General features: G+C 46.8%; 7 protein-coding genes, 1 long non-coding RNA gene, 2 other non-coding genes and 1 pseudogene across 29 annotated transcripts; 5 read left to right on the forward strand and 6 right to left on the reverse strand.

Annotated features, from left to right (window-relative positions):
* The first annotated feature begins 47,658 nt into the window (after positions 1 to 47,658).
* On the forward strand, positions 47,659 to 570,216 carry DOCK1 (dedicator of cytokinesis 1). Of its 4 annotated transcripts, none has more exons than XM_012531578.3 (52): positions 47,659 to 47,817; positions 96,996 to 97,079; positions 104,473 to 104,513; positions 108,514 to 108,569; positions 112,070 to 112,166; positions 115,013 to 115,161; positions 119,610 to 119,745; positions 120,932 to 121,089; positions 122,470 to 122,551; positions 122,975 to 123,110; positions 126,841 to 126,913; positions 130,151 to 130,293; positions 136,902 to 137,027; positions 141,711 to 141,835; positions 143,322 to 143,420; positions 144,365 to 144,437; positions 149,831 to 149,934; positions 150,494 to 150,677; positions 155,147 to 155,244; positions 160,710 to 160,799; positions 161,131 to 161,231; positions 165,530 to 165,664; positions 172,151 to 172,259; positions 222,343 to 222,413; positions 225,038 to 225,144; positions 244,144 to 244,271; positions 246,287 to 246,382; positions 366,482 to 366,583; positions 373,775 to 373,869; positions 453,950 to 454,028; positions 461,293 to 461,393; positions 471,765 to 471,823; positions 483,158 to 483,306; positions 493,055 to 493,140; positions 493,327 to 493,483; positions 499,663 to 499,703; positions 501,154 to 501,244; positions 504,706 to 504,825; positions 520,013 to 520,102; positions 520,973 to 521,077; positions 530,649 to 530,790; positions 530,925 to 531,003; positions 532,750 to 532,834; positions 535,884 to 535,970; positions 538,842 to 539,018; positions 540,019 to 540,102; positions 545,558 to 545,695; positions 553,591 to 553,736; positions 557,425 to 557,623; positions 561,455 to 561,608; positions 564,973 to 565,124; positions 569,035 to 570,216. In XM_012531578.3, exons 1-52 carry the CDS (start codon positions 47,772 to 47,774, stop codon positions 569,128 to 569,130), a joined length of 5,661 nt encoding a protein of 1,886 aa, XP_012387032.1. In that variant the 5' UTR covers positions 47,659 to 47,771; the 3' UTR covers positions 569,131 to 570,216. The 4 variants fall into 4 exon arrangements, with proteins under 4 accessions (XP_012387032.1, XP_033276629.1, XP_033276630.1 ...); XM_033420738.2 differs by having other exon boundaries at positions 130,214 to 130,293; XM_033420739.2 differs by lacking the exons at positions 453,950 to 454,028; positions 461,293 to 461,393; positions 471,765 to 471,823; ... (18 more) ...; positions 564,973 to 565,124; positions 569,035 to 570,216 and adding an exon at positions 387,109 to 387,181.
* On the reverse strand, positions 95,051 to 95,123 carry TRNAV-CAC (transfer RNA valine (anticodon CAC)). Its single transcript has one exon. It is a non-coding gene; the product is annotated as a tRNA-Val (tRNA).
* Positions 253,091 to 316,175, reverse strand: INSYN2A (inhibitory synaptic factor 2A). 2 transcript variants are annotated; one of them, XM_004265715.3, is made up of 4 exons: positions 313,488 to 316,175; positions 291,325 to 292,504; positions 271,103 to 271,174; positions 253,091 to 255,854 (listed from the first exon to the last, which is right to left on the reverse strand). In XM_004265715.3, exons 2-4 carry the CDS (start codon positions 292,497 to 292,499, stop codon positions 255,674 to 255,676), a joined length of 1,428 nt encoding a protein of 475 aa, XP_004265763.1. In that variant the 5' UTR covers positions 292,500 to 292,504; positions 313,488 to 316,175; the 3' UTR covers positions 253,091 to 255,673. The 2 variants fall into 2 exon arrangements, with proteins under 2 accessions (XP_004265763.1, XP_033276631.1); XM_033420740.2 differs by lacking the exons at positions 253,091 to 255,854; positions 271,103 to 271,174 and having other exon boundaries at positions 290,492 to 292,504.
* On the reverse strand, positions 348,998 to 350,398 carry LOC101282793 (acidic leucine-rich nuclear phosphoprotein 32 family member B-like; annotated as a pseudogene).
* A 70,060-nt stretch (positions 570,217 to 640,276) lies between the features above and the next one.
* NPS (neuropeptide S) lies at positions 640,277 to 643,793 on the forward strand. Its single transcript, XM_049696895.1, is given in 4 exon segments — positions 640,277 to 640,352; positions 640,502 to 640,614; positions 643,612 to 643,638; positions 643,641 to 643,793. Coding segments are annotated over 4 exon segments (369 nt in total).
* Positions 643,794 to 750,125: 106,332 nt separating this feature from the next.
* FOXI2 (forkhead box I2) lies at positions 750,126 to 751,772 on the forward strand. The gene is made up of 2 exons (XM_004265713.2): positions 750,126 to 750,624; positions 751,330 to 751,772. The coding sequence occupies exons 1-2, from the start codon at positions 750,126 to 750,128 to the stop codon at positions 751,770 to 751,772; spliced, it is 942 nt and encodes a 313-aa protein (XP_004265761.2).
* A 79,154-nt stretch (positions 751,773 to 830,926) lies between these two features.
* CLRN3 (clarin 3) lies at positions 830,927 to 844,021 on the reverse strand. The gene is made up of 3 exons (XM_004265712.3): positions 843,793 to 844,021; positions 837,217 to 837,396; positions 830,927 to 831,471 (listed from the first exon to the last, which is right to left on the reverse strand). The coding sequence occupies exons 1-3, from the start codon at positions 844,019 to 844,021 to the stop codon at positions 831,191 to 831,193; spliced, it is 690 nt and encodes a 229-aa protein (XP_004265760.1). The 3' UTR covers positions 830,927 to 831,190.
* A 12,123-nt stretch (positions 844,022 to 856,144) lies between these two features.
* On the forward strand, positions 856,145 to 1,023,232 carry PTPRE (protein tyrosine phosphatase receptor type E). 10 transcript variants are annotated; one of them, XM_049696756.1, is made up of 21 exons: positions 856,148 to 856,258; positions 923,616 to 923,638; positions 977,722 to 977,840; positions 985,078 to 985,183; positions 985,488 to 985,561; positions 987,188 to 987,324; positions 992,622 to 992,712; positions 997,160 to 997,236; positions 997,963 to 997,999; positions 999,812 to 999,909; positions 1,004,194 to 1,004,352; positions 1,005,549 to 1,005,712; positions 1,009,254 to 1,009,389; positions 1,009,666 to 1,009,815; positions 1,010,143 to 1,010,236; positions 1,011,240 to 1,011,316; positions 1,012,505 to 1,012,639; positions 1,015,714 to 1,015,839; positions 1,016,716 to 1,016,882; positions 1,018,272 to 1,018,407; positions 1,020,252 to 1,023,232. In XM_049696756.1, the coding sequence occupies exons 3-21, from the start codon at positions 977,729 to 977,731 to the stop codon at positions 1,020,324 to 1,020,326; spliced, it is 2,151 nt and encodes a 716-aa protein (XP_049552713.1). In that variant the 5' UTR covers positions 856,148 to 856,258; positions 923,616 to 923,638; positions 977,722 to 977,728; the 3' UTR covers positions 1,020,327 to 1,023,232. The 10 variants fall into 10 exon arrangements, with proteins under 10 accessions (XP_049552710.1, XP_049552712.1, XP_049552713.1 ...); XM_033420735.2 differs by having other exon boundaries at positions 856,149 to 856,258; positions 1,004,194 to 1,004,313; positions 1,005,552 to 1,005,712; XM_004265710.4 differs by having other exon boundaries at positions 856,151 to 856,258; positions 1,004,194 to 1,004,313.
* Positions 979,463 to 985,499, reverse strand: LOC117199891 (uncharacterized). 2 transcript variants are annotated; one of them, XR_004481244.2, is made up of 3 exons: positions 985,389 to 985,499; positions 982,474 to 985,218; positions 979,463 to 979,879 (listed from the first exon to the last, which is right to left on the reverse strand). It is a non-coding gene; the product is annotated as an uncharacterized LOC117199891 (long non-coding RNA). The 2 variants fall into 2 exon arrangements; XR_007471210.1 differs by having other exon boundaries at positions 982,203 to 985,218.
* Positions 1,023,233 to 1,026,793: 3,561 nt separating the features above from the next.
* LOC117199946 (U6 spliceosomal RNA) lies at positions 1,026,794 to 1,026,900 on the forward strand. The gene has a single exon (XR_004481321.1). It is a non-coding gene; the product is annotated as a U6 spliceosomal RNA (small nuclear RNA).
* An 870-nt stretch (positions 1,026,901 to 1,027,770) lies between these two features.
* On the reverse strand, positions 1,027,771 to 1,057,567 carry MKI67 (marker of proliferation Ki-67). Of its 6 annotated transcripts, none has more exons than XM_049696743.1 (16): positions 1,057,339 to 1,057,567; positions 1,056,759 to 1,056,948; positions 1,053,715 to 1,053,793; positions 1,053,508 to 1,053,623; positions 1,050,361 to 1,050,427; positions 1,047,138 to 1,047,183; positions 1,045,621 to 1,046,691; positions 1,044,150 to 1,044,325; positions 1,040,876 to 1,041,197; positions 1,040,666 to 1,040,787; positions 1,040,387 to 1,040,558; positions 1,038,390 to 1,038,545; positions 1,032,964 to 1,037,445; positions 1,031,795 to 1,032,609; positions 1,030,464 to 1,030,907; positions 1,027,771 to 1,029,196 (listed from the first exon to the last, which is right to left on the reverse strand). In XM_049696743.1, the coding sequence occupies exons 2-16, from the start codon at positions 1,056,848 to 1,056,850 to the stop codon at positions 1,029,131 to 1,029,133; spliced, it is 8,226 nt and encodes a 2,741-aa protein (XP_049552700.1). In that variant the 5' UTR covers positions 1,056,851 to 1,056,948; positions 1,057,339 to 1,057,567; the 3' UTR covers positions 1,027,771 to 1,029,130. The 6 variants fall into 6 exon arrangements, with proteins under 6 accessions (XP_049552700.1, XP_049552701.1, XP_049552702.1 ...); XM_049696744.1 differs by having other exon boundaries at positions 1,031,795 to 1,034,172; positions 1,036,315 to 1,037,445; positions 1,057,339 to 1,057,566; XM_049696745.1 differs by having other exon boundaries at positions 1,031,795 to 1,034,547; positions 1,036,690 to 1,037,445; positions 1,057,339 to 1,057,565.
* Positions 1,057,568 to 1,069,539: the final 11,972 nt, after the last annotated feature.

The raw sequence follows: 1,069,539 nt of genomic DNA on the forward strand, positions 1-1,069,539 counted from the left end.
CTGCATGTCCAGGAGGTTTTCCCACACCCGGAGGGCTTTGGGGTGTGTGCTGCAGAAGGGTGCGGGCCCCAAGCCCCGTGGCAGCTGCCCCTTTCTAGTGATCGAGGACTGAGTTAGTGTCCAGATACCCAGGGCCAGTGGAAGAATGAGACCAGAGCCCCTCCCTCTGCTTTTCCTGTTAATGATTCAGGCCCGTGGACTGCACTGCCTCCCCGTTACATTTCCAAGGCGTTTTACAATCAATAACTAACTTATTTATGATCCTCTAAGAAATAGGTGTCATTTTCCATCTCATTAAAATGCGGCTTGAACTCCACCCATGACTGACATGGGGATTCAGCTCTGGTTGGGGCTCCTGGGATGAGAAGGTCAGGGCGGGAGGCTAAGGAGGGTTTACAGATTCTCCTGGTGCAGAGGGCAGAGGAAGGCAGACGGGCGGGGACTCCTAAATGCTGCCCCCGAGCAAAGCTACTGTGGTTGGAAGGGAGGGACCATTCTGAGTTCCCCCAAGGAAATTTCTCAGTGTACATGGTGTGAAACCACTCTAGGGATTCTAGTAACCGGCGTGTGTAGGAAGGATTTTCCAAGGGTCCTTGGAAGTCCTGTGATAGCCAGGAAGCCCCGATGGTTGTGGTTGTTACTGCTAACATGCCCCCCACGTGCAAACACCTTCTGGATGGCATGCCCAAGGAAGCCGACCTGTATTCATATATTTCCTACAATGTTTCATTTCTAAAGAAAAATCTTGAAGGTTTTATTTAACAATGTCTAAAACATTGCTGTCACGGGGACCAAAGTCGCTTTTTAAATCACTTATTGAAGCGTTAGTCATTTGAGTTCACAAAGGTAGGGTCATTTAGCGGTGAAAGCACTGGAATCCATCTCCGCCAGAGCTTCCAGTGCGCGTTTCCCTCGACTTGTTAGCATTTCTGAAATCCAGCAATTAAACCTGCTTAGAAAGGTAGCCAGGCAAATGGTGTTCTCAGCCTCGGTCCCCATTTAGGGTCTCCTTAATTCCCACCAATCCTGCACACGAGACTCCAACGGTGCCTACTCTCAGGCCCCAGATGGCGTCAGGTGCCATGCCCTCTGAAGGTCTTGGTCTCTCTCTTCCCCAACTCTCTGGCTCTCCCCAGGCTTCCAGGCAAACCCACCACATCATCACCCCTCTCCTGGCGCTATGGGGGTGGGGGAAAGGGGACATCCCCACGCCACTTTCAGGGAAGAGGAGAGGAAGGGAAGGACAACGGAAATAGACTGTGAGATCATCAGGTCGGGGCATGAAAGGTAGGAGGGAGAGCATGTGAGATCGTTCCAGAAACGTAGAAGGGGGTCACTTTGGAACACCCTTGAATGCAATGCCAGTGCCGTTGTCATTCATTCTGCAGGTAAAAGGGAGCCATTGATGGTTTCCAAGCACAGGAGTGAGGTGATCAGAGATGTGGTCTTGGAAGGTCCTGCAAGAAAATTATAGCTGGATAAAAGCAACCCACCCTGCAGCTGGAAGTCAGACCGCCCCGTTTGAGACCGCTCCTCGTTCCTTCCATTCTCTTTCTATTCATGAAGACTTCTTTCTCCCCTTTGATGTGGCTTCTCTGTCCTCACATGTCTCACTTTCTCGCTGGCCTGGCAGCATCTTGCAGGCAGGTTTGTGTCTGATGTACCTCCCTGACCAGCGTGTATGGCAGGAATCCGGGCCACCCAGGCTGCCTGCCTTGCTGCCTGATTTCAAATCTGCCTTATTTCGAAAGAGATTTAGGGCGAATTGTGGGTGATTAAGAAATCAGATGGATGTGTGGATGAATGAAGGAACAGATGAGTGCTTGAGGGAATGCCAGCTTTCATAGTCCCAGAGGCCCCGCCTCTCCTGCAGCCCACTCTGCCCAGAGTTGGCAGTGCCTCTGGAAACCTCTGGGCATGAAAGCCTGAATGAGGGGGAGACTCCCAGACTCCTGTTCACTTGTCACCCGGCAACAAGCGGCCCTGCCTCACGTATCCAGGCTCCGGGTACCGCCACTGATCCCTGGACGCCCTCTTCATCCTTCTCACCACATTCCTAAAGGATAGAGACTTTCCTCATTGCTAGCTTTGCGAAGATCATTAGAACAGAAGGGTTATGCCCTGGTCATGCCAAACCACACATCCTCGGCTTCTCCTTTAGAAAAATAGAAACCCTCCTTGTTTAAGGTGATTAAACTGTGGTCTGCCGAGATGCACGGTTCTTTTCCAGCTATATGTCCATATCACGACCTACCCCAGATCCAGTACCTGGGGAGTTTTGTTCTACCTACTGTACCTTTTCCAATTGTACTGGACCCCTGGGCAAGAGAGCATTTTTAAAGATTCCACCTCTGTACTAATATTACTGAAGAAACTGGGCTGAGCAGAAATATGATGTGTTTTAGAAAGATAAGTAAATACTGGGCCTCCAGGCTACGTATATATTTGACAATAGCCTGTACCCCAGGGTCTTTATTTATGATATTGAAGAGACACTGTTTGGAAAGCTGTAATAGCTTTAACTACAGCATAAAGGAAGGTAATATGTAGCATGATTAGCTTGCCATTGTGTTATTTGTGCTGTATAGGTACAAAAGTTCAGAATCAGATATTTTATGGGAAATCACTACAATTCTGAAAATGTGACTGAACTTTTCCTAAATATATCAAAAAAGGAACAGCTTGTGAGCATATATAATTGAAAACAAAGTTTATGAGGCGGTAGATGTCTACAAACATCAACAGAAATTTAACAGAACTGCGTAAAATTTTGTGTTTGGTCTGTTACACTCAGAAGCTCCCCTGCGTGTATCCACTGTTCCTGTAGTGGGAGGTGCTCAGCCCATTCGCAGATGGGTATAGTGATTTGATGAGAAGGTCTATGGGGTTTGAGACTGATGGGATGGCCATGTACAGCCATGCAGGTTGCGCACTGAACAACTGCAGGGCACCCCTTTGCCATAGAGAATGATGTGAAAGGCCCCTGCTGGAGTTCACAGTACAAGACCCGTACAGCAGTAAGGAGTTCTTCTTGAGCCATCACCTTGATGGGGAAGCAGAATCCACCTGTAATCCCCCAAATAATACAGCTGAGAAGGAAAACCTAAAGCCTTGTGCACTGTTGATGGGAAGGCAGATTGGTGCAGCCACTATGTAAAACAGTATGGAGGTTCCTCAAAAAATTAAAAGTAGAACTACCACATGATCTAGCAATATCTCTTCTGGCTCCATATCCGAAGGAATAAAAAATTACTATCTTGAAGAAATGTCTGCCATGGCAGCATTAGTTTCAATAACCAAGACATAGAAACAGCCTACGTGTCCATCAACGGGTGAATGGGTAAAGAAAATGTGGTATATATACACGATGACATATTATTCCACCCTAAAAAAGAATAAAATCTTGCCATGTGTGAAAAAATAGATGGGCCTTGAAGGCATTAGGTTAAGTGAAATAAGTCAGACAAAGATAAATACCATGTGGCCTCATTTATATGTGGAATCTTTAAAAAACAAGGGCTTCCCTGGTGGCGCCGTGGTTGGGAGTCCGCCTGCCGATGCAGGGGACGCGGGTTCGTGCCGCGGTCCGGGAAGATCCCACATGCCGCGGAGCGGCTGGGCCCGTGAGCCATGGTCGCTGAGCCTGCGCGTCCGGAGCCCGTGCTCCGCAACGGGAGAGGCCACAACAGTGAGAGGCCCGCGTACCGCAAAAAAAAAAAAGTATAGTTACAGAGAAAAGATTCGTGGTTGCCAGAAGTAGAGGGTGGGGGGAGGGGTGAAATGGGTAAAGGGAATCAAAAGGTACAAACTTTCAGGTATTAAAAAAAAAAAGCTTTCCTAGCAATCATAACTACCTTCAATTCATTCATTCACTCATTCATTCATTCAGCTCTTGAAGTTGTGAATTCCCCCTTAGAACAATCACAGGGGCTGCCAGTGGATTCCTACATCAGGGAGAGAACTCAACTGCTGGGTGTACTCTCACCTGGGATCCAGGATCTCACCAGCAAGCCGGATGCATTTCCTCCCATATTCCTGCTCCTGGGGGCATCTTTCTTTGACCCCAGTGTATGTGGATTGGAACCCGTGCTGCCTTCTGACTAACAACTGGGATGGTTGCTTTTGTCATTTTTGGATCTGCATCTGAGAAAAGGCTCAGCTACATCCTCCTGTCTTACATGATGGGTTCCTAATGCTACCTGGCAGAACGTTAAATGGTTTCTCAAAAGCTGCTCATGCTAATGATCTACAACTACTCCATGAAACGTGCTCTCATTTTAGGTCCAGCAAAAACAATTCCATGCCAACAAATGATTTAGAGCTGACAAAAAATATCTCACAAATAAAATAGACACAAAAAAGCAGTGAGTTGACATCTGTTATGACTTTTGAAAATGTCCAGATTGGTATGGATAGATTGCGGGGCTACCTACCTTTGTCGTAGTTAAAGCATCCTCAAGGGATCGCCACTCTGGAGCTGGAATTTTCTTTGCTGATTCTTCCCTGCCTAACTAGTATTTAACACCATCACACACATCAACACACATTGAATAATTACAAGAACTTAAGTCTCTTCTAGAGAAAAGAAAATCAGATAATTTAGGAGGTAGAAAACAAGACCTAAGAGAGAAAAATAAATTGTTGGAATTAGGACTGTTTAACCCAGAGGAAAAAATGACCGTCTGATGGGTCACTAATTCCGGCAAGTTGATTGAATACTGACCATCTGGTTTCCCCTTCCTGAGCACAGAAAGGGAAATGATTTTCAATTGCATCGGGAAGGATTTAGGTTGGAAAATAAGGAGGAGTTTCCAGATGCTTAAGTTTATTAAATACTGACTTCTGAGAGGCCACAGCATCACTTTTTGGAAATGATTCAGGGTACGACAAGTTGTGTCCATCCAGGCTGTTTTAGGAGCAGTCTGAGTGGAGGATATAGGGTGAGTGAAATGATCTCTTTGAAAAGCCTTGCTGCCCTATTTGTTGTTCTAAAAACACCTCTTAGAGAAGCATACATAATTTCTAGGCTTTCAAAATACTCTTACTGTCTCGCTTACATAGACCCTTCCTAGAGGCAGAAAAGGTGAGTTACCTAGTTCTGGCCTCGCCTCTCCTGTCGGTGAGTCATGAGATCTGCAACGTGTTGGGATATCCAGCCCTAGTTTCCTCGTCTGGAGCTGCTGTCGCGGAGGTAAACATGTTGATGAACGGCTTGCTATGTGCACCTGCTGTTGTTTTTATCCTGCTGGCTTCCCGTCCCCTGGATCTGGATCTGGAATCTACTTCCCTAATAGCAGGGGAGGGAACTCAACCGAGGTGGCAATCCCCTGTCCTCTGTCCACTGTGATTGGTCCAGGGGTGGGTGTGTGTAACCCAAGGTGGGCCAATCAGTGTTTTACCTGTAGGTTTTACCTTCAGGGTTTTCCCTTCAGTGTTTCACCTGAAGGTACTGGGGAAAGGTCTTGGTTTCCTTGCTGGAGGCAAGCTGGCCCAATGGGAGTCCATGACGGCCTGAAGCCATGTCTCCACTGCCTGGAGAAAGCTGTTTGTATAAAAATCCCCCAAACTGTGAGAGGCTGAAAGGACAGTGAGAAAACACTTCAGGCCCTCAAGTCAGCCCAGAAGATGGCCCTCACCCCGCTATTTCCCCTGGGGTTTTGTGAGTCGATAGAATACTTTTTTCCCCCCATAAGCTAATTTGAGTTCAGTTTCTGTCATTTGCAACCCAAACGTTCTGGTGAATATGGAATAAACAGGAGGTCCCGAGGACGTGGGAGCTAGCAAGAGCATAGGGCACAGAAGAGAGGGCACAAGCTGCTCTAACTTCGGAATATCTTTCAGCAAGATCTAGTCACACCTCAGGGGAGAGAAGAGAGAAAGGGGAAGAGGGAGGGGGCAGAAGATTGGAGCCAGGAACCCGGCAGAAGGCAGGGCACAGCCTGGCTGTATCTGCGGAGGCTCTGACGTGCCCTTAAGAACAGCAGTACATAACGTGGGGTTTTCGAACGCTAGCTGCACAAAGGGACTACTCCTATGGCCGTCGATTTCAGGAAAAGTTCTTCCACGTGGAAGCAGCCTATATTCATGGCAGTTGGAAGGGAGGTGTAGGGTCAGAGCTGGGCTCAACATAATGTAGACATAAGGAATGATCACAAGAGGCAGAGCACAGAAGGAGAGTCTTTCAAGCAGGAAATCAAGAATCCTGGTCTGATCCTCTCCTGGGAAGCTAAGCCATGGGCTGTTTGCAGTCACTGACAGATAGCCTTTTCGATTTCCAGAGGCCCAGAATGGGTAGTTGAGTCACTGTTATCCTAGATGGCATGGGATCTGGAGATCCCAGAAGACACCTGGTCACAAAGGAACAGGCCTTGTTATCAGAGGAGACATTAAAATGGGGACCAGGTAACCTCTTTAAGTGTTATGGTTTATTCTGCTCTAAGGAAGTGTGTGTGTACGCAAGTCACTAAAATGTTCTCCTTTGATGGAATCACGTTGCACAGGTGGTCCAGGACCCACACATGAGCTTCCATTCACGACAGTTAAGCCAGGCCCTTTCCCATTTGGCATGGGGCATCTTGTAAACAAAGGACACTCAGCAACAGAGGAAGGTTTCCCCACGTCTTCAGGGGAGCCGAGCAGGACCCAGAATCAAACAGAAATTGTGGACAGGACAGCATCAGTAAGCCAACACAATTATTGCACCTAAATTGCAGAATGGAAAAAAGCAGCTTTCAGAATGAAATTGATCTGGGCAAAAATTGCCGAGAGCACTGTTTTGAGGAACAAGCTACCTTTTATTTTTTACCATCTAAGCTTATTCTGAAGTGACTTTACCATTAGATTTTAACAAGAAGATTTAATGGGCGAGAAGCTAAACTTCCATTAAGTCGTTTCAAACACCCCCGATTCATATTTACTAATAGTGATGATTTCCAAACGCTCATTCCTGCAACCCAGAATGGGCAGCCCAGCAGGCTGTTGCCGTGCATGGAGTAATCTGCATGTATAATTGCCTGTCAGCATGGCATATTAAAGGGAAACATCAAGGTTACAAGGTAATGCTTTGGTCTGCTGTCTAACTTGAAGACACAAAGTGGAAAAATAGACTTGAGGAAAAAGCTTTTAGACTTTTCGAGTTTACATGAAATTTGGGAATCTTAACCCTTAGGGTGGGGCTTGGAGGGATCAACAGATGCCCCGAAAATGTACACCAGACTTTTCTGCATGTCTGTATCATGTGCCTTTTTTCTAGGAAGAGGATCCATAGAGAGGATATGACCCCCCCAACTTTTAAGAATCACTGAATACATGTACTTTTACCAGTGCGGCCCAATAGAACTTTCTGGAATGATGGAACTATTTTATATCTGCATTATCCAAAATGTTAGCCATTAGCCACTCATGGCTCCTGAGTGCGTGAAATGTGGCTAGTGCAACTGACAAACTGAATTTTTAACTTTATTTAATTTTAATTAATTTAAATTAAAATTTGGAAAAGCAGAATTGTAGGGATTAAAAAACAGATCAGTGGTTACCAGGGGCTAGGGGTTGGGAGAAGGTTGACCACAAAAGAGCAGCCTGATGGAATAATTTGGAGTGATGGAACTCTTCTGCATTTTGATTGGGGTGGCAGTACTTGACTCTATGCATTTGTCAAAGCTCAAGGAACCCTACATCAAAACTAATGATTTATTGGGAATCCCCTGGCGGTTAGGACTTCGTGCTTCCACTGCAAGGGGCACGGGTTTGATCCCTGTTCGGGGAACTAAGATCCCACAAGCCGTGTGGTACAGCATATGCATATATAGTGAGTTATTACATGCAGATTGAAAATAAAATTTTAAAAGATGTAATTGCTTACATGTGGCTCGTGGCTACCATATCGGTTGTGCAGCTCTAGACCATCACTTTAAAAGACCTACATGTGTAGGCATCACCGATGATGTAACTGGACTTTCCTGACTGACAGAACAGCCACGGTGACCTGAACATACGGCCTTAGCCTTGGTAAGTTCCACTGACAGTAGACATTTTACTCAGAAGCAATCTCAAACTCACGTGCTCATGGAAACCCTTTTAAACACAACTCCAATTTTTTCCCTTTTGACCGTTTATCAGTTTCCTAAGGCTGCCCTAACAAAGTACAGCAAACTGGTAGCTGAGAACAGCAGAAATTGATTCTCTCCAGCAGACCAGAAGTCTGAAATCCAGGTGTTGGCAAGACCGGTGTCTTCCTGACTGCTCAGAGGGAGAATCCAGTCCATGTCTCCCTTCTAGCTTCTGGGGGCTTCTGGACATCCTCGCACGCCTTGGCTTGTGGAAGCATCACTCCCATCTCCATCTCCACCTTCCACCTTCGCAGAGCATTCTCCCATCTGTGTCTCTCTGAGTCTCTGTGCACAAATTTCCCTCTTCTCATATGGACACTAGAAATTGGATTTGGCCCACCCTAACTCAGTATGACCTCATCTTAATGTAATCACATCTGCACAGATCCTATTTCCCAAAAAAGGTCATATTCACGGGTACCAGGACTTGAATGTATCTTTTCAGGGGACACAATTCAACCCATAAAAGCCTAAAGTCATTGTTGGGACAGAATCCTCTTCCCAGTATAGAGCATTCCAGACCAAGTATAGCTTCACCTTGGACTTATCTTTAATTTCATTTGTGTGTATGCATCTGTGTGTGTGTGTTTTCCATTTCAGCATTTTTACCATGACATGAGTGTCCTGTCTGTGGCAAAGGGAGTGGTGCCTGGCCAGTACCCTCCTTTACTGGGCCCTTGCCATTCAGGAAAAACTTCCCTTCATTAATGGAAGGGCAGGCCCTGAGGCAGAGGTGTGGCCTCCCCCAGATCAGTGGCCCTTGAGCTGGTTGGCAGAACTCTGGGCACAGGGGCAGGGAGGCCATAGGACAAGAGGAGCTGGATTTGACGCTAAAGCCTCTTATTACAGGTGACACAGAAGGACTTACTTTACTTTTTTTTTTTTTTTATGGCGGCATAACGTGGCGTGCGGGATCTTAATCCCCTGACCAGGGATCGAATCCAGGACCTCAGCAGTGAAAGCGCGAAGTCTTAACCACTGGACCACCAGGGAAATCCCAGTTACTTTACTTTTTGAGCCTTAATTTCCTCACTAGTCACGTATGACTGTCGTGCTTACTTCTTGGGTTGCTTTTGATCATGAAATAATAGATCTATTGAGTACTTAGCTAATCGATGTGTAGTTTTCCAAGTCCTTCCCTTTTGGACTATTTTCCTTTCATTTCTCCACACACATAGAGCCTTATACTATAAAAATAATTTCTATTTAATATAAAAATGCAGAAAAATATAAAAGGTAAATGAAAATATTTGTAATTCCCTCACCCAGGGATAATCGTTATTTAAATTTTTAGGTATTTCCTGACCATCTTTTTTCATGCATACATTTAATACACTGTCTCTGTAAAATTGGTTTCATTCTGTGCATGTTTGTTTGGAACTGCTCTCACTTAACAAGATAGTACATTTTCATATTTAATTAAATGGTCCTCTAAAACACGGTTTATAATGGCTGCAGAGTGATCCATCATGGATATAACGTATTTCTTCAACTAATAACCTTCTGTCAGCCCTTTTGGCTGTTCCCAATTTTTTACTTTTTTAAACAAGATTGCTAGAAACGTTCTTATGTATAAAACACTGTGCATCTCTCCAATTATTCCCTTTAAAAAAGTTATCAGGGGAGAATTTCCTGGCAGTCCAGTGGTTAGGACTCAGTGCTTTCACTGCCATGGGCCCAGGTTCAATCCCTGGTCAGGGAACTAAGATCCCACACGCTACACGGCACGGCAAATCCACTCTCTAAAGGACCATTTCATAGCTTCTCCTTCCTGCTTCCATCTTTCCCTCCGCCTCTTCATCTCAGCTGATAATCTTCCCTCTTGATTTCACTGAGAAGACAGAAGCCATCAAAGAGAACTTTCTTATCTTCCCTTGACCAAGTCCAGCCACCTACCTTCTTCTGGACCATCACACTATCTGGCCTCCCTCCTGTACAGATGAAGTTCAGCCCCTCCACCCACTTGGGTCCTGGGTCCTGGGTCGCAGCCTCTGTTGCTGACTCAAGGATGACGCTCCTAGAACCCTCCCCTTCCTCTCCTGCATCTTCAGAGAGCGTTAGCGCACCTGCATCATCCCCAACACTTTGCAAACACACATGGATTTACCTCCTGTATTCGTCTTCTATGACTACTATCACAAATGACCGCAAACTTAGTGGCTCCAAGCAACATAAATGGATAATCTTACAGTTCCGGAGGTCAGAAGTCCACAACGGGTTTTGCTGGGCTAAACTCAAGGCGTCAGCAGGGCTGCGTTCCTTCTGGAGGCTCTAGGGGAGAATCCACTTCCTTCCCTTTTCCAGCCTCTCTCTTACAAAGACCGTGTGATTACACTGCCATCTAGATAATCCAGGGTACTATGCCCATCTCAAAACCCTTAATCACATCTTCAACGGCACCTTTTGTCGAGTAAGGTAACATGCTCACAGGCTCCGGGGGTTCTACCATGGACATCTTCAGGAGATGGTTATCCTGCCAACCACAGCTTCCGTCTTTTCACTTAGAAACCACTCCAGCAGGACCTTTGTCCCACCAGCATCCTGCTTCTGCCAAGTCCCCCATGATCTCCCCGGCGCCGCATCTGTGGTCAGGTCTCAGCGCTGCAGTGCTCTGATGTCTTCGCTACATTTGACAAGAGATCACTATTCCCTTCATCCTTTTAGGATGCCAGAATTTCTTGGTTTTCCCCTTATTTCATTGGCTCCTCCCCCTCCATCTCTTATTAAATCCTGCCCCTCCCCTTGACCACCGTGTAACCCTAGGACTCACTTCTTTATCTGCACTGACTCCCTGGGTGACCTCCTTTGGTCCTACGGCATAAAACATTACGTGTACTGATGAAACCCAAATCTACGTTCCCAGTGCCAACCTCTCCTCTGAGCTTCCAGACCCAGAGCAGTCCTCTTGGATTCTCACAGGCCTCTCCCACTTGGCGTGTGCAAGGCTGAACTCAAGGTCCCTCCACCTCCACCTGTATTCCCATCTCAGCAAATGACACAGGGCACCAAGATACTCAGACAAAAAGCATGAATTCACCTTGGTTCCGCTCTTTCCCTCAAAACGAGCATCTGATGCATCAGCAAGTCTTGAAGGTGCCACCTTTACCACACATCCCTGGACGATCCTCCATCCCTGCAATACCCCGTGCACTGTCCCCTCTCTGCTGGGTCACTGCAGGGACCTCCAAGTTACCTGAATTACCAGTCTCCCTGCTTCTAGTCCTGACTTATAGTCTGTTTTCAATGCAGAAGTTGGCACAATCCTTAAAATGTACATCAAATCCTGTCATTCTTGGGCTCAGATCCTCCAATCAGACTATATACAAGATCAGGATGGTAACCATGGCGCAAGGATCTCAGACACATAACAAGAGGATTAAGGACTTTGCTGATGACCAATGAACAGGTAGAAGAATCAGGGCATCATAAGTCCTGTTGACTGTTGGCGGTATTGCAGGAAGTTAGCTAGAAAATGGGCAGCAAAAGGGTGCGATCAAGATTTAGAAGAGCTGTGCATCAGAATTAAGAATTTCTGATAAGCAGTGTACCCATTGGTAAAATTAACAGAAACGTGACAGCCTGGAAGGTGTTTGCAAATCTACAACTGACCAGGGATTTACAAACAAAATTAAAAAAAAAGATTTCAAAGAGCTCCAACAATTGGGCCAGGCAGAAGCTCTGAAGCCTGGCTGTGCGTTAGAGGCAGCTCAAAAGAATTTTGACAATATTGCTGTCTGGGCCTTCCCCAGGTGACATCAATCAGAACCTCTGGGCATGAGGTCCCAGCACCAGTACATTTTAAAAGCTCTCCACACAATTCTGCTTTGAGGACTGAGAGCCACTGTGGAGGGTATGAACATGGGAGCACGGAGATAAGGTGAGAAGAAGGAAAAGGAGGCTGAACATGAGAAGATGAAGCAGCTGAGAGGCCAGGGTGTCTGACGGTCATTTATGCGGAAGCTGAAGCCTCCGTGAGCTGCAGAGCAGAGAAATCCAGCTCTGATTGGAGACGCTTTCCTGGACTGATCTTCTGGGCATCTTGTTGAGATAAGACGGGCAATTTGTGGTGGGAGCTGGGAATGAGGTCCTCCCAGGGCACACGGGCCTCTAAGGAGCTCCCTCAAGTTCTTCCGAGGGCAGTGCTGAGGCCCAGGAGTGGGGTTATGCAAGTAGGAACACTCTAAGCTCAGGGGACCTCTTTTGTGTCCGTGGCAGACAGAACAATGCCCACCTGGAATGGGCTGAATGGCATCCCCCCAAATCCATGTCCACCCTAACAGTCAGAATAAGATTTTATTTGGAAGTAGGGTCTTTGCAGATGGAATTACGTTAACATGAGATCATACTGGATTAGGATGGTCCCTAAATCCAATGACTGGTGTCCTTATAAGAAGAAAGGACACGTAGAGATACACAGGAAAGAAAGGGGTCGTGTAAAGACACTGGCAGAGATGGAGCTGACACAGCTACAAGGGAAAGAATGCCAAGAATTGTCAGAGCCACCAAAAGCTGGAAGAGGCAAAGAAGGATTCTTCCCTAGAAACTTCAGAGGGAGCAGAGCCATCAGGACAACTTCTAGTCTCCAGAACTGAGAGAGAATAAAATTCTGTTGTTGTAAGCCACCCGGTTTACGGCACTTTGCCATAGCAGCCCTAGGAAATTAACATACCCAGAGATGTTCACATCCTACTTCCCAGATCCTATACGTGCATATGTTATATGGCAAGGGGGAATTACGGTTGCTAATCAGCTGCCTTTAAAATAGGGAGCTTCTGCTGGAGTATCCAGGCGGGCCCATTGTAGTCACAAGTGTCCTTAGAAGTGAAGAGGAAGGTGGAAGATTCAGTGTCCGAGGGATATGATATTGGGATGTGATGTTGGAAAGACTCAGGACTCAGCGGGTCATTGCCAACTTCCAAGATGGAGGAAGAGGCTACAAGCCAAGAAATGGGCAACCTCCAGAAGCTGAAAAAGGCAAGAACACCAATTCTCTCCCTAGGGCTTCAGGAAAGGAGCACAGCCTTGCCGACTGACACTTTGGTTTTAACCCAGGGAGACTCACTTAGGACCTCGGACCCCAGAACGGGAAGGTAGTAACTTTGCATTGTTTCAACCCACTGACTTTGCGGTAATTTGTTACAGCAGCAACAGAAAACTAATATAATAGCAAAAAATAATTTTTACCTTTTTCTATACATTCTCCCCCAGTCAGTTTTAACTTTGCTACTTTTTATATAAGAAATTAACATTTTTTACCGAGCAAATTCTCTTGTATAATTTCCTTTATGTTTTTATCTTTTCGTACGATACTTAGAGCTCCTCTCCGTAGAGGTGGGATACGTACTCCTTTTATCCTCTTACAGCTTTTCATGATTTGAATTTTTATATTTAATTTTATAATCCAGTAGCTTTTAACCAATTTTTTCTGGTTGCAGATACTTTGAGAATCTGATGAAAGCTATAGATGCCAAAGAACACAAACATATACACGTAAAAATTTGCGATGATCAAGAATGTTCTCAATCTTGCTGCAGTTTCTTTTGGTTTACAGCATGAAGCAGAGGGCTTATTTTAAAAAGGCTTTCTTGTCCCACTAACATGTCGCATAAACAAAAGTTTCAAATATCAAACAAAAGGCTTTTATTCCCTTAGGCCAAAGTTTTCACCTCTAGAAAAAGAAGGTAAAAAAATTTCTTTTAAAAGTAAACCTAGGGGGCTTCCCTGGTGGCGCAGTGGTTAAGAATCCGCCTGCCAATGCAGGGGACACGGGTTCGAGCCCTGGTCCGGGAGGATCCCACATGCCGCGGAGCAACTAAGCCCGTGCACCACAACTACTGAGCCTGCACTCTAGAGCCCGTGAGCCACAGTCACTGAGCCCACGTGCCACAACTACTGAACCCGCATACTCTGGAGCCTATGCGACACAACTACAGAGAAGCCCATGTGCCGCAACGAAGATCCCTCATGCCACAACTAAGACCTGATGCAGCCAAATGAATAAATAAATAAACATATAAATATTTTTTAAAAAATGAACCTAGGTATATACCCAAAACAGCTGAAAGCAGGGACTCAGATATACGTACAGCAATGCTCATAGCAGCATCATTCATGAGCGCCAAAATGTGGGAATATCTGAAGTGTCCACTGATGGATGAATGGACAAACACAATGTGGTCCATCCATACAGTATCGTTCAGCCTTGAAAAGGAGTGAAGTTCTGACACATGTTGCAACATAGATGAACCTTAAAAACATTACCTTAAAATAAGCCAGACACAGAAGAACAAATATGGTATGATCCCCCTTATATGAGGTGCCTAATATATAGGCAAATTTATAGAGACAGAAAATAGAATAGAGGTTCTCAGGGCCTGGGGGAAAGATGGAATGGAGAGTTCGTGTTTAATGGATACAGTTTTAATTTGGGGATGATGAAAAAATTCTGGATGTGTATAGCGGTCATGGTTGCACAACAACGTAAAAGTGCTTAAAGCAGCACTGGGTGGGACACTTGAAATAGTTAAAAGAAAAAAAACAGTTAAAGGAGGATTATATGTTGTGGATAATTTACCACCATCAAAAAAAGAAAGAATTATTACTCCTCCCCAGGGAGTGTCCCGGGGAACCCCAGGTGCAGAGTCTAGGAAAGGCCTAGAATAACAGTCAACATTAAAATGGAATGTAAAAAAAAGAGAGAGAGAACAAAATCAATGGGACTAAAAATAACTTTTTGGAAACAAAAACGAAAAATGATCGGACTGAAGCTGTCGATGTTACGGGCTACTCATTTGTTGATTTCTTCATTCATTTAATGACTGTTTACTAAGGACCTACCACGTGTCAGGATAGTGTGAGATACGATGGGCAGAACACATGCACAAGACCTGCTTCCTCTCATCCCTGGGCTTCGAGTCCAGACGTGGGGTTATGCCACCGGGGGCCCCGTCAGAACTGAGCCACTGTTTCTCCCAACTGCTGGGAGCGCTGGTAGAGGATGCGCTCAGCTGAGTCTCCCTCTGAGCCTCACAAAGCCGTCGCCAAGCCTGAGGTCATGCATCCCACCTGGGGGCAGCCCACAATGACCTGTCCATGATGGGGTATAAAGGCCTGGCCAAGGAGGTCATCCCCAAGAAGGCACTCCAGCTCCAGGGCCCCCAGGGGATGAGCCGAGGCCTGAGTTAAACTGCACCACACACACCTTCTCCCTTGACCCGATCTTGCTTTCCCGCCCCACATCCCCTGCTCCCCCATGGGGCTGATCTGAAGGATTCTTCCCAGTACCTTCCTGCACACAAATCTCCTTCACAGAATCTGATTCTTGGGTAACTCGACCTAAGACAAAGGGGCAGCAACACAAATCCATAAACAATGATAAGACAACTCTGAGCGATCCCCACCAGGAGGAGGGAGAAACTGTCTTCCTGGGTGGCCTTGTTTTCTGGAGGCCAGGCTGATTTTATCTGAAACATGAAGAACAGAAAAGACTTCTCCTGGCCACAGGCGGGAGGGCATTGTACCAGAAGGGGCAGGCCTGACACAGACGAGAAGGGGTGGGGGGGCAGGGCCTGGGGTGTCCCAAAGGCAGTGGGGAGGCCGCTACAGACATTATCCTGCGAGTAAGTGAAGTAGGATGTTAGGACCTGAGGAAAACCAGGAACTTTGGAGAAGAGAGCTGGGAAAGATTATGTGTATTCAGCGTGGAGGTCTGAGAGGTGGAGAAAATTACCTGATGATAAATTGTTAAACTGTTAAAGACACAGCAACATCTTACCCTAAATGCTTTCTTTTATAAGTTCCATATGGGTACGTGCAGTGACCTGCAGGAAGAAATGGGAAGGCATTATATCTAACATCCCTTTTCACAGATGATGATTCAGACGAAGACATGCAGTGAGGTTAAGCAATTTGTCTAAGGTCAACCATTTGCAGATTTATATTCCTGCGGGGCAAGAGGGGCACATAGCAGCATATTTAACAGTGACATTGATAGAATTCATAAGTACATAAGAGGATTTTTTACGAATTTTTATAAGTTATCCAAGTCCTTCATGTAACAAGCCAAAGTCTGAGGTTCAGAAGGGTTAAGTAGCTCACCCAAGATCACAGAGCTTTAGAATTAGACGGGGATCCAATTCTCAGGACCAAGCAGCTATGGAAAGTTCTGTCAGCCACATAGTGGGATTTGGAATTGAATCCTCCTTTGGGTTTAGACCAGTTTTATAAGCAGCCCAGTAGACCATGCCCTGGCTCGGTCCCCCATGACTGGTGAGTGGGAAATGTAGAAATTGTTTTCTTTAGTGTGCTCCACTGAGATCCAGAAAATGCTTAATGTGGTCCGCTCTTGAGTGACAGGTTGCATCAAATTACAACCTTCGCATCATGATGTCTTGTGACTTGGAGCCCTCTCTATAGCACATGAGCCCACCACGATCCCAGATCGCTCAGCTGTCCAGGCTCATCTCCCCCTGTTCTGTACCACCTGTGTGGGCCCCAGCAACACGGAAGCCCGAGCCATCCCCAGGCCACCATGCTGTCATGATCCAGTGCCTTTGCACTGTGTGTTTCTTGGCCCCTGCTTTCCTCTGCTCTGCCCGGGAAATCCTATGTGTTCAAGACTCAACTTAAAAAAAAAAAAAATTCTACACCTATATTTATAGCAGCAGTATTCACAATAGCCAAGAGGTGGAGACAACCCAAATGCCCATCAAAGGATGAATGGATAAACAGCATTTGGTATATACACACAATGGAATATTAGTCAGCCTTGAAAAGGAAGGAAAGTCTGATGCATGCTATAACGCGGACGAACCTTGAAGACATTATGCAAAGTGAAATAAGCCAGACCCGAAAACAAATACTGTATGATTCCACTTATATGAGGTTCCTAGAGCAGCCAGCTTCACAGAGACAGAAGGGAGAATGGTGGCTGCCCGGCGGGGGTGGGGGGAGGGTGCGGGGAGGGGGGAGGAGAGAAGCTGCGGGGAGTTATTGTGTAATGGGTACAAAGTTTCAGTTCGGGAAGATGAAAAACTTCTGGAAACTGATTGCACAACAGGGTGCATACACTTAACACTGCTGAATCGTCCACTTAGAAATGGTTAAAATGGTAAATTTTGTCAAGTGCATTTTACCACAATGTGGAAAAAAACGTTTTTAAAAAGTCCATCCTCTGCAAAGGCTTTCTTGCGTCCCCACGTGGGGTGATCGACTCCACACCCCCAGGTCTGCTTCAGGTCTTCTGGACACATTGGTATTGACACACTGACCACGGCCACCATGGAACTACTAACCGAGGTGCTTCCTTCAACGAATGAGGGGCCTCTCGAGTGGAGAACGGCATGATTCCTGTTGGTCTCCGTAGCCACAGCCCCTACGCCGTTGCTGGTACATGCTGGACAATAATTGCTGCTCAGTTAGGACCCTAGGTAGGATGTTATCATGAGGCGTCAAGCCTTCCCTAGCTCCTTGGTAGAATCATAGGTCCATGATGCCGCTACAACTGACAAGCCATTTGTAAAGAACAGGCTTGACAGATTGAACACTTTCCCCTTGAAAAATGGAGATGAATAAGAAGATATTGAGCATCCTGAAGGCATGGGAAGATTTACAGAGACATTAACGAGAGCCCAGCCCCGCCCAGCTCAGCTCTGCCTTGTCAGCGGTCTGCAATCTACAAGCCTATAAATATCACAGTAACATAGGACCAGGAGTGTCAGGGATGTCAGCCAAGGTGGTAAAAGTGTCTGTTGAAGAAGCTTGAGGGTGCCTCACAGTGAAGGATGGACTGGAGACGGGAGATGCAAGTGTTAATTACAAGGCTGGGGTTTGGGATCCAGGGGCAAAGGCAGCCTTGGAGAGTGGAAGGAAGGACAGGGCCGAAGAGCTCCCGAGGCCAGGAGCCATTCCTGGGCCTCTCTTCCTCCTGAGCTGTTTCCTGCTCTCAGTGCTTGTGCATTGGGCCCAGTGATGAGTCGTTAATTGGGTCCTAACACAAGTCCCCGCGTGCTTTCATAGACCCCCTCCCTATCCTCCTACGGTCAACCTCCGACCTGGGCTTCAGAGGTGAAGAAGAAACAGCTACATGGGGCAAGTGCCCCAAAGAGGGTGAGTAGTCAACCCAGAGGTGTGAGAGGAGAGGCGTCATCAGGGGGAGCTGGGTGAAGAGGTTGCAGGTGATGTAAATGATTATCTCAGAGCCAAGGTCACCTGGGGGGCTAGCACGACGCATACGAGACCTTCAGGGCAAGCAATCCGAAAGCAAACAGCAATGCATGGACCCAGCTAAATGGCTCGGCTAATAACAGCAACGATAACTTACACTGACTGGACACTTGTTCAAGGCCACGCACTGTGCCCAGCATTTTTAAGTGGGCTATCTCATTTCATCCTTCAAGATCTCTACAGGGGATATGCCATTATCCCCACGTTTCTATCAAGAAAATTGAGGCCCTGAGAAGTCAAGTGACCTGCTCAAGGATCTGCGTGATGTCAGAACAAATGTGGAGAGGCAGGAAGGGAGCCATCATAAATCAAGATAAAGAGCTGTAACCTCGGGGCCGCCGAGGAAACACACGCTGGAGATGTGACATCAGCTGCAGTCATTACCAACAGGGAGGGTCAGGAGCTGGGAATAAAATACCACCTAGGTATTCAGCATTCACGTTAATCAGAGGGTAGGTTGGTACCTCAATAAAAGGGGCAGTAGAGGAAGTGGCGGTGAGATGTACGGCCCGCTCCTACCTGGGGATGGCGAGCTATGGGCAGGGAGTCCATGCGGGCTGCACACTGGAAGCCGAGGGACACAGAGTAGCTGCTGCTCTCAAGGGAAGGCAGGCTGCCACCCCAGTGTCTCCTCCCACATACTCCAGCAAGACCTCGGCCACAGGCAGGGTGTGTCCGGGTCTGGCAGTTCACAGACACCCACGTCCTCAGGGGAAAGGAGAGGGCAGTCCCTTGGCAAACATCTTCTGGGGACTCTGCACTACATTTCAAGAACCTTCAACCTGCCCCTTCTCCAGAATCTGTAATGAAGTCTGCCTGAAATTACAGGCTTAAGTTTTAAGGATCACTCAGTAGAACATGCAATGACAATGATGAAGTGCATTCCCCAGCAGATACTGGGGGAAATACACTAACTCAGATTATCTTAGCCCTGGAGCTGTGCTGCATGACAGAAACTCACACTGCATCTCACACTCAGCACACATTTAGGGGGGTCCTCCGTGTGCCATGGGCTGTGCTGGGTCCTGGGCCTATAAGGTCAAAGAAGACCTGGGGGGCTTCCCTGGTGGCGCAGTGGTTGAGAGTCCGCCTGCCGATGCAGGGGACACGGGTTCGTGCCCCGGTCCGGGAAGATCCCACATGTCGCGGAGCGGCTGGGCCCGTGAGCCATGGCCGCTGAGCCTGCGCGTCCGGAGCCTGTGCTCTGCAATGGGAGGCCACAGAAGTGAGAGGCCCGCGTACTGCAAAAAAAAAAAAAGAAGACCTGGGTTCAGCCCTCAAGATGCTCACATATGGGGGTAATGGGTCAGGAATGACGTGGACTCTGCAGGAACACACTGGCGGGTCACTGTCTGGGTTTGGGGACACCCAGACCTTGAGGTGAGAATTGGAACGCCGGGAGCTACTCAGCAGGTGCCAGCGATGCTAGTAGGGGGCGGAGAATAAGACCAGGGAGGAAAGCAGCCAATAAAGGATGCGTTATCGAGCCAGCATCCCCGTGGGGTGAAGGAGCTTCATCCTGCTGGGGAAGCTGGGAGCCAGTGTAGGACACCTGCCTCTGAGCTACCCCACCGGAGGACGAGGAAGCTGGGGCATTTATGCACCAACTCCCACCAGTCATGGGCTAAGCCTACTCCAGAAGCCTCTAGTTCTGACCTGCCACACAGGTGACAGCCGGCTCCAGGGGCAAGCAGAATCCCTCGGGGGGCGGGTGGGAGGCTATGCTGGTGCTGGGACTCTGGCCCATCTGCACTGGAATGGTAAAGGCGAGGGGACGTGGCCGAGACACTCCTAGTGTCCCCCCGAGGGCCACACACCTCCAAGTGGTTATTTTTAAGGGGTTTGTCTTGCCTCGCACATTGGAATACTAACCCGTCCAAGGACAAAGGCCCCTCCTACACCTCCCGGCATCCGGTCACATGTATCGCCACATATTTGACCAATACCCTGTGCCCAGTGTCAGACCGGGAGGGTTCCATGCACCATGCTCCCCAAGGACTCTGTGCTATGAAATCATCAAGCGTGTTTCATAGAGAAGGAAACAGACTCAGAGGGTCAGGGCTGGGGCGTGTGGGCCGTGGGTGTTGCTCACAGCACGCCCATGCGGGAGCTACTCTGTGCAGACTTCTACATGAATGGAGCCTCCTAGCATTGTTCAGTGCGAAGCCTGGGCAACCGTGTCCGGGGGCCCCAGGTGAGAAAGGGTGGTACCTTGCCAAACATCCCTCTGCTAGGAAGTGGCAGTGTGGGCACCTGTCAGCTCCAAAGCCCCGACTCCTAGACCCTGCTTCTTTCCCTCCGCAGCCCTGGAAGAAAGCACTTCGTAAACAAAACCCATCTTAACTCTTTCAGTCCCTCGGGCTGCTGCTGAGTCATGCACCTTCAAGGCTTAAAGGATTTGCGCAAGTATTCCGCCCAGGCCAGGGGGTGGCATGAGTCATGATAGGCAACAGGCAAGAATCAGAAACAAGAATCAGAGAGGCGGAAGTGAGCAGAAAAAGCAGAGGTCTTTGGAAGACGACAATGAAGCAGGTTTAAGAGGAAAATGGGCAGCAGGAGAAATGAGGGAGACTTAGACTAAGGAACCGCACAGCATTTCCAAAGAACTCAGAACTTTTTAAAATAAATTTATTTATTTATTTTTGGCTGCATTGGGTCCTCGTTGCTGCGCGCGGGCTTTCTCTAGTTGCAGCGAGCGGGGGCTACTCTTCGTTGCGGCGCACAGGCTTCTCATTGCGGTGGCTTCTCTTGTTGCAGAGCACGGGCTCTAGGTACGCGTGTCAAGGTCATGCATGCGCTCCACCTGGCCAGTCAAGTGATCCCTCCTCTGTCCTCATCCCAGCGTCTCAGTGACCTTCGCAGGGGGCCTCTCCTGCCTGCTGGACCCCACGCTTTCTGGGCTTCCCTCCTGGTCTCTGATGCTCCTTTCCAGCCCCTCCTCTGCTTCTGACCCTCACTGAGGGCATATCCAGGGTCTGCTCTGGGTCCCTCCTCTTTCTCTCTGCACATTCTTCCCGGGTATCTCATCCTGTCTCCAGGCTCTAAGCGCCTTGTATTTGACCCCTGAATCCATATCTCCTGCTCTCATCTCCTCCTGGAATTCCAGATTTCTAGATCCAACTGCTTATTGACATGGCTCCTCACATGTCTAAGAATGATCTCAGACTCAAGAGGCCGAACAGAATTCTTTATTTCCCTCCCTTGCCCGCAGCCTGCATCCTTCCTGCATCCCCTCCATCTCTGTAATCACCACCCCATCACTCACCCAGATTTCAAGCCAAAAATCTTGGTCTTTCTGGCACCCCCTCTTTTCCTCACTCCCCACTTGCAGCCCGTTACTGGATCCTGTCATAGCCCCCACGTGAGGGTGGACCTCTACACCTTGATCTCCAGAGATCTTCAGCACCTCGTAATGGGTATCCTGCCTCGACTCTTAGAGGCAGAACTTTAAAAACATTAGATGTGTTCCTTCTCTCAGCCTAAAATCCAAAGGTTACCACCACATCTAGAATAAAACCCAGCCCTTCTCATGGCCTGCCAGGCCGCTAGGTTGTCTGCTTCTTAACCCTGACCTGTGCCTCTCTCACATGGTTCATGCTTTGCCAGCCATGCGGCTGTGTCTGTTCCTTAAACACGCCAAGTTCATCCTTCACGTCGGGCCTTGGCCACCCCTAGTTCCTCTCCTCAAAATGTATACCCCTCATCTGAGCATCACAGAGTCCCATCTTAAACGTCCTCTCCCCGTCTCCGCCCTCTGTGACCCCCTCCCCCTTTCATTCTCTGCAGAGCCCGCCTCCTTCGTTCTCCTGTTTAGAGATTTGTTGGTTTACTGTCTCTTCCCAGACTCGCTCACCATGGTCACACCAGCGCTTGGAGGAGTGACTGAACATTGTTGCCACCAAGAAGCACTTGAATGAACTCAGAATGGACACATGTTTAAACTGACCCAAACCAAGAGCAATCAAGCTGTGAAGTCTCTTTCAAAAACGGGCATCTCCAAGAGTCTTCTGAGAACTAAGCCGCCTACGAGAACAGTGAGATGACCGTTCTTCTGTCCCCAAAGACCAAGGATAAAAGAAAGCGCATGCCCAGAAGTCCCGTCAAGGACATTGCCTTCTGCGGGCTTCCCTGGTGGCGCAGTGGTTGAGGGTCCGCCTGCCGATGCAGGGGACGTGGGTTCGTGCCCTGGTCCGGGAAGATCCCACATGCCGCGGAGCGGCTGGGCCCGTGAGCCATGGCCGCTGCGCCTGCGCGTCCGGAGCCTGTGCTCCACAACCGGAGAGGCCACGGAAGTGAGAGGCCCGCGTATGGCAAAAAAAAAACCAACCAAACAAACAAAAAACAAAAAGGACATTGCCTTCTGACTCCTCTTCTAAGTCAATCTCATCATTGCAATTAGCTCCTTTCACATTACAGAGTCAACCTGAGCCCGATGGTAAATCAATGACATCTCGACGGAGAATAAGTGGGCCCATCTTACACTCCTCAGGCTCAAACTTCAAAGAAATGTATGTGTGTTTCCTCTCTAACCCTTAACCCTTGTGCTGGCCACTCAATGACGTACAATGAGTGACAACTTTACACTTGTGCCATTGATCAACTGCCTAGGTTTTCTTTCATTGAGATTTGGATTTTGCTCTATCATTTTTCTATAATTCTATGTCAGGATGATATTTCAGTAAGAAAACCCATCTGAAATCAGAAGTGTAGGTCTTAAATTTAGACATTACAAAAAAAGGCACCGAACAAGCAAGGTTTTGTGAACCTCTATCATAGAATAATCTAGAGGTCAGATTGGCCCACAGCTGTGCAAAGTCAAAACTTAGTGTTGTTATTGTTCAAAGAGGGAAACTCTTTGGATGTGTAAAGAGCACAGTAGAATAAGCAAGATGGGCTGGGCTTGTTAAATGAAAACTAAGCAGGACTTCTCCCTAGAGATAGGATTTGCTCTTTGATAACAGTTGGAACTCTCAGACCCCATTTGACCTAGAGCCAGAGACTTGCTCCTTAAAATTCATATTTTAAAACCTTAATTCAGTTTATAATATGTGTTGTCTTAAAGCCTGATGAAGATAGCGTTATCCGTGTTGTACTAAATACTAATAATCAACTTCCCAATATCATTGTATTCCTGATGTGGATTCTGTGACTTAAGGATGTGGGTTTAATGGAACCGCCATCCCATTACTGCCATGTGACATCTTATCTGAGGACATGCCACTCCTGAATGATTGAGGATGAGGTCATTCATTGTACCAACAACCAGAGTCCTATTGAGATCTTAGCTCTTTGTGGTCTCTTATCTTATCTCCCATCTTTTATATCAACTCCTATCCTAACTCTCTACCCGGGGCCAGGCCCACATCACTTCTCCCTGGCAACACTGTTTCACTGCCCAGACGCTTCACCCTCCAGACAGACATCTGGAGCCCAGCCTTCGGCATGCAGCCCCTGCGTTTGGTCTACAGGACAAATGCAATCACCAGGTTGAGACTCACTCGACATGGAGGGATGCCTACAGGAGAAGTCTTTGAACCCGAGCAGCCATGACCTTCCCCCTTCCCACCCTGACCTTCATTCTTGCCTCCTTGACCTTCCCCCTTCCCACCTTTCCAGTTGCCCTTCATTGTTCCTCACCCTTCTGTCTGGACTCTACTAGACCACAGGTGACTTCGCGTCTTCTCAGCTTTACTCACACCCCTGTTGTCTCTTCTTGAAGGGTTTTTCTCCCCTGCCCACCTCCCTGCCCAGCTCACATCTATTCATCTCCTGACGCATAGCATCACCTCAGCTGGCGAGTCTTCTGGGTCCTCAGACCTGGCTCCAGGCCACTCTCCTGAGTGCCCATCATCCCCAGTGCACACAACGCGTTCCCAATAAACTCTTCTGGTCCACTTACCCCACTGGACAGTGGTCTCCTTGAGGGCAGGGTCAGGGTGCTTTCTGGCACAGAGCAGACACTCCACAAAGGTTAACCAAATGAAGGTTGAATGGATGGGCCTGTTACTACAGTGATGCTAAAAGCTTTTGTAAAAAAAATGCTAGCTCCTGTCGTCTGGACCAACAGGAGCCAGACAAGCAGCCAGTGTCCACACTGGGGCAGAGCCTTCGAGGGAAGGTAAGTTCACTTGTCGGGCCACCATGGAGGTGGCACAGGAATTGAAGGGAGAAGCTGTCTCTGTGGTGCCAAACATGGGAGCTCTAAGTAGCATTTCAGGGAAGAAGACAACGGTCCTGACCTATGTACGTTGGCTCGAAGGGGCCGTGAACAGAAACAAAAGAAGAAAGAGATTGGGAAAGGAATCTGAAAGCAAAGATGTAAAGAAAGGTGGTATTTAAAAATAATAACTGAATGAAAGGAGAGGCCGTGAGGTATATGAACAACCCACTCATTCAACACAGGACTGATGGGAGGACGCCCACGGACAACCACCTGAGAGCTGGGAGTTGGGGCTTCCCTCTGGAGGGGCCACGGCAGGAATCTCCACCCATCGAGTTTGCTTCAGTGCCTGTCTTGGCATCAACAAACAACTGACATCTCAGAGTTCCTGCTACAATAGGAAAAGCAGGCAATGACTGTCCCCTAGGAGGCCACTCAGTGTGCCCGCTGGGCCTCACAGGGGGCGCCAGCTAGATGTGTCCTAGTTGATGTTCCCGTATGCCAGGTGCAGGACATCAACATTGCAGCAGCCGAAACTAAATCTGGGGTTGACCAGACATAGGAACAAATTCAGGTTAACAAAATTTCCAAGAGGTGAATGTATATAATAATACAGGCCACATGTTCACTGATATCCAAACATAAAATGCTGAGTTGCCTGCAAGACTCATGTCTGTGGATCTGTCATGCTCTCTTGGAGGGAGACCTCAAGGGAAGTCACACCGTCAATTGAAGGGCAGTGGAAGCACAGAGTCCAGCAAAGGCTGCTGCTTGGAGGACCTGAAGGCTAAGGCCAAGGGACTCTGCCGGCCAATGTCCCATCTTTAATGTAAGGTGGGCTCTAAGCTACCATCAGAAACTTGGATTTGAACTGACAAATTCTTCCTTTCTGTCTGCACCTTTTCTAGCCCTTCTCCCTTCCTCAGACTGGATATAGGGGACTAGGTTGAAGACTTTTTGGAAATAATACCCAAATTAGTGTCACAGTTTGGTTGCTCCCAAAAGGAAATACTGTGACAAAGATTTGCATGAAGATAGCTTTTTGGAAGGTGATCCCAGGAAACACGAGGAAAGAAGCGAGGAAAGTGAACAAGGAAGGGAGAAAAGTCGATGAGGTTCACGGATGGTCAGGATGCTCCTTGGTTGCCCCTGGGGGGGTCACCTGAGATACCAGGTGGAAAATGCCCAGTAGAGCATTTACCCACTGATCCCTCTCCTACTGGTTGAAGTTTATCCCTGGAGGCAATCACTCTCCACTCACTTCCAAGCTGCACCTGTGTGCGTCTAGGCATGCTTCAAGTGCCAAAGAAAGTCCTTCAAGCAGACGGGAAGAGAGAGAAACCAGAGTTCAAGGTGGGGCGTTGTCAGGGTGCTGGGAGTGGTCTGCAGGTGCAGAAAAATTCACATGGGCCCACAGGTGATGCTACAGCTAGTTATCCTCAGGTCCCATGGGTCATACATTTACAGTCAGCTAAACTGCTCCATAAATGGATAATTGGCTGATACTCAAGCCTTTTTCCTTCCCCTTGAAGTGTAATCTTCCAGAAAGCTCTGTTCGAGCCACCACCCTGGTTTCATGGTCCCACCCCACTCAGTCAAGGCATTCAACCCCAAGAATAAAGGTGATATTCCATGAAAAGATGATTCTTCTCTCCATAATGTTTTTATTCACTATAGACTATAAATGATTCATAACTTGATTTTCCCCACTTGTCACAAAACACGAATTTTCATTTCATGTTCAAGATTAAATTTTAGACTTAAATTAGCCCCTTAAAAAGTAGAGTGATCTTTCAAATAAACTTGCAGTGCATTTCTATTTTAATACAGAGATTAACAGACCTACTCAAGATTTAAGATGTTATCTTTTTATTCAATTAATATCTTAGAATTAAGTGTTTATTATTGGTATTCATGAAAACTTTAAAAATTATTAATCGGGCCAAAATGACAATCAAGTCAAAATTTTCCAAATTAAGATGTGAGACTAAAACAAACACATATCACTCCTTTCAGCTATGATACAATTAGGAAGTCAGTCAACCTACTATTTATTTAATGTATCCATTCAACCACATTATAAACCATTAATTTTTAGGAATAGTTCAGTTGCCAAGCTCAAGCTCCTGGAGTATAGTCTTTGTTCTTCCTCCCACTACAATAGCAAATGACAGTGACAAAATTTCACGCATCTGCTACCTCTAGCTGGAGTGCAATTATAGAAAGAGGGGACCATAATTAAAAGCCATCCGGAAGCAAAGATATAGGTGGATTCTGAGAACAACAGTTGAAACCAAGAGGGGTTTTGCCCCTTCCAACAGCAAGTGACTAACCACAGGCCCGTGGGAAGAAGGACAAAGGGACTGGGGCAGCTCAGGGCCTGCCAGGGATTTCTTCTAGAACAGGGCACACACAGAGGAGAAACTTCAGGGGATGGAATAATTTTGATCAGGACGGACGGGGACAATAGAGATGAAGGTAAGATCCAGGTCACAGTGGTTAAGGGGAATGGATCCCAGAAACCTTGCTCGGAAAGCAAGTTGCCATATCTTTTAACAAGACACAAAAGCAACAGAGGAGGAGTTAGAAGAACTCTGGGGAGTTAGACAAACCTTCTTGAACACTGCCTTAATTGGAAAGTTAAGGAGAACTAATTCCACTTAAAAATGAGCAATGGACAAGGAATGAAGTTAAATTCCATACAAAGTGACTGTAAGAAAAAGAACAGAAGAGGCAGAATAAACATCCCAATAGATGATCAAAGCATGCCAGAGAGATGAGACAACAGACAGATCAAAAGTAACCTATTATTTCAAGATAAGCTAAAATATATGAGTAAACAACATTTAGGAAAATTCAGGAATGAGATAACAGAACTTACAAAAGAAGTCAAAAAAAAGTTTATATAGAAATTGAAGACTTGGGACTTCCCTGGTGGTCCAGTGATTAAGACTCCATGCTTCCGATTCAAGGGTGGGGGTTCAATCCCTGGTCGGGGAACTAAGATCCCACATGCCACGTGGCACAGCCAAAAAAACAAAAAAAATTGAAGACTAATTTAGAAGGAACACAGTGATGAATAGACAGAAATAATGCCTGAAGAGTAATAGCAGAATTTTTAAAAAGCATTTTAAATCAAAAAGAAATTTAGGGCTTCCCTGGTGGCGCAGTGGTTGACAGTCCGCCTGCCGATGCAGGGGACACGGGTTCGTGCCCCGGTCTGGGAAGATCCCACATGCCGTGGGGCGGCTGGGCCTGTGAGCCATGGCCGCTGAGCCTGCGCGTCCGGAGCCTGTGCTCCGCAATGGGAGAGGCCACAACAGTGAGAGGCCCGCGTACTGCAACAACAACAACAAAAAAAAGAAATTTAAAAAAAGATTTGAGAAAAAGTAGCCAATGTTGAAGTAGGCAAAGAAGATTAAACATGCAGATAATAGGAGTCCCTTAAGAATGTGATCAAGGCAAGGGAAGAAAACAAATATTAAAAACATAATTCAAGAAAGATTCCCTGAAATAAAAAAAGGATATGAAACTACATATTGGAAGAGCATAGTACACACCTGAGACTACTGACCCAGAAAACCAACACGGAGACATGGTCTAGTAAAATTACTAAGTTTAAAAAATAAAAAAAGCCCAAAAAACTTTGGGCATCTAGAAAAAAAGAACATGGGAATTGTAAGGGAAAGATAATTAGACCATCTTTAGACTTTTTAACTGCAATACTTCCTGCCAGAAGAAAGTGGAGCGCCTATTTAAGAAACTCAAGGAAAGGGATGGTGAGCCAAGGATTTTCTTTTTTTTTGGTACTCGGGCCTCTCACTGCTGTGGCCTCTCGTGCCGCAGAGCACAGGCTCCGGACGCGCAGGCTCAGCGGCCACGGCTCACGGGCCCAGCCGCTCCGTTAAGCCAAGGATTTTATATCCAGCAAAACTGACTTTTCAACATAAACACAAATTACTATGAACTTTCAAGAAAGCAAGGAATACTGGTCCAATCAGCTATTCCTGAGGAATTTAATAGAGAATGACTTTCAGATCCCCAAATGATCAGACACTCATGGGCATAAGGACAGATGGTGAACACTAAATATACCATTATTTGTAGAACTAAAAGAAAGTGAGGGTTGAAATGTAGAGGTCATAGTAAGTCAGGAGGATGTGCTCTGACAATGTAGGTAGAGACAACTGGGTTTTTTTTAATGGGGGATTAGAGATTGTGGAGAACATATGCTCAAAAAATATTTAAATATATTCGTGGTAGGATTAGCACTATTATTCTGTGGCTGCTGTGTGCTTGACAGGGGATAAAAGAAATGCAAAATTTGGGGCCGTATTAATTCTATCATCCCCTGTGTCCTTAAAAACTAGGAGTTATGGGCTTCCCTGGTGGCGCAGTGCTTAAGAATCTGCCTGCCAATGCAGGGGACACAGGTTTGAGCCCTGGTCCAGGAAGATCTCGCACGCCACAGAGCATCTAAGCCCACGTGCCACAACTACTGAGCCTGCGCTCTAGAGCCTGCAAGCCACAACTACTGAAGCCCACACGCCTGGAGCCCGTGCTCCGCAACAAGAGAAGCCACCGCAGTGAGAACTCATGCACCACAACGAAGAGTAACCCCCGCTCGCTGCAACTAGAGAAAGCCCGTGTGCAGCAATGGAACCAATGCAGCCAAAAATAAATAAATAAATAAATTTATTAAATAAAAACAAACAAACAAAAAACTAGGAGCTACAGATATAGTAGGAGAAAACTGTAGAGTTTATGTCACAGCTCTAGAATCTTAAGGTTGAACTGGAAGATCAATATGAACTCAGGAAAAATTTTTTCATATACATATGATTTTTATATATATATTTTTTCATATGTGTATATAACGTTGCTGAAAAGGCTGAGAAACAATAATTAATCCAGTAACAATGAGCATTCCTAGAGCATTCTTTCTCACTGAAAGAAACCAGAACTTTTTGGAGAAATGACTGATGATATAGTCCTGGGGCAGAAAACATATAAATGGCCTGAAATATCTTTTAATACCATATAGCACAAAAGCTATCAACAACTCCTAGGGTCATGTCAAAAGGACCCAGGAGCCAATGTGAAATGCCACCTTCAGACCAAAGGTGGGACCATACCTTCAATAACGCTAATAACTGCAATAGATTGAAACCCACCCAATATGTTTAAATCCATAACTTCATAAAGTTAAGGCCAAAAAAAAGGGGACTGCATTTGGAAGGTTACAGAAAAAGAGTTCATCATCCTGAAAACTGGTAACTAAAGAAGAATTAAACATTATCTGACAAGCCCCCTGTGGAACCAAGTAGTAGATAAGGAGGAGTGTCTCTTTAAAAATGTATTTCAATTAGTAAATGAAAAGAGAAATGGTGGAATTAGAATACCACCACTTAGCAATCTCTAGTAACTTAACAGATAAAGGCATTGAGCACCAAAGCCCGCTAACATTACAAAGGGAGAGACAACTAGTTATTAAGTGCATCCTATAGTCTGGCCAAAGGGACCTGACCTGAATCTGATCCAGTTTCTGGATCCAGCTGTAAATTTTCAGGAAATACAGGGACAGAGGAACATGTTAAACTGTACCATAGGGACTTCCCTGGTGGCACAGCGGTGAAGACTCCAATCTCCCAATGCAGGGGTCCAGGGTTCGATCCCTGGTCAGGGAACTAGATCCCACATGCATGCCGCAACTAAGACCCGGCAAAACCAAATAAATAAATAAATATTTTTTAAAAAAACAAACACCTGTACCATAAATGTGCAATCCGCAAAGCCCAGACTGTGAGAAATTTTACAGATCAATGGTCCTCCAACAGATACTGTATGGAAATAAAAGGGAGTAAAGAGAAACCTAGAGGTTAAAGAGACTTGAAAGATAAACCAAAAATTTTTTTAATGTAAGACTATAGTTTTCATATAATAAGAAATATATATTCAGGCTCTACCCACACCCTTACTCCACCAATTCCTGGCACAGAGCTTCTCAGAGCCTAGAAATCTCTTAAGTGCTCTGTCTTTGGCATGCTAAAGAAATGATTCTTTTTTAAAAATTTTTATTGAAATATAGTTGATTTACAATGTTGTGTTATTTTCAGATGTACAGCAAAGTGATTCAGTTATACATACGTATATATATATATATTCTTTTTTAGATTCTTTTCCATTGTAGGTTATTACAACATATTGAGTATAGTTCCCTGTGCTATACAGTAGGTCCTTGTTGGTTATCTATTTTATATATAGCAGTGTGTTTATTTTAATCCCAAACTCCTAATTTATGCCTCTCCTGCCTCTCCCCTTTGGTAACCATAAGTTTGTTTTCTATGTCTGTGAGTCTATTTTGTAAATAAGTTCGTTTGTATCATATTTGTTTTAGATTCCACATACAACTGATATCATATGATCTCTGTCTGACTTACTTTCCTTAGTATGATAATCTCTAGGACCATCCATGTTGCTGCCAATGGCATTATTTCATTCTTTTTTATGGCTGAGTAATACTCCATTGTGTATATATACCACATCTTCTTTATCCAGTCATTCGTCAGTGGACACTTAGGTTGCTTCCATGTCTTGGCTACTGTAAATAGTGCTGCTATGAACATTGGTGTGCATGTATCTTTTCAAATCATGATTTTCTCTGGATATATGCCCAGGAGTGGGATTGCTGGATCATATAGTAACTCTACTTTTTGTTTTTTAAGGAACCTCCATACTGTTCTCCACAGTGCTAATGAGATGACTCTTAGCTGAGGGGTCTCTAGGTAGGGTGTAGGTTGTCAGGATCTGGGCTGGTCCCTCCGGCATGGAGGGCTGGGCAATTTGGGCTGGTTCCAGGCCAGAGGAACCTGCCCTGCGATTAGAGGGTTGCACCTTTCAGCACCACCCCAAAACCTTGGTGATTACCAGTGGCCAAAGATTTAATTGATTGTGCCTACATAATGGACCGTCCATAAAAACCCCAAATGAAGGGGTTTGGAGAGAGTCCCGGTTGGTGAACACATCCACGTGCCGGGAGGGTAGTGCACCCCAAACTCCATGGAGACAGAAGTTCCTGTGCTTGGGATGCCTCTGGACCTCAGCTTCTGTATCATCTGGCTGTTCATTTGTAACCTTTATAATAAACAGGTAATAGAAAGTAAAGTGTGTCCCTGAGTTCTGTGAGTCAATATAGCAAATTATTAAACGTGAGAAGGGGGTTGTAAGAACCCCTGAATTGTAGCCAAGTCGTACAGAAGTGTGGGTAACCTGGGCACCCACTACTGGCAATTGGCATCTGAAGTTAGGAGGCTGAGGTTGGGGGACTGAGCCCCTAACCTGTGAGGTCTGGCGTTAACTACTGTGGTTAGTGTCAGAATTGAATTAAACTTTAGGACGCCCAGGTGGTGTGGGAGAATTGGAGAATTGCTTGTTGTGGAAAATCCATACAGTTGCTTCCAGAAGTGTTATGAGTGGCCAAAAACAATCAGTTTCAAAAAGCACAAGAAATTAAAAGTCAGGATAACGTTGCATCTGGGGCAAAAGAAGGGGTTGTGATTGGGACAGGCATCGGAAGGAACTATCAGGGTGGCTGGCAAAGTTCTATTTCTCAACCTGACAGTGTTTGCCTTGAAAGAATTCACTGGGAATTCCCTAGCGGTCCAGTGGTTAGGGTTCCACACTTCTACTGCAGGGTGCACGGGTTCAATCCCTGGTCGGGGAACTAAGGTCCCACATGCCACAGGGCACAGCCACCCCCCCCCCCAAAGGGGCAAAAGAATGAATTTGCTAAGCCATATATTTGATTTGGGAAGTTTTCTGAATTTCTGATTTATTTTGTAATAAAAAGTTTTTTTTAAGTGGAAACAAAGGTCTGTCCCATGAAGACAATTTTCCTTTTGAAAGCTAGAACCTCATTTGTCTCCTGTTCTTTTCTATACATTATCAAATAACTACGTCTATAAGCAAAGATGCGTTTAAAAGCTCTCTAGGAATCAGAATGCATAAAAAAGTTGTCATCTTGCTTTGTTTCACGAGGCTCCGTATGGCTTTTCTGCTCTGCAGAAAAATGGAGAAATTCACCCACACAACTCCTGCTTCCAGGACAGGATTAAGTCATGTTTCTTCAACAGAACAAAAATGTACTTCTCTATTATCTGCTTGAGACGAACAGAGAGACAATCTGAGATTTAGTGATTTCTTTAGAAAAGTAGAGCCCAGTGCGGTCACTTAAGGTCACCCACGCTTGTTTGGATGTGAGCTAGCCAAGGGCTCCCCGCCTCAGACTAATGAATGGGTCCAAGTGTAATAGATGGGAGCAGACCACACGGCAGACTTGCTCTGGCTCTGCTGCACCTTCATCCCATGCGCCATAACTGCATCCTTGCATTGGCACCTCGCTTCTGAGCTCTTAAAACCAGTGATTTAGCAAACCCAGCCACCGGGGCCCTACAGAGAGGTTGGGGATATTCTAGGATCCTGCATGCCTCGTGGTACGGCCAAAACAACAGTGGAACTATACCATTATGATACCATTATGATGAACCTCAAAAAAAGGCTGGGCTTCCAGGTCCTAGGAGCTCCCTGACAGTGGGAGGAACCCAGGCTTCCTGCAGTCTCAGAGCTCCCGGCCTGCAGCACAAGCCTGGCATAGCAGAGGTCTTGTGAATGATAACACATAATAATAACACACATAATAATAAGTACATATACTATATTATGTATGTATTAGAAGTGTTCACTAATATACCCATATAAATAAATATAATATAAATACCTAATGCCGAGTAATTCCAAGGCATGGCTTTTCCTCCGCCATTTACCCCTGCACCTCCTCCCCTCTCCCCGCCATCTCAGACTCCGAGGTCTCCTTTCTGATCCCAGCATCCAGCAGGTGCATTCCTGCCTCAGGACCATTGCACTTGCTGTTCCCTCAATTCTGAACACTCTGCCCCCAGATTTTTGCAAACCTCCTCCTTCTCTTCATTCAGGTCAGCTCAGCTCCCATTATCTACCTGATTTACTTGTTTGCCTGTTTATTTCCTGACCCTTGCTGGACTATAAGCCCCATCAGAGAAGGAATCCTTGTCATTTCCGTATCCTGAACCTCTAGGACACCCCCAGACTCCATGCGTGTCTGGAGGACTGGAAGTCGAGGGCTGGCCCCTGGCCTTCACTGTCACCAAGAGCATCCCTGCCCACCAGGTGTTGAGTTCAACACAACTCACCTGGGCCTGGGCTGTGTGCTGAAGCAGGCAGCCTAGGTGCTGGGAGTCCCTAGGTCCCCTTCTCAATCTGGGGGACCCCCCCTTCTCTCCATGACTCTACAAACGTCCTCCTTTCTCCCTCCTATCCAGGACACCAGCCTCTTTCTTTTTTAAAAAAATAAATTTATTTATTTTTGGCTGCGTTGGGTCTTCGCTGCTGCGCGCGGGCTTTTCTCTAGTTGCGGCGAGCGGGGGCTACTCTTCGTTGTGGTGCGCGGGCTGCTCATTGCGGTGGCTCCTCTTGTTGCGGAGCTTGGGCTCTAGGGACACGGGCTTCAGTAGTTTTGGCGCACGGGCTCAGTAGTTGTGGCTCACGGGCTTGAGGGCAGGCTCAGTAGTTGTGGTGCGCGGGCTTAGTTGCTCCGCGGCATGTGCCATCTTCCCGGACCAGGGCTTGAACCCGTGTCCCTTGCATTGGCAGGCGGATGCTTAACCACTGCGCCACCAGGGAAGTCCCAGCCTCTTTCTTTAACAAACCTTTTTAGGGCAGTTTCTCTAGAATTAGGCCCAAGATGGGAAGTCTTGATCCGTGATGCTCTGCTAAGGCAGTGCTCTCAGGAAAAGGAAAGAGAGGGAGCAGAACAGGGAGGCAGTCAGCCGCCGAAGACTAGCTTCAGCCTGGCCCTGAGGCAGGAGGTGAGGGGCAGGGCAGGAGGGCAGGGCAGGAGCTGTCCCACTTGGAGGTATGAAGTCCTGTTTTGTGCCTCTGGCCAATCAGTCACTGGCCTCAGGCAGGGTGACTGTGGGGTTCCTGAGCTCTCATCCAGCCCAGTGGGGCGATGCTCCCAAGGGGACAGGCCACCCTCACCAGGACTCTGCAGGTCAAGTTACCTGGGCGGCACTCATGACTTCAGGCAGCCTCAGCTTCCTGCCTGCGAGAGCCCTGCCTGCAGGAGGGAGAGACCACAGCCTGCAGGGCCTCTGCCCCAAAAGGAGAGGAAGAGGAACCCAAACCCACATCTCAAACGTCCTGCCATCCAAGCAAGCGCTCAGTAATGTTAGCTCTCAGCTACAGGTGTGCCGGGGGCAGCGGGGAATAAAGGAGGCCTGGCCACCCTCCTGCCCTCCCAAGGAGCCCTGCAGCCCCCGAGGTGGCCAGCCACGCAGACTCCGAAGGCTTGTCCACTGGCGGCGGGGAAAGCGGGATGGCGGGGATCCCCTTTCCCTGCAGCTCCCCTGACCTGAGTCCTCTCCGTCGCTCATTTCCTTTACAAGCAGCGGGAGAGCCTCAAGCTATAGATTTTATAGCCGTAGGAAATCCCATTCAAGTGATGCTGTTCTTGCAGAATTCCTCTACTACTATTTTTACTGGCAGAAAGAAAAGAAGAAAATCAAGGATGCCTAGAATACAGCATGAGGACCTGTTTCTTTCTTTCTTTCTTTTTGTAAACTTTATTTATCTGTTTATACAGCAGGTTCTTATTAGTTATCCATTTTATACATATTAGTGTATACATGTCAATCCCAATCTCCCAATTCATCACACCACCCCCGCCCCCCGCCACTTTCCCCCCTTGGTGTCCATACATTTGGAGAACTTGTTTCTTAAAACTGTTTTAGTTCACTGATTTTAAAAAAAAACTGTGGGAGTTCCCCGGCGGTCCAATGGTTAGGACTCAGCGCTTTCACTGCTGTGGCCTGGGTTCAATCCCTAGTTGGGGAACTAAGGTCCTGCAAGCCACGCAGTGTGGCCAAAAAAAAAAAAAAAAAAATTGAACTTCAGAGAACAAAGATCTCCTTGAAATCTGCATTCATCTAAAATAGTGATTCAATGCATATTGCAATTATGACACACTCAAAATGTTTGCAGTTTTATTTGTTTTCTAACGTGATAAAAACCATGCAGGTCAACCCTGGAAGTCATTCATGTGCCTACCTGGGGTTGGATGGGGGTGGGGTCTTTTGTGTCTCAGAGTTAAAGTGGAGCGTGGTAGATGCAGAAAGAATTCTTCCCAAGTGCCTCCCGAGCATGCCTTTACCTGGTCTCTCACCAGCAGTTGGGTCAGAGCGGAAGAGAGGGGCCAGGAGGCCCAGACACCCTATTTCTTCAGGGTTTTACCTTCCTTTATCCAGAGTTCTGAAATCGTACTGAAGGGCTCAACCCAGACAACCCAGCAGCTGGCAGCCCCACAGCCTCTGCTTCTCCAGCTACAGGGTCCTGTCCCCTCCAACCCAGCAGAATGGGTTTCTAACTCATGTCTTATCACCTATGCTGCTCCCTGCAGAAAACTTTCCATGCTGGTAAGACAGAATCCCCATGTCTGATTGTTTATGTCCCCCCAGAATTCATATGTTAAATCCTAACCCCGAATGTGATGGGATTAGGGGGTGCAACCTTGAAGAGGTGATTAGGTCATGAGGGTGGAGGCCTCATAAATGGGATTAGTGCCCTTATAAAAGGGACCCTGCAGAGCTCCTGAGTCCCTTCTGCCCTGTGAGGACACAGCAAGATGGTGCTGTGAACCACGAAGTGGGGCCTCACCCGACAGGTCTGCTGGGGCCTGGATCTTGGGCTTCCAGCCTCCAGAACTGCGAGAAACAGATGTCTGTTGCTTGTGAGCCCCCTAGTCTATCATATTCTGTTATAGCCACCTGGAGAGACCGAGACAGTTTCCCCTCTAGGGATGCACACACACACACACCCGGCCCCAAGCGGCTCTGCGCTGTGCCCTTGCTGGTGGAGCCCTTCTTCCTCACCCACTCTTGCCCTCATTTACTCCCCTCCACCTCCCCGCAGCCCCATGACTGCTGCAGGGCCCCTTCTGCAGAACCACCCTCTCCTGGAAACCCTGCCCAGCCCCCCCCCCCCCCCCCCCGCCCCTCAGCCCCACCTCCCCTCGGGGGTGAGGGGCCCTGCAGAGAGCAGAGTGCCCCCGGGGGTGGGACAGGAGAGGGTCTGAAGTAGGCAGGTGAATGAACACTTCCTTCTTCAGGCAGTCAGGCCTTTATTTTTAGTTCCTTTCTATTTAGGGCAAGTAATACTGGTTCTCCTTTTTAAAATCAACTTACTTTTTATGATTTTTAAGAAAAATATTAAGCAAATCGTAGCACAAGTGGTGCTGGGCAAGCAAAAGTCCTCAGGGTGGAAAGAGAGGGATGGGTTTTTAGAGCCCGTGGCCCTCGCTGTTTCTGTCCTCACCTGCACTTACAACCTTCTCAGCTGTTCCTTAGCTTGTGGCCCTCCAGACTGGGAGCTCCTGGGGGGTAGTCATCACTGTGTCTCCAGGACCCCCATGGTGCCCTCGTCCAGTGGTGTGCTGTGCACACTTCCTGCCCTGAGCTGAGCCCCACATGCTTGAGTTCCTCCGCTGGGCCTGGGTGTGTGTCTGGCTCAGGCCAGAAGCCACTTCCTCATTGTCTGTGGTCCTGGTCCTTGGGTGACAGCCAAGCAGGCACAGGGTGTGTGTGCCTGCTTGCATCTGGCTGGGGCCCTGCCTCGGGGCCCAGGAGTGGAGAGGGCTTGTTGGTGAACGTGTTGGCGAGGCCAGGCTTGTCCTCTTCTGGGGAAAAGGCCTGGGAGTGGGCCTTCCACGATGCTGAGCAGGTTCTTTTGTGCAGGTTCAAGAAAAGGTTAATTGGGGTGAGCTCTGTCCCCACTGTCACTCATCTGCACCCTTGCACAGGTGGATCAGCTGGCCCGCAGGCCAAGGATGTGAGCTTGTATCACTGATAGCCCATGCCGTGTGGGGTCCCTGCAGCACCCAGAAGGGAGCCCGAGTCACCCCAGGTACTCACTCATTCACTCAACAAACATCTGCTGAGCTCCTACTCTACTGACAGCAGTAGCTGACATGTATTACACACTCGTTGTGCTCCAGGCAGCGCATGAAATGCTCCCACGTGGTTGTCTGCAAATGATAGGCTGTAATTAAATGAGATAATACATGAGCTCAATAAAGCCTGCCTCTTTGTATTATTACTGCTTTCATCTCGCTATTATTAGCCCCAAGCGCCAGGCTCCGCAGATAAGATGCATAAAGCCTCCCTCCCAGCCTGTGGAGCGGTCACAGATAATTACAGGACCGGAGAAGTCAGTCCAGTTAGATGCCCTCTGAGGGGGAAGGGCTTCTGTGAGTGCTACAGAGGGAGGGACTAACTGTCTGCAGGGTGAAAACACCTCACCTGGCTGACCCAGGCTGGGATAGCATTAGCCTTGGCCAGAGGGAGAGAGGAGGGGCAGGTACTGTACCGGTCTAGGAAGGCTTTGGCTTAGGTGCCCTCTAGGGCCTGAGCAAGTGGTGTATGTCCGGGGCCTGGCAGGAAGTTGTACGGATGGAGGCTGGTGGGGAGGGGCGCAGGCCCCTGGGGCACCTGGCTAGTAGGGCTTAAGCACCACAGTTTAAGTTGGCGGGCTGGGTGTGTGCCTGTGGAGCTCGAGGTGAACTGGCTGGGAGGAGTAGTCTTGGTGTGGAGGCCGCTCCCGGCAGGGCTGCCCTGGGCTCAGGCCACACCTCGGGAGGAGCCACCTGGCTGCCCTGCTGGGCCTGGATCTCCATCCAGTAATGGTATTGGGACACTAGTGGTTAAGGTGGCCGTTGTGTGGTCTGGATGATGAGAATTATTCAGCTTTGACACGTGCCTTTGGACTGCCGAGTCCCAGAGACAGGGAGATCCAAGGAGCATTGGTCGCTGAAGACGAGAAGTCTGGAGGCCTGGGCTTCAGCCCCAGCAACCCTGTCAGCCTCCTCACGTGCAAAGTGGGCATAAGAATAGCCCCCACCACATCCACCCCATAGATTTGCCGTCAAGACCAAATTCATGTAGGTGGTTCAGAGTCTGGGGTCGGACGTTACAGCAATTGGGTTCAATCTGGATTCTACTGCTTTTCAGCTGTGAACTCTGAGCAAGTTACAGAGAACCTTCAGGAGCCTCAGTTTCGTCATCTGTAAGATGGGGCTAACCATAGCTCCTAACTCCCAGGTTATTGTGAGGATGACATGCTCCTAGTGCATTAGTGGGTGTGTTCTCAGTAAATTAGCTGGTATTGTGCACCTGTTTAATTGGTGAATGTCAAAACTCTCAACAAAGGACTTCCCAAATTCATCCCCCCTTTCCCCTTAACTCACTTTCTAGAACCATTTCTCTTTTCTCAGTCCATCTTCCCTTCTGCCACCAGGGTGAGCTTCCTAAAGCACAGATTGGCCTTGTGCTGTCACTCTGGCTTGGTGGTCACAGCCCTTCTCCTCTGGCCGCAAACCCACCACACCCACCACTACTCTTCATCCCACGCCCGTGCTCCATCTCAGGCACTGAGCGCTTTCCGGACCTCGGCCATTCCTCACGCTGCTCCTTCTTCCTGGAATGATACCTCGTGTCTCACCTTCTCCCCATTATGGCCACCACATTGTCTGCTTTCCCTGATTCCTCCAGGTGGTAAGAACTTCTCTTTCCTCCAAACACCCCTAAGCCCCCAGAGGCAGGGGTGTGGGTTTGCATGTGTATCTGGGCCCCGTGACTGACAGAGCCGGGGCCTGCCCACCGTTGGCCTTTTGTAAGTTCGCGCTCACCTGGACTCCTCTGTGGTGGCTGAGAAGGAGCCTCTGGCCAAGGGTCAGGCTGCGAGACTCAGGAGAGGTAATGCTGCCTCTGCTGTCTGAACCATCAGAAGGCAACGGCCAGGCCCTGGAGCCATGCCAGCCTCCCGCGCTGCGGCCCACATCCTGTCCCTGGCTTTCGTGGCCTGGGTGAGGATGTATGACAGCGGGAAACCTGGGTAGCTCCTGTGCAGGAGACTGCAAGAAGCCAGGGAGGAGAAATGTATTTCTTATAGATCTGGAGGTTGCAATCTGAGATCAAGGTGTCAGCAGGTTGGTTTCTCCTTGAAGCCTCTCTCCGTGGTCACTTTCAGGTAGTGTCCTCACATGGCCTTTCTTCTCTGTGGGTGCACTCCTGCTGTCTCTTTGTGTGTCCACATTTCTTCCTTTTATATGGACACCAGTCAGATTGGATCAGGACCCACCCTAATGGCCTCGTTTTAACTTAATCATCTCTTTAAAGGCCCTATTTCCAAATACAGTCACATTCTGAGGTACTGGGATTAGGACTTCAACATACGACAAAATTCAGTGCATAACAGTGGGTCCCCAAAGGACAGCCAGAATGGCATTGTCCAAAGATGGAGGAGTAGGGGGGACAGATACTCACCATAATTCCTCACTCCCTCTTCACTCAGTCCCCATGCTGAAAGCAGTGAGCACTTTGAGAACCAGAGACAGGAAGTGTCTCATCTAGATAAGTTTAAAAGGAAGAGGCTGGGAGAATCCCAGAATTTCCCAGATAGAATAAGATACCCCACGGACTTCCCTGGCGGTCCAGTGGTTAAGACTCTGTGCTTCCACTGCAGGGGGCATGGGTTCGATCCCTGGTCGGGGAACTAAGATCCTGCGTGCCATGTGGTGCAGCCCAAAAAAAAAAGAATAAGGTACCTTGTTCTTACCCTTAGAAGCATCTACCACCAATCCCACCATGACAATAACAGCTCCCATTTAGGAGCACTGGCTCTGACTCTGTGGTTGCCTCCTCTTTCACACCATTTTTATGTTTTCCTCTACACTTTGTGGGACTTGGAGTATGTTGGTAACTCTGTTTTAAGGTCTTTGTCTGCTAATTACATCATCCCTGTCACTTCTGTGTTTGTTTCTCCTGACGTGTTTTTTTCCCTGGTTACGGGTCATGTCTTCCTGCATCTTTGCACGTCTGGTCATTTTTGGTTGGACGCCAGACATTGTGCGCTTGGTATTGTTGGGCGCTGGATTTTACTGTATTCTTTTAAACAGCACTGGATTTTGCTCTGGCGTGCTGTTATGTTCCTTGGGCTCAGTTTCATTCTTTTGATCTTGCTTCTAGGTTTTATTATTTACTAGAGCAGCCTTTAGTTTAGGGCTAATGTCATCCCACTACGAAGGTGGGATCCTTTGGAGGACTCGACTCCACTCTATATCATGAGGTCTTTCCACCCTGGCTGGAGGGAATACTAACTCCTGTGTGAGCTCTGGAAATTATTCAGGGCCTGCTACTTCCTGGTGTTCTTTCCACAGCCAGCTTCCTAGCATTTCAATCCACCCATGCAGAGTACTCAGAGATTCAATGCAGCGCTTCTGCAGATCTCTGGAATTCTCTCTCGGTGTGGACAGTTCCCTCCTCTTGGGTCCTCTGACCTGTGACTCCTAGCAGCCTAGGGTCTCCTGAACTCAGGTCTGTCTTCTGTGAGTGAGACCCCTGGCTTGCTTTAGCTCCCCTTCCTGTGCTGTGGCCCAGAAACTGGCTCCAGGAAGCCACCTGGGAAGCCATAGAACTCACCTCATTCATTTCCCTTCTTCAGGGATCACAGCCCTGTGTCACCTAGAGTCTGATACCTGAAAACCAGTGTTTCATCTGGAGGCCCTACGAGTGAAAGCTCTGCTACCATCATCTCATTAAGTCTTCAAGACACTCTAGAAGTCAGATTATTTTAAAAACAAGGCGGGGCTTCCCTGGTGGCACAGTGGTTAAGAATCTGCCTGCCAATGCAGGGAGGCAGCCTCTTCCTTTTAAACTTATCTAGATGAGACCCTTCCTGTCTCTGGTTCTGAAAGTGCTCACTGCTTTCGGTATGGGGCCTGAGTGAAGAGGGAGTCAGGAATTATGGTGAGTATCTGTCCCCCCTACTCCTCCATCTTTGGACAGTGCCATTCTGGCTGTCCTTTGGGGACCCACTGTTATGCACTGAATTTTGTCATATGTTGAAGTCCTAATGCAGGCGACACGGGTTCAAGCCCTGGTCCGGGAAGATCCCACATGCTGCGGAACAACTAAACCCTAGCCACAACTACTGTGCCGGTGCTCTAGTTCCTGTGAGCCACAGCTACTGAGCCTACACGCCACAACTACTGAAGCCTGCACGCCTAGAGCCCGTGCTCTGCAACAAGAGAAGTCACCGCAATGAGAAGCCTGTGCACCGCAACAGAGTAGCCCCTGCTCGCCACAACCAGGGAAAGCCTGCACACAGCAACGAAGACCCAATGCAGCCAAAAATAAATACATAAAATAAATAAATTTATTTTTAAAAACGAAATAAATAATAAAAACGAGGAAACTTAGAGCACCCAGGTAATACTCCCTGAGTCAGACGGCTGCCAAGGTGTTGGTCACGTGTCCGCCTGACTCTGAGAATGCTGCCATGCACTGTCTGGACCCTGAGGGCATCCAGCTTCCAGGGGCAAGGCCTTGACCGTCTCAGGCCTTGCCACCTGGATCCAGGCTCCTTCTACTTCAGGACACTCCCCCTCCTGCAGGTGTCCTGGCCCCCAGCCCCAGAGCTCATTTCTGTGTGTACTCAGTGTGGGAAGGACTGTTTGGTCTGCATTTATATTCACAGTCACATCTGCCCACAAGGCACATTGGGTCAGCAGGCAGCATCCTCTACTGAACAACCTATTTGCTCTATGGAGCTGGTTGAAGTTTAACACCAAGGGTCTGCCTTCATGATCTTCACGGAGAAGGCAGAGCGGTGCACCTGGGAAATGAAGTAGAGCCCGAGTGACTGGAGTGAGGCCAGCCCAGGCTACTGTTTCACAAGCGGCTTTTCAAGTCTCAAGCACTTCCCTTCCCTCACTTTATTTATTAAAAAATTTCAGGGACTTCCCTGGTGGTCCAGTGGTTAAGACTCCACACTTCCACTGCAGGGTGCATGGGTTCGATCCCTGGTTGGGGAACTAAGATCCCACATGCTGTGTGGCATGGCCCCCCCTCAAAAAAAATTCAAACATATAAAAAAAGTAGAGGGATGAAACACTCATAAACCTTTCACCTAGACTGAAGAATTTTGTTTCACCTTTCTTTGTTTTTGCTGCAGTATTTTAAAGTAAATGACAAACTTCTAAACACTGCAGCATGTATCTCTAAAATATAAGGACTTTTTTGATATAACCACGATAATTCTATTATTACACTTAGCAAAATAAATAATTTTAAAATATTATCTACTCTTGGTTCATAGTTAAAATCCTCTCTTGTCCTTAACAACTTTTAGAGTTGGTTTGTTAAAGCAGTACCCAGTCAAGGACTGAATTTCTTATATTTCTTTCTTTTTTAAAATTTATTTATTGTTTGTTTATTTATTTTTGGCTGCATTGGGTCTTCGTTGCTGTGTACGGGCTTTCTCTAGTTGTGGCGAGCAGGGGCTACACTTCGTTGCAGTGTGAGGGCTTCTCACTGCAGTAGCTTCTCTCATTGTGGAGCACGGGCTCCACCAGGGAAGTCCTCTTATATTTATTGTCTTTTAAAATCTAGGACAGTTCTTTCCCATCCACCCATTTTTTCCCAATAATACTGACTTGTTGATGACACCAGACCAGTGTCCTACAGAAGAGACTACCTTCTATCTTCATCTGACTGTACAGATATTCCTCAACTTACAGTGGGGTTAGGTCCCAATAAATCCATTGTAAGTTGAAAATATCGTAAGTTGAAGATGTATTTAACACACCTAACTTAACAAAACTCATCGCTTAGCCGAGCCTACCTTAAACGTGCCTAGAATACTTAAGTTATCCTACAGTGGGGCAAAATCATCTAACACAAAGCCTGTTTTATAAGAAAGTATTATATTTCACGTCATTGATTGGATACTGTACTGAAAGTGAAAAGCAGAATGCTTGGTTGTCTGGATACAGAATGATTGTACGTGTCTTGGTCATTTCTCCTCCTGATTGCAGGGCTGACTGGGAGCTGTAGCTCCCAGCTGCTGTCCTGTATCAAGAGATAGAATTGGACTGTGTGTCAGTAGCCCAGGAAAATATCAAAATTCAGAATTCGAGGTAAGTTTTATACTGAACGCACATCACTTTTGTACCATCCTAAAGTTGAAAAATCTTAAGTCAAACCATCCTAAGTTGAGGACTGTCGGGGGTTCTTGTGATGTCATTTAACCTTTAGCTCAATCTCCTCTATTTTCTGTAAACTGGAATTTAGGTCTAAAGTCTCGAATATACTTTTTTTTTTGATTATACTTTTTAGTTCTGCGTGACATTATGTACTGTGACCATATGCCTGGTCATGTACTATGATGCTAACATCTGCTACTGGATCAAAGGGGCAGCAACTAGATGCCTCACTGCAGACCCCGTACTTCCCCTTTCAGGTGGCAAACAGTCAGTGGTTAAGCCGCTTGATGAAGCGTGTAAAATCCCTGCACCCCGTCCTACTCTCATCTGCTCACCACCCTTCCTCGCCAGATAAACGTGTCCCCCTCCCCCATTCACTGTGCCTCTGGTACCTCCACCAGGCAAGATTTTGCTGAATTATCTCTTGAGTTTGCATTGTGAATATGGAAAATTTTTTCAAATTAATTTAAATATTCTTTCTTTTTTTTTTTTTTTTTGCGGTACGCGGGCCTCTCACTGCTGTGGCCTCTCCTGTTGCAGAGCACAGGCTCTGGATGTGCAGGCTCAGCGGCCATGGCTCACGGGCCCAGCCGCTCCGCGGCATGTGGGATCCTCCCAGACTGGGGCACGAACCCGCGTCCCCTGCCTCGGCAGGCGGACTCTCAACCACTGCGCCACCAGGGAAGCCCTAAATTTTCTTTTTTAAAAAATATTTATTATTTATTTGGCTGCACCAGGTGCGCGGTCTTCTCACTGCGGTGGCTTCTCTTGCTGTGGAGCACGGGCTCTAGGCGGGCGGGCTTCAGTAGTTGAGGCTCGCGAGCTCTGGAGCGCAGGCTCAGTAGTTGTGGTGCACAGGCTTAGTTGCTCCGCGGCATGTGGGATCTTCCCGGACCAGGGATTGAACCCATGTCCCCTGTATTGGCAGGCAGATTCCCAACCATTGCACCACCAGGGAAGTCTCTGCACGGGATCTTTAGTTGAAGCATATGAACTCTTAGTTGAGGCATGTGGGATCTAGTTCCCTGACCAGGGATGGAACCTGGGCCCCCTGCATTGGGAGAGCAGAGTCTTAGCCACTGGACCACCTGGGAAGTCCCAATTTTAATTTTCAAAAATTAAAACTGTAATATCAGTTATGCTTTTTCATGGCTCCATCGCAAGATTCTGCCTTATCTTGGCAGGGGGTCACTAGTCTGAACTCCCACTGATGCCTAGGACTGGGGTACTCAGAGCCACAGTGCTCTTGGGCGGGTCACACCTGCAAGCACGGCAGAGATCCAAGTCCTGCGTGATGCCTGGGAGGTATGGCTGAGCTCCGTGGCCCAGCCACGTCAACTCAGGAGTTAAAAACGCCAACTCACCATAACCACCCATGGCTCGTGGAATTGGAGATGGTGCCAGGCTGGAGCTCAAGCAACCACAGGGCAAGGAGCCAGGGCCCAGACTCGATTTAGAGCTGCAAGATGAGACCACTGTCAGAGTCAGCCGGGGGACGCCGACAAACCTCTCAGTGCTTCAGGGACAGTGGCCAAACATCGCAATAACGGGGCCAAAACTTCATTGTCTCCGACACATGGTCTGTGGTCCATCTGGAGTTTTAAAATTCTGATTCAGAGATTTATTTTTATGAGTGTCTTACAAAAGTATACAAATCCCACTCCACATTTATTTATCTATTCAGTGGGTCCCCTTTATCAGGGTGAAAGTGGAAACTGCTCTAGGAAATGCTAACCATGATGTTATTAAGCAAAAAACCTGGGGGCAGCATCAGATGAGGAAACCAAGCACAGCTAGAGAAGGTCTTACCTGTTCAGCAATATCTTCACCTTTGATCCTCAGAAGAGCTGCCTGAGGTTGGTATCGTTACCCCTAGTTTATAGGTAGGGCTCTCAGAACTCTAAGGCTTACAAGCAGAAAAGGCTAGAGATGGAAGAACGGTCACACAGCTGGCCATGGCAAGGCCAGGACTCTGAGATGTGCGCGGCTCTCAAGCCCCTGGTCTTTCGCTACAATACACCATCTTCCCCAACATGTAGCCACACAAGCAAAAGTAAAATTGGGCACAAGAGAGATCAGTATCACTCAAATGTTTTCCAGGTTTTCCTTGCAGAATTCCAAGTTCCTAACAAGACCTAGAAGGCCCTTCTACTGCAGGCCCATTTCTTGGCCCTTTTCCCCTGGCTCCCTGTGCTTCAGCCACAGTGTCCTAGAAGTTCCTTGAAGGATTTGTGCTCCTTCCCACCCCAGGGCCTTTGCACATGCTGTTCCCTCTGCTAGTCTCTGCTTTTCCTTAAAGTCTTGGCTTTCTCTGTTTTCTCAGGGAAGCCCGTCCTGATTTGGAGTCAGTCAGGCCGACATGTCATTTGTCTCAGAGTGCCCTACTTCTCCTGTATGACACTTTCACTGTGCTTCTCCTTCAAGGCTCCGAGTCACCAGGCCACATGTTCAGGGCCTGAGCTCCTGAGGTTTCTAATTTCTACAGGAGGTTTTAAGTGTGTACATGAGGTTGTGTGTGATTGGAGCTCAGTCTCTTTCCTTCTGTGGGACTTAAGTTCCTTATCAGTAAAACAGGGCCTGCAACTTTCTATAAATCAGTGGTTGATGTCCGTGAACTCTCAAGTCATATATTATCCTCTGTACGTAGAAGGTTGCCTCTCAGCCACCCAAACTGACAAGCTCTTAGGGCATTCTCAAGTGTTTATTTAATTTATATTCTGGGTGGAATGTTGAGATTTCCCTGTCTCAAAGTGGTCCCAAGGACAGGCGATGGGCATTCTCTACAGCAGAATGGTGGCCTTCCTGGCCTTTCCTAGGCCCTACCAGCCCCTTCCCCAGCTCTGCCATCCAGCGCTGTCCCTACCCCATGGGGCTTTCCAATCTTTTCTACCTTCCTTCGTCCAATCCTTGAAGGCTTTCAGGCCTACTGCCTTGTCACTGGCTCTTGGGGTCATGAGGAGGCGACCAGCCAGTTAATATTCCACGACACCAAATTTACTCAATTTTATGGTCTGTCTTCATTCTGAAGCTGTCTCATTCCTCCTTTTCTTGGTTTTGACCTATTCTTCTCTGAAATTATGGTAAAAATAACTGTGTGTGTGTGTGTTGTTATAAGTTTTTCCTTGGAGAAATCTGAAACCCCATCTTCTACTGCTGTGGAAAACACAACAGTCTGAGAACACAGGGTGAAGAGCACGTTCCTAAGAGGCCAGTGTGTCTGCTCCAGGCCAGGCCTGGGGGCTCCTCTCCAGGCCAGCATCTCTTCCCCTCTTTCCCCACTTCACAGACCTTGAGTCCTACTCCGCTAGCAGAAGTTTCTGGGGGCCCGAGGAGGCTGAGGTCTCTCGGCCCCAGCGGGGCCTTGCCTGCCTTTCCTTCTTGGCCTCTCCGGGTAAATGCACTCATTCCACACTCCAGCAAGAGGTCACCTCCCCGGTGAGCGCTCCCTGCCCAGGACTGCACCATCTCCTCCCACCAGCCTTGGGTGTCCCTGCTCAAGCACTAGGAGCCGACCCACCTCTTGTTATTCTGCTCATCACCTCCCCACCCCTGGCTTGGCTAGTGTGGTGCTCCTAGCGCACCCGGGCACTGGGTAGGTGCTCAGTTAATGGTTGTCAAATGAATGAATGAACCACGTGCTCTGGGAAGGCTCCTCCCAGGGAACCTGCGGGTTTGCTCAGCTCCAGGCCTCTCCCCCCAAGGCGGAAACTGAGTTGGGGACATCACATCACCGCGCACCAGTCTAACCAGGGGCTGTTGCAAGCCACAAGCCTCACAAATTGCCAAGAATCCCCCTGCCCACCTGCCGGCCAGGGCGCACCCCTCTGAGAGGGGTGTATGATATCCAGCCCCCGGGAGGGCTCCGTGGACAAGGGGGAGACGACGCCCCTGCGGGGCTGCTCCTCGGGGGGTGGGGTCGTGGGCCACGGCCCCCCGCCCGCCGCCGTCCCGCCTCCCGCCGGCGCTCCCGGCCTTTCCCATCCGGCCCGCGACGCTCCGCCCGCCCCGCCCCACATGACACCGCCTCCGCCGCAAACTTTTTCCACCCCATCCTGTCGCGGCTCGAAAGGAATGGAAAATGGCGGCCTAGGCGCGGAGTTTCCTGGCGGAGCGGCGGCGGCGGCCTGGGCGCCGGGACGCGGGCGGCGGCATGACGCGCTGGGTGCCCACCAAGCGGGAGGAGAAATACGGCGTGGGTGAGCACCTCCCGCGCGCCGCGCTCCGGGCCGGCGGGGCGGGGCGGGGGCGCCCGGGAGCCTGTTGCCGGCGGCCCGGGCGGCGCGGGCGGGACGCGGAGGGGCCGCGGAGGCCGGGAACCCGCGTCCCCGCCCTGCCCGCCTGAGGGTCCGTCTGCGGGCACTGCCCATTCGGACCCCGGGCGCACGCTGTTCCCGCGCCCGCTTCGGAGCCCGCGCGAGCCGGGCCGGGGACACGCGGGGGTGGGGGGAGGCTTGTGTCACTTCCCGAGGGTGTCCCCTCCGACATCCAGCTCTCGGGCGGGCACCCCGGCGGCGGAGCCTTCCAGCCCCCGGGGCTGCCCCAGACGCCTCGACCGCAGCTGGGCCGGGCCGGGCCGAAAGGCCCCGGCGGCATTGTTCGGCCGCGCCTTTCTGCTTTTCGGATGAAGTTGTGCTCAGTGTCTGCGGCTCCGGGCGGACAGTTTCAAGTTGCAGCGACCAGAGCGAAGAACTGTGCTCTCCCCCGGTGGGAGGTGGCGTGTGCGACCGGGGCTGGGCGATCGCGCCGCCTGCCGCTCGGTGGTCCTGCCCTGGACGGCGCGGGACCCTCGGAGACCAGCGGCCGAGCGCTCCGGGGTCCCCGGGGCCGGGAGCGGGTTGCGAAGGGCGGGACCTGTTTTGGCTCCGCTGTTCTTTGTCGCTTCCTGGGGGGAGTAGGGAGGGTCGGCTGCAAGTTTACGTTTCGGACCAAGTACACATTCCAGAGTCGGAGGCTCTCCTTAATGGCAAAGCAAGCAGCCCCCAGACCCCGTGCGCCCTGCCGCCCTCCTGGCGGGGGTTGGTAGCCTGGCCTGCGGAGGCCTGTGGGTGCTTGCCTTCTCTTAACTTGCGCACCGGAGGCTCTGTCTGGGCCCGCGGCTGGTCTCCCCCTCCGCACGACTTCCCAGTTGGCTTCAGTCCCTCTTTCCTCCTGCTCCGCGATCCAGAGGCGTCCTTGACCACCTCTTAAGCCGGGCTCCACTCTGCCTGACTTGGAAGGCCTTTTGTAGCCTTGGCCTCCCCTCCGAAGCCAGGTGGTGCCCTCCTGGGGTTCCAGACCCTGCGGCCCGTCCCGCCCTCCCCTCCCGACCCTGAGCCTTTGCGGGGAGCAGCCCACTCCCACTGCTGGTGTGGTTCGGCCCTCCCACTTTGGGGAAGCCTGGGCGGTTCTGGTCCCAGGGCTCTCTCTTTTCTTTCTGTGATGCTTCTGCTAGATGCCAGGGACGTAGAGTGGAGCTGGTCTGGACATTGGGACGGTTCTAGGTCCCCTCTGGGCCCGCAGGGGCTTGTTGCACAGGTGGCGCTACTTCAAAACCACCGTGGCTGAATTCCCTTCCCTCCCCTGTTTTAGAGATGAGGCCTCCGGGGCTCAGGCACATCTACAAAGGCCAGCAGCAGAGCTGGGCTTCCGAGTGCAGCTGAGTTTGTAAGCAGCGTTCTGTGCCCATTCAGGTGGTTTCAGCCCCGATAGAAAGGTCCTCATCGATCCACATTGGATGAGGGAGGTTTGGGTGTGGAGATTCCTGCTGGATCAACTTCGGGTGTGGGGTAGCATTGTGGGGGGGGTCTGGGCTGCAGTGAGCCTGTTGGGGTGCTGTGTGTGAGGGGAGGGCTGAGGGCAGGCCCTCAGGGAACGCAGTGCTTAGAGATGGAAGAGAAGCAGGAGCCCTGGGGAGAGGAGGGGGCCAGGCGGGGGCAGCAGAGCCCAGCGCTCCTGCTCGGGACTTGCCCTCTCAGTCCTGTGTGGTGGGGACTGCTGTCCCTCCCACTTCTCAGAGGCAAAGGACAGACTAGCGCCGCTAGTAAGTGCTCCATCCTGAAACTGAACCCTGGTGGTGGCTCTAGAGTTCATGGTCACCCCACTGTGCTCACCAGGAGATGGGTGAGGGACCTCTCTTTAAGGTCGCTTTGATACCCTTGGCTCCCAGGGTGACCTGGATGGTGTCAGTGAGAACCCTGGAGGTGTCCATACGTGTGGAGTGACTTGTGTCTCATGAGCAAAGGGAACATTCACAAGTAGAGACCCACAAGCAGGGTCTCCCCACTGGGGAGGCAGCTGTGAGCACGAACGTGGTTGTGTCCTTCCCACTGTAAGTCACATGCCTTCCAGAAGCTTTGCTAGCACTCACGGCAGTGCCTTCTAACATCACACCTTTGGCTAATACTTTGGTTTTAGGAAAACTCCAAGTTGAAAAGTTTCCAGAGAAGAAGGTATCCTGGAGGTTTTGGAACCAGTTCTGGGAAGGATGTGAGTGGAGGTCAGGCAGGGGAGATGGGAGGGGGTCGTCCTGCCTAGTTTCACCAGGTGGAGAGGACCAGACAGCACAACTCTTTGAGCGGCAGGAGGAACTTTAAATAACTGGACCCCCTGTCGGGGAGGGCGCGCAGGCGTAGAGCTCCTAGAGTTCCTGATTTGGGGCAGGGGAAGCCGAGGACGCTTGAGTCAGGCTGCCCTCGTGTCTGGGAGTTTGCCTGGGGAGGATCCCGCTGGTTCTCAGGGAGTGGGCTGGCTAGGAAGATGGAAGTGTTGGATGTAGGGATTCATTTCCACGAGTTTAATTCCTCTTTCTGCCGAAGGGAAAATTACTGGAAATCCCCTTTACCAACCACAGCGTTTTTTGGGGGGAGCCTCACAACAGGACTGTGTTTCCGTAGATGGGCCCTGGTGGGTCTGTGGGCGGCCAGGCTTCCACCCGGCCAGTGACTTGGCCCCTGAATGAATCACGAGGGGACAGAAAATGGTAAAACTCCATCTCATTTGGAAACATGAATCACGGCTCATTGTTCGCAAGTACTTAGAATCTGTTAGAAGCATTGTTTGTAAATGAGACACTTCAGTTATTTATTTACTTTGTGGAATCAGGAAAGGAGTAAACAGCTGATCTGTTGCTTGCTCAGCAAAGGCAGGAAACGCTGGTGGCCCACCCCCTCCGCATTCATGGGGACCAGCCTGTTAATTTCTCCCCTTGGGCTTGAGTTTGGTGGGTCAGTTTTTACAGACCTGGCTTATTAACACGGACATGAACTTTGACCTAGCTGTCACACTGAGGGGTTGGACCAGGTGAACTTTCCCATCATCCCCCAACTAGGCAGAGTCAAAACGTCCCAACACCAGTAAAATTGTGTTCATGGGGCTCCTGTTCTTCAGATGAGGTGAAAAGATGCAGCTGTCACATCTGAGGCTGGCGTGCTCACGTCTCAGTGACGGCATGGAAGGCAGAATAACGGCCCCCCGAGTGTCCAGGATGCGTGAATGTGGTGTGTGACACGGCAAAAGGGACTTGACAGATGAGATCATGGCTGTGAACCCTGAGGTGCAGAGATGGTCCCGGGTTAGCCACGTGGGCCCCCAAAGCAGAGGACTTTCTCTGTCTGCTCGCACAAGAGAGATTCGGCAGAAGTGGAGTCAGAGCGATTCCGAGCCTGGGAGGGTTCCATGCCCGGATGCTGGCCCGAAGATGTCGAGGTCCACTTGCTACCAGGCAGAGGCCTCAGGGAGCTGAGGTTGGCCCCAACTGACAGCCAGCAGGGAAATGGGGACCTCAATCCTGCAATTATAGCTGGATTCTGCCAGCACCCCTGAATAAGCCTGGAAACATTCATCCTAGAGCCTCCCGTGGAGCGCAGCCGGCCAGCACCTTGACTTTGAGACCCAGAGCCACTGGGTGTCTGACCTGGAGCACAGTGAGATAATGAATGCAGGTGGTTTTCCACTGCCAAGGGTGTGATGATTTGTTATGGCAGCAATAGAACAGGAATGGAGGTGGTGTGGAGAGCAGCCTGGGCAAGAGTACGGTTCTCTTTCCACCCTTTAGCTTTGCTAGAGGCAGATTGAAGGAACACCAGTGACTTCAGCGTGCCCTTCACTCTCCACTCCAGGCAAACCTCAAAAAGGGGATGTGGGCACTGGCACCGAGACATCTTTAACTTCTGGCTCTTAATTGTTATGTGGCCCTTGAGCAAGTTATTCCTGCTTTCTTAGCCTCAGTTTCCTCATCTGGAAAGTGGACCCAAGCCTGCCTACTGCAAAGACCGGTGGGGATTCGCTGAGATAATGTCCTCAGAGCACAAAGCCCTGAGATCAGCGTTTGCGATAAGCCAGGTACGCCATGGAGCGGTGCTTTTAGTAATTTTTTATTTAATAAAGCGCAGGTTAGAAATGCAGTGACAAGTGATTTCCTGTTTGGATATGACAGTCGTGGTGGCTGGAGGGATGCTTCTCTTCCAAACTTGTTGTCTTAATGGTGTGTTTTGCCCCCATATTAGGGGGATGTGACATTTTGCTTGGTGTTAGGGATTGTGGCGTGTGTATTCAGATTAGCCCTGCGCGATGATAATTGGTAGGAATGGTGTAATATCCAGTAAATTTGGGAGTGTGAGAGTTGCTGAGAAATGCTCTTTGTTGCTTAGAGTAGCAAGCAAGCTGCTACTTTGGGGGAAGAAAAATTTGATTTGCTTGTAAGTAAATAGAAATGCAGACATTTTCATTCACTGGAGTTGCAGAAAAATGAAATTAAGGCATATTATATTTCTACAAACCTGATTTTACTTTGGAAACACTATAAAAATTTTAAATTTATTGTAGTGCCAGTGTTGGCCCAGAATATCAGACGTCTTATCAGGATTGTCTTAGCGGGTGTGAATAGTTCTTTCTCTTGTTCTCTTGTGACCTCTGAGGATGCAGGTGGTGCAGACACGGAGAAAGAAACAGGCAGTTGTGAGTCCTGTGCTGGGTACAGCTGAGGAGCCACAGTGCCCGAGGGCACCTGCCATCTCTCTGTCTCTCCTCTTTTTCTCTTTCTTCCCTTCTTCCTTCTTCCCTTTCCCCCTTGTTCTTTCCTTCGTTCCCTCCTTACTCTCCCTTTTCTTCTTCATTAACTTTGGGTTTTCAGATAATTACAGACCCAACAGTTGTAAGAAATAGTACAGAGAGACCCTGTGTACCCACTACAATTTTTCCCCAAGGTTATATCTTGCAAAACTGCAACACACGGTATCAGAACCCGGATATTGACATTGAAGAAGATACAGAGCATTTCCATCATCCCAAGGACCCCTCCTGCCCTTTTGTTGCCAAACCCACCTCCCTCTGCCCTTCCGCATCCTCCCTGGCAACCGTTAACCTGTTCTCCGTTTCTGTAATTTTGTAATTTCAAGAACGTTCCATGAATGGGATCTTGCAGTATGTAACCTTTTTGGATTGCCTTTTCTTGCTGGACATCATTCTCAGGAGAGTCATCAGGTTGCTGTGTGTATCCATGGTTTGAAGGATGTCTGGGTTTTGGCTGTTACTAGTAAAGCTGCTGTGAACATTGACGCACAGGTTTTTGTGTGAATGGAAGTCTTCATCTTCCGGGATAACTGCCTAGGAATGCGGTTGTTGAATGGAAAGGTAGTTTGGCTTTTTAAGAAACTCCCAAACTTTTCCCGAGCGGCTGTGCCATTTTATGTTCCCACCAGCCGTGTGTGTGTGTGTGTGTGTGTGTGTGTGTGTGTGTGTGTGTGTGTGTGTGTGTGTGTGTGTGTGTGTGTGAGATCCAGTTTCTCCGCATCCTAGTCGACGTTTGCTCTTGTCCCCTGCATCGGCAGGCGAACTCCCAGCCACTGCGCCACCAGGGAAGCCCTCATCAAAAACTTTATTCCGCCTTTATCCTGGCCTGTTTGCTGTTTACAGTTGCTGCTGCCTTTCCTCAAGAGTGTGATACACAATTTATATGCCATCTTGCTGATTTTGTTTAACTTACGTGGCTACTAGGTATACTTTTAGGTATAAATGTAACTGTTGTGATTTCCGTCCTGAATTAGGGTTGCCTACCTGCTGTAAACAGACAGCCCCACCGTTCCGCTGGCTTCATTCAATGAACGTTCCTTTTTCCTTCACGTCACAGACCACGTGGCTGGTGGGGAGCGGGCCGGGAGCTCTGTTCCATCAGGTCATTCAGGGACCAGGGTGTCTTCTATCCTGTGGCTCTGCCCCCTGCCAGGATCTTGGGCTCCTTGCCTTTTAATTTGGGCGTGGGGGAAGAAAGAGATGAAGGCTAGTTCACAGGAGATTTCTTCCCTGCCAGGGCTGGAGGTGGTACCATCCTTCTGGTCACATTCTTTTGTTTAGAGCTCCGTCCCTGGCCAGATGTGGGACCCAGAAATGTAGTCGTGCTGTGTGCCCTGCAGGAGGCTGATGTGGGGCTCCTCCGAGTGTTTTCCATTGATCAGCAAGAGCTGTGATGGACCGGTTAGCAACATGGGCATTGAGCAAGGGTTGTAAGATCTCATACCTTTTAGTCCCTGAGAATCCTTTGGCGGAACAGATGGCCAGACCCCTACAGAGATGTGAAGAGACGTGAATGGGGACAGATGCCGCCTTTTTCTTTGAGGTATATTCCACTACTTATGTCCCGTAGATTTCAGGATGTTCTTTGCTGTGTACTTAATCCGGACGGCTGTTGGGGTCAGGGGAGTGGACCGTTGAGCATAAGGAGAGCTCTCTAAATTGGTCATCTTCATATTTGTCGGCAGTTCCTATTCTCACCACCCTAAAATGTATGCAGCACCCCAGACCCCATTCCTGGGTCTGTTGAATTCTTTTGACCTCAGAAGATGGTTACTAAAGCCTGTTAGTGAGAACTGTGTCTGCTTCTAAGCGTTAGCCTTTGTTTCTTTGTTAGAATGGAGTCTTCATTTTCTTTTTTTTTTTTAATAATTGAAGTACAGTTGATTTACAATGTTGTGTTAGTTTCAGGTGTACAGCAAAGTGATTCAGTTAATATATATATATAATATATTTGTAGAAATAAAGATATATTCATTTTCAGATTCTTTTCCATTATAGTTTATCACAAGGTGTTGAATATAGTTCCCTGTGCTATACAGTAGGTACTTGCTACTTATCTGTTACATATATAATAGTTTGAATCCGCTAATCCCAAGCTCCTAGTTTATCCACCCCCTGCCCCCTTTTCCCCTTTGGCAAACATAAGTTTGTTTTCTATGTCTGTGAGTCTGTTTCTGTTTCGCAGATAAGTTCATTTGTATCATTTTTTGGATTCCATATATAAGTGATAACATATGTGTCTTTCTCTGTCTGACTTACTTCACTTAGTATGATAATCTCTGGGTCCATCCACGTTGCTGCAAATGGCATTATTTCATTCTTTTTTATGGCTGAGGAGTATTCCATTGCATATATGTACCACCCCTTCTTTATCCATTCATCTGTCGACGGACCTTTAGGTTGCTTCCATGTCTTGGCTATCGTGGCTAGCGCTGCAATGAACGAACCTTCATTTTCTGAAATAGCGCTTGTCTTTATGACCAAGCAGGCACTGAAAAAGGCTGTAAGGGTAAATCAGTCAGAACTGCAGTAACTTCAAGTGATGTGCGGGGATTTGATGGCGTGGGATTTTAAAGAGCGCTGGACCAGGAGTCAGAAGGCCTGGAGTCCAGGCCTGGGTGCAGCACTTAGTGCCACCTTACTGACCTCCCCAACCTCAGGCCCTGCACGGGGCCCTGGGAGAGTCCCAGAGCCTGTGCTCACCTCTCAGCTGCCCGCGAGGAGCTACAGGGATCACGTGTGCGGGAGAGCTTGCAGCCAGAAAAAGTACCGCTCGGATTCGCTTACTGTGTGGGTGTTAACTTCCTATAGAGAAAATACGCAATTTCTGATGATGGTTTTCTTGACTTTTAATTGGAAGAGGGCAGTATGGCCTCGTGAGCTTTCCTTTTCCTAAAGTTTGCTAATTTGTATTTTATTTGTTACAGACAAGTTGTCTGGTGATGGACTGGCATCGTGGGCAGATGAGCATTCTGAGTGAGCTGCTCACCTGGGCAGTTGAACCTGCGTGTAGGTAGAGAGGAGGAGTGATGGAGTGATGGCGTAATTGTGTCCCAGCTTCAGGGATGAGCACAGTGGTCCTCAACCGCAGGGAATTAGCCATAGAAGAAAATGGTGCCTTCAGACAACCCCTTCCTCCCTCCCTCCCTTGCCCCCCCCACCTTCCTGTTTACTTGACAGCTTTGTTCCTAGACCTCGAGGATCCAGAGACACCCCATGTCTCATCTCCGCTGGATTTTTGCCATTCAGTGAATTACTCAGAACTCTGCGGCGTTCGGAACTTTGGGGTTTGCAGGCATGTGGATCTGTTCGGTTCCTTTTTCACGTTCCGTTTGTCTTCTGAGAGTGTGTCCTCCATCCCAGCGCTCGAGGTCTCTGATCAGACTCCCGAGATGGTGGTGGCTGCCGCCTCCTCGGCAAAGGGCATCCTTGAAAACGCCCCTCCCGGCCTCCTTGGCCTCCTTTCCTACTGCACCCCTGTCCCACCGGCTGACTGGCTGGTCCCAGGTCACGGGCTGCAATTTCCTGCCTCAACTCTATAGGATCTGTGCCACATCCGGCTCGTTCCCCCCTCCCGGCATTGCTGGGCTGCCGAGCCCTTCCGGAATCGACCGTCCCCTGTGTTGCCAACCTCGGGCTGCGGGACAGGGTTGTGTGAGGGCTGAGGCCCCAGGGAGAATGGTCCTCAGTCCCCAGGGCCTGGGAGTCTTGAGGGACAAGGGAGGGGAGTGGTGGAGAGAGCGTGGGGAGGGGGCAAGCGGGCCCCGGGGTCAGGGAGTCAGGATTGAGGAGACCAGAGGCCAGCCTCCCCCAGATCTCACAGCACTCTGGTTTCCCTTCTTAATTTCATCAGCCAGAGTCCCGTACAGATTTGGCTGATAGAGCGGTGGTGCCCAGCAAGGGGTCCGGAGCAGCTGGCCTGAATATGGGGGAGGGAACCTGTCTAAGGCTCAGTGCCTCGTCCCTCCAATATTCAGCGACATCCCTGCAAAGAAGGTACTTGGAGTGGAGGCTGCCCGGTCTAGGACCATAGTGCTGGGTCGGGATGCCCCTGGGGCTCTGAAGCCCGTCCGCCCCAGTTTACTCACTTGTCGACCATGGATGACAGTAGTTTCTGCCTCACAGAGTTGCTCAAGGGTTAAATGGGCGAATTCATGTAAAGCAGGTTTTCTCGACCTGTGTACTAGTGGCGTTCTGGGTTGGATGTATTTTGGTCTTGGGGGGCAGCCCTGGGTACTGCGGGGTACTTGGCAGCGTCCCTGACCTCCATCCACTAGATCCCACTAGCAATCCCCTCCCTTCAGCGGTGCCAACCCAAAATAGGTCCAGACATTGCCACCTGTCCCCCTGGGGGCCAGGTGGCTCCCACTGGTGTCAATGAAGTGCTGGGAGTCACCCCCAACTCCTAGTCAGCACTCTGTAGTTGTTTACTGTAGTATTGTGACTGTGTTGTTAGAAGCAAAGTCTTTGCCGCATATTTGGGAGGAAAAGTTAGAAACCTGCAGGACTTGTTTCCCGAAGGGTGTGCTTTGGGCCAGAGGGCTTGGAGGAGGAAGCCTAAGGGGGTTGGTGGAGGGGTTAGCGGGGCACCTGGGCTGTCTAAGGATGTTCAGGAGACAGCTATGTTTCTTCTTTCCGAGAGACAAACAGCAGTTTTGAGGTCATGTCCTGGGAAAAATGCACAGATTACCAGGGGAATTATGGTCCATCCCCAACATTCTGTCTAAGAAGTATCATTCAGGCTGCCCACAGACCTTCATAAATACGGGAGGTCAGGCATTCGCTCTTGGAGTTTTATTTGCTGGAATAAAGGCACTTATCAAGACTCCATTTCCCGCCCCCCCCCAAATAATAACTTATTTTCTTGAACATAATTGGCTTAACCAGGGGCAAATAACGATTTAGCAGGAGGGAAATGGGATTATGTTTCTTCCAAATTGATGTGCTTCTATTAACTTCACAAGATTAATTTTCAAGTCCTTCTAACAACATCATGTGTGTTCTACTGCCCATTTTTCAAAGGCAAGAATGCGTTTTGGTCCTCCAGGCGCTGTGACCAGGCTGCCAAGTTTCTTCAGATGGTTCCTGGGGGGTATTGCTTTGAGGATCAGCCTGGAGAGGCCAGGGCGAGGGAGAGGTGGGGACGGGAACCCCTACTGGGGACTCCCACGTATAACAGGGAAGAGAGCTTCCTTTGGTTGACCTCACTGACGTCTGGTGGTGTTTCCATACTGAAGTTCTGGCACATCCTCCCCTGTGTGTTCTGGCGGTGCCACAGTGCCTTTGTGCATGCTCTTCTGGCTGCCTGGAAATGCCCTTTGTTTATCTTCCATCTGTCAAGCTTTTCCAGGCTCAGCTCAACTTGTAAACCTTTCTTTTTTTTCTTTTTTTAATTTATTTTATTGAAGTGAAGTTGTTTTGTTTTGGTTTGGCCACACCACGAGGCGTGTGGGCTTTTAGTTCCCTGACCAGGGATCGAACCGTGCCCCCTGCAGTGGACCGCCAGGCAAGTCCCACAGTGTAGTTGATTTACAGTGTTGTGTTAATTTCTGCTGTACATCAAAATGATTCAGTTATACCTATATACATTCTTCTTCATATTCTTTTCCATTATAGTTTATTCTAGGATATTGAATATAGTTCAATATACCGTATACTGCTCTACAGTAGGACCTTGTTGTTTATCCATTCTATATATGATAATCCCAAACAGCCAGTCCATCCCTTCCCCACCTCCCCTCCCCCTTGGCAACCACAAGCCTGTTCTCTATGCCTGTGAGTCTGTTTCTGTTTTGTCAATAAGTTCATTTGCGTCATATTTTGGAGTCCACATGTAGGTGATATCATATGATACTGTCTTTCTCTATCTGACTGACTTCCCTTAATATGATAATCTCCATCTGTGTTGCTGCAAATGGCACTATTTCATTCCTTTTTACGGCTGAGTAGTATTCCATCGTATATACAGACCACATCTTCTTTATTCATTCGTCTGTCAGTGGACACTTAGGTTGTTTCCACGTCTTGGCTATTGTAAATCATGCTGCTGTGAACATTGGGGTGCATGTATCTTTTTGAGTTAGAATTTTCTTCGGATACGTGCCCGGAAGTGGGATTGCTGGATCACATGGCAACTCTCTTTTCAGTTTTTTGAGGAACCTCCATACTCTTTTCCATTTACATCCCCACCAACAGTGTAGGAAGTCAACTGGCCAGTCTTCCTTGATTCACCCGGGCTGCACGAGGGGCCCTTCTGCAGGCTGCTCTCTGCAGTTCCATAACATGCTTCTGTCTGTGGGTGCCGTTGGTGGACTCCTCCTTCATGTCCCCTGCTGGACAGAGGGCCCCTGGGGACAAGGGCTGAGTTGTGTTCCTTCCTCTGTTCCCTGCACCTGTGTGGTCCCTAGCACATCTTGTTGAGTGAAGGTGAAGGGACAGCTAGAGTTCATCTCGGCAAAGTATCAGGAGCTAATTTGAAAGCTGTGAGTGTGTGTATCTAGGTTATTACAAAATATTGAGTGTAGTTCCCTGTGCCATGCAGTAGGTCCTTGTTGGTTCTCTATTTTATTTTTATTTAATTAGTTAATTCTTTGATTAATTTATTTTGGCCGCCCTGCTCGGCATGCGGGATCTTAGTTCCCCAACCCAGGATCGAACCTGCGTCCCCTGCAGTGGGAGCGTGGAGTCTTAACCACTGGACCGCCAGGGAAGTCCTGATTATATCTATGTTATATATAGTAATTGCTAGACTCTTAAAGCCAAAAGGGCAACATTGTCTTGGTTTTCTAATTGAAGGACCAGGGCTGTGAGGGTAGAGCTCGGCTGGGACCCTCTGTGGCAGGCCCCCTTAGAGCTTTAATGAACACAAGAGGCCTCGGAAGTGCTGGGAGTAGGGGAGGGGCAGGGAACCTTGAGGGAAAGGTTAAAACCAGTGATGCAACAGAAATCCAATTCTGTAGGATTCCTGCCTCTTCAACCGTGTGTTGCCTCCAGTTGAACAGAAAATAAAACCTCCATTTTACAGTTTTCACCTGACCAGTAGTTACCAGTGGGGACCACGTGTGGTCAAGGGCTCGAAAACATTTGTACAATTTCCCTCTTCGACCGCTGTGATTTATAGGCAGGCACTTAAAGGTGGGATTAACGTGGAATGAGCCTTCAGAGTGAAGAATCTAAGTGCCTGGGAATAAAGTAGTGGATAAAAGTGTTTCTTAAGGACAGAGTTTTAATAATCATGGCATATATAGTATAGCAGTAGTTACTTACATTTTTGAAGTCGATATTTTTATTCACCTAACAAAGTCTGCCGCTTACCTGCAAATACGTGCAGCGGCTTTGCAAACGTGCTTTAAATGTGTCAGCCTACAACAAGTTTTGGACCAGCTTATAAAATTTTCATTGGGCTTCCCGCCTTTGTCACTGACTTAATAATGATTCCTCTCGTGGCTGGCATTGCATCACAGCTGGAAGAAATGGAATGGTGCTGTTGAATCTTGTTTTCATTTTTTTATGAACACTTCTTGTTTCATACAGCCCACCTTGCTGGGCAGTGGGCCATCTGCCCTCAGCTTATGCTCTAAAATACTTTTAATTATGTGCGCGCGCACACAACCACACACACACACACACACACACAAAGCTGGCTGAAATCCTGGCATTACCTGGTCCAGCTTCTCCACTTTACTTTTCTTCTTACCTTTTCTTACCACTCAGGGGATTCATGGGTACATTTCTAAACATAAACACGTGGTAGAGTATATGTGTCATAGCTGCACCCATATGGACAACCGAAAACCTCGAAGGGCAGGAGAGACCAAACGAAGTGATGTTATTAGAAAACCTTTCATGGGACCCTTCTAGAGTAGGGATGCTTCCAATTTCTTCCTTTTCTGAGATGACAAGTGGAGGGAATACCCAAAAGTTCAAGTAGAGATGACTGTTTTTTTAATTGAAGTATAGTTGGTTTACAATGTTGTGTTAGTTTCAGGTGTACAGCACAGTGATTTAGTTTATATATATATAATTTATAAAGTATATATACATAATATATATAAATACATATATAGAATATATATGGGACTTCCCTGGTGGCGCAGTGGTTAAGAATCCTCCTGCCAATGCAGGGGACACGGGTTCAAGCCCTGGTCCGGGAAGATCCCACATGCCGTGGAACAACTAAGCCTGTGCGCCACAACTACTGAGCCTGCGCTCTAGAGCCCGCGAGTCACAACTACTGAGCCTGCATTCCTGGAGCCCGTGCTCCGCAACAAGGGAAGCCACCGTGATGAGAAGCCTGTGCGCCGCAACGAAGAGTAGCCCCTGCTTGCTGCAACTAGAGAAAACCCACATGCAGCAATGAAGACCCAAGGCAACGAAAAATAAATAAGTAAATAAAATTGATTCTTTTTTTTTTTTGAATCACTTGACTTTTCTTTTTTTTTATAATTTATTTTATTTTTGGCTGTGTTGTGTCTTCGTTGCTGCACACGGGCAGAGATTGAGAATGAGATTCTTCCATCCCCGAAATCGAGCCCATGGGGGAGGCACTTGGCATGTATTCAGACCCCCGGATTCCTGTTTGAGTTTGGGCTGGTTACTTAACCTCTCTGAGCCTCAGTTTGCACATCTGTAAAGTGGGGATAATAATAGTACCCCACTTCCGATGGTTGTGGAGAGGAGTGACAGGCTAAGTGTCAAATGCTTAGCACCCGCTAATCACTTAGTACTTGGGAACACCATCCTCAGCACCACATAAGCCTGAAAATGGACCCCTGGTGACAAAGCCACCTCTGTTTAGTGTACTTTAGTCTTCTGTTTAAAAAAAAAAAAAAAAAAGATTAAAGATTACAGAGCTATTAAGTAGAAGCATCGGATTTCCACGTATATTACTTGATGTTTGTTCTCGGTTCTAAACTATTTGCAAGCTTCAGTCTGAATTTAGATATCCAGGAAAAGTAGACAAAAGAAAAAAAATTAAACTTTGAAAAACAACATTTTCACAAAAGTATTTGCATATATTTACATATTAACTTGAGGAAAACACAGTTCCTGATACTTGCAGTATCGTGCTTGGATCCTTTAATCCACATTCTAGGATGGAAGGTGGAGGATGTTGTGGGTTAAATTGTGTCCCCCCCCTCAACCCCTATTGCCTCAGACCGTGATTTTATTTGGAAATAGGGTAGTTGGAGATACAATTATCTTATTAGGTAAGATGCGGTCATCCTGGATTAGAGTTGGCCTTTTATTCAAGATGACTGGTCCTTAGAAGAAGAGGGAGACCCGGGAGAGACGACGTGAGGACAGAGGCAGAAATTGGAGTTGAGCTGCCAGTAGCCAAGGGGCACCACGGAACGCCTGGGGCTACCGGGAGCTAGAGGCTGCAAGGGAGCACCCTCCCATCAAGGCTTCGGAGGGGAGCACAGCCCCCCCATTCCTTGATTTTGGACTCTTGCACTCCAAAACAGTGAAAGAATAAGTTTCTATTGTCATAAGCCACGAGGTTTGCAGTACTTTGTTATGGTGGCCCTAATACAGAGGAGTAGGGCAGAGATGCATTTGAGAAACAGGTGAAAGGGAGTTTCTGGTCTCCATTCAGTGAGGAAGCTGATGGTCAGAGACCTTGTGTCCCGGTATATTTTGCATCATCTTTTTAGAAGATTGTCTGGAGACTAAGGTGGTGACTGATGTGCAAACGTGTGATACTGTTTGTAGGTTTTTGCTCTCTCTTGCATTTGCTTTTTTCTTTCAATTTGGATGTGATGTGGAGTTTCTTGGGCAGAACTTGAGGCGAATAGAAAATGCTTTATAAACTGCCGTCCGTCCCAAGGGTGGAGGCACTGAAATGTGCATGGAAGGTTCTTCTGGTTGGCAGCTGGCTCTTTAGTTGGCATCTGAGAGGTGATCTCTTTCTTTCCCTCCAGAGAGACCATCTGAATTCCTTCATTTATTGCTTCATCATTATAAGTAGACGTTGAGTCAGAGCTTCCATGGAAGACACCCTTCTAGGTGCGGGGACTCATTGAAGTACAAGGCAAACGTAGTGTGTGCCCTCGGGTTGCCCACCATCTAGTGGGAAAGGCGGACACGGGACCGGGTGATTATGATGCTCTAAGGGTGAGGGCACCTACTGTGCAGGTGGGGGACCCCTACCCAGGGGCCGGACAGCCTGGGAACGCTGGCAGGAGCAAGTATCATTTCTAGAGACCCAGGGCCTCCAGCAGGTACCCAGGGGAAGAGACGGGACACGTGGTCTCAGCAGAGGGAACTACATGTCCGAGCTTTGGAGTTGGGCTGAGTGGCTTGTTGGAGAGGCTGAAAGAATAAAACATGAACAGAGTGAGGACATTCCCTGGATTCAGAATTTAAAATGGTGAGGTGATGGTCTCCAAGCCCCAGGTGGAAGGAAGGAGGCTAAGGAAGGGAGGGGGGGGAGCATTGGACCCCTTTCCCTGGCTTTCAGCCGTGATCCATTGCCAGAGCTGTGTCCTGGGTGGATGGCCGGGCTCTGCCCCTGGGGGCCTCCGCAGAACCTGCTGCCTGACTTGTAAATTAGTCTGGCATTATTAAGTCTCCAACCCCCAATTTACTAGAAACTCAGGAGAAACGGGCTTCCTTTCTTCCGTTTATAAGCATTATTTTGCACAGTTGCCGCAGAGCCACGATTGCCCTGAGCCAGAGGGTTTGATCTATTGAGTCTAGACTGGTGTTATGGTTAAGTATTTAATCAGGTCACCTTCGGAAGCTTGGCTGTAAGCATTTAATCTCTGGAAGCATTTTCATATGTCTCGTTTGAGGGTGGCGTCTCTGTCCGGAAGGACCACAGGCAAGGCGGAAGGAACTAGGTTTGCAGCCATGTATAGGTCTGTCAGGCACAGATGAAAATCCATGCAAGTTTATTTGCGTCAGAATTGATTCTGCAGCTCGTTGTCAGGTCCTATTATGGGCTGGATGGTTGTTGGGCTGAATCCCAGAGGGGTAAGGGACCGTTTGCAGTTGGACCGAGCTGGGGGTGAATTCTGGCTATCCGCCTTGCTGATTGGGTAATTTTTAGAATTTACCTTACCTTCCGTGCCGTGGAGGGTGAATTTGCTTCCCTATAAACTGGGGGTAATAGCAGTTGCTACCCTAGTGTTGGCATGGATTAAAAGTCGACACCCAGGTCATGCTGTTATTTATTGGAGTTGCTCTCAAGAGTCTAGGGTGACAGTTACAGCGATGGGGATGCAAAGTGTTTGCCCTTGGCCTTGAAGGGGTCTGGTGCTTGGTTGTGGGCGGTACCCTGTCTGCGAAGCTTCACTGAGGACTCCTGGTGGGCCTCGAGGTTGCTGAGGTTGGGAAGGGAAGCACAGAGGGAGCACCTGCTGGTGGGGAGCCTGTGGGAGGTTCTGCCTGGGCTGCAGCATGGGGTGCGGGGGAGAGAGGACAGGGGCCGGGCCGAGGGCTTGCAAGCCAGGTTAGGGGGTGGGAACTTGGTCCTGAAAGCCGCGGGGGCGGGCGGAGGGGGGAGGCAGGCAGGGCAGCACGTATGGCACAGTTGTCAGTTTATGAATCAGTGGCAGGATTTACAAGAAGAGTGATGTGCTGGGGGTGAGATACACATAATGAACCATTAGGCATGATACGGTGAACAGTTCAGTGGCATTACTACACTGACAGCCTTGTGCAACGTCCTGCATCTAGGTTCAAAACATTTACATCTTTCCAGAGTAGAAGCCCTCACCCATTAAGCTGTTTCTCCCCCTTCCCTCGTCCTCTGAGGCCCTGGCAGCCACTCAATCTGTGCTCTGTCTCTGTGGATTTACCTGTTCCGGATGATACAATATGTGACCTCGTTTGTCTGGCTTTTTGGGCTTGACATAATGCTTTCGAGGGTCATCCACATTGTAGCGTGTGTCAATGCTTCATTGCGTTCTGTGGCTGAAGAGTATCTCATTATACGTATCTATTACCATGATTTGTTTCTCCACTCATCTGTTGAGGGATATCTGGGTCATTTCCACCTTTTGGGTATTGTGAATAACGATGCCATGAACACTCAGGGATGAGTATTTGTTGGAACGCCTGTTTTCAGTTCTTTTCGGTACCGACCTAGGAGTGGAATTGCCGGACCATATGGTAATTCTGTGTTTAAATTAGTTGCAAGATTCTTGGACATAATGGCAAACGCTGGCTGAGCCGTAAAGATGCCGGCAGCACGGAGTCCTGGACAGGGTCAGGGGTCAGCTTTGGAGTGAGGGGTTCTCTTGGGCTTGTTAACCACACACACAGCCTGCTGAGTGAGGTCCCTGTGTTTTGCTGGAGCCGTAATGTGTAGGGTCGCCCGGGACCCCCTGCTCTGTCTAGTACTTCAGGAGGCAGCAGCTCTGACATCCAGGGCAAGGTGGGGTTGGAGGTGGCTCCCAACATTTCATGGGGGAAGATTACTTGGAAGAAGGGCGAGGGCAGTACGGGATCTCAGCCTGCAGACCCACGCTTAGACTGGTTGGGTGTGCTACTGACGTGTGTGCACTTCTGATAAGAAGCAGGTGTCTCTCAGGTACAGCAGGGCCGGGTGTTAGGAGGAGGACTGGCAGAGGGACAGGGGATAGTGCCCGTGCAGGGAAGCTGGACTTGGGTCCTCGCCCATCTTTACCGCGTTCCAGCTGAGTAACCATGGGTGAGTTACACGCCTCCGTTTCTTCATCTCTCCACACGGTGTGGTTAGGAAGCTGCACCCTAGGGCCATGGTGAGGATGTTGTGAGCTAAGGGGTGTGAAGTACATGGACAGTGCCTGCCAGGCGGTGAGCATGATCGATGGATGACAGCTATCGTATTGGTTCCCTAGGGCTGCCATCATAAGGTGCTGTAACAAGCTGGGTAGCTTAAAATAACTGAATGTATTTTCTCACAGTTCTGGAGGCCAGAAGTCTCAAATCAAGGGGTTGGCAGGGTGGGTTCCTTCTGGAGGCGCAGAGGGGGAATCGGCCTTTTGCTTCTCTGCTAGCGTCTGGCAGTCCTTGGTGTCCTTGGCCTGTGGCCGCATCACTCCGGTCTCTGCCTCTGTCTTCACATGGTGCTCTGTCTGTGTTTCCCTGAGTCTCTGTGTCCACAATTCCCTTTTCTTCTAAGCACAGTAGAAAACTCTAATTCAGTATGACCTCATCTCAATTTAATTACATCTGCAAAGATCCTATTTCCAAAGAAGGTCATTTTCCCAGGGACTGGGTTTCGGTATTTGAATATAACTTTTGGGGGGACAAAATTTAACCTACCACAGCTACTAATTATGAATGTTTCAAAATAAACCGATCAAACAGATCTAATAACCTTGATTAGATCTGTTTCCAGGTTAGTAGAAACCCCATTTCCAGAAGGTTATTAGGGAGGTAACAAAAGACCACAAACCTGGGTGAGTGCTGACGCCCTGGGAGGACACGCCCATGCCGCGCTCTCCTAATGCTGTCTCGGGACAGGCCTGGGCGATAGAGCGTGGACAGAGTTCCTCCATGTGGATACCTGCTGGAAGCTTCCATCTGCTAAAGCTGAGCTTCTCTAACTCTTGACTTGCTGGGCTGACAGTTACAGCTCCTAGAAGTTTGGGGAACCCGTGGAGGGGAACACTGTTTGGATCTCACTTAGGTGAGACTGGGGAGCTTCAAACAGCCTGGGGAGGTGGGCAGATCATTGCCCTCTATCTCAGAGATCAGACCCCCTTGAAAAGCCAGCCAGGGCTTCTAGGAAAGGGATTTCTACAGCTTCCAAGGGGAGCCAGGCATGAACTGATAAAGTCTCTGATATGTCCAGTCCCTTTCTGAGGATTGGAGCTCCTCAGGAATACGGTCTGGACAGTCTATTCCCAGATGACCGTGGACGGGAAGGACAGCAGTGTTTTTTCATGGGAAGCCTCTCATGGGCTCCGACTTGGAGAGACATGGATGGAGCTGGAAGGACAAGCCCCTGACCTGGGGGGTGAGGGGGTCTTCCATCTCCGGAGGACCTCACGTGTTGGATGGGGCGGTCAGCTTTCCGTGTTTTCTCTGGTTCTTTATGGAAGCCAGCCTGGAGGGGGCGGGGCTACAGCGCAGAGCGCCTGCATCCAGGCTGGCGTAGGACACAGCTCGCATCTGCAAGAGCTGCAGTGTTTTCATCTATGAGCAGTTGGTGCACCTGGACCCTGCCTTTTTCCTGGTGTGGGATTCAGGGAAAGAAGGATGGAAAGCGCTTTAAGTGGTGCCTGGTGTGGGCTCCAGGCGCCTTTCTGGAAGGCATTAGAAAGGCAACAAGAGATAGTCAGATGTTAAAAAGGCATTAAGTCTTTTCTTTTCTTCTTTTAAAACGGTATTTATTTTTTAAACTAATTTATTTATTTTATTTATTTTTGGCTGTGTTGGGTCTTCGTTGCTGCGCGCAGGCTTCCTCTAGTTGCGGCGAGCGGGGGCTACTCTTCATTGCGGTGCATGGGCTTCTCATTGTGGTGGCTTCTGTTGTTGTGGAGCGTGGGCTCTAGGTGCACGGGCTTCAGTAGTTGTGGCTCACGGGCTCAGTAGCTGTGGCTCACGGGCTCTAGAGCACAAGCTCAGTGGTTGTGGCACACGGGCTTAGTTGCTCCGCGGCATGTGGGATCTTTCCGGACCAGGACTCGAACCCGTGTCCCCTGCATTGGCAGGCGGATTCTTAACCGCTGCGCCACCAGTGAAGTCCCAGCATTAAATCTTTTGTTAACAGGCTGGAGTGGAAGTGTGGGCATATCCTTAGGGCTGGAATGATCATTTTAGAGTAGTGATGGGTAGAAGGTAATCCTCTGGAGCTCCTGCCCGTTGGATTCTAGAAGGTTGCACAGTCAGAGCTGAACGGCAGAATCCATATTCAGAGAGGTCTTGATTGTTTCGGATCACAGGCCCAAGGACATCAAGGGAGCCTCTGCCAGGCTAACTGTGGAGTCTTAGGCTCAGGGACACAAATTGGCGGACGAGCTGCAAGAGGGCAGAGTGAGGCCTTCAAAAGCGGCCTCCCGCGGAGACCCAGAGACTTGTTCAAGCATCTCAGCCAGCAGCGTGTCAGGACTGCTAGAAAAGCAAAACGCACAGTGTTCCAGGCTGTCCTGGACAAGCGCAGCTGGAGGTTTGTAGGAGGGAAGATGTGGGGATGTGTGGTGGATGCAAGCCCGTCCTGGAGCGGAGTGGGTGGGACCTGGTCTGGTGGCACCGGGGAAATGCAAGGCCTGGTGATGCAGGTTGAAGGGCCCAGAGCGGGGATAAGGGGCAGAATGTCCCCTGGAGGACCACGAACCACCCATGGGCGTGTGCACACCTTGGTGACTCAGGAAGGCCCAGCGGGATTGAACTAGAAGAGCCCTGAGTCCCTTCCTTCTGAGATTCGCTTCAGTTACTGCTGGTCCTGGGGGAGCGTTTTTAACAACAGGTGACCCAGAGCGAGGTCACACAGAGGTCGACTCACAATGTCATTGCTGATTCATGGAGGGCGCCCGCTTTCTCCCCTGGTGTATCTAACATCTGTCCTTCGGACCATTTGCCATGGGTTGATTGGGTAGGTATCGAGGGAGCCTGCAGGCATGGGGTGGCTGGTGGAGGACAGCAAGGACATTGGCTTTGCACAGCTGGAGGAGTGGCCCGCTCAGGTGCCAGGGGCACTGATGGATGGGCCGACCTCCACGGGGCTACCCGTGTGCGAGGCACTGGTCTGCCGGTGTCCACTTCCCACAGTTGGGACAGATTCTGGGTCGGGGAGGGGGCAGGTGTTGCGATCTGTGGCTCTTGCAGGTATGTTGAGATGGAAATGTGACTTTATTTGGAGGGAAACATGTAGGTGATAAAAGTGGTCCAGGTGGGTGCTGTGATGTGATAGAGGCCGGCACCTGCAGCATCTCATGGCTGATGTGATAATGCCGGGTGAAGCGGTTCCCGTAAGGAGTGCCAAGCCTCCGGGGCGATGGTGTCCTCCTTTAAACATTTATCTTTTGCCTTGTCGGACGGGCAGGGAAGGTGGGGGGCCCAGGCCACCACCCGCTTGGTATCTCGGGGCCCTGTGGAGCAGTGTTGCTTCCTGCCTCTTTTCAGTTAAATATTTCAGTGATTGAAGGATATGTGATGATTCTGTGAAGATCTTTGAACTTCTGGGACTGCATTAGCTTCCCTGGCATTAGCTGAGGGCTGCACATCCTGGCGCTGGCCTAGGGCTGGGGATCAAAGGGATGGAAGAGGCAGCCCTCACTCCTGGGATGCCTTGCATCTGGGGAGACCAGGGCAGGCTTGCAGGGAAATGTGGTGATTTTAATCCAGCTATAAGTGATGACGTGCTCATCATCGTGTTTCCCTTGGAGGTCGTCAATATTCTGTCAAAGGGGGCAGACGTTTTCTGTGAAGCAACTTGAACTCCCACCCAGGATGTGGGTTCTCTGGCAGTCTTCAGATGCGTGAATCTGAAGTCATTTTATTTACTCTTAACACTGTGGCATTAATTACATATAAGCCCAGATTGTATATACAGCACGATCCATGATCTTTTAGTCAAAATAAAATGTAGTGTTTTTTTATTGGCCGCACCGCATGGTTTGTGGATCTCAGTTCTCTGACCAGGGATTGAACCTGGGCCATAGTAGTGAAAGCCCGGAATCCTAACCACTTGGCCACCAGGGAACTCCCAAAATTTAGTTTCTCATTGCCCCCAAACTCAAAACCAAACAGTGTGGTACTTGCCTTACCGTTTGCCCTTCCATCGTCCAAGTTGGAAGTCAGAGGGATGCCTTTGTGTGACAATGCAGATCTTGGCCGTGACCTTGAGTGTGACACGCACACTGTTATGGTGGCTGTGTGGCAGACCCTCACCTTCTGTGAGATGCTGTGCATCAGTGATCTGGTTTTTCCTAATCATAGCTCTCGGTGTTTAGGATCCAAGCCTGGGAAATTCTGCAAATACTGGAACGTGAGTTTTAACTTTATCTGAAAAAAATCACAGTCACCTGACGTGGAGATCGTAGCAAGACTGGGCAGGTGCTTTAAATCCACATCGAAGCTCTTTAGGGTTTTATTCCTGCTTAACAGATGGGTGTCGACTTTACCTGTTTTCCCACCTGCTATGAGCTGACTTTGGATGTGGCTCGGTGTCACGGCTAGCCAGAGCCTATTGGGCATTTGTGGGGTCTTCGTTTTTATTTTTGGCCTGTCTGCTTGGTGGAGCCCTCACAGCCGTGGCACGAGGATTGGGCTCAGGAAACGTATATGGAACTTTTCTTCTGAAATGTGGACTCTTACATCGTGGTTATGTGAAAACCCTTCATTGGGACGTTACCGATTTTCATCGAGAATTTTCTGTTGAGAACGTCATGGTGTTTGAAGAGTAGTCGTGATATTAACACATTTCATTGGTTTCTGATGGTTGAGTGTGTGCTTTTTTTTTCTGGCTGTGCCTTGCGGCGTGCGGGATCTTAGTTCCCCAACCAGGGATTGAACCTGTGCCGCCTGCAGTGGAAGCGGGGAGTCTTTTTTTTTTTTTTAATTAAAAAAAATTTTTATTGAAGTATAGTTCATTTACAATATTGTGTTAGTTTCAGGTATATAGCGAAGTGTTTCATTTTTGTATGTGTATGTTGTTTCAGATTATTTTCCATTATAGTTTATTACAATATATTGAATATAGTTCACTGTGCTATACAGTAAATACTTGTTGCTTATCTATTTTATATATAGTAGTTTGTATCTGTTAATCCCATACTCCTAATTTTTCCCTCCCTCCCTCACCCCTTTGGTAACCATAAGTTTGTTTTCTATGTGATATTAATAGACTGTGAGTCTATTAATGTTTTTTTTTTTATTGGAGTATAATTGCTTTACAATGGTGTGTTAGTTTCTGCTTTATAACAAAGTGAATCAGTTACACATATACATATGTTCCCATATCTCTTCCCTCTTGTGTCTCCCTCCCTCCCACCCTCCCTATCCCACCCCTCTAGGTGGTCACAGAGCACCTAGCTCATCTCCCTGTGCTATGTGGCTGGGAAGCGGGGAGTCTTAACCACTGGACCACTAGGGAAGTCCTGAGCTTGTGGTTTTTATCTAGAAAATCCTCGTATGTCGTGGGTTTGTGCAGCCCGTTAGGGCTCTACCACAGACTTCACTGGTGGCCCCCAGAGGGATCCTGGCTGCCTCGCAGATGAGAGGCTCTGCCCAGGACATGCGGACTGGAGGCCGGTTCTTTAAAGGGCCAGCAGGGCTCGTCCGGGCCTGGCCTGCCTCTCCTGCTGCGCGGGCTCATCTCACCACTGCTCTCGAGGGACAGCCAGGCTGAGCCATGTGCTTACGGCTGTTGGTCCGTGAAGGTGTCCTTTCTCTTACCTGAGTGCACGTTCCTTGCCCTGCGCTCCTACTCCCCCTGCCCTCTCCTGTCTGCTGTTTGCCTTGCTTCTCTCTGATCTCCTTCCAGGTTTGGAAGCCCCCTTGGACACTTGCCTTCCGCCTGGTTAAGGTGCCCCTACTACATGCTGCCCACAATGTCCGGCGTAGTAGAGGCCAAGGTCACGGGCTGTGTTGTGACCGCCTGGTTACTGGCCATCTTGGTCCTCGGACTGGAAGCTCCGTGAGGGCAGGGGTGGCGTCTGCCTGGCCTGTCTTCTCCGTACCCCTGGTGTCTGATGCTGACCTTGGCCCAGCTGGTGTTTCATCAATCTTCAAATAAATGAGGCTGAAATCTTAAAGTTCCGGAAATCTTTTGATGATCTGTGGGAGTGGCATTGCAGAACATTTGAAATTGGGGCCGTCCTAGGAAAGAGTTGGTAAACTTTTTCTGCTGAAGGCCAGAAAGTAAATATTTTAGGCTTTATGCACTGTAACGCCTCTGTTGGCGTCTACTCGTTTTTTGCTGTTGTAGCCCCAAAGCAGCCACAGATGAGGCGTCAAGGCACAAGTGTGCTGTGTTCCAATACAGCTTTATTTATGGACACTGGAACTTGAATTCTGGATAATTTTCGCATGTCATGACATATTCTTCTTTTAAAAAATTTTTAACTGAAATATAGTTGATTTACAATGTCATGTTCTGGTGTACAGCAAAGTGATTCAGTTATATGTGTATATATTCTTTTCACATTCTTTTCCATTATGGTTTGTTACAAGATATTGAATATAGTTCCCTGTGCTATATAGTAGGTCCTTGTTGTTTACCTGTTTTATACATAGCAGTGTGTATCTGTTCATCGCAAACTCCTAATTTATCCCTTCCCCCACCACCTTTCCCCTTTGGTAACCACTAGTCTGTTCTCTGTGTCTGTGAGTCTGTTTCTGTTTTGTCAATAAGTTCATTTGTATCATTTTGAAAGATTCCACATATAAGTGATATCATATGATACTTGTCTTTCTCTGTCTGACTTCACTTAGTATGATAGTCTCTAGGTCCATCCATGTTGCTGCAAATGGCATTATTTCATTCTTTTTTATGGCTAAGTAGTATTCCATTGTACATATGTACCACATCTTCTTTGTCCATTCATCTGTCATGGACATTTAGGTTGTTTCCATGCCTTGGCTATTGTGAATAGTGCTGCTGTGAACATAGGGGTGCAGGTATCGTTTTGAATTAGAGTTTTGTCTGGGTATACGCCCAGGAGTGGGATTGCTGGATCATATGGTAACTCTATTTTTAGTTTTTCGAGGAACCTCCGTACTGTTTTCCATAGTGGCTGCACCCATTTACATTCCCATCAACAGTGTAAGAGGGGGTTCCCTTTTCTCCACACCTTCTCCAGCATTTTTTTTAATTAATTAATTTATTTTTGGCTGTGTTGGGTCTAAGTTGCTGGGCGTGGGCTTTCTCTAGTGTGGTGAGCAGGGGCTATTGTTCGTTGTGGTGCGCGAGCTTCTCATCGCGGTGGCTTCTCTTGTTGCGGAGCACGGGCTCTAGGTGCGTGGTCTTCAGTCGTTGCGGCGTGTTGGGCTCTGTAGTTGTGGCTCACAGGCTCCAGAGCGCAGGCTCAGTAGTTGTGGCGCACGGGCTTTGTTGCTCCGCGGCATGTGGGATCTTCCCGGGCCAGGGCTGGAACCCGTGTCCCCTGCATTGGCAGGCGGATTCTCAACCACTGCGCCACCAGGGAAGCCCTTGACATATTCTTATTTTGATCTTTTTCCCCAACTATTTAAAAATGTAAAAACCATTCTTGAGCCCACGGCCATACAAAAAGTGGTGGCCGACCAGATTTGGGTGGTGGCTACAGTTTGCAGACTTCTGGTCTAAGTAGTTACTGTTGATTAGGATCGTGTTCAAAATCGTGACCGAAAAGGGCAGAATTCCCACTTAAAAAGAATAAAAAACATTAGTGTAAAATCAAAGACAAATGATCGAACCTGTCAGGAGAAGTAGATTCCCAAAATTTCCCCTGGTGTACTACCTGTTTACCTTTTTTTTTTACATGTTATGTGTATTTTACCCCAGTCAATGGATTTTTGATCTCTTTTGAGTTGGTTTTTGTGTGCGGTGTTAGGTCCAGGTCCAGCTGCATTCCTTGGTGTGTGGATGTCAGTGTCCCCAGCAGTATTGTTGAAGACTGTCCTTTCTCTGTTGGCTGGTTTTGGCTCCCTTGCTAAAAATCACTTGTTCATGTACGTGAGGGTTTATTGCTGGGCTTTCTGTTCTATCCCGTTGGCCTATATGTGGCTCTTTATGCTGGTACCACAGTGTTTTGGTGACTGTAGCTCTGTAGTAAGTTTTGAAATCAGAAAGTGTGAGTCTTGCAGCCTTTGTTCGTTTTCAAGCTTGTTTGGGGATTCCTTGCAGGTACCTGTTTACTTTCGGTGTATTTCTTGGCTGATGGTTTAAAGGATGTCAGAGTTTTTATTTATTTTAATTTAAATGTATTTGTCTTTTAATTTTCCCCCGACTGGCAATGGCTTGATTCGGTAGTCATGTACCCGTAACCTGCCAGGTGAGTGTCCTCTGATAGATGAGTTCAGAGATCTGGATTTGGTGTGGCTGCGTCCATGCTTCCAGGATGCTTTGGTTTGGTATTTGATAATCCTACAGGTCATAATATGAGGTCCCTTCTGTACTTGGGTCCCTCTCTTGGTGGCTGTAAGTGTAGCACACGCTCCTGAGTGAAGAAGGCTGCCTTATTTGGGCCCTTTGTCCTCTGGGGGTCACGCCCAGAGGCTGGCCCTCACAGCAGCCTGGGTGAGCTGGAGGCTGGCCCTCGCCTTTGGTCAGGGCTAGTATGGCAGTAGGTCTAGGAGAAGACAGATGGGAGGAGAGGCAAGAAGGAGAAGAAAGTGGGCACAGTTTTTGCCTCCTCCCAAATGCCTTTCTAACCTTTGAAAGTCCTACATGTGTGACATTGTTGCCTCTGATCTGGACATTTCCTTGTTGTTTCCGTAACTGACAAGAAATTGACCCAGTGAGTTAGCATGGTCCCTAGGAATGGTGGCAGACCATGGGGCATCTGAGGACTCAGGGACTTGCTTTGCTTCATAATGTAGATTAATTTGTTGGGAGCTGATTGAGAATGATGTGCAATAAACTGGCCCTAGGAAGGGGGAGATCCGTGCCACCATTCGGCTTATTCTTGCAAAGCCGGGGGATTTTCCAAGTTAGGTAACACAGGGAATCTGGGGCATTTTACACTCAATGTAATTTTTCAAAGTGCCTGTACGAGCTTCACTGCAAGTAACTCAGTGTTCGGACTTTTGTAGTTGGCCAGGGTTTATGTAATTAGTTTATCAAGTAAAATTTGAATCGTATTGACAAGATCTGGAGTTGTGATAACAAACAGTAATTGCTGACTCTTTATCAGGGAAATCAAAAGTGTCTGTTGAATTATAGTGACTATTATGTTGCTCTGTGAACTCACCAAGGTAATTCTTTTGGGGGTGATTAAATGTAATCATGAAACCATATATATGAGAAAGCAAACGGATAAACAACCAAAGTGATTATCAGCTGTACATTTACATTTTTCCATCACAATATTTCAAGGACCTGCTGGTCCAGAGTCATCTCTTAGGTCTTTGTCTGGAAGGATATTCTTTATCATGTTGTTTGATGGTGTATCTGCCCTGAGATCTGACCAGAGGGTGTTTCAGCAGCTTAACCTCCTAGAGCTTCACGTTTTTATTGGTACCAGAGAGGACGAGAAAGTTTGATGGTGTGTGTTCTGTGGTTATGAAAGGATGCTGCCTGCACTGTATAAAGAAGCCCTGAACAGAATACGGAAGAGATTACCTTTTGTGGATGGATTGCACATACCTAAATCCTGATGACATATTTCACTTTATGGTGCTAGTTTGAACTCTAGTCATCCTTTAAAACACAAACAGAAAACAAAATCAGTCAAATCAACAGCAACAAAGAACTCTGGCAAAATCAGAGTCAAACAGAATGTGTGGATTTTGCCTGTCTGAGTATAACTGCCTTTCCTGGAAATCTCTCTCCTTTCTCAGTGCCTTTGCAGGTGGGGTGCTAAGAGTTCAAACTCTCGCGTGAAGATGCTTCTGGTGCTTCTCTGCATGTCTTGTAAGCTGCTTTGTTTGAGTGTTTAGACGTGAGTGCTAAGCTCACGCATCGTCCGGGACCTCTGAGTCCCAGCAATGGGCACAAGGATTGGTGGGTCCAGTCTCTCTCCTTAGTTTGTTTCCAGTGGCGTGGAGCTCACTTTTCATTTCCGGTTGAAGTGGTACGCAGGTTGCTTGCTGTTACAGTGGAAATAAATCTTGGAAGACCTACAAGCATTGGAATCTGAGAGTAATGGATGAATCCGCACCTTATTTCTGATTTGCGGGAAGTTGCCTTAATGGAATGAGCTGGCCTCCAGGGATCAGCCATCTCTGGGAACCTGGGACCTACGATGAAGCAGAGACATAACATCCTGCTTATTCTTCCTGTAAATACACTCAGCATTACAAAAATTCATTAAAAGATAACCACGATCTGTCCTTTGGGGAAGCTTGTAATAGAAAGCAAGGGATAGCTGATGATTCCTCTGGCTGGGTGTATATGTATGTATGTATGTATGTATGTATTTATTTACGGCTGTGTTGGGTCTTTGTTATTGCACGCGGGCTTTCTCTGGTTGCGGCGAGCGGGGGCTACTCTTCGTTGCGGTGCGCAGGCTGCTCATTGTGGTGGCTTCTCTTGTTGTGGAGCATGGGCTCTGGGTGCGCGGGCTCAGTAGTTGTTGTGGCTTGCGGGCTCTAGAGTGCAGGCTCAGTAGTTGTGGCGCATGGGCTTAGTTGCTTCACAGCATGTGGGATCTTCCTGGACCAGGGACTGAACCCGTGTCCCGTGCATTGGCAGGTGGATTCGTAACCACCGCGCCACCAGGGAAGTTCTGGGTGTTTATTTACAAGATGTTTCTTTCCAGAAAATACTTAAATAGATTATGTGTTTTACAACCTCAGTATGGATTTTTTCAGTTTTCATGAGCACTTGTGATTTTAATTACTATCCTAAAAAATACTCACTTCCTTTCCTTTTTCAACTAGAAATCATCATTAAAAATAGACAAGCAAAGGGTTTAAGACCTTCTTTGAACCTGACCTTCTTACTTTCTTTAAAGGGCTAGTTTTTCTGTGGTTGGAAGCACAGACTCTGGAGCCAGACTTCCCGGGGTCAAACCCCAGCTCTGCCACTGGAGCTGGGTGACCTTAGGCCAGTCAACCTCTGCATGCCTCAGGTTTTTTCTCTGCAGATGAGTTAGCTAAATTTATATATTCAGTAAATAATTACCAAGTGCTTACAAAATGTTAGTCACTGGGCTGGGCCCTGGGATACAATGTGGACCGAGATAGACACGGGGGGGTGGCAAGTAAGTCGGCATCCACGAGACAGAGTGGTGAACGGTGGGAGGGAGAAGGGACTATCAAGGAAGGCTTCCTGAAAGAGGTGACATCTTCGTGGGTGATTTGAAGAATAGGTATGAATTAATGAGATGAAGAAGGGCAGGCAGGAGTAGCATAAATATATCTGAAGGCACTCTCGTGCATGGGATGTTGTGCATGGGAGTTGTGCATGGGACGTTGACGTTCAGTCTGAAACCTTTCGAGGGTGGGTGGAGGATGGACTGATGTCCAGGTGGAGGTTGGATAACTGAGCTGGGTCTTCGCAAGCCTCACTGAGGAATCTGACTTTATCCCCAGATCAGTGAGTAGTTACTAAGGGGTTTAAACCCAGAGGGTAATGTCATCAGATTTTGTTCTAGAAAGATCCTGTAAGCAGTGGTTTGAAGAGCAGGAAAAAGGGAGGAGAGGAGGTGGGGAATGAGGAGGCTGAGGCAGCCAACCGGGTGACAGATGATGGTGGCCTGGGCAAGGGCGATGATGCAGCAGAAGTTGGGAGAAGTGGATGCACTGGAGGAATGTGAGGAGGTTAAGTAATGCGAGGTTGTGCCTGATTGGTTGGGGGCGGGGTCAGGATGGGTGGCTCTGCTGGTGACTGGGTGGGTGGTCCTGGGGAAGGACAGACTCGGTGACGGACATTCAGGAAGGAGGTCTCTGCTGGCTCCTACGGTGAGCATCAGCTCAGTTTGGAAGGGCTGAGCGCCAAGTATCTCTGGGACACCCAAACTCTGCTGGAGTCAGCGGGCACCGTTGATGGAGTTGGGAGTCATCACATGGACAGTGAGATGGTGACGGAAGCTGGAGGCGACTTAGGCACAGGAAGAGGAGAAGCAGTGGCTCAGGTCACAGGACCCCAGGAGCATCAGGTGTAAGGACTGAAGAGGGGGGGACCTGGAGAGTAGAGGCCCAGGAGGAAGTGGGCGGGAAGACAGAGGTGGAGAGTGTCAGTGGCTGGGATGTCTGTGACCCTGACGGGCAAGGTCCAGGGGCACAGTGGCTGGAGCCTGAGTGGACGCGAGAGCCAAGGACGGGGCTGGAGAGAGGTATGCGTGTCTGGAGAGCTTTGGGGCTGGAGGCTGTTGGAAAGCAGAGGACTGAGCCAGCTCTGCCAGCGCTCCTGTGTGCTAGCTATCAACAGCTGCATAACAAACTATACCAAAACTTGGTGGCTTTAGATACTGTTTGTTATCTCAGTTTCTGTGGGTCAGGAATGTGGCTTTGCAGGGTCCTCCAGCTCAGGCTGTCTCGTGAGGCTGCAGGTCAGGTCCAGGGCCTCTCAGGGTTTAGGTGGGGTGGGACCTGCTTCCGGGCGCCCACAGTTGTTGTGGGCGGGATCTCTCAGCGGCTTTTAGCTGGAGGCCCTTGTCACGTGGGCTTCTCCTTAGGGCAGCTCAGACATGGCAGTTGGTTTTATCAGAATGAGTGAGCAGTGAGAGAAGCAGACAGACAGACAGACAGACACACACCCAGCTAGAGAGACGGAAGCCCGAGTCCTTTTGTAACCTAAGCACAGAAGTGACGTCCATCGCCTGCTGTGTTTTATTGGCTGGAAGTCAGTCGCTAGGTCCAGCTGACACTGACAGGGAGGGGACCATGCGGGTGGGGCCAGCAGGAGGCGGGATCGTGGTGGCCATCTCGGAAGTCTGTTCGTCCCAGTCTCTGAGGTTTGTGTCCTCCCCTTTGTGGGTCCTGGCGACCTGCCCCCCTCAGGCTGTCGTGGTGCCCAGCACATGCCCTGCACACGCCGTGATGGCTGTGTAGGAAGCGTTAGCTCCCTGTCGGGGTCCTTGTAGGGAGGACCTGAAGGTCGAAGGGAGGTGCCCCCTTGGAAACAGAAAAGACAACATCGTAGAAAAAAATTGTTTTATAAGATATCATATGTCGAGTGCGGTTATATTTGGGGCCAGGGGAGGGGTACTCCTCGTCTTCGTGAGGCACAGGGGAAGGCTGTCCTTGCTGTTGGGTGTGTTTTATCGGAGCAGGTCAGCTGTCCTGTCCTGTGGGAAGGAACCTGCAGGGTGCGCTGGGAGGGGGCGGTGCCTCCTGGGTCCTTGTCGCCTGAGGATGGGGGGGTGAGATGTTCCCTGGGCCTGGAGTCCTTGAGCATATTCTCCAAACCCTGGTGTGGGTGCTTTGGGGCAACTCTACTCAACTCTATCATTATACTGCCAGTAAATAAAACTTGAGTTGCAAAAACAGGCACCAGGCCAGACTGGCCTGTGGGTTAGGGTTGCTGACTCCTGATCTATGGAATGAGGAAATAAAATGCCTCAAGTGCTTTTCACTGTTGGTTATCAATACTCATTTCAAATTTTATGTTGTGTTTTATTATCCTTGTTAAAATTTGCACTCGGGGTTGGTGGAGATCACATGGACACTTTTGAGAGGCTCTGGGGAGTGGTGGTTAGGACTTTGCTTTCCTGACACTGCCGTTTCTAAGCTGTGGGACTGCAGACAAGTTACTTAACCTCTCTGGGTTTGTTTTAAAAATTGAGCTCAGTTCGGGCTTCCCTGGTGGCGCAGTGGTTGGGAATCTGCCTGCTAATGCAGGGAACACGGGTTCGGGCCCCGGTCTGGGAGGATCCCGCGTGCCGTGGAGCGACTGGGCCCGTGAGTCACAACTACTGAGCCTGCGTGTCTGGAGCCTGTGCCCCGCAGCGGGAGAGGCCACGATAGTGGGAGGCCCGTGCACCGCGATGAAGAGTGACCCCCGCTTGCCATAACTAGAGAAAGCCCTCGCACAGAAATGAAGACCCAACACAGCAAAATAAATAAATTAATTAATAAACTCCTACCCCCAACATCAAAAAAAAAAAAAAATTGAGCTCAGTTCTCTCTCTCTCTCCTCCCCCTCCCTCCTTCTCCTCTCCTCTCCTCTCTCCTTCTCTCTCACTTCCTCTTGGCCCATGCTTGGACTTTCTCTTGCCTTGGGAATCTGTAGAAGTTAGAATTTCCTTGGTGACTCTTGGTCAGGAGTACTCCCATGTCTAAGCTGCTACCTTAGAAGCAGAGCCTGAGGACAGGATTCTGGTCAAGTGGTTGAGTGAGGGTGCTCTCAGGAGAGGCCTGAAGGTCAACCGGAAAGCAGACAGGACAGGTGAAGAAACTCCCAGTGCGAAGAATCCCGGGACCTGATCCTCCTGAGGCCCCCGGCCTGGCCTTCTGTGTTCTAGCGTCAGCCTGTCACTGGTTGCGGTCAGCCTGGGTGGAACGTCCCAGGTGTTTTCCGGCAGGGTGCCCCGCAGAGGAGCAGGCAGCCTTTGGGAGGGGCGCCCTGCATCCTGAGCACTGATAGCCCCCACCTGAGTGGCCAGGGATGTGGTACCTGAGGTACCTGGGTCTCTGTAACCTCCCCTCCCCTCCCCTCCCCGACCCTGTGCCTCTGCCCGGTGTGCATCCCGCCAGGCTCCAGGGTGGGGACCACCTGGACACGGGATGGCCCTGTACGCTTGCGCATCGTGCAGGGGAACCCACTGTGCTTCACGAGAAGGTGAGGCAGGAGCCCAGGTCCCTACACACGTTATGTATTTGCTAAGGTTATTTTTATTTACAGATTTTAAAAAGCATACATGTTTTGCATGGGTTAGATGTAGAAGAGTGACAAATGCACACAAGGTGACAGTGGATGTTAGGCAAGACGTTCATTTACACGCCCATCCCACGCAGCGGCCTAAAGGTGGCGCCATTGGGACTTCCCCGGCGGTCCAGTGGTAAAGAATCCTCCCTGCAATGCAGGGGACGCCGGTTTGATCCCTGGCTGGGGAACTAAGATCCCACATGCCACGGGGCAACTAAGCCTGCGCGGCCACAACTACTGAGCCCTAGCGCCTCAACTAGAGAGCCTGCGTGCCACAACTACAGAGCCCACGCACTCTGGAGCTCCCACACCACAACTAGAGAGAAGCCCACGCGCCACGACCAAAGATCCCGCCTGCCGCGACAAAGACCCGATGCAGCCAAAAAAAAAAAAAGATAAATAAATAAGAGCACTTCAAATAAAAACGGGGTGCCGCCTATCGAAAAGTATAACTATCCAAAGAAAGATTGCAAGCGTTGACTCTAAGATTCTTATAATACTGGAAGGGAGGAAGAAGTGAAAGCATCCAGCATAACTCAGGATTTGAGTGGAAAATAGTTTGCCACAGACATGCTCCTTTCCTTGGCATAATTAAACTCTTAAAAAAAGAGGAGACTTGTACGTCTATTTATCTAGGGTAGCACTGCTGCTTATTAAAGATGAAACGGTCTCCAACCTTCCCTAGCGTAAAAACTAAAAAAAAATATATAAATTTTATCTTTAGTATAGATTTATTATATCTAGTATTAAAAACTAAAAAGTGTGTATAAACTATATATACATGTTAAACCTTTCCTACCTGCCGCAGGATCAAGGATGATGCCCTGGAGACTGGGAGAGGGCCCTCCAGTACCAGAGATGGAGCAAGAAGGTTCCAGTGCCCGGGTCTGAGGGCCAGCACACTGGACCAGAGGCCCCGTTTCCCCGGAGTCTTAGCCTCTTACGCAACCCGTGATCCCTGCCTCCAGCTATTCAGCTACGATTAACCCCAAACTTGCTGGCCCTGCAAGTGTATCAGCTCTTCTGGTCCTTTGATATTCCATCCTCTCCCTCACAAGGGACCCTTGCCCCTGTCCGCCGTCCTGAGGTGGAGGCTGTGTGCCTGTGTGGCTTGTGTCTCCGCACCTGGTCGTCAGAGCGGCTGAGGCATTGCTGGTGCCGGCGGGAAGCACACCCAGTGGGTGTGCTCGCCAGAACCCCTGACCCTCACCCAGGCCTCCCTCCCACATATGCCCTTCGGCCCTGACCCTTGTGCAGTCAACAACCTAGCAACTGCACAAGGCGGTCCTGAATAGGTAGGTGGGTGAGGAATGTTCCTATGATGGATGGGATCCATCCTTGTAAACCCCTCCTCTCCCCAGACCATCGGTGTTCCCCTGTTTTACTTCAGAGGAGCAGGGCAGAACTGGGACACGGATGAATCTCTTTGTGTGATGAGAGCGTGGGGTATTGAATGTCTTTTTTGTGCAATGACCATAAATTCATGTTAGGAAAATGTAGCAGTTTGACGGATGCGGGAAGGATCTGGAGGGAAAAATATTACTAGAGAATATTTCACCTAATAAGGACTTGGTGACAAGGTTTGCTTGTGACAGTCTTTGTGTGATATTAGATGATACTTTGTGTGACTTTTGTTTTGACATCTCTCCGCCTGGTTTTATGAGAGCTATTCAGGCAGCACCAGAGGGAGAGCAGCCAGGGAGGAAGAGCCGTGTCCGGTTGCCCGTGTGGGTGGTGCTCCTTTAGAATGTCACCCGGATGTTTCGTAGCAACACACACGCCAGCGTCTGACTCCTGGCTCCAAAACGCGATGTTCCCCTCCTTCTAGCTCTGTGACTTTGAGCAGGCAGCTGAACACCTCTGTGCCTCTGCTTCTTTACCTGTGAAATGGGAATGGTAGTAGTAATACGTCCCTTGTCAAGTCTTGAGGTAACTGTAGCTCTCATTACAGTTTTTGCTGGTTGTGTGGTTTGGAGACCTGGCTTCCCATCACAGGTCTATGGCAGGGTGTGTATCAGTCACGGCTCTGTTTCTGGCTGCAGGGAGATTGTTTGAGATGCGGAGCTCTTCAGGGTGGATGAATCTTGTCTTGCTCGCCTTGTGGGTCTCCACCTGCCCCGTGGTGCTCACCTGGTACCTTGGGCGGTAAACATTCCTCGTTTGCTGGACGGGCTGGTAGTCTTTGGGGTTCCAGTGAGTGCTTGCTTGCAGGGGGAGCCTAGCCAGGTGTGACATGGGGAGGAAGTTTCTCCTCTAGGGTTCTGTTCGTGGGATTAATGACATTGTTATTTCATGATGTCTCAAAAGCACTCTGGAGTAAGGGATGTGGGGCCTTTGATGCCGTCCCCGGTTGTCCCTGTCCCTTTGAAGCACAGTGCGGCCAGCTATAGAGCAGGCGCTCCCCAGCCCTTGTTTGTGAGGCGGCAGCACAGTTGCTCTTTGTTTGAACAGCCAGGGAGGGCGTTCTCCCAGCCAGAGGTCACATGATGCCCGTGGTGGTCAGTTACGCAGCACACCCTCCTTCCCAGTTCTTTGCTCAGAGCTTTATACGAAGAAATGGGGACGCAGTTAGTACCGACATCTTAGTGTGGGGTGAAGTGAGGAAGTACATGGAGTCTTTTTAAAATTAATTAATTAATTAATTTAGTTTTGGCTGTGTTGGGTCTTCGTTGCGGTGCGCGGGCTTCTCATTGCGGTGGCTTCTCTTATTGCAGAGCACGGGCTCTAGGCGCGCGGGCTTCAGTAGTTGCGGCTCTCGGGCTCTAGAGCACAGGCTCAGTAGTTGTGGCGCACGGGCTTAGTTGCTCCACGGCATGTGGGATCTTCCCGGACCAGGGTTCGAACCGTGTCCCCTGCATCAGCAGGCGGATTCTTAACCACTGCACCACGAGGGCGGTCCAGTATGTGGAGTCTTAAATGGAGTGTCTGGTGTTAGTAAGTGCAGAGTGAAACTTAGCTATGGTGGTCACCATGATGGTGGTGGAGGTGGTGCTGGTGATATTGTTGGTGGTGCTGGTGTGTTGGTGTCGGTATTGTTAGTGGTGATGATCGTGGGGCTGGTGAGCCCCCACCTTTCTCACTGGAAGCCTTTGCAGCAAAGCCCTCATGGGAGCAGTGTGCTAGGATATACCTCATTTGCAGTTGGGATTTTTCCTGGGAAACTGCTTTGGTGGAGGAAATATTTTGGGGTTGGTGGGTGTTGTCGTTTCTCAGGGGTCAGGTGTGGTATTATCTAGAGCCTGCTGTGGTGAGTGACAGGGAACAACAGGGAATTGCAGGGAAATGAGTGTTTTCTGATGTCAGATGTGATGGAGCTGTAAAAGTTAAAAATGAAACAAGTAGAAATGGTGGGGAGATGTTCAGTTTTTTGTTCAGTGCATTATAAGAAAATACTGAGTGGATCCTGTCTGCTGGGCGTGGTGGCGGCCACACTGTTGCATGCGTATCCTGGGGTGGATTCTCTCCTGTCTTCCCTTTATCTTCTGCTTTTGTCCAGCAACTCTATAAGCAAGCAAATAGGTTTTTATAGCCTCTTGCTAAGTATTGCTCATCCCTTGCTAAGTATTTCTACCATGGTGCAAAAGCAATTTTGTTATGTGAGGCAGTATTTTTGTAGTCAATTGAAATGACTATTAAAATATAACATTGCAGTCAGGGTCGCAGGAGCTCTGCTGGAGAGGCACTGCCTTTGCAAAATGGGGCAGCTTCGTCCTGGAAAAAGAACCCTCCTTGGGAGCCAGAGCCAGACCCATAGGCCCGAAACCTGTGCAGTGACACAAGACCTTGCACTTACTTCTTTTTCTTTCTTTTTTAAAAAAATTATGGTAAAAAGGTGCATACCGTAAAACTGATGAATTTAGCCATTTTTAGGTGTCTAGTTTAGTGGCATTAAGTACCTCCACACTGCTGTGCAACCGTCATCCCCATCTACCTCCAGAACTTTTCCATCTTCCCAAATTGAAACTCTGTACCCGTTAAGCACCGTACCCTGCTCCCCAGCCCCTGGAAACCACCTACTGTCTCTGAGTTTGACTACTCCGGGAACACGCCATATAAGTGGGATCATACAATGTTTGTCCTTTTGTGACTGGTTTATTTCACTTAGCATAATGTCCTCAAGGGTCATCCATGTTGTCTCACGTGTCAGAATTCCCTTCCTTTTGAGGCTGAATCATATGCCATTGTACGGATGGACCGCGTTTTGCTTATCTGCTCGGCCACTGATGGGCACTGGGGCTTCTTGCATCTCTTGGCTATCGTGAATACTGCTGCTGTGAACATGGCTATACAAATGCCTGTTCAAGTCCCTGCTTTCAGTTCTTCTGGATATATTCCCAGAAGTGGAATTGCTGGGTCAGGTGTTAATCACATGTTTAATTTTTCAAGGGACCACAAAACTTTTCCACGGCAGCTGCACCATTTTATATTCCCACCAGCAGTGCACAGGGGGCCCAGTCTCTCCTTACCAACACTTGCCTTTTTTTTTTTTTTAAAAGATAATAGCCATCCTAATTGTCTTAAAATTTTTAATCATTTTTGAATAAGGGACTTCACGCTTTTCTTTGCATTGGGCTCGGAAAAGTATGTAGTCAGTTCTGCTGGGAAGGCACCCTGCCTCGGCCTTGCTGGGGGTTCTGTGGACTTACAGCCACGTTCAAGAGCATGAAGGTCTGGCCAGGTGTGGGCTTAGCAACCTGATGGGGAGGACAGAGGCTCGTGCCATCTGGGCCTAGAGCAGCTCCTGGCTGGCGGGTCTGGGGCAGAGGAGAGCTCTGAGCAGTGAGTGGGTGGGCAGGGGGGACCCTCCCCTTGGGCCCTGGTTTGTTTAACTCCTCGTCTTCGATCTGCAGTCCTGTCTGCGGGTCCACGTCACATAAGGTCTGTGAGCACGTGCTGGGGTCTGCTTTGTGAAAGGCAGCCCACCTGTAAACACCCCCTCAGTGAACATGCTGCCTTCTCCCCATCTGTGCACTGTCCATGGAGGGCAAATTGGTCAAGAGATTAAGGGAAGGTTGGTCCTGTGTCCTTAGGGAACTTGAACCTCACACTTGATGGCTTCGGCTGGAGCAGGGCCTTTGCATCAGATTCATCTACACACCTGAGAAGACAGACACGAGAGACAGGTGGCCCAGGTCTGGCCAAGTCAGGACCCTCAGCTCCCTCCTTCAAGGCAGTGCTGGGACGGACACTCTCCACTCAGGCCTCTTCTTCTCGACGAGGTTCGCACAAGGGTGACCAGTGAGGGGCTGGGTCGCTGGGCAGCATCTTTTCCACACTCAGAGCCAAGAGAGACCTGCTCAGTCTTGCTGCCCCTCACAGCCCGTCCAGGGCGTGTGGTTTGCTAATGGGCCTGAGTGTGCAGGTGCCCTGGGCAGGATCATTGGCGCCATTTGCCCAAGTGAAACTATGCTTATTCTGAGCGTGTGGTCAGACCTCCAGGACACGCCTCCCGGGTGAGGCTGTTAGAACGGAGGTGTTAGAAGCTGTCTCTGCCGGCTAAGACCCCAGTCTGGTCCTTAGTTTCTAATGTGAGATAAATGCAAACGAAGCTGCAGTGTTTTCCAGCGGATTTGGGATTCAATTAGTAGTTTTGCCGCCTTGAAAACCTGTGCTGATTTGTTAAATGATTCACTCGATCAACATTGGTGTCACTCTGGGCGCCAGGCAGTGTGAAGCGAGGATGCAGTGATGGAACTGATGGAGGGCGGGTGTGGCAGGAGTTGGAGAGCAGAGAGGTGAAGGGGTAAACCGTCCTGTGGTGTTTTAGAAGAACTCCTCGTGGAATGGGAAGCCAGAGGAGGGGCCCTTCTTCAGGCTCCCCGTGACAAGCATTTATTGGATACGTGCTTCCTGCAGTGAGTAGCAAATGGGCGCTTCGTCAGGGTGGGCAGAGGGCACTGTTGAGCTCCTGTGAGGGTGCTTCTCACCCAGTAACTCCCTCATTGGGTGAGAAGTGATGGGGAAGCTTTCCTTACGTGTGATGGATGAAGTGGAGGGCCAAGCCAGGTGAAGAGGGGGAAGAAAGGGCATTTCAGACAGAAGTAGGCTTTGGGACAGAGTCCTGGGGTGGGGTGAGGGCTGTGGTGACCCTGTGGTACGGTGGCCTGGGAACCCCTCTGCTTACATTTGCACAATGACAAAGGCTTCCCCCAGGTTGACTGCTAGCTTTATTTGTGATATTATTATTTTGGGCCATGAAGAAAAACATGGAATGTTTTTCTGGAATGTTCCTTTTGTCTTTCCCCTTTATTCATCACTGCTAATATTAGATTTGAAAAAACGAGAGGAGAAGGCATGGCCTCATTCTGCAAAACCAATCAAAGCTTAGGCCCAGTAAGAGGAATTGGGGCTTGTGTCAAAGAGACCTTATCGTTGAGAATCACAGGTGAACAGGACTAAGCTCGATTCTCCTCTCCTTGTTTATGGTGTGTCCCCGGTGGAGGGGGCCTGGCTCATTTCTGTCTCCCCAGGCCCCCAGGCCTGTGTGTGTTTTCACTGTGCCCTTTAGGTAGAACCAGTTTGACCAGTGGGAGGAAGTTGCAAGTCCTGGCCAGGTCTGTAGCAGAGAAATAAGACGTGCGTCGGAGGGCTCCAAGCTCCTGTCTTCCCCATCGGGAACCTCGCTAGACCAGCCCCTGGTTGTCCAGTGCCCTGGGCTCACATCCCACGTGGCTGGTGGGTCTGCAGTGCCGTCTGCAGGGAGCCTCATGGTGTTTGCCCAGCCCTGTGGGGTGAGGTCACTGTAAGGTCTCCACGGCTGGGGTGGGAGTGGGTGGTGGAGGGGGCATGGGGTGGGTAAGAGCCGGGTTGTTTCACTGGCATATATTTTCCCAAATTGCAGTAACCTTTCTGCCTGAAGAAGGATGATTAAAGAGTTTAGATCTGTCCCCCATCTCTCCTCTGCATCTCTTTGCCGCTGAGCAAAATGAAATGCAAAAAGAGATAATATTCAGGTCAGCTAAATCTTTTCTGATTTGTGGGTGGATTTGCAAAGACCATCAATAATGAAGTCAGTGGTCTTCTCCCCTGGCACTGACGTTATGAAAGACAAAAGTGTGGAAAGGTGGACTCATTTTTCGTGTCACGGAAAAGCAATAAAGCCCAGACTCATCCACGACCAGTATATTTCCTAAGAAACCTGCGTATTTGGGGCACTGCGACCCTTTGGACCAGACAGAAATGAGATAGTTTCTGCCTCGTTGTGGATAAGGCTTCAATGATACTTTATTCTAAAGCAAGGTATTAAAATATCTTTGAATTGTGTCTGTCAGTTCAGTGAGAATTTGACAGAAGACTCTTTTATGTATTTCTTTTCACTATCTTATCTTTGCCATCCCTCACACCTGTTTCCATACAAAAGGCAAAAAGAAATAATGAATAACCAAAGACGGTTCCTGTATCTTGCTATGCCCCTGCACCATTTCTTTAATTATTTGCGTGAGTTCAGTGATTCTAATATCCAACACTGCATGAAATCTTGCCGCAGGGAATTTTATTGGCAGAGAAAACAATCTCTCCATTCCTAAGAAAGAAAGCGATGAACCCCAGAGAAGTAACTTTGTGACTTTGAAAGTGGTGCCCTTTTCAGAATGTGGGTATTCTGTCAGACCCACACTCATGCATGCAGCTGGAGGGATTTTCTGACCTTGAGCCCATCACCTCTAGTTTTCCTATATTTCTCCTTCTAGTTTGAACCTGATGTTTTGAACCAGGTAAGGGAAGCTGCTACACCCACTGGGGAGTTTGTATGTTGCACAGCTCACAGAAATGGGGGATGCTGGGTCCACTGGGAATTTTCCTCATTTACTTTAGCAATCTTTCTTTTTATTCATTGCATCTTTTTTTATTATTGTGGTAAAATAGACATAGCATAAATTTACCATTTTGGGGTGTACGGTTCTGTGGCATTAAGCACATTCACATTGTCGTGCAGCCATCACCCCCTTCCATCTTCAGAACTTTGTCATCTTCCGCAACTGAAACTCTCCACCCATTACACACTAACCCCCATTGCCCTCCTCCTCAGCCCTTGGCAACCACCATCCTACCTTCTGTCTCTATGAATGTTAAGAATTCTAGGCACATCATGTAAGAAGAATTATAGAATATCTGGTCTTTTGTGTGTGACTTACTTCACTTAGCATAGTGTCTTCAGGGTATCCTGTGTCAGCATTTCCCTCCTTTTTAAGACTGAATAATATTCCATTGTATGTATAGACCACATTTGATCTGTTGGTGGACTCTTGGGTTGTTTCCACATTTTGGCCATTGTGAATAATGCTGCGGTGAACATGGCCGTACAAATATCTGTTCAGGTCCCTGCTTTCACTTCTTTTGGCTATATACCCGGAAGTGTAATTGCTGGATCATATGGTAATTCTAAGTTTAACGTTTTGAGGAAACATTAAACTGTTTTCCACAGCGGCTGTACCATTTTACATTCCCACCAGCAATATTATAAAGTTACCAATTTTTCCACATCTTGGCGAATACTTTTTCTTTTCTATTAAAAAAAAAATGCCATCCTAGTGAATGTGCAGTGATATCTCGTAGTTTTTTAAAATTGATTTATTTACTTTATTTATTTTTGGCTGCGTTGGGTCTTCGTTGCTATCTCGTAGTTTTTGATTTGACTAGTGATGTTGAGCATTTTTTCATGTGCTTATTGGCCATTTGTGTATCTTCTTTGGAGAAACGTCTATTCAAGACCTTTGTCCATTTTTGAATTACGTTGTTTTTTATTATCGAATTGTAGGAATTCCTTATATATTTTGGTTATCAATTCTTTATCAGATACAGGATTTGTAAATATTTTCTCCCATTCTGTGGGTTGCTTTTTCATTCTTTTGATAGTTTCCTTTGGATGCACAAAAGGTTTTAATTTTGATGAAGTCCACATCTATTTTTTGTCATTGTTGTTGCTGCCAGTGCTTTTGGTGTCATAGCCAAGAAATTTCTGCCTAATCCAGTGCCATGAAGTTTTTCTCATGTGTTTTCTTCTAAGAGCTTTGCAGTTTTATTAGCTTTTATGTTTACGTCTTCTATCCATTTTGAGTTACTTTTTGTGAATGATTCTTCATTCTTTTGCATACAGATACCAGTTTTTTCCAACACCCCATTTGTTGAAAAGATTGTCTTTTCTCCAGGTCTTGGCACCCATGTCAGAATAATTTAACCATATATGTGAGAGTTTATTTCTGGGCTCTTTATTCTATCCCATTAGTCTGTATGTCTGTATATGCCACACAGTTTTGATTACCAGAGCTTTGTAGTATGTGTTGAAATCAGGAAGTGTGAGGCCTCCAACTTTGTTCATTTTCAATATTGTTTTGACTATTTGGGCTCCTGTGGGATGGATTTTTCTATTTCTGCAAAAATGTCATTGGGATTTTTTTTTTTTTTTAAATGGGCGAGTGCTCACTCTAGAGAAGGGTTTCTTTTATTTATTTATTTTTTGGCCACGCCATGTGGCATGTGGGATCTTAGCTCCCTGACCAGGGATCGAACCCATGCTCCCTTTAGTGGAAGCTTGGAGTCTTAACCACTGGACCACCAGGGAAGTCCCTGTCATTGGGATTTTAATAGGAATTGCATTGAATCTGTAGATCTCTTTGGGTAGCATCGACATCTTAACAATATTAAGTCTTCCAGTCCATGAACATGAGATGACTTTCCATGTATTTGTATCTTTTAATTTCTTTCTGCATTGGTCTGTTGTTTTCAGTATGCAAGTCTTTGACCTCCTTAGTTAAGTTTGTTCCTAAGTATTTTACTTTTTATTTGTTTTATCTTTAAAAAATATTAGAGACAACACTTGTAGCAGCATCCTTAGGACCAGGCTCTAAGGATCTTCCTTCCCTTCCCTTCCCTATCCTGTTCCTTTTCCTTGCTTCCATCCACGTTAGAGTTCCTGCTGTGTGCCAGGTACTGTTAGGTGCTGGGCAAAAGTAAGGCTGATGGTGAAAGCAGTGCTGAGGGTCACCATGGCTCAGGCCTCTCGGAGGCTCTAACCCTGCCTGAGTCGCCTGCCCCCAAATCAGAGAAGTGGAAGGACTGGGCTGTGGGTCATAGAAGCTGGTAATTGAGTGGGTGCCAGTCTCTTTTTTACAATAAAATTTAGGAAGCCCAGCCCCTAGCTCTGATGTAGGGTGGGAGCTACCCCCTGCCCAGAGTCAAGTTCAAAGGTTGTGCATAAGTGTTTTCTGATTCTTTCTACACTGTTTTTCCTGAATGGGTCCAATATGTGAAAAGGTTGTTCCTTAGAGACCCAGGCTGCGGGGTGACTTTACTCCCTGGGGCTGCATTGTGCTCAGCTCTTCTCTGCAGCACCAGCCCACTGCTGGACCAGAGCAGACGCCAGATAGAGGCTTGGGAAACGCTGTATGTCTGTGCTTGGCGTGGACTAGATAAACATGTGTTGGGCTTGTGAAACTCAAGGAGAGCAAGACAGACAGCCCCTCAGAAGCAGGCCCTGTGGGGGGCACAGCCAGGGTCCATGCTCCTTCCCCTTAAGGACAGGGTCTGCATTTTCCCCAGCCCTGCGAAGATGCCTGCTGTTGAACATTTTTTCCCCACTGATGGCAAGACAAAGGGAATGAGATCACAGAGCCATTAATTTTCACAAATTGACTTTCTAAAAGAATTAATTAACTTTTAAATTGCTACTTGAAATCCTGAAGTCATGTTTCAGGGGGACAGTGTGTGGAATAGGGAGAGAAGCTGGGAGCTGAGCAGATTTTGAGAAGTGATGTGTGGTCAAGCCCATGCCTTTGGTGCGTTAAGGAGGCTTTGAACCCGCGCGCTGATGGTGGATTATCTCATTAGATGGAAGAAACCCAAAGCAGAGCTGGGAAAGCTAATATTGTGTCTCTCTTTCTTATTGATTGAATAAGTCTCGGGCTCCTGGATCTGTCTGTAGAGGTCAAGATCATTTTGAAAAGGAACACATGATACAGTGTTTGCTTTCACTCTGTTGCAAACCTCACAAGAAGGAATACTTTGTGGTCTGGTTAAATGCAGTGAATTCTTGTTGAGTGCCTGCAAGGCATGGTGTTAGCCACTGTGGGAAATCCAGTGATTAACAAATGTTTACTTTGCCCAAGGAGTTGGGTCTGGAGGAAGAGACAGATATAGATAAGTAACCCTCCAAGGCCCTGCGGTGTCACAGAGCTCATAGGAAAGTTGGGAAGCAAGCAATTAATTCAGGTGTGCGTGTACCATTTTTTGGTCCTGGGGAAGACGTCAGAGTTCAGTAAGGATCTGGAAAAGGATGTGAAGTTAAAGGCAGCCCTTGTAGACAAGTGGGGTCTTCAGAGGGAGTGGGGGGAGGGGCATTCCTAGTGGCAGGAGCAGCTTGTGATAGGCCTGGGGTGGGGGGAAGGGGAGCTGAAGGAGGGGGAGTGGGAGGCGGAGATGAGATCGGAAAGGTGGACCCAAGTCAGATCCCACAGGGCTTTTAACGCTGGGCTGGACAGTTAGCCATTATTCAGGAAGCCAAGAGAAACCACGTAGTGTTTTGGAGTAAGATTTAAGGAAGGTAACTTTGGTGATGGAGAGAAGATTTTATATAGGAAACCAGCTGAAGTATTATTTTTCATCTCAATGAGAGATGGTGAAGGCTTGGGTCAGGAAGAGTGGTGTGGTGTTGACAGTCTGGAAGGGACACCCCAGGGTCCCAGGGCTGCTGTCATTTGCTGTGCCTCCTTGAGCAAGTCATGACTCCTCTGGAGGCCTCTGTGTTTCCATCTTTTAAATGGGCTGAGGGACTGTAGTATCCCCCCCACCCCCCAATGTCAGAGTAGTCAAGTAGGTTTTTTTGTTTTTCCCTGAATAGGAGTTACATTTCATTGAATTCTTTTTCTGCACCGATTGGGATGATCATACGCTTTTTTTTATCATTTACTCCGTTAAACTGGTGCATTACATTAATCTGTTTTCTGGATGTTAAACCAACCTTGCATTTCTGGAATTACCTCAATTTGGGTTCTTCTGTGTAAGGAATGAGAGATCCATTACCATGATGTTGTGGACCCTGGTGGGCTTCAGGAGTGCACAGGCATGTTTGCCTGTCAGGGACCCAGGCTGGATGTTGTGATTTGTGGGAGCCATCAGGAGGGCAGCATGAGGCCCAGAGAGGGCAAGGTTTGAGGAAGAGACCCTGCAGGGCTTTGGCATTCTGGCCTCTCATCCAGGCTGGCCTCTGGCCCTGCATAGCCCCTCCACTGGCTGCTCATGTATGGGCCGACTCTGAGCTGCTGTAAACCCTGATGAGGGCGTGGGAAAAATTTTACCTTCACCTCCTAGGACTGTCGTGAGTGTTGAATTAGCTGAACATGTGAAGCTTTTAGCCCCCTGGCTAGCCCAGGGAATATACTCAGTAAATGTCAGCCACTGTCACTACCAGCGTCATCACCCTCGTCATCATCACCATCACCCTCACCCTCACCACCACCACCATCATCATCTTCGTCTGTAGTATCGTCACCATCAGTGTTATTAATGATCTTGGTGTAAATGGAAGCCCTCCTGCATGACGTACGAGCCACCCTTCTTTCCTTACGTTCCTGGGCAGCTGTTTTTAGGGTGATCAGGAGGCTGAGCAGAGGAGATAACTTTGGCTTTTCAACATCTCTGATGCATCTAAGCTGTGTGAAGCACAGACCAGAGTGTTTATTTTTTATTTTGGGAAAAAACGATCCATGTGCTTCCTTACTCTGTGCTGCTGCCGGCTCTGCCAGAAGAAAGCTACCCCCCGCCCCCCCCCACCCCCCCAACACGCCGTCCTGGGAAAGAAGCTCCCATTTCACTTTTCACGTGAATAACACGTCAAGCTTGTATGCTGGACGCTGCGGTCCAGGATTGAGAAATTCATGTTGAAGGTGCCTTTATACCCAGTGACGCCGTTTCAAGCCAGGCTATTAAGAAAGGTAAATGGCTTTGAGGGGCAGGAATCCATGAAGGGTTCACCCACCAGCCAGAGGGAGGTGAAGGCTGCTGTCTCCAAAGATGTGAATGAAGGCGCGATGACCATGTTCTCTTGCAGAGGTGTTCCCACATCTTAACAGACCAGAGAGATAAAGAAGACAAACTGCAGAAAGGCCGCCATCTCTGTGCTTCTGTCAAGTAAAGACGTTTTTAAAACCAGATGCCATCTGTCATCATCATCCTTCGTAAAGGAGAAGATGCCTCTGGTCTTTCCCGTCTCCGCTTTCACCCCCCCACCCCCAAAAAGGGGCAGCTTCGAAAGGTCACATAATCAGAATAAGGCATAGCCTTTTACATTGAATACTTTTGGGCTTATTTAAGAAAAATTCACTGCATTGTTCTCATTTTTCTATCACCCAAGCATCGGGGAACCTCAGCCTCAGACTTGTTCAGATGCTTGCAACCCTGCTCAGCAGTGAATAAATCAACCACAAAATACCACTTGTAAATTGTTTTCCGCATTCCTCCCTGCACGTTTCCTAGTGCTGCCATAACAAACTACAAACTTAGGGGTTTACGACAACACAAATTTATAATCTTACAGTCCTGGACGTCAGAAGTCCTAAAGTCAGCGTTTCGGCAGGGCTCTGTTCCTTCTGGAGGCTCTTGGGGAGAGTCCTTTCCTTGCCTTTTCCAGTTTCTAGAGGCTGCCAATTCTCCTTGGCTTGTGGCCCCTTCCTTGCTTCCATGGTCACATCTCTGGCTGACTCTGACACTCCTGTTGTCTCTTGTGGGACCTTGTGATTACGTTGGACCCACCTGGATAACCCGGGATTAGCACCCCCATGTCAGGATCTTTAACCTAGTCACATCTGCACTGGCCCCCTTTGCTGTGTAAGGGAGCATCCTCACAGGTTCTGGGATTTGGATGTGAACGTCTCTGTGGGCCATTTTTCTATCTACCACACTTCCTCCTCCCTCCCACTTCCTTGTCCAATAATTTGTATAGTTGAGTCTTCTAATTTGCATTTCAATGTGGGATCCTTAAGGCTGGGGGCTGGGCAGCCATTGTTGTGGTCCAGGCTCTGCTGTGTCATTTGGGGCCACCTGCATAAACCCTCGGAGGCTCCCTTTCCCTTCATCCGTGAAATCATGGGTCTTTAAAGCCTCATTTCATAGTTAAATTTGAAATGTCTCTATTCTTGTATGAGATTTTTCACAACTGCTTTTCTCTGCCTGCTTCAGAGGTGGAGGGGCCACTACTTAAAGGTTTTTGCGTGTATGCCTTACAAATTCGCATGGACCTGAATGTATTTACAGTGGACTTGTCCATTTTATTTTATTTGTATTGTTTTTGATGTGTTTATTTTTTCCACATCTGTAATAGAACAGGCACGCTGGCAAGGATGCTGTTAAGAACGATGATAAATGCATTTATGGTTCCTGAAGGCTTTGAAAGTGGTTGTGCTGGGCTGGGAGAGGCTGGCATATGTTTTGAGCTTTCTTTATCTAATGCTGTTATTTCTTGTTAAAGATTCACCATAAAATGCTAAATAAACTTAATAACTACTAATAACCATTTATGTCAGTTGAGGACATTTAAATTTTATGAGTATGGGTGAAAATATAGGAAAATAACTGTGAAAATAGAATTTTCTATGTATATATGGTTATTGATGTTTTATTTTATTTTTTTAACATCTTTATTGGAGTATAATTGCTTTACAATGGTGTGTTCGTTTCTGCTGTATAACAAAGTGCATCAATTATACATAAACATATATCCCCATATCTCCTCCCTCTCGTGTCTCCCTCCCACCCTCCGTATCCCACCCCTCTAGGTGGACACAAGGCACCTTTGTGAACATGTGATAGTCTGCTAAGTCTTTGTGGCAGTAAAAACAAAATACCCTCAAACACAATAAGAACTTTTACAATTTAATGAGTGTTCACTGCAGGCAACACATTGCGTCAAGTTAACAGATCCATTTCTTTTTCTTTTAATTTGTCTGCGCCGGGTCTTGGTTGCAACATGCGAGATCTTAGTTGCGGCACGTGGGATCTAGTTCCCTGACCAGGGATCGAACCCGGGCCCCCTGCATTGTGAGTGCAGAGTCTTAACCACTGGACCACCAGGGAAGTCCCAGCATTATTTTCTTTAAGACACAGAGTACACACACCATCCTATGAGGTAGATATCAGTCTCCTTATTATACAGATGGGGCAGCTGAATATGCGGAGGACAGGGTGTTTGCTGGAGGTCACCCAGGTCTCCCTGGGGAGAGGTGGTACCCTGCCCACTCTGTCTGCTTCCAGAGACCACAAATGTAGCTTGGTTATGGAGCTGGCGACAGGAAGCGTGCTGTGTTGCTGGGTATTTTTGTAGAAGGGGTTTGAACATGCTTGGACTTGGCTCTCTGGAAGAGGTGACACGGGTGGGAAGACCCCTTTGGCAGGGGAGGAATAAGGAGTGACACACAGGTGTGACTTCTTTCTTTCAAGGAGAAGCAGTGACAGGGGCCAGGAGTGTGTGGTTGGAAGGAGGGCCAGGCAGTCAGTCAGGTGATGGAGGCCCCCCACGCTTGTTGGAGAAGTTTGCACATGATGTGACCAGGGAGAACTCCAGAAATGGACACAGTAATGGTGCCTGTAAAAGACAGCCTAGTCCAACAAGGTGTTCAGGATGATTGGGTGAGAGTTTGATCCTGATTGATGAAAGGTTTACGATGAATTTTGCCTCAAGTCTGACATCTTTTTAGGGAGAATCCAGTAGGAAGGAAAAACATCACTGTATTTATTTATTTTTATTGAGAGTAAGCTAATTGAATATTTGGGAGTCATAAGCAGTGTGATTGTTGCCTTTATCTCCATGCTTGAGCAAAAGTATGACCTGAATTTAATGGAATGACTTTTACGTTCTTAGCTAGGAGGAACAGAACTGCTTTTTTAAAAAAAATTATTTATTAATTTATTATTTATTTAGTTTTGGCTGCGCCGGGTCTTAGTTGCAGCATGCGGAATCTTTGTTGCGGCATGCAGACTTCCTAGTTGTGGCATGCAAACTCTTAGTTGCGGCATGTAAGATCTAGTTCCCCGACCAGGGATCGGACCCCGGCCCCCTGCAGTGGGAGCGTGGAGTCTTGCCCACTGGACCACCAGGGAAGTCCCAGGGATTTCAGACATTTGTTGCATATTGTCAGTTGGAAGGATTGCTTCCTAATATTAGACATATTTTTTTGCCTTGCTTAATAGCAGCATTGGCTATGTAGTAATTTAAAGAATCAGTTTGATTTTCAAAAAATATTCAGTCCATGTGTCATTGATTTACAGATAGGAAAAAGTCATCTAATGAAAAAAGTCTGTTAATGGAAATATAAGATAGTATATGAAGTGATAATTGAAATGTTGTTGACAAGAGCTTTAGTTTTCTTTCTATTATAAACATTAGTCCACCATAAAAAGAAATGAGGTTCTGATACATGGTACGATGTGCGTACACCTTGAAAACATTATGCTAAGTGGAAGAAGCAGACACAAAAGGATAATACTGTATGATTAACGGGGTGGCTGGAGTAGTCAAATTCATAGAGACAGAAAGTGAGTTACAGGTTATCAGGGGCTGGCGGAGGGAGTGATAGGGAGTGATGGCTTAATGGTTATGGGGTTTCTGTTTGGAGTGATGAAAAAGTTCTGGAACTTGATGGTGGTGATGGGAGAGCAACACTGTGAATGTAACTAACATCACTGAATTGTACACTTAAAAATAGTTAAAAAGACAGATTTCACATCATACGTATTTTACCACAATAAACCACTTGTGGTTTTCTGGCGTTATGAGTAGTTATGAGTTTCTTCTTCTTAAACTGAGGACCCTTGAAAAAAAAGCCTCCTTTTGTGGGTATCAGAGAGGATGATCCAGGCAGACTGAATATTTCAATCTTAAAAATGGCAGAAACAATCCAGCATAGTTACCTTTACTAATATCTTCTTACCTCTTTTTCCTCTGAACAGCTTTTTATAACTATGATGCCAGGGGAGCGGATGAACTTTCTTTACAAATAGGAGACACCGTGCACATCCTGGAAACGTATGAAGGTGCGTATTTATTTTGGTGTCTTTCTGTTTGTAGTTTTGTGCAGTTAGTACATTTTTCAGTGCGTAATGGGCAAAGCGTTACCCTGTTAGGAAAGCGTGTATGGTTGGTTTTCTTGCATGATAGATGCTGTGTCGGGAAAGGGCAGTGGTGAGGTTATCTGTTATTTAAATCTGTTTTTTTTTTTTTTAACTTAAGGTGAACTTAAAACTAAATTCCTAAACTTTTAACCTCTCAAGTTTTCTGTTGAAATAGTTGTTTTATTGTTAAGAAAAAAACCCCCATTGTTTCCTTTTTTGCAAATGTATGTCCATCTTGACTGTTAATAACTGACCACTTGAAAAAAAATTTTTAAATACATTTAAGATATTTTCGTGTTAGGCTCATTGTTTTGAGGTGTTTTATATGAACGGTGAGACTTTTTATGCTCTCACGTAGATTTGTTAACAACTTCCTGAGAGGAACCAAAATTGTCATTTCTTATTTCCTTTTTAAAAAATCTATGACCCCATTTTCTGAATGGTGAACAGAGATTGTCACAGCTTTGTGGGATGTGGTCCAGTAAAGCAATTGTTGTAATCATCCAATAAATATACTGTCGGTGACAGTGGTTTCCTGATGTCCTTGGGTTTTCAGACAATTGGTTTTCATATTTAGGGTTTTGCAAATCATTAAAACTGGACACCTTTCGTTTTATGCTGCACAGAAAAGGAGCAATGACGGGCTTGAGTTTTAGACTCCTCACGTGTGTGAGAGGAGTGTTGGTGGCTTTGTTTCTTGTTCAAAGGGGGTGACTTCCATATAACATAGGAAAAAAGAGAACTGATTAAAATTGATAATTCCAACAGCAAAATTGCTTTCAGATTGGGGTTAGCCAGACCCTTCCAAGTAGGAGGTTGGGTGACGGGGAGAGGAAATTGCACACATCCCGTAGTAATCACAAATTGAGCTTCAGACTCGGTCTTTGGAATCCTCTCTGCACGCGAGTGACGCAGCGTTCAGCTTCTGTGCACCAGGCAAGCTGCAGCTTGCTCCCGTGTTCCTGGAGAAGCGCAAACCCATTAAAATACCCATGTCCACGTCCATGTCCCTCACTTCCGCATCTGACTCATGCTGGCTTGGAATTCCATTCCATTTGCACCTTCTACCCTAAGAAATGTCCTACGGGGGGGGGGGGGAAATCGGCTTTTGTGTCATATGCCTGGAAGCAGATGTAATACTGCAAAAACGGTCTTTATGTGAATGAGTAGCTGCAATGGGCACCTTCTGCCTGGTTTCAGTTTTTACAGCTGACAGTTGGATTGCCTTATCTGTTCCCAGTATATATATGGCCAGTGGCTGAGAGGAAATAGAGAAATTAACTAGAGGTTAAGGATCAAAGCTCTCATCTCAGACACTTTTCAGATCTGAAGGAAGAGTGCTCTTACATCTTTTTTTATTTCTGCCCCCGGTCAGTTGCATTTGAAATCCTGGTTAATAAACACTGGGCAATGATGTCATTCCTGAATAGATAACAATTTCCTGTGCAGCGGGCTGCGACTTCTTGTTTTTTGCTTTGTAAGAAGAATGCACTCTTTAAACAGGGGAATCCTTAGGTGAGTCGATGATCCCTGTACATTTAACTAAAAAAAATAATTGGTGGCAGGCATTTGACTGTTTGGCCAGCATCCTGATAAAGGATTCTTCAGTGAGCACTTAGTTTCCGGGCTCATCAATCTTCTAAGTCCTGATAAAAATATTCCAGTCTTTGTAAAGACCCTGTAACATAAAATGACTTCCCCTTCTTTAACTGCTGTCTTTTTTGGTTTTAGTCAGAATCCGATCAGAGAAATGCATTTGGGGAAGTAGTTTTGATTTTGGGAAACTTGGTGACTCTATTATCATCAAATAACAATGGAATAATTGTTTTTCTGCTCTTTCCTCTTGTTCTGTTTAAATTTTATGGATTATATTAGCGTTTGGCATTCTCTTCTTCTTTTCTCCTCACCCCTTCCACTTTTGCCCTAAGAAAATTTATTTATGGTTGTCAAATTTAACTTTCCCTTTCTATGTGATCCTGTTCAGGGTAGGGTACTACTGGGATTGCTCCAGAGAATATAATTTCTAGATGATTATTCCTTATATTAAGGTTCAAAGAACACACTTACCTGCAAGTTATGGTTCATTTTTCTGTCTCAGGCTCATGGAGGCGTGGAGCACAGAACAAGGAAAAGCACTTTTCCGGTCCCCAGGGAGGTGGACTGAGCTTTGAGGGCTCGTTCGGGGTATGCCTCTGCCTTTAAGCAGTGTCCAGGGTCAACCAGACAGGAGAGGTGAGCCCAGGTCACCGGTGTTGATTAAGTGACTCTTCAGCCGAGGAGATGCCAGTCCTGTCACCTGCTCATTTCCAGAAGGATCTCCACGGGCTGGACGCTGTGCCTGTGTGAGAGCACAGCATTGCACCCAGATGAGGAAGGCATTCTTTTGATGAAACCACAACACGGGAACTTAATTTATTCAAAATTTTCAAAGTGATAATGATCTATTTTCTTCCAAACCGCACCGTAATCCCTTTTCCTGCCACCAGCATCTGTCAGCTGAAGGTCTTGAGAGGACTGCCTCTGGGTTTCCTGGGGCGACGGTAACCAAGTACCACACAGGGGGGAGTTTAAACAACAGAAACGTGTTCCCTCACAGTTCTGGAGGCTATAAGTGCAGGATCAAGGTGTCGGCAGGGTTGGTCGCTTCTCAGGGCTGAGGGGGCAGAAGCTGCTCCACGGGTCTCCCCAGGCTTGTGGTTTGCTGGCATCGCTGGCATTCCTTGCCTTGCAGATGCAACGCCCTGGATTCTGCCTGTGTGATCACATGGCGTCCTCCCTGCGCTTGACTTTGACTGTCTATTCCTCCTTTTTATAAGGACACTGTATTGGATTAGGTCCACTGTAATGACCTCATCTTAACTTGATTATCTGCCAAGACCCTATTTCTAGATGAGGGTACACCCACAGGTGGAGGGAGTTAGGACTTCAACGTCCGTTTGGGGTGGGCAGAACACAGTTCAACCCACAACACACTGGAAAAAGTAGTCATGTTGATAAGGCTGTCGTTTCACAGAAGACCACCAGGCCCTCCCGTGCAGCCTCCACCCAGCAGCCATCCTTTGCACCTTGTCCCAGGTGACTGGCCACCTGGCCCCAGCCTAGTGGAAGAGCACCGCAGCTGTGCTTCTCATCCTGTGTTGCTTCCGGAACCTCCATCCTCTGGGCTGGGTCTGCGCCCTGCCCCCGGCCCAGGTGCCTGCAAAATATTGTACCCAGGACAGCTCCAGAATGCCCAGTGTGCACGCAGATGCTGTCCATTAGGGCATGGTTTGGTCAGATCCGGCCTTTGGCTGTCTTGTAGTTCAGTACTCAGAGCAGGACACAGTACACCTGACACAGGTGACTGTGCTGTCCATCCAGGCAGGTACTTGTGAGGTGGGCAGGACCCAGGACCTTAGTGATCTAGTTTCCTCCTGTCCTACCTGAGCCCCAGCCTTTTATTTTTTAATATTTATAATTTATTTACTTATTTGGTTGCGCTGGCTCCTTAGTTGCGGCATGCGTGTGGGATCTAGTTCCCTGACCAGGGATCAAACCTGGTCCCCCTGCATTGGGAGCGCGGAGTCTTATCCGCTGCGCCACCGGGGAAGTCCCCCCAGCCTTCTTCTCACACGTGTCCTAGCTTTGCTGCCGGTGGCTTCTCAGATGCTTGGTGAGCGCCCCTCTGCACCTGTGCTCTGCCGGGCCTCCCTCCTCCTTCCTCCATCTGACTAGCCATCCTTGAAGACTCCGCCTAAGCACACCTCCCTGGGCAGAAGCTCCTTTCCGACTCCCTCGCGCCTGCTTTGTTCTGCCTGGTCCTGTCCTCAGTTGGTTGCAGTCCTGGACTTGAGTGTGTGTGCTCCTGTCCTGTTGGGAACGTTCCAGTGTACCCACTGACTTGGCTGCCGTTTTCCTGGGCTGGACGGGGCCCTCCCTGTGTTTCAGGACGACGTCTGACCTGTACTTGCCGTTGGGGGGTGGGTGTCTCTTGTTTGGAGCAGGTTGGTTGAGCCCTGCGTGGGAGGAGTGAATCAGCCTGTTAATTCAATGAGCCATGCACCTTCCTGCTCCTATAGCTGCATTCCCACTGGCCTGCCCCTCCAAAGCAGCAGCCACTCATCATCCTTCTATGTCCCCCCACTTCCCTGCATGAAACCTCTGCAGGGATGTCCTCTCTCTTTCATGCTCAAATCTCTGCCCTTGTTGGTGGTTTGAGCCCTGCTTGTCGTAGGGGAATCTTCTGGTGTGTGAGCCCTTGGAGGGCAGAAATTGGGTCTAATTATTGATGTTTCTACATTCGCTCTGTCTAGTGTGGCCTCGGGCACATAGTCTGGGTTCTCAGTTGGTGGAAGGAATAACAGACGCAGAGATTCTTGAGAAGGGAAAGCCTAGGTGTTCCTTTTGCTTAGGAAGAGGCCATTAAAAAAGAAACCACCATCTGTTATCATAAAGTAAAATCAAAGGACCCCTTATCTTTTTATCCCAGTAGCTCAACTCTTTCTTCTCTCCCTTCTTCTGGAAAAACCCTTCTGCTGTGTTTGAAGTGAATTTTTCTCTTGGCCTGTACTGCTTGGTACGCATATATATATATATATATATATATAAATATTTCTAATAGATATTTATTGGAGTGTAATTGCTTCACAATACCGTGTTAGTTTCTGTTGCACAACAAAGTGAATCAGCTATATGCACACACATGTCCCCATATCCCCTCCCTCTTGAGCCTCCCTCCCATCCTCCCTATCCCACCTCTCTAGGTCATGTATATAAATGTGGTTGTAGCTCTCATTCTGTTTCCTTTTTTTAAAAAAATTATTTATTTATTTTTGGCTGCGTTGGGTCTTCGTTGCTGCGTGCGGGCTTTCTCTACTTGTGGCGAGTGGGGGCTACTCTTTGTTGCGGTGCGCAGGCTTCTCATTGCGGTGGCTTCTCTTGTTGTGGAGCACAGGCTCTAGGTGCACGGGCTTCGGTAGTTGTGGCACGTGGGCTCAGTAGTAGTGGCTCGTGGGCTCTAGAGCGCAGGCTCAGTAGTTGCGGCACATGGGCTCAGTATTTGTGGCTTGTGGGCTCTAGAGTAGTTGTGGCGCACGGGCTTAGCTGCTCCGCAGTATGTGAGATCCCCCTGGACCAGGGCTCGAACCCATGTCCCCTGCATTGGCAGGCGGATTCGTAACTGCTGCGCCACCAGGGAAGACCCTCATTCTGTTTCTTCCCTTTTTACTCAGCACTGTGCTCCAAGATGCAGTCCTGTCGTGTGTATATATTTAGTCCGTGGCCCTCACTGCTCTGTGTGCACCTGCACGTGTTGCTAGCCACCCTCCAGTTCTGGGCACTCTTTCTGCCCCCCTAGGTCACGCTGCCATGGGCCTCCTGTGTCTGCCCCGCTGCATGTGGATGGGTACGTGGGATGTCTTTGGGGTGCACGGCTGCTCACGGGGTGTGGGGTTATATACTCTGGATAAGTAGGGTCACGCTCACACTGGCTGCGTGGTCTCCACTCCCATCCTCAGTGCCAGGGGCTGCCGGAATCCTGCAGTGTTGAGATTTCTCTCCCTATAATAACCGTGCAGTAACATTATGTTTTAAATTTTCATTTATCTGATTATTAGTGTGAGCATCTCTTCATTCATGTGTAAGTCTTTTAGGTTCCTTCTTCTATACATTGTTTAAACATTGCTTATTTTTGACTTGGTTTCTGTCTTCTTCTTGTCACTTGGAAGTATTTCCTTAGATGTTCTAGGACATTCATCCCATGTCAGTTTCAGAAAAGAAAGGGCCAAGTAATACTGAAAATACGGGAGGGATAAAATAACAGGATAGCGGACAGTCCGTTACACTGAATACAGCCTTTTGAACTTTTTCCGTTTCACTGCCTGTGAACACTGTCCCGGGTGGATGCTGATTCTGGCCTTGGCAGGTAGAAACCCGCGAAGGAGACAGTGCAGGGCTCTCAGGAGGTCGTCCTCCAAACGTGCAGGAAAATCCAGGCATTTTGTGTCTGCGGTGCCCCCGAATCAACCTGTGCGGTTCCCTTGTCCGGAAGTGAAATGGGTTCGTTGTTTGTATCCAGGTCTTAGCAAACCCTTTGCGAGGCTCCCAGCGATTTCCAGCTTCTGTTCTGAATGCTCAGAAAGCATCTCTTCATAGTGCCCGGAGGAGCTTAACCCGTCACTTTCTGGTTCCTCTCCACCTCTGGTTGTTGAGTTACTGCTCTGTTAGAGGTGTGCGGTCACTGGTGCAGCATAGGCCCGTTTTCAGTTTCTGGGCACCTTCATTCACGTATCCCAGGTTTCCGAGGTTTGACCCTTTCACTGTATAAAAGCCCAATACTTGGATGTTCCCTGGGAGTTGACTCGACTGGCGCTTTCCAGGTATCTCCGTCCTTATGCTCCTGGGGGGCTGAGTTGGAATTTGTCCGAGCTTTGATTTCCTTTTCTGGAGTGAGGTGGCCTAAAGCAGCTTCCGAGTGTTTGGGATAAGGAGACATCCACCGACGTCCTGCCGCGGTGTGGTTGTTGGGAGGTGGGTGACCTGCCGTGGACCCCTGGGCGCTGGCAGGGGCGATTTCTGCCCTCAGTTGAAGCGGAGGGGACAAGGGAGTGGTCCGGTCCAGTCCGGCACTGAATGTCTCTTCCATTTGGCATTTAATTCCTGCCAGCAGTGCTAGCACGTCTGTCTTCTGCTCTGTTTGCTTGTCCTCCCCACGTGAGGGAATGGGAACTTGAATCTAGGCCAGACCCCAAGGGGGTAGGCGGACCTGTATTCCTGGGCCCGGTGCTTCCTGTTGGGGGTCCAGTTTTGCCACAGAAGCACTTTGTGCGATCGTGGCTGCTCCAGGGCGAAGCCCCCCTCCATCCCTTAGAGGGAGGAAGTCGGCTCTCAATAGGATTTCTGTTTTGCGGCAGCTCTTGATGATCTGAGGGTGCTGGTATGTGCACTTGGCAGTGACCCCGCTCCATCCGGCGGAGGAACAGATACGAAAATGCACACTCCAGGAGCCTGCCTAGGGCCGGGTTGTCAAAAGGACCACTCCTCCTCCTGGAACTGTGCTTCTTCAGTTCTCATTGGCGCCTTCAAGGCCGCGTGCGGCAGGTGCAGGTGAAGGAGCTGGAGGTCTGTGTGAAGAGGCCCCTGGCCAGGCTTCAAGCGTGGTTTTGAGATGCTGTTTAGGAGACCCCATAGCATCTCTCCAAAGCCTTAGGATTACTGAGTTCTGTTACGGGCTGACTTCCCTGGTTCTGCAAACAATGAGTTCTTGACAGCGGGAAGGTGCTGTTAGGACGCTGTGATGTCTCCTTGTACTAACTGTTTCGCTTTTGTGTTTGTTTAGGGTGGTACAGAGGTTACACCTTAAGGAAAAAGTCTAAGAAGGTAAGTCTTTGTTATTAAACCCAGTGCATGTCCCTTCATAAATCACAATAGGCGAGGAAATAAATTCTGTCTCATGGTGCCTAAGAGTTGTCCTTCTCTGAATTAAAAAAATACATGGGTTGAAATATAGGCTACCCTGAATTGTTTCCTTTAAAGAATTTTTTTAATTAAAAAAATTTTATTTTGTTAATTGAAGTATAATTGATAATCAGTGTTGTGTTAGGTGTACAGCAAAGTGGTTCAGTTATACATACACATATATCCATTTTTTTTCAGATTCTTCTCCCATACAGGTTGTTACAAAATATTGAGTAGAGTTCCCTGTGCTGTACAGTAGGTCCTTGTTAGTTATCTATTCTATATATAGTAGTGTGTATATGTTAACCCCAAACTTCTAATTTATCCTTTCCCTTCCCGAATTGTTGTCTTCTGAACAACATATGTACGTAGAAATTGCAATTTCATTTCTGTGAGTGAATGGCTGGGCTGTGGCGTGATATTGACCTGTTGTCATGAGAGGTGGACTCTTCTTTTCCTGGCAGAATTCTGCATCCTGTTTAAGCACAGGATGTGTAAGAGAATGATCTGGGTACAATGACTTGAGAAGAAAGTACTGCTCACGATTTTCAGTCTTGCATTATCCTTGATGATAAATTAGCAGATTTGCAGCGCTCACGCTTCTTTTTCCCCTCTTGCTTATAACTATTTTTATGCTGCTTACGCCACTGGCAAAAGAAAGAGGTTCTGCCTTCCAGGGCAGTGTGCATGCGTGGTTGTTTGAATTTCTGAAGCTAAGATGTGCAGTTACATTGCGGTGGACAGTCCCGTACACAGTTCTGTTGTGGCTTTTCCATTCTCAGCTTCACAAAATCTAATGATGGCTCTTCCACTTCATTCTATGATTCTGAAGTACCATCCATTCTAAGCTGTGGTTTGGCTGTCCATGTTACCTTATAAAATCTCATTATACTTGACAGATGGTTCATTTTATCTGTTTCTTAGCTTGGCCTCTCATTATCTAGTTACTGGGCTGGGCTCCTCTTGTGGTCCGGAGCCTGTAGCTAAGGCTGCTGGGGTCCAGCTGTGCAAGCACAGGGCCTTCTTCATCTGCTTTCCCCAGACGCCCTGCTCTCGGGCTGTGCCAGACAGGTGGGAGCTGTCCACCCTCTGGTCTCAGTCACCTCGGAGGCCTCCAAGGCTGAGAAAGGCTTCACGGCAGCCTTTCTCTGGCATAGTCTGTCCTAATGTGAGAGATGCTGTGAGGGATACGTGGTGAGTCAGATCTGCAAATGGGAGCCAGGACCTCCCACCTCTGCCCTGCCGAGCTCAGACTGGGCTCTGAGTCTCTACACATCCAATGACCTGGAGCCTTGAGCTTTGAACAAGGTAGATTCCAACCAGGCGGCTGGTGGAATAGATTTCTCCAGGGAAAGTTCTATTTTCACATTGATTATCTCTTCCATAATTTGGGATTAGCAGATGCAAGCTATTACATATAAGATGGATAAACTACAAGGTCCTACTGTATAACACAGGGAACTGTATTCAATATCCTGTGATAAACCATCATGGAAAAGAATATGAAAAAGAATGTGTGTGTGTGTGTGTGTGTGTGTGTGTGTGTGTGTGTGTATTTAACTGAGTCACTTTGCTATACAGCAGAAATTAACACAGCATTGTAAATCAGCTATACTTCAATTAAAAAAAAAAAAGAATGTATTCCTGCAGATGAAAACCTGAGGTTCATGTGAGAAAGCTACAGTTGAGGACTTTATTAATAAAGAGATTAGGGTTATGAACCATCCCCTCTCCCCAGTGACAAAGCTGCAACTTCATGTGCATCCCGGGGAAGCTGTTCACTTTTCTTTGATATTTGGCATTTGGTGTCTGGTACCACCTTCCCAGTCGGGGATCTCTCCCAACTCTCCATGCCTCCATGAGCCCTAATCCTTCCTACCCTGCACCACAGGGCCCTGACTTTACAGCTCATAGAGCTGGGTAGGGGCATATTTATTTTTCCACCTAAAATCTTCATTAGCAGATGAGGAAATTGAAGCCTTAAAAAGGTCGTGACTTTGCATCAGCACCCCTGCCCCAGGCAGTAGCAGAGAAGGGACTTGGCTCCTAGTAACCTGACTCTGTCTTCCGGAAGCATCCTTTTATTGGTATTCACAAATGAGCAATAGATCTGGGCTGGTCCCGACCGCCCCAGCTGGAGAAGTTGCTCATTTCAGGCTTCCCTGGTGGCACAGTGATGAAGAATTCCACCTGCCAATGCAGGGAATACGGGTTCAATCCCTGGTCTGGGAAGATCCCACATGCCGCGGAGCAACTAAGCCCATGCGCCACAACTACTAAGCCTGTGCTCTAGAGTCTGTGAGTCACAACTACTGAGCCCGCGTGCCACAGCTACTGAAGCCCACGTGCCTAGAGCCTGTGCTCGCAACAAGAGAAGCCACTGCAATGAGAAGCCCGTGCACCGCTACAAAGAGTAGCCCCCGCTCGCCGCAACTAGAGAAAGCCCGCGCGCAGCAACGAAGCCCCAATGCAGCCAAAAATAAAATGAATTAAAAAAAAAAAGTCGCTTATTTCAAGCCTCCAGATGTGTCCAGCCTCATTTCTTTCACTGTCCCTTCTGTGGCTCCATGATTCTCGAGAGCAGGTTTACCGAGACTGAGGGACATCTCTGGACGTGGGCAGGGGGCGAGACTGGCTTATTTGTATGTGTGTCCGTCCCGTCGTCCCTCCCCGTCCCGTGCTCACCTGTTGACATCAAATGTGCACCTGGAGACCGTCCTGGGATCTGGAGGTGTCCTAGCATCGGGCCCCTGCAGTCCTCTGTGGTGCTCAGCCTCTGTCTTTCTGCCTGACTCCTTCCCTCTCTGTGATAATTCTTCTTTACATGAAGTGTGGCCACTTCCCTGGCAGGCGGGAGGAACCTGAACCAGTGGTGCCCATGCCCCCTTCCCAAGCAGGATTAGTAGGGTGATACTAATCCTGTAGGGTGGTTTCTGGATTTCCTGTGGAAATCCAGTAGGGTGGTTTCTGGATTTCCTGTGGAAATCCTTTGGGGCCAGATGCCAGGGAAACCTAGTCGGAAGCTCCTGTTCCCACAGCAGGTGCGCGAAGCCACCAGGGCCACTGATTGGCTTTTTGCTGCGTGCATGACATCTCAGGTGGGAAGCCGCAACCTGTTTGCGTTGCATCGTTGCAAGATCCCGGGGCCTGGTGCCCCATTGCTTGCCCTCCAGGAAGGGAGGTAGTGTCCTTGCTCAGGAAGCAGGACCAGGACTCTTGGTAAAGCTCCTGGCGCTTCACGCACGGCGCCTGACACTGACCGTCCTCTTGAGGAGCTGTCTCCCTCGGAACTGTCTGTGGGGCCCCTGTGTGCCGTACGCTTGGGGGTGCCAAGCCCTGTCTCCGTGTAACCTGGTGTGCTCCCCCTAGGAGTCTGGCAGTTTGGGCGAAATGCACCCAGTTTCTCTATTTTATCTGACGGCCCCTCTGGAGATGGTTGAGAAAGTCTCCTCGGGTCAGGTAAGCAGTCAGTGCCTATGTGATGATCAACGGTATAAACTAACTTTTGATGGCAATTTTAGTATTTCGAAAGGAAGAGCTGTCAGAAGCCATTGTCAGAACTTGTTCTTAGGCATCCTCTGGCTGTGGGTCTTCCTGTGTTGAGGTCAGCAGTAAAAACGAGGTGTGGCCCGTGGAGAAGACACAGCAAAGTCCCTGTGGGATTTTTTCTTTGCAAACAGATTGCGTCTGTTTTCTTCTAAGACATCCGCAGCCTCTTTGAAACACAAGCGGAAGGAGTTGCCGTCTTTTACACTTCTTTGTTTTCTGTGCTATGTTGTGTATGAGACTTACTTAGCATTAGGCTTGCAGATTTAATAGTGATCCAGCCACATCCCCACCTCCGTTTTGGGGGGGCAGTCGTTCGATTTGCAATCAGTGCTCATATTAATAATAAAACCTACTGTCTTCTTTCCTCCCAAAGGGTATATTTCCTGCTTCATATATTCATCTTAAAGAAGCCATAGTTGAAGGAAAAGGGTGAGTCTTGTCTTGATATTTAAATGAAGTCATGCAGTGATTGTAGTTGGCCTGAGGCTCTTTGCAGGGCGATGTTGGGGGTTGGACAATGGGTGACATTGACCCTGATGTGACAGGAGTTTGGGGAGAGAAGGGAAACTGCTGATCTAGGGCTGTCCACAGCATGGCTTTGAGCCTTCACACAGTCTTAAGTTAAGTCAGCGTCGGAACTGCAGCCAACCTCCTTGAACCTGATGCGGGTTTGGAAAGCTTCGTAGTTCTTCCTCTGTGAGCCACCTATTAGGCAAAGCCTGCACGGCGTCCCCAGCTCTGAATCCATTTTTCCGGAAGACTTTGCAGGCTGTGACACAAATGGGGTTGAGGGTGAAGCAACAGTTGTTAAATTGGGGTGTGTGTGCATTTACACGTTGCTTAATGCTGACATATGTTTCCTAGAGGTCATAAGACTGATGTATAAGATCTTTAAAGGGACATTTGTAGAACAGGAACCCATTAGGCAGGAATGGCAAATGAATAGCCAGGTGCGAACTTGGAGGAGGGAGCATTAAAATGTTTTCCTTTTTTGTCTCTGCTACGTCTTCACACTCAGTTAAATATGTAAATGATAAAATTACTAACCATATGATTACTGCATAATGACATCTCTGCGGCTGATTGCAAAATTGCCTTTCCAAGCAGTGTACTTTTAACATACGGAAAGGACTAGGTCGGGCTCTGTGGTTCCGATTAAAACGAAGACAATAATTTAGAGGCATGAATGTGATGACCTGTAATAGGGTCCTTTTTTCTACAGATAAAATGTTTTGTATGTACAGTTTCAAAGGGAAGTAAAAAGAGGAAAGTTTTGAAACTTTCATCCTTCTGTGGAAATAGTTGCATAAAGTGTGCTTTTCATGTATTTTACATCAGTCTGTAGCAGGATCAGTCCGGACATCAGACTGTAGAGGAATTATTTTTTTAAAAAGCACTTTGATGTATACAAATGAGTATATGTAAAATGTAATTACGAAGCATAATAGTGAAGGGCACAAGGGACTGTGTGGATTCTTCGTAAGTAGAGTCACCCCCTGACAGCCAGATGGACAGGCAGACAGACACTTCTGTCACTGGGTTAGTGTCACATGCCCCAGCGTGAGCAAACGAACGGGGCACCGGTGAAACCAGCAGTCTAGAAAGTTCTCTGCCGATGCTCCAGGGCTCCTGTGATTGCTCTTACCGATACCTGCCCTAACCCTCCCTCGGCTGTTCCCACGCAAACCTGGCTGCTTCCCGCCTCCCTCCTGGCAGAGAACCTCCTGCCTTCAGACTTGACCGGTGGTCTCACTCCGTACTTTTCCTCCGGATACCGTGGGCATCACCTTCCCTTTCTTCTCCTGGTCCTTCCTCCTTTCCAGTGCCGGCCACTCTTCATCCTGCCCCTGCCTGTCTCCTTGCTGTCCAAGTTCATTATCCCATCTCTCCTGCAGGCTCTCTCTCCTCTCTGTACACCGGCCTTCCTTCACGCTCAGACACCCCAGATCGTGGCTGTGTTGCGGCTGCCACCGATCCTGTACCTTTAGCCTCGTGACCAAGGCAATTCCCGTTTGTCCCCTCCCCTGACACCGACATGGTTACCACACCTCCTAATCGCCAGTGTCTTCTTAGCCCTCCTCTCTGGAGCTTGTCTGTCGCATCTGACACTGGCGGGCGTCCGCTGCACTCAGCTCCTGTGGCTTCTGGTGCTTCCCTGCCCTGCATCACCCCTGCCTTCTCAGGGCGCCCTCCTTACCTTCTCCTGGTTCTCTGTTGCCCCTCCCCCCTTGAAGTGGCTTCTGTTCTTGCATCTCAGCTGTCCCCTCTCTGTGGGAAACGCTTGGATGGGGACCTCCGGCCCTGACTTGTCCCATGACATCTGCTTCAGTCATGCAGAGCCAGGGAGCTCACATGAGTCACCACCTGTGCCAGGCACTGTCGGGTGTGTTTACTGCTGGCCCCCAGCAGGTAGCAGGGTGGTTACAGAGGTAACAGCACAGCCGCGTCAGATACCTTAGAGCCAGCTGGCACTCAGTCCAGGGGACAGATCAGGCCAATGCAGGAAAGAAGGTGAGAAGGATCCAGAGCTGAGACCGGGGTCCACGGTGTGCAGTGAGTCCCTCCCCCCATGGGGAAAGCGGGGTGTCATTGAGTTCCAGGTGTCTCCTAGCCAGTGGGAAGAGCCCAGTGGACCCAGCATGAAACTCAGGCTCTGTGACATGAGTGCAGCCCAGTTACTGACGAGCGTCCTCGCACTGTGCGTAGAGGAGCTCTCCCTGGAGGCTTTGCAGGGATGACATCACAGAGTCATATGATGTCAACCACATTTTCATCAACATCCCTACTGGGAAACTCGGTGACAGAGTTGGTAGGGCTGCTGTAACCATCACGTCCTGTAATGGACACTGATGATGTCCCAGCAAAGGGTAATTCCTAACAGCACTTTCGTGTGGGGTGGTCCCGCGGGCAGCCCTCCCTGGACATCTGGTCCCTGCTATCCCGCTGGTGCATGTGGCCAGACCTCTCTGGAGCGACTGGCCCTCTCTCAGGGACTCCAGTGTTTCTTCCTTGGGGAGCACCCCGCCATCAGTGAGTCATTGCAGCCCTGAACCCCGATTGTGAGCTGCAGCCAGGGTCCTGCCCACAGGTCTGGGCTCCAGGCAGTTGAGGATATGTAGGTGGGACCTATTTCAATGCCCCCTGGACGCTTCTTGTTGATGGGAGTCTTGTCTGTTCAGGACCTGTAGGCCCAGGTGGTCTGACTTCACAAGCCGCCAAATTCAGTCTCTGACCCAGTCCCAGATACCAACATTATGAGTCCTACTCAGCGCAATGCCCGACGCAGAGCACGTGACCAGAAAACAGTGGTTGATTTAATAAAAACCAGTGCACAGATATTGGTAGATCATGAGTCAAGAATAAGTCAAGGGTTAACCTTCTGGGGTGGAGAGAAAAGGGAAAGAGGATAAGCAGAATTCGGGGATCAGGGCACCTGTGGACACTTGAAAGCTGTAACCTCGCTCATATTTCGCAAGGATAACTGCTTCATGTATATTATCATAGAATGAGTTTTAGGCCTGATGGAAACGTAAAAAATCATCTTATCCCAAACCTGCATTTTAATGCCACACAGACTGGTGGTAATTTATGGCATCTATAAAACAGATGGGTATGCATATTATGAATATACTTTCCGCTTCTCAGACCTTGATGTTCTGACAGGATATTACTTGCCTCCTTCATCTTACCTTGACATATGAGGTAGATGGCTTACACGGAGGATGATGTACGAACGTTCTCAGACTCTGTACAGAAATTACTTGTCATTCGTAGAGATGTATGTATTCCTTTGTGGGCACAGTCTTATTTGTATACTGTCTCTCCATTTGCTTAAATATTGCACACTGTGGCCTAGATTTGGAATTTACAAGGTACCCCTGGTTTAACGAAGCCATGACCATCTCTCTCCTTTCCTGCATCCTTCCCAGGCAACATGAAACGGTCATCCCAGGCGACCTCCCGCTCATACAGGAAGTCACCACAACACTGAGAGAGTGGTCCACCATCTGGAGGCAGCTCTATGTGGTGAGAAAATGGGATTTTGAATCGGAGCTTAGCAATAGAGAATGGTCTTTGTGGACCCCGCTGAACCAACAGGGTAGTTTGCCTTTTTCCGGGAACCTCAAAAGCAGAACTTGTGGGAGCAGGTCATACTTAGCAGCCTGGCCCAGTACTCTGGTCACCCTCAGGGACCATGTGCCCTTCCACCTGCTTTGTGTTGGGGTGTAGCTGTGCTGACTGCAGTGAAGTGGCTGTCAAGGAAGGGGCCATGGGTTTCACCTTTCCTTGAGTTGGAAAGGGAAATGGGCTGCTTTCCGGCTTTGGAAGACAGGCTGAGGCAACCTGCGCTGGGGTTCCCTCACAGTTTGTATGTGAGTATGAAAGCGAAAACCTGCTTTGAAACTGTCGTAGGTGCTTCGTTATGGATGCAGTAGAGAGGGATGACTGTCTTTGCCATTGTTTGCACGTAGGTAATGCTTCTTTTCATTAGAGAAAAATGACATAGTCTTCTAGACCTAAGCGTGTCTGTTGCAGAGGGACGGAAATAGTTTACTTTCTGGCTTCGTGTGTGGTGTCCAGTTCTCCTCATCTCGGAAGAAGCCTTATTAATGCAGCGAGTTTGGAGCCCTGACATCTTCCATTTCGTATTCCCTGGGGCATTTCTTTGCACATAAATTCACATTTATGGAAGCATACCTTTTGTTAAGCCTGTATTTCTCTTCAGAGTCTTGACTTCTCATCTGCTAATGTTGTCGGCCCAAAGCTAGGACTCTGGAGGGAAGGCCGTGCTTCGATTTCTCGGGAACATAGAAAACTTCCCAGCGTCCCACAGCTGCTCTCCAGGCAGCCTTGTTGCTTTTGATTATACAGTGGTTTCCTATAAATGCACAGTAATAAGCAGTTGCAGTAATTGTTCATCAAATGTTCTCCAAAACCTAAAAGCGTAAAGTTAGCCGTGAATGTTTTGTGTAAATCTGAGCAATTTCGGAGTCGGTGTTTCATGTTAGCAATTTTTAAACAAAAATGCAGCAGCAAAACAAACAGGAGTCGATGCTGACAAATATGTTAGTGGACACGCTTTTAGCCATACAGTCCCGGAACAGGCATTCCTAACTGTCACCTTGGTTTCCTTTTGAAAAATTTACATTTGCTTCTTAGGGATTTACATTGCTAGATTAGTGCAAAGCTAAACAACAGTGCTTAATTTTTATATATATATATATATATATATATATATATATATATACACACACACACACATATTGCTCATAAATATTTTTTTCCCCCTCTGCTCTGTGGCTGTAGACAAGTTAGGAAAATATTGAGGATTTTAGGTATTTGGTAATGCTTTATAAAACTGGACAATGAGAATTAATAAGATGGAAACAAACTTAATTTTAGAATAAACCAGTGATTTTGATTATTTAGTTTTCATTTAAGGAATTCAGATTATGGGAATTCCTTGGTGGTCCAGTGGTTGGTTAGGACTCAGTGCTTTCACTGCCGTGGGCCCAGGTCCGATCCCTGGTTGGGGAACTAAGATTCTGCAAGCCTTGTGGCGTGGTCAAAAAAAAAAAAAAAAAAAAAAAAAAAGAAAGAAATTAAGATTAGGATCATACTAAGGAAAAAAGCTCATGGGATGGAAGATAATCTGTTAGGGCATGCTAGGATGGGTAAGTGGTGAGGATCTTGGAAATTCCTAGAAAGGATGTCAAATATAGAAATAGTGGGGGTGAGAGATTCAGCTGTGTAGAGGAGAAGTTATTCTAAAATGTAGCAATGACCACATTTTAATTTTTTATAGGCACCATGCCATGTAGAATTTTATCAAGTTAGGTTTCACCTAGATTTTTTTTCATGGAAAGAACCACAGGGTTCTTTTTCCTTTGGGTGATTCCTCATTTGCTTGATGAATTGTACTCTTTGCGGTGCGCGGGCTTCTCGTTGCGGTGGCTTCTCTTGTTGCAGAGCACGGGCTCCAGGCGCGCGGGCTTCGGTAGTTGTGGCTCGCCGGCTCTCGGGCGCAGGCTCAGTAGTTGTGGCTCATTGGCTCCAGAGCGCAGGCTCAGTAATTGTGGCGCACGGGCTTAGTTGCCCTGCGGCATGTGGGATCTTCCTGGAACGGGGCTCGAACCCGTGTCGCCTGCCTTGGCAGGTGGATTCTTAACCACTGCGCCACCAGCGAAGTCCCTCTTGATGAATTGTACTCTTGCTGTTGCAAAACTGTTGCTTTTCTTTGTGCCATCAACCCCCTTGGAATATGTAGAAAGTGATAAGCGGTACGAGTTTTGTACCTTGTTTGTGCTTCCCTTTTGGCGTAAACGCACCGAGAGCTTTTGTAGACTCAGATTTTGCCTTTCGCAGAAGCCTCTCTGCACATGGCCAAATGCACCACAGTCACCAGAAGAGCCCAGAGGCACATTCTCTTGTAGCTCAGCCGACAGGCCTCGGGGTTGAGTTTCTCTGTGTGCTGAGAATTATTGGGGGAGAAGGTATTCTGAAGTCTCAGTAGGCAAGATCTGTAGGCTGGGCACTTCCTCAGGGAGCTACAAGGGTTGCCCATGCATAGGCCAGATTCTAGAAGCTCCCGTGCTGGCTTTGAGGCTCCAAGTCCAGATCCTGCCCTGGTCTACTCTGGTTGGCTGGAATATGCAAGATCGCGCATTGTCTTTTATTCTTTTCATCTTTTCGTGTGTGATGGGAACCAAATTCTATCTAATGTGTTCAGTTCCGTGCTAAAAACATCTTTAATTTGACATTAATTGAACACCATCATATAAAGCACAGACATGTCTATGTGAGAAAAAAAGAAATCCACAGTGCTCTTTTAAATCAAGAACTTAACAACTGGCTTTTCCCCCCTCGTCTAGCAAGATAACAGGGAGATGTTTCGAAACGTTCGGCACATGATCTACGACCTTATTGAGTGGCGATCGCAGATTCTTTCTGGAACTCTGCCACAGGATGAGCTCAAAGAACTGAAGAAGAAAGTCACTGCCAAGATTGATTATGGAAACAGGTTTGTTTATTTGAAAGATGATTTCATGCTTACATTATCCAATATAATAGCATCCCCGTAAACCTTGAGGAGAATAGAATCCTATCTTACGATAAAACAAAATTTCTAACGTCAAAATAATGGCACGGGTTTCATTTTTAAAAGGATGAGCTGTTTTCTCTTGGATCCTGAAGATCAGGGGTTTTCTGAGTCACTGTTGAAAAGTATTCTTTTCAAGAAGATGGGCCTGGGATGACCTGTCATTGTCACTCTTTCAGAGGGGACCGCGCATTGATTCCCCTGACGGGGAACTTTTCCTTCCTGCTGACAGTATTTGACCTTGATTCCAGACATGGGGGTACTTTGTGTAGTAACAAAAGCACCAGGTTTCTTTCTGTGCAGTCCTGCGTTCTGAAAGTTGGAGGGGACATCGAAGGGCACCTTAAAACTTGGCACCAGTGTAGGGACGCCAGATTTGGCGAACAAAAATACAGCCAGCTGGTCTCTTCTCCATCATCCTATGTGTGGTTGAATTTGCTCCTTGCCATGTCTTCTCACAAGACTTTCAGGATCAAGCGATTCCTGGCCAAGGAACAAAAGGAGAATTGTCCTATTCCCCAACGGATTTGAATGAAAACTGGTAATAAAATCAGGTACAATTCCAAGAGAAGACATTGGAGAAGAACCAAGCTGGGTCTGTAAGGAGCCTCACGTGAGGTGGCACACATATTTATGCTGTGTCAAGGTCACTTGCATGTTACCGTATCTCTCTGAGGCCATCACTAGTATCTGAACAGCCGGATGTGTTTTATTTTTGTGTCAGTATTTCTGCACTAGTGCAGAAACTATTATTATTGGCTTAATAATAAATATGTGAGACCTTTTGTTGGAAAAAGTATACAGCCAGCTAAATTTGCATTTTCGATATGAACAACACGTAATTGTTTTACAGGAGTATGTCTCATGCAAAAGTTCCCATTTACAGCGGGGTGCCGCCCAGCTCTGCTTGAATGCCTTTGACAATGGTGCACTCACTCTCCCACAGAGATGCGTGTCCTGGTGTGGGCATGCATTTCTGATGCACAGTCATCCCAGCTCTCCCAGGTTCTGTAACCAGAATGAGGCCATGCCTTTTCTACCGGGTAACTATTTGACTGTTCATATAATGTCAGAGCTGCAAGAAGCCTTAAAAAGTATCTGGTCACAGGACCCCCAAATGCTGGTCTGTATCAGAATCAGTTGGCAAGCTTTCAAAATATAGCATCCTGGGAACCACTCCTTAAGATCCTGATTGCTGGCGTCTGCAATGCTGGCTAGAAATCCCAGTCTTTCAGAATAGACTTGGACTGTGACAGACAGCAGATTGGGAAACTACTGGTTTAGTCCAGCCTCCTCATTTTACACATTAGGATGTAAAGCTCAGAAAATAGCTCCATTCAGCTGAAGGGAGCCCTGGAAAAACTAAAGAAGTGTTTTGTAAGATCAGAATTATAACGGTTTTGTTTTCTGGTAATTCAGACTTTCAAGTGTGAAATGGTTTTAAAAGCTGCATTATTAGTAAGATGTAATGTTTGGATTAGAAAAGCCTACAGGAGAAGGCTTTTTAATGTTTTTTTCCCCCAGGAAGCCAGAGATTTCTGGGTATAGGATATGAGATATTGTTGCAGTGAAACCCTCTTCAAGACCACCTGCCTAAAAACCCAAACTTTTGGAGCTTTGCTTCTATTTTCTCTTGGAGTATCATATTTTGAACTTATGTCCAGAAACCACCTGCTTAATTTGGCTGTGGGAAGCCAAAGTACATTATGTCGTGGAACAATCTAGTTAAGAAAGGGAAGTATTTCCAAACGTAATTTACTACTTTGATAGGAAATGCAGTCCTTAACAAGATAGGTTTTTGCCCAAGGAACTCAGATCTACTCCATAACTTCTCTAAAGCCCAATACTCTGTGCATATCTTTCCAGTTCCTTCTTCAGAAAACAAAATAGTGAAAAATAAAATCACTGTGTTCACAGTCGGATTTTAAAATGGTTTCTGGGAGACATTTGAGAATGTGATTAAGGTCATGGACCATCTCTCTAGGAAAATGCACATACATAACACATACACACAGAATTTTGCACGTAATTTCAGGGCGTTCCCCCCGCCCCCCCCCTGCCAGAGGTGCTTTGGGCTTCCACGGATTTAGTTTCTAATGGTGTTAGAGTCCCTTGCTCTGCTGCAGTGTACCTTCACAGTGGAGGCTCAGTCTGGATTCAGAACCACCCGAGCACCAGCTGCTGAGAACAGCACATGGAATGGTTGGTGTGGAGATCCCTGAGAGACCACTTCCTGTGGCAGTTTCCACATGGCATTCCGGAAAGAGCATGGGCTCTGCCGTGAGAGGGTTCTGGCTCAGAATCCAGGCCCTGGGGTCTTTTAGATGTTTCTCTGAGCTTAGGTTTCCTCCTTTGTGAAATGGGTCTGACCAGCTGTACTGGCGGGCCTGAGGTACGTGGCAGGATGTACACAGCAGGCTGGAGCATGGCCAGAGCCTCTGCTTCTCAGGGAGCCTGATTCTGTGTGGCCTGCAGGACCTTCTGGTGAGTCTTCCTAAAGCCAGATGCTTTGTAGTTCTGCCCACGCCAGCACTGGCCCTGCCCACACCAGAACAGGAACCCCCACCCACCCTAAACAGCATTGACTCTGCCCATGCCAGCACTGGCCCTGCCCACATAAGAACAGATCCCACTTCATTAGCATTGGCTCCACCCACACCAGCACTGGCTCCTCCCAGGGGACGAGCAGTAATATTTAAGAGGGAGGGGCTTTCCCGAATTGGTGAATCTTGTTACAAAGACAGCTAATAAGAGCATATTCCTCACAATCATTACAACCACTAAGGTTCTTTTCATGCAAAGGGAAAAGCCTCTGTTCGTTTAAAAGCCCGTTTACCCTGGGCTGCCGACAGGCCCAGTTGGTCTTGTTTCACCATCCGTGAATTTGCTCAGTAGACATATTAACAGGACAAAATGAGGTTTTTGTGATTTCCTTGCACAAATAGTGCAGTGGCCCAGCACAACTGACAAAACTGAACCTGCTTGACACGTTATTAGACTCATTCACCTATAGCTTTAAGGTGTGTGACCTTAGGAGGAGTCAGAGATTAGTTCATCTAAATGGAGGTTTTACTGCCAAGTCAACTTTCCTCTTCAACTTGTAACTGTTAAAGCTATTCTCTAACTGAAATTTATCTTCATTTCAAAAGATGTTTTCCTTTGTTGTATGGTTAAAAAAAATAAAAACGCCCCGCTTCTATAGACTTGTTAATAGCAGGAAGAAAAATCCGAAAGGCAAAGTGTAAGGCATCTGTGGTTAAGATCCTCACGTCTTATTAAAAGAAAACCAGAACACACCACCGTAGCACAGCTCTTGGTTTCTTTCTTTATATAATTGCCTTTGTTTGTTCTTTAAATAAAAATTGTGGTAAAAATCACCTATTTCGTTGGATTTGGGGAAATGGAGAGAATGTTGCCAAAAAACATTTCCAGATACAGACGGACAGGTTTATTAGTCAGATGCTGCCTGTGTTTTAAGGTGGCTACTACATTTAGCCATCTGGCCAGAAAGAGGCTTAACATCTCTGTGGATGACTTCCGTACGTTCCGTGTTGAAACAGTAGAACGTCTTTATCGAAAATCTTCTGTTGGGCTAATTAAGGGATTAGAACTGACTCTAGGTAGAAGGAAAGTAGTGCAGTAGAAGCTGCCAGAGACCGTGGTGAGGAAATGGAGTGGTGGGTGTGCCTCTGCTCCAGCTTTTCCTTCCTCCCACCTCTCCCCAGCCACCAGCTGTATATATTTGGGCATATTGGTGGGCCTGTGACTGTACATACGTACACATACACACAGAGATTTATATACACACATGTGCCACAGCATATACATGGCATGTGTGTACTTTAAACTGTCCATACAGGGCTTCCCTGGTGGCGCAGTGGTTGAGAGTCCGCCTGCCGATGCAGGGGACGCGGGTTCGTGCCCCGGTCCGGGAAGATCCCACATGCCGCGGAGCGGCTGGGCCCGTGAGCCACGGCCGCTGAGCCTGCGTGTCTGGAGCCTGTCCTCTGCAATGGGAGAGGCCACAACAGTGAGAGGCCCGTGTACCGCAAAAACAAAAACAAAAACAAAACAAAATTGTCCATACAGTTCACATGGTAATTAGCAACGTACATTTCATTTGGACTTTGTAGATCTGTAAGACAAAGCCACTACGGCAATGGAAGTAAAAACTGAATAAGTTTTTTTTTTTTTAATTCCAAAGGTATACATTTTAAGTTAAAGGCGGTGACCTTGCAGAATTGTGTTTCCTAATACTGTGTGGGTGACCCCGACTTTCGGTGATGTTTTCTGCTCAGGTGCTGGGACTGAAGTTTGTTAGAGAATTCAGAGCCCTTGGGTTGTGAAGTTCTGAATTCTTGTTGTTCTAGGATCCTTGATTTGGACTTGGTGGTGAGAGATGAAGATGGGAACATTCTGGATCCAGAACTAACTAGCACGATTAGTCTTTTCAGAGCTCACGAAGTAGCTTCTAAACAAGTGGAGGAAAGATTACAAGAAGAAAAGGTAAGTTCACCTCTCTGTAATATGCCATTTACACATGGAACACATTTTCTCAGCAGCAGTTTACTACATTAGTAAAACATCACCACTGATGCCCATTACGTGCACTGAAAACGACCTGAAAAGGCACAGCTGCACAGTATATTTCATACGACGAGGGGTGGAATGGAGCCCAGCATCAAAACATGCTGCTGATGACCTGAAAGCATTTCAACTCTTGCGAGGGGTGTGCTTCAGCTCAGGGGGCAGGGTTTTAATGACATTGGCTTTGTGGTCTTAGCTCGTGGGAAACAATACTCGATTCTGTGTTTCCTCTGATAGGAGGAGGAGAGTGACATATCTAAGCTCAACGATCTTATTTGCAAAGCAGAAATAGAGACACAGACGTAGAGAACAAATGTATGGATACCGAGGAGGAACGGGGGGTGGGAAGAACTGGGAGATTGGGATTGACACATATATACTATTGATGCTACGTATAAAACAGACAACTAATGAGAGCGTACTGTATAGCACAGGGAACTCTACTCAATGCATTGTGGTGACCTAAATGGGAAGGAAGTCCAAAAAAGTGGGGATATATGTACAGTAGAAACGAACACAACATTGTGAAGCAACTATGCTCCAATAAGAATTAATTAAACAAAATAAGCTCAATGAGGGCGGGGACACGTATCTTATTGATCTTTTCCATCTTCCATGGCCTTTAATGGTATCTTGTATGTAGTTGACACCGAGAACTCGATTGCCTGATTGAGCCATCCATTCATTCAGCAGCTGTTGAGCACCTACTCTGTGCCAGGTACTGAGGCCATAATGATGAATAACAGAGATGTCCTCGGAGGGTTTGATCTAATGGGAGAACCAAAAAGTAGACAAGCAACTCCACATGTAGTCTCCGTTCTGATTCATTGACTGGGCCCCTAAGTGTTTTGTATCTGCAAATACTCCGTATAAGCTGTTATGCGACTGGGACCATTGCACAGGGCACTGTTATTTTCAGTTGGGTGCGTGCCTGTGATGAGAGTGTCAGGTGAAGACAAGGAAGACGCTGCATGAACGGCTTTGCTGTGTTACTGCAGCTAGTTTCACATGGTTTTCTGTTCTGTAGGGAATGAACAAAGCAAGGGGTAGCCAAGAGTGTTGCTCTTGTCGACTTTCTGTTGTATTGTTTTATTTCCACTGACAGTCTCAGAAGCAGAACATAGACATTAACAGACAAGCCAAGTTTGCTGCCACCCCTTCTCTGGCCTTGTTTGTTAACCTCAAAAACGTGGTGTGTAAAATCGGAGAAGATGCGGAAGTGCTCATGTCTCTGTATGACCCCGTGGAGTCCAAGTTCATCAGGTCAGTGACATTCCCTGGCTGCTGTCTTTCCTCTTTGGTTACTGTTGGGAAGATGGCCTCAGGACCCCCCATAAAGTCTTGCTCTTGCAGGGAGCCCTAGGGGTGATCAGCTGGCCAGACTTCCCCCAGGTAGCTTTCCTGCACGTACGTGGATATTTGACGGTAAAGCTGAGTCTTGTAATGTTATAAGGACCTCGCAACTGCAGCTTGAAGTCATGCTTCCTATGTTGTCTTTAGAGGATGTTTTGTTTGTTGCCCCCGCCCCCCCCCAAGCCCCACCCGATGTATTGCTCTTGTCTTAATCTTGCTTTTTCGAGCTTTGGTTCTCTGTGAATGTCATTTCTGGACCTTTGACCTACTGTTATTTCTCTGAGATGGTTGGTGGAATACAGTGTCTAGAACGGTGCCTGCTATGTAAAGGCTCTCAAAGAATGTTCAATAAAATATTGTAAATCCCATCTCTGCCATGTCTGTCCTTTCTCATGTGCTCTCTTTCTCAGTTCTTGTTTTTGTTCCTCAGTATAACTTTCTCTTTGTCCAGAGGGAAAAAGTATGGTTTAAACTGTGTGTGTCTGTGTGTGTGTGTGTGTGTGTGTGTGTGTGTGTGTGTGTTTTAAAAGTCTAGAATCTTCACTCGTATTTTTGAAAATTTAAAAACTTAGTATATGACAGAAGACAGAACAAATTTCATTGCCACTTCTGATAAGGACTTTATTTCTTCTTGTTGTAGGATTCAGTATGTATTTTTAGGTCATGTTTGGTTTGTGTCAGGCTCTGAAATAATCAGGCAGTTTTACTTTATACTATAAATGAATGAATGGTGAATGTGAGACTATAATTGTTCCAAATGAACAGATACGCTTTTCATAATAAACTTTTAACATATACACACAACTGTGTAAAATAAACAACAGCGACCTACTGTATAGCACAGGGAACTATATTCAGTGTCTTGTAATAACCTATAATGGAAGAGAATCTGAAGAAGAATACATATGTATATAACTGAATCACTGTACTGTGCACCTGAAACTAACACAACATTGTAAATTAACTATACTTCAATTTAAAAAAGTGGTTAAAAAAGTAATAAAAGCTTTGAAATGCCATTTGCATATAGTTCCTTTGGAATTATAACCCTGAGCATCCAAAATTAAAACCTCAAGGATTTTGTATAGGCCGTCCTTGCATACTACCCTGTATGGAAATTGCTTATATGTTAATGGCAGACAGCTGTATCTGATGTGGTTGATATTTCTGAACCCATTTAGTTGTCTGCGTAGTGGACCTGCGTGGTATTAATTAAAAGTCAGTGTGGATGTACATTTGGTACCCTGTTCTATTTGGGAAATTAATTTGCTTTTATTTCTTTTTTTCAAGTGAAAACTACCTGGTTCGCTGGTCAAGTTCAGGATTGCCTAAAGATATAGACAGATTACATAACTTGCGAGCTGTTTTCACTGTAAGTGCATCCACAGATGTTCATTTGAATTGCTCACCATTCTAATGACTATTTTTAATGACCGCTGTCTGACTTCTCACCACACTGGAGCATGGGACCTTGGGATGCCTTTAATACTTGTTAATTTACTATAATAACATAACCGCCCAGGGATCTCCTGGGTCTCTAGCTACCCTTAGAATCCCCATGACAAAGTTGTGTACTTCATTACGTTGAGTATGTCTCTTAAACTTGGATCTTAAGTTCATTTAATGCTAATTGACTTTTGTGATTCAGCTCCTTTTTGTCTTGTGAATGACTTATTAAAATGCTAAAAACTGGTTGGAGAAAAGAGTCGCAATCCATCTTTCTACTGTCTGTTTCAATTGAACCTGCATTGAATAATGGTTCTCCAAAATAACTTACGGAAATTAATATTTCTAGGATCTCGGAAGCAAAGACCTGAAAAGGGAGAAAATCAGTTTTGTGTGTCAGATTGTTCGAGTGGGTCGCATGGAACTGAGAGACAATAACACAAGGAAGCTGACCTCCGGCTTGCGGCGGCCTTTCGGGGTGGCCGGTAATCCACTTCTTTCCTTTTTCTTAAGAGTTTCAAGATCATCACCTTTGCCGTGAATACGAGCTGCCGTTGAATATTGGACAGCGGGCTGCTTGCTTTATAAGCTTTTCTGTTGGAGAGAAAAAAAAAATGTATTCGTTCTTCTCTGCATGCGTTCAGGTCCACATTCAGCTCAGGGTCTTTGCTCCACAAGCTTCAGGTGCAAATTGTATATTTGGTTTGAAAGTGGATCCTGTCTCCTGGAGGAGACCCTGACCCACATGCTCATCCTGGAGGGAAACCAGTCACTGGAGGGTTGCAGGCTTTCTGGACTTGGCGATTGATAGATTTAGGAATGAATTTACACAGAATGGTCCAAGGGATGAAAAGGTAGAAGGAGCAGAAAGCCCGGAGAGGACAGAGTTCTCTTCAAATAGGGGCCTTTTATCCTGCGGACGTGTGCTCTGTTTTTGTTCTGTTTTTGGTGACAGCACAAGTAAAGGGAGTGATGAGTTATCTCTGTGGAGGGGAGAGGAAAGTGTCCCCAGGACGTCCTGATTAGTTGACCTCTTGCAGTGTCACTCTCAGTTTTCACCGTTTGGGAAGTGATTTTCTCCACGATTTGGCGGCTGCAGTGGAGTTTCATTGCGCAGCCCTCTATTTCTTCCTGTCCTTTCTGTGGTTCTTGGGATTTATATCAATAGGTATGTGAGAAAATTCTTCCTTTCTGATACATCACTGGATTTCTTGTATGAGCAGAGATGGAAGGACTCTTTACCTAGGCTACCGGGAAACTCAGGGCTTAGTTTCGTTTCGTTTTGTTTTGGCCCATTTTAAACAGATTTTATTTTTAGAGCAGTTTTAGGTTCAGAGCAAAAGGGAGCAGTGGGGTGAGGTAGGGAGGGGGCAAGCGATCTCTTACCGTCCACGTTCATCCCAGAGGGCTGGCTTTCCTGAGCTGTTGAGCTGGTGTGTTTCTGTAGATGCTACGTAAGGACCTGAGCCTTCTGCTTATGTGTTTCCCAACTTCCTACTCCTGTCTGCTCTGAGACGGAGGGAGGACATTTCATCGTGCGATGTGGCCATGTACACTTTGGGCACAAAAGGTAAATCTTTTAAGGCAACGATTCTCAGCCCTAAGTGTATTTCTCATTTGCATTTATACAATCACATACACAGCCTGGGGAGCTATTAAAACATATTCTTGCCCAGGTGTGCGGTGCACATCCTTGAACTTGGATCTTTGTGTCTCTTCTGACTGTTGGGAGAGGACGAACCCCTAGAAGTGGATGCTGTGTATCTTGGCCACCTGGATGTGTGGTGCCCAGTGGCTGTGAGCAGGCTGTGGGGAGTTGTCACTCGAGCCTGCTTCTCATCCCTGCCTTCTTGGCTTTCTACCTGTGCTGTCCCTCCTCCATCACCAGCATCCTGACGCCGCCTTCCGTCTACCCCCTGCATCGTGTGATGTCATGTTTCTGGGCCATTTAGATCCTCCTCTGTCACACACCTTTGGTGACTACATACAGCTGGACTCTTGGCTTTCTTTTTTTTTTTTAATAGATCTTTATTGGAGTGTAATTGCTTCACAACACTGTGTTAGTTTCTGTTGTACAACAAAGTGAATCAGCTATACATATTCATATATCCCCATATCCCCTCTCTCTTGCATCTCCCTCCCACCCTCCCTATCCCACCCCTCTAGGTGGTCACAGAGCACCGAGCTGATCTCCCTGTGCTATGCGGCTGCTTCCCACTAGCTATCTGTTTTACATTTGGTAGTGTATATATGTCCATGCCACTCTCTCACTTTGCTCCAGCTCCCCCCCACCGTCCTCAAGTCCATTTTCTACGTCTGTGTCTTTATTCCTGACCTGCCCCTAGGTTCTTTGGAACCTTTTTTTTTTTTTTTAGATTCCATATATATGTGTTAGCATACGGTATTTGTTTTTGTCTTTCTGACTGACTTCACTCTGTATGACAGACTCTAGGTCCATCCAGCTCATTGCAAATAACTCCCTTTTATGGCTGAGTAATATTCCATTGTGTATATGCGCCACATCTTCTTTATCCATTCCTCTGTCGATGGACACTGTGGTTGCTTCCATGTCCTGGCTATTGTAAACGGTGCTGCAGTGAACATTGGGGTACATGTCTCTTTTTTGAATTATGGTTTTCTCAGGGTATCTGCCCAGTAGTGGACTCTTGGCTTTCTTAAGATGGACCCTCATACCTGAACATAGAAACGCTTGGGCTCTTACTTTGGGGGTGACGCCCCCAAGTCCTTCATTCTTCCCTGGGCAACGGGGACCTTTGATGCCCAAAGTCCCAATCACAGCGAGAACTTTCTTCACCAGGGCCTGTGTGCTGAAGACCAGTGAGGGAAAGACATGGTGATGGGCGATTTCAACGCCTTTCCCTCTGAGACTGGGCTGGGGGCCCAAAGGGGCTGTCACTCCCAGGAAGTAGCAGAGCTAAGGCTGCTTTCAACTTACTGGTGCTCAGACCTAGGTTGTGTTTCTTGCTCACATGCTGCCTTCCTGCCAGTAGTTGCTGGGCTCCTGGATGTGTCCAGGGCTAGAGACGGGGCTTTGACAAGGGAGCTGGATTATCAGAGAGACTCATAGTCAGCTGGTGGGATGAGTCCCAGAGGAGAGAGGTCTGTGGACACAGGAGAGCTGCTCACTGTGGCCTGGGCTGCAGGAGGTAGTCTCCTGGGTTCAGACTCACTTGTTCTGACCCATATAGAGCCAGTTGTCTGAGCTGCTGCTGCAAATACCGAAGGCTGATTGGACTTGGGCTGAAAAATGAGCTCTATTTGTTGGTTCAGAACTGGTGGTAAAGATGTAGTCTTGGCCATATGAGCATCTTAACAACAGGAGGGATGCTTCTGTTCTGGTCCTGCAAATCCCTTCCCCCTTTTTAGGGTGGAGGGAGGTGGTAGAAATGGTCCCCGTTTTTAATATATGATTGTATGTTGTTGAAGAGGGCACCGTGCAGAAGGAATTAAGTGAGGCGTGTTGCTCACTTACCTGCAGTCAGTTGTAGCCGAGCAGAGACAGAGCACGTGTCCGGTGCCCCTAGGGCTCTTCTCGGGGTTTCTCGCTGTGGTGGTCTGAGCTGGGCATCGGTGATGTTCCAGCTGCCAGATTTGGGGCAAATTCATTCAGGTCTTTGAGCCTAGTTTCCTCAGCCATACAGTAGGTGAGTGAGGGGATTAGCTGTCCAGTGTGTCTTGCAATGGTGTCCACGGATGCCAGCACGGGGTGGGTAAACCGTAGCCACTTGATGTACTGTTTCCTTGTTGGGGCCGTGCAGTGGCTGATGTGAGGCTCCAGAACGGTGCTGTCCAGTGTGGTCGCCCTGCCACGTGCGGCTATTTTGGCATAAGAATGAAATCAGAGTAAAAATTCAGTTCCTCCATTCCACCGGCCACATTTCAGACGCTCCTTGATTTCATCAACACACAAGGTTCTATTGGAAAATGCAACTCAGTCGGTGCCAGTTGGGTAATAGACAAAGGAATTTATTAAGTGGAACTCTGCTGTTTAAGCCCCAACCCCATTTGGGCTGGTGTTTTCTGATAACTTGATTGGTCTTTCAAACGTGGAAATACTTTAAACTTGAATATAAGAAAATTCCACCAGTTTATGCTTGTTGTTGGTCAGAGGACATTCCGATGTTCTTTTGTTTGTTTGTCTTCCATGATGATAGCATTTAAGCAAAACCGCCTCTGTTCTTTTCTTGTCCCCAGTGATGGATGTAACAGATATAATAAATGGAAAAGTAGATGATGAAGACAAACAGCATTTCATTCCCTTTCAGCCGTAAGTATGGGGCAAAGTACTTAACCAGATAGAATATGGAAAATGTATGTTTGTAATAATTATCTTTATAATTCAGTTTATAAATTCAGCACAAACAGGAATTGATTATTGAATAATAATGAAACATCTGTTTAGTCGCTGCTCTAGTGAAGGGCATTTTTGTAGTCGCAAGAAACCTGGGTTACAGTTTATGGTCTTGCGAGTAGAAGATTTTACGTGTGATCCCTGACGTGCCTTATCCTGTGGGACGCTCAGAATTACAATTCCAATCTGAGCATGCATGTTTCTTCACATAATTGATTTATTCTAGTAGCTATTCACAGTTTCAAAGTACAGTAGTTTCAAATTCCTCATGGGAAGTTGCTGTCTTCAAAATAAAAAAACCGCACACAAGAAGAACGAATTCTTTTGTAACTTGTGATTTTTCTGTCTCTGGGGCTGCCTCGAGTGGACGTTGTCTGTGCTTTGCCATTTTTAGGGTTTGTCTAGTTCTGGCCTGAAGTCTATAGAGAGGTGTGCTGGGAAAGCACTTGGAGGAGATTCATTAAATTGATTCTCCGATTTGAAGGTAGTTCCCGTGGAAAAGGTTGAAAGAATTGGTGTTATTTCCCTGGAGATTAAAGCCAGAGGGCGCCTGGATAATGGTCTGTAGTCCCTTCAAGGGCACTTCTCCACCTTAGACAGAGAGAAAGGAGGAGGAATTAGAGGGGTTTAGGTTAACTACAAGAGGGGGCTTCCTCCTGGCGGTGTGAAATCTTAGAAGACAGAGTAAAGGATAAATTGAGTTAGAATGACCTGTCATAGTGCCCTGCATTCTGTCTTTTCTCCTCATTTCTCTTTCTACTTAAGTGATTCCAGGCTTGAAAGAAATTTTATTTTAGCCAGTTCTGGTTGTTTTCAGATGTTGGTTGAGGGGGCTTGGAGGTTGGCGGGTGGTGCGGGGAGTCCTGTCCTGGGGGGATGGGGGAGCAGGAGGTGGTCTCCCTTTGCACCCCTGTCTTTGCACGACGGACCGCGCCTTCAGCCCCGGGCTTGAGAACCACTTGTTCAAGGTGGAACAGAGTGTTTTCCTTTACAGGCAGGTGATCTGGTCAGACAGCATCTTGAAGCATGGCTCAGTAGGCATTTAGAATAACAGAAAACATTGCATTAATGTGCTTGAAATTGAGGTTCGCTTTTACGTATCTCACCACACAACTGGAGGCGAAGGTTTTTTGTGGCTTCATTGCTTTAGATTTATTCTTCTGTCCAACACTGTAACCACTAGCCACATGTGGCCATTTCAGTTCATGAAAATTAACTAAAATTAAATATTTAGTGCGTCCATCACACTAGTTCCATTTAAAGTCTTCAGTACCACAGGTGGCCAGTGGCTACCAGATTGGTCAGTGCAGGTAGAGACCATTCCCGTCATCATAGAACGTTCTGTTGGAACGTGATACTTTGGAATCATACCTGGTGAAGAGAGTTACAAAGGGAACTCCATTCTGCAGAATCTGGAAGTTTCTTTAGTAAACAAGGAGAACATAATCTTGGAACATGGGCAGATATTGAGGTAATAACTAAAACACACCATTATAAAACGATACTATTAAGTTGCCCATGAGAAAAACAATGCAGCCCAGTGATGTTTTGAATGCCGTTTTATTCATTAGACCTCAGAGTTTCTTGATGCCCAAATGCACCAGTGCATTGAAATTACCTGTTGCCTACTAGTGTCTTCTGGGAAAAGTCAAGGGAAGAAGAAAACTTGGGTTACGGTTTGAAAAGTGAGGGGGGTTAGTTTTAGACTCACTAATCTCAATTTCACCGGGACTTGTTATGACCTATTTGAGGTGGCATCTTGCTGCCACCTTTTTCTCTCTTGTAGTGAAATGTCCACTTTAATTACATGTTCACTTCTTACTGTAATTTGTGACTTCCTGCTCCATTAAAGGAAGACTGATATACAGATTCATATGGTCAGTGTTAGAAACAAAAGAGAAGCATGATTTTAATAGCAAAATAAGCAATGGAAGTAGTTCTTTGGGAAATGCCATGCTAATGAAACCCATTTTTTGCTCCATTAAAACTGATTTGTTATACCACAGGATACATTTTAGGGAAGGAAGCATAGAGTACATTTCTCTCTCTCTGTTTTTTTTTTTTTTTGCGGTACGCGGGCCTCTCCCCGCTGTGGCCTCTCCCGTTGCGGAGCACAGGCTCCGGACGCGCAGGCTCAGCGGCCATGGCTCACGGGCCCAGCCGCTCCGCGGCATGTGGGATCTTCCCGGACCGGGGCACGAACCCGCGTGCCCTGCATCGGCAGGCGGACTCTCAACCACTGCGCCACCAGGGAAGCCCCCTCTCTGTCTTTCTTAACTTGGTGAAGTAAATGAAAACAGGACTCAGCTTTCTTGAGTAACGTGGGCTCAAGTGATGAATAGCGCTTGTCCTAGTTTCCAGGAATAATTGTAGACATTATGTACCTGATGTACATTTTCTCACTTGTTGCATATTGTGCTTTGCTGTGCTACACAGTATTTCCCTTTGCCCATGTCGCCCGTTTGTTTCTGTTTTCTCAGTCCTAGTGCAGCTTCTATTAAAAGCTCCTGATCCATGAGTCCCCAAAACATTGATGATTTACATTCATAATTGTGTCACAGTTTTACTCTTCAGGCGTGGTAGTTGTGTTCTCTGAGGATTATGCCACTCTTTTCACATTTAATTATTTTAGGCTACGTTGAGTACACAGTCTGATGGAGCAGAGTGGTTGCTACCCAAGCTTCCCAAGCAGTTAGGTCCGAGGGATCTTTTGTTTTTTTTGGTCTTGGTTTTGCTTTTCCCTTCAAAGCACCCACCCCTTGACCTATGCTATATGGTCAAGAATTAATGAAAAAGAAGAAATGGTCCTAAACATTCCTTGGGATTAAATGCTGTTCGGCCATGTTATTTTCAGATAAGTTCCCTTTTAGTAAGTTGTCTGATAGACATGGAGTGGTGCCCTGGTTCACCTTTATTTCCCGGGGGTGGGGCCGACCTCGTTCGCTTTACTCCTCTTGTGCGGTTCAGCATTTTCCTGATCAGTGCTCTTCCCTGTCTCTCTTGTCACCTATCCTGTCCTTTGTCGTGCATTGACTTGTGATGACTCTCTCTCGCACTCGGTGATGATGATCTCTTGTGTTCCCTTGTTACCGTGACCTCTGGGTCCCTGTGCCCCTTTGTCTCCTGTGGTCTTGGTCGTCCCGTGCCCTCCAGGCTCGCGTTGGACGACGCCATTCGACACAAGCCGCTGAACATGTCATCCCGTTTTTCACCCAGGGTGGCGGGGGAGAATGACTTCCTTCAGACTGTTATAAACAAAGTCATTGCTGCCAAAGAAGTCAACCACAAGGGCCAGGGTATGTATTCTATGGTTTTGTTTCTATAAGAGTCCATTTGCATGAACTTGGGAACGTGCTGTGGTTTGAATTTTAGTTTGATGATGATGATGACGATGATGACGATGAGATTGATGATGATGATGAAAATGACAACAGTGATTGATGCTGATAATGACATGATGATGATAATGGTGATGATAATGATGGTGATATTGATACGATGATAATGACAATGATGGTGATGATGTTGATGACGATGATGATGATGATGATGATAACAGTGATACTGATGGTGGTGGTGCTGCTGACGCTGATGATGATGGTGGCAGGGTTGGGTAATGATGTACTCGCTGTCCCTGATGTACGGCCTGTGAGGGTTTTCTTGCCGATCATCTTTTTTTTTTTTTTTAACATCTTTATTGGAGTATAATTGCTTTACAATGGTGTGTTAGTTTCTGCTTTATAACAAAGTGAATCAGTTATACATATACATATGTTCCCATATCTGTTCCCTCTTGCGTCTCCCTTTCTCCCACCCTCCCTATCCCACCCCTCCAGGCGGTCACAAAGCACCGAGCCGATATCCCTGTGCCATGCGGCTGCTTCCCACTAGCTACCTACCTTACGTTTGTTAGTGTATATATATCCATGCCTCTCTCTCGCCGTGTCACAGCTCAGCCTTCCCCCTCCCCATATCCTCAAGTCTGTTCTCCAGTAGGTCTGCGTCTTTATTCCTATCTTACCCCTAGGTTCTTCATGACATTTTTTTTCTTAAATTCCATATATATGTGTTAGCATACGGTATTTGTCTTTTTCTTTCTGACTTACTTCACTCTGTATGACAGACTCTAGGTCTATCCACCTCATTACAAATAGCTCAATTTCGTTTCTTTTTATGGCTGAGTAATATTCCATTGTGTATATGTGCCACATCTTCTTTATCCGTTCATCCGATGATGGGCACTTGGGTTGTTTCCATCTCCGGGCTATCTTGCCGATCATCTTTGTAAACATTGCTGAGAGCCAAGCTCCTGGATGAGAGGAGAAAACTGACTAGGATACGATGAAATGTTTGGAAAGAGCCCAGGGTTGATAGGACTGGAAGCAGCTCCTCTGTTTGCTTTCCTCAGACTTCTGCAGCCACCTCCTCTGTTCAGAACACTTGAATGACTTCACAAGAGAAGAAAATAACTGTCCACTGCCTGTGATTTCACCTTGCTGTTTAGAGACACAGAGACATTCAACATCACCCACCTCCCCACGTGCTCTTCTCGCTGGTTTTTTCTCTCTCACTCGTGTTGTGAACTAATCACTGCCACCTTGTTTTCCGGGGCTCTCGCACCCCGTACCCCTGAGATAGTGGCTCCATTTCGCAGACTGGCTCCCCTTCAGTTTTGTAATCGAGGGGATTTCTCCTCCCCTGCTCCCCAGCCTGCAGTCATCATTTTTAATCCCACGCTGACAAGTTTCCCAGCGGCTGACCCTCTGTTGGCAGAGGCGATGAATCAGTCACCACGGGCTGGTGACAGCTGGCACTCGGCTGGCCAGGAGGGCTGCCGGAAAACAAGTGTTTACTGAGGCCCCGCTTCCAGCTGGAAGGGAAGTTGGGGGAGTCACCTTCTGAGTTGCTCCGACCTGAGGCTGCTTTTAGCACCCGTGGGAATATCCATTCCTCAGTCCTTGATTAGATGCAGACTTAACCATAAACTCAGTAGAGCTGAGGTGAACAGACCTGCTTCATTGTCTAGTTACCTTATGTCACCAGACTTTTAAGAAACAATTATCTTGATTCATTTCCCATTGTTCTAAGGGAGAGCGTGAATCAAACCTAAAGAATGTCCTGGAGGAATTAACAGCCCCTATCCCTCTGCAGGGACTTTTTTGCCTTTCTTTTGATATGAACCACCCCCCTTCCCTGGAAAACAACAAAACAAAAACCCCAACCCAAAATGTGAATGAATCGTGGCCTCTCTAGACAGAATTTTCAGCTGACCCAGGACCCGTCTTCCCATAAATTACCAGCCCTCCCAATTTGCACTTTAACTGAAAACCGCAGGGAGATCCAATTAAAGCTGTTTGATGAGAGCGCTCTGAGGCAGTGGCCCCAGGCCCCAGGCCTCCGGCTCCTCTTGCAAAGTCATCAGAGTTTTGATACACTTTTATTACAGAGTCACGCAGGAAAAGTGGAGACTGGTGGCCGGCCAGCAGGAACTTGCTCACAGAGAGGACCCGTGGCCCGCCTCTGTCAGTCTCACTGGTATTGTGGCCAAAATCTGTGTCGCAGAGATGGACTGTTGCCAGGGGACCCCGATTCCTTGAACTCTGGGGGGAGGAGGGGTGCTTTCAGGTCACAGTGAGAGCTAAGTGACAAGAACATTGATTGTTTTCAGAGGGACCGTTGGTGCCTTCCTGAACCAAAATGCCCTTGGGCCACATCACTGGCTCAGGTTGACCTTGAACCGGAAGTGATGGAGTGACCTTTCGCCGGGGCTCACTCTCAGGCCTATTTCAGTGCATTACAGGGAGAGCTGAGAGGCCCGGGGCCCAGTGAATGCAGCATGGAGCGAGCTGCTAGGTTTGCGGAGTTTTGCCCAGTGGAGCCCCATGTTTCCATCCATGGTGACCCATCAGTTCACACAGTCAAGTGCACAGAGCTGTGGAAGGGACTTGGAGGGACATGGCCTGTCCCTTCTGAACTGGTCTCCAGGCTTTGGCCTAGTTTAGGTTAACATCTACATGTTTACTTGTTGCAATGGACATCTTTTATATTTAGCCCAAATTATTCTGAACCCAGAGGCGCTGGGCATTTTATGTGGACGGTGAGTCCTCCTCCACCCCCAGACGTCTGCTCCTGTTGTTTGAAATATAGCATATGCTAATACTCCCTTTTGTGTTTAGTTACTCTGGTTTAGCAAAAGTCAACTTGAATACACTTTTCCCTTGAAAATTGGCCTCATTTCCTCCTCTGAGGAAAGTGTTGGAAACCCAACGTAACTGGGCAAATTTAATCTCTGTGTTTAAATTGTGTTATAACAAGTTGTGTCACCAAGTTACTGGTTCATCAGCTAGTTGAGCAAGCTGGTACTTGTGAGAAAGCAAAGGTGTTGGAAAGACATCTTTACTTTTACGCTCTTAAATAATTATCTCAGCACGTCCTGCAAGTCCTTGAAAAGTGTCTTCGAGTTAGATTTATTCTGGAGATATTCCTTCCTTTGGGAGGTTTCGGGACTCAGACTCCTAAGATTTAGCTGCGTCCTGGTGTCCCCAGCAGGGAACAGGTTCATGTCAAGTGTCACGTGCAGTGATAATTCCCCTTGCACTTCTGTGAGCGTCCCTTTTCCCTGGTCTGCTCCACTGGAGGACAGAGCCAGGGGTTAGGTGCCCGGCACTCCAAGGGTCCGTCTGTTCACTCATCCTACAGGCCTGGAGCTGTGCCAGCTTGTGGTGCTTCTTTTTAATGTAAATTTATTTATTTATCTATTTATGGCTGTGTTGGGTCTCTGTTGCTGCGCGCAGGCTTTCTCTAGTTGTGGCGAGCGGGGGCTGTTCTTCGTTGTGGGCTCCTCATTGCTGTGGCTTCTCCTGTTGCGGAGCATGGGCTCTAGGTGCACGGGCTTCAGTAGTTGTGACTCTCAGGCTTTGCAGTGCAGGCTCGGTAGTTGTGGTGCACGGGCTTAGTTGCTCCGCGGCATGTGGGATCTTCCCGGATCAGGGATCGAACCCATGTCCCCTGCATTGGCAGGAGGGTTCTTAACCACTGCACCACCAGGGAAGTCCCGCTTATGGTGCTTTTGTGTGAGTTAGAAAGAGATGGTCTGTCCTCTGGGTGAGTGGGGAGACGTATCGCTGCCAGGATACACAGCTTGGTGAGCAGAGTGCAGGCTGGATTTAGCTCCCACTTGCCTTTCTTTGCTAGTTGCCTTGTGCAGTGCACATCCTGAGCAACGATACACGTGTCCCCGCTGGGGTGCTACCCCCTGACGACTCTTTAGAGACCTGTTTTTATTGGTTATGCTTCTCTCCTACTTCTTCAACTTTTCCTCTCATGGTCAGGAATTTTATATCTTAAAAAGAAAGAAAGGGGAAAAATATAGAAGGAAAGAAAAGAAAAGGAAACAAAAAATTCTCCCTCTGTCTCTGTACTGACTAGCTCTTGACTCCACTGTTGATTTCTCAGTGGAATCTTTCGCCTGCTGTCCGCCCTTCATCTCCTGTAACTTCTCTGTCCTTCTCCCAGCAGCGTTTGCCCCTCTCCTCCCCCAGGAGGGCTCCTGCTGAGGCCCACCCTGTTTGCCCCGTGCTGCAGACACTTCCCTTTCCTCAGGCTGCATTTTGTGCCGTCGGCCACATTGATGCCACCCGCACCTGGTTTTCTTTTTTCTCTGCCCTCTGCCTACCCCTGTCTCTCGCCTACTTCTCTTTCCCCGTGTGGACTCTCAATGTCAGCAGCTCTCCTGGGCACAGGACGGGCGTCTTCTTGCTCTCCTCCCTCTGTGCTCTGACCCTTCAGGACGTCTCCACTGGGATGCAGGGTGTGCCAGCACCTGCTATTGGTCATGCCCGGGACTGTCGCCATCTCTGAGAGCCACTCCCCCTCCATCCCTCCTTCCTCCACTTCTGATATGACCCCGATGCTGCTCACAGCACCCCTGCCCCCGGTGCTGAGGTCCTGCCAGTGTCCGCCTGGGCTCCTGCAGTGGTCTCTTCACTGGGGTCCTCGCCTCGCTCTAAATTCCCAGCTACCCAGTCCCATGCGGCCACCTGAGCCCTGTCAGGTCAGACTCTGGTCGGACTCCTCCCCCGGGCCCTTTGGTGGGGACCGTAGCTCCTGCCACGGCCGACAGGCCCTGGGGTCAGGTCTGTGCTGCTTTCCCAGCCGCATCCCACGCCTCTTCCGTCTGCATCTTGGGGCTGCAGCCTGGAACCCCCTTATTTAGCATCTCATCACCCCTCAGATCTCAGCACAATGTTCCTTCCTCAGGGGAGCCTCTGTGACGCCCAGGAGCGCAGTCTCCACGTGTGCTTTAGAAAGCTCTTTGTAGGCACGTGTTTCACAGAGACACCCTTGGTGTTTGGCTCATGGAATAGAATTGAGCCCCTGGCAGTTGTGTAGTGAGTCTTTGCCCTGTGTCTGCAGCGCCCTGTGTGTGTCTGGCACACAGTGGGTGCACGTTAGGTACTTTTGAATAAATCAGAGGGACAGTCTAGTTGGCAACAGGAGAGGGCTTTCACCAGCTGGTAAAGAAGAAAATGTCATCAGTGACCGTGGACTTTCTCAACGACAAGTTGTGTAAATCTTTGCAGAGGACAGGCCAGCTGCTGGGAGACGAGGGGGCTGGAGGGGGGAGGGGGAGTGAGTGAGGCGTGAGGTTTAATTCAGCAGAGCCGCTCGCAGCAGAAGCAGCCTCAGGTGTGTTCTTTGTGTGTCCACATCAGCTGTCCTCCAGGTCCAGTTAGAATGAAAGGTGTTTGTGAACGAGGTCTGTAGTTTTCCCATTTTCTTCTACTGAGTGCAGGGTGCTGAGCTAAACAGTGGGGAGTGGTCCCCGGAAGCGTGCATCTAGAGGAGGGACAGCTGGACAGACAGACACATACACACGTGGGCACACACACAATAGTCATGTAAGTGAGGACAGGTACTGTTATGTTCTGATGGGCAGGTGGGGTTCCGCAGAGCTGAGTGAGAGGAGAGCAAGTAGGCCAGGCCCCCAAAATCTCAAGGATGGAGACCCCGACCTGCGGGCTGATAGTGACGCCCCTCCCTCCCTAGGAGAGCACGTCCTTGCAAACACTGACGGAGCCAAGCAACTGCTTTGTGTCCTGCCTTTGACTTTGTTAAGTGTTGGCTTTCTACCCTCTTACTGTTTGGTTGCTGCTCCTGGAGCATTTTATACAAAATGCGTCAGCTTTTGTGGAGCGGGGGACAGAGGGCAGGGCACACACGCCTCCCAGGTACACCGTGCTCTCTCTCGGGCATCCTTGCATCTCTTTTAGAGGGTTTGAAAGCCTTCATTTTCCCCCTTGGAGAAAGGAGCTGAGTGGTGGCCAGAGCATTAGTTGCTACTTTGCTGTGACATTGTGAAACAGAGGGACGGGGCTGCCCTCACTGCCGCTGTCCCAGTCGTGTGGCTGGCCCGCTGGTGGTCCCCAGCCCTGTGTTCTACGGCTCCCCTTCCTGGGAGCACGGGTAGCGCTGAGCAACTGGATACTTTCGTGGGTTTGTGAAGCTGCGAATTTACCTCCTGAATCCTCTCCCGCTGTCATTCTTCTTGGGAGAATGGAAAATGATAGCCTTCTCAATCCCCTTCCCGAAGAATGCTACCTTCTGATTTGTCTTCAATGTATATCAACTCAAAAGAGTCATCAGTCCCAGGCAGAGGTAGCACGTAACTGCTGTTATGTCCTTAGGCTCCTCCAGCTAATCAGATGCAGGCATCTGTGCCAGGCACCTTTTCCCTGGTCCCGCTCCTGTCTTTCTCATCCACCCACACTTCCTCTTAAGGCATTGCGTTGTGAATTAAAAGCTGCTCATTCATTGATATTGATTTCATGAAAACTTCTAAAAATGTACAAGATATAAAGATGTACATGATAAAATGCGACTCATGCATCCATTGCTTTTCTAGGTTTGTGGGTAACATTGAAATTACTTCCTGGAGATATCCATCAGATAAGAAAAGAATTTCCTCATTTGGTGGACAGGACCACAGCAGTGGCTCGGAAAACGGGGTTTCCGGAGATAATCATGCCTGGTAAGAATGGATGAATCCTTTAGCCCCTCTGAGCGTGGGGTGCATGCGGCCGGCATTGGGAGGGTTTATGTAGCTGGCTGCAAAGAGCAACATTTAGGTAGGAGCTCAGGGAAGCAGAGGGTCGAGGGTGTAAAGCCCCGCGTGGCGCTGGGTCATTCCTGCAGGCAGGAGCTGCGGCCAGCGTGACAGCCGAGCACCCGGGGTCAGGCCGAGGGGAGGAGGTTTCTCTTGGTTATAATAACCCTGGAGGGCTGGTGTGGAGCGACTCCTGGTGATACAGTAACAGGGATAAGCAAATGAAACAGCATTGGCCAGAGACCCAGCCCTGAGACCTTGAGAGGGTTTCTGTCCCCAGCTGGGCAAAACGCCATCATGATCATAATCAAACGCACTGCTGTTCCGTGCTCTGCTGTTGCCCTTAATCAGGACGCCTGCAATTTGTCTTCTGCCCACAGTGTCTGGAAGGAAGAATGGACGTTTGACATCTCACTCACCCTGGCTGAGGGACTGAATGCGTTTGGTCGGGTGATACTTAATAATGTGATAGAGGGTGATCAGACAGGGGACCGTTTGGAGAGCTGTGCAGAATTCACTTTTAGGCTCTGAGGAACGGATTGATTATGATGGTTGGGTAGGACTAAGGCGACTCCTTTACGATAATAACGTACGTTCACGATGATGGTCCTGGGCCCGTCTTATGATCCTATAAGAGCATTTGAATTATCCAGAATGTGTTCAAAATGAAGGGAGCACAATTTGGGTAAATATACCCTCTTATGTTCCAAGCTTTGAAAATAACCCTCTTTGGTAGGTTATGGGTTAAATGTCTCTTCACCACAGTGGTCCACAGCCTTGAACCCCATCCGTTGGCCCAGAAGCGAGAGTGCAGGCATCCCACCCTCTGGTATGAATATCATTTCTGCCCCTCCCTGGCCCTGGGCAAGTTAGCCGATCTCTCTTAGCTGTGGTTTCCTCCTCTGAAGAACAAGAATAATAGTAATTCCTGCCTATAGATCTGGTTGGAGTTAGGATGTTTTAGGGTGTAAGTAACAGAAAACACAAGGCCAGCTCAAATGGCCACACCCTGAGGATACTTGTCGGTCCTGTGAATGAGGAAAAGGGACAGAGCCTGCTGCCAGGTCAGCCTGGACCACTGGCTCCGGTTCTCTGCAGCCCCCTCTGCTGAGCTGTCTCCTTTGCATGTTGACTTTATCCTCTGGGGACAGGTCCTGCTGGCGCCCTTCTTCTTCCCAAATCCCAGTGTCCTGAAGAAGACGACATGCTTTCCACCCAGCGTTTCCAAACAAGCAGGCCGAGCGTCATCTGGCCTGGACTGCTCAGGTCCCCTGGGGACCCTGGACAGCAATGGTGGTTACATATGCACATCGGCCACAGGGACCTCTGGAAGGGGTCAGCTCCTCCCAGCTGCGAGGGCTGTATGAGGGAGACAGGGACACACTACACATGTCTGGATAGACATCTGATCAAAAGAAGGAAGGGGGAGCAGAAAGTGACAGCCCAACACAAAGGCTGCCGCAGGGCGGATGCACAGGTTCCACGCATGAAGCCTGTGAATGTTTACACCCGGTACCCGCTCAGTGTGTTTTAGGTATCACACTAGGATCGCCCCAACCCAACCATGGGTTTTACGCTTATTAAACTGATAATGAGAGCCCATGTTAAGGTTAACCTCTGATATTTACATATGCCTTCAGTTTCCAAATGACATTCATATTAATCATCTGATTTGATTCTCAACGAGATCTTGGGAAGCATGAATCTTTATCCTTGATAACCGTGGGATACTTTTTGGTTTGCAAACACTGCTCCCATTAATAATCTAGCTTGATTCCATATAAGGATCTTGGAAGCCTACAAATTGGTGTTGAACTAATTCCCATCAAGATTAAGCCACAGCCTGAAGACACACGGGTAACGAGCAGTGGAAACGGGGCCAAAGCACCCCGTGGTCGGTGCTTCCCTGCAGCCTCCTGGTACCGGGCTTCGCTGTAGGTTCACAGGGAGAGCTGGGCACTCAGTGTGCCTCAGCGTTATTGCTTCGTTGACTTTAGGGCATTTTAGGGACATGTTCTTTCTGCTCCCTCTGCCTTTCAGGGCTGTTGTGGGTCATTGTCTGCTCTGTCTGTTAAAACGATAGGAAAGACATCTAACATCAGCTAGATTGAGTGTTTGCCAGTCTCACCTGTAGAGGAGGTAAGCATGACACTCAGCAAGTTAAGAAACGATGGAACACCTATTGCTTGTATGAGTCAAGGCTGTTCTATATGCAGCTAATTAACTTGGACTTCCGAGTGGACATACTGTTTGCATTTGGATTCGAGGTGCAAATTTGTAGATGAGGATAGCGTCATTGACATCATGCATTTATCTTGGGTGACCTGAGGAGGCCCTCGTGTGCAAAGGGAAACCTGGGAAACTTCTGGTTCACACTGCCTGTGCCTCCCTTACAATTGATAGACTTAAAAAGTAAGTCTAAACCTCTAAGGTAATCTCGTGATCGATGCATGGGAAGACTGTGCAGCTGGCTTGTTCCATCTCCTAAGTCTGGGGTTGGGCTTCCCGTAGCGAGCGAGCACGGCTTGAGTGAGTCCCCCACATCCTCGGTGGCTGAGTGACCGCTGAGAGGCTGTGAGCACCGCACCTTACCCTTTGGGGGGGCTCTCTCAGACCCCCGCCTTCAGCCTCGCAGAACCTGTGCCTTCTTGTATATGCGTGTTTATGGAGACGTGCATCTCCTTTGCGCGGTGGGAGAGCCGGCCGTGTCACTGTTGCTGGTTCTCCTACCTTCTCATGACCCGCTGGGAATCCCTAGGTCCTTCTGAAGGATCCTGGTGGGGAAGCAGAGTCGTCGCCGGAGCTGGGAAGGCGGCTGGAGGCTTAGATGGGCCACGTGTATCTGCTTCCAGCCTCCTTCCTCCCCAGAATGAGAACCTTGTAGCCCGGGAGGCATTTGCTGAGACCCCTTTGTGAGTGAGTGCCCATCGGGGGTATTGACCTCCTGTAAATTGGGTCTTACTTTTGGGCTGGAGTCAGGATCCCTAGGCCCATGGGAGGAGGGGACCCTGAGGCTCAGCTACCTCCCTGCCCAGCGCATGCTGCCTCTCTGGCTGATGAGGCCCGTGTGAAGCTGCTGTGGCCCTTTTTGATTATGGCGTTAGTGCTTTGATAGAATTTTCAGGCAGAGCCCTTGTACAGACTACCCTGCCTTATCCATCAGGCCGTTTAGTGGTGAGTGGCCTGGGAGGTTAAGTGACCGGTCTGAGGTCACACAGCTAATTAGCGGCAGGTCCTGGACCGGCAGCCTTGCCTCCTGCCCCCAGCCCTGTACGCCATCCTTCTTAACTTCTCCGTGGTCGCTATCGGCGATCACAGCCCTACTTCTTTTGCAGCAGCTACTATGGCAGTGGTAGCAACCCGCTGGGATTATTACAATAATGACTTTTAAATGAAAGCTTAATCTAATAGTTGGATACATTAAAAGCCAGAATAGAGCAGTCTAGAAAGCAAAAGAAAAACAAGAAAGCAAGGGGATTTTTTCTCTTCGGGGATCCTTGTTCTTCGCCCAGAGCAGGTCATTTGCTGCTCCTGGCCGCACTGTTGAGGCAGCCAGACAGACGGCAGAGCAGCCGTCAGAGCGTAGCGATGCTTCCTCTAAATCATGTTGCTGATGAAGCTTGCAAAGTTCTCCCAGTCGGACCATTACCAGGGGCTTTGTGTATTCTCAGGAGGGGGAAGCGTCTCGAGCTCATTTGTTGCGTGTGTGTGGGGGGTTGTATTTTTTGGGGGCACAGTTTAAGGCCCATCTCACTTAAAAAATGTATGAGGCTTTGCTCCCTGTATCCCCGTTCAGGATCTTGACAACTGCCTGCCAGGAGGAGAGAGGATTCTTTGCAGAAAGTTTCTCTCTTGACCCATCCCTAGTCCCTGATCCTAAGTGTCAACTCAGGACATTGGCTTGTGGTTCAGATACTGTTTTTGTTCAGCTCCTCCGTGGAACGAAAAGGAGGCCAGTATTGCTGGTTATCCTTGGTGTGCCAGTGGGTGTTGGGATATTCCTTGGCTACTGAACCTCAGATGACTGCAGCCATGCCCTAACAAGGGGTGGCGATGTGGGTTGCAGTGGGCCACAGATGCTGGGGGTTGGGGGGGTGGCTAGCAAACCCACCGACAGCATTCGAGCTGCCCTGGGCACGGGCTGCCCATGGAGTGTAAGAGCTCCTCTGCCCACGTGAAGCACCAAGCAGATAATTAGGGGCCCTGACGTTTTCCTCTTTCTTGCAAGTCTTATAGTGATGAAAATTGCCTTTGTCATGCTGTTAAATGCGGACGCTATTTTGTAGAAAATATTTCATAATCATCTAATACAGTATTTATGATACTCTGCTAGGAATGGCAAAAATCAGTTACACTGAGAATAATGGATTTTTTTTTTTTTTTTTTCTATTTTTGCGGTACGTGGGCCTCTCACTGTCGTGGCCTCTCCCGTTGCGGAGCGCAGGCTCGGCGGCCATGGCTCACGGGCCCAGCCGCTCCGCGGCACGTGGGATCTTCCCGGACTGGGGCACAAACCCATGCTCCCTGCATCGGCAGGCAGACTCTCAACCACTGTGCCACCAGGGAAGCCCTATGGATTGGTTTTAAAGGTGTAATTTTTCCCCCCAGGTGATGTCCGAAACGATATCTACGTAACATTAGTTCAAGGAGATTTTGATAAAGGAAGCAAAACGACGGCAAAGAATGTTGAGGTTACAGTGTCTGTTTACGATGAAGATGGAAAACGACTGGAGGTATTGATTGTTGCAGAGTTGAACCTGTAGTGTTTAAGTTTTACTTCCCAAGTGTGCGCCTTGGCTCTGCTGCAGGCTGCCAAAAGCCATAATCTCATTTCTGGGGAAGAGCGTTTGCTTTTTCTTCCTTTTCTTCCCTTGCCTAAGAGGGCTGGTTTCTACCGGGTCCCAGCAGCCGGCCTGTCTCAGGACGACCCTGGGGTCCTGACTACCTTCTTTTTATTTATTTGTTTATTTTTGTCTGCGTTGGGTGTTCGTTGCTGCGCGCGGGCTTTCTCTAGTTGCGGCGAGCGGGGGCTACTCTTCGCCGTGGTGCGCGGGCTTCTTATTGCGGTGGCTTCTCTTGTTGCGGAGCACGGGCTCTAGGCGCATGGGCTTCAGTAGCTGTGGCTCTTGGGCTCTAGAGCGCAGGCTCAGTAGTTGTGGCGCACGGGCTTAGTTGCTCCGCGGCATGTGGGATCTTCCTGGACCAGGGCTTGAACCTGTGTCCCCTGCATTGGCAGGCGGATTCTTAACCACTGCGCCACCAGGGAAGTCCAACTGACCACCTTCTTTTCCAAACTCTATCCTGGGGTCCCACTTGCCGGTGTAAACCCGCGGCTCAGAGGGCGAATGATCACGTTAGAAGTTCAGATACTGTTATTAGCATCTTCTGAGACAGATGGAAACTGAGCCCCAGAGAAATCAGTCACCTTGCTCAAGGTCAGAGAGCTCATGAGAGGTGGAACTGGGTTGTGAATCTGGGCCTCTGAGCCTTGTGCTTTGCTCGGTGGTGGTTACCAAGACCTCCTCCTGCGTGGTCACAGCAGCCTACGGGTGCCCTGGGAAGTGCTCAGAGGCTGCGGCCTTCTCTGAGGACTGGAGGCTGAGCCCAAGCTGGGGCCCTCTGCCAGCTGCTTCTCTGGCCCGTGGCTGCAGCCTGGGCTCCCCTGGGCCCACGTGGCCGAGAGCAGTGCCCTGTGGGTGCTCCTGAGGCCAGGCTGCGCCAGGAGGTGGGTGGCATCCTTTCTCTCTGGGTGGCCTGTGTCCAGTGTCCCTGCCCTTTTCCCCTGGGCTTTACCGGTCTCGCTCTCCGTAGAGGCGAGTGGTCAGTGTCTGTGGCTAAAGAAGGGACAGAGTGCTGCCACCTCCTTTTCGGTCTGTAGCCCTTTACTCCAGCCGCCGAGTCAGGCAACTTGCTGCGGGTCCAGGGTGAAAGTTATTAGGGGTAAGGGTACGAAGGGTGGAGGACAGTAGCGTCCCCATATACCGCATAGCCATGAAGATCTTAGATGTCTGTGAGCAAGGTTTTCTGCTGGCTGCTGGCTCCAGCCAGATCTGTTCTTCCATTGCTGGGAGGTGTTCCATGGGCCATGGGGTTTTTGGTGTTCCCCGAGGGCCCTCGCTCCTTCTGGATCATCAAACCGGGCGGAGGGTTGGGGGACATGGATGCAGCCTCAGACTCTGTGAGGGCTGATGCGATCTCTTTATGCCTCTTCTTTTAAAGCATGTGATTTTCCCGGGCGCTGGTGATGAAGCTATTTCAGAATACAAGTCCGTGATTTATTACCAAGTGAAACAGCCGCGCTGGTTTGAGACGGTTAAGGTATCACTTGCATGGTCCTTTGCCCATGGGGTTGATTATGAAATGCTCATTTGTACCCTGAGGAAGTTCCCGCCTCCTGCCCAGCCCAGGGCTGCCCACCGTGGACACCCTCCGCCAGTCCCCAAGGCACGTTCAACAGAGTCCTTTAGGGTTGCTAAGGAACCATGCTGGTGTTTCTTGGAATTTACATTTACTCTCATCTCCTTTTGGACCTAAAACCAGGACTTTCCTGGAGACAAATACCGAGTCCTTTAAAGATAGCAATTGTCTTTCTCTTTCGGGTCTGTTTTATGTGTGGCATGCTGTCTTTACACCAAATGGAAGAAAATAGAGATGATGATACACGGAGGGCATCGCTGGAGAGATGCGTCCTGTTCCCTTGGCCTCGGTGCTCTGCGGCTCCTAACGCAGCCCGCGGATACCCGCACGCAGCCCCCACACCACGCACGGGCTTGGGTACTGGGACACCAGGCCAGCGGTTGGCTTTGGAATACAGATGTTAGCTACGAGATTAGGGACAATCTTGCCTTAAAGGCAGCAGGTATTAAGTCTTCTTCCTTTTACTGTAAGTCACAAAGGGACCGCCTTCTCGCTGCAGCCGAGGGCGGGTCCCTACAACCGTAGAGGGAATACAGACACCTCCGAATCGGGGCCAAAATCGAAAATGGTAACTTTTAAACATAGACTCTTCACACTGAGGGTCACATTTAAAAACAAATTCAGCTGCCTTGTCCAGTGTGCCTGGCATCCCGGACAGTGTTATCTGGTGTAAATTTTCAAAGGGCGTTTGCTTCTGGGACAATCATACAGGGGATGAGGTGTATGGTGTCTTCTCCCTGCAGTGCAGAAGAGCGTAGAGTGGTCCAGGATGTCTCCAGGGGAGCAACGCTGATGGAGCGAGAAGATGTTCCTAAAGGTGCTCAGCTTCTCTCTCTGTTCCGCAGGTGGCCATCCCCATTGAGGACGTGAACCGCAGTCACCTCCGGTTTACCTTCCGACATAGATCGTCCCAGGACTGTGAGTAACCACACGCTTCGTTATCCCGTGTTTATCATGCACTTACTCTGGATGGTTCTAGAACGTGGCTACTGTAACACAGTGAGGTCTTGACACTTCAGCTCCCTGCCCACGCGAACCTGCTCCCGTGAAGTGCTGTCCACTCTGATTGAGTTGATCCCAGGAGATCTTCCGTTTCTTCTCAAATTTGTCTGATGAGGTGCTGCTCCTTCCTGCTCACCCCTTGGGTTTCCTCTTTCCCCTTTGGCTTGTAATACTGCCCCGTCCATCAGAAAAGTCACTGAGATATAATACCTAGATTTCAAAAATTACTCTTAATGCTCTTGCATCGGCGTTGAAAACCTCTGGCTTTGCTGGCAGCTGCTGGTGCCTGGAGCTCTGGCTTTGCCTTTTCTCGTCCACGTTGGTGTAGCCTTGGCCGTGAGGCCGAGACTTTGGGAGGAAAGAAGTTTGAATCAGTCACCTTCCAGGAGGATTTATTATCGATGATTGAAGTTTGTCTCATTACCTGTGTTGAATTCGTTGTCTGCTAAGGACATCACCCTGTGCTAGACACTAAGTAAGATATCACAAGAGGAAGGTACGCCCCCTGCCCTTCATGGTCTCTGTCCATCTGGCAGTGGGCTAAGGTTTGAGAAAATAAGTGACGCTTGGTCATGTGTGCAGCGGCATCGAGGGAACGGTGGTCTGGGTGGGCGCATTTGTCACCCACCAGCCTGTGGGGGCCAGAGCCCTGCGGTTGGGGGACCTCAGCCCTGGCTCTGTGTATCTTCACAGATGTTTCAGCCTGAGGAGGGGAATGCATGGGGGCTGCCGATCCCTCAGCAGGATGCTGGCCGTAGGATAGGGCTCCACGGGACCACCGCTGCTGTGATGGTGTGTCCACCCTCCTTACTGTTTCTGGGGGCCTGCCTGACCTGTGCCCTCCCCAGAGCGTGGAGCCCGCAGAGGCAGGGGTGCAGGAGAGCAGCCGGGAGGGTGAACACGTGAGCAGAGGCGTGAAGTTGGGGGTACGTAGAGCCCTGTGTGGGACCAGTGAGAAGCTCTGTGAGGTTGAAGAGGCGCGAGGACTACAGGGCTGGTGTGTGGAAAGTGTGACTGTCAGCCCGAAGATGTGCTTGCGTGGGGTGAGACCAGTAGGTGGCTGAACCAAGGGGTCTAGAACAGCACGGGGTCCCTCGTGGTGAGTGGGCGTGTGGAGGATGCCGGGGGTGGGTGGGAGCGCTATAGAGCATCATTCCACCCCTCCTCTTGTCCCAGTGCTTAAGGGGCCAGCTGAGAAGGGGTCGGGGCCCAAGCAGTGTGGGAGGCGCAGGGTGTGAAGTCTGGGCAGCTTGGAAAGCCGGGCCCGCCCCATTTCGGGCCAAATCCAGGCCACCAGGCAGCGGGCTGGGGTCTGCTAACTGTGGGCACTCCTGGACGGCTGAAACGTGGATGGATAAGATGTTCGGACGGATGCGGACACCTCTTTGTACGTGTTCATCGTGCTTTTACTCTCTCCTGGCGCAAGTATTTTTACCACGTTATTTAGATGAGTCCTCACCACGATGCCATGTGGTAGATCATTGGCGCTTCCTACATTACAGATGAGGAAACTGAGCCTCAGAGACCCCACCTCAGTGGCCCAGAGTCACCTGATGGTCAGTGGAAGACCTCTGGTTCCCACCCCAGTCCTTGTGTCTCCCCTGCCTTTGGGGAGCACCGAGGCCACTGCCATCATTTGGTCTGTGTTGAGCACCTGCTGTATACACAGCTCACACAGAGAGTTCTCCTCTTGCCAGACTTAGGTTGGGTTGAGGCGTGAGATCGGCTCGCGAGAGCCACGTGCGGAGCAGCGGCCTGGGAGCGTCGCATGCATTAGGCAGAGGTGCAGGGTGAGCAGGGTCAGGTGGTGATTGGGGGAATTGGGGCAGGTATGTCTTCAGCCAAGTCCCAGAAGGTGTGGTGGGCCCAGCGCCCTGCACAGCGGAAGCTGCCGGGGGTGGGAATGGGCTGCAGGGGAGGAGAGGGTGGGGAGCCCTGTTGCAGGGCAAGGACAGAGTTCTAGAATGCACAGGGGACTTGTCTCAGAAGCACGCTCCCTCTTTAGAACAAGCTCATTCTCTCTAATTAATAGATTACACCAGGGCAGAGGGATCTCTTTGGTAGCATTTTAATTTTCAAAATCCTTGTTTTTCTTGTCAGTTTTAAGTACTCATTATAGACAAGATGCTATCACCCGGCCTCCCACGACACATTTGCATAATTAATGAAGTCTCCCCGGCCACAGCTGGTGGGGTTTGGGGAACGTGTCGAGCATTGCAAGTGGGATGCTGACGACGTCCCGAGCTGTCCGCTGCCGGCGGGGTGGGGGCCAGTGGGGCCCGTGCCGCGGCCTCGTCTGCAGATGCTCTGGGTCAGAAATGGGAGGAAGACCACGCTGCATGCCCTCCCCGCCGCCCCAGGCAAAATGCGCGCTCTTTACCCCAAGTGGAAGAAAGTGAGGGGATTTCTCCTACCGGGAGCTGTCCTTGGGGCTGGGACGTTTGGCGCTGGTGTGACCGTCTAACACTCTGCTGCCGCTTGTTAGCCGTTCCGAACGCATCAGCTGGTGTTCTGTGTGGATGCGGGCAGATGAGTGGCTTCTGGGGCCGGCCTGCCAGGAGCCGAGTTTCCCTTGTTTGCAGGGGGCTGGTTGGGTCCGCCAGCGCTGCCCGCCCTCTGGGGCATGTGGCCTTCTTCTGTGGCCTCTGACGTTTTGTAAATTTCTTGTCTGCCTCATAATGGCTGCTAATGAGGATGTCACAAATGCAGTCCATCCCCTGTGTGAAGATGCAGAATATTAATAAAAGGTGCACTTTTCAATTGTGTGCTACTGAAGAGTAGGGTCAGGGGAAGCCTTCTGCTGGCAGATATGCTCACGTGTCCTGAACTGCAGCTGCTTTCAGAGAGATGTGTTTTTAATTTTTTTCATGTCAGCCCAAACTTAAAAGGATCTCTTCCTTCTCACCTGAACACTGAGTTTTACGTTTTTAAGAACCCTTTCACAAAGTTCTTTCAATTTCTAGAAGTACATATTTTTTGCTTTTATCCCTCCCTTTAGCTTTGGTTGGTCAGTCGTTCATCCAGCTAATTAGCTAGCATTTATTGAGCACCTAATGTGTGCCAGACCCGATGGACACCAGGAACGCAAAGACTAATGAGACGTGGTATCTCAGGCAGTGATGTCCTATAGCAAATATTTTGAGCCCCTGACTCAAGGTGGGCAGATGTATGCTCTTCAACCTCTGTCCTTTCATCTCCAAAAAGAGAATCTGGGATCTATAATTTTTTTTTTTTTTTTTTTTTTGCGTCCCAGCAGCCGTGGCTCACGGGCCCAGCTGCTCCACGGCATGTGGGAATCTTCCCAGACCGGGGCACGAACCCGTGTCCCCTGCATTGGCAGGCGGACTCTCAACCACTGCGCCACCAGGGGAGCCCATGGGATCTATAATTTTAAAGGTCTTTTCTAGCCCTGAAACTCAGTGTTTCCGTGCTGTGTTCAGCTTACATCTTGAAAAATTCATCACAAATCCATTTCTTCAGTCCAGACTCCTCATCTATCTCTACCTGATCTGGCACCTGCCCACCTTGGAGCTCTCACTGCCTACCACTCACCAGCCACACGGGCTTCTAGTCCCCAAGCAAGGCAGGCTGGTCCCACTTTAGGGCTTCCGTATTTGGCCATCTCTTTTCCTGGAGGGTTTACATCTTGGCTCATACGTCATCAGGAAGGTCTTCTCAGAGAGACCTTTTCCAACCATCCAGCTGGGTGGTCCCTGTTCCCATCAGCGCGCTTTAACAAGCCACCAATTTTTGTTTTATTTGTTATCTGAAAGGACTTTAAAAAAATAAAAAATTATTTATTTATTTTGGCTGCACCAGGTCTTAGTTGTGGCTCACCAGCTCCTTAGATGTGGCATGCAAACTCTTAGTTGCGGCATGCATGCGGGATCTAGTTCTCCGACCAGGGATTGAACCTGGGCCCCCCATTAGGAGCACGGAGTCTTACCCACTGGACCGCCACGGAAGTCCCTGAAAGGACTTGTTTGTTGGCGTCTCCCCATCTAGAACAAATATTTGAGTACCTAACTTATATAGCAGAGGCACTATTTCATGCACTGGGGAAATAGCAGTGAAAAAATACACAATGTCTTTTGCATGGGAAAGCCCAGTGGATGAAACTAACAATAAACGTCGTCTCCCCCCTCCCCTGGCCCTTTCTCATGCACAGACACCCTACAGGCTTGGTAATCTCTTGGTAATCTGGTAGTAATCTCTTGGTAACTTGTTGTCTTAATCTGCTTGGGCAGCCATAACAAAATACCATAGACTGCGTGCCTTAAGCAACAGAGATTTACTTTCTCACAGTTCTGGAGGCTGCAAGTCCGAGATCAGGGTACCAGCATGGTCAGGTTCTGGTGAGGACCCTCTCCCAGGTTGCAGACGGCCGCCTTCTCTCTGTGAGCTCACACGGAGAGGGACCACTCGGTGTCTGTTCCCCTTCTTATAAGGGCACCCGTTCTATAGCGTCAGAGCCTCACCCTTATGACCTTTTAACCTTAAGAACCTCCTTCTAGGCCTTTTCTCCAATACAGCCACATGGTGGGGGGGTTAGGCTTCAGCGTAAGAATTTTGTTGAACAAAACAAAACATAACAGTTCAGCCCATAGCGACTATGAAGAACTGACCAGGGTAGGTGTTTGCTCTTCTAGGCAGGCTGGTCACTTCAGAGCAGGTGATATTTTGGCAGAAACTTGAATGAAGTGAGAGAAGGAGTCTCACATGCTAATTCTGGGGGAAGGACTTTCTTGCCAAAGACATTTCACAGTAGGGTGTTTAGTCCACTTGGGACTTATATTTGTGGAGGGTGTGAGGTGAGCGTCCATCTGTTTTGTTTGTCCCTGCTGACACTCTGGAGGGTCTGCCCCTTCCAGTGGTCACTTGCAGTGGCCTGTGTTTTCATGCCCTGTTTGTTCCCACTGGTCTGTGAATCCCTGTGTTAAAAACCCACCATCTTCATTGTTACCACTTTCCAGTTCCTGTTGGGTTTTAGTATTGCAGGCTTTCCTCCACGTTCCTTTTCAAAACCATCCTCCTACTCTTGGTCCTTTACTGTAGAATCAGTTTTCAAGTTTCACAAGGAAGCTCTCCCATGAGATTTTGATTGTAATTGCTTTGAATTTACAGATTAGTTTGAGCACAGCTGATCCTTTTATGATAAGCGAACGTTGTCTATATCTCCGTTTATGTTTACTTTAACATCTGTCAGAACAGTTTTGTAATTTTTTTCAGAAAGGCAGCCCTTGTAGCATTTTATGATATTCTTTTTTGTCGTGATGGCAGTAGAAAATGATTATTAATTTCCGTTGCAGCTAAGGATAAATCTGAGAAGATATTCGCACTCGCTTTTGTAAAGCTGATGCGTTATGATGGGACCACCCTAAGAGACGGGGAACATGATCTTATTGTCTATAAGGTACGCTCTTCTGTTGGTGCAGTGTTGCTAATATTGACTGTTTCAAGTCTTTCTGGGCTTCCTGGCCTGAGCTGACATTTCCCATCTTTGTGAGAACACTGCTATCTAGCAACATTTAATTATGTAAATGAACATTTCAGATGACCAGCTGTCCCTGAGGAGAGAAGCTGATACACAATAACACATTAAGTGCTGTTTAAAAAAATCCTCTGTGTGAATGAATTCATCTACAGGAATAAGGGAAATCATTAAAATAAGCAGTTTAGCACAGGGAACTCTGCTCAATATTATGTAACAGCCTAGTTGGGAAAAGAATTTGAAAAAGAATAGACACATGTATATGTATAACTGAATCACTCTGCTGTACACCTGAAACTAACACAACACTGTTAATCAACGATACTCCAATATAAAATAAAAAGTTAAAAAAAATAAGTGGTTTAGCAAATGATAAAGAGCAAATATCATGATGGTTAAAAGGATTAAGGATCCTAAGGGGTAGAAAATATTGCACGGGATTGTCAGTTGTATTTGACCTGTTGCATCATTAAACCCACAGGCCGAAGCGAAGAAGCTGGAAGACGCCGGCACGTACTTGAGCCTGCCGTCCACCAAAGCCGAGTTGGAAGAGAAGGGCCACTCGGCGACGGGGAAGAGCATGCAGAGTCTTGGGAGCTGCACCATCAGCAAAGATTCCTTCCAGATCTCAACTCTCGTGTGCTCCACCAAACTGACCCAGAATGGTGAGTTTGGGGCCAGAAACGGGTTCGCCCCTGGAGTTTTTCTCCTCCAACCCCATCTTTCTCGTGCTCCCTGCTGAATGGAGGAGGCTTCCCTAGGTCCCTGAAGCCTGCCGGCGAGTCATTCACACCTTCCCTCCGTAATGGCCCGTGTGGATGCTGTTGGACAAGGAGAGAGGGAGAGGGTGACATTGTTCTGCTTTGAAACTCACGTTCTGATTTTATGCTAAGGATGAACCTCAAAGAGAGAGAAAGCAATGGATTTACTTTAAAAAAAAAAAAGAAGCTTTCTGGCCAAGGGAAGGGAGAAATCCACACAATTTGGAGTCGGACCAAAGCCCTGAACTTGAGCCTTGGCCCTGTGCTAATAACCCTGGGAATGACCTCGAACTAGAGTCTCTGAGCTCATTTTCCTCATCTATACCCTGGCTATAATGCCTGCCTCAGAGGGCTGTCTGAGGGCTACGGGAGCTCTAGGGGGTGAGGCCCCTACCCTCCTTGGGTCTTCCCCTCTCTCAGCTACTCATTGAGATAATTACCAGTTACCTTTAGTTTTACAAGTTGGTGTTGACGACATTTCTAGTCCCCCTGACAGCGAGATAAGGCACCCCTTGCTGATGCACTCACACCAAAGTGCGACCTTAACGCAGCATCAGATGGTGCCCAGTGTCCCCACGCTGCGGGCCCGGGTGCTCGACATTGTTCCCACGGGCTTGCAGCCTCCGCGAGGCATGGCCGTGCGGCCAGGGCACTCCTGATTCAGACCACGCTGTCTGGTCGAGGCAGAGGGTCCTCTGCACAGATCTTACCTCGAAAAATCGAGTTCACCAAATGTGATGGTCTCACAGCCGTGCGGAGGAGCTTCACGTTCTCTTGAGAGTCAGCTTGAAAATCCAGTATGTTTTCCTCTCAGCCACTGATACGGATTTTGATTATTAATGTCGGTTGCTGTCGTGAATCGTGTTCCCGGGGGTTGTCCGTAAAGCTTGGCAGTAGTCTCGGATGGGCTCAAGGGACAGTCATCGTGTGGACTTTAACAGGCTGATCACAGGACAGAAGGAACCTGTCATCTGGAAGGCCCTGCGTGGTAGTGGAGAGTGCGGGTCCTGATCAGACTTTCACTGCCTGCTCTAGTAACCTCCATGAGCAGACGGAAACCCTTCCCTGGGTCACTGTGTTCCGTGAACGCATGGGGAGGGGTAGGGAGTTTGCAAGTTTAGTGCCCAGGGAACATGCTGTCAGCAAGGCGGGTGCTGGCTTGAGACTGGGTTATAGGAATGATGACCCCGTAGGTCAGATGTTACCCTCTGGATATGGCCCTGATAGTCAACTAGCCTGACAGCTGGCTACTCCTTCTAGGGCTTCATTTAACTCAGGGCAGCCTGTCCAATGGGGCACTTAAGCTTCTGCTTTGTCTTGCCATCTTCGCTGTGTGGGAAGCCACCTTCTTAGAAATGGGTCATGTTCCAAAAGCACGTTCGGAAGTTATTATTTGGAACTTGAATATATTTTCCCCATTAAAACAGTGTGTTGAATAGCGGTTAGGTTGTGAGGCCCACACACAGAATCCTTCTTAACCCACATATCCCTGGGGAAGACAGCTGTGAACTAGGACATTCTCAAGGTATTAAGTCACAGTAATTTCCCGGGGAGATGTGTCCCACCTCCTGTCACCCTTAAGCTCTTTGAATCTCACCAGACACAGGGTAATCCCCTCTTTGGGACTGAGGGGCACAGCACGCTGGTCTCTCCAGTGGCTGTTGCCAGGCAACTAGGAAATTCCGATGTGATGCAGCTCACTAAGCGTGAGGGGGACACATCTTTTGTTGTTCATTTCACACCAGCCAACAATGCCTCTTTTCTGGATGGTGGCGTGTCAGGTGTGTGCAAGATGGGGCTGCCCCAATTGGCCTCTGGCATTGAGTCCCAGATTCTCATTTGAGGGAGTCATTTTTCTGAAACCATGACTTGTTACTGCGAAGTTCCATTTCTTAGGGAAAAGTGCGGCTGAATTATTCATCGAGGTTTGTATTAAACATCTCTGTTCTCAGCGTTATGCTGGATGCTTTGGGGGATAGAAAAAGAAGTAGGGGACGTGGTTCCTCTCCTCCATCAGCTTACTATGTAATTAGAGAGAGAGAAGCCATGAGGCAGAGAATTATTACGAGCCAAACTGTGGTGGTTCCCTGGGAATGAGAGGGGACAGAGAGGGTGTGGGGCTGAGCAAGCTACCCCTCCTCAAAGGTGTTTGTCCACTGCTAATTTGCCCAGCTGTATCTTTTCTCAAAAGTACAACACAGAGGTGAACCTCAGCCTCCCTCTAATCCAAAGTGCCACTAACTTTGCATGAATGGGATCCAGAGTATTAACTCACCTCCATTAAAAAAAATGCTGGTGGACTTCCCTCGTGGTGCAGTGGTTAAGAATCCATCTGCCAATGCAGGGGACACGGGTTCAGTCCCTGGTCCGGGAAGATTCCACATGCAGCGGAGCAACTAAGCCCGTGTGCCACAACTACTGAGCCTGTGCTCTAGAGCCCGAGACCCACAACTGCTGAGCCCACATGCCACAACTACTGAAGCTGCGTGCCTAGAGCCCGTGCTCCACAACAAGAGCAGCCACCGCAATGAGAAGCCTGCGCACCGCAACGATGAGTAGCCCCTGCTTGCTGCAACTAGAGAAAGCCCTTGTGCAGCAATGAAGACCCAATGCAGCCAAAAATAAACAAACAAACAAACAAAAAACCAAAGATAAGCGGTCCCTTCTAGCATTCGCAAAAGCTGTTTAAAAATAAAACAAAACAAAAAAAAACCACAAAAAAAACCGCTGGTAACTCTTATGAGGTGGAGATCTCCATTAACCCTGGGACTGAGAGCGTGTCTGGGCAGGATGTAGCCCTTCTCATGACTTCACTTTCAATTAGAAATTAAAACACGTTAACCTTCATGATGAATGGCTAAAATGTTCACCTCTTTGATGGGTGGCTGCTGTTGGTCTTCCGGCCTGGCATCACACTAAGTGCTTTCTCCACGTCTTGCCATTTAAGTCTTGCACCAACCCTGTGACCCAGGTAACACTGTGCCCATTGTTCAGATAGAAAAACTGAGGTGAAGGTACTTGTCCAAGGTCGCATCTTGGTGGCGTGGCCCGGCTGGTGTTTGAGTCTACTCTCTTTGCGTTCTAAAGACACTAGGATGCTGTCCCCTTCACATTTTCCTGTTTGTAACTCTTCCCTTCATCAGCTGTACTTGGGGGTAAGGTGATATAAATGAGAATGTGTGTTTGGCACTCATCCCCTGTATGCCTTTTGATCCTTGAATTATAACTGGTGTCTTGTGTTCACTGAAATTCTACCTATTGCCAAAATTATATATTTTTTTTCAGTATTAACTAGGGTTTTTTTTTATGGAGACAGTTTCTGTAGCAGAAGTTCATTCCCGATGAGCATAAACAGTAAATTAGATGTGCTTTGCTAACTGTGTTTTTTCACGTAATGGGATATTAATATGACTTCAGATGAAGACGTCCTTTCCCAGAGATGTTTTGGATTCTGTTTTCATGCCTTAAACAAAATCATTTCTCAACATTGTCTTCCACATTTAGTCTGCAAAAACCAATACATTCAACTTGCGATTTTTCTATTAGAAAAGAAACATACAGAAACTTTTGGAAGGGCCAGGACTTGGTAAAGGTGGCAAGCTCAATGCAGCAGTGGTCTCCAGGGCCAGGGTTCCTGTCTCCTTTGGGGACTGTCCCCTTGCATTCTCAGTACTTGAATTTATGTTGGTTATTTATTTTATCTTAAAAACCTAAGAATCTTATTCCTGAACAGGAGAAAACCCCTTGGCAGGAGCTGCCAGGACAGCACTGAATGGCCAGCAGCCTTGCAGGCCTGCTGCTCTTCTCATCTGCCTACTTGTGGGTTGGAAAGGCTGGTCCCTCTTCCATGCTCTGATCTGCCTTCTTGTGGGTTTGAGAGGCCGGTCCCTCTTCCGTAGGCTCCCCAGATGCCTTTTTTTTTTTTTTTCTGGCGGTACGCGGTTCCTCTCACTGTTGCGGCCTCTCCCATTGCGGAGCACAGGCTCCGGACGCACAGGCTCAGCGGCCATGGCTCACGGGCCCAGCCGCTCCGCGGCATGTGGGATCCTCCCGGACCGGGGCACGAACCCGTGTCCCCTGCATCGGCAGGTGGACTCTCAACCACTGCGCCACCAGGGAAGCCCTCCCCAGATGCCTTTTGAGAGCTTCCATGTGGAAATCATTTCATGGTAAATGTAGTTGGAAATAATGAATCCAGTCACACTGGGTGTCAAGGATGTTGCTAGAAAGTAATGAAATATTTACGTGGCGCACATTTCCAAATAGGCTTGGTTCATCTGTTCAAAAAATTATTTAGAGGACCTCACACGATGGGTGAACGAGGGAGACAGAGTCCTTGCTGTGAGGAACTGATGTTCGTTTACTGTTTCCAGTGGACCTGCTGGGGCTGCTGAAGTGGCGATCCAACACCAACCTGCTGCAGCAGAACCTGAGGCAGCTGATGAAGGTGGATGGTGGCGAAGTGGTGAAGGTAACGTGGCTCCCATGCTGGTTCTGGTTGTTTTGTTGTCCTTACGGATGTGAGGAGGTGTAGGCTCCGCCTCCCAAGATGGTACAGGCACGCCTCCGAGACACTGCGGGTTTGGTTCCAGACCACCACAGGAAAGCAAGTCACACGAATTATTTGGTTCCCCAGTGAGTATCAAAGTTACATTTACACTCTACTGTAGTCTGCTGAGTGTGCAGTAGCATCGCGTGAAAAAAAATAAGTACAATATAAAATAGATAGCCAACAAGGACCTACTGCATAGCACAGCGGACCATACTCAATATCTTGCCATAACCTATAATGGAGAAGGATCTGGCTTTCTGAGCTAGACCCCCGACAGGGGTCCCTACCGCATTGTTCTGGGTTCCCATCGTAACTTAAAGGGAAACTTTCACAACGTCCAGAGCCCTTCATGTCCTGCAAATGTCGGAGGAGGATGTCCTCAAATTCCTTTCAAGAGTTTTAGCTGTAAACAAAAATGACTAAATAAAATATTATTCACAATTAAAAAGAAAAGAAAAGAATATGAAAAAGAATAGATATATATATATACGTACAACTGAAACACTTTGCCATACACCTGAAACTAACACAACATTGTAAATCAGCTATACTTCAATTAAAAATAAACAAACAAACAGACAAACAAACAACAAGGGAATTCCCTGGCGGCCCGGTGATTAGGACTTTGCGCTTCCATTGCAGGGGGCACGGGTTCTGGTTGGGGAACCAAGGTCCCACATGCCTCACAGTGAGTGGAAAAAAACAAAAAAAGAAAAAAGTTTAAACGAAAGAAACAAAAAACCCTCAAAATTAAAAACATGTCCATTAAAAAACCAATTAAAAAATTATTGCTAAAAAATGCCAAACCATCACCTGAGCCTTCAGTGAGTGATAATCAAAGTCACATCAAAGATCACTGACCGCAGATCACCAGCACAAACGTAATGATAGTGAAGTGGGAAATATTGCAAGAATTAGCCAAATGTGACACAAAGGCACAAAGTAAGCAAATGCTGTTGGAAAAACGGCTCCAAGAGACGCGCTGGACCCAGGGTTGCCACAGATCTTTGATGGGTAAAAACCACAGTGTCTGCCAAGTGCAGTAAAACGAGGTCCGCCTGGTCCTAAGCCTTTTAACAGCTAGTGTCTTCGGGATGTTGACATACGCCTCTAAGGCAGCAGAATCCTTCTTGGACTCTGGTCCGGGGAGCGCGGCCTGGCTTCACTGTGGTGGAAACAGGCTTTGGAATCAACCAAATCTAGGGTTCTGCTTCCTCTTCCAGCGGATCCTCACTGTGGGGCTGACACAGGTTAAGTAACATCTTTAAGCCTTGCTTTCCCCTGCTGTAGAATGGACACAAGCAGAGTGCCTTGTTCACAGGGTCCCTGTGGAGGTTAAATGAGGTACTGGCCCCTGGGAGGCGGTCGGGTAGTATCAGAATTTATCACTGTCGCTGTCATGATCCCCGTGATCGTTAACCTGGCTCTCGACTCACCTAGGAGCCCTGTCAGTGATGTGGAGAGCTTCGTGGTGTGTCAGAAAGATCGCAGCACTCAGCCTTGTCTTGGCCGTTTTCCTCCCATGGGGTCTTGGATTAATTGCTTAGCCTCACACAGAGCAGGCCCTGGAGCAGTGCCCTTGAACCTTCATCTGCGATAGGACAGTCAGACTAGAGTGATCGGAGGTCCCTCTGAGCGCTCAGATTTGGTCATCGTTGGTGGTTCCAATATTTTCTTCAGTAAAAGGCTCTCCGTGCCACTCGTGTGCCCAGTGACTTCTCCTTGTATGTAAGGAAATGCATTTCTGTGGCCACTGGGCTCCACCTTGGCTGGCTTGCAACAAGCCGGGCCACCACTCGTGGCTGCCCGAGAGCGCAAGGTCCCCACGGCCAGGTCCGTGTCGCCGCCTCAGTTCTTTATCCTCCGTGAGAGGTGCTTGCGGAGGGAGACGACCTTATCTCTGTGAAAATTAATTACTTAAAATGGCCTTAATTAAGCGGCAGTGTGGTTAACTTCAGTAGAAATTAATTTGCTGGCATCGCTCTCCTAAATTCATTGTATAACCGTTCAAACATATCCTCACTGATCTTCAAATTTTAATCACCTTTTCCTGGCCCTTGTCTTCTTCTGCTGGCTTGGACAATGTTAACTGCATTTTAAACTTCCCTGGGTTCTATGAATTCCCTAATTCAGATGAAAACTGGGTGAATTAAGTTAACATCACTTTAAAAGACCCACAGTTAATGAAATTGTGTCCTCTTTCATTTTTCGGTCCCTGTATCACATCAGGAATTGTATTTATGTTGAGCTACTGACACACTGACCAGGAAAGTTCTAGAACCGTCTGGTTTTATTGCCCCCCCTCAGTTCCTCTTATCTAATCTGTTATCACACCTTGTTGTTCGTCCCTGGAGATGGTTTTCTCACCTCTCTCCCTCTCCTTCCTGTGTTCACTGTGGTACTCCCCAGGGTTGGATGACCTGTCCGGCCCTTACTTGTTCTGCCTGTTTATTCCTTCCCATTGACAGTGTATCCTAATACCCTGTAGGCCTGGAGCAGGGAATAGACTCGTCTAAGGCCACCAGGCTGTTAACAGAGCCAGGAGCAGAGGGAATCCCAGCCTGCGTGGGGCTGCGTTTGTTCTGTTGAAGGACACTGATAGATTGTGGGTTTTATTCCATTTATTCGAGACCTCCCTTCTGTGTCTTTATAACTTTTAGTGGAGAGATGACATTGCTTGATAGACTGAGCAAAGTATTTGCTTGTTTAGTAAAAGTGACATTGCTTGAGAAAAGTATTTGCTCATTTAGTAAAAAGTATAGTTTCCCATTTTAGTGGGAAATGAAAATGGTGATTGTGCTCTTCCAGCGGATGGTCTTGGAGAGAGGGTGGGTGTCAGAAGAAGTCTTTCATGGCCTTGTGTGAGGGATCGCCTTCAGGACATTCGTGTCCCTGCCCTGCTGCGGCTCTACGGCCAGATACACAAGGTCCCCGCTGTCTGCTGTCCTGTTTCTGTGTCATTTGTCTGGGTGGGGCTGGTAGACCTCTTTCCCTGAACTGTGACAAGCCAGGGCTTGGCACTGGACGCTGGTGTGTCTGTTGGCAGTAACATTGGGCTGTTAGCAGATGGCAGCGTCAAGTTTTTTTTTTTTTGCGGTACGCGGGCCTCTCACTGCTGTGGCCTCTCCCGTTGCGGAGCACAGGCTCCGGATGCGCAGGCTCAGCGGCCATGGCTCACGGGCCCAGCTGCTCCGCGGCATGTGGGATCCTCCCAGACCAGGGCATGAACCCGTGTCCCCTGCATCGGCAGGCGGACTCTCAACCACTGTGCCACCAGGGAAGCCCCAGCGTCAAGTTTTGACCTTTGCAAAGCTTTTACAATCTGAAATGATGGGAAATGATACAAAAGTAACGAGAGGTGGTACAGGCTTAAACAATTACGGAGTGGACGGAGCCCTTGATGTCCAGGCCAGAATGCCTCCTGGTCCGGCTGGTTTCATTCCCGTGTCATTTATATGTGACGATTCTTGGCACAGACTAGGTGGTACGTGGCACAGTGGAATAGAATGAGGATTTTATGCCTGACGCGTCTCAGATCACTTCCTAGGTCTGGGCACACGTCCTCCCTCAGGAAGAAGAGCTGTGGGGTGCTGGATTTGCAAGGTTCCACGGCTCACGGGGGGTGGGGAGCGAGCAGTGGTTGGGGAGCAGGTCTCTGTGTTTAGTTTCTGTGTCTGCGGGTCGAACTGTTTGAGGTCCTCTGCTGGAGACATGAAGGCCCCTGAGGTTCTGTGCATGGGCTGAGCCGCCCAGGAAGATCTGGTCTAGGGATCTCACTCAGTTACACCTTTGTCCCGGCTGTGGGCCCGTCTCACTTACTCCTTTCGTTTTTAATAACCACATGATTGAGATGTAATTCACATACCTGAAAGCACCTTTCCGTTTGTACAGTTCAGTGGTTTTCAGTGTATTCACAGAATTGTGCAGCTGTCCACACTATCTCACTTCAGAACAGTTCCACCACTGGAAAAAGAAACCCCATACCCGTTGGCCATCACTTCCACTCTCCCTGCAACCGGCTTTCTCTATGGATTTGACTATCCGGATATTTTATGTAAATTGAATCAGACAATATATGACCTTTTTTGATTGGCTTTCTTTTGCTTAGTGTAATGCTTTCAAGGCCTGTGGTGGCATGTATCAGAACTTCATTCCTTTCTATGGCTGAATAATAAATACTGCACTGTATGCATATGCCACAGTTTTTTTTATCCATTCATCAGCTGATGGACACATTTTGGCAATGATGAATAAAGCTGCTATGCGTATTTTCATACAGGTTTTTGTGTGGATGTATGTTTTCCATTCTTTGGGTTACATACCCAGGAATGAAATGTTTGCGTTACGTGGTAAATGTACGTTTAACCCATTAAGGGATTGTCAGTCTGTTTTCCAAAGCCATGGCGTCATTTTACATTTCTACCAGCACCGTATAAGGGCTCTAATTTCTCTCCGTCCTTCCCCACACTTAACTATTGTACATCGTTTTGATGACAGTCACCTCAGTCTGGGTGAAGTGATATCTCACTGTGATTTCGATGTACTAATCCCAGTGACTAATGATGATATAGCCATACTTCATTCCCTTTTACGGTCAGTAGTCCATTGTGTGTCATTCTGCCTAGTCTTGAACTACCCCATCAACAGGGAACTCATTACTTCCAATGTAGTCTTTTTTAGTTCATCTTATAATACTTCTTTCAGGGGAGAATGGGGTCAGGGTTCAAAGCCAGGTTCTAGTGTGACATAACTTTGAAGTCTCCTAATTTTTTCTAAATTAAATTCATAGTGTTTTGTCATTCTATGCTGTAATATTTCTTTGGTGAATTATAGTAGGCATAAAAGGAATTTCTCAATTACTGTTGAATAAATTAAGCTCATGGCTCTCTGCTCTGTACCCCAGTTTCAGAATCACACACCTCTTCTGTCCTTGGCCATCTGTGTCTGTAGAAGATCCTTTATTATACTAGAAATTTGTCCCTGTATGGCTTCTGCCCAGTTGCTAGCTCAGGTCCCACACTCAAGCGTGTACGGAATGAGTCAGATTCGGACTTCCCAGGGTTGCTGTTGAGCTTTTTGTCCTGATGAAGGTCAGGAGAAGCGTTGGAGAGGTCTCATGGGTGGGTAGGCGGTGGGCTATAGGGCATCTCCCCGCTGCCCATCCTCTGCTTGGCTCAGGGTGGCCTGTCTTTGTTCTGAATTCACTCATCTCAGATTTTTGTCTTGTGAATCTAATGACTGATAAAAATCCTCAAAGTCTGTAGCTTGGTAGGTGCCATTTGAGAAAGGTGGGTGTTTGCAGTATTGCCAAGGATGATAGTTCTTCTAAGCTGGGGAGAGTGGGGTGAATTTACCTCGTCTGCTGACCTTTTGTGTCTCTCTAGTTCCTCCAGGACACCTTGGATGCCCTCTTCAACATCATGATGGAGAATTCGGAGAGCGAGACCTTTGATACATTAGTGTTTGATGCTCTGGTAAGAGGCCTCGACTTTGCATCTGCTCAGCTATTACGGGACGCTTTCAGGTTGCAGCCTTTGAAGCTGGGGCGGGATCCATCACAGTAACCCTGAAAGCGCTTTCAGTTGTAAACCCAATCAAAGCAGATGAATTGAGAGGGAGAAAGTTTCTCCCACTGTAACACTGTAGTTGGGCAAATGTAAATTGTAGGGGAAGAAGTAAAGTAGCTGACCAGCCTGTGTCCGAAAGTGTTAGAGCTCGTTGACTCACACAGAAGTGCAAGTGATTCAGCTGAAGATTCTAAAATGGTTTGCATTTCTTTTGCTAATGAAAGTATTAATTTAACAGGTATTTATCATTGGACTAATTGCTGATAGAAAATTTCAGCATTTTAATCCTGTTTTGGAAACCTACATTAAGAAGCACTTCAGTGCAACATTAGCCTACACGTAAGTTCTGTTTTGTTGTTTTAAAACCAGTACTTCTTTTTGTATATTTTTGTAAGAGTCTTTTCCATATACTTTTGCCTGTGATTCTATGTTTCCCTTCCCCAACTGTGAATTTACTGGGATCATTTTTATTATTGTTTCTCTCTTAACAGACCTAAAAATCTTGTTGAAAGAGATAGGTGATATAAGATTCCGGAATAAGTTCTTGTTCTTCTCCACACCTTTTGTCTGTCTTTGAAATGTTCAGTTTGTGGTTGATGAAACGGATACATGAATGCAGAGTGCCCGCCGCACTGCAGCTTCCTGATGACTGTTTGATGAATGAATAAATGGTTGTGGTCCTCTATTGAGGTTATTGGTTATTTAGTATGAATAAAATTCAGTTTTGTACTTTTCAGTCTATCTTTTTGCTCTTTATTTATTTATTACCATTTTTAAGGTTGCAGGTGATTTGTTTATTTTTGTTCTGCTGGACAAAGCTGGATAAAATTGTTTTTTTTCGGGAATTTCCTGGAAGTCCAGTGGTTAGGACTCGGTGTTTTCACTGCCATGGCCCGAATTCGATCCCTGGTTGGGGAACTAAGATCCCGCAAGCCACACAGCATGGCCAAAAACAAAAAAAGGATCTAAAAAAAATTATTTTTTCTTTTAAATTGGCTGGTTAGTGATGTTCAGAGAGCCAGAATGTTCATGTTGTGCAGATAAAACATCTGCGGGTTTGACAATTGTTTCTAGACTTCATCTGGATATTGGCTTTTAATACTCTTGCATCTCTTTCTTTTTTAATTTTTTCTTTAAATTTAATTTTTTTATTAAAGTCTAGTTGATTTACAACGTTGTGTTAGTTTCAGGTGTACAGCCAAGTGATTCACTTATACATACATAAATATGTGTGTTTGTAATATATATATGCACATATATATTGTTTCCAGATTCTTTTTGCCTTTTAAAGAGTGCCTTTCCTTTTGTTCCAGAAGCTTCGGCTCTAACTAACTAGGATTCTTACTGCTCACCCAGCTGCTCTCCGCCTGCCCTACATCCCCACATGGGCCCCTTTGGGGTCTACTAGACACCAAGGGGAAGGTGTGAAGCCTGGTGCTGGTGCCACAGCCCTGGGACCCGGCCACCTGGGCTTATGTTACCACTCTGCCACTTTCAAGCTTAAGTTGCTTAAACTCTGTGAGCTTCAGCCTTCTCATCTGTGCAACAGCACGGTTGTAGGTTTTCTTGAGAATTTTAATGAGTTATTACACGTCAAGTATTTGGAATAATCCCTGCCACTCAGAAAGCACCAAGCAGTAGTTAGGTTTTGTTATGATTAGAATTATTAGGGTGAGTTCCTCATTCTCTCACCATGGGATTTATTGGCATTTATTCAGACTTTTTATTGTGTGAGTTGCAGTGAAAAAGAAAGGTTTAATTTCTTTAAGAACATTCAACTTAGAATCATTCGAATCATTCGAAATGATTCTCTTTCAGGGCCAGGAAGTTGAGTCAAAGCTCCCATCTGTGTCTTGACCATACTTAGGTCAGAACCTGTTGTCCTTGGCTGTGGGACTCAAGGTCAGCAGCTCTGTCCCTGATTCTTAGGTTCTTCCGTGTCGGCTTGAGTGCGTGTTTATTGCAGGCAGTGGGTGGAGCCCCCAGTGGGCGGGGAGCAGCGTGTCCTCACCACACAGGGCAAAAGCTGTGACCAGCTTTGTGCTTGCTGACTAAGAAGCGTTTGTTTAAAACATTCTCTTCTCTCAGTGGAGAAGCCCAGTTTGCCACACTTTGGACAGTTCCCTGCAGACCGTGGGAGGGCTGATCATGTGACACCATCTCTCTATAGCAACCAGAGGGAGCCCGGGGTTTATGGGCGTGGCCTCCGTGCTGCTCTGGGTGCCATGTGACCTCCATATGTGTCACTTTCACCATTCTCCTTCTTTATTGAAAGGGGGCCAAACAGCTTTGCTCAGATCAGATTTTGCACTTTCATTTCAGAAAATCGGAACAGTGGTAAGGTCACCGTGCTGCATTCCAGGTCGCCTAGCTGGCGTCCCCCTGCCTGTGACTTTGGGGAGAACGGTGCCCTTATTCTCAAAGGTGGAAAACGAACATTGGGGAGCTTTGGGCAAGTTACTCAGTGGGAGACACAAAAAGTACCATTTTATTGTTAAGTTATGATGGGACGGAGTTGAGAATTGGTATCCTCTCATTCAGTCTGTCCTCTGCCAAAAAGGAAATTTTAATTTCGGAAAATAAATATTCTTGTCGTGTTTTGGTAAACTAGCAACCCCAAGTGGTTCTTCAGCCATTGGAATCTGAGTATTTTTGCCTTGAAATACCAGAGGAGATAATTGTGGTTCACGCAGTTCTAACCCAATCATGGAAGGTTGTGTCTGCACTAACGAAGTACTTTCAGCCTTCTCCGGCCCAGGGGACATTCGGGTTCTAAGTGTCATCACAGCCAGTCTCTCCTCCGCCTCTTCTAGGAGCCTTGGTTAGGCTAGAGTCTGGTCCAGGTAGTTTCTTTATGTCTTTCCTTTGATAAATCCGTAGGCTTTCTTTGCAAAGAACTCCAAGAGAAGAAATTAAAGATGACTAGAGGCGATGGGCATTACTTCTTAGCCCTCCGACTCTCGCAAAGCAGGAGCTCCCCTGCCTGGGCAGTTAACGGATCAGAGCGACCGGCTCTGGTCCAAGCGAGGAGGGAGGGAGGTGCCAGCTTTGGGGACGGTTCTTCCAGAAGACCAGCAGGACAGGCTCCTTCTGTCCACAGAGCTGCCTTGCCCAGAGCTGGGTCAGACCTTCCTCCCACTGAATCGACGTGCCGTGTGGCCCGCGCCTCTGAGCTGGTGCCGAGGAGGTTGGTCTTTCTGCCGTTACAGGTGGCGTGGCTCGCGTGGACTCGGGTCTTTTGACTTCCAGATTTATTTTCTGGTTCTGGGTCATTCTCTTTGCAAATCATTCCTTCTTTGTATTCTTTTCTTTGATTAATCTATTGGAAGGATTTCCAAAATGTATTTCTATGGAATGTATATTTCTTGGGCTATTAATAAGGTCTAGGAGTAAAAGGTGTGTGTGGTCCACTCAGTTTGGGACAATAAGTTAAACCGAGTGAAACAGGTTTTATGCCAGGACTTGAGATGTTCTGCTGTGCCTCAGGAACCATCAGGAAACATGTATGGGACAATACCTTTCTGACGTCAGGGCCAGGGGAGCCTGTGGGAGGGGGATCTCTCTGGCTTCCCTTCCTTAGGACATACTGGCAGGAAGGCTTCTATGGTAGTCTCTCATTTCTTGAGTTCTGCAGCCTGATCAGTGTTAGAAATGACTTTGTATCCACTCAGTCACCCAAAAGCCTTTTTATTGTGATTTATCAGTAGAATTGTGACTCTTAGAACCGTTCCGAGGTCATCCAGAATCCAAGTTACAGTTGCTCTTATGAGTGTCTTGTAATAATCTCGAATAACAAGCTAGTGCATGCTGGCTCCCAGCTTAATGGGAAATGCTGTGAGTGCCCTGACAGGTTATTTTTATGACTCTGATGAATATTTAAAAGCTACAGGGAAGTTCTGTTGATTACATAAAAACTTGGGGAGTGGAGAAGTTTGGTTTAGGGAGTAGTCTTGTTGGTTGTTGTCATACAGGTTTTACATATGCTGCTAGTTTTTGGAGAGTTACGGTGTAGCCCAGTACACTAAAAGCTGACAGTATACTGCAGTTAATTTAATTCTTCTTTTATGATTTAGAAAGCATAGCTTGAGGGTCATCCTTGTGAACAGTGATTATTAGTTTATGGGCCAGTAGTGGTAGAAAATGTAGGACGTTTGGACAGAATCAAAAACTGATTATTACCATTACTGCCTCTATCATTTGAAAATACCATATGCTCAGTAGAAAAAAATGAGCATTATGAAAATAGATATGTCTGTAGAAATCCCTTTGATTTTTGTTATTTAGCATTGGGAAAGCTAGTTTACCTACCTAATCCTGGGCTTCTCCATCTGTAAATTAGGGATAAAACTCATCACTTGCCTTATAGTGTTGCTCTGAAGAATAAATTGTAGAATACATTTAAATGCTTACAAAAACATCTAAAACTTAGAAAGTTCTTGTTAAATGCTCAGATCTCGCTCCTCTGAGAGTTATTATATGGGTTGCTTTTAATCTGCTTGAGATAGTTTCACAAATATGCATATACTGATAAGTGTGTACCCAAATAAAAAGAACCCACTTGTGTATTTTTGTCCCAGTTAAGAACTGAGATATTGTAATCTTCTGGACTTGTTAACTTGTGTTTCCATTATGAACAGGAAGCTGACGAAAGTTTTAAGGAACTATGTGGACAATGCCGAGAGGCCAGGAATCAGTGACCAGCTGTATAAAGCCATGAAAGCTTTAGAGTACATCTTCAAGTTCATCGTGCGCTCCCGGATCCTGTTCAATCAGTGCGTATCACCGTGCTGGCTCTCCGGTGGACTTACAGGAAATCCTTTCCTTCCTTCCTTTTCCTTCTCCATCCCCCTTCCTCTTGCTTCTTCCCCTTCCTCTCGTCTTTCTCCTTCCTTTCCCTGCTGTCGAGCATGACACAGCAGTAACAGATAACAGTCCCGGGCTGGGTTTGCCCACACTCACTGTATCTGCTCCCACATGTAGTGAAAGGCAAGCATGAATTTGAGTCTTGAGCCCTGAGTCTGAAATGTGTGCCTATGAGTCAAATGTCGTCTCCTGAAAGCACTGATAATTCTTCAGAGGTAGTGCAGACTGAACACCAAGGGTTCTGAAGTTCTTTTCAGTATATCTTATAGAGAAAAAAACCCTTGAAAACCAAAATTAAAACAAACAAGCAACAACAGCAAAAAGCCAAAACCAAGTTAAACTACCTCACTTGGGAAGACTGGGGGCTTCCTCCCTCTTTCCTTCAACTAGAATCATGTTTTGTTCCTAGAGAGAGATTCCCACATACAAGATTGCCGTGCAAATGGACGCTCAGTGTTTTCACCTAGTGATGTGTTTCATACACTATGTAAGTGAATTTATGAGTTGTGTTTGAACTTTAAAGTGGATTGGGATATTCCCAATCCACTTTAAAATAATGACTTCATTATTTTATAGAGAACATTAGTATTTTTTCCTATATATCTTTAGATGAAAGAGATGTGCTAAAATAAATGAGCTTTCAGTTGGTCCACAGTATTTAACCGTATGAATGAAGAGGTATGAAATGCGTAGATGGGGTGTTGGGGTGTTGAAGTTGACTCACTCTGCTCCTGCTTTGGGAGCTGTAGCTGCTCTGGGTGACCTACAGTGGATGGTGTTGGTTGCTGTTGGTTATTGGAGGTTGGTGTTCTTGTGGTGAGTTCTAAACACAGAGACGGAGTTTAAGAATCAGTGTCCCTCTGAGTTAGAGAATACATGTGACTTCTAAAAGCACAGCCGTCTTGAAACGTATCAGTGAATCCTTCGGGATGGAGCGAGTGTGGACCCAGATTGGTCCCTCCTGATTGACTCTTTATCTTTGTTGGCCTGAAGTCAGCTTCTCCAGAAGGGCTGGGGAGAAAGGGAAGGTATTCAAAATCCAGCCTGTGCACACCATGGTACATGTAAGCCAAAGGAGCAAGTTACTGACTGTGTGTACAACTGGAAGAGTCGCAGATGGGAGGGACTTCCCTGGCGGTCCAGTGGTTAAGACTTTGCCTTCCAGTGCAGGGGGTGCGGGTTCGATCCCTGGTTGCGGAGCTAAGATCCCACATGCCTCAAGGCCAAAAAACCAAAAAACATAAAAGAGAAGCAATATTGTAACAAATTCAATAAAGCCTTTAAAAATGGTCCACATCAAAAAAAATCTTTAAAAAAAGAAAAAAGAGTCACAGACGGGGTAGTACCCACCATTGATCAGTGGTCACGGCCCCTGTGTTACTGGTCAAGGATTGTTTGTGCTTTGTTCACTCTGACATTCCGTGATCTAAGACCCACGGTTTGAGGCCATCGTGCTCTTATCCGTGACTGAGATATCAAAGGCACACTCTTCTATTTTTCTTATTGTGGATAAGGGTGACTCTTGATGTGGGTCGAAGCTTTTTCTTCTCTTCAAGGTCAAAGCTGTTGATGATTTTCTCACTGTCACGGTATGAAAGATGACCAAGTAAACGAGGTTTTGTTTTCCTGTGTTTTATCTTATTATTATTATTTTTTTTTTTGCGGTACGCGGGCCTCTCACTGTTGTGGCCTCTCCTGTTGCGAAGCACAGGCTCCGGACGCGCAGGCTCAGCGGCCATGGCTCACGGGCCAGCCGCTCTGCGGCATGTGGGATCTTCCCAGACCGGGGCACGAACCCGCGTCCCCTGCATCGGCAGGCGGACTCTCAACCACTGCGCCACCAGGGAAGCCCCAGATACAGTACTTCTTAAATTTAAATTTTTAGTCTGAGATTGCTGAGAAGAATCTATGATAGGAAAAAAAATCATAACCTTAAAGTCATGGACAACAGAGCTAAAGTCTCTTAGTCGCGTTTTGTCCTCAAACTGCCCAGGGCCTATTTTAGTAGTTCTTCATCTGTCTTATCAAAGGCATTGAGATGAAACACGGTTCCTATCTTGTATAGTCTGCTTAAGGAAAAAGCCGTCCTGTGTCCTTCACAGATGTCTGGGATGTTTTGATTCGTAAGCAGCTCTGATGCATGGTTTTTTTGAGGTGGGGAAGAAATCACACTCGGGTTCTCATTTTCTTACCTGCAACACATCTATTACCTTGGGAGAAAAACAGTTGTGCTCAGAGCTGGAATTGACAACTGTGTTTTTCTTTTTGCAGTTGGAATAAACTTTTGAGGTTTTTTATTTTTCTTCTTCTTTCAAACTGGTGTACTGTGTTTTCACATAACGTAGTAGCTTTGTAAAATGCCATGATAATTGACAGTAATCCTTCCAAAGAAGGAAGGGGTGAAACTTTGGAGAAGAAGGTATTGAAACTTATGGTTGTTACTCCACTGTCTTTCTCACTATGCAAATCCATGCTTTTTGTTTTGTTTAGAAAGCTCATTTTGTTTTGAAATGAGAACAGTAGTTTTAAAACGCTGGTCCAAAGATACTTGGTTCCTGGGGAACCCACCGAAAGATTCCTGACAGCCAGGGGCACTTCTCCACTGGTTTTGTTTGTCTGTGTTTTCTGAGTGGGTGGATCACATTAACTGGAAAGTCAGAAAACAGTCGCATCCTGCACCAGACCTTCTAACTCCAGTCGCTAAAGCTAGTTATTGCCCAGTTCTTCTTCTGTCTTTCTGGTGCTTTGTTGAGTGTTTGCCTGTCACCTGGTGTTAGCTTCTTGAATAATTAGTCATTGATCGTAAGTTGTAAAGTTGAGTATTTAGTTCATTTATAAATAATTCAATTAAGTAATATATTAGGTTTATATCTGCTGTCTTTCTATCAATTTTCTCTTTTACCCATCTGTATTATGTTTCCTTTTCCTGCTTTTTTTTGCCTTCTTTTGTATCAATCAAAATTTTCTTTTTTTTATCCCATTTTCTCTCTTTTTTGTGTTATTATTGTCATGCATTTCAAGTCAACATATATTTTAAGGCATTACTATTATTATTTTGTATAGTTGGTATTCATTCAGCATGTTTTATATTTATTATTGTTTTTCCATCTCTCTTTTTTTTTTTTTTTTTGCGGTACATGGGCCTCTCACTGCTGTGGCCTCTCCCGTTGCGGAGCACAGGCTCCGGACGTGCAGGCTCAGCGGCCATGGCTCACGGGCCCAGCCGCTCCGCGGCATGTGGGATCTTCCCAGACCGGGGCACGAACCCGTGTCCCCTGCATTGGCAGGCGGACTCTCAACCACTGTGCCACCAGGGAAGCCCTCCATCTTTCTTTTAATTTTATGTTTCTCTGTAGGATAATCTTCCTTCGGTGCAAAGAACTTCGTGTAGAATTTCTTTGGGTATAAGTCTGCTGCAGGTTTTGTTTGTATGAGAATCGTTGACTTCATCTTTGTTTTTGAAGGGTGTTTTCTTTTAATATAGAATTCCAGATTGGCAGTTATTTTCTTCTTACAGATGTTATTCTTTTCTCTTTTGGTTTCCATCATTTCTGGTGAGAAGTCAGCTTTCAGACTTACTGTTACATCTTTGAAGGTAAAGGTGTCTTTAAAATTTTTTCTCTACCTATGTTTACAATTTTTCTCTTTCTCTGTGGTTATTAGCAGTTTTACTATGGATTACATAGGAATGGTTAGCCTTTTATTTATCCTACATTGGATTTTGAGAGCTTCTTGAATTTTTCAAAATTAATTAATTAATTATTTTGGGCTGCGTTGGGTCTTTGTTGTTGCGCACGGGCTTTCTCTAGTTGTGGCGAGCGGGGGCTGTTCTTCGTTGTGGTGCATGGGCTTCTCATTGTGGTGGCTTCTCTTGTTGCGGAGCATGGGCTCTAGGTGTGCGGGCTTCAGTAGTTGTGGCATGTGGGCTCAGTAGTTGTGGCTCTCGGGCTCTAGAGCGCAGGCTCAGTAGTTGTGGCGCATAGGCTTAGTTGCTCCGCTGGCTGTGGGATCTTCCCAGACCAGGGACTGAACCCGTGTCCCCTGCATTGGCAGGCAGATTCTTAACCACTGCGCCACCAGGGAAGCCTGCTTCTTGAATTTTGGATTAATTCTTTATTAGTTTTAGCAAATTCATGGCCATTATCTATTCTAATGTTGCATTTGTCACATTGTAGCTCTCATTTTCTTCTGTAACTTCAATTACATGTATGTTAGATCTCTTCATTGTGTCCTACATATCTCTAGCACACTTTTCTATATTTTCTGTCTCTTCTGTGATTGTCTTCCATTTCACTGATTCTGTCTTTAACTCTGTCTAATCTCAAGTTAACCCATATAGTGAATTCTTAATTTTATTTTATCATTTAAAAAAAACTTTTTTTTTTGGCTTCGTTGGGTCTTCGTTGCTGCGTGTGGGCTTTTCTCTAATTGCAGCGAGTGGGAGCTACTCTTCGTTGCAGTGTGCAGGGTTCTCGTTGTGGTGGCTTCTCTTGTTGCAGAGCATGGGCTCTAGGTGTGTGGGCTTTATTAGTTGTGGCACATGGGCTTAGTTGCTCCGTGGCATGTGGGATCTTCCTGGGCCAGGGATCAAACCCGTGTCCCCTGCATTGGCAGGTGGATTCTTAACCACTGTGCCACCAGGGCAGTCCCTGAATTCTTAATTTTAGATATTATATTTTTGTTTTAGAATTTTCCTCTTTTTTTATACATTCATTTCTCTACTAGAATTTTTTATCTTACCTTCTGTTTTCTTCATCTCTCTATTTTCATATTTCCACTTTTCTATTTTTTCCGTCTTTTTGTTTTAGAATATAATACATTTATTTTGACAGTCTTGATACAGAATGTAACTGCTTGCTAGCTACAGTATCTTGATCACTTGTGAGTCTGTTTCTGTCGTCTCTGTTTTGATTGGGCCGCATGTGGTCTGGTATTCTTCTGTGTTTAATAACTTTGTTTGAATACAGGACTGTGAATATATAAAACTGTCAAAGCTCCAGATGAAGTGATCTTCTTCAAGAGAGGATTCATCCTTTTCTTTTCTAGGCAGAGAGAGTGAGACTGAACCTTTACACGACAGAGGCTGTATGGAGCCTTATATGGTTTTCCTCTGGTTGCCCAGGGTTTTCAACTGAGAGTCTGCTGTGTTACCTGGAGCCCCTCTCCCTGGCATTTTTCAGACTCTATTCTTTATCTCTGGAGACAGACAAACACTCCACTCTGCTTTATAGATGTTTTCATTTTGGTTTTCAGTCCCCTGCGCCGTGGAGCCTTAGGAACTGGCAGATATACTGGGAGCGGGCTGGGGGGGAATGGGGGAGAATGAATGAGTACATGCTAGAAGCCTCCGCAAGTATCTGCACCAGTCTGCCACCCTTGCGCCTTTTCACCTGCAAGCAGGAGTTCATGACTTCATAATTGTCATTGTTTGGCACACTGTTTATACAAACCCCTATTTGAAAACCCTTTACAAAACAGATACACTAGGTTGCAATGTCCCATTTTAGACAGAATTTGTTGCTTTACAGTGGAACTCATTTAAGATTACTTCTAGGGTGATTAATTATCACTTAGTTTACAAAATTTTCCATTGTACACAAGTTTTCAGGTATGGTATACTTTTAATTAGGCAGAAAACTAGTCTGTATTAATAAAACATCTGCGCTGCAGCATTTTAAAATGCAAATGTATTGCTTGTTAGTAACACAGCAGCTTGAAGTAACTGCTAATAAATAATTCATAGATGAAACTTATTTACAATTAGCAGCACGTATTTGCATACATGTAACCAGTATACCACTTCCTTATTATCCATTTACTGAATATAATCCACTCTTTGAATGTTTTCCCGGAACCACCAATTCTGTGATGGAAGAATTTGTATAGTGTCATTACTCTGAAATCAAGTAATTTTGAGTTTATGAGTATAGTATCATTTTCAAAAGGTTCTAAGATCATGTTAAACTTAGTTATCTTTGTGATTGTCAATTATGTGACATGGGTTTAAGAAACACTGGCAGGATATACACTGAAATATTAATGATGTGATCTCTGCGGGGTAGAATTCAAGCTGGATTTCTCCATCCTTCCTTCCTCTCTCCCTTCCTTACCCTCTCCTTCCTTCCCTCCCTTTTTATATGTTTCTGCGTTTTTCAGATTTGTAGAATGTGTTATGTTACAAGCCAAAAGGCAATAAATACAATGATGAAAATCAGCTTCCTCAGCGTGAAGGCCTGTCTCCCTAGCTGAGGGTCCAGGTTATAATCCAGGTCAGCTCCCATGTTCCCTGGATATCGAGGATGTTCCCTCACAGCAGCTTTAATGTCTGTAGATGCAGGGGCACAAAGTGGCGATGTGCCGTGTGCAGGCCCACAGATCTGTGTGTTCCTTTGCAGGTTGTACGAAAACAAAGGAGAGGCCGACTTCGTGGAGTCCTTGGTGCAGCTGTTCCGATCCATCAGCGACATGATGAGCGGCGTGTCAGACCAGACCGTCCGGGTGAAGGTAGGTCCTCGGGGCAGTGTCGACCACACTCAGGGCCCCGCTCTTAGAGGCAGGACTCCCTGCAGGCCGGGAAAAGCAGGGTCTGCGTGTCCTTCGAAGCCTGGACGTGAGCGGAAGGTTCAGGAGCGGCTTTGCAGTGACCGTGGTCGTGGTCCCTGTAATGGGATTCGTTTTGCTTCCTCTGGAGGGGCTCTTCAATGCTGTCCTTGGTCTTTGCTTCTCTGCAAGGAGAGGTGCTCAGTTTCCATTATGGAAGGATGGGGAAGTGGATGAGGAGGATGTTTTCACGTCACTTGTCAGGGCATCTCAGTATCTGAGCAGGTGTGGGAGGCTGAGGCTGTAGGTGCCCCAGGCATCCATCAGACCTCAGGCTGAGCTGTGCTGATAGTGATATACCTTGGTCCCTCCAGCGAGTCTGGAAGAGTGAGCGAGGGATCCAACCTTCCCGTGGTCCTGCTGTTCTCACCACCTTATTATCTGTTCTCGCCCTGTGGTCCTTTGGGAGAACAGATGCCTGCGTCTCAGGTGGGGTCTGTGTAGTCTTCAGGACACGCTGGCGTGGAGGTGCCAGGAGGTGGGGCGTGGGGGGCGGGCCCCGGGAGTGGCCCAGGACCCGCACCCTTGCCAGCATCCCTGTCTGGCAGTTTCAGTGTGGCCGACTTACTGCAGAAGAAGCCGTGCGAGTAGTGTGTGCTGCCCGTGCTAATTCCTTCAAAGGACAAGAATCTTCCAAATGATTAACTTGCAGCTTTCACCCTGCTGCTCCTTGTAGCAGCCTCTGTACTTTCCTCTTTGAATGTTCTTTCACTGTAGCATTTCCCAGGAAACATCTTTATGGCTATTAAAAATATTGTGGGAAAGTGATTTCCCAGCTTTTAAGTCTGGGACAGAGATGTACGTGTGCTCAGATGTGTGTGACGGTTGCTGTGACCAGGGGAGCAGCGTCACTAAACGTGAACAGTCACGATGGCTCTTTCATCTCGGAGGTGAAGCTGCTGTCTGGCAGAGCCGTGCCGTCCTCAGTATCACTTCTCAGTCTTCATGTGGAGCTGGTGATCCACAGAGAAAGCTGTGTGGCGTGTATTTTCAAGTTTGGGCTTAATTATTTTGGCAACTTATTGCCTAAAGCTGCCTTATTGTTTTGAGGTTAAAATTAACAATGTGTTTGGTACATTTACTACGAAATCCTCTGGCATTTCTGGAAAACAGACACAGGGAGTCTAAGAATAGATACAAATGACAGGAAGTTTTGAGCCCAGAAGTCCTTTTTGGTTTCTAAATATACTGTTAGATTATTAAATTTGATTGGGCTTGACTTGTGTCTGCCCACCTCCCTGGATGTCAAGGCATTTAGTAACTGCAGACTTGAAAGCCCTTCCTTCGGTGGGCGTTTTATTATGAGACACGGGTGAGTTCAGTGGCGTTTGTGCAGTGGTGCAGACCTACATCTGCAGCACAGATGACTGAGTTTTACTTGAAATGTCGCCTCCTTGCTGCTGATTCTGTATTTTGTTCTTGCACAATAGGTGCTGCCTCGACTTCTGAAATTTAAGAATTCCCATCACGGGATCCTGTTTTTGTGTTGTTTTAACTCTTTACGTTTTGCTCTGTGGAAATGGAAATACAATTGTGAGTCATCTTACGTAGAGGAAATATGAAAAAGACTGGCATTTCTTAGGGGTTAACGTTGTTTCCCAAGGGTGGCCCTTGTTGGCTGTTTTGATCTTGGAGATGACGTCATTCGTGAGCAGGGGGTCAGCGCGCTCCATGCGTTCTTGGTGATGTTCAGCGTGACCTGCTAGACTTGTGGGGTGGGAGTGGCCGTTCTGAGCACCCCGCCGTCACCCTTCTCAGACTTGCAAGAACCACTTACACCCACCTTGTGGATCCAGGTCAGCATTTTATGCCTCAATGAAGGGAGAGGCAAGAGGAGTTTCTGATAATCATTAACTGCAGGATAAACACGGCATCCAATTAGAATTCTCAGCAGCGCTGCCTTCCGCTGGACGTGGAGTTTGCAGCAGCGTCATCTAACTTAAGCAGGAGCGTACTTGGGTACGTCTTTGTCACATGGGAGAGGGAACCACGGTGAATGTGTGGGCGATGCTCTGCCAGGTGGCCTCAGGTCTCCTCCACTTCTAGATCCTGCCCTGGGGCCCCCATGCGGTTCTAGAGACACACTCACCACTGTGCTGCTTCAAGATCCCTCAGTTAATGACCCCCAACCTCAGAGCTGCTGACAGGTCCTTAAAAAAATTCTTTATGTGGTAAAGAACATGAAAAATTACCACTTTAACCACTTTTAAGAGTATAGTTCTGTGACATGAAAGGCATTCACGTGGGTGTGAAACCATCACCACCATCCGTCTCCGGAACCCTTTTCATCGCCCCAGACGGAAACTCGGTACCTGTTACACCGTAGCTGCCCCGTCCTCCCCTCCTCCCAGCCCCTGAGAGCCACCGTGCTGCTGTCTGTCTCTATGAACTTGAGTATTCCAAGTTCCTTGCGTAAGTGGAATCATACCGTACATGTCCTTTTGTGACTGCCTTCTTTTTTTTTTTTTTGCGGTACGCGGGCCTCTCACTGTTGTGGCCTCTCCCGTTGTGGAGCACAGGCTCCGGACGCGCAGGCTCAGTGGCCATGGCTCACGGGCCCAGCCGCTGCACGGCACATGGGATCCTCCTGGACCGGGGCACGAACCCGTGTCTCCGGCATCGGCAGGCGGACTCTCAGCCACTGCGCCACCAGGGAAGCCCGTGTCTGGCTTCTTTTACTTAGCATAATGTCCTCACGGTTCATCCATGTTGTGGCAGGTGTCAGCATTTCCTTCCTTGCTGAGACAGAATTGTATCCCATTGCATGTATCTAACAAATTTTGTTATTCGTGCACCGTTTGATGGACGCTTGGGTTCTTTACACCTTTTGGCCTTTGTGAATGATGCTGCTGTGAAAGTAAGTACAGGTAACGAGCTGTTCAAGCCCTGCTTTCACTTCTTTTGGGTCTATACCAGATGTGGAGTTGCTGGGCTGTATGTGTAATTTTTTGAGGAATTACCATGTCATTTTCCACAGCACCCATACCATTTTATTTTTTATAAAAATTAAAGAAAAAAGATTTCTTGTTCCATTTATCTTAACAGTATTTCTGGCAGCTGCTCAAGCTTGACTCATTACCCACCCCCTTCCGCCTTTAGCAAATGATGCTGGTTTGTCTGCTGTACTGAAAAGATCCTCTAATACCTGTCCAACATCACCTTTCCTTTCTCACTTCCTTCCGAAGCAGACGAGTCCATTCTACTACCTGAAACTAACCCTCCACCTGTGTTGAGTTCTCCCCTACCTGCCCCTTCCTTTGGGGTCCTGATGGATCCCTCACCCTTTCCTCTCAGTCTGGAATCTTCTGTCTGCACAGTAGATTGCCCCTTTCACATGCCTACAGCCACCCCCAGACATCCTAAGCATTCAGCAGGTGCTTCGGGGAACCTTCTTGGCCATCACATTTCTCCGTCTCCTGCCCCACCATGAGCAGGTCCTTGCACCTGTGGCCAGCGCCGTCTGGTCCTGTTCTCTGCTCTACCCTGTGTGGTCACCGTCTGCCTCTCCCCCACGCATGACCCAGCGGCACTTCGCCTGCAGCATCTCCAAGCCAGACGCGATCATCCTCTTCCATTGCCTTCTCTTCCTTTGCTCCCCTTGGCCATGCCTATCACGAGCCACTGTGTGTCTGGTGCGCAGTTACTCTTGATGAGATTATGGCAGAACCTCTCTTTACTCGCTACACCCTCGGTGCCATACCTGCCCTTCTTGTTCCCTAAAACTCACATCTGGCAGTAGACTTGTTTTTCTCAGGAAGCTGTGACGTTCTCCAGCTTGCCTTGGAGAAATGGGTCAGATTCCAGGTTCTGCCGTTCAGAATCTTCACAGTCAATCCAGCCAACTCTCCTACAGCCTTTGATTCTTGGAGACACGAGTAGAGCCCCTCTGGACGCTCGGAAGCCACCCGGAGGGTTAATGCCAAAGGCTGATGGGAAGAAGCATGAGCTCCAGGGGCTGCCATTCATCGCTCACTTGCCGTTCTGAGTGCTTTATATTTTTCATCTTCTGTGACCCTCACAGTACTCCCGTTCCATAGCTATGATCGTTGATTGTAGGTGAAGACATCTAGAGCTGTTAATGAACTTGCCCAAGGCCATGGGACCAGGCAGAGGGATAATTTAAGCCCACGTTGCCCAGATCCAGAGCCACATCCTTCCATTCAGTTCCCCCCAGAGAGGGTCATTGGGCACCAGCGATCCGATGGCTCAGAAACAGGGCCTGAAGTGGTTGTCCACATCGACGGACAGCAGCTCTGGATCAGATGCTTTGGGGCTGTAAAGACATCAGCTTCGTTCCCTGGGGAGCTTTTCATCGGAGTGGATATGTCCTGTGTTTTTTGGCATAAAGCAATTAAAAAACTTGGACGCTATGCCAGCAGAAATTGGCTGTGTCTAGAGGAGGTAAAGGCGGTTCCGTGGGGCTGGTCCTGAGGCTTCTTGGAGGATGGGTCTCGGTGATGGGCCCCCTGCATTGGCCACAGAGGCTTCTGTTTCTTCACCACTCGTGGATTGCAGTGCTAGATTTGGGGCACGTGGGGTTTTGCCATCAGAATTAACACAGGCATTGACATTTTCACTCTGTCACAAATCTTACAACTCTGTGGGATGATCCTGGAAAAGACTACCCTGTGAACTAGGCATAACCTCCCTAGAAATTTCTAGAACTTTCTGTTGAGGGAAACATTGACCCTGATCCACAATAAAAAATGCATTGTTGGGCGTGTGTGTGTGTGTGTGTGTGTGTGTGTGTGTGTGTGTGTGTGAAGCTGAAAAGTCTTTCATGAAAAAGTTCTAACCCTTTATTCCATGGGACGTACTCTGGCATTTTCTATTCTATTCTGGTATCCTTTAGTCTATTCTGAACTAATGTATTTCACTAAAAAAAAAATTGCTGGTTGACAGGCACTAAATTTATTTCCTGAACAGCGAACGGATCTCAACCCACATTTGAAAAACACTGCTCTTTACCGTTCTTTCTATTTCTTCCACCCTCTTGTTCGGTTTAGTATGAAATATTATTAGTGTTCTGTGTGTCTTCCATTGTAAAGACACAGGTCCCTGGTGCTCAGTGAATTCCTCCACCAGAATGTGGATTGCACTGGGGTGAAGATTAATTGAATTCGAGGCTCCTGAGCTGCGATGGGCACGCAGATGCGTGAGGCTTTGCCTTCCTTCCAGGGGGCTGCCCCTTGGGTGCCAGCTTCCCTGTGCTTGCCTTTCTGACCCCTGGTGGTGCCACGTCTGTCTGGCCTTCCCCGGGGAGAACTGTGTTGGAAATAAGCTATATGGTAATCACAGTAAATGCAGTTGTTGGGAGAGTTTTGCCCTCCAAGAAGCATGGTTTTCATTTCCTTAAATGTAAAATAACTAGCTAGTGGGAAGCAGCTGCATAGCACAGGGAGATCAGCTCGGTGCTTTGTGACCACCTAGAGGGGTGGGATAGGGAGGGTGGGAGGGAGGGAGACGCAAGAGGGAGGGGATATGGGGACATATGTATATGTATAGCTGATTCACTTTGTTATAAAGCAGAAACTAACACACCATGGTAAAGCAATGATACTCCAATAAAGATGTTAAAAAACAACAACAACAAAAAATAATACCTGGACTTGAACTATACTTACTTCTCTTCTATTTTATCTAAAATTCTTCCTTATCAGAAGCTTTGGCTGCTTTTTGTCCATTTCTCAGCTAGCTTCCAGGGTCCTCACTGCTTCTCACAAATTTGTAAGTTTCGAATATTTTTGTCCTCTGGAAAAACTCTGAATGTTTTAGGGATGATGACAAAACAAGGATCGGAAATACTATGATTTCCTTGCAGATGAGAAAATCAGGTTTCACAGGTGACTGCTGACCTGCCCGGGGCCTTGGCTCTAGCAATAGCAGCTCCCACTTGACCCCTTCATCCTGGGCCCCAGTGTTCTCCACTTCATGTGCTGCGTTCGAGATTCCCATAAGGATGTGAAGTCTTATCAGCTCCCTTAAACAAAGCAGGGATTTATTGTGTCCTGGCCCTCAGTTTAAATGTAATATGTGATCTTTTTAGAAAAGTGGAAGATACCAAAAAGTCACTTCAGAAAAATAAGTCTCACTTGTCATCTCCCCCGCCATAAATTACAGTGTTAGCATTTTTGTCTTTATAATCGTAGGCTTTTCCTCCTGAGGCTATGATGATGCATGAGATTATATATATGATGTATACGTACAGATATTTGCATGCGTATGTATGTGTGTTTATACATACCTGCTTATACAACTTTCCTTTTTCCCACATACATTTCCCTACATCCTTCAGTACTCTTGAAGAACACCTTTTTTAAGGTTATATCGCTTCATGGTTGTGTCGTAGCTTATTTAACCAGTTTTCTATGTTTGGGCACCAAGATTGTTTGTAGTTTTCCTTTCCATAAACAGTGCTTCAGTAACCTCCCTGGCCAACCCTTTCTCTGTGGCAAAGACCTGGTTCTGTCCGGTTAGCTGGGTGCATACAGATTTCCAAATGCTCCGAAGGTCTGTGGAAGTTGTGAGCAGAGCTATCAGGACTTGCTCCCTGCCTGCGGAATCTGTGCACCTCCCATTTGGGCTGTTGTGTCCCACGTGATGGCCTGGTTTTCACTAGAGCCCTGGTCCTGTCTGTGATTCCACTTCATCCTATTCTTTGTGGGACTGAGCGACTTGACCACAGCGCTAGACGCCTAGGGAGCTGTTAGATCCTCAGAAGTCACCTGCTTACGTAACCCTGGCGTCTCTTGGTACAGGATCAGTGGGTGAATCAAGTAAGGAGACAAGAGCTCTGCTGAGTCCAGTTCCTTCAGCTCAGATGATTCTGGGCCCTGAGGAAGCAGGCCAGCGAGACGTGGGAACCATCATAGACTTGTATGTATTTTAAAGACATGGGTAGCATCAGAGCCAGGAAGGTACACTCAGAGCAAACAATAAAATATTTTCCTCCCTTTTTTTTGAGGCTGGGGGCTGGTGGTTGTTGATTGTGTTGATTGATCCAGGATGCCGCAGATGCGAGTCAGGGCTTTGCTTGCAAAGTCTGTCATCATTCGTCCGAGATGGCTCGGATGGTGACTTTCCAGGTCACTTGTGCATTTGGGGGGAAGACTTTCTGAACCAGGATACTCAGCAGCTGAAGGCTGACAGCTCAGGAGAAGACAGCCATGAAGGGAACGGCCACACTGGATTGAGAATCAGCAACGGGCCAGGCCTTCTGGAGAGTTCTCCTACTAACAGGGAGGAGAGGGTGGTCCCAGACTCCAGGGGCCGAGGGGACCGAGCCGTGCTTGGAAGTGACCCCAGTCTCCTCGGACTGCTGCAACTAAATACCACAAACACGGCAGCTTGAAACAGAAATTTCTTCCTTCTGGGTGCTCGTCTTAGTTTGGGCTGCTGTCACAGAGTATCGTAGACTGGGTGGCTTATGAACAACAGAAATGTATTCCTCACGTTTCTGGGGCCTGGAAGTCCAAGATGAGGGCGCCGTCAGGGCAGTGTTCGCGTGAGAGCCTTCCTCTGCATTGCCCACAGCTGACTTCTTTCATCCTTACGTGGTGGATAACAGAGACATGAAGCAAGCTCTCTTGTGACCCTTATAAGGGCACTAATCACATTATGAGGACCCTACCCTTCTGACCTCACCTAATGCGACTCACCTGGGGGTCTTGTGAAAATGCAGATTCCCCCTCGGTAATTCCAGGGAGGGGCCGAGGGTTTTCATTTCCGGTCATCACCCAGTGAGCGCAGCTGATGTTGGTCCCTGGTCACACTTTGAGGTGGGTGTGGTTGGATCTCACCTGTGCAGTGAGTGTCCTGCCTGCCCTGGAGGCTAGGGGACGTAGGAGTCCAGGCAGGTGCAGTTGTTCCCCTCGGGGCTGGCTTCACCTGCGCCCCCAGCGCTCCGCTGCCCGATGTTCTGGACTATTCTGATTTCACAAGTTTTCCTTATGCGTAGATGATAAGACACTTGCAAGTGAAGTCATGACTCTCATCAAAAAAGAAGCAGCAGGACTTCCCTGGTGGCGCAGTGGTTGAGAGTCCGCCTGCCGATGCAGGGGACACGGGTTCGTGCCCCGGTCCGGGAAGATCCCACAAGCCGCGGAGCGGCTGGGCCCGTGAGCCATGGCCGCTGAGCCTGCGCGTCCAGAGCCTGCGCTCCGCAACGGGAGAGGCCACAACAGTGAGAGGCCCGCGTACCACCAAAAAAAAAAAAAAATTTGAAGAAAACATTCTAGGTCGTTTGCTTGGTAAACCTGTGGCTCAAAATGCTTCCAATTTGAACTCACCCAACACTGGGGCTTCCAGCTTCCCCCAGTGTATAATGTGGAGAGCATTCGCCCAGTGTTGGATTTCTGGAATCTCTCTTCTGGCCAGAGTTCCTTGCAGGGGAGTTGCACGGTCTTCTCAGCTGTAGCCCCAGGACACTTGAGATACCACCCGTGTGGGCAGACTTTGTCTGGAGCTGTCTGGATGGAGACACTTGTTTCCTGACCACCTCCCTGCCCCCATTTGTAGTGGACAGGACTTTGCAACAGCAGCAGAGATGCAGCCTTAGCGGAAAGCAAAATCATTTCTGTTCTCCACTCTCCTTCGGCAAGCCAACCGTTTGTGTTGGTTTTCTACCCAAGTTATGGTGCACGTGCGTGAGAATTTTTATAGTTACAACCTAGATAAGGTTCGCTTTGCTCCCTTTTTATCATTATATCATGAGCACCTTTCCACATTAGTGAGTAGTTGTAGTTGTAACGGCTCTGTGCCAGTTCAGAGCACGTGCCTGCATTGATGTGCGTTCGTTTGCTTAATCAAATGATTTTTCATCATTAATTTTTCCATTGTTGAGTACTAGGATTTTTGCTTTTAGCATTTTAAGCCTGCAGTGAATGATTTCATTGAGAAGTAGTTGGTGGCATTGATCTTTCCTTTAGTTTTGTGGTGGGTTTCCTCCATGTTCTTTTTTTTTTTTTTTGCAGTACGTGGGCCTCTCACTGTTGCGGCCTCTCCCGTTGTGGAGCGCAGGCTCAGTGGCCATGGCTCATGGGCCCATTTGCTCAGCGGCATGTGGGATCTTCCCAGACCGGGGCAGGAACCCGCGTCCCCTGCATCAGCAGGCAGACTCTCAACCACTGCGCCACCAGGGAGGCCCTCCTCCGTGTTCTTTACCCTCATGTGCCTGTTTGTGTTGGGGGACAAGGCTTGAATTTGGGACCGCAGGATGTCAGGCCTTTCCTAGCCACCTTGCCTGTCCTGCCCCCGGCAGTGATGCTCTCTAGTGGAAAAGCACTCCTCTCAGGCACCTGGAGCATTGCCTTTTCCTGGCCCCTGACCTTGGCCTTCAGGGGTCTCTCCCCCAGCTCCCCTTCCTTATCCAAGCCTTCTGCCCACCTCTTCCACCAGGCAAGGTGCCCCCCAGCCCTTTTCTCCTTCCTCCATCACAGTCAGGATTTATTCAGTGCTCTGTGAAACTGAGCAGGTCTCATGGATGGCTTTATGCCTAGCCCCTCATTGTTCATTTATTGGCTCATTTGTTTTAAAAATTCATTTACTAATATGTTCATTCTGTGAGCCAGGCACTGTGCCAGGTGCTGGTGACACACATATAATACAGATGTGGGCTCTGTTCTCATGGTGATTACATTTAAGTCAGCGAGACAGGTATTAATCAAATCACCATACCCACACATGTATAGTTGTACGATTTCAAGCAAACCATAGACATAAATCTCTAATTTTAGATTGTAAAAGGTCCTTTTGAGGACAGTAAGGGATAGGATGACCAGGGATATCAGGGGATGGGAAAGAGTTGGGGGGTTCAAGGAAGGTTTCAAGGAGGAGTTGGGTGAAGAAAGCATGAGGTGGGGCAAGTTCCAGGTAGAGGCCAGTAGACAGGAGGGTATTTGCTGCTTTCAAGGACTGGCCACAAGATCAGTGGTTGTGGCTGGATGGGGTGGGCAGTGAGCCAGCGAGGGCTGGGGGGAGAGGATGGAGAGGTGGAGGGGCGCTTGGGGCAGAGCCCTGTGGTCCTGCTCAGGATCCGTGGGCGCCCCTGGAACGGGCATGGTCACGTCAGACGTGGCTTCTCAGAGGGTCATCTGGCTGCTGTCTGCACAATGGGCTGGAGCAGTTAAGAGAGGATGCGGTGGGGTGAGAGGCTGTCATGAAGTCCAGGTAAGAGACCATGGGGCTGGGGCTAGAGCAGCCTTCTTTCCTTTAGCACTACTGACATTTGGGGCCCATCCTTCTTGGTTGTGGGGCTGTCTTGTGCACTACAGATGTTTAGCAGAATCCCTGGCCTCTACACGCTAGATGCATTCCCTAGCGTGACAACCAATAATGTGTCCAGATGTTGCTCAGTGTCTCCTGGAATTGAGGTGGGGGCAGAATTGCCCCTGGTTGAGACATTGGGCTCCAGTATTGGTGATGAGTTTTGAGAAGGAGGAAGAGACTTGCTGGTATAATTTACGGACTGCGGTGGTGGCTCCCATGTGGGAGATGAGGAAGAGGCAGGGTGGTTTCATCACCTCCCAAATCGTTGCTTAAGCCACTGCATGATGGAGAGACATCTTAAGAAGCGGGTGAAGGGACTTCCCTGCTGGCGCAGTGATTAAGAATCCACCTGCCAATGCAGAGGACATGGGTTCAGTCCCTGGTCCGGGAAGATCCCACATGCGGCAGAGCAACTAAGCCCATGTGCCACAACTACTAAGCCTGCGCTCTAGAGCCCGCAAGCTACAACTACTGAGCCCGTGTACCACAACTACTGAGCCCGCACGCCTAGAGGCCATGCTCAGCAACAGGAGAAGCCACCACAATGAGAAGCCTGCGTACCGCAACAAAGAGTAGCCCCCGCTCGCCGTAACTAGAGAAAGCCTGCACGCAGCAACAAATACCCAACGCAGCCAAAAATAAATAAATTAATTAAATTATTAAAAAAAATAAAGAAGCGGCTGATGATTCTAGAATATTTGGACATTGAGGGTGGGCTTCTCCTGAGACCCTGCTTAAAAGTTATCTCTTTCTGAGAACTGCTGTGCTAGTAACTCTGCTTCACTCCATCACGGGAAACATGTTCCTGTGCAGCCGTAGTGTGCTGAAAACGTCCTTATTTACATGCATTTTTGGTATCTACCTGACATTTCTAACTACATGACCACCGTTTAGGACTGGGCTCTCATTTTCCGGTTCCCTTTAGACAGCGTCCAGTTTCCACCCCTTGTCTGGTGTCTACTCAGTGGTGCTGCTGGCTGGGTGGCTGGAGGGGTCTACACAGATACAGTGCTTGTTGCTATTGGATGCTTGGTTACGTTACATAATACAGTGGAGGAAAGTACCCAACCCAGACTCCTATGTGCTTTGGAGAGAGCTTATCCGCTGCTTTTGTCCAGGTGGATTAGGGAGCCTGAGATCACCCTAAGGCCTTCTGTTTGTGCAGCTCTCTCACTCAGCAGAACCTTTCAGTGCACCTTCCTGTGATCCTCCCAGCGCTGCCACGGCACCCCATTCAAAGTAATAATGAGAAAGCATGCAGAAGGGAGGCGCAGGAAACACGATCATGTAAAGTCGGTGAGTTTAATAGCAGAGTCATCGATGGAGACATTCAGAACCCACATCCACTGGCTCTTCTCTGCAATCTTCAAATTGCAGCTGCCCCTTGGAGCGCCTTCCAAGATTTTGTTCAAGGAAAGATGAGGGGGTTTAGAACAGAGTCTAAAGCAGGGTCTCCCAGGTGAACTGAAGGCACAGGGTCTGCAAAGGTCATGTGCACTTTGCTTGTGGAGTGCTCCTTATAAGCGCATGTGCCTGTAGGTTCTTTTTGTATTGTGAGTTTCTGTGGATTGAGGCTTCTTTTGATTGCAAATGACGTAAACCTCAAACAAGAGCTAAATAAATGGCAAGATATTCCAGTGTATGGGTAAGAATACTCACTCCTGTTAAGATGTCAGATCTTTCCAACTTGATCTATAGGTGCAATGCCATCCCAAGTCAAAGTCCTAGCAAGTTACTGTGTCACTGTTGACAAAAGTGACATGAAGAGGGCAGAAGACCCAGAATATTCCACCCCATACTGAAGGAGAACAGCATCAGAGGACCGACATTCCTCGACTTCTGGGCTCTCTGCAAAGCTCCAGTAATCTAAATGCATAAACCCAACGCACATTCACTTCCGAAAGAAGGAAAGTAACTGATTCTTGTCACTGGGGAGGCCAAGGCGTTAGTCATGACTGTGCCCAGGGGTTGAAAGAGATCCTTGCTCTCGGCTCAGTACTTTCTTCTCTCTGCTTGAGGGACGAATGGCCACCACTAGTTAGAGGCTTGTAGTTTTCTTACTATTTGTAATCCTAGAGGACCCAGAATGACTGTCTAGCTTTTCAAGGCCAAACCCACCCACAGAAAGAGCCCTCATTAACCTTCCTCCTGTAAAGGAAGGGACCATCCCTGAAAGGAAAAGACAAAGAAGTTGAAAAGAGCAATGGGGGCTTCCTGCTGCAGAGAGTAGAGAGAGAGGGGTAAAGGCGGCCAGTAGGGGGGCTGACATGACATTTGTGAGTGTAGCTGAAGCCAACGCAAATTAGTGACCTTGTGAAATGGCTTCTGTAGCTATTTTCCGGACTGTCTGCTGGGCTGGTGGAAAGGGTAGTCAAAGCCTTCATTTAGGCTTGGTGTCCTGGCTGGCATACCGAGTAGCCCAAGCTGAGGCCCGAGAGGAGACTATACCCTTAAATATGCCCAGGAAGAATTTTATTGAGAAACGAGTTGGCTAGTGCTAGAGCATTAGCAAGTGTGGAAAAAAAAAATTTCATACTTGAGCTTAAAAAATCATCAGCTCCATTATACTTATATCAAATAATTACAAAATTTCATGAAAGCTATTTTTCAGAACTTCATGATGGAATAGATTATTTTTGTGTATGTATGGACGCAATCTTGGACTTTATGTTGAATTTTAAAAGTGCTCACGTAGTTGACACGGGAAATCAGGGAACTGGGGAGTGAAAAAGTCATACCTGAGTTTTTCCAGGACTTTATGAGGGGACAGAATGGTTCTGTGAGGGAGGGTCAGCCCTTGCTTTCCCCATGATATCCCGAATCAGACATTAAGCTTATACCTTACACTGTAAACCTGAGAATCCTGGGCCAGGCAGAAGAGTTTTGATGAGAATCCGAGCAGCAGCATTCTCCATGAGCTGTGAATGTGACACTTTTATAATTCAAGTAGAATTATTTTCCCCTTGGGAAATCCTATGCATTCAATACGGTACGTTGAATTAGGGGAAAGGCAAAGGAAAGAAAAGGCTATAAAAGGCGTATCTTGTTAAAATAAAGCAGGTTTTATTCTCACCTGTGTAATCTTTAGATACAGTGATTGATTCTTAGAGTTACTCATATTGTTTTTGAAATGTAAATTGTCTCCTCTCTAGTTTAATGATTAGGGAAGAACAACAGCCCTCACTGTCTGGTTAAATAAACATAACTAAAGTGTAATTAATTTTTGAAAACGAGATTTTCATAGAAAATCTCAGGAAATACACGCTGTGACATTACACATTTTATATGGTCACCACTCAAGATTAAGTACAAAGGTGATATGACTGAGAAATTAGGTGACCGCCAAGTCTGTCCTTTGTTTTTCTTTTAAATGATTCATTTTAAGATGGAAAAAAAGTACTATTCCTGCTGCCATTTGTCAGGCTGATCATCTTGTTAGTTCCTGGTAGGTCATGACTCTGCTGATGGGTTCCCATCAATGCATCCTTAAGGGGAGCAGCTTCGTGGATCCATTACCCTTGGCAATCGCCTTGCTGATTTGCATGGTCTACCAGTTGGCCCCTTCTCCTGCCTTATTTTTCCTGGACCTGAAGATAAACCACTGGTTGCAGTATGTCGGAGGGCTCCAGGTTATATGATTTATTGACTGCAATTTGCCCTCTGGGTGTGTTTCGGATGTGAGTGTCAGGCACTTACCCCTTCTAGTTTCCCAGCTTCCTACAATTTCCTCTGCAGCCAGAGGTACCCCTGGGGCAGCGGGCAGCTCTGTGTGGCAGCGAGCTGGGGTGGGAGCTGAGTGTTCTTTGTGCTTCATTATTAAAACTTTGCCTAGCGCAGAATCTTGAGCTAACAGAAGCTATAGGACTATTTTTAAATGAAATTTTCATTTCTTTGTTTTGATTGCTTCTCAAAGACAGGTAACAAAAAAGAGTAAAGTACCATAAAATAGCACCTAAATCTACCACTGAGAGGTTACTCACTGTCAGCCCTTTGGTCACGATTGTGTCTGAATTCTTTCTGTTTCTGTATGGATTATACATGTGATTTCCAGTAAGCCGGTAATAAATACTTGGCCAGCACTGTCCCCTGCTTTGTTTTCCCGCAAAGCATGTATGAACTTCTTTCTACAGAATAGATACCTTCCTGTTGACACAGAGAGACTTGCTGCTTGGACCAAATCAGGATCCAATGAAATGCTGATAAATTCAGAACTGCTTGACAGTACATGACACAAAAAAGCTCAGTCAAAATGATCAGCAGTCAGAGGGCTTCCCTGGTGGCGCAGCGGTTGAGGGTCCGCCTGCCGATGCAGGGGACACGGGTTCGTGCCCCGGTCCGGGAAGATCCCACATGCCGCGGAGCGGCTGGGCCCGTGAGCCATGGCCGCTGAGCCTGCGCGCCCGGAAGGGCTTCCCCTGGTGGCGCAGTGGTTGGGAGTCTGCCTGCCGATGCAGGGGACACGAGTTCATGCCCCGGTCCGGGAAGATCCCACATGCCGCGTAGCGGCTGGGCCCGTGAACCATGGCCGCTGAGCCTGCGCGTCCGGAGCCTGTGCTCCGCAACGGGAGAGGCCGCAACAGCAAGAGGCCGGCGTACCGCAAAAAAAAAAAAAAAAAGAAAAAGAAAACGATTAGCAGTCATAATTAAGGAAAAGCAAAGAACCAGAAAGCAGGGGTCTCAGTGGGAACCTTGGAGTTCAAGGCCTCAGGCAGCGTCAGTGCTGATGGTCTGGGGAGGGTCTGCAGGTGTGCTTCTGTGGCCCTGGGGCAGCTCTGGTTCTCCGTAATGCACCTGAGGCCTCTGACGTCCTTTTCGTTCCTCCTGGTTCTCTTCTTGCTGCGAGGGACGGGCCTGCCTCTTGTGCCTGTTCCACCTGCGCTGGCCTATCCCGGTGGGCCTCGGCCCTGCCCACAGCCACGCAGCGCCGCCCACTGCCCCTGGGCAGCCTTCCTCCAGCGCCCGCCCCTTCCTTCGTTCTTCCCGGGGGCCATGTCCATGTTGGGATCGCGCCTGCTTGTTTCTCTGTGGGCACGGGGCTTCTTCAGTGACTCCGACATCTTCCTCCCCACCTTGCCTGGAGTTTCGCCGCGTTTTGCAGGCTTCCACGGATGGAGGAGGGTAGGTGCCAGTAGCCTGTGTGTCCACAGTGAGGAGGGACCTGGTGCCTCTGTGGGAGTGGCCAGGTGGATTATTCTTGGGGGGAAAAATGTCGCGGTAACTTAAACATCTGTGTGGTGTTTGCCTGACGTTTATTAAATTCTTACCGAGGAAACAACCTTAAGCGCGTCTCCAGGTCTGCGTTAGATGTTGGGATCTTCATGATGTTACTGTCAGATGCAGTAGTTTAAGATATATGCACCTTTAACACGTATGCAGAGGTGGTGTGGATGCGATCACTTGGCTTTCTAGCTTGTTAAATGCTCATTTGGTGCCAGCTGTGGACTCGTCCTGGCCCAAGGACATGAGGAATACACAGAGGAAGGCGCAGCCTTCTGTCTGCAGGAGAGGAAAGCAGGTATTTAGTCCGCAAAATAGGTAACAGATGAGGTGGTGCATTATTGCATCATTGGGCATCCAGATGGGAGACTGCAGGCCAAACAAGGACCCAGAGAAAATGGAGGTGGCCTGAGATCACCAGATAAGGCATGGTGGGAGCAGATAGGGCTGGCTCTGAGCTTAAGGGTTGGTGGGAGTAGAGATAAGCAAACATTCCAGGGAAGGGGCAGAAGGTTGGGGATGGGACGGAGAAGGAAAAGAAGGAGAGAGTGGAGATGGCGGGAATGGGTTGGTTTTGTGAGAAGACTGCATCTCAGGGGCTGGAGTGGCCAGATGCATCAGGAACAGGGAGGCAGGCAGCCTTGGTCCGACCCCAGGGCCTCAGAGCTGAGAAGAGGAATGCGGTCCTGTTCTGTTCATCAGGTAGTAGTAATCTCTGAGATTCTGAACTGACCCCCTGAAAATTGGCATATAGGTTTGGTTTTTGATCTAAAATTACATTTTTAGAAAAGGACAGGATCTCCCAAGGGAGTAAAAAATGGACTTTCCCCCCAGGGGTCTCTCAGTACGAAAATTACATTAGAGAATTCTTTGTTAGTTCTTTTATTTGTGTCACGGGATACCTTTTTGCATTTGTATTTTTAAGTAAAACATGTTTTTAGTGGAAAAAAAGTTTTCCTGGAATCTTGCAAGTCCCCTCTCCGAGCTTTGTGGCTGCCATTGGGAGCTCTCCCAGGGATGGTGACCTTCCATCCAGGGAAGCCGCTGGGGGTATGGGGGAGTGGCCCCTGTCTGTCCTCCTCGAGCTTCGCTCAGCTGGAGAGGTGATGTCTTGCGTATGTGGAATATATTTACAGAAAATCATGACCATTTTGCAAGTGTGTCAGTCATATTTGCTAGAGGATGGGACGTGTCCTGAGTCGTCATCTGACGTGACGGTGGCCCCGGGCCCCGCCTTCTGTGCTTCATGGCTCTCCTTCACGTCTGGAACCCTTGAAGCTTTTCAGGCTGCCCTGTGGGCTTTTCGGTCACCTCGTGTGCCAGCAGCTTCCACGCCAGCAAGCCTTTTCCTCTGTGGGGCTGAAAGAACACTGCGTTAGGGGCTGGGAGGCACTGTCTCACCCAGAAAGCGGGCAGAAGCTGTGTTATTGGGGCAGGAAGATTTAGATTATTTCTCATGTATTACAACTGCATCCACTTTCTGTGTGTGAGCGTGTACATAAAATAGCTCCTTTACCCTTTTATTTTCAACCTTTCTTTGTTCTTATATTGAAGGACAGCGACTGGTATTGTTTTTCCTCAGTCTGAAACCTTTGTCTTTTATTTGGGATATTTAATCTACTGATTCTTTTTTTTTTTGGTTTTGTTTACAATACCTATATCAAAAAACTGAATTTTAAATTGAGGTATAATTCATATACATTGAAATACACAAATGTGATATGTCCAGCTTATACTCTGTTTTGAGAAATGATTGCATCATGTAACTCACACCTCCATCAAAATAAAGAACATTCCCATCACCAGTTTTGTACATTGGGTGTATTGACTGGTGATATTGGGTGCATTTCTTCTATTTTCCTCTCTGGAATCTGAGCCTCTCAATCCCAGTTGCCTCAGCAGCTCTGGTTCCTTCAAAACGAAACTTTTTACTCCACTGAGTTTTCTTGTTCCCATCAGTAAAATAAAGGAAATGGTTTAGACTGTGTTCTGAGGTTGCCCCTGCATTTACACACTGTGATCCTCTCTCTAGAAACGGTCACCTCTTTAAAATAAACTCCTCTTTAAAATAAACAATGAACATCAAAGAAAACTTTGCACAGGCTGAAAAGGTCAAAATGCCATCATTGGCTTGCATTGGGAAATCATTTCTTTTACGTGTGTACAGAGATGGAATGTTTAAAAGAAGCCGGTTGAGTGTGTAATGCAGTAGTCGGTCCTTTAGAAGTGCTTCATCTTTATATTTTAAACAAATCGTAACTCCCCGAATTGCTATGCCAGTTGTGTGATATTTAAAATCTTTTACCAGCTCATTTTTTTTTTTCTTTTTGACCCTATGTGAAATTCAGTGGAGCACAGTCTCATTCACACCCCGCTTATGCATAATTTGGGATAATTAATGTAGTGGCTGGGCTGCCATTCACGTTTCCAGCTAGGAAAATGCAGCTTTGCCAGATGAATCCGTACTGTGAGCAGGATGAAGTCATTGATGGCGTGCTTACACCTCCTCAGAGAGTAGAATCTTTTTAGGTACCGCATATGCATCAGTACTCCTCAGCCCTTCTTTCCACCAGATTTCTACCAAGGAGCTGAGAAGTGATGAATTCCAGGTCCCCCTCCAGCTCTGAAATTCTGAGTTCTTGCCGATATCATGCTGACCTGGGTTGTTAATTTCCTTTGAAAACTTGAAAGTAATAGCATTTCATTTTTTTGAAAAGTTATCCTTCTTACCTCAGACTTTTTACTAATCTCTGTGCCCCCTGCTTCCCACCCTTACCCCCACTGCCCTCCAGTCCAGGGTTTGATTGATATTTGCTTCTGTATTGTAAGGGCTAGTTAATGTCTAACCGTCCTGAGGTTTCCTTCCCTGCAGTTCCATTCCACTGGATGTGGAAAATCGCATCATCTGGCGTGCCGGGGGTTGGGTGGTCACGGGCCTCCGGGTCTTCTGGGCCTGCTGGCCCATGCGTCTCACAGGGTTGAACATGCGTATCTTTGCTGGAAGGAGGCCTGAGTAGATTCTGTGTCACGGTTCACACTGAGTCTGTGTCTACCAACCTGTCTTCAATGCTAGGCTATTACAAATTGGTTTTATTTATTCTGTGTTTGAATTTGGACTTTCCTACCCAATAATTTAATATTTTAAAAAATGACAACTTTGGTCTCTTATTTGTCATGAGTGAGGATAGAGTTAGCCAGCCTGCAATTTGCCGCTCTCCTCTCTCGCCCTCCCAGCGTCTGCTCATTAGCTCATAATTGTTTTCATAACCTTCTCGGAGTCTGGTATGATCTCACTCTCAACCCTTTGTGACCCCCCCGCCCCCAAGGTAGTTAAGTGGGATTTTGCTCTCTCTATGAATTATACATGTCATCTCTATTTGAAATGTTCCTGAACCCATGATGCTATAGTTTGGCAAAATAAATACTACTTGCAGAGAATTTAAAACCCATCCATTTATATTTCCGTTTATTAGGAGATATAATGATCTTATGAGTCATGTAACTGTCAACTGATGTTCACCTTCTTGGAAGAAGTGGCTGCTGGCATTCTGCAGTCTGTATATGTGACAGTTCCTGCTCACTGATGTGCACTTGTGCAGACCCTAAGCGTGGGCATTGTTCATTTTGAGACTTCCTGCCTTGATGGGCAGTTAATGACCTTTCACACTGCTTCTGTGGCCCCAGGTCTGAGAAGGGATGTGTCCCCTGGACGCTCTCCCTACAACAGACCAAACCCAAGGGTCAGCATGGTTCTTGTCTTTCCTGTCTTCACTCTTCTTTCGTCTGCTTCCGTCTCTTTTCCGGTGCTCTCTGTGCTGTTCCATGGTCGCTACCTCTCCAGGGAGAGCACCTCCAATAGCCATGTGGCCTGAGTCTAAGGCTGGAAGGAAATCCCTGTGTCCTGGCTCAGAATTTCAGGCCATCTCTGTGGTTCTCCTGCCCTGGACAAGCAGAATCGTGGACCCTTGCGAGTTCTTTTTATTTTATTTTATTTAAAAAAACAGTTATAAGTTTATTTATTTAATTATGGCTGCACTGGGTCTTCGTTGCTGCGTGCGGGCTTTCTTTAGTTGCAGCGACTGGGAGCTACTCTTCGATGCGGTGCGCGGGCTTCTCATTGTGGTGTCTTCTCTTTGTTGCGGGACACAGGCTCTAGGTGCATGGGCTTCAGTAGTTGTGGCATGCGGGCTCAGTAGTTGTGGCTCGCGGCCTCTAGAGCGCAGGCTTAGAAGTTGTGGCGCACAGGCTTAGTTGCTCCATGGCATGTGGGATCTTCCTGGACCAGGGCTCTAACCCATGTCCCCTGCATTGGCAGGCGGATTCTTAACCACTGCACCACCAGGGAAGTCCTGAGAGTTCTTTTTAAAATCGCTTTTATTGAGGTATAATTTACATCTTACAAATGCAATCCTTTTGAGTGTATGGCTTGAAGAGTTCTGAAAATGTACCCACCATCTCATCCTGTTACAATCCAGAGATAGAATATTTCATCACCTCTGTGAGCTTCTTTTGCCAGCCCCTCGACGCTTATACGTATGCTGGTTCTTCACAGGAGAGCAGTTGCACCCAAAGACTGAGAAGAAGAGCCCTGATCTCTTTTCCTTTGGCTTCTACTGTGATTTTTCTCCAAGCTACAGTTTTTTAAAATATTTTAATTCCTCTTTTCCCTTTGTCACTGTGAGAGGCTGCTGACACCTCAGGCCAGTGAAGGATAATTGTAGTAATGAGGAGAAGTTTCCCCACCAGGTATCATTTCCTCACCTTGGGCACAAGAGTCTTCTTTCTCCCAGTCATTTTTTGCTTCTTCAGTACGTGGAAATGTTAAGTCATGCCCAGTCCCTGTAGGCCCAGGGAGTTGGTGTCTGCCCAGGTCTGGCATGCAGTGGATGGGGCAGATAGAGGCTTAAGTGGGAGAACAAAAGGTGACAGCGGCTGTGTGGAAGGAGCCGGAACATGCCCTGGGCATCTGTCCCCCCCAGCCCCTGCAGTCCGCTCCTGACGGGCTCCAAGCCCTTGTCAGCCTTACTCCTTGCTGCTCCCTCTTCGTCTAGTGACCCCAAACAGGACTGCTCACTTCCTGGCCATGCTGGTGCTTTTGCCTGTCTCTGAGTCTTTGCATGCGGAGATCTCTCTCCCTGGAATGCAGGCTCCCCTCATCTCTCCCCCGGGACCTGCCAGTCAGCTTCTGAAACCCAGTGCTGAAGCTGCTGGTATCAGTTTGTCCTGGCCTCCTGTGCTTCGAGCAGGTGCCTCCCAGCGTCCTCTGCAGGACTCCACATTTTTATTAAATGACGGCAAGCAGGTGTGTTGGCGATTGTCGCTTGCATATTCTGCTTCTCCCACAGATCAAGACTCTCTTCCGTTGAGCACCTGGCCTGGCACCTTACAAACGCATGAACTGCAGATTAGAAAATTACTCTGAAAACACACCTGCTGTTGGCATCCAAGGAGCTGTAAAACACCTGGTGCCGTTGCTTTCCAGGACACCTCCAGGCGGGCTGAGCATCCCTGGTTCTGCGGCGGTACCTCCTTGTCGCGTGGCTGGGGAGTGTGCCCTGTTCCTGCATCTCCCCTCTTGCTGTCTCCTTTGGTGTCGATTCCTGACCTGACTGCTTTGATATGAGAAACCCTTTGGCTATTACCGAAGGAGCTGATCATACGATTAACACGCTAACTGAACTTCATAGTGAGGCAGTCTGCTTCCTGTTGATAGGTAATAAAACAGAGTAGAGTAATTTGAATTCTTTATAATGGATATGGTTATAAATGATTTCCCTATTTACTCATGTAGAAGGCTAAATGGAAGATGATTAGTGAGTCCTCTTTTCTGTTTTTCCTAAGGTGATTTCTTAATCTTCCAAACAAATTCCTCTGATACACAGAAGAAAAAGAATAAGCCCATTAATAGTTGCTTAAAATCTTTAAGAAGCTGTTTAAAGCTTGAGAACTGAGTTATTTGTCTGTCCCTTTATTATGTTGTGACACAGGAGAGAAAATAAATTATAGATGTCCGTTCCGCTGTGCTTTGTTAAGCTGGGGACAAAGTTCCTAGATGTTTTACTGATCACAATATCAGGTTTCTGACGCTTGTCATAAGCAGAATCATGAGTTTTTAGACATAAAATATATTTTCCCTCTTTTGCTGTATTGCCACCAAAATATTAGTATTCTTAATGAATCTGAATTTTCCAAATCCCTTTATAGTCCATCCTCCGTAGCTGCAGGAGATTGGTTCCAGGATCCCCCCTTGGATATCAAAATCCATGGATACTCAAGTTCCTTATGTAAAATGGGGTAGTATTTACATAAAACCTAGGCGCATCCTCCTGTATACTTTAAATCATCTCTAGATTACTTATAATGCCTAATACGATGTAAATGCTACGTAAATAGTAATAAGTACAAAGTAAATGCCATGTACATAGTTGTAAATACAATGTAAACGCTGTGTAAATATTTGCCAAAGTGCCGCAAATTCAAGTTTTGCTTTTTGGAACTGTTGGGATTTTTTTTTGGGGGGGGTGCGTATTTTCACTCTGAGGTTGGTTGAGTCTGCGGATGAGGAACCTGCGGGTATAGAGGGCTGACTGTACTTAATACTGTCCTGTTGTTTGATGACTAAATAATGCTGTTGTTTTAACCTCCTTCAATCCTCTTTATCCTAAATTCTTCACCGAGTCATCTCGCCTATTGTGGGTGTTTCATCACTTATAACTAATTAATTCTTCATTGGTGAGTGATTGTTATACATTGCAGTTAGGAAGATAATGTCTAAAGCCATTTTGAGCTAACTTTGTATGTTCTCTGCTACAGCACTTGGGTTTGGGAGGCATCTGGTGACCTCCTTATAATCACTGATCTCCTCGTTTATTTTATTTATTTATTTATTTTGTGGTATGCGGGCCTCTCACCGCTGTGGCCTCTCCCATTGCAGAGCACAGGCTCCGGACATGCAGGCCCAGCGGCCATGGCTCACAGGCCCAGCCGCTCCACGGCATGTGGGATCTTCTTGGACCGGGGCACGAACCTGTGTCCCCTGCATCGGCAGGCGGACTCTCAACCACTGCGCCACCAGAGAAGCCCTCGTTTAGTTTTGTTAAGCAGACTTCTGGTTCAAAGCCCCTCTCTCACCAGCATGTCGAAACGTTAAATCTAATCACAGTGTCAAAGACCCTCTCCCCAGAGGGGCCAGCGAGCATAACGGGGTCAGGGCTTTCCTCACAGTGTGCAGCAGCTTCTCTTTGGGAACCTAAATGGAAACATACAGATGCTGCTGCTGAACCTGTGGTTGCAGTGTTCTGTTCAGCACAGCAGGACAGTCTTCCTGGGATGGGGATGCAGAGAGACCACTTGTTGTTTCCTGTGTCATACGTCTGTGAGAACAAAACACAAATTACTATCTCAACAGAATATTAGTTTGCCCTGTCTTTCAGTGAGTTTCCATGAGGATTTCCTTGTTCAAGGGATAGAACTCAAACAACAGTAGATTCTCTGCAAAGTACATCCGCCCCCAGGCTGCTCCCTGGTGACCCCTGCCGTACCCACCAGGGGGACGCAGAATTTTGCAAAAGTGAGGAAGAGTGTAGGGGGTGGCTTCTGCAAAAGATGGTTGACCGGAGGAGGCCTTTGACCTCATGAAGACATGGTGAGGTGGGAGGCCGGGACAGCTACCAGGGCACTGAGACTGTCTTACCCCAAGTGGGAGGGAAACTAGGAGTTCTCTGCCTTTTGATTCCTGGCTTGTTCATCATCCTCTGATCCCATCTCTGCCTTTTAGCCCATGGTCTACCCCAACCCTGCTTCTTGACCCATCCCATCAACCTCTGGCCTCTGTGGCGCAGAGCAGCCTTGGGCCTGGAACTTGGGGAAGACTTGGTAGAAGAGAGGGAGGTTAAGAATCCTTCTTACCCTTGACCTTCTTTATGGCGTGGGCTTCCTGGGTGGTTTTGCACAGTTAGTGGGATTTTGATGGGCCACTAACGAGAAATGGCCACCGACGAAAAAGCCGTATTCGCCACCTGTTCTCGAGCCCCTGTATATTTGCCAGGCAGTATTCTAGGCATGGAGATCTGTCCGTGGTCTGGGACTTGCGGAGGGGGCTGTATACAAAGTCGGCATTACATTCTAATCAGGGGAAAGAGGTGGCAGAGAACGGAGTCGTCTGTCACTTAGTGATAAATAACGATAAAAATCAACTGCTGGTTATGATCACTGTCATTTTATTTAAGACAGGCCCTCCTAGCCTTCCTAAAGAAGCAGGGCCCCAATCTCAGAATAGGAAACAGGTCTAAATTTTAAAAAATTTCGGCCGTAATAAAACTATTTCTTTGTGTCCGTTTTCCTTATTTTATCACAGTCCAGTGGGGGGACGGTGGTGGGTCACCCTAGGTTGCCCACAGGTACTTAAGACTTCTGACTGCAGAACTCTTTGAACCAAAGGCCTTCCTTCTGTTCCCCAGATCTCACCTCTGGATCCCGTGCCCCTCCTTTTGCATTTTTTAAAGCATTTTGGTGATGTTATTCATACGTGTGTTCATGTAACAAACGTTTGCCAGCACTAACTCAAGGTCAGATACTACGGAGGGTGCTGGAGATGCAGAAAGATAAGAGAGTCTCAGCTCTTGGGGAGGTCCTGAGTGAGTGATGGGGTGCGAGAGGACCCCAGTGAGAGGGACCAGGGCCCCCTCAGTCCTGGGACGTGTGGGAGTTGTAGGAAATTGCTGTGAAGTCCTACAAATCAGATCTGGAGAAGTGCCCACATGCAGGAGGAGGAGCCCGGCTTGCCCTTCTCAGTGTCATGGCCTGGGTCTGTGCACCCCACAATTGCCTCCTAGCTCTCGAAGCTAAGTAACATTCTCTCTGGTCTTAGAACATCTTTCTCATTATTTTGTTAAAAAAATACTAAAACACATTAGCCTGAAATCTTGATGCTAGTTTGCCATGATTTTACAGGTTACCTGGTAGAATGGATAAAAGGGGAGCAAAGAAAGTTAACACATTTTGCGATTTCCTGCTAGCATGAACTCAAGTGTTGTCATTATAATAAGCCTTTTAAAGGTCATTTATAAAATAGAATAATTGGTCACATTGTGGAGATCATGAAAGATCATGAATATGTACTTAGATATCAAAGGTGCAAGTAGAAAGTTAATATAGAATAGTTTTGTGAAATCTGAGAGTGGACAAAAATATTTCTAAATTAATATCCATATACTAAGATGTTACATAGTTAAATTAATGAAGTGTAAATATTACAACTAGACACTTGGCTTTTCCCTATATCCATAAAAGTATATATATATTTGAAGTGGCCCAAATCTCTCATTGGAAAAATGAGGGATTGTCTTACATCCAGGGTCAGCTGATTGATAGGAAGTTCCATACAGCTGGGTAGGTGGGAGTGGATATAGCAAGAGACGTTCACGGTGGGCTCCAGAAGGCTCCAGAATGTGAAGGAACATGGTCCGGTTTGGATGGAAGGAAGTCCACTCTGCAGCTTGTCCGTAGAGCACTAGCCATTAAACAGAGCCTTTGTTCATGTAATGTGTGTGTTAGATTCACACGATGCTTGCCAAAGTGGTAAGAGTTTTCAGAGGATGGGCTTGTCATTTTCCAAGCTGCACACAGAACACCTTGAGTGGATCCTGAGAAGCTCTGCGATGTTTAGAGCATCCAATAAGATGGATCACTGCTTTGTAACATTCATCCTGGCGTTGACCAAGTCCCAGAAGTTCATGCTGGGATTCAGTTCGTGATGCTCATGGGGGTGGGTGAAGGGAGAGGGCCGCTCTGTGGACCCATCTTGGGGAGAATACTGAGTGGGGTTGGTCCCAGGAGCTGTTAAGGATGGATCACGGTTCGGGGGTGGGGTCCCTGAGAAATCATGAGTGCTCACTCTTCCAGAAGCCCACCGGGGTGGGCTGGGGAGGCTTATTGAATGTGAGGGCAGTGAAGGAACATTAGTTTGCAGACTTCATTCACAAGAAACATTGCCCCTCCCCTCCTCTTTCTCAAGGGTTCTGTGGGATTTGGGATTGCAGCCAAGCCTTTGTGAGATTAGTCCGATGAAATGTAAGTGGCACTGGGGAGCTAAAGATTTGCATCGTTTAGGGCCATCTATGTTAAGTAGACCCAGAATAATTTTGGTAGTCATTGGTCATGAAAAGAGATACATGACTTTTGTTTATAAATACAAATCTTAGACATAACGGGGCATCTCATCCTGAACCTTCTTCTTCACAGCTTTATTTTGATATACTCTGTTGTTTGTCAAATTCTAGACCTTCCAAGATCGAGAGCTGAATTATTGCATTTTCTCTGATAATCATGTCATTTCATTTTCCAATAAATGTAATTCTTTTCCTGCAGTTGCTTTTGTATTTAATTTCAGAGTTTTCTCTAGTTCACTGTAAATCATCATTTACAAATGCCAAGTGAACGCCAGCAGGTTTTCTGTTTTGATGGTGGCAATTATGAGTGTAATTGTAAAATTCATTCCAAATTTTATTTAACTTGATAACCAGTTGGCTGCCATCAAGTGCCTCAGATTTTTTTTTTTAAAATTACATGTTCAGACACACTGTGGAGTCTTCAAATAACAAACCTTTTATAAATTGGAAGTTGGGGCTTTTGTCCTTTTCACTTACTATTGCACTGTTTACTGTCATTTTCTCTGACATTTTTTCTATCCTTCAGTCAGTTTTGGAAGCTGGCGCTGTCTTCTTCTGGAGCAAAATACCATTTTTTTCCAGATTGCAAACAGGAACGTTCCTCCCCTGTCTGTGTTAAAAATACCCTTCAGAAATCATTAAAAGCTATTAACTTGACTAGTGTTTATTTTTGCAGAAGAAGCCTCAACATTGTTTTTTGATTTTGCCCTGGTTTTATGTCTTTCTGTGAACTCTTGTTTTGGTTCAAATTAATCTATCATTCCTGTTACTGCATCTGGAAGTAACAATGATCATGGTGCTTGCAATTTATTTGAACTGTATCGAGGAAAGAAAACACGAGAGGTCCATCTTATTTCTTTTAGCATTACCTGGAAAAATGGATGTGAAGCCAGGTTCTGGGGAAGTCACTTTAAATGAATTTATGTTGCCTTTTCCATTGCTCTCATGCTTAATTGCATCCACTTCGGAGGCCTTCAGGCCTGAAAGGGACTGAGGATCGCGTGTCTGCTGAACGGTCAAAGACGGCACCTTCCTCAGGGGTCAAAGCTACTAAAAAAGGAAAACCCTGTACTTGGAAGGTTTCTTTCTAGAGGTTCAACAGCTTTGCTGAGCATCCTCTTTGGAATTTTAACACATCTTTGCTCATCAGTGCATTGGTTTAACGAGTGAACGAGTAAATGGCTAAATCACGTGGAGCGGTGTTTCTTGCCTTTGTAAATCGACTGAGCATTTGTGGTTTTTTCCCTTTTATTAATTTAGTGTGTGATTACTGAGCACCATTCTCTCCTGTTCCACAGTTCTTTCTTGAGTGTCTTGTCAGGGCGGGGCAGAGGTTGGGAGATCTAGCAGAACTAGGCAAGGCCCTTCCCCTCCAGGTGTGCTTGGTTCAGCGGGTCTAGGCGAGCTCACGCAGGGCTCTGATGGAGATGTGCGTGGGAGGTGTGTCAGTCTGGCATCCACTAGAAAACAGAATTAGTAGGGTACATGTTTACTAATTGCAAGGAATTGGCTTACGTGATCGTGGGGTTGCCTAGGCAAGGCTGAATGAAGTCTATAGGGCGGGCTGGAGACTCTGGGAAACCCCAGTTCTGTTCTTAACATCTTTCAGTTGATTGGATCAGGCTCATCCAGCTTGTCCAGGATGGGCTCCTTTACCTAAAGTCACCTGATTGGAGTTACTAATCACATCCGCAAATTTCCTTCACAGGACATCTGGGCTAATGTTGGATTGAACAGATGGCTGCTATAGCCTGGCCAGGTGGATACAAAATGGTGGCATTCACAGCAGGCTATGGTCAAGTTCGCCCTGGTCTTAGTCTCGGGTTGTGTCTGTATGTGTATCTGAGGAAGGGATGAATGGATGGCCAGTGCTGGGGCATCTCGGCTACCTGGTCAAGGGCTCAGTGAATGGGTCAGAGGGCAGAGGGTGGCAGAGGCAAAGGGGAGGATGCAGGACCACCTGGCTTTCTCAGGAATCTGGAAAGAAGTAAAGGTGACTGGGGCTTAGCTTTGGGGGATGGAAAAGTCAGTGGGGAGTGGCCAGGCTATGGCTGTCTTGTGTGTTAGGGAAAGAAGCTGGGACCTGGGCCTCTTGGGGCTCCAGATCCCTGCAGGTGCTCAGCAAGGAAGATGCTGAGCCAGCCCGGCACACTGGATGTCTCTGCGGCGGTTGAAGCCGGATCCACAGGGAGCACTGCAGGCTCTGCGGGGCTCTGGAGGGAGGGGAGCATCAGCTCCCTGCTCTCCCACGAAAAGCACCCACCTCGGCATCCTTGAGGAGTGGTGCGGGGCCATGGTGACCTGTCCCAGTGGAGGAAGCACTGAGCAAAGCGGGTGGAGATGGCGGAGCGGGGAGGACCTTCCAGCTGGAAAGGGGGTGGAGATGGCGGAGCCGGGAGGGGGAAGGACCTTCCAGCTGGAAAGCGGGTGGAGATGGCGGAGGGGGAGGGACCTTCCAGCTGGAAGTTGTGCCCACGTGTTGGGAGGCGGCCTGGGCACAAGAGGACGTGGGCTCTGTGCACAGCCAGTCCCAGCTCGTGGGGACTCATGAGCCATCATGGAGGGCAGACCCAGTGGGCTGAGCGGCGCTTGGGAGAGGCCCTGTGTGTGCAGACGCCGTCTTTTCTGGTCACCCTGTGGTTCTGCACAGAGCACCCCTGTGTGCCTGCGGTGTGTGCTGTTACAGGACCAGAGCCATTTCTTTAACTCCTCGCATCCAGCTCACCTGAGCTGCTGCTCACGTGTGGGGCTGGCGTTGCTCCCGTGAGCCTTAGCTTGCCGGCAGCACGTTCTGGGCTTCGTTCTCTCTCTTCTCCAGCAGCCACTGGGAGCTAGACAAAACACCCCACATGATCATCTGTTACAGTTCTTTCCAAAAATGTGCCTTGAGCTTTCCTGTGTGCCAGGTGCTAGTTTCTGGCCTCAGGACACTGACGGTCTGGCATTTCTTAACCCGTGGGCTCTAATCCCTGGCGCTAGTGCCCCAGGGACCTGCAGAGGAGCAGCTGTCTGCGGCCAGGGCAGCAGGAGTCGTCGGCCTGTGGTCCCGACGGGAGCTCGTGCCTGCATGGCTGGAGGTGGGGGCGTTTGCAGAAGGGTACTTTTGAGAGAACATGTTTGTTGGCAGACTTTGAACTTTCCCCGCTTGGGGCTGCCTTTCCTTCAAAAGAGCCTTTGTCAGTGCTCTGTGTCGAAGAACGTAAAATAATGAGAATGCCATTAGGTAGAAGAAAAAAGTCTTTTTTATTAATAAACAAATACGTTTGCACAAAGGAGGGAGAAGAGGGGAACAATATGTTATGGGCTGCATTGTGTCCCCAGCACATTTAAGCTGTATTCTGAGTACTTCCGAGTGTGACTGTACTTTGGAGACAAAGCTTTTAGGAGGTAATTAAGGAACAGCAAGGCCCCTCAAGGTGGGCCCTGTTCCAGTCCTTAGGAGAAGAGGAAGTTACGACATGGACACATAGGAAAGAGGAGAGACACAGGGAGGACCCGGGCTGGACCCAGGGAGAAGGAGGTCCTCTGCAAGCCCACCAGGAGCCCAGCCTGGTGACACCTCGATCTGGGGCTTCTAGGAGTCACCTCATCCGTGGGTGTTAGGACACCCCTTGCTGACTCACACAGCCCGTAACAGCGAATCCCAGTGAGTTGCCTAAACTTAGGTTTGACTTCCTAGCGCCCCATCGTCATCACCCTGCCGCCCAGGGCAGGGGGTCTTGCCAGGGCAGCTAGAGGGTGATCCAGGCCCATGCGCTCGGCCTCCCCGGTGACTCAGCCCTGCTGGGGTTTCCTTTGTCCTCCCCGGTCCCCCTATTTTGGTCTCTCTGTGACCTTCTCCTCCCCTGTCCCCTCTGTGTCCATGGAGCCCTGACCTGGGGCCCCTTGCCTTCTTAGCGTCTGCATTCCGAGCAGGCCCACCTGCTCCATTCAGAGAGAAGGACAGATGGACAGATGGTGACCGCAGCCTTCCCTTGCCTTGCTGGCGGGTCACAGCCCGCCCTCCTCATTTTCTGCCTTCACACCCTCTGTGCACCCACTTTATTTCCTTCCACTCCTTTGTTCTCATCTCAGTCCCCCTGTGACATCGTGCTTCCCCCTCTGGGGGACCTCAGGATAACTGAGGATTCAGGTCCCCGCATCTAAGAAACCCCAGCCAGGGGAGCAGGCTTCCCGAGTCCTGGCACCAGGCCAGGGCTACCGAGGGGTTGGGGGGCACGCGGGGCGGCAGAGGGCCTGACACTCGGGTCTCCAGGAGAGACGTTGCCCCAAGCTGGTGTCTGGTACGGCGATAATTAGTCTTCCCAACCAGCTTTTCCTATGGAGAAGCAGAGACTGACCTGCGGAAATATTTTTAATTACCTAACCCCAAGCTTTTCATTATTTTGGCAACATTTATAAAAATGCCCCGTTCCACGTCTCTGAGTGCCTTTTTACGAAGTTATCAATTTGGATATTCATGGTTTGAATCCTTTGACCTACATGGTAAATGTTTGCTGAGACACAGCTATAGAAAAGTGGGAAAGGGGGGGCCTCAGGGGTGGTATTTGGGGGCAGTGATCGGTGTTGGGGGCATTCGGGTGGCTCTCCTTTCTGGTTTCCTTACATTTTGCTTAATTAAAGCGTTGATTGTGGCTTGCTTCAGGGGAGACTTAGCTTTCCCAGTGAACCAGGCAGTGACATTGGAATCGTTATTATGATGACTAATTTCACGTCTCATTTTAGAGGAAGTTTGAGGCACCCTGCTGTTTCCAAGGTGCTGGTCTGTCTCTGCTGGAAACCATCGTGAGGGTCAGTCCTGTGTGTCACAGCTCGAGTGACTCTGAATGACTAAATGAAGAGCAGTCTTGTGGGTGTCATTTATAGTCGGGGGGACAGCACATTCCTTTTTTTTAAATTACGTTTTTGGTGGTGAAATGTACGTACGTAAAATTTACCATGTTAGCCATTTTAAAGCAACCACTTAGTGCAATCCCAGTGTTGTGAAACCATCACCACTACCTAGTTCGAGAACATTTTCACCACCCCGGAAGGAAACCCTGTTCCCATGGTGACTCCCTGTTACTCCCTCCCTCAGCCCCTGGCAACCACTACTCTGTTTTCTGTCTCCATGAATGTGCCTATGTTGGATATATCTTGTAAATAACAATGAAATACGTGGCCTCCGTGTCTGGCTTCTTTTACTTAGCATATCTTCAAGGTTCATCCGTGTTGTAGCCTGTGTCAGTACTTCTTTCCGTTTCATGGCAGAATCAAATTCCATTGTATGGATAGATCACATTTTGTGTATCCATTCATCAGCTGATGGACATTTGAGTTGTTTTCACTTTTTTGACTATTGTGAATCATGACACTGTGAACATTCTTATACAAGGTTTTCTTTCAAGACCTGTTTTTGTTCTTTGGGAATAGACCTAAGAGTGGAACTTCTGGTCATATGGTGATTCTCTTTAATGTATTGTATCGTATGAACTCCTGGATTACACATGAAAGTCGATATGGAAAAGTCCCCCCTTCTTTATTTTATTAAACCTTTCTCTGTAGGGCAAATGCAGGGCTGTATTTTATGTTTTCAGATATCTAGGATCTTCACTGAGATTCAAGACCCAAAGAATTCAAGTTCACGCAGTGTTTTTCCCTGAGCAGGAGACGGGGCATCCAGAAAGAAGAGAGGGAGGAGACGTAAGGTCAGAGTCATGGGACAGCAAATCAATCTCGAGAATTTAGAAATCACAACAGATGTATTTTTCCAGGAGTACATCCTGTCAAAACCCACCATTCCTAATCAGAGACAGCAACATCAGTATTATTTACGACCTCCTAAATCTTAGAACCTATGACATGGAAGAGCCTCAGGGCCAAGAAGACTCGAATCCTGTCCTCAAGGAAATGATTGAGCACTGACCGTGCATCAGACGTCTTCCCTGCAGGTTCCCGTTTAATTCTCACAAGATTCGTCCTCTGGGAGAAATCGATACCAACCTACCCCAGGGTTCAGGGACCAACTTTGGGAGAAAAGGAGCAGACTGAGGAATGCTGCTGTGGGTGTCTCCTGGATCTGCATTGCCCTATTTAGATTTAAATCCTTTCAAATTAAATAAAGCTGGGATTTCTCCTCCTCAGTCACCCTAGGCATATCTCAAGTGCTCCATAGACACATGTACCTAGTGGCTATTACATTGGACAGAGCAACTGTAGGATATCTTCCATCACTGCAGCAAGTTCTCCTGGACAGGGCTGGTGAGACAACACTGGAGTGACCACAGCAGTAATGTTGATGTGCTGGAGAGGAGGGTGTGGGAGGAGGTGTCAGGATTTGAACCTGGAAAGGTGGAACTCTAATCCCGGCTCCGTCATCCCTGACCAAGGCATATCCCCACCCCCAGGGAACTTGGACCTGCTGCTCTTAGTGTCACTGAAAGCGGGTGGTCTCAGACCCTTGCCTGTGCACGGGTGTTTATTACTTCTCCCTAGTGAGATCAGCACAAGCATCGACAGTAAATGCTTAGGAACTTACACAGTAATTTGACACAGCTGTGTCACCCAAGTGGCATTTCCAGTTACTAGAAAATCATTTTAATTTTATTTTACAAAGCTGTTGGTTGGAAACGGACTGAAAATAAAAGTAAACTTTCGTCTTTCACTACAGGTAGTGGGAGAAGCCTTTCCTTCTGGTCTTGGGTTTCCCAGGGCTGCTTTGAGAAATGAACGCGATCTGGATGGCTTAAAGCAACAGAAGTTTGTTCTCTCGTGGTTCTGGAGGTGTCTGCAGGGTCATGTTACCTCTGAAGACTCTAGGGGAGCATCTTTCTCTCTTTGTCTCCTCCAGCTTGTGGCGGCTGCTGGCAATCCTTGGCTTTCCTTGGCTTGCGTGTTCATTTTCCACCCAGCCTCTGCCTTTTCCCTTGCCTGTGCCCCTGTGCACAGCCCCCTCTCTTGGAAGCAACCTAAACGCCCATCGATAGATGAGTGGATAAAGAAGATATTGTGTGTGTACACACACACACACACACACACGCACAGGAACGTTAGCCGTAAAAACATGAAATCTTGCCATTTGTGACAATATGGATAGCCTAGCGGGTGTTAAGTGAAATGAGTCAGACAGAGAAAGACAAATACAGTGTGATTTCACTTACATGTGGAATCTAAAAAACAAGACAAATCAACAGATGTAACAACACAGAAACAAGCTCATAGATACAGAGAACACACTGGTGATCACCAGAGTGGAGGGACCTGTAGGGAGATGGGAATAGGTGAAGGTGATGAAGAGGTACAAACTTCCAGTTATAAATTAAGTCAGTCACAGGGATGAAATGTACAGCCTAGAGAATATAATCAATATTGCAATAACTTGGTATAGTGACAGACGGTACCCAGACTTACCATTTCATAATATATAAAATTATCGAATCACCATATTATACACCTGAAACTAATGATATTGTTAGTCAACTATACTTCAATGAAAATAAATAAATATAAGTAAATCACAATAAATGAGTAAATAAACAAAGCAGAGACACAGGCATTGGATTTCAGGCCCACCCTTTCTAGTGTGCCCACATCTTAATATGATTTCATCTGCGAAGTACCTATTTCCAAATAAGTTTACTTTCATGGGTCCCAGGGGTTAGAAGTGGAACATATTTTGCGGGGGGCGGGGCACAGTTCCACCCACAATGGGCTGTTTTTTGCATTGGATGCAGGGCAGCCAGTGTGCACAGGGCTTGGGGTTGGGGTAGGAGTGGGAGGCAGAGCCTGGGTTCGAGTGTTGGGCCCTGTTTGTTTTCACTGTTTACTCTCTTGAGGGGCCTTTTATTCACCCTGTTTGGCTACATCTGCCTGTTGAGTGTCTCCACACCCTAGAGCGTCATCTCTAATGGTTTTCCTGAGGGGGGGTCGGGTGGCCTGGGGCGAGCGGGCAGCGGGAGGTGCTGGGAGGGTGGAGGAGACCAGCCTCCCTCCTGCATCTTCCGTCCTCCCTTGTCTGCTGGAGCCCCTTCGTCCACCCGTTCCTGTTCCTCAAAGGCTGCGTTCTGTGAGATTATTCAGCCCATGAGTAAAACACAAGCGTGATGTGTTGTTTCCTTCAGTCGCTGTTTTCAAAACTGCTTCACTGAAATGCAGCCCCTTAACATGCTTTGAATGGACCATTTTCTTATCTGTCGACTTCGGAGTTTCAAGTGTGTTTTAGAAAATCACCATCATTTGGAAGCATGCTTTGCCTCCTGGAAGCTGTCTAGACAGGTAACTAATTTTCGCCAATTTGGAGGCAGTGGACGCCTGTTCTAAAGGATCGTCCCCTTCTCACGGGGCCTCCTTGCTGCACGGCTGTGCCAATAAAAAGTAAAAAAAAAAGTTCATAGTTTATTTCAAATTTGTTCCTGCCGACATTACGGTAATACTACTATTTTGCATGACTTAATTCTTGGCAAATGGATTTTAGAAGGCTAGGGAGATCACAGTGGCTCCAGAGAAGAAGGTTTTGTTCTTTTTTTTTTTTTTTTTTTTTTTTTGGTACGTGGGCCTCTCACTGTTGTGGCCTCTCCCGTTGCGGAGCGCAGGCTCAGTGGCCACGGCTCACGGGCCCAGCCGCTCCACGGCATGTGGGATCTTCCCGGACTGGGGCACGAACCCGCGTCCCCTGCATCGGCAGGCGGACTCTCAACCACTGCGCCACCAGGGAGGCCCGAAGGTTTTGTTCTTGAATGTGCTAATTCGTCCCCTTCTCTGTCTCTGGCCTTGTGCGTTTTGCACCATGGTCCTGCTACCTAGAGCCCTGTGCTACCTGCAGGGCCCCTGTGCTCTGCTGAGCGTCTCAGCCTGGCCTCATTTCCTGAGTCATGGCGGTTCCCCTGGCCCCTTGTCCTATAGTTCATTCTGTCCTTGAGTGAACTCCCTTCTGGTGTCCCATGTGCCCAGCCTCGGGGAACCAGGATGAAACAGGTGCAGGAGCTAGTTCCAAGAATGAGTCTTAACCACTGAGAGGAGCTAAACGAGGGAGAGCAGAGCCACACCTGAGCCTGTGCGTCCCCGCCGTTTCCATACATGGGCACATCCTTGTATAGCACAGCTACTCGTGGCCAGAGGGGACTAGCCCATCGATCCAGAGGCCTGGGTCTGGCCAGGCTGACCCAAGGGCTGAGGGCTTCTGCCCGCTGGGGACCCATTCGTGACACAGAAGGGGAAGCTCTGGTCTAACCTGGTGGTTCTTAGCCAGGGGCTGTTTGGGAATGTCGGGGACATCATTTGATTGTGACAGTGACTCTGTGTGTGTGTGTTATGTGCAGGGGGTTATGTGCATTTAATGGGCAGGAGTCAGAGAGGTCGTAAAAGCTGTCCTGCCCAATGAAAATGACATCTCTCCCATGAGAAACAGGGAGACCTTTCCCCCATTGTTGATATTCTCCAAGGGAGGCATACCAAATGTTTATCTACTTTTTTTCTTAGCATCTTTATTGGAGTATAATTGCTTTACAATGTTGTGTTAGTTGCTGCTTTATACCAAAGTGAATCAGTTATACATATGCATATATCCCCATATCTCCTCCCTCTTGCGTCTCCCTCCCACCCTCTCTATCCCGCCCCTCTAGGTGGTCACAGAGCACCTAGTTGATCTCCCTGTGCTATGTGGCTACTTCCCACCAGCTATCTGTTTTACATTTGGTAGTGTGTATATGTCCATGCCACTCTCTCACTTTGTCCCAGCTTACCCTTCCCCCTCCACATGTCCTCAGGTCCATTCTCTACGTCTGCATCTTTATTCCTGTCCTGCCCCTACGTTTATCAGAATGATTTTCTTCTAGATTCCATATATATGTGTTAGCATATGGTATTTGTTTTTCTCTTTCTGACTTACTTCACTCTGTATGACAGACTCTAGGTCCATCCACCTCATTACAAATAACTCAATTTCATTTCTTTTTATGGCTGAGTAATATTCCATTGTGTACATGTGCCACATCTTCTTTATCCATTCATTTGTCTGTGGACACTTAGGTTGCTTCCGTGTCCTGGCTATTGTAAATAGAGCTGCAGTGAACATTGTGGTACATGACTCCTTTTGAATTATGGTTTTCTCAGGGTATATGCCCAGTAGTGGGATTACTGGGTCATATGGCAGTTCTGTTTTTAGTTTTTTTTTCCTTTTCTGTAAGTTTATTTATTTTATATATTTATTATTGGCTGCATTGGGTCTTTGCTGTGCGTCGGCTTTCTCTAGTTGCGGCGAGTGGGGGCTACTCTTTCTTTGCAGTGTGCGGGCTTCTCATTGCCGTGGCTTCTCTTGCTGCAGAGCACGGGCTTTAGGCACGTGGGCTCAGTAGTTATGGCTCACGGGCTCTAGAGTGCAGGCTCAGTAGTTGTGGCACACGGGCTTAGTTGCTCCGTGGCATGTGGGATCTTCCCGAACGAGGGCTTGAACCCGTGTCCCCTGCATTGGCAGGCGGATTCCCAACCCCTGCACCCCCCTATTTTTAGTGTTTTAAGGAACCTCCATCCTGTCTCCATAGTGGCTGTATCAATTTACATTCCCACCAACAGTGCAAGAGGTTTCCCTTTTCTCCACACCCTCTCCAGCATTTGTTGTTTGTAGATTTTCTGATGATGCCCATTCTAACTGGTGTGAGGTGCTACCTCATTGTAGTTTTGATTTGCATTTCTCTAATGATTAATGATGTTGAGCATTCCTTCATGTGTTTGTTGGCAATCTGTATATCTTCTTTGGAGAAATGTCTATCTAGGTCTTCTACCCATTTTTGGATTGGGTTGTTTGTTTTTTTGATATTGAGCTGCATGAGTTGCTTGTATGTTTTGGAGATTAATCCTTTGTCAGTTGCTTCATTTGCAAATATTTTCTCCAATTCTGAGGGTTGTCTTTTCATCTTGTTTACGGTTTCCTTTGCTGTGCAAAAGCTTTTAAGTTTCATTAGGTCCCATTTGTTTATTTTTGTTTTTATTTCCATTACTCTAGGAGGTGGGTCAAAAAAAGATCTTGCTGTGATTTATGTCATAGAGTGTTCTGCCTATGTTTTCCTCTAAGAGTTTGATAGTGTCTGGCCTTACATTTAAGTCTTTAATCCATTTTGAGTTTATTTTTGTGTATGGTGTTAGGGTGTGTTCTAATTTCATCCTTTTACATGTAGTTGTCCAGTTTTCCCAGCACCACTTATTGAAGAGGCTGTCTTTTCTCCATTGTATATTCTCGCCTCCTTTATCAAAGATAAGGTGACTATATGTGCATGGGTTTATCTCTGGGCTGTCTATCCTGTTCCACTGATCTATATTTCTGTTTTTGTGCCAGCACCATACTGTCTTGATTACTGTAGCTTTGTAGTATAGTCTGCAGTCAGGGAGCCTGATTCCTCCAGCTCCGTTTTTCTTTCTCAAGATTGCTTTGGCTATTCGGGGTCTTTCGTGTTGCCATACAAATTGTGAAAGTTTTTGTTCTAATTCTGTGAAAAATGCCAGTGGTAGTTTCATAGGGATCGCATTGAATCTGTAGATTGCTTTGGGTAGTAGAGTCATTTTTACAATGTGGATTCTTCCAATCCAAGGACATGGTATATGCCTCCATCTATTTGTATCATCTTAATTTCTTTCATCAGTGTCTTATAATTTTCTGCATACAGGTCTCTGGTATACTTAGGTAGGTTTATTCTTAGATATTTTATTCTTTTTGTTGCAATGGTAAAAGTGAATGTTTTCTTAATTTCACTTTCAGATTTTTCCTCGTGTATAGGAATGCAAGAGATTTCTGTGCATTAATTCTGTATCCTGCTGCTTTACCAAATTCCTTGATTAGCTCTAGTAGTTTTCTGGTAGCATCTTTAGGATTCTCTATGTATAGTATCATGGCATCTGCAAACAGTGACAGCTTTACTTCTTCTTTTCCAATTTGTATTCCTTTTATTTCTTTTTCTTCTCTGATTGCTGTGGCTAAAACTTCCAAAACTATGTTGAATAATAGTGGTGAGAGTGGGCAACCTTGTCTTGTTCCTGGTGTTAGTGGACATGGTTTCAGGTTTTCACCATTGAAGATGATGTTGGCTGTGGGTTTGTCATATAACACCTTTATCATGTTCAGGAAAGTTCCCTCTATGCCTACTTTCTGGAGGGTTTTTATCGTAAATGGGTGTTGAATTTTGTCGAAAGCTTTCTCTGCATCGATTGAGATGATCATATGGTTTTTCTCCTTCAATTTGTTAACGTGGTGTATCACGTTGGTTGATTTGCATATATTGAAGAATCCTTGCATTCCTGGGATAGACCCCATTTGATCATAGTGTATGATGCTTTTAATGTGCTGTTGGATTCTGTTTGCTAGCATTTTGTGGAGAAGTTTTGCATCTATGTTCATCAGTGATATTGGCCTGTAGTTTTCTATTTTTGTGACATCTTTTTCTGGTTTTGGTATCAGAGTGAGGGTGGCCTCGTAGAACGAGTTTGGGAGTGTTCCTCCCTCTGCTATATTTTGGAAGAGTTTGAGAAGGATAGGTGTTAGCTCTTCACTAAATGTTTGATAGAATTCACCTGTGAAGCCATCTGGTCCTGGGCTTTTGTTTGTTGGAAGATTTTTTTTTTGCTGTACACGGGCCTCTCACTGTTGTGGCCTCTCCTGTTGCGGAGCACAGGCTCCGGACACGCAGGCTCAGCGGCCATGGCTCATGAGCCTAGCTGCTCCATGGCATGTGGGATCTTCCTGGAGCCTAGCCGCTCTGTGGAATGTGGGATCTTCCTGGACCGGGGCACGAACCCGTGTCCCGTGCATCAGCAGGTGGACTCTCAACCACTGCGCCACCAGGGAAGCCCTTGTTGGAAGATTTTTAATCACAGTTTCAATTTCAGTGCTTGCGATTGGTCTGTTCATATTTTCTATTTCTTGCTGTTTCAGTCTCAGAAGGTTGTGCATTTCTAAGAATTTGTCCATTTCTTCCAGGTTGTTCATTTTCTTGGCATATAGTTGCTTGTAGTAATCTCTCATGATCCTTTGTATTTCTGCAGTGTCAGTTGTTACTTCTTTTTTATTTCTAATTCTATTGATTTGAGTCTTCCCTTTTTTCTTGATACGTGTGGCTAATGGTTTATCAATTTTGTTTATCTTCTCAAAGAACCAGCTTTTAGTTTTATTGATCTTTGCTATCGTTTCCTTCATTTCGTTTTCATTTATTTCTGATCTGATCTTTATGATTTCTTTCCTTCTGCTAACTTTGGGGCTTTTTTGTTCTTCTTTCTCTAACTGCTTTAGGTGTAAGGTTAGGTTGTTTATTTGAGACGTTTCTTGTTTCTTAAGGTAGGCTTGTATAGCTATAAACTTCCCTCTTAGAACTGCTTTTGCTGCATCCCATAGGTTTTGGGTTTTCATTGTCATTTGTTTCTAGGTATTTTTTGATTTCCTCTGATTTCTTCAGTCATCTCTTGGTTATTAAGTAGTGTGTTGTTTAGCCTCCATGTGTTTGGATTTCTTACAGATTTTTTCCTGTAATGGATATCTAGTCTCATAGCATTGTGGTCGGAAAAGATACTTGATAGAATTTCAATTTTCTTAAATTTACCAAGGCTTGATTTGTGACCCAAGATATGATCTATCCTGGAGAATGTTACATAAGCACTTGAGAAGAATGTGTATTCTGTTGTTTTGGATGGAATGTCCTATAAATATCAATTCAGTCCATCTTGTTTAATGTGTCATTTAAAGCTTGTGTTTCCTTATTTATTTTCATTTTGAATGATCTGTCCATTGGTGAAAGTGGGATGTTAAAGTCCCCTACTATGATTGTGTTACTGTCAGTTTCCCCTTTTATGGCTGTTAGCATTTGCCTTAAGTATTGAGGTGCTGCTATGTTGGGGGCATAATTATTTACAATTGTTATATCTTCTTGGATTGATCCCTTGATCATTAGGTAGTTTCCTTCTTTGTCTCTTGTAAGAGTTTTTATTTTAAAGTCTGTTTTGTCTGATATGAGAATTGCTACTTCAGCTTTCTTTTGATTTCCATTTGCATGCAATATCTTTTTCCATCCCCTCACTTTCAGTCTGTATGTGTCCCTAGGTGTGAAGTGGGTCTCTTGTAGACAGCATATATAAGGGTCTTGGTTTTTTATCCATTCAGCCAGTCTGTGTCTTTTGGTTGGAGCATTTAATTCATTTACATTGAAGGGAATTATTGATATGTATGTTCCAATTACCATTTTCTTAATTGTTTTGGGTTTATTATTGTAGGTCTTTTCCTTCTCTTGTGTTTCCTGCCTAGAGAAGTTCCTTTAGCATTTGCTGTAAAGCTGGTTTGGTGGTGCTGAATTGTCTTAGCTTTTGCTTGTCTGTACAGGTTTTAATTTCTCCATCAAATCTGAATGAGATCCTTGCTGGGTAGTTTAATCTTGGTTGTAGGTTTTTCTCCTTCATCACTTTAAATATGTCCTGCCGCTCCCTTCTGGCTGCAGAGTTTCTGCTGAAAGATCAGCTGTTAACCTTCTGGGGATTCCCTTATGTGTTATTTGTTGTTTTTGTCTTGCTGATTTTAATATTTGTTCTTTGTATTTAATTTTTGATAGTTTGATTAATATGTGTCTTGGCATGTTTCTCCTTGGCTTTATCCTGTATAGGACTCTCTGTTCTTCCTGGACTTGATTAACTATTTCCTTTCCCATATTAGGGAAGTTTTCAACTATAATCTCTTCAAATATTTTCTCAGTCCCTTTCTTTTTCTCTTCTTCTCCTGGGACCCCTATAGTTCGAATGTTGGTGCGTTTAATGTTGTCCCAGAGGTCTCTGAGAGTGTCCTCAATTCTTTTCATTCTTTTTTCTTATTCTGCTCTGTGGTAGTTATTTCCACTATTTTATCTTACAGGTCACTTATTCGTTCTTCTGCCTCAGTTATTCTGCTACTGATCCCTTCTAGAGAATTTTAAATTTCATTTATTATGTTGTTCATCACTGTTTGTTTGCTCTTTAGTTCTTCTAGGTCCTTGTTAAACGTTTCTTGTATTTTCTCCATTCTATTTCCATGATTTTGGATCATGTTTACTGTCATTATTCTGAATTCTTTTTCAGGTAGACTGACTATTTCCTCTTCATTTGTTAGGTCTCATGGGTTTTTGGCTTGCTCCTTCATCTGCTGTGTGTTTCTCTGTCTTCTCATTTTGCTTAACTTACTGTGTTTGGGGTCTCCTTTTTGGAGGCTGGATGTTTGTAGTTTCCGTTGTTTTTGGTGTCTGTCTCCAGTGGCTAAGGTTGGTTCAGTGTGTTGTGTAGGCTTCCTGGTGGAGGGGACTGGTGCCTATGTTCTGGTGGATGAGGCTGGATCTTGTCTTTCTGGTGGGCAGGTCCACGTCTGGTGGTGTGTTTTGGGGTGTCTGTGGCCTTATTATGACTTTGGGGTGTCTGTGCTAATGGATGGGGTTGTATTCCTCTGTTGCTAGTTGTTTGGCATGGGGTGTCCTGCACTGTAGCTTGCTGGTCATTGAGCTGGGTTTTTGCGTTGAGATGGAGACCTCTGGGAGATTTTCGCCATTTGATATTACGTGGAGCTGGGAGGTCTCTCGTGGACCAGTGTCCTGAACTTGCCTCTCCCACCTCAGTGGCACAGCCCTGGCACCTGGCTGCAGCATCTAGAGCCTGTCCTCCACACGGCTTAGAATAAAAGGGAGAGAAAAAAGAAAGAAAGAAAGAAGATAAAATAGAATAAAATAAAGTAGAATAAAATAGAATAACGTTATTAAAATAAAAAGTAATTATTAAGAAAAAATAATTTTTTTAAGTAAAAAAAAGGAGAGACAGAACCCTAGGACAACTGGTAAAAGCAAAGCTGTACAGACAAAATCACACACAGAAGCATACACATACACACTCACAAAAAGAGAAAAAGGGAAAATATATATATATATATATATCCTTGCCCCGAAAGTCCACCTCCTCAATTTGGGATGACTCGTTGTCTATTCATGTATTCCACAGATGCAGGTACATCAAGTTGATTGCGGAGCTTTAAACCGCTGCTTGTGAGGCTGCTGGGAGAGAATTCCCTTTCTCTTCTTTGTTCTCACAGCTCCCAGGGGTTCAGCTTTGGGTTTGGACCCGCCTCTGCGTGTAGGTCGCCGGAGGGCGTCTGTTCTTCGCTCAGACAGGACGGGGTTAAAGGAGCCGCTGTTTCGGGGGCTCTGGCTCACTCAGGCCGGGGGGAGGGAGGGGCCCGGAGTGCGGGGCGGGCCTGCGGCGTCAGAGGCGGCGTGACGTTGCACCAGCCTGAGGCGCGCCGTGCGTTCTTCCGGGGGAGTTGACCCTAGATCCCGGGACCCTGGCAGTGGCGGGCTGCACAGGCTCCCCGGAAGGCGGGTGTGGACAGTGACCTGTGCTCGCACACAGGCTTCTTGGTGGCGGTAGCAGCAGCCTTAGCGTCTCATGCCCGTCTCTGGGGTCCGCACTGTTAGCCGCGGCTCGCGCCCGTCTCTGGAGATCCTTTAAGCGGCGCTCTGAATCCCCTCTCCTCACGCACCAGGAAACAAAGAGGAAAGAAAACTTTTCTCCGCACTCCCTCCCGGCCAGCCGTGGCGCACTAACCCCCTGCAGGCTGTGTTCACGCCGCCAAGCCCAGTCCTCTCCCTGCGCTCAGACCGGAGCCCGAGCCTCAGCTCGCAGCCCCGCCCGCCCCGGCGGGGGAGCAGACAAGCCTCTCGGGCTGGTGAGTGCCGGTCGGCACCGATCCTCTGTGCGGGAATCTCTCTGCTTTGCCCTCCGCACCCCTGTGGCTGTGCTCTCCTCCGCGGCGCCGAAGCTCCCCGCTCCGCCACCCGCAGTCTCCGCCCGCGAAGGGGCTTCTGGTGTGTAGAAACCTTTCCTCCTTTACGGCTCCCTCCCACTGGTGCAGGGCCCGTCCCTATCCTTTTTTCTGTGTTTTTTCTTTTTTTTTTTCCCTACCCAGGTACGTGGGGACTTTCTTGCCTTTTGGGAGGTCTGAGGTCTTCTGCCAGCGTTCAGTATGTGTTCTGTAGGAGTTGTTCCACGTGTAGATGTATTTGTGATGTGTCTGTGGGGAGGAAGGTGATCTCCGCGTCCTACTCTTCCGCTGTCTTGAAGCTCCTGTCGACCACGTCTTTATTCATTCATCTGTTGATGGACATTTGCGTTGCTTCCACCTCGTGGCAGTTGTTTATAATGCTGCAGTGAATAGGAGTGTGTAAATGTATCTTCTGTATCCTGCTTCCATTTCTTTTGAGTAAAAACCCGGAAGTGGGATTGCTGGGTCATATGGTAGTTTTATTTTTAATTTTTTGAGGAGCCTCCACAGTGTTTTCCTCAGTGGCTGTACCATTAACATTCCCATCAACAGTGCGCAGAGGTTTCAGTGTCTTTGCCCACACCCGCTATTTTCTGTTTTTCTGCGTGTTTTTTAAAAAATAAATTTATTTATTTATTAATTTTCTGGCTGCGTTGGGTCTTCGCTCCTGTGTGCGGGCTTTCTCTAGTTGCGGCGAGCGGGGGCTACTCTTCGTTGCGGTGTGTGGGCTTCTCACTGCGGTGGCTTCTCTTGTTGCGGAGCTTGGGCTCTAGGTGCGCGGGCTTCAGTAGTTGTGGCTCGTGGGCTGTAGCGCGCAGGCTCGGTAGTTGTGGCGCACGGGCTTAGTCGCTCTGCGGCATGTGAGATCTTCCTGGACCAGGGCTCGAACCCGTGTCCACTGCATTGGCAGGCGGATTCTTAACCACTGCGCCAACAGGGAAGCCCAGTCCTTATTGTTTGCCTTTTTTATATATAGTAGTGTGTACCTGATAAGCGCACACTCGTAACTTATCCCCCCCCACCTCATCCCCTTTGGCAACTATAAGTTTGTCTATTTCTGTTTTGTGAATAAGTTCTTTTGTATCATTTTTTTAAGATTCCGCATGTAAGTGGTATCATATGATATTTGCCTTTGTCTGTCTGACTTACTTCACTTAGTATGATAATCTCTAGGCCCATCCATGTGGCTGCAAATGGCATTATTTCATTCTGTCTTATGGCTGAGTAAATATCCCATTGTATATATATATATGTATCACGCATCTTCTTTACGCATTCATCTGACGATGGACATTTAGGTTGCTTCCATGTCTTGGCTATTGTAAGTAGTGCTGCTATGAACGTTGGGTGCATGTATCTTTTCAAGTTATATTTTCATCTGGATATGTGCCCAGGAGCGGGGTTGCAGGATCATATGGTAGCTCTATGGATACCATGAGTTCCTGATTGCCTGGATGTTAAGTGATGAACCCAGTATTAAGAGGACCACCCAGCAACTTGCCTGTCTTTTTTTTTATTTTTTATTTTTGCGGTACGCGGGCCTCCCACTGTTGTGGCCTCTCCCGCCGCGGAGCACAGGCTCTGGACGCGCAGGCCCAGCAGCCATGGCTCACGGGCCCAGCCGCTCCGCGGCATGTGGGATCTTCCCGGATCGGGGCATGAACCCGTGTCCCCTGCATCGGCAGGCGGACTCTCAACCACTGTGCCACCAGGGAAGCCCGCTTGTCTTTTAATATTAGTAGAAATAGCTTTACCACTGGCCCCTGATTTTGTTTCTTGTATCTTTCTGTGGATTGCTGCCTCTCAATCAGTGCTCATTGGCAGGGAGCCCTATTGTTTTTGGTGGTAGTTTCAGTTGTACCTGAATCCTTCACGTGCCTGAGTGTGTGGGGGACTGAAGTGCGTGTTCTCAGCATGTCAGTGGGTCATTGCACACGTATTTGAGGCCCAAAGGCCTTTAGGGTTGGGCCCGTCCGTCCTCATGTGGGAAAAGCTTTTCCACGTTCAAGGAGAAGTGGCAGCCTGGACTTAAGCAGCCGTTTTGTTAATTCAGGTAAATTTAAAGTCAACTCTGAAAGAATAACTTTCTTAAAAAGCAAACACTGATTTGATAAGTTCAGTTATGACTTAAGACACAGGAGACGGATAAACAAAGCTCAGACATTGAATTCATTTACGTTCCTCTGTTGTGCTGGTCTCTGTTCCTGGCTAGACCCTGTCCGGTGGGTGTGTTCACACAGGTTATGTGGCCCCGGCTCACAGCCCCGGGAGGGGTGCCGAGGAGCGCCCACTCCAAGCTGAGCCCTGTCTCTGGGGCACATCCCACAGGCCTCACCTCCTGCCCACCTCACTCGCCCAGTGAACCGATGCGTGCCCCCTCCCTGCCGGGAGCCTAGCCAAGGCCTGGGAGGCACCCTGGTGGCTGCTGACATGCCATGCGGGCATCCTGGCCTCTCCCCTACCATTCGAAAGAGGCTGGCATGTTCTGAGCAAGATTTTGTGTAAATAAATAACTGGTTTACAAAAAGTAATAGAAAACAACAACAGAAAAAGAGACGTCTCCAGTGCCCTCCATTCCTGTTACCCGACTGTCTCTGAGACTTGGCAAATGATTCTACTCACTACTTACCACTTTAATCAGGACTTGATAAATGGAAGTTTTCACTGAATGGAGAGTTTTGCATGTTGAAGAAGGTGTGTGTGTTCACATCTGTACACATCCACACTCTCCTGCCGCCACAACGAGTGGTGAGCACCGTCCGTGAGCAGCAGTGATGGGTTGGGGGTGTCTCGTCGCCTCCACGGCACCCTTCCGTTCTCCCGACTGCCGCTGGAGGCCGCCCCATTCACCGCTACTAACCTCCATCTTTTCCCACTGAGAGGCACCCAGAGGAAAGGCTCCCTTCCTGAGTTCACATGGTAGGTGGTGGAGGTGGCAGCCTGGCCCGGAGCCCGGGTCCTTGTCCGGGGGGGGCACCCGCTCCTGGGCGTCATGCCGTCTACCCTCCCTCGTCTGCGTTCGGGCCTTCTGTTTCTGGAGGCGTCTTCTGCAGATGAGGTTCGACCCATCGCTGTCCCTCACCGAGCCGGAGCCCGCCTTGTCTGGCCCGTGCTGCACACCCTGAGAAGCTCTCGAAGCAGTAGCCCCTGCCCTTGAAAGAGACCTGAATTCAGGGAAGCAGCCTGACTCCACGGAGGAAACGGGCGCCTTTTCCTGCAAGCACGAGCGGAAACCAGAACACTCAAGTCTCTCGTCCAGTAGCCAGTGTTAGAAATGGGCAAAGCGGGCTGCGCCCTTAACGAGAGTGGGGGATGGCACGCGCTTTCTCAGGAGGCTTGGGCTGCACTGGGGGGACCTCAGGGTTCCCTCGGCCTCTTCTGGCTGCTCATCTTCCTGGAGGGGATACAGCTGGGTCTCTCAGCTGACGAGGCCGATTTCAGTGGGTGCAAAGCAAAGAGGTGCAGAGTCCCTGGAGGTTAAAGAGGTGCTTTTGGGCAAAGCTCTGTGGGTCAGGGAGTCATGGAGGCTCTGCTGTGTCTAGGGTCCTTGGCCGGGCCACAGCCGTGAGACCCTGGTCGGGGGGCTACAGACACACGGCCCAGTGCGGTAATAGTCCTCGATGGCTGACCCGGAATCCGTGTGTCTTGAGGAAAACAATGGCTAAGGGCTGATACCTCTGCGTGTGTAGGACCAGGGGCAGGAGTGGGGGGAACAGTGACCCAGGAGGAGGGAACAGCATGGGCACAGCCTCGGAGCTGGCAGAGATGTCCGTAGCATGGGGGAGACTGAAAGAGGTTCCACATTGTTGGAAAGGGTCCTGCAGGTGGAGGTGGAGGCCCCTGACTGGGACATGGGGGAGGTGGGGCCCGGGCCTCTGAGGATGCTGGGTGGTCAGGCCTGTATCCCAGGAGCAGGGCGTTGCCACCCAAGTATCTCAGTTAGATTTGCATCTTAGGAAAGCTCCTCTGGCTGCGCGTGGGACGTGACCTTGAGGAGGTCAGAGCAGAGGCGGGAGGCCCCTTAGGAGGCCGTGCCTTCCTGCCGGAGGGAGACACAAGAGGCGTGGGCCAGGTGGTGGACACTATAGAAATGGAGAAGGCGTAGAGGCAGGGCGTGTGGAATAGTGAGGATCCACCAGGCTCTGTGATTGGTCAGAAGTGGGCTGTGCCGAAGACGCAGCATCCTGAGCGTGTGACCTGGGGGCTCCTGGGTGCAGCGCCCTGAGCCTGGAGCACCGGGACGAAGGGTAGGGCCCCCTCTAAGGCAGGGGGAGTTTGCAGCATCTGTGGGGCAGCCACGAGTCCAGTGGCCGTCGGGTGTGTGAGTGTGAAGCTCAAGAGAGAGGTGACCTGAGAGACAGGCATTAGGCGTCTGAAGCTGGCCGAAGGGGGCTTCCTGAGGGGTATGGAGAGGGGGGAGAAAAGTCTGGAATGGGACTGCAAGGACACCCACCTTTAAGGGAGGGGCAGGGGACAGAGGAAGGTGGTCGCCCTGGCAGTGGGGGCTGTGGATGCTCCGGAAAATGAGGGGTCACAGCAGTGTCATGGGAAGGTCACCTAAGCGAAGGCCTGGAGTCGCTGTGGCCTCGGCAGGAATGGAGACTTGATGGCGGCTGGAGAGGTCTGGGGAGTGCGCTGGTTGCTGGACACCGGGGTGAGTGCACAGCTTGGGAGCTGTCTGTGCTGGGCTGGGCGGTGGGGAGCCTGGGGCTCTGGGTGCCTTCAAGGGGAGAGGCTGGCGTGGGCTGGAGTGTGGAGGAAAATGCAGGAGGTGCTCGATCAGACGGTGGGGCAGGGGCCGTGCCCAGCAGGCAGGATCCCCCCACCCCCACCCCGTGGAGGGAGGTGCTCCCTCCGTCTGCCTGGAGGGACAGGCAGAGGCCGGGCGTCCGGCTTGTTTTGGCTTGAGTGGTGGGCAGAACTGCCCAGCCTGTTCTGATGGTTTGGGTTTTCCCTGAAGCAGGAGGTGAGCTGAGCGAAAAGGGGGTGGGATCCTGGGCTGGAGGAGAGCGAAGAGAGGCTGAGACGGTCACTGGGGGAGGGCAGAAGGTGGAAAGGAGCCCACGACCGCCGGAGTACGGAGAGAACAGAGCTGGAAATGGGGTGCGGGGGCACGCCCTCGCCTTCGCTTCATTCCGTCTGTCTGTCCTTGTTACGTTACCCAGGACTGACGTGGGCTCGCGGTTGCTCTGTTCTCTGTGACCCTCAGGAACTGTAAAACGCGACGTCCCTAGGCTCTGGCTCAGTTCGGCAGAGTTCCCCGTTAAGCAGCATTTGGGGGTCTCCGCGGGTACAGCCCTCCCTCTGTGGGTGTCGCCTGACCTCGGGTCGGGTAGCCTTCAGGAGCCTGGTTAAGGCAGCGCCCGGCGGCCCCCGGGCAGCGAGCAGAGGGTGGGCCACGAAGGCCTGTCTTGTTTGCCGCTGTTTGTCCTTGTAAGATGGTATTTATCACGCTGCTCCAGGCAGATGGTGCTTCGTGGGGTACAGGCTAAAACGCATTGTGCTGATGCATCCTCGCCCGCGGGACCCTCACAAACTAGACAAGACACTTTCTGGCCCGAGCAGTCAGCTGTGCAAGCGCTTATTATTAAACGTCACAGTAATTTTTTTTTTATTTTTTCAAAGCAACTCTAAGGTATTTGAAGCAGAACTTTGGAAGCCAGAATGAAATTATTTCTATTTAAGGTTCTTTTCAAAAGTTGCATCTCGGGCTTCCCTGGTGGCGCAGTGGTTGAGAGTCCGCCTGCCGATGCAGGGGACGCGGGTTCGTGCCCCAGTCCGGGAAGATCCTACATGCCGCAGAGCGGCTGGGCCCGTGAGCCATGGCCGCTGAGCCTGTGCGTCCGGAGCCTGTGCTCTGCAGCGGGAGAGGCCACAGCAGTGAGAGGCTCTCGTACCGCAAAAAAAAAAAAAGTTGCATCTCAAAGCAGAGAGTTGGAATTCCTTGATCTGGCTGGCATTGAAGGACAGGGTTAACACCTGGGGAAAAACACCACTAATTCTGTAGTGCAGATGTAGAGGTAAACTTGGCTTACCTGTCCTTGATCATCTTGACTGTGGCGCGTTAAGGCATGAGGGGCTTGGAGGTGGACTGGCTCCAAATCCTGGCAAAAAGCTTCACTTCGCTTGTGCCTTGACTTGCTTTGTGATTATTTTCTCCCCGCGTGTGGCTTGTCTTTGTTGTCTCAGCAGAAGTTCTTTTGAAGAGCAGGAATTCTTCATTTTGATGATGTACAATGGATCCAATTTTTTTCTTTTACAGATTTTGCTTTTGGTATCATATGAAAGAAATCTTTGCTTAGCCCGAAGTCACAAGTATCTTCTTCTAGATGTTTTATAGTTTTAAGAATATAAGATCTATGATCCATTTAAAGTGAATTTTTATATAGGATGTGAGGTATGGAAGGAATTTTATTTGGTGCTGGCCGAGGGGGCACCTTTGTCCCTTGTTGCAAATTGGTTGACCATATATATTCAGGGTAATCCGTTTAAGGTGGGTTTCTGCCTACTTGCTTTTGGAAAACAATGCTAACAGCTGTTTAGGTAATAGGTGTGGCATTTTCCAGTGTTCAAAGTGTTATCCAGTTCTCTTTTCAATTAGATTTTGAGCTTTATTGCAGCCCCTGGAGGTATTTGACAGGAGTATTATTTCCTCCATTTCATTCAGGAAGGGGGAGTCCCCCCTGGTAGAAGTAGTCACTTAGAGTCAGAGGCAGAGGGGGGCGTCCCAGCCAGGGTCAGAACATTTAAAATCCAGGACCTTTTCCCAATCGCATATAGATGAGGGTGGGCTGAGGCCCTGGCTTCCCACCAAACTGAATTTTAATTCTAGCTCAGCTCAGTACTACCTGTGTGATCAAGGGGCAAAGTAATTAACATCCCCATTGTCAGTTTCCTTGCCTTCCTGCACAGCTAACTCCCTGTAGGAGGTCTGTTGGAATTAAAGATAAAATATACACTGGTGTAGCACAGCGGCAGAGCATGTATTAGGATCTATCATTATTACCATCACTCTTATTTTCTGCAAGTGTGGGTTTTCTAGAAGATACAGAATGTGAATATAGGAGATAAAGTTACTAAAGAAGAAAGTGATTCCAAGTTCAGGGACCTAGATAGACAGGCAGTCACTTCTGGAATGGAGCAAAGGCAGTCATTCTCATTGTTGAGTGTGGCAGAGCTACAGTGAATTTGTGGGTGGGGGATTCTTCTGGGGGCACAGGTCTTCATTTGCTAGGATTTCCTTTGGGTAAAGGGGAAAATCACATAAAAGCTTAGTACAGTATAGGCGTTCGTGAGCAAGCATTGAATGTTGGCTTCCGCTCATATCACTTCTATTATGTGTCAGGATATCCATGTCAACACATCTCCACTGTTTGTGGATCAGAGGCTGTGTTTTTTCCCCTCAATTTTTGTTGTGTTTAACCATCAGCTTCTCATCAGGAAAGTGATCTTTGTTTTTTTGGTATGTGTGTGGTTTTTCAAAGTAATTACAACTTCGTGTGAAGATTTGCCAACTGCCTTAGGCTCAACGTTCTTCTTTGTTCTTGGTTTGCAGGGTGCAGCGCTGAAGTACTTGCCAACCATTGTCAACGATGTGAAATTGGTATTTGATCCCAAAGAGCTCAGGTAAGGAAGCACCCAAGGCGAAGGCTTCCCGTGTGCCACGCTTGGCCTCCTTTTGAGGGCGGTAGTTCACGGGATGCTTGGGTTGTCTCATGTCCACATAGTTCAGTGCCCTGACTCTTTCTGGAACATGTTCTAGTGATGGTGTCTGTGACATTTTGCTCATTATGTCTTTATGTGGAAAAGGTGTCTTCTATCAACAGTCACAATATTTTCTTTAGAAGATTATTTATAGCCTCATGCATACATAATACAAATTGGGCATTTTGCATCCTTTAGACTTTAAAATTCCATAAGTGGTTCTTGGGTTTGGGTTTGGGTTTCAGCACCTAAACGTTTTGACTCGGGAGCTTTAATATTGGTGTCTCACCTCCTCTACCTCATTACCATACAGCTTCTTTCTGGGGGCTCCTGCCCAAGGGCTGTGAGCCTCAGACAGGAGCCGCAAGTTGTCAGCTCAGGTTATAGTAAAATGAAAACCAAACCAAAACAAACTCTGGGCAAGCTGGACACTGGCTTTCAGGTGGAGGAGTCAGGCTGGGGACCGAATCCTTCCTTTCACCTTCCGATTTTGCCACCGTCCCCATCCAAGCTCGGTCTCAGTTGTTTACTGTGCAGATGTCACTGCATTTGGGAAAGAGGTGTCACGAGCAAGTGGGTGCACAGCCTCTGTGACCCCAGACATCCGCAGCACAACCCTCGTCTGCTCCTTGTTTGGGTTTTGATTTAACGTTTGACACAATAAACTTACCTGCAGGTGGTGGCATCTCTTGACCAGCCAGAAAAGTCCACCTAAATATTAGTAAAGGGTCACCTGTCCATCGGGTGGTTAAGCGGAATGAAAAACGGTCACCCTTCTGTACTTTATGTCCACCATAGGTCACTCATGCCCTGGAAGTGAAGGGTGAGGGGCTTTTGGGAAGCTGCTCTCCCCACGAATCATCACGTGTCTGATGTGCCTGAGGATTTAGTGTCCTGCGTGGACACATTTATTTTTGCTCCCAGGCACTGGCAATACTGGTTATAGTTTAGCAGGTTCTAAATGAGAAAAGGAGGCACAGATGGGCCCACAGGCAACAGGTCTGCCCTCCCGGGTCTCCGTGTGCTCTGTGCCTGCAGCCCGGCTCTCAGGCAGTGGTCCAGACAATGGCGATATCCGCAGCCCCTGGGAATTTGCTGCATCTTGGGTTCCTTCCCAGATCTTCTGAATTAGGAATTGGGGGCGGGGCCCAGCTCTTTGGTTTTAATGATGCCTCCAGACACTTTCAATGAATGCTGCTGTTTGAGAACCTCAGGTCTGGAGAAACAGAGGACGAGGGGGGAGCTGCAGTTGGGTGGGCCATGGCCATACTCTGGGCCTGTCCTCCTGGGGCATGGGGACCAGGCCTTTGCTCACTAGAGGGGTGACGTCCATGTTCACAACGGGCGCTTGTGCCTTGTGCTTGGAGATCTGGGGAAGACTCCCTTCCCCAGGACCGGTCCCATCTGCTCTTGGGCCCTTGACTCTGCGGGCGTGGGTTCCTCTTCAACACCTTACCTACTGATTTTTTTAAAAAATGACATTGAAAATCATGGATGTATTTTTCCCTGTTTAGAAAATTGAGTCATGTTTTGATGAAACAGAAGAGATCACAGAGGAGAATAACTCAAAGTTAATTCCACGAGGATCTGGATCTTCCTAGTTATCTTTCGTGTGCCAGCGTGTGTGCACACACACTAACACACACGTCCATACACCCCTAAAAGAATTCAGCATTACAGTTTTTATTTTACAGTCGACCCCTGTGCTGAAGACATCTTGTTTTCCCACATCAGGAAGGAGACTTCTACCCCATCACCATAATCTACTGTTAGAACAGTTCTGTCACCCCAGTAGGATTCCTCGTGCCCAGTCAGAGTCATTGCCCACTCCCACCCCAGCTCTAGGCAACTACTGACCTACTTACTGTGTGCATAGATTTACCTTTTCTGGGCATCTCCTATAAATGGAATCGTATAATATACGTGACCTTTTGTGACTAGCTTCTTTTCACTTAGCGTAACGTTTTCAAGGTCTGTTAGTGTCAGGATTTCATTCCCTTTTATGGGTGGATTGTGTGGATCTGCTGCATTATGTTTATCCATTCAGCAGTTGATGGACGTCTGGGTTTCTCCACTTTTCAAGTGTTATGAATAACGTTGCTATGATTCATATACAGGGTCTTGTGTGGATAAATATTTTCATTTCTTTTGGGTATATACCTAGAAGTTGAAATGCTGGGTCGTATGGTAACTATGTTTAACATTTTCAGGAACTGCCAAGCATTATTCCAAAGTGGCTGCCCCGTCTTGCATTCCCACCAGCATGGTATGAGGGTACCAGTTTCTTCACATCCTAGTCAACACTTGTTACTGGCTCTCTTTCGGATTATAGCCATTCTGGTGGGTGTGAAGTGAAAAATAACATTCTAAAGCATCATTCTTTTGGAAGAGATTTTGGCCCATATTGTATAATGGGCCTATTCCAACATTCTGGTAGCATCTAATGACCGTTCACTGAACTTGCGTCTTGGTACTGTCTTGTATCCCACTGGGTCATTTTACAGTATTTCCAGCGTCTCTTTTCACTTGTGTTTTTCCTTTTATAGCAAAATGTTTACTGATTTCATCCTAAATGTTCCCGTGGGTTTGCTGACCATTCAGAAGCTATATTGCTTGATTGAAATAATTCACAGCGACCTCTTCACACAGCATGGTGAGTGAAACCCTGAGAATCCTTAAATTGTCACATTTGTCATTGTCTGTAGACCTCGCCCCGTCTGAATTCTCTCTTCTTTGTCGAAAGGAGTGGGGAGTGGCTTCCCTGGTGGCGCAGTGGTTGAGAGTCCACCTGCCGATGCAGGGGACACGGGTTTGTGCCCCGGTCCGGGAGGATCCCACATGCCGCAGAGCGGCTGGGCTCATGAGCCGTGGCCGCTGAGCCTGTGCGTCCGGAGCCTGTGCTCCGTGATGGGAGAGGCTGCGGCAGTGGGAGACCCGCGTACCAAAAAAAAAAAAAAAAAAGAAAGGAGTGGGGAGGTTGCAGCCAATTAAAACAGCTCCATTACAGGACAGGAAGATTTAGCCCTTACCAGAGAATGGTAATTGGCATATACTGTAGGTAATAGATCATTGAAGAATGAAGGCACAGACCTTGTAGTTCGGAATTTAGGTGTACACCAGAGCCCTAGGACAATCAGCATACATTGTAGCCTGTAAGATGTGCGATTATCTACCCTGGGGAGGCAATCACTGTCCTCCATTGAGATGATTGCAACAAAAAATTTCAAATTTTCTTTAAATGTAGAAGTCATGGTTATGTCTTAGCCTGAACTTTGCATTCTGTGACAGGGTTTCTTCAAACCCTGCTCAAAGGAAAAAGAATTTCAATGATTCCTCAACTCATTTATCCCGAGGAACACCTCACATTTCCACACGTTATCTCCCTACCCTTTTAATTAATCACTTTCTTTCTGTTTGGACAGATTGGATTAATATTTTACACTTGTCAAGAAGTTTTATTGAAAGCTTAAGACCTTTGCATAATTCCACAACCTTCCTCACTTACTGGAGACAAATGTGAAGACTGTTGAGTGACATTCTGATGGAGAGGCATACATTTATTCTATTCCATTTGTGTCTAGACGTTTGGCTGTTCTGTTCATTTTCTTTTGTCCTCACGTGTGGTGTTGTTTCAGGGCTGGAGCAGCTCAGTCCTGAGATGTCCCTGTTGAGAACTCAGTGTGTGTCTGGATTAGTCCTTTGTACCATCTAGACTACTGGACCCTATGTTTTTAATCTTATTTCTTGATTTAACTTTATACAATTCACTGGAGTCTGCACTTATAGCTAAGGCTTATGTCAAGAGGAAATGTTAAGACTTCATTTGGGTGGGAGTGTTCTTCTGGAGAAAACACATCAAACCAAGGAGGGAGTAGCTTTTTGCAGCCCTTCCAAACAGACATCTCTTTCTCACTTGCATAAAAGAAAGTCAACTGTGTCGCCGTTATTTGGGACTCAAAGCCCATGAATCTTCTTAAGCCAGTAATCCCAGCCATCAGTATTTCAGGCTCTTCTTGGAAGGCTGGATATTGAATGGCTTATTCTTTAGGTGTCTGCTAAAGCTTGGGACTTTGAGACTCCAGGGAGGCATGAGGCGATAGGTGGAGATGTGGCTTCATTGTTTCTTTCCATATTGACTAAACTTTATACCACAGTAGGTGAAATCCCCTGGAAGTTTTATATCTGGGTCTTATTAGGTAGCTTACTAATATCTCTCCTTCCAACCATCCAACCCCAAGACACGCAAAAACACACACCACCACGACCACCACCATCACCATCACCATCACCATCACCATCGCTGCCACCACCAGTGCCTTCACTGAGCTAACAGTTATCAAAAAAATAACAGTTATCACGGATTAACTGTGCTTGGCTTTTATTGACTGTTGATACAGGGATGACCTTCTTGAGGACATATTACATACATTTCAAAATTTCTGTTGCAAAACTTTGTTCCACGTCCTTTGAATAAGGACCTAAGGCATAAATGGTTCAACTAAAAATCTTTAAAATAGATCTTCTTAAGGAGTATATTTCAAGGAAATGTTTTCTTCTATGGACACTTTATTTCTTTAGCTAGTAGATAGCTTGAAGGCAAACTTAGTATTTATTTTTGCAAATTATATCAGCCGTTGTATTTGGCAGTTGTGATTCTCTTTACTGTGCTCCATTTCTATTTTCACTCCTGTTCTGTAAGTCTTTTATCATAGACTGCCTTAAGTCTTGTTTTGGAAATAATGCAGCATGCAAATAAATATTTAGCTTTGTTTGACGGGGTCTTGTCAGGATGTGTAACATTTTGGAATTATTAACTTAGTATCTTTCTAGATACTGCAAAGGTAGGAATTTAATCTTAATAGTCAGTTGCACCCAACGTAGTAAAGGAGATTGTAGGAAATATATGAATCCACAATTATCACGGGCAACGTGAGCCAAAATTAGCCTGAAGCTTCATGTCTTACAAGCAGTTCTAGAATTGTCCAATCAGTCGACATTGTCTAAGCCATAATCTTCAGTGCAAATGTACTTCCAGACGCTCACTGGCTGCCTGGAAGCATTTCAGAATGCGTTGTCCAATGTGAAAATGGCCCCGCTTACAGGCTTGAGTTTTAAGAATGTTTCTGGGTGAAGACAGCAAGGACAGCCCAGATTTTTCTCATCTTTAGACTCCCTGCTTCTTCAAAGTTACCCAGAGCCGTCTTACCTCCTTGTCAGGAAAGGTTTATCACTGGAAATCATCCAGTTGGTCTGTTCTTACGAAGATGTCATTACTTGTGCAAAATATTCTGTGCCACATTTGGTATCAGTATTTAAAGCCAAACCATTTTCTGGTGAGATATGATGGCTGTGATTTTCTTGCCTCATTCCATTTCTTGTTAATTTGTAAAAAAATGCAGTTGTCCGTGTCCTCTTTCCTGATCCACGTGGAATCAGTCAAACTAACTCCCTTCGTGTCTAGATTTCTGGAATGTGCTACAACTAGGTTTAGCTGCACAAGCTACTGGGTGTGCTAGACCGTCGTCAGTGTTCTCTGGGGGATGTGGCCAGAGCGCATCCCTGTCTGGCTCCTCCGGTTCCTCTGTTGGGCTCCGGGGCACGTCTTTGCTCATCAGCATGTGTGTTGCTTCACTCCTAGAAGAGACTCACTTTGTTGCTTTGCTCTGAAATGTTTCTTTCTATCTCCCTCCAATATCAAAGTTATTGCGTCGTTTTGAGAGTCTTACTTTGATGGAAGTGGGAAGCTGATCTGGGTGCAGTGAGGCTGGCAGTGAGTTCTGAAGCTGCCATTGCTCCTCTGCAGGAAAGCCTTCCCGTGACAGGTTTGGGTCCCAGCAGGCCAAGGCTTCCAGGGCCCTGGTTGGCTCAGCCTGGCTCCTCTTCTGTCCTCTTTAAGGACCAGAAGACTGAGGGTGCATCCCGCTGGGTTTGTTAGGCTACAACAGGAGATGCGTCTTTTGGCAAATCGGGTTGTGTGTGGCCCCAGCTAGTGTGGACACCACAGCTGCTGTCACTGCCGTCTGTTCCCAGCCGTGCCAGCTGTAAGGCTCCTTCTGAATCAGGACCTTGCAACTCCCACTGCCTCTGCAGCCTCCACCCTGGTCCGAAGGAAATGAGAGTTCTTGACAGAGCTGTCCTCCCGCTGCTCATTTCCAGTTGCCATCCTAAGAAGTCGTGCCTCCTTGGCAGAACCTGGAACACAGTTGTAGCTGCAAGGGTGGCTGTGGATTTGAGTTCTGGCTTCTGTGCTGGGGAAAGAGCTCAAAATGTAGAACCCCCCCCCCCCCCCCGAATTTGAGAAGCCTGTTCAGAAGATGTGTGTTTACCTGGCCCTCCTGCACGTCTGCCACAGTAGATTACTGACCATGCCAGTGGTCCAGCCCCTCGGCAGGTGTCCAGCGACTCAGAGTGCATGGTTGGTTGCCAGTCACATTAGCTTTTTCTCTGAGGACATGTCTCTCTCCCTTTGCTTTGCTTAAAAAATAAAATGAATGACTGGTTTGCATCATTTCTCCTGTAAATGATTTTACTGCCTCATTAATAAAGAACTACGCATGTCGGAAGCCCTTGCTGGGATGAGGGCAGGCAGCTCACGAGAGGATTGCGAGTGTGTGTGGGCTCTGTGATCACATTGCCTGGGTTCAGATCCTGCCTCTGTTACCTGCTAACTCAGTGACCTCGGGTAAGTTACCCTCCAGGCTTCAATTTCTCCAGCTGCCCTTTTCTTCTTGCCTCCGTTACGTATCTTGAAGATTAATACATATGTGGTACTGAGATTTACCCTGAGTGTTTCGTGAACATTCAAGAAATGTTAGCCATGTCTTTTCATTTTTGTTGAGGATTCATTAGAAGAATGGCCGGTGAGACCCTGCCCTCGTGGCGGGGTGCGGGGCTATCATATCAAATATGGGGCAAAAGAAAATAGACCTGGACCAAATACTGGAAGGGATTACATAGCGAGCTTCCTCCGAGAGGTGCTCTGATCGCCCTGCATAAATAAAATGTCCCCAGACACACTGCCCCTGGGCTCCTTCTGCCACTCCCCACAGCGTGCAATCATGGCCTGGTTTTACTTCTTGGCTGGCTTGTTTTCTCTGGTCCTTCCTTAAAATGAGAGGCCTTGGAGCATGGCCTTCTTGCTCATCTTGCTGTTCCTCCATCGCTGGTGCCTAGAACAGTGCCTGGCTCACAGTGCATATTTATCTCATGTTCAAATGCAGCACTTCTTTCCCCAGGGAGCGGTGCAGAGAAGGAAGCGTGACATGCATATGTAGTTCCCTCGATCTGAGGGAGGAGAGGTCTTGTGTTCACACGGGGAAGCTGGCTGTCTCTCCCCGTCTGGGCTCTGAATGGATGGATCACGGAGCAGGAAGGAGGTGTCTTTGAGGAGGAGTAACAGAAAGAGATAAGTGAGAGAGTTAAGATACGGAGGGTCATCTGTGAGCAGTTTTATAAAATTAAGATCGTCGTCTTCTCTTTTTTTTTTTTTTTATATGATTGTATCTACCCAGGAAACCATCTCTGGCCTCCCAGGCAACTGCTTTGGGGTCTCTGGTGTCCCATCCACTGTGCTGAGGTCTGGATGCAGATGATAATTATGATAGTTAAATAGCGTTGAGCTCTTACTGTGTGCCAGGGGCCATGGTAAGCCCTCATCTATCTATCTATCTATGTTAAATTTTTATTGGGGTATAGTTGCTTTACTATGTTGTGGGGCTTTTTTTTTTTTTTTTAAGATTGTCTTCTTTTTGCCTCTGATTTTATTATTCCTCTGTTTTGTGGAAAGATGAAGTGGCAGAGGGGACAGCTCAACTCTACCTCTGGACTCAAGATAGCTCTTTGTTAAAATTACAGAAAATTTTAAACATATAGGAAAATGAGGAGAAGAGTGTAATGAACACCTCGCTGGGCTTCAGAACCTATCAAGTCATGGTCTTGTTTTTATCTCGATGCTCCTCCCCCGGATATTTTTCTTTACATTTATTTTATTGAAGTATAGTTGCTTTACACGGTTGTGTTAGTTTCTGCTGTACAGCAAAGTGATTCACTTATACACACACACACACATATACATTCTTTTTTTTTTTTAAAGAAGATGTTGGGGGTAGGAGTTTATTAATTAATTAATTTATTTTTGCTGTGTTGGGTCTTCATTTCTGTGCGAGGGCTTTCTCTAGTTGTGGCAAGTGGGGCCCAGTCTTCATCGTGGTGTCCGGGCCTCTCACTCTCGCGGCCTCTCTTGTTGCAGAGCACAGGCTCCAGACGCGCAGGCTCAGTAGTTGTGGCGCACGGGCCCAGTTGCTCCGCGGCATGTGGGGTCTTCCCAGACCAGGGCTCGAACCCGTGTCCCCTGCATCGGCAGGCGGATTCTCAACTACTGCGCCACCAGGGAAGCCCCTACATTCTTTTTCATATTCTTTTCTATTATGGTTTATCACAGGATTTTGAGTATAGTTCCCTGGTCCTACACGGTGGGACTCGTCGTTTATCCATGCTTTATATCATAGCTTGCATCCACTAATCCCAAACTCCCAGTCCATCCCTCCCCCTACCCCAGATATTTGGAGGCAAATCCCAGCCTTCACAGCATTTCATGAGGTTGTCTTTTCAAATGTAAGTTTGTAGTCAGAGTAACTGGCATTGTTTCAGGAAATGGAGGATGTGCAGAGGGTGGATCCCCACGTTGGAGCCCGGAACCCACCTTGGCTGTCCTGGCTCCTCCTCTCCAGCTGAGGTGAAGGACTTGGGCTCATTATCATGCTGTGTGCGGACAGCCAATGAATGGGCGGTAATGGCTCCAAGCACTGTTTGGAGATGTGACTTGACTACTTGAAAGCTGGTTAAATAGATTATGTGCTTCACAAAAAAGATGACTCTTGCATGTAATCTGCAGCATGGAGTGAGCAGATTTTCAAAGCAAGTTATGAAGAGACAGAAAGGTCAGAGCTTCATAATTTGTACATTTGTAGCTTTGTTCCCATGTGATTATATTGTTGCCCACGTATCTAACAAAAGCTGTGAAAATTAAAGCTTAAATCCTATTATAGAAATGAAAATTTTCAAATAATTAAATTAAAATAGACACTAGGACACCAAGGTTTGGGATTTATGCCCACACAGATATTTTACATTAATGTTATAGGAATTGGAATAAAAGAAATCAACCTTAGATACCATTAACTTTTAAATTAGTCAGGAGCATTGGACATCCTTGCAAGAAGCCTTTCAGCTGAGATGGGAGTTGTGCTCTTACCCACATGGGCTGCTTTCTGCTGCAGTCCTTAACCTGAGACCTTGGGAAAGCTCATTCCAGTTAACGCTGAATTCCCTTGCCTTTCAAGATCTAGCCTTTCCGTATTCTCATATTCAAAGTGACCAAAGCAATTGACAGATTTCCTTTAGAGCTTACTGTCTACTTACCTTGTGTCATAAGTTTGTTTTTGCAGAATAGTGTAAGATGTGGAGAATAAAGATTTGAAGATTTAGTGGTAAGACAATCCCTTTGTAGTCTTGATAGTAGTTTAGTTTAATACTCTTGGTGGATTACTTTGGTTTAAGCTTACTGTTCATTGGGGCCACCTTGTTTTTTATTTTTTCTCTGATGTTTGGAATCTAGCAGTGAGTAGGAATGGAAAATGTGCCATTCCTTCATTCTCGGGCCATTCCTGTAGCTCTTTCCTTCCATATAACAAGTAGGCTCCTTTTACACAGTGTTCATCAACCTCATAAAACTTCATTTGTGTTCCATCTTTTTCTTTTTTCCTTTAACATCTTTATTGGAATATAACTGCTCTACAATGTTGTGTTAGTTTCTGCTGTATAACAAAGTGAATCAGCTATTTGCATATGTATATCCCCATATCCCCTCCCTCTTATGGTTCCCTCCCAGCCTCCTTATCCCATCCCTCTAGGTGGTCCCAAAGCATGGAGCTGATCTCCCTGTGCTATGCAGCTGCTTCCCATTAGCTATCTGTTTTACATTTGGTAGTGTATATATGTCAGTGCCATTCTCTCACTTTGTCCCAACTTACCCTTCCCCCTCCCCGTGTCCTCAAGTTCATTCTCTACGTCTGTGTCTTTATTCCTGTCCTGCCCCTAGGTTCATGAGAACCATTTGTGTTCCATTTTTTTTTTTTTTTTTTTGCAGTACGCAGGCCTCTCACTGTTGTGGCCTCTTCCGTTGCGGAGCACAGGCTCTGGACGTGCAGGCCAAGCGGCCATGGCTCACGGGCCCAGCCGCTCCGCAGCATGTGGGATCTTCCCGGACCGGGGCACGAACCCGCGTCCCCTGCATCGGCAGGCGGACTCTCAACCACTGCACCACCAGGGAAGCCCTGTGTTCCATTTTTGAACAATACAGAGCTCCTTAAAAATGTAGGCCTGGAGAGCTCAAATAATTTTCCTCATTCTTATTTTCAAGGTGAATGATTCTTCAGTTGTCAAGCAGAGTAAAATTCTCCTTTTTAATGGTGGAAACATTAGTTACAGCAGCTCTTTAAAATCTGAGGGCAAAGGCCCAGATGCCTATTGGGGCTAGCTAGTAGGAATTAGCAAAGTCAGATTTCTAGACCGTTTTCACTGTGATTTGATCCAAGATTTTATATCTCTAAAAAAATTACCCTGTCAATCAATTTGTTGTGCTTTAAATCGTAGAAAGAAAAGCTGTGTGTTTAATATAGGCCTATAGTAAAATATACCTTCTTAATGCTTTGGATCGATGAATAAATCAAAATAAAATCTCCTGAGCTTCTCCACTGTGGAGAATGGAGAGGTATTTCTCTTACTAAAAGGGTTCTTAAACCCAGACGTACTCTGTAGTAGTTTTTGTTAACTTGATGGATGCTTTTCACAGAAAGAAAAATTGGGGTTGGGACCCTCATATGCCGTAATTACTTAATGTACCACTCATATAGCATTCTGGAATACTTTAATTAGAGAGTTGTGCTGAAGACTTCTAATGAACGTTACCAGCTGTGAACCCCAAAGTTGCTTAATTCTTTAAGTACTGATGGAATATGAATACAATTTTCTCCTCTTTTTTTTCATGCCCTGAGAAAATTTTAATCTTTATCTGTAAAGTACTGTACCTTTTTTCATCCCTCATTCTGTATATCACTCTGTAGCTTTCATTATATGTGTTTTTGAAAAGATCATTTGTTAAAACAGTGCAGCCTTTTTAGAAATGGCTTAATGAATCTAGGAGGGTGAACTCAATTTCAGTTTCTTAATTATATCCATTCCAATTCCATTGTAATTTGTTGAGTACCTACCATGTGCTCAGGACTGTGGGTTAGCAAGTTTGATTCCTTTGAGAATGGCTTCAGAGCCATCAGTTTAAAAATGCATAATTGGAAAAGAGTAATTTTCTTAATTTACAGATAACGACCCAGGAGTTAAGTAGCAGGTCTTAGTCTGCAAGTAAAATCCCAGGCAGGGAGCTGTCCACCACCGTGGTGCTGATTAGGGAGTTGTCTTGTTACAAATCCACCCCCTACTCTTTTCATAAGCTGTTTCACATCCAGCATAAGAGTTATGCATTCTGAAAACTGCATTCACTTCAAGTGCCATATGGAACACGATAAAGTACAAGTATGTGAATAAATAAACACATAAATAGATTAAACATAAATAAACCATGTAGTGTTGTGTTCATGTGCTTATGGAGTTTTCATAGCCTTTTCTCTTCTCTTTCTGTGTGATCATATTGGCAGTGCTAAGTTCCTCAGGGTGTAGTTGCTCTAACCTTTATCATAGTGTGTTGGCTCTCTGTTCTGCACCCACCTCTGAGTGGACTCCTGTCCCTGTCGCTTGATACTGGGGACATGAGAGCAGTCTTAGAAGAGGCTGCCTTGGTTGTCCCATACCCAGTCACGCTCACATTGGCACTGGGACGGCAGGTCTCTGAGTCTCCCCAGTTCATGGTTCCTTCCCGGCCCCAAGCTTAGCTCTGTATGTGCACCGTGTTGCGTACAGAAACTTGCCTGGGACAGTTGGAGGAGCCCCAGGTCAGCCTGCAGTCTCCTATGTTCTCCTTCTAGACCCTACTTTTTTCTGTTGCGTAAACTCCTCCCTGAGGGCACAGTCCTTCCCTCAAGATGGAGCGGACAGACCATATGATTTTGACGTTGTTTTTTTAACTGTAGAGCTCAGTATGGGGGCAAGCAGTAGAGGAGTGTGTGCTGGGCCACACTGGCCAAAACCTGTGTTCTTGGTTAGCTTCACGCTCTTGGGTAAAAGCATGCACACGACTCCCCAGCTCTGTTTTCCTCTCTTTGTTTTCTCATCCTCCACGTGGTAAGATTCTGCCCAAGGATAGGCAGACCCGTCGAATTCCTCCTCTCAAATGTACCAAGCCACCTCCTTAAATGCATTTCCATCCAGAGGATAGATTCCTGGTCTGACCAGTACTTTCCACACTATCTTCCCTGGCATTTTGTTTGAGTCTTTCTAATATTTTCATCTGCTTTTAAATGGGACTCATTTTAGACTTTTCTCCATTGATTCTTCTCCCATTTCTTTTTTCTGACAAAGTATTTATTATGATGATACTAGTGGCTGGTTCACCTCTGTGATTATACTTCTCCAAACTACAGGATACAAACTATCTGCTGCCCCACTCCGTTCTTTCAACAGATGACACACTTTTTACGAGGCCCGGTGGGTTCATCCAGAAGATGTGTCTTTGACCAGCTTCTTTTTCCTATTGTTCCACAATCTGTATCTTGCCATGTTCACTTCCAATTTCCAGGATACTTTTAATTGCTCTGTCACTCAATTAAAATTTTGTGACATTGGGTACCTCAGAGCTGACAGGCAGATTATCTTATTTCTGATCATTTCAGCACTGAGCCAAGTGGTGCTGAGAATCTTCTTACCAGAATACTTACAGAGGTACTACCTGGAGGTAGGAATCGAAACACAGTGCCGGGCAGTTGTATTTACTCCATTTTACAGACAAAGAAACTGAAGTTCAGAAAGGAGAACTGACATACTTAGGGTTACTTGATGTGAATTGATCCTCCTGGTTCTGCTCATGATCACAGCTTACTTAAAGTGAATGAAAGTAATTCTTGGAAAAGTTTAATCTGCATTAGACCTGTAAAGATACCTGAGTCATACATGTTGACACACACGTGCACATGCGTGGGTCAGAGGAGCTCTGGCTTCAGGATCAGGCATCTGACTCTGGCTCAGCTGCTTCCTGGTCCCTATTCTGGCTCCTGGCTCCCACATCTGTAAAAGTTGGACACGAGTAGATTGCTCCCGTGATCCCTTCCATTGCTGGCTCTGTTTTCTTTATTTCTGGTGTTTAAAGATTTGCATGGAAGGAGAGAATTATTTGAACAAATCGAATCATGTGGGTGCCGAGTTCTTAGATCGTTGAAAAGTAAGACGACTGTATAAGACGAATAGCAAACCTCCCCCATTTGCGGGGCTCGTACTGTTTAACTCGCATTGAAAGCGTTCATCTGGGTCTCAGTTCTGTGTAACAGGCTCAAGGTTATTAAATGCACTTTATGGATCATTTGTTTAATGTAACCAAACTAAAAACTAAGAAGCACATTATTTAGTGTTCATAAAATGAAAGTTTTAAATGGACAGATTCATTCTTGTATTTGCATCTTGCTTTGATGTAGAGCTGTAATGGAGTTATAGACGGATATTCTGCTTGGACATTTATAAGCTGATAATGCCTGTTGAATACCTTTTATAAAGATTAATATTTTTTACTCTGTGCCCATTACCAGAGCATTAATCATAATGGCTTCAGCCTGCACAGCTGAGGATGAACAGATGTGCAATCATTGCTGTCTGTAATCATAGTGGATCACACTGGGAAAGGGGGTGCGGAAGGCTGGCTGGTGTGTTGCAGGACCTCTGATCCCCACGGCTGATTTGCGTGGAGTCTGAGCCCATGGGCTGCCTGCTCCGGGCTGTCAGCATTCCCTTCTGTGCACGGCAGCGAAAACCAGGACAACCCAACCGTGCTGGCTGGTTTTCGCTTGCTTGTGGGGTCAGGCCTGTGCCTTGACTCAGACTACCAGGCACTGATGAGGCCTGCAGTCCTGTACATGTGAAGAGGATCTGACAGGAGGAAGCTGTGGCCTTGATTCTCCTTCCAGAGATGAACACTGGTTTATTAAAATGAGAAATCGCACAAGAGGTCTGTAACATCTGCTTCCTAGCATACTCCGAGACTGCGCTGTCCAACCGAGTTAGAATGCCAGCTACGTACGTAATTGATAATTTTATACAGTCCACAGTAAGAAAAAAAAGTACAAAGCAGTTGGTGACATTAATTTTAATAATATATTTTATCTGAAATATCATGTCAACATGACTTTGATCTAAATAGGACAACTGGCATGTTTTACATTCTTGATTCATACGAAGTCTCTGAAATCCCATGTGTTTTTCACATTTATCCCCATCTCAATTTGGATGCTATATTTTCATCACAGATGCTTGATCTTAACATTTAATATAATTTACCAGTGAAAAGTAGACCTACGTACCCAAGTTGTTCCCGTTGTTCCAAACAGTGGTTAACAATAACTGAATCAGATGTCTTTTTTTTCCATTTAAGTTAAAATAGTGCATAAAATTAACTGAAATGGAAAATTCTACTCCTCAGCTGCTAGCTACATTTCAGGGGTTCACTGGCTACCCTACTGGATAGCAAACTCTAAGGCATTAGTTTTCTGTGTGTACTTTGTTGAAAAGGCTGACTGCATAATAGTATTATTTCTGTGACTGTTACTGACAGCTGCTAGTTACTGAGTGCTTACTACTTGCCAGACACACACATTATATCATCTAATTCTCACAGTAAACCCGAGGGGTTAACAATATCAGGCCTATTTTGCAAAGAAGGACAATTAAGGATTTTAGAGAATTTAAGTCACTCGCCTGAGATTCAAGGCAAAGAGTGAGCAAGGTGGATTTTATGATTTCCTGTGTGCACGGGTAAACTGAACTTTAGTGAGGCCAAAAGGCTGTTCCAAAATCAAAAAGACTGTTAGTCCCAAACTCCCACTTTGTCCCTTCCCTCTCCCTCTCCTTTGGCAACCATAAGTTTGTTTTCTATGTCTGTGAGTCTTAGGATTAACAGAAGTACACTACTATGTATAAAATAGGTAAACGACAAGGACCTTGTGATAAGCAATATCTTGTAATAACCTATAATGGAAAGCAATCCGAAAAAGGTTAGATATGTGTATAACTGAATCACTGTGCTGTATACCGGAAACTAACACATCATTGTAAATCAGCTCTACTCCAATTAAAAAGCCAACAAACAAAATCGAATAGACCCAGGTTCCTGGACTTGCAGTCAGGTATTTGTTGCAGCTGTTTTCCATGTGTTTATCTATGGGTAGTTTATTTGAAATGTGTTTTCTTTTTAAAATATAAGGGTTTGTTTGTTTGATTGTTTTTCTTTCTTTTTTTTTTCTTTTCTCTTTTTTTTCCTTGAGTGGGGGGATTGTCAGTTTCCTGGGCCATCTGTTTTGAACAAAATGGGACAATTGGCACAAATCATGCTAGAGAAATGACATTCTGTTCATGGAGAAGGGTATTCAGGACGCTGAGTTGGGACACTCAGAATATGACAGGAGATTCCTCTTCCTTGGATGCTTTAAAACAGCTCATTGCAGGCGTGAGTGTGTGTGTGTAAGTGTGAGTGTGTGGTGTGAGTGTGTGTGGTGTGTGGTATGTGTGTGTGTGTGGTGTGAGTGGTGTTTGTGTGAATGTGTATGGTGTGTGTGGTGTGTGTGTGAGTGTGGTGTGTGAGAGAGTGTGTGTGTGAGTGTGTGTGGTGTGAGAGTGTGTGTGTGTGTGTGTGTGTGTGTGTGTGAGTGTGGGGGGGGTAGTAGCTTCCTCTGTGCTCTTAATTTTTTGTCTTGACTTACAATAAAATTTTGGGATCTTTAGTGTTATTCCAAACTTGTGTCCCACTACTTCTTGAAAAACAAACTGGAAGGAGCTGAAATGCAGAGTGGGGACGTCCTTTGTAGAGTGAGGTTTGTTTTGCTTTGGTTGGGGGCTGCTGGGTGGCTGGGATGGCACCAGGAGGTGGACCTGCTTCTCACTGCAGACTCTCCTGTGATAACCCGCACCTGTAATCACAGTGACCCCAGACCACCGCTCATGTGCGGGTGCGAGCACACACACGCTCACACACACGTGTGCCCGTGCGCCTGAACGCTGCTGTCCGGATCGGCTTGGACACCATCCAGTGAAACTGAGCCACCAGAAAGGCAGGAGCGATCTTGCTATGGTTGCTTTGTCCCTCTGGTGTCTTCCTGGGATGCGACGGGGCAGCCCTCGGCTGCAGGTCCTTCCTCGACTGATAGGAGCAAAGTGCTAGGTTTACGCATGAAAAAGGACAAAAAGTCCTATGGACAAAAGTCCTGTGCAGCAGCTGTCCTGCTGGGAAGAGCACGCTTCTCCGCACGAGCACATGCATGCATGCATGCACACACACACGGTTGCACATGTGCTTGAAGTCACTGCACACACATGTGCACGCATGGACACACACACTTCCACTGTCAGGTCTTAGTGTATGTGTGAGGGCTACTCCCATGGATGAGAACAAGACCTCTGCTCTCACGGAGACTGTGTCCCAGGAAGGAGAAACAGGTCACAGAGCTAGTCGTAATTTCCAGCAGTCCCAGAGCTGGCACCTGAGGCCTGCCTGTCCCCAGGTCCGTTGGGGGGCTGAGCTGGGGCCTGCTGATCACGGCTCACCAAGAAGGTGGGTGTGTCAGCTTGGGCTGCTTCCAGCTTTGGTCCCTGCGGCCGCTGCAGGACTCTGGAGCGTTGCCATTCTTCCTGTGGGGACCTGGGACGTATTTCTGAAGGCGCTGCTGCCCTGTGACCCTCTGTCTTTGGAGGCCTGCGTGAGATGCCTGGGGTGGTCCTTGTGCCTGTAAGAAAAGCCCAGGCAAGAGGCTGCTCCTGCCTGGTGATCTGGTCCCGTGATGGGCGTGTGGTCAGGGGATGGGGCCCTGTCCTGGGGCCGGCGGTGTGGTCCTCCACACAGGAACGTTGGACCCTCACAAAGTCCTGCTCGTGTTGTCTTGTTTCATCCTCTTGATGAAGTAGGCTTATCCCCATGAACCGCCTTTATCGTGACCAGCCAGAGATGGGGTGGGTTATGGCATTAGAGCTGCAGTTGTTCTATGGATGTTGACAACATCCCACGTGTAAATACTGTGGGTTCATCTGAAGGATTATAACAAATGGGTTTTTTATGTTCTCAGGCTAGGAGAATGAAATGTCTCTAAACGTGACAAAATGGTAGTGAAGTGTCCAAAAGTTTGGTGTCCGAAGCCTCAGAAGAGGCTGGATAACAAATGCACAGAGCGATCACAGACCCCTGGGCTGGGTGGAGGGTGGGCGCTCCCACCAGGTAGCCAAGGATGGCTGATAGCATCTCTCCCCGGGGAAGATGGACAGGGCGGCCATCACTTCCCTCACCCTGGAGTAATTCTGACAGATGACACCAACACACTCAGTTACTTCTGAGAACGGTGAAGTCCACACCTGCCTGTCCAGCGTGACAGATAAATGAGGCCATATGGAATGGACTTTGGCCAGGGCATATGGGTTGCCAGGGCCTAAAGAGCCATTTCTGCAAGCTGAGTCCAGAGCTGTGTTCCCTGATCCTCTAGGGCTGTTTGTGGACACACGCTTGCTCCCGCACTGGCCTAGCAAGCCCACTTGGCCTTCTGCCGCTGTTGGGTCCCTCCCAGGCTTGCTTCAGACATGGCTTTGCTAAGCCTCCGTTGTCATGTTGTCCTTGGTCATGTGGTCAGGGTCTGTTTTTACCTGCTCAGCTCTTCGTGGCTCTTACTTCTCCCACTGACATGTCTTAGAAACTAGACTTATCCCCAGAAGAGTGGTGGCAGTGATAGGCGTGACCACGCGGACAGGGGTGGCCGAGGACTCACCCCCCGTTGAGGTCACACTGGGTGATGTGTTTCAGGTGGGAGGGAAAGAGGACTCATCCTGGAGATGTCCTGCCTGGGACCTTGAGGCTGAACACAGGCGGGGCTGCAAGCAGCCAGCTTTGCCAGGGGACCTCTCCTGCCCCTTGGGTGCTGGGAGCTGGGAGTGTAGCCCCTACTGTGGATGTCGTGCTGTGGTTGGAAGGTCAACAGAGCTACTGGGGCGGATGTAACTTGCGAACGTCAGGATTGTGTAGGAAAGACATTGGATTTGGGATGCTTGTGGAGTTCGTGTATGCAGTGGGTCAGCATTTTGGGCAACTGCATTTTCAGGCTGGGTTCACTGCTCGTGGTCATTTTCCTGTGGCACGTCCCTTGGACTGGCTTTGTCCCTGGGCGGCTCTCTGATGCCTGGGCTCCCCCATCCCCTCCACGCTGGCAGCCCGTCTCGGCTTGGGAGCACTTCCATCACAAGTTCAAGGGGCTGTGGCATTCAGAGAGATGCTCTCCGTGGGGTCCTGTGTTCACCCTTGGCGTCACAGGAAGGGTTGGGTGGGAAGATAAGGGAATCGTGTGACGGCCCGTGACATCCAGGAGCACCAACGTGGAGAGACTGCCTGGTCCCCATGGGACAGCGCCGCCTCCTTGTGCTGTGCTCTCACTCCCTCACCTTCGGCGACCCCTGACGACATAGTCATCCAAGCCCGGCTGGCCCCTGTCCGGAGATATGCAGCACTTCAGCATGTCTGCGTTACCCCTGCCTATGTATTGGTTACTGTAATGGTGACATCAACAAGTAAATGCATATACTCATATATTCACTGGACAAAACTCAATCTGGAAAAATGGAGTTGCTATCAGTTCCTTTTCTAGAGATTAAATCAAAATGGAGCTTGAAAAAGCCTTAGCGTGAGCTTCCTACATGGGGTCCCCTGGAGGGCAGAGGAGCGGAAGGGCGTGTGCGGTTTCTGCACCTCCCCCTGAGCTGCCTCGCGCCTCCAGCCCCATGCCTTCTTTATCGTGTACTTCTTGGGAAAGTCTTCTAAGCAAGTCTCTGCATACGTTCAGGAACCATTCTGATGTTGCATGCTTATTTTTTCCTTATATTCAGAAAACTCAGGAAACATTAATGCAAAACTTGCTTTTAGGTATCATTAACTTTGGAAGTCCTAAAGTGTAAAATTCTAAAAACAAGCACAGGATATTTAAAGTTCCCGAGCTCTGCTGTCTTTTCTCTCGTGCACTGCATTTTAAAGGGACCTACAGCGGCTGGGCTGGTTTCACCATACAGAACTGGCGTTGTCAGCAGACAGTTCACGTTGGGGGATGGATGGTGCTGGAGTTAAACAGGATTTCCCAACAGGAAGAGACAATTAGTAATTGCATTTCATCTCGAATCTTATTTGTGTCTGGTTCATTATTTTTCTTTGATTTTTCTGAACATTCTTTCTATTGTCCTATCTAAAAAACAAATGAAAACCCAAGTGATCTTTGATCCTTAGACCGCAGTGTGCCTTTATTTCACAGCCGTGCTTTCCGGAGCCGTGTCTGTGCTCCTATTTTCGTCTTCTCATCCCACTCCAGGAAGCTGCCTTGAGAAGGACTCCATCTGCTTTTATTTATTTCTTCTTTAATTTTATTTTTTTTCGATCTTTGGGCTGCACTGCACGGCACGTGGAATAGTTAGTTCCCTGACAGAGATCGAACCTGCGCCCCTGCATTGGCAGCGTGGACTCTTAACCACTGGACCGCCAGGGAATTCTCCTCGGTGTGCTTTTTATTGTCACATCCCAGGGCTGTGCTTTTCTACCCGTTCTTGCCACCATATTTGGCCACGCTGGCCACCTGCCCTCCCTTGGTTTGGGTGATGTCATTCATCTCTGCGTCAGCCCACATCTTTCCTCGCTCCATCTTCTGTTCTAATACCAACATCCTGACTGCTGTTCACAGTTTTCCCTTCTCATTCTACACATTCCTCTTCGATGGTCTTATTCACATACTTGGCATTTATTATGGTCTAGGGCTGTTGCTTCTTCAGTCTGTAAGGCTGGAAATCTCTAAGGTCTAGAACCCTCTCTCCACGTGCCTACTAGATGAGGCCGCTTGGAGGTCCAGCAGCAACTCAGATTCAACGTGTCCAGAACCTGGTCCTTTTCTCTGCCCTTAAGCACCCTTCTGTCCCCAGTTTCCTCTCCTTGGATGGCATCACATGGTGCCTTGGATGAACTTGTCACGCAAACGCTGGGTGCTGTGTTTGACTCTCCTTTAGTCCCCACCCTCCTCTCCACTTCATCACCGGCCATTGTGTTCAGCCTGCCTCCCGTTTGCTTTTGTTCAAGGCCTCTTCTTTCAAACTTGCCACTGAAGCAGGAGGTCAGGCCTTTACTGTGTCTTGCCTGGACCATTGCATTAGCTAACCTGTCCAGTAATGAGCCTCCCATCTCCACTGCCCTACCTGGCGCCGTCACGGCTGCTGTCTCTGGCCTTTTGATCTGATCATGTCCCTTCCCTGTCAGCATCTTCCAGTTCTCCACCTCTTTCTGTCTCATCCATCACGTTCAGGATGAAATCCAGCTGCCCGTCTGGTCTTTTATTCTGCTTCTCCTCTCCCCACCCTCCTGCACTGTGCATGTGGCTCTGTGAATATGTCATCTGCTCCTGTCTGCTTGACTTTGTGACTAGGGTTCCTTTTCCTGGATGGCCCCCCCACTTTGTGGGAAATTCTGATTCCTCTTCCCAGCAGGTGAATGTATTACCTCCTCAACTTTCACCTCCAAGGTCAATACCTGCTCCCCACCGCCCCCTCCCTCATTAGCCCAGGGGTCTGGGAGACCAAAGAGGGGCTGGGGCTCTTCATCAGTATCTGTATCACATCATAAGAGCAAGTACCCTGTCCTGAGCATCTCACCTGTGCCAGGCCCAGGCCTTCTTGCCTCACCTTGCAGGAGTACACTGTACCTCAAACCTGTGAGTAGCTAGTGCCACTGTGCCCATGTTAGCAATGAGGAAACTGAGGCTCAGAGAGGTAACTAGCTCTGCCCGAGATAACCTTGCAAGGAAGCCAGCGAAATTTAAACCCAGACAGCCTCACTCCAGAGCCTGAGCTCTCAGCCCCCTGCAGACTGTCCCTCTGCAGATGTGAGCCCAGCAGAAAGTTGTCCCTGAGTGGGTAAACATTAAGTGGGGAATTTAGTAAGCTATGAACCGGCCAAGCTCAGGAAACTTCGGGAGGTATATGGGAGCAGGAAGGAACCATGTTCTGGTCTTCCTAGGAAATAATAAGAAGAGCTGCAATTCAAATCATTTTTGTTGTAACAAGTATTTCTTCTAAAGTTGCAAATCAGTAAATTTACAGTTCAGCACAGAAAATTAGTTAAAAACTCCAGCATGCTTGTTGGCATTTGTGTCTATGTACATAGTGTTGGATATATGTGAATATGTATTTATATGTTTGTGAACTATCGTTGTATATTTACATGGTGACACACACACATATGCGTGCACACGTGAGTGAATTATTTTATAAGAAAACAAGTGATTTCCTCCCAGTCAAGTAGTCTGACCCCCTCCAGATGTCAGTTTCACATTGCAATGCAAATGTAACATGCAGTGTCACAAGCTAGGAAAACAAGCTTCTAGCAAGTGGAGTTGCATCTTGGTGGGTCTCCTGCTGACTGGCAACCCGGTGTCCCCTGCAGACTGCAGAGAGATCCTGCTTCCCATGATGACGGATCAGCTCAAGTACCATCTGGAGAGACAGGAAGATCTGGAGGCCTGCTGCCAGCTGCTCAGCAACATCCTGGAGGTTCTGTACAGGAAGGACGTGGTGAGTAATGGCGGGGCTACCTCTGTGGACCCTGCAGCAAGTGTGGGCCTGTGATCCCCAGGGGCCCCAGCCTCCCAGGACCAAGTCATATTTGATTCAGTTAAAAAAGTATGGCCGGGGGCTTCCCTGGTGGCGCAGTGGTTGGGAGTCTGCCTGCCGATGCAGGGGACACGGGTTCGTGCCCTGGTATGGGAGGATCCCACGTGCCGTGGAGCGGCTGGGTCCGTGAGCCATGGCCGCTGAGCCTGCGCATCCGGAGCCTGTGCTCCGCAATGGGGGAGGCCACAGCAGTGAGAGGCCCGCATACAGCAAAAAAAAAAAAAAAAAAAAAAAAAAGTATGGCCTGAATTTTAAGGGTTATCCTTTCTTTTTCTCTCTCTAGAGTTGCATCCTCAAATTATTTTTTACTTATGTGTAAAGCATGATGATTATATTACCACGTGTGCTTTTCAGCACTGAAGATACTGTTTTATGTTTGTTTCCTATGACTTCTCAGCTAAGTGACTCCCAAGACTTAGATTTGATATTTAAGGTCAAAGGCTTTGATATTAAAAATTAGAAATAAACAACAGGAGGCTAATTGCCTACTTTCTTTCAATTATTATTTTATATTTAATAAATAGATAATATTATTATTTTATACATGCACATAGTAGTTGTTGGTTGTTTTAAGTGCGTCCGAGAGTTTTGAGAAGAGCAGTTCTCTGCCCCTTTTCCTGGGTTCCTCCCCCCACAGGCAGTTTTTTCCTGTGCTTTCTTGGCTGTTTTTTTTTAAATGGTATTTCCTTTTGCATTTCTCAATTGTATGCTTATTCCACTGACCTTCTGTCTTAATCAAAAGCTGGTGCAAGCACATATGGAAACATCTGACCCTATGCTTCCGCGACCCCATTGTACCCAGCACATTCATTTGGGCACACGTGTGCACACACATGTAAAGACATTGGTTCTCCAGGTGTGTCTGGACAGGTGTACAGGGCCATGTCTGTCTCTGCCTCTAGCAGTGTGTCTGCCTCTAGCAGTGGCCAGATGGGCCAGGATTTTAAGTCGGCAGGACTTGCTCTTAGCTCTTCCCCACGTGACCTCCTGCCACCTCCCCAGTCCACACACACACACACACACACACACACACACACACATGCGTGTGCACGCGCATGCACGCACCTGTCCTGCCCACTTCCTTGCTGCACCTGCTCATTCTCTCAGAGCCTGGGTGTTGCCCTTGAAGAAGGAGATAAGGTAAAGTAATTCATTGGGATGGTGGCTGCATCCGCTCTTCCCGGGCTTTGCCTTTGAAAGGTGTTGGAAGCCTTAACCCAAAGGCCAGCCTCCAGGGGTCCCATGCCAGGCCTTTTCCTTTTCTTATCAGATGAAAGGTTGGGAGTAAAGAGGTTGTGTGGCCAAGCCTCACAGAGGAGGTGGTGCCTGCCTGGCCTGTGCGGAAGCATCTAGAAAGCCCATTTAAACACGTTCAAAGTTCATGAAGAAGAATCTGCAGTCCCATCACACACAAAATAAAGGAGCAAATTCTTACCGATAGAAGGTTCTCTGGCACTCTGAATTTTAAGTAGTGTGCTAAAATGATATTTCAACATTCGATTCCATGTGATTGTTCCCACATTATTGGGATCTGACATGCAGAGCCATCTATGGTTGTTATCTGTCAGCCTTCCATTTACAAGTGGCCAAGTGTCTTTAGAAAACTCACTGGTGAGCTAATCAGGGATCATAAACATTATATTGTTGAAACAGAGTTGCTTTTATTTTTAAGGTTTGCTTCAATTAAATTACTATGCTTATATAACACATTATCATTAAAGGACTATAATTAATAAAATGCCTTGAGTTTTCTTTGTGAAGGCTTTTGCCTCTGACAAGGGCCATTTTTCATCTCGTTAAGGGTTGTAATTGATTTACTCTTTACAGAATAAATGGATTCAGTGACAGCTGCGGGACGGGCATGTTAATGACTGTCTTAGGTGGTGGTATATTTACACTGGTGTGTCCTCCTGCAGGGACCAACTCAGAGGCATGTCCAGATTATCATGGAGAAGCTTCTCCGGACAGTGAACCGAACCGTCATTTCCATGGGACGGGATTCTGAACTCATCGTAAGTGCTCGGTGACACGCTTGTGGGTTTCATTGTGCCTGACAGCATCTTTCCCGGGAAAGTCATTCACTCTCAAGCCCGAAAATCCATGTGGTTCTTTCCCACCTGCCTTTTGAAACTAACCATGTTGTACAACGATACAGCAAGCAGTGGGGATGCATTTATTTACAGTCTAGTAGGTTAAAGGTACTCATTGCCACGATTCCATAAGTCAGTGTCAAAGTTGAAGAGTAACAAACCAACATTTGGTTCTAGTTTTCTCATCGCTTACTTCTAGCAAAGGATGTATATGTTCTTCTAAGTCCTCATTCTTCTGGCAGATTCTTTCTACGTATTTACATTTAAGATGCCATTAATAAAATTTTATGAAGGGCCTTAAAAAGGAATTGAGGCCCTCCGATTTCGCTGTTTTATGTCTACTCTAAAGTATTGTAGATGTCTGTCCTGTTCAGATTGTCGAGACAAGGAATGGTATCTGTTCTCTTTCTCAGAGTTTTAACGATAATTTAGCAAGCTTATTGCTAAAGCAAGACCAGAGCATTTTCATATTATGGTGATTTTTCCAGAGTCTGCCACTCTCCTCCTTACCATCATTATTCTTAAATATGGTTTCGTGGGCAAAAGATGCATTCGTAGGTCCCATTTAATTTCTTTCATTTCTAGTACATGTTACCGTGGAACTGAGTTTGGTGGTTCGCATTTCAAAAAAATAGCTTTCCTAACCACAGAACAGAAAATCCAGTTGGAGTCTTCGCTGGCAGTCAGACTAGGCACATTAGTCTTCCTTGGGTGATTTTAGTTCTGTCTGCGTAGTCTGGGAACGGATCAAGTACAGTGACGCGTCTGTCTCCGTCAGGCAGCAAAGCAAGACTGGAGCACTGCGCTTGTGTCGGTTTCTGTGGCTGCATCACAGTAAAGGCTGCGGTCTGGGGTTTTGGGTGAATCACAGGAGAATAATTGCTGCCTTTGTATGTTTCCATCCAGTAAAATCGTCTAGTTTATGTCTCAGGGTTTTAGCACCTGTTATGTGCAGAGTTTCCCTTTTAAGGTATATCTCTTTTAGGTTTGGATTATAACATGTATAAATTAGGGAATAAAATATTTCCTTGTAAATTGGCGTTGCTTGCAGTGGATTTTCCATTATTCTGTAATCATGCTCTTCATCATAACGATTCTTTTCTGTAATCTGGAAATGCTTTTGTATACATGGGTGGAGACTGAGCCCTGTGGAGGAAGAATTGGGGTGACTCCAGGGGCACCCCCGGCGTCCGGTGTTCCCGTCTTCTTGGGGTTGTGCCCTGGGTGCCCCTGGAACACTCTCGTTGTGGAACTCAAGAGGGCTTTAAGTAGAAAGAATGAATGTGCCTTCAAGTTGAACCAAGTTTGGTGTCATTCTGCTAAGACCCCTGTTGGAACAGGCTGGAGCAGTGGGGCTAAGGTGACGTTCTGGCCGTCACGGAGTCACAGTGAACGTGTTGGGCACTCACGATGGGCAGATGGAGAACATGGCCGACGTGGAGGCCAGTGAACCGATGAGATGTTTCTGTCTCTGGTTAGCGGTGTGTTCACTTGGGTGATAAGCCCACACTGGCCAGCAGTTGAACTGGGGAGAGGAGGGCAGGGAGGAAGCCCATAACGGTTTGGATGGGACCTTAGCCTGGGGCCAGATTGTAAGACGTGCTCGCAGCTCAGTCAGAGGATCTAGAATGGAGCGTGGTGACTTCTCTCAGACCACGTGGTCCTGGATGCCTTTGGGAAATTTCTCACATCTCAGACATAGTGATAATAGCGGCGCAAGTAATAGCTGCTCTCACCGAGCGCTTGTGGACGTGCTGGGCACTGTGTAATGAACGGAGGGTCCTCACTTAACCCTCCGCTTCATCGTGCATAGGCTGCTGCAGAAATGCCTTGCAGAGAGATGGGAAACGGTCCCAGACCCACAGCTAGCGTGGCGGCGCTTGTGGGGATCCCGGGCTGGCGCCAGCGCTGGCTTTCCTTGGTGTCTTCTGTGAGACTGAGACTCATGGTGCTGATCTCAGTGCTGGTCCAGGAGGCCCAGAGGAGGGCTCGGAATTCCTCCTGGTTCGGCATCGTAGTTAGTGCGGCAGCCGCCCAGGGAAATAAGCGCCTTTTGTCCTTTGCCACCTTCATTCGTTTTCGTGGACCAAATGTCAGGATGTCCTGGAGGAAGACGGGCCAGACCACGGATCGGTTGCCCCTTTCCTGAAGGGCTTGGAGGAAGCCATGTGTCCTAAGGAATCCTTAGGGGTGCCTGGGAAGAGCCCTTGCACCTTTACCAAGGCGGCATGAAGTGAGGACCCAGGCTCAGTCTTAACTAGCTGTGGCCCTGCTCCTACCGCATAGGTGATGGGGTCCAGGGCACCGTCAGGGGCCACGGGGCACTAGAGCAAGCTGCCTACATCCAGGCGCATCCCCCCACCGCCCTGTCCTTCTCCAGCAGAAGTCTCCAGAAGCAGGAACAGGATTTCGGTCCTAAGCTAAGTCCTCCCAATGCCAGCATCTCTAATGTGTATACAAGGAGGCCAGAAATGCCTTCCTAAAATGAACTAGGCCGTCAGGGAAGGAATCTCAAAAAAAAAAAAACAAACAAGAAAACAACTGAATATAACTATAATTATTTAATGAATGATGACAGCATTAAGATGTTTCCAGGAAGGACATTCTCCATTTCACATTGGAGATGTTCAGAGACTCTTGCAGTCGTCAAGGAACCACGAGTCCCCTCTGTGGCGTCCACAGAGCAGTGAGACTGAAACGTTGCCCTGCTGAGCTCAGCCTTGCTGTCCACATGGGCTCCCATGCAGATTTATGCATTAGCTTCTTAACGTCACTGTTGCAGCTCCGTGAATTTAGACGAGAGGAAGATCTGGGGAAGAAAATATCCCTGACAAGGTGGCCAAAAAACGTAATCAGTGGCCCCTTTAGAGTGGAAAGAGAGCAGAAAATCGTTATAGGCCTGTTTGGGCTCAGCTGTAACATCCCGTTACACCACAGAGATCCCAGCCCTTATGTGTTTGCTCCTCTTTTTTGCATCAGTGGAATGGAAATGGTATAACTGTGGATCAGCTCACAAATTCTAAAGAATCGCTGAAAATGGACTTTAACAATTTAAGTGATTAAAAAGGATTTGAATAGCTGTGCTTCACTTAATGATTTATTTCATGATATTGTCAACAGTAGTAGAAGCGTGACGTCTCTTTCCATCAAAACAAGTTATTCGTTGGGGATGAGTTGTGGCCTGGCAGTTTCCCCATGTGTTTATATATGGAATTGAGAAGTGGGGAGCTTCACACGCCATTGGCTAAGCTGTGATGTACTGTATAAGCGTCTTCTTTTAACTGTATCTGTGGTACCTTATAAACACCATGCAGTTGGTTATATATCGTTTGTTTTAGTTCATTTTATACCTTTCGACTTTATATTTGAAATGGGCTATTGGAATGCATCTCAGGCAGAGGATAAAAATATGCCATGATCCTAAGTATTATAGTTTTTTTAACAAATAAAACTCCATTTGGCAAGTGTAGGACTGTAGATTGCGTGGTTGCCTACAGCAGGCCCTAACACAGAAGGCTTGCAGTAACCCTGCCACAGAATTAAGATGCCATTTTATCTTTATTCCAGGATCGTCTAATGCTATAGAATAATTGAGTGGGGTGCTGAGCTTTACATTGTCTGATTTCAGATTTTATTTTTCTCTTCTTCTTTGAAAAGATTTCTAGGCCATCAGCGTTGGGCACCTTCTTGGTCATTGTGTATGGTTCTGAGCAGGGGGCCATGGTGGCTTAGGTGCTCTTGTCTGGTCGGCAGGTGACATGGTTTCCCCCTCCCTTGACCCCCCCCCTCAACACACACATGCCTGTGTCTTTGCTGGAGTAAGTGCTGTAACAAAGCTGGGTTGAGAGCAGACAGGATGAGTAGTACGCGTGACCCTTCCTTCTCTTGTGATATTAGCCTCTGCTGCCTCTTTCAAATAATAAGATTTACATTCTGTTAATGCGTCCTTTAAAAATGTAATTGAGTGAGAAGGACTTTTAAAGGTTTTTGTATGGCCTGGATACACACCAGAAGACTGAAAATTACTAACTCACGAAAATGAAAATGTGGCCTTCTTCAAAAGAAAGGTTCCCTTGGAAAATCCACAGAAGTAGGCTTAGGAAAGGGAAACATTCTTCCTGCATTCTCCACTTGTTCTTGTGACCACCAGACCTCCTGATTCCCTAGACTCAGGTGATGGAAGTTCTTTTGTTTCTACTCCGAACACCAGCTGTAGGGGACGTAGATGGGTGCGGTGTGTTTCATCGTGACAGTGGCACTATTGGTGGGGAAGAGATGCTGCTAGTGAAAAGTCCACTGATTTCTTTGAGCCTGCGTGATTTATAATGACTTGACATACTTCTTCATTTAAAAGATACTGTAAAAGACTCCCTTTTACCAAGACTCATCACCAAATATTTACACAAAGATGTTATTTCCCCATGCACGAACATTTGTTTTGCGATATTTATTCCAATGGACTTTATGTATGAATGTGCTTTTAACAAAATGCTATTCTTAATCTTGCCTTGCAAAAGAAAGCAATGCATTATAAAAGTTTCAAGTGGACAGTATCTGGTTTTTCTCTATGAGTGTTGCAAAAAGTGTCTCTAACTTGTATGTTTGTTAATAAACCTACTTAGGAAACATCTGTCTTCCAGAAAATCATCCTATCACAGGTACACGTGTGAGTTGTGATGACTTTATAAATTCATTTCCGTATCGTATTGGTATAGCAGTTTCTCCTGCCTTTCACGTGTGTCTGTGGCCGTAGTATTTTTTCAAGGTTGGTCACTGACTGTGGATTTACTGCAGAGGAAATGAAAACCATATCATTACCAGGGTAAAATACGCTGTGCAGTTCCTGCATGTTCATCCCAAGCCGTATCTTAACTTAATTATTGAGCTCCTTAAAAGGCATTATGCTGCTTGCATATGACCTTCTCATCTGCCAAAGTGTATGCTGCGCATTGTAGCACGATGAGTTATCCCTAGTTCACAAATCAGAACATTGTTTCTGAATCATATAGTTCTTCTCTTCCTGTAAATAAGTTGGTTGCACACTTACCCATGCCACATGTGCCAGTGGCAGAGCTTTTCTAGATAAAAGGAGCTATATCAGTGTCGAGTCAGCTGCTGTTATCTTTAGGTGACGCTGCACCAGTGACTCTTGTCTTCCTTACTAGTCACGTCAAATTTTATTCGCTGATAAAAATGCTCCCAAAGAATCATTCCAGCTGTGGTGGGCTTTGTAAACGTGTTGTGCCCTCACAGACAGGGTGGAATGGAGGCGTTCACGGCCCGTTTCTTGTATTTTGTCCTTGCTCTCTTCGATAAGAAGCACAAAGCAAGCGCTTGAATTTAATGGTGTGTCTTCTGAGTTGGAATTGAGGATTGTGTATCTGCCTCGCCTATGACGGCACCCTAAGGAGAATGGCTTTGCAAGGCGTGCTCGTTGTTGCGGTTTGAGATTGGAGTCGGCCTGGTGTGGGTCCGTGAATGATGATGCCGTTTCTGCCACACCTCAGGTCTCCATGGCAGCGGACACCTTGGCAACCTCATAGGATGTGGGAAACTTCTGCCAACTTCATGTGCCCTTTCCAAGATAGCAAGGTTTCCCCACACATTGATTTTCTCCCCAGTTTTACTCTGCTTTTGGGGAGAGTCTGAGATGGAAGGACCAGATGCAGAGGCCTGGGACCTCTCCTTGGAGGCTAGTCGCACACTTTCAGAATGACTGGTGGGCACCTGTGTGGCAGAATGCCCTTTGTTGGATCTAGTTATCGGTAAGAGAGGACCCCTGAGGCCGCACCAGTATTCGGCTCACAGATAATTGTAGAATGTGACTTGGAGTTTTTTCCCCCAGTGCTCCGGGCATTGGGTCTTCCTCTCTATCCTATACTTGAGCTGCACTCACCCACTTCTTGCCCCAGAGGAACTTGTGAGGCAGTGGGAGCCTTCCATCTCAGCCGAATCCTTGCTCCCGCACCTTGCAAGTGGACTCTGCTATTGCAGAGCTCAGGAAAGGGGGTGGTGACCTCTCCTCTCCTGAGTTTCCAGGGGGCCCTCTCCCTTGGGAGAGGAGGTTGGTTTGCGCTGGTCTCTGTGGGAGACCCAGACTGAGCACCCCAGTGCTCAGTCCCACTGGGGCACTGGTCCCCTACCCCGGGGAAGGAAGAAGAAAGGAAGGAGTTGGCCGACCCCCTGGGGCTGCGGACCTGCCTGATGGATGATCTAGAGAGAATCTGTCTCCAGGGGGGCATGGCAGGGTTTGCCCTGGAAACACTGATGAGTTCAGTTGTCCCCCGGAGGTTCTTTAAAAATTAGACCTGGGCTTCCCTGGTGGCGCAGTGGTTGACAGTCCGCCTGCGGATGCAGGGGATGCGGGTTCGTGCCCCGGTCCGGGAAGATCCCACATGCCGTGGAGCGGCTGGGCCCGTGAGCCGTGGCCGCTGAGCCTGCGCGTCCAGAGCCTGTGCTCCGCAACGGGAGAGGCCACAATAGTGAGAGGCCCGCGTGCCGCAAAAAAAAAAAATAAAAACAAAAATTAGACCTCAGCCAGATCCTGCTGTGTACGGTGCCCTTTGCCCTTAAAAGCCATCCTGTTCTCCTGGCAGCTGAAGCCCGTGCCAGGGTGTGTGGTCTGGTCAACTGAGTTTGAGCTGGATTTCAGCCCTGCCCCCTCCCCAGCCAGACCAGGCCAGTAGGCAGTGCCCACGGCCCTTCTCCTCTCCCAAAGACCCAATGGAGTTCTCTTCAGCCTGAACATCTTTCCTTTATTATTATTCCCTCAGATTACTTATTTTTTACCAAATTATTGAAACCACGATTGATAAGATTAATAGCCACACAAAACATGACCTTTGATTTTTTTTTATTTAAAAATTAATAAAGAACTTAGTGACAAGTATAATAATTTAATCTCTATACGTAATGCCATGTGTACATCTACATATGAGGGAACATGGTACTTTTTACCTTGGTTTTGTATCAAAGATTTTACTTAAATCTTTCTAAGAGAAGAGTCATCATCTGTTAGGACACATTGCAGTTAAACTATGAAATGAGTTTGAAAATATTTTTTTTTCTATTCTGAAGACAGTTTCATTTTTAAATAGGAATTTATCTTCAGTTTCCTTTTTGATCCTGAAAATATTAACTTTTTTTTTTGTCTAGACTGCTTTCAAACAGTGATGTTACTTTGTTTACTAGATGTCCTCTTGTTTAGATGGAATTATGGTACTAAGCAGAGAGCTGCTAACACCCTTATTTCAATTCACTGAGATAGTCGGGATTTTGAAAACACAAGGAGAGATAGCTTGTTGCAAACATTTTTTATAACTCTAGTTAAAAAGAGTAGAAAATACATGAAACACATTTTTTTAAATTTTATCTCTACATGAAACAATTGCACTTCCTTCATGGTACAGGATCAACTTAGCCTTCCTCTTGCGCAAAAATATTTCTCAATTCTGTTAACTGATATTCAAGGATTTGTATCCTCATGTATCATGTCCACAAAAGATGCGTGTTTTTCTTCTAATTAAAGCACACATCTGTGGTATAGCTTGAGTAATCCCCAAAGAATGCTTACATGAGATACTCCTGTCACTTTTTTTTCAAGTCCACTAAGGTCTTTCTAGAATCAAAACACTTAGAACGAAAATAGATTTGCTATTGAGTCAGGAGGAAAATGCGTGGCAAGAAATAGCTCCAATCTGAGAAACGCAGGTAGATCCTTTCACTAAGGCCGACCACCTTATTGGCATCTGGTCAGTGAGGTGTGCGTGTGAGCACGAGATTAGATAAGAAACGGTTGGACAGAGACCAGAAGACTCGGTTTCATTGTACATTCACAAACGACTCAAAATTAAAGTTGAACCAAAAAAAGTCGAAAGAAGATCCCTACTTCCTACTGTGAAAAGCCAAAACTTCATAGACAAGAGTCCTTAATAGACTAGGGGCTTTTGATTTCTATAAAAAGATACTTGCAAAGGTGCAAAGGAATGAGTGAAAAAATAAAGGAACTAAGATTTATATTGCAATGTGTAATCAAAAGAGAACTCGAAGTGTCACGATTTATTTAAAAAAGACCTAAAAACATTTGATTCACAGCTTTCCCCTAGGTATGTCATTTAGTACAACTCACTAATAGGTTAAATGTAGGTGACGTTAGTTGGTTTGTTGGTAGCAGCTAAACTAAGCACGCGGTTTCTCTTTGAGATGGTCAGATCTTCTACAGTTGTTACAAAGCGTAACGAATCGTATAAAATGTCTGGCTGCGCTTTCGTGATGAACAGTGTCTCAGAGATTGATCCACAGAAACACTTTCCGGTGGCAGAGAATGCCTGTGATTTATTGGTGACTGTATTATCTGCTGTGTATCTCTCTACGTGTGTTTTCAAATTCTTGCCAGGATTTATCATTTGGCCTTTGGGTACCAAAAGATTAAAAATGAGATCTGCGAAAGCTTAGTGTCCGATAGCTCTGACCCTGTCAACTTGCAGTGATTAAAGGCATGTCCTGACTTTGGGGGACTCCTGGCTGCCGGGCATTTGCAGGGTGAGCAGTAAGCACGTCACCGGTCTGGAGTTGAAACAAACGCTGAATTTGAGGTGTCAGCGTGACGCTGAGATGTCACTTGGCTTAGCGCTACAGCACATGAGGCAAATATACATACAGTCACATTTTAGAGATTATTCATGGTCTCCGACCACTTGAAAAAAATTGTGCTTTCTCCGGAATTGGATGTGCTGAAAATGGCACCCGCCCCCCGCTTATTTGCAAAATTAAACATAAAAATGAAGTCCTTTGCAAATGTAAGGGCTCCTTTTTCTTCTCAGTATTAAAAAAAAAATAAAGGCTTGAAAATAATTATGAGTTTTAGCTGTGTTACAGAGTGACAGCCTGCCGTTCTGCAGGTTGATAATGTAATCCTTGCTGATCTGGGGTGCGGGCATAGAAAGTTTACTTATCATCTTTGACTATGTTAAGTTTCGTTTCCGGTTTTACATCCCACATCCACGAACTGCAAAGAACAGCTGGCAAGGTGTGACATGTACTACTTCGCTTCTGTGAGTTGATCTGTTACAAAGGCCTTTTTGGTAAGCAGGGTGAGAACGGGTGGTGTACGAGTCAGCCACCATTCACTCCGTCCTATTCGTTTTGGGAAAGGATTTACTTTGAACTCCAGTGGGTTTTAAAGACGGCCTTTAACTCCAAACACCATGAGTTTTAAAGGAACCAGAGTTTCCATCTTCCGTGCTTTTTAGATTCAGTTTTGGGTTTTTGCTTGGGAGTTGAGTAAGTCTCCTGAGAGTAAGGCGAGTGTGCGACCTGAGTTTCCTCGAAAGGATGGAGTTTCCTCAGAACTGGCTGGAGTTTGTCTTCTTGCTGCTTAAAATCTAGCTCCACACTAGAAAGAAAAGAGAGGGAAGAATTTAGTGCTTGGTCTTTCCTATGTAAAGAGCTCCCTTAGAGACAGCAGAATTTGGTGCCATCCCAGCAGGGTCATGATCATTCGGATGGTGTTTATAATGCCGTTTGACGGTTCAATATTAAGCAATTGGCTATGATATATTTTAGTGCTCAGTCACTGTGAACTATCTCAAAAAGTTTCATTTTCTTTGAAAAATAACTTATTTGCATCCATTGCCAACTTTTGAAGTTTTATTAATGTACACAGGTGGTGTGAAAGCATAGACTGTGTTTGTTGAAATGAGAAATGTGACACGTGAGTAACCCTTTTGCTTGTCCATAGACTGCACACATGTGCTTCATGGGACAGAGAGGTAACCGAAGATATGTGTGTTCAGGGGCCGTCTTAGTGCATATACACCAGGTATTTGGAAGCTCTGTGCAGCTTTTCACAAGGTCAGAGAAAACCATTTATCTCACCTGAAACAGTTGTAAAGTGAAGTGACCTTGGCTTCTGGTCTCCTTTGCAAAATCTCATCTGCCTAAAAAACTGGTAAGAGCCCAAATATCCAACATTGGGGAAGAGAGTGTGTTTTATCAAGTCAACACCATTGAATATCACTCAGTTGTTCTCAAAGATAGTTTTCCAGGCAAAAAGATAGATAGTGTTCGGTGAAAATAACAAAACTGTAGTTACATGGCTGAAGCCATAATATGCAAACATGCAGCCATGGGGAAGGACATTTGCCAGTAGTGATGGGGTTTGTGTTAGAACGACAGGGTTAAAGCTGGTTTTCTTGTGTCTTATGAAATTTCTCCTGACAATGCTGCATTTGGCCTAGAGTCCTCCCATCCGTTCATGGCTTTGGAAGGGACCATTGTTGACCCCCTAACTTTGGGTAGGATGCCCCTGCTCCAGTGTCACTCTTCTGTGATCAGCCCAGGGGCACTGGGCCTCGCCTCCCTTTTGGTTCCCTTGCCTGTACCCCTAGGATTTGAACCTGGGCGCTGCCTCACGCCAGGCCTCCGGAGATGTCCCCGCTGTGCTGCTTCCATTCTGCGCTGGGTGCCAGTCGAAATGTCAGTAGATTTCACTAAAGGCTCAGCAGTGATGGTAATACATGAGCTCAACATTTTACGTCCAGTGGAACCGTAAACCGTAAACCGTAAACCATTTACAAACATGATATGGTTTAGAGAACCATTAATCCTAGCTACATTTTGGCATTTTGAAAAGACAAAAACAGCAAAGCTGTATTATCTGGAGTTTTAAAAACAAGTTCAAGACCCATCTAATGGACCGTTTCACGCTTTAAATCCACTGTTCCATTTTTTGTATCATCAAAGACTGTATTAGTGAAAAAATTAAAAATATTGTCAGAGAAGTTTATGGCTAGTTCTCCCCCTGTTCCCAAAACAAAAACTATTTCCCCCCCCTCATTTCAAAGGTCCTCTGAGTTATGCTGCAGTTTATAGGAAATAGAACAAAACCCCGTGAACTCATAACTTGCTAATCTAGAACGGGATAATGTAGTCATGCTTCCTCATGGGGACAGTTGCGAAAAGTGCACATCTCAGGACATGCTGCCTTTGTGAAACACGAGCCTCAGTTATTGTTTCAGTGGGAAGAACAGGGATTTCCCTCCTGGCTTTTTCATCTGATGCTGCGGAGCGGGGAGGGGGTGAGTGGGGGCTCAGATAAATCCCTTAACCTCTTTAAGGTTCGGTTTCCTTCACTTGAAGGGGTATAATAATTACTGTCCTGGTATCTTACTGAAAAATGGTAAGGATCCTTCCCACTCCCCCTGTCCTGAAAGAAAGAGTTTCTTAAACTATAAGATGCAATTCAGATATTATTTTCTCCTTATCATTTGTTGATCACTAATTGTATAATGGGGACAAGAGCTAACAATGATTAAGAAATACCTATTCAAGAATTCTTCAACTTGGACATTTAACAAGGAAAATAAGAACCTTGCCATTGAGTCTGTAAGATAGTATAGCATCCAATATGGTATTTTAGGTACAAAAGAGTAATTTTGTCAAGGTGCTTGGTTAGTATTGAAAGCATGTTCTCCAGATTATAACCATCTCAGTAGGCCCAGATAGGTTTTGTGTTATTAGGTCAGAGGGTGGGTGCTAGCATTTCCTGGGCTAACAGTACAATTCTGGGTACCTGTAATTATTGAATTCCCATTAAGCTCCTACATTGGGAATCCTGTTATTAACCAATTTATCACACCGCAGAACCACCACTGTAATCACAGCATAATCCAATCTGAGTTCTTGTTTAACAAAATGACTCGACTTCCTCTGTCTGTTGATTCCTATCTGCACTCCCCCACGACTGAGAAGCTGCCGCCAGGAGCTGGTTTCTTCGTGGAGGGAGTGTGAGTGGCCGTGAGCACCTGCTGGGAGATGCCTGCAGTGAGGTGACCTTGAGCCCTGCACCTCCCTCCCGGTCTGTAACTCCAAGTTGCAGTGCACCTGCTTGTCAGGTGATGTCCGGGTACCAGGGGATGCTGTGCCCTGCTATCAGGTAGGAATAACGTGGCTCTGTCCAGTGTTTTCCACTGGGGGACTTTTCTCCTTTAGGGCGGAGCACACCAAGTCACTGGGGTCAATGTGAAGCAGACAGCCGGCTGGAGAGGGCAGTGTCCGAAGGTTAATAGTCTGGCCGACTCTAGCTGACACAGAGCAAAGGTCCCTTCAGTCTTAGCAGCCAAATGGCCAGAATAAAGCAGCACCTGCTGCCCTGGTCCGCACAGAGGACTTGGACAGAAGCCAGCGGTGGACAGTCTAGGGCACTTGGACTCTGTGCCCAGAGCCCCTCCCTGTTTAACACAGCGAGCTGTCCAGATAGGGCCTGGGAGCGGGGGATGGGGGGTGGGTGCTGCCTCGTGGAGAAGCGATGGCCCTCGATTTGGGCTTCCACACTGATTGGAGGGACACGGGGGGCGTGTTGGCAGGGTTGGCTGCAGCTGCCCGGCAGACGGTGCACGTGGGCACTGTCACCGTCTTCAGGGCTGTCGCTTTCTCCCCTGTCTGGAGCACGTGTCCTGGCCACTCCTTGCCCCTCTGTCCCCAGGCCCACATGACCTCCTTAGTCTCTAGCACCTTCTGCAAGCTCCCCCCACTCGGCTCCTTTCTCCCTTCTTGGCACTCACCACAGATGATTGCATTTGTCTCTGTGTCATTTTGCCTCCGTCCCCCGAATGCAGCTGCTGTGACGGGGTGACTCTTGTCCCGTCTCTGCTCCCAGCACCTACAGCACGGCCTGAGTCGCGGCAGTTGCCTACGTAATACTTACAGAATTAACGCATGAGCCGTAAAAGACAAGTCCCGTCTTGGCTTTCGTCCCCATTGCCCTGGGCTGCTGTGTCTTGGTCGGTGATGTTGGCTGTGCCCCCTTGCTCTTCACTCCCATCGAGCCCCCTCCTTACTGCCGGTAAACAGGGCTTCTCCCGCAGGCAGCGCTGTGGGACCCACTCTCGGTGGAATCTGTGGCCCGGCTCCCTTCTCTCAGAACTTAATCGAAGAAGATGCTGAAACTTTTGTCGTAAAACACACACCAGGATCTGTTTGCAGCCTGCCTCCCCCGCTTCTACTCCTGGCTTCCCCTTTTCTGGAAGAGTCTGCAAGATGGGCGGGGTCAGCAGGGTGCGGCCAGTTCTGCTCTTCGAACCCGGGAGTCCTGTGATTCCCTTCCCACTTTTCCTGTGGGCTGCAGGCCCTGCTGTGGTTTTCTGCATGATGCTGCTTCTAAGCTCAGTCGAGGGCAGTGCACCTGCCCTCTGCGGTTTGGACCTGCCTTCCCAGAGCAGTTCCAGCTCAGAGACTTAGCCCTCATTGAGCAGGCAGACAGCAGTGTGTGTGTTCCAAGTCTGGCCTCTAGACCTTGTCCTCATCTGTTAGGGCTCGGCTGGGGCTTGGCACAGCTTCCTGCAATGCCCAGGGTCTCAGCGTCCGGCCGCACACGAGGCTGGAGGCTGCTGGTGGTACCGTCCGCCTCCTGCAGGCCAGATCTGGCATTTGTAGCGCACCGTCGAGGGGACACACGCATCATGCGGAACACTTGCACCTCCGAGGAGAAGCAGCCTGGAAAAAGTCCTGACTCTAGAGAGTCCGAGCCTGAGTGTGAAGCGACTGGAGCCAGGCCAGCCTCCGCTAAGCTGGATGTTCCCTCCTTTAGTGCCTGAGGTACAGCGCAGACTGCAGACTGTGTCGGGTGATCCAGAACGGCCCCAGGACTGCTGGGGCTGTTTACAAGATATAAATCCCCGGGAGCTATCATTGTTTATGTTTTATCTCTCTCCTTCCCCTGCCTGCATCCATCCAACAAAATGCTTGCGTTGAGAGCTCCGTGGTAACTGAAGCCGTGCTGCCAGGCGTGCCACCGAAAGCCACTGGCCACATCTGTGTGGCTCGCGGTGATGAAGGATTAAAGCCACGGGCTGCAGACTGCATTTTTTGGTTAGTCTTTTTCTCTTGAAAATAGAAGTTTTATGGGTAGGGACTTGGCTTACAGAATTATTACTCTATATTTCCAAAGAAATAAAAACCTGCGCTGAAGCTCAGGCTGCTCTGTCAGCTGGCACCAGCTTTATTTGCTTCCCGGCGTCTCTGCTGGGCTTTGTAGTAACACTTCTCCCCACGGCTTCATGCAGTTTTGCAGAAGAGCGTGGTCCCAGCATCTCCAGCGGATGCTCTGCTTGTCTGCTGCTCCTATAAATACCCGGGCCCTGCCACAGTTTCCTTAGCAAGCTCCTTGAGTTCATTGAAGGGGAAATGGATTTAGAACATTCCCTTCTCCAGTCCCCTGGGTGTAGCAGTGAAGAGTTAAAAGCAGGTGAGTTCGGCTCCCAGGCATTGTGTGTTTCCTGGACTGGAAGAAAACCCGAAATCTCTGATTTCTCCAACCTTGACAGTGTTGGCGGGGCTCAGTGGACTGCAGAGCGGAGGCCTCCGTTTTTAATTTTCTTTGAATCAGATCGCAGAGTCCCCGGTGCTCGGTGTGGCTGACTGACCCACGCTCTGCCACCGTGGATACATCATCCCACCTTCAGGGACCTGAGCTTCCTGGGCTGTGAAACGACAGTGGAGATGCACACGCCCACCGCCAGGGGGCCCCATGGAGCCACCACGCCCACACGGAAACTCAGGCAAACTGGGGGCAGCCAGCTCGCTGGGGCGTGTGATGGCTCTCACAGTGTCCTCAAAATGCAGTGCTTTATGTCCGGCTGGCTTCACGTCAGCGCCTTGGATCACATAGTGTTGTTCAGAAGAAGCTGAAAGTCAGGCTCCAAGTCACAGGCTGGGTTGTCTCCCTTGCAAGCCTGGTGAACCAGGCACATCTCTTTTTATTTACTCCTCAGCCTCAGTTTACATATGTGGTCCCGGCTGTGCCTTTAGGCAGTGGGAGAACCAGGACCCAAAATAGCCATCATACTTCCCTGGACGCATCTCCGTGTGACTACTGAGGGGCCCCATCCATCTGGCACGTCCAGAATCAGAGCGTTTCCCCAGCCTGATGCTCTGTCTTCCCAAACTCAGCTGCGATGCCGGGCACCTTGGCGTCTAGCTGGACTCGCCCTTCCCACCTGCTTCCATCAGCTGGGTACCGTGCAGCCACCCTCAGCAATCTCCAGCGCCTTCCTCTGCCCCCAAAGAACTTAGGCAGTTTTCACTTTGGCCACTGAAACAGCCGTTCAGTGCTTCTCTCTCCGTCTCTCTCTTGCCCTAACGCGTTTTCCAAGTACCAGAGTCACCTTAGGAAAACCTGAAACTCCTTGACAAACTTCCGCTCATCCTTTAAACCGAGGGCACTTGTTGCCTCCTCCTTCCATGGATTTTCTAGACTAACCACATGTGCCCGCCCCTCCGTCCCGTCCAAACTCCTCTGGTCCACACTGCTCAGGGTCTCTGCACATTTTTATCAGAGCACTTCTGGCTCATGTTGGATCATAGCTACTTTTTCTCAGTTCTGTGAAACGCATCGAGGGATAGACCATGTTGAATTCAACTGCATCTGTGATGCCTTTAATACAGTGACAGACTCAGCACGTGACCTCTCTGTTTACTGAATTGAAATAAACTGATGAACTGAACCCGAATCCCCTCACTTCCAGTCTCAGCAGAATGCTGCCTCTGTTTTCTAGTTATAACTTACTCATCAAAATGAACATATGTACAGAAAATATGTCCATATGTTATATACCTGTTGTGTATATGTATGGAGCTTGTTCCAGTAGTTTCCAGTATTAATAATTTGAACATAGAAATGATTCATCATAACTCTGAATCCTTCTTCCGCCACTTTTTCACACAGTAGGTGACTAATCAAAGTTTACAGAGTCACTGTAAGATTTAAAATACTAGAAATAGATGGGTATTCAATAATACTAATACCTGAACTATAAGATCTGTTCCCTTTTCGTGATGGCCTATGGCAAGGAAATTATGGTTATGGTTATAAAAAGCAAAACATTAGCCAGTTATCCTAGCTATAAAGTATATTCCAAAGTATCCAAAGTTATAGACAGTGACCTTTCTGAATACATCGTGGTACGTAGCCTGACCACGCAGGAGGACAGTCCTTCCTTTTATGCTTGCCTGAAGCTCCATCCTCGGTATCTTTCTTATCTGTGACTCCACTGGAATGCAGAGTGGTCTGGCACCCGCGCTTCATCTGAGTGCCCAAATTTGAGGGCTGGCCAGATGCCCAGGGATCAGGGAACTGCGTTTGAGCCTCCTATAATTTTGCGCCACAGAGAGGTCGAGGCAGAAAGACTCAAGCGCTGTTTATAACCTCCAACCATAATCATTTCTCGAGTAAGAAAGGGACCAGATCACTAACAGTGTCACGTGTGTATTAAGCATATCTGATGTCACACTTCTAGCAAGCCATCAAGATCAGACATTATATTTAGAAGGGATGGATAATTATTAAATGTGGACTGCCAATTCACTGCTGTCCCTGGCCTCAACAAAGAGCACACAATTATTTTTTTTAATCTTTGAGCAGGAAGTGCATTGTAACTGCAGTTAAAAGGAGAAAACACAGGACTCTCCAAAATTGTAGTGGGTCCTTCAGGTGCCAGGGCTGGAAAACCCAGCCAGGTGACCTGAGTCGGGTCGGCTGAGATCTTGGCCATGACCTTGTCTTCTGTTCTCATCTTGAGGACGGACAATCTGTTGCCCAGAGAGGAATGACTTGCGGTCACAGTGCTTGAGCTAAAGTGCAGAGCAGCCCGGCCCCTCTGAGCCACCAGCCCAGAACGCTGAGTTGCTGACGCTCTCAGGAGCTTCCCCTCTTCTGACGTGAGCAGAGAGAGAGAGAATATGGAGCAGTGACAGTTCTCAGTGCGTAGGCCAGAAAACCATTAGCTTCTTGTGCATGTCTTATGGTGTCACTGGTGACCTGTCTAAACCCCCGGGTTCCCTACCACACCTCCAGGGATGTGTTGTCTGTGGGATCAGTGCCTTCAAGGCGGCTGATGGGGCAGAAGAGTCAGCTGAGTGACAGCAGCAAACCCTAGGTGGTTTCTTTTGTCATTGAGTCCCCAAGGAATTTTACATGCTAACTTAGGGCACTCAGGTGAGGACTGGATGCTGTATCTAGCTCGTAGAAAAATCTACATGGTTGTCTAAAAGTGAATTACACTGATTTGCTTGTGACACTGACAATGTCACTCCTTCACACTGTTTTGGACATAGGTGACTACCTCATTAATTTTGACTTTTGAGGGTCTTAAGAGGAGGGCTATCAGTATAATTAACCTTTCTTTGCTGAATAATTTTTAACTAATTGCTTTACAAGGAATATGTTGAAATGAGTAATCAGTTTTCACTTTTACAGCTGTAATCAGTTGCACATAGAATTTTTGATACTAAAGGTTAGTAAAAGGTCACTAAAGATGACTAAAACCTGATCCTTACATGTTGGGGAAAAAGAAAGAATATATTTTTATAATTCTGATGGAATAGACAAAACTTGGGTTATTGGTTTGGGGAATTTTTTTTTTTAAGATGTTGGGGGTAGGAGTTTATTAATTTATTTTTGCTGTGTTGGGTCTTCATTTCCGTGCGAGGGCTTTCTCTAGTTGTGGCAGGCGGGGACCACTCTTCATCACGGTGCGCGGGCCTCTCACTATGGCGGCCTCCCTTGTTGCGGAGCACAGGCTCAGTAGTTGTGGCTCACGGGCCTAGTTGCTCCATGGCATGTGGGATCTTCCCAGACCAGGGCTCGAACCCGTGTCCCCTGCATTAGCAGGCAGATTCTCAACCGCTGTGCCACCAGGGAAGCCCCTCAAGGAGAATTTTGAGGTCTGTTAAGTCATTCTTTTTTGTTTTTTTCTAACGTTTAGTTTACTTTATTAAAACATATTTCCTTACATCAGAATGACATCGCCTAAAGTATTATCCAAGGAAATCCTTTCTGTCCTCTTCCTCCCGCCCCCTCAGTCACTGTAAATACTAGGAACAGAGCACTAAGTATTAGACAAAAGCTAATTTCCTCCACATCAGTTCATGTTGGTAAAGAACTTAATATGCACAAGTGGTGGTGATCGAAAGCAGGCCTGCAAAGGCCACTTCCACTTAGAGATAATCACTAAATGACAAAGGCAGCAAAGATTCCACTCCAAGTGGGCTCTGGACAGGCTAGACCTGGCCCCGGTTCTGCATACAAATGCAATTTACCTCTCTTAACAATAAGACTTCATTAGTTTCGAGGCGTCCAGTTCTGGTGGCTGTCCTGATTGCAGCTCCTTTTTTGCGATACTCTGGAATCAGTGGCATTTCCATGCACATTTTTGTCTGGAATCTTTGCAGCCTTCTGTTTTGTGTTCTTATTGGTGATGCAATGAATTTCTATTGATGATTTGAGAAAACGCAAACGATTACTTCTGTGAATTCCTTGTTCCATCTCATAATATTAGGGTATATTTCTCGTCTTTCCTGAAACCCTCCAATCATTTTGGAAAGGACCTTGCAGAATTTGGGAGCTTCCTTGATAAACAGTTAGAGACTTCGATGCACTGGAAAGTTCCCCAGCTGCTGTAAGGCTACACGCTTAAGTGTCAGCAGCAAGGCATCCCCTTTCATCCTTGGAAGTCCTCGGGCTCTTTCTCCCCCTAATCCTTCCTGTTGTTTCCAACCCTCTAGCCTGAGGGGTGGGAGAGGTGTTCTTCAGAACACATCTAAACCCTCCCCAATATGCTACCCCTCCAAGATGGTCCTCTGTCCTCTGCGTCAGCTGTCCCTGGGTGGAACACCCTGGTCGCCTTCATCTCCCTGTCCTCTGCCTTTCTTCACTGTGTCTGTGGCCCCCACACCTCCGGTGCAGAAGGTTCCCTGTTGTTGTCGCTCTGTTGTTACGAGGTCTTACGGTAGGGGTTCTACGGGGTTGTCTTCAGCCAGATCACCAGTTCCTCCCACCTCCTGGTGTGTGGGGCCGTCATGCCCCTCATCTCCTAGGAGTTCCATGAAAAATGCTGAGGAAATGCACAGAAGCACCAAATGGAAGGGACCCGGGTACTTTATCAGAACAGTTGTTTGAAATTTCACCTATACTTGACCATCCATGGATCATATCAAAAGATGAAAATACAACGTAGACAACAGGGCATCCTGCAAACTCCCTCCCTCTGGGGTGTTGAAAACAAAGTGATAGGCAGACGGGCAGTGTTTCCCTTCCCTTCGGGGGCCAAGTCCACTCACGGATTCACTGCATAATTATTAGTGTCACTTGAGGCTGGCTGTGGGTGGCCGTGATGATACAGAAAGGACGCAGGTGCGGGCAGTGTCCTCCTGAAGGGGACAGGTGTTGTAGGACTTGGAACTAATGGTAGGAATTCTAATACTTTACAGGAAGATTTAAATTCTGGTAAAGATTCTACTTAATTAGTCTGAATCATCATTATCATTATCTTTCAAAGCTCGCTTTCATTCCCCAAAGCCTTTGAACTGAGGTTAGCACAGGCTCTCCTCATAAAAATGCACAAATTTGAATTCAAGCCATTTTGTTGTATTATTTTACGAATTAACCACTTCAGTAAAGCAGGGAAATGGTATGTTGCATTGTTCCTTTTTGAAACAAAATCTGAACAAAGGATGAATCATCAGTTAGCGTGACTCATCAGATTAGTTTGACAAGAGACCTACTGAGATGGGGTGGATACAAAGGATTTCAACTGCTTGTGAGCAAAGATTATATTAGTACTTTATCCGTCGAATATTTTCTGAAATAATTATAGCCTATTTTGACAGGAAATATGGATGATAGCCAGAGAAGTTTTACTACAGAAAACTAAAACTTGTATCCCTTGTTATCTTGTTTCATGCTGAGATGGTCTTAAATTAGAATTTCACAATTGGTCCAGATCAAAATGGAAAGAATGTCATTTTAGGAAACAAAAACTGTAGTCATGTCAACCACCTCCAAAAGTGATGGAAGATACCACTTTTGGTGCTTGGGTTTCAGTGTCTAGGAAGCAGGGCGATCCATTGCCCGAGGATGGTTGTTTCGGCTCTTTGTAAATCGATTTGCCAGTACGGGAATGGATGCTGTTTGGTTGAGAAATGCCCTGTGAATGCCCAAACTTTCATCTCCAAGTAGACTTTCTTCTGAAGTTCTCAGATCCATTCCTCTCATAATTGTAGATCACTGACTCACGGCATTTCAGAGCTAGGAAGGACCTACCTGATCCATTCCTTCAATCATGCAGGACTTGGAGATCTAATGGACACCCCTCCAAAGACAGAGGATGGCAGCTCAGCCCTAACCTCTGGGGCGCCCCCTATCTGAGCATCAGTCCCAGGCAGGCTGATTTTCACAACCTTTCGTTTGTGGTCCTGGAGGTTCAGGATCTTTTGTCCCTTTGATATTTTTTTTCCATGACAGACTTTTTTTTTTTACAGAGAAATATGCCACCCATGGCAAAGACACACATTTATTCAAGGGCTTGCGTTGCTAGAACCACAGGCAGCGTGTCTTGGACATGGCCCCCTTTGCATGTCCCTAGGCCAGTGTTACTGGCAACATGGTGGATTCTTACATGCTCGGAGAGGGTACTTGGGTTTTGGCTGAAAAGCAGTGTGTAAATGCAAGATGGGCGGGATCAAATTCATTGACCTCCAGGGCTCTCTGCCTGCCAGCAAACAGGTATGACAAGTGACAACATGTGGAAACTGGCAGCTCTGATGGCCCCTCGTGTTCGCCCAGGCTCTGGGACAACCACAGGTCTTTGGCATTTTAAAATGTCTTTATTTTGAAACTCCTTCAACCTATTCAGTTCTGAGGTGCTGCGGGCATCCTCTGGGAAAGACCCAGAAGAGTGGCAGAGATGGTGGTACAGGGACTCTTAGAACATTCCTGAAGTCTAGGGTGCAGGCCCTGGTACCTGAGAGCCTGGGTGCAGAGCCAGGCATAGAACCAACTGCAGGGACTCCGAGCTTGAACTCATCCCCTCCTGATGGGATCGTCTCTACAGAGGTGTGTTTGCAGGAATTGATGGAGGATTTGTTGCAACGTCCTCCGTGAAAAGAGATGCACTTGAATCATAAAGCCTTTGCCATTTGGACACTCCCTCTGGGTCACCTCTGAGATGTTCTGGCTGCCCGTTGGCACTGCTCCAGGGTCACCTGGACAGGTGCTTTCTTCTGCCCAAGGCCTGTTGTGTTCTGGATGCTTTTCTATCAGAGAAACCTCTATCCTTCATGAAGCATTTGACATTCGAGGATTGAATCACAGGGCTGGCAGTACACTGAGAAGTCATCTGGGCGAATTCTCCCTTGCTCTACGCTCCCCATTCTTTTTTGGCAGAAGGGAACCCCAAGGGAAATCACCTATCTGGAGGTATGAACAGCTGCCAGCCACCACTCTCTTGTGCCAGTCTTTGGTTTCCTGATGGGATCATGAGAGCCCCCTTCAACGAGGTGCTGGGTTAGTCACCACCACTGTGCACCCCCACGATGGAACTGCCGCCCACGCGGGGCTGGATGCTCCTGGCAAACAGGCTCCTCTGTTGTTGCTCCCTGACCCTCTGTCCTCACTTCTCCAGCTGTGTGCTCACCAAGGGGATGCTGGGTTTGGATCTGTTTATGCCGTTTGTACTCACCATTGAAATGATGTGATTTATTTGAGTGTTACATAAACCAATGAGATACACTGGAGGCAAGAGAGAATTATTTCTGTGGGTTAGATGTTTTGGACAGAGGAGCTTGCTACAAAGTACTGAGTGTGACAAAGGGAGGGGCACATCGGCGCCCAGAAGGACCCTGAAATCAGGTTCTGTCACGAGACGGTGTTCTACCTCAGGAAAATGGGTGTGGTTCGTGGCAGGTACCTTGGAAGTCCAGTGGGGGTGGCCACGGGCACAGAAGACATCTGGGCCTCGCCTCAAAAGATTGGCGTAACTTAAAATCACGTACATTGTAAGACAATTATATGATTCAAATTCAAATAACATGTTTACGTTTAGGATTTCTCTTTTGACTGGTGTTCCAGTTAGTGAACCAGAAGTGAGCTTTCTTTCCTCTCATCTGTAGTGCTCAGAAAACTCTAGCTAATGTCAAGAACCAAACCAGTGTCAAGAGTAACTGTTAAATTTAAAGTTATAATTTTAAATTATATCCTATATAAAGTGATAGGAAAACTGGGAAACAGAGTTTAACGAATATGTTTGTTCACCTTGGTAGTAATATCGAGACCTCTGTTTGAATTCATAGCAGGAAGACTTGCTTTTTGGGGCAGTGGGAGTCTGGCTGAAATGTTACTAGTAAGCCTTCTGAGTAACTTCTCTTTGCAGCAGAAGTTGGAGTGTTGGGAAATTTTTATTGTTGTTATCACTCTCATGGGGGGATTTTAAAACACTTTCCCGAAAGAGCTATCTAAAATTCCACTTCTCTAGTACCGCCTCTCCCGGGATGCTCTGTGCACTTAGAGAGGGGGCTTACTCACTGTAGGGTGGCATGGCTGTAGAGACCCCCACTGTACACAGTTCCTGAAGATGCACAGTCCCTGCAGTCACATCTTTGATGACAAGGTCTCTATGAAGAGACACGCATTTCCCCAGTTTGCAGGAGATGAGCAGAGTGGTCGCAATGACTCAATCCCTCTACCTGGTGAGTGAGTCTTACTAAATTTTGTCAAATTCTTGTGCTGAAACTCCCAGTTCTTACGATAAATGGGCCAGTGGCCTGTGTACTGGGATTCACACAGATCGCTGGGTGAGCCGTGTCTAAACAGTAACCACTCAAGGCTAATTCCTGTCCTTCACAGACTGTTAAATCACTTTAAACATCACTTTTTTTTTTTAATGTAAGTTACTTCTGGATTTAGAGCTAAATTTATGTAAATTACTTCAATTTACATTGGAGAGTGTCCTAATAAATTCTTCTTTCAGTCACCCACAAAATGTTAAGTGGGTTTACATCATCAAGCTCACTCTTCGCAACTTCTCTGGAAATCTGGGTTCACTTCGACTCTGTATAGCATTGGAGACTGGAGGCGTTTTAGCTCCCAGAGGAGCAAAAGCTAAATGGTGAGGATACTTATGCCAGGAGCTCTCAGTTCTTCATTTCTTTTCCTAATTGACTGGTTTAGTGAAAGCATTTTTTTTCTTTGAAAGCATTTTATTTTATGTCACTTACATCCCTTCACTGTTGATTCAAAATTGTTTCGCATAATATGGATGTAGTAAAAAGATTCCCACCGACCAAACTTCTCTAAGTCTGTATTTGGAGTGCTTGACGTTTCTTGCCTGGGCGCTTGATTTTCACCTCCTTGTTAATAGTGGAGAGCAATCGGGCATCTCGGCCTGCTGGGCCAGGGCTGCTGCAGGGGACCCGGGTCCCTCTGGGTAGCCAGGAGGCCTTAGCAGTTTGTGTGCCTTTTAGTAGATTGTGAGCAGGCCATGGTTCCTGCAAGGCAGGCTTTCTCAGTCTTGGCACAATTGACAGTTTGGATGGGCTGACTCTGTGTCATGGAGGGCTGTCCTAGGCATTATAGGATGTTAGCAGCATCCCTGGCCTCTACCTAGTAGATGCAGTAGCACCTCTCCAGTTGTGGCAGCTGAAAGCACCTCCCTCCATTCTTGCCAGATGTGCCCTGGGAGGCGGAATCTCCCTGGGTCGAGAACCTCTGCAGGACGGACTTTTGCTACGGTGGTACCGGAGCTTGTGTCTGCCCTGTGGTTTCTTCTGCTGCAACCACACCAGTCGCCAGGTGACCCAACTCTACTTTTAAAGAACCTGGGGCCCAGTCTGGGATGCTCCGTCTGGATTGGAGATGTGATGGACCCAAGACTGTGTGGACTCAAGCTTTTTGCCATTGTTAAGACATTTATACCCTCTCCCTGTCTCTGCCTTCTTGATAGGAGGGTGGTAACTTTGAAGATCTCTTTAGAAGGTGTTTTTTGGTTGAGATTGGCGTTCCTTTATACAGTTTTAGATATAAAACTGTGCAGCTTTTTCTTGTTGTTGATAATTTGGCAAATCAAGTAAAATTGTTCTTCGGGCTTAATTTAAAAAAATGAACTAAATCATAACATCTCTTACTGCTCTCATCTTTTGCTTACGAAAATTACATTTCCAAAAAGAAAAAATAAAAAAGACAGTAACCTCTCTGAAGGTCATGACCATGTCTTAAAATCCTAAATTATTGCCAAAAGCCTAACATGCTTTTTGCTTGTTGAAAGTTTCTGGTGTATTCTTGTCAATGTGAGTAATCTAAACGCACTTCAAATTGAAAAACAGGAAGACCAGCCATAGGGCTCTAGACAGGGGCTTATGCCCCAAGGGACATAAGTGCCACAACCCTGGTGATTCCCCAGGAAATAAACTGCACACTGGGTTTTTCTGTGGTATTCCTAGCACATGCAGTGTGGTTTGCAGCCTTTGATCTATACCATCTGAAGGTCTTATATTTCACAGCCGTTACGGAACACACAGTACAGTGTTCATGGCTGTCGATTCTGAGGGAGCAAGCCATCAAACTTACACCGATTTTGGAAACACTGCTAAGATCCATTTGCCAGACCCATGGGTTCAAGCTCTCCCTCATCCCGTGATTCTGTACGTGAGGTTGAGTATTGAGAAGCAGCCTAGAATTCTGGTCAGGAAAGGTTCTTTACTTTTCGTCTGATATAATCACCCCAGCATGATCCCAGATGATTCTTGCATTCGTGGGTAAACATCATTTGTCACTCATAATAACAAAGTGGGAAGAGGAGAACGTTGACATACCTATAGATAATACATGCACTGTTCCTGCATGTGTCACAATTAGCTGTGTCTTGCCCAGTCCGATATGAAAGCCTACAAGATAAGAACAGGAGAGCATTACACGTGGTGGCTGCTGGCTGCTGGCTTCTCTAGAGCACACAGCTCCAATCAGATTCTTTCCCAACGCCATTGCTCGTTATGGTAATAGAAATCGATCAGTGTGTTTCCCATTTTGCTCCTGTCTCTGCATTTATTGTATACGACCAATGCAACCTCTATAGCTGATACTTAAATCTAGGATGCGAACATAAACTACTGGATGAAGTAAATAACCTAATTTTGTTATAAGCAAAGGGAATTTGGGATGTTTCAGTGCAGTTTGGTCTTTATGGTGTTTAAAAGAAACTTCGATGGGAAACCAACCCCAGATCTTCTGACTTGTTTCTGCCCCACCACCCTTCGGCCTGCGAGAGGAGGGGTCTGCAGACTGGGGCCCTCAGGCGAATCCCACTCTGAGCCAGCAAGCTAAGAGTGAATTTCACATTCATAAATGGTTGAAAAAGATTGAAAGAATAATAATATTTGGAACACGTGAAAACTAATGAAATTAAATTTTCAGTGTCCATAAATAAAGTTTTAAGTTTTGATAATAAAGAATAGTGAACATTTTTACGTTAGTAGCTACAATACCCTTGGTCTGCAAATCCCAGGATACTCACTCTCTAGCTCTTTAGAGAAAAAAATTTGCTGACCTGTGTGGTAGAGTGTCGTGCTGCATTGTCAATGCCTTCTGACACCGTCCCTCGCTACATTCTCTGGTGAGTTCTGTCAGCCCTATGAGACTAGACGTTTTTAGGAGGAGAGGTAGGGGTGCTGATTCTCTTCCTATTAACAGAAATAACCTTAGAGTATGTTTTGGAGTATATTCTGGAAGGTTGTATAGGCTTAAGGGTTTGATGAAAGGATTTTCTTGAATCTCTCTCAGCCCAGTCACCCCAAGAAGCTAGTTTTGGGGAGCTTTCATAATGTTTTTCCTACCACTTTGGCCGGCCTTCCCTCTCTGATATTTTTAACGTGCAGGCGTATTTTATTCTGAATATTACTTTGTGCTAAGGGACAAACATGCTAACCAGAATCTGTTAAATCAGTGGCAGAAGAAAAGCTTCCATCTGAATTGGCTTATACATACTTCGGGGGCAGCTTTACGTTTGGAGAGCGACTCAACATAATAATAGTGCTCAGAAGGTTTTGTGTCAACATGGACAGTCGATATTTTATCACTTCCCTATGTAAACTTCTCTTGCATGCATCATGGATTTTGAATTGAAATTAACTTTTGTTTTCCTCATTATATTTGGTGTTGCATAAACATTTGACAAAAGGATTTTCCTATCCATGCCACGTTGTTGCAGTGAGCTTTGGTGAACTCGGACCTGACCTTTGAGTTCTGTGCATTTCATTTGTTAATCAAGTGACAATATTCTGTGCTAAAGTGTTGCCAGTCAGTGCCTGTGGCCCATGATATTCGAGCCAGAGTTGGAATCACTGTGGCTGCGTTTGTGTTGACCTCTGTCCCCATTTCGGACGCCTTTGGATGCCCACTTGGGGTCTTTTCCTCTCCCCTGAGCTTTGTCAGGAAGAGCTTGTGCATCACACCTTCCTCTTTTCCTTAGCCCTTTCCTCCTGATGACAAGCCCCAAGGGCACATTCCTCCTGAACCTTCCTCCCTGGCTCCAGATTTGTCGAACCCATACCAAGGGTCCTCTGTGTTAGACATTGACCTCCATTCTCCCATGCCCTATTATATATAAAAGGCCTTTCTCCGTCCCACTGATTTTACTGGAGCTCTGTCCTAAGCTCATGTCTGACCATGGTCATTTTGTAGGGTAAAATAAGCATGGTGCTTGAGCACAAGTCCTGGCAATGACATGTTTGCTGCAGGACGTGTCTGTCCCGCTGTCAGGCTGGGCTGCAGACGAGGGACAGCTCCTCTGTGTGTTGCATTGGTGTGTATTAAGCAGCAGCCAGGGAAGGGGATATGTAATAGTTTTCTGTATGCCCTAGTCACATTCTAAAGTTTAGGCTTTTAAGAGAAAACAGACGAAATCAAGGGCATTTCCTATCCTTTATTTGAGGGGCACGCTTACTGGGCTCTAAGGAAAATCCGACTTCCATGCTTGCAGAACTTTCCTGCTCGAGACCTCAGGAAGAATCTGCATCAGTTCTCATCGACACCAACACCCCTTCCTTGCCCAGGAGCATGGAGTTCCCAAGTGTCTTACTTACATTAGAGCCTCAAGTCTTCGAATTAATTACGCTACCTCATTTTACAGAGGAGAATATAGCAACACTTCAGGTCTGGGATCTCATTATTCTTAGACCCCAGGATTCTGATGCTCCGTGATGCCCTGCTCAAACCTTGGGACCTGTGTTCTGCACTTTGTATAATTGCCACCTTGGGATAGTCAATGAGTCCAGCACTGACAGGACAAAGACTTCAGGCACCTAAAACGCACAAGAGAACTCTCTTCCAGGACCTTGGGGTTCTTCAGTTATAAACTGCTCTTTTTAAAGCCCTTTCTGAACAGACTATTCTTATCACTTGGTAAAAAGCACGCATTTTTCCCCTGTTATAATCAGTAAGCAAATAATGATTAAGTGCCATTAGGTGTCAGACATTATTCTGGCTACTGAGGAGACATTTTGGAATAAGATTGTGTCCTTGTCCTCGAAGCTTACAGCAGAGTGGGAGAGCCAGACAGGCAACACATGAACACATGAACGAATGAATGAATGGCTTTGGATACAGCTCGTTGCTAAGGAAATGTTGTACGGGTGGCTTTGGCTAACCCCCCCGAGGACCCTGCATTTGGAATGAGACCTGGATGATAATGAAAGAGCAGTTAGTCATCTCCAGATCTAGAGATGAGTTTTGCAAACAAAAGGGCCATCACTTGTGAACATCGTAATGGGAATGATGTTGGCATGTTTGCAGGACAGATAAAAGGGCCAGTGTGGCTAGAATAGCTGGGGCACATGAGAGAGGCGGGAGGTGAGAACAGATCCTATAAAATAGGAAGCTCTTTGGACATTGTTGTAAACTTAATGGGAAGCCACTGTAGAGGTTTATTTATACGTGGATGACAGAATGACATGGAACCTACTTCCTCCTAACCTTTACTCTCACTCCTCCCTTTCTATCACATCATTTGCATTCAATTTCTTTTTTCTCCCTTTTATTTGTAGCCCAGCCTAACTCACACAATCCTGAGTATGGTTTGGCTGATGTCTGTTGATTAGAATCAAGTGAGTCATAATATCTGCTTTATAGAGTGACATATCTGTGTGTGGTCCCCGCTTTTTTAGCTAATTTAAATGAAAATTTGGTGGTCCGCCATATTGCCACCATGTGTGAGAAGTGTTTTCAAGATCTCATTGCCACGAACTATTCTTGGGAAGACCCTTCAGGATGTTTCCATGGTTTTGTTAGGGACCTTTCTTTTTGAAAGGATTCAAATCTTTGGAGTCCAGAAAGGTAGTTCATAAAAACAGATGTCAGTGAGAGATTAATTTGTGGATAAAAGTTAAAGTGTTGTCCTTGTGTCATATGGTTAAGTCACAGGCTGCCTCCAGGAGCTATTGTTAATCAAGGTATGTCCACTACAATTTTATTAAGCGTGAGGGTGTTCTTAGTAGAGGTCTTAAACTGTGTAACGCATTGTGCTTATTGCTTTGATAGTCCATCTAATTGTCCTTGGGGCTTACAAGATGTAGGGTTTGGCTTCGCTGATGATTTTATGGTCACATTAATAATTGTGTTGCAGAATCTGAATAAATGTGTTCTCCAAATACAGACAAAACAGGTAAGTCCTTTCTACAGGACACACAAAGTGCCATTATGGAATGTCCCTAATTTCCCTTCACTTGGAAGCAAGTCATAAAACCCATACTTGGAATGATTATCTTTCTGGATTGCCATTGCCAAAAAGAGAAGCAATCCAAAAACTCTGAACTGCTGGAGCAGATGCTTCTCCAGTGACAGTAGAGCTAGAGGTCTTTTGTGATTAGAAATTTGGAGAAGAGAGAGCTTAGATTATTGATGTCAAAGCCACAGAGGGAGAACATCTTGGTCCAAAATTTTCTGTCTTGCACATTAATTGCTACCTTTATAAAACTCTCATCTCTTTTGTTTTGGGGAACCTATACCTTATATAGGTTTATAACCCCACGCCTGTCACAATGCCTGGTACACGCTGGGTGTTTGGTTAATATTAATTTATTAACCAAATAATACAGTCAGTCTCTGTGTTCTCATATTGAAGTCCAGTAACAGACAAATCTAATGAAAAACATTCTGAGTGCAAAAAGCATATGAAAAATATAAATTATGAAAAGTTCTGATTCTCACTTTCTAGTGTGAACCTCCTTGCATCCCAGTGACAGGCATGCTCACTGCAAACATGGATTTTTTAATGCACTGATCTTTGCAGCACTTGCCGTTTATCATCTCACTACAGTGAATTGCCATTTGTCAATGTTCTGGACTCAACAGCGTATATTACTGTGGTGGGGGGAGGTGGGGGAGTGGAAAGCATAACATTCAGCACCAAGGACAGCGCCAAGAGTCCAAGGTGTTTTTCCTGTTCCATTGACCCTCTTGACTCCCATCCCCCCAGATCACGGTTCTAACCCAGGGACCATTTCTGGGATCCTGACCCTCTCCTTCCTTGATGCCCTTTGGACACTCATTGGTCAGGGTGGGCTTTATTGAAAGGTAAAGGAGACTAGACTTCAGTTATGAAATTAATAGTTATGTAAAGAGGATGGACTTTGTGGAAAGCACATGGAGGGGTTGTTGTTCTTGATTTGTTAAAGCAGAAGGTTTTGCTCAAGCTAATTTTACAAGGTAGTTTTGGTGGAGTCCGGTATGAGAGTCATTTCCACCTCCGCTTTGTAGTGAAACAGATTTCTTCAGAAGACCTTGCTGTACTTTAAAGAAAGTAAAATGAGTGTCCTTTGTCGAAGACAGCATGGAACTCTAGTTGGGGCACCCCCATTCAAAGAAAACATCAGATCCTCCTTTCTTAGTGGCCTAGAATTTTCAAGTTTAACTCAGAATGTGGTTCACCAGTTTCTCTAGCTACCTTTGGCTTCTGAGGCCATCTGCTCCAATTCTTTAGTTGTCATTATCAAAAAATCCTGAAGGTAAAAATATACTTTTGTCCACTTGTATAAAATAGACAGCATTGGTGACAATTTTGGGTCTGCAAGTCTTCAGTTAGTCCTGTTGCAGATCAGCAACAAAAGAGGCAATGACAGATGGGATTTAAAAAACAGAAACGAAGGGAAGGCAAAGGGCAGAGCTCGTGTGGCGGTTCTTGTCACAAAGCCTTAGGAATGATCAGCGAAGGAGGATGTCTGCCAGCTTCAGCCTGAGCTGGACCACAGGTGTGTCCCGGGAGGCAGGGATGGAGAGCCGGGGACAGGGGGGACAAGGCGGCATCTGCTTTTTCATGAATGCATCACAGGGAGATCTAAGGTAGCAGGGCCCTGGGTGGTAGGAGAGGGCGCTGCAAAATATCACAGAAAGGTCACCGGAAGCTTTCTTCCTGGCTCCACGTCCAAGTGGCTCAGTGTCTCTGAGACCTTGAAGATGGGGCCTGAGAGTGGAGACTGACAACTCTGTGTCTCCAGTCCAGCCCCAGCAGAGAAAAATTGTTTGGTGGAAAGGTCAGGAAGGGGAAAAAATGTCTCTTACTGTGCCTGCTCTCAAAAGCAAGGTCTGACAAAGTTATAAGCAGCTCAGAGAAGAATGGTTGGCAAGTGGAAATAATTCTATGGTATTGAATTGTAATCACTGGTACTAGATTACTGGATTGGCTTTAATGTGCTGTTTCTCCTGCCACATCTCACAACACTGTTTTCGCCAGAAGATCTTTAATTGCCCGTGGAAAAATCTCTTCTCACATTCCCTGGGGAACTGTGAATGGAGTGTTTGGTTTTAGATTTCAGAAAAGCATTCTCCTCTCAGCTAGCATCACCAGTGTGTAAGCATGCACCTGGAGGGGCCCCTCCTCCACTTCCACTTTGGGACATAGAGCAGGGCGCATGGCACAGGACGCACGGCACAGGACGCACAGCGCAAGTGACCCCATTGCTAATTTGTGGGTCTTGTAAATGACATGGTGATTTTCAGCAAGTTTAGAGCTCTTAGCATGTAAGCAAAAGACGTGTTTGGGTAATGTGCAAATCAGGGCGTGATCCTTTAATTGGGGTCTTCAGAACACTCGTTATATAAGGTGTTGAGTCACTTTGAATTAACTCAAAGGTATGTGTTAGGCCCTCTGCTCAGACGTTGTTTGCTGCAACAAAGAAAATGGCACGGTCTCTGCTCCCAGTGATCATTTTATGCCGTTGTTCAATTTATTCTCCTAATTTTGATCTCTCTTGTTCTTTCAGCCTTCTCACTTCATCTTCTCACTTTTTTTTTTTTCCTGTCCGCGTTCTAGGCCAGGTTTGTGCTCCAGCTGTGCCTTCTTGATAACTGAGCCATCATTTATGGCAGCATCTTAAAGGGCTTTTCTACTTAATAGTCTCAAAATGACATTAATTAGAGGCATAAAGTGATACCACTACTTTTTTTTTTTTTTTTTTTTTTTGCAGTACGCGGGCCTCTCACCGCTGTGGCCTCTCCTGTTGCGGAGCACAGGCTCCGGACGCACAGGCTCAGTGGCCATTGCTCACGGGCCCAGCCGCTCCACGGCATGTGGGATCCTCCCGGACCGGGGCACGAACCCGCGTCCCCTGCATCGGCAGGCGGACTCTTAACCACTGCGCCACCAGGGAAGCCCGATACCACTACTATTGTTAGGGGAAATTAAATTTCAAAACTAGTCAAACTCAGCTGTTTTCAGTGACCGTCTCCTATGTTTTAAGCCCACCTCTGGCAGTAGTTTTGGCTTGTTCCTAAGTCTAATTTCTCACTAGGAATTTGCCAGATTATGCCCTGCAACTGTAGTTTAGTTCCTACTATATCAGCTGTTTAGTGGCTAAAGTGAATGTAGACTTTCCCCATATAACCGTGGAACCTCAACTGTATCTGTTTTATTAACTTGAGCTATTGAATGCCAGGATTTGGGGGACATCCAATTTAAGTTCGTTAAAAAAATATGACGCCAGTTTTCTTAACAAACGCCAAGAACACCCATTGGTCAATAAAAGGCAGTACTGGCTTTCACTGGTGATGGTCTGACCAGGTCCCTTTTTCCCAGTAGCTGAGGGGAGTCGTTTTGTAGCCAGTGGCAGACCTGCTATGTTAGGCTGGGCAATTCTTTGTTCATTAGTGGCCTGGAATCCCCAAGCTGACAAAGCAGTGTGTTTGTTTTAAAAACTGAGGTTGCAGTTTGAAGAACACAGACCAACACTGACCCCAGATCTTTTCACCACCCCTGCTTTCCCCTGCCTTAGGGATGTCCAAGTGGGCTGGCTGTTGTGAAGCCTTTTTAGAATTCTGCACCGTCACTTGCTCTTCAGGTGCCCTTTGGCCAGCTCTCAATGACTTCCTCCACCAGCACTCCCAGCATTTGGTATCGTCATGGCGTGCTTTGCCTTTTTCTTTGTTTGCCCAGCCAACATCTGGCTTGCTGGTCACAGGAGAGGTGGAAAGGCTTTGGATGCATGGAATGATGAATGAAAGAGCAAAAGAAAAATAAAGTTATTTGGGAAGGTAACTTTGTCTCAGTCGATCCATGAGGGTTGGTTTGATCTCTGTTTCAGTGGAATTTGACAGCTCCTGACATTTAAAGAAAGCTTTAAATGACTCACTTCCATGTTTTCTGTTTATTGCCCTGACTATGGTAGAGCAGTGCCTGCACTAGTTTCTTGGTTATAATCGCTGCATTGTTTGTATTTAGAGAATTTTAGCCAGCAAGCATTTATTCTAGGACCCTGGTTTCTCTCTTCTCCTGCTCTTTTGCCTGTAGATGTGAGGTCAGGCAGTAAGGCCATTCTCATTAACTACTGGTTTCCTCTGTTTTTAGTTTCATCTTCTGGACTTCTTTTTGGAGGAAAGAGCTCTCATTGAGATTGAAGGACATCAAAGACTTCTTTCCACACACACTCATGCGATCCTCCTGAATTTGAATGTGTATGTTCCAGATGTCACTTGCATAAAATAAGAGTTGTTCTGGTTGGAACCTTTAAGGGAGATCCATTTTTGGAGTCCTGTGTTAGAAGAAATAATCGCTCTACAAACTTGACTGTTAGATTTCACAGCATTCTCTGTTGAGTCTCAGTACAGCTGAAGAAACTTGAGGGCTAGCCTGGGAACTCCAACACCATCTATGATTTTGGCTTGTTGGAAATCGTGCAGAGGTCCAAACAGGTTACTTAGAAGTGATGTTTTAGAGCACAGCCCAATCATAGCTTGAGCTGGATCTTTCTTCTTCCCATTAGTGCTACCCTTACTTAATTTTTTCCACTAGAGGGTGAAGTTCTCAAAATTGTCCATGTACCATTCTCCCAGAGCCAAGAATTGAGATGTGGACCCTTGAAGAACGAGCTCTCTATGTAACCCCGTGTGAGCTGATTAAACACATCAGGATGGTTTTCAGTAATCCTAGTTATTTCTGTGTAGTGCTCTGATTATAGACTTTCAAGCACTTTGCTATAGATTAGCCAAAGTAACCAACTGGCTTTCACTGTGTTCGCGTGTTCCATCCATGGGATGGTTCTTGTTCGCCAGCTCTGTGCGCGGCCCTTTGCTGGGGAGCAGTTGCTTGGATGAATAAAACACAGACCTTGCCCTCATGACACTTAAAATCTAGAGGACATTTGTTTCCAAGATGAAGGAATTGCTTCTAAGTTAACGGAGTAAGTTGTGTAACTTTAAAAAGTAGCACTCCTTCCGTGGGGCGGTTTCTGTGCTCATTCACACCAGCATCCTTGGTCTGGACCAGCTCCTCTGTTCCCTCATAGGCTGCCCAGCATGGCTTCTCGCAAATTCCCAGCACCCTGTTGTGGCTCTTTTCCAGATCATTCCATAGCTAATGCTGATGATGTCCAGTAGAGGTGTCTTTCTCCTGTGTGGCTGAGAGCACACTGGTGGCCGTGGACACCGCTTCAGCCATCTCCCCGATCCCAGCACGTAGTCTGGTACCTTCTGGAGAGCAGGGCTGGAGCTGTGCTTCGTAAACGCTAGCTTCTGTCGTGACTGATAGAAAGTCAGTACCTGCCTCTCTTCTCTGCTTTAAACTTACCACCGTGGAACATGCCATAAATTTGAGTTATGATTTTGCTTTTTAGTCTGTCTCTTCTGCTAGAATGTCAGCACCCCGAGGGCAGAGATTTTGTCTGTTTATTCCCTGATGGACGTTTAGTGCTCACATTGGGGTCTGAAGTGTAGCGAGTACTCAAGAAATAGTTTTGAATAATGAACGAGTGAGTGAACGAGTGAATGAATGAATGAAGAATCTGCCTGAGTGTTCTGCTGGATTAACTGATACCCACCCACAGGTGGTCAGTTCTGTGATGTTCCCAGCTGGATCAGGTGAAAACATCTGTCTAAAAGTATTACCCTGGTACCATCTTAAATCTCCCCACACAAGTGGGAAGGGTCAGTCATCCTCTGCTTCCCACACCCAGTTATTAAAATAAATGGCTTAGTCTGTGCCTAAACCAGCTCCCTCCTCACCCCAGGAAACGTCATTTCTTTATCCCAGAAGGAATCCTGGTGAACACATTTCAGTGGCAAACACCATATATAATGAACTTGGTGGCTTTCTTTAGACGCTGTTGACAAATTAACTTTTATTAGCCCAGCCCCCCAACAAATGCGGTGACTCTGTTATTCTGGGGAGGCTCTGGTCGTTAGGGAAGCTTTTAATGCTTGTTTTCATTACAAAGAATTAAAGGGAAACTATAACGGTGGTGAGTGGTGCAGCATGGCCGCCAGCATGGGGAGTCGAGGCCATGCAGCGTCTCGTCCCCCGGGGCTGGCAGCAGCTACCTGCCTCTCCTCCAGCAATGGTGTCTCATCGTCTGTGCCTCTCCCTGGGCCCTGCCCCGGCTCTCTCCTTCCTTGCCTTTACACAGAGCCATGCATGATAAAGAAGAGGGACTGTCTTCTTATTATTGCACAGTCATTATTACTCCTATCAGAAATACGTGGAGATTTGAACAGAGACAGACACGGAGATGAACACTATTGTTAGGGCAGGACTTTTTTTTTTTTTTTTGTGGTACGCGGGCCTCTCACTGCTGTGGCCTCTCCCATTGTGGAGCACAGGCTTCGGACACGCAGGCTCAGTGGCCATGGCTCACGGGCCCAGCCACTCCGCAGCATGTGGGATCTTCCCGGACCAGGGCACGAACCCGTGTCCCCTGCATCGGCAGGCGGACTCTCAATTACTGCGCCACCAGGGAAGCCCCAGGGCAGGACTTTTTCTTTAGTGTTTTCTAATCCTATTTCCATAATATAAAACCATCATATGTAAAAATAGGGGCAGATATTGATTATTATTTGGCATGTAGAACTGCCCGGTTATATTACAGATAGGGCAGAGCTTCCAGTTTCCTTCATATATTCCTGAAATCAAGGAGATGCTAAGTTGCAAAGTGATGACGATAATGACAAAAAAGACACAGGCCCCAGAGGGCACCAGGAGTAGCTATTAATAAAGGAAACAACTTTTTAGGGCTGAGCTGAAGCTGAGTTGATTAACTTGTTTCCTGAAGGAGACATAAAGCTAAAGCTGTAGTTTATTGAAAATTAATGAAAATGAATTTTGGTGGCATTGCTACCAAACTAGAAGGAAAATAGGAATGTGAGTATACTGTGTGAAAACGAATCTTCTTCTGGGCTGCCACTTCCTTCAGCTGTAGTATTGCCACTTACCATCTTACAGAGGTTTTAATTTGAAAGCATTAATGCTGTGCGTTGGGCAGTGGTTCCGATGGTAAATAACCAATTATACCTTTGATGTATAATTTCTTTTGATGTATTTTTCATAGAGCACGTTAGTTCACAGTTTTAAATCAGACTTCCTCTCTGTGAAGCTTCTGTGCTCTGTTTCAGAAGCTTGACATTGCACTCGTTTTTTAAACAAATGCTTCAGAGCTCTTGTAGCTGAAGATGAAAATCTTCAAATTTTGGTGTCAGCAAGTATAAAATTCTTGATGTCCAATTATGAGACTTTTATCTGGGGAGCCAGTCCAGTGCTGTAACCAATGAGATACTGACAAAAAAACTGACTCCATTTTGGGTCAAAATAGGCCCAGTTTTACACCTTCTTTACATAGAGGAACTCATTTTTCATAATTGTCCGTTCAGATCTGGCTTTTAAAACACAAGTTTGCTTGTTTTTATGGTGCATTAAAAACTTCGCTTCAGCGTTTGCTCCCATGAATGTGGACATACATTTGATTAAGGTAGAGCCCGGGTGGCGCTTGGTGGTCGCTGGACGAGCCACTTAGGTGACAGGCGGTACGTGAAAGCTTTGAAGTGGTTTCCCCGGGAAGGTTGCTCATGGACGGCTGCTGGTCCCTGGACTTCCATATCAGCGGCTTTGATTTCTCTGAAACTGCCTCACAGAGGGGATTCCTCTTACTGATTAGGAATCCTTAAAAACATAATTTATTACTGGGACCCCTTCCAAGGTGCTTTCTGCTCCCTCCAGCGCTAAAAGGGTGCTTTCTCCAGAACATAAATTCACGGACCTTTACCAGGTCCGGGTGCGGGAGCCTCTTGATCCCATCCAGTAAAAGGAAGAACCCAGAATTGGCAGGAGCAGCAAAAGTGTCTGCTTTGCAAATCTGCGCAGACATCTAGGTCTCCCATTTTCAGAGGAGGGAGAGGATACTGCTGGGGCCTGATGGGTCTAGATGTGAGTTTTGTCTTTACTATTTCTCACCAGTCTTGACCTTGGGGATGTTACTTAATATATCTAAGCTTTAGTTTCCCGGTGGAAGCATATTCCTACCTTACAGTGTTATTTGGGGATTAAATGAGACAATGCAGGATGGCCACCATATTGTAGGTGCTCAGAATGGATGAGCTCTGTTGGTGCTCTGCCCAGAGACACACACTTCACCGGAACTCTGCCCCAGAGCCAATGGGAAATAGAGCTCAAACCAGTTTTTGCGTAGCTTAGCAGAAGTTGCATGGGGTTTCAAAAAGAAAAAAAAGTATTTGAAAAGTAGAGCTTGCATTTCATTTCTCTCTTTTTTTAAACCCGAGTTCTGGGACACAAATCCATAAACTCCATAAACGTTCATGCCAAGCCTTGAAGTGCTCATTTTATCTACGAATGGGGCGTCTGAATTGCCTCGTGGCTCAGTAGTGAGGCTTTTATTCACCTACCAACTTAAAAGGCTGGGGAGGTATTTGAAATCTTCTTTTGGCATTCTGCACAGGAAGATTATTTAAATTACATTTTCAAGTATGTGTGATACCTACATGAAGCCCAAAGCAAGAATTTGGAACCCGTTTTATATTCTCATAAATATATGTGCCTCATTTTTCATATTAAGGACGGAAAGGCTTATTATTGCCTAAAAACTTAAAAATAGTATTTACAACGTTAGATACATTTAAGCTATAGGAAAGACCCAGTGCAGCCCTGTGTATTAAATGAAGAAGATGCTGGAAGAGAATATCATGTATGCTTCTATTTCAAAATCATAAAACACGGTAACTTGTACTTGTACTTTAGAACTTGAATATTTTATCAAATATATAAAAGCCATTAGTTATAAAAGAAAAAGAAAAAAAGGGGGGTTCCCTGAAGACTATTCAAAGGATTGCAAGCTAGAAGGACAGAGGCCAGTTGCAGCACGTGTAGCAGTGGAAGAGATGAGGGGTGGCTGAGGCATCAGGAGGAGAAAGAAAACCTAACAGTGGGACCACTGTGTGCGTTTATTAACCGACATCTGCAGAAAGGGCTGTGTTGCTTTCTCTGTCTCTCTCTCAACTTCTGTATGTATTTACAGCAGTGGCTGAAATTATGAAGTTCTTGGACATCTCTGGAGGATTGGTTCTTAGATCAGAAAGGACCCTTGAGGTCCCTTGTCTCGTGTGGACTGTCCTCCTTTCATGTGGGAGCGTGGGGCTCAGAGGGGTGAAGCTAGGATGAGCTGGGAACAAAACCACGTTTCCTGACTCCACGTCAGCTGCCTTGGCCGTGACACCAAATAACCTTGCCCCGTACGCTTCTCTGAGAACAAGCACAAAGCTGGAGGTCTGCATCCTGTAATCCTCAGCCCCTCCTAATCCTTGGAAATAAACCTGCCTTTTGAGTAAAGCAAGAACGTCTCTCTGAAGGTGTTCACGCCTGCACCCTTGCATCATGCATTTTAGCACCTGGAAGGTTGCTTCTCAGTAACAAAGTAACTTGAAAGGAGTTAACTTTGCACACACACTGTGCAAAGAGAGCCTGGTCCTCGGTATTTTATTTAATCTCCCAGGGAAGCCCAGGAGGGGCAGGTGTTCTTAGGTCTCTTTCACAGAGTCAGAAGCCTCTGGAGAAAGGCACTGGAGAGGTTAATAGCCACCCCCAAGCACATGTAGGACAGACAGGGAGGGACGGGGGCAACGTGGCCAGCTCAGGACCAGTTGGCTGCAGAGCCCCGGTCATTCTCGGAAAACGGAAAAACCATGTGAACAGGAGGGAACCTCAGTCCGCTGGCTGGCACGTTTTAAAAAATGTTTTGGGTTGCAACAAATGGGCAGAGACACCAAAACTGATTTCTCAAGAACTTTAGACAACGAAGTGCTGACATTTCCATCCCTTTCCAATAGGGAGCATGAGAGGACAGGGGTGCGGCTGGCAGGAGGAGAACCTTTTTGTTTCCGAGCTTGACCCTGTGTGCTGCTCTCCCTTCTCGGCTCACACACCCTCTTTCCTGTGATGCGCTGTCGGGCCAGACACCCAGGAAGGCAGTGCTCACATTCCAGAGACATCCGCAAGGACGCTTGTCAAGACCTCCGAAGCTCCCACCTCCCCTCCTTGACATCTGGCCATTCCAGCTAACCCGGTGGAAACCTTTGATCTCAGTTAATTGGGTGGGTTCGGGCAAGAGTTACCCGGTCTCCTTCTAGAGGGTGCACAGCCGACCTGAGATGGGTTTGCCTAACTGTGCCTGGCTCCCCCCTGGGCTCCGGGCTGCACGCCTCCTGCTGGGACCTCTGACTCCGGGCGACTCCCTGGCTGCTGCAGTGATACTCGATTTTGCTGTAGGTTCTTTCTGCTCTGTGACTTAAACAAATTAACTTGTCCCTTTACGCTTCCTCTGTAATTGCGATGCAGTATTTATTCTGTTTGGGCATGGATAATTAGAGAAAATTTGGAGAGATTTCTCATCCCCTGACAGGTCCCCCTGAAGAGTGCCTGCTGCTCAGTGATCTGTCAATATAAGGCAGAAGGTAAAGCAAGTGTGTAATTTCTGTCCATCCAGCGTTAATGTCTAGGTGAAAGCAAGTCACATCATATAAATAGGTGTTGTGATGACCTCTTACTGCTGCTGGTGGGAGAGTGAGACCTTTTCCACATCATGTTATGTATATGCATGTAAATTACAGGTTTGTGTATAATACACACGCACATGCACACTTCCCCAGCAGAATCCTGCAGGTTTGATGGGCTGATGAACAGATAAGCGTAGGCTTGTACAGACACAGTGTCAGCGACCTGTGAACGCTTCAGAGAGGGCCTGAGTTCTTTGCCTTGTACCCTCCCCCCTCCACCTTGCCTGACACAGCGCGCAACACTTAGGAGACTCCTGGCAGAAGCCATTTGAACCTGTGAATGAACGGTACGCTCGTCTGTGGGGCAGTCACATCTGGGATTGCCCTGTGCCCATACTGTGACCTGGTTTCAGGTCGAGGAACTATGGTTACTACGCTTACAAGACCATGTCGCAGGAGCTGGCAAACCGGCCCAAGTCTGGCTAGTGCCTGTTTTTATGAAGTTTCCTAGGACCATGGCAGTACTCACTCGTACGTGTGTCGTGTACGACTGTGTTTACGATGTAGTGGCTGAACCACTTGAACAGAGACTGCACGGCCCTCAAAGCCTAAAAGAGTTACTGTCTGGCCCTTTGCAGAAAAAGTTCGCTGACATCTGCTACATTGGAAGCTGATCCTGAGGTCTTTCAGTAAAAATAGATCCTGCAGGCCTAGGTCCTTATTTCTACCTGTACGTACCACACACACACCCTCACCCATTCTGTGGCTGCCTCTGTTGTTAGTGATTAAAAGGAAAAACAAAGTTGAGCAAACGTGACTACAGGATTCCACACTGGGTTTGTCTTAGCTCGTGGCTGTCCCCAGACCTTGATTCCTATCGCCTTTGCCTGCAGAGCCCCTGAGACTGTGCCCTCAAAGGGCCCCTGACCTCAGGGCGCTTCCCCTGGCTAGTTCTTCCCTTTCCTGTCGCTGTGTGACTTGGACTTGGGAGAACGGGACATCCCCCCGTGGAGAAACCCGTTTCTCAGTGAGGTTGAATAGGACCCCATGGCCGGGAGATTGAATCACTGGATTTATAACGCTCACTGCAAGCTACGAGGCTCCTCGGGCTGGTTGGTTACTTAGGATTTTCGTGTCTTATGTGATGGCCTCACACTTGCTCTGACTCAGTACAAAGCCCCCGGAGCTTCATGATTTCCTGTCTACCTGCTGGTCACATTTAAGGGCCAGGAGTGGCCTGGGTTTAGCTGCTCCTTCCTCCTTCCCACACACCCAAGCCTGCAGGTAGCACTTGGCTGATACTGGGAGAGACCCGACCAGTGAAAGAACCTTTCTCACCCTGGGCAATGGCAGGTCCTGCCCTCTCGCTTAATGGGTGGAGTAAAGCTTCTCATGTCATCTGTAGGTCTTCTCTGAAGAACTGAGGGTCGCTGGGTTGTCATCAGCTAGTGAACCCCTCGAGACACCTCACATGTGGGGCTGCCAGCACCTTAGAAGTAAGCAGCCGTCTCCCTGCCGAGGTGGCCGGTAAGGGTGCAGCCCCTGAGCTGAGTGCTGCAGCCCCACAGCCTTCGGTCGGAGGGTCACCTGCCCAGCAACCCACAGCTGCTCTGGGGAATTACGACTGTTAACAAGAATTGGTTGGGTTTCTAAACTCAGTGCCCCGTTTGCCCGGTCTCAGCCTTCAGCGATTACATTTGTGGCTCGTTTAGATATCCTGTGTCACCCTGAACTTCCTGGGAAGAGACAAGAATAACGCTGAGAGCTTTGAAATAAGCAGGATCATTCTTGGCATTCACGCAAACAGAGGGATCAAAGGCTGCCTGAATTGTTTAAAGTGAGCGGTTTTAGTGAATTGCCCAGATGTTTTACAAGGGACTAAGAATAAGAAGGCATGTTCCTGAACACTTTGTGCACATCCACTCGCTTAAAGAATGCCTCCCGCTGAAATGCTCATATTAGGATAGGTCCTTTTTCAGTGCCCGCTGTGTGTCGGTTATTGCTGAGACCTTTGTGGACAGCATTGTTAAGCTTCTAGCATCCCTGTTTAATAGAAGATGAAACTGAAGCTCGCTGAGATTAAGTAACTTGCCTAAACTGAAAACTTTCTCTGCTGAGGCCTTTCGGGAATCTATATAAGCAAACGAGAGTAAAGAAAGAGTCTCTTCTGAAAAATAATTTGGAAGCTACTGAAAATGGTCCTGGTTGGTGACACAGAAATTTCTACGCACAGAGTAAGAACTATTGCAAGAACTTGCCTGGCAGACTTGGTAATGCATAAACAAACTCAACAATGAAAAGAAGTTCTATTCAAGTTATACATTCAATGTAATTTGCCCATGGCCATGCTAGCCAAGTTCAACGAGCACTGTCTTCCTTTGGTCTGCGCTAGAGCACGCCTGAGGCCTCGCCAGCCCTGGCTCAAGCCTGCAGTGCAGTGGGGATCTGGGGGCAAAATGTGTCACTTGGTTTCAAAGTCGTGAGCTCTTAGATTGATTTCTAAGTCAAGTGCACACGGAATTCCTTCCCTCACTGAGACTCCTGGTCTCAGTTAATTTCTATACAAAGGCCCTTGCAAGCTAATTTGGGGGTGAAGGGTGAGGAGAGAAGTGGATTGTACACAGGTTCTGAGCATTCTTCACAGGTGATGACGTGGAGTGTTTTCCAGTTATTTTAATGTGGTCATGAAATTCCTTGTCATGTTACATAATGACTATAATGATAATCTGCGTAACGTAGAGTGAGCTTTCCTATTTTCTACCGTGAGATGCAACGATAGGATAACATTTCCTGGCTTAGATTGAGCGCATAAAATAAGTCGTGTGAATTCCTCCTTTAAAGTGACTGTCCTGGTGCATGTCCTTCAGGGGATTGGTCCAGTGCTCAGAGCAGCCGAAGGTTACATTTTCGGGATTTAATGAGCTGGCTGATACTGGCCACAATAGCAGTATTTACACCGTGGAAATCGGCAAATGCTACTCCCCCTTCTTTGAGAGCCAGTTGTTAAAAATGTACCAGCAGACTCTCCCCCCTTGCTGGCCCAGACCCCTGAGAAAGGGATGGAGAAGGAGCTTTGCTTCTTATCTGCCCGCCTCCGAGGCCGCTGTCTCCTTGTCCATATTCTGACGTGGAAAACAGTGGTGGGAATCTGAATTCTGGGCAAATCAATGACCCTGGGCAGTTGAGCAAGAGAGGTCACCTTCAAGGTGGCTTTGGGATTTGAAACCACTTGACTCACTGTTAGCCGGAGAGCTCAGGGAGGGAGGTGGAAATGCAGATTATTAGGAACAGATGTGGGGGTTCACCTGGCTATGGTCCTGCTTTTCTACCGTGAACTTGGCCTGTGCAGACAACTGACCTAGAGATTGATTTCTAAGTCAAGTCATCCTTTGCCTTGATCGAAGGTGCCCACTCCTCAAATGGTTAGGAGCCAGGCACTGTCCCTTGTTTTGGGGATACTGGGGCGAAGGCCTTTTTGTGATGATGGCAGTGTCCTCTGTCTTGTGTAGGAGTCAGTCTCCACAGGTGGCTCTTGGGCACCTGTGATGTTTCCGATGTGATTAAAGAACGGAATTATCAATTGTAATTAATTCGAGTTTGAATTTCAATAGCCACATGTGGACAAAGCAGGTCAGGGCGTGCAGGAACGGCACTTGGTGGCAGCCTGTGTACTGAGAGTGTGTGGGGTGCATCCGTCACTCTGGACTCAGACATGGGGCCACTAAGTGTTCCCCAGACCCCAACACCGCTGACCAGCAAGGCAACCCTCACGCCACCAGCAGACACCAACCCATTCAGATGCACCTGGTGCTGGGCTCCGTGCATTCAAAGGTCACTCCCTGTCTTCCTCACCCTCGGTCTGCAGGATGGGGGATGAGCTCCCACTTACAGGTGAAGCAATGAGGCACAGAGAGGTGCAGCCCTCGCCCAAGTCCTCAGAGCCAGAATTCCCACCTAGACATGTCTTAACAAACTCAAAACCACTTTGAAGACTGATGTAGTCCCAGAGAACTCAGAGGATCCCATTTAAAACAACTTTCCGGCCTGTTCTAATAGAAGGAACCTCTGTGTAGAACACAGTTCTCCTTGCATGGGGTGTTTGTTGATGTTCAACCCACGCAGGTGTTTATTTTGGGACACACCCCGGTGAGATGCACGCGACTTAGTATATGCACTTGGTTTTATACCATTTGTTGAATTTTATTTCCCATTTGGTGATGTTGGTATCTTTCTAGTTTGCTGTCTGGTTTAAGTCACTACCAGCTATATCGAAGTCAGTGATTGGTCCCTGTTTGGGCTTTTCATGTTTCCATGGGAGCAGTCTACTGATCACAGATCCCTTACAGACCCACCTTAGTGTGTTGCTTTTGGTTATGTATTTATTCAAGGCCAAATGATTGAAGTGGGATGAAAATGGAGATGTAAACCCAAAATTCTAGAAAGCCTTTGAGAACCAATTGATAATGGTAGGTTACTATTAATCTACTGTTAGATTAGTTTACGATTGGCTAGCAACTTGTTTTGCTTAATACTGTAGGCTGCAAACAATGCTGGGTCGTAGGAGGGGGTGGTTATTGAGAGTTAACTCCTTTTGTAGATGGACCACCTACACGAAGTTGGAGAAGCCAGACACCAAGGGCAACATCTGCACCAGGCACCTTGCCTCTGGGGCCAGGGCTTAAGATCATAGAGGTTGCTTCCTCCCCTTGGTTTGCAACATGCAAACACAATGTAACTCAACCACAACAATCCTGTGCAAGGGTGGTTTGCTGCCCTGACAGTGCATTTCTTGGCTTATCTTCATGCTGGCTGCCAGCTCACTTAACCCAGGGGTAGGAGCCCACGGGGTGAAGCGTGCTAATCATGTGAGGCAACAGGGCACTGCCTCAGATGCCGCCTCCAAAACATGGGCTGGTGGAATCCAGACAGCTTCATGGGGGAATGGGAAAGAGAAGGTCTGGCCGTCTAGACAAAACCAGTGAGCCATGACACTGTTTCAAGAAACACGGAAGCAGAGCAGTGCTGGCTGTTTCGTATCAGCCTAGCACACTGCCTGGCTGTCCTAGCACAATTTCAAGTACAAAAGAAGGGAAACAAAGTTCAGCGATCTGTTATCAATGGCAGACAGTCCTGGCTGTTTTCATTCTCTCTCCTGCCCATCTGTGCACACAGGGCAACTCGTGGAGAAAGGCATCTTGCTGCTAATGGTATACACATAGGATCTGTCTAAGGATGGGCATTGCTTCTGTGCGTTCCAAGTAAGAAAGAAAAATACTGTCTGTTGTATAAAATATAAAACCTCAGACAGTCCTGAATATCAATGTTATTCCAATTATTTAGCATAAGTGAGTCAGCGTTTACTTTTCAAAATGCCATCCGAATTTCTTTTCCATAATATGTTTCCTAAGAGGCAGGTAGCTTCTTATTTAGATTAGATATTCTGGACTGGCATACCTATTATACTTCATCAGTATCATAAACCTTTAGCCCTGGGAGATAAAAACGAAAGCTCCGTCAGTTCATTCAAAAAATAGGCATTAAATTCCAGGCCAGGCACAGGAATGCTAACCAGCAAGTCAGTCCTGCAGGTGAGGATGAATGAGGTCTAGCATCATAAAATAACCTGGGACTGCTTTGACCTTGCTCTGTCCTCAGACTACAGCCTGTTCTCAGAAACGCAGGCTTTAGTCTCATTAAGGATTTGGGCTTTGGGGGCTGCTGCTGGCCCCTGAGGGTGATAAGCCTGCAGAGAGCATCATAAAAAAGGCGTGAACATACATACCCTTCCCGATGGGCCTCTCCTTTCTCCAACTCCTGAATGACCCCCAAGAGCACTTTGATGGTTTCTTGGCTTGAACTGATTAAGTTCTCCATCATCTGAAGCTGTGCTTTCAGATCGACCACTTCCGCACGAGGCACGATTTGTTGGCATTCTTCACCCACGGCGAGCGCTGTCGGACAAGGCTGGTGCTCGTGCGCCGGGGGGGCCTGAGTCTGCAGGGACGCTTCACTACATTCGGGGGACAGGCACTGCGTCGGGGGCGAGCAGGCCAGGGCAGCGCCGGGCGGGGCCTGGAGCCCATTGGCCTGTGAGGCCTTCCTCTGCTCCTGGTCGGCCACGGGGCAGAGGGACCACTCGCTCGAGGGGGCGGAGTTCGACAAGGCCAGCTCGGGGGCCCTAGCGCCGGGGGCAGGTGCGTAAACGGTGGCCACCTCCGTCTTAAACACCGTCCCATGGGCTGATGCGGCGGGTTCCTCGGCGTCTGGGGTCGCCCGGTCGTGCTTTGCTTTCCCGTGCAGCTGGTAATCGGGCTCTTGGGAGGGAGGACGAGTGGAGTTCTGGAGAGGAGCATCTGGGCAGCGGTGCAGGTCGGGGGTTCTGCATGGCTCTGCGCCGTTGACCCCGGCGGGCTGGCCCAGCGCGTTCACGTGCTCATCGGAGTGGAAAACCAATGCCGCCGCCTTCTGAACCCGGTCCGCGCCCCACTGCCGGGACTCCTCCCCGGGCCCTTCCTCAGTCTTCTCTTTCGCATCAATTACAAACCCATTGTTTTGACTTTTAAAGGCATCCGCGGCTGGGATGCCTTTGAGATTCCCCTTCTTGCGGTCCAGGGGGAAAGTTTGGTAACACTTCTTAAGGTCCGGTGAGGTCTGCACACCTGTGCTCTTGGTGACGTTGGGGATGGACCTTCGAGCGGGCACGGTCATGTATTTGCGGTAGGTGGCCCTGTAGGACGCCGGCTTGTCGCCCAGCTGTCCCGAGGAGAGCTGCGTGTCCCTCTGCTCGTTCTGCGCCTCGCAGATATCCTTGAACCGCACCTGCAGGGCTTTATTACGCTTCTTAATCTGCCGGTTGGGATCCAGGGCGTATTTCATCTCCAGGGCCAGGCACGCGGCAGGCTCCACTTCACTCGCCGAGGTCGTGAGTGCGCATTTGCTGGGTTCCTTACTGACCATGGTTCCTGCAGTCGGAGACAGCAACAGACGTGTCAGTGGAACAGAAACACACACGCAAACGCAGGCAGCACAAACTTTTGGCCGGAATGACTGCTGCCTGCTCCCTAATTATTTTTAAACAGGTGAGGTCGGCTTTTATGTTAAGGAAAATCAGACAGGCGGAGAATCGCTGGCAGGCACAGTTTGAAATGCTTCTCAGATATTAGAGCTTGCTTCCTTCTCCATGTGGGATACCCTCGTTTTTCTTTTGATAGTAAGGCATGTTTCCCTATTAGACAAACCTGTTTTACTATATTCATGAAGAAACCCGACGGCGCTGCCTCTTCTGCTTTGCAAATTGCCACTTCACGCGCACATCTCCACTTCACAGGCAGATGGTTTTCCAAATGCAACTTACTTGGTTTGGGTTTTTATTACTTTTTCGAAGATGACGTGATTAATCTATTACTGGAATCCGAGAGAATTGCTATTTTTTCTTAAAGACTTCTCGGGGATTCTAGCTCCTGATCGGGTAAATGTGGAGAGCCCTCCGATGAGGAACTGAGCTAAATCTATTTATGGTAGCCACTCTGGATGCCATGGGATAGGGGGCCGTGCTGCTTTATGGGAAGAGCATAAAGGAAAACAAAATCTCTGCAGTATGGCTTGCTCCTAATGGGTTAACAGGAACCATAGAAAGGACCTGGGTTTCCCTACATCTACAAAGTCTGTGTTAGCAACTCTGTTCTTTGATTCTGTGGAGAGCGGTATTTGAAAATACTGTTTTTTTTTTTTTTTTTTAAAGAAATGATTCATTCTAAAATCAAGTTTTGTGTTTTGATCACAACCTCTGAAAATGAACACAATGGTGGTTGTTTCAGGATTTAAATCCTAAAAGAAAATACAATCACAAGGCTTTATGTTAATCATGCAAATTCATCTTGGGCTGAATTATTAAATGCAACTAAAAAGATGCAGGTGGCCAGTGACTGCTCCGGGGGAATACCAGTGGGTAGAATGCCTTCACTTTATTAGGCAGATTCACAGCTGTGTATTGCACATGGAAGAACTTTCTTGAGGGTTGAAGTGAAAGCGAGAAAATACAGTTAAGTATGCTGTTTGTGAGTTAGCATTCATTTTTTCCCCCCTGTGTTCGAGAAGAAAACAGTCAGATGGGAGGAAGCTAGGCTGTACAGGGCACTGGCGTCCAAGCAAGGTGCCCAGAGAGGCAAGGTCACTGACAGGAGCCGGTGAGAGGGGAACAAGAACAGGGTCAGGCCACCCTGTCCCTCCCAGAGCACTTCCGTGAAATGCTAGAGGCACTGCGATCACGTGGCTGCTGCTCTGGGACCCAGTGGGTGTGTGGGCCCCCAGGAGCTCTGCTGACAGAGGAGGGCCACACCTAGTACCTTCAGTGCCACACGTCCCTTTTCAAGGAGGAAACTGGGGTTCAGAGAGGTCATGATACTTAGTCATCGTCACACAGCAAGTAAGACATACTGGCAGGCTGCTGATCTACCTGACTCCCGAGTCCATGCTGTTTCTTGTCCCTCAGGTGTCCAGTGAACAGAGAGGCAGGACACTTCCCCACGTCCTGAGTCCTTACTGACTTAGGACTGCAGGCTAACGGGGGTGGTGGTTCAGAGAAGGGGAAGAGAGGAGAAGCCGGAGCCCCTGTCTGAGAGTGAGTTAATGGAACTGCCCCCCCTCGGAGTCTGGGGACTCCGTTAAGTTGACATCTCATGCCGGCATGGCACTGGCGCGGTCCAGCACTTCACTAGTGTTACTGAACGAAAGGCTTAGAGAAAATGCAGGTACTTCATCAATTCTGCCTTGAACAGTAAGCTGGGAATCATGTTAGAGGACATCAAAAATAATCCCTGCAGAGTTTGGTTTCCATCACACCGGGGTGTCCCAGCCTTGGCACTCCTGGCATTATAGGCTGGGTGATTCTTTGTTGGGCGGGCTCTCCTACACAGTATAGAATGTTTATTGGCATCTTGGCTTCTCTCCACTAGATACCAGTAGCACCTCCACCCCAAAGTGACAGCAAGAAGTGGTTCCAGACAAATGGCCCTGGTGGGGGGGGGCGGGGGCGTGGCTAACCATTCCCAGTTGAGAACCACTGCATTAGACCTGTAACCTTGGGTGGCTAGAGTGTGTCCTGAAGGTAAGGCTGGGGTGGAAAGCCACGCAAAAGACCAAGAAGGGATGGCAGTGTCCCACCTCCCAGGGGGCAGGGTGTCTGCAAAGTACCAGCTCTGATGCTCCAGTCTGGGAAGGATCCAGCTCTGTGCTGAGCCAGCACCGAGGCAAAGCCTCACTCCATTGCCGCCTGTGTGTCCTCCGACAAAAGAATTAATCCGGAACAATCACAATCCGAGGGTAGTTTGGAGAAGACAGAGAACAAGCCTTCTTTGGTCTTTGGTGCTCTACTGGGTACTGAGGATATCTGGAGACCTTTGTCATCTGAAACTCGAAAAACTAGGCAGTTTTGGAGAGAAGGAAAGGGAGAGGTACAGACTGAACTAGATTATGGGTGGTGGGGACAGAGCATGCCTGCTAAGGGCAGATAATGTATATGGTTAAGAGACACTTTCTTATTCTGTGAGGTTAAAAAGATGCACACAAGGGACCTTGTGTTGGGGAGATTATGGGGGGGGCGGTTGGGATAATAAGGAAATGAAATCTTAACCCTCACTCGATCTCATATTCATTCTTTAATGCCTTTGTTGTCCAGGTTTGTCAGAATGTATTGTGCCATCATTCTACAGAAGACCTTCATACTAGGGAAAATTTGAAAGAGAGAGCATTTTTACAAAAAGCAATTTACAGTAATTTTTCAGCCTTTTCCCTGCCACTACAGAAAAATGAGTGTCTGAATAAGTTTGTCCTACCATGCTATATTCATCCTCACGATTTGCCAAAAACTGAACTGAAGTAATTTTTTTTACATCAGTCTGCTGGTTTGGAAAGATATTCTGAGTCTTGGACCCAATCATCAAACTAATAAAACAAATCAGAAGAATTAGTTGCCAGTGGCAAAATAATAATAATAAACAATTCCTAAGCACCTCTCTGTCTCACAGGGGGTTGCAAAGTATATGAAAATCATTTCCTTATTAGTAGAAATGATGGTGCTAAATAAGATATTTTTATCAGTGTAGCTTGCTGTTGCTGAATTTGTTTTGAGTATAGTAATGCAGTCGTCCTAATTTCACTGATAGTAAAGACACCAAGGAGTTTTGCAGATGACTTATTCTGCCTTCAGATGAGTTTATGAGCTCTACTGATGACTGGATGGTATTCTCTAAAGCTTCACAATGGAGTTTTCCTGGACATTAAGAATCACTTTTATATTAAGTTGGGCACATCTTTCCAGGGTGTTCATTCACTGTTTATTGGGGGGATTGGGCTCGAAGTGATTACCATTAAGAAGATGATTTTGTATGGAAGTTCGGGAGTAGCGGAGGCAAACTATTATACATAGGATGGATAAACAACAAGGTCCTACTGCATAGCACAGGGAACTATATTCAATATCCTGTGACAAACCATAATGGAAAAGAATTATACATATGTATAACTGAGTCACTTTGCTGGACAGAAGAAATTAACACAACATTGTAAATCAACTATGCTTCAATAAAATTTAAAAAACAAATAAAAGATTGTGTCACAAAAGAAAATTGGACATTCTCTAGATGAGAGTCTGAGACAAGTGGAACTGCCTGGCACACTCGTTTTTCATCGTCCCTTCACGCATTCGTTCATGTACACGTTTCAGTGTAACCTCAACATTCAGTCCATATGTTCCCTGTTTCTGTGTCCTAACCGAATGCCAGCACTGTCCTAGGCACTTCACGTGCACCTTCTCCTTGATGCTCATGACAGCCTCACAGGGGCGGTACTACTGTTATCCTCAAGCTGCAGATCGAGAAACTGAGGCACAAGATTTTTTCGAAACCTGCTCAGAATCACACAGCCAGTGCGTCCCTTTAAGCCCCATGCATTAGGCAACTACCCCTGCCTGGGGAAATCTGTAACTGGAAGCGACCCATGATAAACCTCATAAAGAATCAAACAGCTGGAACTCACGTAAGCCATTTCCTCGGCCTGTTGCCGCAGAGTGGGTGCAGGTTATGCAGAGAACCTCCAGGTAGGTCCCAGGAACGTACCTGGTCCTAGAGCACAGACTCAACAAGGGCTGCCTTGAATTTTGGATCGAGCATGACACCAAACTGGCATTTTCAGCGATGGCTTGCCTCGGCTGTGTCACCGCAGAGAACCATGGACTCTTGGAGTTAATCTCTTGGCTCTAAAGCAGCAAGAGTTCAGAAAGTTTATTTTTCATAAGAAAATTGTGTTTTAGAATTCACTGGACTGTGCTGTCTTGAGGTGAAAACGGCAAGTCATGGTTGCGCCTGGCTAGCTCGGGGAGAGCTTGATGTCAAGGAGCTGTTTGGAATATAAATGTCTTAATTACCCTCAAATTAAATTTCATAATCAGATGTGAGTTGTAAATATATAAACCCTGTATTTTTAGATTAGTGATGGAGAGTCATCTCTGCATGCTGCTTTAAATTAATAGCTTATATAAAGATGTTCATTCCAGCTTAAAGGAGTGAAAAAATGGAAGCAACTAAACGCCTAACAATAGGTAAACGGTTAAGTAAATTATGGTGTATATTCACTCAGTGAGGCCATTAAAATGATAATTATAAAGATTATTTAGGACTTCCCTGATGGCGAAGTGGTTAAGAATCCGCCTGCCAATGCAGGGGACAAGGGTTCGAGCCCTGGTCCGGGAAGATCCCACGTGTCGCGGAGCAACTAAGCCCGTGTGCCACAACTACTGAGCCTGTGCTCTAGAGCCCGCGAGCCACAACTACTGAGCCCACGTGCCACACCTACTGAAGCCCGTGCGCCTAGAGCCCGTGCTCCACAACAAGAGAAGCCACTGCAACGAGAAGCCCGCGCACTTCAACGAAAGAGTAGCCCCCGCTCGCCGCAACTAGAGAAAGCCTGCGCACGGCAACGAAGACCCAGCACAGCCAAAAATAAATTAATTAATTAATTTAAAAAGTATTATTTAGTATCAGAAAAAAACGCTTATGAGATAATGTTAAGTGAAAGAAAGCAATCTACCAAATTGTACTGGAAGAACATGAACAAAACTGGTCATCGTTGTGGTGTTGAGATAGTGCTTTTGGGGAGGTGTATTTTCCCTTCTGTTTTCCAGTTTGGGTAGGGGGAGTTGCAGTGTCGTTATGTTGTTTGCCAATGAAAAAGACACAGGGCAAAGTTAGTCCACACCTTAGGGCAGCATGACAGGGTCAGGCCTCTGGAAAGTAGAAACACTTGGATCAAAAGAAGAAAAACCTAGAAATGATTAGATTTGGGTGCAAGCAGTCTCCCAAAGGTCATCTTTTATTGTTTTGAGGAAACCTTGGATAAAGAAAGAAAATGAATTTCAAAATCCTAACAGTGTTCGTGTGTGTGTATGTGTATCTGCAGGGTGTAGACATCTACGTACATGCCTCTGTATATAGGTGTGTGTGGACTGGCTGGGAGATCCGGGGAGCGTTTAGTAGAAGATATATCCATATGTGTGAAAACTCACTGTCGGCTGGAATTTGCCATCTGTTTTAATTAGGAATCAAGCAGTTTTGACCTATAATCTGCAGTTACCATCTGAAGGAAACTGTGGGATTTCAGCACGAGAGAGAATCTCCACTGGGTTAGTTCTGTTCTTAGTGTCTGAAGGGACCTGAGAGGTTTCCAGTCTGGCCCTGAGCTGTGATATAAATGGCATAATGCAGTTGACTGACAGTGGGGACTGGGGAATGGGACGGCCTTGCTAAGACACCTCCCAGGGTCCCATCCGTCAGTGGATACAGCAAAAAAGCAAGGCAAGCAACCCGATGAGTTTGGAAAGGGACTGCGTGACATTATTGGTTGTTCTCGTTGCTTTCCCACTGTTGAGACACCTTGGTGTTGAAGATGCTGGCTGGGATTCAAGATTAATTGGGTCAGCATTTTCTTCTGTATGTGGAGGGAATGCCTGAACATTAGGCTACTCAGAGTGGGGGAGTGGTGAAAAAGAATATCCGCTGCTTCCCGGAGGGAAAGGGAAGTGAGACGGAGCCTCACCTGTTAATGAATTCATCTGCCTTCTGAAATAGTTAACATTAAGACCTGTTTTATAGCCACTGATTGATTCTTCCAAAATGGGAGCCCTCCTCTCCTCAGGGCAAAGCTAACTGCTATAGATTTTGGACTGTGTCTTAGTTAGATTCATTATCCAGTTTAATTTCCTTTAATACACTGACATGATATTTTCCCAGACATTTCTTGCCTTCTTCAGAGGTCATTGATTAAGAGGGCTGAAATGGGGTAAAAGAGTGAATGCCGACACCCCCCTGGGATTGAGCCCTGTGGGGAGGCTTCTCCCATCTCAGCCTCCAATGCGGTGGCCCAAGTCACGCCCCACTCCCTGGATTTGTGGACTGTTGCGGTGAGGCCTCCATCATTAAGAAGTGAGGACCATCCAGTCGGAAGCAGGGCAAAGGGCACTCAGGGAGCTTCACTGCAGGCCTTGGGCAGAAGAAACAGCATGGCAGGTGGGGCCCCGGCTCATGTATATCTTTGATTTCAGAAAACCCATTTTAACCTACTGAAAACCTTTACTCAGTTACTTCAGCCGTGTAACATAAATAGATGCTCACTGGCCTGTTTCTAATGAGTGGGAACAGAGGGAGTGAACCATCCATTTTCTACGTGGATGCTTGGGTTTGGTGTTGAGGTTTTAGACGAACCAGATGATGCCCACTGGACCAGACTTTCCTCTTCATTTGTGTTTCACCGTTTACTTAGTTCTTCAACGTTCAGCTTATACTGACATTAACCTTTGTTCATCCTCTGTCCAAATAGAATCTAAATTACTAGAAATGAATTAGCAGAAGTTTATGATGGTGGCAAAAACCAACTGGAAAAAATACCTCCTCCAAATGAGATGTTACATCACTGTAAGAAATTTTATGTGACGCAGTTAGCTTTGCTAACTAACAGTGTCCAAAAAGAATTCAGTAAACCTGGTTCCAGTAGCTCCACCAGAATCACGTGTAAGATCAGACAGAGGAACTGATTTCCCAGCTCCTCTTCTGTCCCCCATCAGTATGACAATTACAGAAAATGTTAACTCTAAGGGCTTTAGTTTTGAGCATAGCTTATGAGCGCATTTAGATTACTGTAGCAAATAGCTCACCTACTCTATTCCCTGATGGTTCCAAGTAATTAAGCAACAATCAGCTGGTAGTTTGGGGCCCAACCCCAAGAGGCTGGAATTAGTAGGATGCAAATGAGGTGGCTTCCCTTTCTTAGACTGTTTATGGGAATCTCAGTCCTTTGAGAACATGTGCGTACTGGGATGGGCTTTGGGCTTGTTTTGCCTTATTGATGAACTATGGTGAATCCACACTTTTTTTTTTTTTTTTTTTTACTAAATGGCACGTTTTGACTCATGATATATCTGAAGCTAAAATTCGAACAGTAATTTCCCCAAGAAATAACTGTCAAAAGAGTATGTTTTCCCTGCTGCTTCTACCAGCTGAATCTCAGGATACCATATTGGAACACCCCGGCAGGGTTTCTGCTTGGAGGTTACCATTCACTACAATTGAAATCAATTAGAGTTGAAGATGTAATCCATCTCTCTGGCAAGGCCATGGGAGTGTCCATCTATTACCATCAAAACGGATCCCCGGTGTGTTTTTCATTTGTAGTGTCTCCCGTGTTTCCACGGTCTGGCCAAACTGTAGACTTTGCAAGGTCTTGGGTGTACTGCAGCGGTAGCAAGCCAAGAAAGAAAGGGAGAAATGAGCATTTCTTGTCATCGGCTTCTGTGTATAAGTGGATGGCAAAATGCAGAGAGACAACCGCCCAGGTCAGAGTCTTAACAAAAAGCCACAGTCAGAGTCAGGGTGTGTGGTCTTCCCACGTATGGCTCATGCTTTATCAGCTGGGGTCCAGGGTGGAAAGGTTGCTTGGTCTGAACACTTGAGTCTTTCCTTTGATTCTTGGGCTAAAAATGATGCAGGGATTATTTAATCTGAGAGGACCGAAAGGACATGAATTAAGACCCCTTTCCTTTCCTTCCACGCAGCTGAGGAACAGTGAGGGGGAACCTCAGAAGTAGTTCATTACCCTCAAGAGCGACGTCGTCAGTGTAGACCAACTTAGGCTCGGCAGGGAGAGAGTGTACACTTTCACTGAGGACAGGGAACCTGAGGGCACGTTACTAGTAGCAAGTGATAGTTCCCAACGGCAGGTGCACTAAGGGTGAACTTTCAGTGTGCAGGACCCAAAATGTCATGGTTAGGGGTGGGAGATGAAAAAGAGAAAACAAAAAGTGTCTGTGTGTCCCATACTTTAGCATCCAAATAGCTGTCACATTTTACTCCTTAACATAAATTCGACTTCTCATTGATCCTGGTGGGATTTTCTCCTCTGCCAGGCCAGTTGGTTTGTTAATTCTGTCCTTGACTAACAGCTGTTGTGAACTGTCTTCTCCGTGCGTTAACAATGTGTAGCTACTTTTAAAAACTATGAAGCTCCACCGCTCCCCCCCCACGAAAACCTCAGCAGCATCTCTGGCAGCCTGGAGGACTCTGTGCCCTCCTGGGAGGAGGGCTGGCACAAGGCAGTGGCCTGAGACCTTGGTGGTCTGTACTCAACCCAGTAACAAAGCTACTGTGCTCACCTCAGCCGAGCATGGAGCAAAGGTGTTAAATGCAGGACTGAACTTGTCTTACCGGGGGGTCAAGAGATCCCAGCCCATCCATCATAGGCTAGTGTGAGTCTCTGAGTCCTTTTATTCTGAGGGTGCCTTAACAGCTGCTGACAGTGCTTTGCCTGACTGACTCCCTAGTTTAATGCCCCCAACCCAGCAATCACCAGCTCCCACTGATTTTTGTTTTTCCTTCCTCTTGCTTCACCTATTGATTTCTTCCATTTTGTTCCCATCCTTCCCACCTTGACCTTGGTGTTTCTACATCCCCTGCCCTCAGCTCTCTACCCCTCCATCCTGCATGTCCTCTTAGCCCAGGCTTGAAGTGCAAACATCTCTCCTCTCTGTGGGTACCTACCTGAGTCCCAGTTTGGTGCTTCCAAAAAGCAATTTTTTAAGGGTCCTCTATAATCTTTCCCATCCTGCTAATCTCCCTGGACTTCTCATGGTACTCACAAACTCTGTCTGTTCAAGTTAAGTCAGTTCCTGTACTGTCTCTGGAGTACACCCTGGTCACTCCCTACTTTGTGTATTTGCTTCCGGTGGTTCATGTTCTGGGGCTGTGCCCCACCCTCCTTTTTAATGGTCCGGGTCTATCTAGCCTTGCCTTCTCTGGCTACTCCAGTCTTCATGGCTGCTTCCCCTGACTCAGTGAACGGCACCTGCACATGGAGAGTGACGTGTGCTGGGCACGCAGGGCATCGAGGAACAGTCCTCGGCAATGTGCAGCTCAGCATGGGAAAGACATTCCTCTGTGGATGGCACCAGCCCACTGTGCTCAGGACCACCCTGGCGTCAGGAAGAAGAAAGTGCGGAGAGACGGTTCCCTGGGAGTCAAGGCAGGCCTCCCCTGGGAGACATGGGAAAGCTGGCCTAAAGCCTGAGTCACTCTTCTTGATGTGCCAGTTCTCTCTTCTCACACGTATATAAGTGTTTGTAGACTAGGTTCCGCTAAGCAGCTCCTCTCTCTCGAGCTCAATCAGCCTTTGATTCTTGCTAATTAGTTTAAGAATATAATGATACACATCCCAGGATCCTCACAGCAGGGGCCTTACCCATGACATTTTAAGAAGGTGTAGAGTGGGTACTCAGTGTTACTGGCTTTCATGGAGTCTTTCTGCATAATCTGGATCCTCAGATCTGGTGAACAGACCTGGCTGTGTTCTGCAATGTGGGTAGGGATCGGGTGAGTGGAAAGGGAATGGGACAGAGTTTCATTAGTTTGAGTAAAACCATGTCCACAGATTTTTGTCTTCTGAACCTTGGCGTAACTATCTTGAGTTTGGTTGTTACATGGTATTACTTTTAATTTTTTTCTGTGCAGGTGGAGGGAAACGAGATGACACACACACTCACAAAAATGAGTAGATGGTGCAGAAGTGGTGTATGTTTTATATTTAATCATAAAGTTTATTGGGGCCCTTACAACATGTTTGGTGTAGTAAATGTGACCAGCAGGCTTGTTCTTACACTGCCCGGCTTCCTCCTTGGGAGTGGGATGTGGTCATGGCAGAATAAATTAAGAATTTAATTCAAAAATCTCAATAGCTTGGGATAACATAAACATGTTAGAGAGCGTGGAATCGGTGCAATCTCAGCCTTCTAATTGGACTCTAGATTTTGCTATAGAGGAGGAACCCCTGACCTTTCAGGGCGGGGGTGGGGGTGGGGGTGGGAATCAATAGAGGGTTGGGAATCACACCTTTGCATTGAGTTACTTCAGAGCATGTGTGTTTTGGCCCAAAGGTGTTGAATGAAATAAATAGCTTTTCATTTTTCCTTACTTTGAAATGAGAACATAAAGTATAAAATTCCACTCAATAAATAAAATCAGTGGTTAGAAATATAATTCTACGCTACTGTTCGTGATGAACATGGGGAGGAAGGAAAAGGGAAATGGGGAAATAAAATGAGAGGGAGAATGTGAGGGGAACAGTGAATGCTAGAACCGCACAGACAGACACAGGAGAGGAAGGGGAGGTGCTCAGGGAAGCCAGTCCAGGCAGAGGGCATTACATCCTGAGTGCTATTAACTGGGGATGGAGGTACAGATCGTTCTGATGGACCAGAGCCACTACCGTCAGCTTTCCCACTGCTCTGTCTCAGGCAGCTGCAGCAACCCTTCTCCTCCTGTCCGGAACGGAGCTGGACATTTCCTCCCAGGGCAAAACAAAAATCAAGCCAAGGACAGGTAACTGAGGCGGGACCATCATACAGCTTCACATTTTATGAAGCACCCAACACACAGTGAACACAAGTGTTAAACTGAGTGAATAATCACATTTTAAGCTGCCGCTTCTGTGTTCTGCTTCTGTCTTTTAATCTCTCTGGCACCTTGCTGGAACTGATGCTCTCTTCCTTCACAGGGATTGTGGTAAAGGGAGAGAGAACAGAGGGGTGAGACTGTGGAGGTTCAAGAAGTTAGTGTCATTGTGCGTAAGCAGTACTGCTGATCCTGAAATGATTCTCTGCGCCCATCAGAATCCTAAAAATAGTGTTTTAAAGGAAAACATAAGTCTTCCTAAAACCTCAAACGACCCCTTTGTACTTGGCTTTCTTGAAACTTTGGAGGAGAGCACAGCATTGAAGAAGTGGTACCTTTTACAAGTTTTGTTGTTGTTGTTTTTAAAGACAGCCTTTCTGGCCACGTAGGGGAAAAGGATCCGAAGGGAGGCTGTGCTCATCCCAGAGGAAGTAGGAGAACATGCATCTTCCTCAAGGCCTCCATCCTTGGGCCTGACTCTCTAGAATATGTATACTGGTCCCCAGCCCAGTCCAGGTAGTTAGAATTTCTGGGGAAACTGGTGACAGGGTGGCCAAGATCGTTTTGATAATGCATGCAGGATGAAGAACCACTGGTCTCCGTGTTTTGTTTTGTTCCCCTCATTTTCTTGTATTTCCTGCTGTATCCCTGAAGCTTGGAGCTACATGTGACACATAAAAGGTACCCATAAATATTTAACGAATGAAGGGATGAATGAGTGATGTCTCAGGGGAGCAAGCAGAGCCGTCCCCTTCTAGTTTTTCTAGAATGAACCTGGGACTCAGCCAAGGGTTGCCGATCACCAAACAGCCCAGGTCGAGGCCAGCAGAGTGGGCTTTCCGTGGCTCTGTTCATGGAGCAGCAGTGGGCGTGGATGCCCCTTCCACAGAGAGGGACAATTAGTGACCTGTCATTGTCATCGTTTAAAATACAGGCCTTTTGCAATGTGGATTAATTATCAAGTGGCGAATTCCAGGTAAACTGTCACCTGGCAGGTCCATAGCAGGAATATGACACATTCACATCTTTGTTTCTTTGGATGATTCCGGTTGGGGGTGCAGCACATCTAGGATTCTGCCCCTTCTTAGGAGTTCCGTGGGTGGGGACAGCTCTTCTCACCACAGGGATCTGGGGTTGGAGATCAGTTATTAGTGCCAGTGCTTTTCAGTGAATGATTTAGATGTAGGATTTTATAAGTTAGCAAGGGGGTACACAAGGTCATTCCTGGTCATTCCTGGATATGTCGTATCACACGGCGCTTAAGAACTGGGCTTTAGAGACTGACTGCCTGGCTTTGAGTTCTGGCACTTCCACACGTTAGCCCAGAATCCTGAGCATGTTATATGACCTGGGCAAGTCAAGGTAATGCAACGCTGATGTTTCTATCCTGCTTGGCCTGGGTTAGGTACCATTTTGTACTTTATCCATGTTCTTACATTGCGTTCTCCAAATACTCTCTGAAGGAGGAGTTACCATATTTTAAAAGGTGGAGAAACTGAAGCACTGAGAAATGAGTCTGTGTCCACATCACCCAGATAGTAACTGGCAGAACTGGGGATGCAGGTGTGGACAGTGTCCCCTGGACATGGCTCTCAGTGCTCTGATCCTGTGATGAGGGCTCAGGAGGCTGGTGCCTATGAAGCCCTCAGTATGTGGTCCTGGCGATGCTGCTGCTGGTGATGAAGTGCTGTTGACAAGGACAACGCACTTGCGAATACGTTATGGGTGTAGATGACACTGGATATGTTATTTGAGAGAAACAGGTTTGAGAACCACTTGTTAGGTTTCCACTTTGGCTGATTAAAAAGTATACAGTTGGACTTCCCTGGTGGCGCAGTGGTTAAGAATCCGCCTGCCAATGCAGGGGACATGGGTTTGAGCCCTGGTCCGGGAAGATCCCACATGCCGCGGAGCAGCTAAGCCCGTGCGCCACAACTACTGAGCCTGCGCTCCAGAGCCTGCGAGTCACAACTGCTGAGCCCATGTGCCACAACTACTGAAGCCCGCATGCCTAGAGCCCATGCTCCGCAACAAGAGAAGCTACTTCAATGAGAAGCCCGTGCACTACAATGAAGAGTAGCCCCCACTCGCTGCAACTAGAGAAAGCCCGCACGCAGCAATGAAGACCCAATGCAGCCAAAAATAAATAAGTAAAAAAAATAAAAAAAGAAGTATATAGTTGTCCGAGGTTTTTACTTGAAAACAGGCCATGCCAGTGGTCATTTTCACATAATCTTTAGATCTAGAGTTAGAATTGAGGTGATGCTTTGACGTAAATAGAATTTAAATGGTCACTAGGAATGAATTGAGAGCCAGGGGCCCTGGATTCCAGTCCATTCTCTGCCACTCACTCAGCAGTTGATCATGCTCCATCGAGAAGCCATGGCTCCCCTGAGCTTCCCCTCCCAACAAGAGCAGGTGATATTTTCATAGACCCAGTGTTGCCAACCATGTGATAAACTCCATCGTTTAGCCTAACCCTTGGGGATTTTTGCCACACTAGAAAACCTGATAGAAACAATAAATAAAGCAGAGACATACTTAGAGGAGAGTAAATAGTATACATGGAGACAAATAGAAATAGCAAAAACAAAACAAACAAGAATGGAAAATACTTTTATGAAGCCACTGAACTAACAACTACTTTGAAAACAGACAGTAAATACTTGAGAGAATCAGCTATCATGGGGTTTTTCAATGGCCTGAGAAGTCAAATGAAAAATATGGTTTTAAAGTGAGCAACTTATCTTTTTTAACATTTTTAAAATTTCAAACTTTCCACGCTTGCACGTGGTATGAACTTTTCTTGGGAGTGATTCCTCGGCACACTTCTACAAGCTAGGTGAGTCTTAAGTGCATGACTGATGGGAACTAGTTGTCTAGTTGTTTGTGCCATGCAGTTTCAACAAGGAAAAAAGAAACAAACAAACAAAAAAACCCCAAGTCTTTATGAGCCGCTCTGGTATTGATTAGAACAGAAGAACTACGTTGACAGGTCTGGCACCAAAACCAAGGGAGTGGACATGTCATGACATCATATTGAGAGGTGGGGTCAAGGCTAAGAGATCAGATGTCTTCTGGTGGTCTTGGGTTGACCCAGTGAACTCTCCGGTATTTTGGTAAAGTGAAGATTCCTTTCAACCCCAAAATGTCAGCATTTGGGGTAAAAGAGCATTTAATCTCTTGGATTGAGGCGAAATAGAGTCATCATCTGTCCTGTTCTTCTCCCTTGTGTCTTTCACTCTAACACTAGGTCACTAAACTTAAACGTATTCTTTCTTGCTTTATTCTTTAAATTTTATTTATCTATATATTTTTGGCTGTGTTGGGTCTTCGTTGCTGCACGCGGGCTTTCTCTAGTTGTGGCGAGCGGGGGCTACTCTTCATTGCGGTGCATGGGCTTCTCACTGCGGTGCCTTCTCGTTGCGGAGCACGGACTCTAGGCGTGCGGGCTTCAGTCGTTGTGGCACGCAGGCTCGGTAGTTGTGGCTTGCGGCTCTAGAGCGCAGGCTCAGTAGTTGTGGTGCATGGGCTCAGTCATTGTGGCTCACGGGCTCAGTAGTTGTGGCTCGTGGCTCTCGAACGTGGGCTCAGTAGTTGTGGCTCGTGGCTCTAGAGTGCAGGCTCAGTAGCTGTGGCACGTGGGCTCAGGAGTTGTGGCTTGTGGCTCTAGAGTGCAGGCTCAGTAATTGTGGCTCGCGGGCTCAGCAGTTGTGGCTCGTGGCTCTAGAGCGCAGGCTCAGCAGTTGTGGTGCACGGGCTCAGTAGTTGTAGCTCGCGGGCTCCGGAGTGCAGGTTCAGTAGTTGTTGCGCATGGGCTCAGTAGTTGTGGCTTGGAGGCTCAGTAGTTGTGGCACACAGGCTTAGTTGCTCTGCGGCATGTGGGATCCTCCTGGACCAGGGCTCGAACCTGTGTCCCCTGCCTTGGCAGGTGGCTTCTTAACCACTGCGCCACCAGGGAGAGCCGGCATTCTTTCTTTAAAAACTCAGCTTCTACTCATGTGAACTTTTACCAAAGGAAACTCTATAAGGTTGAGTTTGGGGGTGGAAAACCCCAGACCTTTGATCCTCTTTTCTTTCCTGATCACTGTGTGGCCCAGATGTAAGGACTGTCCATCTCCAGAAGCTGTCTTCATTGTTAGCAACTTCTCACAAGACTTCCTTTTAATTCCTACTTCAAAACAACTTGAAATGGAAGCAAAAAAATTTGTCCAATCTGGAGTCTGTGAATTTCTAGCAAGATCACTGACTAGGTTTATTGTTAATAGCCTCATTAAATATTCATGAAGCACCTGTTATTTGATAGGGCTATTCTTAGTCCTTTAAGAATTTCTCTGTGTTGAGGATCCTTTGATCCAGTTTTCTTCTCTCTGAGAGTATATCTCATGGACATTGTAAGAAGTCAGAAATGATGAAGAAGTTATCTTTTAAAATAATATTTCCAGTTGGAAACTCAAGTTCAAATTTCTAATAGTAATCATATCTTTCCCCCCAAATCTGCTGGCTCCCTGGCTTCTCTGTTTGCATTGATTCCCCAACCACCATGTCTGCCTGGGTTAGTAGCATCATTAAATGCCTTCTTCGCGTTGCCATGTCATAAAGATTTGCTGCCGAGGATGTCTCTCTCCCAGCCACCCCCTTATATACCATTCCCACTGCACCAGTCACCTTTGCTACCAGTTAATTCTCACCTGTCACACCCTCTCAGCCGATCTCTAGCTGTCAAGACTTAATCTTCTGGAAGTGTATGTGATTGGTCAAAACATTCAGTGGTTACCCATCGCCAGTGAACACAGGACCTTTCTTTCCTGCCTGTTCCTGTGTTAACTGACTTCAAATTGCTTCTTCACGCTGATCTTCACCCCGAGACCTTTGCCCAGTGTCACTTCTTTTTTTTTTTTTTTTTTTTTTTGCAGTACGCGGGCCTCTCACCGCCGCGGCCTCTCCCACCATGGAGCACAGGCTCCGGACGTGCAGGCCCAGCGGCCACGGCCCATGGGTCCAGCCGCTCCGCGGCATGCGGGATCCCCCCGGACCGGGGCACGAACCCGTGTCCCCTGCATCGGCAGGCGGACCCTCAACCACTGCGCCACCAGGGAAGCCCCCCAGTGTCACTTCTAACCCTTCCCACACAAGTCTCTTGCTCTGAGTACGTGGCAGCTGTGCTTAAGCTGCAGAATTTGTGTGTACGGGGCCAGTCTCAACCCTTGTCTCAGCCAGGACATTACCCTTTCCTGCCTGGGAACCTTCACAGCACACCGCTGGTCCTCTCCTGAGCCTGCCTCCCACCTCCTCTCACCCTCCTGCCCTTGAACTTCTTGAGGACCTCTCACTCATCTTGCAACGCCTCACACATTGCCATGGCCACTGTTGCTACTGTCGGGTACATTTCCACAAACCAGCCTTCCTTTCTGGACCAAGCCATCTGTGTATCAATCTACTTTCCAGTGCTTGCCCATTATCAAGTCCAGGTTTAATAGTTCCATTACATTTCCAAGGATGCTAAAATCACTTACTACAAAAGCAAGCAGCTTCCAGGGAGCAAAATGCAGATCATATGAGGTGTTCTGAGTCTAACTACTAAGTACACACAGAAAAACTAAAGAGATAGGCAATAGACAAACACTGGATACTTCCTGGGGAACAGCCACTATGGAGCGACCCACATCACTGGTGGGATGACCTAGAAACACAAACGAAGATTGGTCAGTTTCATTATCGTTGACAGTGGAGATGCTGAACCTCCAGGGTGATTTCTTAACTGAGCAGCTGAAACGAGGCCCCCAGACCATCAGCCTCCTTTTCCTGCCCTTTTCTCTCTGGAGTCTTGGTGAGGCGAGAGTAACTTTTATTTGCAGGGCTGCGTGTAATATTTCTGGCATCCCAAATCCTCCTTCTCATGTCTTTCATATGCTGTAGTTATTTCATTTTATGCCCGAGGCTAGATTATTAAGGATTGAATTGGAATTTTCTATAGTAACTGCGATATAAACTTCGACTAGCCTTTTGCTATGCTGTTGTGATTTTTCAAAAAGTTTCTTCACCCGTGTCTTGGCCATAATAGAGTAACTCGGGTGAAGGTTCAGTGTGTAAACGTGAGTCGCTTTCCTCCTTTTTTGCTCCAGTTCCTAATAGCAAGATGACATGGTAAAGAGACCTTGTCTGTGGATGTACAATACTTTGAATAATCAGTTCAATACTCTACAGAAGCAATATTCGCAATGATATATTTGAAGACCGTTCTTTCCAGATTCCTTGGAAATATGGTGTGAGCCAAAACGTTTATAATTTAGAAACCTAAGTCTTTTAAGTCTTTCTTGTCCTTAATATCTGCTTTTCTGTAGTCGAGTTAATTTTCTTTCTCTCCCAACTAGAGCTGGGAATATGCACTCAGCAGAAAGACACAGAGCCGTCAGGTTAAAGTGTTTTGTTTTTATTTACATCAGCGATTTGTCACTTGATAATTAATAACTTTGTCTACCTTAGAGCCCCTCAACTCATTCACTGTGGTGTGAACGTTGTCTCAAGTACGTATGACTCATACCCATACCGAATGTCACAGTGGCTTATGGTGATATTGCTGTGCACCTACCCCTATGGTAGAGGGGGTGTCTGAAAGAGTTTATATCAGGAATTGAATTTGGAACCCGGAAATGTCTCCCAGTTATGTTTTTTGTCAATCTGAGAGGTCAGATTCTTGGGTGCTTGGAGACACTTCAGGGTCTCTGGACCTGAAAGAGATACATTATCATACACGGTCCAAAGGTTCAAACTTGTAATTTGTACGGCTTACTGTTTAATACTAAGCAGCCTCTTCCTACGAATCCCAGCAGGGTCCCCACCATGTGGCAGTAAATCTCTGTGTTCTGTCCTTAATATATAAGAAAAATAGACTTTAAATATACACTGATTAAAAGTTATAAGGTTTTTCTACATCTATGTTATAGGTTAGCCCAAATATTAAAGACGTATCCAAATGTTTGTATGCAAATACCCTGGTAATAAGAGTGTTGTCATGTCATATCAGTCATACTAAATTTTGCTTTAAAGTATTGAAGTCACTCCATAATGAAATATTAAAATCAAATATGTGAGGAGACTAAAAAGAAACTGCTTCATAAATTATGTCAGCTCATTTCGTTGGCTGGGGAATGAAGGACTCAGGGGAAGAGGTTGCTAAGGGAGTTGGTGATGAAGGAACTGTTGAAAATAACAATGCCAGTTTTGTCTGGGGCATCATCATGACCCCATAGCCCCTAATTGACCATGGTTGGCCTTAAATAGGCAGGCATAATTGGTGTGGCTCCCCGAGCTTCTGATTGGTTAAAGCAGCAGCCTTGCTGTGCACCTACTCAGGGGTCCGGTGGGCTGGTCCTGGTGACCCGGTCACTGCCCCCCTAAATTGATGCTGGCCCTTAAGACTGCCGCTTTGCAGTGTAGCTGTGATTTCTTTATCATGGAGAAGCGGCCTGTCCCCCACATAAGTAATCTGCTTCTCATACAAGAGTTCAGTTGTTGTAGCTCTAAATGAGACAGCCGTGGGTGAGAGCAGACAAGAGAATACAAATGCGGAGCTAAGTGAACACATCTGTCCAACTGCTCTGCTGGATTCAACTCTTCATTCTGAGAATCATTTTTATTTTCTGACTTCTTATTTCCTTGTGCAGGAATCTTCCCCGTAGACCAGTGCTTTTCACGCCCAAGTCTTTTCATTAATTTACTTATTTACTTAATTTTATTTTTCTCTACAGAGGGAGAACTAAAAGAAATACCTTACATGTGGGGAAAACAAATGTGGCAGAACAGAGAAGCCCCCGAAGTCAAGAGATTAAGAGAGAACCCAACTTTCCCTAGACTTTCAAAAGCTTTCCAGCCTTGGCCCGATTAACCTATGTCATCGCCAGTGGTTGTGTGTCTCAATAGGATAATGGGCCTGAGTTAAGTAAAAGCTAGTGCCTTAATCACAATAATAAACTATAGTAAGTTTAAAGGTAACCTCTGCTTTTCAGGGGTACCCATCTTTAAGTAGAGGCCTCTCCTTTAGCTAAGAAATTAAACTGAATCGTCCTATCTTCAAGGAAATGATGAATTTCGTGAAGAAAAGCTCGAACTCTCTGTAGCTAACGTAATTTATGCAAAATCATGCAATTAGTGATAGCTGCGCTAGACATTTTTTTCCTCCAAATGCTCCTGTAATAAAACCATCCTGAGTAGCAGTGCCATCTAATGTAAGTAGTAAACATAGATAGTGAATTATTAATATCTGGTGAGGCATGCAGATGGCAGGACTTCCATTTTTCCTTTGAGCTGACAGCACATTTGCTAATCATTCTGGCAAAAAAAAATGGCAAAGATGAATATGAACTTTTCTTTGAAAAGTAACATTCAACAGGATATGAATGTAATAAATAGCACACAATGTGAATCGTAAAACCCAGCACTTTCCGCCTCTGCAGAGTGAAATGATGGTTATACTTTCTGCTGGATCCGTAGCATAAGCTTAATGAGGGTAAAGCGTTTTCATACGTGTACCACTCGTCAGGAATGGCCCAGGTCAGGTGATCTGGGTGGTAGTTTTCAATCAAATCCCCAGTCCGGTAACCTTGACATTTCCCCCCCCCCAACCCCCCCCCCGCCCCCGTCACCCGGCAAATGGAAAGGGAACCTCCTGGTTAGTGCTCATCCAAGGGAAAACCTCCAAACGCGCTGGCCTGGACCCTCCTAGTCTGAGATGTAGTCCTGTGAAATGATCGCGTGGGTTCCCAGCCAAGGCAGGGCTGGCCCAAAGTTCCTTCCCTCTCTTGGCCACTTCACCTCGGGATGCTTCCGCAGAATTTACGCGCCGAAGCAGACAAGGTCAAATTCAACGGCTTCACTGCCGCTCATGGTTCAGCGGCCCGACCGGGCGTCCAGCCCTCCGGCACAGACCTGCAGCAGGAGAGGGCTCAGGGCCCCGCTCTGCAGATGAGCCAGACGCACCCGGTCCTCCCCGATTTACACCAGATGCGCCTCTCCTCCCCCACTCCTGGCATCCCCTTATCGCTAGCTCCATCTCCCTGTGGCATATTTTGGGCTAGGAGAATGCTGAGGTCATGGGGACAGGCTCTTTATCCTGACGACGGAGATGCCGGCCGGGAACCCTGAGCATGAACCAGCAAGACGCAGACTCTGCTCTTGACTTCGGGCTCCAGGCGCTGCCCGGCCCCGGGCCGGCCCGCGGGCTCCCTCCTCCCTCCTGCCCTGGTTCGCCAGCAAGCCTGCTTAGCCCGGTCTGCAGCCTTGGTTGGTTTCCCACGCCTGTCCCGGTCTGACTCGGGATGCCGAGCCCCCGGAAGGCCCGCGGGCGCCGACCCCGGCCCGCAGCCCCGGGAAGGTGCCAACCCGAGCGAGCCCTGGCGCCACGGGAGGAGACGGGCATTTCACGTGGGCAGCTGCCTTCGCTCTGCCCACGCCTCTCCATCGCGGCCGGCGCCAGGGCCCCTCCACTCGGACTTTTGCCCCCGAAGTTAATCAGCCGTACTTGCCAGTTCGCTTTAGTTTGGAAAAGACTTAAAAACCTCGAAATCTGCCGGGGCCACGGCCGCCCCCTGATCCCCCCAGTTCTGCCTGGCTCGGGCTGTCGGGCGCTCACGAGGCTGTGGCGTTTGTCTAGAACGGACATCGCAGACACGCAGCCCCGCTCCTCCCCGGCCGTCGCCAAAGTTGCCTGACGCCCCTCGGCGACCCGGCCATGCCAGATGCAGTTGCGTAACCTCCCGCCCCCGCCCGCAGCCCGCCGCCCGCCGCCGGGTTCGCTCCCGGCTGCACCCCGGGAGCCGCCGAGTCCCCGGCGAAGCCCGTTCGGGGGCGAGTGCGAGCTCCCGAGCCGGGGTCGGCGCCCGTCCCGGCGGTGTTCTGCCCGCGGCCAAGTGCAGCGGGCGCCGGGGCGCGGGAAGAGGGCGCGCGGGGCTCCGCTTACCTTCGGCTGCTTACAGATAAGTCGAGGTCGGTGCAGCGCTGGGCTCGGGCATGTCTCACCGCGGACCCGGGCAAGCCTGGAGCGGCACGCAGCACTCAGGGCAGAGCATCCGCGGCGAGGCTCGCCGGGCTCGCGCGGAGGAAGGCTCGGCTCCGGAGATTTGGCCGGCTGCGCGCCCGCCGCCCGCCCCCTCCACGGCCGCCGGCCCGGCCCGCCCGGCCCGGCCGGCCCCCGCGCCGCAGCTCGCGTCCCTCTGGCCCGGCTCAGCGACGCGCGCGGGGAGGCAGCGGCTTGGCCGGCTCCGGGGATGCCCGCGCGCTCGCTGGCTCGCGGCGCGGCGGAGGCAGCCACAGCCACCAGGCTCCGTGCTCCTCCGATGTCCTCATTTACTGCGATTGTCTCCGGCGAGATCTCGGAGCAGAGGCCGGGAGGCGGGGGCGGAGACGGGGAGGCAGCGGGAGGGAAGTCCTTGCCGCCGCCCCCGGGTCCCAGCTACTCCGCCGAGCCGGGCGGCCGGAGGACAGGGCGCCGGAGCCGCGCGCCCGCCGCCTGTGCGCCCGGCTGGCAGTGAGGCGGGCGGAGCCCGGGGCCCCGCGGGGCGGGAGCCGGGGCGGCGCGGGGCCGGACCGGGCCGCGTGCGTGGGGTGGGGGGACCCGAGGGAGCGGAGCGGGCGGGAGTGCAGGAGCCCCCGCCCGCCGACGCCCGAGCCTGGGGAGGAGGTGGAAAGAGCCGCCGGCGGCTGCCGCCTGCGCGCCGGGCTCTACCGCGGCGCGTCCTCGTGGTTTCTGGGCTGCAGGCGGCGCTGCGCGGCCCGGGAACTTGTTGAGCCTACCCTGGAGCTGGAGCCGCCTCCGGAGCAGCTGGAGGGTGGGGCCCCCTAGGTTTTTACCGGGAGGGGTCGGTGGGGACCCCGCGCGATGGCCGCCTGCTGTGCCGGCCGACCCAGCCCAGCGGGGCTTTGAAATCCAGGAGCGCGGGGGGTAGGCGCCTGCCCCCTCACCTGCGGATTGCTGCCCAGTGAAGGCCAGGGTCAGGGGCGCGTTGCCTTGGGCCCAACCCGGGGTCAGCCCCCCTTAAGTGGAGACTGACCGGCAGGGTCGTTGCGACTGGCCTGGGGACCCAAGTGGGGCTGCCTGCGGCGTTCGTTGCCCGCTGACCTTTAGGAACACTCCAGAGCCGGCGCCACCGCTGCTCCTAACCGAGACCCTCCCCCTCCACTGACGCTCACCACCCACCTGCCAGGCCAGAGCGCTTGCTGCGTTAGTTTCAGGCCAGAGTGGAGCTCGCTTGGGGAGGCACAAGGAGCTACACCCGCTGCCCCCCCAAATCCACCTATGAGTGGGTCCTCTGAGCTCAAAGCACCTGGCCCCAAGGGCTTTGCTAATTCCTGGCAGGACCTGGTGCCGTGCCTGCGATGAGACAGCCAGCTAGCTGCGGGTCACCTGGCTCCCTAAATTGTCTCAGGCTTGGGGCTTGAAGTTCATTCTCTTTGAACATGCCTGAAAGTAGCCACGTTCATTAGACTTAATATTTCCCAAGAAAGGTCAGAGAAATGGTAGACCGGAGGGCAGTGCCAGGTTCTGGGGAATGAATTGGGAGGACAGTTGGTGTCGTCCTTTCACTCAAGCACCTCTTCAGACACAGTTGCTGGTGCACACACCCCGCCTGCTCATCCCTGACGCACCAGCCCTGTGCCTGGGACTCAGCCATTGCTGGGTCCTTGGTCACTGAGTTGAACTGAGCCTAGCTCCATGCTTTATATAGTGTCAGTTCTTTATAACTCACTTTATACGAAATTCTTTATTTGTCTGTACATGTATGCTTGGGGTGATGTTTCCAGACATTACACAAGAAAAGCATCCTGAAATCTCCTTTTCTCTCATCCTTTGGGATACAACTCCACAATCCTTGGCGTCCAGATATGCCCAGGAAGGGATTCCAGAACCTGTGGATCCAAACTCTCTCACCGTGCTCTTTATTATCCTTTCTTAACCTAGATTCTTCAAGGCTCATTTTCAGCCTGTTTACTTCTCTGGCTGGTAGTGGCGCTGGTGGGGCTGGCTGGAGAGATTTGCCAGGTGATGTGTGAGCAGCTGGGAAACCTGTAACCCCTGTTCTGCCTGGAAGGGAAACGATATTGGGGATGTGTAGGACTTGGGGACATTCATTGCCAGGTGAGAGGGATCGTTGCCATGGATGCCTGCAACGTAGTCCTCCAGGGATGAGCTGTTGCCACTGGGGGTTCAATAATCTCTCCCAGTGGTCTGGGCAACTTTCTGTAAATCTTGCTTTATTGCTAATGCATAACATCGAAATCTGTCTTCCATCTCTTAAACGTGTCACTGTAAATGAAGCTGCCAGGGCATCCTGAAATTGTGCTGGTGGTAATGGAAAACTAAATTTTTAGGGACCATGAGTGAAAACAGATAAACATAAATGCATAAATGCATGCCGAGAACAGAGCTGAGCCACAGGTGGCAGCGTGAAGCTGGCAAGCTCCAGGGACAGTGGGGTTTGTGATCCACATGATGTATAATTCTGGGAAGAAAATGGAAAGCTGTAATTGGCAGGTTAGAAAACCCACTTAATATGAAGAGGAGGACTTAATTGTCCTTTTTCGTATCATCAAGACTACTTTTAGTTGTTCATGGATCTAGTAGACACGAGTCTATTAAAATTATTGGTATTCCCCCTCTTTTTTTTTTTTTTTTTTTTTGCGGTATGCGGGCCTCTCACCGTTGTGGCCTCTCCCGTTGCGGAGCACAGGCTCCGGACGCGCAGGCTCAGCGGCCATGGCTCACGGGCTTAGCTGCTCCGCGGCACGTGGGATCTTCCCGGACCGGGGCACGAACCCGCGTCCCCTGCATCGGCAGGCGGACTCTCAACCACTGCGCCACCAGGGAAGCCCCTCCCTCCTCTTGTTTGAAGTAAAAAACTATTTGTCTGTCGTATTACTTAATGGCAGGTCTTCAGCTTCACGAAGGTAAATAATGGTGAGACATTGTCGCCCCTTACCTTAGGCTGTGGAGAGGTGTTCCACGTGGGTGAAGTTGATGCGACATCATGCTCTAATCTTTAAAGCAAACGCTGTGATGGGGGCTGGCCGGGGACACAGGGAATTCAGCCATCTTCCTGCTCCCAGATCCCCATGGCATTATTTTTTATGGATGGAAGTGTGCGTATTTTTAAGGTGTAGAATAGATCGTGTTTAGTTCTTTCGGGAGAGGAGTTAAAAGTTGGTATAGAAAGTAGATTCATTTTAGGAATCAATTTGGTAAAAATTGGGTGCTTACCTTTTGCTTCAGATTTTTGCTGGAAAAGATGGACTGGCAAAGGCAAAAAAAAAAAATAGCTACTTTTAAAGTGGAATTTCCCGGAAGCAGAAGCACCTAAGAATAAAAATACAAGAAAGTACAAGAGAGATGTTTAAGAAAATATCCGAGTGTCTTTGTTTGCCTCCTTCTTGGATGTGGGGAGGTGTTGTGCAGAGAATTGCTGGCTTTGCAGTCCTACTTAGTAGGACTTAGCTTAGTAAATTTTGAGGTCCCAATTTCCACGTTAAAGAAGACAAGAATATAGTCAAAGATGTACAAGAACGTTCATTAGTTTTGTACATCTGACTTCCGAACTGGAAGTAATGCAAATTTCTGTCAACAGTAGAGTGGATAAAAATTGGGGGGTTTATTCATACAGTGGAATACTACACAGCAAGGAAGTTATTGCTGATGCATATGATAACATGAGTGACCTTCACAAACCTTGGACGGCAGAAGCCAGACACAACTGTCAATGTCATATGATTCCATTTAAGTAAAGTCCAGGAGGGTAAAAAATTTACCGATGGTGGTAAATGTCAGAAGGATGGTTATCTTTGAGCACACTCGTCATACAGGGCCACACTGCCTTCTGTGTATCTTGAACCAGGTGGTTGCACAGTTGTGTACTTACGGAAAAGTTCATCGAGACATTCTCTTTTTTCAGGATGCCTCCATTCTGTCTGGGCATTATCCCTGCGTCTTGGCAATGTTTGCACACAAGTTCCCCCAATAATCTATCCCTTTAAATGAACCAGCTTATCTGTCCATCAGTGAAATTAGCTTGTATCTTCCGAAGTGTCTTTCTCTCCAAAACCCAAGACCAGAGAAAGAGAGCTGTCGACAGACTCACTGGTGCTGTGGGTGAGGCTCTGATTACCTGCATGTTGGAGCATCCTTCCTTGGGAGGCTGCTCCTAGACATCTGCTCGACTCTCAGGTTACACAACCACAGTAGAGGTCATGTTGGAGATGAGTTTCCTACCGTCCTTTCATGTTCTGCAGCGAGTGAGGTGAGCCTGTGTCTGTGATGGCAGGTTTCACCCTTCAGTTCAGAAGCTGTGGGTACAGATCAGCCATGCTCAGCCCCTGAGGAGGGGAGGGAACTCGGGTTGACCTAAGCCTGTAGGGGCGAGATCAGATGCATCAGGGCATTTTTCTTTTCTCTTTCAAGAACAAGATATAGCACTCAAAGGGGCTCCAGCCAGACCTCATCTTTTGCCTCAGAGACTAGTGAGAAGCCTTCTGAATCACTCCTTTTGTCGTATTCTGCTCAAGCCTTTACTGCCCGCTTTCAGGACTGACTTTCTGTGCATAAGAGTCTCCTTCTGTGTAAAGTCCCTTGCCCGTGGCTCTTCCATTGTCCTGGCAACAAAGCCGTGTTTCCTTCTGGTGGGAATCAGAGCTGTGTTTCTCGAGTACTGGGGATTCTCCCCATCCCTAGTTTCTTTCCCTTCCACGGTGAGCAACCAGGGATGATGTTATTGCCTTGGAACACAATTTGGTTCCGAAAAACTGAACATCACGCAGATGAGTTGAAATTCCTGGTTTTCTGTAACACATCATTGTGAATCTCATTTATCTGTAGGAAATGGAATGGTTTTATTTGTAAAGAGAGCAAAAGTGGTGGTAGGTTTTCTTAAACACACCATGCAGCCGAGGCAATGGTATGTGAGAAACGGTGAAGAGTGGGCATTTGCTTTTGACTCTCCGCTCCCTGCTCAGGACCCCTTGTGTGCAGCGCTCTGCAAACCCAGAGGCTTTCCCCTCCCCCAAGCCCGTTACCGCCCCCTTTCCTTTAGGTGCGTGTGCTGAGAAATAAACACCTGCACCTTATTTACCTGCCCTTCATTCTGTGAGTCTGGGTGATGGGGCCCATGGGGGATTTCTCATCATCCAAGTCTAATCTGCTGCGGAGCAGATCTCTTCCGGGTGAGGTCGAAGGTAAGGGGCTTTGCTTAACCCCTGCTGGTGATGCTGGCTGCCTCTCTGACGTGGCGAAGTCAACCCCTCGTCAAGCAGGCAGTTGACGCCGGCTGAAGAATGATACCTTTGACCAGAATTAGGTCAAGAAGGGATAAAAATTGCTTTCAAATTTCAGTGTCTGCTCTGCTAACCCAGTTTGCTGGTGTCCAGACTACTGGTGACCCTTCCTTGAGCCATCTGCCCTGGGGCACACAGAGCCTGTGGTCAGTGTGGGCGGGGCATCAAGGAGGCCTGCGGTCTCGCCGCAGCACTTGCTGTGGGGTATCCGACAGAGGTATTAATTGGTTTGCCTTCTGTTCCCACCTGGGGATTCACAGACATGGAGGAGGGATGGGGACAAGGGCAAAAGGTGAAAAACAAGGAGCCCTCGTTCTTCCACTCTTTTCCTTCCACAAACCCCATTTGACGATAATGATGGTCCTCCTTGGTCCGGTTTCTGCAGAATGCCACGTACCTGGTGAACTGCGCAGTATCTCCTGTTGTCCTCACAAGACAACCGTGAAATAGATGCTCCTATATACTCTTTTCAAGGGCTTCCCTGGTGGCGTAGTGGTTGGGAGTCCGCCTCCCGATGCAGGGGACACGGGTTCGTGACCAGGTCCGGGAAGATCCCACATGCCGTGGAGCGGCTAGACCCGTGAGCTATGGCCGCTGAGCCTGTGCGTCCGGAGCCTGTGCTCCGCAACGGGAGAGGCCACAACAGTGAGAGGCCCACGTACCGCAAAAACAAAACAAAAACAAAAACTATATACTCTTTGCACAGAGGAAGAACAAAAAAGTTAAGTAATTTCTCCAAGGTCACACAGCTAGGAAGTGATGGTGCCTAGATTCCAATCCAATACTGCCAGCTGCCACAATGCTACACTGCCCCAGTCAGGTTTATGCTTTTTGTATCAATCTGAGCTTCGCTCAGGGACAGATTGAGTGTTGTCCTGTTCGTACCACGCACTGGTCAGACATCATGGTCCTACTTGAGGAGTGGCCTTACCCAGCGAGGTCCATTCCCGGCCACACCAGCTACCCGTGTCCAGAGTGCACTTCACCCCTCCAGGCTCTCGTGGCGCCACCTCGGCTCTGTCAGGGAACAGATTCTGACTAGTGATGTTAGCGCCAATGCCAAGCCCTCATAAAGCAGGTCACATGTCTAGGCTGACTGGGGCGTGGCTTTGGCCAGGTGTTGTTTCTCCTTTATTCCCTAAACGTCATCTGATCACTGTATCAATTACGCTTTTAAACAGCAACATGCCATAATCATCTCGAACTTGGAGAGCACCTTTTGCTTCTCCAGTGTAATTTCAGTGATCTTAGCATACCTGCTAAGGTGAATACCTGCTATTAAAAGGAGCCATCATAATATACACGTTCCGTATATACCACAGACGACCATCTCAGTTTCTTCCGAGACCAGGTATCATGACGCTGTGTTATCACGGTCTTCTAGATGTATTTGCTTAGTAAGGTGGACCCTGGGTGATGAGGTAGCCAGCTGCCGTCCATCGGAAGGCAAGCATCTTGTTCTTAAACGCCAAGTTCCAAGTGGGAAGAGTACAGAATTTTAAAAAGTCTCTAGTTCTGTTTGGTGATCTCTAAGGTTACACACAGATTTGCAGTTCTGTGTTTTTCATAAATATTTCTTTTTTTTCCTCGTATTACCGAATCCTTGGAGAAGTAAACAGGCCATTACTTTAATTCCACTGCGCTGTCACGTTGCAGAGCTCCCTGTTTCCAATTTGCCTCATTTGTGTTTGGGCACATTCTGGAGCAGTGTTACACTCTAGACGTGCACCTGGCCTTAGGAGCTCACTTCTGGGTTCCCATGTGTTAATACTAGTGCACCTTTAACTAAAGTTAACGCAATAAACGGAAACATATTTTAACACATTTCTTATACAAATTTAACTTCTTGTAGGATTCAAAGAAAAGCAAGACGTTTTGTTTTTAAATGTTGCTTAGTGTTCTTTTTTCCTTTTTCCTTTTTAGTTTTTTTTAAAATACAAAACCCAGTGTGGTAGGTTAAAATGCGTATGGTTAGAATGTGGTGCAGATGGCCAAGGTTGACCACAGTCCCTGTACAGTTGATCACGGTTCCCTGGTGGGTTCTCTCCCTGCCCCCAGGCTTCTGAGCTCAGAAGGGAGGGGTCTTTATATCCCAGAACATGCATTTCATTCCAGGGACAGAGGCAAATCATACAAAGCTTTTTCTCATTGGTGTTCATTGGTTGGCTATTTCAGGAGATTAAAGGAAACAACTTGAAAATCAATTTGTTTTTAAAAAAAATAAAATTGAGGTGTGAATTTGGAAATTGAGTCACCAAAAAGATGAAATAGCATTAGTAGAGAAATCTGTTACTCAGTGTCAGGTTTCAAGGAAATCTTAATTCATTTTTTTTTTTTTTTTTTTTTTTTTTTCCAGTACGCGGGCCTCTCACTGCTGTGGCCTCTCCCGTTGCGGAGCACAGGCTCCGGACGCGCAGGCTCAGCGGCCATGGCTCACAGGCCTAGCCGCTCCGTGGCATGTGGGATCTTCCCAGACTGGGGCACGATCCCACGTCCCCTGCATCGGCAGGCGGACTCTCAACCACCGCGCCACCAGGGAAGCCCCTTAATTCATTTTTATTCTGTCCTCACTATGGACCCCCAACGTGTAATGTTTCAGAATTTGTTAAATATTGAAAATGCGCACCGAGCCTTGGCATTGCAGCAATCAGTAAGGGTTCTTGACACTGACAGCTGAGCCCCTACATGGACTCTTTTGGCCTCAGTTCAACGTGTCCTCATTAATCATGATTTGTCCCCTCCTGGCCCATCTCATGCTTCAAATCTCTTTACCCATTTGAATGTGGATCACCTTGCTACATTTGATGAGCATGAGCACATGTAAAATTATCATTTTATGAGGATGTCTTGGGCTATGAGCACTGTGCCCTAAAGTTCTAGTAGAAGATGAAATTTATTGATGATTTATTTATTTCACTGAATCCAAATATGAACGTGAAGAAATTTATTTGAATGGTGCTTTCTTCCCCCTCTCTCCAGCAGAGTAAATCCTGTCACATGAAATTGCTGATGATACTTCTGAGTCCCTTAAAATAAGAGATGTGATTCAGTCACACCATGGAAATAGTAAAGCGCCAGCGTCTTCACCTGCAGTTCATCAGCTGTTGGCTCTTTCCTTTTTGGTCCCTGGGTGTTAATGAACATTTTCACTCTGGAGCTTTCTCTGCTCCCTCCTCCATCCGGAATTAGGAATGAGGGTTCTGAATGTCAAGCTCTGGGTCTCAGCCCCGGGGATTCCGTTTTCGGGCCCTGTGGTTGTGGGTGAATTGCATGAATTCGATCTGACGTTTTAGACAACCTCTCATAAGCAAATGAGCAGATTAAAGCCACGTCGTAGTTTGGTAACCACTCCCCTCCTGGTCGCGTAAGTGAACCGAGGCAGATGCGCGCAGCATGGAGCATGTGGCTTTCCAGAGAAATGTGTTCCTGTTGTACATTGGGCATATGTAGGGTTCTTTGTGGAATTCTTGCTTTTCCTATGGACAAGCGTACTTTGTTAGTCCTTAAAGGACATTTTTAAGACATCGCTGTAGTGAAATCAGCTTAAGGTGTGATGCATGCGTGTGGCGAGTGTTGAGACGTGGCTGAGTTCACCATGGAATTTAAATAAGCTCCAGTGAAGCAGAAATAATGTCTGTATACCATGTAAAATGCAGAGATCTCCCGCAGACTTCTTTCTTCTTTGTTTCTTGACAAGCATGCGTAATCTCTTCATTTGAATACAGAACAGAATCAATATTTTAAACGTTATTCATCCGTGGGTGCAGCCCACTTTAAGCAAACTCCTTATATGAAAGGATGGCCTGGCAACAGGCAAACTGATAACTTGACCAAATGCTCATTTCGACGAAGGCTACCTTCAGATAACCACTGTCTCTCATGCACTTAGAGGGATTCCGGTTGTCAAAAGTTACTTAATACGTGACTTTGCAGGACTACATCTTTTGCATCAAGTATCGTCTACTGTACAATGTTGTTTATACACACATATGAATACACGTATACACTGGAAACTCCTGAAATTGCCTGCGGTGGGTTTCTGTACACATTCCCCGAGTAAGATAGTCTAGACATGGTTTGGGTCATCAGAGCAGACTATCAGGGTTCTCGGTTTGCTAAAGTTCCCCTCTACCCTCTCTATGACCTTTACCGAGTACAAACCAGAGCTAAAAAAATAAAGAGGTAGACTTACCTCCCAAAGGATCAGGCTCTGTGCTAGACGCTTTGCATGTTTTCTCTTAGTTCATCGCCTCCACAGCGTTATGAAGTAGTAACGTGTGAAATGCAAATCGAAGGGCTGGTTGTGTAGCATCTTGGAAGATTTTTTTTTTTGCCTACACCACTTTTCAGAGTTATAGTAAATTGGAATTTACTAAGGTGTTTTTCTAAGTACTTTACAGGCCTTGTCTAGTTGAGTTTATTCCTGTTTTTACGGTAGCCAACACTTCTCGCTAATATAAATAGATGTATTGGCCTATTAAATATTTCATTTAAATATATGCTAACTTCTTCTGGGTAAATGACAAGCCTTGGCATCCCAGGTTCTGTTCTCCATAAAGTGCAGTCAGTTTCGGGTACCATCTTTCCTCCATGAACTGTTATTACATTCTTGACCTTCATGGGGAAATAGAAAAACACCCCCCCCCCCATTCTCTAGTCTTCACTGAGCTGACTCATTTTACGCCCATTGGTTCTTCTGCGCTGGTCATGGTTCTAGACCTTTTATGAATTAGGACCTTAACCTTCCTAAAAGCTCCATCAACTGAGGTCATGGTATCAGCACCATGTCAGGTGAAGAAAAGCAGCACAGAGAGGTCTACACATGTGACTGAGTAGGTCTGGAATCTTACATAGAAACCACTACCAAGAAGTTGTGGGTGATTAGGAGTCTTCTCCAGAAATATCAGAGAAAAATTCAACTTTCAGTGAGGCAAAATATAGATGCTAGTATTAATTTTCAGCTTGTACATGAACGAACCAATAAACTTTTGGGAGACCTGGAAGTGCTGTCCCTTTTCTCCCCAGGAAAACAGAACATCATTCGTTCTCGTACGTGTTGAGAACATGGGTGATTATCATAGGCAATTTGGGAATTTTTGCCTTAATAGGCAACTGACTTTATTACCTAATTGTTAATGGAAAGAAGAATTTGTAGCAGTGGGAGGCAGACTTTTTCTTAGAGTTACATAATAAATATATTTTCGACTTTGGGGGTCATACAATCTGTGTTGTAAAAACCCATCTGTGCTGGTGAAGCAGGAAAGCAGCCACAGACAATAGGTAAACAAATAAACATGGCTGAGTTCAAGTAAAACTTTATTTATAAAACCAGGAAGCGGGCCAGATTTGCTGACCCCTGATACCCCTGAACATAAGTTGTTCTGAAGAATTTTGATGCCATATATAAGCCCACATTTTAAGGATGAATTAATAAAGCATTTGGCTCATCACAAGAAACAGTGTTTTTTCCTTTTGCTTCTCACATACACTGGATTCTAGGTAATACTGCTTCATCTGAGGTTTGTGCAGAATTAGATCAGTGTATTCTATCAAGGATTACTTCTGGTGAGGGATATGGTGATGGAGCAGTTCATCTGTCAGTATTTGAGTAACAGATAATAATTCCATGCATCAAGATTCACATTGTTGGAAAAAACAAAAACCAAAAAGATAAAACTGGGAATGGCAACATCTTTGTCATTGTGTACCAGAGGATTTTGCTTTGCTGGTTATGGGAATACTCTAGTTATTGGAACTAAAAGGCAGTAAAAGGGAAAGTGAGTGTATTTGGGGCCTTTGAACTTTCACACCCTTGGAGAGAACACTAAAGTCAAGACGAGACGATGCTAGACAGCTGTTACTGGATTTTCATCTATGCCTGATTTATTTAGGTGCTTCAAGAAACCAAATGGAATATCTTTGCTGTAGGCTTTTAATACTGGAGCTATTATGGTGACTGATATGAAATATATTTTGTTTTGGTAGTTTCCAAACAGTTGAGATAAATAGTTAAGTTTCTATAACGGGTCTTTGTAACCATATGGAAAATGATTAAGTATTAGCTTCGTATGAATTTCTCACTAAGATAAGAATAAATACTCAAGTATTCTTACTAATGTTATACTTAATCCTTCAGGTTTGAATATTATCAGGGAGCAGAGATTTCACGTCCCTGTATCATTTTTTTAAACATGCCAAAGATGTGACCTAGTGATCATTGAATTCAATAAACTTCATTGTGTATTGTCATCCCACTTTAAGATTTGACGGAACACACCATTGTAAAGCAGTTATACTCCAATAAAGATGTTAAAAAAAATTTCTCAGTATCGTATCATCTGTTAGTACTTTGTGATAATCTCTAAAGACATTAGATAAACTTTTTTTCTTCTTGTGTTTTACCATGGTTTTATGTATTTATTTATTTTTAACATCTTTATTGGAGGATAGTTGCTTTACAATGGTATGTTAGTCTTGCTGTATAACAAAGTAAGTCAGCTATACGTATACATATATCCCCATATTTCCTCTCTCTTGCATCTTAATTTAACTTTTTATAACAACATTTTTTCTGTAGCCTGTCATTAGGACCGTGGTACACCTTTATTAACTAAAATTAGTTTGTTGTGCGTTGTGCTGTAATTTAGCAAGTTGCAGTTAACGTCATGTCTCTTTGGCGATGGCCGTGTGTTTACCTAGCAGTGAGGATCTTAACCTACATACATTGCATTTCTCTCAAGTGTGTTTAACTGAAGGAAGCGTCTTTGAATTTATCTTCTCACTGTATAACTCTTGGAAGTACTGAGATTCCTTGGAAAACCCAGAGGCAGTTCTTCGGTTTTATGCTCTCCTTCAGCTGACAACGAGTGGCAGTTCTGAGAACCAGTTTTCATTCTTTGTGTGTGTGTGTGTGTGTGTGTGTGTGGTATGTGGGCCTCTCACTGTTGTGGCCTCTCCTGTTGCGGAGCACAGGCTCCGGACGCGCAGGCTCAGCGGCCATGGCTCACGGGCCCAGCCGCTCCGCGGCATGTGGGATCCTCCCGGACCGGGGCACGAACCCGTGTCCCCTGCATCGGCAGGCGGACTCTCAACCACTGCGCCACCAGGGAAGCCCTTCAGTTTTCATTCTTATAATAAGGTTTCACTTGATGAATCAGAATGTTTAACACATAGAAGTTAAGAGAAAGTTGACCCTGCCTTTGGAGTTGAAGAAGAAAAGCATAAGCAAGTGTGTGTTGCATGTGTTCTAGGGCTTGATTTGGGTTTTTGTAAAAGAAAGCAAAATCTGAGGTCAACCTGTGTGGGAAAATCGCATTCAAGATTTTCTGAAGGTTGAAGAAAGGAGCAAGGGCAAGTTGGAACTGTAGGGAGAGCAGGGGCTCGGGATGGGGTCAAGCCCGTGGAGTCTTTGGTGACCTGGTGTTTTTCATGACTTGCCTGGGCTTGAGGGGAGGGTAGTTCTCATCCTTTTTGTCAGAACCGAGAATCTGATACGTCATGTCATGCTGGAGGGGGGAGGCTTACAGGGAGTCCTCCGAGCCATTCTTCTTTCTTCCCTTGGTTGGAGCTGCCTTTCATTTTAAAATGGTGGATTTGGAAAAGAGAAAAGTAGTAAAAGTGCAAGAAGATGATTCACACCAGTAAGTGCTCCGTCCAATAAGTTGTAAAAATAAAATACATCCCACAGCTGGGGCAAGTAAGTGTTACACGTAGAATTTATTGAAGGAACTCTGTTCAGAGAGACCTAGGGATCGTGACTCCAATTATACATGGATGTGCCCCCCTCCTGTTAGCAGGGCACCTAAATATGCAGGACCCTGGAGCACATGAATTCAGCTGGGGCCCATTTCCTGAGACTTCTCATTTTAATGTTCGTCCACCCTAGCAGGGCCGCAAGGGTTTCAGTGTCCTCTGTGCTGTTTTCCAAGGACGTGGAGGCTTGGCTTAAGGAAATCCTAAGCTTGGCTTCTGTGCAGCTGGTGTAAGTCATCATTCCCGCTTTATTAGTCACTTCGACACATTACGATGCTCTGCCAGGATTTCTTTTTTTGCAAATCAGGAAAAAAAAAGAGCAGATTTATATCTCAGTCCCTTGGTTCCCTCACAGTGGAATGAACAATTTTTATGGAATCTTAATTATGGTGGTTATCATCCCATTACCTATAGAAACTACCGTAAAGACTCCATTCCGCTCCCTTCGACACGTGCTGTGGGCACCATCAGTGCTCGTAACGTGGCCCCCGTGCTCATCCCGGGAAGAAGGGCCCCTCCTTGTCTCTGCAGAGGACTCCCACAGAAGCCTTGGAGGGCCAAGGAGGTGGTGTGAGGCATTAGAGCTGCCATAAAGGAGCCCGTGTTGGAAAATTTACTCTGAGGGATGCAGGACCCAGTACCGTTGGACGCTCATGCAGTCAGAAGGGGACTTTCTGGGATTCCTGGGAAGGAGCTCTCTCAAGTTGAGCCCAGGAATCCAGAAGTGCAAGTCGAGCGGGAGCTACGTCAGGCTGTTTGTCCCTCCTCCTCTGCTTTCTTGGCCTTTAATCCGCCTGTCCATCCGGCATTGCACCTCTAGATGCGATTGGCATAGGCCATGAATATGTGGGTACCAGGCCTAGCTCTCCACTCTGCCCCTCCCTGCAGGAGCTGGGCTGCTGGTCGACGTTGGGAGCAGGACGACCTCTACTGGTCTCTCTCTTTTTGTTTTCCTTCCCCAAAGATTCCTCAGCACATGCAATTGAACGCGTAATGCAAATTCTCTCCCTCTGCTGCATTGTCTTCGGCATGACTACATTTCTTTAGAAGAGTGAAATAAAAGCTCAGAATATTCTTGGGGCTGGTTTCTAAATGTGACAAAGGCTTAATGACTTAAGGCATTACAACCAGCGGCTCTTGGCATCCTTTTTAGAGCTCCAGCTGGGCTGCCCAGCTCTGCACACCCATCGCAGGAAGGGCCGCTGGGAAGGCCAAGTGCAGGTAGCTGGACAGATGGGGTCTGCCTGTCTTCTTTTTGGGAAGGGCATTTCTCTTAATTTACTCAGTGGGTTAAGCTATCAGACACCTTAAGGGGAGAAAGGCTCCTCCTCAGGTTACCCCCAAAACTCACGTATTAACCTTTGCCAAGCCAGCCTCTGTGTCTCCTGTTTTCTGCCTTTATAAGGGAGTGTGGATTGACCCCATTTGTGAATTTGGGGTCTTGAGATATGATCTGACCAGCCTCAGGTGCCCCTTAGAAGCATAGCTGTCTGTGTGCTTTTCATTATTGGCATGTTTGCCTCTGACATGTAACAGCTTTCAGTACTGATTTTTTTTTTTCTTTCCAGATTTTTTTTTAGAGCAGTTTTAGGTTCACATTAAAATCGAGGGGCAGAGACAGAGATTTCTCCCTCGCCCTCTGCTCTCCCGCACGCACAGCCCCCCTCCGCCGCCCACTATCAACATCTCCCACTGGAGGGGACCATTTGTTACAATCAGTGAACCTACACTGACACATCATGATCACCCAGAGTCCATAGATGCCATTAGTTCAGGCTTGGCGTTGTACGTTCTGTGGGTTTGGACACAGGTGGAATGACACGTATCCATCATTATAGGGTCATGCAGAATAATTTTACTGCCCTAAAAATCCTCTGTGCTTTTTATGATTGTGATATTTACCTCTAACTTTTAACAGCTTTTCTTATTGAGTTTTTATACATTGATTTTTTGGTTTTTTCCCTAGTCTAAATGATAGGTTAGATGACTGGTCAAATAAGAAAAATTCAGGCACCATGATTTTTATAAAAGCATATTCGGAAGTAATACACGCAGTTGGTGAAGAAGGAAGATGGCATCGCCGGTGGTCCACCTGTGCTCTGCAGCCGCCCCTGGGTGGGGCTGAGTCCTCCCCGGGACGTGCCCCCAGGTGCAGGCTGTTCTGTGAACACTCACCCTTCCCTGACTCCGGCCCTTCGCCTTGTCCACATGGAGGTGAATTTTGCAAATCATTTCCTGTCCTTGTCAGCAAGTCTGCCGCATGTTCCAAACCACTGCCGAGCGTGCCGTGATTCCAAAGTTTGAAAACAGCACCGTTTACAAAGACTTAAATCTGCAAACCAAATTCAATTTACTTTTGAGAATACAATGTTTTCCTCCTTGAAGGAGTCATCCATTTGGAGAATAAGCATGTATTGCAAAATTATTCAAAACTGGTTTTATCGTGATGATTTGTAAAAATCAATTTTATTTCTTTGGTATTTAAAAAAAATACCCATCACCAGTGAGTGTATCATTTTGGTTATGTGTGTTTTTTATTTTTTTTTTCAAGGACTCAGAGGATAATATCCTGAAAAGAAGGGTTATTAACCCCGGCTCACCGATTTCTGAGTTGTCTACCTGCTGGCCTCCTATTATGTGTCTGTCTGCTTTAGATAGACTATGAGGTTATTTCAAGAATCCTTTTGGTCTTTGCACTCGTAAGAAATGTTTTTTGAAGCAGATGTACACGTGGCCGCTATGTGACAACACTGGCTGCATTTCAAGAAAAGCGAGACTTCATTTTATAAGTTATTTTGTACATAGGTGTGCTTGAAGGGAATGTGTAAGCGTGTGATACCATCCATACAGAATTGGAAAAGGTAAAAAGGCTTTAATATTATAAGCCAGGCACTTGCTGGCTTTTGAGGACTGGGCTTCATGCTTCCAGAGTCCTTACTTCGTTTTCTTTTTGTGCTTTCAGATCCCCCCACGTGCGTTAAGCCTTTCCCCACGGACTTTCCTGGATGCCCAGTCATTCAGAAGCTGTCGTTCCATTTATGAGTATTTGGAGTATTTGTGTGGACGTTTTTCTCAGGATGACTTTACCAAATCTGTTATGTGCCCTTCTGTGAAGGATGCTCTCTGTGAAGGATGTTGAGAGTCCTTGTTAGTTAGGTGACTTGTTTTGTGAGCCCTTTTTTTCTTTGACCTTTCATACTTCTAATTTTTAAAATTTTTACTTTTTTAAAAATTAGTTACCTGTTTTATACATAGTAGTGTGTATATGTCAGTGCAATCTCCCTATTCATTCCACCCTCCCCCTTCCCCCCTTAGTATCCACTCGTTTGTTCTCTACATCCGTGTCTCTATTTCTGCTTTGCAAATAAGTTCATCTCTACCATTTTTCTAGATTCCACACATAAGCGATATTATATGACTTTGTCTTTCTCTGTCTGACTTAATATAATAATCTCTAGGTCCATCCACATCTCTGCAAATGGCACAGTTTCATTCCTTTTTATGCTGAGTAATATTCCATCGTATGTATGTACCACATCTTCTTTATCCGTTCTTCTGTCGACGGGCATTTAGATTGCTTCCATGTCCTGGCTACTGTAAATAGTGCTGCAGTGAACATTGGGATGCATGTATCTTTTTGAATTATGTTTTTTTCCGGGTATCTGCCCAGGAGTGGGACTGCTGGGTCGTATGATTGTCAGCACTTGTTAATTCCCCACTCCCCACGCTGTCCCCTCAAAAGGATGGGGAATGTGTATCACACTTACTTTGAGGTTGATTGGCTGCATCCCACTTCCATGATGATTTCCTGCTTATTAAGTTTAAATTTGGAGAAGTGTTTTCACGTGGGAAAAATAAAACCCCAAATTCCTTATTTTTTCATTTTTAGCAGTCATATAGTAATGAGCAAAAATACAATGAAGGATGTACAACGGCAAATCTAATCTCATCTCTCCCCAGTCCCCCTTCCCACCCTCTCCTGTCACTCACAACGTTGACATCTTGGCTTGTTTCTTTACACAGCTTTCCTCTTGTTTATAAGTACTTATGCAATTTTAAAATATATGTACATATTTTATTTATACATATAAGCTCAGATTATTATTGGGAGGGGGAGGGGGGGTTTGCGTTTTTACAGAGTAGAATTAATATGTTCCTATTACCCTTCATTGCTTTTTTAAAAAAAATTTTAATTGAGACTTTTTTTTTTAATTAATTAATTAATTAATTAATTTATGGCTGTGTTGGGTCTTTGTTTCTGTGCGAGGGCTTTCTCTAGTTGCGGCAAGTGGGGGCCACTCTTCATCGCGGTGCGCGGGCCTCTCACTATCACGGTCTCTCTTGTTGCGGAGCACAGGCTCCAGACGCGCAGGCTCAGTAATTGTGGCTCACGGGCCCAATTGCTCCGTGGCATGTGGGATCTTCCCAGACCAGGGCTCGAACCCGTGTCCCCTGCATCGGCAGGCAGATTCTCAACTACTGCGCCACCAGGGAAGCCCTGAGACTGTTTTTTAAGAGCAGTTTTAGGTTCACATTAACACTGAGGGGAAGGTGCAGAGATTTCCAATATACCCCCTGGTCACACACATGCACAGCACCTCCACTATCAACACCCCCACAGGAATGGTACCTTTGTTACATTTAATGAACCCATATGGCTCTTCATACTCATCCAATGTACCTCATTCACCTTAGGGTTTACTCTTGGTATTTTCCATTCTATGGGTTTGGACAAATGTATAATGACCCGTATCCACCATTATAGCCTCGTACAGAATCCTTTCACTGCCCTGAAAATCCTGCGGGTCCTTGGGTGTTCATCCCTCCCTGAGACTCCGACCCCTCACAACCACTAATCTTTTTGCTGGCCCCATACCATTTCCAGAAGGTTGGAATTATACATTATGTGGCTTCTTTCACTTAGTGATATGCATTCAAGGCTCCTCAATGTCTTTTCATGGTGTGATAGCTCTTTTTTTTTTAAACTGCTGAATTACATTCCATTGCCAGAATGTTCCACAGTTTTTTAGCCATTCACCTACTGAAGGGTACCTTGGTTGCTTCAAAATTTTGGCAGTTGTGAGTAAAGCTCCTATTAACATCTGTGTGTAGGTTTTCATGTGGACATCTGTTTTCAACTCCTTTGGTAAATACCAAGGAGCAAAATTGCCCCAAGGATCTTAAGGTAAGAGTACGTTGTTTTGTCAGATTGCTTTTTTTTCATTTGACAGGATAACATGGGCATTCCTGCAGTCCATAGATACAGATCTTAAGTGTTTGGCTTTATTTTTACCAGAATATTCTTCAAGCATTCCTCGTCTGCTATAAACTGAAGGCTATAATGTCTTCCCTAATTTTTCAGAACAAATTTATTGGTAGTAATTATCTTTGCTGCAAATACATTTGTGTTGTTCTTCATGGTGGAAGAGTTATTGTAAGACACGACTTGGAAGTTAGGTTTTGGGTTAGTATTGTAGGCAACTAGTCGTATTCTAGATAGAGAAAGAACACGGGAGATAATTTTTCTTTTTAATTAGAGCAATCAGTAATATTTTCTAGTGCTTTGGAAAGATCATATATTTAGAAAGTTCCTATGAAAAATCTGATTTATTCTTCATCGCGTACTCTTGTCTACTTTGGGGCTAGGTTAGAGGTTATTTGATTTAGCGTTGTATTTTGGGGTGTTGTCAAACGTTTCCTTTTGTCATAGTGATGATCTATGTAATGGATTGGTCACATAAGGTTGGATAACACGGAGTTGAACCAAATGAAAATGTTGCCTTATAGAAATTCTCAGAAACCTTAATATGTGAATGTATCCTATGAATTCGTTGAAGGTGAGATAGGGCTTAGCATTGCAATGTTTTCCTAGCTTTCCTTTCTAGGGAGCTCTCTGTTTTTGTGAAGCATGCCGTGGCCAGTATTCCAGGGAACACACCTTGGGAAATGATGCTGCAGTGGCTATTACATGTACGGTCGTGAGCTTTCGCACTGTGGAGGTTTCTGTCTTATTCCAGCCGACAGGTAGTGCTCATCGGCGTCCATTTTTTCTTTTTTCTTTTGAATCAAAATATATCATGCATACAAGCGAGTAAATACAATAAGTATGTACAGCTTAAAATAATAGTAAAATGGGCTACTGTGCCGTTTCCAGCTCAGGATCCTTAGATGCTCCCTTGGCCCTCAAGTGTATCCCTCTACCGTTTTCTGGTATAATCTTTAGTTAGGTTTTTCGGTTATCCCCTTGCTCTTCTGAATAGTTTCATCACATATTTATGTATCCCTTCAAAGTATTTTCTTATGTTTTGCTTGCTTTGGTCCTTGAATCATCCAATACATATTTTTCTGTGACATGCTTTTTACTTTCAGCATTGTGGTTTGGTAATCTGTCCGTGTCAATGGTTGCAGCTGTGGTTCGTTCATTTTCTTTACTGTGTACTATTCCAGTGGTAGGAGTAGTTCACGACTGAGTTATCGCTTCTTCACGCTTGGATATATGGGTGGTATCAGGGCTTGTGCTGAGAACGGTGCCATTAAGATCATTCATCTCACTATCTCCAGGCACACCTGTGTGAAAGCTTCTCTAGGTTATGTACCTGGGGGTAGAGCATCTCTTTTAGGCAAATACACCCTTAGGCAAAGAGAATCCCCCATCCTTCTTAAGCTCTAAAAGTCTGTGCAGTAATCGTGAAACATAGACATAGACACTGTGATTCCTTCTCAGGCTAATCTTTATTCTCTTTTCCTAATCCAGACTAAAATCTATGGGGTCGTATTTTTAAATGTACACGTTCCCCTTCTATGTGATGGGAACATACTGGTGGCCTGAAGCTGGGTATTCTCCCCTTCATCTCTCTTGAGCTTCCAGCTCCCCTGGGAGCCCAGGGCATTGAACCAAGACAATTTAGAACAGAAGCCTCAGCTCAATTCTCTACCCTGTTTATCTTGAGTTCCTGCTAGCAGGTACGGATAATGATGGATTGTGAACAAATAGCTCTGCCTTGTGTTTTTAGACCCTGAAATAGACAAGATGGCTTTGATAATCCTCTTTGATTGATAGGCACTTTTTGTATCCAGATCTCATTCAGAAGCTTAAAATATGCTTCCACAAGGTTGATTTTAAGATAAATTATACAGAACTAAAGAAAATAAAGGCAGAAAAACCCTACCTACACGTGGGATGATTTACGGACATTTTCAAAATAGTCAAAATCCAGGGGTTTTTTGTGGTTTTTTTTTTTTTGTAGCAAACACAAACAAAGAAACAAAAAAACCCAGAAGACAATAGCAAAAACATCTAAATAACACGAGCGTAGAGCAAGATTTCCCCTTTATTACCCTGTACCTTCAGCCTACAGGAACTGCACCTCTTCTGTTCAAATGTGGCTCTGAATATTCATTTGTGTTTCTGCTGCTGAGTTATCTGACTGCACCTTTGCATCTGAAATGTAAACTCGTGGAGATATAGCTCCCCAGTAGTTGTATCTAGGCTGTGACAGGAGGATTGATTCACAGGGTTGGGCATCATAGAATCCCTGATACCTGGGGGTCAGTTGCGGAATTCATGAACGAAATTGTTCTCTAGAAGGTGTGTGGTCTACCAGATCCTTGGGCTGCATTGGGGAAAACAAAGCACAAGGACCCCGCTTTGGAGTCACTTGTGGGCTATTGGAACCTGTTGGTCAAGATATTGTTTGTTGTATTGACTCTTTAAGCACCAAGTTTGGAAGTAGCTTCTGTGAGCTTTTCTACCAAACTCCACACAGAAGTAAATATTTGGTCAAAAATTTTAAAAAGTCCTTGGAACCAATCTGAAAGTGAATGATACAGACACAGTGGCAAGGACAAGCAGAAGAGAGATTGGTGCCTGTCTTTAGAAGCATTGCCAGCTTTTAAGGGAAGACCTCTTGCTACTTAGTGGAAACTTGTCACAGCAGTGGTGTTCTTTCAGAGAGAGCGCGGTACCCAGGAGGTGCCACCTGGGAGTATTTTTTTTTTTGAAAATATTTATTAATTGTTGAAAGTATGGAGGACAAGACAGTGGAAATCCAAACCAAAGCTTAAATTGGCTAGATTCTTAAAATGTATATTTTGATTCCTAGAGTGTTTATTACGAAGTCAAAAGGTTGCCATTCATTTGGATTACATTTTCCTTTAAACAAAACTTTTTGTTTTTTAGGTTCTTTGACCTAAAATATGATACATTGTACTGATGTATTTAGGTGGTACTGGTAATTAGTCAGAGGCTATCCCCAGACGTGTCTATTTTCAAATTATTTCAGTGCATAATGTTGGCACTTCTTCTTTAATCATTTCTTCTTTAAAGAAGAGTACCCGCCTGGGACAAATGACTATTTCCATGGGGATTAAAGTTAATATTAATAAGAGAAAACATTTTACTTTTATGCTTTCTTAAATTTCAACAAGTGTATGATTTTGAAAAGTATCAAATGCCTTCATATATTTGTGACCAAAAAAAGTTATTTCCTTCTGTATTCACTAAAGTATCCCCATTATTTGGAAGTTGGCAGATTGCCTTCAAATAGTTTTTCGTTTTTTTTGTAATCGGAGTATAGTTGATTTACAATGTTGTGTTAATTTCTGCTGTACAGCACAGTGATTCAGTTATACATATATATGTTCTTGATGACCATGCGTTACAGCCTCTGGGCCAGACAACCTCGCTGTTCCATTTGCTGGAAAAAGGAAGAGGCTCAAGCTGACTCTCATACTTGGGCAAAAGGCTGTTGCTAAGTTCATAATTTCTCCAATGCAATAATAATAATGTGCCTCACTCTCAAATGCTCGAGGGTTTTGCTGTCCGGGAAACACATGCACGTCCCCATCCTACGTTTCAGAAGTGATGCCTTTTCTCCTTACTTTTCAGTGTGGATGAAGTTTGCCAATTTGCTAATTTAACAAAAGATTCAGACCTGAGTAGGAAGTAGTTGCACCACACCTGTTACCCCCTGCTCTCCCTTCCGAGTGGATACGTGTCCTCTGCAGTGCAGATGTCCTGCAGGGACGGGCACCGTTTCCATCTGGTTGAGATCCTGCCTTGAGAGCAGGCCAGGACCCTTGCCTTTTAGAAGTTTGCGTGTCTGTTAATCGGTTAGCTCTGCTTTGCTAGGTGGCCCTGCAGGATATGGATGTTTGCAGGATAGCACTTTTTTTTTCCTATTACTGTTCTTAGCATCCGCCCGTGTCCCCTACTGCTGCCTTGCAGGTGACATGACCATCCAATTTGAGCTCCTTGCACGGAGCTCACGTTTAATCTGAGCCATCAGATGTGAGTGGTCTCGGTTTCCTTTTCCTTCACTCATTTCAAAATGCCTGTTTTTGTATGTCCCGCCTATAGTTCTCTCCTGGATTGGAGGCAAATGTGCCGTCTCCTTTTCAGAGCCCGTTCTGCGTGTGCCCGGTTTCTTTCCCTCAGCTTTTTAGCACTTGCTGCATACACTCTTGCATGTCCTCTTGCATCTCCCATCTCTGCATCTCCTCTCTCTTCTTGTTCTGTGCGGAGAACTCTCCTAGCCCCGGAAATGGTGCCGACCATCCCTGTTCATGCCAGGTCATTAGAGTCTGTTCTGTCTTGTTCTTTTCACCATTTGGCAACTCCTAGAGAATATCTAGCTGTTGCCACCACCACTTCTAACTACCCATGCCCCCGCCTTCTCTCCCCTCCCTTCTGGAACTGTTCTGTCCTGGAGTCCCTGACATCCTCTGATAACCACATCCCATGCCGATCAGACAGCCCTCATCCTCCTGAGCCTTTCCTGGGCATTTGAGTACCTCTTTGTTCCTGCTGATGGATAGACCAAAAGGACACATTGCCTAACCATTATTAGTTTCAGAACAACACTTGAGGGTAGAATTAAACACCCTAAATTTATACATGAATAAATTGATACTTAGAAAGATTAAGTACTCTCCCTGGTTTACATTATTTATGAAAAAATTGGAATTCTTTCACAACGTGGTTGTTATTTTTTTAATTTAAATATACTGTGATCCCTCATTTATGACCCTAATTTTAATTTATTTTACCTCCTTCAGCACTTTTAATCATTGTTTTTTTCTTTAATAAATTTATTTAGTTATATTTGGCTGCGTTGGGTCTTCATTGTGGTGTGTGGCCTTCTCATTGTGGTAGCTTTCCTTGTTGCAGAGCACAGGCTCAGTAGTTGTGGCACACGGGCTCAGTAGTTGTGGCTCATGGGCTCTAGATTGCAGGCTCAGTAGTTGTGGCGCACGGGCTTAGTTGCTCTGCGGCATGTGGCATCTTCCTGGATCAGGGCTCGAACCCTCGTCTCCTGCATGGGCACGCGGATTCTTAACCACTGCGTCACCAGGGAAGTCCTAATCATTGTTTTTTTATGACATCTTTTAGCGCAGCTGTCCTCATACTGTTGTCACCCTAATATTTTTCTTTCAACTTTTTTTGTTTCTTCTTATTATCTCCCTGCACAAACCTTGTTTTCATTTTCTTTCTTTCTTTTTTTCTTTTCTTTCTTTCTTTCTTCCTTTCTTTCTTTTTTTCTTTCTTTTTTATTGAGGTATAGTTGATTTACAATGTTGTGTTAATTTCTTCTGTACAGCAAAGTGATTCAGTTATATATATACATACATTCTTTTTTTAAATATTCTTTTCCATTATGGTTTATCATAGGATACTGAATGTAGTTCTCTGTGCTATACAGTAGGACCTTGTTGTTTATCCACTCCATATAATAATAGCTTACATCTGCTAACTCCAACGTCCCACTCCATCCCTACACCAACCCCCTCCCCCTTGGCAACCACAAGTCTGTTCTCTATGTCCACAAGTCTGTTTCTGTTTCGTAGATAGGTTCATTTGCATCATATTTTAGTTACCACATATAAGTGATATCATTACGGTATTTGTCTTTCTCTTTCTGACTTACTTCACTAAGTATGATAACCTCTAGTTGTATCCATGTTGCTGTAAGTGGCATTATTTCATTTTTTTTAATGGCTGAGTAGTATTACATTATATATATATATATATATATATATATATACATATACATATACATATATATTCACAGCACATCTTCTTTATCAGTTCATCTGTTGATGGACAGTTAGATAGTTTCCATGTTTGGGCTATTGTGAATAGTCCCTGCACAAATCTTGACCTCTCTGCAAACTTCTGTGTTCTGCGTCTGCACGTCCCATCATTCGCTAGAGGTTGTTAATCTACGACAGGCACTTCTCCCATGTCATTGCTTTGTCTTCCTAACATCCATTTTTAGGTATAAATTTTATCAACCAAATGAGTGTTCTTTATTTTTCTTTACTATTTTATAACTATGAAATATTTAAGTTATTTTTAGGGATAAGTAATGCTTCATGGACCATCTTTCTGCCAAAACATCTCTCTATTTAGGTTTATTTCCTTGGGATCAACTCCCACAAGCAATGTTGCTGAGTCAAAGTATTTTCAAGGAGGACTTAAACGTGTCAATTTGGGAGATTGGATGAACAAAACAGAAAATCAAATTTAAAGCGCAAGCTTAAAAGCTAAAAATGAAATGCTATCTACTAATCAGAAAAAATTGAAGTGTCTATTTATGTATTACTGTTCATTATGTTTGTAAGCAACATATTGTCTTGATTCTAAGCCAATCATGGATCTCAGTAAATGGTCAGGAGCTTACATTTCTACGAGTATGTTTGAATTTCATCACTTTTCCTCTTGGCAATATTCCATTTTGCCAACTATTGAGATACCCAGTCCCACAGTGAGCAGCCAGACTGGTCCTCATACTAAAGCAAGATTTTACTGGTAATAGAATTCTGGTTCATTAATTTTCTAAATGCTCTTGCCTGCTGCTGGAAAATTTTTGGCCTTCAGAACAACGTGTTCACAACTGTAGCCAGACAGAGGAATTTATAGAAGCCTTCGGTTGTCAGATGGGCAAGCTCTGCTAGGAATAATGGCTGGAGTCAGGCGAAGGTTTGAGCAGAATTTTAAGGGGAGGAATCATTGGTCGGGGAAGTGGCCTCCCAGTTGCTGGTTGCAGCCATCACCTTTCCATCGTTGAGTCTGTATCAGGGGCAGGGGTTGGTGTTCTTGCACAGCTCATCCTATAGCTCTGATCCAGTCAAGGCCAAAGAGCAGTGATCACTGACCATCATTTCTCCTCTTCCCTCCAGCTGTTGTCTGGCCAGAGGGTAGTACAGGGGACAGTTGGAGGAGGTACTCATTCACTTGTCGCCATATTTATCAGGTGATTACCACATTCCCATGTTCTAAGTGCTAGGCGTTCAGTGCTGCACCCATCAGCCTTGTTCCCTGGCCTCAGAGGAGCTTTATTATAACACGGAGGGAGGGGGGAGGGGGAGAGAAAAGGTGAGGGTGGGGAAAGTAAGACGCATTCCAAAGTCAGGCATCTCATGCCATTGTACCAAGAACCCACTCGTGGGACACCTGCTGAGACCCTCTCCTTTCAATATAACTTGCCTTTGTCCCTGATTTCCAGCTTTAAGGAGATGAAAACTGGTCTTTTAATTGGATTCTGCACATTACTTCCTTGGAACTGGATAGTGTAAGCTGTTTAAGCAGTTTCACGCTGGGTGTTATTTCATTAGTGACACTGTGTTTGGATCAGAATTCTCATAAACTGATAGTATGCTAATTTCCCAGAAGCCAAAAGGATGAGAATCCTACTGTGTGTCTGTTGAGCATACTGTGCTTTGCCAGGAGGTTCTGAGCTCCTAGGGATTTCTCATTCTACTATATATATAAAAAAAAAAAAACAACAAAGATGTATCTTGAAAAGATTTCCAGTTAATAAATATTAAGTTCACTTACCAATTTCTCATCTGTTTGGAGATCCTCATGGAAATAATGGCAAAGCCATGCTTCAGACATGTAATGCCCACATACTGGCAATGTGAGTGTGCTCACATATGCTTTTGCATGTTGAAGAACAAAGTTTTCTTGTATGTCGGTGCCATGCATCAGTGGGAAAAATGCCACATGGGAAATATTTTTATGAGATATTAAAAATTTTAGAATATAATTACTTTCATTAATCTAAAAGAACATCAAAATATTTGAATAGGGATTTCCTTTATAGAAATAGCATAATTTGACTTAATGTGCAGTAGTACATGTGAGACGCACAATTGAAAATATTGTTGTGTCAAAGTAGAATCTGCTTTTTTTTTTTGGTTCACTAATAGTAGAGCCAGGTAAATAACTTTGGTTCAAAATGGAATCATCAAGTCATAACATTTTGAACTGGAGGAACCTTTTTATTTTTTACTTTTTGGCTGGGGGTGGGGGAGGAATCTTCTTTAAATGAGAAAAACTGGTAACTTACTTAGCTTGCTGCCAATGACTCGGACAGGTAGCTTCTGACCTCTATCCCGTCTAATCTCCTGCCCACACCTGTGCTTATCAAACTTTTCTCACTCCACCAGCCAAGGATGCTCTTGGCAAGGATCCCCTACTGTTTGCACTGAGACAAAGCAGGGCTTTTGCAAAGTTCACATGTCTCTATACTCTCTGCACCATTGATGCCCGTTGTCTCTGTCACATTGAAATTCACGGTCCTTTCCTTATTTTTTCCCCCTATTTGGTGCTTTTATTTCCCAATCAAAGGATAATCAGTTATTAAGCTCAAACTTCTAGATATTGTTTATTTAATTCTCCAGATTCAGAGTTGGGTCTGTGGATTTGCCCTAAGGTTTTCCTTTTAGATTCAAGAAGATTGGGGGTAAAGAAGGAACTGTCAGTGCACTGTGGTTGGACTGGACTTGCTGAAACATACTCTGCAAGTCCTAACAAGTGTGAACATGTGGATTCATGATCTGTTCGAAGCAGCCCTAAAGAAGTAAAGGTTTTGCTTAAGCTATTTGGGGGTTATGGACTTAGCTTTTGGCTAACTTCCTTATCTCCCATCATTCTACTCACTCACATCTTGGCCATTTTGTCTATAAAGGGGAGGGAGTACTAGGTCTTGTTGGAGCTAATTAATTTTTTTTAATTTAATTGTGATGAAATATACATAACTCAGAATGTACCACCTAACCTTTCTAAGTGTACAGTTCAATGGCATTAAGTACATTCACACTGTTATGCAACCATCATCACCATGCATCTGAAGAACTCTTTTCATCCTTGCAAACTGAAACTCTTATACCCATTAATCACTAACTCTCCCTTCTCCTGTCCTCCAGCCCCTGGTACCCTAGCACCCTTCTACTTTCTGTCTCTGTGGATTTTACTGCTCTAGACAATCAGGGCTGGCTTTGAAAGCGTTCCTTGGTGTGGAATCCCCTGGTCATCTTCTCAGCCCACTTGATTCCAGTGCTGAGTGAGACCCTGTCTTCCTTACCTTCTGTCCCATCTCTGTCTCAGCCCAACCTGCTCTGTGATACTGACCATGTCCCCAGCCTACACCAGTGGCAGGTGTAGACCTACTCTTACCATTTTGACTGTCACTGATGCAGCCCCGTTCATTGTTCACACTGTCCCCTCCTTTACTGTTGGAGCTTCTCAAGCCTTGAGACTGTGTCTTCATATTTCTGTATCAGCCTCTCCCACAGTCTCCGGCCCAGGGTATGGGTTTCAGAATGAATGCTAGGAGCATTAGGGATAAGTTACAGAACCAAAAATGTTCAAAGATGTCATCTGGTTAAAGTTCCTTCCACTCCTGTGTCCTGGATTGATCTTCATTGTATCTTCCTGGGTGAACGAGCAGCTGCCTTTCTCAGTTGATTTAAAGGTACAGTAGTTTAAGGTTCGTCCAGAGGGAGTGATGAGAAGCTATACCCAGCAAGTGGTTTAATGTGCAGCTCTTGGAGTCACAATGTCTTAGAAAGATGGTCTCTTGTGTGGAACTTGCACCTTATGGCTTATCTTTACTTTACTGAGTTTCCTTCAGTTATTTCCTTAATTTGATGTAGGGCTCAGTGCTTTTTCAATTAAAGACTCTTGAACTAAACCTTTGGGAGGACGGTCTACATCTTATGAAGCTCAGCTTTTCTGTTTTTTTTTTTTTCCTTTTTAGATGTTGGGGGTAGGAGTTTATTAATTAATTTATTATTTATTTTTGCTGTGTTGGGTCTTCATTTCTGTGCGAGGGCTTTCTCTAGTTGTGGCAAGTGGGGGCCACTCTAAATCGCGGTGCGCGGGCCTCTCACTATGGTGGCCTCTTGTTGCGGAGCACAGGCTCCAGACGCGCAGGCTCAGTAATTGTGGCTCACAGACCCAGTTGCTCCGCAGCATGTGGGACCTTCCCAGACCAGGGCTCGAACCCGTGTCCCCTGCATTAGCAGGCAAATTCTCAACCACTGCGCCACCAGGGAAGCCCAGCTTTTCTGTTTCGAGGCCTCATTCGGAGGAGAGTGGAAAGCTGAGCCACGTGTAGCCCGGCCTGCTGGACAACGAAGTACTGTTATGGTGAGAGTGTTTGACAGACACTCTTTAATTCAATGACTTTGGATCAGGGAGATGCTGTTCTAATAGCATCAGTCAGTATTTTTGTCTTTGTCGTCTTTACCCATGGGTGTAGGGAGGGAAGTCGCTGTATCTGAGCTTCCAGGAGCAGCACAGAGGGGTACAGATGTCGCACTTCATACACGCTGATGTTTCTAGCATTTATTTTTTTATTTTTTTTATTTTTTAAATTTATTTATTTATTTTTTGTGTGGTATGCGGGCCTCTCACTGTCGTGGCCTCTCCCGTTGCAGAGCGCAGGCTCCGGACGCGCAGGCTCAGCGGCCATGGCTCACGGGCCCAGCCGCTCCACAGCATGTGGGATCCTCCCGGACCGGGGCACGAACCCGCGTCCCCTGCATCGGCAGGCGGACTCCCAAACACTGCGCCACCAGGGAAGCCCTCCAGCATTTATTTTTTATCAAGATTTGTGCTTACAAATGGCTTGTTGAAAGTAATTGTGTAATTAGCTTAATAAATCACCTTTCTGTCATTGGTCTCTCCATATCTCCGTACACACACTCCCGGATCAGCAGTTTGCCTTTTTTCACCATAAGCTTTTATCAGTAGGGACTACAGACCAGCTGAGGTTTGCTTTCTGCTCCTTAGCTTATCAAAATGACTTGGAGACTCGCAAGAAAAATAAGATACTGATGTTTTCTTGGTATATGTTTATAGCTATGCTTTGGGCGCACATGCGCCTTTTTAAAAATTTATGTGTTTACTTTCTGTCCCTGGAAAACCAGGTTTTCTTGATAACCCATTAACTAGTTTTTCAAAGCAATCTTTTTTAAAAAAATTATTTCCAATTTATTTATTTATTTTTGGCTGTGTTGGGTCTTTGTTGCTGTGCACGGGCTTTCTCTAGTTGCAGTGAAAGGGGGCTACTCTTTGTTGCGGTGCACGGGCTTCCCATTGTGGTGGCTTCTTTTGTTGCGGAGCACAGGCTCTAGGCACGTGGGCTTCAGTAGTTGTGGCACGCGGTCTTCAGTAGTTGTGGCTCTCAGGCTCTACAGCGCAGGCTCATGTGCTCTAGTTGCTCCGCGGCATGTGGGATCTTCCCGGACCAGGGCTGAAACCCGTGTCCCCTGCATTGGCAGGTGGATTCTTAACCACTGTGCCACCAGGGAAGTCCCATTAACTATTTAATAAGAAAAAATATCCTGTTTTAATTATATCCAAAGATAACTTTGGACTATTTTTTTTAGGCTGGAGAAGGACTATTAAGAAACACTTTTAAAATGTGTTTACATTTTTCTTTTACCGTGGCTTAAGTTATTTGTAATAAAGAATTTCAAATAATAATAAGCGAGAATTTAAAGCAGGAGTTTTGTGGAAGGGCAAAAAGGAGTGTATATGATAAAAAATTTGCTTAAACTCGAACTAGTAGAAAGTTAAAATACATTTTAATGAACTTGGATACGTTAACTGTGCTGTTGGAATAAGAAAAAGTTATATGTAACCGTTAAATTAGAAGTATCAGAAAAATTACTATATATACTTTTGTAATCTATTTTTGAGTAAGTTCCTTTATGTACATAAAATCAGTGTTTACAAACTGTATCCTGAAGTTCACATTTTCCACCGATTAACTCTATTCTCTCTCTGCCAGTAAATCTGAATTAGAGAGGTTTGGAATTCATATGTTGTTATGTGTCAGAAGTACACAAAGTAATAGATGGGAACAAGAATTGTAATTTGTTTCCAGGCCCCTTGTAACTGAATTTTCTAAGTACTGAACGGACTTTAAAAAATTTTTATAATTGAGTGTTTTATTGGAACGGAACGAGTTTTAGTCAAGCACAGCAGTTGCCCCACTTGCTGCATCAATGCTACAGGCAAGAGAGGGGTGTGTCAGAGACCTCCCTGAAGAGGACAGGTGAGCCATGGTGCGCCCTCCGCTACGTGAATCTTGACATTTTCTCCGATCACCATTCTTTCCTTTTAGATCCCAGAGAAAGGGCACAACATAGGATGCAGCCAAGCCCGTCCTTCTCCTTGTTTATTCTGTTCACCATCTCATGTTGATCCAGACTGCCGGCAACCAAATGCAGGGCTTAATCAGTTTTGTCTAATTAACTACAATTAGATTGAAGGATTTCTCTCCAAGGAGTGAGGGTTGCTTTGGAAGAATGCAGAGAAGTTAGCTAGCTGTTGGATACATAGCTTAGAAAATTACAAGTTGTTACAAAAGTATCTTTTCCACTATTTCACTCTGTAGTTGCCAGGGAAGGATTTGCATTTCTGTACAAGAGTATGCAAAGAGAAAGCCAGATAAAACCTGTCAAACGTAAGAAGTAGTTAATACAAAATGCTCCTTTCTAAGTGAGCACCAAAGTTGTTGATGTTTTGAAATTTTCCTAATAGGCAACTTTCTATCCCCATCATATTGATCGTACTTGTGGACTGGAGTAGGATCTAATTGGCAAAGAGAATAACTATGTATAAGACACAGGAAACTTGCAGGCAAATAAAGTTGAGCATTGAGGTCCCTGCCCTGTCTTTGCTTCTATCTTACTTTCTGCCTCTCTGACCAGTTCCCATAAAGGGGCCTGTTGGGCTCCCAGCTCCCAGGCTCCTGGGACCTTCACCATTGTGATTAGGGAGCATCTCTGCCTGGACTGAATTTCTCCCACTTCTCTCCCCATTTCCACCGGGCTGGGTGCCCCTGTTCCATTCCCCCCCCCCAGCACCCGTGTTACCCCATCTTGACCCTGCCACGCTAATACAACTCTTCTTTAATGGGTCTTTTCTTACCAGACACCGGGGCAGGCACCTGTGGCTTATCTCCATTCATATTCCAAGCCCCAGCACAGGACCTGACCTGTAGCAAGTAGTGATGCATGTGTGTGTTGATGAGTGAGTGGATGATTCCGAGGTCCTAGTGTACAGTCAGCTCCCCCATGTGGCCATTCTTGACCCCTCCCACTCACCAGGTAGCTCTCGATTGCTCTCTGAAGAACACACCTGTAATCAGTTGCCCTGCCTGTCCTCTCCTTTATCTGCTGCAATTGGCTCAGTCTGTCCTTGTTGCTCCAGAGCTGCTGTCCTGGACACCCTCTCTTCGGGGTCAGGGCAGCACGAATATACTTGCTAGGTGAAGACACCTGGCCATCATAAGAGCTTCCCAGGGCAGGGGGAAGGTGATTGAGACTTGTAACTCTCTGCCAGTGTGGGCCTCCCTCAGCTGCAGCACGGTTGGCGACCGTTTGTAACCAACGCATTTTACAAGCGGTGTTCCTAAGGCCTCCGTTCTGTATCCTCAGACATGCCCTGAGCACCCACCCGATGGGCAGAAAGCAGACGAGAAATGGATGTGAGGTGGGCTCTCTCGTCCTCTACCGGCTTCATCCTGAGCCGTCCGCCAGCAGCCCTTTATCTGAAATGCCTGGCTGCAGCGGACGCTCTGGACATTTTCCCCCGATCCTGGTTCCCCCTGGAAATTACCCTGCTCTTCCTGGGCTGGAAATGCTGCCCTCTGGTTGGAAAAGGCTTACTTCATGGCCAGTTATAAAGGGCAGGTCGTGTGTAGAAAGGGGCGGGGCCGTAGTGATGCCCAAGCCTTCCTCCTGGTCTCAGGGTCCCAGGCAGTGAGAATCTCACACTTCCTTCCATGCTGGCAGAATCAGGATGAGCCTCCTTTGATTTGTGACTCTCCCATTGGGGCGCTGATGGTGAGGTTTCATTGCGGCTCAGACACAGTCAGATCTGGAAGCCAAATCTTGGGGTGACTTTCAGGCTGGGCTGAGCATGGGTCCCTAGCAATCCCCCTCAGCTCCCTCCGAGTTACATGCGACAAGGTAGGACTTTTTGAGCCTTGCATAAACGTGCTGTATTGGATGTTCCTGAGCTCTGACTGGTCTCTTCCCCATTACCTTTATAACCCTTAGCTTGAATTTTACTGCCTACCCTATAACTGATACTTGTTAGTAACCGAGTAGATTTTCCATCTGGTAAAATCATGAAAGTATTAGAAATTTGAAGGTGATTTTATTCTTTTTATTTTATTGACTTTATAGAAATTTATTTCATAGCAATTATGCCAAAGTAAGGACTTATCAAATACACAAGAAATGTGAACCATATAAATACCTCATTATCCTAACAAGACTCTAATTATATCAAAATTTTCTCAGAATTTTATTGAAGCCATTAGCATCTCAAAATAGTAAATAAATATGTTCTTTTCTCTGTCAGATTATAACGATCTCCTTGATCATACATATTTCTTTGTATGTTATTGAATTTCTCTGTTCTTTCAAAGCAAACTTTTTTTTAAATGGTGATACACACATGCTGGGTTAATGTCCTTTGGGCTTCAACACACTCTTCTCTGCATTCTGTGTTCTATGACGATAATTTTAATATTTCAAAACGAGCCACATTTGCCCTCGCCTGTTTTTCGTACGAATGGATTTTGCTCACAGGTTGTAGAGGGAAGGGGAGTTGAATCATCTGGCTGCAGGGCTTCTCTCCTTCCTGATGGAGTGTAGATGAGGAGACCCTCCAGAAAGGTGTGCCTGAGTCTCGGGAATGTGCCCGGGTCCCCAGGTGGTTGGAAGACTCTTTCTCTCTCATCTGTGGGGCGGGGAGCAGCCCGGTGCGCTTGGCGGAATGTTCTCTCAAACGCTATACAAAGCCTGTGAGCAAAATGAGGTTTTCTGCTTCCTCATTATTGCTGGATTACGTGGCTGCATTGTGATCGCTTGGTGGCTACCATCGCACTCTTGTTTGGTTTTTGCCTTTGCCCTGTGTTTTGATGGAGGCTTACAATGACGTGATGTGACTCAGGTGAAGCTTTGCGTGGGATGGAAGCCACGGGCTGCACCTGTACACACCTATTACTGCCCAGTAAACAGACTCCCAGACCATGTCTTACAACAGGGCCCTGGGCTTTTACTCCATGTACAAAAGTACACAAATTTTCTAGCATATCAGGTTGTCGTTATCAATGCAACGCCTGTTAAATGACCAGGCAGCTTTGCTTTAAGACTCACCTGGCAATTCTTTTTTTCCAGGACACAGTGTTTAAATTTGCTTTGAATATGATAACCCAGAGAGAGAGCTCTCTTTAGAGAAAAGGTAGATGGCGAATCCCCAAGGTAGTTTCTTACATTCAGATGCGCTCACAGCAAACCCCACCACAGACATTGTGCTAACTAACGTGAATTCAGTACTATTAGATACCAAAAAAATTCTGGTAGTATTGTCAGCGTCTCAGAACATACATTTCAAGTTGATTGTAAAAAATACTTCGGTACATGAATTTCTTTAGAAAAGTGTTACTTAGCAGTAGGTTTAGGGATCTTTAAAAAGACTAGAAAGAAATTGATAACTTCATTAGAAGTACATTGTTTTTAATTGATATTATCAATCTGTCCTTATTTCCAATTATGGCCTTTGCTGGACTGAATAATTTCCCTTTTATTTGTTTATATTAGGCCTTTTTTCACTTTAATTTTTTTTTTTTTTAATGACAACATCATGGGCATTCAGTCTGCTTCGTCAAAGGATTTATTGCTCTTTTCTTGGCATTAGAGCTTGGCTGGCGAGTGAAACGGTGATCCCTGCCCTCTTGGAGTCTATATTCCAGTGGGGAGAGTTGGTCAACAACAATTCTAATAAGTAGGTAGATTACGTGAATGTGTGTGAAGGTAACTCCTGCAGGAGAAGGTGGTGTGAGAGGATGGGGTGTGCTGGGGCCTGAGCGGGGGTCCCACTTTAAATGGGGTGCAGCAGCAGCAGCGCTGGGGAAGCAGGCCTTGGAGCCACGTGCTGGAAGAAGGGGCTGGGAGTAAGGTGGTCTTCTTGGGGAGGAACCTTCATCAGAGGACACAGGCAGGGCAGCCTCTTGTGGGGAGAAGCTGGGCAAGTTCTGAGACCCCATGGAGACTGTGACTGAAGCCATGAGGTTACATTAGGTTCTAGGGCTGCCATAACAAAAGCCACAGAGTGGGTGGCTTAAACAACCAAAATTCATTCCTTATCATTCTAGAGGCCAGAAGTCCACTATCAAGGTGTCCTGCTGAGTTGGTTTCTTCTGAAGTCTCTCTCCTTGGCTAGTAGATGGCCGTCTTCTTATTGCATCTTCACATGGCCCTTCTTCTGTGTGTGTGTGTGTCCTAATCTTCTCTTCGTTAAGGAATACCAGTAATATTGAATGAGGGCCACCTAATGACCTTATTTTACCTTGTCTCTTTAAAGACCCCATCTTCAAATACATTTACATTCTGAGGCTCTGGGGGGTTAGGATTTCAACATATGAATTTGCAGGGGAGGGGGGACAAAGTTCAGCTCATATCAGAGATGGAGTCAGGGGTATTTTGTGGAGAGGGGGGCAGCTCATGGATGGCCTTGTAGGCCCATTCATTGGTCGACATTAGAAATTATTATTTGTGATAATGGTTTTATCCCCAATAATGGTGCTTTCCTTTCCAGAATTCCCATGTAGTTGTGTGAAGTTTCCAATTCTTTCAAACAAATACCTCCTGTTGACCGTGCTTCTCTTTAACTGATCAGTCTAGAATTCTGCTTTTTGCCCCTCATGACACCAAAAGAGCTGATTTAAATTCAAAACTAGTGGGCTTCATTATCCCGTGTACTTCTTGTTGAGACAGGAGCTAGGATCACTACATTTTGCACTTTTAACTGTGTAGCCAGAGAATTAGCTTGTGAAAAACATACTCAATTTTGCAAACAAGGAGTGATTCTGGAAAGTAATTAAAATTCGTCATTATAGTACGACTCTGTGGATTTACCTTCCACTACATGCTGTTAAGATCTTGTCTAATCAAGATTAATAAAAAAAAAAAAAATCTTGGCTGAACATCTGTTGAAGAGTGGCTCCCAATGTAGATCGTCTCAGTGTGACTTGCGACTAGAGGTTTGGGTTCAGGTGAAGGGAAACCAATGTGATTTGTGATGCTTCCTTTCTTTCTTTCTTTTAAATGTTCAGATTTTATTTACAAAGCTTCTTTGTTGTACAGAACGTAAAAATGCTGTTACAATCTCAGTGTAACTGGCAGCCACGGACGGTCGACTCACAAATCACAGCTGTCCACGCTACAGCAAGTCTTACACAAAAACCTAACAACGCTTATAATTTTGTTGAGGTGAAGTCCCCAAGCTTGGTGGTGGATTTCTAAGAGGGACTAAATGGAGGACGGTGGAACGTCACAGAAACTGTTCTTTGGCTCTTTGGGTGGGTTGGTGTCCTGGGGTTTGTGATCACAGCTACCTTTTTTTTTTTTTTTTCTTAAACAGCTACCAAATCCCTGTGAGCAGTCCAGCCAATACTGAACAGTTCTTTTTTGCAGGTTATTGGGGTCTCAATCATCTTTGCCTTCATCGTGTTTCTCTCTTCCTCTTTTCACCTTTCCCGATTTCTTTCTCCTCATCTTCATCTTCATCTTTTTAAAATAAATTTATTTATTTATTTTTGGCTGTGTTGGGTCTTTGTTTCTGTGCAAGGACTTTCTCTAGTTGTGGCGAGCGGGGGCCGCTCTTCATCGCGGTGCACGGGCCTCTCGCTGTCTCGGCCTCTCTTGTTGTGGAGCACAGGCTCCGGACACGCAGCGTCAGCAGCCATGGCTCACGCGCCCAGCCGCTCCCCGGCATGTGGGATCCTCCCGGACTGGACGGAGCACGAACCCGTGTACCCTGCATTGGCAGGCGGACTCCCAACCACTGCGCCACCAGGGAAGCCCCTGTCTTCATCTTCATCAGCTTCTCCATCATATCCGAATTCTTCCTCCCCACTGACTTCGTCTTCATCCTCCCCTTCTACGTCTTCGTCTTCATCTTCATCCTCTTCTTCACCCACACCATCCACCTCGGCATCTGAGTCAGGGGCTTCACTGTCTTCTCGGTCATAGCCAACCAGGTAGGTGAGCTGGGGTGGGAACTTGAAGACACTCTCTCCGAAGTCAGTCAGGTTAGTAACCTCACGGTTAAACAGATCCAGGCTCTTCAGACATTCCAACTTTTTCAAAGGTTCCAGGGTGCTGATATCTTTCAGTTTATTTCCACTTAAGTTTAGATGTATAAGATTTGGAAGTTTTTCTGCTAACCTATCCAGATCTCCCAAGATTCAATTGTCACTGAGCTCAAGCTTTTTCAATTTGGGTAGTTGAGGAGATTTGAAACTGAAATCAAGCCTACATTAATTAAACTGAGGAACTCTAAGTTCACACATTCAGCCGTTAAGCCCTCAATTTTCCCATCATTTGATGTGCAGTTGTCCAGGACAAGTTCTTGAACAGCTGCCGGGGTGCAGCTCCTCAGCTCCAGGTGGATCGTCCTCTTCATGTCCATGTTTCTCTCTCCCACCCCCCCACCCCGGGTCTTCAAACATAACTTTCCGCGGCGGGGTCGGGGGACGGGGGAGAGGCGTCCTAGGCTGCGCAGAGAGGGCTGTCGGAAGGGGTCTGAGCGGTCCCGGGCGGTGGGTGGTGTGCGGCGTGCCGGCAGGCGAGCGGAGCCCCTGGAGCTGGAGCCGGTGCCTCCTTTTTATTTTTATGCGTGAGTCAGGTACCTGAAATGTCTGTGATTGTCATGTTAAAACATTAATCTTCAGAATATGTGAATTTGGTTTAAAGAGATTAATCTTAAGAAAACAGTGTTTTATATTCCCTAATTAAAACTGTGGTGGTCACCATTATGATTGGTAATTACAAGACACAGCTCTAAATTTTGAGAAGAGTAGGGGAATGGCTTCTTCTAGTATTTTCATTAAGTCTGTGTAGGAATAGATAGATGTGAATAATGTGTACATAACTCTGGGTACTCGCTGTATATTTTGATTGATATCCCGTTGAATATTTTTCTCAACATCTTGGAAGGGGTTTTGGTTTTGTCTTGTTTTTGCAAAATGTGATGTGACAGTATCTACAGTGTATACTTGCCAGGTGCATGATGATACCTCAGAGCAAGTACCAGAGGGTCTCCTTAAGACACTAAGGAGCTTTAAACAAGAGCTTCACTTGTCAGGGTTGAGTGAAGCTCTTGTTTAAGTTTAGCTGACAGTAAGCTCCCTGTCAACACACTCTGGCCAATAGAATGTGAGTTTCATGAGGGCTTCTGGAATAGTGCCTAACACAGTGTGCCTCTGTAAATGTTAGACGATGCCCTTCCTAGGAAATGGGATTTATGAAGAAATGTCCCTCTTCTAAGTTTTGTTTTATTATAGCTTGGCCTTACATATTTATTTTGGGGGGTGGTACCTTTCTTGCCCCCTTAGTAAAATTTAACAGCATCCCTATGTGCTCTTTTTTTTTTTTTTTTCTTGTTGCCGTATGCAGGCCTCTCACTGTTGTGGCCTCTTCCGTTGCGGAGCACAGGCTCCGGACGCGCAGGCTCAGCGGCCATGGCTCACGGGCCCAGCCGCTCCACGGCATGTGGGATCTTCCCGGACTGGGGCATGAACCCGTGTCCCCTGCATCGGCAGGCGGACTCTCAACCACTGCGCCACCAGGGAAGCCCCCTGTGTGCTCTTTTGATGCGTAATTCTATTGCTGGATCTTTTTGCCCTTCAATATAAAACTCTTATATTTTAGTAATATCCATAATCCTTTTTGTTTAGCTTCACATATTTTGTCAGAGATGATCTCTAGGTTAGGAATTTTCCTTAACATCTTAAGGTCTATCTTAAGCCAATATCCAGGAGACTAGATATTAAATATTCTCACCACCCATAAAAATGGCAATTATGGGACATGATAGGTGTGTTAGCTAACCATAAGTTGTGATTGTATTGCAATATATAAATGTATGAAATCAACACATTGTATGCCTTAAACTATGTCAATTAAATCTCAATTAAAAAAATAAAAATAACACATTAGACCCTAAAGGCATGCATGCCCATTAAAATCTCTAAAAACAACCCCAAAGATGCTGGCTCTTATTACAACTTGCCATCATCTTGGTGGTGAGGACCTGTGTAGTAGGTCCAGAAACAGAAATACAGTTTATAGCGATTGGAAAGGACAACACAAAATTGTTGACAGATGTTGGCTTGGTCTGTTTTAACATCTCTCCCCCGGCCCCCCTCCACACCCCCCTCGTAACAAAGACTACAGGGAGTGATGACAGATTTCTGCAAGTTGACAGTCAATGGTTTTCCCAAGTATACAAATAAAAATATAGAGAAAAATTTAAAGCTTTTTGGAGAAAAAGCTCTCCTCCCACTAGGAACAATAATACAAGAGCCGTTTAAGATCCATATGATGAAAATCACAAAATATTCCTGAATGGCATCAAAAGAGACTTGAACAAACGGAGAGACACTGGGTGCGTGTAATTGAGAAGGCTGCTATCATAAGCCTTCTCAATGAATTTAAAAATTCAGTGCCACCTCAATTTCAATTCCAGTGGGACTTGTTTCACGCTCAGTAATGTGGTTCTAAAGTTCATGCGAAAGAATAGATTGGCATGGACACTCAGGGAAATGTGAAAACCAAGGGTAGTGATGTAGGACTTGTACTACAGATAACAAACCATTTGAAAGCTAAAGCTACAGTAACTGAGGTATGATCCAATGTTCATTAAAAGTAGTCTCTTTCTATATATGTGAGAGCAAGAATGAATCCACCAGAATATCAATATTAGTTGCATATCATCTTATGGGGATTTTATGATTTTCAAATTTTCTTCTTTATATATATATATTTCTTCTTCTTTTTACTGTGTGATCATATATATATATCTATGATCATACAGTAAAATTCACCCTTTTTAGTTCTGAATTTTGATGGATATATACAGTTGTGTAATCACCACCAAATACAAATTTAGAGGATTGTGATATGCCTAAAAAAGTCCCCCCTCATCATTCCCCTCTGGAGTCAACTGTCTCCCCTTTGTCACTGTAGTTTTGGGTTTCTAGAATGTCACATAAATGAATTGATACACTGTGTCGCCTTTTGTGTTGACGTCTTTCAGTTAGCACAGGTTTTTTTTTCTTTGAAACAAAAGAAACCCTTGGTGTTTGACAACGATGCACATTTATTTATTCAGCAGTAGGTCCATTGTATTGCGCAGTACTGTTCCATCATACGGATTTACCACGGTCTGTTGATCCACTTACTAGGTAATAGACATGTAAGGTGTCTCCATGTTTGGCAATTAAGACTAAGACTGTCTATAAATATTTGTATAGAGGTCTTTGTGTGGATATATGTTTTCATTTGTCTTGGGTAAATACCTAGAAGCAGGAAGGTTGGGTCCTGCCAAACCTTTTCCAAAATGTCTGTATCCTTTTGCCTTCAGACCAGCAACATAGGAGAATGTCTGTTCTGCAACTTCCTGCTTTTTTTTTTTTTTTTTTTTAAACTTTAGCCATTCTAATAGGTGTGTAGTGGTATCTCACTGTGGTTTTAATTTGCATTTTCCTAATTATTAGTGACACTGAACATGGTTTCATGTCTGTCTCGGCCATTTGTACCTCCTTTTAAGTGAAATGTCTCTTTAAATTTTTTTGCCAGTTTTTCGATTTGGTTGGTTGTTAATTGAGTTTTCAGAATTCTTTATATATTCTGGATACAAGCCCTTTGTCTAAGGTGTGTTTTGCAAATATTTTCTCCAGTTCTGCAGTCTACCTTTTCACCTTCTTTTCAATGTCTTTCAAAGAGCAAAGTTTTTGATTTTGAAGAAGTTCTTTTGGTCATTTTTTTCTTTTATGTTTCCTGCTTTTTGTATCCCAGGAAGTATATGCCAAATCCAAGGTCAGAAGGGTTTTCCTTGTGTTTTCTTCTAGAAGTTCTGCTGTTTTGGGGGTTTTGCGTTTATGTCTATGTTACATTTTGTGTTGATTTTTGTATATGAGGCAGGGTGAGGATCAATTCTCTCTCCCCACCCCCTGCCTTTTTGTTTGGGACTTTTCATATGTGTCTAGTTGTACCATTTGAAAATACCACTTGTTGAAAAGATTATACTTTTTCATTGAATTTTCTTGACACCTTTGTTGAAAATCTGTTAACCATATGTGTGCAGTCGGGTTTTTTCGTCTATGGGCCTTTCTCACCAGTACCGCACAGTCTTGATCTCTGTCGCTTTATAGGCAGTCGTAAAGCAGGTGTGTGTGTCCTTTTACATTCTTCAAGATTCCTTTGGCTGTCTCACATTATCTGCTTTTCCACTCAAAGTGTAGAATCAGATTGTTAATTTCTACAGTAACCTCCTGCTGACTGTAGCTCACTTGGCACCCTAACTATATTGATTCTTCCAAAGCATGAACACAATATGCATCTCCAGTTTTTTTAGGTGTTCTTTGACTCTGTTTTGAACGTTTTGTGACTTTAGCGTACAAATTTCGTGACTTGTAAAGTGTTCTTGTGTGTTTTATCTGTCATCATCACCACCAGCACCATTATAGCCATCATTTGCGTATGTACCCAGACACTGGGCCCAGGCCAGTGGGCTTGGCCAGTGTCCCATAATCTGGAGCTGTCTGCTGCTCCCTCTCCCGTCCCCTCCCCCTTCTTCCCTTTCTTCCCCCTCCTCCTCCGTCTTCCTTTTTTTTTTTAAACTTTGGTCCGAGGGCTGTTTCTTGCTCTTCTCATCTTCTAATTGTGTATTGGCCAGGTGGCTTAAACTCTCTCTATACTCTTATCTGTAAAAAGGAGTTAATATCCTCTATACACCCCCTGAAAAACGCTAGGGTAAGGATGTTTTCCTCAAAAAGTTATTCCTCATGATTTAACATTTTTGGCATAAAATACTACCTCAGCGATAATGTGTCCTTCACATTCCATCGAACCGGGGGGCACAGCTGTAATGAGGAAGAGTGTGTGGGGGGGTGAGTTTCAGATTGAGTATCTTCATCCCCAAGGACCTTTGACCTAATAGTTTCAACCCCCATTGAGGATCCTTGCTGGAATCAACCATTGCTTTAGGAGCTGAAACTGGTGATTTCCTAATTTTTTTGTCCCATCTACATTGTTTGGTCTGAAAGAAAAGAGCCTTACCTTTGCCTCTCTGGCCACCTGCCTCACCAATCCCCTTGCTCATGTATCAACATAGACTCAAGGACTTTCCATGTGTTGTAATCCATTGCTCTCCTTGTTCATTGTGACACTCGGGTGTCGCAGGTGTCCCACTGTGGCCAGGATAGCCTCTTCCAGCATCCTCCTCATCCTGCCTTGGTCCCAGGCCCCCTGTGTGTGCTCCTTCTGGGCGGTGCTGTGTCTACTCACCTGACCAAGCCCCGGAACTCCATGCTTTCAACACAGCACCCACTCTTTGTGAGTTGAGCGTTGCACCTGTTAATACTCTGCAACATTTTGAATCTTTTCATCATTTTGGCCTTATCCCCACACTTTCTTATGGATATTCCAAGTGGCTCCATCTCCTCCGAATCTTGGGGACCTTCGATTTCCTCAGGACTGTGGTGAAGGGAGATGAGATGGGCGTGAAGCCCCAGTGGGGTGTGCTTCATACTTGCAGTGTTTTCTTACACACCTGCTCGACAGGTACATTGCTCTGCAAAATTTCTCTTGGGTACCCCCCAGATTGAGTCCCACTTCCCCATAGTAGGAAATTTTGAAAATAAACCTCAAGGCACTTAGAGCCTAAATCACTTTGGGTGCTTACGCAGTCGTAAGCAGACGAGCTATGGGTGATGTGATGTGTGGCGTTTGAGCCTGTATCTGCGCACAGTGGATGTATTTATGTATGTATAAGTCACTATTTCCCAAGAAATAATATCTTATAAACGAGATCATCCCTGTTTCTTTTATATAATAATCTCATATTCCCAAATATATTTTATTCTCCTTAAAGATTCATTAATTTTTTTAACCCTTGGTATGTGACGTAGTTTTCTCCTCACTGACTCATGTAACCAATATAAATAATATTGAGGGACGGCATCCATTTATGATTCATATAGAGGAATTTCATTTCATCCAGTAAAGAGTTTCAACTTTAATCTATAACTGTGATGGTAAGAGTGTCCTTTATGGACAGAAGTCAATTTAAAAAATACGGAGAGCATTGATCCTCCTTCAGAGGCAAAATTTTATTAAGACTCAGTTACTCTTGTTTCTGTTACAGTGTATTTACAGTTACTATATATCATGGGAGAACATTTGAAAAATCTGATTATTTTAAATTATCTGATTTTCTGAGTTTATGAAAATAAATATAAAATTTTCTGCTATACTCTGACTTACGCTAGCAACAAATGAATTCTATCAAGAAGTTGTATACAAAGTATATATTCCTCATTATTACATAAAGTATAAATTGTATACATAAAATTTGACTGTGATTTATTTTCATTCCTTATAACAAATGTGAATATGTGTTTAATTTATTATATTGAATAAGCAGCAAATGTTGTTATGATTAATACAAGATCCAGATAGTCCCTTTTGGTATATTCGTCCTATAAACATCTTCTTACAATTACTGCCACTGTAAAATGGAAAATGATTTTGTTTTTAAAATTAGATTTCTTTCTTTATAGTGTCTGCAATGATATGAAATACTGGCATTCAATTAAAATTTAAGATTCAGGTTTAATTTTGTTGCTAGTAGTTGTAAAAGAGCTAATAGATGACATTAGTTTCTCAACTCTACTATTTTTAATTTTGTATAGCTTCTTTTTACAATCATCCCTCACTCCGTGGTCCTTTATATTGATAAAATAAGGGATCGCAATATTTTGGAAACTAAATAAGTGAAAATTAACTGTACTTTGGATAAAGGATTCATGGGACTGAATTTATCTTTAAATGAGAAAGGGAACAAAAGACAGCCCTCAATTTCGCCATGGATTGTATTTCTGGGAAAGATGTACCAAGTTCAAATTATGTGAGTGAATATTTATTTTTCCAAGAACCTCAGTGTTAACAATAGTACCCGATTCAGCCGTTTTGTTGTATCTTATGCTTAAGCACATATTTACTTAACAAGACGTGAAATACTCTGCAAAGTACAGCAGTGTCTTTTGCCTTCTGATGTTTTTCACGTGGGGCACTGTCTTCTTACCTTCATTTTACACCGTTGTTCTATCTGCATTATCATTTCTTCCTTGTAACCCCCATCCTAAAAGGGTTAAGTAATTTCCTATGATGGGAAAACACATAAGTGAAGAAATCAAAGCAAAGGTGAAGAAAACTGTCTTGTATCTATTTCACAAATCTAAAGAGAAAGAACAATTTCACAAGGATCATAGAATTTGGAAGGAGTTTTCCAAGTAGGTTATTATTGTTTTAAATCAGAATAGTATATTACTTGGTTTACAAGGACAGATCGTTTGACTTGCCCTGAGAATTAGCTGCCCCTTCACCGGCCCCTCCATGAGCAATTCCCGATCCACACCTGCAACTCTTTTTGCTTTTCATTTGTTCTTGAATGTTTGAGATTCATTGTTCTATCCGTAGTGTTCCAAAATCTCACAAGTATGAGTCTGGATCGTGCTTGACACACAGTGGGCCCTTTCATTTTGTGTATGCATGACACTTTAGAAAAATTATCTTACATCTCTTAATTAATTTAAGTTTTATTTAAAATTTTTGACAGCTTCATTGAGATCTAATTTATATGCCATAAAATTCATCTATTTAATGTGAACGATTTAAGGGTTTTAACTATACGCACAGAGTTGTTTAACCATCACCATGATCAATTTTAGAATACTGTCATCATCCTCAAAGGAAATCTGTATGCAATAGCAGTCACTCCCCATTTCCGCCCAAACCTCCAGCCCTTGGCAATCACAAGTCTAACTTTCTGCTTTTGTAGGTTTGCCTATCCTGGACATTTTCTAGAAATAGAATTATGCAAAATATGATCATCTGTGATTGGTTTGTCAATTTCTGCAAAGCAGCCAGCTGGAATTTTGATAGGGATTGGGTTGAATCTGTACCTCAATTTAGAGAGTATAGCCATGTTAACAATATTAAGTCTTCTCATCCATGAACGTGGGATATCTTTCTATTAATTTAGGTCCTCTTTTATTCCTTTAACACTACCTTCTAGTTTTCAGGGACCAAGTTAAGTTTATTCTTAAGTATTTTTTCGATACTTTTGTCAGTGGAATTTTTTTTCTCTCTCTCTGTGTCTTCTTGTTCTACTTTTGGAGGATTTCATTAGTTTTTTATCCCGACGCTTCTATTAAAATGTTTATTTTTGCTAATACAGCTGAAATATTCCAGAATCATTTCTTTGTCTTTGTTCCTTTTTTTCTTTTTATAACATCATGTTCTTGTTTTATGGATATAATCTCCTATCTACCTGAGGAAAATAATGATCGTTCTTTGAATTTTCTTATGTTTTCTAAATTTTCTTTCATTCCTCTGGCTTCTGTTTTTGTTTGTTCAGGTCTCCTTTATTAACGCTTGGTTGACTTTTCTCACAGAGCTTGGAGGCTGCTGGGCTTCACTGCATGGCAAACCACTGTGGGCTGGGCTCTCACGCTGTCAGAATCTCCATGGGAAGTTAGTGGGTATGCTCTTGTGCTGGTCAGTTTCTCCAAAGAGGATTCTTCCAGTCTCCTGTTCCAGTTTGCTGTGGGGCTAAGCCTGGTGGAGGGGCTGAGCCTTGCTGCTTTGCTGGGAGCTGAGCCGAGCAGAGTGGGGAGTTTACAGTGATTGGCTTCTTTTTTCTTTTATTTAATTTATTTCTTTTTGGCTGTGTTGGGTCTTTGTTGCTGCGCATGGGCCTTCTCTAGTTGTGGCGAGCAGGGGCTACTCTTCGTTGCGGTGCATGGGCTTCTCATTGCGGTGGTTTCGCTTGTTGTGGAGCATGGGCTCTAGGCACGTGGGCTCACTAGTTGTGTTTCACAGGCTCTAGAGCACAGTGTCAGTAGTTGTGGCGCGCGGGCTTAGTTGCTCCGTGGCATGTGGGATCCTCCCAGATGAGGGCTCAAACCCATGTCCCCTTCATTGGCCGGTGGATTTCCAACCACTGCGCCACCAGGGAAGCCCCCAGTGATTGGCTTATCATTGGATAGTCTCAGCCAGGTGGCTCCTGCTCCTGTCTCTTTTGCTTTGTCCAGAGGATAAACACGTGGTTCCCTGCCGGGAGTGAGCGGGGTTCCCTTGGTGGATGTGCTGGGGTGGGCATATTGGCCACGTTTTAAAGACATCAGTGCTTTTGGTTTCCACCTGACATGCAGCCTCGCTTTCTGAGTACCTGGCACCTCCAGTTTCCGAGCCTTCCTAGGGTTCTCTGCCAGAATCAACAGGATTCCTGATAGATATGCACTCCCTTCCTGCCTCCAGGGCAGCCGGTAACCATTCCTGCATCGACTTGTCAGCTTCCAGAATTCTCTTGTCTGTAGTTGTGTCTCTTCTTATTCTCTTGGTCTTTGTGGGTTTGTGAGGTTTTTTTGTTTTTAAACATCTTTATTGGAGTATAATTGCTTTACAATGGTGTGTTAGTTTCTGCTGTATAACAAAGTAAATCAGCTATACATATACATATATCGCCATATCCCCTCCCTCTTTCATCTCCCTCCCACCCTCCCTATCCTACCCCTCTAGGTGGTCACAAAGCACCGAGCTGATCTCCCTGGGCTATGCGGCTGCTTCCCACTAGCTATCTGGTTTGTGAGTTGTAAAAACTTTTTTATTGTCAGTTTAATGTGAAGAAGAGACAGATGAGTTTGTGTTTTCATTGTTTTAAATTTGTTATGTGGAAGCCCCCTACGTATATTTTCACAAACATCATCTCTACAGAGACTTTGGAGGACGCTTTGGGGCAGTTAATGACATTTTGGGATATTATTTGTGTTATCTTTTTGGACTCCCTATTTTTCTCTCTTAAATTTCCTTGTAACAAATAGAACCTGTAAATGTTTCACCATTGGCTTTCCCTCTTGAAAACAGGAAGCCTTTGCGTTCTCGAGAGCTTTCTCCTCATCTGTCCAAGAACTTATCCGTACGGGGATTTATTTCACGTCACCCCTGCCTCTGAAACAGAGCACTCAGCTCTCAATTACATTCCCTTCTCCAAATCCTCGTCCTCATAACGTTGCTTTACAGTATTGATTCTTTGGCTGGAATGCTCCCCAATATGAAAGTCATCCAGAATCCATCAAGTCATCCGTCTTCCTGTCTTTACTACAATTCTTGCCCAGTGTCATTTAGCAGTATCATTGGGGATTACTTTTTCTTTAATTTTTAATGGTGATGAAGTAGGTTTGTTTTCATTGATATATTTGAAATGAAACATATAAATGAGAATTCCTCTTCAAAGCACTTGCCTTCGTGAAACACGTTTAAAATTTTTTTTTTTTTTTTTTTTTTCTTTTTTTGCGGTACGCGGGCCTCTCACTGCTGTGGCCTCTCCCTTAGCGGAGCACAGGCTCCGGACGCGCAGGCTCAGCGGCCATGGCTCACGGGCCCAGCCGCTCTGCGGCGTGTGGGATCTTCCCGGACCAGGGCACGAACCCGTGTCCCCTGCATCGGCAGGCGGACTCTCAACCACTGCGCCACCAGGGAAGCCCACGTTTAAAATTTTTAACATCTCATCACTGGCCACCAAGAAGTGTAATCCCCGATTCAAATAATAGATTCTCCTCTGATTCAAGCCTGGTGCCCGTCCTCCAGACTCCATGCTCCTGGGGCTCTCTTCGCATCTCCAGTAGCTTCTGTGGTTTGGAGCTGCCCCCAAATCCCTTGGCGTTCAGAACACTTGGACGAGAGTTAACTTTTCTGCCTGTGCCGAGTGCCCCACGCACAATGTGAGCCCCGCGGTCATATGAAACATTCTGGACTGGCGGATGGAATTACCAAGAGCAATTTCATACGTTATTGTTCAAGCCACATAACTCAGTCCTGATGTTAGTACATAAAGGAAGCACCCCTTCACAGCTCAGGCCTGTGAGTTCGGATCCTTGGGATGTTTCCTTCTAGTTCATGTACTCAGTCTTGGACCTTAGACTAGCCAAAGATGACAAAGATACCATTGAAAAGAACTCATCCTAAGTTCCCATTCTCCAAAATCTGTTCTTTCTTAAAAACCTTCTGTCTCTATATCCTGTAGGGACTTTGTGCATTCACTAGCCTGCCACTCAGTGTCCCCTGCTCCACCAGCAGTGCTCCATTCTACCTGTCCTCTGTCTTACCTGTCCTCCTTCCTACCTGTCCTCCATCCAATCTGTCCTTCATTCTACCTGTCCACCTGCCTAGAGCACTGGGGTGCCAGACAGATTTAAAACTGGGGCATTGAGGGTAGTTCTAGGAGGGAGGGCTCAGAGGCAAGTTCAGTCCAGGGCTTGAGCAGCAGTGACCTAGTCCTCGTGGATGGGGGAGCCCCATGAAAGAGATTTTTGAGGATAAGGGAGTAGGAAATGGGGACTCACGGGCAGAGGGAGAAAGAAGAGATCTTATCTGTCTCTCTCAGGACTACCTTTTAAAATACTAATATAGGGACTTCCCTGGTGGCACAGTGGTTAAGAATCCACCTGCGAATGCAGGGGACACAGGTTTGAACCCTAGTCCGGGAAGATCCCACATGCCGCGGAGCAAATAAGCCCGTGCGCCACAACTACTGAGCCTGCGCTGTAGAGCCCATGAGCCACAACTACTGAGCCCACATGTCACAACTACTGAGCCCACATGTCACAACTACTGAAGTGTGCGCCTAGAGCCCATTCGCTGCAACAAGAGAAGCTCCCCACTCGCCACAACTAGAGGAAGCCCACATGCAGCAACAAAGACCCTACACAGCCAAAAATCAGTCAATCAATAAAAATTTATATAAAAAGTAAAATACTAATATATTTTCCATTATAAAAGTAATCTGGGGGCTGCCCTGGTAGCACAGTGGTTGAGCGTCCACCTGCCGATTCAGGGGACATGGGTTCGTGCCCCTGTCCGGGAAGATCCTACATGCCGCGGAGCGGCTGGGCCCATGAGCCATGGCCGCTGAGCCTGCGTGTCTGGAGCCGTGCTCCACAACAGGAGAGGCCACAACAGTGAGAGGCCCGCGTACCACTAAAAAAAAAAAAAAAAAAAAAGCTGGGCTCCTCCTCCCATCCCACGACTGTCTGGTGTCTTTTCTTCTAATTGTTTCTTCTTTTTTATTTTTTTCCTATGCTATATTTATATTCTTTGTTTTGCTGAAAAGTATATGTACCATAATTATGTCTGATTTTCATCGTTGAGCATTTTCTTATGTTATTAAAATAGTTCATATTTTCATGATTAGTATTTGATGGTGGCATAATATTTCATCAGAAAACTATGGTGTGGTTACGTGATTTAGCAAATAAAAATCTACTTCAGGTAAACAACAGATCATTTTCTTAGTATATGAATGTCTGATGTGAAATTTCCAATACAAAATTTGGGACATACTTATTTATCTGAGATTCAAATTGAACTGGGCATCCTGTATTTTATCTTGCAACCTTACAAAATCTCATATTACTTACACAGTTCCTAGCTGTTGAACATTGGGATGTTTTCAGTGATGCAGTGGACATCTTTGGGCATAAAATTTCTAATTCTGAATTACTTCCTTAGGTGGCTTGTTAGAAGTAGAATTACCCTGAGGAGATGAGTATCTTTTTTCCCAAGACTTTTCAAAGCTATTGCCAAATCACTTTTTAAAAAGGTTACAGCAATTTATGCTCCCACCAGTGGCATCTAAGAGTGCTCATCCCCTGCGCCCGTGCTAACATTATCATCACTTAAATACTCCTCTGCTACTTTGGCAGGCAAATGATGATATACCGTTTTCATCTTTGATTACTAATGAAGTTCACATTTTTTGTTTATGAGGCTTTCTTTCCATGACCTGATTTTTAAGTTTTCTTCCACTGCCTCCTGATTTCTCTGTCCCTATTTTGCATTGCTTTGAAGTCACAAGGAATATGTCTTATTTTTATTTATTTACTCATTTTTACTCAGCCACTGGGGCTGGAACCCCGTCCCCAGGCTCAGGTTCCAGGAAGAATTCTGCACAATCACCACCAGCCTACCTGCCAGCCCACCCACTGTCTGACATGAAAGCTTCCTAGGACTTCTAAATGCATTTCCAATAAATCAATGACAAAGCATAGAATAGTAATTTTATTCTGAGCCTGCAGAATAAGTTTCTTTTGACAGCTCTCCCCCATTTCTGTTTCTGGTGTACGATTGGTTTCAAATACAGCTTCCATAAATACCTGCTTTTAATCTACCTGTAAAAACCCACCACTCTGCTCTAGAGGGTTCCGCGGAGTTCACGTGGGCATTCATGCTCCATAGCGTCCTCTATGCTGCTTCTCTAAAGATACTGGCCCCCATGGATGGGACTCCATTCCAAAGGAAAGGGGGAGCCTTTCTGTGAAATTTGACAGGAATATTACCTCTTTCCTAGTGGGGTCTAAAGCTTCAGCTTAGAAAAGGGCTGAAATAGCAAGATTTGCTTCCTCTCCGAAAGACTGAACAGTACACATTGCTTCTGGAACATTTCCTTAAGTTAAGTAAAGAGCACATTTGCACCTGCTGGCCTTTTTTTTTTTTTTTTTTTTTTTTTGCAGTGCGCGGTTCTCTCACTGTTGTGGCCTCTCCCGTTGCGGAGCACAGGCTCCAGACGCGCAGGCTCAGCGGCCACGGCTCACGGGCCCATCCGCTCCGCGGCATGTGGGATCCTCCCGGACTGGGGCACGAACCCACATCCCCTGCATCGGCAGGCGGACTCTCAACCACTGCGCCACCAGGGAAGCCCCCTTGGCCTTTTGACCTCTAACTCATGGCGATGACCTGCCTCTGTCCCTTTCTCTGGGCTACTCCATTTAGTCCCCATTGCAGTTAAATAGGAGGCCATTTGGTTGCCCTCTCTGTGACGTTCTCATCCAGAGAGAAGGCTTCCCGACCGACCATTTAAGTATTCCCAGGCCTTGCTTTATGGAAGTTGCTACGTTCTCTTCAGTTTTTCATGTCATGCATCGTGTCAGTTCCCCTAGCCTTTGCCTTGCATGAATTTTCAGCATTACATGGCACTCTGCTCCCTAAATTATGTCCACGTCACGTGTTCGAGTATCTGGCCAGACTCCTGATGCTCTAGGTTTTTTTCCATTAATGTTATTCAGTGTGCCTGTCCTTTGCATTTTCAAGACTGCTCTGGGGCTGGGGTCTTCTTTTCTTTCCACTTTCAACTTGATATCTTAAGTACAGTACATAATGTCTATTGCTCTGAATTATACGTAGCTACCTTTGTGATTTCAATGATTCTAATTTGTAAGTCCCTATTCTTTAACTCTTTTGACCTGCAGAGAATTAATCTGAGCCCCTGTTAGGTGAACCTTGAGTGATATAGGCCTTTTCTTGCTCTAGAAAAGCTCCCTGTCTAGTAGGGTGGAGTCCAGGTCACAGCTACCTCGGTCAGGGTAGAAATTGGGACACTGTCTATGGCCGCCTTTCCATTTCCTCATCCTCTTCCCAACTTTCTCTGATGACCACAGAAGTGCGTGAAGTCTCTACTTCATGTTGGCCATTGTCAGTGACCTCGGATTTCTCAGAAAAATAATTAAAGTGCCTATCTGGATAAGAGGAAAATTAGCTCAGCTACTAAGCACCTACCTTGTAGCTGGTGTGCTGGGTTCACAGCTGGTTTTCCATATTCTCATCAAGAGGGGAACACCACTCAGCCTCAGTTTTACTGCCTATAAAATGGGACGAGATGAGAATCTGAGGTGTGATTGAATGAGGCCATGGTTCTAATGGCCTCAGCACAGCGCCTGACATATTGCAATTGGTCAACGTGTAAAATTATGAAGACTGATATCCCAAAGGTGGCATCTCATCAGGAGTAAAGAAGATACAAAGGCGGCTTCTCTTGAGCTCAACGGGATGCCAAATATTTACATATTTCAAAAGTGTATACTCATACGGGCTTCCCTGGTGGCGCAGCGGTTGAGAGTCCGTCTGCTGATGCAGGGGACACAGGTTCGTGCCCCATTCTGGGAAGATCCCACATGCCGCAGAGCAGCTGGGCCTGTGAGCCATGGCCGCTGAGCCTGAGCGTCCGGAGCCTGTGCTCTGCAACAGGAGAGGCCACAACAGTGAGAGGCCCACATACCGTAAAAAACAAGCAAACAAACAAACAAACAAAGTGTATACTCATAAATAGACATTTTACCATTTTACGAATCATTCCTCCAAAGGAAAACAAGCATTATTTAGCTCTTTCCCTGAACACCACCTTGAAATCTAAATTTCAGCAATTATCATCATTAGTAAATAGTTTACATTTCTGGGCAAATGGAAGATACCTTATTATCATTATTTTACTTGTTCAACTTACGTAATGCATCCTCTGAGGACCCATTTGGAAGCATATATGTTTATTATAGATATAAAATGGATCCGAAAAAATTTTGGACTTTAACATTTCACTGTAGAGCATGCATTTGAAATGAATATAAGAGATACTTAGGCATTCAAATACATTGCTTGTAAAACAGTTAGTAAAAGAATGCAATTTGTAAACTCATTTAATAAGGCAAAATTAAGGACATGTCTCAAAGTATATCTCATCCTATAATTTTACCAGACTTGTGCTAGTTTAATGGGAGAAAATATATGTCCTCTGTTTCTTGAAATATCATTACTTTAGGGGAAAATATTTAAAAGCAAAGAAGTCTTTTAGGAAATTGTTAGCCATGAACCCCAGAAGTGATACATTGCAGTTAATGGCAATGGGACTGCTTAACCCCCTGCCCCCCGGCTAGACCAAATCCCCCTTAGTGTGTCTGCACACACACACACACGTGCACAGACCTGCACACGCAAACATGTCCACATGCACAGCCACTTGCATGCTGGTCACTTCTGTTGCTAAGTGCTCTGGCCCCTCAGTTTCTCCATGTCTTGATTTTGTTTGGTGGTTTCTTTTTTCCCCTTCTTTTCCTTTCCTGCCAGCTCTGTCTGGTATGAGAAATTCCCCGTCTCTCCCACTTTACATTCTGATGAGGCTGCATTCCTCCTCACATGCTTCTGGTGGAGGAGAAGTGAGCCATAACTCATTGTGGAGTCGGTGGTTATTGCCTCCAAATTGGCCAAGGGGGATAGAGGCAGATTTTGAGAAATAAAAGTCCTCTCTTTGCCACAGCCCGGGAGCAGGGGCTGCACACACACTTTGCCTGATAACAGGGGCACCACTTTCCAGGGAACACAACGCACAGTGGTGGCGGTTTCGAGCCTGTCTTTCATTGCACATATTTAATGCGAGAATATTTCAAGCTTGTTTTTTCCAGACTGGACAGTCATGTATCAGGAAACATTTAATGTAGTTAGAAGGAAATATAGCAAAAGGAAAGATGGTGAGGCTGGAGTGACCACTCTCCTAGCTGGCCAGCCTGGCACATGGCTTCTCCCTGGTGGGCTTTGATCCCAGATGCCTAGTTTACAGCAGTTTCTCCCATGAGTGTTGTGGGTCTCCTCATCTCATTGTATCTTTTGATTTGTTTACAGGGAAACTTCGTGGCCTGTATGACAGCTATTTTACGACAAATGGAAGATTATCATTATGCCCATTTGATCAAGACTTTTGGGAAAATGAGGACCGATGTGGTGGTGAGTGTAACTTTGACTTTCTATAACTGTGTTTTGAGGCCAGCATTTTAGGCAAAATGCTGATGTCAGTATTTCCATTTTCAGTATGATTTTGGACTTGCCTCCACTTGATTTCAGAAGCCACTAGGGATGGTCTAACTAAAGGCGTGTTTATAAGAAGATAAGGGTCAAGATACAGACTCTCTCCTTCTACTGACCTGGGGAGTGATTCAGGGTGTCAGCCGAGAAAAGCCCCTTTTCTTTTCTCTCCCATGCTTTGTGGTCACGGAGAATTTGGAGATGTTACCCATGGAGAGTCTGTCATTACCTGCTGTTCATTGATTGATTGACTTTCAATAGCAGAAGCCAGGAAGCATTGTCAGCCCTAATTGTGCTCCGTTATTAATTAGCTTTAGTCATGGAGGCTCGTTAGCATTTCTCGAAATAATTCTCTAGTCATCCTCAGTGAGAGTATGATACGACTTAATTAGGAGACGTACAGAGGGGAACTTAGGAGCTCTGTCCGTAACAAGCTGACATCGCAGGGCCATACAGCAGATGTCCTCTGCGAAGCCGCAGCCAATGTGTCTGCAGAGTTTCTGAGTGTATGTCCACCTCGGCTCTCCTGTCTGGGAACACAGACTCCATTTCTGAGGCCCCTAGATTCCTATAGACTGCAGCAAGTTCTACTAGCGTTTCCAGAACAAGGTTGGTTGCACTTTCCATCAATCTTATTAAGGGATAGAGACAATGCATTTAAGGCTTTTTTCCAAAGGATTAATTCTAATTAAAAAAACTACCTTATTAACTGTTGCTGCTGTATGTGTGTGTGCGTGCGTATGTATATTTAAATTATATATATATATATGATATTTAATATAATAATAATAATATATGTATTTAAATTTCTAAAAAATTGATTTATACCTTAAAATCATAGCAATTTTCCTTAAATAAAAGTCAAGGAGCAAGAATGTGTATGTGTTTGCGTGTCTCTGTGTTTAGTCTTCCTTAAAAATATTAACGAGCAGTTGAATGTAGGACTGTACTCAGGCGTGTAACATGTAGCACATGTGATTATATCCTGCGATTCTTCAGCAGTCACGGCACAGTGAAATCAGATTTGCCATGTGAAACATTTCATGCCTCATGTTTGATCAGGGGAAGGATAGTTGTAGCTGAACCTTTATGAACAATTTCCTAGACAACACTTCAGGCTGAATAATAAACTTTTCAGAATGAGAAGCATTACCTGTGCTGAAAACTTAGGACTCCATTTAATTATTTGCCCTTTATCAGAATAGTCACATGATCAAAATCATACTATTCATGCAAACTGTTAAAAATATTTAATCTGGGGCTTCCCTGGTGGCGCAGTGGTTGAGAGTCTGCCTGCCGATGCAGGGGACACGGGTTCGTGCCCTGGTCCGGGAGGATCCCACGTGCCGCGGAGCGGCTGGGCCCGTGAGCCATGGCTGCTGAGCCTGCGCGTCCGTAGCTTGTGCTCTGCAACGGGAGAGGCCACAACAGTGAGAGGCCCGCGTACCGCAAAAAAATACATATATATATATTTAATCTGAATTATTCAGTGTTGCTGTGGATAGGGAAGCTTCAATGTATTGTGAAAAGCGATTATACAAAATAGTGTTTAAAAATGACTAATTTGCCGAATTCCAAGTGTGTACCCTCTCTCCTTCACAGAGTAGATCATCAGATACTTGTTGCATGTTGTGGTCCTGATATCCCAAGGGATTTTGCTTCCTTAGACACAGTAGTTCAGAACAGCAGTTATTTGCAGACAATTGGATTTCCATTATAAAATGGCATTTGTGGTTTGGATATCATGAATTCATACTGCAAGGATCGTAAACCTTTTTTATTGTTGTTAATCTGTCAGAACTTTGTAAAGTGTGTTCCTATCTATTAACTATACGTAGAGGGTATTTGACTATTTTCCTACTTGGACAAATGCTCACAAAAATGAAAGGTCGTTTTGTGTTAAATAATTGGAAGTTAATTAGTAATGCAGTGTACGAAGAGCCTAGACCATTTTCTCAAGACTACTTCCTTGTAAGAAGTGCTTCTTCAGGTTTTCACATTCAGCTCTGGTTTGGTTGGATGAGTCATTCGCATACAAAATCTCAGTTATTATCAACACCAAAGTCACAGGCCTCAGAACTGGTACTTTTACAGTCTCTCAAGTGACCCTTTGGACCCCAAGACAGTGAAAGGATGGAGCACAGCATGGAACTGAAAGGCTAATCCAGGAAAGGAAAAGGGTGGACGCGTTTGGCTCAAAAGTCTCTCATGACAGAGACAGTCCCTTTAGGATGGTGAGCCATGTGGGGTCTTTACGTTCTTCTGCGGTGGAGATGCTGGCCTGAAGAAGGGGCTGCTAGCTGTCTTGTGTCCCAGTTACTTAAGCAGGACCACAGGTGGAGAACTTACTCAGTGTCCATAGTAAGATCAGAGGTGAAGAGGAGTACTCTGGACCTTCCAGGGGAGCCTGTTCTCTTGACACTTGTCCCAAGTTCCCACTAAGTGGCCATAAAGGAATGTTTGTGGAGTGACTGAGTGAATAATGACGTATCCAAGAACAGTGCAGGTGGAAGTAACGCTTATTGGTTACAGGTTGAGTGAATGCAGGATACAGGACGGCGAAGGTTGAAAGAACCAGGCTGTGGGGTCCCTCTCATATCCAAGGAGGACCCAGGGGCAGCCACAGGCTACCGTGCATCCCTGCCTCTTTCTGTGGCCTCTCCCAGTCCTGTGCAATTGTAGGTTATGTAGGGAAGCCCGGTCAGGCAGAGCTCTGAGCTCTTAGCGTCCTCCTCCTGGATTACCCTCCTGCCTCCATTCAGCTTCCATCCCAACACCTTCTGGGAACCCCTACCCGACACCTGCCTTGACCTCACCTGGTGGCTATCGCCCACTGCCCCTTCCCTTGTACCTTGTCCATCCCAGTCAACCAGCAGCCTGTGCTGGGGTGGTCCAGCGTGACTTCTCACAAATGGAAAGTGGTGAGGATGCTCACGGGGATTATGAAAGCAAGAATATTTGCCAGGTGACTGTCCTTGCCTGGGAAACATTCTGCTATTGGGCAGGCCTGGTCTTAAAGAGCCTTGATTTCTGTGTGAAATGGCCACCGAAGGGTGATCCACAAGCTTGTGTAGGGAATGTCATGAGGAGCAGGAGGAGCCTTGCTCTGAGCATCCGTTTCTTTATTTCTTGTGACCATTCCTCGTAGATGAAGCTTTATCGAAGACTGTCTCCACTGGGTGATGAGTTTGAGGGTGCAGAATCCTTTTATAGTGAATTCACTCAATAGCTGTTTATTGGAGACTGACTTTGTGTTAACAGGCGGAGGAGGTGACAGCAGGCAATGCAGACGGGTTTTGCTCTCGTGGCCCCCAGTCTAGTGGAGAATATCACAGGTAATCAGGGAGTCCTTCAGATAACCCAGGCTATCCATGCTCCAAAAGAATGATCCCTGTGAAGCAGCCAGACTGGACTGAGTCGGGTGGTCAGGAAGCCTTCTTTGCAAAGGAGAGGATTGTGGAATATCGAGGAATAGAAGAAAGGGCACTCACTGTAGGTGGTAGAGCAGCAAGAGTCCTGGGGGTGAGGTGCAGCCGGACAGGTGCTGGGGCATCCAACTGCACAGGACCCCATTGGTCATGCTAAGAGGCTTTGTGTTTTTCTGCTTGTTTGGTTTCCGTTTCTGTATCATTTATTTACTGTTTTTCCCTTAATTATTTAAAATTGTTTTTAAGGCATTTATTTTTTGAGTAAACTTTTTATTTTGAGAAAATTGTAGTCACATGCAGCTGGAAAAAACAATGCAGAGCGCCCCTGTATTCTTTATCCAGTTTCTCCCAATAGTGGCATCTTGCAAAACTATAGAACAATGTCGAAATCAGAATGTTGACGGTGATACAGTTCACTGATCTCATGTTGATTCTCTCCATTTTGCTTGTGCTCTTTGCTCTATTTATCTTGAAAAATTTCAAACATACAGAAAAGCTGGAAGAATAGTACAATGGAAACCATTCTTCCTGTCATCTGAATCCATCAGTTGCAAGCACCTTGCCATATTTGCCTTCCCTGTATCTCCATGGACCTCTTTCTATGTAGCCAAATCCCGTAAGTATGTGAGAAACATGTAAGTGGTTCAGCAAATATCTCTCAAGGTTGAAGACAACAGTCAACGGCCTTAATGACCTTCCAGAACATAACAATCACCTCTTCATACCGTCTGTATTCAGATTTCTCCTCAGTTCTCCCCAGTCTTTGTTGTATTTCGTTATAGGCTTTCTCAAATCTGCATCTAGTCTGGATTCACACGTTGTATTTGGTTCTCTCTCATTCATCTCTTCTTTTTTCTAGAATGAGTTCATCACCTTGTTTTTCCTTCCCATTCATGGCATTGCTTTTTAAAATTCTACTTCATTTTTATTTATTGTTTTGAAGGGATAAAGTCATTAGCTTTGCAGACTTTCACCCATCCTGGAATTTTTGATTGCTGCCTCGTGTGCAGATTTGTTTCTGCAAATTCCTATGTCCTGCAAACTGGAAGCTTGATCTAAAATTCAAGTTCCCCCTTTTGGCAAGCGGAATAGAAGTTGGTGTTAAGCATTCCCTGGTGTGTCTGTTGGGAGTCTGGAAATGCTGGGCTGACCACTACTGATGATGCTGGGTTTGATCACTTGGTGAAAAGGGAGTCACTACCAGATCTCTCTGTTGTGAAGATACATGCCCCTTGAAGATTATCATGTAATCTTTGGGTAATACTTTGGCATCTGCAGAAAATTGCAAAGGTCTTCCTCTAGGAATCTTTCATCTGATAAGTTTAGCATGTATTGATGGTCCTTGTCTGAAACAGTTATTTCTCTGACTTAAGAGAATGGTGACTTCCTACTTCTGAGAATCAAGATTCTTTGGCTTTAATCTAGGAACACTGGGAAGCCCCTGAGGACGTGGGTTCAGTGGGAGATTGGGGGAAGTGTTGGTGCCCTGATCAGATTTGTAATTTGAAAAGGTCACTCTGGGTGAAGTGTGGGGACCAAGAGAGACAAGAATGACCATAGGTAGATGGGCTAGGATGCCCCGCTGGTAGTCCAGGTGAAAAAGGATGATCAGTTATCCAAGTGGGTGGGTATAGAGATGGACAGAAGCGGATGGTTTTACAAGAAGATTTTGCCTGTGGAATACACTGATGGCTCTTGTTAGAGCTGTCCACTTATTATATGGAGCATCTTGTGAATAATCTAACTAAAAATGTAGCAGGGATGAATTGATTATAAAAAAATGAACTTTTCACAAAATATCTCATGTGAATCTTCCAACTCCCCTCTTTGACTTGGAGATAGCAGTTGTAATAGTCTATTCAGCCTCATCAGCCGTTCTAGGCAAATGCAACGGTGGGGACCACCACCATGGCTAGTAAATTATGCAGACCGACAGGGAAGCCTTGCAAAACCTCATCTCCGACAATCTGCAGCATTTTGTTTGATCAGCAAAGTACCAACATTTAACAGCTGAGCCATACTAATGAAGTACGGGACTGTGTTTCCTAGAGGGAAAAAAAAAAAAAGGAATTGGGAAAATATGCTTCTCTTCTAGAATAATAAAAACCAGACCCTGTATCTCAATTATTAGGCTTTGAGGAGTGATCAGCAAGAAAGCCAGCAATTTCATGCAAATAGAGATGTGACTAAATTACGGCACTCAGCCGGCAAAGTAGGCAACCTGGTCATTAAAATGTGGAACTCTCGACAAAGTGGGGAAACTTAAGGAGTGAAGTATGAATTTCAGTAATTAAACTGGGGAGAGAAACTGTTCCTTGTGTCAGGGGGCACCTAGAACACCCCTGCTCACAAGCCCTGCTGGTCAGGGCTCCTGTGGGCAGAGTTTGGAGGACATGGAACTGACTTTTCCCTCCTGACTCTGCCCGGGATCCTAACCTCTCCTGCACTGGAGGCCTCTGTTGTATAAAGGGTGATCATGATTGCTCCTTGAGTTTTTATTCATGGGAGGAGGCTCGACAGACCCCTCCCAAGGCAGAGATGACTCGCTGTAACCTGGCATTGCTGTTTCGGTTGCAGAGGAAGCATCTCTGAACATCGGCTTATTGCTGCTGTCAGATGGAACTGGTGTCTCTTTGCAAGAAGTTCTTGGGTAGAACTCTGTGCTGGGAATTGCTTTCTTGGCTCCGTAAATTCTGTTCACCACCTTGGTCTTCACAGCCATTGTACCTAATTATGAATCAGTAGATTAAATAAATGAGAAACATCCACTCTATTTGGCCATCTCTGACTGTAACCTCATTTTCCTACGTGAATTCTCAGTTGCCTGTCCCCTTCCCACCCAGATCTTGAGGGAGCGTGCATCCCGGGCTACCGGGATGTGTGCTTTTCAGGATAACCGCTTGTTTTGTTCAGGTTAGCTCAGAATAAGCACTAAACTGTCAGATTCAAGAAATTTTCCTAATTCTGGCAGGCACAGAGTAGACCCACTAGGAAAGGGGAACCCCTTCCCGATGCCAGGAGCGGTCTGATTGGCCAGGAAGCAAGGTGGGGCAGCAGGGCACCACTCGTGAAATTCAGGGACCATCTAGGAGACAACAGAGGTATAACTGAGGAGCTTGTGGATTTGAGGATGCCACATAAAAGAGTCTGGAATGCGACCACATGCTCAAATGGTTTACTGGGAGCTGAATAGGTGCAGATGGTCAGGAGTTCCTGTTTGAGCCTTTCAGCTGTTAAATTACATAAGAAAAAGAAAAGGATAATAATACCACATATTCAACCCAGTGGGCCGTGTTCATAATGAAAAATCTCTGTAGAGTAAATATAAGACATAGTTATGACCTGCGTGTTACGTTTGTTTAAAAAGGTTTCTTTAAGCAGAAAGAGTGTGACTATGTATTTGTAACCTTTGGGGACTGACTCTTTGTGACTCTTAGATATGCCCAAGGAGTATCTTTTAATATGTCCTTGGAAAAGTTCTCCGGGACAGGAGGTGCTCAGGCAAACAGAAAGGCGGAAGTGTAATACATACCTCCTGTGAAATACATCTTCATTACTTTTTCGTATGTTCTCATTCAGTTAAAAGAAAAAAAAAAAGTCATTTATAATGTAAAATTATTCCAGGGGGCATTGGTTTTCACCTTTTTCTGGGTGGCTTGTTTCAGTGTTCTCTTTTTTATTTCAGGATTTTCTGATGGAAACATTCATCATGTTTAAGAACCTCATTGGGAAGAATGTCTACCCTTTCGACTGGGTGATCATGAACATGATGCAGAATAAGTGAGTACAGGGGAAGGCTCTCCTTGACGAGGTGCCTGATTCATGTCTGGTGGGAATGGAGGTGTTGCTTGGATACCGTGGGGTCTCCCACAATATACAGGGTGCTCCCCCTTCTGTGATGCAAATGGTTCTTTGGAGAAATGGGCCTGGAGATTGGGTGCTTTGCCTATGCCAGCACAGGCTCTGGGGCTGAGAACTTGGGCTCTGCCCCCTGGAGAAAACAAATATGAACATGACCCGCCTTTCCCTTCACCTTTGTCAAGGGCATCAGTTTGCCATCTAATCTCAACCATGTGTGTTTGTTACCCAAAGCGATTCTCAGCTCTGTGGGAGTTTTTTGAAAGTGTTTGCATTTCACGTATTTCAGCTGGAAAGCATCGTGAGCATTTTCATCACACGTATTAAATATTAAGCACGTGCCTTGTTCATCTTCTTGTGAGGGCTGTTGGTTAATTTTCTAGCACTTGGGTTTTATAATTTCTGTAAGCGCCAACAAAGATCATGGGGTTCTCGATCGCATGTGGTTTCTAGAAGGAATTTCTGTTGACTTCTTTTTTCTGCTTCTTTCTTTTTGCAATTTTTATGGAGATAACTGTAGGTTCATAGTCAGTGCTGCGGTAAGAAGTAAGACAGGAGATCTTGTGTACCATTTACCCAGTTTTCCTTGATGATAACCTTAGCCCCAAACTACAACCAGGGAACTGACATTGATACAATTTACCCACCTTCTTCAGATCTTCCCACTTGACTTGTACTCATTAGTGTTTGTGTTTAGTGTCTTGCAGTTTTTTTCACATGCGTGTGTTCTCAAATCCACCCTCACGGTGAAAACGCTGAACATTGCCTTCACCACAGGGGATCCTGTGGTTCCCCATTTGTGACCCTCCCCCTTCCCTAATCCCTGGCAACCACTAATTTGTTCTCCATTTCTAAAATTTTGTCATTTCGAAAATGTTATATAAATGGAATCATACAGGCTGTAACCTTTTGGGATGATTGACTTTTTTTCTTTCACTCTGCCTAATTCCCTGGAGACTCATTGAGGTTCTCGGATCAGTGGTTTGTTCCTTTTCATTGCTGAGTTAGTGTTCCCTAGTATGGACGTGCCACAGGTGGTTTAACCATTTTTACTGTTGAAGGACGTCTAGACTATTTCCAGTTTGGGGCTATTACAAATACATCTGCTGTGAACATTCCTGTACAGGTTTTTGTATGAACTTAAGTCTTCATTTCTCTGGCACAACTGACCTGGGATGCAAATGCTGGATTGCATGGTAATCATATGTTTAGTTTTGTAAGAAACTGCCAGACTCTGCCATTCTCCGTTCCCGTGAGCCATGTAAGAGAGATCCAGCTTCTCTGCATCCTCGTCAGCATTTGCCATTGTCACCGTTTTTCATTTTAGCCCTTCTGATACATGTGTACGACGTCTCATCGTGGTTTTCATTTACGTTTTTCCTGAGCCTCTTTTTAATGATTTGTCCACCCTATGGATAAATTCATAGCAGCAAGGGCCTTTCCCTTTGCCTTTTGTGGGTGATGCTCCTTTCCAGGACAGCAGGGATGAAGTCGGCCCTGTGTACCATAAGCTGTGGGTTCTGAGCAGGCCTCCACTAGGACTGAGCCGAAGTAAGTGTTGTCCATCTTAAGTCATACGTTGCTGTGGCTGAAGCCTCCTTCCTCACATCAGACAACATCTGAGAATTAAGTGGAGAGGCTCGGGAGGGAGCGGCCTCTCACAGCTGGAGATATAAACGTGGCCAGCGCTCACAGCAGGGGTCCTGGCCTTGGCCTCTTGCATTTCCACCTGCTCTCTCTTGGGATCTGAATCCTCACCCAGAAAGTGAGGAACTTAAAGCACGAGGAGTTCCTTCCTTTTTTCTCTGTCGGGATTAACTTTTGTGAGTGATGATTTAGAACGAGTCTAGAGAGCTGCAGTGTTCATGTTTTTAGTGGCGTATCTTCAACAAACAACCAACAAAACCCACTGTCCTGGATCTACAGGAAGACTCGGGCTCTCCGTGCTCTGCTGGATGCCGTAGCTGAAAACGACAGACCCGTCCTTGCCGTCTAGCAATGAAATAACTCGAGGCCTCTGCATTTAACTAGACCCGGCAGATAAACTCGCCACGTCGGTAGTGAAATCACGACTCCGTTACTCGACTGAGTAGAGCTAAAGGCGGCCGCTGAGTCAGGCAGCCGGGCGGCCCCGGGTGTGGTCGGGAGGCGTGCCTGTGGACGCCTGACCCCGCATGTGGACTTGACCTGTGCCGCATCTCCCCTGCAGAGTGGCCGTGTCCTAGCACCCAGGCTGTGCATTCCATACCCTGGGGACGAGGGTGGGAGAGGGCTGCTCCTGCAATGTCAGATGCCATCTGTCCTCAGAAGTTGTGTGACTTGGTGACCCCAGTCCCAGGGGTCCCACCGAGGTTAAACTGTCACCCCACTGAGGAGGATGCAGCCACACTTTACTTTTTTTTGCGGTACGCAGGCCTCTCACTGTTGTGGCCTCTCCCGTTGCGGAGCACAGGCTCCGGACGCGCAGGCTCAGCGGCCATGGCTCACGGGCCCAGCCGCTCCGTGGCATGTGGGATCTTCCCGGACCGGGGCACGAACCCGCGTCCCCTGCATCGGCAGGCGGACTCTCAACCACTGCGCCACCAGGGAAGCCCCTGATGCTATTTTGATGGTGATGGAGAGTCTGTTTTCAGTTATACCCTTACGGTTGCATCATAGCCTCTTCCTGCGACTGCATCCTCTGCATTCTCCTGCCAGCACTGAGGTATCTGATCATCACCCCAGACCTGCACGTGGGCGAAAACCACGTACTCTGTGACTCAAAGCATGGAGCGCAGCCCTCAGAGTTTCCTTCTCCGGAGACCCTGTCCAGCTTCTCCCAGGATGTTCTGTAGTTCCCGGGGTGAGGATGTCGCTTGACCCGTGCTCGCTGGAATTGTGCGTTCCCTGCATTCCTCCTCACGTGCCACTCTGCAGGGTGCAGCCACGTGACAGAGATGCAGGTGTGCCGTGGCATCTCCACCAACCCAAGCCTTTGCATCTCAGCCACAGGGAGGAGAGCTCTTTGTTTGTAGGGAAAGGCAGCTCTGCAAGGCAGAAGCCCTGGTTTGTTGTGTCCTCTTAAAGGCAGATGCCGGAGACTTCTGAGGATAAAGTCTTGTGTCAATGATGATGGAATTAGGGTCTGGAGCCGGAAGTCCATCCTATTATCTTGGGCAGTATGCTCGTAGGCTGCAGCCCTAAAAGACATCTCCATAAAGGAGGAAACACTCAGAATGTAAAATCCCTGTGGTTTCTTTTATGTTGTACATAAAATGTACGGAGCCATCTCATCAAGAATTCTAGTACTCTGAGGCCAAGTCTTCCAGCTGACAGCATTTCTTCCATCAGAACGTCCCAAGGAGGAGCTGTGTCTGTGTATGCCTCTTTGTGTGTGTGTGGTATGTGTGCATGCGCATGTATATGGACGTTTGTGCATGTGTGTGGTTGTGTGTGCACGCACACGTGTGTATGTGTCTGTGTACGTGTGTGTGGGTTTGTTGATACCAAGTAAAGACCTTTTTTTTTTTTTTTTTTTTTTTTTTTTTGCCACACCGCAGCTTGTGGGATTTTAGTTCCCCAACCAGGGATTGAACCCAGGCCCTTGCGGTGAGAGCACTGAGTCCTAACCACTGGACCACCAGGGAGTTCCCTAAAGACACTTATATTTGCAGAGATTTTGACTCTGAGAAGCTGCAGCCAATCCGCCTTCCTCTCACAGCTGACACACTTTGCAGGCACAAGGTCCCCAGCCACAGGGAATAATAGAAGAGCAGGCCATGAAGGAGGCATTTTAGACTCTGATCAAAGTTGGAGCTGTGAGGGACTTCCCTGGTGGTGCAGTGGTTAAGAATCCGCTTGCCAATGCAGGGGACACGGGTTCGATCCCTGGTCCGGGGTAGATCCCACATGCCACAGAGCAACTAAGCCCGTGCGCCACAACTACTGAGCCTGCGCTCTAGAGGCCACGAGCCACAACTACTGAGCCTGCGTTCTAGAGCCCGCAAGCCATGACTACTGAGCCTGCGCTCTAGAGCCCGCGTGCCACAGCTGCTGAGCCCACATGCCTAGAGCCCGTGCTCCGCAACAAGAGAAGCCACCGCAATGAGAAGCCCGTGCACTGCAACGAAGAGTAGCCCCCGCTTGCTGCAACTAGAGAAAACCCGTGCGCAGCAATGAAGACCCGACGCAACCAAAAATAAATAGTCAATAAATAAATAAATAAATAAATAAAAAGTTGGGGCTGTGATCATTGTAATTTTCTTTCTTACATCTTACTGCCTTAAAACGCTACCCCCTCTGTTGAATAAACAATATTGAGTTTTAGAAGCTGAATCGGTTGGGTGGCTGAGGAAGATACTGCCTCCATGCAGCCAGCTAGGTAGCACTTAAAGCTATCTTAAGACATCTGGTTGGTGACCCTTTAGTTTTCTTTAACATCCTTGTTTAAATGCCAGTTTCAGAGTGCAGAGTTTATCTCCTTTTTCATTTAACACATGCATTCTTTGTGATGTGTTGTGTGTTTTCATCTTCAGGCTAAGGGTGAGCTGAAACATATGCTTCCCACGTGCCAAGCACTTCTCGGGGGAGACTACAAGTCATCATGTCCTTAATACCCTCAGCAGCACTTTGAGACAGCTGTTGTTTTTATGCCCACTTTACAGATGGGAAAGTTGAGGCACAAAGGTTTCTTAAGTTGCCAAAAAACACACAGCTGGGAGGTTATAGGGCCAGTCCCGTAGCCTAAAACCACGCTGCTACCTTGAGTATGCCTCCTGTTTCCCGAAGAGAGTATTTTGTTTTGTTTTTAATCCTTATGTCTTTAAAACACAACTTTTCTGCAAGATTTACTACTTACCTGAGTGAATTTTAAGCACAGAAGTCAAGATGTTCCTACTTAGCTTTTTTTTTTTTCCGGTACGCGGGCCTCTCACTGTTGCGGCCTCTCCCGTTGCGGAGCACAGGCTCCGGACGCGCAGGCTCAGCGGCCATGGTTCACGGGCCCAGCCGCTCCGCGGCATGTGGGATCTTCCCAGACGGAGGCACGAACCCGTGTCCCCTGCATCGGCAGGCGGACTCTCAACCACTGCGCCACCAGGGAAGCCCCCTGCTTAGCTTTTTGGAGCCATTCAAAGTATATGCTGTTACAGAGGATCGCATCCATTACTGAGCTTTATGGAGTCCTGCTGTGAACTTTTAGGACAGAATCTCACTAATATCTTAATAAAATAATTTCCCATAGAAATTACATAGATACCATATAACACTGTTTCTTTGTCGTTGTCTGTTTGCCCCTTTTTACTCCTATGACTTAAGAGCTTGATATCTTACGTGCTGCCAGAGTTGTCTGTTCCTCCTCCCGGCATGCATCAGACGATGTTTCCTTGCCTGCTTGGGATAAGCAGTAATTCCCAGAAGTTTCCCTAGTCTGTATCTAAGTTTTAATGGCACAGCTGGACATGCAGTTTTACCACCTACAGCTTAGAAATTGACAAAATCAGCCTCTACGGCCCCGTAAATATTCGTGTGCTTGTTCAGCCTTGCCTCTGCAGATGGACTGTTCTTCAGTTCGTGGGGCTTGGATGCTGTCTTTAGTTACATTTTACATTAGTTTGGGGGCAACAACTTGTAAATCAGGAATCAGATTTATAGGATATAATGAATATCTCAAAGGACAGTAGTCACTTGGTTGCTATATTAAAGATAGTAAGTGATTGGCAATGGCCTGACAGCAGGCAATGGCCTGCTGTAGGATATACTAGTGTCAGACGGCAAGGTGACATTAAAGATAAGCACAGTTCGGGTATAGTAGATGTGTGCTTGTGTGTTAGCATCCAGAAGTGCTATTTAATCTGCCCAGAGGGAAGCAAATGCTATGTTTCCATTTAAGATCTCAGGTGGCGTTGGAAGCATAGACCTTCACTTGTTGGCGGATAAGTGCTGGTCGCCATTCTTGAACTTCTATCAGCTAAAACGTTCAGGTTTACAGTTTGTGGTATGTGTAGCCTAGTCTAATGTTGAAGAGTTATGCTGTGGCTGTCTTAGAGTTCTCTCTGGTTGTTAACACAAACGTGACCACTTAGTTGCATTTCTATGTCTTTCTTCCGGTCGTAGGGCTTGAATTCATCCCAGTAGAGTGTCATAATCCCAGTAGAGTGTCTAGTCATAATCCTGAATTCATCCCAGTAGAGTGTCTAGTCATAATCCTGACTAGAATTTTAAGGCATAGGAGTGACTTGGTAGGAAATGAGTCTGTTGGTTTGACTGAGTTCCTTTTTCACCTTGAAGGAAGCATTTGTTATTAACTACTTTTATTTACTTGCAAAAGACATTTCTACTGTGTGCCATGGGGTAAAAACAGGGGCAGGATTGAGTATAATTTTCAGATTTTTAGAATTAGACTTTCTTATTCATGTGAACTGCAGAACATGGGATAAAACCTTTCTTACATTTGTCCACCCTTCAGACTTGCAGAAGAATTTTAAAAATTCAGTTACCCTGATTGAGCTTCTCCCTAGGTCTTGTTGCTTGTGTCCTCTTCTCTTAGGATGAAAAATAAACCATCATTTTTACTTCCTCAGAGCTCTCATTGTTTACAACGCTGATTATCAGTATTTTCCAGCATCCTCTTTTGGTGTAGATTTTGTGTCTCATTCTCCTTGGTTTTGTCCATGTTAAGCTGGGGCCTAAAGGAGGTTATATTTATTATTTGTTTTTTAATATCCTACACACATTCATAACAGAACTTGGTATATTTTACAGGTAAGGATTCATAGACTGTGAGTATAAAATAGACCATGTAAAGCCATAGAGAAAACTGGAAGTTTTTTAGAAGCCAGAATACTTGAAGCTGCCTGGGAGACGGAGCACGAAGGAAAATATAATGGATTGCAAAATTCTCACTGGGTGATAAAAAAGATTCTTGGAGTTTGTCAGGGGAGATTGGCAACTTATGGTAGAGATCCTTATATATGACATTGAGCAAAAGAATATCACATTGAAGGAATAAGTTGAGAACTCAAAATTGTGCCCACAGAAAACGGAAGACATTATTTTCATTTCAGTTTTGAGATGCTTAAGATGTTACCGGTCAGCATGTTGACCATGAGCAGTTGGTCATCATTGGACCCGTCCTAAAGACTAGCTTCTCGAATGTAGTGGATTTTGCTGAGCTGCCCAATTCAGTCTTGTCTAGTTGTTGACCGTTCAAATATTGGAGACCACCCCATCTAAACTATTGTCTGGTTTGTTTACCTGAAGTCAAGGTTTCATCTTAAATGTGTACTTTGAAACACTGACATTTCTTCCCAGCCTGGAATTGATGAGATCATACTGCTATTGATGTCACATGTCTGGGTGTTAACTCGTTTTTTTATCATGGCCGTTTGAAGGCCAAACAGTCCCAGGTGATGGGAGCACAGTCTGCGTTCTCGATTGTCTTTGCATGGCAGTGTTGGCTGATTTCTACTCCTCTTCTCTCACCTGTGATTCAGGCATTTTTGGGCCAGGGAGTGTTTTCCTCAATCCATCAACACAGTGCATTATGTTTCCACCAACCTAATGCGTACAACACATATTTACACACTTAACAGCCACATATGGCTCCTTCCATTGGGTCAATTTTCCATGCATATTTTTGTAACTTAGCTATTTTTCTCCTGTAAAATATGGCATTTTCCCCACTGGTAAGTATTATTCATCAGATGTATCAGCATCCAGGAAGGCAAGCTCACGGCTGTTTCTGCCAAAATTAATTTGACATATAGTCATGATAGGAAGGGTCCTTAAGACTTAGAAAGGGATTCCATCTTTGAGATGCCCGGTTTCTTAGACGTCGTGAAGCTGCTCAGAAGGCAGATTTGCAGGGTAGGCTGTTTGCAGGTATAGCGCCATTGGGTTTCATTGCTGTGGAAGAATTTTCATCCTTGCCAGCTCTGTGCCTTGGGCTTAGATCAGAGAAAATGTACCATTTGCTTTCGGGAGAGAGGAAGGTAGGGGTCCCCACTTTCTGGGGACCGGCCTTAAGTACTGTGGCACTAGCCACAGCCAGAACAGACACCTAATGGTCGAGTCTGGGAGGACAGCGTGTTTTGTTTCCAACTCAACCTCCTTTCCAGGAAACGCTGCTCCGGTGAAAGGGCGTGGAGTTGAAATCTTTGTGCAAGTTAAAGGCGTGGGTGTCAAGCATTTGGGGCTCAAGAGACTCTTGGATTATTTCTTCTCAACATCTTTTCTCCTTTCTTTGAAGCGTGGGGTTTTAGTTGATGTTGTTTTTAATTTATTTTTGAAAATAACTGGGTTCCTTTTGAGGTTTTGCATATCCAATAACTTGACGGTTTCAAGCACACCTAAGTATCATTTTTTCCTTTGAAACAGTAGCTGACATAAACACTGTCACAACCCCACTAGCTAAGGACCACAAGGAAAAAAAATATATATATATATATGTATGTGTGTATATATATATATATATATACATATATATATATATATATATAGTTTTTGAGTGAAGAAACAGGAATTCAAAGTCAGGATAATGAAAACACTCTGGAATGAAAATTTCCCTGGTGCTCAGCACGCCTGCACTTTCTTTGGCTCATACAGTTCATAACATCACTCTTGGAACCTTCATCCTCTACAGGGAAATTGGGCTAAGAGGAGGTGTTTTGCAGCTCAGACCCCAGTTTGCAGGCACTGAGGCCCAGGCCTGCTTCCGGATTGGGCCCACTGGGGCCGCAGCTCAGCACATTTCTGGCCAGTCTCAGGGAGAAACACGTGAGATCGTCTTCCGAGGCAGAGGTGGCCCTCGTGAAGCACCGAGATTCTAAGCCAGCTCTTGATTTGCATCTGGGAAGGGTGCTCTGGACCCCACGGCAGGGAGAGGAGCCCACGTGCGCAGTGCTTTGCTATTAGTTGGAACTCTGTTGATCCTTTATGGCGTTTTCATAAGTTATTTTACCGTTTTCCGTACAGTTATTCTCTGGCATGGATACTTCTGCTCTTTGCTTAATAATTAAGCTTTTGGCCTAAAACTAACACAGATAATTCCGGATTTTACCTGGCTGTTGATAACCACTAATTCATTGCACATGGCATAGATATTTTATGCAGTTGGGTCTTATTCAAATGGCCTCTTTATTTAATTCCGAGACGAAAAATCAAAGTGCTCTCCAAGGAACGGCAGTGGTGAAGCACTCTTAGCCAGGGCGCTTACTGAGGGGAGCTTGCTTTAGAGGAAAGCTTTGAAAGGGCAAATTCTGTAAGAATCCTCCGAGCCAGTGCACACCTTGCTGTGAGCTCCCGGCTGGTGTTGACGACGCCATCCTGCCGGCACTTAATGCTAGAGGATGTACTTCACTTCAGGAGGAACGAAGCCAAGTGCCCTCTCTACTGCTGCATGAGACTGCTCTCAATGCAAAACAAAATGGACGAAATAGAATTTATTAAGGTCGTATTCCAGATCTTTCCATCCTAAAATTTTACCTCCGGTGCTCCTGGGGCTTAGCAGAAAGCGTGTGTAGTGTGAGACCCTCTGGTGTCATGCTCTTAAGTCTAGAATGGGTGGAGGAGGAAGCCCATGATAACTGAATGCTCGCTGTGTTGCCAGCATTGTCTTAGGTATCTGCTCTGTGGTTCTCAACCTGGGGCGCTTTTCCCCCCCCTAGAGGCCATTCGGCAATGTCCAGACACCATTTGTTATCACAGTGTGAACCACTGGCACCTTGTGGGGACAATCCAGTGATGCTGCTAAACATCCTTCCATGTACACGAGAGTCACCTGCTGCAAAGAATCATCCCCCCCATGTCAATTATAGCCCCATTTTATGGATGAAAAAACTGAGTCTCGGTAACGTTAAGTAATTAATAGAAATATATGTCATCCATTTCAGTGATCCCCTTTTCTTTGTTTCCGCTTTTCTCAGCCACCCTTCTCTCTTGCGTGACCCCAGCAAGGACAGGAGCCTTTACCATAGATAATAGCAGCCGTCCACTGACGATGCCAGGGCTGAGCTTTCCTGTAGAGGGGGAGGATTGGAGGCAGTTTTCCCCAAGATGCCCTGCCAGGGGCTACAGCTTCACAGAAGATCCCTGTGGGCGTGGCTCGGGTTCAGGTGACAGTGAGAGTAAGTCACACTGACGAGAATTTAGATCCCGGGGGTGCCCTTCCAGTGCCTGGCCCATAGGACATGGGTGGAAGATATTAGCAAGTGTGTCTTCTGGGGGAGTTGCGGTTTTTGTTTTGTTTTGTTTTAGACCCTCACACAAGTGAGATCACACAGTGTCTGTCTTTTTCTGTCTGACTTACTTCACTTCGCAGAACGCCTTCAGGGTCCAGCCATGTTTTCACAAATGACAGGATTCCCTCCTTTCTCATGGCTAGCATTCTATTGTATATATACACCACATCTTTCTTATCCATGCATCCTTGTTTCAGGGATGTGTGTTGCTGATATCTTTTCTTACTCACCGAGTCCTTTTTTTTTTTTACTCCCTCTTAAGAGTGGTGTTTGTGGGTTGACATTAAAATTTTTTATTTGAAAAATTTTATTTTAAAAAAATCTTTGAGGACTCTTGCAGAAGGAAGACGAGTGGACTTCCTGCTGGTCAGTTGGTCCTAACAAGCATGGTGACCATCCAGATAGCGAGGCTTAACATATTTTCTATATGGAAGCTCCGTGAAATGCAGTCTTTGACATGAAATCATCTTGAAGATTGAACATGGAATTACACCATTATTTATCAAGCTCTTGTTCTTCTCTAGACACAAGATGGGAAATAAAATTGAGTAATATTTTATCTCCATCTTCAGCTTGACAGTGGAATACTTAAAAAAAATTCACATATGTAGTACATTTGCAGGTGTATAAAGAAATGATAATACTGTTAATATAATTTCTCCATGGACTCAGAATGTTAGGTTCGTGATGGTTTCTATACATCTTTGCTCATATAAGATGCCTTTTTTTATGTGTCATGTGGTACATTTTCATGGGATTCTGTACTTTTGTGCCTGACCCTTGGACGCTGCATTGTGGGAAATCACTCATCACCTCAGTGATGCTCGGAGTTCGGTGTCGCTGTCCAGCGCATAGTAGGTGCTGAACAAACAGTGGCTGAGTAATTGCCTGACTGAAAAGAATGAATGTCGATAGGGAATGTTCTTATTACAAAGTCAGCTGGTAAAACACATGACATACTCTTGTAGTGGTTCTTTTCCAGGAATGAAACACAGTTACCCTTGTTATTTTGGGGTCCACAAAGAAATAATTCCAGATGTAGGTATACAATAAACAAATGATTAGCTAGTGATTAGCTATTAGCTAATGAATTTCCTTAATTGAAGGTGTTCTAAATGTACCACAGAAATGTATGAGGGAGACCCGTGTTTGTACGTACGAGCCAGCCTCTGACTGCAGGTCTGTAAGCTGCTGGCTGCTGGCTGTTTCTTCTTAACCTTTCCAATGAGACTTCAGAGGAGGGTTTTACTTAATACCATACCTGTCAGATTCCCAGAGCTGCAAGTAAATTGAAAATACAAATTATATTGAAAAGTGAAATATTTTGTTATTCTACAGTTTGGTGGATTTAGGAAGAAAATGAACTCTGACAGCTTTTGCTCTTTTCATTTCATTGGCTTCTAATGGTTCCAAACAAAAGCCCCGTAGCCAAAGCCTTTTCCCGCATTGCTGTGTCAGAGATGCCATGAGCCCTTCTCTCTGCTCAAGACCCAGTGTCCGCTGACTCCATGTCTTGGGTGCACAGGATCTTAGGAAGGGATAGAAAGTGCTAAATGTCAATATTTGTGAATATAAATATTAATCACCCCTGGAGCACTCCAGCTGTCTGACCCGTGGGTAGCTTTTTAGCACTTACCACTTTTTTCAGCTTTCAATCCATTTTGCATAGGCAGAGATATCTTTTCCCCATTTTTTTCTGAACTGTTGCCATTGCATCCCTAACATGGGGCTGTTCGGGATGCAGAGGTTTGGGAGAGGAGGTTAGGGGAGCCCCCTCCATCTCTCCTTTCTCTTTCTTGATTCATTTATGTTCAGAGGAAAACCTTAGTGAGGTTTCATGCAAGAGCCAGAAAGTCTGAAGTTATCAGGTTGAATTCCTCACCTGTGATTCGGTGGGATGGGATGTATGTGTTGAAAGGGGACGGGGGTGTTTCATAGGGCTGAGCTCCTTTGACGGAGGCTGAACCATTAATACCTCCCAGGGTGGCTTTGCTTCAGGGACCTTTCCACACCTTCATCCTTCACACCTTTGTCACGATTCCTCCTTTGTCCTAGCTGGGGAGGGCTAGGCAGCGGTGGAGGCATTGACGGGGGCAGCTTTGGCCCTTCCTTGCAAGTCCCCCTTCCCTGCCATGTGGGAGCCGTCTGCCTCTCTGCTTTCCCCAACATCCCTGGGATTAAGGGGTCAGGAATCTGATTTGATTCTTCAAGCTGAATGTTATTGCTCCACTAAAGTAAATGGCTATCTCATTCCCATCTGATCCTGCAGTGTATTGTGTCCAAGGTGTTTTTAATTAGCTATTAACCTGCAGATGATTTGGAAATGGAATATGAAAAGACGCTGCATATTGGATAGATTTCTTTATTTTTGATATTAAACCTACGAATTAAGCTTGATTTAGAGGGAATGAGTGTTTCTCTTTTATGAGATATGCTTGGAGGTAAACATGGTTTGCATGTAATTTTGGGGGGCCTGGCATTTCTGAGCAGTGTTTGTCACATAGTTAGGTGTTCTCTCCTAGAACTTAGCTCCCCAATATCCAGTGCATTATGAAGCGAGTTTCTCATACTGAGAAAAACGGCGAGAAGGCAGACATCCTGCTAATTATTGATCATCTGCCCCAAAGGTAGATTTTCGTGGTTTTTCAGTTTAAAGAAGCCATATACATAACACAACACTTGAAAGAGAACATGTATTGAGCTGGGATTGTTGGGATAAGAAGGGGCTAGAGGGAACCCTGTGGGACCCAGGCATAAATATGTCTCTCCGCCCAGACAAATGAGGGACAGTGTGAGTCCCGTCATCCTTGGGGTCTGATGTGAAAGGAGCTACTGCTTTCTTCAGGGGAAGCCCGTGTTTCTCTGATGTTAATTTCTATGACGTTTCTTATCTTGGTCCTTAGAGGCGAGGCTGCAATTGCTTTTGTTTTGTTTTGTATCATAGAATATGTCCTCAGCGTCAGATTCGAAGAGCTGGCACAGGCCTTCTATGTTACTCGTGATCACCTGGGTGAAAGTCAGGACAGAGAAGTGAATCCCAGTTCTGTAATGTTATTATCAAGTTTGCTAAGGTTGCATCAGGTAAGGAGCTCCCTTTGTAGATGGAGAAGCACACCTGCCTTAGAGTTTGACAGACTTTGGTTCAAACACACCCCTGCTAGTCGGACAGCCTTGGGGCAGTGGTTTGCCTTCCCCAGCCACCTGTGAGTTAACAGCCATCTGGAAGGATTCACGATGGTTATGCCAGTGGCCAGCAAAGGGCCACCCTCCACCAGTGCCAGAGGGAGTGTCCTCACCGTCCTCGTGATGGGTGTTATTGGATGATCATTCCTGAATTAGCGAGATGCAGGGGTGGGGCTTTGGGAGCCTGGAAAGCCGGCAGCTAACACAGCTCTGGCCCCCTTTCTCTCCCTTGTCAATTGAGCTGGCCTGGGGTGAGGCAACACGGGAGCTGTCTGCATCGCTCGCTGCAGTGCCCGTGATACCACTTAGTGGATGGAGATAAATCCACAGTGGGGACCGCAGGAGGCAACGTTTTGTGATTCAGTGTGTTCCTGCCCTGAGAGAGTCCCGACCCCACCCTGTGTGGCTGGGATGACCTTGCGTGTTAAGTGCAGTTCATGTCCACTTCCCCGACCTCAGAGGGGATCAACCTTTCCTTTGGCCTTGACTCTGGTCCTGGCAGTGAGGGCAATGGGGACAGGGTCCATCCCTGCCCTGCGGCCTCCCTTAGATTCCAGGAAGCTGTTCTCTGCATCCCTTGAGGTGTGTGGCCTTCCTGTGGGATGAAGCCCATCTCCTCTGCCACTCCAGATGACGGAAGTTGCAAAGATGCTAAACCCATGCCCCCTGGAAGAGAGTTTGCTCTCTGTGTTGCGGGCCTGGGGGCTGCCCAAGGGCAATCTGTACTGCTTTGAAAAGAAAATCGCCCTCAGGGCTGGCTTCTGTTTACACTTTAGAGATCTGTGGGGTGTTGGAGCCAAAAATCTTTCCTGGAAGAAAGTGACTGGGTCCCCTGGGGCCACAGAAGTGCTCCTTTATTGGAGGAGCTATAATCTTCCACATCAAGGTGCTGAGGTCCACTAACTACCCACCCTTTGACCCTGTGCCCAGGGTCAAGCCCAGTGAGTCCTCCAGAGCTGGGGTGGGGAGGCTCTGGGCTTGAGGAAGAGGAAGAAGGATCTGGTAGCCTCATATCAGCCTCTGGTCAGCTGCATGCGGGACTGACTGTGAAAGACCACCTGGCCGAGACCGCAGGTGACCAAGTTAGAGGCAGATTTTGTAGTGGTCGTCTTGAGATCAGTGAAAATTCTTGAGTTTAGATTCAAGGGAAACTCTTTTTATTTGCTGGGATTTCTGATTTGTTCTCTGAGGGACAATTCAAGATCATGTACTCCCAGGGCTGGGAAATGCCCGAGGCTGGAGTGAGGTTTAGGAAGCAACGGCAGACTCTGCACTCACGGTCACGAGGCATCGCTGTGATGAAGGGGCCACGAGGAAGCACCACACTGTCGATCAGTTCCTCGGTGATTCTGCTGATCCCAAAAGGGAACGTTCATCAGTTTAGTTATTTCCACTCTTGATTGTGCGAAGGTGCTTTGGGGAGTGCATGGGGGCTTGCTGCCGCGCCGTAGGTAGCAGGAGACCATCTTTAGGTCCTATTATTGGGTGATATGCACATGACTGTGTGTCTTCTAGACAAGTGGGTCCTGTTCCGCCTCACTGCTACATTTCACTTCATTCAGGTGTTTCTTTCTTTCAACTAATTCCCTTTGAATTTCTAAGCTCATCTTTTTGGAATACCCACCTCAGCTTCAAAGTTGAGCTATTCGAGGACGGCTCTTCTGCTTCGCAGAGGGTCAGCCCAGCCTCTCTGCAGCCCAGAGCTGCACACAAATTTGGGATTTAAAGAATTGTTATTGGATGGATGTGGAGATGAAGGGATGGGTAGCTAAAGATGCCTCTGGTCTTCTGGAAATCCTCAACAAAGGGATGAAAATAGCACAGGGCTTTCAAGTTTGCTGTTTCCCAGACTTTATAGTTTGGCAATCTGTATTTGCAAAAAGGACACCTTCTATAAGCAACGTGGGCTGTCTTTATTTTTCATTCTATGAACCATGGGCATTCGGTCTCCCTGCCTCTTACCTATGTCGCCTTCTTTCTCGCCATTGTTTGCATGTCTTACCCCGTTTCTGCCCTATTTTCCTTCACATTCCTCAAGTCCTTACACTTGCTGAGATTCCAGCTTTCATCGCCTTCATCCCTTCCCTGGCTTCCCATGTGGTGTCTTCCATGCTCTCCTGCATCTGAGGCACTGATGGACATCCGTTCCGGTAGATGTCGTATCTCCTTTCAGCCACACGGATGCTCCAGGAGGCAAAACCAGGAGGCAGTGGGTGGTCCACAAAGCTGTGGAGGGACCAGCCCGAGGCTCAGGCTCTCAGTTCAGACCTGAGTTCCTTCACGTAGAAGCCACACAGCCTTGGTGACTCCATTAATTCCTGGAGTTACAGCTTCCTCATTCCTGAAGTGGAGACCACAGTGGCTTGCAATGGGCATTCCAGAAGATATTGTAAAGCAAATAACTGGCCTGCAGCGGATGCACGGGGTCTTGTAATATAAGAAAAAACAAAAACACGACAAAGCCGGGAAATAGCGAAAGAATTTGGTGCCTCTAAGAATGAAGACTTTTCTAAAAAGTACAGTGTTCCCACTGAGATAGGGAGAGGGAAAGATGCTGCAAATAGACTTAAGATGGGGTTTCATCTTAATTACATGTGAGCATCTTTAACCCAGTGTGAAGTCTTCAGACACAGATGTGTGATTTTGCATATGATCCTATAAAATGAGAAAATTTCATGTGGCTTAGATCGTGGTGTGTATCTGTATTCTTGCTCCTGTGTCAATGCATGTGTACTGATAGTTTATTGTGGGACGGGCATTGTTCTGGCTCTGGGGACACAGAACAAGTAAAACAGAGTCGATTCAGCCTCCAGGAGCTGCAGGCGTTTCAGTCGTCAGAGTTCAGAGGCATCTGGGGTCCAGTGCATTGGAAACAGATGTCCAAGAAACAAACGGACCAGCACATGAATACACCTAAGTCTCTCCATGAGGAAAGCTTCAGACAATCTCCAATTGAGGGATACTCTACAAAATATCTGACAGGTGCTCCAGTCAAGGTCATCAAGAATCAAGAAAAGTCTGGGAAACTGTCACAGGCCAGAGGGACCCAAAGGACGGGAGGACTGTAAGTGATGTGGTAACCTAGCTGAGATCCTGGGGCAGTAAAAGGATATGGGGAGGAAACTAGTGAAATCTGAATAATGTGTGGTTTAGTGAAGAGCAATGATGCAGCACTGGTTCCATGATGGAGACAAAGGTACCATGGTGATTTAAGATATTATGGTGATGTAAGATGTTAGCATCCAGGGAAACGGAGTGACAATCACGTACCAGAACTCTCTGTGCAACTGTTTTTTGTAAATCTAAACCTATTCCCAGATTTAAATTTACTTAAAATTTTTTAAAAATCAAGGAGGTGGACTTCCCTGGTGGCACAGTGGTTGAGAATCCGCCTGCCAGTGCAGGGGACATGGGTTTGATCCCTGGTCCGGGAAGATCCCGCGTGCCGCGGAGCAACTAAGCCCGTGCGCCACAACTACTGAGCCTACTCTCTAGAGCCCGTGTGCCACAACTACTGAAGCCCGTGTACCTAGAGCCCATGCTCCGCAACAAGAGAAGCCACCGCAGTGAGAAGCCCTCGCACCACAACAAAGAGTAGCCCCCGCTCGCCGCAACTTGAGAAAGTCCGCGCACAGCAACGAAGACCCAACGCAGCCAAAAATAAATAAATAAGTAAATTTATTTATTTAAAAAAAAAATGAAGGAGGCATGTTGGAAAATATAGATGGTGATGAGGATCATTCAGAGAATTTGAATGGGAGGCTGTGACAGGCAAGGCTAGGTGGCTGACTTTAGACCAAGGGTTCAGTGAAGGGCTCTGCAGGGGAGTGGCAGTGAAGTTGGGACCTAAAGCAGATGGAAGAGGGAATTCCCTAGTGGTCCAGTGGTTAGGACTCCAAGCTCTCACTGCCAGGGGCCTGGGCTCAATCCCAGATCAGGGAACTAAGATCCCGCAAGCTGCGCGAAGCAGCCAAAAAAAAAAAATCCTCACTAAAGTATTGGGTTGGCCGAAAAGTTTGTTTAGGATTTTCTGTAAGATGTTATGGAAAAACCCAAATGAACAACTTTTTGGCCAACCCAATAGATGGAAGAGTGTCCTGTTCAGAGAGCAGGTGGACACAGGCTGTCTGGTGGGTATGTATGCAAGATACAAGGAGCAGAAAGAAGGCTGGTCTTGCTGTTCTATCAGAGATTTATTTTGAGGCGGAAAGTTGCTGGAAGCTTTAAATCAGAGAAGTGGTATCACTGACGTTTGTTTTTCTGAGACTGTTTGGGCTGCTTTGCCGAGAGTAGAGAAGAAGAGAGAACTGTGTCATTGGCGGGCCAATGAGGAGCCGCTGGAAGAATCTAGGCGAGAGATGGCTGTGGCCTGGGCTCAGATAGTCTCTGGGGAGAGAAAGAGGAATGGGGGCTTTGGGGCATGTTTTGGAGGCGGGGTCAAATGGACCTGTTGCAAACTGTGTGTAGGGAGGGAAGGAAAATGGAGAATCAAGGAGAAGCCCTAGATTTCTTAGAATAAAGATGTGGTGGATATAGATACAGTGGAATATTACTCAGCCATAAAAAAGACCACAGTCTTGCCATTTGCAACAACATGGATGGACATGGCAGAGAAAGAAAAATACTGTATGTTATCCCTTATAAGTGGAATCTGAAAAGTAAAACGAAAGAATAGACCAAAACAGAAGCAGACGCACAGATACAGAGAACAAACTAGTAGTTACCGATGGGGCAAGGGATGGAGGGGCAAAATAATAGTCTTTACCTCTTAAATCCCTACCCCTAAGGATAAAATAAGATGCAAGGACATATTGTACAGCACAGGGAATACAGCCAATAGTTTATAAATAACTTCAAATGGGTATGAGCCATAAAAATACTGAATCACTATGTTGTACAACTGAAACTAATATAATATTGTAAATCAACTATAATAGAAGAGGTATAACAGTAGTACCAAAAAAAAAACCACACCAAAAAAACACAAAAAAGGGATGGGTGGAAATTTTAATGAGATGGAAAATCAGGCTTTCGGGGAGCTCTGTTCCGGCCTAGTTCAGTGTTTCTCAACCTTTTTTTTTTTTTCATTATCACCCTCGTAAGGAGAAGGATTAAATTAGATTTAAGTTTAATTAAGAAGAGACATTAAGTGCTAAGAAGTAAAATTTTGTAGGTAGGGTGAGCTTGGAGGGCCGCAGGCCAGGGTAATGGCTAAAATGTTCTACCTCCTCCCCAAGAACCAATTTTCACCCCCTTAGGGGAGATATCAACCTGTGGAGAATGAACAACCTGGTTAATAATGAGATGCCTAGGAGACAGCCAGGTAGAGAAGCTCGGCTAGCACTGGAAATTCAGACTGGAGTTCAGACGAAAGGGGAGGTTAGGAGATACAGTTGGATGTCCCTAGCGTTTAGATGATGAAATTGAAGCCACCTGGGGAGTGAGTGTGGCTGGAAAAGTGAAGCGGACCAGGCTGAAGCCTCAAGACACTCTTGCATGGAAGGGATTAACAGCAGAAGAGATGTCATCAAAGGAGAAAAGCCAGGAGAGGGAAGATGAGGTTGAATTCTGATGAGAGGATGTGTAAGATCACAGAGAAGTGAACAGAGGAATCGGCCACACAGGGGTCACTGCTGCTGTTGACCAGAGCGGTATCCTTGTAATTGTCAAGGAGGAAACCAGCCTGCGGGGGTCATGGAGAGAGTGGACACACTGAGTGGGCACCTCTGTCAGGATGTAGTGATGCATTGTTGTGTGGGGGAAACTGTGATGCCAGATGGGTTTGATATGTATTTGTTGTTGACATAGGAATCATCCAGTGGAGAGAGAAACAGATGAGGGGTGGTGGGCTGGGTGGAGGAGCTCAGTTTGAGCTGTGGGGTCCATAGTAGATGGGATGGAAGGGCACGGGCTGGCCTTTGATAGGAACGAACACGATGGATCCGTTGTAACAGGACAGAAGACAGAGTGGGTACAGATGTCATCACAGGTGTAGAGGTGACTGTTGTATGATGAGAAGATTTCAGCGTGTTTCTTTCTCTTTTCTCGCTAAAGTATGAAACAAGATCATTAGCAAGAAGGGGTTTTCGGAAAAGTCAGTGATTACGATCTTGTGTCCCCCCCGCCCCCCAGTCCTTAAGGACGGAAAAGCAGGAGCCCAGGACACTCTGGCACAGTGGTCCAGAGTCCCAGCAATGGTATACTTCAGGCTGGTGGCTTGCCATCCTTTCTCTGTTTTGTTTAGAGGTACAGAATATACAGCTCTGCTCAGCGCTTCTTGATCAGTCCCAGGAAGTCTCAGGCGTAGCAAGAATTTTGTGAACCATATTCTTTTTTTTTTTTTTTTTTGCGGTACGCGGGCCTCTCACTGCTGTGGCCTCTCCCGTTATGGAGCACAGGCTCCGGACGTGCAGGCTCAGCGGCCATGGCTCACGGGCCCAGCCGCTCTGCGGCATGTGGGATCTTCCCGGACCGGGGCACAAACCCGTGTCCCCTGCATTGGCAGGCGGACTCTCAACCACTGCGCCACCAGGGAAGCCCTGACAGCAGTTTTTAAAGCAAGTCATCCGTCTAGTCTTTTCAAAGCTTTGACTTCATTTTCACATGAAAGTCAACTTTCTTTTCATAGTCGTAGTTTATCATTTCATATAATTTTTAAGTAATTTATGCAGTTATGATAACAGGTTTCCTGGATATAAACCAGGTAGGGAACACACACAACTGTATGTACAAACCATACGTGTGTATGTGCTTTGTTCTTAACTATAGAGGTTACATGATCACATCGAAGGAGAGCTATTTAATGTTACCCGTAGTGTCACTGTTCTATAGATTAAAAAAAGAAAAATCTCTGTTAAAGTGAATATTAGGTCCTCCTCGATTGGTGTTGGGCGTAAGGGATTTTGCATGTAGATGTCTCTTAAATGCCAGTGCATTAGAAGAAAAAGACCTAACTAGATAGTGTTGGACCTTCCCAAGAAAAGAGACATCAACATATTTAAATTAGCATTAAGTGCCCTCCTGGCAATTATGCAACCGCTGGCCTTTACTGTTTCTAATTAGCTCTTTGCGGACCTCTCAAAGATGGCGGGTGGGTGGGTAAGCGCTCAGATTCTCAGAAAATGAGACCAAGTATTGAGATCTGAGAGCAAAGTAGTAAATGAAGCAGAACTGGCATTCAACGGACCAGAGGGTTTTGTTCTCACTTTTCTCCTAAATATCTCTCATCCAGTCTGGGGGTAGATTACATGAGGTTTAGGGAGTACCAGGAAAGTAAGTTAAAAAAACTATAAAAGAAGGTTGATTAAACTTAAAAGGTTTATGTTCTTTCCTAACCCTGAGTATTGAACCTGCTCATGTGGTAAAGCACCACCTGATCACGTGGTAACAGATGAGAGCAGGTGGAACCTGATCACGTGCTAACTGATCACAGGATAAAGCATCGCCCAGGCTGTGAGACTGGCAGGGGAGGGGGCGAGGCAGGTGGAGGTGAAGAGAGGAGAGGAGAAAACCTTACTTTGTTTCCCTTTCAAAAGATGTGCTTCTTCTTAACAAAATGTAATCACTGATGTTAGCAAACTAATGAGATGCTCTAGCATTGTTTACCAAATAAAAAGTTTCCTTCTGTGTGACAAACAGGAGATCAGATCAAGTGGTTAGATCTGCTGCTTATATGATGATGGGTGCAAAAATAAGTACCTAATCGGATTCTTAAGGTCTGAACGAACAGACACCAGCGTGAGACCCACCACTTAATGTAGCTCCTGTGCCCCCAGGACATCTGCTCAGTGCCCTGAACATCTGGGTTCCCGAGAAATATTAGATGAATCTGTTGATCCTGCTTTATATTTAATTAATGCTTTTCCAATGTAGTGTCTTCTACAAAGGAGTATAAATCAATACATTTGGCTTTTTCGCAGTAAAATAGCATTCATGATGCTTTGAAACAGCTTCAAAAGCCCCCACTATATTCTTAGGCTTGTAGGTGTATTTTACAGGAATTATCATCAAGGATAATAAAGATCATAATAAAAGCATTTGATATTTATCAAGCCTTTAGTCTGGGCTGCACTTTCCTTGCATCCTTTGACACAATCCTCTCTGTAGCCACAGAAGGCTGATCATATGATCCTTATTTTGCAGGTGAGGGAGCTGAAGTTGATACTGATTTCGGCAGTTCATGCCAGGTCATGTGACTAATAAGTCAGAGAGGACCAAATTCAAACCCCGGTTTGCCTGGCACCATAGTTCACTTTCTAATTTTTTAATCTCCAGTTATATTTTTCACCTCCTTTGTACCTTCTTTACCCTTTAGAATGTGGATGGGGGAGAAGGCATGAGATTATCCAATAATGCAATTGTTTGGATAAACATTTTTTCCCCTACTGTTTTGATATAGAACTTCCAGCCCCTTTGTCAGTTAAATAAATGTTTGGGGTATTAAAAAAAAATGACTCTAGGGCTTCCCTGGTGGCGCAGTGGTTGAGAGTCCGCCTGCCGATGCAGGGGACACGGGTTCGTGCCCCGGTCCGGGAAGATCCCACATGCCGCGGAGCGGCTGGGCCCGTGAGCCATGGCCGCTGAGCCTGCGCGTCCGGAGCCTGTGCTCCGCAACGGGAGAGGCCACAGCAGTGAGAGGCCCGCGTACCGCAAAAAAAAAAAAAATTACTCTTGACACTTGTGAGAGATTGGCAAGGCAGACCTTATTCAGGACGATCCTGATGGCTGTAGGGACCACAGCAGTGGGGTTTTGCAGTGGTGGAGAGAAATGGGGCTCAACTCCCTGAGAACCTAAGAAGCAAAAGGTGGGCACTTTTAGCCGAGGAGCAGGGTGGGATCAGTGGATGTTAAATCATGAAAAGGAAGCATCAGAGGTAAGGGAAGATGCTGGCTAAACCAACCTAACAGGTTTCTTGCTGAAGGCAGACCAGGGTGATCACACACCACCTGGGTGGAGGTGGGGGGAGGAACCAGGTCAGATATCCGGGGTGATCAGCTATGGAGGGTGGCGGATTCTTGCTAAAACTGGTTGACGCAGAGACAACCACGGAAGCCCACGGGTCAGGGCTTAGTTGAGAAGAGAGTTCAGGGGAGCCTGAGTTTGATGAAGGAGAAGATCTTTGTCAGGGGCAGAAATATGGCTGGAATTCAAGTAAAGAAATGTGCTAGTGTTCACTGCAGAGCCGTTTTGCAATGCGCTTTGGAAGAACAGCACAGAAGGAAGATCCAGTCAGCTTGGTGCACTTTCCCCCGGCTGCAGCTGCATTAGGAGACCGCTGCTCACGTTCTTGCACTTGTGAGCACGGCCGCCCGAAAGGGACTATCACACGCAAAGAAAATACTTATTTCATTCCATCATTTCTCATTCATCCCATCAGTGGCATTTCCATAATATCTCCATATCAGTAAAATTGTAGAAGCGTGACCTGAAAGTCGAGTCAAATGTCATACTTTGAGAGCACATTGATTTTTTTAAGAAATATGTTTGTGGTTTAAAAACTTTATATTATATGTTTTACTTTTTAAAAAGGGAGAAACCTTTGTTCTTTGAGTAAAATGCCCTGGCAGTGAACCGTTTTTGTCTTTTTAAGATTTTTTTTTTTTCTTAACTCAGACAGAAATACCACACATTTCCCACAGCATCATCTTCACCCTTTCCCATCACCTTGCATTCAGACAGCTTTCAGGCATTTGGAAAATTGAAGGCCAAAATGCAGGGGATTCGCTCAGCCTTGACAGTTCCTGGGGACAAAGTTGGCATTTTGTTCACTGTTCTCACAGGCACTTAGCCTCTTGCCAGGCACTTCGACATCAGAGAATTCAGGGCGTAGATCAGTGACTACGGGGGCAAATTGACGTAGAGGTAAGTTAGGGGCTTATAGGAGAACTGCAAAATGCCCTGGTCCTTCAGCATCTACTGAGAGCCCTCATGAGGCCGTTGATAATCCGTGTTGGTTTGAAACTGAAGGTGTCTGTCTGTTTTCCCTCCCTTTTCCTTTTTTTCTCCCCAAGCCAGGAAGAATCAGGAATATTTTCAGCTTTTCCATTTATGAAATGTCCAAAGGAAATGAAAATCAGGTCAGCCCCATGGTCCGTATTTTATTCCCTGAGTTGGTGAATCCCTGACACTGTTTAGTTTAGCAAGTTGCTCCGTTGGAATTTACAGTAAAGCCTTATTTAATATATTTCCATTTAGTGAGTGTTTGTTTTAAATAACTTCCCTGGCTTCCTTGTTTGGTTTGTGCTGGAGACTTTGTCTCTGTGTTTCCAATGTGGCGGGAAACGGAGGCCCCCGGGCTTTGCCACACGGATACAGTTTTATTTTTAAATCGAAAAGTCGATTTGTTTAATGTACTTCAAGAAGCAAATTCATAAAGCGGCAGCTTTCCTGAAAGACGTTGCCAAAGTCATAATTGGTAGAAAGTTCGCAAGAAAGAGGGATTAGCTTGTTGAGCTGTGGCACAGCAAACTGTAATTGTCTCAGGTAGTTTTGTGGCTTGTTGAGAGAATGACACAGAACTTAAGAGTTCGTGAGCTCTCTGGCAGTGACATAAAGATCGCCTTTGCCGGGAGAATTTGCAATAGGACAGCTCTCAACCCTACGGGAGCAACATGAAAGGACAGATCATTCCAGAAGGGCTTAGGAGGTGAGTCTTTCACTATATGCCAGGGATCCGTGATGTTCCTGGGAGTGGGTCACAGGTGCTACACAGGCATGTCACATCCCCGGCAGGTGCACAGGTAGGACTGGGTTCCTTCTGTCTCCTGACTCTGTGCTTCACTGGCATTGCTGGGGACGGGACCCAGAGGGCCTGTGAGTGTCAAAGGCCTGCTGAAGACACCTGGGGCCGATCTCGTGCTCATGCAGCCTCATCTTGAGAGTTGGGTGCCTGTTTGAACAGGATGCTTTGAGAACCAAATGGCCCAAGTTGGTTCAGATGAGCAGATGCTGACTTGGCACCACGGGGGCCCTGACCCCACCCCTGATGCTGAGGTTGCCGGGATGTAGACGCTGACCGCCCTACAGGTCAGAGGTGTCACTTCTAGGAAAAGACCGCAGAAAACATTGCAGCTCCCGGCTTGGTTGGTGCCCACCCTTCCTTCCTCTCATCTCCTTCTCTCTGAGAGAAGTCCTGTCTAGGGAGGATGTGCAGACCACCAAGGCTACACTGCTGGGATGAGGAGGGAGGAGGTGGTCTCAGAGCGGAGGCACGCATGTACTGTGGGCACCAGTGCAGGTTTCCTCTCACAGGGGTTCAGGAAAAGTGCCAAGCAGAGGGAGATCTGGGAGCTGGGCTGTAAAGGCAGAATAGAACTCAGTCAGCAGAAGCGGGGGGAAGGTTCTCCTGCTATGCTCCTGTGAAGGAGCATAGTGTGCAAAGCCCCAGTGCTGTGCAGGGCCTGGGGTAGGGAATCTGTTGGTGACCCAGGACGGCTGAGCAGAGGGACCCACACGATTGAGCAGGATAGGGTCCTGGAGAGGTGCTCTCAGGCCAGATAGCAGGAGTCCTGAATGACAAACTCAGGCCCTAAGGTCAGCTGAATGGCAGCCTGAATTTCCTCTGCAACCTTATTCCTCCCTTGGCATGTCACCTAACACACATTCACAGTTTCTGTGGAGTAGGACATAGACATCTCTGAAGGTAGCATGGAAAGGCTATTATTCTGCCTACTGAAGCAGGCAAGACTTGTCTTGTTGGTCCCAGTATGTGAATGTCTAGAGTAGGGCCGGGCACTTACTAGGTGCTCACAAATTATCCTGGAACGCATAGTAGGTATACCACGAATGTTTGCTTTCCTCTTTCTTGTCCCCTTCTTGCCACTGGGAGATATATCTATGTATCTATACATCTGTTTTATTCTAGGAGGTTCTGGTAAAAGGTTCATGGGGGCACTGACCAAAACTTTCCCTTTCATACAAATTACATGCCAGTTACATCCTCTGTGGAGGTGGTCTCCCTTCCTCTGAGTCTCCTGCTCAGGGGAAGGTGAGCTGTCTCCTTCGACTCAGCTGAGTTAGTCTCTAATCAGCTAAATTCTTAACCAACTTTAGGCTTTTCTACACGTATTAAATCTTATTTATTTATTTATGGCTGAGTTGGGTATTTGTTGCTGCACACGGGCTTTCTCTAGTTGCAGTGAGCGGGGGCTACTCTTTGTTGCAGTGCACGGGCTTCTCACTGCAGTGGCTTCTCTTGTTGCAGAGCACGGGCTCTAGTTGCCCGGGCTTCAGGAGTTGTGGCTTGCGGACTCTTGAGCTCAGGCTTAGTAGTTGTGGTGCGCACGGGCTTAGTTGCTCCACGGCATGTGGGATCCTCCCAGACCAGGGCTCGAACCCATGTCCCCTGCACTGGCAGGCAGATTCTTAACCACTGCACCACCAGGGAAGCCCTACACCTACTAAATCTTATCAAATCATGATATTCATCCCACCCCCCAAAAATATCAGGAAAGACTCAATTGCTTTGGTTGTTCCAAGTCTTTTATTCAGCAAAGACAATGTTATCTTGAGAGGTGGTTAGACAACGTGAAGTTTTATGTATATAAATAGGCATAATTCATGTTTTGATGCTGTTAAATGTTCTTTTTTAAAATTTTAGTTTAGTTTAGTTTAGGGGGGAGGAGAGGTTTACAAGTTACTTTGAGGAACCAAAAGGGAAAGCAGTTATCCTTCGTCCAAGGCAGGAAATAGTCAACTATTGCTTTACAGCAGCTTCACGTTTCAAGGGAGTTAGAGCTAGTTCCTCTTTGACTTTTTAATTTAATCAACATTATTGGGGTATAATGTCTACTCAATAAAATTTACCCACTTTAAGTGTGTAGATAGTTTTCAGAACCTACTTGATTCTGATATCATATTGGGAGAAGGAGTGGAAATGTTTGGAGTTTATAATCCTGAGAAGCATCTTTATTAACTGTGATTCTGATTCCTTTGCTTGGCAAAATCACATATGCCTGAAAAGGCAGCTGTCATTTCCTCTTTAGTGATGTCCTGTCCTCTGGAAGGCTCTGAGCTTCTGGGCCTTTGAGTTGAGTACAGATGACTTCCGGGCTTTTTCCTTCTGCTGTATTTTTTCCTCTTTCTGGAAGAGAGGCCAAAGGCACAGGCGAATGTGACTTGCATGGAGCTCCATGGTCCCTGGATGTGGCTGGTCTCCCTCAAACCTGAAACACGTGGGCCGATTTCCCCCTCACGGGGCCGGGCAGATGAGCATGCTCAGTTGGCTTCCAGCCGACTGTTGCTCAGAAACCTTGTGGCTTCAGCCACCAGATGGTGGTCCGCCCGGGAATGAATAGCGTTCAGAATTCCATTGCAAAGATTAATTTTAAAAAGCCAGTGGAAGCCTAAGGAGTCACCTGAGGGAGACGACAGCACACCCTCCCCCTTTTCATTATGCTCCATGTCTCCAGCCGGCATTCCTCCCCTACCCCCTACCCACCCTCCTCTCCACACACCCCCCATTTCTTTCTTTGCTTCTTCAGCAGCAACAAGATTCTCTCGGCTACATATTCTTTTTCCCTCAGCTATTTCCGACATCACCCTGAGTCCTGAGAGCAAGCTCTGTTTTGGTGACAACCAGTTGTCGTTTTTTAGTGGCAGACTGAAAAAAAAAAAAAAAGACAGTATCTTTGGAGTGCGTTGGTGATCTGCCAGAGGGGACCCAGGTAACTCATGGGTTTACCAGATACTTTGCTACCCTTTCTCTTCCCACCAGGTAAGAACAGATAAATGTGGAAAGTCCTCCACCCAGGGGCCAAGTGTCCTGTGAGTTGAAAATGTGCTGGAAGCGCCGTGCTTCTGTGGGTCCTGTCTGGCTGAGACGTGACGCCTTGCTGGGGCTGTGCTGGGCTGTGGTGCCCTTGGCTTAGCTCCGCGAAGGCCTTGAATGCCAGTTGGAAGTTCTGCTCACAGAGCATCGCACTGGGGTTTTGCTCGGCTGCACTAAATAATGAATCATCGGTTTTCTTTGCCCTGTGCTTTCACACTCCTGCTCTTGGATGGAGCGGCTGTGTTCCTTGTCTGCCACGGGTAGTCGCTGTTGGAAGGAACAGGTCAGGGTGGGGACGGGAAGAGTGTGCTTGTAGCCAAACAGGCCAATGAGGTCAGAGCAAAGCGCAGAGCAGGGGCCGAGCCCTGTTCTGTGGTCTTGGCCTGATTTATCACCCTAGAGGTTACAGAAGCCTCCAGAAGGCATGCTGCCTGCTTCCACCCTCACAGGGCACAGGAGAGTTGCATAGTGTTTCCTTTCAATACATTATATTCAGTAAACATAGGAGGAAGGAAACCATCCTATACCTAGTCCGAAAGGAGTAAGAAAGATACATGTGACCCTTTTGTTAAATTGGCTTTAGGCGGATGTTTTTACATGTATGTTTTACTTTCTTAGAATCCTGATATAAATATCATCTGTGTGCTACGTTTTTCACTTACCAGTCTATCATAGACAATTTTCCATGTTGGCACAGAATTGTCATCACCAGTGTTCTTTTTTTTTTTTTTTGCGGTACACGGGCCTCTCACTGTTGTGGCCTCTCCCGTTGCGGAGCACAGGCTCCGGACGCGCAGGCTCAGCGGCCATGGCTCACGGGCCCAGCCGCTCCGCGGCATGTGGGATCTTCCCGGACCGGGGCACGAACCCGCGTCCCTTGCATCGGCAGGCGGACTCTCAACCACTGCGCCACCAGGGAAGTCCATCACCAGTGTTCTTTTTGGCTGCATGAATCTATCCAGTAACTTGCCAGGATGTTCTCTCATTTCTTGTACTTAGATTACTATCAAGTTTTATCTGTTGTAGATAACATTGTGATGAGTGTCTTCATGCATATGGCTTCTGTGTTTTGGATTATTTCCTAGGATACATTCCCAGAAGTGGGATTGCTGGAGTTTGATACATATTGTTGAATTTTTTTCCAAAAGGATTTTTACCAATTTTATTGCACACTTGCCAGAATTCAGTATTATCTTAAAAAAAATTTTTTTTGTTAATTTAGCAGGCAAAAAGTGGCCGTGTTTTGTTTACATTACCATTTTTTCAGTTATTTGCAAGAGAAAATAGTTTGCGTTCATTTTCTTTCTAACTGCATTTTTTGTTTTGTAAACTGTTCAGAACCTTTGCCTATTTATCTATTGTCTTTTAATGTTTTTTTAAGAATTTTATTAGCATTTTTATACAGTGCTCATATTAACCCATTTGATATTTCTACAGCTATTTTTCCTGTGTTGTTTGCTACTTCATTTGGTTATTTATATTTTTTAAAGAATTTGCTTTTGTTATTTTGTATCCAAATTTTTAACTTATCAAATCTCTCCATCTTTTTCTTTATGATTTCTCCATAATGGCATCCTCCATCCACAAATGTGATATTCAATTCTAGGTTTTATTTTTATTTTATTATTTTGTACTTAAGATTTTAGTTTTATCTGATTTTGATTTTTTATGCTAAGCGTTTCTGAATTGATTTTTAAATTTCAATTACTTATTACAACATCATTTATTAAATACTCCTGTATGATTTAAAAGTGATTCTTTCAATTAACTTTTTAGGTAATGTTATTGGTCATTTCTGGGCAATCTGTTGCTTCCATGATATAATCTATTCTTGGGTCACGACCACATTGTTTCAATTACTACTGCTTTATGGTATGTTTTAATATCAAACAGCACCAGTGTTTTTTTATTACTCTTTCTCTGATTCTTCTTTAATATTCGAATTTATTATTCTACCAAATGAACTTTCAAATTATTTTATTAAATCTCCTACCAAATATAAATTTTTTCAAGTTCTGATTGGACTTGCATTAGATCTGAGTGTGAAACAGGCACATTTTATGGCGCTGAATTTTATGCTTAATGTATTTGTTTATTTCATGAAGGAAATCCATGTTTATTATGGAAGGTATTAGAAGATAAAAAATAAAGTGGCTCATCGCCCACAAATGACCTTGCTGACCTGGATTTAATGTAGACCCTTGGGTGTATGCACATATTTCTCCTTTCCTGGCTTTGGCAGTGGTGGGGGTAGCCTCACAGCTCAGCTCCCAGCCCTGCTTCACCTTCAGTGTGGAGGTTGGAGAGCGACTCCATGCTGAGGACCCCAGGTGCCCTCTGGCATGCTTCCCTAGATTCAGCTGCCAGCCTGCTTTTCTGCAATTCTGCTTTTCCTGCCTTCCCTCCAGGGAACTTCCTGTGTAGGCCTCCATCCTGTTTCCTTTCCATGATAATTAAATGATGACCGTCATGTATCTCTTACTTTCCATCTGGGATCTTTTTTTTTTTTTTTTCTGATTGAGGAACACCTGGGTCTGCTGACTTCGAATTCTCTCTTTACTATGTAATGTCTTTTTCATTTCATTTCTGAAGAATATTTCGGGAAAATAATTTTAGGCTGGCAGTGACTTTTCTTCAGTTTGAAAAAGTTATTTTCTTGAAGGTAATGATTCCAGTATCTTTTGGCTTTTATTTATTCTACAGAGTCTTATCATTTGCCTGAAGGTAATGTGTCTTTTTCTCCAGTGGAATTTTAATGCCAATGTATTTTTCTTTTTAACTTTTTATTATGGAAGTTTGTATACATATATGGAAAAATAGAATAGTATAATGTCTCTCTGTTATAACCATCATTCAACTTTAACTGTTATAAACCGTGACTAAGCTTGTTCTAGATATCACCTGAACTTCTTCTCTCTCACCATTATTTTTAAGCAAATTCCAGGCATTATATCAGGTCGTACATAAATACTTTAGTTATAGCTCTTAAAATAAGAATTTTAAAAATACCACCACAACGTATTATTATACCTTAAAAACATCATCTTAATGTATTTTCTATAGTTTGTTCAAGTCAGTAATTAAACAACGTACAAACATTGCATTTGGTTATTATATCTAATGAGTTTCTTTATAATCTTGAGGTTTAACCTCTCACTTTAAAAAAATTATTTATGGAAAATATTGCCATGTTTATCCTGTAGGAATTTCCACATTCTGGATTTCTCAAATTGGATCTCCCAGTCCACTATGTTTACCCTAAACTGATATATCTACAAACTCAGTGAGATTTATTTTCTGTTTGCTTCTTGTTGTTTGGCAAGAACACCTCTCAGGAGGTCTGGTGTCCTTTCTGTTCCCTCATACTGGGAAGCACATCATGTCTGTCCGTCTTACAAAGCTGAGACTAATTAGGATCTTCCAGTATTGTCAGCACTTATCCTTTTTTTTTTTTTTTTAGGATTTATTAAAAATGTAGTATTATTCACCCAATGATTATAGCAACCAATGATGATCATTGACTAGGTCCATTATTTGAGGTGGGGGGCATTTATTGTTTATATTCTGTTATTCTATCTGCATTCATTAGCTGGAATTCTTTCACAAAATAGAAAGTTTTTTCACAAAGTATTTGGTTAGCCCAAAGAGCAGTTTTCAGAGGAACAAAAGGATAAATGCTTTGCCTCTTTTATTTGCTTATCTTCCAAATAGTGAATTGGATCACTAGTATCCTCCAACAATGACCAATGAGTTGTTGTTTTTTTTTTCCTTTAATATTATCATGAATCATCATGTGTCTCAGGCTATTGACATCATTACTGTTTTTGCTGCTCAATTGTGCCATCGTAGGCCGGCCGGACTCTCTTCATGTGGGCGCCTGGGTCATTTGCACACAGCCCAAGTCCTCTTGGAGAATGGCTTGGCTTTCTGATGTGACAGGCTGTCCCAGGCTGATTTGGTACATTTCCTGCCCCAAATCTGGAGTTAGCCGTTGAAGAAGCCTAGTTGCTTTTAGTGAGAATTGGTATTTAGAGACCATAGCTGGGCAATAAGGGTGCTCACTGCACCTGAATTAGTCATTGTTTCTAGGTCTTAGTGGGCAGTGCTGGGAAATACATTTCAATAGAGAAAGCAGTAATAGGAATTCATACTGATAGTCCCAATTCCAGTTTAGAGTTATGGAGTTATGAACTTATCTTCTTTGATTTTTTTTATTTGTAATTTTTTTTTCTTACACTAAAAATCTTGGTTTCTGGGCTTCCCTGGTGGCACAGTGGTTGAGAGTCTGCCTGCCGATGCAGGGGACGCAGGTTCATGTCCCGGTCCTGGAGGATCCCACATGCCGCAGAGCGGCTGGGCCCGTGAGCCATGGCTGCTGAGCCTGCGCGTCCGGAGCCTGTGCTCCGCAACGGGAGAGGCCACGGCAGCGAGAGGCCCGCGTACTGCAAAAAACAAAAACAAAAACAAAAATCTTGGTTTCTAATGACACTAGCATAATTACTTATTGCTTTGTCCAAATATATGTATATAGATGACAAAATATACAATAATTTATAATACATATTATATAATATATAGCATATATTATATATTTCTCACACACATATGTAAAATAGTTTCAGAATAGCAATGCTAATATTATTACTAACAATATGATTACTGAAAATAGTTTATTTTTTGGCAGGATGTATTCTACAAGAAATACAAAGTCAAATTAGTGTGTTTTGCATACATTTGAGGAGATTCCTCCGGTATGGTTAAAGTCATCAATTTGATATTTAGAATAGTTTCTTTTTTTTAAAAAAAAATGTAGTGCTTACTCTTTTATTTTCTTATATTGTTATGTCTTTCGAATACACTAAACAGGTGTCTTCAAAGTGCTTTCATTTTGTCACCTCCCTTTCTCTGTAGGAAACCATTTTTATTACTTTGTTGTTCATCTATACATTATTACTTAACTTTTAATATAAGTAAATAGGTTACCAACCAGGGTTCTTGGCCCCCTTAATCAATAGAAATTGATAAGAGGCCAGATAAGAAATTTAGGCAAGGCTTTATTGGGCCCCCTGCTGCAGCAGGAGGGAGCGAAAACAAGTAACAGGTTCCCTTGCTCACTCCCCCAAGGCAAGGCGAGCTGGTTCCTTCTATGCGGTGAGGGTAGGGACAGGTCCAGGGGTCAGGTGGGAGCTGTGGCTTAGGTGGTCTGCCCACCCCCTTGGTGTGGTGTTAAGTGCAGGGGGCATGTGCAGTTCCCCCTGCTTCAGCCATGGACACATACCTGGAGCCTGAGTACTGATGGGGCGGGTTGAGGTTGGGAAGGTGTGACATGCCCTCGTATCCACATCTTTTGAATTAGTCGAGACTCCTGGTTACAAGGGTCAGGACCCAGGCTAGGAGGGCTTAGGCACGACAGGGACTGTGCCAGCACGTGTCAGGCGCCGCTTTGATGGGCCTCTGGGGATAATCTGCAGGAATGGCTTGCTGAGTACGTCTCCTCGATGCTTTCAGTGTGGGCCAGCTTCATTTCTTCCTGCTACCGTCCCCCCACCCCGTCCCCCCACCCACCCCTCCTTGTGGCAGATGGGGGATAAGGGCTACTCGCCACACGCAGCTCCCATTCTCAGACAGATGGGTGTACCTGCCCCTTCGTGTGAGTTCTAGAAGCCCTCGAGTGGAATTCTAATGCTCCTGTGGCTCAATACCTAGTACACAGCCCTGTGTAGCAAGCAGGCAGCAGAGGTGGGATTGTTGATCAGAGACGCCCCTGTTGGTCAGTTCGCTGGGAGAACCTGACGGGACGGGGCTCGATCCAGCCATCCGGTGGCTCAGTGGCTGACCCACCCCTGCCGGGAAGTTGCCTCCTACCCCGTGGCTTTGCTTCTTTCTCCACCTCGTTAGGCAGAGCTCAGCCTCCTGCCCCACTGTTACGGTGGGTGTGTAGTGTTTATCATAAGCCTCAATAGATAGAACACGGAGGAACAGGCAGCATTTCGAGGCACAGGCCAAGTCAGGTGAAGTGCAGGCCGTAAGTAATCTGTTAAACAAGAGGTCTGGCAGCAGGGCGCCTGTGTGAGGAAAGGGGTTGCACTGGGCTCCCCCGGGCTGTCTCCGTCCTGCATGGTGCAGGATGGTGTAGGATGTAGCCAAGCTCACCAACCCTGGGCTGCGTCAGGCTCTGTGTGTGCCCTGCACTGCTCTGGAGTGAATATCTGTGGCTTGACAAGGACAAAGCAGCAGCAGATCCCTGGAAACTGCGTGTCTAAAGCACCTCTGCGTCTGTTTCATCAACTTGCCTGAGCTGAGTCACAGTTGGCCTCTGACAGCGCTGCTAACAGACCACGCTGATTGTGGACAGTTTTCATTATGTGCATTTCCAGTGGGACTACTCCCAGTCTCTCCAGTTGGTTTTTTTCCCCCTTTTAAATCCTCTGTAAATGTTTGCTAGGGCCTCCATGTCTGTGCAAGGTGCTATCTTTCCAGAGCCTGTGTGCCGGCCCCAGGGAAGGAAGCCGAGGGTTCTCACTGAGCCCCATTACCAGAGGGACTTGGGCTGCTCTCCGCTGGTTGGGACATCGCCTGTGGCCGATGTCCACTGGCCACCTCGCTGCAGAGTTCTCTTCTGCTGTTTCATGGATCACGAGTGTGAAACAGTGCTCTTGGGCCTTTATAAAGGCCACCAACGTTTGTCACAGGGCCTCAGGGTCACATGCCCCAAATAACACTGAACTGAGGCCATGGAACAATGGGTATAATGCTGTGAAGTAAAGGACATCGGTAACTGACAAATCCCAGGTGTGGTGTTACTACCTGTGAGACGCTTATTTTCACATGCGTCATGGCACACGTCTTTGGGTACCCTTTTTCTTTTTAATTGAAGTACGGTTGGGTTACAATGTTGTGTTAGTTTAAGGTGTACAACAAAATGATTCAGTTTTACATATATATATTCTTTTTCAGATTCTTTTCCATTATAGGTTATTAAAAGATACTGAATATAGTTTCCTGTGCTATACAGTTAGTCTTTGTCATTTATTTATTTTATATATAGTAGCGTATCTCTGTTAATCCCAAACTCCTCATTTTCCCCTCCTCCTTCCTCTTTGGTAACCATAAGTTTGTTTTCTATGTCTGCGAGTCTGTTTCTGTTTTTTTTGTTTTGTTTTGTTTTGTTTTTTGCGGTACACGGGCCTCTCACCGCTGTGGCCTCTCCCGCTGCGGAGCACAGGCTCTGGACGCACAGGCTCAGTGGCCATGGCTCACGGGCCCAGCCGCTCCGCGGCATGTGGGATCTTCCCGGACCGGGGCACGAACTCGTGTCCCCTGCATCGGCAGGCTGACTCTCAACCACTGCGCCCCCAGGGAAGCCCTGTTTCTGTTCTGTAAATAAGTTCATTGGATACTTTTGCCTTCCTGTTGACTGCTGAAAGGTGCAGCCTGCCGACTCATCAGGCTGTTGACCACGTTTATTTAAGGAGAAATAAAAACTGTTCTCACGTCTCACCCGCAGCGACGGGCTTTATGCTCTCCTCTTGCCGAGGAAACCTGATGATGATGTGAAGTGACACTCGACCCCCCGAGAGTTGATATTGGCAGACAAATTTCTTGCCCCGTCTCCTGGCCACCCGCTTGCCACTTTGCAGTTGTTAGGGACGTTAGAAACAGGGCCGGGAAGTCCCAACTTGACAGGTTCAATTTGTAACGTGAAAGGCCCTGCGGGAAAGGACTCTAGAAGCCCGGCAGTGCCCTGCCAGCCCTGCCGGCCAGGAGCTCCGCAAGATGAAGAGAGGAAGCGGAGCTGTTGGTGGTGGGAGTGGTGCAGCATCCCACAAGGGCCCCCTCCATATGGCACTGCCGGGCGGGGGGAGCGTATTGGGGTCAGGAAGCTTCAGAGACGTGGGGCTCCTGGTGCTCTGAACTGCCGCCCCGGATCTTCCGAAGAAGCATGGACTTGGAGGCATGGCCTTTATGGGGACATGGGGCACTGCTGGCTGGCATCTAATCTGTTATCTCTGAGGGGACAATAGTCTAGGTGAGAAGAGAAGCAAATGCCAGCCCTGGTGGCCTGCAGGCGGCTGTGACTCTCCCTTCGCTGTGGCTCGGGCTGTGGAGGAACACTGCTGCCTTGTCTGGACCCTGAAGGGCCAGGACCAAGTTTCCTGTGTCACTTGCATCCTCCTTTGGTGCATCCCGCCCAGACTAGGTTCATGGTCCGTTCTCAAGGGACAGAGCAGTGGCTTTGCAGCCGAGGTGGACGTGACATGTGTCCTTGACCGAGGCACACGCCCTCCCTCCCCTCTCCCCTTGTGGGCAGGTCATGCTCTTCAGTCTGCTGGGCAGCTTTCCGGGGGGTGAGTGTGGGACCGTGGGTCTGTGAGGACCGAGGTACGTGCCTGCCCAGTGAGCCAGACGATCAGCCCTTCTGAACCTGGGCAACAGGATCTGTGCCAGGTCACCCGGAGCCTAGCATAGAAGTGGCGCCCGAAAGGTATTTGTGGAATGACTACACGAGATAAAAAGAAAGCAGCAAAAATGGGAGGGTTCTTCTTTTTTTTTTTGGCAGTACGTGGGCCTCTTACTGCTGTGGCCTCTCCCATTGCGGAGCACAGGCTCCGGATGTGCAGGCTCAGCGGCCATGGCTCACGGGTCCAGCCGCTCCGCGGCATGTGGGATCTTCCCGAACCGGGGCACGAACCCGTGTCCCCTGCATCAGCAGGTGGACTCTCAACCACTGTGCCACCAGGGAAGCCTGGGCTCTTAATTTTTTAAAAAGCTGGTGAGAACAGCCAGGAGCCCTCCTCTGCCGGCGTCTTCCCAGCTCCCGGACTCTGCCTCTGGCATGGTTTTAGAGCCTTCCGACCACCTGGTCTGCCCCCTGCATGCACGGGCATGGAGCTTCTTCACGTCTCTGGGGAGCCACGGGGACCATGCTGTGGGTGCACAGCGCAGGGGAGCAGCGTGTGCTCACTCACCTACCCCCAGCCTCCAGGGCAGGTATGGGTGCCTGCCTCCTGCGGTCCGTCTGTCCCCCCAACTCAGCTCGTGTCATTCCTCCTGCCCCCCATCCTCTCGCTCCTTTGGGTGGTCATCACCTGCCTATTTTAAGGCCTCTGTCGCTCAGATAGGCTCGGAATGGAACAATTTTGAAGTTGAACCTTTTCCCAAGAGATGTGTATTTGTACCGAGTATTGCATTGTATGTGAATTTTCCTGTTCTTAAATAAAGATGACAGAACCATGATGGGAGGGATTTGGGGCCAGGGAAAGGAGCCCCTTTAACAAACATGGCCCATAGCTTCTGATGGAGGTCAGGATTCCTGACTCACCCCTAGATGACCCATTTGGATAGCTAGAATATATTATGTTATCTTTGTTTTTAAAAACAATAGGTGTAACTGGAGCCTCAACAACATGTGAAAACCCTAAAATCAGATCTGTGGTGTTTAACTCTTCTCCAGTGGGTACTGATAATTACGCTTTTAAGCAGAGTTAAGTACAGGAGGGGTCAATTCTGGGTGGACAGGCTCTGGCTTTCTTAGAGCATGCTGTGCAGTTTGGGGCAAGTTTCTTAACCTCTCTGGGATTTCCCTTCCTCATCTATGAAATGAGTGGGTGTTATAGTTGATGTATGATTTTTGAAGTCCCTTCTCACTCAAAAAGTCTGCCTCAGTACTTTTAACGATGCGGGACTGCCTCTTTCCACCTGACGGATTACCTGCCAGGTGGCACCAGATTTCATTACGAAGCAGACGGGCCAATTAGTTTTCACATAGGTCCGTATAAAACACCAAAACATCAAGGTACTCACAAGGGAAGGCGGAAGAGGAGGGCGAGGCGGGGCCTGGAGCCAGCCCGTCCCCTGCACGGTGCCCTCGGCCCCTGCCTCTCCCGGAAAGTCCTGTGTTCCTCTTGGGGCCCCAGCGCGCCCACCTGTTCGTCACACCTCAGTGCCCAGCGGGTGAGCCAGGCTAGTTGTGGTTTAATTGGCAAAACAGAGGATTATCCAGCAGTTCAGTTAGCTCTTCTCTCTTTGCCTGCCCGCCAAGCAAGCAGGCCAAAAACCAGCCACCCAGGCCCTGCCGAGGGAAGGTGGAGTCTCTTCCCTTACCCCTGCGTGCGCTTGGTCTCGGCACTGAGCTCACTGCGGCTGGAACGTAGCTGCTGCCCAGCGTATTTTCTGCTCATCTCCCTCAGTGCTGACCTTCTGCAAAAACCCTGGTCCCCGGGAGAGGCCGGCCTGTGCACAGCCAGTTTCAGGACAAGGTGACGAGGGCGAGGAGGGAGAGGCTGGCAGAGGTGGCCTTTGCGTGTTGTGGGCATGAGGAAGGAAGGGGCATTCCCAAAGAGGGAGGAGATTGATGGGTGGACGCGGGTGGCCCCGTGCGCCTGGATCTCAGGCAGCACGTGAAGGAGAGGCGCCATCTGTCAATACATCCTAGAGGGCGTCCTCCCCCACGTGAGATGTGCACCCTGTCCTGTCAGCGGCTGGAGGCGGGGTCGTTCGCCTGTCCACCAGAAGACTGGGTCAGGGGTTCTGGTCCACTTGCTGAGGCCTCAGGTGAGGATGCTGTGGAGACAGGGATGGCAGCAGAGAGAGTGGGGAGCTATTCACAGCTCATAGGACAGCAGCAGCTGGGCGAGTACAAAGGAGGGAGGTGGTTAGGAGCCAGAATCTGTCGTTTTGCCAGTGAGCTGACTGCGGAAGGCAAGGAGGGGCCTAGAAAAGACAAGGCAGGATGCTGTCGTCACAGATGTCGGTTTGGAAGGGAAGAAGGCCGTTGTAAGTTTGATTGGGGACATGCGTAGTTTGAGACGCCTACAGGAAGGATGGGCAGACCAGTAGGAACCTGCAAGTATAGGCCTGGAGCTGAGAAACAAGTAGCCTCTGGAGGAATAGCTTATCCTGGTGGAAGGTAGAGAGGCGATGGGGCACGAGAACCATCAGCCCCGATTCCAGAGTGGGGGGAGGGGTAAGACATGGGGTGGGGAACTCTGTCCTGGGGACCATCCTCATGGAAGCAGGTAGAGAAAAGAGAGAGGGGCGCTGAGCAGTGAAGGAGAGCGAAGAACCAGCTTGTGTAACTAACTGATGCCAAGGAAGGAGGCCTCAGGTGTGACGTGTTCTCATCAAGTTCTCATAATTAAACAACAGAATGATATTCCTCAGAAAGCGAAGCAGCTCTCAATCATGCGCTATCCCTCTTCCAATTTTACAGTAATAAATTTTAGTAACTCTCTGTAGTTAGGTTTTAGCATCTTGGAATATTGAAAACATAAACCAAACACTCCTAGCATTAGCTTGAGAAGCCCTTGCAGTGAAAATCAGTCCATGAGAAGGGAAATGCAGGAAGCATTTTCAGAAGAAAGTGATGACAGCTCTAAGCATCCTTTTGGAGCAAGAGTCCAAGTCCACCACTGTGACCTATCAGGATGCCTTCTCCACTTCCTGGTCTGAGTATTATTCATTTCAAGGTTTTGTTTATTTTATCTTGAGGGGAAACAAACACTACTTAATTAATCTCACCAAACATCATATTGGAAAAGTAATTATTCCCACTCCATATAATAACCTATCTGTAGGGAAAATAATCCATTAAGTGTGAATCAGTGTGCATTTAGAAACTGCTATTAAGATCAAATTGGTTCCTAGTTATGAGTACCATCATTTTGGTATTTGCTTATGCATATACTTTGTGATACCGTGTTCTGTGACCTTAAAACCTAATACCCATACAAATAATACCTGTATGGTAATTAGTGTCAAAAAATCACAGGTCAGGGCTTCCCTGGTGCCGCAGTGGTGGACAAATCCGCCTACCAATGCAGGGGACATGGGTTCGAGCCCTGATCCAGGAAAATCCCACATGCGGCGGAGCCACTAAGCTCGTGCACCACAACTACTGAGCCCACGCGCCTAGAGCCCGTGCTCCGCAACAAGAGAAGCCACCGCCATGAGAAGCCCGCACTCCGCAACGAAGAGTAGCCCCCGCTCACTGAAACTAAAAAGAAAGCCGGCGTGCAGTAATGAAGACGCAACACAGCCAAAAATAAATAAATAAATTTATTTAAAAAAAAAAAACTCACCAGTCAGCCAATCAGATGTTTCACAGATGAATCCCTTTGTTTAGGGTTAGTTTTAGTCTGTGACAAATTAGAGAGTGAATTCCCTCCTTTGGAATGCTAGTGATAACTGTAGCAGAGGGTGAATTTGCTTGTATTTTCAATAAGTCATTCGTTAACTGAAATGAAATCTTTTCATTAAATTATCTCTTATGGTTGAGTTAATCGGGAGTTTTCCTTTCTTTTTTAATTTACTGGCATATCCTTCAGTTCTCCTTGAGTGAACCAAGCAATTGCTTTGACCATTGTCACCAGAAAGCGTTTCCCTTCAGTATCTCCCTCTTCCCCAACTGGGACATAAATTATCTCACAACCAAGATTACCACCTGCTCCTGAGACACGGGAGCTGATGATCTGCTCAGAGCTGGGCCTTGTTAAACCTTCTGAAGATGTATAAAAACTGCTATTGGTTTATTACAAGGGAAACACCTCGCAAACTTCTCTGGGTTCATATCACAAGGTCCAGAGACCGCAGTGAGCAGAACATCACTTTGGAAAATCAGCTGGGCACATTTGTCAGAAATTTCTTGAGATTTTCTTGGCCTGGGGAAGGAACATGAAGGCCCTGCTCATGAGAGACAAGAGGAAATCTACCCAAGGGTGGCAAAGAGCCTAGTGATGTTTTCATTCATAAAGGAACAGATGATGTAGAGGTGGGATGCAGCCAGCATCTGTTGGGGATGAATTACGTCCCTGCAAAGATACATTGAGTTCCTATCCCCTGGTACCTGTGAATAAAACATTATTTGGAAATAGTGTCTGTGCAGATGTAATCAAGTTAAGAAGTCATACTGGAGTAGGGTGGGCCCTAATCCTATGACTGGAGAAAACAGAGGCTCAGACACAGCTTGCAGGGAGAATGCCATGTGACAATGAAGACAGTGATTAGAGTGATGTATATCCGAGGGGTGCCAGGGACACCACAAACTAAGACAAAGGCATGGAATAGGGTCTCCCAGACTGGCTTCATAGGGACCATGGCTCTCTGGCACCTTGACCTTGAACTTCCTGGTCTTCAGGACTGTGAGAGAATAAATTTCTGTTGTTTTACTCCACCACTTTTTGGTCATTTGTTGCCAAAGTCCTAGGACACTAGGACGTCACCTCGGCCAGTCTGGTTGAGTCCTGATGGGACCTCCCAGGCCCATTGTGGCTACTTTGGAAGGTCACCGTGCTGTGGTCAAAGGTAGACAGGACTTGCTCCGTTCAACTAAGTTCTTGTACCGCATACTCACCTCATCCAGTGAAACCAAACCTCGCACCCCCATCCATTGCTCCTCTTTCTGGAGATGTAGTTTTAAGAGAGAAAAGTATCTGTGCAGTGTTACTTCCTCCAGACTCTGTGTCCTTTCTTGCAGCAGCCCTGCCTTTGGGACCCGACTCTGTTTCTCCAAAGCCAGCCCGCCCTCTACCCACCCACCCAACATTAATTCTGTGCTCGGAGGAGGTGATTCAGGCAGAAAGGCCGGGAGGAGCGCAGACAGGAAGGTGACCAGTGGCCTCAGTGGCCTTTCCCCTCAGGGACATCCCACAGGCTGGTGGCAGCCTTGGGCTTGAGCTGGCATCCTCCCCTGATGACAGGTGCTGGTGGGCTGCAGCCTGGGAGCACGTGTCCCCACCTGGGCTCTTGGGAATCGCCAGATAGAGACCACAATGTGAAGGGGGACATTGAACAACGGAAGGCCTCTCTCCTGCGTCTGCTTCCCTCTTCCTTCTTTTCCATCACCCATCCCATCTTCCTTGTGCTTTCCTGATAATTCTGATTCTTTCCTGAGCTACTTAGAAAAAGCCTAACAGGAAAACAGCCACTGAGAGACTCAGCTTGGACAAAGACAGCCGAAGTAGCAAAGGTCAGTATGTACTAGAATGATGGACCCCAGAGACAATAGCAGGGACTTATGCAAATGCATAGACCATGGCCCATCAGGGACTGCCCTCCAGGAAAACTGTTAGGTCACGAAAACGGAAAAGGGCTGCCCCCTCCCCTTTTACAGTGTGTTTTCTTTTTCCTTTGCGGGCCCTGGGATTCCTTGTAGATCTGCCGTTGGATTCTTTCTGGTTGTTCATTTGAGGGGGCCTTTGGTCTGCACCCTGGCCACCCCCGGGATGGCTGTACCAGGCGTTTTCCCTCCTTCCTCTCCAGCTGGCCCTCCTGTGGTCCCTGGGGCACCACCTGACTTTCTTTGTTTTGTGTTTGTAGTGGAACTTGTTCTATCAGAACTTCTTCCTGGCCATTTGGAAGGCGATGACAGACACTTCCGGCCTCCCCTGCAGCCAGGCTGTGTGAAGCCTGGGTGCACCCCTCCGCTGCAGTCTCCAGAAAAGATAGCAGCTTTCCCCAACCTTCCAGCCTCATTCAAACACTGGAGCTGAGATGTTAGAATCACACCTCCCCTGGGAAGAGCAGCTGAGGTTTCTGTCTTAGCAGAGTCAGTGCGCATCTGTGTGATCGTATCTCTATGAGAGAAGCCAAGATCAACAAAGAGGAGTGTTTTAGAAGCTTTTTCCAGTTGAGAGGCTGACGTCCATTTCTGACTGCGCGCTGGGCCATGACTCCCAAAGCACTTGGATGCAGGGGTTGCAGGTTTCGTCTAGATTAGTGGGTTAATGGTTGCGTTTCCTTGAGCCCGTTTTACACACCAACGTGATTCAGCAAAACCTTTGAAAAGTAGATTTTGCATCCTTTTTTAAACATCTAGCATGTGTATTGACCCTAGCAAAATGTCCCAAATATTTGGTTGATGTAACGAATATGAACCTGTCAAACTAACTTTAATGAGTACTGTACTAGTGGCTTCTTTTTGCAGAGGGAGGGGTAAGAGGGATGATAGGTGTTTGCAAAAGAGCTTCGCTTTCATTGTGTGGAATAATAATTTCTCAAGGCTTTGTGGTCACCTGTAAATATGTACAGTCAGATTTCAGTATTCGAAAAAAATGTTGAATGTGTTGTGGGTTTATATCAAGTCAGCTACTTAAGGATCCGTGAGTGCACACAGTGAGCCCGTTGCCCCCAGACCTCTGTGTTTTCATTTGGTGATGGTCTCATGGGCCTTTTTCCTTCCAGTGGCCCCATGGGTTAGTTAGTATGACAGGTCTCAGAATCCAGGGTCCCTTCTGCATAAAGGTGAGAGTCTAGGATGCTGACCTAGGTCCCTTTCTGGCCCAGCTCTTTTCCACAGCCTGTGTTTCCCACCCTCAGTCTGCCCTGGAGGAATTCAAGCCAGACCTTTACCTCTCTGCTTGGCCCACCTGAGCCCACAATGCACCTGAAGCCCCAGATGCCTGCCCTTTCCACACGCACCTGTAAGGCAGGTGGGTGAGGGAGGTGCTGAGGGGACCTGTGTGCGCAGGCATCACTGAACAGACAAGACGGGCCCTGAGCTTGGAGGGAGGGGGCACCAGGAGACAATTCCTGCGGGGCCAGAGCTACTCTCGGTGGGAATTCTGAGGCTGTTTTTAATTCTCTGCTGGCTCTGCCTGTCTCTGAATCAAAGCCATGGCTGTTTTCATAGTTAGAGGCATTTTGAGGATGGCAAAGATATCTCCCCACAGAATCCAGTCTCACCAGCACCGTGTCTAAAGTCTAGGCCATTGCATGGAAATTGTGGTTTAAAAAATGGAGTGCTCAAGGCAACAATCCAGACAGTTTGGGTTTTTAACTTTATTACTTCCGTTGAAGTCTTGTGGTCGATGCTGATAGTTTGTAGGTGTACTGTTTTTTTGTTTGTTTGTTTGTTTTTTTATAGTGTCAAGAGCCACTTTCTTTTTTTTTTTTAGAAGATGTTGGGAGTAGGAGTTTATTAATTTTTTATTTATTTTTGCTGTGTTGGGTCTTCGTTTCTGTGCGAGGGCTTTGTCTAGTTGTGGCAAGCAGGGGCCAGTCTTCATCGCGGTGCGCGGGCCTCTCACTATGGCGGCCTCTCTTGTTTCGGAGCACAGGCTCCAGACGCGCAGGCTCAGTAGTTGTGGCTCACGGGCCTAGTTGCTCCGTGGCATGTGGGATCCTCCCAGACCAGGGCTCGAACCTGTGTCCCCTGCATTAGCAGGCAGATTCTCAACCACTGTGCCACCAGGGAAGCCCCTAGGTGTACTGTTTTATACCCAGGTACAGCTTTTTCTCAGCTCTTACATGAAGGAGGTAGGTGTGTGGGTCTTCAAACAGATGGAAAAGAAACATTTCTAAATGGGTCTTGTCGTGAGAACATCCAACATGGCTGCCAGCTCTGTGTGCAATGAAAACACAAGTGTGAGGTCACTAGAAAAGCTGCATTTTTCTTTAAATGTCTGGCTTCTTAAAATCACTAGTGTGATCTTAACATTGTTTTACCATGAGGTTGCACAATTAAATCTCATGCTTAAGTTTGCAATAAAATACAAAAGCTGTGCACAGTTAAGAAAATCATTATGACGCTTGTTAAAATGGTAAGGAAAACTTTGTTCAGGACTGCTGTGATGGGTGTCAAGACTTGCAGTAGCAGGGAAAGATCGAGTTCAACTCCAAATACAAGAAGAACAAGTGGAGATTTATAGCCAAGGAACAAGATGGGAGGGTCAATGGGTGGAGAATTACTAAGAGGATCGAGGGTTGGGGGATTGTTGCTAAAGCCTGAAGACAGGACTTAGGCAGTTGTCGCTTGATGTCCACAGGAGATTGGCTCCCGGATCCTCTGCGGGTACCAAAATCCGAGAAGGCTCAAGTACCTGATGTAAAGTGGTGTTTTGATCCACAGTTGGTTGAATCCATGCATGAGGATCTCGTAGATATGGAGGGCTGATTGTATAGCCGAAGTGGGGGATGGAGAATTTAATTAGAAATTGAGGAGGAGGGAGTTGTATCTAAACTGACTTAGCAGGATTCTTGCTACAGCCAGGCTATTAAGGCCCAGCAACCATGGGGGCTAAAGTCAAAGCCTGATCAAGAAGAGGGTTCAGAGGAGCCTGACTCAAGTTTCATCAAAGAGAGTCTCTGTCAGCACGTGACTTAGTCTTACTACTCAACAGTTACTGACCTCTTCTGGGTTCGATACTGGGGTTTAAAAATATTTTTTTAGTGGAGGAAGGATGAGAGGGTATTATGTAATCACAGTGCATTGAGATGTGCTAGGATGGGGTCATGTACAAGATACAGTGCAGGCCCATCAACTGGAAGGATTCAGCCGGGCCAGCCTGCAACGGGGGGAGTTCAGCGGAGAAGCTGTTTTGGGGATTGTTCTTAAAAGAGTTTCAACAGTTTGCTAGGATGAGAGCATTTGAGAGTGGAAAGGGCCTGGGGGCGAAGGAACAGCATGTGCAAAGCAGTGTAAAGAACATAAGAGCTTTCTTGCCTCTCAGGATGCAGGGTTCCATGTGGCCCAATGGGCACAGAGGGACAGGAGTTGAAACTTATCAAATGTTCAAAACTATGCTATTCTTTGAGGTATTACCCTAGCAACTTGTTATTCAGCTCGCTGTGATGTGAGATTATCTCAGGGGTCCTTCATGTGCTTCAGAAAATAATTTCCTCTTTTATCATGACCAAAATTCTGGCGTATTTTTGCATTTTCAGGAGTCATACGCACGAGGAAAATGTCAGCCCTTTTCCTGAAGTTTCTTCTATGCACTTGTGACTTTCAGTTAAATTTTAAGGCCTTCCAGAGCAGAAGGAATCTTTTGCAGTGTGGTTAAACCAGAAGTTAGGTGATTAGTTGAAAAAGTGGAAGCTATCCTTTTGATTATTACACCCCTTAATTATTTTCTTTTTACATAAAACACAGAAGTGTGCCTTTTTTCACTTTTTTTTTTCCTGATATTTTTATGTAGAATCAGTGCCTGTTTTTGAATGTGGTTCCACTGATTCACTTTCGTAATACAGAGTCAATCAGTTCTGTCTAAGATTTCTTTAAAGTGGAGTTAGGAGATCTTCACATTTTCTAGTGTTTCCAGTTGTCTCACCCATGCCTACTTTTGCAGAATTTTTTAAACTATTTACCTTTATCATCCTTCTAAAGCATTCAATTTAGTTTTCAAAACATGGTTCTTCCTTTCAGGCACTCACAATTCATTGCTTCATATCTTATTTAATTACCCAACTGACCTTGGGATTATGTGCCCTGAAGAGTGTGGCCAGAAGAGCCCAGAAGTCTAGAAAGTCAGAAGCCTGTGGCTGCAATGGTCATCGTGCCCAGGACACCCGTCAGTATAATTCACTGAGGCTCTGCGGAGCATTGGTGAACTCGGGAATGTGTTTCCCTAGAAATGATTTCAGAGGCTTTTTCAGGTACTTGAGTGCCTAACACATGCCTAGCTCTGTGCTAGGTCTCGAGGGGAATACCCATGATGCACACGACCCGGCCCTGCCCTAAGGGCACGTGGTTTAGGACACAGGATGGCAGTCTGGTAACACAGTGCAAAAAAAGTGACGTGCCCTCGGGGAGATAAGGCCAAAAGTAGCTGGAACATGCTCTCCAACCTCAAAAATTTATCCTCAAGAACAAAGTCTTATGATAGATTGGCAATCTATTCGCAATCAGAAAAGAATCCAGGGGGACTGTATTTTTTGTTACAGAATTGAGATTTCCATTGGTTGTACCATTTCTATACGGAGATAGAAGTTTATTGATTTGTTTCTTCTGGTTGGTTTCAGAGGTAGTTGTTTCCGGGTCAGGTTCTTTTCACCTGCTCATTTCATAGATCAGGCCCCTGACCTTCATTGTACTAGGTTGACCAGATGGCTTGAACCCAGGACTGTGGGATCTATGTATCTAAATAAGGTAATCACAAATTGAATGTTTTATGTGGTTAGCTCCAGTATATTTCAGATATATATTTGATTTTCAGTTGGTATATCAATTTGAAAACCTAAAAAGTGGGTTGTTAGAAACATTGTTATTAGGGACATATTTACTTTTTGATCTAAATGAATTCTTGGCATTTTGTGCTATTGCAGTGCCTATGGCTCACAAATTAAGGAGCAGTGAATGTGTGAGTTCATCTTAAAGCCTGGTCTGTAATTGCATGTAGAAGCAAAAATTTAGGTATCATAGGAGATCTTAGTGGCATTTAGGAGACTGATTACCTGAAAACATAGTTGTGTTGTTGAGAATGAGAATGTTTTTTCTTTCACGTAAAAGTTTGTTCTAAGGTCACCATTAGGCCTACTTTCTCTGACTTGGCATTTTATGGTCTTAGGAATTTATCAGGGAAATACGTTTCGTTTATACTGACTACATTACGGGAAGCTTGGATAACTGTTTGGGGGCCTTTTACATCTCTATGTGTTAGATTTTCAGCTATTTATGAAATTAAACCACAAGCAAAGCCATGGGAGGCATTAAAATTGAAGTTTGAGAATCAACATCTCGATTTCTTAAAAAGAATTTTACCATAATGTCTCTCTGGATAAGAATTGAGAAAAATATTTACATGTATTATGTGCAAAGTATAACCATTAAATTAGCCATAATTGAAAAGATGCAATACACTGACAATAATTTGGGAACCATTTTAGGATTAAAAGTAAGATCCATTTATAAGAAAATGTTTTCATTTTAGTTTTTTAATGTTAGTTTGATAACTTAAATGTAAAGTGGTGGAAAGCGGTGGAGAAAACCCACTGGAACCGTGCAAATCAGACTGAGGGCATCTTTTATTTTTCTGGCATTTCATCACTTTGATTGACAGCTTGTCACTATGAAAGACAAATGAGAATCTGTCCTCCTTCTGCACACACTTGGGCAGCGAGGTCCTTGGCATGGGGTGGCGTGGTAACATAATGCAACATTGTCGTGTTTTGACATTTTACCTTTTCAGGATCTGCACTTTCTCTGTGGGACCATCCACTCTTTCCCACCCATCCCCATCTCCTCTGAGATGATTTAGATCTCAACCTGGTCTCCAAAACTGGACGCCAAATCCTCAAAAGAAATTCTCCTGTTCGATGCCCTGTCTGTCCTAGTGAACAGTGCCCAGTCTGCTGTCTGCATCCTTCTCAGGTCCTGGGAGGGGTGGCGTGCGTAGTGGTGACCCTTCCACTGCTATGGCTTGGACAGAAGTGGCATCCAGACACCTCTGCGGCCCCGGCCTCTCCCCTGGGGAGGCTTGACTCTGAGTCTGGGTGCTGTTTGGGTCCTTTTCACTGCAGAGCTCCTAGCCCACTTCCTGGGTCTCACATGTGAAAGCTTGCCTGCCCCCCCCTCCCCGCCCCCCCCCCGCCCCCCCAGTGTCTGAACACATCTCCAGACAAGGCCGCCATCTCTGGTACACCCTCCTGTCCAGGCCTCTTCTGTCTCTTGCCACCTACAGCTTTCTTGTGGGAGCTCCTTATCTCATGTTTCCCTAGAGTTGTCACGGCCCAGAAGGTGAGACTGTGTGGGGCTGGTGGGCAGGTGGCCATCTGGCTGGCTTGGTAATGGAATGGCCCCCTGGTGGGCTGTTTGCCTTTAAGACTGCCTTTTGAACCAGGAGGAGATCTGTGGCTGGTGTTGTCCTGTCCACTTGGTGGTGGGCGAGGTTACTCTGTTTCTCATAGCACCATAGAACGAGTCTCAGATTGTGTCTCAATCCCATCCTGTTGGTTTCATGGTTTGTGGAAATTTAGAAACCACTTGATTTGCCACAGGACTGTCTCTCGTGGCATGGCTGCATCTGAGCTTACCCTTTCTTTGGCTAATCCTGATGAGTATTTTAGTACCTGCTTTGGACATGGTCTGTGTGCTAGACATCTGGTCAGCTGCCCCTCTGGTACAGGACCTGTGTCCTTGCTCTTCATTCGTGGTGGAGGGGACTAGAGATGCAGGGCCCATTCTCTGATCTCAGTTTGGGATTATCTACATCTTGTAATTAGGAAATTACACAGCTGGGACCACGTTTCTCTGTTTCTCTGACCATTTCCAAGACTTATCAGAGCCAGCCTATGGAGGACCTTTTTTTTTTTTGCGGTATGCAGGCCTCTCACTGTTGTGGCCTCTCCCGTTTCGGAGCACAGACTCCGGACGCGCAGGCTCAGCGGCCATGGCTCAGGGCCCAGCCGCTCCGCGGCATGTGGGATCTTCCCGGACCGGGGCACGAACCCGTGTCCTCTGCATCGGCAGGCGGACTCTCAACCACTGCGCCACCAGGGAAGCCCGGAGGACCTTCTTAATTTTCAGTGTTAATGTTTTTTAATCAATGAGATGACTCACAGCATTAAAAAAAAATCCCTTCACATCTTATATTCTAGGTCAAGGGAATCCTGTGTTCTGCATTTTCCATTAAGGTTCTGGTGAGAATCCAATCTGAGCTAGGACTTGGGATTTCCTATGGCTGGGAGCCTGTCGCATGTTGTACCCCAGGCCCCACCACCCCTGGGGATTTACTCTGGCAAGTGAAGGAAATGGGTCTCAAGGTCTCTTCCGACAGCTTGGTGCCCAGTTACCTGGAAAGACTGGGTAGCAAGTCAGTAGTTGAGCTTCGTGGCTGCTTATTATGGATTTGTTGATAGGAAACAACTTTTCTGACTGTTTACACCATGGAAATTTGATAAGCCATTTGTATTACTTAAACTGCGTATTTTATAAGTATTGTCAAAACAAGGGAGTAATTTGTAACAGAAGCAGAGTATGTAGAAACTGGTCTCGGAAAAGTGTTCTCTAAATTGCTTCACTTGCATCTACGGAGGTTGCCATAAAGAATGATTTCTCATATTGGATTTTCAAAACCACAGGAGTGGTCACAGAGTAGGCAAGGGACAGCCTGATGACTTAAGACTATTTAATGCCTTGGTTGTCATGAAATAGAAGGAAATAAACTCCAGTGGGCTGCTAGAACACATTACTACAATCTCTTAATGCCCCAAACTAGGAGGCTGATTTATCTCCTCTTATGTCTTACTAGATGACAATTAGAAGGAGAGAAGAAAAAAGGGCAACTGAAGCCAATGGCAGAAAATTAATCTGAAATGAGTGTGATGCAGGCAGCCATGTGTTGTTCTTAAGTTCCAGTCGCGTTTGGACCTAACGCTCCTTCAGTGGATTTTATTTTATTTTTTTCATGTACAGATATTTGGATATGATGAGACATAAGAATGGACCAGGGGGCCATCTACCCCAGTCCTTCCCAAATTTTACTGTGCACACAAATCTCCTGGAGATTTTATTAAAATGCAGCTTCGAATCCAGAAGATCTGGCAAGGAGCCTGGAACTCTGCATTTTCTAGCAAGTTCCCAGGTACTTCCGAGGCAGCTCTTCCATGGGGCACACGGCAAGGAGCAAGGTTCTCATCCATCCTTGTCGATTGCAGGCAGAACCGCAAGCTAGCTTCAAGTCACCCTTTATAGAGAGCGCTCTCTGTCCAGAGCTGATGGGGGGGAGTGAGCGCCCAGACAGCCAGATGTTTCCCACCCCACCCAGTTCTGCTACTGCTCCAGGAGGAGGGGTTCTTCCCTGGTTCTCCCCCAAGGCTCATTCCCTTCTCGCTTCAACCCCAGTGAAGAGAAGGCAGGTCCCCCCTCCTTTCATGTGTTGGTTCCAGGATTTGCTTAAACTACTTAAGTTCTTGTTTCCTTTCCAGCTTTTCTCTGGCCTGAGTCAGCCTTGCTGCTTTCCTCAGGATACCGGGGCTTGTTGTAATCATTGTAAGCCTTGGTCCTGACACTGGCCCATGACGTTCTCTCTGATAACCTGGGATGGGCTCCAATTCTGCAGCCTGGGAGGATCCATGAATCTTATTTAATCTTGGACAGTGCTGCTGGCACCCATAGCAGATAAGGCTTTCCCCATCTTACAACATGAAAAGAGACTGGTTAACCTGCGGGCCACTCACAGAGGAGGATAGCCAGTGATGAGCAGCGTAATGGACTTTTTGGTACCACACTCAAATCCATGGGCTGATATTAACAGAACAATGTATGGAGCCCTTCCTGTGTCATAAGCATGCTGACTGTGGGTGTTGTTTTTTTTTAAATTTTTAATTAAAAATTTAATTGTGGCAAAATATCTGTAATATACAATTTACCAACTTAAACTATTTAAAGTACAGAATTCATTAGTATTAAGTCTCTTCACGTGATTGTGCTGGAACTTTTTTCATCTTGCAAAACTGAATCTCTGCACCCATTAAACACTAATTACATTTTCTTCTCCCCCAGCCCCTGGTACACCCCCCACCCTGCTTTCTATTTCTACGAGTTTGACTCTTCTCGATACCTCGTATAAGTAGAATGATGCCGTATTTGTCCTTATTTCACTGAGCGTAATGTCCTCAAGGCTCATCCATGTTGTAGCATGTGCCTGAATTTCCTTCCTTTTTGAGGCTGAATAGTATTCCATTGGATGGGTTAGGCTACATTTTCTTCACCCATTCATCTGTTGGTGGTCACTTGAGTTGCTTCCACTTTTGGTTATTGTGAATAACGCTGCTATGAATATGAGTGTATAAGCATCTGTTTGAGACGCTGCTTTTAATTCTTTTGAGTATATACCCAGGAGTGGGATTGCTGGATCAGATAGTAATTCTATTTTTCGTTTTTTGAGGAACCTCCATTATAGTTTTCTGTAGTAATTACTCCACTTTAAATTCCCACTGTGGTGAACAAAGACTCCAGTTTCTCCAAATCCTTAATAACACTTCTTTTCTCTCTCTTTTTCTTTCTTTCTTTCTTTCTTCCTTCCTTCCTTCCTTCCTTCCTTTCTTCCTTCCTTTCTTTCCTCCTCCCTTCCTTCTTTCTTTCTTCCTTCCTTCCTTTCTTTTTGATAGTACCCATCCTAATGGATATGAGGTGTGTTTTGCTTCATTTTTATTACAATACATTGGCTTCCCCTTACCATCCTTACACAACTCCCCAATCTATCCTCATTCTGTAGATAGAAGTTCTCTGCAAGGAGCTAAGGCACTTGTCAGGATGAAGGCAGTGGAGTGACCGCAGGTCTCTTGCCTTTTCTCCTTTCGCTGTAGCCTGCTGGCCGTCCTGCTCCCCGAAGTCCACTAAGACGTGAACTTAAGGAGACTTCAAAGGGGGCTAGAAAGGCAGTAGTCCACTGACTGCTCAAGTTCGAGTGTTTTGAAGTCAACAAAATAGCCAGTGATATTCCAAAGTCCCCACACATTATCAGAGACCTTGTCAAAGGAAACAGTTCCTCCTCAAATCAATGCGTTCATTTCTCATTTTCTGATATCGTCATGGCTCTGCTGGGAACCTCCCTTTGGAGATGTATTGTCAAGTGCCTTTTCTTGGGATGGATTTGCCCAAGGGCAGAGAGACCCAATCTAGAACTAAAGCCCCCGGCCTGTGATTCCAGGGACTCCTGGCTCACAGGGGCTCCTGTCTGGCTCGGCTCTGAGTTTGGGCATGTTTGCAGTTGAGCTGGGTCTGTGTGTGTGTTACTTTTGTACAGCAGCTCTCTAATGTACACAATTGATTTGTTCTGTTAAGATGTTTTGTGTGGAACAGATTTTATACCTTGTTTTTTAGAGCTTTGCACCCTTCAGAGAAAATGACTTTTCCTGCCCAGGAATATTGAGACTGGAAACATTCCTCTTGACTCAGAGCGTGTCACACGCACCTGCTTTTCCACTTTGGCTCCTGAGCCTGCTCGTGACATGAAATTCCTCCTGGGACCTGGGTTATCATAATGATGTCTATTTTTAGTGCATCTTGAAAACAATGAAGGGCAGGCCATAGAAATGCTCTCCTTGGGAGTGGAAATATTTAGAGCTGGTTGGGATTGTGTGCTTGTGTGTGCTTAAGTATGATTTGGGAGCCATTTTTTCTCAACTGTAAGATGGGAGAAGGGAAAAGGAATAACAAAGGCCAAGGCCACTTGGAAATGAATGATGCTTCTCCTGGGCTGTGTTCTGGATGAACCATGGAAACCTGCACCTGCTGATTTCTGAGCTGAGCGCCTTGCTGGTATTGGGGAAAGTCCAAAACAACTCCAGCAACTTCCATCATAAGTGGGTTTCTTTAAGTTGTAAGTTATCTTGCATGCTTTCTGGCCCCAGAGCTGCTGCTTCTCTGAGTGATTTCAAATGTATGTGTATATGTAGGCAAAGCCACATGTATCTTGTCTGCAACATTAGGTTTCTGTTGAAAACTAGGAATCGTGATGTGACCAAACCAGTCACATCTGAGGGAGTGCATCTGAGGGAAGCTGGTTTCTGAGTCTCCCCAGATTCCTCTAGAAAATGGCTGTAGGGGAAGGAACCTTGTCTGTCTTCCCTGGACGTTCAGGTCTGTGAACCGTGACCTGGCTCACCCCTTCTATGACTGGCACAGGTGCTCAACACAGGCTTTTTATGAGTCCACACACTGTAGGGGTTGCTGTTCAGAGAGTGTGTTGTGTCTTTACTCTGTGCGTTGGAGATTCAGAGATGAAGGAGTTGGGCTCTGCTTTCAAGGAGATGGGCAGATGGACACGTAAAGACAGTAGTGACAGTGATAAGGTGATGACTGTAGCATATAAGCAGCACCACCAGGGCAGAGAGCCCCGGGAGAGGCAAGTCCCCCATTCCAGCCCAGCTGGTGCTGGCCAGAGGTGCTTCCTGGTCTTAGGGTTAGACTAGGCCAGCTCATTCTTCCTTATGCCAAGGGGGTTATCCAGTCAGCACAGTGCAGACCTGCCCCCACCCCCATGACAAAGGTTTGGGATTTGGTGGCATGGAAAGTTGGCAAAGGGAAAAAGTACCATCAAACCCATAGGTACCTCATGGGAACCATGTTCTGTGGACTGTTAAAAAGAGATGATAGGGCTTCCCTGGTGGCACAGTGGTTGAGAGTCCGCCTGCCGATGCAGGGGACATGGGTTCGTGCCCCGGTCTGGGAGGATCCCACATGCCACGGAGCAACTAGGCCCATGAGCCATGGCCACTGAGCCTGTACGTCCAGAGCCTGTGCTCTGCAACGGGAGAGGCCACGACAGTGAGAGGCCCACATACCACAAAAAAAAAAAAAAATGAGATGATAAAGATTCCACAGGAATGAACCTATTCTGAGCTGAATTGTGTCCTCACCAGAATTCATGTGTTGCAGTCCTAACCCAAGGACCTCAGAATGTGACTGTATTTGGAGATAGGGCCTAACTAAAGTTAAAACGAGCTCATTAGGGTGAACCCTAATCCAATGTGACTAGTGTCCTTGTAAGAGGAGGTCAGGACACAGACCCACACAGAGGGAGGACCGTGCGAGGACACAGGGAGGACACGGCCGTCTGCAAGCCAAGGAGAGAGACCTCACCAGAAACCAGCCCTGCCGCCACCTTGATCTCGGACTCCCAGCCTCCAGAGCTGCGAGGAAGTACATTTCTGTTGTGCATACACCGCCCGTCTGTGGTACTTTGTTACGGCAAACCTAGCAAATGAATACGGAACCCTATTTTCCTTACCTGTTACAAGCGCCGCCCCCAGAGGCACATCAGCTGAATTTCAGGGTTTCATGCATCCTTCTCAGCCAACGGGGGAACAGGCATTTGAGTACTTTTATTTAGAATTTCTGGGGAAAAGAGACGGATGGACTATATTTATCCAATAGTAAAACTCCACAGCATTGGTGAAAAGATAGGCGGGAATATTGATTTTTTTTTTCCTTAGAAATCAGAAATCACGTTTAGAAGAAAGTATGAAAAGCCATCTGTATGCTGTTTAGCTTTTATTTGGATTCATTTTAAACAGAGCATTAAAAACAAACGTTTCGCTTTGTTTCTTCTTTCTTTTTTGTATTTGAAAGTACTGTGTTTGGGTTGTTATTTTTGTATTTCTTGGGTTTATTTTTTCAGACCGTGGGTGATTTTCGCAAAGATGTATGACTTTAACCCAATAGGATAGTGTTGACAAGATAACTGAGTGTGGGTTTATGAAACAGCATTATCCTGCAGAAAAACTAAAGCAAAAGGACAGGGAAACCACAGACTAGGGCCCGAGACAGGGATCCCTCACATTCCCCAGGCAACTGGCACCTCTGGGGCCACCCCACTCCCCAACCCCCATCACCCAGAGCATTTTCAGGCATCTGTGCCCATGAACTTGGAAATAGACACTGCCACCAAGAATGAAGACCCACACGCCATCAGGGGATGAAAAATGTCAGCGTGGAACAAAGAAATTCCCCTTAAATAATCAAATGTGTCACCCCAAACCTTGTTCCCTGAGCACCTTATGCTCCAATGAGCTGCTGCGTCCGTGTATGCACTTGTATCATTTTCCTGAATTATTTCCCCAAATTTGACAGACCTTAGTAAAGCTATTTTGAGACTTTGCTGACAGTTTTTCTGGGCCCACACTATGCATTTCAGCCATTTCAGTCTTAACTCTGTGACCTCATTAAGGGTGTATTTTTGTATAAGCCTGTGGGTCCGGGTGCAATGACACACACACTCTGTTCTGATTCCAGGATCCCGAGGTTAAAACAGCCCTGCTCTGTTAGTGCACTCTGTGCATCTTAGTGTGGCTGGACCCAGAGAGGAAGGCTTAGTCCACTACAGCCTTTTACAAAGCAGCACTGAAATGGTGTTTTTTTCTCAAACTTGATATATAATATTGAAATCCTTTGCTTTGTTGAAATGGTACACATTTTTCTTCATTTGTCTGCCCTGTTCGTACAGGTAATTCTCAAATGTCTAACCTGGAGTCCAGGGGTCTTGCTGCTCAAGCAGGCCACTGCGCCTCTGATCCCCTGAGTTAATTTATAATCATAGAAGTGACAGTCGGCTGGTGAGAACACGTACACCATGTCCAATGTCCAGGGTTAGGTGCTCTGGATTCTGGTTCCAGTTTATTCATTGGTGACATTGAGAAGGTAGTTCCCTGAAACCCCAGCCTGGGCTGCAGCGTCCTGGATGGCAGTCCAAGACAGACATGTCCTGGAGCCACCACATAGGGTTTGGTTAGTTGAAACAATAAACACGGCAGGCTTTGAACAACTTACAACGTTCAATCTTTCAAAGTTCTGAACACCACTAACATGGTGCTCCACTAATATGCTGGTGCCTTTCCAGCTCCGTGAGTTACCGGTGGACACCCGAGTTCTTACTTGGACACCCCAGGGTGTTTGAACACACACAGCCGCTGTGCTGTGAGGTGCACTGTAGTCCCCACCAGTGGAACTTGCTGCCGTTCTAGCGCCCATAGGCTCTGCCTTAGTGATACTGATGGGCCAGGAAGACAGTGGCCTTTGGGTCATAATCAGCCCCTATTCTGAAGGCAGGCAGGGTGTCTTGCAGCCTCTCCGGGCCAGAGTCGGCACCCAGCAGTTATCAGCCTTCTCTTGTCCCATCTTAACGTAGAGACATACATGAGACAAAGGGACACAGATTTGCTAAATTCAACCTCATTCAAATTTGAAATGATGAGTGAACTTGGGGATCGTTTTCATGGCAACACTGGTTCATTCTTTCTCTAGTCAAGTGTTCGTTGAGTGCCTACTAAGGCCACATAGAGTGCTAGATGCTGGGGATAAATGTAAGCAAAGACAGGTGTGGCGCCTACTGTCAGGCAGCTGGGGGTCCACAGGAGGAAGCTGGACTTGGCTCAAAGCACCAAACAAGTGAATGTCTAATGACACATGTGACCCAAGCACCCTGGTGAAGAGACACATGGTCCTATAGGAGCGTGTTATGAGGGATGAGCGGGCCTGGGAAGGCTGGGAGCTGAAGAAGTGGAAGGAGTTAGCCGGGTGTGTCCAGGCAGGAAGCAGGAGCCCTCTAGGGAGTGGGGACAGCACTTGCAAAGGTCCTGCACGTGGGAAGCACTGAAAGGTCAGTGAGGCCTGGGCTCATCCTACAAGTTAACACATCCCCATAACGTGTTAGGGCCCCGAGGACACCTTTGGTGAACACTTTCCCTCCCTTACCCGCTTTCAGCGGCAACAAAGCTCACCACACGTCAGCCCCAGTATGGTGGCATCGTCTCGTTTTGTAATGTGTTTGAGTGTTGGTCTAGATTTGTGCCAGGCCCTGCTGTAGACGCCAGGTATCTAACACTGAATAGGCCGGATCAGGCCCCTGCCTTTATGGGGTTTGCCTTCTAACCAGTGTGGCCTCAGACAGTAATCACCAAATATATAACTAGATCAGGTAACGTCAGCAACTATAAGTGCTATGAAAAAAAAAATATGGCAAGGGGCTGGAGAGCCCCTGGACGGCTGTGCTGTCCCTGGCAGGGGTCCGGATGCCTTCCGGGGAGGGTGGGAATGGGCCGTCCCTGGACGAGAGGCTGGAATACCAAGGCTTTTCCTCTCAGGCTTGCTCCTACCTGCCTTTTCCCCACTGCACAGAACCAAAGCCTTCCCAAGGACGATAAAGGGGAAGACAAGAAAACTAAGAAATCAAAAGAGATAAAATCAACAGAGATTGCCAAAAGCATGTGGTGTGAACACTGATCGCATCAGGAAGAAAATTGTTTCCATCCCCAGTTTGCTTTTCCTTTAAATAGGACATTCAGACATAGCCTCACCGTAAAACTGATTTATTGTGCGGAAATAATTTCCGTAGCAGGGGAACTAATTTGATTGTGTAGCATAAAGAAAATGTATGTGGGACAATGGGGAAGAATAGAGCCCAAATGAATCCAATATATTTTAATCTCTGCAATACAGATTATATTTTCAATTAAGAAGCTTAAGTTGCATGTGTTCAGCTGGCGGGGGCTTCCCGGAGCCCTTTATGCGTGGGTTTATGGGTAATAAGTCACTTAGCATTAGCAAGTATGATCATTAGCCTGTGATCACCCAGCTGCCTCCTGTTAATAGCAAAGTCACTGCCTACCGTGGTCATGGCCACGTTCGGGTAGTGAAAAGTGGAGTAACACGGAAAACGGAATTATTTTTTTGGTGAATGCAATTGACTAGGCAGAACAAGGAGATCCTGGATTCCATCTCCTTCAGCCCAAGCCGTGTCTGGTTCCCAAAAATCATAGTCATGTGAGAAGGTGGCCTTTGGATCATCTCTGCCAGGCTTTCCAGAAGCAGGGCACAGCATGGCCACATGTGTCTGAACTGCTTTGTTTTATTAACTGTGGCTAAGGAGCATGGGCTTTGAAGCAGACAGACTTTGGTCTTTGCTCCACGACTTGCTTCCTGCATGAGAACCTTATGGACTCCTAGGTAAAGGGGAAGTAGGATGCTAGCCCTAACACAACAGTTGTAAATCAACTATACTTCAGTTTAAAAACAATTTTTTAATGTGAAACAAAAGGGATGCTAGCCCTTATCCACTCATCTCGCGTCTCACTTAATCTTAAATCAACCCATGAGGTGGAGCCCTAATCCTTCATATTTTACAGGCAGTGGCCTCTGCCCCTTGGGCTTTTTCTCAGGGGTAAAAAGGTAGGACCCAGAGCGCTTCTGCACCTGGTCTGTGCTCAGGATTCTTCTCCCTCTCTTCGTTCCAGTAGCCGTCTACTGGGCGGAAGATTCTGGGGCCTGGCTTTGCAGGCTCTCAAGCTTTGCCTCACCCCCTCCCCTCTTTAGCACAGACATAGCCGACTAGGGTGAGGGCATGAAAGAAATAAAGGGGTCATTAAAAAAAAAAAAAGAAGAAGAAGAAGGAATCTGGCAGGGAGAGCAGAGGCAGATGTGGAGTTCGGGTTTTTTTGTTTGTTTGTTTGTTTGTTTTTTAATCTATTTCGAGCCTTTCCAGAAGGCTGGCTGGGAAGGCTGGGGCTGCTGACACACAGGGGCCAGTGCAGCCAGCAAGCAGCTGTGTAAGTAGAACGGGAAGCCCAGGGCTCCTTCGTGCAGCCGCGTGGCTGGGAGCACGTCGGGTTGGATAGCATTAAATCCAGCACCATGGACCTGATGAAGGTCCAAAATAAGGTCAGAGCCGGGCAACGGGGCTGTAAACCGGAGACAAGCTGAGAAATGGGCCCAAGGCAGACGGGCTGAGCAGCAGGTGTACGGGGAGGGTGATGAGCCCAGAGCCTGGACGTGGGAAGAGGAGGGAAGGGGCTAGAGCAGCAGTGGTGACAGGCGGCAGATCCCAAGCTTAAAATCCGGTGTCACATTGTTCCTTTGGGCACTGGTTTGCTCTAGAAGTATTTATGGAGTAGTCAATGCAGCTGGTGTGGAAGGGAGTCAGCCCAGCCCAGACCATGGGAACCCTTCCCCCTCCCCTCCCTTCCCCTCCGCTCGCCTCCAGGTTCTACTTCCTCTGCCCAGAAAGGTTGGAGTTTCCCTAGGCTCTATTCTTGGCCTTCCTTTTGTCCCACTTATTCTAAAATCTCTTTTCCGTGTTCTCTCATCCGTTCCTAAGGATCTGTTTGTACCTGGGCTCAGATCTAGTTTCAAATGTATACATCCCACCCTTGACCTCCCACCTGATCCCAGACCTCACTGACAGCAGCGGGACCCCAAGCCTGAAGCCAAGATCTCACTCCGCAGGGGAGATTTCTCCGCGCTCTGATCCCATCACAGTGGTTATCACCGTAAATGACACCTTCCATCCTGGTGCGCTGGGCACAGGCCGGCGTCTTTGAAACCTCGTGGTCCTCCCGCACCCCAGCTTCCGCCCCTCACTCACCCCTGATCAGCGCAGTTCCCAGTGCACAGTTGGTGCTCAGTCTCGTTCAAGAACCAGAGGGCAAGAACGAGGGGCAGTGGGAAATGGGCACAAACCTAACTCCTTAAACCAGAGGTCAGCAAACTGCAACCTATGGGCCACATCTGGCTTGCCACCTGTTTTGTTTTATTTGGTTTGGTCATTTTTGTTTGTCTGTTTTTATGGCCTACGAGCTAAAAACAGTGTTTACGTTTTTAAAGGGTCGAAAGCAAAAAGTCAAAAGAATAACATTTCATGACACACAAGAATTATACGAAATTCAAATCCCAGTGTTCGTAAAAGAAGTTTTATTGGCACACCCACTCGTTTGTCTGTTTGTTTGTTTGTTTTTGCGGTACACGGGCCTCTCACTGTCGCAGCCTCTCCCGTTGCGGAGCACAGGCTCCGGACGCGCAGGCTCAGCGGCCATGGCTCATGGGCCCAGCTGCTCTGCGGCATGTGGGATCTTCCCGGACCGGGGCACGAACCCGTGTCCCCTGCATCGGCAGGCGGACTCTCAACCACTGCGCCACCAGGGAAGCCCGCACTCGTTTGGTTTTTGCTACAGCAGCAGAGTTGAGTAGTTACAACAGAGACCAAATGGCCGGCAGAGCCTATCTGGCCTTTTATGGAAGAAGTTTGCTGCTCCCTGGACTAACTATTCAGCATGGTAAATGCCATGTTAATGATGGACGTGTTATTTGCATGCTGTCATCAATAATTAATAATCGATAATCAGTCATTCTTATGTTAACTGGGAACCTATTATGTAAATAATGTCTGGAGGATACAGAAAATGGCTACCTGTGGACTCTGCCTTGCAGGAGGCAGGGTCGTTATCATGAAAGGAACGGGGAAGAATATCAGCCCTTGGGCAGTAGCTCAGGCGGCTGGAGCAGGGAGAGAGGCACCATATCGGTACTTTGGACCAATACAGGTGTTATGGTTGCCAGGTCATTTGATTCTGTCAGTATGGTGGGCAGAGCACGAGTCCCCCTAAGATGCCCATACCCCAACCCCCGATCCTGTGAATACCTTAGGCTACATGACTGGGGCATCTTAAGGTTACAGACGGAAGGTGGAAAGCTGGAAGAGGCAAGAAGATGGAACCTTCCCTAGAGCCTCCAGAAGGAATGCAGCTCTTCTGATACTTCAATTTTAGCCCAGTAAGATCCGTTCTGGACTCTGACCTCCAGAAGTGTGAGATAATACATTTGTGTTGTTTTAAACCGCTAAGTTGTGGTAATTTGTTACAGCAGTCTTAGGAAAAGTAGTGCACTCAGGGACATCGCTCGACTTCCCCTGTCCCCTTGGCCTTGCCTCTTTCCAACCTGGGCCAGGTAGGGGTCCGGGACTCCCGGTGACGTCTGCTTGTGGCCCTGAGAATAAATCAGCCCGAGCACGGCTGTCCCCTCCTCTTGTTTTCACTTGACATTTGTGGATTTCCTTCTAAATGGCAGTTTCATAAAGATGTTCTTTATCTCAACGTAAAAAAGTAATTAGACGCATTACAGTGTAAATTCGTGATGCTGCTTCACGCTTCGGGCAGGTGGGATGGCTCAGTCTGGAGCAGAGAGAAAGGTGTTTATTCTCCTTGCACCCTCGGCTCTTCAAAAGGCTCCGCCCTCCTCTCCAGGGACCTTCCCGAGTTCCCCTCCACCCTGGGTTCCCCTTTTACAGTGTTCTGCCCGCTCCCTGGGGTGGGGACGTGGGGAGCGCAAGGCTGGGCAGAGATGACCCTCGAGGCAGAGCCCCTGGTCTGGCCAGGGATGAGGGCTTCCCGTGTGTCCCATCTGTGCACTGTAGAGAGCACATGAGCGTACAGGTGAGTCCTGGCGCAATAGGTGCTTGTAAGGGTTGCTTGATCAGTGTCACCTCCCTTGTCCTTGCATAGGATGAGCAAGAGGCGACTTTTCTTCGACTGCATTTCAGCATCTCAGCCGGTGTCCAGGGTTTCTCTCACTGATGGGTGGTGTCCAGGTCAACTGTGGAATAATCCGCCGTGCAGCTGAGTCTTGTGCCGTCTCTCCAGGGTGAGGGGTCGCAGCAGAGGTGGAAAGAAGTATTTCAGGGAGGATGCTGGTTCTTGAATCTTGAGGTGGGCGGGGTCCTTCGGCTCTCCCAGCTGAGCTGTGTGTTGTCACGGGATCAGGAAGCAGCAGGTCCACAGAGACATTCTCCAGGCCCTCGAGAAGTGTGCTGTAGATGCTGACTCAGAGGACCCTTTATGGGAAGAGAAATCTGCTTCTGATGCCTTCAACCCCTGGACCCGAGATGACAGCGAGGGGCTGAGCAGAAATAAACCATCTCAAATTCAGTTGACAACCTGGCACCACCACATCTCCTGGGAGACACGAAGCAGACATCACCGTCATCCCCTGTCATCTCAGACTTGCCATTAATTGGGCATTCGTTAAAGTAACGTGTCGATAGTAGAATTTAGAAACGACTGGAAAGTTGATTTCAGAGGGGGGGCACCTGAAGAAGACAGCTCTGATTGGCCCCCACTGAGTTTCCAGGGCAGGATCGGGGACCCCTATGTACACCATCTCCCAGGCAGCATTGTCTCCAAGCCCGTTTTGCAGATGTGACAGCTGAAGTCCAGTCCAGGGCCCATCATGCCTCTGTTTGGGGGAGAGCAGTACTATTGGGAACTGACCGAAGGCATGTTCTAGGTTCTTTTTCATAGATACTGTGAGCTGTTCATTAGTGAAAATGGGTGAAAGGTAGCTGTTCATTAGTGAAAATGGGTGAAAGGTAGCTGTTCACCACTTTGCTACCAAATTATAGTGAAAGTGTCAGGTCGAAGTCTGCCACACAGAGACATCTATTAAGAAATGCTTTCTGGGCTTCCCTGGTGGCACAGTGGTTGGGAGTCCGCCTGCCAATGCAGGGGACGTGGGTTCGTGCCCTGCTCCGGGAAGATCCCACGTGCCGCGTTTGTTCTGAGACTTCAAGATGCCCCATTTCTCTGTCAGTTTAGGTGTTGAGAAAATCTTTGGGAGGCAAGGTTCACACAAGCCTATAGTCACCATCAGGCAACCAGAGCCCTCCAGACCAGTGACTTGACACTAGAGTGTAGGGTCAAGCTCTGGGCCCCCCGTCCGTCAACACCGGGCTCCGTGGAACCAAGCACCCTATTCACACGGGAGCGAACAGAGTCCCTAAAATATTTTAGCTGATCCACTTCCCTTGCATAGCATTGATTTCCACTAGGACAGCCCACTTCTATTAACCATTATATTCATTAAGAAGGCACACGGGGCTTCCCTGGTGGTGCAGTGGTTGAGAGTCCGCCTGCCGATGCAGGGGACACGGGTTCGTGCCCCGGTCCGGGAAGATCCCATATGCCGCGGAGCGGCTGGGTGGAGCAGCTGGGCCTGTGAGCCATGGCTGCTGAGCCTGCACGTCCGGAGCCTGTGCTCCGCAATGGGAGAGGCCACAACAGTGAGAGGGCCGCGTACCGCAAAAAAAAAAAAAAAAAAAAAAAAAAGAAGGCACACATTTCCCAAAAGAAAATAATTTCTAACAATTATTCTTCTCACGCTTCTGCTTTCGATCAAGAAGAAGCTTAGCCAGAGCACTTGCCCAAGCAGTCTTCTGGAATGTGGTTTTCTGATTAAAGGTTGGTGACCAGCTGTCTATAATAGCACTTAGAATTTATCCCTTAAACCAGCACTCTCTGATGAAGTACTTGAGCATAATTTTCAGACCTCCTAACACTCACCTTGAGCTTATTGTGTTCCAGCAACTGTTCCAGGCACTGTACACGTTTTAGCTCATTTAACCTTCACCACCTAGCAGGTCGATTACTCTTGACACCCATTTCATGGAGGAGGAAACCAGCTCAAGTTTGCACAGTGGGTCAGTGGTAGAAGCCAGATTTCATCTCAGGCTGTTTATCGTTGGAGTCCCTACTCTAACCATTGTGCTGACCTGCCTCTTAACACTAACCAAGGCTTGATTCTAGTCTTCCAGTCTCGTGGCGAGGCTTTTGATGAGGGGGAAGCTCCGGGTTGCTTGATGGCTGTGGTTGAGGATGCGGAGATGCTCACTGTTCTATCCAGGAAAGAATAAACAAGATCAAACGGTCTTAATAGTAAAAAGTAAACAGATTTAAACAAGCAAGTAGAGGAGGATTAATTAGTTTACAGAGAGAAAGTAGTGGAAACTGTTTTTAGAGATTGGAATAGGTGATTACATCTTTTCTGCTTGAAAATCATTTGTTTAAATAATAGGTCAGGACTTCCCTAGTGGTGCAGTTGTTAAGAATCCGCCTGCCAATGCAGGAGACGCGGGTTCGAGCCCTGGCCCAGGAAGGTCCCACATGCGCGGAGCAACTAAGCCCGTGCGCCACAGCTACTGAGCCTGTGCTCTAGAGCCTGCGAGCCACAACTACTGAAGCCTGTGCGCCTAGAGCCCGTGCTCCGCAACAGGAGAAGCCACTGCAATGAGAAGCCCACTCACCGCAAGAAAGAGTAGCCCCGGCTCGCCGCAACTAGAGAAAAGCCCGCACGCAGCAACGAAGACCCAACGCAGCCAAAAATACAATAAATAAAATAAATAAATTTATAGAAATAAAAAATAAAATAAAAAATAGGCCATATTTTCAGCTTTGTGTGGGCTCTACCTTCACTGTTGCAACATGTAAATGAATGGGCATGCCTCTGTGCCAGTAAAACTTTATTTACACACACAAGCAGACGAGTGGACTTAGCCCATGGGCTGTAGTTTGCAAACCTCTGAGATATGATACTGTCCAATTTTATATTTCCTTGCTTAGGGTTATAACACGGGCATGGGAAATTCTAGTTCTGTACTTAATGTGCAGGACCATGCTACTCTTGCTAAAAAGAAAGCCTCATTTCTTTAGGATAAATCAGAGGAATTATGTAAATAAGAATGGCTGTTGAGGTGATTTTTATGGACTGTATGGGGAAGAAAATCCTTATTCAGTTCTTGAGCTCTTGTGTTCTGGGTTGCTACACTGAATCCAGCAAGTAAATGAGCTTGGAATCAGACGGCATCCTGGGCTTGGAATAAGGTTATGCCTGTTAATAGAAAGTGTCACTCGGTGGATTGCAAACAAACGGCTTCTGAAAGAGCCACTTCATTCTTGCAAGACCTGGTTCAGGTTGGTATTTCGAGTTTTAGCTTCCACCGACCTCCCCTTCACTAAGCTGAGTCTTTTATCTTGTCTCAGATACTCAGAACAGCATGGCAGCCAACAAAAGAGAGAATTCCATGATGGCAGCCTTCCCCCCGCCCCCCCCCCCCTCTCTCTCTCTCTTGCGGAAGAATGAAAGTGGGACCCAGAAAAAGCAGTTTGGCATAGAGGTTCGTTGTTCCAAGTGGTCAGTGAGGGTCCTTGGAGAATCTCCTCTGCTGGGGCGTGGATGGGAGTATGAATAGGATACATTATCGTTCCTGTGACTGTGCATCGCCTGGAAAAAGGGGTTTTTGCAGATATAATTAGTTGATCTTAAGATAGGGAGATTATCTGGGTGGGCCTCGTGTCGTCCCAGGAGTCCTATAAAAGGAGAGTCTTTTCTCTGGCTCATGGCAGAAGGAAGTGGGAGTTTGAAGCATCAGAAGGACTCAAATGCTGATGTGATGACGGCCGCATGAGAGGGAATATGCAGGTGGCTCGTAAGAGTAGACAGGGGACCCCAGCCGGCAGCAAGGAAATGGGGGCCTCAGACCTGCAACTGCAAAGAACTGGCTTCTGCCTGTGAGCCTGGAAGTCAAGAGCCTCCATGTTAGAACCCACCCTGGCCAGTGCCTGGACCAAGGCCTTCTGAGACCTCGAGCAAGGACCCCACTTAGCCTGCAGGGAGTTCTGACCTGTGAAACTGTGGCATAACGGTTGCTGAAGCCACTACATTTGTGGTAATTCGTTACACACCAGCAGACAACCTACCAAGATGGCGGCACTGCCCAGGGCAGGCGGCCTTCACGTGATGCCTGTCCAGCCGGGAGCTGGGGATGAGCTGCGGCCCTGGGCTGGGACCTGTCTCTGCAGCACCGTTAGTCTCAAAACCCGCGCGTGAACCTCACCAGGCCACCCTTTTCCGTCTTGAGAAGTTACCCCTTCCATGAAAGTCTTTGGCACTGCCTGAGCTGCTCTCCGTGGATGAAGATAGTGGAAGAAAGTTCCATACACTCAACCATTGAGTGATGAGAATTCTAAGCCCCAATAAAATCAAAGACCTGAAGTTACAAGACATTCCTGTTTTCTAAGAGCTTCAACAACACCTGAGCTTTCATGAGCACTGATCTTGTAAAGTCTCCTTTGCTCGCTACAAGCTGAAGAGCTCCTCAGAGGCCTCTGTGGAAACAAATAACAAAGAAGAGGACAGAGGTCTTCATTTTTTGTATCTTTATCACACTCCCGATAGCACCTGCCAATTACTGAGCAGCTAGAATGACCCAAGCCCTTTGCAGACACTGACCCCTCTATCTCCCCCACTCACAGACCTCGATAAGGAAAACTGGAGTTCAGAGGTGTTCATTCACTTGCCCAAGGTTGCACAGCCTGAGTGATGGGACGTGATTTAGGCACAGAGCTCTCGGAGGGGTACCCCCCCCCCCGCCACGGAGAGGCCCACCAGCCTAGTGGGAGGGAAACTAAACGAGTAGTGAGTAGAAGAAGCCGAACACCAGTGAGGAGGGAAAATGTGGAAACACCGCCAGCTGCCAGGTGCCTGCTCCACGCACACGTGCAAGCACCCAGCCCCCTGAATGGGCAGAAAACCTTGTCCCAGTTTTTAGCCTTTGGCAAACGAACCTAAAGCAAATTACATTCGTTTGCTAAATGATGACAGTGCCCATTAGCAAGTCATGAAAATGAACCGGGATAGATTCTGGGCATAGCTAATATATTCTGAGTGTGAAATAGCTGGAAAGAATCATCCCCTTTGTGTAACTATGCTAGTTTCTCTTAAGATTTTTTGCCCTGGGCCCTGCAGTTGGCTCAGAGCCTCTGACCACTTCATGTTTTCTTGGGCTTACTAAGCGGATTCAATTGTACTGTATTTTATAAAAGATACACTGCTGAGTGCTATAGGGAATAAAGTGTCAATGGACTTGCAGTAGATCTGAGACATGCCCTGTTAGGTGACCACTGTCATGTGTGACGTTAAGTGAGAAATGATGTACTAGGATCTTAAAGGCCTCTGGGCGGATGGTGGTTGTCACTATCAGCTTTCTGTTTATTTATATTCACACTTTTTTTTAACGCCCCACCTCCTCCCAAAATAAATCTGAACAACCTGGCTCTTTGGGGAGGAAAATTCAGAAGTTCTTATTCCCAAGTTGGTTCTTCTTCATTTGTTGGTTTATTTTTGTTTGTTTGTTTTTAAATCATGGCACTGCGTCATACTGATGATGGTGGGGTTATGAACAGAAAAATCAGGATTCCCCCTGCTGCAGTTTCTGGAAATACTCTGTTCTCTTCCCTTCTCATGTTTTTCTTTCTTTTTTTTTTAATTGGGGTAAAATTTGCCATTTTAACCGTATGTATGGGTACGGTTCAGTGGCATTCATTCCATCCACCTTGTTGTGCAACCGTCACCACTATTTATTTCCAAAATGTTTCGTCACTAAAAAGCGACTCTTGAGTCCTCATTTCTACCACCACCCCCTACTCCCACATATCTGGAACTCAGAAAATACCTCGGTGACAGATACACACGCTCTTACACCCTGGAAAGCATGTCTTCGAGGGCAGTCGGGAAGTATGGCTAAGGGATGGGTCAGTGGTCACGCCTCCCTCCCGCTTCCTCTGCCCCCTAATCTACCCACCCGTGGCTGTCCTTGGGCAGATCCACCATGGCTGTCCTGACGCCTCTAGTTATAATCACGGAAACAACAGGTGGACCGTGGGAGAGGAAGGAGGAGGCTTGCCAGATGGATGCTGGGGTGCTGGTGGCAGGGGTCTCTGGGGTCAGCCAGGACCCTCGCTTATTCGACGTGGCTGATTCTAGAATGGAGATATGCCTGTCCCTTGTATGGCCCCTCCGTCAATGGAGACATCTCACTTAGCATTTGCTGTTGGGCCTTCCTGATGTGTCTGTCTTGGGGATTTTCCCCCTTTACCCAGGATGTCCCTAAATCAGCCAACACTTATTTTGTGATGTTGTGTGATGTTGAAATAGGTGAGGCAGGCAGAATTGGGGATGGAGAGGAAAGTAGAAGAAGAAGGTATTAGAGAGTAGAGGGAGAGGGTGGCTTTATACATTTAAAACACTTGACCCTGAAATAAAACTGTTAGTTAGTTGCACCTGGAGGTGCAAATGGAGGGAACCTGCCGACTTTGGTTTCCAAATCGTTTTTCTCCCAACTCTTTTTTTTTTTTTTTTTTTTTGCCCACACCTCGCAGCATATGGGATCTTCCCCAACCAGGGGTCGAACCTTCACCCCCTGCAGTGGAAGTGCAGAGTCTTAACCACTGGACTGCCAGGGAGGTTCCTCTCCCAACTCTTGGTAACACCACTCCTAGGCTCATATAAGGAAGCTGTTTTCTCTAAGCTCTGGAGGGGGCTTTTTAACATCTGTTTGATCAACAAGCTTTATTTTCTGATGCCAAGAAACAGATGAGAGCCCTGGCTCCCTCCTGAAATAGGTGAAGAACTCTCCAAAAATCTGTGTAGAGGACAGATCAGAACTGAAGCACAGCTTTGCAGAGGTTGGCAAAACTTGCTGTTAAGGGCCAGGTACCTTTGCAGGCATCACTGTTCAACACTGCCTTTGTCGTGTGAAGACAGCCATAGAAAATCCCTCATTGAAAAGATGTGGTTGTGTTCTAAGAAAACTTTATTTATACCACCTCACACCCATTAGAATGGCTACTATCCAAAAACAAAAACAAAAACATAAAAACCCAAAACAGAAAAACTCAAGTGTTGGCAAAGATGTGGAGGAATTGGAACCTTGAACTGTTGGCCAGAATGTAAAATGGTACGACCGCTGCGGAAAACAGTATGGAGGTTCCTCAGAAAACTAAACATAGAATTACCACCTGACCTAGCAAGTCCACTTCTGGGTATAGACCCAAAAGAATTGAAAGCAGGGACTTGAAGAGATATTTGTTCACCCATGTTTACAGTAGCATTCTTCACTGTAGCCGAAAGGTGGAAGCAACCCAAGTGCCCATCCATGGATGAGTGGATAAATAAAACGTGGTATTATCCATACAATAGAATATTATTCAGCCTTTAAGAGGAAGGACGTTCGGACACATGCTACAACATGGATGAACCTTGAGGACATTATGCTGAGTTAAGTAAGCCAGACACGAAATGACAGACATTGTAGGATTCCACTTCTATGAGGTCCCTAGAGTAATCAAAATCCTAGAGACAGAAAGGAGAAGGGTGGTTGCCAGGGGCCAGGGGCTGGAGAGAGTAGAGAGTTACTGTTTAATCAGGACAGAGTTTCTGTTTTATGAAAAGAGCTCTGGAAATGGATGGGGGTGATGGTTGCACCACAAGGTGAACGTATTTAATGCCACCGAAACGTGCGTACATTTAAAAATGGTTAAGATGGTCAATTTTGTGTTACATGTACTTTACCACAATTTTTAAAAGCCTTTATTAAAAAAGAAATCAAAAATCTTTTTTTACAAAATTAGGCTGTGGGGAACCTTGCCTTGAAGGATGGGAGAAATAGTTGTAGGCAGCATGGGAAGAAGCCAGGGGTGGGTGTGTATTAGTCGTAACAGTAATTGACGCCGTTCATGAGACAACTGCCGCATCACAGACATGGAGACGTCAGAAGAGCCTGGTGAGGTCTGTGCTAATAAGCCATTGTCCATAGAGCGACCCACCCTAACCCTCCAGCCCGTCGGGGCAGAGGTGCTTCCTGAGCATTAGCCCGGGCTGTGGCGCAGGATGTGCCTGGAGGCCGTGATGACCCGTGAACTCTGTGTACGGCAGGCACTTGCTGCCCAGATGAGTTAGAAAAGAGTTTGACAAGAGAATGTGTTTCAAGTCTTTGCTGTAAAGTGCCTTAAATGTTAAGGGTCTTAAACCTGGGAAAAATTAGAAAACATTCTAAAAACAATAGGGGCCACTGTGAAAAGGCTACACACTGTAGGATTCAACAAAATGACATCCTGGGAAAACCAGATCTACGGAGACAGTAAAGATCAGTGGCTCGCAGGGGCCCAGTGGGAGGGGGAGGGTGGACAGGCAGAGCGCAGAGGGTTTTTAGCACAGTGACACTATTCTGTATGATACTGTAATGGTGGAAATGTGTTCTTGTATATTTGTCCAAAGCCGTAGAACGTACAACCCCAGGAGTGAGCCCTAACGGCGCTCTGCACTTTGGGTGACGATGATGAGTCAATGTAAGTCCATCAGTTAGAACGCATGTACCGCCCTGGTGCAGGATGTCCGTCGTGGAGGAGCCAGCGGGGGTGGGGAACGCTCTGTACATTGCATTCGATCTTGCTGTGAACCTAAAGCTGCCCTTAGGAATCCAGTCTGTTTAAAACTAACAACAATAATAATAATGTGGGAGGGGGGCAGGATGGGGGAGAGTGGAAGCAACCAGGAGCAGGAGGTGGTAATTGTTGAAGCTGAGTGAGGAGTACAGGGGTCTCTTTTGCTGTCTACTTTTGCGTATGTTGGAAATTTTCCTCCATACAGTGTAAAAGGAACACGGTTGCAGGGTTATACTTGTATCATGCTGACCTCACTGACTGACGCTCCTAAGGAAGGTGGCATAATTGTGACCAGTTGTCACCTTGATCTAAGCCTACTGTAAGGAACATGGACTTTTGCTCCTCTGAGCTTTCGTTTCCTTATTTGTAAAATATTAGGTAATTCATACCCCACAAGACCTGTGAGCATCACACACAGTGATGTCTGTGAAGTAACAACACTGCCTGGAACATACAGGGTGCTCAGAAGATGCTTTACCAGCAAAGCAGCAGAAAGTTAGGCGGGTGGTCAAGTGGCAGAGAGCGGTGGTCGGTCCCGCCACTCTCAGGATGTCTCGCCGTCAGCCCACAGTGGTTCATGCGCGACACGCACTGTTTTGGCCGGAACCCGAGACAGGAGACAGACTGTGCCTCTAGAGCACCAGTGTGTTGAGCATGAGTCAGAGCTGCAGACCAGGGCCCACAGACGTCTGCTCCAGGAGACCCCCAGCAGGGATGAGGCCTTCTTAGTCTGGAGCAGACTCTCCCTGGGGATTCTCTGTATGCCTGGGCCTCACGGACTGAGCCCACTTCTCCCAGATCTGTGGATCTCCCAGAGCTGGCCAGCAGAAAGGTTCAGAGCAATTTGCATTTTAGTTAGGAGTCTGATGGATGTCGAAGCCTTATTGATTTGAAAAAGAAATGAGGAAATCTCATGCATTCAGGAAACAAGGGCGGCTGACCCTTTTGTCTTTCTGGCCTCTTCCCTACTTTCAAGTCCTCAGGGCCCCCATCGCCTACCATCAGAGGTGCAAATCCTGCACCTTGGTGTCTCCAACCTCTCACGGCCCCAGCCAACTCTTCCAGCCTCATTCCCAGAAAGTTCTCATGACACTGGCCTTGCCACTGTTTCCCAAGTTGCAGAGACTGGGGGCGGGTCCCACCAAAGCCCCCCACCTTTTGTGCATCACTTCACCTCGAGACACACCAGGGTCTTTCCTAGAAGTCACTTCTCTGTGCTCACGTGGTCTTCGTTCCTCACCCAAGATCCCACCAGGGGAAGTAGCTGCTGTTTAGACACTGACTTGATGCCATGCTGCTTGTGGGAGATGCCAGGAGACCGATCAGCTGGAGGAAAGCATCCGTCCCTTGGAATTGAAGTGACAGCCTCTGCACCTCTTTCATCACTTCACCTGAAGTTGCCTCTCCTTCCCAGCATTCCTGAATGATGCGGAAAAATCATTTCCAGGCAAATTTCCAGCCACGATTCCTTGACTTATTGTTCTGCAGGGATAGGATGTGTCGCTTTGCATTTGTTGCCTTTTGTCTAACCACTTTGGGCAAAACATTTTGTTAAAAGATGCAGATTTCTTGTTTCCCCCCAGAGCGACTCTTATGTGAATGCCAGAGGTATTTAAATGCCCTCATATTGAACTGTGCAATCTAATTATACAGCTTAAAGTAAGTTTAGAGAAGGAATAAGAGAAGCCCCACAGCTTCACCATTTGAGAAATGGGGCTTTGCCTTGCACTGGAAGCTCAGGGCGTCTCTCGATAGATGTATTTCTCTCTGTAGTAATAAGGCCTCTCATCTTCCACTTGCATTGGCAGCAAACACTGGGTAACAGAGATACAGAAATGCCTGTGGCCCTGTCATAATAAAGTCATTTTAGGGACTGTAATTGTGCCAGGAGCTTCTAGGAGTTAAATTGGTTTCTGATTATGTTCCACTTTCTAAGTTCCCTTCTTCTCAGTTAACACATAATTATTTAGGACTGTGCTCCTTTGGTTGCTCAGCGCACATAGCTTTCCAATAGGTAGCTTTGGGGGACGGTCCCCTGCTGGAGCTCACGAGGCAGCCTTGGCCCTTTTGTGCAGGGATACAGTGGGGATGTGGGTGAGAGGCAAGGCCGGGGGATGGCTTCTGGAAAACGCCTGTGGTTGGGAGACTTGGAAACCGGCAGCTGCCTCCTCAGAGCCTCGCTCCCCCTCACCCAGCCTTCTCTCGAACACATGCGAAGTCGAGTCACGGGGCTTGTGTCCCCTTTTTACCAGATGCTACTTAGCATTTTGTGAAGTGTCAGCCGAGGCCATAGTGTTCAAATGACTTTGAATTAGGTGGCAGTACATCTTCCTTACCTTTAATCTCAAAGGTAAAGGAAAAAAAAACCCTGAGATTTAAAGTTCAAGATAGTTTGAGGCCCCATAGTTTAGTACCTTTATGTATTGGTTGAAAATAGGAGAATCTCAAAAACTTGGGCACCTTTTGAAGGTCTTCTAGCCAAATGTTTACATGGATGTAAAGAGAGAGATATGGATGGGTAGATAGATAATAGATGGTTAGGTAGATGGATAGATAGATAGACAGATAGGTAGGTAGACAGATGATAGATGGATAGATAGATGGATGGATGGATAGATGGGTAGATGGATGGATAGGTACATGGATGGATGGATAGATAGGTAGGTAGGTAGGTAGATAGATAATAGTTGATAGAAATAATTAGATTAAAACTGTAATTGGATAAGCCTGTGTGTGTAGCCAATTAAACTCGTATTTGACACCGTCAGGAATTACAGCACAGCATTTTGTTTCCAGCGGCAGCTCACTGTAGTTAAATGTCCATGTAGAAGAGAAGGAAGTCAAGGAGAATTTCCTGGGTTTGTTTGTTTTTGTTTGTTTTTAATTGTATGAGCTTTGGGAACGAGTGATCTCTGTGTCACCAGGCCCCCAGATTATTTAAAATGGGTAATGTTGTGACGAGAGGGGTGAAGGTGATGACTGACTCTCTGGACACAGGAAGGAGTCGGTTACCAAGCAGAGTGAGATGGAGTTCTTTCCATGGAGCCATTAACAAGAAAAGGTGCAGCCACTGGTCTTGAATAATTGGAACGTCTGCAGACAGTACATCTAGACCTCAGGGCTTCTGAATCTTCGGGGGATTTGCCTGTGGCTCTCTCTACATTATTTATTTTGTGTGTTCGGTTTTACCTTTAAAATGTTTAGATTATAAATAAATCCTTTCATAGATTAAAAATGATTGAAAAGAGCTCTGTGAAATATTGGCTTGCCCTTTTTCTTAGTCATTTTGACCGTGTGGGACAGCATCCATGAAGGCATTTAGTTCTCACACCATTAGCTTCGATTTTTAGAAATTACTCCATGCTCGTGGCTCAGAACGAGGCATGACTTGCTTGGTGCCCGTCTCTTCCACTCCCTCTCTTTGCTGGCAGAGTCAAAGCAACACCTGTCCCAACCGCTCCCTGCCTTCTACCCACCGTGTTCTCGGTCCCCTCGCTGCAAGCATCTCGTTCTCGTGTTCTTGGGAGCTGGGAACATTATGAACAGTAGGTATGACCTCTATTCACTGGGTCCTGACATTTATGTACAGTAATGTTGGATGGAGAGAATAAAGACCAATGCAGATTGCCAGAGGGTGGATTCCCCCCCCCCCTCTAGAGCAGGCTCTGAGTGTGTGGGTGTGTGGGGGGGGGGCTGTTTGCGTGGTAGGAGTTCCTGGACATACCACTGGCTCTGAGACATCTGTTAGTGCAGTTATAAACTGATGCTCCCTTAGATCAGAACATTTCTAACTATGCATAGTGGTAAGATGTGCTTTGGGGGATCCTGATGTGTAAAAGACGAGGTTCCCTCCATTAAGGAACTAGCTCCAGAAGTGGAGGGGAGCAATACCCAGCCATAAATGCCAAATGCCTAATGAGAATTGTGGTTGTCAAGAACCTCGAAAGAGCTGAACCCCACAGTGGAAAATCTACTTGGAATGCAAGGACTCCAGGGAGAGCTGGGGGCTACCAAATATTCTAGCCTCCCTGAGCCCTCGGATGTGGGTCAGGGCTTGATCTCCTGGGCCAGCTCATCCATCCGTCATCCATCCATCCATCCATCCCTCCATCCATATTCATCCATTCATTCTTTCCTGTGGCTAATACACAGTGAACATATGTGATGTGCCGGATGCCAATTTGGCATTGCAGACACGCGGGTGAATAAACAGGTCCATTTGGGAACAGTCTGGAGGGCTTCTCTGTCCTTGAGTGCAACTCCAGCGGTGCCCAGCGTGGACAGGGTCACCAGGGACGCAGAGCAGAGCCCACTTGCACCCCATCCTCCCTCTCATTGCTTCCCGACAGAAAAGACTTGCTCTTCCCCTCTGCTGAGCTGGGCTGAAACCCTTCATTTCAGACTAGTAAGGCACCCTGCTGTCCAATCGCTTGACTTAGCTCTGATGCTTCCCATAATCTTTGACTGAAAGCAGATGGTTACGCACACGTTTCTAATGCGGTTTTCTTACTTATTTCCCGCAGTTTGATGGTTATTAGAAATAACTCATGAATCACAGCAGCTATTAAATATTCTCACCTAAAAGTTAGCCTCTGGTTATGTTTCTTTTTGCCTAGTTAATTGATTTGTGTTCAGGTGGACTTGGAACGTTGCTAAGATTTTAATCCTATCAAGTGTGAAAGGTAGGATGGAATGTATGTGTGTCCTGGGTGGCTCTGCAGAAGTGAGGTGGCCCTTGATACCTGTAGCCTGAGTGGCGCACCTCTGTTGCAGCATTGATGATGGTTTTTATTTGATCATCTCTTTGGTTTTTCCCCTACAACTTGTATTCTGTGTTATTTGTTTTTTTGTCCTGGCTTTTTAAAAAATTTATAGCGACTCTAAATTATAGACTCTCTCTCAGCATTGCCCCGTCTCAGTTGTCAGTTCATTAAAAAGTTTTTGCTCAGCCTTCATATTATTTCAGAATGGCATCTTTTTTTAAAAGTCATTTGGAGCAATATCTTTATTTAACTAGCTGAAATTGTTCCAGAGCTTAATTAGAAGTAGCATCTTGCAGCTGTTTGGGTGCTGTCTTGAGGCACGATAATTAGCCCGTAATAATAATGCATGTCCAAGTGAACTTGTCGTTATTGTCATAGAGGGCTGAAGAGAGTGGCTTCCTTAAAGCTCATAAGGACTCTGGGCTGCGCCAGTGAACGGCCAGTTCCTGAAGCTGAAGGAAAAGTTAAGGGGAAAAAGAAAATGTCCCCGGCTGGAAGCCTGGTGGTTTTGTGCTGTCTGACAGCCCCTCTCCGCCCCATGACAGGAAGTTGTTTTACTCCACTGACACTTGGGGCATTCCTCCGGTTGCTGGGGTCAGCGCAGTGCACCTCCCCAGGTGCTACGGAACACAATTGCCAAGGGTCACATGGGCCGGGTAGAGCATCTTCTCTTGAGCCATGCATCCCGTACTTCTGAGGACCGAACGTGACGCGGGCAACCTCAGCCCAAGACTGGAGGGCTGATTAGGGTTGCCAGGTGACCTGTATATAGGAGGCGTGTCCTGGGTCTAGTGATTTCGTCCTGGTGCTGGATGAATTTGTCAGGATGCCCTCAATGCCCTGTATTCAGCTTTTTTTTGTCAATAAATTACGAAACTCAGCCAGAAGAGCTATTTTTCCAGTTTAACTAGGCATCTTATAGTGGCAGAATCTGGCCACCCTATGGCTGATGGATATGCTGCTGCCCACTCCGTGCTCCTGGTTAGTGGACAAGCCAGCACGCCCATGCCCCTCCTTTAATAGTCACTTACAGCACCGATTCCTCCTTTCTGGTTATGTCTTAACATCCTCAGGGAAGAATTCAGATAACTCCGGCTATGGTTTTCTTCAGCCACTAAGACAGCAATGACCTCTGGCACAGGTCATTTGTCACACTCGTTTTGGTCCTGGATCCCTGATAGGTCTCTTAATGAAATGATGTCTGCAAATCCTCTTTCTTTGAGCTATGCCAGAGAAAGCTGCATGATAGCGGGTGTTGGACAGGAGGTGATGGTGGGAGGTGGTGATGGAGACCTCCTTAAAGCCCCAGGTGGACCTTCCCCCTCTCCCTCCTCCCAGGCTAACTGGCCTTTAGTGGCTCTGGGACTGTCAGGGCTGGGGAGCTTCTCCAGGCATGCATAGCTAAAGAGATCCTGTCGTCAGAGAGCACCACTTCCTAGTAAGTAACCTAGATTTCTCTTACACTCTGGCTGCTTCCTGCTGTCTAAACAGAGGAAGTGTAATGAAGTTTATTATCTGCGACCTAATGCTCATCCCTCTGGCGTCCTGCCTTTGTGCAAAGGGAGAAGGGTCATTTGAAAAGAAGCATCAGGACTGAGCTCTGTTGTTGTAAACACTCTGCAGAGTAATAAAACAAATCTACTGAACAAACAACCTTGTGAAACACTTAGTACTCTGGAGTCATTTGTGACAGCCCTGAGTTGTATAACATATTCCATCACAGGAAAGGAAAGGTCAGGGTATGGAAGGCTGTGATACTTTGTCCTGTGTTCTTAACATGGTACCTTATCAATGAATCAGTGAATTAAAATTCCTTCTAAAACTCTTGTCAAGTTACTGTCATATCTGCTAAAGCTTTTTCATTTTATTTAAACAAGTAAACAGTGACTAAAATTAGCATTTGGCGTATAGGACAAATGATACTGAAGTAAGCCATACTCCAAGCTTGATGATATTTCACCTATCGATAAAAAAAAAAAATGGCTCCTGCCATATCAGTAAACAAAGGATATTGCAGCCAGCAAGCCATCACATTATAGCCACCCCTGTGGTGAGCCCAGAGTGAACTCAGGACGAGAAAGCACAGGATACTGGCCCCAGAGAGCTGAGGTGCACATCAAAGGAACGATTTCAGTGAGCCCAGACTCTTACATCTTCCCATATATGAAAAACACTAAATTCCTTAACTTGAGATATCTGATTTTCTTTTTCTTTCTTTCTTTCTTTTTTTTTTTTTTAAACTGGAGTATAGTTGCTTTACAGTGTTGTGTTAGTTTCCGTTGTACAAGGAAGTGAATCAGCTGTATGTATACATATATCCCCTCCCTCTTGGACCTCCCTCCCACCGCCTCCTCCATCCCACCCATCTAGGTCATCACAGAGCACCGAGCTGAGCTCCCTGCGCTATACAGCAGGTTCCCACTAGCTATCTATTTTACACATGGTCGTGTATATATGTCAGTCTTAATCTCCCAATTCATCCCACCCTCCCCTTCCCCCCACTCCGTGTCCACATGTCCGTTCTCTAGATCTGCATCTCTATTCCTGCCCTGCAAATAGGTTCATCTGTACCATTTTTCTAGATTCCACATATATGCTTTAGTATATGATATTTTTTTTCTCTTTCTGACTTACTTCACTCTGTATCACAGACTCTAGGTCCATCCACATCTCTGCAAATGACCCAATTTCATTCCTTTTTATGGCTGAGTAATATTCCATTGTGTATATGTACCACATCTTCTTTATCCATTCATCTGCCGATGGACATTTAGGTTGTATCCATGTCCTGACTATTGTAAATAGAGCTGCAGTGAACACTGGGGTACATGTGTCTTTTTGAATTAGGGTTTTCTCAGGGTATATGCCCAGTAGTGGGATTGCTGGGTCATATGGTAGTTCTCTTTTTAGTTTTGTAAGGAAACTTCATACTGTTCTCCATAGTGGCTGTATCAATTTACATTCCCACCAACAGTGCAAGAGGGTTCCCTTTTCTCCACACCCTCTCCAGTATTTATTGTTTGTAGATTTTTTGATGTTGGCCATTCTGACTGGTGTGAAGTGATACCTCATTGTAGTATTGACGTCCATTTCTCTAATAATTAGTGATGTTGAGCATCTTTTCATGTGCCTCTTGGCCATCTGTATGTCTTCTTTGGAGAAATGTCTATTTAGGTCTTCCACCCACTCTTTGATTGGGTTGTTTGTTTTCTTGATATTGAGCTGCTTGTATATTTTGGAGATTAATCCTTTGTCAGTTGCTTCATTTGCAAATATTTTCTCCCATTCTGAGAGCTGTCTTTTAGTCTTGTTTATGGTTTCCTTTTCGGTGCAAAAGCTTTTAAGTTTCATTAGGTCCCATTTGTTTACTTTTTTTGTAACATCTTTATTGGAGTATAATTGCTTTACAGTGGTATGTTAGTTTCTGCTTTAGCAAGGTCCTTTTTGACCCACCTCCCAGAGAAATGGAAATAAAAACAAAAATAAACAAATGGGACCTAATGAAACTTAAAAGCTTTTGCACAGCAAAGGAAAATGTAAACAAGACTAAAAGACAGCCCTCAGAATGGGAGAAAATATTTGCAAATGAAGCAACTGACAAAGGGTCAATCTCTGTTTGTTTATTTTTGTTTTTATTTTCATTACTCTGGGAGGTGGCTCAAAAAAGATCTTGCTGTGATTTATGTCAAAGAATGTTTTTCCTATGTTTTCCTCTAAGAGTTTTATAGTGTCCGGTCTTACATTTAGGTCTTTAATCCATTTTATTTTTGTGTATGGTGTTAGGGAGTGTTGTAATTTCATTCTTTTACATGTAGCTGTCCAGTTTTCCCAGCACCACTTATTGAAGAGGCTGTCTTTCCTCCATTGTATATTCTTGCCTCCTTTGTCAAAGATAAGGTGACCATAGGTGTGTGGGTTTATCTCTGGGCTTTCTATCCTGTACCATTGATCTATATTTCTGATTTTGTGCCAGCACCATACTGCCTTGATTATTCTAGCTTTGTAGTATAGTCTGAAGTTGGAGAACCTGATTCCTCCAGCTCTGTTTTCCTTTCTCAAGATTGCTTTGTCTATTCGGGTCTTTTGTGTTTCCATACAAATTGTGAAATTTTTTGTTCTAATTCTGTGAAAAATGCCATTGGTAGTTTGGCAGGGATTGCATTGAATCTGTAGATTGCTTTGTGTAGTGTAGTCATTTTCACAATATTGATTCTTCCAATCCAAGAACATGGTATATCTCTCCATCTATTTATGTTATCTTTGAGTTCTTTCGTCAGTGTTATATAGTATTCAGAGTACAGGTCTTTTGCCTCCTTAGGTAGGTTTATTCCTAGGTATTCTTTTTGTTGCAATGGTAAATGGGGTTGTGTCCTTAATTTCTCTTTCTGATCTTTCATTGTTAGTGTATAGAAATGAAAGAGATTTCTGTGCATTAGTTTTGTATCCTGCAACTTTACCAAATTCCTTGATTAGCTCTAGTAGTTTTCTGGTGGCATCTTTAGGATTTTCTATGTTATAGAATCACGTCATCTGCAAACAGTGACAGTTTTGCTACTTCTTTTCCGATTTGTATTCCTTTTATTTCTTTTTCTTCTCTGATTGCTGTGGCTAGGACTTCCAAAACTATGTTGAATAATAGTGGCAAGAGTGGACGCCCTTGTCTTGTTCCTGATCTTAGAAGAAATGCTTTCACTTTTTCACCACTGAGAATGATGTTTCCTGTGGGTTTATCATATATGGCCTTTATTATGTTGAGATAGGTTCCCTCTATGCCCACTTTCTGGAGAGTTTTTTTTATTATAAATGGGTGTTGAATTTTGTCAGAAGCTTTTTCTGCATCTATTGAGATGATCATATGGTTTTATTCTTTAATTTGTTAATATGGTATATCACATTGATTGATTTGCATATATTGAAGAATCCTTGCATCCCTGGGATAAATCCCACTTGATCATGGTGTATGATCCTTTTAATGTGTTATTGGATTTTGTTTGCTAGAATTTTGTTGAGGATTTTTACGTCTATATTCATCAGTGATATTGGTCTGTACTTTTCTTTTTTTGTGATATCTTTGTCTACTTTTGCAATTTGCAATTTGCAATTTTGCTCCTCCCTTTGCAATTTTTTGATATCTTTGTCTACTTTTGGTATCAGGGTGATGGTGGCCTCATAGAATGAGTTTGGGAGTGCTCCTCCCTTTGCAATTTTTTGGAAGAGTTTGAGAAGGATGAGTGTTAGCTCTTCTCTAAATGTTTGATAGAATTCACCTGTGAAGCCAACTGATCCTTGACTTTTATTTGTTGGAAGATTTTTAATCAGTTTCAATTTCATTACTTGTGATTGGTCTGTTTATATTTTCTAATTCTTCCTGGTTCCGTTTTGGACAGTTGTACCTTTCCAAGAATTTGTCCATTTCTTAGTAATCTTTTGAAGTTCTGACTACCTGGTCTTTGTTGCAAAAGCTCCTGTGGATCCTGGCCCCACCCTCACCTCTTTGGAGCCGTCCCTCAAAGCGATCTGAGATGCTGTGTCCTAGGCTTAAGTCCTCAGTTTTGTCCGCCGAATAAAACATAATTCGCACCTTTTAGGTTGTGCATTTTTTTCCAGTCGACATGCCAAACCATTCCAAGCCCGACAGTGTGTAATAGTGCTTTCAAATGCTTCACTTTAAAAAGCCAGCTAAGCAAAGACCAATTTGGTAACACTGATACATTGTGACTTGAGAAAAATATTTAATTTGCACCTTTTCTTTTTAAAAAAAATTAAGGTTTTTAGTGATATTTTTCATATGTTACTTTCACGCTCTGTTATTTTGGTCTGTTTCTTTTATTCTGCATGTTTCCTTGATTAATTTGGAGAACATCTGCATATAATTCTCTGGGCTTTTCACTGGCAAAACCTCACAGCTTTTCACAGGACTTAGAGAGTTCCCGTGCCAGACAGTCTTGGATTGTAGCTAGTTGAAATGCCAAACCTCCAAAGGTGCCAGAGCAGAAGTGTGTAATTATGTAATTTTCTCTTAATCTTTCAGAGTCTTTCTGCGAGCGATTAATCAGTATGCAGATATGCTGAACAAAAAATTTCTGGATCAAGCCAACTTTGAGCTGCAGGTAAGAGAAGAGGTAGACATGACCTTGTTGAGAAATCACGTTAAAACAAATTGCTGGTCTGAGCCCATATCTTATATTTCTAATCCTTGAACTTAAGTTTTCCCATTTAAGGTGTGGAAATGGAATTTACAGTGTGTGATACTGGAACCCGAGGGTTGAAAATGATGCCTTTGGGCTATTTGCTCAGTTTAGCGAGGAAGGAGATGGAGCTGTTTCAGAGTGAAAGTCTTGAATCAGAGTGACAAGTAGGGACTCTGAGCAGGAAGGCCACCACATCTCAATTGGTGAGGCTGCCAAGATAGTCTCAGACCATCCTAATGTGATGAGGGTCAGCCCAGGAGGAGAAGTGGGTCTGCATCACTGAGCCCAGCCTGCTTGTAGGTGGAGGTTTTCCCCTGATATATTCTCTTCCGGCTTTGTGCTGCCCCAATTGGCCTTTACCAGGCAAAAGGTCCCAGCCCTGCAACACCCCTGGGCTGTGGTCAGCTGATCCTTCCATGTTGGCCCTACTTCTCCAGTGCTTGTGGAGTGCGTGTGTGCGTGTGTGTGTGTGTGTGTGTGTGTGTGTGTGTGTGTAAAAAGGATTGGTTTTTCCCTGGCATGATTTCTTACTATGCATCTACTATTTGTGACTCTCATTTCTACTGAACTTCGGATATATTTCTGCTAATCATGATTTTGCCATTATGTAGTTTCATTTACTAAAGTTTGCAAATAAAAGCATCCAAATGCAAACAGGTTAGTTTCCTGGGTGGGATTTTTCACTGAGAAGGACCCTGAAGAATTTATGTATACCCAGAGGGTGGTCTGGCTCAAAACTGAGTTACCAGAGAACAAAAATTAGACAACCATCTACCTTCCCTTTTGCATGGTCTTCAGAAAATGTAGAGCTAATGTGCTACTCGGTTTATTAGATTAAGTTCTTAAGTGCCTAGGCCCTATTTCTTGTATCATTTTTTTAAATTAAAAATGTTCTATCGTCATTTAAGTACATAGTAGTACATCAGTTACTGTGTATTTGGAAATGTTACTTACTATTTTTCACAATTTTAAATGTTTTATTATTTTCTCTGCTTAATGTTTGTTTTCGCACGTCCTAATGCACAGATACATGCACGTAAAATATTTATGCAGTGTAAATCCACACGTCGAATAAAATATGAGAGGCCCCTTACCACCCTTTCACCCTTTTCTCCCTCTGCCGGGTAACTTTTTAAATAATTGTTGTGTGTTCTCCTTGAGGCTTCTTTAAGCATTTACAGTTGACCCTTCAGCAATGTGGGAGGGCGGGGTGGAAGGTGATTAATCTGAGTATAATTCGACCAACCACTATGTAGTACTGTAGTAGTTACTACTGGAAAATATCCACCTGTGAGTGGACCCGAGTAGTTCAAACTCGAGTTGTTCAAGAGTCAGCTGTATCTGGACCTAGACCTGCTTTCTTTTGGCTTTGAACGTGAATTGGGTCGTGCCAGCCGTGGTTTTCACTTCTATCATATTCCACAACATAAATGTTACCAACATTGGTGCAGGCATTCCTGCACTGATAGCCTGCAGGCTATTTTCAGTTTCTCCCGTTTCCAAGCAGTGCTGCCATGAACGGTGTGACACCCGCATCTCAGTGCTGCATTGCTATAGAACAGGTTCCTGGAAGCATAACTGCCAGGCTTGACTGGTAAGATATTTTAAGCTTCATGGACACTAATAAATTACCGACCTAAAATGCTCTAGCAATTTGCAATCTCACCAGCCTTCTCTGAGAGCAGTCATCGTCTAGAGTCTTCTCCCATACCAAGTTCTTTAAAATTGTTGACTCTTGTTTTTATTGGTATTTCTCTGATTGCTAGTTGGGTTGAGAGTACTAAGTGGCTGTGAGGATTTCTAGTGTGAACCGTCTGATCATTTCCTCTGCTCGCTGTTCTCTTGGGCTATTTGTCATACTTTTTTGTAAGTTGGAATCCTTGATACAGCCTAGTCATGGGTTTAGGTTTATCGTATAGAAATATTTGATTTTTCTGTAGTAAATGTGTCAGTTCTTTTATGGCTTTGGGGTTTTATGTTTTGCTTGGCAACTCCATCTTTGATTATAAATTTAACTATTCTTTATGTCGATAGTCTCTGATAATACCTTTATAGTTCTGCTTTTTTTTAACTTTCCAATGATTAATCCATCTGTGATTTCTTTTTTTGATGATTTTTGAAAAATTGAAGTATAGTTGATTTACAGCTGTGTTTGCTTTAAGTGTACAGCAAAGTGATTCAGATACACATATATATATATATACATAAAATATATATATCTATATTCTTTTTCAGATTCTTTTCCATTATAGGTTATTACAAGACATTGAATATAGCTCTCTGTGCTATACAGTTGGTCCTTGTTCTTTATATGCATCTGCATTTTCTATACTTAGTGTTAGGGGGCAGAGTTTAACTTCACTTTTTCCCACATTATTTTATTGTCGACAAAAAATTAGTCAGTCTAAGAATTGGAAAATTTAATTCAAGCTGAATTTGAGGATTATAACCCAGGAAGAACATCTCAGAAAGCTCTGAGAACTGTTCTGCCAGTTAGAAATCAAGACACACTTATATAAGTTTTTTTGAGACAGAGGGTGGTACATCAAATGACATATTATTGACAGTTTACATAATCCAGATCTAAGTCATCCACTTGGGTCATGTGACCCCTTACAAGGTCAAGAAGGATGTTGTCTTTTAAGGAGTTGTCTTGTTGATACGAGGAGAATGTTTCTCTTTATGGTTGAGCAGCTATTTTCTGCTGATGGGGGAGGTTTGGTCAATGCCTAATGCAGATATACAATGCACAGTGAGGGGAGAAAGGAGTCCAAAGGGCAGAGAAGAATTTTTATGTTTAAATAACATATGAATTTTATTTCACATTATAAATAGTTTCTTCTTTCCCAGTGATTTGAACTGCCACTGAGGAAACTCATAATTACAAATGCATGTGGGTACAGTTCTGTTTTCTGTGTTATTACCTATGGGTTTTATACCCAGCTAGTATAACCAGGACTTCCCCATTAGTGTGTTATTGCAAAATTATCTTGACTCTTTCTGCGCATTTCCTCTTCTATGTGAAATTCAAAATCACCTTGTTAAACTTCTTAAAAATGCTGTCTACATTTTAACTAGAATTCTGTTGAATTCATAAATAATTGTAGGGGAAATGTAACAGCATTTCGGGGAATACGTGGCAGTATTTATTTTTTCCCATCCCACACAGGAATATTTAGGCCTTTTTCTGTGTCCTTCATTAGGTTTTCTTTTATCCGTGTAGGCCGTGCCTGTCACGTGAGATGGCTGTGTTTCAGGTGTGACTGCAGTGTGTGTGGGCTTACTGGTTATCGCTGAGCTTGCGCATTGTTTCATGCATACGGTCCTCTGGACGCTCCCTTCAGGCCCAACACCTTGGCTGCAATGAGCCCTTTTGGCCTTTGTCCCTTGGCAAGTGTGAAGTGCATTTGATTGTTCCACTTTGGGGGGCTCCCACCCTCCCACCCCCAGGGGGAGGCTTGGGTGCCATGTGGCCGAGGCCGCCTTCAGCGTGTGGTCCAGGCAGCGGCCGCTCCCACAAGGTGCATTTTTATGTTCTAACATTCCCTGCACAGTTCTCTCTCCTGACACTTCCTTCTCCTTTAACTAGTCATCCCTGTGGGCTGCTGCTGCTTCCCTCTGTCCCTCCTCAGTCTGCTTCTCATTTCCAGCAAGTATGGTACGAAGAACTTTTTTTTCTTAACCTTATCCTAGTGAGCTGCCAGCCTGACACCCTATCACCTCCCCAGATCTGTAGTATATATTGCATACAAACAGAGACTGTCCCCTGCCTAACTAGAGTAAGAATACCAAAGGAAACTTACATTCTCATCACCCCTAACCAGTCCTCAGACCACATTCAAGTTCAGTCGTCCCAATCCCATCCTTCAGAGGTCAGCATCACAAATGCCGTTAGTTGTCACATCTGAAATCATGCGTAGCTTACAGGGTTTGTTTTTTTTTAATGTTTGTACTTTTATGTGATTTTTAAAAGACTTTATTAATGACAGTTTCAAGTTCACAGCAAAATTGAGAGAGAGGTGAAGAGATTTCCCGTAGACCCCCGCCTCCTGCACACGAAGCTACCCCACTATCAACATCCCCCACCAGATGGTACATTGTTACAACTGATGGACCTACACTCACGCATCGTAATCACCGAGTCCTTACTTGACATTACAGTACACTGTGGACGTTTTGTCCACTCTGTGGGTTTGGACAAATGGAGAATGACTTGCATCCAGTTCCATTGCCCTAAAAATCCTCGTCCTCCTCCTGTTCATCCCTCCCTCCCCCGATGCGTTCAGTTTCTGTGTGTCTTTCGTCTCCTTCAGGCTACAACAGTTGCTCACTCCTTCCTGGCTGTTCTGTCCTCGGCACTCTTGCAGAGCCCGGGTCTGGGTTTGCAGACGGCCCTGCACTTGGGTTGCCTCAGGTTCCCCAGTGCTTAGACCCAGGCTGCACCCTTGGGAGGAGCATCACAGTTCTGGGTCCTGCTCTAGTGGTGCCCCTCACCCAGACGTGGCCAGGGACCCCGCCAGTGCTGTGAGAGGAGGGCACTGCTGGGAGGTGGGTGGCGATAGCAGGGAGGTGTTCGTTCCAAAAACAAAGGAAGCGACTTGTACTTTATTGATTTGAGTCACCCCTTTTATTAGAAAAAGGCCTAAAAGAGAAAGTGCGTTTGTGGGCAGGAAAGAGTGTGGCCTGTGAGGTCCAGGATGGCCCGCTGGAGACCCTTGTTCTGCTTCACGTGTTTTTTTTTTTTGTGGTTTGGAGCAAGTCTCTGAACCTCATCTGTGAAATGGGAAGACCAGCCCTTACCTGGGAATGAGCTGCTCTGTTCCTGAAGAAATGCCAGTTCCTGAGGAGCACCGGATAAATGAAGCCCACTGCACTCTTAGCTACATCCATGCTGGGAAGTTTCCTCTTATTTCTCTGGTCGCTGAAAATAGAGTCATTACTGTTAACACCTTGTTTTTACGTAACTCTGTGTAACCATCTCATTTGATGCAATGAATATTATCCCTGTTTTGCAAATAAGAAAACCAATACCCACAAATTTCTTCCTAAGATCATTGAAGGCACCTTGGAGCTTGGACATGTGATGGCAACTCTGTCCAGCTCTTTCCCACTGAGAGCAGGTGAAAGTTCCCCTGGAATATCCTGTGGTACAGGAATGGTCCGCTGAGGAGTATCTGTGATGGCCAGTCTCTGAGCCCCTTGCTGCAGTTCCCGGGGGGGAGGGGGAGGGTCTCCCCGCTTATCTCTCACCTGCGCTCCCCCACCCTCGGGTGCCGCCCTCTGAGAGAGGATGCTGATGGAAGCAGTCTGGAGGAAGTGTCCATAGAGTTTTCATTTGCATTTGAGAAATCCCCGTGGGTTCGTCCCTCAAACATTGATTATTCCTGATGAATCACTTACTTTGAGCCAGGCTCTGCCCCAGAACTGGAATCCTGCCCCCACCCTGTGTATCGTGGAGTGCAAAGGGAGGACGATTAGGGCAGGACTGTAGGGACAGACCAAGGTGCTCGAGGGCGCGGAGACGGCAGAACACACCTGGTCCTGGTATGCTAAGACCCAGTGAGGGAGGAGAGGGGGGTGGAGCCGGCATCTGCAAAGGCCCAGGGGTGGGGAGAGCATCAGCTCGAGGATCTGATGGGAAGACAAGGGTGCAGAGTATGGATGGAAAGGCTGCTGCAAGGCAGAAGCAGAGGGAACCAGGCAGCGGGACTCCCCTTCAAACTCTGTTCTGACCGGAGACGTGTGGGAGTTCCTGAAGAGGTTTGAGCTGGGGTGTGGCCCCCTCCGATTAGTGTCAGTTCCCTCTGGCTGCCCTGTGGGACAAGGCGAGGACAGGAAACAGGAAGCAGGAGGTTCTGGTCTGTGAGGGATGATGCTGACCTGGGGTGGGTGATACCCCAGCACTGAGACAAAGTGGGTGGGCCTGGGAGGGATTTATAAGGGGAAGCAGAAGGACTTGCTGATTGAAACGGTGGGATGCTGTGAGGGACAAAGCCCAGCATAAGTCCCAGGTTTCTCCCCTGGGCAGTGAGGGGTGTGCCCGTGTCATGTATTGAGTTCAAGCGAAAAGCCCCCATTCATGATCCAAGCATTCATCCTTCATTTAAATCTTCTTCACCTGGTCTTAAACATTGACGTAATCAGGGGGTCTTAGTTTCATGACTTCAGGAATCTACCCATCATAACACTTCTTGTCGAAGAACACTTTTATGGGCTACTGTGTCCAGATACACAGAGCTTCCAGTGAAGAGGTTTACGAGGACAAAATGATTTTATAGTAAATTGTCATTTAAGCCACGTACAGTCTGTAAGTCCTTGAAATATGAAATGTTGGATCTTTTTACGTTTTCCTCAATTTTCTAGTGTGTATATATTTTTAGTCTCACAAAAATGATAAATTATATAAATCTACACAGTAAGTCCCCTACCTACGAACCTTCACGTTGTGAACTTTCAAAAATGCAAATGTGCATTCTCATGTCCAATCACGTACGTTAGTTCACGCGTCTGGCGTACATTGTCCCTTGCGTGTATCCTCTACAATCGGTTGTGCTTTTGTGTACTTTACAGTACTGTACAGAGTACAGTAGTACCGTATCTTTATTTCAAGCCCGGGACGTCTGGAAGCAAGTGTAAAAGCAGTGGTATGTAGCTGATTGTGTTAGTTGGGTACCTAGGCTGACTTGGTTGGACTTACGACCAAGTTGGACTTACGAACGCGCTCTCGGAACTCCTTCATATGTAGGGAACTTGCTGTGTACTATGAGGTAAGGGGCTCCATAATACGGTATTAATAACAGCTAATATTTATTACGTGCTTACCATGCTCCCGGCACCACTGGATGGGCACTGCATGTCTTTACTCCCTCCGTCCTTTAGCAGTCCTATCAGGTAGGTACTGTTGAAATTCCCACTTTACCTGAGGAAACCGAGGCACAGAGAGGTTAGAGTGCCTGCCTGAGTAAGTGGCTGAGCTGGGATCTGACTGCATGCCCTGTCAGAGGCCATGCTCAGCCCTGAACCACACCGTGGGTGGCTGTTAGCAATGTGTATGTAGAGAGTGCGGCTTCCAAACCTTTCAGAAGTGTGTGCTGGGCAAATGCTATTCTAAACGTCTCGGAGCGTTTCTGAGATCCTGTATTAATCGGTTCGGCACCTTAGCATCTCCCCTTTTTGGTTTCAGCTGTGGAACAACTATTTTCACCTGGCTGTCGCTTTCCTCACTCAAGAGTCCTTGCAGCTGGAGAATTTTTCAAGTGCAAAGAGAGGGAAAATCCTTAACAAGTAAGTCCACGTAGCCCCAAAGGCATGGGCAGGAGCCTGCAGTTCTATTAGCACAGTCTTCTTGCGTCTTCTAAGCCAACTGGGTACCAGTTGAGGTGTAATCATGGTGTAACGAGAGGGTGGTTTCACACCATGAATTGAGTATTGCCTTTTGTAACCCATGAATGCAGATCTAAAACTACAGCTTCATTCTGGTGGGTTGCAGGTCAGTCAGTGTCATTCGGGACTATTAGCACCGAACAGAATGGGAGTTTCGGGAGATAATTGCTTTTGCTGTGCACCGTGCTCATGTCACACCACGTATGGTTTGCTGTGTCGCTTAATTCTCCAACGCTGCTTCAAACAAGGAAGCTTCTGACGGAAGCTTTTGGCGTCTTGGGATTGTGGAACAACTCATCGCAGAGTGATGAGTCATCTGGGGTTCCTTCTTTGCAAGAGATGACCCCGGTCCTCTTCCGGGCGGGAGATCTGAAAGTGCTTAACTAGCCCTTGGATTATCCTGAAAACGTCTGAGAAGCCCCGGGGAAGCCAGGATCCCTGCCTGGCTCCTTCAGCACTGCATCCCGAACAGTCCAGGGTCAGCAAAAGAACCCTTACGTGGGTTTCTTTGCAACCCTTGGGCACTCTGAGGGCCTTGCCACCTCTCTCTCTGCCTCAGTTTCACCAGCGTCTCAGTTCTCTGGGGGCCCCTTCCATCAGTACATCACGTTGCTAAGTCATCTGTCCCTGTTCATCACTTTGTAATCCCTCTGAGCCGTGTTGACGGTTCCAAGGCATTGCCAGCCTGGTACCATCACTGAGGTTAGAGATTCCAGGGCCTCTCAGAAGGGGACAGCTGCTCAGCCCTCCTAGTATCCCAGGAGAGTGTGTCTCCCTTGCAGACCAAATGGAAAGCACACTATCCCTGGGGAGTAAGAAGTAGTTCAGCCGATATTTACAGAGCACGCATGACCTGCCAGTGACTTTCTAAGAACGTTTTATGCATTTTTCACATAGAATCATTCGAACAAAAACCAAAACTATTCCATAGGTTCTCTTATCATCTTTATTTTCCAGACGAGGAAGTGAAGCAGGTTGTGAACCAGGGTCCCGTGTCTCACACTGAGGCATTCTAACTCGGGCAGTTCAGAGCCCGAGACGTTTAGCTGGGCTGCTTTTAGAACCTTAAATCCTTCCCTGAGCCATCTAAAAGTCAGCTTTCATCGGGTCATCTTGGGACTTCCCTGGCTTCCCTTCCCAGTGGTTAAGACTCCCTGCTTCCCGGGTTTGATCCCTGGTCGGGGAACTAAGATCCCTCATGCCACGTGTAGCAGCCGAAAAGAAAACAAAAACAAAGCAAAACATCGGGCCGTCTTTCCTTCAAGCTTCCGCAGTTGAATGACTGGTCTGTTGGCCGTTGATAGAGACAAGTGTTCCTTCTTCAGAAAGGGAAAGGCACCCCGGGCGGCGTGGGCCCAGTGGGTGCCCAGCGGCGCTGGCAGGGAAGATGGGCCCTGCTCCGAGCCAGCAGAGTTTATCCCTCATCTTGGCTCAGGAGACAGACTCTTCTAGGCAGCGCCTTCCGGGGATTGGCTCAACAGGGATGCTACCGCTTTGTGAAATGTACATTCCCTCAGTGCTCCCAGGAAGTTAGGGGTGGCTCCCAGCTTGCTGTCCTTGATGAAAGGCTGTCATGGCGAAAGCTGTTTGTAATGGAAACACTAGTAACCAGCACACACAGGACTCGGCCCTAGCCTCTCCCCACCAGAGCCCTCCAGAGCCCTGGTTATCCTGTCCTGCCCCCCTGTGTGCAGTGCTCACGTGGGGTGAGGCCGGGGTCCAGACCCAGCTCCAGCCGACACTGGTGCCCATTCCTTGCCAAGCTTGTAGCGCATCCTACCCTTAGAGATGCCTGCGGAGAAGAATTGAGTTTAAACCGGAAATCTGCCTGAAAAGAGCTAACATCTCCTTCACGGTTTGGAGAATAAAACCATTTGATTTGAGCATTCTCCGGTCAGGGCGGGGCCCGTCTCTCTCCCTGGGCCCTTTCCCTGTTGGTGTGAGAGCATTAAAATCTAAGCTAGAGCGACACCAATACACGCATTCACCACACAGGGCCTTGTCCACCAGAGAAAACGTTTGCTTCCCACATCGTGCTGTGCCTTCTGAGGCTTCAAAGCCAAGGAAAATTAACCACAGCCAGCTGGTGTCACCCCTCCCAGAGGGCCTCCGAATCGGGCTTTTAGAATTCTGTCTCTCACAGCCGTGGCAAGGAGAGACTCCAGATTTTCCCTTTGAAATTGTCTCATGGATCTCCCGAGGGAAGAAGCCCCAAACATTTCAGAAATTGTCTTTGCAGGAGTGTCTCAGCGCCTGTGCAGTCCGAGGGGCCCTCTCCCAGGGGCGCAGGTTCAGTGTGTGGCCGTGACAGGCCGCGGAGGAGAAGGAATTTCCAGCATCTATGTTAAGCGCTCCTGGCCTATGAGGCCGCGTGGCTAAGATGAAACGTGGGTTCCCCTGTTCGTTGTATTCACCCTGCCTCTTGCTACACCTTAAACACTTTATCATCCATGTGCAGTTTTAATTTCTAAATAGCAAAACCTGCATGAGAAATATTAGGAGATGGTCCTACCGGAATGCTTAAATTTCCTAGTGCCTTAGAAACGTTTTAATTTGTTTCACGTTGTGCCATGTACTCATGGCACTAGAGTCCTAGTGCTTGGCACCCAGAGACACAAAGTTCACAGTCTAGGGGGCAGGTAGCTGTGCAAAATTACATGATTGGAGTAGAACGGAAGTGCTCCCCAGGTGCCTTGGCAGCCCGGAGGTGGGCATGTAGGACTCGGCCTGGGTGGCAAAGGTGGCTGAGATGTTCACCAGACTGACTGACTGACCCCCTTGTCAGCAAACAGCCATTTCCCAAAGGGGTCATCGCGTCCTAAGGGGCAGGGCCCACTCTGTAAGCAGAAGTGCTCTGCGTTGCTGAAGCATAAGTGAGTGGCCGGGCCTGGAGTGATCTGAACTTAGGGTAAAGGTGCGAGGGACCAGGTGACACGGGGACTAACCCCAGGCGTCTGAGCAAATGGCGGGCTGCTGGTTTCCGGCACAGTGGAGCGTAATTCAGGGGGTTATTTTCTTCTAGAGGGAAAGGCCGTGGGGTCTGAAAGTGGAGGGATGCCCCCCTGTTCAGTAGCCTCTGGCTGTCCACATCGGCTCGTCTACTGCTGTAGGGTTTGTGAATCCAACCCAGGGCTTCGGCATGAGCCCCCTCTGCCCCCAGCACGGCCCTTCCTCTCTGCCGCGGCCTGCACCTCCTCCCGCCTGCCTGGTCCACAGCGCTGTGGCTCAGAACAACAGAAAATCCCAGTATCAGAAGATCTGCCTGTTCGTTCCCTCTTGTTAAGCTTCCCGTCCTCCTGGTGACCTAGGTTGGGGAGATAACTAGGATATTTATTCCAAACGCATTCCCCAAAGCACATGGGAGTCACATCAAAGAATGGGCCGTATAGCGTGCAGAACACTGATTAAGTCAAACCCAAACTGAACACAGGATTTGGCAACGATCCACAAAATAAATAACCTGTAGGAAGCGAAGTCCATAGTGAGAACATTTAACGGACTCACCTTCAGACATCCTTGGCGCTAGCGACTCCTAACAGACAGAGAAGGCGACAGAATGCTAACCCTGACCTTCCTGAATGTCCTGTCCTCCATCCCCCACGCCTTGTACGTTACGGGGGCTCCGGAAGCGTGAGTCAAATGTGAAAGAGCTGGCTCTGGATTAGCTGCCAGCTTGACCATTTTAGTTTGTAAGACATCGTGTGTCCTAGCGTTGGGGCAATGGGGCGATGTGACTGCAACTGGCCTTCTGTGTTCAGGACCAGACTGCCTTCTTGTCGGGGAAAGGGGTTCATGACTGGGCCTCCAGCAGCTCTAAGCATAAAATGCCCATTTAAAAATTCCAGCCCGAGAGGGTAAAGCGTGATGGCCAAGCCCAGGTCAGTGGATTTGAACCTAGTAGATTAATGTGGGTTCTTCATGGTACCCTCTCCCCAGTTGGTCCCGGGATGTTTCCCATCCTTTTCTGGTTCGTTTCGTTTTTCCTATAGAAGTCTGTCCTCAGCTCACTGCCTCTTCTAAGAGGACAGGTTTCACTACTGGACCAAAATATCACAATGTTTCCAAACACTGGGTTCTGAAACATCAGTGTGTTAATTCATACTGTACACATTACTTTTTAGGGAAACCAAAAGGAAAGAAGTACACGGTGACAAGCCTTGCTTTGCAGTGTGACCTAATCTGAAGCTGGAGTTGAACGTTCCAAATTATAAAAGGAAATTATTTGTGTTTGTGCTAATTTTTTTCCCAAGAGACTCAAATTATTCCAGATAAATTCACTATGTCCTAAGAAATAGAAGGGGACCCAAGGAGATGGACTCAACAAGCTGTAACCTGTGCTAAGGTCCTTTTCGAACAGTTAATTAAGTGTCCCACATGCATTAGCGATGCTGTATTCTTTTTTTTTTTTTTTTTTTTTTAGTTGAAGTATAGTTGATTTATAACATTGTGTTAGTTTCTGGTGTACAGCAAAGTGATTCAGTTATATATTTTTTTCAGATTATTTTCCATTATAGGTTGTTACAAGATAGTGAATATAGTTCCCTGTGCTATACAGTAAGTCATTATTGCTTACTTCTTTTATATAAAGTAGTGTGTATCTGTTAATCCCATACTCCTAATTTATTCCTCCTCCAATCCCTTTCCCCTTTGGTAGCCATAAGTTTGTTTTCTGAGTCTCTTTCTGTATTATAAATAAATTCATTTGTATTATACTTTAGATTCCACATACAAGTGATACTATATGGTATTTGTCTTTCTCTGTCTAACTTACTTCACTCAGTATGACAATCTCTAGGCCCATCCATGTTGCTGCCAGTGGCATTATTTCATTCCTTTTTATGGCTGAGTAACATTCCATTGTAAATATATACCACATCTTCTTTTAGTGATGCTGAATTTTTTGTGTGCACATATTTATTTTCTTTCTTAAAAAAACTTTTTTAATTTTATTTTTTTATACAGCAGTTTCTCCTGAGTTATCTGTTTTGTACATATTAGTGCATATATGTCAATCCCAATCTCCCAGTTCATCCCACCACCACCACCCCCTCATCCCCCTGCCCAGTGATGCTGAATTTTATTGAACGTGATAAAACTTTATGCAGTGGAGGACACATCAGACCCCTGTGTCTAGTAAGGCTTATTCCCACCCGTCACATTTGGGGTCCTGTCTCCTCCCACCTCCCCAGAACTTACCAGTCTTTCCCATAAAAATAACAGTGTCTCACCCCACCCATCATCTCCCTCCAGCTCCCTCCGTGCCTCTCTCACTGCACACCCACACCCACTCCCGATGCTGGCTGTGGGCCAGCTCTGTCCTGGGCTCCCAGAACCCCTCTGCAGGTTTCCCTCCTAGCGTTTTGGCCTCTCCGCTGCTCCCTTGTCAGGCTCAGACTCCTCCCTCCACCCATTAAGTGCAAGAGCTCCTCAAGTCTTGGTGTGGGGCCTTCTTATTCTGTTCTCTTTCCTTAAGACAGCAGTTTTTAAATTGTGCATCTCAGCCCTTCACTGGGCTGGGATAGCAACTTAATGGGCCATTGTATTAATTTCTTAGAGTCATCTACCATAATGTAACAACACAAACTAAGTGAAACAACAGAAATTTATTGCCTCACAGTTACAGAGGCCAGAGGCTGAAGCCAAGGCATCAGCAGAGTTGGTTCCTTCTGGAAGCTCAGAGGGAAGACCTTGTCTGTGCCTCTCTCCTATCTTCTGGGGGTGGGTGGCGCCCATCCTTGGTGCTCCGTGGCTGTGGCCCCCATCCCTGGTGCTCCGTGGCCGTGGCTGTATAACTCGTCTCTGCCTCCCTCTTCACGTGGCCTTCAGCCTTGTTTGTCTGTGTCTCTAAATGTATCCCTCTCCTTATAATGATGCCAGTTCTTGGATTTAAGGCCCGCCCCATCCAGCATGACCTTATCTTAACAGGATTACATCTTGTAAAGACCCTCTTTAGGGGGTCACATTCACAGGTAGTAGGGGTTAGGGCTTTAACAGATCTTTATGGAGGACACAAGTCAACCCACACGACCCAAGACCAACATACATTTTTCCCCCCTTTTTTTTTTTCAGTGAAATAGAATATAAGGAAGCATCAGAGTTGATGGCAGGTAGTAAAGTTAAGTCTTATTTCGTAAAACTTTTGTATACGTACATTTTTATGCATGCTGCTTAGTAAAGTATATTTCTTATTGCAAAAGAGTTTTTGAAACTTAAAAAAAAATACTTATAAACCTGCCTCTGCAGCCTTGGTTCACAGCACACCCCTCCTCTTGAGGGGAAGGAGTCAGGCAAGCTCCCTGTCCTCCAGTCTCACTGCCTTCTTTGGTCCGTATACTCACCTACCCCCACCACCCCCCCGCCACAGGGCCTTTGCACCTGCTGGTCTCTTCCCCTCTCTGTCTGGATTACACCTTTCCTTCTTCAAATCTTGGGTAAATATTACTCTCTAAGAGAGCTTCTCCCACAGCCAACCTGGACCCACTCCTCCAGTTTTTCCTAAAGAACTGTTACCATGGCCTCCAAAAAAACATAAATAATAACCAAAAAAACTACTATATATACATATATGTGTGAGTCTCGTATGATTGTTTAATGCCCATTTCTGCTGCATGCTAATAGTCCCTCAGGTCTGTGGATTGTGTCTCTTTCCCACATTATATTAGTGGCCCCATATTAGCTCTGTGCCTGGCCTTCAGTAAGCATTTAGTAATTCATTAAACAGTGAATAATGCTTACAGAACAAATTAATCTAAAAGACCATTGCAACCATGAAGGGGATGCTGTGATGAGGCCCACTCTGAACTTTTAAAGGAAGGACCAGCCTGGCTTCGTTGCTTGTTAGGACAGATGAGGGCACCGTGTCCTCGTTCTCCCAAAGGCCTGGGAGATAGATGAGCATCATGCCGTCATTATCCCAGTACTACACATGGGGAGACCAAGGGTCAGAGTGGTCAGGTAATTTTCCCAGTGTGCTTAGATTTGGTCTCAGGTTGGTCTTACCCCCAGGCTTGGGCTATCTCTGGTGGACATGGGATTTCTGCTTTTGGGGGCAAAGATTCAGGAAAGCAGGTGCTAAGGTAAGGTCTCAGAGACCAGAGTCATGCTATTTTGGGTCAGAGTTACAGGCCTGGATGTGGGATCTGCGATCTACCTGGGCTGTATACAGGATGCCTCCCGGGGGCTCCCTCGGGCTGGCCGTCTGGAGTTGTCCACTCACTTTGTGGGTGGGCGCAGGCGACCTGGGGGTGGTGGGAGGCACCAGGTGACTCCGGCTTTGCAGAAACAGGCACGTCATTTCACCCCCAGGAATCTCTGCTTCCTCAGTGGGAAGATAGCTACGGGAATGTCTTCTTCCTCACCTTGTGATCTTACTGTGAGAATCAAATCAAATGAAACACACCACACATGCACTTTGAGGGGTGAGACGCAGTGCTGTGCTGCGACATCGTGGAAGTCTGCCCTCTCTGGTCCTCGAGATGCATGGTGGGGGTGAAGAACGGGAATCCTTTGGGAGTCTGGAGACTTGTGCCATCTCTTCTCCCCTTGCCCTGTGACCATGGCCAAGTCAGTTTGCTTCCCCCGCAGGACTAGTTCAGTTCCCTCAGCTATAAATCGTTAGTCATGGACTTAGTTACGATCTCTAAGGCTGCCACCAGCTCTGGAATTCTCTCTCCAGGTAGGAGCATGATCCCAGATACACTCCATTACTGCTTTTTTCTCCTCCTTGGGGCAAGGATTACAAATGGTTCAGGAATCCCTCTTAAGTTCTGGTGACAGCTGTGACTGCATTTGGGGATTACGCTGAGAAGTGTATAGATTTGTCAAAGCTGCCTTCTTATTAAAATGAGAGAAAAGATCAATCTTACTGCTGGAGAGATTCGGTCCTGCCCTTTACCTTCCAGCTCTGTACTCATCTTGTACCAGCCTCGAGCACCTGTGTCTTACTTGACTATTATAATGGCATTTTTAGCACCTTTCTGCCAGAGGCTGTACTCTCCTGAGCGACGTGCACTCAGATCTTTGCTAATCCCCCCGTTCTGAAATACTGTGAAGACACATCATTCCCCACGTAGAAGACAGTGAAGCGTCACTGAAAAATGTAACCCAGGCATCCTTGAGCCCCTCACGCTCCGCCGGCACCGGGAACAGAGGCGCTGGGCAGAGAGACAGGACGGGGCCGGCTTCCCTCTCCTCACATGCCTCCTGGGGTCCCCGGGTCAAGTCCAGCGCTGGACAGACAGCAGTCACTGTAGGGCCTGAGGCACCCATTGGGTCACTCCTGGTGATCCAAACCCAACCTGTGAGCCCGCTGCTGCCAAGGCTGTCCTGCGCTTTATCTTTCTGAACTTTGGGGTTTGATTTGAATTATTGTAAGACCTGGGAGAGGAAGTTGAGTCAGGGGCCAGCAAGGCGCAGACACTGATGGAGGTCGGCCTGGCTTTAACCATTCGTATTTTTCGAGAGATACTGTTCCGGGCTGAGAAGGAGTTGCTTGGCAGTTAAGAGTCTTCAAGCTTGAGTTAGTGACAGGCCCACCCCTGGGACAGGTTCTCGCCTCCTCTGGGCCTCTGGCGTCCTCACTGTGTTGAGGTCTGAACACCTGGCAGCAGGGGCTGGGGTGTTTACGTTCTCGGGGTCCTCCCTGCGATGCCACACTCCTCACCTCCCCAGACACCTGCTCCCCTGAAAGGCAGCTTATCCCCCTGGACAGCACAGACCCCTCCAGCCTGAGGAGGAAGCATCTGCCCTGGATGGAGCGTGGTTTTCCTGTCCCCGATCCTATTCTCCTGGTAAATGCCCAGAGAACGGTCTTCCCAGTCATCATGCAGCCACCCACATCCTCTCCAGGCCTGGGTGCTGGGACCCCTCTGTCATTCCTACAGGAGCAAAATGGGGATTGGAAAACGGCTCTGCAAGCCTCAAAAGGGTGCACGCCTCGCTGGTGCTCAGCTCTTGTGCCCCTGGGGCACTTCTGGGTGTCAGCTAGGCGCAGAAGGGTGGCCCGGTCCCTGCTCCCTGTGGCTTGGTGCTGGGAGCATTCCTGGGCAGAGATCCCCTCTCTCTCACTCACGGAATTTACCTGCACCAGCGCTCACCTGGTGTCGGGCTGGACTGGAAGGCAGTACATTCACCTCAGAGGACCAGCTTGTCCTCGGAGGAAGGGGTACAACACTGCCCTCTCACTTCAGTTTCTCCACGGGTACAGTGAATGCCCTGGCACCTGTCCGGCTCTGATGCTCCCAAGGTTGAATTCTCCAAAGAGGAGCTGCTGGGTGCGTTCATCTTTCCTGGTTGAGATTCTCACAGGGTCTGCTGTCCTTTCCTGCTGTAAGTGACAGACGGGTGCTTAGGGTACCCGAGGCTTTGATAAAGGGTAGCAGCCAGCTGGGGCTGTTGATTTACCAGCCGGATCTCTACCTGTGGAGGCACAAGTCGGTCATCTGTAATCAGAGCTTTTCTTCCCACATGAGCTGACATAAGGACGCACAGAGCAGGCGCCACGACACAGCTGCTACACTGTAACACTGTAGGATAATTTTGCAAATTATTATTTGTAATAGAATCAGCCTTTTCCTTAGGCAATAAAGGAAAATGTTAAATTGCTCACAAACTAATAAAGGTTTATCTTCTGAAACATCAAATTCTGTTTACTCATGAAACACACACCCCCTCTGCTGACCCACTGGGAAGAAAATTAGCATTTATTTTTGCTGGTACATAAAAACAGGGGAATGTTTGTTGACATCTTTTCGTGTTAAGCCCTTCCTTACATTGAAAATGATAAAGAGCCAGGAGCTGGGAGCTGTATGAAAGAGGCCTTTCCTGCTCTGATTGTTTAAGACTCCGGGGCTTAATTTAACATATGAGAACTGCTTATTGTGTGCCGGGCTGTAGGATGTCATTTGGTGTCTGGTTCCTGGATGCTTATAACATGCGTGGAAAACAAACTCCCCCTCAAGCCAAGGAGCCGGGTTCTCTTTCTCCTGCCATTAGAGACTGAAGAAGGGAAAATACTTTCATTTCTCTCCACCACCTCCCCCATGTTTCCACAGAGGGGAGGATCTTATGTAATCTGTGGTGATGGGAAAATGAGATCCCTAGCTGGATTCCTCCTCCTTCAGTTCCTTTTGGTGGCAAAAGAAGTTGATGCTTTGACACTCTCTTTATTTGTCTCAGGGATGGGAGAGTTTCATTGCACTTAAAAATAATCCAAGTCTGATTTTCAAATGCTCCATAGAGTGACTCAGCGTTTTTCCTGTCCCTGGTTTTCAGGTACGGAGATATGAGGAGACAGATTGGCTTCGAAATCAGGGACATGTGGTACAACCTTGGTGAGTAACTGGGACTTCAGGGCATCACGGTGAACATCATGACTCGGTGGTGGGCGATGCCACTGGCCCTGTTTGTCAGCTTTGGGGCATCTTAAAAATCTGAACAGCTTCTGTCCTTCCGAGAGCAATTGCTACCTTTGCAGTAAGTGCTTTCAGTGAATAAGAGATGGGAGACCAAAGTAAAGGGAAGGAAATCTGATTGGTGGAGAAAACAGAAAAGTCAATAGAGCGCCCTCTTGTGTCAGGTGAGCAGAGCTCTGCCTTGGAACTCTTGCTCCTGGGCAGAACTACCATTCTCTCCATTTCTCATGAATCAAAGCATGTAGCTCATCCTACTGTTATATAGTCCATCACTTACTGTATTCAGTTTCACATAATCTACCTTCCAAAGGGTTTATTCTCCAACTCAAAACTAGACCCTGTATTTAGGTATACTGCCACCAGGTGGTGCTAGGCTGAGTACTTGTGCAATCAAAACAATAAGGGATACGTGTGTTTAAGAGAAGAAATTAACATAGGCATTTATCACTATAAACTTCCCTCTTAGTATGGCTTTTGCTGCATCGCAATGTTTTGGTATGTTGTCTTTTCATTTTTCATTTGTCTCAAGATAATTTTTGATTTCCTCTTTGATTTCCTCTTTGACCCATTGATTGTTCAGGAGTGCAGTTTTAAACTTTCAAGTATTTGTGAATTTTCCAATTTTCCTTCTGTTACTCATTTCTAGCTTTATTCTATCATGGTAGGAAAGGATACTTGGTATGATTTCAATATTCTTAAATTTGTTAACAATTATTTTGTGACCTAATGTGTGACATATCCTGGAGAATGTTCCTTGTGCACTTGAGAGAAATGTGTATTCTGCTGCCGTTAGGGGAAATGTTTTGTATATGTCTGTTAGGTCCATTGATCTATAGTGTTGGCTTACTGGTGAAGGAAGATCGCAAATAAACGACCCAGCTTTACACCTCAAGGAAAAACAACAACCAAAAAAAAAAAACTAGGCCTAAGCCTAAAGTTGGCAAAAGGAAGGAAATAATAAGGATTAGAGAAGAAATAAACAAAATAGAGGATAGAAAACGTCAATAAAATTCAGAGTTGGGTTTTTGAAAAGATAAACAAAATGGACAAACCTTTAGCTCAATTACTAAGAAAAAAGGAGAGGAGACTCAAATATATACTCATATATACTCATATACTCATATATACTCATATACTCATATATGATTTATAAAATCATAAATGAAAGAGGAGACATTACAACTGATGCCGTAGAAATAAAAAGGATCATAAGAGACTACTGTGAAAACTTAACGTGCCAGCAACCTAGAAGAAATGGATACATTCCTAGAAACATACAACCTACTGAGACTGAATTATGAATAAATAGAAAGTCTGAACAGACCAATAATGAGTAAAGAGATTGAATCATCTTACTACAAACGAAAGTCCAGGACAAGATGCCTGCACTGGTGAATACTACCCAACATTTAAAGAAGAATTAATATCAATCCTTTTCACACTTTTCTAAAACACTGAAGAGCAGGCAACACTTCTAAACTCATTTAATGACATGAGCATTACCATGATGCCAAAGTCAAACACACTACCAAAAAAAAAAAAAAGAAAGAAATCTATAGGCCACCATCTCTGATGAACACAGATGCAAAAATCCTCAACCAAATACTAGCAAACTGAATTCAACAGCACATTAAAAGGGTCATACGCCAGGAACAAGTGGGATTTATCTCTGGGATGCAAAGATGATTCAACATATGCAAATTAATAAAAGTTATAGACTACATTAATTGAATGAAGGATAATAAGATTATCTCAATAGATATAGAAAAATCATTGGACAAAATTCAAAACCCTTTCATGATAAAAACTCCACAAACTAGGTATAGAAGGAATGTAACTTAACATAGTTAATGGCATATATTGTCAACTAATATCATACTCAGTGGTAAAAAACTGATAGTTTTTCTCTAAGATTGGAAACAAGACAGGATGCTCACTCTCACCCCTCCTATTCAACATAGTACTGGAAGTCTGGACAGACCAATTAAGTAAGAAAAAGCAATAAAAGGCATCCAGATCAGAAAGGAAGAAGTAAAATTACCTCTCTTTGCAGATGACATGATCTTATATGTAGGGAACCCTAAAGACTCCTCCAAAAAAGTGTTAGAACTAACAAACAAATTCAGAAAAGTTGCAGGATACAAAATCAACATAGAAAAAAAAAGTTGCATTTCTATACACACTGCCTGTAAAATAAATTAAGAAAACAATCCCATTTTCAGTAGCATAAAAATGAATAAAATATTTAGGAATAAACTTAACCAAGGAGGTGAAAGACTTATACACTGAAAATTACAAAACACTGATGACAGAAATTTAAAGAGACACAAATAAATGTAAAGACATCTCATGTTCATGGATTGGAAGACTTGATATTGTTATCGCTTTCAAAATTCCAGTGGAATGTTTTACGGACATTGAAAAATCAATTCTAAAAATCATGTGGAAACACAAAAGACCCTGAATATCCAAAGCAATCCTGAGAAAGAAGAACAAAGATGGAGGCATTATACCTCCTGGTTTCAAAATAAGTTACAAAGCTATAGAAATCAAAACAGTGTGGTACTGGCATAAAGACAGACATAGACCAATGAAACAGAAGAGAGAGCTCAGAAATAAGCCCACACATATGCAGTCAACTGATCTTCGACAGGAAACCAAGAATACACAGTGAAGAAAGGAAAGTGACTTTAACAAGTGGTTTGTGAACAACAAATAGTGTTGTTAATACTGGATATCCACCTGCAAAAGAATGAAATTGGACTCTTAAGCCATACACAAAAAGCAACTCATAACACACTAAAGACTTAAATGTAAGACCTGAAACCATAAAATTCCTAGAAGAAACCATAGGAGAAAAGCTTTTTGACCTTGGCCTGGACAATGATTTCTTGGAAATGGCACCAAAAAGACAAGTAGACTACATCAAACTAAAAAGCTTTTGCACAACAAAGGAGGGAAACAATAAAATGAAAAGTAATGGGAGAATATACTTGCAAACCCCATGTCTGATGAGGGATTAATATCCAGAATATATAAGGAACTCCTACAATTCTATAGCAAAAAAAACAAATAAACTAATTAAAAAGTGGTCAAAGGACTTGAATAGACATTTCTTCAAAGAAGACAGACAAATGGCCAGTAAGTGCATGAAAAGTTGTTTAACATCATTAATCATCAGGGAAATGCAAATCAGAAACCACAGTGAGCTATGGCCTCACACCTGTTAGGATGGCTGTTATGAAGAAAATAAATAAAAGATAATCATGTGTTTGCAAGGATGTAGAGAAATTTGAACTCATGTACACAGCTGGTGGGAATGTAAAATGATGTATATGGAGGTTCCTCAATAAAATAAAAATAGAACTACCCTATGACCCAGCATTCTCACTCCAGGTTATGTATTCTAACGAATTAAAATCAGAATCTGGATATCTGCACTGCCATGTTCGTTGCAGCGTTATTCACAATAACAGAGATATGGAAACAACCTAAATGCCCATCGACAGATGACTGGGTAAAGAAAATGTGGTATATATATGTACAACGAAATATTATTCAGCCTTAAAATAAAAGAAATCCCATCATATGAAAAAAAAATGGAAGACCCTGAAGACCACTGTTGGATGTGAACTAAGCCAGTCGCAGATGGACAGTTACTGCATGAATCCTCACATATGAGATCTCTGAAGGAGTCAAACTCATTAGAGCAGAGAGCAGAATGGTGGTTGCCAGGGGCAGGGGTGTGCCGAGGGAGCAGTGGGGAGGTGTTGGTCAAAGGATGAAACGTTGAAGTTTTGCAAGATGCATACGTTTTAGAGATCTGCTGTACACGCGGTGCCTCAAGTTAATGATCCTGTATTGTGCGTGTAAAGACGTAAGAAGGTAGATCGCATCTTAAGTGTATTCTTACAATAAGCAAGGAAAACGTAAAAATGATAAGAAATTAATTCAGTTTTATTTATAAGTGAATTAATTAAGAAGGTAGATCGCATCTTAAGTGTATTCTTACAATAAGCAAGGAAAACGTAAAAATGATAAGAAATTAATTCAATTTTATTTATAAGTGAATTAATTAATCTAACAAGGAATTTTCTATGAAAATGTTAGCCACTATGACGTGTCATTCTGTTGGTTATGTTCCTTATAAAGGAATAAACAACTGATTGTAATTTGGTGTCTCCTCACCACCTTTATGTGTCCTCTGTGAACCTGGCCTCTCCCAGTTGAGATGAAGCTCTTCCTGGCACCTGTCCTCAGCTGGTTTTGTGCTGAGGTGCCCTGGCATCTCTCTTCAGCACCACTCCTGGTCCTGTGCAAGCTTCTGCCTCTGAACTGCCCAGGCTCTCCTTCCTTCTCTCAGATCGGCACACAGATCCTACCTTGGTTTGTTGTGGGAGGGCTTCCACTCTCCCCATCCCCCAGTGACTTTTCTTCTCTAGAAGGAGGCAGGCCACTGCCCACTTTGCTCTCTAGTCACCCGACTGCATCAGGGTTTTGTTTGTTCCACCAGGGCTGGGACGCCTTAGCTGTATCCCAATCTGTGTGCTTCTGGAATAGCTTTCTTCGTGGCTGGAAAGGTGCCCTGATGTATCTACATTCCTTGGGCAGAACGAAACGAGGTGACAAAACTAAACACGGTTTTCGATGAAGGCCGTGGCATTGGACTCCACCACCTTCCTGATGGCCCTTTGAGCAGACAGGGCCAGGGTTCTGAGGGCCAGCCCTGCTACTTGGCTGAGCGGTCAGTACGTTCACAGCGGCTTCTTTTCAGCTGAAGCCAGGTTTCCTCAGAGGCCTTTGACTCCTAATCCTTCTTGAGTGCCCGGAGGTCAGCAGAAGTGTGTGAAGGAAGGCTCTGTCACATCTCTAGGGAATGTTAGGAGAATTTCCAAATATTCTTTGTCTTTCCATTTATATGAAGGATGGAGTCTTTTTCAAATGGGTCTTCATCCAGAAAAATAAATGTACAACTCTTTGGGGGGGAAATTGATACTCTGTGGATAATACTAAGAACATGGAAATTAAGAAGCTTGGTTTAACATGAGGCGCCTGCTGGGTTCTCCAGGATAAAAATCCAGTGCGAGAGCTCCCAGGTGGAGAGAAGGAGCTGGTGGGGATGACTTCTCTGCCTGTGCTCTCACTGGGAGGAGAATCCACTCCCCACCTGCTGTGTGGGCATCAGTCCTGGAGTCAACTGGGGACCCCTTAAGGAAACTCTCCGCTGGGACTTTGCTGCAGCAGCTGAAACGTCCAGCATCAAAGTACTGGCTCTCGGTGTCAGAGTGCCTGGCTGCATCTCCAACACAGAACCTTCCTGGCACTGTCCCGTCCTTGGTCTTCCTGCCGTCCCTGGGGAGAGAGCAGGCACCCTGGGCTCCGAGGGAAGAGACTGGATATGAGTTCCACTTGAGTGGAACTTCCTGCCTGGCTGTGTGACGCAGTCGGTCTGGGCTTCCCTCACTCAGCTTTCTAGGCTGTAAGATGCAGAGGCTGGACGGAAGTTTTCAAGAGCCTTCTAACTCTGAAGCTCAATAATGCTTTTTATATATACGGTGCTCAGTAATGCTTTCTATATATACGGTGCTCAATAATGCTTTCTGTATATATGGCGCTCAATAATGCTTTTTACATACATGGCGCTCAGTAATGCTTTTTATCTATATGGTGCTCAGTAATGCTTTTTATATATATGGTGCTCAATAATGCTTTCTGTATATATGGTGCTCAATAATGCTTTCTGTATATATGGTGCTCAATAATGCTTTCTGTATATATGGTGCTCAATAATGCTTTCTGTATATATATGGTGATCTCAGTAGTGAAATGCTAAGGCTCCTGGAACCGTTCATGATTCATTTTAATTGATCCTACCCTGACAGCTTCATCTCTCACGTTTCCTGGCAGGTCAGACACTGTGGGACTCCTGCCAGGAAGGTTCTGTCTGTAGCCCCATTCCGAGGGAGGGGCAGGTGAGGGCGGGCAGGAACGTTCAGAGCAATGGCATGGAGGGAGTCATTCTCGGCTGGACAAGTGGGAGCCCAGGGCTCTTCTAGGTGCTGGAGTCCAGTGAGTGATGGGCTGCACCCACTGTGGCCAGGCTTTTCAGCGGGGACCTGATGTACCTCTGCATGAGGGCCCTCTGCGGTCATCTTTCACCCCGGCCCTTCCAGAGAGAGTGACAACACCTTCTGAATTGTTCAGTGTCACCTCTAAAGTACAAACTGTGAGCTAGTCTATTTCTCCTAAAAGGACCCTTTTAGGTGTGTTTTCAAATGCTTCATTCCGAAACGCCTTGGTAACACTTTCTCATCATTTAGGATAAGTAGAGACAGCCACCCTGGTAGATATTCACACTGGTTTTTAACACACTAAAAGGCGTCCTTCTTGTTTGATTAGTAGCTGCTGTCTCAGCTCAGCTCACCCGGGACCCTCCCCTCCTCTCTGACCTTCAACTGAAGGACCACTTCCTGGCTCAGAGGGAACCTCCAAAAGCCAGCTCAAGCCCAGGCTGGCCTGACACATGGGCGCCCCAGACACTCGGGTTTTCTTTTCTTTCTTTTCTTTTTTCTTCTGAGTGTTTTCAAGGTCATCTCTGGAATCCCTGAGATCGAGCACAGTTTGAAACTGATTCCTCCTCATTTGCTCCATGTCTACGATTTCAATGGAAGACAGTGGGATGGGCCCAGGGAAGCATGAGCTTCTCTGTGAAGCCACCTCTGGGCCCTCGTGAAGCCTCCAGTGTTCATTGGTTGGTTCTCTCGACATTATGTCATTACGTTCTAAATAGTCTGAGTCAAGTGACAGAGACTTTTGATTTGCAACATAAAGGATACAGTTAAGAGAGCAAATATCCCGTCTCATCCCTGTCCATTGCTGACTGGAACACAGTGATGAATGCAGCAGGTCTGTGTTTGGCAGCATTCTACCAGGACCTCTGACTCTGGTATGAGAAGCCACCAGGAGGTCAAATGTAAACTGTGACTGTGGTCAGTGAAGGGCAGGGATTTGGTAACAGCAAGAAATAATCATTAACCCACGTGATTGGGTTCCTTGCTTACAAAATAATTAAATTATGTTTGAAAGTTAAAAAAAAATAATAAACATGTCGGCTGCTCCCAAGATCTGGCCCAACTTCCCCTCAAAATGGCTAAGGCTAGCTCCGTGGGGTCACCTCCGGCCACCTGGCCCTTTCTTTGCTGCTCTGAATCTCAGGTGTTGGATCCTGCCCTCCAGCGTCATTGCTGAGGATGCCACTCTAGAAATTAACGAGAGCACATCTCAGTTTCCTAAGATGTATACAACCTATTTTCTACACAGCTTTTAAACAGAAAAAAAAAAAACATTTTTTTCAAATGGGCTCAGGTTTGAGATCATATTGGCAGTCTCCACCAAGAAAATAAAAATAGACGTCAGATATATTTATCCTCTTACAGTTAGTCACCTGTCACTGGATCAGGCCCTGAGCCAAATGTGCCGTGAGACCATCTCCTTCTTGAGTCTTCCCAGTCATACGTGTGGTGTGAGCGGCCCAGAACCCACCTCCTTGCACAGCACTGGAACAAGGATCCGGGGTCTGTGTTGCTCAGTTTAATGCAAGTGCAGACACAGTGCTGCCCCATGGGACAGAGCAGCATGGGGTTTTTTTTTCCTCCCAAACCTGTCATATTTTGAGTGTGAAAGGAGAAATCAAAGGCAGACTCGCTCCCAATAAAGGCGGGGGGCGGGGGGAGTGGACGTGCTTATTTACTCAGCTCTTCAGTTATTTATCAAAGCGCACTCTGTGCGGCAGCCTGCAGAGCACCTGAGCTCTCTTTTGCCTTCCTCACCTCGATTTACATTTTGTTTGTTACATACAGCGCCCCGGAGCCCGCAGTCTCTCCAGTCTGTCCAGAACAAATGTGCTCGCAGGAAGATCTTTATCTTCCACGTTCGGTCTGGGACATTTGTCACGCAGGGATTCCCTTCATGGGTATTTCTGGAGACTTGGAAAAAATTGTGTGCTTTTCATTAAAACCCACATACAGTGGGGCCTAATCCGTCTGACTGGGTGATGGAAATTTTTGCTCTGTCTACTCTTGTGTATATGGAGATTCTCCTGGGATTAGACGATGTTTAAGGTCCCGGATTTCTGAACACTCATGATTGTCAAGAGATCATCCAGGCACCCAGGGGGAGGCTGTTGATGGGGGAGAAGCCAGCTTCCCTGAGACAGCGCGGTCTGGTTCCCAGGGAAGAAGCTCCGTGTTTTGTCACTAGAAGAAAGACTGTCGGTGGGTTTTTAAGGATTGAGGAGTGGTAACCAGGAGTTTGGCCAAGGTGACCAGAGTGATCCATCGATTCCCATTGTGATCCGATAATTAGTTTGTTCTTCCTTTGTCTCAAAAGGAAAAAAAGAAAGTAAATCCTCTTTTTCTTGAAGCCTGCATTTCAGGAGTCACCTTGATTCCCTTTGATTCCAAACCTGAGTTCATCATTAAATTTGAACAACAGATGCTCCAGGGGAAATCCATAATGCAAATGCCAAAAAAAAGAAAGAAAGAAAGAAAAACGATGAATACTGGAGAATTGTATCCAATGCTTACTCATTGGTTCCCCGAGGTGAAACCCTGGGGATATCACTGTGGCTGAAGTTCAGTGCTGGCCCCCAGCCAACGTGTCCTGTGTTAACGGGAGGGGCAATAATCAAAGCTGAGACACCCTCGTTTTTGGAACATATTTTTCCAATCCCTGCATTCGCAACCACTTGTTTCTCTCTTATGCAATCCTCCCAGCCTGGAACAATAAAGGCTGTCAGTGAGAGACAGAGCCCTTCGTGACGCTGCAGTTGTGGTTGATGAAGAACTCTGTCACCAGCATCTGTTTTCTGAAACATTGGCTGTTACAGTTTTTAGGCATAATACAAGAAAAGTGTCACCTGAGAGACTGGATATAATAGCATTTTTAAGAGAATGCTTTGCATCACTTACATGCTTTTCAGAAACATTAAGCATTTGGGGACGCGATGAGAATCGTGTTATATTAGGGCCTTAGTCAAAGTATTATTTAGTAAAGTTTAATAAGATTTTAATTATATTCAGATTCCTTGTTGAAGGTTGCATTTTATGTATGTGTCCACCCAATACAAATTTCTGAATACTTTAATTTAGACCACTTAGGAGGATTATGTGTTTTGTTAAGGGTCTTTATTTATAATAGCCAAATTTGTTTAATGGTTCTCTTTACGGAAATCTGCATTAGCTGAGTTATAAAGAAAATGAAATTATTTAGTGTATCCATTGTATTTCCAGATTGTGTAAAAATGTTAGTAACATTGATTAACTCTGGATAAATTATGAGTGCTAATAACAAAATGTCACAAATAACTCATTCAAGCGTTTAATTCTTGTGCATTCTTCTATTATATGTTGGAAACAAAAAGATATAAATTGTAATGGGGTGAAATGAAAATAAATCAGGATTTCTGAAATTAAGAAGGCAGGAATTATAAGAGACCACTTCCGTGATGGGACCTGCCTCTGAATTTAATCACATCACCTTACATAAGGTCAACGCCCCCTTTTTTCAGAAATGAGTTTTCCAGCAGCTCCTTCCCTCTGGTGGCCTTTTATCCCTTCAAGTTCTCTGGAAGTTCACCCACATCACTCCCAGCCCTCAGGAATTTAGACATAGCAGGGTGTGGAGGCCACTGCTGGGGTGAGGCACAATGGTAGCAAAAAACGAAAAAACGGAGATTTTGAGTTAGCGGTGTCTGAGTCGAAGGCGGAGGCCTCAAGAGGTGTGATACCAAGATTTCCAACAAAATAATTGAAATAGAAAAGAAAAAAATAAAAAGGTTTGGAGCCTGTAAGAATCCTGTCTCTACTTTCTGGGACACCCAGTTTAGAAGTGTGATACCCCAGTAACGCTAGATAAAATGACAGGTCAGTGTCCTCTGCATCTGGGTTTTTACGACAGCACACGGAGAAGGGAGTGGTGTGGACAGTCAGCATCGTTTCTATTACCACGAGATGGAGAGGCCTAGTGTCCTGGAAGGATCTCGTGACCGGCAGGCCAGGCACGGGGGACACACCTGATGCTTCAGAATCACAGACCCGGGTTCCAATCCTGCTCTACCATTTCCACTGAACAGCACGCTGGTTTGGGGAAATTCACAGTTTCCTCATCTGTAAAACAGAGTTCAGAATGGCACTCCCTCTGGGGGAGGATGTTATAATGGGGGCAGGGGTATAGGAGAAATCTCTGTACCTTCTGCTCACTTTTGCTCTAAAAAATAAAGTCTATTAAAAAATAAAGTACGGTCTGGTTTTTAAAAAGAGGAGAGGAATGGTAGCCATCTCACAAAATTATGTTGAGAATTCAGTGAGACTCTTTCTATGAGGCTGGTCATGTAGTCGTACTTAGTAAGTGTTAGCTAATTTTATAATATTCATCATTAATCATAGGGGCAGAAGTATGTGCTTAAAAACAACTTTTTGAAAAGTTTTCTCGAAAGTTGTTTTAAGCATATACTATTGTCCTTGTGAATCATAATGAATATTACAGTCTTATGCTTTAAAAATCATATCTGGACAAGATAGATGGTATATAAGATTAATAAAGTAGCTATTTTAATAAGCATTATCCAATCAAATAGTAAGTCAAAAAAGGCAGAATCCTTTCTGTTTTCACAGCTTCACATCCTGAGGTCTGGTTTTGATTTCTCTGATCAGTCACTCGGAACGTTACAGAGATCCCTCGACATTATTTACAGAGGTTCCAAATAGTAAACTCTTTTTCATATGATGTTGCAGACAGAAAGGGCCCAAGAGACCACCTGCCCTAACCTCTTCACTTTATCAACTCTTGTTCATTGTTCATAAAATGAGATGCCAAGGGTCCCGTCTCCCAGCCCTGCTCTTTCCAAAACTGGGTACCCATTAGCTGCTCAGGCCCCGATGTGTGTGATGTAATTGTCTGTTTGTGAAATGGCATTTGTCGTCGGTAACAGACAAATCATGACTGCAGGCCTTATATTGGGTAGATTTTTTTTTTAACAGCTTCACTTAACACTGTTTGGAATACAGTTCACTTCTTATACTAAAGACTGGGCACACTCAAAATTGTTGCCTGTAGGTGAGAAATGGGTACATATTCCCAAGATCCTAGCATTCAAAATCACAATGATCTGTGTAGTTTTGTTTCTGTCCATTGAAGCTCATTTCAGAATCCTTTATTTAAAACACTTCTGAATAATGCACTTCTTTATTCAAGGTCAACACAAGATAAAGTTCATTCCAGAAATGGTCGGCCCGATATTAGAAATGACACTGATTCCTGAGACAGAGCTTCGCAAAGCCACCATCCCCATCTTCTTTGACATGATGCAGTGTGAATTCCATTCCACCCGAAGCTTCCAGATGGTAAGGACGTGGGTGTGCAGTAAGTGGCTTGGAGAGAAAAGGGGGACAAGCCTGAGTACCTTGAGACTTATAGATGGTTCTCCAGTTACACATGCTGAATATGGAAAACATAATTCCCTACAGCTTAAGAGAGAAAAGTCCTAGACTTTCCTTGTGGAAGAAGCCTGTCATTCTTAGGGAGGATCTCACTCTCATCTTTACAGAACGTTGTTCTCCATTTTTAGCTTTTACTTACTTTTAAGTGGATTTACTGACACATTAATCTGGGTAAAACTCTCTCTTTGGCCCTCCTTTGTATGTGCACTGGAGCTTTTGATCAGATGTTACTGTGTTCTGTCAGACTGGCTGCTTCGTACTGAGTTAATTATTTTTAAGTGTAAAGTCTTTGCCTTTATTTTAAGTGTGTGCCTTGGTCTTTTTACCTGTGCAATGGAACTGATGAAAATTCCATAAAGAAAGTGTATGTAAAGTGCTAGAAACATCCTGTATCAACATGAAGGACAAAATCTGAATAATTGATATGTGAAAAGGAACAAAATCTCCTTCCCTGGAAAAGTATGGTGTTGATGGATTCCTGGGTGGGTACGCACAAGCCCACACACATGCACATACAATGGATTTCTCCTTTGTGTACTGATGCTTTCTTTGTAGGAGGCAAGAGAAAAAGCCAGAGATAGGAGGTCCTCTAAATTGAAAACTACCTCTGTTAAAATATTATAGTGATTCAGGGGAGTTAATGTACTAAGCATTTTACATAAATTTTTGAGGAATTTAGAAAGAAATTCCTATAGTGAATGGAAATCAAAACTGCGTCAATCAAGGTAACATGATTTTAGTGAGATCTAATATTTCAAGAGTAGATTTTCCTTCCTCACTTTTGTACTTTCCAGTTTCAGAAACTTCAAATAGTTTATAGGCTTTAATTGGTCATTCTTTGTCATTATTGCATGAAGCTAGTAGCCACGAAGAGCAATTTTACTATTTCCCAGAACAAGAGACAGATACAAAGCCCAAAGAAGCCCCGTCTGTAAGCATGGCATTCAGACGCTGAAGTCTGGGTAGGTCCTAAAGCCCTGCTCAGTCAGGAACCACCTGGGTCTTGAGCAAATCACTGACCATCTGTGTGTCTCCAACTCAGAGCTGTAAAATCGGTATGAAATAGAATCTATTCGAAAGAGCTGTTGTAAGGTATAGAATCAAACCCATAAAGCCCACCCTTCCTTCCTTCCTTCTTTTCTTTCTTCCTTTTGGGTGAGGAAGATTTCCTTACATTTATTTATTTGTAAAATTAGACTATTTTGAAAGAGCAGCTGGCTTGGTTTGGTCTGTCTGGTTCACCGTCAGCCTTTGTACACGTGAGGTGTCACGTCGTAAACACTGTCCCCTCTTCGTTAACATTGTTCTTCTTGTTTGTCAACATATCAAGGACATTTTCCTCGACCGCAGCGTAGTTACCATGATTTCGAGGATGGTGTAACGTTTCATAGAATGAGTGACCTCGTCCTTTCTGATCCATCCCCTTTAGTGGGGCATTTAGGTTGTATTCACTACTATGAATAAACAATGCAGTGAACAGAATCGTGCATGTAGCTTGAATTTCTTTTGAAAGTTTTCCTGTTGTACAGTCTCAAAAATGCAATTGCTGATTCAAAATATTTTGTGTGACTTTTGACATTACTGCCAATTGATCTTATTGCCACAAGATGTGACCCATCCCTACTGCCACCGGCACGAAATCATGGCCCCGTCTCACTGCCAGCTCACCAGAACTAGGAACTGTAATTTAAAATGCTCTTCCCTAGGCTGCAAATGCATCAGATGTTTTGAATTTTGTATGAATCAAGCCTCAAAGGAGGACCTTATGGAAAGATGCTATTAAAGAATCAGGTAAAGGAGAAAAATGTATTTATATAGATAAATGTTACTAGCCCGGGAATATAAGATCAAAAACCTTTAAAACATTATGTCATTTGTGATTCTTTCAAGGAGTCTTTGGGTCAAAATAAGGGCCGTTGGAATTGAGAGTTTGGTTTCTGAATTGTTCTCATCCTCCCATTCATTGTCTCACTCCTGTTTCACCATAGTTTTAAAATGTCTTATAACCATCTTCTGCGCATGTGCTTCATTTTCTCCAGTTCACAGAGTTCTCAGGTTTATCAGTAAACGGCCCAAAGTAGACAAGAGTCACGGCATTTTTGCCTCCATTCTCAATACTGTGTGCCCAGTAGTGGCTTCAGAATCTGTCCCAACATCACGAGACATCTTTCCAGAAAACCAAATGGTTTAAGTCGTACCATGAAGTAATTACACCCATTTAATTCCACCTCCACAACTTCCTTAGCCTAAAACATGCCTCACCTGGACATGTGTAAATAAAAACACAAACATGAAGACAAAGGTCCACAAAAAAAGAGAACACATTCGGGCTAAGTGTAAACAGCTGCTCGAGTTTTTGGTGAAGAATCCTGGGCCGTTCGTTCCTTGTGTTGTCATCTGCTTGAACCCTCACAGACAGGTGGTAGGACACCTCGAAGGTAAAAAGCAAGGCAGAAAAACGAAAACTTGTGAAAAAAATCTCTCTGCCATATTAATGTGTTCTGGTGAATTGCGAAATGATCACTTTCCTGTTCGTTGGGACATCTCAATTTTTCTACTGACCTATCTCAGCCTCCCGCAGGAGGCCACGTGGATGCCACGTGACGTCATCCTTCCCAGCTCTGCTGCTTCCCCATCATCCCCATTTCTGCCTGGCTCCTTGTCATCTGGTTCACGGGTCCAGTCCCACTGGCCTGGCCTTGGCTTGCTCTCTTGGCCTCCATGGTGGATTGCAATGACTTGTGGGTTCTTCCTCTGTCTCATCCCCAGTGTCCATCTGCTCCCCTCACCCCCTATCCCAGGGCTCTCCTGGACCACAGCATTTGTCTCTCGACTTGCTGTATCTTTTCTGACTCCTTTCTGTTCTCGGTTCAGCTCTCATCCTCCAGCGGCTGCTCTCCTGAAGCACAAGGCACGCCCTCTGTTCCTCGTCGGTGATGTTGGTGAATGTGTGTAGCTGCACGTGCCCAGACCAGCAGGGCACAGCCTTCCCCGCCTCCATCCAGGGAGCTCCTAGGATGGAGCTGACTGGCCGCTGTTTAATCCGCCACCAGTTCAATTATCTAACCTGATTAGTCACGTGAACAAGGCTTAAATTGGCTCTGCCTTCATAGCAGATGTGCAAACCTAATGGAGTTAGGGGAAGATTAAGGTTTTTCATTTTTACAGAACTTTAGTGTTTTGAACATGTGGCGTAGCCTTGCTTTCTTAGAGCTTGCTGTATCTTTCAGAGTGGGGCTGTTCAGATGCTTCTCCCACTGCTTCCCTCCAGTGCATTAGTCCCAGTGGATGCATACTCTTCTCGCTTTCCTTGGCATGCGTCCGATCTTCAGGTCATCCCTGCAGGTGTGTTCACTGTCAGCCACTGCCCCCGTCCCCACCCTACCCTACCCCAATCCCAGAGATCCCAGAGTAGCGTGATTAGCCTGAAACTGAGGACCTTGGGAAATCTTGGGGGGTTATTTGTTTTGTTTTGTTTTGTTTTTTTCCAAAGGAGAGACCTTATGTGTGAAGATTTCAGGATCTGCCCAGCTAGCACGGAGAGGTTTGGGGTCATCCTTGTCTTAGGGCCTCTTACATCATCCAGTGGACACGGAGCCCCAAGATGGGCCTTAAATAACGCTTCCCCCATCTCACTGAGATCCCTGCCCCCAGATGAGTACCATTCTGAGTCTTAGCCTCTCTGGGTTTTCCTTCAGAGGAAAAGCATACCTTTAAATTCTCTCCTAGCACCTTTTTAAAACAATGCATTTGTTATGTCTTTGGAAAATATAGAACTAACAGCTGAGAATTGCAGCAAATGACTATTTCGGCTCTTAGACCATTCATGAAAATGGGATGGAAAAGGCTCCACGGCAAAGTAATATTTTCAGTCATGGAGCTATTTTCTCTCATCTTCGTGAGGGTCAGCAAAATGCTCCACAACTTCCAGAAATTCCTATTTAGTTGTAAAAATATTAGAATGTAAGTAATCTTTGTTCTGCAATGTTCCCGAGTTCCTGTTTGAATAATCTCTTCCCACTACCCAGGCTGGTAACCTTAAGCAAATAATTGAATAACCCAAGTGGATGCTGACAGCTTCCGCCACTTGGTGGCAAAGCCAGTATATTTTCAGCGGTAACATGAATGTGAATAAGTTTGGTGGTGATTTTATCTTGTTTATTCTTTTTTATAAACATCTTTATTGGAGTATAATTGCTTTACAATGATGTGTTAGTTTCTGCTTTATAACAAAGTGAATCAGCTGTACATATACATCTATCCCCATATCTTATCTTGTTTATTCTTCAGTTCATTAGGATTTTGTTGATTGGTTTGTTTTTGCTTTCATTTAAAAAATAATACTTGATTCTGTCATTTTGGATGATTAGAGGGGAAATATGGCCCGAGAATTAGGCTTTTATTTCACTGAACCCCAGACCCAAAAGTGGTCCAAGAGATCATGGAAAATAATACCCTGGACTCAGAGTTCTGATGACATTGAATCCTATTAGAAAAGCTCTCCAGCAAAGAGATGCCTAGACTCCCATAATCTCTAACCAACAGGACTTACTGTGCAGACTTGTTCCTGGAGTCCACTGTCAGTGAATACAGCCCTAAAGTCAATCCTCGGTCTGGGTTGTATAGCAGTGGGGCACAGCTACACCTGTCCAAGGTGTTGCCAGGTGTAGCAGCCAGTTCCCCTGCCAGGCTGCTGCAGGTCTAGGGCTTGGGACCTCTAGGCTCCTGAGTATTTCACAAAAGCTTCAAGGTCACTGAGCTGCCTGCTTGTTAGACGTAGAAGGATGTGGGGATTTTAGAATATGGGATATGGAGTGCCAGAGATTAATTAAGTGTGTAATTAAGTTTACAGAGTGGTTAAGCAAGAGGAATGCAATATACATCAAAATACTAGTGTGGCTGAGCACAAGGATTAAAGGCTGAGTGATAGATTTGGGGGGATCAGTTACATTTCGGGTGTCAGCATGTGAGCCCAGAGCCCCACAGGTGTCAGAGAACCAGGCTGCTCTCTGCCAGGCCAGTGCCCTCTTCTTGGCCATGTGATCCACACAGACACAGTTCATTGCCTTTCTCCCCCGCAGCCCCTCCAGTGATGCTAAAGAGAAGGGCATGGTTCTGCAGTGCTGTTGGATTGGACAATTCCAACGGGGGGTGCAGAACCAAAGAGCATCTAATTTCCCGATCTCTCTAATACTACGGGGTGGTCTAAAACCATGGTCCTACCTCCAGAACCTTGTGAGAAGCTTTTCTTAAAAAACAGAGAGTAGGGCAAAGTGCACCCATACAGGCAGACCCAGGAGATATTGTAGGTTTGGTTCCAGACCGCTGCAATAAAGGGAAATCTCAGTAAAGCGAATCACATGAAGTTTTTGGTTTCCCAGTGCATATAAAAGTTGTTTACGCTATGCTGTAGTCTCTTAAGTGTGCAATAGTATTATGTCTAAAAAAGCAGTACTTTAATTAAAAATACTTCATTGCTAAAAATTAAAAACTACTTTATTGCTGAAAAATGCTAACCAACATCTGAGCCTTCAGCTAGCTGTAAAGGCTGCTGGAGGGTTTGAAATATTGCAAGAATTACCAAAATATGACATAGAGACACAAAGTGAGCAAAGGCTGTTTGAAAAAGGGCACCAGTAGACTTGCTCAATGCACAAACCTTCAATTTCTAAAAGACACAGTAATGCAAAGCGCAATAAAAAGAAGCATTCCTGCACCCAGGATTGTTTGCGAATAATTTAGGTTATTTAGGTTATTATTTAGGGTTATTAATAAAGGGTTTCGAAAGAAACCCTTTCGCTAATGCACTAAGCTGACCGCGGTCCTAGAGCTCAGCTTTCTCCCAGCTCTTGGTAACCTCTAAGCGCTTTACCCACGTGGTGAGTTATTTGTGCAAACCTTTCCATCCTGGGCCTCCCTTGCTCTGACATAACCCTAGATCTCTTCTGTAAATGTGTCCCTGGATGCCTGGAGAATGCAAGCCTGGTTTTTATACACTTATAAATGCATTATAGCAAGAATGGTAAATCTAAGCCCCAACAGAAATGATGCATTCCAAACCAAGGAGAACTGGCTTTTGGATTATCCACTGCTGAGACCCTTCACCCCATGATCTCCTAAATTGGCGCCAATAACCCATGGTTCACAGTGGCACTGAGTGGTGAAAGCAATGGTTCTAAGTTAATTGAATTAACGATGATGTTAGTACATTACCCCTGAGAGCATGGCTCCCTCCACCCCTGACCCAGACATCTTCTACTGTGTTCAACTTAATAGCAACCTTCTGAAAAGCCCTATCTACGTGGCCTCTTGTGTTTCATATTCTCAGAGGGCTGCTGGTATCAGATGCTTAGAGACGCTCTGCTCAATATTTTAAGTTGGACACCCTGTGGATCTTTTCGAAGCAATATTAGTGTTTCAGAAAAGAGAGGAAAAGATAATGATTTTGCTTATCACTTGAGTGAGCCTCTGCTACCTTTTGAGCAACACAGTAAACCCTTGCTAATTTTATCCTAACCATAGAGAATCCTTTTGCAAATTACCAGACAGCACGCATTTACAAGTAAGATAATAAGCATAATTTTTATAAAACCAGCTCTCCTCTCTCAGCAGAGTTACTTTCTCCAATTTATTTGGACAGGATCATTTAATCCTGATTATGATAACAGTTCACAGCACAGGAGCAAACTGATTCTAGTGTATGCTGTAGAAATTAACGAAGGCCCTAGAATTCGAGGCTGGCTGCAGATCTGTGGAATTGAATCCTTGCTGATAAACGGAGTAGAGTTGCCAGGTGTTTGTGCAAATTACAGAGTTTAGACTAGAGGTTAGTAAAATTAGAATCAGCTGTGTTCTTCTGCTTTACTTATCATTCATCCGCTCTTTTTAGAAAACGTTAAATTCATCAGTCAAAATTTGATAAGCAGCATATACTTTAAGGAGCTGGAGCTTCCTTTATTGCCCTTGTTTGTGACAGTGAGGTTTGTGTGGAAGCAGAGAAAACATGCCATTTCCAGAAAGTAGAGCCTCCAAATGCAAATACCGTCTGATTAACTAGAGATGAGCAGTTTGAAACGCCAGTGTGTGCTTGCCAATGTTAGGATAAGGTATGTTTTTTTCTTCATTCTCTAAGCCTTCTTTGTTGTATGCTCCTTAAACGTGTGTGGAATGGAATCATATGTTTTAATTAACTTTAGTCTTATTTTGTCTCTCGATTATTTCTTCTGAAGAATCAGCACTCACCACTTAATATTTGGCATTCCCATCATGGAAGATGGGGCTGCCAACGTTTGGTCTAGTGGCAAGCCATCTCTCTTGTGCTAGTTTCCAAGAAGAACCGCCTTTTGCAGAATTTTTTTCTGTAAGGAACAGAGTAATAGCGGGTTAGTATCCAAAGGTTGTTATTATATAGTAAAAGTCCTTATCATGAGACCTCAGGTGAACGAAAAGAAAGCAACTCATGCTTTCTTCTTCAATAGAACTATGATTTTTTTTCTCTGTTCCTAAAATCCCTGAACATAAGCCCAACAGAATCAAAGAGGGTGTTTATTTGGGGGAGGAGGCAACGGAGCAGAGGATTGCAGGGATTCACTGAAGTCCTAGTTTTTGTGATGTTGCTGAGTCCTTGATGTCAAGCAAGAATCAATACTTCTCTCCAGTCCTGCTTTAAGCCTCTGTTTCATCTGTAGCGTGATGAAGTTGTGGCTTCAGGCAGCGTGCCCCAATCAAGGTCACGCTCTGAGGCCCCTCCTTGGGTCTCACCAGCCCCCTTGCCTTCTGCTTCCCAGGGTCCACAACCAGCTGACACTGCAGCAGCTGTGCCCTGGGTCCCCAGTGCAGTAGACGGTGCCTGGTGGACCTGTTACAAGCACTTCGATGAATGTGTTCGCCACTTGGCTTGTGTGGCCAAGAGAACAGGTTGTGTCTTAGCAACCTACTGGCCCACTCCTTTGGGGCCCTATTCAGTCCTCCCCAGCTTCAGTTGAACACCAACTCTATCCAATATATTTATGTGCACACAGCACATTCATCCCATTAGAGCATCCATCTCAGGTGCTGTCCTAGGGGTTGGGAATACAGCAGTGACCAAGAGAGAAGAAAATTCTTTCTCTCACGCAGCTTAAATCCTTAAGGGATCGAGTAATAGTTGCCTGGGGAAGCAACGTCTGAGCGTGTATTTCACAGGGATCCCACTAGAGGTGACCATACAAAGTGAAATAAGTCAGAAAGAGAAAGACAAACGCCATCTGATATCACTTGTATGTGGATCTAAAATACGACACAGATGAACCTATCCACGAAACAGGAACAGACTCACACACATAGAGAACAGACTTGAGGGGTGGGGGAGGGAAGGATTGGGAGTGTGGGATTCGCAGACGCAAACTATTATATAGAGAATGGATAAACGAAAAGGTCCTACTGTAGAGCACAGGGAACTATATTCAATATCCTGTGATAAACCATCATGGAAAAGAATATGAAAAAGAATATATATATATATATATATGTATGACTGAGTCACTTTGCTGTACAGCAGAAATTAACACAACATTGCAAATCAACTACGCATCGATAAAATCTTTTTAAAAAGGGATCCCAGAGACCCTTGCATACATGCCATGGTCTGCTTGCTTTGTGAACCCTGAATTCAGCTGTTGTTTCCTTCAATTCCTCCTTTGCCCATCTTCTTTCAGTTCAGTGTGGCTCCCTCCATCTCTAGGGAACTAAAGCTCTTTCAGCCCCTTCTTCCTACCAGGCCCACATCCATGAGTAACTGCAGGACCCCCTTGCAACAGGGGCACTCACCTGGCCAGAGTCCCAGTACCGAGGTGGCTCTGAATTCTGCCAGGGATGGGGGACTGGGCAGCGAGGTTGGGGAGGCATGTCCATCATCATTGCGGTAATTATTTCCAGCCTGATCGGCCATGGGGTCCATGACCTCTGTGAAAACACTTTAGAGAGTCTCTCTTCTCCAGAATTTAGAGTTTTCCTGAAAGCATGAGACAGAGAGACCGTCAGTTGTGAGGATCCTTTCCCACCATGATATTCTGGAAATCTCATCAGAAGCTTTGGGGAATTCGAGGAAAGGATGGACCTTTTTGAGGTGCCTGCTGGTCTGTCTGAAAGGCATTGCCCCTCTTGCTTTTTATTCTGTTTCTCACCCAGAGTGAGATGTTTCGCTGGGATCCAACAAGGAGTGGCAGGGAAGTGGCCCTTTCCCTGTTTTCAGATTGCAGAGAACTCTGCGGGCAAGTGACACAGCATCTGTTCTTTTCCAAGAACCAAGGAGCTATTTTAGCCGTTACTTGTTCATAAGGATGCCGTTTGGGGTGTGTTTTCATGTTGCTCCTTGATATTTCTTCCCTACAGTTTCCTTGTCTGTCTTTCTCTGGCTCTTTCTCCTGTGATCAGAATATGCATCGAGGCTTCATTAACCAGGGAAGGAAATGAAAGATTCCCTCTGTGACAGGGGCTCATCAGAAACCGCCAGGAGTTCAGGAAGGACAGCTCTTAAATGAGATCAGGCTTCAAAGGTGTAGGGCAACTCTCCGATGATGGTCTGTCGGCGATTTATGTATTATTGACGCTCAAGTCACGAAATGAAATATCCACCATGCTGATCATTTACGCTTTCTCTGTTTAATTATAGTTTGAAAATGAGATCATCACCAAGCTGGATCATGAAGTGGAAGGAGGTAGAGGCGATGAGCAGTACAAAGTGTTATTTGATAAAATGTAAGTGTTGATTAACAGTGGGATTTATGTCAGAATAGAGACAGAGAGACTGTAATTAAACGACAATGAACTCTGTAGCCCAGAAATCATTAAAAAGTGTTAATAATGGAAAATATTTTAAATGGCACCTAAGTCAAGTTTCTTTTGCTGAGTGTGATTAACAAGGTGTGTGTGATTATTTTTCAGTCTCTTAGAGCACTGCAGGAAGCACAAGTACCTTGCCAAAACGGGAGAAACTTTTGTAAAGCTCGTCGTGCACCTGATGGAAAGACTTCTGGATTACAGGACCATCATGCATGATGAGAACAAAGAAAATCGCATGAGCTGCACTGTCAACGTGCTGGTGAGTGAAAAGTTAAATAGCCGGTCTTCCCAGGAAGCCGGATATTGAACCAGAAGTTCAAAGCCTTGTGAAAGCTGTGGCCTTGGAGCTTTGCAGAGCAGGACACAGCCTGTTTCCTTGGCTGTGGGAGGGAAGGAGGAAGGAAGAACTGTTTGCATATCTGCTTTAAGCACGTCAGCAAAATCATCTTCCTTCTGGGTGTTTTCACACTGTTCTTCCCCTGGTTCAGAATGATGAGCCATCTTATTCTGTAAGCAGGGGAGCACCCTCACTGATTACAGATCCTAAATGTTTCATTACTAGGAGACTGTAAACATGTCCCGTAGTGGGTCAAATGGTGGTCTCTGAAAGGTCACACATCCTCATCCTCAGAACCTGTGGACGTGGCCTTGTTTGGAAAAACAGGCTCCTAGCAGATGTGATTAAGTCAAAGATCTTGAGATGAGACCGTCCTGGATTACCCAGGTGGGCCCTAAATCTGATGACAAGTATTTTTTTCTTTTTTTTTTTTTGCGGTACGCGGGCCTCTCACTGTTGTGGCCTCTCCCGTTGCGGAGCACAGGCTCCGGACGCGCAGGCTCAGCGGCCATGGCTCACGGGCCCAGCCGCCCCGCGGCATGTGGGATCTTCCCGGACCGGGGCACGAACCCGTGTCCCCTGCATCGGCAGGCGGACTCTCAACAACTGCGCCACCAGGGAAGCCCATGACAAGTATTTTTATAAGAGGCAGAAAAGGAGAAGACAGAGACCCAGAGCAGAAGACCACGTGAAGAGAGGGGCAGAGATGGGAGTGACGTGGCCACAAGCCAAGGAGCACCTGGAGCCGCTGGACGCTGGAGGGGCAGGAAGGAAGCTCCCCTAGTCCCTTCAGAGGGCATGTGGCCCTGCTGACCCCTGGGTTTCAGACTCAGGCCTCCAAAACTGAAAAAGAACGCAGAGCTATTGTTTTAAGTCCCCGAGGTTGTGGTAATTTGTTATGGCAGCCATAAGAAACTCATGCGTGGCCACGTGATGGCTTGGGTGAACTTGACCACTGCCATCCACTGGTGTCTTGCACAGCTGCTGTCACTGTGCCATGGTCAGGCTCTGTGGACATCGGTTTTTGACGTAGTTGTGGTACGTCAGGAATGCTTCAGGGCGATGAACTTCTAGGAAGCTTTACGACAAGCTCAGCTGCCGGGCATGGCTGGTTGGCCTCGTGGCTCTCAGGAACCACGTGACCACAACGTCTGGCTCCAGAGCTCTCTGCATCTCTCTGCATCTTCCTCCCCTGCTGCTTCCTAGAAGCCAGATAAGCAGACTCCTGGCCCTGGTAGTGTTTTCCTCAATTTCCCCCGCCTGTCCCAACGCAGGAATGCAAGGAAACACTGTGCCTGGTTTCTTCTCTTTCCTTCTCTGGGGTGTCCTCCCCACCACCTGGTTGTTGGATAGCGGGTGGTTGCCCTGCCCTGACTTCCCCCATTTGTACGGACTTGTAGGCGGTTTGAGCTTATGGGAGTGGACTTTTGTGCCAGGAGGAGCAGGCCACATCATTCATTGTTGAAAATCACCAGAGATGTTTGGATTAAAAAGATAAACAAAAAGGAATATTTTTCACCTTCCATCTACTTCATTGTCAACACCGAATCTGAGCTTTGCCACGACGAGCCGGCCGCTGAAACTTCCAGAGCAGGTTTTATTTGTTTTTTTTTTTTCCTTGAAAATCTAAACACGGGGCACTTCTGGTTTCTGGTCCAGTATGTAAAAGGGGCTTGGAAGTCGTTACTCCTATCCTCACCACAAGAAAAAAGCTGGCAAACTGAAAATCAACAACTCTTCTTCGATCCACAGGGAAAACGCCTGCTCCCAAAACTGTGATACGGAGAATCACAGCCTCGCGGAGCAGAAACTAGCACTGGAGCTGGTACTGGACTCCTTTTACCCAGTACATCATGGCCACTTTCAACATAAAATAACAAGGTGTCTTAAAGGAAAAAAAAGACACAGTTTGAAGAGACAGGACATCACAGCTGGACTTGGACATGGCTTTAGAGGTTTTAGAATGATCATACTGGGCACTTAAAATGACCATGATAAATAAGCTAAGGGCACTAATAGAAACAGTAGACATTATGGAAGAACAGGTAATATAAGCTGAAAGATGGGAATTCTAAGAAAGTATCAAAAAGAAAATGCTAGACACTTGCAGAATGAAGAATGCCTTTGGACTTATCAATAGACTGGACATGGCTGAGGAAAGAATCAGTGAGCTTGAAACATCTAAATATGTTTGCATGTGCATCATAAGGGTCGAGGGCCACTGTAGGAGTTATTGGCGTCCATCCCTGAGATCTGGCCCACTGGCTATGTTTGCCTCTCCATCCACCTGTAGCCTGACTGTGCTAGGGCGGCAGCGAGCTCTGCCCCAGGTAAGGGCCTCGATCCTTTGCTCAGGAACGAGCCTGGCTCTTGCTCTGTTGTCTTCCTGCATTCTTGCCTCTGTCCGTAGGAATTTATTTTGATGATGCCAGTGTGGTTAACACGAAATAGAAATCAGTGTCTTTCTGCAGGAGAGAAACAGAAACCTTTTCAAAAACATTCCCTACCACGGACATAGTTTTCTAGTGCCACCTCTGAGCTTTAAGGGACCCAAAAGGCCCATTTGTGTCCAGAAGGAAGAATTATTATTATGTCGATTAGGTTTCCACCTTTGATGCTTGACTACTGTTTGTTTCAAGCAGGATCTTTCATGCTCACCAGGATGCAAAACCTAGTGGAAAAATGGTGACAGGCTCTGAATGGGGCCTTTTATCAGAATCAGACTCAGAATCAGAATCAGAATCAGGGTCAGAAAAAGAAGGTCCTGTGAGGACACCTGAGATCATAGTTCCTGACGTTATGGTGTGTTCCTCTCTCATCCTGAGATTATCGGACATCATTCACTTCCTTCAGCTTGAAACATCCTGAATCATTCTAGGAAGAGTCAAGTGTTCTATTCTTAACTGTTTCCTGGGGAGGATAAGATGGATCCCAGACTATCACAGTTCTTTCATTTAAAAAATAGAGATCTATGGATTACAGAGAACAAAAACGGATTTTTACAGATAGATGTTCTGTCTCTTAATATTCACTGCCAAGAACATTTCATCATATCAATATATTTCTAACTTCCGGGTCCATTTTTACCTTTTCTCCTGGCACTTTTCTTGTGAAACAAATAGAGTTTCATAGAAGTGAATATGTCTGTCCATCTCTAGATGAGTGTGGATGTAGAAACATACATCTAGAAACATACAAAATGTACTCAACTGATCACTAAGCAGAAATCCCCTTGAAATCCTAAGGTTAAAAAATGAAGAACGTAAGATTTATTCATCAATAAATAAATGTAAGCTCATTGCAAAATTTCCTTTAAGACCAGTGCTATTTTTTTTTTTAAATAGAGTTAGTGGAACGTTCTAAGTTGTGTGGGCTCGTTAATGTCCTACTCTTCCTATCACGTAAAAAACAAATTAAAATTAAAAAATGAGAGACAGGGGCTGTGATTCTGCCCAGCGGCCTAGTCCTTTAGATGTACCTCTGCAAGCAAGTCTGCATGTGTACTGGATCATGGTTCCCGCTAGGCAAAATGCGTATTTGTAATTAAGTGGAATTTCATCGTCACCTCATAATCATGCAATCTTTAATTACTGGTTCATGATTTGTTGTGTGTCACCTGGCTCTTCTATGCAATTATCAACATAGTCATACCCAAGAATGGTAGAATCATTGTTCTACAGACATAAGTTAGGTCCTTCATGGCCCCTTTACAGACTAATTAAGGTGGTTCCAACTAGAATTCTAAAACTCTTAGGATGTGTCTTAGTTATGAAGGAGTACAAAATTGAAATACAGTGAAAATGCTTGCGCTCTGAAAGATCAACGCATAGCACTGGACTGGAATTGGAGACCTAGTCCCAATAGGGTTGCTTGGACAGGTGTCAGCCCTGGTGCGGAGAGGACCACGGGGGGCGGGAGGATGCCCGCAGAGCCCAGAAGTGGGGCACCGAGCAGTGTGAACTTTTACATAAAGAAAGAAAAAGTTTTATAAAGAAATTGGGATTTGAGATGAACGTCCTTCAGTTCTAGGGAGGCTTTGAAGTCCCAGGCAGGGAATAGAACGCAGAGCAGGCAGGGAATAGAAGACACTTCCGTATCTCGGAGAGAGGGAGGAAAGTCGCATGATATCCCTGTTGTGAAATTGTAGAGGAGAATGATCAAAAGCTTAGGAAAGGATTAAAAATAGGAGTGCAGAAGAGGGTGGTGTGAAATCGTAGCGTGTAAATACTGGTGAGTTGGAAGTGAAGGGCTCATCCTCTGCCTTTGATGTAGGTTCCCTTTGTTACATCGCTCCGAGCCGTCAGCTGAAAATATCCTCATTACCCAGACACAGCACACGAACCAGAGGACACGCAAATCTCAGGTGCTGCAGAATGTGAAAATCTCGGCGCGTCTTTCTAAACGCGCCCCCGCTTACTCTCTGCATTTGTTTATGATTTCTTTTCGGAGAGATCAATTGTGGAAGCAGTGTCTTTCTTTGGCTAATGAAATGAAACAGGCTGTTTCATCTTCTTGGGTAATGGCATGCCTTTATGATGGTGCTATTCACTAGTTATCTCAGGCCCCCATTCTAGAGTTCTGACATGGTGCGCAGGTGCTAAATTTCACATTGAAAGCGGCAATGGTGTTTCCATACTTTAGGCCCTGTTAGGTGACTGTTCTGCACCTTTCTGGTGCCTCGTGAACGATAAAAGGTTTTAGAGTGTTTGTAGAGATTTCACATTAAGAAATGTAATTGTAATAGAAATATTTATGCCCATCCTGAAAATAGTTTACAATATGTAGAATTAGCCTATTGTTGATAATCTGCTAACTAACCTTCTTCTATCAGTGCTGTACACGAGGTGTTTTCTAAGCAGCAACCAGTTTTCTTACTGTGTTTTGGAAGGTCTGTCTAGATCAGTGCTTTTCGATAGAAATTTCTTGATAATGGAGATGTTCTGTATCTACACTATTCAAGACAGTAGCACTGGCTCCATACGGATATTGAGCACTCAAAAGTGTGTGGCAAGTGCAACTGAGGAAGTGAATTTTTAACTTCATTCAATTTGAATTAAATTGACTTTCTATTTGAATACATGCGGCTCGTGGCTACTGTGTTGGACATCAGGTCTACAATGCCACGTTGCCTTCTTGTGGCTCTTGGTGAGTGAGGCTAGACCCAGCATGCTTTAAATCATGTTGATGATGCTTATTCCAAAATTATTTTTTCGCTTCTAATGAGCTTACAATGGTTAAGAATGGTGAAGATATCATATCTTTCGGTAATCCTTTGTTTTAACTGAAAACAGGTGACTTTCAAATGACAGAAGTAGATTTAAGCCGTCACAGTGTTTATTTTATTTTTTAATTTTTAAAAATTTGTTGCCAAGCATGTTTTTTGTTTCCTTTTTGTTTTACTGAAATAGAGTTGATTTACAATGTTGTGTTAGTTTCAGGTATACAACAAAGTGATTCAGGTCTATATATATCTGAATATATAGATTCTTTTCCATTATAGCTTATGACAAGATATTGAGTATAGTTCCCTGTGTTATACAGTAGGTTCTTGTTGGTTATCTATTTAGATGTGATATATATATATATATATATATACACAATGGAATATTACTCAGCCATAAAAAAGAATGAAATAATGCCATTTGCAGCAACATGGGTGGACCTAGTTATTATCATACTGAGTAAGTCAGATGGAGAAAGATATATGATAGCGTTTATATGTGAAATCTAAAAAAATGATACAGACGAACTTCTTTACAAAACAGAAATAGACTCACAGATTTAGAAAACAAACTTATGGTTACCAAAGGGGAAGGGGGGCGCAGGGATAAAATAGGAGTTTGGGATTAACATATACACGCTACACTGTTTGAAGTATAGGAAATTTATTCGTTAGAATCACCCCCCGCCAGCCAAAAAAAAAAAATGAAGAACAGTGTAAGGTGTCTTTGCATTTTATGTGAATTTATGGTTCATATCCGAAGATCTGGGTCCGTCTGGCTGTGTTTGACACACGTTGAAGAACTGTGGATTTTTAATGTGTATGTGACACCTTTCATAGAACAGGTTTCTTAAAACAGTGTTGTGGTTTGATTTTTCAGAATTTCTACAAAGAGATTGAAAGAGAAGAAATGTATATAAGGTATGTGAGCGTCTGGCTCGTCTGCACCCTCGACCTGTTTAATGATTGCTGTTTGTCAAGTCCGTGCTAAAGAGTGTTTTATAGCCACAGGGGTTGGTCTTGTAGGAAATCGTGAAGGCTCGAGTTTGAATTTGGTGGAGCTCCCAGAAGCATCGTCAGGCCTGGTGCAGTTTGTCCGTGCCGATGCGGAGATATGGGGTGGGGGGCATCCTTAGCCAGCTCAGGGTTTTTATTCCTTTTGACTGACCCTTATGGCCCTTTAGATAAAAGGCACTGCCACAAAATTTATTGTTGCACTGTAAGCCATGTGATCAAATGAGAAGTCCAGCCTTAACTTTATCAGAAATAAGGCAATAGTATAAATTTTCAGTCTCTTCTTACCTGGGTACCAAATTCTCAAGTTTCCTACTTTCTTCGGGATTTTTCTCCTTCACTTGCCTTTTTCTCTAGGGTGGTGGGCTATGATTGGTACCCTCTTCTTCTTGGTCACTCTTAGGGGCCAGTGTCACATTTTAGCAAGATTACCACTTATGAGACCAGAATAATTATATAATCCACGTGGCATTATAGTTTAATGATGAATCTTAATTACATTAAGCATTACTTTCTTTCTTTTTTTGTTAAGTCTCTAGTGTATTTATTTGTATAAAGAGTAAACAAAAACATGATTTTCTAACTTTTGATTTCTAAGACTTTTTAACTTTGTCCTTTAAAAACAGTACCATGTGACTATAATAAACCTTGAGGAAAACAATCAGTTTCTTTTATCCAAAATGTAGGCTGTGGTGGGAGGGAGAGCGATGCAAGAGGGAAGAGATATGGGGATATATGTATATGTATAGCTGATTCACTTCGTCATAAAGCAGAAACTAACACACCATTGTAAAGCAATTATACTCCAATAAAGATGTTAAAAAAAAAGTGTATACAAAAAGAAATGTAGGTTGCTTTATATTAGAAAAGCAACTTTTATTTCTTTATGGCAGAGGAATTCTTTTGATCACGTTCGCTGTGATCATTGGAGCTCTTTATTCTTGTGGGTTTGTATTATTATGGATTTTGTGTGTGTGTATATTTGGACTCAATAGAAATGTAAGAAATCACAGTCAAACATTGTGTACTCTCATTTCAATTGCAAGAAAGAAAACTCTGGAAAAGATGAGAAAGAATGAGAGACCCTGAAGTATAATTCCACCTCCTTGTGCCACCTTCAGTTTTGTCCTGAAAAGAGAGGACTTAAATTTTAAAAATATATCTACTGTGTATTACTCTGGTTGGTTTTTCTTAGTGCTTCGTGTACCAGAAGCTTCCAAGGCATTATTCATTGTGAAGATTGTAAAAGGAAAGTATAGAGATGACTTACCGCTGAAGGTAGAATTTAGCTCTTGCAATTCTCAACACAAATTATTTGGTGAGGCTTTAAGAATGTACCTGTGTTTTATCGTCTCAGGTATTTGTACAAGCTCTGTGACCTGCACAAGGAATGTGATAACTACACTGAAGCAGCCTATACCTTGCTTCTCCACGCGAAGCTTCTGAAGGTAGTAAAACTTACCATATACTTTCATGATCCTGTCGTTATAAATGATAAGATCATTTAACGTTTGATTTTTCCACGACAAATTTCAGTAAACCTAGAACTTAAGATTTTAGGGATGTTGACTTAATGCAGTGACATAAACAAAGATAGTTAAGAAGTACTTTGAGTATAGATTTGGCTCTCCTGAATGCAAATTGGACAAGATGTCAGAGCAAGTTATCACTGAGCATCTTAAACACCCATGATTGGTCTGTCAGCAGTGAGTTAGAGATTCTGTGATTCCTTATTCCTGCCAACAAGACCCAGTAATGCCGGAGGGCGACCTCAATAAGAAGGAACTTCTGTGGTACAATAGCTAAGAGAGAGGATGAGCCCGCCTCTCATTATTTTATCAAAGAGTGTAGGGACCAGATCATGACTTTTCTCTCCGTGCGTTCTAAGCGGTTGCATTGAGATCTCCTGTTGGTCCATCAGTTCATGTTGGGCTTCCTGCCTGATTCTCCTGGGGGATGTTACCCCTCAGCATAGGTCTGGCATGACAGCTTTCAGCTCTCAGTGTCCTTTTGTTATTCAGATAGCTTTGGGCATTGGGTGTGTGTGTGTGTGTGTGTGTGTGTGTGTGTGTGTGTGTGTGTGTGTGTGTGTGTGTTGCCATAATATATTCATGCTCTCCCCATGTCCATTTTCAGCCCAGTTAGTCATACAGAGTGGACCCACAGTAAATAACTGGGTGGTGGTTTGTATTGATGGATGGCAAGATGGATGTGTGGGTGGATGGGTGGATGTGTGGATGGATGGATGGATGGATTCATGGATGGATGGATGTGTGGATGAATGTGTAGGTGGATGGATGTGTGGGTGGATAGATGGTTGTGTGGATGGATGGACGGGTGTGTGGGTGGATGGATATGTGGGTAGGTAGGTGGATAGATGAGGGAATTTCCCGTGTTAGGCAGTGAATCCCCAGCAAGAATCTTCTAGCCCTTGGCCCAGTCCTGAACTCTCCAGTAGCTTGTGTGATATGCATACTCATAAGCTGCTTTAGGGACACTGGAGTGTGGAGATTGACCTTTGCCTGAAAACAGGAGTCCTTTATAAAGAAAACACAATGAGACTCGTTTCAATCTGAATGCCTCATCCGTAGTCATCCATGGTACCCTTTTGGCTTTGCACCATATAAAGCTCTCCTAAGGACTGTCATTTATGAAGATAGAGTTATCTATTGGGGCATCTCACACCAGCCCTCCCACTTTGAATTCTAATGGCTTTCATTTGTTAGAAACCCAAATTTTAGTAACAAGGTGATTTTGAAACTACGAAGATATATCTTTTACACCAGGGAAATTAAAATGGGCTTGACAAGCTGCTTGGTCACCCTTACTCTCTCTCACAGTACATAAACTTTTCTACGGGCGTGTGAATGTAAAATAGATGTATGGGTATGAAGCATCATTTGTTTAATCATTGCACTTACTGAGCACAGACGGGGTTATCACAAATGGTACAAGGATGTTTCACAACCCAAATCAGTCGGCCCAATTGCATTATCATTTCCACTGGGGTTTTGAATTTTCCAGTTAGATGCCAAATAATTGCTCTCCATATCTTTTACATCATTACACTTTGCAGTTTGTCCTAAATATGTTTTGATATTGCAGAAAATGTGAATTCATGCTGGTTAATCAGCATACTAAAGAACGTTACTTGTATCTTTATGAAAATTCTTCACCATGATTGATATATTCTTGTTCATTGAGTAAAAATCCTCAAATAGGGTCTTCTTTTTTTGGTTAAGGCTATTTTGTCAAAAAAAAAACAAGGGCAATAAAAACATCAGCCTTTCGCCTAGCAACCAAGTCATTTCATCTCATTGTTTAAGTGGAAGGTGTAAAGGAGTTTTGCTTCTCCATTCAGTATTTTTTTAGGTGATTTTAAACTCCAAGGAAGTTATTTGGCATCCAAACTTTCTTATTCTTATTTATCTTATTGTAGTTACGTTTCAGAATCATGTAAAATTTTACTTTTACCCTTCGTAAAAGTAGAAATCTGGCCATGTGGTGAAAATGCCACAATTAATTGAGTTTGTAACTCCCAATTATGGTTGGGCTACGCACTTCTCCTTTGAAGGTGAAAGAATTTGCAGCAGCGTAAAGGTTTCTCACTCTTACTTGACACTCCAGGTGCCGGAGAGCCCATCTGGCCCCATGGCCCTTTCACCCTGTTCTTTGGAGCCCTGGGGTTCAGCACGGAGTGCTCCAAACCCCTCTGGCTTCGGGAAGGTGGGAGGGGGTGTGTGCTGTGAGAGCCCGCCTCTTAGGGAGCCTTGCACTTTTGCAGGCCTGTCCCTCGGGGCCTTTGCCCTCTGCCCCAGTGGTTCCTGTCCATTTGTCTTGCCCCCTAAAATGTGGCACCACAGCTGGTCCCATTGCTCCAGATGTGGCCTGGCCAGCCCTGAGTCCAGTGGGGGACCCCCCCACCCCACCCCGCTGTGGTCCAGGCAGCCTGCAAGTCCGCTGCTTTCTTGGTAGCATCCTCACTGTCCTGTCTTAAAACAGGGTCAAGACCCACCTCCTGAGTCCAACTGACGAGTGAGCCCATCCTGATTCTTTCCTCCGAGGAGCCTCTGCAGAACCCCTCGTCCTGCCTCCCGCCCTTAAATTGCCCATGAAATCTTTTCTGCAGAGTTATTTTATACCACTGTGCTCTAAGTTGTAATAGCACTCTCTCTGGGGCAGGCATCTTCTGACTCATCTTTGACCTGGTGCCTTGCACATAGTAGGTCCCCACCAAATATTGAAGTTTATTAAACCCTATATTTAGTGCCGTTGATTTCTTGAGCATAAGTTTAGGAGTTTAGGTGTCAAATGAGCTTGCCTTCACTTCGATGCATCCTTCCTTCGTCCCGTAAGTCCACTGTCACGTCCACAAACGCTGGCCGAGCCCTGCCTTTGCGACAGGCAACGTGCCTAGAGCTGAAGATCCCAAGACGCCTCCCTGTCTGTAAGCAGCTTTCTTTACGACCTGTAAGTGGAATCCATGTGCCTTCTGCTGTTGATTAAAATGTTGAGCAGCACAGGACTGAGGCCGCCGCCCAGGGATGCCCCATTTGAGGCAGCCACAGATCACCCGGTTCCTCATTCTTCTGGAAGGTTCCGAGGCATCATGGGCAAGCTGACAGTTCTGTGCTGTCCAGAACCTGCCGGATTTCTCTTCTGTGTGAATGTAGACCCAGCTTTGCCTTCTTCTTTCTTTCACTCGTCTTGAGGCCTCTGCACAGAGGTTCTGCCCTCAATTCCAGACCCGGCAGCCTGATGGCAGCAGCTCCAACGACCCCCGGAATCATGGCCCGAGCGCCCACACTGAGTTCAGGGCTTACTGTGTGCATTCTGACCTGACGGTAGGGAAACGGTAGCCCTGGCCGTGTCCTCACCTGGCACCGCTTACGCTTTGCTTTTGCCTCAGTGGTCGGAGGACGTGTGCGCGGCCCACCTCACCCAGCGGGACGGGTACCAGGCGACAACACAGGGACAGCTGAAAGAGCGGCTCTACCAGGAAATCATCCACTACTTCGACAAAGGCAAGGTAAAAAAAAAAAAAATGCAAATTTTCTGGTGTTTTCCTCTTTGTGTGCACCTTCTTGCAGCGTTGTAAACACATTTTTTAACACATGGTGTTTGTGGTACCAGAAATTTGTTACAGATCGTGTATCTGAAGGTTTTATGCAGGGCCCTCCCGCTGGCGCTTCTAAGTAGAAATCCTACCAAGAATAAAAATCAATCGCCCTTTTGTAGATGCTCTGCTGAAAGTTAGAACTGAAAAGCACAAGTATTTTCACAGTCCTTGCCAGAGAGAACCCAGGCTGGGACGCTGATTTGGGGGAATTTCTGGCTACGTTAGAGCTAATGCTTTCCTTTGACAGTTTGTGTTTTTCTGTTGTCACCAAAATATTAATCCCATGGCAAGACCAATATCACTCATTTTGGTGGCATCTCCATTAACTGGCTCAAACAAAATTATTTAATCTGTTGACTTCTACTAAAAGGAAACCTGCCATCATTTTAATCAGCCAGTAATAGGTCTCATCACTGTAGTTCATGTGATTCAGATAAATGGTAACTATTAATAAAAAAGGGGGGGCTTCCCTGGTGGCGCAGTGGTTGAGAGTCCGCTTGCCGATGCAGGGGACACGGGTTCGTGCCCCGGTCCTGGAAGATCCCACATGCCGCAGAGTGGCTGGGCCCGTGAGCCATGGCCGCTGAGCCTGGGCGTCCGGAGCCTGTGCTCCACAACGGGAGAGGCCGCAACAGTGAGAGGCCCGCATACTGCAAAAAAAAAAAGGGGGGGGGGGGGCTTCTTCAGTTAAGAAGTTTTTAAAATCTGCCACCAAAGTGGCTTCTAAGCTCATTCTGTGCCTTCCTCGGGATTCTTAACTCATCTCAGTTACCAGCCTTTTTTTTTTTTTTACTTTTTTACCTTGAGAAAAGTTACCAGAGAATTCCACGACAGTACCTGTATTCGTTTCTTAGGGCTGCGGTAACGTAGGCCTACCCACTGGGCAGGAATCTGTTCTCTCACAGTTCTGGAGGCTATAAAACCAAAGTCAGCGTGTCGGCAGGGCCGTGCTCTCTGAGAGAGAATGATTTAAGGGGAGAATCTGCTTCCTGCCTCTCAGTGTCTGGTGATGCCGGCAGTCCTTGGCTTGTAGATACATCACTCCAGTTTCTGCCTCCGTATTCGTGTGGCTTTTTCCCTGTGTGTCACTGTGTCCAAATCTTCCTCTCCTAAGAGCACCGGTTATTGGATTTAAGGCCCACGCCATCTAGTGTGACCTCATCTTAACTTGATTACGCCCAAAGACCCTGTTTCTAAATAAGGTCACATTCACAGATACCAAGGGTTAGGACTTCAACATATCTTTGGTGGGGGGACCCAGTTCTACTCCCAGCAGCACCCACATCGGGAAAGGATGGTGGCTGACCCTTTTTGTGGTTGTCGACATAAATCAGACCCTTTTGAAGAGATCATGTGTGTTTTATTTATTCCCTGGGGTCCTTGACATGGGACAAAAATCAAAATGTTCAGAATAGCATGAGGATTGGCCAGAGGCCACTTGGAAATGGTCTGTGAATTATACCTGGTCCTATAGCAAAGCAGAATATATTTCTTCATAGAAATGAGATGGTTTCACAATTAAGGCCAACTGCTAAAATTTTATTAGCTTAGCCAGGGGAATTCTGTTTCTCGACAGACTGCTAGAAAAGTGGAGCCGTTCCTTCCCCCAGTGGCTTTCTGGCTTATCATGTTTTTGAGAAGGGTAATCAGGTGTTACGGAAGGGACAGGAGGTGGGACCCCAGAGCGGCCCAGGAAGCCTGAGGGCCACAGGTCCTTGGGGCTGAAAGAGTGTGTGCCTTCGCTGATAGTCATTGTGGGTTCTCACGTCCTCTGACAGCGCTGGCCCCGAGATCTCTCCCACCACATCTCAGCTCTCCTCCCTCCCTCGCTCCTTAAATTCTGGCCACACCACCCCTTCTGGGTCCTCATGCACCCCAGCCCTTCCTGCCTCTTCCTGGCAGGCCTCTGCTGCTCCTAACCTTGGCTCATTTGTCCTCATCCAGCTTAATGTCACCTCTGATCCGATGCCCACAGTGGCCTCTTCTTTTCCCGTATAGCACTTAACCACAATTTGCAGCAGTAGATTTGCACGTGTATTTCTTTAGCGAGTCTCCCATAGGCCATGAGCTCTGTGAAGATAGAGGCCACACACGTGCAATCCCTCACAAGACATGTAACTCTCAGAGCTGGGCACGTAACACAGCGGCGTTTGTTAGATGAACAAAGAAATCAGTGAAAGAATGCAGGAACAAAGGAGTGAATACTCAGCGTTTAAGGGTGATTTCAGACAGGTGAGAGGTGCTCATGGACAGCAGGACAGCTGGCCTTCAATAAATAATAAATTGAGGAACCAAGTGGGTTTGGTTTTGTTTTTAGCCAGAGTAGCCTCATACGGAGGGAAAACAATGACCGTGTTGGGTTTAGCACAGTGGTCCTCAACCAGGACCCTTTCAGGTCATCATGCCTGGGGATGTGGATGTGACTGGCGTCAAGTGGGTCAAGGTCAGGGATGCCACTCAACATCCTACACGGCGGACGGCCCTCACCACACAGAACTATCCAGCCCAGAATGTCAGTAGTGGCCAGGCTGAGAAATCCTGGTTTCGAAAAAAAGCGAATTCAAGTGATAAAGCACTACAGGCAGAAGGAGAAAGGGGCTGAAGGAATGTTCTCACGTGTTTCTGTGTTTTGGAGGAGACAGAAGGATGGCTCTAGTGAAGTGAGCACTTAGCTCACCTGGAGTCAGGAATGTTCAACTTGATTGAACTTGTTAATCAAAACTGAGGAGAATCGTCTCCACGGCAGCCGTTAGAGGCGTACTGGCAAAAGAGACTGAAAAGCCATTTTGAAGGCCCGTAACTTCTCCACGAGGACGTTAAAGAGAAACGGAAGTTCGCGCATCTTTCTGAGGCTAACATGAGGGTGAGGGAGAAAATTTCATCAAACAAAATTTCAAGTACCTGGATGATGAGCCGCGAAGCAAAAAAAAAAAATCGTTTTAACATCAACGAGCATTAAATTTCCTGGGGAAAAATTAACAGAAGGAAGTAAGTATCCATCTTCTGTATTAGCTGGGATGGGCTGGAATCTGCTGGGGTTCCAACCTCTCACCGTCTCAGTGGTGCTACACAACCCAGGTTGATTTCTCACTCCTGCTGCCGGTCCCTCCTCACTGCTGGGGACCCAGGTGAGCGCAGGTCCCAACACAAAGGAATGCAGCCTCAGAGGGACAGCGAGTCACTGCCCGGCCCCTACACACTCGGCCCAGAAAAGACACATGCGTTTGTGCTCGTGTCATTGACTAAAGCAGATCACGCGGCCACAACGAGCTTCAGTGGATGGGGAAGTGCCCGGAAGGGAAGGCAATGTACGTAGCGCCTGCATCTACCAGGTAAACCAGGTAAACTACCAGGACGTTGAATCGGACAAGCGAGGCGGGGTTCTAACCTAGGGCTCTCAAGGCACGTGGAAATTGCCTAAGTATATGTGTCCTAAAAACGTAATATTCCCTCTCACCCCCCAATTACACAGCTTCCCACAGCTGGACATGTGAGAATAGCGCTATCTCCAGAACCTGGTGCCGGGCCAGCTCCTCCATAGTTGAATATCTTCCTCGGGTTAGGGAGGGGTTGGGAACGACGTGACCGGGCTGGGCAGTGCAGGGGCAGCTGCACCTGAGAACTGGTTCCAGCTCCCTGTGGCCAGGATGCCCGAAGTCTCAGCAGGTGGGGAGTCGGGGCGGCAGGAGGTCACAGCAGAAGGAAAGTTTGCTTCTTCATGCCAGATTTAGAATCACATTCATTTAGGAAACAAGACCGAGACCTGGTCTTATTATACCTGCCAGGTGTTGGGTATATGCGGTGATTTGGGAAAGAGCATCCTTCATGCCTTCTCTGGAATAAGACAATGGTTGAGGTCGTTGCTGCAGATTCAGAACTTGACCTTGGGAAGGACTAGATGCACACATTTCTGTGCTCTGTGCCCAGACTGAAGTTTTGTTTTTTGGGTTTTTTTAATTGAAATATAGTTGATTTACAGTGTTGTATTAGTTACAGGTGTACAGCAAAGTGATTCAGTTTTTTATATATGTGTGTGTGTGTGTGTGTGTGTGTGTGTGTGTGTGTGTGTGTATGTATATTCTTTTTCAGATTCTCTTCCATTACAGGTTATTTTATAAGATACTGAGTAGAGTTCCCTGTACTATACAGTGGGTCCTTGTTGGTTATCTATTTTATATATAGTAGTGTGTACACGTTAATCCCAAACTCCTAATTTATTCCCCCCCCTTCCCCTTTGGTAACCATAAATTTGTTTTCTATGTCTGTGAGTCTATTTCTGTTTTGTAAATAAGTTTATTTGTATCATTTTCATAGATTCCACATACAAGTGATATCATATGATATCTGTCTTTCCCTGTCTGGCTGACTTTACTTAGTATGATCATCTCTAGGTCCATCCATGTTGCTGCAAATGGCATTATTTCATTCTTTTTTTTGGCTGCGTGCTATTGCATTGTGTTTATCTACCACATCTCCTTTATCCATACTCATCTGTCGATTCTTGGGGGAAAAAATATCTTGAAATGGGTGATAGTTGGCAAGTGATTCAGCCCATGGGAATTTGAAGGAAGGCTGCTCACTGTGGGGTCCTCTGGGTAGAGGTGCCCAGGGAGCCAGCCCTCCTATGATGGGCGGCTCCGACCTGAGCTGTCTGCTACAAGAGTCACAGGACCCGTGCAGCCATGAGCACCTGAAACATGGCCAGTCCAGACTGAGACGCACCGTCAGTGCACAACAGCACTGGATTTCTAAGGCTCAGCGTGATCAAGAGACTTGTTATGAGCTGAACTGTGTCCACCAGAAATTCATGCGTTGATGCCCTAATCCGAGTACCTCGGAAGGTGACTATCTGGAGGTAGGGCCTGATCCAATATGACTGAACTCCATATAAGAAGAGGAGATTAGGACAAAGACACACACTGAGCAAGGACTAGGTGAGGACACAGGGTGGGGATTTGTCTCACAAGCCAAGGAGAGAGGCCTCAGAGGAAAGCATCCTTCTGACAACTCGGCCTTGGCTTCTCGCCTCCAGAACTGTAAGGAAATAAATTTGTTTAAGACGTCCAATCTTTGGAACTTTGTTATGGCAGCCTGTCAAACATCTCATTAATTTTGTGTTATTGATTCCATTTGAAAGAATACTTCAGGTATAGTAAATATTACTAAAATTAATTCCATTTTTTTAAGAGTTTGCTCATTTTTAAAGCTTTTTCCTTTTTTTTTAAATAAATTTATTTATTTTTGGCTGCATTGGGGCGGGCTTTCTCTAGTTGCTGCGAGCGGGGGCTACTCTTCATTGCGGTGTGCGGGCTTCTCATTGCGGTGGCTTCTCTTGTTGCGGAGCACGGGCTCTAGGTGTGTGGGCTTCAGTAGTTGTGGCATGCGGGCTTATTAGTTGCTCCGCGGTATGTGGGATCCTCCCAGACCAGGGATCGAACCCGAGTCCCCTGCATTGGCAGGCAGATTCTTAACCACCGTGCCACCAGGTCCCTAATTCCACTTTTTAAAATATGGCTACTAGAAAAATTGTACATGTATCTTGGCTGATGGTTCCATTGGACACTGCTGCTCTGAGCCAAAGACTTTGCTTTTGTTGAGAACGGTGTCGGCTAGCACATCCATCCACAGGCTGCTGGTAGATCGAAGCTTTACTGCATGTCCTTTGGAGTCATCACAGGCAGCGGCATTGCTTACGTGCTTGTTGGGATATATTCCTTACACTAAATGAATATTTTGAAAAACTGAAATAAATCTAAGAGAATTAGGAAATGGGAACCAAAGCCAGGAGATAATAGAATGTATGTCAGAATGACAAGGGGAAGCGTGATCACAAGCACCAAAATTGGATTTTTTTTCTTGTGACCCAGTGTCATTTCTGCAATTTGAAATAAGTGTCCAGCGTATGGTTGTTCTTAGCATTAGGGGATTTGGAGGGATGGACATGTGAGGGGCTCTTTTATGAACAGAAGGTCCTCTGAATGAAATACAGACAAGGCATGGTAGGCAGGGAAGGAAAGAGTAGAAACAGAGGCAGTTATGAAGATAAACCATAAGAAATCAGGAAGAAGCAACATAGCTTTGTTGGAGCAAGATGGAGTTTTCTGGTACTTACGTATTTTATTTTCAAAATTTAGAATTATGCCTCTCAGTTGTTTTCTTCTGTGCTTTGACCAAAGTCTATTATAATCTTATTATTAGTTTCCCAAACTCTTAAGGATGAGTCACATTTTCTCACTGTGATTTGTGTGTCCAAGTGCCTTCAGGGATGAGTGTCACCGACCCACTAGCTCTAAGGTCTGCACCTTCTTGGCCAGGTTCTACCTGGGACACTGCTGAACAATGTGGGTCTCTGAGCAGAAGTCAGCTCATCTGGCGTGTTTTCCTCATAAGCTCTCAGCCTCCCTGGACTCCCAGTCCAAGATGCATCGCCCACATCCACCCCTGCCATTCTGTTCCCCGGGCCACCATTCTGGGCTCTAACAAAGTGGCCATGGCATCATAGCTTGTATCGCTCCAAGGATGCCCAAACCTCAAGGTCCCCCAACCTCCTCTACAGGCAGATCCAGGCTTCTACCTGGCAGGTGAGGCCCCTTACAGCAGGGCTCTGCCCATGTATCTACCCTCTCGTCACCCACAGCATCTTGCCTCTTTCTGAACATGCTTTTTGATTCCCAGCCCCGGGACCTTCTGTGGTCTCCCCCGGATGGGAACGGCCCCTTCTCACCTGCTGTCTCTTGTGGTGACTCCTTCCCACCTCCTACGCATGTTTTCTTGCTGTCTCCACCTTGGAGCCTTTCCTGCCCCCCATGCAGAGAGAGTCCTGTCTCTGGGCTCTCCCTTCCCTGGCCAGGAGCTATTTCTATGTATCCTGTATCCCCTCCTTTGAGTATCTCACACTTTAATGGTCCCCTGAGTCCCCTGGGGATCTTGTTAAAATGCAGATTCTGGGAACTTCCTTGGCGGTCCAGTGGTTAAGACTCTGCACTTCCACTAAAGGGGCGCAGGTTTGATCCCTGGTCGGGGAGGTAAGATCCCACACGCTGCATGGTTCGTCCAAAGAAAAAATAATGCAGATTCTGATTCACTAGGTCTTGGGAGGGGCCTGAGGCTCTGCATTTCTAAGCAGCTCCCAGTAATGGCAGTGCAACTGGGCCAGGGTCCACCCCTGGGTCACCAGGTCCTGCTTTGACTGGAGCTCCTTGGGGACAGGGCAGGCTGTGTCTGACACTTCTGTTTGTCCCTCTTCGGGAGCCCTGTGCTGCACCCAGACTGGGTATTCAGTTACTTTTTTTAAGTAGACTGTTTTTTAATAGCAGTTTTTAGGTTCACAGCAAAATTGAACAGCAGATACGGAGAGTTCCCATGTACCCCTGCCCCCTCCCCGACATGTGCAGCCTCCCCCACTGTTAACAGTGTCATTTTTATTGAATTAAGCACATTCTGGCCAGTGCTTGAGCAAACGCTGGAAAAGGCCACCATCACTCAGACATTCCACAGAGTTCCTAACATGGGGTTCTTTTTTTTTTTTTTTTTTTTTTTTGCGGTACGCGGGCCTCTCACTGTTGTGGCCTCTCCCGTTGCGGAGCACAGGCTCCGGACGCGCAGGCTCAGCGGCCATGGCTCACGGGCCCAGCCGCTCCGCGGCATGTGGTATCTTCCCGGACCGGGGCACGAACCCATGTCCCCTGCATCAGCAGGCGAACTGTCAGCCACTGCGCCACCAGGGAAGCCCACATGGGGCTTATTTGTCTCACGTGTGTGGTCTGGCCTCCTGACGCAGACTCTGAGCCCCGGAAACGTCTGAAGGGCATCCCCCTGCCCCCCACTCCTGCCCGGCAGCCCCGGGGGCAGACCCCTGTCCTCATTCCAGAGGTGCCGCTCTTGGGTGCCTTTTCCGCAGGCTTGTTTCCCAAGCCTTTTCCGCAGGCTTGACTTGGCTTACGTGCTGCCTTCATTACAGAAGTTGTGGATGGAACAAAGACAGATTCTCCCAAGACCCGGGCCGGCTTTTCCTGCCTGGACTCCCAACAGAACCCAAGGCAGATTTGTGTCCTGGAAACCGTGAGCGCAGGCCCTTAAAGGAGCGGGTTCCCACCCCATCCCTTGGACGCCAGCACCTGCGGGGACACCCCGGGGCGCCCGCCAGAAACTGGGGTCAGACTGTATTAAAAGTCTGTCTGCCTTTGTACTCTGAAAGCAGCAACGCTGAATAGATTTTCTTCTCCTTCATATTGGACACTTCGGTTTTTGAATTATGTTCTGTTATCTTTCTGTATTGCTTCTTCACAAAAATCATTCTTTTACTTTTGCTTTTCCACCGTTTAAAAGGGTTCTGAATGTCTTTCAGCCCAGCTTTTGGTCTTTTCATCTGTTTCTTTCTCTCCAAAAAACGTCATTTCCATCTGTTTCCCTTTTCATTCTTTTGCACTTCTTCCTTCCTGGGCTAATAATTACTCCTTGCTCCTTTTCCTTTCTCTTTTTACCACCTGTTTTTGCATCTCCGGAAAGCCCACTGTCAGGTTTTATCGTGGCAGCCGAGCGTTCTGTCCTGAAGATGCTCTGAATTGTTTTACTGTGTTTGGTTGAGGCCTAGTAATTTTCAGTACAGCCCTTAGTTCAAGCCCTGCGCTGAAAGTTACCAGGCTTCCCTGTGGAGGGTGTGTCTAAAGTAGAAGCCCTGCTCTCAGGAAAATGCAGTCAGAGGGAGGGAGCCAGTATTAACGAGCATTAACCTCCTCGAAAGCCAGGAAGCAGCCTGGGAGCGTCAGCAGAGGGGGCACATAGCCGACAGCCCATGCGATGTATGAAGCTCCGGGATTCTTTTCAGCTGGAGCTCTGTCTTCTTTTCCCTTAAAATAACCTCGCCTTGACGAAGATTGCACTTTGCCTTGTGCCCAAGTCAAAAGAGGAGGCATCTTGCATCATCTCACGAACTAAAAATAGGGGTTTGGAAGCAAGTTTCCACTTCTGATGAAATGGTTGGATTTCTTTTCTAAGTATTGGGGGTGACATTTTCTCATCCTCTGAGTTTCCTTTTAAAAACACAGCTGTCATTGAGAGGAATTACAGGTGCGAGCATCATATCACCCTCTTCTTGGTCTGCTCTCAGCATTTCCAGAATTTTCAAAAATCCTGACATTTGCCAGAATCTGTTCAATTAGCAAGAATTTGGCTGCAGTGCTCAGAGATCATGTGTTAATTATGATTCGCCCCCAAAAAAGAGCGATTTATGATCAGAGCATGAGAAAATCAAGGTTTAGAGTCGGTAACAGCCCTGCCGCCCCACGCCCCGCCCTGCAGGACCCCTCACACGTGTTTCCACCACCCAGCCTCCTGGGTGCCAGGTGCCACCTGCACCCATGAATTACGGGGTGCAGGGGGGCGGGAGGGCAAAGGCCCACCTCGAGCGTGAGCAGGTAAGTACCAAAACCCTCCTCTGGTCTGTTGCACTGGTAGGCGCTGAGTCAACCTACCTAACAGGTATGGGAATGATTCCCTCTTCTGAGGAGAAAGGGGAGACTTCCTTGTCCCTGAGAAGGTGACATATAAACTGGGTCTTGAAGAATGAGACAAAGCTTGCCAGATGATGGCTGGGAGGGCAGGGATTCCAAAGACTGGGAATCACACTTGTCAAGACCAGGGCTCCCGAAGACATCTCGCTTTTCTGGAGAAGCCGAGAAGCCTGTCTCTCGGTGGGGGGGGGGGGGGGGGGTGGTGAGGAAGGGGTCCTGGGAGACACAGATGCAGAGAACTTGGGAGCCAGTCTGTCCATGGCCTTGTGTGTCTCCTGAAGATTTGACTTACCCCATGAGGCACAAGAGCCACTGAGATTCTATGAACATAGGCAAGGGTGTCTTTATTTTCCTCTTTTCAGGGAGTGATTTTGGCTCCAAGGTGACAGAAGCCCTGGGGGTGGAGGGGGCTGGAGCAGTGGTCCTGGCCTGACCTGTGGTGGCCCAGGGAAAGGTGGTGGCAGTGGGGATGAGGAGAGGCGGGTGACAGCTCCAGAGACTTGAAGTCAGCTGATCACACAGTGTCTCTCACATGGGGTCAATGTCAGATGTGTGAACGCCCAGAGGGGCCGGGCACCAGGCTGGCTCAGACACCGGGAGCAGAACAAGCCTCACATGGCTGCAAAGCTGGCAGGGAAGTGACTTCTGATCGGTCCAGGGAGGTTTTACTTCCTTCCAGGCAGTTCGAGCAGCTCCGGAGTGATTAGGCTCCATTCCCTCACATGTGAATTCTTTTTCAAAGTAATTGATTTTCCAGCTAGTGATAGCCAGGCTGTGTGGTGCAGCTTTGACCCCGTCACACCCTCCTGCCCCGGGGACAGCCCTCCGTGATCATGTCCAAGGCCTCTCCTCCCCCACTCAGCCCAGGCTCCCCCACCCCATCCAGGACATCACTCTGGCCCGTCCGCCCTCTCCCTGACAAGCAGCACTGTTTTCCTCTCCACTGGCTAATACACACTCGCCTACAACCATGCCATGATTTCTCCCATCTTTAAAAAAATTCTCTCTCGTTCTGACTCCCCTCGCCAGCTACTGCCTGTTTCTCTTCTTTCTCCAGTCCTCCTTCAAGAGCTGTGTGTACACTTCCTGTTCCTTCTCTGTTCTCCCTGAACCCACCCCCATCACAGGTGCCCAGTAATTATCTACAGAATGAGGGGATGAGTGACAGGATGTGTCCCTTCTCCTTCCAATCAAACCACCAAGGAAAAGGCAACGGTATCTTTTGCTGTCTGGTTTAGGCTTTCTAAGGGCTTGCAGAACTACAGATGTCCTGGCTTAAAGAAAAAGGAAAAAAATCCTTTTTTTTAGGGGGGAAAAAAAAAAGTTATGCCTTCTCCATTTTTCCCCGGGGCATTAAAACTGAGCAAACCATTTTCCATTTGGACGAATAAAGAATTGCTGTGGGGAAAAAAGGAGCATGATTTCAATGGTCAGTAATTCTTGAGTACCTGACTGCACCACAAGGCAGGATTTGTCTTCGAGTCGGTGTAAGAACCTTTCCAGCAAGGCTTCCTAAGTCCAGCCCAAGTCCCAGATCCCACTGGGTTTCCTGCCCTACCAGAGGGCAGCCAGCCCATCTGACCCCCTTTCTCAGGCTCTGGCTCTGTCATGTGTGCGCTCAGAGAGAGGGTGGCGTCGTTACTGCACGGTTGGGCAGCTTTGATGCAGAGCACAGAGCGAATGCTCCGTTGCAGGAGCTGGAAGAGTGGGGCCTGACTCACTCTCAGAAATGTCTTCAGAAAGTGTCCAGCCTTTGCTCAGATTAGTGGAGATCAGCTGAGAACTGCAGGAGGACCCAGGATGCAGCTTGGCTCAGGGAGAGATGGGGAGCCCTAGAGAGAGTGGAGGTGCCCATAAGGAGTCTCCATTCTGTAAGAAGAGGTTGCAGCAGCGCCGGGACTGGCCGGGTCTCCTCTCGGCTGGACCACACCCCTTGGAGTCGCCATCCAGACTTACGACACACATCTTTCCTGGGGAATCCAGCCCATCATCATCAAGGGACTGGAAAGAGATTCTCACTCACGTCATTCCTGCAGTGAAGCACTCACTGGCCAGGGCATAAGGCTAGTTCTGGGCCACATGGGTCCCCTCCAGTGCTGAGGGCCCTGAAACAGTGCTCTGGAATCTTCCACAGCATTGGCTTTTCATCCATTTCCTGTGCAGGGCACTGGAAATTTAGAGGGTGATTGAATATGACTCTTTTCCCAACAGCTGCCTGGAAAGCCAGATGAATTTTAGAATGACTGCAATAAGAGCATCCCATAAAACATCTTCACTGGTGAGGGACTTAGCTAGTTAGCGGGTTAAACCGCGGTTGCACACCAACATCCCGGTGAGTCATCACTGGCCTGAATTATTTGTAAAGGGTGTTTGTCCAGGCTGCCATCTTGGTTTTCATCCGCTGCCTCCCTAATCCTGTTAGATCAACGTTGTCATTCTACCCAACTGGTCACTCGTCAACCTCACAGTTCTCCGTAGGAAAGCAATCGCTGATACGTGCTCTGCAGCCACTTCAGTCTTGGAACTAACGAAGGAATTTCATCAGAAAAAAAAAAGTTTTCTGTTCATGACACTAGCAGAAATGGGACTCCCTGGAAGCGAAAGGTTCAGAAAGGAAAGGTGATCATCTCAAGAGAATGTAGCTGAGATCATCTGATAAAAAGAGGAGGTGGGAAGAGTGTGCTCTGTGTTGGAAGTAAACGAACAAGGCCAAGGATGCTGTAAGATGGACGAAGGATTTCAAATCAGAAAGTAAAGCGGAGCGTTGCTAGGGTGCTTTTTCATTTGGGGCTGCCTACTGCATGTCTAAGAATGGAGCCAGGGTAGGGCATTCAATCACACAGGCTAAAGCGATTCTTCCACCGAGATCATCTAAATCTTGATCATATTGAATCTGTTTTCTCTCTGGCACGGAAATATTTTCCAAGGTATTCACACGGGAAATATGAGCAACCCACACTCTGTAGAGCCCTAGCCAATTAAAAGTAGATGAAAATCTCCTTAATGCAGAATCCTTTAAAACATTCCGGGGTGAGGGGGGTGGAGAGGGGAATGCATGTTTATAGAAAATCTGATAAAGAACACAACTGTGTAACCTCTGGGTGAGTTGGATAAAATATTTATTCAAGACATATTTCTTTTAAAAACAATTACTTTTGATAGTTTAAAGCATCTCATCTGTCATTTAGGATAAAAATAGATTAAGCAGTGAATTAGAAGCCCTAAGATTCTAGGCAGCGAAGAGAGTGGTGTATTAGCTTGCAGAAAACTAAAGAAAAATCAATGGAGTGAATGAGAACTACAACTAAAGGTCATGATTTCTTTGAAATGGAAATGTACTAAGGGAGGAATTGGTCACTGGAGCTTAAAAGAAACATTCCAAGTGGAGAAGCTCCCTCTTCCTAGAAATACGAGCTTCGGCTCTGGCAAAGGGCATGAGCTAGCTGGAGCAGCAGATGAAGACATTCAAAGGATGCAAAGCTTCAGCAGGATGAAGGAGACAGGTAGGGTTTCTTGGGAAGCGAAGTGTGTGGTTCTAGGAAGAGCATCTCAGCCACTTTCTCTCTTCCCTGGCTGCTGGTCCTAACTCTGAAATCTTTTTCTACTCTGGGCTTATTTTTAATACTTTCAAAGTATTAAAATGCAATTTCAGAATAGCTTTTTCTCATCAAAAATAGCAGATGGTTTATTTAAGTAGCAGCTGTGTAAAGAGCATTTTAAGTCTATTGGGTGATTCAGTAATAAGTAAGGTCCTTGATAGTGTGGTTCTACTAAGAAAAGGCAAAGACTGGCAGGCAGGTGAGGGTTCAGTGCCAAGGGTATGCCAGTTATGGGACCCGGCTGTGTTCTCAGTGAGAGCCTGGAGTTAGGGACTAGCTTATCATCCTTTAAAACCCATTCCAGGAGGAGGGGGTGTGGGGCAGCTGGAAGTGCTGGCACATGGTCATTGTTATGGGCTCAATGTTTGCATCCCTCCAAAATTCATATGTTAAAACCCTAACCACCATGTGATGATATTTGGAAGTGAGGTTTTGGGAAGGTAATTATGTTTATATTGGGTCATGATTAGGGTGGGGGCCCCCCATGATGGGATTAGTGCCCTTATAAGAAGAGGAAGAGAAAGATCTCTCCTAAGGCCATGTGAGCACACAGTAAGAAGGTGCCTGTCTATGAGTCAGGAGGCGAACGCTTACCAAGAACTGAATCTGCCTACACCTTGATCTTGGACTTCCCAGCCTCCAGAACTGTGAGAAGGAAATACCTGTTGTATGGGATTTTGTTATGGCACCTCCAGCTAAGTCATCGAGAGCAAGAACTCCAGAAAAAGACCAAGCTGGGGCGAGTACACCGCACTGTGTGCCCTTGGGCAGGTAACTTACCTGTCTGATCCCCAACTTCCTTATCTGCCAACCAGGTGTAATAAAGATACCCACCTGACAAGGCGAAGGACTTTAACAAGACAATGCAGGTGGCATCTCGCTGGAGGTAGAATAAGCTTGCAGTCACTGCCCTAACAGTGCTACCACTTTGTGGGGATGGTTCCAGTGGAGAAGTGAGCGATTCATGTCTGGGGACCCAGTATGTGGGGTGGTGTGACACTTTCCTGATTCTAAGTGAATAACCTTCATTTCTGTTTGAGAAACATTGTTGAGCAGGTCCTGGGCTCCATACGGTCCAGAGGTTTTGATGATGCTCAGGGCCTGCCCTCAAGGGGCTCATAGTCCCTGAGGAGGAATGACAAAGGAGCATTCCACTTTCAGTACATTACCCAAAGTTTTTTTAGTAGGGGAATCCTGGGTCTTGTAGGAGCCCAGAGGAGGAGGGTGGGTGGCACCCAGGAAAGCTTTCTGGAGGAGATAGTTCCTCCATATTTTCCATGTTCTTTTCAAGTAAACCACTGTATTTTATTTTTCCCAAGGAAAACAAGGGAAATTCAGGCCTACCACATGTATCAGTAAATTAATCCACATGTGTCAAAAGTTTATCAGCATTTTAATAAACGTTACCTGATTGGGAAACCCACTTTTAAACCATTACCATAAAAAATTCTCCCTTTCGAAACGATGGCAGATTTTACATCCTGACGGTATCTGCAAACATAACACGAACTCCTTGCAAGCCTTAATTTAGATTTGAAATAGATCCTTGTCTTTCTGACCACTGACACATAGAGCTTATTAAATGGGATGATTTGGGAAAGTAGCAAAATCAGGCCTGTGGTTTCTACGCAAACGCTCCTCTCAACCTCGCCCTGTGGTTTCCTTTCTGAGCTCCACGGCTGCTCCGACAGATGGACGTCAGCGGCCTGCAGCAGGCGAGGCAGGACTGGCCGGCCGACTGCTCCGACCAGGGGCAGTGGCCAGCATGATTGATGAGCCAGTAGCTGACCAGTTCGGTCAACTGATGCCCGAGCCAAAGGCCATGAGCCTCTAGAAAATATCTGTATTTTTCCAGTGCTTTCAGATTAAGCAAGTGTATTTCCAGCTTGTTTCATCATGAACAGTTGTGTTGCGGCATATTACTCTTTGACCACAGGATTCAGGTTTGAGTTTCTCTTTCCCTTGTTGCTTTCTTTTCCCTCACAGATGTGGGAAGAGGCCATCGCCCTGGGCAAGGAACTGGCTGAACAGTATGAAAACGAGATATTCGATTATGAACAACTTAGCGAATTGCTGGTAGGTCTTTCTTTCTCTTTAAATGAACAGGCAATCTCAGCTTGTTCTTCTGGAATTTTTCTTTTCCTTTGAACGTTGGGATTCTCCTTCATTTTGTCCAGGAGGACACTTGATTTATTTGCTGGTTGATTCTGGCCCACGAGTATTCACTTTTTATTCCCCAGTGAGCTTTTTCTGGCCCACGAGTATCCACTTTTTATTCCCCAGTGAGCTTTTGTAACCAAACTCTAAGACGCCTCTGAACGATTTATATGTGAACAACTGCTGAGTCTAGGTGTACGTTGGTCTTGATGGCCCAAAGGTCTCCAGGAGTCTCCACTCGTTTAAAACTGTGAGCCTGTCCACAAGAGGGGGACGGATGGAGGCTAGCCCAGACCTTTCTCCTGCCACAGAAGCTATCGGTTTCTAACTACTGCTTTCTCTGCTGTATCGTTTTTGTATTCAGCAGATCGACTTAATGATGTTGTGATGTGTATCATGAATGTGGAACAGAATTCTGCCCTTTTAAATTCTCTTGAAATGTATCCCATTATCTGACTGATACCTTTTTAAAAAAATCCTAAAGATCAGACATTTAATCAGAAGAAAAACCATCTTTCTGGTGCCTCTTTGGTTATGAAAACACCTATACATCACAACTGGCTGCTGAATTTGGCTTTTTGGTCAAATTCCCCTGCTGAATGTTGGAGGGTGAGTGAGGAGTACTGTCAAAGCTTCGTGGTGAGATTAAATTCAATGCCTGCGTCAGCACCACTCCCCCACCTTCTCCCCCTCTCACCCACTAGAACTGCCAAAGCTGGAAGAATCCAGATGCATGGATGTTCAACTACTCCATTCAAACCTGAAATGCATTTCCTTTCTTCCTTTCAGAAAAAACAGGCTCAATTTTATGAAAACATCGTCAAGGTGATAAGACCCAAGCCTGACTATTTTGCTGTCGGTTACTACGGACAAGGATTCCCCACGTTCCTTCGGGTAACTTTGGATTCTGTTTTGATTGGGTCAGGATTGCTCCCTGGGCAGCGAGCCTCTTCCCTTTCCGAGGAAGAATTTGGACTTCGCATCCGAAGTCCGACTCTTTGTATTATTTTAACAGCTCTGTGCTTGACTTAGGGTGCCAGAGAGGGGCTGATCATATTTTTTGATTGCATATAAACTTTCCATCTCATTTTTCCCAAATAGAACTCCTGTTCAGACATTTATCTGTATTTTTAAAATTATGGTTGGAGACTTCCCTGGTGGTCCAGTGGTGAGGACTCCGCACTTTCACTGCCAGGGGCCCAGGTCCAATCCCTAGTCAGGGAACTAGGATCCCACACGCCGCGTGGCACGGCCAAAAAAAAAAAATTCTGTAAGATCTATATGCATAACATAAAATGTACCCTCTTTAGGTGTATCGTTCAATGGCATTAAGTTTATTTAGTTCGTTGTGCAACTATTCCCACCATCCATCTCCTGATCTTTTTCATCTTCCCGAACTAGAACTTCTATCCCATTAAACAATAATTCCCCCTTCTCCCCTCCCCCCCAGACCCTGGCAACCACGCTTTTACTTTCTGTCTCAGAATTTGCCTGTTCCAGGGACCTCATTTAAGTGGAATAATATAAAACTTGGCCTTTTGTGCCTGGCTCACTTCCCTGAGCGTCATGTCTGCAAGGCTTATCCACATGGTAGCGTGTATCAGAACTTCATTCCTTTTTATGGAAGAGTCATATTCCATCGTACTGATGTACCACATTTTGTTTATCCATCCATCCTTTGATAGACTTTGGGTTGTTTTGCCTATTATGAATAACACTGCGATGAACATGAGTATTTTTAATTATATGAGAAACTGGATTCCCAGTGCTGGAAACTCAGAATCATACTCCATTTCTGAGACAGGCATGTGCTCTTTGACACATGATGGAAGAAATACTGTGACCACCAGCCACGTCACCCAGTAATCATGAGGCCAGAAACTGTGTAAATAAATGCTGCCCAGCCTGCTAGTAGGATTGTTAAAGTTCCTCAAAAACGCATTCTTGGATGCCATTGACCATGATTTCCTGTCATTTCTTATGACCTTTTTTTTTTAATGTCACCTGGTTTTCTCTTATCCTGGGAGACCATGCGTGATCCTTCTGGTTTTAGAGAAGCAGGAGCTCTCTGCCTAGGGCACACCTGTCTGGGGCAGTTAGATCCAGTTGGGAGATTTCTGTAGCCCCAGAGGTGTGTTCCTTTGGCCCTGGTGTTTCTGATCCCACAGGAGGCCCTGATAGTATAAGACGTCCCTTCCCTCTGGCACCAGCAGGGAGGACTTACTTGGTGAGGACCTGTCATTCTGTATAGGAACTTCAGCAAGTGGCCCTCGCAGGGCTGACCAGCTCCAGAAGGTGTGACCTGTTAGTTGATATGCTCACGCAGGGTCCTGGCTGGGTGCCTGGGGCATCTGGCCTGTCCCTGTCACTGCTGGTCAGTCTCTCCTTAACACCGACACCTTCATCGTGCAGCTGTGGCATCTAAGATAGAGGTTAGGGAGGATTTTGAAATTAACTGTAAGTTAAAAACCAATCCAAAAGGGATAATGAGCCTGGAGTTGAAGTCACCTACTGTTGCTCAAGGCTTTAATTAATGTATGTGAATCTGTACATATGCCTCCGTGTGTGTGTGTGTGTGTGTGTGTGTGTGTGTGTCTCTAAGAAAGACTGAGAGGGAGGGGCAGGCCCTAAATCACAGCTGACCTGTGCTGTGCTGGGAGTAGAGTGTGTGTGGCCCTCCTTGGACGGTGCCGTAATTTAAGGCCTCTACGGCTCTGTCCTGGTGTCCTGAGCTGGCAGCAGGGCGGGGTGAGCATTTTGCAGCCCCCAAGCCAACTGATGCCAGGGTTGTCCTGGGAGGTCACATGAGATCCATGCTCCAGGGACCGTGCTGGGTCACCTGCCCGTCACAAGGACAAAATGCAGAGTACGAATAACGAGTTTAACGGGCTTGATTAATATGGAACTGACTGACCCCCACCCCCGAATAATTCTGTGGGCCTATAGCAATACATTCATTACGCTTCACAGATTACCTGTCGGGGCTCCATCTGACAATGACATTAGCAGTTACAAAAAAGTGGGTGGGATGTTTGTGTACTTCATTCAGTGCCGGGAGCACAGCCTCTGAGAACTGACTCGCTGCCCCCTCTGCTTTGTTTTGCTTTAAGCATTGATCGCATGGGCTTTTTTGCATTTGTATGAATATTTATGATTCTTACAAGGAGTAAATATCTTTGACTATTTGTACGTTTCCCTCCTGTTTTCAGGCTTGAAAGGACCACTTCAAAATGCAAAGTAATTGACATTTCTAGAAAATGTGATTAGTGTGTTCATCTGTAACTCACTAGTGTTTTTCTGTTAAAGCCTTTATATACATTTTTAGTATTATGTCTTCCTTCTAGGGTAAAGCATAATAAATGCATGCTAGTTTCGCGGTAGCCTGTTATACATTAAATCACCCTGAATTTCTGAAATGTTTGGCTTTTTATAGCCCTGCAGGTGCCCGTACTGTGTATTTATATTTATATTTCTAATTAAGACTAATAGTATTTTGGTTTCTGCTTCAGATTATTTTTTTAAAGAAAGAGTACATTTTTCTCCTGTAATGGGTACTTTAAGACATACCTAAGCACAAAGTGAAAAAACATTTTAAATTCTTCCTTCTTTAGTGATTTACAAGGACTCAGAATAACTGTGGACTAGGGAAGGGGATAAATGGAATGCCACAGGGGCTCTGTTTTTGTGAAAATTCATTAATTAGACAGATTTTAATTTGGCTTTGAGCTGAGGCTCTAGGACGCATCTGTTTGTGTATCTTCTCTTCCCCTTTCTCCCCCCCCCACCCTTGCACTCTGGCATCCGTCCAGGGTCAGGGAAGATAACAGGGCTGCCCCTAACTCATGACCAGCTGGCCTGGACCCTCTTGCCCAGGGTCCCTGATGAAACAGCAACCAAGTCCAAGGAGGAGAAGCACGAGCCCCCAGCCTCCTGTTTCTCGGGTTCTGTGGGTTCTGCTCCTCGCAACAAGGAAAACCTTGTGGCAGTTTTCATTGATGTTGAGACAGCCCTAAGATGGGGCAAGAAGATGGGTGGGGGGAGGTGGAGGGCTTCAAGAACCAGCTGCAGCATCACACTACCCATTGACGCCTTTCTGTGATTCAGTTGCCACTCAGAACACACTTGTTGAATCTCTGAAGGTATGGAGACCAGTGCCGTCTTGGAATCAGAACGTTCCTGACACACATTTACAGAGTCACGAGACAGGTCTCAGTGAGACAGCCTGAGTAGAGAGGAATGCTTACCTACATATCATCCTCCCTCGAGGTCGCCCAGCCCAGCCACCCAAAACAACCCCCAGGTGCACTCTCCAGACTTCGTGGAGGTGACAGAAGTGGCATTTGAGAGGGACAGACTCCAGCCTTTAGGAGGAACACTCTACATGCTCTGCCCTGTCATCCGTTGACAGCTCGTTGTGCACACGACAACTGCAAACGTTCCAGGGGGGGAGTCCAGCCACCACCTCCACCCTCTCAGCACCAGGGGAGGCCCAGAGCCTTGGGTGCCTCTGCTTTGGTCTGGACCCTCTCCCCTCTGGTTCTGCTCATCTCTTGGCTGTGACCCGTAGGAGCCAGCTTGGAAAGTCGTGCTCAGGCTCTGAGGCCCCACCTTAATCTCAGGCTCTCTTGAATTCTTTTTTTTTTTTTAATTTTAATTTAATTTAATTTTTTTTTTATACAGCAGGTTCTTATTAGTTATCCATTTTATACATATTAGTGTATATATGTCAATCCCAATCTCCCTGTTCATCCCACCACCACCACCCCCATCACTTTCCCCCCTTGGTGTCCATACGTTTGTTCTCTACATCTGTGTCTCACTTTCTGCCCTGCATACCGGTTCATCTGTACCATTTTTCTAGGTTCCACATACGTGCATTAATATACGATATTTGTTTTTCTCTTTCTGACTTACTTCACTCTGTATGACAGTCTCTAGATCCATCCACGTCTCTAAAAATGACCCAATTTCGTTCCTCTTTATGGCTGAGTAATATTCCATTGTATATATGTACCACATCTTCTTTATCCATTTGTCTGTTGATGGGCATTTAGGTTGCTTCCATGACCTGCCTATTGTAAATAGTGCTACAATGAACATTGGGGTGCATGTGTCTTTTTGAATTATGGTTTTCTCTGGGTATATGCCCAGTAGTGGGATTGCTGGGTTGTATGGTAGTTCTATTTTTAGTTTTTTAAGGAACCTCCATACTGTTCTCCATAGTGGCTGTATCCATTTACATTCCCACCAACAGTGCAAGAGGATTCCCTTTTCTCCACACCCTCTCCAGCATTTGTTGTTTGTAGATTTTCTGATGATGCCCATTCTAACTGGTGTGAGGTGATACCTCATTTTAGTTTTGATTTGCATTTCTCTAATAATTAGTGATGCTGAGCAGCTTTTCATGTGCTTCTTGGCCATCTGTATGTCTTCTTTGGAGAAATGTCTATTTAGTTCTTCTGCCCATTTTTGGATTGGGTTGTTTGTTTTTCTAATACTGAGCTGCATGAGCTGTTTATATATTTTGGAGATTAATCCTTTGTCTGTTGATTCATTTGCAAATATTTCCTCCCATTATGAGGGTTGTCTTTTTGTCTTGTTTATGGTTTCCTTTGCTGTGCAAAAGCATTGAAGTTTCCTTAGGTCTCATTTGTTTATTTTTGTTTTTATATCCATTACTCTAGGAGGTGGATCAAAAAAGGTCTTTTTTTTTTTCTTTTCTTTTTTTTGCAATACACGGGCCTCTCACTGTTGTGGCCTCTCCCATTGTGGAGCACAGGCTCCGGATGCACAGGCTCAGCGGCCATGGCTCACGGGCCCAGCCGCTCTGCGGCATGTGGGGTCTTCCCGGACCGGGGCACGAACCCGTGTCCCCTGCATCGGCAGGCGGACTCTCAACCACTGCACCACCAGGGAAGCCCGATCAAAAAAGGTCTTGCTGTGATTTATGTCAGAGTGTTCTTCCTATGTTTTCCCCTAAGAGTTTTATAGTGTCTGGTCTTACATTTAGGTCTGTAATTCATTTTCAGTTTATTTTTGTGTATGCTCTTAGGGAGTGTTCTAATTTCATTCTTTTACATGTAGCTGTCCAGTTTTCCCAGCACCACTTATTGAAGAGACTGTCTTTTCTCCATTGTATATCCTTCCCTCCTTTGTCATAGATCAGTTGACCATAGGTGCGTGGGTTTATCTCTGGGCTTTCTATCTTGTTCCATTGATCTATATTTCTATTTTTGTGCCAGTACCGTACTGTCTTGATTACTGTAGCTTTGTAGTATAGTCTGAAGTCAGGGAGTCTGATTCCTCCAGTTCCGCTTTTTTCCCTCAAGACTGCCTTGACTATTCTGGGTCTTTTGTGTCTGCATACAAATTTTAAGATTTTTTTGTTCTAGTTCTGTAAAAAATGCCATTGGTCATTTGATAGGGGTTGCATTGTATCTGTAGATTGCTTTGGGTAGTATAGTCATTTTCACAATATTGATACTTCCAATCCAAGAACATGGTATATCTCTCCATCTGTTGGTATCATCTTTAATTTCTTTCATCAGTGTCTTATCATTTTCTGCATACAGGTCTTTAGTCTCCCTAGGTAGGTTTATTCCTAGGTATTTTATTCTTTTTGTTGCACTGGTAAATGGGAGTGTTTCCTTAATTTCTCTTTCAGATTTTTCATCATTAGTGTATAGGAATGCAAGAGATTTCTATGCATTAATTTTGTATCCTGCAACTTTACCAGATTCATTGATTAGCTCTAGTAGTTTTCTGGTGGCATCTTTAGGATTCTCTATGTATAGTATCATGTCGTCTGCAAACAGTGACAGTTTTACTTCTTCTTTTCCTATTTGGATTCCTTTTATTTCTTTTTCTTCTCTGATTGCTGTGGCTAGGACTTCCAAAACTATGTTGAATAATAATGGTGAGGGTGGACATCCTTGTCTTATTCCTGATCTTAGAGGAAATGCTTTCAGTTTTTCACCATTGAGAATGATGTTTGCTGTGGGTTTGTCGTATATGGCCTTTATTATGTTGAGGTAGGTTCTCTCTATGCCCACTTTCTGGAGAGTTTTTATCATAAATGGGTGTTGAATTTTGTTGAAAGCTTTTTCTGCATCTATTGACATGATCATATGGTTTTTATTCTTCAGTTTGTTAACATGGTGTATCACAATGATTGATTTGCGTATATTGAAGAAACGTTGCATCCCTGGGATAAATCCCATTTGATCATGGTGTATGATCCTTTTACTGTATTGTTGGATTCTGTTTGCTAGCGTTTTGTTGAGGATTTTTGCATCTATATTCATCAGTGATATTGGTCTGTAAGTTTCTGTTTTTGTGGTATCTTTGTCTGGTTTTGGTATCAGGGTGATGGTGGCCTCATAGAATGAGTTTGGGAGTTTTCTCTGCAATATTTTGGAAGAGTTTGAGAAGGATGGGTGTTAGTTCTTCTCTAAATGTTTGATAGAATTTACCTGTAAAGCCATCTGGTCCTGGACTTTTGTTTGTTGGAAGGTTTTTAATCACAGTTTCAATTTCATGACTTGTGATTGGTCTGTTCATATTTTCTATTTCTTCCTGGTTCAGTCTTGGAAGGTAATACCTTTCTAAGAATTTGTCCATTTCTTCCAGGTTGTCCATTTTATTGGCATAGAGTTGCTTGTAGTAGTCTCTTAGGATGCTTTGTATTTCTGTGGTGTCTGTTGTAACTTCTCCATTTCCATTTCTAATTTTATTGATTTGAGTCCTCTCCCTCTTTTTCTTGAGTCTGACTAATCGTTTATCAATTTTGTTTATCTTCTCAAAGAACCAGCTTTTAGTTTTATTGATCTTTGCTGCTGTTTTCTTTGTTTCTATTTCATTTATTTCTGTGCTGATCTTGATGATTTCTTTCCTTCTGCCCTGCATACCGGTTCATCTGTACCATTTTTCTAGGTTCCACATACGTGCATTAATATACGATATTTGTTTTGCTAACTTTGGGTTTTGTTTGTCCTTCTTTCTCTAGTTCCTTTAGGTGTAAGGTTAGATTGTTTATTTAAGATTTTTCTTGTTTCTTGAGGTAGGCTTGTATAGCTATAAACTTCCCTATTAGTAATGCTTTTGCTCCATCCCATAGGTTTTGGATCGTCGTGTTTTCATTGTCATTTGTCTCTAGGTATTTTTTGATTTCCTCTTTGATTTTTTCAGTGATCTCTTGATTATTTAGTAACGTATTGTTTAGCCTCCATGTGTTTGTGTTTTTTACGTTTTTTTCCCTGTAATTGATTTCTAATCTCATAGCGTTGTGGTCAGAAAAGATGCTTGATGTGATTTCAATTTTCTTAAATTTACTGAGGCTTGATTTGTGACCCAAGATGTGATCTATCCTGGAGAATGTTCCATGCGCACTTGAGAAGAAAGTGTAGTCTGCTGTTTTTGGATGGAATGTCCTATAAATATCAATTAAATCTATCTGGTCGGTTGTAACATTTAAAGTTTGTGTTTCCTTATTAATTTTCTGTTTGGATGATCTGTCCATTGGTGTAAGTGAGGTGTTACTGTCGATTATTGTGTTACTGTGTTACTGTGGATTTCCTATTATGTTACTGTCAATTTCCTCTTGTTAGAGCTGTTAGCAGTTGCCTTATGCATTGAGGTGCTGCTATGTTGGGTGCATATATATTTATAATTGTTGTATCTTCTTCTTGGATTTATGCCTTGATCATTACATAGTGTCCTTCCTTGTCTCTTGTAACATTCTTTATTTTAAAGTCTATTTTATCTGATATGAGTATTAATACTCCAGCTTTCTTTTGATTTCCATTTGCGTGGAATATCTTTTTCCATCCCCTCACTTTCAGCCTGTATATATCCCTAGGTCTGAAGTGGGTCTCTTGTAGACAGCGTATATATGGGTCTTGTTTTTGTATCCATTCAGCAAGCCTGTGTCTTTTGGTTGGAGCATTTAATCCATTGACGTTTAAGGTAATTATCAATATGTATGTTCCTGTTACCATTTTCTTAATTGTTTTGGGTTTGTTTTTGTAGGTTCTTTTCTTCTCTTGTGTTTCCCACTTAGAGAAGTTCCTTTAGCATTTGTTGTAGAGCTGGTTTAGTGGTGCTGAATTCTCTTAGCTTTTGCTTGTCTGTAAAGCTTTCGATTTCTTCATCGAATCTGAAGGAGATCCTTGCCAGGTAGAGTAATATTGGTTGTGGGTTCTTCCCTTTCATCACTTTAAGTATATCATGCCATTCCCTTCTGACTTGTAGAGTTTCTGCTGAGAAATCAGCTGTTAACCTTTTGGGAGTTCCCTTGTTATTTGTCGTTTTTCCCTTGCTGCTTTCAATAATTTTTCCTTGTCTTTAATTTTTGCCAATTTGATTACTGTGTGTCTCGGCATGTTTCTCCTTGGGTTTATCCTGTCTGGGACTCTCTGCACTTCCTGGACTTGGGTGGCTATTTCCTTTCCCATGTTAGGGAAGTTTTCAACTATTATCTCTTCAGATATTTTCTCGGGTCCTTTCTCTCTCTCTTCTCCTTCTGGGACCCCTATGATGCGAATGTTGTTGTGTTTAATGTTGTCCCAGAGGTCTCTTAGGGTGTCTTTATTTCTTTTCATTCTTTTTTCTTTATTCTGTTCCGCAGCAGTGAATTCCACCATTCTGTCTTCCAGGTCACTTATCCGTTCTTCTGCCTCAGTTATTCTGCTATTGATTCCTTCTCGTGTATTTTTCATTTCAGTTATTGTGTTGTTCATCTCGTTTGTAATTCTTCCAGGTCTTTGTTAAACATCTCTTGCATCTTCTCAATCTTCGCCTCCATTCTTTTTCCAAGGTCCTGGATCATCTTCACTATCAGTATTCTGAATTCTTTTTCTGGAAGGTTGCCTATCTCCACTTCATTTAGTTGTTTTTCTGGGGTTTTATCTTACTCCTTCATCTGGTACATAGCCCTCTGCCTTTTCATCTTGTCTATATTTCTGTGAATGTGGTTTTTGTTCCACAGGCTGCAGGATGGTAGTTCTTCTTGCTTCTGCTGTCTGCCCTCTGGTGGATGAGGCTATCTCTCCCTTGAATTCTTTCTGGTAGGATGGAAACTACTTAATTAGGGGGGAGATGATATGGACACCATTCTCCTCCACTTGCCTTGGTGCCTTTACCCTGTCTGACCATTTCATGCCCACTAGTGTGTGGGCTTCAGTCACTCACTTGGTTTCTCATGGTTTTGTAAATTGATTGCTACTGTTAAGACTGAAATGTACTTTCAGTAACATCATCTTTAGTGCTTCTTAAACAGTATTAACTTACCTGGCTTCTGTTCCTGTGTTCTTGATTAGTAAGATCACCACGATTACAAGCTGTTCTTCAGTTCAGTGACATTTTAAAAAAAAACTGTCAAGCCCATCTTGAAGACCAATGCCTTTATGTGTGAACTTTTCCTGGCCCTTCCCCTGGGGTGTTATTTAATGAATGTCATTGTTTCCAGGGGAAAGTTTTCATTTACCGTGGGAAGGAGTATGAACGCCGGGAAGATTTTGAAGCTCGGCTATTAACTCAGTTTCCAAATGCTGAGAAAATGAAGACAACATCTCCACCAGGCGATGATATTAAAAACTCTGCTGGCCAATGTATCCTTTCAGACAGCCACGTCGGATATAAAATGATGGCGATGTCGTTTGTTTGGATGGTTGGGTGTACGTGGGACCTTGCTCCTGGCTAATGACCACGCTGCCTTATGATCCTTAACCCCCTTGACCTTCAGATATTCAGTGCTTCACAGTAAAGCCCAAACTCGATTTGCCCCCTAAGTTCCACAGGCCCGTGTCAGAGCAGATTGTAAGGTAACATTTTCCTTACCCAACATGAGGGTGGTGAGAGGCATACACAGATCGCTTCTTCATAATTTCACGTCTCAGAGGGTGGATGTCAGCCTTTGATTAACTTTTCAGATGCTCTTTCTGTTTACTTCAAAAAGCAAGGGAAATTAGTCATGTTCAGCATCAAAGAAGGGGGAAGGAAGATGTGAACACGTGTGGCCGGGAGGGTGCAAGGCTGTTCCTTATACCCGAGATTGGGAGACAGGGAAAGTCAGGAGGAGAAAGGGGTACTCTGGGCTCCATTTGAGCCACCAGGTGAGAGACCCTCTGTAGACCTTTTCTCCAGGGCTCAGGCCCTGCCCCACACCCCACAGGTCTGTCTGTGTGCCTGTGGTGTGGCCAGAGCATTCGGATCCCAGAAGCCAGGAATAGGGATTCAGACATGTGCTCGTGATGGAGAACCAGGTGGGGGATGAGAAGAAGCCTTCACCTGTACAACAGGGTGATTACATAATATGGGATTTGGAGGTGGATTTTTTTTTTTTTTTTTTTTGCGGTACGCGGGCCTCTCACTGTTGTGGCCTCTCCCGTTGCGGAGCACAGGCTCCGGACGCGCAGGCTCAGCAGCCATGGCTCACGGGCCCAGCCGCTCCGCGGCACGTGGGATCTTCCCAGACCGGGGCACGAACCCGTGTCCCCTGCATCGGCAGGTGGACTCTCAACCACTGCGCCACCAGGGAAGCCCCTGGAGGTGGATTTTAAAACTCACAGGCCAACTGTCCAAATTTGAGTGAGATTTTCTGCATCTACATTGAATTGCCCCTGACTTAGCAGTGGTGTAGAAACACCTACACTAGATGTCTCTTAGATATGAAGAATTTTCTATTGGATCCATGTACTGGTGAAAAACAATTAACCTCTTTGATGGCCTAATAATGCTCAGGATCTGCTTATTTTATATCCTGAAGTTTGGTGGATTGGGTTCTTCTACAAAATCCACTACCATTTCTTTAACCTTTCATCAGCAAACATGGGAGATAAGCCAGGACTTGGTTTATTGATGGATGCTCGCTTTCATAAGGCTTAGACTTCAAGTTTTGCAACATTTTTTTCTCAGAGAGGCATTAAACACTAGTGAACTGTAGTGTATGCTCAGATATTTCCCTTTGATGTGGGGCGCCCACCTGCGTTTCAGCGCAGGGGGGTGAGTGAGCCTCCCAGCCTGCCTCTGGGATGTGCGTGAAACCCACCCCCTCCCCAGGGGAGGAAGGCACAGTCTCCATCTTATGTATGCCACCCTTGGTGGTTGCCAAATCTGCCTTTTGTAGATCTGAAATTAAAGTATACAAGACCTTTTAAAAAATAAGACATATTTTTAAATTTTTAATAACTTATTAGATTATTTAATTAATCGTTGAACTATGAATTCAAATTTTAAATAATAAATGCATAGATGGAGAATGAAGGCCCTTTCCCCCTCTCCTTTGCTTCACCTTTTCTGTTTTTGCTGGTTTCACTCTTACTCAGCATCTCTTCTCCCTTGAGCATTGTCAGGGACAGAGAAGAGGCAAAAATTCAAGGTAGTTTTTCCACCTGCCAATGTCTCTCTTCTGAGGCTGGCGGGGAAAGAAAGCCCAGCTGTCGCTCCAGGTCAAGGCTGGAGATGTTTTAAGGGATGCACTGACCTATAGGGAGACCGGATCCTGTGTCTAAAAGCAAATCGGCTGCTTTTCTGGTTAAATGTCTAATGATTCCTCTATCTCTGTACAGTTTTTACAGAGTAAACGAGGTCCAGCGATTTGAATATTCTCGTCCGATCCGCAAGGGAGAGAAAAACCCAGACAACGAATTTGCGGTAAAAAAAAAAACCCACCCCCAAACTCATGCCACGACTAACAAAACTGCGCGTGGAAGAGCGTGTTCTCGAAGGCTCCCGCAGTGCAGGATTGAATGCCTTTGTGTGTTATGTGCAGAGATCCTAGCATATTACCCATTCAGATTTAGTGAAATGACGACCATTTCACAGATAGTATCACTAAGGTGCTTGTGATACTGTAAGAAGGTAACTAGTGCTTTGGAGTGTTTCTGTGCTCGGAGCACACTTGCTTCCCTCCTGCGTGTATCTGAGTCTTCCTCTGTGCCCTGGGTCCTGGAGCAGGTGCTGGTGTCTCAGCTATAAATAAGCTCTCGGAGGTGCCAAGTGCTTACACGGCTCTCTGCAGGGGACAAGCAGTCAGGAGGTGAGCTGGGCTCACTACCCAGCGCCCACACCTGAACTTCACTGTGGCACAATACGCCGGAACAGGGTCCCCGCGGGCACAGCTGAATAACAGGCCTCGCTGGATGTTGAGAAGCATCCCGGGCCTCTACCCACTAGGGGCCAGCTAGAGCCTCCCCGGCGGCGACAGCGAATCACGTGTTTCCACACATTGCTAAACATCTGTGCCTTGTTGAAGACACTGCATTAGAGTCATAGAAATGTTAGCACAGATTCTTGCAACCTTTTAAAAGATATACATACAACTGCTTTAATGGATTCCATTTTGCAAAGGCATGAAATAAAGCAGAGCGTTTTTATTTTTTAATTAATTAACTTTTTTGAAGTAGAAAAGAATAGCTTTGTTGCTTTACCAGGCAAAGGGGGCCACAGGGGGCTAATGCCCTCAAAACTGTATGTTGAAAGCATAGTTTTATTTATTTATTTATTTTTAATGTTAACGTTTCTCTCTCCTCCCGCCCTGAAAAACCACCTCTGGAAATCCCTAGATAGGCCCATATTTCAAGGTGGCGTTAGCCCCAAGGACCCCTGGCGGGGACCTTGTCTGCAGGTATCTGGGGGTGCAGGGGGTCAAAGTTGAATTAGCACCATGCTGCTGACCCAAAGGGAAGCTCAGAGCACTTTCAGCAAAGTTGCCTTCCACCCACCCTCCCTTTGAAGCCCTGTTTCCTGTCATCTTTTGATCCCCACGGCGATGCCTGTGAGTCTCCAGTCGCAGCCCCTGAAAGGCCCTTCCCTTCCCTTCCCGAGCCCAGTTTCCTGTGTGTCAACTAGGACCTTGGAGTTGGGAAATTCTAAGGCTGTCCCCAGTTTCATCACTGGCTCTTTCAAAACCAAAACCCTGTTTCTTGGTTAGTGGGGCATCCTGAACCTGTTTGGTGACTCATTTCGCTGTGGCACCGTCTGCAGTGGTGAGAGAGGCAAGGCCCCACCTAGACACCCACACCGGGGCTGGGCTTTCTGAGCTGTCTCTGTTCTGGTCATCACAGCAATAACTCTGTCATTTCTGTAGCACCCTGGCTGCAGGATGTCTGGGCGGTTCTTGAATTTCCCTCAGGCCTCTCACGTCTCGTGGCGATGTACGTTCTTATACGGTGTAGGAAGAGACACAAGGAGGTCGAGCAAATTGCCAACGGTTGTGCAGCCATTCGAGGCAGAGCTAAGAATAACCATGGCTCCTGAACTCCGGAGCTAAGCCTTAGAGGCTGGGCTCTTTCTAAATGGCCCAGAAATCCCCTAATGGCCCCGTTAGGTTCTCACACACAGATGAGGCTTTCAGAAGCCATGGGATTTAGTCCTTCACGTGCTTGACAAAGCCCCAGGCTTTCAGATAAGCGCAGGGGGTTTGGTGGTAATGGGAGGCCAGGCTGGGGCCTGCTGCAGGGAGCCTGGCTCCCAGGGCCTGGGTGCTGGGAAAGCTGCCCTGCCAGGCCAGCCCGGGAGCTCAGAGCAGCTTGGTGCCTCCAAACCTGGCCACGCGTGAAGTTCTGAAACCCAGAGCCGGCAAGGAGGAGGGAGCCAGAGACAGGGTCAACGTGGAACCCGCAGGCCCCGCCCCCCGGAGATGCTGGGGTTGGTAGGGAGCAGCGCAGCCTGCTGTTTCCAGGCCGGTGCCTGAGCCAGTAGCCCCCGGGGGCAGCAGGAGCCTTGACCTGTGTCCCTGGGGCCTCGGCCAGGTCCTTCCCCTCTCCCAGCCTGGAATCTGAGGTTTGGAGAAAATGCTTTCTACATGCCAGCCAGTTTTCTGGAAATGTTGACAGTCCATTACGCCATCTTTTTATATCTGGATCGCTATGGACAGACTCAGACCACTCAGCGATTCTCTGTTACTGGGAGGTGTACCAGGCAAAGGCTGCTACCAGCCGGACACCCCGCAGTAGGAGGTGGGAGGAAGGGGGTACGGTTCACCCCTGCAGCGGAGTTCCGTGCAGCCATTAAAGAGGGGTGGAGTTACGTTTCCTGGCTTTAAACAACTTCCCGCAATATGTACTATACCATTTTCGGGAGAATACATTTTCATTGAAAATACACATATACACACTTGTTAATGCTTAGCAGGAAGCCTTGAACCCCAGATAGTAAAAGGTTAGGCTGTCATCTTTAGGTACGGAGTGATTTTTCTGCCTTCTATTTCCATATCTTCATTTTCTGATGTAAATATATATGTTACGCCAAAAAAAGAAAAAAACTTCATCATTAAAATACTGACTGATTTTATTAGAATGTTGAGAGGTCACTTTTATGGAGCGCAGTCTTCCTCAGTGGAGTTGCATCTTCAAGTTTCTTTTGAACACTAAGTAAGGCTAACGGAAAGCTCGTTGGAGCCTTTCCAAAAACCTGTTTGCTCAGAGGGAACCTCCCTCGTGTGGATGTATGTAATTCTCCCCTTCTACTGTATTTTCTTGGCCAAATGCCAGGGAAATGGGCACCATTGGCCGGGGAACAGGGGGCCACGGTGTCCTGTGTAACAGTCTGGCAGTTCAGCAGAGCGTGGCCTGGGAGGTGTTCCCTGGGCGGCTGGTGACCTTGCCTCCCAGACCCTTGCAAATCCCCGCGAGGGCAGAAGCTGTCATCTACCTGCAACGTCCTTCTCCTAACAAGTGTTCTGTGTGTGTTCCCTTTGCAGAATATGTGGATTGAAAGGACCATATACACAACTGCGTATAAATTGCCTGGCATTTTAAGGTGGTTTGAGGTCAAATCTGTTTTCATGGTAAGCACACCCCACAGGAGGAACTGCCCATCACCCCCTCTTCTACGGTCTGACACGGCCTCTTCCCCGGGCCTGTCATCTGGTCACCGTGGCCGGCAGGCATGCTTCAGACCCCACATCAGGCTTAACCCAGAATCACTCTCCCCGTCCACGAATACTGCGGTGGAAATGCCGTGTAATCACAACCTCCTCTAGCGTAGAAAGAAACCAGAGCTAAGATTTCATTTCTTTTTACAAAATATTTAAATCTAGTCTTCACTGTGCTGTTTTGACAGTTCTTTCTGTTACCGAAATGACAAGTTTGACAAATTCCAATTTACATACGCTTTTGAAGATCTTTCTTCCTGATGGTTTTATTGCCATTTACATGACAAACAACTTGATTAATAGTACTTGCTCCTTTTCAAGTAGAAATAGCTTGAGAATATACCCCTCACCCACCCTTTTTAAAGAAATAATGACCCGCATCTCATTAGCTAGACTTTGCCTCGGTGATGAGCTATCGGACAGTTCCAGTCACAGGAACCAGAGTTGGGCAGAAGGTTCTTACTGAGTGTATAGCAGCAGCAGCGTGACAGTTGCCAGTATAACGAGGTCTGATTGGAATATGTGTGCTTTGTCATGTGTCTCAGTGCCTTTGGTTTTCACCTGGCAGGATCTTAACCAGAGGGGTGGTACCCACTGTTGAGTTTACCATGAGTCCCCTTGGAAACTCCTGCTTCTGCCCTAGGACGTGGCTGGCGCCTGTCTTCCCAGCCTTGTTTCCACTCCTGACCCTCGTCCGCGCCAGTTGAGCTCTGGCTGACCTCTCCCTGACCTCTAAGCTCAGTTGACCTCTCCCTGAGCATGCGTGTGGTCAGCTGCATCCCATCCCCATCTCCAGCGCACCCTCCTCCTACTCTGAAGCCCTAGGGCTCTGGGCCCCCCTCCCCACCCCCGGAGGGCGCCTCTACTTCCTGTGTCCCCAGAGACCCCACTCTGTCCCCCTCTAGCACCCAGGCAGGCCCTGACCTCTGGAAGGCTCAGGAGACGTGGCAGGTGGCAGAAATGCAAGCCTTCACTGGCACCATTCGGAGCTGGTGATGTACATGCGGGAGACCACAGGACAGGAGACCCTTCCCTAAACAGGCACCACTCCTATCCTCCTATGAGCCTCTTCCCATAAGCCGTTTGTAATCGGAGACTCCGTGAACCAGCCCGGATGCGTGAGGACGGTGCTGAACAGCTCGAGGTGGCGAAGGCTGAGCCCTGATTTTCTGTAAGGATGTGGCTCTGCCACGGGCTATGCTTGCCCTTTTTAATGAACGAAGAAAGCTGGGGGCTGAATAATCCCAGGATGGCAGGACTGTAATAATCCTGCTGCCCGCACTCCTGGCCCCGCCATCGCTGGAACAGACCAGCAGCTGACCCTCTTGGTTTGATGAAGCTAGGACACTGCTCTTTCTTGCGGCAAACGGGATCAGCGACAGGGAGTTAGCCATCAGTCAAAATGGAATTCTGCCCTGGAGAGTCCATTTGGCGAAGTTCTGTGTCTGGGGTGGTGCATTCCAGGGTCTGATAAAGCCAGGTGTGGGGTGAAAACAAAGGCCCTAGGGTATGTGTTGTTTGGGGTGCACTTGCAACCAGGGGGCACCCTCAGCGACCAGCACATGGTCGGCCACCTCTTTGCGTGTTACCTCCTCTCCATCAGGTCACCTCTCCGGCAGGTGCTCGCCGGTGACGACTGAGGGTGTCGTTCTAGGGTCTCTCCGTTCTCTCAACATCTCTGCACCTCCAACCCCCGTCTCTCTACCTCTCAGACAATCCCCAGGGGCTGTAGAAGGAGAAAACAGGCTGCTCTGCTTTGCCATTTGCTAAAGACACCCTAGGGTCCCCGGCACAGGTGGGGACCCGTCCCACTTCCCTTGGGGAAGGGAAGGATCAGGTTATCATGTGTTGTGGTCACCCTTGGACGTGGCTCCGGGGCCCAGCCTAGGGTCTGTTAGAGCCAGGCCTGGTGGGAAGGTGGTGTTATTGTTTTAAACGCAGACGCATCCTCCTGGCACCTGCGGGCTGAGCCAGAGAGGATCGCGGGGCGGGGCCTCGCCAGGCCCTGCAGGGGCCCCCAGAGGAAGAAGGGCACTGGGTGTGGGCAGAGCTGCAGGAGCGGTGGCGAGGTGGGCCCATGCTGGCTCGCCCTGCCTCCTGCTCTGAGGGTCCTGCTGACCAGTGGCAGGTTTGCAAGGGAGGCCCGTGAGGTCCAGCTGAAGTGGTGATCACCGGGCAGGGGGGCCTCTTCCTTCCTATAGGAGGGTGTGTGGCCTCCTGCGGAGACCACGGCAGGACCCCTCTGCCCCTCCCCTGCTTCCCTAACCAAGCAAGTCCAGGGACAAAGCGCCCAGACCTCCTGCCTCAGGGACAGGGAGAGATTGCTCAAAATTCCTTAAGACAAGCAACGAACAAGGCCATAGTTCAAAGGCTGCTCTGTGAGACACGTAGACTGTGCTCAAGTGCCACTCAGGGCTGTGTTTTCCTGGGATGACCGTACGTGTGCATACACACGCACGCGCACACACACACGCATACACACGTGCATGTGCACACACATTCTCCAGGACTAGGTGACCTTGCGTTGTGCCTTTGGAGTTTGCATGTGGGGACAGGTCTATGGAAACACATAAAGATCCTAAAATGCCCGGCTTCTCTCGGCTGGGTGATGAGGGACCTTTGCCCCAAGAAGCCACTGGGAAGAACAGTGCATGGAGAGTAGGAAGCCTGCCCCACTCGGAGTGTGTGTCCTCTGGCGAGGAGCCAGAGGCATCAGCAGAGGCCCTGGCAGGACAGGGGCCGCGGCAGCTGGCCCGATGCCATTCCGTCCTCCCCCTTCCACAGGTGGAGATCAGCCCCCTGGAGAACGCCATTGAGACCATGCAGCTGACGAACGACAAGATAAACAGCATGGTGCAGCAGCACCTGGACGACCCCAGCCTCCCCGTCAGCCCCCTCTCCATGCTCCTGAACGGCATCGTGGACCCCGCCGTCATGGGAGGCTTTGCAAATTACGAAAAGGCAAGTGACACGCCAGCTTCCTCTTTCCAGCCCTGTCCTGGGACGGACTGTCTCCAAGCCCGGAAACCACCGTGGTCTCACTGAGCGAGCTCCGCAGTGACCGAGCCCAGGCCGGTCCGCCCAGAGGCAGCCTCTGCGGCCTCCCGATGGTCAAAGCCCCACCCCGGGCCCGACCGGCCTGGGCGTTGTCCCCTCATCTTCACCCCGCAGCGGGCTGTGCTAACAGAGCCCTAGAGAGTGACCCTCGTGACAGTCCAGAGGCCTGGGATCATTAAAGGCCAAAAGACACAGTTTCAGTGAAAGACAAAAGGCTTAGAATATTTAAAATAGATGGGAGTCTGGTGCAGTGGGGACAGCCAGCTGGTCTCCCTGGAAAATATCTCAGTGAGATCAGGCAGAAGCTGAAGATCGTGGGATGTGCTCTAGACAAGGGGTCTGCACGACAGCCGCCGCCGGATTTTGTAAATCAAGTCTGGGACGTGGCCACGGCCATTCTCTTACTTGGTGTCTGTGGCTGTTTTCCTGATACAACAGTGACAGAGTTGAGGCCCTTCACGGAAAAGGTTTGCTGCCCCCTGGTCTAGACAAAATGGAAACTGAAGCAGAAGGGGCTCTGCCTGAAAGTGGGCTGTGAGGCGAAACTGCCCTGGACACTTTGGAGAGGTGATGCTCTGTTCCAGCTCCCTTCAGCTGTAGGCCGGACCCGGGATGGGGGTCAGGGACACGAGAGCAGCTGGGGAGCTGCCTCCCAGCGAAGTGAGTGACCCAGGTCAGCTGTGGCTTTGCTGGGCTCCATGGACGGGGCCGCCACAGTGAGTGAACAAAGTCCATTTGTTGTGCTGACCTTACTGGATGTTTTGCTGGGGTAGGATCCAACCCTGGGGGGAATGAGCTGGGTGATGGCCGGGGTGTGCGTCTGTTTCACACACAGCTCTCTCCCCAGCCCTGGTGTACAAAAACGTGTGTTGGTGTACTAAGTGTCTCTCCCTGTCTCCACCAGGCCTTCTTTACAGAGCGGTACCTGCAGGAGCACCCCGAGGCCCACGAAAAGATCGAGAAGCTCAAGGACCTGATTGCATGGCAGGTAAATGTCCAGCCGCAGCTGCAGGGCCCGAGGTGGGGAAAGTGGAATCTGGGACCAGATCCACCAGGGCCACCTTGGCACACCTGCCAGCCGCCACGGAGGACCCTGGACTTCAGGCAGAGCACCCGTGACCATGTCTGTCCCGGATAAACCCATTCACCACTGCCGTGATTAACTCGACCCCTGGCTGTAGTCATGCCTTTGAACACCTAGAAAGTTCTGTCTTGCAAATGAGCCTGGTCTGTTCCCTCCCCTCGGTCAGTGCAGTGCCTGCTGGGAAATCTTTGCCTGGTATCGACAGAACGGAATGGCACAGGCAAGGTTAGGAAACGGTGATGCCCTAGAGAGCGTGGCTCCAGCCTGTCCTGGGAGGGCGCTCGAGCCGACGCCATCGGTGTGAGAGGTGGGGGGATGGGAAACCGCCGAGCACCCACCCTCCTGTTCCCCGTGCTGGTGGTCAGGGTTGGGGGAAGGGGTCCTCATTTCCGTTTCCCCAGCTGTAATTCTGCACATTTGGCTTTTCTGCTTGTGCTCCTGAGGCCTTCTGAGTCTTTCCTTAGCGGGACATGGTCTGGAGAGGCTGGGCAGCCCTGGAGGGTGTCCTGGGCTCCCCTGGAAGTTCCCTTTTCATGTGTCTGGGCTCCTGGAGCTTTCATGAGCCTGGAGGTGGAGGGGACGTCCAGACCCAGTTCCCGTGGGAGCTCTGCCTGCTTGCTCTGGACTTTGGACATCTTGCTTTAAGCTTCCTTTTCTCACATGGGAGGCGAGGAGGATGCTGCCTATCTACACCCCACATGCCAGGCTGGCGGAAGAGGGCTGAGGAAGGCAGAGGCCAGGGCCTCCCTGTGCCTGGGCGGCATCCCACCCTAGCGCGGGGTCCCAGGCTGTGACCAGTGCTCTGTGGCCGCTTTGCTCCCGGCCTCCCTGGAGCCTCACCAGCCTCCCTTGGAGCCTCACCGTCCTGGCTTCGTCATCAGCTCATGGGCTGTGTGACCTGTTAGGGTGGAGTGGGGCTGAGTTTTGGTTTCAAGCCTAATTACAAGTATTTATTTTATATCTATAAAATATATATGGATATTGCTGTGATAAAATTTATGTAACATAAAATTTACCACCTTAGTCATTTTTACGTGCACAGTCCAGTGGCATCAAGTATGTTCCCATCGTTGTGCAGCCACATCACCACCATCCGTCTCCAGTTTTCATCTTGCAAAACCACTGTGTGCCCAATAAACAGTAACGCTCCATCCTCCCCACCCCTGGAAACCACCATCCTACTTTCTGTCTCTATGAATTTGATTATTCTAGGGACCTCATATAAGTGGAATAATACATTGTCCTTTTGTGACAGGCTTATTCCACGTAGCGTAATGTTTTTAAGGTTCATCTGTGTTGTAACGTGTCAGAATTTCGTTCCTTTTTAAGGCTGAATAGTATTCCATCGTCTGCATAGACCACTTTTTACTTATCTGTTCATTCCCTGATGGACACTTGGGTTGCGTCCACTTTTGCTATTGTAAATGATGTTATAATGGACGTGGGTGTACAAATATCTGTTCTCTTTCCTGCTTTCACTTCTTTTGGGTATATACCCAGAAGTGGATTGTTGGATCATATAAGTCTATTTTTAATTTTTTGAGGAAGCACTGTATTGTTTTCCACAGCAGCTGCACTATTTTCCATTCCCACCAATAGTCATGCACGATGGTTCCAATTTTGCCTCATTCTTGTCAACATTTGTTATTTTTTGGTTTTCTTTTTGTTTGTTTGTTTTATAGCCGCCATCCTAATGGGTGTGACTTTGCCACAAATCCGTAGGCATTTGATATCAATTTGCCTTGGAATTCTTCTGTGATAAGACACCCTGGGAGCTGAATTTAAGGGAACTTTTAGGCCATGATGGTTTCTTTGCACAAGATGTAAGCCTCAGGTAGGCAGTCTCCCTCTGTTACTAAAAAAGAGGGAGAGAATTTAAAGGTCTGAATGATTCCATTTTAGATGTTGTAAAAACCAAAGGGTACAGAATTCAAAACTCCACTGAAGGCTATATAAAACCATTGCTACACAAAAACTAGTTTGGTCTGCAAAAGTTCTATTGATTTTTTTTTTTTTTTTTTTTTACTGTAAGCTGTTACAGAAAATTGGATTTTAAGAGTTTCAAGCCCTACAGAGGAAAATAATTTGTTCCCCAGAGAGAACTTTATGTCAGCACTATGTCATCACCCCTAATAAGTATATTAAAGGATGAATTTTAAAGTAGCTCACAGGAAAGTCGGGAAAAAAAAATCTGGTTTCTAGCCACTTCATTAAGTCAAAGAGTGATGAAAATACATATTCAAAACGTTACCTGTGATCTTGCTTTCATTTGCAAATGTTTTGAAGACTCATCTTTTAATATCAGTAATTGAGTCATACGCTCATTAAAAATAAGAAGTTTGGGGTTATCGGAATGCTTTCTTCTGGTTTTGTGTTAATTTATTTGGTTTGGTTTTTTTCCTGAAAACTCCATCAGGGCAAAGTGAGGTTTTCCTCCTGGGAATCCCAAGGGTTCATTGGCAGGGTTTCCATCACTGATGCCTAAAATCATTTGTGAAGGCTGGTTATTAAGTCCCAGGCAGCTCCTGGCTCTGCCGTTGCCGTTGCTGAAACAGAGGGTGCTGACCCCCTCGCAGGCAGGAGCTGGGGTCGGGTGCAGACTGCCTGGGGCCTCTTCTAGGTTGGCGGCTGACACCAGGTCAGCAGTGAGCGCCAGCCCATTCCTCAAAGGCACAGCTCCATCTTTCCTTACACGCAGCTCTCTTGTTGGGCATCCCTGCTGTGTGTCCAAAGATGAATCCATATAGACTCATATGAAACCACTGTGGTGCATGCATATTTCTCTTTTTTTTTTTAATTTATTTTATTTATTATTTTTAGCTATGTTGGGCCTTTGTTGCTGCACATGGGCGTTCTCTAGTTGCGGCAAGCGGGGGCTACTCTTAGTTGTGGTGCACTGGCTTCTCATCGCGGTGGCGTCTCTTGTTGCAAAGCACGGTCTCTAGGCATACGGGCTTCAGTAATTGCAGAACACGGGCTCCGGTAGTTGTGGCACGGTGGCCCAGTAGTTGCGGCGCACGGGCTCAGTTGCTTCGCGGCATGTAGGATCTTCCCAGACCAGGGCTCGAACCTGTGTCCCCTGCATTGGCAGGCGGATTCTCAACCACTGCGCCACCAGGGAAGCCCCATATTTCTCTTTTGAAATGCACAGAGATGAAAGACCAAACCCATTCATCATCCCCAGCCGATGACAGTCGTACCGATGTCGCCAGTGGTGGCGCTCCTGGAACACTTAGCAGTGCTTCCAAACGTTCTTTGCCGCCGGCAGGCCATGAATCCATGTAGAGACACACAGGAGCAGACTTCAAATACAGCACCGCCATTTAGAAGGGTGTCTTTTGAGAGCAGGCTGCATGCTGTCTTTGAACAACTAGAGGTGACTTTGGGGAAGTCCTCCCCCCTCTCTGGGCTCTGGGAAACTCTTTAGATGTGCAGCCTCCTGGGATCCACTCTAGACCAAATCAAGGCTCTGGGGGTGGGATTCAGGACTCTGCCTGAGAGATTTTGACGCTCAGCTTGGTTGGAATCCAAAGACCGTTCCAGGCCTCAGTCCATGGCTTCTGTTTGTGTACTAAGTACCTCACATGTTGGAGTGTTTGCACAGAGCATCTTTTTATTCCTAGCTTAAGTTCAGCCCCGAGCAGACATAGAACAAGGGCCAGATCCCACCCGTCTTTTAGAAGGTTATATCTGACCAATGTCAGGGACCTGTTGAGGGGATACATTTCCTACCCCATAAATTTCACCTGCCAGCTCACCGTTCATTCAGTCCCAAGACCTGAACCAAAGGGTCTTAACTTTAGTCCAGCAAGTAGCTTCTTTGATGTCAAGAATCTGGCCAATTAAGAGTTTTATCAAACCAACAACAACAAAAAAAAAAGCAGAAATGATTGGACCACACTTTTATACATTTGAGAGAGGGCCGTTTTACAAGATGCTTTCAGGATCTAGAGTGGCTGTGCTTTAACCTTGAGACAGCACCCCGACGTTGTCTTCACGCCCAGAGAGCCACAACACATTTACCATCCCACCAAAAGTTGTCTGCAGCCTGCCTTTGCCGACCCCCAGGAAGCAAAAGGATTTCTGTGAGCATTTTCTTCTGTTGAACCTGAACAAGCTGCAGCTAGCCCCTGAAGGCTGCCATCTGCAAGAGTAATTCGTGTGGGATAGTAAAACATCCCATCTAGCTTGAAACCTTAGCCGCATGCTGTCCTGTCGGTGATAGCTGTTCGGAAAGGGGTGCCTGGCGTGTACCTTGGGTATAAGCCCAACTGTCAGCCAAACACACTTTGCGCCAGGGCAGCTCGAGAGCAGGCTGGGTGGTGTAAACACGGGAGCACTCATTTATTCCGTCCTTTCCTGGAGCACCACAAGAGGCACCAGCTGCGTGCTATAAATGGCAACCAAATACGTTTTATGCCTTGATTCATCTTGATAAGATTGCTTGAATTTGTTCACATGAAATTCAATTGTGCACTTATTATCCTTCTTACTAATAAATCAGCTCATTTAGATTGGTGTTCTGTCATATTAAGAAAATCTGTTTTTAATCAGTATTTTGATTTAATTGTAAAGTATTAAGAGGAAGCCTCTTAGCTTGATTGCATTGAAGAGCATCTACCTCCCAGTCTGAGCCTCAGGGGAAGCAGAAGCCAGGGGGAGAAAGGAGGCTTTCTCACACCCACCCCCAGCGGCTGTGACTCCGGAGGGTCTCTGGGGCTGGGGAATAAAAATGTCTCTACGACGCTTTTAAAGGTCAGCTGTATCTCCGCGCTCCGATGTGAAGTCTTGGCACGGATATTTGTGACAGCAGTGTTGGCAGAGACATGATTCTTTTTAGTTTTAAGGAAGAATAAATTTGGTTTTCCTTTCCAAATAAGAACATCCTTCAGGACGATAGATCCCGTATTATTAGGTTTTTACATTTTGGAATAGGGTTCTCACTTGCCTGTAGAGGCAATATTCTTAGTGAAAAAAATCTTTGTACCGTGACTTGGCCCTTTGCTAACAGATCAAGTCATAGCTAAACAAATCCAAAACGCAGCCCTTCCCAAATTCAAGTGGAAAGCACAGAGAAGTCTATTCTGGGGTTGATGGTCAAATGGGAGTCAGGCAAAGTAACGGAGCAGCCGGTGTGCTGCATCCCGCACTAGACGTGTCCGACTTAAAACACAAATGCTTGTCATGTACACATTTTGGTCTGGGGGAGTAACCTGCCTGATGATGAATTTAATCAGCCGGTTTGACTGGGAAACCAAAGCAGATGCATTTTGCACGTTGCCACTTCCTGCCTGGTGTGCACTTCTCTCCCTGGACCACTAAGCAAGAAATAAGGAACGTCAACCTGTATGTCTTTCAGATTCCATTTTTGGCCGAAGGGATCAGGATTCATGGAGACAAGGTCACAGAAGCACTACGGCCATTTCATGAGAGAATGGAAGCCTGTTTCAAACAGTTAAAGGAAAAAGTGGAGAAGCAGTATGGGGTCCGGACCATGGTAAGTGGCTGGCGTGGCAGAGGGGAGGGAGCATGTCTCTGTGTCACACTGTCCGACTGTGACAGGCTCACAGGGCCTTGTACTTGAGTTGTGTACGTGACACCTGCTTAGGAAGTGAGATAAGGAACCTCCGCCCCTTCATCATTTCATGTGCCAGCACACTAGGAACCACCTCTCGCCAACTGGAAATGTCAGGGTGTAAACGTTCCTGAATTTGCTTGATCACCAGATACCCCGCTTATGGCTGTGAACACAAGCTCCCCATCGTGTGTGGAGCGACAGAAAGATCTCATAGATCCTTGCGACTCAGGCTGGTTCACAGAGACCACACCTCCAGTAACACGACACGACGAAGGGTTAAATAACACACAGGGAAACAGCACTCACGATGTCCCAAAGCCGAGGCAGAGCCTGTGCCCAGGCCAAGGTCAGAGTCACTGAGGGGCACAGTGGACTGCTGAGGTCTGAAGCTGTTACCTGTTGGAGGAAGGGGTCACTGATCTAGGCCAAGGGTAGGTTGCAGGAGGCGGGCGGGACACTGGCTGGAGGGAGGACTCACTTAACAAAGACTGAAGGCAGGGATTTGAATGGCAGAGGCCAGGGGCCGGCGCAGACACAGCCATGCCTTGGGCAGAAGACAGATTGTAAGGAGGAGCTGGGAAGGTGACCAGCCCCCCAGAGCCTGGAATGCCAGGATGTTCCGGGGTGAAGGACAGACCTGAGCTTTTTTTTTTTTTTTAACATCCTTATTGGAGCATAATTACTTTAAGCTGGGACGAAGTGAGAGTGGTATGGACATATATACACTACCAAATGTAAAATAGATAGCTAGTGGGAAGCAGCCGCATAGCACAGGGAGATCAGACCTGGGCTTTTGCTGAGAGTTGGTGGAAGGTCTCTTAGCCAGGGCTGAGATCAGGAGCATGAAAAAAAAGTGGCTAGGCATTTTTATGGATGCAAAATACCTGACAGGCCTTACGGTGGGCTTGAGGCAGTCTTCATGAGCCATGCCTTAGCAGCTCCGGGGGCAGGGCCAGGCACCTCACATCAGAGCACCCCTGTGGCACAGTTCAGAGCATCACTTCCACCCTTACTCAGGGTCTCTGGGAGCCTTGGTGAGTCCTAGCCTTGACGGCTTGTGGACTCAGGAAACATCTGGCCTAGCAGATGGCTCGAGGCCCCCTTTCTCCATTGTCCGGGGGTGAGCATCAGTGTCGCAAAAAGAGGCCGCGAGACCTCTTCTGGTCTGCTGGAATCCCATGCCTGCTGGCGTGGAGGGGGTGTATGCGAGCAGGTCTTCTGTTATCCTGCAAAGGGAAGGCAGCTGCAGGAGTTACTCCACCTCTCCTAACACAAGACGCTCTACCTCCTAAAGAAGCAGGTGTCCAACCAGGTGCGCCATTTTGGTTTCTTTTCTGACCCAGCGCCATCTTTCTGCCATTCTCTAAAGTTCTCTGCTGTTCCCTGTTGAGCTGGCTTCTTTTTGTTCACCCATTTATCTCACTTAGCAAATGCTAATTTAGTGCTTACCACGTGCCAGGGACCTTTCTGAGGTTTTTAACAATTATGAACTTCTTAGGTTCCTGCAACACGAGGAAGGAGACACTGTGCACATCCCCATTTTATACATGGGGCAACAGGAACGTGGGAAGGTTCACTAGCCCGAGCTTACACGAGTAAGTGGCAGAGCTCTTCTTCTCTTGCCTTTGTGGTTGGAGACATGTAGGAGAGCCAGACCACCCCTGAGAGGGGTTATGCTCTATGCTCTCCCACCCTCCCCAGCCCTGCCGGCCATGCCTGGGCCTCAGAGCCTCCAAGCCCAGCACCCTGGTGCTCATCAAATGAGGTGCCTTTGGCCTTGACCACAGCAGAGCATGAGCCTGACCAAGCCAAGAGTAACACAACCGCCGGGCTATGGTCTGAAGACTCCGCAGGCAGGAATCTGGGACCGTCAGCCCAGCAGGAACTGCTACACGTCAGCAGGCTTAGAAATCAGGACCACGCTGGAGGAGCCTTCGTTGCAAGTCAGAATCCTCGAGCTGCGTCTCATTACAATCAGCGTCAAGTGGCCAGAAGAGTTTCAAAGTACATCACGGTGCACCTCTTTCAAAGGCTGATGCCACTTTTAATTCTTTCTGAGAAATAAACACTTGTGAAATCTCCAGGTTTTCTTACTAAGTGAAAAGCTTCCTCTTTGATCAATCATTTCATGTATATTTCAGGAGGACAGAAATCTGTCTGGCTTGCCAGACGTCCTTCATATCCGTTTCTCTGCTGTGATTCATGAGTTCTCTGCCGGCTGTGCTTGCACACGGGGGAGGAGGGAAGAAGGGCAGGGCGGTTGTGTAGGCAGTGGGACGTCCTCGGCCGGTGATGAGCCATTTGCACCGCAGTCTGAAACGGCATCTTCTCCACCGAGGTCCCACCCTGAGGCAGGGGCAGCCAAGGCATCTCCACCACCACCCCCCAGCCAGGGGTTGACCAGGCTTATTGGGAATGAAGTTGGGGACAGAATTAAGGATGCATTTTCCACCCGTGGATGCTTTGTCCCCTGGAGCTGCTTCCCTGAGTCCACCTCCATCCTGGGACCCCAAAGGCAGGCTCTGCGGCCAGCCTCCCTTGAGCGAACAAAAGGTCAGGCAGATACCCTGTCATCCTCTGAAAAATGTGGTGATAAAATGCCGTCTGGAATGAGGCTTTCCCGTCTTACCTACTTGGAGAACTTTCAAGCTCCTCAGAATGCTTTCAAAAGCAATACAGTATCATCCTGTTTTAAAAAAGATGGATTTAAAAGTAAAATCCCCAGGGCTTCCCTGGTGGCGCAGTGGTTGGGAATCCGCCTGCCCACGTGGGGGACACGGGTTTGAGCCCTGGTCCAGGAAGATCCCACATGCCACGGAGCAGCTAAGCCTGTCACCACAGCTACTGAGCCTGCGCTCTAGAGCCCGTGAACCACAACTGCTGAGTCCGCGTGCCACAACTACTGAAGCCTGGACGCCTAGAGCCCGTGCTCCGCGACAAGAGAAGCCACCGCAGTGAGAAGCCCATGCACCGCAACGAAGAGCAGCCCCCGCTCGCCGCAACTAGAGAAAGCCCGCGCACGGCAACGAAGACCCAACGCAGCCAAAAGATAAACAAAATTTTAAAAAATAAAAATAAAAACGCATAGAAAGGACATAAACCATTTTGTCAATTTTTCTGGGTCAGCCTAAGCCATAGAAAGGGAAGACTTGGACACCCTCTGACTCCTAATCCACCGGCGGCTCCATGGGACACCCCCGGCCTGCTCAGCTTTGGCCTTCATTCAGACAGTCCTGGGCTCTAAGGTGCCACCGCTCCCCGGATGAAAGCACAGGAGCCTAGCCTCCTCCGTATACTTAGATAGTGAGGAGTGCAGACCCGGGGTCCCCAGAGAAGAGGCCACGAGCACAGCCACGTTCAGCACTGGTCCCCAGCTCCTGGGGAGAGGGCTGGAGTGAGTCTGTGCTTCAGGCCGTGGTAACAACGGCAAGGGCAACGGAGGCTGCGGTTCAGAGCGTGGCCCGCCCTACGCGCGTCACCTGCGTCATTTCAGCTCATCCTCGCCGGCCTCTCAAGGTGGCATGATTATTCCCTACATGCTCAGGAGGAAGCTGAGGCCCAGAGCAGTTCCGTGTTTTATGCCAGGTCACCTAGTCCATGCCAGAGCCAACATTCCCGCCTAACTCTAACCCCCCACCCCCGCCACTGCCCGCCCCGCTGCAGGGAGAGAGACGTCCCCTCTCTCCAAGTGTCCTAGCACTGGAGCTACCCCATCAGGGCTGGGAGAGACCAGCTGCTTCAGATGAAAAAACAAAAGCCCTGGATCCTCCATTTCTAGAGGCTCTGCTTGGTCAAGAAGGAATTGGGAGGTGAATGGCCCGGGAGGACCCAGGGCCACACCCAGTGGCTGCCCTGCTGATGTGGGACCCAGACTGGCTTCTGTCCCTCGTCTGCCAGAGCCGGCTCCTGCCGTCTCCCTTCCTTTGTACTTCCCAATCTGTGCTTGTGCATCCCGACCGAGACTCAAGGCTGCCTCTCAGGGCAAATCACCAGCCCTCTGTGGTTGGGGGTTGGACGCTCACGGCTGCTTCCTGGGCCTTCCCACGAGCTGGATGAGGTCATCCTGTGGCCACTTGCACCTCTTGGTCCCTGGCCGGCTGCCTCCTGTGCACCCCCTCCCTCAGCGCTGGCTGCCATGAAGATCATTTCATCAGAGAAATGGAAACTGTCATGCTGGGCGCTCTTAGGAATGGGGGCTCATGGCACCCAGATATCAGATGGGTCGTGTTTCTTCTCCACCGTAAGCAGAGCTGCATTTCCTGGAAGGCTGCGTCTCCACGTACCCAGAAGATGATGGACAACGGAGGCAGCATCTGCCGAGCCAGAAGAATCAGCCGAGCACGAGGTTGACGGCTGTCTTCTCTGCCCGTCACCTGGATCCAGAGAGGACGGGGTTGAAGTCAAGCTGAGGAGGTTGCCGGGGAGAAGTGGGAAGGCAGCCCCTCATGGGGCAGGAGGTGGTTTGAGCAGGTGGGTGCTCAGAAAGACAGTCCCCAGCTTCCAGAACGCTGATCCCCACCTCTGAGCCGTCCTCAGAAGCTGCTGCTGTGGAAGAACTGGCAGGGGAGAGCCTGGGTTTTGAAAGGCAGCGGCCGTGAACAGGTCTCACTCAGAGCATCAAGAGGGTCAGAGTCCCACAGAGATGCCAGAGAGAGGAGCGGTAGCCGAGCTGGGCACGGTGGTACCAGGGGTAGCAGATGGGGTGGTCAGGACGCACCTAGAGTAGCAGGCAGGACTCTTCCTTGGGAGGGTCAGGAATGGAAGGACCCAGAACAGGCTCCCAGGGCTCAGCTGCAAGGCTGGGTGAGAGGTTTGGACTGCCGTCTGAACGTGTTGAAGAAAGGGAAACTACTGAATGGGAGAAAGTATCTGCAAATGATAGGACTGCCAAGGGGTTAATATCCAACATATATAAACAGCCTATGTGACTCCACATCATAAAAACAAACCACACGGTTAGAAAAATGGCCAGAAGACCTCAGTAGACATTTTTTCAAAGAGGACATGCAGATGGCCAAGAGGCACATAAAAAGATGCTCAACATCGCTAATCACCAGGGCAATGCAAATCAAAACCACAGTGAGATATCACCTCACACCTGTCAGCACGGCTGTCATCACAACGAACACAAATGACAAATGTTGGTGAGGGTGTGGAGAAAAGGGAAGCCTTGTGCACTGTTCATGGGAATGTAAATCGGTGCAGCCAGTGTGGAAAACAGTATGGAGGTTTCTCAAAAAACTAAAAGTAGAACTACCCTATGACCCAGCAATCCCACTCATGGATATATATCTGGCAAAACCAAAAACAGTAATTCAAAAAGATACATATACCCCAGTGTTCACAGCAGCATTATTTACACTTGCCAAGATGTGGAAGCAATCTAAGAAGATATGATATATATGTATATATGAATACCACTCAGACATAAAAAAAGAATAAAGTGTTACCAATTTGCAGCAAAATGGATGGACTTGGAGGGCATGATGCTCAGTGATATAAGACAGAGAGAGACAAACACTGTATGACGTCACGTATATGTGGAATCTAAAAATACAACGAACTAGTGAATACAACAGAGAAGCAGCAGACTCGCAGATACAGAGAACAAACTAGTGGTTACCAGTGGGGAGAGGGAGAGGGGAGGGACACTATAGGGGTAGGGGATTAAGAAGTACAAACTGTTAGGTATAAAATAAGCTACAGAGATATATTGTACAACACAGGCAATATAGCCAGTATTTTATAATAACTATAAATGGAATATAACCTTTTTTTAACATCTTTATTGGAGTATAATTGCTTTACAATGGGGTATTAGTTTCTGCTTTATAACAAAGTGAATCAGCTATACGTATCCCTATATCCCCATATCTCTTCCCTCTTGCGTCTCCCTCCCTCCCACCCTCCCTATCCCACCCCTCTAGGTGGTCACAAGGCACTGAGCTGATCTCCCTGTGCTATGTGGCTGCTTCTCACTAGCTAGCTATTTTACATTTGGTAGTGTATATATGTCCATGCCACTCTCTCACTTTGTCACAGAAATGGCTGAGAAGAGGATATTGTAGACTGAGTTTCTAGAAACATTTTTACAATTTGGGTTTGTCTGCAAGTCACCACTTCCTTTTAAGTTTTCCTTATAAAAGCCAATTAATGACAATGGCTGTCTCCCTGGAGATGGGCCATGGCACCATCATTGGTGCTAAACCCAAGACCGACCAGACCCTCTGTGCCGGCAGATTTCAGCTGCATATTGAGCCAGTGATCAGTAAACTATGGCCTGACACCTGTTCTTGTAAATAAAGTTTTATTGGAACACAGCTGTGCTCACTTATTTCTGTACTGTTTATGACTCTTTTCGTGCGTGGGACAGAGACCTTATGGCCCACAAGCCTAAAATACTTATTATCTGACCCTTTGCAGAAAACAGTTACCAGCTTCTGCTTTACACTGTTCTTCAGCAATTTTGAACCTTTTACTATTTTTTAAAATTTTATTTTATTGAAGTATAGTTGATTTACAACGTTGTCTTAATTTCTGCTGTACAGCAAGATGATTCAGTCATACATATGTATATATAAATACATTTTTTTTCATATTCTTTTCCATTATAGCTTATCACAGGATATTGAATATAGTTCCCTGTGCTCTACAGTAGGACCGTGTTGTTTATCCATTCCGTATGTAATAGATTGCATCTGCTAATCACAGACTCACAGTCCATCCCTCCTTTTCCCCTTGGCAACCACAAGTCTGTTGAACCTTTTACTATTGAAGAGATAGTGTACAGATCAAATAGTATTTCATGGGCAAAACAAATATTTAAGAAACAGACCATCTTTTCAATGGTGTTGTACAATCTGTAATCACCCGTAGTCCCGGGCAGGTCTTCTATAGGTGATGGGGCTGAATGAAACACCAGCTTTGGTGGAGTGGGGATGGGCTTTAGGGAGGTTGAAGCCACACAGAGAGGGAATGCCCTGCAGAAATTTGGTTTCCACATCCTCAGGTTAAAGAAAGGAGCTTCTGCTGCAGCTCCATCCCAGATGTACCAACATCTGGCTCGGGGTGCAGATACACTAGCATTTTGTAACTAATTAGGTGTTGACATGTGCTGTATTTCAGTGACACTTATTTTGTTAATGTACAATAGTATGACATGACAAAGAGACGATGGAAAACTCTGTCCAGAGACCATTCTTCTCTAGAATGCATTGCTAGTCCACTTTCTGGTGAGGAGGAGTTTTAGCAATGCCAGCCATGGAGCCATCTAATCCAGTCGCTGGCAGGGGAGGAAATCCACCTTTAATTAAGCAGCAGGTGCATCTTATTTTAGTCTAGAGAAGTTCCATCATTATGCATCCATATATTTTAGTGATCTTCTTGGTTTGTCACCACGCAGAGAAACAAAGTTCATCTAAAGATCTTGTAAAATTCTTCCACATTCTAGATATTTTTCTACAAGATAAATTTTCTGATCAGTACATTGTACCGTGACTCTGGAACAAGTTGATGCCTTGTGGTCTTGGTAGAGAAAACTGCTTTTTAACTTTTTAAAAAAACAAAGTTCCTCCTGGTATTTTTCACGATATCAAATCAGATTTCAAAAAGCCTCCAAATAATCATCGTTTCTGTCTTCAACTTTGAACAAGCACATGCATTGTTCATGAAAGCGTGGACAGTTTTGACCTAGATTCCGGGCTGCTAAGACCACCTGGTCCGAGGTGTCTGCCCGTGCCAGGCTGGGCGCCTTTTGCCACAGCATCAAACGAGTCTCTCTCTCTGTCTGTTTCTCTCCCCTCTGCCCAACCCAGCCCTCAAGTCTGGACGACAGAAGAGGCAGCCGTCCCCGGTCCATGGTCCGATCCTTCACAATGCCTTCCTCGTCCCGGCCTCTGTCTGTGGCCTCTGTCTCGTCCCTGTCATCAGACAGCACCCCTTCCAGGCCGGGCTCCGACGGGTGAGTCTGGCTCAGCAGCCGGGGGGGTTTAGGAGGGGATTCAAGGAGCCACCCGGGGCCCTGGGTTTGTTTCCTCACACCTGAGAGGATTTCTAAACATCAAAATCCTCCTTGAGATGGAGACCACCCAAGACTTTTACAATCGTGGTGCCGCTAAGACTTGTGGAGTCTTGTGAATCTTTGAGGGGAGATTTCTCGCTCTGGGTACCACTTTGGATGAGGTTGCCATCAAATTGCAGAACCTCCAGGTGAGTGTTCAGTGCTTTTCGGCAAGTCCCGGAAGCGGTGTGATGCGTTCCTTGCCAGCCGCGTGCTTGTACGTTCCATCTCTTGCTCACTTCCGAGGTGTCACGCTAGGGCAGGACTGTCGCACGCAGGCAGGCTTCCTTGGTTGCTGGCAGGGCCACCTTCTTTCTACAAGATCTCTTTGGAGACCCAGTTTTGCCCTTGAGCACCGGATGGCACAAGGCAACTAAGAAGGGATCAAGATGGGTGAACACTTCATTGAGCTCCCACTATGTCTCCTGCAAAGAGAACCTCGTTACTGACATTTTTGTGTGTTTTGTGACTAGCATATATGAAAAGTTTGTTCTGATGATACAGAAAGAAAAAATGTCACATGCAATTTAAACAGCAGAGAAGAACTGCTAATTGGTTTGCTGCCGAGTTTGCACAGTTGTGTGTTTGTCCAAGCCCATCTGGTTTACAATCCATCATCCCATCCTGTCAAACCCACAGGCTCCTGACCCCTGTGACACGCAGACACAGACTTCCAGAGTGCCCCAAGGGACAGCTCCAACCCAAGTGCCCTTTGTTGCCGACGACCAATGTACCCAGTGAAGGATGGCAAACTGCTCCCACGTTTTTTTCCTAACAGTAATTTTTATCAGTGTCTGTTACTTCTAAGGCCAAGTCCACATGGAAAACCTCAATTTAGCGGTATTTAAATCAAGTGTGCTTGTCGCTGAGAGCAAGATCGCTAAAGAAACTTAATTCAGCTTCTCCGCGGGTAAATCCCCAGGCTAGTTATGAAAAGGTTTTTATATTTCCAGGAACGTAGGGGTGAGGACAGAAAGTGATCTAGAGGTTTTAGATGGAGGAGTACTGTCCTGCACGTGTGAATACATGAGTGGGAATCGTTGTCTCCAGCCCTGGAGCCGTATTTGTTTAACCTTGAACTAGAAGGCATCTTTATTAGAGTCCAGAGTTTTGTTCATTCTCGGGGTTGCCACCCTTCACCACCTAAGGGATGTGGAGAAAATGAGGCTTTGGTCTCAAATGGCATCAGTTACGTGCAGAATAAAGTTCGTCCTGTCGGCAGTTGGTTCTCATAATGTGAAAAATGTAAAGCTCAGCCTTTCTCTTGGTTCCTTGTATGTGCGTCTGGATTTCACAGCACAGGTTCTCCCCGGAGCTGTAAGATGTCCACTAATCCTTTGTTTCCCTACATGAATTATCCCAAGTTCTGCCAAACCTAGAATAAAATCCTGAAGATTTTTAAATTTTTGTTTATAGTAGAAGAGATATAATATTTAACACCTAATGGCTGTTGATTTAGTAGTTATTGTGTATCCAACTGCAAAAGTCCAGATGCCCAGAAATGCCGTAATAATCAAAGTCAACACTGGTGTATTTCATTAATCATTTTCAAGTTTTTATTATGCAAAAATTTCAGACATATACGAAGGAGACAAAATAGCATAATGAGGCCCTGTACCAGCCATGAGCCAGCCTCAACAATGATCAACTCCTAGCCCACACTCTCCCTCTTGCATATTATTCCGAAGCAGATCTCAGGCATCATATCATTTCATCCGTAAACATTTCAGTGTGAATTTCTAAAAGGTAAGAATTTACCAAAAACACAATCATACTACCTTTAGCACGTGTAAAAAGTGAACAGTAATTCCATACTATCGTCAGATATTGGTTTTAATTTCCAATTGGGGCATAAATGGCTTTTTTTTTTTTCTTTTTAGTTCATTTGAAACTGATCCAGATAAGAGCCCCACTTTGCAGCTGGGCTGCTGTATCTCTTTAGTTCTCTTTTGATCAATAGATTTCCCCTTCTACTTTTTTCTTTTCATTTCTTTTCCTTGTAATTTATCTGTTGAAAACTGCAGGTTGCTTCTGGTGTCGTCTGGGTTTTGCTTACTGCATCCCCTACAGTGTTACTGACTGTGTTTCTCTGTCTTTCATATATCCTGCAGATTAGTAGTCACATCTAGAGGCTTGTGCACGTTCAGGCATGAGTTGGGGACAGGATGACTTCAATTGGTTCTTCCATTCAGAAGGACATTCGTGTCTCTCTCCCTTGCAGTGATGTTAGCAGCTATTGATAATCAATGCCTACATTCAATACCTGCTGACCATCCAGTTTTTTCTTTTTTTTTTTTTACAAAACGTAGCAGATGTGATTCTTGCTCTGAGCAGTTGGCGTCTTCTATGGATTTGAAATGTGGTTTTGTGAATGACCCATCTAATAAGTGTTGACTTCCATGTTACCTCTCCCATGTTGGGGAGCCAAGGTGCTGGAATGGTCTTATTCAGAGCAGTGGTTTTGTTCTCAATGTCCCGTTCACAAAAAAGTTTGAAAGAAACCACAGCTAGGATGGCAATGTGACAGGCTTTATAGATTTCCTTCTCTTACAATCAGTGTCCCCTTGAAGAAGACACTTCAGTCTCCAGGTGTCCCAGGAAGTCAGGCTTGGAAGGTCTCAGTGAGAACTGGGGGCTCCCAGGGGCAGGCTCGGGACCTGGCCCCTTATCCTGACAGCCCGCGTTACGGGGGTGGGATTTGCCCTCCCACACGGCTCAGGGGCTGCCTGACATTGGGCAGCTCAAGGGCAGGGAGCTTCCGTGAACCCTCTCAGCTGACCACTTTGCTTCTCTTAACCATATGAGAATGATGGGTAGACCAGTTTAAAAAACACATTTATCAGAAATCACAATATAGGCTATTTCTCCTATATGACTGTATGACTCTAGCTTCTTTTAAGAGATCATATCTCTTCTTAAATACCATTTTCATTCCATTTCATTTTGTGAAGGGGGACATCCAGCCCATGGTGCTTAGAGGTTGTGGAGACTCACCAGAAGGTGGCAGAGCTGAGACCCAGAATCTCTGTCTCAAGCTCAGTTCTCAGCTAAAAATCTGAGGGCATCTCCACATCCTTGCAAGCTGGAATTGGCTTGTTTCTCACTGAGCCATCAAAGGGCTGTCAAATGGAAGCCACCTGTGTACCGATACGGACATTTCTTTGCGTTAGCATCTGCCTGTTTCTCCTCATTGCATTCGTGAATATTTCAGTATGACTCTGTCAAAGGTGAGGGCTTCCCTTTTGAAATAGACCCCAAATACCATCCTCCCGTCGTAAATCAACAATAATCCCTGAATATAGTCATCCCATATCCAGTAAGACTTTACATTTCCCTCATCATCCTGTAAGTGTTCTATTTTTTTTCCAATTTGTTTTTATCGAGATTCAAAACTATAACCATTGCAGTCGGCAATATGTATCTTAAGTCTCCCTTGACCTTCCTTTTAAAATCCTTTCTTTCCTTGTAAAATTGGGCATTTCCCAGGGAGCACCTGATTCATTCTGAGTGACTTTACATGGAGCTGCAGGGCGAAAAGCAGTGGCTGTCCTAGTAAGACGTCATTGATTTAAAGAACCGTTTCCTTTAGGTTTGCTCTGGAACCCCTCCTGCCAAAGAAAATGCACTCCCGGTCCCAGGACAAGCTAGACAAGGACGACCCAGATAAAGAGAAGAAGGACAAGAAGAAGGAAAAAAGGAACAGCAAACATCAAGAGATATTTGATAAAGAATTTAAACCCACCGACATTCCCCTGCAGCAATCTGAGGCTGTGATCCTTTCAGAAACGGTAATTTCACAGGGAGCTTTCCCTCGCTCCGCGGTAGCTGCCGGGACCTGTCTATGCTGCACATTTAGCCGAGGGGGCTGTCAATTGGATTTCACTGCATTGGCTATGAAATAGTCATTTGAAAATCGGGGTTCTCTCTCAGCCCTCCCCTTGTATAACTGATGCTGTAGGGCATCCAGAGGCACAGAGGAGAGCTGCATCTCTCCGGAGGATGCTCGTCTTTGCCCCCGTGCTCCATCCGCCATCCCACAGGGGCCCCATCCATCAGCAGGCCCCACATGGTTCTAGGCTCCGCAGCAAAGTTGGACTTGCTTCCATTAGACATCCGGACATCTCTGGAGATGAACAGATTGCTGTTGTTGTCAGAGAGCAGTACTCCGGGCCAGCTAACGCTGTTCCCTTGCCCCTTCCTGACCAGAAATCACTAAGCCACCGTTTCTGCCCGAATGTTATAACCTGCTCAGCTAGCGTCCCAGAGCCCCTTCCCGCTGGGCTGTGGCAGCTGTACACAGGCCCGTGTCATTCTCCCAGCCTCGTGTGCTCCATGCCTAAATCCCTTGGCTGTCTTTCAGAAGGATTTTCAGGGACTTAACGTGTCACGTGCTGGTGAGTTGACATTAAAGATGGATCCCCGGGAATCTCATTCATTCCAGAGTCTGGGGTTGTGTGATGGCAGTGAAACCCAAGCAGCACGTGCTGTCCTCCCAGGGCTGGGCCTGGGGGGGTGGGAGCTGCCTCTGCTCCCAGCAGCGCATAGCAGCGTTTGGAGTCTGGGGGCAAAAATTAGGCACGGACAGCTTCTGGGGTGAGCTGTATTCAGGACGTGCTATTTGTAGACCGGAGACAAAATAAAGAAGAGGCTCTCCGAGGCCATCAGCGTCAAAGGTCAAGTCAGGCTTAGAGCTGCCTCCCTCTCAAAATGGATGGACGTTTGCCTGTACGGTGGCCAAGAACGTGCCTGCCCTGGGCGGGGAGTCCATGACCTGTCCCGGCCGTTACTGAAGGGTTGCTTATCAAAGGGCTCGGGTGGGACCACCGTTTAATAAGACATACTTCACTGCTTGTTTATATCTTGAATACCAGAGGGTATGTTCCATCCAGACCGCACGCCGTGGAGACCAGCAGCCACGTGCCGCTTGGGTGTTAGAGGTGGAAGGGAGACCCCAGAGCCGCAACGCGGTCTTCATGAAGGCAGACACCCTCGCGAGGCCTTTGCACACAGCTCGGACTGCAGCTGGGCTTCGGTGCTTCACTGCAGAGTGCAGGGGCCCAGGGTGCAGGGCCCGGGGCGGGACTGGCCACAGGCTTAGCACTAAGTGCCCAGATGCAGCCTCGCGCAGTGGGATCCAGAGGTTTCTGACGAACCCGCCCCCGCCCCCTGTGCTCTGTCCGCTCTTCTGGAAAGTTGGGAGACCAGCGACCCCGCTGGGACTGGCTGGCACCCCCCTCTCTCTAGAGTCCAGACACCATCACTGGGTGGGGGAACGAACAGCAACATTTTTTGAATATTTACTAAGTGCAGAGCCTGTGCAAGTCTTCCGTACATTTTCATTTAAGCTCCACTTTAAGATGTTAAAACTGAGGGCCTCAGAGAATTTGGGCCACGTGGCAGAGTTGAACAGAATTAAGTTGCGTGCAGAGAAGGGAAAGGACGTGCCAGGCTCAGCCATCATCACGGTATAAGCCTGTCCCTCCCCACGTGGCCCTGCTTTCCCGCGAGGATGCTAGTGAAGATGGGCTGAGTTCCGGCACAAAGTGCACCCCGCCCCCCGTGGCTGGCCTGGGGTACCCTCAGCCAATGCACAAGAATCCACCAAGGTCAGAGCACAGAACCTTGACCCCGCTGGCAGCCTCTGAGGAGTCTCAGAATAACCACCGCTGTAGCTTCAGGGGCCTCCTGACTTCTTGCTGGAGGCAGATTGGCTATTCTTGTCCAGCCCCGGTAGCAGTCTGTCCTCCGGGTTACAGCTGCTGGCAAGGTCTGTGAGTCCAGTTAGGCACCTGGAGTTTCCTATTCAAGCCTCCGTGTGCCTGTAACCAGCCAGGTGCTGCGGGACAGAGCAGGTGGGCTGGTGGGGTCCGTGAGAGGCAGGGTTACTGAGTGGCGGCAGTAGCCCCATTCCCTGGGGCGGCGCTGGGCTTGCACTGCTCTGTGCGTCCACCTGGCCTCCTCATGCTTCTGCAGAGGTTTTCTCTGTTCCCTCCACGGGGCTGGATTCGGCTTCCTGCCTGAATTTGCATCATCGACAATTTCATGACCTCTAGCTAAGCCTCTCAGAGTCTGCCTGGAGCAGGAGGGGCAGCCTCCACGTGCGGTTTGCATCTCACCAGTAAAATGTCCTCTGCTCCCCGAATTGTCAGAATGTGCACTTATGGGATGGGGTGGGAAGGATGGGAGGGGCACCTACGCAATCCCTGAATCCCCGTCTCCAGTCCCTATACACACGCACCCGAGGAGGAGCCCGAGCTCAGCAGGCTGTCCCAGACCTCCCGCAGCAGTTGAGCTGCAGGGAACTCATCGGTTTCTGCAGATGAGGGATGACACCTGGTCTCCGGTATCTCCTTCGTTGGCGTAGTATAGTTCTGGAGGTCGGCTTGTTGGCCAGTGTCCCCTCAGTCCCCCGTTTACCAAAGGGCTTAAGCCTTCCTCCCCTCCTTCCAGCCTCAGTAGCCCCCGGGGAGGCCCTGCCTTTGCAGACCGCTGAGAGGCACATGCTGCCGCCCACCGGCTCTGCAGCTGACCCTCACCAGCAGGCCCAGGAATGAAGCCCCCGGAACCAGGCCCAAAGCCCTGCCCTCCCGCCCTGCCTGTCCCAGAGCAGAAATCTTGATTCCTCCTTCTCAGCTGGGTTAATAACTTTGCTAATGACTCCTACCTTGGGAGTATTTTGAACCGCTTGTGTTCCCCCAGGCCTAATGATCTGAGAGCCGGTTGTAAGAAATAGATAAATAAAACACCCCGATGTTACAGTTGCAGGAAAAGGCTTAGGTGGGAAAAGTCAAGTGCATCCGAAAGTCAGAGATGGGGAGGATAAATGCAATGAAAAGTGGAAAGAATTCCTACTCAGTAATAGCGTAGCATGAGAGAAGAACCAGGAGATGGATAAAAAAAATCCTTCGGCAAGTTTCTAGATTTTCACGTACCTGCCAAGAAAGACCAAGAAATTAGGTGCCTGAGGCGTTCCGGTCACTGAGCTGGTCGTTGAGTCCACTCGTGACCCTTTGGAGCTCTCCTTGTGTGCTCTCACCCCCACTGAATGGCCCACATTACACTTACGTCCAGGAAACCTGTGATGTGACATCAGCCCCAGAGTGGGTAAGGAGATTATTGTGAAGCCTGTATCAGTTTGCCAGGGCTGCCGTAACAAAGTACCACAGGCTGGGCAGCTGGAACGACAGAGATTGATCGTCTCACGGTCTGGAGGCTGGACGTCCAAGATCAAGGTGTCAGCCAGGCTGGTTCCCTCTGAGGCTGTGGGGCATCTGCTCCCGGCCTCTTCCCCGGCGTCTGGCGGTCGACCAGCAGTCTTTGGCCTCACTTGGCTTGTGCAAGCATCACCCTGACCTCTGCCCTCGTGTTCGCGTGGCGCTGTCCCTGTGTGCACGGGTCAGGGTCCAAATTTCCCCCTTTTGTAAGGACGCCGGTCATACTGGGTTAGGAGCCACTGGAACGACCTCATCTTAACTGGACCATCTGCAGAGACCCTATTTCCAGATAAGGCCATATTCGCAGGTGCTGAGGGATTAGCGCTTCAACATAGGGATTTTTGCAGTGAGACAACTCAGCCCATGACGGCTCCTAACTATGCTCTTTCCGTCCCTCTGATGTAGATAAGTCCCCTGCGGCCCCAGAGACCGAAGAGCCAGGTGATCAACGTCATGGGCAGTGAAAGGCGCTTCTCGGTGTCACCGTCCTCCCCGTCCTCCCAGCACACGCCTCCTCCGGTCACACCGAGGGCCAAGCTCAGCTTCAGCCTGCAGTCCAGTAAGTGGGACACTGTCCACGTTTGAATTCCTGACGCTGCTCTGTGACCTCCCCCTTGATCAAAGTCTCTAAAGTTAGACCCACCCTCTCTGTCCAGCAGATGGTGAGAGTTTTGACAAGCACCTGACTTCCTGGGAATGTCCCCTGGGACCAAAGCAAATCAGGCCAAAGCCCAGTCCTGGGCTCCTGCGCTCCCTGGGAGGAAAGCATGGGGCCCGTTCAGATATGCAGACCTCCTGTGTGCTGGGGGTAACTCGAGACGCATGTGGAATGTCCTCCATTTCGTGTCACCAGATAATGCAGCCCATGGGGGCGGGGTGGGGGAGTTGTGAGCCTTTTTGCGTCCAGGAGGAATGGGAAGGAAAGAAGCCCTGCCAGGCTGTGCTGAGGGGCTAAGGGTAGAACTTACTTTCCAGTTTTGCCCGATTTCTAGGGCCGCTCGATATATCGCCACAGACTTGGTGGCCTAAAGGATCAGAAAGTTACTCTCTCACAGTCTGGAGGCCCGAAGTCTGAAGCCGAGGTATCAACAGCCTTGCTGCCGTGTAGAGTCTCAGAGGGAGAATCTGCCCGTGCCTCTTCCGGCTTCTGGTGGATTCCGGCAGTCCTTGGCGTTCCTTGGCTTGTCAACGCATCACTCCAGTCCCTCCCTTCTCTTCCCAGGCCTTGTTCTCCGTGTTTCTGTGCTCTGTCCTCTTCGTACAGGAGACTGGAGGTTGGGTTTAGGGCCCATCGTAAATCCAGGATGATCTCCTCTTGAGATCCTTAACTAATACATCTGTAAAGACACTATTTCCAAAGAAGGTCATATTCTGAGGTTCCGGGTGGGTGTGAATTGTGGACAGATGCTGTGGAACCCACTGCAAGTGGTACCCGGCTTTTCACCACTCAAATCAGGCCGGCCAGAGAGGCAGCATCCTGGCAGGAAGAAAGTGGCAGGGAGTGAGGGCAGCAGCAGAACGAGGGCAGCCGGAGAAAGAGGATATGGGGGGACTTCCCTGGTGGTCCAGTGGTTAAGATTTCACCTTCCAGTTCAGGGGGTGCGGGTTCCATCCCTGGTTGGGGAGCTAAGATCCCACATGCCTCGTGACCAAAAAAACAAAACACATTTAAAAAAGAAGCAAGGGCTTCCCTGGTGGCGCAGTGGTTGAGAGTCTGCCTGCCGATGCAGGGGACACGGGTTCGTGCCCCGGTCCGGGAAGATCCCACATGCCACGGAGCGGCTGGGCCCGTGAGCCATGGCCGCTGAGCCTGCGCGTCCGGAGCCTGTGCTTCTCAGCGGGAGAGGCCACAGCGGTGAGAGGCACGCGTACCGCAAAAAAGAAAAAAAAGGAGAAGCAATATTGAAACAAATTCAACAAAGACTTTAAAAATGGTCCACATCAAAAAAATCTTTTAAAAAAAAAGCGGGGGGACGGGGAGTACCAGCCTAAGGAGTGGCTTGTGCAGGGCAGCAAACAGTTGTCCTCAACATCTGGTTTCTTCTTGCTGAAAGGGGAGTAGCAGAATCTGGAGGTGGTCCATCTGGTCAGGAGTCAGGGCGGCCACAGTAATGAGCCTGAGAGAGCCACGAGTTTCTGGGCTCTGGAAGGGAGATGGTCTCCTGGTATGTCCTAGTTTCACATCCTTGCACTATAACCAGTGATCTTCTTCAAAAATATTTTAATTTTTTTTATAAATAGCTAAAAACAGGCACCATTGCAGCTGCTGTGGAGACCGCTTTAGGGGTTCCTTGAAATTAAACATAGAATCACCATAACCCCCAGCAAGCCCACTCCTAGATGTTTACCCCAGAGAATTGGACACAAGGACTCAAGCAAATTCTTGCACGTGAATGTTCATAGCTGCGTCATTCACAACAGCCAACGGGGGGAAACAGCCCAAGGGTCCATCAGTTGATGAACAGTTAAACTGAAATGTACATCTGGAGAAATCCCCATGCAGTAGAATATGATTCAGCCGTTACAAAGCAAGTTCTGGTACGTGCTGCAACGTGGATGAACTGGAGAACGCTAAGTGACATAAGCCAGGACAGAAATACGATTCCAGTTACATGAAATAGCTGAAATAATCAAGTTCATGCAGACAGAAAGTCGATTCGAGGTTATCAGGGGTTGGGGGGAGAGCGGAGGGGGAATTACCACTTTCAGGGTAGAGCCTTTGTGTTTGGGGTGATACAATTGATAGTGGTGATGGTTGTGCAACAGTGTGAAGGTGGTCGATGCCACTGATTTGTACACTTAAAAATGGTTAAAATGGTAACTTTTAAATAAATACCGTAAGAAAAACAACCAGTCACGAGGGCAGTCATTCAATCAGAGACCACCTTCTTGCCCCTGGATTCAACTGCGAGACTTCCTCATAAATTGACACAACTCTTCCTAGGAAGCACTTTCCTAGGGAAGGGTTTTTCGTCAGATGCATCATCGGGGAAAACTTTAAAAGAGACCCAACAGCAAAAATGTCAGTTTTTCTCTCTTTAACATAAGTGACACATTATTTCTAAGAGTCTCAACAAAGGCTGAGAAAGTATATTGCCTTAATGATCACTCCTCTGTCTGAAAGCAGCTCCTTTTTGCTTTGCTTTTAAAAACGGTACTTCCCCTCCGCTTACTTAAAGCACCCGCCGCAGAGGCTGCTCCTGCTAATAACTGCGTTTCGTACAATTGGCTTTTCCTGGTGTGAGGGTTTTGAAAGGCAGGTGGCTGCTTGGGAGCTGTGTTATTAGACTTGGCTTTAGTGAAGCTCCCCGGCTCATAACTGCAGGACGCCTGGTGCAGCGTCCCGGCTGGGCTCTGAAAACTGCAGGCGTAGACAGTCCTTGTGACCCCAAGCTGTGTAGATGCCACCAGGGCAGAGGGGCCTAGGAGGGATCAGAATGGTCCCAGGTTGGGAATTCCCTGGCGGTCCAGTGGTTGGGACTCTGTGCTTTCACTGCTGAGGGTCCGGGTTCGGTCCCTGGTCGGGGAACTAGGATACTGCAGGCCTCAAGGTGCAGCATGCAGAAATAAATCAATAAATAGATAGGTAAATAGTAAGTACATAAATAAACAGTAAATAAAATAAATAAGGGTCCCAGGTCGACACGGCTGTTTTTCCAGTGGTCTGATCTGTCCTTTAAGCTCAGGTTTTAGGCATCTCGTGATAGTTGGTATTCTCTTTCTAGAGCATGCCCTTCGGAGGCAATGCCACCCCTGGCCTCCTCTGCCCATCTCTGCTATCTTCTGTGCCCTGTTGACAAGCATTTCTGGGAGGAGAAGGGGTTCCCGCTTCCCTGCCACTCCTGAGAGAGCACAGAGCAGCTGTGTGTGCGTCCACGCCTGCTGGGGATGTGGGTTTGACTCTGATCCACCCTGTTTCCCAGGTTTGGAGCTGAATGGCATGACTGGACTGGACGCGGCTGAGGTTCCGCCCCCTCTGCCTCTTAAAGGCACCAGCGCAGACTATGGGGCCTTGACCGAGAACCTGGACCTGACAGGCCTGCCGAGCCCCCCGCCCCCTCCTCCTCAGCAGAGGGTAAGTCAGGACTCGGGGAGTGGGTGGCTCACATCCTTCTCCGCACCAGGTACAAACCCCTCCTTCCTCGTGTTAGCGTGTTGACTCTGGGCAAGCCGAGATGTGATTCCGAGCAGAGGTCACAGTGGTTGGAACGCCGGCGCGTGTGGTCTGTCATTCTGTGTCCTCGCTGCAGGGACGCACTTTCCCATGGGGTCCTCAGGACAAGGCAAAGGGGGAAGAACTCCAGCCAGTGGATCGAAGGGCCACTCTCGTGACCTTGGAGGTCACTGCACTTCTTAGGAAAGTGTGGTGTTGAGAAGTAGCTTTTGTATGAAGAGGTTTGTCTGACTTTTTAAGAAGCTGGCCAATGCCACACATGGTCGGGGGCCGGTGCTCCTGGACACCAGCCTCGCCCTTGAGAAGCCCAGGTCCCGGCAGTTCCTCCAGGCAGCCGCCCTCGCACCGGCCACTCCCGGGTGGGGACAGGCACTTGCTGCACAGAGAATCTGCAAAGGAGAAGCAAGGTTGGGCAAACTCTGTTCCCCCAGGCCACCCATCCCTAGCCACACCTCTAGCCCTGAAACCTACCCCACCCCGTTTAGATTCGGGGTGCTGGCTGCCACAAGCATGGTCTGCCAACTCGAACCCTCGTCAACACTGGTGCCCAGGCTAGTCCCCCCTCGCAGACCGTCATTAATCGTGTCTGATGTGCTCACTGCTCTGGCCTCTGGGCCTGCCTACTTATGCAAACGTCAGCTAAAAGCCTGACAAAAACACCTAAACCCATGCCTCTGTTACCGGCTCACGGCTCTAGAAACATTCTTTTGAGATCCCCCCGCATTCTCTCCTGCTTCTTAAGGCTGCTGTCACACAGGCCTCTCCTTTGTTCACTGGCCCGGCTGCGTGCAGAGGTCCGCGTGCCCACGTGAAATGACCCAGCAGCGCCGGGTGATCGCATCCAGGTTCATCCTCCCCCAGCCACGCTATTCACAGCCTAATGAAATTAAAGCCATGCAGGCTGAGGAGTAGAATATCCCCGATCACACGTGCAGCTGGTCAGCCTCTATAACGTAATTATACGGCAACAGAACTCCTGTAGAAGAACATGGAAGACATGAGGTAGTCATGTGGCCACGATTCTTTTCATAACAGCAAGCTGTGTTTTTTCCCTTCTAAAACAATATAAATCCTGCATTCTTTCTTCTTTCTTTCTTTCTTTTTTTTTAATGGAGACTTTTTCACTGAGCTTTCTGCAAGTTTATTATCTTCTTGTGAGAGGAGCGGAAGAAAGACAGGATTTATTGACAGTATATTTATTCGATTATTCCTCTTGGGCAAGAAAACCAGACAAGCGGTGGGGCTTCCTCTTTGGTGCTGAAGGGGTGGTTCGTGCTTCCAAGGCTGCAGTGCCTTTCGGGTCAGCCCTCTGTCCCTCGAGATTCCATGATGGGGGACCGGCCGGAGAAGGGACCCGGTGCCCCATGATGGCTTTTTAGGAAGCTGGAACAGTTTGTAGCAACTAAGGAAATGTAAATCTGACCCTTCCCGCGATTTTCACGACAGGTTAGAATAAAAAGAGACGCAGGGAGTTGAGAGAGATCGTTGATTGGTTGGGGTGTTGTTTTCCTAACAGCGTAGTTAACCAATTCCATCTTGATTTTCATATCTTTATTTTATCGGAAGAGCAAGAATGTCCCCCAGGTCTCCCTACACTGAAAATTCTGAACTTGGAAGTGTGAAGCAAGTCCATTTTTGTTACAAATCAATTCAGGGGCAACATTTGATGGTCTCAGTTTCTGGGACACATCCTCTGAGTTACTGCTGCCACTGCTGTTGGAGGAAGGACAGACATGCACAAGCTTCGGCTCCATTTATAAAGGGGTGTGAGTTCCATGAGATTAATTACCCAAGTCGCCTTGCTGCCGGTGTCTTGTTTGACGTACCTGCAGTGTGAGTACCCCTTCAGGAGGCATGCCTGTGGGTTAGGGTGTCATCTCTGGAAGCAGCTGGGTTTCCAGGGGTGCCTCCCTTGCAGGCCCCAAGAGCTGTTGTGGGATAATGATCGGTTCGCCCTCCATGGGGGCTGATACATGTCCTCCTGTCACTCTCATTGACCAGCCTCGGGCTTGTAGTCAACTCTCTTTCTAGTTGTTGCCACTTTAAGCTGTCATTTCTTTCAAAATGCCTGTTACGACCAGTAGTCCGAGCTCTCAAGCCGCTCAGGTGGTGATGAGCCCACCATGCACGTCTCTGGCACAGAGGGCAGTTGCGACTGTGGCCTGGCCCCGCGCCGCGCACACCGGCCCACACTGTTTACTTCCATGTGTCAACAAGCAAACGCCTCATCAGAGCCACAAATCGGTATTTCTTCTGACCGTTCTTACCAACTTAAAAAGATTTACAAGTCTGTTCTTTTACTTGCCTGGTTACAGTGTCTGAATATCATTACATCAGTTCTGTGTTTCCACATTGATCTCTTCTCTCTCTTAAGCCCTAGATCACTTTAGTGTTTGTGTGTCTCAGAATCAGGAGGAAATTTGGGCAATGAGTTAAGACACGGCTTCGTCACTGTTCTGTCCTTGAAACTTCTTTTCTCACGTTGAGCTAAATGTGAACCTCCCCTGAGAGGCTGTTAACAAGCACTCCCAGCCTTAGCTAGAGGCCAGTGCTTTGTGATCTTTTTCTGGTTTGTTCTACCTGTGGCATGTGCCCACTTATCCTGGTCTGTTTATTTGTTCCTCTGCTCATTCATTCACTCATTCGTTCATTTGTTCACTCATTTCTTTATTCCTGTGGTCAACACACGTTGACCTCTGGTGCGTGTCACGTGCCCACCAAGAGCAAGGCCACCAACTGCCCCCATCATTCACACCCTGACAGGTACATTCCGTTTCTCTTATTGCCATTACGGTTATAAATCCATTTTTTTTGCGGTACGCGGGCCTCTCACCGTTGGGGCCTCTCCCGTTGCGGAGCACAGGCTCCGGACGCGCAGGCTCAGCGGCCATGGCTCACGGGCCCAGCCGCTCCGCGGCATGTGGGATCTTCCCGGACCAGGGCACGAACCCGTGTCCCCTGCATCGGCAGGCGGACTCCCAACCACTGCGCCACCAGGGAAGCCCGTAAATCCATTCTTGAGAACCTAAGGCCAACTGTGGCCCATAAGCCACGTCCAGCCCGCCGCCTGTCTTTGTAAATAAACTTTTATTAGAGCACAACTGCACCCGTTTCTTGATAAACTGTGCTCCCCTCATGAAGAATTTAAACACCCCCCTAGACTTGTTCATCCTCCTCTGTTTACAGTTCGGGAAGCGACTGTGGATGAGAAACTACCTTGTCAACGGGTCACCTGGATGGTGGTCGCAGATGCCACCATGGCCCACCTGCTGACCCTCTCTCATGTGGTCTTGCCATTTCTGAGAGCAAAGCAGGCCTCGCAGCCACCCACCCATGGAGAGCATCTCCAAGGACTTTGTCCCTGAACCATTTCGGGGCATCTTCAGGGGTCATGAGGAGGGGCCTCTGGGTGGTCCTCACCCCGGGAGGCTCAGCTGTGACATGGCCACAGGCTGCCTGGCTGGCCCTGGGTCCTGCTTTGCCCACATTCACTTGTCCTTAACCATTTCAGCTGCCCACTTCTGAACCCGGTCCATTTCCAGGGGCCCTTAGGTCAACAGCACGTGGATTTAAAACCACCACCCAAAGAGCAGCGGTTACGCGTCTCAGGGACTGGTCAGACGTGTGACGTACTACGTGTGAAACAGTGGCCAGGGCCACAGCCACGCGGTCCTGAGCGTGGCCGACCTGCCTGCCCCGAGTCACGAGGAGAGGGCAGTTCCCGCCCAGGGCTGCAGTTCGACTTTCCCTCACCGCGCCCCCCCTGCCGGCTCAGACCCCCCTGGAGTCTCCCCCGTTTTCTGTCTTCCAGCATCTCCCCCCTCCGCTGCCCAGCAAGACCCCGCCACCGCCGCCTCCCAAGACGACGCGCAAGCAGACCTCAGTGGACTCCGGGATCGTGCAGTGAATGCGCAGCGCCCGCCAGAGAGCCAGCTGGTATCCTTCCTCTCCCTCCGCATCTTCTCCCACGTCTGGCGTTTACCTCATTGGGCCTGTGATGTCTGATGTTTAGTGCAATTGCTTTTCCTTAACAGGAGTTCGTCTCCAGCCACTGAGTGAGAGGGCTTTAGCACTGGGGAGCGAGGTGGATACGGGCCTGGGACGTGCTTTTATGTTTATCAAAGTCGGAGGCTTCTGAGTGTGTCCGTCTTGAGAGAGCCTAAGTCTTGCCCAGAAGTCCTTTCTTTTTGTGCCAAATGACACATTAGCAGAGAGGCCGGCTGACCTGAGTGGAGCACAGTAAGAGAGCTTAGGCCTTCACTGCAGAACTGTGTAATAACAGCTTAGGAACCCTCATCTCTCGAGGCCAAACCCCGGCTGACTCTTGCAGGATGTTTTCTCAGACCCTCCTGGCTGCACCTGGTGGTGTGACTTTTTGTTGGTTGAGTGTCCCTTCAACTTACATCAGGCAACTAAGGTCAGCCCTTTCAGGGAAGTCCCTGATTTCCTTTGGTATAATTTAAAATAGGATATTTCTCCGCTACTGAACAGTTACTAATTTATGGAGTGGAGACACCATTTAAAATACTGGGATCAAGTGGAAAAATAAATGAGTATAGGCAGATCAGTTTTCTCTTTCGAAAAACAATACGTAGACCACAGGAGATGGTTTTAACTGGGTGAATTCTTCTTGTGCTCATTCTGTACAGAAGTTTGTATATATGAGGGTCTTTAGAACTTGTGTTAATTTTTGTGGTCCTTCTGTTTATTGTAATACGTGTCCGCAAATGGTTCCCAATATGTGTTCTTAACGTTTAACTGAGGGAAGTGTAAAAAAAACCCAGATTAAGTTTTCTTGGTTTTTTTCCCCAAAGCTCAAGTCCTAAAAATCATTGTGGAGGATGATTTAAAAAAAAAAAAAAAACTAACTTAGTATAACGTAATATTTTTATTCTACCATCTATATTTTTTTATTCACTATAATCATGATATTCTTCTAGTAGGCTCGAAAGTTAATCCGTGACAAGGAAAAATAAAATGTCATTTAAAACGACTCGCAGTGTCTGACATACTATGTTTTTATCCCTTGATGTAAAATCTAAAAGCCGCTGTTTTCCATTTTGCTTTCTTAAAGAGCTTTGTGATGCCTGTTTATCTGTATGTACATCCTCCTCAAACGCCGGTCTTAATCATCTGTGTTTAATTGTCTCTGACTTGGAGGCCAGGTAGACAGCACCCACACGCCTCTGCGTGCGTCTCTTCGCGTCCTTACAGACAGAGCAGACCTGAGCCCAGCGAAGGCTGGGGCTCTCTCCCCTCAGCCCAACCCCGGGGCCCTCTGGCTGCACTTTACTTACGTCCCCTTTTAGCCTTTTCAGCTGCTAATTTGAGAGAGGGCTTTGTTCACTGGGGTGTGTCATTGCACTTGAGAGGCACCAGACTTCCCAGCTTTCTCTGAATCTTAGGTGGCAAGAAACAAAGAAGGCGCTGGGGTCCTGCTTTCCATCCAAATGTGTCCCTGGTTAAACACAAGGGTGTGACTCTGCCCCTTCTAACCAGGCCTCGAAGGAGGCTGCTGCGGAATCCCCAGGAGGCTTGGGGGATCCTTCGCTGGCTCCATGGCTGGTCCCCAGTTTATCCGAACTTGTAAATATCCAGTTCCCCCCACCCCGCAGGGAATTTTAGACACACGTGAATATGGAATGTTTTTCTTCTTGAATTTTTACTCTTTGACCAACATGAATATTCATGCTCCATTGAGTACGTCAGAAACCAGATATTATCCACCATCCTAAGATAATTGCAGGGGCACACCCACCTGGGAGGGGCCAGCCTCTGGCCGCGGGTGATATTTGGAGAGTCAGTATTTCACTTCTCGCGGAAGCTCTAGCCGAAATTTATAAAAATAGTTCCTGGCCCTATGGCAACGGTTGTTTTTATTCTAGAACAGCATCTGGGTTCTAGTTCTCGCCCTGCACCGCCACATCCGCCAGGAAGTCTCACGGGATGATCTCTGGACTGCACACTCCGTCCGGGTCCCCCCCGCCCCCTGCTCCCCACACCATGTCCCCATCTCCCCAGCCGCCGGAAATTCCACGCTGGCCTCCAGAGCTGCCAGGTACGTGGCAAACACAACAGTTAGGAAGGGAAAAGTGGACACTTTTTACAGGTGTTACAGAAATCTCCTAATATAAATATGAAAGTATATTTACAAAAAGTGAACTTCTCAAGCTAGGCAGACACAATTTTTTTTTTTTTTTTTTACCTTTTAAATCAACATGGGCTACAAAACTATAGTCAAGGGGAAACTGACCTCTGTGTCATCAAGTGTCTTCTGGAGACATTCCTTCTAGAAGGAGGTTCGAGAGGACAGCTTACCTCTCTAGCTGCACTAATGTATTCCTTTTACTCAGAAACAGTGTTTCTCAACCTTTTTTCATAATTGCGTCCCAGGGGTCTTTTTAGACATTTTTTTTTCTAATCATTCTCTCAAGAAGTTTTAACAGTAGGGATATACCATACATCTATTTACATACTTTATGACTGTCTCTGCTTTTTACATTGACAAAGTAAGATTATTGTTTTGTTCCCCAAGAACCAATTTTCATCACCTTCGGGTGATATTGCCTCGTTGAGAATACTTGCTTTAAAACAGGAATGGTGAGGGTCTTATTGTCTATTTTTGCTTTGATGGCCAGGAAGCTCAAAGCCAAATTTAGCTCTCACGCATTCAGTTAAATTTGGTTTTATTCTTTCGTCTTTCACAATACTTCCTCGTGTATTACAAATCCATCTTTAACTATTCAGTTTAACATGTGCTTTCCCCAAATCTTTATTAAAAGAAGATAGTATATAAACTATGTCTTATAAGTGTAAAAATTTTTTCTTATTGAAAAACAACCCTTGGTGCTTGAAGATTGCTTCCTAGTATTATATTTTAAAAAATTATTTTTTAATCAATGTTAAGATTAGTCTTTCACATAAAGATTTGATCTCTTTCAATTCCTTACAGATTTTGCAGATTTTGTTATCTTCAGCTCTGGATTTTTTTTTTATGGCATTGGACTTTATGTTTTATGTTCACCAAAGTCTTTGTTGGTGTAATGGATTTGGGCTTTTGCTTTTTAGTTCTAATTACTTTTTAGTATTTTACTTACTTGTTAAAGTCTATTTGGGGACTTTTACTTTTTTTTTTTTTTTCCAATCTGCCTTTTCTGAATTATTTAAACTCTACTGTTTAGTTGGTGATGGTGGTAACAGGAAACCTAGTGAGCCAATAACCCTTCACAGGTCCTGTGAAGACCTGCATGCAGTGAGTGGCCCAAGCTTGCGAGGGGAGGCGAAAGAGAACTGTGTGGGACGGGGGGCACAGCAGAGTTCATTTTGATAATACTGAGTTGTTATAATAACAACTCATTTGTTATAACTGAGTTGATAATACTGTGTCAGCCCTGGACAAAAGACCTACAATGGTTAGTTCGTCTTATGGGTCAACTCAGCTAGGCTCTAGCGCCCGGTAAATCAAACGTCAATCTAGGTATTGCTGGTAGGTGTGGTGAACATCGACCATCAGCTGACTTAAAGTAGAGGAGGTGACCCTCTGTAACATGGGTGGGCCTCGTCTAATCAGTCGAAGTCCTTCGGAGCAAGACCTGAGGATTCCCAGAGAAGAAGAAATTCTGCCTCAAGAGGGCAGCATCAACCCCGCCTGCATTTCCATCCTTCCCTACAAATTTTTGGACGTGCCAGACCCCACAAGCACGTGAGCCAATTCCTTAAAATACATCTCTCTCTTTGTGTGTATATATCTCCTATTGGCTCTGTTTCTGTGGAGAACCACGATACAAGAGTGTCACAAGAGGTTCAAAACAAGATAATTCATGCAAAAGACAAGGGGCAGAAAACCTCCTTCAGTGAAGTGGTAGAGGCTTCAGAGGAAAGCTACCGGGTAGAAGTCCAGAATCCGGGGCCCCCAGACAGCCACTCGGCCCCCCATGCACGGGTTTCTTCCTCGGTCACATGCTGACAGTACGAACTGCCCATGCTGGTATTTGTTTTCCTGGAGCTGCAATGCCCAAATGGTTTCCTCCATGGGTCTGGCGCTGGGGCTGGCTGAGCATCCTGTCTCTCTGACTCTCTCTGTCTCCGTCTCTGTGTATCTTTCTTCTCTGTCTTTCTCTATCTCTCTCTGTCTCCTCTCTCTGTCCCTGTTTTTCGTGTCTGTCTTTCTCTTTGTACCTCTCTGTGTATGTCTCTGTCTGCCTCTCTCTGTCTTTGTTTCTCTCTGTGTTTGTCTGTCTGTCTGTCTCTGTCTCTATCTCTGTCTCCCTATCTCTGTCTCCCTCTCTCTCTGTCTTTATCTCCCTGTCTCTGTCTGTCTGTCTGTCTGTCTCCCTCTCTCCCCCTTTGGCTGTCTTCCATCCTCCATTACTGTTTCATGTGTAAGAGGCTACTTTGCCTGGCCAAGAATTTCCCTGTTCAAACTCAGAACAGAATTATTTTCTCTGCTAAGCTATGGTGAGGCTGTGGCTGCGACCCTCCCACGTGACCCAGCAGGGGTGTGGCTGCCCTTCATCTCAGTCCACCCAGTCTCGGCCTGGGCTCCCCTCCGAGTCAAGTTGCATCCTCTCCCTGGGCAGCCGGTCGCACCAGCGCCTCCTGCTCTAATATTGGCTCTGGAAATGGCCTCACACAGCAGCCGTGCTCCCTTGCTCTTTTCTTCTCTTGTCGACCTTTGTAAGATTTGAAGATTCCAAAATTTGTCCTACAATCCTCTAGCAATTGTGGTGCCTTTCCCACCACTGGGAAGTAATCCCATTCCTTCTTCTAGCTTCACAGCATCATTTCCTTGCCTCCCTGGTCTCCTTTAGTTTTGTACACCTATTGCCACCTGTTCAGCTGTTGCTTATAATTCACGTTTATTTTCACTATTGGTGAGTGCTGGATTTCATCTGTTCTTTATTCTTTCTCTTAACTGGTTGTGCCATTTTATAAAATCTTTGGAGTGTGTCTACAGCTACATGCCAGGTACACTGCACAACGGGGAAGGAGAGAGACCCAGTCCTGTCCTCATGGATCTCAGAATCTGGTGAGGGAATGAATGAGCCAACAGCCAAGTAGGATTTGGTTTGCTGAAGGACACGTGGTGAGCGCTGGGCAGGGCAGAGGAGAGCAGAGGGGCCTTTCACACAAACTTTTGGGGACGTCTGGAGAATGAGCAGAATTGGGCAGACTTGGAGGAGGGTCAGGGACGGGAAGAAGCAGTGTGTGCTACCTCCCAGACATGAGGGGGAGCCCCACACTGTGAAAGAACTTCCAGAAAGCCAGCAGAGCGGGTCCAGTGTGAAGGAGCAGGCTGAGGAAGGCCAAGGAACTGGGCAGCATCCAGATGGGGGCTTCCTATGCTCCCAAGCTATTGTGAGCACCCTGGGCTTTGTCCTGTGTACCCCAGGGCCCGTGTTGAGGGTGGGAGGATCCACACAGACTCCATGTCATGTTCTCTGCTAAATGAAGCCACAGAAACCGTATTGGAGCATGGTGGAACATGACGGAGCATGGTGGAACATGATGGACCATGATAGACCAGGATGGAGCATGATGGACCAGGATGGAACATGGTGGACCAGGATGGAGCATGATGGACCAGGATGGAGCATGATGGAGCATGATAGACCAGGATGGAACATGATGGACCAGGATGGAGCATGATGGACCAGGATAGACCAGGATGGAGCATGATGGACCAGGATGGATTATGATAGACCAGGATGGAGCATGATGGAACATGATAGACCAGGATGGAACACGATGGAACATGATGGAGGATGTGGAGCATGGAGTCCGTTTATCCTTGACTTTTTAAAAAGTTTTCTATTGGAGGATAGTTGATTTATAATGTGTGAGTTTCAGGTGTACAGCGAAGTGATTCAGTTATACAGACATATAAATATATATGTTCTTTTTTAACATTCTCTTCCATTATAGGTTATTATAGGATATTGAGCAGAGTTCCCTGTGCTATGTAGTAGGTCCTTGCTGGTTATCTATTTTATATATAGTAGTGTGTATCTGTTAATCCCCACCTCCTAATTTATCCCTCCCCCGTCCTCTTTGGCTTTGATAAGCCTCGTGGTGGAGTCACAAACGAACGAGGCAGCCGCACCATCTTGCTTCCTGGGGGACTCCCCCGTTCCCTCCGTAGCTCACCAGTGGACGCACCATCTTGCTTCCTGGGGGACTCCCCCGTTCCCTCCGTAGCTCACCAGCGGACGCACCATCTTGCTTCCTGGGGGACTCCCCCGTTCCCTCCGTAGCTCACCAGTGGACGCACCATCTTGCTTCCTGGGGGACTCCCGCGTTCCCTCCGTAGCTCACCAGTGGGCTTGCGTCTCATCACAGGTGATTCCAGGGGCATGTGATTGCTGCCATTAGGACTTTCTCAGGGATTTCACGCTTCAAACAATAAAGCTTCTTTTCTTTCCCCTTCCCTTCTTTCCTGAACAGTTCAGTCTTTGGCCATTGTTGGGACAAAGCAGGGTAGGCATCGGCGCTGGGGAAGAGGATGGGGGAACCATGGTTGTCACAGCCAAATGCCACAGAAGGGAGAGATGAGCAGTGTCCCCCCAGGTAGGGAGCAGGTGGGACTCTCCCTCAAAGGACTGGAGGGAAATGGAAGGTATGGCCACGGGGTCTCCTAAACTTTACTCCATCAGACGAATCCTCACCATGGCCACATCTCAGTGAAAGCAAAAAGCCCACCCCCCCCAAAGTAGCAGTGGGCTTTGCGCTTGTGTCCTCACCATCAGAGTCCATGATGGTCTTTTTGGGGGGTGAGCAGGGAGAAATGGGCACCCCCAGGAGGGGCCAACAAGCAAGCCTGAGACCCTCCATTCCCACGAGTGGACCTCCCATTCCCATCTGCCTGGGCAGGAGCAGATGGCTTTTCCTGTGCTGCCCTTGCCTTGCGGGATGACACTCAGCGCCGGGCAGTGCTGGGGGCACCCTCCTCCCCCCATGATCACGACAGATCATATCCAGAGCACACTGTACACAAGCTGTGTGCCTCTGTGGAAACCACACATTTGAAATGACCAGGGACCCAGAAGCCACTCAGAAAGATGCTTGATCACAGCGCGCTGACTCCTCAGCTGCTGATGGAAAAGTGCAGCAATTTGGGAGGTAAAAATAATCACTTTGGGAACGGGAATATTTCTGAATTAGCATACATTATACTATTTTAAAGTCCTTGGTAACAGTTAATTTAGCATCACGAACACTTGCGTTGGAGAGAAGGGCACTTAATATGGAGTGAGGAGCTACCTGGAAAAGGCAGGGTTATTTTTAAGCTACCTATTTTTGATTTCTCTGCAGGGAACACAGACAGCGTCGTGGGCTGTCACTGCCTTGCTGAAGTGTTTTCACATGAAAAGTAAACTTTGGAGGGCAAAGCTATCACAACAGAAAAGCAACATCAGACTCATCTCTCAGTTTTTCAGAAACATTAGTGACATGAGGGTTCTTCGATAGAAAGGAAGACCATATTGTTGATATTTTAGCCTTGGAGTGAAGAGCCGGCTGCTTCCTCTGGTTTGATGGCCTCCAAAGGAGGCTCCGTTGGCAGCTTGAAGGCAAAGTGGGCAGAAGATGGGGCCTGTGGCTGCAGCCTTTCTTCCTTTGATCATCCCTTGGATAATGCCTCCCCAAAGGCAGGAGTGCTGGGAATTAAATGCAAAGATTGAAGAACGGAACTGTACAGTCCCGGGTGCCTTGGTCCCCCTTGCTGAGACAAGCCTAATGAAATAAATCAGGGAGAAGGTTCAGTGATATGGGAATCATTCCAGGCCCAGCTCCCGGCAGTTCGGGGTCAGCAATGTGCCCGCAGAGAGGAAACGGGGCATCCAGAGCCTGCCTTCTCTGCAAGGCAGCCCCGGATTTTCAGAACCCGTGGTGCCAGGGAGGACGAATTCACCACGGTCATCCTTCTGGCTGCATGGGGCGTCCTCGACTGGCACAGACTTACATTTTAGAAATGGAGAAAACAAGTCCCAGAATGTTGTTAGGAGAGACCCTTAGAGCTTATACGGCTCAAAATCCTGAGATTCCGTACTCATCGGAACGTGTAATGTGAAGCCAGTAAGCACAAGGCTCTGGTCTAAGGCGCAGAACGGTCATACGATTCACCATCGTCACACAGCTGGTTTTCTATATGGTGACGTTTTTAGAACTCACTTTGGATTAGAAATGGGCAGTTTCATTGGCGAGTCTTTTATTTTTTTTTAAGGCTCCAAGCCTCCCCCAACTGGTGTTAAGCATAACTCAGTACTAAAACCCAGCAGCAGATCGGGCTGCTTTATTGAGCACTTTATTTTTCTCTCTACAAGTATGACAAAGTAGCCCATGGGGCTGCGGTTAGTTTTCTAACAAGGATGCTATTACGAGCCAGACCTGCAGTTCCCGATGACTCTTCATGCTACAGTACTTTACCAAATTGTGTGTGTGTTAATTACTCAAAGTTATTATCCTGCCAATAATTCGGGTAGCAGTCATTTCACATCACCTGTCACAGATAACCACATTGAAAGAAAGAGAAGACGGCTAAGTGCAGGTGTGGACCATTCTTCATCAGGCTGGACAGTGCTTCCCTTTGCTCGCAGAAGGGGCCCCGTCCAGGGCTGGTCTTCACACTGTGGCCAGGACCTTGGGTGACTCAGTCGTTGAGAAAAGTCAATTCAAAGAAACATCATTTGGATAGAAAAATAGAATTGAAGCCAATGGTCTTGCAGAAATCCACTGAGTTTCATGGAAGGGGAGGAGCGGCAGGCATGTTGTTTTTTGGTTTTTCTTTTTTTAATTAATTAATTTATTTATGGCTGTGTTGGGTCTTAGTTTCTGCGCGAGGGCTTTCTCTAGTTGTGGCGAGCGGGGGCCACTCTTCATCGCGGTGCGCGGGCCTCTCACTGTCGTGGCCTCTCCCGCTGCGGGGCACAGGCTCCGGATGCGCAGGCGCAGCGGCCATGGCTCACGGGCCCAGCCACTCCGCGGCATGTGGGATCTTCCCGGACCGGGGCACGAACCCGTGTCCCCTGCATCGGCAGGCAGACTCTAAACCACTGCGCCACCAGGGAAGCCCAGCAGGCATGTTTTTGAAAAGCCCCACAAAGCAGCTTCAAAATAGCCTCTCCCCATCTCTGTCACCCTTTATCCTCAACACAAATGCACCTGTGCCCCTGCACTCTCTTCTCCCATATTCCCAGTTCCCTCTAGAACCCTCTGGGAGAGCTCACTCCTTCCTATCCCCAAATGTTTGTGTGTCCATGCATTTCTAGGTGTCTTTCTCCCCATTTTTGGAAGTCTTTCCTCCTTCTAGGTCTCAGCTCTTTGTTCCCAGGGTCTGTCAGCCTCCCTGAAGGCCACAGAGGCCATCTGGCTATCGGAGACTCTTCCCGGTGGGGATGGAGGAGCTCAGAAGGCTGTGCTCTCCCCACTAGTTCCCGCTGTGTGATTAAGGCACATGTGAAGGCAGAGAAGGGGTGATGCCTCTGAGGAAGGACTTGGACATCCCTCCTGCTTCCAGGATCATTGCTTCCTTCCTGCCAGCCACCACCCCTTCTCCCCCTGGATATCCCTCCTCTCCGCTCGGGACAGCACCCACGGGACCCACTCCAAATCCTCAGCTCCTGCTGCAGATGGAGAATGGCTGGCTACCCAGTTTCCATTGTGTGCCTTTGTCCCTTGTACCATTTCTTCAAAAACCATTTGCTTTTTCCGCAGGGGAAGGGGCAGATTGGATGCAGGGAGGAGCCTCCCACATGCTCTAGAGCCGGAGCTCATGTCAACTGTAGAAATTCGCCAATCGGTGAACCCTCCTTGACCTCGTTCTGCTCTGTGTAAGACCAGCATTCACAGTCATCTTGCCCCCTTGGTGGCCAACGATTTGCCTTATCCTCATGCCCCAGCCCTTAGGCACACCTGACCTAAGAGTGAGTTCGTGGGGGCATTTAGACTCGGGTTCCCGCTGGTTTAGGGTGGCCTCAGGGGGTTAACTGCCCGGCACCGCTACCTAATGTGTACTCACTGGGGAACCTGCCATTAATTTCACAGACTCATAGAGTGAGCAACCAAAGAAAGAAAAAAAAACCCAGCAAGTCTCAGTCAACGCCCACGAGGTGCCCCGGCTCGCCCCTCTCTGGCAAGGTTAAAACTCACCCTCTCCCGTCACTTGCTCCAGACATCTCTGGCGGGACGGGAAATGCCATCCTGAGTTTGGGGAAATGGCAAGTAGAAAAATCTTCACCAAACTTTAATTCCTGCTGTCAGCTTCCTGGGGACAGTTAGTAGTGGGTCAAGAAATGATCACGTTGATGAATTGTTTATTGGATAGAAGATAAAATAATAATAATAATTTTTGTTATTAGCTTCTTTGTTCTCCAAAGTACTTTCATGTACTTTCATTTTATTAGTTCATCCGATCCTCAAAACTGCCTTGTAAGTAGGTAAGAGGAGTAACAGATTTCTCTTCCCATTTTATGGAGGAGGAATTGACACGTGAGATGGTTGAGTGACATGTGCCCGTGACTCCCCACAGGCCTGTTCCAAGCCCAGCCAGGCATCCGGTGGACCCTAGAGCACAAACGTCCCGTTCAGTCCTCTCAACACCCCATGGGGTAGACGGAGTGTAGCTTATTCATTCATTCAACACACGTCTGGTTTTCTAGTTGCTGGGGATAAAGCAATGAATGAGCAGATAAAAGTTCTTCCTTCCCCTCGGGGGGCTCTGGAACCTGACAGCAGAGCACGATTCTAGCTCTGCTGCGTGCTTGCTCTTGACCTTGAGCAAGTTAATAACCTAAGCCTCGTGTCATGATCATCAATCATGCTTAGTCATGTGAATAATAATATGAATCCACGTACCGGAGACTGGGGTGGATGCCTCAGCTGACTATCGCGCCAGCCAGTCCGCATGGACATCCCCCTGGCAACCTTTATTGATCCAGAGCTGGACATGAAACCTACATTGACCCAATCAGACTGTAGCAAGAGATTTATTTTTCATGCTTGGGGAGGAGGTTCTCTCACTCCTGATGGATGTGAAAGGGAAAGCTTTCGCTGTCCATGATGACGACGCCTTGGCCCCATTGCATAGCTCTCTAGTGATCATGAAGGAAACCAACCTCGGCGTGGCACTGGTGCAGGAGCCGGTGTATCAGCCATATGCGCTGACGATCCTGAAACTAAGTGGCTTAAAGCAACACACGCGTCATTCTCACTCATGCTACGTGACCTGCCCACAGCAGAAGGGGTTCCTGCTTACTGTAGTCCCTCAGTCGTCCAGGCGGACGGAGGCCCCATTTCAGCACTGGCTTGCACATCATCACAGCAGGGGAAAGAACATGCCTCAACACCATCCCCCAGAAGTGGTCCAGGCCGTTCTGTTTACGTTTCATTCACCAAAGCAAGTCAAGAGCGGGTGAGGCGTGGGTAGTATAATCCTGCCATGTCCTGGGAAGGCAGGGGACATAGAAATGTTTGGTGAACAGAGTGGAGAAGCAGAGAGAACTGAGCCCCTGATGGCATTGCTAAGCCGTCACCCCCCCATGCCTGGCCCTGCCTCTGGACCTGCAATTATGTGAAATGATGCTTTTGCTTCTTCTTTGAGTGGCATATTTGTTTCTGCAAGGTTGGTCCAGCAATGTCTCCCCTTTCCTTTCTGATTTTTGTACTTTGAGTCATCTCTCTTTTATTCGTGGTCCATCTCACTAAAGCTTTGTCAGTTTTGCTGATCTCTTTTCAAAGAACCAACTTGTAGTTTTGGTGATTGTCTCTATTGGTTTTCTCTCTATATTTCATTTATTTCTGCTCTCATCTTCATTCCTTCTTTCATTCTGCTTGCTTTGCGTTTAGCCTGCTCCTCTCTCAGGCGTTTGTTACTTCCAGCTGCAAGCATGCTCCCTGGTCACCTACCTCCAGTGCGGCTGAGAGGGTGAAGTGACATGACGTACAGTCAGTGCTGGGCACAGCGAATAGCAGCTGTCCTTGACTCTCACTTTGGAAATCATCACCTAGGGGAGTAGGCACCACGATTAACTCCATTTTACGGTGGAGGCAGCTGTGTCTGAGAGGATTCTTTGCCAACGTCTCAGAGTTCGCTGGGGAAAAGCTGGGATTCCAACCTGGATCGAATTCCTAAGTTAGGCTATCCGGGCAGAGACTCTGTTCCCACGCCTCACTGGCCTTTGTCAGGGGAGGAGTGTCCCTGAGCTGATGACAGCCTCCACTGTGGATGGGCGTGGACAGGAGGCTGATGGAAGGGCAGTGCCCACTGCTGCTGAGCGGCTTACAGTGCCTGCTAACCCATCATTATTTTGCTTCCCTGGGAGCAGTCGCTTGTTCTTCAGGTCACAGTAGCACTAAAGAAACAATTTTCCTCTTAGAACTGCCTTGCCTCCACTGCTCTCATTTCTGCCTGACATAGAGCATTAAGCAATGGGGCGGCGTAGCTGAAAGTGGCTTGTCATCACGCAGCCGTGTGTGTGTGGTGTTCTTTCTTGAGGAAGAAGACACTTGGATACAAGGAAACACTCTTGTCTTTGAGGATGCTGGGGGTGGGCTGCAGGTCTTCTGTTGTCTGGGATGGCCTGAGGCTCTTACAGGACCACCCGTTACCCTGTGCTTGACCCAGGCTGGTAAATAACGGCATTCTCTGGGGGCTGATGGAGCCCAGCCCCCTGTGTCCCAAAAGCACTGAGTCTCCTGTCAGTGAATTTCCCAAAGGGTCTTGATAACTCCACCCCACCGCATTGGTATTGCACATTAATGAAATAGTGGGGAACCACTGGGGGCTTTTCGGACTCTCAGTTGATCATAATTATCCCTTAGGATGTGGCCAAGTCTTTCCCATCAAAGGAAGGTCCCCATTTCCACGCCAACATGCCAGGTAGTGTTTCGCTCAGCGCACACGTTCCCCGTGCTGCCTCAGGAGAGCACACGGAAGAGGGAGGGTGGGGGAGGGATGGATCGGGAGTTTGGGATTAGCAGATGCAAATTATCATATATAGAATGGATAAACAACAAGGTCCTACCGTAGAGCACCGGGAACTCTATTCAATATCCTGTGATAAACCATAATGGAAAAGAATACGAAAAAGAATGTGTACGTATGTGTAACCGAGTCATTTGCTGTACAGCAGAATTTAACACAACATGGTAAATCAACTGTACTTCAAGAAGATGAATTCTTTTAAATAAGAGCACAAGGAATGTGGCATGAGCTAATGTTTCTGAGCTCCAGAGAGACCCACTGCCCCAGCTCCTCCTAGCACACCTCTGCCCTGGGGAGCAGCCCGTGGGGGCTTGTGCCCCCTGCATAGAGTAAGGAGAGTGGTTCTGGAACGTTCGCCATCCCCACTCCTCTCCCTTTGTAGGTGAAGATGATGGGGAGAGGCAGGTTCTTTGAGCAATAGCTGAAGACTCAGTGGACCCCTGCTTAGCTCCTGGGAAACGCTGCAGTGGCTCATCTCCCATGACCTGAAGTGTTTGAGAGCATGTGTGTGTGTGTGTGTGCGCGCACACGCATGCACATGTGTGCACACGATCACACGCAAGATGCTGTAGAAACTGCTGCTAACAGATGGCTGTTGAAACAGAAAGGTCATCTGTTGTATATCTCTGGCTGCACCAGACACTTCCTCTGCCTTGTTAGACAGGGTTGTATCCACTTGACAGGAGAGGAAGCTGACCAGAGACCCAGCACTTCAGGCCGGATCGAACTGGCTTCAAGCTGGACTCCCCACTCCACCCCACCCCCGGCTGTTTGCAGGAGGTGAGGCAGACGTGCTAAACCCACCTGGGGCCCAGTGCGGGTTCCAACCTCCCTCCCCCGCCTCCCAAGGCCTGCCCCCCATCCCACCCACCCCGGCCACAGGGGCACGGGAGGATGCCTTCTCTCAGCAGCAGCTCCCAGTGCAGAAGAGACCCAGCGTCCTCATGGTGTGTGATAGCGCCCAGGAACCGCGCGAAGAGGTGGTCAAGCTCCGCCGTGTGTGTACTGTGCCTTACGGAGGCTCGGCCCTGAGGTGGGCAGGTGAGTTCGGCTCCATCATCCCCTATGTGTGCACGTTTCACGTCCCCCAAATAAACAGTCTCAGGTTCCACACTTTGGGAAAACGTGGGCTACATACGACAGAGGCTCTGGGCCCAATGAATCGGGGAGTAAATGTGGGGGGAGGCCTCAGGGGGGAAACCCCTGCCCAACCAGGAGGGAGCAGAGTACTGGAAGCCAAGGCGGGCCAAGCCAGTGTCGGGGCCGGAGGCTTCAGTGACCAGGACATAACAGCATGCCGACTGACGACCTGAAGGAAAAGGCTGGAGCCCCTCCAGCCCCGTGCTGGACCCGCTTGCGGCAAGACCGTCGGATTTTATAAGGGGCGGAGCCAGCCTGCCTCTGAAACCTGCAAGGTGTTGCACATGACAAACTGCAGTGCACACAGTCCGCCAGCAGAGGGCCCTGGCGGTCACCGCTGGATGGGAAGACGGGATCCCGGCTCAGGGCCTCACCCATCCCTCTATCGTCTGCATGTCTGCACAGCCCTACTTCACACCTTGACTCATACTCTCCCCACTCACCCGGCACACCTTCCTCTCTTGTGTCCATCAGGCCATGCCCATCACTTCCTTCTAAACCCAGTTCAAACTGAGCCTGGCCCTCTGTCCAACCTGCCCCTGGCCACGTGGCTCACCCCATAGAAAGCTGGCTTGATTTTCAGTTACTTTAACTTTCTTAGGCTCCCATTAGCTACTCATTCCTGGCTCTTTCTACATTAAATACACAACTAATAGTTGCTGAATGAGTTAAACCGTCACACTAAGTGATGAGAAACTTACGGAAATGATAAAAGAAGTCGGCAGAAACCAATGGCAGAAGCAATAATAACAACAACAAAAAAACCTCGAAAACACATAATCTTTAATATATGGCTCTCTCCTGAGCATATCAACTTTGGAAACACCCAAGTGCCTATCTGGCTGAACTTCTTTTTATATGAAAATGTTAAGCTCCTCAGTAATGAATTTCAGAATCTAAAATATGTCTGGATGGAGCCCTGCCTGGCCATGAGAGTCAATGTGAGCCTTACCGAGGAGTATTCATTGGACAGAGAGTCTTCTGTTTCAGATTTTTCATGTCCATGGTCTGCTCCATGAGTCCAGGGAAACACTCTGGGCTTCATGGTCTAGAGCCTTTCATCTTATGAATTAACTCAAGGTCCAGCCTCTAGTTCCTTCTCTCTGCTCATCCTAGAACTTGCTTACTGGAGGGGGTCTTATTTCCAAATGACAACTGGATACCCAGAGCAGGCTGAATAGAGCCATGGGTGGAGTGCCTCCCTGGCTGTTATGATGACAGCCGACCTGGTCAACGCCAGCCAGGTCCATTCACATCATCACTGTTGAGCTGTGTGCACTGACTACTGCTTGCCCTTTGAAGGTCCTCTGCAGGGCCCCTGGCAGGCCCACCTTTCTCTGATTACACGGCGAGCTTTTGTGAGGTGTGGTCCCTGCTCCTTGGAGGTGGTTTGGAATCCTGCAGGGAAGGCCGTCCCCAGGTGGGCTCAGCACAGAGGAAGAACTCACTCCATAACCTGGGTACACTGACACTGATCCACCAGCTGGACCACACCACAGGCGGAGGAGCTCCCCAGCATCCCTGGTCTCTGAGCTCAGCCTGGCCCCGTCCCTCACAGCCCCGAGACTTGCCTGATCGTGAAGTGCACTGTCCGCCCATCATGAAAGCAACACTCCTAGCAAGTCTGCAAGCTGTGTCCTCAGATGGTATCAATAGACCTCATCTCCAGGAAAGCTGAACATGATACTAAGGATAGTATTTCTGAGTGAAAAAGGGGTTTGGTTACTCCAGAGTGTGTATCGCCCTGTTATGAGAAGAGAGAGTGCCCGAGGTTGCCTGCTTTTAGCCTGCAGGGCGTGGTCTGCCTATCATCAGGGTCACGGGCTGGTCTGCCTTTCCAGCCCCTCAGCACCTGGACTTCTGCCCTTAATGGTTGCTTGGTCGGGATGATGGATGGGCAGGTGAGTGGATGAATGGCTTGAACAGCATCCTCCAAAGTGGAGTATATGCTGGAGATGAGGAATTCTTCCCCGGGAAATAGAAATAACAAGCAGGGTAGAAGTACAGCCTTCATTTACAGTACCACATGGAAGACCACCTGGCAGAGCTGCCTGCTGCCTGTCTCTGTCCTGGGAATTAATCCAACCTGGACTCACAGCTCTTGCCCTCAGTCTCCACATGCAAACAACCCAGGCAGCTCCTCGCCTCAGGGACTCCATCCCCACGTCCATGGACCACTGGATGCCCCAGCGGTGCTCCCTGCCGGTCTCACCTGCCCCTGACATGCCAGGGAGAAGAGGACATCAAAGCACAGCAAGTTTGGCTGGAGGATAGTGAGTCCTCAGGGAGCAACTGGCTTTAGATAGGAGCAGCTTTCAGCTGCAAACGTGTTTCTGGGAATCTGCATATAAAGCGCATCTGGATGAATCAAAGCAAATCTTGTCATAAGAAATAATAGTAAATGAAGCATTATGAGGGCATCCCTCACACTCACACGTGTACACGACTGCATACATTTTCCTCTTTTCCATACCGTGATTCATTCATTGCAAAATAAACCAAGAGTTAGGATCTAAAAAAGAAGGACGCAGACTAATTTCTATCAAATAAGAAACAAAGATGCACATGTACAGTGTCACTCATTTGTCTAAGTATGTGGGACGGGACCCACAGGGCTGTGAGAAGACTGTAGGAGAGAAGAATTATGACAAAGGGGAGTGGGGATGCTGGGATGGAGATGGACATAGGAAAGAGAGAAAAAGATGGAGAGAGAGAGGAAGAGACAGAGACAGAGAGAGAGGTGGGGTGGCTATGTAAGTGGGGACACCAGTATTCATGGTAGAACGCAGTGGATTTAAATGTGATGGACAGACCTGCTCAATTGCATCAGAACTTGGGTTTTTGATTTTGTGATAGCTTCTTGGTAGATTTTAAAATTACTTTTGGCTTATTTGTTTTCAACTTTTAAAAACATTTTTTATTTATTTTTGGCTGCATTGGGTCTTCGTTGCTGCGCAGGGGCTTTCTCTAGTTGCAGCAAGCGGGGGCTACTCTTCATTGCAGTGCGTGGCTTCTCATTGCGGTGGCTTCTCTTTGTTGCAGAGCACGAGCTCTAGGCACGCGGGCTCAGTAGTTGTGGCTCTCGGGCTCTAGAGCGCAGACTCAGTAGTTGTGGTGCACGGGCTCAGCTGCTCTGCGGCATGTGGGAACTTCCTGGACCAGGGCTCGAACCCATGTCCCCTGCATTGGCAGGCAGATTCTTAACCACTGCACCACCAGGGAAGTCCTCAACTTCTTTTAAAAGTGATGTTGGTTTAGTTATGTTTTCCTAAAAAATCATCCATTTCATTCAAACTTTAAAATGTCTTGTCATAGAGTTACTTATTCTTTATCTTTGAAATGATTGTATTGTGCTTATATATTTTCCTCACTCATAACAGTGTGCTTTTGTTGTCAACCATTTTTCTTGATTAGATTTTCAAGAGGCTTGTCTATTTTATTGTTTTTTTATAGAAACATTGCTTGGACCTGCCAATGTTTTGCATTTTTAAAAATATACTCCAGTTTCATTATTTTATCTTTTTATCTTGATTAATTTCTTCATCATGTTTTTCTCAGGTTTTTTTTCTCTTTCACTTCTTTAGTTGAATGATAAGCATATTTAATTTTTTAAAATTTAATAATAAAGAGCATATGAGAGGATAACTAAGGATTTTACCTTTAAAGTTCCCATTGTCATTATTATATAAACATTCTGTAATTGCAATTCTGATTTCCTCTTGTCTCAAGTATTAACTACAGGACTGAAATGTTTTACTTCCAAAATGGTTGAATTATTTTTAAAAAATCATACATTTATAATTTTATTGCATTGTGATCTGAGAAGGTGACCTAAACATTCTTCTCTTTTTAGAATATTTTAAATTTTTATACATGGCCCATGTATGTATATTTTGGAATAATGCGTACCCTAGATATAGGGTGGATAAAGTTTTATATGTTTATATATTATATTATATATTCAGATATATGTAAGCATGCATAAATATAAAAGATATTAATACAATTAAAAAAATATATGATCACTTTGTCCCTTCTGCCTCAAATATTTCTCCTCCCCACTCTGTCGTACTCTCAGTCTTCCTTCAGAGGTAAAAGCAAACATCATCTCCTCTACAAAGCTTTCCCTGACCCTCAGGCACAAGAGAGAATTTTCCCAAATCCCCTCTGGGTCCTCACAGCACTTAGTTATATTACTATGACTGGAGTGATCCCAGCCAGTTTGAGTCAATGGCTTCCTTCCTTCCTCTCTGAGGACAGGCTAGGGCTCCCTCTTTGCATGCCCAGGGGTTAGCACTATACTTGATACAGAATAGTAAATGTTCTTTAAAATAATGTTATTCAAATATATACATCTGTAAATGTTTACTGAATAATGTATTTCCAAAGCCAATAACTCTAGCGTCGGCTGGGTGCACATTTTCTCTGTGTAGTGTCGTGTTTTATAGAAAAACACACAGATTAGCTAACTCGTCAATCACAGCACAATATTACCTTTGTGTTAAGATTCAGAGCTTGTAGCAGATCTATTGTGATGAACCCTTTTTCAACTTGAGTCTCGTCAAGCTTCATTATTCTCAATCCAGTCTGACAGTTGGAGGTTAAAAATACATCCCCTGCCTTGATCAAATTACCTGGTTCCTACAGGTAGCCAACTAGGTGAATTGCTACTGCCTGTGAAGGTCTAATGTACACGGTAGATTTAAGATTCTTGGAATGTTCAGTTTCTAACTATTTATCCAACGCTTACTTAGTTGCATTAATGGCTGTTCTATGTGGCACATGAAAGATACCATATGGTTTATGAAGATATTTTTAAGAAAGAATGTTTACCACTACCTTGAATGTTATATGAGCACAATTCTTTTCATATTATTTTATTTTATTATCAGGAGCTTAGGTTGTAACTCTTTCCTCTTTTAGAGAATATTTTTTCATTTTTTAATTAATTTAATTTATTTTTGCTGTGTTGGTCTTCATTGCTGCGTGTGGGCTTTCTTTAGTTGCGGCGAGCGGGGGCTACTCTGTTGCGGTGCACAGGCTTCTCATTGCGGTGGCTTCTCTTGTTGCGGAGCACGGGCTCTAGGTGCGCGGGCTTCAATAGTTGTGGCACGCGGGGCTTAGTTGCTCTGCAGCTCTGCTCATGCAGCATATATATATATTATATATATAATATAAATAATATTTAATAATTTATAATATAATATTAATTTAATAATATATATTTAATAATAATTATATATATAATTATATTATAAATTTATTTATTAATATTAATAGTAATAATACTAAAATGTCATTTCTCTCTATAACTGTGTTGACATTTGCAACTACGGTGCAAAAGCAGTGGTGGGTAAAGCAGTCGATGCCTTAGCAGGAATCAAAGCAGGGGCAGCAAACTGCCCCCGTGACCATTTCATGTGCTTACAATTAAAAACAGCTATAGGTTCGCTCCAAAATGCCCTTGATGAAGCAGTAAAAACGATTACTTTTTAAAAATTTTGACCCTGTGTACACATCTCTTTCCTATCCTGGGACTTGTGCATAAAGCATTTCTGCTCTCTACCCTGGGATGTGCATTGTCTCGAGGAAAAACACTGATGCAGTAGTTTCTGTTTTGAGTTGAACAAGCTGCTTCTTCCTGGAAACGCCACTTTGCCTTCAAAGAATGACTGACAGACATGCTGGGGCTCTTCAGACCGGGGTATTTGCTAGACATTTTCTCAAAAAGGAACGAAATCAACCTGTCACTTCAAGGAAAGCAACTGACAGTATTTTTGCCGGTGATAAAATTTGAGATTTCAAGTGAAAATTGGAATTTTGGAAACCTTGTATCAGCCACCATGAGTTTGACAGCTTCCCAGTACTTCTGAACTTTGCTTATGGGATGGGCGGTGATTTTAACAAGTACGATTTTTTTTTTAATATTGTATAATGAAATGTGTCAACATTTGGAAGACCTGCAGACTCAGTGAACCAACATTTTTCCAAATGACCAATGCATGATGGTACAGAATTGTGTGTGAGAAAACAATCCATTCAAAGTACAAGATGGACCAATGGTGTTTAATGGATTGGAGTAGAGAAAGTTCATTGATGGGGTTTTGGGTTCCACGTTGCAACTGAACATTTAGAACCTATAACTTGTAGCATGCAAGAAGAATATTCACAATGATCTGAGCGGCTATTAAAACATTGCTGTCTCTTCCAGCTACATATCTGTGTGAGGTCTGATGATCTTCATACACTTCAATCAAAGCAACATATCACAACACATTGCACGTAGAAGCAGATGTGGCAATCCAGTTGTCTTCTCTTAAGCCAGACATGAAAGAGATATGCAGAAATGCTACTCTTCTCATCATTTTTTTTTGTTTTGAAAACTTTAGCTGCTTTTTATAAAATAATTTATGTTAATGCATAATGACATTATTCCTTTTCTAAAATGTATTAATAAACATTTAGAAGCATTCTTAGTTTTAATTTCTAATACAGTAAATATTGATAGATAAACAATGCTTTGGGGGATCCTCATTAGTTTTTTAGAGTGTAAAGAGTTTCTGAGACCAAAAGGTTTGAGAACTGCTGGCATAGAACATGTGTCTCATCATTCCTCACTCTTATCCAAGGAGGGGAGGTGGTAATCTCATAGGTTATTGATTGTATCACATTAACTGCTAAGCCAGGTCACTATACATCGAGCTAAACACATAAGGAGAGGGTGGCCCTACTGCTCCCACCCACCCTGTGGTGGACACCTCATGCAGGACCTATCTGCCAGCCCTTCCTCCTGTTTTCCTTCCTGGACGGTCCACCTGGATCTAAAATCCCCATCTTCTCAGTTCCTGGATCTCCTAAATTCCAATAGTTTTTTTCTTTTCTCACTTCACACCCTAGACCAGGGTTTTTCATGAGGCTCCACCGTTTGCCTATTATGTTGCAATTCTTCCAAGTTTGTGGCTTATTTTTAAACATTTTTGATGATGCCTTTTGACATACAAATCGTGTAAAATGTTTGCTATAACATCAATTTTTAATCTTTTAATTTATGGCTTTTGCTTTACTGGCATGATAATTAAATTATTTTTTACCATATGGTTATAAAAAATATCCTTCTAAATTTTCTTTTGGCATTTTAATGTCTTCTAATATTTTTAGATTTATCCCGTTAATAAAATTAGAATCCGAAAAAGTTACATTATTGAGGTATAACTTACGTACAATAAAATGAATGTATGCATATTAAGTGCACGTTTGGTGAGTTTTATACTCCCAATGAATACATTTTTGATTAAAAATGTGTATACCACATATGTATACATTATCAGAAGTAACAATCATTATACGAATACACTTCAATGTAGGCATTCAACAGTTGATGGATGTTTGATTTTTTTTTCTATTTGGGAGCTATTATTAATAAAGCTGATATGGGGCTTCCCTGGTGGCGCAGTGGTTGAGAGTCCGCCTGCCAATGCAGGGGACGCGGGTTCGTGCCCCGGTCCGGGAAGTTCCCACATGCCGCGGAGCGGCTGGGCCCGTGAGCCATGGCCGCTGAGCCTGCGCGTCCGGAGCCTTTGCTCCACAATGGGAGAGGCCGCAACAGTGAGAGGCCCGCGTACCGCCAAAAAAAATAATAATAAAAAAAAAATAATAAAGCTGATATGAACATTTAGATACAACTCTTCGTATATATAGTCTTTAAAAGGATATATTCAAATTGGTTATTACTGATGTAAAGGAAAGTGTTTTGAAATATATTTTAATGTTAAATGTAAGAATCTTAGGAAATGCTTTTTAATTTCAATAGTTTTTTCAGTTAATGCTCTTTGATTTTTCGTGTAGACAGTAGGATAATCTTCCAGGAATTCTAACCTTGTCTTTTCCTTTCCAACATTTAAACGTTTTGCCTCTTGCTCTTGCCTTATTACATTAGTTAACGTTTCAGGCCAAAAGTTGAATAACAGCAATTATTCTTGCTCCTGACTATATAAGTCATATATTGTTGTATAATGTTAGGGCACGAATTATATGCCCCCCACCCAATTTATATGTTGATGTCCTAAGCTCCTGAATGTGACCTCATTTGGAGATAGAGTCTTTACACAGGTAGTCAAATTAGAATGAGGTCATTAGGGTGGACAGTAATCCAGTATGACTAGTGTCCTCATAAAAAGGGGAAGACTGGTCACACAGACACGCACACAGGGAGAATGTTCTGTGAACACTGAAGACAGCCATCTCGAAGCCAAGGAGACAGGCCTGGACCAAATCCTTCCCTCTCAGTCCTCAGAACTGTCGACACCTTGATTTCAGACATTCGGCCTCCAGAACCGTGAGAGAACACATTTCTGTTGTTTACGTCGAAGCCACTCAGCTTGGGTACTTAGTTCTGGCAGCCCTGGCAAACTAATGCTATAACAAATCACCCCACACTTAGTGGCTTAGAAGTCACTGTTTCATTTGTCCATCACATGGTAGGTCAGCGTTTGGTCTGGGCGTAGCTGGACTGTCCTTCACTGGTCTCCCCTGGGATCCCTCATACAGCTGCGGTCATCTGCAGCTTGACCAGGGCAGAGTGGCCCAGAGCAGCCTCACTCACAAGTCTAGCAGCTGGTGCTGGACATCAGCTGAGACAGCCCTTCTCGGCTCCATGTGGCCTTGCATCCCCTGTGGGCGAGACTGGGCTTGCTCCCAGGGTGCTCGCAGAGCGGTACTCCCCAGGCGCACGAGCAGGAGCTCAAGGCCTCCGGGGTCCTCGGCCTGGACTCACACGATGTCACTCCCGCTATGTCCCATTGTTAAAAGCGTGTCATGAGACCAGCCCATATTCATGAAGTGGGGACTCTACCACCTTGGAGACTCTGCCACTTACGGGACGAGTGGCAACACAGCACTGCGAAGGAGGGCACACCCACAGGCGGGTGGGTGCGTGGCCATTTTGGGCAGTTAGCCACTCTAACTCTAATGGGGACGTGTGATGACTGATTGTTAAGTATGGTGCCGGCCTGATGTTTCTAATAGATGCTCTGAATTTTTGAAAATGTATTTTTACTCCCCAGAGACTTAGAATTTTTCTCAGAGGCGGATGTGCAGTGTTGGTAAATGTCTTTTTGGCAACCATATAAATGGCCATATGGTTTTCCCATTTAACCTCTTAATATAAGAAATTACAGTGATGGGATTGCTGACGTTCTCCTTCTGTTTGTAGAAAGTTCATCTTATGTCGCCAGCAAGGTATGAGCTCCCTGAGGGTGTGGACCCCTCTGTATGTGTGTACTGGCACACGGCAGACTCACAATTAAGATCTGTTGCAATAGGTTGTATAGATTTTCATCTAAATTCAAGGGCATGTTCTCTCAGGTAAATCAGATGACGCACTGGAGGCGACATGACCTTTCCCAGTTTTCAGCAAAGCGTATTCCCAGCCACCTCATGAGCATCCGTCTCTGCTGCTACAACTCTCCCGTCTTCTCCCCGAGCCCTCCTGGGTTCCCTTCCCCGCCGTGCTAACTTACTGTCCTGCAAACACAGAACTGTGTCTCGTCTTCCTCATTATCCAACAACAGGTGGTGTCTATTTTTAAATGTGCGTGATTTATATCTACAAGGGCTGTTCATTCTCAGCCCGCTTCTTTTCCCACCTGTTAGGAACTCTGCCGAGAGGCATCAGACCCTCTGGGATGGCCTGTGGCCTTTCTAACTGCAAACCCTCCGTGGGAAGCAGGTGGACTTCCCACATTCAAATTCTGGTCCTGACACCTTTTATTCTTTAAACAATAATCTTCTTATGACTCAGTTGCTTCAGCTCTAAAATGGGGGTAAATAAAGGCGTTCTCCTTCTTGAATTGTCATCAGGATAGAACAAGAAAACAGCTAAGTACTTGGCACACGGACAGTGCTTCATAAACGTTGGTTGAGTCAATGTCATTTTTTATAGGTTAGTTTTCTCCTGTGGAAGTAACAAGTTTCCGCAAACTTACTGGCTTAAAGCAACACAAATGTATTAGCTAATAGTCTGGTAGGTTAGACGGATGATACAGGTTTCACTGGAGTAAAGTGAAGGTGTGGGCAGGACTGGTTCCTCCTGGAAACTCTAGAGGACAATCCATTTCTTGGTCTTTTCCAACTTCTACAGGTGCCTGCTTTCCTTGATGTGTGGCCCCTTCCTCTTTCTTCAAAACCAGCCACAGCAGGTCAAGCTCTTGTCACAGAGAACTTCTCTGATCACCTCCTGTGTGTCTGTGAAATAGTAGGAAATACATATATCGGTCTCCGGCCGCTGCTCCTGGCACAGAGCTGCTACAACCTTTGTAATTTCCTACGTAATCAGGGCACTAGGAGCATCTTTTGTTCTAATATTTGGTCTTTGACCCCAGTTCCTAATGCAGAGCTCTTAGGTCCCTTGGAATTTCCTGGGCCATGGGAGTGACTTTGTTCTAATGTGGTGACTCTGGGTGGATAGCTTCAGGATGAGGGCTGGTCACCAGAAAGACCAAGCTCTGGTTAGACGCTTGGAACTTTCATTCCCCCTCCCATCTCCACAAATGGGAGGGGGCTGGAGATTGAGTCAGTGGTCAATCATGGCTATGTGATGAAGCCTTTATGAAAATCCCAAAGTACAGGTTTCCAGGCTGGTGAACGCGTGGAGGTCCTGAGAGAGCCACAGCCTAGAGAGAGCATAGCAGCTGCACACCCCTTCCCTTGCCCTGTGCACCTCTTCCCTCTGGCCGTTGTTGAGTTATCTCCTTTACTAATAAACAGACAATCTGTTAGGTACACTGTTTACTTGAGTTCTGTGAGCTACTCTAGCAAATTAATTGACCACAGGACAGTTTCACTGCCCTAAAAATCCCATGTGGGCTACGCTTTTTAGGATCCTGGAGTCCCTATGAGTTCTGTCTAGTCCTCTAAGGACTGCCCATCTCAGATTCTTTGTTTTCTCAATATCCTAATGGCTCTGTCTTCATTCCAGTCCCTCTTGGGGCACTTGTGTCTCCCGCTATGGTATATACTTGCTCCTAAATTCTTCAGAGACACACTTTCCTTCTCTGGGAGGACCCTGATTCCTTTTGTCCTCTGCCTGCACCTCTGTACCCCCGACCAGTCTCCTCTGGGTATAGCTTGCTCTAGATGGCTCATCCTGACAGCCTGCGAGCTGTCACTGGATTCCTTGCTTGTGCCTTACCAGGGTTTCCGTCCACGGCCGTGGCAAAGCCTCCCTTTGGCTCCTGCATGGGGAAGTAACATCTGCTTTATGTAATGAACCGGCACTTTCTCTACTTTCACATCCCCGGCTGTCCCCCGGGCTCACTTCCTTCTCAGGAGCTGCCACGAGGAAGTCCATCAGTGTCTCCTCTGAAGAATCCCAATCGCTGATTTCGTATGCGCCGTCACTGACAGTGTTTTAAGGCCACTTCAGAGATTCAAGGACATTAGTTCAGCTTCCCAAGCCAACCGTGCGTGCCCTTCCGGGCAGTCGAAGGATGTACACAATCTCCTACTCTCTAGAGCAGAGGGGGGTTAATTGTTTTTTTCCATGATGCGGGGAAGGAAGTGGCTGGGCCTGAATTTATTCTTGAAGTGCACACTCGGGCCGTGTCTGGTTGTGGTTCCCCTTAGCCAGCTGATTCCCAGCTGTTGGAGCTTAAATCCATCCTGCTACAGCTCTGGACCTGTGGGTCCAGACTGGGAACCCTGGAAGTGGTCCTGGCACTTGTAAGGATTTGTGTCTGTAATGGATCAGCTCTTCTGAGCTCCACCATCCCTGGAATGTGTCCTCTCTTCCCTAGTGGTCTTTGCCTCTTGAAAATTCATCTCGTCTGATCAAAGACGATTGTTAGCCCCACCCACCTTGTAGCGCCTGCGGATTGGTGGGTTCAGAGCGTGGCTCGGTTTCCCTGCGCAGACGCAGGGATCACAATTGCGAAACGCGTGCTCCTGACCTCTTTGCAGGCCTTGGCTGGTAGCACCCAGGCTGCTAGGTGGGGAGCGGACTTAGCTGAGTCCTGGGCATCAGCCCCAGCTGAGCCCGAGCATACTGTCAGAGAGGAGACCATCTGTCCGTTCGCTAAACCACGTGGCCGCGAGCAGCATCTTCTTCCTGTGATCCCTCCGTCATGCCCGTGGGGCTGGAGCAGCCTCCGAATGCTGTTTAGCAGCAGGTCCAACAGTCAGGGGACAGGCGTTCCACGATGAAGACCCTGACCTGGCCCGTGTCTGCACCCCAAGCGCAGGTGGACACATTTGCGGCAAGGAAAAGGGGAGCCCAAGAGCGGGAGGTTTGCCATCTCATCACTCCTAGGATGAAATTTTGTGCCAAACCCAGGCCAGAAGTAGCTTGTCAGGGAGATGCAGGAGGCAAGAGGCAGCCTCCACAGGACTCTGCAGGAGGAGGGGTGAGGACACAAGTCTGGGCAGAGGTGGAGTGTTCTGAGATCTCTCTCTCTTTAAACCAGAAAATAGTGACACTTTTCAAAGATGGAGCTGTGACCTGGGTGTGTCTATGCTCTCTCCCCAGTGACATTTTAAGTGAGGGCTGGAACCAGGACTTACACATTTCATGTTCCCTGCAGCGCCTGGCCGAGGGCTGAAGAGGCAAAGAAGAGAGTGATGGGGCCAGGCCAGCAGCTGCCCGCGTGTCTGCCAGCGCTCTAAGGGTCAAAGGCCATCAGGTACATTGGAGGAGGGGTTTGGTGTACAAGAAATTCCACCGTGGTAGTAGGTAGCAGGATAAATTGGAGGCAGTAAGACAGAGGGGCAAATGCCTCAGTGATACAGCGGTGGTACCAGCAGAGGCAACAAGTACCCTGAGAGCCGTGGGGTGGGGTGGGGTGGGGGGGCAGGCCGAGCACTCTAGTCAACTAGCAGATGTCAGGGAGAGGGGTGGGGGTGGCTTCTGGGTTTAATGGGGAAGATGGCAAGGCCATTACCAAAAATAAGCTGCTCAGGATGAGAGGAGGGGTGTGAAGGATTGAAGGCTCTCCATGTAGGAACATCTCCCAGGCCACTTGGGAAAGTGGTCCTGAGCTCAGAACAGATGTCAGGGGCCGATATGCAGGTGCAAGGGGGAGGGGATGGAGTTCACACTGAAACTGTGGGTGGGCGTGGGACCCTCTCAGGGACTGTTGACTAGCAAGCAAAGGCCATGGGTGAGAGCACAGTCATGAAGGACCCTGAGGAGGGGAGCAATGACCAGAGAGTGGGACAGAGCTGGGAAGGAGAGGCCAGACCAGGGAGCCTGCCCTGGAGGGAGGGGCCAACCATACCCTGCGCCTCGGTGGGTCAGGAAACCAGCTCACAAGGGGCTGTGAGAGCACAGTAGCCATGATGGGGTCCAAATCCTGGTGGCCTGAGGACCAAGGGGGAGACAGGGATTCAAAGGTGAGTATTGCATGAGGCCTCCAGTGAGGGCCAATTAAGCACTTGGGAATTATGCAAATCACTGCAGATTCAAGAAAGGAGATAAAAAGGTGCTGGCCCTGCCTCCCAAGAGCTTACAGTTAGGGGTGGGGGACAGACTTAGAAAGGAAGACAGAGGAGCACACAGGGTGCAGAGGGCCCAGAGGGCACGGCAGATGGTACCCTCTGGGGGAATCAAGAGAGGTATCCCAGAGGAAGTGTCTCTTGAGCTGAACTTTTAAAGCTTTCTAGCAAAAACTGGAATTGACAAAGCTACCTATCAGTAACGTAGATATTTGCTGCGTGAGCAGGTATGAATTCCCACTCTCTGAAGACTGAGTTTCTTCATTTAAAATATGCAGGGCCTGGTCTGTGGTCTATGTGGGTGTTTCTGCCTCCAAAAGACGATAGTTTTCAAAACCTTTGAAATGTGGAAAACAGTATGGTGGTTCTTCAAAAAATGAAAGGTAGAATTAACATATATTCAGCAATTCCACTTCTGGTTCTATACCCCAAAGAATTAACAGCAGGGTCTCCAAGAGATATCTGTGCACTCACGCTCGTACCTGCGTTACTCACAGCAGCCAAAAGGTGGCAACAACGCAAGTGTCCATCTGTAGATGAATGGATAAGCAAAATGTGGTTATAGCCATACTTGGGAATATTACTCACCCTTGAAAAGGAAGAACATTCTGACACATGCTACAACACATGAGTGAACCTTGAGGGTATTGTGCTAAGTGAAATAAGGCAGTTACAAAATCACTGTGTGATTCCACTTATGCGAGGCACCCAAAGTAGTCAAATTCACAGAGACAGAAAGCAGGTGGGTGGTTGTCAGGAGCTGGGGAAGCAGGGAATGCGATGCTGATGACTAACGAGCGGAGAGCTCCAGTTCTGCACAATGAAAAGAGCCCTGGAGATGGATGGCGGGGATAGCTGCACAACAATGTGAATATACGTAATGCCACTGAGCTGCAAACTTAAAAATGCTTAAAATGGTAAATTTTATGTTGTGTATATTTAACCACAATTCTGAAAAAGTGCTACGAATGTGGATGTAACTTACGAAAAGTTCTAAACTTTTTCATGTAACTGGAATTTCGATTTTTCACAAAACATAAAGCCACTGAAAAAGACAAAGCACATCAGGCTAGAGGTCAGAGACTTGAGTTTTATTGAGTTTCATTAAAAAAATTTTGAAATAAGCAGTGGGCTGGGTTGAACAGCTCTGTCGGTGGCGGGTGGGCTGCCTGGGGCTCCAAGCTGCGAGCGGGTGGGGGGGGGGGCGGTTTGGGTCTTCTTCATGGGTTTTCCCTTGAGCCAGCAACTCCCTGGGGCATGAGTTTCTCATAGCCAACGGCAGGAGCACAAGGGACCAAAGCCAACTGTGCTAGCAGTTAAGGCCTGGCTCATGTCACATCCACTAACATTCCATTGACCAAAGCAAGCCGTATGGTCAAGACCAAAACAACGCACAGGGGAAGACTGTTCTTCCGACAGTGGGAGGGGGATGCAAAGTAACATGGCGATGGCTGTGTTTGTATATAATCCTGTAACAGGAGTGAAGGAGTGGGGTCAGGAATCCAGTCCACTCCAATCATATCCCCAAACTGAAGTGGTTTTCCTTTTACTCCAGAAGCCCGGTTCTATTTCAGAGTGAAGACGACCATTTCTTAACATTGCACCGTATTTATCTGATTTCTTGCAAAATCTTTTCTGTAATCAGCCTTTCATTTTCACACAACTGTGTTTCCATTGCCGTTTCAGTAAACAAATCGCGGCCTCTCAGAGAAGCCACGGCTTCTGTGTTGGTTCTATTTCAGTAGATGAAAGTGCTTCACAGGATCTGAGCTCTTCTGACTTGTATGTGCTCCACCAGCATCCTTCCTGCCAGTGGAGTGACACTTCAATTTTTGCCAATAGCTTTTTTTTTAATTTCCACACTACACCAATTTCATCACTGTGCAGTGTCCTGACCCCGGTGTCTAGCTCTCACTGACTTCCTAATACCATCTTGGTCATTAGTTGGAAATGGATCCGGACATTAAGCATCCCTGATAATGCCTCTGACATGTAATCATTTACTACATCCATCACTTCCACCTTTATTATTCGGTGTGTCAGGAAAGTTCCCCAATTAACACTAGGAAGGTTGAAATCAGACATATTGTCATCACAGCTGAGTTGTCCCACCAAGGCACTCCTGTTTCAATGTAACAACCCAGGAAAACAGGCAGACGGCAGATGTTTTATTCCATAGTATGGCCCAATTTTTCTGGCTAGCAGAAAATAAAAGAAATGGAAAATCTCAGGAAGAACATAAAATGCTGATACTCCAACTCAATTTATCATCAGTGATAAACGTCAGCAAACATGCAGACGCCATTTTATGTCTCAGTACGTAGAGCCTCACCTGTTAATTCTGGGCGTCCAAGAAACATTTTTGGAAATGTTGTCTTGGCTTATTGTAAAATGAGTGGGCTTCCCGTGAGAAGGCTCTCTTTTTGCCAGGATGCAAACCTTGCTTATGGAGGATGCACACCTCCTGTGTGCCTGCTAGTTTAGCAGCAGGAAGATGTAGTGTGTGTGCCAAGAAAGGGAACAGGCTCTGCAGATGCTGGGCAGTAAACCAAGTTCTGTAGGACCAAGGGGCCAAACCACTTGGAATCGTGGGTTCTGGTGGAGCATCCCTGAGCCTGTCGTGACATTGCAGAGTTCTGGTTAAGGCAGTGCTGAAGCAGGACTTGTGCCGACACAGCGTGTTTGCAAGATGATTGTCTGAATGTTGTGTTGTAAGAAAGACAGTTGGTGGTGAGCAGATCTGCAGCTGTTGATCTCAGTCAACAGAAAAGATGTAAACTTTAAGTTACCACCAGAAGAACCCGGTAAATACTTCTCTGTGAGCCAGTCAAAGCTCCCACTTGCCCAAGGCAGAGATCTGTCTTGGCAGGTTGCCTGGTGGGTAGGACAATGTTCTTAAGTCCTCTCCCAATTCACTCTCCTGGTCCATCCTCCATGCTGTTCTTGAGCAAATGGCTGGCTTTGAAAGAACTCATTTATAGATGAGTAGCAAACAAAAAGGAATCTACATGGGTCTCAGAAGTAAAACTGCAGAATAAAATGATCCTGCAAAATAAAAAGAATATACTAAATCAAACGCAGATCCAAATTACACAACTGAAGAAGAATTATGCCATGAGATAGCAGCTATTTGTGGATAAGCACTTCTCTATGTTAGCAAACAAATAAAAGACAGCATGGTCACCCTGAAATAAGCACACATATCTGAGCTATAAAAGCCCCAAAGCAGATGATAAGACAACAGAAGGTAGTGACAAGAGAACTGAAAGAGTTTAAGAAATAAATGGACGAGAAAAATCAGAAAAACTTCAGAAATAAAGTCCAAACTAGAGTCAGTAAAAAAGGAGACTGGTGCTGCTAAAATTGCAGTCAGAGATATGAAGAAATTTGGGGAAATAAAATGGAAAAAAAGTGGAGTTTAAAAGATTAGAGGGAAAATGTTATGTACGGAAGGCAGCCAAAGGACATATACAGTGTAGAAAACTGGTGTTCTTGGAAAAAAGAAAAGATGAAATGGAACTGAAAGCATATTCAAAAATATAACAGAAGACAACTCCTGTGATAAGGGAATGACTGAATATGAACTTGGAAAGAGCAACAAGAAGAACTGGTACAGAGTAAAAACTGGAGAGATGGTCTGGAATTTAAAGATGAAGAATGAGTTGTATGGGTATCAGACAAAAAGGAATAAAATTCAAATCACTTATTTAGTAAAGTAAGTATATAGAGAATATTTGAGCCCTTCTTTAACATATTACATGACAACAAAATCCAGCAAAATGAAAATAAAATCAGGGTGAAAGGATTGCTGGTGAGCACTGAATTTACTTCAATATGATAATTGTGTACAGATCAGAATAAATATTGCAAACCTTGAAATGTAGAATAATCTAAGGGTAAATATCAGGAGGTAGGGAGTGTCAAGGAAGTGGGAAAAGTGTAAATGCATGGATTCTTCATTTTTTAATAGATGTTTTCAAAGATGATAAGTGAAGTAAAGACAATAACTGAACTAAAGGTTTAAATATGTTAAGGGTAAATATAACTCCGAAAAGAATTTGAAAAGCAATATAACTAATTAAAATTCCCCCAGAGTGGAAATTATACAGAGTATATACTCTGATCAAAATGAAATAAAACTATCCATTAATAGCTAAACATTTCTTATTACCTGGATATTTAAAAACTCTCAAACACAAGTTGAAAAGGAGATAACAACCAAAATTACCTAGAAAACATAAGAACTATATATCAAAACTTATGACTAGCTAAAGAATTAAAATTTTTTTCTAACTTTAAATACCTATGTTATGAAACAAGAAAGACTGAAGATTAATGAATTGTCATTTAAATAAGGAGTATAAAACAAACAATATTTAAGACAAATAAAACCAGAATTAAATAATAAAGATAAAAGTAGAAATTAATGTATAAGACATAGAAACCCAGTAGAACTAATTCATTACTTCAAGAGGTGGTTCTTTGCAGTGGGGGAGATAACCTCTAGCTAACATAATTAAGAGAAAAGGAGAGAAGCATAAATATCAAAAATCACAAAAGAGATTGAAAAATTAGAGCAAATATAAATGTAATTAAAATAATTGTTATAATAAGAATATACTTCATTAATACTATGCATAAATACCCTGGATGGAATGGATGCTTTATAGAAGAACATTAATAATCAGCCTTTGGCCCTATAAGATTGTTGTAGAATACCTAAAATCGTCTCCCAAAGGTATTCCACTCCGATCCCTGGAATCTGTGAATATGGTAAAATGTCACTCCCATGACTGTGTTCTGTGACTCGGCACAGCTAACCTTAAAGTAGGGAAATTATGTAGATGGACTTTTTTCTTGTCACACGAGCCCTTAAAGCAGAGCACTTTCTCGAGCTGATAGTAGAAAAGAAAGACCGAAAGATTCGAAGTGTAAGCAGGACTCATGGTTCCACTGCTGGAGCAGAGATGGAGGGGCCACATGACAAGGGATGCAGGTGACCTCTAGGAACAGAGTGGTCCTGCACTTACAGCCAGCAAGGAAATGTGAGCATCAATCCTACAACCACAAGAGATTGGATTCTTCTGACAACCTGAATGTGCCTGGAAGCAGATTCTCCTCTAGAGCGTCCAGTTAAGAGCCCAGACCAGCTGATGCCTTGATTTCCGCTTTACACAACCCTCAATGGAAGGGATGGCTGAGGCTGCATGGAATTTTGACCTACAGAACTGTGAGCTAATGAATGGATGCTCTTTTCAGAGGATATTTGTTACAGCGGCAATAGAAAGCGAATACAAAATACAGAGCATCGAAGTATACAAACTTCTGTGAAAGAAAACGAATTGTCAGTAAGTTTCAGAGACAAATTTTGACAAAACTTTAAAATACACATAATCTAAATTATTTATTGAAACCAGAATCACATAGAAAATAAAACTTGACAAACAGCATAAAACAACAAAAAAGACTAAGGCCATGAGTACTGATGCAATAATTTGAAATAAAATATTAGCAATAGATTCTAGCAATGTATCACAAAAACCTGAATCTACTACCACCAAATATGTTCCCCCCCACCCACCCTGGGAATGCATGGATGTTTTGACATTAGGCAAACCGTTAATATAATTCAAGATGTTAATTGATCAAAAAGCAATGATCAAATGACCTTCTCCATGGGTGGCAAAATATATATGTTAAAGAGTTAACATCCAATCTTGACACTGTAAAAACTTTCTCTTAATGAACTAGGAAATGATAGAAGTCTTTCTACAATGTGAGACCAAAAGCTAGCGGAGGAAACACTAGAAATATTTCCAATAGATAAAGATGCTCAGTGTAAGTTTATTTTATACATATATATATATATATACAGTATAAATATATATATATATATATATATATGTAATAGACAATATCTGAAAGTATACAAAAGGAATTGTTAACAATGGCTTCTTCTAGGACTGGCAGCCTGGGGTAGGAGGAAGCTGTTATTGAGTATTTTTTGCACAGTCGAATCTTTTGAGCACACCCTTAAAATGTGTAACTTTGGATCCTCTGACTTTGAATGCTTTGCTATCACTGACGTAGCGAACCAGCTAAAGAAGTATGTGAACGTTGGTCACAGAGCAGCCTGTGTTTGCTTAATTTGGCAGTGGGGGTACTGGGAGGAGGTACTTGGTACTCTAAGGTGCTTCCTCTGAGTCTTCCCTTCATGGATTCCAGTTCAGGGTGATTCAAAGAGAGAAGCACAGGCAGGTCTTGGAAGGCTAAACTCACCTCCCTAGCCGCTCCCATCACCTGTGCCCACCACCGTATCAAGGAAGGCTCCACTGGAGGATGGGGTGGGGACGGGATTTTTGGTGCCGTGTGGTTCCTGCACCAGCTCAGCATGTGCAGTCATCCTTCACCTCAGACACAGGAGATCTGAATACACATAACTTGTTATTGTTTCTATTTCTCTAACATGGTCTCCATCAAATCAAGCCCATAGGAAGGGAGAATTACAATTGGGAGGAAAGAGAAGTAGCATTTTTCCCTTGATGCAGGAAGTTTCTAGAGGTTGACATATGTTTCTGTCACAATCTACTTTGAAAATCTGAAAGTTTCTGAAGAAACTTCGGGAAACAACCCTTCTGGTCCACCAGACTCAGCTTAAGAAATTTCTTTTCTGAGAGATCCAGTGTTTTTCTCAAAAGAAAAAACTTTCCCTACACGGTACTCCTGGACTCACCCTTCAATTAGTGGAGTTGGCAAGTGTGATGAGACTTGTCCCCCAGCTGTGATCACCAGGGGATATGGGCCATTCTCCAGCACTTCGTGGCTTTCAAGCTTTTATAAAAAGAAGAATGGATCTCAGAAGCAGGAAGCTAAATGTATTGAACATGTGCCTTGAGCCAGATAATTGTGCTAAGTGCACCTCGTGCATGGTCCTCACAGAAGCTTTATGGGGAAAACATCCTGACGCTTTCTTCAGGTCCATTTTACAATAAGGACATGGTCTTTGAAGTGTTCAGTCACTTTCTCAAGCCTGCAGAGGAAGTGGTCGCACCAGGATTTTAGCCCCTTCGTCTCTGAAGCCCGTGAACGCTCTAAGGTGCGGGCTTGTGTCTTCCACCAGGACACAGGCCCTTTGGGGATGAGCCCATGTTTTAACCTCAGAACAGACTCAGAAACATGCATACTGAGGGAATAATGTCTTCTAAGTCCTACAGTGTTGGCTTTGTATGGTTCTCTCCTGTGACAACTCTTCGATATGTTCCCTTATCCCCCCAATTTACTGTAAACTGACAGTTCGTTCTATGGCTTGTTTAGATTCAGGTTCAACGTTTTTGGAAAGGATGTTTTCTAGCTGATGCTGTGCAGGTCTTAACGCATCACATCAGGAGGACTCTGAGGCTGGCCTGTGTCTCTGTTAGTGATGCTAAGACTGACCCCTTTGTTAAGGGTCGACCATGGGATCTCTCCGTGTGAAGGTAGGTTTTCCCCTCGTGAGAAGTCAGAAATCCGGGAGGGGACACTCCAGCACCAGGCAATATATTTTGTCCTGAATGCTTCAGAATGGTTTTAGCATCATTTGATTCTCCTTGCCTGTATCAGTTGTTACCTGGAGGACTGCAGAATGGAGATTTTTCTCATTTCCTCATTATTTATACATTTGGTAGCAGTAATCTTATGAAAGAAGAGCTTGCCAGTATAAAGTGGAGATGAAACTATAGTTTCTCAGATAATACAGAATTTATGGTTATTTCTCCCCTTCATTTACCAAGTCTCAGAGTAAGAAGTTGGTACAAACTCACCTCCAACACTGGGAAATGATCCCTGCCCCCCCCCCCCCACCCAGCGTATCACTGTGGACTCATGGATTTTTGTTACTCTATGAATTAGTCATGTGTTTTGAAGTTCAGATCGCCACCCATCCCTCATTTAGCCAATGGGGCTCCAAAATGACTCCTGGCGCTTATTTTTTTTTTGCGGTACGCGGGCCTCTCACTGTTGTGGCCTCTCCCGTTGCGGAGCACAGGCTCCGGACGCGCAGGCCCAGTGGCCATGGCTCACGGGCCCAGCCGCTCCGCGGCACGTGGGATCCTCCCGGACCGGGGCACGAAGCCGCGTCCCCCGCATCGGCAGGCGGACTCTCAACCGCTGCGCCACCAGGGAAGCCCCCTGGTGCATTTTGACAAGGTCTGTTTAGCCTTTGAGTATTTTTGTGTCTTCTGGCTCAAAAGTATGTCCCAGGATCACCATCTTTTCTCGTATCTGGAATCATTATTTCCCACCTTAAGAAATCTTATTTCCTTATAGGGAAAAATGGTATGCACAGACCAAGATCTGGTTGCTAGGTAGGTTCATTGCCTCTAGGCCCTCTCAGTAGGCAAAGTTAGGTTTTTTTAAAAAAAAAAATATGACTTGATGTTGCTATTTAAATTCAAATTTAACTTTGAAAAAGTATTTTAGCTTTTACAGTTGTACCTCCTCTTTTCTCTTACACTAAATATCTGGGTTCCTAATAATACAATATATTAATATATTAATTTATTTGCTTTACCCTAAAAGATATATTAAAATGTTTTAAAATGACTATACAGTATATTTTCTATCAATAAAAACACTAAGTGAAGTTTAAATTTATTTGTTGTTCGTTTGATAGTGATAGATCTCTCTGGGTATGGACCTCCGTATTGTGTTCAAACGTCACTTGGAAGAACTCATTTCTGTGTGATTATTTCACCAACTTGGTGTGTCGTTAGTTTTATAGATTCCATTTGATTTTTAGTTTTCAGGGGTTTTTTTGTTTTGTTCTTTTATATTTAATTTTCCTTTTTGAATATCTAAAAAATTTTCAGGATTCAAAAGTCAAAATTATATAAAAAAGGATCTCTGAGAAATCACATTTTCATCAATCTCTGCTCTCACTTTATTCCCCCTCCCCTGCCTCTTCTGGGCAATCATTTCATTCACTTCCAGCTATCCTTGCAGGGTTTCTTTTTATTTTTCAAAAATAGGCAAATAGTACATTTCTTTATATTTCCCCTACCTTCTTACCCCCAAAGCAGCATTCAATATATACTGTTCTGCACTTTGCTTCTTTTCATGTAACAACATGTGCTTGAGATCACCCCAAATCAATACATAGAGATCTTCCTGCCTGTTTCATGGCTGCAGAGTACTCTATTGTATGGACTTTCCATTGTTTATTCAACTAGTCTCTTGTTAATGACATTTGGATTGGTTCCAATGATCTACAATTACTAAAAGAGGGTTCGAGCCCTGGTTCGGGAAGATCCCACGTGCCGCGGAGCAGCTAAGCCCCGTGCGCCGCAACAGGAGAAGCCACCGCAATGAGCAGCCCGTGCACCACAACGAAGACCCACCGCAGCCATAAATTAATTAATTAATTAATTAAAAAATGAAATAAAAGCTTTCTCTCTTAGGGTCAATGCTAAGGAACACACCTTCCTTTGCAATATTTCAGAGGGTGTTTGAGAGGCGGGGCAGGTCATGCCCTCCCAACTTGGGCCTCACTGCAATAATAAAATAATAATGATGAAAGCTACGTTTTGTCACTGAGCGCTTACTCTGAGCCTAGGGCTGTGCTAAGCACCTACTCTATGGAGTTGTCCATATGATTCCCTTTTTGCCAAGGAGGAAACTGAGGCACATGGAGAAGTTAGGGGATAGGCCCAAGGCCATCTAGCTAGTGTGAGAAGGAGACAGAATTTGAACCATATATCTTACCAGTATAAGTTAATTGAATCCCCAAGTCTAAACCCTTACCCTCTGGGCTATTTGCCTCCCACTTTTAAAGGGAAATAATGCATTAGAATGTCCACGTTCCAACAAGAACATTCGCAGAGTCGATCTGTTCTAACACAGCAGCAGCCTTGTTGAAGCAACAAGGCAGAGAGTGATAATAAAATAGATGACAAAGGGGCCCTGCCCCAGGGGAGCCGGAAACATGGCTCAAAGGTGAGCAAAGCCCCTTGAGAGTTGAGACAAGTCTATGGTTCCAAAGTGACCCTGTGGTAGGGATGACAGGGGGCCATGAGACCAAGGGGTCCAGCTGAGTCCGGGGCTTCCCTGAGCAAGTTCCACCTCTGAGAGGTGTGTTCAGACCCAGGAGCAAGGCTGGCTTGAGGGACGGGGTGGGAAAGCACTGTGGAGGGTTTTGATGCTTTTTCTTTTTCATCTGCACTCCTTCACAGGGTATTTGGAGCGATGATGAGCTGGGCTGTGTTGCCACCTGCGGAACCCTGCTCCTCTAGCTGCGTCTCGAACTTGTGACTTAAGGCCACTCTGTGGCCATCTCTCTATTGATAGGTGGGAATGGTAATACTATTGCTTAGGCTTTAATCCATGCAAATCGCCTGATACCTGAATCATAGCAATCACTCAGAAAAGTTTCCTGTTATGTTAAAAAAAAAAAAAAAAGGTGAACTTGAAAATGTTGCGCGGACTGGAGTGATCACTGGGACACAGCTGATCATCCCACCAGTTATTAGACAAAGCATCCCTGCCAGGTGCTGCAGGGTAACGACGGTAGCTAGCTCTCTGTAAGGAATAGACAGTTCACCAGGTATACGTGCCCATCCTTCCCCTCCATTGTCACAGTCACCCAGGGACGCAGGTATAATTTGCATTCCCATTTTCTGAGTGATTTTCCCTGTCACTAGGGCGGGCCAATCCAGAACTCCTATTTCCAAATCAAAGCTGCCTCTAGGATCCATATTCTTATCCCAACATCATTTCCCAAGATCTTTTTAGTGCTAGCGAGGCTCAGAGAAATTTACTTACATTATCATATTTTATTCCATCTTCACAAAAATTTGGAGGTAGGAGCATTTTTTTTACCAGTACTCTGCAAGCTCAACTCAGTTTTGATGAGGAGAAAAACTAAGTCTCAGCAAAGCTAAGTGACTTGCCCAAGTGAAATAGCTAGTAAAAGAGGGGATATACTTTTAATCCCAGGGGCGTCTAATCCCAAATTTAGTAATCTTTCCTTCTTTGTACCATCTATTCATTTGCTTATTTCTTAAATAGCTTAGCGAATTATTATAAGGCAAGTAATCTTGCAACAGTTAATCAAGAAATAGAATTTTGCCAGTCACCTTATAAATTCCTCCATGTGCCCCATTCCAATCACAGACCTCCCTCTTCCCAAAAGTCACTACTACTTGACTTTTACGGTAACCACATCCTTGGGAGTCTGTATGTTTTTGTCCCTGAAGTCATCTTTAGACAGGATAGTTTAATCTTGCCCATATTTTGAAACAATACGTTTTCTTAAGTTTTGTGTCAGCAACATCCTTTTCTTTTCCATACAATCTGTGTAGCCTTTGGACCCATGGTCTCCCACAGATTGGACTTTGCTGAGTGCGTGATCATGGTGTGGTTCAATATGCCCCGGCCCTCGGTATTTCCTGGAATTTGACAGTTGGATCTGGAGTCTGAATGAGACTCAGCTGGACCCCTTTGGCAAGGCCACAGTTGTGTTCTTTCATTGGGTGGAAAGAGGATCCGGTTTACGCTCTTTTAAAGGTTAGAGCCATGGTGCTCGATGCCTTGATCCGTTAATTTACTGGCGGTTGTAGAATAGTGATGTTCTGATTCTATGATTTCATTTGCATGGATTCACTGGAATAATTTTCTAAGGAGATATTTCCTTCACCTGCTATTTGGACATACGGTGGCATAGTTCACATAGGAGAGGCAAGGTAAATGCTTGATTCTTTTCTCTATTTCTCCAGCTTCCAAGATGGTGACTTGATTCCTGTCATTCGTTCCTGGATTTAAATATATTTGTTAGAGTTCAATCCACTGCAATTTTTTTTTCTTATTGAAGCTCACTTTAATTATCCCATATTTGATCAGTGGAAGTAGTTGTAGTAGTTTCCTTGTTATCTGCTTGTTACAAGATGTTCCAAATTTATCTTATACATCTCCTGCTCCAGGCCTGGAATCAATAATTTCTCTAAGCCCTAGTTTCCTTTACTGGGAAATGATATTTCAAGACCACAATTTGGGTTCTTGGAATGAACGTTGCTACTGGGTGTGCATAGCTACAGTGTACAGAATTAGGAGGTATATGTATTTCTCCTCCAAATACAGATATAATAACATGTGAGTTCATATTGATGTTTCCAAATTATATTCAAGGTTACAAGGTTTTAATTTGACCTTGACTATATTACATCTGAGTTTCTTTTCTTTTACACTGAGTCTTGATTCTAAAGAACACAGGGGATGATAAAAGTAGAATATTCCAAAGTGACTCATTAGCTTCATTCCACTTATACACAGTAGAGTTTCCTGAGGACAATTCTTACACTACTACCAACTGTGATTGTTGAAAACATTTGTTGAGTCCTTGGGAAAATCTCGCAGGAACAGTAATCCCTGAGTTATTTTACCTTGGTAACCATTTGTATGAGCTCTTTCTACTTGAAGATCAGCTTTGCCAGATATAAAATCTTGACTAACGTTTTATTTCCTTAAATATCTTAGATATGCTACTTCATTTTCTTCTGGCATGAAAACAACACTGGAAAAATCATCTGATAATAATATAATTTTATTTTCCTTATAACTCACATTTTATGTTTATCTATATATCAAAAGGATTTTTTCCTTACAGTTTTTCTTTTAGTAAGTCTCATAATTTTACTAGAAATTATCTTCTTATTGGTTCTGTGTCAGTGTTCTCAGATAAATAGTGTGCTGTTTCAATATGTAGTTTCATATCTTTTTCTTTATTTCAAGAATGTTTCCTTTCATTAGAGTTTGTATAATCTATTCTGTATCCTTCCTTTCATTTTTTCTTTAGGTACTATTATCTGTATGTTGGATTTTCTTTGCCTATCTTCAAATTTTAAAGATTATCTTGAATCTTTAAATTTTTTCCTTTCTTTTTCACTTTCACTACTATCTGTACTAAGAAATTGTTTGCTTATTTGTGCTTGCGTTCCTTCTAGTTTAACCCTCATTTCCAATTATATTCAAAAATTTTTATTTCCAAGCGTTTCTTGAGTTCTGTTACCCCATTCTGAGTTTTTCTAATTCTGATATATGTTGTTCTTTTGTGTCTCATGTTGTTTTCTTCATGTCTTTCAGCTCATTTTGAAATAGGTTTCTTTCCTTTTTAGTATGAATTTTGGGAATGCTTTCATTGTTTCTAGGGATGTTATTCTGTTCCATAATCTATTTTTTCTTATGTAACTTTGTATGGGATTTGATTGTATTCTAGGTTTTTTTTTTTAAGTGAAATTAGTTTTTCTTAACTTTTAGAAGGAGGCTCCTTTCAAATATAGCTTTCCTAACTTCATAGAGCTCCTTCACCTGCTACCTAAATGTGATGTTCAAAACAGGGCTGCTTGTTTTCTATTTCTTGGCTCTGTTTCCTCTGCCCCTATGCTGTTACATTACTTTTCATTTCTATTATCCCTTTCTTGCTCAATTTTGATAGCACTTCTAACCGTATCTTCTCAATTTGGAACTCTGCTAGATGAGAGTCCTGAGGGTCAGTTTCAAGAGTTCACAGGCTGGACAGCTTCAGACCTTTCAAACCTTCTTAACTTAGGTCCCTGGCCCTCTCTCATTACTGGAACAGGCAAAACCGTCTCCCTGTTTCAGCTGCTGCTCTCAGATTGGCAGGCTATGCTCACCAGTAAATATTTGTTAACTATTTTGAGGTCTTTCTTTTCTAAGGTCTTTCTTCTACTTTCTCCCATACTGACACCAAAAGTCTAGTGGCTTTTGGAGATTTTTCTCTACTTGCTTGTATTGTGGAGTCTGCAGGAATATCTCACTGCCTAGTTTTGTTGTAAATTTTGTCCATGAGTTTTGACCTGCAATGTAGTTGCTCTCTCTGTTCTTATGTAGATATTCTGGAAAATTCCCAAAATATACCCCCTGCCATCTTCCCTGAATTGCATTTTTTCTTTTGTAAGAAGAAATAGTATTGGTCAGGGTTCTTCAGAGAAATGGAGTTTATTATAGGAATCGACTCATGTGTTTATGGAGGCCAATAAGTCCCACTGTCTGCCATCTGCAGGCTGAAGAAGCAGGAAAGCTGGTAGTTTAATTCCATCTGAGTCCAAAGGCCTGAGAACTGGGGGGCGGATGATGTAAGTTGTGCTCTGAGCCCGAAAGCCCAAGAACCAGGGGCACAGAGGACAGGAGAAGATAGATGTCTCGCCCCTCCTTTTTGTCCTATTTTAGTACTCAGCAGATTGGATGATGCCCATCCCATTGAGGAGGCCTGGTTGCTTTCCTCAGTTCATTAATTAAATGCTAATCTTTTCCAGAAACATCTGTAAATAATGTTTCACCCGCTATCTGGGTATCCTTTAGCCCAGTCAAATTGACACATGAAATTAACCATCACAGAAATTATAAATTATTTCAGATGAACCAAAAATATGGAAAATAATACAATGAATATTGCATAATCACCACCCAGCTTAAGAAGTAAAGCATCCTAACTATAGCAGAAACCCACTGAGTACTTCTCTTTAATCACATTTCACTCAACTCCACACCACCCCTCATCACACCCCAGAGGCAACCACTAATGGATAAACAAGTTATAGTATATTCATAGAACAGAATATACAGCAATGCAAATGAATGATTAAAACCACAGGTATAAACCTGGATAGATCTGAAACACTCCAGTGCCCTTTCCACAACAAAATGCACATTTTTACCTTTATTGGGCATGGAGGTAGCTGTTTTCACATCTCTTCCACTGAGAAGTGTTCTCTTTCCAAGTGGGAAGCTGACAAACTGACCACTAATTTTCTTCAGGAAGGTCTCACAGCGCCACCTAATTCACTTAGATGGGAATTTTTGTAGAGGCCAAATTTGGTATTTTCCCATTAGAAATAGACTTTTTTTTTTTTAGACTTTATGGTTTGTAATTTCCACAGGTTAGTATGCTTTGCATAAAGAAGAAAACATAATTACTTTGCACCAAGCTGTGAGGAGGTGTACCAACTCAAGGACATCATTATTGCTGTGTTGTGAACATAGCAGAGTTGATTCTTATTTGTGAGACTGAGTTATCATGCTGCAAGTTTGCAAAGTTATTTAGACAGAAATAAGTATACCCAATGTAGTCAGATTCAGAGTACTACAGATTGCAGTAAATTAGAAATTTGATCCTAAATATATACATTCTGTTATCTTGTTTTTTCTCTCTCTTTCCCTGAGTGATTTATTCCTTTCCTTGCAAACTTTTGATCCACTTATAGCTGCTTGTCTTTGAGGATATTTTCTTTTTGGATCATACTTAATAAGACGTATGTTATGGACATCACAGAAAATTCAGTCCATCCTTGGCCAGCTGTCTTCTATGAGGGTGTATGATCGTGTGGATTCTCCCTCTGCCCTGGACATTTACCCACCACTCAAAGGCAACCTTAACGAATCACATGGACCTTTAAAAAGCAATTATCACATAACCTCTAACTGGAGGGAGATCAAAGTCAGCAGTAAGCCTTTAGTAACTTGCAGGTTGGAGCTGTAGCCATTCATGCTGATTCCATCACTTGGAGCTGTGCTGACTCGTGTACTACTTTTACCTTTCTTAGCATCACTTCCTTTGTCTGTAAAAAATGGAGGTGGGAAAATGAGCCCTACCTAATTCAGAGTGTTACAGACTGTACTTTGTAAAGTAGAGACCATTATTGAGGCAAACGGCAAGCAAGAAGGACTCTTTTTTTTTTTTTTTGACTGAATAACCTGGAAGGTCAGCACAAGGCAACCGAATTGATGTGTATTTGAACAGGCTTGTTTAACTCAATTGTGTCCTCAATCTTGGCTGTTCTAGAATCTTCTTGGGAAGCTCTAAAAAAATAAACAACACCCAGACCCTGCCACAGGGATTCTGACTCAAGTGGTTTGGAAAGAGAGCAAAGCATCCTGTTTTAATTTTTTTTATTTTTTAATTTTTTTTATTTTTGCGGTACGTGGGCCTCTCACTGTTGTGGCCTCTCCCGTTGCAGAGCACAGGCTCCAGACGCGCAGGCTCAGCGGCCACGGCTCATGGGCCCAGCTGCTCCGCGGCATGTGGGGTCTTCCCGGTCCGGGGCACGAACCCGTGTCCCCTGCATTGGCAGGCGGACTCTCAACCACTGCACCACCAGGGAAGCCCAAGCATCCTGTTTTTAAAAAGACTCTTCCGAGTAACTGAGATGTGCACCCAGGACTGAGATGCTTTAGCTGCTCAGCTGCCATCTGAGATGATCTAACTTTCATCTTTCAATGAATGAATCCTTCAAAGTATGCTGACCTTGCAGCTGGCTTTGAATAGTAATAAATTTGTGGTTCCCACGAGGGCCTGCTCAGACTCATCCCAATAGGTATTTAAAAGTGGAGATTTCTGAGCAAAATCCCAGGTCTACTGAATCGGAAGCTGTAGGAGAAAAGACCAGAAATCAGAGTCTCTTTTATAAGCTCCCCAGCCCTAAATGGTTATCTGAATGCCAGCAGGCTTCTTTAGTTCCTCATGGAGGGATCGCCTATCAGGAAAAAAAATGAACACGGGTCTAGATTTCTCCTTTGAAAAACCAAACAAGGCAGAGGAAATGAAGTGTGCCATTTGAGTCCATGAGAAATCATTCTTTTATGTCTCAATTTCTCCCAAGAAACTTCACTTATTCAACATGGCTTTATCAAGCATATGAGACCTATGCTGGGCAGACGCCTTGCAGGTTCTTTCTGGAAACATCAATGAATCAGACATGGCCTTTTCCTCCTAGCATCCTGCTGGGGAAATGGTGATCAAAGAACAGTGAGAGCATTTCTGCAGTCCTTTCCTTCTTGGTATTCCCAGGAGAAAATAAGCGCGTAAAATATTTTAATACATCCTGAAAATGCACACTGTTTGATGCATATATACGTCTCTAATTCTGAGCAGTGTGGAGTCAGTGCTCTAAGCCAGGATGAGCAGGACGTCCACCCTGCTGGATTCCAAAGCACCCGCTTCCGGTCATCCCATCAGGAAAGCAAGAAGTTCATGATTTCTGTGTGGGTGCCACCTACATCTGGCCTCCTGAGAATTACAGATGAATTTTGTCTCATCAACGCTTGTTCTGCAGATGTTCCAGCGGTGTAAAAGGCTGACTTCTCATTCTCCCGAGTTGGCTTTTTAGGTGCCAAGATTGCAAAGGACTGTGGGAGGCAAATCTGCCTTTAGAGAAAATGTTTTAGTAAATGGGAACCTGTGACAAGGTGTTAAGCATCAAAGCTACTCGTTCCTCATAATATACACTGTTTGAAACCTTGTGATATTTGTGAAAGGTTTACACGACCACAGGAAGGTCAGTGCTGTCCTTCATGAAGTACACAAGCCCCTTTTAAGGACAACCTGGACTGGCCAGGTGTGAAAACCAGTCCCGTTCATTACTCTCTCCCCAGTCTAGGATTTTAATGAACCTTAAATATCTAAGACTGAGTTAAAAACCCAAAAGGTGGTCATTCATTCATTCAAGAAATGCGTGTCTTATGTGCCACTCTTTATGGACTATGGCAGAGGACTAACTTCACTCAGTGTTCCTGGTTCTGAGTCTGTATTAAGGCAGAGGCATTTTGCCACGTGTCAGGAGTCTAGAGAGGTTAAAACATGGCCTCATCCTCAAGGGGCCTGTGTTCCAGTGGGGGCCCCAGGCATGAGGCTGAGGGTGCTTGGGCTTTGGAGACAGAAAAGTGTTAAAATTCGAGTGTAACCACTCACTCTGTAGCCTTGAGAAAGTGAATGAACACTTCAAAGACCTGTCACTGCAAATTGGACATAATGAAAGTGTCAGGATGTCTTTCTTGTAAGTTGCCGTGAGGATTCCATGAGACAACGCATGTAACACACAGTTACTTGGCTCAAAGCAAATTTTTATCCTCTTGTAATTAGCTATAAATTATTGAAATTATAAATATATAAATACTAAAAATATGAATTATAAAAGCTTGGCAGTCTATGAATTAAGGACAAATTAAGGCACACTTCAAGGGAACAATCCAACAAACCTAGAATATGGGACATTCTTCAAGGCAACGGGGCTTGTCTTTTCAAAGAGCCAATGCTGTTAAAAATAAGTGGCAGACTATCTGAATTTGGAGACACAACTAAAGTAAATGCAGTGCATGAAATTTGATGGGCTCCTGGTGAGAAACCAGGCTAGCTATAAAAGACGTTTGGGGACCACAGATTAAATATGAACATGAACTAGGCATTAGACAAGATTGGGAAATTATCATTCATACCCTCAGCTGTGATAACAAGCCCTATTTTCAACGTTCGTATTTTTAAGAGACACAAGTTGAAATATTTAGTAGTAAAGTGTCAGGATGCGTGCAACTCACTTTTTAATGGTTCAACACCAACCGACCTGGACAGGTAAATTGATTATTTTTACCATTTTGTCCATTGATTATTGACAAGTGTGGATTTATATGGTGACTAGTACGGATTTATATGGTGACTAGTACAGGCTACTCTTCTTTCAACCTGTCTGTATGTTAATTATGCTCAAACTTTTTATATGCTTGATTATATTCTTAAGAAAACATTGAAATTGTTTTCTGATTAAATACCTCATTGCTCTCTCCTAAGTCTTGAAGGAATATTGGTGCTGTAGGGCATTGTTCAAAGTTTATTCAGAAACTTTAAGAACTGCCTTCCTACACCAAGGGTGACACACCAATGTCAGAAGCAGGGGATGGTTGGCAAGATGCTGAGATCCAGATGGGACTGAAGGAATTAAACCCTCCTCCTCGTGGGCTCTCCACATGGTCCTGGCCAGCTGCCCCCTTCAGAAGCGTGTGAAGACAGACCTCTTTTGTTACTGGCTCCAGGCACAAACTCTGGCCAGATAGAGAATTTTTCTTTGTGGGACCTCGGGTAAGTGACAGCTTCTCTGAGCCTCCGTTTCCTCATCTGCAGAACAGACACGACAATAGGATCTACTTCTTAAACCTAAGGTGATAGCCTGTGAGCTGACGCACATAGAGTGCTTGGCTGGGTAACTGTCCCACAGCCAATTCTCCATCAGTGAGTTACGGTTACTATTGCACCGACGAGACACTGGGTTGACGCCTTCCAAAAGTATTCAGGGGGATCGGAGAGCTGGTGATGACCAAATGACACAAAAGCTGCTGGTCTCAGCTTCTCAAACATCATTCCCGGTGAGCGAACCCCTCTCACGCATTCCTCATGAGCAACCCTCTCTGAACCCGTCTAGACCAGGCTCTCCTGTTTTTAAGGTCTAAGTTTTAGGGGTTCTCTATAGCCCCTTAGTCCCATTAAAGGTAACCCAGTCACTTTCTGCTTTAAATGTGGTCAAAGTGGGGCCTGGGCTTAAGTACTCAGGTTCTCCTCCCTTCATCCCTGCGCTCACTCTCGGGTGGTGGTCCAGATGCCATCAGGCAGGAACAGCTCCTGTGTCCCCTGGAGCTGGGGGTGGCCCTGGCGTCTGGGCTGCCTCGGTCCTTGCTGGCCTCTCCTGGGATGAGGCTCATCCTTCCTGTCCCATCCTTATGTGTGAACAGATGCTCCTGAAGGCTGAGCCCCACTTCTTCCTAAACTGTGGGACCCATTATTTCCTTTCTAGGTCCTTCCACTCCCGTCTGGAGGGAAACAATGTCTCAAGGGCCCTCGTGCTCCACTGTGGGTGCACAGAAGTGTGGGGCGCACAGGATAAGAGCCTGGAGAGGTGTCCACACCTGGCCGCTCTGAGCATCAGAGAGGCCCAAGGGCAGCTCCAGGGACATGGCGACTGATGGTTCACACAAACCCCACCCATCTTCTGGGGTTTGACCTTAGCAGGGGTCAGGGCTGTGAACTTCTTAGGGACCCACTGTTCCTAAATTCATGCCAGTCGCTTCTAGTCTCTCTCCTGTGGCCAGCTGGGCAAAGCTTTATCCCCTTTTAAACAGAAACAAGCGAGTTCTCTTTCTCATCTGTTATATATGGAGTAACTGCTATGCCCTCATCCTTCAGACCTGAGCTTTTGATTTTCCAAACAAAGGTTTTTGGAATTCACATCCGCTTTCCTCTCTCAAGGGCCTGGCTCTTGGAATTGAACACGGTAGCTTTCAAGATCATCATATGCTCTGGTCTCCTCCTATCTTCTTATTGCTACTTTTTGAGGCAGGGGGGCAGGGTGTCATACAGAAAGCCCTTCTCCCTGCTTTAATGGTGGAGAGGAGGGAAGAAGTGAAAGGAATTAAAAGGAAAAACAAATCATTACTCTTATAGGCTGAAAAATGGCCGCCCAAAGATGACCATCTCTGTAACCTGATCTCTGCAACCACTGATGTTACCTAAATGGCAAAAGGGACTTTGCAGATGTGATTAAGGTAAGTATCTTGAGATGGTTGAGTTTCCTGGATTATCCAGGTGGGCCCAATGTAATCACAAGGGTCCTTATAAAAGTAAGACAGGAGAGTCCGAATCAGAAAAGGGAGATGCGACAACAGAACCTGTGTTTGGAGAGATGAGGTTTGAAGATGGAATAAGGGACCACAAGCCAAGAAATTGGGGGCAGCCTCTAGAAGCTGGAAAAAGCAAGGAAACATCCTCTCCAGGACCCTCCAGAAGGAATACAGCCCTGCTGACATCTTTTTTGAATCAAATGTGTTGTAAAACTATTTTTTTATTGAGATAGAATTGACATACAACATTGCGTTAGTTTCAGCTGTACAAGGTATTGATTTGATACTTTGTATATTGCACTACGATTGCCACCCTAGAGTTACCTAACACCTGTATCACATCCCATAATTATCATTTTTCTTTTGTGGCGAAAACAATCAAGACCCAGTCTCTTAGCAACTTCGTATTGTTGTCTGTAATCACCGTGTGTGCATTAGATTTCCAAAACTTATGTATCTATCAGTTGCAAGCTTTTTACCCTTAAATAACATCTCCCCAATACCTGCGTTCCCCCAGACCCTGGTAGCTTCCAGTCTACTCTGTTTTAATGAGTTCAGCTTTTTAGATTTTACATATAAGTGATATACGATATTTGTGTTGTCTGACTTACCTCACCTATTAGCGTAATGCCCTCGGGGCCCATCCATGCTGTGGTGAACGGCAGCATTGCCTTCGTTCTCATCCTGCTGACATCTTGAGTTTAGTCCCGTAAGTCTCATTTTGGACTTCTGATCGCTAAGAAAATTAATTTGAATTGCTTTTAAGACGCTACAGTTGTGGTAATCTGTTACAGCAGCAATAGGAAAGTAGTGAAGCAGGAGATAGATGGGCTCCAGGCTAGGCATTTACAACTGGTCTCCTGTTCACACTTCCTGGGGTGAGAGGAAGATGGGCTCCAGGCTGGACATTCATTACCAGCTTCCTGTTTACATTTCCTGAAGCAAGAGACAAACGGGCTCCAGGACTACATATTTATGACCGGACTCCTGTCTATATTTCAAGATCTGCACCTCGACATAAAAGCCAGCAACAAAAATAGGGTAAATAACCAGACATTGGGCATTTTTATGGCAGGGACAGAGTGGGACTAAACCCTGTTAAAAGATCAAGAGGTCATACATTTCCCATCCTCGGGGCAAGGGAGACATTGCACATGTGCAGAAAGGCTCCTCGGGGGTCATAAAGGAGGGGGCACCACCCCATAATAGGTGATGCTAAGGCCGTCCCGTAGGCCTCTGGGCTGTAATCCATCTTGGAAAAACGTTGCACACGCATGCTGGGGAGGGTCCCAGGGCAGGTCAGGTGGAAAAAGAAACCAGATAATTGGCCAGAGGTAAACAGAGACCCGGAAGAACTGCCCTATATAAGTGACTTACCCGCCTCTTCACCCCTCATTGGGGGGACGCCCACACCCTTGCTCTCTGGGTGTGCATCTCTGCCCTGCTTCTGTCTTAACTAAACAAACTGTTTCTCTGTGTGCTCTCCCACTTGTTGTTGTGCTATGTCTCTAATAATAAACTTGGTACCTGTTTTTACAGTTTTGCCTCCATGAGAAATGCATTTTTCAACGGGGGCAAGAGCCAGGGGGTGTGGTGGCTGGGATTCCTGGTTTCCATCCAGGCTCCCCAGGTTCAGTTCCTGGGCAGGGAATTAAGATCTCGTTTCACGCCACCACTCACTGCTGCCTCTCTGAGATCAATAGTACAGGAATATATCAAGATTTCACCCAGTGGCGCATCACCATTTGTGGGCTCGGGTGAAGAATGCTACCTCTCCTAGTGGATTCTAAACCCCACGAGTATGGAATCCAGGTGTATTTTGCTTGCCGTTGTGGTCTGCCTGCGGTAGGCGATCGGCAGATATTTGTTGAATGAATGAAGTTTTTGAGGACATTTCTTGAAGACGGCTTCTGTTCCTGAGATAACCATGTATGTCAATCTCAGGGACATATTATCGTGCTAGTCTGGTACTTCCTGGTCTCTGGTCTCTGCAGAATGTGAGGCTCTTACTTCCTGCTACGTTATTTGTTTTTTAAGGTCAAAACACACCCATCTCAGCCCTCCCCTGCAGGTCTCATTTCTGTCCCGAGGAACATGCTTTATCCCAGCCAAATGATAGGACTGGGACGCTTGACAAGACATTGACAATGCCCCGTCCAGGCAAGGCTACACCCTCCGCTCATCTTTGAAATGGTGTATGGGGACTCACTTCATACCCCCTCATCCTACCCCCTCTTAAATGGCTTAGAACAGGTAGCCTCATCTCTCACCAGGATGGAATCACACCCCAGACCTCCACAGCCAAACACCAGGAATCTGAGCTTGCCCAGAGTAGTCGTGGTGACTCTTCCACACTCAGGTACTTTGCTTCCAAGAGCTTGAACCTTTCTCTGTCACTTCTGGTTCAGCTCTGAAGAGGCAGACAGACTGGCCTTTGAAATATCAGTGCATATGATCCCACGGAGGCATCTCCTTCTCCTCCCAGCACACACTGTACAGGCCAGGGATGGCACGTGGGTGTCCTTGTACATGACAACTGCAACTGATCAGTGGCTGCCTGGGTGGAGGACCACGTAGGCAAAAATCCTAGCCCGCTGTGTTATGACCAGTGCAAACAACACGTGTTGAACATGCTTTGGGCACTACGAGCAAAATTTAGGAAAGCTGTTAAACTTTCTTCAACCAGCATGACGAGGCTAACTGTAAAGTTCGGGGCCCAGAATTTGGGTAAAGAAAGGGCAGAAGCTTTACCTGAGCAAGACCCTGGTTTGAAGGCAAAGAGGGGTAAAGCGGCGGCCACTTACGACTCTGCTGAGGAGGCGGCGAGCAGGGAGTGTGGATTTCTCTGATGTTAAGTAAGTGACGTAGTTTGAATGACGCTCAACCTTCCAGCCCTCCCAGGGAAGAATAGCAAAGATGCAATGTAAGCATGACATTGATTTGTTTACCAGTGTTCCTTCCAAGGAGACATGTATTTTTAAATAAATGATAGATGCTATGAAAAAAAAAAATACAGCAACTACAACTCAGTTCAGACAAAACGAGTGTCATGATCGATTAGTGCTGCCTGCAGGGACATGAGAGGGAGAAATGACATCAAGAATTTCCCATTCCTGTGCCTTCCTGCTGGCATCTTCATGCAGCTTTGAACCGCCCACTTTCTTTGTGTATACCTCTCTCCAGCTCTATTAGAAATCTTTTGAAAAGGACGGAAAGCAGGACGTAGACTTCTTTGAGTCTCTGGAACCTGGCACAGTGCTTGGCACATAGTAGGGCTTTTATAGATGAGTATTGTTTTATTGCTCTCAGAGTATTACAATAGAAGTACTGGCTTAAGTAGAACCAGAATTTCTTACGCATGTTGTCAACCCCCTTGGAGAGCAGTCTTGTCTGGTTTTTGTCCTCCTTTCACAGCAGGGAGCCCCAGGGCCATCAGTGAACCTGCCTTGGTCACCATCGTTTATGTCCTTTTGCCAGTTTTTCCCAGTTCCATGTGAGCTCTTTTTTTTTTTTTTTTTGCGGTACGCGGGCCTCTCACTGCTGTGGCCTCTCACGTTGCGGAGCACAGGCTCCAGACGCGCAGGCTCAGCGGCCATGGCTCACGGGCCCAGCCGCTCCGCGCGGCATGTGGGATCTTCCCAGACCCGGGCACGAACCCGTGTCCCCTGCATCGGCAGGCGGGCTCCCAACCACTGCGCCACTAGGGAAGCCCCATGTGAACTCTTTTTATTCTTCCCTCCAAAAGTTTGAAGCCTCTCCTACTAGGGTTGAAGACAGGTACAAATAACAGTGATCTAATTCTGGCACTAAAGCAATATTTGCACAGGTTACTTTTCTAGGATAATATCTCTAAGTTGGGTAGAGACATAGATAGTCAGCAATTTGGGGAAACAACCACTGAAAATTTCTGTACACACTAATAGCCCTTTTTTATTACCGATTTTTTTTTGAAATGAGCACGTAGACTAGAATGCTGATAAGGTGGCAATTGTGACTCCAGAGTTTAACCATGTTGTGGTTAAGAACGAATTGACTATCGTACAAATTTCAATGAAGAAATTCTCTTCTTAATGAGCTTCCCATATTTAACCGTTGTTCACAGATGACTCAGCTAAAAGAATCCGAGTTTAATTCTCCCCAAACCTTCCTTTGGCATGACTAGTAACCAAACCAGCTGTCTTATCTTACAAAGTTCTTTCTGGTTTGCTAAGAATATACCAGATGGCTTAAACCCTATTCCCGCCACCTCCCCCCTTTACAAGTTGGAAAGTGAGGGAGTCTCTCCTGTCACCGAGATGTTGTATTATCACTTGAACTGAGTTGTATTCATGCTTAAAGCTTTCAGCATTGCTGTGGGTGTCAGGAAGTGACGGTTAATGCTAAAAAGGGTTAATCGGATTTAGTGGATTGCCATCCAAGTTTTATTAAATGTCAGGGTTCTCTCAATATGCTGCACAGCAGCAAGATGAGGATATCATTGAGAGGAACATATATAGAATGTTTCTGTGCGGATCCCAGGACACAAAGGGAGTCGTTTCCCGGGAAACAGCAATGTGTTCATATTCACCAGTTCAGGGTGCTTTCCCAGCTTCTTTCCTCCCGGACTGAAGGGTTTTGTGGGGAACATGATGCATCCCCTTTGTTGGAGGAAAGCAGGCTGTCCTGGCCGAGCTGGCCTGGGATCCCAGCTGTCCATTGTCAATCTTTCTCACAGATGGGACAGGAGGACGGCGGCTGGTCAGAAGTGAGGGGTGGATTGAATCCAGCCCAGGAAAGTTATTACCCTCTCGCTCGACTGCTGATAAGTGGACTTTGGAAACAGATGGTGCTGTCTGCAACCCAAATTACAGAAGGCAGATTCAAGGGAGAGGTAAACTGTGCCTACCTCTTTGCCAACAGATGGACAGGCTCTCCACTTATTACCCAGCTACGAGATACACTTTCAATTACCCATATTTAAAATTCTAACCGGAAATGGCTATATGGGTATAAAAATAAGGGGAAGCAATATCAAGTGAGCACTGAAGTATTTAGCAGCAGGGAAGAACTTTATAATTAATGCTACTTGTTAACAATTTCAATCACAGATTTTTTAAAAAGAGACAACCAGAGAGAGGAAGTTCATGACAGGAGAGTCAAAAGGCCTCTACTTTAAAGAAGAGCTGCCTGAACACTTCTGGATGGTTCTGAAGCACACTGAACACTGACCGGGGTTTCTTAGAGCCTAGGTATTGCCTCATCAAACCCTCCCCTATGACTGATAAACTAAATCCTCAAAGTGAAGTGAGTGGGCCTTTCAGGTGGGTAGTGGCCACGCTGAGGTTGCCCTGTGGGCCCTTCTCCTAGACTTGGGAACGTCACTGTTTACTCCGTGGCAGAGAAGGCTGTTCTTCATCCACACCCACCTCCTCTCCTGGTCTCCTTTCCAGCCTCCCTTGCCGCCATCTGACTGAGTTCTAGTGAATGCATAATGGCTGCCATCTCAAGACCAAGACTTCAGAGCAGCGACAGGCCCCAGATGACGTTGGAGTCCTGACGTGGAAGGAGCTTTGGTCCTTGATCACCACGTGGAGGAGAGCCACCCACTGACCAGGAACAGCCTGTGGACGATGCCTGAGTAAGATCTGTTGTGTCTGATCCGTGGTACCCACTGGCCTAGAGCGTGGCAGCAGAGGCAACAATGAGAAGGCCACTCTCATCATCCGGATGGAAGATGACAGCCATTAGCAGTGGGATGTGTCCAAGAAGATGAGGCCAAGATGGGTGCAGAGATTCAGCGGAACTTGGCTTCAGACAGAGCTTGGAGTTAATTAAGACTGAAGGAGGGAAGGATGACTGGGTTGGAGATGGGTCACTATTGAAGCCATAACCCTCAGAGCCCTAGCTCAGAAGACCAAGTATCAGCTCAGCCAACAGAAAGTAATTTCAAACCAACCCAAAGTCCTTACTTGCATTTTCACTCATGTGAGTGGCTTACACAGTGCCTGGGGACTTTCCCTCCTCTCCTACCTGCCTGTCTCACGTGCTCCAGGGAACCTGGCATCTCTCTCCTTAGATGCATCTCCACACCCGCTCTGTGGACCCGCCCCACCTCTTTCCAGCTCTGCAACCTGATGCAAAAACCTAAAAGCACGGGTTGGCAATGCAGAACGTTCCCCAGGGAGAGGAAAGAAACAGCCAGAATCCAGGAGTGAGAAACACTGTCCCATCAAATGAGCAAAAGAACGCTAATGCTGAAGTTTCCTCGGGGTGGAATAAAGCACCTCTTCCTTGGGCAGAAGAGAAAGGAGCTCCCGGAGGCAGCTAGGCAGAGAGTTTCTGTATCAGGCGATGGGTCCCACTGACAGGACAAACCGTCCTTAATATCTTCTCCTGGTTCACCTGTGTCAGATGAAATGGCTGTAAGAGAATCCACGTCAGTAGGAGAAAGCCAGATAAAATGTATGGAAGGTATCTTCTTTCTTTTTGTCTTTTTGGAGTATTTTGGAAAGCCGCTTCCTGTCTTAAGCCGTCCTCGTGTTCATGAGAGGAAGTTAGGTGTGGCCATGAGGCAGGAGCCTAGGTGTCCCCAGGTGGCCAGGCTGTCTGGAGAGGGGACCCCCTTGTGGGCAGAGCCACCAGGGTAGCACCACTTAAGGAAGCCAAACACACCTAAGCTATGAAGATGCTCTGAAAATGTGGTCCTGACTCTGAGCGGTGAAGTGTTACTAAAAGAAGAAAATAATACAGCAGTTATCTGAAACCACAAACTAGCACTCCGACGTGAAAATCAGACTTGAGAATATCAGAGACCTACAACAGAGGAAAGACTGAAAACTCTTGGTCGTTGACAAATTGGAACATTTAGTCTTTGCTGGATCAAAAATGGCCAGATACCACATCACCAGAAGAATTCCCTGCCTTCCAGCATTATCAATGTTGTGATAATGAAGCATTATGAAGTGTGTGTGTGATCCAATTTCCACTTTATCGCAGAAATAAGGAGTTAGAGAGGCCCCAGGTCATTATTGGTGATTACCAATGTGCTTGGATAAGTTGCAATTCTGTTGGTTATTTAACTCTGAAAAGTACATGACATTTTTAAAGAGCTATTGGATTACCAACACATGCCACATTTCAGAGATGTAATGAGCTATGATTACCATGGGATGCGAATATGCTTTTTAATATAATCCTGAACCAACGCATACAGGAGAGTACAACTCTCTTTCAAAATCATCACTTTTTGAGTCGACTTACGTTTTCCAGTGTTTCTGTGATTGCTCAAACGATTGTTTGGTCTGCTCTTCAGAGCCACATTATGTGAAACTCCAGAAAATCATTCTCGTGGCTTTCCAGCCATGACTCATTTTTTATCCTAATAGTGCTTGGTTTCATCCCCCACTGAATTCTCAGCCCTGGTTCTGAAAGACTTTTTCCTCTTTTTGAAAGTCAGCTCCATCCAAGGCTAAAATTGTTGGCAGCAGTGAGAAAATGCAAAGGAATAGTCTTCCTTATTCTCTCAAATTTGGAATTAAGTTTCGTTTTTTTCCCACATAATGGTTTTTGGGTTAAAAAAAAAAAGTGTCTGCCGACTTCAATTTATCATGAAGGATTGTTCAGGAATGAATGGATTAATTCAACAATACTTGGCTGGCGTTTGTTGTGTGCCTTTTATCATGGGTCCCAAACGGGCCAGGTATTATTGGGGAAGCTGTGGTTCTGAGACTTGGGGAGAGAGACCCCCTCCCCCCACGTGGACAAGCAAGGTGGGAAATGTGCAGCGGGGCATGGCGGCCAGTGGCGGAGGGGGTGGGCTGGACCAGCCCCAGGGAGAGTCCAGGACGGGCTTGGGGGAGCAGCGGCAGGGAAGAAGGAAGGATGTGAGCTCTGGCAACCCGCCCACAGAGTCCCTCCAGCCCACCTGGCTTCTCCACAAGGCACAGCAGGGACCCACGCTATTTTCAGGGCGTCCCAAAATGTTTCAATTTCTTTTAAAATCAGAAGACTACGAGCCAGCCTGGATTTTATTTGTCTTTCTACTAATGCCATCATAAAATATAAGTTTAATTATTTCTTTCAAAGGAATTTTTATATTTCTTTTTGGAGGAAGAGGCCCATGAAAAGCGTCACGTGGCCCTGCTCCAGGTTGAGCCTCTTAAGTGATGTCTCAGCATAAGTCCTGAATGGGGACATGACAACCAGGCTTTCCCCCTGGGCAGGAACAGCTCCTGGTTAAGGACTGTCAGGGGATGTCAGCTCCCCGCGCTCTGCCCTCTGCTCCCGGAGCCCTGGGTGTTGGCTGTGGAAAAGCCCATCCCAGGGCCGGGGCACAGGATCCACCCACGGGGACAGGAGAGCTGCTGAGCAGGGCACTGAATCTTTGTTTGTGGTTGAAAGAAAGACAAGCCCTGAAAAGTTAGGTGGGGAGCACGGAAGACAGCAAGAAAAAGGGACGATGTGGTCACTAGGGACCTTAACCAGTGACTGCCAGCCCTGAGGCTCAGAAGGGAACACTTGCATTTTTGCCTTAAAAAATGGTGAACTTAGGGGCTTAGGAGAAGAAAGAAACGCATTTGTTCTTCCCAGCCTTCCAACAGGTAGTCCCAAGTCACGAACACATACAAACTGTGGCCTGGCCATAGAGCATCAAGAAAACGATGCCTGCAAGGCAGAGGCCTCAGACTTGGTGCAAAGGGGGCGAGACTGGAACGCTCCCTCCCCAAGAGCATCTGATAGCCTTGGATGAGTGGAAGCCGGGCCAGGGGCTCAGACCCAGACAAGGCTCATCACGCGGGCTGGGAGTGCGCGGCTGTGACACCGCTGCTTTCTCTAAGAGGGACCTTCTTGCAGACGACGATAGGCATCAACTCTGGGCGCCAGCTGACATTTACAGTCTCGGCGGCCCTTTTCTGTTGCCAGTCTCTTCTTAATAAAGCGTGCCACCTTGAGAGGGTGCGGGGCTGAACTCCTTCTGGCCTTTCTCCTTTGCACCCGACATTCTTTCCTTCACTTCATACCTAACTCTGCCCCGCAGAACCACAAGCCTAAGAGATTTCAAGGTGGTCACTAAGCCCGCCTCGCGGTCTGTCCGCAGCTTTCAGGGTCGGACTGCTCACCTCCTTCCAGAGAGCAGAGGCCTGTCGTCAGCACCATACTCTGCCTCTCCTGTTCCCGAGTTCCCGAGCCCCCAGGAGAACCCAGCTATTTCCCCAAGGTGGTTCTTTAGAAAAAGGTAAGTTGTATAGGGAGGTGATGTGGGGAAGCAGAAGATGCTTGGGTTTTGTAGGAGACAGTCTAACATTGAAATTCCACCTCTGCCCACCGTGTGATCCAGGCAGGGCTGGTTTCACATGTGTGGGGCGGTGGTCCATGCAGTCCGTCGGGACCCCGCGCTCCCTAGGGCCTGGGCTGGTGTAACCATCTGCTGTTGCTCTCTAGAAAGTCCCCCTGTTTTTGAACAAAGGACGCCCACCTTTTCATTTTGCACTGGGCTCCACAAATGGTGTAGCAGTTCCTGGATCTTGGGCTAGAACATGGAGACAGCAGGCACCCCGTCGGGCGGCGCCAGGCCCTGTTCCAAGCATCCTGCTTGTATTAAAGCATCTCCCCACAAGCTTACGAGGTAGTTGTTGGGGTTTATATTGGCTGCATTTACAGATGAGGACATTGAGGCACAGAGAGGTTAAGCCACATGTCGAAGGTCACCTAGCTATAGGACATGGGAGGACCGTGGTCCAGAGTGTTCTCACAGCCCTACACTCTGCTGCTTCTCAGGCAGGAGCTCGCTCTCCCTGAGTCCGTCTGTGCCTTTGGCAGCCCAGTGTCCCTGGGCTTCCTGTGGTAGCAGCACTCTGCTTGGCCTCCTGGGAAGGCCCCACCCCTTTTCTAGATGATTCTAGTGCGATGGTTCTTGCTTTCTCTGAACCCACTCCGTGAGGTCTCATGACCCATCCAGGTGAATCTGACTTTCCCTCCTGGGAATTGTTCATCAGGGCAGCATTGATAAGTGTTATCCCACTTTAGCTGGTCTGGTAGTTCCTGCTCCTGAGATACTGGGTCGGCCCAGGCCCTGTCCCAGGCACAGATGTTCAAATCCTCCTTTAATTCTGTGAGCCTCCCACAGTCTCTCCAGGTTCGAATTAGCCAGGGCCCACATCTGTCTCTTACGATCGCAGAACTCTAAGTGTACCGGGCCTCAGGTGCTTCTCTGTACCACGGTGACATTGACTGTCACACTGGGGTGTGGTGACAGAATGATGCTTGCATCCTGCCTGGTACAGACCTGACACGCAGAGGGTATTCAGAAAAAGGGGGCGTTTGCCATTCAAGTTAAAAGTTAAATAATATGATCTAGGGGCTTCCCTGGTGGCGCAGTGGTTGAGAGTCCGCCTGCCGATGCAGGGTACACGGGTTCGTGCCCCGGTCCGGGAGGATCCCACATGCCGCGGAGCGGCTAGAACCGTGAGCCATGGCCGCTGAACCTGCGTGTCCGGAGCCTGTGCTCCGCGGCGGGAGGGGCCACAGCAGTGAGAGGCCTGCGTACCGCAAAAAAAAAAAAAAAAAAAAAGTTAAATAATATGATCTTCACATTCCTGCAGCTTTGCTTTTTCACAGCGTGACTGGAAATCCGTTCTTGCGGTTGCACTGAGAAATTACATGTTTATCATACGCTCAGCTGAGAATCCAAAGGAGCTCTTTATTCAAAGTGAAATGAGGTTTCATCTTTGACAGGTGGGTTTATTTCGTAATGCTGACATCTTTCTCGAGCAGCAACTTCCTTTAGAATCTCTCTGAACAGCCTGTGCAATCATAATCCACGTTGGCAGACAGACACAGCCCCTCAGGTTCTCTAGCTGCTGCCAGGAAGAGGTGGTGCAGCCTGGGTGTCCGACATCACATTCCGAACCTTGTAAGGTTGTCCTATTTTCTGCCTGCATCCCCTCCGCCCTTCTCCGGGAGCACATATATGGATGTAGAGGAAACGAAGGATCTGCTGTGTAGATGCGTGTTGATGCTTTAGGCTGAATGGGGCGAGCCTTAATGGGCATTCATGGAAAATAAGTAAAATAATTCCCAAAGGAGTAGCATTGCAAAATCCTCACAAATCTTTCCAAACCAGATTATTCGTGCTATTCACATCTAGGGTTGAAGTTGTCTGCTCGAAGGTTCTGCCAGCTCTCGCTGACCAGTGAGGGCTGGTCCCACTGCTGGAGCAGGGCAGCCTGGGAATGGAGCGGGACCTATGCAGGAGGGTCTGCGTCTCTGGGCCCCTTCCTGGAGGAGGGGCCTCAATCTCGTAGTTGGATATCCCAAGAGTATAGTCCTCCCTGCTCCGCCCTGCTCATTCTTGGGGATTCACTCAGGAATCTGTATTTAAAAGAAGGAAAAATGATGCAGCTACTAATAGGACTTCAGAGCCAGTAAATCTCCTGGGCAGCACATACAGTCAGAAAAGGTGGGAGCAGTGCCGGGAAGCCAGGAAAGCTTCCTGCAATGTGAGGGGAGTCCTGCGAGGATGGGCGCGGCGCAGAGGGGACGTGGTGGGACCAAGGAGGCTCCTCCGTTGCCTCACGGCTGCAGCGTCCAGAGGGATCTGCAGAGCAGTGGGCCCCTGAGGTGTTCCCTTCTCCAGGCTTGAACCTCACCCCTCTCACTGGCAATGTCTCCACAGTAGTTTTTATTAACAATTTCTTGAGCCAGCAGACTCTGAGGTGGGCCAGCAGAGCTCTCTCCATTGAAGGAAAGGAGTGATTGGCAAGGCTCTTGTGGAGGGCAGTGACCTCCAGTAGGGGAAGTTGCCCCCTCCCACCCACGGCGTGCTCCAGGAGCTGCTGCGACAGCTATTGGGAGATAAAGTGACTTGGCGAAGCAGAGTCCAGCACAAGGCCTGAAGAGTTCTTTCAGAGGAAGGGGGTGGCGTGCATGTTTCTCTCCCAGGGAAGTTTAAGAGTTAATGGAAGCTCAGTGATTGATCTGCAACAAGTCCCCTCTGGGTCCTGCTGGGCAATAAGGAGAAACAGGGCTCCAGAAAGAGATGGATGGGACTGTGGGACAGAACACGGGCAGAAGACTTCCCAGGCCACAGTCAGGAATCCTAAACCAAATCGTCTCTGACCGCTAGGAGTTTTCTTACAATCATTAAATCTCTGAGGCCGACTCGATCAAGCAGAAGTTCCAGGATTCATTGCTGCCAACAACAAAGAGCCCTAATACTTCCTAATATTTTTTCCCCACCTAAACTAGATGTCCCAGCAATGGAAGCCAGTTGTAAAGAACTTGGCCAGTTTAACCCACTTCGGTACATTTTCCTGTGGTCATCGTTTCTTCACGTGCACGTGAAATAGTGCGAGGTCCCCACTCAGAGGGCATTTCTTGGTCTTCCAACCTCGTATGACTGGTATATATTTGGAGGATGTTAAATAAGGGAAAACGAAACTGTAACCGGTCTAACTTATCAGTCATGGTTTTCTTTTGCCCTTCCACTGGGGCATGGGAGCGAGATGACTGTCTTAAGAAGAACCACAGTATAGTTCTGGGAATTCCTTGCAATTCAGAAAATGGAGGTAAAAGGAAGGCTTTCGTGTTCCCTAAGGAAAAAAAAAGGAGGCAAGAGGTAAGGTTAAAAAATGGACAGAAGTCCTCAGCAGACATTTTCCCAAAGAAGACATAGAGATGGCCAACAGTCACGTGAAAAGATGCTCAACATCACTAATCATCAGATAAGTGCAAACCAAAACCACAGTGAGATCTCACCTCACACCTGTCAGAACGGCTGTCATCAAAAAGACCGCAAATAACGAGTGTTGGCGAGCATGTGGAGAAGACGGAACCCTTGTGCACTGTTGGTGGGAATGTAAATTGGTGCAGCTACTATGGAAAATCATATGGAGGGTCCTCAGAAAATTACGAATAGAGCTACCATGCTGCTGACTGTTTTCTGAGCCAGAAAGAAGGCAAAGATAACCCCCTAGGTCTCCATCAGCCATCAGGTGGAGAGGGAGGCATCCAGAAGTTCCTGCCTCTCCTAATGGAAGATGTACAGAACAACTGAGGGTGAAGAGCCATGATTCCAGCGTGGAGAGGTCAGGGCATGGGAAGGACGGGCCCCTTAGCGAGGCTGTGGGGTGAGCAGGCCAGGGCAGACGGGGAGGTCAGGGCAGGCTAGCTGAGAGTCAGACCAGTCTTGGATGTTTAGAGGATACCCCCGCTCCAGGAAGTACTAGTCCATAAACAGGAATCCCTACCAGCTGCCACAAGGTGCTTCCCAGGACGCTCTGGGACAGAAGCAGGAGGGGAAATGCCAGGGATGGAGTCCTTACCCCAACACTCCCGGTGGACATGAAGGCAGCTGTTTCAAGAGAAGGAGACGCTTACTGGCAACCGAGAGACCTTTAAGTGGCAAGTGTAGTGTATTTCCAGACACCCTTCTCGCCCTCCCCTCCCCCAAGAATCCTGGTATAGATTTTGCAGAGAAAGAAATCACCAAAAAGCAAAAATAGAGGCAGTGATTCTTTTCCATTTACCTCTGTGTCTCGGCCACCCTGTTTGTAAAATAAACATTCCTAAATCTACAAAGTTGTTTTAAGGGTCAAATGCTTCAAAGTACATTTGAAAAAAACAAATGTAGTGTCCAAAAGCAAGATTGAACACATGCTGTTGTTAGTGCTTTTCAGGCTGGAGCCCCAAAGGCAACGTGGCCATGTATCGCCTTGCTCATCTTGCAGCCTGAAATGCCACCTTCAGATCATTCCCACCTTCTTTCAGGGAAGAGAGAGGCTGTGTAGAATCTGTCGATCACAGTGACAAGTCCTCAGCCAGCAGAAGGAAAGCTCAGGGAATGAAGACAAGTAGCCCCCCCAATTCCAACCATCCTAATCTTCTTGTCATGCGCACGGGGCTGGGGCACTTCTGTCCTGGATGGAGTGAGCGTGCACTCTGGCTTTGCTGCCCAGCTGGATTAATTTTCCCGATGAAGCAGCTCCTTGCCTGAAACTTTCTGTTCTCTCTTCCTTCCTCCCCCACACCCACACTTCTCAGGTTTTTCATTTTTCCTTCTGGCCAGCATCTGACGTGCATTACAAATCTTTCTCAACTAAACATCAGTCAAGGTCAGGAGAAATGACACACATATTTAAAGCAAATGAGATGCTTCCACTGGGCTCTGAAACCTTTCATTTGTTCAAGAGTGAATTATAGTGTCTGTTGCTAATTGTACAGCTAAAATATTAGTTGGATGCCTTTGAAATGTTCACGGGTAACTGTATGTAAATAACCAGCCTAAATATGTGATGTGGCAGTGCAACAGCTGCGGCACACGGCCATCAACCATCCATGTCAAACTCAAAGGCATATAGTGTACATTTCATACTTGTAATCAACTTAATGTTCCTTTTTGCAGGAAATTATACGTACTTCATATTCATTGATAGCTTCAGAATTCTAAATATTAATACAATAATTTTCAAAACAGTAAAATAATCCACAAAATAACAAGATTGTCAGATAGAGATTTATCTTCACCCTGTTTAGACACCTAAAGTTCAGAAAGCTCTCTCTTTCAGAGATAATCACATGAAATTAGTTGGGAGATCAGGATCGTCTTGTAGGCAGAGACGGAAGCCTCCGGTAGATAAAGTTTCAAGTGCCTTGTATTTATTTGTCTATGAATACAAACCTAACAAAATACTGTAAAGTTTAAATGGGTACATCATTGGAAAATAACTACGGTGCTCGTAAAAACTAGATGGCAGAATCTGTGGATGTGATGTCTAAACCTTAGGGGAAAGGATGAGGAAAGAGGTTAAAAGCAAGATTGTATTCAGCAGGGTCATCCTGAGAGACAAAGTTTACGGGAATTGCCGAGTCCCGGGGGGCTGCCTGCAGGGAAGAGCCTTCACTCAGCAAATCTAGCAGCTGGGTTCTCCCCTCAGCAGCCCTAAGGCTCTGAGGGGTATTTTTCCACTCTGAGCCTTTAAGCTGGGGATCCCAGGCAGAGTTCTGTCAGGGATGTGTTCCTCTGCCCCAGTCCCACGATGGGGGCTGCTGGAGTATCAGTGGCCGGGCAAGGGCTGTTCCTTTTCCTCGCATCTGCTTTCCTCTTGCGGTGCTCAGCTCATCTGGGAAACAGCCTCTGAAGGGTGAAGGAGGGGAGCAGGAAAGAGAGTCAGGGCTGAGCCCCAGGCGCTGATGGACATCTCTCTGCAGACTCTCCCTGGTCATGGCTGTGTGGGGTCACGCCCTGGCTGGAGCCTCAGGAGAGGGACTCAGGATGTCTAAACCAGAGCCCCCATGGTGTCTCTGGGTCTACACCTGTTAATGGGAACCAGAACAGCCCCTGCCTTTCGAGGCCGTGGTGAGGATGAAAGGAGACGGTGCCCATAAAATGCTGAGCTCAATTCCTGGGACACACTGTCCTTGATTCCCCAGCCCGCCTCAGTCTAGTCTCCTAAGGGAGAAGGTGGGGAAGAGAGATACTCAAAAAGAAGACACAGTCATCTGTTAACCTGACTTCTCCTTCTCAGCCTCCAGATTTGCCCTCTGCTTGGTTTCTCCAGTGTCTCCATACCCAAGGGGGCCAAGGCAGCTCCAGTTTCTTCCTCTGACCTCGTCTCCTTTCCCTCCTTCCCTGCTTCCTGCTCACCTCTGCTCTTTCAGAGCATGGTGTACTCCTCTCCTTCAAACCCAGTGTCACACTTAATCAGTCAACCCCTCCTGGCTTCACTTGGCATGATGCCCTGCACTGCAATATCTGGTCAACCATCCCAGGGGCGTCCTCATGGGTCACCTAGATGATGTCTCAAGACCCTCAGACACCCATTGCCAATTCCCAGAGGCAGGAGCCCAGGCACCTGTGGTATCTATGGTGCTCTCCCAGCGCCCCCCTTTGCTGGAGAAAATATGTAACCTGGGTGCTGTGACTGTCCTGCATTGTTGCACACCCATCTCATACCTGTCTCACCCAAGCTGATCGGCAGCCCCATCAGCACTGGACATGCCTCGCCCCTCCCCCATCATGGCTGGAAGGGGCCGTGGGGGTGGGTGGCTAGCGGCACCTCAGGCACGAAAGGCAGGAAGAAGACAACCCCTGGGCACTTCATAGTTTGTATTCCCCTTGCAGCCCACCCTGTGATTGATAGAATAGGATGTGACTGCAGGAGCTCAAAAAATACTTGTTGTATAAACACAATCTTCCTCTAGAGTGAAACTGAACAGTTTATTCTTCTCATACAACAAAACTTTGCTATAATCCATCTGTTACTTAGAAGGCACTCATTCTCTTGATTTCTTACTTCCTATGTTTGTTTGTTCATTCAACAAGTAATGATTGGACTTCCCTGCTGGCACAGTGGTTAAGAATCTGCCTGCCAATGCAGGGGACATGGGTTTGATCCCTGGTCTGAGAAGATCTGTGGAGCAACTAAGCCTGTGCACCACAACTACTGAGCCTGCACTCTAGAGCCCACAAGCCACAACTACTGAGCCCGTGTGCTGCAACTACTGAAGCCAGCATGCCTAGAGCTCATGCTCCACAACAACAGAAGCCACCACAATGAGAAGCCTGCACACTGCAATGAAGAGTAGCCCCCGCTCAACACACCTAGAGAAAGCCTGCATGCAGCAACAAGACCCAATGCAGCCAAACATACATACATACATGCATAAAACAAAAAAGACAAGTAATGATTGAATCCTTACTGTTCTTTGTGTGTTAATTAAGACAGGGTACCAAAAAGAAACAAAAGAAACAAAAGTATCAGATGGTCATGGTGTTGTGGTACAGGGTTCCCTGGTAGGTTAATGTGGGTTCAGGGAAGGCCTTGTTGAGGAAGTGATGTTTAGGCCAAGATCAAATGCAAGAGGAGCCAGGCATACAAAGTCAGAGGGAATTACATCTCAGGTAGAGAACAGCACTCCAGGTTCTGAGAGAGTGAGAAGGCCAGTGTGCTTGGGAGGAGAGGGTAAATGAGGCTGGGAGGTGGGCTGAGTCCCGGTTATATGCATTGTTTCTCCATGGGGGGCATAGTTGGCACTGTGAACAAGTCAACTCCTCAGTGGGTGGGACTGCCTCTGGGCTTTGGGCACTAAATGCAAATAGTACTTGCAAGTAGTTGTGACAGGAAAGAGTGCACACCTCTTCATCTCCAACCCCCTTTAAGAGGTCAGCACCATCTGAGTAGGGCTTTGTAGTCCAGGGATGAGAGTCTGGACCTTATTCTCAGGGCAGTGAGGAGACATTGGAATGACAGTGTTCAATTTACATCGTGAAAGATGGTTACGGATCACTCTGGCTATTGTGTATCAAAGACCAGCTTATAAGCTCTTGCAGACGTTCCAGAAACAATGATGGTGGGAGGATGGAAGAGGTGGATGAATGTAGACTTTATCCTGGGGAAAGAGTTGGTAGGACTTGCTGGTGGAAGGCTAAGGAAGAAAAGAATCAAAGAATCTTTGGCTCGAGCAATGGGGGGATCATGTCATTATTTATAGAGATGGAGACAACTGGAAATGACTTTAGGACAACAAGTTTGTGTCAGATGTTTTGGCTAAATGCATATGGCACTCCAGGGAGTATCAGAGAAGGAGATAAAATTTGGGGAATCAGGGACAGGCCTCAAGACTCTATGAGATTCTATAGGGAGATTGTGCAGAGAGACGAGAAGGAGGTCCAGGATGGAGTCTGAGCACTTGGAAAATTGGGAGGTGAACGAGAGGAGGAGAAGCCAGCAAGAGGTGGCCAAGTAGATGTCAGAGGGAGGAAAATCATGAGGGTGGAGTATCATGGACGGCTGTAGGAGAAGGTGTTTCAAGAAGGAAGGAGGTTGGCAATCTGGGTCCTAAGCAGCTGAAGGATCAAGTGACACAGGAACAGAGAGGTGGCCTCATGTTTGCTAAGATCTTTGGCCACCTTAACAGGAAGGGTCTTGGTGGAATTGGTGGGGAAGCTCACGTAGGCTCTATTTAAAAACATCCAGATGTTTTGTCTGATACAAACTATACCAACATGTTCGGAAGCTGATGGTGGTAAAATATGAAAGAGAGAGAATGCAGGGGAGTGAGAGGAGATAGCTGTGGGCACAAGTCCTTGGGAAATCAGGGCATTTGGCCCCCAATAGGAGCAAGGATTTTTATCCATAGCTGCAAGGCAGGAATCAGGGCATGGGTACAGACATGAGTAGGTTGATGGTTTTTATGGTGAGAAGACGAAAGAGTCCCTAACTCCTTGCTTCTGCTTTCTCAACAAAGAAAGAGGCAAAGCCATCAACTCAGAGTTGTGGGGGGGGGGGATGGTGGCGTGGAGGAGGACCGTGGGCCATACGAACATTAGAGGAGAGAAGGTATGAAATCCCCCTTTTACATACTAAGAGGATGGACCTCTTTACCAGGTACCTCATACTCGTTGGGCAGGGTTGGAGCTCATTGGAGATGTATGGTCATGAATTTTTACACTAGACTAGGAAACACTGTTGTAAGGCTCTTTATGGTCATAACTTGAGTGAGGCTCAGAGGTGGAGTCACATGGGGTCACTCAAGATTGGAGTTTGGCCAGTTGTGAGAGAGGGGGTGCTTTCGGGGAGCATCATTATAGCGATGGACTGCGGGCTCTGAGCTGGGTGGTGGGGGAGGAGGGAACCCTCTGAGTGTGATGGGTGTTGAGGATGAGGCAGGAACAGAGGCGGGACACTTGTGCGTCAGAGGCTCTGGAGAAGGAGTGGGATGGAGGAGCGGGTGGGAGGATAGGACAATGCGGTCAGCTTGGTCACCATTGACCTTTGGAGGAGCTGCCTTTTTGAGTGGCTACGATGCGCTGGTGAAAAAACCACTGAATCACCTCATCTCCCATTAGTAACTGTGTCAATTTCTGTCTCCCAAATGTCTCAGTTTCATCTCCTTTTCTCCGGCTCCAGGACCACCACCCTGGTGCACAGCCCCATCGTCCCATCTGGACACTCACGCCACAGCCCACAGGGGGTCCTCTCTGTCCTGGTCCCCGGCCCTCCTCTTCCGCCTGCTCCTGGCGGCCAGACCGTTCTTCTAAAACACAGATCCGATTAGGTCCCACCCCTGCTTAAAGGCATGTGATGAGGTTTGTGGGCCTAAGAATCAAGTCCAGGATGTGCACACCCTGCACGATGGGGACCCCCTGTGCCCTCCCAAGTGAGTCTTTGCAGTCACCAGACTGAGCCACCTTCGTGTCCTCAGATGACCGGTGGGTTTCTTCCCCGTCCCTGTGGGGCACACGCTGCTCTGCCCTTCCTCATAGTCAAGGCCAAGTTCTTTAGGTGTTGTTCCCACCCCAACCCTGACCTTGGAGTTGTCATTTCCCCCTGTGTTTACCCTTTGTGGGGTTTCTTTATGGCTGCATCCCCAGAAAATCACACAGCTCCTGGCACAGAGTGGGCCTTCATTGATTCTTTGATGAATTCATAAATGAAGTAAGTGTTGGCTCCTACCAAGATCATTCCCGAAAATGCTTTCTGCCCAGTCTCTGGCAGAACAAGGTGCTTTATAGCAGGTTTTTCTCTTCTCATGTTAATTCCTTAGGAAGGCCATTTCAGGCTGCTATTCACCAGGTATATAAGTAGTATACTGTACCTATCACATCGATGATTAATGGAATTTATTAAACAAAATGCCATTCATGATATGATGACACTATGTCCAATATAACATCTGCTTTCTTAAAAAAATTCAGAGTATTGTTAAAATAAAACCAAAGTGTATGAAAAATAGAACAATATGCAGACGTTTGTAACTGAGAACGTATGTCAGTGAAAACAAAATTAAGAGCGTGTTTTATTACTAATTATTTAAATTAACATGTAATACATAAGTAATATGTATTATATCTCAAATACTGCCTTTGATGGTTTATAAAAATATGTATTACTTCATTGAACCTAAGACTTTATCCATTAGAAGATATACCACTACTTTATGCATCATCAAGAAACAAAAACATGCTGCCTATGAACAGTGATGCCATGGTTGTGAACTGTATGTCCGTGCTAACTCTCCACGTCCAACAGGAGAGAGAGAGAGCAGAGAGCTTGTTTACCTACAAACAGTGGCTCTCAGTGGAGGAGATTTCGTGCCCCTACCCGGGGGACATTTGATAGTGTCAAGAGACATTTTCAGTTGTCCTAGCTGGGATGGTGGAGCTACTGAAATCTACTGAGTAGAGGCCAGGGAAGCAGCACCACACAGGGCAGCTCCCAATCACAAAGAGCCATCAGCCTCAAATGTCAACCGTGCCAACACTGAGACGTGATGCTCTAAAACAAGGAGACTTCCTTGCACTTTTTACATCCCACCCTCGCCTTCTGCATTTTCTTTGCCTTTTATTCCATAGAACCTTGATATTCAACACTGAGCCTGTGCTGAATGCCCACGTGAAAACTGTAATAGAGCATTTCAGGAGCAACCAGGAACTGGAGAGATGATTTATTTCAATAAATTAACCTAAGCTCTGCTCAAGCCTCTATTTCCCCTACTCTAGTATAAAACCAGAAAACGCACTTAGCCACAGTTTACCTTTTATTTAAACTTTCAGAGGATATAACAGTGCTATGAATTAAGAAGCAGTAAAATTAAATTGATTTTTCCATATATGCTGAAAGATGCAGGGTTTAATGTGTGTTATCATTAGGGACAATGGAATCAATTGTAGAATTATTTTTAGGACACCAAAATTCTAAATTATTCTGAGCTGATGACCTTTTCCAGCTTGTCCCTGCAAAATCATGTGTTAAAATCATTTTAACACATCTCCAAGTCCTGTTTTTAGCAAGGAGCCAAACACAGTAGCGATAGAGTTGGCGTTTGGGGGAAGTTTCTTGGTGTTGTAACAGGAAGCTCTGGAAATTAGAAAAGAAAAGGCTTTCATTGATCTTTTCGGTACAAAACACATCTGACGTGATGTGCTTGAACTTCTGAGGCGTGATTCAGGACATGTCTGTCAACTTCAGTGTCGACCAATGAGAAGCAGAAGTCCTTCTCCCTCTGGCTTTCACACTGACGTCATGAGGAAACATGTGAAAAGGGCTTGGGTGACTCTAAGACGGTTACACTGTGACGAATAAGAGGGTAAACTTTCGATGAAAAGTCCATTAAATTCCAAGCTGAGCGCTCACCTGCCCTTTAGGTGTTGACGGTGAGTCTCTGCAGGTTCCAATTGCACCATAAACACCTGTCACAGACATCACATGACAGGTACAGTCACCAAAGGCGATGGTCAATCCCAGGACCATGAGCCACTGTCGGGCAGAGTTCTCTGGAGGCTCCTGACTCCATCCCATCCCCCCTCCACAATGTGCCCGGAATCCACCCCACATTTTTAGGCATCCAGTAATCAGCTTTCTATCTTCTCCTCACAATCAAATCCTGACTGAAAGAAAAACCTTGCATCGGACATTTACAGGTTACGGTGAACCCCAAAGACGGGTCTTCCTTTCACCTGTCTTGAGGGGAAAGAGCTGACAGTGTGCTGGGAACTGTGTCAAGGAAGAGATCCCATGGGTCTCAAGTTTGAGCAAAATGCTTGTTCAACCTCTGTTTTCAGGAGAAGCCTCCCTAATGCCATCGTGCCCGATTCCCTCCCTCAGGGGGCCTCCTGCTTTACCCTCTTTTTAGAATAAATCTATGGCTTCTGACAAAGCAGAAGCTGTCTGGCCATGGGAAGTGGGGCGGGGATATGGGATTGAACAGACCCTTAAACTTCCAGCTGATCCTCCGTGTTTTAGTGCCACCTCCACCACATCCGAAAGTAACTGGTTCCACGAATACTTGAGTCCGTTGAGGGGTTTGTTGCGAAACCACCGTTTTGATGGGCACCTTCCTCTGACCTGCTTCATCAACTGCTCCTCACTCTGCAAGATGCTGCTGTTGTCACATCTTCTCTCCCTTCCTTTTGTTCTTACATGTGTATTTTTGCTGGGTTTAAGGAGATACTAAAAGCATATGTGTGTGTTCAGTTCCTTGGTGCCCTTAAGCCTCTTCTCCCAAACTCCATCTGGTGTCTCCTAAAGGACTGTGATCAAAGGTATTGGATCACATGCCCCAGCTCCCAGCTTGGCACTAATTTCTGTGATCTGGATTCTCTTGAAAGTCAGGTCACCTGCTTTTCCTTGTGGAAGGCTAAGTGTGACTATATGATTGACTGATTGACAACTACATGAGAATCATACCGAGGGGCAATTTACGAAAGGAAGGGATGCAGTGCTGACAAATGAGCAGTGGAGGTCCCAGACACAGGACAGCCTTGTCCTCCAAAAGGTGCTGATCTTGAGAAGGCAACGATTTTCCTCCACTACTTTGTATTCCAGAAATATTGGCTCCATCTCAGAAATACTATCTATACAAGCAGAAATCACCTCGCTTGGTGTTTCCCTCCATCGTAAGCCTTGGCAACATCTGTTCATTCACACGTAGTGCTTCTGAATCCATTATTGATGTGGATGCCCATTGGTGTGCAAGGACAGAACAGGCTTCCTGGGGAAATTCCATGTCCTGTAGAGAAAACGAGGCCACTGCAGGTAGGCTCGTCTACAACTCTGGCCCCAGAACTTTGGGGATGCTCATGGAAAGGGGGGTAGAGGTAGCGTCCTTCCGTTATTTGGATGATTAGTGGCAAAGTGGGGGGATGACATTTGTTTCCATGTTTTAACCTCAGAAGTCCTAAACGAAGGAAATCTGTTATAGAAAACTCAGTGTGTGCACGTGTTTTGGGTTGATGCTCTTTGTTCCTGCAAGGACTCCTTGTGCGTTATTCTCTGAAAAGAGACGTCTGATATTCAAGGAAATAATATCATACTTCTTGAGTGTTTAAACTCTGAGCTAAACAAACTTTTGGTTCCTTTTGAGACCTCTGGCCATCTATGTCACAGAGACACAGTTCAGAAGACAGCACTTTTGAAGGACATTTTTAACAGCAAACTTTAAATGAAATCAATGGTTGGCAGGTCAATGACAATGCCTATATGTCACTGTCCTTTTCCAACTTAACAGCAACAAAAGGCCATGGCCAGATCAGTTAGTCACATATGATGGGACATGTTGCTATTTTTACTCCTGAACTTTCCTGGTATAAAAGGATCACCAACGGAGGATCTGACAGTAAGGGTGAGGAATTTGGCAATAAAATCACTGATCTACAGAGATTTCAGGAAGTCCAAAATAATCAGGTAAAAGTTTGTATTTTTCCACAAAGAAAAATGTTGAATTTGTATATGCTTTTTAATTTATATTTGCCTGAGTAAGACTTTTCTGAGTCGTTTTTTTTTTTTTTTTCCTACTCTGCAGCTCATTAAAATCCAGTCTTATTCTATTTCTGTTGATTTCTACAATGCATGTGTTTTGCTGTCATCCGGTTCCATCTTCTAAGGTAAGAGATTTGCCTCTATTTTTGATGCTTGACTAAATGACTAGAATTGCAGAGTATGGAAATTCAAAATAATCTCTAGGAATATCTTAAAGAAAAGGTACTTCCATGTTACTAGAGTTTTCAATGAAAGAAACATAAGTAGAGTCATAAAATTAGGTACAAAGAAAAATTTTTACAATAGATGATACAGACTATACTAAAATTTGCATTGAATTATTTAGAAGTTGGCCCCTGCATTCATTTCACTGTAAAATGGAAATTATTTTGCCCATGACAATTTATTTGTTCCACATGCATCCACTCATAATCAAAGTGAACATTTAACCATTGAAACTGTATTAAAAATACAATGGATTAGTTTTCAAAAACAGCAACTTTCTTAGTTTTACAAAAATGGTAACTTCTTCTGATATAGAATATAGATGATATGCCAGTTCTTAATGAATATCATATAAAATGTTACTTCATATATTTATTCAAGCCTATTGATTGAACTCCTAACTATATTTATTGATCTGTTCCACACATTCAGAAAATGAATGTCTTTCTTCAGAATTTTTAATGCTATTGCTACATGACATTTCAGGGGTTTTATGTCAATACTTGGTCTAAAAATTTTAAATCTCTTTTGTCACTGATAGTGTTTTGTACTTTAACTTTGCTTCACTAAAAGCATACTGTAATTACTGAAATTGATGTAATTATGAAACCACTTTTGGGATAATGAGATGCCACATGAATCCTGAATAATAAATATATGTCCAGACATAATGATCTAGCTATTTATATTATGCGTCTTCTCACTAATCTTTGCATCTGTCATTTTTCTATTTCTTGTTTGCTTAATCTAGCTTCTTTTTTCCTGGTTTACACTCCTATGAGCATTCTACACTAATTTAGTCATTGATTCTATAAGACACCACATTGATCAAGGAGACGACTCTCAATCCATAAATTGGTATATTTTCTCAAGTGTATTGCTAATTACTTTCTATTCTTTCCCTGAAGGTTTGTTCATGACATTTCTGTTGAGCAATAGGCACTTGTGTGTAGGGTTTTTTTTAATTAAGAATGTTCTTTCTGCTGTTGTTCTTATGAGATATCCTTGTCCATAAATGAAATGTTTCTTCCTCCACTGCATTTTCTGTATTTCTACCTTTTCATGTGATAATTTTGTTCTCATTATAACTGAATCACATAATAATGGTGCCAATTCGACTGTTTAGGGTGAGTGTTTATGCAGAGGACATATAAGCTTTTATAATATTTGTTGTGAACTTCATAAAGTTTATCAGCCAGGCAAATCTACCATATTATTCAGTTAACGAGTCTGCCTGATAAGGGTTCCCTTCATGGATCAGCAAAGTTCATCAGTATCTTTTTAGGGATGTTTAGTGATGTTTTGGGGATCTCATAACTAGAAATGAAGCATTTTGTTTTGTTTTGTTTTTGCAATATAAAGGTGCATCATGAGAATTTCTGGAAAGAACTGGAATGCTTCCCTTCCTGAAATGACTCATAGGCCCCTCCTTGCTGGGAAATTAAAATAGATGGCATTGTATCACACTTAGATCTCTTCTGCTAACACAGGGTAAAACACATAGTGTAAGAATTTTTGATTGGTTTTCCCATGACCAATACTTCCGAAATTCTCTGACAATTCCCAGATCCAAAATTCAGAAATGCTCATCTTTTTTTCCAGAGAACAGTGGGAATGGTTTTCCTCGGAGCTCTGACAGCTGGACCCTCCAGGGAGCCACCCACTGATGGGTGAAGAATCCCAGGGAGCATTTTATGCACTGGCCCCATTTCAACTTCCAAAGTAACCCCAAACCAAACTTGTTTTCCTGCATCAGGATAGGAAAATGTGTGCTTTTGACACTGAAGTATGTTTCTTTATTTGTAAAGGGGACATTCAGCCCCCCGTCCTCTTATAGTTCTAATACAGTTGAAAAACATGGGCTTGGAGTCAGATGTCTCAGCTCAAATCCCGCTTCACCTACAAGCCATTTAATTAATTTCCTCATTTAAAGGAAATTATAACCAGGAAATAATAGTACCGATTTCATAAAGCTTTTTGAGGGGATAAAGTGAGATGATACGCATAAAACGTGTAGCACACATGGTCACTGATCATGCCCCTTTGCTCCTGTACTTAGTTTCTTCAACTACAAAGTATGGGGTTAGTATGAACTGCAAGTTCTCAACAGCCAATCTGAGGTCTAAGATTCCAGACGTATTTCTTCCACAACGAAGCTCTCCCTACACTATCCTACATCATCCAGGCCTTTGAGGCCCTGATGAGGAACTGAACCAAAGTCAAAAGACAGAGATGTCAACTCTCAAGTTCAAACACATCTTCGTGGAGAACCCTGGCAAATGGCCCAGGATAGACCCCAGAAGGAAAGTGGTTCCAGCTGAAACTTGGTTATCATGGGTTGTTTTTCTCAGTGAATTTAAAAAACTAGTCCCAAGACTAATTAGAGCCACTTGAAAGATTCTTTATAAAGTAATAGCAACAAGATAACTGTACGGTGTAGGATGCAAACACTGAAGAGCTGCAATCCCATAAGTAGTGTAAAATTAGAAAAGAGGGTACACAGCTCCAAATAATATTTTGTATTTTGATAAAGTATATATTTTAAAAGGTGTTTTAGGGCTTCCCTGGTGGTGCAGTGGTTGAGAGTCCGCCTGCCGATGCAAGGGACACGGGTTTGTGCCCTGGTCCGGGAAGATCCCACATGCCACGGAGCGGCTGGGCCCGTGAGCCATGGCTGCTGGGCCTGCGCGTCCGGAGCCTGTGCTCCGCAACGGGAGAGGCCACAACAGTGAGAGGCCCGCGTACCACAAAAAAAAAAAAAAAAAAAAAAGTGTTTTAGCAAAACCTTTTTTAAATATTGGATTTATTGCCATAAGATTTTGAAAATTGTTACTATTGAGATAAGCTTTGAACGCTAAAGCTGTATTCTCTCCCTCTTGCCCCATCTCAACTGCCAGGTGTCTGGAAAATCTGACTACTTTGTCATATCCTACTGAACAGCTGCCCCATGAGGATGGACAGGAGAGAGGGACTGGATTTTCTAAAGCCAATTTTGGAGAAGACACTTATGAAAATGTCCTTTCGCAATGGAGTTGGCACAGGAATGAGAAACACTTACTTTCAAAGAGCAAAATCATGACTAAGTGTGCAAAGGACTCTGGGAATTAATCTCAGACTTTGTATAGTGTGGCTAATGTGTTAAAAGTCACTTATATCTTTATCATTTAGTATTGCTATGCTCTCAGTTCTCAAATATCTTCCCTCTCCTAGCTGGTACGAAATAAATTAAGTTTAAAAAAATGTAAACCCGTGTCAAACTTCCACTGTGAGAGAATAAAATATTTATGTGATCAGTTAGTAACTTTCCGGAATAGGCATGGACACATTTGTTTGATCTTAAATTGGCCAGAAAGTATGAGAATTTTCACTGTGACGACAGTGGTATGAGTTTTTCCCCTGCCTATCATATCGTAATACTGAATTTTTTTCTTTTAAATATGGTTTTCTGGAATGACTTTAGCAAGGCCAATGCTTTGGGGATGTGTTATTTCAGCTTCTAAGAGAGTCTTGTGAAATTAACCAAAGCTAAGATTCATGACACCAGTGTAATTTCCTCAATCGATTGATACCAGAAACAAACATGACCAGGGCCCTCTGGATGTAACTCTTGCTACCCTTTTCCACCAGACATACTTAGACATGGATTATTGTTTTGTCTCGGGAATTTGTCTTCTTTTTAAATCTTAAAACACAGATATATCGCCAGTAACAATAAAGACAGCAGAGAGATGGCTGGTAGCCCAGGAGTGGTATGGGGGTGGAGGGAGTCCTTTGTGAGTCAGCTCCCCAAAACTGTGCTGATTCAAGCCCCACTCCCTCCCCCTTCAGGAAAGACCTCAAACCCCTTCCACTGAAACTCCTGATATTACATTTTTTTTTTTAGCCGCAGGTCAACCAGGGATTGAACCCGGGTCACAGCAGTGAAAGCCCGGAATCCTTACCACTAGACCACCAGGGAAATCCCCTGACGTTACTTTTTTTTTAAAAGGATAATGCAACATTGATTGATGTGTTATTATTTCAAAAGCATAATCTTCATAATGTGTATGTGCGTGTTTAATTCTGCAACACACTAAGGGCATTCTAGCCAATAAAATTATTATGTTTTCCATTTCACTCTATCGGTGTAGACACAGATGAGGTGGGAAAGTCCTAATGCATTTTAGGACTCGGGACCTTTTATGTCCCTCTGCTTTCTGTCCCTGCAGTCCTGGCCTTTGTTCCTATTAGGGTAGCTTTAGAAATCTAACCAACTGGCCCCTGGCAGCTCCATTCTCCTTACCCTACACCGCAAGCCTGGACTCCCCTCGGAGCACCTGGAAGTGGCGGGAAGGGATCCATCTACGCCCTGCCTGTGGACAGGCTCTGCGGCACCAGGAGGCTTAACGGGTGAGATGTAGATTGCCCCCAAGAAACTGTGGAAAACCTTTCAGATGATTGTCGGGGAAATTGGTATTTTTTTATCTGCCTAGCATTGTTGGTGGGGCAGCTAATTGGATAGCCCACTAGACATTATTTACTCCTGCAAAGCTGAAAACCGGTTGCTGCATTAGTAAGCTCATGGCAAGCATGCTGTCCATCAGGCATCTTGCGTAGGGAAGAGAGAAGGTTTTTATTGCAGAGGAATCTTCTTAATTTTCTATTTGCATTTATATGGATTGGTTGGAATAATAAAACATCAAAAACGTAATTGGAAAAATTCTCTTCCCATTTCTGGATCTGAACTATCATTCTAACCTCAGGGGGGAAAATGGCCTATGAGAAAGTATTTGCACTCTAAAAATTGTAGCAGAGAAAAACTAGCAGGCAGGGAAATTTGCTCTCTGAGGAAAAATTGTACCTCTTGATAAGGTTTTAGGAATAAAGTGTTTAAGATAAAGAGGACTTCCAAGTCGTGTTTAGACAGTGTCATTAGAGAGGTGACCGAAGGATGACCATGGAAACCTTTGGAGAAAGTGAACCCTAAGACAGTGTAGCACCTGAGTGGCCGGTGGGTCATATTCAGTCATTGGCACCAGTTTCTGCAGGGTCCTGAGCAAGGCTGTCTACTCCCATGGGTGCCTGAAGAATGGCCTGGGGTCAGAGGGCATGGTGATGAGAGGGTCACCAGAGGTTAGCGATTCTGGTGACGCCCCTTTGTCACCAGGGGATATTAGTGGAGGCCTGAATTTCACCTTTAGAGCCAGTTGCCTCAGGCTTGGGGTTAGAAGCCCTCAGAATGCAAGCATCCCCAGGGAGGAGTAGCTTTGTGTGTTCATTCTGATCAACTCTACATTCACTCACTTAAGTTTCATTTCTTACCTGGAGAGGTATAATTGGAGAGGAAGGAAAAAAGCCCTGAGGGCCATGAGCGCCTGGGGGAGAGAATGCTGTGTGGAGAAAGAGACCACAAAGCAGGACCTGGGGAGGCAGGATGCCAAAGACCCCCTGGCCACACACACCATGCTTGGGTCCCAGGGCCAGTGTCTACGCAGCTGCATGACCTTGCTCAAGCTTCTAGAATTTTTTGAGCCCAAGTTTCATCACCTATGAAATGGGACTAATACTTACTTACCTTACAGTATTGTCCATTCATTTGCCAATTCATTCACTTGACAAATATTTATTGAACACCTACTGTATTCCAGGAACAGTGTTCTAGGCAGTGGGAATACAGTACAGTAGTTAAGAAAACAGACCAAATTCCTGCTCTCATTGATCTTTCGGTGGAGTGGGAGGGGGGTTGGAGAAAAGAAGATTATACATGTTAGATGGTGATAAGGGGTAAGTGATAAGGAGAACCAGCAATGAAGGGGGAGAGGGAGGGCGGAGGGTCTAGGAGTGGAGGCATAATTTCAGATACCGTCATAAGGGAAGGCGTTGTTGAGAATGATTAGTAAACCCCCCCAAATTCCAGGAATGGAATGAACAGGGAGAGGGTGGGAGGACGTGGTGCTGTAACCGAAAGTGGGCTCCGCTGCTCGCTGCTCAAAAGCCAATTGGTGGAAAGGAAAGTTTGCTTTATTTTGGAGGCTGGCCACCAGGGGGGGCTGGAGGGCAGACTCCTGCCCAAAGGCCATCTCCCCGCCGGCCCCCAACAGTCAGGGGGCAAGAGCTTTTGCAGACAGAGGAAGGGGGCTGCGTGCAGAAACAGCACATTCAGCTCGGACAGTCATCTTGAAATTGGCCTTGTGGTGGCCTGACCAGCATCATCTAGATTGTTCTTCAGTTCCTGGATTGGTTTGTTCCCGTTGCCTTGAGGCCAGTTCTCGGAACTGTGGCAGCTTATGTCATGGCTACACTCTGGTCATCATGGGGTTAACTTCTTCCACCTGGTGAGGGTTTCAGTGTCTACAAGACAGCTCGCAGGATACGGCTCAGAATATGATCTACAGCCCTTGAGGAGGAACCAAAGGTCCTTGACTTTGCTTAATGACTAAAGTATTATTATTTAGTCTTGTTGGACTGCTTTTCTTTGCTTCTGCATTTTCTCACTTCTCTGATTAAACTTATTCTTCAGCTAAAGTTTCTCCACAGACAAAAGGCAGGCTGAGGACATGGGGGCCAGGACCATAGGGTCCTGCTCCGTTTCAGGACCAGACAGGTAGGGGGCTTCTGTATGGTCTTGTCAGAAATTTTGCTTTTCCTCTGAATGACAAGGGATGGCACTGGAGAGTTTTGGGCAGAGAAATGACATTATCAAATATATCTTTCAGCTTTCATTGATTTGTAAGAATGAGGAATAAAGTACATACATAGTAGGTCTCAATAATAGTAGCAGTAATTAATTCTACGGTTGACACCCAGGAACTCGTATTGCTTTTCTTCCTAGCCTGTTTCATAGTTCTGCCCTGGGAAGTAATTAAACTGAGCGGAAACCCTTGATTGGGCAAGTACACGGGAAGGGAGAGCTGTCACTCTCCGAGGTGCTGAGAGAACATGACTGAGAGTCAGATTCCTGTCCCATCAATTAAAAATCACCTTAAAGGTGAAATTCTATTTCACTGGATTCTCTTTCACGTACAAATGTGGAACATTTTGTTCTCAAAGATTTACTGAGATTCCCATAGAAACATCCCAAATTTTGAGAGAGGGATGCATGAGTGTGTAAATCTGTGGGTAGAAAGCTCGAGCAAACAAATACAGGAATTAAGCTTTCAGCTCACACACTTGAAATTTTGAGACGCTCTTCTCATTTTCCTTCTGGTGGTGATTTATTTCTAATGCAGAAACATGAACAAACAAACAAGGATGCCTGCTACAAAATTTCCACTCCAAACACTCAGCCTCATTCATTTTTGAGCCGTCACAGAAGGAGCAACAATTTAGGGAAGGAAAATCTAAAAACAATTGAATTTCATTTCTCTCATATAGTAAGACCCAGAATATAGCAGTTTGACATCAAAGTCCCATGTCTACACTCAATATTCTCATCTCCTTCTGGCCCTCAGACAATAACAGCAGAAAGGAAACACCAGGAGGCTCTGCTCTGCCCCTTCCCTCCATGTGTGTTTCTTTCTGCTAATATTCATGTGGACTCACATGCTAAGTGTAGAGGCAGGTTCCTCTGTTGATGGAAGGCTGTGGCTTTAATTCTCTTCTATGGAGGGATGATTGTCTTCTGGGCGCTGGAGCGCTGCCCCTGAGCCGCCTGGGGTGACTGTCGTCAGCCCTCCTCCACTTCATGAGCGCGGAGCCCCCCTCAACTCCCCCAGGCTGGGATATGCAACTTTCCGAGCAGCTGACAATCCAGCTCAGATTGTTTCTTCCCAGCTAACAAATCCATTCCCCTGCTCGACCTATAAAAAGTGAGATGGCCGGCAAGCCCTCTCTCCTGGAGCACAAACCGTGGCGAGTCCAGCCATGCAGGTGCAAGCACCCCTCTCTGTGGGACCCAGACCAGGCCCTGCAGTCATTGCCCAGCTGCTGGACCTTCTGCCCTGACCTCTGGCCTCCATGGTGTGGTGTTGAGGCTAAACCCGGGCCTTTGGCTGACACCTTCTTGGCTGACCCCTGCCCATCAAGGCTAACGCCCTAGATGCAGAAAACTTGCAAAAAAAAAAAAAAAAGTCAAACCTAAAGAGATCTATCTGCTAAGCTATTTGCTAAGCTATCTATTTGCTAAGCGGGACTCGGTGTGGTCGCAAACTGTCTCCTCTGCAGTGATACCCAAACTCCCACTTACCAGGTTGGGGGCTTTGCTTGAAGTGCTTTCCATACTCCATCCCATTTATACTCTCCACAGCCCCAGCCCTGGGAGAGGGCCCTGGGATGCTCTTTTCTCCATGGACAGATAAGGAAACTGAAGCTCGGAGATCCAGTGGTTTTCTCTTAGAGGATCAAGGTGAAATACCCGGTAAAGGGCAGGTCTGCCTGACTGCAGACAAGGTGCCCTGTGACCTGTGATGTCCAGTTGCCCACAGGTATGGTGTCAGGCAGTGAAGAGAAGAGAAGGAAATAAGAAATCAGAGAAAGTGTACAAGATGGTCAATTTTATGTGTCAACTTGACTGGCCCATGGGGTGACTTGATATTTGGTTAAACATTATTCTAAGTGTGTCCGAGTTTCTGGATGAGATTAGCATTTGAATTTGCAGACTCAGTAAAGCAGGTTGCCCTCCCAGGTGTGGGTGGGACTTAGCCAGTCCCCTGAAGGCCTGAGTAGAATGAAAGGCTGAGTAGGAAAGAACTCGCTGTCTCTGCCTCACCGTTTTTTTTGTTTTTTTTTCCTGGTACGTGGGCCTCTCACTGCTGTGGCCTCTCCCACTGCGGAGCACAGGCTCCAGACGCTCAGGCCCAGCGACCACGGCCCATGGGCCCAGCCACTCTGCGGCACGCAGGATCCTCCCGGACGGGGGCACAAACCCGCGTCCCCTGCATCGGCAGGCGGACTCCCAACCCCTGCGCCACCAGGGAAGCCCTGCCTCACTGTTTTTGAGCTGGGACGTTGGTCTTCTCTGCTCTCGACTCAGACTCAGACTGAAAATATACTATTGGCTTTCTGGGATCTGGACTTCTCAGCCTTCATAATTACATGAGCCAATTGCGTATTATCTCTCCCTCTTTTCCCCCTGCCCCCCTTCTCCCCCTCTCTCTTCATATGTCCTATACATTCTGTTTCTCTGGAGAGCCCTGACTAACACAGTGTATTAGTTTTCTGTTGCTACATTTAAAAATTACCAGAAACTTAGTGGGTTAAACAACACACATGTGTTAGCTTCTGATGGTCAGGAGTCCAGACACAGCTGGGTCCTCTAACTCAGGGACTCACAAGACTGCAGTGCAGGTGTCATCAACGCTGCAGTCACACCTAAGGCTCAACAGGGGAAGGATCCACTTCCAAGCTCATGTAATTGTTGGCAGAATTCAGTCCTTTGTGGCCGAAGGCCTGAGAGTCTCAGCCTCATTCTGGCTGTTGGCCGGAGACCGTCCTGAGTTTCTAGAGTCTGCCCTCAGTCGTTGCCATGTGGGCTCCCACCATGGCTGCCAGCTCCATCAAAGCCAGCAAGACAGAGAATCTTGCAGTAAATGGACATTGCAATTTTCTGTAACATCGTCATGAAAGTGACATCTACCACCTTTGCCATATTCTACGGACTGAAAGCAAGTCAGAGGTCCTGCCCACACTTAAGGGGAGGTTTAACACAAGGGTGTGAACACCAGGAAGTGAGGGTCATGGGCGCCACTTCAGAGTCGACAGAGGAGTTATGGGTGACTGGCCTTGGCTGTGGGAGAGAACCATTTGTCTCTAGACCGGAGCTCTGAGAAGGAGTAGGATACACACCACAGGTGGTCTGGCAGACTGGCGGTCTGTTAGTCAGACTTAGATTGATTTTAAGGCTTAAATGCAGAGTGAAAATTAAGTCCTACTAATGCCAGGCACTGGTTAAAGAGTTTCATATATGAGCTCATTCAATTCCCATAACTTCTTCAAGAAGCCAAATACCTCTAAGGTAGGTGCTCTTACTATCTTAAAGATACGGCATCGGAGGCAGAGAGGTTAAGTGACCTGCCTAGGGTCACACAGCTTGTGAGCAGTAGAGCCAAGATGGGGACCCAGGTGGTCTAACTCCAGAGACGGAGGATTTTCCCCCTACTCAGCGTCTAAAACCCTTAGACGAAGAAAGCTGCCATCTCCTGGGAGTGTTCAGGCATTTTTGAATGGCACAGGCTGGAGAAGAAAAGCTGGCTGCAGCTGGAGTATAGGAAAGACAGGCCAGGGAGTAAGACAAAAAGGCAGAAAGCACACAGTGAAAGGAAATGGTGTATTTGAAATTTCCAAGACATGTTTCCCATGGTGAAATGTGTTCTTGTGGGAGAGAGCAAAGAAGCAATTAGAAAATGACTGGATCCAGTTCAATTAGAAAATTTGGAAATTATGAAGGAGCTGCCTCTGCACTTGATAAATAGCAATGTGCTATGGTGAAGTAACTGTTCTATAAATAACAGAGAGAGAGAGTATTTCCTTCTATAGCAGTAAAATTGCTAAAAGTTATACTGGAGAAGACAGCCTCCAGGAGGTGTGTAACTCTTGTTCTCCTGTCCATAATGGGCCTTCTCATATCCTTGGGCAAGCAGGTTAGTAATTATCAAAGTGAATTATGGTCACTGCCAAAGGATGACATTAGCTAGAATCCTGCTTCCTGCCACCATGGTGGAAACCCTCCAGGTATATCGAAGAACTACGGGTTAAGGTGCTTTTTTTTTTTTTTTTTTGTGGTATGCGGGTCCAGATGCACAGTCTCAGCAACCATGGCTCACGGGCCCAGCCGCTCCACGGCATGTGGGATCTTCCCGGACCGGGGCACGAACCTATGTCCCCTGCATCGGCAGGCGGACTCTCAACCACTGCGCCACCAGGGAAGCCCCTAAGGTGCTTTTATAGCCTTTAAGAAACAAAATCTGCAGCTCAGAATCAGCACACTGTATTCTCTGCCCGGGATCCTCCGGGGTTTGGTGACCCTGGCCGTGCGTGGCCAATCAGTTCCAAGGGGTCTCGTGTTGCTTGAGATTTAGAAGCATAGGTTTGATTTAGACCTGCGGGAGCTTCAACAGCCTTCCACTTGATGAGCTTGGTGGCTGGACATGATCCTGGGCTTCTCGGGAAACTGAAGCCTCAGTTGCCTCATCTGTCAAATGGAACCCAGGGTGACATGACAATAAAGTGGTAGTGAGAAGTAAGTGAAGTAATAACATGTTATGCACCTAACACAATGCTCCATCTCTGAGTGCTCTGTAGATGGTGACCAGCTGCAGAAGAATATACCGAACATCCCAGTTGAACATTGCATAGAAAACGGGGTATATCACTCACAGTTACAAATTAAGTGGGTGAAGATCTGGAGGCAGATACGGTTTGTTGGTGATGGAATTATGGATTGGATGCTATCCTGAGTATGCTGTTAAGCTATTATAGATGCCCGTATGGCTGGTTGGGAGGGAAATGTTCTATGCCCTCTAGAAATAGTGTGGCCAATAACGTAGATTAATGGAAGTACGTTGAGAGATTTAATGTACAGACCAGCAAGGACCAGAACAAACAGGACGATGCAGACCCACACCTCTGCAGCCACCAGGCCAGGAAGCCAATTTCTGCAGCAACTGGCACAGAACGGTCAGGACTTGGTCAATGACTGCCAATTTCTCTATTTTCTTTACCCTACATCCAACTCATAACCAACAGAGAAAGTCAAATATGCTCTCAAACCAATCACATAAGATGTCCCACTTCTGGTCAGCCCGCCTCCACCTTCTCTAGGCCAACAGCCTCCAGTCAGGGCAAACCTGAAACCTCCCTGTTTCTCCACTATAAAGTTTCTGTGCTCCTCTGTCTTTGAGTCTCTGTCAAACGCAAGTGATGGTGGCCGACTCCCTTGCTATGGCAAGCTGTGGACGAATAGCCTGGTTGTTCCAATTGGGGTGGTCTATTTGTTTCTATGAATAGATACAACCAAGGTGACATACATTAAGAAAAACTTCCCAGGAAATCTACAATATTGGTTGAAAGTAAATATCTGTTGGCTTGAACTTTTTTCAGTGTTTCTTTTCTTTAAATAAAGACATTTTATTCACTTAATTTACTGTAAATTTAATAACCAGACATTTAGAAAACCTAGGCAAAAAAAACCCAAAAGGCAAAAAGCCCCCAAAATTGAAAAATGTAACCCTAATCTCACTACCCATCGGTAACCTCTCTCAGTGTCTTCAGCCATCTATGTGATGTGGGAGCAGAGACATGCACACACGCACGCACATTTTTATATAAATGTGGTTACACAATTCAAATTCTGAAATCAGTTTTATGAATTCACAATAGGCATAGATAGCTTTCTATGTCTGTCGATGTTGAAATTTACCATTGTGTTTAAGGTCTGCAGAGGATTCAACTGTGTGCATGTATCACTAGTTAAATCATCCTCTGTTAATGGACATTTCAATCGTTCAATATTGTGTTAATAGGAAAAATGCTACAACTCATACTTCTGTACATTTTGTCAATTGCTTTGTAATAGTAAAATGCTAGAACTGGGAAACCTGGTCAACAGGTTATACACATTTAAAATTTCATCATATGCTGCTAAAGTGTCCTCTGGAACAGTCACGCTGGACATTGCCTATCTTTTTCAAGTTTGCCAATTTGGTTGGTAAAAAGCAGTATCACATATTTAAATTTATACTTTTTCATTTTTTCATTACTGGTAGGGTTAAACATTTATTATCTATCCAGCTGTCTGTTTATCTATCTATCTACATACTACACACACACCAACACACACACACACATTTGGAATTCTTTTATGAATTGCCTTCTCATGTACTTGGCCCATTTTTCAATTAGATATCTTTTCTTATCAATTTTAAAACTTCCTCATGTCATAGGCTATTGAGCATTTTTGTCATATTTTGTAATTAGATTTTTGTTTTATTTGTATTTAACTTGCAAATATCTTTTATTTTTCTCCCTCACATTTTCTGGCTATTGGGTCATGGGAAAGAAAATGCTCCCATTCCAAGAAAATAAAAGGTTTTAAGATTGTATTGAAGTCTTTGATCCAGGACATCGTCTCTTGCTGAGTTAGATTATATCCTCAAGTGTATTTACATAAGCGTGCACCAGCCCTCTTTGCATATTTAGGATGCCCTTCAGTTGACTTCTTCTTTTTTTTTTTTTTTTTGTGAGATAACAGTATCTTTAATATTTAGGTAACAAAACATGTAGGTCAATACTCAGTGCATATACAATAAGACAGAGCAGCAACAAAAAATATTTACAAAGCACATTCTAACTACATGGAGGCTTTCAGACAATTAAGTGTTGGATAGAGAATGTGCTCATTAAAAACCCAGCTGAGGGCTTCCCTGGTGGCGCGGTGGTTGAGAGTCCGCCTGCCGATGCAGGGGACAAGGGTTCGTGCCCCGGTCCGGGAAGATCCCACATGCCGCGAAGCGGCTGGGCCCGTGAGCCGTGGCCGCTGAGCCTGCGCGTCCGGAGCCTGTGCTCCGCAACGGGAGAGGCCACAACAGTGAGAGGCCCGCGTACCGCAAAAAAAAAAAAAAAAAAACAAAAAACCCAGCTGAGCCACACCTCAGGGCCTCAGACCTGACTAGGGACATGGTGGTGGTGAGGGGGAGAGTTCATTGTGCTCATGGCCTTCAACTCAGACACTCAGACCCTGAGAACCTTGAACAATCTCCATGTCCCACATCGCTCAGCTTTCTCTCTCCCAACCTCCGCTTTGTGTGTGTGTGTGTGTGTGTGTGTGTGCGTGCACTTGCTGACTTTTTAAAAATGTTTATTGTTTTTACCGTAGGTCCTTGTTGGTTATCTAGTTTAAACAGAGCAGTGTGTACATGTCAATCCCAAACTTCCAGTCTGTCCCTCCCTCTCACCCTTCCCCACTGGTGGCCATAAGTTCATTCTCTAGGTCTGTGAGTCTGTTTCGTAAATAAGTTCACTTGCATCATTTTGGTTTCTAGATTCCGCATGTGAGTGACAGCAGATGACTCTTGCCTTTCTCAGGTTGGCTTATTTCTCTTAGTGTGATAATCTCCAGGCCCACCCTGATTTTATCTGTTCATCCTTTACCCCATCTTAGACAATGATTTTCTTTTTCTTTTTAACATCTTTATTGGAGTATAATTGCTTTACACTTCTAATGTAAATAACAGCTTATAGCATTTTGAGGTTGGGATTTTTTTCTTTCTGTCAAAATTTTGTAGATATCTGATTGCTTCATTGTCTTTTGGAATCTTGTGCTGCTGAGAAGTTCTAGCTTGTCTTTAATATATATATTTTTTTGCTTGTGAGTAACCTGTTTCTTCTTTTTGCATATTTGTAAGATTATTTTAGGTTTTTTCAAAGTTCAGTTTAAAAGTTTAAACTTCAGAAATCTTATCAGGATAAATCTTATCAGGATATTTATCATTCTCTATTAATTAATTGTCCAGGTCATGGTACTTCCTTGAAAGCTCTCTTCTCTTACATTTTATTATCATGTAATTCTACTCTTTTATTTTCTAATTCATGGAACCCAATATCCATATCCAATATCCAATGTCTATCACATTTTGATCACTACCTTAGTCTGAATTCCCCAGAACACAGAATGTGGGCAACACCTCATGGCCACCCTCTGTTTGGAGTGCAATTCCAGGACAGCAAGGATGAAAGAAGAATGGAAGTGAAACGAAGAGGGAGGAATAGCAAATACAAGGTTGTGCATTACGAGCTGGTCATACCATCATCAAAATCATAGTTGATATTCTGGGACTACATGAACCACTGGTCTTAAGACAGTTCACTGGAGAAGGGAGTGGAGGTGTAAATCGTTTATCTGCCGAGTTTTTGGTCAAATTGGTCCGCTTGCTCCTTTCCATCAAAGTTTTTCCCCTGGGGTACTCCCTTCTCCATACTCCTGGGCTGTGTTGCCCGGGTCCCACCCCACATCCCGGCCCCAGGCAGCTGCCAGGGAAACCAGGTCCCGGTCCCAGCATGTGAAGGTTCACCTAAGCTTGGAAGTGGGGAAAGCAGGAGCCCCCGGCCCTGTGGAGTTGGATGCAGATGCAGACCGCCGGTGACATCAGGGGAAATGGCCGAGCGTGGGTCTGGGACCAGGTGCGTGTGTTGGCTGCACAGCTGAGAGCCAAGCCGGTGGTGCCACTGCAGCCCCTGATCAGGGCAGTCCGCTCCCGGCAAGGGCAGCATCCCTGGCTGGGGCTCCCCAAGCGGCCCCGATGTGTGTAGCCCAGAAACTGGGAGGCTCATCTGTTGGGTCCGGGACAACCATTTTCTCTGTCCTTCTTTTATTTCTTTGTCTTTGCCTCTATGTTACCTGGGACCTTTCATTCCTGTCCTGAATGTTTTTAACTTGGTTTCTGTAGTGTCGATTCTGAGAATTGCAGCTTCTAAAATATTTTTAATTTCTGCAAGGATACTGTCTTTATCTTTAGGCCAACAGATCTATGTTAATCTCCTTCCTTTATCTTCTCTCACTTTTCATCTTTTGTCCTCTTTACTCTCTTAAGAAGGTGAAGAAAAGTCCCTGATTTATTTGATTTCGAAAAACGGCTGCTTTGGGATATTAACTCTCTCTCTCTTTCTTTTTTCTTTTCAAAAATAAAACGTAAATAATATTTTAAATATAGAATATTTAAATAATATTTTAAACAAAATAATCATGCATTTTGAGCGCTTACCACGGCAACTATTTTGTTAAGCACTTAGCATAAGTTACCTCTTAACCCTTACAAACACAGGGTGACATCCGTAGTATTATCTCAATGAGGCATAGAGAGATTAGTTCAATTGTCCAAGGTTGCAGAGCTAAAACATAGAGGAGTCAAGGCTTAAATCAGCTGTACCCGACTCTAAACCCTGTTTTCATTTACTGAGTGCTTTCTATGTGTGAGTGCTTGCTACACCTCCTCAAAGAGACCATGTGTTGCCTTTTTTTTTTTTAACATCTTTATTGGAATATAATTGCTTTACAATGTTGTGTTAGTTTCTTCTGTATAACAAAGTGAATCAGCTATACATATACTTATATCCCCATATCTCCACCCTCTTGTGTCTCCCTCCCACCCTCCCTATCCCACCCCTCTAGGTGGTCACAAAGCACCGAGCTGATCTCCCTGTGCTATGCAGCTGCTTCCCACTAGCTAGCTATTTTACATTTTTTAAAAATAAATTTATTTATTTTTGGCTGGGTTGGGTCTTCGTTGCTGCTTGCGGGCTTTCTCTTGTTGCAGAGCACGGGCTCTAAGTGCGCAGGCTTCAGTAGTTGTGGCTCACGGGCTCAGTAGTTGTGGTTCACAGGCTCTAGAGTGCAGGCTCAGCAGTTGTGGCACACAGGCTTAGTTGCTCCGCGGCATGTGGGATCTTCCCAGACCAGGGCTCCAACCAGTGTCCCCTGCATTGGCAGGCGGATTCTTAACCACTGCTCCACCAGGGAAGTCCCTATTTTACATTTGGTGGTGTATATATGTCAATGCTACTCTCTCACTTCATCCCAGCTTATGCTTCCCCCTCCCAGTGTCCTCAAGTCCATTCTCTCTGCCTTTTTAACCTTGTTTTATTCATCAAATTAGCTGCAGAACCTTTCCTGGGCAATTGCACTACGTATGCTCAGTTTCCTCACCTGTGACACAGTTTAAGTTGTGTTCTCTCCAGCTCTGAGCATCCTGGCTCTATTTTTCTCCATACTCTGCACTGCACTGGTTTTGGAGACTTAACCTGGACTTTCAGTTTGGGTGGCTACTTGTTCAGGATGAGATAGTGAGGCTGCAGTCTTAACTCTGCATCTGCTAAAAAGAAATTTTGAAAACCAGACAAAAATGCCCCACATTTTCCCCACAACTTTTTCTTGATTGGGTAGCAGAGTGCAATGAACCACCAATTACTAGAAGCAGGGAAAAAACCTCTTAGAATTCGAAGGATGGAACAAATCTTTGGTGTAGACAGTTTCTTTGTTCTAGGAAGGGCCACATCAGGGACCCCTCCTGACGACCATGTGTAGGTCAAGTACTTCCTCTGTGTCCTCAGTGTAGCACCAGACCCCGGCTAAATGCCAATTCCAATCCAAACTCTTCAGACCAGGGTGTGGAGTGCTCTCTGGATAACATAAGATGCTGTCCTGTCTCAGGGGCTGGGAGGGGGAGCGGGTGTGCACATTCCTGCAGAGTAAAATAAAAACTTTAAAGTTCTTTTTATTGGCGGTTTCCTCCAGTTTTCCAGAGATGACATTTGAGGATGCTGGGGACGTGGGTGGGGACAGAGCTGGTGAAATGGGCTCTCCACTAGCGACAGAAAGATGCCTGACTTTTAACCACAATGTCCAGTATTTGGACTTCGTTTCCAGAAATCAAGGGGGTGTTATGAAGTGCCTTGGTCACGATGTCCTTACATTTTCTCCGGTTCGCATAGTGGCCCGGAGAACTCTTTGGCTGTCTGTCCCCACCCCCTTCTTCTGGTAATTGCATAGAGAGATTTCACTTTGGACACACACTCCCTCACTACCAATGGTCCCCCTGGAGCTCTGCTCCTGTTCTGATCTGCATACTTAGTCCCCCTTCACAGGACGGGATGTAGGGATTAGCACGTGAAGCCCAGACTTTTGCTAAACTTGCCTGGAAGGAAAATTCCTTTTCTCCCATGGCCTTGGAGCTATGAGGAGAGGTGCTGTTGGCAACCATTTTTCCATGATGGGAGGAGTCTTTAACTGGTGGTGAATGATACAGGGACATGGGGCTCTACCAGGCCCCAAAGAAAAGGGGTCCCGGAGTCTGTGATGCCTAAAGCCATATCCACCTAACCCTTCCCTTGATGTGAGCCAGTAAAAACTCCTTTTACTTCAACAGCTTTGAGCTGAGCTGCCTGCAGCTTGCAAACTTTCTACCGCACCCTGGGCACCTCTGTGGCTTGGACCTGAGCAAGATGTTCTCTATTTCTGCTGAAGTCAGATGTCAGCCCTTCCTCCAAGGTCTCGGGTTCTACTAAACAACTTTGATGTTCTCTAATAACTTGGCCATAGCATTTCACTTGCCCAGGGGACCTGCCTTAGGGTATTGTTTCACTAGAAGTATTACATAAAGGTTTCAACAAGCAAAATTAATATAAAGTTATCCTCTTCTTAAGCGGGAGACTTCCTTCCCTTGGCTTCAAAGTGAACGTTAATGTACTCCCAGGACGAGAGTGGGTCTGAGAAGGTTCTGAATTACCCTCCATCTCAAATGTGCACTCAACGTCTGCCTCGTATAAATTGGGAGCAGAGAGGAATAATAAAGGTGGTGGCATCTTCCGTTATAAACTCCTGCCAGAGAGCATGAAAAGCGGTGACAGAACGGAGAAGCAGAAGGAAGGGGTGGATGAGACTTCTACATTTTTTGGTTTTATTTTGTGGATATAATCACAAAAAATAATGTCTTCCATTTGGATAAAACATTTATCTTTTTATTTCTCGAAGAGAGTTCACATCCTGTATCTAAACTGACATAGGTAGAAAAGATATTATCATTTCCATTTTACAGCTGACGAAACTGAGGTCCATAGGAACAAGATGAGGACATATAACTAATTACAAATCTATGATTTTTGGGTAGCCAACGCTGTGGGTTCTCATGATAAGCGCTGTCTCTGTTTTCAGACTTTCAGATGATATGAACACGTTATAATTCAAGAGGAGCGTGCAGGAACTTGCCACTGAGAACGCGAAATCTCTTATTCAAGAGCCCAGAAGTTTCTCGTTGATATAAGGACTTTGCAAAGGGCCAGCATTATAGCTGTCATTATGCTTTCATTAGTAACTCCTAAAATTAACTAATTTTAAAGACTACATTCAATATTTAGAAGAACTTTTGGAATCATTATCCAATTTCATATCTCTTTAAGGCTATCATTTCAGAGGCAGCAAATTGGATCAGGTAGGAGGGACAGACATTTGCAAGATGACCGTTGAAGTACAACTCTACTTTAATTGTGGGATAGAAACAGCAATGTCATTGCGAATAGAATGTGAGTAGGGAGATCTTCCTGGGCTCCTGGGCTCCTGTCCTCAGATCAATGAGCAAAATGAGGTGGGATTGGGATTGAGGTGCCCTGGATTCATCCAGTCTCTCTCAGGATCATGGGCTCTGTGTCATAGATCCAGGGGCAATCTCATGTCATAACTATTTTGCAGGGTTTTTTTTTTCCAATGTCTATTTCATTGAAGTATAGTTTTTTTTAATAATTGTTATTGGAGTATAGTTGATACATATATGTATATCCACTCTTTTTTTAGACTCTATTCCCATATAGGTCATTACAGAGCATTGAGTAGAGTTCCCTGTGCTACACAGTATGTTCTTCTCAGTTATCTATTTTATATATAGTAGTGTGTATATGTCAATCCCAATCTCCCAATTTATTCCTCTCCCTCTTTCTGCCTTTCTAACCATAAGTTTGTTTTCTACATCTGTGACTCTGTTTCTGTTTTGTAAATAGCTTTATTTGTAATATTTTTTTAGATTCCACATATAAGTGATGTCACATGATATTTGTCTTTGTCTGACTTACTTCACTCAGTATGACTAGTATCTCTAGGTCCATCCCTGTCACTGCAGTTGACATTATTCCATTCTTTTTTATGGCTGAGTAATATTCCATTGTACATATGTATCACATCTTCTTTATCCATTCCTCTGTTGATGGGCATTTAGGTTGCTTCCATGACCTGCCTATTGTAAATAGTGCTGCAATGAACATTGGGGTACATGTATCTTTTCAAATTATGGTTTCCTCCAGATATTTGCCCAGGAGTGAGATTGCTGGATCACATGGTAGCTCTATTTTTAGTTTTTTAAGGAACCTCCATACTGTTCTCCATAGTGGCTGTATCCATTTACATTCCCACCAACAGTGCAGGAGGGTTCCCTCTTCTCCATACCCTCTCCAGCATTTATTGTTTGTAGAATTTTTTTTTTTTTTTTTTGCAGTACACGGGCCTCTCACCTCTGTGGCCTCTTCCATTGTGGAGCACAGGCTCTGGACGCGCAGGCCCAGTGGCCATGGTCACGGGCCCAGCCGCTCTGCGGCATGCGGGACCCTCCCGGACTGGGGCACGAACCCGTGTCCTCTGCATCGGCAGGCGGACCCTCAACCACTGTGCCAGCAGGGAAGCCCTGTAGAATATTTTTGGTGATGGCCATGCTGACCAGTATGAGGTGATACTTCACTGTAGTTTTGATTTGCGTTTCTCTAATAGTTAGTGATGTTGAGCGTCCTTTCATGTGCCTCTTGGCTATTTATTGGAGTCTAGTTGATTTACAAGGTTGTGTTAATTTCTGCCGTACAACACAGTGACTCAGTTATATGTATGTAAGTTCTTTTTTCATATTCTTTTCCATTAGGGTTTATCACAGGATAGTGACTATAGTTCCCTGTGCTCTACAGTAGGACCTTGCTGTTTATCCACTCCATACAAAAAGTTTACATCTGCTGACCCCAACCTCCCACTGAGGCAAGACATAAAAGATCAGTGCGAGCCCTGATACCCGAAGGGCTCAGCAAGTGTCGCCGTTACTTTTGGCATCATCCCAGCACAGCACCACCAACATCATCAACATCATCATCGCGGTCCTGGTCATCAGACTAAGCTGGGTCTCTCTTTTGGGATATCTAGCTATGGCTCTCTGCCCGTGATCTACCGTAACTTAGTGTCTTGACTCGAGCGGTCCATGTTCTTGCTTGTCTGCCCACGATGGAGAAGTGCACTTTGCATACCATACCTCAAGCCTAGCACACAGGAGTCAGCATAAAATATGACAAGAGATGTAATTTTTTTACACTAATGTTTTTGTCTCGTCGTTCAGGCCGAATGACTCAGTTGTTCTACAAGCCCTGGACTTGCAAATTAGTGGGTCATGTGGGTGTTTTCCATTTTATAGCCTTAATCCTAAGTGGCTTGAAATCAGCCTCTGTGGCTGTCTGTGGTGATGACTCTGCTTTTCTTTCACTCTGCTTCTCACAGGGCTCTAATACGGCACAGCCCAAGAGGAAATTCCGGACTCTGCATTTTGCTTGGAGCTGAATCTGAAGTCTTCATTTTGCCCCAGTCCTGCTGATTCATACCTCCTCGTTATGATCAAATATATTAAAAAGAACAAAAACAAAAACCAGCTACGGCTTGGAAAAATCACTTGCTATTAGGAGACCTCCTCCAACTGGGTATTTTCACTAAGAAAATACTGGTGCAAAGTGCTGCTGAAAGCTTTCCAACCTCCAAAATATCTGACTTAGTGAAAGAAAAGAAAGCCTTCCCCTGTTGGTGAAATGATCTGAGACAGATGTTGGAACAAAGTAGGCTGAAGATTAAGAAAAATAGATTTTAAAAATCTATTTTCTTCTTCTCTCCCTCCTCTTCTCCATAGTAAATTGCTAGAAAGCAGAAAAGTAATTATAAAATTTAGACGACATACTTTTAAAAATCATAAGGTTTTAGAATTCTTATAGTAGTGTGGTTGTATGAGATGTCTATTTATTTGGGCTAAATTTTCTTTGCTTAAATTATGGGCACAAGTTTCTTTTTCCACGTTTACTTTTAGGATGGCACTCAAGTTTGCAGAAAATATGTACACATAGAAAACTGAGTGTGTATTACATGATTATTAATCCAAAATCCTGTTAGCTTATAGCAATTATTTGTGAGAATAAAATCCAAAATTCTAACCCTTGTGAAACTGCAAACACAGCCCTCTGAGCGATGTGGTGGTCTTTTGTTTTTGGTCGTAATATAATTGGTTTTGGGATTTGAAGCAGGAGAAGCCACTAATACAAACATTGAAACATAATAATTCTGGTTTCTTGGGATATAAGCATAATCATATGACAAGTGTTTTGTATTATTGGGCACAAGAAAAACATTTGTCTTATTGCATGATAATCAGATCCTTGTCAAAGGAAGACACTTGATAAGCTATTAATATACTAGGATCTGTCGTGACCTTCTTCTACTATCTATCATAGGATTCAAGGAAGAAGGAGAGGGAGAAGGGGAGAGAGAAGATGCTTCCTGTTCCTCAAGCAACTGCCCTTGAGTAGGAGGCTTGTTGATATATTGTATGAGCAGGTAAATCAGTGCAGAAAGAGATGCGATGAGTCACCCTTGGTTGGTTCCATGCTCCATAAAGGAACTTTCTCATAAGCAGAGGAATAAGCTTCCCCTCTGAGGGACCTCTCATGGTGGTTGGTTTCCCCCATCACTGCTGGCTCAGAGAGATAGGTCATGTGTATTTTAATACAACTTTGATCCCAGCAGACTCTCCTTGCCTGTTTTCTCCCCTTCTCCACTTTAATTTGAAACACTGCTCCAGGTGAGCTCTGGGAAGAGAGCAACACCAATGGAAGAGGCACACCAGCCTCTCGAGAGGCTTTGGCTTCATGTGCTGGAGGCAGAAGAACCACAGGAAATCAGAACAGCTGCTCCTGAGGAAAACCAAAGTGTGCTCGCTGGGGTAGGGAGAGCACTGGTTAAGACTCCATTGCTGGCAGGTAACAAGAACTCAACTCAAACAGGTTTTAGGATAAATAAGTGTGTTACAGAGATATGGAGTAAAGACTGGCTGAACCTCTGGATCAGGGCTCAGTCTCTGCCAGGTTCTCTCTGTCTGGATAGCTCTCCTCCATTCTCTCTCTGTGTTGGCTTCACTCTTTTTAAATTCTATACAAGAGCTTCCCACATGTAGTTAGATACGGGGCCACCTTGAGCTCATCTAACGGTTTCAGCCACTGAGAAGGAGGTGCCCTCCTCTGGATCAGTTGGCTGGGGCCAGGAGTGAAGACCCTTCTGTACGAACATGGTGTGTAACACATTGAATCTCATGTATGAACCACACATACGTATGAACAAATCTCATTTATGGGTTACAACCATGAAACCATGATGTGGAGGGTCATTCTCAGAAGGGAGCCACTCAGGACAGACAATTTCACGGACATGCCCTAGAAGGTGGGTTGTCCATTGGTCTTTCATTCCAAAACAGCCCTTCACCGAATCTCCCAGAGAGTCTACAAAACATCAGAATGCCAGGACGAATCAGTTAGGAAAAACAATTAAGCAGCCAGTTGCTTTGATGTGCTATGGACTGGACTTGGTCAGCAGGGTTGGTCATTCTTGATATCTAAGCACCTCCCCTCAGCTTTCTGGAATAGGACAGGTGACCTGAGCAATAAGAGATGATAGTGTCACCTCCACAATCCTCCAGGCCAGCTTCCTTTCATAGCTCTTCCTTGGGCACTTCATTGGAAAAAGGATGTGTGATGGTTAATTTTATGTGTCAACATAACCGGGCTGAGGGTTGCCCAGGTAACTGGTAAAACCATATTTCTGGGCGTGTCTATGAGAGGGGTTCTTGAGAAATTAGCATCTGAGTCAGGAGACTGAGTAGAGCTCTGTCCTCGTTAATGTGGGCGGCCATCATCCAGTCCATTGAGGGCCCAGGGTGAAGGAAGGGCAAATTCTTTCTCTCTTCTTGAGCTGGGACCCCCATCTTTCCGGCCTTCTGACAGCAGAGCTCCTGGCTCTCAGGCTTCCTGACTCAGGCTGCCTCATACCACTGGCTCTTCTGGGTCCCCAGCTTGTAGACAGCACGTTGTAAGTCTTCCCAGCCTGCACAACCATGGGAGCCAAAGCCTCGTGGGAGAGGAAGCCCCCAGGGGTGCTTGCCTCAGAGACTATGACTTGCCCTGGATTCCTGGCCATGTATAGCTGTGGGCACATTTGGCCTGAGTAGCCACTTCCATTGGGTGATTAGAAAATCCTCAGGCGATTTCACAACTAGGTATATCCACAGAGTCCGCATAGGTACACCCTTATTTCCTAGTCAATATGGTTCTCTTATTTCTTGCCAGTTTTCCAGCCTGACACAAAAACACAGCAGTTGCAATTGATTTGCTTCATACACTATACTCTCAATTTTTATTTTATGTCCTTAAGAATAACCATGTCCCAAACATGTTTTTTTTTAAACATATATTTTTTTATTGTGGTATAATTGCTTTCCAAACATGGTTCTTATAAACACTTAAAGATTTTTAAAGTTTTTTAATGGAAGGCAAATCTAAATGTATTATGTAAGATGTTTAAAATTGTCATTATGTATCACAGAAGAATATAAGATGTTACTTTCTTTCATTATACATCACTGGAACTTGGGAAAGATTTGTGAAGTGGCACTTCCGTGTTACATATAAAAGATAACTAATGTTCCAAGAAGAGCAGTGATGTTCCTGTTGCAAACGGATGGAAACTGAGTTCTTCCCCCAACCAAAATGGCTTCTAAAATGATTATTCCGTTTTTTGTGAATTTGTTTGAGACATTAGCGGTATCATCACACTGCAGGAGAGAACCTCTGAAGACAATTCAAAGTAATTATAAACTCTTGAGAAATAGCCAGTCGGGAGAACACAGGTCATGCCAAATTTCAATGATCAGTTTAGAAAATGAACATAGAGTCTGTGCTCCACTAGAACAGGGTGTAAAGTCCTTGTGGACAGAGTATATTTTTCTTATTTACTCTTGCAATCCCTGTACTTAACACGGTGACTGGAAAATAATAAATGCTTACTGACTAAATGAATAAATTATTTACTTACTTATACCTTGCTTTATTTTTAAGAAATAACTAGCTAGGAATAAGTAGAGCAAAAAAGACTTAAGGAAACACAATGGATAATAAACTGCACGTAAGCATAAATTAAGATGATTATTAATGAAAGAGAGGAGTCACTTCCATTCACGTTTCATAGTGGTTTAATAGTATACTCGACTTGTGAATATGGAAGATATTGATTAGCTGTCTTTCATCTTCATGGAAAATGGGACAAGAGAAAATGAGTTAAACATTAATATGTGATATTTGAGGCAGACATAAAATGATTTCTGATGACATTGATTTTTTATTATTTAATTAACTTTTGTATTTTAGTTTATTTTTTAAATTTTAATTTTATTGAAGTACTGGTGGTTTATAATGTTGTGTTAATTTCTGCTGTACAGCAAAATGATGCACATTCTTTTCCACTATGATTTATCACAGGATATTGAATATAGTTCCCTGTGCTACACAGTAGGACCTTGTCGCTTATCCATCCTATATATAATAGTTTGCCTCTGCTAATCCCAAACTCGCAATCCTTCTCTCCCTCACCCTTTCCCTCCCTCTTGGCAACCATAAGTCTGTTCTCTATATCTGTGAGTTTGTTTTTGCTTCATAGATATGTTGATTTGTGCTGATGACATTGATTTTTAATACTTTTTTCAGAAAAACGCTCGTTAGCCTTTCAGTTCAAAATGGAAGAAGGAACACGTGTCTGTTTCTATCCACCAGCAACTACACTAAATTCATAACAAAGGAATTTTAAAAACAGGCATAAACCCACAAGACTAAGGAGAATGAGAGAGGAAGTAACAGCAAGTAAATTTGGGAAGTTAGAAAGAAGATAGAAAAGGATAAATGACCTAGTGGACCCCAGAAAACTTAATCCTAAACTGGCAGCAGGAAAATTTTAGAATTGAGTCTATTTATACTACCTAATCCTTAGAAGGCCCAGTAATTAGTGGCACTGGATGCCTCTGGAAGCAGGTTAAAGTGGGGTGACTAAAACAAGGAGGAATTTTAGAAGTCTGTTTAAGAAGCAATTAGACCTCCAGATTCCATCTCCCATTCTCTGTGACCACGTCTCAACTTGCCCCCTTTTCATGGTCCAAAACTGGAATTTTATTCTTTAGCAAGGATAAGAAAGGGGGTCTCTGGATCAAAGGAACTAGGCATGATTAAATACAGGGGTACTCTACTGAGAACTTAGGGGTCAGGTGGAGGTGGGTGTCCTGGATGCTGGGAACGCACCTCAACCCTCTGCTCTCATCAGCTTCTGCAAGGATGAACTTCATCTTCCAGTTGGGACACTGGGAGACTCTTCTCTTGGTTATTTGGCTAAAAGGAAAGACCTAATGTTGCTAACATTGAAAGTTCCCCGACTAAGCAATCAGCCAGTTCACATAGCAGCAGCACTCACAGATGACAACCTCCATATACATTTAGAGGATTCAGTTGACTCTGCAATGCCCTTGACTTAGCAGAAGCAGACAAACAAGGATTGAGAGAAGTCTGAAGAAAGCCTCTGGCAGGGAAGATAGATACCAACACTTACAGATAGAAAAAAGCAGCTTGGAGAAAATAGAGCTAGGCAAGAAAAGGAAAACATGAAAAAAACCAAAGCAAAGCCAAGGAACAATGACAACAAACCATCAGTAATATCCTCACAGAGATAAGATAATATCATGAAACCACAAAACAAGAACTGGATGTTATAGAAAAAGAACATTCAAGGAACAAAAAGAACATTATTGGGAATAAAAAACACAGTCAATAGAAAATTTTGAATATAAGTCAAGAAAGTGTCCCTGAAAGCAGAACAAAAAGATGAGGAAATGTAACATAGAAGAACATAATTAGAGGACCACTTCAATAGGTTCAGTATTTAAACAATGGTAGTCCCCAAAAGAGAACACACCGAGAAAGATACCGTCAATGAAATAATTCAAGAAAATTTCCCATACCTAAAGGACGTAAGTTTCCAGTTAAGGATACACTAGACATATAGCACAATAGTTGAAACTAGACCTCACTAAGGCACACATCATGAAATTTCAGAATACCTAGGACAAAAAAGGAAGCTCCTACAAGCTTCTAGAAAGAAAGGAAAAAAGGTCACATGCAAAGGATCTAGAACCAGAAAGATTTCTCAATAACACTAATGAACAGCTGAGAGCCAGTGGAATAACATCTTTGTAATTCCAAAGAAAATGGTTTCCAATAGAGAATTGTATACCCAACCAAGTTATTAATAGATTGTGAGAGTGAAATAAAGATATATTCAGAGAAGTACAGTTTAGGAAACGTTCTTCCAATGCACTTATTCTCAGGACAGTATAGAAGAATGTGCTTCACACCAAATAGAGAATAGACCAAGAAATATAGGAACACAGGGATAAAAGAGCAGGTGATCCAGGCGGAGGATAAATGAAGGGAACCCTGGGAGAGACGGTGAAGGGAGATCCAGGGAACAGCAGTGCCCAAGCATAAAGGGCAATTGTTCCAGATTGGAGCTGGTCAGAAGACTCTGGGAGATGCTGCACCAGGAAGTTTCGATTGATAAAAATGCTCATGTGTCTGAATGTCTTGGAAGGACACTATGCCACTAATGATGTTTTTGTGGTTGGATTAATGATAAGTGCATAGAAAATGAGGCAAATTAGAGAGATAAAATATGACCTCAAGGGAAAACGAAAGTTGTTCAGGAAAAGAAAAGTAACCTTAACTTTCTATACGGCTTACTTGTGCCTAGTGTTACAAAGTCACAATACATAAACAATACATACCGATCTCACCAAAATTATGATTTAACTGTATAATGCCTAAAATTGAAAAATTGAGAAGAAATACAAGCCTATCCTTGGAGATATGGAGCTGAACTCCAAAATAATCAGCTGTCGGTGATGGGAGTTGTTGCCTCTGGAAAGGGGAAAAGTTGATACAACTAAAAACTAACAGAGAGAGAGAGATTGACAGAGAGGAGAGAGAGAGAGAAGGAGGTAGGGAGGAAGGGAGGAGGGAGTAGGAAAAGAATGAAAGAGAAGGATGAGGAATGAAAGGAAAGGATGAGGCATGAAGGGAAAGGCCACGTAGATTGTTTGCTTCTCGGCAGACCACCCTTTGGTTGATGGATCCAAGGCTCTGGAACTCAGGCTGCAGAGTTTTCAGAATGCACGATTTGGTCTACCATGTGTGCATTGGCATGTTTTCCCTCCTTTCCTCATGGCAGTAATTGTAAGCTTTAGCTCACTCTTGAACTGACTATAATCATTCATTAAAAAACCAAATGAATATCACAGGAAAATTCTCCCAATTTAGGCTGGGCTAAGACGGACATGTCTGAGGTGAGTCAATTAACACCAGTGTTGCTTTTGCCCAGCTGTTCACACATTTGTGGTACACTTGGGAGATCACGGCTATGTTTGCAGAATTTACAATTCAGATTAAAGGAGTACTTTACAGCTATTTAGAACAGATTTTTGAAGACAGCCTTTTGATCTTCTCAAGCCTTAAACACTTGCAGGTTTGGCTGCCATGTGGGAGAGAGGAACAGAGCAGCTCTGTGGAATAGTAACAGGCAAGCAACCTTTAAACTGATGCTGGTCTCCTCCTGCATGTTATTTGACTTCAGTAGGAGGAGACTTGTAATAAGGTGCACACACCTTTGTACCATCCTCCTTCTACTTTGCATTGCAAGTGACCCTGTCAGAATCACTGACTATCAACCCTCTTTCTTGATTAAAAGGGGTTTAGTCAAGAGACTGAGAGAAGCTGAGTGGGAGGTAACCTAAATGCTTCCCTGGATCTGGGCTCAGATTTCAGCGTGACTATTCATTTGGGCAATGGATGTCATATCTCTAAGCCCCAATTGCCTTATCTACGAGATGAGGATTCCAACATTCTTTCAAAGATTCCTGAGAGGATTATCTGAGAGCATGTAAACAAGCACAGCACAATGTCTGGTATATTTTAGTGGTTCAGTGAATGAAACTATTATTACCCAATGAATTGCCTCATCTATAACCTTGGTAGCCCCTGGCTCCACCCTTTAGAAAAGATGACCGCTTCCAGCCATACCATTTACAATTCAAATTTGGACCCATCACACGTATTCTTATTTGGCCAGCATAGCAGTCCTAAAAAGTAGGATGAGCAGGTAACACAGAGGATCAGAGGAGTTAAATAACCTTCAACTGATCGTCCAGCTGGTAAAGAGTTGAACTCAGGCACTCAAATCATTCTAATGCCTCATGTAGGAATGTTCTCACTTGTGTACTATCTAGAGGGTGGTTTGAATTGTTAGAAAGCCCTTCCAAACACTCAGCTGGAATCAGCCACTTATTTAAGTCAACTCCTTTCTTTGATCGATGACCCTTAGGAACATTAGAAGACAGCTACTCTGCCCCCATGCCTTCTTGGGCTCCCACTCAATGGTTTGAAGCTAAGACCAAATTACGACCACTTCTGCGTCAAATGCTGAGTGTCTTCCAGGCACCGGCACCCGTGAGGACATAAGTGTCCTGGATTATTGGCCAAGGTCTCTTTCAAGGGCATTTGGAAGCTTTCTCCTCTCTGATGGCCATTTTGCGAATCCCACAGGATACTGGATTCTCAGGTCCTCAGGTGGCCTTGCTGGAAGCTCTTCACGACAGCTTTTGTTGCAAGCATTATGCTTAGTAACTTTGCAAGCTTATGTGAGATTGAAGAGTGTGAAGATTGGAGTAACCGCAGAAAAGCGTTCAAGGCCCATCTGCTCTTGGTCATGCCACTCCCGTTCCTGGAGCAGGTTCTATACTTCTGCAAATTTAAATCAACAAAGTGCCCTTCACTCACACACAATAGTTTTCATGGGCTGAAAACTGCAAATCCAAGTCTGTCAGTTTCACCTTCCTGTAATTTGCTGTGCAACCCTGGGCAGGGGACCCCAATCCTTCATCCATATGGAGGGCTTTGCATCTTATAGGGAGCAAGGGAGAACAAGGGAGATTTGCAATGACAATGAATAAAGATAGTCCTAAATGCAATGCCAACTGGATCAACATACCCTGGAAATAAAACTCTGAACACAAAATAACCCAATTCTGATCCCAGGGAGAGTAGGAAGACATAGATTCTAGTTGAGGAGGGATGAGATACAGACAGACAAGTTGCTCTGTGCTGCTCAGTGTTTCCTGCTGGGCCCAGGGGTCAGGCTGTCTGCTGGGTAGAGGCCCTGGCTTTGAGTACCTGCGTGGGTTTAGGATCCAATTCCCAGATGGAGACAGTGCAGATGGTACCAGTAGCACATACAGGTGGGAGGATTCAGTCCCTTGGAGAAGGAGTAAAATCCTATTTCCAGATGGAGAGGTCAAGGCTGTGGATAGTTTTGGTGCCTTTCAGTAGGAGGACAACGTTATTCCCAGACCTGACTGGCAGTCCTTTCTGGCATAATGGAACTTAAACACTGGCAAGGATGCTAGCTTGTTTGTCACCTGATTGTGTTACAGAAATAAGACTTAGGGTGATTTGCTTGTCTGTGACGTATGACTCAGTGGTGCCGTCTGCAGAAGATGTGTGAGAAAAGGATTGGTTGGATAATTTTAGAGAAGAAAGCTGAATACAACTCTATTCTCTTTTTTGACAGAAGATAGGAAGAGGAACATTTAAGCCATCAAAAATTCATCTTAACCTACTATGTGGCACAGGGAACTGTACTCAGTATCTTGTAATAACCTGAATGGAAAAGAATCTGAAAAAGAAAAAGTATATATTTATATACACATATATAAATGAATCTCTTTGCTGTACACTTGAAACTAACACAACATTGTAAATTAACTATACTTCAATTTTTAAAAAAGCATCTTAGTCATACAGCTCTAGTCAACTGCTCAGCCATTCAGTGGCAGTATAACCCTAGCCAATCGGTACTGCTGTCCATCTATATAAACCTTAACAAAGGGGCTAGCAATAGAAAAGACGCCAAATATTTTAATCTTGCCTCATACAATTTATGTTATTGCCTGGTGGTAGAAACTGCTCGAGAACTGTCAGAAACTCTGATTCCCGTTGTTTAGTCGGCGTTTAAGCATTTTAACGAGAAAGACCTCAAATCATTCCTCTTGAACATTTGAAAAATGGATCGGAAGTAAATTGTGCATAATGTCACTTTATCTTTTCTTCGTGAAAACACTGCCACCAGCTGGTTAATAGATGGTGCTGACTACTTTTTTTTTCTTTTTTTGTGAAATAGGCTAGTCATCTCCCCTTCATTTAAAAAGGAGCACAATTCCTAGTTTAAAGTAATTTTCCTCCTTTTCATAAAAATTACCAGCATCTCGTAATGCCAGCTGCTCTTCAGTCCTTTGAAGAGTAAAACGATCTGAAGAAGGCCTGTGTTGGCCACCCCTGGGCCAAAGTGTCAAATGTGTTCAAGGGCAGTGATGGTTCACAGTGGGAATCTTTGAACTTCATGATTTCAGTCTCGTGAATTGCGCGCAGGGCCCATCCTCCAGTTCATGGGACAGTGGCCCTCACTTCCGTATAAGGGAGGAGAGCCCAGGCTAGGGGCCTGACTACCACAGTAAACGTCCTGCAGCAGCATCTAAATACCTTAGAACTTGGAGGGTGGTCCTTCCTTGCCCACTGAAATGGGATCCAGCTTTATCTCTGCATTGGTACATGACACACTCCAAAGAAGTTATTTTGGCTTTCGAACATGTTTAAGTGACCTGAGATTTTTTTATGCATGAAGACACAGAACAACAGAAAAAGAAGAAGAAGAAAAAAAAAAAACCCAAAGAGCTACATCTGACAAGCATGAAACAGAACTCAAGACCTGATGAAATTTTATAAAATTGGAGTCACCATCTCAATACTTACACGCGTTCATCCAGGTCAAACGTGACACCAGGAGCAGAAGCCCATCACTTTGTTCAGAAATGTCCTTTGCCAAGGAGGGCAGGGAGCCTTCGAGGGAGCTCATGTCTCGTGGAGCTCGTGCTGAACACGTTCCATGCACCAGGAACATTCTGGGCTCTTCCTCAGAGACGGCAGGAAATGCTGGGCTCCAGGGAAGGGAGTAAGAAACAGCGCACTGGAGGCCCCACCGAAGCCAAGTTCAAGTGAGCACTGAAGGTGGGTAGGGGTCACTTGTGGGACCAAAGGAAGTGTGACCAGGAGGCAGCAGCCCTTCAGCCACAGCAACCCTAGACTGGGAGAGGGGTGACCGAGGCCTGGCCATTTTGGAGAATCTCAGCCCTGGAACTGGTTCTTGCTTTGTTTTCTTGAGGTTTGGTTTGATTTTATCTACCTCGAGCTGGAGTCACAAAGCCTGGTGTGTTCCTGACCACCGTAATTCAGTAGGATGTTGGTGAATAGGGTCCAGTCATTTCGGGAACTGCTGAATTAACCAAAGCTGAATAACACGTGCTGCCCCCCCCATTTATCTCATTGCAAAGCCCCTTTTTACCGAGCTGGGGCAAGACTTGTGCCCCAGGAATGTCCACGGGGAGGCTGGCTGTGCCGGCTGCGTCCCCTTCACATCCACGCAGTACAGCGTCAGCGCGATGGGGCTAAAAGCAGGGCCACGTGACCGGTGAACGTTTCTAGGAAGCTGCTTCCAGTGAAGCCCCCTAAAAAGCTCTGAGATGCACGACCCCTTCTCACCTCCCAGCCTGTGACGTAGGGGACACCTGCCCCACTTTGGGGTGGGAAACAAGCTCAGAGAAGATGAGTGGTGTGCAGAAGCCCACAGAGCGGGCAAAGCGGAGGGCTGATATTCAGACGTGTGAGTTCCTGCCCCCTCCACGCCACACAGCCGGACAGAAGGACAAGTAGACTGGGCAGTGACCTCAGGCCACCTAAAACCCATTGGTGAACTCGAGCACTTTACTTTCCCTCTCTGAACCTCAGTTTTCTGATGTGTAAAATGAAAGAGTTGGACTCAGATGATTGCTGGCGTACTTCAGCGGTACTCATATCCGAATGTTTCCCACAATCATGATTGTGCGTGTGTGTGTGTGTGTGTGTGTGTGTGTGTGTGCGTGTGTGTTCATCCATGCACATAGGGCTCTCACTACAGTGAGAGTTTAGTATGGGAAAGCATGTAGATGCCCCACCCGTACACCGCAATCATAGCAACTGAATTTTCACACTAAAACTTAATTCCAGTTGTTTCAGTTGAACTCAGATAGAAGCCGGGGAGAGAGAGAGAGAGAGAGAGAGAGAGACAGGGAGCGAGACGGCATTCACTGGGATCCCTTTCCTTCCAACTAATGAGGAAAATATTAAGGATTTCCTGAATAAAAAGATTCATTTCTCCAAAAGGCTTTAATAAGAAACGGAGAGGAATCATTACGAATTTAAAATACGAAGATAAAAACTCTCAAAGATTCCAAAGCACCTACATTAAGCTGTAACATCATTTATTAACTGCATGGATTTATAGAACTCTTTACACTTAATACTTAATTGAGTTCACAGGCATGAAAGTATTTTTGCATTACTGTTACATTATTTAAGTGCAAGTGTCCATTTCAGGATATTATAAATGACTGACAGCACTTGAATTTCATGGTAGAGTTAATGTTAAAATGAGGTGCAAAGCAACTATTTTGAGTTTCCCTCAGGCCTTCATAGTGATCCCCAGAAAAAACATTAAAAATATTTTTGATTCAACAATTTTTCTCTCAAAAAATTGACTCTTGAAATTTTTCTAAAGGATAATTTGCTTGAAAAATCTTTGCTGGGGTATTGCCAAACTTTTCTCTTAACACCCAATCAACCTGACACTGTAATAATATCAAGACCTAAAGGAATTCACTGTATTCGTTTTAGCAAGAGATGGTGGTCGATTATTGAATGGTTCCAGTTCTTCTACACGCATCCCAGGTCCTCACTGCCACGGGCCTCTAGTCCTCACAATGAATTCTCCCGGTTGCAGAAGGATGTGCTTGGCTTTCCTGGTTCTGCTCGGCCTGAGGCTGGGCTGCTGGAGCTTCTCCTCCACTCTAGTGATCAAATCCCCAAAGCCAGCGCATCCCCAACACTTCCCTGAAGGCCAGTTTCCCCACATTATACGCTCTTGACCTCCGCTTCATCACCCGAGGGCCTTGGCTTCCAGGCTCAAAGCTTGAGCACAACTTACTGTGCTTCAGGTCTGCCAGGTTTCTCCCCCCACGCTGCCTGGGGCCCCCGCACAGCCCTCCCCATCCAGGAGATGCGATAACCTCAGCTGCACAAATGGACCTTTTCTGAAAGGTCATGCGTCTTTGCCAAGAAAACTCTGGAAAAATAGAACTGGATTTTTCCTGCTTCATCCGATGGAAGGTTTTATTTCATGCTGTTTTTACATGGTAAGAGTAATACACAATTAGAAAGTGCTGTCATTTTATTAAAGCGTATTTGAAAATGTTTTCTCAGTGAAGGTAGCAATTTAAGTCCAGAAGCTTTGCTACAATGAGGTAGATTATTGTGAAGAAATTAATCCACCATGCATGTGCTGAACATATACAAAGTTTCTAACATCTCATCCCCGTTATCACATTACCTGCAAAGCTTGTTTTAAGAGATTCTTCTGGATACATTTTGTTTCCTTTCCAATACACTGCATTGCTAAATTCAAACACTTTTTCAGAGGTTGCAAAAATAAAATATAAAATAAAATAAAGTAATAGACTCAGTGTAGGAAATTGGAAATAGAGCAAACTACAAACAAAAACTAAACCCCTATCACCAGAGCCAACCTTCCCGGGTTTTTCACTCCATGGTTTTTTTAAGTGTGTTTTGAAAAAATAGCTGCATAAATACAGGTTTTGCGTCCTGATTTCTTTCTCATTTAACATAGCATAAGCATTTCCCACTTCCTTAAATATTTAGCAAGACATGGTTAATGTTTGCATAATATTCCATTGTGTTATTATGCTGTAATTTATTTACCCATTATTTTTTAATGCAATCTCATTTTTTTCAGTGAAAAGGTATCGAGTGCCACTTGGTGTCAGGGGCCATGTGTTGTTGGACATCTCCGACATTTTAATTTTTAGCTTTATGAACCTTGTAGCGTTGAGTATATTTTTTTCATGCATCTTTGTGTACAACTTTAATTCTTTTATTAGGATAAACTTTTTCAAAGGTCCCTGTTGGATTATAAAGGATTAACAGATTTTTTTTTGCCAAGTTTTTATTTGAAAAAATTTCAAACCTACAGAAAAAAATAGAAAGAATAGTATAATGAAGATTTCACTTAGTTTGACCAACTGTAAACATTTTGCTCATTTTTTTCTCCACCGCCTCCCTCCCCCCAGCACACACACAGTCTTTTCCCTGAACAATTTAAGACTTTGGAAAGTAACTTGCAGACATCATAATATTTTCTCACCCCTCAACACTGCAGCCTGCAACTCTAAAGAAAAGACATTCTCCTATACAATCATGCTACCTTTATCATGTCCAAGAAATTCACCATTTGTACAATAATATTAACCAATATACAGTTCACTGATTTTTTTCCCCCCAACAGTCCCAATAATGTCATTATAGCTGTTGGGTTTTTTTAAATGTTGTTTTGTTTACATGCTTCTCTTTTTGGCCCAGGATGCAACTGAAATTACACATTGCACTTGGTTATCATGTCTCTTTCCTCCCCCACCCCCACAGATTTATTGTGGGAGAATTTACCTGGAGTAAAAGTCACTCTGTTTAAGTGTATGACTATAAATTTTGACAACTTATATAGTAAAGAAACTACCTTGGTGGTAGTTTCAAGATACAGGATATTTCCATCATGCCACAAATTCCCTGTAGCCCTTGGATAACCAGTCCCTTGCCTCTTCTCACCCTTGGAAACTACTGATCTAATTTCTAAGATTTTGTCTTTTCCAGAATGTCATATAAATCAAATAATACAGTAGGTAGCCTGTTGAGTTTGGCTTCTTAAAATTAGCATATGCCTCTGGGAGTCATCCACGTCCTTATATATATCAATAGTTTGTTCCTTTTTATCACTGAGTAGCATTCCATCATATGGATGGAACACAATTTGTTCATCCACTTACCAGTTGATGGACATTTAAGTTTTTTCCAGTTTCAGAGAATGAGTAACAAAGCTGCTACAAACGTTTGTGTGCAGGTTTTTGTGCACTTAGTTTCTTTTAGGTAAATATATAGGCTTGGGATTGCTGGGACGAAAACTAAGTATATGTTGAATTTTATAAAAGACTACTAAGCTGCTTTTCAAAGTGTTGTATCACTTTGAATTCCCCTCAGTAGTATATGAGAGTTTCCCTTGCTCTGTATCTCAGCCAGCATTGATATTTTCTGTTTTCTGTTTTTAAAGCTGCTGTGAAATGTATGCCCTGGACCTTACTGCAGTTTTAATTGGCATTTTCCTAATGACTGATGACGTTGGCCATCTTGTCATGTTCTTATTTTCTGTCCATCTATCTTTTTTGGCAAAGTGCCTGAGTATCTGGTCAAAACCTTTGCCCTTGGGGGTTGTTTCTTTTCTCAGTACTTTTGAGTTTTGAGAGTTTTTCACATAGTCTGGGTACAAGTACTTTATCAGATATGTGTTTTGTAAATATGTCTTTCCCGTCCATGGCTTGTCTTCTCATTTTTTGTCTTAATGATATCTTTCAAAGAGCAGTCCAAATATCTTTTTGTTTTCTATAATGAATATTTTTTTCTTGTATCCAAAATCTTTGCCTGACTCAAGGTCATAAAGCTTTCCTCAAATGTTTTCTTTTCGTGGTTTTATAATTTTAGGTTTTACATTTACAACCATTGACCCAGAGTTAATTTTTGAATATAGCATAATGTAAGTCAGTGTTTATTGTTTTGGGTATACATGTCCAGTTATTCCAGCATGGTTTTTGAAAAGTATTATTTCTCCATTATATTACTCTCCTTTATAAATGAAAGGATAAAAAAGGCATGTAACTGCCAATCCTTCAGTACTAGAATGTAATGTTATATAACAAAAAATTTAAAGCCTTTATATAACTTTTATTCCTTCAAAACATTTGTGCTACTATGCTGGTTTATATAGATTAAAAGAAATTTAATACATAAAATGTTAATTTTTCAGAACTATTAGAATTTCAGGAAAATTTTATATCAATAGAGCCTCTTTGCCCTTCACCATACACCCCTGGGCATACCAGTTCATTCCCTTTAAAAGATAATTAGACGGAAAAAATTTTTGACTCCTTTTGGTTTTTTTTCCAATTGGGAATTTCTTGCTGCCACTCAATCACAAGTAAATCCTGTATTCCAGTTCGGTATTTATGCATGCTTTACCATGAAAAATAATAGTTTAAGTATATCATAAAGGAACAAAAGATTTTCTTTCTGCTTTGTTGCTTAACAGAAGAAATGCTGGTGCAGTGATTCTGCCAACTTCCCCAAACCTGGACTGAATTGCAAAAAAAGCTGTCTCTGCATATCAGGTTCTATATCCAGGTCCTTTTTCCTTCTGACTTGTTAGCTCAGTATCTCGAGAATCCAGGCTAGCATAAATGCATGAATATCAATGGCATCAGTGTTTTTAACACTTTTCCACCACTGGAGCCAGAGTAATTCTGATGAGAGATGCCCCCAACGCTGCCCAGGTTATTGTACTGTGCAGAGTCTAGGCTCCCACTGGTGGGGATCTCAGGAAACACATATTCTGATTGGAGGCCAATTGTGCATATGGCAGACTAAAAGGTTCTCTGACCCTCTCTGTGATTATTCATTCCACATTTGCAAGACCATCATGTGGCCAAGGAAAGAGACAAAACAAGGAACAAGGGACACATCCTACTTTCCTGGAGCTCAGAGCCTGGTAGGGAAGGTTGGCAATTTCACCCGCTGCAAGTCACACAATGGGGGGCTTGGGGACTGAGCCCAGGGAGTGCACCCTGGTCAGTCTTTCACGTGGTCATCACAACCATCTCTCAGTAAGGAAAGACGATTGATGATGTACTTTATTTTGCTGCAAATGCAGTAAATCTCATCACATGTAAATGACCCAACAGTCTCCAACGATGAATCATCTTCATGATCAATTGTCTTCATCCAATCCCCAAGCTCAACTTCATTTCAACAGTCTTGTCATCAGCAATAAATGTATTCCATTTTCCCTTGAAATTGTTGATTAAATGTGTTAAACATCTGCTAAAATAAACCATCTCTGTGAGCTACTCTTTAGCATTTGGATGAATAATGAATTCATTCCCCTTGTCCAAGTGATGCCTGTTATTTTTCCTCCTTGAAGGAAAACAATTTGACCATGAATAGGAAAACATTGACCAGTGCCTTTTTCCAACCAAGTCAGCTAATATTCATGGATCAGGACAAAAATTCAAGGCCACCTCCAATTTTATTAAAATGTGACCAAAAATAAACAAAACAGCACTGTCTATTTTATTCAATATATTGTTTTTACCAAGAATAATTCCAGTTGCAAATAACACTGAAAATAATCACCAGCAATAGCTTAGCTTGGAATTTATTTCACCCACAACATAAAAATATAGGAGGTGACCAAATAAGGCCGGTACAGGTGCCTCCAGGATCGAGGCCATCCCACGTTTCCATCTTTGCACTGCACTGCCTTTGTGGCAATCCTCCTGATCAGCATGCTTGCCATCTGCTGTCACAAGACGTCCCTGCAGGCCGGCCTCAACAAGGAAGGTGAAAAGGACGGAAGAGAGGCGAAGAAGCATCCCCCCAGCCACTTCTAGCTGCAAGGGAGTCTGGAAAGGGGCATAGTTTAGCTGGGGACCTGGTGCCTGAAACAAAATCAAGGTCCTGTTAATGAGGAAAAAGGGGGGACTGGATATTGACCAGGCAACTAGGAGAAACTCTGCCATAAAACACAGAAATCAGGGGACAGGCTATTTGAGGGGAGATGTGCTTGATATACTTAGATTGTGCAATGGACCTTAGCAGTTGTATCAACAATGCTCGCATCCTCTGATTCTTTATCATTTTCACGCACACCTGCTTTCACTCCTAATAGGCAGCATCTATGTCTCTTCGTTGGAGGGTTGCCTCAGGCTGCTGAAGCATACTTTACTTATATACAGAAAAAGAAGGGAAGTGCTTGAGAATTTACACCTCCCCCACACCAAGATCAGCCCTTAAACAATAGTATAAGTGCTTCATCTCTCTTTACACTAATAGGAATGATTCTGAGATGTGAACAGTTGACCCTTGAACATCAGGGATTTGAGCTTCACGGGGCCACTTATATGCAGATCTTTTCAATAGTAAGTACTACAGGACTACAGGACCTGTGGGTTGGTGGAATGTGAGGATGCAAAACCGGGGATACAGAGGAACCACTTGCATGGAGGACCGACCATAAGTTATACTCAGATTTTTAACTACGTCGAGGGTGGGCACCCCTAGCCCCTGCATCTTCAAGGGTCAACTGTACTTATCTCCAGTTTCCCCCAGGGATTGAGCCAAGTTGCACTTCTGGGGCCTCATCTGATGCTCACCTCACTTGCCATCCTTGCCTTCCTGGTTCTGCCTCCTCATTCCTATATAAGTTTTCCTGGGATCACTTCTTTTTTTTTTTTTTTTTTTTGCGATACGCGGGCCTCTCACTGTCGCGGCCTCTCCCGTTGCGGAGCACAGACTCCGGACGTGCAGTCTCAGCGGCCATGGCTCACTGACCCAGCCGCTCCACGGCATGTGGGATCTTCCCGGTCCAGGGCACGAACCCATGTCCCTTGCATCAGCAGGCGGACTCTCAACCATTGCACCACCAGGGAAGCCCCCTGGGATCACTTCTTAATAAACTACTTTCACAAACATCTTCACCTACAGAATGCTTCTCGGGAACCCAAACTAAAACGTTTATCAACTGTCATCACTGTAGCCTAATCAGTGCATCTAAATATACATCATTTTCCCCCCTAGTCAATTCTGCAATTACTAAATAAAAAAAAATGCTCACCCATTGTTGAAAATTTCTGTGCCACATCTAACCATCAGGTGTTTTGCAGCATAATTAATGTTTATAGGTATCATCATCATAAGCATTGTGAACACTGATCTATGTAATGGGGTCAACCAACTGCAAGGGAAAGAATTGAGTTAAACTCAGTCTCTTATCCATTTATTTGAGCAAAGTGTGACTTTTAATCAGAATAAAATGCATTCTTATCATGCCATTTGAGAAGGGTATGCTTCTAGCAAGGCTGCCTGTATTTGGTTCCAAACTAGAATCAGTCATACTGACTGGGTAGGGCTACACCAGCTTTTCTCCTGTAAGGTGAATTTCACTGTTCAAGTGATTTCTGAAACCAAGCTTGATGATAGAGACAAGCAACTTCTTAAGTTTTATTGCTTTTACTTCTCATTCATTGTTTCTAGGCAAAAGACTACCCTTTCTAGCTACAAAAATATTCTCAGGGCTTCCCTGGTGGCGCAGTGGTTGAGAGTCCGCCTGCCGATGCAGGGGACACGGGTTCGTGACCCAGTCCGGGAAGATCCCACATGACGCCATGGCCGCTGAGCCTGCGCGTCCGGAGCCTGTGCTCCGCAACGGGAGAGGCCGCGACAGTGAGAGGCCCGCGTACGGCAAAAAAAAAAAAAAATTCTCAGATTTTCTTTAAAGCTTGCAGGTTTGTTTTCAAATATTCCATCATGATCTTGTTTGGTATAATTTATTTTTCAGTTTTGTTAAACAGGAGACAATAAGATTTAAGCATATTTGCTTTGCCACAATTACAAAATTCATCTTTCAAATAACTGTCTAAGAACATCCATGCCTTCTCGATTGGCTGACACTGCTGGCTTCTGGTGTGTTGGCTGTGCTTGAAGCACCTTCTGGTACATCAAGTTCAATGTCTGAAGCTTCAGGGTCAAAGGCAAGTCTGCCTCAATCCTCAGTGACTCCGGAAGGCTCTGAATGTCTTCATTACCCGATATATTTTCATTTGTTTCAAGCTAAGACTTCTAACGTCCCTTTTTAAAAACAATCCGTTTCAAGCTCCCAATCTAAAATATAATTCTTAAATTATAATGCTTTAACAGAGGAAATGAAGAATGGCACTAACTCAGCAAGAGCTAACTTTGTAGTTGTTTTTTGTCATGAAGATTCATTGCAGCTGGAACCAGGAATAGTTGCATTTTGATAAACAAAACGTTTGCGCCAACTCAACAATGGCAGGAAGTTAAACTGGCTTGTGTGGGCCAATTTTATTTTCTGTAATCAAACACTGGCTCAGGAAGTGACACATTCCCTTGAAAAATGGCTTCCAGTTCAAGATTTTGCACCGAGGACACGTTTTTACTTCCTCCAAATAAACTTCCAATGACAGTTTTTAGAAAAACACAGAAGGGAATCAATTTGTAAAAAAAAATCATTACACCTTAAAATGGCAAATGAAGAAAGACAGGAACTCATAAAACCCTCCACTTTTTAGTGTGTCTATGCCATCAGGAAACTCTCTGTGCCTGACCCTTAGCTTAGTCATAGTTTTTGTAAACAAAGTGTTTATGGAGCACAACTTCTTCACCTGATTGGCAGGAACCAAGAGCAGTCTTTGAATTCAACACCAGTTCATCTGGTGACAATCCCATTGCTCCCCAACCTCAGCGCTTGGTTGAAGGTGAGCCCTGAGCCGAACACATTTACCTCCACTCCGGAGCGGAAAGCACTCAGCTCATGGGAGAGGACTACTGGCGGGGGTACGTCCATCAGAAATATTCGGTGGGTCAAAGACTGAAGACCGCCTGGATGACCCAAGCTAGAGGGTTCCTACCTTCGAACACGCACCCAGAGAGCTGGAATCAAGCAGCTACACTATTTCCCATTGGACAGCACCTAGGTCACTGGTGGAAATTACTGGAGTGAGTAGGAGTAGGGGTACAAATGTGCGGGGCTTAGTGAGGACACTCCGCGCATGGAGCTGACCCCGCTTCCCCCATGAGCCACGCGCATATCCCCCAGGGCGCAAGACTAAGACTCTCCACCTTAATGAAACTGGGTCATCAGCAGAGGAGAAGCCTGGTTTTAAACATTTACTGAGCACCTACTCTGTGTCAACCACATGCTAAGCCCCAGCAGACAGGAGAAGGTGGTTCCTTCCAGGGCTCCCTGCAGAGCAGGTGGGGCAGATTTAGCAACTTGGTGTCACCTCTCCCCCTCCCCCCCTCCAGGACTTCAAGCCTCTGATGCACAGTGAGAACTTCTCCAAACACTGTCTATTTCTAACGTGAACCAATCGGGCCATCTGCTGGGTACACTTTTAACTACTGTCAACGCGCCAAGATGCTCTCTGTCCAAATTTACATGCGGCAAAGGACTACTGGGTCACGCCAGCCACTGAAGAGCTCACTTTAGAAAACTGAAGGACTCTTGAAAAAGAAGTCTGTGCTCCCCCATCTGTTTTAGGGGAACCTAAACCATCCCATGACACGAATAATGACAGATCAGGACCTTACAGGTAATCACACCATTAGAATCCACTTTAATTTTTCACATTTGGAATTCCTCATGCTGCAGCCTGCTGTTCTGTTCCATGGTCCTCACCCAGAGCTCACTGGGCAGTCCTGTGTTTCCCAGCCACTGAGCCGCAGCCCCCAGTCCACTTGGTCTCAGAGAGCCTCTGAAATGAGTTTGGGTATCTCAGGACAAATCCAGACTGAAAAAAGAGCTATGCCTTCTTAGCGATGTTTTTTTTATGTGAAGGAGACAATAAAATTCCCATTGCTAAAACTATGACAAATACAAAAACTTGGTTGCCCGTATCCCCCGTGACCCAGTTCCCAAGGAGATTCCCCTGCGTCTTAACCTCCCTCACTGGGGTTGGTTTCAAGATGGTCTGTGGCTTGTCCTTCTTTTTATACTCCAGGGTTCTTAGCATCTTGAGGGCTAATAGCGTTCTAGAGCCCAAGGAATGGGTCCGATGGTGCTAGAAAAGGAAAGGGTTTTCTTGTTCTTTGGGTTGTTTTGTTTGTCAATTTTCTTAATGGAGAAAGTCCAGTGTGTCTGGTGTCTGTGTATTTATGGGATGATCCCAGGAGTGGGCAGAGCCACTGATGAACAGAGAGAGGATGATCTCGCTGGGGCACCCTCTTGAGCGGGGGCGGGAAGGTCCGCTTCAGATGAGGATACAGATGGTTCCTCTGTGGTAACACGAAGGAAGGCCCAGTGAATGTTCCTCCACAGTGCGTTCAGATGTGGAATTTAAACAACAACACAGCAGTTGGTTCTTGTGTGTCTTGGTGAACACCACATTTCTTCCTGATCTCAAACCACCAATGTTTGGTTGTCATTCTAATTTCTACCTTGTGGGTTCTAACGAGGAGCAAAGGGTCTCCCATATTTGATTTGAAAGTGTAGAGGAAGGCAGAGAGGCACTGTAACTTGGATACAACTTTGCTTTTGTTTTTTATTTATGATGAGTAAAAGTTGTCATTAGGGTAAATTTACGAAAGCTACTAGGAACATTTCAGGTGATGGAAAATGGGTGCTTTTTTTTTTTTTTTTTTTTTTTGCGGTACGCGGGCCTCTCACTGTTGTGGCCTCTCCCGTTGCGGAGCACAGGCTCCGGACGCGCAGGCCCAGCAGCCATGGCTCACGGGCCCAGCCGCTCCGTGGCATGTGGGATCTTCCCGGACCGGGGCACGAACCTGTGTCCCCTGCGTTGGCAGGCGGACTCTTAACCACTGCGCCACCAGGGAAGCCCGAAAATGGGTGCTTTTTGATAAGTAATGGGAAGGATGGAGTTGTCATCCCCCGGGTAGGGCAGACTATGGGTAAACACGTTTGGAGGGAGGGGGAAGACCAGGAATCCAGTTGGGGGATTAGAATTGAAATTCTAAGTTTAAATTCTGTTCATTTAAATTTAGAAAATCTAAAACGACCCCCACAGCCCTCCACATTCCAAGAAAGGCCAAACAACTCAAAATAGAAGTAGGAAAAGAATTCTAACAGGCAATTAATTGAAAACGAAATGTAAATGAGCAATACACCCAAAAAAAGTACCCTCATCATCAGGAAAATATTTATAAAACATGAATGGGCGTGCATTTCTTTTCCAAGCAGATTGGCCTAAATGATAATATCAAGTGAAGATGTGGTTAACTGGGCAATTTCATGGACTATTTAAGGAAATTTTAATTGGTAGAGATCCAGGAAATTCTTTGGAAGCTGGTTAATATTTGCAAAATTTCATGGGATGAATTGTCTACACATTGATTTGGGTTGTTAGGTTAGGTTTTACTGAATTCTGGTGAGCTAACTTTTTGAGAAGAAAGACTTTTTTTTCAATTAGTTGCTCTGTTAGATGCAGGCTACTTCTAGAATAGAAAGTTAAATTGAATTTTGAAACTAAATACTAATACTTTCTTCCCTTTGCCAAATTTGATTCCACCGAATAAGCCATTGGGATGTCAGAGAAATTCTATGTCAAGAAAAGTGCTGGGGTTGATATCGTCTATTGCAATCCCGAAGTGAGAGATTCTTGAACTTCACACAGTTGGTCAAAAGGGCTTGGCAAGTGGCTGCAGAAGCAGATGAGGGTTAGAGGTTAAGTCTGGAAGAAATCGCTTCCTGTTGCGGCCTCTGCTGCTAATTTAGGTCAAGAGGATGATGGGTGGTTAATGATTGTTAAATATAGACAGCCCCCTGCCAAATACAACATCAAAAAAGATTCTGAATTACCCAGTTCTACATAAATCACGTTTACTAGGTACATACCTAATTCTTCTAATGGAGATGTGGCTCTGGTAGTCTTAAAAAGCCCAGAGTATGCAGACACAGCTCCCCTCTAGGACTGTAAGGTCTGTGATAACCAGACGATCTATTTCATCTCTGAATCTCTACGCCTACTACGGTCCCTGGCATAGAGAAACCACACAAAGGCCAGGAGAATCATTCAACTAATGTCTGATAAATAAGCGAATAGGGGGATAGATGGATGGACGAGGTATGTGGGTGGATGGACAAAAAACCATACCAACGAAAAACAAAACTGAGTTTTCACTACACAGCAAAGTTGGTTCTAAATAGCCCAAGGAAAAACCTGACTCCAAAGACGTCTTAGAGGATGTGTGCTCAGGAGAAAAGCCTGGATAAATAACCTGTTAAAAGAAGACATTCACAGAGCCATTTGTTTATTGGACAAACTCAAGCTTTTTTTTTCCCCACTGGCATTGGCAGCATTTCTATGAACTGGTTCTTTCCTGACTCTGCAGATCTAATTATGAAGGTATGCTTCCTTATTTTTAAATAACTGGATAAAACAAAAAGATTTTGTTTTGACTTCCCAGATTCCTAACTTATTTTCAGAAAAATGTTAGCAAAGGCTTTTATTTTAATGCTTATGATTTTATAAAGGAAGGCAAGGTGAATGTGTACGTGCTTTTAAGCAAATGACATTTCCCTCTTGGTCTTATTAGCTAGATAATACATCTAGTGTTCTATCTGCATGTGGCAAATTTGGTCTAAGGGCGGTTTGGAGAGATTTTCTGCATCACAAGGCACGTGTCCTTTATTCACAGTCTACAGTGACACCACAGGGAACAAATGAAGGATGTGTGAGAGATTCCTGTATACGTCTCTCTTCTCTGAGATTTATGACTCTTCACCTTCAGTGGAAATTTCTGGAGCAAAATCTCTCCAAATTTTGCAAAATCAAATCTTTGTAATGATGTCGGTGCGAATACAAAGACATGAGTTAACATAAATCAGCAGCTTCAGTTCCTTCCCTCCTCGTACAAAAAGAATGGTTTTTGCAAAGGAAAACTTGACGTGTTAAAGGCAAAATAAGGTATTTTTCTCATAGGCTGTCTCTGGATTTGGAAATTGTTTGCTAAAGAGACATGAAAAGAGCTTGGAAAACCAATAAAGGAGAAAAATGGACCAACACAATGCTTTGCAAAAGGTGAGTGTTTAGTAAACACTTGTTAGATTTGAAAATATTTTGGGGGGGAACCTTTTAAGCAAAGGATTTTTAAAACAAAATTTTAGCATGTTTGTGCTTATATAAAATGAAATTTCCTCTCCCACACTAGGGATAAACGTGGGCCACAGTTTGGAGGCCAACTGGAGAGCAGATGAGGTGATGTTATTAAACAGTGTCAACCTGGGGAGAGCTTGCCCTCCATGGGGCACTGGCAATGCCTGCAGACATTTATGGTTGTGACAACCTGGCTGTCATAAGTGCTCCTGGAATCTTGTGGGTAAAGACCAGAGGTGCCCTGAAACATCCTATAGAGCACAGGACAGCACTACACAATGAAAGATCACCCAGGCCAAATTGTCAGTAGGGTGAGGTTGGGAATGTCTAGTGTCAAGGTTTTAGGTGGGGTTGGAATCCGGGTCTGGGAGGAGAGCTTCTGTGGCAAAAGATGGAGGGAGGGGCTCCCAGTCTTCCCCTCCAGGTGGGAAGGTCAGAACTGGTATCTCCAAGGAGTACGGCTGCCACATGTATTTAGCAATCAGCCCATGTTTCAATGTACTGATACATTTTTGGTCCCCAACCCAGTGGTGACACCATATGCCATTTAAATTTTTATGTTTGTCAAATTATGCTTTTGCTTTTAAAATTAATTGAAAGTATGCATCCTTTTTTTTAATTTTAATTTTTTAATTTATTTTTGGTTTTGTGGTACGCGGGCCTCTCACTGCTGTGGCCTCTCCCGGTGCGGAGCACAGGTTCCAGGCGCGCAGGATCAGCGGCCATGGCTCACGGGCCCAGCCGCTTCACAGCATGTGGGATCTTCCCAGACCCGGGCACGAACCCGCGTCCCCTGCATCGGCAGGTGGACTCTCAACCACTGCGCCACCAGGGAAGCCCTGCATCTTATTTTTAAATGGAAAGAAAGGCAGACATATTTATAAATAACATTCAAGATTATAAAAAAATTAATTTGAATACAATCATTATTAGTACACTGATCAGAAATGAAAGTTCTACACGTGAAATATATTTTTAAAGTAATATACTTACAAGAACCCATTACAGGATTACAGGGGTTTCAAGAGATTATATATTCTTTTTTGTTTTGGAGCAGAGAAAGGTTTATTGCAGGGCTATGCACGGAGACAGGTGGCTCATGCCCCAAACCCCCCAAACTCCTCGAAGGGTTTCAACAAAACACTTCTTTTTTTAACTTTGTATTTTATATTGGAGTATAGTTGATTAACAATGTTATGCTAGTTTCAGGTGTAGAGATTATGTATTCTTGAGAATGAAATCAGTGAGTGAAAACTGGTGAGAATACAACTCCCCAGGGCGGCAGCATGTCAGGTGGAGGGTTTTCTCCAGTCCAGCCCCGTCCAAGCCTCCTCTATTCCACTCTTCTCTTTGCATCACCCTCTACCGTCCCCACCCCAGTCTGCTCATCAAGACACAGATGTGCCGTTTATTGATGAAAGATATCATACACTCTATAACCAAGGACATTTCCAATGTAGATGCTCTTACAAACATAACTCTGGGAAAGATAAAATGTTTATCATTTAAACTAGGTTAAAAAAATGCATACTGCTAGTCAATCTCTTCACTTACTTCAAGGAGAGTGAACTCACTTCACTTTCTGTAGCATTTTATGAGCCCTCCTGTGTACTAAGTGTTGTTTTTATTATGCCAGAGAAATAATGGTATCTGTTGCCTTGGGACTGCTGTTCATGAAAACCACCTACCCCTGCTTTGTGACACTTCCAGTCGTGTGAGGGGAAATAGCCCCAAATTGATAAACTGCTTCAAATGTATGATCTCCTTAGTGGTGACAAATGAGTCCAATATCCATTCATTACTCTTTTGTCGTTTCATAGGCAATAAAGTCCTGTTTATACAGGACTTGCAGAATAACTTCACTTGTGCTTCCGTTTATAACTCATCCTTAACAATTTTTAAAATATCAAAGGTTTTCCTTTCACTGCTGTGTAGAATAGAAGGTGAATTTTCTAAATGTAACTTTATCACACAGCTGGCTATAAATATATATAAACAGTTAAAAGGAGTTATTACTATTGTGTGTGTGTGTGTGTGTGTGTGTGTGTGATGTTTAGCCACAACACTGGAAAGCACTGAGGTCTTTGGTCCAAGGTACCATGGGACTTTCTCCACCAAACTCCATACAAAATCTGCATCTCCTAGAAGGGTACGCAAGCTGACTTACATTCCTGTAGACCACGCTGAACCACAGTATCAGAAAAGAAGCTTTTATTCCAATAATGATTTCAGAATTAGAATGCTATGTAGGGATTTTTTTAAGGAACCTTTTTCCCTCTAGTTGAAGAGCCTATGTTATCAGTAAAGTGAAGACCGATTGAAATTTTGGAGACTGAAGGATAAGTTTGAAATGAATGGAAGAGGATTAGAAACAAAACTTTTCTAAATAAGGCTCTGCCTGTACCCAGACCATCTTTCACTGGACAGAGTAGCTGTTAGGGGCATGTGGGTTCTGGTCCTAGGGCCCCACTGCCAGCTGGCTGACCTGGGGCAAGGCACTTCACCTCTGTAAGCCACACTTTCCTCATTTATCAAAGGGAGCAGCTCACACCTAACTTAGGGGCTGCAGTAATGTTTAAATGAAATTGCTTAGTACAGGGCCAGTCCCAGAGCAAGCATTAAATAAATGGTGGTTAATTCTACTGATAAAAATATTCAAGCAATCAGAGAGTGTGCAAGTTACAGAAAGAAAAGTTATAAAGAGGTTTCCTGGGCCTCACTTGTAAGCCAAGACCAGAAATTGGCTCTGAGGCTGCCAACTCGTTATGTGCTTTCCACAGGTAATCTTGAGATGAATTAAGGTGTGAATTTAAATGATCTAATCCATGTGTTTCCCTAACCCGCTGGTGAGAAAACTCCCTCTTTACAAAGGGATAAAATTCTGTGATTCAGATACTTCTTTTATACAAAGAAAAATGCAAAAGATAAGTGAGAGAGAATCTGGCTACAACACCATGTCCTGTTTCAATGGGAGTCGGGAAATAGGCTCTTGTTAGTTGTTAAGTTGTGTGGTTGAAGATATTCATTGTGTAAACACTGCTTTGAAACCACTCTTAGGGTCAAAGTCAGTTTCAAATAACTCAAAGAAAGGAGATTTTTAAAATACCAACATCGTTCCTTTAAGAAATTTAGCTGGTAAAACTGGAGAGCGGCTTAGCCAAGACAGCATCGTGATGCTGAACAAGGAGAGAGTTCTGGTGTGAATCTCATCCTACTTGGAAGGAATGATCAGAGGTCCTCCAAGGGCCTTCAGCCAGGTTCACCTACTCTGTTCCTTCATTAGCTTCTGTGTTTGAGCTGAAAAGAAGGGAATCTGAGCAATTATGATGCGCAGCAAAGCACTTTTACTGTAAAGGAGAAGCAGCAGCAGTTCCGAGAGCTGTGGCAGGTGGGCGGATGGTGTGAGAGCAGGACTTTTGTTATCCCACGTGAACAAGGAAGAAAACAAAGACATTTCTGTAGGTCAAAATTCAGGAAACCAAAGTCAAATGAAATGATAATAGGAAGATCCGAGAGAATTTAACCGACACGTTATCATCGAGGGGTTCTTCCTGTTGCTCCCTCTGGCATGTCTTTGTTTATGACCAACAAATACATTGGGCCAGTTAAATGTTTAAATGCAGGGGACACATTTGCTTTTATTTGCTTGGTGTGTGTTTTGCATGCCTCTTCCTCTGGTAACTGTGCTGACTGCCCCTCATCCACACAGCTTGCTTTCCTTCTCTCTGTCTGGCCATACTGGTGGACATGGGATCTAGCCTGACCAATGCAGGCTTCCAAGTGCTGGCAAGGAGATTAGTCCAGGGATGAGCACATTGCCAAGTCAGGCCAATTACATAAGGGCACTGGGGGGAGAAATCGGCCAGCTATGTGAATGGGACCATAGCTGCGGAAACTACATCCCCATTACCTGGAGGATCCTGAGAGATGAGGGCAACAAAGGGACAGAGGCCACAAGGAAAGATGGACAGAAATCGAAAATCCTAAAGGCCTTATTTGAACTGACGCAGTGACGTCTGAACCCTTCCCTCCCGCCCTGTCCTTCCCAATTATGTTGGCAAATTTGCCCCATTTATTGCTTAACCTGATCTGAATTGGAACTTTGGATTATCGTGAATTGTAATTTTCGTAGTTATATTTGCCATGGTTCAGCTTATTTCTGCCTCTTTCTGAGTGGGGGTCTATCCATTGGTTCAATACATTTATTAACCTAGACCCCTATTGACTTATGAGAGCAGACTTCAGAATGATGGATGGAGAGAGTACACCTCCAGGACTGACTTCAAACACTGAAACTGATTGTGTTATGGCGTGAAATAGCTCACATGGGTTCCCACTTTTGAAAACACAAACATAAAAAATATTAAGCAGTTTAATATATTGAATTGAATTCCTCTTTGATGATTTAGAACATACATCAAGACCTACTCCACCAATGTTTTTAAAGTATGCCAAGTGTGCATCCCTCCCAGCCAGAGAGGAAAAAGAAGGGAAAGCCAGAGTCACCACTACAGAGCTGGGAAAGCACGATATGAATCAGAAGTAGCAAGGACTACCGGGTGGCTAGAATAGGAATGATTCCAAAAGCAGGAGCCATGGGAATGTCCAAAGGCAGAGGTCCATGCGGGTGCAGGGACTAGTGATGACTGATTGGAGGAGGATGAACCCAGCGGCTGCCTGAAGAGGTGAGCACATGCACGATGGACTGCTGGAGAGAAAGGGGAAGAGCCCTGCAGGAGAAGAGGAGAACAGGCAGCAGGAAGGGCTTGGACGCCAAGTCCTATATACTATACACTATATACTACCTCACTGGATTAACTAATATCCCAGGAATGCCTGATCTCCCTTTTTTGCACATCTTTTTGCTATTTTCTCACTTTCTGCTACTGCAGTGGGCTAAAGCACAACTCCGACTCCAGGGGGCTCAGATGTGAATTCTGAGGAAGCCTCTGATCCAGGGTTACCTGGCTGTCTTTTAATTCCTGCTTTCTGCATTGTCCTTAAATTCAATTACTAGAAAACTTCCAGTTCTGTCCCTCCGCAGTGGAAAAGCAGACTCATCAATGAGCTGCCTGACTTCCCTCATCACTACACCTGCCTGCAAATTTGCTTGGCCTATTTTATGATAACATTTTCCTTTCCTTCCAGAGGCACTCTGTTCTTGCCCTGTTTATATAAACTGAATTCCATTAACTCATTCCTTCCTGTTCTTGAATATCAGTGCTAATGAAAAGGAAGGACTTTATACCACAGGGGATGACCTCAGGATAAAGAGTAGGAATTTCCTTCAGTGGGAAGTTTGTCCACCTTTCCGTTCTTCTTCCCCCCGCCTCCTCTCCATCCATCCATCCATCCGTCCACCCCGCCGCAATCTTCTCTCACCTGTCCTCTCATCTCACAGCTATTTTGAACCACGTGAGAAGCAAACTGGAAACAACACATTAAAAGATCGCTTCATCAACTTCTAGGACCCCACCCTTGGACGGACTAACGTACTCCAGCCCCACTGCAGAGCATGGAGCCTGACACCCAGGGCAGATCCAGGTTTGGTGGGGCATGAAGCTTATACAACTTGGGGGTACTTCTTTAAGCAGAAGAATGCAGAATTATAAAGACATAAATAGGTGTGAAAGTAAATATTTATTTAACATGATAAATGACAACACATTACAAATTTTAGAAGGCCTGAAAAATCCACAAACACTAAAAAATCCAGAAAAAAGTAGTAGATTTTCCTATGTATTTGGCTGCATACTCTGATGATCTCTTCATACAGAAACAATCTGGCCATCATTTTCTAGAAAGCAATGCTATCCAATAGAAGTATCATGCAAACCCTTCAACGTGTCACATGCGTGGTCTTCAATTTAGTAGTGGTCCCATTTAAAAAGGAAGAGGTGAGAGTCATTTTAATTATGTTCCATTATCCCAATATAGCCCAAATATTATGATATCAATATATTATTAATAAAAATATTAATGACATACTTTACATTTTTTTCCTTAGTCTTCAAAATCTGGTGTGTGCTTTACACACACATCACTTTGTCAATCATATTAGCCACACAGGAAGGGTTCTGTAGCTACATGGCTAGTGGCTACCGTATGGGACAGGGCAGCTCTATCAAAGCTAGAAATATAATCCAGTCTTTCTTCTGTCGTGGAGGACCAACATTTATTTTTTTGTTACTGATGGCTTAGAAAGTTTTATTTTAAGCTTCCCAAAGTCATTGTCGGTAATATTATGAGTTACTTAGAATTATTGTCATGTTTAGAAAAACTATCAAGTTTCTCAAATGTGAGCTGTAAAGTTTCAGGGCATTTCAAGTTTTCTTCTGAAGGAATTAATCTTAACTACTCTTCTAAATGAGGACCCTCACTAACCAATTTGCTGTCCGTTCTCACATTGCAGTGGCTTATTGTTTTTTCTTACCTTTTATGTCAGAATTTCATGACAAATCAGCAAGAAGTTGAAAAAGAACCTATATAAATGTGCTTGGGCAGGTTCCTATAGACGGATGGTGTGTAGCGAAGGGGAGGAGAGGGGGATAAGATGGGGAACGCGGGTGAGATTCAAGGAGGGAGGTGAAAAGCTGTCTACTGCTGCCGAGAGGTTGGGAGTGGCCCCCCTGCCTTGGGGTCATGGTTCAAGGGCCTGTACGTGAATCTCTGTTTTGGAGACAGTCCCCCACAGTCTCTAGTATTTCTGCATATCTTCTCAGTAGAGTGACTGATGACTTTTTCCCAGGGCTAGCTTTCCAAGGATGTTTGCACGTGACCTTGGAAGACAGAGAGAGTACCTCCCAGCAAAGGGCCGATTTGTTTCCTGACCAGGATAATAAAGATAGTCTCCCTGTGGAGGTAAAGGTCTGATGTATGTGAGTACTAGCCTCGTTTGTCTCTGAAGTCTTCTTCAGGGCTCTCAAGTCTTCTGCCAGCATCTGTGAAACTGTGGCAGGCTCACTTGTCAGTGTGCAAGGGGGATAGGATCTTGGACTCTCAGCAATTCCTGACACATTGGGAGCATATGGAAGGCCGTAAGTGCAGAGTTAAGACCATTAGAATTCGAGACCTCTGAACCTGAGTGTGGATCCAACTCTGTGTTTTGCGGGCTTGAAACTGGCTGTACCAACGATACACATGAAAGTAACTGAAATCACATCTCCCGCCAAATGTAAAGAAATGCATCCTCAATCGGCTTTCCTGAGCCAACCCCCACGATGCTTGTGGCCATTCCACTCCACCCAAAACGAGGAGATATTGCAGCAGAAATGGGCAGTAGTCTAAGCTGATGGGAGTTGAAATACTTTACTCTGGTAAATTTTATGACCGTGTGAATACGTTCATTCATAGGGCCCTTCAAATAGAAATGCCTGGTCAGGGTAGAACTCACTCCCCTAGAATGATGTAACTCTTTTTCAAAAAAATCATTGAAACCCTGGTGAGGTTGATCTGCTTCACAGAGATAGCCTGGCAATGACTATTGAACATTATTACAAGGGTGTTAAAGTAAACCGCTCCATTGCAGAGCCTTTGGGCACTCACCCATCACAGGACCTAGTTTCCTACGTGGTTCCTTCTCCATGGTGGCTGTAACTAATCGCCACATCTTAGCTGCTTAAACAACACAAATTGCTTATTTTACGGTTCTGTTGGATGGATATTTGACATGGGTCTCACTGGACTAAAATCAAGGGGTTGGCAGGGGTGTGTTCCTTCCAAAGGTTCAATTCCTGGGCTCTTTCTGGCTTCTAGAGGTCACCGTATTCCTTGTCTTGTGACCCGTTCCTCTGTCTTCAAAGCCAGCAGCTTTGTCACTCCCTGCTCCTGCTTCCCTATCACACACCCACCTCCTATCCTCCTTTTATGCCTCATTCTTCCACTTTTAAGGAATTTTCTGATGATGTTGGACCAACCTAGATAATTCAGGGAAGTCTCTCTATTTTGAGGTCAGCTGAATACGAACCTCCATCCCATCTGCAACCTTAATTCCCCCTGGTCACGTAGGTCTGAGATTCTGGAAAGAGAACCTCCAGATGGTCCTTAGAGCATCTGTGCATCCCAGTTCAAGGCTGGCTTGATGCACCAGGGAAAGGAGCAGAGCAGAGACCTTCCAGTGCTGTCTCGACACTCCCAGGAGCAAGACAGTTGACTGAAAATCTGGGCACTCCAGGAAGGCATCCTCTGGGCAAGCTGCCATCTCCTATACAACTCTCTAGGGGTCAGGCTGGGCTATGGGGAAGCTTTTCGTAAGAACGAGCTGGCAGGGAGGGTCAGGGAGTCAGGGGGGAGGATAAAAAGAGAGGAACAGGTGTGATCCAGAAATTGACAAGTGGCCAGAGCCTGAGCGGAAGCCACCACTGGAGGTTCCCAGGGTCAGAAATGGCTGAAGGACTTCTAAGCACAGGGATGCCTAATACCTGATTTTAAGTTGATTGGTTTTGAGTCAGTCACCCATAGAGCTGAGTGAAAGGGTAGGGGCCCCAGCTAAGCAATGCAGTGGAGAAAGAAACACACAGAAGGAAGACGAGAGCAGCGGAGTCAGGACAGAGGATCAATGCAAGTACAATGCAGCTAAAAATAAATAAATAAATTTATTAAAAAAAGAAAAAGAAGAAGAATGTGCCAAGCTGTTTTCCATGGTGACTGTACCATTTCGTATTCTTACCAGCGATGAACGCATGAGCCAGTTTGGGCTGCTTTCACTCAAGGCTTGGGATATATGAGGCAAAAAGAAAACCCAAAGAACGTCCACTCTGTTGTTCCTGGGTCCTGAGGTCCCTAATTAGTTTGCCCTCTTCTTCCCGCATTCTAGGGTTCCTTATATTTGTTTTGTATACACAATGTCGAGGGTATTTAGCTGTACTTAGTTGGAGGAATAGGAGAAAGTATGTCTACTTCATCTTTCCAGAAGTGGAAGGAAGTCTACACTTAATTCTTTTTTTTTTTTTTTTTTTCCGGTACACGGGCCTCTCCCGTTGTGGAGCACAGGCTCCGGACGCGCAGGCTCAGCGGCCATGGCTCACGGGCCCAGCCGCTCCGCGGCATGTGGTATCTTCCCGGACCGGGGCATGAACCCGTGTCCCCTGCATCGGCAGGCAGACTCCCAACCACTGCGCCACCAGGGAAGCCCCTTAATTCTTTTTTAATAGGACTTACTGATATATAGTTTACATACAGAAAAATCCCCACATTTTCAGGGAGCAGCTAGTTAATGTTTTATACTTGTATACACTCATGGTGACCTCCACCCTTTCAAGATACTGAACATTTCCAATTCATAACCTTTCAGGTAACCACTAGTCTGACTTTTACTACCATAGATTAGTTTTGCCTATTTTTGAAATTCATATAAAAAAGTCTTACGAATTATTTTCTTCCTTGTTCTTTTTTATTCTGCAACATAATAATTTTGAGATTCACCCATATTGTTCCGTGTATCAAAAACTCTCACTTTTTACTGCTGAATAGAGGTTCATTATATAGATATACTACAGTTAATTTATCCTTTTTAAAGTTTGTGTTAAAGGGCGATTTGATGCCAACAAGCTGTGGAGTTGGAGATGAAATTTGGGCTGTTAAGGCCACTGAGACATAGGTTATAAAGGTTAAGATTGAAAAGAAAAATCATAGCTGTTTCATATATTTTGTAACAGGTTAATATGAAATGTACAGTTGACTTTCCTCCTCAAATAGAGTAATTTTAGGAAAATCCTATTAGGCGCCCATGGATATCCGTAACTTTTGAAATTCTGATTGGTTGGTAGCTAGGGGTCTGTGTGAAATCATGCTTCAGAATCGACCACACGATCACTACCATTTTGGCAGAAATATGCCTGCTATAAAGTGATAAATAAGGAAAATGTGATGCAATTACTGACCAGAAAAGACTACTCAACTCGTATTTTGCTTAAAAAAATTAAGAAGCCGTTTCATGTTACTTTGCTTGTAAAGTAAAACAAAACACTGTAGAAAATAAAGAAATGTTAACTCAATTACTGAGTTGGATTTTGTTTGCAGAGATTTCCGTATCTGGCAATGTCAAATATTGCTGCTGAAGATGGGGATGGGATAGCATGCCAGAAAGATCACCTTTGAGCCAACAAAGCCATGATTGGTTCAGAAAAGCATTCACTGTGCACTTGCTACGTGCACAAGGCAAATTGCTCAGCGCATACAAAGAAGGCGAGTGCAGAAACCCTGGCCGGCGAGAGCTTGCAAATTCCTTGGGAGAAAAGACAAATGCATGGAAAATAAAGTAACAGTCCACGATTTCTCAATAACCATACTATATGAGTTCATAAATCCTTCACAGAAGATCTCACCCAGCAATCCTGAGGTAATGATACAGGGGAGATATTCCTTTCATTCTGAATTAAGTGGGACTTAAAACTCACACATGGCTTTTGCTCAAGGTCACATCAGGTGTGGGTGTGGCACAGCCGGGAGCTGGGATACCCTCGCTCAAGTCACCCTCGTGCTGGCCTCACCCCTTGGGACGGCTCAGAACGGAGGAGATAGGAAAAGATGTACAGGTTGGAGAGGAAGCTGAATCTTCAAGGGTGGATGCAGAGATCCCCCCGCCCCTGCCACAAGAAAATAGAGTCGTGTGAGCCCAGCCTTTGTTGCTCACCCCACAAGCCAGGTTTAGGGGAGAGTATTCAGGAGATAAAAGTCGAGTTTGGATGTCCTAACCTCCGGGCCAAGGGAAGAAAGAGGAGACACTAAATTGTAAAGGAGAGCCGAGACCAGAATTTGAAGATGACCAAAAGAAGAGAGAGATGACGGTGGCTGGGACCAGGGACCAGGGACCAGAGTAGGAGCCGTGAAGATGGTAACACGTGAGGTTCCGATGACGTGTGTGTACTTTTTTTTCCCACGTACTTCTTTTTGCTTTTGTTTGTTGTTTAGTTAGCGTTCAATCTTTTTACTGAAAGACAGGCGCGATGTAGTGAGTGAAAGGAGGCGAGGGAAAAGGTCTTCAGTGCGGGATTTGTGTTTATCTCGCTAGCTGCTAGGCTATACTCACAGTGGGCTGTAGCTCTGGTGTCAGAGGCTACTTTGGTGTCTGTTTTTGTCGCCCCCTCTTTGTCATTGGGATCCTCTAGACATTTCTTCCTCAGTAAGGTCTGGGATGCCTGGTTCTTTCTATTGTAATCCCCTGTCGTCACACAGGAGCTCTAGAGGCAGTGGTGAGGTGTGGCGATAGGAAGGCTCCATGGTCCTAGGATTGGGGCTCCATCTTTCAGGGACCCTGTGTCTCCAGCGTGTGACCTTCACAAATGCTGCTCAATTTTGTTTGTTTTGTTTTCCGTCTTAGATGGGACAGGAAGGCTATAAGGGGCTGGATCTGGACATTTCCCTCCCCCTAGGTAGGTTACCCTGCGGTAAAACCCAAGGTGGTTAGTGAACAGTTTCACAGAAGGGCAGGCTTCTGTGAAGGAGAACAGAAAACTCTGGGTGTATTTCAAAATGAGTGCTTTAGCCGCATAGCACAGGGAGATCAGCTCGGTGCTCTGTGACCACCTAGAGGGGTGGGATAGGGAGGGTGGGAGGGAGGGAGATGCAAGAGGGAGGAGATATGGGGATGTATGTGTATGTATAGCTGATTCACTTTGTTATACAGCAGCAACTAACACAACACTGGAGAGCAATTATACTCCAATAAAGTCGTTTAAAAAAAAAAAAGAGTGCTTTGCCCTTATCCCTGCCGGAAGCGCCATTCCTCTCTGCACCCTGAGAATCTAGGGGGATTCCTGGAGGCAAACTCTTGCAAATGTGGGAGGCACTGCGACTGGGTCCCCCTGGGGTTCTTCACTTTCTAGAAGGTCCACATGCAGCCTGCAGCAATTTGGCAGCCACAGCTCAGGGTCTCTTACCCCAGCCCTGGCTCCGGTGGCCTCTTCGGCTCCTGGGCGTCTGCTCTAGCAGCTGGGATGTTCTGTATTCACCTGTCTTTCTCTCCAGTTTGGGGGCAGCTGTTCCCCCCGTGAGCTCAGTGCTCTGACAGATCTAAGAAGTGTTTGTTCAGCTTTTTTCTTGTTGTGAGGACCCCAGTGGCAATTTCCAATATCTTTATATATCAGACCAGAGACTACAGTTTTCAATCATGTTATTGGGAAAAAAATTTAACATATACAGTCCTAGAGAAGCCCGCAAACCCATACCCCAGCTTCAGTAATCATCAAATCTTACCCAAGCTTGTTTCATCTATACGCCCTCCCACTGTTTCCAAATCCTAGAATTATATTCCAGAATTATATCATTTCGTGAATGTACATTTCTGTTAGTGTTTCTAAAATATAAGGATGTTAAAAAAATAAAATAAAATATAAGGAACATTGAAAAAATCTCCAATACCATTTTCACAGTTAAAACAACCCCGCTAGTCATTGCCTAATATCATCAAACATTGTCATTCAGATTTTTCTGATCACCTCATATTTTAAAATTTATTTGAATTAGAATCCAAGCTACGTTGAGCATCCTTCTTAAAATGAAATTTTATTTTTCCTTTACCTTTTCTCTTCCCTTCCTTTCCCTCTTTCTCTGACTTTAAACCAATAGTAACAATACTCCATACATGCACACAGTCATGGGACAGAAATGTGTTCATCATTTTACAAAAGGGGAATTAACTTACATGCACTCTTCTGTATCAGTTTTCTCACTTAACACATCTGGTAGATGAGCTACCAGCTGCTAGAGATCCAGCTCGATCTTTTCAAAGAGCTTCATAGTATTCCAAGGCAAATACGTACCAGACGTATTCAGTCACTTACTTATTAAGGATAAGCATTGCAGTAACATCCCTTTACATGATCCTTACCCAGAGGTGACACGGTTTTGAAAGCATAGATTCCCAGGAGTGGGATTCCTGGGTAGAAGTGTAGGTAGTATATTTTTAATGGCTTTATTGAAGTATAATTTATATACCATAAACTGTACCTATTTAAAGTATAAAACTTGATGTGTCTTGCACAACCATGAAGCCATTAACACAATCAAAATAGAACACACCCATCACCCCCCAAGTTTTCTAGTGTCTTGTAATTCTGCCCCTCCACCCCTTCCTTTGTCTCCTACTCCTGTCCTCAGGCCACTTCTGGTCTCCTTCCTGTCATGATAGAATGTTTGCATTTTCTAGAATTTTGTATGAATGACATCAGACTGCATGCACTTTTCTTTTTCGTGTGCCTCGCTCAGCATTATTAAGTTGGGACTCATCTATTTTGCTGTAAGCGTTCCATTCCTTTTGATTGCTGAGTTCCATTGATTTGCTCATCCATTCACCTGCTGAGGAACATTTGGGTTATTTCAAGTTTTGGAGTATTATAAAGAAAGCAGCTATGAAAATTTTGTACGTTTGTTATAGCTATTCTAGAACCTTCGCATTTCCATATGAATTGTAGAATAAACTTGTTAATTTATACCAAAACAAAAATTCCTGCTTGAATTTTGACTGGAATTGTGTTGAATCTATAGATCTATTCGGGGTGAGTTACAACATAACAACACTGAGTCCTCCAGTCCACGAACATGGCCTATCTCTCCACTATTTGGGTCCTTTTAACGTCTCTCACTTTTACAGTTTTCAGTGTACCGGTCTTGAACTCCCTCTGACAGATTTACCCCTAAGTATGTTACATGTTTTTGATGCTATTGTAAATGGTATTATTTTTACCTTCAAGTTTTCATGGCTACTGATTAGAATTACAATTGATTTCTGTATATTAATCTTGTATCCTGAAACTTGATACTCACTTGTTAGTTCCAGTAGATTTTTGTAGATAATATAGCATAGATGCTCATATTGTCCATGAATCAAGGTAGTTTTCACACTTTCATTTTCAATCCGGATAACTTTTATTTATTTTTGCTTTACGGCACATGTTTTATTCAACATTCCAGAGAAATGTTGAATCAAAGTGCTGAGTTCTTTCTTCGTAGGCAGAAAGAATTCAGTCTTTCAATATTAAGTAGTGTTTAGCAGATTGAGGAAGATAAACTTCCTAGATTATAAACTTCCTCCTTTTCCTAGATTACTGAGAATTAAAAAAAAAAAAATAAGGAACAGATGTTACATTTTTGTCATATGCTTTTTCTGCATCTGTTGAGATGATCATATGGTATTATTTTTTCTTTCATAGTCTGATAATGTGTTGAATTACATTGACAGATTTTCCAGTGTTAAATCAACATTGCATTTCTGGGATAAAAACCCCATTTCCTCATAATGCATTATTTCTGGCATATAGGTTTATGAGGGATACTGGTATATAGATTTCTATTCTTGTGATATCTTAGTATAGTTTTGGTATCAGGGTACAGCTAGCTTCATGGAATGAATTGAGGAATATTCTTTCCTATATAATTTTCTGGGAGAGTTTTAGTATAATTAGTATTATTTCTTCCTGAAATCATCAGTGATGTCATTTGGAGTTTTCTCTCTGGAAGGATTTTTAACTACAAATTTGACTTCTTTTTTGAGTGACCTTTGGTAGTTTTTGTGCCTTTCAAGATATTTGTCCATTTTATCCAAGTTATTGAATTTATTGGCATAAAGTTGTTCATACTATTCCCTAAATTTTTTTTTCCTTTTTGGCTTCACCGCGCGGCATGCGGGATCTTAATTTCCTAACCAAGGACTGAACTTCTGCTCCCTGCCGTGGAAACGCGGAGTCCTAACACTGGACCGCCGGGGAATTCCCAATATTCCCTTATTTTTAAATATCTGTAAAATCTGTTGTGTTGTCATCTATTTCAATCCTGATATAGATAATTTGTATCTGCTCTCTTTTTTTCTTTCAGCCTGGCTAGAAGCTTATCAACTTTTTTGATTTTCTCAAATAAACAGTTTTAGGTTTCATTGATTTTCCCTTCTGATTTCCTGTTTTACATTTCATTGTTTTCCACTCTGATTTTTATTATCTACTTCCTTCTGCTTACTTTGGATGTGAGTAGCTCTACTTCTTAAACTTAAATTCTTAAGGGGGAATCTGAGGTCATAAACTGTAATCTTTCTTCTTTTCTTGTGTAGATATTTAGTGCCATAAACTTCCCTCAAGTATTATACTAGTTGCATCACACAATCTCTGGCACATTATGTTTTCAGATATATTAATACATGTTCAAAATACTGTGTTTCTGTTTTGAACTACTGTTTAAAAGTACTTTCTCTTTCCCTTTTGATTTCTTCTTTACTCCACTGATTATTATAAAGTATATTATTTAGTTTCCAAATAATTGGGAATTACCTGCACTCTCTGTTTTAGATTTCTAATTTAATTCCACTGTAGCCAAATAACATACTTTGAACAAATCAAGTCCCTTTAAAAGTATTAAGACATATTTTAAAGCTCAGAATTTGGTTAATCTGAGTAAACATTCTGTGTGTACTTAAAAAAATGTGTATTCTCTTATGTTTGGTGGAGTATCCAAAAATTGTGGATTATGTCAATGTGGTTGATCAGACTATATAAGACTCTACTTAACTCTATGCTGCATATAACATATGCATTTTAAAGATAAAGACAGAAATAGGTTAAAACTAATAAGATGGTAAAAGATATGTTTACACTGATCAAAAGAAAACTGTATCTGTATTGGCGACGTTAGTATCAAAGCAAGTTTCAGATTTCCTCACCAGTTTTTTGTGGACTCATTCTGTCAGTTATTGAAAAGGAGGGCTGAAATCTCTGACAACTGTGAACTTGTCTATTTCTCTTTTCAGTTCTACCAGGTTTTTGCTTCATATATTTTGAAACTGTCTTATTAGGATTGTTATGCATCCTTGATGAATTGACCCTTACAGCATTAGGAAATGACTTTCTTTATCTCTGGTAATATTCTTGGCCGTGGAATCAACTTTGTATGAAAATTTAGAAAATTCTATTATTTTTTTCAGATCTTTTTTTCTGTCTTCCCCTTCTTTCTATTCTTTTGCAGACTCCAATTACACATACAGTAGGTCACTTGAATTTTTCCTACAGCTCACTAATTTTCTATTAATTATTTTAGGTCTTTTTCTCTCTATGTTTTATTTTGGGCAGTTGTGTTTGCTATGTGTTCAACCTCTCTTCTCTTCTACATTGTCTAACCTGCCATGAATACTATCCAGTGTCTCACAGGCCAGGCAGCAGGGCCTGGCTAACAAAGTGGGCAGCTGTCAGAGCTAAGAAATCTCAGGCAAGTCCAAACTGGGCATGGAGATGGACGGAAGGGGGCTGGCCCATGACCAGGCAGGCTGGGGTGAGTCACAAGCAGGGTTCCGAGTAATGCAGCAGCACAGACAGACTCCACGTGGGTGGCAGGTTAGCATCAGAGAGACTGGAGAAGGCGAAAAAAGAGTGGGAACACGGCAAGACTTGGGACTCTCCCAACTTAAGGGGACACCATGTCTTTTTTTTAACGTTGATTTTATATCGGAGTATAGCTGATTTACAGTGTTGGGTTGGTTTCAGGTGTAGAGCACAGTGATGTAGTTATACACACACACAGGGTAGAACAAGCCTTGAGTGGTTTATCCACTCTGTGTCCCTAGACAGACTGGTCCATGAGGCAAGGATGAGTGTTTGCGCTGTTCATGCCAAGTGCTTGGTACAGAGAGCTTGGGTATCTTTTTAAGTCAGGGAAGAAGCAGGTCCATGGACTCTCAAAGACCTGGCAGCTGTGTTTAGGGCAAAAGGCTCTTGACAGAGGCTTTTGTGATTTAGGATTTTATGACCTGGAAGCAAGGAGAAGGAAGGATGGGATGCCGTCCATCAGTTCCTCCCTCTAACAATTTCCCTCCAACTCTAGTTTTCTGGCGATTGTTATGTTTCTACAGAGTGAGGTGGGGCATGAGTACAGGATAGCTGTAATTATGCCCATAATGCATAATCAGTACCAGACTGAGCCAATGGGAACGGATTATGTTTATAATTGCAGTAAACTGTAATTTCAAATAAAATGAAAATTGGGGGTCTCTGACACATCTCAAAATTATCTAATTACCAGAAAACAATTTTGAATGCAAATGCCCTAACCTATTATTAAACATGAGCACATTTTTAAAGTATAACTACGAGCCAATCACAATTGCTCTGACATGATAATACAAGGCCATCCAAAGCATGTGAGCAATGTTGAAGGCTTCTAGTTTTACAAGGCAAAGTGGTTGGAAATAGGAAGGCTGAGAAATGAAGCCAATGGCAAGATGAGGAGACCTCAAAGCTCGAGGTCACCAAAAACAAGGGACATCTGAGAAACTGCCACGGCCAAGAGGAACCTAAGAGGACATGACAACTGAGTGCAAGTAGGGCTCCGGTTGGGATTCTGGAGCCGAAAAAGGACATTAGGTAAAGACAAAGGAGATCTGAATAAAGTACGGGCTTTAGTTAATAACATATCGATATTGGTTTGTGAACTATAACAAATGTACCATAATAATGTAAAGATGTAATAATAGAGGAAGTTGGTGTGAGGTACCAGGTAACTGTCTATCCCATCCCCCCAATGTTTCTATAAATATGAAATTGCTCTAAAAAATAAAATCTACTTAAAAGTAGAGATAATGGAGAAGGACTTGTGGTGGCCTCGAATTCACGTATAGCTGTGCTGAAGTGGTTTTACTTGGCTAGTTATATTATTTCGTTACCTTCATAGCTTAAATTGCATTTTATTGGAGCATTGCAGTCATACAGGTATTAACATATGCTCTGAGTCACTCTTATTTTATTTTGCTTAGTATTTTGGGTATCTGTACACATGTATGTTTACGAACACTTGCAAACATAAAACAAAGACACACTGGGCTTCAATGCAGAATTTTTGAGCTTACCTTTTTGAAAAAATTTATTTTATTTATTACATTTATTTTTTTTGGCTGCGTTGGATCTTTGTTGCTGCACGCGGGCTTTCTCTAGTTGCAGCGAGCGGAGGCTACTCTTGTTGCGGAGCACAGGCTCTAGGCGCGCCAGCTTCAGTAGTTGAGGCTCACAGGCTCAGTAGTTGTAGCTTGTGGGCTCTAGAGCACAGGCTCAGTAGCTATGATGCATGGGCTTAGTTGCTCTGCAGCATGTGGGATCTTCCCAGACCAGGGATCAAACCCGTGTCCCCTGCATTGGCAGGCAGATTCTTAACCACTGTGCCACCAGGAAAGTCCCTTGAGCTTACTTTTGATTAGCTGAGTGAGCGCTCTTAAATGTTCTATTTTTTTTTTTTTTTTTTTTTTTTTTGCGGTACGTGGGCCTCTCACTGTTATGGCCTCTCCCGTTGCAGAGCACAGGCTCTGGACGCGCAGGCTCAGCGGCCATGGCTCACGGGACCAGCCGCTCCACGGCATGTGGGATCTTCCCGGACCGGGGCACGAACCCGCGTCCCCTGCATCGGCAGGCGGACTCTCAACCACTGCGCCACCAGGGAAGCCCTTAAATGTTCTATTTTAAATGCAGAATGCCTCCTGGATCAGAGTAAAGCCATTTTATAGGGACAAGAGGGACGAGGAAAAGACCAGAACGCACCAGGGAAAAGATGATCCTTGAGATTTTTCTGGCCATCTTCAAATCAATCATGTCACGTTTATGACGATTTATTGTCACACCGAAATGTTTGATTTGTTTAGAAACAATAAATAGTAAAAAGGACAGTGGGGCTGCAGATGCAGTTGAAAGAATAGTACCATTTTCTCACCTTATTTGAATATTTTTTTAATTTAAACCAAATGACTACCCCACTGACGACATTGACATTTGATCTGAATGTTCGCAAGCTGCTCACCAGTGCAATTTGGGAGGTCCTTTCCGTACATCAGGTTGGACAGACAGACCATTTTTTCCAGTGCAGGATGTGGTGAGCGTTATAACTCAGCACTTACTGGAGGATGTGGTATCAGCAGAGTCGTTGGGATGCTGCTCTGAGCCTATAACACCCATCATGGATGCTGGGCAGAAATAGGACTTGGAAGATGTCAGCATAATGTTTAATAACAGTAGTTGTAATAATAACAAAAATCAGCTCCATTTCCTGAGCTGCATGCAGTCTGCGTCAGGCCTCACGCTCCATACTTCAGATTTGGAGTCTCTCCCTTAATCTTCCCTCAGCCCTGGGGGCCAGCAGGTCCTGTCCTTGCAACCTTTGCCTAGACTCCAAAGCTGATGCTCAAGGGGCTTTAGTGTCTTGTCTGTGGCCCCGTGGCTCGCAGATGGTGAAGCTGGGACTGTTTATTAGAACAGAATGTTTGCTACCAGAACTAAATTCCAAAACCCAGATATTACTAACTGGTCTACACCCTCTGGTAGAACAGAGCCATTCTTTGTTATTCACAATCTGTATTGTGAGAACTTACAAATTGTCAGAAAAGTTAAAAGAACAGTGCAGTGAACACCCATATATTCTTCCTCTAGACTTGACATTTGTTCATGTGTTTCTTCTTTCTCTGTGTGCGTGTGTATGCGTGTGAACTTTTCTGCTGGACCATTTGAGAATAAATTGCAGACATCACGAGACTCACTCCCAAATTCCTTGGCGTGCACCTCCTAAGAATGAGGACATCAAGTGAAGGATATTCTAGATCAGATTTTTCCAAAAAGAAAATCGAAGCTCAGGTGAGCCCGGGCAATCCCCCGCCTTCGGAAAACTCTTCATCCCCCTGGGCTGGTGCATCAGGTTCTCCCAAAGTCTGGCCCCAGTGATCAAGCCTTCTCGCCACCACTATTGGCTGCATATTCCTGACCACTCATCATTACCTGAAAACACCCACAGCCTGATGCTGTGGCTGGGCCTCTGACCACCCGTTTCATGCGTTGACATCTAATCCGCTCACTCTCTAAGGCCCAGTGGATGCTACCCCTCCGTGGGGCCCCCCCCAGTGTCCTGGTCTGTGGGGCAGCGGGCATCTCTCTACTCGATCACCCTCCAAGTGTTCTGTTTTCCTTTATTTTTTTTAATTAAAATATAGTTGATTTATAATATTATATTAGTTTCAGGTGTACAACACAGTGATTCAATATTTTTATAGATTATACTCTATTTAAAGTTACCATTAATAACGGCTATACTCTCTATGCTGTATAATATATTCATGTTGTGCTCTTCTTTAGAGACAGCTGTTACCCTGTCTGACTCTCTCATTGGGTAGCAAGCTCCCAGAGGGCAGAAGGTGAACAATTCATCCTTGAATTCCCCCTTGAATGGGACACGAAGACTTAGACACAGTAGGTGCTTAATAGACACTCACTGCATTGTGTGAATCAACTTGCTAAGGATAAATGGAACATCGCAATCACTCTAGAGTTCAGACGCTGGAAATCTTCTCTATTTTTATTACAAGAAAAAAAAATTGAATTAATTCATAGCTACAAACACAAAAAGCCCCCACCAGTGCTAGGGTGGTCTCAGTATCTCAGACAGTAGCACTTCAAGACAGAAGTACTTTTTCTTTTAAACACCATCATAACGAAAAGAGCTGGCCATGTTATAAAGTCATCTAGGGGTTTTCGTATCAGCAGGTAGTTTCATTCTGTTTATACTGGGGATTTTAAACCACGCGAGGAAACATGAAATGCTATTAAAAAGAAAATCATGATTGACAAAACTACAGAAAGGGGAAACATTTCTTTCTTCACAAGTGCCTGTAACATCCAAAGCATGTCACAAAAAAAGGTTGTTAACAGCAGATAGTTCAACAGTTACGTTATTATACCCAACTGCCAAAGTGGTAGAAAAAGGCTGTAAATGAAGCAGTTGAAATGAGCAGAGCCTGTTTAGAAGGGAAAAAACATAATGTATTTCTGAATGCAACAGCTGCACGTAACTGTGACAAGATCCTGGCTCAGATCACAGCTCTGGATTTGCCGCACTTTGCAGGGTCTAATCTGCTCTCCTAAGGTCTGGCGAGGCGGTTAGCAAATGCATCAAGGACGTTCTTCCCGCCCTGGTGATGTGGCAGCTGTGTGATGAGCAGCTGCCGCGTGTGGATTTAGGGTCAGCATGCCTGCAAACACAACCTCTCTGGTGGGTAATGCGGGAGAAGTGAATGCCAGCCTGCTGGTGTCCCCTGTCAAAACCCTCCGAGATGACCCCATTCAGTACAGCGGGGCAGCTGTGGGGTTTGTTTTTTAAAAATAAAAACAATCTGTTCCATCCTTGAAGAGCGCTTAGTAAGAAAGGGAGCTGATAACATCTGCAACCTGAAAGAACGATCGCCTTTGAGTGGCCATGTGTCCTTAGTGTTTCATCCTCTGATGGGGTGAAAACCGCCCTGAGGAAGAGGCCTTGGGAGCTCTTGTAAGGGACACTTACTAGACCTAGTAGCCTGTGACGTCACCCTTTCCCCAAAGCAAAGACAAAAACTCATTGAGAGAGATGCAGCCAAGCTGACTGTCCTCTCTCCTCTCTTCCTCTTCTAGGAGGTGCTGGCGGGCACATATGAGAGAAGTCAGAACCTTGTGGTGCACAGTTTTATCTGACCTGCATACCCTCCCTGGGGAGTCGAGCTCCCCATCTCACTGTAATCCCATTTAATCCCTTTGATTTGGAAGAGTCTGAACTCACCTCCTTGATCCCAGGAGTGAGCACATGACCCCAGCTGGCAAACCAAAGCCCTCTGAGCCACAGTGATTGGTTGGGAGATGACCACGTGACTCGACCAGGCCAGTCAGAGCCCTCCGGGAGGGAAAGGCTGAGGCAGGTGGGTAGGCTCGGCCAGAAGCCATCTGCTCCATGTGCAGAGAGACAACTGGAAACGAGCCCAGCAGGACAGGACACAGCAAATAGAAAAAGGTGAAGGCTCCATGACATATATATATATATATAAAATTTATATATATATATATAATTTATATATATATTATATATATATAATTTATATATATATTATATATATATAATTTATATATACTGACATCTGCTTCATGTTTTGATCACTTAAAAATATAGCTGTTGTTTAAAACGGCAGCTTTGAATATACATTTTGTTTAGGGGCAAATATATAGAACATGGCAAAAAAATACTGTGTTGTATACTAAGCTTCTACATCGGGTCATGACCTACAGCATCTTATGTCTGAAGCTAGATCTGCTTTTTTTGCTACAATTTAAAAAATACTGGAAAGCCATATTGAATTTTTTTAAAATGTACAAATTCTTTGGCACTCCTCTCTTCTAACGCTGGAGACTAATTCTTCTTCCTTTGAATGTGGACCAGAAGTAGTGCCTAGCATCTAACATGGCAAACGTGATGCTCTGTCATTTCCACGGGTAAGTCTTTAAGAGAGTACACCCCCTGCCTGGCTCTCTGTTTCTGAGGGACAGAGATTATGCTGTTTAAAGTCCTCAGCAGCCCTGCGGAGGGGCCCGTAGAGAGAGGAACGGAGGCGTCCCACCAACAGCCAACACCAACTTGCTGGCCAGGATAATGTACCATCCTGGAAATAGATGCTGCAGCCCAGGCAAGCCTTGAGATGACTGCAGCCCTGGCTAACATCCAAATGAGCCACACAAGAGACCTCAGGCCAGAGCAACCCACTGACCCGCTCCTGCATTCCATGGAACAATAATGAGCCATTGAGTTTTGAGGTGATTTTTTTTTTTTTTTTCACTGTAGAAGTTAACCTGTGTCGGGCAGGGGAAAATGCAAACTACTTGCAGGAGGAAAAGCAAGGTCTTTCTCACTGGCCTGGGATCAAGCCCTTTTTCTGACACCTACCACCATTTGTTTTTAATGTAGTTAAATGGTTAATTTAATGTGAGGTATGAGTTTTTAAGTTGTGGTAAAATTATACACAACATAAAATTTACCCTTTTAGCCGTTTTTTAAGCGCCTCTGGGTACACTCATGATGTCGTCAACCATTCGAAGCCTCAGGATTGCCCATGGAAAAGTGGGAGATTGCCACCTATTTTGCAAAGCTTTTGGTGGGATTAAATTGGGTGGTGAATAGCAAGTAGGAGGTACAGAGTAGGTGCTCAATAAATGATAGCTCTCATTAGCTGAGTTCACAGAGCACATCAGAGGGGAAATCATATTTCTCTCATCTCAGCCAAATTCAGTGTGGTCCATGTGTTCAGATTCGATATAGCCTAAACAAAAATCCCATGCTCACTGTCTTCAGAGAGACTTCCCCCTTTATCTTAATCACCCAGCCTGCAGAGGGTGAAGGGGCGAGGCAGAATGCCCACACCTGTCACAGGAGGGCTCTTTGCTCTTCCGCTGTCAGTCTCCCACCCTCACCCCCAAGGTGCTGGGGTGTTACTGCTGTTGTTCTGTGCCACGCTGGTGATGGGGAGAGCAATGGCCAGCCCAGGGCTGCGCCACGAGGACGAGAGTGCAATTAATATCTCTTGCCCGACCTGTTCCTCCCCCAGCCCAGCCCACCATCTGCTCCTTCACTGCTTTACTGCTATTTTCTCCCGAAAACAAGTCACCACTCCATCTGAGTCCCCAGGGGTCCTCGTGGGATTTATCTTCCTTCTCCAAATCTGTACAGTTTCCTCTTCCCTTTTTGGCACCTTCAAGTTTGGACTGGGAAGGGAGCCAGCTGCCTATGTTAGCTCTCTATCTCTTTCTGATGGTGAGCAGTCAAAAATAATACTCACTGTGCATCTCTTTAAACTTTTCTTCTCAAGGCGAGTTATCAAATCAACTAAGGCCTCGGCATTGATTACAGTGACCACATTCATTGAGCTTCAATCCATAGAAAATTCCAACATGCTTGTCAAAAGTCAAACCCTGCTTTTATTTACTAAGGAATGTGCCAGAACTATTCACAATGTATTCATTCAATCAACACATGTTTATTGAGCACCTACTAAGTGTCAGACACTGTTCTAGTTACTGGAGATACATTAGTGAACCCAAAAGTTAAAGTCCTCTGTCCTGTGGAACTTAAATATAACCATAAATAGTAAGCAAATCTCAGCGTGTTATGAGACGCTAAGTGCTATTTCTTTAAGTAGAAGAGAGGAAGGAGAATCACGAGTGAGGGAGGGTGTGATTTGCAATTTTAAATGGACAGGGCTGTTCAAAATAAGAAGGTGATACTTGAGCTGAGGCTAGAAGGAGCAGCAAAGAATTGAAGGAAACACTGGATCCTAATCAATGTTAAGGTCAACTAAGAGCTTTTAGAATTATGAAGAAAACAAGAAGATAAGCAAGAAGTAAAGTGACCAGCCTTCAGTGCTCGTGGTGTGATGGGGACCATTTAGGTGCCATATTGCTCTTCTCTTTGTAGGGAGAAAGATCTTCTGATTGAAAAGAGTAGAATGAAAATTTGCCAGAGGGAACTGAAAGTCAAGATGGGAATAGACATTATTTTTATAAAGAGAACACTAGGGCTTCCCTGGTGGCGCAGTGGTTGAGAGTCCGCCTGCCGATGCAGGGAACACGGGTTCGTGCCCCGGTCCGTCCGGAGCCTGTGTTCCGCAATGGGAGAGGCCGCAACAGTGAGAGGCCCGCGTACTGCAAAAAAAAAAAGAGTGAGAACACTAAAGTACTCTAAAAGATGCCAAATCTCCTCCCCAGACCATTTACATACTGGGATGTTGGGTGGAGGGAAGTTACTGAGCAATCATACTTCTTACTTTTGCCTCTGGGGCTCCTCCATCCTTCCCCATGATGTGGATCACTGCTGGGAACCTGCCAGGTGTTCTCACCTGTACACCCTGCAAGTGTGGGCAGTGAACACTCAAGGGGGACAGAATGCTTCTGTGTTTTGACCTCAGGTGGGTGGTCATGAAACACGTCTCATAGGGCTCCTCAGAAAGTCCCAGTAGAATGCTACACTGGTCATCCACAGTGGCCAAATCAATAAAGCATCCGTATGCCCTTCCTCTCCCCTGTCCCTTACTCCTGCTTCATAGGGTCACTTCCCCAAAAAGCTACCTGAAGACACCGAGACTTAGAGAGGTTCACCTGTTGGCCCAGGATCTGCATAGGTAGTAGGTAAGAGGGTGAAGATTCTTGGCTAAGGTCATGGTCCATCCTCTTTCCTGCGAGCCGGTGTTTCTCAAAGGATGACTTGTCTGTGACTTGCAACAAAATCTTCAGGGAGTCTAGTCTAAAATGCAGGTTCCTGGGCTACCTCCCAGGCATACTGAATTTTAATAGGGAATGAGGAATACGAGGAGAAAGAAACTGGCCACAGACTTGTCTAACAGCCTCTCCTCACCCCATAGCCAGGACTTCTGCTTACACACTGAAGTTCATGGACTACAATATGCCATCATGTTGCCTGAGCTCAACCACCTTTAGGTGGGGACTCAGGTCTCTGGGCTTTTCAAGGGATATGCAACCAACCATTGTTTTAAAGGAATCTCCATCCCATATGTACTTTTTCCTAAAAATGACCCTGAGAATGCAGGTTCTCCTTTCTTTCCTTTTCTATCACTATCACCTTCTCCCTTTAACAGAAAAAAAAAGACGTATATCTTACTTTGGCATATTGCTCCGGGGTATGAAGCCCAGCCCTGCCCAAAGCGTAATTGGAAATACCCAGGTCACTCTGAGAATGTGAATTACTCTAATGAATAGGTACCAACTCCTTTTTCAATTTTCAATTCAGGTATTTCCCAAACCTTTGCTTTTAGCAAAACTAAAGGAGGAATTAATAGAGCTGGCAGCTGACAGATAATTCATTTCTTGAAATTTTAGGTCACTAAGAGTTTTGACATATAACTCAGAAGTATTTCAGAGAATTCCTATCATGAAACTCCTTTTATCTATTCGTTGATGTCGACAAGTCCTCTCAGCATTTACATCTATTTTAAAATCGATGCAGACTGCCACATTTCCAACAAGGTCGTATTCAGCCATATTCATTATGCATTTCAAATCGACTATAAAACTCTCCATCCATTTTACCAAAAGATGTATTTCCAATAACATTTGATATGTTTAATAATTACTTATTGAAATTTATACTATATGCTATGCTGATCAATTGCATATTAATAGTACTTTTAATAGTAACCTCAGCCAGAGTAAATTTTTTAACAAGCCTTATGATCACAATAAATGTTTAAAAATTTTAGATTTAAGTATGTATCATTTTTTTTTTTACAAAGAAGCATTAAAGGCTGCTCAACAGAAGACATTCAATCATAAAATATACTAGACGCAGAGAAAATTCTGTTCCAGAAGTGGAATGAAAATGCAAGTTCAAATAGGAAAAAAAAAAAAAAAAAAATATATATAATTTCTAACTCTTAAAGGATAGTTTGTGTATTTCTTAAATGGATGATAGCAGATATTGAGTCACTAGGGTATCAGATTCCTTTAGATCATTAAAAAGAATGACCGACTGTTTTATTTTTAAATGTAAATACATATGATATTCTGGAAATGATGCCTCTTTGCATATTTCACTCATAGGATGAAAGCATTTGGACGTGAAATTTAAACTATCTTAGGGGGTGGGCCGTTTCTCCAAGTTCTTCCTTTGGGGTGACTACACCAAATCAGTTGGTGAGCACTGCCTTAGAGCACTAAGCATTCCCAGCTTGCGGGACTCCAATCGCTGAAATAACAGTGAGTACCTAGGGATGGAGTATGGGAAATACACGTGGGAGGCGTGCAATGTACCCAGGAGACCCGAAGGCAGGTCCTTCTGTCTTGAGAAGGTGGATTTACCCCGGAGTCCAGGTATATAAATTCAGCGGGATGATGAATTCAGGAAAGATGAAAAATGATTTTAGAATAATGAAAGTTTGAAATTCCTAACCTGAGAGCAGTGATATAAATCGAGTTATATCAAATATAAAGTTAGGGGGCTTCCCTGGTGGCACAGTGGTTGAGAGTCCGCCTGCCGATGCAGGGGACGCGGGTTCGTGCCCCGGTCCGGGAAGATCCCACATGCCACGGAGCGGCTGGGCCCGTGAGCCATGGTCGCTGAGCCTGCACGTCCGGAGCCTGTGCTCCGCAACGGGAGAGGCCACAACAGTGAGAGGCCCGCGTACCGGGGAAAAATTAATAATAATAAAAAAATAAAGTTAGAAATATTCCAACAGAATTTATAATAGTATTTAAAGGAAGATGAAGAAAAAGGCATATCTAGACCTTACATCTAAGAAAAGAGAATTAAAATAACAAAGTATCATATTTATCAAAATTAAGCACACACATACAGAGTTTCCTCAAGTTGTAGAAAAGGACATCAAAAAATGTCTAAATTCTCCAACCTATTGAAACACAAGCGTATATTTCTATCCACTTACTTTTTTCCAACCATTTGCAGTTTATCACATACATCAGAATGCCAAGGTCCAACACCCAGGAAATGAATTTTCTTGATTAGAAGAATTTCAGCCAGAATTCCAAACTTTCAGTGATTCAGTTTTAGCCTGAATAACTACTTAGGATGCTGGCAAAGCTATTTTATGACCTATGTATAAACTGAAAGTTCTCCTATTCCAGAAAAGTAAATTTAATTCATATCAAGAAGCATATACATCTTTCGTGTGATGAACATATTGCACAGAAAGAAGACGCACTTCTGCACCTGAATTATCCTCACTTTTAGATCAGGGGAAAAACAGGATTTTCATACTTACAGACTGAGATCAAAATATTGTTTAAAAACACCCTGGAGAGGCCCAATTAAAAATATTAATTATAGCTGCCATTATAACACAGCAAGGAAGAATGTGACCTAACATATTTGGCTCTGAATTTTCAAATACCAAATTGCTATCCCCCCAAAATGCATAAAGTGGATTCTAGTAAATCAAGGGTTATATCGTGTGTCAAATACCAGTCTGAGATATATTCCTATGGGTAAGCTACGAACCTAGAAATTGGATCTTAACTTCCAGTGCACAGCTTCTCGTACTGTGCAAAAGGAATCACACCCTATAACTTCACCTCCCTGAATACTTTCTCTGAAATACTGACTTTACATCCCAAATTATAGTGTAAATCAATATAAAAATGCGATGGGTAATACTGATTCTATCTTATGCTGAGAATCCTCATTAACTTGTGTCTGTGTGTGTGCCTGTGTGTGTCTGTGCTTTCAAACACTGGGTTTCAGACCACAGGACCAGATATTTGAGCATTGACCTTTCTTAAAGAAGTCTGAGTAAGGACTTGAAACTCCTCAAGTTCTTATTACTGACCCTTCCTTTACAGGAATCAAATCTGACTCTTCCATGGGTGAAAATAATATGTGTATTACATATGACAAAAAAATAATATGACCTTCTGTGTGCACTATTTTGATGTGGAAAATATGTTTTACCCCTGTCTTAAGGACGGATTTTCCATAGTGGGAAAAGAAAAAAAATGATTTAGATGGATGTGTCAGAAATTGTGAGCATTGGGTTCATATTGATCTGATCAAGACTTATGAGCAGAGGTGAAATCTGGCCCAGAGAACAGTTTGGAAGGAAATTCACCCAAAGACTTCGGACTCTGAAGGCTTCATCAGAAATTGCAGTCCCTCTACTGACTCAAAAATGGTTCGGCTGCATGGTTTTAGAGGCCCAGGGTATCAAGGACTTTTGCTTCTTTGATGGAGTATCTAAGTCAACAGAAAAAGGGGACACTAACCTGCCGTTCTGAGTTTGCTGAAGATCAAATATCTCATCCATAATTGAGTGATCAATAACAGTTTTCATTCCTCCACTCCCTGTTTCTCTCTCTACATCCATTCTCTAAACCTCTCTATGAAGCAGAAACAATTCAGGAGCTGAGTCAATAAAGATGCCTTGGTTGTGAGTAAAGCTTTAGTGCTGGCTTCCAAAATACAGTCTAACTAGAGAATATTGGATCAATTTGCAAGCAATTAAGCTGAAGGATATAGTTGAGAGAACACTGAATGAGGAGACAGAAGACTTCTGCCCAAATCCCAGTTATCTTAGTCTGGCCAAGTGATTTTAGCAACTTACTGTAGCTGTCGTTTCCCCATGTATCAAATGGGGGATGACAATACCTATTCTACATAATCCACAGGTTCTAGGTGGCTCATTTAGTTCGAGTGCACATAAATGCACTTTAAAGAATTTAAAGCATCACAGAATGTTTTTTCAATTAAACATTCTCTTTCCATCTCCATCCCCCTTTGTTATATATACTCCGAATATTTCAGAAACAGGTGTGATTTAATATAAGGTGAACTGCTCCTGTAGTCAACACTTGATTATTCATGCTTAGAGAATAAATGTTACACATAGATAGGGACTTTTAGTCAATAAGTTTAACCTTTTTCCTCAGGTGACATCAAATTAATTTGGATCATGTCTCTCACAAGGAATTACAGAGGATTTAATCAGGATTCCTCTGTGGTTTTGAAAGAAACACCTCAGAAACCTTTGGGCTGCCAGATGTTTTTCAAAATCACTTTAACCTGAATTCCTCAAATTCAAAGACTCAAACAGGCTTCCCTGGTGGCGCAGTGGTTGAGAGTCCACCTGCCGATGCAGGGGACACGGGTTCGTGCCCCGGTCCAGGAAGATACCACATGCCGCAGAGCGGCTGGGCCCGTGAGCCATGGCCGCTGAGCCTGCACGTCCGGAGCCTGTGCTCCGCAGCGGGAGAGGCCACAACAGTGAGAGGCCCGCATACCGCAAAACAAAAACAAAAACAAAGACTCACACAAAAAATATCACTCCAACTTCTAGTCATATATTTTCCTCTGAGTTCAAATTTTCCTAATTCACACATTTTAGGATAAAGCTAGAAAATAGTCCATTATGTTCTTGGGAAGATATGTCTGTTACCTCTTCTGTATTTCATTGGTACTACTACTCACTATCAATGTTAGTAATTATACTCATAAGGTGCCTGTTTGTATGTGAATGTCTGTGTGTATGTATATAAATGTGTGTGTGTTTAATAGTAATGTTACTTCTGGGAAAAAGTCAAGGAAGATTAATAGGGTATAAAGTTTCTAATAACAACAGGATATTAGAAGAAAATAAGAGAATGATTACTTGAGTATATAAACAATATGGTTCAAACTTATTATTTTGCATTTGTTGAATTCATAATTTATATTTTAATAAACTTTAGCATTTTCTCCAAAGTACATCCCAGTTGTCTTTATTATCTGCATAACAGGAAGACTCATTATATAATACAATTATAATGTATAAACAAACTTCTAATCACTGTTAAGAAATTATTTATTAACAGGTAACACTAAGAAATTTTCAACAAGGCTAACTCCGCTGGATTGTACAGTTTAATCCTATTTAATTATCTTTGGTGCCATTGCTGTTACCCATCTCTAGATAGCATGATGAATATTATATTTAAGAAGCTTGTGTTGAGACATAGTTAAGCTATCAGTACTTCATAGAGGATTCATACATGGTCCAGAATTACAAATGTCATGAAGTACAGAAATTTTAAATAAACTAAATGTGTTATTATGAGTTTTTCAATAGGATACACAATATTGACTGATATTCCAATTGTATTAACAATTGAATTTATATTGTATGTTAATGAAGGTTTACCAAACAAATGTGTCTTACTATCAAGTATTTAATTGTTTTACACAAAATAAATTTTAAAGAAAAGTGTTTCCACTTATTCTGTAAGTATCTTTTTTCCCTTCTATAATGGCGTGCATAAAGAATAAATTAAATTATTTAGGAAAGTCTAAATAGACATTTCTCCAAAGAAGACATACAAATGGCCAACAGACACAAGAAAAGATGCTCAACATCACTAATTCTTAGAGAAATATAAATCAAAACTACAATGAAGGACTTCCCTGGTGGAAGAGTTGTTAAGAATCTGCCTGCCAATGCAGGGGACACGGGTTCGAGCCCTGGTCCTGGAAGAGGCCACGTGCCATGGAGAAACTGGGCCCGTGAGCCACAACTGCTGAGCCTGCACTCTAGAGCCCGCAAACCACAACTAACGAGCACGTGCACCACAAGTACTGAAGCCCACATGCCTAGAGCCCGTGCTCTGAAACTGGAGAAGCCACTGCAAAGAGAAGCCCATGCACCGCAACGAAGATAGCCCCCACTCGCTGCAACTAGAGGAAGCCCGTGCAGCAACAAACACCCAACGTAGCCAAAAATAAATTAATTGATTAGTTTATTTATTTATTAAAAAAAAAACTACAATGAGGTATCACCTCACACTGGTCAGAGTGGCCATCATCAAAAAATCTACAAACAATAAATGCTGGAGAGGGTGTGGAGAAAAGGGAACCCTCCTACACTGTTGGTGGGAATGTAAATTGGTACAGCCACTATGGAGAACAGATGGAGATTCCTTAAAAAACTAAAAATAGAACTACCGTATGACCCAGCAATCCCATTCCTGGGCATATACCCAGAGAAAACAATAATTCAAAAAGATACATGCACCCCAATATTCATTGAGGCATTACTTACAATAGCCAGGACATGGAAGCAACTTAAATGTCCATCAACAGAGGAATGGATAAAGAAGATGTGGTAGATATATATAATGGAATATTACTCAGCCATAAAAAAGAATGAAATTGTGCTATTTGCAAAGACATGGATTGACTTAGAGACTGTCATACAGAGTGAAGTAAGTCAGAAGGAGAAAAACAAACATTATATAATATTGCTTATATGTGGAATCTAGAAAAATGGGATAGATGAACTTATTTGCAAAGCAGAAATAGAGACCCAGATGTAGAGAACAAAAGTATGGATACCAAGAGGGAAAGGGGGTGTGGGATGAATTGGGAGATTGGGATTGATATATATACACTACTATGTATAAAATAGACAACTAATGAGAACCTACTCCATAGCACAGGAAACTCTACTCAGTGCTCTGTGGTGACCTAAATGGGAAGGAAATCCAAAAAAGAGGGGATATATGTATATGTATAGCTGATTCACTTTGCTGTACAGCAGAAACTAACACATCGTAAAGCAACTATACCAATAAAAATTAATTAAAAAAAAACTGCATCAAGGGGATTTCCTGGTAGCCAAAGCAATGGAGACTACACACTTAAATACAAATATCTCCACACATCTACCACAAACTTAACCAATCAACAAGCAGAGCAAATAAAACCATATAAATCCCAAGCTTTCTGCAAAAATAAAAAACAGAGAACACTAGATATTGCTAATTAATGTAAAAAACAAACATCAAGATCCAGCGGAACTTCTTTTCAAACATCTACCACAAACCTTTGCTAGGAGAACTGGTAGAAGTTCTGGAAAAGCTACAAAGGAAAGGATAAAAGGGGCTGAGATAAATTACCTTCAGAAATAGACATTTCATTGTAAGTGTGAAAATACTGAGAAACAGTCCTTGTAGATAAGAGCACTGACTAACAGAAATAAATGTAAGGGTGAGGATGGGACCCATAGAGAGAATTTGAAAAGTTATGTTTCTGAAGGAAAACAATAATAAGGAAGACACTCTGGAGATTGGGTTTGCATTCCTTATGTTAGAAAAAAAGAGTAGAATTCAAGATAAAAAAAATTAAATGTGACAAAGAAGTATACTCACAAGTGTTAAAAACCACAATTAATAATGGAGTTATAAAATGATGAATGCATGAACACCCAAAAAAATGGAGCAATTACTTTTATAAAGCATATACTATATGTAAGGAGATATAGAAGGAAACACACTAATAATAAGAGACTTTAAAATAGTACTCTCAGGGCTTCCCCGGTGGCACAGTGGTTGAGAGTCCACCTGCCGATGCAGGGGACACAGGTTCATACCCTGGTCCGGGAAGATCCCACATGCCACGGACTGGCTAGACCCGTGAGCCATGGCCACTGAGCCTGCGTGTCTGGAGCCTGTGCTCCTCAATGGGAGAGGCCACAGCAGTGAGAGGCCCGCATACCACAAAATAAATAAATAAATAAATAATAAAATAAAATAGTACTCTCAGTAGAAGTCAGATCAAGAAGATAAAATACATAAAACTATAAAATGGTGTACCCTGTGGAAATATATCTAACTTTATACATAAAAATAGGGAATACTCCTTCTCAAGTGCATAGGGATTATTTGTGTTATAGGCTGAATGTCTGTTTCTCTCCCAAATTCCTATGTTGAAGCCCTACCACTAATGTGACTGCCCTTGGACACTTTTATGAATGTAATTAAGGTTATATGAAGTCCTAGGGTTGGGGCCCTAATCTGAAACAATTAGTGTTGTTACAAGAAGAGACACCAAGTATCTACTAAAGGTAAAGACACATAAGCCCTGTGACCTGGCAATTGCTTTGCTAGAAGAATCAGTGCAAACGTCCAACAAAAGGCATGTATAAAAATGTTTATAACCTCGCTAAAAACTGGAACAAACAACTTAAACGTCCATAAAAAGTAAAATAGGTAAATTGTGGTAAATCCTCATAACAGAATACCACACAGTAACGAAAAAGATGATTTACAGATTCAGGCAACAACATGGATAGAATCTCACAGATACAATTTTGAGAGAAAGTAACCAGTCATAAAAGAGTGTATATTCTAAAATTCCTTCTCTATGAAGTTCAAAACCAGCCAAATTCGTCTAGGGAGATAATAGGATAGTAGTTTCCTTTGAGGAGTAGCAACTGGAAGGGGGCTTGAGGGGGTAATTTGGGGTAGTATAAATATTCTATATTTTCTTCTGGATCTTAGTTGCTATACACTTAGGATCTGTGCACATGACTGTGTGTTGTAATGCTCAATTTTTAAAAAGACAAAAGAAGTTTTATGGATTAAAAACGTGAGGGCAAGATAAAGACATTTCAGACAAGAAAAAACTGAGAGATTTTATCACCAGTAGAGCTTCACTACAAATAATGCTGTAGAGATTTCTCCGGGCTGAAGGAAAGTGACGTTGATGGAAACAACGAACTGCAGGAAGGAAGTGAGAGCTTCCAAAAGGGTAAACGTGAGGTAAATGTCCATTAACATCACCTGTTTAAAGGTGCATTCACTGCAATGTCTCATGGCATTTAGAGCCTAGGTAGAAGGAACAGAGATTACAAGGAACACACAGATGTGGGGCAAGAGGAAGTAGAAGTCAAATGCTGCACAGTTATTGATTGTCCAGAAAGTGTTAAAAGTATTGAATTATGGTGGGTTGTAATAAACCAATGATACATATTGTGATCTCTAGTGTAGCCATTATAAAATAACAAAAGTTTATAACTAAAAACCTAATAGAGGACAAAATATTTAAAGTTGATGTGTCAAGAAATGAAGGTCTATGCGTATTATGCAGGTAATGAAGGTAAATCTGGAAAGAACTAGAACAGAAACCATCACAAGAGCTCACTCTGGGATATGAGACTGGGGTGGAGGAGGTGGGGAGAATGCTACTTTTCTTCTTGAAGTTCGTGAATACGCTGCAACTCTGGACTATATAAATGTATATGCGTGTGTGTGTAATGCTTTGATAAAAGTATAAAATTAATTTTGTTCAAAGGACTGGAGTTGGATTGTTGGTTAAAGGACCACCTGAACCAAAATTTGGCTTCCACAGTCAGTGTTGAGGAAGCGTCGTGTTCCAGGACAGTGGCTAGTCTGCCCTCTGCCATCAAAGAGGGAACCAGGTGGTAGCTGGAGTGACATTAAACAGTCATGCTTGGGGGGAAAATTCTCACCTCCAGTGGGTAGAAGTTCCCAGACAAACTGAGAAAGCTGAGTGCTGAGCCAGCATGAGCAGTGGCCCCCAGCAGGGGCGGATCACCCAAGGCAGGATCTTGTCCCCAGAAGACAACCAACAGAAAGAACAGTCAGCCCATAACACACCCTTAATTAAGAAGAAGCAGAGCCTGTCGAAGTCGGAGAGCTGGGCGTTATTTATCCATAAGGGGCAGAGAATAGGATTATGATAGCCTGTCCAGTTCCAAGACTCTTTTGAAGTGAAAAAGAATTATCTTTCCAGTTGGAGACATGATTTTAAACCGGCTAATTGTGGTTTCAGGGACGTTGGGGTCCTTCAGGTCCACTGAGGTTCCTGTTCACTTCACTTTTGAAATGTTAGTTGCAGCTGAAATAACTCTGATGGCTCCAGCAAAATACCTCTACACACGACTTTAGTTTACAGTGTTGTTACTGATTTTCCCAGGTATTTCAACTTGAAGGAGTGGTCAGGACTTCAGGGATTCTGAAATGATTCATGGGATAAAGATGGCAGATGCCTGGCATAAGGGAAACAGGTGGGACTTGCCAGTGCCTAGGCATGTGTCCAACATTGGCTCTGACCCAAAGGGGCATGATGGCCTTGCGTAAAACCATTAACCCCTCGCATATCAATTTCCTTTTTGTAAAGGGGGGCCTTAATACTTGCCCAACCTATATGATGGGTTGATGTGTGGAGAGCCTTAAAATTGGATAGCGATGTGGCTATGCTCTCTAGTATTTAAAAGACTCTAATAATATGAGGTTACTGTTGTTCTTAATCATTCCCATGGTGACACAAACTGTCCAGATCAATATATTACTATATTTCATTACACCTATTCACTGAAATAATCTTAAACTAGAGCAAAAACCAAAGCTGGTTAAAAGATTCCCCAGGTTTGGCCCCTGTGCTATTAGCTTCTTTTAAAAGAATCATCCAGAGACTTGGGAACTCTTATTAGTTGATCTGCTAAATGACAAGCCTGAGGATTATAAGTAGCAGAAGACTTGACGGGGTGTGAATGACGCCTATATATGAATATGGTGCTCCTCTTCCTGCACTCAAGTGGGTCCACTTGTAATCCGTAGCTAAGCAAGGCAGAAATCAAACCCTTCTTATAACTGATAGAGTTTGACTTTTAGGACTGTCCCACTTACCTAAGAGTAGACCCAATCTATCAGAAAATAGGGCTGCTATAGCTCTCTTTTCAAAACTGACATACAGGACACCGAGAGTAACACATTCATTGAAAATCAAAAAGAATCCATTGTTGCCCCAGTAGTTGAGACACACATGTCCTAAAGCGGCCACTCCCTTTGAAACTTTCAATATGGCTTTTACCCAAGATATGGGCTTTTTAGAATCTAGCTGAATGCTGCAAATGCTTTTGTCATTTTATCACCTGGTGATCAGAATACGAATCATATTCTGGCTTGATCTACAAGGAACATTCCTCTGTAAAGAGCTTCATTTGTGCTTCTTTAAACAAAACCCACTCTGAAATCTGTCCTCTCTCCCTCACAGAGGACCCGTAGGGCAGTATTGTGAGTATATATCAGAATGAGGGGGCATTCCATCACGGAGTGAACTGCACCTCCCAGGGTGCAATTATGCCATCCATCACCAAAGCAAGTTGTTGGCCTAATGATATATTAGTGTAATAATCTGCACAGGACACACCGATGATGTATTACTCAAAAGATGGCCCTACTTATGGAAGTGAGGCTCCAGGAAGAGCCTGGGTACCCTGGAAGGCAATTGGAAGGCTTCCACCCAGTCTGCAATCACTCAGCAAGCACCACACAATGGAAGGCACTTTCCAAGGAGCAGAGAGAAATACTGTTTTTAAATTAAGTGTCCTGTCGTCTTTGTAATAAGTCTGCAGCCCGATTTGACCTTGGCGTCTTTGGCTAATTCTAATTTGCAGGCACTATCTTGGTCCACGGTGAGGAATGTGGCATTTTGCTCTGGGCAGTTTCGGAATCAGAAGATAGCCAGGCTCTCTGCCAAGCTCTCTGCTGCATGTCTCTTCCTTATGGCGGCTGTGGTGCAGAATACCTTAGAGATTTTTCAATTAGTTTGGAATAATTGAAATCACCTACAATGATAATCTTATTGAACACATACTTGGCCTTCTCATATGATGTTTCATTGCTTCTTCTGCTCTATAAACATAGATTTATTTTCCTCCTGGTTTCTCTTCCCTCAAAATGTTTCATGTTATTAAAAACAGAAGATTGCTTGTCAAATGTTTTATTTGCCACGTGTCTGGGGCCATCAATCATCTTTCCCCGCCCCGTGTGCGCATGCACACTTCATTAGCTTAACTCCGCTCATCCTGCTCATGGAAAAAATGCTGCTAATTGGATTAACAGATGTATAAAAACTAATTACAACATAGCATTTACATGATAATAACTGCACTTGGTAAAAAAATAATAGAAGCATCACAGTAAGGAAAAATGTCCATCCTACTAACTGTTCGCTATGGGCATAACTGCTCTTGCGGCAGAGGTGAGTTCTTTAGGCTACATTTACAACGGTGGAGGCGCTCATCTCCTTCTGGCATTGAATTAGGCATGTAACTGTCTTAAAGGGAACACAGCACAAAAGGTCAGGCAGCAGAGGAGAGCAGTCTGGCAGTCTGGTGGGTCTCAGAATGCATCCACACATGGGGCTGGTCTCACTGTTTCTCTTCAAGCCTCAGTCTCTGCTTCCCAAGTGCACATGAAACAAGTGCCCTTGACCACACTTGAGTCCAGAGGAACCCTGAGCTGTGCGCTGGGATCTAAGGAAAACAAGCCAGAATGTCTGACCTATGGATGGTGCTTTAGCTTGGTGACCACAAAGAATGGTCTACATGAGTTGACTTAAGTAACCGTGGGTCTATCCTTTCATGCTTCAGGGTGTCTGCGAGGGGCTCCCTAGTTGAACAGAACGGGGTAAGGCAAATGGTGCTCCCGGATCATTGGTAGAAGCTACTCCTTCCCATCCAGCGCCACCAGAGAAGCCCCATTCCTTTACTTTATGTGCCAGATTCCATTAGGCCTTGGAGTTTGCAACCTCTACCCTTATACCTCCAGAATTCCTTGCTACATCTAGTAGCAAGGTCCAGTCTTTATATTCCGTGTTGAACAAAATATATGATCAAAAGGGCAAACTTGCCATGTAACCTTGAAGTTCTTCCCTTGCAGAGACTCAATTTTCTCATCCATGAAATGGGGTAGAAGCTCTAGATACTTTCTGAAGCCCTTTCTGATTCCAGCATCTATGGACTCAATGACTTCACAGTTCCCCTTGTTCTTATACATCAACGCTGTTAAAATTCAAGAGTGTTAACTTTTCATTTCTTCTCCTTTCTCCTGCATTTGTTGAAATCTTTTAATTTCTTGAAAGAGGGCCCAAGTTGTCAGTGACAGAACACTGCTCATGTAGAAAACCAGGAACGCTTCTAGAACCAACTCACTGTCCACTGGACAGGAGGCTGTCGTATGCACAAAAAAGTCTCCAGCCCGCCAAGAAGCTCTCCTGAAGGACCAGTGGGTCTTATAAAGAGGCCAGGCATTTAACGGGCCTGAAAATACAGCTTCCTTCTCTCCACTGGAATTCATTTTCTGTGTTCAGGTTTGGGGAAGCTTGACATGGGAGAAATGGAGTCTGGAAGCCCTTGTGTGTGAGTTCCTGTAACGTCCGTCCTTCACCAAGGCAGTCAGTCCACCCAGAGCTCTGACATGGAACCCATGGCCCTGGCTCTCATTCAAGACACTTGGGGAGGCAGAAAGAAGGTCACGTCACCGTTCTTGCACGGTGCTTTTGGGGAGGCTGCTAGAGAGAAAGACGTTTCCATGGAACTTCACAAATGTGTTCTGCCTCATGTAAAAACATTTTTCTGGCAAGTAATGTCCTCGACTTCTTTTCCTTCCAAAAATGCCCAAGAGTACAATGCATCTCGCAGCTTGCTACCAGCTATGTAGCATCTGGTAACACATGCGCTAAAAGCTGGATTTCCAAAACGCACAGCAGAATAGATCTCCTTCCATTGGAATGGATTTATTTGGTCATTGCCCAGCTCAAGTCTGTTTTAAATAACTCATGGTTCTGACAAGGAATTGAAAATGAAGCCAAAAATGTATCCAATTAAATGTGGCATCAAATGAGAACATGTTTATTTTCAGCAGTAAAAAAAACAGTCTAATGAGAAGAGTGGAAATCTAGCTTTTGAACTTCTATATACCTAGTGTTGTATTTTACAGTGATGATCACTCTAATATACAAGAAAAAACCAAAACAAAAACTGTTTTCTGTATCCAAGAATCACTCTAAATAAAAAGTAGGTGAGGCAATTGTTATCAAGTACAGAAAATTAAAAGTTTCTAAATACTGACTTCAACTCATGGAATATATTAGATCAACTTTTTTCCTGAAGTTATTTTTTCTGGGAAAAGAACATATAAACTACTTTGTGACTCCCTTGCAAATAAAAGTGCTTGCAGTATAAATGTTATCTATTGAAGTTATCGGTACCACGTGAGCTAAAAATGTTTTATTCCTTTTGTGCCTCTTCAGATCTGCTTGCTTGGGCTTCTCTTTGTATATCTGCCTTCAACAAATTGCTGGATCGTCAGGATAACGGATGCACGGTTACTTCTGGAAAAAAATCGCCTCCAAAAATAGTACAAAAATCTAGCCTGACACCTGAGTCGCATCATAAACCAATAGCTATCCCAGCGTCCTTTGGCTTTAAGGGAAAGCCAAACTGAACACAGGCCAGGAGCTGACTGACACTGAATCCAAGAAATTCTCTCCTGTTTTGCCAATTTTATTCCATTGCTACTTGGTAAAGATTAGAATCGTCTCTCAGCAGAAGAGCTCTGAGTTAAAGAGACAATCAGGTGCGCAAGTGGGAAATGATGCCACTTGGATCTTCGTCAGTGAAATGAACATATTGGGTGAGATTGTCTCCAATGTCAACTCAAGCTTGGAGGTTCCTGGACTCTGGTTATTTCCCTCATGTCCTCACAATCTGAAAAGAGTTCATCTACCTTCCCTGATACTGAAATTCGTTTCCTGAGCATTTCACTAATTGCCCCATCCCCACTATTTGTGCTTCTCTGAATTAAGAAATCTTATTAATATACTTGATTTTCACATTTCTTCCCTTTTAAGCCATGACCTATTTTGTCTGAGGTTTCATGGTTTCCCATAGGAGTAGATTATAAAACCATAGAAATCTAGAAGAAGAATTGTATTAAATATTTAACTTAACCACTTTGTGAAGAGTAGTAAATATGAAAACGATTGCTTACCCTGTTGGGCCAAAAGTGAGAGTCTTGTGTGTGAATCTCCTGGGAAAACGTGGCGCTCTCTATGACGGGAAATGTCAGTGTGGTCCAGACTCTTCTTCAGTGACCCACACTGTGAACTGTGATTAAAGAAACGTCAGGCACATGGCCTTGCTGTGCCGTCTTAAGATCATGACCGGATTTTTTTTATGGATTTTCATAGTATCAGGGAATAGAATTCCCCCTCAAGTCCAACAAGTAAGATTGCTTTTGAGAAGGTGAGTCCTGGACTGTGCTTGACCAGCCAGCGCAGCCACTGAGTCTCTGGGTGCCCTGGAGCAAGTTATCTCACGCCACTCGGCTTGTTCCTTCACCCACAAAATGGCCATGACAGTATCCCTTACCTCCTGTTGGGTTCCTGTACAGATTCAGTGAGGAATCACCTGTAAACTGCTTGGCATGGTGCTCTGCACGTACTGAGCAGAATTTCAGGGTTTATCACTAACTAACCTTGCAGGAGCAAGGTCTTAGCAACCCCCTTTAAATCTGATCCTGAAAGAAAGTCTAGGGAGAGCTCCCAGCCTCGTTCACCTAATGTCAACAGCACCTTGAGGATATTTATATATAATGTAAGAGGCCTTTCAACAGGGCTGTTTGTTAGTCACATTTTAAGTTTAATAATAACATTAATAATTATTCATGGTGGATAAAGGTAATCAGGAGACAAACTGATTGCTAGCGCTCTCAGAAAGGACACATCAAGGCCATGACATGAATCGTGTTACCTTGCTTGGAATCAAGCACCAGAAACCACTAAATTGATAAAAGAACGGGGCTGAATGTTTGGAATCCGCAGGGAGAGTGATGCCAAGAGACCCACTTCTGTCTACACTCAAACTACCGTTTTGTGCCACTGAGTCTTGGTCCATTCTTAAAACCTAGATGTCTTGGTTTTCAGTTTTTCTAAGAGGTCTACCTCTGCCTCATTCATTCATTCATCCATTTGTTCTTCATTCATTCATTTGTTCATTAATTCATTTGTTCTTCATTCATGCATTTGTTCATCCCTTCATTTGTTGGTCGCCCTCGGGTACCACCGGACTCGCACGTAGCGGCGGCGCAGCGGGCGGCCCGGCCCTCCTCGTGGCCCGCGCCCCGCCTGGGGGCAGCCCGAGCGCCCGCGGCTTCCTTCTCGCCCTCCGAGGCCGAGGCCGAGTCCTCGCCGTGGACGAGGCGCCCCAGCCGGCGGTGCACCGAGCCGCGTTGAGGGCCCGACCCCAGGTCTTGAGAGAACCGCGGCCGCTGCGAGCCGGCTTCGGGCCCGGAGGCCGAGGCCGAGGCCGGGGCGTGTCCGGGACCCGGGCGGGAGCCGGGACTGCGGGCGCGGGCGCTGCGGGATCCGCCCTGACTGCTCTGCGCGAGTCTCGGGCGGCGGCGGCGGCGAAAGAGGCCCGGGAGGCCTAAATGTCCGCTGTTTTAATAGTCCACTTCTGTGAACGATTGTACATTTACCTACTTTAATTATGGCCATGACGGTGTTCTGGTTGCAGCCAGTGCCAGCTCCCTGCTGACAACGCTCGTATGGCAGCTCCGTTTGCCCCACCTTCTCTCAGGCCATGGGCTGAAGACATTCCTCCCAGAGCTTTGTGCCCGGTGAACGATGGAGGCCTTTTTAGAGAGAAGAGCGCTGTTTTGGTGTTATTCAGGCAATTGCCTTTCCCTATAAATAACATCAATTACATCTCCCAAGTCCATTTCTTAAAGTATATCAAAATAAATTTATATTATAAAAATACGATCTGTGAGATATATTTCAGTTGTAATAAGTGATCCTTATCAAAGTTCAATTGAAAATAATTTAATGTTACAATAATAAATTCATTCACTGAGTAAATGAATATGCAGATGTTCTACAAACCTATAAACCAAACTAAAATGTGCTGAAAATTGGAATCATAGAGTGAAAAACATTTTTTAAAGATTAGAGACTTAAAAACAATACTGAGTTTTGTATGCACTTAGGAGCCTTTATTTCATTTCAACACAAGATGTCTGTTTGCTGACATTTATTCAGATGCAAAAGCATTCCTGCTACAGAGTACAACTGAGAGGGTGGGAAAGACACAGCTCAATTAGTTATAAACAGGAATTTTATTTTTATATGAAATCTACTTCTTGGTGGGATGAGTGAAAACATGAAAGTTAAAGGGAATTAGAGATTAAACAAAATAAAAATTTTAAAAAGTAAATAAAAGCACATATTGAAATCTGAGGAGGAGTCATTTTTCCTGTTGATATTTAATATTTTTCATTTACACTCCGACCCAGCCCCAAGGGAAAATGAGTCAGGGTTTCAATAGTAGCAAATAAAATGTAATAAACCCATAGGAGGATATTAAGAAACCAATGCAGGCGTACAAAGGAGATAGATAACTGAGACGCTATGAAATTAAGGAACTAAAATGCCAAGCAATACGCATAATTTTTTAAAAACTATATGTGCACGCATACATTTATGTATATGAAAATGCGTGTCTATGCATATGTCTGCGTTTATATACACATATGTGTGTTTATAAAGAGATGTGCTTGTGCATATATTTTTAGTTTTACCTACAATTACTTTTAAAAACAGCATTCACACTTTATGTTTTCACTAAAAGGTATATTACCTAGATTCTTAAAATACCACTTACCATAATTTTATCAGCATGCTGATGCTACCAGAATACAACTTAAAGACACAGAAAATACTTAACACTGGTAGATAGTGCTTACGTATAGGTTTTCTTTACCTTTTTAAAAAAGCTTACCTCAAGAATGGAATTCAAATTATTGACTCGTCAACTTTGAGATACTAATATGTGTAGAAAATGCTTTGAGTGCTTTTCTGAAACAATAGGCCACAAATCTTCCATAAATAGTAATTTAGACAAGTGTCTGTACAAGTTCACAAAAGGAAGTCAACGTCCCTGAAAGGTGTCAGGTGGCAGCGACAGCCCGCTCACACACATAAAATATGACGCTGAAGATGCTGAGAATTACCTGTGGAGGAAACAGTAGGCGAAGCTCTTGGATTGTATGCTAAAAAGAATATGTCGCACAAGAGGGCCCCCATCACAAGGGCAGCTACGTGTGCGCACCACTCGGAGGGAAGAAGAAAGAATAGGAAAAGAAAAAGAGAAAATGAGTGTTAGCTGACAGTGAGAGGTGACTTGGGAGCCTCCTGGCTGCCAGAAATGATCCCATCAAGAAATGATCACTTCCATTGGCTGAGTTTGGCAAGTGGGAGCAGAGAGAGCCGTTCACACCACAGGAGCTCGGAATTCTGAACCCTGCAACGTGCGTCAGCTCCCTGTATATTTTTCAGTTCCGGCCTTTAAAGCAAGACTGAATTCCCTCCAAAGTCAGAGTGCTTTGCTGCGCCCCATTGTTTCTTTCTTTCCACATATTATAGGATTATTCATAAAGCATGAAGAGAAACTGGCACCCAACAGAGTGATACGCGTGCCACTGCTATGGGGGCACGTATGTAATAAAGTATTCTCGTTCTCTCCAGGGTTCTCTATGACGAAGCTGAGCAGCAATGAGACGTCAACACTGTAGAACTTGAAGGGGCTTATGGAGTGTCCACTCCTACACCTCTTCTACGTTCAAAGGTCACAGAGAAAGAAATGCCACTACTTGGCCCTGAACTTGGGGCCAGCGCAGAGCATCCTGTTGGACCGCTGTCTCTGAAGCATCCAGCATCCTTTCTGTTCTGCTCCTGTGTGGGTGGCTTAGTCTTCCTGCCTGGTGAGTTCAAACCCGATTGCAGAGAATTCCAGCAGAGATATAAGTTAGCGCTAATGTGAAGTTTTCACAGGACAAGGGCCAGCTGGGTGGAGTGGGGTGGGAGTAGTGAGGGGGAAGATGTGTCAGATGAAGCCCAAAGTCATTTCCCAGAAGCCACATGATGAACATGGCCAGGCCCATTAGCAACCCAGCTGGACCTGCTTTGTGTCTGCTTAGCATCAACATTTCAGAAGCACCTCCTCCCCCATGGCATGCCTTGGCTGTATATTTTAATCCCTGTCTTTGACTAAACGTTGATCATAATGCGTCACTTCATGATGTTTCATGAAATGAGAATTCCGCAGTTACCTCTGAAAAATTTTATGATCATCCTTTGCAGAGGAATTGATCATACGGTGGTTTACTAGCCCAGAAGACGGATGACTTATAGTGGCGCCGTACCCTGAGCACCAAGAGCTCAAAGAGAGCCCGTGATTTAATGAAAGTGCTTCTGGACGACAGCCAGCCATGCAGTGTCCTGCTCCATCTAGAAGATAAAACATAGAGCTCACCTGGCTAAGTGCTTTCTACTTTCACGTTATACACGACTGTAGAATCCTGAGGTTCATTCAGTTCCTAGAAGAAATACACTTTGGATTCTTATGTCCTCCATCTGCATTGAGGTCAAACTATAATATTCAACTACTATAAAGTACATGACCAATTTTGACTTGGGAATAAGAGGACTGGGAGAAGTTCAAGTTTAAAAGGCTCTGTTACAGCGTGTTTAAAAGAACCATCGTATCCCCCTGTAGAACGTGTGAAGGAGGATGCTAATGGTTTCATTTATTTATCAGCCTTCATTTTCCCAGTGCCAGGGGGGCAGTGGGTAGACACCCCACACGCAGACAAGTCGAGGCATTTCTGTGTAGAGCATATCTGTGGCTCCTCAGATTTGACATTTACACATAAGCTTGTCATTCACATGGATTTGTACATTATCGATGGTTTCTGGTTTCCGTTTTGAATAGAACCATGGATTTCTGGATTCAGAGTGTAATGAACGAATTACAAATCATCGCCGCTCTCAAGCAATTGTAGCCCTGATGTGACTTCTAAATGGTGAGTTCTTCACTTCTGATTCCTCTGTTTGCAAATCTGTGCAAATCCAAAGGATTAAAAAGGAGCTGTCAAGATTGATAGGCCTAAAATAGGCTTGTCTGTTCATTCCGAATGTACACACGCATGTAGATGTCTCACCTTCCTATTTCTCTCTGAACCTTCAGTGAAGAGAATAAAGTGTATATTAACAGTTTGGAACATTTTATTTCTTAAAAAAAATATTTTTTTTTCCAGAAGGAATCATTAACGGCACTTAAATCAACCAACAATGAAAAGCCATTCCACCTTAGAAAGTTTACAGGACGCTTTTTTTTTTTTTTTTGCGGTATGCGGGCCTCTCCCCGCTGTGGCCTCTCCTGCCACGGAGCACAGGCTCCGGACGCACAGGCTCATCGGCCATGGCTCACGGGCCCAGCCGCTCCGCGGCATGTGGGATCTTCCCGGTCCGGAGCACGAACCCTTGTCCCCTGCATCGGCAGGCGGACTCCCCAGGCGGACTCCCAACCACTGCGCCACCAGGGAAGCCCTACAGGACCCTTTTTAAAACACAGTTTTAGGGACAAGTAAATTTTTACCAACTCAATTTAAATTCCCCTCCAATGACCTTAGTCTAAGAAAAAATAGCAACAATCTCTTACACGAAAGATATGACTAATCCATGATAAAACATATTTTAACACTTGTCTTTAAACCCGTAAAGCGCATTCTGACATTTCACGTACATTTACTCACCAGGAAAATGACTATAAGATACACTTTTTAAATCTTCTTTTCTGTTTAAAAATTTTCTGTGTTTAAAGGAATTATACAATATTTATGAAGCCTCCTTTGAAATGCAGTGTGCAGAAATAACACTCGGTAAATAAATAAAGAGCTTTTGAAAAAGTCCCTTTGTTTTGCCACGTCTCCTACAAGGCAGGGGGGACAGGAAGGACCAGTCCTCTTCAAAGGCAGGGACACTGCCCAGAGCTTCAGGGCTGCTATACTAAACCTGGCAACATATGTGCTTTTCAGTTATGCCTCAGATAAAATCACAGCTATTTAATCAGTTACTGTACAGGACACGTGATATGGCTGTTGATTGTTTCCAGAAAGCAGCAGTTTTGTAAACGGCTGAATAATGCACATCCACCTTGCTTAAGCAAAGACTAAGCCCGTGACCTTCTCTTTTAGAAAGACCCTGTTATCCACTCAAGCATTGTCAGTGCTTGTTTCAGAGTGGAGAACCCTTTGGGAGGTTCAATCTGCTGTAGCTTCTGGCAAAATTACCCTCACGCACGTGATAGGAAGTTCATGCTGCAAAGGTTCAAAGGTGATTTGGAGCTGTCCTTTGCAATCAGTAATTTGATCACCTCTGCACTTAAAGGAACGTACTTGGAAAAATAAAACCATGATTCCTTCAAGGCAGATTCTAGACCCCAGGTAACTTCTTGAAAGAATTTGTGTATCCATCCTGCTTTGACATGATGGGAGTTTTGATTATTCTCCCCATTGAGTGATTAATTGTTGACAAGAGGAGTCCTGCCGCCTGGGATGTCGGCTCACCAGCCAAGAGTGGTTCTTATTATAAGCAATTAAACTGTGTTCGTGGTCAAGCCTCCCATTCTCAGGTCTTCTGTGTCATCAGTGAAGGTGTCGTGAGGATTAAGTTACCAGCTGAGGCTGGCTCATCCTTGCTGAGGGGGCTCCCCATTAGGGACAAATGCTGTAATGACGCCCCAAAAGTATCCAGCTGGGCTATTAAGTGCTTGGGGGTTGGTGTCAGCTGCTTCCTTGAAACAAGAGGGTGTTGTTTCACCTACACCCCTGCTGTTCCCTGCATAGAATCAGATGAAGAATCCTTCCCTAAAGCACCAGGGGGGGATTCTCTTTCTATTCATTTCCTCCTCTGTGACACTCAATGTCTGGGAATTACACTTCCCCCAATAGAAGGTTACAGACACTCAACTCAATACACTTCTGGTTCCCACACAAAATTATTCTCCTGTTACTTGACATGGTAAAATAATCTTTAAGTCTTAACTCAGGGAGGTCTCAGTCTAATGCCTAGAGACCAGCTATTTTACAGAAATAGGTCAGAAGCTCTGGTTTCAACAATTGCTTTAGAAATTCTGTAACTTCTCAAAGGTTTTGAAGTTTAGATAAACGGAGATAGAGGGGTTGGTGATTAAGGCAGGGGTGGGGATGCAGGAAATGCTGAGAATAGGGTCTCCAAATGCTAAGCCTTAGAAAACTTTAGATTCAACACGTAGGTGGGAGCAAGCTAATACATGTTAAGAACAGAAAAAGGCAGGGATGGGTAAATGACTAAAGACAAAGGGATGGTTTGTTGAAAGTCCATATAATAGAGCAATTAGACCCCCATCCAATGTTTGTGAGTACCCTATACCCATAAAAGAAACAACACTAGTATTTGCATTTAAAGGCTTAATTAAATAAATGTAATTTAAGGTAAAAAAAAAGAAGGAAAAAAAGAAAGAACACTAAACCAGAGGGTCTCAGACTTAAGTCAGAGCACCCGGCACAAAGGGAAATGGGAGGAAAATATCTTACTCACATTGCGGAGATTAAGTAGGAGTCTCCAAAATGAACAGTGAGACATAGGTCTTCTTCCCCTTCCCAGCTCCACAACGTATTTTTTTCTGAGCTGACATTCAGCTGACATTCAACTCAAAAGATGCCCTGATTTCTGTGTGCGTGCACACACACACATACACACACACATACATACACAGCTACCAACCAACTTTTTTATTGCCTCACTCCTAAATATGATTGGTCGACCAAGCATCACTAGACTTTTAATGACAGGCTCCAATATGAAAGATACAGATGGAAATGAATAAAATATTAAAAAGTTTAAATGAACTCAAAGGAAGCAGAGGAAACACAGGATGAAGAAGATAATTTCAAAACAATTATAGTTAATATCTTAAAAGAGGTAAGAGAGAGTTTTGCATCATGAAACAAGAACAAGAAGCTGTGAAAAGGAACAGTCAAAAAATAAGAAAGTACTCTGGTTAAAAAAAAATTATTAAAAGTATCCATGAAAATTTTAAAAAAATAATAAAAGAATTGGAACATAAAGTCAAGGGATTCTCCCAGGAAGTAGAACAATAATAAGAAAAGGGAGAATTAATAGGACAGAAATGAAAAGAAAATAGTTGGTCGATCTAGGGTGTCTAACACCTAACTAGTAGGCATTACAGAAAGAGAGAGGAGAGAAGAATGGGGTAAAATGATCTAAAAACAATGTCAATATGAATATTTTTATAATCAAAGGACATGAGCCTCTGGATAGAAAGTGTGTTCAGAATAATCAGAGAAATAGAAGTCTGTAATCATGAATCTTCAGAATCCCAAGAACAAAGGGAAGACCTTGAACATTTCCAAGGGGAAAAATACACCACAAACCAAGGATCAAGAATTTTAAATAACTGTGTACTTCTCAGAAGTTTTTGAAGCTGGACTATAATGGAAAAACATCTTCAAAACTCTATGTACAAATAATTTCCAACACATAAATCTATACTCAGACAGACTACTAATCAAAATGAAGGTAGAAATTTCAAAGTATGAAATCTGAAGAACAAATACTTCCCAAATACCCTTTCTTGAGAAGCAACAAGAACTGCCCTCCATTAAAAGAACTGAATAATCCAAGAAAGGGAAAAGGTATGAGACCCAGAAAGCAGGGGATTCAAGGAGGAAAGAGGAAAAAGCAATCCCCTGGATAATGGTGGAGAAATGTCTCCATGAAAATAGTAGGCAGCCTGGTTTAGAAAAATTAAAAGAAGGACTCCAGAAAGACTACTTCTCAGACACATACACAAAGCTAGGTAATTTATTATCTCACAAGTTAGGCTATGTGAAGAATTGTACTGATAAGCCTTGGAGAGAGTATTGGAGGTATAGAAAGACTCAGTCAGCTGTTCAAGAGAAACAATGTAACTTTTAAAACTTGAAGCAATTGTTAACCCTTGGAAAAATAAAAATTTACATAAAAGAAAATGTAATCATATTTGGCTTGGTCAGCAGTGAATGATATTTACATAATTATAATAGCTAAAACACTGAAAATGTATTTAAATAAAAATTATGATACTAAACTGGGACAATGAGTTGGAGGATTAGGTATAAGGGAACCCAAATTTCATCTCCCTTAAAGTAAAGCCAATAAATAAAGCTAAAAATTAGTGAATCGGGCAATAACAATATCTGCTTATTATTTGAAATGTGGAGGTAAATCTTTTAAAAATCAAGTAAAAGAGCTTAAAAGTTCTGTGGAGAAGAATGGGGTACATGGGAGGGAAAGAAAATAAGTTTTTGCTATAATTTTCCATTACTTTGATTAAAAAGTTAATTAAAAAAAAGAAAACAGGGCTTCCCTGGTGGCACAGTGGTTGGGAGTCCGCCTGCTGATGCAGGGAACACGGGTTCGTGCCCCGGTCCGGGAGGATCCCACATGCCGCGGAGCGGCTGTGCCCGTGAGCCATGGCCGCTGAGCCTGTGCTCCGCAACGGGAGAGGCCACAACAGTGAGAGGCCCGCGTACCGCAAAAAAAAAAAAGAAAAAAAAGAAAACAGATACAAGCATGTAATTTAAAGTTAGAGAGGAAACTTCAAAATATCTAACACGGAAAGAATTAAAAGTGGTTACCTCCGGGAATAGGGTTGGTGATGGGGAAGGAGACCTTAATATTTCACCTTAAACCTTTAGCATTATGTACATATTACTTTAATAACAAATAAAAACAAAATCACTACAGGATTAAAAATGAACATATTTAAGTTTATTACAGCAATTTACAAAATAGATATCAAAATAACTAGCAACCCACCAAAAGGAAAACGTTCTAGCTAACAAATATTGAGTGTTTACTGAGTGCCAGTTACTGAACTAAATGCTCTAACGTGAGCCACCATGTTTGGTGTTTAAATAAAATGCTATGGGATGATCACTGCTGATTTACCCCAAGTTAACTCATAAGGAAATTAAAGTTTAGGTTAGGTAACTTGTTTAGTTATAAGTCATGGTGGAGGAGAATTCAAAACTAAGTGGTCCCAAGCTCAAAACTTATGCCTTTTTTCACTCTACTGCAACTCCCCTGCAGGTAGACAGCTGTAAAAAAAAAAAGACTCATAGTCTTTCTTTGTCAAAATGGCAGCAGCAACGAACTATGTTCTGAAGACATTTACGACTAGATTGTCAAGTCTTACATTTCACTTTTGCTAAAGTTCTTGTTCACATCAAAAGCATGTATGCTGAAAACAATATTCCCCCAGAACCTGGATTTGGTGTCTATGTTAGAGTGTTTAGCTATGTTAGGCTATAACAAGAAGCTCTCATTTCAGAAATATGAGCTCTCAGGGAAGAAAATGTCAGAGGTTTGAAAATTCAATGACGCGATCCAGCGAAACATAGCCCACTGCCAATCTAACTGCTAGGGCTCAGGACAAGATACTGCATTTATGGACCTTAACCATTACAAATCCTGAAGACAAAACCCTACCTTTACCATCCACCCAAATGGTATTGAGTCAATACGATGAAAAGTTGGACATATCAAAAGTTGTTGAGGACTAGAGCAATTAGAAATTTCAGACAGACGGGGCTGGTGTGTAAATTTGTACAACCACTTTGGAAAGATGTCAACATCTAATGAATCTGAGCGTATTCATACCTCATTGAGTATGTAATTCTACGCTAGAAATTCACACATATATCTTCGCCAAAAGATTCGTATAAGATGTTCATAGGGGCACTATATCTAGTAGCCACAATACTGGAAACAATACAAATAACCACCAGCAGGAGAGATGGGTAAATGAACTTTGATATGGTCACACAATGGAATATATTACAGAACAACAACAAAGAATCAACTGTAAGTACTTGCAACAATATGGCTGAATTTCACCAAAACATGTTGAATGAAGGAACTAGACAAAACAGCACATACTAACATTAGCATTTATATAAAGTTCAAAACCAGGTACAACTCATCCAAGTTAAAAGTCAGCACAGAGGTTACTCCTCAAGAGGGGCATCCACGCCTGGGAGCAGGAGGACCTTCTGGACTTCTCTAAAGTGCTGTAAACCTCCGGGTGCTGGTGGCAGAGATGAATTGACTCTGTGAAAGTTTGCCAAGCTGTGCACCTGATTTGTAGACTTATCTGTAGAAATAGCAATAACATTTACAAAAAAACCATGAACTGAACCAGGGAAGAAGTCTTGATATATTCTTGGGTCTGTTCGCCTCCAGCTCACCTTGAGCACCTTATAAAATTCCTGGCTTAGAGAAGAAAATAGTGCATATATATCTTATCATAGCAAGCTTAGCTATCCTCGCCTGCTCCAAATTTTTGTTCCAGGTTTTTCTCCCTTAGCGCCTTTGCCCTTTCCATCCTCTCTTCCTCGTTCTTGACCTCCTGATCCTGATAAGATCACGCCTCTACAGTGAACCACTATGTGCCCTTGCATTGCCTGGTCCTTTGCTGCCCTGCACTGCAGTTAGACACTTGTCTCAGACCTTCTTCACTGGCTTGCTGGCTTCTAAACAGTGTCACGCCTTCCAGGACTTAACACAGATCTTGGCCTATAGTAGGTGTTGAGTAAATTCTTGTTGATTGAGAATTAACACACATCCTTGTGGTAATTCATGAGAACTAAGATGTGTGGCCAAGGAAAAAAAAAATCACAGAAACTGGCATAACCTTGCAGGTTTCATGCAGGTGCCACCTTGTTAAAGTGATGACCATGAACAAGCCTTGAGGAAAAAGAAATCATCCAGACGGTATTGTGCAATCAGGGTGGAGGAGACGTATGAAGTTTAAAGTGGAGAAGTCACCTCCTCCTCCTGGGAGTGCTTTCCAGTGAGTATACGTGCTGGGTACCACACATCAGCCTCTGACAGGTGAACAAAACCTGAAACAGAAGGTTTACAGTTAAGAAACGTTACTGAACCAGCCCTGGTTTCTGTTTCCTTGCCTGTATAAAGGTGATACTAGCGATCCACTTTTCTTGTCTTGTGGACTACCAGAAAATCTCAAATGAGACAACGTCTCTAAGGGTGTTAGTGTATTCCAAAGCACGTGTACCTGTGAAGAGTTATCATTTTTGCTGGTAGCACTGATTCACAATCAAGCCACCAAAAGTAACACTGCAACAGCAAAATAATTCAGCAACAACCACCAGATTAACTCTCCAAGTATCAGTGTCTAATTGGGAAACAGACACTACTCCAGGTATTACAAACAGAGAGGATTTAACACAGGGGATTAAGTGATAAACTAATTGCATAAAGGCAGCGTCACAATGACGTCAGGAGCTGCAGAAAGCTGTCACATCGCTGCTGCAGCCAGTGCTCACCTGAGCCCACGGCCCACGGTCTCTGCTCCCCTGAACAAGATTCCAGGAGTCGTGTTCTACGGGCCCCCAGCTCCATGGGAAGAAGTCAGCCCACCTCCCACTGCCACAGGTGCTGCTACCAGAGCTTGCAGCTGCCCCCAGTCGCCTGCTGCTCCCCTTGACTCGTGGCCCTGCCTTGGCTGGTAGCACCACCCGAAACAGAGTAGCTCATGCCTTCCCCTGCCTTTTCAACCTCCCATTGGCAGAAGCTAATGGAAACCCTGCTTCTGATGGGAAAGTTGCTTCTGAAGGTTTCTATACTGTTAGAACAAAAGAACATACAGAAAAACCTAGAAAGGCAGAAGTATAAATGAGTGCTACAGACAATATCTGGCACTAAATTCATTATTTGTTATTTTGTAAAAGTAACCAGCCCTGATCACTGTAACCACATTGATATCTAAGAAGAAACTTAGACCCATCAGGCTGAAGTTAGTTTTAAATTTTCTTCTTTTAAAAATAAGTGGGGAGAAGTGTAGACCTTTACAATGTTTCTGGTTTTGTAAAAGTTTCATTGAATATCATTTCTTTTTAAAAGGTGTGCATATTTACTCCTCAACGAAGTGTCTTCTTTTGTAGAGAAAAAAAACCCAATCTTGTACAGCGCATTACGAGTGCTTTTACGACATGTTTGGTTTTTTTTGTCCTTTGCAAAACCCCTCTGAGATATGGCATGTTTTACAGATGGAGAAACTGAGGCTCAAGAAAGTTTAAGGGATGTGCCCAAGGGCACAGGGGTGGTCAGTGGCCCGACTGGGAGCTGGGAGCAGCTCAGCCTCCCTGGCCAGGCTCTCTGTCCCTCAGGAGCATCTCTAAAGTAGGGAAAGTGCCAGTAAACTGGAAAAGCCAGGCTGGGTGGGAAATGAAGCTGGACCACCAGCCCTGTTCCTCATAACCTATGTGGGGTGGTTGGGTGTCCCCTCCCCCCATGATGCCTCAGGACCAACCTTGAACCGATGCCCGCCCCCCAGCCCCACACTGTGCCTGGAGAGACACACAGCTAATTATCATCTTGTAATTAGATTGGTTTCCTTTTCTTAATGCAATTCTCTATAGATGTGCCACTAAACTGGAGAGATGTCTGCAGAGCTGCCATTGTGTGAGTAGTTATCTAAAGGTAACTAGAGACACAGGGGAATTTCTAAAATACCAAGGAAAATGACTTGTTTCCCACCAGCCCCTGGGAGAATCTGATGGAAAGAGAGCAATGCTTGGCCATTGGCCGGGGAGGAAGCAGCGCCTGGCAAGGTAAAGGGCTCTGGATGGAAGTCCTTTGGACACAGAGCATTTTAGTTCAATTCCAGATCATCGTAGACAATGCTTGAGCTGATGTGGACACAGGGGGCCTTCAGATGAGATCCGTGAGGTAGGAGGGTATGAGCTGAGGGTACCAATCCGTTCCAGAGAGCATCTCCACAGCTTACACACAAAATGGACAAAATTGCAGAAATCCAAAGGTTTGAAAAATACTGAACAAGCAAACTCCGGGGGGGGGGGAACCCCTGAAAAATGCTCTAATTTTGGAAAGGACAACAAGAGGAAGGAGAACCAGACTGATCTAGTTGACTTGTGGAAATGGCAAAAGCTAAGAACCAAATTATACGGAATCATTATGTAGAAATAGGAACATCATTTCCTTCAGCCGGGTCTCCCAGAAAACCAATTCAATAAATAAATCATCAAAAAAATAAATGTTCACATATTAGTATTATACCATATAACAAATATTTAATTCAATATTTTAATCTAATTTAATATATTACTAAATAATATAGTATAATATAAATAATGTACATAATATATAATAATTATATTGTACACCATATAACAAAGTATAGGATAAAATATAAAATGTAATTACTATGTTATAAAATCAATATATTTGATTTACTATATATTAGTGACTTGAATGATAATGTTTTAAGCACTAACAAGGTGCTTAGCGTGCATACCTGATTCATCCTCCCTTGACCCAGTGGAGCAGGTATTATTATTACATGCATGTCACATACAAGGATAATGAGACTCAGAGAGATTTAGTGTCTTAGGCAAAGGCACAGAGCAGCGATGCGGATTCAAAGCCAGGACTGCCTAACTCCAGAGCCCATGCTCTTAAATGCTAATTTCACTGCCACTTAGGCAGGCTGTGAGCTCTTGTGTCCTTGTGATTCCTGGCACGAGCATTCTTAGCTCATGCTCTGTGTCAGGCAGGACAGGAGAACAGTGAGAAGCGGTTGGAGCATGGGTCGGACCTGGAAGACCACTCGGACCGTCGTCGTTTCTGGAGGGGCAGCAGTCTTCATAAACGAGAGCTGTGCCTTCTCTTTGTGGCCCCTAAGCAGACCAAGTGCCAACGATGGAGAAATGACACCATTCCTTTCAGTGTTTCACATCATCTCCATCTGCATCCCTGGCGAGAAGCAGCCAGGAGCCCAGCCCCTTCTGTCCTCCTGTGTTTGCTGGCCTGATTCACTCCTGAACCAGAGTGGTCAGGAATCAGGGGACATCGATTAAGCTGAAGAAACAGAATGATAAGAAATTGAAAAGAAAACGATTTTCTGACCTTTAGTCATTACAAGATGTAGTCAGAGTTACATCTGGGCAGGAGCAAGGAGGGAGGAGAAATGCCCCATCCACTAGTCGGGAGCAGCTTAGTCTCCATCCTGATCTATTCTACTTACATGACCACATACATTTCACAGGAGAAATAGGACTTCGATGTTCCTATAATTGGTAAGTAGCAGTCGTAAAGAGCGGGCCTCACTTTGACAAACCAGTAGTTAAGGATTCAAGGATCTACAAGATGGAAGATGAGAGACCTTCTCATCCAACCTGATCTGTGCAGATAAAGCTCAGGTGGGGACTCTCCCCACCAAAGGTCACCCAAGATGGGAAAGGCACAACCCAGATGAGAACGCCGGTCCCCTGGCTCCCAGGCAATCCCGCCACCGCCGCTAAACTGGATGGGCTTAGCTTTACCATCGGTGTGACTTTATTTTCATTCCCAATACATTATTATTATTTTTTAATCAAAGGAATATTCATGGTACTTAACTGCAATAAGTGTTTCTTTTAAGTAAAATGTTAAAAAGTCCTGTCTATTTATTACATTAAAAAATATTCAATAGAATGATCATGAAAATTGGCATTAGAATATTTAATACAGACATAAAAAATATAAAAGAAACCTTTATAATGAAAGAAGCCCACCCTCTCTGTAGGTAGGTTATATCCTTAAATGTCTTTCATTCAAAAATATCTTTACTGATGACTATGGATTCTGAATATTTCTTTTCTCTTGTCGATTTCGTTACCTTTATACCGAGGAAGCAATGGAACTTAAGCTACCTATTTTGTAACATCAGTGTGGGATTTTTCTTTATGAAACGGGGCTACTTGAGGAAATAGACTCTATGACTTTCCACTAGATGGCAGTACAGTCACATAATTACAGAAGGAAGAGGCGGGATGAATAAACAAAGTCGTCACGTGATTCTAAAGAGGATAAAATCATTGTCTCACCCCCAGCTTATTGGAGTTTACTGTTTATTTGCTACAATGACGGCAAGGCAAGCTCATTATTTAAAACAAAAAAAAAATTTTTTTTTCTGAAAAAATAAAGCAGACTAGTGAAGAGAGAAAATGCACTATTCTTTGCAGCCCTAATAACACTCACTGCCATGTATTCTATGCCAGGAAACGTGCAAAGTGCTCTATATGCATGATATCATTCTGCCCCAGTGGGGAGGGGGGGACCTGGGAGACAGTTACTATTACTATATTAGTAATGAGGAAAGTGAGGGTCCAAGTTAACTCATCCAGGATCACATAGTTAGTAATTGGCAGCACCAGGATTCAAACCGGAGTCCATCTGACATTTCCTCACTGTCAAAGCCAACCACTGTTAGCATGGTGCCACTCAGTCCCTGAAAATGTCTGCCTGATACAAGATAATAAATGTTACCACAACACTTAGAACATCCTTAGATGATCCCAAAGGTAGCCATGACTTTTAATACTCAAGTAACCCTATATGAAGTCTATCACATTTATTTACTAAATACATACAGGAAAGAAAATAAATATTGTACAATTAAATGACCAAGTGTGCTTTCCAACTTCTTACTGCTCAGCAAATTCCAGGCTTTACACATACATGGAATAACATGAAACGAGCCCAACCATCTGCCTAAACAGCAACAGACCACACAGAGAAAAGAAAACTTTCAAGGGACTTTATAACATATTGCTTTGACTATACTTCTTTAGTGGGATGTATTTTAAGGATTATAAAAAAGAACTGCAAAGAAGTCTTAATTCTCATTCAATAGTTTTTCTGTTAATAATGATACTGGCATGGTTATTGGAGGTGGGCTGTGAGATAAAGCAAGAAGTAATTATGCTAAAGTGACTAGGAATCAGATTTCCAGTGTAAGAGAAAGAAGACACAGGTATAAAGTTTTTTTAAACAAACCTTGTGTTAAATTTTAATAAGTATGTTAACTCATGATTTTTTTTTTTTGCGGTGCGCGGGCCTCTCACTGTTGTGGTCTCTCCCGTTGCGGAGCACAGGCTCCGGATGCGCAGGCTCAGCAGCCATGGCTCACGGGCCCAGCCGCTCCGCGGCATGTGGGATCTTCCCGGACCGGGGCACGAACTCGTGTCCCCTGCATCGGCAGGCGGACTCCCAACCACTGCACCACCAGGGAAGCCCTTAACTCATGATTTTTAGAAAATGTATTTCCTAGCTCTGTCCATTGAAAGGTCTGAAAGCAATGTTACCCCTTTCGCCAGGAAAATATCCTACTCCTTATATTTTAGTCTCTTAATACTATTCCTTCTAAAAAGGAGCCAGGGCCCATTGGAGAAATAGTTGATTCAAGGTCTGGGTCAGGGAAAGTACAAAATAAGCCCAGGACTGCTGTGTGAAACAGCAAAGAAACGGCCAACGCCTATTGGGACCATGTCAAAAGGATACGGTGGCCAGCTCAAAGGGACCCCCAGTGCCTCAGTTTTGGACAATATATACAGCACAAAAATAAGTATAATTTATTAAACCATTAAATATATAAACATTTATGAGTCCATAGTGATACTCAGAGAAATCCAACAAAACAGAACAAGAACTTACTGTTTCCAATTAAGGTGACTCTTTCACCAACTCCTTACTCTTAAAATTGATCAATAAAGGGAAATAAGTGTGTAATTTTCTGGTCTTTTTAATATAAATTATAGTTCATGGAAACCCAATAAATCCAGTTGATGACGGCTCTGTTTTACAGAAAAATGACAGTTCATGAATGTTAAAGAATGACAGAGTTAGAAAATTTTTATTTTGCAACTCACAGTAATTGATTTAGGGAGCAACCATTAATGGAAAATAAAATCAATAGCAATTCCTACCTGGAGAGGATACCGTTACGTGGGGGGAGTTGGATTTTTTTTTTTTTTTTTTTTCCCGACCGTGCTGGGCAGCTTGCGGGATCTTAGTTCCCTGACCAGGGCTTGAACCCAGGCCACGGCAGTGAAAGCGCTGAGTCCTAACCACTGGACCACCAGAGAACTCTTATTGTATCCAAGCATCATCCCATGGATTAGTTCCTAATTGTCTTTTCAATGTCACTCCTTTAGCCCAGTGATCAAACTCAGAGTCAGTGAGAGAGGCATAACCTGGCATCGTGTGTCTCCTGATATGATGGAGGAAAACCACGTAACCTGAATCTGCACCAATCTTGAGAGCTAAATTCCAGTATAAAGGAAATGCAGGGAATATGGTAATAAACGTCACCAGGAGAAAACCATCAGACACATCTAGATGGTGGGACTGCTCTTTTCAAAGAGTCAATGCCTTTAAATATTCAATTTGAGAGGGAGGTAGGGGCTGTTCTAGAATAAAAGAAACGGAAGGTACCTGAAAAATACAAGATAGCTCTCGTGGACACATTGGATTCTGATTTGAAAAGAAAAAGGCTAAAAAGTTATTTAGGGAAAATTGGAGAAATTTAAGTATGAAGTGTGTATTAGATAATATCGAAGAATCGCTGCTAATTTGTTAGTTGTGGTTATGATATTGTGGTTACACAGGAGAATGTCTTTTTTTAAAGACTGATGCATGTTTAAGGGTAAACATAATTATAAATCAAAAGATTTATAATTTGTATTTAAAGGCTTCAGTAACAAAATACATAGCTACACAGAGGTGAAGCAAATACAGCAACAATTTACAAACTTGAATTCAATGTTTGATCATTTTTAGAATAAAAGTTAAAACATATAATATTTAAAGCAGTTTTAAAATCAATAAGATGGGGTCTGTTTAAACATAGTTCAGCACAGCCAGGATTTTCCCTAGTAAAGGACGCTAGAGCGTATTTGGAGAAAACATATTATAATAAAGCCTTTCCTCAGTTTCACGTCAAGAATGTGGATAACATATTTAGGTATGAAAGTGTATTTAACATGTAGGGAGACAAACTGTGAACTCAGGATCAGGTCTGGATTCTCCAGACCAATGGATGTTTGAATGAGAGAGAAGAAATACCGTTACCTACTATCAGTAAGTACTTAATGTTTATGTGTGTTTGGCAGGCATGATTTCATTTAGTCTTCATAATAACTTATGAGCTGGGCGCTACTAGCTCCACTTTGCAGAAGGAGAAACTGAGACTTGGAAAGGTTAAGCAGCCTACCCATTCAGGTGGTTGGGACCAGAGCCAAGGTGTGAATCCAAGTCTGTCTAGCTAAAGCTCTCACCTTCTACATTGGCCAGCTGAAAAAGAGGTTTGGCAGTCTGCACAGTCTGAAAGTTGTCTCAATATTTTTTCTCAGTGATAAGAGTTTGAAGTAAATTTCAGTTATGAACTACCATGGGGTGGTAAGGAAACAGGATATGCATTCATTGAGAAACTTAATACATCAAAGCACTTCACAGGTGGGGGAAAAAATGGAACTCAGGGGTGGAATCATTGACCTACGTTCCACAGGGTTCAAACCAAAGTCCGGTTGACACCTGGGCCTTAGCTCTTGGTCACAGTGACCCCTGACCTGACCCCTTCTAGAGTAAGCAACCAGAAATCCATAGCTAATTCCAGAACTTGGGACATTATTTGGCAGAGAAGAGCTGCAAAAGTCAAGGCCAGTTTTTGCTGATGTTGTAACTGATCCATTCAAAGACCAAACCCCCTTGAGTTCTCTCCAATTTTGAATGTTTAAAAGAGTTAACTAGACCCCACCAATCAGCCTTGACCAGCAGTGGTTGTGCCTTACTTGGAGTTCCACACAGGGAATGGTGAGAAGTAAGGGCACAGGGGCAGGGCCTTTCTCGGGAGAGGCACAACCCCCATGAGAAGTGGGAACCTTCTTATGACCACAAAGGTGGGGTTTCTGAACTGGGGTGACATGGCCCTGTTTGGTTTGGTGGTTGTGTTTTTAAGTTTTCTACTGCTGTGTGACAAATTACCACAAACTTAGCAGCTTAAAACAAAACCCACTTATTAGCTCACATTCTGTAGGTCAGACATCAAGCAAGGCAGGGCTAGGTTCTCTGCTCAGGCTAAAATCAAGGAGTTGGCTGCTGCATCTGGACCTTGGTCCTCTTCCAAGGTCATTCCTGCTATTGACAGAATTCAGTTCCTTGTGGTTGTAGGACTGAAGTTCCTGCTTCCTCGATGGCTGTGGGGGGTAGGGAGTGCCCTCATCTGCTAGAGGCTGCTCTCAGTGCTCATGTGTGGAAGATAATGAATTCAGTCCATGTTGAGTTGGAGAGGAAGACATCCAAATGGATGATAAAAATGACCAAATCATTAGTTAATGCAGAAGTTTTCAATCAGGAGTGATTTGGCCCTATAGGCAATGGTTGGCAATGTTTTAGACATCTTTGGTGTCACAGCAGAGGGGTATTGCCAGCATCTAGCAGGTAGAGGCCAGAGATATTGCTAAACGCTCTACAGTGCACAGGACAGCACAGAATTATCCAGCCCAATATGCCAATAGTGAAGAGGTTGAGAAACCGGGAGTTTATGGTCAGTAGTTAAAGCCACAGGACTGAGGAGAGGGCCTGGAACAGAGCTCTGAATGGAGGGCAGGCCAAGCCAGAGCCTGAGAAGGAGCCAGAGAAGAGGAGGTAAACCAAAGGACGGAGTTCAAAAGCAGGTAGAAAAAGGGGTGTTGATTCTCAAATGTGTCAGGAGCTGCTGAGAGTCAAGCAAAAGGAGTAACAGTGACCATTGGACTTAGGGTGACAGAGGCCACTAGAGACTATGCCTGAGCAGGTTCACTGGAGCCGTGGGGGTGGACGCCCGTCTGGGCTGCACAGGTGTGTTCTCCAGACAGAAGGACGCACCAACAGCCAACAGAGGCAACCCTTCCAGACACTGGGCTGCTGAAGAGAAGCAAAGAGAGAGACTGACGTGGTGAAGAAAGGACACCTCTCCCACGGTGACCAGAGGAAGGAAGACAGCTGTGGTGTCCTTGGAAGTCTAATGGAGGAAGACTGGGGAGACCTACCCACAAAGTAGGCAGTGGATCAGGTTTGAGAAGGAGAAGCAATGGGTCAGATGTTTGAGGGAGGGGACCAGTTCTGTTTAGGACTCCTGGGCAGGGCCAGGGACCCAGGGGAAGCTGGGGACTCTAAAGGCATAGCCTTTTCCCTTGTTATGTCTTCACCTGAGGTTTTTTCTTTGTTTGTTTGTTTTGGGGGGGGGGTTGGTTTGTTTTTTCCTCTTGGAAATTTCTCGTCAGAGTTCCATCCAAGACCGACTCAAATGTTAAAACATTTTTCCCCCACATGACTGCGTTGCATCACCTGATACTCATTTTATGAGTCCAGTCTGTTGAAAAATAAGGAAATTATTACAGTAGAGATGAAGATGCACACTGGGCTCAGAAAGCAAGGAAGGGTGATTAAAATATGGACATTCCTGCACAGCACAAGTTGTAATGACTTCTATAAGGTGAAACTGAGGGAAATTTCAGGAAGGTTCAACTGATTTTCTTAGAAGTCCTGAAACTCACACGTAGTAAAGAGTTACAATATTAACAGGAAGAAAGGCTGTTAAAATGAAAAGGAATTTGGAAAGGACTATCATCTGTTTTTATTCTTTCACATTATAAGAGATGACCCAGGATGTTCTTTAGAATTCAATATCTTTGATTTTATTATGATGCAGTACAGGTAAGTGCAGATAAAATTGATTCTTCCTCTAGATCATTGTGTCACTCCACCAAGACAAGTTTTCCTACATTTGAAGCCTTGGGCACTCAAACCCCCCACAAGGTGCAGCAGGTTTCTTCCAAGGGCCTCTGCAGGTCACACAGCAGCTGCTGGAACAAAGGGAAGGCGGGGCCGGGTCTTTGTGGATTCAGGCCTGGCTGGCAAGTCCGCCCACCCGGCTGTGTCTCCCATCGCACTCTTTCTCCATCACCCCCATAGTTCGGGTTAAGGCAGAGCTGTGTGGCTTCTGTGATGTCCCATTCTCATGAAGGGTGGTTTCTGGAAAGCTGCCCCCTAACCAGCAGCCATTTCAAAGTGTCAGGTGTGGAAAACTGCTGACTCCAGCAAACTAAGTATGACTACTACGGACAGGGGAGGGGAGGGAAGGGGAGGGGAGGGGGTGTGTGCGGGGCTGATACCCAGTTTGCGGGTAATGAACCCATCCAAGTCATGCCTGCAATCATATTTGCTGATGGAAAGACACTGTCTTTAAGACGCCATCACCAAAAAGCTTGTCATATCTACAGAGATAGCGTGTGTTTAAAATGGTGAGGATGTACTGAAAATCTCTAAACTGTCAGGCCAATGCTTCTGGCTGCGGTTTTTTTTTTTTTTAACATCGTTATTGGAGTCTAATTGCTTTACGATGGTGTGTTAGTTTCTGCTTTATAACAAAGTGAATCAGCTATACATGTACCTACACCCCACGTCTCCTCCCTGTTGCGTCTCCCTCCCACCCTCCCTATCCCACCCCTCTAGGTGGTCACAACGGCTGCTGTTTGTGACGGAAGCAAGAAAAAACCGGGGCGTGCTTCCCATCCCAAGTACTGCTGTCCCCCTTCCCCCCAGAACTATCCCTGCAGTGATGGGGGACGGGGTGGAGGAGTTCTGAAAGGTCCTGGGATCCTCACAGCCCACGAGCTTTTGACATCAATTGGAAATCTGTGGGAAGGGGGAGAGGGGAGGGCCGGTACAGGCCGGCTGAGAAGCTAACTTCCATGAACCAGTTCTGGTGGTTTCTTTCCTGACGTTGTCTGAGAGCCCAGGGTCCCTGGTCTCTACCCTCTCAGAGCGCAAACAAACCCCCAGAACTGCCTGTAGTTCAGAGACCACTTCCCAGGGGGCTGTTACTTCTAAGAGGAGAGGCCCACGTGGCAATAGAGGGACTCTCCCTTCTGCTACTTGTTAAATAGATCCACAAATTGGTTGTTTTACATGAAATTCAAAATCACAACCTGAGAGGCCTAAGACCACACCGACGTTCACGCCTGACTCCAGCTGGGCCCCTTATTTCCAGAGCCCGGGGTTTTCACTCCGTCTAGTCCTTAGCCCCGCCCACGCGCCCCCTCCTGCCCCCTCCCCACCTCCAAGAGTGCGGGGAGGGGGCGGCGTGGGACAAGTGGGTTGGAACGTTTGATTTTTAAAGGAATTGGATGTATTGGCTTTGACCCTGCACAGCCCCGGGATGCTGGGAGACCGATTTCTACCAGAAGGGTGCTAACCCCGCGGGCGCTGAACGTCGGGGCCCGTCTCCTTATCTCTGAACCTTGATCACCGCTTCTCCGCGCGAGGGCGAGGGGCCCCAGCTCGGAGTCTGGGAGGCGCTGCTCTTCCCGGCTCCGTGCATGAGCCTCGGGCGCGGCCCCAGGCCGGGGTAGCCAGGGCCCGCCGGGTGGTGGCGGGCGCACCGCAGGGACGTGAAAACGTCCCTGTTTTCACGGGGCCAGGGAAACCCAGCAGAGGGTTTTGCCACCCACCGCACCTTGTGCCCGAGGCCACTGCGCGCGGACTGGGCAGGCGTGGTCTCGGGCTCCCTGGATGACTGGGGCGTCCCGAGTTTCCAGCGTCTCCGCGCTTACAGGGGTCCGGTCTGCCTTCGAGCTTGTGGCGGGGGCTCCCGACGACTCCAGCGCCACCGTCCGCACCCGGCCAGACCCTGCCTGGGCCCCTCGCCTTCTCCGCCGCTCGCACTGGCCCTTCTGCTGCTCACTCGGTGTCCCAAAAGACACAGCGAGTCCACGGTGGACGAGCGAGGGGGGCTCGCGCTGGACGGGGATCCCACTCCGAAATCTTGGGGGCCTGCGCGAGACGTGGTACCTGCCGCAGGGTGCAGGGCAGCCAGGGCTGCGGGGCCCTGAAGGCCTGACGAGGCTGGGATCGGCGAGATCCCCGGGGACCCAGGGTGACAGTGGCCAAGATTCTGGCTCGAGATGGCGCAGACAGCACAGGGTCTGGGAATTACTGGAGCGGCTCGTCGAGAGCGCCTCGGGACCTGGGCGGGGCGGAAAGCTGACCCCTGGGCGGGGATGGAGACATCACTCCTCTAAAACTGTCGGGGAGGGGGCTCGCCGCCGACAGTCACCTGGGGCTCGGGCCCCGACGGCGTTTAAAGGGCGGGGCCCAGCGGGCCGCACTGGGAGCTGCTGGCGGCCGCGCTGGTTGGGGCGCCCATGAGCTTCGGCTCGGCGCCACCCGCCCAGACCCGGGAGCGCCTGGCCATGGCCGCTTACGGCGACGGCTCGGGGCCCTGCGCGGCCCCGCACGGCCAGGCCCGGGCGGCCGCGCACCCCGCGGGATACGCGCGTGGCGACCTGGGCGTGGCGGGCGGTGGTGGCCCGCGCTTGTGGCTGAACGCGCCCGCGCTCAGCTCCGCGCCCTACGCGCCGGGACCCGCGCCCGCGTCCCCCTACGGGGCCCCTGGCCCGCTCCTCGGGGCCCCGGGCGGCCTGGCGGGCGCCGACCTCGCGTGGCTGAGCCTGTCTGGCCAACAGGAGCTGCTGAGGCTGGTGCGGCCGCCCTACTCGTACTCGGCGCTCATCGCCATGGCCATTCAGAGCGCGCCGCTGCGCAGGCTGACGCTCAGCCAGATCTACCAGTACGTGGCCAGCAACTTCCCCTTCTACAAGCGCAGCAAGGCGGGCTGGCAGAACTCCATCCGCCACAACCTGTCGCTCAACGACTGCTTCAAGAAGGTACCCCGCGACGAGGACGACCCAGGTAACTGAAGCTCACCGCCACGCCCCGTCCAGGACTCCGCGGATTCCCGCAGCTGGCCTCCTGGCACTCTAGGGACGGGGGGCCTTGGACAGCCCGGTCCTCGTTGCACAGCTGAGGGTGCCGAGGCGGGAGGAGGGTGGGGAAGCGACACGTACTTGGCCGCAGACGGCTCAAGGACGCCAGCAGAGCCCGCGGCCCTGACTTGAGGTCTAGGGCAACAGGAGTCTCTAATTCTCGCGCGCTCCCGCTAAGGAAGAAGCTAGTCTGCTGGGGGACCTTTGGAGTGACTTCTCTGGGCCTGTGTCCTTTACTGTAAAATGGGAAAGATGGTGGCCACCCGGAAGATTAAGACAATCAGATGCCGCTTTGGGAAGCCTTGGAGCCTGCAGAGAGGCCTGGCATTGTGGGCTCCACTCCACTGGCAAAGCGAGTGCCAGAGGAGAGCCGGTTCGGCTCTGCACCTCATAGGTCTTCTCTCTGGCCTTGACCTTAGCGAGGTCGCCCTTCCCTGGTCTTTCTGGGATGCCCACATTCTTCCGAGTCTGACTGTGGAGGCCTGATCCGGTACAGAGCACCCCCTCAAGGTTTGGGGTGGGCGTGAGGGCTCACGGAGGGACCGGTGAAGCTGACCTCCATTTCTCACGTTCTCACATCACTTCGGTCAAATCCCGGATTTTCTGATCTGGGCCCTTTCTTCTTCTGCAGGTAAAGGCAATTACTGGACCCTGGACCCAAACTGCGAGAAGATGTTCGACAACGGGAACTTCCGAAGGAAGAGGAAGAGGAAGGGGGAGGCGAGCGCGGCCGCATCCTCGGGTGCCCGGAGCCCGGGAGGAGCCGAGGCGCCGGAGCTGGAGCCCCTGGGCGCCGCCTCCCCGGACCTGCGGCTCTCGTCGTCCCCTCCCGCGCCCGAGGCAGCCGCCTGCTTCTCCAGTTTCGCCTCGGCCATGGGCGCCCTGGCTGGAGGCCTCGGTACCTTTCCCGGGGGCCTGGCGGGCGACTTTTCTTTCGGGAGATCCACGACGGTCGCTGCCCACGGTACCCAGGCCCCCGGCCCCGCGCTCGGCTTCGCCTCCGGCCATCAGACGGCGGCCACCGGCTTCCGCGTCGGTCACTTCGTCTACAGTCGGGAAGGGACTGAAGTTTGAAGGGAGGCCGGGGATTGTCCCGCGTGCGGTGTCCACAGGAGATGAGCTCAGCCCCACGTGTTCGCTCCGCAGGGGTCAGGGCAGCTCAGGGAGCGCAGGGTGCCGGGGCGGGATGCAGGGAACCGAGCCAGTCCGTCGTGCACCCCTCACCCAGGCGACCATCCAGGTGGGGTGAGCGGGAGCTCCCCACTCCCCCTGTGCTTCCACTTGACCTGGACCTCGAACCCACGCTCCCAGGGGGTTCCACCTTAAAGGGGCCACAGGCTGGTGCTCACCCCAGCTTTTGTGAAGGAACCTGGCGCACCCCAAAGAGCCTTCTCATACGTGCTAGTGGGGACGCCCGGGCCCCTGTGGGGAGGATTTTCTCCTCCTTCCCAGCCTGGCTCACCCAGCGCACAGGGCCTTTCCTTGGCGCTCCAGGGAGACCCTCGGGGTTCCGGAGCAGCCCCGGGGGGCCGGCCGGCTTCCACCCACCGTCGGGGGGAGTGTGCAGCCAGCGAGGGGCACCTGGGACGGTCGGGACCGGACGCGAGTACGAGGGACTTCCTGAGGGCTGGATGGGAGGAGGGCTGCGGATGAGCGGCCCTGGGGACACCAGCTCCTTCCCTGCCACTCAGCGCCTGCCTCCCTGAGTCTGTCGTAGGAGCAGGCGCCTCCGGGGGCCACCAGAGCCGTGCCGAGCGCGCTGGAGTCTCAGGGTGGGTTTAGGTTTGCCACCCAGCCACACTCGCACGCCGGAGAAACCATTCCTGTTTTCCTCTCCCTTCGTACCCCTCATCCCCCAAGTTGGTCCCCAGAGTCCCCACTCCTTGCGCGGAGCGGCTGCCTTCTGTGCAAATGTAAACCCTCCTCCCCAATTTGTATAACATTTACCCAGAAGGTTATCTTTGCAGCCAACAGCCACTGGGAGGAAAAATTTTGACTTCGGGACCTCCCCGAGCTTCTGGAGGCCGGGGCCCGGGATCATTAGGTTCCTCCTGGAGCGGCCGTCGCCTCGCACCAACCTTCCCTGCGCTGGGGGCGCGCAGGAGAGGCGTCTTCCCTGGGGAAGAGCAGGGAGAGGACCCTGCGAGCTTGGAGGAGGGCAGGGGATTTGGCGAGCCCAGCAGAGCAGGTGCCTCCAGGGCGCGAGTTTTAGAGGAAGCGGAAGGGCTTCGGGCATGGCTAGAACAAGCCAGGAGTCGCGGTGAATTTGGAGCCTGGGTGGTGAGGCACAAAGTTGCAAACTGCTCAGCTTTGCCTCTCTCTGCTGCCAGGCTGTGGGAAGGCAAGCAGCGTCCTGGCTCTGTTGTGATACTATGTTGCCCAGCCAAACTTACAACCAACCCAAAATCTTTTTGGGGAAAAACACTCCCCAAATGTAATACAATTTAAGAAAACCAGAAAAAGAAAATCATCACCTTACGAAAAGAAAGAAGTTTTTCTCAGGCCCATTTAATAAACAACAAATGCTAAAAAATAAACACCAACATACTGTAACTCGAATCCACTTGCTGTTCTATACATGTGAGGAATCCATCACTATTTCCAACATTTTCAGTTTAGACTCTGCACCTGCAGGAAACTTGGAGTAAAGGAATTTTTAAAAATAAGTTTGACAACATTGGGAAAGTACAATGTACACTTTTACAATTAATAGAGCTTTCAGAAAATTGGCTGATAAATATGTATATAAATATTGTGTATCATAGCTGCATGACTGCCAGAAATTGGTACGAAGCTGCTTTTTTTTTTATCTTCCAACAATGGTTTTTCTGACAAAATAGAGGGGGGGAAGTTTCAAAAACATCTTTCAACCTTTAGTTTGTTTGACTAAAAATCAGTTTTTGATGTTTAAAAATGGTTCATCCATTCATACTTTATGCCATTCATTGGTAATGGTATAACCAAATAGATGGAATCTTCATGAGAAAAGTAGAATTTAAAGTAATTCTGACAGTGCAGGGCATTTGGAAATCAGAAACCATCCCTTCTCCATGACAGTCTATGTGTCTGGATGTATTTTTATAACGGAGGGGCAGGGAAGGGAAGAGACTAAAATGCAGTTTCTGGGCCCTGGGGCAGTCAGCTTCAGAACCACTTTGCATTAGCCCAAAGATATATTTTCCCAGAGGAAAGAAACTACTGAAATCAAAATAAGCAAAAAGAACAAAGAAGCCTGTTATCGGTTTATAATTAAATATCTTCTTTGGGCCAGGACTCAGTGAATTTGACCTTAGTTTCTAGGACAGCCTGCACATGAGCAACTGAAGGACCAGCTTCTTTTGGTCAGATGGAGGAAATGCTGCCACGAGGCCAGAAGAATCCTCTCCCCAGGGCTCAGGGTCTCATCTCCACCTCTCTGTCTTTTTGGTCTTTGAAATAGCAAAATGTTGTGCTTTTGCATATCACGGGTAGGTGCTGTAAGCTAGCTATGGCTTTTCTCTTGAGGAAAATTCCAAGCTGTTTTAAAACTAACTGCAAACCTTTACAAAAGGAGTGCCTTGGTAAGATGTTATAAGCACACGATGGAGTGTCACTGAAATACTCAACTCTTCATTTGAATCAACATTTCAGTGGCACTGAATAGTTTCAAGTATAGAAATGATGTGTTTCCAACTTCAGAAGAGAAAGACAAAATTGTCAGGATACCAGGTTTTTAGGAATTTTTTCCATTGCCAAATAATAGTGGAAATTTTCAGGTGACTGAAAAACCAAAGAGCATAAAAATAAAGTAAATTATGAAATTACCTCCCCTGGAAGCAGTCATGGGGTGAAGAGGTGTCCCAGGCAAAGAAGAACCATTTGTGTTTGAAAACCCAAATATTTGTTAAAAGTATTTTTTAAAGGGTAGTAACTAGAGTTTTAAAAAGTGAGCACTGGATTTCAAGGTAGGAATTCACATATGGATTCAACATTGAGTATGTCCACCTATGATGAACGCAAGTTTTGCATTTTGACAATTCCGCCTTGGGCTATTCATGTTCAACTTTTAATCTTTAATTTCCTGAGTGTATCCATTGTAACCAAGTGGCATTTTTTTATTCAGGGAAATAACCTTACAGTAATTATTGTAACCCTTCAGTGAAACAGGAGACTGAAGTTCATTGTGATTTTGCAGATAGAAAAGCTGAGTCAAAGGGTTAAGTGATCTCCAGAAGCTCATCTAATGAGAACTAAAAGGGCTTCTGATAGACACACAACCTTTCTATGGCTCACACTCAGAAATGCACCTTCACGTGTACATATCTGTTTGCTCGCGTGTGCATGCACACACACACATCATTGAGCCATGTCTTGACCAGGATCCTCAAGAAAAAGCCATAGATAACTGCACAAACCCATGATACTCAAAGGCATAGTATTTTCAAACAATACTGTGAGAATATCACATTTGCTGACTTCCCCGGTGGCTCAGTGGTTAAGAATCTGCCTGCCAATGCAGGGGACACGGGTTCGAGCCCTGGTCTGGGAAGATCCCACATGCCGCAGAGCAGCTAAGCCCGTGCACCACAACTACTGAGCCTGCACTCTAGAGCCTGCGAGCCATAACTACTGAAGCCCACGTGCCTAGAGCCCGTGCTCTGCAACAAGAAAAGCCACCGCAATGAGAAGCCCATGCACCGCAACAAAGAGTAGCCCCTGCTCACCGCAACTAGAGAAAGCCCACACGCAGCAACAAAGACCAAAGCAGCCAAAAAAAAAAAAGAAAGAAAGAAAAAGAGTATCACATTTGCATTCAGAATTTGACTTCAGATGGAGAGGAACATGTGCAACTATCATAGAATATAGTAGGGGTGGAGTCGCACATCCTAATAAAATGTGATGTGTTCAGTAAATCTTTCGAGCGTCAACTCTGTACCTGCCTTTGTATTCAGCCCGGCAGTGAATACCCCGGGCCGTTGCTGCCCTCCCAAAGCCTCCTTCCAGTGGGAGAGGCAGAGATCAAGGAGCAGTTACAGGCTGGACCGTGGCTATTTGGTTCCAAAGCAATGACTTTATGATCAAGTCCGTAAGCCATCTCATTTGTAAACACACAATTGCCTCATGGCTGTGTTTCCTACACTCCGAAAACTCGCAAGTGTCTGTTTGCTTTCTCAGCTCTATAACTTCATTGTGATTTAGGCGAGGAGTTGAACACTGCCCTGGCCTGGAGCAAGTGTGATCTGCTCCCTTCTCCACAGCATCACTTAGGAACTTTAACATAAAGCCTGTCCGCTTATTAGAAGATCTATTAACTGATGGTCACAAGAGATGGCGACTCATGGGACCAGAGCTGGCCTTTCCCCGAGGTTCCTGGGTGTGGATGCCTTTGGCGCGTCCCTGCATCTGTTTGTTGAAGTTTTGGGAACTCTTCCTCTTTTAATCTAATGTAAAATTTGCTAAATAACATTCCTCAAGGCTACTTGCCAGCACCTGCAGTAAACTCCCATCAGGGACTGGACACCAAGAACGTGAAATATTCTTAGTTTCATTCAGTTCGCAGAGGGTAAATGAATAGTATATTAAATTAGATTTTCACCAAAAAAAAATATCAGAGTTATATCCCTTCGTTAACATGGAGCTAACTGAACTGATGAGTCTTTGAGGTGTTCTCTACCCCCAAGAATCACCCATTCATTCATCTGACACTGATTGAACATCAAGGTGACAAGGACTCTGTTAAATGCTTAATGGACATCATCTATTTAAGCCCTCACAACCAGCCAGGGAGGCAGGTATTATTATCCCCATTTTACTGATGCAGAAATTGAGACTCAGATTAAGTGGCTTGTTTCCTAGAGGCCACAGAGCATTCAGAGCTGTGTCACCAAGAACCTACCTACCACCCGCCCCTGACTTCCTTGCCTCCCACTTCATCCTTCAGGTCTGAGGGAGATCTCACTTTTCAGGAATCCTTCTCCGGCATCCAAGTCCAAGTTAGGTGCCCCTCTGCTCTGCTCCTGCAGCTCCTGGATGGGCTGCCTCATCAGCCTCCCCCAGAAGGCCCTGTCACCACCTCCATCCTTTCCTGGGGTCTATGTGGGGAGGAGGTGCCTGCTTTATTTCACAGGAACATCCCCAGTGCCAGGCATATTGTAGACACGATATTGTAGGGGTGGGGGGAGGGTAGCAGGTGAATGAATGAATGAATGAATGAGAGTGTGAGTGGGCAGAGTTGTACCCTAAGCTTTCCATATACTCTCCCTCCCTTCATAGGCCCCCTAGTCTCCTATGACAGGCCTGATTCCTCCGTGTATAGAGCCAGAGCTTCAGCTGGACTCTGCAGATACAAAAATGAATGAGACACAGCCTTGGAGACCACTGTCGGGCAGAGTGCCCTGTGCTGGGGTGCTGTGTGCTGAGGAATGTGGAGCTACGTGTAGGAAAAGCCAGAGACGTGATGGGAGATGAGGCCAATAAGGTCTGGTTAGTTTCTCACTTTGAACGCGAAAGCAATCATAATAATACCAACAACGTCCCAGAGAATCCAGGCTGACACCTCCATGGCCACACCTTGATGAGAGGTTAGCTATGTACACACGTTTATCGGAGGGATGAGTCTTTATTTGCCAGTGGTGCCTGGGCTTTTTCCAGAATACCTTTCCCTGTCACCTCTGCTCTCCCCAGACCTACATCCTTGTCCAGAATGAGGCTCAGCTTCCAAGAAGGCCGGAAGAATGTAAGGACAAGAATTGGGTCATGCTTCGGTGTCCCTCCCACAGGGCCTGGACTAAAAGATGGGGAGAGGCAGAGCGCGTGTACAATTGGTGATTTTGACTGCACCTTCTAGAAGTGTTCAGGTGTCTGCCTGGCTCGGGGCCCCTGATCTGTCTCAGCAATCCATCACCTGTGGCTGCCCCTGACTCCTGCACACACTGGCGGTTTGCCTCTGCCTAAGGGGAATATTAACTTCTGCACCTGAACCAAACGATGCCCTTTGACTGGACCTCGCTTTGCTGGGCTGGGAACACTTTAGTCCTAGAAGCCTAAGGGCAGGTCGGTTTAGGGGAAGATGGACTTTCTTGGGTAAGTAGAATTAATACTTTAATGAAAGGTTTCTGTTTCGGGATTCTTGAAAAGTTGGAGCTTAATTCTTCATGCTCTTTGGGAATCCCGAGTGGAACAGGATGGCTTTGCTGCTTTATTTACTTTGGTTTGTTTGATTTATTATTTTAAAATTTCTGTTAAGAAGAATAAACCACATCATATATTTTAATTGAGGAAAATTAAAAGGAATTTGGCATATTACTTAAACCTTGCATGCTACTTACATGCAATGTAAGAAAGAAATTATAAGGGAAGGAAAGAAGAAAACTTGTAAAGACTCATTTGTAATGCAATTCTTAAGAGATATATTGCCCTTAAACTTGTTTTTCCATTCATTATGGCTTTAATTTTTCTACAACACCCTAGTTAGGATATATAATACATAAAAGATATGTAAGAAACGTAATATATATAAGAATCTACAATAATAATATTTCTTCATTAGCAAGAATTCTTTTCATCCCTGGCAGGAATGTTTCTTCATTTTCTGGGTTTGAATGCATAAGTCTGTTAGTACACATATCATATTAATGCATTCATTGCAGGCACAAAATTAAAATGAGATTTATGAAAGGAAAAAGTCACGTAGTTTCAAGTAACTAGTAAGATGGATGTTTCTGAATTCTTCTGACTTCTCAGGAGGAACCCCTCTCCGGCTCAGATTTCACCTGGGCTCGTTTATACAGCAACCCCATGGCTCCCTTTGGGGCATCCACAGTAAAAAAGACTTTTAGCATAACTGGGTGTAGAATGACAAGAGCCGATGCTGAGACGCATGCCCTGTTCACCATCCACTGGAACAGGCTTTCATAAACCCAGACACGATGCTGCGGGCTTTGTGGAGATGTTCAGTTTAGAGATAATCGAATCAAAGTCTTCAAACATGCTACAGAGTGAGTGACAGTGTCAAGAGAGAGCAAAATTGCAGAGTTGGGGTTTCGATTGTAGGAACACAGATCCCTGCAGTTGAAAGGAATCTCGCTAAGATGCACTGGGCAGGCCTGGGTCATCAAGGATGATGCCCTGGTACTGAGCGCTCACTGTCAGCAGGGGCTTTAAAGACGTGACTGCTACTAAAATCTACTAGGCAAGGAAGGTGGTATTAACTTAGCTTTACAAACGAGAAAATTAGGCTCAAAGAGGTTAAGTGACTCACCCAAGGTGGGTAGGGCAGTGGGGACCAAGGATTAAAGCTAAACTAGTCTGACTCCAAAGTCACTGGTGTTCCTACTTTCCGCACTGCCTTTCCTGTAACTAATGGGGGGGGGGGGCGGGGAGCGGCAGAGAAACACCGCATTCTCTGTCCTCAAATTCTGCTCTAGAGATGTTAATCCATTGTGTCGCATTCCCAGGAAAGCTCAGACACAGGATGGAAACATGAAAACATCACTAACTTTGGACTTTATTATATAAAAAAACGTAATTCAATGGGTATGATTTTAAAAAATAGCACACGACTGTTATTTATTATAAAATAGAATTCAGTACTATAATTTTAAAAATTAAGGGCAATCTTTACATGAACTGAAATACAATCTATAGGCTCCAAACTGAAAAGAGGGCACAAAAAAATTACAGCCAGGAAATTCCAAATGATCATATCTGGCCCACCACCTGTTTCTGCATGACCCACAAACTAAGAGTGCTTTCACATTGTTTAATGGTTTAAAGAGAACATAAGAGAAGACTATTTCGTGACATGTAAAAATTACATGAAATTAAAATTTCAACGCCTGTAAATATAGATGTACTGAACACAGCCTGCACATGCAGTGCTATGCTGTCCACAGCTGCTCTGGCGCTGCATCAGAGACCACAGCTGCACTAGAGAATAATGTGGCTCTTACGGCTACACACACCGCAGGTCCCAGGGACAGATACAGCCCTGCATCTTAAGGACCGTGTATGTGGCTGTTCCAAGCCTTTTTTTATATTACCAATGCATACCCGTTATATCAAAACAAGAAAAGAAAAAAAAAAATGGACTTCAAATGTTGCAATTTTAAGACACAGTAGAAGGTGGATTATTCTGTTACGGAGTTAGATGGCCAGGCACTGTGTTTATCAGGCAATGACACCATACATGTGCTAAAGAATACACTTTAATCACCATTACCAGACTAAGCCTTTCCTTTCCATTCGGTACAGTGATGGTCAGAAAAATTAGAAAATAGCTGTCTATTTTCTAAACAAGCTATCTCACCACAGCAGAATTTCTCCACAAAAATTAGGAAATGAAAATGAAATTGCAACCAGACAAAGTAAGGTTCTGGGTAAGAAAAACTGTTTATTCATGATGTGTTCATTAAATCAGGTTTGAGAGCAGCAGTTGAAGAAATGAGCTCAGAAAATATCCAGAAAAAGTAAACTTGTTTAAGACTATTAGCTTTTGTCCTCAATGTTGTACTATTGTAATTATGTATTATAAGTTGAATGTCATCAGTAAAAATTTTGTGGAAATCTCTTTTTTCTCTCTTGTTATATAAGTATCACAAAATATCCTCAATTTTGACCCTTGGTCCACAAAGCTTAAAATGTTTACTATCTGCCCTTTACAGAAAAAAGTTGTCAACATTTATCAGAGGATAGAAAGGCGAGTGGGAAAAAATAGTTAAGAGTAAATGCAAAATAAGATGGTAGAAATTAGCCCAAATGCATAATTAATCATAATAAATGTAAATGATAAACTGCTCTAATAAAATCAGAGGATTGGATTTATGTATTTTTAATCTAACTATAAGCTGCTGATAAGAAATATACCTGGAATTAAACCTCAAGGAAAATTGAAAGTGAAGACATATAAAAAGAAGTAGGCCATTCTAACAAAAAGAAAGCTGGTATAGCAACACTAATAAAAAATAAAATTTAAGTGAACATACATGGATATGAAAAAAGAAGAAAAATACACAATAATAAAAGAAATTGACCATCAAGAAGATATAAAGAATATATATAACCAATAGTATTTTCTCACAATTCAGTAAAGAAAAGCTGACAGAAAGACACTCATTTAACAAACCCACAGAGTAGGGGATTTGAACCCACTTCTATCTACATCAAGCAGATAAAAAAAAAAATCAGTAATGCTGTGGACTTGAATATCAAAACTGCCCAACTTGATATAACAGAGATAGTTAGAACCATATGCTAAAATGATATTAATACATATTTCTTACAGTTTTTATTTTGTAAAGTAACCACAGACTAGATCACAAAGGTAAATCTCAACAATGATGGAAGGACTTTGTCACATAGACCATGTTTTCTGACTACAGTGCAATAAAAGATCATTAAAAATGTCTGGATACCAAAATAAATTCTTAAAATTCTTAAATTCTTAAACATGTCATGGGGTAAAGAGAGAACTGAAATGAACAATTGTAAAAGTGCTTAAAAGATGGCTGTTAGAGGGAAACATTTAGCATTACATTTATTTAATCTATGTATTTAGGAAAAACAAAGGATATAAAAAATAATTGAGGGGCTTCCCTGGTGGCGCAGTGGTTGAGAGTCTGCCTGCCAATGCAGGGGACACAGGTTCGTGCCCCGGTCCAGGAAGATCCCACATGCTGCAGAGCAGCTAGGCCCATGAGCCATGGCCGCTGAGCCTGCGCATTCAGAGCCTGTGGTCCGCAATGGGAAGAGGCCACAACAGTGAGAGGCCTGCGTACCACACACACACAAAAAAAATTATTGAGTTTTGTGTTCAATACAAATAACTAGAAGAGATAAATGGTTTAAAAAGAAAAAGGAAGGAAATTGTAACTATAAAAATAGATGAGCGAAATGGAAGACAAAACAATATAGACAATCAAAAAAATCAGGCGTTGTTTCTTCAAAAAATGAATAAAGCAGGCAAAATTTAGAAAGACAAATCAAGAAGAAAAGAAAAAGGAATCAGTAAGCCATTATCAGGAAAAATGGGCATCTTCAGCCCCTACCACCCTCTTACCCCTGAAATGCTCCTTTGTGACTGGAGGGAAGGAGGTAAGGAAGATTGCAGTTACCACATGGAGAGGAGGGTGAGATTCCACGTGAGGCTCTACTTTCTCTGGGAAGCAAAAGGTGAAGTTACCTGTTGAGAGGTAAAAGTTAAGTAAGGAGGGAGTGAAGGAGGAGTTAAGGAAAGAGAAAGGGAGTCTTAAGAAGAGAAGGTGCAGAAGAATATAGTGGTGAACAACAAAAGGAGAAGACTAAATGTCCCTAAATGTTTTGGGGACCATCACCAAGGTTCCAGATGAAAGTAAGGACAGGTTCCTTACTCAGGTCTCAATTCTGATATCAAGCAGAGGGTCAGAAGCTTCGAGGCACCACCTAAAAAATAAAAACCTGTGATGAGTATCTTCAAATAATTGTTTCCAACTAAAACCTTGAAGTTGTATTGGTTTAAAAAGTATTTTAAAATTCAAGCCTTTTAGAGCTAGAATGACAATTTGAGATCATTATTCCAGGGATGGTTAATAACATTGCACTTTTCTCTCCATTCCTTACTCTCAGGGCAGACATTAATAATCAATCACTGGATTCTTATCCACTCCATCTTCAGTTACCTTCAGAATCTTTCTCGTTTTTGTCCTTCAGGAGGCCATTGCTTGTCTCTCAGAGTTCATACGTGGAATTAAATATGCTTCCAGCCATAATAAAATAAATGAAGATTGAAAAAGGTCAAATAATTTGTTCAAAGTAGGTCTTCCAGTTAATGGCAGAGTTATGCATAGATTCTGTTTCTCAACTCAGTCAACCATGCTAATGTACTGTGGAAAAGGTAGCAGACATCTTTATATTTCAATAACTGTATGGTGGGTTTTTTTGCTTTGGTGTCTTTTAATATTATCTCTTTTTCTTTGTTTATTTTTTGCAGTTTGAATAAGATATGTCTAGATGGGAGATTTTTGGGTAATTATCCTACTTGGTATCCTCTGAGCTTCCCAAATCTGTGGTTTGGTGTCTGTCATTAATTTTGGAAAATTTTCAGCCATTATTACTTCAAATATTTCTTCTGCCCTTTTCTATCTTTCTTCTCCTCTGGTATTTCAATTACTTGTGTGTTATATATTTTGCAATTATTGGATGTTCTGTATTATTTTGTTGTGTTTTAATTATTTTATCTCTGTGCATTTCAGTTTGGAAATTTTCTACTGATTTATCTTTACGTTCACTGAGTCTTTCCATGGCCAGTCTACTGATGAGCCAATCAAAGACATTCTTCATTTCTGTTGTAGTGTTTTTGATTTCCAGCATTTCCTTTGAATTTTTTCTTCGTTTTCATCACTTTGCTTCCATTACCCATCTTTTTATTATTATTTTTAATTTATTTTATTTTTGGCTGCGTTGGGTCTTTGTTGCTGCATGCAGGCTTTCTCTAGTTGCAGCAAGCGGGGGCTACTCTTCATTGCTGTGCTTGGGCTTCTCATTGCAGTGGCTTCTCTTGTTGCAGAGCACGGGCTCTAGGCACACGGGCTTCAACAGTGTGGCACGTGGGCTCAGTAGTTGTGGCTCGCAGGCTCTAGAGATCCGGCTCAGTAGTTGTGACACACGGGCTTAGTTGCTCTGCAGCATGTGGGATCTTCCCGGACCAAGGCTTGAACCCATGTCCCCTGCATTAGCAGATGGATTCTTAACCACTGTGCCACCAGGGAAGTCCCTACCCATCTGTTTTTGCATGTTGTCTATATTTTTCATTAAAGTCCTTAACATATTATTCATAACTATTTTAAATCACCTATCTGATAATTCCAACATCTGTGTCATATTTGAGACAAGTTCTGTTGCTTGCTTTGTCTCCTCAGACTGTGTTTTTTCTTGCCTTTTAGCATGCCTGGTCATTTTTTGCAGAAAGCTGAACATGATGGATTGGGTAAACTGACCTTTATTGTGAGGCTGTGTGTTCATCTGGCTAGAGGTTGGGCTGCATTTAATATTTGCAGTAGGTGCCAGAAGCTTCACATTTCTCCATTGTCCTTGTTTTTGTCTCTCCTATTGGTTTTGGGCTTCCTGAAGTCCTCTTCCTTAGAAACCTGCAGCTTGTAGTTCTTTCATGTCTAATCCACTGTGTGGGGGAGGGGAAGCATTCTGTTATTTTGTGATTCCATCTCAGTCTCTGAGTGTGTCTGTGTCCTTGGGCTGTGACCTTCACAGGTGTTTCTTAGCGCCCCCTCACTTTTCTTGGACAAGAGTACCAGAGGGTGCTAGAGTCAGAGAAATGTTCTTCCCCAAGGGAGGCAAGGCTTTGGTAAAATTCCTTTTTCCCTGGAAAGTAGGCTTTTGTTATGGAGAACACTCTGGGTGTATTTCCCGATGGTTATATCCTTTCCCTTTTCCTGACTTCCAAGGGGTTTTCTTGGCTCCTTAGCATGATAACTTAGAGGGATCCCTGTAAACAAAACCCAGGAAAGTCTAGGGGAACCCTAAGACTGTGATCCCCCTGAGGGCTTTTCGCTCTCACTCTTGTCTGCATTCAGCCTTGAGCAATTTATCAAATTCCCCCTGTAAGTGTGTCTAACAGTTTATAGCTCCAGTAGCTTCTGTTCCAGGTAAGCAGATCTCGGCTGGGACTCTAGGTTTGCCTTTCTTTCTAGATCTTAGGGTGACAGTTTGTTCTGTGATGGTTTCGAGAAGTCATTGGTCTTCAGTTGGTTCAGCTTTTTCTTGTTGTGAAGATGGGAGTGATGACTTATAAGCTCTTTACCTGTCAGAGCTGAAATTAGAAGCCCTCTTCATACCTTTTTCAAAGATTATTGAATGCCTACTATGTGCCTGGTCATGAGGTGGTGAACACAAGAAACAAAGATCCCTGCTTTGTTGAGCTGACTGATGCCCAGATGGCTGTGGAGTCCTAAATCATTTCCAGGCTCACCTTCTCCCTTCAATCACAGACCCACATCTCCAGCTATTAGGAGGATGTCACATCAGCCTTTCAAATTCCACGTTGCCAATCTGGACCTCGGTGCCTCCCCACCAAGCCAACTGCTAGCCTTGTATTCACCATGGTCCATTGAGACACCAGACCACGCCCACCCCACATCCCTCTATTTCATCAATAAACCTCATTCTTAGATAACTCTTAACTCAGAGGCTTTCTCTCCATCCTTACTGCCACAGCTTTGGCTTAGGTTTCTACCATCTCTGTTTAGGGTGTTCCAATGGTCTCCTGACTTCAATGGTCTCCAATCCTTTGCCTATGGTACCACCATACTTAAAATACCATGAGTGTCAGATAAAGTCCAAATTCCTTATCATTTGGACCTTATCTCAAGGTCCTTTACCATCTGGCCCTACATCATTTCCATTCTCTTCCACCATAACTCCTCTCTCTCATCCCCACCGAGTATGCCAGGGCCAGTCCCTCGCCCCCGCCAAGTGCCCCTTCTCTCTCCCCATCTCCCACCACAACCCGAATACTCTTTAAAGATCTTACCTCAGTTCCCAGACAGAATGAATCAGCTCCCTATCCACGTTTACACCCCCCCCACACACACACATATACACACACACACACTTTCTGTGACATCTGACACTCTGTCTCAGTCCATTTCAGCTGCTAGCACAAAATACCACATACAGGGTAGCTTATAAACAACAGAAATTTCTGTCTCAGAGTTTTGGAACCTTGAAGTCCAAGGACAGGGTGCCAGCAGATTTAGTATCTGGTGAGGACCCATTTCCTGATAACCTTCCATGCAGGAGGGGCGGGCCAGGGGGCTCTGTGGGGTCTCTTATAAGAGAACCGGTCCCATTCACTAAGGGTTTTACCCTCAATGACCTAAGCACCTCCTAAAGGCCCCACCTCCTACTACCCTTGCTTTGGGCAGTAGGATTTCAACATATAAATAATGGGGGAGACACAGACATTCAGACCATAGCACACCCTAAGGCGTGATTATTTGTATCTTTTTTTCCCCACTAAAAAAAAAGGTGACTTTTTTTTTTTGAGAACATGCATCCCTTATTTACCTCTTGCTGTCAGAAGTTGGCAGTATACCGCAAGCAAAAATTATTAGCTCCCGCACTAAGCACCAATATGAAAATTGAAATTTTTAATTGAAAATGGGATTTTCTTGCACAGAAACAATGCTTTGCTATTATAAAATGGAAAGATCTGCGCTTATCACTGACTTTTCTCTTCATCCTGGCCTAGAGGTTAGCTGGCTGATTTCTAGGTTTGCCTTTGCCCACTTGACACTCTTATTATCATGGCCTCAGAGAAATACACTGAGAAAACAGTGGATTGTTGTATTAACCAATAATACAACTTGGGGAAAATAAGCAGGATCCCACGCATCTCTAAACATTCATGTGTCTCATTTTGCATGTTTTTATTTCTTGAGTAAATTATCAGACTTAAATGTAGAAGACTCAACATGAAGGAAAGCTGTGTGCTCACTGAGAAAGGGAAAAGAAAGATAAACAAACTCTCCATTAATGTGTTTTAAAGTCTAGTCAGACTGTTGAGAGGGGGAAAATACCAGGCAGATTAATTACTTTGGGACTGAATTGATGTTATATTGGAGGGGCTTGAATAAAGTTTATCAAAATTACGAACAGATCTATGTATTCATTTTCTCAGCAAACTTTGAGTGCTTGGTATATACTTGGGACTCTACAAAAACAGCCTGCAGGAGCATCAGAAAACGTAGTTAATCAAGGAGGCCAATGAAATTGGGAGAGGGGTTGTTGCCATCTCCGCAGCAGCATGCGGCCCAGCAAAGACTTCATCAGGAGGGAGCCTCATCCTGAACCCTGGAAGGTGGAGTGGAGATTCGCCACGTGAGCAGAGTGGCAGGCACCCCTGGGAACAGAAACTAGGTGAGCAAAGACTTAAGGGTCTTGAAACAGCAGTTCGATATGGGGGGAATGTGAGGGTAAACGTGTGACCCATATTCCTGAGGTTCCATCAGTTGCGTAGGGGACCATGGCTGTGAAATGTGGAATGGCTAGCCACAGTCCTGATATGGAAAAGAACTGGAAATCAAGTTCAGTGGCACTGATGCTGGGAGAAAAATCCAGATTAGCGCCTCAGGAGACCTTCCCAGGGGAAGGGCTTATGGAGCTAGGATTTTGTTCTTTGTGAGACTTGGTTCACGTGTCTTCGGTGACCCATCTCCGTATCTTCTCTGCCTCTGACGAACACCTGGGCTTCCCCCAGTATTGAGCATCTGGTCATTCCAGGCCCAGAACTAGGTGTTTCCACTGAAGAAGCCTGTTCCCAGCAACATGACAGCCTTTCTGGCAAAGAGGGTCTCCAACCACTATCATTTATATATATATATATATATATATTTACTATTTTATGTTTAAATTTATTTTTCCATCTCTTTTTATCATTAATATTTTTATTTTACTCCAGTTTCAACAGGTCTAGGCAAGTTTCACAGGTGTGTTTATTCTGTCCAGAGACTGACACTCAAATTCTGTATGAATGATGAGCCAGCAGTCAGACACTGGATAAATCTTGCTCTGTTTCCTTTTGCAAGGGATACATCTCACCATTCAGGCCATAGCAGGCATTACCATGACGCAGATTTAGCCAAGCTTAAGCACTGAATGTCAGCGGAAGTAATTCAGAGCTGATGGTGCAACATAGCTTCTAAAGGCGATACTTGATAGGCAAATTTTTTTCCTAAATGCCCCCTACTGGCTTCAGATATTTAACTGAAAATAATCATAATATTGAACTTAAAGCTTCTACAAGTTTACAGTGAAAAATCTGATCAGATTACATATATGATCTAGTTTTATTGTTCTCTTGAATCAGAAGGGATAAAATGTAATAAAAATGAAAATATTTTTAAAAACTAAGCTGCCTTCCCATCAAACCGTCATTCCATCTCCTCCTATAGCACTTTCTTCCTAAAACTAATGATTAACCGCATCTTGTTCTTTCTTGCGTTGTGGTCACATTGCCTATCTGTCTCCCTAACCGGACAGTCAAATCCCGGTAGACCGAGTAGGCTGATTACTCTTCAGGTCCCTAAGACCCAGGTTTGGGGCACATTGACGTACTCTCAGTAAACACAGGACAAGGCTTTGGGCACTTTTTTGTCTGTTAGCAGAACCTCGCTTTCCATCACTATGGCAATAGGGGAGCGTGGAAGATTGATTCGTCTCTGGAAGGTCCCACGGGCTGTGGGAAGGGTCCCAGGCTGATCTCAAAGCCCCTCTCTCCACTCTCCAAGCAATTCTCCTATAAGGAGAGGGCTTAGGCTCACCTCCTAGTCATTCTCTCTGGCCTCTAACTGGCCTAAGAGGGGCTGGCAAGCTCCAAGGTCAGTCCACGCTCCATCCTCTCTCGCCTGCATTCCTCCGCCGCCTCCCTCTGCACCACATTTCCTGGGGCTCCCTCCATCCACCCACTTCTGCAGCTCTAGGCTGATGACTCCTGGCCTCCTGGACTCACACTTTTCAGTAGCTTCTTCTTCCTTTTAAACCCATGTGGCTGAACACCCTGCAAGGCTCCTTAGGCCACACTGACACCCTCAGGCTATTGAGTGCAGCCTTTCTCTTTCCTTTTCTCTCCTGCCTCACCAACTTTGCACAAACAGCTTTTTCGGCCCCAGTCCTCCTCCCAGTGTGCCCACTGCAGTCGTCCTCACAACCCCTATCCTCCCTGCACAGGCGGTGTCCCTCCTCCAGGAAGCCTCTCTGGGTTTGGCCTTTGAGTCTTTGTTTTCACAGCCCTCTTACTTCCACTCATAGATGACTCACCATTCTCCATCACTCTTTGAGGGTGGGGCTGTGTTTGCATTTTTCATCACAAGATCACCTTGAAATATCACCAGGACAAATCCAGTCCACTGCCTGTTTTTGTGTGGCCCTGAGCTAGGAATGGCTTTTAAGTTTCTAGAGCGTCAGAAGCAAAGCCAAACAAACAAAGAAGAATATGTGACAGAGACTGTGTGGCTTGCAAAGCCTGGAGCCCTGGTAGGAATGCAGCCTGGCACACAGTAGGTGGTCAGAAAACGTTTGCTTGAGGAATGTGTTTTCATAGTTGAAGGCACGTGGGCTGTGCTGTCTGGGAGGGGTGCTCTTTATAACCCATCAGCAGACGGGCACAGATATAGCTTCACATTCTGGGAGTGACAGTTGGAAACTTCAGAAAACTGTTCTGACACAGTATTTAGGGGATGGAAGCAAGACAGCATTCTGGTACGTTTGCATCAGAAACTTCCAGAGACATTTTAAATACAGGTAGCTGGGGATGGGCGCATTTCTTCCTCGCCAGCAAGTTCCCAGGGTACAGTCCCATTTTCAGAGTAACAAAGGGAGAAGAGATAAAAGCCAAGTGTGTTTACTTCCAATGTAATCCAATAATCACAGGCATCTTTGATGAACTATTGCTATATATCCTGTTATCCTGGAACAAACACTTTAATGATTTCATACTGTTTTTGTAGAACATGTTTTACCAACTTCAGAGTTAACATAAGCCTTTGCTTGAAAGGTTATATTCCTAAGAAATTAAAACAGGCTCTGTAGTAAAATAATTTGACATTTCAGGGAGTCATTCCTTCCGTACATTGAATGTCAAGGAACATAGAAGAGAATCTCTAATTAATGGTAAAAAACAAAGGACAGTCAAGTCTATTCTTACTTAAGTCCATGGTTTCAACCTGATTAGCCAGATAAACAGCTTTCTGCGTTTAGCCCACTGAGTAATAAATATTCTGTGTCCTTGTCTATTTTCTCTTACAGAGAGAGAGAATTTTCAGCACAGCCCACTAAAAACAAAAGAAATTTAGGTCCCTGAGATTGTTTTTCAAGCCTTTTGCCTGTGTTTCATGGTGACATATACTTTTGTTTAAATAAAACGCTGAACAAGAATATAAAAGTATTCTGGGCAGCAGGAAAGCACAAAGACTTGGAAGCAAGAGAAGAAGAGATGTTTCAGGGACATGAAAGATCAGCGTGGCTGGTGCCCAGCACTGGGGTAGCATAAGAAGAGGCTGGTGGGCTAAGCACGGGCTGAGTCCTCTGGGCAGTTAGGACTTGACCTCCAGGGCAAAGGGGCGGGTGCTTATGGTACCAAGAGGGGCTGGCCTAGTGAAGAGGGGGTTATACAGAAGTGGTCGCTTTTGGAAAAAGTTACGGTTGCGTACATAGAATCTGGGTATTGGCTTCTTACACTGGCTCTATGTTTACCATCAGGATTATTTGGAGGGAAACCAGTTAATTCATAAGCTCCCTGGGTCTCCCGTTCCCCTATGGTAAAAGACACAACCTCACAGCAGTTCTTTGAGGATTGAATGATGAGATATACATAAAATACCTGGAATGTGCCTGGTACCTGGTAGGGACACAACACATGTTAATTGTTTATTCTGCAGTTCCAGAACATTTCTAAAATTGTCTTTCTTTGTAATAATAATAGCTAACGTACTATGTGCCAGACTTCATTCTAACTGGTTTTTAACCAATGAATTCATGTAACTCTTACAACCTAAGAAGTAGGACTTATTGCTATCTTTACTTATACGTGAGGAGACTAAAACACAGAGAGGTTTGAATAACTTGCCCAAATGACACAGCAGCTAAGTGCAGAGCTGGGATTTGAACCCAAGCAGTGTGATTGAGTCCTCCCACAACCAAGAGACCAATTTGCCTATTATACATAAATGATCCATCTGAGCCCCACAAACAAGCCTTAAGGTAGGTATGCTATTTTCTTTTTTAAATTTTAATTTAATTTTTATTTTATCTTGCGCTATAATTGATTTACAATGTTGTGGTAGTTTCAGGTGCACAGCAAAGTGGTTCAGTTATACACATACATATACGCATTCTTTTTCAGAGTCTTTTCCCATATAGGTCATTACAGAGTCTTGAGTAGAGTTCCCTGTGCTATACAGTAGTTCCTTGTTGATTATCTATTTTTATATCGTAGTGTGTATCTGTTCATCCCCAACTCCTAATTTAACGCACCCCCTCACCTGTCCCCTTTGGTAACCACAAGTTTGTTTTTGAAGTCTGTGAGTCTGTTTCTGTTTTGTAAATAAGTTCATTTGTATCATTTATTTATTATGTTTTAATTTTTTTTTTTTTTTGCCTATGCTGCTCAGCTTGCAGGATCTTAGTTCCCCAACCAGGGTTTGAACCTGTGCCCTCAGCAGTGAAAGTGTGGAGTCTAACCACTAGACTGCCAGGGAATTCCCAGTATCATTTCTTTAGAACTTTACATCATTTCATCATGAGCTTCCATATGCAGAAGTCGAGGCTGACAGTCTAAGCGGCTGGTCCCTGCCTGAGAAGTTAGCCTCAAAGAAGCCACACAAGGACTCTGGCCTCAGCCACAAGACTTTGATTTCTGGGCCCTTTCCACCACACCCCAAGGGAGGCCCACCTCCCAGAGATGAGAAAAAGCAGATTCCAGTTTAGTTGCTGGAGTACACATCTGTTTGTAAGTCTGCTAAAGTATTGTGTAACTGAAGAATATTCCAAGAACATCTCTCTACCCGCAAGCTTGGTGTCTGTATCACATTAAAACTATTTAAATTAGTGCCTGTGACTGCAAGATCCTCACATGCTCCAACATTTGCATGTCACAGGAACTGAGATTTATACCTATGATTTATACATATATTACTATTTATACATAAATTATACATAAATATAGACTTAAGCGTACTATTTATACATATTATTTTTTTAATTTTTTTATTTTATTTTTATTTATTAGTTTTGGCTGCATTGGGTCTTTGTTGCTGTGCACGGGCTTTCTCTAGTTGCAGCGAGCGGGGGCTACTCTTCGTTGAGGTGCGCGGGCTTCTCATTGTGGTGGCTTCTGTCGCGGAGCACAGGCTCTAGGCACGTGTGCTTCAGTAGTTGTGGCATGTGGGCTCAGTAGTTGTGGCTTGCAGGCTCAGTAGTTGTGGCTTGCGGGCTCAGTAGCTGTGGCTTGCAGGCTCTAGAGCGCAGGCTCAGTAGTTGTGGCTCGCGGGCTTAGTTGCTCCGTGGCATGTGGGATCTTCCCGGACCAGGGCTCGAACCCGTGTCCCCTGCGCTGGCAGGTGGATTGTTAACCACTGAGTCACCAGGGAAGCCTTATACATATTATTTGATAACAATTATGGATCTCCAAATCAACTTGTATTTCAAAAGAAACAGCACAGCAGTAAATCTTGATCTAAGAGCCAGAAAAGATAGAAGATAGATAAAACGTGTCTGTGTATACATGTATATGTGTATTCTAATCCTGAAGGTATGTTTTCTAAAAAGACAAAAATACGAACTGTGTGAGTTCTCTATAAAGTGAGAAACTTAACCAGGATTCCACTAACGCCTTTAATAAATTATAATTGTGAAAAGCCAGACATGGGAACGCTTGGAATCAAGAGAGCCTGTGTAGAGATTCCTCACCCCCCACGGGTGTCTGCCTGTCTCATTGCTACTGTATAACCTGACCCGTCTTCATGCATTAGGGCTGGGCTTAGCATAGAGCCACACATCACCTGCTGGACAGTTACGGGAGCCACTCTGAAAGCTACTAATACCAAAGAGAGACTCAATGACCATGATCATGCTGGGAAACAAAAGTCACAGCCCTGTCTTTTCCAGAAAGGATCCATTCCCAAACCATATGCCCCAGCAGCTTCCTGCTGACTTTAACCAACAAGAAAGCTATAAGGAGCCTGAGCTAGTCCAGGCCTGTGAAATTTCTCACCCATTTGATCGTAAAAAGAGAACGCATTTGGAGAGTTTTGCTTTCCTATCCAATCGTTCTTAACTAACAAATGTCAGCTTAATTCAGCTGCACCAAATCAAGACCTTCTGTAGATTTTGAGGCAAAAATTTCTCATGACTCTTCTACTGTTTCAGTGCTTGTGAAAATGGATCAGAGATTTAAGTATTTTTTAAAAATGAAAACTTTTAAGTGCTAGAAGAAAATATGAGTGAACTTGTCTATATAGGTTGAGTGGGGGAAACTCAAAATCCACAATAGGTGAGGAAAAAGATTGATAAATTTGACTTCACAAGAAAAAGTTTTGCATGGCAAAAAGTAAATTAATATTGCCATGATATAAAAAGTGTTCTTCTTTGTAGTAATAGTCCTTGTCTTTTTTTTTTTCTTTTCTTTTTTTTTGCTGTACGCAGGCCTCTCACTGTTGTGGCCTCTCCCGTTGTGGAGCACAGGCTCTGGACGCACAGGCTCAGTGGCCATGGCTCACGGGCCCAGCTGCTCCGCGGCATATGGGATCCTCCCGGACCGGGGCACGAACCCGTGTCCCCTGCATCAGCAGGCGGACTCTCAACCACTGTGCCACCAGGGAAGTCCTACAATATACCTTTATTGTTGTAAAAGACTTCTCAGTAATGTTTTTCAGTGATAAATTTTTTATTATATTTTCTGGCCATTTGACATGATTTTACTTGTTTAAAACTAATCTGTGTGTTCCTTTTCTGATATAAAATATCATTAAATAGAATTTTGCTACAAGATTTCACAGCAGTATGTAGCAAGATAGAAAATATTTTTATGTCCTCATAAAATATTTATGAGTTGTCCTCAGCAACTCATCCCTTCTGAATTCTCTCACATTCAAGGTGAAATATACATCAGGCTCAGTACCGATCCGGAGCAGAGAGTCATTCAGCATCACTGGACATCACGTGAGTTCATGTGACCCACCATCTCTTCATCCATGAACATTCCTGGTTAAGGCAGGTTATCCTTGACTCCACTCTTTCTATGAGCCAGAAACCAAGATACACACTGTAATGATATGATATTATTAAATCCTTCCAACAAATCATCACCAGTTGTACAGATAAGGATCTGAGAGTAGAGGTTAATTTTCCCAAAGGTACAGGTTCTTCCGAGGTGCTTTTCAGATGTTATATGTCCATTAGGCTAGGCATGTGCTAGTAAGGGTCAGAGCTAGAAGCTGGATATGACTTTTAATTTCAAACTGTCTTATTCCTCCACCTACCAACATCTTAACCACCATCTATCCTCCACCATCTCATACAGCTTCCCAGTGAGCAGCTTTGGGCTGCTGCAGAGTTTTGGTAGGAAACTCCATGTAGGGTTGCCTTCTATTCATTCACCAGTTTCTGGTTTTATCAGCTTTGGCCAGCGCACCAGGAAAGCACCCGGGCATGGAGATTAAACACAGCAACGTGGACCATAAAGAATCACTGAGGGGGCTTCCCTGGTGACACAGTGGTTGGGAGTCCGCCTGCCGATGCAGGGGACGGGGGTTCGTGCCCCGGTCCGGGGGGATCCCACGTGCCGCGGGGCGGCTGGGCCCGTGGGCCATTCCCTCTGGGCCTGCGCGTCCGGAGCCTGTGCTCCGCGACGGGAGGGGCCACAGTGGTGAGAAGCCTGCGTACCACAAAAAAACAAAAAAACAAAAAAAACAAGAATCACTGAGGACTCTTTTCCTAGGAAGACAGCAGTTACTGGCATCCATCTGGAAGCTTGTGGCATACTGAACAGCACCTTCCTATGCAGTGCTACGCTACCCACGTCCAGAGCCCTACCGTTCATTGCTTTCCAGACTACACTGCAGCCAGCTCTTCCAGGGTAAGGTCCTCCTTTGCCTGCTTTCTATTCCCGGAGCCCAGAGGAGGCGCTCAGTGCATGCTGTTTGAGTTTTAAATACAACGTGTCATCAGAATGCATTCTCTGTACACACAAAAAAAGTAGTCACTCAGATTAGCTGAAAGAAAAGCAAGTATGAATTGTTTAAAATTCCGTTTTATAGTCTTTTATGCTCTTTTGTAAAAGCTAAGTCTAATAGCTGATGGCTAAATGGAGAACGTATCTCAGGGCGTTTAAAATTATATACAGAGATGAACTTCAGTAAGCACAACTTTTAAGATAAAAACGGGGCTGTTGACACACAAACTTGAAGAGCCCTCTTCTTCAAATAGTTAAAGTACTCTCATCACCACATCACTCCACCTTCGGGATGAAGTTCTGAATTTAAAGTTCTAGTGACTCTTTAACTAATAACATTCTACTACAGATTTCTTTAATAATTTTCTAACAAGAAGTCCTATGAAATGTAATAAATCTTAGACACGAAGCGCAATGTATTTTTTAAAGTTTTACTATTTTAACTTTGTTTTTATAAGTCAATTTATCCTTTTAAAAATACCCTGCAATATCACCCAATTAGTTTAAAACTGCATATATAATTGAGCCATGACAAAAATCCCCAAGGTTTTATTGTCATATGTGTTTTAATTTAGTGGGTTATATATTTTAGGAATGTTGGTGACAGGCCTTCAATCTCAAGGTTCATCAATTAAGTGCTTCAATTGAAAATGGAGATAATCATATTCATAACTATTAATCTCCCTTTTCTCTTTATCTACAAGATCTCAGTATTATTGGAGGAGGTGGAAACATATCTGGTTTAAAAAAAAGAAACCTGCATTTCTCATCATCTTGTGGAAATATGGTTTCCCTGTGACTAAGTTCTGACCAATGAAGTATGATCAAAAGTTGTTTGTTGAAGGTCTGGGAAAATCTTAAAATTGGGGTAGGGAGGGGCATATTCAGGTTGTGTACAGCCTCTTTGCCTTTTGTTCTTTGTCTTCATCCTTTTTCTCCTGCCTGAAATGCAGTCATGATGGCTGGAGCCCTAGGAGCCATTTTGAGCACATGAGGATGAGGGGGGACCCCTGAGAATGGCAGAGAAGAAAGGTGAAAGATGTCTGGAACCCTGATGATTTTGTGGAACTACCACCATACCAGGCCTGACTGGCCTCTGCAGATGGTTTTTACATCAGAGAAAAACAAAACTTCTATTTAGTCTGCTGGAGTGTGCAAATTCTCAGCTCATCCTCAATATGACTTTCCAAGGAAAATTAGCCAAAGTTCAAAATAAATGTATGAGATATAAAAACGTTCTTGTAGCCTGGGAAGTGGTATGTGAGGGGAGTGGGGGGCATGTGACTAAGGCACACTCTCAATCCATGCCCAAGCTCTGCCTCACTCACTCTGTGAGGATGGACCAAAGAAAAAGTGTCAGTTTTCACCTCCATTGTATCATCAAGAAAATGACGGTGGGTTCGCCAGTTCACTCATCCCTACCTCAAATGTTTGTTGAGTGTTTAGCACATGCAGCTCCGTGCATGCAATCTACAGATTCAGTGACAAGCAGTGACAGGCTATTGCTGTCATGTCACTCAGGCTTGGGACCCAACTTGTGTTGGCAAAGAGAAGGCGTAGAAGACATTATTTTTTGCTCAGCCTGGAGAGATACTGCATGGGTTTGATGAATTGATGACAGAAAGAAGAAAGAAGAGACATACAATGGGGGTGGGTGGGGGAGGAAGACCCTACTCATCTGCCTGGAGACAATGACTTTTGAGTTCTGCAACCCTCTTCCCAACCACACACACACACACACACACACACACCCTTTGGAGGGGCTCAGCTCACTGGTGCTGGATGGGTCTAACCCCACAGAGCCCTTGGCTTGCACTTTGACTAGCAATTTGTATACAACCAGAGCAAACTAGTTGTTGCTCCTCGGCTTTCTAACCCAGTATTTACCTACAAAACAAATATTATTTACTGATACTTTTCAACTGAAATTCGATGCCCGTAGGAATACACGCCAAGGCTGGGGCAGACTTGTCTTTGAAGGGCTCCAGCTTTCATTTTGCAAAGCCGTTTACTGGTTTTTTCCTTGGGCACAGATGTCTTTAGGCACCTGGGGGACAAGGAACATTCTTTCATGGAAACAGTTCTCCAGTCTCTCTGGAAGTCAAATAGATTGGACATTCTTGTTCCTGAGAGCATTTCAATACATTTGCTCTTCCTTAAAATTTCACACCAAGTCAAAAGTGTGAAAAGGTGACAGAACGTGTAAGAACACTCATCATCTCCATCCTTGCTCTAGAAAATGTCAGAACAAGAGGAAGATTAGCTTCGAACAATAACTCTTGTCCAGCTAGAATAAAAATGGCAGAAGCAATGACATTGCATCCACTTCCTCGTAGACCTTAAAGCCATATGCTCATTTTGTGATTTAAAATTCACAAATCTGCGGCTCCCCTGGTGGCGCAGTGGTTGAGAATCCGCCTGCCGATGCAGGGGATACGGGTTCGTGCCCCGGTCCGGGAAGATCCCACATGCCGCGGAGCAGCTGGGCCCGTGAGCCATGGCCGCTGGGCCTGCGCGTCCGGAGCCTGTGCTCCGCAGCGGGAGAGACCACAACAGTGAGAGGCCTGCTTACCGAAAAAAAAAAAAAAAATTCACAAATCCTACCCAGGAATAGGCTTTTGTCCTTTTAGTGATCTTGTGAACCACACATGTGAATAAAGTCTGCTAAGCCACGCTTCTCTTCAACACAAGCCAAGTCCTTCCTTGTACACCTTCCCCTTCAATCATACCTGAAGATGTAACTGCTAACTTCTGGATCTGGGAGAGGAGAAGGAACTAGAGGACCACTTGATCTGAAAGACCTTCTCCCGCTTGGTGCTGAATTTTCTACCCTTTTGTCAGTTACTCCACTTGGTCAAAACCATGCATCTCTCCACTCTCCCATCCCCTCACTCCCAACTCCAACCCGGCCACTATTTAAAATATAATATGGTGACAGCCTTGGTCAAGCATGCCCTGGACAGGGGTCAGGAGACTGGGGTCTAGTTCTGGGTCTGCCGTCCACTAGCTGTATGGCTGGAACCAAAGTTGACTTCTCTGGGTCTTTTTTATAAAACTGAGAGAACTAGGTTATATTATCGGTAAATTCCCTTCGTCTCTGAAGGATTTTACCTGGTTGAAAAATTATCAATGATTAAGAAGCATCTCTGAATTGTGGCACCAGCTGGGTCTGCTTTAAAAGCAGAACTGTGAAGAAATGAAGGAGTAGGGAAGTGGTGGGGTCCCTATAGAGACTGGGGAACCTCACCTTCCTGGAGCAGAGCAGAGCCTTCCCACAGAAATTGTGTCCAAGGATGCTGCACACCTGCCGCTCCTTCCCTTCAGTGGAAGGAGGGTTCAGGGTAAGAGGCTTCCTTGTCTGGAAGCTGGCGGGAGACCACGCCCTCCTCCCATGTGCATCCCTCCAGGCCCAAGGCTGTGTGAGCCTGTCAGGGCATCGCCCGGTGTCCTTCAGTGGTAGCCTGGATGTGATCTTTGGAAAGCTGGAGACTTGGGACAGGCATCCATTTGGCCTAAAGCAACAGTTTGGGGATTTTTGTTATTTTTGTTTTGTTTTCTTTTGTTTTACCCAAAGTTCATTTTGCAGAGAAATTGGCACTTTTTCTCAGAAGAAAAGCAGCCTTGGGAAATTTTTCTTCTTAGGGGTTTTGTCCAAAGGCCAAAATCACACTTGAAGTTGCTGAGAGGGGTTTTTCCACTATAGGAATTGGCAACTTCCCCAGAACATAGAAACATGTATGAGCTCAACAGGAAACTAAACGTGAAAAGCAAAACTCTGCAGTTCCGTCATGCCTTGGCGAGCCAGGTAGATGGTGCAGGAAGGAGAGGGACCTCAAGCAGAAGGCTTTTACCCCAGACATCACTCCACCTGGGTCCACCTGGGAGGAGCCCCACCCAGCCCAGCACACCTCTGCCCTCTGGACACAGAAATACAAGGGGGTGATGGCGATGCCTGTCCTGGCAGCCCCAGGGGCCCACTCTGGTGCCTACTCTGGTTTGGGGAAGGACGAGCAGGCACAGTGGACTCCTTCAGTGACAGGGCAGCATGGTTGGAACTCAAGGCACTGCGGAGGCGCTGCTTGTTTTGTCCTGGAAGACAGCCTTTTCAAGGGAGCTGTTGGGGCCTTAAATATTTCCTTATCACTCAGGACAGGAAGTGCTCCAGGACCAGAGAGGGAATCCATCACCTTAATGAATGTTCTCACTGCTTGCATGGGGCAAATACTTCCCACTCTGAAGTCCTGCCTGCCAGACACGCATTAGCAGCAAAATCAATGCACGTAGTGACTGAGTCATCTCAAAAAAGACTACCTCTGTAATCAGTTATACTCATGGTCCTGCAGCATTCAATTCCTGCCCATGTGCATTTTAAACCAGCACTTCAAAATAGTCAATTTCTGATTCTCGGGTCTACTGCAATGGCTTCTCAGGATGAACTGCTTTCAGAGACATCACCGAGTTGATGCCACGGACAAAGGGGCCCTGCACCGGAGTTTCCACCAAGCCAACCCCCTCCAACCAGGTCTTCTGGAAAACGGGGTACCAGAAGGGTCATGCATTTGGGGTGGGGGGCTTCACCTCTGATATTATACAATTCTCACATGAGCCTCCCTGCGCCCTCTCCAAGACCTTGGCTGACCTCCCCTTTTGCTCTAGGCTGCCCTTTTCTGGAATTTAATTCGTAAGTGAATTTTATGTGATTAATCAAATGGCATACAGTCAAGTTTCAACTTGCAAAGAACAAAAAGAAAACCTTATAACCTCGCATTTTCAGGGAATATCGATTGCTTTACTCTGAGTTTCCACCAAACCACTTGACACTCTGTGAGTGCTGTTTGTAGGTAGAATAGGGTTGTTGTTGTTTTTAAAGGCATTACTAATATTTTTAATAAATTATTTATTTTATTTATTTATTTTTGGCTGTGCTGGGTCTTCCTTGCTGCGTGCAGGCTTTCTCTAGGTGTGGCGAGAGGGGGCTACTCTTCATTGCGATGCGTGGGCTTCTCATTGTGGTGGCTTCCCTTGTTGTGGAGCATGGGCTCTAGGCTCGTGGACCTCAGTAGTTGTGGCACATGGGCTCAGTAGTTGTGGCTCGTGGGCTCTAGAGTGTATGGGCTTAGTTGCTCTGCGACATGTGGGATCTTCCCAGACCAGGGCTCGAACCCATGCCCCCTGCATTGGCAGGTGGATTCTTAACCACCGCACCACCAGGGAAGTCCCTAGAATAGGGTTTTAAAAAAATTATCCTCAAGACATTTTATGCATTATGATGACGTGTTACATTGATGGTAGAAGAAGAACAGATATTGGAGCCAGTCCTTTCTGGGTTCAAATCCATTCCACTTCACAATTTACTGTGTGACCTTGGGTGTGTTGACCTGAAACAAATAGACTGCCAGATTTTTCTCCAGCAGAGATGGCTTAATTTTGGATCAGCAGAGAATTGTAATTCAGGGTCTGCAACTATGGTGAGCCACATGCAAGTCCCTGAACTGCAAGGAAAGGAGATGCTTTTATTAAGGGAAAAGGAAGTTGGAAGGCTGGAGTGAGCAAGGAGCCCATGGCTTTTCATTGGCTGAGTCCTTGCCAGGACTGAAGAGGAGTCTTTCTCCTTCCTCTTGGCTCTGCTATGGTCACAGGACACGAGAACGCCCCCTTCTGGCCTCCTGACTCTGTAATTGAGGGTCCTGTTTATTAATTTTTATAGGTATGTTACTTAACCTCTCTGAGTCTCAGGATTTTCATTTACCTGTTTAAATACCTTGCACAGTGCCTGGTGTATAATACACACTCAAACTCAAAGTTCCTTTCTATTTCCTTATCTATTTCTAGGTAAGGAAACAACAATCGTGAGGTAAGTCATTTGCCAGATATTGTATAATAATAATCATTGTTATTTATTGTTGTTGTTGTTTCCATTATTATATTATTATTTTGTTCATTCTTTTTGTTTGTTTTTTGTTTTTGTTTTTGTTTTTTGCAGTACGCGGGCCTCTCACTGTTGTGGCCTCTCCCGTTGTGGAGCACAGTCTCTGGACGCGCAGGCTCAGTGGCCATGGCTCACAGGCCCAGCCGCTCCGCGGCATGTGGGATCCTCCTGGACCGGGGCACGAACCCGTGTCCCCTGCATCGGCAGGCAGACTCTCAACCACTGCGCCACCAGGGAAGCCCTATTTTGTTCATTCTTGTAGGTAACATTCTTTGAGCACTTTTTTCTCTCCCAGACATTATGGTCAGTTCCTATCTATGCATGATACCAGAAGAAGTATGTAAAGGGCTGAACCACCCAAAATTTCAAAGCCATTTATAAATTAGGTTTCAAAACCATAAACAAAGAACAAATAGGTAAACTGGATGTCGTCAAAACTAAAGACTACTGTGCTTCAAAGGACACCATTAAAGAGTGAAAAGGCAACCCGCAGAATGGGAGAAAAAAATTGCAAACCGTATATCTGATAAGGGACTTGTATCTAGATTATATAAAGAATATTTGTGACTCAAAAATAAAAAGACTACCCCCCCCAAAATAAGCAAAGGGTTCTGAATAGACACTTATTCAAAGAAGATATACCAGTGGCCAATGAACACATGGAAATATGCTCAAAAGCATTAACTATCAGGGAAATGTAAATCAAAAGCACAATGATATATACTATACAGCACCCACTAAGACAGCTAAAATAAAAAAGATGGGTAATAACAAGCATTGCAAGGATGGGCAGAACACAGAACCCTTGTACACTGGTAGCGGGGATGTAAAGTGGAGCATCTAGTTTTGAAAAGGGTCTGAGAGTTCCTAAAATAGTTAAATGTAGAATTACTCTATGACCCAACAATTTTATCCTAGGTACATATTCAAGAGAAATGAAAACATATGTCCACACAACAACTGGTACATGAAAGCTTATTGCAACATTCATTGTAATCGCCAAAAAGGGAAAATAACACAATATCCGTCAACTGATTAATGGATAAGTGATGTGTTATATCCATACAGTGGAGTTATTTGGCCATAAAAAGGAATAAAGTACAGATACATACTACAACAGTGTTGGATCTTGAAAACATTAGGCTAAGTAAAAAAAAGCGAGTCACAAAAGGCCTCATGTTATATGATTTCATTTATATGAAATATCTAGAATAGGTAAACCCAGAGAAAAGGAAAATGGATTAGTGGTTGCATAGGGCTGGAGGTTGGAAAGAAATAGGGAGTGACTGCTGATGTGTACAGGTGGTTCCGTTTGAGGGGAAACGGAAATCATGAAAATCTCCTAAAAATGACTATGGTGATGGTTGCATGACTCTGTGAATGTACTATAAACCACTGAACTGTGTACTTTAAATGGGTGAATTGTATGGTATGTGAATTATATCACGATCAAAATATTATTTTTAAAAAATAAGCAAGCGGTTAGTATATACTGACTTTCTTTGACAAGGTGAGCTCAGAGTTTTAAGGTAGTCTGTGGTCCTTCAGCACCCCTTGCATCCCCTCCCCCAAACACACACAGTGATCAGGGAACTGTCCCGGAGGCCTTGGTGCTGAAGGGCACTGGGTGACTGCCCAATGTGGCAGCCCGATCATTTGAAGCTCGTCCATGCACCAAGAAGTCCAGTCCTCTGCACTGGTGCCATTCTGGCCAGGAATGCCCTTCCAGCTACTTCTCTACTGGTAAATTCCAGTGCTTCTTTCAAGGCATGGTTTTGGGTCCACTTCCTCTGGCGCCCCACCCAACTCTTCTGATATGGTTAGACACTCTGTCTGCTCCTTTGCTCTCAGACTTGTCACACTGCATGACCATTAGATGAATACCCATCCCCGTCCTCCCGCCCCAATTACGCTTTCAGCTCCCTGAAGATAGGAACTGAAACATGTTTATCTGAATGTCTGCGTCACCTGCCAATGCCCAAAAGACAATGAATGAGAAAGCTAAGGGGGTCACCGAGCACTTACTGTGCGTCAGACATCATGACACAGTACTCACATACGGTACAGTATTTATTATCAATACTTTTCCCAAAAGCCTGCAGAAGTTGATATTATAAACCACACTTTTCCAGTAAGGAAACCAAGACTCAGAGAGGTCAAGTTCCTTCTCAAGGTCACAGCATTAACACTTAGCAGAACCTGTATTGAGCGTAATCATGCTAAAGACCATGGCTTCTTATAAAGAACTGAACAATCTCTCAAGACTATATTTTTTAAAATAAATTTATTTTATTTTTGGCTGTGCTGGGTCTTCACTGCGGCACGCCAGCTTTTCTCTAGTTGCGGTGAGCGGGGGCTTCTCTTCCTTGTGGTGTGCGGGCTTCTCATTGCGGTGGCTTCTCTTGTTAAGGAGCACGGGCTCTAGGAGCGTGGGCTTCAGTAGTCGTGGCTCGCGGGCTCTAGAGCACAGGCTCAGTAGTTGTGGCGCACGGGCTTAGTTGCTCCGCGGCATATGGGATCTTCCCGGACCAGGGCTCGAACCTGTGTCCCCTGCATTGGCAGGCGGATTCTTAACCACTGCGCCACCAGGGAAGCCCTCAAGACTATATTTATGCATCTATTTCCCTAAAAACGTTCTCTTTCTCCTTCTAGCTGCTCCTGCTTTTCCTCTGGGCTCTCTGCAGCCTCCAGCAGAGGCTTTGGGACCTTGTGTTGGGTCTTTGCTTTTTCTTAAGGTTGACTTCAACTATGATGCACGACAAATGGCTCCTTGTTTTCTTGGACCCAAATCATGCCTCTTCAGTAGAGAATGTCCTGACCTTTTATCCTCCCTGGCTGCTAAGTTAGACTTCACACAGACTTCTGACTGATCATTGCCTTTTTTTGGTGGGGACGGGGAGCAAAATTTCTGAGGATTTCTGAATCTAAGATGAATACTCTGTATGAGTTCTTTGGTTGACTCTGTAAATGTAATGTCAGGTCAAAATGTCCACTGGGGAATAACCCTCCAGACTCTTTGGGAAATGGTCCAAGCAAAGCCATGGCGGTATTGCAGAGAGGTGCAAGAGCATCTTGTTGCCACGGTAACAGCACTGAGCTTCTGACACAGCCTATAGCCTGGTAAACACCAACATGTTGTCTCATTTCCAGTGGAAAAACAAAACAACATTCCTAAATCCGTGTTTAGAACTTTATTATGACAAAGATGCAGATCAATACGGTTTCATTTCTTCGTCAGAGTGTTTCTCTGGAAACTAAAATTTAGGCTATGAAACAACGGAGATTTCCTTTAATGACATTGGAGTTGGTGTTGGAGTTCCTACAGATTTCCTCTTTCCACCCAATGCCAAGAGCTCCTGGGATGAAAATAAATTGACCACCCAGTCACTTATCTGGGTCATAATATTTGTAATCCAACAGAGAGACTATTTCCTTTTTGACTGTGATTAGCAGATATGAAGCAACTCAAATGATTTACAGTAAATATTATTTTTATGCTGGTGAGAATAACACCACCACACCTGCCTTCACTGACATTCTAAACAGCTGGGACAACTCCCTCCCTGCTGACTGTCAATATGGTGGACAAAACACAGGTGACCTCCCAAGGTCACATCCAGTGGGCGTAGTTAGGACCTCAGCTTCCAAAGGCTGTGCTCAGACCACTGGGTTAGTCAAAAAGTCCAAAAGAGGGTTTTTTCATTCTAGAAACTCCCGTGGCATTCCTTCCTGAAGATTTGGGGGAACAAAGCCAGAAGTGGACTGGGGCAGGAGGAGGGAGGGAAACAGTTAATGAGATAGGATCATAATTGTTGCTGCCCCGTGGCTTTTCTGAGAGAGGAAGGAGTTGGGAATCCACTTACTCTGGACGCCAGCAGATGGGAAAATGTGCAAAACAAACAGCCCAGTAAGAGCTCTGGTCCTGCATGAGGCCTGTAGAGGGTCCATCCAGAGGCTCCTGGGAAGACTTCCTGACGTCTCTCTCTGTGATGACTTCTGTTCATCACTGGCCACGTGCCCCACCCCCTCCTCGGCCAGACTCGCCTTTCCCTCTGCAGACTCCCTAGCAGGGTCTTGGAACCTCACTCCTCTGAGCCTTTTTTGCCCCCAATCTCTACTTGTCTCCCGGCAACCACAGAACGCTGGGACTCCAGGACCATCCTGTCTGGGAGGACAGGTTCACAGTCAGAGCTCCCTTCTAGATGCTGTCCCCTGCACCACCCCACAATGCACTCCATTATTTAAACAGTATCTATTGTTTGGACTTGTTGAAAATGTTGCTCTAGAAAAGCTTATTCTCCTACTGGGTAGAGATACTGTCCTCTCTGTTTATTTTAATCGTAAGCAATAATGCCTTATTCTGCCATCAGTAAATCTTCTAGAGTTGATTGACTGATTGAGCACACTTCTGCCACTACTCCCATTTGGTCCTCTCCATTTTTTTTTTTTTTTTATTTATTTTTGGCTGTGTGCGGGCTTTCTCTAGTTGTGGCGAGCCGGGGCTACTCTTCATTGTGGTGTGTGGGCTTCTCATTGCGGTGGCTTCTCTTGTTGCGGAGCACGGGCTCTAGGTGGGCGGGATTCAGTAGTTGTGGCACACAGGCTCAGCAGTTGCAGCTTGCAGGCTCTAGAGCGCAGGCTCAGTAGTTGTGGCACACAGGTTTAGTTACTCCGTGGCATGTGGGATCTTCCCGGACCAGGAATCGAACCCGTGTCACCTGCATTGGCAGGCGGATTCTTATCCACTGCGCCACCAGGGAAGTTCCTCCATTTGTATTTTTAAAATGCCACCTCCCTCATCCGCAGCACTCTGTTTTTGAGCCAGTGTTTGTGGAATTGTTCACCCTGTGTGTGCTTTTTAATGGAACCTAAGTTTTTAAATAAGATCCTTGTTTTTTAATTACAGCCATGAAACTTAAGCTTTAGGGATAGTGTGAATAAGCACTTTTTTAAAAAAATGAGGTTTGTTCCTTGCAGTGAGGTTTACTCTAAGGGATTCTAAGGGTGCCCTTGGTTTCCTGAAGAAGGGATTAGTGCATGGGGGTGTCTCTGCTGTGGTCTAATTGATTGTCTCCTCACACAAAAGGTGCAATCGTAACGGAAGAAGACAGAGGCAGGGGAGAGAGAAAACACTTTTCCGTACCTCACTGTCTGTGGTCCAGACGGCCATCAGGAAGGAGCACGTGAAGGATTCCACTTGGAGGTCAGTCTGTCACATTTACTGCAGCTTCACCCACCCTCTGCTCCTGCCCCAAGATAAATTCAAACAGCTCTATTGTTTCACAGAGAGAGAGCGAAACTACCCAAGGCTGCCCTTTGCACTCATGCGAAATTACTGCAGTGACCCGCTCCTGTCTCCTGTCTCGGCCGGCGAAGCTACCAGCTCCCAATTACCTCTGTCTGCCAATGACTCATCTGACGGTGATGTGGAGACCCGGGCACTAAGCTGAGCAGACTTTGCAGCCGCACAATTGGATCCGATTCCATGAGGGAGCCCATCTCATTATTATAACGATAATGATCACAGCAATTAAGAGAGCGCAGGCTGCCTGGTTGATGCAGGGAGGAGCTGGTGTGCAAAGACAGTCTTTGGAAAAGGGCTGAAACTCACCAATTCCAGAACAGCTGCACATCTGCTGCTCTGCTGTGGATACATGAAAGACAGTGACCCTAGGAAGGAGTGGGTACATCCAGACATCCTTAGGAGCCCAGTGCAAATTGCAGGTTCATGATTCTGACTGGCATGCAAGTTGAGACAGTCTTCACCTTTGGAGATGGGGGTCTGTGCTGGTAATGACTCCACCAACCAAAGAACAGAGGGCCATGCAGACCCTTTCCCCAGGGCCCCATCGGCTGTGGTCTCGGCACCCACTGCACTATCCCATCCACACGTCAAACTCCAGTCACCCAGAATGACTCTTGGTTCCTGGCCCCCATGCCTGTTCTTGCAGAATTCCGTGTCTTCATGCTGCGTGTTCCTGATGCCCACAAAGCCTTTTCTCTCCTCTATGGATGAGCTCCCACCCATCCCTCAAGACCCAGCTTGAATTTCACCTCTAAAAAGCCTTCCCTGACCCCAACCCAAGCAGGGCTTGTATCTCTCTCCTTTATCACCCTATAAGAATTTGTATCTTATCACGATTGTAACACTTACCAAACAGAACTATTTGTTCACAGGTGTGCTTTCCCCACTGGACTGCAAGAGAGGAAGGACCGTGGCTTGTCTTGTTCTTCTTTGTAGCATCTGTGTGTGTGTTGAATTAATGGATGATTGGACCAGTATGATATGTGAACTTTAATATCCCAGTAAATACTCTCCTCTTATGAGCTTTTTGCCCAAGGAATGGATACATTCTTTTGACTCCTGAGCTGTCTGGAGGGTTGAACAGAAGCATCACTCTTATTTTGCTCAAAGCAATGACAGCCCCTGGGCTCTGTGGGCTAGTAGCCTATAGAACACTGATGACCTGCCACCCTGTAGAACATGCTTCCAGCAGAAGAATCCCAATGACTTTTGCATGTCAAATTCTGCACCTGCTCTTTTCAAAGCAGATGGAAAGAAGGCATTAATATTTGACATGCATTATAAAACTACGGAGAGAAGAGCCAGCCATTTTAGCATCGTAACACATGTTAGCCACTGACATTTGTGCTGGTGTGTAGAGACAGCAGAAGTGTGCAGGGTCTTCTATGTGGAATTCACCTCCCACTTGAAGATCAACGCCAGTTTACATTGCGAGTGCACAAGGGAGAACGCACTATACCTGCTCTGAAAGGTAAAGTGGGTGGCCAAGCAGCCCATGAAATTCAATTCCACAGAGAAGATGACCTGATAGTCCAATGTGGGGTTGCAGCCACTTCTGAGTCCAAGACAATGGACAGTTGCGGGGTGACCCTGCTTGCCTTTTGGTTCCGGACAATGGTTAGAGGTTGCTCCATAAGCAACCTACAAAACCATGAAGGAGAGGGGCAGGTGGACTGAATTCTCAGGGAGAGGAAAGGTAATTAGACACAAGTGTCCATGTGTGAAGCACAGTGTACAGAACCCAGGGCTGAGCAGAGACACAGCTGGTCAGTTAACATCTCAGGGGTTGGTGTCTCCACAAGTGGAATGAACGGGATTGACAGTAAGGTTTGCAAGGTCATGTCCAACCCTAGCCTTTTATTGATTTTTAAACCCCAGGCTTCAACTGGTCCAATCCAAAAATTCGAGTGCCCCAGACTCCACCAAGAGAAGCCTTCACCCGCTGATGGGGCATCTATCATTGAAACTCACAGGTCACCTTCTCAGGGATGCTTCCGTCTCTCCCAACCCCCTTCTCTGCTTAGTTGTCTCCATAGCACTTCCCACCACACTGTGTTTTGCCCACGTATGATGTTTACTTGCTTAACTATAATATAGGACGATGGTGGCAAAGACTGGTTGTCTGCACCTAGCCTAGTTCCAGGCACATAGTAGGTTATTAATAAATATTTGTTGAACGAATGAAGGCTCCTCTGCTTTGAAAAACCTGTATTATCTCAGGAGAAAATGATGAGGAAAAAAATACTTTTTACTTCAATGATACCTGTTACTGGGGAAAAGCTTCAGGAATTGTTAACTTATGGAGTGAATGCTGCTGTATAACAATTATTTCCTAAATAGCCTGGAAAATCTGGAATCGTCCATACAAAGGAGAAAAACAGGTGTAGAGTAAGTTAGTGTGTGATTGCACTATTACAAATAATTGAAAAAGGAGAACTTTTCTGCTTTGGTCAATTTCTGAGAGAGTCAATGGATAAAGCTGATTCAGACCCTTAAGAGCACACTCTCATCTCTGTTTCCTGTGGTTTCCACTCCTCCTGGGGCTAGCTCTATCTGCTTGCACTTTAATTTCAGGCTTGCACAGATGAGAAAAGGATAAGAAAGGAGATAAAAGTCAAGTTCTTGGTTCTCCCGAGATCCATGTAATGTCTCTGGAAGCCCACAGCATAATTCCTTTAACATCTTCTACGTGATAAGCACCCCGCTGTGGAAACCAAAAATCTCTGAAAGATATAGCAGTGACCTCCCGCTAGCGGTGCCACAGAAAAATGTAAGCTTAAACCCCAGGCTTCTCCTGTTTCACCTCCTCTGCCCCAGACCTCGGCTCTCAAATGTCTTAGCAGGGCCCCAGTACCATGGGATCTGAGCCCTAAGGGTGATGGTGAATTAACAGGAGCTGAAAATAACCACGTGTCAACATTCCTGAGACTTCACTCCAGAGAAACTGAAGGGGAGGAGAGGAAATCAACAAATCATCCCTTAACCAAAAAATATCGGAGGTGTTGATAACAATGAAACAGGCAACACTAGAAGAGGTGACAAACTGTCAGGTCAGAATGCAGTCTGACACTTTGGGGCTGCAGTGAGTTTTTAGTGGAACTTCACAAATTTGATCAGACACTCGAGGGCAAACAGCTCTTATCTACAAAGTGACCTGGCATCCCCAGTAGACAAACAACACAGAAGGCTTAGCTTCCTCCACCTGTTCCAAGTGAACCGTGGTCCTGGGCTGTTCCAGAAGCATGTTCTCTCCATGTCACAGGGATTTTAAAGAATAATTCCAAAGGATCTGAGCGTTTTGGATCTGATGCTTGGTTCACCGGATGCTCTCCACACAAGGAGATGTTTTGGAGTCTCTATATTTGGGCAATTTGATGTTCCAGCCTTTTCTTCTACTCAACATTTCAGCCTTTCTCTGGATTTCTTTATTAACTATAGAACCCGTTTATACAGGATCTGTACACATAGGCTCTTTAAAGTAGGGTATATGTTAACTCTAGGATCCTCAGAGATGGAATTAAAGTGTAATTTTTGTCCATTCATGAATTCATTCATTTAGCAAACGTTAATTGTGCCCACCGTGGGCAAGAGCTTTGTGAAGAGCTGCCGTCCCTGCGTCAATCACAATCTCCCTGTGCAATCTCCCTCTGATCTTGATTGGCCAGGACCCTGATTTTCCAGGAAGCCTCCTTGCACAGTCCCTTTAACAGCTTTCCCCATCCGTGCTCCTCTCCCTAAGCCGGATAGCGAACTGAGCCATCAATGTGTGCGAGGCATAAAAAAAGCCAGGTTAGCAATACCCATTCTGTTGTGTGCATAGAGTCTATCTGGATCCAGACACGCATAGCCCCATCAGGACAAACGCAGGTTAGGAGAGAGAGATTTTTGGGGGGTTTTCTTTCTTTCTTTTTTTTTTTTCTGGTTTGCCCACTCTGGACACCAGAATCTAGACTTTTATGGTTATCTGGAGCTCCCTTAGGTAAAAATATAGAACTACTCCAAGGGGTTCTTATTTAAGGATTCCAAGATGAGACAAAAGGACTTAGAGCCGATGACAGGGGTCCAGGCAGTTCTTGATGACAACCATGTGTGTTTCCTCTGCGTATCTTTATGCAAGGTGCTGTGAAGGGTACGTAGTAGGTCCTGAGGTGGGACTTTAGTTTCTTCTCCCCGAGGGACTGGTGATAACCTTTGCCAGGTGTTGTGGGCACAGCTCTGCCTGGGTTTTCTTCTGTGTGCTCCATCTTGCATCTTAGCCTTTGCATCACACCTTGCTAGGACGAGCCTTGAAGCACCACGCTTTATTCACCACTTCCTTGGACAAACTTGGCCTCTCTTCCATGTGCTCTCCAGTGAGGACTCTGTCATGAGCAGGGTTCCATGGGCTGTGGTGATAGGAGAGAGATTGTGAAATCTCCTTAGAAATCTATACGGGGCCCAAGTGAAAAACAGTGCCTCTGTTGTGTAAGTTCATGGCCTTCCTATGTGACAGCATTAAACTCTCCTCCTGTCCCCAAAACTGACAGCCAAAGAACATTGCTGCTTTGTAATCCATGTACTGTCAGTGCGATAGGTTCATAAATCCCGGCAGGACCTACTGTAGCTCATAAGAAATGAGGAAATATAGAGGAAGAAACACCAGGGTATTGCCAGCCCTTACCCCTCTTTGGGGCCCTGGGACCTTCAGTTTGTAGACAAGTGACATCTAATCTATATCAGCAGAGTACTCAAGGACTAAACTCCAGAAAACTTATATACAGCTCATTTTAAATTATTAAAGTTGGTAGGTAGGTGTGTGTGCGTGTGTGTGACTTGCGTGTAAATTGAGTGTAAAGGAATTGAAGGGAGTTGAGTAGTATGGGGAGCTGACCACGTACTAAGATTGTCATAATTTAAACATATTAAACACCAGTTCCCCAGCCGTACTTATCAACCCAAGTGAAGTTGAGTGATTGTGCTGTGAGTTGAGGTATGGTAAGAGGGCAGATTAGAATAATGGTTAAAACTCAGTCCCTCCAATCAGGCTTCCGGGTCTGAATATAGGCTCTACTGCTTAGAAGGTGCACAGTCTCAGGCAGACTACTTAACCTTGATTTTCCCAACTGTAGAACTCAAATGAGCTAAGGTGTGGAAGGCACTTAGCTCAGAGGAGTGGATTTAAGAAGCGCTCAGTAAATCTCAGCTCTTAGCATTTAGTGCTAGAAGCCAAATGGACTGTCACCCAGAAAAATGCCCCACGTGACTTCCCAAGCAAATTGCTCAGACCCTTCTTGAGTCATAATGTCTTTCCTCTTTCCCTCTGCCAGTCCAGTTTCAAAAAGTCTCCTAAAGCCATGCTCTGTTCTCACCACCACCTCCATGAAGCCCTCTCTAACCTCATGAACGATGAATTCACAATCCAGCAAACCGGAAGCACCTGTACAGCTGCTGGTAAGTTCAGACCCTTCTGTAGGTCTCTGCTGAGACCCCACAACAATAGTCCTAAGGAATTCATGGAACCCCTCCAGTCTGTGGACAAGGAAGTTTTTGATAAGGAGGCCCCAGTGATACTTACACCCCTAAAGGAAAGGCTAATGTCCAGGGGTCCCTATCACTAGCTCAACCAACACACCAAAGATGGAATATGCACAAATGGCAGCACGAAAGGCCAATGCTGGGCATCTGGACATGGTCAATATGGGTGTTATTATCTTTATCACGATGTATGAGGTGTAGCTGATTGGTGGTCTTGTATCTCTGACACTATGTCCCATACCTCTCCAATGGCCTCATGTCACTGTGGAATCTCTCCAAATACTGTGGAAATTTACAGCCCAGAACAAGCAGATAAGTTACTCTCTCAAATAAAAAATATCTTGCTTCATCTCAAAGGAAAGTGTGACCTCTGCTGGAAGATTCTTGGGACTGACCATGACTAGGAAGTTGAAGGAAGGAAGGAAGGAAGGAAGGAAGGGAGAGAAGAAATGGACTGAGGGAAGGAGAGAGGGAGGTAAGGAATGAGGGAGAGAGGGAGGGAGGGAAAAAAGAGGGAAAGAAGGATGGAAGGAAAGAAAACGAGAGCGAGAGAGAATGTAACAGAGCAGGACCCTATGGGGCCTTCTCAGGACAGGACCCTCCCTCCCAATGTCCTCCATCTGCCTCTTGTCTGTAGAAGAACTTTAGCCAAAGAATAAATTTGATCAGAGAAGTAATAAAATGCAAAAGCAAAGGAAAGCAGTCAAACCAGACAAAATAATTATAGTTTAGTCATTAAATAAAGTAAAGGACCTTTAGTTCCTCCTCAAGGGCTACAGATCATATTCTGAGCCATGTCCTTGAGCTGTTTTGCAGATACTGATGTTTCTTTCTTGATACCCCCTGGTGTGTGCAGCTCTCAAGTGTGAAACCAGCCTTCAACCTCCCATAGAACACAGAGCTTCTGTAAGCTAATCTTAACCATTCTCTACTGACCATTTTTAAACCTCTTTTCAAATTAGATTTTGGAGAAAATTGTTCTATTACTGCATTTTGGTGATTTGGCACGTAGTTGGGGAAGGTGGCCCTTGTGTTCTGAAAATTGTGCCAACATCTTGAAGTTCCTTGTCTCCAAATCTCCAGGGATGGTGGGGCAGGGAGGAGGTTGGGGTTTCTTTGCTTTAAGAAATATAATCTTTTAAACACCCCTCCCCATGTGTTCCCACCTCATAGAGTGGCCGGTTGATAAAAAGGCCACGTGCGTTATAGAAAACCTAGATTCTTAGACACACATCTCACTTCCTTGATCAGCGAGACGGCAGAATTTCTCAGGTATTCATCAGTCAGGAGCCCATGGAATCTTAGACTTAGTTCTTTTCCACCTTCTGCTGCAGAGATAATGGCAGGAAGTTGCCCACAAGTATCTTTTAAGAACAAAATTCACCCTGTGGATCATCCACAGACCTCAAGCACGTTCTGGGTCTTTGGAGTCTGCACAATTGTCCCCTTTGTTTTCTAAATCACACGTGTTAAGTTTGGGGTTGTTTTATCACCTTATTTTGACAGAGAAAGTGGGCAAAGAAGAAAGAGGAAAATTGTCACTGTGGATCATTAAAATCACAATTTGAATAGCGACTGGCATGTAATTGTGGAAGCTACTTGACCATAAATACATTTACAAGTGAACTCTTAGTTTTGGAAGGTATACACTATTAGCAGATATTTAATTGCTAATGTAAAATGAGGGGAAAAGAGCCATTAACTGGGAGATTAATTGTACCCCAATTTTCAGGCAAGTATTAACTAGAAAGTATGAACCCATATGGCTGAAAAAATAATCTCTCTCCTGGCAAAACTTCTCAAAGGTTAGAGAGAATGATTTGAAAATGAGAAGATATTCACCTTTAAACCCATCTCCTCTCGATTTCAACAAATTTGTCCCCTGCGACTCCTCCTGTCAGATCTGCATTCTTACTCTTCCTGTTCCAGATGTTCCAGTCCTAGAGATGCCTGTCATTGCCTTCTCTGGCCCACAGTCTTCTGGGAGAATCTATCTCCCACTGTCGTGGGTTCTCTGTTTGTATTAAATGATGTATGGCCACAGTTGACTCCATAGAAATGAAGTAATTGGCTGGTCTGAAACTATCTGATTTGTTCGCTCTGAATAACTTGAAGGTACCCGACTGAATTAGTCTGTGAAGAGCTCTTAACCAGAAGGCAATGTACAGCCAGGGCCAGAGTCGTTATTTTTCACCCTTTGACACAAGATGGTGCTGCAGAGGCCCAGACAGAAGCAGAGACAAGAAACCATGTGCCTCCAGAGAGATAAAAAAAGAACGACATTAATGGAATACTCATGTCCCAAGTCTAGCCCCTTGTAAAATCTGACCCTTCTTTCTGCCATGTGATCCTAAAGATGCCATCACCACCTCTTTTTCCATCATAGACACCATCATCTTCACCAGCATTGGCATCCTCATTACCACCATCATCTCCGTCACCACCATCATCCCCATCATTACTTTCATCATCATCACCACCACTATCACCATCACCATCCGTACCATCACCACTATCACCAGTATCATCACCACTATCACCAGTATCATCACCATCATCACCAAAACTGTATCCCAATCACCATGACCACCATCACCATCATCACCATCACCGCCACTGTCACCACAATTGTCATCATCATAACCTCCATCTTCACCATCACAACCACCATCAATATCCCCTCACTGGTAACACCATCAGCCATTCCTGTCACCCTTACCACACTATAGCCACCATCTTCAGTATCACCATCATAAATTACCACCAACACCATGAATACTACCAGCAGCAGCAAATCATCTCCTTTGGATTCACCTTATTTGAGTTTCTCCTCCTTGCAACTAGGTGACCCTCGAGAAAGATGTCATGTATGAGAAGGGCCTTAGATTAGAATTTCTACAAAGTTAAAATGGTGACAAAAATATTGGAGCCAGCCCAAAATACCTGTGAGAAACGGATCGTGCAAAACATTGGGTTTGGTAGGTTTTTGTAAGGGAAGTCAATAACATTTTGTATGATTAAAAATTTTGTGATGGGGAAGATTACCTCAGAGAAGAGCAAACCTGTATGTTGCATTTTCCGTCTTAATACATCCTCAATTGTTGTGGAATAATAGTGGAAACTTGTCTTGAAATCAGGAGAGCAGGGTTCTGCCTCTGTCTTTATGCTTTTCTCTCCTTTATGCTTTTCTCCCCCACCCCTGCCAGTTCCCCTCCTCCCACTGCAATACTGTTAAGTTAGACTGCATACTGTACTACTGGACACAGAGAAGTCCATGGCTGGTAGACATGGCCAGAAGGAGATCCCAGGAGACAAGATGTAAGAAAGGAGCTGGAGGAGAAGGGTCTCGAGTACAATGTGTTCTACATTCAGGACTGTCCTGATTGATGGACAGAAGACCTTGTGTAGGTTCACATCCCTGGCTCTCAGCTCCCCATGCTGCTCAGGTGTGTCTTCCAGGTCTGACGGACTCCTCCCCAGAGGTAAGCAGAGTGAACATAGCATTGAGAAGAGGCCCCTCCCACACCCTAACCTGTAACTCACAGGCCAGGGACTGTCACACTTGGACCACCCCATGCTCTCCTCTTCTTCGTGCAAGTTATGTCCATACGTGCCTGTCTTCTTTGCTTTCACAACAAGGGAGTGAGAGCACCTTAAGAGTGTGGGTCACGTCCTATTTAGAAGGGAATTAGGCTTAGGAGCCTAGGAATCAGGCAGACCAGGATGAATAACTTTGAGCCAGTAGCTGAGTCTCTCTCAGCCTCAGTTTCCTCTTCTGTGAAATGGGGACAATCACAATACCTACTTATTGGGTTTTGTATTAACAAGATAATAGTAATTGCTTTTATTAAATATTTATCATTTGCTGAATCTAGGGTTTGGCACTAAATAGATGCACATCATTTTTATTTTGTTTTTATTAACTATTATATCTTTTGCAAAGTCTAACTCAGTTGTTTAATTAGTGTTAAAGATACTAATAAATGGACATTTAAATTTAGTTAGGGGTAAAACACAAGAGATAGGAAATGAAAGTCTATTCTAAACTGTATCTTGACATTCTGTGTTTGATACGGCCACTTCTCCTGTTTCCCTATAAGCTCCTTGAGCCTGGACACTAGGTCTTTACTCAACTTTGTCTTCGCATCCCTGACATAGGAATACAGTCAATAGTAGATGCTCAGTAAAAGTTTGTGGAACTCAGTTATGTTTATCTGCCGCTGCCTTTTAGTGATGCTTTGGGCTTTTTGATTGATTTTAGAAACAAAAATAAAATGGCCCTTAAATAAGAACCGGTGGAGACGGATGGTTTGCTATAAAAGAGCGAGAAAGCGACACCATGAAGACCCTGGCATCAGAGAGCTGCCACCTCTGCAGGTGGGGAGCCTGTTTCCCTACCCTCGGTGCTGGTTTGATGTAGGGCTCAGGGAATCAGACAAGTAGTTAAATGCCGCTTCCTGGGAGTGCAAAATTGATCACCAAAATAGTTTCAGCTCTTCATGGCATGCATCAAAAATGTTTGTTTACAGGCAGCTGAGGGGCTACTAATTACCTCCTGACACCCCGCCATGACACTCATGCCGCCCGGGCAGCCGTGTAGTGTGTGCCTGTCACCCTATTCGGCCAAGTAGCAATTTCCCTGGTTGGGGCTGCCAACCCGCTCTCCTGTGAGTGATGGAGATCAGGGCGTTTCTCACTCAGGCAGCCCGACCCTCACACAACCTCATCCACTCTTTGCAGAAATCCCTCCAACTAATAATGAGCACTGTTCATGCGGCTGCAGGTTCCATGTAATTGCTGTGGACTCTACACCACAGTGCTCAGCAGCTCATCATGGGAGGGAAAAGAAAGGATTTAGGTGAGTCAGACATTGTCAACTCTTATTTTAATGGACACATTGAGCACTTCTGAGCCACACACTATTTTTCTCAATTTAAGATTATAATTCTCCACTTGGCCAATTTTTAACCTCATTGATTTTAACATCCTGCTCCCAATTTTAAAGTAGTTAATCTAAGAAAGTAATTGAGGTGGGAACGGGCCTTTGGAAATCCCTCGCATTTCTTAACTAAGAAAAGGACGTATGGAGAACTGTGTAGATTGAGTGCCCGCCATGAGCCAGGCGTTGAGGGCATATTAGGTGTCTTATCACAACCTTCTCAACAGCAGAATATGGTAAGTGGGTACCTATGTCCTTTTGAAATATTTCCCACTCTCACTCACATTTCACTGATTATTGTATAAAAAAGTACCCTGGGCCAGTTCTTGGAGAATTTTAGACCTTATTTAGAATTTTAGATGTTCTTGTAGACCTTACTCATATGCTCTCTTCTTCCATCAAAGTTACTTAACAAGCATTTATTGAGCACCTATGTGACAGGCACTGTTTTTAGCCCTAGGACTCCCACAGAGAACCAGTCAGAGCCCTGCCCTCAGGGAGCTCACAGTTTAGGGCAGAGACAGGGAACCAGCAGCCAACAGGCCAACCTATAATGTCAGGAGGGAATCGGTGTCATGAAGAAAATGGAGCATTTTGGAAGGACAGAAGGATGCATGACAATGGGTGTGTTCTTAAACACTCTAACATACCAGAAGCATCAGTCAGCATCCTGGAGAGAGCCACGCAGGGCACTCAAAAAGATTGATCTGAAAACCATCAAAGGAAGGGACCGTTATGGAGGTGTGGGCTACATTAAGGGACCACCAAGGAGGTTGAGGCTGCAGCAACTAGCAACAGGGGGAAGATAGAACCTTCCCGGGCCTGAAGAGCCTGGGAGAGAGTGGAATTAGCCAGGCCCCAGAGAGCCTGGCGGTGGAAGAGGGAGCGCAGAGGCCCCAGCAAGCACAGAGATGAAGGCATGTATGCCACAAGTCTAAATATCTTCAAGTGATATGTCCAGCTACCAAATTGTTAAATAAAACTTGTTTTATCCTCCTACCATGATAAATACATCTGCATAAAGACAAAATAGGAAAATATATGTAAAGCTACAGTAGTATATGTCTAAAGCCAACAAAATACCAAGAGTAACTAAATTTAATTATTATTACCCATTTCTGAGTATTCTGTTGATAGGCTAGCGATATACGGATGAATAGCAAAATGCCTACATAATCCATACATTTTAATATTCTTAATCCACAAGATCTATTTTCCATGGCTTCATTATAGGAAAATCACAAATTATGTTTCATATTCAAGAGTTTTACATTATTTCTATTCTGTTGACAGTAATGCCAAATTAGACAACATTTCTGGAGTTACTGTAGCTCTTAGTTACGTCTTTTCTTAAGTTCAATTGGGAGGCAGTTTGCCCTGCTGAGGCTGTAGCAGCTGGAATTGGCAATAAAACTTTAAGCAATGCTTAAATTCACAAATGAACCATAAAATTTACATATTGTATTCAAAAATTATAATGGGATCTCCTATGATAAATTATCCTTACTGAAAAAAATAACTCACAATATGTTAAGCTTAGATAAATTATTCTCACTTATTAAGCAATTTCATATATCTTAAACCAACATATAGATGTACGCAGTGTTAGCTTTTCCCTTCTCCTTCACATTTTTAAATGCTGGAATTCTATTTAAAAAAACCTGAAGTAGTAGTATGAAGCTTAGCTTGTTCAATTCTCTTTTTATTTGACATTATAGTTTTATTTACAGACTAAATACATAATCATTTCAGGAATATTTTATAGAAATTTCTCCTTCATAATCATGCAAAATTTTTATTTTTTTGTTCTAATTTTCTGATATGCATTTTGGAATGTCACTTTAGTTTATATTTCACCTGCAGTTTCTTTCAATTTATTTTTTTCCTAAAAATTGTTAAAACATTTTTAATCCTTTAAAAGGTGAAAATAGCCAAACTAAGATCTACTTGACCTTTTTTGGTGCAATTTTACTAACATGAGTAACAGCAAGCACCTGGTTATAACAAATAACGGTGAGCTTCGCAAATTCAAAATTAATCTGATTTTTCATGACAGACCAGATTCTTTATTCGGGAATCTTCTGTTCTCATTCCTTACCTGTCCAGAGGGTCTCTTATCTCACCTAAATCAAACCTGAGTGCTTTAACAGCATGTATTCAACATTCCACTGTGTATCTAAAGTGGTCGCAAAGTCACATTTGACATGCGTTTTATCAAAAGTTTCCAGCATGGGCAGATGCAGAAGATACCACTCATGACCTTAGAATGGTGCCGAAGAATGGCACGGCTTTGGCTAAGCTGAGCCCATGTCTCCTGGTGACAAATGTGTCAGTGGCTGCTGTGTGAGACCCACCAGAACCGAACATCAGCACAGGAGGAGAAGTCAGGAAGTGGTCCCCCGGCACCAGCGGTGCAAGAGTCTCCACACTGCTGCCCTTGAGAGGAAGGACTTGATGAGGAATTAATCTGACTTTTCTTGGCCGTGGTACAGCCCAGATCCAGATGTTGGAGGACCGGGCTACCTTTCACCATGAGAACTCAGGGGAGAGTTGTAGAGATGTGTCTCCTGGGGCCTAAAGGACTCAGTCACCGGACAGAGGCTGGTGGTATGCAAGTAGGGCAGGAAAAATCTTTTCCCCTCACCCTCCTAGGCGGGGGCCTCAGAGTCAAGCTGAGCAAAGATGTTAACAAGGAAGGGAGATCACAATGAAGAATATGGCTCTTGGAGATGGCCAGAAGATTGAGGTTTACATATCATCTTAGGTTGAACAAAGAAAAAGGGGTCGGGCTTCTGTCTGCAGAGGGAAGTCCTGGGAAGGGGAAGAAATGAGTGCCATGATGGGCCGCCTTGTGCAGACGTGAATTTCTTGGGGGATGGATTTGTCTCCAGGGGTAGCTCTCCTCCTGGTGGGAGAAGTCTTCATAAGTGAAAATTTCCTTTACAAAAGGGGAAGTTTAACTCTATTTTTAGGCAGCTAGGGAGAGGTAAAGAGCTTTTCCTGCATCTGCCTATCCTCAGTTGCCCTTAGCTCAAAATAATCACTATGCCAAAGAGGCCCATTTTGGGTGGCGTGTTCCAGTACACCTCTCCAGTGAGAGGTGATCATTTGTTCCTTAGTACGTTGATGTGTATGCAAGCTTGTGACATGTGGGGCCTTGTGACATGCCCTTGTGTTTGTACAGGGCCCGTGTCAAAGGAGCAGAGTCCCAGAGGGACCCACCACTTCTAGGGAAGCATCCGGCAGCAAGGGGGTAGAAATACCCGGTCCTCTCTCCCCCACAGAGGGGAGGTTGGCCTCCTGAGCACAGAGCAGGACAGAGAGAGTGGAAATAGATTGGATGGCGGTGGGGGGCGGGGGTGAAAAACAGGGAACACTGACCCCATAGTGCTCGTCGCTGGTTGTTAGGGTCTTCTGACCTTCACATAATTACATTTTGTCTTTCTCAATTTAGGACAGTGTAAGAATGAATTTTTACATTCTTGTGGAATGAAGGAAAGTAAAGCAATTTCCTCAGACAGAGGATCCAACACCTGAGAGCAGTCCCAGCTCTGAAGTGAGGGCTCTGCGTTTTAGAACATCTGGGGCGGAGCAGGGTACCACCCAGAGGGTTGCCAGGGTAACAGCCCACAAGAGAATAAGGAGAATTATTGCCGATAGAAGTTCATTGCCTTTGCAGCACCCTGGCGCAGCCCCTAAGAGTTTTCACAGACTTCCTGTGGTGAACCGCTCAGAGTTCTACAAAAAAATCCCCCAAATTAGTCCTAGTACCTAACAGCACAAATGCAGAGGTGTGAGACAGTTTGGTTTTTCTCAGAATATGCCTTGATGGAAAGGAAATTGAAGTCTTTTACTGTTGCATAATTTTGTAAATTATATGTACTTGCCAGTTTAGCCTGAATTAGTCTTTTCCTCACCCTGATCTCCATTTCATTTAAAAATAGTAATACTTGATGTGCCACTCTGGGTTTTTCAGACTGCTTGAGGCAAACAGGCTCCACTCTGTTGCTTAAACGTCTGGCTTGTAGAGTCCACAAATGGTTGTATAATCAGAGAGCATTATTTGTGGGCTTAAGCGGAAAAGAAATACCCGCCGGTCTCATCGCTTCACATGGCTTTCACGGGCCTTTACGTTAATCCGGGGGTGCGCGCCAGGCTGCATGTTCATTCAGGGTTTTCAGTGCCTTACGGAGTCAGCTGGGGAGAAATAGTCACCGGAGCGCTCGGGTCCCGAAACGAGACCCCAGAGAGGCTCAGGCCCCGCGGGGGCTGCAGTGGGGCTCCATGCTGCGAGGCCCCAGCGTTTGGCCCCCCCCTGCTTTCTTCAGGTCTTGATTTTGCGTTCCCAGCAGAGCTGAGCACCCACCGGGACAAAGCAGGGATTCCCCGCCCATCTGGGACCTGTCCTGCCAATCAGCCTGGCAGACACCCGCACCCGTCAGCAAGCTGCTGTGGGTGACAAGGACTCTGCCGCCAGAGGGAATTCTATTCTCTGTAACCTCCAAGGGCTCTTAAGCTGTCCGCTTCCTCTCCGTGCAGCTCAGTTTCTATGGGTATAAAATGAAGGGGCAGGGCCACCAGGACCTGCGTGGTCCAACGTGGTGGCCCCCAGCCACACGTGGCTATTTAAAGACGTTAAAATTAAATCAGAGCAAAAACTCATCTCTTCAGTTGCCCTGGCCACATTTCAAGTGCCCAACAGCCACGTGTGGTTGGTGGCTACGTGTTGGACGGTGCAGACAATAGAACATTTCCATCATCGGCAAGAACTCTGTGAGACAGCCCTGACCTAGAGGTCCCTGAGCGCACCCCCCAGGGCTGGTCCCCCACCCACAGGCTGGGTGAGTTCCGCCCGCCTCCTGCTTCCTCCTCATGGGGTGTTGCGGTATGCAGGGAACTCCTTAGCGCCCGTGGTTCAAAGTATGAGTATCAGTGACCATTAGCTTTGTTATTGTTTGGAGTTCTCAGTGATGCTGCCCGTGAACAAAAACCCTCAGGAGACCTAGAAGAGGACGTTCCACTGGACCAGAGAATGCCAGCCTGAGAGGGGAGACAGACGCCCAGAAAAGCTACTGCCTGTGACCAGGAGAGCTAAGGGTTGGGGGGACCAGGGGAGACCACCACTCACCAGCCTCGTGGGGGAAGAAGGGGGTCTGAGCAGGTGCGGGGGGTAGGGAGGACAGAAGCAGGGGAGCAGTGATGCTCTTCAGACCTGGGGTCTTGTCCTCAGATGATGTTTGAGTGTGAAGTTACAATGGTTGTTGACCAGTGAAAATTCTCTCTTTCATGGGACCATCCCAGCATCCATCAAGACAGCAGACCGCCTGGGTACCACAGAGAGGCCCAAGTTCTGTGGTCCAGAGGAGGCCCTTGGGTTCCCAGAGCGAGCCCTAGCCTGGTGTCCATATGTGCTCGAAAAGCAGATCCGCCTCGAGAGCCAGACACCCTCACGTCCACTGGAGACAGAATCGCAGAGGCCTGGAGAGCTGAGCCTGGATCCGTCTCTGCCTTCCTCTACTGCAGGCTCTCCAGAACATGACCCTCAGGCCCAGCCTCTGCTGTAATTTCTCGCTTTCTCTCCCTTTCTCTCAAGCCCTAGCTGGCCTCAAAATGTCCCTTCCCACACTCATCACGGCCTCTTCAGAGTCTGGAAGGGAGGGGAGCCCTGGAGTCCAGGTGGCCCATCCTTCCCCATCAGTACTGCTGCCTGCTGCCCCGTTGGCACCAAGAGGAGTGCCCTGGCGGGGAGGTCAGTTTACATGCCAGGTTCCCAGGGCACAGGTACAGGAGACCATCCCCAGGCCAGGGCTTCCAGAGAAGCACCGCCTCTCAGTCCCCAAGCAGAGGCAGTGCTGGCCACCTGGGAGCTGTAGATTTAGGAACCTTGATTCAAACTTTGCCTTCCCTCCGGCTAAAGCCTGAAACCCCATCTGTCTGAGCTTTATTTGGACAGCTTTAGAATGTGCTATCCTTGTGGTAGTTTTAAACTGTGTCCGCAGGTTTGCCAACACTATTCTCAACAGGTGGAGTCAAATCCCTTTCCCCTGGGGCACGGGCTAGACTTTGCCATTCGATTCTAATGAATAGAATGTGGTGGATATGACTATGTTATAAAAGACATCAAGGACTTTTTAAAAAATTTTGTCTTATATTGGTGTATAGTTGATTAATAATGTTGTGTTCATTTCAGGCGTACAGCAGCGCGTCTACTAAATTGAAACAATACAGAGAAGATTAACATGGCCCTGGCCCAAGGACTTTCTTTGTTTTCTGTTTTGGTTCTTTGCCCTGGGGAAGGGCAGCTGCCATGTTGTGAGGATGCTCAAGCAGTCTTTTGGGGAGCTCCACGTGGTCAGGAGCTGAGGCCTCTTGCCAATGGCCACGTGAGGGCCTCATCTTAGATGTGACTCTGCCAGCTCCAGTCCAGCCTGCAGATAGGTGACTATGGCCCCCTGCCAGTCCCTGAAATCCCTGTGAATCCTTGTAAACCCCCTAAATTCTTGACTGCAACCTCAAAAGAGACCCCAAGATAGAACCATCCAGCAAGCCATGGTCAGATTCCTGACCCACAGAAACAATGTGAGATAATAAATGCTTTTAGAGGCTTTAAGATGCTAAGTTGGAGGTCAGAGCACTAACCGAGTGCTAAATTTAAAAAGAGAGTTGGGTCAAAATCAGACAAGAACATTCCTCTGAATATTTCTTAAGGCGGTGCCTCACTGGGAGCTAACACGACATCCCTCTTCAGTAACTTGGCACTACCAGGGTCCCGCTTGAGACTGGGGCATCTGAGCGCTGGTTGAAGTAGCCACCTTGTGTTTCAAGGTGTCGCCGCATCGGATAACTTTGCATCCGCATCTTTAGGGGCTAGGATCCTACTCCCCTGCTTCCAGGGGAGGCCTGCAGGCTCCCGGTTGGATCACTGCCCCCACTCACTCTGGAGCACGCACTTGGGAAGAACCATGGCGAGAGGCATTAATCACAGGCTCTTCCTCTCTTAGAATGTTTTCTGACTGAACTCATGTCAGTTGTATAAATTAAGGACTTGCTAGAGTTTGCTCAAATTTCATCTTAAAATGTATTTTTTTTAATTAGATCTTTATTGGAGTATAACTGCTTCACAATACTGCGCTAGCCTCTGTCGCACAAAAAAGTGAATCAGCCATACATATACACATATCCCCATATCCCCTCCCTCTTGAGCCTCCCCCCCACCCTCCCTATCCCACCCCTCTATGTCGTCACAAAGCACCGAGTTCGATCTCCCTGTGCTATGAGGCTGCTTCCCACTAGCTAAGTATTTTACATTTGGTAGTGTGTATATGTCCATGCCACTCTCACTTCACCCCAGCTTCCCCTTCCCGCTGTATCCTCAAGACCATTCTCTATGTCTATATTCCTGTTCTGTTCATCAATGTATTTTAAATTTCACTGAATACTGAGCTCAGCAATTCGCGTGCCTCACTTCCTGTTGACAGGTAGTTTTTCTTTGAAAAGAGACTTGTAGAGTATTTTCAGTTTCCTTTTGGCGGTTCCTAATGTAGTTTTGGTGGGGGGAGAAAACACTTCATTTTGTCTAACCTACTGTTGTCCTAAAGAACATGATTTGGAAAATAATGGTGTTGGATCCATAAACCTGGCAGCTTCCTTGAAGGTTGTGCTTTTCTATCAACTTGTATAGGCTTTAATGTAATGGATGGTACACTCAGAAAGCAAAGGGAGGGCTTCCCTGGTGGCGCAGTGGTTGAGAATCTGCCTGCTAATGCAGGGGACACAGGTTCGAGCCCTGGTCTGGGAGGATCCCACATGCCACGGAGCAACTAGGCCCGTGAGCCACAACTACTGAGCCTGCGCGTCTGGAGCCTGTGCTCCGCAACAAGAGAGGCCGCGATAGTGAGAGGCCCGCACACCGCAATGAAGACTGGCCCCCGCTTGCCACAACTAGAGAAAGCCCTCGCACAGAAACGAAGACCCAACACAGCCAAAATAAATAAATTAATAAAACTCCTACCCCCAACATCTTCTTAAAAAAAAAAAAAAGCGCAAAGGGAAATTAAATTATGGACCCATAATCTGAAGATGGCCTGGGTAAGCTTTTCTTGTCTGAAAGTGGAAGCTGAGATGTAAGATGAGCCAGTCCAGGTCACTTGGTTGTGGTTAATGGGGGGCTGAGATGGACACCCACCTACTGGGTGCTCCTGGGGTGAGACTGGGGGGCTTCCCTAGGCGTCAGCTGACCCATCGTGCCTGATGGGGGTGCCAGATAAATGCAGGATGCCAGGTTAAATGTGAATTTTTGATAAACAACAAACAATTTTAGTGTAAATATGTCACATTTTTTATTTACCTAAAATTCAAATTTAATTTGGTTTCCTATATTTTTGTTTGCTCAATGGGGCAACTCTACTGCCCGGGCCCTGGGTTAGCCAAGGCCTCCAGGGGCAAAAGTCTCCCCAGTCGAGCTTCTTGGGTTGTCAGGTTTGCACTGTCCTCTGTCCCCTGAATGAGGCACAGATGAGATCCAGACATTGGTCCACAGGAAGCAGAGACAAGGACGATATCCTCATGCAAGTGTTGAAGGAGAGTCATGCCCTCCGTCCTCACGCCCAATCCCTTTCGTCCTCAGCCTAGTAATTCTTTCTTTTTGAAAAAAAAGTTTTATTGAAATACAGTTGATTTACAGTGTTGTGTTAGTTTCAGGTAGACAGCAAAGTGATTCAGTTATACATTGATATACATCTATTCTTTTTTTGATTCTCTTCCATTATAGGTTATTATAAAACATTGAGTATAGTTCCCTATGCTATACAGTAGGTCCTTGTTTATCTATTTTACATATAGTGGTGTGTATATTTTAATCCTAAACTCCTAATTTATCCCTCCCTCCTTCCCGCTTTGGTAACCATAAGTTTGTTTTCTACGTCTGTGAATCTATTTCTGTTTTGTAAATAAGTTCATGTTTTTTTAGATTCCACATCTAAGTGATATCCTATGATATTTGTCTTTAAACAAAAGTGGTTGCTTAATTCTTTCTCTAAACAACACAGATCCCTCAGCAACACCCAAGGTTCTCTGCAGGAGGCCCCCGCAGGGGTTGCAGAGCAGGCATGTCTCTGCCTACCGGGCTCAGAGCTCTGCGGAGCTCGTCCTGACAGGGATGGGGGGCTGACCTCTCAGAAATCGTGGCCCTGAGTCACCTTCCAGGGACTGGGTGGGGGACCTCCTTAGAGAGAGGAGGCAGGTGCCAGCTGCCTGCCCACCTCCAGGAGGGGCCCTTCGTCTGGCCACCCTGGCAACCCTGGCAACCCTGATGGCCCACTTGACCTTGAGCCCCTGGAGAGAAGGAGCCGTCCCTTTTGTGTCTTTGAGTTCTAGCTCCCGGCACAATGCTTGGCAGGGCAGGGGGTCTGTGATTCGTGGCTAGGTGGTGGATGGATCAATGAGAAAGTCTCTGGCGATAGATCTGGGTCTCTTACCCTCCCCCCACCCTCATCTGCACACCGTGAAGTCCCATCTTCAAGGCCAGAACTGGTGGTTCTTTCCCGTCTGAATCTCTGGGGTCTAGTCCTCAAAGGGAGGACGCATCCCACAGGGAGGACTGAAGCAGCTGCTCTGTGTGGCCTTTCTTTGCCGCAGAAGGCACCCTGTTCTGGCTTTGTGGAGGCCAAGAGAGACTCAGAACAGGCCGCCCAGTGTGGGAAGCCTGTCCACGCTAGCTGTGTGATCCTGAGTGGATCCCGGACTCGGTTTCCCTCATCTTCTGGGGCGGTCTGTTTGGCGCTGACCTTTTACCACTTTATAGGCAACAGCATCACCGACAGCAGCCGGAGCACACAGGGCTCTCGGGGCCAGGTGGCTGCAAATAGGGCCGGGCTGCCACAACCCTGGGGATTGTGGGAGAGTCCACTGGCCTGCAAAGAATGCGAAGGGAGGAGCCGTGTCCCGAGGCAAGCTCTCCCTCACTGATCAGGAAAGTGGTGTCAGGGGCTATGGAAGCAGGCCGGGTGGGCTAGGCCCAGGGCTGAGGGCAGAGATGCGGGTCCTGGGAACCCAGCCAGGGGCTCCCGGAGCTCATGCATCTTCTGAAATCAACACTCCCTGTCACCATGTCCCAAAGAATCCCGAAGACCAGGTGGGGTGGAGGAGGGGGTGATGAGTGGGAGCAAAAGGCAGAGCCCCGAAGGCGAAGTCAGGGCAGCTTCTCCAAGAGGCATTTGATTAATTTTCCTAAAGACGCCAGCTGGCCACCTGCCCCTAAGGTAAACAGGACAAAAGACACCACCGTCCCTTGAGACGTGTCAGATGGCTTGGAGTCAGCCCCATGGACGGCTGTCTGGGATACGTGGGGTGGTTTAACTTCCCATCACCAGTAACACACACACACACACACACACACACACACACACACACACACACACAGGTCTCTACGCCAGTGGACCTCACTCTGGTGGTCTCGCCTCCAGGGACATGCAGCCATGTGTAGTCATGTCCTTGGTTGTCACAGCTTTTAGGATAAGGACGTAGTGCTACTGGCACTGAGTAGCGGTCAGGGATGCAGCTAAATATTCTAGAATGCACCGGACAGTCCCCGGACAGAGAATCATCAGGCCCAAAACGTCAGTCGTGCTGGGGTTGAGAATCCCTACTCTAAAATTATGAAGCTCCATATAAACTTTTGCTAAAAAAGACTTTGGGGTTTCCAAGCGTCTTCCCTGAAAAGACCATGCCAAGTCTCTACAAACCAAACATCTGCTATTAGCATCAGTTTATGTAGACACCCGCTGAAAGATGTCTGCTTTTGATGAAGCTAGCCCTTTCTCAACCACTTTGTAAGTGAAGATTCTGTAGGGACACAGACACACACACACACACACACACACGCACACGCACGCACACACACACACAGGTTAAGATGCACAGCTCATTGTTTTTCTCCCAGTGGAAACCGTAAGTCCAGACCCTTTGGCAATGCCGAGAGCAATAGCAGAGGCACATTTAAAGCCCTTAAAAACTGCCCGTAATTAAGGAAGTTAGAAAAATGCTCCGGAGGCATTCGTGTGAGGATGTAATTCCTTTCACCCTCATGTGCAGAATGGAAATACGAATGTGGAGCCCATTTTCTGTTTGGCATTCAAAATCTTTTCTTTGGGTTGAAACGCTCAAACTTTAAAAGACGGATGAAAATGTAAAGACAATTGAAATGTCATTTGACAGATGGCAACATTTGTCTTTTCACTAATTTAGGCTAATTTTTCACTGCAATTACACTCCACTGTCATGGGGATTCTTGCTGCGCTCACCTCGCCTTTAGTACAAAGGAAGGACTCCAAGCAATTTTTGGGCAAAGGAAAACATTCCACCTTCCTGGTTTGGGGCTTTGCTCCCTCATTTTTGTCTGAAAGTTTGAAGAAAAGCAAGATGAAGGGAGTGTACAATTTTCTCACCACAGTGACAGTCATACTTTAAAATCATAAAAACCCATCATTTAATTTGGAAAAGTTTAAAGGAGAAATTCTTCATTTCTGCAGGCTGGTGGTGTGAATTACAGGACAGAGCACACTTGAACTGACTCATGCTGGTTACAACTGGATTTCTGCTTAAAGGGATATAACAAGAAGGAGACTCCAGGGCTTACCTGGCGGCGCAGTGGTTGAGAGTCCGCCTGCTGATGCAGGGGACACGGGTTCGTGCCCCGGTCTGGGAAGATCCCACATGCCGCGGAGCGGCTGGGCCCGTGAGCCATGGCCTCTGAGCCTGCGTGTCTGGAGCCTGTGCTCCGCAACGGGAGAGGCCACAACAGTGAGAGACCCGTGTACCGCAAAAAAGGGGACTCCAAACAGTCTCATTTTTTTCTTTTCTTTCTTTCTTTCTTTTTTTTTTTTTGTGCTAACAAGCTTTTCAATTTCTCAAAATAGCAGTCAAGAAGTTCTGATGAATTTGTCCTATTAAAATTATACAACAGGTAGGTCCCTGGACACCTGACTGAAGTAGTTTTTTAAGGGAAGAAACCTGCTCCTTCACTAGATACTTTTCTTGGGGAACAGGCGCTCGAAGCGGGCGCCTGAGGAAATGCTTCTCGTACGTTTTGTGACGGCAAGAGGTGAAGTAGCCATAAGACTGGGGCAAGTGGGATATTTGGGATCCAGAGGGAGGACGAACAGCTTCAACTCAAAGGGAAAACTCCAGTCCCCAGAGGTGCGGCTCCGTGGAAGGGAGCCGCCTAGATCTCAGTTTAGGAAAATAAAGGACACAAGGAAGCCACTGGTTTGCCACAAGTGGACATTCAATAGGAAAAAAAAAGTCAGCCCAGTTACACAGCATCTGCAGGAGAGGATCACCTCCTGTGGCTCCCTCTGGACCACTCCCAGTGCCTGCTCCCAGGTTGCCTTCCTCTGTGGGAGGATGCTGGCTTCTGCTTCAGTTTCAAAGCATCACTTATCCCACAGGTCCTTAGCTCCCAGGTATTTGTATTAATTTCATAACGCTGAAAACCCTACCTTGTTCTCAAAAAGAAGGGGGTCACTGTGCTTTACTAAGTAGTTTTTTATTAATCACAATGTCTCAGCAAGATTTGTACTTTGGAGAGCATGCAATTTTCACTGTGTGCTTCCTATAACTGCCTCCTAGGATATATAAGCTATGATATTCTTTTTTTTTTTTTTTTTTTTTTGGCGGTACGCGGGCCTCTCACTGCTGTGGCCTCTCCCACTGCGGAGCAACAGGCTCCGGACGCGCAGGCTCAGCGGCCATGGCTTACGGGCCCAGCCACTCCGCGGCATGTGGGATCTTCCCGGACCGGGGCACGAACACGTGTCCCCTGCATCGGCAGGCGGACTCTCAACCACTGCGCCACCAGGGAAGCCCTAAGCTATAGATATTCTTAAATATAAATTAAAACGTTTTTAAATTTCTCTAGCCTCTCAATTTGTAATAGGAATGGCCATTCATTTCCTAAAGATTAAAACAAGAAGCAGCAAGGACTTATTGGGGCAAGAGGGAGAGTTTTCATCTCACTCCGTCAACAATCCCAACTTTTAGATAAAGGCATTTCTTCTCAGCAAGCTGAGAAATCCCGTGAGGAATCACCATCAGAAGTTTCCTTCTGTTTGTTTTGGGGGCTTCTAAAATCTCTTATACGAGGGCAGGGTAAGCTGGTGGCCCTGCTAGCTGAGTCTTCCTCCTGCGTTTGTGAAAGATGAAGGAAGATGGGCGGAGCGGGTTTGGCTGGTCCCCGTCAGGGTGATTTAAGGGACCTTCATGTGGCTTTCACCAGGCAGCCAGGTGAACCCAAAAGCCCAGGTCGATAAAGACATTGGCGCTGTCCCCAAGCTCTGCATCGGGAGCCATTTTTCTCTTAACCGCAGGGAACTGACACTTTGTATCTGTGGAGAAACAGGCGGAAGGCATAGAATCAACCTGCTCAAGGTTCCAGGGCTGACAGGCAGCAGACCCAAGTCCAGACTCAAAGCCCAGTCACAGGTCTGGACTTCCCAGCGTGGCCTCCTTCTCTGCGCTTGGTTGTCACTGGGTGTCATTGTTCTGCAGGCAAGTCACTTGCTGCTGGGTAACCTGATGCGGGGAAGCCAGCTTTGGAAGCAGGAGGATGGTGACCGCGGGACCCCTTGAGGACCTCGTACACACGCAGTGGTGTCCGCAGGGACAGGCCCTAGTCCAGGGTGACACACCTGGCAGCGGGAACTTGATTTCAGGTGTTCACTTGCTTTAATCCTGGTCTACTAAGACTTAGATGATGAGTGATCGTTCTCTGCCTGCAACAGAAGTTTTCTCTTTCTGCTTTATGAACATGTGCTTTGGAAGAAGGAGAAAACAGAGACCAGGAGCCCAAGATTAAAATTAATGTGATATTTGGAAATAGGTGCAGCCTTTATGATTAAGGTTTTCTAGGAGACACTGAAGTGACTTGCAAAACAAAGTGTGTGGTGTGTGTGTGTGTGTATGTGTGTGTGTGTGTGTGTGAGAGAGAGAGAGAGAGAGGGAGAGAGAGACAGCATGCCTGTATGTGTGCATGCGTGTGAGTGTGTGTTTGGGTGTCTAATTTTGAAAGCTTTGACCCTTTAGAATGCTTTTCCAGGAAGGATTTATCCCACAGCTGTTTCCTCCGTAAACCTGGAAAGCAGGTGAGTGTGTGGATGTTTAAGGAGACTTGTGAGATGCCAACAGGGCCCTGGGACAGAGTGCTGTCTTCGGTCTTTGTGTCCTTCCTAGAACCGTGTAGCTAGGAGAGAGCACCCAACAGAGGGTGAGTAAACCAATGGGTGAAGGAAAGATTTGTGCAATGAGCGATGGATGTGAACCTTCCCTCTGATGGACGTCACAGCCTCTGTCCAGACCAGACAACACAAGAAGAAGAGAGAGGGTCCACCTGTAACTGAGCGGTACCCTCTGGGGCCTTCCCAGGACAGACCCCCTCCATGTCATCTGCCTGCCTCTCATCTGTAGAAAAACTTTAGCCAAAGAATAAATGTAATCAGAGAAATGAGAAAATGCAGAAGCCCAGCAGAGACCTTCCTGCCAGTTCTGCATAAGGTGCTTTCTCTTCCCTGAAGACGAAAGAGAGGAACGGGGGTCCCAGGGCGATACCACGTGGTGGAGGTGAGCGGTCAACCTGGGGAGACTGCCCAGAGCCTGTAGACCCTGCAAGGGCAGAAGGAGTGCCCCCCCATCCCCGAGAACACCCTGCAAGGCATTTTGTCAACTTCCGGGGCGACCAGCTTCCCCTTCACCCCATCACCCGCCGGCGGTAGCATCGCCAAGTTCACCAGTTGGCCGAACAGCGACTCTTTCTCCTGCACAAACAGAGTCTGGGGACTCAACGTTGTCTTTATTGTTCGACGGGCCGTGTGCTTGGTTAGTCCGTTCACAGGGGCTCGAAACCTGGGCTGGGGCTGCCTGGACTGACAGGGGAAGGGGAGTCGGTTCCAGGCACCCAAGTCTCCCTCAGGAAGGGACAAAGCCCCAGGCTTCTCAACTCTCTGGGGGCCTTTTCATCCCTGTCATCTCCTGCTTCAATGAGGGGGCAGCAGAGGAAGAGATTAGCGGCTTCCTGTTTACAGGTAAGCAGGGAGAGATCTCTATCGCGGCTGCCACTCACTGAAACTGATCTGGGGGATCTTCAGGTCTGTCTTTCCAGGACAGCCCGCTGGGCGTGAGAGCAGGCTCCCAGCACTGCGAGGGTCCTTGGGGGCCGCAGGGGGCCTTGCCCTCGCCGACCGACTCAGGGCTGCAGTGTCTGTCGGGGGCACTGCTTCCTGGGGCCCTTGGGGGAGAGGGTGTGTTTTGGGGGAGGGGGCCTCACGATCGTGGGCTCAGCTCTCAGCCCGGCTTCTTCTCGGGCTCTGGACATCCTGGCCAAGGAATGTCTTCCCGTGTCTTCCTCCACCACCCGTCCCCAGACTGAGGACTCCAGGAGCTTCAACTAGACCATTCTCGGGCATCCCGGTGGCATGACCAGCTTCCTCCTGGGTAGCCCATGTCCCAAGTGCACCTGAACTCGGCATGTCCCACAGTGAACTCGACCCCACCATCCCGGACCTGCTTCTCCTTCAGCCACCCTCTGCCTTCCCCAGAAGCCACAAGGGCTTCCCTGTGCCCCACTCCCTTCCAGCCCACCCCCAGAGCGCATGAGTCCCATCTTCTTATATTGGCTAAATCATGGTCTTCCTTGCAGCCCCACATCCCGCCGTGGCTCAGACCCTCATCTGCTCTCCCAGCCCCACGGCTCCCTCCCGCTGTCTCCTCCCCCTGCCCTGGTCATCACTGAACAGTGGCCAGAGCCTCTGCACAGAGACCCAGATGGCCCATCTAAATAAACCACCCTCACAGTCACCCCTCCCCGCTGAGACCCCACAGGATCTCATGCATTCAGGGCAGGTCACAGAGGAATCCAGCCTCCACTTCTGCCTTCTCACTGTTCTCTTCCTCCAGGCTGATTTCCAGCCACACTACCCTATGTGGAGCCCCCGGAACCCAGCACAGTCCCTCACCTCAGGGGCTTCGTACCTGCTGCTTCTTCTACCTGCTTCTTCCCTAGCTGACTGACTAGTCGCTACTGGCTTTCACATCACCTCTTCCAGGAAGCCTTCTCTGATATGTTCCTCCATCCCATCCCACCCCACCCCCTGAAAATGCTGCATTTTTGTCTTTTGTTCCCTAAAGGGTAGCAGACACATTCTACCCAAGACTATGCTCGTCTCTGTTGGGGTTCACACACAGCAAATCTGCTGTTTGTTAGATTTGGGGTAAAGGAGTCCATCACCAGGTCTCAGAAAAAAAAAATCACCAGGGCTAATAGCACTGCAGCCCACAAGATAACTGTGTTTTAAATTAAACATCTTCAACAAATCAGGCATTTGAGAGGTTAGCTGTGACCCTGGTATAGCATATATGTGTATATGTGTGTGTTATATAAGGGGGCTCCGGAGCCCCCTTACCCACCCATCCCCACCAGCTGCAGAGCACAGATGGGAGCACTGATGCTTGGGGGCTCCAAAGAGCTCGCCTAAGAGCTAAACAGCGAATGCGGTGCGGCCTGAACCAGACCCTAGTTCTTCTCCATCCTCCGTTCACTCGACAGCAGCCCTTGTGGGCACGACTGTGGTCCAGGGGCCATTTCGGGCACAGGTTTTAGAGCGGGAATGTGGAAACAGAGAATCAGACAAACCGGAAGATAAAGTGCTGGGGATGGGATGCAGGGGGGAACGGGCAGAGAGGGGGCAGGGAGGCAGTACCTGCTCAGAGGCCTGGGGGGTGAGAAGGACAGACCCGTGGAAGAGTGACCAGCACACGGAAGAGCCGGCCGCAGCCCCTGCAGGGTCCGTCTGTCCTCACGTCCCTCCCAGGACCTGCTCAGCAGCCTCTGGTGTCCACAGCAGGTGCATGCAATGCATACATGTCCTCTGAATCCCATGGAAAACACAGAAAGTCACTGCCGTTCCATGGCCTAAGTCACGGTAAGGTTCTGTGCGTTACAGCAATACCGACTCCTCTGGGGCCCTTGTTTATAGAATTAAGCCACCTGTGTTCACTCAAATAAATCATACATGGACATTTAACACCTAAAAGGAAAGACACCAAAAAAAAAAGAAGAAGAAGAATCTACCTTCCTTCCTAGGGCTCTGTTTGAGAGAATGCTAATCTTCAAGAGCTATAAATTTATGGGAAAGTTCTATTGAGAAAGAATTTAAATGGAGTCTGTGAGAAATCATTTTTCAAGAAGAAGAAATGCGAGTTTTTCCCTCAGGCCAGGGGATGTTTCAACCCCGCCAAAGGCCATCAGTCAGAACCTATTAGGTGAAATGAATCTTCCCAAGCAGCTGTAATCCCATCAAAGGGGGAAAGGGCAGGAGGGAGCTGGTGTGACCGCCCCACCCCAGGTCTGGGAAGGAAGTCCTTTGCTCACAACGCAAACAAGTTTTCACTCAAGGAAGGATTAGAAAGACCCACTGCTCACCCAGCGCTCCCACCCACCCCCCAGGAGCTGCTCTGCTCTGTTCCAGAAAGACCGGCAATGCCTTTGAGAATATTTCACTCAGGGAAAATCCCCAGCTTCATGATTGCTTTCCTTAAAAGAAAGGAATTAATTATAAACCAGAAGACACGTTGCCTTCCACTGCTTCAGCCCTCAAGAGGGGCCAGGGCACAGGTCCCCCCAGAGCCCTTGACATCAATACCAAGTGAAAACTCGTTATAAAAAGAAATTAGAAAACAACTCCTAAGCACTTGCTGGGGGGGCTGTTCTTCTTCTGTTCTTTAAAGCCCAATAAAACAATTAACTTTTATATCTCAGTTCCCGCTGCCAGAGAGCTGGTTTCTCCAAGCAGCGCCCTGGGCCCCGGGAGCCTCTGTTAGAAAGAAGTGAGCCCTGGGCTTCCCTGGTGGCGCAGTGGTTGAGAGTCCGCCTGCCGATGCAGGGGACATGGGTTCGTGCCCCGGTCCGGGAGGATCCCACATGCCGCGGAGCAGCTGGGCCCGTGAGCCATGGCCGCTGAGCCTGCGCGTCTGGAGCCTGTGCTCCGTGACGGGACAGGCCACAACAGTGAGAGGCCTGCGTACCGCAAAAAAAGAAGAGAAAAGAAAAGAAAGAAGTGAGCCCTGCAGGGAGGCAGAGAGACAGCCACGGGCCACAGGGCACAGGCCATGGTCTGGCCGCTGCCCCCCTGGACTCCCGGGGCTCTGCTGGCAGCAGCTGCCCTTCACGGGAGGGCAGATGGTCAAGGTCCAGCTGTGGTTGCCATCCCGCAGGCAGAGAAGAAAGGACTTTTTATAAATGTCACTACCTGAGGTGGACGAAGTGAACACCCAAAACTGAGTGTGCACATGACAGCAAGGGCTCAGAGCACGCGGGCTCAGAGCACACGGCTTCCAGGTTAATTCTGAGTGTGCACATGACAGCAAGGGCCCAGAGCACGCGGCTTCCAGGTTAATTCTGAGTGTGGTCTATAAATCCCCGGCCACTGCTCTGGGGCCGGGCCCTGCCACCTTCTGTCTGCAAGGCACCGTGGGACTTGGCCGGGCCAAGGATGCACCTCGGCTGGGCTGGTCGGCAGCGGGTGACTGCCAAAGCTCTGGGGGGCAGGGTGGTGGGCAGGCCCCACCGGTCCACGTGAAAGACAAGGTCGGATCGGACGCAGCCTCCAGAGCGCCCCCCAGCCCCAGGAGCACACCGTGGGCTGAGGAGTTCAGGGGGTTAGAGGAATAGGCACACAGGACTGGAGGGCCGCCCTGGCTGGGAGGCAATGCTGGGGACCCAAGGGCAGTAGAGCCCAGATGGCCGGGAGGAAGCAGGGGTTGAGGTCCTGTGAGGTGGGGCTGGGATGGCCCTGCGTGGGGTGATGAGGGGGCCTGGGGCCGTGGGCAGGAGCAGGGCAGCGTGCAGGCAGGGCAAAGGCAGGACTGCTGCCAGGGCCCCCCAGAAGGGGTGGGTGGGAGAGGGGCGGGTATGACACACCTCCGAGATGCCTGCCTTGAAGATGCAGCCTGGAGGATGCGCAAAGGTGATGGCAGGAGAGTAGATGGGGAGACGTAGGCGTTTTGTTGTTGTTGTTGTTGTTTTTCCGGTACGCGGGCCTCTCACCTCTGTGGCCTCTCCCGTTGCGGAGCACAGGCTCCGGACGGACGTGCAGGCTCAGCGGCCATGGCTCACAGGCCCAGCCGCTCCGCGGCATGTGGGATCTTCCTGGACCGGGGCACAAACCCGCGTCCCCTGCATCGGCAGGCAGACTCTCAACCACTGCGCCACCAGGGAAGCCCAAGACGTAGGGGTCTTGGAAAGAGGAGGCAGGTCAGCAAGACAGGGGTCATCTGGGGTGCGAAGACTTCTCTGAACTTCCAAAGAGTCTTTGGTAATTTCCACTTCGAGTTGGGAGTTTTCCCAGAGGCATGAGAGGTGATAAGGCTCCGCTTCAGTGGGGATGTTGAGAACATGCAGGGAGCACGATGGGCCACAGAGGGAGGCAGGACCCCTCACCCCCACTCTCGCCTCTTTTCCGCGGGGAGAAGGCGGATTCCCAAACGGGAAAGGGCAGAACACACCACGTGCAGAGGGCAGAGTGGCCCGAGTGCAGGGAGGAGAGCCAAGGGGGGCTGCCCCTCTGGCTGCAGTGGGAGCCTCCAGCCCACAGGGAGAGGGACACCCAAGGGGAGGGCTGGCCCAGTGGGAAGGAGATAGAACCTGGAAAGGAGAGCCCAGTGCGTCGCTGCCAATTCCTGATAGGGCTTCAGAACCGCCCGTTCGGGGCTTCCCTGGTGGTCCAGTGGTTAAGAATCCGTCTTCCAATGCAGGGGACGTGGGTTCGATCCCTGGTCGGGGAACTAAGATCCCACATGCCACGGGGCAACAGATCCCTCGTGTGCGGCAGCTACTGAGCCCACGTGCTCTGGAGCCCTCGTGCCACAATGAAAGATCCTGCGAGCCACAACGAAGACCTGATGCATTTTTAAAAATAAAAAGTGTTGAGTGAGTGCTGTTTAGACCCACTCGTTCTCACTGGCTCTAAACGACACTCTCTTGTTAGTGACCAATATCCCAGCTGCTTTTGAGCTGACATAGTTTCAGGGGAAGCAAATTATTTCATTGATTCATGTATAATCCAATCAGCTTACTCCGTGCAAGAAGGATTCCCAGCCCATCACAGTGGGCACCCGAGAGATGCAAATACAATGCTGAGGGTGCACAGCAAAGGCGGCCCCAGAGGGCTTCTTGGAGGAGGTGGCATATTCTCAAGGTCTTAAACATATTGTGGAAGAATTAAGAATTAGATTGTCGTGGGTAGTGGGTGAGGTTAAGGGGAGGAGGGAAGGAGGGGGCTTTCTAACACTTGGAATCTACAAGGATGTAACAGGCATGGGATTTTAAAAGGATTTCAGCAAAAATCAACTGCACAGTGACACCCATTAATGGTAATGGAGACTCATCTCCAGGCTTCTGCTGCAGCAGTTGACCTTTCGCATCATAGAGGAGTGACGTTAGTCTAACTGCACAGTGGCTGTTGCCAACGTGAGCCCCAACAGTCTCAGGATGCAGGGATCTGCATTTCCTCCCGGCTACATCACCCAGCGACCACGTCCCATGGCACCGGCCTGTGTTCTCAGGCCGGGGGAGACGGAGAGGAGGACCACACCGCTCCTGGCTCTCCCATTGTCCACCCCGGGGAGCCGTGGTCCAAGGAGGAGATGCACAGACTCATCATGCCTGAGTGGAAGGGCAGGGCGACCATGTTAGAGGTTTGGGGTCGTTCCACATTTCTTGCATAACTTTCTCTTGTTAGCTATCCGCTGCTTTTGTCAGCCACCCATCGTTTTCCCAGACAAGAGGGGACCTGAGGGGAGACACAGAAATCAGAAGTGAACTGACCCACAGTTATGGCGGATGTGGTCCGAGAGCACTTAGAATCCGTGAGCCCCGCTCTCCCTCTTGGCAAGCACTCCTTCCCCCAGAAACACAGGATCTGCTCCCTCCAGGCCTGTGGGGATGGGACCCTGCCTGCCAGCACAGAGCAGCTCCCTCACCCCCTCAGAGAAACCAGCCCTGGGTTACTGGCAAAGCCAGCTAGAAAATGAACAAGAATCCAGTTTTAAAGACAAAACAAAACCAAAAGCCAAGCATTCCCAAAAAGGGTCAGTCAGCATCCACCAAGGTCCGCTTCATGGTGTGGGTGTTACACATACACACACACACACACACACACACACACACACACACACACACTCACACAAAAGGCCCTAATGTCAAATAAATTGGAGAGGGTGTCAGTTTAGCTGAAGGGGCGGATTCCTTCACTGTCTGACCTCTGACCTCTGGAAACTTTAGAGTGTAAATGTGACTCTGCAGGGGAGCACTAAGCAGAGCCCTCTTTGAAGGAGCATCTTGGAGGACAAGGCATTTCCAAAATCACTGGGGCGGGGGGGCGGGGGACATCCAAGTAAAGGCAGGTGAGCTTCTGCTCCCCCATGGCTCACGTACCAGAATGGTCCCTTCCCCGGTTCGGAGCCAGGCCCCGCTGATTCCTCGACTCCTGCTGAGAGCTCAGGACCCCCTGCCAGTCCCGGGCACTAGCTCTTCAGTGGCGCCGGCGGCCCACGCACTCGCGGGCTTATACTGCCCTCTAGTGGTGCCGCCTTGAAAGGGCCGTGGGATGCTGAGGCGGGGTCCTGGGCCGCCCGGGGGCTGTAAGGCTGTCGTCGTCCCGCTGTCTCTAATGCCTCCACAGTGAATCCACAGAGACTATCACCTGCTTATGCTGCACCTTTCAAAAAGATAAACATAATGGCTTGACTCTAATAGAAAGCGGAGCTGCAAGAACTGAAAGTAAGTTATATGGGAGTGTTTCAGTGACTCACCAGAAACAGTTTCCAAATCGCCCGCTAGGAGGCAGTGTTGCTCCCACTGAGAAAGGCCGAGCAGGGGCGTGACGCGAAACAGTTAAGGACTTTGAGGGCAATAGGCTGTCCTCAACCCCTCACCCTGCGGGGGCCTCACAGCAGCTGCGGGCGGTACCTAACTACCCGTGCACGGCTGTGCTTCCGTAAAACTGTGTCCGCAAAAGCAGGGGCCTGGCTGGACTTGGCCCACGAAAGGGAAGTCGTTTGCTGACCCCTGGCCTAGAGCTGCAGCTTACAGACGAGGAAACTCGGCGGGAGGGTCCCTGGGAGGGGCGGGGGGAGGAGGCAGAGAGTGGCCAAGACCCGGAAGTGAGATCCTGACCCCGTGGGAGCAAAGCCAAGTTCCCTGAGCCTCCCCGCCGCACCCCCCCACCGAGTCTCCCTCCACGCTGTCCCTGAGCTGTGCGTGGGGAGCAGGGGGGGATGCGGATGGGAGGGTGCAGCGATTCCCGTTCAGCTCTGACACTTCCGGTCCCTCCTGTCTCCCTCCATCCCACGCCAACACTCCTTTATTCATTCATTCACTCACTCACTCAGCCTTTGGTGACCCCCGACCCCATGCCTGCCCACTGCCACCCTCCCAGCCTCCCCAGGGCACAGCCATCGTCTCAGAAATGCCCCACAGGGAGACAGTAGGCCACCCCAGCTCCCAGAGCAGCCCCACGGGGCAGCTCTGGGGCTTTCTGATTCGCCTCTGTGTCTCCCCAGGGCACCTGCTCTCTGCTGCCTGCCCCCAGGATGGGTCCAGCGGCAGGCACTCAGCATCTTGACCACAGAGTGGAACCTGGTGGGAGTAGCTGCCCCGACTGCCAAGAAGACCACCAGGGTCCCCAGCCCCCTGGGATCTGCTCGCTTCTGGGCCAGGATACAGACCAGTGCATCCCAAACTCTCCATGGTTAAGGACAGGTTTATTTCTTTTTCTCAGTTCGTCTTGGACTGATACTTCTGTAAAATTCAATAAACATGAAACCTAGAAAATAAGATAAAAAGACCTGTAAAATGTATTATTAGATTCAACAGGCATAAATTCACTCTTATTGTTGAACGTCTATAAAAGTTGCTAAGCCCTCGGTCTCTCTTCCAGCCTCCTGGTGGGCAGGGAACAAACAGCCTGCAGACCCGAGGCTGAAATGGGCTCTGAGCTCTGGCTCCTTTGCAGCGCCAGCGGCAGCGGTAGTCCAGGGTCAGCCAAGCCGGCCGGAGGGCAGCAGGGGCTCTTGAGGTCTGGGGACTGTCACGTAGGGGCTCGGGAGGCACCTTGGGACCCAGGGCCCCGTGTCCTGGCCGAAGTGCTGTAGCTGTGGCTGTCCTTGCCGTCACTGGCCGCGGCTCCACTGACGAGGGGCATCCCCTCCAGAGTGGCCACGGATCCTGGCCCTCAGCCCTGCTGGAGCTCTCCACACATGCAGCCTATGCACCACTGGGCAACCGAGGACGCAGGTCCAGAGTGGGAGGCCTCCTGCCAGGTGGGCGCCCATCACGGGCAGGAGCCACACCTCCCAGAGGGGCCGGGAGGCCGGGAGTTCCCAGCTTCCTGGTTCCTCTCACCCTCCTGGTCTCAGGGACCCGGACAAACTCTGGACCCAGATCCTTAGGAAGAGAAGGCTGCCGGAGACCTGGAAACACGGAGATGGTCCTGTAGGGGCTGGCACTCGCAGAGGTTTCCAGGGGCTCCTCGGGGACGGGGGAAGGGCATCTTCCATGAAGCTCCTCTTGGGTTCCTGGAAAGAGTAGACCAGAGTCTGCAGCCCTGGGGGTACTTGTCTGGACCCTGGATGGAGACCCTGTGATTAGTCAGGAAGCTGAGGGGATTCAACTCTGTGTCCTGTCATTGACAGAGCTTCTCAGAGAGGTCTGTGGTCCTGAAACCCGCCAGCATGTCTCGGCAGCTCCGTGCGGGGTCCTGGTGGATGAAGCCAGGCTAGGACCATGCATCATCAAGGACAGGCAGAAGGTCCGGGGCTCAGGAGCGGGGCCAACAACTAGAACAACAGAGAGTGGGCAAGACCCAAGTCCAGGACCCCATGCTCAACCAAGGGAAGGAACAGGGTACCAGGGGAGCGAAGCTGGGATTTCAGAGAGTGAGTGTACTGGTTTGCTCGGGCTGCCACAGCGAAGTGCCACGCGCTGGCGGGCTCCGAACAGCAGACTCTTATCGTCTCCTGGTCCTGGAGGGCATGACTCCAAAATCAAGGTGATGGAAGCGTCAGGTTCCCTCTGAGATCTGGGGGGGATCCTTCCTTCCTCTTCCAGCTCCCGGTGGCCCCAGGCGTTCCATGGCTGTGTCTGCATCACTTCAATCTCTGCCTCGTTTCCACATGGCTGTCTTGTCCCTGTGTCTGTCTTCGTCTGGCCTTCTCCTCTGTGTCTGCGTCTCTGTCCAAATTTCCCTTTTCTTGTAAGGCTACCATATTGGATTAAGGGCCCACCCTAACCCAGTGTGACCCCATCTTAGCTAATTACATCTGCAAGAATCCTATTTCCGAATAAGGTCACATGCGCAGGCACCGGGATGAGGACTTCCAACATCTCTTTCTGGGGGACAACTCAGCCCATAACCGTGGGGCTCTCGCCTGGATTGCCCGAGGGGAGCTGGGGTTCCGTGGGCTCCGGCTCACCTGCAAACACCGTGGCCTGAGATGCACCAGCCAATTACTGGATAGAAAGGGTCCCTTAAAAAGCCGCTCTTTCTCACTATTATGGGCCAACTTTTAATAAGAAGCAAGTCAGCATCAGTTAATAGGTAACGCTGCGCTGAAGGCAAGGGCCACGTCTTATCCATCTCCATGACTGCCCACGATGCCTCGCAGATCCGGGGGGGCCCCACAAAAGCCAGTGGGCGGGTCGGCTCGTCCGAGGTGCAGTGGCTGGTTTCTCAGGGTGAGCCAAAGAGGGGTGCTGGGGTGGGAGTGGCCGGGGGCTGCCCGTGTCGGGCTTCTAGGAGACTTAGCCGGTTTTATTCATCCTTTTTCGGCAGGTATTTCATGGCTCACAGCGCGTCCATCTTCTCCATGATGAAGTGTGTGAAATGCAAAGGCTCTCAGCTCCTCTCTCTGTTTCTCCTCCTTTGCTGACAAAAGTCATAAAATGTTCAAGGCTTCTTGGAAGATTTGTGACATTTGCTGGTCCGGCGGGTGAGAATTAGTGGAGTTCTACTTAAGAAACCTAGATCGTCTGCTCGAGCTGTTCAGAATAGCAATTTTCACCTTTTATAGAAGGATTTATAAAATCACCTTAGAACTGTAAAAATGTTTCCTGGAAAATACCAGAGATGTTTTGAGATTTCTGCGTGTAGCATATTCACTGATAATGTTATTCATAACGTTCTCTTCATGGAAACAGATTAATGGGATCATTTGTGAGGTTTTACCAAAGAAGGTGGTTGGAAAAGCAGGGAATGAAAAAGCAGGTTGCTAACACAAGGGTGGGACAATAGCATCCAGTGGGCGTCAGCTAGGACTTTTGACCTTGGGCAGCTCAATTTTGACCTTTTGGACCTCAGTTTGCTCATCTGTCAAATGGGGTTAGTAATGGTTCAGTCTCCCAGAGCTCTTGTGGTGGTGACAATAAAAGATGCTTAGAGGCTATGGAAAACTGACCTAAACCATGGACAGAAGGACATAATCTGTGATTGTGGCTACCTTGGTGAGGGAGGAAGGGGGACAGAACCGGGGATGGGGTAGAAATGAGGCTTCCACGGTCTCAGCAATTTTTTGTTTATTTCATGTAAAACTATTAGAAGAGAACGTAACAGACTTTTTAAATAGCTTTATGGAGCTATAATTCACACACCATACAACTCACCCATTGAAAATGTACAATTCAATGGTTTTTAGTATATTCACAGATAGGTGAAACGATCACCACGATTTTAGAACATTTTCACCGTCTCAAAACGAAACCCTGAACCCTTGATCAGTCTTTCCTTGACCCCCCTGCCCCCCTCCCAGCTCTAAGCACACTGAGCTACTTTCTGTTTTTCCTGATCTCTCTATTCTGGACATCACATATGAATGGAATTCTGCAACATGTGGACTTTTTTGTCTGGATTCTTCACTGAGCATTGTGTTTTCAAGACCCATCCATGATGTAGCATATTCAGTACTTCACTCCTCTCTCTATGGCTGACTAATAGTCCACTGCGTAGTTACACCACATTTTGTTTATCTATTCATCAGTGGATGGGCATTTGGATGGTTTCCACTTTTTGGCTATTATGAATGACGCTGCCATGAACATTCATGTACAAATTTTATGTGGAAATGTGTTTCTAATTCCCTTGGGTGTATAGCTAGTACTGGAATTGCTGGGTCGTATGTAACTCTCTTTACCTGTTTCAGCAACTCCCAGACTGTTTTCCGAAGTGGCTACACCACTGCACATCCCCACCAGCTGTACACGCGGTTCTGAGTTCACACCCTCAACCATGCTTACTGTTCTTTGCCTCTGATTCCAGTCAGGCTAGTGGATGCAAAGCGGTATCTCATTGTGGTTTGATTTGCGTTTCTCTGAGAGCTAATGATTCTACCTGCCCCCTGAGCGCTGGCTCTTTGCTTTCTTTGGTTGAAAAGCATCAAAACCTCACTGTGTGGGTGAAATTGGGCTCATTGTGAACGCTCTGAAGTGTGGCAACTCTGCTCCCAACAGAAAGTCTCAGGCAAGGGAGCACAACGGTTCCTCAGAGCAGGTGTCCCAGTGGTTAGAAAAGGAGGCTGTTTGCCAATGGTGTCTGGTCTGCATGTCCCTCGGATGAACCGCGGAAGCCTTGGTAAATTCTCTCGCTCTCATCTGGGGCCCACAGGCTCTCCCCGTTGACTCCCTTCCCTCCACCATCACCCTGGCTGTGGTGCTCCCTTAAAAATCATGGCTGTCTTTTCTCACCTTCAGCGGATGGTGAACAAGATACGAAGTCTCCCATGAAGTTTCCAGTAGATTTCCTCTCTTCACAGCTTGGGTCCCAGGCAGGGACAGCCCTGTGCTTTGCCCTGCCCTTGTGCTCACAGCTCAGATGTGTGCCCTGTGAAAGGCCTCTTCAATCTCCGCATCTCCCGAGCCTGCGCTGAGTCTTTTGAGAGGGACAAGTTGCTCCGTGGTGTCCTCTAAGCGACGGAGGCGAGCACGCGCCAGCCCGTGGACCCAGGGCACGGGCCTCCCACCGCCTGTCAGCACAGGGCTTCTTCCTCTTTGCTGGAATCCCTCGTCCTCTGGAGGATACAAATCTGTCCTCCTCTCATATCTGCCCATTCGTTGTCAGCATGCCTGACCCCAGATTAAGCCCAGTCTCCCCACCCTCTTACCCACCCAAAGGCTACCTGCAACATCATGGTTAGGATCAAAAAATCTGCAGAATTGCCTTTTTCAAACCCTCATGAAAGACCCCAATGGACCTAAGCAACATTTAGATGTAGGAGTGAGCCAGGGTCACGGAAGGCCTTCCGTCCTGTGAATGAGGAAACCGAGGCCCAAAGACGAAAAGCTGCAGCTCGAGGTCACACAGCTGGTCAGTTGGAAGTCCTAGGCTGGAACCGAGCTCCTGCTCATGGGCTTATCCACCACCCACACTCCCACCACGTACGAGCGTGAGCAGTGGCCAAGGTTAGCTCCCTGCTGGCCCCTCTCACCCCACTTGAGAGCCAGCTCCCAGTTCATTGCTTTCCTTTGTCCCGCGCTCCGCGAGGCTTATCACAAAACACAGTTACCTTTGAGAGGCCCGTCTGCTCAAGTTGACCATGCCCCCCATAGATGAATGGGTCTAAAAAGCCTGTCTTAGTCAGCTTAGCTGCTATAATGAAATATCGCATTCTGGGGGGCTTAAAAAACAGACGTTTACTTCTCACAGTTCTGGAGGCTGGAAAGTCCAAGATCAAGGTGCCTGCAGACTCAGTTCCTGATGGGGACCCACTTCCTTGTTTCCAGACAGCAACCCGCTCACACGTCCTCATGTGGCCTTTCCTTGGTGCTCACGGAGGGACAGAGAGCTCTGGTGTCTCTTCATTTTCTTTTTTGTTTTAATTTTCTTTATTTTTGGCTGTGTTGGGTTTTTGTTGCTGCGTGCGGGCTTTCTCTAGTTGCAGGGAGCTGGGGCTACTCTTTGTTGCGGTGCGCGGGCTTCTCATCGCGGTGGCTTCTCTTATTGCAGAGCACGGGCCCTAGGAGCATGGGCTTCAGTAGTTTAAGAACTCCTGATCTTTAGCCATGGGCATCTTAAATGCCATCCATCTCTATGACCCTCTGAAAAAGTGATGCATCATTTATCTTGCTATCAAAATTCTCTACAGGTTTTTATTTGATTGAACGAGTCCATGACAGCCGAATTGTCATGGAGGCATTAAGCTAGATGTTTGCATTGAGCCACGCTGGGGGTGGCAGATTATCAGGCGGAGTGGTGTTAACTGACTTGGGTCAGAGTACAGCCAAAACACCTTCCAAAGGCACTGCGTTCACCGCAGGGTGTGAAGCATGCGTGGGTCGGTACGCTCAGTAAAAAGCCACACAGCTCCCAGACACATGACCTCAGAGTTTCCTCAACAGTGCACCACGAGCTCCTGGGCACTCATTTGCAAATATAAATGGAAGAGTCTGGAAATGAGAAAATTTTTTCAAAGATTTCTCATTCTGGAATATGAAGAGAATTTTTCTTATCCTATCAAGTGTACCTGAACGTCATCATCATTCATTCATTGCCCTTTTTTCCTGAGGTTCTTGTGTGTGCTTTTTTTTTAAAAAAAAATTATTTTATTGAAATATAGTTAATTTAAAATGTTGTGTTAATTTCTGCTGCACAGCAAAGCGTTTCAGTTATACATATATATACATTCTTTTCCAATATGGTTTATCCCAGGATATTGAATATAGTTCCCTGTGCTGATACAGTAGGACCTTGTCGTTTATCCATTCTATACATAATAGTTTGCATCTGCTAATCCCAAACTTCCAATCCATCTCTCCCACAACCCCCTCCCCCTTGGCAACCCAAGTCTGTCCTCTATGTCTGTGAGTCTGTTTCTGTTTCATAGATAAGTTCATTTGTGTCATATTTTAGATCCACATATAAGTGATATCATATGGAATTTGCCCTCCTTTGTCTGACTTACTTCACTCAGTATGATTAGCTCTAGGTCCACCCATGTTGCTGCAGACGGCGTTATTTGACTTTTGTGAGGCAAATGCTGAAAGGAACGTTTCAACAACACTATACAGCAAAGTAAGACCCCTGCAGAGCAGGCTTGTTATACCCCTCATGGAATATAATAGCAGCATTCGCAAAAACAAGATTTTTATAGGAACGGAAGTTCCCTGGGAAACACTTATCACGTGTCCTGCATACTTGGAACCTTGACCTGTTCACATTTTGTGTTTATGTAAATGTTTCTTTAAACAATAAACTGAATGAAATTAAGAAGAAAAAAAAAGAACTTAAAGGATCCTAAATCTTCCTCTACCCTTTTATTTCTTATTTTCAAATGAGGAAGCAGAGATTAGAAACCCTCGACTTGCTAGATCTGAGCTTCCCTTGCTTTCCGTGTAACCCGAGGGCTGGATTAGATCCTCTCTAAGGTCACAGAATTCGGGGTGGAGCAAAGGCCACATCTTTCTCGGGGAACCTTCCCAATTAGTCTAGGTTCACCTTCAAGATGCTTCCAAAGAGGTTCTGCTGGAAAGCCTCGTCAGGGTGGACTCAAGGTCTGTCTGTCCAGCTGGGTTCCCACCTTCGGCCACCCATCTTCAATGGACTTAGCGCTCAATAAATATTTGTTCGCTGCGTATTCACTAAAACCTAAGTCTCAGCACACAAGCATGTGCTTTCGGCACGGCCTCACCTGCCTTCAACAGAATACTGAACCTCTACCTAGCACAGTGGTGGAGCTATCAAGAAGAGGTCAGTCTGCCTTGAATACATAAAGATAACACTCAGTGCGTAGTGTCTGCTGAAAGTAGTTAAACTTTTAAGCCAAAGGAGAATGATTCAGCACTTCAGAAATCCAGCAAACTTAGTTAATCCAGCAAACTTACCAGGAGGACACCTGACGGAGGCCAAGGTCTAGTGCGTGGATGTGCACGTGGGGCATTTTACAACGCTTTGATGCAGACACGAGGGGCCACCGTGAGATTATCGGCCCCCAGGGCACGTGCCTCACCCAAGACATGGCAGACAGTCTGCGCTGGAATCTCTGCTCAGTGTCTCCCTTGCTGTGGGATTGTGGACGCACCATTTAACAAGCGTAATCCTCAGTCCTCATCTGTGAAATGAGCTCATTCTAAACCAGCACCTGCCTTTGCCAGGAGGATTCAATGGATTCTCGCCTGTAGAGCATTTAGGGGAAGCACACGTTGAGAGACGGTGACGTTTGCTGTGACCACACTCTTTTCTGGAAGACCCACCATCTGTGCACTGAATTAGAAAAGCAGAAACCCCTGCTTCCGGAAGGGACAGTTTTGTGGGCGTGTCCTGCTCCAGGACAGCCAGAGGGGCAGAGAATTCTACAAAGGGTCAAGGTTAAAAATTATTCAGTCTACGCCTCTTGGCGAGCAGTGGGAGACAGAGGTAGGAGGGGTGTTCATTTTTAAAGTAGTTCATTTAAAAGGAATAGTCATAAAATACAACGTATTTCTACCTAAATTTTTGTTTTTTAACTAAATATTTAAACATTTTGAAAATGAAATCTTCATGGTCCGAAGCCTGTCACAAAGACAGATTCACTTTTCTTTTTTTGTAACTAGGACGTTGTCTGGAATTCTAAGTGATGCTCTAAGAATTTTCAGAGTCTGCGGGCAGCGTGAGATCACAGAGCAGGAAGGGCAGGGAGAACAGCCTGGGCTGACCTTCGTGCAGTGGCACTCAGGGCATTTAATATTCCACAGACTCCCCAGGTCTCAGTTCCTCCTTGGGCTCGGCTCACCACGAGTAACCTGGGCCTCCCTTTCTATTTTAAGAAGCACAAAGTCCTTAGGTCACGGGGCGTTGCCTCATCTGAGTGTGTGGGGGAGAGTCACGTCAGGGGACCCTGCCCTCTCCAGCCCAGCTGAGGATTTATTTGAAACAAATTGGGCGCTTTTGCCTGAGCAAGCTGCTCCTTTGTGTTCTGAATGAATCAGATCCAGATCCACGGAGACACACAAATGCCGTGAAATGTGCGGCTTAGTCCCACGGGCAATACCGCGAAGCCATGCCTCCTCTCGGGCAGAGCTCACAGGCAGGGACCTTCTCCTCTGTCCCCTCGGTCCACCCTCAGCCAGATGCAGACAAATGTTTATGCAACCGAATCAAACGTTAGTAAAAAACACAGGGGCCCCGAGACCTGTTTTCCGTGCTGCTTTGCTACTTGCCAGTTGTGGACACTTGGGCAAGTTTCTTAGCCTCCCCGGGTTGAAGTTGTTTGTCGCTCATTTACAGAACAAAAGAATTAGTAATGTGGTAGCTAAAGGGGCAACATCCTCTAGCTTTTAAAGTTGCCACCACCACGCTCTGCGGGCTCCCAGTTCTGTGAGGAGAGGCATGGCCATCGGTTATCAAGGTCCCGAGTTCTTCACATCCCTGATCACAGTTCATTCTCACATTGCTGAGAGCGAAGGCTGGTACTGCGATCCCACTTCACAGATGATTAGAATGAGGCTTTTGCTGAGATTAACTTCTCCACCCCGGGCAGCCTGACTGCAGACGTTCCCTGCTCAATCCCACGCTGGTTGTCATTTCTATTATTTATTACTTATTTTTTCATCATGAGAAAAGCTCAGAGAAGGGGGGACTGCTGGCTTCTTGCGGCTCCTATGAGATGTCAGAGCAGTGTAAAAATGGAGCCCCCAACTGGGTCCTGTGTCCTGGGTCGGGGGGTGGTTGAGGGTGAGGCCCAGAGAGCAGACTGCAGCCCCAGCTGCTACAGAGGCATCAGCCCTCCGCGCCCCTGGCGGGGGGAACCTATGTATGCAAGGCCCTCGGGGGCATCTGGGTCCCAGGGTCAGGAGACCCCCGTGGGGCTCAGGGACCAAGGAGCCTGGCTTCTCTCCAAGCTGGAGTTTCAGAATCAGAAAGCCTCCCGACTCCTAGACATCCGGTCCCACACACGCCTGCTCTGCGTCCTGGTCCAGGCTCTAGAAAGACATCAGATTAGACAACTAAGAACCTGGCTTCAAGTCTGCACTCCGTGGCTGGTTTCAGTGAAAAAGAAGGATGCACTCTGGGTGGGCGATGGGCCGGCAGAGGGAGAACCTGTTCTGGAACTTTACTTGGCACCTGCCTGTGCTTTGCAGAACTGCAGGCCCCTAGGGCTTCCAAGAGGCCAATCAGAAGGCGGGAGGCTGCTGATCCGTCTACCTGTATGGCTACGTGCCACAGGGGCCAATGCTGTACGGCCACGTGGGGCTGGCTGCCGGATAGCTCATTAGACCCAGAGAAGTGGTATATCCAAGGAGACAACTGCCCCTGCCCTGCCTGGTCCACAGGCGTTGGTGAGATGATCAAATCAAATTGTAATGATGAAGGCGAAGCTTAACTGGAGGCTGAGGCCCCTGTCTGCCACCGTGCTCTGCAAGCATCAGCCCACCAGAGGAGCCCCATCACTTTGACATTAGTGTAAAGTACGACTTTCCCTACAATTATGATCACAGACTCTATGTTCTTATAAAACTGAAGAGCACGATATTTTATATGGTAAACTAGCTCATCATGACAGGACCACGTGGACCGATTAGGGGTCACATCACGACCCTTGAAACATTCATATTTCATGGACCCGTTTGGACCCCTTCAAAATAGTGTTTCAGGTGGTTCCGTTACAGGAAAAGTAAGAGAATGCACATTTATTAGTAGTTTTAGAACAGCAAATTACTTTTCAACGGTACTTCTTTCCCTGAAAAAAAGTCAGTCCCCCTCCCCACCCCACGGACATTCGCTAAAAGGCCCATCTCGGGGGGCCAGGGCAGGAGGCCAGAGTTGGGTCGTGCCACATTGCCTGTGGTTGTGAATAGTCAGCAAGCCCTGTCCTTCCTTAAGAAGATTTCCACTGAACACACAGGCAGCTTCTTTACTTTCTACCTTCAGACGTAGTAAGAGAGCAAAGCTCTTCATCTCCCGGACTGTGAACTGTAGTTCCACTTACCTGATTTTCCCGTGTCTTAAATGGTTCCTCAAAGACCATTTACGATATAAGGATTAAGATAGTTTGTCCTCTAAAGAAGGCAAGCTCTGCTCCAATGCTGAGATGAGTAAACACAGTCTTCCCCAGCTACAGAATCTTTTGTACTGATACAGGATGTGAGGGCAAATTTGTTACCCTCATCTGTTTCCTCTTTGTTACTCAACCCTATTATCAAAATCTGATATAAAATTCAAACTTCCAAAGAACATTAATGTTTTTAGCTTCAAAGAATTTAGAACAGTTTTGCTGTGGGTAATCATATTTTTAATATGTTCAGTTTCACACTAAGTTGATTTATTAGAGTAATTTTGACTTCAGTAGGATTTGGCGGAGGGAGGTTATGGAGAACTGACCTTTCAAAGAATGAACACAGTTTTGTGACTAAGAATGGATTTCACACGGAATTAGTGACTGCTTTTTGAATGTCTGTCTTAACTGTTCAGTTGTGATCTCTGTGGGGGCAGGTACCTGGCTTAGCAAGGCATTAATCACATCACAGGTATTCAGTGCATGTTTCTTGAATGAAAAATGTTATTTCTAAGACAGATTGTTAAAAAGTAATGGGTAAGAAGATGGTTAATCTCTGCTAGTTTCATAAAGGATGTATCCTCCTGTCCAAAGAGCTGCTGCTTTATAAATTACACTAAGAGAATTCTGCTTCTTTTGGCTCTGGTTCCATCAAGACGTGAAAGGTGATTATTTCAGAATTCGGTCAGTGCTCTGTCAAGCCCCAAAGATTCTCAAAGTGATTTTCCGGGAGAATATCCTACTGGCGAAGTAGGTCGAATCCATCTGGTGTCTTTTAAAATATTCCAGGTCACCCACTGTCCTCTCATGAGGCCATGAACTCGTTCCACCCACCTGTTCTTAGAAGGCAACCCATCACCTGTGCTGTGCACCTGCCCTGCTGTGTGCAACCCATCACCTGTGCTGTGCACCTAACCATCAGGGTATGCCTGCAAGCCATAGAGCTGGAACCCATTTCTTAGCCTCTGGCTGGGCAGGAGTCTGCTGATGGGTGATACACTCCCACCTGACCATCTACACCTGTGTCAGGGACACTGCAGCAACTAAGCAGAGGGTTGGTTGATGGGGTTTTTAGAAATTACCACAATATGACATTTCTCTTTTGACTGAATTCACCACAATCTTTTTAAAGCAAAAATATATTTAACCTTCTTAGAATGAGGCTGTAGGGCTATAATTTTAATCTTTCCTTGATATTCTTCCTTCCTAATCTTTTCCCTACAAAAAACCCATCTTGGGGCTTCCCTGGTGGCGCAGTGGTTGAAAGTCCGCCTGCCGATGCAGGGGACGCGGGTTCATGCCCCGGTCTGGGAAGATCCCACATACCGCGGAGCGGCTGGGCCCGTGAGCCATGGCCGCTGAGCCTGCGCGTCCGGAGCCTGTGCTCCTCAACGGGAGAGGCCCGCGTACCGCAAAAAAAAATATTAAAAAATATAAATAAATAAAATAAAATAAAATCCATCTTGGAAACTCAAAAATGAATATCAGCATTTCTACTCACCATTGGCTTTAAGTTATATGGGCAGTTGAGGGTCCAGAGGACCAGGTCATACACGCCTAGGTCTCTCCTTTTGCTTCCAACACCTGGTCTAGGAAAAAAAAGTTCTGAATCTCTCTGTGCCTGGAAGTCTTCATTCATAGAGTGGAATAAAAATGCATGGTCTCTCCTGAGGTGAATGAGATCATAGGTACCAAAGTGCTTCGAGCAACTCAAAGGGAAGGTGCGTAACCCAAACCTTTATTACCTAAGAGATTGAGACCAGGTCAGAAGGGTCCATAGACTCACAATCATTCTACTGCTTTGAACACTACAAGGACTGGAGAGCTTTCTTTTTCGTCTTCCCCACCCTCATGGGAAGAATCCTTTTTCAAGGGTACATCAGTTATGAAGAACATAGTGTCATGAGATACAAAAGCTGTCACAGAATGACAGTCAAACAGGCCTGCACTTTACCTGCCGATCACCCAGACAAGCCAGCCAGTTACTGCTCGGGGAGCTGGCGTACAACAGAGTAGACCTAACCACCAAACGCGGGTACAGAATTCAGAATAAAATTCCATCCCTTGGGGCATATTCCATGGGCTTTTTCTGCTCCTTCTTCCACTGCTTTCTGGCCTTCTGGAAGAAGGCGATGATGACCGCGGTGACTATGTTTAGAAGAATGACGAGCAGGGTGAGCCAGAATGAGTATCCGTAACTGTGGGAGGTTCCTTGGTGAGTGACTGCTGGATAAAGTGGGTAGAGCCTCTGGGCCAGCTCCTCTGAGAGATGATTGGATTGTGTGTTCCCCACAAAGAGCACCATGCTTATGAATACCAAGGATGCTGAAAGGAAGAAATAGTTTCATAGATAACATGGTGATACATTTTTTAATGTCACTGTTTTCCTTTATCACACGTACTCTATGGGTATTCACTGAATATCTACACTGGGACTTACTCTCTTTTAAGCATTAGGGGGAATGTAAAAGAAATGAAAGGCACGAGCTGGATTCTAGGCTCCAAATGCTAAAGACGGTGCAGGGCAGTTGTGGACAGGGACAAACATTCATCTCAAGCCCTTTCAGAAGGAGCTGCTCTGCCCACTTCCCTGGGCAATGAACCTAGCAGGTGTACTGAATGAGGGATGAATAAATGCTTGAACACGGAGGTCAACGGGGAAACTATCTAGAGAGACCAGCGGGATGGCAAGGCTGAGGAAGGACAAATGGAAAAGGCGGCCCAAACAGAGACTCGTGGTGGTTGATGAACTCAGAGCATCCGGGTCTGTGAGGCACAAGCTCATCTGATGGGAAGAGGTGCTGAGGGTCCTGAGCACAGGATACAGAGGATGAGCCCACTTGGAGAGCTCTGAATGCCGGCTCCGGAGCTGGGATTTCATTCTACACACAATAGAGCACAGCATTTAACCAGGAAGGATCTCTTTACTAAACTCATTTTAGAAGAGCATTTTAGTAGTGTATATATGTCCATGACACTACCAAACGTAAAATAGATAGCTAGTGGGAAGCAGCCGCATGGCACAGGGAGATCAGCTCGGTGCTTTGTGACCACCTAGAGGGGTGGGATAGGGACGGGGGGAGGGAGGGAAATGCAAGAGGGAAGAGATATGGGAACATATGTATATGTATAGCTGATTCACTTTGTTATAAAGCAGAAACTAACACACCATTGTAAAGCAATTATACTCCAATAAAGATGTTTAAGAAAGTAATAATAATACCTACCTGGAAGGGTTGTTGTAAGAATTAAATGAATTCATATATATATATATAAAAAAGAGCATTTAAAATTTTTTTTTTCTTTTTTTTTTTGCATTTAAAATTTTTAGCTTCCCTTTTTTATTCTTCACAATGTCCTTCACTAGAGCACATTCCACCATTTTGACTTTGGAAAGCTCCTTTGGCCTAGTTAAGGAACATAGTTCTGGAGTCAGAGAGAGCAGGGTTCAAGGGCTCCAGCTACTGGCGCTGGGAGATGAGTTTAGCTTCTCTGAACCTCATCCCTCATTTTCCAAAGTGGGCGATCTAGAGACACAAAGTAGATTCATGGCTGCTTAGGACTGGGGATGGCCTGGGGGGAGGAGTTTCCTTTTGAGACCATGAAAATATTCTAAAATCAACTGTGGTGGTGGTTGCACAGGTCTGTGAATATACGAAAACCACTGAACGGCACAGGTTAAATGCGTGAACTGTATGGTATGTGAGTCATATCTCAGTTAAGCTGTTCAAAAAGGCGGGAGAAGGAAGGTCAGGACACAGACATTCCAGACGCGTGATGCTGCCGGCGAACTGTCCAGCGGGGCGGGGCCTGAGCATGCCGGGTCCGGGAATCCCCAGGACGGAGGTCCTTGGGACACAGTCTGCGTGACTCGTCATCTGCTGACATTTACCCAGAACTAGAAGGACATTTTGGCGTCAAACTTGTCCTGATCGTAACCCACACCCAGGGAACGGCCCTCCAGAGGCCCTAATGAGAGGGCTTCTGCGTGAGGACTTCTCACTCTCCGTGATGACGGTCTTTCATCCTCAACCTAATGGTTTTATTTCTTAATAATAAAAGGAGTGAGTACATACAAACCCCCTCCTCTCTACGCTATGCGTCTCACACCCCTTAATTATCCTTCATCGTGCTCTTGGGAAGTTTCTAATGAAAGCTTAGTCATAAAGGGGTAGGATGGAAATGGGTTAAATGCTTTTTCCTGAAGTAGATGCTTTGGTTTGAATTGGGAGGGGCCGCCATGGACACGGATGCTGACCTGAGCCCCCTGAGAAAGGGCACGCGTCTCACAGCCTGTCGTCCGGCTTCTGGGACAGAAGAGCTATTGGACCTGGAGGGAGCCCCTGGTAGAAGGAGGAGGCCCTGAAGGCTCGGGACGCTGGCTTCCCACCCCAGCCTGTCCCCACTGGGCCGTGTGACCTGCTGGGTTACTCTCTGCTCTCGGTTCCTCGACTGAGGTTCAAATGTGTTGGGACACACCGTCTGCAAGATTCTCTCCGGCTCCATCATCTCTCAGACTACAGTTCTATCCCCTGGGGCCAGGGTTGCGCCATGCCAGGCTGGGGTCAGAGGGCACAGTGGCCCGAGAGGTGATGCTGGTATTTTTCTCCTCAAAGCAGAACCCCAGGGCTTCCCTGGTGGCACAGTGGTTAAGAATCCACCTGCCAATGCAGGGGACACGGTTCGAGCCCTGGTCTGGGAAGATCCCACATGCTGTGGAGCAACTAAGCCCGTGCGCCATAACCACTGAAGCCTGTGCTCCTAGAGCCCACATGCCACAACTACTGAGCCTGTGTGCCACAACTACTGAAGCCCGTGCGCCACAACTACTGAAGCCCGTGTGCCTAGAGCCCGTGCTCTGCAACAAGAGAAGCCTGTGTACCTCAACGAAGAGTAGCCCCTGCTCGCCGCAACTAGAGAAAGCCTGCGCGCAGCAACAAAGACCAACGCAGCCAAAAATAAATAAATAAATTTTTCAAAAAAGGAGAACCCCCTCCCGATCCTTCAGCCACAAACTAGCAAACCACTCCCTCTTCTTCCCTGCAGCCAAGGAGAGGGTGTCCAAGCCCAGCCTGCAGAGGGGTGTGTGGCCCTTCCCTCTGCCTCCAGGACCCCTGCCCTCTCCCCACGGTGATCCAAGCCAAGGACACAGTGATGGCATCTCTGTGGCCAAAACCCCCTGAAGGCTGAGCCTCCCATGAGCTGAGTTTTCACTAAGTTCTCCGACCAAACTCGGGGCCCAAGTCTGCCCTATCAAAGGCGGAGGCTGTGAGGGCCTTCAGAGGCAAAGCCAAAGGCTGAACAGAGAGGCAAAGGCAAAGTCTCCGAGTGTGTTTCTGCCCAGCTCACAGCCCCTCTGTGTGTCAGAACTTGCCCCAAGCCTGGGAGGGAACGTGGCCAGAGTTTGCTGCCTGGCAAACAATTCTTTGTTGTTAGAAGCAGGTGGGGATGGCGGTGAGGGAGGCTGCAGGCCCCATTTTCCATGTTTTCCTCCACAAACGTGCCCTGTGCGAAGCCAGCTTAGACTCAGCCATGGAGAAAGAGGCTGAAAGCCCGGGGCTCCCTCCTGCCGAGATGAAGGGATGTGCTCCGAGCCCTGCAGGTGCAGACCGAGGAATGGGGGCCGGCTTTGTCCCGCTGGGCCCACGTCGGACCTTCCCGTCTGGTCCGAGAGCCCGACGTTCCTCTCAGATCCATCCTCCCCAGCTCCCAGGTGGCCAGTTCTCTGCCAAGGGGCTCAGTCAGTGAATTCAACCCTGCCGGCCATGAAGCTTTGCTCCAGAAATGGAGAAGGGCAATTCCAGTGAGAGTCAGACTTGGGGGGAAAAGTCGTCTTTTCTCCTGGGGTTGCTGCATCGGGGATGGGCCAAGAAGGGCTGGCAGCCCACTTGCCTTTAAGAGGACCAGCCCAGCTGCTTAATGATAGAGGGGACACTGGAGGAGAACAGAGTTCTGACGGTGCTGGCTGAGACCCTGGATCCAGCTGTACCTGAAGCTTCTTGATCAGATGAGCAAGAATTAAAATAGTCTATGTTTTACCCTGGCAACGAGTGCCAATGAGTCTTTCCTTTGCGTTGGTTGACGGAGGTGAACGAGCCTCCTAGAAACAGCATGGGGCAAGGAATCCTGGCATCCGGATGAGGATCTCTGAGTTTAGAGCCAATTCCCTCAGCTCCACTGTGAGCCAGGAAGCAGGAATACTCATTCCGAGGGACTGTCGTGCCTGGCCCACAGCAGATGCCCTTTACATTGGGGCATTTGTTTGTTTTTACCACCGGGAAATAAAATCACAGAAAGAAAAGGAAGGGCTGGTCACGTGTGGATGTGGCTGCACCAGCCTGACACCCAGTGCTCAGAGCTGAGGGGGGAGCGTGCGACATGGCCCTGGTGCAGGCTTGCCCAGGGCAGCCCAAGTTTCCACGCTTGCGGTGCACGATAGTTATGAACTGCGCTTGCTTGAGCAGTGAGTTGCATGGCTCTCCCTTGTATCCCTGCTGGGCTGGGACTGGCTCACGCATCTCCTCAACCATTAGCTTGAAAAAGGCCGCAGTGGAAGTGTTTACACACTCGCACCAGCCAGGGCTGCAGTCAGGGCTTCCCTCCCCCAAGAGCCGGGTGTTCGTTCTCAGCACAGCACCGGTGGGAGCCCCAGCACAGGGGCCCCTCCAGCCACCTGCAGCGACCAGTGTGAGGATGGCCTCTCAGCAGGAGGACAGGGGAAAACTGCTGCCCAGAGCCCCTCCTCTGAGGCTTCCTTACAGCCTAATATCCAGGGCACCTTTCTTTGTCCCTGAACGTTCCTGGTCTGTGTTAAAAATATACCACCGGGCTTCCTTGGTGGCGCAGTGGTTAAGAATCCACCACTGCAGGGGACACGGGTTCGAGCCCTGGTCCAGGAAGATCCCACATGCCGCAGAGCAACTAAGCCCATATCCCACAACTACTGAGCCTATGCTCTAGAGCCCGTGAGCCACAACTACTGAGCCCACGAGCCATAACTACTGAAGCCCATGCGCCTGAAGCCCATGCTCTGCAACGAGAGAAGCCACCGCAAGGAGAAGCCCGCGCACCGCAACGAAGAGTAGCCACAGCTCACTGCAACTAGCCCGCGCGCAGCAACGAAGACCCAACGCAGCCAAAAATAATATGAAAAAAAAAATTTATAAAAATAAATAAAGTAACCTATTTTTTAAAAAATGCACCACCTGTGGCTTACACGTGAGCACCTCCAGAGCCGTCCGGTTAGTAGGATGGGCTGCTTCTGATTCAATCTCGAGATCAGGTTCTCGTGGAGGGAGGGAAAGACCAGGAGAAACCCGGCTGCCCGGCAGGGGCAACAAGGCTCCCATGTGACCACGTCCCTGGGCAGACACAGTGGCCACAGAGTCCATGAGACCCAGAGAAAGTCCAAAACACTGTGACTCAAGCTGGGCTCCACTTCCCATCCCTCACCCCAATACCTTTCCCAGCAAACAAGTAACACAACCTAGCAACTCCGCCCAGCAACATCCGGGACTCACAGGTTACCCACAGGAAGGGCATTGGCCCCAGATTCTCCAAAATGACATTCTTGGTGCTCTCTGTGCCACGATCAGGTTTAGATTTTGTCAAGTCGACTGCTGTTCTACGAGGGCAAGAAGGAGACTAAATGACACACGTGCATGTGTGTTCACGTGTTGACTTCCACACATCACGTGGAGCCTAATGTGGAGTCAAGCACGCCACAGGAGCCCAGTGAATGTTTTGTGGATGCATGTGTTTTTTTTGTTCAACTCCTTACACCAGATACTCCAAAGCAAAGCCTCGGTATGTCATATATTTTAACACCTAACACGCCTTCCTCACCTCACTCTGGTCTCTTACCTGGGCACCTAAAACAGAATTTTATTTCCAAAGAGACTGAATAAATGCTGTAAGTTTACAAAAATAAACCTCAGCCCCCAGCACGCAACTCAGCACACAGGGGGCCCTCTTAACGCCCATGGCTCGACCGTGACCGTGTGTGTCCACGAGTGTGAGAGGGAAGCAGGGGGACAGAGGCAGAGAGCACGTCCTCTCACCAATACTCACCGCTGAGTCCGTTCCAGGTGTACACCCCCATCGGTCCCAAGAACGTCTGATAGGGGTTGCTGAAGCTGTTGTAGAAGGTGAACACAGAGCTCAACAGCGAAGTGAACAAACTAAGGACCAGGAACAGGATGACCACCAAGTGCAGAGTCTTTGGGGAAGAACTGCTCAATGTTCCTAAAACTAAAGCAATGTTTGGTAAGTACGCGGCACCAAATGCAAAGACCAGCTCTGGACCGGAGGGCAGGTCCACCCTCACACACCCCATTCTGCCTCCTTCCCCATTCTACCCTCTTAGGCACTGGGGTTAGAAACTGTCAGCCTTTTCATAAAATTTGCATATTTCTTAAGCGCAGGGGAGCTCCAGACATGGATATGCACTTGCGTAAAATGAAACGCAGGTGCCCTGGGCCGTTTGCCACCAGTTCCTGCTTTTGCCATTCTCCCCTTTCTAACCACCACCCGCCAGCCTCCCCAGGCATCTGTTTCCTCCGCTCCCTCCTTTGTTTACAAAATGAGCAGACACCAGAGACACGCTCTCCCCACACTTACCTGGAAACCCAGCCATGCGTTTGTAAACATCTCCAAGAGCAGCCAGTGTGTCTCAGGCCCTTAGGAGATTTGCCACCACATTCAATAGAGTGTTTACCTCTCGTTTCAGGCCATTAGGAGATTGCCACCACATTCAATAGAGTGTTTACCGAGAGGTTCTGTGAAAGTCACAGCGACAGAAGGGAAAAAGTAAATTGGGAAAAAGATTTCAGAGTCTTCAGTAATGTACTAACACCATCACTGGGAATTACAAGGTGTTAGAACCACGATGGGGGTGGGAAGGGAAAAGGAAAAGCTTCCTTCTTTCCATTCCTGATTTTCAGGTCCCCTGGGAGAGGGCAGGAGCCTCTCACATCTTCACGCCGGAGCAGCTTTAAGGAACGGAAACCAGGACGGCCACGGAAGCCTTCTTGCTCCGCTCTGGATGTGGCACATTTTCAGGAATGGGGCCCTGGGAGCCAGGGGAGACCTGGAGCCTCCTCCTGAAACGTGTCCTGGCAGCAAGGAGCCCTCTCTTTGCAAGGTAGCCTTTTCCATCACTGCGTCTCCTTAGTCATTTAAAGGTTTTTCATTCTGCGTCTCTACAACATTTACCCTGGATCCTAATGCTCCTTTTGGAGCGACGCAGAATCCACTCCCTCCTCTCCTGCCTGGAGCCTTTCCCAGTATTTGAAAAGGGATATAAACCCCAAAGTGTTCTTCATAAGACGGGATTCCAAAGCTCCTGCCAGCCTGGCCCCGACTCTGCACACATTTCGTCTGACTTTACCTCCCTACCCGTGCTGGCCAGACGGGCTCAACTCTCCCGATAAGATGTGACAATACTTGTGCGGGGTCCATCCTCTCTCCACCTCTGAATACCCACATGTTATTAGTTCAGATGTTTTTCTTTTTAAATCAGCGGTACTTTGCGAGGGAGGTAAATTTCCTGTCATCGGACAGAGGGTGGGCATGAGAGAGCTTTGGCCAGCAAATCTGCCTTCAGACATCTGGACGCTGGGAATCTGGCTGTAAAGACCCTCGTGTGTGAGAGAATTCAGCCTGATGGCCACGTCACGTGGCCAAGCCCAGGGCTGGAAGTGTCTCCACACAGAGCGGGGATAGAGGCAGGCAGGAGGGTGTGGCCAGCGGACAAGAAAGGAGTCAGGAAAGACAAGGGGCGGGAGAAAAGAAATGTGGGTATGGTCTCCCGTGAGCACAGCTACAGCCCTTCAAACCCCATGGGAGACCAGAGAGGACAGAAGAGGGAAAAACCAGTTCAGCAACACGGAGGCCATGAGTTCACCACTCAGTGAGACGGGACTGGGTGCAAAGTTCAGTGCACACACGTCCAGTCTGCTCATCCCTAGCAGTGCCCAGCCCTTGTCGCTGTTTCTGTTATTAACCCATGGGAAGGGCTAAGTTCTCAGCGCAGTCCCCTTTGCTATGCACTCCAGGTAAGAACTCTGAAAGGCATTGGTTAAACTGAGAATGCTGTCCTCTCTGCTACCCCTGTTGCCTGCATGGGGATGGGTGGGGCCCGATGGGCCCCCTGCCCTCCGGGAAGCCGTCTGGGCTGGGACAGCTCCGAAGGCCCTGCCCTCAAGCCCGAGGCTCTAGCTCCTTTGCCTGGCGCACCCCGGAGATGCAGTGGTGAGGGCTTGGCATGGCTGTGATGTCTATTTTGCAGCTCGTGGAAGATGACACCAGAATAGGAAAAACAAGAAGCAGGACACACCTGTTCAGAGGTGCAGGGTCAAATACTGCAGATGTTTCAAACTTAGTCACCGCCGGCAAGAACCACTCCCCTTTTTTCCACAATCCCACAGCCTCTGCCTGAGCATGAAGGAGGGAACTCCAGCATTGAATCAGAAGTTTGCCGGGGACTAAATGTCCTCTGTCCTTAGCCAATAAGACAAAATTTGGATACTTAACTAGAAAATAAAAATTTCAGCCTGGGAAAAATGTCCTGTGTCCAAAGCACCAAGTTTCCCTGGGGAAATTTTCTTATTAAAAGCTGTAAATGGATGTTCATTTGCAAATGCTGAACATTCCATCTTTTCATAGTAAATTAGAAAGTGACAGTCAGGTTTGGCTTTCTTTTTTTTTCAGTACGCGGGCCTCTCACTGTTGTGGCCTCTCCCGTTGCAGAGAACAGGCTCCGGACGCGCAGGCTCAGCGGCCATGGCTCACGGGCCCAGCCACTCCACGGCATGTGGGATCCTCCTGGACCAGGGCACGAACCCGTGTCCCCTGCATCGGCAGGCGGACTCTCAACCACTGCGCCACCAGGGAAGCCCTTGGCTTTCTTTTTGACTGTTGGTAACATCTATTAGACATGAGTTCTCAAAAGGGAGTCCATTTGGAGCCTACTGACTCACACTTTTCTATGAATTCATGTGACAATTTATCTTAATTTTAACAGCCATATTTCCAAATTCTATTTCAGCCTTCTGAATTCCCTGCCACACAGGTATGACAGCTGTATCTCCCCTCCCCTTCCTGGCTCAGAACTCAGACAATGAAAGCTGGGAATTCAGTGAAAGTTGGCAAGAATGAAATCACAATCAACCTCTACAGCATCTGACAGCTGCTCTCTGCCTACAAAATTAGCAAATACATTCTGTTCTTCTTCCTTCCTTTGAGGGGTCAAGCAACGGAATCGAGAAAGCCACCCCACAATCGAAACTAATCGCTCGGATTCTGGCAGCCCAGGGGAAGGAGGCCACGGCTCCCCCAGCTGGGAGGCCGAAATGGACTGGGTGGTGGGCAGCGCACAAATGGGGGTCATCCGGACATCCGGGCTTCCTGTGCCTGGACATTTATACTCAAGCCCCGCTGGCCATCTGGCCTTTCTAGCTTTGGTTTTCAGGAAGTCCTCGGAAATTGAGGGAGAGCTGGTGGCTTTCTTGTGCGGAGGAATGGTCTCCACCCCCTCCTCAAGCACCTGGTCACCAGGGGGCCTGACCCAGTGGAGCTTCTCAGTCCCTGGACCACAGTGTATCCCTGGAAGGGCTCATTAACTCCATGGATCCCAGAGTGTGGCCTAGGAGCTCTCCCAGGACGTCCCAGCTGATGGCTTCAGCCTCTAGGAAATTGACGAGGGGTGTCTCAGAAAGAAGGTTGGGGGAAAGCTTTTTCTGCCCTTTTATGCTGCACCGCCCAGTGTGGTCATGTCTCTGGGGGTAAATGATATGTCGCTCCCACCCCGAGGGAAAGTATGGGATGTGTATGGGGTGGGGTGGACAGATAGGAGAAGTAAGAAGGGGCTTTTTGTAAATTCTGGAGATATAAACCTCACTTCTTCAGTTCAGTCAATCTTGCAGTTCATTGATTTTTGCAGCAGACTCACTTTCCTCCTTATTTGTAGCTTGAGCCAATAGTACAACTTTGAGTTCCCGCGGAACAAAAGGGGTAGGTAGTGAAAAGAGACTGGTGGGCAGGGGGAGGCACATTTGGGGTGAAACTGCCCCTTGTTCTCATAATGACCTGCACACACCTTTGTCCTACAAGTAGTGCGGGCTGATGGATTTAACTGATGGGGTCCGGGCCTTTCTCTAGAAAGACTAGGTGGTGAGCAGCCCAGCTCCGTGCAGTTCCGCTTGGGATCCAAGCCCCTCACTCACAGAGTAGCTGCTCAGGAAGGTTTTTCTGCACCAAAATTAAATATCCGGAATCTTCGGAGTAGCAAGGCAACGTGCTCACGGGTGGACACCTGGCACCTTTCATCTGGGTGTTGGACCAGCTGGGATGCCTCTGGATGAGGCTAGTAGAGCTTCTGGTGAGCCTGAGCTGCCCGAACAATCTAGCTACACCACGGAGAGTTTCCTCCCCAGGTTGGACTGATTCTTTTCCTCACCAACTGGCGTATTGTAGGCTGAATTATTTTGGCAAGTTGAACTCAGCCATCATCACTTCATTTCAAAATCTGCAGCCCCAAATCGGCACCATGTGATAAATCCTATGTAGAAATATAGCAGAGCTTTGCAATATTCATTACTCTTTGGAGATTTCAGTGTGAACTCATCCTAGCTAAGAAACTGACATGGTTAACTTCTCATAGGAAAAGGCAATCCACCACAGCAGGGCAGGAAAGTGGCATTTATACGATGATTTTATTGTACTGCCAACGGTTGGTTTCTGATTGGAAATAAGCCCGTGTGGTCCTAAAGAACCTGTCTCACTGAGCGTTTGCAGATCTGCTCCCGGGGGACCATGTCCACACACCTGCACCAGCTGAACCACCGTCTACATTTGGGTTATGTGACTTTTCCCTCTCCGAGAGGACTGTTTGCAAGTGTTCCCAGTTCAATGACTGCTAAAACCATCAACACTGAAGACCCCCTGGGCTCTGAGATGTCCCTAGCAGATCTGAACGCCCGGCAATTGTGCAGCATCTACAGCCCCTGGGGTGACTGGAGGCAGTGACTTGAAGTTGGAATGTGGTTCTCTGGGGAAAAGAGGAAAAGTAGGAAAAATACAAAAGAAAAGGAAAGAAAAGAGTAAAAATAGAGAGCCAGGCAAAGCAAATGCAAATATTCCACCTCCTCTGTGGGCCCACGGGACTGCCTGCCGCCTTCAGATCTATCCTTGACCACAGCTGTCCCTGCCCTCCCAAAGCCACTGTGCTCACGTCACTCCCACGGGGTTCTAGAACCAGGCGCTGACCCACCCAGACCTCCTCGGTGCTGCTCTGGATGTAGGGAGTCAGGGATCTCATTGAAGCCAGTTATCTCAAATTGGAGCCAACTGGTTCCAAACAGACACTGTATGAAAATCAAAAAATTCACAGGCTGTTTTCTCGTATTTTAAAAATTTTACAAGTGTCTGGAAATTCAGGAAGTTGAACAAGTTTTGGTTTCGCCAATGCTATTCACAGAACTGAAAATGGTAGTGAATCTTTGAAAGTCTTCTTTTCTAGTTGCCGCAAAGAAAATATTCCTCATTTCCCTGAGGACCTGAGGCTGGTACCGGAGGAGATGTGTAACGCTGTTAAAATACTGGGCGAGACGTTGCTTTTGCTAAAGTCTAAAAGGCAAATTTGTAATTTGGAAATATAAGTATGTTGCTCTGGATTTAAGGAAATCATTTCATTAATAAAGTCACAAATTAGAGCTAGAACTTGGAGCTAATGTCAAAAGCTAATGTCCCACCATTATGCACGGAATGAGGGCTAAACATTACATTTGTATAAGGCAGAAAATGATGTATGTTTATAAGGAAAGAGGTAATGACTGCATAATACCTGATAAACCCTGTGTAGTGAACTGCATGCAACACCCTTCGAAAAAAGTCCATTTAAGGTGGTAAACAAGTTACAAATTTGGTTTTAAATTTAGAAAACATAACGGTATATATTCAAACTTCAAATGCCAAACAAATAGCTAAATTCAACTTATCGTTCTCAAGGAATTTTTGTTTTCCTCCCATTGAGAGTAGGACATTAGTGTGTATGAAATCAGAAAAAAAATTTAGGAATTCCTGTAAAATATTCGATTAATAGACTTAATGGAAATTTAATATCAATTCCAACAGCAATGAGATATTTTGGAGGTAAGACTGCAAATTCAAATCAGTGAAAGAAATGAACTTGAGATATAAGGATAAGAAATTGTCCATATCTTCCACTTTATTTTTTCCTTGCATAGATGCCAGTAATTAAGTTCTGGACAGAGGTTCTTGCTCCAACTAAAAATCCACAGTCAATACAGTTAAAAATGCTGTCGCTACTGTCTGTAGAACACCACATTGGTGCTCCATATTTTTGCTTAACTATTTACCTATCAATACACTCTGTAGTACTGTTTAAGCATAGCCTCTGCTAGAATGATTTAGACTGTTTTGCTAATAGACACAACCAGAACCGAGGAAGCTGAAATAATGATTCCGTGAATTTTCAAAATTAAAACTATGCTTTCATATCTACAGCCCAGCTAAGTTCACAAGGAAATTATTTTTGAAGGGCTATTGGGCCGAAATACAGGATGGTATGAATCTTCCCCAGTTAATTCAATCTCACTGTATCCATTCAAATGAGTTATGATTTACCTTCAAAATTTTTGTCTGATTCTGCAAGTCCATGATTCAATTCTTGAATACTCTTCCCACGAAAGAGTCCGTAGGTGATAATCACACTACCATTCGAAGAAGTCTCACTAATGACAACCGTACTGCGGATCCATTCTTGAGTTGTGAGAATAGAACAAATTACGATTAAAGCCCCCAAGCTTGTGACAAAGCTGGTTAAGAACGTCAATCTTTTCGTTGCCGTAGGCATCTTCTCAGGAAAATGAGGATCCTAGGGTAAAAAAACAAAGATCTTTTTATAATATTTCTGGACCTTCTCATTTGGAGTCCAGTATTTAGAAATGGAGTCTAACACTTGCTTGTAAAATATAAAACCTCTCTCTCCATGAGGAAGGGTCATACTAACGAACATTGGACTATGAACACGGTCATAAAGATTTACAGTAGCTGAACTTTGGTCTGGAGTAAGAGGTTGCTATGGTTACAGCCAACCAGCAGGAACGAGGGGGTAGGCATGGTCTTTCCAAGACTTCCTCAATCACACAATTAATTTATAACTCTTTTTCAAGTGCCTTGGAAGAAAGTTCAGCCTATCACGTCAGGAGAGAACTAGAATTCCTAAATAATGAGGGAGCAGAGGATCCGTACCCCCCAAATGTTGCTGATTCTAGCAGCCGACAACATAGAGTCCCACCTGCCAAGGTTAATGACTTGACCTTAACAAGTGTTCCAAAAGGAAACCCTAAGGAGATGAAGCTCTTGCTAGAGATACTGGAGAGTGGAAAGAGAAAAGTTGACACCTTATTTTTAGACCTTGATAAAGAAGTGCTCCTTTCAAATTTCCTCTTTCAAATTGGATCACACCTGCACATTATTTAAATTATAACTTGAGAGGTTTCATCTCTCTTTCTCTTTAGTTCTCGGATGGAAGTGGTTCTGAACATTTCTGCTTTAAGCCTTTGTGACTCCATTCTCCCTGTTGAGTGGCGAATAGTTTGTAAATGATCATTTCTGGCCCTCAGAGAGAGTCCCCCGTTTGGCAAGAAGATCATTTCTCGAGATAATAAATAGATGTTCACAGCACATTATGTACACTTCTTTGTATTATATTCTTTATCTGGCTATAAAGTAATATTGTATATGCACATTTTCATCCTGTACTTTTCTTGGATAGCAACTAACTTATTAGTGGAATGAGTTGATAATGTCTGTCTTTCCCACTAGAATAACTAGACTATGGACCAGGAGGTGGACATGTTTGTTTGGGGCACCACTAGACCCAGGGTCTGCCAAAGAGCCTGGCACAGCAGACACTCAGCAAATATTTGTTGAATGAGTTATCGGGGATATATGTACAAATACTCCACTATGGTGGACATTTATGATGCTCCAAACTTTAAATTATAATTGAAAAAGAACAAGCATGAACATCCTTCTAGATAAACCTGCATCCGTATCTCTGAATAATTCCTTGCTTAGATTTCTAGATGGGAGTCAAAGCATGTAAACGTTTTCTGAAGCTGTTGCTATGCATTGCTAAGTTGCTCATCAGAAAAAGTTGTACCAAGTTAACCACACACCCTTAACATAGTGAATGTGCATCTTTATCTTCACAACATTGTATATTATGGGGAAAACTAGTTTTTTTCTACTTAAGTCTATTCATTTTAACTACATTTTTAGGGATAGGACAGAATTTCCGTAGTTCTGTCCTTCTAGTCCTTCTTCCAGTCTGAAAATAATTTTATATCATGATACAAGCATTATATATGCTCGTTAGAAAAAATATCAAATGGAACTCACAAAAAAAAGGAAGAAAGCAAATATAATTTAAAAATTCATCCTAAAAGAAAAAATTGTGTTCATACTTGGGCAATAACTTTTATACCCATATCCTTATGCCCATACACGTTTATATTAAAATCAAGTTCTACTCCATGTTCTATTTCATAATCTTGTTAAAAATCTCAACAGTTTGTCATAGGACTCCCTTTCATGCCAATACATCAGGTTTACCATTGTATGAAGTAATCAGAATTTATTTATACATATCCTTGTCGTGGACATTTTAGTTTTAAGAGTTTTTTATATGGTACATTCTGCGTGTAAGTCCTTTACTAGATATATGTTTTGCGACTATTTTCTCCCAGTCTCTGGCTTATCTTTTCATATTCTTTGTAGTATCTTTTGAAGAGAAAAATTTTCTAATTTGGATGAAGTCTAAGTACCAATTGTTTTCATTTTGTGGATTGTGCTTTAAATGTCATATTTAAGAAATCTTTGCCTAACCCAAGATTGCAAAGGTATTTTTCTCCTATGCGCTCTTCTAGAAGTTTTATCATTTAAATTCCCACATTTATGGTTATTTGCTTATTTTGAGGTTTTTTTCTTAATAGAGTATGAAGTAATGGCTGAGATTCATTCTTATACATGTGGGGATGCAATTGTTTCAGCTTGATTTCTTGAAAAGATTACCCTTTCCCTGATAGATTGTCTTGGCATCTGGCATCTTTGTTGAAAATCAGATGGCCACATTGTGTGGGTCTCTTTCTGGATTCTCTATTGCAAAGTCTTTCTTCCCAGCTCTGTGTCAACTCTAGGAACTGTTTGTCACACTGCTTTCCAATGGCTCTTTTCCCGTGACCTCAGATGCCTTCCTCTCACCCTTATGGACCAGCACGCAACCAAAGATTTGAGGGATCTCCCTGCAGATGTCTAGAGCTTGCCTGGGCAGCCATCTCTCTCCAGGACTTTACACCACCAATTTTAGCCACTTTTGCTTCCCCAAACTCTGATCTCTTTCTCTTCAACTCCAGATGATTACTGGCTCTTCCCGGTTTCTTCTCTTGCACCATTGCCTGTGAATTCCTCCTTGAAAACTCCCTGGTGCAGTGGTCAGTAAAACCTCATTTTTTTCTTTTCTTTCAGGAATTAAAGCCCTATTCTGCCTAATGTCCAGTGTCTAGAAACCCTTTTTTTTTTTAATATATATAATTTTCTGTTTTATTACTGGAGGGCCAATCTGGTCCCTGTTCCTCCATCAGGGTCAGAAGAAGCAGTCAGCTTTTATTCTTGAACGACAGCATGGCTGCTACATTTTCTTCCCCTCAAAATTTTGTGCATATTACTCTGTTGTCTTTTGACATTGAATGTTGCTGTGGAAGAGTCTGAGGTCAGCTTTATTTCTTCTCTCTGACTGTGACTTTCTTATTCTGATAGCATAGTGATAAAAGCCTTTATTCATGAAATGCAGTAGCTTGACCTGAATACATGTTGTATAGATTGTTCTGTATCATCTTTTTTCTCATTCTTATTTTTTCAATCTGTTCCCTCAGTTCATGGCAGATACATTTTTTCTGTATCATATTTCTGAATTGTGAGCCCCATTTGCTGAAATCTTACCTTGAGGCACATCAGTCGTTCTTGGGTTGGGTTATCTTTGACCTGCACATCCACCATCTCTCTCTAATTGCTTTGGTCTCTTCACCTTCTTCCTCTGCACTCACCATCACTCTCCTCTGTGGGAATAGCTAGTCTTTTTCTAGCTTATGTATTTAACCTGAAATTGTGTGGTTTGGAGTTTCAGTTTGTTTCTATTGTTTTATTATCTCATTATTCATTTCTTATTTTAATAAATTCTTCTTATTATAAGTCTTTACATAGCATAATACATGCAGAGGAAACTGTTCATTGGATTTTGTTTTCCCAACCCCAGAGGGTTTACTCCGTCTTTCTTTCCTTTGGCTGTATGCTTACATAGTCCCCTTGGCATTTCTTTTTACCTTGCTTATGCTTAACCTGGGCAGTTCTGTCCAACCATTGCTTTGTTCTAATACATTGTGAGTGATTTCCACTGATATTCTTCTTACCTTCTCTGGGCTCACTTTGTCTTTTCTTCACCAAGCTTCAGTTTTTGGCTGGATGACTTTCTTTCACTTTTTCTGCTGAATGCATCCAGGAGGAAAGAATGTACAGAGCTTTGACAAAATACCTAAATCAAGTTGACTTAAGCTCACATACGTTTCAGGTAAGGGAAGCCCCATGCATAACCTGGTACAGGGCCTCAAACAAGGTCACCTGTCTTGTTCTCTCTCCTGGTTATGTTTCTTTTGGATCTGCTCCTGAGTTCATGGACTTTCATCCTTGTCCAGAACTTTTATCCTCTCAGCTTTAAGTTATTGCAAAAAATAATTATATGCCTCTACCCCAGAAATCTCTTGACATTTTATTAGCTCTAAAGCTGTCACACACATACCTCTTAGAGTTGGGGGGAGGTGGTCTTGGTTTTGATTCATTTGAGTTTGGGGAGGCAGAATCTGTGATCTTGCTTCAAGTCAAGGACCTTTTCCAACTAGGTTTGGGAATCTCAGAGGGCTTGACACTGGGGACCATCTTCCACTCTGTTAAGAGTGAAAGATGTCCGGGGACTCCCCCAGGGGCAGGGCTTGCATGAAGTATGGGCTGAGATAGACAGAGCTGGGTGTGGCAGACAAAAGAAAAGTGATGTCAGAGCCTGTGGTATAGAGGCTGCTGCAAATAGAGCACAGTCCGGAACACAAAGACTTCATAGACTGGAGAACAAGACCAAAATCTGGGTTGAAGTTCATGTCAGTGCCTGGGCAGTGGCCCTGGCTCCAGACTTCCCACAATTCCATCATTCCAGCTCTACTGGTGCCATTTTTGACAGATGTGAATTCCCACCTCTAATTCCTTAATATTTTTTCTATATTCATATTTTTACAAATTAATTGGCTATGATACTATCTCCATTAGCCTACTTGTCATAAAAGCTCAGATGATGTACCAATATGAAAATAAATACATGAAAATAAATATGCAACTCATATCTGAAGTTTAAAAATGGCCGTTTTGTACTGTCTACCATATACAATCATCTCTACCTTCCTCCACAACATATCGTTACTAAAGGATTCTTGCTTTGGAAAGTGCTAGTCTAGCTGATAAAGCACTGGGACAAGCCGTTAGCTTTCTTGTTTATTTCTACAATTTAAGGCTGCTGATTTCTTCTTTTGTTTGTCATGTGGGTTATTAAAGGTTAACTTTTTTTTTAAATCGCAAGTATACATCTTACAGCACCTAGAACTCTAAAGAATATAACAGGATTTATTTTACTATTTTTAATTAATTCGTGTACATTTCACTTTTGTTATAAAATGTATGTAGACTGTGTGTACTTTGGGATCATTTTAATAGAGAAACTGCCTAGACGTACTCATAATTTTCCATTAAAGAGGCAATTAAAAATGTTTTTCATTATTAATTTCTTTATTTTTTATAAAAGTATAGTTGATTTACAATGTTGTGTTAATTTCTACTGTACAGCAAAGCGACTCAGTTATATACATATATATTCTTTTTCATATTCTTTTCCATTATGGTTTATTACAGGATATTGAATATAGTTCCCTGTGCTATACAGTAGGACCCTGTTGTTTATCCATCCTATATATAATAGTTTACATCTGCTACTCCCAACTCCCACTCCACCCTTCCCCCACCCCCTCCCCATTGGCAACCACAAGTCTGTTCTCTATGTTTATGAGTCTGTTTCTGTTTTGTAGATAAGTTCATTGTGTGGTATTTTAGGTTCCATATGTAAGTGATATCATATGGTATTTATCTTTCAAATAGGCAATCTTTTAATACATAAAAGCCTTTCTTAACATTGCAATACTTCCGGAAATTAAACATTTAAGACCTAAATTTCTATCCTGCTTTAATAGCTGATAAGAAATAGCTGTCTATCTCTTATTTACCAAGAGACTTTCCTTGGTGTCTCAGTGCTGTGTTATATTCTATTACCAACATTTTTCCTCAATTCCTGAAGCAAATCAAAAGTATACACAAGGCAAAACCTAGGTGGATACTAAATCATTCCACAAGTAATAATGTTCTGTGGATTATAGACACTAATTTCGTGGTGAAAAATAAAGAAATTGTCATTTCATTCTGCCAGAAATCCATTGAAGGTCTTCAAGTTTTTCAAAGAAGTTGAGGAAAAAATATACTTTTGCCAAAGCATAAACATTTATGATTTTTTGAGTGGGGAATAGGAGGGAATTCCATGCATCCCTTGAAGCAGATCATGGAAGGTGCTGAATTGTTTTATTATTTGTCCTTCCAATGGTATTTACTCCAGTTTCTATATGTCAGTTTACTTAAGGGATTGAATCAAACTTTCTTAATCATATAAGAAGAGAAGTAATTAATGCTATTTGTCATTACAGGTAGAATGGTAACTGTACTCATACTCACATAGTGAAAACTTATTTCCAAAGAATCACACGCACACACTCACACACACACACACACGTATTGCTAATCTATTTTAAAAAAAACAACCTGGATCCAGTGACCAAGAATTCTATATTCACACATATACTCATATACTTGAAACGACATATGTATGACATATAACAAGGATATTCCACACAGCTGTTTTTGTATTAGAAAACGACTGGGAATAACCTATGTGGTCTACAACAGAAGCAGAGTTAAATACATTCTGGGGCAACCACATATTGAGTAAAATGTGGCTAAAATGGCTAAAATGAACCAGTGGCTAAAATGAATGAAGTAGGTCTATAAGTACTACTATGGAAAAATACCCATATCTTGCAATTTAGTTAACAGAAAATTCATATATATACATATGTTTGCAAATGCCTAATATTCCTCTGGAAGATTAGACAAGAAACTGGCAACTAACTTTGTCTCAAAAAAAGGCGAACTGGTTGTCTGGGGAACAAGGAAGCAAGGAGACATGTTTTTCATTATTTCACTTTTTGAACCTTTTTCATTTTGAGCCATGTATATGTGTTCCCTATTTTTTTAAAGTATAAAGTTAACTGCTATTTAAATAACATAACCACATAACTTTACTAAACTATTACAATTCTAAACAGCACATAACATAAAACTTGAATTCACACACACACACACACACACACACATATATATACACATATATATTAGTTCATTCATTCAAAAATCATTTCCTCTGCACCATTTAAGGTGCTTGATAGGGGCTAAAGATGCAAAAATGACTTAGACCAAGCCTTGGGGGAAGGGCTCCATATAGATAATTACAAAACAATGCAATAAATATTTTAAATAAACATAGGAAATCCTGTGTTAGCCATGACAAAGTAAGGATATCAAACTTATCTTCCCGCCATATAAAAGCGTATAAAACTGGAAAAACACACATGGTAAAGTTTTTTGGTTTTGTTTTGTTTTGTTTTGTTTTGATCAGTGGAAGGCTGTGATCCTTGAAAGAAAGGAAACATATGAAATGATTACAACATTAACCCCAGCATTCTGACTGGGAAGTTTTCTAAACTGCAGCACAGAGAAGTAAAGCCCAAAGAGAGAGCAGCTTTGTGTCTGAGTGGAGGAACAGAAATCAAAGTTTGTGGCTACTGGGGAGGCTGGAATGTGTGAGACAGGGTGCCAAAGCAGAATGAATCTGTGCAGAAAAGAAGTTCTAGAGGTCTGCATAAGAGCTCCTGAAGTCTTCCATAGAATACTAACTTGTACATTATCAGGATGAGACTTCAGTGAAGTCTGTCATAAAACTGGGGCTACTCTCACCTAAAAGGGTTGCTACAGACTTATTCTAACAAAAGCTCAAGCAATCTAAACTCTCAGGAATGTTGCATCCTGCAAACGATTAAAAAAAAAAAATTAGACCTGTAAAGGAGCAGGAAAATCATCAGGACCAAAAAACTCAATAGATGCACATTCAAAGATGACATAGATGTTAAAATTAGCCAAGAACTTATAAGTGCTATAATGAATATATTCAAGGATTTAATGGAAAAGCTGAATACAATAAACAAACCTATGAAGAAACTTGGCAGAGAAATAAAAATTAGTTTTAAAATAACCAAATAAAAATTCTATGACCTAAAAATACAATATCTGAATGAAAATTTCACTGGGTGGACTTAAGAGAAGATTAAGCTCTGTAAAAGAAAAGATTAGCAAGCTTAAATATATAGCAATAAAAACTAGGCAAACTGAAATACAGAGGAAAAAAATGGCTTAAAAGTTTAAAGAGCTTCAGTGACTTATGGGACAATATTAGGCTATAACATGTACATATAAATGAAGTCCCAGAAATGAGGGCAGGCAGAAAACATTTTTGAAGAAATAATGGCTGAAAAATTCCCAAATTTGATGAAAACTATAAACTAGGTATTATAAACTATATTATATACCTTATGAACAAGAAGTACAACTAATCCCAAGTGTGATAGAGACAAAGAAAACTGCACTAAGACATATTTTAATCAAATTTTTAAAAAAACAAATGAGAAAATCTTTGAAGCAAAGAGAGAAAAAAGATACATTACCTAAATTACTGATATAGGTAATAAAGCATGAAACTCAAAGAGGTTTTGCTGTGTGAAAGAAACTAGAAATAAAAAAGTATATTCTGTACGATTCCATTTATATGAAGATCTAGATCAGGTTAAACTATCTATGGTAATAGACATCAAAACAGGGGCTGTCTTTGGCAGGAGTGGGAGATTTTCTGGGAAGAGCCATGAGAGAACTTTTTGGGGTGATGTAAATGTTCAATATCTTGATAGATGCATTTGTCTTTATTTATTAAACTGTACATTTAGGATCTCTATAATACATGATATATTATTGAACAATGAAAAGTAATTCAAGAAGAAAAGGGTAAAGGAAAATTCCAGCAAAGGGTCTGTCCTCATGATTTCACTGGTTAGCAAATGTTAATACTTGGGCATAACTTGGGAAAAGAGGAGGGAGTAGGATAGATGGGTAATGTAAAAATGGAAAGTTCTGGATCCACTAGAGTTACTCATTCTGGCACATTCTAGAGATTGGAATAGCCATCCATCCTGAGTTTTCTCTACGTGGGGACAGGTCCTGAAATCAGTCTTCCTGGGCTTCCCTGGGGGCGCAGTGGATAAGAATCTGCCTGCCAATGCAGGGGACACAGTTTCGATCCCTGGTCCGGGAAGATCCCACATGCCGTGGAGCAACTAAGCCCGTGTGCCACAACTACGGAGCCTGCGCTCTAGAGCCCGCGAGCCACAACTACTGAAGCCCACACGCCTAGAGCCTGTGCTCCGCAACAAGAGAAGCCACCTCAATGAGAAGCCCGCGCACCGCAAGGAAGAGTAGCCCCTGCTCTCCGCAACTAGAGAAAGCCCTCGCGCAGGAGCAAAGACCCAATGCAGCCAAAATTAAGTAAATAAATAAATAAAAATTAAAGAAAAAAAATCAGTCTTCCTTCCTTGCCCTGTTCTGTAGCCAACAGTCACCAAGACCTTCTGATTGTATCTACTAAATTTGAGCAATTTTATGTTAATGTTTCTGGACAATGTTTAAAAGCAAACTCTGATTTCTGTCTACATACCAATTTTGCCTTTTTTGCTTATTCTTCTAGAGACCATTTCTGGCCTCAGCATTTTAACTTTGACTGGCATCTGTTGAGCCCTTAAAGCATGACGGGCATTATCTGGGTTACTGCAGAGAAATCCAAAGGCCGGGTAGGGTCCTCCAGTCCTCCAGTAAAATGGCAAATGAGACACATAACTACAGTTAACATTACCAGACACAGGAAAACTGCCTCCAGCTGTGTTTTAAAGGAAAGGAGCTGCATGGCTTGGTGAAGGGGAGGAGGTGAGAGACAGGTGGGAGGACGGCGTATGTGAAACCGATGGTGGTTTAAACAGGAAGTGCGTCAGGGGCTAAAGAGGAAGCTGTGGAGGTAAGAAGGGCCATGTCCTGGGGTCACGAAAGATGAGAGTACGTAGGTGTTCAGGATGGCAAGAGGCTGGGGGTGGTCCTCAGAGCCTAGGAGGGGAAAAAGGGAATTGATTCTGATGTCAGGAGGGGCCTTGAGCCCATGAGAGATGGAAGGAAGATGGATATGGAGGGTCAAGGGGTTTCTGAATGGGAATCAACACAACCCTGGATCGATGTCTCTGACGACACACTCTTGTACGACAATGATGAATGTCTTTAGACTTCAGAGGTGGAGGGATATTGCTTAATTCCGGGAAGAATCGCTGGGGTCCAACAGAGAGGATCTCCCCCGGAGAGAGGCACCATCTGCCCCTCATCATGTTCCCCCAGCTGCTGACTTTCCAACAGCAGATGTCTGACAAAGGCAACTTGTTTCTCTCTTCTTGCATCACAGTCTCTGCCTCTGCAGTCCTGCAGGGTTAACAAGCAAAACTGTGCTCATCAGAGTTTGAAGTGATCGCCTCCTGTACAGAAGGCTGGCTCTGGAGGCCACCACGGCAGGGACATTGACAGCTGGGTGGAGTCACTGGGCTACCTAGCCCCACCTGACCTGGGCTGTTCCCCCAGGGCGCGCTCAGGAGGAAGCCGCCCACCTGCTGGTCTCCAGGGTGACCAGGCTGCCTGGCGCTGGGGCTGGCGCCCCTCCTCTGTTCTGTCAGCCCACAGGCTTTTATTGGGCACCTCCCGGCTATCCTGCTGCAACAGGAGCTGGAGGTGGAGAGGTGATGGGGAGAGGCACAGCGTGGACGCTCTTAGAGCTCACAGCCCTGAGAGAGGGAGAAGGAGGGGGCCATGACTGACGCCCTACAAGTGAATTCACCTTGTGAGAGAGGACCCGAGGGGAGGGGTGCAGGGTGATTTTCCAGAGGCAGTCAGGAAGAAGGTGCAGGCCAGGTACCAAGGAGGGGAGTCTCAGGTGGGGAAGAGCTGGGCTCTGACCCTGAGAGATGGACCTGGGGGCTGGAGCCCAGGGAACGGGGTGAGGGGCTCAGGAGCCGCTGAGACGTCAGGCAGAGCCTCCCACGCGTTTGGATTTTATTCGGAACAAAGGCTTTTAAGCAGAGGACTGGCAGGACCGGGTTCCATTCATAGGGGTCCCCCTGGATGGTGTGCTTAGAATGGATTGCCTAAACAACAGTGAGTCAGAAGTTGGCGGACCACTGCAGTCATCAGTGAAGGCAGTGGAGTGGGGAGGAGAGGCACATTCAAGAGGCGTTTTGGAGCTAGACAGGAAGTAGACGTAGGGATGGATTAGAGGTGGGAGGGGAGGCGGAGACAGGGTGCCTGCCGAGAAACAGAGTCAGAGCAAGAGTTGGGTCTGCCATGGTAGACAGCCAGGAGGACCAGAGCCTGGAGGAGACCACCAGACGGGCTGTGCTTTCTGGAGCTCCCTGCATAGACATGGTGTTTTAAAGTCCTGGTGCTGGACAAGATCCCCCAGGGACAGCATGGACAGGGCAAGGCAAGAAAGTTGAGTTCAAGTTCTCCACTCTTTGACCCCTCTTTACACCCTGTGGAAAGGAAGTTGCATTGTGGATGGTCTCAGCCAATAGGTGGCCAACCTGCTCAGCCTTTGGGGTCTACAGCTCTGTCCAGAACAGGTCCCAAGTGTCTCAGAAGGTGGTCTGCTGGCTACTGATACAAGGTGGGGCAACACACCCCGAATAGCACCTTCTCACCATTGGCTCCTTCATTCAGAAGCCATAATGAGTGAGGTCCCTGCAACAGGGATGCACTATCCTTCATGAGGGCGGGGGCCTTGGACCAACGTGGAGGGCACAGCAGGAAGGCTCAGAACCAAGATGAGACAACATGTATCCTTTCTGCCCTTCCCCATGGAATCTCCTTTACTCTGAAACCTCCCTAAATAGCTTGCAAGAGGTCACCTGGAAAGCGGTCCCCCAGAAGAGCCGGTCCAGACCCCTCTGGCAGTCGCTGTTCCTCCTGCGTGTGCTGGATATTGCCTTAACGACAAGGAAGCCCTTTTCAACATCCACCAAGTGGCCACCCTTATTCCCGCTTTACAGAGGAAGATACCAGCTCAGGAGATTTCCCGGCTCTCCCCACTTCTCCGAACCAGAGGCAGTACAGGGTGACTGCCCTCTGCTCTCCTGGACCGATTGCATGGCCCAGAGCTGGCGCCCAGCCACGCCACTTCCTGGTGTCCAGGGCCAAGGCTGGGTAGGGCCCTTCCCGCTCGTAAAAGTGGCTGTCACACCCTGACCCCCTACATGATGCCTGGGTCCGGGCACTGGGGCCCCGGCCAGGGTCTCCGCGTGGGGCACCAGCCTGGGCTATAACGTCCAGGATGGCCGGGTCCCTGCCGGGCGCCGGCCATCCCTGCGGGGCGGAGCCGCGGCCTCAGGTGGGGCGGGCGCCGGGTGCGCTCCCAGCGCCGGACACCAGGCGTCGCCCCCGCTCCTCGCGGCGCCGGGCCCCCGCCCCCGCCGCGGAGCCCGAGCCGAGCGGCGCGCAGGAGCAGCGGGAGCGGCCGGACAAATTTCCTGCTCGGCGGCGGGCGGCGGCGCCCGGACCCCGCGGCCTCCGCGCGTCCCCACGACCCTCCTGCGCGCCCGGCGGGGACGGCGGGGCGCCCCGGAGGGCGGCGGGCGGGCGCCCGGGAGATGCGGAGCCGCCGTGGCGGCGGGATCGGCGCGACCGGACCGGCCCCCCCGAGGTGAGCGTGCGTGGGGTGCGGGCCGGGGGCCGCGCGCCCGGGGCGGCCGGAGCAGGCCGGGGACGCCGCCTCGGCCGCCGCCGCGGGAGCGGCCGCGCCGGGGTGCCGGGTACCCGAGCCCGGTCCCTGCCGGCCCGCGGCGCGTCCGGTGCCAGCGTCAAGGGACCGCGCGACCCCGGCCCTCGGGCCCCGGACCCCCCCAGCCCAACTTGGCGACCAGGTTGGCAGCTCTCGCGTTCCCTCTGGGTAAACGGACCAGAGGAGCGTGTGTGTCTGCGGGTGGCGACGGCGCTGGGGGGACGGCGACAGTGAGGACGCGTGTGAAAGCAGGGGAGATCGAGAGGGGGGTGCCAAGCGGGTGTGTTGGGGGCTGCCGCACGCAGGGGTCGAGACGAGACGGGCGCCTTTGGAGGAAGCGACTCCGAGTTGCACCAACTCCGGAGGGGCGTGCGCTGCTGTCCAGGCGCCCCTTGCCTTCCCAGGGAGGGGAACGGAGTGGGATGCCGCTGGGGACTCAGAGATGCGGCAGGGAGTGTGGGGGAAGTGGGCAGGCCCCGCTGGCCCAGGCCGGCCCGCAGCGTCAGCGGGGTGACCTGTCAGAGTTCCTGGGCCAGAGGGCAGTGCAACGCCAAGCCCGCGGGCTTCCCGGGACCATCTGGGAAAGGCCAGACAACCCCTAGGATGGAGAGGCGTAGCCAAGCCCTGAGTGATTGTGCTGGACTTGACCTAAATTCCTTCCTGGCATGGCAAACCTTTCTAGAAAGGTGAAACAGTTATACTGGCAGAATTGTGATATCGATCTGTCGCGGAAGAGGACCTCTCTACCAGAGTTTCAACCCAGGAAACTCAAGGCAAGCGGAATCCGGCTCTGTGTGTGCTTGTATTCTAGAGTGAGAGGTGGCAGAACTGGATCAAAACCGGCAAAGGCTGGTCACGTGTTTCAGAAGTCTCTGGGCCCGTGTCCAGCCAGCTCCTGACCCCCGGTGCCTCTTGACCCAGGGTCGCTGGAGGTCTTTGTGTCTGGAAAGGTCAGTGAATTCCTGCCTCTGCAAAATAGACTCATGCCCGTATAAACTGTGGCAGGGAGGGGGTCAAGGGAGGTCCGTGCCTTTTCAGAACCGGAGCTCTCAGCCAAAGGAGGGTGTGAAAGGGTGGGTGCCGGTGGCCCAGGCTGCCTCCTGACTGCCATGGTCACTCATCCTTCGTGGTATGGGGCAGAGCTCTGTGTGCGAATAGGACTGAGATCTGGGCTTTCTGAGCACAGGCTCTAAGCCTTCGGGGAGCAAAGGGCCAGGTGGTGACATGAAACAGGGCCTTCCCCAATGTGACACTGCCTCTGACCATGATCTCAGGGGCTGAGGTCTTTGTTCATTGGTGTTAGTGATGCCTGTGAACCAGCAACTGCCCCTCCCCTCCCCACAAAATCCCCAGACTTTCCATGTGTCAACGAGACTTAAGAGCTAGATTTGTCCCTGTAGAAGGCCAGATGAATGCAGATGGTTTTAGATTTAAAGCCATACCTACTTAGCGCCCCCAGCCAAGTGAGTTGTGGGCAGTGGTTGAGGAAGTTCATGTTGCTGTCACTGTGATGCCTCCCGGGACCCCTGTGGAGGCGCAGAGGGAATGCGAAGCATTGTGGTCAGGTCCACAATCCCTGCACGGGGGCCACTTCTCACTTCTGTGGAGGGACACCTGGCACCGAGATGGCCAGGGACAGTGCCTCCAAGGAAGCCTGCAGAAGCCTCCCGGAGCTCTGTGTCCTCGTGCTTTACCCCTTCCCGTCCAGGGACGTGTGTGTGAGCAAATCATCAACCCCTGAGAGTGGCTGCAGCAGCCGTAGGATGGGGGTCCGGGGTCCGCAGAGGGGGCGTATTGAAGGTGGATGTGTGAGGAGTTGACAGCAGTTGATGGTTGGTTAGCAATGAAGCTGGAATGTGAAGGTGGGTCTCCTTTGAATTGTGCCCCCGTTGGTCCACTTGTCTCTCCTTCTGCTGCCGTCATCCCAGTCCAAGCCATCCCCCTTTTAGCAAAACTCCCTCCTTCCAGGTCAGAGGCACATCCTAGCCCAGACCAGTCCTCTGCAATTCCCAGGCTCAGGTGCCCACTCTACCTTTCTTCTGGGATGTCAAATGCCCCCAACTCAACATGTCCCAGATCAAACTTGTGAACTCCCCTGACCCAGCCCAACACTTTCCTAATGTTTTCTTTATCCATCTAATCACACCAGCCTCCACCCTGCTGTGGAAGAACATGCTGGATTGTCATTTCCCTGAGGACCATACTGTGTCCTCCGTGCCCAGCCAGGCAGGTACCTGACAGGAGGCTCTGAAAACCATCACTGGACGGATTGAAACGTTTTAGGGGCGCATCTGCGGATGTGGGGAGTCTGTGTCTTTTTAGGGCATGTCTGTCGTGGTTGATAGGCAACCACTCTTTTTTTTTTTTTTTTTTTTTTTCTAATGTGATTGAACTGGATCCTGGAGAGATAAGAGAGGTCTGTCCAGGGACCACATTGACAGTGTTTCTGGAGATGCCCGACATACTTGCTAAAATGACTGTCTGACCTGGACCAGAGTGACCTCAGATGACCTCCCAAGGAGGCGGGCTGGAGATCAGTCAGGAGCCCCATGGATGCCGTCCTCCGTTCCTTTATTTGACATGTCTTTTTCATTTATAATGTTTGAGTTACACTTACAGAGGTTCTGTGTCAAAATAAGAACAAACATATCCATTAGGATAAAGACTGGCCTTCTTAATATTTGATTATCACTAGGAAGAAACTGCGTGTTCCAATATGGCCTTCAGCACTTCTCTTGGCGTGCCATCTCCTAGTGAACCAATGGCTGTGTGCTCCCCGAAGGCACTGCTATGCTTTCCAGATTCTCAGAGATGGAGCCAGCTCAGCCCCCTACTCTGAATCTCCTTCCCCTTTATCTCCATCTTCGGGACTCCTACTCATACCTCAAGGCCCACAAGTGCCTGTCTCCACAAAGCCTTCCTAACCTCTCTCCATAAGAGAGATCTCTCTTCCTTTTAGTTCTGTGGAAGGTTACCTGTCCTGAAGCAGCTATGAGAATCTGTTTTGATTTCCAGTTGACTTGTTTATCTCCTCTACCAGGTCATTTGTGTTTTCAGGGTGGAAGGTATGTCTCTGAGAGCCTGGACTTTGGGTTCAGGTATGGATTCAAATCCTGGTTCTGGTATGACCTTGGCTGAGTTATTCAAGATTCATGCCTCAGTGTTCTCTCCTGTAGAATGGGAGTGATAATCTCTACTTCACAGGACTGTTGTGAGAGTGACGGTTGATGCATATAAAGAACGAGGCACATGGCTGGCACTCCGTAAACTGTGGTTATTAGTCCCCTCCAATACCCGAGGCTGTGTATCGCATGCAGTAAGAAACAGTGATGTTTGAATGAATACATGAACAAACTCAGAGTCCACATGAGTAGATAGATACCTTTTGTGTGCCTTCCACAGCGCTAGATCAAATCAATACGGTGGGACATGCCAGTTAACGATGTTTTTTTGCGTGATAACTTGAGAGATGATGTAAAATTTGCGCGATTAAGTATTTTAACCTGTGCTCCATGAACAGATCCATTCTTCAGCACACGCCATTGACTCTTCAATGTGCGAATGATCCGGTAGGCGGAGGTGCAGTGTTTTATGTGCATTAGCCTGGGTGCACGGGCTGCATTAAACCAGGCTGTGTGCCGGATGCAAGTGAGCCAAACCCGGCATCGAGAAGCGGTGTGTCTAGAGCCAGCGTGGCCCCAGGGTCAAGAGAATGGCTTCTAGACTAGAAAACAAACTGCCCCCCAAACGCTCAGAACTTCACTTTTCTTACCTCCAAAGAGAGAGGTGTGGCACCGGGCCATCTCTGAGCCCCTCCTAACCCCGGTGTGCTGGTCGATTTCACCCAGTCCACGCTGGTCCGGGCGGTGCTGCCGCCGACCGCACGCCCGGCTGCATCCACAGCTGGGCGGCCTCCCGTTCCCGGTTCATCGCAGGGGCCACATCCTCTCTGTGCTGGGTACCGGGTCTACCCAGAGTAGGATTAGGCTCATGGGTGTGTTCAGCAGGGTGTTAGTTTTACATGCTGACCCCAGACATACCGAAAGGCTTTTTTGGGAGAGTTAACGTCTCACTGTTGTGCCACTTGGGTTTTTCTCCAAAAGCAGAGTGCTGGATAACACTCTAGATGGCTGGAGTTTTAGATCAGCTGCACCGGAGGAAAACGGGTTTCCTTGAGTTTTACTAAATCCTCCAACAGATATGCAGGTGTACAGTTGTGGGGCTGGGGGAGCGTCTGCCAGATTCAGGCTGGGAGACCCCTAGTCTGGGGATTACCAGACTGGCTTTCTTTGCTTCTCTCAGTCTGGCTGCTGTTCCCCAAACCTTGTCCATCAAGGGCCACCCCAGGTGTTCTACCTGGGGAGTTTTGATGTGGTTCGCAGCCTCTTTGAACTCACACGGCTCCCGGCCCGGAGCCAGAAATGTGAGCCTGATATCTTTCTTTCAGCTGTGCCGATACTTCAAAGGAGTTGTCAAAGCTTACGAAATAAAAAAAATTAGCAATATCTTTCAGAAAAACAAACATACCCTTTTATATTGATTCCCAGCGAAATAAGAAGTAAGTAAATATATATTTTTTAATGTGTGTTTTTAAATAGGTTTCAGATATAATCAAGAGTATATTGGATGAGAGATCCAAAACGGTGACAACGTTTTCTTTCTCCCTGAAACAAATATAAACTCCAGCAGGGGACAGAGGAGAGTTTGAAGGAGAAAAATGATCCTTGGTTATGTGCTAAAAACCCGAAGCGTTTTGGGCAGGTGTTTCGCTGTTCTGTTTATTGGGTGGGGAATGAAGAATTGATAGGAAAACTTGTCTGCACCCCAAGCCTGGGTTCCAGCAACGCTAAATATGATCTGGCAGAAAGGCTCATGCCGGAATGAGTGTTCAGCGTTCAGCCATGCTCCCCGGCAGGTGCACTGGCTGCGTCATCCTCTCCAGGGATGCTGGGTTGCTCGCCAGGTGCCTGGAGCTCACAGGGCATCCAGGCTTCCAAGAGAAGTGGAAAGTGGAGCAGTGGAGGGAGGGGAGGAAGTGACAGACCCGAGTGTGAGCTGTCCCGGGCAGTGGAGGAGGCTGTATGCTGGGCTCCCCCAGCAGTGATTTTACTCTGTCTGAGAACCAGCAGTGGATCTAAGCCCCGGGCTTTGCTTTTCACTGGCAGGTGCCCAGCCCCGGACTCAGAGCACAGGCTTTGGAGCAGAGGGATGGGGTCAGGCTGGGGCTCTTGACACGGAGGCTGTGGGCAAGTGACTTACTATCTCCCAGTGTGATCCCTCCTCTTTCTGATGGGGACAATGATACTTCCCAACCAGGGTTGTTATGTGGATGGATTGAGGTCACGTATAGAGAGCACGGCCTCCTGCTTACCAGACGGTCACTGGTACTGCTATCATGTCCAGGAGTCCGGGGGCGATGGGACTGGCATCAAAGGCTCGAGACGATCTGAGCTCTGATTTCTGCTCAGCTACACTTGCTTTGTCCTCAAAGCAAGTCACTCCATTTCCATTCTGTAAACACAGGCGTTTTTGGTTATTAATGTCCTTAAATCTATTTGGTCGTTTCCAGCTGAACATTAGTCAAGGATTTTTGTACTAGGGAGCAAATTACTTCCATTTTTCTTCTCAACTAAGATTTTTGAATGTCCTGTCGCCTAGCTCCTTGGTTACCATGTGTTATTCTGAGTGACCTTTGTATTCAGCCTTGTTATTTTGTTTCTGACCCCAAAAGGACTTGGCGTTTTCAGGCTGTGTCCCAGGGACGGGGCTTCCGTGGGTCTGCTCGGCTGAGTTGAGCAGACTTGGCCTTGACTCCTTTGTCAATGTGCACGAGTGCCGGGGGTGGGAGCCCGCTGGGGCAGAGCCCAGCCAGTGCCAGCTCCTGTCCCAGCAGGTACCCCATTAAACCGTGGGAGCTCCGGCCTCCCTTTCTTCCTCTCTTGTTCAAAAGGCTGCCCTCAAAGGGGGACACCCACTTACATGATTTGATGTCACAGCCCTGGGGCCTCCCCTCCCTCCCTCACCAGTCTGGCTGGATTCTTGTCACAGGATAAAGCTTTTCTCTGGTCGTTTGAAATATGGCTCAGGAGGGGCTTTGAGGGCTTTGAGGACACCAGTGGTCAGTTTTTCGTATGTCGCAATTTTTCCCAGGGCTGGCCTGCTCTTAGCCATTTTATACTAATCCACTTGTTACAAAACAGGGAGACTATCAAGATATTAAGCTTTTTTTTTTTTTTGCGGTATGCAGGCCTCTCGCTGTTGTGGCCTCTCCCGTCGTTGCGGAGCGCAGGCTCCGGACGCGCAGGCTCAGCGGCCATGGCTCACGGGACCAGCCGCTCCGCGGCATGTGGGATCCTCCCAGACCGGGGCACGATCCCGCGTCCCCTGCATCGGCAGGCGGACTCTCAACCACTGCGCCGCCAGGGGAGCCTGAGATACTAAGCTTTTTATCTTCTCATGACTCTCCTCTGAGGAGGCCTCCAAACTTTTCGTTCCAGAACGGGAGCCCTGGATCCTAGGACCTGGAGGCAAGAGTTAAGGACCAAGGCATAGCCTGAGACGATTTCAGAGAGCAAGGGGGTGACCTGTCACTTCCAAACACACTGCATGTCAGAAGCAGAAGCTCTCTCAACAATTCCAGGGGAACAGGGGTAGGGAATCAGTATGAGTTAACAAAAAGTCAGGGTATTTGTATCCTTTTGTGACATTCAGGGATTTACAGTGACTCAGTCTGGGCTCACAAAATGTTGCCTTAGGGCACTTGCTTTAATGACTAGAAAACACATAAATGCTCTTTCAAAGAGATTAAAATACTTTAGCTTCTTAAACATGCAAAAAATAAACCCACCTTAGTTGCACTATGACATTGGCTAATCAAAAGAAACTCTCCTTTGCAGCCACATTATTTCAAGTCAGCTCAAAACCTGCCTGGTTACTAGTAAAGGTATTCCTTGTAATGAATGCTTTTCTTCAGTAGGTGGTTTTTCTGGCTCTGAAAGTGGCCTTAGTTTTATAAACAGCCGAACATTTAAGTCCCGGACACCGAAATGCTTTGAAACAGTCACCCCGTCCTTCAGGTACAAATACAGTTGGCTCAGCACTGTCTCCCCCTGAGCTTCTGGCAGCACCTCATTAAGTGCATCGGTAATTCAATAAATTACTTTTCGCCAGTGTTGCGAACATCAGCTAAAGTTCAGTCATCTATTGGAGATGGTATCAGTCTGCTCATTTAAATTCCTTTGAGCAAAGTCCTGATTTTGGCCCAACATAATATAAAAATGCAAGAGCCAGAAATTTAATAATTTTCCACAGAATTGGGCCAAGCTAGGCCTATTCTTAGCCAGCCAGTGACATTCTTTCAAAGGATATTTCTTGGTTTTCATCAAATGTGGGTAGTATTTAAAAGCGTCTGTAAGGTCGCATAGAAGGGACAAATGGGGATTTAAGCATTTATTGAGTATCTACGATATACTTGCACTGGGCTTAACGCTGGTGTTACAGAAAAGTCACAGTGCCTGTCCTATGGGTGCCCCACACCCATAGGCGGGCAAAATCCATCATTTCCAGGGCATATATAATGTAAAGGTGGATGCAGAGGTGGAACAGAGCTGTCAAGACGGGCTTTTGAAGCGGGGGCCTGGAAGGGCTTCACCAAATAGAGCAGGCTTCGTTTTCAAGGATGTTTTCTTGGCAGCCAACAGGGCTAGAACATTCCAGACAGAGGGGCCTCCGTGTGCTTGCCCAGCGGTGAAAAGTAGCGTGACCTGTCTGAGGAACAGCGGGTATCTGAGTGCGGCTAAAGCCCAGGGATGATGAGACTGGGACAAGACAGACGGAAAAGCTTGGGATTCTCCAGACACTTCTAAGAGTCTGGGTTCTGTGTGATGGCCCAGCAGTTCTTAACCTGTTTAAGCTCATGTCCTCCTTTGAGATTCTGAGGAAGACTCTAGACTCATCCTGCAGAAAAATGCATGTGTCTACAGATTGTTTTTACAGCTTCACGAGTCTTGCCTGACCAAGGCCCTGATGTTTTTGGCTGGGAAGACTGCTTTGCACCTGGGCCAGATGCAAGATTAGGGGATGATGATAAGACCAGATTGTAGGCTGAGTTGGAGGTGCCTTTGGCTGGGAGCCAAGGCATTTGGTGACTAGAGGCAGGTGATTCCACTACGGAGAGTCGGCCCAGCGAGGCTTGAGGACAGTTTTTCATCTTGAAACTGGTGATGACAGTGTTTGTGCATCACCCTGCTAACTGTTTATCTTTCTTTTTATGAGGAATTTGGTTACAGTGTACATTGTACATGGGGGATTGGACAGTATTCCTCATAAAATAACATGAAATAGGTCATTTAATGGTGACTGTTGTCATCAGAGAAGCCGACTCAGAGGAATTGTGGTAGGAAGGGCTCATGAACCTGCATGTGGCCACCATTGGCCTCTGACAGGTATAGACTGGGAGTCCCCCCACTCTCTCCCTGCACCCAGGACTCTTGCCTTGCAGACCTCAGTCTAGCTTGCTGCATCACATTTTAAGTTTCCTTTTTAAGTGGAGAAAAGCCAGATTTGAAGCAATGACGTTTATTAAAGGAGTGGAACACAGCAGCTGGGGGAGAGGCTCAGAGAATCATGGTCACTTACGCAAACCAAACGTGAGGGATGCTTAATGCAGCTGGCCCGCCCCAGCTGGTCAGCATCCTGGCAGTTGTCCCTCTGGCAGAAAGAGAGGAAAGACGCACACTTACAAGAGCGAAGAAGGCCGGCTGCCCCTGAGGAGGAGCTTCTGACAGAGGTTGAGTGCCTTTGCCGATTTCTTAGCCAGCCGGAGTGAGAACCTTCCCTGTAGATTTCCACGAACTGGCCCAACTGGGAAACTCAAGTTCTGTCTTCCATGCCGGGGAAGGGGAGTTTTCCTGAGGGCTCCCTGGGCTGTAAAACACCCTTCAAAGTCATGGAGGTCAGGAATGATGGTGAGGCCCGCAATTGCATTGCATTAAAAATTCATTTCCTCAGGACTTCCCTGGCGGTCCAGCGGTTAAGACTTCGTGCTTCCACTGCAGGGGGTGCGGGTTTGATCCCTGGTTGGGGAACTAAAATCCACATGCCATGCAGCCAAAAAAAAAAAAAATTCATTTTCTCCCTTCATTTTACAAATGGAGCCAGGTCCAGGTACCTTTGTGTGCAGAACAGTGCCCAGGACGGACATACGACCTGGCTCAGTGCAACCACGGTTTTGTGCTCAGGAAACTGAATTCACTGCACACTAAAGAGGCATCCTTCTCACTGATTTTCATCAAATAAAAAAGAAAACACTTTTACTCATTTCTAGTTATTTTCTCAATAACCTTCCTCATTTTTTTTTTTTTGCGGTATGCGGGCCTCTCACTGTTGTGGCCTCTCCCGTTGCGGAGCACAGGCTCCGGACGCGCAGGCTCAGCGGCCATGGCTCACGGGCCCAGCTGCTCCGCGGCATGTGGGATCCTCCCGGACCGGGGCACGAACCCATGTCCCCTGCATTGGCAGGTGGACTCTCAACCACTGCGCCACCAGGGAAGGCCCCTCATTTGTTTTTAAGTAACTAGAAATACGTTTTCCGTATAAGTCCTTCAGTTTACCCAAAACCAAAGCCAATTCTGTGAAATAATGTCATTTGCAGCTACATGGATGGACCTAGAGATTATCATACTAAGCGAAGTAAGTCAGAAAGAGAAAGACAAATATCATCTGATATCACTTATGTGTGGCATCTGAAATATGACACAAATGAACTTATCCACGAAACAGAAACAGACTCACAGACATAGAGAACAGACTGTGGTTGCCAAGGGTGAGGGGATGTGTGGGAGGGATGGATTGGGAGTTTGGGATTAGCAGACGCAAACTATTATATATAGAATGGGTAAACAACAAGGTCCTACTGTATAGCACAGGGAACCATATTCAATATCCTGGGATATCGGCTTCCCTGGTGGCGCAGTGGTTGAGAGTCTGCCTGCTGATGCGGGGGACGCGGGTTTGAGCCCTGGTCTGGGAGGATCCCACATGCTGCGGAGCAACTGGACCCGTGCACCACAACTACTGAGCCTGCGCGTCTGGAGCCTGTGCTCCGCAACAAGAGAGGCCACGATAGTGAGAGGCCCGCACACCGCGATGAAGAGTGGCCCCTGCTTGCCACAACTAGAGAAAGCCCTCGCACAGAAACGAAGACCCAACACAGCAAAAGTAAATTAATTAATTAATAAACTCCTACCCCCAACGTCTTCTTTAAAAAAAAAAAAAAATATATATATATATATATATATATATAGCTCCTGGGATAAACTGTAATGGAAAAGAAAATAAATGAATAAATACCAAAGCCAAGTCTACCTTTTTGCTTTAGACATTTTCTCTTTGAGAAGTTTGGGGAACTGTGTGAGCTCCCTGTTTAGAGTCTGAGGACAATGCCTGCCCTAGGTGAGCAGCCTGAGACTTGCCGGGGTCACAGTGCCTGTTCCTGGTACCATGTGCTGACCAGGACTGAGCATCCTTTTTTTTTTTTTTTGATGTAACTTACTTTTTATTGAAAGTATCTTGCATTCGTGACTGATGCTTTCTGCGTTACGCCACACATTTTAACATTAAAGGTTAAATTATTTTTTACACACAAGTAGTGTTTATGGTTTTCCCCACATAGTATTACTGTTTATAAAAAGATGACACACCACATGGGTCAAGTGTCTTTTTTAATTGAAAAGCCAGCAAACTGTCTAATTCTATTTCCTCTCAAAACACAAAATGAGTAGTAACTGAGCCTCTAGCCAACATATTCAAAGCTGAGAGGATTAAAAATGCAAAAACACGTCCTCAGATCTAATTAAGGGAGCCCTGCTACATACAGGCTAATCGATACCAGTGGACTCCAGGAAGCTGGAAGACATTCTGATAACCCCACTCTGATAACATTTACCTCAAGTAGCCTTTTTCCAGTTGCCAACTCATGAATAAAGATAATATGTTGTTAATTCTATTTCAGGAAATTTTTTGCAAGTTGTTTTATTTACAATGCCAACTTTTAAAAGTCACTAAACTGAAGTTAACTGGACAATAAACTAGGCAGAAATTACTTTACAAAAAGAGGGAAAGCCCAAAATGCCACTTTATATAGAGAACCCACAGTTCAGTTTTATTCAGAACAAAGAAAAAATAACTTTTGATCATACTAGAAGAAACTGAGCCATAAGTTTGGAATCTGTACTGAAACTACACATGCAGTGAGGACGACATTCTGCTAAAATACAACTGATTTGCCGCTGCATTTGTGGACCGTTTTTCTAATATTAACAATTATAAACAAAGCAGTGCAACTAGTATTTGGAACAATCCTTACAGTGTTACAGCATCAGACACAAAATTTCACTTCTCCTCACACCACTGGTTCTCTCTGTGTACCTGGGCTTCCTCTTCTTCAGTAAAATCATTTTTGATATTGAATGTCTTTCGAATCTCCTCAGGAGTTTCTCCCTTGATCATATTGGCAACAGTCTTGCAGGTAACATCAGGCAAACCTTTGATGTCTAAGTAGTTTGCTGCCAGTATAAGCTCAAAAAGTGTTCCTTGGTCAACTTGCAGGAATTCTTGATCCCAAACAGGGATGTCATCTGTTCGCTTTTCTTTGTTCTCATCATCCTTAGGAGAGGAGGACCATCCCTGTGGGGGGTGCACCACTGAATGACCTTTTTTAATGTTGCTGCCTTAACATTTGGCAAGGGGACTGGATCATCATCTTCATCATCCATTCCCAAATCTTCCAACATGGTCTTTTTTTTTAAATTTAATTAATTAATTAATTAGGCTGTGCTGGGTCTTCATTTCTGTGCGAGGGCTTTCTCTAGTTGCGGCAAACAGGGGCCACTCTTCATTGCGGTACGCGGGCCTCTCACTGTTGTGGCCTCTCCCGTTGCGGAGCACGGGCTCCGGACGTGCAGGCTCAGTAGCTGTGGCTCACGGGCCCAGGTGCTTCGCGGCACGTGGGATCTTCCCAGACCAGGGCTCGAACCTGCCGTGTCCCCTGCATTGGCAGGCGGACTCTCAAGCACTGCGCCACCAGCGAAGCCCCAACGTGGTCTTAATGGTCACAGATTGTTTCACAATTTCAACATCAACTTCAAATATCTATCCATGAGAACTCTGCAACTTAACTGAAGGCATGGTGTTAGGACCCAAGGAGATGGTGGGCCAGAGACTGATGAGAGCAGGGTGGCGTCTGCAAAAAGAAAAACAGACAAGTTGAGAACAAGTCCAACCGAGCATCCTTTTCCTGTTCTCACCACCCTGGTGGGCTGACCCCTTTATCCTCCCTCCTGTGTCTGACCCCCTGTTCAGTTTTGGGGCTTCGGGAAATGGGGGCCCCTCGTGTGGAGGCCCCACACGAAAGCCTAGCTTATCTGTCTGTTTTGACAGGAGTTGAACGGTCCAGCCTCTAGCAGAGTCTGGAGGTGAGGAGCTATGGCCTCACTGCTGGGCCTCCATCCTGTGTCTGCTTGGCCTGACTCTCGCCAGCCTGTTCCTCTGGGTGTGGTTTCGGCCCGGCCAGCTGCGTCCAGGCGGTATTTTGGAAGGCAGTCACGTGTGTTTCTTGCACGTGGCATGCTTTTGTTTTAGCAAATGATTTATTGTTTTTTATAGTAAAATGCACATCCTGAATGGGCAGGCAGTGCCAGGCAGAAATCAAGGACATCAATCCTCGTCCTTTTACTTTGCACTGGATTTTCTTGTTGTCTGGTTTTGTGTCAGTACAGCAGTGATCTGTAAGTGCTTTACAGAGATTATGCGTTCTTTCGTGACCGGCAGCTTGGAGCCGTTGGAGCAGCCTGGTTCCACGTGCTGTGTCCATTTTCAGACCCGGCAGGCAGGGAGCGCGGCCGTGCTTCCCAGAGTGACTTCCGAGCCGATGGCCTGAGCGATGTTGGGCGGGGATTGCTTGGCTGTGTGGATGTAATGGGCTTGATTGATGGTGACTATATGCATTGAAACGTGTGGAGTGATTGGTATCTGGTACCCTGGGGCTCGACCCCTGTTGCCAATGATAACGAGACATCGGTTAGGCGCCCATGAGGAGAGTCCCTTGGCCCCCCTGGAGCCTGAGGGGGGCCTGCCTTCTGGGAGGAGCCCCTTGCTGCCTCCACTCTGAGTCTGGTTGAGGGTCCACTCTGTTCCCCACCCCCAGCCAGGGTATGTATCCCCAGGGAGCTGGTGGGTGTGCAGCTGCCCTGAGGTCACCACACTCCCCTCTGATCACCGGTGCTAGTTGGTGGGGGTCCCGGTGGCGGGACAGAAGAAGCAGCTCCCGTTACTGACGTGGCTGTAGCCTCCCAGACCCGTCTGTGGGAGGGTCTGCTGGAGAGTCTGTACCTGGGTGTGGGCTGACCCTTCCTCCACGACTCCCCTGGCCTTCCCTGGGGCCCCAGTGCAGAGGAAGGTGTGATGTCACCCTGCAGACTGGAAGAGGCGGGCTGTGTATTGTCAGGGATCTGAGGGTGTCAGACGTGGAGACACGGTTCATTCCACTCGGGTTCACAAGAGGCCTCCTTGACTTACGTAACCGAAGGTTCGGGAAGAGCGGGATCCAGTGGCTCAGCGTTGCCGTCAGGGTCCGCCATCCTTTCCCCTTCGCCTGGACAGGCTCTTTCCCCAGCAGCCTCTCATCCCCCCAGGAGAGAGCCTTTCCAGCAGGTGCAGCCGTAGGCTCCCAGGTGGGTCTCCCTGGCTCTGATGAGCCAGGCCTCGGCCACTTGCCATCCCAAAGGCTTGCACCGTGGCCAGGGCTCACCCTATTCTGACTGTCCAGGCTTGGGCCCCGTGTCCTGCCAGGGGTCGGGGGTGGAGCAGCTCCCTCCAGATCACCTTGGGGTGGGGTGGCTGGGGCCTTCAGGGGAGGGGAAGAGGCTGGACCACTCAGGGAGCAGATGTGAGGACCCCTCGGCCTCCTGGGAAGGGTCTTGGAATCAGAGGAGGGACTTGGGCTCCATCTTGGGCTGGGGGAGGTGAAGGGGGGTTCTGAGGAAGGCGAGGTGGCTGATGAGGGGTGGGCTGGGGGCTCTCAGTGGTCTCCTCCGTGGGCCGTGCATCAGGGAGGGCCCAGAGCATCCTGCATGCCGTGAGGTCGGCAGCTGCATTTTTCACAGAGCTCCCCAGGGAATCCCGATGTGTGGCCAGGTGGAAGACGTCAGGGGCTTTCTGCAGGGGCCCAGGAACGAGGTCAGGACTCTCCTCAGTGACAGAGGGCAGAGGGTGTCCCCGGAGGTATAGGCGGCCCCGTGGCTGCCTGGGCAGGTGGAGAAGAGGCACCGATTCCTCGCAGGGCCAACAGCAGGATTGAGATGGTACCTGGTACCCGTGGCTCTCAGGACTGAAATGCAACCATCGTCGGGAGGGGGCCAGTCATGAGTGCCTGCACCGAGGGAGACTCGTATCCTCGGCGAATCCCCTTCGTTCGTGCTCTGCTCCCCTTTCAGTCCGGCCGCTTCTGTCCTAAATGAGAGCTCTTGGATAGACTAACCCATGACCGAGGTGTTAGGGACTCAGTGGGGGCCAGTTTCAAGCGTTGCTTGTTATAAGACGACAGCTTGGGAAAGCCGAGGCCTGAACGGAATAAACGGTGGAGGGTGGGATTCCCAGCAGCATGCTGGTGGTGGTGGAGGCTGCTGCCCGCGGCCCTGAAGCCCCGGGAGACTTGTAGTCGTGTACATGTGTCCATTCAGTCATCCGTTCAGCACATACGAACGGGAGACCTACTCTGTGCTGGGGCTCCAGTGCTGAACAGAATCCACGGGTCCTGCCCTCGCATCCTCTACCTGGCGCCTGGGCTTCCATGTCTGTCTGTCTGTCTGCCCCCAGGATTCCCCTAAGAGGCTGGTGGCGCCCAGTTCAGCCTTGCTCTGGGGACCGTGTGTGGCGAGGGGGCCGCCCCGAGGTCCTGGTGTCATCCGCGTGGGACTGAGAGGCTCTCCTGTGCCAGGAAGTGTGCCCGCTTCCCTTCCCCGTGGATCCGGAGCAGTGTGTGTTCGTTAGGGGCCCCATTTCCACGTGGGTGTTGATGGCTGAGTGGCTGCCGCCCGGGACTGAAATGTTGCCAGCCTCTCTTTAAAGAGCCCATCTATCTTGTAGTGAATACAGATTCCTGCGACTCTCTTTCTAACCTTAACATTCAAAGGAGGTCGGACTCTAAGGCCAAAGTGGGCGGCATTGGCTGTGGCCGGGCTTGTCCCCCACCAGGCTCCCCTTGTGCTCCCCGCTTCCCCACTCTTTCTCTTGTGTTTCCCCAGTCTCAGCTCCACCCCTGGGGCTTCTTCTTCCAGAACCCCAGACCCCGCTGAGCTCACCCTCTCACAGTGGGGCCACTCGCGCTGTGGAGTGAGGGCCCTGACCCCAGACACCGGCCCCGCGGGTGGCAGTGGCCATGTCAGCGGCAGTGGCTTCGTGCCTCTGGCAGCTCTCCTGCCTGCTGCACGCCTGCCCAGACCGGTGGCCCCGAGAGCTGACACTTCACCTTCAGAGTGGCCGGCGTGCCGTTCTTTTGAAACGAGCAATAGCAAAGCTAGTTCAAGAAATGCCCATTGTTTCCTCCCTCCTATTGCCCAGTCTCCAAAAAATGAAAAGATCCGATGGCCTCATCACATGAGGAGGCCAGGGGGACAGGCTTCCGGGAACAGGGGCCACCCCAGGGGCTGCAGGAGAGACCCTGACTCAGGCCTGAGGAACCACAGATGCCCGGGGCTAAGTGCTGCAAGCCCGGCAGAACCGAATAACAGAATGACTTTGCCCAGCTGCTCCTGATGCGAAAATCATTTTGGATTCGTTTTAAGGGCTCCATGGAGAGTTTCTACTTTGGGAAAAATTCGATCAAGATACCCTAGCATCGGAGTCACAGTCTTTCTTTAATGCAATGTCCGGACCACACATACGTTACTTCTTGTTACCTCTGGCGGGATCTGGATGAACCCGGGCTTGGAGCTGACCTTCAGGTGGGGTGCCCGCTCCCTTGCACTCATCTCCCGCGGCCTGATTTCTGGTAGGTGGGAGCTCAGCCCCTTAAAAGAGCAGCGCGGATGCCGATGAAATCCCTGCGATCGCTGCACTGTCTGGCCTGGCTGGCAGGGAACGGTTTCCCTGCAGGAGGCTTAAGCTAGAAAACATCCATGACGAGTACAAGGAGTATTTGGGTGGAGGTTTAAATGCTGTGTCAAAATGCATAAAAAATACAATTAACCACGGTGTGAGGCGGACCGTGTCTCTGAGAAACTGAGCAAATCAGAGGAGCACGTGAGAACTAACTCTGAAGCGTTTTTATCGAGAAGGAGTTTGAGCTGGAAATGGGGTGGAGTTATAGGGTCACAGGCCTGCTTCTTCGTCAGCAAGGACGAGGGAATGTTTTCAAGGTGCGTGATTGGGCAGATGTATGTTTGTCAGCAGGATTTCACCATTGGCCTACGGTCGGTATGTTCCTCTCTGCCCAGCGTCCCTTCCTGTGTTCAGGGGGGTATTTAATGACCCAAGCAATAAAAACTGCAAGATTAACCAGCACAACGTGGGTGAAGTGTTCACTAGGGTCCCATTTGGTTACAGAACATGGAAACATTGGCACGGACCCCCCATATCTTAGTGCTTTCATCTTTCCTAAAAACTATTGATAATATATAATTTTTAAATCTACAAGTTATCGAGTACAACTGTAGCCGAGCTCGCTAGAAAGTAGCTGCTTTAATGAATGAGCCAAGTGAGAAAACCTCAGCCATCGGTACCATTTCTGTTTTAAGCAGAGGCATTTGAAATGCACATTCCCAGGCACCGAAGAGGTGGTCCTGCGGACGAAGCACACGCGGCCTTCGGCAGTTTGGTCTCAGCTCACCTTCTGAAGCCGGTACGTCTGAGGCTTGGCTGATCCAATTCCATGGCTGCCAAGCTGATGTCGCCTGTGGGCAGGAGGCCTCAGCGCCTCCCCATGTGGACACATGTCCGTAGGACAACGTGAGCATCCTTATGACCGGCAGCCGGCTTCCCCCAGAGAGAGTGGTCCCAGAGAAAGCAAGGCAGAAGTTGCAGCATCTTAGCCTCCGAAGTCACAAGGTCTCTTCTGCAATATTCTGCTGGTCACTCAGGTTAGCCCTACTTACGCAGGGAAGGATGACCAGCCCTTTCCACAGGGTAGGTGCTGGTGAGGACCCTTCCTTCGTTTATTGTCCTGGGTGTATGAGTTACGGCTTTTAGCTGTACACCACAGAATTGAGAAAAGCAACTGGACAGAAGGTTACTGAGTAGTCCTTAGAATCAAATGGAAGACTGGAGAACCGGTTTCAGAAAAGGGGCAGGAACCCCAGAGGCTCACAGCCTGAGCCACAGTCCAGGCCAGGCCACAGGAGGTTTTGATGAGGATGTGGCCTGTGGTCCGTGGCTGCTGGGTCTGCTGGACGTTGCTGCCACTGTGCCCTCGCAGCTGTGGCCTCGACCAGCAGCTGCAGAGCATCCCTGGATACACAACTCGCCCGCAAGAGTCAGTCCTGGGTAGGATCGATTGTTGGAGGCTGCATCACCTCCCTGCCGGAGTTTGGCTGCCGGTGAGTGGAGGTGGGACCGCAGGTAGGATCCTGCCCTGGGTGGAGCGCTCTGAACCACTGACAGTGCACGTAAGAGGGATGCCAGGAAGTAGGACGAGAGCTGAGGCTGCTAAGGGCAGCCCCCAGAGACAGGCATTCATGCTGCCTGGTTTGTACCGAACTCAAGGGCTATTTTTGTCTCCAAGTAAACCCAGTATTACATACTAATGTATTCCTGAAAAGTTATGCTAATTTGAATCGTGGTTTATATGCACTGGCTAAGCTTAATACCTTCTAGAAGTCTGTAGATAATCCTTTTGTAAAGCAGCTAATCCTTTTAGGGAACAAATAATCACTTCTTAACAATTTTGTTTAAGGTCAAGACTCTATATATTGTGTTTTCTTTTTTTTTTTTATTGTGTTTTCTCAAGGCAGAGTTTCCAACTTTTAGGTTTCCTCCTCGGCTCGTAGTGAGGAAACGTTACAGCTTTATAGATAACTGTTTGCAATGTCTCGTGCTGTGTGAAAAAAAAGAAACTGAGGTTTTTGTTTTTTTCATTTTCTCCTCTACTGTAACTGATTGTCTTCTGGAAGGAAGTACAGGCTATTAAAATTTTTAAAGAGCTTGTTTTTATTTTGTTCTCACCCCTGAGGCTGTTTTAATGTGAGCGTGTTTAGCCGTGAACGAGTGAAGAAACGAGCGTTTATAGTTGTTCTGTCTGGGAAGTCAGATTTGGAAAATTCACCTTTAATATTAGTTTCTTTTCCTTCTGTGGGAAGCTTTCACATCCCAGCAGGAATATTTGGTTCCATTTTCTAGAGCTGCTTTCACGTTTCCTGGTTAACTGAGTGCAGGAGCCTGGACGGCAGGGACGTGGGGAGCAAGACAGAGACATGGGCACTGCTCCTTGTGGACTGGTGACAGGTTCCGTGTGTGCAGAGTAGTCCTGGGAGTACAGGGGCAGGGAGAACCAGCAGACGGGGAATGGGAAGCAGTCGGGAAGCGGCTGTTGTGATCCAATAGGGAGACGAGAGAGACAGAGACAGAGACCGAGGGACAGAGACAGAAAGAGACAGAGAGCTAGAGAGACAGAGACAGAGAGACAGAGATGAGAGAGAGACACAGACAGAGACAGAGAGAGACACAGAGAGACAGAGACAGAGAGAGACAGAGGGACTAGTAACAGCTGCCATTCAGGGGCCTCCACGTGTCTGGCGTGTGCATAGCTCGTCTCTTTCCTCACGGAGTTACAGGAACAGGCGGGTTTACTGGAGTGGCCTCCGCCCCAGGGCAGGTCACACACCTGCAGGAGGGCGGCACGTGTGTTACTATGTCAGTAAGACTAATTCAGCTACCTTTGCCTCCAGCGTTGGAACCCGTAGGTGTCATTGGTTGACACTAAAGGAAGTACTGACCTATTTTCAGAGGCCGTGTTATTAAAAGATACATTCCTTTAGCTACTGGAATCATACTCATTGTGACAAGATGCCCCCCTCTGAGAAGGCACCGGGGGACACAGTGGATTCACTTCGTGTGGCTGAATTTTCTTAAGTTGAATATGTGTAAGATGTCAGGCCATCTTATGGTTAGCAAAACTGAGGCTTGGGCAAGTGACATGAGTTGTTCAGGGCCATTTCCCTAGAAGGTGGCAGAGCTGGGCTTCCAACCTGGGTCTGTCCGCTTTCTAAGCAGGGCCTGTCACCAGACCTGCACGCTGGGTTGTAAGGAGCAGAACAGCTTGGAGGCGATGGGCCTGGAAATCCAGGCAGCTTGTTTTGAGCCTCTTTCTACAATTCCAGACCGTGATTCTGAGATGGCCACATCTTTGAATAAAATATGTGGCTAAGGAAAATACAATAAGTAACATTTGTGAGTGGGTTAGTTCGGTCCTTTATATCAGAATACAGGTGATTCTGATTCCGTGGGGGGACATAGTGAATTACTTTCCTGATTTAATTTTACTTTTAAGAGTGAATAGTGATATCCATTTATCTGGTGCATTTTAATGTGTTATTTATCATGATTATTATATTACTATTATTATTTAAATGGATTTTTCTATATTTTATATTGTATTTCAGTATAAAATACAAAAAGCACCATCAGTTTTTGGCCAGGAAAATTAATGCACTCTGCACAAACTATCAGAGGGAATATTGATTTCCTGGATACGATAACCCTGAATTACCTTTTTTCTCAAGATTCATAAATTGCATTAATGGTAGCCTTCAGATTTATAGTTAAAGCAAAACGTTAAAGAAGATTTATTTGGGATATTGGCTGTTTTTCACTCATTTTCCAACCATTCTCATGCAATATCTGAACAGACTTTAAAATTCCTTTCATTTAACAGAGAAACGATTCTCTGAGTTGCTCTTGTTTTGTTTATCCAGTTCCTCTGAGTTGCTCTTGTTTTGTTTATCCAGTTGTCATCGTGTGCTGGCTTCCTGGCCTGGTCCCCCTTTCAGTAAATCGTGTTTGTTATTGACAAGCCTGTTTGTTTCCTTAGAGCTTGGAATTTCTGAGCGGGAAGGAAATAGTAGAAAACTTAGTGCAGATACAGCAATTCTCTGTTTTTAAATGCACGTGTTACCATCCGTTTGTATTGATTCTATCCGGCCTCCTTTTGGAAGTTTTCCAGTGCCAATCCATTCCCTTTTTACGTCTTTCCTGGTTTTTCTCTGTGCGCTTAGAATCATTTGTTCTGGGTGTGTGACAGAGTTGCTGTGCTGGGTTAGACAGCGTGCTCGTCTGATGCTGAATCCACCTACAAGGCTGAGTGAATAGGAAACATCCTACCCTCAGTACAGACTTGGAGGTGTATACTGGAAATGTGTTTATCTATCTTTGAAATAACATTTTGGAAAGCACAGTGTTAGGTAGATAAGGACTTCACCGATGTCACATCAGAAAAAAAAATAATGGAACTTCCCCGGCAGTCCAGTGGTTAAGACTCCGTGCTTCCAATGCAGAGGGCGCGGGTTCGATCCCTGGTCGGGGAGCTAAGATCCCACATGCTGTGTGGTGCGGCAAAAAAAATTTGAAAAAAGAAAAGAAAATCATAGCGTTTGGTTTCATAATGTTTTTTGTCCAGCCCAACTTTTATAGCTGAACAAAATGCTGAGAGCAGTGTTGGAGGTCAAGGTCGCCATAAATCAGCTTTCACACTGGAGAATGAAAATTAACTGTATAGTCATGCAAAGTGACATGTCTGTTAAATACAGAGATTGTTGTGAATAGATTTACACATTCAATTTGTTTGCAGTTGTCAAAAGTGCATTAATTGTAAGCCCAATGACATTGTTTGCTGTTTCAAATGACTTTTAAATTACACATGTGCTACTTAATCTTAAAAGCAAAATTAAACCTTGGATTGGCATACATTTCAGGTTACAACATTAAGCCATTGTATTTGGGGGGCAGGAGTTTAATATGCATTGTAAAATAAAATTAGCAGGTGCTTTGCATTCATGATGGCTTCTGTAATTAGATTCTGTCAACTGTAATTTTTCAGGTTAATTTCTTCCACGATGTGTGCTGTGTACATAATAAAGTTATCAATCCCGATTCATGTTAAAATTATTATATAAATCCTTAGTATTAAAGCAACAAAGTATTTTAAGTAAATTTCTTGGAAGTTTGAGTTGTATGGTAAATAGGTGAAATTGATTTTTTATTTATTTTATTTATTTTTTATTTTTGGCTGTGTTGGGTCTTCGTTTCTGTGCGTGGGCTTTCTCTAGTTGCGGCGAGTGGGGGCCGCGCTTCATCGCGGTGCACGGGCCTCTCACTGTCGCGGCCTCTCTTGTTGCGGAGCATAGGCTCCAGACGTGCAGGCTCAGTAGTTGTGGCTCACCGGCCCAGTTGCTCCGCGGCATGTGGGATCTTCCCAGACCAGGGCTCGAACCCGTGTCCCCTGCATTGGCAGGCAGATTCTCAACCACTGCGCCACCAGGGAAGCCCCGATTTTTTTTTTTTTTTTAGAAGTAAAAAAAAAAAGATGGATATTTTATTTGTTTTAACAAATACAGGTGTTTATTGAGTCTCTACCTGGGCCAGGTGCTGGGGACCCAAAGGTCAGGAAACTGTGGGCACCGCCCTCAAGAATCTGCTAATCTAACATGGTATTTCCAGAGGGTTCTCTGGGACATGTATCCCCTCCCCAAGTGCCATGTGTGGTCAGGTGCGCTGAGAGCTATAGCTGCCTCAGGTGCCACTTGAGAAGGTGTGAGGACGCCAGCGTTTCCAAACTGTTTTGGCCACAGAGACTCTTCTCCTCATAACGTCGCTGATCGTGTTGGTCTGCACTCGGGGATTCTTAACGTGGGATTTCGTGGGAGTCTATGGATAGAATTCAGAGGGTCTGGAAATTTAGATGGGGAAAAAACTTACACTTTATTTTCATATAACTGGCTTCCTTTGTCATCCTATATTCCTCATCCCTTAAAACACTTTTTTATGGTGGGAACAATATATATATTTTTACTTTATGGTTAGTTTTTACTTATTTTTTTATTGAAGTCTAGTTGATTTACAATGTTATGTTAGTTTCAGGTGTACAGCAAAGTGATTCAGTTATACATGTATAATTATTGTTTTTCAGATTCTTTTCCCTTATAGGTTGTTTACACAATATTGAGTAGAGTTCCCTGTGCTGTACAGTAGGTCCTTGTTGGTTGTCTATTTTATATATAGTACTGTGATATATATGTTAATCTCAAACTCCTAATTTATCCCTTGCCCCACCTTTCCTGTTTGGTAACCATAAATTTATGTCTGTGGGTCTCTTTCTATTTTGTATATAAGTTCATTTGTATCTTTTGTTTTAGATTCCACATATAAGTGATATCATATGATATTTGTCTCTCTCTGCCTGGCTTACTTCACTTACGAACAATTAAAAAAAATTTTTTTCAGGATTTAAAAGTCACTTTTTTTGGTGTACAGCTCCACGAGTTTTGACAAGGGCATAGAGATGTGTGACCACCAGCACAATCAAGACACAGTCTTTGCCTCCCCAACTAAACTACTCTTATGCTGTTCCTTTACAGTCAGACCCTCCAACTCCACCCCTAACTCCTGGCAGCGACTGATCTGTTCTCCATTCCTAGAGTGTTTGCCTTTTCTAGAATGTTCTATAAATAGAATCATACAATATGTAGCCTTTTGAGTTTGGCTTCTTTCACTTAGCATATGGGTTTAAGAATCATTCTTGCTGTGGTGTGTATCAATATTGCTGAGTAGTATTCCATGTATGGAAGTACTCACTTGTGGTTAACCATTCTCCAGATGGGAGAATTGGGGTTGTTTCCGTTGGGGACACCTATGAATAAAATGGCTATAACATGTGCGTATAAGTTTCTGTGTGAATCTAGTTTCAATAAGTAAGTAGGATGGGGTTGCTGAATCACATGTATGTTTAACTTTATAAGAAACTTTCAAACTATTTTCCGCAGTGTTGTACTATTTGCTTTTCCATCAGCAGTGTATAGCATTCCAGTTGCTCTGCATCCTTGCCAACATTTACTGTTGTCTGTTGTTTACTTTTCTAATTTTGCCATTCTCATAGGTGAGTGGCAGTAGCTCATTGCAGTTTTAATTTTCATTTCCCTAATGACCAGTGGTTTTGGGCAACTTCTCCTGTGCTTATTTGCCAAACTGTCCATCTCCTTTGGTTGTGTCTGTTCAAATATTTCGCCCATTAAAAATACTGGGTTGTTAGTCCTATATATTTCATTTTATGCAATTAAACACATGATTCTGAGAATAAGCTTCACTAGATGGCCAAAGGGATCCATGTCAGCAAAAAGATTAAGAACCCTTGGGAGACACAGTAGCTTTAAAATATCTTTATTATTTACATTTTTGCATTTTATCGTGGTAGAGCTGCCTTGCTCAAAGACTGACTGCCACACCGTTTCCAAGGTAGCAGCTTGCCCACAGTAGAATACACCACCATGCCATCATTCTTTCTTTCTGTTCTGAGTACATTAAATAGGATTTCACAGAACCGCTCTCAGCTGTGGGTGGGATCCCCATGCCTCCCTCCTCTTTGGTGAACTGTAAAGCATTTCTTCTGCTTTTATTCATGAAATTCCTTAGCCGTCCTGGATTCTTTACCCAAAAGGAAGGAATCCTAAATTGCAGGAAAAATGGGAACCAACATATTCCAGGAGAATGGTCCTATTCCACCTTTTAAGTTAAGAGCTCTTTCTTAAGGCAGGACACCAGTGTGTGTGTTTCATCACGGCCTGTGATTATCTCCGCTGACATATTTTTCTGCCTTGATCTCTGTCTTTTTCATCACAACAGAACTCATGTCCCAGCAAAAATGTTTTTTTATCTAGTGGAGCTATTTTTTTAAAGCCTCTGTGGACTCTTTAAGTGAGCAGCTAAATACTGACTCAGTCGTATCTGAATCTATGGGTCAATATCATTTTCAGTGGCTAACGTTTTTAGGAGCCATATGCTTATTTATGAACAATATATCCGTTTTGTGGTTCTCCTAGTAAGGAATATAAGGAAGATACAAGGTACAGAAATTTGTGCCATAATATTTTAATTCAATGAAAGGCCTTACGTAGGATTCTCTTCTTCCCCATTGGAAGGAAAAAAAAAACTGGAAAAGAAAAGTAAATGCACTGTGTGTGCTGAAAATTTGGCAACACGCAAAAAATCGTGCCATGGTGAAGAGCTCTGCCATGTGTTAGCTATTGCTTTAGAGTGAGTTTTAGTAATGAATAGATGCCCTACATTTTATATTTGGCTCACTTAGCATATGCAAATATATATATGTTAAGCGCTTATCGTTTGGGAAATCAGAGACATAAAAATACATTCTGACCTTCCAGCTGTGCACAGTCCCTCTGGGAAAATGAAGAGCCACACAGGTAAAGTGACAAGGACAGTTATAAGGAAGAGTCAAGTCTTGTGACTCTCACATGGGCGCATCACTGTAGTTTTTAGTGTCACTTCTCAGTTTTTCTCTTAGAGAAGGGAGGGTGGGAAAAGGCGCTTTTGCTCACATGCACACGTGTGTGCCCACGGCCACTCTCCCACTCATCAGTTTCCTGTTGCCTACGTGATAAGTTCCTGCCAATTTAGCAGCTTAAAGCAATACCCACTTCTGATCCCACAGTTTCCCTGGGTCCGGAGCCCAGGGCGCAGCTTCTCTCTGGCTGGTTCACTGCTTGGAGTCTCACAGGACGAGATCAGTGTGTCGGCAGGGCTGTGCTCCTTGCTGGAGACTCTGGGATGTGTCCTCTTCCAAGGTCATTTAGACGAGGTCCCGTTTCCATGCTGGCTGCAGGTGGAGGGTGGGCCTCAGGTTCTAGAAGCTCCTTGGCTCCTGGCCCCCTTCCCCCATCTTCAGAGCCAGCAGGGTTGGGGCGTCCCTCCCCTGTTCCCACCATCTGTGCCCACCCTCTGCTCCTTTCCTGCCTTTAAGGGCTCGCGTGACAGCACTGGACCCACCTGGATAATCCCGGATGCGCTCCCTATTGTAAAGTCGGCTGTTGGGAACCGTAACCCCCTTGCCAAGTCCCTTCCGAGCAGCACCTAGACTGGTGTTTGACGGGTTGGAATCTGGGGGATATATTTTTTTTTAACATCTTTATTGGAGTATAATTTCTTTACAATGGTGTGTTAGTTTCTGCTTTATAACAAAGTGAATCAGTTATACATATACATATGTTCCCATGTCTCTTCCCTCCTGCGTCTCCCTCCCTCCCACCCTCCCTATCCCACCCCTCTAGGTGGTCACAAAGCACTGAGCTGATCTCCCTGGGCTATGCGGCTGCTTCCCACTAGCTATCTATTTTACGTTTGGCAGTGTATATATGTCCATGCCACCCTCTCACTTTGTCACAGCTCACCCTTCCCCCTCCCCATATCCTCAAGTCCATTCTCTAGTAGGTCTGTGTCTTTATTCCCATCTTACCCCTAGGTTCTTCATGACCTTTTTTTTTTTTCCTTAGATTCCATATATATGTGTCAGCATACGGTATTTGTTTTTCTCTTTCTGACTTACTTCACTCTGTATGACAGACTTTAGGTCCATCCCTGCCAAGTCCCTTCCGAGCAGCACCTAAACTAGTGTTTGACGGGTTGGAATCTGGGGGATATTTTTAGAATTCTGCCTCCCAGCCCCTGCACGTGCACATTAACATCAAAATAACAAAATGTCAGGTTCTCCTGAGGGACTGTGTGCAGCAAAGGGATTCGGTTCCCTTTTGGAGACAATATGTGCAGAGATAATTCTGTGATATTTACACATTCGGTGTTTACTCCTCGCAGATTCCATTATCGTATCTTTACGAATACTCTTTACATAAATTAAGATGATTTGTCTATTTCCTGAAAACACAGCAACATGCCACACATTCTGGATGAAAATGCGGGATTGTTTACATCATGGGCCAAATTAAACTCTGGGAGAATTCTGAAGTAGGATAGATGGAAATGTGCTCAAATGTGTGGCGTATTTTAGGTTTCCTAGGAATTTCCTTTCAAGTGTAATCGCAAATTAATATTACAAAGCTATTTAATTATAATATCATCTAATATCCTAATATGTATCTGAGGTCCCCTGGCATTTAACAGAGAAAGTAATGCTAAACACACATTGTTTTCCTCCATGGGGTTGCCCAGGACAACCTCTGTCACCTGGGAAAGACAGGTCTACCCCATGTGGTGGAGGACAGGGGCTGGAGTCAGAGAATTTGGATTCTGTTTTCTTCCCCCACCCCTCCTGGCTGGGCTATTTGGGGCAAGTTCTGTGTTCTCAGGCCTCAGTGTTAACCATCTGGGAATAATAATCCTGACTAGACTTTAATGAAGTGACGTCTAAGAAAATAATTTGTGGGGCTTCCCTGGTGGCGCAGTGGTGGAGAGTCCGCCTGCCGATGCAGGGGACATGGGTTCGTGCCCCGGTCTGGGAAGATCCCACATGCCGCGCGGAGCGGCTGGGCCCGTGAGCCCTGGCCGCTGAGCCTGCGCTTCCGTAGCCTCTGCTCTGCAACGGGAGAGGCCACAGCAGTGAGAGTCCCGCGTACCGCAAAAAAAAAAAAAAAAGAAAAGAATTTGTGAATTAGGAAGAGTTAGACACCTACTCGTTAAGCAACCAAAGAGAGAGAGAACGCAAGTGATTGAAAGTCACTCAGCTTTCTTTCTCACACTTGTTCTGACAAATTCTGGAACCAGTATAGAGGAGGTGGGCTTTCTCAAATGAAGGCTCTTTGCAGGGGATAATCTTGGAATCAAAAACAAAAACGCTGGGGTTCGCCTTCCCTTTTTCTCAGCACTAGAGTGGGTTCATTGAGGGGAAGGGTACCAGGTCCGTCCTCAGCTCCCTGGTCTCCGTGTCATTGCTTCCCTGTTGAGAGCCCAAGTGTGAAGCTCTTATGTTAAGAGGATATTCCTGTCCTTTAATGTGTTAGAATTTTATTTGCTTTGGAGAGAGAGTCACACACTTGCCTTTTGGGACATGTCTTTGAAATCCATCCTCAAGAAATAAGATACTGTTGCAAACTGAGCTTGGCTATCTCTCCAAACTGGGAACCCTAATCTACTCCATGGCTAGCCTGGGGATGGTTTGAGTTTCCCGGAATTCCGCATCTTTTCCCAGGGATAAGCACATCTGTAGGAAACGTGCTGGCCCTTCCTCACCTCCCTAGTTCAGCCTTGTTTAGGAAACTCAGAAGCTGACACCATGCAGCATGAGCAAGACACCTCCGTCCCATGTTTGCTTTCATGGGAAAGGAGACACTTGTCCTCTAGGGACCCAGGCTCGGGAGGGAGCCAGGTGTCTCTGAGGCTGTGGCCCAGGGCAGCACCCGCTGGAGGCCTCCTTCTTTAGACCTGTGAGGAGGGGACTGCTCTGTCCTTCACTGGCAGCGCTGAGTGTGGGGCTGGCATTTGGGGTTCCGCGATGAGCATCCTTCCCGAGAGGGAATTTCCTGCCAGCCCTGCCCCCCTCCCCCCGCTGCCCTCCCCGGCCCCGCCCCGGCCCCCATGTACCTCATGCAAACCCTCTAATTAGCAGGTGTCCCCATCTTCATCTGCCCTTCTCTCCTCCAGTTTCCATGGAGAGGCCGGCAGCAGGGACACGTGACTGACGGTGCCGCCCTCCCCCGGAGCAGCCCTCTGGGTGCTGTGGGGGGTGAGGCTCCCCTCCGATTCCCCTGGCCCCATACAAAGCTTTATGACACAGGCCCTTCCCCCCCAGGCTGGTATCTAAAATCTGCCGCTCTGTTCTTTGCTCCCAGTTCTGTCCCTGGGGATCCCCCTTCTCCCACAGGACCCACCCCATCTCCGCCCGAGGGCACCTTCTCTGACCCATTTTGCAGGGCACCCTGGCTTGGAGATGGGTCTAGCTCCCTGGCAGCTTCAGGCTGGAGGCTTTCGGGAGCTGTGGTCTCCCTCCAGTGCCCAAGACAGGGTCCAGAGGGTCACAGAGACTTCCTGCAAGGGCCTCACCAAGGTAGAAGCTCCTGGAAGGAGCACCTGGTGTCGGTCATTAAACTAAGCCTTGAAACCACATGATTTCTTACTAAGTCAGTAACCTTCGTCCTTGATGTGCAGGTGGCAGAGGCGTCTGAGCCTCAGGTATGCGGCCCCTGGGGCACCCTGTCCTGTTGTGGCAGAGCATTGTGTGTGTGTGTGTGTGTGTGTGTGTGTGTGTGTGTGTGTGTGAAGGGACGCTCTTTCTGTGGCTCCCCAGACTGCAGCCCAGCCCTTCACGTTTCACTGAACACAACCCACCTCTTATTTCTTACTTAAATTTGAAAATTACTCTCTGTAAGATAACCCAGGAGTGTCTGATGTCATCTTTTAAATGGTGACAGTACTGTATCCTCCGTGATACTTAAAATCAATTGTACAAACCTCACCAATCACAGCACGGTAGAGATGATCCCATAGTGAAGTTCATGTCAAGACTGTTTCATAAATGGGTACGGATTTGGGGTTTATCTTTTTAAAAAATGTAGTTTGAAACGACATTATTTGAGCTGTTTATTCAATATTTGTGGTATTTAATTAATAGTGGCCAGTGTGTATATATGTACGCACACACACATACACATGTCTGAGTTTGCCTGGACCATTAGCCCTGTTGAAGAGACAACTGATTCTGACACCCAGGCGGGTGGGTGTCGTAACCCCCGAACCGCTTACTCAAATTGCTGACTGTGCAGAATCATTCCCTGGCTGATCTAGTTGCAATTAGCTGAGAATTTCTAATTCCAGTTCAGCTTAAAGATGACCAAGTGTTGCTGTCATCCTGTAAAAGGCATGAATAATGATTCTTGAAACAGTGAAGGCGGCCTGTGTAGGAAGCAACAGGGGTGTTGAGAGCTGAGACTCGTAAGCCCATATCTACGTCCTCCGCCTTCCGTATTCTGTTCTCCTGGAGACAGAACTCTGATATTTTTATTCCTGAAGAGGCTTGGCAGGCAAACGCAATGCAAAAGTAAAGGTGCCGATTCCAGTGATCTGGCTGCAAAATTTTTATTAATGGGATGCAGGTTTTAAATATGCGATTTGCATTGTATTTATTCAGATGACAATGCCTTTTGAAAAAATATCTGCATTTTCCCCACTTCAGGAAGAAATCAAAGGCACTTTGTCATGAATCATTTGGCTAAAATTCCTCTCTAGCACCCTGTACAGTTCACTCATATAGGAATTGGTGAAAATCGGGTGATTGGCAACTCTGCACTTGCCCAAATTAAACCACGAGTGTAATTTGTAATTAGAATCCTGGACTTTCTGAGCTGAAAGGAGGTTCTAGCAGTTGCCCAACCAGGGATGGCATTTTTGCTGATGAGGAAACAGAGGTTCCGGGGTCATTTCTAACCTAGGTAGAATCAATATCTCAGTTGGGAAAAAAGGGGGAATTCCATAAGTATGCCTGTTTTTAAAAAATTGAAGTATAGTTGATTTACAATGTTGTGTTAGTTTCTGGTGTACAGCAAAGTGATTCAGTTATACATATATATATATATATTTTTTTTCTCATATTATTTTCCATTGTGGTTTATTACAAGATATTGAATATAGTTCCCTGTGCTATACAGTAGGTCCTTGTTATTTATCCATTCTATATATAATAGTTTGGAGTATGCCTTTTTAAAATAAGCTTCTTGTAAGTTTGTGTGTATACATGTGTGTGTGTAAACTCCATGGCTCTTACTTATAGATATTAATAAAGATGTATGTCTAATATTCAAGTAGATGATACTATCTCATATTCTTTTAAAAAAGCTTTCATTCCCCTATGTCTCCGAATAGCAGCCTAGTAGGGTGCAAAGCTGGTTAAAAGTCAGGAGCCCTGCTATACTCGCCAAGTCCCGCCATGACTGTTGTGTGCAAAATTGCTTTCGTGTTGGGACTCAGTTTCTTCACTGTGAAGGGAATTGACAAACAAAATCTCTCAATGAAATAATAGTTGCGAACAAGCCAGCATGGCAGCCCCTTAATTAGGGGGGGGTGTGCCATTCAGCTGGAATCCTCTAAGTTCTAATCATGGAGCACAGCTCAGTCATGACTAATTGTTGGTTAACTGGACATTTTTAAAGTAATCTTATACTTTCTTCAATCCAGAACATTTTTAGAATTGATATTACTTCTTTGTTGTATATGTTTAAGGTGTAGAACATGATTTGATATGTATACGTTACGAAATGATTACCACCATCCAGCTAATTACCATACAGCTCACCTCCAGTAATTACCTTTTGTGTGGTGAGAACACTTAAGATCTACTCTCTTAGCAAATTTTAAGTATACGATACAGTGTTATCAACTATAGTCACCATGCTGTGCATTAGATCCCTAGATCTTATCTTATAACTGAAAGTTTCTATGAAACGACGTCTCCCCATTTCCCCCCCCACAGTCCCTGGCAACCACCAGTCTACTCTTTGCTTCTGTGAATTTGACACTCTTTAGATTCCACATACAAGTGGGGTCACACAGTGTTTGTTTTTCTGCATCTGACTTATTTCACTCAGCGTACTGCCCTCCAGTTTCACCCATGTTTTTGCAGACGGGAAGATTTCTGTCTTTTTTAAGGCTGAGTAGTATTCCATCATCTCTCTCTCTCTGTCTCTCTCTCTGTCTCTCTCTCTCTCTCTCTCTATATATATATATGTATGTATATGATATATTTGCGTGTGTGTGTCTCACACTTTCTTTATCCGTTTGTCCATCAGTTGGCACTTGTTTGTTTCCGTATCTTGTCATAATGCTGCAGTGAACATGGAGGGGGCAGATGTTTCTTTGAGGTAATGATTTCACTCCTTTTGGATATTTACCCAGAACTGGGGTTGCTGGATAGATATTACCTTTTAAATTTTTTTCCACAGCTTTATGATACATTTCACATGATATTACCTCTTAATATTCTTTTTTGCTACTGGTGGGAAGTATGTAAATGGATAAAAATTAGTATCATTGCTTCTGCATTTGGAATTGGAAAAACAGAAACAGAGCCAGTCACCTTTGTCAAGGCATTATGTCCATCCTCAAGCCCCAAATATGTGCTCTCTGACCCTGCCTGGACCTGCACATCCCAGGGCACTCCATGTTGACATGAGTTAGGATGTCATGTTATCTAACCTTCCATGAAGAACTCGAGGAACCCGACATGCAAAAAGCCTGCTACCGCAGAGGGATGCTTCCCTCTCTTGGAACAAAATTGTGTGCCTGCCTTTCTGAACAAAGGCTATGAACTAATCCCCATCGTTCATTATCTTTAAGTAGCATAATAACATTCCAGTAAGATGCTTTTCCAGGTATTTCGGCAACTGAAATCACTTGCTTGTGCTTCACATTATAGCTTTTTCAGTAAAATATGACTTTAGAACTTTTCACTCCTATGAACAAAAGGGACCCATTCCATCAATTATAGAATTCTTCTTGGGATCTTTTTTTAAAAATTCTTTCATCTTTCTTTATTTTTCAAACATCCTAGCCTCCTGTAGCAAAAACACCCAGGACACGTTAAACTTTATCTTTGGAAGATGACTGCAGTGTGTGATTTTCCAAACAAGGAATCTTACATTTTAGGTCTAGTTATTCCAGAAAAAAAAAAAACAAGAAGAGGCCCAAGCGAAGAATTGTTTGTGATCACTGGTGATCGCAACGCACATTTTGAAGGTTCAATTGAGCACAGGTCACTGTATCTCCACGTAGGGGATATGAGGGGAGGGAAAGCATGGCCCGGCCCTCACTGGGATTCCAGTCCAGGTGGGAAGGCAGTTCAGGTACACGGGAAGTGGGAAGAACAGCCATGGAGATGTGTTCCACACAGCCAGGGAGGGGGCAGCACCTGGAGGGCAGAGAGAAGAGATGGACCCCAGCAGGGAGGCAGCTGGGGGTGGGCCACTGGGATGGCTGGCGCTGCAGCCCGCCCAGGCTTCTGGTCTACCCCGTATACCCATCCCCAGAACATCTCTCTGAGAACTCTGCCCTGACCTTGGTGCTTCCTTGATTAAACACCCTGGAGACTCCTGGTCATCTTCATGCAAGAATCCCATCTGCTTAGTCCCAGGGACAAGTTCCCTACCAGGCCCCTGCTGACCTTGGACACCTCCCATCCCGCTGTCCCCAGGCGCGCTTCGGTACTCAGAAGGGGCCCAGCGTGGGCTTGGGAATGGACAGATGAAGGGCTTCCCACACGAGCCCATGCAGAGCAGGACATCGGCCGGAAGGAGGCACTGAGCTGGCCAAGGCAGACATCTGTCCGTAGGCGCTCCTGGAACAAGGCTGGCCAAGATGGGAAAGAGCAGGAGGATTGGTATAAACAGGAGGTCCTGCGGTGTCTGAGAGGTCAAGGTCAAGGTCAGGACCATTGAAAAAGCTGGGCTTGCACCAGGCTGTGGAGGGTGCACTGATTCTGAATGTCTCCAAATGTTAAAGTCAAGAACTTCAGATTAAACTTTCTTTCCAACGGGAATCTCCTTCTTCTCCATCCCCGGATTCCTGGACAGCACAGATTTCCTGTGTGCCCATTCTGTTGTGTGCCCGGCCCCGTAGCTGCAGGAGGGTCACAGGGCACAGGCCAGGCAGGTGTGGTCCAGGGACCGGCAGAGCCAGGCTGGGCGGAGCAGCACCTGCCCCACTCAGGTTCAGCCCAGTGCAGCCTGGGTTATGTCTGAGTTTTCAAGAGATGCTGGACATCTTTTTTGTGCGAAACGCTACAATTTAAAAATGTGGACAGGGCTTCCGAGGTGGCGCAGTGGTTAAGAATCTGCCTGCCAACGCAGGGGACATGCGTTCGAGCCCTGGTCAGGGAAGATCCCACATGCCGCGGAGCAACTAAGCCCATGCGCCACAACTACTGAGCCTGCGCTCTAGAATCCTCGAGCCACAACTACTGAAGCCCATGTGCCACAACTACTGAAGCCCGTGTGCCACAACTACTGAGCCTGCGCTCTAGAGCCCAAAAGCCACAACTACTGAGCCCACGTGCCACAACTACTGAAGCCCGTGTGCCTAGAGCCTGTGTTCCAAAACAAGAGAAGGCACCGCAGTGAGAAGCCTGCGCACCGCAACGAAGAGTAGACCCCACTCGCCACGACTAGAGAAAGCCCGTGCGCAGCAACGAAGACCCAATGCAGCCAAAAATAAATAAATAAAATAAATTTAAATAAATAAAATAAAATAAAAAATAAAAATGTGGACAACTGAATAAAATATTCTTTTACACCAGGTGAACTAAACAGGCTTTCTTGCCTGCATTTGGTCTCTGGGCAGTCAGCTTTCCACCCCAACTGATGAATTCTTCGTTCATTTCTTTACCTCCAGAAATCCATTCCTCTGCCCTTTCCACAATCTAACTCCGCCTCCTCCGTCTTGCTAAAACCACTCGAGCCAAGTCCCCGTGGGCATCCTTGAAGGCTCTGTCTTTATATCCAGGCTCCTTTGGTTCATGGACACAGGCCCGGGGGCCCTTACCTATAGACAGGTGATTTGCAGAGCGGGGAACAGGTAAGGTGGTAAGGCAGCCCAGTCCTCCCCCGGGCCAAGTGCAGAGCCACGGCGAGACTGTGCACTGTGTCACCAGTGGGAAAAAAGGCAAAGGAAATGGGCAAAATGTTGACACTTATCTGCAAAGCTGAGTGTCTTTTTATAATATCTCACAGGGAGAAAGTAGGTCAGCATCCCCCAATGCAGGCCACTTCTCCTGCAGTAAATCAAGAGTGTGTAGATGCCCCACTTGCCATGCCGGGGGTCACCGTGCCAGAAGTAATGAGAATGAGTGGAAATGAACAGAGAGCCTTGCATTCCAGGAAGGCACTTTAAGGAAAGGGAACCAAGGCATCGCACTCCGTCTGCTCTCTAGCAGCTCAGAGGCTGTAAAAACCACTAGGGATGGAAGGGAATTGGGGAAATGAGGAAGTCTGGGGGTTGGGTGCTGTGTGTCTGCCTGTCTAAAGTGAACTTGTATAAAATGAAATTTTTTCTTTAAATTATATGATCGCTTTGATTTTAAAAATTGACTTAACTAACAAGCCCGTGCCTTTGATAGGTCAACTTGATCGAATTCAGTTTGACCCTTTGTCTTTAGACCTGAAAGCCAGTGCATGCGAAGTGTCCATCGATGGATGGATGAATAGATAAACAAAAGTCCATCCACACAGTGGAGTATTATTCAGCCTTGAAAAGGAAGGAAGTTCTGACCCAGCTACAGCGGGGATGAACCTTGAGGGCCCAGTGAGATAAAGCCAGAGAACAAATACTGTGTGATGCCATTCAAGCGAGGTCCCTAGAATAGATTCACAGAGATGGAAAGTCGAATAGAGGTTCCCAGGGGCTGGGGGAGGGGAATGGGAGTTGTTTAATGCATGTGGAGTTTCACTTTGGGAAAAATTCTGGAGATGCTAGTGGTGAAGGTTGCCCTGTGAACGGCCTTAATGCTACTGAACTGTACACTCAAAAGGGGTTAAAATGGTAAATTTTATGTTAAGTATATGTTACCACAATTTTGAAAAGAATCCTGCAAGCGCAGGAACCTGAGGGTGGCGTCTGTGATCACAAGGCCAAGACGTCTTGGAGACTTGGAAGTCGTTTTTATCACACAGCCCGGGATTCTTGAGTGATTTCTTCATCCCTCTTTGGTCTAACAGAAACCTCAATGATTTTTTTTTTTTTTTTCTCAGTTTTATCCTTCTCTTGTTACTCTGCCAGGTATCACCACATCCTGTCCTAATGAAAACAATCAGGTTCTTTAAACTAGAAAGAGGTCTTTTAAGGAAACCTTCCCTGTGTGTGCGTTCCAAGCAAAATGCGGTCATGTCTCCATCAACTTTTGAGAAATGTATTTTTTCTGAATACTGCAGTGGTATGTGTTCATCTCTAAAAATCGAGACCATATCAAGATGCTTTCAATTCTTTCTCCTGTCCGGTCTCGTCTCCTCTGGGACATCTGTATTGAGGAATAACGCCTTGCTGGTCCCTTCTTAGCCGCTCTCTCCCATCAGGCCCAAGGGCCTGGGGATCCCTCCGGTTCTGGTTGCGGTTCTGTCAATTCCTGAAGTTCCCTGCTTTGTCTTCTCCCACACGGAAGGAAGGGCAGGGATTGGGGACAGCCCATCTCAGGGTCCCTGTTCGGAGGAAGCACGGGGCAGGCCCCTCCCACGCGGGGCCAGGCTGCAGGCACGCGAGGACCCCCGCGCCCACCCCCCGACTGAGGCCCCAGGCATCCGGAGTCTCGCCGCCTGGAGTGCTCTGGAGGCCTCCCCGGCGGCGGCGGCGGGAGAGCTGCACCCGCTATCATTTTCTCAGGCAGATGGGGTTGGAGAGACTTGTACCACTTTACTCTGCAGTTGGCCAGCACTTCCCACAGGGGTTTTGTCTGTCCTCCCATGTCTCCTAATTCCGGGCGTTCCCAGCCCTCACATCTGCCAGAGGAGAGCTGGGGAGGCCTCTGCTCTTCAGCAGCCGGACAGGCGGACTGGACTGGCACTGACCATGCCGGAGCTGGGCCTGCCTGCTGGCACGGGCAGTGGGGCTGGGGGGCCGTGCGCACACGGAGGGGAAGGGCTGCTCTGGCTGTAGACTCTGCGGAAGGAGAGGGGGTCCGCGTGGGCACTGGGGCTGCAGAGTCTCATAGGAAGCACTGGGGCTGTCCCCGCAAGCTGGCCAGCTCAGCGCTGTGGAACTCGAGAGCAGGCGAAGGTGTTCCCATCAGGGAAACACATCAGCCAGTGGACGGGGTGGAGGGCGGCAGCAGACCAGGGCCCTCCTGCGGGAAGGCTGAGGTCCAGGTGGGCAGAGGGCCTGGGGGGGATTCAGGAACCACACTGGGGGATGAAGCAGGACTTAGGATTAAGAGTAAAACCTTAGCTGCTGTGTCATAATGACAGTATGGTCACCATGAGGTCAGGGCCAGAGGAGCAGCCCTGGGAGGTAAGACGTTGACTGGATGGGTAGATGGATAGGTAGGTGAGTGAATTACCGCTGGATGCGTAGGTTGATGAAGCTAGAAAAGTAGGCAAAGCTCAGATCCTGAAGGCCTTATAAGGAGCTCGAGGATAGTCTGAAAGCCATTTACAGAGTGTAAGCCCGAGATCTGTGTCTGTGAAGAGTGCTGCTGGCGCCATGTGGGTAAGAGGCTGATGGAAGCAAAGACCACTTGGAAGGTTGATGCAGTGAGAGATAACAGTGCCCTGCAGTTAGGTCAGTGACAACGGGATGGAGAAAATGGGCCAATTCCGCAAATTTCAGGAAGCATGATTCTCAGATAACAGTGCCTTAGATGTTTGGGGTAAGAGCGGGAGACACCAGGATGACCCCCAGTTGATTAGACAGCTGGGGGGACAGCAGCACCTTCCACGGGGGCAGCAGGAAAGGGGGAGGGTCAGGTTCGGGGAGAGGAGGGATTATGGTGACGGTCACAGCACTGCGGACTTGGTGGCCTTGATCTGCTGGCGGCCACCTCCTCTCCAGGACCCTGACGGCAGGCCCCGCATCCCCAGAGCCTAGCTCAGGGCGTTTGCAGGTGGGCTCCCTAGTGAATGTGGAGCTGCGATCAGAGCACCTCTAAAAGCCTTCCTCCCCTCTGATCTCTGCCACTCCTGTGACACGTCCGCGGGGCAGAGTGTGGTCACTTGAGGAGCTGGTAGGTCAACACGGAGAAGCCTCCAGGGCCAAGTGGCCCTGTCTGGCCGCGTGCCTCAAGCCCGGGCCGTGTGCCAGCCAGACTCTCGGGTCCTCGCCCGGAGGCCCCCGCCTCGCTTCCCCGCTCTGGGCACTTGCGTGAGGAGGCCCCTCGCTCACGACAAGTGTCGCCAACACTGAAGGCGGGGGAAGCTACTGTGGACAGAGCGTGTGCCGTCTCCCTCCGCAAGAGCAGGGCTGGGCAGTTAACCAAAGACTCGCTGTTCCGACACACTCGCTGTTCAGGGAAGTAGGTCCTGCGTGCCCAGGGCAGCCACAGAGGCCATCGAGGGTGAGATGTTTGGGCTGAGCCAGGCTTTCCCTCAGAGCTCCGAGGGTGGAGGCCGCGGCCATGTTGTTTTCCTGTCGGTGAGGCACTTCCTGCCCAAGATTCATCACCCCCTCCTCGTATGCTTGCACAGAAATGCATCGTCTGGTTCATCCATCTTCCGTCCTGACCCCTGCGTTTTCCCCTGGCCCGACGCTGGAGTTGAAGAAGAGAGTGCGGTGGGTCACCGCTGGGGGCCATGTGCTGACCTGGGGTGTCTCCTCGGGCTTCTGAGAGAGGCCTGCTCTGCGGCGGCTTCTCCTGGAGGCGAGGGCGGCCCCGGGTGGCTGGGATGGGGCAGGGAGCAGGCTGGAGAAGGACGTCAGATCCTGTGGGGAGGCTCATGAGGTCTGACAGGCCAGGCGAGGCATCTTCCCTCTAGGGTCGGAGGTGGGGCTTCTCCAACAGCCTGACTTACGCTGATGATTCATTGCTGTGACAGAAGAAAGAGGGAGCTCCTTGTTTCTCATCGTTATTCCAGGGATATGTTTGCTTCCCTCAGCACTTCTGAGACAGTCAGAGACGACTTCCAGGGTCCCCAGCTGACCTTCCAAACGAAGTAGCTGAGCTGCGCCTGGTGGGCTTCTCTTGTCAAGGTCCAGTTAGAAAGATGAGCCAGGACACGGAAGCAACCTAAGTGCCCATCGACAGAGGAGTGGATAAAGAAGGTGTGGGACAAATACACAATGCAACGCTGCTCAGCCATAAAAGGGAACGAAATAATGCCATCTGCAGCCACATGGATGGACCTAGAGATGACCATGCTAAATGATACTGACTTACTAGTCAGACAGAGAAGGACGAGTGCCATCCGATACCACTTACATGTGAAATCTAAAACAAGATACAAATGAACTTATTTACAGGACAGAAACACGGCTCACAGAGGCAGAAAACAAATTTAGGGTTACCAAAGGGGAAAGGAGTGGGGGGAGGGATAAATTAGGAGTTGGGGATGAGAAGATACAAACTACTATGTATAAAATAGATAATCGACAAGGACCTACTGTATAGCATAGGGAACTCTACTCAGTACTGTGTAATAAGCTATGGGGGAAAAGAATCTGAAAAAGGATCTATCTATCTATCTATCTATCTACCTATCTATCTATATATGTATATATATAACTGAATCACTTTGCTGTACACCTAAAGCTAACACAACATTGTAAGTCAACTATACTCCAGTATAAAAAGTTAAAAAGAGGAAAGATTCCACAAGCTCAGCTCATTCTGAGAAAACCCACACCATAACACTTACATTTTTTGAACTTCCCTTATCTTGCTTCAAAGTAATTTCAATTTTCTCGATAGCCTGTCCCAAAGATGCGGTAACATAGTTGGTGCTGTATGTTGGGAACATTGTCCCTGGGACAAATTGTAGTGGTGTGAATGAAATGATGGTTCTCCTCTAAATGATTCCATATTTATGTTAAAAGATAGATACATAGAATGCATTGAAATCCTCAAGTGATTAAAAATAAATGTATGTATCAATTTAATTTCGTTATCAAATTAAATTATTTATTTATTTGATTGGAGACTCTGCCACAGGGCCTAAACACAAAGAAAAAAAGTGTCAAAATTCATGGCAGGTGAATGGCCATCTGTGCCTGTCTTGTGTGATGGGGACTGATCGCCTCCTAAGTGGCCAAACCTGCTCAAGGCCGTAGGAGGAAGAGATGAAAAATCAGACTCTGCCCTCACTTTAGGGCCAGTGAGTAAGAGCACATGCACAAAGATGTTTACTGTGGCCAAAAATAAAATTAAAGAAAAAATGTAAAGGCCCATCAATAGGGAAAGGTCGATAAAAGATTGTTTCCACTTCTGCATCATGGACCAAAATGCTGCCCTTCAGAGGTGTGCGTTGGACCTCTAGGGGCTGACAGGGTGGGGTGTCTGCGACGCTTCATAAATGAGGAGAACAAGATACATCAACGTGTTGTCCTCTCCCCAAAGCCTGCACCTGTGAGCACTTGTCTGACTCTAACTGTGGGCAAGGACAAAGGTGTGCAGGTTATCACGTATCTGTACTGGACCACATACACTCAGGAAAAGTCCCTGACTTTTAAAATTTTGTATACAAACTAAACCGGCCTTACCCTGTAACCGGGATGGGGAAAACATGGTTGGCGCTGGATCACCAAAGTTCAGTGTTCCTGGAGCTCAGGGCAATGATGTGGGGGAGGGTGGCATGTATGTAGAACGTTTTTTTCATATGCTTGTCATCTGTATATTTCTTCCCTGAGGTATCTTTTCGGCTCTTTTGCCCAATTTTTAATCAGGCTGTTTATTTTCTTATTGTTGAGTTTTGAGAATTCTTTGTATATTATTGATAACAGTCCTTTATTAGGTATGCCTTTTGCAAATAGTTTCCCCCAGTGTGTGGCTTGTCTTCTCATTCTCTTGACACTGTCTTTCACAAAGCAGAAATTTTTAATTTTTTTTTTTTTTCCTCTGCGGCACGTGGGCCTCTCACCGCTGTGGCCTCTCCCACCGCGGAGCACAGGCTCCAGACGCGCAGGCCCAGCGGCCATGGCTCACGGGCCCAGCCGCTCCGCGGCACGCGGGATCCTCCCGGACCGGGGCACGAACCCGTGCCCCCTGCATCAGCAGGCAGACTCCCAACCACTGCGCCACCAGGGAAGCCCAGAAATTTTTAATTTTAATGAAATCCAGATTATCAGTTACTTCTTTAATGGATCATGCCTCCAGTGTTGCATCTAAGAAGTCATCACCATACCCAAGGTCATCTAGATTTTCTCCTATGTTATCTTCTAGGAGTTTTATAGTTTTCAGTTTTACATTTAAGACTGTGATCTATTTGGAGTTAATTTTTGTGAAGGGTGTAAGATCTGTGCCTACATTTATTTCTTTGCTTGTGGATGTCCAGTTGTTCAAGCACCATTTGTTGAAAAGACTGTCTTTGCTCTATTGTATTGCCTTTGTTCCTCTGTCAAAAATCAGTTGACTATATTGATGTGGGTCTCTTTGTGGGCTCTCTGATATGTTCCATTAATCCATTTGTCTGTTCTTCTGCCAATACCACATTGTCTTGATTACCATAGTTTTACAGTAAATCTTGAAGTCCAGGTAATGTCAGTTTTCCAGCTTTTCTTCTCTTTTAGTAGTGTGCTGGCTCTTGTCAGTCTTTTGCTTCTCTCTATAAAAGTAGCATCAGTTTTTCAATATCCACAAACAATTTGCTTGTATTTCAATTGGAACTGCATTGAATCAATAGATCAAGTTGGGAGGAACTAGCATCTTGACAATATTGAGTTTTCCTATACATGAACATGGAATATCTATTTATCTAGCTCTTCTTTGAGTTCATTCATCATAGTTTTGTAGTTGTCCTCATAGAGATTTTGAAATTTATTTTGTTTGATTTATACCTATTTCATTTTGAGGGGTGCTGGTATAAATGGTATTGTGTTTGTAATTTCAAATTTCATTTGTTCATTGCTGGTATATAGAAGAGCAATGACTCTTTTTATATTAACTTTGTGTATTGCACCTTTGCTACAATTGCTTATTAGTTCCAGGAATTCTTTTTTTTCCCTGCTGTCAATTCTTTCAGATTTTCTACATAAGTAATTACTATTATCTGCGAACAAAAACAGTTTTACTTCTTATTCCCTTTCAGTATACCTTTTATTTCCTTTTCTTGTCTTATTGCATTAGCTAGGACTTCCACTATGATGTTGAAAAAGAGTGATGAGAGGGGACATCCTTGCCTTGTTCCTGATCTCAGTGGGAATGCTTCTAGTTTCTCACCATTAAGTATTGATAGCTGTAGTTTTTTTAGTAGATGTTCTTTATCAAGTTAAGGAAGTTCCCCTCTATTAGTTTGCTGAGAGTTTTTATCATTTATGGGTGTTGTGTTTTGTTAGATGGTTTTTCTCTTTCAATTGATATGATCATGGGATGTTTCCTCTTCAGCCTGTTTATATGATGGATTACATACATTGATTTTCAAATGTTGAACATACTTAGCCTTATATACCTAGGATAAATCCTACTTAGTCATGGTATATAATTCTTTTTATACAGTGTTAGATTCTATTTGCTGATATGTCATTGAGGATTTTTGTATCTATGTTCATAAGGGATATGGGTCTGTGGTTTTCTTGTAAAGTCTTTGTCTGACTTTCGTATTAGGGTAATGCTGGCCTCATAGAACGAGTTAGGAAGTATTTCCTCTGCTTCAGTCTTCTGGAAGACATTGTAAAGAGTTGGTACAATTTCTTAAATGTTTGGTAGAATATACCAATGACCATCTGTGCCTGCTGCTTTCCGCTTTGGAAGGTTATTAATTATTGTTTCAATTCCTTTAATAGATACAGTCCTGTTCAACTGGTCTATTCCTTTATTTTAGAGAAATCCAGGTTAATTACACGTCAGGGCTTGAGGGGAGTGAAGTACAGTGCATGTTCATCCTAAAAGCCCACCCACTTCATGCATACTCATTCATCATTCATTTTCACATTCATTCATTTAACAGCCACCTACTGAACCTGTTTAATAGGAACAAACCCTGCGTCAAGATGACAGCCTATGCATTTCTTAGGTCTTCCTCTGCTTTTTCTTGAATTCCTTACCTTTTTTTGTTTCTAAAGTGTAACTGCACATCTTCAATAATTTAGATTTAATTAGTCTATATTTTGTAATAACCGTTGAAATTAGCTTGATAAAAGGCAGTCTTCCTGAATTTGCAAACAAAGTGATTGCCAGGCAAGACAGAAGCGCAAGTCCATTGCCGGGAAGATGTTTGTGTTTAAACCACACGCTGTTCAAATGGAGTTCAGCACATTCTCCGTAGGGGTTTAGGACATCGCTAGAGTCAGACCCACTTGGAGTGACCCTGGTTCAGCCACTTGCCAGGAGGGAGACCTAGGATAGTCTCCTTACCTCTTTAATCCTCCCTTCTCTCACTTGTAAAATGCAAGTAATAATACCAACCCTGCAGGCCGCTTGTGAGGCTAGATGGAATAATGCTACAGAGCTTCTAGCCCAAGGCTTGGCAGGCTGCCAGTGGTAGCTCTTGTACTTACCTTTTTCTTTTTTGCGGTACGCGGGCCTCTCACTGTTGTGGCCTCTCCTGCTGCGGAGCACCGGCTCCGGACGCTCAGGCTCAGTGGCCATGGCTCACGGGCCCAGCCGCTCCGCGGAATGTGGGATCTTCCCAGACCGAGGCACGAACCCGTGTCCCCTGCATCGGCAGGCAGACTCTCAACCACTGCGCCACCAGGGAAGCCCACTCTTGTACTTATTAAAGTGAGGGAAGCTGTATTGAGGGGAGCTGTGTTGAGATTCTCCTCGGTGTTGCAGGGGATGCAAAGTTCCTGTCCTCACAGAGAATACAGTTGCTTGGGAAGCTAGGACAGAGTGAAGATTATTACTATAGAAGATGGAAAGTGATCAGAGATGAGGGGAAATGAATGCAGAAGCTGGTCAGAAAGGAGACCCCCTCCCCCGGTGTGGTCGAGGCTCGCTGGTGTGCGTAGTACCTGGTGGACTCAGGGTGCCTGGCGCTGGATGGTCAGATGGTGGCATCTGAAGTGGCCTTTGGAGGGCAAGGTGGGATGTGCATGGGAGAGCGGACCGTACCCACCTGCAGCCCACAGGAGCAGGCACATAGGATGTGGGCAATGAGTTGGATTTCACAGAGAGAGAACAGGTTAAGAGAAAGCACAGAGGGGAAAGCCTCCTCTGTTTGCTAAGAGCCATGATTTCCTATCTGCACATTTAAAAGCTCCTTTATTCACTTCTCCTGGCCTTGGGCCCTTGGACGATTTCCCTGCTATAACTTAGGCCTCGCAGGATTCATTCTTGTTCATCTGCATCCAGCTCCAGTCTCCTTGGGGTCGGGTCTCATTTGTGACTTCACCTGGTCCCCTGTGACCCGGAGCTCCTAGGGACGCAGACGCACGCGCACGCGCACACACACACACACGCGCACACACACACACACACACACATCTTTTCACAGCTGTAGCTTTGTGTCCCTGCAGCCTGGAATGGGTCCAAGTCATGTCTGGACCCCTAACTCAATCAGTGTGTGAATTTACCATCACCCAGACCTTGCTGGAATTTATGAGCCCGTAGTTCCATTAGCCCCCAAATGTGAGACTTTTTCTTCTACGGGAACAGGTGGTTCCCACTGGCCCCTCCTCTTGGCTGTGAGCACACATTCAGATGATGCCAGCGACTGGGCTGGTCGAGGCAGAGCCTTGGGTGTAAGAGGGGCCTTTCCTCCCCAGCGTGTCCCGCATGCATGTGGCCTTCTCCGGGGCATACAAGTGCTTTTTTCAGCTCCCACAAATGAAAACGATTAGACATTCAGCAGAATATCCCAGCTGCAGTCTAATTATTTCATATCATTATCGGTGACAGCCTCCCCTCTTTGGAGCTGGGATGGTGGGAGGGGAGTGAGAACAGTGTTGGCTTGTTGGGGAGCTGTTTGTGGGGCACCCGGCGTGGAGAATCGAATGCTTCCTTAGAGGCCTTTCTTTGGGACTGGGTGGGACGAGGGTGTGTTTGGAAGCGGGGGGAGCTTGGTACAGGCCAACAGCAGCCTTGGTATTTCCCTCCGGGAAGATGCCCCTCTTCCTGCCCAGGACTGGGGACAGTGCAGCACGACAGTGATCGTGGGGGGAGGGCTCTCCCAGGAGGCTGTGGGGTGGGGGGGGCTCTCCCAGGAGGCTGTGGGGTGGCCTGGCACCTGAGAATGAACGAGGCAGGTGCACAGGGTAGAGGCATCTTGACTAAGGCGGGCACCCCTTCATCGGGTGACCGCCCTTTACAGCTGTGTGACCCTCTCCACCGGCATCTGTCCGTTCCTGCACTTGGTAGTCGTGTGTGTCTGTGTGTTAATGTTCTCATTCCTGTCCTCCACCCGCAACGCCACCAGACTGCAGGCAGCGCTGAGCGGGGCCAGGACCCTCTTGCGCACATGCTGTCCCCAGGTGGGGCAGGGCCTGGCATGAGTGCGGGTACTAGGCAGGTGCTTGTGGAATGAATGAATGAACAGATGAAAGAAGACATGAAATACACCTTGGACGCTGCCTGGCATGTAATGACCACCCAGGAGATGCTTGCTCTGCTGGATGGGAGAGAGACTCGCACTTTCCTTCATGGATTACTGGGTGGTTTTAATTTCATTGAACAATAAACCTTCATTATCTTTCTTTTCTTTAAGTTTTAGGTAATGACAGGGAAACAGTAAACATCCAGTCAGTCCTCCTCGCCAGGGCCCAGGGTCAAGGGAAGTCTGGCCACCAGGGCACGTGGCCCCCAGCAGGAGAGGCTTCCTGCCCCTAAACCTGCAGAAAGGCTGACACCAGCGGAGCACAGGCCCCGTGCCTGGTCGTGTGTCCTCAGAGAGAAAGGGAGGCCGGCAGAGAGGCCGGTCAGGGAGCCCAGGCCAAAGGGTCAGATGGCTCGTCTCTGCTCCCCAGACAGTGAGCCCAGGTCCACTGCTACATCCTCTCCCTGCAGCTGCTCTACTTTGCCACGCACAGACCCGTGCCCGCGGACAGAGGCCACCGTCATCTGGAGGGGAGGGGTTGTGCCCTGATGCGCAGTCTGCGGGGCTGGGGACTGGCCGAGCCTGCAGGCAACCCTCCAGCTCTCACCAGCACTTCCACGTCCCCTGCACTGTCAGCTCACTGTCAGAACGAGACCCGTGCATTTTTAATCAGCTGCAGTCAAACAACTTTCAATGTTTATAGAACAAATGCCCTGTTCAAGGCGCAGCAGTGGGTGCTCTGAGGCAGACATGGGAGGCTCCGTTTCTGGGATCCCTGCCCACGCCAGCGCCCAGGGGGGTGTGCGCTCAGGGTTAGGGTTCCTCACATTCTGTAGGGGAAGAAGGAACAAGCCCTGTCCCGAGAAGCCCCCCGACTGCTCACATCAATGTCCTTGAGAGACTAATGATGCTCGTTATCGAGAAGGTTGATTTTTTTCCTACAGTCTGATCTCTGGGGCCAAGCCTCTGTGAGAGCCTAAGCTGGACCACTTAATAGGTCCAGGCAGAGAGAGTGTTCTCGGCAAGTGTTTCCCTTAACGTGGCTGGTTAGGATGGGTGAAGCTTTCTTCACTGGGGTCAGCCCCACAGATTAAGGATTATCTTCCTGGCCTCAAAAGGACCTCAAAGCTTTATCCTAGGGAGTTCCCAGACACTCTCCCATTCTCCCCTCCATCCCCTCCATCAGTATGTTCCAGGCCACCTCCTGAGCTCTCTGGGATCTCAAGCATTTACCACTGGGAGAAAGAAAAGGTGTATTTGTGAAAAAGCAGTGCTTCATTTGGCTTAAGATCAGTTCAGGATAAACACGGGGATGAGGCAGAGGTGGTTTGGAAAAGAAGTTTGCCAGCCTGGTAATTTGAGACGTCCGTGTGGGGAGCCATAGAATGTTTTAGAGCAAGGTCATGGCAAGGTCAGATCTGCACCTTAAAAGATAGCAACTGGCCAAGAGGAGGAGAGGCTTGGAGGCTATCTGGGACACTATTGCAGGAGTCTGTTCATCACACAGATTACGTACCCAGGCTTGTGCTGAGCGCTGGGAGGATGAGTTGGAAATGGTGATGCCTCTGACTGAATCCAGACAAAGGCAGCCAGAGCTGAACTGAGACCAGAGGCGGTGGAGAGCAGGTAGCCCTCAGCAGCCTCACGGGCGGTGGAGGAAGCCGAGGATGCCCTGTGTGGGTTAGGAGTGCAGCAGTGGTTCTCCCTCGCCCCCCACCCCAGAGCATTTGCTGGAGACATGTTTGATTGTCATGACTGGAAAGGTGGGGGGAAGGGCGTTACTGGCGTTTAGTGGGTAGAGGCAGGGATGTTGCTAAACATCCTATGATGCCCAGGACAGACCCTGTGACAAAGGGTTATCTGGTCCAAAATGTCGTCTTGCCAGAGCAGAGAACCTCCAGGCTAAGGTAATGTCTAGGTTGGCAGGAAGGGATCTTACCCTCCGCAGAAACCAGGGCCTGGGGGAGGAGCTAGGCTGGGGTCTCTGTATTGCCGAGTCAGGGTATTTTCAGATTCCTATATGGAAGTGGAAATGTGCGTACAGAGACCTTGGCTGGGGAGGCCTGGGCTGAGAAACCTGGCTGAGGCTGGAGGAAGGATGTGCCTGAGGAAGGGGGTCCATGGGGGACAGCCACTGAGGTGGCAGCTGGGCACCGCCCCCACCGAGGCACGTGAAAGTCCAGACACCGAGATACCGAGGGTCCTTCACCTGCCCCTGAGGGGCTGGGGCAAGCAGACTCAGCCGGAGGCCTGTGGTGTGGGCCCTTTCTCCATGCGCTGGCCGCATCTAATTAACTCCCTCACCTCCTTTAGCTCGCAGCCAAGGTCGCTTCCTACAGGAAGGCCTCCCTGACTACTAGTCTGGCTCAGGTTGCATCCTCTCAAAGAACTGTTTGTTAATGTAAACACGTGATTCCCGTCTGTCTCCCCCCGCCGCCCTGTGAGCTGCCTGAGAGCCAGAGGGGCTTCTGAGTTGGCCCCTCGTGATAGCTTCAGAGCCCAGCACATAGTAGGCACTCAGAAAATGTTTCATAAATGAGCGCACTTTGTCCTTGATAACTGAGAAAGAGTCTTCTTTGCATCACTTGTATGGCAAAATCGAGTTGACAAATCCAAAGTGGTCAGAGGGAGCACTTCCAATCCTGGAGAGGTCTCCCCCAACCCCTGCCTCACCTAGAGGGGCAGCATGTGTGCGTGTGTGTGTGTGTGTGTGTGTGTGTATGTGTGTGCAGAAGCCACTGGGCCAGGGGTGTTCTCCAGCAGTCTGAGGCCACAGCACATGCTCACCTTCTGGGAAAGCCCGGGGCCCTGGATACCAGGTCCTCTGTGAGACAGAAGAAGCAGAGTCTGCTCCGGCCAAGGGTCTCCAACCCCTGTGCCCCAGCTGCCTTGCCCTCTGTGCTGAGATGGAAAGATGGTTTCTCCCTCCTGGAGGAGAAAGCAGGCCCCATACCTCCACCTCTCTTACTGCTCATCCTTTGGTCCAGGGGTTCAGGCTTATTTTCATAAAGCAAGAATCAGGGTTAGTGCTGGCCCCCAGATTTTAAAATCTTCCTCCCGGTGTTGTCTAGCCTCTTTCCTGTCGAGGCCACTCCTTGCAAAGCTAATTGCATTTGAAGTTGAACCCAGTGTAATTGCAGTCCATTACCTCCTCCTGGTGGGCAGGGTATCCTTTTCCTTTATTAAATTTAAACGTTTAGGGATTTATTTTTATAGGTGATACTTCTAGCCATCTATAAGAATTAATGAAATGCCTCATTCCCGTGGCTAACAGTAGACAATTCTCAATTTTAAGGGAAAGATTTACTTCTTTATTCATAAACCTAAGGGCCACAGCAACGCTTTTCATATTGCAAGGGCACTTGCATTACATGGCAATCCTTCCCGCAAAGACACATGTTGGTAACGTTCGGGAATATTATTGAATGCTTTGGGGAATGCAAATTCTGTGCAAGTAATGATTTAACAAGCAAAGCTAAAGAGCACTCTGCACCAATGAATGCCACGAAGAGTTTCATTTCCAATAAGCACTTGCGGTCAGATGTCCAATTTTCAGAACACGGGCTCAGCAGCAGTCTTGTAGATGTCGGCGTCTTGCTGGGAGGTTGGCGAGTTCTCTGGATTGCAGGAAACTGCGGTGTGGGTGAGCGACAGGGTCCAGCCAGCCACAGCCTTTCATGTCTCCTCCCACTGAAATGTCCTGGAAGCATTTGGGTTTTAAATAAGTCTCTTTTCCCAAATCTCATAAACCTGTGAAGATCCTGCACTCTACATGTGACATTCGGTCCAAGATGGATTTCCTTAATAAGCACGTCCCTACAACAATAAGTGAGTTTTACTTCTGAAGAAGCTTCTTTAATTTGAACTTTCATAACGATATTTTTATAATCACCAAATAGAAGGAAATAGATGCCGGCTCCCTTACTTTTATCATTCTAAATGTCACAGGAATGGCAAGGATGTTGAAAAGACAAAAGAAGTGCTTCAATGAGTAATTCCCATGGTAACTAATAGAGGTTGATCTTTTTTTTTTTACCCTTTCTGTGGCTATTTTAAGTACTTAAATTGATTTATATCCTCGTGGAGATGTGAAAAAAGCATGGATTGAGTTCGTCCACTCCGCTGGGAGTTGGGGAGTTTCTCTGTTACAAACCATGTTCTTTTCATTCTTCCCCAGGTATTTGCAGTAGAAGGTAAGAGCTAGATCCCAACCAGAAATGTTTACATTTCCTTTAATTAGGAAGAAGTCATGATTTCCCTTTGTATTTCTTCCACTGTTTATATTAACACATAAGTACGTAACCAGTTTCATTTTGTATTCCTCTTACAGTTTATATGAAAATACAAATGTGTTTTAGTGGCCAGACATTAGATGAGAAAACTGGCTTAATTTGAGCTGAGCAGGGGGACCCCCTCGTTGGGTACAGTGAGGGTCTGAGCCCAGAAACCTTGTCTCTGTCTGGTACCCACTGTGGAGCCTTTAGAGCACAGCCAGCTTGGGGATGGGCCCGTCTCTCACCTTGTTCACTGGCTGTGAACCACACTCCTGGACACTGAGGTCTCCTGTCTTTCCTCACTGGCCCCTTTGCCTGCACCGCCCGGCCCCTGGATGCCTCTGCATGGTCGCTGGTCCACAGGTGGCCCCGGCTGAGTGCAGTGCCAGCTCCCACACCCACTGAACAGGGCAATGAGCAGGTGTGCCGGGTCTTCACTACGCATCCAGACACCTGAACAAGTGGACGGGCATTTCATCCTCATTTTAACACAAGGTGTGGAACTCAGCGGTCCAGGCGCTGCATCTTGGGTCGGCAGGGTTCGCTATCTCTGGCTGGATGTCCATGTTCTGATAGGAACTGTTCTGATAGGAACTGCTCGAAGGTTACCCATCATTTATGTTTTAAAGTGTGTCAGGAAACTGAAGGAAAGGTAGGACTAGGGGAGGTGTCTCAGGTATAATACGTCAACAGATATTGCAGTCGAAATACACACAGAGGGAAACTTTTGGGAGAAGGTTGTGGTCCTGGTTATGATAAAAAGTCAGTATTTATGAAGCCTGTGGCCTGAGCCGGACATCGTAGAAGTTCCATTATGAACGTTACCTGGCGCATCCCACCTCTTTACAAGGTGGCCAGCCACTCAGTTTTCCAGGGAGTGAGGCGTTCACCGGCCCGTGGGATTTTCAGTGTAGAACAAGAAGGTCCGGGGCAAAGCTGGGCTAGTTGGTCACCACATTTCCGACTTTCCCAGGGAAAAGGGGGACTTCCTCATTTTGTAAATGGAAACCCCACAGCTCAGAATGGGGAGCCTTTCTCCCCTGGCAGAAGGACCGATCCGAATCCATGTGCTTTGACCACAGCACCTGATCAGCCCCTGAAAGGCAATTCCCTCCCACCACTGAAGGGTCAAGGTCATCCGTAGGGTCAACATCATGAAAAGATTTACATGCTGATTGAAGATTCCTGTCCTTTTGAAAACAAATAAAAGTCAGAAAGTCATTTCAAATAAAGTTCGTGCCTAAAGGTAAACAAGCTTGTTCCATAAGAAATCAGGCTTCTGATGGCGAACAAGCAAACACTCCAAGGGCACAGCCAGGCCAGGGGCGCTGTGCCCTTCAACCCCTCAAGTCTCTTGATGCTAACGGTCATCTGTCACCCTGTTGGGCGAGGAGCAGGTAAAGCGAGGATGTTTCTTAGTTGACCATATTTGCAAATTGCTTTTTTTTTTTTTAACGTCTTTATTGGAGTATAATTGCTTTACAATGTTGTGTTAGTTTCTGCTGTATAACAAAGTGAATCAGCTATATGTATACATATATCCCCATATCCCCTCGCTCTTGCGTCTCCCTCCCACCCCTCTAGGTGGTCACAAAGCACGGAGCTGATCTCCCTGTGCTATGCGGCTGCTTCCCACTAGCTATCTATTTTACATTTGGTAGTGTATATACGTCCATGCCACTCTCTCACTTCATCCCAGCTTACCCTTCCCCCTCTGCGTGTCCTCAAGTCCATTCTCTATGTCTGTGGCTTTATTCCTGTCCTGCCCCTAGGTTCATCAGAACAATTTTTTTGTTTTTAGATTCCATATATCTGTGTTAGCATACGGTATTTGTTTTTCTCTTTCTGACTTCACTCTGTAGGACAGACTCTAGGTCCATCCACCTCACTACAAATAACTCTATTTCGTTGCTTTTTATGGCTGAGTAATATTCCATTGTATATACGTGCCGCATCTTCTTTATCCATTCATCTAAAGGCACATTAGTTAATTTGTTTGCTTATTTATACAGGGTCAAAAGCAATACCAGCAATGATCTAAAATAGTAGCTCAAATTACTACCGTGGAGCACCCCTCCCGATGTGGGTGTACTTACAGAGCGAGCCACTGAGTAACCAGCAGGGCCGGGGGACAACACGGGACCAGCTGCCGCACCAGCCTCCTGCTGCTTTATCCCCGCTCCCTCTCCTCCTTCCGGGGCAAACACTCTCCCCACTTCTAAGCCCTCCATTCGTTTGACTTGCTTTTGAACTTTATGTAAATAGAATCATAGAGTATGTAACACCTTTTTTTCATGTTTTGTGAAAACCTACGATGAGCAAAAGGCACTGCGCAGTTTCTCAGTGAGTCCCCATGACTTGGCTTCGACGGCATCCCAGTTGGCTCTTGTGGACACGTGTGTCCCTGTGTCGGTCACAGAGTCGTCTTAGCGGCCAGTCCTCAAAGGCCGTGCTCACCGATGACCAGCTCACAGACGGTGTGTGTTCAGGAAGGCGTCGCCACCACGTGAATCGATGGTTTAGCATTCGACGTAACTGTGAATTCGGCAGAGCACTTCGGGCGCTGTGCGCCTGGGAAGGTTTCGGGATGTGGCAGTCGCCTGCGCTCTGGGCTGCAGCAGGCAAGTTGGCACGAGGAAGAGTGGCAGCCGCTTGGGGGGTGGAGGAGGGAGGGGAGGGGCCTTCAGGTGTCATCTTACAGGGCAGCTACCACAGACCTGATGTCCAGTGAAGGCACAGCCATCTCGACAGACGGTCCCCGGCCAGCCCCGGCTCTACCCAGCAAAATTTTCGCCCACCCTGGCCACCCACAGGGGTTGTCTCTGACAACCAGAGAGCTGTGGGTCAGAGCCCGGGGCAGGAAATGCCCATCGATTCCATCCTGGGCACGGGCGTTACCAGTGTGTCATCTTGGTGTAACCTGTGCTCTTTACCCCCAAGAAGGGTTTGGGGCAACTTAGGGAAGGGAGACTGCACTGTGTCAGGATGGTGGTAATTCGGGCGGGTTTGGGTCTGCGTGCTGCCTTCGCCTTGAGCTCCTGAGTCTGCGTCTCTAACTCTGCGTTTCTACCCTGTGAAGCTGGAATAATAACCAGGCGGTCGCGAGAATTCAGTTAAAAATATTTGGTGGAAGCACCCTGCACAAGTAGGCATTCCACAGATGCCAGCTCCCTTTCCCTGGAGATAAGTTGTGATTGCAGTTGTACCTTAAATTCGGTCCTAAGCTTCCTGGCTGACATGGCAAAAACGGAAATACAATGGCTCGTATTGTTCTAGTCTGATTAAAAGAATGTTCCCACTTTTCCAGGAAGCATCAACACTTTCCTGGTGCTAGTTTCTAAGACGGCTTTATTTTGAAAGCCAGAGTCATTCAGTCGATGGTGTTTGCAACAATGATTTTGTTTTCTCCAGAAGATGGAGAAATCCCCGTTCTATCTCCACAGCATGTATTAATCCCTTAATTTAAGAAATACTGATCTGAGGGTATAGTACTAAATTAAGTATGGAAAGCTAATACCTTGGCATAGGATTAAGTAAGTTCTGTTTCTCCATTTCTTTCACCATCGCTTTTTCGTGGAATCTTATGATAATAACATAAAGCAAAAAGAGCGTAAAGTCTGGAGGGACTAGAGGGGACCCTGGGTTCGCCCAGTGCTCTGGAGCCTTCCAGGGTCACCGTGCGGGTGAAGGAGGTGACATCCGTACCTGCGCCCGGTGGTCTCTTGGCGTCGGCATCTGTACAGGAACCAATCGCACTAGGGGTCTGTAGAATCATAGCGAGTGTAAGCTAGTTAGTCGAGACAGGAGTGAGCGGCCGCCACCGTCCTCAGCATTTGTGGACGTGCTGGTGCCTGTGGTGGGCTCTGCTCCCCGGGCTTACGGACACCGGGTCCGGGGGCAAGGAGCCTTGCAGAGGGAAGCGTGGGTGTCTCCCTCCCCTGCCCGGCAGCTCAAGAATTTGGATTCCTTTGCCCAAAACATTGCAGTTCTTTGTTTTTCTCCTAGAGGAACTTACACACACACACACACACACACACACGCACGCACATAGAATAGTGTGTAACCAAGGTGTTTCCCTGGCCTGCAGTGGCCTGGGAGCCCACCACACACACGTGCAGACTCTGGACCAAGAGAGGCAGAGGTGAGGGGGCTGGGAAAGGTAGGGGCCACTGCACAGCGAGGTTCTTGGGGACCCTGTCCTCCCAGGGCCTTCGAGAGCAGAGCTGCTACGTGACAGCAAGAGTGCCTTAGACCTCGGAGCTGAGCAAGCCAGGGAAGGGCAGTGAGGGGCCTTATCACTGTAAGCACAGCTTTGCAGGTGAAAGGTCTGCATTTGCAGAATTAGCTGGAGTCAGAGCTACAGACCTGGAGCGCCCTACTCCCGCCCAGGACCAGAGTCCAGATTCCTGTCCTTAGAGGCAGCCCATCTCTCCTCCCTTGTTGCCTGTCCCGGGGGGTTGTGGGGGGGGGACCCTTCCTTCGCCACTGTTGACAACTCATCTGTTGTAGTTTTTTGTGTAGCCCAAAGCATCTCATCAGATGCTTCAAACGTGGTAGGCATTCGAGAAATATCTGCTGATCAACTGATTACGTGTTATAGCCACAGATGGAACGATCCTACAACCTCCTAAAAATACCTTATACAATTATTATTCTAACCTCTGGAGCTTGAAAATGTTGGCGATTCTTCCATTTATCCTACAGCAGTCTAAGTTTACTAATGGACTCTAAAGTTTTCATTACAGCTGCGTTCATGAACGAGATAACCTGATGTCTCCCGTGTTGAAGATTTTAGGTGGATAATATTCCTACTCAAGTCATGAGAACCATTCATTGGAGAGAGACCATTTTGTTTTAATTATGAACGATTAGTCATTTAAAAAATAACCCATCCCCCCAGGTGACATTAATCTGGGGCTAGTGGTTGGACAGAAAGGCTTCTATGCCATTCAAATTAGTTGACACAGCAAAGTCAACTGGGTCATTATCCCGACCCATATCTGTGACGGAACCGGAGGGCTGCCTGTCTAACACACGGCTGCAACGGCCGCTGTGTCCTTTGGCCCACGCAGAGGGCCTGCCCGTGTGTCACACGGGACGGAAGTGTTAGGGAAGATCTTCTTGCTGTTGTCGTTTAATGGGCGCAGAGCTTGTTTTGCAAAATGAAGAAGCTCATCTTGTATATTGTACAACGTGGATGCACTAAACGCTACTGAACTGTGCGCTCGAAAGTGATTGAAATGACACGTTTTGCGTTATGTGTATTTTTAAAACTTTTATTTTATATTGGAGTATAGGCGATTAACGATGTTGTGTTAGTGTCAGGTGTACAGCGAAGTGATTCAGTTACGCATATACATGTATCTATTCTTTTTTGGATTCTTTTCCCATTTAGGTTATTAACAGAATATTGAGCGGAGTTCCCTGTGCTGTACAGCAGGTCCTTGTGGGTTATCTGTTTTAAATACAGCCGTGTGTACGTGTCAGTCCCAAACTCCCCAACGTGACCTGCGGTGTGAACTTCGTTCATCGCGAGGGTTACACGCGGTTGGACGTGGCGGTCACTGAGGCCGGCACATTTGCACAGAGGGTCACCCAAACGCTCAGGGCCCGCTGAGTCCACTGCACAGAAGGGCCCCGCTGGGCACAGGGGCTCTGGCCCCGGGCGAAGGGTCAGGGAACTGTTGGGAACACGGCTGTTAGACTCACAGGCTCGGGTGGAGGGTGAGGTTTGTCCTCACTGAGGGAGGTCACCCATGTCTCAGAGCTCCTGTTTCCTCCTCGGTCGTGGGGAGGGTCGTCCTTGGCCCTTTGCTCTAAGGAGAGGGAGGCTTCGGGGAGGAGGTGCCTGCCCGGGTCTTGACACGCAGCGCGGCCACGGGGTACGCGAGCCCGTGCACGGCAGCCTGGCCTTGCCGTCCTCACGGTCACGGTGATTTCAGTTCTCAGGTAGAATGACCAAATGGGTAAGGTGGGTGCCATCCAGCCCTGCCCTCAGTGCTTCTCCCTCACGAGGTGGTTCCGGCAGGGGGTCCCAAGAGCCCGTGGTTTCCGGGTCAGTTAACGTGGAAGCGGGTTCTTTGGAAACTTGGCTGCTCTGCAGTGAGACTCCCAGCTCTCCGCTGGACAAAGATACGGGCCGGGGGGCAGGCGGCTCGCTCGGGCCAGTCGGGGACACCTGCTGGGGTGGCCAGCGGGCCGAGGCAGGGTCTGTTCGGTGCCCTTAGGTCCTGCCAGGTTCAGGCCTGCTCTTGAGCTCTGGGCCGTTTTCCCAAATTCAACTTCCAGAGCTCTTACCTCTTCAGAGACCCAGCTCTGTTTCAAATGAGCTGAACGTTCTTTGAATTTGCTCACGAGTCACTGATCTGAGTCTGGGTTTAGGTGGGAAGGTGGTTCTTTGGTGTCCTTGGCTGCAACACATCCCATAAACGGTGGTCGTTTAAGGAAACGAGGGCGCTGTGGCTGGGGAGGCATCTCTGGAGCGTCCTTCCCCTGGCCGGCTGGGTCACGACTGCTTCCTCGGCCGTGGCCCTGGGCACTGCTCCTTGCATGCAGCTTGTCTCCCAGGAAGTGATTCCCGGCCCGGGCATCAAAGCATCAGGATTCCCAGACGTTGGGGGCATCATTGCCCAAGGGCGATGCCCAGGGGATATCGCTTCAGGCCTGACCCCTTTCTGACCACGTGCAACTGGCTTCCAGGTCGTCGTGTGGATTAGAGAGGCCCCTGTACTGGGGGTGTCCAGCCTTGAGCCTGACAGGTCATCAGTGCCCCTCTGACCCCTGTGCACGTGGCCCCGGCCCACTGCCACCCCCAGGGGGCCAGCAGTGGCCTCTCTGTCCTGAGCCGCCCGTTACCTGGACCTCCCCCTCTCCCCTTCACAGCTCACGAGCTCGTTCACTCCGCGCTGCGTGCTTGGATCTTCCCCTGAAGCCGTCTGTGACCTCATGTGTAGAGGCCACTGAAGCACAGAGAGGATGTGGGACCTGCCCAAGGTCACCTAGGTCGGAAGGTCACCCGCCTTCCGTGGCAGCAGTGCTGGGGCCTGGCTTGGGGAGCACACGCGCTGCTTCTCCCTCCCTCCCTCAGACTTGGGTCACAGGGCACACCACCGGCCATACGTGAGGCCGGGGAGGACCCTGGGGCCCCTGCTCCACTTCCAGCCTCTGACATCTCCACGTTTACCCCAGTGCCTGGGACTGTACGGATTGTTTGTGGAAGCAGCTCAAATCCCTTCATTTTCAGATGACTCCTTGAGTGGTAAAGGAAGAAAATCATTTTCTTTGAGAATGATGGGTACGCTGCCTGCCAGTGGGAGAGGAGGGCTGACCTTTCTAGGTCGATGAAGGAGAATGCCAGTGAAACATGACACTTGTGTTGCAGTCTATTGTTCCCGAATGGAGCGCGGCATATTTGTGTTATAATGCCGTTTTTGTTTTCAGATGAATACTGCAGTTTTCTTAAGTGTGGAGGAGGGATTCCTTACAAGTTCACAGGACTTTTCCTGTGGCGGGGCAGGGGGAAAATGGGCGCCCGTCCTCAGCAACAACGCATATATCAAGCCTGGAGACATTTTTGTTAATAGCTCAGTGATGTATGAGTTCCCCGAAAGCTCACCTTCCATCCTGAGCTCTCTGTCAAATGGCGACATTTCGTTTTTCCTCTTTAGGACAACACATTTAATGCTCGAGATGTTCTCTTTCCCCTCGTTGTTTTAAAAGCAGCCTCTTCTCTGAGCATTTTCCACGGATTCTTAAGAATGAACTAGTTTAGATGGTTCAGATCAGCCAGTTAAGGTGGGGAAAAAATCATAAAATGTTTGAGGGGTTCTGGGCAAAATAACCTGGTGATGAGTAGATCTCTTAGTTGTCTGGCTTACTGGGTTTCAAAGTCTTTCTTGGAAGACTTTATTTCCAAGTTCGTTATTACTAACAAACTGCTCTGCTCTGGAGGCCATGTTCCTGAAAAAGAAGTGCGCCATTTTCAAAAAGGTTTTCTCCTTTTCTTATGATGCTTATATATGTCCTTAGTCTCTCAGTGACATGCTCTGGGTGTCTGTGAGGGATTCCCGTACACATTACTTCCTGGCGACTCTGAGACTAGGACCCCACCTCCAGGAATGGCAAACCTTCTACCTGGGTGCCCAACTCAGGTCCAAGGTTACCTTGATTTCTTCCTTCCCTTTCTTTCCTCTTCACATCCATTCCCCAAGGCTGGTGGGCTCTTCCCCCCTTGGTCTGTAGATAGCCGCCTTCCCCGGCTCCATCCCTACTGCCAGTGCCCTCAGGGGCACCTCCCCGTGGGATCCACTGGCCAGGCTCAGCTCACCCCAGCCTTTGACCTCTCCGCAGCCAGCACAGTGACCTTCCTTGCAGAGACCAGAAAGCGATGTCCAGGCTGCCAGACTTCTGCAGCCCCCTCATGGCTACAACCCCAATCCAAATGCCTTTGCGGCTTCCCGGGCCCTGCCCATCTCACATTCCAGATCCGTATTAGTGACTCGCCGGGTATCTACGGAGTTCAGTGCTGGATCCTGTATGTGGGTTTACCTCATCTGTTCACCCAGCACAGTAGGGATTCTTATCCTTATTTTGCAGGGGAGGAAACGGAGGCTCAAAAAGGTTAAGTGACTTGTTCCAAGGTCAAAGCCAGGATTCAGATCATCTGCCGTTTTTAGAATGTTCCGTGAGCTCCCCAGCTTCCTCGCCTTTTTGTCATCTGCCTGGAGATCTTATTCTTGAGAAAGATGCCCTGACCTCGGCCCACAGGGGTTAGCGGCTGCCGCTGCCATCTCTCACAGCCCCTGGGCTACCGTGATCAGAACACTCACCCCTGCCTTTCAGTGACTTGTTGATAAGCCTGTCATTGGACTCCGTTAGAGTAAAGACCCGGAGCTTCCGTCCACGTACTTTTTTAATCACTTAAATTCTCAGCACTTGGCATGACACTAGCACGTAAGTAGACGCTCAGTGAACAGTAGACACTCAATGAACAGTAACGTCTGATTTAAAGCACTTACTCATTCTTCCAACTAATATTTTCTGAGTTTCTGGTAAGTGCACAGAACTTTGTATATAATAAAGAAGTTCAAGTTAGAGATAATAGGATTTCTGTTCAGAAGGCAGCAAACTAGCCACAGATTGTGGATATGGGGGTGAGCGCACCTTGCTTTTGTCATCTGCAAAATGTGGATTGTGCCTGCCCACATCATAGGGCAGCCGAGACCATGGCAAAGGTGGCCTGATCTCGATCCACCATCCTCTATATCCTGTTGTTATGAAGGTGGGGCTGGAAAAAGATGACACAGAGGGTGCAGCAGAGAATAGCTTTGTGCTCCTGGAGCAGCAGGAGGGATAAGACCAGGGTAGCCTGGTGGTTGGGACAAGAGGGCGGGGCTTAATTGGCCCCTGGGCAGAGGGGGGCGGGGTTTGGGGGAGATGGGGAGCTTTCTGGGTCAGGGAGCAGCATGAGGAAAGTGATGATGTGGGGAAGACCTTGATGTGTCTGGAGGACAGTAAAACACAGTTTCCTTGGGTGAGGAGCCTCTGGAAAGTTCCGCCCTGCACAATCTTGCGAGAAGCATGCTGTGGCTTTCGGAGGGGCTGCTGAAAGCGGGGGGAGCTTGGCGTTAGAGGTAGGAAGGGGACCCCCAAGTTGGAGGGTGTCTGGGTACCACGTGCTGCTCACTTGTGGCCTTTCCACATCCTGAGACTCTTCCCCGGGAACTTCCAGGCTCTGTTGAGCAATCCAGGGGGTCGTTTACCAACACACTCGACTTTTCTCATCGATGCCAATCTGATGCGCAGAAATGCTGTTGTCTTTATTCAGTAACAATAGTCATCATTATGTCATAATAATATTGCATCTCTTAATACTAGCAAAGTGGCACGTTTTACTTGTCCCTTTGCCATTTGTATATGATTGTTGGTAACTGGCATTTTAATTAACAGCAACAATTGATATTTTAAAACTAAGCACATTGTAAGTTTCCTTTCATTCTGGGTCCACGGGAATAATGATCCCCCTGAATAATTACTTAATGCCGTGGCCCATCCCTTGCACTGCCTTGGGGAACGTGGCTTTGCCCTTGGCCTCTGCAGCTTTTGCTGCTGTTCACAGCAGAGTGTAAGGACCGTCACCAGCCGAGCCCGTCCTGAGTACCTTTCACAGTCTGAGCCCAGTGGGAGGAGTGAAACAGGCCTTGCTCTCAAGGAAAGCCCCTCTGCAGCCCCATCCTGCAGAGGGGCAGGATGTCAGGTAAAGTGTGATCAAGGCTCTGGCACAGGCGAGCAGGGAGGCACAGGGCATGCAGAGTAGGCTGTTCTCTGGTCAGGTCTCACTCCCACCTTCAGCTGGCTGTCTAGCCCACCTTCTCCCCTGCCTCACCCGGTTGAAGACATTGAGGTGTGTTCAGGGGTGGTCACTGGGACCCCTTCATACTCTACTGGTTCCACGTTATACACGCCTGGCCCCTAGCGCCAACCTGGAGGGTCACTCGATTTTAGAGAATCACCTGGAAGGTAAGAACGGTCCTCAGACATTTTTGGGCAGCAGAAAGTTTAGAATCACAGGAGTTTTGGTACTCCTTCAGAGCTCATGAAATTCATGCAAGGTCTGTGCTGGTCTTGGGCCAGCACTGTTCTCAGAATGTGGGATACTTCTCTCTAGTGTTACTAGGAAAACTCATGGCCCTGTGTATATATCATAAAATCACATCTCTAAGCATGTGAGTCTAGTAAAAACTGGCTGAGAAACCGACTGTGGTTTCTGATTTTTATACTAATGGTTAATTTGGGGATTTTTTTGTTTGTTTTTTAATAACAGCTTGATTGAGATACTCATCACATACCACACAATTCACCTTTTAAAAGTGTACAATGTAATGTTTTTTAGTATGTTTTTCAAGTTGTGTATCCATTACCACAATCAATTTTAGAACATTTGCACCACCCCCAAAAGAAACCCTGTATCCTTAATCAGTCACTCTTCCTTCCCTCCACCCCTCCCCCCAGCCTTAGGCAACCACTACTCTACTTTTTGACAATGTACATTTGCCTTCTCTGAACATTTTATACAGATGGAATCTGGCCTTTCGTGATTGGCTTCTTTTACTTAGCACAATGTTTTCCAGGTTCAGACGTGTTACAGAGTGCATCAGAAGTTCATTCCTTTTTCTTAACCAAGCAATAGTCCATTTTATGGATAAACCGTATTTTATTTATTTATTCATTTGTTGATAGACATTGGGGTTGGTTCCACTTTTTGGCTGTTATAAATATGAAAGTTTGTGTGTGGATGTGTGTTTTCCATTCTCTTGGGTTTCTGCGTAGGAGTGGAATGGCTGGATCCTGTGGTAACTCTGCGCTTAACCTTTCTCATACTGTTCTCCGAAGTGGCTCTGTTACTTTACAATCCCACCAGCGGTGTATGAGGGTCGTGGTATGCGTTTTGAAAGATAAAGTCTCACTTAACAAGGAGATCATAGTGTTCCAGCACCTGTCGTTCAGTCCCCTTTCAGAGCCTTTTAAAGGTTGTAGCCCATGGCTACAGTTCTCTTCTCTGTCTCAGGCCCCATCCTCTGCTGATCCTAAAGGCTTGGAGAGAGTCTTGAGTATTTTCAGGCATAAAAGGAAGGCTGTGAGTTGAATGTGTTAGGAAACTAGGGTGAGGTGTCCTGGCCTCTGGTGGATGAGCTCTCCCATTTTCCTTCTGCTCTTTGATCCTTAGGAAGAACCACACCTGCTGTAAATTCTGTCTGTGGGTTTTTCTACAGTGTGTGGGACAGCGCTGTGCGTACTTGGAGAACTTTGGTCCATAACAGGGATTCAGGGAGTATTTTGTGAGTGATGTGCTGAAGGTAATGCTCTCGTACTTGGACTTTCCAAAGTCGCCTTTCTTCCCCAAATCTGCATTGTTGATTTAGAGCAGCTCTGAGGGTAGAGCAAACAGCTGTGCTCAGAGCCCCCAGGCCACCCAGAAGTCCCCTGCAGACAGTCCTGTTGGAAGGGGGCTGCTTTGTGTCTCTTTCTGCCCGAGGGACATCTCTGGTCACAGAGGATATCTGGCCTGCATGTGGCCCAGCCAGAATTTCTGGGGACCCCAGGAGCAACTCAACTAATGAGGGGTGGGCCATTAAGGGTTAATTTGTATTTCAGTCCTTTTATTCCGGGTAGAACTGACTGGCAGATGAGTGATTGTTCGTGGAGAAAAAGTAAAGCGATCAAATTAATCTACTGATCTTATTGCTCTGTAAACTGGAAAGTGATGCTGACATTTGATGTTTTTAGTAGAAAGTTGTGACCCAACCTGAGGAGCCTGGGTGCCCATCCTACAGAGCAGGACCCTGAGGTCCACGGGCGCAGGGCAAAGAATGTGCCAGCGTTGTGTTGGGACCTGGCTGAGCGTGACTCAGTTTACTGCGGTCCAGTGGGATGGGATAGGGGTACAAGAGCCAGCACCCAGGAAGCAAGAGGGCTGGGGCCAGGGTTTAGGTGGGACCCTGCTTCATAAGAAGAGTGTGCAAAGTGAAGCAGGCTTGGTCACATGCGTGTAACTAAAAACGGGGGTGAAGGGGGAGCTGGCTCACACGTGACTCATAAGGAAGGGGCGGACCTCCAAGGAGGTGACCGGATTGAAGAAACGTCATCTGCTGACAAGCCGAAGGGCTCCTGGGTTTCCTCCGTCGATGAGAAATGTCCGTTTGTCCACTACTGCAGAAGAGATAGAACCATCCTTTATGAGGCAGGATTGCCAGTGCTCGTATGTTTCCAACAATAGCCACTTTTTTCCCTCTTGGAAGTTTGTTTTCGTTTTTAATTGGAGTCTAGTTGATTTACAATGTTGTGTTAGTTTCTTCTGTAGAGCAAAGTGATTCAGTTATACATGTACATACATCCACTCTTTTTTAGATTCTTTTCCCATGTAGGTCTTTACGGAGTATTGAGTAGAGTTCCCTGTGCTATATAGTAGGTCCTTACTAGTTATTTATTTTATATCTAGTAGTGTGTATATGTCAATCCCAGTCTCCCAATTTATCTCTCCATTTTCCCGGCTGGTAACCATAAGTTTGTTTTCTACATCTGTGACTCTATTTCTGTTTTGTAAATAAGTTCATTTGTCTCAATTTTTTTAGATTCCACATATAAGCAATATCATATGATATTCATCTTTGTCTGACTTACTTCACTTAGTATGATAACCTCTAGGTCCATCCATGTTGCTGCAAATGGCATTTTTTGGTTCTTTTTTTATGGCTGAGTAATATTCCATCGTATATATGTACCACATCTTCTTTATCCATTCCTCTGTAGATGGACACTTAGGTTGCTTCCATGTCTTGGCTATTGTAAATAGTGCTGCTGTGAACATTGGGGTGCATGTACCTTTTCAGATGAGAGTTTTCTCCTGATATATGACCAGTAGTGGGATTGCTGGATCGCATGGTAGCTCTATTTTTAGTTTTTTAAGGAACCTCCATACTGTTCTCCATAGTGGCTGCACCCCTCTTGGAAGCTTTTGAGGGAAAGTGTGAAATCTGCACCCCTAACCCCAACATTAGGAGACTTAAGGGCCCTGGGCAGTTTCCAAGGCAAAGATAACAAAGCAGAGGGGGAAGCTGGATCCCTGGTATTGGGACTGGATTTTACATGTGGGCGGGAGTGACCATCCAGGGGGAGTCAAGGGCCCAGGGGCTGCATCTCGGTGGGACTAGGCCTGCTTTAGTCCTTTTGGGTTCCTCGAGGTGGGCTGGGTGGGGTGGGAGAGCACGTGCCTTACCTGTGGGAACACGTGCATTTCAGGACTCCTGTTTCCCATCCTCTGAATCTCCTCACCTGCTTCTCGATGCTCAGAATCTCCGGCAGGGCTCTGAGCCAAGCTCTGCACAATGAGAGAGAAAGAGCATCACTAAAGTAGCAGGTGGACACGTGCACACAGGAGGACATGTGCACACAGGTGGACACGTGCACACAGGAGGACAGTAAACCTGTCACTGAGCCTGGCTATGTGTAGAGTTAGGGGGGGAGGGGAGGGGCCAGAGGGGCGAGCTGTGGATCTCATAGACCTGCCTTCCTCTTGCCCTCTGGTCCTGATAACCTCCCCCAGCGGAGGCTGAGCTGAGTGTGCTGTGGGTACCAGGCCCTGCTCAGAGCCCCGGGTGGGCCTCACAGCAATAGGCCCACCTAGGGACATGCACAGACCCCACAGCCCAGAAAACCCCACAGCCCAGGCAAAAAGCCCTTGTGCCTTTTTAGTACTTAGTGCAGCTGGTTCCGTTTCCCAAGGACTCCAGGAGGCAAGGAAGCCTGTGCCCAGGCCCTGGAGAGGGATCCTTAAGGCAAGTTACTTTACCTCTAGACCTCAGTCTTCCCATCTGCAAAGTGGGTCTAAACCAGACTCTTCATCAGAGTATTGAGAGGATTCAGTGAGCGCTTAGCAGGACGTCTGGCTAAGTGAGCACCTGGCAGGATACCTGTCCTCAGGGTTGATACTTTCTCCAGAGATGTTCACACCATCCCTGCCCTCAAGCACTGGAGCCCCCACGAAGAAGCTACTCATGGCAAAAACACTTTTTGAAAGGTGACAGTGACTAACTGCCACAATATAAGAAGCGTTTGTGCCGAATGAGAGAGGTGGGCATGTGAATTAATAACGCCCAAGCTGGGGGCAGGAGGACGAGCCCAGGGAGCCCTGGCACCGGGCAGGGGGCGGGGCATGTGCTTGACCCACACCTGCAGCCTGCACAGATGGCCCGTGAGACGGGAGCCAGGATAGACCACCCTCCCCTCTGGGGCTTCAGAAGCGAGCACAGAGAATCCACGTCCTGTGTTCCTCAATTCCATGGCAGTGAGCATGGCATAGACAGACATGGAAAAGGGGAAACGAGCAGTTGTTTGTACTTGCAAAAACGGAGTCCTTGGCGTGCTAATTTGCATAGTTTCCTAGTCCAAAGAGGGGACCCCCAACTGTGGGGTAGAGAGGTGCCCTTATGTGCACTTTGGGGGCTGGGGATTGTGCTTCAGAAAACACTCTTGAGAAGCAGGCAGCGACGCGCATGGATCTTCTGAGCAGCTGCCCATGAATAATTTTTAAAAGTTGCCAAATATTTAGAAGTCCAGCTCGTTCGTCATAGATTCACAGAACAGGTGCCTAGGGAAATGGACTTCTTTTCAGCCTTGGCAACAGCGTTTTAAGGACCCTCCCCCTTTTCCAGGATGGGCAAAAGATTCTCCCAAACTGCTCATCATTCAGAGAGGTTTCCTTTCAGCCTCTCTTTCATGCGTTAGAAAATACAGAAATTAACAGCTTTGCTGATGCCTGGAAGGTAAACAAGGAAACTGTGAGACTTGGCAGAGTAGGAGATCAGTGAGGACCTGAAGGGATGATTCAGAGGCGTTTTGCATTCTCCCTGTCCTTTGAATCAGCAGCAGGAAGCGGGGTGAACTTGGTCCTGCTTGGACACAATGCTGAAGCAGCAGTGGTTTCATCCATTTCCACTGCCTTTGGTGGATGTGATGGGGTTTCAGTTGCTTTCCCATGTGTAGTGATTTTCCTGCTCGTTGGACCCCCAATCGTCCTAGTTGTTGTGCTTGAGTGTCACCATGACTGAGAGTGAATGACACTCCTGCTATTCCAAGGGCTCTGACCAGTGGGTCAGGAGAAGCCGGTCTTGGGGAACACGGGAGCCCAGGAGAGTGCCACCACGATGGAGGAGCCTCACTCTGGGGTCTGATTATTCCAGGAAGATTACTTCAAGTCTAGGGTCCATAGTGTCTAATTATGTGTGTTAGATTTTTATTTGTGTGGCCTTGCTTTTTAAGATTTTAACCCATCATTAAAAGTTCACATTTTAGGTGCCCCGTACATGTAGAAATACATATATAAACATTTAAAAGTAAAATGCAGGGGCTTCCCTGGTGGCGCAGAGGTCAAGAATCCGCCTGCCAATTCAGGGCACACGGGTTCAAGCCCTGGTCTGGGAAGATCACACATGCCGCAGAGCAACTAAGCCCGCGTGCCACAACTACTGAGCCCACGAGCCACAACTACTGAAGCCCGTGCGCCTAGAGCCTGTGCTCCGCAACAAGAGAAACCACCGCAGTGAGAAGCCCACACACCACAACGACCTGCTCGCCACAACTAGAGAAAGCCCGCACGCAACAACGAAGACCCAATGCAGCCAAAAATAAATACATTTATATATTAAAAAAAAAGTAAAATGCGGATGAGCATCCCCAAGTTTTTAAAATGCTGCTGCCCATTTAAAAGAGAAGCCTGTAGATACACCCTCGGCAGCATGCGGTCCCCCCATTCGAATGTTTACAATGCTTCAGGCCCAGGGTGTGTACAAAAGGCATCTTACTTTTGTCTGAGCTTGGAAAGATTACCAAGTTCTGTCCATCTCAGAGCTTGACAAGTTGCAATAATTTTAATTGTTTCCTTAAATAGAGGCAGGTCCGATGGACTGAGTCTAAATTGTGCCGTTTTGTTCTCTCTTAGCCTTAGCAAGGTTTGGATGCACAATAACATTGCTGGGTCTTTCCATATCTTGTGAGCAATCAGGACCAACCCTGCAGTGCAGCCACTTCCTGTGGGAGTGCCTGCCCCCATGACCTCGCCTGCCCTCCCCGCCCCCAGGGTGGATTTCCCCTGCTCCGTGGCCTCGCTTGGCCTCTTTCCCAGGGTCTGGCTGGGCATCCTCCTGCCTCTGCTCCCTGGAAGCAGAGCGGCTGCCCCTGTAGGCCCCAGGGCCAGACCTCCACACTTCCGTGGTCAGGAGGCCCAGGGCTTCTGTGAACCCAGCCGCTCCCATAGGGCTGTTTCTCCCCACAGGAAGTATGTGGCCAGCCTGGGCCTTTCTAGATCTTTCCGGCCCATAGACCACAGTGGAGCTCCTTCTAGGGTTAGAAGGGACTTTTCAAAATTCTGCAGTATGCATGTCGCCCTGAACAGAAGGTCATTTTGTGGGCCCTCCTCCTGGCAGGCAGTGCCCCACACACTAGGAATGTAAAGAAAAGGAAGATGGTCCCTGGAGGAATTACAGCTTCACTGCGGGTGGGGGGGTGGGGGGCGGTGGAGACAAGAAAAGAAAAAACAAGCAAACCGGAGGAAACCACATTGTAGGCTGGTCTCGGCATCCCTGCTTCCTTGTTCTGTGTGACGCAGGTCAAGGAGCTCACCGAGCCTCAGTCTTCTCATCCTTAAAATGGGTCTCATCTTGCCTCCTAGGATTGGCTGTGGGCTGTGGGTGAGCTGCCACAGGAGCCCCCGACGCACTCGACGGGCCCGATGAATCAGTAGCTTCTCTCGTTTCCGTTTTCAGAGGATGGTGCTGTTCTAGTTAAGATCAGGAGCCTTTCCAGCTGTGGCACTGCCCCGTGCAAGCTCCTCAGAGACAACCCCCTCCAGAGGGACGTGGATCTGTCCATGGAACCAGCTTCCCCCACCCCCCGTTTTTAATGCTTATTTCACCATTTAGCTATTCGCTCAATGTTCCGGTAGCCATCTGCAGGAGGGCCGTGGGCTAAGGGAGGTGTTCATGTGATAAAGGCTGACTTCAGAGGATATTCTGGTTGCTTGATATTTGCTCTAGTTCTGCACTTTAGAGAAGCTGATGGCTGTGGTTTCATGTGAACACGTGTGAGCCCCAAGCCAACATAATCTGTGATCTGTTTGTAGAGCCCACTGTTTCATGTATTTTTGCTTTGCTTTAAAAATCACTTCAAAGTTTAATTCAAAATTATGCATCGGGCTCGTTTGGGATTTAGCCCACGGTACTTTTACTCATTTATTTAACCACCCGTTGACTGGTTTTTTTGCCTTGTGGTTTTTAGTTGGGTTTGACTCAAGGCTGTAGCCCTGCTTCTGCCTATCGCTGGGTTTTGTTTTACATTAAAATGACTCAGCATTGGGCTTCCCTGGTGGCGCAGTGGTTGAGAGTCCGCCTGCCGATGCAGGGGACACGGGTTCGTGCCCTGGTCCGGGAAGATCCCACGTGCCGCGGAGCGGCTGGGCCCGTGAGCCATGGCCGCTGAGCCTGCGCGTCCGGAGCCTGTGCTCCGCAGCGGGAGAGGCCACAGCAGTGAGAGGCCCGCGTACCACAAAACAAACAAACAAACAAACAAAAACATACTAAGTGAAAGCAGCTAGTCACTAAAGGCCACATACTATACAATCCCCTTTATATGAAATTTCCAGAATCAGCAAATCCATGTCGGAAAATAGATTAGTGGTTGCAGGGGCCAGTGGGTGGGGAGAGGGTGGTGTGGGGGAGTCATGAGCTAAAGGGCGGGGGGTTTCCTTTGGGATGATGAAAATGTGCTACAATTAGATGGTGAGAATGGTGGCAAAACTCTGTGACGGTGCTAAATACCATTGAATTGTATACTTTAAGCAGGTGGACTTTATGGGATGTAAATTATATCTCAGTAAAGCTGTTGAAAGCCAGAAAAGCATGAAAGCTAAATGAATGGGGAACGAGCAAGCTGGATACTGACTGAGCTGGAAAACTGGGGTGAAGGCGGGTGTCCTGTGTGGGTTTTACGAGGCTGTCTGTGGGGAGCTGGGCTGAAGGGATGGCTGGGGGTGGGAGGGGACATTGTAGGTCACAGAAGGAGCCGCTAACAGATGGAGCGCCTTAGGGGCCAGAGGCTAACACTTCAGATCCAGGGCAGCTGCCAGGCTCCGCCATCAACCAGAGCCTACAGGAGCATTCGGGGCAGGACACTTTTGAAAGCTGATGATGGCAGCAAAAAGAAGTTATTATTACAGAGATTAAAAGGCCTCAAGAAGACCCCAAATCCTGAGGCAAAGACGGGCACATTCAACTAGTGCTGTAGCAAAAGCAGTGGCTAGAACGAGCATTATTTTTTTTTAAACCAGAAAACTGACCCTCTCTTTTTTTCTTTCTTTTTCAGACTATAGCCTTCGTTTTCCCTTGGTAAGTACAAAACTTTTAAAAAATTTTCTCTGATGTGTAGTTAACTAGTGAAAAAAAAAATGTTTGGGCTTTCAATGTTTGAGAAGTATTATCTTCTAGAGAAAGAAGGCCATATGGTCAGCGCGTTATATTTGAGTTTTATGCCTTCACTGGCTTGAACAGGCTCATATCACACTTTTGGTTACATCATTTTTTTTTTTTTCGCGTTCAGAATCTGGCTCAGCTGCTCAGAATCCTGAAATGTATTGTTGAGAACACAATTTCCACATGCCTGCCCCTCACTGACTTGTCCTTACTTTTGAAAGGGCCTCGCCTTATCGCGGTGGCACGCATTCGGGGACTGTTGGCGGCACAGTGGCACATAATTGCATTGATGGTAATTGCTTCTTAAATTGATCTGCTGTGGGGAAAACTGCTGAAAAGGAGTTTTTCCAGATTGCACTTTTAGTAGGAAAAAAAAAAAAAAAACAACAGTGTTGGCATTCCATAATTTTTTACCTTTTGAGGCAATATTCCATGGCCTCCAGGTCCTAGTACTTAGTAAAAGAAACACCATCGCCTTTTTTGTGTCCGCTTAATCAACTTAATGCTGTCAGGTTTCCTAAGGAAATTGAGCGAAGACCATCTAAGAGCTTTTGAACTGGCTGCAGCCTGTGGGCAGGGAACACATGGTCTGCCCTGGTAGGCGCGCACCTCTTATGAGTGAACCAGGGTGTGGGCCGCTGGGATGTTGCATTTCTCAAATGAAGCACCTTATTTGAAATACCTTGACTCTGTTAAGAATGAGCGTAAGGCTAACGGGTGGATTCTTTGGCCCCGGCTGGCCCCTCTTTTCGGGGGTGTGCCTTTCATTTGGGCATCAGTGCATATATGGTGATTCCTGGTGTGATCAAGGGCATTTTGGTTGTACAGACTGTTTCTCCTTATCTCAAAAAATGCTAAATATAGTCAAAGATTTATCAAGACAGAGAAGAGGAAAACTTCCACTTCCTACCTGCTCAACTGAGTTTGTTGTCCATGTTCTTTACCCTGTAATTATCGGATGTTGATGATTCCGAATGGCGCACTTTGCTTGGGCAAATGGTCACGGTGGGATCAAAGAGAAGGGTCATTACTGGAATAATATTACTGGGATGGAGGCTTACTTAGAGGAAGTCAGCAATGCCTTTGCCTCAGAAGCCCAAGTGAGAGGTCTTGCTCACTCGTGTGGGTTGGGATGGATGTTAAACCTGCTGCCATCAAAAGCAGTGGATCCTGACCACACTGAAATTAAACATTTGAGGGCAGGCCCCGCAGACTCATCTCCTTCCGAAATACAAGGCGCAGGTTATGATGCGTTAGAAGTGTCTGACCTTTGCTTCCCTCAGCTCTCGACTCAGCACTGGCCCCTCCACCCCCAGGTGCCATCCACCTGCTCTAGGATTTCCTGGCCACTCTCAGCTGAGTGAGCCCATGACCTGTGCTTCTAGGGGCCCCTAGCCTCCAGTGTCTCAAACCAGCCCCACGTTCAGAAGTGCATGCCCCGTCCAAAGGCAGCTGAGCCTGTGTCCGGGAGGCGACTTCTGACCTCTGGTTCTATCACAGGTGCTTAGTAGCCACCAGCTTCAGGCAGCGTCTCTTCCACCTGGTCCCATCCTTTGCCTCCTTTGCAATAGGAAAGTAAAGTTGTGCTTAGGGAGCTGTGAGTCCTTAGACTAAGAGCGTTTCTGATTTCCAGAGTCTTTCTCTTCCACGTGAGGAAAGTGTGTTGGAAGCACGAACTCCCCAACCGTGGCTACCTTAGGCGCTGCCTGTGTTTGGAATTGAAGGTCTTTTAGCCCATGGCACGTTCACTGCCAAACATCTCAGAATCCTTCCAGAGCGTCAGGGTTTCAGCCAATAGAAAGGAATTTATTTTTAATTGGTGAGGTTGGAAACTTGCTTTTGAGTCAGTTAGAACTAAATAACTAGGTCACCTTGGGCAGATGGGGAGAGAGTAAATGCCCTGAGGTTTGGCCACCCCAGGCCACCGTCCACACTCGGTGCAGTGGCTCCAGAGGAGTGAACATGCCAGCGTCTCAGGTGTCAGCTCTTCCTAGGATTCTTGTGACATTTAAGTGAAATAACCCAAAGTCTAAGCGTTTAGTAAAATGGTTCTTGTCTACGTCATCAGAAAATGATGCAAATTGTTTCTGCTGTTTAAAGAAGGAATTTAATTGGGTAGTGATGTATTTGCTGTATTATAATGGATATTTAAAGGCATTTCCTTGTCTAGAAATAATCCCTGATTTTTCATTTAACAAAAGACACTCTGTGTTAATATTTGACTTTTTTTTTTAAATTTATTTTTGGCTGCATTGGGTCTTCGTTGCTGCGCGGGCTTTCTCTAGTTGTGGCGAGCGGGGGCTACTCTTCGTTGCAGTGCGTGGGCTTCTCATTGTGGTGGCTTCTCTTGTTGTGGAGCACAGGCTCTAGGCACGTGGGCTTCAGTAGTTGTGGCACGCAGGCTCAGTAGTTGTGGCACACGGGCTTAGTTGCTCTGCGGCATGTGGGATCCTCCCGGACCAGGGCTCGAACCCGTGTCCCCTGCATTGGCAGGCAGATTCTTATCCACCGCGCCACCAGGGAAGCCCGATATTTGACTTTTAAAAAAAAAAGTCAATTTTAAACTGGAGGAAGAGGAGTCTTTTTAGTACAACCACCCATTCTCATATTTTTCTTCTTCTTTTTTTCAGTATCTAAAAATAGATTTGGGAAGTAATACTATAGTTCATATCGATCATCAGATATGACCAGAGTTCCCTCAACTGGGGAATGCCTGCAACTCTGTGGGTCTCGGTTGCATAGCGTTCAAAAAATGCAGTGGAATTTCAGAATTAAGACTATACGGAAGACACATAATTAAGGTTTAAATATTTTCTCCAGGCTCGTTGAGGTCTTACGTTGTTGTACCAAAGCGTATCCACCAGTAAGTGAAATTAAATGACACTGCAGTTTGGCGATCTCACTTTGGTTCATGGAAATACCCAAGGAGTAAAAGAAAACCAAATTGAAGTGCTAATGTTAAATAACAGTGAATTTAATTTTAAAAGTAACTTAGAATATTCATTCACTAGCCTTGTCCTCTGTAAGGATCTATGATTCCAACTCTATCAGTTTCAATGCATGTGATTTTCCTCTTCCAAGTCATGTTTCTTCTTTGGTGTTGGTCTGAACAGTCACCATGGTAGAGAGGCAAAAAATAAAGAACCTGAAGGTTTTTAAATCAACTGCAGGGGCCTTGTTCTCCCAGGGTGGGGTGAATACTTCAAGCATCCTTTCTGCCCGTCTCAGCTGGGGTTGCATTTCTGTTGGCAGAACAGGTGCTCTATGTCCTGTCCTGGTTTCTGAATCTGTAGGAAGAACGGAGAAGCAGGATGGGCAGAGCACAGGAGATTTGAAAACTTTCTAAGAGATTCAATCCCTGTTTCCTTCCTTTGCCACGTTCTCGGGGTTTTATTAGCATATGGACTGCGCGGGTTTCCTATCCAAGCAAAATGTGTTTCTCCCAACAACAAAGCAGTTATTCTCCCACAAACTGAGAGTAGAAACTGACAGCCAGTTGGAAGAATGCCTTTGGATCTGATGGTGACAAACAGCTCAATCCCTCATTTATTTCCATTTCCATTTTCCCCCAGGAAAGTTTCAACATTCTTCCAAGAAGTACCTCCTAAAAGCGTCCAGTAAGTAATTGTTTGTCATATAGCAAAGGCATGGATGTTGAGCTGTCAGAGTTTCCATTTAGAGGAAACAGGAACATAGCTCTCCTATATAAACGCGTGTCTCATCTCTGAGCTCCCAGCAGACCCAGTTCAGAGCTGGAATTGTTCTTCTTGAAATCCTGTTCCTGCTGACAGGAAAACATGGATTCTCGCAGGCCAGGATGGTTCCCCAGCATCGTCCCCGTAGGACAAGAGGTAAAGGGAAACTGAAAGGGGAGCCTTTCTTGTCCCTTGGGATTTATGTCATGGTTTATTTTTATGTAATGTAACTCCTAAGATATTTAAAAATTGGGTTAAAGAATATTATCAGGACGCCTCCGTTAAATGCAACATTGGCACGCACTTGGGTTAACTTTGTGCAGCCCTGGGCAGGAAATCTGGTACTCATGCTTCAGGAAACTGCTCAATGCACCGCGGCTCGGCCAGGTGGTGCCTGGGGATGGTACAGAGGAACGGTCTGCTTTGGGGCTGCTAGGAAACCGAGTAAGGCTCACGTTTTAGGAAAACAATCCCCAGCTATTGTTGGGGCCCTGGGTTGCCTGGATGACACATCAAAATCCCACCCATTTTAAGTTGGACATTTTCTATTTTTATAATCAAAACCGCCCTCTTAATTTTCCTTAGCAACTAGATTTGTGAAGTGGCATTTCAGTTAAAAGTGACTCACTGAGAAAGTGGGAGGTACCTAGGTGGCCGGGCAGCAAGCTGGTTTTCCAGGAGCTGGTGTCTGGGTTCACGAGGGCGGGGCCAGGAGTCTGGGGCCAAGGTTGTCCCGTCTGTGTAGCTGACGTTGTAGGGACAGATGGCATCGTCAGCTGCAGATCTGTGCCGACTGCCTGGCTAAAGGCAGCGTTCACACTGGGGAAAGAAGACAAGATGTTTATAAACCCGTTGGGTGTGTGACTTACAGAGAACGTTCTCAGACCCATTGGGCCACAGAGTCAGGAAAGAGTCCTGCTACCACAGGGAAGGGTCATGGACCAGCCCCCACTGGATATGGGGCCTCGCCCCCAGCTGCAGTCCCATCCACGGGGGACGTCCCTTTGTGAATCGGGACATTCAGCCAGCAGGAGACTCGGTGCTTTCTGTTTCAAAATTGCCAATCGGGAGTGACTTTTTAAAGACTGCTTATTGCGATGCAGAGTTTGCTATAAACTATTTAAAATGTTGGGAAAGGAAAGGTCCCTGTGGGATTGCTGAACAAAAATGTGTCACATAATGGTTTCTCTGAGTAGCTTCTCTCCTTTTTTTGAATCGAAATGAACATAATCTAAAACCAGAACTTGGATTTGTGTTATTTCATGATGGGGACTGATGGAATTCTAACAACCTTTAAAAAATATGTTGACGGTATTCACCTGATTTCAGACAACTCTCCCAAGATTGATCTGCTCTCAGAAATGGTACAGATTTTGTGTTCAGGTCTTACCTATATGTAAATATGTTTAAAGCTACCGTGTTGTTGCTGAGAAGTTAATTCTTTTTAAAAACGTCACGTTGCTGGAAATTATGATCTGCAAAAGCAGGACTTGATCTATTTCCTGTTTGGCCGGATAACGTTGTAAATGCCTTATGCTGAAAACCTAAATGCCATTGCTGGTAACTCACGTGCAGTTCATCGTCCTCTTTGGGCCTCATTGACACCTGGGCACAGTCTAGGTGTGCGTTCTCACCTCGGCCATAAAGATGGGGAGACAGAGACTTGGGCAGGCATGGAGGGGTGAGAGTACAGTGGGAAGGGGCTCACAGGTCCCCGTGTTCCCTGCACTGAGCCCAGGTTCCTCTCAAACCTCAAAACCAGTCAGGTCTCATGACCACCTCCAAAGGTAAGGTGCAGACCTGCCAAAAAAAGAAAAAAAAAAAACCACCCAACAACGCATTTTCCATTACGGAAAATGTGATTTTTCTGTTATGAAAGTAGCAGAGCTCATTACTAACTAAGAACATATCCTGTGGATTCTGCAAACAGTTTTCTGGTAAATAATTATATTTGGGAACACTTTTATGATCGCCTAAGTCGATCTTGGCCAGGGCTCCAAACTATTTCCTCGTGTTATCTGCTGACCGAATCCAGTTTTCTAATCTCTTCCCACACGCTTGCCAGGCTTCCTTTCGGCGTGGCCAGGAGTCTGTCCATTCACTCGCCCAGCGTTTATCAGGTGTCTCCTGCAGGCTTCTGACTGTGCCACCAGGTCTTGAAAAATGCAGCAGGAGATCGTATAGTTCTTATATCGGGAAATATTGCCTGCGGGGTGGATATTTGAGTCCTTTCTTTAGCAGTTCTGATTGTGTGTTCTGCGCAGTAGCCTAGAAAAGGATTGGTCAGAAATCAAGTTTAGTTGTAGAAAGCTGAATGACTTGGACGTGTCCCTTCATGCCCTGAGTCACACCTTCTTTGTTTAAAACATAAAGAGCCCTGTGAGGACTTTTTAAAGGTCCCTTCATGACATAAAGTTCTGTGATCGAGGGCAATGCTTCTCTGGATTTTGAGTTAACAGCAGAAATGCCCCTCAAGTAACCACTGCTGCGTATCCTCCGTGTTTGGGGGCTGTCACCTTCATTGCTTTCCCTTCTGAGATGAAATTTGTACATTGTGATGTAAAGATTTTATGATCTTTGCTTTGAAAAGGAAGCCGCTGTGTGGGTGCTTTCTCGTCCCTTCTCTCTCTTATTTGTATTTGCTCTCCTGCTGCCCTCCAAAAGAAGCAGGAACCTGTAAAAGAGGGTTTTATTCCTGGAAAACAATATTGGAAAAGCAATCTTCTTCTTTCTGTGATGGTGCTTACATATATGCGGGAAGTAAAAGCTGGGAATCCGTGGGTTTTGATTTTAAAACTTAAGCAGATACATTAGTTAACAAAACAAAGGTCCTTTCTCCACTGTTTTGCAATCCATCCTGGCAAAGGGTTCTGGGAGCCTGCTATGGTGTATTTTACCTGAAGAACTGATGGACGGGGAAGGTGAGTTGCTTAATCTCATCAGATACCATGGAAACCCCAGTACCACTCTGCTCCCCTCTTGTGAGAGTCCTCCAAAAACAATCCCAGCTGCAAAGTGTGTGTTGCTGAGATGAAGTTGGAGATCCCGAAAGCACACAACGTGAGCGTGATCAGGTTCAGAGGCATCACTCTTTCCAGGATCTATTTTTGGCTTCCTTCCAATGTGAAGCCAACCCGACATTCTGTTGTGCTGTTTCCCGCTGTGGGTGGATTTATTTAATTTTTCATGAGTGATTCACTACCCATGGCTGTATGTTTTCCTCCTGTGCAGCTGAGGATTAAGTCATGTTTCCTTTTAAAAATTATTTTTGATAGAATCTGAGCCATGTGGCACTCAGAGGGTTTGAGACTAAGGGACACAGTAGTATCACTAAGACAAGGCGCTTAGCTTCCCCGGGCTCTTACAAAATGGCAGTGATGGTGTCACCCTGTGACTGGGATGTTCTCCCCCAGAGGGGACTGCGTCTTATCAAACAGCCAAAAACATCTCTCTCTATAAAAATGTTTTTGTAAGTTGTGTGATTTTTTTAAACATTTTTTTTCACTTTGCAACAAATCCATTCCACTTGGAACGCCACATGGTAGGTAGGATTCCCTAACAGAAAGCCTAGTAACAGAATCAGTTTCCATGCAGGTCCACGCTTTTCCCCCCGAGTGGCCTCTGTCTGCCTGGCTGGGTTCTAGTAACCCCCCTGTGTCCATCACCTTAAGTGACAGTAGCTCTGGACCGCAGAGCTGTTCTGCTCCCGTCTCAGGCTCAGTCCTTGCCAGACTGTTTCCACTCAGCAGCATCTCAGCCCTGCTCCTTGAGATGCATGAGGAGTGAAGATCATCTGTCTTTACCATGAGGCACTCCCTCCTGGCCCGAGCACAGACCAGGGATCCTCCAGAGAAGCAGTCCAGGCGCCTGCCCTGCGCCCAGGGCTTCCAGCGTCAGATCTCCACAGTGCTGCCTGACAAGATGGGTGAGCACCAGAATGGCAAATGCAGGGACCAGAAAGGTCCGGAGGCAGCAGGAGACGGTACAAATCAGAGAAGAATAACAAAGGAAGATGAGGATGCGGCGGGAGGGCAGGTGGGCAGCTCTGTGGAGTCAGTCCAACCAAACAGCATGACCAGAAAAGGAGCAGAGGAGGGGCCGGCCTAGGGGTCAGAGGCTCGCCGTCTCTCCCGACTGGCTGGGTGGCTTTAATCAAGTCGCCCACCTCCTAAGAGCACTGTCTCCTTAATCGCCCACCTCTGGAAGGCTCCGGCATTCTTTCCATCCAAGATGGGACCCCAGGAGATAGCAAAATTCTAGTACAACATTAATAGCACAAAAAGTCATCTGTGTTCTGGGTGAGGACACTGGAAAGTGCAAGAGGCCATGGCTGGGGGGTTGCTTTTCTTTAGGGACGATCTGCCTTTAACCAACATCCTAGGTTCAGGCTCAGGGCTTCCCCGAGCTGTTTCCCTGCAAAAGAGACACCCCTTCATCAGGGTGGCTGCTCCCGGGCCTGGTAAAGCTCAGGAAAACCAGCTTCGCTGAGAGCCAAACTGCAGGCCTGGAGCAGGAACCTCCGAGGCTCCATCCGTGTGTAGGTGCACCACTGTCAGACCTTCAGCTACCACACCAGACATCCAGGTACCGCGCCCGAAATCCACACAGCATGTCGGAAATCCAAATACTGTGCGGGAAACCCAAGGACCTGGTCAGAAAATCAAGAACTGTATCTGGGCCTTTGTAATGATGGTACAAATGGGAGTCTTCATTTTCACCAGACCATGGTGAGCCCTTTCTGAAATTCATTTTAGAGATTAAAAAATTTAACTTTTATTTCAGCTGGGCTGTAACACTCCTTATAAAAAAAACTGTGTCTGTTGTATATATCACAGTGTCCCTGGCGAATCTGAAAAAAATGTTGAAATTGACCCTAATCACAGAACCCAGTGGGCTTGACTGAGGGTGAACAGATGATCGAGGAAACGGTTCCTTGAAATTTCTACACCAGATTCTGGGAAAGTCAGAGAACCATATCAGTGGTGTCTGAGAAATCGTGGCAGTGCTCTCCAAAAATCCACAGGAAAGGGTTTCCTTCAAGGGTATGGTTAAGAGAGAATTAAATACTAATCTTGAGGAATGAAAAGTCAAATTCAGAGAATGGTCTGATGGCATAGGACTGCCTGTTCAGCTTTAGAAAATGCATATTTAAAAATATAAAACTTCTGTTTTCTACTTTTTCCCATGATTTATGTAATGTGTGACACTTAACGTGAAACTAATGCTTGATTGGATCCTTGCAGAGGGACAGAGAACAATGGATTTGGCCCTCATGGCTGCCTGTGACATGTAGGGGCGTGTCAGCTCCTGGAGGACAGCAAATGTCCTAATTCAAATCCCCAGGGGTGGCCTGGCACCTAGCAGACCTCCGCATACAGTGGATGAATGAGTAAATGAATGAATGGACTGAGGGAGAGTGGGGAGCGAGGCAGTTAGCAGAAAGAAAACAGCATTTTGCCTTCTCCGCAGCGCCTGGGGCGGCACTTAGCAAGACCAGGGCCACCTACAGAAGATGCCAGATTGCTTGTTCAAAAAGCAGGAAAAACGCTTTCTCCTTTCTTCCGTGGTCTCTGGACCTGCCAGAGTGTTTTATACCTTCCACTTAATGTCATGCTCCCTGGGGGTATGGGGATTCTCTCAGGCAGTAGAGACCCTCAGAGATGCCTGGCACCTGCCCTGGAACTTGGCAGGTGGCGTTTGCGTATCAGGGGCCAAAAATGGACCTTTAGGAACCAGTCCTGGGAAGGGGGCAGAAGGTGTGAGTCGAGGCCCCAAGCCCCTGGCAGGATGCAGAATTGTTCCGTCAGACTTCACTTGCCAAACACAAATTCAGAGATAAAATTCTTCCAAGTTCAAGAAAGTGTCTGCAGCATTAAGCCCCAGGCCGTGAGCCCCTTCTGAGTCTCTGGTCTCAGACCCCGAAGCAGGCTCTGGTGTGAGAAATGGTGGTCAGAGCACTGGAATGTTCCCCCGGGGCATTTTGCGATAAAGGATTTCACCACCCCCCCCCCCGCCCCCCCCCGGGAACATGATCTATTTCCAGCTAGATCTTTACTTCTCCCTGCTTCCATCATTAGTTTCTGGAAAGGTCTCCCCCCCACCCCCGCCACCGCCAGCGCTGCCAGCCCTCCGTATCGGACCCCCAATCCCAGGTGACTTTCTGCCACCCTGTTTCGATTTCTTTATATTGTTGTGGAAACGCTCACTACTCTTTGGAACGGCCATATTCACCCACTCTCTCCCCTTCTAGAACGTAGGCCCTGTGAGGACAGGGATCGTGTCCCTCTGTCCCTGCACGCAGGTGCTGGCACGTGAATGAATGAATACGCTTTAATACTCCTGACACTGCTTTAGCTCCATTTTGGAGCAAGAGGGATATAAATAAACAAATGAAGGCAATTAACACCCCGAAGATTTCCAGTAAATCCCCCAGGATTTCTTCTGTCTAACACCAGACTGGCTTCAGTGATTTCTTTCACAGGTGAGGCTGAGCTGGTATTGTTTTCTCTTGTGCCTGCATGGCAGGTGTCAAATGGGCATGCTGGTACTTCTGGCCCACTTTTTGCCTGAACTCGGGGGAAAGCAGTGTTCCAGGTGTGCACTGGTCCCCAAACCAGGCCAGAACTACATGTTTCAACTCCATTTGGGTTTTTTTTTTTTTTTTTTTTTTTTTTTTGCAGTACGCGGGCCTCTCACTGCTGTGGCCTCTCCCGTTGCGGAGCACAGGCTCCGGACGCGCAGGCCCAGTGGCCGTGGCTTACGGGCACAGCCGCTCCGCGGCATGTGGGATCTTCCTGGACCGGGGCACGAACCCGTGCCCCCTGCATCGGCAGGTGGACTCTCAACCACTGTGCCACCAGGGAAGCCCTCCATTTGGGTTTTTAATGGCAGTTCTCTTACCCACCCCTGCACTCATTTTAGGCAGATTCCTAAGAGCTAAGGGGTATGCTTTCCAATCAAAGCCACCTACACGCCTTGAAATTCCTTGTCTTGAAAGGGATACGTTTTAGGTCAATCAATTAAAGGTGTAGTCTAACATGAGGACCTGTTATCCACCAAAGGTTTTATACACCAAGGAGAATGACCGAGGTTCAAGCCCCGCACAGCACAGGGCTGAGCGGTGGGGAGTGACAGCTGGACCCAGCTCTCAGAGCAGCCCCAGGACCCAAGGGGAGAGGTGGGCGGGGCTAGGCACCTGGATTCGGAGAGCTCTCACTGCCTGGGACCCCTAATTATCACCTTCCTACACCAAGCTGCTGGTCGCAGCCTTACCCTCCCACCAGTCCTGGGGGAATAGGTGACATGGGTAACTGAAGAAAATACAAGGAAATTAGGTGAAAAAGACCTGAATGTGCAAAATAAGTCATGCTAGCCTGAACTGCCCCTGCGGTGTGGAGTGGGATAGGATCTCGGAATTAACAGAGTTATTTGTAATGAGGTGGATGGACCTAGAGTCTGTCATACAGAGTGAAGAAAGTCAGAAAGAGAAAAACAAATACCGTATGCTAACACAGATATATGGAATTTAAGGAAAAAAAATGTCATGAAGAACCTAGGGTAAGACAGGAATAAAGACACAGACCTACTAGAGAATGGACTCGAGGATATGGGGAGGGGGAAGGGCAAGCTGTGACAAAGTGAGAGAGTGGCATGGACATATATACACTACCAAACGTAAAATAGATAACTAGTGGGAAGCAGCTGCATAGCACAGGGAGATCAGCTCGGTGCTCTGTGACCACCTAGAGGGGTGGGATAGGGAGGGTGGGAGGGAGGGAGACGCAAGAGGGAAGAGATATGGGAACATATGTGTATGTATAACTGATTCACTTTGTTATAAAGCAGAAACTAACACACCATTGTAAAGCAATTATACTCCAATAAAGAGGTAAAAAAAATAAAAAAAACAAAACAAAAAGCCAGTGTGTTTTGTGTTATCCCTCAGGGGGGTTGGTCAGAACCCCCTGAATTTTAGGCAGGTAAGCTGTTAGCGCTTTTGCAGCCCACTGTCATAGAAGGAGTTACATTCAGAAGCCGAGTCTCACCACATCGCTGTATTTTTAGAGAGTGAGAGCGCCATCCCCTCCACGACCCACAGCCCTCATGAGCCCCGCAGCCTGGACCTCGGACTTGGCTGTGACATCCCGGAAGTTCCTGGCTGCAGGGGCCTTCCTCCTTGCTGCCTGGGCTTCAGACACGTTGAGTAAGAGGCAAAGCACACCATCTCTCCAGGGAAATGGATGGAGCAAAATCCAGGAAAACAAAAACAAGGGAACTGCCTATAGCCGAGTGGGTTGGTATATCTCACGAGTAGACTTGGTGCCTCTCAAAATCTCCTTATCCTCAGAACTCAGAGCACCTTAAGCCAGGAGCCATGCTTGGGCTTCTCCTCTCTGAGAAGGATGACTTCGGATCTGTGTGGCTGGGGGTTGAATACTGGGGTCATCCTGGCTCCTGGGAAAGGCTGCGGAGAGTTCTCTGCTCTGATGGAAGGTGGTACCACGGGATCGATGCTGAGGGCAGAGTGATTCTTCCTGGTGTGTAAAACCTATGGTTGATAACAGGCTCTCATCTCAGACTGTATCTTCAACTGACTGATTTAAACATAGCCCTTTTCAAGGCACGGGATTTCAAGGCCGGTAGGCGGCTTTGCTTGGTGGGCATAGCCCTTGAATCTTGAAATACATCGGAACTGGATGGAGCTATTTTTCTCCCTCTGAAGCAGAGGAGGTTAGGTCATGGTGGTCCCTCTCCAGGAGGAGAGGGTGCAGCCCGGGGGCTTGCCAGAATGTGGGTGTCGCAGCCCGAAGGCCAAGTTCAGGGTGTCGCAGCCCGGAGGCCAAGTTCAATCACCAGGGGCTGCCTGACAACCAGTGAGTCCTGTGCTCTGTAGGCCCTCCATGTGAAGGACTTAGGTCCCAGAGGCCCCTAAATTCTCGGGGTCTGTGGATCCGGGATAGCACCACAGAACTACTGGTACTCAGCTGATGGCCCAGAGCCTGGAGGCAGGGTTTGGAACCGGACGGTACCCAAGGCTTCTGTAGTTTCAGATAGCTCCGTGCAATAGATTGTTATAAACACCTGTGAAATCCCCTGTTTTCCAATGATGCTGCAGTATTTGATTAATGCTTCTGGATGGCATCACAGGATGACTGAAGCAAGCACTGCTTGGAGTTGTGGTGAATTTGCCGAGCATGAGAGGAAAATTGTCAGGTCAGGAGCCTAATCATTTTTAACTTGTCTCATTTGGCATTCTGTCCGTGTTTACACTCAGGCTACACACTGGGGAAAAAAAAATCCCAGACCACCTTGAACGAAATGGTTTTGACCTCTATTTCTAAAATGTGTGTTAGCATGAAACAGGGAGCTTTCTCTGAGGGTTCAGCAAGCAATCTCCTCCACCTGCTTCTGTCTTAGCTGCCAACCTAGGGTATTAGAGTGCCAGGTTTCTCTGGGAAAATTCATGTCATGGACATCTTGTTGCCAGGAAGCGCACCATTCACTTTTCATCTCAAGATGATGTAAAGTCTCACATGTTATTCCCAGCGTGGATGCGGAGCAGTGAATGATGTCTAATTGTGTGGAAGGGGGAGAGCTCCTCTAAGAAGCTCCTCTAAGAAGGATGCAGTGTCGGAAGCTTCCGTCGCTCCGCAACATTGTAACTTAACTTCTGTTTCACCAAAGGCAGTTAATTGGGCTGAAGACTCTCGTGCATATGATAGTAGAGAGAGGGGAATATCTTCAACCTGCCCTGATAAAAACATTGCTTCCACCGTAGAAAATAAACCCCTAGGAGAAGATTGGGGATGGGGGCAGGCTGCATGCTGCATACCAGGGGGTGGCATGTGGAGGGAGATAGTGGTTCCCCCATTTCTCCTGCATTATACTAACTTTAGATAAAGTCTATTCAAATTGCTCAGGATTCTAACCATACAAACTCCAGCTTAAGGATTTTTTTTTTTTTTTCAGAACATCAGCACTGGAGGCTTCCCCAGGTTTTGTAACGGTGGTGCCTCAATACGGAAGCCAAGTCAGTGGGTCCCCCTCCATTCAGCACACCCCCCAGCTCTCAGCGGCCACCCTCCGCCTCATTTCGTGTCCAAGCTGAGCTCAGGAAGACCCTTCTTTCCCCTGAAGGAGGAGTCAGAGAGGTGCAGAGATGGCTCAGACCACACACACTCAGGCTGTGTACTCACACACCCAGGCTGAGGCGCCCTGGCTGCTGGGAATCACTCTGAACGTTACAGCCCTCCTCCCTCCCTCCCTCCTTTCTTCTTTTCTCCCTTCCTTCCTTCCTTCCTCCCTTCCTTTCTTTCTTTCTTTCCCAGTGCACAGTGAAAAAGGCACACAAAGCAGAAAAAAAGCACTAAGGGTCTTAAAATATAAAGCTTGTTCCTTTCTTCCACAGCCTCTCTCGACTTGCCCTGGTGGTGTTTTTTTGCTATTTTTTAAATTAATTTTTTATTGAAGTTTCGTTGATTTACAGTGTGTTAAGTTCTGCTGTACAAAGTGATTTAGTTATACATATATATACATTCTTTTTTAAACATCTTTATTGGAGTATAATTGCTTTACACTGTCGTGTTAGTGTCTGCTGTATAACAAAGTGAATCAGCTATACGTATACATATATCCCCATATCTCCTCCCTCTTGCGTCTCCCTCCCTCCCACCCTCCCTATCCCACCCCTCTAGGTGGACACAAAGCACTGAGCTGATCTCTCTGTGCTATGCGGCTGCTTCCCACTAGCTATCTATTTTACATTTGGTAGTGTATACATATATATACATTCTTTTAAAATATTCTTTTCCATTATGGTTCATCATAGTATATTGAATATAGTTCCCTGTGCTATACAGTAGGACCTTGCTGTTTATCCATTTTATTTTATTTATTTATTTATTTTGGGCTGTGTTGAGTCTTCGTTGCTGCGCGCGGGCTTTCTCTAGTTGCGGCGAGCAGGGGCTACTGTTTGCTGCGGTGCGCGGGCTTCTCACTGCGGTGGCTTCTCTTGTTGCGGAGCACGGGCTCTAGAGAGCAGGCTCAGTAGTTGTGGCTCGCAGGCTTAACTGCTCCGCGGCATGTGGGATGTTCTCAGATTGGCAGGAGGATTCTTAACCACTGCGCCACCAGGGAAGTCCCTATCCATTTTATATGTAATAGTTTGCATCTGTTAATCCCAAACTCCCACGCCATCCCTCCTCCCCCTCATTTCTTTATGAAGTGGGAGTTGTGAGAAGTGTGTCTATTCATCGCTGCAGCCTCAGTTTCTTAGGCCCCCACGGCATTCTTTCCTACGTGGAGAGAGTTCTCTTTCTGTCCCTAAAACAACAAGCTTCTCAGCTTTGAGCCTGGCCAATCTTAGTGTCATGGCAAAAACAGAAATGGAAAAAGGCAAAAGAAAAGAAACACCAAACAAATAGAGTGTCGGAAGGAAAAAAGACCAGAGTGCACAGGTAACATGAGTTCAACTCAGGTTAACTTAATGAATTGGGGCCAAACTTAGATGTGGCATTTTCCTTGAAGTTTGGCTTTGGTAAATGACCTACCTGCCTTTTCCAAAACGTGACCTCTGAAATCCAATCCCGGTGATTTGATTTCTCCCCTTTCGATGAACACTGTGGTGTCAGGAGTCCAAGCCAGCTCTCCAGACCCTTTGCAGTAGGAGGTAAGGACAGCCGACTGCTCACCCTGAGCGTCCAGATAAATTGTGTGTTTGCTCAGAAGGAAACGTGGTGAAGTCCGTGTGCTCCAAAGGAAGGCTCCCACCTGCCATTTTCCTGGCGATCTCCCATTTCCCTCCTCTGCTTTGGGGTTGTCACGCGGTGGACACCCCTCCCACAATCTGGAGTCAGGGCTAGAGCCTCAGAGAACCAGCATCTCTGAGTTCAAAGTGAGTTCCGCACTTGAACGGTTCATGCTCAGGAAATCAGGGCTTAAAGACTGAAAAGTCAGGGGCTTCCCTGGTGGCGCAGTGGTTGAGAGTCAGCCTGCCGATGCAGGGGACGTGGGTTCGTGCCCCGGTCCGGGAAGATCCCATGTGCCGCGGAGCGGCTGGGCCCGTGAGCCATGGCCGCTGAGCCTGCACGTCCGGAGCCGGTGCTCCGCAACGGGAGAGGCCACAACAGTGAGAGGCCCGCGTACAGCAAAAAAAAAAAAAAAAAAAAAGACTGAAAAGTCAAATCAGTAGTTTCATTTATTTAAGCTTCACAGGTTAGAGACCTCAGGAGTTAATAAATAAGTACATGGACATGTATTAGTGTGCAGTTGTGTGTCTACTAGTTACAAGTAAAAGTAAGATAGGAGACTTTAAGAATGAATACGGCAGAGGTTCAGTTAACATAAACTCCCAACAATAAAAATGTACACTTCCTCATTTCTAGTCGTATTACTTTTGCCTTTATTTTTTTTTTTTTTTGCATTCAAGAAACATTTGTTGAGTACCAATGTAAGTAGATTCAGGCAACTAATTGCTTTGCATCTTCTTTTTCCCCATTTTTTAAAATTTATTTTTTATTTTTATTGAAGTAAAGCTGATTTACAATGTTGTGTTAGTTTCAGGTGTACAGCAAAGTGATTAAGTTTTATATATATAATTCTTTTTCAGATTCTTTTCCATTATGGATTATTACAAGATGTTGAACGTAGTTCCCTGTGTTATACAGTAGGTCCTTATTGTTTATTTTATATACAGTAGTGTGATCTGCTCATCCTAAACTCCTTACTTTTGCTTTTTGAAAAGCATTTCTCAAGTCATTGGAAATAGTAAGAAATCTCTCCTTAAATTAATGAAGGGAAAAAAATAAGAAATTTTTGGATGTGTCCTCTTGTTGTTTGAGATCTTGCTGCGCACGTGGGTGCTGGCACACACAGACGCTTTCGGCCGTCCCCATCCGTCACCACCGTGAGATGAAGATGAGTTCATTTAACTAAGTTTTACGCAGCCAGGTGTTCGTTTTCCGAAAAAAACCCGTGCAGGGTGATACAAATGGTTTGATTTAAGTGTGTGGCGTGACTGCATCGGGAAGCAGTGGAACCCCAGCAGCGATACTGCAGCATCACCATGGCAACCGGTGGAAATAATGGCCCCCTTCGGGAATAAAAGAGATCTCAAATCCTGTTGCAGGCGAGTAGCATTGGCTGTCTGCCGTAGAGATGGTTTCTGATGATTGTGTCAGAAATTCCTTATCAACAGAAAATGAACGAGAAGTGGCGTTTTCAGAAAATGAATGGATTTACAGGCAACTAACGTGCTCATCTCAGGCACCCAGGAAGGCAGGGTGGCGATCTATTCCGTGCGCGCCGCTATTCCAGGAGCTGCTGGAAGCCTGGTCACTGGCCCTGCCACACAGAACACGTCTGTAGGACTGTTGTCGACCTGTGCTTCTTTTATAGGCTTTCCACTTCGGTCTGGATTTTTTGCTTTATTGGAGGCAGAAGTAATTGGGAATTCAGTGAAAGAGAACATGACTACCTAGCACAGTCCTTGGTACATAGGAAGCACTTTGTAAACAGTGCTTCACATCAGATTCTCAGGACGAAATGAAAGTGCCTGGGGCTGGTCGGAGTAATTGATAGTATTGACAACAACGACAGCAGCAGAGGTGACACGTAGCAAACCATCCTCGAGAAGTTGGGTGCCGCTTTGGTGCGTTTATGTCGGTGCTCCTTCCTGAAGATGTGCAGCTGGTCAGACTTGTCTGCGCAGCCTTTTGCCTCGTGCACTGATAACCGTGTCCATGGGAAAGGCACTTTCTTTATGAAGGGGCCACATTTCCAGGGATACGGCTTGACCCACAGAATGTGAGATAAAGAAGCTCTGTAAAAAAAAAAAAAAAAAAAAAAAACTTCCACTTTAACGGAAGAGAAGGAGAACTTGGTGAGAACAAGCAGCTCGGCAGCTTCGGTTTTTCAGATAACAGACTTGAGCGTAACACTTGGGAGTCCGTTTCCCTTTTTATTTTAGGAAGTGCTCTAGAGAGAAAACAGAGATCTTTCTGCTATAAGAAGTTCTCTCTTCAAAGCAGCATCATGCCCGGAATAGAATTTTCTCTTAGAATTTTCTCTAAGCTAAGTGGAAAACTCTAGAATAAAAGATTTTTACCTTTAAAGCCTATTTGGGGGAAAGGCTCGCATCATACGTGTGTGGAAGAGTTTTCCTGCACGTTTTCTTCACTTTCAGTTGTCTTTCAATTTAGTTTTGCCTTGAAAGAATTCGGGGGAAAGGATAACATTAGTGGTAATTTTTATTTGGAAACTGAATCTGAAGCATGCCGGACTCGTGATCTTGCCATGTCTGTGCTTGCTGTCTCTGGGCTGTGAACCCCGCTTGTCCTGGGCGCTGGGTGTTTTCCCTTCCTCTGCCTTTTCAAGCGCAGTGCACCGGAGGGTTTTGATGACCCAGCTGGGACCGCCGACTGCAGCAGCCAGCAGCTGGGTTGTCTTGCTTCCAGCAGCCAAACTGCTTCTCTGCCACCTTTCTTCCTGATTTATTTTAAACTTAAAAAAAAAAAAGGAAAAAAGGGCACTCCACCACTGCAAATTATACATTTATTTGCAAGTGTTGATTTCAACTAGAGATGAGGCATCTCTCCTGACACTTTTTCCCCTGCTGGATTTTGGGCTCTGGTTTCTGATGACATAGTCTGGGTACTGCAGCCACTAGCCTCAGAAGGAGAATTACAGAGGGAATCCCCGCGTAAATTACGTATTGCCTTTTGCATCAGTAGCCTGCTTGGAAATGTTCAAACTGTCAACCGGCGAGACTCCAGTGCTGTGGACATGGGTTTGAATGAGTTGATCACCTAGGGGCTGTTCAGAAAGCCATGCTCTGTAAGTATCTGGGGATGCACAACACAGACGGGAAAAGGGATTTCTGGAATGTTCTTTATGTCGCTGGTTTTGGTTGGGAGAAAAATGCATTTTCCAACAGCTTTTAAAATGTAATATCTAATGTTGCCTCTCACTGTTAATTTAAGAATGTCACAGCGCTTCTATTCTTGGTCAAGGTTGTGTGTGAGCTTATGCGACCAGCTTGTAAAATGTAACATCCGTGCAGGTGGTGGGTGAGCAGTTTTTACAAACGATTTGTGCAGATTTTCTGTCTTCCTATGCGTTAAATTGCTATTTAACATATAAGTATTCTCTTTCACTTAAAATATAATATCTAAATGTTCTTTAAGCAAAGAGAACGTGCTTAAGATTTTGGACATGCATCTTTCAGCTAACGTGGAAATTATAAAGACATTTTAGGAAATATTTGACATGAAAGCCGACTAACCAATTAAAAAATGGGAGGAAGAGATTTTCTTCTCGCTGTTTTCTTTCTTTCCTTCCTTCCTCCCTCCGTCTTTCTTTTCCTCTCTCTCTCCCTTCCTTCCTTCCTTTCTTTCAATTTCTTTCTTTCTCTTTCTTTCTTTCTTTCTTTTTCTTTCTTTCTTTCTCTCTCTCTCTCTTTCTCTCTTTCTTTCTCTCTCTTTCTCTCTGTCACCTTCTTTCCCTCCTTCCTTCCTTCCCCCCTTCCTTCCTTCCTTCTTTTTCTCTGTCTCTCTCTCTTTCTTTTTCTTCCTGCCTTCTTTCTCTCTTTTTTCTCCTACTGCTACAGTTAAGGCTGTATCATTTTGTAATTGCACCTGTTCTCACAGTGACTGTATGTTTGATAGATGCTCAGATTACTTTCAGTTGCTAATGCTGCTCTGTGGGTAACTCAGACACAACTCGCCTTTGAACTACTTTGGATACATATGGTGAGAACAGGCTTCCTGCTGAGAAAAAAACATTAGGTTGCTTCCTACGAGGTGGTTCATTTAATCAGTTTATCCTGGAACGTCAGTCTTTCCCGGCAAAGTAGAGGGAACCCTTCCAGGCTCTGTACACTCCTGGAGGGATGGCCGTTCATCCCAGTGTTGCCATAAGGACTGCACCTGCTCGCTCACTCGGGACCACGCCTCTGGCGGCGCCTGTGCCCGGTGGCTGGAAACTGCCGTGCCAGGGCCGGCCTTCTCCCCGGGAGCCCCGTTAGAAGGGCACCCCTGTGCACGTGGGCCCCCAGAAACATCATGAATGAAAAACTTCATAGCACTTTGCCTCTTAGGTGAAAGTGCGTCCCTTACCTTCCAGCCAACTTAGGTGCCGTCTGGCTGTTCGTCACTAAAGAGAAGTGTGTGTGTGTGTGTGTGTGTGTGTGTGTGCGCGCGCGCGCGCGCGCACGCATGCTGTGTATGGGGCAGCACACAGAAAAGAGCAAGGGACCACTTCTCTGGGAGTTGGAAGCTAAGAGCACCCAGTCATAAATTCCTGTTCTTTCACACTGAGTGGCGTGGGTTTTGGCGTCCTGGAAAAAGGCTCACGGTTAGGAGAACCTGAGCTGTTGTTCCCACGGTACCTTATCCTGATCACGCACAGGGTGAATTTTGCACGATTTTTCTGCCTTTTGATGTGATTTAAATCCACCTACTCCCAGTATGGCTTTGGGGGCTGTGAGGTGGCCTGGGGTAGCTCCCACTCTGTCCCCCGGATCCTGGGCGGGCTCGGGGCCCCGCTCCGTAACACAGGCAGACTAAGGACTGCGCCTTCCGTTTCCTGCCCCTGGGGACCTCCCGGTGGGGCTGAGGGAGATAACGAACCAGGAACACACGGAGTCTGTGAAAGTCAGCCCCTGCTGAGTAGGGCCGCCACGCGGCAGCTTGACGTTCCTCTGTAATAAGGGGTGTAAGGGCTGAAGGGCTTATGGTCTCACCTGCTTTCCCCTCCCCCTGGCCCCCCTAAATAAACTCCCTCATTCATGTTGCAGGAAGAGCGCCCCTCCTGTCTGATGTCCGGAGGGCTGGCCACTGCCTCGGGACTTCAGTTAGTCTGTGACCCCTGGGCAGGCACACTCCAGCCCTCACCCCGTCCCTAATCCAGAGCCGTGTGTCTGCTGAGCGGAGAGCTGAGCTGTAACAGAGTGTGAGTGTCTCCCCGCGTTGGACCGCACCTCTGTTTGCTTACCTGAGCTGCGGGGAAGCTGCGGGAGGGAGCCCGTCCCGGGAACAGGTGATGAAGGTTCCTGTTTGCAGGAAGTTTGTGTAAAGGTGGCCCCCCGTGCAGGAGGGCTCCAGAGGTACCAGGGCAGAGAGAGAGTACTCTTCAGGAGGAAGCAGGGGTGGGGATCACTCTGCTTCAGGGCCCCAGCGATTGCGAGGGGGGGTCCGAGGAGGGAAGACGCAGCAGTGGGCGCGTTGGCCGGAAGAGCGGAGAAAGCGGAGACCTCAGAACCCAGGAAGGCAGGGCTGCTGCTTCTCTGCTCACTGTCGTCGTCCCTGCTCCCGGCATCCTGCCTGGCGCATAGCAGGTGTTCGCGCAGTTGCTTCTACATAAACGAACATGAGCTGGTGAACGAAGCAACCTCGGTTGGTTCTGCAGTGTTTGGGGGTGATACGTCTTACGTGTGGTGTGTTTTGCCTCCCTACGAACAGGCATGCGTAGCTACGTAGTTTGAAGTATGGAAAAGCGTTGCAAGAGCCTTTGGATCAGAGGCTGGGTTGAAATCCTGCCCTGTCACTTCCTTGCTTTGAGACTTCGGGAGTGACTTGAGCTCTGGAAGGTGGTACCTTCCTCTTCAGTGGCTGAGGGACTGAGATGAGATGATTCCTGTAAAGCGCTCAGCAAACTGCCTGGCCCCGAGCAGCCTCTGTAGAGTGTCACTATTATTATTTCTTCCTTCATATTCTCCTAATTCTTCCTTCATATTCTCCTATTTCTTCCTTCATATTCTCCTAAAAGCAGTCATTTGTATTTCTTTGGGAAACACATTTAAAAAGTCAGCCACGGGCTTCCCTGGTGGCGCAGTGGTTGAGAGTCCACCTGCCGATGCAGGGGACACGGGTTCGTGCCCCGGTCCGGGAAGATCCCACATGCCGCGGAGCGGCTGGGCCCGTGAGCCATGGCCGCTGAGCCTGCGCGTCCGGAGCCTGTGCTCCGCAACGGGAGAGGCCACAGCAGTGAGAGGCCCGCGTACCGCAAAAAAAAAAAGTCAGCCACGCTCAGGGGAAACAAACTTTCAAAAATGTTTTCTAATGTGTTAAAGAAAATATTTGCACTGTCGATTTTAAAAGCAGCATAATACTGAGGCAGTTTTTAAGTCTAAAATAATCTTAAATAGCTGGAAGTTAAAAGTGCATTTTTACTCCATCCGTTTATGGCTGTTCACACGCTGACATAAGGTGCTGGGGTTCTGCCAGGGTTTTAAAAGTAGAGCAAAAGAAATGGGACCCAACTTAATTAGTATAAATGTTGCCGTGTGACTTCTAATAATGAGTGTAATTTGCAATGCATGCTCACCATGTAATTTAGCACAATGGGACCCACGGAATGTAGGACTAGTATTTAATCAAGAGAAATGATTAATGCAGAAAGGGATGAAGTTTGGAGATTGGAATCCTGTATAGAAGCCGTGCGTGCCCACTGGGATATTCCGCCTGTAGCACCATTTCCAGCACCCCTTCCAGCCCCACCCCAGAGGAAGCTGCGTCAGCTACTGAGCTGTGTGACTCTGGCAAGTTACTCAGTGTTTCTGCGCCTCAGTTTCCTCATCTGTGAAGTGGGGACAACAGTGGTCCCAATCTCTTATTGTTGCCGTGGAGATTAAATGAGTGGACAATGGAAAGCCCTGGGTATGCAGCGCTCAACCAGTGTCTCGCCGACTCTCACTTTTGTGACTGTTGTCATTCATGACGATCTTGGATGCCGGGCTGGGGAGGGTGGCTTTTATCCCAAAGTACAGTATGGGGTAGTCCTGGGATGCTCTGTCTTTATTGAGGTAAAATTCACATCACCTAAAACTAACCATTTTAAAGAGTAAAAATCAATGGCATTTAGTACATTCAGTGTTGTGCAGCTATTGTGCCTACCTAGTTCAACACATTTTTATCACCCCAGAAGGAACCCTCTGTACCCCTTAAGCAGACAATCCCCATTTCCCCCTCGCCCAAGTCCCTTGGGATCACGAATCTGCTTTCTGTCTCTATTGTTTGATGTATTCCGGTATTTCATAGAAAAATGAAATCAGACATTATGTGAGCTTTTTGTCTGGTCTCTTTCACTTACCATTATGTTTTTGAGGGTCACCCAGGCTGTAGCAGGTGTCAGTGCTTCCTTCCTTTTCATGGCTGCCCTAATATCCCATCGTACGGACATGCCACGGTTCCATTTAGTTTGTCCATTCATCAGTTGATGGACGTTTGGGTTGTCTTTTGACTATTGTGAAGCATGTTGCTGTGAATAGTGGTGTCCAAGTTATTGTACTCCTGTTTTAAGTTTTTTGGATATATACCTAGGAGTGGAATTACTGGGGATAGAGTAGTTCTGTGCTGAATTGTTGGAGGGATTCCTCCAGACTGTTTTCCACAGCAGCCGCACCGTTTTGCGTTCCCACCAGTGGAGTATGAGATTCCTGTTCCTCCCCCCATCCTCGCCAACACTTGTTATTTTCTATTTTTTTTTAAAGTCTAGTCGTCTTAGTGGGCATGAGTGGTATGTTATTGTGGTTTTGTTTCTGTTCACGTTTCCCTAACGATCAGTGATGTCGAGCATCTTTTCATGTGCTTGTTGGTCATTTGTGTATCTTCTTTGGAGAAATATCTATTTAAGTCCTTTGTTTTTTAATTGGGTTATTTGTCTTTCTGTCCTTGAGTGGTAAGGGCCCTTCATATATTCTGGATACTAGATCCTTATCAGAAACATAATTTGCAAATACTTTTTTCCATTCTGGAAGGTGTCTTTTCACTTTCTTGCTAGTACCCTTTGATGCACAAAAGTCCTGAGATGGTTTTAGGTGGAAACAGAACATAGCAGTGAACAATTCTGAATCATGAAGGGAGAAATTCTTCCCTTCTTCATCCCCTTCCAGTCTTTCTCATGCTCAAAGCGGGGAGAGGCTCAGTCTGATGCTACTGTGTCTTCAACACCTTCACACATCTCTTAACAGAAAGAGAACAGGCTTTGGTCCAAGAGCCTTCCACGGGGCCAGTGTTTAGCAAGAATTGCTTCCCCTTTTCCACTGAGCTGATTGTCAAGATCATCACTATATATGGCTAGCGATGCTGGTTTTCCCATTTACGCTAATGACAAAGCGTTTCCTTTTAAAGCAGCCGCATAGCACAGGGAGATCAGCTCGGTGCTTTGTGTCCACCTAGAGGGGTGGGAGGGAGGCTCAAGAGGGAGGAGATACGGGGATATACGACGTATGTGTGTAGCTGATTCACTTTGTTATACAGCAGAAACTAACACACCATTGTAAAGCAATTATACTCCAATAAAGATGTTAAAAATTTAAAACAAAGCGTTTCCTTTTAAATACATGTATTTGGTTTTTTTAGGAAAATGAGTGAATGATGAGACAAAGCTTGTGATGGTGATGAGAGGATACAGATGCGTGGGAACTGCCTGAAGGTCCCTGGGCACAGAGGAGGGGTGGGTGGGACCACCCATCTGGGGATGGGGTGCAGGGTGGACCGCAGGTACCAGGCTGAGCGGGCATGGGAGGGCCACCTGGCTGCCACCACGGCCTCCCCGGGGTGTCCTAGGGGGTGTACCCGGCCCCGCTCTTTCTGGTTCCTCACTTAATCCTGATGACTGCCTGGTGTGGTGAAGAAGGTCTTGACCTTCAGGGTGAAGAGACAGAGCAAGCGAAAAGTGGGCAAGTCGACTGTGAGAAGAATGTGGAAGGTTGGGGACTGATGGATGTAGGGGATGAGCAGGAAGGAGGTCTGGAAGGACCTGGAAGGATCTGGAAGGATCCCACAGCCAGTGAAGGGGGAAGACGGGCAGACAGGGAACTAGAGGCATTTTAGAAACCTCTTCACAACTTTCTTAGCTCAGCGTCTGTATCCATTTCCTACGGTTGCTGTAGGAAATGAACACAAACTCAGTCACTTAAACAATAGATACGATTCTCCCACAGATTTGGAGGCTGGAACTCTGAAATCAAGGTGTCAGGAGGGCCCTGTTTCCTTTGAAGGCTCCAGGGGAGGTTCCTTGCTTGCCTCTTCCAGCTTTTATGGTTCCTGGTGATCCTTGGCGAGCTTTGACTTGTGGCTGCATCACTTCAATCTCTGCTTCCTTCTTCACATGGTGTTTTAGGGGAAAAAAACAGCCTTTCTTTCCTCCTATGTGTCTCCTTCACGTCTACACAGAACGCTTCACTACTGACACTTCTGGTCACAAAACATGTGGAGGTTTTCCCCCACCAAGCAATTCTCCGTGACACCAGCTGGGCATCCTACAATTTAACTGGATTCTAACATCATCTGAAAATAGCATCAGATCCCACAAGTGAAGGGATCCCTCCCACGAGACTGCTGCCCCTTCAAATGCCAATCACAAGTCCAGGTTGCACCTGTGCTTCTGACCGAGCGGCTCTAAACTGAAGGTTCCCACAATCCCTTCCTCGGGTTCAGTTAATTTGCTAGGGCAGCTCACAGAACTCAGGGAAACACATCTCCCAGTTTATTAAAGGATGCGATAAAGGATACAGATGAACAGCCAGATGAAGAGATACACAGGACAAGGTCTGGGAGGCTCCTGGGCGCAGGAGCCTCTGTCCCCGTGGAGTTGGGGTGCGTCACCCTCCCTGTACATGGACGTGTTCACCCACCTGGAAGCTCTCCGAACCCTGTACTATTGTGATTTGTATGGACTCTTCAGCAGGCACGAGCAATCATTAACTCCGTTTCCAGCTCCTCTCCCTTCTCAAGAGAATGGGGCGGGGGGTAGGGGCGTGGGCAGGGCTGAAAACGTCAAGCTTCTAAACATGACTTGGTGTTTCTCGTGACCAGCCCCCATCCAGGAGCTCCCCCAGAGTTGCCTCATTAGAGCAAAAGACATTGCCATCACCCAGGCCATTCAAAGCATTTTAGGAGCCCTGTGCCAGGAACCAGGAGGAAGATCAGATGTATGTTGCATGTTATAAATCACAGTGTCGCACGTCCTTCTCTGTGTGTGTCTCTCCTCTTCTAATAAGGACACCACTCATTAGATTTAAGGCCCACCCTAATCCATTATGACCTCATCTTAACGAATTACATCTGCAAAGACCCTGTTTCCAAATAGGTCACATTCTGAGGTTCCAGGTGGACAGGAATTTGGGGGGAGCACGATTCAGTGCACTGTGGCATCTGTTGCTTGTCCTTTTCCGCTGCGGGTCTTGGGAATGGTAATGATATTATTGGGCTTCCTAAGACCAAAGGGAGTCCCTGGACCTTCTCTCTGGAGCTCAGTTAGGGTCAGCACCCTCGGGGTCCGTGGGCGTGATTTCACAGACCAAGGAGAAAGCAGACTCTCACAGGCAAAGGTCAATCTGAGCACAAGAATTTTACACACTTCTAGGAGCCCCTTAGGTACTTAACTAACTTTGACTTGAAAATCACTGCTTAATTTTAAGTCTGTTTCCTCCCGTCTGAGCCACAGAGAAGTCGGGAAGTGTAGTCTTTCAAGCTTGCTGCATCGTTCCACAGCTTCTAGATGCAAACCGGCAATGGAGCGGTATTGATGCTCTGTCGATACAGAGTTGCGTCTTTATTGAAAACTTTCCTGCATGGAGTCGGAAGACACCTGATCAGTACCCTTGTCCTTTCTTTCCATCTGGGTGACTTTGCCAGACCTGGGATACAGCAGGAAGGCGATCAGCAGGCCTTTGGGTGGATTAAAATAAAGAAGGAAGCCTCCCGCAGGGAATTGAAAGGCCCGCACCCCCGGGCCCCCATGACTGTGCCAAAGCCCTGTGAAAGGCTCCTTCACCAGAAAAAAGCCTTCTGGGTGGCTCTGCCCTAAAGCCTTCTCCTCCTTCTCATCATCGGCATTCAAATAAAAGGATGCTCTTTGCTCAAGAGACTCCCCTCTGACGCGGCCAGGTCCAGTGTCGCTGTACTTAAAGCGGCCAGACTCTGCTTGGCCTCAGCGTTTCTAAACACACTTGAATAAACTCAAATTCTCAGGGCCTGTTTCCTATTTTCCTGTTACCTGACTTCTTAGCAGATTGGGACATCCATTTCCTTTGAGGTTTCTTTTCTTCCTTTTTTGGAGTAACAGAACAAGGAATCTCTCTCAAAGGACGTAAAGTTCTGCGATTCTATATTGATAAATATTTGAGGAGATGCAGCTGGTGTTTATAGAGATAGCAGTTGGGGAAAATAAAGCTCAACTCAGGCTTTTTTTTTTTTTTTCAGTAAACTTTTTGGCCATTTCATTCCCTCAATGAACAAATATTTATTAAGCACTTATTTTATGATGCAGGGCCATTTCCCAGGTATAATAGATAAAATGAAGTTTCTGAGTAGACCTGTTTGGAATCCCAAACCCACAACATGCTAACATCAGTTAGTGCCAAAACAGTTCATGGAGTTCCATGACCCCCTCTGGGGTGGGGTGCGGAGTTAAAGTAAATATTTTCAGTGAAGTTTTGGAATTTACAGAATGTGTGTCCATTTGTCTTGAAAGGAAATGCTTTTTAGTTTAGATGGAGTCCTGCACTCCCTGTGCCTGTCCTGATAAAACATAACAGTGTTTCAGAATACTTCCCAGGTCTGGTGAGCTCACTTTGACCTTGGAGACATGGTTTTCTAAAGTCTGGTTGTTTGAGACTGCCTGGGCTTGAATTCAGGCTCTGCCATTTTATGGCTGTGTGCCCTTGGGCAGGTTACTTAACCTCTCTGGTCCCTCAAAAGTCCTCTGCCATAAGACAGGCATGATGAGTGCCTATACTGTCTCAGAGAGCTGCCATGAGGGTCAAGTGTGTTTGTGTGTAAAGTGCGTGGACCCATGTCTTGGGCCGGAGCAAGTGCCCTGTGATGTCACCATCACGATCAGCCTCAGCATCCTTACTTGACCCTCACCTGCACGGCTCACTGTGCTTCTGGAAATGGTTGTCTCTGAAATAAGGGCACAAGTTCTGTCTCGGTACCCAAGTGCTATGTGGCTGAACTTCCTACTCCCGGTGCTGACTTGGGGTGGAACTCAAAGCTTGGTGTCTCCCCGCCGCACACAGGGCTCGCACTGGGGGTAGCAGGCAGCTGCCCCCAGGTAAGAAGTCTGCCCTCGCCTCCACCCAAGGGACAGCACAGCGGGCTCTGTGCCATGAGCACCTGCCGTGGGAACACTGCACAGCAGGGACGGTGCATGGAGGCTTGTGGAGTCCAAGAGGCGTGCTGTCAGGGCGGGTCTCAGGCATCCTTGAGGGCCTGGGCAGAGCCATGCTTGGTAGATGCTGTGGTGGGTGGGTGAACCCCAGACATCTCACTGTCCCGGAACTGCTGGGCCCTTCTGGGGGCTTATGTCTCTGGGACTGAAAACTGAGGCCCCTCTTCGGTTTCCTTCCCCGACTCAGAACACCAGTCTGTAATAAGAGAAATAAAATGGATTCTGTTGCTTCTTGTTTGGTTGCCTTTGAGCTGAACATATTTTAAAGTGTTTATTCGCATTCCAGAAAGGGTGTGAAAGGCTCTCTTCTTATCTTATGGACTCTCCCCCAAGTCTCATGAGGTCATTGTTTTGCTCATTTTACACACCCAGAGAGGGAAAGAGCTGGCCCAAGGCCACACAGCTAGAGAACCAGAGCTCAGGTTGCCCTGAACTGGTGGCCCAGGCTTTTTCCAGTGCTTTCCATGCTGCCGGAAGGGCAGCTGTGGTTTAAAGGATGCTGAAAGGAATGAAATAATTGGGGATTTTAAAACTTGGAATTCCCTAATTGTTTAAATGCCATTAATTAGATTGAGGGGGATTTTAGGCCATTTCTGTTGGGTCAGGTCTCATACGAAGACGTGTCTCATGCCAGCCTGGTGACCTCACCTCCATCCGTCTCTCCTAGTCAGGTGGACACACAGTGGATCTGTGGAGCCCTGATGCTTTGAGAGGGAAAGAGGACACTATGGAAAATTAGGCCGGTGACGGGCATAACTGAGACCATCCAAGGCAAGCAGGGCGTATGGTCCCTCTGCTCACAGTAACAAGGGTCATTCACTCTGCAAATCCTCCTGGGCAGCCCCTGGGCGCCAGGCCCTCTGCTGGTCGTGAACCAGACCCACATCCCATCCTGGAAACCTGGTGGGTTTGGAGCACGTCTGCACATGTTGTTCACTCACGGCCTCGTCTGAGCCTCACGTGGAGATGACACCCCTCTTGACGGGCAGGCTCTCAGACAAAGTGGCAGGGCCGGGGGCTCCCGAGGCCAGCCCGGGCGGCAAGAGAGAGCAGAGCACAGCTTGGTTCGGGAACTGACATTTTTCCTTGGACTGAGGAATACGAAGCTGCTCGCTGGGGCACAGGTACCGTCACCACACCAGGGACAGGCAGGCCCCACCCTGTCCAGCTCCTGGCCTCCCCCCTCACATTGCCCCCTTTCCTTTCCTGCCTGCCCTCCCGGCCTCTTTTGCTCTCTCCATCGCTTTTCCCCCAAACATAAATATCAAAGCAGTTGTCGTCAGTCAGTTTATTAAATAACTGATAACTGATCCATTACATGGAAGCAAGTGATAGGCCAGCATGTCCTGGAAGTCTTCCGTCTTAATTAACTGCTACCTCTGCCCTCGGCCACCACTTTATTTGTACATAATTTGAGTTATAGTTTCCAGTATAATTAATTTTAACGCGTTTGGAAGAATCGCTACGGCGGGAACAAAGCCAGTTTCCTGCACGTGGCATGCTGTCTGATTTATAGTCTCTCTCACTTCAGGCGAGGAAAGTCTGTTCAAGTGTTAAATTTCTTAACTGAGGGAGAGGTAGAGTGTCCACAGATTATGAAATAGAATTCCAGGCTGGGAAACAGGTGTGAGGGTGACCATTCAGGAGAATTCAGAGGCACCTCACAATGCTAGTTACTAATCCCTTCACTGTAATGCATGGAGAGGATTATTAGAGAACAAATAATGGTCCTGGCGCTTGTGGGGTTGCTGTGCGGCGCTGTGCAGGTACCAGAAACCCCGTTTCTGGAGTGACCCTGGAAGGATGCTGGGTGGGTGACAGCCTGACCTTATAGGAGGTGGGAACATTCTGGGTTGGAGTCTGGGAGCCCCGGACAGGTGCAGATGGGCTGTTCCCTGGCCTCCCCGCCTGCGCCACCTGCTGGTCATCTCTGCCGTCGCGTCCGGGTTTGCAGCGACTGCGCATGCGTGGAGGCAGGGTCCCGCCCCCGCCAGCATTGATGCTTCCAAATTCGGGTGCAAGTTGAGCCAGTAAAACAAATGATCGAATTATAACACTTGAATCACTTGAAAGCTCCTTCTTGGACACTTCTGTCCCTCTGGGATATTCCGCTTTCTAACTCCACGCTCATTTTTGTGTGTCCGTCTGTCCCATTAGGCTGTGAGCATCTTAGGGGCACCTTGCACCCCCGGAGGGTACCACGCAGCTGTGGGTGCCTCGAACGTGCCGGCGCAGGGGCGGCACCCTGAACACGGGGGTTGTGTCTGTAGCTGCTTCCTCCCACCTGCTCAGAGCAGAACGTGGGCCGAGAGTTCACTTGCGTCCCTATGGGTCTTAACAGGCAGGCCCTGTGCCCCCAGACCACAGAGGAGGGGGGCAAGAGACTTGGCCCGGGGTGACAGGTAGAGGAAACAGGTGTCAGGGCTCTTTGCACTAGACTGGCCACCTTCTGGAGCCTCCCAGTGAGACACAAAGGCAATTTTGGGACAATGAAATGCCCCGAGGAGAGTTGCCATCCTGGTCACTGAGAAGCCCAGCAGCTTCCTGGCCAATACGCCCAACTTCTCCTTGCCCTCTGCTCTTGAGGACAGACGCAGCATCCCCAGGACCCAACAGCTGAAGTATCCGCTGCTACCTTCTTCTCTTGCTTTGCCTAAACCCCAGGTGGAGCTCCTGACCAAGGTAGGAACAGGGGGAGACTCCAGACTCAGGAAGGAGCCCACCCATCAGCTTCTCCCGACAGCCATGCCGCTGACTGCCTGGATTTCTGCTCAATTCAGGGGTCGTGATGATGCACGTACTACGCTCGGCAAGGTAGAGGCATGGTTTCCTGCCCACAGGAACTTCCCAAAGTCAGGAATGGGGCGTTAGTCCCTGAGGCAACCACCGTACCCAGGACGTCTATATCGAAGGCAAAAGCAGAGTAGACCTTCAAGTGGTCTGGTGTGGTCTCTCCCAACAGCCCCACCCTGACCCACCGAAGTTCTTTTCAGGAGAGGGCTGGCCCCCGGCCAGAGGAGAAATCCCCCGAAGGCAACATCTCTGTCTAATCTTGTTGATTAACAAGGCCACCTCCTATGCTCTGTGTCCAGAAGACACTCAGTAAATATTTGTTGAGTGAATAAACACGTAAACAAATCCCTATGACTGGCTCCTGGTCGTACTCAAATCAGCATTTCTTTAAAAATTCATGAGTGCCATAATGTTTCCCAGAGTGAGAGCAAACCATTTTATGAAATAAGCATGAATTTTCTATTAAAGAAAAGAGTATCAATTTATTAATATTCCCAAAGGGTACCTTTTTTGGTTTACCGCTGTGCTGCTGTTACAATTTTCCATAATTATATGGTGTTGATGGTAGTTTACCGACAGAGCATCGGTAACGAAAACTGTAACCCTGGAACTATTTTACTTAAAGTGTTTAGCCTTACCAGATGGAAACTAATCAGTTAGCTGAGTGGAGGGTGGCAGAGAGAATAGACTCCCCCAAAACTGTAAGGAGGGGAAACACAGAATTGTCCTACGGATCTGAATCCGTGTGATCTAAACAAATAGCAGGTAGGCTGTCTATTAGAAAACCTGTCGGGATGATTTAGAAATGGAGGGAGAGTCTGAATCCTGAGTGCCACTGGGGGCTGGTGGTAGAAAATATCTTGATAGAAGTCAACATTCAGGGGTAGAGCCTGTTGAGAAAAACAATCCTGTAATCAAACAGTCCCACATTATTAAGAGAAGGTGTTTAAAGAGCGGTCCCTGGGGCTTCCCTGGTGACGCAGTGGTTAAGAACCTGCCTGCCAATGCAGGGGACACGGGTTCGAGCCCTGGTCCGGGAAGGTCCCACATGCCACGGAGCAACTAAGCCTGTGTGCCACAACTACTGAGCCTGCGCTCTAGAGCCCGTGAGCCACAACTACTGAGCCCGCGTGCCACAACTACTGAAGCCCACCTGCCTAGAACCCGTGCTCTGCAACAAGAGAAGCCACCGCAATGAGAAGCCCGCACACCGCAGCGAAGAGTGACCCCTGCTCGCCACAACTAGAGAAAGCCACGCGCACAGCAGCAAAGACCCAACGCAGCCAAAAATAAATAAATATTTTACAAAAATTAAAAAATAAATAACTAAAGAAAGGTCCATGACGGAGGACTTGTTTATTTCGTTCACCGTTGTACAGTAAGTGCCAGTAAGTAGTTGAATGAATGAATAAATGAAGCAACAGTTGACTTACTTAGATTAGACCCAAGCGACCTTGCTTCAGGCGTGAAGTGGGCCAGGCCTTCAGAAGGGACCCTGGCCCCTACCTCCTCTCCAGACACGAATAGTGTGTGTATCCACCGTGGTTGAGGTGTGCAGGGAGGTTCCAAAGCAGCTTCTTTGAGTTCCGAAATATGGCGAGCTCTTTTCTTAGTTGCAATTTGCAGGCAAAATTTTCTTCCAAATAACCAGAGGTGCGGTTATAAATAATTCATGCACATTGTTTCCCAATTATCATTTTTCAGGAGATGCCAGCAGTTCTTTGAAGTCTTTCCTTCTTAAGGGACAGCGACCCACGCTATTGTGCTGGGCCAAGCTTCTGCCCTAATTAGGCAGTTACACAAGAGACCTGGACGAGGAGGGTGGATTTACTTTTAATAAAAGAAGATTAAAAACTGTGTATCTGCCGCATATTAAAGAAGATCGAACCAAGTTAAAATCCTCCCACAGCTGTGGATAGTCGTGGTCTGAAAAGGAAGTGTTTCACTTGGAATTACTACAACTTCTTGCTTTGAGTCAGGAGAAAATTCAGGCTCCCCCAACCCCGATTTCAGAATCATCTGTTGGCGTTCTGAGCGAGAGTGCTGGGGATGGAGAGGCACTTTAAATCTGGACACCGGGCCCAGGTGTCCCCTGGTGGAGTGGCAGCCACAGGCTGTGTGATGAAGGAGGTGGAGTGGGAGCCGTGTGGCATGCTGCCCATCCAGGCTCCTGGTAAGGGGCCAGCTCACGCAGCCTAGCAGGAATTCAGGCAGACCTGCTCTTCCCAAGAGAAGCCAGATCTCCAGGCTTTATGTAGGCTCTCCCCCTTTTTAAATATTTCAAACTAATTTAAATCCTTTTAAGTCATCAGCATACACCTACTCCTTGAACCCAGCGATTCCACTTATAGGCATTCACTTCAAGTGAATGAAAAACACTTGCCCACAAAAAAGACTTACACCCAAGTTCATAACAGCTTTGCTCATAATAGCAAAAAACTGGGAAACAGCCCAAGTGTGTATCAAGAGGAGAATGGGTAAGCAACATGTGGTAGTCGTGCAGTGGAAAACTCTTCAGCAGTGAACAGGGGTGGACCTCTGACGCCCATGGCCACGGGGATGAGCCTTGGAAACCTGTTGAATTTAAGAAGCTGAACACAGAAGAGTATTGTGTTTCCATTTACAGGAGGTTCAAGCACAGGCAGAGCTAACCGTCTCTGTAGATAGAAGCCGGAATAGTGCGTGCTTCTTGGGGTGCGGGAAGAGTGGACAAGAAGGAAGTTTCTGGAAAAGTGGCCAGTGCTCTTCATGTTGACTGCCTGGGGGTATACATTTGTCAAAACTCATCAAACCATAGGCTAAAGGTCTGCATTTGACTGCATGGAATTATATCTTTAAAATTGTATCTTTAAAAATAAAAGAAAAACTTTCAAAACCCAACGCACATCAAACCTAGACTGTCCGTGGATCACACTGCGTCACCAGGCTTGGGTTTGTGACTTCCGTGCTTCAGTGGATTTCTACCCCTCGAAGCATCCAGGTGCAGAAGCACATCCCTCACCAGCAGGTGTGGTGTGATGTGATAGGGGCGGGCGGGATGGGCAGGAGGGTCCCCCTCGCCAAGTTGCTGCCCAGCCCATGCAGTGGCACCATTCTGAATTTATTGCTAGGATTTCGACTTTCCTTCAAATGCAGTTTAGAGGAACGTGTTCACCTTGTTCAGAGCAAGTGACAGTGACCTGTCAGCCTTCCTGTCTTCCTGGTCGGGGGACCTGTGCCGGCTGGGGTCTTGGGAGAAGAGGGACAGAGGGAATAAAGCCCACCTTTGCTCTGGATCAGTCAGCCCGGCATCTAGTGGAGTCCGTCCTGTTCCTCCTTTCCTCTGCGAGGGTGTAGGGAGTGTGGGCGAGGAGGGTGCCCGTCCAAGAGAAAAGGAGGCAGACGTGTCCAGGCGCACGCGTGGAGCATCTGCCGTGTGCTTGTGGGACCGCAGAGCCAAGGAGCTGAGGGGCTCAGACACGGGGGAGACGGACAAGGCGGTTGCTCAGGGTGCACAGTGGGGAGCGGGTGGCCTGGAAGCAGGTACCCGGGTCTCCCGGGGCACGGATTGCTGGAGAACTTGGCTGGGATCAGAGAGCTGAGAGCCAAGAGGAGTTTGGCTGGCAGAGCAAGTGCAGAGGGGGATCTAAACAGCAGAAGCCAGTAATCTACGGGGAGCAAGGAGGCTGGCATGTTTGCTGTGCGGGGGGGAGGGGAGGGGGGCTGGAAGGGGAGATGGGGCCACTGCCCAAACCCACCCGGCCGTCTGGCCTCAACCCTGAGGGCAGTGGAAGCTACTGAAGAGAAGGATGTGGCAGGATTTTCATTTGATGAAAATCGCGACCTTGGCAGCCTTGAAGGCCGGCTTCAGAGGGGCCCCTTCCTGCCTGCCCTGCGGGGCCCACAGGGACCGCACACAGATCTGGCCCCAAATTCAGTGGGCTTCTCACCCCCGCGACACGCCCGCAGACCGGCTGCTGCCCGCCACACGCGGCCCCAGACTGAGAGTGCATTCCGGACATTTTCAGAGAGCAAATGACTGATGGAGGTGGATTCTGGAGGCGATGGGAGCTTTGGAGTGGGCAGCCTGAGAGGGACTTCTTAGATCCGTGCGTCCTGTCCAGAAATCTGAATCACAGTCCTTGACTGGATGGGAAGCTCCGTTTGCTCCCCGATGCTGCTTCCTGGGCTCCTGGTCGCACGCACGTCTTCAGGGGCCTTTCAAACAGCAAACAGAGCCATCAGGCTGCCCGGCAGCTTCTGGCTCCAAGTCAGACACGGTGCCTTCCTCTGCCAGCTCCCTGCCGTCCTGCCTCTTGAATCTCCCGTGTCGTGGTCCAGTCAAAACAGGTCTTGTTCACGCAGCCAAAATCTATACTTGTGCGGCCTTGGCGATGCACGTATTTCTTCCTTTCCCAGAAGTTTAGTGGGATAGGGTGGGGCTGGTGAGCCGCCCAGAAGACTGCGCCATAATCGCGGTGTTGCCACCTCTCTGTCCCTGCCAGGCTCGTCCTGGGCCTTCAATAGGCCCCACGTGCTGGGGAGCGAGCCCTCAGGCCAGGCTCTGCTCTGTGGTGTTCTTGCTCCTCTAGATGCTGCACGTCTAGGGTCTTCTGTAGGATTTGCCTTCATGGCCAGAGCGTCAGCCTGGAGCACGGGTCTGCCGCTCTGTGACGCTTTGATAGCGTGCCCTGCTTAAGCCCGGCCCATCTGCTCATTCACTCATCTAGTCATTGCTCAACAAATGAGTACCCACCATGTGCCCTGGGATTGTCCCCAAGGCTCCCCTTGGACCGGGGTTTCAGACCAAAGACAAGTTGGTGAATGGAGAGGAGGTGGAAGGGTTGCTAGGGCAGGGTCCCGTGGGAGGTGCAGGGTGACAGCACCCATTGTGCCCCTCCAGGACCCCTGCCCTGCTGCATATGAGCTGTGAGGATGGACAGTCTGGCTTTGCCCAAACTCAGTGATGGTCCCTGTGCAGGGACCCTTGTTACAAGGAAGCACCAGGAGCCTCTCCAGGGAGATCAGGATTCTCTCCCTGGGCTCCCAAAAGGCTTTGCTGGGAGGTGGAAGCTGCGTGTGTGTGTGTGTGTGTGTGTGTGTGTGTGTGTGTGTGTGTGTGTGCGCTTTGCAAGGGGCTACTGTGGGAATGAAAGGCAGAGAAATTATGCCCAAAGCCAGGAAAACTGATCGCTGGTAATTGACGGTGGGCCTTCTTACCGAGGTGTCAGAATTGAAGCAACCCAGTGATGTGCTTTAGATGCGACGAGGTGCACAGTTGTGCCTCAGAAAATCCCGACTTTGCTCTTGACTCAAGGGTGACGTCTTGCACTGATGCAAAGCCAGTTTTTACTTGATTTTGCTGATTGATCTCTTGGCCCCAGATCCAGATATAATATCATCGGACCACAAATACAAGCAGTTTTTTTCCACTGAATTTCTGCCGTTTGGTCGCCAGCGACAGAAACCTACTTAAGGACAGTTCAGTGTACAAGAGAAACCGCCTTAGCCTGGCCGTGGGTCGGTATTTGGGTTTTAGAGCCTGGATGACTAGATAACTCTGGATCTGACCTCGCCTCAGTTTATATTAGGTAACAAAACGACACACGGGGCTTCGGAATGACAAAATGGCCCGCCCCCTGGGAAGCCCTGCCTCCACTGTCCTCCGGGACTCCGACCAGCTGGTGCCTTTCCCTCCGGTTTCGTGTGGATCGAACTACCAAGAGCACAGCCCTGGACAAGCTCACAGCGCTGAGGCTCCTGGTCCAGCCTGGGGCCACCGGGAGGGATGGACTTTACTGGGAGCCACTTGAGTTGAGAGGCGTGGTTAAACCGTGTCTCAGCCCTGCTCAACCCAAGGAGAGGGCATTTGTGCGCAGGAGGGTAGAGGACCCAGGCGCTGAGACCCAACGTCTCGGGTGCAGGTGGCGTCCATCCTCCATGTGCTGTGCTGGCGTGGAGGAGACTGTGGCCTCCTCGGCGGGGCCAGGGTCCTCATCCTGTGAGCCTCGGCAGCCAGAGCGAAAGCCCCTGCGGGTTTGGGAGCTGCTCACAGAATGGAGGCAGAGGCTGGATTTAATGGAAGCTAAAGTGCAGTGATCGGCTGGCACCTTGTTCCACAGACACCTGCAGCCTCAGGGCGGCTTCTGCAGCCCTTCTCCTGGGGCCACCTCCACCCTTCCCCAGGGAGTGGGCGCACCGGAACGCACGCGGTTTCCAGAATTAGCCCAAGCAGAGCACTCGGAAGAAAGTCAAGCTGCAGCCCCCTCCAAAGCCGAGAGTCTGTCATCCAACGCTCCTGCCGGGACCCAGGGTCACACAGCGATCTCTTCTGCTTTCTTGCACTCTGCCCAGGAGTCTGGCCACCAGCCATTACAGGACCTAGGTTGCCTGCTACAGAGGGGAAGAGAAAGGTCCAAAGACACCTTTAAAAATGCTCTTGCGGGGAAGCAAAGAAGGAGAAAAATGATGCTGGAGTTCCAAGTTTCTTACTGGATCTTTCCCCTTTTGCTTCTCCTGAGGCTGCTTTTAGGTGAAGAGTCGCCATCTTTATTTGACGTTTCTGTCGAGTCTACGTCTTGTTCCCAAGGGCTTTGATCTCCAGTGTAATCAACCTCAGTTTTCAGGAACGATTGTAGAACGTGCATTTAGTTATTGATCACTGGCCGAGCTCTGTGCCCAGGCGATCGGCATATTTGCTGAGTTCAATTAACCCAAGGCTGCAGCAAGGATATCTAAGCAATTAGCTGGAGGGTGTTGGCTTACCGTCCCTGGAGGTAGGGATGGAAGTGTTGGCTTATTTACGGACCCTGTTTGAAGGAGGTCACAAACTGATTTACTGACACAGCCCAGGTGAAAGCTGAGTGGAAGTCACAAGGTAGAGGAAGTGGTCTTACCTGATCATCCCCTCGGAGGTGTCCTGACCATATTCTGAAGCCCCGGAGAACTCTTCACATGCCTCACTTAAAGCACAAGCCCCTCCTCCCTCAGCAGCACCTGGGCTCCCCAGGGCCACCCAGCACACCTACTCCCTGCAGGTGCGCTTGTCAGGCAGGACCCTAGATGAGGGCCGAGTGAGAAAGCAGGGCAGGCCAGGGCTCCCCGGGCTCTTTGAAAATGGTGTCTGTGCCTCTGAGAATCTTCCTGCATCGGCAGGTGGATCCACGTGGCCCTGATGGGTGTTCTTCCGGCTGTTAGTGAAATTCGGGTCCAGAAAAGGAGGCACGCATGGCAGCTTCAGAGTGGTGAGGGCCTGTCCTTCCCCGACCCCAAGCCGTCCCCCCGGCAGAGGCCCAGGCCTTCCCTTGGCCTCCTTCTGGCAACGTCCCTACAATGTTACTGGATGCTTTGCAAACTCTGCCCTCCCCCTGTGTAGCACCTCCCCGCCACGCTCCCCGCCCTCAGGAAATGCAAGACCCCAAGATGGCATGACTCCCAGGAGATCACGTTCAAGTTCAGAAGAGGGAGCAGACGGGAAGCCACATGGATCAAAAGCCCACCCGCTGTAGGCACCAGCAGAGACCGCCAGGGCGCTGGGCTAGGGTGGAGAGAGCAGAGCTTCCCAGGGCAGGGGCAGGGGCAGGGACAGGGCCCTGGAGGTCGGTGCGCTGCCCAAGTGGACGAAGGCATGGGTGGCGTCCGCCCAGGAGAGCCGCGTGGACAGGCCCGAAATGACGGCTCGGGTGGAAAGAAACCACCATCGCTGAAGAGTCACCCTCAGTGAGATTGTAGTGCTTTGGGCTGTAGCACCAGGACATCGCCGTGAACATAAAGGTACAATATGATGAGAACAAAAAAGAATCCTAGTACCTTTCCCAGGGAGTAAAGATCACCATTCGTATTTGCTACACATAAGTTGATAGCACCCTCCCCTAGGGCCATGGCGATCTCTGATTGAAATAGTAACAAGAGCTGAGAAGGCATTGGGGCAGGATCCTCGGTGTCTATTAATCGTTGTTTGCTTATATCTGTAGAGGTTAACTTTCTGTCTTCTGGACATTTTTTTCTGGCTCATAAACAGTTATTCTGCAGTAATAATTTGGTTGGTTTTGGTAAGATCTAAAGACTATCCCAACAGAACTGTCTTGCCACTGCTGAGGTCGTAATTTTTATTGAAGAAAGGATTCAGTGATGTTATATCTTCTGTGAAATGACAATCAGCTACTGCAAGTGTAGGAAAAATTAATTACTGGTAATTCGTGAAGCTCACGAACGATTGATTGTGAGACATTGTTCACCATATTTCAGGTGAGGCAGCAGAACCTTCGTCTGTCATCTCTGGTTTTACGTAACTGCCACTCAGGATGGAGAGTTACACTTCGAGGTTTTCAGGGGTTTCTTCCTTTGTTCTTTTTTGATAATAAGAAGGATGGTTTTCTTTTCGATAGGGAAAAAAAAACTTCTGCAATAAAAGTCTAGTTGTACTTCACTCCTGTCTTATTTGGCCCCAACTGTGGAAACATGGTCAGTTTCATGTTCTCTAGTAGGTGACTGGTCGGTGGGGTTGTTGGTGTTTAAACACATTCAAGTACAGCTTTGGGGTCGTGAAAATGTGCTTTGGAGAAGCTTCCTTGGATCTTCAGTCACCTGTCAGTCTGTTGTCTCTGTTGTAATGGAGAAAAAATTCTTACAGAAGAAGCTCTTCACTTTTTCTTCGTAGAGGGCACGTTGCATAATTGGAACTTGCAACTTCTGTAGGAAATTGAAATTATCCCCTAACAGACTTACAGACACGCCTGTGTTCTTACGGGTCCTTCCTCGTGGCCAGGGAAGAGTGCTGCCATGTCCTCAGCCCCTCGCTGTGCTGATCTGCCCCAAGTATCAGGCCCTGTTCAGTTGGACAGGCAGGGAATTCAGTGTGGACCAGTACAGGGGAGGTTCAGATACACAGGGGCTTTATGTCGTCCTTGTGATTTTTCAGAATTCTTTGATGAAATCCATTTCAGCCTATAGTCCACATGTGTGCACACAGGTCTTCAGGAGTGCGTATAAAATAAAGCACAGAGATGAGTTATAAAGGACCTTTTACTCTTAGGCGTAATGGACTTCCTGAATTCTTTGAAGAGCGGCTGCCGCTCTCTGTTGCTGTGTCAGCATCAGCGGTAGTAGATTTGGTGGAATTCCTAGTGCGGACACTTTGCTTGGGATCCTCCGTCCGTTCCCTTGACGGGCCCCTGCTTTGCTCAGGGAAATGCCTTCTCCAGGTTCTAAGCCTCGCACTAAGGAGGTAAGCTCAGCACACGGCCAGCTGAGGATGGAATAACAGTAGGTTTATTACCCCACTTTCCAGACAAGTAAACTGAGACATCTGTCCACAGCCACCTGCTTTCTCCCCCTGAATCTAATAACTGAAAGTTTCCAAGAGACCAGTCACATTTGGGCAGAGGTTGAACTTCCAGGGCTCGTATTCCCCCACACTGTACACCCTCTTCTTCCAGAATGTACCCGTTCATCCAACAAATCAAATCTTGCTCTCGAATCATGTAAAGTTCAGTTTACAGGAGGCAACTTGGGCGTGGAAGCCGGGTCCTGTGCGCCCTGTGCCTGCACGTTCCCTGTAGACCTGAGCCCGTCCACGCAGGCTCGCCCTGTGTACCTGAGCAGTCAGTGCCCATTTACAGGCAGCTCCTGCACACCTGGTCTCCTTTGAGCCCCCAGTCTCATGAACACAAGAGAAGAACGTGACATGAGGACAAGAGAGAGATTAAAGTAAATGTCATGTACCCTCTGCCCTGCCATGGAGGACAAATTACCTACTTTTTAGGAAGAAGTTGAGTGCTGAAAGATCCCAGTCCAATCACCATGTTGAATTCTACTGACTTTACTAAACAGAAAGGATTTCGTGTTGAGACTTTTACTTTGGACAGTCCTCAAACCAAGCCTGTGATGTTTGTAACAGAACTCCCAGTTCTGCTGGGAAGACTCCCACATTCCCAGGGAATCTCAGCTGAGGGTCTGGGGCTGCCCTTGTCTGCGTCTGCCTGGGCTGGGCCAGGGGAGCTCAGGACCAAGGACTGGCCAGAGATCCACTTACTCGTGACCATGTTCATCACTAGCATTGGTGTAGTGCAGTTTCCGGCCCCATGTCTGGAAGGGTCTGAATTGCCAGGACTTCAGTGAGACCCAGAATCTGGAAAATCTGACCCGTTAGGTGAATGATCTGAGCTTGTGCTGTAGTTTTCTAAAGGAGAGTGAAAGTCAGCGTCACGGCAGACTAACTCCCAAACTGGACACGTGGAAATCTCCATTGCCATGACCACTGGAGGAGAAAGGACGTCAACAGCCCTGCACTGCAGGGTCACAGCTACCACGGAGGAAGGACTTGCGCCCCCTGGCGGGCAGGTCTTGGGGCCCAGGGGCCAGCCCTGCCGGTTCCCACCGCCTTGCAGCGATCAGCCCTTCCTTTGCCTGTCCCCTGGTTCTCCCAGGTCTGTCTGACTCTTCCTTCCTAGTCTGTTTGACTTTCTTTTCTCCGGGAGCCTCTAGGCGTCAGTGGTCCCAGTGTTCACCCCATGCCCCGTTTCTTCTTTCACTTTTGCTTTTCTCAGGTCCTTCAGCCATTGCCAAGGTCACCTGCCTGCTGGCAGCTCCCAAGCTCCACCTCCAGCCAGAACCCCCTCGGAAGAGCGTCACACCTGCCTGATGGACGTGACCTGCCGGGTGGCCCACAGGGCTGCAGACTTGACCCTGAAGGCACTGTCCCGCCCCTCCTCCAAGCCAGCTCCTCCCCGAGGTCACTTTCTCCATAGAGCTCCTCTCTGTTCTCTGGGCTATACGCCCCTCCTTCCAGCGAGTTACAGACCACGACCCTGACACCCTCTGATAGGGGAACCAGATATAGCAAATTAAAACCGGCCAAAGGAAGCCCAGCGACATGTGAGTTCCCAGTAAACAGCGGATGAGTATAAGTATCCCCGTGAAATATTCGGGGCGTACTGATATCGGGGTGCTCCGCGTTTTATCTGGCAGCCCTACTTCCCAGTGTTCCTCCAGTCTTTCTGGGCACGCATTTCCGATCCTTCCCATTCCTTGCATGGGTGCTGCTGTCTTCCAGACACACCGAGCTCCACCGAGACATCAGGACCCTATCCTCTCCCGTGTGCAAGGCTTTTAAACCTGGAAACCACCCAGCGTGGCTGTGTCACTGCCCGCTCATGACGAGCAGTCCCAGCGGCCCTGAATTACTCATCGTACCGGACCCATCATTTAGCCAAAGGGCCTCGCAGATAAAATGTGTGAAAGTAAGTTGCTGCGTTGCGGCTGGCCTGCTGGCCCTCTGCTGTGGCGTGTCCCACTCACGGCAACATGTGCCCTTTGTGTGGATTTGCAGTGTGCCGGCCTGCAGGGGGTGCCTCTCACCTGCCCTGTGGCCGTGAGTTCTCTGGGCTTCCCCAGTGGTGGTAAATCGTGAACTCTGGGTTGGGCATGAATGGGCTGCAGGTGGGTGTGTGTTTACAGACAGGGGTGGGAATCGAGGGGCCCCGGCAAGGAAAGCCCCCAAAACTCCCAAGGGTGGAAAGGTCGGCAGACTGCTTTGCTGTAGCCTTAGTGACAGGGAACACCCCACGCAGCAGGGTGCCCGCAGCTCTGCACACTCCTTTTGCAACTCAGCATCCCCAGCGCCACCTCCCTGCACCTGCGACAAACCTCTCACCTGCCCACGCTGCCCACAGCCTCATAGCGCATCTTTACACTTTGGAAACTGCCCTTCGGGAGCGCAGAGAAGTGGGGAGGAAGAGGCCTGCGGGGGGAAAGCCGAGCCCCACATGCCGTGCAGTACACGAGCGTGTGCGCCCCGTGGGAGCGGGCGAGTGCCAGAGTCCTGCGCCGGGCGTGGGGACTGAGGGCCTCCGGGAGCTGGGATGGCCAGCCTGGGCCTGTCCCCTGGGCCTGTCCCCGTGGTGTTCACAGGGGAGGGCAACTTCCTCTCCGGCTCTGGCCCCACTGTGTCCCACACACCAAGTGTCTTCATGTCTCTGCCGTTTGTGGTTAGAACCGGCCTGGTTGGGACGCTGTAAGCTGCCCTCCAGGCTGGCCGCCGACGCCTTGGGAGGTGGGAGGCTGCACAGACTCGAGCTGCCCTCACTTCTCACCCCCACGGGTCCAGGGTGGCTCTGCTCAGAGACCTTCCTGCCAGACAGCAGAGAGCCCCGGAGAACCTCAGAGACAGCACGCGTGGCCCAAGCCCGGAGCCAATGGGGCCGTGTCTGAGGGCTGACCCACACCCGTCCATCCGGGCTCCATTTCGAGGACTCGCTTGTCCTTGAATTAAACACGTGGCCCGTCTTCTCTCTGAGGTGAGAGCTCTCAGAGTCCCTCCAGTCATTCCTCTGAGGACAGTGATGAAAAGCAACCACGCAGAGAGCTTGGACGATAGGTCGACGCGCTCACTGCTCGCAGTTTTCAGGATCTACTTTTCTTTGTGAGGCCTGTGGACCTCGGTGAGCTTGACGCAAACCTTCGATAGTGGAGAGCAGAGAGGCCCCTTCTGCTCCTAAAAGCAGGCAGCACTCTGTCTCCTAAACATATCACTTTGTCATCAAACGGCAAGATACATTTTCAGATGCTATTACATCAGCTGATTTTATTGTATCAATATTTCCCCCAATTAAAAGGGAGAGAATTTAGTTAGCTCTGCGGAAGGGCCATTTTTCCTAACGGATTGAGAACTCGTGGCCTCAAATTTGGTAAAAGACTGTGGTATCCATTATTCCGAGGCCAAGTAACGTCACCTAACGGTGGCCGTGACGTCTGCTTTCCTCACACCCGTCTCCCCACGCTGCGTCCTCTCACTCAGGACCCAGCCTCTCCTTGAGCTGAGTTCTCTAGTTCTCTTGTCTCGGGGATTCGCTGAGCCCAGGACGTGCCTCAGGCTGCGGACAGGGCACCCTCATTCCCCCAGTGCTCTCTGCCCTGACAGCCTGGGTGGTGGCCAGCAACTCACCCTCTGACCTCCCTTGTCCTTGTCTATCCGAGGCAGCGGTGGCGCCCGCCTCTCTGGGCGGCTGTCAGGGGAGGTTCAGACGAGGGGACCCTGGGGGACACGACGGGCGACGCAGGCCCTGCCTGGCCGAACTGCCCAGGCTTGCCTCCTTCATTTCGCCCTGGCTGTCTTCCCCCTTTTTCTCTCCTAACACATGGGCTTCCTTGCTAGTCTCCTTTTATTGATGTTTCAAGGGTTTGACATTTAGACCTGTGCAGTTACCTTTGTCCAAAAGCAATTAAGTTCCAACCTTCAGCAGCTATGATGAAAAGTACCCTTTTGCATCTTTTCCTTTTTAACAAGCAAAGCCTTCTCTGAAAAGGCGGGATGGCTGTGGATACAGGGGAACTTGCTGAGTCCGCACATTTTCCTGCTTCAGGGGGTCTTACAATTGTTATTGAAATCTCTCATGTGTAAGTATATTCACCCCTGAAGCTTGGGAAAGGTCTGGGCTTGTTTCTCCTTTACCGTGAAAATACATCTTTCTTCTTCTTTTTATTCTTCCCCAATGCATAGAAAAGTAATAATTTTGCCCCGTGGGTAATATTGTCCTGATTTTCTAGAAGACAGGCGTGGTGGGATCAGGTACCAGATACCTAGGTAATCAAGGCCCCAAGGCACATAGCGGTCCCTGCTTTCTCAAGGGTTTATCAGGAGGCTGGGAGGGGCTCAGCTCTGTGCCCGGCAGGCAGAAAGGGCTTGACTCGTCTTATTAGGGGTCATTTCAGAAAACTGGTGCTGCCCTGTCCTGTCTGTTTCCCAGGCGAGCAGTTGAGGAAACCCGCCGTCTGTCTGTGCTCCTGGCGGCGGTTTTCCAAGCACAGTCCTTTCTCAGGGGCCTGAGGGATGGAGGGATGCCCGGAGCCCCAGGTTCATCTCTCACCGACCCGCACCCCACGGGTGTCGAGCGGTAACCCCGACTGTAGGTGAACAGCAGTGCTTGTTGGCTTTCTGGGATCATTGAGGTACCGTGTGCGATCTTCCTGGTTGAAGCTGCCTTTCTGCCCTCGGGATTCGTCAGCAGGCAGAAGGCTCGTCCTCCTGGCCTTCGCTTTGCTCCCTCGCCCGGAAGGGTGCTGGCAGCGCGTGCGTAACTGCGGGCCTGGGAGCGTGTGAAACTCTCCATCCGCGCATACAACCCGCCAGGCTTTGCGCACACGTGGCGTTGAAGGGTACGTAAAGCAGTTTGGGGTCACCTGAGAGGGGCCGATGGCTGGCCTTTCTCTTTCCGCTTGCCCTCCACTGAGGGCCTGGATAAGCAGCTGCAGAGAGAGCCCCTCGCCTGCGCCAGAGATGCCCCCTCCAGTCGGGCAGACCTGGCCGGCTGAGATGACAGGGGGTGACAGCCACGGGAGGCTGCCGAGGGTCCTGACTTCTTCCGGCAGGAGCGAAGAGGCCGAGAGGCCTGGGGGCAAAGGGCGTGTGTACCCTGAGCCTCCCGCAGGGAGAGCCGGGCAGGCAGAGGGAGGCCGTCGGGTGGTTCCGTCCGACTTTGGCCAGGGGCCTGGCAGCTTGCCTCTGCTCTGGAGACCAGAGGAGCATGGGTTGGGTTCCTAGAGAGCACTGAGCTTCCCCAGCCTGTCTCCTCCATTATCCTCAGAACCTTCCAGAGAGGGCGGGTGGCAGACGTTCTAAGCCACGGTGCTCAGGGGAGGTGAGGAACCGTTTCTGTCTGCAGTTAGATGAAGGATCTGCACGGCTCTGCCTGCCTCTGGGCCGGGGTTGTGTGTGTGTGGGGGTCTCTGTGGAGCCTGGAGGCCTCGCCCTGGGAGGACACACGCAGCCACTCTGGGACCTGAGCCCCCCGCCTGAGCAGGCGGAGTCGCCCACCCTGAGCTCTTCCACCTTCTCCTTTCTCCAGCTGCCTCAGAAGGTGACTGTGACCGGCGTTCCCCAGGAAAGATTGGGGAGCAGGGGACACAGTGCCCTTGGCCCTGGCTCCGCCCCGCCTGGGTAGGTGACAAGGGGCATGGGCTGTGCCTAGCTGGAGGAGGCTCGCACTGCTTCTGCTCCTGGCCCGCAGCTCCCAGCACAGCTGAGAGACCCGTCACTAAAGCCCAGGGGGACAAGCGGGAGAAGCCATGTGTCCGGGTTGGGGCCGACTTGGGACTCTGATTATGGGCTGGCTGAGGCCCCTGCACAGCCGGGCTGGGCGCACGCGCTTGGGCTCAGGGGCTGCCGGCGCCTTGCCCACCTACGTGCATGGGTGGTTCCCGGGCATCAGTGTGGCAACAGCCGGATCTGTCCAAGCTGTTTCTGAAGCTTGTTTGCAGAGAAATGGTTCTTTTGTGGGACAACAGGGAGCTTATCTCCCTCGACAAAGACCATCCCAGGAGAGCACGACCTCCACAGACGTTCTTGACGAGGACCACAGAGTGAGTGAGGATCCAGGCTCCGGGCCAGCGGGCTCTGTCGTGGAAATAGCAGCTGCTTTCCCCGCCCCAGGCTGTGCCCACTGCCCTGGCTGCTTCCAGGGGGAGCGATGGGGCGGAGGTCTTCTCGGGAAACAGTAGCAGTCACTTTGCTGAGTTTAAAGTCTCCCTGCAGCACGCGTGGTGCCCCGGTAGTTCTAATAACCAGCCCAGGCCGATGAGTTCACAAGATTCACTCACAGTTATTATCTCATTGGATCCTCTTGTTTTACTAATTGGGAAGGAAGGTCAGAGAGGTGACGTGGCCTGGCAAAGACCTTCATCCGGGTGGGGGCGGGAGAGGAGAGAAAGAGAGAGAGGGTGAGAGCAACAGAGATACAGAGACAGAGAGACACTAAACGCAGTTGGGCCTTCAGTCCCAGTAGAAGATGGACAGGAACCTGCTCTGCTTTGCCTAAGGGGTTTATTTCCTTCCACCACGTTCCCTGAGCATCTCCCCTGTGCCAGATGGACGCACGCATGAGAGCAGCTCCGCCCTCAGGAAGCCCCGGGGCAGGAGTCATTCTGCCCAGTGGCGTGAGCTTTACTACAGTCCTGCTGGAAAGCTTTTCCTGGATGTCTTTAAGGTAACCCACCTCAGCGTTGCCAGGAGAGACCCTCGGGCTTCCTTATCCTGGGCAGGTCCTGGGGCTTCCTAAGGACCACGTTCTCTGCATGGGGGGCCCCCCTGCTTCCTCCTCCCACTTCCCCCCGTGGACCGGTTGACTCCTCATTGAGAAGACACCCCTCTCCCCAGGCGGCTTTTCAGACCTCCCTGCACAGGGTAGGTGTCCCCGCCAGGTGCTGCCACCTCACCGTATGTGGCCCCCTCCTGGCACGTCAGAGTTGCACTGTCATTATTTAGTTATTTCCTGTCTCCTGCTGAAACATGAGCTCTGAGGGAGGAAAAGGCGGTGCTCGATTTGTTCCGTTGTCTCTCCAGACTTTGGCAAACAGTCGACTCGGTAAATATCACTGAAAGAGGAAAGAACCAATGAACAAATAATCAGCCCAACAGATCGTTGCAGGTTTACAGGGTTCACACAACGAGCCAGTAAACTCATGCCTTTGAAGTCAGACGTGTGTGTAAACGTAGCCACCGAGGTTTAGTCCACCCATCCCCGTCTGTAGGCATCTCCACGTCTCATCCCAGGTGGGTGGAAGCAGCGTGGTCTGAGGTTCACCCAGCGGGGGGCCCTTGGAGTTGGCCACCTTCTCTCTGTCATCTACACTGCTGAGTGGAGGGTCAGTGGAGACCCATTTATCGCTATCCTTTCCCTGAGCCCCAAGGCACTGCTGCATCCGCATCTACTTAGCAGCTGTTTTAGGAGCTCTGTGCCTGAGGATGACGGATGGAAGATGCAGGACGTAGTGCCCTGCAAAGCATGACTTTTCATTTAGATCAAACGGCTCTTCTTCGTTAATTTTGCCTGCTTTCAGCTCCAAGTGTCATTGTGCACTTACTGAAGGTGAAGTGATAGGTGTTAATGCTCCCATAGCAGACGAACCTCACAAAGCATCAAACGAGGCCAGTTTGAGATCAGAGTCATTGTCAAATAGTGATTTTCAAACAGGAAATCAGTTAATTCCAATCTTAGTTCAGTGGTTTTTCCATTTCACGGAATCCAACCACAACTTGAAAATTTGCTCCGTCAAAGATAAGCACCTGACATGATTGCTGATGTTACTGCAAATTTGATGAAAGAATTCAACATCTGTGATACAGTTATTTGTTTTGTAGGATAATATAAATGTTTGTGGTAAGTGTATCCCCCTCAGAATTGATTGTGGTATACAAATAATTTATAACTGTGTCCAAACCAACGGGATGTTCTGTCCGTTAAAACGGAAGCTGAGGACGTCAGACTTTATAAATGGCGATAACTACAAGAGTAATTGAACTAAAAATGTTTGGTAATGAAGCCGATGTTGAATTTTCTAAAATACTTCGGCTGATAGCATGCATTCTCCCTTCTCTGTTCAGCATATTTCAGAAATGTTTAGGCCGTCAAAGAATTACTTTGTAAATCAATCTGAGAGTCCAAAGATGGTGAACTTTTCTCTAAATGAGGCCCTAAATGTTGGCTTCATTCTGTTATAAATTAGTTGGAAATATTTAATAGTAGCCATCAACAAATAGAACACCAGAAAACACAACCACAGAACAAAACAAAAGCAAAAACTCGCAGCTTTGAGACTTTTATAGAATTACAAGTATTAAAAACATAGTTTATGAACAGGAAGACATAAAAATTCCTACAAAAGCAAGGATGGGATAAACAAATTCAGCGATGAGAGCTCACAAGATGCTATTTTGAAAAAAATTACAGGCAATTTCATGAAGAAATGTAAATATTAAGGATATTGAAGAATATATTAAAAGTGAAACATACTAAGAACAGACAAGGCGAAGAAATTTATTGGAGCAGGTGAACATGTACTGAGAATAAATATTCTGTTCATGTTTTTATTTTATTTTCATAAAGACAATATAAAAAGGTTTTTCCCCCCAAATATTGCTGTAATGTGCATTGATACGTTAATTTTGTCGTCTAGAATTTTTTCTTAAGTTTAAAAAATAGTTTTTGAACAGAACTCCTTAATAGTTTCCCATTTTAATAAGACCAAAATGCTCCTCAATAATTATTTTAGAAAGCATATAGCTTTAGTTGTTTTAGCCCCTCCTTCACTCTCAAAAGGGTCCTGATTTGGATGATGAAGTATACGGCACCCATTCTGAGGGCTCTAAGTGCAATGGCTTTAAATCTCCAGCACGATGGCTCCCAAATCCTCATCTGCTCCTTTGTGAAGGAGCCTCGTCTGTTTTATCAATGTAATCGAGAACAGAAGAACCACCTGGGAGGGGCTGGAGCTGCAGAAGGAAAACACTACCCTCTTGGGGACGCAGGGGGCAGTCTGGTTCAGTCTGCCAGGACACCCAGGGCTACTTGGAAAGGGCACTTCCAGGCCCCGCTGGGCAGGAGGGGTCAGCCAGGCAGCCCCTCCTCAAAGACACCGGCTCAGGGAAGGCGCCAGCCCTCAAAGCGCTGAAGATCCCAATCGTCTGGGGTGGCTGGGACAGTACCCGGTCTGCTTGGGTCACCCAACACCCAAATGACTGTAACTCACACCGGGTGGTAGGACCCCAGGGAGCAAGCGTCGGTCTCAGACTTGCTGGACCTCAGAAGCTGATGGGACAAGTCAAGGGAAAGGAGAGATGGGGTCGCGCGTGAGGGGAAGCTTGTGAGCCAGGGCTGGGGGGAATGGGCAGGGGGCGGGAGAAGCCCTCTCCTGCTCTGGTTCCACCTCCATCTGCTTCTGTCCTCCTTCTGTCCCCCAGCTGCCACTGCCCGGTCTCCCGCCCAGTTCCCCTTCCCGTCCCTGAGCCAAGCACCCCAATCCTCACCTGTCTCCCTGCCACTTACCCTTGGAGTGAACTCAATCCCACCCCTCCCTTCCAGCCAATCCCCAGACCCCCCTCCTCTTGGTGGTCTCCACTAGAATGGCCCACAGCCCCCTGAAATACAACTTGTCGTCCCGCTGCAAGGACAGCAGGACATTTCCCGTGGGATTTCGGTGAGGGTGGGGGAGGAAGCTCAGCTAGCCTGTCACACGTCGTAGGAGCCCCCCAAAGCAGGGCCCCACTCCCCCGTCTCAGCTGATGAATGATGTCCCCTCCCATCCACCTCCCAATATGGAAATCCCAGCGCCTCTGACACCCGACTCTTCACCACGTCTAGCTGATTACCATCCACGTGGATTCCACCCTTGAAACCCCCCTCACATGCTGCCTCCCTTCCATTCCCATGGTCCTGCTTTAGTCCAGACCTACTCCATCTATTGCCTAGACCAGCACATCTCAAATTGTAACGCACATAGGAACCACCTAGGGACCTTCCGAGAGGGTGAGAGGTCTGGGTGGGACCTTGGATCCTGCATTCCTAACCAGCTCCCAGGTGAAGCCCATGCTCTGGGACCATCCTGGGGCAGCAAAGGCTACATCACCCCCCGCTTCCCTCCCCATCTTAACAGTGGCTCCTGATGGCTTCCAGTCACTTGAAACTTCCATGGCGGTTCATTGCTCAGAGCCAAGGTTTTCAGCTTCAGTCTATGTAAAACCCATCACTGCCCATATATTTGGATTTCCAACATCTGGAATCTGGAGTTAGGCCCAGGAATTGGCATCTTTGTTTAATGCCCGCAGTGGTTCTAATAATGTAGGTTTTCGGCGGGGGTTGTTTTGGTTTTGGGGGTTTTTATTTATTTATTTGTGGCTGCACCTCCAGGCTTGTAGGATCTTAGTTCCCCAACCACGGACTGAACCTGGGCCCCAACATTGAACACACCGAGTCCTAAACACTGTACTGTGAGGGGGCTCTGATAGTCTAGGCTGTTGATGGAAAATGAGCCTTTAATACCAAACCAAACGCTTTACCATGGCACTCAAGGGCCTTCTCAACTCAGCCCCATCTTTCTGCCTCGCTCATCCCTGCTACCTTCACGTACCAGAAGTCCAGCAGAACAAACCGTCCACTGTCTGGACAGTAGGTCGTGCTGTCGTCTCCCTCAAGCCCCTGTCCGTCCCCTCTGTGTCCTGGAGGGACCGCTTAGCCCTCCACCCCGGGGAGCCTTGGTGACCTCCCAGGTGAATCACCGCCCCCATCTTCCTTCCTTGGTGCTGTGGCCGCACGTCTCCAGAGCGTGAGAGTGGGTGTCTTAGGGGTAGCTGTTTGCCACTCGTCCTTCCAGCTCAGGAGGGCTGCTTTAGGGCAGGGACAGGTCTGTATTCATCTCTGCATCTCCAGGACCAAGCGGGCTGCCTGCCCCAGAGCCATTTCCTAAAGAATAGTATTGAAAAGGCATCAAATGGGGTTTAGAAAAAGACAATTTTAATCAAATGTATAGCTGGCTGACTTTTGAAGGGTGTAAAAATAAAGTCTGCTTTGTTGGAAATCATCTGTTTTGATAATCTCAGTTTTGGAGAGCAACGTGCTTTATGCCCCACAGTACTTCCCATTTGGTGAGCACACAAGCACTGATTAAATACGAATCACTCAAAGTCAGTATAGATTTAATTACTGTTTGAAGCATTATTTTTGTACTGATTCGTGTCTGTGTTTATCAGGTAGCTTGTGCAAACCCTTTGAGGGTGAATGGCCAGGGACTGGCAAGCTGTCATTGGCCTCTTAAGTGCTATGATTAAGGGACTCTAGGTGGTGGGCTGGGTTTGAATTCTGCAACGTTTAGTGCCCTCTGCTGGTCACACCAGGCAAATCACCTGCTGCTCCAGGAGGCCCTTGCAGAACTCATGGTGTCTGATTCCTGATAAGCTGGTCTTGTCTGGCCTCTCTTTAGATCGTTGAACATTTGGAAAGGAGGGTTTTTAAATTAATGCATGGAAGAGAAAAATGTTCCACCTAGGAATTCTGCCTCTCTGGGTTGTATTAAACCAATTAATACCTTCTAATCAATTACACTACAATTTACTCAAATATATTTTTTTAGTGATCTTATTTCCTTTTCTCATTTTTATTGAAGTATAGTTAATTTACAATATTGTGTTAGTTTCAAGTGTACAGCAAAGTACAGCAAAGTGATTCAGTTATATATATATATTCTTATATATATGAGATTCAGTTTTATGTATATTATATTTTTACATTTAGATATTGGGTAGAGTTCCCTGTGCTGTACAGTAGGTCCTTGTTGTTTATCTATTTTACGTATAGTGGTGTGTATCTGCTAATCCCAAATTCCTAATTTATCCCTCCCCACCTCCACTATCCCCTTTGGTAACCACGAGTTTGTTTTTTTTATGTCTGTGAGTCTGTTTCTCTTTTGTAATAAGTTCGTTTGTATCATTTTGTTAGATTCCACATATAAGTGATATCATGTGATATCTGTCTTTCTCTGTCTGACTTACTTCACTTAATATGATAATCTCTAGATCCATCCATATTTCGGCAAATGGCATTATTTCATTCTAGAAAGGAGTAATATTCCATCGTATATATGTACTACATCTTCTTTATCCATATATTAAGAGTATCATAACAGTGCTCAATAAACTTTTTAATGCAGTGTATGCAGAGTGCCTGTCAGGGGTTGAGGGCTTTTGTCTCCAGCGGCCCAGGATTGGAATAGCGGCTCCTGAGTTTCCTCTGGACTGGATATGGACCAGCTCCCCCGTGGGGCCTCAGTTGCTCCGTCCTGGAGGGATTTCTGTGAGGGTGATACCCATAGAAAGGGTGTAGCACACAGTAGGTGCTCACAGAGCGAGAGCTATTTTGCATGTATGGCTTACTTAGTAAATCTAAAATATATTTTGGAAACAAAAAAGAAGAAGGAACTAAAAGTGTTGATCATGACTGTGGTAGTTGTTCTGGGATAATTGTCATAATGTGCTCAGAATGGTTTCATTTTAATAGTGGTGATTGCTAGAAAATGATTGGGTTTTTTGCGTTCATTCAGAGCCTTCTCTAATTACAAGTGTTTCTTGGCTTTGGTCCATTCGTATTCCCGAGGGAGGCTTCTTGCAGGAACGTGCCATCTGTAGGGCCGGGCGCCCAGGCTGACTGTGGACAGGGCTCGTGGATGGAAACGGAGGAGGGCGCCCAGGAGGGAGGACACGCCTGCATCATCAGCACCAGATCCCACCCGGCAGGTGCCACTGCCCACCTTCAGCTGCAGGGAGCCCTCGGGAGGGGTTTCTGTACCACCAAGAGGTCACTATCATGATTCCCAAGGATTTATGGTGTCTTTGCCGAAACGGAGCGCTGAGTAGGGGGTCCCAGGTGACCGCCTGCAGGTCTCCTGGGCGAAAGAGCCTTTTTCTCTGTCGAGCCGCGTTGCAGTCTGGGTTTGCCCAGCACGTCTGCCCATCCACCCAATAAATACTTTCCCCCATCCCCGAGGTGCCCGAGTGGGTCTGTCAGAGATGAGCTGACCATGACCCCTCCTCCAGGAGGGGGCTTCCCTCTGCTTCCCCTAAGAGCTCAGACCGGAGCAGAGTCCAGATGCAAGGCCTGATATCAGCCCGGAGTCGTGAAGATTACACGGGGTGATACAGGAAAGCTGCCGGCAAAGTGCTTGGCTCAGAGGAGCAGTGACGTGACGCCAGCTCTTCATCCCCAAGTCACTGTTCACACCTCACGAGGCAGGGGACTGAGCTGAGCTTCACGACAGTTAATCAGGCTCCGGAGTGTGGGACAGGTGGACGGCCAGGGGCTGGAGTTTTTTGGGGACCTTTTCCTGTAGCTCTGGTAGGAGGTACTCAAGGCCGGCACCCGGAATAAGGGCCGGGGTGTAGTTGTGGTTGTGGCCGAGGGACAGCAAAGGGGGACCCTGTGCAGGTGGCTGGACCCCCCTTCCAGCCCCCCAGCCCTGTGGCCACAGGCTACGTAACCGAGGGCGCTGATGCATCTCTGGGCTGCTGTGATGCAACACGGAAATACTGCACCGTGTCACCACGGGCACAGCGAAATGTTCCTGTACGTTCAGCAAGTTACTGTCGTCGGCAATCCTCAAGCCAAGGTGACCGGGCCTCTTGCAGGGTCTGTGAAGCTGCCTCTCGGAATCGCAGACCTCGCGATGTTTTAAGAGTTTCTTCTCCCCTGGCACCTCCACGTCCTTGGCCTCTTCTCTCCCTCCCGAAACAGACAAACAAACAAAAACAGCAGGAGCTTTTATAACCTGCGGGTGGTTATGGCGCTACTAACCTGGCTTGTTCTAAGGTGGGGCTACTTCCCAAGTGCAGGTAGAAATCGTGCCAGTACAAGACCTCCCCCCCACCGCAGACTGACAAAGCCACGCTCCCAAAGGGTCCCCACTGTCACCCCGATCCCCGGCCCACTGTTTTTCTTCCCGAGTCCTCTGTGTCTTCCCTGAGTTTCCCGCCTCGGTGGAGGCTGGCCATCCCCAGGTGGGTGGCGGGCGAGCCCTCTGAGCCCGTTCTGCCTCTTGCAGGGTTGCCATGGAGCCCTTCTGTCCGCTCCTGCTGGCCGGTGTTAGCCTGCCCCTCGCCAAGGCCTTCAAGGGCAACGAGACCACCACCGCGCAGAGCAACTGGACCTCCACGACCGCAGGTAAGGGCCCCCCGCCTCTTCCTCCCTGCCCTCCTGCCCGCACTGCCCACTGCCCCGCCTCCTCATGGCCTTGCGGGGTGATGGGCAGGTGCGTGGGAAGTGTGCTTCTGACCCTGCACGTCTGTAGGGCAGGCTGGCTAGGAGAGCAGTTGCTCCGTATTTGACTGGAGCAAAGCTGAACACTTGGGAGGCAGCGGACATAAGCTCCCACCCCTGCCCTGGGCTGAGAGCCCGTGTCAGCTTGGTGGGACGGAGGGCAGGATGGCCCCCATTGTGCTGAACCCAACTCAAAGCATCCCTGAACAAACATGGATGACTCAGTGGGGGATATTTAAACGCTGGTGTGATAGTTGATGCCATTCATTAAGAAATTCATATTGTGGGGCGAGATATTGATATAGTAGTTAGGTTTATTTTAAAAAATGAGTCCGTACCTTTTAGAGACGCATACTTGAATGTTGACAGCTGAAACGACAAGATATCTAGGTGTGACTTGGAAAAGAATGCGTAGCGGGGCAGGCCACAGACGCACACAGTTGATCCAAGAATGTCAGGGGGCAGATACGTGGGGGTTCGTTACTCTAGTCTCTCACTGTTTTTATACTTTGAAAGTTCAAAAGGAAGAAAGGAAAAGGAATGCCTGATACATGAGGCAATATGGGTGGATCTCAGAAACATGCGAGGTGACCAGACAGGGAAGAGCACGTGTTGTATTTTCCACGTATGTGAAGCGCCCGGGACAGGCAGATCACTGGGGCTGGGTGCAGGACGGGGAGTGACCACGCATGGCAGGAGGGGTCTTAGTGGGTTGATGGAGAAGCGGAGGTGATGGATTGTGGGGATGGCGGCACAGCTCTGTGAATTCACTGAAAGTCATTGAGTCGTATGCTTAAAATGGGTGTGCTTTAGAGCTTGGAAACTTTACCTCCATAAAACAATGTAAATGCACAGTTAAAAGAAGAGGAGAGGGAGAGAAGAGAAGCAAGAGCAAATGCCCCTGAATCGCCCGCCTGTGTTCACATCTAGCTCTGCAGCTTAGCAGCTGAGTGACCTTGAGTAAGTCGCTGACCCTCTCTGTGCCTCAGTATCCCCAGGTGTAGATGACGGTGATAACAGTACCCACTTCTTAGCAGTGCTGTGAGGATTAAGAGAGAGAACCGTGCTGGGGTGTAGAGGACTCCTCGACGCTGGCCGTTTTTAGCGGGACAGTTATGTCGTAGGTCATCCGGCCAGACTCTTAACCGAGAGTTGGCTGTTCAGTATCTTTTGGTATCTTCTTCTTGGACATGTGCCTGATACAGAGGGAGGCCCAGCTGGGTGGGTTCCAGGTCCCCAAGGAGTTGATATGGATTTCCTGGGCACCGCCATGCCTCCCTGGTAGACTTGTAGGCCTGTCTGTGTCTGCCAGCTCCATCCCATGGCAGGGCCAGCAGGAGCCTGTAACCAGCAGGGACTGGACCTCCACTCTGCACCCAGACCTGTTGCCAGTTCCCACACCTGCTGCTCCATCCCCATCCCCTCCTTCCCCCAAGACTCCCAGACATAAAACTCAAGGAATTCTCTGATAGGGATCAGCTGGTGTATTGGTCAGGGTTCTTCAGAGAAACAGAATCAATAAGATATATAAGTATATGTATATTTACTATGAGGGATTGGCTCCCACGACTGCAGAGCCAGGGTGCCAGTCTTCCTGTGGAAACTGCCAGTCTTCAGTCTCCGCCTGAAGACGGGCAGGCTGCCGTAGAAACAGAAGGAGCGACGCCCCAGTTGGAAGGCAGGCAGGCAGGAAGAATTCCCTCTTACTCATGGGAGGCTCCGGCTTTTTGTTCTATTCGGACCTTCAACTGATTGGATGTGGCCCAAGCCCCAGTGCAGAGGGCAATCTGCTTTTCTCAGAATACCAGCTCAGATGCCGGATCTCATCCACATGGCCTCCCTATAGAAACACCCAGCTTATTCAGATACGTTGACCCAATATCTGGGCCCTCTGTGGCCAGTCGAGTTGACACATGAAGGCTCACAACTTGCTCATCACAGACCTTCGGGAGAACAAAAATTATCAACTTCCCTCCAGGAGAAAGTTGGCCAAGGTGATTAGAGCTGACACCATTCAGCCTGGGGTCAAGAGTTCAATCCCCATCCAGCCCGAGGGCTTTACATGATTTCCTAACCCTGGACAAACATCCTACTAAAGCCCCTAAGAGCAGGGACAAGTGAGGCTCCCTGCTGACCTGAGCACCCAGCCAGGAGAGCCCTTCTAGGCTCCTGGCCATCTTCTGCACTGAGCAGCACCCTCTTCACACTGAAACCCCAGAGAAATTCAAAACCACAGAAAAGAAAGACCAGAAGCCCCAGTGAATAGAAACTGTGCTCGTCACGCTGCCTCGTCTCAAGCCGGCCCTCTGGGTGCCGGGTCCTTGGCGGAGCACTGCAGCCCGGGATGCTCAGGACGGTGCTTCCCTGGGATGGGCGGAGGGGAGCTGGCCTCTGGCTGGCCCAGTGCCCAACACCTGCAGGAACATGTAACAAAACATTCAACCAGGCAGAGAGCATCCTTTGCCCAAAAGTGGGGAAGAGACGCTGCAGCTGTGTGAATGCACCTGCAGATGGCGCTGTGGTCACCGTCAGGGTGACGGGCTCCCCACTCCTGGGTTCACCTAAAAACAAAATGCCTGGCTGATAATCGGCTGTGGCTGTCAGGTGTCCTTACAGGAAGCGGGACGGCTGTGTGACCTGGTGCCCACCAGAACGCATGTGAAAGTCACCTGTTGCAGCCTCTGCAGGCATGGCAGTGGCTTCTGGTCACTTCCAAGAGGGAAATCATCTGGCTCAGGGCCCCTGTTATGTAAGTAGATGGGCTCCTGTGGCCTAGAATTCCGGAGGACACCTGACCGACCGTGTGAGGTGCCCTTTGAAACTTCATCTGTTCCCCAAAAGAAGGATGAAGCATCGTTTGGGATGATCACAGCGCTTTGCCAGTGTGTTCCAAAATAACCAGGAATCATTTCATTTGCTCACTGAACAAAATATTAAATAATCATCAGGAGACATTATTTTACACAAGTAGTTGAAGGTAAATATCTATAAATTGTACAGCAAAATGGTATTGTCCAGATTATATGAAGGATTCCTAAACATTAACAAGAAACAAAAAAAGACAGTAGAAAAACGGTAAAAAATTTGACCAGGCAAAATATGAGTACCTAATTAAGTATGTTTGTGAATCATGAAAAGGCACCTAACCGTCTAGAAATTAGGGAAATGCAAATTTAACTGGTATTATTTTACTTATCAGATTGACAGAAATTAAAAGAATTACTAATATCTGGGAGAAACAGGTTCCATCGTACACTCCAGGTGAGCGTAGAAGGTGGAAACATTGGCAGTTGGCAGTTTCGATTACAGTTTAACGTGTGTGGACAGAATACTTCCAGGAGCTCGCCTACAGAAACCCTTGTGAGATACACAAAGATGTCAACATGAGCTGCAGAATTGTAGGTAATAGCCAGAAAGTTGGAAACAACCTAAGTGTCCATCCCACTCTTGGTTTATCCAAAAAGTGGAAATTCAAGGGGCAGTTAAACAAAATGAAGAGGCTCCTGTGTGCTGACACTGAAACTCTCCAAGACAGACGACCCAAGAAAGGCAAGTCGCAGAGCTGCCAGATACCGTATTTCATCTGTTTTTTTTTCCCCCACATTTCACATCACTGTATCCTGAAGTGTGCCTTAATATCTTTTTTCCTTTCTTAGTGGTTCATAAAGTAATAGCACATCTTACGATCCGTGGAGTCTTAGATGTGATGAGAGAGTCGTTAGGCCTCCAGTTATCAGCGAACCTGTAGGTTTATGAATGTAAACGTGTAGGGAAAATGTCAGGGCAGATACACCGCATGGGTTTAACAGCGTGTAACTCTGGGAACAAGAAGGGATGGCCCTTGCCCGTGACTGTTCTGTGTTTGGTCTGAACATTTTGCAGCAGGCCTGGATCCCTGTGTTGCTCCTATCGACCAGAACCCAGCAAAACGCAGGAGGTACAGGGTGGGAGCAGACTTTTAAAGCGCCCTCTGCTGGTAAACAGCGGGTCCTGCAGGGACCTTGCCCGCCCCCCAACCAGAACACAGCTGCTCTGCCACCTTCTTCCCCTCCCTCCTCTTCTCTCCCACCCCTGCCCCAACTCTTCCCTCCCCCAGGGACCCCCAAGGCAGGGCAGATCCGCATTGGAGGAACATCATCCAGTACCCCCCTTCCTACAAGAGGGGACCCCAGAAGGGGGGGTCCCTTTGTCAAGGCCGTACACAGAACTCTTTAGGGCTGAGGGGGGAACCAAGGGGCCTCCCCACCCCCTGCTGCCCACCCTCACCTCACAGGGCCGTCCAGCACGGCGGGCGAGCCGCACAAGTTTAAGCGTGCAGGTGCATGACTGAGGTCAGGACTCACACGGCAGCCCCTGACTTTCAAATTCCAGGACCAGATTCCATGTAAGCCGACACACACGTGTGCACACTTCTCAGGCGTGCATGGGCATAAATTTGCATGAACATCCATGCGCACCTGACCTGGAGCATTGGCTGCATAGAATTGGAGGAGATTTGGGGAGAAGGCTGCTCTGAGTGGACCACCGGGGTACTTACCTCCAGGAGAGCCCCGCTCTGCTCCCCAGCCGTGACCCTCAGCCCCACCCAGTCTGAGTCACATCACCGTGAAATGAAAACAGAAAGAGACTTGAATTACTTCTTAGTCATCACCCTGACTTCCCGTCGGGAGCCCATTGGTGCCCGGGAACACAGCCCAGCCTGCGGAGGGTTTTTCTGACCCACATTCGTTTTCAAAATTGTATTTGGGTTGAATTGCTTACCAATATTTAAAAATCAGATAATTTTTACGTAAAAATATAGATTTCTTCCTTCGGTAAATTGGAAGAACTGAGCACGCCACGTGCACCTCTCCTTGGCCCCCGTGAGCTGGGGCTAAGACGCGGCCAGCCCCGCGGACAGGGCATGGACACCCCGCCAGTTCCCGGAGCCTCACGGGGCCTGCTGGTCCTTGACTGTTCCCGCCTGACCTCCATCTTCCATAACAGAGGCGGCTGCTGACAACTGACAGAGACCCCGAGCAGGGGAACCCATTTGTCCCTGTGGCCCATCGCTTCTGTCCGGGTACACGGCCCCTTTCTGGGGGCCTTGGGTCATTCCGCCTTGGTCCTTGAGGGTGTGCCATGGAATTGCCCACGTCTGTAACTGCAGCCTTGACTCCGGGCAGCATGAAAGCGGAGGCTGGACCCTGGAGCCCCTGACGGCCCCAGGGGTGGGCTGTCTGTGATCCCGGTGCCCACCTGAAGCTCCCGGCAGGCCTGCACGCTCAGCTAGGCCCATCCAGCCCTCGGACCTACGAGCTGGCCCGTCAGTCACTGCCAAGGTTAAGCTGAGCAAATGCAGAAGTGGGGAGTTCGACAGAAGGGACGCCCCGGGAGAGCAGAAGGGCACCTGCCAGGCTCTGCGGCTGCATCTGGATGGGCAGGGATGGAGCTGAGTGGCCTCTCTGGGGCTGGGCCCAGCTCTGCCCGTTGGTAGCAGGCGTCTCCCCCATCAGTCTGGGCTTGAGTTGCTCCAAGGCCCTGGCAGGGTTCGGGCGTGCTCCAAGGAGCTGCAGGCAGGGAGGCCACAGGCAGGTCGGCTCCTAGGGTCAGGGAGGAGCCTCTGTAGCGGAGGGGCTCTCAGGGAGGGACTGAGCAGAGATCTCAGCCTGGCATCCCCAGCCTCCCAGCACAGCTGCGGTGGTCCCTGAACATCACTAGCTCGGGTGGCAGAGGCGTGGGGCAGCCTGGAGCGGGGGCGTGTCGTAGGTTGGCCAGGTTTACGGTGGCTGAGGTCACCTCCTCACCGCTGTCCTCAGGTTTTAATACTTCCACGTCTAGCAGTCACTCAGGTCTGTAAGAGTCCTTCGTTTATTAGGAATATAGCACTGACCACCCACAGGGTGCTGGCGTCAGCGCAGGGCCCCGGCGGCAGAGCTCCCGGCCCAGGGGTGAGATACCCGTTACAACTTTGGGATACGTGGGGAGGGGTGCGAGATGGGGGGCTGCGGGGCCCTGTTGGTGCTTCTGTGACTCAGAGTGATGACGGTCCAGTCATGCCTTCTAGGGGCTTCCACTGAAACGGGGGTGAAGGCGGGCCCCCCGGGCCTGTTCCCCCTGGAGAATAGGCTGTGTGCTCACGGCACACAGAGCCCCTCTGGGATCTCCTCAGGGGAGCTGCGTGGGCTTCGTGGACGAGGGGCCTTTGAGGTGCTCCTTGGCGGGCGAGGACGCTTTGGAGAGGAGGGCGCCGCAGGGCAGTCTGAGGGGACAGGAGCTGAGTCAGAACACTGGGGGAGGGGTGGGCTCTGAGGGTGGCGGCCGGGCCACCAGAGCCCCCTGGAGTTCAGGCTTGCGGGCCAGGCCCTGGGCAGCCACGTTGGGTCCAGGGACGTGGCACCTTCTGGTCCAGGAAAGACAGATGAAAGGGGAGCGCGGGTGGTGCCTGGTCAGCAGCTTTCCTCTGGGCGGGTGAGGTCGGCAGCTCACGGCTCCGGGAGGCCGGGTCACCATGCGACCACGGGCCACTGTCCTGGGACAGAGCAGCAGGGCATCTACACTCCCACCCTCCTCCACCTCCCGTTAGCGGGAGGGACAGGTGCCCTGGGACCTGGGGAAACAGGTCACACGGGGGTCTGGGCCTTCACTACCCAGCAGCAGGGGGCCTTGGACACGTCAGGTCATCACATCCTCAGCTCAGCTTCTTCTTGGTGTCAACGCTGCTCATCTAAGTAGAGGGGCCTTTGTGGACCCAATGGACCAGGATGGTGGACTGAGTTGCAAACTGTAAAGTGGGGTCCGGGAAGAAGGGCAGATGAAGGAGGGAGTTTGCAAACTGTAAAGTGGGGTTCTCGTGTCAGGGAAGAAGGGTTGAGAGGGAGTGACTACTTTGCAAACTGTGAAGTGAGGTTTTGGTGTCCAGGAAGAAGGACTGTTGACGAAGGGAGTTTGTAAACTGTAAAGGAGGGTTCTGGTGTCCTGGGCCGCTGGGATGGGGGGGACGAATTGGTGACCTCTGAAGTGGGGTCTGGCATCAGGGAAGGGGGGCTGGTGGGAGGGCCACTTTGCAAACTGCGAGGTCTGCTGTTGGGAACCTTTCCTTGCCCAGAGCCCGCTTCCCCTTGTGCCTCGGGTCCTGACGGGGACCTGCTTCTGCCCCTAGGCGCTCCGGCCCCCGGCCCTCCGGCCCCCGGCGCGCCCCAGCCCCTGCTGGCCTGGCTGCTGCTCCCCTTGCTGCTGTTCCTGTTCCTTGCAGCCTACTTCTTCAGGTAGGAGTGTCCGGGCGCTGGCTCACCCACACCTGCTGGGGAGGAAATGATGCGAGAGGCTGTCACTGCAGATGAGCAGGCGGGGGCTGGCCGGGTGGCAGAGGGCAGAGCAGGGGCGGGGCCAAGGGGCCAGGGCAGGGGCGGGGCCAAGGGGCCAGGGCAGGGGCTCAGCCATGAACAGCAGGAACAGCTTCTCTCGGCTCACCTGGTGGGTATCCCTGGGGCTCACCTGGTGGCTATCCCCGGGGCTCTGGACTCTCAGCAAGCTCCCTGTGCTGACACCTCACGCGTCTGTGTCTCTAAGGTTCAGGAAGCAGAGGAAGGCAGTGGTCAGCTCCAACGACAAGAAGATGCCTAATGGAATCCTAGAAGAGCAAGGTAGGGGGCTGGGCTGGGCCGGGCCTGGGGGGGCCGTGCCTTTCTAACACCTTAACACTTAAACGATGGACTCCTCCGGCTTTGCGACTTTCATCTGGCTTTACCTGGTATCATGCCGTCCTTTATAACCGGAGTTTCCCCGTTTCAAAACTACTGTCATTTTCTGTCCGGTGTGAAACAGACGTTTGAGGCATTTCAGTTTGTGGCTTTGGGGGAGACACTGTTCATATCCTGTCGTTTTTCCAGGATTTCAACATATAAAATTTATCAGTCAGTCTTAGATGGTCCTAAGCTGAGACAGGTGGGCTCACAATTTACAGTTCTCGAAAGGGCCACCCTGGCATCCGCAGTTTTCCCATCAGCGAAAAGAAGGGAATTGATGTAACAACGTGCTCAGCAGGGAGGCGCAGAGGAGCTCAGGGGGAATTTCCTGCCTTTCTTTGAGGTTCCGAATTCAGCTACTAACTTGTAAATTCTGCTTACAAAGACACATTGGTTTTCTTCCCACGCGTTGAGATGTCCAGGAAAGGTATGTGAGGCAGAGGCTTTGAAAACTATTGTTCACACCAGTGACTACGGCTTCCGCAGTCAGCTTGCTGCCTGGTTGTCCCGTGGTTTGCGGGAGCAGACGTGCCGTCAGACTTCAGATGAATTACGAAACCGACCCGGCACACGACAAAGAGTATCGGCAGCAAAGGACCTCACCCAGACCCAGGAGGGCAGTTCTGTCGTGCTGGGAGACCCGTGACCCTGGTTTCATGATGACACGTGGCCTCCAGGCACCACCTTCCTGCCCCCTTCTCCCTGCCCTGCACGTCCCAACAGCCCGGATGGGAGGAGGAAGTTGGGGCTGGTTAGGCCACCTGCTCATCCTAGAGTGACTGTCTCAGGAGGAATGAGCCCTGGCGGGAGTTCTTGGCTGGCCTTCAGAACAGCTCTGCAGGTGGGGACAGGCCCTTTTGCAAGTGACAGCAAAGTAGTGTTGACCTTGTTGAGAACAGCAGCTCAGTTCCCTAGGAAGAGAAGCACATGCCAGGGTGTCACTTGCTGTCTCACTCTGAATTTGTGAAAGCAGCTTGTCCGGGGACACCCTTGAAGTCTGGCCCTTCTCCTTTTCAGTGCCGCCAGCCCCTCCCCCCCCCCAAAAAAGAAAAAAACAGCAGTGGTTTCTCTTATTTCTCTTGGAGCTTATGGGGCTTGAGTAACCAGGACTAGTTGTTACAAAGAAGACGAGGCTGCGGAACTGATTCCCAGCCTGTTACCAATTTGCGCCCAGAAACCTATTGTTATTCTGCTCCATTTCAAACCTGGACAGTTGAGCTGGAGTGTGAAGCCACCTGAATCCCTTGAGGAAGGACAGGTGGCTGGTGGGCGAGTGAGCTGGGAAGGTGAGGCGTCTCTGGTTGGTAAGAGCAGGGGACGCCAGCCAGAGGGGCGTCCGTCTGTCACTATGGGTGATCAGGGTGTGTTAAAAGAGACAGACCTTGTGTTCAGCTGCTCATGATCTGGGACGACCGTCCCCCTCCAGCTGCGTCATTTCCCCAGGAACGTTGTCCGTCTGTCTGGTTAATGTCACCCACCTGGGAATATGGCTTAATAAGCCCCGTATTTCTGTTGATCCCACAGAGCAGCAAAGGGTGATGCTTCTCAGCAGGTCCCCCTCGGGGCCCAAGAAGTACTTTCCCATCCCCGTGGGGCACCTGGAGGAGGAGATCCGGGTCCGCTCGGCGGATGACTGCAAGAGGTTTCGGGAGGAGTTCAATGTGAGTTTGGGGCCCCTCTTTCTTGTCACGTGGAAGGGCGCTGGGTCATGGGATGTCGTGTTTCAGGATAAATTAGCCCAAAGGCTCAGAATGCTGGCGTCCATCGAGACACTGTCCCAAAAATGGGGCTCCAGGGAAACCTGGTTTCTGCCGTGATGACCCTCCGCTAACCCTCATTCCCATTTATGAGATGGTTGAGAAAGAGGTTCAGAACCTCCTTGCAGCTCAGACACCCTGGGTGCCGTGTTCAAAAGTCAAGTGTGACGGAAACGCCGTTATCTCGATAACGTGCAAGACCAGGGCCTGAGTGGACCACAGGATAACAATTTCACGCTGAGAGCAAAGGAGCCCCCAAACCATCCTGTACAACATCAATTAAACAGTCGAGGGGCTGCCTTGAGGGGACACTAGCTCTGCCTGGACAGCCCTTTGATCCTGCCCAAGTCAGTGTGTTCATCCTGCTACCGCCGTTCTGGGTGAACTTAATGATGGCAACAGCTAAGATGAACTTGACGAACTGGTCCAGCCTGATGGTAGCAAACCGATCCTACTATCAACAAAAATGCAAATGTACATTAATGACACCTCCCCTTGTGTTGCTCATTTCTTAATTTAATGTTCCATGAATTGTGAATCTGCTAGATAGATAGATAGATAGATAGATAGACAGATAGTTATAGATGCTTGGACGCGCAGGCAGGCAGACAAGACGCACTGGGAAGTGTGGTCTCGGGTTTGGCTGTCCAGTGATCTCTGATCGTGTTTTGAGTTTTCTTTTCTGCATCTTCCTCATATCGTATATAGCCGTGCGCTGGTGTTGAGCTTGAAAGAGGACGGGTTTCCAGCAGGGGGGCCATCTGGTCCTGGCCCTGCCTGTGGCACCGCAGCCCCGCCCGGCCCATCAGTTATTCTCCTGGAAGCCGCAGCTTCCGTCATCTGTGAAGGGGCAGGGGTGGGAGGATGCCTTAATGACCTCACAGGTCAAATATGAGGCTCTGACTTGGTAAACAGCAAAGAGTTGTACAATTGTGACATCTAAGGACAGCATGACTCCTGCTGCAGACAAGTGACTTTTTATCCAGAAGCAACCCACGAGGGCGCGGCAGGGTGATGGCGCATTTAGACCCGTGCTTTTGTTTATTTTTTGACACAAGCCTCACCTGCCTTTATCTCGCTTCCTTTTAATTGTTTCCAAATGTATCCCCTTTTCTGAGCTATTAGGTCATAGTGAAAGACAGCTCCAAGCAGTATTGTTTTGCAGTCTCTCAGCCTGACAAGAGAAGTTAATTCTCCATTTTCCAAATGACTATCCAAGTTGGCAGCTAGAGGACCATTTCCCCCACGTCCATTCGTGTCCTGTTTCCTCTTGTACTTGTATTTCTCCACGTGGAGGCTGGTGACTGCCCTTGCCGAGGGAGGGCTGAGTCAGAACTCGCTGGCTGTACCACCATCTCCAAAGCGAGGGCCCGGGAAGAGGGTCGGGCAGGTGAGGCACTTGTCCCAGGTGCAAAATTTAAGGGGGCACCAAAACACTCTGCCATCTGGATAAATTCTGTTTTCATGCAGCTTTTAAAAATCATCAAAATTAATGCAAGCAATCCATGATGAACAAAACAGCACAACTGTAAATAAAGACAGGGTCGCTCTGGTGTTTCCTGTTGCCCCAGGCTCCGACATGGCTTATCACCATGCTGTTGCTCATCCTGACGGTATTTAAAAGTTTGATATTTTGGTCATCATGGATTTTTTTTTTTTTTTGCGTTTAGATTTTTTATTTATTTATTTTATTTTTTGTGGTACGCGGGCCTCTCACTGTTGTGGCCTCTCCGTTGCGGAGCACAGGCTCCGGATGCGCAGGCTCAGCGGCCATGGCTCACGGGCCCAGCCGCTCCTCGGCATGTGGGATCCTCCCGGACCGGGGCACGAACCCGCGTCCCCTGCATCGGCAGGCGGACTCTCAACCACTGCGCCACCAGGGAAGCCCTTGCGTTTAGACTGTTTTAGATGTTGCATTTGAATGGGATTTTTCTTGATCCCTGGGTTTTGGGGTACCAACCAAAGCAAGTGCCTTGCTCTGCTCTCCCACCCCTGCCACCGAGCAGCCTTCCCAGCTGCCCTCCTGCCCACGGCCTCCACTCAGGGAAGGGCCGGGAGAGAGGGTCGAGGGGTCGAGTCCAGCAGCATGGAGCCTGGTCCTGGCTCCAGGGGACCCAGGGCAGCCGCGCGTCCCCCTCTGGACCCCAGTTTGCTCCTCTCTCAAGTGAAGGGCAGGCTCTACTGAGAGCATCACAGCTGCCGTGACCAGCCCGCTCTTGCCTCCACTGGTGGACACGCTCGAGCTGGGCCCTCGACGCTCGTCCTCTTCTTTGCTCACCCTCTGTCCTGAGCTCCTCTCCCAGGAACTGTGCAGGGAGACGGATGAGCCTCAAAGTAGTCGATCCGAATGAGTTGGGACTTGTGTGTATGGCCAGTGGAAGCTGCCGTGAACTTGACGAAGTAAATGGGGGCCTGGCACTGGGATCCGTTCAGTGGGGTGATCAAGGCATGGATGCTGGAGACGGGCTGCCTGGGCGCCTGCCCCAGATTTGCTTCTTACCAGCCTGGAGGGCTCGGGCGACATCCTTAACCTCTGCCTCAGTGGCCTCGTGTATGAAATGAGGCCCTCCCAGCCCCCATGGGAGTGTCTTAACACGTTAAAGAGGTAAGGTGTGTGCCCAGCTCAGCCCGGCTCCTGCACGAGGGAAGTCTGAGCTGCCGTCCTTCTCAGGACGACTTCTGTGAATGTCCAGTCTGCCGTCTCCACCCGCAGTGGTAGAACGCTGACCTAGCAGAGTCTGTTCCAGGCCCCCGGTTAAGTCCCTGCAGGTGAGGAAAAGGCCCCCTCCAGACAGCTTCTTCCATGAGCCTCTGTCCCAGCAGGTTATTTTAAGCCCAGTGCCTAAAAATGTCACCTCAAACAAACAAACCAGCAAACCCTCTTCAGCCAGTTTACGTAACCAGACAATCGATCACAAGGTAGTTATCAGCCAACTGCTAGCTGCACGGCTCACTCGGGGCGCTGCAGGGGTTACCCAGCTATGGCAGGCCACACCCGGCCCGCCCCAGAGCTCTCTTATGAGCCCTGTGCCTTTGGAGCAGCTCAGACATGACTGACGGCAGGAGGAAGTGCTGGCCTGCTCTGTGTGGGCGGTCATTCTGTGTGCTTGGAAATGGGGTAGAAGTTCGGGGAGCAGGGTGCTTTGCCTCCACTGTGAACCCCTGTGCTGCCGCCCACAGAGTCAGGATCATCACCCCAGCTCCGTGTTCTGCTCTCCGGTCGCTGCCGGGGCCACACGGCTGGGGGTGGCAGAGCCGGGTCCATCCTTACCACTCAGACCCCTCCAGCCACTCCTTCACCTTCCTCACTTTCAGAGGAAGAGGGAGGCTTCTTGGTTTTGTTTTGTTCTGTTAATTTATTAATTTCAATAGAGTATTTTTTAGAGCAGATTTCGGTTTACAGAAAAATTGTGCAGAAAGTACCAAGTTCCCATATACCCCATCTTTCCCTGCACGGTTTCCCCAATGATTAACATCTTGTCTGAGTGTGTTACACTTGTCACAACTGATGAGCCAACATTGACTCGTTGTTACAAACTAAAGTCCGGGTTAGGGGTCCAGCGCTGCACATTCTGTGGGTTTTGACAAACGCACAACGTCATGCATCCCCCGCGATGGTCTCAGGCCTCATTTTTGTTTTCAGTGCTGGGATCAAAAAAGCTTTGGGGTGAAAAAGAGAAGGCTCTAGAATGTTGCTACAAATTTCACGTTGAGGTTTGGTCAAGAAACTCAGTGTTAAGACAGCTCGATGAAGAGCTCCCGGCGGAGGAGGTGCTGGTCTGGTGGAGAACTGCCCACCAGCCTTGCCCAGGTGCCCGCCGGGCAGACCTCCACACTGGCCCTGGCAGAGCCTCTGCCTGTGGCCACTGGGTGTGGTGGGGAAAGAGGCCATGGGCTGGCCGGGGCTGGGTCTGTGATGGAGAAACCCCCGACCCAGGAGAAGGGGGCTCTGGGCCCCCGTGGGCTGCACACCCGACTCAGGGCCTTGGCGTTGATCCCAGGCTGTGCCTCAGTCTTCTGGGCACCTACAGCCGGACGCAGGGAAGCCCTCGCTTGTCCCTACACTTAAGGAAGCGAGTGCCCTTCTCGTGGCCCAGGTGCCAGCTCCACGTGCCCTCCCGCTGCCTGCTACGTGCCAGGCACGTGACTCTGGACAATTCTGCAGCCACCCTGGGGTTCTCTTTCCTCATCTGCAAAACGGGAGTGATCCTGGTGTCACCTGATAATAGGTAAGTTGTGAAGGCAGGTGACCCAGCTCCTCCCTCAGTGCCTGGCACGTCGTAAACACTCGATAGATTTTAACACCAGTGACCCCTGGTTCCTCTGACGGTCAGGCTGAATGTTGAAGGATGTGATTTGGGGGTTCAGAAGGCTCTCTCCCACTGTGCACTTCGAGGAGCACCCCTGAGCATGGAGCCCTCCCAGCAGCGAGCAAACAGGAAGACAGTTGGTGCTAACAAGAGCCAAGGGCCTCTGAGTCGTGGCAAGAACTAGAAGTCAGGACGCTGGGCTGACACCTGCTGTGCCACACGTCAGCTTTAGGGGCCTAGCTGAGCCCCTATACTCATTTTCCTCCTCTAAGACAAAGGGAGGGTTAGGGCGGTGCGTGCAGTTCCCCTGGGGAAGTGGGCAGCTGCTGTGCGGGCCTGGGGTGGCCTGAGAGCTGCATTTTCAAGGAGCCCCCCAGCTGTGCCTGTCCCACTGGTCCTCAGAGCACACCAAGTCCTCAGCAGGTGAGGGCTCGAGGACGGTCCTTCGCCATCACTCTACTCGTCCTTCAGCCCAGCATCTGGGTCCTTGCTCCCGGATCAGAGCTCTGCCGTGGCCAGTTCCTACGTACTTGTGCAGGGCCTGCTCTGGACCAGGACCGTGAGTCCTGGGGCTTTGGTGGCAATGCACGGGCCAGCCCCTGCCTTAATGCACTTCGGGGTCCAGCTATGGGTCGTCAGGTTATCTGCACCTCCACTGGCCCCACTAGACAGCGGGCCCAAGGGGAGGCGGGCCTGTGTCTCCATCACATCTCTGCCCAGTGCCGGCCCAGCGCCTGAGGCAGAAACTTCCACAGGCAGGAGCAGAGAGATGGGCCCAGCACTGGAGGTGCTCAGAGACCAGATTTCCGGATTCCTGCGCTCAGTCGGGAGGTGACGTAAACACGGTGTTGGGTTCCTCACGTTTATTGCTGACCCTGCGCTTCCTTCTAGTCCCTGCCGTCTGGACACGTACCAGGAACTTTTGAGCTGGCCAATAAGGAAGAAAACAGAGAGAAGAACAGATACCCCAACATCCTTCCCAGTAAGCGTTTACTTTTGTTGCGCCATGGGTGGCATTTTGACTCAACTCAGCCTTGCCTTGCAGCTACTGGTGACCCTGCCTGTCCTGACAGCAGATGCGCGGGGGCTTGGAGGTCAGGGCCTGGGTCAGTGCAGCGGCTCAGCCTTCGCAGCTGGGAGTCTAGGTGTCTGTCTCCCGCCCAGGACTTGGGTAGCCTGTGTTGCTCTGGGTCTGGCTGCCAAGCCTGTGCTCGCTGTTGAGACCTGCGCTGCCTGGTCTATTTGCCCAAGAGGGGTGCCCCCCGCACCGGCTGGCAGGGCTCCTCCTATGGACCCAAATTGTGCCTGGGTCTCGGGCAGCTGGTGGCCCTGGGCATCTCCCGTCTTGGACGCAGTGCTTCTGCCACCAGCAACAAGGCTTCTGTACCAAGGGCAGAAGTGGCAGAATAGGAGAGCTGTCTGACATTGGCAGCTTGGTGGGAAGGCTTAGAAGTAACTGGATCTTTACCACAGCTAAAGGTGGCCATGGGCTTGGGAGGGCGGCCTCCAGGGGGTGGGGGGCCGGGGAGCAGACACATCTGTCCAGGGGCGTTGCTGGATGGGCTGCACCTTGGCCTCGGTGCCAAGACAGACCCCCAGAGTTCCAAGCTGCCTTTGTGGAAGCTGGCCCGGGCGGTGTGTGACGTCCTTCCTCCATCCTGGACCCTCCTGTTGGCTTTGCCATCGGGCTAACAGAAGGGCAGCCTCAAAAAACTCCAGGGAGTTCACGTTTGAACCCCAAACCAAGGCCTCCCGGCGTCCCAGGGAACACCTCCCTTCTGAGGCGGTGCTTCCGTGGGGTGGAGCCAGCTGGTCTGTGCTGGCCCTCGGCATGGCGGCTCCTGGTTGCATTTTTAGGGTTAGAATTGAGTCCAGCGGCTCTGTAGGTAGGAGACGCCGTGGTCCGCGTCGTCTGTGTGGTGTCTGGATTACCGGCACTTGATAGAAACAATTCTTTCCCATCTTACGTGCATAGGATTTATTTGTGGTTTTGTTTGGGGTTTTTTTGGTTTTTTGTGGGTGTTTTCTGCACAGCCCACCATGAGCCTGGGTCAGCCAAAACCAGAGAAATTAACTAAGTAGTCTGCCATCCCACACATATTTGTAGAGGCAGCCAAGGGAGCACCAGGGAGACAGGCCAGGAGGCCACTGTGGTCACACAGCCGAGCTGAGAGGGTGGCTTGGACCAGGGTCGGGTTCTGCACACACTGTAATGATCACGTTGAGAGGACTTGCTGTCAGATTGGGTGAGGCTTATCGGAGGCAAGTTTCTCGGCTTGAATAGCTCAAGGGAAAGGAAAACCAGGCAGGAGGTTGGGAATCTTTGGAATGTTGTTGGTCGAATAAAGATCGGGATATTTGGAAGTTAGCATCTCGTATTAGTTGAATTAACTAGCTTAATTAATTACTTGATGCGTTGACTGCAGAACGTACCCGTGGAGGACCCACTCAGCGCCAAGCCCTTTCCCAGGTTCCTCACCTGCATTCCTGTCCTTATCACTCACTGAACACTGTATCTTTTAAAGCTAACGATTACATTGCTGATTAAGAGTAGTTTTGGTGGGAGCTCAACCGGGCGGAATTAGCAGCCAGGTGTAGGAATTACCTGCACCCACCACTGCTCCCAGATGTGATGGCTGGGGGAGTGGGCGCCTCCCCAGAGGATCACCAACGGGGACCAGCAGGACCTGGTCCGACACAGCGTCTCTAAGCTGTGTCCTCCAGCTCGTACTGTGGAAGTGAGTTGGCCTTTCCTGCAGGTATGAAAATGTGGGTCCTGCCTCAGCCCCTCCTGGCCCAGGAGTGCCACGTCAGAGGTAATTGAGGGTGCTGGCCATCCCCAGGGGCCCACGGGACCTCTGCCAGAATGTGAGTGTTTCATGTTGGTGGGAGGATGCGTTTACGGAGCAGTGGCCTGGAGATACTCGGGGTGGGCCCTGGAGATGGCCAGCTGGGTGGCATCTGGCGTTTGGCATCAGCCAGACGTAGGAGAAGCGTATCTGATTAAACTGAGCGGTTGGCCAGAGATGCCCTGGGCAGCTGGATCACGGGGATATCGTGCAGGGGGCTCCCAGGCCTGCTCCCCCAACCCCAAGGCCGGGAGACCCTTCTCTTACTCAGGTTGAGGTCAGGGTCAACGGGCAGGGAGAGGCGCGGGGGCCCAAGGCCCTCAGTCCGGTACACCTTCCCTGCCCCTCCCCCTCTTCCCCGAGCAGAGATTGGCTGTAAATGTATCTGATTTATGAGGTGCCCCGGGGCAGGAGCCCAGTCCCGGATGTGGCTCTAGGGAGCTCTGAGGACAGAGGTCAAGATGCCGGGTGTGCTGAGAGGCTGCCTGTTCCAAGGGCTCCACGGCCGGTAGCAAGAGAGCATCCTCTGTTCTGGAAAAAAACCGCCAGCACCTGGTAATGTTAGGAAATAGTGTTTTGAAAGAGTAGTGCGACTTTTTAGAGTAAAAAGACAGGAAGCTCTTAGAACTGCAAGATGCTAAATCTAACCAGAACGCTATTTTTTACCCCCTGCTTTCTATAGCTGTCCTCAAAAGGGTAAATTGGTCCAAATTATGTTCAACTAGCTTTATACGTGTTCAGCTAGAGCTATTTCTGCCTCAGGGCTGTCAGCCCCTGAGCAGAAGGGTCTCATGGCCGAGCCTTTGTGGGCTGTGAGTTTGAGGTCGGGCACCCTGACAGCCCTGTGTGGGCCGTGACTGACCCTGAGAGCTGCACTGGCTGTGCTCGCTAGCAGCAGTGGTACCGTGTCCAGACAGCTCGCAGCCAACCCAGCTTCCTTCCATGTAAATGGGAGACGTACAGCCTGTGACTAGGAGGGGACAAAGCAGGGGCCAGGACGTGGAACTATTCAATAATTAATGCAGTAAATACGTACGAAGTACCCACCATGCGCTGTGCCCAGCGCAGCATAATAAACGCGGAAGCAGCTTGATCCCTGGGCCCCGGGCCGAGTCTGGGCATCCTTCATATTTCTACTCCTGGGAGCGGCCGGCCACTTACACACCAGCGGGGAGACCCAGGGCCGGGGCCACACCACCTGTAGGGACCCATAAAACCATCTAATTTCTTTGTGAATCAGAAGAAAATATATACGTAATCCAGCCTGGTTCACACTCATCTTTTTTTTTTTTTTAATAAATATATTTATTTATTTTTGGCTGTGTTGGGTGTTTGTTGCTGCGCGCGGGTTTTCTCTAGTTGCGTCGAGCGGGGGCTACTCTTCGTTGCGGTGTGCGGGCTTCTCATTGCGGTGGCTTCTCTTGTTGTGGAGCACGGTCTCTAGGCGCGCGGGCTTCAGTAGTTGTGGCACGCAGGCTCAGTAGTTGTGGCTCGTGGACTCTAGAACGCAGGCTCAGTAGTTGTGGTGCACAGGCTTAGTTTCTCCGTGGCATGTGGGATCTTCCTGGACCAGGGCTCGAACCCGTGTCCCCTGCATTGGCAGGCGGATTCTTAACCACTGTGCCACCAGGGAAGCCCCTCACACTCATCTTTATACCAACTACTAATACAGTTGTAAAGTAAAATGTGTAATTTTTTTCCTTTGGAGAAAGGGGCCCATGAAGGCAGAAGTGATGTGGACCCACGTAGGTCACATAGGGCCCTGGTTGAAAACTCTTCCACATGTGTGTATATACAAATACATACCACAAGCATACTCATACACACCACAGACACACATATACACCACACTCACATAAATACAACACACATTACACACACTGTATACAAGACACACCACTATACACCACACAAGTACACCACACACACACACACACACACACACACACATCACACACAGCCCTCCCTGGTCGGCCCTCCCACACTGGAAAACCGCTTGTACCACAGACCAGAATCCTCCAGGCAGTGACCCATCCTGCCCAGGCAGTCCGTGTGAGTGTGGCTTACCTTTCTGCTCTGGGGCAGACCTGAACATGAGGACTGGGGTCTGGAGTCCCAAACCCCAGAGCCTTGTGTCCGTGCGTCCAGAGGCAGAGTTGTGCTCCTCCTGGAAAGCCTGGGAGACTGGACCCCGGAAGTGGTCCTGAGGGTACCCGCACTGGTCAGTACTGGGGCCTGGTTTGGGGTTCAGAGGATATTGCCATCACACTGTAGGGGTCCCGCACGTTCTGCTGTGTCTACGTGATGGTTCAACAGACCAACTCCTGGACCCTGAAATTCTTACCTGTCATCATCCCACAGGTTGTATTGAGCTCCTGTTTGGGGCCTGGCTTGTCCTCAGTGCTGAGGTACAACAGGTGCTTCCCCGACCTCAGGGCACTGAGGATCTCGTGGGAATGTCTAAGAAGAATGTCCCTTCTGTCCCGTGATCACCATGGTTATGTCCTTTGTAGTGTTTAATACTGTGCATGTGATTCCCTTGTCCTAATGTCATGGTTTTTGTGTTGGGTTTTTTTGCAGATGACCATTCCAGGGTAATTTTAAGCCAGGTGGACGGAACCCCATGTTCAGACTACATCAATGCTTCATACATAGATGTAAGTACGCCCAGCCCCCCACCCAGCATGACACTCATGCCTGGACCATTGGGGGTTGAGTGTGAATCATGACCGTTGGACACTTTCTTCTCTGGGGCCACAGATGTAAATTGTCACAACTTTCCTGAGCGCAGTGGCCGCACTGGTCACAGCACAGAGCATGAAAGTGCTGGGCCTTTTGAATTAGCACCTGTGTCAGGGATTTGTTCTTAAGATGCAGATAAGCCCTGAGGATGTCCATTACAGCATTATTTATATCACTGACCAAACAGAACAGAGGGGACCAGTTAAATAAATTGTGGTAAAATCATACACAATGGATTATTAAGAATCCATTTTAGTTGAACCTTAAAAGATCATTTAATAGAAATTTTTAATTATCATAAAAATTCAGTATAAGAGAATGTGTACATATTAACCAATTTAAATATATATATATACACACATATATATATATACACACGTATATATATATATATATATATATACACGTGTGTGTCGGTGTTTCTGCTTGTGTGTGTGTCTGGGAAGGTATTCACAGAAAAAATACTGGAGAGGGATATACAAAAATAGCATGTTATTTCCGGAATTCCTGGCGAGTTTTCTTCGTACTTTTCTGTGTTTTCCAAATTCTTCACGATGGATACGTGTTATTTTCCTAACAACAACAAAATCCTTCCACAACGATAATTTTGAAAAATTACAAATCTGATTTTATTTTTCTAGGGTTATAAAGAGAAGAATAAATTCATAGCAGCTCAAGGTAAGCTTTTTGTTAAGTTACTTTCTGAACATGATTTTGGTAAAATGGCACGGAAGGCGATTGCTTCTTTATCCGGTACCAACCATCCTGAGGGTTTATGTCGGCTTTTTGTATGTGTGTGTGCTGCTACATTTAAATATCTGATCAGAGTCCGTCTAGCCTTTCCCGAGGCACAGAATTCAACGCTGTCATGAATCTCACACAGCACTGCCACTCACTGTGTCTGCTTCACTGGCCAGGAGTGTCCCATCCCCTGCGAGCTGGCCAGAAATGCAGCAGCTCAGGCCCCACCCCCAACCTGCTGCTGTCCCTGAATTTGCATTTTGGCCAGCGTTCCCAGGTCATTCTGCTCAGTAGAGGTTGAGAAGCATTATACTGTGAGGTGATGAAACTCCTCCTAGGAGCAGGGTTTCAAAGGAGCAGAAGAGTTGGAACCTCTGAGAGCATATGCCCCCCGTCTGTGGTCAGTGCAGACAGACATGGAGCGTTTGGGGGCGTCTGTCATACAACAGGCATGTTAGATGTGCAGCCACACGATGTGTATGTGCAGAAAGACACACGATCTGTTTCCACACCTGCATGATTTAACCCAGACACCCAGTGGTCTGGGTTGCCACTTCAGCGTGTCGATACTTGCGTTAGAAAACCTTGAACCTCCCTCGGCTGGCTAAGCTCTACGTGGCTTCCAAGTTGTCGGGTTTGGGGATTACTTTCAATCCAGCATCTCGTCCATCTGCCCAGGGGTTGCATCCCCAGGAGCCAGTACTGGTGCGGTTGGGTGTCATTGGAGCTAAAACTAGGTTTCCTGGACGTCCTGACTCCTCAGCAAGGGTCTTTAGAGCTGTGGGTCCCCAAATTCAGTGTAGATCAACATCTTTAATGCACATTCCTTGAAAACTAGGGACATACACGTACGCCCACCGTCCCTCAGGAATAGGCCCAGCTTTAAATGTCAGAAAACCTGACAAACACCAGCTGACACCAATAGAAACGTCTTTTTCGTTCTTATAAGCAGACGTCCGGGGAAGCGGCGCAGGGCCGGGGCGGCAGCTCAGGGGAGAGGGGCCTCTTTTATACCTCTCCGCCCTCCATGGTGTCATCCTAAGGGTCACAACATGGCCTTCTGCACCTCGAGGCGCTGTGTCCCTAATAAGGCAGGAAAGAGGGCGATGGGCAGAGGACTTTCTTCCAGGGACACTTTATCTTTTGTTCAGATCCCCTCCCCAGGGACTTCAGCCCACATCTCACTGGACAGCGTTACTGGCTGTCAGGGCAGCCGGAAGATGAGATGTTTTCAGAGGAAGGGGGGTTAGACATGGCGCACGAGTCATTCAGCCTGCAGTCTCTCTCTCTCTCTCTCTCTCTCTCTCTCTCTCTCTCTCACACACACACACACACACACACACACACACACACACTCTGCTTCAGCAGTTCTGGATGGAGGGTCATATTCTGAGGCTTTGACAAGCACCCCAGTGGCCACAAACCACTTTGACAGGCAGCTTGAAACCCAGCTCCCATTTGAATAGCCTTGATGGCCCAGGAAGATCATCACCCAGCTGGGTCTTACTTAGCTCCTGAGGATTTCCCAGCCCCAGCGGGACATCGGGGGGGAGTGGCAGGACAGAGTGGAGAGGCTGCCACCTACTCCGGTTCTGGGACTCTGTAGGGTGTTAGATGGACCGGCAGGCCCATCACCCCCTTCCTCGGGGCGGGTGGGGGAGCCGTTCCCGGGGCCTGAGGGCCAGGGCCACAGGCCTGGGGCTCGCAGCGACCTCTCGGTCTGACTTTGGGACCATCGTCTGCTCACAGGCCCTAAACAGGAGACAGTGAATGATTTCTGGAGGATGATCTGGGAGCAGAAGTCTGCAACCATCGTCATGTTGACGAACCTGAAAGAAAGGAAAGAGGTAAGCCCAGCCTCTGAGTCACGGGCAATTCCTTCTCAGCTGCTTTGCTGGGGGTATGCTTACCACTTCCTTTTCCTTTCTCTCCCCGCTCCCCCCGCTGCTTATCACTGCAGAAGAGAAGAAACACCCAGTGGCTCACAGCATTTTTATTTTGAAATAAATTCTCTGTGTTCCAAGGATCTCACTGTCTTAGACTATGATGTAAAAATGGTGCAGAATTTTCTTCTTTCAGCTGAGGGTCATCCCTGGTGGGCTACTCCACGGTGGGAGCGATGGATTTTAATATAGAGGTCTTTAGTATGTTGGACATATAATGTGTGGAGCCTCAGACCATAAAAAAAAATGATTTCCCGCGTATTACTCAGACCAGAGAAATGCATTTGAAAAAACAAGGCGTATTGAAGTAATATTGATTTGTCGTGTCAGTGTGTTTAATTAGCTGTTTCTAATTATGCTAATTATGTAATGCATGTACATTATAAGAACTTGAAATCTCTAGGTTAAACTGGTTCATTTCCTACGGGGACGGGTACATGTTGGCCTCTGTCTCCTGGACAGGGCTGCCCCAGGTGGGCTGCATGTAGTCAGCCGCCCGGCAGACCCCTCACGCAATTTCTATTCCACTGACGGGGGCTGGCGCCAAGCGGAGAGCACGTGAATGTAGATTATGTCAGGAGGTGACAGAAAATATAAAGGAGAGTAACGGGGACAGTGGTGGCCCGGGAGGGACAGACCACCCGGAAGGCAAGGCCAGGCTGAGGGTGCAGAGACGCCGGGGCATTCTCATGCCTGCGAGTCACTCACTCTTTAGCCAAAGGGAAACAGACCCCTGTAGGATAAACCAGAACACAGCATGACTGTGGCTCTGGAGGTGTGGAGGAGAGGAGGGGTGGCCCCCCGTGGGTCCTGGGCTAGGACCGGGGCAGGAGGGCTCATTTAGGGGGTGATGGTGTCGCTGGGTCTCAAAGACTGGGCTGGTGCGGGGAGGGACTGCATCGGATGCAGCTAGAGAGAGGCACTGGGGCGGGGAGGTGTGTTTGCAAGGCCGGGAGCAATGTGCTGGACCCAGAACCAGGACGCCCACACGGGGGACAGAGCGGCTACAAATGCACCAGGGAACTGGGGCTTGGGGCTTGAATGTCGGGCTGAGACAGGTGGGCAGTGGAGGCCCTCGGCGGGTTTCTCAGCAGTAAGCAGGGGCCTGTGCTTTAGGAAGTGAGCTCTCGCTCGCTCTCCAGAAGGAAAGAATTGGGAGCTGGAGGCACGGACGCTGGCGGCAGGGAGACTGTTCTTCTCGCAGATTGCAGCATGAGGGCCAGCACGAGGGTGGGCGCGAGCAGGCCAAGAGGAAGACCCAGCCTGGCGAGAGACGTCTGTCCTGCTGGCCTCTTCCCAGGGTCTGCGTGTCCTGGCACTGGGCCAGGCACGGGCCCGGAGGCACTGATTCCCCCCCGACCCCGCGCCCTGCGCTCCATCATCACGCACTGGCCTGGGGCTGGCTGGCCTGTCCCTAGCGAAGCCCAGGCAGCTTGTCTGGGGCCCGGGCTGGAGGGCGGGGCTGCCGGTTGAGATGGAAGTGACAGGCCGTGGGGAGCTCAGCTGGGGCAGGGGTGGGAGGCCAGGCGGCAGGCGGGGCAGCCCTAGCGGCCGCCACCAACACTAATTGGTTCCGCCCAAAAAAGCACCAGATTTTTGCATCTATGTTCATCAGTGATATTGGCCTGTAGTTTTCTTTCTTTGTGACATCCTTGTCTGGTTTTGGTATCGTGGTGATGGTGGCCTCGTAGATTGAGTTTGGGAGTGTTCCTCCCTCTGCTATATTTTGCAAGAGTTTGAGAAGGATAGGTGTTAGCTCTTCTCTAAATGTTTGATAGAATTCGCCTGTGAAGCCATCTGGTCCTGGGCTTTTGTTTGTTGGAAGATTTTTAATCAGTTTCAATTTCAGTGCTTGTGATTGGTCTGTTCATATTTTCTATTTCTTCCTGATTCAGTCTTGGCAGGTTGTGCATACAATGGAATATCACTCGGCCATAAAAAGAAATGAAATTGAGCTATTTGTAATGAGGTGGATAGACCTAGAGTCTGTCATACAGAGTGAAGAAAGTCAGAAAGAGAAAGACAAATACCGTATGCTAACACATATATATGGAATTTAAGAAAAAAAAATGTCATGAAGAACCTAGGGGTAAGACAGGAATAAAGACACAGACCTACTAGAGAATGAAGTTGGGGATATAGGGAGGGGGAAGTGTGAGCTGTGACAAAGTGAGAGAGTGGCATGGACATATATCCACTACCAAATGTAAGGTAGATAGCTAGTGGGAAGCAGCCGCATAGCACAGGAAGATCAGCTCGGTGCTTTGTGACCACCTAGAGGGGTGGGATAGGGAGGGTGGGAGGGAGGGAGATGCAAGAGGGAAGAGATATGGGAACATATGTGTATGTATAACTGATTTACTTTGTTATAAAGCAGAAACTAACACACCATTGTAAAGCAATTATACTCCAATAAAGATGAAAAAAAAAGCACCGGAAGAGGCTCCACACACACTTTCGGGTCGGGGAGAGGAGAGGGGTTTTCTTTTGTTTTCCAGGGAGCTGGGACGGGGCTGGGGAGGGCCAGCCTTCTGTGTGTGAATCCTGCCCTGGCCTTCCTCTCTCACCGGAAAGGGGAGGAACAGGGGGTTCCCGGGCAGGGACACGGCCCCGGGGGGGGGGTGGGGGGGGTGGAGGGTGGCTGCACGGGAGGTGTCCCCACGCTCTGGGCAACTGCTGCGGCAGGACCTGGCCCTAGAAGAGGAGGCTGACCTGGAGCCCCGTGTCCCCTGGGACCAGCTGTCCCCTGGGACCAGGCTTCTGGGGGCTCGTTTATAAACATGAGACACAACGAGCCCAGTGCAGAAGCGGTGGGACTCAGAAGACGCCCCCAGCTCCCCCATCAGTGATCCTGTTGCTACGTTACTTGACATTTTCCCTCCATCTTTCTCTACAGAAAGATCCTACTGCATTTTTCTGTCTCTGTGACTCAGAGCTGGCCTGCTTCTGTGTCTTGATTTTCACCGTTTCGGATGAAATCATTTCTCAATAGAGTTCCCTTTTTCTTCATCGCTTACACTTCTGTTGTGGTCTCCCTGGGTTCAACATCCTGACTTGACGTTGCGAAATGTAGCTGCGCTGGCATCTCATGATCTGATGGGAGGGAGGGGACGGCACCCGCCATGTAGACGGGAGGCCGAGGGCGTGGAAACAGTGCACACACTGAGCCCTCTGGGGGCCTGAGAAACAGCCCTCGGGTCCCCGAGTGAGAGTTTGTCAAAGTGAGAATCTCTGGAGGGTCCCTAGGAGGCCAAGACTGTCCCGAACCAGGACCTTCAGGGCTTGGTTTCTCCTCGGGGTCCCTTCCGAGTCACCCGGGCCCGGGCCGTGGAGGGGATGTTGTCTGGTGGGTGTCATCACACAAGCTCTGGGCACTGGTGAATACCAGCTGACTCTTGTTTTATAAGATTATTAGTGACTCGACAGCTGTGGCCTGTGGGCAGTTTCCAGGGTAAACGGCTTGCTGACCCCAGGGCCTCTCCCGTGGCTGTGGAGCCGGTGTCTCCCCCTTAGGCAGGCCTCATGCCTTCAGGTCCTCCTTGTAGGAGGACAACCTGGGATCAGGGGCCGGAGGCCCCATCCCCACCCTGTCCTGTGGCCCTTTGGTAGTGCGGGGGGAGGGAAGGCAAAGGAAGGGCCTCTCCGTGACCGCGCGCCTGCTCCGCAAATTCCCACATCGGGCTCCTCCCGGCTGGAGAAAAATTAGGAATGTTCAGCTGACCACAGGCTCGTGACTCTCCCACAGAGGACGGGTGGGATTGGAATTTAGTTCGTCCTTAGTGCTGGGCAGGAAAAACGACCCGCTGAGTGCGACAGGTAGTGTTTGGGGAGCACGTGGTCCTCCAGGGCTTAGGGCGGCCCCTCCCAGGTGAGACCACTTCTGCTCTGGTCCCCGACTCTGCAGGGAGCAACTCAGCCAGACGGTTCGGTCGATGTGTGGGGTTAGCGAGTGGATGAGTGAATGAGACATGAACTGGAAATGGTCCGATCCTGGTCTCAGCCCTGCCATTCATCAGCTGTGTGGCCTCAGTTTCCCCATTGATAAGATGGAAACACAATTCCCCAACTGAGGACTGTTTCACGGGAAGCTGGTGTGTGTGAGGCCTTGTGGCCATGGCCAAGGAGGGGGCAACGAGGTGCTCCAAAGTCCCCAGAGACCTATTGTTTCTGTTCAATTGTTCCACGCAGGAGAAGTGCTATCAGTACTGGCCGGACCAGGGCTGCTGGACCTACGGAAGCATCCGGGTGTGTGTGGAGGATTGCGTGGTCCTGGTGGATTATACCATCCGGAAGTTCTGCATTCAGTCCGTAAGCACGTTACATCCTGGACTTTTCTGGAGAAGCAGGGTAGGGAGTAAATACCCATCTACGTTTATAATAGGAAGCGCTTTGCCCGCGGCTCTCACGAGTGGAGGATGAGGCTGGAGGAAGTGCTGGGCGGGGATGTGGGACGGTCGTTAGTGGGCCCAGGCGGTGAGTCTGCAGGGCAGATGGCAGACAGGTGCACGTGGGCCTTGAGTCAGTGCCGGATGTTCCTGGCTCCCAGGGACCTTTCTGGGTGGAGGAAGTCGAGTCATTGGGGGGGGCCATGGGGGTCCCCACTCAGTGACACAGTGTCATTTCACACGCTGGAATGGTGAGGTGAGGTTTTTTTAGCAGTTTCAAAATTATATCTGAAACACCTCATTAGTTTTCCCACTGATTTCCTGCTAATCCTTCCTTCCCAGAAAGGATTTAAGGCAGTCTTCAATATATACCTGTATGCAAGGCAGATGGAGTAGAGGTTTAAGAGATTAAAAAAACCCAGAAAAGACAGAAGGTCGTGTCGTCAGGAATCGAAGGTAGAGTGAGGGGTGTAGTTAGATTACAAAATAAGAGTCCGAGGTTCCGAGAAACCACAGCAAAAAAGGAAAGAGGATGAGCTTCATCGTTCTTACTATCCCCGGCCTGCTTGCCTCCCCAAAACACACACACACACACACACACACACACAACTTCCCAGTACACCTTATGGCTTTGGGCAGAGAACCAAACCTGGGTTCTGGGTAATAAAATCTGAGAGAGGCTTTGAGGCATGGGGTGGAGGGGTCTCCCGAGGGTAGGCCAACCATATCTTTTCCCCGAAAATTAAGACGCTTATGAGAGTGAAAGCTTCTGCTGTTGGTAGTTACACAGGCATAAAAGCTAAGCCCCCTGGGATGCAGCCACCCTGCTTCCCAGCGGGGTCCATGAGCCCTGGGGCCATCTGTAGGGATGTATCTGGCTGTCTGGGGCCTGGCCTGGCCTGGTCCTGGGACAGGTGACCGTGGGTCCTGCTCTGCTGCCCCTGCTGCCACGGTGCTGTGTCCAGAGCCGGCAGTGAGAATCAGGGTCTCTCACTCTGGGGCGTCCAGCCTTCACTGATGGGCCCCTCCCTGCACCCGTACCCGTGGCTGCCCACGCCTGGATGGCAGAGGGGGACCCCAAGCGAGCATTCTCAGAGCGTGATGCTGGGGAGGCGCAGGGGCCGCGCCACCGGCTCACACCTCCGTGCATCCCCGCAGCAGCTCCCCGACGGCTGCAAAGCCCCTCGGCTCGTCTGCCAGCTGCACTTCACCAGCTGGCCCGACTTCGGAGTGCCTTTCACCCCCATCGGGATGCTCAAATTCCTGAAAAAAGTGAGGACACTCAACCCCACGCACGCCGGGCCCGTCGTGGTCCACTGTAGGTACGTGCGGGGCGGGGGCCACGGGGCGGGCCCTCCGGGGAGGACTCAGGCCCTCACGGGAAAATCACCAGGGGATGGAGAGCCAGGTGGGCAGAGGGGCAGCAGGGGCGATGCGAAGGCACCTCCCAGACACCGGTGCAGCTCAGAGAATCCCTCAGGGCAAGAGCTGGAGGGATGTTCCCCATCCGGGGCGGGGGAGCCCTTTCCTCAGTGCCACCGGGGGAGAAAGCCTAATGTTGGGACCACACAGAGCCGAGAGGCCCAGGTCGGTGGTGGGGATGGAACTCTGCCATTCACCCCCCGGGGACCCTCAGGTCACCTCCAGGAACAGAGTTGGAAACCGCGCTTCTATAGGGGGTCCACCTGACCTCTCTCAGCAGAGGTCTCCGCGTCTGTGACGGGGAGGACAGCCTCGGAGGGGCTGCGGTTACAGCCGCAGCAACGAAGGTGATGGAAGAGCAGGTTATGAAGTGATTGCTTCTCCCAGAGCATGTTCCCCTCTGCCTCTGCATACCGGGACGTCCTCTGGTTGTTCTCACGCTGAGCTCTTATTTGCTCTGAGCTCCCCAAGCCATAGCGTCAGGGCTCAAATCCACCCCCTCTGTAGCTCATGACTAAATGCAGTTCGGCTTCGAACACGAAAATCGCGGTCATGAGAAGGCCTTGGACTTCTGGGGGGCCGGCTGGCGTGTGCATGTGTTGTTTTTTAAGACAAAGGCACAAAGATGAGAACGTTCCCCAGCCATGCTTCTCATTCTTTGGTGGATGCACGGTCAGAACCCGAAGGTGCTGGCCAGATCTTTTCTCTGCCCCAGCCCAGGGGCTTCTGCTGTGCCCCTCATTGCCTAGGCTGGGAGGTTTGGGGGTCGCTGGGGCGGGGGGGAGCGCCTGGCATCCTGGCCGGGGATGGAATCCTGGATCTGCACCTGGGAGCTGAGCAACTACACATCAGGTGACACCTGTAAGAGTCCCGTTACCTGGCCCTGCACGCTCCTCCCAGCAGCTGCACTGGAGGGGGTGGGACATGGTCGAGCCCCGCTTGGCCCCCTCGAGGCGGCAGCCCCTGTTCTCAGACGCCCTGGAAGCCAGGGTCTGCATGCCATTTCTGCTGAACACCCGTGTGGCAGGTTCGGAGCACCTGTGTCACTAGGTGCAGGTGCCTTTGGCCCCTGGCAGGGCTGTGATGCTCAGAACGGCCCTGTCTTTAACAGCTGGAAACCCAGTGTCCAGTCAGCGTGACACCCAGTGAGCAGGGCCCTTCCTCCTCAAGCCTGGACAGCCGGGCCACAGGCCTGGGTTCCCGCACGGGGATTTCTGAGAAACCCCGCAGAGATGCGGGCCCGCGTAGCCGAATCGGTGGGGTCGACGCCGGCGGCTTGTCATCGGGTGGAGAGTTTGAAGGGCCCTCCGCTGGAGCAGCGGCTGGCAGGGAGCTATGTGCTCAGTTCCCGTCAGCTGCAGGAGGCCACCGGCTGTGCTCTGCAGGGCAGGGGATGAAGAAGCAGCCTCTGTGTGGCATCAGGGGCGGCTGCGGGCAGCTGTTCAGTGCTGTTCTCTTCTGATGCCTCTGGGTCCACCGTGCGTGTGAAAACTCAGTATGCGGCCCTCCCCTGCTCCCCTCTCCCTCACCACAGGTGCCCCGGGCAGGTGCATTTGCCCTTCATCTTGGTTTCCATCCTTGGTTCCCCTGTGGCTGTGAATCTCAGCCTTTGCCATTGAACACAGAAGTAGTCTCTCGGGGTAATGCTTTATTTCCGTGCCGCCAGTGCAGGTCCTGGCCCTCCCTGCTGCTCTGTGCTCTGCTCTGCCCCCGCGTTTTTGTGTGCGTGGAAGGGAAGCCCTTCTCTGGGGGTCTGCTTCCCCGCAGAGCTGAGTTCCCCTGCAGGCAGTTGGGTGGTCTGGGTGCTGCCTGCAGGGGGTCACGTGGTGACAGCGGTTCCCACCAGGAGTTCAGGCCAGCCAGAGCCCCCCCGGAACAGGGAAGAGGCTCCCATGGGCTGGCAGCCTCCGGTCTCGGGGGGGGGGCGGACCAGACCTCGTCATTCCTCCACGTTCATCTTCTCACGGTGTCTCCTGGAGCTCCAGAATGTGCATCGCCTGGGGGTGGGAGGTTTCTCGATTTCCTTCTCTCTCCCACACTCACCCTCAACGTCTCTCCCTTAATCCCTTAAAAAGAACCCACTGCCTGCCTGCGGTCCCTGTACAAACAGCAGGGAGGGTCTCTAGCTAGGGCTGTGAGCTCTGCACCAGCATCCAGGGCCCAGGAGGGAAAGAGTGCCGGGCCCGGGGCCTTTCCTCTTGGAACCCTCGCTTTCCCCTCTCCCAGGTGCTCCCCTGCCCTCTGCCCCGCGTGCACCTGGGCCTCCCGGGCTCTCGCAGCCTCCAGTCTTCTATTTCCTGGTCCTTACCGCTGACCTGTTGGGTGGGGCGCCTTTAACTGGCCCTGCACCTGATGATTTTCTCTTACTCTGCGTTTGTAAAGAACCGAGGCTCCCGAAGGGGCCTCTCCTGTCTCGCCTGCTTCCCCTCCCCTCGGTGTGATGAGCGGGGAGTCCTTCCAAGGGCGAGGGGCTTCACTGTCTGTCCTAGCACCATTCTGGAGACTAATGGTCTGGAAAGAGCGGTACCACCCTCCCCCCAAAAAGAGGAACAGGGTGGGGGACTTCATTCATTAAGTTGTGAGCCTTTTCGTTTAAAAGATCACTTGGGCTGCAGGGGCCAGAGGGGGAAAGCCCTGTTCAGCCAACTAACCCGACAGACGCCTGGGCCGCCACGTGCAGTTCTGGTCGACGCCGCACATATGAGTCTGGGCCATTAGGGGTTTATTCGTCCAGCGGATGTTGGCTGAGCCCGTTTGTGTGCCCCCTGAGCCCTGGGTGTTGGGGAGACACGTATGGACGGCCTGCACTGGCTGGTGGGCGTCTAGATGAGACAGGTGGGGTGGTGGGGGGGAAGATGTCCAGAGACTGCTGCGGGGACAGCGCTGGGCGGGAAGGAAACCCGAATCCAGGAATGGAATCGGGCAGCTTCCTGAGGCGGGAGACCTCTCCGTGGAGCCCCTAAGGACCAGCTGGCCCCAGCCAGCCCGGAGGTGAGGGCTAGGATCCCAGACAGAGCCCCCATTTGCATGACCTTGGCTCCAGGGCCAGCAGACCTGGCCTGGGGTTCTCCACTCTTATGAAGAGCCTGGAGAAACCATATCAAGCATGACAATAAAAAATCCAGTTACACAAGTGATAAGGAGAAGATGACATTTGGTAATAGAGGAAAAATTACCTGTACAACTCACCCGAGGCTTAGGACACAATTTCCAGGCAGAGGGAGAGATTTGACGTCTTTTCACTAAGATTGTGGTGCCCTCTGGTGGCCTCGCGTGGATTTGCTCCTCATTAACCGAGGAAAGTTTGCGTTCAGGGATGAAGTGGAAGTCTCTGTGGAGGGCGGGGTGTCCTCCGGTCCAGACTGCAGGCGTGTTCCGAGGCCCCGTCATTCATTTCGGGGAAATGTGACTCATGACTTGGCGTCTTTCTTTCTCCCCAAGCGCGGGCGTGGGCCGGACAGGCACCTTCATAGTGATCGATGCCATGATGGACATGATACATGCCGAGCAGAAGGTGGACGTCTTTGATTTCGTGTCCAGAATCCGCAATCAGCGGCCTCAGATGGTTCAGACGGACGTGAGTAATACCCTCCTCGGGCCCAGCTGCCCGTCCTGGTGTGAGCTTCGCACAGCAAACCCAGACGCCCCAGGATGTGTGCCCTCTCCCCAAGATGGTGCACGCAGAGTGGTGCCCGGCAGGGAGAACGTCCTCAGTGACGCCCGCCCTCACGCTGTCCAGGCCACAGATGCTCGTTATAAATGGCCATTAATCTGACTCTGCCCCCAAACCCCCTTCCCTTTACACAAAGAGAAGAGAAGGGCCCCCTTGGAGCCCACCTGCGTCTCCCCGCAGATGCAGTACACGTTCATCTACCAAGCCTTACTGGAGTACTACCTCTACGGGGACACCGAGCTGGACGTGTCCTCCCTGGAGAAGCACCTGCAGACGCTGCACGGCGCCACCACCCACTTCGACCAGGCCGGGCTGGAGGAGGAGTTCCGGGTAGGTGCCGACTTAAGGGCCACCTCTTACACGAAGCTGCTTTCAGTTGCTTCCCCCCCCCGATTGACCCCAGAAAACGCAGGGGAGCCATCCTGCCCGTGACTTCCGAGGGAGGAGTACTGGGGACTTTCAGAGCTTAGCAACCACCTGTGCAGGGGGGCGTGTCGTGCACACACTTTTATTTCCCAAGACTCAGGAAGTGTCTGGAGAAGCAGACAGCTGTTTCCATTGAGCAGGTGCCCTTGACGGTAGAGCTGTTAGAAGGCTGAGGGGTCTCTCGGGAATGTCCGGGTTTTCACTGCGTGGCTGTTGTCCTCTTGGCCGCAGAAGCTGACAAATGTCCGGATCATGAAGGAGAACATGAGGACAGGCAACCTGCCGGCCAACATGAAGAAGGCCAGGGTCATCCAGATCATCCCGTGTAAGGCAGCCCGGGCCGCGGAGGGGAAGCCCTTGAGGCAGGCGTGATCGGGCTGGCACCCTCTGGCTTCAGTGGCTAAGAAGTCATTGCCCACCCACCCCTGTAAACCAGGGGTCAAGGGCAGGATGCCCTCTGGGAGCTCTGTCAAGTGTGGGGAAGGCACGAGTGACCCAGACAGTCCTGTGGGTGTCAGGCGGGCAGCTTGTGACCTGGACTTGGAGGCAGGAGGGGAGGACTTCCTGGAAGCGGTGAGATTCTGGCCTGACTCTGCCTCCTGCTTCTGCATGTCATCCAGTTCTACCGCAAGCCTGGGCAGAGGCATGGAGCCCCACGTACACAGAGCAGGGGTCCTGGCCCAGGATGTGTAGCAGGACCAAACTCAGCTGAGACCTTCCAGGAAGGGGCCTGGGGACGGGCGAACCATGGGCAGGGTGGCATCGGGCACTGGGCTGCCCGGGGTCTGGGGGCCTGCAGGAGCATCAGAGGAGCCTGGGGGGAAGGGGAGGGCACCCACCTTGAGGGGAAGAGGACGCCTCATCCAGACGTCCCCTCCACCTCCCCGCCCGGGCTCAAGCTCGGGCAGGAGCGGGTCTCACGTGGACCTGCCCAGGCAGGCAGTGTGTGGGCTGGGAAAGTCCTCTTCAGCCTCCGACCCTATAGGGTCTTTGCGGCTGTGATGTCCCGGGCCGGCTACCCCGGGCTGCCTGCCTGGCCACACTCCTTTTACTCTTTAAATTTACTTTAATGCTTACGTTTTGGTAGGAATTATCTCAATTATGACAAAGGAGAACGATAAGTGGATTACTTTAGAACTTCCCTGGTAAAACACAGCTTCCTGGGCCACTTGAATTAACCTATTTTAGAAAGTAAACCTTCCTTTGAGTTGACTTTTTTTTAGTGATTTTATCCATAAGTTTTATGTCTCGGAAGCTCCTAGCAGCATGTTCAAGTTTGCAAGGCAGGATGGGGTTGGTTCTGACCCAGGGGACACACTGCTTTGCAGATGACTTCAACCGCGTCATCCTTTCCATGAAAAGGGGCCAGGAGTACACGGATTACATCAACGCGTCCTTTATAGACGTAAGTGCAGCGGCCCGGCCCTGCTTGTGTGCCTGGAGAGGACGCATGCTCTCTTCATCTGTAATCACAGAGACTCTTGATCAACTTGCTTTCACAATCAGAAAGGATGGACACGTCCACAGAAATCCAAACCATTTCATTAGCAGACACTTGCTTAAAGAAAATGAATAAGGAACTTTGGAAATAGAGGATGTAGGTGCACTGCTAAATAATTTGCTATTTTTCCATTCTGCTTTTTTTAAAAAAAATTATTTATTTATTTTTGGCTGTGTTGGGTCTTCATTGCTGCACGCGGGCTTTCTCTAGTTGCGGTGAGTGGGGGCTACTCTTCATTGCGGTGCGCGGGCTTCTCATTGCGGTGGCTTCTCTTGTTGCGGACCATGGGCTCTAGGTGCATGGGCTTCAGTAGTTGTGGCTCGCGGGCTTGGTATTTGTGGCTCGCGGGCTCTAGAGCGCAGGCTCGGTAGTTGTGGTGCACGGGCTTAGTTGCTCCGCGGCATGTGGGATCTTCCCGGCTCAGGGCTCGAACCCGTGTCCCCTGCATTGGCAGGCGGATTCTTAACCACTGCGCCACCAGGGAAGCCCTCCATTCTGCTTTTAATACATAGTGACTTCCCTTTTCCCTCTCTGTTGCACACCACCCTCTCTCAGTGCTTGCACACGCTTTCTCTCGCATGTGCTGTGCGTGGACAGCACGATTGTGTTCAGGCCCAGTCTTAGGCTGCTTCGTGCATAGCAGAGTTAGCTGATGAATGGGCAGGAGAGAGCATAGCAGCCAAGTCTGTGCAAGGTTTTTGTTTGCAGGTGAGAATGCTGTGCCAGGGGTCACTTGGGCCCGAGGGGAGGACCTGGGACTTGAACCCACTTGCTCTAACTCCATGCCCAGGCTCGCTGCCCCACTGCGATGCTAACTTAGCTGTGACACATACAGACATGTTAGAATCAAAGCCAGCCCAAGCAAGGGGTTCATTATACCCATTCAGAGGTGACCTGGGGCTGAAGGGGGGCTGTCTAGCTTGGGCATCTTGACCTGTTTTCTGAGCGTGTGCCAGCTGGCGCTTGGCTCAGGCCCTGGAAGCCTGGAGAATACTGTCCCTCATCCGGCCCTGGGCTGTCCTATACTCACATGTCCCACGGTGGAAATGGGTTGGAAGGAAGTCGGACTTTAACCTCTGCTCCCATTTGAAGGGCTACCGGCAGAAGGACTACTTCATCGCCACCCAGGGGCCCCTGGCGCACACAGTGGAGGACTTCTGGAGGATGGTCTGGGAGCGGGAGTGCCATACGATCGTGATGCTGACCGAGGTCCAGGAGAGAGAGCAGGTCAGGGCGCCGCCCAGCCCACCTGTGGGGCCGTTAACACACACCAGGTGCAGCCCACCTGATGTGACTACCTGTCCCTTGTGAATGTCTCACCCGCTGTCGTCTGTGAGGCCAGGCCACAACTACTGAGGAGGGGGAGAGGCTGGAAATGGAAAAGGTTTTATTTCATCACCACGCCCACCACAAGTTAATCGTAACTACCCACTGGCTTTATTCTTAGCCTACATTTTATTTAACCTGCCTTGAAATTCTGCCATCTTGTGTTTGCCACAAATACAAATTTGGTCACAACCTGTTGAAGAAAAAGACATTTATTCACTTTTTTTTGGAACAGAAAGACATAGGTATTGATATATGTACCTAATTAATATAGTTCTGGTAAAACTGAAAGAGTTAAACATTTCTTTTTTCCCAAAGATCCATGCATGGCCTTCTTGTTTTGTGGGTTTTTTTTGTTGTTTTTTCTTTTCGGTATGCGGGCCTCTCACTGTTGCGGCCTCTCCCGTTGCGGAGCACAGGCTCCGGACGCGCAGGCTCAGCGGCCATGGCTCACGGGCCCAACCGCTCCACGGCATGTGGGATCTTCCTGGACCGGGGCACGAACCCACGTCCCCCGCATCGGCAGGCGGACTCTCAACCACTGCGCCACCAGGGTAGCCCCGGCCTTCTTGTTTTTATTTAATAACGTAATAAACAGTCACAAACCCACCATCCAGCTGAAAAACCAAACTTTTGCCAATAATGTACATTTTTCCAGATTCTCCCAAGAGGTAACCACTGTCCTGAATTTGTGTTTTTTGATTTCTTTGCTTTTTAAAACCAGTTTTGTTGGGATATAATTCACATACCATACAATTCATCTTTCTAAAGGAAAAGTGGTTTCTAGTATATTCAGAGTTGTGCAGCATCACTAATTCCAGATCATTTTCATCACCCCAAAAAGAAATCCCATACCCACAAAAAAATCACTTACCCGCTTCCTCCCCGCAGTCCCTGCAACGACAAATCTACTTTCTGACTCCATGGATTTGCGTCTTCTGGACATTTCATATAAGTGGAATCATACACGTCTTTCGTGATTGAGCTCTTCCACTTAGCGTAAATGTCGTCAGGGTTCATCCGTGAATCAGTTCCCTGCTCTTTTTTACTTTTTATTGTATAAATATACCGCATTTTGTTTATTCATTCATTAGTTGATGGATATTTGCGTTGTTTTCACTCGGGCTATTATGAATAATGTTTTGAACGTTCATGGACAGGTTTTTACATGAATGTTAACTTTTAATTTCTCTTAGGTAGATACCTAGGGGTGGAATTGCTGGGCCATATCATGACTATATTGCAATCTCATATCACTTAACATTTGGAGGAACTGCCAGACTGCTTTCCGAGCAGCTGCCCCGTGTTGCATTCCCACCAACAATGCACAAGGGTTCCATTTTCTCGCCATCCTCATCAACACTTATCATTATCTTTTCAATTAAAGCCACCCTAGGAGATGTGTTCTTAGCTTTTTAAAAAATCTTTTGATATCACGTGTGTGTATTCCTAAAGAAACAACTGTTTAGTTTTGTCTGCTTTTGAACTTTATTCAAAAGTTGAGTTGGGGGCTTCCCTGTTGGCGCAGTGGTTGAGAGTCTGCCTGCCTATGCAGGGGACACGGGTTCGTGCCACGGTCCGGGAAGATCCCACATGCCACGGAGCGGCTGGGCCTGTGAGCCATGGCCGCTGAGCCTGCGCGTCTGGAGCCTGTGCTCCGCAACAGGAGAGGCCACAACAGTGAGAGGCCTGCGTACCGCAAAAAAAAAAAAAAGAAAGTTGAGTTGGTTTTTCCACTCAAAATTATGCATTTGATATTCTCCTATGTTGCTGCCTATAACTATGGCTCATTCATCATTATTTCCTTATACTCCACAACACAAACTGTACATCCTGCATCCATTGACTTTGCCCCTTCTCCTGTCATGGGCATTTGGGTTGATTCCATTCTGCTGTTTTACAAACAGTGCTGCGGGTACTTTCTTGTACGTGTCTCATGGTGCACAAGGAATAGTAGGTTCCAAAGAGATAAAATGCTGCACTGGAGAGTGTGTGTGAAAGTTTGAATTTGCAAGACATTTCCTAATGGCTTTCCAAAGTGGTTGTGGTTTCCAAAGTGGTCAGTGGGGAATATCACTCATCGACATCCCTAGGGTTGTCTGATGTCCTCATTTTTGTTAATTAAATAGGTATAAACATCATCTCTTTGTGTCCTTGATTTGCACCTCTCTGATCCCTGTGAGGTCAGGAATCACTATGCATATTTATAGAGGTCATGTTTCGTCTTGTGCAAAGTGCCCGTTCATGCCTTTCACTCATTTTTTTAGTGGGTGGTTTGCCCTTTTCTTATTGATTTATAGGATTTCTTTACGTATTCTTGGTACGGATCCCTTGTCGGTTTTACGTATGGCAAATATCTCATCCCAGCTGATGGTCTGTCTTTTCATTCTCTTGATATTTTTGGATGAAGCAGAGTTAACTTTATTATAATCTGATGTTGCAACCTGCTGTATCGTGGTTGGTTTGCTCTTTGGGGCTCTTGTTGGTTAAATCTGTCCCCCAAAATGAAAAGGTATTTTCTTCTTCTAAGGCTTTCACAGTTTTGTTTTTGACGTTGAGTCTGACCCTGTCTTGGTTTGTTTTTATTAAGGTTCAAGGCTACCATATATGGTAGGGCAAGTTCTACGCTGCCCAACTCCAAGAGGGGCTGGGGCATTCGTATCAGCCCAGGTAGGGTGTGAGTCAGGGATCCAGTTCCCTTTTCCCATATGGAGAACTGATTTCCCAGCTCCATTTACTGACTAGTCTCTCCTCTGTGTCATGTCACTTCTGTTCTGTATCAAAGTTGCAAATACACGCATGTCTGTTTCTGGACTCTGCTCTGTTCCCTCGGTCAACAGGCACTGGTAGCATTCACATTCGTGTTCATATGTTATTTTCTCGGTCAGACGAAATACGTTAAATGCTTTGAGAGCAATTCTGCACCAGATCGTCAAAACTGCTAGCAGCAAATTCTTTTTATGTTATCCCCCAAGGATAAATGCTGCCAGTATTGGCCAACAGAGGGCTCAGTGACTCATGGAGAAATAACGATCGAAATAAAGAGCGATACCCTTTCTGAAGCCATCAGTATACGAGACTTCCTGGTCACTTTCAATCAGGTATTGTTGCCCAAGCCCTTTAATCTCTTGTGGACATCACTCGGGGTCTGCTTGTCATTGTGCCAGAGTGTCCTGCTCCTTCAGGGTTTTCCGGAGCCCCAAGTTAGATTAGTATCGACGGCCAGTGAGGACAGTATGAAGCTGTGTTATCAAGTGGCCAATCTCCCATAAGATTTGACCTCGTGGTCCCCTGCCTCCTTGCTGGAGCACGGGGATGGTGGGGCAAAGTGGCCAATTCGGAGAGGCGTCCCACCGCCACCCACTCCCCAGGAGCAAAGACCGTGGCCGAGAGCAGGAAGAATGAGTGGATGAATCCACAGAGGCCTCTCTGGGGCTCTCTGCCATCCCCCCTCCCCACCGGGTCTTGGGCACTGCTCCCTGGCAAGAATGGGGACGCTGTGTGTCAACTGTGGGTAACATGACCCACCTATGGGATTTGATTCTGAGCTCAAGGCGGTCAGAACAGTGAAACCCAGCTTTGCCCAAAGACTTGTTCTCCTCCACGCGGGTCGCAGAACGACCCAGGGCCGCTTGACTCAGAAACTCCTCATCTCCAGCCTTGAAGGGACGTGTAGGGTCCTGGCCTCTTAAAAAAAGGGATGATTCCTGTTAGCTCCAGCAAAACTGCCGAGGATCCCGTAGAGGGGTCTGGGGGGCCCTGGGGACTCAGGGGCGCATCCTCTGAGCGTCCTGTCCCCACCCAGAAGGAGGCACTGCTGGCCTTCTGCTTTAGGGTGGCCACGGCCTACAAACACCCTGACTGGGAGGCCAGCCACATGGGAACTCTGCTGGCCGCCAGACACCGTGGCCCGAGTCCCCGGGAGGGCAGGGGAGCCTGCGGTGGGGCAGCACTGAGGCGCCCTTCCCGCCCGGCAGCCCCTGGCCCGCCAGGAGGAGCAGACCCGGGTCGTGCGACAGTTCCACTTCCACGGCTGGCCGGAGATCGGGATCCCCGCCGAGGGCAAAGGCATGATCGACCTCATTGCGGCCGTGCAGAAGCAGCAGCAGCAGACGGGCGATCACCCCATCACCGTGCACTGCAGGTGAGCGGCCCCTGGGGGCCTGGGCAGCCCTGCTGGTGGGGCGGACACAGACCCCATGCCCAGTTCACTGCTCCCAGTAGCATCATTTGCCTGGACGGTATCCTTGCCCTTCCCTTACGCACGTCACATAATGCAAATGCATAGGTGTCATCTTACCATAACACGCAGAAGCATTTGGGCAGAAGGAGTCAGGAAATGCCTCAAACACACACTTCTTTGTGCTTTTTAAGTTGTCGAAAAAAAAAAAAATTGCCAAGCACCGCTCCGACAAACCCTGAACTTGAGTCGTCTTCGTTTTGAAAGGCCGTCTGACTCTGGCTGGTGCGCCCACCCAGCAGAGCAGGAGGCTCTTCTGAGCTTCTCACGGATGTCCAGGCCGGGGTCCATAACGGAGGGCCCACCGCTCCACGCCCTCCCTCTCAGCCCGGCTCCCGAGTTAGGCCCAAGGGCAGAGGGACACACTAGGGGGACCCCTGGACACAGCTGGGCGCCCCCAGCAAAGACTTTGAACGACGGCATCACGAGGGTAGAGGGTGAACCGGCTGAACCTAGACACCTGCCAGCTCACCTTTTTGCTGGGCCAGGCCCGCCTGCTGGCAGGGGCCTTGACCACCCCTGCAAAGCTCTTCCTCGCGTTTGGGGAGTTTGATCTCGGGGCTGCTGATTTGCCTCCAAGGCTGCACTTCTGTTCCTTTGTCTGCACGTGTGGTTCCCACATTTTTGCGACTGCCATTGGCACCGACCCACTTCGCCTTGTAGCTAATAACACCCAGCGTGGAGGGTTTGGGCCTCTTTCCTTGTCTGGGACCCGCCTGGCGCACTTCCGGCCTGGCCAGCAGGGAGAGCACACGCCTCGGTTTCCAGTCCCTGGTGCCTTTGTAGATGTCCTTTTGAGTTCCTTTTTGTTCCCCCTCTGCAAACCCAGACTGAGCTTAACACGTGTTGGGCACCAGGGATGCAAAGGTGAAGGAGACCCACAAGGTCATCCCACCTGTGGGAAGGCAGATGCAGGGAGAGCAGCCGTAGAGTCAGCCCACAGGTGGGATTCCAGGGCCCAGAGGGCAGCCGTGCATCCCCAGAGGGCTCCCTGGAAGAGGCCAGCCAAGCCCGCCTCCATTAGGTCTGGTCTACACAAGGAAGAAGGGAAATGGTTCCACCAGCTTAAAAACTTGTAACCGGTCCTGATTCAACTCATGTTGTAATTAGGCAAGTGTTTTAGGAATTTTATGTTTGCTGACTCTTAGTCCAAAGCTAAGCTACCTATAAATGATCATTAAAAATCCAAGCTCCAGTCATTCCAGTACTGACGTGTAGGGCTTGGCGGAGGCTGTGGGATTCTCGTGCCCGTGGGTGAGTTTGAGTATCTCATCCAGCACGTTTTGTCTGCAGTGCTGGAGCTGGGCGCACAGGGACTTTCATAGCACTCAGCAACATTCTGGAACGGGTCAAGGCTGAGGGACTTCTGGACGTATTCCAAGCTGTGAAGAGCTTACGACTTCAGAGACCACATATGGTGCAAACCCTGGTAAGAAACCGTTTCCAGCGGGATCGAGAATGGTCTCATGTTGAATCTGATGTAGCTTCATTGAAGGAGTTCAAGTCCACGGGGAAGGAGGGAGGTAAAGTTTCCAAGAAAAAGAGCTAAAGGTTCCAGTCAGCTCACAGTAAAGCTCTACAGACCCCCTTCTTCCCTTGCGTCTGGCTGGGGTCTGTCCCCCGAGCAGGACACGTGAGGAGGGGCACACACATGACTTCAGATGGTAGGACCCCTTGGACAGAGGCACAGATGATAGCAACCGTTATGTCAGAGTGAACTGTTCCTCCAGATTCCAATGTGCATTTAAATATGTACCACGTTCAAAACTAGCACTGACGTTTCCAGTCCTGATTCTTGTAATCGATCTTCCACTGTTCGTGTGGACTCTGTTCCTTGGCTGGATCTCACTCAGCCTCCAGACGCTGCCCAGGGGCCTTACTTAAGGAGTCCGTGCAATGCACAGTTCCTTCTCACGTTCTCTTTCATTTCGTGGTGAAAACACACACTTGCTGGTTTTCGGAAGCGATGCCTCTTCACCAAATTTGGTGATTGTTCTGCAACGGCAAGGTCAGTTTCAAAGGCTGTTATAACCCGTCGTTTTCCCCAAGGCTTCTTCTTTTAGCACTTGCCCTCCCGGCCCGGCCCACTCATTCTCTGTGCTAACTGGGTCCCGACTCAGGCATTTTCCTTTCCTCTCCCGTCCGGGGGCTGGGTGATCGGGTGGGAATCTTAGTAGCTGGAAGGGAGGACCCCCACCGTCCATTCTTGGCTCTCCTGACAACCTCCCTGCAACCTCAGGACAGCAGTTTTCTGCCTCATCTTTTCTTCCCCTGGAAAGCCCAGCTCCTTCCCATGATGGCTGGACTGAGACTCCAGAACGGCCAGACAGGCTAATGTTCGGCCTCTTCCAACCCAAAAGCCTGTAGATTTTTGTTCCATGGGAATTTAGAGAAGAGGCTGAACCCAAGGTGTTGGGAAAGAAGAGGGAGGGGGATGAGGAACCGCCCTTGGTCCCCCTGCTTCCCCAGCTCCCATGTTCACTGGGCCAGCAAATGACCAGGGTCTGCAAGGAACCAGACCCTTTTAGGGTAGCTGTTGTTACTTGAACCTGCCTGCCTACCATTGTGCACGCATGGTTTTCCGAGGCACACAGTAGGCTCACTAAGAAAGCCCTGCGGTGGCCATTTTCCCCAGCTCTTTCATTTCCTCTTTTGAGTGCCCGTTAGGGGCCGTGTCACACAACCCGCTTTCTGGTCCCCTGTTAACCCGCCATCTGCCTCTAGTCTCACCACCTCAAAGAGCCACTGGGAGGTCTGGAGTCAGATGATGTCCAAGTGTTCCAATAAGTTAACAGCCTTATACATATGCAACACATTTAAATTCTAGTAAAATTGATATAAAGCAATGCCCTTTTACAGTGTAAATTTAGGCTTAAAAATAATCTATATTTCTGTCTTATTTAACTTCTGTAGATTATTTTCATTACACTCTGAAGTTTGATGTTAAGTGTGCTCATTTTTTTTCAGTTCAAAAGTGGTTATTTTTAAGTTTAAATATGAAAACTAAAGATCTCTCACTCAGACTGTCCAAAATACACTAAGCTAAAGTTGAAACTGAACATTGACATTTTCTATGTAGAAAAACAGCTTTATTTGGAAATGTTCATGTGCCTAGAAACTAAATTATATAACAGAAGCTGATATGCAGTAGGATATACAGTATTTCAATAACTGGTCAGACTTTTTTATGTCTTCTCTTTAAAGTTTCTCCTAATTAAATTAGGCAAATTTTTTTTCATATTATTTTAACGTGTTCTTGTTTTTCTTTTTCAGGAACAGTATGAATTCTGCTACAAAGTGGTACAAGATTTTATTGATATATTTTCTGATTATGCTAATTTCAAATGAAAATTCCTGCCTTAAAATATTTTTTAATTTAATGGTCAGTATATTTTGTAAAAATCATGTTAATTTATTTCATAGTTGACATTAATATCCTCCTAATTTCTTTGTATATATTTTGTTATGCTTAAAGGCCACCTGCTGTAAAGTTATTAAATCTTAAATACCCCTTTTAAAAACTGGAATAATGTATTAAGGTCAAATAATATTCCATAAAATATATATTTCTGCTAATATCAGTAAAAATATTTTAATTTTTCATTAGATTCATATCATTTCATTTCACACAGTCAGCACCTCTAAATGTTAAAACTCTTAATATGACAAGTGTGTTTATTTATGCAAGATACTAACCACAACTTCCTTAGAAAACAGTCGAGGACTCAGAAATCGGTGGAAAATACATTTTCCTGACACTGATTTTACAGCCCTGAGCAGTGGCAGGATTTTTTTGTTTTTTTGTTTTTTTTTGCGGTACGCGGGCCTCTCACTGCCGCGGCCCCTCCCGCCACGGAGCACAGGCTCCGGCCGCTCCGCGTCATGTGGGATCTTCCCGGACCAAGGCACGAACGCGTGTCCCCTGCATCGGCAGGCGGACTCTCAACCACTGCGCCACCGGGGAAGCCCCCCAGTGGCAGTTTTGTGAAAGCAAACTGTTTGTGAAGATACAGTGTAAATAGGGAATTCTGTAGTCCTCAGTCTCAACCCACGTGGTTCATCTTTACATTTTAAAGATCAAAGAAGACTTTACAACCTGAGTCCAAGTCTAAAACACACTGGAGTAGTCAGTGACTATATAGTAATACTTAAAAATGCATTTATTCAAGGCTGTGTCGTGCCATCTTGGCCAGATGAGAAAGATGTAAAGGCCAGTGGTCCAGTTCGCACGGGCCTTGGGTCCGGCAAAACCAGTTATCAGAGTTTCAGTCCCACGGCGCTGGGCGCTGCTTGCTGTCCGTCTGTCTGAGAATCACACCCACTGCACTTCTCACTCCCCCCTGCCCCCCGGCCCCCGCCATTCTGCCCTGCTTGTCGTGAGCTGTGCCTCAAGGCATGACAAAAAACCACTTCCATTCCAAAAGGTCAGATAGAGCATCTGACACGCATGGAAGCAAGGGGCTCCTGCCTGGTAGAAACAGTTGGGCAGCCACAAGCAATTATGCTTTAAACTTTCTGAGAAGCATTTTGGTATTTAAAAATCTCTTGTAAATGCTAAGACTGTTTGTAAGAAAAGAAATCTTAAAATCTAGATTTATACAGTTTTTTTTAAAGTCCCACTCCTCGATATTTAATAAAAGAAAAAGAGAAATCCTTAATCTAAAGGCTAATTTATTTTTGAATGGTTACTAGTGAGACCTCTGACACTGGATAATAATGATCTCACTGCCAGACAGGATTGGCTTATGGGGCAAAAAAAAGAGAAGGGATGAATGTAAAAAGGTTTGATTTAATGGCAGTGATCTGTCTGTGGCTGTTAGGTACCTAGCCGATGAGCACAATATAAAAAAAAGACATCTGAAAACATTTAACATGTGCATTTTTGGGTACACTTTTTGCTTTTTAAAAGAGATGTGAATGTGAAGGCCTTTATTTGATATTTCCACTGGTAACTGATTGCACAAAGGTAACCCAGGATAAGTTACGTCCTAATAACAAGCCCGCCGGTAATCAAGCTTCTGCCACTCCTCCGAGCCCCACCCAAGGGTCAGATGAGGTGCCCAGCTGGACAGACAAAAGCACAACTTTGTGAACGCTGCCATGGCCACCAGCCTGCAGCCCTGAGCTCCACACACAGCTGAATGCGTCCTTCACCCTTCTGGGTACAATGATTATGCATTTGGGTCGAAGAGAAAATGGAGGGAGCTTTGCGAGATGCACCTGGTGGCCCTGTTTGTTTTCACTGTTAAAGTCCCAAGCCCGAAGCCCTTCTTGACTAAAGGGGAGGAGAGAAAACTGAGCACCAAAGCCTAGAAACAGAGCCGGTGTTTGTGGTGAAGGCGACATATAGGGGTCGAGACGCCTGGATTGGGGTCCAAATTTAGGAGCCTTTAGTGAGAATCCTTCAGGCCCTTCAATGGTCTTACTGGCATCTCTTGTCTTGAGATTAAGGTAGACCTTCTCGGGGAAGCGCCCCGTTTGTGTGTTCTTCTGCCCCCTTGTGCATCCCCCTTGTCTGCTGCAGTTCCGCCCTCATGGTTCTGAGAACAGAGCGGAAGCCACTGTCCCTGGGTTGCAGGACCCCCTCTGCCTTTGGGGCAGTTCTTGCCTCCCAGTAGCTGCAGCCTCCTAGCCTCGGCCCCGGTCCCAGTTCAGACAGCCTTGGTGGGCGCTCCGGGACTCCTGTCCTCTCTGTCTCGCTGGGATAGTTTGACTCTTCCTCCCCTTCGGTGAAAGAAAGTCCATTGTACATAACAAAACGGCGCCAGGCTGGTAAAGTCATTTTTCTTTGCCAGTTTTCTCCGTTGCATGCGGCTACATTCAAACGCCAAATAGCGATTAGAAGACGACCATTCTGATCTCCTTGCTTTTATCAGTCACTGTGTGACTCACTTTACTGTTTCTCTCCATGTGCTCTACGAATGAAGAATGCATACCAGTGTTTTAAAAGGTATTTTTATGTGTTTTTTAAAACTTTTTAAAACGAGCCTGACACCTCTGTTTCAGCATTTGGAGTCACGCCCATGTTATTTTTTAAAATGTGTGATTACTGATACTTCTGTTGTGTTTGTGTTAATTTATGTGCAATCTTGATAATATATGTATGTATTCCGGTTTCATTTTTCCTTTTATTCCATTTATCACTTGATCTTGCACTGATTATGATGCCAGTGAATGCTGCTGAATTCTGTGTATATGCAAATTGCAACATCCAAAACATTCTGATGCGAGGATAAATCTTTACTTTGACTCCAGCCTGCGTCTCTTTCTTCACTGAAATCTCCTTATCTCGTTCCTCTGCCTTAAATCCTTTTAGACAAGACATTCATTAGGAGGGAAGCATTGATTTAAGCAGACAATTTTAGGACTTGTAAAATTTAGCTCAGACATGGTAGAGAAACAGTCCCCCGGGCAGGAGTGGGCATGATGGCCAGTGGGCCGGCCTTCAGAAGTCCTGAGGGTGTGTGGGTCACTAGTCACAAGCGGCCCTGCAGAGGCCCACGTCCCTCCTCCGGTCCAAACAGGGCTCCGAGCCCTGAGCAGTGGTTTCCCAGCATCTACGAGGAAGGTGACCACATGCTCAAAGTCCACAGCCAGATGGGGTCAGAGAGCCCTTCTAATGTCGCTTCTCCTGCTAAAACCTGAACACCTGTTAGGCCTTCCTTTACACACCGTGTGTCTCTGGTGAGCCCAGCTCTCTTTTTCAGCTTCCCCGCCCTTCCCCAGCTCACACCCCAGCTTCCTCTTTTAGACATTCTGGGCCTAATGTGGAAATCTAAACATCTGCTTTTTATTCTTGGTTGTATTTATTTAATAAATTTTATAAGCCTTGTTATATTTGTTACAGATGTGATTAATTAGGATGAGGGCCTAGGAGTCGGGTGGGCCATTAGGGTGGGTCCATTCTACTCCAGCGTGAGGGCGCCTTTATGAGAAGAGGGAACTTGGACCCAGAGACACACGCACAGGGAGAAGAACATGTGAAAAGAAGGCAGGCGTTGGAGTGATGCTTCCGCAAACTAGGAAGCCCGGAGGCTGCCGGGGACCAGGGAGTGGCTTCTCTTTCACAGCCTCGGAAGGAAGCAACCTTGACTTGGCCTTCGTGCCTGCAGGACTGGAGACAATAGGATTGGGTTGTTTGAACCACCTGGTTTGTGGCACTTTGTTAGGACGGCCTTAGCAGACCAACACCCTGCCCCCGCTCTGACCCCTACATCCAAGGTTTCTGTTGTTGGATGTCCCCGAAAGAAGGCCTGAATCAAGCCCGTGGGCGCAGGTAGCTAATGGGGAGGAGACCCCAGCACGTGCGAGTGAGGGAACAGGGCGGGAGGGGCAGCACAAAGAACCCCCACCCCCTGGGACTCGACTCTGCAGTGATGCCCGAGGGCCTCCCCGAATCGCCCTCCCGAAGGACGGGACCCTGGAGCCTTGCCCCGCCACTACCCCCGGCCCAAGTTGGAGGTTTTCTCCAGCGGTGCCAGCCCCTGGTCTCAAAGGACGGTGTCACCCTGGCGACACAGGGAGATGCGTTTGTTGTACAAGTTCAAAGCAAACAGAAAGAGTGTGCACGAACTTGGCCTTTCACTCGGTTCCTCCTCTCCACCTCAGTGCATTGGTAACTTTGGGGTACATCCTTCCAGACAGCTACCTGCAGACTTAAACCTGCAGTTACATAAACACGCGGCCTTTTGCTTGCTTGTTTGTTTATAAAAACAACAGAGCCGAACTCCCGGTATATCATCAAGTCCAGGATGAGAGAATTGCCAAACCCACTTTGTTTTGCTGAGAAGGCAAACACTGCCAATTATTTCTTGCAAGGCACCGTCAGTTTTGAGATGCATCCTGATGTTCGAGAGGTTAGTATGTAAAAACCTGGTATCTTAGAACGACAAAATGCACTACCTGCGGCCAGTTGTGTAAATTGCCCCTTTGTCCCGCCTTAGGGTCGGGCCATGTCAGCACATACACAGCTTCCGCATCCTGTCTAAAGGCTGCTTGGCATTCCTGGCATAGAGCTACTCTGATGGACGGAAAACGTGGAGACTAACCCTTTGTTATTCATGTTATAAATATTTCCCTTCGATGCTTTATAAAAGACTGTCCTTGATGGCTTTCTAACGTCCCTTGTCCAGGAAGCTTCGGGACTTACCAGCCTGTCGACAGGGTTGCTGGGTGTGGGGGTGATTCCGCCTGGCAGCAGGGCCCTCTGTGGCCCTTGCATGGCGGCACCCAATAAACGCATCAAACCAAACATTCATGCCTGTGGAATCACCGTGTAGACGCCAGGAGGGGCTTCATGTGAACAAGTCCTGGGCACTTTTTGTTCCTCTGTGAAGAGCAATGTTGATGACATCCATGTGTCAGCATGGCGCTCTGTAGCAGGAGGGAAGACTGCAGCCATGTCCAGGAGACGGCCCGAGGCCTGGGGGTCTGCACGGCACCGGAATCAGGGTCCCTCAGGCTGTGGCTGGAGCATCGCATCTGTGTCTGGAAAGATGATCCCACCAGCTCTTCTAGAGGAATCGTCTAGAAAGCCCAGCAGATGGGCAGATCCCAGCCACAGTGTCTTAACGCCGTTTTCAGTTCAGTAGCTGGACTTGACTATGGAGCTGACATTTACAATGTACTTTCCACAACCCGGACACCTCCACCCAGTGCGCCCATCTGCCGGGGCCTGAATTCCTCCATCTTAACTGTGTTTAGGACTCAGGATGGCCCTTCCTTCCTGCCTCAGCCCCTCCAGGTAGTAATGAACTTGACGCCTGGACACCCAAAAGCCTTTCTCTGCCCCTGACAGACTTCTTCCTGGGAACAAACCGACCCACCACGGGCTCCCACCCCCTGACTTGCCCGCAAGTTCACTCCCAGGATCTACTCACGTTAGGACGGCCAACCTCGGGGCAACATGCATCTTCGTTTGCTGACTCTGCGGCCCTGACCAAATCCCTGTCCTTGGACTCCCCACTTCTGTCCAGACAAATAGGACAGAGCCAGGGTTGTGGGAGTCCCCTTCCCCGAATACAAGGGCCGTTCCTGCAGGACCAAAGTGGGCCTGCTGGCCAGGAGGGGAAGCAACTGTCCGGCCACGTCAGAGCTGGGGAAATGCAGACAGGCCAAAGAGCCCATGCCGACCCACCCCGTCTGCCACTCACTGTCTTGCTTTGGTTTGGTTTTCTTTCCCTTCCCTCCCTTTAATAAAAAAATACCATGGGGTTTAAGATCATTTCATCCCAGACACCTCCTGCACAGGGTCACCAGGCTATCGAGACTTGTCCATCCATGGTCTGCCCTCCTGGATGGACAAAGCTTTGTCCTAGAGGGGGGCGTCTAGTTTTCACTGCACTACGTCCCACGGGGATGCACAGGATACAAAACGGGGGACTAACCCAGCCTGGGAAATGGGGATGGGGTTGAACGAGGCTTCTCCGAGGGAGTCTCACTGGAGCTGAGCTCGGGGCTGAAGGGGACCGTCTTGTGAAGCAGGAGGTGGGGAAAGTCCGAGGCAGAGAAGAGAGCAGGGCGTATGTGTGTGTGAGTGTGTGTGTGTGTTCATCTGCATGTGTATGTGCGTATAAACGCATGAATGTGTATGCATGTATATACGTGTGTAGGAAGGGGTGTGGACCCATGTATGTTTATGTATATGCATGTGTATATGTGTGCAGGTCTATGTATGTGTGAGGGGGGGTGGAGGGGTTTAACTAAGAAAGACAAAAGTTGGCTGGTACAGAACTGGAGCAAAGAAGTCAAGGAGAGATTGTGGCGGCCGTATCACGGAAAAGCTTGGAGATGAAGAAGTAAAAACAGCTTCCATTGTGCTCGCTTCGGCAGCACACATACAAAAACTGGAACAATACAGAGACGATTAGCACGGCCCCTGCGCAAGGATGACACGCAAATGCGTGAAGCGTTCCATAGTTTTTGTTATACGGCAGAAACTAACACAACATTGTAAAGCAATTTATACTCCAATAAAGATGTTAAAAAAAAAAGAATAGCTTCCGTTTACTGAGAACTTTCCACCAGAGGGATGTCACTCACTTGGAATCTGAGGCTCAGAGAAGGCACCAAACCACACAGCGAGTAGGCATTTATCTCTTGCACCCCATTCTCAAACACACAGTTAGCCTGGCTAAATATTAGTGGTTAATATTTCTGACCCTTCACCCTCAAGGATGCGAATAAAGGCTGTGTCCTGGGGACATGGGCTCTTTTAAACACTTGTTTGAATGACCTTTTCTAATCCAGCACCTACAACCCTATAAAATAAAACCACTCTTATGCTCTTGAAATACTGTACTTACGAAGGCGAGAAAATATGCTGATATATTTCAGTGAGATTTTTGGTTAGAATTGAACCCTAAGAGCTTTCTAATTAATTTTTATCCCATTCCCCAGGCATACAGCTAATTGAAATTTTTCTATATGTAAGGTTCATAATTATTACTAAATGTGAAGTGTTGGCAGAACAACTTAATCGTAGAAAATTCCTGTTTTACAATTTCTTGAATCTTGCCTACCTAAATGACACATGTGTGACTCACACCTTCAAATAGAGTGCCTTTTCTAATGAGGGTTGTGTTTCCTAAAATACTCTCCCTTCTGCTCACCAGAATCCCACCCCTCTTCCTGGCCCAGCTCTTTGAATGTCCCCTCCCTGCTTCATCCTCAACCCTCCTACCTCCATCTGTCACTCACCCTCCTAAAGATTTCAGACAACACTGCCTAAAACTGTATTATAGCAGCCAAAATAGCAAAAGCAAATACCACTGACTCAGCAGACACGCCTGGATTCATGCATTCGTTCAGCAAACATTTATTGTTATGTGGACCTGGATCCATGCCAGACACGGGGGTTACAAGAGTAGACAGACAGGGGCACCAGTGTTACAGTTCACACTCTAGGGGACAGCGACCTTTTCTTATCTTCCATCCTTACCTCCACCTGGCAAGGTAGGTGAAGGGGGAGGACAGGTGACTGGAGGGAAGGTGTGCTCATTTCTGATTTAGGGAACACAAAGGGACAGGAGGACAAAGCAGAACAGCAGTGTGACGGAGGCTCTGAAACTGAAGAAAGACGGAAGTCCAGGCTTGAAACGAGATGTAGGAGCCATGGGCTCCCGTGTTAAGTGACTCAGAAATGGTGGGGGAAGAGCCTCATGCTCTGTGGCTGTCAGATGGCCGCTCTCTTGGGGGAAACGTTCGGGTTTGTGTTGCTCCGTCCAAGGTGACCTGCTGGGGACTAAGACAGGCCAACAGGTGTGGTCAGAGAAAACAGGTGAGAGCAGATTTGCAGAAAGCTCAGAATATGCAGATGACATGAAAGCTCAGAGGGGTGCTACAGTTTGGAACTGAGGGGCACCCTGGCCGATGGCCCTAAGATTGAGCGGGGCGATGACTTCTCAGATGAAAGCAGTCCTAGTTTAGACAAAGATGCTCAACGTGGAAAAGGCAAGCTACCCGTCATTCCTCAAAGTCTCGTTACCCTGAAAATGGCATCGCAAACTGTCCTCCACATCACACATTTATTCCCTTAAATGGTCAGGACACCAAGGAGAGGACAGTCCTGTGCAGAAGACCCACAGCCCTCGTGCCTGGACCCGAGGGCTCCCCAGTGTAAAGGTACACCTTGTAACTTTCATTTTTCTCTTCCTATACCCACTCATTCATATTTCCAGAATGCCTGCCTGGTGTTGGGGGTGCAGGACAGAAGCCCCGCCTTTCACATTTGGATGGAGGAGGTATGTACATGAAGGACAGACACACACGGAAACATTTACAACACAGCATGGTAAGTGCCTGAGCCCACGGCCAATGGGGGCTGACCGTGGAAGTCACAAACTCCAGGGCTTCATCTCGCCAAGTTGAAGGCCACACCTTGGCAAACCCTCCCCCGCCCCTGCCGCCCACCCACCCAAGCTTTAAATTTTTTTCAGTTTAGGAGACCCAGCAGTCTCCTTCATAACCTCCACATGGAGGTTTTGAATAAACTATTCAGAGTCAGAAAATTCCAAGCTTTCTTCCCTTAAACCTGCCCTCCCCTCCAGATAGCATTATTTACAGAATTCACTATAAAATGTACGGCAAATATTGTACTACAACTTATCGCTAAACTAAATTCATTACGTGTTTTTCCCTTTTAAGCTTCTTGGCTATGTATCTTCACTGTCGCGATGACTTCTGGTTCTTATTTTCTTGACACCCACATTGTCATTTTCCTGTTTGGGAACAAAAGTATAACCCTTAAGTAATTTAAAAGAACAATTTTTGTAACCGACTTTGCAAAAACCCCGATCCTTTCTAGGTGTGATGCAGGCCTTTAGTCCTAGAAAATTAATCTTGAGGTTGGAAATAAACTTTAAGATAGAGCCTGTGAAAGTTGCCTTAAACTGTTTTTACTATTTAATTTTTTAAAGTTAAATACTGTGTCCTTTGATAGAAAGGTTTGTAAGCTATTTTTAAGTTCATACATCATAAAAGGAGAAAGAAAATTTCCACACAAATACATACATTTTCACTAATTTTCATAAATACCATTCAGAAAAAGTGAATTCAAAGGTAAAATCAGGCTGAAATATTTTTTTTCTTTTATACACAAAGACAATTATTTAAGACCTTTATTAACAGGTGCTTGCAGTTGGTTGACTGTTTTGAAAAAAATCAAGCTGTAAACTTTTATTACAAATAAAAAATGAGGTTCTTAAAAATCTCAACTTGACCAGATGTGAAACAAATTAAAAACCAGAAGACCCAAAAGGTTTCGGCCTGGTTTTTTTCTCAGACCAAAATCTTTTGGGTCTTCTAAACAACTGAGGTGTTTGAAGGGGACCACCCCCAATGCTACGTGAGTGTCAGCAGAGAGCACATTTGGGACGGGACAAAGGACACCAGACTGCCTCCCGGGTGGGAGCTCTGAACAGTGCTACCCACCTAAACACACCTCCACCTGCTCTTCATCCCAGCTTTCCAAAGGGACGCCTTCGAAATCAGGCGTTACCCCTCTGGAAGTTTCATTCAATCTCTAACCAGGGACTGAAGACAGCTGCCTGGAATCTTAATACAGGGTATGCAACAAGCAGTCAGAAAATACTAACTGGATAAATCCCTTTTCCTTCCTTTTTTAAAAAATTTTTGGCCACGGCAAGCAGGATCTTAGTTCCCTGACCAGCGACTGAACCTGAGCCCCCTGCAGTGGAAGCTTGGAGTCTTAACCCCTGGACCGCCAGGGAAGTCCCATCCCTTGCTTTTCCTGAATGATGACTTTATAATGTGAATTTACTTTTCAAAGTGGAATTCCCAAGCCAGATACACCTGAATATAGAGACACAAAATGTGGCTTAGATTCATGCCTCTTACCTTAGTCCAACCGGGAGCTGGTGGCGTGTTATTACATATCATGTGTTGTGTCTGCTCTAGCAACATGGGGCAAAAATCATAGTGAAACATTCTATGCACTGAAAAAAAGAGAAACAGGAAATCACTTGCCTTTTGGAGGCTGTTGGCACATCTCCTGGCACCCCGGGTTACTCTCTGCTCGGATCCACTCTCCGAAGTGTTTCCTCGAGGGCGGAGAGTAATCTTCCTGGATCTCAAACCCTTGAAGTCTGAATATTCCGTTACTTCTTTCTCGTCCTGCTTCTTCACGGGGACTTCCACCCTTTCCTGCCTTGCTGTCTCCTCTGTTGCGTCAGGCAAAGCCTTCTGATTCTGCTTCCCAGATCTCAAGGGCCTCCTTCTGTCTTGAACTTTGCCCCCAGAGGTAGGATTCTCCGCTGCATCTTCTGGGCTTTGCAGCTTCATCTCTTGGGAGGTCTCCATGGACTTCTTTTCACTTCTCTTTATTTTCACCTTTCCTGCTGATATAAGAGACCCAGGTCTTTGCTCCTCTATATTCGTTTTAGTGGGGCGCCTGGTACGCAGGGACATTCCCTAAAAAAATTCAAAAGACATCCCCAAAACGTCAAGAATGAGGAATACAAATCTTAAAACTCCACATGGAGAAAATCATTCGAAAGTGAACTCAAAGGGGGATTAATTGGAAAATTTTCCATTGGTTCATTTTCTAAGATGCCAGTAATCTAATCGAGTCAAGGGAGTGACTGTCACTTTGTTCCAATGGAGGAATCACCATTTCTACTGATAAACCGTAAGTAAGGAATTCAGTATAAATTCCAATCACAATGTCTGAATGTCATATACGTCAGTCTGATTATAACAAGCGTTAAAAGGGTATTCCAGGAGAATGCCCCATTATTCAGGTAGTAAATGAATTCCTAATCCTTTAACAATAATTGATAGAGCAGGACAGGAAAATCTCAATTTCTGGAATCGAATTTACAAGCTTCTCTGTCTGACAACCCTGACAGTTAAGGTCTTCCCAAGACACACGCCCCGTGTAAATTGTTCTAATTGTTTCAATACTGATGCAGATAGTACTTCTACCCAGCACTCCAGGTCTCGGTGTCTGAAACAAGGCAGGACTGAATTGCCCACTTTTTCTCGGCACAAAGTTCCACACCTTTGAAGATGAACACAACTCAGTCACTTCCCGAGAAGTTCTTGGCAAAATGTGTAATAATAATTTTGACCAGTTATTTTCCCAAATTAGCCTATTCTCTCTAGAAATCCCCAAAGGATGCTTTACGAAGGTCTGCAGTTACTCACTGTGCTGAATGCAGACCCCGTGGGGAAAGGGTACCCACACATACATTTGCGTTATGTACAATTTATAGCAAACGTTATACCAGAATGGAGAGCATCCACCCAAGATGACATGGTACGATTACATCACACGATGACATCACACCACCCATTACCTTATTTGGAGTGTCTTCTCCTTGTGGATCCGTAGCTTTAGTTTTCATGTCATTGTTGGGCAGGTTTCCCACAGGTTTAGTCCTTTGTGCCAAAATCCTCAGACTTCTCTTCTTCACTCCCGAGGGTCTGGGGGGCTCCCGTCTCTCCCTGGGGGCTGTCCTCTGCTTCTTCTGGAGGGGCTTCTCTTCCTCAGGGTCCTGTGCAGCCATCGTGGGGCATAGCCTCTTCCTGCCCACAAGCCTGGCATCTTCTCCCAGTTTCCTCTTGGGGGACGGGGAGCTGCAGCTCTCACCTGGTGATTGTACAGGGTCTCTGCTGCCCACAAGGTCTCCCATGAACCTTACTTTAGGGGCCCTGAGGACTCTTCGGGATATTTCTACAGGTCTTCTTCTGTCCGCTGTTTGCTTTGGGGCTCTCTTAACTCCAGAAGCATCGTTTCCCAGTTCACTGGCCTGATCTGGCTTTTGGAAGAGCTCTTTGAAACTGGCCGGATCTTCCAGGGGTTGGGATTTTTCCTTAAATGTTCTTCGCCGACTCTTGACACAAATTACATTTCCTGCTGAGTCCAGGTTCTGCCTTGAAGTTTCCTTAAACACTTTGGTATTGTTCTCATCACCTACTGGTTCTCTGTGCATGGTTTCCCCTGCTGTTGGGATGGGCTCTCTGAGTACTGAGAGCTCTTCTAGGTCTACTTTTCCCAGTGGTGACTGGAGCCGCCTCCTCCTACTTGCTGGCCTGGTGACTGGTCCGGCTGGCGGAGACTGGCAGGGCACTGCAGTGATTTTAACATCACTCACCGGTTCTTTGGCCTGACCTGGCTTTTGGAAGAGCTCTTTGAAACTGCACGAGTCTTCCACGGGTTGGGTCTTTTCCTTAAATGTTCTTAGCCGACGCTTGATGCCAATTACATTTTCTGCAGGGTTGAGTCTCTGCCGTGAAGTTTCCTTAATCACTTTGCTGTCTTTTTCATCACATACAGGCTCTCTCTGCATATCCCCTGGTGTCTGTGTGGGCTTCCTGGGAGCTGAGGGCTCTTCTACACCCACTTTCTCTGGCGTTGACTGGAGCCGCCTCCTTCTGCTTGCTGGCCTGGTGACTGGTCCGGCTGGTGGAGACTGGCAGGGCACTGGAGCGATTTTACCATCGCTCACTGGTTCCTTGGCCTGACCTGGCTTTTGGAAGGGCTCTTTGAAACTGCACGAGTCTTCCACGGGTTGGGTCTTTTCCTTCAATATTCTTAGCCGACTCTTGATGCCAATTACATTTTCTGCAGGGTTGAGTCTCTGCCGTGAATTTTCCTTAAACGCTTTGCTGTCTTTTTCATCACATACAGGCTCTCTCTGCGTACCCCCTGGTGTCTGTGTGGGCTTCCTGGGCGCTGAGGGCTCTTCTGCATCCTCTTTCCCTGGTGGTGACTTGAATCGTCTCTTTCTACCTGTTCGCCTGGTGACTGGTTCTACTGCTGGAGATGTATAGGGTATTGTGGTGGTTTTCTCATTAGTCATTTGTTCCTCTGCATGATCTGGGGTTTGGAAGAGCTCTTTGAAGCCAGCCAGGTCTTCTAGACATTGGACCTTTTCCTTGGGTGTCCTTGGCGGCCTCTTGCTTCCGTTTATATTTTCTGCTGAGTCTAGTTTCTGCTTTGGAGTTTCCTTAGATAATTTGATGCTTTTATCACCATCCGCTCGTTCTCTGTCTGAATGTCTGGCTCCCCCTGATGTCTGTGTGGGCTTCCTGGGCGCTGAGAGCTCTTCTGCATCTACTTTCCCTGGTGGTGACTTGAACCGTCTCTTTCTACCTGTTCGCCTGGTGACTGGTTCTACTGCTGGGGATGTATAGGGTATTGTGGTGGTTTCCTCATTAGTCATTTGTTCCTCTGCATGATCTGGGGTTTGGAAGAGCTCTTTGAAGCCAGCCAGGTCTTCCAGGGGTGGGGCCTTTTCCTTGGGTGTCCTTAGCCGCCTCTTGCTTCCAATTACATTTTCTGCAGGGTCCAGCCTTTCTTCTGGAGCTTCCTGAGACACCACAATGCCTCCGTCACCACCCTCTGGTTCTCTGTGTGAGTGTGTGGGCTTCCTGAGAGCTGAGAGGTCTTCCTGCACAGCCACTCTCTGGGAAGGTGTCTTGAGACGTCTGGTCATGCTGGTTGATGTGACGACTGGCTCTGGTGGTGGAGATCGGCAGAGCATTTTGGGGGTTCTGTCCTCAGTCATTGGTTCCTTGGTTTGATGTGGGGTTTGGAAGAGCTCTTTGAAGCCAGCCAGGTCTTCCAGGGGTGGGGCCTTTTCCTTGGGTGTCCTTGGCCGCCTCTTGCTTCTAGTTACATTTTCTGCAGGGTCCAGTTTCTCTGCTGGAGCTTCCCGAGACACTGCAATGCCTCTGGCAGCACCCTCTGGTTCTCTGTGTGAGTGTGTGGTTTCCCCTGGTGTTTGTTGAGGCTTCCTGAGAGCTGAGACGTCTTCCTGCACATCCACTTTCTGGGAAGGTGTCTTGAGACGTCCCTTTCTACTTGGTGTGTCGGCTGGTTCTGGTTGTGGAGATTGACGAGGTCTGTTGGTGGGTCTGTCATCAGTCATTGGTTCCTTGGCATGATCTGGGGTTTGGAAGAACTCTTTGAGGCCAGCCAGGTCTTCCAGCGGTGGGGCCTTTCCCTTGGGTGTCCTTGGCTGCCTCTTACTTCCATTTACATCTTCTGATGAGTCCAGTTTCTGATGTGGAGTTTCCTGAAACAATTTGATGCTTTTATCATCATCTACTGGTTCTCCCTCTGAGTGCCTAGTTTCCCCTGGTGTCTGTGTCTTTCTGCATGCTGAGAGCTCTGTCTCTACATCTGCTTTCCCCAGAGGTGTCTTGAGCCATCTCTTCCTATTGGTTGGTGTGACAATTAGCTGTGGTTGGGAGGACATGCAGAGCGTTTGGGGAGTTTTGATAACAGCCCTTGGTTCCTTGGCATGATCTGGGGTTTGGAAGAGCTCTTTGAAGCCCGCCAGGTCTTCTAGACATTGGACCTTTTCCTTGGGTGTCCTTGGCGGCCTCTTGCTTCCATTTATATTTTCTGCTGAGTCTAGTTTCTGCTTTGGAGTTTCCTTAGATAATTTGATGCTTTTATCACCATCCGCTCGTTCTCTGTCTGAATGTCTGGCTCCCCCTGATGTCTGTGTGGGCTTCCTGGGCGCTGAGGGCTCTTCTGCATCCACTTTCCCTGGTGGTGACTTGAACCGTCTCTTTCTACCTGTTCGCCTGGTGACTGGCTCTACTGCTGGAGATGTATAGGGTATTGTGGTGGTTTTCTCATTAGTCATTTGTTCCTCTGCATGATCTGGGGTTTGGAAGAGCTCTTTGAAGCCAGCCAGGTCTTCCAGGGGTGGGGCCTTTTCCTTGGGTGTCCTTAGCCGCCTCTTGCTTCCAATTACATTTTCTGCAGGGTCCAGCCTTTCTCCTGGAGCTTCCTGAGACACCACAATGTCTCCGTCACCACCCTCTGGTTCTCTGTGTGAGTGTGTGGGCTTCCTGAGAGCTGAGAGGTCTTCCTGCACAGCCACTTTCTGGGAAGGTGTCTTGAGACGTCTGGTCATGCCGGTTGATGTGACAACTGGCTCTGGTGGTGGAGATCGGCAGAGCATTTTGGGGGTTCTGCCCTCAGTCACTGGTTCCTTGGCTTGATGTGGGGTTTGGAAGAGCTCTTTGAAGCCAGCCAGGTGTTCCAGGGGTGGGGCCTTTTCCTTGGGTGTCCTTGGCTGCCTCTTGCTTCCAGTTACATTTTTTACAGGGTCGAGTTTTTCTCCTGGAGCTTCCTGAGACACCACAATGCCTCTGTCAGCACCCTCTGGTTCTCTGTGTGAGTGTGTGGTTTCCCCTGGCGTTTGTTGAGGCTTCCTGAGAGCTGAGACATCTTCCTGCACAGCCACTTTCTGGGAAGGTGTCTTGAGACGTCCCTTTCTACTTGGTGTGTTGATTGGTTCTAGTTGTGGAGACTGGCAGAGCATTTTGAAGATTTTGTCAGCACTCATTGGTTCCACTGTGTGATTTGGTGTTTGGAAGAGCTCTTTGAAGCCAACCAGGTCTTCCAGGGGTGGGGCCTTTTCCTTGGGTGTTTTTGGCCACCTCTTGCTTCCAATTACATTCTCTGCAGGGCTCAGCTTTCCTCCTGGAGCTTCCTGAGACACTGCAGTGCCTCTGTCACCACCCTCTGGTTCTGTGTGTGAGTGTGTGGGCTTCCTGAGAGCCGAGACATTTTCCTGCACATCCACTTTCTGGGAAGGTGTCTGGAGCCATCTCTTGCTACTTGTTGGCATGTTGACTGCTTCTGCTGGTGGAGATTTATAGGGTATTGTGGTAGGTTTGTCATCAGTCATTGGTTGCTTTGCATGATCTGGGGTTTGGAAGAGCTCTTTGAAGCCAGCCAGGTCTTCCAGGGGTGGGGCCTTTTCCTTGGGTGTCCTTGGCCGCCTCTTGCTTCTAGTTACATTTTCTGCAGGGTCCAGTTTTTCTTCTGGAGCTTCCCGAGACACTGCAATGCCTCCGTCAGCACCCTCTGGTTCTCTGTGTGAGTGTGTGGTTTCCCCTGGTGTTTGTTGAGGCTTCCTGAGAGCTGAGACATCTCCCTGTACATCCACTTTCTGGGAAGGTGTCTTGAGACGTCCCTTTCTACTTGGTGTGTTGACTGGTTCTAGCTGTGGAGATTGGCAGAGCATTTTGGGGGTTTTGTCATCAATCATGGGTTCCTTGGCATGGTGTGGGGTTTGGAAGAGCTCTTTGAAGCCAGCCAGGTCTTCCAGGGGTGGGGCCTTTCCCTTGGGTGTCCTTGGCCGCCTCTTACTTCCAGCTACATTTTCTGCAGGGTCCAGTTTCTGCTTTGGAGTTTCCTGAAACAATTTGATGCTTTTTTCATCACCTGGTTCTCTGTGCATGGGCATAGTTTTCCCGGGTGTCTGTGTGAGTTTTTCGAGGGCCGAGGCATCTTCTACATCCGCTTTCCAGGAAGGTGTTTTGAGCTGTGTGTTTGTCCTGGTGGGCGTGCTGACTGTTCCTGATCTGGGAGATTTACAGAGCATTTTTGTGGCTCTGTTCTCTGCATCCACTGCTTCCTTGGCATGAGCTGGGGTCTGTAGGAGACTTGGGATGTCCAGCTGGTCTTCCTCAGGCTGTGTCTCCTGCAAGCTCTTGAGAGCGGTCAGGTCTGCTGCTAGCTCACACCTCAGCTCTGAAGCTCTCCTTGGTCCCCTCACGGCTATCGTGTGTTTGGAATTCCCTTTTGACCCCATGTGCTCTGTCCGTGCTTCGCTCTCCTTCGCGTCTCCCTCCAGCTTCTGCTCTGGCTGTGGTGCTTTCCTCAGACATCTTCCCAAGACGTTCTCAAGAGCGTCAGGTTTTGGGCCTTCGTTTTTACACTCTACACCTGGTGCCTGTGAGCTTCTGAGCTCCATGGACCTTCTCAACTTCTTTGCACTTGATGTTGTCTTTGGTGTCATTGCCTCAGACACTGGAGTTTCCATCTCAGCACCTGCTGTTTTATACACGTTCCTGGGAGTTTTCGTAATACTTTCATCTATTTTAATTTTAATACTCTGGCGTCTTAAGACAGGGCTTGCAGAACTTTGATCAGACAGCTCTTTAGGTGCATCTTGAGTCCCGGGGGACACATTCTGTCCTATAAGAAATTAAAACACGCATGATGAGTATATTCTGTGCACCGTGCGCCAATGTGGTGTTTTAGCCTCACGAGGTATTTAAGAGCCAATAAACCAGCCTCCCATCCATCTCAGGATACGAGGCTGCCTACATGGCCATAAATCTGCCTGACATGAACCACACACAATTAAGAACAATGTTTTTGGGTGACACAGAGTGGGGTCATGCATAGGCAGTGGTAAGAGTCTATGGGGATCGGATAAAAGAAAAGCATTCCTTAGGCTGCCAGCCAGGTCTCAGTGAGCTGAACACACACATTTTTTTCATCAAACGTGAGAAACGGCTGTTTCATCTGCTGGACCACCAATGCAATAATATGGGTTATACTTAGTGCGCTAAGGGGCCATGTTACACGGGAAACATCAATTCTTTAGCAACAGGAAGCATCTTGAGTGTAGCACACTGTCCCCTCTATGACAGAAACTCGGTGACCAGTGTAAATGAGAGAGAAACAGACTCACATCTCACTCTCACCCTGCGGCAGGTGCCCAACCAGAGATTAACAGGAGTACCTGTGTGGTGCACACCTGCTGCCTTTCTCTTTGGTAATTGACAGCACTCTCACATTTGAGTAATTTACATATAAGTATGATGAGAGATCATTACACTTTCCTGCTTGTCAGCCTCTTTACTTATGCTAAATGAAGAAGGCCACATGTACACCCGTAGTTTACGGTTAGTAAACAGGCATATGCCTTTGCATGCAAGTCTCTGAAAGCCAGTGCTACTTCAGCTGCTGATAGAAACCTCCCGTAAGAACAATGGGACAGGGAAGCTGGACATGGTACTTTATCAGGAATATCTGTCGTAGTGAAATAATACAGTAGCTGTTGTGAAAAAAGAAGACCATCTACAGTTTCCACTGAAAAGATCAAAGTGCCAGGGGAAAAAAAGGAAACCCACCAGAATTTTCTGAAGCACACAGCAGAGGTTTTCCTCCTGAATGAGGTACTGGAAGCTCTTCTCCAAGCAAATCCTCTGAATTTGAAAAAGTGGAGGGACACAGGCTCATCCTTTGTGGTTTCTCTTTCACTGGAGTCTTGAACATCTCAGGCAGCCCTGTTACATGAAAATAGTGGAAAAACAGTTAACAGACTGCTCATACCTGCAAATCAGCATGCCTGTCCTCAAGTACAACAGAGGAGATGTCGGAAGGCAAACAACAGATCACTCCCTAGAACTTCTGGGAGACAGGGTCTCACAGGAGAGGTTGATGCATCAGCTGTGAACCCATATTTTGAAGAGGGCAATGGCAAGTTAGACTCATATATGGCCTCTTCTCTGGCCTTCCTCTTGGAAAGAATGTAATGAAGGAAGTTGATGTCCACCCTCTTCTAGAGTGAACTCCAGCTGTGAGCATTGGCCAGAGGACAGAGGCTGCCCTCCAGGGTCCCTCTCCATGCATCCCCAAATCCAGGGCCCTCAGGCTCCTTCGATAAGTCCTAGGTTATGCACTACAAGAGTTTATGTACAAATAAAATGTCCAAATGTTAAAAGTGAGATAGGACTGCCCATTTTTAGTATTGTCAAGTACTAATATCACCATCTTTTCATTTTAACACCAAAAGGTAGTACTAACATAATCTCAGAAAACAAACAAGCAAACCCATCCAGTTCTCTAAAGGGAAGATTCAAGTTTCTCAAACTCTCATTCTCCTCCTGTTCTCCTTACTTTTCTCATTCTGACATCAATGGACCAAAACAGACCAACAGCTGACTCTCTCAGTCTGGCAGCCGTCTGCAAATTGTGTTTGGGAAGCCTGTTCTGAAGGCACCCAAGCCAGGCAACTCACTTAAAAAGCTCATTCCTCTGCCACCGTTCAGGCCTTACTTAAAATATCCAAGATTTAATATTTCATCACATATTAATGTTTTGTCATAAAAGTACTCACACTGAGGGGTGGCCTTTGTTGAGTGTCTAGAAAAATGTTTTGAAGGAAGGCTGAAAAAATTTACCATCCCAGGTACTATTTAAACTTCTACTTATCTTATAAATATTTTTGAGAATTTGCCTTCAGTGCTTCGTAACATATATAGTAGTACACTCACACGTGTGCATAATTTACAAGCGTACACAGATAACTGCGTATTGGGTGGTATAAGCTCAAATTGTTTTTTTACTCATGGAGCATGCTATCAGAACTCTGGCTATCACTATTCTACATTTTTATAGTTTGCTTTTAAAAAGCTAATAAATATGCTGATCCAAATGTGATTCTAATTGGAGGGTATCTTGCATAGGTTTTATAAGTGGTACAATAATTCTCCCATCTTAAAATCCGCCAGGAAATAAAAACTAGGTTCCACCTAATGGATTCAAGTGTCACCTCCCTCCATAGGTGCTCAGAATGGAAACCACTGGTCAAACGACGTAGCAGAAAATCCCAAACCCAGGGTCCTGCCGTGGTTCTAATCCAGGACAAGTGTCAGCAGCTCACATCACACTTTTACTGAAAATAGCAATACTGGCTCAACTATGAATGGCTCAGAGAAGCCTTTGTTTCATGAACCAGCTAAGCTACACGGAAGGAAAAGAAATCTTGAAGCAAAACATCACTCAAACCAATTGCTCCTACTCTAGCAATTATAAGAGCAAGGCTGCTTTTTCACCATAAAGCCGCTGCCAACGTCGTATACCCACGCTGCTCTCCCAGGTAAAGATGTGCATTTCCTGCCATACCTGCTTCCTACAGGCCACGTGACTCCAAATCGTCAGGGACCTGGCCTTGTTCTCCAGTCCAGCACCCTGTTCCTTGAATATCATGACCCTCCGAGTTGACTAGATTGTTTATCCTCCTGTCCCATGCACAGCAGATAAACAAACGTGATACCCACCCATGTGGACCCACGCAGGAGGATGAAAGCGTTCTGGTTCCTAAGAGCCATGGCTATGCTTTTACCTGAAAGATCTTCACTAAAGTCCATTGGTTTGTTGACCACGAAGTTGTTCAGCATCCTGTAGGGCCGAGCTGGCCCGTTCACTTTCTCGATGTGAGCTTTCCCTATTATTATGGTACAGGGGGAGTTTGCGTGGCCTGTGCTAAATTGATTGTGAACGATGCCAGTCAGCTTCTGGAAAACAATCAGGAAGTCAATAAAGCGTCAAAGCCTCAATCCACACTTAATGTATCCCTTAATCATATTATGTATCAAAGAGCAATGCACATTGGAGCACCTACCTTCGGGGTATTATTGGTTCTTCTTTGCCTCTTGCTCAGGGGTCGTGGAGGTCCGCGTTGAACAGCTCTGGTCTGGGTCTGCTTGGTGCCCAGTTTTACCACGTCTGCCCACGATTTTGCCACTGTCACAGGGAAAAGATGTTGAGACTTTTCAAAACCGGCACTAACGAGAAAATCAACCTTGAAACCTATCTGCTGATAAACACTAACCAACTAAATTGGCCTCAGAAGCGCCACTCCTTCTCTTGGAATAAATCATCTGTAAGATGCCATGCTGGCTTCGATCCACGGAAGCTCTCTTGGAGGGCAGGTTGCTACTTTTTCTCCGTCCTCTCTTGGGAATATCTGTCTGATGTGGAGATTTGCTGTCGCTGGAGATGGAAGACACCTTGGATAAGCTACGGCATCGGCCGGGCGCATCTGGAGAAGCGGGAGCAACGTTAGGAGCTGGAGGCCTCACAAACGCATCCTGTGCAGTCGCCTCCAGACAGACTTCTGAAGAATCTTCTTTCCCTGACGGCTGAGGCTGCTCCTGACAAGATTTAAATGTGCGTAAGAAACCTCACCACAAATATAAGAAACCTCACCACAAATATAACTTCTCTGTAGGCTCAAGATGACGGAGTAGGAAGTGTGCTCAATCCCTCTTGTGCGAGCACTGGAATCACAACTAACTGCTGAACAATCATCGACAGGAAGATACTGGAACTCACCAAAAAAGACACCCCACATCCAAAGACAAAGGAGAAGCCACAGTGAGACGGTAGGAGGGGCGCAATCACAATAAAATCAAATCCCATAACCGCTGGGTGGGTGACTCACAAACTGGACAACACTAATACCACAGAAGTCCACCAACTGGAGTGAAGGTTCTGAGCCCCACATCAGGCTTCCCAACCTGAGGGTCCAGCAACGGGAGGAGGAATTCCCAGAGAATCAGACTTTGAAGGCTAGCAGGAGTTGATTGCAGGACTTCAACAGGACTGGGGGAAACAGAGACTCCACTCTTAGAGGGCACACACAAAGTACTGTGTGCATCGGGACCCAGGGGAAGGAGCAGTGACCCCATAGGAGACTGAACCAGACCTACCTGCTGGTGTTGGAGGGTCTCCTGCAGAGGGGGGTGGGGGGGTGGCTGTGGTTCACCAAGGGACAAGGACACTGGGAGCAGAAGTTCTGCGAAGTACTCCTTGGCGTGAGCCCTCCCAGAGTCCCCTATTAGCCGCACCAAAGAGCCGGGTAGGCTCCAGTGTTGGGTCGCCTCAGGCCAAACAACCAGCAGGGAGGGAACCCAGCCCCACCCATCAGCAGACAATCGGATTAAAGTTTTACTGAGCTCTGCCCACCAGAGCAACAGTCAGATCTACCCACCACCAGTCCCTTCCATCAGGAAGCTTGCACAAGCCTCTCAGATAGCCTCATCCACCAGAAGGCAGACAGCAGAAGCAAGAAGAACTACCATCCTGCAGCCTGTGGAACTAAAACCACATTCACAGAAAGAGAGACAAGATGAAAAGGCAGAGGGCTACGTACCAGATGAAGGAACAAGATAAAACCCCAGGAAAACAACTAAGTGAAGTGGAGATAGGCAACCTTCCAGAAAAGGAATTCAGAATAATGATAGTGAAGATGATCCAGGACCTGGGAAAAAGAATGGAGGCAAAGATTGAGAAGATACAAGAAATATTTAACAAAGACCTAGAAGAATTAAAGAACAAACAAACAGAGATGAACAATACAATAACTGAAATGAAAAATACACTTGAAGGAATCAATAGCAGAATAACTGAGGCAGAAGAACAGATAAGTGACCTGGAAGACAGAATGGTGGAATTCACTGCTGCAGAGCAGAATAAAGAAGAAAATATGAAAAGAAATGAAGACAGCCTAAGAGACCTCTGGGACAGCATTAAACGGGACAACATTAAACACAACAACATTTGCACTATAGGGGTCCCAGAAGGAGAAGAGAGAGAGAAAGGAACAGAGAAAATATTTGAAGAAATTATAGTCGAAAACTTCCCTAACATGGAAAGGAAATAGCCACCCAAGTCCAGGAAGCAGAGTCCCATACAGGATAAACCCAAGGAGAAACACACAGAGACACATAGTAATCAAACTGGCAAAAATTAAAGACAAAGAAAAATTACTGAAAGCAACAAGGGAAAAACGACAAATAACATACAAGGGAACTCCCATAAGGTTAACAGCTGATTTCTCAGCAGAAACTCTGCAAGCCAGAAGGGAGTGGCATGATATATTTAAAGTGATGAAAGGGAAGAAACTAAAACCAAGATTACTCTACTTGGCAAGGATCTTATCTGGATTCGACAGAGAAATCAAAAGCTTTAAAGACAAGCAAAAGCTAAGAGAGTTCAGCACCACCAGGCTTTCTATTTATTTTATATTGGAGTATAGGTGATTAACGATGTTGTGTTAGTGTCAGGTGTACAGCAAAGTGATTCAGTTATACATATACATGTATCTATTCTTTTTCAAATTCTTTTCCCATTTAGGTTATTACAGAATATTGAACAGAGTTCCCTGTGCTATACAGCAGGTCCTTGTTGGTTATCTATTTTAAATATAGCCGTGTGTACGTGTCAATCCCAAACTGTTTAAATCTGGAAGCACCAAACGTTTCAACCAGTGTCTGTCAAGTATATGGTAGAGATGGGAGTCTACGTCTCTCACTTAAAAAAAAAAAAAAAAAAAAGTGGCGGGGGGAGGGAAGAAAGCACCGAACAAATCTTAATTGGGGTATTTCAGGTGGAAAGATGAAAGGAACTTCCTCATGAGTGAGGCTCTTATCTAAGTCCAAGGAAACACCGTCCATGGGAATTTAACCACCTTTGATCTGCATGGAAAGACAGCCACTCACTTCCGGGAGCCCATATAAAAGGGAAGGAAAGGAGACATACTTCACACGTCTGTTAGTGTGAAAGGAAATTAAAGGCTTCCCAGGCCCTCTGATGAAGGCGAGCTGTGGGCCAACACCTTTCTAGAGATCTAAGGTCACAGCCTAGGGTAGGTGATGAAAATTGTAAAGAGCTGATGATGAAAATCATGGGTGTGCTGCCATCCAAGATTTTTCTTTTCACCTTGTAATTCTAAAAGGGAAAAACACCAGAACCTTACGGTTCTGTGTCGTGATGCCTCCAGATTCTTTCCAAATGTATTGACTATAACCCTAGCATGACCACCTGGTCCTGCAAGTGTGGTCAGCAGGAGGCCTCTGCAGAGAAGGAAAGTCCTGAGGACCCACCTGTGCTCAGTCACCCTCGGGCCATGGTTAGGAACCCAGGTGCTCAGTTCCCAACACCCACATGAATGAGCTCTCACAGAGACTTTTATATTTTTACTTTGTTATTAGAAAGAAAAAGGTGTTCATTGTCATTCTACTAGTGTGAGGGGTTGGAAAGAATATGGACCAAGGATGTGTGCTATCATCAGATCCGAAGCGGGGACCAGTGGGTAAACTCACCTTGATGATTTTCTTCAGGACGGTTGGCGTGTGGGTGACCAGAGACCTTCTTTGCTTTGGTGTCTCTCCTCTTTTGAGAGGTGTGTTGGGAGGTAAGTTTTCATCGAATAATTCAGGTCTCAGGCGACCACCAAAGGAGACCCGCCTCCTCTTCAGGGACACCCCATCCATCTTATCTAGAGGAACGGGTACAGACGTGGAGAGGGCAAAGGAGAACAGTACCATAGGTGTGACTTGTTTCCATTTACCATTGAAGACAAACTTACTGTAAATTCACTGAAACCTGGCACCTCACACACCTTTACTCTCTTGTGATGTTGACGAAGGTGATGCTGCTTCAAGAGCTCAGGGAAGATCCAGGACAAACCACTAAATGCCAAGTCCCAACCTGACAGGACAAGGACTTTCTTTAAACATTGACAAGTCCTATGCGGACAGAGCTTAATAAAGGGAGTGGCCTGGAGCAGTGGCTCCCACTTCGGAGCAGGGGGATGAAGGGGATGAGGCTTCAGCAGTGGCCTGAGAAAGCTTTTCCAAGAGACCCACACTTGGGTCTCAGACCTACCCAGCGAGTAGAATTCGAGCTGGAAACCTCTCCTGGTGATATTGACAGATGGGCAATTCACGCGTCCCAAGCCCCACTATCCATCTTTGTGAACCACTTGTCAACATAAACCCTTGCCTGAGTGAGGCGACCCGTTTGTAAGACTTGTGGGGACTCCGTGACTGATGTGCGTGGGTCTGCTTTCAGAGCCGCACACCCCTGCCCTGGGGGCTCCCTGCAGAAGCAGAGCTGACGGCAGGGCACAGCATCAGAACACCTGGGGGCCCCCGAGGAGCGTGGGAGGCCCTGGAGCTACCACGCCTGCTCCACGGGTCACATCTCTGCCACCCATGGGGTGCCATTAGGTTACTGGTTTCCCCATTTGCAAAAGGAAGATAACAAAACTCCTGTCCCGTGGGCCCTCCTGCTGCCAGAAGAGAGGATGGGAAATGAGTGTCTGAAAGGCACGTAGAAGAACACCTGGCACGTAGACCCATGGGGATGGGGCAGGTGTGTTTTAAGAGCCACCCCACATGAAAAGATTTCCAAGGGATTTCCACTGACTTATTCTAGAGGATCAAACTCATAGGATAAAAGAGCTTATAGTTCAGAATTAAACTCCTGTGAAAAGCAATTATGCTTATGCTTATTCTCCTTTGTTCTGTGGTAGACAGAAGAATCAGATATGCTTTTGGACCAGCTTATCTCCTTAGACCCCTGCTAATTCTCCCCTAATAACCAGCACTGCTCTGGTTGGTTGGTTATCTGGGTCCTCATGCAAATCTATGAGTAGATGATGAATATGGGCCTTTATGTGCCTCACAGAGCTAATCATTCGTGAATGAAGGAAGGTCCCACTAATTCATACCTAGACATAAGGCAGGAGTAAACTTAGGGGGGGATAAATTTACAGTTAAATAAACTTACTCGTGGAATCGCCGAAGCTGCTGCCATCAGCCGAGCTAAGACCGGGTGACCCAGGGCTCACCGGATCCGCTGCCATGCCCAGCGTCTCAGGCTTGTTGAGAAAATCGCTTTGAATCTTCCTTTCAACTTGAGGGACCAATGGAGCTGAAATTGTCTGATGCAGAATCTCTGTTTCTGTTGTCAGATCGTCAACATTTGTAGGATTCCTCTTCCTCTTTCCGGGGCAAAGTTTTTCTGGTGTATTTCCAAAACTCTCAACTTTAACGGGCGTTTGAATACTAGGTAAGAACTTCCGAGGAGGAAACGTTTTAATATCTGCCCTGGAGCCTTCACTTTGATCGAGGTTCAGGGACGCACCACCATTGACAACACTCAGGTCTTTACTCCGCCCACTCCGTGAGGGACTTTGTTGTGAATATGGTTCGGGGGTCGTGGTTTGCAGCGTCTCTATCTCTGTGCAGAGGCTGCTGGGACTCCTGGTCTCCTTGGGCGTCTGAAATGGCTCATCACTCCTCTTCCCCTCAGTCTGGCTACTTCCTTGTTCTCCTGAAGCAGGGTCTGCCTTAATTTGGGGGCTTTGGCCCGATTTGGGTCTGGATTTAAGTGAGACCAGAGTCTCGCTCTGTAAACCACCAGTGCTTTCTTTTTCTGGTGTGCAATGACTCTGTGATCCTGATTTTCTGCGATTCTGAAGAACATTGACTTTTCCTGATTTCACATCTAACTCCACCTTCATTGACTCATAAAGCTTCCTAAAGGGAGACTCATTTTGGTCACTCTCCTTAAGACACTTTCTAGAGGAAAAAGCCTTCAGTTCTCCATTACTGATCCCGAATCTTACACCGGAACCTTCTTGAGAATCCCCAGCAGTGGGAGCTGTTGCATTTCTGCCGTTATCTCCAGGACGTTCTGAGGAATGAACGCTGTTAGGTGTCTTCCCAGCAACAGGATCTTCTGAGCCACCTGAGACAATACCAGCTCCTGTGACATTCTTCCCATGCACCACAGGCCTTCCGGAAGCAGCGTCTTCCGTGAATTTTGAACGGGCACTGGAATCTTGAACTTTTCCATCTTGACAATGAGCTATGAAATAGGAAGCAGAAATTCGAGATTTTCTCAATGATTAACATGGGCAATATTCACATTTTTAAATTATTTCAAATTGTCTTAAAAACCTAGCTTTCCACTTAGCCTACAAATTTCTTAATGTCCAAAATGTATTCTAATGGTGTTCTGGTACTAGTTCCATGATGAAAATAAATAAATCACTTTAGCCTCCTATACCTCCTATAACCAACAGGAGACATCCAATGCTATCAATCTGCTCAGAATTAGGGGCAACAACTGAGCATGACAGTTCGTCTCTACATGGACCCTCCAACAAGCATATGGCACCCATACATCACTTGTGAGAAAAGTTAACTCACGTGTCTGCCTATGTCTGTCCCTTCCTTGCCACAAAGCTACATAGAGAACAGATCTTACAGGATCCCAGACAAAACCAAAAATCTACTAACCAAGGTTGGAAGGGAAGCTAGATCTTGAGACCCGACGTGAAGGCTCCTGTGAATTGGCAGATAAGAACAGCAATTTAGATGCCTTTTCAAATACTGACAGTCATTTACTAAAATGTTCTTCCTTTGATGACCTTCTCTACCCAACTGTTCTTAGAGAACTTTCAGCGACTTTGAGAAACGAGCCCAAGACATTGGGCTGGTACTCATAACACAAGCATTTCTCAGCTGATTTTTTAAAAATATAGTAATAGAATAAGAAACAAACTTGAAGATTAAAATTGCTTAAATTGAACGGCAGTGACTTTTTATAACTTCCTTGAACTTCTATGAAAGAAGAATCAAAGCTAAAAGTAAACATCATCCACTCAGTATCTGGGAACCTACCAAGGGCACAGAATTATTGACTTTACACTGTTTTATCAGAAGTTGGCTAAAGGGCCCGTGGGTGAAGTGGGGCTCCACTTAGCATGTGTGCTCATTGCTGGCAGGTACTAAGGGTTTATCTGAAAGCCCAGAAGTTAAGGCAAAAGCGAAAACAATGCACCCAGAGGCCCTGTACCCTCAGAGCACGGGGCTGGGGTGCAGCCCTCCTGCTGGGCCACCTTCACATTCCTTCCCAGGCAGCTTTTTAGAGGGTAAGGAACAACTACAGAATAACACAGATGTAAGATATAAAAGTCCAATATTGTTTCAAAGGAGGAAAAATAATATCCTCTGAATTATTAGGGGTGGAAATCACAGAATATATCCAAAGGCAAATACTTTAACTTCTTTCTTTAATCAATTTCCGATATCTTGGTATTGAATACGCTGCTTCTCAAGCTTCCCATGTGAGGGCTCGGTTTCTAACTTCCGATCTGAGGTTGACAAAAGGAATCATATGACTGAACAACAAAAATGAATCAAAACTTAAAGCTGTGTGCAAAACACAAGCCCATAGTTTTGTACTACAATATCCAGTAGCCCCCAACCGCTGTCAAACAACATGTTCTAAGCATTCAACTTCAATAGTTTTGTACTACAATATCCAGTAGCCCCCAACCGCTGTCAAACAACATGTTCTAAGCATTCAACTTCAATAGTTTTGTACTACAATATCCAGTAGCCCCCAACCGCTGTCAAACAACATGTTCTAAGCATTCAACTTCAATAGTTTTGTACTACAATATCCAGTAGCCCCCAACCGCTGTCAAACAACATGTTCTAAGCATTCAACTTCAATGGTTTTGTACTACAATATCCAGTAGCCCCCAACCGCTGTCAAACAACATGTTCTAAGCATTCAACTTCAATGGTTTTGTACTACAATATCCAGTAGCCCCCAACCGCTGTCAAACAACATGTTCTAAGCATTCAACTTCAATAGTTTTGTACTACAATATCCAGTAGCCCCCAACCGCTGTCAAACAACATGTTCTAAGCATTCAACTTCAATAGTTTTTGTACTATAATATCCAATAGCCCCCAACCGCTGTCAAACAACATGTTCTAAGCATTCAACTTCAATAGTTTTTGTACTATAATATCCAATAGCCCCCAACCGCTGTCAAACAACATGTTCTAAGCATTCAACTTCAATAGTTTTGTACTACAATATCCAATAGCCCCCAACCGCTGTCAAACAACATGTTCTAAGCATTCAACTTCAATAGTTTTTGTACTATAATATCCAATAGCCCCCAACCGCTGTCAAACAACATGTTCTAAGCATTCAACTTCAATAGTTTTGTACTACAATATCCAATAGCCCCCAACCGCTGTCAAACAACATGTTCTAAGCATTCAACTTCAATAGTTTTTGTACTATAATATCCAATAGCCCCCAACCGCTGTCAAACAACATGTTCTAAGCATTCAACTTCAATAGTTTTGTACTACAATATCCAATAGCCCCCAACCGCTGTCAAACAACATGTTCTAAGCATTCAACTTCAATAGTTTTGTACTACAATATCCAATAGCCCCCAACCGCTGTCAAACAACATGTTCTAAGCATTCAACTTCAATAGTTTTGTACTACAATATCCAATAGCCCCCAACCGCTGTCAAACAACATGTTCTAAGCATTCAACTTCAATAGTTTTGTACTACAATATCCAATAGCCCCCAACCGCTGTCAAACAACATGTTCTAAGCATTCAACTTCAATAGTTTTTGTACTATAATATCCAATAGCCCCCAACCGCTGTCAAACAACATGTTCTAAGCATTCAACTTCAATAGTTTTTGTACTACAATATCCAATAGCCCCCAACCGCTGTCAAACAACATGTTCTAAGCATTCAACTTCAATACTTACTTTATCACAATCCAGATAACGAACAGGTCATAGACCACTGGGACCTCTTTTCTAACCCATAGTCCAGCTTTTTGGTTGGTTTCCTTATACCTACTAACGAGTTAGAAGCGGCGTTGGTTGGTGGGTGGGATACCTCAAAAGCTAGCTTTCCCCCAAAGCTGATGAGCAGGGTTGACATTAAAGTTAGTCCTCTGGGGAAGCAAGGGCACATGGCAGGAGCAGGGGACTTCAAATGCAGAGCCCACTGCTGATTTCAGGAGTATCTGGGCTAAGACTCTTAAGCCAGGGAATTCCAACCTGGTCAGAAGAGAATAGCTTGAGTAGCTTCATAAAAAGTAAGAAGGATAGGAAGTCTCAGGAGTAACCCAGAACCTTCTAAGTCCTGCTAAATCTCCCAGGATGGGCCCAGACTGCATTTTAATAAGGTGGGCCGTTTGGAATACGTTTTCTCCACTGATAGACACAGGGCAGTAACTCTCCTCCAGTGTCGTGGGTCATGTCTGTCAAAACTGGGAAGCATCATTGGTACCTACAGCTCTGATGTGATTATTCTGGATGAATAAAGACCAATGAGTACAATGGGACATAAAATGAGCCTCCAGATCGAGTGGTTCTGGAATCTGAGTTCTGTGTCAGGGTTGCCCTAACCAAAGGTTTGCAAAATCATATTGCGAGTTACTTTAGGAGACTTTGGGCCCAAAGTGTAACACCTAGTACTCTCGTTTTGAATAAAAGAGGAAGGATAGTTTAAATTATCTTAATATATCTAAGTTCACCTTGTTTTACTACCTTAGCGACATTTTCCTACTATAACTGGTAAGTCGTTCTCCCTTGTGAGAAATCAGTGTCAAAGTGCATATAAATGACTTCATATCATCATGCAAAAGAATCAGAGCCCAAAGTTCCATAATATCCCCCCATCACCTGTTCCCATCTTTGTCCTGGAAATGCAGGTGACTTGCTTCCATTCTGATGACTTTCATTTTCATACCTGAAGTGCACAGAATGACAGGCACATATTCAGATTAAAGATTTGTAACCAATGATAAAACTTCCACATCTGACTAATGTCCAAGGAGCAAGGAACAAAGATCAGGTTTTACTCAAGGTATTACCTTATTCATGGAAAGAAATCAGGAAAGTGTTTTTATGCTAAAAACTTAGGTAAATTGGTTTCTTCTGGAACACCACGGTCAGAGGTTGGGACCAGATTAAATTTCGGAACCCTGACTAGTCTGTAAGATTCAACAACTTCCCTGAGCACCTCCTGTGTTGGAACCAAATGCACAAGAGAGCAAAACCTGGTGTCTGCTAGTTTTTGTTCGTGGAAATCATCTGATGGCTTGGAAGGTCAACCAAGAAGCTGGGTGGCATCTGACACCTTTATCACTCTGTGATGTCATTCACCACAGGTAACCACAGAGCTCTACTTTAAGATCACTATGATATTTTCAGCTTCCCACTTACTCCATGTGTATCTGAACAAAGACAGGCACATTTTAGGAAGATGCAAAGATATTTAGCAAGAGACATGGTTGTTCTAACAGACCTCAGGTATCCATTCACAGAAACTTTTATAACACATACTGAACTCTGGTACCTCAGTGAGACAGCCTGATTCGAATTTAGATGCCATCTACGTAAGCTCTGAAGCAGCCAGTCGTCTGGAACTGTTTCTCATGGTACCAGAGTTCTGAATCAAGCCCTTCTTCCTATGACCCATGTCCTAGTCTTTGTTGGAGGTATTTTGTCATCTCAACTAATCTTAATTTGAGCAGCATCTCATTTGGGGGACATACTTCTGCTCTCCATTCCTCATCAAATATTTCCTGCCTAGAAATAACATTTATTTCTCTATCTAATAAAAAATACCCTTTAAAAATGAAGGCAAATTCACAAAAAGCACAGAAAAAGAAACGACCAGGATATTCAAATTAGAAAATATCTATTTAATACAAATGAAGGCAGTAATGGAGTTCCATTGGCAGAATGGATGACAAAAGCGATCCAACTACATCTGCCTACGAGAGACACAATTTAGAGTCAAAGACACAAATAGAATGAAAGGATAATGATGGGAAAAGATATACCATGCAAACAGGAACCAGAAGAGAGGTGGAGAGGCTGTACCAATACCAGACAAAATAGACTGTAAGATAAAAATTATTCACAGAGACACTGCACATTTTATAATGATAAAAGGGTCAATCCGTCAAGATCAACCAGTTATAGACAAAAGTGCACCTAACAGCTGGTTCCAAAAGGTCATCTAAACCTTAAGGATTATGAAAGTTGAAAGCAATGTGATTAAAAAAAAACAACAAAAAAACTATAGTATGAAATCTCTCATCAAAAGCATTACTAAGGGCTTCCCTGGTGGCGCCGTGGTTGAGAGTCCGCCTGCCGATGCAGGGGACGCGGGTTTGTGCCCTGGTCTGGGAAGATCCCACATGCCGCGGAGCGGCTGGGCCTCTGAGCCATGGCCGCTGAGCCTGTGCGTCTGGAGCCTGTGCTCCGCAGCAGGAGAGGCCACAACAGTGAGAGGCCCGCATCCAGCACAAAAAAAAAAAAAGCATTACTAAACATACAGGACATTTCAGAATGATACATGATACAGCTTCATCCACACCAAGAGGAGATAATTCTTAATTTAAACCCATAGTATGGCCTCAAAATATCGGACGCAAAAAACTGACAAAGGTAAAAAACAAAAAGAAAAAAAAAACTTCAATGCGTGATTTCAGCTTACCTGTCCAGGTAACTAAGAATCAGGGGAAAATTTTACTAGGATTCTAGAGTCAGGAATTAGAATCTGATGGACCTACAGATAGAGCACTCCATGTAGCAGCTGTGGAACACACATTTTTTCCAAACACCCAGGACAGATTAGTAAAAATGTAACCATATCTGATCATAAAAAGCAAGCTCTGACTCATTTCAGAAACTGGAAATTACTCAAATGTCCAATCAGAATGAATTAATTGTGTATGTAACTGTGGATCTTATTTCAGTGAAATCCTTAAGCAGCGAGAGGAACAAACTGGGATGAATCCATCCATCCCAATCCAGGCTATGAATCCCACAACCGTAAAAGCAGAACTCAGTTACTACTTTATGGAGTTTGATAAAGGCAGACAAAACCATAGCAGTTAGAGATGCATGCTTAGTAGTAGAACTCTAAAGACTTTCATGCTATCAGAAAAGCCACATTAGTGGTTTACTTGGTGCGGGGAAGAAGTAATGATTAGAAGATGCATGAAAGAAACTTCTGGAAATGCTGTTTATGACTTGGGTGGTGTATTAGTTCTATAACAAAATGTCACACCCTGGGTGGCTTAAACAAGAGAAATTTATTTTCTCACAGTTCCAGAGGCTGGAAGTCCAAGATCAAGGTGTCGGCAGGGTTGGCTTCCTTGGGGCCTCTCTCCTGGGCTCTGGCCGCCCTCTGCTGCCGCTTGGCACAGTCATCACTCTGAACACCTCCTTCCCTGGATTCTGTGTCCTAATCTCCTCTTCTTATAAGGACACCACTCGGATTGAATTAGGACCCAGCCTAATGGCCTCATTTTAACTTAATCATCTCTTTCAAGGTCCTATTTCCAAAGACAGCCACATTCCGGGGAGCTGGGGGCGGGGGTCAGGACTTCAACTTGGGAATTTAGGGAGAGCACAGTTCGGTCCGTGACGGACGATTATCACAAGGCTGCTCACTTCATGGTAAGCTGGGTCATACATCTCGTTTTGTAACTTTCTCTATGAGTGTATTTTACTTTAAAATAAAAAAAATAAAATGAATGCAGTTTCACAACACTTGCAACCAAATGAACCTCCTTTGGGGCCTGGCCACCTTGGCATAGTTACGTGCTCTCTAATCTTTGAGCTGGAGCACACAATAAACCTCACCTGCCATTCCTTCTAGATCCGTATGAATTTAGATAAAGACTGTGTTGCGAATGGCAACCTCAAACATGTTGACATTCACCCGCATTACAGAAGGATCACTGATGGACTGTGAGGCTAGTTTTTGGTGGATCAGAAGGTCTATTTCTTTTTAGCCCATTTCTTACCTACCTGAAAGACCGATCAACAACAGTTATCACGTCTCCATGTTTTAGCTGTACAGGTTTATCAAAAGTAGATCCATTTACTCGTGTTGGATTTGTGGAACTGAAATTAAACAATATTGCCTACAAGTAGAACAGAGAGGAAAACATGTAAACTAATAAATGGATAAAAAGTGAAAAGTTTTAAAAAACAGACTTCCAAAAACCCGCTCACCTCCTGTCCATTGATTTCAATTTTGCAGTGTTGTTTGGACACTACGGGAAGCTGAATACGAATGTCACACTCGATACTCCTTAATTCAAAAGAATAAAGATTTTTTTAGGTTGCTGCAATTTAAAAAACTTACATCAGTGATTCAAAATAAAACAGCATCTGACACTATGTTTTTTTGGTTTTTTTTTTTGCGGTACGCGGGCCTATCACTGTTGTGGCCTCTCCCGTTGCGGAGCACAGTCTCCGGACGCGCAGGCTCAGCAGCCATGGCCCACGGGCCCAGCCACTCCATGGCATGTGGGATCTTCCCGCAGCAGGGCACGAACCTGTGTCCCCTGCATTGGCAGACGGACTCTCAACCACTGTGCCACCTGGGAAGCCCCTGACATTGATCTGAAAATGTAATGACATAAAGGAAAGACAAACTGGGCAATGTAAATGATTTTGCCCCCAATTTTTATAAGTATTGTATAAGCAACTATTTTAAATCATTAAAACTTAAGAGTACTTAAAAATAATTATAATGGAAAATATTAGAATACAAAATTGAATTGCCTTTCACTAAAATATCTATGCTTATAAGATCCAACTAAAGGAGTACTTTACATCAGTTTGGAGAATACTTATCGTTTGTACTCTGTGCTTTTTTCTTTTTTCCTATAAAAAAGGTTTATGTATGTTTATTGGTAATGCTATGTATGTTTCAAGGTTTAATCAACACCTAAAGTGCTCTTATTTCATGCAAGGACCTCTCCATGTCTCAGTTTCTTCATATACAAAGAGGACTCCATTGGCAAACATATCATGGTGTTCTTCAGAAAATTAAATGTTACTCATGTCTGTCATTTGCTTGGCACACAGTAAATGCTCATAACTTGTGAGCTTTTTATTGTTTTAAAACTATATTATTGGGACTTCCCTCGTGGCGCAGTGGTTAAGAATCCGCCTGCCAATGCAGGGGACATGGGTTTGAGCCCTGGTCCGGGAAGATCTCACATGCCAGGGAGCAACTAAGTCCATGCGCCACAACTACTGAGCCTGCGCTCTAGAGCCCGCGAGGCACAACTACTGAAGCCCGCGCGCCTAGAGCCCGTGCTGCGCAACAAGAGAAGCCACCGCAATGAGAAGCCCGCGTGCAGCAGCGAAGAGCAGCCCCCGCTCGCCGCAGCTAGAGGAAGCCCGTGCGCAGCAACGAAGACCCAATGCAGCCAAAAATAAATAAATAAACTACACTATTAACTGACAGTCACAAGCCTCCTATCATTACAGACACTAATCTACAAGCAACTACAAATTATCTAGATGCAACCTGTCTTTTTACAGAAAACTAACATCAGTAGGAAGCAGCTGAAGGAAGAATTCCCAAACCTACACAGAAACTAATCAAAGACGCCCTTAGCAAGGCTCTTTGGGTCTCTGGTGTTCCTGTTACCATCCTGTGGTTTTACACGTTTGAACAGACCGTATGCCTCCTCTCTGTACTCAATACGAACCTCTGGAGTCTAAGAATATCCCTTCCTACCTGTACCATGACCAAACACTTACGAGTGGGTTTCTGGATTATAAAATCTCGCATAAAAATACACTTAATCACTACAATATGATAACAGAATTACTGCTATTTGGTACCAAAATGTTTTTTGTTTTTTCCTTTTGAAGAGAGTGGAAGCTATGGAAAGTGAACAGCTACTTTAAGCCAAAGAAGAGAATTTGATTTTTAGGTATCAGAACATCCCAGCAAGAGACAGAAAAAGACGATCTCATTAGAACTGAGAATCTGTTTGGCAGGAGACGGCCATCAGGAGACACTATAGATCAATGGTTCTTAACCCTGGTGCTGCTGACGTCTGGGGCCAGCTAGTTCTCTATAGCGGGAGCTGTCCTGTGCATTGCAGGGTGTTTGGCAGCAACCCTGACCTCTGCTCCCTGACGCCAGTGGTGTGTGCCTCCCACATTGTGACGTGAAAAAAATGTCTCCAGACTTTGCCAAATAGTTCCTGGGGAGCAATACGGCTCTCAGTTGATAACCACTGCCGCACACTGATTCCAAACTCAATTTCCCAGCTGATGTGATGACTGGACAACGGCCAGAGTGCTAAATAGTGATCACCTCTCATATGCCAGGCCCCACACCAGACACCGAGTACAGAATTATTAACTAGACAGTCCCTGTCCTTGGGGAGCTTCGTAGTGAGACAGGCAAGCCACAGCCTCATCACCATGTGTGGGGTTAGGAAAGACAAGAGCAGGGCTCAGTAAAGGCTCCTTCTCAGGTAACATGGACCCTGTCTCTGAAAGTTGTAAAGCAATCAGTCACGTAGGAGGGTAGAGAAATTCCAGAGGTGAAAGTTCGAACTGGCTAAAAGCACCAAGGGGAGAAAGAGCTTGAAGTGTGGTGGAACGTGGCAGGAGTGGGGCTGGTGGGAGGATGGGGTGTGGGGCAGAAGGGGGTCAGGGTTCCACCACACAGGGTTCCACGGGGGGGGTAACTTATCCATCACATGTTAGAAAAGGAGAGGCGGTGTGATTAATGGTGCCTGTTACACAGGGACCAACACCAAGGCAACAAAAGAGAAGTTCTCAAAACGCAACCAGAAGGACTTTCCTTCCCATTTCCATTTTTCCAAAAAGACCGACAAGCCATGCACAGATTCCTTCCTTCACTTGTTCAATAATATCCCCCAGCAGCCAAGGAATGCCCAGTTTGGAGAGATTTCAGATGAACACAATGGCTTTCTAGAGACAGTCTGAAGTGAAGCAGGATTTGAGAATCCTGTACATTTTTCTCCAGTTATATTTTTATCAAATCAATTTAAAATTTTTTCTTTGACTGAAAAAACACAACTATGTAAACATTGTCTTCGAATTCTATTTCATAATAAACAACCAGTAGCATTGACAATACACAGGAAGTCCTGAGCACACTCGAGGGCTGCCTACTCCTGGAGCTGTGTATCTCGTCTGTTAATCTCTGGTTAGTAATATTGAGGGTTTTTTTTTTTAAGCTAAATTGTCTAAATTGTCCGCGGGTGGGCAGGGCTCACCTTCCAAACAAGCAGGTATGAAGGCTCAGTGGAAAGTGGGGGCCGTCGACCCCGCTCCTTTTAATGGTAACAAGGCGTCTTGTAGAACCCATTTTCTAAACAGGAATTTTGACTATAATCCGTACCGGAAGGTCAGGCATCAAAAGGTTTGCTGAAGCCGACTTACAAGCAATCCTTTGACTACACGCCACTGACAAAATAACAAAAATAAAGCACACAGGGGGTGAGGGTTATTCTAAAGCAAAGAGTAAGAAGTTACTTGTAAGTGACCAACTGGGGTCGCGTGTACTATTCACCGCTGCCCCTGCCGCCCCGACCCACGCCTTACCTGACCCCGGTGGAAGCCCCAGCCAGGCCCGGGGCTGCCTCCACCACCCAGCGCCCTCCAGAGACCTGCGTCCAGGACGCCGCCCGCCAGGCTCCTGGCTCCCGGGAGTTCCCACCGAGACCCCACGCGAGCCCAGGACGAGCCAGGCCAAGGCCGCGCTCCGGCGCTGGTGGCCGCATAGCCCCGAGTGGTCCACGCGGCCTCCGCCCCTCCGGCTGCCCCCGCCCCCGAAGCTCCCCGGCCGCTGCTCACCCAGGACGAGTCTCCCGGGGCGACAGCAGTGGTTCCGCCGCTCGTCGACGAGCAACCCGAGTCCGCACCGGGAGGGGCCGGCGACGCGCCCACCTCCGCTGCAGGGACCGGGCCTCAGTCCCCTGGCCCGCCCCCACCTTCGCCGTGGCCCCAGTCCCCGCTCCTCCCGCCTTCGCCCTCGCCGGTGGCCCGCTGACCCTGCCCAGAGACGTCCCGGAGGTGCCCGGCGTTAGCGGCTCTGGCGCGGAAATCCGCCGCCGCGCCCTCTAGATTCAAACGATAACACCGATTCAAATTTGGCGCTAAGCGCTGCGATTGGGCGCAGGGGAGAGGAGGCAGACCAATGGGAAAGGAGAGGGCGGAGCAAGCGGGGACGGGCTCCGCGGGGCGGGGCGGGGCGGGGCGGACGGGCTCGGCCGGGCTGGCTCCGGTGCATCCGCGGAAGACTGCCACCTGAGGGTCCTCAGCTTCCACGGCACCTACGGGTATGAAATGCAACAGGGTCCCTCCGCCGCGAAACCCTTCTTGCCTTCTTTTCTCTAAGGACCAAACACAATTGTACAGTTAACAGTGGTACATAATATGTTACTCATTGCTGGAAGGTTTACAATTTTTTAAAATTCCTATATCTCCCTAAAAATAACCAGTTGTTGTAAGCAGTTTCTCGTGTCTTTTCCCAGTTAACACATGCATTATTCTCTTATAAAAACGCACGAAGACTATCATAATATACACATTGTTCTGTACTTTGTATTCTCTGCTTCACAAACTCCGAGTATATTGAGTACGTCTTCCTCCTTTCTTTTTGATGACGGCAAAGTATTCGGCTTTAGAAACCATAATTTATTTAATCTCTGCTATTGCCATACATATAGGTTTACAATGGTTTCCTCTTAGAAAAAATTCTTTAATTAATAAACCTGCTGCACTACAAAATGGATGAATTGTAAAATAATTAGCCACAGGATTCCTCCACGTGAGTGATGGGACAGGGGGAGGGGAGAGCTTCTGCAGGCCCTCGTGGTACGAAGTGAACTGGGGATGTCCGCCGCCCTCCAGCTCACTCCACACCTTTGGAGCTTGGCTTTCCTTGATCGGGAGCTGCTGTTCTGGGGACCCGAGGGTCTCTTTGATCCTTGCAGGAGATCCATGAGGTCAAAACCACCTTTGTAATAACAGACGGTCCTTGCCCTTTTCACTCATTTCTCGTGTGTGGAGGGTGGCATTTCCCCTGTGCAGAGCAGATGTGAGAATCCAGCTGTCTTTTATTAAATCAGGTATCACAGAAATTTGCTGTGATACTTCATTTAGTAAAATATATATTTTATATAAAATATAAAATAATGCTCTTTTCACTAATTTGTTTTGGATAATAGAGGTATTTTTCATTAAAAAAAGATGTTTCTATGTGAAACATGAAATGGGTTCATCATTGCTTTAAAATTAATTGATAAATGAAATTTTAAAAAATATTCAGTTAATAACCTACATAAACAAAAACTCTTAGTGGTCCTCAGTGATTTTTAAGAGCGCAAAGGGACCCTGAGACCAAAAAGTTGGAGCCTTTCTATTCCTGAGATACAATGCAGAGATAGATTGCCTACAGCAATGTGGGAAAGCACCTAGAAAAACAACGTGAATGTGTAGAATTCCCAACTCCTAATCCTCTGTGACAAAGCTGATGTGGGTTGGGTAGTGTAGATGCCTGGATACTATTAACCTTCTGGGGGATTAGTTTCATTTCCTCACTTTTACACTATGGGAAAATAAAACTAAAATAAGATTAGAAAGGACGTGGGGTCCTTGATCCCTGGATTCCTTGAAAGGACATGGATTCCATGATCTCTGTCCGGGAATGGCTTCACTTCAGGTTGGAGCACTGGCATATCCACAGGCAGATGACAGTGCAGGCCTCTGCCAGCATATCTAGATCCCCAAAAGATGCTGAGTGAAATCACTACTTCAAAGGGGAGCTGACATAGAAGGAAACAATTTTATTGGAGAAGGTTATGACCTCTAGGTGTATGACATGTGAGTAGTTGAACTAGATAGGTAATTGATAATCTCTTATAAAAGATTATTCCTTCCATTGTCAAAGGTTTGAGTAACTAACAATTTGAACCTTTCAATTCTGTGGTCTTCATAATTCTTGCACTCCCAGGGCCAGACGGTGCCCCTGGAGAGAATCTCACAGACCCTCTTTCCTGGAGGTGAGGGGTGTGTCATTATTGAAACTCCTGGAACCACTTTTCAGTATGTGGTTCTTGCAAAATGAAAGGAAAGATCTATGAGTTTAGGTTTAGATATTTGAGTTGCTTGAGAACAGAATTTCAATACTCTAATAATTAGTTCAGACAAGTTTCTATCCTATAGTAATTGTGTTATTTTTTTACTGTAATAAAATCTTTAGAGATGATCAATGATTATTTATATGTAGTTATTAGAAGATTATAGAATTCTAGGTGTATATCTATCATTGGGAAAGCCCTCATTACAGCCTTAACTAAAATTTTGCCTTTGAAACATTGGAAATTTCTGGGTAGGGAAAGGTAATTTTCCTTGAGATCGACTCTCTTTCTCTTTTGCCAGTTTTAAAAAAGTGTCCTTTACATATGTCCACTCATAAAGGAAGTTTCGCTGTGCAACGTATTGAAGAGTTCGTGATTGGCAAGGCTGAAATATTTACTTTACAAATACAGTACACTGACAAGCAACCGAGTTTCCAGACTCAATGGTTCCCGCTGGGTGATAGACTCCAAATTGAGGAAGACAGGGACCCTAGGTACAAAGGTGAGAGAGGAACCATATACAAACCAGTGCATCAAGCAACCTGAAGAAAGTACAGGCCAACTTGGAACACTTATTGCTAAGAATAGAATAGGGACCCCTAGAAATTTGAAGCTAAAAAGTTATGAGTCCTAACCTCCTATATTAATACTGTAGGAAAACCCTGTCACCTAAGTAATAAAGAAATGAATTGCAATGGAATGTCCTAGACATTTATCATAACAAAAGAGAACAGTGAGGAGAATAATTTCCCTAGAGAACAAGGAAAGCATGACAGGAAGATATAGGTTTACAAAGAGGCCTTCAAGTATAGAGGCTACAGAAAACTTGTCTTAAACATCCTTACTTGGGGTGATCAAGCTTCAGATAACCCCAAACTGAAGATACCTTTAGTAAGTTTCAGTGTTGAATATTAAATATAAATGTAAGTCCAGAATTAAGGCTACGTGATGGTTTTAAGCAAAAGAATATCTTTTGTAGAGGGTATAAGCTCCGACAATGTAGACGTAACCCAACTAATAGCGAATGGGGTGGGGTAGAGGTGAGGGTATATGGAAAAGAAAATAAGCTCTCTGATTGCCTTCTAGGTATGAACTGGGAGTAAAAGAATATTACTTCAAATTAAATATTGTGTCAGAGAAGGTTTTAGCTAATTATCAAGAAGGCTCATATTAAGACACCAGTGGGCTCAAAAAGAAGGGACAAAGATATTATGTAAAGCTGTCAGTGTAAGTGCAGCCATTAGACCATAACTACAAATACTCTGAAATATCTAAGCATACAGAAAAGAGAGACAGAGAATACAGATAACATAGTGAAAGACTACATAGCTATATCAACGTATATTTTAAAATATAACAAGATTGGTATCAAATACATCAATTGATTCAATAGCTTTAAGTGGCCTATTCAAACAAAAAGATTTTAATATTTCTGTAAACTGCTATGGAGTAATTGCCTCCAAATATTATCAAGTGCAAAAGATAAAGTGGGAAAAGTTGCACATAGCATATGCTACGTTTAGCTAAAAAATGGGCTTATGAATATACATGCATATTTGCTCTTATTAAAATGAAACAATATACATATAGTTTACGTATGTATATATATGTATATAATATATATATTATGATATATGTGATATACATATAATGTGAAATACATATAATGTAAAAATGGAGGAGGGAGCACAGGGAGAAAAGCTAGATTTCCCTGAACTTTCCTTCTTTGATAGAGTTGACTCTTGAATCATATTAATATTTATATAAATATAAAACCAATTGAATCAAAGATATAGAAAACCCTAAAGTAGAAATTAAAGTGAAACTAACATTCAGGCAGCAACAGAGCCACAGGAAGAGCAATACTTTGAAGTCATTTAAAACACAATAATTGAATGGTGCATCCCTTGAGAGCCATTCCCCAAGGATATAAATGAACTGAAAAATAATATCAAGCAGTTTTCAATAATTGCATTGGTGGTAATATTGATATCATTATTCTGAACTTATTATAATGGGAGAAAGCAAATAGGTAATTACATGAGTATCACTAGAGAGTTTTTCAGCCTAAGAAAAAAGGCTATAAATATGAAATCAAACAGTGAAGTGTTCTGTGGATACCCTGCAAAGAAGGGACCCTCCCCTCAGGTTTGATTTGTGTGTAGGGCCTGATGGTGCCGCGTCCGTCCTCCAGAGGGTATGAAAGTCTCATGACTCAGATAACTGAGGTCTCCGGGGGAGCAGGGCAGGCCTCTCGCCAGGTCTGAAATGGCTTGAGAGTGTGAGTAAAAGAACCTGGCTGGGGTTTTGCTGTGGTCAGGAGGCGGGGCCGGCATGAGGGTAAGCTGGTGGCGGGGGCTTGCTGGTTAGAAGCGGGGAGCATCTGGCCCTTCTTATCAGCTCACTCAGACGTGGGGTCAGGCAGGGGAGGTGGGGGAGGGGAGGGAGGCAAGGGATGAGGCTTCAAAGCTGTCAGCGGTCAAATATCAAAAAGCAGAGTTGGATTCCTTGTTACAGTAAGTAGATTTTGAATTGGGAATGGCAGTATGAATTCATGGTATATATTTCTTTTAAAATGTGAAAGAGAAGACATATTTCCTGATATATTCCCAGAAGGACCTAGAACTTACCCAATAGTCATGAGTGTCCTTACTTCCTAGATTGTGGTCTCTCAATACTGTTTCCTACTAAAAGAAAACCGAGTTTCCCGATAGAAATGGTAAATCCTGTATCAGGTGCAAGAACTGAGGAGGATAAGCCTGGAATGACTTGTCACACTCAAAAGCAAGGAAGGAGATGGGGCTTCCCTGGTGGCGCAGTGGTTAACAATCCGCCCGCCAATGCAGGGGACACGGGTTCGAGCCCTGGTCCGGGAAGATCCCACGTGCCCACAGCAACTAAGCCCGTGCACCACAACTACTGAGCCTGCGCTCTAGAGCCCGCGAGCCACAACTACTGAAGCCCGCGCGCCTAGAGCCCGTGCTCCACAACAAGAGAAGCCACTGCAGTGAGAAGCCTGCGCACCAGGGCAAAGGGCAGCCCCCGCTCACCGCAACTGGAGAAAGCCCGTGCGCAGCAATGAAGACCCAACACAGCCCAAAATAAATAAATAAAATCAACAAGTAAAAAGCAAGGATACCTCTCAGAGACTACTGGGGTCAGGCCTAAAGGACCCAGGAGCCGCTGTGAAGAGGCCTCCCGTGTCCCAAGTGGGGAAACTTTGATCTCTAGCTAAAAAAAATATTGAATAACTATAGGGACTTGAAATGCACAAAATGTATTTAAATTCCTCAAGTTCACAATGATTCCTTCAGAATAAAAAGAAAGAAAAGAAACTCACTGGACACGTTCAAAAGATATAAGGAAACCAGTCCACTCTGGCAAAGCAAGGGAGAAGGTCAAACTTTCATCTGCCTTTCTTCCAGGAGCTGTGCCTCAGTGCAACCACGCAGCTGATTAGGGAGAGTTTCTCTTTATAGATGCATTCAGTAAGTGACAGGAGAAGGGAAATTGTAAAAGAGTGTCACCATTCCTCAAATCCTTCATGAAAAGATAAATCCAGGCAATGATCATCAAAGGCTACTCACATCACAGAAAGAGACTGAGCACTGAGTGCAAGCAGAGAGCAGTATACACCTGGACCTCCGAGTGGTCTGCGAAGAAATCAGCTGGAATGGGATTTGGCCTCCAGATGGAAATACCAGTGTCCGGGAAACACGAGGGAGAGGGGCAAGTAAGAGGCAGAGGTGGAATCCAGATGTGGGCAAGTCTGCAGGACAAGGAACTGCTTTCTTCAGTATACTGCAAGGAACAACAAAAACAAAACAAAACAACAACAACAAAAAGAGGGCAAAAAAACCTATTTAAAGGAACAGATGAGAAGGTCTTGGACTTCAACCATGATGGAGTAAACTGGTTTTAGACTCAACCTCCCACTTCAAACAATCGTAAAATGCAACAAAATAGGTAAGGCACTCTCTGTGGGAACTGGGCCACAGCCAGCTCAGGCTGGCATCCTTGAGAGAAGAAACCACGCAATTTGAGCCATGTGCCTCCTGGCCCCAATTTCTGTGCGGGTGCAGGGAGGTGAGACCGAGTGGAGAGGAGGCATCTCCCCTTGCTGTGGGAGCAGAGACTGGAGAATGGGCTGCTGAGAAAGACGGGTTTGGCAGGCGTGATGCTGCAAGAGGAGGGACTGTGTGCAGAAGGGCAGGCACGCACACACCTCGGCTGAGGGTCCTTAGCCAGGGGCGGGACTTCCCAAGTCCAGGGCAAGACTCTGCAAGGCCTGGCAGTCAATGGAAAAAAAAAATCTGTCCACCTAGATTTCTATATCCAAGGAAAACACCCTGTTTTAAAAAAGGGTGAAATAAAGACATTTTCAGATAAGTAGGAACCTAGAGAACTAGAACTCATTCCCCAAACACCAGGAAGTGCAATTTAAAACTACACGGAGGGCTTCCCTGGTGGCGCAGTGGTTGAGAGTCCGCCTGCCGATGCAGGGGACACGGGTTCGTGCCCCGGTCCGGGAAGATCCCACATGCCGCTGAGCGGCTGGGCCCGTGAGCCATGGCCGCGGAGCCTGTGCTCCGCAACAGAAGAGGCCACAACAGTGAGAGGCCCGTGTACTGCAAAAAAAAAAAAAAAAAAAAAACTACACGGAGATACGGTTACACACCCACCAGAAGGGTTAAAATTAAAAAGACAGAAAACAGCAAATGCAGGGGAGGCTGCCGAGCGCGTGGGGTTCTCAGACATTGCTGTGGGCATGTAAGTGGTGTGACCAGGTTGGAAAGTCTCAGACAGATACTTATAAAGTCAAATATACATCTTTCCCAGGATCCAGCAGTTCCACTCCAAGGCATCTGCCAAGGAGAAATGAAAGCATATTGCCACAAAGGGACTTGTGTGAGCAGCTATATCCAAAACCTGGGAACAATCCAAACACACCAACAGGGTATGTCCTAAGAGGCTATGTTACAGTATAAGCTGTGTTATATTTACACGGTGAAACATGGCAAAGGAATAAAAAGAATTAAGTCTTGGTACATAGGACATTGTGACTGAACCTCGAAGAACATATTACATTGGGTGTACGAAGTTAGACACAGATGGGTACATGCTGCCTGCCCACTACGTGATTTTCTAGAACGGCAAAACTCCTCCATGATAACAGAAGTACGATCAGTGGTTTCTGGTGGGCTGCGTGGTAGCAGGATGGATTGCAAGGGGGCAGGAGGGGACTTTCAGGGGTGATGGAAAGCTTTTACATTTGGATTGATATGTCGATCACGCAAGTATTTATATTTGACCAAACTCTGAGAACTGTACACTTGAGATCTGTATGGTTTTTGGTATGTGAAAAATTTTACCGGAATTCAAAAAGCATTTTCAAATCAAAGGAAAGCAACTCATGGGCCTTTTTGGAATTGATTTGGAAAAAATCCACTGTTAAGGACACATCCATGAGGCAGTGGAGAAACTGGGGCACTGAATGAGTGTTTGATGATATTAAGGAAATATTTTTGGTGTGATAATATTATTATTGTGACAAAGGTATTGTTATGTTAGAAGAGTCCTGACTGTTAGAGATACACACTACCTATTTATGGAGGAAGAAATAGGATATCTGGGATTTACTTCAAAATAAATCAGTGGAGGTGGGAGGTGGAAATGTCCTGGGGGTATATGGATGACACCAGATGCCCACATACAACAATTGTTGAAGCTGGGTGATAGGTACAGGGGGTTCCTTACGTTACTCTTACTGCCTCTCTGTATGTGAGGCCGCGGCCTGGACTTGCCTCCTGGGGCCTCGCAGCCTCAGTCCTGCTGCGTCCCCAGCGGGCCTCCCGCGTAGCCCCGCCCCGCGCCCATCCCTTAAAGAAGTTTCTGTTAAAATGTTTAAAGTACAGTAATTGCTAGCATTTCAAACAAAAATCCAGCTTTTGGGCTTTTCTTGAAAGCAAAAAAAAAAAAGCAGTCCACCCGCATCAGGCCCAGTCGCCTTCCGCCATCTGCTGGAGCCGAGTGACCGGAGCGCCACTGGTCCGGGGCGCTTCTGTTTGTCCCACCCGGAAGCGGAGGGAACCCGCCGCCCCGAGCCCACGCGGCCCCCGGAGCGCGAAGGCTGGGGCCGCAGCGCCATCTGGCGACGCAGCGGGCCCACTGCGCCCTTCGGGTAGAAACGCAGGCTCCGGTGCGAGAGCGCGGCGAGGTCAGCGCAGGTGTAGAACCGCGACGCTGTGACTGGCGCTAACCACCGGAAAGGCCGCTGTTACGAGACTTCGGAGGGAAGACAGTTCCATGCTTCCGTCTAGAGTTTGTGCTGAGGTAATTGCACTTCTCAGAGTTGTGCTGACCCAGGGGGATGTAGACCCCGCAGCCTATGCCAACGCGTGGGTTGCGCTGTATCGCCCGGCAGGGTGGGCCCCGGAGACCCAGAGGGTTCAGTCTGCTCGGTTTCCTGGAATCACGGATCCTTCTCAAAACAAACCCAAACTAAGTGCTGCCGGAATAGGACTGATGGGGATATAAACCGTTATCAACTGAAAAGCTCTGAATTAAGTTAAGTGCCAGTCTGTTCCAAAATACGATGGGAGAAATGGCTTTAACTGTCTCATGAAGGCTTTGGATCATTATTGCAACATGGAGCTAATTCTTTTGAATCATTTACTACTGCTGTAATAATAACTTACTGTCTGAAAACGTTAACCTTTTTGTATAAATTTACTAACTTGGAAACTTTAGACATATTGGCCCAATTAGCCATTATGTGTTTTAGGCATTTATTGTGTCCACTGAATGTCAGGCAGTGTGTTAAAAGGATGAATATGACATTCCATGTTGTCAATAGGCACCCAGCCTGCAGGGGAAAAATACCCGAGAGACCTACTGATAGGGTGTGATGGGTGTGACACTTGCTATAGCGGATCCTGAGTATTATTTATAGGATTAGAATAGTGCGCCATCTAGAGGAAGATCTCAGTAGTCAGACTTAGCAGTAACCACCCCAAAGATGTCACATTGGGGTATGGATAGGAATGAACCCCATTCTGGTTAAGTTCCACTTCTGTGCTGTTGGGAATGTTCTTCAGGTAAACTTTGGAGAGAGATTGAAGTGAGAGAGGTGTGCGGGAGGTTAGAATCTATCTTCCTGAGCTTACTGCGTGGACTGTTGAGTTAGTTAACATGATTATAATTTTTATCGAGGGTCCGCCCTATGTCAGGTGCTCTGCTAAGCACTGCAGGTTTCTCCTCTGCCCTAGATACTCTGGTTCTTCCCTCCAGTGGCAGGACCGTATGAGGTCCTGGGGTGCAAAATTTAAGGAAGTGTTTGTGTTACCCAACGCAAGTTCCTGTGCCCGATGCCCAGTGAGGCCAAACAAACGGAAACATTGGGGTTTGGAGCAGAGAAAGGTTTATTGCAGGGCCATGCAAGGACACAGGTGGCTCGTGCCCCCAGAGCCCCAAGATCCTTGAAGGGTTTCAGCAAAGCACTTTTAAAGGCAAGGTGAGGGAGGGAGGGGGTGTGGTTTGTTGTAGCAGATTTCTTGGTGTCGGAATCCTTTGTTCTTACAGCTGTTCAGGGAGGTCAGGTCACGATGTTCCTGTAAACCTGCAACAAGACAAATGCTATCCTCTGTTCTGCAACTTTTTATCTCTGTATGAATGGACTCTTAAAGGTCAGAGCCCTGAGAATAGGTTATCCTGTATATTTCAGGCTATAGACAACATTCCTGCACAAAAGGTGCAGAGCCAGCATGGCTAAGCACAGGCAACAGAGCACAAAAGTTTAAAGTAAAAGGAACAGATCCAACATGGAGTCAGTGTCGTTCTTCCCTATAGCACTTGCTCTCAGAGGCTGACCCTCCACTTGCATGACCCTGAGAGCCCCTCCTTAAATTCAATGCCCCCCCCCGGCCCCCTGCAGCCACATGTGTGCCTCTCTCATCTGGCCCTGGTTCCCATTTTCTGAATGAGGAAACAGAGAGGTTGATAATGCTTCTACGATCACACAGCTTGGAAGTTTCTGAGGTGGAACATGAATCCTATGGCTTTGTGTGACTCTGGCGTCCTTTCACTTAACACCTAGGTTATGTAGTTTCTTCCTGTGGCTCTAGGAATCCCTGGCCATTTTTTAAAAAGATATCTCCACTGTTAGCAGCTTTACTTGATTACAAAGCAGTGGAGAAGGGCTCTGGGGTTCACCTCAGCGGGGAGCCTCGGGGGCCTGAGCTGTGAGTCCCTGCTTGGATGGGAACGTTGGGTTGGGACTTAGGTGCCATAGGCACATTGCCGCCTTAGGGCTGAGCGTACAACCTGGCAGGTGAAGATGTTGCTGAAATCTGGCCTCTGTACACCAGTGCCGGATTAAATCTCAAGACACAGAGTTTTGGGTGAAGTAGAAGGAAGTAGCTTTATTGCTTTGCCGGGCAAAGGGGGCCACGGCGGGCTAACGCCTTTAAGACTGTGTGTCCCACGCTGGAGGGGGGGCAGTGAGGAGTCATAGTGTTCAAGGAGCAGGGCGTGATCAGCTCGGGCACATTCTTCTGATTGGCTGGTGGTGAGGTCATTGAGAGTCACCATCATCCACCTTCTGGTTCCAGCCAGTCTGAGGTCTGCGTGCATGTGGGCAGCATCCAGTTAACTTCTTCCGCCTGGAGGGGGCTTCAGTATCTGCAAAACAGCTCAAAGGACATGGCTCAGAATCGTATCTATAGTCCTTGAGGAAGAACTGCAGGTCCTTGACTTGGTTTAATGGCTAAAGTACTATTATTTTTTCTTGCTTGACTGTTTTCCTTTCTTTCTGCATTTTCTCACTTCTCTGATGACATTTATTCTTTAACTAAAGGTTTTTTTACAGACAAAAGGCAGGCGGAGGACAGGAGTGGGGGTTTGTTCTGGAAAGGCCTCACAGGGTCCTACGTGGTTACAAAGGCTTCTGCAGCTGCCATGGACGGGCCTGCTTGTGTACAGCAAGCCTGCCCTGTGGGGAACCGGCCCTCACTCTTCTCTCACCACCCCACCGAGGCCACACGTGCCTCTTGGCACTTGCCACAGACTGAAGCTCTATTTTGCATTGTCACTTAATACAAACACTGATGCTGATCGTGTCGGAGGTCATAGCAGTGTCTCCCATCTGTTGTGAGCCGGCCAGGACAGTCCCCCGTTTCCTGTGCTATCTCGTTAGGCTTCGTGACAATCTCGTGGGAGAAGAATCGTCCTCATTTGGGATAAAGAAGATGTGGTACCTGTATACAATGGAATATTAGTCAGCCAGAAAAAAAGAATGAAATAATGCCATTTGCAGCAACATGGATGGACCCAGAGATTATCATACTGAGTGAAATAAGTCACACAGAGAAAGACAAATACCATATGATATCGCTTATGTGTGGGATATAAAATGACACAAATGAACTTATCTGCGAAACAGAAATAGACTCACAGACATAGAGAACGGACTTTTGGTTGTCGGGGGTGAGGTGGATTGGGAGCGTGGGATTAGCAGGTGATAACTGTTGTACAGAGAATGGATAAACAACAAGGTCCTTCTGTAGAGCACAGCAGCCTATATTCAATATCCTGTGGTAAACCACAGTGGAAAAGAACTTAAGAAAAGAACCACCCCTATTTGACAGATGGGGACCTGAGGCTCAGAGGGTGAAGTGACTTGGTCTGTGGCACACAAGTGGTCTGTGTCAGAGCAGGCGACACTCAAGTCTTTGTGTGATTCCACTGCTCCAGACACCCTCTCTGCAGCCTCTCTGTGTGTAAAGGACTCCTTTTCACGCACTACTAAGTGAAGGAGGTGGCCGCTGCCTCATCTGTTTTTTGTGGTGAGGATGATACTCCACTAAGGCCTATTCAAAGAGTGTGGACTAAGTGGTGAATGGTGTGGAAAGACCCA

The sequence above is a fragment of the Orcinus orca genome, chromosome 14, assembly GCF_937001465.1.
Source record: "Orcinus orca chromosome 14, mOrcOrc1.1, whole genome shotgun sequence".
Taxonomy (NCBI): Eukaryota; Metazoa; Chordata; class Mammalia; order Artiodactyla; family Delphinidae; genus Orcinus; species Orcinus orca.

Coding starts and splice junctions, on each gene's coding strand:
- CLRN3 (XM_004265712.3), bottom strand. CDS start 844,021: ATGCCTACGGCAACGAAAAGATTGACGTTCTTAACCAGCTTTGTCACA. Junction 837,397..843,792: donor ATCAGACAAAAATTTTGAAG/GTAAATCATAAC, acceptor ACATTGCTTTAG/TTTTAGGAACATTGAGCAGT. Junction 831,472..837,216: donor CACCTGGAACGGACTCAGCG/GTGAGTATTGGT, acceptor TCTTCCTTTCAG/CATCCTTGGTATTCATAAGC.
- PTPRE (XM_049696753.1), top strand. CDS start 977,729: ATGGAGCCCTTCTGTCCGCTCCTGCTGGCCGGTGTTAGCCTGCCCCTC. Junction 985,562..987,187: donor TGGAATCCTAGAAGAGCAAG/GTAGGGGGCTGG, acceptor TTGATCCCACAG/AGCAGCAAAGGGTGATGCTT. Junction 1,016,883..1,018,271: donor CCCATCACCGTGCACTGCAG/GTGAGCGGCCCC, acceptor TTTTGTCTGCAG/TGCTGGAGCTGGGCGCACAG.
- MKI67 (XM_049696740.1), bottom strand. CDS start 1,056,850: ATGGGTTCTACAAGACGCCTTGTTACCATTAAAAGGAGCGGGGTCGAC. Junction 1,046,692..1,047,137: donor TAGCTTCCCTTCCAACCTTG/GTTAGTAGATTT, acceptor CTCATTGTCAAG/ATGGAAAAGTTCAAGATTCC. Junction 1,038,546..1,040,386: donor CTTTAGTGAAGATCTTTCAG/GTAAAAGCATAG, acceptor TTCATGTAACAG/GGCTGCCTGAGATGTTCAAG.
- DOCK1 (XM_012531578.3), top strand. CDS start 47,772: ATGACGCGCTGGGTGCCCACCAAGCGGGAGGAGAAATACGGCGTGG. Junction 123,111..126,840: donor GCGGCCTTTCGGGGTGGCCG/GTAATCCACTTC, acceptor TCTTGTCCCCAG/TGATGGATGTAACAGATATA. Junction 130,294..136,901: donor AGTCAACCACAAGGGCCAGG/GTATGTATTCTA, acceptor TTGCTTTTCTAG/GTTTGTGGGTAACATTGAAA.
- FOXI2 (XM_004265713.2), top strand. CDS start 750,126: ATGGCCGCTTACGGCGACGGCTCGGGGCCCTGCGCGGCCCCGCACGGC. Junction 750,625..751,329: donor CCGCGACGAGGACGACCCAG/GTAACTGAAGCT, acceptor CTTCTTCTGCAG/GTAAAGGCAATTACTGGACC.
- INSYN2A (XM_033420740.2), bottom strand. CDS start 292,499: ATGGTCAGTAAGGAACCCAGCAAATGCGCACTCACGACCTCGGCGAGT.